The sequence below is a fragment of the Ambystoma mexicanum genome, chromosome 5p (genome assembly GCF_040938575.1).
Source record: "Ambystoma mexicanum isolate Mex_15411 chromosome 5p, UKY_AmexF1_1, whole genome shotgun sequence".
Lineage (NCBI taxonomy): Eukaryota > Metazoa > Chordata > Amphibia > Caudata > Ambystomatidae > Ambystoma > Ambystoma mexicanum.
The window spans coordinates 150,659,867-151,813,299 of record NC_090930.1 but is presented as its reverse complement, the minus strand read 5'-3'; the positions used below and the strand labels follow the sequence as shown (position 1 = coordinate 151,813,299).

General features: G+C 47.3%; 2 protein-coding genes across 5 annotated transcripts in view; one reads left to right on the top strand and one right to left on the bottom strand.

Moving 5' to 3' along the window:
• Positions 1 to 97,579, top strand: part of LOC138480808 (ligand of Numb protein X 2-like) — a 1,017,991-nt gene extending 920,412 nt beyond the window's left edge. For all 4 annotated transcript variants that reach the window (XM_069612553.1, XM_069612555.1, XM_069612554.1 and 1 more), the window contains exons 8-10: positions 30,252 to 30,474; positions 92,779 to 92,937; positions 94,001 to 97,579. In XM_069612553.1, coding sequence (XP_069468654.1) covers positions 30,252 to 30,474; positions 92,779 to 92,937; positions 94,001 to 94,136 — 518 coding nt within the window. In that variant the 3' untranslated portion in view covers positions 94,137 to 97,579. The remainder of the gene's footprint in view (positions 1 to 30,251; positions 30,475 to 92,778; positions 92,938 to 94,000) is intronic.
• A 148,933-nt stretch (positions 97,580 to 246,512) lies between these two features.
• Positions 246,513 to 1,136,221, bottom strand: LOC138480807 (pre-mRNA 3'-end-processing factor FIP1-like). Its single transcript, XM_069612552.1, has 16 exons — positions 1,135,793 to 1,136,221; positions 1,083,216 to 1,083,258; positions 1,008,042 to 1,008,126; positions 919,469 to 919,566; positions 775,046 to 775,092; positions 762,306 to 762,416; positions 755,197 to 755,327; positions 687,510 to 687,643; positions 666,831 to 666,936; positions 593,308 to 593,542; positions 510,003 to 510,029; positions 509,340 to 509,400; positions 473,408 to 473,460; positions 393,253 to 393,448; positions 305,082 to 305,258; positions 246,513 to 249,230 (listed from the first exon to the last, which is right to left on the bottom strand). The coding sequence occupies exons 1-16, from the start codon at positions 1,135,887 to 1,135,889 to the stop codon at positions 249,101 to 249,103; spliced, it is 1,731 nt and encodes a 576-aa protein (XP_069468653.1). The 5' UTR covers positions 1,135,890 to 1,136,221; the 3' UTR covers positions 246,513 to 249,100.
• Between the last annotated feature and the right edge of the window lie 17,212 nt (positions 1,136,222 to 1,153,433).

Below are 1,153,433 nucleotides of genomic sequence, written 5' to 3'. Positions count from 1 at the left end.
GGGTGTTTGGCGGGTTCCGGGGCGTCTCTGGCACCAGAACTGCGGACTCCTGGATCCTCTCTGTAGTCTCCTCGTGGTACTGCCTACCGGTCCCTCCCTCCTCCCTTCCATTCCCACAGATTGGGACATCTAGTCTGCTGGTGGAAATTCGGTCACTCGTCGAGAGCCAGGCAGTGGATGAAGCCCCAGCCTCCCAGAGAGGCTTGGGCTTATATTCCAAGATTTTCGCCATACAAAAGAAGAACCAGGCTGGCATGAAAGTTGTGGTGGACCTCTCCACCCTCAACCTCTCCCTCTTCAAAAACTCAAGATGGTGTCGCCAGCACTCATTGTGGAGACACTAGACAGGGGAGACTGCTCCCTGGAGCTAAAGGATGCTTATCTACACGTCCCGATTTGGCAGCCGCATCGCTCCTTCATTCGCTTCAGGATCATGGGCTGCCATTTCCAATGCAAGGTGCTACCCTTTGGCCTCAACTCGGCCCCCAGGGTATTTACCAGACTCAAGAATGCAGTGGCAACCCTCCTCATGGCCCAGGGCCACCCCGTCTATCCGTACCTGGACGACTGGCTTGTCAGGGCAAGATCTCCGGAGGCAGTTCTACACACCACCTCCGCACTGATGAACACACTCCACGACCTGGTGTTTACTGTCAACCTCAAGTCTCAACTGCAGCCTACGCAGAGCCTGACCTTCTTGTGCCTTATCTGGGACACTGGCTCCGAGAGAGTCTTTCCCTCAGAGGACAAGTTGCGGCCATCAAGAGAGCCACTACTAATTTCCTTACCAGAGCGTGACCTCAGCCTGGTGGTACCAGCACCTATTAGGTATCATGGCAGCGGTCCTACTGGCCATGCCCCACACGAGACTCGGGATGATGAGATTACAGCTGCACTTCGCAGCCTCGGCATCCTTCCTTCTCTCCACTCGGCCCTCACATGGTGGTCCAGGGACTGCACTAAAAAACTTAAAGGACTGGGTTTTTTTTGTACACAATAAGAGGACAGGACTGAGCCCATTTCGCAAAATCAGTATCTACAAAGATCCCGTCACCTCTTCACTCTTCTCTAATAGTTTGAACCCACTAAATGGACACCCTGAGGACTGTTACACCAGGTTCCATACCTAACTGGAAACACATTTTAACCTTGTGAGTATCAACATTAAAACCTCACTGTTTACGATTATAGAAATATTATCTTTTATTACAAAATTTCTCAAAGCTTGAATCACATGTCAAACAATACATAAACATAATCATGCTAAAATACACCCTTTAAAAAAGGGGTGTGGGGTGGGAGTTACAAGATGGTTAACAATCAAATAAACAATTAAAATATCTATCCAATTTCCAAAAAACACCTCTTTCTCTAAATAAAGTAATATGAAAAAGAAATAAGAAAAAAAAGGAATAGGAAAAAAATATAAATCCATTCAGTCAAAATAACATTTCTAAACACGCAATAAAACAGAATTAAAACACATTCAATATTACTAGCATTTATGACAATCTAACATTCCTATGTCTAGTATTGAACCCATGAATTCATTATAGGATTCTTTAGTATAACTTATCACTTTGCTCTCATTGCTCTAATGTCACTGTGCAAACAATCTCACAGTAAGTTGGTCCTGACATGTTTAATTCTTCAGGGGACTGAATTCTAAAACAATGTATGTGTCATGAACAAGAGTTCCGTAGCGTCTATTACTCCAGCGTACGGTTCAACCTCTTTAAACAGTCCTCATAGGGTTTCTTCCTGTTATAGATTTAACAGTTACCTAGGGAAAAAGTACAACACTGATATGAGTTGTACCGCTCTACTGAATATGTGAGTAGTCTTCTCACCATAAGTGCATAATTCACAATGGTAATGCTTACCACACTACAATCTTTGAATCACTGGTGCGTGTGGATAGTGGAACTTCTTACAAATAGAAACTGGATCACTAGGAGTGAAAAAAGAACACTGTGTCTGGCTCAGATCCCATTCAAACATAATTATTCTCATCAACATAATTCCTAAATTACTTCCATGATTACTAAGAGGTGGTCTTCTTATCACTTTGTTATAATTTCTCATGAAACCTATGCAGATTTTTCAATATCATTTTATCAAATGACTTAAACCTCCATATATGACTTTATTCTCAATTTCTTTTGTGTAATAACCGCACTCGAGCTAACTAGAATTTTAACAAGCCTTGCTCGCAGTTTATCCAACTAGACCTAATCTACGGTAATGCAGACAAATCACTATTACGTGTATACGCTGTATATCAAACTCACTCACCGTTCTTAGGTGGTTTTACGTCACTAGACTTCTTATTTGGGGTCTGGCAAGTACGCGATGTACGTGCCGATGTATTATTCCAATACCTAATGTGATTATGGCGGTGACCTATTGTAGATATACTAAAAAGGAACGTGTTTTATTCCTTTTGTTTTCATATGGATTTATAAAACTGTGCATTTTAGAATGACTTGTACGGAAAAATTGGATTATTCACATTTCCACTCGTAGACCACAGAAGGGCCTATATCTTATACTCTTCCAAAAATTTTGTTACATTATTGGATGAAAACGGGGGCGTGAGGAAAAAAGCAAGTTCCCATATCACTGTGAGCATACCTTGCCACGGTTTTTTGCTACATTCAGAGCCTGTACGTTTGGTTGAGTAACTGCAGGTTTGGACGGGAAAATACGTGCATGCGTATACACACAACAGGTGTTATATCTGATGCCGTCAAAAGGAAGGCGGTATATCAAAGGCACACTAGACCGCTAGTGCCCAACCACCATGTCTCAACGACGTGCTTCCATATTGGAATAACTGCAGTGAGCAATGGGGAGAGTTAGTAGGCGTGATCGCTCACATATGATAGCATATTTCAGGACGACTTCTTTTTAAGTCCTCCAGAAGCCGGTAGATATAATCTACTGGTTCTATTTCTTCAAAGGAAAGCTTTTTTTATGCAAAACATCAGTTGACCAGCCCAGGCTGAGGCTATTAATTTTCATTTAACACCGAAAGCGCAACCTTCATGTTTTATTTAATCTAGAGTGTAACACTCAATTATCAGCCTCTTGAACAGAGTATGTAAGGCTTATTACTGTGAAGCCTCTATACTGATGACCAATCAATTAACTTGTTCAGTCCGTTTTCAACCGTATTGCAGAGATAAATCAGGCTTTGCTCTTTATTAAACAGTCTGCTCTTATTTAGTGTAGTGTCGTCAGTTGAACTGACATGTGTTCACACAGTCCATGTAAATGATTCTGATGTGTGTTCCAGTGCCAGGAAATGATCAACCATCGATGCAGTTACTACTGCATTCCGAATACAACTCTTCTGTTCAGTGATTCTTTGTTTCACCTTCCTTTTAGTCCTGCCTATGTATATTTTTTGGCACAGGCACCAAATGACATAAATTACCATTTTCTTAATTGCAATTTGTGAATTGTAATTGTTTCCAAGGTTTCTTTATGCCTAAATCAACTTGCTTAGTCCTTTTAGTATTAAAACAACTGCATTTACCACATGGTGTGTGGCCTGTAGGTCTACTAAATCCCCAAGATTCGGTCAGTCATTTGAGGTTTTTCTTGGGAAATGTTGTTTTGAGTAACCAAATCTTTGATATTGAATCCTCTTTTAAAGGCACACAACGGTTTCTCCAGTGGACGCTCTCCTCCATTAAGAATATGCCAGTTTCTCTTAATAATGGCATTTAGTTTACTTGAAATTGTTCACAAAGACCAACTGATCGTTGGTCTGAGATTTCTCTCTCTACTCTAACAAGGCTTACCTATTGTTCTTAGCTCTCTTGCAAGCTTTTCTTATAATTTGTTTGGGATAACCTCTCACACTCAGCTTAGAGATGAGGATAGATACTTCTTGGTCAAAGGATTCTGTCAGAGCTATTACGCTTGAGCCTGAAGAACTGCCCTACAGGGAGGTTTTCCCTTGTGTGTCTCGGATGACAACTATCAAATTGCAATAAAGCGTTGCGATCAGTTGCCTTATGTTATGGTCTTACCTTCAAAGTATTTTCTTCAGTATCATCCCAGATTGTGATGTCTAAGAAATACATTTCTACTGTACTTGTTGCAGCAGCGAATTTTAAAAATTGGTTTTGTTCATTTATTCAATTGGAAAAGTCCTCAAATGTTGATGCATCACCATCCCACACCACCAAGATGTCATCCATGAATCTTCTCCAAACATGGAGATGGGGAAGGAATGGATTGGATTCATTATAGATGACCTCTTTTTTTAAAAGATTCCAGGGACTGCAACCTGCGGACTGGCAAGCCCTTCCGGCAGCCGTATCCACAGGTCACCATCACTACATACCCCTCCCTGTTGCGCTCACCTGGTATCCATGGGGACGCCACCCAGCCAGTTGGTCGTTGGTGCCCTTCCCAATGATTCCCTGGTGTGGTCTCGGTGTCGATGGGATTCCGCCTGGAAATGAAGACTATATTAGGACTGGGCGACCAAGGTAAGTTTTCCCCCACCTCCCTTGTTTCCAGCCCCTCCAGGTTCTCTTCTCACCTGGTTGTCGGAATCGGTGGGCTCTGCGTCCTGCTCTCTGGGCAGGGGCGCGGGCGGTCCAGTTACTTCACTGACTGCTGCCCTTGTAGTGTCTTACAGGTAGGTCTTATTGCGATTGATGGCGTCGTAATTCTTGCATGCCTTTTCTCTGTTCTAAATGTCTTTTTTTTTATCTCCCTAGGAGCGCGGAGTGTCCACTTGGAGAACTGGATATGCTGTTTCTCACCGGGAGATGGCGCGCTATAGCGCTATGATACGGTAAGGAGGCGTTTTGCGTAGCGCAGCGATATCTTGTCCTCACCGACCTGTGCTTTTCTCTGTTCGTAGGTCGCGGTGAGTTCCCAGCGCAGATGGAGTTCCGGAGCTATGCCAGCCGAAAAGCAACCAACCAGGTAAGTCTTTAAGCGCTTTGTGGTTGTAATGTCTCCACTACCTCCTTTAGTGTCTTTCTGCTTTTCTCAGGTCCTTCGATCTGGGCGGTGAACTCCACCAACAGAGCTGCCCAGGAGCTGTGAGCAGTGAAGGATGGTGAATGCAGGTAAGATTCTGCTGCTAACGATGTTCTTGGTTTTTCTGCAGGTCCGGAATTCACCAGGCTCGTGAGAAAGCTGGACACGGTGAGCGTCACATTGCTAGAAGCAAAGTAACGCGAAGCGTGTTGTCTTGTTCGGGTGTGGTTTAAATAGCCACTGTAAAGTAGTCCCTAGGCCACCACACCCAAAACACTAGACTGCATAGCTTGGTTCCAGGAACCAAGCTATGTGGATGCCTCCATGTTGGCTGAAAGCCTAAATAAAGTAGTTCCTCAAGCAGATGTCTTTCCTTACTGATGAGCCTGGCGCCAAAGGCGCCAGGACTGGCCCAAAGAGGGCCTGAGAAGTGGATGCCAGGCCTTATTAGTGATCTGAGCCCTGATTCCACCTGGCCAATGGGCTTGCCAGTGGGGATCAGGGCTGAGGGTCGTGACACCTTCCTAGAGGGCTGGGGAGCCACTCTGTACAGCCACAGCGTCCATGGAGTCGGGACCCGGCAGGAGTCTCATATCAACTGGCTGGATTTTAAGGTAATCTGGCTAGCTTTCAAAGCTTTTCTACCGCTCATTGGGGCCCAGACTGTCCTTATTCAGACCGACTACTCCACCAGCATGTCCCCTCCACTGCGCAGCCTAGCGGTCAGCATGTGGGAATGGGCCCTGTAGAACACAATTTACCTCACGACCGTCCACCTCCCGGGGGAGCCCAACTTGGAGGCGGACAGGCTCAGCAGACTGAGAGCGGACTATTAAGAGTGGCAGTTGAAAGACCAGGTGCTGCAGGAGCTCTTCAGTAGATGGGGGCATCCCCAGGTGAATCTGTTTGCCTCCTGGGACAACAGGAAGTGCCAGCTGTTTGTGGTCTGGCAGGGGCAGGGCCTGGCTCCCTGAGCGTCAAATTCCAGATACAGTGGAGCGGCATGACCGCATAGGCCTTCCCTCCAACACCCCTGGTCCACAGGGTCATCCGCAAGCTAAAAGAATCTTGTCACCTCAGCGTCATTCTGATAGCTCCATGGTGGCCGGCGAGACAGTGGTTCTCCGAACTCCTGAGCCTCTCAGACAGACCACCCATTCACCTTCCGATGGGCCCAGTTCATCTTCTGGCGCAACAGGGGGGCACAGTCATCCACCCCGCCCCACAGAAGTTGGCCCTCGGAGCGTGGTTCCTGAACAGGTCACGCTCAAGCACCTGAGCCTTTGGCAGGCTAACCTGGAAATCATTTAAGGCGCCAGGAGCAAGGCTACAAGGAGCCAGTACAAGAGTAAATGGACTAAGTTCGGTCATTGGGCGGACTCTAAAGAGATCGACCCCCCCCTTTACGTGCATGCTCAACGATGTGCTCTCCTTCTCGGCGCACCTCGGGCATTTAGGAGTGCAGGTGGACACATGCCGCACCTATCTGGCAGCAATATGGGCCTACAGAAATTCGGAGGCGGCGGTGTTCTCCTCTTCCAACAAAATAGTCAGACTTTTGGCGGGCCTATCCAGGCTTTACCCGCCCATCAAAAAGCCACACCCTGTATGGGACCTCAATGTGGTGTTGGGTGCCTTGCCGCACAAGCCTTTCGAGCCAGTGGCGTCCGCGGACATCAGGCTGGTCACCATTAAAACAGATCTGTTGGTGGGCCTCACCTCTGCTCGCAGAGTTGGCGAGATCCATGCTCTGGTGGCCTCAGAACCCTATACCACTTTTCACAGGGATAAGGTGGTCTTGCGGACGCACCCCGCGTTTCTACCTAAGGTACCCTCCGCTTTCCATTTAAACGATGAAATAGCCTTACCTGTGTTTTTTGCTGACCCCAAGGATGAGGCTCAGAGTCTTGCACTGTCTCGATGTCCGATGCGCTCTGAAATTCTATCTGGACAGGACCAAGGGCTTCCGCAAGTCGGACACACTGTCACCTTCGGGATATCCAGACCCAGTATCAAGCATCCAAGGCCTCTATTGCACAGTGGTTGGTTCCTGCCATCAAGGAGGCCTACGAGGGGCAGCACAACCCGTTGCCGGCTAACATGCACGCCCACGCTGTCAGAGCCAATGCCGCAGCCTTTGTATTCCAGCGGCAGGTTCCGTGGCAGGTCATCAGCAGGGTGGCTACCTGGGCCACCCCTTCGGCTTTCTGTAAGCATTACTGTTTGGACGCCGGCTCTAAGTCAGACACAGCCTTCATACCGGCGGTTCTAAGGAACTTGTTTGCTTAAGGAGGGTCTCATCTCCACCTTAGGGCTACATTCAGTTGTAGTCGGTATGCAATCTATCCATCGAAATAATATCCATCGAATCATTATCCATCGAAATTCATTCATTGAAATCCTTTTCCATCGAAAAGCATATTCAATGCATTTTTTTCATTGAATTTCCAACTCAGACATACCTTTTTAAAATAGATGTATGGATATTTGGGTTGGAAGTTTAATGGGTCGAGGAAAGGGTTAAATTTTGAAAATGGGGTCGGCGGAGTTTGGTGGGGGACCCCCCAATAAACAAACACCGCAAGTTGGAGGGAGATGTCCAGTGCTAAAATAAATTCTAGATTTCAGACTGGGCAGCTTCCTCTGACTGGTGTAGTGTGCACTTTCATTTTATTATCTAAGACTGGGGACCTTTATTTTATTGGGGGTTTGTGGGGAGGGGCAATAAAAAATAAAATATGTGCACACTACACAAGTTAGAGGGAGCTGTCCGGTGCTGAAATTCATTGCAAATGTATTGAGTAGATTTCAGCACCGGACAGCTCCATGTAATGTTATGTTTATATAATGAAACCCTATTCGATTAAAGGGTTTCGATGCATAAACACTTTGCACTTTATGTATGGCAGTTTGATGACTGGATGCAGGAGGGGGGGGGGGTCGGGAACCAACGTTATGTAGCTATTTAGCCCTTACTAGAAGAACACCCTGTCCCTACTCAGGGGTGCCTATCCCTAGGCAGCGGGTGGTGCGACGCCTATCTAAGAGGGAATAGGGTAGGAAGAAAACTGTCCCTCCAATCTACCAAAAATGTGGGCGCCCCGACCTGCATTAAGGAATTCTGGACACCGGATGTAGCAATGAAGAGCAACCATAAAAACATTAATTTTTTTATATTGAATGTTTTAGTTTGATACCAACCTCTTCCACTCATTTCCATATAAAATTACAGCTAAAAGTTAGTTTTTATCGCTCACATGATTTCCAACATGTTCATTTCGTTATCTTCCAATGCAGACTGCTTCTCGTCTTCAATGATGCTGGTATTCATTAATGATTTCCAAAATTGGATAATTGTTACAATTAGATCCATATTACTTACTGATATTATTGTAGCCCACCGCTGTGCTGGTTCAAGCAACATACTCTGTTGCAACCACATATGTCTAAACAATTGTCTTTTGTCGTTTAGAGCTGAACATTCCATAATTATATGGTATAATGTCTCTACCAGGTTTTTATCTTGACAAAACCGACAAAAGAAGAGCTCAGCAGGCACTTGTTTCGTCCTAGTCATTAGTTCTCTGGTCGGTAGTATGTTTAGTCGTAGCCTTAAGAACTGATCTCTAATCAAACTATTTGGAAACTGTTGGAGATACTGTGGCAATTGATGGAGAGCTTGAACGTCAATATCATGAGTTAAAGATAATTTATACATTCTATTTTGTCTGATCGTTAGTATCCAGTCATTTCTTTGTAAGATCAGTTTGGCTTTTTGCGGCCGATTGAGAAGCTTTGCTAGATGGATTTTCTCCCATGCCAATAGATTGATACAGGCTTCCAACCACGTGTTAAGCCCTGTTGCATTTGTGGTCGGCATTTTTCTATGCATGATGTCAATTGAAGGTAGTCTGTCGATGATGCAAGTCTTTCTGAATAGCATGAGGGACTTCCAGTGTTTCAACGTTTCCAAAGACAATATTGCTTGTTCATATCGTATTCGCGGGGTTGGAAAGGTCGATGGTAAGGCTAACATTTTCTTCCATATTATTCCTTTCAGCATTGTCCACATGTCCTGTGGCGCATTCAACATAGTTTCTGCACCATATGTCACAATAGCCATTATTTTCTGAGTATAGAATGCTATCAAGGGTTTTAATGAGTAGGTTCCATACTTATGATTTAACATCTTTCCCTGTCGCGCAAGGGACGGAGCTTTTTCTTTTGTTTTCTCTACCCATTGTTTTTTTGTTTCCGATTGATTTATCAATCCCAGATATTTAATCGTTCTTACTGCTTCAAGTTTTTCTCGATTGAGAAATCGGACTGTGGCTTTAGCGTTATATGTTAGTGTCATTACTTTCGTTTTTCAAATATTTATTTTCATATCATTTTTTTAATTTACTCCACAAGGTTATTGATGCTCCTTTGCAACCCCATTTTCGTTTTTATCAAAAACCACCAGGTCATCAACATGTAAGATATGCAGAACTTTTAGCCATTCGATGTTATTATTGTGGTTGAGCGATGGCCGCTTTGTGAGAGTCTGACTTTTATTGAGGTGCTAGTGTAAAGAGCTTTTATAGTTTGAAGAATATCATTTGGGCATTTCCATCTTTTAAGTATTTCCCACCGTCTATTTCTATTTATTGCATCAAAGGCCATTTCTAAATCAAACACTGCATGGGTCATTATTTTCTCCTTAAATGCTTCAAGCTTTAACAAGTTTAGCAGGATCAAGTTAATACATGTTCCTGCATTTTTCACAAATCCTGTTTGTCTATGATCGATCCTCCCTGAGTCATTTGCCCATGTTATCAGTTTCATTAATAGGAGCGAATCAAAAACCTTGCGCATCGGGTCGAGCAACGCTATTGGGCGATAATTTGTTGCCAGCTTTCTGTCACCTTGTTTAAAGATTGGTACAAGGATGGCAGTCTTCCATGTTTGAGGAATTAAATTCGTACTATCAATAGCTTTGAAAATTTCAAAGCAGATATCCGGCATATGGATTGTTTTTTAGGTGCGCATTACTAAGTCCATCCGGAACAGGAGCCCGTGACGGATTTCGTTTTTTTAGCTGATCCAGTATGTCTGTGTTTTCCCACTCGATTGTCCACTTTGGTGCATTATTATGTTCTTGCACTGTTGTATTTTTATATAAGTTGGAGAAATGAACGATCCAATCCTTCTGACACATTTTTGGTCATTATAGTCTGCTGTTTATTTTGTTCATTCAATAGTGACCATAAGTTCCTGATCTTCTGATTTTGTTTTTATTTTTTTTATTTTTATCAAAAACTTTCAGCATTTTTTCGCATCATTTTGAGTTGTGATTATTTTCATACTTTTAATACAATTACGATGCTCTTTAATTTTTGAGTAGATTTGACTGTGCACAAATATTTCCTTTTGTTTCACCTGCCGCAAATTCTTATTTAATGCTCTTCTTTGCTGCTATGATGGTGTTAAATGCGTGGTTATGAACTTGGTTATGATTCTTTGTTTGTAGATTGACCTGAATGAATGTTTTTTAAATCGGAATATAGTCTGGATTTTCAGTTTGATGTCATAGATAGTTAAACTTTTCCGGTAAAATGGGCAATTTTGTCTCGGCTATCCTTATCCTTAGCGGGGTCATGCCAGCATTTAAATCCAATTTGGGGAGTTGGATTTCCAAAGTAACAGCCAATTTTGTGGACCATTGAATTGATAATTTATGGTCACTGTTTTCAGTTAGCACATTTGAAAAGTTTGTAATCTTTTCGGCAATCCCGGCAGATGTATATATAATCCAGAATGGCTTCAGCCGCATTACCTTTCCATGTATATTTAGGGACTGTTTGTTCAAGCGTATTCTCATTAATCATTGTAAAATGTCTTTTAATCATTTCTTTTTCCCAGAGTCTTGCTTTTGATGATTTTTCGGATGGTTCTAGAGCTCTGCCATCTTTTGCAAATCAATGGATGTTTAGATCACTGCAGATAATAATCTCTAAATTAGTGTATTTCAGGCGCATATTGTCAATGGCTGTGAATACCATATCGATGAAACTCGGACCAATGGATATTGGGTTCCAATACAAATTAAATATTCCTAATTGTGTTGGCCCCAGTCTTCCCACATCTTGTGATTTATATTGTATGGTTGTTACCTGTATCCATGAATTAGGGTTTTCTGTATTTAGAATTTCCATAGAGCCGCCATCTAGTTTGAGAGTTTTCAAACTGGGTGTGCTGGTCGACCTTTATCTTTGATAATTGCTGGATTAATACAGATCTGATATCCTTCACAGATTGGTGGGGATGAAAGCCACGTTTCCTGCAAACAAATGATTTGGTATCCTTGTAGGGTGGCGTGCTCGTTTTGTAACATATGCCTCAAATCCCTTGTGTTCCTGCTACAGAGATTCATCTGCTTTTTTATTGCTCGTTGATTATTTAAGCTTTCCTTGATTTCTTGCACAAGGGCTTTCAGAATTGTCATATTGGCGTCTAATTGGATGGTTTTCAAAGCTTCTTTTCTCCTCGTCTTTTTCTTGTTTTCTTTCTCATCTTTGTACTCTCCACTCTCTACTAGTATACTTGTTAATCCTTTAGTATTTCTTTGCATGGTATTTATCTGACCGCTAAAGCCTAGCATAGCTCGTGCTTGTACATTCTCCATCATTGTTGCATGTACACTCAGATGAGAAATATAGGTAACACTTGATCAGTTTTCTCTTGATTGCCAAATTCCCCCAATTTGATGTCCGTCGAATCTATTAATTTTAGTTCAGGAATGGCCTGGAAAAGTCTTAGTTTGTTCATTCTATTTAATATTAGGCCATCTGGTTTCGGAGATATGCGTTCTATTGATATCACCTTTCCTTGAGTATTTACTGTCTGCTCTAGAAAGATTGGTAAGGAAATTCGTGAGCATGTGGAATTGTCTGAAATGCCTTTTCGAGTTCCTTGCCTCACATTATCATCTTGCTCCACCTATTCGTCTAAAAGCAAATAGTCTGTGACATTACTATATTGATAAGCACTGGAGCTCAGTTCTTTATCTGATACGGTTTCACCTAATAGGGACATTTCTTGTGGATATTCAGTAATGGTTTCTTCATATTCATCAATTGTGATAATTGAAGGAAGCTCTTGAGAACCATTTCCTCCTTTTTTCTCCTCTGCTGAGCCGTTATGACAAGCAGTCTGCTCTATTTCTTACTTAACCACAACTCCGTGAGCAGCTGGCGCTTCGATCTCCTGTGTTTCATCGAGATATACGGACATATCCATCATTTGATTATATTCTGCACGTTCTTCAGATGTATATACTCTCGCTGGAACTTGAGGTTTGGTCTCAAAAAGTGTACATTTTCTTCTTGTTCTGGATTGTGCTGACAGTCCACCTTGTTGGGTTGATTGTAATTTACTGGGCATCGTTAAGTTCCTCAGGAAGGCCTGTGAACTTCTATGTGCATTTTTATTCTTCTGTACTGGTTTTGCTGATTTCTTTGGTTTATCGTTCACATGTTTTGCTGTTGATTTGGATATGTTCATTTGTTGCTCGAAAATTGAGAAGGGCTCCCGTTGTTTTCCTGTGCCAGTATTCTGACATGTTGCCTGTTGTGCTCCTTTTTCTTTTTTCTTTTTCTTTTTCCGGGGTTCTTATTTTGTCACTGATTCTTTTTAGGGCTGTTGGACATCTTCAATGTTATCCCTGAACTTAATTCTGTCTGTAATTTTTGGGCTATATCAGTTTTCCCCTGATTGTCCGTCATTCCTTGATTCTCTTCACCTTTGCCATTTTTTGCTTGTTCGACTATCTGTATAATGTTGTCATTGCCGACCACAGTGTCCAGATTTAGTGTCTTTTTCCATCGTTTATGTGCTAGTATTTCTAGCATTGTAGCAGTAATTTGAGCTTTTTCCGCTCTATCATTACTGGAAATCTCGAATAATCTTGTTTGCCATTGATGTGATGTCTCTGCTTCGCGCTCCAATCTTGCTTGGATTTTGGTTGTTAGCCCCTCCATATGGGTTAATTTAGTTTGGATAGTTGCCAAGAGAATGGCCTGGTCTTTGATGTTATCTGCCACTGTTTCATATAGTTTCAAGGAAGGCAGTAGCGCCTGGTTGGTTGCCATTGTCATGATATTTTGCAGTGCCAGCATGGAGGTAGGAATAGCTTCACTCTGGGGCATTTTTACAAGTGCATTTGGAATTTTTGGCCAATTGGCTGTTCTCAAGTTGTGCTTGGTCTCTCTCAGCATGAAAAGATCTATTTAATTCTTTTAAATTCTTCTGTCGTGCTGCAAACTAAAATTTGTTTAGCAGGTGGGGACACGGAGGCTTCCAGATGAGCTAGTTCTGTATTATGATCTGGGAGGGGAGTTGATATCATAGGTGCCTTTATTTTGTGATTGTCCAAGGGGACGGGCAAACAAAAAAAGAAAGGCTTTTTTCTTGATTTGCCATGATGTCTTCTATTTCTTTAAGGTCTAATGACAACTTCTCCATTCTTTTACTTCTTGGTTTATCCAATGATAATGAATGTCTTTTAGTTTCATTGTATGTCATTTGCCATTTTAGTTTGGCTTGTAGAGCCTTATTTTTCTGAGCTGTTGTGTTATTACCAGTGTCGCTATCCTCTCAGTCGCACAGTCTCATGCCGCGGAAGTGGATTCACTGTCAACCGCTCATGTCTTATATTATGTTCAGAGCCGGGTGTTCAACTATTGCTCATCGAAGTTATAGCTCGCGCACAGACAGTTCTATCAGCGTGCTTGTTCTTCTGCATTGTGGCATTCTTTTTCATTGATATAACCATGGTCGTTACTTCTAAAGGTGTGTGTGCATACACATCTGGTAATATCTCCAAGCTTACATTTGGTGAATGGTTTAAAGCAGTAATTACTTCATCACGCCTAGTCGCTGGGTTTACATGAGCTCTCAATTATAGCATATGATCATTGCACAAAGTTATTAGTTGGCTAAATGGCAAAGTGCAAACTTGCGCAGCGGCACTCACCTCGGGTTGCGTTGAAGATTGGTTGTGTTTCAGTATTAGTGAGATTTCCAGGGCACACAGCAGCGTTGTTTGTAAAGGTGCCGGGCTAAATGGGCGCTGTAATAGAGCAGTTTCAGTCGCACGCCTTGTTGCAGATCTCATTGCCCCCAGATTCGATGTCCCCGCCATTACGGTTGTGTGTTCCACCTCCCTGCTTCCTCTCAGACCCTGCTGACTTCACAGGTCAGCTAGAGTTTCTAGGCGATGGGTCCACCTTCTGGACTTTGGTCCTTCTCTTGTGTTCACAGGGGTTCTCGGGGATTTCAAATCTCCTGTAACGCACAGTTTTCTAATGTTCCACACAGGTTCACTCTGACTTACCGTAGTGGATTTGGATTTCTGAGTACGTTAGTTTGGTCTGAAGCAAGTCCTCGTGGCGGTTAAAAGGAGCCTAGTCCTGTAGTCGCCGCCTTGAGTAAGCACTTGCCCGGTGACAGCCCAATTCACGACCAGCCAAACAGCAAAACAGACACGCCTCGCCTTTCGTCCTCAGGGCTTACGCCGCAAAGGTGTTGGGGGCGCGGTTTTAAGAGCGTGAAGACAGCTGATCTGATGCCTTCAGCTGTGCACTCATATGGCTTCAAAGGAGCACTAGCGTTCGTCCACAACGCTGTCCTGTGTTGCAGGAAGACAGTTAGCACAGCAGTGCTGAAAGAAATCAGGACGCAGGAAACAATCGGTGAAATGGCAGTTCCGTGCAAGATTCACAAAACAGACGCACCTCGCCCTTTCGTCCTCAGGGTTTACCATTAAATATTGCACATAATCATCTTCTTCTGGAGCTGACCATTCGGTTACCCACACCAATGATGCTGTTCGACCCTGGAATTGACCTCTTGTATGGCAGAGTGCAAGGTGAGTCAAGCAATGAGCTGTCCGGACTGCTATTTCTATAGCTATGAATATCTTGGATTTCCCCATAGCATAAGGTAGGAGAGCACAAACATAGCAACGCTCCAGAGGTTCTTATTCCCACCTTTTTCATGTGCTGATACCACATGTTCCCCAAATGCGCTGTACTGTCTAGATAATTATTTAACTCCTAATCCTCTTCCCTTGTGGTTCTCTTAAATCTCCCTTTTGCCAACTGAGCTCTTAAGTAATGATCATAGAGTATATAAAAAATTGACCATCCTACAGGGGGAATCCCAGGAACACTTGTCAGGGAAATGGGTAACTTCACATGTGTCATTGGTGTAGGAATAATCAGATATGGCCTTGGTCTCTTTGCAACAGATAATTCTGCATAAGTCACTGGAGTGGGAAGAATCAAAGGGACTTCTATCTTTTTGGGACCAATTAAATAAACTGTGTGGAGTAGAAAAATCAGAAAAACAATAATAAATGCTGAACACTCATATATTATGCACCAATACATCAGAACCCACCATTGGAGTTTCTCCACACGTTGAATTTGCTCACTTTCTGGAACTGCATTATTCTCAACATTCCACATTATGCACTTGTACTACTTTAAGGAAGGAAAAAAACATTTTTTTAATCGGGCAGCCTCGTTAAATGTTCAGGTAGCTGCTGGATCTGCTCAATTTTCTCCATAAGTAACCTCCTAATTGCAGGGCGATTTATCGGACCTTGTAGACCCACACGTATATTAGTATTACGCTAAACGACATAAGGATGGGCCTGAAGTATGTACCCAACGATAGCGATAAGTAGACAATGGGCGTCAACATTGGACAGAAGCATGGGGATTAACCAAAGAGAAACTTGGTGAGGAATGAGTCTGGAAACTGCTCCCTTTTCCAGTCATCGAACTCAAAATCGAGATTTGGCATTTTTAGAACATCAACACTTGCCAAAGTACAGTTAAGATTCCTGCGGCTCTAGAACTTTATTTAGCACTCTTGCTAAGATATCTATAAAGAGTGTCCGGGATGAGCCACAATGCAAATACATACTTGCATTCATTTACTCAGCAATCTTAGCGTCCTTCTTCCTCGTCATCAATCGAGACTGCATGTGCTGAACTACTTCTTCTTGACTTGCTTCCGAATCAACGGGTGGGGTGCATCAGTTTCACCAGCATACGCTTCACATTGCTAAAGTGGATCCAGGCACGCCTTTCTTGGCCTTTAACTGCAGAGGGAATGACATTTTCAACTATAAAAGCTCCACTAAAACGTGGCTTGTGCCACTTCCTTGTGAAGTTACGCACTAGGACCGCATCTCCTACAAATAGTCTAGGTACAGGTAGTAATTCTTGCAATTGGGCTGCTGAATGATCTTCATCTGTGTTCTGAGACCGACACCCTGTGCGCTTGAGTTGATCCGAAATGACAGATACTAGCGGTCATACATGTCAAATAAGCACATAACTAATTTCCTAACAATTCTGCAGTTGTCTGGGCATCACTTCTACTCCTCAATGGAGGAGACAGGGGGGTTCTCATTCACCTCCCTGTGACTAACTCATGGGGTGTGAGATGGTGGTCCGACCCAGGCTGATTCCTTAATGCATATAATGCTAGGGGCAGGCAGTACAGCCATCCCTTCCTCAGTGTGAATTTCAATTTGGCCATTCTTTCTGTAAGAAGGCTGTTGAGTTTCTCACAATTCTGTTCGCTTGCAGATGATAAGCAGAAGAAAACATGTTTTATACTAAGCAATAGGCTAATCTGTTCGAACAATTCATTAACAAAACGGGGCCCATTGTCGGATCTAAACACCTCACATTCTCCCCATCTAGGAAAGACTTCTCAGACTAAACTTTTCTGCGCAAGTGGCAGGGTGTGTACATAGACCTGCTTCAATCCATCTCGTAAAGGAACACACCACCACTATCATATACCTATATCCACTACATACTTGCAGCATGCCAACATAGTCGATATGTAAATGCTGAAAAGGACCAGTCGGTCGAGGAATTACTCCTCTGATTGTTCGCAGTGTGTGTGTGCCCAGCGGTAAACTTTTGACATACAATGCCATTTACTACATAAAAAGCAACATGTTCTAACAGGTTTGGTAAGAATCCGTCTTCTGCAATAGCTGCAGCAAGACCCTCCCTAGTTAAATGCACTGGGTGGTGTAGCTGTTCTAATGCTACCCTTAAGAAGGCTACAGGCATCACTTGTTTACCAGTGCGGTCTTGTCGCCACAATGCTTCAGATGGGGGATAAAGAAAACCCCCGCCCGCTTTCATAGTTCTTGCTCTTCCTGTGGAGCACTGCATTGAACCTCCATCAACTGTGTTCTTGACAAATGATTAAACCCTTAATTTACAATCGTAATCGTGACCACTTTTTCTTTTACATTTGGAACATCAAATATCTGGTGAATAGGCAACCCCTTTGGCCTCTTCGTCTGCGGCTTCGTTCCCGCATAAGATAATGTCAGTTCTCTTAGTATGTGCTGCGCATTTAACTATTGCTATAGCAACTGAAAGTTGTAGTGCCTTGATAAGCTTGTCCAATAATGCTCCGTGGTGCACTGGAATGCCGTCCGCTCGGTGCTAGCTCGTCCTTTTCCAACGTGCTAATGCTGCATGCACGGTTGACGTGACATAGGCGGAGTCACTGTACACCGTCACTTCCTGCCCTTTGTGTTTCTCGAGCGCAACAATAAGCGCCACCAATTCTGCTGCTTGTGCCGAAAAGTGAGACGGTAGTCTTGCACTTGCTATCACTTCAAATTCCTCATTAGCTCTGTGCCTTACCACAGCTGAATCTGAATGTCTTTTCCCATCAATTTGATCAATTTTTTAAGACCTGTCAATAAAGAGAACCCCCGCCCCTTGCTAGAGCTTTCTCCTTTACTCCTGGAATCTCATCATAGAACTCCTCGTAATTGGAGCAATCATGTACATGCTCATCCACTGCCACTGGCTCAGCTACAAACGTGGCAGGGTTCACTTTTTTACACGCGACTATTTTGATGGCTGGATTCGATATAACTACCTCATATGCAGAAGCCCTCTGAGATGGCAATGTACCCTTACGTTTCTCTACAAAAGCAAACTATGCATGCTCAACAAACAATGTCATAGAACACCCCATCACAATGCTGTTAGACTTGTCAACGGCGAACGCGGCTGCTGCCAGCGATTGTTTGCAAGGAAAGTGTCCTCTCATAATTGGGTCTAAAATCCCACGGTAATATGCCAGCGGTTTGTACCCCAGTGTGGTTCTCTGTGTAAGCACCACTGTCATGACTGTCCCATTCGTGTGTGAAAACAGAAAGAGCTCCTCAGAACAATTGGGAATTCCTAAAACCGGAGCTGTACAGATTGCTTTTTCAATTCTTCAAACCCTCCCTCCATTTCCTCAGTCCTTTCTATCTTTTCCTTGCTCACTTGTGCTTTCTTCAGAGCTTGCAAATGAGGTCTTGTGTACGAACTGTAATTAAATACCCACGCTCTAACATAGTTACATAATCCCACAAACTGCTGCATTTCTTTTATCGTGTGTGGTTTTCATAATCGCCTCGGCTCTTTCAGGAGTGACTTTCCTTCCCTCATGTGAGATTAACTGGCCTATGTACAAAACCTCTTCTTGACAATATTGTAACGCCTCCTTGTCCACTTTATATCCCTTTTCTGCTACAATAATCATTAACTGAATCGAATGTCGCCTGCACTCCTCTTCTGTCGTGCTGCAAACTAAAATGTCATCCACGTACTGCACCACACCACTTTGCAAATCAATATTGCTTAGGTCCATCTGCAGGAGGACCCTATTAAAGATTGATGGAGACGCACAGTACCCTTGGAGCAAATTAGTACTTTTCAACTTAGTCTGACGAAACGTACATGACTTAAGGTCCTGGGAGTTCTTATGCAACGGGAATGGGGAAAACACATTTTTCAAGTCAATCACTGTGAAATATCGTGCTTCTACTGGGGTACTGCATAGTATCGTTGCTGGATTCAGAACTAAAGGAATCTCTGCTTCTAGAATCCAGTTAATTGGCCTCATGTCCTGGATTAGTCTCCATGACCACCCCCCCCCCCCTTTCGATTTCTTCACAGGGTACACAGCAGTATTAGACTGGGACTGATGTCACTAAAATACCTTGTTCCATCATGGCTGATATAGTCTGGAAAATACTAATCTACCTCTCGAGACGTGGAGTACTGTCTTGCTCGAGGTAGAATTGCTCCTGGCTCCAGCTTAAACTTAACCTCCTCTAACCCTTCAATAGGCCTACATCATAGGGGCCTGTGGTCTATAAAGAGGTTGGCACTTTTTCCAAGTCCTCATAAAAGAATGCTTCCTGCTGCCGCACTATCATCATTCGCTGTGGGACCTCTCTTTTCTCCATTCCGATCCAATATGTAATACTCCTCTCGAATACTAGATCTGATGGATCATCTCTAAACATGTCTTTGTGAAGTCATTCAAGCTATACCCTTCCCCAGTGGCAATCACTGTTCTCCATGGCCTGCCTTCGTCATCTGTGCCGTTGATCATGGCCAATTCCCCTTGCACTATGGCTGCATGGGAATAGTCTGTCCCCCCTCTTTGTCCATTGGTACCTGTGGCCTGAACAAGAACTCATCTTTCCCAATAAGCCGGGTAGCCATGTCAACAAAATGCATACCCCATAAAGAAAGACTTCTGATTCTAGTGGGATTCCCAGCAGAGCCATTTGCCCTGTAAACGCCATTATAAATTCGCCCACATTTAGATAATGTATCCCTGGAGTGGAACACACTATGCCTTCATCAGTAAAGGAAATTGTCATATTTAGCTTAGTCATCAAATCTCGGCCCAAAATATTAACTAGTGTCTGCCTTGAATATAATAATGGAACATACATATCACTCTCTCCTATGGAGACTGGTAATTAATTAGTAAAAGGAACTCTGCTTGTAGCGCCAGAGAAACCTTGCGCATTCATGGCATTGCCCGATAATGTATATTTTCCCTCTCGTATACATGAGCGAGTTGCACCCGTGTCTACTAACTAAGAAAAGGATTTGCCTCCTCATGGTAATATCAACCCTTGGTTCCTCTTGGGGGAACATACTTATCCCTAAAAGGACTTCCTCCCACCACAGTGGCACCCCCTACTCTAGGAGTCAATAACTATCCTGTGTTTGTACTCTGCTGTATCTGCATAGATGCATGCTGTGACTGCCTTTGTGGATTCAATGGTGCTTGCTGTGGTTGCAATGCCTGTTGAGAATTGCCCATTTAGTACATACCCATGGCTTCCACATGTATGCGCGAGGTGCCCTGTCATTACACAAGTCCAACATACAGGAGGAAACCTGATTTGTCCTCCCTGCATATTCCGATTATCATTCTGCACATTCTGAAACCCACCTTGGTTATTTTGAAAGCCACCCTGATTATTTTAGAAACATCCCCTTCCTCTTTAACCCATTCCCTCCTTGGTCCATTTGACATTGATTATTCGCCTGCGATGTATCCACTGCTTGCTTGCGTTCCCAATCCCCCTCTGCTTGTCAGTACCGCCCTTTCTAATGGATTGTGTCCTCCCACGTATTCCTCGTCTTAGATATATCCTTACCTTCAGCTTTGCTGCTTCGGAAATGTTTTTCCCTCTCTCTCCACCAGAGGGCGCTCCTCTCGAGGTTGCAGCGTTGATGTCCCTCGGCGGCATCCGTCGAGCACCAACGTCATCCGCTGTATAAATGCCTCGAGCGTGCCCGTTTCGGACAGTTACAAACGGCGCTTTAGTTTTTGTGAAGAAAAATGTTGTCTTCATCGAACCCTTCCACACCGAAGACGGGGTTTAAAAAATGTCTAAAATGTGGAAAGAAAATTTCTTTAACCGATTGACATAAAAATTGCCTCTGGTGTCTCGGTTCCGACCACCGAATTGAAGACTGCGGTTCGTGCCAGTCGATGACCCATAAGGCCTTAAAAGAACGCAGAGGTAAACTGGCGATGGGGGGAGGGTTAATCGAAGTCTACTTTGAAGGGGAAATACTCGGCCGTGTCTTCGGTAAAACATAAGAAATATAGATCGAGGAGTAGATCCGGGAAGTCGTTCTCTTCGTCCTCTAAAAAGACAAAGAAAAGACGCCACCGATCTCCCTCTCCCTCTTATTCCTCGACGTCATCTGAGGAAGTGATAGCATGACTCTCCGAGTAAATGGGAAGCCTTTAGAGTTTCCATGTTAAAGATTTTTGAGAACGCGGCCCAGACCCCCTCAAACGAATCTAAAGACCATGCCCCTACTCATGAGAAACGTGACAAGGGAAGATCCAAAACAAGAAAGTCTGACAAAAAGTTGTCGAAGGTGTCCAGGGACTCTTCCCGGTCACCTCATAAAAAAGACCTACCGGTGCATAAATCGGAGATAGAGGGAAACAAGATGGCGTTAAACTATCATACGCCATCGAAGTCGACATCAACGCCATCAAAGTCTTCGAAGACTCTCGAGTACAAGACGTCTACAACTCCTTCTAAAAAGGTTATGTCGAGTACGCAGTCATCATCTTCGAAGGCGCCTTCGACAGTGTCGATGGTTTCTACAAATCCCTCGACGATTGCCTCAAGATCATCGAAGGCTCCCTCGACAACATCGAAGGTTGTTGTAACAGCATCAGCGCCATCTACGTTTTCGTCGACGCCCAAGCCTTTAGCAATGGAAAAACCTACATTACCCGAAAAAAGTTTTTCACCCTGAGAATAGGCATGATTTTTTTAGGACCATGCCATCTATCTACGAGGGAGAATCATTAGCAGATAAAGAAATCACCTCTGCTGGTGTTAAATTTGGCACAAGGCCTGTTCCAGAGGCATTAATTGATCCTCGATCCAAAATTCAGGATTTACAGGAATGCCTGCAAACAGCAAGTGGTCTGGACACCTCTCCAGAATACGAATTTGATAAACCACACCCATCAGAGCATGTTGATGCGGGCTACAGAAAACTAATGAATAGTCACTGAATTTATGGGATGGGGTAGAAATTCACCAGTCTATCAAGATGATATGACTGATATTCTATCGGGAACACCTCAGCAAGACCCCATTCTCCCATTTCATATTGCCTTGCAAAGGAGGGTTAATTCTGCATGGGAACACCCTGAAGTCATCCCGGCAGTTAATAAAAAGCTTGTTTCTAAATATAGACCCTGTAATTCTGATCCAGAATACTTAAGCAAACATCCATCTCCAGAAAGTCTGGTAGTTCAAGTAGCTACCTCCACTAGAAATGCTGCACACTACACAATCCCTCCGGATAGGGACGACAAAAAGTTTGATGCATGGTCTAGGAAGATATTTACATCAGGGAGTATGGCTTTGAAATCCACTAATGTAACCTGCACCTTGGCAAGGTTTACATATACCCGTGGGACTGCATGTCAGCGGCAGCTGAACACATCCCAGAAGGTGAAGAACGTGATGGCTTTCTTGCCATAATAAGGGATGGAAAGGAGGCTGCGGGAGAATGCCTTCAATCGGGTTTGGACACAGCTGACAGTATCAGTAGGTCCATGGCAACTAGCACGGTGCTACGTAGATTTGCGTGGCTAAGAAAGTCTGGGTTTGCGCCGGATGTGTAATCCAGGCTTTTAATATGTCTTTTGACAGCTCGAGGTTGTTTGGCAGCAAGGCGGATGAAAGTTTGGAGAAGCTGCAGACCTCCAAAGCGGCGGCTAAATCTCTCAGTGCCGCTATAAGACAACCTCAACAGCACCCCTACACAGGCTCATCTTCCTGGAGGGGTCGTCCTTTTCGCTATTACTCCTCAATTGGAAGTGGAAGAGGACAGGCCAGTCAGAGAGGTCAAAGAAAGGTTCCTTGGGGGCGAGGAAAAGGTGCTAGATCTGCCCCAGCAACGGCATCTGTCCCTTCAGCCGCTGCTGCAGCTGCCGCAAAACCACTCTGATCCACAAGACCCCAGTGGGAGGCAGGATCTCACAGCATCTGGAAGAATGGCGGGGCATTACTTCAGATGCTTGGGCACTGGAAACGGTATCCCAAGGTTGCTGCCTTCCTTTTCAAAAGAAAGCTCAGAATCACCCACCAGGATACAACTGTCCAACATCCAGATCCGCTCCTGTTGCAGGAAGTTTTAACCCTGCTACAGAAAGGTGCAATAGAACATGTACCTGTAGCGGAAACGAACAAGGGTTGGTATTCCCCATATTTGCTCATTCCAAAGGAGGACGGAGGACTGAGACCCATCTTGGACTTGAGAAACTTGAACAAGTTCCTAAGGAAGGACAAGTTCAAGATGGTCACACTTTCTCAGATCCTTCAGGCTCTTCAACTCCAGGATTGGTTGGTATCGTTGGACCTTCAGGATGCTTTCTTTCATGTGCCAATCCGTCTCAAGCACAGAAAGTACCTAAGGTTTGCGATTGGCAATTCTCACTATCAGTTTCGAGTTCTGCCATTCGGGTTAACCTCTGCCGCAAGAGTTTTCACCAAGTTGATGGCTGTGGTGGCAGCGAGTCTCAGGAGAGGGGGGATTCATGTCTACCCCTATCTGGACGATTGGATGATCAGGGCACGTTCTCCAGAACAAGCCCAGGATTATCTGTCCAAGACTTGCCACTTCTTTCACAAACTAGGATTTTCTCTGAATTTAAAAAAGTCAAACATGATGCCATCAAAGAAACTCCAGTTTATCGGAGCAGTCCTGGATACTTGCTCTGGCAAAGCCTCGCCTCCCGAAGAGAGCTCACCACATTCTGCAGATGGTAGCAAAATTTCAGAACGTCCAGTATCTTCCGGCCTTCGATTTTCTCAGGTTGCTCGGTCTGATGGCATCCTGCATTTTTCTGGTGCCAGAAGCCAGATTGAGAACGAGATCCCTTCAATGGGCTTTCAGGACTCAATGGTCCCAATTCTCAGGGAAAATGTCAGATCTTTTGTAAGTTCCAGCCAAAGTAGCACAAGATCTGCAATGGAGGGCTTGCAGACAACATATCCTCAGAGGAGAATCTTTTTGGCAACCATGGCCGGAGATAACAGTAGTGACGGACTCCTCCCTCACGGGATCGGGAGCCCATACCAACGATCTAACAATCAGCAGTCGTTCGTCTCCATCGGAGTCCAAACTACACATCAACCTATTGGAGCTGAGGGCAATCAGACTAGAGCTGAAGGCCTTCCTGCCCTCGGTACGGGGAAAGAATGTCCCGATAATGAAGGACAACACGGTGGCCATGTACTAGCTCAACAAAAGAGGAGTGGGGTCATTACCACTGTGCAGAGAGGCAATGCAGCTCTGGTTCTGGGCAATGCAAGAAGGGATCTCTATCGGCAATTCATCTAGCCAGAGAGCAAAATACATCAGTGGACGCTCTGAGCAGGCAGAGCAGTCTCCCACGAGTGGGAACTAGGTCAGGAAGTCATTCAAGAGATCTTCATCCTTTGGGGAACCCCTCAAATGGATCTGTTCGTGACTGTTACCAACCGGAAGTGCGAACTGTACTGCTCAAGGGAATTTCCTCTGAGAGGAGCTATAGGGGACGCGTTTGTGGTGGACTGGGAGTTTCCACTCCTGTACGCATTCCATCCAGTCCCTGTGATCCCTCAAGTAATCAGGAGGTTGAGAAAGTTCAGGAAAACCATGATCCTAATTGCCCCGGATTGGGCCAGGAGAACGTGATACCCGGACCTTCTGGACATGTCCATCTGCTCTCTAATACGTCTTCCAAGAAGAGAGGATCTTCTCTCACGAGAGGATGGTCATGTTCTCCATCCGGAGGTCAACACACTCAACCTTCACGCATGGATTCTGAGAGGTTGAGATATAAGGATTGGGATCTTCCGGATGACGTGATGGAGATTTTGATTTCAGCCAGAAAGCCAGCAACCAAATCTCTGTATCGGTGTCGTTGGAACAAGTTCAGTAACTGGTGCAGAGAAAAGAATGTGGACCCATTTCAATGTAATATCCCCACAATTTTATCTTTTCTATTACATTTAGCTAATCTGGGCTCCAGGTTGGTACGATAAAGGGATACTTTACAGCTCTATCCATTTTCAAGCGCTCTTCAGAGGAAGAATCTTACTTCAAAATACCTTTTAAATAATTCAATTCTTAAAAGGTCTAAATGTATTTACACCAATACCTTTTCAGGTTCCAGTGTGGGATTTGAACTTGGTTCTGAATTTCCTCACATGTTTTCCATTTGAGCCTTTACACTCTTGTCCGCTAAGGCTCCTTACTTTGAAAACAATACTTCTTGTGGCATTGACATCAGCCCGCAGGGTAAGTGAGTTACAGGCACTTTCTAGCGGTCCTCCTCACACCATCTTTTATAAAGACAAAGAGTTAAACCATCTTTTTTGCCAAAAATTGTTTCGGATTTTCATCTGTCACAAAAAATAACTTTGCCTACTTTTTACCCCCCTCCTCACGCAAGTAAGGAGGAGGAGTGACTACATAGACTAGATCCCAGAAGAGCTCTTAGTTTCTATATTTCAAGATTGGCAAAAATACATCAGTGTGATCCAACTTTTTGTGGGGTACACTGGCTGCAAATTGGGACTTCCTGTAACTAAAACATTATCTAGATGGATAATTTTGGCTATAACAGAATGCTATAGATTGGCTGGGAAAGAACCACCAGATGGGCCGAGAGCTCATTCAACCAGGGGCATGGCAACTTCAACAGCACTAAAAAGGGGTGTCCCTGTACAAGATATTTGTGCAGCAGCCACATGGTCATCCATGCATACCTTCATAAAACATTATTCCCTGGACTCGACTTCTTCTCAGGGAAGTCTGTTTGCTAAATCTGTACAACATTCTGTACACTATTAGAAAAATTCTGTACTCCCACCTCCGAGACGAAACTGCTTTGGGAGTCCAAGATGAAGAATACGTGGAAGGACACAATCCATTCGAAGAATAAGTTACTTACTAACTGTAACGGTCTTTCGATTGGATGTTCATCCCACGTATTCCTCATCGACCCGCTTTACTTATCTATATTACCACAACCCCATTCCCTCTTCTTTTGCCAGTCCCCTCAATCTACTCACCATTTTATTTTCAGCTCAATATCCTCTCTATCGACCCCTCCTCCAATCGGCCACTGTCGCCTTCAGTCCACTATTGCGTGTGGAAACCAGGAGGGATTTTGTGAAAGAGGGACCTGTCCCACCTTTATCAATTTTCTTGCAAGAGTTCTATATCGGCCGCTCTCCACAGGAAACCTCGAAATCCTCCGGCTAAATGGCAGAGGGTGTCTGACTAGCCGAAAATACTAAAAGCCTACTAACCGGTGGACCTGGAACCATCCTTACTCTGCTACCAAGTGAACCCGAAGGCCCTTTAAGATGAGGTAACAGTATCTGAGATGGATGGGGATGCAGTCCCTACTTCTACATCAATAATCACGTCGACTCAGGAAGTTGGCAAAATTTGCACTGTTTAGTTAACAATTATCTAAAACAGGGAGTACAACGGGCATCAATTATCTAAAACGGGGAGTACAATGGGCATCAACGGACGCCACACAAGCAATCTCAATACATTTAATAAAAAAGCATTCTTTTATAATAAAACCTCGTCATTACTGACGTCATCTGGCAAAATATTAAAACCTACTTGGGGTTGTGATAGGCTTACGGGGAACATCTAAGTATACTTTCTATGGGATATCGGATTGCGATTGGGTCTCTATGGTCAGGTGGACAGCTATGCCCACCCCTAGTGCGTCATCTTCCAAGTCATAAAAATATACAACGTCTTATTAGCTTTCAAAGTATATGGCTCTTTGCTACGTGGCCCTCTACAATTGGTTGGCACGCTTGTACCCTTCTGGAATATTCCACTCGCTAGCAGCACACAAGCTGGTGCCCCAGGTGCTGGAGGGTTGGTTTGTTCATGCCTCCCCACCCAATTAGCCCAACATCCATCATCACTCCTACTGCCGGCCAGTCAATTAGTCTCTGAACTTGGCCTTGCAAAGGATCACTGTGCCTGAGAATAGATGGGAATGCGAGCATGGCCTTATCTTCTGGTCTCGATGTAGCTCTCCCAAAGTCCATTCTCATCTTGACCATGTGACAGGAGACAGTGTTTTGAGCTCCTTCATTGTATTTAATACTATTAAATGAATAAAACCAGGCACTTCTAGTGTTTTTCCATTACACCTCAAAAGGAACAAGTCTTGCTTCTCACGTTCATTGCATCTTCTCGAATAGATAACCAGTTTTTTGGCAGCCTCAAACCTTGACACGGGGCCAGACAAGCCTTCTCGAATCTTCCTTCGCCGTCAACTGCGCCATACTTTCAGCCCTTCTCGTTCATGGGATCCCAGTTTGCTAAAATGCATTCTGGAACATCAGATTCTATACACACATGTATATAGTATATACATCACCACCTGCAGTCTATTCACTATGTCTTAGTCTACTTGTTCGGCATCTGTACAATTATAAAACCGAAACTGGTTCGCAACTATGCTTGTCGGCTGTGTCAAGATCCTCGAAACTCTTGCACACTTAATAACTGAGTGTGGAGCACTTAATGACCTGAGAACGAGGCATCTGAGCCCATTCTGCCAGCACTCAAAGACACTATCTCCTAATGAACTTTGGGACCACCTGGTCAAGGGAGGAGAACCACCGAAATGTTGGCGCTATTGGTGTTCGTTAAAAAAATCTTTTTTAAATTCGTTGAAGGAAAAATTGGTTGATATTGGCCATGTGGATCACATTGGTGTTTTGACTACTAAGGCTGTGTTAAGAGAGGATTATTGATGGCTGGGTTTTGATAAGGCGATAGAGAAGATGCTGGAAAGTTGTGTTGAGTGTGAGATGGTAGGAAAGTGGCTGAAAAAAAGGGCGTGGGACAAGATGGCTATGGATGTGTATGGGCCGGTGGTTAGATATGGTCATGGGAGGTTTATTGTGGTAGTGTTGGATTTATTTTCAAGATGGCTACAGTTTAAAATTGTGAGGGAGGTGAGTGCAGTTGTGGTGATTGATTTTCTGTAGGAGATATTTGGAATGGTTCTGGGAAGTATTCTTATCGATAATGGATCCCAATTCATGAGAAGAAGTATGAGTGAGTATCTGAAAAAGTGTGGAATTATACATAAGAGGATGGCTTTGTATCATCCACGGTGTAATGGTGCGGTTGAAAGGGTAAATAGGAGCATTATGGATGCAATACCGTTAGCGGGTGTGTGTGGCAAAAGTAGGAAATGGGGCACATGAGAGCATATGTATCCTCTGGGGATGTCGCCACATTGACGGGGGACGGAGGGTCTGTTCGAGATGAGCCAGGAAAGGAAATCAAAGGTTGTGTCCCCCTTGGCTAGGAAGGGGAAGAGTATCCAGGGTCAATGTTGAATATGTGTGGAGGAAAGCATCCGAATGCAAGAGGAGGAGCTTAGGCGTGCACATGAAAGGAGAGGGTGCAAGTTCACTGAAATAAGTGTTGGTGATTGGGTGGCAATAGAGACAGGGGTTGTGAGAAGGAAGGGAGATTGTCTCTGTGGTGATCCAATGCAAGTCAAAAAAAGGGATGAGTGGTGCTGTGAGAATCGGAGGTGGTCAAGTGTGGAATCTATCTGGGAAGGGTGGCGAGGTGAAGAGTTGCAGTGATGTGAATGGGGGAGGGATGAGGAAGGAAGGGAGGTGTGTAATATGGTTTGGGTGTGAGGGAATGTGGAGTGGAAGGTGAATGGGGTTCCAGAAGAAGCGGTTGGTGAGATCTGATTGGGGCGCTGCATTGTTTTATCTTAAATAAACCTTCCAGTTGAAGTCTGAAGGGGTGGGGCATCTTTATTTCAGTTACCTATGATTGTTTTGCCATTTCCATTGCCACTATCACTCTGAGATTGTTGTGGTTCTCTTTTTTTGCAGGCCCTCGAGGTAGCTATTTGGAAGTCATCCATAGTGTTCAGCTGACTCTGGTGGGTGCTCAAGAACCCTATACAGATGCAATACATTTCCATTGAGTCTTTTACCTTTCACAGAACCTCTTTCTCCCCACTGATGGGGTGAAAATAGAAACTCTTCTCCCACACCGATCTGATGGTACTTTCCAATTGCATGTTTGGAGTTTCTTTATCCAAGTCACTGGTCTGGAACTTAGATTGGTTCTCGTTCTCTGCAGGACAAGTTGGTACTGAAGAGCATCTCTTACTCGTGTGCACACTTCCTTGTGTGCACACATCCTTTTAGATTTTTGAAATGAGTTGACTGCCATTATGTTTCCCCCGCAGCCCCCGCTCACTATACCATGAAGTATAGTGTGCGGGTTGATGCGGGGGGACACCCCCGCAGCCCCCATTCTTTTTATGATGCTACCACCAAAGGTTCAAACTTTTGGCGTTCGAACCTTTGGTGGTAGCGGTTTTAGAACAAAAGGTTCATGCAAACCTTTTGATGTGGGAAAATCGTCCTAAACCCTCCTCTTAGACTGACCAATGCCGTCATCTTAAACACTGCCAGTTTCTTTCTGCCAAGGCAATTGAATTATCGCTTTTGCTCTATAGCACGCCCACCTTGGACCCTGTTATTGATTGAGCAAAAAAAGAATTCTGCCGTGCTTAACATTCAGGAAAAAATGACTAAGCGGTCAGCAGATCCGTGGCCAATGAATATGCAGTCCAGACTTGCATTCTGATATTGTCAACAAGTGAGATAAATGTTTTGTAATCACCCAGTGTATCTACAGCACATCTAAATAAATGTTCTATGACCGCAAGTAGCTAGCGTTCAAATGCCCCTATTGGGTGCACATTTATGTTTACTTGTAAATTTAAGAACACATGCCTGTCTTTTTTTTCTGGTTGACTCATTGTAAAATGGTTGATTATGGACAGAAGTACTAGTGTAATGAGGTCATTGTTTAATAGCTGTGCTTTTGCTATTGCCTATGTAATGGGACTATGTTTTAGGCCATCTGGTCGATTACTGTTCTTGATGAGCTACTTCAAGCACTTTTGTGCAGGCGTATTGTACTTTACACATGTTCCTACAATGCATTCTCCATATCTATCTCGCGAAGACCATTTCATGTAAAACTGACTGGTTATCACATGTCCCAACCACTAAACCAGGTTTTCTTTTTTGATGATCAGTGCTCAAATTTCATTGCACAATTGCTGGGCAGTTCCTACTTTACTGGGTTACTAGAAGCTTTAAACTGACATGTATACAAATATATGGTGTCTTTTGAAGGCTATAAAATGTGAACAACGCCTAAACCAGTGCTTTGTTTCTCATTCTTGTCCGGTAACTAGTGCCCTGTTTATTCCCCATTCTGCAGGAGATGTACTGCTGAGCATAAATGGTGTTGATTTGACTCAGCTGAGTTATTTAGAGGCTGTTACTGCTCTGAAGTCTAATGCTGCATCACATACTGTAGTTTTGAAAGCCCTGGAATTGCCTGTACCTGAGAGGGACTTCGATTCCTCTGAGGAGCCTTCTACATCCCGCGAGCGTGGCAATGTATGGTCACCATATTGGGTAACATGGCTTGCTCTTCCAAGGTGAGTTAAAGAGCTTTGAGAGATAATTAACATACCATTGAAACACATGGTGGACAGACAGCATGTCCTACATGGGACAGGTGTCCACCATTGCAAAAGTGACTTTGGATGATGATCATTAACGCATGATTATGAAATGACTACCTTTTGAGCAGCATTGTTCCACCCAATGATTTAATAATTGATTGTTCTGACTGTGTGGCTCACTATTTAGATGAAGGAAAATTGATGGGTGTGTTCTATTTCCATTTGAGCAGATGCTGGTAATGTCCCATATTGTTTTTAAGCCAAGCTATTTTGCCCCAGGATTCTAAACTGTACAAGGACAACTCTACAGTGGCCGAGACACAGTGCTGTTGGGAAGACTTTAATGTGACCAAGGCAATGTCATTTGGGGTTCCCTAAAGATCCATACTAACATCAATGCTTATTAATGTCTCAATCTGTTACATTGCAGAATATCTGGAGAACAGAAGGTAATCCTCTGCAGATGGTTGAGACTCGCAAGAGAATTGACAATCCTAAAATGTATCAAGCATTACCCTTTGAAGGCATTTTAGGAGCAGGAGGGCTTGCCAGAAGAAAAGTATTCATGGGGTCTTCATGATTAGTTGCAAACACAGATTATCTATGCCTGTGGACATGTTCTTGGAACACTTACCTAAAGGAATAACTCTTTAATTTTAGGCAATTTAAATGTACACAAGGGCTATCTAGGTTATGTGAAATACTTAAAGAAAAGAAAAACACCCAAGTGTTTTTTGTTAGTTTCTGTCCTTCATCTCTTGGAAAGGGAAAGATCTTGAGACAGACATGCAGTTGAAAACTAACTCTGTTTAATGGATGGCAGGTTGCCCCAGCATTCCATAATAACTCTGTTTTCCAATGTCTTTCATGGAGCTCTTTCCTTGCTTCCTAGTCTTTAAAAGCAACATTTTGTGGAACTGTGTATCCAGTTTTCCTGATCAGGCATATTTTAGAAAGTGATGCCTCGAAAATCTAATCAAAAGCTTTGCTCCTTTCCCACTAACCCAACCTCGTGAGCCTGTCTATTTTTAACTTGAAGACCCAAGGTATGAAGAGCGCATGCAAATCACAAAGGTTGTGCTATAGCAAAACCAAGTAGCAAAACCTAACAAAGTGTGAATGTTGCCAAACATTCTTAGTAGCTTTAACGCCTGGGAACACATAAGGCTTAGAGCAAAGCTTGAAGCTGTTTTCTGGGCTCTGCTCTCTATCCTCCATGTAAGGGGCACATGCCATTGCTCTAGTATGTCTGACAATTTCTTTTTTTTTTTTTTTAACGTTTCTATTGGCATTTCTTAAACATGTAAACATTCCCGCCCCTACCTCCTCCCCCCACCCATTCCACCCCCTCGAGAAACCAACAGTCTGTGTAGCTTCTTTTGTGTGCTGTGTCCATGCCTCCATGAACTTCATCCTTTCTGAACTTAACAGTTTATATCTAGAACCTTAATGTTCTGAGCACACCATTGTTGAATAAAGTCACTTTTCAGGAACTGTAGCATTTCCCCCCATTCTTGCTGAATCCTGGCCTTGTCGCCCTGTACCTTATAGGTAATCCACATCATTGCCACTATGTCCCACAGTTAGCGGAACCAGTTAATTATCGTTGGAGGGGAGGTTTGCTTCCACTCTTTGGCTATCACCATCCATGTGGCTATTAGGGCCGTCGTCTGTGTGCTCTTTTCTGGGATATTGTGATTACATGTAGATCCGGCCTCTACAGGCCGCCCGTGACTTCAGGTATTGAGGGAGGCAGGATCTCTGGGACCAAGTTTTGTAAGCATCCCATGATCTTCTCCCAGTATCTTTTTATACTGGGGCATTCCCACCAGATGTGTGCACAGTCTCCGACCCCTTTGCACCCACTCCAGCATTCCTCCGACGTCGATCTATACATCTTGTGTAGTCCCCAGGGGGTGTAGTGCCATTGCACCATCATTTTATACCAGGCATCCCGGAGCTGTAGTGACCTGGTGAGTTTCGGGATATTTCTCCAGAGCTCCTCCCAGTGGTCCGAGGTTATCTCCCCGCCCAGTATGCTTTCCTATGCCCCCTGATATGGCCACTGTGTCAAAGCCGTACATTCCTTTAGTATTTTATAGATGTCTGCTACTAGATGCTTGTTCCCCGCATGGGAGGTGATGTATTTTTCGAAGTGTGTCAGCGGCCTAATTGCGGCCTGTTGTATTCCCTTCTGACACAGCCAATGTCTCAGTTGCAGATATTCAAATCTCTCCCCCTCCTGCTCCACAATTTCCACTTGTGACTTCCAATCCAAAGACATTACTTCATCTCCCCAAATCATGTCCCTGATCTTAACACCTCCCTTTTCTTTCCAGCCTTTGAACGCTCCCCTTATCATACCATGGGTAAATTCTGGGTTATTGAACATGGGGTTGAAGGGAGATGGTATAGTCGATAGGTGTCCCTTCCCAATTCTCCTATCCCAGATGTCGCAGGTTGTGCACAGGATTCTACTATGCATGGCCGTTGACGGCCTCTCGGTACCCTTCGACCGCAGAAGGCCCTGGAGTGGCATCCCGGCCGCTGCCCTATCCATGCGAGCCCATATTTTATCTGTGCTACCCGAGAACCATTCTCTGACCACTCTAAGTAGGGCCGCTTCGTAGTAATGGGATAGATTTGGAAGTCCCAGCCCTCCTCTGTCTCGGGGACCTTAACAAAGCCATGGACACCCTCAGAAGTTTATTTTGCCAAATAAATTTAGAAATCCGTTTATTCAGAGATGTGAAGAACGTGTTTGGGATCGCTATGGGGAGGGTGTGGAACCTATAGGGGATCCTCGGGAGGGTTGGCATTTTCACGGTTTACTCGTCCTAACCAGGATATGTTCAACAGAGTCCATTTAGCGAAGTCCGCTTGCGTTTGTTTGATCAGCATCGGGAAGTTCGCTCTATACAGAGTATCTACTGAGTTCGTTAAGCTTATGCGCAGGTATACTAGATGACCCCTCGCTATGCAAAATGGGGAGCAGTTTTTAACCCGTTCTGACTCCTCCTCTGAGAGTTGAACCGCCTGCAGCTCGGACTTCCCCATATTGATTTTTAGCCCTGACAATCCTTTCTGCTCTTCGAGGATAGCGACTAGCATGGGGATAGAATGCTCAGGGTCCACTAGGGTCAATAGCATGTCATCCGCGTATGCAGCGGTTTTGTGTTCCTCTCAATGGGACTCCCTTAATTGTTTTAGTCTGTCGGATTGCTGCTAGCAGCGGTTCCAGATATGACATACAGGTGTGGGGACAGAGGGCATCCCTGTCTTGTCCCACGTTACACCATGATTGCCTCCGTAATATGGTCATTCACCTCCAAGCAGATCTGTGGGTTATTATAGCTTGCCTGCACCATTTTCATACATTTGTCCCCAAAACCCATGCGTTCCATGGCTTGAAACAGATACGGCTACTCCATCCTGTCGAAACCTTTCTCCACATCCAATGACACTAGAGTGGCCGGTATATGTTTAATTTCTCCAGTAATTGTGTTACCGTCCTCCTGTTGTCCCAGGACTATCTCCCTTTTATAAAACCAGATCAGTCCTGTTCTAAAATCCCAGGGAGCACCTCTTTTAATTTATCCACCAGTATCCCAGTGTATATTTTGACATATGCATTGAGTAGTGCTTTTGGCCTATAGGACCCGCAGCAAGTGGGATCTTGATTTGGTTTCTCAAACAGGATTACTTTTGCCTCAGTCATGGATCCTGTCACTCCGCCGCCCTCCCTAAAGTTGTTAAAGACTTTAGTTAGGATCCCCTTTATTTCGGTGCAGTAGGTCTTATAGAAGCTCCCGTTATAGCCATCTGGCCAAGGGGCTTTGTTTGGCTTCTTTTTGTTTGCCCTTTCTACTTCTTCCTCTGTGATTCCTTGGTCTAGTCCCTCTTTCTCTTCCGCGTTAATTTTCTGCAGTTCTATCCCTTCCAGGATATACCAGTCACATGACACCAACCTTTTTGTTGTTTCAGGAGCCTGGCAAGCATTTTGTCTGCCTTATTGGCTGTGATATAATATCGTTGTTTGAGTCCTAGCAGTGGGGTCTCGACTTTTGCAGTATTTAGTAGCCTCAATTGGCTCGCTGCTTCCTTTACCTTGTTGTAATTTTCTTTAGTTTTCTGACCGCTAGGAGATCTTGAGCCTGTGTCAATATTTCGCCCAGATCATTCTCTAGTCTATACCTCTATTTTTACGCCTTCTGGATTTCAAAGAGATAAGCTCCCCTCTCCATACCACCTTAAAGGCGTCCCATACGTGCCTGAGAGGGACCTCTCTGGTAGCATTTATTTTGAAATATTCCTCTATTTTACCTCTAATTGTCTTGTATCTCTGGATCTCTCAGGAGTCCCCCTGGAAGCCTCCACGACCATAGTGGACTGCGTGGTCTCCAATCTCCTAATCGTAGTGTAAGTGGGGCATGGTCTGATATGGAAATCGGGCCTAGAGCTATGTTCCGTAGTGTGCCTGCGATTCCGGGGGTTCCCCATGCTAGGTCTATCCTCGAATGAGTGGTGCAAATGTGAGAAACATGTGAACCCTGCTTCCTTTGCCCTCCACAGATCTTTGAGGTCCATGTATTCCATCCCATCTCGTAATGCCTTGGAGGGATTTGTCCCTTTCTGCGTGGTCTGCCCGCTCCGATCCCTTACCGGGTCCCAAGTCAAGTTGAGGTCCCCCAGGAGTAAGATTTCTCACTTTGCGAACTGCTCCAGCTTTCCTATGGACTCTTATATGAAGGGATCTTGACCTGTGTTTGGAGCATACAAGGTGCCTATTGTGTGCTCCCCTCCCCCCAACCTGGGCCTGGACATAGCCATACTATCGCCTATTCATACTATCGCCTATTCGTACTCCCAGTGTGTTTTTAAATCCCGCCATAACTCCTGCTGTTTTATTGCTAGCGTCGGCCTGATATCTTGTCGAATAATTCTGTATCTTTATTTTGTTTGTCTTATTTCTTTATGTGCGTTTCCTGTAATAAATAAATGTTTGCGTTGTCTCTTTATTTGTGCCGTTACTTTCTTACGTTTAATCGGGGTGTTCAGTACTCGCACATTATGGGAGTAAATCGTTAAGGACCCTACCATTATGTAGCTGCCCACTCCCGACCCTCCTCCCAAATTTTGTGATACACGTTTTTAGTGGCTTCAATGCAACCTACCGTTTGTGATTCCTCAAGTTCACCCCCACCCCACCTTCCAGGTCTGACTCGGCATCCGAGGAGTCCCCCATTCCTTGGGTGCTGACCCAAGTTGTACATGGACCTAATATTAAGGTTTAGCTAACCTTCTATTCCCAAGTGTTTCTCCCTTCACTCCCGGACGGTCCTGTAGTTATTTCTGGTGCGACTGTAGGGCCCTAGCGGCCCTTCCCCTCCACCTCAGTTCCTGGGTCTTGGGCCTTTTAGTTTCTCCTTTCTCTTCCCTTGCAGCGTGCACCACTCCCACTGACTCGCTTTGCGTCTACATGAGGCTCCAGCCCTCTCCTCTGTCCCCGTGCCTTCCTCTTCCATGACAAGAACGGGCATTCCTTCTTCGCATGAGGTCACTCTCTGCTGTTTCCCTTTCCAGATGGAAGAGTATTCCGAAGGGGAATGTCTATTTGTATGGGATCGTCTTTTCTTGTAGCTTCTTTGTAATCGGGCCCATTGCCCTCCTTTTTGCAGGGTGGACAGTGCCAGATCTTGGAACAGACTGACTGTCGAGCTGTTTATTGTAATCGAGTCTTGCCCCCTAGCGGCTCTCAGGATGTTCTCTTCATAGGATGATAGTGGCCAAAACGTCTCTGGGTCTGTTCCCCTCGCCGCTCCTCTTCGGACCTACGCGATGTACACAGTCTATCGGACCTCCTCCGGGGAACAACCAGTCAGTAGGTTTGCGAAGCATTGTTGTGCAGTTGATTTCAGCTCTCTGTCCTGGATGGATTTGGCCAGGCCTTTTATCCTTATGTTGGAGCGATTTTTTTTTTTTTTGTCATTTTCTTTTTTTTTAGATCCTCCGCCTGTATTTCGAGGTTATGTGTAGCTGCAGCTATTTGGTCTAATAGCATGGAGTTTTGGCGGACCGCTTTCCCCATTTCAGACAGGCCCTGCTCTGTGTAGTCTACTCTATTGCCCAATGAGTTAATGTCCTCGATTTCCTTAAGCGATTCTTTCAGGTCTTCATTCAGGCTTCCGATTTGTTGCATGAATGAAGACTTCAACCTCCCCTCCATCCATTGGAGGCACTTTTGCAGATCTTCCTTGTTTAGGGCCATCGCTTCGGGGTCCTGGATATCTTCAGCGCTTCTGTATGCCCGCCCTGGCTTTCCTTGTTCCCCCTCCACCTTCTGCCAGAGTCTCTCCAGGTGGCCCTTCTTATTAGCTTTCTTGGGCAGCGGGAGATCTTGACGCTGTCTGCCTTTCGGGCCTGGCATCTGCAGGTGGGCTCTCCCGCTTTCGTAGAGCCGCCTATGGTGTTCCCTCTGTTTCCGCTATCCGTCAGAATCATCCAGTTCCTCCCTAATTTCTCTGTTGGGTCTATGAGCGCTGGCGGCACTGTGGTGTATTTCGTCCTTTTGTAGTTCCCCGTTAGGCTCTCCTTGTTGTTGTCTGCCGTGGTGTAGTCTCTCCCTGATCTTCAATGGGGTTGCCCCTTGCAGGTCCTTCTCCAGGCAGGGCCCGCTTGTTAGCTAGTGGAGTGTCTGCCTTTATCCTCCTGGGGCATGGGCCTGCTTGAGGGGGGGGGCCCTCCTTTCTCCGTGGGTCTCCTCGGTGTGGGTATGTGACTGTCTTTCTATTCTTTATTGATGCGCAATGCCCTGTTTAAGCGTCCTTAGTTATGGGGTGGGTTGTTCTTCCTCCCACCTCTGGGATTTACATCTCTGCTGCCACTGTGGGTAATTACTTTTCGGCGTGTCTCGGGCTGCCACTGTTGGCACGTAGCCCTTCTCTGGGCCTGAATCCCTACTGCCCCCTCAGCTGGCCCTTCACTTTGAGGACATCCGCCCCCAGGAAGCCAGCGTCTTTCGCCCTTTTATTCTTCACTGACTGGGGGCCTGTCTTCCTCTGGCTGTACGAAGTCTGTGTGCTTGGGCCCTTACCTCTCTTTGAGGCCCCACTGTGTGGATGAGCGGGGTCGTACGGAATCTTCTAGTTGCCGGCCTTCTTGCCAGTCCGATATATCTATATGGATGCCTGGGGGCTGAGGTCCCCTGTTGGACCCAGCGCCTATCCGCTATGGCCGTAGCTGTGTGCCCCACTGCTCACCTGCGGCTTGCTCCGTGGGCGAGGCATTTCTTCAGGAGGGGGTGGCTCTCCAGTGTCCCAGCTGCTCCCTCCCCGGTGTGGTCCGTTGTTTCCCTGTGTGGGGTGGTGAAACCCCTGCAGCGCCTTTCTAATGTCCTGTCCGGGCCAAGGGCGTCTAATGGTGGTTCTGTTTCCACACTTGTCCACCATGCTGGGTCTCCCCCTGTGTGTGTTCCTTGGTGTTTCGCTCCGCTGGTCGAGCTGGCCATCCACGTAACACTCTCCCCCCGTCTCTCCAGTCTGCTTCGTATGAACGCGATCTCCAGCTCCTTTGGTTGCTCCGCTCCAACATCCTTGTTAATTCCCACTTTGCTCGATTCTGGGCGGTAGTCTTTGGCTGCCCTTCTGTCACCGGCCTCTTACTGCGGGGTATCCACTGCCCAGGCTCCATGTTAGGCAGCGGGTGGGCTGCTGCGCCACGGGGACTCAACATCTTCGATCTTTCCTCCGGTTGATGCCTTCGGGCTCCACTTCACCCCCTTATCCTCGGGTCGGGCATATATTCCAAATCTTGTGCTTTCAACCCGGCTGCTTTGCCCAGTTGTCTCAGAGGCTATATTGTGCTCATTAATAGTTGTACGGCCGGGAGCTCCTCGGAGTGCGAGTTCACTCCACGGTGGCCATCTTGAAACTGTTAATTTAGATACCCTAGCTAGATTGATCACTCAGAAAGAGGGCTTTGCTCAATAACCAGATCCTTGACTGTCCTCTCAGCCCAAAGAAGACATCCAGATCTTCTGGAGCTCGGGAAGAGGATAAACGGCTTCTTCGGTCTGTGCTCAACCACAACTGCTCCACTTCCTTTTCTGCCTGCTGCATTTGAACTAATCCAATATTTAATGAGTCTTGTCCAAAGACCCTCCAAACACACCTTTCCAAAGCTTTGCAGGATCTTGATTGACCTGGCAGCAGAAATAGACCTCCTCGTTGTGTACTTGGGGTGCTTATTCCACAAGCTCCCCCATATTTAATTCACTCAAGGATGTCACAATGAATTATCTCAAGTTTGTGGACATTATCCACTGAACTGCTGTCAAAGTGCACATAGCAATCAATGTTGGTCATCTCGTGACTTACAATCAAAGAACTGCCTGAGACTTGGGACTGTTGGAATGCATATGGAAAACATTTTGACCCCATCGTTTGTGCCACAAGGGTAGATGGGACTCAGAAAAACTGCCACTAGAATCAGGACCTTTGTTTTTGAGAAAGTACCCTTCAGCTTACTTATTGTTTCAGCTGTAAGGCCAGGGTGCCGGACCTTCTGCTTTTCATCTCTAGCAGTGAAGGAAAGCAGGGGAATTGAATTACAGAGCAAAATGATAACAGTGTTGGCTACTGCCTTGAGAGCCGTAAGCCTTTTCGCTTTACTTGGCATATTTGACCAGCCACTTTCAGACACAGTCCAACAGTTTGCAGAGTCCTCACCAACCCCATCAGTCAAAATATATAGGTCTTATTGAGGTGTTAAAGATTGTATGCTTTCAGGTTAAATTATCAGTATATCGAAAGATTTTGCAGTGTCTGCAAACAATTATTGGCAGTGTGTTACCAGAATCTCTTTTGGTTATGCTTAATCTTCAACAGTTGAGCAACAAAGAAATAAAAAGACTGGTCTTCTCACACATTCATTGTTTGGGTCACATGCAGGTAGTGAAGTAATGTGAATCAAGTGCACAGTTGAACCTCAGTCTAAAGAGTAGCACTTCAGTACAATAACAGTGCAGGACCTACTTTTGACTGAAGCAAAACCAAATGGTGATGGCTGGAAGTTTTTGAACAAATGATAACCATAAGCACAGGTCTGGGCCACCCTCCAGACCATAGTTTTTCAGCCTGCCATGGCATTACAGAAGGGGAAAGGCCATATGCAAATCAAGCCTGGGGCAGTCAAGCTCGAACTGCTAGGTCACATCCCTTCTGCATAAAAACCAGAAGCATCCCGAGACATGTTTTGGCCTTTTTTGGCGTCATCTGTGAGGAGTAGCTTGGGTCTATATGCCCAGCAGGCTCCCGAACCATTGGGGTGGAGCAGCATATGCCCCATTGCCAAGGCTAAGGAGGAGAAGGAAACCAATTCCAGCAACAGTGACAAAAGTACCTCCTGCCATGAAACAATGACTCCCTAACAGTTTGTCTACTTTAGGGCATTCAGATTGGTACACTTGTAACTACCCACCTTCCCACATGGCAGCACATCAAAAAAGAAAATTAGATGCTTGATACCGTACAGAATGATTATTCCAAGTTTCAGATCCTCCCCTCCAAGCATTTCTCAAAGAACTGAGCCAATGGAGAAGGTACCTAAACAACTTAACAGACATCTATTTCTGCAAAACCCTGTTACAGGAAAAAAGGCTCTGCCCAGTTCACGCATGTATTAGATTTGTAAACCACCCACAAAAATGGATCTGTTTGCATCACACTTTTTTTCCAAACAGCACTAGTGGATGTGTACCATAAGATCCTAAGGATGCATACTTTCACATCCCATAGCGGGAAAGCACTGAAAATGTGCAGATTTGTAGTGCACCTATTCCACTGTCACACAACGTTCTTCCTGTTGGTGTTTAATATGAACTAAAGGTGTTCTAGAAATGCATGCTGATTGTGGTAGCACATGACACAAGGTCGCAGAGGCAATCTTTCTCTACCCTTTCCTGTACGATTTAGCTCAACAAAGCAAATTCTTATAAAGCTACTCTAGACTTAAATACCATGCCTCAGCACCATGTTAGGCCATCCGATGAACCTGTTAAAGTCTGTCAGTGTTAGGCAAGATTGTATATGGTTCCCTCTGGGAGACTACACCAGCCTTGTTCTCTTGGCAATAGGTAACCTAACCTTTGATATAGGCCTGTGCTACACAAGTTGTCAGAGTGACTGAGCAGCCAGGCTTATCTCAAGAGGGGTCAATGTGAGCTGTAGAGGTGTGACATAGAGATTCATAGTGACAAATATTCAAATAACACTTATACTCAAGGTTTCTTATTAAAATAATTATTTATTAATTTAACAGTCAGTTTTAAAATAAGCCTACTTTAGAAAGGGCAATATGCAACAATAAAATACACTTCAAAAATACACTCCTTCAGTTTCAGTTAAGTGGATACCCTTTTGGGATGTCAGACGCACACACACTTTCCACACCCTGAGGGGACTTCAATTGCTAGGACACTGTGGGCATCGATATATCTATCACCTTGTGGGAAATGGTTAGGGAAGGAAACGATGGTTAACACGTTTCACTGAATAGGGTACTACTTTTCAATCTCCCAATGAAGTATAGGCTAACCCTTTCCCAGCTATACAGGTAACCTAGGTCTGACTTTTTGTGGGACATATAAACACAGTCAAAGAGTCAGAAGAGTCTGCAGGGAGCTAGGACAGCCAATGTCAATTGAGCAAAGTCTAGGTGAGCTGAGGCACTTCTTGAAGATAGCACAAAAGTCTTGCACAATGTAGTTGTTTTTAAAAATGTTTATTTTGTTGCGTTCATAGTTTACACAAAACCTTACACAACATATACAGAATATATAGGATGAAAATGTAAAGAAAATTTAATACAGAGAAGAAAAGAAAATCTCTTACAATCTCATACAAGTCTCATTAAAATATTAAAACATATCAAATATAGATAATCTCATAGTACAAAGTTAGCAGCAACATCAAAACAAGAAAAATTAGTTATTTCACATTATTAACCAACGCCACATGGTAAGTTCAGTCCATTTGACCAATTCAACTCATCTAGCAAAATTGCATTAAATACACATTCTTTTTTATCCAACTCTATTGTAACTAGCATCAAGAACTAATTTAGGGCCAGGATCAAGGAGATGTTTAAGCCCCACATGCACCTACACCAAAAGAGATTCACTGAGACCTCCACATTTTTATCAAATTTATCTCTGAAGCTCTCCAAACACATGCATCAAAGTAGGGACACATGACTGTGTCTCAAGGTCTCGAGAGAATCCTTATCCCCACAGAATCTACATTGGTTTTCGGAATGGTTATGTGCTGGCATTGTGGAGGAAACCTTCCAATGCTTGATCCTCTCATAGGTGGGCATCTTGTTAAGCCTAAATCGCATGTAGGTCATATGTACAGTACGACATGGGAATCTTTGAAGGTAAAGTGGTATGCTTTCCCAAGCATGCCCAAATTTGGAATATTCCCTATAGGTCGAATAGGTGGCTATACAATAAACAGTCTCCACCCAGTCAACCCTAAATAGAGACCTCTTCACAATCCCCGGTAGTTGAATTAGGTCTTCTACCGTTAGCCCTAAGGAAACTAGGACCAACTTCATCCAGGAGCAAAACTCCTGCATTGAAGGCAGAGTCAGCACGCATAGCCACACCCAGTGTTTCATAGAGTGAATTGTACTGGGGGGTCACTTATTTTCCTGAAGGTGCTAAGTTGTTTCCAGACATACCTTGCTTTAAGGGATATTAAGCAAAACTCATGTCTTATGCCCGCATTAGACACGGCCAAAGACAGACCCAACAGCTCCTTCCAGAGTTTCCCTTGTATAGTATTCAGGGTGAAACCCATATCATGAGTAGAAAGGTCAAGACCATATAGGAGATGGGCATAAATTTGGCAAGATAGTAACGCCTTAAGGGAAGGAAAGAAAATGTACATACTTTTTGTTTCAAAAATTTCAGTTGAGCTTTGAGTTTAAAGGCTTTATCGGTAAGACCAGATTTCTAAAATCCGAGACTAGCCCGGTTCGTAAGGTTATACCCAAGGTAGGTGAGAGCCTTAACCTGATCCACTTTTTCCTGACCCATAGTCCACTCATGTCTGCACCTTAGTTCCCCTACAGAAAACAAGAACCTGGGATTTGGACGCATTTTGCATGAGATTGTTGACCGCAGCATAATGGAAGAACTGCATTTTCATCCTAAGGCCTCGCTGGGAGCGATCTAGTAAGATAAAATCGTCCGCAAAGGCCCTCCAGTCTATCCTAGTACTCCCCAACCTGGTGGGTGCAATGGAAGGACCCTGCCACAATCCCTCCACATCACACACATACAGGTTCAAGAGTATAGGTGCCAATGTGCAGCCCTGTCTGACCCCCACATAGGAAACTATCTCCTGAGAAAGTGTGCCCTCACTGGTCAATCGAACCTGTATAGTAGTATCGGTATGGAGAATTGCAAGGAGCTGGACAAGCTTATGCAGGAATTTCCTAGCCAGCATCTTAGACCAAATCCAAGATCTAATAATGCAATCAAATGCGTTAGATAGGTCCATTTAGGCTAAAAAGACATCCCCCGATTGTGTATTATGTACAGAGTGTCTCAAGTGAGCCAGTACTGTTGCATTTAAGGTAGTACCCAAGTTCTCTCTAAAGCCAACTTGAAATTTACTCAAGAGTTGGCAAATGGAAAAAACGTTACTCGTAGCGTCTGTAAGCGCTATGGTCCTATAATTGTTAGGGTCAAGTGCATCACTCCTTTTGTGAATGGGTACAATAATTGATTGGACCCAAGAGGCAGGAACAGTGTGCGTCTCGAAGATGTAATTAGGCATGGGCTTCAGGTAGGCTGGCCCACAAACTGGGGTCTTCCTTGAGTACAAAGGGAGGAATGCCACCTGGCCCCCGGAGCACAAGATGGCCCAAGAAATATCCTGGTCCCAGGTACACTGGCCAGCCACTAAGGGTCCCAAGTCAAGACCTCCAGCTTCCGTGAATTTCTTTAGGAAAAGCACATTTTTTCGAGTAGTAGGTCAGCCAAACTTCGGCTTGTATAGGGAATCTAATGCCCCCCACACCCCTTTTGTTGGTATCTAGGGTCCTATTAACAGTGGACCAAAATTTGCCATCCTTTCCCTTACAAAGTTGTTCCAACATATTCTGGTGTTACCTGAGATATTGATCCATCTTCAAATATCTGAGATTTGTATGCCAAAGGATGATTTTTCTTTTTAAGACCCTAAACTCAGATGCTGCAAGACCCTGCTTTTTGAGAGCGGCCATAGCCGTACGTTTAGATAGCTTAGAATTATAAACTCTAATATCACTCACGGGTCCGCCTAGCTTTTTGCTGGCATTCTCTCCCAGTTTACTGACCTTGTAATCGCAGGCCAGTATAATGTCGTAGTAAGAATTCTCCAGACCTTGCGTACCAGTCCACACCTTGTTGGAAGAAATCCTATCCATCAAAGAGTCCATAAGAAGACATTTAAACCTTGTAATAGTTTTTCTGTTCCAATTAACTGTCCTCCCTTGATTACTGATATTTAACCCCATCAAATCCGGCCTAAGATGGGTAGAAGGAATAGGTATAGTCATAGTAAAAGAAAGAGGTATATGATCCCCTAGATTAGCGTGGATATGTCGCAAATAACGAGTCAATGTGCATGTAGAAAAAATCTATCCTAGAACTGTGTCCCCCTATGCCAAGTATGTTTAGATGTAGAAAAACTAGGGGGTGGTCCAGTATAGCCAGATCCCATTCCTCGAGATTTCACGTTTAATATTGGGATGGAGAATATTAGGGATAGTACCATTATTATTCCATAGTGTTTCATCAGCACAAAATGAATTAAAGAATGAAAATCTACACCCAACACAACACGTTTCCCATAACCCTTCTTATAACATTCACTAAGAACCTCACTCACACCTTCTTCAATAGGGACCCTGAGAGGGTTCCAATACAAGTTAAGTTACAAAATTGGCTCTAAAAAATTCTCTAAGAACAGCATAGTGCCTAATAGCCAATCCTTGCTACAGACTATTTCACATTTGAGCCCCAAGTTAGAATCTATCGCTATAGTCAAACCTCCACTAGGTCTCTTCCCCCCCCCCCATATTCCCATAACTGCAGGGCGCGAGAAGGTATGGAAATCCTCTATAGTAGATTGTTTAAGGTTCATGGTTTCTTGGAACATATAAATACAAGGAAAGCTATTTGGAGAATGATTGGCCATATATTTAGTCAAATTCTCATAGCCACACACATTCCACGAGATGATTTCAATGTCAATGGTGTCATGCACACCCTGTTCCTTGTCTTGTAGTCTCCAAAGTCTTAAGGGCTGGCTGTATTCAAGACCAATCTTGTCCATTATTTAAAAGATTGGAAATGAGCGTCAATGCTGAGCTTGAGTCAGGTGAAGAGTTAGAAGTTCCAGCTTGCACAGGTGCTGTAGCCATGGGTTATTTAAAGGCAAGAAAGGTATTTGCTTCTAGCACTATGAAGTACCGCCAAATTAAAACCCAGCGACTCTAGATTTTTCTCTTGGCCTCTTACCATGTCAGCCGCCATTGCCGAATGGAAGTTGCTTACCATTCGTAGATTATTGTCCCAGACCCAGGTATATCCACCACTCCACCCCCATTAGGACCAAGGGGCAAACTTCCTTCACCAGTAGTAGACTGGGTAGCTGTGGACTGCAGACCTGTGATAGATGGAACTACTATGGACTGCCAACCCTGTAGACACCCGGGCATGCATCGTACTAACTATCTTCCCGAATGCAGTCATCTTAGTCTGTTTAGTCTGGGGATGGTCAAGTAAACTTTCCACCCTGGCCTCCGAGTCGGATCCCTCCTTTGTACTCGGTATCTCGCCTCCATTCCTTGCCCCGTCATGTGGTACAGCCAGACTCTTCGGCAGCTCCCTTGAGTTAGGAACACACCCCCCCCCCCTTTGTGATGGTTTACAAGGGCTTATAATAACAACTTGTTCCTCTTGGTCGGATATTTGCCTAAAAGCCTTAAGATTTGAATTCCTCCCCTTTTATTTTAGCTGCATGCATATTTTTTGTTTTTCTAGCAAATTTGGACTTTTTCTTGCATTTATTCCCCCTCCGGGGGGTGGGGTCTTTGGTACTGCCATTATTTCTTACTTGGAAATGGATAAAGATCTCCCCCTAGTTGGAAGTTCAACATCTTGTTGAGGGTTATCCTCATTCAATCGTCCCATGGCTTCCAACAGGGCCGTAGGACTATCAAGTACACAGGCAAAACCCCCCTCTTGTATTAGTTCCCTTGAGGTCTGACAAGAGATCACTGCCCCCCCCCCCCGTTCCCCTAGTGTTAGAGGAGGATGCTCACTCCCCTGAGGTAAGATATTCCAATAACGTGGTAAGTTTAGCATCGATAGTAGTCTAATATTGTAATCTGCCGACAACCCACTGTCCTTTTTGGGGTTATCAGTCAAAATTTTGCCTCCAACAAGACCCTCCAGGAATACCACAATTTAACTCATTGAAGGCTGTTTGTTGTCCCACCAGGATCCCTCCCAAGTTCTCCTGTGCCTCTCCCAGGGTCCTAAGTGCCAGATTCAAACTGACATGCAAGTTAGACAGCAAGGGAGATATCAATTTGCAAACGCCCGACATATCAGAAGATGTTTTGCCGTCAGTCTGGCTCTGTGGCGCCAGTCCATCGCTTGCGTCGGAATCGACGATTGGGGTGGAGACCGCACTTAATTCAAGTGATTGTTCTTTCTCGGGTGACCGTATTTTCATTGACCCCTCTTTTGTCGTAGGGGTATAGCAACATTTACTTTGATCCCATTCAGCAGGATCACAGAGTGGAGAAATATATATATCAACTGGACCGAGCCGCTTTAGTCCCCCTATACCATGTATTGGATCTTTAGATTGTAATGTCGGTTTTGGATCTTTGTTTGTATGTTTGTTTGGTATTTATTATGCGCACCGGACCCTGGGGTATGAGGGTGCAGGAAGTAAGAAGATGTACAGCTTAGAGCATAAATTACAGGTTACATGTTACAGATAATTACAAGTTACAGATGCAAGTTTACAATACAAGTTTACAATCATATAGTATAGATGCTGTGTAGCAAAACAGGCGTGAGCATTATCATAATTTCAATTAGCAATAGCTGTCGTCAGCCAGTTGATTACAATTTGCCTGAATTTGGAAGGAGAATGTTCTAGCCTCGCGGTAGTGGGTAATTCGTTCCACAATTGAGCAGCTTTGACTGGGAAGCTAGCTCCGCCTATGGTGGTCAGTTTAAAGCGAGGTACTTGGAGGCGATTGGTGTAGGCAAGTCTGGTTTGTCTTGTGGAGTGTGATCTGGTGAATCTGTCCTTAAGGTATTGAGGGGCTTTGTTGTGTAGAGATTTGTATGTGAGAGATGCAGTTTTAAGTTTGATTTTCTCATGGGTGGAGAGCCATTTGTGTTTCCTTCTTGTTTCTGTAATGTGTTCTCTCCTGGGGATGTCCAAAGCCGCTCGGAGGGCCTTGTTTTGCTGTATCTGGATTTTGTTGATGATGGATTTAGTGGCTCCTATGTACAGTGCGTTACAATAATCTAGTTTAGAGATGATAAGGGCTCTGGCTAGTGTTAGACAACTGTGCTGGGATAGGAATTGTTTTCCTGCTCTAATGAGCTTACATGTGTAGGCTGTTGAGGAAGCTAGGGAATTTACCTGTTTGGAAAATGATAAGGTAGAATCAAGGTAGATCCCTAATGTTTTAACTTCTTTAGCAACTTGTATGCAGTTCCCATCTATGATAAAGGAAGAGTAATTTGTGCTTAGTTTATTGATGAGGGGTGCGGTGCCTAGGATGAGAAGCTCCGTTTTTTCATCGTTCAGGCATAAGCCGTGGGTTGCCATCCATGCCTGAACGATGCTGTATATTTTGTTCACCAGTGCTAGATCTTTTTCGTAAACCCCCGTGAGTGGGAGGAGGATCTGGGTATCGTCAGCGTAGTTAGTATACGTGATACCCAGATGGTCCAAATCATCAAACAGGGGCTTAGTGAATATGTTATATAGCGTTGGTGAAACGCACGATCCCTGTGGCACACCGCAGGTAATAGGGATGGGGTCTGCAGCTGCTGTAGGTGAGAAAACCCTCATGGTGCGGTCACTAAGGAAGGATTGTATCCATGCTATGGCCTCAGTGGAGAAGTGTGCTGCTGAATCTAGGTGGTTACATAGGACTTTATGGTCCACTAAATCAAAAGCGGCCGATAGGTCTAGTAGCAGGAGGAGTGCTGGTTTTCCAGAATCTCGTACTTTGTCTATTTGGGCTTTAAGGTCAATCAGTGCAGTTTCTGTGCCGTGAAGAGGGCGGAAGCCCGATTGTCGGGAGCCTAATAGTTGGTTTTGTTCCAGGAAATTCTGGATTTGGATATATGCCACCTTGTCCAGTATCTTCAAAAGGAACGGTACCGTAGTGATGGGTCTATAATTGGTGGGTATAGTGGGGTCTAAAGTAGCCTTTTTTAAGAGTGGGAGCACCCAAGACTCTTTTAAGTTACTGGGGATAATGCCTGTGGTAAAGGAGGCATTAATTAACTTAGTGATAAATGGTGCTAGATCTCGTGCGGCATCTTTGATAAGTTGTGCTGGACATGGGTCTCCTTTGCAGTTGGACGGTTTTAGGCCGAGTATTACTTTTTCTACTTCTAGTATGGAGACTTTGGGGAAGTGGAATTGCGTAGTGGGTTTGAAGTTAGCAAGTGTCTTAGTAGGCGGTAATATATTGGATGCTAAGGTCTCGCGTTTTAGTTCTATTTTCTTTTGAAGGTTTCGGACTTTGTTAGAGAGAGCTTGCTGGATTTCAGAGCACCACTTTTTGTCTTTAAGACAGTTATCTTGAGGTGTTATTGGGTTTTCCAGTTCTCTGAGTATGGCGAATAGTTCTTTTGTGCTTGATTTAGCTTGTGTAATTCTGTTATTGTAGGTCTCTTGTTTAGCTAAGATGATTTCTTTTTTATAATGAGAGGAGATATTAACTAGTTTTAGTTTATTTTCTGGAGTGGGGCTAATTTTCCACGTATTTTCCCATTTCCTTTTTTCTAATCTCAGATTTTTTAGGAGAGGGGTGAACCAGTTGTTCAGGTGGCTCTGTGGTTTGCTGTTTCTGAGCTTGAGTGGTGCGATGTCATCAAGGGTATTGTTCATGATGTTGTTAAATTCTTCCACTAGGCTGTTAGGGTTAAGGTTATCAGGTAAAGCGTCCAAGGTGGGCATGATGCCAGGGAGTAGTTTGTCTAGTGTCATGTTTTTTTTGTTTCTGGTAAGTGCGGGTGGTGCACACAGTTGTTGCAGTTTAGGGGTGACGGTGTCCAAGGAGAATGAGATAAGATGGTGATCTGACCAGATTTGGGGTGAGATGGTGAGAGTAGATATATTGCAGTTGTGGTCAGCAATCCAATCAAGGGTTCTCCCTTTGATATGGGTGGGCTCAAACACTCTTTGGGTGTATCCCAGTTCTGTTAGGGTGTTGGATGCTGCTGTGGCTTGTGAGTCGTTGATGTCATTGAAGCCAATATTGAGGTCACCTAGTAGTATTGATTGAGTAGTATCTTTGAGGTTTTCTGATAGGATGGTAGTTAAGTCTTCTATGAAATTCTTAATAGGACCTGGAGGTCTGTATATCAAGTGAAGGTTAAGAGTTTGAGAGTTAGCTGTTGATGTCTTGGTGGACATTATCTCACAAGATTTGACTCTGTGGTGCACCTGAGCCAAAAGGCCCAGAGGTTTGATTGCAACCCTTGGGAGCAGAAAAGGAAGTACCACCCTCAAACAAGCTCTTTTTTTCCTTGGTGTAATTAAATTCATTAGTCCTAAGGGGCATATCCAGATCTTTAATTTCTTTAAGCAAATCCCCTGTAGCATCTGCAACTTGATAAAAGGAGTCCTCCAAACAATCGCCCTCCCCTTCCCCCGTTTCTTGCACAGAGGCATTGCCTTATATATATCCTGGGCCTGGTTTACTAAACAGGGAATCTGTAACTTGGAGGGACATCCTAGTTTAAAAAAACTAAGGGATTCAGGTGCGAACATAGAATCTCCAAAGGGTCCTCCAAATACAAAAACATTAGAGGAGCTAAGATCGGATGTAGCCTTCATGGGCCCCGGTTCACTGTTGTCAACACTTATACCACCACCATAGAACGAGTTGAGTTTGAGAGACCCATGGGTTTCTCCCGCCCCATCCTGCCACTTAAGTTGCCCACTTGCAGTGGAATTGAGGAATGAAAACATACCACCCTTCTTACAGCAGGTAAACATTCTTGTAAACATTCTGCATCAGTTAGCTCTTGTAAACCCGTAGTTTTGGTAGGGGAATTTCACAATAAAGCGTGTTCGATAATGTCTCTGTGTGAGTTCTCTAGTTGCCATCACCCTTATCGTTGTCAGTTGGTATTGTATTTCCCGAGTCAGCGTTTGTGACCCTGGCATCCGACTCAATAGTCACACTTGACCCCATTTTAGTTTAGTCATAGACTTATTCTGCCACTGTAATTGGTTACAAGGCGGAGGCTGCAGCCCCTCTGAAGGAGCTACAGACTCATTGCCTTTCATAGTGATCGGCTTATTGCACAGGGAACCAGACTCCTTATTGCCGTTTTCTTCAGTAGAGTCAAAGCCACTTCTCAGAGTAGGCATTATATAACAATTGACCGCTAACAAAACGCAACAGGTATCATCTCTCGCTAGTATCCTCTTAGGTGTTAAGTTTTTCCAAACAACGGCGAGGCTGAAAGGCAATAGGACCACAGTCTCCTCCTGTAATCAATAATGTCAGACCAAGTAGGTAGGGGCCAAAGATAACACACAAACACCTCCTGTAATCAAAGAATAGAAGTTTCCAGGCAATAGGTTAATCTATCGTAATATTCCCTAAAATTTCCAAAGACCGATCTGAAGAGGCTCAAAGGTACTAGGCCCGCAGTCACCTCTCGTACAGTCAGCAAAAAGTAGAATGAACCACATAGTAAAATCCCCAGTTAGTGACTACAGTGAGACTCAAAGGCTCAAGGCCACAGTCGTCCCATGTCGTCAAAGTAAGGCTTTTAGAAAAAAAGTATCTCGCTGTGGAACTGCGCTTAATAAACACCTGCGGGGGAATAAAGCAAATGATCGCGAATGGGTCAGTTAATAAAGAGGAAAGCAACTCACGTGGTACAGTCGCTCTGCGGTAAGTTACCGCGGGAGCTCAGGTCAGCGAACGTTCACACACTGCACAGACAGACTGCCTTCACTCGCCTCCACTCCTTGCACAATGTTATAGAGAGTTTGTTTGAAAAAGAATCGCTGCTGGGCCACAAGCTGGGACGCTTGTAAAAAGCAAAGATGTAAGCAACTCTGCAAAGGGCAGCCAATGCAAATCTTCAGTGAGAGCAAGCAAGCTACATACAACAAGAGGTAAGTACCCCTAGTTAGACAGTACCTTAGGTTTGAAGAAGGGTCCAGCTGGTTTCTGTTCCTGTTGTAGTCCTGCAGATCCTGTTGTTCCTGGGCCTCAGTCGTGGGGACAAGAGGGAGGACGTCTGGGGACTCCTGCACTACAGTTTGAAGGTTGGTGGCAGCAGTGGGCTTACTCCAGATCAGCGGCACGCTGCTGTTTCAGCTACTTGCAACCATTGCGGTTCTTGGACACGTTGTGGGATCCCCTTACTTTTGGGGTCCAGCACTCTGTTGAGGTGGCTCAGGCTTGGGTCGTCCTGCTTCGAGGGAGTCCTTAGGATCTCCCTGGAGCTCGGGTCCAGCGTAAAGACGATGCACTTGTTCCTGGTGTTCCTGTCCCCTAGCACTCTGTTCCAGCAGCAGCAAAGTAGTACAGCCGGCAGGGAGAGGGGTTCCAGTCAAGTTCGTCTTGGGGTCAGTTGGTCCCCCAACCCAAGGGAAGAAGTAGTTTGTTCTGGGCTTCTATAGTCGATACGAAAATTGGAGCTTCAGTACTACAGCAGGGCTTCACCGGGCAAGCCCAATTGTCCAGGAGGTGCAGGAAGCTTCTCTTCCAGTTTCTTTCTTCGGTTCCTTTGCCAATGGTCGACTCTGCCTTGTTTGCAAAAGACCTCGCCTTTTATGCAGGTTTCTCCCATTCATTTGCAGCCTATCTGTCACTCACACAGCAGGGTGGCTGTCCTCCAAGGACAGCCAGCCAGCCAATCAGCTCTTGGTGCATTCCTGTAACCAAGGAGACTAAGCACAGAGAGTTTCGGGAACGTCCCTTGCTTCCTGCCCTGCCAGACACACTGGAGCCAGAGGCGGGCTTCACCCGTGAATCCCCCCAAAGACAAAATGAACAAAGGGACCAAACCTGGTTTGCCGCTCAGAGTAAAACCCAAGAACAACCTCAAAAACAGGAAATGGCGAAAAAAGGATGACATTTGGACAAAATGGGCACCCATGGGTGCAATACTGCAGATAAGGATTCAGCCTGCGGTAAACACGCACAATGGTAGGAAAAATAAATCACTGCCCCCAGCCATTAATTGTAGTGAGGTAACATAAAAATGTTACATGAGAAAGTAGACAAAAGGGGATACAAAGTAACCCCCCCAGCACTCCACATAAGATGGTGTGTGCTGGGTCTACAAATAGGAAAGGGTAAGTAAAGTCAATTTCACTTTACTACTATTGGAAACAGTAGTTTATCCAAGAGAAGGTATTTAAACCTTAAGGGAAATCCAAAGGACTTCCTTGTGACACTGCAATGAGGGTGCTGGGTGTCACCAAACAAAAAAATGCCTATGGAGTTTGTCAGACACTAAAACCAAAAGAAACAGAGTCCAAATCAGATATAAATGCTTGGGAGATTAACAAAAAGTACAAAAAAGAAGGTGGGTGAGGCGCGCACTCCCGGTCCTGGTCAATTGAACCTGTTGTAAAAAATAAGTAGCTGGGTCAAATCCCAAAATGGACAAAAATTCACAGGGTTAGATCCCTTCTGCTGCAAATCAGGTACTTAGTAATAACAGGGTTAGATCCCTTGCTGCAAATCAGGTACTCAGTAATAACAGGGTTAGATCCCTTGCTGCAAATCAGGTACTCAGTAATAGATCCCTTGCTGAAAATCAGGTACTCAGTAATAACAGGGTTAGATCCCTCGGCTGCATTTCTGTGGTCTGTAGTTGTTCTCCTCCTAGCGCTTTCTTATCTCAAATAATCATCAGGGAGGTTGTTGAGCAGGTGTGTCTAATTAGACTCAAAGGATTCTGGTAGCTGTAGTGAAAACGTTTTTTTCTGTTCAGGTGACCAGCAACCGACACCCCTCCAAAGTACAAGTCCTTCCCAAATTTGGGGGTGGTCGACTCTGCCTTCCAAGCCATAAGACCTCGCCTTTTTATGCAGGTTTCTCCCATTCATTAGTAGCCTAGCTGTCAATCACACAGCAGGGTGGCTGTCCTCCAAGGACAGCCAGTCAGCCAATCACCTTTTCAACGGTTAATCCCGTCAAAGACAAAATGAACAAAAGGACCAAACCTGGTTTGGCACGCAGAGTAAATCTCAAGAAGGATCTTTTCAACAAGAAATAGCGAAAAAAGCCAACTGGGGCCATTTTGACAAAATGGGCACCCATGGGTGCTTTACTGCAGCTGCAATTGCAGCCCGCTGTAGAAACACTCAATGGTAGTAAAAAGTAAACCACTGCCACCAGCCATTAATTGTAGAAAGAGTAACATACAAATGTTACATGAGAAACTAGACACAGGGAATACGAAGTAACCCATCCAGCACCCTATTGTAAGATAGTGTGTGCTGGGTCTAGAAAGTTACAAAATGTAAATAAAGTCAATTTCACTTCACTGCTCTTGGAAACAGTAGTTTGACCAAGAGAAGGTATTTAAACCTTTGGGAGTTCTGGAACACTTCCCTGTATCACTGCACTGAAGGTGCTGTGTGTCGAAATGTGAAACGATGCCTATGGAGTTTCAGACTCCAAAAACAAAAAAAAACGGAGTTAAAATCACAGAAAAATACATGAGTGGGGAAAAAAGGTCTCGCTCTCCAGGATAAAAATGTAAAGTCCTAATGTCCAGCAAAAGAGCTAGGGGTCTCTAGGTTAGAAGGGAATTAACACTGAAATGAGAATTCTCCCTAACAGTCAGCACTGAAGTAAATCATCCAATTCCTAGCAGCTGTCCAATTCAAAACAGGGTAGATTGGATCCTATGGAGTGTTAGGCAAAGTTTGTATGCAAAGTCCTAAAGTCCAGCAAAAGAGCTGGGGGTCTCTAAGGTAGAAGGGAATTAGCACATGTCTGAGAATTCTCCCTAACATAGGGAATTGGTCATGGTGGGCTACTGTGACGAGTAAGAGTGACTTGTTGGTAGTGGGGGACTGTGACGAGTAAGTGGGATTTGAGGATAAAGGTAAGATTACATTTATGTACTGGGACGAGGAAGAGGGACGTGGGGTCATATGGGTAAGATTACTTTTCAGAACAGGGACGTGAGATGTAGGGGTTCAGGTAGGATTACTAATTAGGTACTGGGACAAAGAGGGAGGTGCGATAATGAAGATCTCTTCCCTGTCGACATCCGGATTGAATCGAGATGGTCACTGTTCAGTCATGTGAAAAGCTTGTACAATTATATTTACTTTAGCTCTGAACCTTGTTGGTTCAGTTGTCTGGGGGGGGGGGGGGTATATTATAAGTAGAGTCAGTCTACCAACACCCGTGGATGCATTTAAGAAAAATAGATTTGCATGCATTAGACATGACACTTTACCTATATGTGATGAAACCAAGTGGATTTGGCTTCTTTCAACCCGAGCATTTGTAGAAAGTGGGTCCACCTGCACTCCCCCTTAATCGTCTACCTATGCCCATTCAATTTCTTTGTATTGAATTCTGGAGCCTTAAAATTCCTTAGTTGATTTTACTACTTTGTTGCAGTGGAAAACAAGACTGGCATAGTTCTGTAGATTCGTCAAAGGCGTCGCCCTAACACAGGTATTGGCAGCTCTACAATGTTGTGCAACTCGAGTATCTCTTCTCTGTTAATGGTAACAGATACTTCTTTCAGCTAGTGCAAGGTCGTCCAACTCTAGCCGTGACTGATTTTCAGGATATCCCTCAATAAAATTCATGAGAAGAATGTGCATACTTTTAAAATCATTGTGTGCAAATTTATCTCATGAATATTAAGGAGGGATATCCTGAAAACCTGTCAGGATTCTGGCCGTCGAGGCCTGGAGTTGGACAACCCCGAGCTAGAGCTCTTTTGAGTCTTTGCCGTGGCAGTAGTAGCCTTCTAACACGAAAAAATATTTGTTTTACCTTCTTTCCAAAGGACCGGCAATCTTGCAATAGATGGTTTCAGAGCAAAGCATTGTGAAATCTATGGGGGTGAAAAATGACTTTTAGCATCAGTGCAACTGATGCATGCAAGAAATGGATGCCATTGACATGGCAGTGACCACTGTGCAATCCTAGGTTAGAGGTCATGGGCACAAGAATGAAGAGATTGTAGAACAGTGTTTTGTGGGCAGGGACTCCAAAAAAATTCAAGGTGGGCAAATTCAATGCTGTACTCTTAGCCCAAACATGGAGCCTCAAATTTCAGCCCAGTGCAGTCGGTTCTGTGGTCCAGATGGAGAACCAATAGGGGTGACTTGGAAATGTGAGTTCTACAAAGAAAATACAGATTTTAGGATTCCCACAACTTGTGGACTCAGTTTCACAAGTGGCCGACCTCTTAGCTCAAAACATGAACCCGGGAGCCTGAAGGGGCATCCATGCCACTCCATTTTCCGTGTACAGATGAAGGGGCTTGAAAATGACTGCAGGGAGATGGAATAGTAATTAAATGTCCTATTAGTACAGGATAAAAAAAGGCACTGTTGCAATTCAGAAGAGGATTGCATATATGCGACACTTGCTTCTCTGGTTTCCACACCTTCATTTTAACACTCAATAAGCAGTGAGCTCTACGATCCCTAAGGAATGGACTTGCAGTGTTGAATATTCAGACGTAGGAACCCTGCAAAATGATGAATAACTAGAAGTGTAACATTTTTCATTGTAGATGTCCTGCTGAGAATATGTGCACAGAGTGTGAATGTACTATTGGCTACAACTGAGACGGGCATGTTTCAAAGGTTGGGAATTATTTGATTTGTACAGATTTTCAAAATAGCAGTGTTGCCCTCAGTTTGAAATATAATTTCTCAAATTGATAGTGTTAATGATGTTTGGCTAGATTGCTTCCTGCAAACGTTGGATTTTAGAAAGTACTGTGTTTCTGAGCATTTAGTAATCCATTACACCAAACCCTCCGCCCACTTCTGTGTTCAGTTGATTTCTTCGTATATCTCAATTGGTAGGTGATTATAGTTTTTTCAGTGGGATATTTTTAACGGTTTGGTGTGATCATGCAAATTCACCAAGGTCATTCACAACTTGGGAATATCCAAGTGCCCCACAATTCATTTGCTTCATCAGTTTATATTTTTTGACATTCTGTAGCCTGATGTGTTTTTGTGCTCATATTAACCTCCTTTCTTACCTCATAACATAACCTAACATAATGGGATTCACGATCAACCCCTGCATTCCATTGCTGTTGCTTAGCTGATTTCTTTGAGCAGCTAGTAACCAGTAAACTGACCCTGTCAAGGAGGGGACACTCTGTGCCCTTGATCCTTAATGTGTCTGCTGGAGGAGACCCAGTTTTCACCCCTCCCCATCAGCCTTTGTTTGTATGAAGACCCTACACCCTTGCCAGGCTTTGAGGTACAGATACCTGCCAGACTTCCTTTCATTTTCCAGGGCATGAGACAGCCAGAAGCAAATGCTGTCCGACATTCCAGGTAGCGCCAGAAACATTCAACGGCTATGGCAAAGCCCTGACTCCACCAAGAGCTGAGCTGTATGATGGCGAGTGAATGCACCCGTATGAGTGAAGGCAGGACAGCACCACGCAATCAGTCACTCCCCCCGCCCCCATCCCACAGGCCTCCCCTTCAACTCGCCTCTTGTGCACCTATAGCACCGGATGAGGTCTCTAGATATCTCTGCTCTTTGAAAGTCTCCTCCTAACAGGTGCTTCCCTGCTCCTCAACTATCAAAGACAACATTGCCTCCCTTGCGCCATCTCTGACCGATGTCTGTAATCACTCCTTTGCCACTGGTGCCTTCCTGCTACCCCTCAAGCACTCCCTTGTGCATCCTCTCCCCAAAAAACCCTCTTCTGACCCCTCTTGCCCAGCTAATTACTGCCATATCTCCATTGCCCTCTTCGAGGACAAACTCCTGGATATGATCAAACACACTGAATACGTTGGTTGTCTCCACGACCACCAGTCTGGCTTCAGAGCAGCCAGAGGCACAGAAACTGCTCTACTGAACACATGTGATGACTTTCTCTCAAATCTTGATTCCAACTCTCCTTTCGTTCTTATCCTTCTGGATATATCCTCTTCCTTTGACACAGTCAAGTATGCAACCATGACTAATCAGCTCCATGGCACCCTTGGCAATTAGGGCCTTGCACTGGACTGGTTGAACTCCTTCCTCTCCGACCGTCATTCCCAGGTTCAATTGGGCCCTTTTCTTTCCCCCATCACTCTCTCCACCTGCGGTGTCCTCAAGGCTCTATCCTCTCGCCATGGTTTTTCAACATCTACCTTGCCCCTTTGGCCCACCTGAACTCCTCCTTCTCTCCCCACTTTCAGTATTATGCAGACACACAGTTCTCATTCAAGCTTCCCTCTTCTGCCTCCTCTTCCTCCTCTCTCATCCCTGACTGTCTGACTGCTATTTAATCTTGGCGTCCTTTCAATGATAGCTACCTTAATGCCAGTAAGACTGAGACCCTTCCCATCTGGACCAAAGCTCCCACCTTCCCTCACACCCTCTGGCAGCCCTCTTTGTGTCCTTTCCCCTCACCCTCCTGTGAGGCAAAAAACCTTGGTTTCATCTTTGACTCCTCGCTCTCTCCTTCTCTCCTCACCATGCAGACCTTGCCAAGAAGGCCCAATACAAACTGCACCTCCTTAGAGGCATTCACCCTTTCCTCAACTTCCCTCAAACTCAATGTCTCCAGAGCTCTGGTTCTCTTGAGGCTTGACTGTTGCCACAGCCCCTTCTTCAGTCTTCCTTTCTCCTCCATTTGCCCCTTTCAACTAATCCATAATAGGACTGCAAGACTTCTCCTTTACCTCAAGCCCAGGGACCGCATCTCTCCAGATGTCTCAACTGGCTCCTGGTTGCTACTAGGATCAGATTCAAGGCCCTTTGCATCACCCACAAGGCTTTCTGGGGCCTGGGACCCCACTACATTCAACTCTCTCTATCTACAACTCTAGGCAGATCAGATGCTCCTCTAAGCAGAGAGTAGTGGGTAGATATCTGGAACGGTCTCCCTGCCCCTCTCCGGCTTGAGCCAGATCTCCTTAAGTTCCAGAAGCTCCTCAAGACCCACCTTTTCTCCTCTTCCTTCCCTCTCCCCCTCCACAACTAACTTCTCGCTCTGCCGCAGTGACTGGTTGTCTGGTTCTGAGTTCTACGTGGCTCCAGCCCCCCCCCCCCTCCTAACCCTGGCCAATCCACCCCCCTCCCTGGCACTTAGCATGTTGACCTGCACTACCGCAATCCCAGGCACTTGCCTTCCTGGCCTCCCCTGAGCACTTACTCCTACTCCTCTTTACCCTGCTTTTCCTTCCCACACTAGCACTTTGCAGACCGGCATCCTTCCCCCTGCCCCCTCGCACTTCTTGTTCTGCACTTGCACGATCCGAACATCACAAGGACTAGTAGGACCGTTTTTGTATTTTTCTCCCTTGTTCCCCCTCACCCTTTTTGTCTTGTGGCGCCTTGAAACACCATACCTCACAAATATCCAATAAATGAAATAAAGCGACAGTGCCGCCAGCAAGACCAAGTTCGGAGCCCATACAGAATAATTGGGTGGGGCTAGAAGCCCTGTTAATACTTACACATCCAGGAGGAGGAAGGAGCCAGATAATTGGTTAGGGAACAGTGGCCAATCAACAGCAAGTAGGCGGATGTAAACAGGACAGGGAAGGGAAGTTGTAAGGGTGAGATCAGAGGACGAAAAGAAGCCAGACCAAGCAATCAGCAGGAGGAAGCAGAAGAGTGTGGATGCTGTTATTTGAAAAGGTGAGGCATTGGTTTAGTGAGTGTAATGATACTGCAGTTTGCATGTTTTTGTAGCGAGGGTATAGAAGGGCTAGTATAGAGAATGTATGCATGTGAACATGCCTGAATCCAACTAATTCCCTACGAGCACTAACTAGATAGAGTAGGGACTGGTAGGAAGTCCCTGAGCGAGTCTAGATTGCAGTGGAATGCCAAAAAGCCAGTGTTTCAGGGATACCTCTTTAGTAGAAGGCAGTGGGGGCTGTATATGTTATCGACCTGCTTGCTCATCCTGGGATGACTATTCGCTTGATTAGCAGATTGTGAGCAACCATCTTCAGACTAGGGTGAGGTGATAATTTGCGATGGATATGGAAAACCGCAATTGTTTGGGAGAATTCTCAGAAATGTGCTACTTCCTCTCTACCTTGGAGACCCCCAGCACCTTTGCTGGATTTTGAGGACTTTATTTTTTTACCTGGAGAGAGTGAGACCCTTTTTCCCACTCATGTATTTTTGCTATGACTTGAGCACTGTTTTCTTTTGGTTGTGGAGTCTGACAAACTCCATAGACATGATCTTTTACATTGTACCACACAGCACCTCGAGTGCAGTGGCACAGGGAAGTCTTTCAGATTTCCCAAAAGGTTTAAATACCTTCTCTTGGATAAACTGCTGTTTCCAAGAGCAGTGAAGTGGAATTGACTTTACTTACATTGTAACTTTCTAGACCCAGAACACACTCTTACAGTAGGCTGCTGGAGGGGTTACCTAGTATCCCTTTTGTCTAGTTTCTCATGTGATATTTTTGTTACCCTTTCCTCGATGAATGGCTGGTGGCAGTGGTTTGCTTAACTACCGTGGTGTGCTTTTACCACAGGCTGCGTTCACAGCTGCAGTAAAGCACACTAGAGTGCCATTTTTGTCAAAATGACCCAGTCTTCTTTTTTCGCCATTTCTTTGTGGAAAGGACCTTCCTGAGATCTACTCTGCGCGCCAAACCAGGTTTGGTCCCTTAGTTCGTTTAATCTTTGGCGGGATTCACAAGTGAATGTCTGGCGGGGGCAGGAAGTGAGGGAGGTGCCTGAAACTCCCTGTGCTTAATCCCCTTGGTTACAGGAATTCACTTAAAGGTGATTGGCTGTCCGGCAAGGACAGCCACCCTGCTGTTTGACTGGCAGCTAGGCTGGAATGAATGGGAGAAGCCTGCATAAAAAGCAAGGCTTTTTGGCTTGGAAGGCAGAGTCGACCACTGGAGGAAGGAATCCGAAGAATAAATTGGAAGAGACGCCTACTGCAACTCCTGGGCCGTTGGTTTGCCCGGTAAGCCCTGCTGCTGTGCAGAAGCTCCAAATTCACCTCGACTAGAGAAGCCCTGCAAAGGACGACTTCCCTTGAGTTGGTGGGACCAATCAACTCCAAAGTAAGCCACCTGGACATCCTCTCGAAGCTAGTTGTATTTCCACTGCAGTTGCTGCTGGAACCGAAGAGCCAGGGAGAGGAACACCAGATAGTGTGCGTTGCCTTTAAGTTGGCCAAGAGCTCCAGGAAGATCCTCCGGACTCCCACGAAGCAGGACTGACCGAGCCTGAGACACCACAACAGAGTGCTGGACCCCAGATACAAGGAAAGCCCATCTCAACAGCCAAGAGTCTGTGGTGGTGCTATTTGCTGAGACGCGAGGAGCTGAAACCACAAGGTGCCACTGAATAGAAGCTGGTCCTTTTCTGTTGCCGACCGTCCAATTGCAGTGCAGGAGTCCTACATACGTCCTCCTCTTGTCCCCACGACAGAGGCCCAGGAACACAGGATCTGCAGAGCTGCACGGGAACAGAAGCCAGCTGGAACCATTTCTTCTAACCAAAGGTACTGTACAGTCTAAGAGAACTTACCTCTTGTTGTGTAGCCTCACTTGTTATCAGTGGAGACTTATCTTGGTTGCTTCTGTAGAGTTGCTATCAGCTTCTTAGCCTCACAAGCCTAATCAGCTTGTGGCCCTACTTTGATTTCTTCTTTTTTACAAAGACTTCTAAAACATTGTGCAAGACTTTTACCTACCTGCAAGAATTGCTCAGCCCACCTAGACTTTTGTCCAATTAACTTTTGCCTGGCCTCTTGTAGGGAGAATTCTCTGTTTAGGCTGAATTTCCTAACCTAGTGAGTCCCCCAGCAGCTTTGCTGGATTTTTGGGGTTTATTTTTTTCTCCTGCCAAGAGTGAGACTCTTTTACCCTCACTCTTGGGCATGATTTGAGTGTGTTTCTTTGAATCTAGATGTGTTTAATGGGCTATGGGGTCTTTTACCCCATAGGGCTTCATGTGTTTTTGTGATGTGTGTTACACAGCACCCTCAGTGCAGTGACACAGGGGTGTCATAGTGACCCCCCAGTATAGACTCCATACCCTGGGTCTGACTACTGTCTCCAAGGGCATGTAAAGTCACCATTGACTTTACTAGTCTTAAATTCTGAACAGAACCAGTACAAACCATCATATTGTGGACGCACTTGCTGGGGCAATTCAATTGCCCCGGGGTCTGTTAGTCGAGGGGGCACGTCTCCGTCCCCCCTGATCGAGTTTTGGCTGGTGGCAGTGGATACTACTTTTATATTCAACCGCAAATGTTTTTCTATGGGATTTCCCATTGTTTTAGGCTACTATCTTTATTTAATTATTTACGGTTGCCTCGAACATACCGCTGGTTTATTTAATATTAATTCTCCGGTTGGTATATTTTGCCAAAACTTGATTCTAAAATGGCGTTTGTGTTCTCTTCTGTGACTCCAACCCAAGTCGAGCCCTTTGTTCCACTTTTTGGCGGGCTTCTCCACAGAAGCCCTCCAAAGTGGTGCCACTCTGTCTGGGGTACTTAGGAGGGGTGGAGGTAAATTTAGGCACCCTGGACTGAGTTGCCTAGGCAACTCAAGTCGCACTCCATCCTGATTGGCCCAAGTGGTGAGCTGGCCGGCTCACCACTTAGCATGTTTGAGTGACAGCTAGGCTGAGTGAATGGGGGTTTGCTGCATAAAAGCAGGGCTTTGGGGACTGGAACTTCAGAAGTCGCCACAGGACCTAAGAATCCGACGAGGGAGAAGCTGAGCCGACCTGCCACGACACCACCACCGGTGGAGCCCTGCTGGACTGCCTCACCACTTTTCCCAACGACAGAGGCGATCTCCCGCCGGAGAGTCTTCTTCCTTTGACTGGTGGGGATAACCAGTTTCACCGTCTTTTCGCCTTCCCGACGTACCTCGGGGCCGCCTTGCCTGTGCCAAGCACCCCGGCAACCGGGATACCATGTTTTACCACGACCGCGAAACAAAGGTACCACCTTTAACCGGAAGACTCCGCGGCTGGTTTCTTCCCTGGTAGTGCAACGACCTTCATCTTTCCTCCAAGTCGAGATCTTCTCTTCCCCTGGACGACGACGCAACTTGCACCCACTACCAGGAACAACTGCCACCGCTGGAGGATCCTTCCCACTTAAGGTACCGTGTCCCGCCTGGCTTCCCTTGCTACCGACTGTACGGGGTAGATTTAGCCCCCGGCTTTCGAACCTGGGTTAGTCTAGGACACCCTGGCTAAACTTTCTTAAGCCTCTCTAAACTCTTTTTGAACCCTCTGCAAGACTTTCTAAGCCTAGTGTAACTGTGTGATCTTGGGCGCATTTGTGCTCTGCTCTCTCTAAGAGGGGGCCCAGCCTTTGGACTTTGGCCCACCAGTGACTTTTTGCTCTTCTGCCTTGCTAACAGTGTTCCTGAATCTTAGAGTGGTGTACCTTTCCATATTCTGTCTTTTTCCCCCCTCTTTCTCACAAACTTATCAGAGTGCAATCTAGTTAAGCGCTCACCTCTGTATGAAAATAAGTAGTGTCTTACTGTGATTTATCTGATAGGAAACAAAGGGGTGTGTATATTACAATAGTAACTGTGTTTAGAATTTTACAGTAAGAGTGCTGGAGTGTTTCAAACTGTGTGTTTTTAAATAAATAATTATATACTTTGATACCAAAGCTCTGGTCAGTGTTTGCTTGTATTGTTGTATCTGAGTGCCTATTGTGTATACTTTGCATACTGCCTAACTCTTCTTGAGGGAAGTCTGACTGCTCAGCCACAGCTACCAGGTAAATCTGGGTGGTACAGACTGCTACCAAGTGGGTTTACTGCCAACACCTGTAGTCTTAAATCTTTTGCAGTGGTCCTTAAGGGAACTGCACAGGTTTCTGCCTAACAGCCTCGCTCCCGAATGACTTTTTCCCTCTGATTTTGTGTTTGGTCTTCTTTCCAGGAACAGGTTAACTTACTTTGTATTGGGGGTTACCAAAAGTACTTACCTGCTTCAGAATATTTTGAGATCTGTTTTATTCTAATAACCTTTTTCTTAAACATACTCCTAAGTATTGCTCTAAATGCAACAGTGATATATTAATGTCCACAGTGTCCTAGCTATTTAAGTCACCTGATGGTGTAGGAATTGTCTGGGTGCCATCTCAAATCAGTATTCGCTGTTTAAGGGAAACTCGGAGTGTGTTTTAGAGTGTATTTGTGTTACTATTATATTGCCCCTTCTGAAGAAGGCTTACTCAAACTGACTGTTAAATAAATTAATTGTTTAATCAAGAAATCTTGTGTGTAAGAGTTTATTTGAATACTTGTTACTGTGAATCTGTGTAACTCCCCTACTGCTCACATTGACCCCTCTTGAGATAATGGAACAACAAAAATGAACCTGGGCGAAATGAGATCAGAACATCTGTACACATTTAAACAATACCAGGTCTTGTCAAAAAATATATATATTTATAAACAATTTACACAAATATTTATTGTTCTCAACATCCCCATTTAAACACCACCATTCATTCCATCATTCATTCACACTCTCACTTTACATGTCAATATTCCACACTTGTGGTACTCAGACCACCTAGAACCAATATATTAACATAAATTTCAACACCTTTTGGTGATTACAGTAAGTGTTAATACAAAAACAAATAGCATCCTGCTTATTTGCTGTAACTCAACATATGTTTCGGTCGTCACAATAGGCCCCTAATTTAAGCCGGTAAATATAAGTGACCTTCTTCAGGAGACGGATGGTTCTGTTGCAACCACTCCGAAATGTCAAAAGGTGGAGGATGTCATCAAACCTCAATCTCCAGGGGAAATAATGGAGACGCGTGTCAACGATGGACTAAATCCTGCAGTGGTGCTAGATAACTCTGCGCCTATACTGATCAAAGATTCAGTATGGGGGTGTCTTGCGTCTTTAGTCAATAAATCCAAAGAGGAAAAATCCCTGTTCTCGCCTCATGTGGCAGAGTCCAGAAATGTTCTAATCTGTGTCCTGCACACACTCGAAATTTGGAGTGTGTGCAGGACAAGAGAGAAGGAACCCATGGAACATTGAACTGGAATCACCGCGCAGTGAAAAAAAACTGGGGTACCAGATTAGAACATTTCTGGACTCGGCCACATGAGGCGAGAACAGGGATTTTTCCTCTTTGGATGTATTGACAAAAGACGCAAGACACCCCATACCTGAATCTTTGATCAGTATAGGCGCAGAGTTATCTAGCACCACTGCAGGATTTAGTCCATCGTTGACACGCGTCTCCATTATTTCCCGTGGAGATTGAGGTTTGATGACATCCTCCACCTTTTGACATTTCGGAGTGGTTGCAACAGAACCATCCATCTCCTGAAGAAGGTCACTTATATTTACCGGCTTAAATTAGGGGCCTATTGTGACAACCGAAACATATGTTGAGTTACAGCAAATAAGCAGGATGCTATTTGTTTTTGTATTAACACTTACTGTAATCACCAAGAGGTGTTGAAATGTATGTTAATACATTGGTTCTAGGTGGTCTGAGTACCACAAGTGTGGAATATTGACATGTACAGTGAGAGTGTGAATGAATGATGGAATGAATGGTGGTGTTTAAATGGGGATTTTGAGAACAATAAATATTTGTGTAAATTGTATATAAATAAATATATATATTTTTTGACAAGACCTGTTAGTGTTTAAATGTGTACAGATGTTCTGATCTCATTTCGCCCAGGTTCATTTTTGTTGTTCCATTATATTTAGCCTGAAGAACCTGTGGCAGTAAGGCATTCCCTATTTTGAAACCCTCTTGAGATGAGCCATCACGCTACCAACCTGTGTAGTACAGAGTTATACCAAAGGTTGGGTTCCCTTTGCCAGGAAGTCAGGGTTGTTATAGTGCACCCAAAGGGTATACAATCTTGCCTAACCGCAATCCTTGCAATATCTGGGGACACTGGAACCCAACTGTTATAATCTCCAGACCGATTACTTCATAGTAAAGACTTTCCTACCAGAGGTCACAGAATCACATATTGATATTGTCCCTTCAAACAATGTATTGGTCCTGCTTACAGTAACTCCAGTTAGTACATCACCATGGTGACTGTTTAACACGACGATACACACATACTGTGTTTGGGCAGGCCATGAGCACAGGCATCTACAAGGTTCTTTGTTTGAACATTGGTGGGAGTATGTCCCAAGATTTATTTGACAGAGGCAGGTTGGAGGCGAGGGATACATATAGCTAAAAAGTATATACGTTAAGGGACATCCTCTGAGTGGAAATGCATTGGCCTTGGCTGCAAATGACTGTGACTTTGCAGATTGAAACCCACAGAGGGAACAATTCTAAGGAAGATTTAACAAGGGAATTGAGTCGCATGATCGCACCAAGGTGATGTTTTATTGCAATTATCCAACAAGTGTTACTCCTGTTGAAGGGATCATAATCCCTAAACACAGAGCTCATGATTTATGTTTATTTATTACCTTTGATATCACCAATTAAAATCTGACATGTATCTGAACTAAAACCAAAATAAAAAATTGTCAAATTGTATTTGAATATTCCTAGACTTTGACTAAGTTATCTCCGATATTACTAGAGTGAGCGGACTAGCCTAGCCTTTCGTGGTCACTGACGGGTTAGTATGTGATTATTGGTTTTATCATGGACAGTTGGCGAGGGACAGTTTTGTTTTTTCTTTTTTTGTTTGTTTTTGTTATGGGTTTTATTTAGCATGCCATTTGCAGTTTCAGGAGAGAATACAAAAAAGGTAGTACTGCTACTCAAAGACTCAAACCAATTTTTGTCAGTAACTGAAACAAAACATTTAGGTTATATTGGGGAGTCTTTGCCATTTATACTAATCGACTTTATCCCAAAGTTTGTAGCCCGTGAAATTGTACTACCTTTTTTGTATTTTCTCCTTCCATGCCCGAGTCTGCTACCCTTCACCACGGGCATACCGAATCCTCAGGTGTGGATTTCCATTTTCAGTTTCAGGAAGCATTATGCTTTGTACTACCAGACCCCCATTACATATAGCACTGACCATGTGCACCATGATGGATGATCAGACTGCACCACTTCATGACTGCATATGAGAGTCCTTTATAACTATAAATAAATATGAAGGTGATTGCTTGTGCAAATAGGGGTCATACAAAAATACTGTGCCTTTAGGGGGAGTTCCATATAGAGTTCAGAACCTGATGTGAACCCACCTGGAGGCAAGCACTGAATTTTGCATCCCATAACAATTACGCTGGTGGTGTTATGATTTTTAATACCTAAATCAATGTACTTTGAGCGGGGGTGATGGTCACTAATCCTAAAGCAACATAGTGTGGGTGCATTAGGATACTCGTTTCAGAGAACAGCCCTCCTTTTCAATGTTTAGAGCAAGAGTATAGATTGTCCTCACTGCTATATAAAGCTTGGCTAGTTGCTGCTGAAGGATACCAACTCTAAACATCTCAAGTCTTAATATTTCAATGTTGTCTGGGACCCAGATGATGAGGGCTCCCGGTGATAAACCAGCTGATGGAGTATTGTCTCCTAATGGAGATGTAGACATTCATCTGTTGGTACAGGGTTTTACATTGCACTATATTGTTTAAGTCCGCTTCGCACATTGATAATGTTCTGGTTTCCGTGGGGCTAGTCAGAATGGTCGGTGAGTGTCAGACTGGCGTGTTTGTTTTCCGATCGTAGCCCTATTCAACTTGTGCTTACGGTACCATAGATGTGATCTCGTACACAGAAACGTTTTAAAACAGACCTTTGCAGATTCAATGTTTTAAGCAAATAACTTCACCTGAAATGGACTGTTTTTACACCAATGATCGGTTCTGCAATCAGAGCAGTGCTGTGGACTGGGAAGCCTTCAAACATAGCATTGCTGTACATTGAACAGTACAAAAAAGCTGTATTTATGAAAGGAGAAGTTTAAAAAATGGTACTTCATCATGTATTAGAGGAGAGTATGGCAAATTTCCTATATAGGCCCTGAATCCTAAACGAGAAATGTTGGTCCTCATAGTGTTAGCTTTGCACAGACAAAATCTTACCAGCCAATCAGACGGAGGCTAGAAACCTTTGGCCACAGCAGAATGGTCAAGTCACGTTTGTTTCTTTATTTATAATGCACACCAGACCCGCAGGTAACGGGGCAGAACAATACGAAGATGCAAAGCTTACAAAGTTTTGAATAATTACAATATAATCACAAACATGTACAGGTGAAATTAATTACAGGCAGAAGATAGAAAAATGTTCAGGTTATATACAATTCAATCTATACAGTACAATTCCAACTATTATTTACAGTGATGGGCAGCATTGGCAAAGTATAGTATCTAACCTTCCGTCAGGTTGAACATCTGACTAGCCTTCAGTCAGGTTGAGGTGGGTGACATATCACTTTCGAGGGGATTGTGTCCTCTGACGTATTCCACATCTATGACAGTAATCACCACAGCTGTGCTGCCTCGGAAATTTTTTCGGCGTACGAGTCCTGCGTCGATTGATGTCGATACGCTGTCCTCGAGGGCCTTCGTCGAGGGTCGATGTCACTGGATGCTATTTAAATATAGGATGCACGGCGCCCGTAGCCTTAGTTCAGTTTTTTCCACGAACTTGTTCGCCTCGGAATCTCGGCGCGCTTGATTCTTCTTCTTCATTTGTGCAAGTTTGAGAATGTCCTTGTCGTCTTCTACCCCGAAGTTGGGCTTCAAAAAGTGTCGGGACTGCGGGGCTAAAATGTCAATTACTGACCCGCGCAAAGTCTGTCTCTGGTGCCTCGGTGAGAGCTACGCCACCGACGACTGCAATGACTGCCAGTCCCTGACCTCTCAGGCCTTGCGGGAGCGGAAGAAGAAATTGTCGGTAGGTAAAGTTTCTAAACCCCGTAAATCGAAATCTGCTGGGATTTCGACCGACGATTTGAGGGGTGACTCTCTGCGTCGGCATAAGTCCAGGGGGTCTCGGTCTCAGAGTGGGTCCCACCATTCCTCTGCCTCTTCTAGGCACTCTAGGAAGTGCTGTCACCGGTCGCCTTCTCCGTCCTCGTCAGAGGACTCTACCAGACGGTGGGTGGCTTGTCCCAACAAGCATTCATCTCCGGTGGAATGGGACACGTTCCGCAAGGAGATTTCAATTTTCGTATCGCAGGGCACCGTTCCGTCCGCACCTTCGCGAGAAGCCGGCAGGGAACGAGCTAGAGCCGGCGCTCGCACGCCTTCAGGCTCGATAGGTCGGCGCGGTCATCGGGAGCCGTCGATGTCCCGATCGGACAAGGTTGCCGCCATGTCCGTCGAGGGACTCTCTCGAGACTCAGGAAGTCGTCCATGCCATCAGCGCTGAGGCCATCCAAGGACACGCTCGGGGCTTCGGCCTCGAAGCAGTTGTCGAAGTCGTCGGCGCCTCGGTCGACGCCGATTCCATCGATGCCTTTTGAGGAGGATTTACCAGAGATGCCCCGGATGGCCGTGGAAACTCTGAGGAAGGCCCTCAGTAAATCAGTGAGCCCTGTGTTTGAGCCTTTTCCTGTACCCTCATCCAGAGTGAATTTATTCCAGCCTTTGGATTACATCTCTGAGGTGGAAGAAGGGTCAGATGAGGAGGGGGTTGTACCTCCTGAGGTTCCTGAAAGACCTACGTCAGTCCTTACAAGACGCCAGTGGTCTGGGCACCTCTCCAGAGGTTGAGTTTGGCAGGCCTGACCCTGGTGCACATGCTGAGTCCTCGTACAGGCGTCTAGTGTCGAGGGTGACTGAGGGTGGTCTGCTCCACCTGTGGATTTTCTGCAGGATGACCTGACAGATCTATTGGACCAAGGTCCACCCACTGACCCGGTGCTGCCATTTCATATGGCCTTACAAAGAAGGGTAGCGGCGGCTTGGACTGCTTCAGAGAGTCTCCCGGCAGTGAATAAGTTGCTACTGAAAAAATACCGTCCAGCCAGTGGCGACCCCTGCTACTTGTCTACGCACCCCACTCCGGAGAGTTTGGTGGTGCACGTGGCTACGGCCCCAGCAAAGCAGGCTGCCTACCCTACCATCCCTCCGGATAGGGACGACAAGCACTTTGATGGTTGGGCGAAGAAAATATTTTCGTGTGGGGGTATGGCTTTAAAGGCAGCCAACTCAGTTTGGGCCTTAGCAAGATTCACTCGCACTCTGTGGAATTGTGTATCTTTGGCGGCTGAACATATTCCCGAAGGGAAGGAACGGGATGGTTTTCTGACCCTCGTGCAGGATGGCAAGGATGCCATGTGTGAAACTGTTCAGTCGGGTCTGGACGTGGCAGACTGTGTCAGCCGGTCTTTGGCAGCGAGCACCATGATGTGCAGGTTTGCGTGGTTGCTGAAGTCGGGGTTTGCGCCTGATGTGCAGTCCCGGCTTCTCAACATGCCCTTTGATGATGTCCATCTTTTTGGCAGCAAGGCTGACAAAAGCCTTGAGAGGTTGCAGACCTCCAAAGCTGCAGCAAAGTCGTTGAGCGCTGCAGTACGTCAACCTCCGCCTTTTTGTCCTAGGGGACAGCAACGGAGGGGAGGTTCCTTTCGTTACTACTCTTCCTTTGGTAGATCGAGGGGAGCTGCCAGTCAAAGGGGCCAATGTAGGAGTACCAGAGGTGGAAAACAAGGTACACGAGGTGCCAAAGCCGCTCGAGCAGTTGCCCCTTTGCCCTCAGGTACTGCCGCAGCCGCTTCCGCTCAGTCATGAGGCCATGTCCCATGGTTCGCCGGTTGGGGGAAGGCTGGCGCAGCATCTTGTAGAATGGCGAGCCATTATCTCAGATGTGTGGGTTCTGGAGATCATAGCCCACGGCTACTGTCTTCCTTTCCGGCAGAGGCCTCGCGACAATCCACCGGGAAAGCTCTCTTTGAAGAGTCCGGATCCGCTTCTTGCGCAGGAAATCAAATCCCTGCTTGAGAAAGACGCCATAGAACTGGTGCCTGTAGCGGAGAGGAACAAGGGATGGTATTCCCCATATTTTTAGATCCCGAAAAAAGACTGGGGATTGAGGCCCATCATGGACTTGCGTGGTTTGAACAAGCTCCTCAGGAAGGACAAGTTCAGGATGGTTACTCTCAAGTCCTCCAGGCCCTTCAACTTCAGGACTGGTTGGTGTCTCTCGACCTCAAGGATGCTTACTTTCATGTGCCGATTTCATCCCAAGCACAGGAAGTACCTGAGGTTCGCGACTCACATTTTCAGTTTCGGGTTCTGCCGTTTGGATTGACCTCCGCCCGAGGGCCTTCACCAAGCTAATGGTGGTGGTGGCAGCGTATCTCAGGAAAGGGGGGATTCACGTCTACCCCTACCTGGACGATTGGTTGATGAGTAAGCCCTGCATCATCTGTCGGTCACCTGCCACTCCGTTCACAAGCTGGGCTTCTCCCTCAACTTAAAGAAGTCTCATTTGACACCTACCTAGCGGCTCCAGTACATCGGAGCAGTGCTCGACACTTCCATGGGGCAGTGTTCGCCTCCCCAGGTGAGGGCTCATCACATTCTGCAGATGGTCGACAAGTTTCAACATGCCCAGAGTCTCCCGACGTTAGAGTTCTTGAGGTTGCTCGGCCTCATGGCATCCTGCATTCTGTTGGTGCCAGAGGCCAGGCTGCAGATGAGATCTCTGCAGTGGGCTCTCGAGATGCAGTGGTCGCAGTCCTCAGGCAGGATGTCAGATCCCGTTCAGGTGCCGCCCTCGGTCGCCTAGGATCTTCTGTGGTGGGCCGTCTAAGGCAATCTGATGAAGGGAGCACCATTTTGGCTACCCTGGCTGAAGGTGACGATTGTGACGGACGCATCCCTCACGGGGTGGGGAGCTCATGCCAACGAGTTGACAGTCAGCGGTCGTTGGTCTCCGTCGGAGTCCAGACTCCACATCAATCTGTTAGAGCTGCGGGCTGTCAGGCTAGCCCTGAAGCCTTTTCTGCCGTCTGTGCGGGGGAAGAATGTCCAGATTATGACGGATAATACAGTGGCCATGCACTACCTCAACAAAAAAGGGGGGGGGCAGGGTCACTCCCACTGTACAGAGAGGCGATGCAGCTCTGGTTCTGGGCCATCCAGCAGGAAATTTTGATCGCAGCAGTTCATCTGGCTGGCGATGAAAACGCGGCAGCGGACGCTCCAAGCAGGCAGAGCAGGTCTCTCACGAGTGGGAGCTGGCTCAGGAAGTTCTCTTAAAGATCTTCGCCCATTGGGGGATCCCAAAAGTGGATCTCTTCGCCACCAGTGTCAACCGGAAGTGCGAAAGATTCTGCTCGCGGGAATTTCCTCTGAGAGGAGCCTTAGGGGACCCGTTTGTAGTGGAGTAGTCCTTCCCACTGCTGTACGCGTTTCCTCCAGGCTTCGTCCTTCCGCAAGTGTTGTGGAGGTTCAGTTCCCGAATGATCCTCATTGCTCCACATGGGTCAGGAAAAGTGTGGTACCCGCACCTACTCGACATGTCCATCTGCCCTCCACACCGCCTTCCCTATCGAGACGATCTGCTCTCATGGGAGGGGGGTCGGGTTCTCCATCCAGAGTTCAAGTCTCTCAGCCTTCATGCTTGGTATCCGAAAGGTTGAGGTATAAGGATTGGGACCTCCCTGAAGACGTGATGGAGGTGTTGCTTTCGGCCAGAAGGCCAGCAACTAAATCCCTGTACCGTTGCCGTTGGAGAAAGTTCTGCGACTGGTGCAGAGTTCAGAATGTGGATCCTTTTCAATGTTCCTTTCGTTAGCTCACAAGGGCCTGCAAGTCTGTACCATTAAAGGTTACCTGGCGGCGCTGTCAATATTTAAGCGCTCGTCTAAGGAGTGTTCTTATTTTAAGATTCCATTGATTTCTCAGTTTCTGAAAGGGCTAACTAATGTGTTTCCTCTGTCACCTTTCCAGGTACCGGGATGGGATTTGAACTTAGTTCTAAAATTCCTAATGGGAGCTCCGTTTGAGCCCTTTCATTCTTGTCCATTGAGACTGTTGACATTTAAGACTGTATTTTTAGTTGCAGTTACTTCCGCTCGCAGAGTGAGTGAGTTGCAGACACTTTCCGCCAAGTCACCTTTCCCAGTGTTCCCTAAGGACATAGTTGTCCTTAGCCAGAAGGTAATTCTTCTGGCGTTCTATCCTCCTCCGCATCCTGGTAAGGAAGAGGAGAGGCTCCATAGGTTGGATCCTATGAGAGCTTTGAGCTTCTATCTCTCACGGATGTCCCGGGTCAGAGTGGATGATCAGCTATTTGTGGGATACGCTGGAAGGCGTTTAGGTCAAGCTGTTGCTAAGCAGACCTTGTCAAGATGGATCATTTTGACGATCTCTGAATGCTACCGTTTGGCGGGAAAGGACCCTCCAGTAGGCTTACGGGCTCATTCCACTAGGGGTGTGGCTAGCTCCACTACTCTGCAGAGGGGTGTTCCCATTCATAATATTTGTGTAGCAGCCACATGGCCCTCTGTCCATACTTTTGTAAAACACTATTCCCTGAACTCCATCCATGGCCAGGATTTGGCCTTTGGTAAGGCGGTCCTCTATTCAGCAATTTGATTGGACATTCTAAAATTCTAAATTCTTTTTCCCACTTCCATACGTTGGTACTGCTTTGGGAGTCTGTCATAGATGTGGAATACGTCGGAGGACGCAATCCCCTCGAAGAACAAGTTACTTTCTTACCTGGTAACGTTCTGTCGATGGGATGTTCCTCCGACGTATTCTATATTGCACCCTCCCAGCCTGCCCCTCTACAGAATTTCTTATGCAATTGCAGCTTCCGTTTCCGCAACGCTTTCTGCAGTCATACTGGCAGGAGATTGGTGCCACACGTTCTGGGGAAAAAACTACAACTGATGCTACGGGCGCTGTGCGTTCTATATATAACATCCGGTGACGTCGACCCTCGACAGAGGCCCTCGAGAACCGCGTATCGACGTCATCGACGCAGGACACCTACGCCGAAAAACTTTGAGGCAGCACAGCTGTGGTGATTACTGTCATAGATGTGGAATACGTCGGAGGAACATCCCATCGAAAGAACGTTACCGGGTAAGAAAGTAACTTGTTAAGCGTAGCTAAGGTTGGTCTACTCTCAGCTCGTGAGGTAGGGAGTTCCAGAGTTTAGCAGCCTTCACAGGAAACCTATTGCCACCAATTTTACTAAATCCTGGTACCACGAGGCAGTTAGAGTTGCTAACTCTTGTTGGCCTGCTAGAAGTTCTTCTCAGCAGTTTGTCTATTATGTAGCTAAGGACCACATTGTTTAGGGCTTTGTGGGCCAGAGAGGCCATTTTTAACTGTATTTTGTAGGTAGAGAGCCACTTGTGTTGACGTCTAGTCGAGGCAATGTGTATTCTTTTATTTATGCCTAATGCAGCTCTTAGTGCATTATTTTGCAAAATGTGTAACCCCTGGATAGTTGCTTTGTTAGCACCACTGTATAGAGCATTACAGTAGTCTAACTTAGAAAGGAGTAATGCTCTAGCCAGGATAATGCAACTGGCATTAGAGAGAAATGGCTTACCAGCTCTGATGAGCTTACATGTGTTGTCTGTGGTAGAGGCCAGAGATTTCAGTTGTTTATCAAAGGACATGGTTGAATCGAGGTAGAAGCCAAGGGTTTTTACCTCCTTGGAGACCTAAATAATGTTTCCATTGATGGTAAATGATGAGTATTCGTTACCTAATTTATTGATGTTGGAGTGAGTACCTAGAATTATCAGCTCTGTCTTATCATTCAGGCATAGACCTGAATCAGATTCATTCAGATTTATCTGAGAACTTCGAGCTCAAGTGCAAGGATTGAAATACAGGCAAACGTCCCTGTCCCTAAAGGACCTACAAGTAAGAGATCAGCTTTATAATGTCTGGGCCAGCAGGAGCTGTGGTGGGACCGGGGGGACTGAGCCAAGAGAACACTCCTGGGGGGTGAAGAACAAATTTGTAACTTTCAAAAACCAAGTCAGATGTTTCATCAGTACAGCACAGTGAAGGAAATGTGTTGTGTGTTTGCTAAAGGATAGGAAACTCTAGTAGCAGTATAGAAAACTGCACCTTCTGTTTCTTTCCGTGCTCGTTAGCGGAGGGCTTTTCAATGTAATAATGTGTTGTGTTTAGTGCCCTTAGCATTCCCATGCATCTTGTTTAACTGATAAGTGAATTGCAGAAGAAGGGTCCCTAGTTACAGAAGATGGAACTCCACCTGTTGTACCTCTGAGAAAGCTTCTCTTAACATAAAAGACAAATACATGCACTTTTCTTCCACAGGTTCCATGAGAACTCTCAGTAAGGCTCTTGTTGAATGTTTATCTAGGCTGTAGTGAGGAAGAGATGGCAGAACCAAAGGCTGTTTTATGTTCGCTGTCCTTTCACTTCCTATGACAGGGTTGCAAGTAGGGCTCTCAGATGTTACTCCCTACATGGAATCAAATGATTTTTCAGGGAGTCAAATAATTAGCTTTGCCAATAGGGATACTTTGTCTAAAAGATGCGCTTTCCCCTAATGATTCCTCTTGAAATCAGGCAGTATTAGTAGAGTTCCTTCCCATGCCACTGCTCTGCTGGCCACTGCTTCGAAAAGATCAATGCACCTGTGTGGGTGGAAGAATAGTGATATATGAATATGTTCATTGTTAACCATTTTTGTTGGGCACAGTTTCCTGTTTTAAGGGAGTAAAAACCATTTGTGGTGTGCCTCTTAGCTGCAAGACTGGTTTTGAGTAAGTGTTTTCACAGCTCCGTACACAGGACAATGTACTGTGGATGGTAAGTGGTGGCACAGGAATTCTTATCATATTCTGTAGTGCAGGTATTCTGATGCTTTTTTCATCCTTGCACACATTTTCTCCTGGCCTTTGAATTACTTCATTATAGTGGAGATTATTTTTAGTTGGCATTATTCCATCTGCAAATATTGTATCCGGTCTGAATTTTGTGCCAGCCACATCAGTAATGAGTGATGTTATTTTGTAATACAAAGTTTTTTTCCAAGGGAATAAAACACTTTGGTGCCAAAAGGTCAAGTTGCAAGCTACTTGCCAGCCATACAAAGTCACTTGCCACTTTAATTCTACACACAGCACACCATTCTTACTAGAGTCAAATACAACTAGCCAGGGCTAGTGGCGAGTGCACATTTCGCACTCTGCTTAATGCATTGTCTCAGAAGGAGTAGTTTTACCAGGTACTGTGGCAGATCCCTGAGTCTTAGACTGGTTGACTCTTTATAATCACATAGACTAAAAAATGATTTATTTTATATCTTCAAAAGAAGTTCTGCAAATTACACTGATTTGTAAAGAGTTGCAGTAGCTGGAAAGGAGAAACTGCCTTACAAACACTTTGGGATTGATGGCTCACAAACTATGCATGCTCACAAAGTGTGTTACCTCGTTAGTCAGTTGTGCACATGGAAAACAATGAGCGCACAAAAGCCAGACATTTCCGCACTTATAGAAAAAGAATTAGAGGGAACATTGTGTGGCTACCAGGATTTTACCCAGGTTGTCACGTTCCCAGTACGGATGCTTACCCACAAGACCACAAGCACTTGTCTCGCATTGGGATTTTGTTTTCCAGGGAATACTTCACTACAGATTGCTGGGCTTAAAAGGTGAGCACCTTTTATACTTTGTCAGCATATTTATTGGAACATTTCATTTCTCATGTTATATTTCTGGTGTTAATTACTTTTAAAAAAAATTAAAGTCCAATGCTCAAGGTCAATTGAACTACATTTGTATATTTCACTTGGATATGTTCACTTACTGTGCGTATATACAGGGGACCAGCTTTTGATTTTCGCTATGGGGGAAAAGTACCTGGGCATAGGTTATTCTCCCAGTCATTTGTTTCCCTTTTCATAGCTGCTTTAATGCGGTTAGTTGGGGTCGTGCGATGTATCACAACAGTCGCCAAGAGACCAGCCATAAAACAAGGGGCATCTAGCACGCTAAAAGAAACTGTGAGTTCTCAAAGCCTACCGTCAAAGCAGGTCAATATCGGTCGCGATTGATGATCATCTTGCGCTCTGAAACACTTGTGTACGAGTGAGATATAAATAAAATATCATATATATAATATCATATCTTTGAGCGATGGTTGCGTTAGGGTGGATTTCAAGGTTAACCAATCACATGCTATTCTTGCGGCCGGTCATTAGAGATATTCCCTCACTTATGCACACAATAAAACAATAAAAGAATTTCGAATGGATTGTGTCCTCCAACGTATTCCACATCTTTCTTTGTAATGTCCACAGCTGTGCTGCTTTGGAAATTTTTCGGCAGAGGACGTCCTGCGTCGATGGCGTCAGGTTGATGTCTCTCGAAGGCCTCTGTCGAGTGCGACGTCACTGGATGTTATAGATAGGACACACGGCGCCTGTAGCCTCAGTTCTGTTTGTTTCCGCAAACGCGTTTGCTTCGAGAACTCAGCGCGCCTCGTGTATTCTTCGTGAAGATGTCTTCTTCATCTACCCCTCCGACTCCGCGGTCTGGCTTTAAGACTTGCCGGGACTAAGTCGAAAAAGTCTATTACGGACGCGCACTGCATTTGATTGTGGTGTCTAGGAGAGAGTCATAACACCGACAACTGGTTCGAAATGCCAGTCGCTGTCTGCTAAGGCCTTGCAGGAGCGTAAGGGCGAAGTTACAGGTAGGTCTGGGTACTAAACCGTTAGTCCCAAAAATCTGTGAAAGGGATGTCCACCGATGATTCGAGGGGTAACTCTCCTCGTCGGAAGGAGTCTCAGGTGATCTCAATGCTGGAGCGGGTCCCGCCACTCATCGTCCTCGTCTCGGCACTCCCGGAAGCGGCGTCACCGGTCGACTTCCCCATCCTTGTTGGATTATGGCGCTGCAAGGAAAGTGGCTTGTCTCACTAAGTACTCGACTCCGGAGGAATGGGAGGCGATCATGGAGCCAGATGCTGGCGATTTTTCAATCCCAGGGCACAATTATGCCCGCTCCTTCGGAAGAAGCCGGCATGGAACGGTCTCGGTCCGATGCTCGTGTGCCATCGAGGTCCCGTTCAGACAAGGTTCAGGTTGATCAACAGAGACGTTCTAGATCCAGGTCTCCTCTTTGTCCCCGGCAAAACTGCAGAAATCTGGTAAGGGCTCAAGGTCGGCATCGACTCGGTTGCCGTGGACTCTGTCGGCGCCGTGTCCGTCAGATACGGAGGTCGATGCTTTGCCTTCGTACCAGCCCTCGGCGCCGTTGTCGATGCCGAAGCCGTCGGCGCCCTCAACACCTTCAGGCCTTTTGGCCGGAAATTCCCGATGGAGGTCCCTGGTACTGTAGATACTCCAAGGAAGGCTAAATCCAAGTCTGTGAAGCCTGTTAAGGAATCCAGGCCCACTTCTGTTGCTAGGCGGGAGTTCTTTCTTCGTCTGGATGATATCTGAGGATGAGGAGCGGTCCGATTTGGATTTTGACCCTGTTGAGCCTGATGTGGCTCCTGTCTTTTCCGGGGAAAGCCAGTTGGAAGAGTTGCCTCAATCACTCCATGATGCCAGTGGCTCAGACAAATCTCCCGAGGTGGAGTTTGGCAGGCCTAAGCCTGGGGCTCATGGTGAGTCTTCTTATAGGAGACTGATGGCTAGGGTTACTGAGTATCTTGGTTGTTGTAGTCCTCCGGATGCATTTGTTCAGGATGACATGACTGATATTTTGGATCAAGGTCCATCCACTGACCCAGTGTGTTCTTTTCATCTGACTTTGCAAAAAAGGGTGGCGGCTGCTTGGCAGACCCTGGAGTCTCTTCCGGCGGTTAACAAGTCGTTGACTAAAAAATACCACCCTACCAGTAGCGCCCCAGCTACCTATCCACTCACCCCACTCTCGAGAGTTTGGTGGTTCAGGCGGCTACGGCCACCTCGAGGCAGGCGGCGTAACCTACCATCCCTCCTGATAGGTACGGCAAGCGCTTCGATGGTTGGGCACGCAGGGTGTTTTCTGTGGTGAGTATGGCGCTGAAGTCAGCCAACTCCACTTGTGTCTTGGCAAGATTTTCACACACACTGTGGAATTGCGTCACTCTAGCGGCTCAGCATATTCCAGAGAGGGAAGAAAGGGATGGGTTCCTTGCTCTTGTGCAGGATGGCAAGGATGCCATGTGTGAATTCCTTCAGTCTGGGTTGGACATGGCCGACAGTGTTAGCTGGTACATGGCTGCGAGCACCGTCATACGCAGGTCTGCGTGGCTTTCGGATTTTGCTCAAGATGTACAGGTCCGTCTTCTGAACATGCCCTTTGATGGCTCTCATTTGTTTGACAGCAAGGATGACGAGCGCCTTGAGAGGTTGCAGACCTCCAAAGCTGCTGTTAAGTTTGAGTGCAGCAGTACGTCAACCTCCGCCCTTTTTGTCCTAGGGGAGGTGAGGTTCCTTTCGTTACTACTCCTCTTTTGGAAGGACGACAAGAGACGGCAATCAAAGGGGCCAATGTAGAAGTACCCGTGGTGGTCGGGGAAATAGAGGTGCCAAAGCCGCTCAGGCAGCAGCTTCTTTGACTTCAGGCGCTGCAACAGCCGCTCCAAAACAGAGGCCATGTTCCATTGTTCGCAGGTTGGGGGCAGACTGTCTCAGCATCTCGAAGAATGGCAAGCTAATACTTCGGATGCGTGGCTTCTGGACATAATAGCCCACGGTTACTGCTTACCCTTCCTACAGCGGCCTCACGACAATCCACCGGGGAGTCTCTCTTTGAAGCTTCCGGATACGCTCCTTGTGCAGGAAATCTTAACCCTGCTGGAGAAAGGCCTGATCTAGTGCCTGTAGCGGAGAGGAACAAAAGATGGTATTCCCCATATTTTTTGATTCTAAAGAAAGACTGGGGACTGAGACCCATCTTGGACTTGCATTGGTTGAACAAGTTACTGTGGAAGGACAAGTTCAAGATAAGTTACTCTTTACTCTTCTTTTTTTCGACTTCAAGATTCGTTGGTGTCTCTGGACCTACAGGATGCTTACTTTCATGTGGCGATTCATCCAAAGCACAGAGTACCTGAGGTTTGGGGCTGGCAGCTCACACTTTGTTTCGGGTCCTGCCATTCGGATTGACCTCCACCCTGAGGGTCTTCACCAAGCTAATGGTGGTGGTGGTGGTGGCAGCATATCTCAGGCGAGGGGGGGGGGGGGTTTCACGTCTACCGCTACCTGGACGACTGGCTGATCCAAGCACGTTCTCCTGAGCAAGCTCTGGATCATCTGAGCCTCACCTGCCGCTTCCTCCACAAGCTGGGCTTCTCCCTCGATTTCAGGAAGTCGCATCTGACACCTTAACAGCTCCAGTACATCTGGGCTGTGTTGGACACGTCCTTGGGGGGGGGGGGGGACTGGGGGGGCCAGTGCTTGCCTCCCAAGGTAAGGGCTCATCACATTGTACAGATGGTGGACACATTTCAACGTGCCCAGAGTCTTCCGGCTTTTGTATTCTTAAGGTTGCTCTGCCTCATGGCATCCTGCATTTCTCTGGTGCCAGAGGCCAGACTGAGGATGAGATCCCTGCAATGGGTTCTCAAGATGCAGTGGTCCCAATTCTCGGGCAAAATGTCAGATCCCGTTCAGGTTCCACTCTCGGTCTCGCAGGATCTTCTGTGGTGGGCCAATGAAGGGAATCTGATGAAGGGGGAGCCATTTTGGCAACCTTGGCCGGAGGTGACGGACTCCTCACTCACAGAAAGGGGGGGCTCATGCCGACAATCTGACTGCCAGCGGTCGTTGGTCACCGTCAAACTCCACATCAACCTGTTGGAGCTGAGAGCCATCAGGCTGGCCCTGAAGGCTTTTCTGCCGTCTGTGCGGGGCAAGAGTGTCCTGATCATGACGGACAACACTGTGGCCATGCATTACCTCAACAAAAAAAGGGGGGGCTGGGGTCACTCTCGTTGTGCAGAGAGGCAATGCAGCTCTTTTTGTGGGCAATCCAGCAAGGAATTTAACTCTCGGCAGTTCATCTGGCCGGAGAGGAGAATGAGGCGGCGGGCGCTCTGAGCAGGCAGAGCACGATCTCTCACGTGGGAGTTGGGTCAGGAAGTCCTTCTGGAGATCTTTGCGCTTTGGGGAACCCCTCAAGTGGATCTGTTCACGACCAGTGCCAACCGGAAGTTGAAGAGATTCTTCTCAAGGGAATTTCTTCCAAGAGGAGCCTAAGGGGACGCATTTGTCGTAGATTGATCTTTCCCACTTCTGTATGCATTTCCTCTGGTCCCTGTCATTCCTCATGTGATAAGGAGGTTGCAGAGGTTTGGGTCCCACATGATCCTCATTGCTCCGAATTAGGCCAGGAGAGCGTGTTACCTAGACCTTCTAGAAATGTCCATCTGTCCTCCAAGCCGTCTTCCCTACCGAGAGGATCTTCTCTTGCGCGAGGGGGGGTCGGATTCTCCATCCAGAGGTCAAAACTCTCAACCTCCACGCTTGGTTTCTGAAAGGTTGAGATATAAGGATTGGGACCTCCCGGATGACGTGATGGAGATGTTGCTTTCGGCCAGGCGGCCGGCAACCAAGTCCATTTACCGTAGGCACAAGTTTTGCGACTGGTGCAGAGGACACAATGTCGATCCTTTTCAGTGTTCTATTCCCATGGTTCTGTCTGTCTTGCTTTCTTTGGCCCACAGAGGTCTTCAAGTGGGTACCATTAAAGGTTACCTGGCGGCGCTGTCTATCTTCAAGCGCTTGTCTGAAGAATGTTCTTATTTTAAGATTCCTTTGATTTCTCAATTTCTTAAAGGGCTCACTAATGTGTTCCCACCGTCCCAGTTTCAGGTGCCGGTATGGGATTTGAATTTGGTCTTGAAATTCCTGATGGGTGCTCCGTTTGAACCTTTGCACTCTTGTCCTTTGAGACTGTTGTCTTTCAAGACAGTTTACTTGGTTGCGGTTACTTCCGCTCGCAGAGTGAGTGAATTGCAGGCACTTTCATCTAAGCCACCCTTTACTGTGTTCCACAAGGATAGGGTTGTACTGCGAGTACGTCCATCCTTTGTACCTAAGATAGTGTCAGAGTTTCATTTAAGCCAGAAAGTGGTGGTTCTGGCATTTTATCCTCCTCCTCATCCTGGTAAGGAAGAGGAGAGCCTACATAGGTTGGACCCTAGGAGAGCTCTGAGCTTTTATATTTCTAGGGTGTCCAGGGTCAGAGTGGACATCTAACTCTTTGTGGGGTATGCTTGACACCGATTGGGCCAGGCTGTTAGCAAACGGACAATGTCCAGGTGGATTATCCTCACCATTACTGAGTGTTACAGATTGGCGGGCAGGGACCCTCCTGAGGGTTTACGGGCTCACTCCACTAGGGGAGTGGCTGCATCCGCTGCCCTGCAGCGAGTAGGAATATTTGTGACGCAGCTACACAGGCTTCTATCCACACCTTTGTCAAACATTGCTCCATGGTCAAGATATGGCCTTTGGAAAAGCGGCCTTTATTTTGCCATCTAATTGGGTATTCTAAATTCTTCTCCCTCCTCAATGTTCTGGGACTGCTTTGGGAGTCTGTCAAAGATGTGGAATACGTTGGAGGAACATCCAGTCGAAAGAACGTTACCAGTTGGTAAGTAACTTGTTCATTCGTGTGTTTACACTGGGAATAAAGTTATCAGCGATTTTGAGGGGGCACACGGCAAAACATTGATGAACACAGATTCGGAAATTCTTCCAGAGCACGGAAGTGTATTTTTTTTTTTTTAAACGGGAAACCCGATTTATTTATTTTTTCTACTTGTATTCTCCCTCTGCCCTCTTGGCCTCTTGTTGCCACTTAGCCTATTTGTGCAGGTAACCAATTTTTGCATTTTACCTAATTTATAGGTTAGCCGTATGCTCAATGCTGCTCCCTGAGATGGGCTTTGTGTAACATCTATATTGTGTTGGGTCCTGCTCCCTGAAATGGATTTGGGGGGCAGGATATGTGCTGCACTGAACTGCTTGTTGGGGGTAGGAAATGTAGTACTTGGATGCTTTGCTGGGGGTAGGAAATGCATTGCTCCTAACAAATCGTACTAAAAACTCACCCTCAAACTTTGAACTAAACACAACCATATCTCTACCACACCCCACACACTTCACAACATCCAACATGAAACCAAACCACGCACAATCATACCTCAACAGCACATGATGGCTACCAACCGAAAACGCTTGTTTTTTTCTGAACTGAAGCTGCCAATAGCACATCAAAGCTTTCTTCCTCTAATCCCGCACAATCGCACTAACAAATAACCCAATCCTCCTTCCATTGCAGATCTGCCAGAGCGCCAAGAGACCATGCAAGTGGCAACAGTGCCCAGTGCAAGGCCCATTAACATTCTGCTGCAGAATATGTATAGCATGCGATTCGAAATGGATACAAGCACCAGAACCTTGTTAAAATGGGTTAAAAAATAAAATGTTCTTTTTTTCTAAATTGATTGAAGCCGTTCATATTACAGCATTGCTAAACACGTTAATAGAAAGCACTATATAAAGAAAAAGTTTTTATTTGTATTTTATACTTTTTTCCAAGTGAATTTTGTGCTTTAGTATTCCAAGTCATTTGTAAAGGAAGAAAAGCAGGACATGCGATTAAGGAAACATTGTTTCATGCTTTTTCCTTGTACGTCAACACCACGTGATTATCCAGTCGGAACAATTGCTGTGTTATATAACCTTATACAATAGAAAACCATAATAAAACTGGGTGTGTCTGCTGATGAGAATAATTGGGAGATGGGGGACTAGTGTGTGACGGGACATGCACAATTGGTGGTGTATTGTATTTTTGTATTGTATTTGGCTATTTATATAGCGCTTTTTCCCCTTTTGTGTGGCCTCAATGTGCTTTTTCCTTGGAACGCCCTTGGTGACCGTAGTCGATGTGGTGGGAAATTCTATGGAGTTTAGCTTGGGAGATGCATGTGTGCATGTTGCCGTTCTAAGACTTGGGTGGCTGGTAAGGCTCGATTATGCAGCCCCAAGAGAGGTCAGCCACGTGGGTGGGTGCTGTTGAGGATTTGAGATAGATTGCTATTGTTGAGAGAGTCTGTGAGTCCAGCTATACCGGGCTCCTTTCGGGTAGTACTCGCTGTATGCTAGTGGCAGAGGTGTTGAGCTACGTCAGGAGTTTGTATGGACGGCTATGTGTGAAGCTAGACGTGTATTCTATCATGCATGGATGCATGACTGGGCCTGCGGAATGTGTCCACACTAGTGGTGTGAGATATACGTACCGTAAACTCCAGGATTGTTAGGCTGGGGCGATCTTTGTTGAGTTCTAGAATTGAGTCCTATACCAATAGGCCTAGGTTTCACAATGTAGCAGGTATCGGCATATATTAAACAAAGATGGAGGGAACACCTATGTTTGAGAATCCTTGCTGGCAGTATAAACAGAGCCCCTGACCAATTCAGTGACTTCTACAAAAACTTATTCATTCTTTGGTGTAGTGTGACCTGCCCTTTGTTTGCAGTGTCATGGTTACTTCTTAAAAAAGTCAGCACAGTGTCACTGAACTTGCAACTATTACCAACCGCAGCCCCCACCAAAACGTAGTCTGCCCAAACCAAATCTGTTTGTATTTACAAATAAAAAGGACCCATCCGTATGTACATCCTAAAAATGAGTGTATGACCTGATTAAAAAACTTAAGTCTTATTGCATCTGGGGTTATTAAATTTATCAAATGATTTACTGCTTTGCTGCCTACCTATCGGGTAGTAGCTAAGCCACTGCGAGGGTCTTAATATCCCACTACTTCACTACAGTGTTGTGCCAAGTGTGCCAGTATCTGTAAATGAATATAGAGCATATCAGAAGTATACCTCTACTGTGTTGGGTAAATAGTAACAAATAAGTAGGAGACTTCGTACCTGTATTGTACACCGATAGTTCGAGCTGTGTAGGAAAATGTTAGTGGACGTAATTTCTGGATCATACCCATTTTTGTGGTCTATATATTCCTGCCACCAATCGGCCTACATCAGGAAAAGTATCCCTCCCCCGCGTGCAGGCATTATGCTTGGTGCCCATCCGTCATATTAATGATTTAGAACAATAATTCAAGAAACAATCCCAACCATTTCCTGGCATTTGGGCTATCCCCTCATTTTTAATATGTACATACAAATGTGTCCTCCGTTTGCAGACCAACACTTTTTGGGAACTCAAACAGACCACGTCCCGATGAATGCTGCAACTGAGAAGAGCCACTAAACTCCAGGGACAGCTGAAACACACTGATACCACTAAGACAATAGAACAAAAAAAGGGAATACTCCTACGTCCCGTCTCCTTTCCTCCATACTTTTGGGACATTCCGTCCAGTGGGACGGGACCGGAGCACTTTTGCAAAAAAGCATCAAATAGAAAATATTTTCCTTCCTTCCTTTCTTTTTACACGGGGTACCGCACGCGGCAATAACCCCGCCCTCATTAGCTCCACCCCGGGCATCGTTCTTCAGTCCTCTTCTCCGCACGGTCGGGGCTGGACGCACTTGCATCCCCGGGAACACATTTTTCTTCTTTTCCGTTGTCCTTTTCTCCTGCTCCGGTTCTGCGGTCGCGTAGTCCTCCGTCTATGCAGGATCGTTTGGAATTTCCCATTCTTTCTGCTAGAAGTGTCTGGGACTGGATCACCGTTGGGACTCATGCTTCCACTGCGACTCCCTTTCGGCCTGGGCACTTCAGCATCATCTTTGACGGTGGAAGGAGATCTTCCAGCGAGTTCCTCCACCGCATTTTCAACTCTTCATCGACAAAATGAAGAGACGCCCGGTAAGTTCTTTACTTTTTAGGGCACTCTGGCCAGGGAGCTCCTTCCCAGGGTCCTCCAGGTTTGGGAGGGGCATCAAGAGCTCTGCTACCAGGGTTTGCCCTGAGGTGCCTTGCAGACCTAATAGGTGTACCAGGGTTTTCTCTGCGTGTTTCCGCGAGGGGCCTGCCTACACCGGATCACGATCCCAGGTTCACCAACCAGGTGCTAATAGCCAGCCCAGTCGTGCTGAGGCTTTGGGGTACCAGAGTTCGCTCCGAGGTCTCCTTGTCTGGAGCTTCCCATACAGACACCGGGGTGCGAACAGGGGCCTCCGTTGAGGCCCCTCTCGGGGAACTATACAGACCGGACTCCGTTCCGAGGTTCCTCTCATTGAGCATAAGGTGTGTACCGACAGAACTGAGAGACCCGTTAGTCTTGTCTGTGAGGTGGATTCCTCAGCATTCCCACACTCGTGGTGACACTGGTTCTGTTGAGGGGGCACAGGGAGAGGTTGCTGACAGTATCTCCTCTGTTACCAGATAGGCCGAGGTTCCTCTCTTGGGGGCTAATTCAAAGCATCACGACAGGATGTCCAGTAAACATCCAAGGCCCCATAGTACCGGCTCTGCCGAAGATCCTTGTGTCAAGGCTAAAGTTTCGATCAAGTCCCCTGACCAGTCTGTGGCGTTACCTGCCTCATCTACACGTGACTCAGTTCTCCTCAGATGCTCACAAAATTGCGGGCCTTCCCACGTGGTCTACGGTGGCCATTTTGGATTCTTCCCTCACACCCACGCTATCGTCGGTGGGCACTGGGAACCTTCTGTTTGGTGGACAACCTTGTGCACGGGACAGTGTGAATCCATTCCGCCCCGCCTAAGACTGGCGCGCTCGGATGCCACTACCGCATACGGTCTCGCTTCCTCCCCCTTCTACCCAGGGGTCTATGTAGACCCTGTTGGTGGCGGGCCCTCTTGGCAGCCTTCCTCAGTATGTTTGTGGGGGTATGCCCCTCATGAGCGGCCTCTGCCCATTCCAGTTCCTAAAGTTTCGGCAGAGGATGCCTTTTTTGGGAAGTTTCAGAGTCTTATGAATACTGATCCCATGAGGGAGTACTTGAAAGGTTTTTTTAGGGAGAACTGCCCTCTGGTGCCGCATCCTGCCCTGGCAGTTCCACTCATGGCACCTGTCACCCCGGCAGCGATACCACCTCTACCTCACGGCCCGCCTCCACCTCTTCCTCCTCTGCCTCCGTTGTCTCCGGTTGACAAGACACCAGCAGAGCAAGATGTCAATTTGACACCGGTCGCATCGCAGCCAGCGGATCCTGACGTTCTGGACGACCCTCAGGCAAACCAGGATAGTGAGGACCAGCCCCGCACTGTCAGATCCTTGACATACCAGTACCTGAGGCACCCGCTCCACAGGAAGGGGTGCTTTCAGGGGCGCTTACTTTGTCTCCACAGAAGCGTGCCGGCCTGTTCTGGCCGAGGCCCGCAAGTCTAGGATAAACCCCACACAGGGCTACATATAAATAAGAGAATTGACGCCCGTTACAGGCTTCACACCTCCGAGGAAGTAGCCTTGGTGTTATATCTGCTCCCTTCCTCAACAGTGGTTGCGGCCGCCACTCTGCAATCCAAGCCGGCCTCTGCGACCTCTGCTGCTGCGTCCCAAGTTCTGGCCAAGGAAGACAAGTTGCTTGATTCCTTGGCCAAGAAGGTTTTTGACAACTCAGCGCTACAATTGCATCAGGCTGTCGAATATGAAACTGTGGAGGGATTTGGCGGACTTCCAAGAGTTAATTCCTGGGGACAGGCTGGAAGACATTAAAGGCGGTTTGTCAGACGCCAGGGTATTGGCGCAGGATATGCTGGAGGCTGCTGCGCACCATGTCGACACCTCAGCTCGAGGCCTCATGTTGGGGGTGGACCCCTCTCGTCAAGCTTGGTTCATGCAACAAAGTTTTTGAAGGAGGTCCAAGATAAAGTTCTGGGCCTGCCTTTTGACGGCAAAGGGTTGTTTCATTCTTCAACGGATGACATGCTTACAAAGACTAAGGCTAGCATGCAAACTGCCAAGTCTTTGTAGGTGCTTGTGAAGCCCCCAGTCAAAGCTCAGAGATCTGGCTCCCAGTCTTGGTCCTCCTCAGGCTTCAGAGGGTTCCAGGACCGCAGGTCACGCAGAGCTGATCTTCTGACAAGTAGCTCCCGTCGGAGACAGCAAAGGGGTCGATTTTTCTCTCAGTCTTCAGCCTCCTCTTCAAGGACAGGTAGTCTCTCTGCCGAAAAGTCTGCAAAATTATATTTTTTTGGGGCGCTCGCATGAGACTCCCGTGAGAGGACGAATCTGGTCTCATCTGGAGGGGTGGCAAACCATCACCAAAGACCGGTGGGTTTTGTCCATCGCTCGGTCGTGCTTCCGCTTGCCCCGCCCCCCTATCCCACCGTTCAATCCTTCCTTTCAGCAGTCGGGACGCCCTCCCTCAGAGCCGATATCCAGAACCTTCTAGATCTCAAGGTGGTGGAACCCGTTCCCCCTAGTGGAACGAGGGGAGGGTTTTTACTCTAGTATGTTCAGTGCCCAAACCCAACCAGGCTGGCCTGCGCACCATCCTAGACCTTTCCCAGTTCAACCTTTCTCTTCCCCAAGAGAAATACAAGATGATCACGCCCTGCCAAAAAAAGTCCTCTCTTCAGAAGGACGACTGGCTCAGCGTTTTGGACCTTCAGGACGCGTATATGCATATCCTCATCTGGAGCCTGCATCGGAAATATCTGCGGTTCTCCCTGGGAAAGGAGCACTTACAATTCTGAGTGCTCCCTTTTGGTTTCAGCTCAGCGCCACGTGTCATCACGATGTCGGTCATCGCAGCTTTTCTTCGGCTACAGGATATTTGTATGTATCCATATTTGGACTACTGGCTTCTGCGCAGTCCTTGTCCAGTGAAAGCCTCAAGCAACCTTCAGTCTCTCCTCCAGCTCCTGTTCTGCCTTGGGCTGTCAGTGAACTAGCGGAAATCCTCCATGATGATCTCTCAGGACCTGATAGTCCTGGGTTTCCGTTGGAACACTCTGACTGCAGAGTGTACCTGACTGGACAGGATGTCGGATCTGTTGACCACGTGTCAGGTTTTCATTCAGTCAGAGAGCACGTCGGCCTGGTGGTTCGAGAGGCTTCTAGGCCTCATGGTCTCGTGCGTGCTTGCTCTTCCCCTTGCTAGTCTCAAGATGCGACTCACGCTGATGGCTCTTCGGAGCTCCTGGCTTCAGGCAGTGGACCCGTACACCAAAATTATTCCGGTTCCACCCTGCATGATGACAGATCTCCTATGGTGGTCATCTTCCAGCAATTTGTCGGTGGGTGCTCCTTTTCAGGAGCTCTCCCCTCAAACGACCATTACGACAGACTCCTCCCTTATCGGGTGGGGCGTGACGTTGGATCATCTTCAGGTTTTCGACCTATGGTCGCCGCAAGAAAGACAATTACACATAAATTATCTGGAGCTTCTGGCGATTTTCCTGGTGCTCAAAACTTTCAAGCCAGTGATTGTGAACAAAGTGGTCCGCATCCGCACAGACAATGCGGTATCCATGTTTTACATCAACAAGCAGGGGGGTACCCGGTCACCTCCCCTTGTAGATCTAGCCATTCAGATTTGGGATTGGGCCATTTAGCACAGTGTTTGGCTACTGGCAGTGCACATTCCGGGCCAACTGAATGTGACTGCAGACTCTCAGCCGACAAGCAGTGGTCAGCTACGAGTGGGAACTGAACACAGAGATCCTCTCTGACCTTTTTTCGCCATTGGGGCATTCCAGAAGCGGACCTCTTTGTGACGTCATCAAACAGGAAACTTCCTCTTTATGCTTCCAGGAACGGGCTCGGAGCCACTTCCCTGGGGGATGCTCTCGAGATTCCGTGGCACAACATGAGGGCCTACGCTTTTCCGCCTTTTCCTCTGATTCACCGGGCGCTATGCAAGCTCAGGAACATGACGAATTTCACCCTCCTGTACATAGCCTCTTGGTGGCCAGCCAGGTTCTGGTTTTCGGAGCTTCAGCATCTGTCCGTCTGCTCACCTATCAGGCTTCCGCTGATTCCTGACCTGCTTCACCAGAGCGATCAGTAGATGTGGCACCCCTCCCCACAATCATTCAGCTTGGCGTCCTGGTGCCCGAGTTCAAATCCTTAGAAAGTTTCAACTTATCCACGGATAATATGCGTATTATGCAGGCGGCTAGGAAACCTTTGGCAAGGTCTCAGTATAGGAGCAAGTGGCTCCGGTTCTGTCACTGGTGTTTAGCTAAGCAGCTGGACCCCAGAGAAGCTACCATCGACACGGTCCTGTCATTAGTTTCTCATCTGGCAGCTTCAGGCATACATGTCTTGTAGGACTTATTATTTGGCTATCGCCGCTTACCTGTCCATGGACTCTTGCTCTTTTTCATTGACAAACCCTGTCATTAAAATACACTTCGCAGGTCTATTGCATCTTTATCCACCTGTGCGCAACCCGCATCCAAAGTGGGAATTGAATGTGGTCCTCACTGCCTTATGCCATAAACCTTTTGAGCCCATGGCTACGGGGGACTTAAAGTTCCTTTGGTGGAAAATGCCTTTTCTGATTGCCGTGACTTCGGCAAGGCGTATAAGCGAGCTTCAGGCCTTGTCGGTAGAACATAAATTTCTCACATTTTGAGAATAAAGTTGTCCTCCGGACTAATCCTTCTTTCCTTCCAAAGGTGGTATCCAATTTTCAACTGAACCAGTCTATTTCCTTACCCGTCTTCTTTCCAGACCCGGCCTCAGATGCTGAGAAGAGGGTATTGCATAATTTGGATGTCAGACAAGCTCTTATGTTTTATTTGGACAGGACATCTAAACTTAAGAGCACTACCCAGCTTCTTGTAACCTTCGGAGATCCAAAAGGAAAGCCGGCCTCGAAAGCAACTATCTCCCGATGGATTGCTTCCTGTATTTCAGAGGCGTATACCTTTCATGGCCTTCAGCCTCCTAAACGAATTTATGCCCATCTTGTGCGGGGCAAGGCAGCTGCTGTTGCCTTCCAGAAATATGTTCCCATTGCTAGAGCAATAGGAAGAGCAAGAGGGAGGAGTGGTGACCCTATGACCTTGACACCACGGTGAGGTGAATGATGTGTCTGTCGTTAGAGAAAATGACTACTAAAACATCTGTTAAGTCTTTACAAAAGGTTGAGTATAAAAGTAATACTCAACTGGTCTGGAGTTGAAAGCACTAACAAACTTCAAAAGACCTTAGCAAAAATCTTAGGAAAAGACAACCACTTAATAATAACAAAACTCGTTTTTATTTTTAATCATGCAAAAATCAATCTAAAAATTCTGTTAAAAAGGAAAGAGATTACACAGTATGACTGCAGCGAATCATTTTTTGTTAAAGCTGAATAGTCTAAAATGCACAACATTTTTAGTGGGGTTAGTACGTGAACAACAAGAGGTATTGTGTGAGCACTCAATGTGCGACATCAAACAATTAGAGGTGGAGCATTTTTTGATTGAGCTAGCTCGATCACAAGAAAAAGAAACCTATTAGATATCTTAGGTTTGGTTTTGTGGGAGTCGACGTATGTTTCGGCTAATAACACCAAAAGAAATCAGGCAATGCACAAAAACGTTGTCTGATGCAAGTATAGCTGTCTTCAGGACAATATGGCGATTTGATAGTGCTGAGTACTTCTTAGTCGTCATGCTTTTTTATATAAACACGGAACCCACTATGTGCAAAGTGCGGACAAGAAACGCCACGTGGGCTTCCCCATCAGCTTTTTATAAGCATTAATGCTTAAACCTGAGCTCCAGAGCCGATGCTTAGTTCAGTCAGGCTGTTGGTAGTCTCCCAAAAGTATGGAAGAAAGGGGACGGGTCTAGGGAGTATAACAAGGTTACTCACCATAGTGACTACCTTACTCCTAGTCCATAGTCCCCTTTCCTCCAGCCTTACCCTGTAATAAGTATCCTCTATTATTGCTTAAAGGTCTCAGACCTGGCGATAGAAAAGGACTGAAGAGCGATGCGTGGGGCGGAGCTAAGGAGGGCGGGGTTACGGCCGCATGCAGTACCCCGTGTAAAAAGAGGAAGGACACATTTTTCAAAATTATGCTTTTTTTTTTTTTTACAAAAGTGCTCCGGTCCCGTCCCACTGGGCGGAATGTCCCAAAAGTATGGAGGAAAGTGGACTATGGACTAGGAGTAAGGTAGTCACTACGATGAGTACATTTGTTAGTTTGAGCCGCCAGCAGCACAACCAAAACACTTGTGTGTAGTTCTGTTTATCGCAAAAAAGGAGACACCAACTCCCAACCCCGCCCACACAGAAACCGAACAGCCACACAGCAACCTCCAGAGGCTATTTTGTCAACAGGACCGACGGAGTGCAGCCGGGAAAGAAAAGAAGCGTAGTAATGTGGGAAGAGTGAAGTAGTGTATTAGTACTAGTGGGAGGAGTGGCAGTGTGTGAGCAGAAGTGTGAAGAGGGAAGTAGAGTGAAGAATAGGAGTATAGTGCAGAATAGGAGTATAGTGCAGAGGTAGTAGGACCAACTGAAGAGTAACCAAGAGAGGAAAGTGGAGGAGTGAAACATGAGCGAGAAGTTGGTGAGGAGGAGACCGTAATGGTGGACGCGCAAGTTGAACCAGTTGAGTCTTAGAGAAGCTGTAAGGCAAAATTCCTAACTTTCCCATTAGAACACTAACAACTGGTGCGATTAGCGAGCCTCGGAAGTCTGAAGGAGTTGGAGGTCCTACCTTCAGGGGGACCACCACCAGGCTAATGCAACTATTAGTAAGGGCCAACTATACGTAGAACCAACCAGGAGCTAAGGACAGCTGGGTTAGAGAGAAGGTTCGAAACAAGAACAGGACGCCATAGGCCCCACAAATGCTTTAATAAAATAAAAACCTGTGGACAGTCCTGAAGACTGTTTTCTGTACCCTCAGTGACAATATATACTAAATATTGATATACCCCCTTCCAATCTGGCTGCACCATACTCACCGTATTCGCAGTGGAAAATGTCACTGTGGTAGGTTTGGGGTTGGTAGAGGGGTGGCAAGATAGGGGTTCATGACATACTGATAGACGAGAACCTGGTTGAATCAACCTTTTTCTTAATTGTGCTAGAGCAGGCCATAGAAAATAGGAAGGCTACCATACTGAGTGAAGTAAACTTCCAACTGCATGCATAGTCTAGATTCATGTGGACTGTCAACGCAGAGTAATCTGAGCACCGAAGCAGAGAGGGCCTTAACCCGCAGTTGCCGAGGATTAGGAGTGCTTTTGGCAAGTATGCATGTGATCAATGTGCTTCCTAAAAATATCACGAGAGCAACAGGAAAAAGATTGTATTATTGACATATGGCCTAGGGTATGCAGTGATGTTACTGAATGGGTAATACCGAAGAAGGGTACAAGGAAAATATTTTCACTGAAAAAAATATCAAACATTTTGAAAAAATATATATGGGGTGTGGGTAAGTGGGTGAAATTGGTAGAGGGGTTGTTAGGGTAGGGTTATGAGCATTAGCAAGCAGGGGCTGGGGGCGAAATTCCCCTCCTCCTGTACGCCCCCCCACGAAATAAAATGGTGGTGAATTTTTAGGTAAAAATGTTTTGTTGTTGAAACATTTCGATATTACCATTTTCGGTAACCTCGGATGGAAACAAGACCTAGAAGACCATACACTGGTGTGGACATTCAAAATGTAAAATACTGACCATTACTATAAAGCAGATACCAGAGTTTCTTTCTCTATTTACGGTTCATGGGTGCCGTAGAAGAATACTTGATATCTATTTGAAGTTGACTTTACTGCAGGTTCAGGAACCTCATCAATCCGGGCCAGCCAATGGTGTCATACACCCTGTTAGTTATGATTCTACCTGCAGAGAATTCTATAATATCTGTGGAGTTGTTTCCTATTTTTCGCTACGCATCATTAAGATGGCCAATGTAAATCTCACTCAATATATGAACCTTGGACTGTACTGTTATGTTATGTTCTCATTGGCGGTTTTTGTCTTATGTTTAGCTCCCTCCATTGCTGCAAAGAAATCTCGCTGCAGAAAAGTAATTCTGAAAGTTGGGGATTCAGCATTGTTGGTGGTTTTGAAGAACACAAAGGATACCAGCCGTTTTTCATAAAAACAATTGTGCCTGCTACACCTGCATATTTTGATGGGAGGCTCAAGTATGTGTTTTTTCAGTAATCTCCATGCCACTGCGACAAACAGCTAATGTCGAACTCATTGTGCTTGCATTCTAGTATGTCGTAGCTATGGCTTTTTGAGAGCTGAATACAGTCATGCAGAAGATTCTTAGATAGTGAACTAAGGATCAGTTTTCCCTAATCCTTGCTGGATGGTTGGTTTAACTGCAAACATATTTTCTACAGTTAGTTGTGTTGGGTGTATTGCGCCCACAAGAGCCCTGACCTCCCAGAAACTCTAGGAGACTTACGCTTGTAGTATTACTTAAGTGAAATTGGATGAGGACAAAGAAAAACCAAGGAAGACTTTACTTGATGTAGACCTTACATCTACTTCTTGGTGATGTGTGTTACACAAGAAAATGAGAACATGATGTGATTTTTATGCACCATAATATTTGTTATGCACCATAATATGAATGCTTCAGTGTGCACAGATTTCCACACAATACGCTGTACCTCTTCCTTAAGCTACCCATTAGGGGGGTGAAGTAAAGGTTTGTGAACCAAAATGTATTGATCTGGTGTTGGTAAATGAAGAAGTCTCCCCTGATAGCTAAACCCATGTGATGTGGGATATTGGTGCTTTGAAGCTCTCATTGACAATTAAATGCACACCAAGTTAGTGTGGTATGCTCACATGCGAACTATGCGGTTTCAGGAGGTGGACTAATCTTGGCATGCTCAGTCAGGACATCCCAAGCGCAAATATACACATACTTTACGTTTTGCGTGTTGGACTAACCAACATTAGTTCCCATTAATGGTAAGGAGATTACAACACGAGTTGTATAGATTTTGCAAAGGTGGATTGTGGATGTGGTCTTTGGTTTCCAAGCAGTGTGCACAGATACAGTAGTGCCTATTCCTAGTTCCTGTTTCTGCTGGAAAAAGGCTAATGCAAGCCTTCTGGCATATAATATCTGGCCTGTTTAAGAATAGATTTCCACACTTAAAACGCTCCTAAAACATTAAGTGCATTTGAAAAAGCCTGATGAACAGTGTGCAGATATTGTGTTTTAACTGTTTGTTTTCTCCCCAACAGATGTGGAGATGAAATAGTTGCTGTAAACGGAAGGACTGCGACAGGAATGAGCAACTCTGAGCTAATCCCCATGCTGAAGGAACAGCGAAACAAAGTCATTCTAATGGTTGTCTCCTGGCCTGGAAGTCTAGCGTGATAACAGAGGCTACCGCGTGTTGTATGGATATTTATACTAGTCTTGTGTGCTAACTGGTAGCATGAATGAAGTACCAAAGACCACACTTCCTCTTTGCCCAATTTACAGGCCCTCATGCTATAGACATTGTTCTATTACATAATGTGAGAAAGTTGTGCTTGAGAATGGGAGCTTCTCAGAAGACTGTTTTAGAACAATTTAATAAATGATCTTTTATTACTTGTTGGAGAGGGATGACATGAAGACTGATTTTCATCGATACGTTCTTATAATTGATAAACCAACAATGGCCAAACATGTAAGTTATGGCATATAGGCGAGTCCTTGTTGTGCCTGTGTATTAACACAATTAAATTATTGTAAAGTCCAGTCATCCATTTCGAGTGTCGGTACTAGGTTATGGATGGATAATATGCTGGAGTATTGCCTTTGGCTTCTACAACGTTGGCCTTATCCATAATCTCATACAAATGATTGATTGAATTTGCAAGATACTTGACTAGATAATCTGTTGCAGAGCCAGCTAGGACGTCACCTTCAAGGATAGTACCTTCAACCTATGAAGCTCAATATTTCGTATTCTTTCTAAGAGTTTTCAGAAGAGGATGAGTTCCCTGGCCGACTGTCTTTTTCATGATGAAAGTGTACTCGCACATAGCCAATTGACATACTTGTGGCGTGGGAGTTCCGAGAATGCATGCATATGTTGTTCCTGAATTATTAATAAGGACATTCATGGCCGTCATTTTTCAAATGGACTGCAGGATACATTCCATTTCCGCTCCTTGTTATTCTGATTGCCTTATAAACATATACATCGGAGTTTAGCAGAGCTATTGAGAGGTACATGTTTTCCACAGAACACTGGATGGCCAGAAGATCTCTTCAGCCCAAGCTTTTCATGGAGTCTGCTGAAGTTTTCCCGAAGACCAGGTCACTCACTGTGCAGGATCAAACCTAAATGACAGTGACAAATTCCAGTGCTCCATTTCATGTATCTGTGGTTAACTTTCAGAAAAGAGCAATGACCTAATATTTGGAAAACCTCTTTGGGAAAGCAAAACACATGAAATGTGCAGCTCCTAGTTTAATACCTGGTCGTTATCAACATTTGAATGTACAAACAATATCATTTTACGAACCCGAAACGTTCTGAAGAGGGGTTTGCTTAATGGTTTGTTTTGTGTAGTGCCTACCTTTACATATGTAAGTGAATGTTTCAGAATGTAAATGGTCGACGTGGGTTTTGCTGGCCTGTTTGTCGATGTACCCTGCTCCTAAAGATTATCGTTAAATATCCTCCCAGGTGCAGACTGAATCTGAACGTTTATCCGCTACCGAGGAATGCTGTGCAGCTACGTGCTGGATCTGCTCGCATTGTCGGCACCAGATACAATGGATGTTGAATGTAAAGTGCACCTTGCGCCACTTTATCTCAGTTCCTTTTTTCCTGTTGTCTCAAACACTGCTTCGAAATACCACCTCCATTAGAACTATGGCCTGTCCTCTCCTAAAACCTCCGGTTTAGCTGTACAAAAACTACAAGAAGCCAGTATCGGATGCTCACTGATGCTGTTTTTCGGGCTACTTCACAATACTGAGAAATGCAGTTGTTAGTTGATGATTCACGAGGTAGTTATGGTGATGGCGCCCAAGATATCGGGGAGGGTCTGTCCCCCAGGGATCACTTGCACAATGTGGTCGACTATGATTTGGTCCCCGGGGCGGTGATGGAATGAAGAGGAGAAAAAAAAGAGCAAGTGATCCCAAACAAAGTGAATCTTTAGGGAAAGGTTTCCTGTTGCATTTGGCTTTGAGACCATGCACGCTCAGAAGATCCATGTGACGTCTTTGAGATGTTCTTTACCCAAGACACTGACAAAGCAGACCTGCCTTTTGACTTGAAGGAAGGCAGCAGTTTGAAAGCTTCATCTGCACTAGTTTGTGGCCCCAGTTTCCTTTAGGGTTTGAATGGCCCCTTTCATTGATCAGTTGCCACTTCAGTAGGATGCTGCAGCATTGTCCCCTTCAGTCACACAAAAGCAGAACTTCTTGTCTGACATTCTGGGAGAGGAGACCCTGAAAGAACCCTTGCTACCTTTCAGTGCAGACAGTGGTCCTATATGAAAAAACAGCAGGTAATCTTTCCTATTGTAATGACACTTGCCAAGAAGCACTGATCTTCGCCCATTGCCCCAGGATTATTTTCCACTCACTGGACCACAGAGACCCTTATGGTGCAAGTCTCCACAGCTAGCATGAAGATGGCGGGCTTCCTGTTTCTCACTCCTGATAGGTATTTGAGTGTACGTTTTTTTTTAATGTTTGCTGTTGGCCATATAGATTGTCAGTGCCTCGTGTGCTCTTGATGGCTATTGCCACACAATCTGGGACGCAGTGAGGCTCTATGGCGAATTTTCACTCTGAGAGCATGGTCTGCTGGTTGAGCTTATTAATGAAAACAAGAAGGCAGCTAAACATGGAAAACAGGTCTGTGATAGTGAATTGTCACCAGGAGGTCAATGGGTACGAGGATGCTGGTCTGCAGGCTTTCTTGGATGCAAACCTCTGGTTTTCCCTGCTGGTATATACTGCAGGTCTGTTTGAATCTATTTGAATCTCCAGATGGCAAGTACACGGTCTAGTGTGAGTACCAGTTCCTCACTATCGCCTCACCTTTTACTGGATCGTTTGGCAGTCTTTCGAACTGAGGAATTTGTGTGAGGAAGGTATTTAATGGAAAAATAAATAACATACATTTGTTAATTCGTGTGTGCGTTTGTGTCTGTCCTATCTGATGCCAGCAATGATGAGCAGAGTTCCCACTGGAGACAAATGAGAAGGCATGTGATCAAGTCTGCACCTGGGAAGATAGTTCAAAAGATGAAGAATCTGTGGGAAAAGGGACATGGCATCAAAAACAATTACAGAATGTATAAGAAAATCTTACTTTAAAAGGATTGAGTGATTTCCAAGCATTGCTGAAAAGCAGCAGTGCTACTAACAAATCTTTTGAAGAATTATCATTTTTGCGACTGCCCTTGGTTAATTCTTTCTTTGCGACCAATATTTCCAATGCATTGGCCCTTTCAGTTCTATGTTCATGATTTAGTCTTGTAATAAAAAGGTATCTAATTTATTGTGTGAATGCACCAGAAAAACACAATGCTTACCATGCTTGGAATTTGTGTGTAGGTTTTGTCTATCTCAATATGATTTTAATAACACTCCCAACCCTCTTTCACTCGTTTTTCAAGACCATTCCTGTGGTAGCATAGATGAAGGAACTACTGCAGCGGTCACAATAATTGTTTCTCTTCCTCCGCCACAAGTGCCTTATGTTTTCCATGGTGTCAAATTTCCCTACCATGTCTTGACAAATGATCTACATTTCTATGCTAGAAAATATTGTACTGTTTTTATAAATTATTTTTCTGAAAGAACCCAGTTTTCCTGCAGTTTCATTTAAAGAAAAATATTTTCATGAGCTGTTTTGAAGCTTAACAAGAAGAGTGAATGTTGAGAAATCATTGTCGCATGCAAGCTGGTTTTAAAGTGTCATACTTTTTCCTCCTATCATTTAGGTCTTAAACCATTTGTCATTACGTTATCAGATTCGTAAATTAAGGCCGATTTGCTTTTAAATGAAATTGCCCTGTAATCTTTTTGCGAAGAAACTGATCATTTTTAGATTAGACCACTCCTTTTAAAAACGTATTATACGACCATACTTTTTTGTTCTGAACAGTTCTTGAACCAAGAATTCCTGGTGGCTCTAGTTCAGGTGGGAAATGTGAGACAGTTAGAAATTCGCAGCTGTCTCTAGATTGGCTGTCTGGCCCAAACGTAGAATAAACTATTGTGCTTATTCCATATTTTGCATTATGAGAACTTTAACAACCAACATGGGTCGTACCAATGTAGATTTCTCAGGATTCCTCATTAATTGGCGTGGGTTTGTTTAGGGTCCTTGTGCCTTGAAGTTCTTTCTATACCTCCCATGTGCCCAGCGATGTCACCAGTGCCTCCTGGGTGCATGCTACTCTCCTGCAGAACAAGCACAGATTTATTTACCAATCAATTTCAACATTGCTTTTCAAATTGCTAAATACCTTATTTTTTTTCTATTTTTTTTAATTATAAAAAGTGAGTAAAATACTTCTTGCCAACAGATACCAGCTTTCACACACCCACACCCTGCTGCAGCAAGCACTCAATTTGCAGAACTCTTTCCCATGCATATTTTTTCTGAAAATGCGGATTCATTTGCATGCCTGAAACGGGCACAAGAAAGAATCCCTCTTAAAGTGGCACAACGTCCTCCTTTTTCCCATTGTGATTTTAAATCCCACTCTGCCTTCTTAAATTGTACTTGTCTCAGAGTAACGTATGGAATAACCTATTCTCCCCTAAAGATTTATAAAATAGTCCTGCTAGGGAGAGCTTGTACTTTCAACTCTGTGTGAGAATTTGTTTGGGATCTTGATCCTCACTGTGGGATCCTCAGATCTTTTTAGTGAACCCAATATGCATTAAATGCATTTTAAAATGTTTTAAGTAAGCTATTTTAATCTTTTGTTTGAGATCAGGCTTTTACTTCAGGAAAGGTTTAACCCCTTTAATAAGCAAACGAGTAACCAACAGACATGGTCCTGATTCACAATAGTGCATTACAGCTTCTTATGAAACTTTTCTGTGAATTTGTTGCGTGTAGAAATTTGTTAAATAGAAGTGTTATGTTCAGAAATAAAATGAAAATGTAATTTATGCATTGTCTATCAATTTTATTTTGTTTGCAAATTTGGTCAGCAGCAAGATTTGGAAGACAGCCTTCTGTATTTATCGGTTTTGTAGAAAGTCGATTATATACAAACTTCACACAAGGACAGTACATAACAAAAGGCAGTATGCGCATCCGTCACCTCTACAGTCAGATAATTACTTTAATAATTCTGTTTATTACGTTTTAGGAACATAAACAACAAGACAAACATGAATCAAAGGTATACATCAGATCATGGTAGCAAGGCAGTTTTCAAAAGGCAAAAGAAACCCAGTCGGGTCAGGAACCATCAGGCATGTGTGGGATAGGTCAGGTAACCAATGTTAACAACTGTACATGTCTGTTTTCAGCGACAGATTTCAGTTAGCGTCCAACCAATTACCCCATATTTTCCCGAATTTGCGGGGGCAACCCCGTGCATTATAAATCTGGCGCTCCACGGCCGCGCATCTGTCCAGCTCATTGCTCCAGCGGTTCACGGATAGAGGGTCGGCAGAGCCCCAGCTAGCCGCGATCAATCTTTTGCTTGCCCCCAATGCCAGTGTCAGAAATATTTTCTCATATTTCGATAGGTCCACTTCACCTCGGATTCCCAGCAGTATCATTTTGGGGTCCCTGGGGATTGTTGTCGCCAGGGTGTCTGCGATCTTGTTGATACAGCTCTCCCAGAAGACCTGTAAGACTCGGCAGTCCCATAACATATGGTAAAATGTGGCGGGTTCTGTTTTGCACCTGAGGCATGTCCCGTCTTCCAGTCCCCCCCATTTGGCCATGTCAGTGCGTGAATAGTATGTGCGGTGGAGGATCCTCAGTTGTATAAGCCTGAGCTTGGAGTCTATGCCTATTTCTCTAGGGGACATCAATGCCTCTACCCAGTCTTCTGGTTCCATTAGACCTATGTCCTTTTCCCATTTTTCTTTGAGCCCATCTAGCTGCGTCGCCCCAAAGGAGTTGAGAGCTTGATAGAGCGTGGAAGTGACCTTGGTGACAATGTGTTGCGAAAGGATGTTGGTCTCAATGGGAGTATAGGGGGGTATAGTTGTCGTATCAGGGAATTGTGTGCGGATGGCGTGGGCCAGTTGCGCATGTCGAAACCGGTCCATGGGAGCAAGGCTGAATCGCTCCTGCATGGTCTCAAAGTCAAGGAGGTGGCCGTCCTGTATCACATGCGCTAGTGTATGTATCCCTTTCACGCACCAGTGGCCGAAGGGGCCCATCTTAACAATTTCCGGGAGGAGTGCGTTGTGCCATAGGGGTTGGGATAGTGTCGGTTTACCTTTCCAGCCTATTAATTTGTGCGCGTCCCGCCAGGCCCGGCTAATGTGGCGTGTCATTTTGGGTAACAACGGAGGTTGGTCGTGGGTGGCGTACAGAATCTGTAGTGGGGTTAGTGGGGTCATGCTTTCTATTTCAAGGCGGATGTGGGGGAGTGTATCTGCGTGTATCCAGTCGTTTACCACCCCAATCTGGGCTGCAAGGTAATACGTGCGTATGCATGGCAGACCGATGCCTCCCTCCCACACTGATCGCTGTAGCGTTTCAAGGGCGATCCTGGGTTGTTTCCCTCCCCACAGCAGGGTGCGAAGGCGTCTGTCTATGAGTGCGAAGGTGTCTCGGGGGATGGGAAGGGGGGCGTTTTGAAGTACATACAGCAGTCTGGGGAGGGTCAACATTTTGAATAGCGCCGCTCTGCCCATTAGCGATAGTGGGAGTGATTGCCAGTGGGAGGTGTCCCTATTGAACCGGTCAATTATTAGTTGTAAATTGAGTTGCAGGAACCCACCCAGTGTCGGGTCGAGTCTTATGCCCAGGTATTTAAGTTCTCTAATGGAGACGTGATATGGGCAGGATTCAGGGATCGCAGACTCGTTTCCCTTGACCGGGAAGTAGATGGTTTTGGTTTCGTTAACCTTAAGGCCTGCAAAGCGCTGGTATTCACTAAGGATGCGGGAGACAATCGGGCAGGATGTGCGTGGGTTACTGAGGTATATGAGGAGGTCGTCCGCGTATAGGGAAAGTCGGTCCTCCCCCCCCCCCCCCCGGCCAGGCAAACCCTGACCAATTAGTGTTATTCCTAAGCTCAATTGCGAGGGGTTCTATGGCCAAGAGAAAAAGCAGCGGGGAGAGGGGGCACCCCTGTCTCGTACCACGACCCAGGGGAAATGATCGGGAATATCTGCCGTTCACCCTTACCGTGGTCTCCGGTTGTGCATACAGGAGTTTAACCCACGATATAAACGTCTGCCCCAAGTTCATCCGAGCCATGATTGCCCACAAGGCCTCCCATTCTACAGAGTCAAATGCTTTTTCAAAGTCCACTGCCAGGAGGGCCAATGGGGCTGGTATTTCCTTAGCTCTGCTCAGCGCCAACTGGACTCTGCGCAGGTTCATGCGGGTGGATTTGTTGGGCATGAATCCGCATTGGTCGGGGTGGACCAGGGCCTCTATAACTTGCAGCAGTCTGTTGGCTAGTATTTTTGCGAGGACCTTGGCTTCGCCGTTGATCAAGGATATTGGGCGATAGGAGGCACATTCCTCCGGGGGTTTCCCGGGCTTATGTATGACTATTATGCATGCCTTCCTAAGGTCCGGGGGGAGTGCCCCCAGCTCTCTGCTGCGTAGAAACATGCGGTGCATGTGGGAGGGCAATGACCCGCCCAGGCATTTCCAGGTTTCTGTAGGGAACCCATTAGGACCCGGGGTCTTCCCAGGTTGGAGCTGTGCGAGCGCCTCTTGCACCTCGGTGACAGTGATTTCGGCATTCAGGAGGTCTGTTTGGCGCTGGGAGAGCTTCGGGATCTCGATCTGGTCAAGGTAACATGCGGGTTCGGAAGACTGTCTCTCGGCCGATGGAGTGTAGAGTTTCTCATAGTAGGCGGCGAATGCCGCAACAATGTCCGCGTCGTCTGTGAGGAGCGTTCCGTCTGGAGATGTTATTGCCCGCACATGTCCCCTGGCCTGTTCGCGCTTTTCCAACCAGGCCAGTGTCTTATTCGCCTTGTCGCCTCGTTCGTAGATTTGGCTCCGGACTAACTGATGGGCTATTCGTGCATTGTCTAGAGCCAGGTTGCGAAGGGCCTCTTGTGTTGTGATCAGCTCCTCCTTCGCTTCTTGGGTGCCGTGTTTTAGGGTTTGCCGTTCGCACTCCAGGACACGTGCTTCTGCCTCTTTGATCTTTTGGGCTTGTCGTCTTTGGTAGGCCGAAACTTCCGAGATAGCCTCCCCGCGGAGGACAGTCTTATACGCCTCCCAGAGTGAGATCGGGCAGTCCACTGATCCTTCGTTGTTTTCAAAATATTCTGTTGTCTTCTTTTCCAGTTCCTCCGCAATTTCGGGGAGACGTAGGTGATACGTGTTCAGGCGCCAATTACGATCCGGACCACGGCCGGAGTTCTTCATGGACAATAGGAGCGGAGAGTGGTCAGAGATACCTCTTGCGAGGAATTCCGCATCGAGGAGCCTGTGCTGTATATTGCGGGGGATGAAGGCATAATCGATTCTGGAGAATGACTTATGGACGCCTGAGAAGAAGGAGAACCCAGCCTCGTTGTTGTGGAGCGAGCGCCATGCGTCCGTCATACCCAGGGCTTCGGCGAACGTGGCGAGTGGTGTGGGGGTAGGGCTAGTGCCTGACCTCCTGTGAGACCTATCGACTGCAATGTTCATTACTTCATTAAAGTCCCCGCCAATCACCCATACATCGGCCTCATCTTCTAGTAATCGGCTCTGTAGCTCGGAGAGTAATTCTTTCGTTTGTGAGGGAGGTGCGTAGATTGCAGCGAGGCCCCATTTCTCGCCCCAGATATCAGCCAGTATCATGACATAGCGGCCCCGGGGGTCGGTCTTGACCTTCTTGACCTGCAGGGGGACTCGCTTGTGAACCAGGATCATCGTGCCCCTGGCTCCCGTTGTGAATCCAGCCTGGTAGGCGTGGGAGTAGTTGGATCTTTTGAAGAAGTGTGTGCTCGTACCAAGCAGATGTGTTTCGTTTAAAAGGGCTATATCGGGCGAGTGGCGATTAAGGTACTGGAGCACTAGTCTTCGCTTTATGCTGGAGCCGAGGCCGTTGACGTTCCAGGAGAGCACAGTTATCTTGTTGGAGTCCATTCTATCTGCGTGGGGCGCATATCTGGGCATCGAGGATCAGTGGTAGTCTTGTGCGCTCGAGAGATGTATGGCGTTGTGTTTCCGGGGGAGACGGCCGGGGGTCGTCTCGGGTTGGTATATCTGCTGCCCGGATGATGATTATGTCTGTGATCTTGTCCACAGATTGTGTTTGATTCCTTTGCCAGTGCTACGATATGACTCGCCTTCATATTTCTTGATTCGGTTTCTTTACAGTCCTTGAATTCCCCCCCACCCTGTACTTCCCCCCCAACTGGGAGCACCTGTCGCCCAAACATTGAACTTATAACTTTATAAACTTCTTCGGGATAACCCGGCTGTGATAACGCGCGCTCAGCGTTAGGGGGCGGCGGCCGCTAGGTGCTCATTTCCATTCTACCAATCTGCAGTTTGGTCCCTTCAGTACCGGGTATTCATCCTTTTCCCGTAGGAGTTCTTGACGCGTCGTCTTCCGCATCGGACGGGGGGTGAGGGGGCGAAGGTCTCCCAGGTCGGGGTCGCTGCGCGGGTGGGCCCGGTAGCACGCGTCTCCCACTGGGGTCCGTGAGGACATGAGTTTCAAGCCAGTCCCATGCATCTTTGGGGTTGTAAAATAAGTGAGTGGCGCCCTCATACTGGACTTTTAGCAATGCCGGGAAGAAGAGGGCATATTTGATGGATAGTGACTGGAGCTTCCTCTTGATGGAGTCAAAGGACTGGCGGGCTTTTTGGACTTCTTTCGTGTAGTCAGGATAGAAGCCGACCTTGTAGCCGTTGTACGTGATCGGGCCCATGGCCCTTGCCATTTGTAGGATCGCATCACGGTCGCGATAATTCAGTAGGCGTGCAATCATTGTTCTGGGCGAGGCACCCGGTGTTGGTCGGCCGGTGGGGACTCTGTGTGCCCTTTCCACCGAAAAGAATTTAGATAGCTTCTTCGGGGCAAAGATATGAGTGAGCCAATCTTCTAGGAAGAGTTCTGCGCTGGGGCCTTCCTCTTTCTCTGGTATACCAAGGATCCTGAGATTATTGCGTCGCGCCCTCCCCTCACTGTCTTCGGCGCGGTTTTCCAGTTGGGTCACTTTTTGGGTAATCGCGGTGAGCTGTTCCATGCGATGGACTGCATCTTCAGTGTTAGACACCCTCTGTTCCGCTTCCCCCACCCTGGTCGACAAGTTGCGGAGGTCCTGGCGTATAAGGGACACCTCAGAGGATAGGCCACCTATTTTTTGTTCCAAGGACGTCCTCGAGTCCCCAATCGCTTTCATAAGATCTGACAAAGAGATAGAAGGGTCTCTGAGTACTCCAGGGTTACTCTCTTCTTCTGGGGGTTGAGGTTCGCGCGGGGGCGGGGCCCCCACGGTGAAGAGGTCCATCTTGCTCTGTAGTGTTTGCCTCTTGGTTTTCTCCTTTCCCATGCTTCGGTCGGGCTCTATGTCGTTGGGATCTGGCTGCCCTCCTTCGGTGCGCACTACGAGCCGCCGCCAAAGCTGCTTTTGGTATGGCCGCAGTGTCGTCGCTCAGCCTCGCTTAGTTGCTTGGTGTATAGTAGGGATGACGTGGGGAGGACTGTACCCCTTTTCTACCGTCGTTATGGGCCTGTTTCCACTATATAGGGTGGCCCTCCGTGAGTACTGCGTTTCGGGCGCTGGTTTAAGCCACTCGGGGCGGTCCCAAGAGGGGGGTAGGGCAGGTCTTAAGGTCCACCATGGACCGGGGGGGAGGTCCCCCACCCTCTCAGTGTGGCTGCGTTTGTGGCTCGTGGGTCTATGGTGCAGCTGTGCTCTGTGTCCACTTGCAGCAGGCTGGTTGCCAAAAGGGGGTCGTGGGGGGGGGGGAGCAAAGCAAACATCCACCCCCCACACCCGTGTACCTTGCCGCGGGTGCCTCTGGTTGCAGCTTGTCCTCCTTCAACGGGGGAGCGCAGCTTTGGGCTCGTGCTGCCGCTCGACCCCGGGTATTGTAGTCCTGCCGATGAGGGGGCCCCACTGGGAAGGCTGGCGATGCGGAGTCACAAGTGGATCGGGGGGTGTGTGGGCAGTCGGCGGGGCCTTGATCCGAGCGTCGGCCTCGCCTGGGAGCCGCAGCAAACTCAGCGTCCCCGGGGGGGAGGGGCGATCCTCTACTCCCGCCCGCGCCGCGATGGCCGCGATACAACCGCCGGCGGTCCGCGGGCTGGTTCCGGCGTCTCCCGCTCCGATTTCCCCTCGGAGTGCGGCGACAGCAGCTCCAGCGGGTCCGCCGCCGTTGGCGGGCGGTTGAGGCGAGATCGGTTCTCGTGGAGTGGAGAAAAATCAGGATAATGGTAGCGGCCGCCGGGAGCCGTTGAGTTTAGTCCCGCATGCGTCGCGCGCGCATGCGCAGTCCCAGATAATTACTTTAGAACAGGATAAAAAGAACAGGAAATGCACTTATGTTTTGACTGATTTTTACCTCACATTTGCAGACCAGATCGTCCATTTGCAATCCAGCCCATTCCCTCTGAAGCTTGCATGCGTCATCAGATAGCTAATTTTGTATTGGATCTATTGGTTTAAAATATACTACCGCTTCATAATACAGTGCAGATAAAAGGAATATAAATTTTCAGTGTTATAGTTCAATGTCCTCGGTTGACCTCAAATCTGCTTTATTCCGGAGATCAGCAAGGTGTTGATTTGGCGGGGGGCTGGGTCGTTTTGCTAGGTGCTTTCCCGACTCCAGCCAGTTACACCCTAACTTCCCTAAAAGACTTTATCCTGCCCAGTAGCTGTATGAGCAAACAAAAGATGCAATTATCCGTGGATAAATTGCACAACGTCCTATAATTGATTCATGTAAATTTATGCGTAAAGACACTGCATAATCCCCTCCAAGACAAACAACCCTATTTAAAGAGTGTATGTTTAAGACATAAAACAGCATGTCAGAACTCATTTGTTTCAGGTTTATTTAATCATTTTTTAATCGTAAAAAACTTTTACAAAAGAGCATATCGAATATATTAATAACACAGCTATAAAGAATCAATTGTCAAGAACACACATTTTATCACATCAACAAGAAAAAAGGCTCACATCTCACATATCATTCCTTGCATACTCATTCATCCCCATGCATACAAAAAACCACTCATACTTGTGCAAAAAACACAATTCTGATAGTTTTGTTCTGTGACTCGGAACATCCCATCCATATGGGTTTGATATTTTAGTAGTTCCAAAAGTGCCTATTTAACAATATTTTTTCCATCCAAAGAATGTAGAAACACTGGGTAGGTATTCCAAAGTAATTATTCATGGACCCATATTAATCCCCATATATTTATCTATGCAAATCCAAGTTAAAGCCAACTCTGGGAGGAGTAGGCTCTATGGTGTTGTCGACTCGTGTTTCGGGCTCCCAGAATGGTCTATACAGCTTCCGTCTGGTGCGCCTCATCAGGACGTATACATTACAAACAGTTATTAAAAACAGAATTCAAATTCATGTGAATTGACGAGTTTCGTTCATTTACAAAGAGCTAGTTTCTTTTGCTTCACAAGGTGTTCAATAGTGGTGATCCAAATGTTTTTTTTCCGAAAGCTGCTTCTACCAGTGACCGAGGGCAAAAAAACAAGGTTAACAATCCTTCTCTATAGTTCCCTTCATGTTTTCTTTAACATTTGTCTTAGCTATTGTGAATCTATGACATGCTGCTTTGTCCTAGGCAATGCCCAGGCGTGCTCTGGGCATGTCCCAATCTCGGGTTAATCTACCCATATTTCTAACAGGTGAGGAAAAACAGTACTCCCTGAAAATTCTGGAAGGGAAAAGATATTGACTCTCATGGGATGACCTCTCACCCCCAACCCCTCTCCCACAGAGGGACAGTGTGGCAGTAACACCCTTTAATTAAAATCAAAACAGGTCAGAGTTAGAATTTAAAATTTGGAAAGTGAAAGGAGAACAAGGAACAGTGAGGGGAAAATTTGGAAAAGTTCAAGAAAAACGAATCAAGAAACAAAGAACAAAAAAATTGAGAAAAAAATATTGGAGGGATAGCTGTTCTCCAATTAGACAATCATGAGATACAGGAAGGGCACAACATCTTGATAGCTTGAAAGCTGTTTTTTTCTTTCTCTCACCCACAGTGTAAAAACCTCAGGTTTGGTCTCCTCATGTGTTGTTCACAGGACCCAGCCACGGTTACATTTCCTTCTTAGTTACAATGTTGTTGTATCTACAATGACAAATGTGTGCGTGTCCCATCAGGTCCTTGTTTTCTAAATTGTGGCACAGTATGATAATAGTCCAAAAGGTTGTGTCAATAACAAAACCATGTATCACACACCCAATGTTGAAGGTGCAATTACATTGCAATTTACCTTCATTCGCAGAGGTGTTTTTTCATCCCCGCTGGATATATTGCTGGCCAATTGGTTCAAATGCATTAACCCACTGGCACGGGATCCCTACATTCTTTCCCAAGGGAGAACACTGGATGCGGACAGTGTCTCACACTCAAGGTATCAGCAACCACTAGGAAAGCAAAAGAAGGCCAAGAAAATGAAAGCGGCCAAATTGACACTGGAAAACAACAGTATCAATAGTGCAAGTAATTGTTGTTCCCTAATGCTACAACCGTGTGTAATGGTAGAGACAGGAACACACCACAGCCAACTGAAAACCGACTGTTTATCCTGCTGTGATCGTGCCATTACCAGTCCCCACTTGAAATGCTGGGCTAAAAATAAAGTACTGTGAAGTACCTCACCAGCTGTGGGACCCTGCCACGTGGTAAAAGGCTCCCAGGGATAAAAGAGGACTCCTAACTGCTGGATCCCCCACACAAAATGGGGGGGGGGGGGAAGTTGGAGGGAGAAGGGGAAAGGAATTGGAATGTCGAGCTAACACTCACCCCCCAATAAAAAAAAAACGGTCAAGGCGCACAGATTCCCATTGCCAAAAACGATCTCTGATTTTAAAAGGCAATGAGAAGGAGAGAGGCGGGGAGAAAAGGAAAGAGAGGCCGCCTGCCCTTTGTGCTCAGACACAGTAGCTGTATGAGACCTTGTAGATCAAGAAGGCCTCTGCCCCTCTCAACTGAGAGTACCTAAAGCTATTGCTCAGCGGCCCAAAGCTTGAACATTGCAAAACAGACACCTTTTAAGTGAAATACTTTACACTCGCTCGAAAGTGGTAGCCCGTGTTTAAATCCACTTGCAGCTTTTTACAAAAGATCAAGGAGGTCATTTCATAGAATGTGCGGCACTCATGGTGAAGACAGCAGCTCTAGTGTTACCAAAGTGTGACTTCCGGAACCCAGTGAGTTTTTCATGGGAAGCAAAGTTACAGAACCATTGAATATCATTGAGGTTCTTATACCGGGGATGAAGTGTTCTCGATTTAGTGCATGACATTGTGATTCCAGCACCTTACTTGCTCACTGAAAGCACAGGCAGCAGCAGGGAGACAAATGAACATACTACATGGTAGACGGGACCGTATCCAGTGATTATACCGAATAAGAAAATAGAAAATAAAATATAAAAAAATAACGAAAAATAAGAATATTTTAAAAAATATGTGAGGTAAGGGGTTAAATCTGGTGGGGCGGACTTGGGGCGGGTTTTAAACATGGGGACACGGGGGGGCTTGATATTTTTTCGTTGTTTGTATAGTTAAAATTTTATTCCATATCTTTTCATTCAGTAAAATCACATAAAACCGTACATAACATTTATAGACTTGGTACAACCCCATTTACATTTTATTTATTCATTACTGGGACAAAAAACAATCCTAGCCCTCATCCAATTACAATACACAAGTGCAGACTTTTACAGAAAATCCCACCCTGTGGCAGGAGTCAGACCAGTAGTAAAGCACCCCTTTCCAGTTGTTTGGGTTTCAGGAGCTGGAGGCTTGCTATTTGAGACTGGAGAGTGGTGAAAGAAGCAGAGGCTGGAAGGACTGGGGATGCGGGCAGGGTCTCCACTGTGGTGACCGCAGCGGAGAGCAGTAGGAGGTGGCAAGACATAAGGTTGATGGAAATGGTAGGCAGATGGAGGTTGTGAAAGTTAAAAGGGTGATGGGGGAAGTGATATTTATTGGATATTTATAATGCGCCTATGATATGATTGTGTGTAGACGCTATATAAATGTGTTTCAAAGGGCGTCAAGGCAAAGGAGGGAACAAGGGAAATACAATGACATTCTTACAGGCCATGAACAGTAAGGATGTGAAATTAAACATTGTATTCGGCCTGACGACATTTTAGATAGTGCAAGAGCTAAGACTTGGATAAGGAAGGAAGGGGGAGAGTGAAATGGAAACAGACGGGCATCTACTGTACTAGGACTAGGCCTGATGACATTTTTGGTAGAGCCGAAGAAAATAAAAGGTGAGGGAGAGGGGTGCAGAAACGGAGGGGAGGAACAAAACAAGCGACTATCGTACTAGGCTGACGACATTTCAGATAGTGCTGTAGGTGGTGGGGGGGGGACGAGTAAGGGGAGAGGAGACAGACGAGGCTGCTATCATAGTAGGTCCAGGGACAATTCTTGATAGGTGGGCAGGGCTTAGGCCAGGTGACCAAGATCCACTTGCACCTGCTCCCCATCTGCAAAGGAAAAGAGGCTGGAGGGCTCCTTAATTAGGGAAAAAGAGCGGCAACCAGGAAGGCACCAGGTGGGTGGGGCTTAGGCCGGGTGACCAAGATCCACTTGTACTTGCTCCCCATCTGCCTATACTCTTAAGTGTTTCAAGGCGCCACATCGGAGAGTGAGTAAGGACAGAAGGCAGAGATGAGTTAAGAAGGTGAATCGGGTGGTGGTGATAGTGGAGGGAGAGAAAACCAAAGGCAGTGGTTATACCCAAAGGTGACAGGCGGTGGGAATACTAGAAGGAGGGTGGTTGCCGAAGGAGGTGAAAGCCAAGAGGAGGTGGGGAGAATCTGGCTGTAATCCAGAGGAGTGATCATCTGGGGGTGAGAATAATATGGAGGGGGTTTCAAAAAGCACACCACAAGGGGAATGTGGTAGTGAAGAGGTTTGAAAAGTGGCATCTGGGGCAGAAGTGAATACCCGATGGGAGGGAGCCCAGATTAGGACTTAGTAGCAAGTGTGGCCAGAGACACCACAGTAGACAAGGTGGAGGAAGAGATGCGAGCATCAGACCATAGAGGAAGGGCTGAGGGGGGAAAAAGCGTGAATCAGCTCTTAAATGCTCAGAGCATGATGTTTTCAGCAGGCCCGACCAGTCCGAGAGAAACGACTGTCACTGAGGTGGTGGTAGGAGAAATCAGGTCACACCCTAGGAACCCCTCATAGCGCTCTGCCAGCTACGTCTCCTGCCCCGCCTACTTATCTTTCAGCAGGTCCTCTGTGAGCACTCGTCCGGCTAGATGAAGAACCAGCTGATCCCATGATACTAGGAATACCGGCGTGTTTCCCCCACCTCCACTGTGCCTGCCGTGTGGAGCGTGACATCTGCAGCCCGTAAAATGGCTGCCAGTGTTGCCTCTGCAACCAAGAATACCCCCCCTGATTTTGTCACCGCCGCTGGCCCGAGGTCTTGATTGGCTTGTGCGGGCAGCCGCTGGCAGGTAAAGCCATGCGTTGAAGGCCTAAGAGTTGAGGCCTCTGAAGCTCTCAGCAGTTCTCCGCTGCTCGTTGGTGTCCGCCTTAAGATATGGCTGTGTCGCAGGTAAGCCTCATCCAGATCACCCCAATACCACTGTTGAACACTGCGCCCTGTCTTTTGCCCACCCCTCTCAATCACAAGCCCTTACGGACAGGACATCGGCAGTTGATTTTTCCCTCAGAAAGGCACACCTCGGTGCATGCACTCGCACTGCGCCTCAACCCGCCTTTGCTGCACTCCTCCACCGTCACTTGTGCCTGTCCATCAGAATAACCACCCTTACGCCCCTCCCCCCCCCTCCGATCGGTGCACGCCTCACCTCCTAAGTCACGCATATTTCCAACACGTGATGAGCACTGCTCTTACTCAGATCCCCGACGTAGCACTGTGCCCTGTAGCAATACGATCCATACTCTGCACGCGCCCGCATAAGCATGCCTGAGCAGTCCATCCATACTGGATCCACAAACCCTCAGCAAAGATGCCGACCTCCTGCCGCACAACAAAAGAATCACTCAAGTGAGGCACTGACCCAATGACCATCGCAACACAACGCCTGAGGTTCTGCACATTTCAAAACCTACACATGTGCCTCCGCCCATGCTGCTCTGCATCACAATGCTACCCCTCCTGTAATAACGAGTGCCACAAGTGTAATGACTGAGACACCACGCCACCTTTATGCCTAGACTGTCGTGCAAAAAGTTAGAGACTCCCTCCGGCTGTACTCTCTGCTATATTAATGGCCACTCCACACCTTACTACAAACTCAACAACCACCAATCTCAGTGAGGCCAATACCACAACCTTTTTCTGTCTTCTGTCTGTTCACTTTTTGTGGTGTTGCCCAGGGCTCTGACTTGTCCCCAATGATTTTCAACATCTATATTCAGCCATTTATTTGCCTCATCCGCTCCAATGGCTTCTAGTGCTACTCCTATGCCGATGACACCCAGTTTGTGGTCCGTCTAGATCTTGACCAGGCTAGGATGTCCTCCCGGATGTGAGAGTGCCTGTTGGCAGTGAGGGGCTGGATGGGCGGAAACTGTCAAACTAAATGGAGAACAAAACAGAGATCCTGGTGGTGGGTTCTACTCCTGATCCTTCCTCTGGTCTTCATCTTTCTGACCCTCTGACTTCTAGGCTAACCCACTCCTGTTACAGTGGTCAAGAACTTGCGGGTCCACCTCACTGCGTCACTAACTGCGACGGCCTAGTTTAGCACAGTGTGTAAGTCAGGACACTTCTTTTTGCGGGTACTCCCCTATCTTCCCATCAATCTTCGCCCCCATGTTGTCGCTGCAGGTGTCATTAGTCTTATTGACTTCTGCAACGCCCTGTTCCTGGCCCAACCATTGGGTGTGATCTCTTGCTGCTACTCCCCAGCACATCTTGTATGTTGTGGGATTGTGCAGGTTGAATGCAGATTTATGTAGATATTCATGTGAAATGTATGCATTGAAAGTACGTCTGGATGTGAATTTTTTATGCTCTTCGTATTTGTTTAAGCCCTTTTAGGAGTCTGTAATTGTCAACATTATCCATTTAGGTTGAAGAGGACACTGTTACGTGATGCAGCATTTAGTTGGAGCCTTTTCTGCTGCTCCGCGTGTAGTTTAAAGAAAAAACTACATTTCCCTGGTGGCCTATCGGCTACTTGGCTCCCTCAGTGGCGCGTCAGCAGATGCTGGTTTTCGCCAGTTCTCATCTGGGCTGTCGGGCCACCGTCTCCTTGTTGGTTAAGGGCAGGTTTCCTTCTTAGCAGTTCTAGCTGCTTTTTTCCTGACTGATTTGGATTTCTTGCCGCCTTGTAAATGGTTACTTAGTACTAGCAGTCACACTACACAGCTATGACAGACACCAGACTCCAATTTTAAGTCTTTGGTAGTTGGTTGAAATAGAACTCAGAGAATCGAACAACCTGTCTATCCATGTGAGTAAACCCTTGTGGACAGCCCTCCTTTTCTGCCATGGCACTACACGCACCCTTAAAATGTTCTAACAGAACAAATCTATTGAAATGTCTGGTTTTTAATACCAGATCATTAGTAAGGTATTACATGGCAGATTATATTAGAGATGAGAAAATTACCATATGCACCTTGACTGAAATCATGGCTCCACTCTGCAGCAGGTCCCGCGCTACTGTTAGCATTCTCAGGGAAGATCGTCAGGGTGGCAAAAGTGGAGGGGTGTCACTTATCTTTTAGAGTGACGTACCTATCCACAAGGCAAACTTGGTGAGAATACTAAATTGCAAAATGATACTAGTTAAATTGGATTTGAATCCTAACTCCACTCTAAATCTGTATATTCTGTATCGCCTGCCCACTTCGATGCTGGAATTTGCGGCAAATTTATGTGGTTTGATCTCTTCAAACACACTTCGGATTTTGGTTTGAGCGTTGGTGTGCGATTTATAGCTGGGTTTTCAGAACTCTTGATTCATTAGCCAAAGCAACCGTGATTGCATTGAAAAATCTGGATTTCACCCAACACGTCCTGCATCCTACACACTTATGTGGCAGAACTCTTTATTGGGTGGTGTCACATAAAATTGGCCTACACAAAATAGAAGTGATTCCCTTCCCCTGGTTGGATCATTGTTTTATTAAATTTGAAATTCCATTGATCGCTACTATTAAGAGAGTCGAACACGAGGGAAAGTGCGTTGTCGTAACTTCCGTAAACTTACCGTGGCGGCATTGGCTCCTTTCTTTGCCCCTATGTGAACAACCTTGATCAGTACAGGTCGGTAGTCGACCTGTCATTAGCCTATAATGAGATGCTGGTTGCTGTGGCGAGCTTAGCTCCTCAGAAGATGAGACAGAACCATACTGTCAAAAAATTGCTACTCATCTGAAATCCAAAAACTAAGAAAAATAAAGGCTTTCAGGAAATGGTAAAAGATATTGACATCTGAGGATAAATCCAACTATTCCCAGGCAGCCAAAGAGCACAAAGACGCCATTTAGGATAAAGACTGCTGCCTCGGGTACAAAGGAACTTTTTAAAAGTGGTTGAAGATCCTTGCCCAATTGACACTTCAATTGTGAAAGATTCTGACTGGTGTATTCAAATTGAAAAGGCCGTTTCCAAAAAGATCATCCTTCTGATCTAAGAGGATATTGAATTCTGGTTAGCTAATTTGAATCCTCCACCACCTATTGCTTTGGCCCGGCACCAGTCTGCCCAGCATAAGCCCTTTAATTTTAGGGAGTTGAGTGAAGCAGAGGTCCTGGGACTTTTGAGTAGGATAAAACCCACAACCTGTAAGGGTGATATTTGTCCTGCAAAAATTGTTTTACGATTGTGCCCTGCCCCTTGCTCCCTTCATTGACAATTGTGTTAATGCATCTTTTGGAGAAATCTCTGTCCAAAAGGAGATCAAGCATTCCTGGATAACACCCCCCCCCCCTTCTAAAGAAGCTGCCTTTGGATCCGGTTGTGGTGAATAATTCTTGCCCAATCATGAACTCCCCTTTTCTTTTGAAGGTTCTGGGCAAGATGGCACACAAACAGATCCAGGCATTCCTGAGCGCACCTTGCCTATTAAGCCCCAAGCAATTTGGTTTTTGGAGCTTTCATAGTACCAAATCCACATTATTGAATCTTAAGACAAATATTTTACAACAAATGGATAAAGACAAAGCTTCTTTACTGATGCTCCTGGACATAACAGCTGCTTTTGATTTAGTCGCTCACTCCATTTTAGCCAGCAAACTATGTGAGAGGGCTTATTTTTCCAGGGAAGCAGCTAGTCGGGCTCCTTCCTTCCTATCAGACCATACAGTTAAGGTCTTCCATGAGGAGGCCATTTCAAGGGGTTATGCTCTGAATTGGGGAGTGCTTCAGGGCTCTTGTTTGTCACCCACTTTCTTTAACATATTCATGCTGACACTGTTTTATCAACTGGATGCGGAAGGTACTTTATACGCCAATTATGCAGATGTCTCAGTGTCTCTTCCCACTTACTGGTAATTACATCAAAGACACGGAGGTCATCAACACCATCTATAATAGAATTCATTCTTGGATGTTGTACATTGGCCTTGCCTTCTACGATTCCAAAACAGACCTTATAATCCTAGGCACTCCTTCTAAGCTGCTTCACTTGGACCAAGCCTACTTCTCCATTGAAATCGCAGATTGTTTTCTGTCCACTCAAGAAAATGAAGACCTTGGGAGTCACTATCGATCAAGAACTCTCAATGAGAGCTCACATTAGCTGTCTAGTGTCCAACTCCTCATATTGCATCAAGCTCCTGGCTCAACATAGACCATACCTGGAAATATCCAGCTGTGCTACCCTGGCTAGAGCTATCGTAGGCAGTCGCCTGGACTACTGTGAAAACATTCTACTGGGTGTGGGTAAGGGGGAGATGAACCGCTTATAAGTTGTTCAGAACAACGCAGTCAGGGTAGTAACAGGCCTGCGAAAAACTGACCATGTGTTGGCAGCAGGGAGGTCACTTTACTAGCTTCCTATAGCCAAGAGGGTTATGTTTCGTACCCTGTGCATTGCACACTCTTGTTTCTATGGAAAAGGTCCAACCTATCTGACATAGAGATGCAGCCTTGGGTCTAATAACGCCGGACTACTGGAACTACGGAAAGCAAAACTGTCACTTGTAGAAAGGGGAAGTTTCCCATTCTCAACCCCACGCATCTGGAATACCCTGCCATCTGACTTGAGACTGTGTCCTAGTCTCGCCAGTTTCAAACGCAATCTGAAAAATGTTCTTTTTGAATAACCGTACACACTAGTGTGTTTCACCCTCGAGGACTTCATCGGCCTTCCATATATTATTTGTTGTCTCGGAGCTCTCATGCCCATCGGCTTTTGTTTAAGTGCTTTACAAATAAATTAAAGAACGTGGCTGCCAGGGTGGCTACTTCTACTTCTTATAGGGCTCACATTAGTGCTATACTTTGTGCCCTCCACTGGCAAAAAGGATTGAGTTCAAATCCCTGTACATGGTGCACAAAGCATACTACCACTGGGGGGGGGGGGGGTTTAGGGGTGTGTGGGGGGGGGCGAGTATTTGCAGGTCAAGTTCAAGCCCTATGTGCTAGGATGCTTTCTTTGATCCGGTGATGCTTTCCTCGTGGCCATTCCCTGAGATGTGTTGGGAGAATTGGGGGGTGTGCCTTCTCTGTCTCGGCGGCTACGTTTTGGAATGGTCTTCCTATTGCCTGTAGACTGGGTGAGAGCCATCTGAGCTTTCGTAAGCTTCTTAAAACCTGGCCCTTTAAAAAAAAAAAAAAAGCCTGCCGCTGGCCTGATTCCTTGTGTTTTCCTCACGCCATGATGCCTCGGGTGACTACGCGTTACAATTATTTCTAACATATCCCTAAACAAAATATATTGAACTACATCACATGCATGGTTTTGGTCTCTTTGTAGGTTGCAGATGGAACTCACTGTAAAGTGAAACTGGAGATTTTACAATTGTTTTGCATTCACCTTCCTCTTGAGGCATGGCGGTGACATCATAGAACATCCATCTGGTGGACAGAGTTGAGTGAGTGGTCTGGCAGAATAATGGATTGAGTGATCAGTGACTGTTATTGATGACTACTACTATATTGATTACTACTGTTACTGAGATCTACTAAGATGACTTTTTGTTTTCTGTAATCAATAAAAACAGCCCTACATTGGAGACACTGTCTCATGTGTCATCACTGCGTGCAGCCTAGGATGCAAGAACCAGGCATATAGCCATTGTTGGGAATAAAGCTGGAATAATCAACCATGCCTGAAGGTTGAATAGTTTTAGCCTTTTTATCCACATACTTAAACTTTGGAATGGAGTTCATCTTTGCCTCTAGCAATGATGCGCTGCACGCCTATGTCTGTTGTCTTACCTTTGTACTATTGGAATATGCAGACCAGAGTGATGCGACTGGAGCATGGTTGACAGCAAGCCCTATATGTAAAAGGCAGAGCCACTACACAGCTTCAACGTGCTCAGCCTTGGTCAACCACCCATTGGTAATTTTCTCTTTGCTTGTGACTTGCAATTAGCTGCTTTCTGTAAAATAAGGTATTTGTCTTCCAAATGTCGATATTGAGTTACGTGTGTCAGTTTAAAGGTAGGAATGCCCTGTTTGATTTGGGCAGCTTTGATGTGTTGCACCCCTCAACTGCCCCCTCAACCCCTCTCTTCCTAGTGTCAGGCCTGTCTTAATAGTAAACCCTTGAGTAGGGTTTGCAAGCGCTTCTTCAGGGCTGACTTTTTGTACTTTTGCAGGGTCCTTGGCTCTGGTGCGGTGAGATGGCACAGGGCAGTTAAGGCCATCTCCATCATAAAAACAAAGGATGTCAAACATAAATGTCAATGAACAAAAAATTTAAAAGAAATCAGGTATTTGGAATTTGAATAAGGAATACAAAGCGCTGTACAGTGTGTGATAACGGTGCAGTAAAAAAAATCACATTGAAGTATGTTTGCAAATTACTCTAGGCTGGAGATGACAGGAAAGATTTAAAGCAAGATCTAAAGAGGGGAGAACAAAGAAGAAGAGCATTGCAGTGTTTGTGCAATTAAATTGAAAGTGAACAATGACTGGGCACAGGCAGTTTTGGGATGGCAAGAAGAAAGGGATTGACAGTGTAAGATGGGAAGTGGAATAAAGAGACTGGGACGGTAGATGAGCGAGAGATCATGGACTTATTCGTAAACAATATTAAGAGGAGAAGACTCATAGCAGAGCCAAGCTAAAGAAGGAAGTGAAGAGCTAGAAGTGCAGGCAAAAAAAAAAATGGAAGGGAGTACAAATTGAAAAGTTAATAGATCTGAGCAAGCTGGTGTGCCGGAAGGCTTATATGTAGAGCACAGCAATAGAAGAGATGGTGGGTGGGATATACTCAGAGGTAAATATTTTAGTAGCATGGAAAGAAAGAAGGGGACAGATGTTGCGAATATTAAACAGAAAAGTGACTAACATTAGAGGTGTTAGAAATATGAGCGGAGAAGGAGGGGGACTGATCAACCACATCTCCAAGATTTTGAGCTGAATGATAGAAGGGAAGAATAGCAGCTGAATAAGAACTATGTGGGTGAGGGAGGGAAGAGGAAATGGAAAAAAAGTACTTTGGTTTTGGAGGAATTAAGGTGAAGAAAGTGCAATTGCATCCAATAATGTATTCCAAAGAGACCAGCTGAATGAAGTGTATCCGGAAAGGATGGGAAGATCTGCGAGTCTTGAGCGTAGAAGTGAAATGGAAAGCTGAATTTAGCAATGATCAAGAAAAAAGGAGCGGGTGAAGGATGGAACCTTGAGGGACACTGAATGGAAAGGGGAGAAGAGGATAGGTGTTACTTCTCCAAGAGATTGCAAAGGTGCAATTAGACTGGGGCGGAACCATTGAAGGACGGAGTTGAAGGTGCCCAAGGGAGAACGTGTATCAAGAAGGGTGGGGTGAAAGCAGTGGAGAGATCACAAAGTATGTGCATGGAAGAGTTTAGAATGACATCTAGACACAAGGGAATAACATATAGAAAACCAGTTTTAGAAGTGTATATGGTGATAACCAGATTGGTGTAAGGGAATAAGAGTGCTGCTTGGGATAGAGACCACGTGAGAGATTTAGAGAGGAATGAGAGAAGAGAGATGGCAAACTGGAAAGAAGAGAAGGATCAAGTGAGGTTTTTTCAGAATGGGAGGATAATGGCATGTTTGAAATTGGTGGGGAACGTGCAGCTAGAAAGGCAAGAGTTGAGGTCCAATAAAAAGTGCCTAAGAGAAGTCTGGAGGGATGAGCAAGAAAATGATCAGTTTCAGAATCTGGTAAGAGTGAAGGAAGATAAAGGCTGAGGAGGATGGAGAGTGGGAGATTTGGAGGGGGTTGGAGAGAAGAGTAGTTGGAGGATTTTGACGGAGAAAAGGTTAGAAAGATGGAAGAAGAGGGGAAGACAGGGTGCCAGAAGGTGACCAAATTGCTGAAAAAGTGAATGGGGAGAGTAAAACGGGATTAGATTGGAGAAATATTGGGGCTTTTTTAGCAGTGAGAAGAATAGAATCACATTAGGAATGGAGAGATGAGTTTAATCAGAGGGTATAAAAGTCAAATGTTCTGCACAGAGAAGGGCAGCATTGAGGTGAGTAAAGCAGGGTTTTGCGAGTGGGAGAGAAAAGGGCTGGGCATGGTAGATAGAATGAGGGGTAGGAGAGAGTGAGGACTTGAGAGCAGAATTGGTGGGAAGAGGAGAGGTGGAGGGAAAGAAAGCTTTAGGGGTGAGATAAAGGAAGAGGTGTTGAATGACATACTATTATGGCAAGCAAAGGTGTGAGAGTGGAAAGACTTGGGGAGAGAAAGTGGGAGTAGGGTGGGAATAAGGCAAAAGAAAGTAAGGAATGATCAGAAGAGAAGTAAGGGGAAGCCAGGGTGGGATTGAGAGGATTAAAAGAAGAGCAAATTAGATTGAGGGGATCCAGACTTGTGGGAAGGGGGCATGGAAGATTGTAAGATTGGCACAGAGGATGACAAGGGCAAAATACATGAGTTGATTGGATCCACCAAGAACAAAAATGAAGTAGTAAGGAGTGAAGGGAATCCACATCACAGACGGATAGAGGGCCCAGTGGGCAGTGAGTAATAAGAAATGCAACAAGTGAGGGTTTAGAGATGGAGGCAAGGTGGAATTCAAAAGTGAAAAAGGAGAAGGGGAAGAAGGAGGACTGAAAGAGAATTGCCAGTGTGAGTAATCAGTAGAGGAGAAAGCAGCAGAGGTAGCAGTATTGGAAGAAGAGATCAATGTTTCACACCTTTCTTAGCTGAACCTTAGTTCCTCTTAGAGCGATGGGATTTATTGCATATGGATCGGGCAATGAGTAGGCCACAAACAAGGAGGAAATGGGAATAGGAGTAAGATTGTTCAAGCGCAGTTACCCGCAGTGAGCACAGCAATCCTGCTGCTTGTCACGATGCCTGCCCCCAGACAGCCGGAACAGGTCCATCTGTCCAGGGAACAGGCACCCAAGAAGACACAGGAATTTCCAAAACCCCGCCTAGGGGCTATATGGGGTGCAGTCCTGGCGCCATAGGCGCCAGGCTCATATTGCCAACTCATGTACAGGCTATCATGAGGCCATGAAGGGACTACTTTCCTTTAGGAACTATTTTGCTGCTTGGGTGTGGTACTGGAACTTCTTAACTGGGAACTACTTTTTTGATGCTATTTAAACCACGCCCGAAGAGCAGCACACGCTTCACTTTACTCTGCATCTTAGCAGCGTAACTCTCACCGTGTCTGCAGTCCAGCATCCAGTCTACAGCCACACCCGTCTTGTGTCTGGAGCCGATCCTAGAGAAAAGGAAAAAAGAAGAGAAGGTTAGATAGAACAAGGAGATTTCCATTTGGTCATCTTTTCCTGGAACAGCCGCACCTGTGGATAAAGGAAAAAGACATTAAAATAAACCGCGTTGCATTGCCAGTTGCAGCGCCATGCCATACTCGCCTGTCTTCGGAGCATCTCCACGACCCAGCACAGCACCCGTTGAATCGCCGCTCAAAACATCAGCATCTGAAAAGACAAGAACAAACAAAAGGTGAGCGGGGTTCCGCCAAAGACATTCTTTTACTTACCGCAAGATGCTTACTTGGAATTTTACCGCTTGAGGCAGCGCTGGCCACCATCCTACGTTAGACATTTTCGGCAAGGCGCCGCACCTGCAAAGAAGATAGAGAACTATTGGTTAATTACATTTGGAACAATATTACTTGCTAGACAGTGCTTGGTACAAACTGACTCTTACCTAAGCGCTACCTTCATCCATCGAGGCAAACTCACTCCTTGGATCATGCTGCAAGGGAAAAGGTATGAAAGGAGCAAGACATTTGAACTCTAAAAGAACTATACATTCGGTTTACACACTACTTAACTCGGAGTCATTGTTGTCTGCAACTCTGCCAAATACCTTCGGATCAGTGAATTAACTAAACTTCGAGGGGATTGGGTCCTCCGACGTATTCCATATCTATAACAGGTATCACCACAGCTGTGCTGCTTTGGAAACCTTTTTTCCCTGCGTCTGACGTCGATGCGCCGTCGTCGAGGACCTCATCCGACGTCATCCGATGTGATAAGTAGGACGCACGACGCCCGTAGCCTCAGTTCCGTTTTTTCCGCGAACGTGTTGCTTCGTGAATCTCGGTTAACGCCTCGACTCTTTGGAGTTCTGTTCTTCTCGGTTCTTCGAACCTGTTAGTTTTTGTGAGTAAATCCTTTGTGTGAAGATGTCTTCTTCTTCGTCTTCGACGCTGCGTCCGGGCTTCAAGAAGTGCGGGGAGTGTGGGTCCAAGATGTCGGTGAAGGACTTGCACAACGCCTGCCTCTGGTGCCTCGGGGAGGCCCACGACACGGATGACTGTATCGACTGCCAGTCGCTCACGTCCAAAACCTTACGAGAACGTAAGAAGAAGTTGTCGGTAGGTCGGGTGTCCAAGCCTCGGAAGTCGAAGTCTGCGGGGCTTTCGACGGATGATTCGAGAGGTGACTCTCCGCGTCATCGTCGGAAGTCTCGCGGGTCTCCTTCTAGGAGTCGGTCTCGCTACTCCTCGGCCTCTTCGAGGCATTCTCGGAAGCGCCGACAGCGGTCATCTTCCAGGTCCTCTTCTGAGGACTCTGCCCGGCACGTCGCTTACCCCACCAGCGGTGCGACGCCGCAGGAATGGGCTTCCTTCGGGAAGAAACTGCTGGCGATTCTCGAGTCGCAGGGTACTAAGCCGTCCGCGCCCCCGAGTAGCGTCGGCCGTGAGAGGTCGAGAGACACCGCTCGCAAGAGTGGTCGGCACGAGTCACGGTAGAGGTCCCGTTCGGACAAGGGGACTCGTTCTCGACGTACCCGTTCCAGGTCCCGGTCCTCGACGCGTTTGAGACCGTGTGCACCTGTGATGTCTTCGAGGAAGACATCGACGTCTGAGGCGTCGAGGGAGTCGACAGGCTTTCTCGAGGCTCCGGCTCCGAGGAAGTCGTCAAAGCCGTCGACGCTCAGGTCGTCGAAGGACACGCTCGGAGCTCCGGCTTCGAGGACTGTGTCGATGCTGGCGGCGCTGCATCTGACGTCGACGCTGATTTATTCGACTTCGACGCTGATCCTCTCGGCGCCGATGCCTGTTCTCTCGATGCTGGCGCCGATTCACTCGACGCCTTTCGAGGCCGAGGTGTCGGAGGCGCCCCGTGGCACGGGGGAACCCCCTAGGAATGCTCTGGTTAAGAGCAAGCACTCTCGGGTGCCTTCTTTTCGCCACCTGGAATATATTTCGGAGGTGGATGAGGATTCTGATGGCTTGGTTCCTAGTCAGATTCCAGATGAAATGGTCTCGGGCCATAGTCAGTTTGACGATTTGAGGCAGTCACTGCATGATGCCAGTGGACTGGACACCTCTCCGGAGGTGGAGTTTTGTAGGCCTGAGCCTGGCTCTCATGCCGATTCCTCGTACCGGCGCCTTATGGCTAGGGTTTCCGAGTACTTGGGATGGTCTGCTCCCCCAGGGGAGTTTGTGCAGGATGATCTCACGGACATCCTTGATGTTGGTCCCCAACTGACCCGGTACTGCCGTTCCATATGGCTCTACAGAGAAGGGCGGCAGCGGCGGCTTGGACTGCTCTGGAGAGTCTCCCGACGGTGGGCAGGTCCTTGTCGCGAAAATACCGTCCCGCCAGTAGCGACCCCTGCTACTTGACCAGGCACCCCACTCCGGAGAGTTTGGTGGTGCAGGCGGCCACGGCCCCGGCGAAGCAGGCGTCGTACCCTACCATCCCTCCTGATAGGGACGACAAACGTTTTGATGGCTGGGCGAAGAAAATGTTTTCTTCTGGTGGTATGGCGCTTCAGGCGGCCAACTCCATTAGTGCCTTGTCTCGTTTCACACACACTCTGTGGAACTGTGTTGCGTTAGCGGCTGAACATATTCCCGAAGGGGACGAATGGGATGGTTTCCTTGCTATGGTCCAGGATGGTAAGGATGCCATGTGTGAGTCCGTTCAGTCGGGTTTGGACATGGCTGAATGCGTCAGCAGGTCCATGGCGGCGAGCACCGTGATACGCAGGTTTGCGTGGTTGCGGAAGTCGGGGTTTGCTCCTGATGTGCAGTCCCGGCTCCTCAACATGCCCTTTGACGGTGAACACCTTTTTGGCAGCAAGGCTGATGAGAGCCTTGAGAGGTTGCAGACCTCCAAAGCTGCAGCGAAGTCGTTGGGCGCTGCAGTTCGCCAACCTCTGCCTTTTCGTCCTAGGGGACAGCAATGGAGGGGTGGTTCCTTTCGCTATTACTCGTCCTTCAGTAAAGTGAGAGGAGCTGGCAGTCAAATAGGCCAATGCAGGGGTACCAGAGGTGGACGACAGGGTACCCGTGGTGCCAAGGCCGCTCAGGCAGTTGCCTCTTTGCCCTCAGGTAACGCCGCAGCCGCTACCACTCAGTCATGAGGCCATGTCCCATGGTTCGCCGGTTGGGGGAAGGCTGGCGCAGCATCTTGTAGAGTGGCGTGCCATTACTTCAGATGTGTGGTTTCTGGAGATCATAACCCACGGCTACTGTCTTCCCTTTCGGCAGAGGCCTCACGACAATCCACCGGGGAACCTCTCTTTGCAGAGTCCGGATCCGCTCCTTGCGCAGGAAATTCAAGCCCTGCTGGAGAAAGGCGCCATAGAACTGGTGCCTGTAGCGGAGAGGAACAAGGGATGGTATTCCCCTTATTTTTTTATTTCAAAGAAAGACGGGGGATTGAGACCCATCATGGACTTGCACGGTTTGAAAAACTCCTCAGGAAGGACAAGTTCAAGATGGTTGCTCTCTCTCAAGTCCTCCAGGCCCTTCAGCTTCAGGACTGGTTGGTGTCTCGACCTCAAGGATGCTTACTTCCAGGTGCCGATCCATCCCAAGCACAAGAAGTACCTGAGGTTCACGACTCGCACTTTCAGTTTCGGGTTTTGCCGTTCGGATTGACCTCCGCCCCGAGGGTTTTCACCAAGCTCATGGTGGTGGTGGCAGCGCATCTCAGGCAAGGGGGGGATTCACGTCTACCCCTACCTGGACGATTGGTTGATCAGGGGGAGCTCTCCCGAGCAAGTCCTGGATCATCTGTCCGTCACCTGCCACTCCCTTCACAGGCTCGGCTTCTCCCTCAATTTAAAGAAGTCCCATTTGACGCCAACACAGCGACTCCAGTACATCGGAGTAGTGCTCGACACTTCCCTGGGGCAGTGTTTTCCTCCCCAGGTGAGGGCTCTTCACATTCAGCAGATGGTGCACAAGTGTCAGCATGCCCAGACGCTCCCAGCGTTCGAATTCTTGAGGTTGCTCGGCCACATGGCATCCTGCATTCTTCTGGTGGCAGAGGCTTGCCTGCGGATGAGATCTTTGCAGTGGGCACTCAAGATGCAATGGTCGCAGTCCTCCGGCAAGATGTCGGACCCGGTTCAGGTGCCGCCCTCGGTCGCCCGGGGCCTTCTGTGGTGGGCCGTCGAAGGCAACTTAATGAAGGGGGCTCCGTTTTGGCTTCCCTGGCCGGAGGTGACGATCGTGACGGATGCATCCCTCACGGGATGGGGAGCTCATGCCAACGAGCTGACAGTCAGCGGTCGTTGGTCTCCGTCGGAGTCCAGACTCAATATCAATCTGTTGGAGCTGAGGGCCGTCAGGCTAGCCCTGAAGGTTTTTCTGCCGACTGTGCGAGGAAAGAATGTCCTGCTCCTGACGGACAACACAGTGGCCATTTAACTACCTCAACAAAAAGGGGGGGGGGCAGGGTCTCTTCCTCTGTGCAGGGAGGCGATGCAGCTCGAGTTCTAGGCCATCCAGCAGGAAGTTTCGATCTCGGCAGTTCACCTGACCAGAGACGAAAACGTGACGGCAGACACTCTGAGCAGGCAGACCACGATCTCTCACGAGTGGGAGCTGGCTCAGGAGATTCTCCTGGAGATCTTTGCCCTTTGAGGGACCCCTCAAGTGGATCTGTTCACCTCCAGTGTCAACTGGAAGTGCGAAAGGTTCTGCTCGCGGGAATTTCCTCCAAAAGGAGCCTTAGGAGACGCGTTCGTGGTGGAGTGGTAATTCCCACTGCTGTATGCGTTTCCTCCAGTCCCCGTCATCCCGCAAGTGCTGCGGAGGTTACGGAGGTTCGGCTTCAGATGATCCTCATTGCTCCGGCGTGGGCTCGGAGGACGTGGTACCCGGACCTTCTCGACTTGTCCATCTGCCCTCCACGTCGTCTTCCCTACCGAGACGATCTGCTCTCACGGGAGGGGGGTCAGGTTCTCCATCCAGAGGTCAGATCCCTCAACCTTCACGCTTGGCTTCTGAAAGGTTGAGGTATAAGGATTGGGACCTCCCTGAAGACGTGATGGAGGTGTTGCTCTCGGCCCGAAGGCCAGCAACAAAGTCTCTGTACCGTTGCTGTTGGTGTAAATTCTGCGACTGGTGCAGAGTTAAGAATGTGGATCCTTTTGAGTGTGACATTCCCATGGTTCTGTCTTTTTTGCTTTCCTTGGCCCACAGGGGCTTGCAAGTGGGTACCATTAAAGGTTACCTGGTGGCGCTGTCCATTTTTAAGCGCTCGTCTGAAGTGTTCCTACTTTAAAATCCCTTTAATTTCACAGTTTCTGAAAGGGCTCACTAATGTGTTCCCTCCGTCGCCTTTCCTGGTGCCCGGTTGGGATTTAAACCTTGTTCTTAAGTTTCTTATGGGGGCTCCGTTTGAGCCTTTGCATTCTTGCCCTTTGAGGCTGTTAACTCTGAAAACTGTGTTTTTGGTTGCCGTTACTTCCGCTCGCAGAGTGAGAGAGTTACAGGCACTTTCAGTTAAGCCACCCTTCACTGTATTTCACAAGGACAGGGTTGTCCTTAGAGTTCGTCCTTATTTTCTTCCAAAGGTGGTTTCGGAATTTCATTTGGCCCAGAAGGTTGTTCTTCCGGCGTTCTATCCTCCTCCGCATCCTGGTAAGGAAGAGGAGAGGCTCCATATGCTTGATCGTAGGAGAGCTTTAAGCTTTTATGTTTCACGCATGTCCCGGGTCAGAGTGGACGATCAACTCTTTATTGGTTACGCTGGAAAGCATTTGGGACAGGCTGTGACGAAACAGACTTTGTCTCGCTGGATTATTTTGGCCATCTCGGAGTGTTACCGCTTGGCGGGTAAGGACCCGCCGGCTGGCTTGCGGGCCCATTCTACCAGGAGTATGGCTGCATCTACTGCCCTGCAGAGGGGTGTTCCTATTCGCAACATCTGTGATGCAGCCTCCTGGGCTTCAGTACATACATTTGTATGTCACTATTCCCTCGATTCCATCCGAGGACAGGATCTGGCCTTTGGCAAGGCGGTCCTTTGCTCTGCTATTTGATTGGCAATTCTAAAATTTGATTCTAAATTCTTTCCCTCATCCTTGCTCTGGTACTGCTTTGGGAGTCTGTCATAGATATGGAATACGTCGGAGGACCCAATCCCCTCGAAGAACAAGTTACTTTCTTACCTGGTAACGTTTTTTCGATGGGATGGTCCGGCGACGTATCCATATCGCTCCCTCCCTGCCTTCCCCGCTGCAGAATTTCTTTTGTGATTGCAGCTTACGTTCCGCAAGGCTTTATGTCTGACTGGCAGTTGACTAATGTCACATGTTCTGGGGGAAAAAACTACAACTGAGGCTACGGGCGTCGTGCGTCCTACTTATCACATCGGATGATGTCGGAGGAGGTACTCGACGACGGCGCATCGACGCAGACGCTGGGAAAAAAGTTTCCGAAGCAGCACAGCTGTGGTGATTACTTGTCATAGATATGGAATACGTTGTCGGACCATCCCATCGAAAGAACGTTACCAGGTAAGAAACAAACTTGTTCTTCTACGCGCCCCTGCACTCCACGCAGGATGGAGAGTTCATCCTTCCAAACAATAAGGTGAGACTTTAGGAAGGGGAATACTGGAAGTTTTCAGGGAAAATAGTGTTAGTGTATCCTCTCTACCACGGGTGGCTAATCCCCCTTTACTGCTTTTAGGAAAATATTCTTGCGGGCCAGGCAGACGAAACTGAGTGGGCAAGTGCAGTCGATCATCACTTCGCTACGAGTCACATTGGTGGAGACCGCAGCAGTCCAGCTTCGTTCGACGCCCCTGTGGAATCCAGGTGAGCGTAACACTTGTTTCACCCCTTGTGCCTGCAGCAAGAAGTTCAGAGAGAGAAAGGGAGTTGCTTTATACAACCTGCTGTGAAATGTGTGAGTGAAACACGGCCAATCGTGGTTACTACAGTTAGAGGGGCACAAGTGTGGTTGAGTAGCAGCTAATCTCCCTCGCCACCTCTAAGACGGTGAGTCAGAATTTAAATCTCTCGGAGAAACTAAAAGGAACAATGTATTTCCTGAGAAGTAAAAGCTCTTGAGGATGGGCTGCTGCAGAGGGGGATTTGGCAAGGACTTCCCTCTCCAACAAGCCCACCCAACCCCCCCCCCCCCCCCCCTCAAATCTGGTTGTGTTCTCTTCAGCCTCGAGAGGTGTTTCCAAATCACTTGAAAACGTTGATACATCTCCTTCTAGAAAACACAATTTTATGTTGACATCGACAAACCTAGAAATTAAGATTATGTATTTCTTCCCCAAAGTACCAGTGATTTACCACTCCTGTCTTTTACTTGCCTTTGCACTGACCGTTCTTACGAAGATACGAGTGAACACAACCATTGGGAAATTTCCCAAGGAGCGATGGCTTCCATGACAAATTAATGATTTGAAAGACTTCAAGATAAGTGTAGAGTTACTCCCTTGCTGTGTTTGTCTGGTACACCTGCCCTTCTTCCAGCCCAAGCCTCTGACTCTAAATTCCTCAGTGAAATCATCAGTTCTAACTTGTACCTCTGAGTATTCACAGCAGCCAGAATCAATGAAATATCAGAGTGCTGCATCCTTGAATACACTAAATTGTGTTCTAAACTCATTGGTGAAGGTGTATGATTTGATCAAAGAGGAAGTAAAGACTCCTACATTTCACCTACCTTTCCATAAAACATTGAGACATAATGAACTCACTTGGACTAACAAACTGTGCCTACAAAAAAATGTTTTCCATGATTGCACTTTGGAACAACAATCTTTAGTGGATGAATTCAAAGGAGTTCATGGAAGAATTTGAGAAACTGAATCTTTTTCCCTGTGAAAACAAAGAGGAGCTTTCACTGTTGATGCCTGAAATCCATATTGAAGACTCTATTTGTCAGGTGATGAAAAAGATTTCCAATAACAAAGAAAATCTGCTTAAAAAAATGAAAAATCAAAAAAGTTAAAGAACAAATAGAAGCTCCTCTGTCACTCTACATACAGGATAAGGATGTTACGCTCACCTGGTTCCCACAGGGCCGTTGATCGGACCCGGACAGCTGCGGTCTCCACCAACGTGGTGCGTAGTGCCGAAATGACTGACTGGACTGGCCCACCTAATCTCGTCTGCTTGATCAGTAGAAGTATTCTCCTGCGGGTGGAGAAAGGGACTTAGCCACCCGTGGATTTTAGTGATGGCCCTTCTCCCACTGTTCTCGTTCTCCCCTCTTGTCACCTCTGATATTCCCTTTTAGTAACCTCACCTTATGTTTTTAAAAGATGAGCTCTCCATCCTGCATGGCATGCAGGGGCGCGTAGATACCAGTTACGTCACTGGTTTGAAGGTGCTGGAGGAGTTCTGGAGAAATATTGACTCTGGGGTTTATAAAGTTCAAAGAGTTCAATATGTCCGATGATCACTCTTATTCCATTCCCTTGTTGAATTGCAACTGGTTCAAAAGAATATTGCCTGGAGGCAGCTGATGGCGTTCAGGTAAGAGTCTGTATTACCCAACACTGTCCGGTAAAAGTTGCATGAGTTTAACTTGCTGTTTTCTCTCTTTATAGGTGCGGCAAATGAAGATGAGGCGTATTAAAGGGTAATGCCTCCGGTGGTAAATCAGGTAAGCCTATGGTGGTAAGAGATTGTATTTGTCGGCTCTCTTAGCTCACCTTGTTGCTTCTTTTGTTTTCCCCCAGGTGCTGGAGTTCGGCGAAGAAAATGATGGAGGCAGCGCCGGATCGAAAAATGCTGTGAGGACTGGTGATTATGGCGCGGCGCTGCAGCTGGCGATGCGACGCGTGCAGAAATAATGTCCTTTTCAAGTTCGAAGACTTGATAGATCCGGAATCGGGTAAGGATTGAAATAAGGTTGGTGTTCTAACCTTTCTAGGAGCTCTGGATTCGTGACGGGCGTGGCTGAAGACTGGATGCTAACTGCAGGCACGGTGAGCGTTACGCTGCTGGATGCAGAATAACGTGAAGCGTGTGTTGCTGATCGGGCGTGGTTTAAATAGCCTCCAAAGTAGTTCCAGGTAAGAAATTCCCCACAACCGCACCTGAGTAAAAAATAGTCCCTGTAACAAAATAGTCCCATCCAAGCCTCACGTTGGCTTGGATTCAGTTGCAGCATGGTCTGCATGAGGTAAGTAATGTCTATGAGCCTGGCGCCAGGACTGATTTCTATTATGAGCCTGGTGCCAGGACTGAACCCAGACAGCCCCTAGCCGGGGCTGCTGGGGTTTTAATAAATATCTGGATGCCTGCTCCGGGGGGGGTGGGCATAATGACAAAGGATGAGCCAAAGAACACAGGATTAAATGGGAACAGAGCCTGCCCCAAACTCCATCAGGCATGAGATTGGCACCAGTATTTATTAAAATAATAAGACCACCTAAAAATAAAGCAAAAAAGGAGCCAAAGTGGGAAGGACGGCTGATTTAAGCTTGGCTCAGGTTACTGAGTCCTCAGATATTTTGTGTAGAGGCATGTTGCCAGCTGTTAAACCTAGTCACACAAGATGAAAAAGTAGGGGTTTGTATTCCAACGTAAAACCCTGAGGCACAAGACAAAAATCCTGATACAAATTCAGCAAGACCTGTGAAAAACCCATTGGAACTCTTCCAGATGAGTATGGCTTTGGTCCTTCTTGGATCGCTATCAGGGAAATTCCTGTCCATTGAATCTAATGACTGGCGAGCTGCTTCTACTGTCTTTAGGAGTTCACCAAATATACAGATGATGCAAAAAAACTCATCAAAAATCCCATGATTAATAATGGAATCGGTCTTCCCAGGCAATGATAGTGATACTGAATCGCAAAAATATTTTGATATTAATGCATGACATTCCATCCCTGCAGATGATTACATCAAGAGATATTGATTTAGTAGATCTATGTGAAACAAATTACTTAATGTCACAATGAGAAAAGCTCATACCCATTCCAACAGCCCATGACAATATCGGAATCTGCAACTGGGCCACTCTCGCAGACCTCGGTCCTGGGCCCAGCCACTCTCCACTTGCACTGCCTCTCTGGCAATCCCTGCACTGCGGGACTGTCTCTGTATCCCTACAGCCCCCGTTCCCAGCACTGGTCTGCACTTACCTTGCACTTGCCACCAGCTGGCCCTATTTATTTTATTTATACTTACCTTGTACTGCACTCCCCCCCCTTGCACTTTCTCCCTTCCCCCTACCCTTGCGCGATCTGAATGACACCTGGCCTAGTAGGATCGTTGTCTGTCTTCCCCCGTTACCCCCCTCCCTTCCTCGTCGCGCCTTAAAACACTTGAAACCCTTGTGTATAAGCGCGTTACAAATGCCATATCATATACTTTGGAACAGACATCCAAGAGAAATGTGGTAATAACTGTTTTTTTTTAAAAACGGTCCTGTCTAGTGATGATTGGTCAGGTTTCTAACTCTCAGGGTCTGGTAAAGTGTCCTGGCTTTTAGTGATGGCTCAACTCTCAGTATCTCCTTCTGGAACTCAAGGGAGTTTGCACATCTTTTAAAGGATTTTAATATTTGTCCTTAATCACAGAGGTTTGACATATTACTACAAGAAACCTTTTCACAAGATGTGGTTACATTTGGTGGGTACCAGACCAGTATGCAACGAGCATAGTGTGGTCCGAAGAGCAGGCCTCAGGGATATATATATATATATATATATATATATATATATATATATATACACATATACACACACACTTGCTGCTGTGTGCTCCAGCTGGGCTTGGGAAATTACTATCTTTGAGACAGCTGCAGGAATTTTAGCTCTACATATAATAACCAAAGATACTGTTTTGGATTTTCTTTTTTTTAAATTATGCACTGATTTCTCAAATTACTATTGTCAAAGTTAGCAAATGTGATAATTAAAAGGCACAATACATATTGTAATAACAATGTGATAGCTGGAGATTTTAATGCAGATGGCTTGGGTAATATTTAATTTCTTTTATTGAATTTATAGAGCGCCTTTTGTCAAAGCTGCTGAACAATAAACCATATTAAAAAAACCAGTAGATGCATCATGATAAAAAATTAGCAATGGTACATGTTACGGCAGAAGGGAGAGAAGCCGGAGAATTCAAGAGACAATTAAAGATAGGGTGTTTGAAAGATACGAAGTGAAAGGGGAAGAGCGTTCCAGTGTTTGGGAACCAGGAGATTAAAAGAACCGAAACGAGACAAAGTACAGTAAGGCTTAGGAACAGTTTGAAAAAATACATTCTGTGATCGTAAGGGGCACGACGGGACATAGCACAAGAGTAAGGTGGGAAGATAGTGGGGCGCCAGACTATGAGTGCATTTGAAAACAATCTAGAGAAAGTGGTAAAGGCGAGATTCAAAAGGAAATATTGAAATTGAGTAGGGAAGGTTTAATGGAAGATCGAGGGGGTAAAGAGAAAAGGAGACGAATAGAGGAATTACAAATGAAACGAAGAGGAAGAAAGTGAAAAGAATGAAGACCAAGCAATAAAAATGAACATTAGTCAATGCGGGAAAATAAGAGAAAAAAGAAGTTTCATAGCATGAAAAGAAAGAGAAGGGCGAGCATGACGAATGTTAAAAAGTTCATAGTGACAAGAGCGGGCAATGGAAGAAATATGAAGAGAGAAGGATAACTCCCAGATTGCGTGCACATGGTGAAAAGAGAATGGGATGGGTGTAGGAGCAATAGTAAAGGCAGGAAAGAACAGGACCTCAGTTTTGGAAGGATTAAGATGGAGGAAATGAGAGGACATGTAGTTCTGAACAGCAGAAAGATAGTTTGAAACAGAGTGAAGAGCAGAATCAAAGGAGAAAACGATCTGGGTGTCATTGGTGTACAAATAAAAGAGATGAAAGGAAGAAATAAGAGCAAAAAGGGGCGTGGAGTAGAGGGAGAAAAGAGGCGGCCCAAGCCTTGAGGGACTCCTTAAAAAAGAGGGAGTGAGGGAGAATAATGAGCAGCCCAGATTACGGAATGGGTCCATAGCGAAAGGTAGGAACGGATCCATTCGAGAGTAGACCCTCAGATGCCCAAGGTGGAAAGGGGAAATAAGAGTGATACAGTGTCAAACGCCACAGACAGGTCGAGAAGAATAAGGATAGAGGAATGTTTGGAGTGACGGGCTGTGAGGAGAGAATTTGAGACATGTAGAAGAGCAGTCTCTGTGGTGTGAGAAGGACGAAAATCAGACTGTAGAGGAGGGAAGAGAGAATGGAGGTTTAGATAACTGGTTACCTGGGTATAGGCAGCCCATTCAAGAATTTTAGAAAGTAAAGGTAGGAGAGAAATGGAGCGAAATTTGCATGAATAGATGGGTCAAGAGAAGGTTTTTTCAAGACAGGAAGAATAAGTGCATGGTTAAAGGCAGCTGGAAAGCAAGAATGTACAAAATAGTTGATAAAAGAGGCAAGGTAGGTAAGGATATACTTGAGGGAGGGGAGAGGATCAGAAGGATGAGCAGTAGGGTGAGCACGTGTTAAGGGGTAGATGTGTCAGTCAGCAAGGGGAGAGAATGATGACAAGGAGTGTTGCAACAACTTCTCAAATTACTATTTTCAAAGTAAGAAAATATGGCACAATACATATTTTAATTATAGCATTATGATAGCTGGAGATGTTAATGCAGACTGCTTGGGTAAGAGCGCCCACACTATGGAAATTAATTGATGGGAATTATCAACTTGGACAGCAATAAATTGGGAAATAATGGGTTAACTTTTTTAATGATTAGAATCTTTTGATTAAATGGCAATGAGGAAGGTGATAGAGAGGGGGAAGTAAACATGGTATAGAGGTAGTCGATAGCCTTAAAATAATTTTATTTTCATATTGGAAAATCTTTTTAAGATGTGTTGGCACTTCTCTGTTTAAGAAGGAACTCCCAGTGACCATCATATCCTGTGTGCGCTATATTTACAGGTTGGCCACAGCCTGCACAAACAGGCTTTGTTCCCTCAGTTCAGGTCTCCAGCTGAAAAAATGAAATCGATTGATATGGTCTTCCCAAACCATAAACTGATATAACACTATATTGCGGCGGCAAGTGGATCAAACTACAATGAAATATGTACTCCTTTAGAATCTTCCCACTTTTAGTAATAACACCCTTAGGCTTTCAACACAGAAATTCAAAGTTTTAAACGGGAGTTAAAAGCAGGCATTAGAGCTACTGGCGAGAATAATGCGCAGTGGCAAAGTTATAAAAATAACATTGAGTTTTCCATTATAAAATGTCAACAAGACGAGGAGAAAATCTTCAGGTGCATTTAAAAAAAATATATATAGATATATTTGGATTCCACCTTTTGGAAAATGGCCAATTCCCTTGGGAACTTCCAACCTTACTGCCAAGAAAACCCCATTGCAGAATCAGATTGGGTTCTACACTTTGCAAATTTATATGCTGCTCGTCTAAATTCAGATTTGGTTCAGGAGACGGATGAAACATGGTCTTTCAATTTTGATACTGAGGACATGGTAATAATAAGAACAGTATGTTGCGTGTGCCAGGTTCAAACGGCCTTTGTAACAAAGTGTTGAAGAGAAGCCCAGTTATGTGGGCAAACCTGTTCAATCTTTTATCCCGAACTACACTAAGGGTAAAATGTATGGCGATTAACTGGATGTCTTCTCATGTATGGCCAATCCTTAAGAGACTCAAAAAAATAGATCACATTAACTATTGCGTTGGATGCAGATTCTAAAATCTTTACATCTCTTGTACTCCTAAACAAAATCAATTAAGATTCCGATAGTGAGCAGGAACAAACTTGACCGGTTTGGTCGTAGATAATATCCAGTAATTGACTTGCTAGAAAGTGATCCTTAGTATTTATGTGGTAGGAATAGATTTGTCACTGGCTTTTGACAAAGGGAATCATAATTTTGTATGGACTAAATTGAAATGTTGGGGCATTCAAGTCAATTGCTGAATATTCATATCCTTCTGTACACTGATATGGATTTAAATCGGACTAAAGTCACCAGGAAAATACCAACGTTTAGGAGACTACGTCAAGGGTGCATGCTGGCACCTCTTCTTTTTAATTTATATTGATCAGATTTAAGAAAGGATTTAATAGAAGCAACTTTTATACCCCCAATGATTCATGGTCCTGAATTGGCGTGGCTGGCTTAGGTGGATATTATCCTATTAGACTGTACCAGTTTAGGGCTCCAGAAATTAAGGAAGTCCTTTGAAAAGTATACAGTTGAGAACAAACTTGTTTTTAACACTGGAAAGACAAAGGTTTTACAATTTTTTTCAGTTGGAAAGAAAAGGATCAAGCACTGTTGGTGTGTATCAGACCACAAATTGTATATCGTAAATGAATTAAAATATCTGGGCTTTGAAATGTGCACCCATCATAACAAAAGGGCTCTGATCAGTTATTTGTAGGACAAAGATTTGCATTATCATTTCAGAAAAAGTTCCATATTGCTGGTGGTAACATTTTATGAAGGGAAGGTTGTGCCTTCTCTTATCTATGACCTGGAAATGTACCACCTGTTTGATGTAGGTCTCACCTTTCTAGAAGGTTTACTATGGAAATGAACTTTATCCGTATCATAGAGACTCCCAACTACCATAATTTGTTTTGAGCTGGGTATAGTTTCACTAAACAGGACTGCTGTGGAAGCGCCTTTTATGTAAAAAATGTACTGAACCTTCACTTCATTATATAAAGATTGTAGACATGACCATCTAGATGTGAGCGTTTCCTATGTGTCGAAATGCCAAAACAGCTTGAAATAAGAGGTTTTGATGCACACAAGGTTATGAAGAATCTAGAACTGCAGAAGAAAAGGATGGATGCAGGATTGGTGCCAAATGTGTCCCGATATGTGGAAATATAAATGCATGGTAGATTTAGCCGTTATTCACAATAAATAAGGGCAGATGTTACCTTATTTAATCTGATATCCATTTCCAAAATTTAGACTCTCCATTCTGAGGTTTTGTTTGAATCTCTTACAAACGTGAGGGAGAATCATAGCTTATTCAAGTGTCCAGATTGCAATAGTTTAATGTGCCTTTTTGCTCAAAAGTGGGGAGAACGTTCAACAACTGATTTTATTTTGTGCAAATTTACAAACTCTATTTTGATAAACATTTATTAAGTGTGACCCTCTCACCTTAGGGAAGGTTGTATAGTGCTCATTCAATTGTGCTTTTAAATTGTTTGTAACAGTTTTTATATAGGTTGAATTTGATATGCTTATAAGAAATCTTTAAAAAAGGTTTCTTCTGCATTTGCACTTTACAATATTCGATGTAATTCATTAATATTTGCATCAATTTTAATAATGCATTGATTTTATTAATGTGATCAATGCTTCATATGGTGTATTATATTGTGTACGATTTAAGAATAAACAATGAACAAAATAAAAAGAAAAATAACATTGATGTGAATACGTGGCGGGTGGGCCAAACGAAAGGTAGAACAGACAGGCATGCATAATGAGATAAAGAATAATAATGGAGCCTAAATAATACAGAAGAGGCGTCAAAGCCAGGTGCCTGCAATGGGAACTAGGAGGTGAAAAAGGGGTGCCAAAGCAAGCATGCCACAGAATATTGAACATAGTGACACAAAGACGTCAGGAGGAAGGGGAGTGTGGACAGCTGTAACGCTCACCTGATTCCCACGGAGGCGCAGGTCTGGCTTCAAGTGCTGATGCTTCTTCAATGGTGAAGCGCAGGACTCTGAAGATGGACAGGAAGGGCCCCTCTACTCTGGCTTCTCCGGCTCGCAGGAATATTCCCCTGTGCGTAAAAAGGGAGTATTACCTACTGACTGAGTTATGCTCAAGCCTCCCACTCTCTTCCAACCCTCCACGATTCCCTGTGAAGTCTCACCTTAGGGTCAGGAAGGATGAGCTCTCCATCCTGCTTCTGATGCAGGGGCGCGTTGAAACCCAGTTACTTCACTGGATTGAGGATTATGGGAGTTCAGGTAAGCTTGACTATTCAGGTAAGGCTCTGTAAAAGTTCTGTTACAAGTTCAAAAGTCCAAGCTTAATAATAATGTTCATTGTCTTTTTCCCCTTAGGGGCCGGGGTTCGGAATGCCGGAGATATGGCGCCGACCCAAAGTGATACGTGCAGTTCCAGTAAATGACAGGTAAGTTCTGGATGAGCGCTCGGGTGATGTCTTTGCATTCGCTCATTCAATGTCTTTTTTCCCCATAGGGGCCGGGGTCCGGATGCGGCAAGACCCGAAATGAAATGGGAATGACCCAACAGGTAAGACTTAGAAGGAAACTGAGCTTTTCCTATTCCCTTCCTTCTCTCACCTTGTTCTTGTCTTTCTCTCTAGGTTCTGGGAAGTGGCTGTGGATCCGGATGATCGCTGCTGAAGATGGTGGCGTCCAGGAAAGGTGAGTGAAATGCAGCGCTGCAGCGATCGTAGCAAAATGCTTTTAAAATGATGTCTTCCTTTTCAGGATCGTCGGTGTGATCTCTGTGGTGCTGATTTAGCAGGTAAGGTCTTTTGTCTCCCTTTGCAGGTGACCCAGGATACTGACAGGCGTGGCTGAGGTCCAGATGCAGGAGCTGACACGGTGAGCGTCCAGCTGCGAGGAGCAGAACAATGCGAAGCGTGAGTTGCTGATCGGGTGTGGTTTAAATAGCTTTGGAAGAAGTTCCAAGTGTGTATCCTTGCTCCGATCAGGTATGTATCCTTCCCTGACCACACCCGGGTGGAAAGTAATCCCACAGGTAAAGTAGTTCCATTCAGGCCTCAAGAGGGCCTGGATGTGGCAGCATGGTCTGCATCAGGTAAGTGCACATTAAAACATTTGAACACATGTCTAGCTTTATGAGCCTGGCGCCTAAGGCACCAGGACAGGGGTCCAACATGAGCCTGGCGCCTAAGGCGCCAGGACTGCGTCCAAAGGGCCCCAGCTTGGGCCCGCTGGCACTCCCCTGGGGGAAATGATGCCTGCCTCTGGGGTTGTTGGGTCGGACCTGGCTCCTTGGAGGTAGGCATCATGACAGTACCCCCCCCATCAAGGCCCCTCCCAAGGGTCTTCCCTCCGGGGGTTTTGGCTTGTTCGGAAATCTCCGGTGAAACCTTTGTACTAATCGAGGTGCGTGGACATGGTTACTAGGCTCCCACGATCTCTCCTGAGGTCCATATCCCTTCCAGTCAACAAGAGAGAAGAGTTTCGACTTTACCACCTTGGAGTCTAAAATGTCTTTAACTTCGAATTCTAATTCCCCTTCAATTTGAACTGGATCTGGAGGCTTTGACAATCGGGTTCCTGGTTGTACGGGCTTCAAAAGTGATGCATGAAAAACTGGATGTATACGCATATTGGACGGTAGATCCAGTTTTATGGCCACTGGGTTGATTATAGCCTTGATGGGATAAGGTCCTATGAATCTGGGATTGAAGGTTCGCGGGCCCTTGAGGGATAAGTGTTTAGTTGCTAGCCATACCTGGTCTCCTACTTGGTAAGGAGGAGTTTTACTTCGGTGCAAATCTGCGTTTTCTTTATACTTTTTCTTGGCTTGCTGTAAATGAGTTGCAGCTTCTTTGAAGGCTCGGGTTATTGTGGAATGCAGATGATTTACTGCGGGCATTTCCAGGGTCAGAGGTGGATCTAGGTCAGAGGTCCGAGGATGGTTCCAGAATGCACTGAATTGTTGTATGCATATTCTGCGATCCAAAGGATGTCTTTCCAATTTAACTCGGATTGGTGTAACATGCACCGAAGATATTGCTCGAGAGTCTGATTGGTTCTCTCGGTTTGTCCGTCGGTCTGGGGGTGGTGGCTGGTGGATAACCGCACATCTATTTGTGCTAGTTGGCAACACTTCTTCCAAAAATGGGAGATAAATTGACTTCCACGATCCGAGACTAACATGGGAAGGGAAAGGGAAACCATGTATGCGAACTACATTCTCCAGGAATTCCTTGGCCAAGGTGGAAGCAGAAGGCAAACCCTTTAAAGGGATAAAGTGGGCCATTTTGGTGAATAGGTCCACAATTACAAGGATTGTGTTGTAACCAGCACAAGGAGGCAGGTCGGTTATAAGGTCCATTGACGGGGTGTGCCATGGTGCCGGTGGAATATCCAAGGGTTGAAGTAGGCCGGCTGGCCTTTTCTTTTGAGCCTTGTTTTGGGCGCAAATTCCGCAAGACAGAACAAAAGTCTTTGTCTTTTCTCCAAGAAGGCCACCAGAAGTGACGTTTAATTTTTTCCTCCGTTTTAGCGATACCAGGATGTCCTTCCATTAAAGATTCATGATGATGGGCAATAGCAAGTTCTTGCAATTCTTTACTTGGCAGAAACAACCGCTCCTGGAAGTAGGGTAAGTCATCCTTAACGGTGTAATGAGGACCCTTCTGACTCCATTCCAGTAAGGTTGAAGAGTCTAGAAGTTGTTTTACTTGCGTTTGGATGTCCTCAATAGTGTGCAATGAAGTTAAGCCTAAGATTCTTTGCTCAGGTATGATGGGGACAGGTTCTAAGCTCGAATTAGGTTCTTCCATGCCAATCCAGGATAAGGCGTCCGCTTTTCCATTCTTGCAGCCAGGGCGATAGGTAATTACAAAATCAAATTCCGCAAAGAATAGAGCCCATCGGAGTTGTCGTGAAGATTGAGCTTTGGCCGTCTTTAAATACTGTAAGTTTCTGTGGTCCGTAATTACGGTAATGGTGTGTCTTGCCCCGAGAAGATAGTGACGCCAAGCCTTGAAAGCAGATTTGATGGCCAGTAACTCTTTATCGGTAATTGCGTAGTTCATTTCAGGAGGAGAACATTTTCTGGACCAAAAGGCCACGGGGTGTAGTTGGTTAGTTTTTGGGTCTCTTTGCGACAGGACAGCTCCCATGGCCGAACTGGATGCATCGGTTTCCACTATGTACGGTAGATCTGGGTGTGGGTGTTTCAGTACAGGTGCAGAGGTGAATTTGGTTTTCAGGTCCTGGAAGGCTTGTTCGGCTTCAAGAGTCCATTCGAAGCATTTGTTTTTCTTTAGGAGAGCGGTGATGGGTTGGACTGTTCGGGAAAATTCCGGGATGAATCTTCGATAGAAATTGGCAAAGCCGAGCATGCTTTGAACTCCCTTCACCGAGCTAGGAGATGGCCATTTGAGGATGGCTTCCACCTTTCGCGAGTCCATTCGGACTCCTTGAGGTGTCAGGATGAATCCGAGAAACTCAACTTCTGTGGTATGAAAAACACATTTTTCGAGTTTTGCAAATAGTCTGTGCTGGCGCAATTTCTCAAGAACTGCCCTAACATGTTTTCTGTGATCAGATTCTGAAGAAGAGTACACCAGGATGTCGTCAATGTAAACAATGACACAGACATGGATAAGTTCCCGAAGAACATCATTCATTAAGTACTGAAAGGCAGCAGGTGCATTGCACAACCCGAAGGGCATCACCTGATACTCGAAGAGCCCAAATTTGGTGCGAAATGCAGTCTTCCATTCGTCGCCTTCTTTTATGCGCACCAGGTGATAAGCTCCTCGGAGATCTAACTTGGTGTACACACAAGCGTCTTTCACCTGGTCGATAAGCTCAGGGATCAAGGGCAGAGGATAACGATTCTTAATCGTTATTTGATTTAGGGCACGATAGTCTATACACGTTCTAAGGTCGCCTTCTTTTTTCGGCACAAAGAACAGAGATGAAGAGACAGGAGACTTGGACGGGCGAATAAAACCATTGGCTAGGTATTGATCTAAATACTGACGCAAATGCAGGTTCTCAGGTTCCGTAGGAGCATAAATCCTACTACAAGGTAGTTGAGCATTGGGTACCAGATCGATTTGGCAATCATAAGACCGATGGGGAGGTAACGTGTTAGCCTGTTCTTTCTGAAAAACGTCTTGGAATTCTTGGTATTCTGACGGTAGCTGTACAGGGGTGGAAGTTGCTGAGGCTAGACCCATAGCTGGATTTCTTGAATAACAAGTTGGTTCACAATCAGGAAAACGTATCTTCTTTGCTCGCCATTCAATTCTGGGATTATGTGTTTCTAACCAAGGAATTCCAAGAATTACTTGAAATTGTGGGGCCTTGATCACATCAAACACGATTGCTTCCCGATGTCCATCCTGACCCACCAGAGTCACTTCAACAGTGGAATGCGTTACTGGCCCTGAGGCTATTTCGGTTCCATCTACTGTAGTAATGACATCTTGGGTTACTTTCGGGCGGAGAGGAAGCTTGATCCTGGAAGCCAATTCACAGTCTATGTAATTTCCAATAGCTCCACTGTCGATGTATGCTTTTATAGCATGCAACTGCTGAGGCTGTTTTGGATTCACGAGCACCATTGGCATGACAAAATGCGAGGTCATAGAGTTAGTTTTCAAGCTCGGCAAGCGGACCCCTACGCTTGTCTGGCTAGGTCGTTTCCCGAATCAGGTGTCAATAATTTGTTATCAGTAGCTCCAACCACCTTCTTAAGTGGTTTAACTGGACAATTTCGAAGAAAGTGACCGGAAGTCCCGCAATACAGACAAAGTTGCATTTGCCGCCTTCTCTCTCGTTCTTTCTGTGTTAATGGTCCTTTAACGCCACCGATTTGCATAGGTTCAGATACGATGGTACTCTTGGAGTTAGCGTGGGTTTTGATCGGTACTCGGTTTTCATACTTGAACCGATCTGCTTTTCTATTTTGAAGTCTGTGATCAAGTTGAACCACCAAGTCTATGTAGTCTGCGCAGACCTGGGGTGGATTTACTATCTGAGCTAGAACATCCTTTAGCTCTCCGCGCAGGCCTCGATGAAACAATGTGATCCTTTTGTTTTCTGGCCACCCAGTTTCCACAACCAGTCTGTTAAAGGTGGCAATGTAAGACAGAAGATCCTGATTACCTTGTCGTAAGGATAGCAGTTCGTTATCAAGGGCCTGTCCTTGAGAGTGTTGAGCGAACATTCTTTCCATGCTGGCCTGGAAGCCCTGAAAATCCTGGAGAATGGGATCATCCTGATTTACCAATGGAATAGACCAATCGGCAGCACTGCCACTGAGGTAAGATAGTATAAAGGCTACCTTGGTCTGATCGTTAGGGAAGGCTCCGGGTCTGCACAGAAATTGTAAACGACATTGGTTCATAAAGACGGCATATTTCTTGGGATCCCCCGCAAAACGTTCAGGCGGGGCCAAAGGCACGTGTCCAGGTAGATTAATTTGTACCGGGTTACTCAAACCCATTGATGTGGAAATGTCTCCGGAATTAGGTAAAGGAGTGTGCCCTGCCTGGGCCTGTAATAACCTTTTGGCTAGGACATCTGTTCTTTCCTTGGATAAGATCAGTTCTCTTTTGAGAGCGTTATTCTCCTGGCGGGCTGAGTGCACCTCAGCCCGTAATTCCCCCAAAAGGTGGGCCAGCTGGTCAGTCTCAGAAGTCTCCATAGCGCCCGGGTGGGAAATTGTGGGTAGGCTTCGCGTTCTGTAACGCTCACCTGATTCCCACGGAGGTGCAGGTCTTGCTTCGAGTGCTGATGCTTCTTCAATGGTGAAGCGCAGGACTCTGAAGATGGACAGGAAGGGCCCCTCTACTCTGGCTTCTCCGGCTCGCAGGAATATTCCCCTGTGCGTAAAAAGGGAGTATTACCTACTGACTGAGTTATGCTCAAGCCTCCCACTCTCTTCCAACCCTCCACGATACCCTTCCACGATTCCCCGTGAAGTCTCACCTTAGGGTCAGGAAGGATGAGCTCTCCATCCTGCTTCTGATGCAGGGGCGCGTTGAAACCCAGTTACTTCACTGGATTGAGGATTATGGGAGTTCAGGTAAGCTTGACTATTCAGGTAAGGCTCTGTAAAAGTTCTGTTGCAAGTTCAAAAGTCCAAGCTTAATAATAATGTTCATTGTCTTTTTCCCCTTAGGGGCCGGGGTTCGGAATGCCGGAGATATGGCGCTGACCCAAAGTGATACATGCAGTTCCAGTAAATGACAGGTAAGTTCTGGATGAGCGCTCGGGTGATGTCTTTGCATTCGCTCATTCAATGTCTTTGTCTTTTTTCCCCCCATAGGGGCCGGGGTCCGGATGCGGCAAGACCCGAAATGAAATGGGAATGACCCAACAGGTAAGACTTAGAAGGAAACTGAGCTTTTCCTATTCCCTTCCTTCTCTCACCTTGTTCTTGTCTTTCTCTCTAGGTTCTGGGAAGTGGCTGTGGATCCGGATGATCGCTGCTGAAGATGGTGGCGTCCAGGAAAGGTGAGTGAAATGCAGCGCTGCAGCGATCGTAGCAAAATGCTTTTAAAATGATGTCTTCCTTTTCAGGATCGTCGGTGTGATCTCTGTGGTGCTGATTTAGCAGGTAAGGTCTTTTGTCTCCCTTTGCAGGTGACCCAGGATACTGACAGGCGTGGCTGAGGTCCAGATGCAGGAGCTGACACGGTGAGCGTCCAGCTGCGAGGAGCAGAACAACGCGAAGCGTGAGTTGCTGATTGGGTGTGGTTTAAATAGCTTTGGAAGAAGTTCCAAGTGTGTATCCTTCCTCCGATCAGGTATGTATCCTTGCCCGACCACACCCGGGTGGAAAGTAATCCCACAGGTAAAGTAGTTCCATTCAGGCCTCAAGAGGGCCTGGATGTGGCAGCATGGTCTGCATCAGGTAAGTGAACATTAAAACATTTGAAAACATGTCTAGCTTTATGAGCCTGGTGCCTAAGGCGCCAGGACAGGGGTCCAACATGAGCCTGGCGCCAGGACTGCGTCCAAAGGGCCCCAGCTTGGGCTCGCTGGCACTCCCCTGGGGAAATGATGCCTGCCTCTGGGGTTGCTGGGTCGGAACTGGCTCCTTGGAGGTAGGCATCATGACAACAGCAGCCATGTGAAGAGGACGTTCCTGGTGTGAGCACCTGGGGATCCGAGAAATGATCTGTGTAGTTGCTGTAAAATTGAAATAAAACTGACAACAAAGAAAGTGGGAACGCTGCTGCTGTCGGAAAAGGCGACAACTGAGCACAAAGGTGCACTACAGGCGAGATACATGCCGCGAAACACTGCAGGCAGTTCCCCAACTGGGAGAAAATGGTGGACATGGTGGTGTGATACAGAGGTGTCTGCGAGATGGCGGTGGCAGCCACAGAAGCAGAGTGGTACTTTGGGCGGACATGATGGGCACCTTTTGAAGCACGGTCCCTCGACAGCCGCGCCAGGGCAGAAGTTGCACTGGGGACACCAGCAAACTGAAGAGAGACTCTCTTGACTGCGGACTGGGTCGCGAAAAGCCCTGCAACCCTTGACCAAGATCGCGCGTAAGGGAAGCGGCACCTCAAGGTGCAGTGACGAAGTGTGGCCTGGATTTGGCCAGGTGAGTGGAGGATCATGAGTGCGGATCTGCAGGAAAGCAGGATCGGGAGGCCAGTGAATACTGGTAGAGTGGCCGGGACGCACAAGCAAGGGTGTGAATCAATATCGGAGGCCAGGTTATAGGGACTAAGAACAGGCAGAACAAATGGGGCAGCAAATAAGAGGACGCAGTGTCAGAGCAGATAGATTCCAGCCATGATAAGGAGAGGGGGTGGCTACGGTCTACCTGGGCCTTTAAACAGTAGAAGCTGCGCTGCAAGCCCCGACCCAGCGGCGTAGTGAGAAACAAGTCACAGGTGCTGAGGCACCCCCGGCTGCGCCATCGAACCTGGGTGGATCGCACCTCTAAGAACATAGGGAGGAGTCCCGACCCGCACAGAGCTATAAGACCATTAGGGCCAGAGTTCATGGACGAACCTTGAGACACCCCCTGCAGCGCCAAAATGACTTGAGGAAACGGCCGAAGATGCTGAGGGCAAAGCTAGACGGAATAACATAAGGATTGTCGGCCTGCCAGAGGGAACGGAGGGAGCAGATCCCACCAAATACATTGAGAACTTACTGCTACATGAGCTTGGCCCTGGAAATCTGACACAAGTGTTCACCATAGAAAGAGCTCACCGCTCCCTTTTAAGAAAACCTCCACCAGGAGCACCACCCAGACCCATCATAGCAAAGGTGCTTAATTACAAGGACAGAAAAGATACTTGCCTTCTCCAGGAATGGTGGAAACCTACAAAGGGCCTCCTCCAGGTTGGCGTTCATCCCAGACTATACCTTCCAAACACAGAAATGACGAGCGAAATTTATCGCGGCAAAAGAAAGGTTGAGGAAAGCAGGGCTCAAATACATGTTGATCTATCCTGCCAAACTCAAGATACTATACAACTGGAAGGCCTTATTCTTTGACGAGCCTACGGAAGTTCAAGATTGGGTGGACAGTGTCCAAATATCGGCAACAGAAACCTAAGGACACCAATGAATTTGATAGACATTATCGCAATACACCTGGCAGCAGGGAGCTGCACAGGAAGAACATGGACAATAGATTTATACCAGCAGCACTAAGTTGTGGAATGTTACAGGATCAAGAAGGAATGGAAACATGACTTGCAACAGGAGCACACTGAGAGCGGTCCCTCTGCAACCCCACCTCTTTTTTGAGGGTGCAGTGTTGCACCCACCCGTTGGGCACCAAGAGCCCTGCCAGCTGGCGGGATTTTGAGGAGCGGATGCAGAGCACAGTCTAAGCATGCAATACATTGCTGGACAATTTAGTTGGGTCGGGCGCTGTTTCATTATCGGGAGGGGGGTGCCTGACAGATATAGAAACAACATGCAATTGGCATGGGTAGATGTACCTGTGGAGAAGCCACATATACAATGGTTGGGGAATAAAGATTATGACCTGAACTGTCCGCGGTCTGAACAACTGTGGTAAAAGGCAGAGCGTGATAACATACCTGAGAAGACAAAGTGGACATTGCATTGTTACAAGAGACACATCTCAGCGAACCAAAACTGAAGACAATAGCGGAAAAATGGGGAGGAGTGGTTGTGGGCTCGAAATATTCGGTATATGCAAGAGGGGTACTTACGTGGATTGGTCCTTCAATACTATTCAAAGTTCTGCACGCAAAAGCGGATAATGAGGGAAGAATGATCATTATACATGTCCAGCTTGAAAACGGGGAAGTGCACATTGTAAACACCTATGTGCCTAATCATGATGACACAATTTTCTTTGTCTCTATACACAAGACTTGGCCTGTATAGGAATGGAGTTATGATATGGGGAGGAGATTGTAATTGTACACTGAACCTGGCGATGGATAGATCTGACCATAAATTCAGAAAGCCAGCCCCTCCAGCCAAAGTCCTAAACACACTCCTATCCCAATTTAAATTGGCAGATATTTGGAGGGCCTTACATGAAGACGAAAGGAGCTACTCCAATTACTCAGCCCCACACAGCGTATATACCAGGCTAGACTACTTGTTTATAACATTGGAACACATAACAGAGTTTGTGGAGCCCAAATACTTACCCAGAGTACTCTCTGACCATGCCCCACTCTTGCTTAAATGGGTAATGGTGGCCCGAGACCTCCTATCCTCAGTGGGAGACTCAGGAGCGAAGCACTGTCAGACATGGCGTTCACAGAGCAGATCAGAAAACGCAGAATAGTGTTTTAGAGGTCAATGAAGGAAGTGTAAACCGAATAAGTACAGTATGGGAATCATATAAGGTAGTGATGAGGTGAGAAATGATAGCTAATGCAGGTGGAGTCATAAAATCCATAACCAGAGATATAGCTAATACGGAGGGAAACCTTGCAGAGCTTGAGAGGAAGAAAAGTGGGGGGGAGACCACTTGGAGGAAGGGATTAAACTGCATCAGACTTGCCTAACCCACTGGGACAGGCTGGGCAAATTCAGCCACGCTAAGTATATCGAAAGAACTCACGCACACGGGGATAAGCCAGGTAAAATGTTAGCATGATTGTACAAAAGCAATGATCAGAGGGTTCCAATATCCGCTATACAAACATCAACAGATAAAGTAGAACACACACAAGCAGGAATTGGCATTCCAGGAGTATTATGATGAGCTGTATAAAGATACACGTGCAAACAGGGCAGAGGATCTCCTTGATGTACTGGAGTTAATATACCTAACAAAGTTAGATGAGGAACAGAAGGGGATGTTAGATGAACCTATCACCTCAGAGGAAGTGTTGGCCACAATAAGATCTCTCCCCTCGGGCAAAATCCCTGGAACGGATGGCTTGCCAGGCAAATATAAAGAATATGCTAGCATCCTGGCCTCGGTCCTGGCAAAGGTATTCAATTAAGCATATGAAACAGGACTCCTAGCAGATAGCATGACGAAGGCTTTAATAATTCCACTACTAAAACCGAATAAAAGTGTCACAGACTGTGGTTCTTATAGACCCCTATCATTATTAAATCAGGATAGTAAGATTCTTACAGCAGTTCTAGCAAACAGACTACGAAAAGTGATGCATAAGATAATACACCTGGATCAAATGGGATATGTCCCGGCTAGGAACATATCCTGGAACTTACGGAGGCTACACCACATAATACAGAGCACCAAAGAACGTCAGGAAAGTTGAGCAGTAGCATCGTTAGATGCGACTAAAGCATTTGATTCTGTCCACTGGGACTGGCTGTATGCTATAATGAACAAAATGGGATTTAGAGAGCGGTATATGAAGTGGGTGAGACTATTCCACACCAAAGCAATGGCTAGAGTCAGGACCGGAATAACATACTCAGATAGATGGTTGTTACAGAAGGGCAGGGTTGTCCGTTGTCCCCAATGCTGTACATTATAGCAGTGGAACCTATAGCGGCATACCTGAGACAGGAATACAGAGATATAGGAAGAGACATAAACGGGGACAAGCATATCGTATCATTGTATGCTGATGATATGTTGATATATTTGCGAGACCCGGAGGAGAACCTACAGTATGTAATGCATGTCCTAGATAATTTCGGCGCCTTCTCCGGGATAAAGATAAACATCGCAAAATCCAGTTTATTCCCGCTAGCACAGTTGGCAACAAGGAAAGTCTTGGAGATACCGGTGTTGCTCTTGCCATGGAATGGGCCCCATTTTACATACTTAGGACTGCATATATATCGCGACCCCAAACATGGACAGAACACCATACAAGCTAAGGAGGGGCTGATCAAATCAATGCAATTATGGGGCAAGCTATCCCTGTCGATTGGTAGGGAGAGCGGCCCTGCTAAAAAGGGTAGCTTTACCTAGGCTAATGCACTGTTTTGGAAATATCCCGTACAATATACCAGAGAGGTTCTTCCTTGAGTTAGACACAGATTTTTGGAGATTTCTGTGACAGGGTGGCAAGCATAGATAGAGTCGCTCTTAACACACTACAAAGACCCTACGAATTGAGTGCGCTGAGGATCCCTAATTTCGAATTATATTATATAGTGTGACAGCTACAGTATGTGGTACAGTGGATGGCAGGTGAACCCATAATAGACACAGCTCTCCTGCAACCGGACAGTTAAGGAAGCACTCCTGAGAGACATAGTATGGGCACCCCCTTAAGGACAACAGAAGTATCCACATTTAATAACACTTGGTGTACAAATCTGGCAGAGGGCCTGCAGGACTATGGGGATCATAGACCCGATGTCACTAAAGATACTGCTAGCGGCAGTAATGGCAGATAAAAAGGACCTGCGGGCTGGAGTTAAAACACATTGGGCCTCAATGGTCGACAGCGGAAACAGGGGTATGGGAAAGGGCGCTTGCAGAACAAAAGCTAGAACCTGGAGTAGATTTACTGCAATGGATAGCCCTCACGGTTACTATGTTCAACCAGAATAATGATGATGATAAGGATAAGATAATTCAAGTTGGAGGGGAGCGAAAGAGATAGACCCATCAGGGATGTGGAAGTATTACATGCAGGCTTGGGGAGGAAGTTTGGGGGGGTTAACAGGGTTTGAAATTTGTTGGACAGTTGAACTAAAATATGCTGCAATGACATGCATGTCATGTTTAAAAACCAAAAAAATAAAAAAAAAAGAGGTCAGGAGGACAACAACAGTGTTGGCAGTCTCAACCAGGAGAAAGAGGTTACCCTTCCAAGCTGCCCGCCTTAGAAGAGGACACCCAGCGAGCAAAGGAAACAAATATGGTGGTGAAGGTCACATCACCAGATGAGGTAGATTGCTGGGAGGAGCCACAAAAGACCAGGCCTGATGGAGAAGAGCAGGTTGGTTTAGACTTGACTGCCTTACAGTTAAGGCAAGCTGGAAATTTGCATTTACTGAAGAACAATGTGTCATTTCAACCAGAAATGACGCATAAAGTAGTTGGAACAGAGCAGAGGCAGACCTGCGTTAATGAGTGATTACAAAACACCATTGTTTGATTGACCTATACCAGTTGGTGAAGGGCTGAGAGTTGGCACATGCACCAGGGATGGTGCCGAAAGGACATACCCATATTCAACTTTGACAGCCTGAGGCCAGTATTCAAAGATCTACATATTACACAGTAGTCCCGAGAGCAGAGTGTAGGTTTGGGAGGTTAGTTAATAAGAGGGTAGAATGGTTTGGTGGGCTACTTCCATTGCTGGAAGGTGGACTTTGAGCTGCGTTTTGAACAATTCCACTAAAGAGACGTCTTCATGGCTAAAAGGAGAGCATTTCAGTGGAGTGGAAAAATGACCGAAAGCAGGAGGCATCGGGGGTGGGGGACTGCTAGATTGTGAAGAGATGGAGCAACGAGATGGAGAGGGAGATTCGGAACTTGATGGATTTATAGTATAGTAGCAGGAATTTAAAGATTGATTTTTCATGGAGAGTCATGCAGTTGGTGGCGGTAAGTAAAGGAGGATCTGGGTATGTTAAAAAGGATGTGCATTACAAAGTTGAGGACAAAAGAGTAGAGGGGATAGACCAACAAGTAGGCTTGCACAGTATAGTCCAATTTGCTGAGCACAAGAGTGAAGAAGTATGTTAGTGGAGTGGCGTTTGGAAGTATGGGACGATTTTTCTAATGTTTAGGAGGTGGAGTCAGGCTACCATGGCAGTGGCCATTGTGAACTGAAAGAGTTTCAGGTCGCTGTCAAAGGGAACCATAAGGTTGTGAGCCTTCAGTACCGTAGTAGGTTTGGGGGAAAGATTTGGGAAGAGTGAGTTAAGTGGCAGAGAGAAAACACATCCAGTCTGTGTGGTGTTGAGCATGAGGCATATTTGGCCAACCCAGTGGTAAACGGCACTTGGCCATGTTTTCAGAAATTGTTGGGGTGAATGAGAAAGGAGCACATCTTGGCATAATCCTCAATCTTCTAGTTAAAGCCAGAGGAGGGATTGCGTTTGCTGATGTAGGAGTAGTGTAGGGTGACTAGAAGTGGACATAGGACTGATCCTTGAATGGCCACTGGGAAGGTTGTCGGGGGCAGAGGTGGTGGAGTCTTCAGATGAAGACAGAGCAGTTGCAGGGATGGAAAAGCCATTCAAGTATAGTGTCTTTGACACCAAGGTGGGAACGTTTGAAGGAGTGATGACTGAACCACAATGTCAAATGCAGTGCAAAGTTCTTGAAGGAGGAGAATTTGTGACTGGGAATCCAGATTGGAGGGGGAGGGGGCGTCATCAAGTGATTGTACCTCGAGCTAGTTCACTGCGTAGGTGAAGAACACCCTCTCTTCTTTAAGAGCTTTAGGGAAGGAGATACTGATCTGTTGAATGTGAAGTTGTTTGGATTAGCACTTGGTTACTTTAAGAGCGGCATGACTGGTTATTTTGTAACAAGCTGGGAATATACTAGTTGAGAAAGTGGGAGATTTGACGAGGCGGATGTGATCAATGGCATGAGTAAGTGGTGGTGAGTGTTTGGTGCAAGATGCTGACTTGGACGACATAGGTGACCGATACTTTGAACTTGAGTTTTCCTGTGATGAATAAATAAGCGAGGGAGACGGGAGAGTATCGCTGTACATAAGGACTGAAACAGTGAGCTGAACCAGACTTTTTCAGGCTGCTTTACAAAAGGTCAAAATAGCTCAGCCAGTTAAACCAGGATGAAGAGGGGGGAGACATCGATGGGAAGATGGCATGGGGACACCACAGCCTAACAAAGTATGAACAGTTGATAGGTATTTACATTGATAAGCTATATACTCTTGAGTGCAATGTAGAAGGAGAAGTGGGTGCTACTAAGAGATGATTTTCATGGTCACTTCTGTTGTTTCTTCCCCAGGATTACTTTAGGGCAGTTTTGAAGGGCGGATGAGGGGCTGTTTTTTGTTTTTACTGTTAGAATTAGGGAGTTTCAGTAGTAGGGCACAAGAAGGGGAATGAGTTGAGGGCTTGCACAGACCTTTCCAATTGAGCAGGGCTTGATATTTCAGGGAGGGTGTGAGGTGGGGAGTAAATTGAGATGGCGTTGGCCAGGTAAGGCGGGTGCATTACATGAATGGACTATTTTGTATCCAAGGGATTTGTAAAGTGCAACCGAGTGCTGTACCCAGGGGATGCATCCAGGGCGTTACAGGCGGAACTGGTATGGATAGGAGCACGAGAGGGGGTAGGTGGCTCCAGAGGGGGAGAGTTAAGGAATGAGTAGAGCAGTCTGCACTTGGTTTTGTAGAGTAGGACTTACAGGTTCTTTCAGTGTAGGAAGGATGGGACCAACTCCATCTGTGCTGGTATCTTTTTCCAGGGACATGGTGTCTACACAGGAAAATGCCTGTATCCTCGACCCCTCCCCCTATGCCCCCTTGCAGTTCTTTATTTCCAGCCTGGCATTGTTGTCGCTTCTGGTGGTGCATTAGCCACCAAAGATGGTTTGTTTCTCTGCCAGGTTGAGTGGTGTTTTGGTTATGACTGCTTTGTAGGTGATGCCTTCTTGAAGGGGTAGCCAGTGCAGCCCCTTCAGGATGGGGATGATGGGTTTGAACTGTCTTAACCCTCTGATGAGGCATGCTGTTGTATTGTGCGAGGCTTTTTAGAGAGTGCAAGGTGTCAGCATGGACTTCTGCAAGTAGGATCCATCAAGCGTCATGTGAGTGTGACAATTGTGGACCTGGGCTTTCTTGATGGGGTTTCGTAGTTGAATGAACACTGCCTTTGATGGGTTGAAATTCAGTTAGGCGTTTGACATCCAGGTTTGGGTATGGGACAGAAAGTGCTCAGATCAATGGATGCCGTTGATGCAAATGATCTTCAGGTAAGGTTGCGTGTCATGCATTGGTGTTTCTTGATGTTTGTTTTGGCAAGGAGTTCCCTGAGAAGTTCCATGTATAGGCTGAAGATTAGCAGGTACAGGATGGAGCCTTGTGGAACTATGTTGGTTGAGTAGCTCTGGCTCCTGTTGGGGCCCATCAAGCTTTTTCTTTTTGAGACGTAGGATGCCCATGCTAGCTTTTGAGGGATTTATGGTCAGTGGTATCAAATGCATCAGAGAGGTTGAGTAGGATCAGTAAGCAGGGGTCTTCTGTGGATTCTTTGTCCTGGATGTACAGTGTCTTCGATAACCTGGATGGCAGCCGTCTCTGTGCCTTGTGGTAGTAAGAAATCGGATGGGTAGTCCTGTAGAAATAAGGTTCACTGTGATCCATGTGTGCAGCTGGATGGCAACAGTTTTCTCAATACATTTTTTCTAGAGAAGGGTAGATGCGAAATGGGACGATAGTTGGCCAGGTCATGTGGGTTGAGTTGGGGTATATTCACCAGGAGTATCTGTCCCACTTCCAGTGCATCTAGAAACGTGCCTTGAAAGAGGAAGGCATTGATGACATTTTGAAGTTGTGTGACTGCTTCAATTGTGATGATCCTGACAAGGAAGGAGGAGAGAAGTCGTCTTGATAGGTGGTGGGTTTGAAAGTTCCCAGCAGGGTTGGTTAGCTCTTCTAGAGTAATTACCCAGAATTCAGTGTATGCATCTTGCATTGGTAAGATGTCTTTGTTGTGTTGGGAGGTGTGAATGTGTTAGTTCATCTTCTCTGTGAAGAAACTGTTGATAGTTTTGCTCTTGTCCATAGGTACCCACCACAGAAAATGATCTCTACATGTTTTGGGTCTTCACCTTTCTTCAGGAGGAATGAGGTTTCACCACTGCCTATGATGAATACCATACATACATAATTCTGTAAATGTTTATTAAAAAATCGTATCTTTAAGAAGAAGCGTATCGCTATGTGATAAAACAAGGTTAGATAACTAATGATCTAACTATGAAAGATAGAGTGATAAGTGATACCTCCTTTCCACTGAGTATTTTATATTCACTCTCCCTTACATTCGTTCCAATTACTCATGAGGTGGGTTCACCAGATGCTCTGTGGTCTGGTTTGGGCATAAAAAAAAAAGTCTCCTGCATCTAACCTTAGTCTTGCAGATATTCCTGAGTAGAGTAATATATTATGCTTTAGGAGGCCCTTTTCCACACAACAGGTGAAACGGGAAACCTGAATCTGTCCCTCAGTGCACCTATCCCACCCTTAGCTCAACAGCAGAGAAACGAAGGGTGCACATCATTTCCTGGACCCATCCTCCCCATCACTGATGTACTGTAGATGTTACCGTAGATGTGAGAAACGCTATCCACTCAGTCATTTAGGCCCTATCCCGATGACGTCACTGAAGAGATCGTTTTGCAGTCCATGGAACAGGTAAACGGACTATGACCATGCAGAAGCTGATGCCATCATGACCAAGACAATTACATCAATGTGTTCGACATGAACCACATATGCACGAAGCTATGCAGACACGAAGAACATGCTTATGACCCACTTAGATAGAGGACGTACACACTCTTGCTATGCAGTAACTGCAAGTAGCACAAGAATACATATCAACTGCTTGCTGGCGCTAATTGCCACTAACATGAGTGGCCATGTAAATCAAGATGGAAGCCACAGCCGCATTGAAACAAATGGAAGTGCTGAAAGGGCTCAAGAATACAAAGAGAGATCTGACATGCTGATTACGCAGAGATGCGCAGACCAGGCTGTCCGTGCAGCCAGTATGCATATTCTTGCCAAGGACACTGAGGGAGAGAAAGTTTCATATTAGCAGACGAGATAGGACACCTGCGTGTGTAAAAGCTGAAACTCCACAAAAATGCAGTCAAGCAGATTTAAGTTTGTGGTCATGTGAACTCAACCTGAGAGACAAAGCCGTTGTTCCCATCCAACCGAAGGCAAGATACAAAAGTAATGCCAGGTTTGAAGCCTAATGTTCTGTCTCAAGGCCTAGAGCATCGGAGATGTTAACTTGTTGGGTACATGCAGCACCTTTTGGGGCCGTTCTCACCACCTTGAATAGTTGCACTTGGGCTGGTAACTTTCCAAAGCGCCAAGGCTGAGAAGACCCTCTCTGACCAATCCCCACTCACCTTCCATGCGCGCTCCCACTTTGTTGCATGACCCAATCACAGCACACCAACCTGACATACCTGTATTTGCAACATTTAGGAGGTGGTCACAAGAGGAGCCACCAAATATGGTTTAACCAATAAGGTTACTAACCCTGTATATATCGTATATATGAAGCCTACCTCACTAACCAATCCCATGTTGCAATGCAACAATTATTTTGGGATGTCACCTTAAACGTTCATGACGAGCATGTGAACGACGAAAAAGTATTGGAGAATTAAATCTTTCATTAAACAGTAAACTTTGTCACATTGTTGAACTCTTCCATTTTTGAGTGTGGGGGATTTTCAACAGGCCCAGCACCTCTTGCTTGTAATCGGGGAAATTAACAATCCCTCGCCTGTACTTCACAGGCATCAAGTTTAGACAATAAAGGGGCCATCATCCATAAGGGCGAAAACGGCAGAAAAAGACAAAATGCAGCAAATTAAGGAATTTTACCTTTTTAATGTGGCATTATCTTTCATCAAATTAATTATGGTCATATTTACATTTGTCTCTAACTAGCCAAGTTCCTTCAACAAGAGGGACGCAAAGAACATGCTGGAAACATCTAATAAAGCAATAAGCATGGAAGACCTGGGATACCTTTAGGTCCGCTTCATGAAGATGGGGTTAAGCAAAGATTGTGTTAATGCTTTAGGAAGTATCATTGCCATCTACTTTCATGATCATATTAGCCGTACCATCAGGGCCAGGGTCTCTAAAGTTCCTCAATCTATTAATGACTGCCTTAATTTCCAAGTAGGAGAAGGTCCCTGTCCCACTTCGGTAACTTGTCTCCTGTTTCAGAACTGCCTTTTCTTGATTGCTCCCACTGTCTCCCCCACGTCTCCATTGGGGTAAGTTGTAATTACCATCATAAAGGATCATAGCATAAAAGCAAGACCCTAAGTTACCTAGAATTGTTTTAATTGTAATTTCTAACATTGACCTACAATTAGCCCTTAACTTGTTTCTTCTATATTGTTTTGCCCAATTTCTACAGTGTTCTACCTTTCTCCCAGGCTGTTTGTACACATCGTAAGGAAGATCACAACATTTGTTGAGTTCCCTCAATGTTATACACCTTTGTTTGTTCTTGCCACAGAGGAATTGTATGCTGCAAGTCATTTTGTCTCTGAGTAAAGGATGGCAGTGACCACGAAAAGGAGGGAGAATTCTCTAACTAACTCCTCAGCAAATATGGGAACATATTAGCTGGGATCTGACTCCTGTTGCCAAAAATAATCCTCAATAAATTCTCAGTGACCATTGCATAGGTGAAAAGGGCTCCAACTTTTGTTTCAACCAAGCTATTAGATTTTTAGCTACATTGTGCCTACCCTAATTGTTACAGTCCAAAAATCACTCTTACTTGCCACTTCTCATTCAACAGTTAAAGCCTGGCCACTTACATAATATTGCAAGACGTGCAAAGCCAACATTTCATGAAAAGCTTGGCGAGACAAAACAATGATTTATGCCAGTATGGTTCTATCGAATGACCAATTGATTTTCCATAACTTGAAAATTTGCACCAAAAATGATTCATTTTTAATTTAGCCTCAACTATGCCCAGAAGATTACGTTAAATTATAAGGTTTCATTCATATCTCTAGACACCTCTCATTGTCTGAATACCTGTCAACACCAGATTGCTGCTAATCTTTCAATTTAAGGTTTCTTTTATGAGATTATTTTTAACTGCCATCAATATACTGCCGCTAAGCTGGCCCGTAGAATATTTTTTTGCTGTCTGAAACCATCAACGATAACCATCCAAGCTAGGACATAATGTAAGCCAAATTTCATGAACGTTTTCATCATACCTATATTCTTTGATAAATTATCGGTAAATTAAAATGCAGAATGTTCAAATAATTGCAGGAGAGCAGCAGCCATCTGGAGTTACCCATCTTTAGGGGTGGCCAACTACCTTTCACTGAGTGCCTTATGGAGCCTGACCAGTCTTTGTTTGTCTTTCAGGCACATTTTCTCTGATGACTTGATGCCACAGACCTTATTTCATTTTCAAATGGGTGTTTAATCATTATTTACAATACTAAAATGAATTTTATCAGGTCCCTTTGACATATAACTCAATAGGGTCCTGTCTCTCTCACATATAAGCATGGTTTTAATCAAATACACCTGAAAACAACTTACGCAAAATTCCTCTACTTCTGCAAATATGTATGTTTTGCAATCTCTACAGATTTAAGGCAAGGTGTCATCCAAATCCCGATTCTCCACCCTATTGACCTTTCCCACCAAGAAGATTCTAATATCTTAAGTAATACACCTTCTAAACCATTTCCCCCCAAGTCTCTCATATATCATCCTCCTTTTGTACCAGAGTAAGACTTTCAGTATTACTTAAAATGAAATGTCTTTGTTGTCTTCTTTTCATGTCTCTTCCCTCAAAGTCAATTATATCTTCCTTCTGTTTTTTTCCCTTCTCTTTGCTTTCTCGGTTTGCCCTTTCCTTTTCTTAATTTGTCATCAAGGTTGGAGTCTTTGATATGTCGCCTGATTTTACCCAAATGTATTGGTAATTAGGCCTGTACAATTAGCCAGATCAGGGCCACCGTGCTCGGGAGCGCCAACTTTTAAAATAGTTAAACGTATCTCCTTTTCCTTGATTTCCTCATGACAAATTCCATTGCCGTTTCCTAAATTGGGTACGGCTATAATTGCTGCCACCCTAGTAATGACAGTCCTTGTGCACCTTCACAGGAACCATACTATATTTCGAAAACATTTTTTAAAATGCTATACAAAGCCATGCATAGATATTTTAGATCAATCAGCCCTTTGCTATTTAGAGTTATTTCTTCCAATATTTTGTCATGTTGCGAAACAAAAGATTCCAAAACTACATTTAAAGCACCTAATGGGGCTGGGGGAGGGGAAGGCAGCTGTCCCAGGGCTCAAATTGAGAGACAAGTCCGCTTCTAGCTCATCCTCTGACTAACTGGCATGCCGCCTACTCCAAAGGCAATATCGTCTCACCATCTGCTCCAAAAAGTGGGCTCATGTCCAAGCCTGCCTCTCTGGAGCCCCCAGTAGCATGGCTGAACTTCTTACCAGGAACTTGCCAATCCTACTGCAATCTCCTCCTCCTCCCCTCCTCCCTCTCAGGCCCTATGCTCTGCACTGGCCTCCCACTTCTCCAAAACTCTGGACATCCTGTCTTCTTTGACCTCTAAACCCGCCCCCCACTTCTCTTGGCTCCCTTGCCCCACCTCCCTCCCCCCATTTTCTACTTCTCTCCCATTGCACCAGACGAGACCTCTAGAGTTATCTGCTCTATGAAAGTCTCCTCTAAACAGGTGCTCCCCTGCTCCTCCAGAACCATCAAGGACAGAATTGCTGCTCTCGCCCAGCCTTGGCTGACCTCTGCAACCACTCCTTCTCCACTGGCTATCTCTCTTGTCCTTGACATTACGTTTGTGTTGCCAAGGATGAGATAGGTCGTCCTTTTTGGCACGTCATTCACACAAAAGTAAAATCCAACCCCCGGGCTATGTGAGGAGGAGGTTCCTCCTCACGGCCCGGGGGTTGGATTTCCTTCAGTTTCACATCAGCACGCATTATGTGAAGCTGAAAGTAATTTTCACTGCGGCAGCCGTGGTGAAAACAGAATATAAGTTTCCTTTTTTTTCTCCCTCGATCCGCTGCATTATTATGCCGTTCAGATCGAGGGAGGTGTCATTGGAAAGGGGAGAGACTCCCACTGCCACTAGACCACCAGGGATCTGTTTGTGAAGTGAGGTGGAGAGGGGGCTGCTTACAATGTAAGCAGGCCTCTCCCCCCCGACCCCCAAAGCATGGGGCCACACGTATTGGCCCCCCTGGGGGCAGATGGGGCCCTCTCCCTCCCACCCTAAGTGGATAGGGGGGCACCTCATGTAGCATTCTCTGGGTGCAGATTTCTGCCCCAGGAAGAGGTACATGAGATGCCCCCATCCATTTGGTGTTGGGGGGAGATGCCCCCAGAAATATTGGCAGAGGCCCCACCAAGCCTGGGGAAAGTACGTGTTGCCTCCCCTGGGGGCAGATGGGCACACTCATGTGCCCATCTGCCCCTAGGCAAGGGGCAACACAAAAATAAAATAAAAATAAAACATTTGTTTGGTGGGAGTGTGGGTGGGCCACTACACAACCAGGGATTGAGGAAATGAAAAGGGGGGTGGCCCTCTCCCCCCACCCCAAGTGGATGGGGGCACCTTTTGTATCCCTCCCTGGGGGCATATTTCTGCCCTTAGGAAGGAGTACATGAGATGCCCCCCATCCATTTGGGGTGAGGGGGAGGGCCACCAGAATTCTTGCTACAGGCCTCCCCCCAAGCCTGGGGCACTACATGTTCCCCACCCTGGGGGCAGATGGACACATTAATGTGCCCATCTGCCCCTAGGAAAGGGGCAAAAGAAAAAAAGAATAAGAAAAATAATAACTTGTTTTGAGTGCTGGTGGGGGGGATACTAAATCACCAGTGAATATATGGAATGGAAAGGGTTGGCCCTCTCCCCCCCACCCCAAGTGGATGGGGGCACCTCATGTAGCCATCCCTGGGGGCAGATTTCTGCCCCTAGGAAGGGGTACATGAGATGCCCCCATCCATTTGGGGTGGGGGCAAGAGGACCACCGGAAATGTTGGCAAAGGGGCCCCAAATGCATGGGGCAGTACATTTTGCCTCCAGGGTGGTAGGGGCTCATATCCTTGGCTTTGGGTGGCTTACTCCCATGTGGGTTGAACATCCCCAAGCCCAGCGTTGGTTTCAGGGAGGCCGGGGACATTCCCTGTCCTTTTCTGGAGGGAAAAGCTGTAACGCAGGCCAGCCAGAGCTCCAGGAAAGTCGGGGGTAATGTCCCTGGCCTTGGTCGGCTGTCTCCCTTGTTGGTTGACCATCCAGTCCCAGGGAGCCCCAGCAGGGTCCCCCTACCTTCCCGGAGGTAATTCTTAGCGCATCCTAGCCAGACCTCCAGGATGGTAGGGGGCGATGTCCCTGGCCTTGGGCACCCGTCTCCCATGTGGGTCGACAATCCCCAAGCCCAGCAATGGTTCCAGGGAGCCCTGGCAGGGTCCCCGACCTTTACGGAGGGAGAAGCTATAACGCAGCGCAGCCAGAGCTCCAAGTTGGGCTTGGGGATGGTCGACCCACATGGGTGACGGGTGCCCAAGGACTGGGACATCCCCCCCCAATCATCCTTGATCTCTGGCTGCGTTGCGTTACACCTTCTCCCTTTAGGAAAGGATAGGGAACCCGCGGAGGCTCCCGGAAACCGCTGCTGGACTTGTGGATGATCAACCCATATGAGGGACAAGGCCAGGGACATCACCCCCGACCATCCTGGAGCTCTGGCTAGGCAGCATTACAGAATTCCCCTCGGGGAATGGATGGGAACCCTCCCAGGGCTCTCTGGGACTGCCGTTGGACTAGTGGATGGTCGACACTTTTTCTTTTCCACCCAGGTAGGTGCACCCACATATGTGAGGCACTGTTTTCATCCGTACACCTATGGGAATGTGGGAAGGTAGGACATGTGTTGTTGGCGGCATGTTTCAGTAGTTTCCAGGTGGGAAATGTCTGAAAAGTGTGTTTTGTTTCCTAAATTTGGGACATTGCTGGGTCTTGTGGATAATACATTCTGGGAACATTTGTGCAGGTCAGACCTCTGTGGATTCCCATGGGTGTCTTCTTTTCTGAAATGCATGGGTTTCCCCTCTTTTCCTTGGTGGCTGTAACACCGCAGGCTCAAATCTTTAGGTTGGCTCCCCAAACCCTTTGGGGGATAGCAGTGGTTTAGCCTTTCCCCTTTGCGCCCAGGTAGTTGCACCCACACATGTGAGGTACTGTTTTTGTTGGGACACCTGATGGAACATAGGACATGTGTTGTTAGCAGTGTGTTTTCGGTGGGTGGGCGGAGGGCAATGTCTGAAAATTGTGGGGGTTTTTTCACCAAATTTCAGACTTTGCCGGGATTGTGGGTAATAACTTCTGGGGCGATTCTCACAGGTGTCGTCTTTTCAGAAATGCATGGGGTTCCCCGTTTTCCTTGGTGGCTTCGACAAACCTAGGCCCAAATCTGTATCTTGTCCACAAGAGCAAAAACCTGCAAAATCTGCTCTGCCGAAAGAGTTGGGGTTACTAGTGGTTTAGCCTTTTCCTTTTGCGCCCAGGTAGGTGCCCCCACACGTGAGGTACCATTTTCATCGGGGCACCTGTGGGAACGTGGGAAGGTAAGACCTTTGTTGTGTTTGCGTGGTTTTCATAACATTTTCAAACATTTGCTGCTGCACTTTGTGTCACAACCCTTTCATGCTAAATACGCCTGTTTAGGCCGTAAGCATAAAAAACCTGTGTACCATGGCTCAGCTTTTGGCTTATGGTATTTGATTGTTTTGTGAAACATTACGAAAAATGTGTGATTTCCTAACTGGAAGAGTCGGGGGAATGTAGTGGGGGCATTGCTGGTCTCAAAATTCACAGATGCCACTGCCATACCGGACCAACCATGTCCACCACATACCTTTTTTATCTGTAATTTTCCCAATTTTTCCCCAAACTATGGAATTTTTCCATGCATAGTTGTTGCCTGACTTGTGCAAATCACCCCTTCCTAAACTTGGAATTTTGTCTACTTTTCAGAAATGTATGCCTTTTTGTCTTCCCACCCTCCTCTTGCATTCCGTCCACGCATGTCCAATTGGAAAAAAAGGCCAAAATCGCCTACCTCTCACAAAACGGCTGGTAACCATATCAAAATATGTTTTTTTGGTTTCCACTCAACCTGTTCTTGAACGCCTGGCAAATGGCGAATTCAGCACAGCAAGCCATTTGTTCCTAGCTCTTACAAGGAAAAAACCACAAGCTTCTTTCTACATCATTGTATTGGCATTTTCTGAAAGAAACCTTTTTTTTCTCTCCCTTTGTGGTTATTTTCTCTCACCCCCCCTACAGCAAACTGGTATTATGACCGCCTACATGTGGGAAGAAAAGGGGCCAAATTTGGCCTATATATCTCATGTAACAAAAAAGTTACAAGGGATTGAATGGCAACATACCAAAATCACCAAAAAAGGCCTTGGCACTGGGGGTATGGGGAACCCTTGGCAGTTAAGGGGCTAAGCACTCTCTTTTGCCCCCTCTCCTAAAAAAAAAACGTGCGCAAACCCTTCCTGGCTGGATAACTATTGGCCTATTTCTATCGCCCGTTTCTTGGGAAAACCTATGGAAAAGCTGGTCATACCCCATCTGACTCCACACCGAACTGGGTGGCTGCCTCCATTATCACCAGTTTGGTTTCAGGGTATCCAGAGGCACGGAAACTGCTATCCTGAGCACCTGGGAAAACCTGCTCTCTAACTAGGACTTTTACATCCTCTGTTCTGATTCTCCACAATTTGTATTCTGCCTTTGACACAGTCAACCATTCCATCATAAACCGTCTCCATAATACCCTTGGCATCACAGACCAGGCACTCCAACTTAATCTCTACCTGTGGTGTTCTGCAGGCCTCTATCCTATCACCATGGCTCTTCAATATCTACTTGGCCCCTCTGGCACATGTGATCTCCACCTTCTCCACCTCATTTTCAGTGTTAAGCAGACGACGCATAACTCTCCTTCAACCTGCTATCCACTTCCTCCTCCTCTCTCATACCTGACTGCCTAACTACTATTCAGGTATGGTGCTCTGCCAATGATCTCTGCCTTAATGCCAGTAAGACGGAGATCCTTCTTATTGGGAAGCCTGCTCCTTACCCCCCCCCCCCCCACTCTATGGCCAGCCTATTTGGGTCCCTCCCTTCACCCGCGTATGAGGCAAAAAAGCTTGAGGTCACCCTTGACTCCTCTCTTACTCTCCACACATCACGGACTTCCCCAAAAAGTCCAACTTCCAGCTCTGCCTCCTCAGGGGCATTCTTTCTTTCCTCACCCTCCCCCACTCTGCTATCCGTACTCTGCCTCTCTACTCATGACTCCATCTCCTCTTTGCTTTCCTCTCTTGGGTGGCTCCCCTTTCATTCACAACTTAAATTCAACTTCCTCTGTCTCGTTTTTAAATCTCTTCATGATCTTGCCCCTCCCTCCTCTCTTTCTGCGCCCCTACTCGCCCCCTCCGTTCTGCTGACCTCTTCTTTTTCACTGTTCCACCCTCACCTTGTGCCCCTTCCCGCTTCCGTTCCTTTCAGATCCTCGACCCTCTACATTGGAACTCTACCTCTCCCTATCCGCTCCATCTCCTCTTACTCTTCCTTCTGCTCCTCCTTAAAATCATACCTTCTTCACACCCCCCCCTCCCGATACCTCCTTATGACTTCCCTCTTGCTTTTCCCCATCCAGGTTTTATTCCATAGTTTTTTCTTTTTTTAAAAAATAAATAATTGTTATTGTTTTTTTTTACAACAAACATAAAAATAAATACTTAACCATCAAGCTCCACGTTTCGTTTACAACCTTCAGGTGATCATTACATATTGTATTTCTGTCTTCCCACCACCCCCCCTTTAACTCGGGCTTACACCTCAATCCTTGGGTTACCTTCTATGGGGCTAGTCCCCTTCCTCGTTCTCAGACATATCATATTCGCTAGAGTCCATATGTGAGGATCACGACAATGTGGCTACCATTTGTCTCCAAGCTATCAGAGAGCCCACTTCCTCATCCTCTCCCCTATTGGGCGCTTAGTGCCATGCCACTGTCTCGGCATCTGCCCATTTCAAAAGGTCATTCCACCATGTCTCTAGCCTGGGTCTGTGGGCTGCTTTCCAGCCCATGGCTATTCTTCGCTTTGCCAGGATGTAAGCCAGGTCCCTGAGTTTGCAGACATGTTTCAGGTTACGTGTTCTGGTGAACCCCCCTAGCATGCACGTCCACATTGAATCCACGTCTAGCTTAATTCCTTTATCAGACAGACACAGCCTGACTTCCTCCCAGAATTTCCCAACCTCCGGGCATGGCCAAAACATATGGATCATCCCTGCGTCCACCTCCCCGCACTTGGGCCATTTTTGTGCTTCAGTACCCCTGAATCTTGGAATCCTTTGGGGGGTGTCATGTACGCTCTGTGGGTGACGTATGATTGGGTCTGCTGCAGTCTCGCATTCCTAGACACCTTTTTGTGGTATCTTTGGGCCCTTTCCCACTGCCCGTCCCGCATTGGTGTCCCCGCTTCCTCCTCCCAGTCTCTCCTCAGTTGGAGCAGCTCCGTTCCCACTCTAGACATTACTAGTTCGTAGATCCGGGATACCTTGTGCCCTCCCTCCGAGATGTCATACATTATTTCTATGGCGGCGTCCGGTTGTTCTGCTAGTGCTGTTTCGGACCACCTCTCTTTCGCCCGTTTAATTATTCTAGTGTAGGTGATATAATGCCCGGTTGTAGCCCCATTTCATCCACTAGTGTTGGAAGTCTAGTGCCTTCCCCTCTTGCCATATATCTCCCAGGGTCACCAGGCCCGCCGTCTCCCAGTGCTTACGGATCCCTTTCCTCAATTGTTCATCTGCCCCGCATAGTGCCACCAGAGGTGCCTGCGGGGAGTATGGGGCCGGGTGTCCCATGGCCCAGCACACCCTACACCATGTCTTCTAGCCCAGTTCCAACAGCCTCGATCTCCCATACAACTCTGGTTTGGGCAGCCATATCAGTTTTTAGAAAGTAGGGGTTGCATTACCTCCTCAACAATCTTGATTCTGCCGTCTCATCTTCTGACAGCCACATTACGACGTATTGTAGCTGCACTGCCAAGTGATAAATTTCAAAGTTCGGCAGATTTATTCCCCCCCCCTGTCGTACATGTTCTGTAGCTTCCATAGGGCCACTCTGTTTCTAGAGTTGTGCCATAGGAAGCTTCTACACAGGCTCTGGAGTTTAATAAAGAAGCGTTTGGGCAACACGCAGGGGATGTTTGTAAAGAAGTGCAGTAGTCTGGGTAGGACCACCATCTTGAGCAAGGCCGCCCTCCCTACCATGGCTAGGGGAAGCTTTGCCCAAAACCCATGCTGTTCCTGATACCCTCCACCGCCCACTGTGTTATATTTATGCTCATCTAGGGCCTTATGATATACATTAATTCCCAGATATTTAAATGTGCTGGTCTGCCAGGCTATTTCTAGGACAGGCAGGTTCTCCTGCGGGACTCCCCGGTACCTACCGAGGGGGAACATGCATGATTTTTTGGGGTTCACCACAATGCCCAACAATGTCGCATAGAGCTCCATCACCTCTAGGAAGTAGTGCAAATTTTCCTCTGGGTACCGCAGATATAGCAACATGTCATCCGCATACAATATCAGGTGTGGTCCCCCCTTAGTGTGGACCCCTATTTCTTCATACTGCTGTCTCAAGCAGATCGCTAGCGGTTTCAGCGCCAGGATATATAGCATTGGGGACCATGTGCAGCCCTGTCTCGTGCCTCTACTAAGTTGCCATTTTTCAGAGATTATCGCTCCCGTCTTGACCCTGGCTGTTGGGGAACTATACACCATCTTTACCCATCGCATATACCCCGGTCCCATACCATATTCCTTCAAGGCTGTCATCATCCATGGCCACCTCACCGAGTCAAAAGCTTTTACTGCGTCTAATGAGACTATTGCTATCTCGCTTGGGTCGTCTTCCACCTGTTGAATGATATAGTGGAGCCTCCTGTGGTTATCAGATCTACTTCTGCCTGGGACATATCGGTTTGGTCAGGGTGTATGAGTTTATTTATGACCCTCTTCAGCCTATTCGCCAGCACCGCTGTAAGGATTTTACTATCCCGATTAAGCATAGATAGGGGTCTGTACGACCCACAGTCTGTGCTTGGCTTGTCGGGTTTTAAGAGCGGGAGGATCACCGCCTCCCTAACGGATTCCAGCAGTGGGTTATCACTGCCTCTAGTTACTCTAGGGTGATTGGGGTCTCTAGGTCCTCCCTGTCTTCTTCATTCAAGGGGGAAGACCTATATCTTCTAGTGTCTCTTGGGGCTCCTGCTCTGTCTTCCCGCCTGTATCTATATAGAGGCATTTATAGAATTTGAGGAATATCTCGTTCACACTCTCCTGGGTGTTCCGGACCTGACCTGCCTTTCCCACTATCTCTCTGATTGCTAATCTGGTGTCTCACTCTTGTATAGCCATGCTAGGAGCCTCCCGGGTCTGTCAACCCCCCCCCCCTCGTGTGTTGCCTTTCAATGTATTTTCTGTAGTTCAAGTTACATAACCTCTCCCAGAGCCCCTCGCAAGTCTGTTGTAATTGGCTTGCCTGTTTGGCGTCTTCTTGTGTAGTGCCCCCTTTTCTCATAATTGCTTCTATTTTCCTTTCTGCCTCCTGTAGCTCTCGCTCTATGCCCCCTTGGAGCCCTTTCGATTTAGATATGGCCGCGTCTCTCACCACCACTTTGAAAGCTTCCCATAAGGTCCCCTTTGACGCTACGCTTCCCGTGTTATTTTCAAAGTATCCGATTATCTCCTTTCTTAGGTCCTCTCGGAATGCTGTATCCTTCAATGCCTCTGCTCCGAGTCTCTAAGTTGGAATCTGGGCTCTGGGAGGCTGGTGTCTCCACGCCAGGACCAGGGGGGAGTGGTCCGATAACATTCTTGCCTTGTATTCAGAGCCCATCATTTCCCAGGCAAGTACCGGCATGGCGAACATGTAGTCCCGTCTCGTGTACAGGTTGTTTGGGGCGGTGTAGTGTGAGTAGTGCCTGTCGGTGGGATGTTGCTGCCTCCATATGTCCACTAGCCCAAAATCTCTGAGCAGGGCTAGTAGTGTCCTCGCTGCCGGGGAGGGCCTAGTTAATTTTGTATCTGACCTATCCATTTTGGGGTCCAGCATACAATTGAAGTCCCCCACCCATATGACCGCGCCTCCCAGGCTGATTTTGCTGTATAATGTTTTAAAATAGGCCACTGTAGCTTGGTTGGGGGCGTATGTGTTTATAACACACAGTTCTCTGTTTTCTACCAACCCCCGAAATCGCTACCATCCTCCCATCTACCTCCGCAGTGGCCTGTTACATCTGGAAGGGCCCATGTGGCGCCACCCAGATCATCACCCCCCTGGGATACGCTGAGTATGTTGCTCCTATGGTGGTGCCTTTCCACTTTTTTTTTACCACTTCTTGTTTCTCTTTAGTGAGGTGGGTTTCTTGCAATAGGGGTATATCCACCTTCTGCCTTCTCAGGTACATCATTACCTTGTTTCTTTTCAGGTAGCTGTTGAGGCCCCTGACGTTCCAAGTTATTATTTTAAGGTCTCCCATTGTCGTTCCCGTCTTGTGTCGTCCCCCTCCTTCCTTATCCTACCCTCCAAGTTTGTTTGGCGAGGGTGTAAGCCCATTCCCCTTCCAATAAAACCATAAACCTCCCAACTGGCCCCCCCACCCCCTGAACTCCCCAACTAAAACCACTGCACACCTCCCAACTCACTCCCCTCCCTCCACCCTTCCCATTCCCAACTGCAGCCCAGCTCCATCCCTGGATCTCAGGCCTTCACGCATTTGGTACCTATTCGGCAATGCCGGTGCTAGGGACCCAGTAGGGGGCTTCCACACTGGTGGCAACCCAACTATCCTATCTATGGGGGTATGAGAATAATTCCAATGTGTCTCCTGCTATTGTGCAACATCGCTTTATGCCCATGCGTTGCGGCTTATGTGGCGTGTGGCTTTACCCTTCGGTGACTGCATTACCCTATCTTATATTCAAGTCCCAGAGTCACAGTTTATACAGCACCTCATCTCCGGTATCGCGCCCACTTCTCCATGCTGTCCACTTTCCGGCCCTCTGCTCCTGATGGACAGTTCTGGGCATCCAACCACTCCATTGCATCCTCTGGGGTCTCGAAAAAGAGGGCCTTGTTGTTATGGAACACCTTCAGCCTTGCCCGGTTCATCAGCATATATCTGAAGCCTGCCTCCCGCAATCTCCTCTTCACTAACCCAAAGTTTAGTCGCCGTCTTTGCACCAGAGTGTGTAATTTGGATATGTTGTGATGGTTGCGAAGGCTCTCTGTATTGTACCTCCTTTTTGGAAGTGCTCTAGCATTTTCTCTCTGTCACGCTAGTTCAGAATTTTTGTGATAACCGGTCTCAGAGGTGCAGAGGTACCCCTGGGGGAGGTCTTCTTGAAGGGTCTCTGTGCGCTCTCTCTACCGCAAATCTCTGAGTGAGCGTCCCCCTCCTATTTCCTTCTGGAAGGCCCACTATGCGTATATTGCTCCTCCGAGCACGTCCTTCAGCTTCCTCCACTCTGTTTTCTAAGTTGCTCACTTGCTGTTTCAGTATGTGGATCTCCAAGGCGTGGGATGTGCATGCTACCGTGTTTGTGGACGTTTTTTCCTCCAGTTCATCTTTACGCTCTGCTCATTTCCATAAATCTTGTCTAAGTAGGTTAACGTCCTCCTGGACGGCGCCTACTTTGAGTTCCAACGCGGTTTTGAGTTCGGCTGTGGCTGCCTCCAGTTTGGTCTCCCACGTCGCCTTCCGGTCCACGATCGTGCCTAGGATCTGTTGGTCATAGCGCGTGGGGGGTAGTGTCTGGCTGCGTGTTCTTTTCTTTGTTTCTGGCCCCCTCAGATGGCAGTGGGGTCTTCGTGTATTCTTCTATCGTAGGTTGCTTCCCTTTAGTTTTGGGAACTTTGGACGCCATTGTGTTACTTTAGTTTGTTCCAGTGCTGGGTAGCTCTCCCTTCTCTCCTTGGGGTGGCTTAGGAGGACTCTCATCACATGCGCCGGGGCCCTCTTAATGCTCTGCATGTGGCAAGGGTTGTCTTGGTTGGTTCTCACACCTGTGATTGTCACCACATCCCCTCTGCTCTTGGGGCCTCGGCCGGGGTTTCTCAATAGCCTTCCGTGGTGTCTGCTCCCGATTGTCTTCGTGCGCTCCGCCTCCCTCTGTCAGGTGTTCTCATAGTGTGCTTATTGTGTCGTTGCCGCCAGTCAGCCTACACAGTGCATTCGGGCCATTTTGTCGGGGGGGGGGTCTTCATTATTCCCACTACAGCCTGTGTGGTGGACCAATCCACTGTTGCTTTATGCGGTACTCACAATGGCCATCCCTGATTTCAATGTTATTGCCGCAGCAGGCCGCTACTTAGGTCAGCAGTATTTAGAAATAGGTTCCAGCTTGTATCGGTGTGTCCCATGAGGCGTTCTATGCATGTGTTTTATCCCATACGCCCCGGGATCTTGCTCATTTGGGGCCTGATGTTCTAGAACTATATATGAGCTGCGCTGTGCCTTCTCTCCCTTGCTGGGTTTGCTTTGCAGCCGGTCCTATTGTGTCCCCGTGGCTTTGTCTATGTTGTGGCCCTTCACAACAGTTCACATTTCCTTCTCGTTCCGGTGGGGCTGGGGATTCGACTCTTGCTGCCTTCTCAGTGTTCTTATTTTGTTATCTGTTGTGGGCCATATTCCCCAGGATTCAGGGTTAGCATGTTGGATGCTTCCCGTGTTGCGGCGTAGGGCTGTGTGATGTTTCGTGCCCCTGCGCCATCTCGTTATTGTTGGGCCACGTATCTGCTGCCATCAGGGGGGTGCTTATGTGCTCCCCCGTGTGTGGGCTGGCACACCCACCTGGTTAGTTGCACAAACCCGCATATCCCTGGGTTCTCCCCCAGCAGTGCCTCTCTTTGTGCGGCAAATTCACCCGTGTTGTGCCGCTGCTCGCTTCCGCTGCAATTAGTCCCCGTGGAGTCCCCGCTTTGCCGCTACACGCTGCTGCAGTCTGCTCTGCTCTGCTCTGCTTCGATATTGCATTTGCAAAACTTCTCCGGACTACAACGCCCAGCAGGCTTTGTGGTGGTCCCTGTTGGAGGCGGGCCTACATAAGCCTCGATCCGCGCGCAGCGCGCGCGCGCACCCGAGCGAGTCCCCGTGGAGTCCCCGCTTTGCCGCTACAGTCTGCTCTGCTTCGATATTGCATTTGCAAAACTTCTCCGGACTACAACGCCCAGCAGGCTTTGTGCTGGTCCCTGTTGGAGGCGGGCCTACATAAGCCTCGATCCGCGCGCACCCGAGCGAGTCCCCGTGGAGTCCCCGCTTTGCCGCTTCGCCGCGGCGTCCGGGGCACCACGGGGGCCTTTGTTTTCTTTTTTTTCTCTCTTATTCTTAAACGGTAGAGCATTTTACCACACAGTCTGTTCTGGTCATAAAACTTGTGACGTTATATTTAAATCATGACCACTAAAAGAAACGAAATCTATCGTCTTACAACCGATATGCCTACGAACACACGGCTTCGAATAATGTCAGAAACCCAGCCTTTGCTGGTTGCGTCGGCGGTCGAAAGACCTGCACCAAGTCCTGCAGCAAATATCTGTTCCACGCCTGTCCAACACTTTGCTCGAATCAAATGCAAATCAAAGGAAAAAGTGAAAAAACCACTGATGGATAATGTTGACATTCGGAAATATGGCTTCGGGGCGCAGTGTGGAACGACTACCCCAGCTCCCCTGACTAATCAGATGGTAACTGTTGCGCATGTTGATGATATTATTAATATTGTACCAATTAACTCAGAAATAGGTAGTGGGGGTGAGCGGGTGCTCACATCAGATGACAACTTAAATTTAAATGAGACATTGGAAACCTCTAAAATGCCTGCCTCTATGTCAGACAGTATACTTTTAAAAAATGCCTTGTCCGGTGTTGTGCAACTTGGAGCTGCTGCAACATTTGAAAAACCAAGTGAACTAACAAATGTTCTAGAGAATAACAACTCGGATTGCTCGGCTAGAGCAGAGGGCTCTAAATTATCACAATCTCCAGATATGTTCCATCGTCCTGATTGTGACCTATCGACTCTGGAGGTATCATTCATACCACCAACTCCACGAAGATCGAATAATATTCTTACGAGTCTTGAAAGATCTCTTACTAATCCCAAATCTGAAAATCTGACTTTGGAAGTCATGAATATAGCATTAATGGCTCTTGCGAAGCTCTTTGAAACAGTGGATAGCACCTTTAAGTGCCTCACTGCTAATGTTAATACTCTTGAAAATAATCAAACCAAACTATTATCAGAGATGTCCTTTTTACATGATGATATTAATGTAAAAATAAATAATGTCACTCATTTACAACAAAAAATAGCCGAGTCTCTGGCACAGAATCCGAGTTGTACATTAAAAGAAAGTGTGATTGGGACCTGTAAAAGCACTCAAACTATAGAAGACCCAGATTGTCAAATCGTAGAAATTATTATGGACTCTCAAATTTGTCTTGAGTCACACAGATCCAGTGTTTCACACACTTCCAAGACAGCGGTTCCCTTTGTACCAGGTATCATAGTAGAAAAAATGGCACCTCAAGAACTTGTCATATTGCCCTCCATTGAACGTTCTTCAGCACAAAAAGAAAAGAATAAAGAACTGGAATGTACTCAAACACATAAAATGACCTACTCTGTCTTTGACAAAAAAAACTATCAATGAAGCGAATGAGAATCTCTCAAAAACGAAGAGCTCTAACCAAACGGCTGCAAAAAAAACAAAAAATATGAAAACTGTAAAAGCAACAGCCTCTCCATCTATCAAACAATTTGTCAATAATATCACAAGGGCGAATTCTAGATCAACAACAGCAGCGAATCTCATAACTAAAAAATATGTTGCTTTAGCAAAATCTAAGAAGCCAAAAAACATCGTTAGCACTCAGTCGGTGTGAATGATCATGGATCATCCACCATTGAACGATTTGATCACATTGGCAGAGACTGAAAGCTTATCTTCTAGAATTCAAAATAAACACTCCTGTGTGCCTTCGAGAACCACTGTTGAAAAAACAAATGCAGTGAGTGTCCCAAATACAAAAGTGACAGATGTAGTTGCATCATCAAGAAAAGCTTTAAGGGAGGAAATTGATTTATATTTGGAGACACGTAAATTCGACCCCCCAGTCTTTCCAATCATAACTAATGGTCCAGCAAAATTTTCGACTCTTAATTCTCCGGATCCTATACCTTATGCAATGCCGAGTGAATCAATAAAGCCATCAGTAAAACGAGTATCGTTTGCTGACTCATTGTCATATGCTGATGAGAAAACAACACGAGAGGGGTTTGTTAATAATAACATGTCACAATCAGATCTAAATGAAATTAAAGAGTCTATTGCACGCCTATGGATGTTAAATTCCAAAGCTCAAATGCAAAACTATCCAAAAGATGATAAATTCAAAAAACAACCAAACCTACATCAATTTGCTAACCAAGAAGTGACAGACCCAAAGCTTACTTCTGATAAACCAACACAGTCTGGCAGAAGACAGCAAACAAAAGTAGAAAATAGACACTGCTTGCTCTTAATGGCACGAGAAGATTTGCTCTTAATGGCACGAGAAGATCTAACTACATCATACAACATGAATCGACAAAGTATTCTTAGACTTTTCTCGGATGTGAAATCCTTGCGAGAGATCGACTCTAATGATATTGATCAGATTGAATTCCCCCGCAGTGAGGATCTAACAACAGTCCTTATATGGTGTCGGTCTCTAATTATTCATAACATAATTTGGGCTGCCCGGGACGAACTATTTGATTTAGGATTTGCACTCTCACGCAATAACAAAGATGAAGGACCTATCAAATCTTGCTTGAAGTCTACCCATAGATTCCAACCATACATCCCTAAACATAGAAATGAAACTAATACACCTATGTACAAGAACTCAAATGTCATTACTAGAGTATAACTAGATCGAAATAGGGAGCAGATTGATTTGTCGGTGCTAAGTTGGAACACTCGAGGTTTCTCTCATTTTATTAATAACCCTGAAAGCATACTGGGTGATTATGATTTGGTTTTTTTACAAGAGACTTGGCTGTCCACTGCACCAACTTGGAACAATTACGATATATTACTTGAACCAGCATTGTGTGCTTTGAGAGGTAGACCTATGTCAGGTCTGCTTATTGCATCGAATTCTCTAGCAAATATCCACCTTTCTCCATTGCCTTTTAGCAACCCGTTCATCCAATGCTCCTATATTTCGGTTAGTTCTCTTAAAATTGCTTGTATTAATGTTTATTGGAATCCAATGGGCATTACAACTGCCAAGTTTTTGAAAGATATAACAGATGTCCTGGAAAATGTTATGCTTGTGCGAGAAATTGTATATTTTGTTATTGCAGGCGACTTGAATTTGCATCTTCTTAACAAAGAAACTTTAAAAGATCTTGAGCGTATAAGATTATGGAACAAATTCATGAAGACATGGAATTTAATTATGCTGAATGGCACAAGTGCAGCGGATTCACCTCCGTTACCGACATGGCATAGCCAAAAACAGTCAGCAATCATTGATTTTATTTTTGTTTCTAGAAATCTATTTGCGCACACTACCGATTTTGCCATCAAGTCATCGCAATACAGTGACCACTGTCCATTAACATTTAAGATCATGCTGACCCCAGTACCGATTGTAGAAACTCAATCGCTTATGGGCAAATACGAAACTAATAATTCTCTAAATCGATTAAAATTGTCTCATGAGTCCTTAACATGCTATCGTGACCATATAAGATCTTATGTAGAAATCTCTCAAATGTCAGTAGAATCATATAGATTGGTCCCTTTTGATCTTATGCAATTATATGCCACAAAACAAAACATCAAACTAAAGTCCGCTCAACCTTATGACACTGCAATTCGCACTAGGAAAGCTCTGTTCAAAACACAAAAGCGACAAGCTCTCAAACTAGTTCCACCTTTAAAGATTCACACATTAAGAGCTATCAAAACTGCATATAGAAATTGGATAAAAGAATACAAAATAACAAAGCAACAAAAAGAAGGAGAAGCTATGTTAGACCAGATTAAGAACAAAAATACAGCACAAATTTGGCAATTCCTAAACTCAGTAACCAACGTATCGCAAGTATCATCTCATATAAATGGAGTGTCGGAAAACGATTGGTGCAATCATTTTTCATCCATATATCTTGCTCCAACCGTAAGCGAGCCCTCGGACATGATAATGTCACCTTTTACTTTAAAATTTGATCAAGATGATATTTTTTATTATATTAACAAAACAAGCATGTCACGGGCTCCTGGGCCTGATGGACTCTCGAACGCAGTCTTAAAGAAACATATCGATATGTGGGCACCAATTCTGTACTCACTTTTTCAACTAATCATATACCTTCAAAAAATTCCAAGTTCCTGGACACATTCTATCATTGTCCCCATCTATAAAAAAGGAGATAGGCAAAATCCCTTGAGCTATCGACCTATTGCCTTATTGGATGTACCGGGAAACATTTTCTGTAGGCTAGTATTGCGTGATCTGAACAATTGGTCTCTCCAGTATAAGCGTAGAGACCCGTTTCAATCGGGTTTTGTAGCAGGTCTCGGAACAGCTATTAATTTGACCATTCTCAATGCAATTAAACAATCCTATGCCATGCGAAAGCAACCCTTATATGTTGCATTTGTGGACTTCCGCATGGCATTTGATTCCGTTGACCGAGTGCGTCTTTTGAGGAAATTGGCGTATTATGGTTGCCCAGGGAGATTGTTAAAAATTGTGCGTTTGCTACACTCTAACGCTTCTGTCCAGGTGAAACTTAATTTAGAGGGCCCGTTATCTAAATCTATCCCAACTGAGAGGGGGCTCAAGCAAGGATGCATACTTGCCTCTACTCTTTTCAATCTATTTTTGCTTGATCTGGCGGATGATCTCGCGGTGGCACAATCTGATCCCCCAAAGTTGGGAAATCAAGCTGTTGCTTGGCTTCTTTATGCTGACGATCTAGTCCTCATTTCCCAAACTCCCAGTGGGCTTCAACATTTATTAAATGTCCTCGATCTTTATGTGACAAAAAATAACCTCACAGTGAATGAACATAAGACACAAATTATTATCCTTGGGAAACCAAAGTTGTCTCTACGGACTAAATATACATGGTCGATATGCAATAAAAAATTACAGATCGTGAACGAATATAAATATCTAGGAGTATATTTTAACAACTTTGCCTCAGAAAATGCACTTGAGACAATAATTCAAACCAAACTAACAGGTTTAATTTCACAGGCCAGAATAATTCATGCAAGATTTGGTAAGTTTACTTGCATTCCGATCATGAAATTTTACCAGCAAAAGGTAATACCTGTTCTTATATATGGTTTGGAATCTCTGCTCCCACGAACTCTCAAATTCTGGAATGGTATTGAAGCAAAATTTTGGAAACGAGTATTTGGACTGCCCAAGTCCACACCGAACATGTTACTGATGTTTGAATTTGGCCTGCTGTCCATTCATGTTCAAGTTACATGGAAAATGTGCACCCTTCTAAGAAAATGTCTTATGGGGATAAATAAGCGAGATAGCCTTGCCATCTTAGCAAATTACCTTTTATTCTCCACTCACTTATTTCCACAAAGATGGAGAACACATGTTATGAATGCTCTTGTTGAAGCACATATATCAATTGATCTATTGATTACAAATCCGAATCGAGCGAAGACTAAAATGTATCAGACCGATTGGATAACCACTCAAGAAAAATGCCTAAGACTAAAAGATTTTAATAGATCTCTCTTTGGTCACAAGGAATTTGGTAGCATGGCTGAATATCTTATTAAATGTCCATCTGTAAATTTAAGAACGAAAATCTTGCGTTTGCGTTTTAATCTATGGCCAGTCAATGAAATTTTGGTAAGACGTGGTGTGGTCACAAAGAAGCAGAGCCATTGTCGGTTTTGTAATGATAAATCTCAAACAGAAACGCTTGCTCATATCATTGTCCAATGTAATGCCTTTGTTCCACATCGATTTAAACTGATGAAAGAAATGACACGGGAACATGTCAGTCGATCCTATGATGAAATATGGTATGAAATTTTTAGTGCAAGAAAAATATCGATCATCATTGCTGCTATACAATTACTTGACATAGCATTTCCTTATGCAAAAAGAATTTCCTAAAAGTTGCACCTTTTTGTACCAGAAATTAAGGAAAAAATACTTATTTGTAATTTTATATAGTTATTTTTATATGTTGTAACTAAATGTTGATTTTATCTGTTTATCTATAAAATGAAAATTTGTAAAGTTGTACTAACAACTAAATCAAATAAAAAAAAAAAAAAAAAAAAAAAAAAAAAAAAAATTAGGGCCCCCTCAGGCTCCAGCAGCCACGTCACTTTCGGTTCTTCAAAGGCCCGGCCCGAGCCTTTATTGTGCTGCCACTGTTGCGCGCTGATTGAATTGTGCAGGGTCCCACTGTCTCTCTGTCCCAGGCTCCGTTACAAGTCTTTGCTACAGTATCACTTTGTGTCGGCTGTTTAATATCCACGACCGCCTCGGGCTGTGTTCTCTCATTTGCGGCCGGCAGCGCTTCGGTCAGCTGTCTTCATGTATTCTCCCCTGGCCCGTTGAGGCCTCCAGCCCTGTACTGCCACTTCCCTTATCATTCAATCCCTGGCCTCCGTGGCCGGGGTGGGTTGTCGCAGGTCCACTATCCTAATAATGTCCTTCTTGGCGCACCTCCACGACCGTCCCTCTTCACGGCTGCGAAAGTGACCCTTAATGCTTTAGAGTCGACGTGCTTACCTTCGCACTCCAGTGCGGGATCGAAACGCTGGCGGTAACTCTGTGTCACCGGTTCCATTTATTACACAGACCCTCGGGAGGAATTATTTGTTCTTTGCTTGCCGTCATCTTGGTATTTCAGCAAGGGGACGCTGCCCGTCTCTTCCTCATCCAGATTCCGTTTATATGTCGCGATGCTCTTCGTTGTTCTGCACGATTTGTTCACTGCATATTCATGAATCCACTTATGCAATTTCATGTAAGATAGCTTTGCATGAGCATATCTTACGACGGGATCATTCAGGATCGGCAGGAGCCCTGCGGGAACACCTATCGCATGGCTCTGTAGCCACGCCCCCCCCTGGTTTTATTCTATGGTTTTCAGCAAATTGTTCTGCATACTGTTCTCGATTATTTGACTCAAGTTCGGTACTTATGCTTCTAATGTATTCTTGTTGTAATGTAAAGGGCTTTGGTGTAAAGCGCTATATATTTTTATACATAAATTAAAAAACATCTGTAGAGCCCTGGTTCTCTTGAGGCTGGACAATTGCAACAACCTCTTCCTCAATCTGCCTCTATCCTCCCTTCGACCCCTTCAACTAATCCAGAATAGGACTGCAAGACTTATCCTTGGCTTCAAGCCCAGAGACACCATCTCTCCAAACCTAAAATATATCCACTGGCACCCGGTGACCACAAGGATCAAATTCAAAACTCTTTGGATCATCCAAAAGGCGGTCTGGGGCCTGGCACCTCTCTACATCCAGCCATCTATCCTCCCTAAATCCTTTGGCCCTCTGGCGAAGAGAGCAAACTGCAGGGACTGCGACATTTTCCCAGTACTTCTGCAGACTTAAATAACCCACGTAAAATGGGCCTAGCTGATTTCGAAGCAAGTTTACCATGTTTTGAGCTATGTTTCGGGATTAAATTAGAACAAGTTGAACTCTATATTCCAAAACCTTTCAAAAATGTTAGCCCCCAATTATTTAACATTGATTTTAAACAGGGAACATGACTTCTTTCTCAATACCGTGTGGCCTGTACGCCGTAGCGTCTTAGACCAAGAGAAACATTTTTAAATAAATCAGGCATTAGTTGTATACTTTATATATTGATTCTTTAAAGACCATGCCTTCACCCTCTATAACGGAGTAAGATTTGACTCAGAGGGATTGTCCTTTCACAGAAGCACACGGAGCTCAGGCCAGCAGTTTGTACGTGTGAGACTTTCTGTGGTGTCTAATAGGGGTGCAGAGTCGTTACTCAGTAAACACACATAAGCAGATGGAGTCCCTCACACATGTCATGTAAGCAATATTGGATGTGTGAAATCTCCTTTTATAAGGTGGTGGTAGAAATCTGGAGTTGGTGCAAAATTTGGATGCAAACTCAATCTTTCATACAGCAGGAAATGTCAGCATAGGTGTCTCTGAGGGGCCTACATCTCGGAGATCTGGAGTCAGTGTACTTCCTATAATGCTCAAGCCCTCTAAGTTCACGGCCTCCCAATTGCCGACTGGTTCTGATATCGGCTTTCTGGCTGGTGATCTATTTTTAAAACTTCACAACAATCCTTGAGGTTTCTTCGTCTATGCTACAATCTGCTTTTTCAGCAAGAAACCTCATTTGCCACTCTCCTCTTAATCGATGAGCATGGTTTTACAATGTCTTGGGCCATAGTTACTTATGCCTACCTGTGGTACATAGACATAATTCAGGCAACTCACAAGCACACCGCAAAGTCTGAACATAAGAAATGGCTATGTTTCTTTTACTTATGCTTAGGAGTTAAAGGGGAAGTGCGCTCAAAAAATGTTATCGTCCCGATCGTTCAGGCATGTCCCGTTAGGCATACTGTGATCGATCATAAAACTTTTTCCTATGCATCTTACCTTAGTTTTCCTCACTTTTACACATGTGAAAACAACCTGTTGGGTGCCGCCATCTTGTGCTAATCTTATCCGTTGATGCATCGCCCTAAGTTCAAGTGCCCTTGTGGCAATAATACAGATCTCCTGCCCATGAAGCCGACATTACTTGTCTGAACGATCTGCTCTACCGATTTTCATTACGTTCGTGGCCAGCGCAGCCAAACGTGCCCAGTCATCACCCATGCCAATACGTTTCTTAATGCAGAATAAGGAAGATAAACACAGAAATCCTCACACAAAACGTACCTTCTCTTTCTTGCCCGAAATTGCATTTGAAAATAGAATTTTTTAATAAAACATCAATACTCTGCAATGTAAAAAGTGCTTTTATTTATCAAAGAAAGTTCACAAGAGATTATTAAGACCACCAAATTAACGATATTTTTCCTGCCATATAAGTTATAGCTAACGAACATCGCATGACTCAAATGTGGTTAATAACTTCCTCATGATGCGCGGATTATGATGAATGATAATTCTTGTGTGTCCTTATACATTCAAGTGACCCACTTGGTGCTCCTTGTGGGAGAAGATATGGATTCTTAGCACTTTCAAGCGCAACGCTTTTGCACGTTGCTACATCTGGAATGCTGACATGTTGCTCCTTGTTGCTGGCACCATCAAAGGGCAGATTGGTCCCTGTCGGTCGTCACGCATAATGGTTATTGAAAAAGCACCGTTTATAGTAATCTGCCAATGTTGACTGAAGAATCCATCTGACGGTAGCTGGAAACTATGGCAGACACAGAACGGTACAATATATCTGTGAATATAAGAATAAAAATGCATTTCAGTAGCCGTTCTGTACTCAAATATAACAAGTTCCTGTATAACTCATAACCGGGTGAAACCTAATCATAAGCACAAACCACACATATTGAACACACACAACATGGGGTAGTATTTGAGACCACGAGTTGCGTAAAAGTTGAGTGCTGTAAAGTAGGTATAGCTCCCTATGGGATGGAGAGCCACATGCAGAAAAACAAGGACAAAGGGGGGTCATTACAAGGTGGGCAGTAAGCGATACCGGGCACCGGTAAGGAGACCGGTGCGGGTAATCCCTTACCGCCCTACCACAAGGTCCCTTAGCGGGTCCCACCAGTAACGGCTGGTCTGACCAGCCGTTATGGACGGGATCCATTAAGGGACCAGGGCGCAAATAACAGGCGTGACATTCGCGAGCCTGTTATTTGCGCCCTCCCCATTCCCATTGAGCCCTATGGGGAATGGCATTTTCAATAGGGACTTACCGGTCCCGCAAAGGTCGGACTACACCAGTAAGTCCCCATTGAACTATACGTGTGCCGGACCCGTTATTGGTGGCAGTCATGGCGCAAATAGCGCCATGACTACCACCAACCTCGGAATGAGGGCCAAAGATAGCAACCTTTTAGGTTGAACCACAGACAGAACAAAACTGGCAAGATTAATTATCGAAAAGAAAACAGTGCACATGGATAAGGTTTATCCCCGCACCCCCTGCCCTAACTTTATGATGCTCTAGGATACAATGGTATGTTCCATGGGAGAAAGCGGTTTAGATATCACTACCCTGTATACCAGTGGTGTTTGTTGAATTAGTTACTGTGCATACAGCACCCTAATCGTTTTTAATCCCAATAATAATATTATGTAAACTTGAAGTTTCATAATTTCTGGAAATTCTATTGTCACGTTCTGTCGATGAACAACCGCTGTGAATGACGGATCGCAGAAGTGTAAACTAACTTTTGGAATGTCCACTCTCAATGTAGTAAATGTTATCAGTTTTTGTGGTTATTTGACAACTTGTGTCCTTCGAACAGTTGCTGACTAGCGCTGAAGGCCAAATAACAAAAGGAGCTTGTTTTCAGTGATTGAAGACAAAGACGGGTAGGTTTCGATTTTGTAAAAGAATGTGGAATAAAACATACAAGACGATGATGCATGCCAGTAGTTCAGAAAAGGAAGGACAGTTTCAATTATCCATGTATAATATGTTACGCCACGTTAACGTGTGAACATTCCCAAATGGTGTGTGTGTGCTGCAACGCCTGTGGATATATCATCCATGCAAGAAAATTCAATAGAAATCCCACCTCACCGTCATCCAGAACTGTTGAATGCCATCAAGCGCAGAAGTGGTTGGTCAGTGTGACTGTATTTATTACACCGTTCAACAATGGCAGCATCCCACAAGCATTCTTGGTGCATTCCGTGGTGATGTAGTAGTCGGCTCTAGCATATTATCATACTTTTCACAATGTAACATGTGAGATTGATAGACCTGACCTTCGTTACATGGAGAGATGAGCCCAGCTTACCCACGCTGGAATTTACAGACGGCTGAGCAACAAACCAATTCCAGCCGGTCATCCCCTATGTAATACTGTTAGGTATACTGTATTACCAATCAACGGTGTGGGTTCAGATAATGTGTGTGATGTCATTACTGGCGCTGTGGCCTTTTGAAAGGCACCAACATGCATTCTGTATTCAAAGAACTTTGCTGATATTTTTTGTATTCTGTACATTTAAACAGTGTTATCCTTGTTAGCTATATATTGCCTTCTTTCACTTGAGCGTTGTTCATTGTGGTGTGAGCGCAACAGGGGACAGCTTTCAAATGTGCAGCGCTTACTGTAATTCATGCATGTCCGTTCATACTTCCCTGCGCACCTGAGTCAGCCCTCTCTGTAACCATCATGCGAGACAGGTAACATTGCGTGCACCACACTAAATAGGTTACATTCATGACCCAACTAGGCCTTGAGCCAATTGGCCGTGGTAGTGCAAGGGGTACACTAAGGGTGTACAAGTGATTCCGGAGGGGGGTTCAGATGCATTTCAAAACTCTTACCTGATGTAAGATGCTAGGAGCATTAGACTATTTTTTTAAAAATCTTTCCCTAGTTTTCTTGATCAGCCCTGAGCAGTGTGTCAACTTGTTCTCAACATTGCAGTAGCAGGTGAAAGTGCATGATCGTGCCGCTGAAGCACAAAGTGGTTCTTCTTGGGAAGTCTGTGTCAAGTCAGGAAGTGGCATGAGGCGATAAAGAAATGGTTCCCACTAAGTAGGGTGTGCCCTTGGCGTCAGATCAGTTTTCAAACTGTGAGAATAGCTGTGGAGCACAGGATACCCCAGCCAACATCGAATGTCTCTGGCTGTCTGCTATCCAGGAGTGGTGTGCCGCCAATGATCTCGCCTTCCCCCAGAAGCTCACTGTGTCTAGAGCTCTGGTTCTCTCTAGGCTGGAATACTGCAACAGCCTCTTTCTAAATCTGCTTGCTTCAACTCTCTGCAATAACTCCAACTCTCTCTTCCGAAATACCTTCCTACTCAAGCTCTTTGCTCCTCCATCTCCAACTCCCTCAGGGTCTGTCGCTTCTCCTAGCAACGAGGAGCCTGCCTCTCTGGAACTTGAGGAGAACAGACCCTGGTTCCATAAGCAACTCAAGGCCTACCTTCATCTTTGCTTCTGCCTTCTCTCTTTCTCTCACCTGCTGATTTCTTGTGTGATGCTGCACTGGTCACCCGGCTACCCAACGAATGTGGGCCATAGATCCCTGCCCACACAGTTGCACAACCATAGTGCCTCCTTGCAACCTGCGATTTTAGTATAATGCTGTACCACCTGAGTTCAGGTTAGCGTAGACAGAGCAGCCAGGCTTGTGTTAGGAGGGAGAGGGGGCTGTAGAAATAGTACAAGTGAAATTGTAATACAAACAGTCCAACAAAACACTATGTACTGAAAAGAAAAACAATTTATTTATGCATCTCCTCTGTGTTCAGAATTTCGATCTTTTGTCGACAGTTTGAATCCAATCGCAAAGCTTTAACTTTTTCTTTGCCGCACAAGGGTTGTTCAGTACTGTCTCCATTTCAATGGCGGCATGGACCAATTGATTGTGGATCTTCTCTGTCCATTCCTTCAACAGAGCAATATAAGGTTTCCCAGGGATCAAATTCAGGATACGATAAGGAATTGGTGTAAATTTAACTTGCATTTTCCTCATCTTTGCCACCGATTTCCAAAGAACTGTTGAAAACAGTGACTCTAGCCAGAGTTCATAGCGGATGGCAACAATCAATAAGTTTCATGGCAACCGAAGAACTTTTCACCAAAATTGACCCTCAAGCAGGTTCCAAATTGCACGATTTATATTGAGGCCTGCTTCACTGCCCAAAGTTATGGTTGCCACGACTTTCTGCCGATAGAACATCGCAGGTTTCAATGTAAATTTGCTGTACTCCGCATGTAGTTTTGCACCTTGTAACATAAGATTCTTCATTCTCATTTTCAAATCTTGAGCCCGCTGCCATTCTGTTATTGATTTGTTATAAATAATGCCCAGGTATCAAATGCACTCTGAGTTTGAGATGTTCACTGGCTATGAACCACTTAACGTTTTTTCCTCTTTTCCCCACATTTGTAACAAAGGAGACAATTTTAAATTTTTTAACATTTGTCTGCATGTCGTTCATTTGCAAATATGCTTCTAGGTTATTTAATAGTCCCTGTAACACCTATTTACATGGTGTCAAAGAGCACCAAATCGTCTGCATATATTGCCCAAATGATTTGGTGTCCATTGATTCTCTGTGAAAAGGAGTTAGAGTTCAATAAGGCTGCAGACAATACCAAAATATACAGTTTAAAGATTGAAGCTGCGAACGGCAGCCCTGCTTTACACCTTTTTCTGTTGTAATGTTGTGTTAGTTCACCTTGAGCCATAATTCTCACACAAATCGATGTGTTGGAAGTGTAAAGCTTTAATTGCTTGTAAGAGGTCCGGTGGACAGCCCCACCGCTGTAATTTCTGCCACATTATTCCCTATTTATATGATATGGCATTTATAGCGCACCTATACACAAGTGTTTGAAGGCGTGACAAGGCAAGGGAGGGGAAATAGAGGGAAAACCGACAACGATCCTACTAGGCCAGCTGACATTGAGATCACGCAATTGCGGGGGAAGGGGAAAAGTGCGGGGGAAGGAGAGGGGCAGTGCAGTACATTGGAACATAGGATAACAGTAAAATAAATCGAGACAATGGGCCTCATTACAACTCAGGTGGTAAGAGGTTTACGGCGCCGTAAACAGCGCCGACCCTTACCGCCTGAGTACGAGGTCCCTTAGCGCCATGGCGGATTTAACACCTGCTTTTAGCAGGTGTTAAAATCCATGGCGCTAAGGGACCATGGAGTTAATTACGCCACCGTAATTTACGGTGGCGTAATTAACGCCTTCCCCACTCCCATTATGCCCTATGGGGCAAAAATGGGAATGGGGAAGGGTAAATGGGGATTGGGGACTTACCGCCCCGCCAAACTCGGAATGGGGCGGTAAGTCCGCCAACCACCATGGCGTAAACTACGTTTACGCCATGGTGGTAAAGTCACGGCCCAGGCGGTAACTTACCGCCTGGGTCGTAATGAGGCCCAATAAATAAAAGTGCAGCCAGTTGGTGGCAAGTGCAAGGGTAAGAGCAGACAACAGCGGTTAAGTGCTAGCAGGGGCTGTAGGGATATAGAAACAGTCCCCGAGTGCAAGGGTTGCCAGGGGCAATGCAGGTGCGCAACTGGCGGAGAGGGGCCTTGGGCCTGAAATCAGAGGATAGCCAGGTAACCAGTGCAGTTTCAGATTCAGTCAGGAGATTAGCAGGGGAGAGGAGAGAAAGCAGAAGTAAAGGAGAAGGTCTTGAGGTGCTTCCGGAACCAGAGATGGTTCTCCGCAACAGACAGGGAGGCTGGTCCAAAGAGAGGCCCCAGCAGAAGAGATCTACCACCAACTCGCTGCTTTGAGAAGCGACTGACTCTGAGGGAGTTGGAGGCAGATGAGCGAATAGCCCAAGAGGGAAGATATTTAGGAAGAGAGTTCAAGGTATTGAGGTCCCAGGCCCCAGAAGGCCTTGTGGACAATGCAGAGAGTTTTGAACATAATCCTCGCCGCCACTGGGAGCCAATGCAGAGATTTCAGTCCTGGAGAGATAAGATCCCCGGGCTTGAGGCAAATGACAAGTCTCACAGTCCTGTTTTGGACGAGTTGCAGAGGGCGGAGAGTAGAGGCAGGCAGGTTATGTTTGGCACCTTGGTGATTTTGCTAAGGGTTGGCCAGTTTCGAAGGGTTGGCCCATTTCTAAATCCAATGTCTTTTGTCTAATAGGGTATTTGTGATGTCTACAAAAGAAGAAACCCCATCCATAGTTTCTTCAAAACATTCCTTTGACCATGCCCCTGTTCTTGGTGTTTCATGTAGGGGGAACACAATAGCTTCAGGGTCTTCTCTAGGTCTCTTTTTCTGGAGAGTGACTGCTGCCTTGGCCTTCCAGATCTGACTCAAAGGAGCAGATAGTGGTGTCTGACTGGGCCATCATTGCACGCGTCGCCCACCGTTTAGTGCGCCATTCCTTTAGGGTTTTTGCCTAAATTACTTACAAGACGCACAACGGCCCTCTGGGTGGTCTCGAGGAAGGGAGTGGTTACACACTCAATGATTGTCCTTCCACAGATATTTTCTGTTGCAGCTGGGACGAAGGGAGTTCGCTCCATGGCAAATTGGATTTTTAAAAGCAGCTAGACCAATGCAGTTTATTTAAGTAGTGGAGGTTTGCATTCTCTGATAGCTAACTTAATCAGTCCCCCCCCACTCTCCCTACTGCTAGGCTAATACCTGATGGAGGCTGAAGCCGGATCGCAGTCCGATTCGGTAGTCGTTATCAGTTGTCCTTCCAACGGCAACCGTCGAGATAAGTTAATACAAATAAATAATTCAGAAGGTAGCTTTGCTACAGACTCTGCGAAACACGTCCGACCACAATGGCGGAAAGAAATTATCTGAGGGAGCTTGACGCATGAGGGATTTCTCAGTTACACAGTTGCTGAGATTGGTGACCAGGGCCCTTATGTGTTCTTCTAGGTCCTGTTCTCACCTCCCCCAACCCCCTTCAGTGTCCGCCTACTCCCAGCACTTGCCTTTGGGCACCCACTGGCCTGAACTGTCTCACAGGCCTGCACTTATAGTATTGGCAGTTGACCACTCTTACCAAGTGATCCCTGGCAGGCACTGGACAGCTGCTTTCAACTTATTCTCTAGCACTTCCCGCAGTGGAACTCCTAGCACTTACCCCCTCCCTCATCCCTTCTCGCTCTCTGCACTTGGACATTTTGAGTGCTCACAAGGCCTAATAGGGCCACCTCTTTCTCTTCATTGTTATTATATTTGCATTTCTTTCCCATGTTCCCTCCCCGTTGCCCTGTGGGTGCTCTGAAACACAATTTCACTTGATGTATGAGCTCCTTACAAATGTACAATAAATATAAAATAAATAAAATGGGTACAGTAGACGTCATACTAGGGATAATATAATCAAACACGCCCAGTCGACGTCCAAACATGTGCAGCACTCTGCACCTACCACTAGATGTTGACCTATGCAAAGCATGCAATTCCAAGCAGATCAACAAGCCTCAAACATATATGGGATACATTACACTGTAATCTTTTTTTATGATGCTTGTATCTGCTTAGATTCACATGCTATGCATAGTCTGATATCTAGTGGTAGTCGCAGAGTATTACATGATTTGTTCTCAACTGGGCGTGTCAGTAATACTATCCCTAGTCTGATGCCCATTTTATCCATGGTCCTTCACACGTCGAGGTCCCTCAGATTGTTTTGTTTCTGACATGAGGTAGCGTGAGTACATATGTAATGAAGCAGAAATTAGCGATAAGCAAGAAACATCTATGCACCTTCGAATCCAGAGGGGAGGAAGGGTGGCGCATGTGAATCTAAGCAGATTCCAGCATCATAAATACGATTACGGTGAGTAATGTATCCCTTCTGAGGCTTGTGGATCTGCTTATGCTATGCAGAGAATAGCGAGCAGTATCTGGAGGAGGAGGTGGGTTGTGAGAAGGTACAGCAGCAAATATATGTTTTAGTACAGCTTGTTCCACCCATGAATCTGCTTTAGAATGTGTGTCAATGCAGTAGTGCTGAGTAAAGGAGTGTACGTAACTCAAGTAGCTGCTTTGCAAATAGCGTCTAGGGTGACGTTTTCAAATAATGCTAAAGTAGCTCCTGTACCTGTGGGTCTACTTTGATAATGAATAGCATAGTTATATACACCTGACTATCCATCTGGTGATAGTTTTCTTTGAAATGCAATCCCATTCCCTGCCAGTTGCTATGGAAACAAAGTTGGTCTATTTTCCTTATAGCCTTTGTTTTGTTTACGTAGTACAAGATCGCTCTCCTTACATAGTGTATGGAGGTTTCTTTAAGCAGTGTTAGATGGCTTTTGGAAAAAAGAAGGTAGTTCAATGGATTGGTTGACATGGAACTTGGATATGAATTTAGCTTGTCCAACTTAAAAACAAAACGTGTGCGATCTGGTATTTCTCTCCCTGGCTCTTCGATTTCGAGCAGCAACTGCAGTGGAAATACAACCAGCTTTGAGAGGTTGTCCAGGTGGGCTTACTTTGGAGTTGATTGGTCCCACCATCTCAAGGGGAGAAGTCGTCCTTACAGGGCTACTCTAGTCGATAGTCGATATGATTTAGGCACTTCAGTACCGCAGTAGGGCTTCACCGGGCAAAACAACGGTCCAGGAGTAGCAGCAGGCATCTCTTCCAAGTTCTTCTTCGGATTCCTTCGTTCACGTGGTCGACTCTGCCTTCCAAGTCAAAAAGGCCCGCCTTTTATGCAGGTTTCTCCCATTCATTCCAGCCTAGCAGTCAATCACCCAGCAGGGTTGCTGTCCTTGCCGGACAGCCAGCCGGCCAATCACCTAAGAGTGCATTTCTGTCTCCTAGGAGACTAAGCACAGGGAGTTTCGGGCACCTCCCTCACTTCCTGCACCCGCCAGACACCCTGGAGCTAGAGTAGGGCTTCACTCGTAAATCACACCATTGACAAAATGAACAAAGGGACCAAACCTGGTTTGGCGTGCAGAGTAAATTTCAAGGAGGACCTTTCCACAATGAAATGGTAAAAAAAGAAGACTAGGGCCATTTTGACAAAAACGCCACCCTTGGGTGCTTTACTGCAGCTGCGAACGCAGCCCGCGGTAAAAACCCACCATGGTAGTTAAAAGTAAACCACTGCCACCAGCCAATGATAGAGGAAAGGGTAACATAAAAATGTTACATGAGAAACTAGACAAAGGGGATACTAAGTAACCCCTCCAGCACCCTATTGTAAAATAGTGTGTGCTGGGTCTAGAAAGTTACATATGTAAGTAAAGTCAATTTCACTTCACTGCTCTTGGAAATATTAGTTTATCTAAGAGAAGGTATTTAAACCTCTAGGAAATCTGAAAGACTTCCCTGTGCCACTGCACTGAAGGTGCTGTGTGACACAATGTAAAAGATGATGCCTATGGAGTTTGTCAGACTCCAGAGTTAAAAGAAACATAGAAAACACACAATCAAAAGTACAACGTCCCAAAATTCAGCATAAGAGATGGGGGCCACTAACATAGGAGAAATTAAACAATAAAATGAAAATTCTCCCTAACAATTGTGAAAGGGTTTTTCTTTCAATAAATTGTCTTTGGACCACCAGTGGTATAATTAGGATAATTGTAGAATTGGGCGCCTGTACCAGGTTTAGCGAAATGACGACTATATTGTCTCATTGTCCTCTTGCCCGAGACCATTATTTAGCGAACTGCTCTTGGATTAGGCGCATGCGCAGCCGCGCGTGTGGAACTAGGTAGATGCATAAGGCCATCATCCCAAGCAGGCTCATTGCTTTGCGTATGGTTATCTGGCGACCCGCTAGTGAGTTATCTGTAGCAGCATGTTCTGGACTCTTTCGTTTGAGAGGCAGACCAGACCTTCCCTTCTTTTCATAATTAAACTCCGGAATTGTTTTGTTTGACTGGGTACGATACTTGATCTTTTCTCGTTGATGGAGAAACCTAATTGGAAGAGGAGGTTTATAGTTTTCTCAGTGATGAATTTGCAAATTTGAGGGGTCTCCCCTGTTATTAGCCAGTCGTCTAGGTAAGGGTACACTGGGATGGACTCTCTGCGTAGGTGCGCCGCCACTACTGCTAGCACTTTTGTGAACACCCTTGGAGCCGAGGCTATACTGAAGGGGAGCACCTTGAATTGGAAGTGTTCTCCTGCTATTTGGAAGTGCAGGTATTTTCTGTGTGCTAGGAACATCAAAATAGGAAATAATGCATCTTTCATATCCAATGTTGCCATTTAGTCCCCCTGCTTTAGAAGGGGAATCACTCCTGAAGTGCTGTTATGGGAAATTTGTGGCTTGACGTAGATGTTTGCTGGGTGCAGGTCTATTACCTGGCATGTAGTTAGATCATTCTTTGGCTGTCACGACCTTGAACCCCGACTATGGGTCTCGGGCACCATGGCCCCCGCCTCAGTACTGTTACAAGGCCAGAAAGGCCCATGCCAGCCCGTTGTGGGTGCCTTGGATGCAATCATGGCGCTGTTGGCATCAGGCTCACTTGGCAAGTATGGGTTCCAGTGGACAATGGGTCAACATGGCTGCCCCCACAAGGATTGTCGGGGAACTGCAACAAGCAGTCTAGCTTCAGGGCGGGGTCCGCCCCAAAGGCACCCGGGATAGCTACCGGGTATTTAAACCACGCCCGACCCAAGGCACGCGCTTCGCATTATTCTGCTTTTGCAGCGTGACGTTCACCGGGTCCTGCTCAGCATCCTGGCCTGCACGAGCGAACAAACTCTAAGAGCATAGCTATCCTTACCTGTTCAGCTCCAGCTTCTCCATCCAGTCGGAGCCTTCGGGAACCTTTCCATCGTTCTCCTGCTACATCTTTAGGACAATAGAGGCAAGAATCAGAAGCTACTTACCAGCTTTCCTGGAAGGCCTATGCCATTCCAAACATGATCTCTGCAACCTGTGAAAAACAGCAGCACAGGTCAGTCGACTTGCAAGGACGCTTTCAGCGCCGCATCTAGCGCATCCTTACCTTCTCGAACTCAGCCATCAGCCTCTGCAAGTCAAGAAAAGAAGGTTATCGGGGCATTCATCAATATAGACATTACTCTAAAAACACTAAAAGACTTACCTGAAAGGTGGAGTCGCAGCCGGTCTGGACTCCAGGTAATCGCCAGTGAAGTAACTCGGTGGATCAAGCCAACAACGGCGCGCCCCTGCCCAGCACGGTAGGACGGAGAGCGCAACATTCAGAAAATCAAGGTGACCGAAGTCCCAAGGGGAAACCGCAAGGGGAACACAGGGAGGTGGGTCTCTGGAGGGAAGGAGAAGTCGCTAAAATCCACCTCCCATCTTCTAGAACTGATTCCTGACAGAACAAAGTCCGGGGAAGGTGCAGTGAACCCAGAAGTGTCCCAGACCAGTCGAGGGGCGTCCCTGTGGATACAAGGTGAGCGCTACATTGGCTCAAGGAAGTACGCTGAATAAATCCCCTTTTTCTACCTGGTTTGCTGGGACAAACTCTATGGTGTCTTTGTCTAGCAGGGCTTTCACTTCCTCCAATTATATGCGCCTCTCTTTCAGTGTCTTTCTTTTGCTTTGGCGAGTAGTAGGGTGGTCTTTGTAGCCAGGGTCAAACTGGGACAAGAAATAGCCAAGCAGACGTCCAAGGCCAAATGATAATATGTTATTGTATAACACTTACGCTTAAGCTCTTTTTTATAGAACAAATATGCATACAATATCACCCAACCTGTGTTGGTACTCAATTATCGACCTAAGAAGGATGAAAGGCTTTTGAAGCAAAAAAAAAAATTTAAAAACAAACAAAAAAAATTATTCTATTTTTTTTTTCTTCCAAACCTGCCCAGGCATGGCTAGAAAGCGGCCCCCACCCCCAGGGACAATTTCAGCCCGACGACGGGCTGAAAGGCGTAGGGGCCAATCCGACCCCGTTTGTAGCAGTTCTACACAATATCCACCCGCCATGGTGGACAACACCCACTTCTCTGACGTGATCTCATCCCATGTGTGGGTGAATTGTGAAAAGCGACCTCCTACTGGAGTGGCATGGGAGGGCACTTGCCGTGGGGCGTCAATGTTTGGGTGGGGTGGAGTCTCTGGCTGAGGAGGCTCTACCTCCGCTCCTGGACCTTTTATAGCCTCTTTGAAAATTAGGGGAGGAAGATTGTCCCTGTGGGTTGCCCCATGATGATGATTAGTTACCCTGGCTGTAACCGCTTTGAGGGCCCTGTCCATGAAACCTTCTTGTATTTGTACTACCCCCTCTGCACAAACGGCTTGTCGGACAGCTGCCCACGAGATTTTAGGGTGTCATACTCTTCCTTGGCACTTTTAAGGGCACCCTCAACCACTTTTCCCGAGCAGAGCATTGGGTTCAATAGGCATGTTAAGTAACATGGCCTGTCTCAAGTTTAAAACCTGATTGCCTAAGCTATGCACGAGTGAGCCTTCAGCTGTGATATAGCCTGCATTGTCCACGGCATCTAGGTTGTTCTTTAGGATGCAGCTGGCTACCTGTTTGCTTTGGTTATAGTCTTTAGGAGCTGAGAGTTTAGGGGCTCTGGGACAGTCTAAATTTGTAGTAGCAGTTCATTCCACTTATGGCAACTGTAGCTAGCCAAAAGGGTAGTATTGTTGCCTATCCTAGTCCGATAGGTAGCCGAGGAAGTCACTTTCCTGCCTAAAGTGTAAATCGTTTTACTTTCTTTATCTGGTGGAGCCTCTGCAGAGGCTAGAGGTGTGCCTGCCCTTTTCCTAGTTGTGCTAACCACTAGGAAGTCAGGTTTCAGCTGACCCTAGATGTGTAGAGAATCAGCAGGGGCCGGTCTGAACACCTTCTCAATGTGGGTCTTGACTGCTCGAGTAAGGTTTGGCATTAGGAGAGAGGGTTGAATGAGTCTCTGAATAGATTGCAGGAGGAGAATGAATTGTGTTGGGGACTTCTTGTCTCCAAGAATGTCATCCACAAAGTCCTCATCAAGTTCGGCCTACTAGATGTCTATGTTGAAAGGTGCTGCAGCCTTGAGGAGCAACTCATTGTATTGGAGTTGGTTATCGACTGGGGAGTCAACCAATGGTTGAACTTGATGATCTAGTGACTGGATGACGTAGACGTCGCCATTGCCGGTCACCCTAGTCCTGATCATACTGGTCCCTTTGATCTCCTTGAGAACCACGGTCAAGTGAACCTGAGGTGTCTACAAAATATAAGTCCTGGGAGGGAGCCTGGCTCTGGTTGGAGGTGCTGTGCTGAAAAGTGTTGAGGCGTGCCTTCTTGACTGCTGGTTCATCCCTAGCTACCTACTGTGTTAGGTGGGCCATGGCAGCTGTGCAGGTTGGCAGTCCATAAAGTCTACAAAAGAGGACTTTTTCCTCATGACCCTATTAAAGCTCCCTGGGGTCCACTCTGATGAGGGTGCATGCATGAGTTGCCGGGTGTAGTCTCTGTAACAGGACCGCCAGCCTGTTTAATTGAGTCAGGTGCTCGCACGTGTGAGTGTCAGATCCCGCTTGCCCTCAGCGTCACTTAGGACACAGACGCTGCCATCACTGGAAGCTCTCTCCACGTCAATGGAAGTTTCGGCCTGCATGGCGTGTGTAGCCCAGCATTTTGTTCTTCAGTCCTTTAATGTTTTAGGCCGGAAGATAAGCTGTTATTTTTGCGGGGATCCCGTGGGAGACAGAGTTTACACACCCTGTGTGTGTCTACCCAGGGGTACTTCCTATTGCAGGACAGGCAAAACTTAAAAAGGCGTCTTTTCCATGATTACTGGAAATGGCAGCATGGTGAAGAGAAGGAAAAGAGGGGAAGAGATTAGGCATTCTCTAAAAGAAGAAGTATGGCTTCCCCCCACTCTCCCTACTGTGATCCGTTGAGGCCATTGTTCGGTCATCGTCGACGATGGCTCTGTCCGTCAAACTCCGCTGCAGAAGATCTTGTGGCGGTTGTCCGAAGTACAGTAAGAAAGTTTATGATAAACTTTTTCTAATCAAAGGCATCAGCCTGAAGAACCCTGCAAACTAGCGCACGACTACGATGGCGGAAAAAGCAATCGGAGTGACCTCGACACGTGAAGGGAATGGGTACACAATAGACGTCACACTAGGGATAGTATTACTGACATGCCCAGGCGACGCCCATTTTCGAGTTTTGAAAACAAATCATGTACAATTCTGTGACTCTCACACACGTACATACAAGCACAAAAACACATTCCCATTCCTAGAAGTGCTCTTGTTCTCTCCTTGCATGGCTGTGTGGCTCTTGTTTTTTCTGAGCTAGCATAGCTCATAGATGGAGTACTCAACTCTACCAAGAGGGAGACGTAGGCCTTGTGGGCCATTTTTCTTGATGGCTAAAATGCATTATTATGAAAGCACAAAATTAAGTCAATATTATAGGGCATATTTTTGACATACTGTACTCTGGCAACATTAGGTAGCTCCCTACTCCTGTGTATCCCCATCACCAGCTTATATTGTTATTAATAATTATCTCACAGGTAATCTAACCAAGTAAAGTAAGAGTTGTCAACTGACTTGATATTGCAATCATACCAAGAGATCCTGAAAATCTACTTTGAAACCGATCAGGGCCACTCACAAAGAGGAGTCTTCTGCCATCACCATCCTCATGTTAGCCCTCCCACAGCACACATTAGTGAAGTCGTCCTGATTAGGAGTCCCTGAATGTATAGCTTTTATAGAGTTTATTTCCCCCCTGCTTCCTTTTCCCCTCTCTCCCAATATTGGTCATTGCATTTCACACAGTCAATTTTATATCTAGGATTGCATGAATTCCTCCCGATAATGCACTAGATATTGCCCGGAAGACCTTCATTATCACAACATGCCCAATTGTGTTAATGTTAAATGGTATTTATACCGCTTCCCGTCACCACCGGAGTGGTCCACTGTCGCTCTGGTAGCTCTGCAAGGCAAGGGGGTAGGGTAAATTAGTAGGACAGCATGGGAGAAAGAGCAAGAGAGCTGCGATGTGCTGTTGGCAGATTCAGTTCGGTTAACACTGTTCTCTGAGCCTAGGTGTATTTTTCGCTTGGTAGCCTTCATCTGCTGTTGTGAGCGGCTATGTGTGGTTTGTTTCGTTGTTGCATTGTCCCTCTTTCAGATCACAGTTTCATCTGATGCACAGCCTATCATTACAAATGCACCCCTACTTATAAATCACATCCCTCTACCTCAACCCCATCATATCATTCCAATGTGATAGTGTCTCTCCATTATCTAGTCACATTTTTCCTCCACCCTCACATGTGCACTTTTTTTCATCCACAGACTATGATCTGGTTACCTTGGATGTAGCGCAACAAGTGAACTTACCGTCAAGATCCCAATAAAGCACAACATTTTGGTAGCAATAAGTGAAGTATAGAAACACAATAAAATAACCAATGTACTATATATTTGATATATTTCTACACATATATGGGATACATTACTCACCGTAATCTTATTTCTGATGCTTATATCTGCTTAGATTCACCTGCTATGCATAGGTCGACATCTAGTGGAAGCTGCAGAGTATTGCAGTTTTCCAAACTTGAACAGGGATGTCAACACAGCGTGCCAGTAATACTATCCCTAGTGTGACGTCCACTGTACCCATGGTCCTTCACACGTCGAGGTCCCTCATATTGTTTTGTTTTGACATGAGGTTACATGAAGTGTAGCATGAGTACAGGTGTATCCAAGCAGATAGATAACAGAAAAGCCCATATAACATCTATGCACCTTCTCTCAGGGGAGGAAGGGTGGGCGCATGTGAATCTAAGCAGATACAAGCATCAGAAATACAACTATGTTGAGTATCCCTTCTGAGGCTTGTGGAATCTGCTTAGATCACATGCTATGCATAGATTGGTGGGTCATGAGAAGGAGCAGCGGCAATAGATGTCTTAGAACTGCTTGTCCCTCCTGTGTATTTGCTTTGGAATAGGAGTCAATGCAGTAGTGCCGAATGAAAGTGAGTACTGAGCTCCATGTAGCTGCTTTGCAATTGCTGTCTAAGGGGACATTTGCGATAAAAGCCAGAGTAGCTCCTGTGCTCCATGTGGAGGGAGCTCTTGGTGTAAAAGGCAGTGTTTTCTTTGATAACAAATAGCATATTTGTATACATCCGACTATCCATCTGGAGATGGCATCCTTGGAAATGCGGTCGCCCTCTCTGCCTGGTGCTATGGAGACAAACAGTTGGTCTGTTTTCCTAAACGGCCTAGTCTTGTTTACATAGTAAAGGACCGCCCTCCTCACATCCAGTGGGTGGAGTTTTACATCAGCCAAGCTAGTTGGATTCTGAAAGAAAGCCAGAAGCTCATGGATTGGTTCATGTGGAATTTGGAAATTAATTTAGGGGAGACCCTAGGATGAGTATGTTAAACCAATTTATCTTTATGGATGATAAAGAAAGGGTCCTGCACTGACAATGCTTGCAATTCACTAACTCTGCTTAAGGAAGTAATAGCCACTAAGAAGGCAGTCTTGTATTTCATGTGTTTAAGACTTGACTTATGCATATGGATGAGTCTGGAAAACGGATGAGTGTATGGAGCAGATGAGTGTATAGAGCGGAAGACTGTGTAGAGCGGATGAATGTTGACAAGTATAGAGGATTATTGCAGTTGGCCAATGAGTGTAGAGGGCGGATGAGAGTGGAGGGCCAATGAGTATGGAGGGGGGATGAGTGCTGAGAGCGGATGAGTGTAAGAGCGGATGAGTGTGGAGAGCGGATGAGTGTGGAGAGCGGATGAGTGTGGAGAGCGGATGAGTGTGGACGAATGTAGAGGACTAATGCGGTTGGCCGATGAGTGTGGAGAGCGGAAGAGTGTGGAGAGCGGAAGAGTGTGGAGAGCGGAAGAGTGTGGAGAGCGGAAGAGTGTGGAGAGCGGAAGAGTGTGGAGAGCGGAAGAGTGTGGAGAGCGGAAGAGTGTGGAGAGCGGAAGAGTGTGGAGAGCGGAAGAGTGTGGAGAGCGGAAGAGTGTGGAGAGCGGAAGAGTGTGGAGAGCGGAAGAGTGTGGAGAGCGGAAGAGTGTGGAGAGCGGAAGAGTGTGGAGAGCGGAAGAGTGTGGAGAGCGGAAGAGCGTGGAGAGCGGAAGAGCGTGGAGAGCGGAAGAGCGTGGAGAGCGGAAGAGCGTGGAGAGCGGAAGAGCGTGGAGAGCGGAAGAGCGTGGAGAGCGGAAGAGCGTGGAGAGCGGAAGAGCGTGGAGAGCGGAAGAGCGCGGAGAGCGGAAGAGCGCGGAGAGCGCGGAGAGCGTGGAGAGCGGAAGAGCGTGGAGAGCGGAAGAGCGGAAGAGCGTGGAGAGCGGAAGAGTGTGGAGAGCGGAAGAGTGTGGAGAGCAGATGAGTGCTGAGAGCGGAAGAGCGTGGTGTGCGGAAGAGCGTGGTGTGCGGAAGAGCGTGGTGTGCGGAAGAGCGTGGTGTGCGGAAGAGCGTGGTGTGCGGAAGAGCGTGGTGTGCGGAAGAGCGTGGTGTGCGGAAGAGCGTGGTGTGCGGAAGAGCGTGGTGTGCGGAAGAGCGTGGAGAGCGGAAGAGTGTGGAGAGCGGAAGAGGCTGTATAGCGGACGAATGTGGACGAATGTAGAGGATTAAGGCGGTGGTGGATGAGTGTGGAGGACCGATGAGTATAGAGGGCAGATGAGTGTGGAGAACGGATGAATGTAGAGGACAGATGAGTGTGGAGAACGGATGAGTGTAGAAGGCAAATGTGTGTAGAGAACGGATGAGTGTAGAGGGCAGATGAGTGTAGAGAACGGATGAGTACGAAGAACGGATGAGTGCGAAGAACAGATGAGTCTGGAAAACGGATGAGTGTTGAGAGCTGATAAGTGTGGACGAGTGTAGAGGATTAATGCGGTTGGCAGATGAATATGGAGAACCGATGAGTATGAAGGGCGGATGAGTGTAGAGAACCGACGAGTACGGAGAACGAATGAGTGGGGAGGGCGGACGAGTATAGAGAATGGTTGAATGTGGAGAGCAGCTGAGTATGGAGAGCAGAGGGGCGTGGGGAAATGATGAGTGAAGAGAACGGAAGAGAGTATGAGAGTGGAGAACGGAGGAGCCTGCAGAGCGGAAGAGAGTACAAAGGGGAAGAACGAGCAGAGCGGCTGAGTGTGGAGAGAGGCTGAGTGTGGAGAGAGGCTGAGTGTGGAGAGGCTCTGAGTGTGGAGAGGCGCTGAGTGTGGAGAGGCGCTGAGTGTGGAGAGGCACTGAGTGTGGAGAGGCGCTGAGTGTGGAGAGGCGCTAAGCGTGGAGAGAGGCTGAGTGTGGATGCATACCTCTTATCACACCCCACGCTTACTCTCTCCTTACACCACCATTCAACTAGAACACAGAGATACTATGACACCATTCGGTATAACTGTTCTCATATCAACATCTGCCGCTCACTCCCCATCACTCTAAGTAAACATTGCTGGTCTCATACCCCCAGCCAAGCGTTCTCCTCAGGCCTAACGCTGCCACTCTCGGTCTAGATAATTCCGGCCAGATCGAACACATACTCCTGATCTATCAGCCACCACACCTACCGCTAGGAAGCAGCTGCCACAGAAATTCCGCACCAGCTGCACACATACCTGGTGCGCACACGCACCTTTGGACTCTCTCTACTCCCTCTACTGACCAGGACTTCGGTTCCCAAGGGCGTTCAACCTACCAGCACCTTCAGACCATACAAATGGTATATAAGGTGCTATATAAGTGCAAAATAACATAACATAACATATGCTCGAATGGGGGCCCCATGAGCTTTGCGAGTTGAGATCCAATCCTGGCAGTGGGTTAGAAATTGGAGGGTGGAGTCTCTTTACTCCCTCCATGAATGCCTTGATGACTGGAATTTTCCACCACAAGACTTTACTTTGAGAGGTGGTTTATGCTGATAAAGCCACCAGGTGAACCTTTATGGAGTTGAATACTAACCTTGAGTCTAGCAAGTGGAGCATATCATTTAGAATGTGTGAAGGAGTACATTCTATGGGGTTTATTTATATAGACTGGTACCAAATTACAAATCTCCGCTTGTCGAAATAACAGTGCTTAGCTGTGGTAGATTAAGGTGTCCGAACTCTATGACTTCAGGAGCCATGCTGCCAAGTTCACTGAGTGTGGTTGAGGGTGCACTGTTATTCCCCCGTGTTGGGTTAAAAGATTGGTCTGACACGGGAGTTTGATGGGATTGCACATCATCAGCTTGCGCAGATGTGGATACCACGGCTGTCTCGCCCACATGGGAGCAACTAGAATGAGCATCATCTGTTCTCTGTGCATCTTGTTCACTATCCTGCTCATTAATGGAGTCGTGGGAGCGGGGGGGCAGAGCGTAAGCAAATTTTCCTGACCAGTTTATCCATAGGGCGTTCCCCCTTGGAGTCTGGCTGGGGGAACCTGGACGCGAAGTCTGGGCATTGCTCGTTTTCTCCTGTAGCGAACAAGTCTAGTTTGGGGTAGCCCCACTGAGAGAAGATGTGGTCTACAACACTTGAGTCTAGTTGCCACTTATGGAAATGGACACTCAGATGGGGGATATCCCTATCCTCCCAACACGTTCAAAGGGTGCTCAACACTCTAGCAGACTCTCTGAGCAGAGATCCCCTACCATAGGAACACATTTTCTGTGCCAACTTGGACAGACTTGGAGAGTGTGTGCCCCCCCTGTTTGTCGTCATAGAACATCGCAGTAGTGCTGTCCATTAGAATTTGAACCGGCTGGTTTGCTAGTTGTGCATCGAATCCTTGAAGTGCTTTGAATACTGCAAGTAGTTCCAGCAGGTTGTTGTGGTTCTGTGCCATGATGTGAGTCCACAGACCATGAGCTGTGAGGTGAAGGTAATGAGCTCCCCACCCCCCACCCAGAGAGTGATGCATCTGTTATAACAATCGCTTGTGCTTCCGGATCGTGAGAGGGTTTTCCCATTAACAGGTTTTCTCTTGTCCACCAGCGTAGGGTCTGAACTAAAGTTGGCGAAACGACCACCAGATCGTCCCACTGACCGCTTGCCTGAGACCACTGTTTTGCCAACCACTCCTGCATTGGTCGCATGTGTACACGTAAAAATATGCACAATGTCAACCATGCCTAGTAAACGCATTGCTTTGCGTACGCTTATCTGGAGACCGGCTTGATATTGGTGTATTTGCTGAAGCATGTTTTTCACTCTTTCCATGGATGGAAAAGCCAAGCCTGCCCTTGTGTCTAAAACAGCTCCTAGGAACTGTTTTGTTGTGTTTGGTACAAGGCTTGACTTTTTCTCGTTTATTGAGAAGCCTAATTGGAAGAGAAGGTTTATGGTTCTTTATGTGTTCTGTTTGGAAAAATAGGGTGATTCTCCTGTGATTAGCCAATTTTCCAGGTAGGGGTACACTGGGTTTGCCTCCCAGCCGCCACCACTGCCAGTACCTTGGTGAATACCCTTGGAGCTGAAGCTATTCAGAAGGGTAGCACCTTGAATTGGTAGTACTGGTTTGCTATTTTGTAACGCAAGAATCTTCTGTGCGCTTGGAACATTGAAATATGAAAATAGGCATCTTTCATATCCAGTGTTGCCATGTAATCCCCCCTCTTTGGCAGGGGATGACTTCTTGTAGCGTTGTCATGCTTGGTTAGATCTTTTTTTGGCACAAGGAAGTAGGTTGAATAAATACCCTTGTTTACCTTGTTGGACGGCATGATCTCTATGGCGTCTTTTAGAAGCAACACGTTGACTTCTTCCAGAAGGATGAGCTGTTCTTTCTTTGTTGGCTTCCTTTGGCACAGGGATGGTTCGATGGTTTTTGGAGGAGCTCCACACAATAACCTAACCTCCCGCTACTGTCGATAGCACCCACTTGTCTGTGGTTTTTCCCTCCCATGCGTGGGTGAAGTGTGAAATCCGTCCCCCGACTGGGGAGTCATGGGAGAAGACCTGTAGTGGGCTGTCATTGTTTGGGAGGTGTTCCTCCGCCTCTAGATGTGGAGGATCTCCTCCGGCCTCTGAAGAGGCTAGTGGTGTACCTGCCTCTTTCGGGTAGATGTGACAACGAGCGAATCCGGCTTAAGCTGTGCCATGATATATAGAGGGTCAGATGGCGCTGGGTGGAAAAGTTTTTCTACCTGCGGGTTTACTGCCAGTGTTTGATTGGGTGTCTCCAGTGAAGGCTGGATTCTTCTCTGGACAGATTTTAAGATCAGGATGAACTGGGTGACCGCTTTCTTCTCTCCCAAGATATCTTCTACATAGTCTTTGTCTTGCTGAGTCTCCAGTGTTTGAATACCGAAGTGCTCAGCTGGTTTTAAAGATAGGATGTTGAATAGTGGCTGATTATCTACCAGTGAATCAGGCACTGGGGAATCCTGTTGAATTGGTGAAGACCTAGTATACACCTCTGCCACCATCATAGTATTCATCAGAGTGTTGGTAGTCTCTATTATCCCCTTCAGTGTCTGTATGCTTAGGGTCAGGGGCCTGCACTCGGGAACCTGGCTGTTCCCAGTCGCCCTCGCTGTCCGAAAAGACGGCAATGCTGCTGTCACCGGAAACTCCCTCCACATCAATGGCACCCTTGGCCGGCATTGTGTGATGGCCCAGCGCTTGGGTCTGCGATCTTTAAGGGTCTCCAAACCTACACCCCCCTTGATAACAAAACCTGTTCTAAAAGGCACATTCATACACTTCAAGACAGGCCTGGCACGGCTCCATTGCCCCAGACACCACCCCTGCCCTGTCCCACGCCCTTCCTCCCCAACCAACCAGCATTCTTGATCACACATCAACCCCATGTCAAAACTCCCCCTACTCTAGGCAGCACCCGCCACACACGCCTATCATCGAGAACCATATATACTATTACCCAAACAAGTGCCACCACGGTCTGTGAAAGAAACTCCAGACTCTCAGGACGCACCCATCTCCAGCATCTCCCCCTCAACAACCTTCACCCCCCTCGCTATCCCAATACCATTATGGCACCCAAAATCCATGAAACCCAGGAAAATACTGTCACCACTCATCAACGGACAACCACCCCCAAAGAAACTTCCCTCGACCAGCCTGACACCAAAGCATCCAACCCCCTATCTCTACCAACACCAGACAACCCCTCCTAGGAGCCCTACTAAATGTCAGATCCCTTGGAGCACATGCAATTGAGACACACAACTGCATATTAGAGTTTAAACTTGATTTCCTAGTGCTTACCGAAACCTGGCTGCATTCCGCATCAGGCCCACAGATCACACTTGCCGTCCGACCGACTACACCCTCTTCAGAGCAGACTGCTCTGACGCCATAGGTGGTGGAGTGGCCATCATCCACAAAACCTCACTACATTTTAGGGAATGTAAACTGGAAGTACTCAGTGGATACGAAACTCTCCCTTAAATTAGCTGTTAACCATCAAGAAACCATCAACTTCCTAATAGTCTACAGAACTCCCAGCGCACCAAGCAAGCCAGACATAGACCTACCTCTACTAATAACACCACTACTTACACCCAAAACAAAATACATCCTCCACTTAGGTCATGATGACCCTGCGGACATCAAAGCTGTAGCCTGACAAAAGGCGTTCCAGGAGATGCAATTTTCCCGAATAGTGAACACCCCTACCCACTCTAAAGGAAGAATCCTCGACTGGATACTCAGCCTCAATACTGAAGCAACCCTAACAGATGTCCTCCAATTACAATGGTCCGACCACTGCCTAATTAAATTCAAAATAAAGCTAGACACCGACCACACAACCACAACTTGCAAATCACTACGCATCCAGGTCAGAAATGTGCGTAAGCTTACCCCGGAGAACTTAAACTCAGTTTTCAACAACCTACTCAACTCCAAACCACTAGTTAGTACTAGTTCAGAGAGTAATGCAAAGCACTACCACCAAGATCTAAAATCAGCAGTTTATGAAGTAGCCCCCTCAAAACCAAAGTTCCCAAAGCTAAACGCAGCACCCCCTGGTTCAACAATGAACTCCTAGGGCCGCATTACGACCCTGGCGCTAATGGTTCAACGGCGCCGTAAAGAGTGTCGGCGCCGTTAAACCATTAGCGCCCGATTACAAGGTCCCTTAGCGGGTTGGAGGCTTTAACGCCTGCTTTTTGCAGGCGTTAAAATCCAACCCGCTAAGGGACCTTGGAGCTAATTACGGCAACCATAATTTACGGTGCCATAATTATCGCCTTCCCCATCCCCATTATGTCCTATGGGGAAAAATGGGGAAGAGCAAATGGGGAATGGGGAATTACCGCCCCCGCCAACCTTGTGATGGGGGCGGTAATTCCGCCATCAACCATGCCGGAGACCGGCATGGACCATGGTGCTAATAGCACCATGGTCCTGCTCCTGGGTCGTAATGAGGCCCCTAGAACTCAGAAGAGAAAAAAGAGCGCTAGAACACCTAACCAGGAAAAATAACTCCCCAGAACTTCAAACCAAACTACAACAATTATCTAAAGGCTAAAAACACAGTGTACTCTCCCACAAAGCGGAATCTCTCAATGACCATGTAGCCGCAGCAGCTTCTAAGACTAAAGAGCTATTTACAATCATCAGAGAACTAGAATCGCCCATTCTTCCCACCAACCCTATATTCCCTAGCAAAGCCTGGTGTACCACAATTCAGGATGCTCTATCCTCCAAAGTGACCACACTCCAAAACAAAATAGCCTCGCAAAAAAAACTACTAGATCTTACCACCACGCCCCCCCACCCTTTGACTACTACCACCAGCTCGGACGTACCTGAATTCCACTTTACACAAGTCACCACCGATCATGTCCTCAAAACAATAGCTTCACTCAAGCCCTCCAATTGCAAAGGTGATAGCACCCCAGCTAAAGTAGTTAAAGACTGCACCACCATGGTAGCACCCACCATCACTCGTTTTGTGAATGAATCCTTTAATTCCAGCGAAATACCAGCATCCATTAAAGTAGCTTGGCTCACACCCCTACTTAAAAAACCTGCGTTAGAGCCAACAATCCCTACCAATTATAGGCCAATAACAACGGTACCTTTTCGTCATCGACAAAATAGCCTATACCCAAGTACAATCCCACCTTGAACAAAATCACCTACTACGGGAAAGACAATCAGGCTTCCGCCCCAATCACAGGACAGAGACCGCTCTACTGGACCTAATAAAAACAGATGGACACTGGCAGACTGAGTATCCTACTACTCCTAGATCTATCAGCGGCGTTTGATCTGGTCGACCACGACAAACTATGCCAAACCCTAGCCACCAACTTCCACTTCTCACAGAAGGCCACCACATGGATAAAATCCTTCCTCTCCAATCGCACTTCAAGAGTATCCCTAGGGGAAGTTGCAGCTGACCCCATGCCGATACCACTAGGAGTACCACAAGGATCCTGCCTCTCTCCTACCCTAAACAATGCCTACACTAAGTAACTTTTCGCAGCACTAGATGCCATGGGAGTAATCTACACAAACTTTGCTGACGACACACAGATCCTTATTCCTATCACAGGCAACTTGGATCAGGATACGGCCACCATCAACACTATATACTCCCACATCCAAAACTGGATGGCATATAACAGCTTCTGTCTCAATGGAGAAAAAAACTGTGATTCACATAGTTGGCTCCCCAAATAGACTCAGCAAACTCCACCCAGATTACACCACCATAGTGATTGAAGGTACACCCATTAACATTTCCCACAAAGTTAAAACACTAGGAGTACACCTTGACTCAAATCTCACCATGAACAATCACATCAGCGCCCTCGCCTCTTCAACGGCATATACTGCCAAACTCATCACACTAAGCAGGCCTCTCCTATCATCTGACAATTGCTTGACACTTGCTAGAGTCCTCATTCTAACAAAAATAGACTATTGCAACATTCTACTGCCAGGCACCTCCATAAAAATGTAACTAAACTCCCATGTCCTACAAAACAAAGCAGCTTTGGGCATTAAGAGAACACATCACACAACACACAAGAGACGCGCATTGGCTCCCAGTCCATGCAAGAATCCTCCATAAAACACCCAGAAATGTTTATCTGACACTGCTCCTACCTACCTCAATAGATGCATTGCACGCAAAGCCTTGCTTAGATCTCTCAGATCCAATGCAAATACCCAACTGCACATCCCATGCTTCACTACCACAAGAGCAGGCAATGCCAGCTTCCCCATTGCAGCCCCTCGCATCTGGAACTCTCTTCCGCCCCATCTGTCCAATGAAACCTCACTACCAATGTTAAAAAAAACTAAAAACCTGGTTGTTCAACAAGTACTAAAACTCCAGCACAAGCTTCTCCCTCAGAGCCTGTAACCCTCCTAGTATCACTAGACTACTGCTATGCCATAGGATAGCCAATATGTATATATGCCTGTTCTGTTTTTGCAACTTAAAATGTATGTAACCCTGACATGAAAACGAAGATATGTAACCTACGCCGTGATAGCCAAGGGTTTGGGTGTATAACCAAATGCAATAAATAAATAAGTTTAAAGAGCTTGCAAGCTCGACAGTACCCTTCGAACTAGTTGCGGTTAAGACACAGGTTGCACACACTGTTTATCGATCCACAGAAATGTTTTATTACATGTAGGGCAGAATTTAAAAGGTGTTCTATCCATGTTTGGGAAAGGCAGCCGGGCAAGAAAGGGAAAGGGTGGGAAAATGCATTGTACAATGACCGCCCTCCACTCTCCCTACTGTAAGGGCCTAGGCCCGGTGGGCCTTCGAAGGCCGAAAGGGTCTGTCGAATCTTGAATTTGTCCAATGGCGCCGTCCTTTCCACCACGTCGATGTCGGAAGGAAAAGGACAGAAAGAGTAACTATCTTTAAAACTTATCATAAGCAAATGGCGTCCGCCGAAATTGAACTCTGCGAGAAGCGTCTGCTCACGATGGTGAAAAAAAACAATCTGAGGGACCGCGACGCGTGAAGGACCATGGGTACAGTGGACATCGGGATGGCACGCCCTGTCAATGTCCCTTTGAGTTTCGAAAACAACTGTAATGCTCCACAGCTTCCACTAGATGTCGGCCTATGCATAGCATGTGATCTAAGCAGATTCCACAAGCTATATATGTGAAAGAGCACATATATTCTATACTCACTATATTCTGTGAAGAGCAATCCACCATTGATGCCAGTACACCTAAAGCGACCGCATCTGCAGTTCCATCCAATAATGAAGTAAAACTATTAAGAGAACTGGAACAATTGCAGAAACGTGAGATCAGCAAATGGTGGGAAGAACACTCACTGCAAAATTACATTGATGTGTCTAGAGTTTCACGAGGTCTGCGTATTCTGAATACTCCATCATTTGAAGAGCAAGACCCTGCCAAGCTGCAAGAACAGGGTGAAGCCAGAAATACATGCTCAGTGACTTCATTTTAATAAAATATGCATGAACCGACAAAAGTCATTGGTAAAAATTCAGGAAATTGAATCACCACTAGTGAAGAAGGGAAAGTTATTCGCAGCAACATGGAAAAAGGCTACATAACTTTTGAAGATGACAAAAAATTAAGGAAGCAACGTAAATTTCTCCGGGACAAGGAAGACTATGAAAAATGAAGAGTGTTGACCTTTGCCAGATGCTTTTTATTAGCTTACGGCAGAAACGTCCCACTTACCCATCGACATCGGCCAAAGAAGAACAAACCGCAGACTCATCTTCAGAAAATGAAACCACATGAGTGAAAACTAGCAGCCTCAACGTAAATTTAATTAATTTAGAAGAGATGAGTCGGTTAAGTTTGGATGGCAGAAACAACAGCAACAAGAAAGCAAGAGACAAAGGCCGAGGAAAACCCATGGGATACAGAGGAAGAAAAAAACAAGACGAGGGCAAGGCCTCAAGCACCTCAGACACGGACAGGTCCGAGAGGCTCACACGCTCTGGAACAAAAAAAACCTAATGACAGGCATCGATTCATCAGACATGTTCATTGTAAACTTGTCCTCACACATTTTTCTCTGATGAACTCAAGATACTCAACTAAGGGCTCAACTTTTGTCCCACTGCTTTCTATAATTATGTTGAGACCAGAATTGACTTCGATAAATATATGCGGAAAGTCAGACTTAAGAAGTTTTGTGCAAGGAGTCCACTAAAATCAGAAGCTTTAATTAGGCTTACTTCTGTGCCCATTCATGATGTACAGACTCTCACTGATCTCATGCATTTGGAATCTGAAAGTCAAGATCCTGTTAGAGCCGAAGACCCAGCGTGGGATTTATCAGACATTCAAACCAACTAGCCGGGCAAAAGCAAATTAAAACTCAAATCCAGGTTTAATCCCACTTTCAATCCTGGTGGCCATATTGAGGCATTTCAGGACTCAGTAATTGACGTTTTGAAGGCGACAAGAAAGAAAAGAATTTTTAACTAATATAACATAAATCCTCAAGAACAAAAAGCGTTAATCAAGTTGTGCACACTCTCCGATTGCATCATCAAACACTCTGATAAAGGTACGAATATTGTGATCATGGATCGGCATGACTACATCAAGGAGGCCGTAAAAACTCACTGATCGATCCTGTTATGCCAAACTAGAAGGGGATTCAAATGAAAACATGAATACAAAACTTGCAGAGCTTCTTAAAACATGGAATGGCAAAGGCTTACTTGATGAGGATATGTGCAAATTCCTGCATCCCAGATTTCCGGTTATGCCAACCATTTATTTTCTGCACAAACTTCATAAAAATATGACAAGACCGTCGGGGCAGACCCATTTTCACCCTATGTGGAGCTCTCCTTGAAAACACCTCTAAATTCGTGGATGAAACCCTAGTATTCTTTGTCACCACACTGCCTTCCTATTTGAGGGATACTGAAGACTTTTTTTTAAATAAAATTGATGGCATTCCTTGGGAATCTATTTTCTTACTTGCCACACTGGATGTCGTTTCCCTCTACACGTCCATCAAACACACTGATGGTTTGCGAACCTGTGAGTACTTTTTACATACCAAAGCCATTAATTATTTGGAACACAGTCTATGTCTTAATGACAACACTTTCCTGTTCAATAAAGAGTTTTTCATCCATCTCCAGGGGACAGCCATGGGCTCTACTTTTGCTCCCTTGTACGCCAACCTCATCTTGGGATGGTGGGAGATGTTTGAGTTGTGGCATGCGAAAAACAACAAACATACTGACAAGATTGCTCTCTGGCTACAATACGTTGACGATTTGTTTGTCATTTGGGATGGAACTACTACAGAATGGCAAGAGTTTGTTAATATTCTGAATGTGAACCAGCTGAGCTTACAATTTACTGAAAGCCACAGCAAGACTGCTATTGTGTTCCTCAATATTCTTATCACAGTGGCGGAAGATGAGCTGGTCACTGAACTGTATAGAAAACCTCCTAGTTCTAACGCATCCCTTCATGCCAAAAGCAACCACCCTATAGCCCTTAAGTGGAGCTTACCCTACGGTGAATTCATTTGCATACGGAGAAACTGCTCCAGAATTGAGAGCTTCGATACAGAATGTTCAAGTATGGCTCAAAAATGTCAATCTTGGATATCCCAAGAAAATCCTGGAAAGTGCTTATTTCAAAGACTGTGAAAAGGACAGAACATCACTTTTGATATCCAACTCAGCCTCACAAATCGGATCAGTCAAGAAAGATTCACGTCTTTTTCTAACTTATAGCAATGGTTCCAGTGCAATACGGCTTATCAGTAAACACTGGCAGGTGCTCAAACTAGACAAGTATCTGAGTGGAACATTAGGCGAGAGAGTTAATATCACCTTTCAGAAATCTGCCTCACTCAAAGACAATCTTGTGTCCAGCTACATGAGTCCAATTGCTTGCTCACAGGATGAATGTCGGCTCAACATTCGAACTCCTGGGTTTTACAAGTGCACTAAATGTAAAGCGTGTCAATATGCTACCAATATGAACAGTTTTTGCCATCCTATTTTAGCTACTGATATTCAAATCATGTCCAGAATTACCTGTGACACAGCCTATGTGGTTTACATTTTTACCTGCTCGTGTAATAAATGGTATGTAGGTAGTACAATAGGCAAGCTAAAACTGAGGATTCTTCAACATTTTCGGGCCATCAAGAATGTTGACCCCACATATCCTATGGCGATTCACTTCCAAAATGTTCATGCTAGCAAACTTGACATCTTTACATTTTTTGGATACCGTCCATTCCAGAACCACCAAGAGGTGGCAACATGGAACTTTCTTTGAGACAATTTGAGACCAAGGGCATTCTGGACTTCGAGATGAAAAAACCTAGATGGCACAACCAGGACGAAGAGCTTTATACTTTCTTGGGAACCTAAGGCATCATTGTCGACCATCTGTTTTTTAATTGGTTTCTTTCTAGTCTGTCCATATCTTCTCAGATTTCTTACAAATTGTTACACCAGTCATGTTTTTTCAGACTGATTATTTGGGTTGGCTACATCTCTTTTTTATTATTATTTTTGTTTATGGCCTACATCTGGTGCATGTTCACTTTTTTAAATAATTTTTTTCAATTTTTGGCCCTATTTTTTTCTTTAAATCAACAAGTCTGTTCTCGTTGAGTATGTTTTAGCAAATCTATCTTTGGTTTCAGGTTATCATTGCCTTTTTGATCAAATGACATTGGTTGGGAAACATTTTGAACGTCTTTGAGGTTGTACTTTATTGTAGCTTTTGTGGTCTAATTAGCCCAATCCCAATGCCTACTACTATTGTTAAGCAATAAGCACCTTATCCGTATGTACTGTATTGCATTTTTTGCACATGCACTTCTGTGCATTGCTGTTTAATTGCATTGTTGAACATATTTCCCCTGCCCCCTACCTTTTAACATCTTATAGGTTTCTTTTAGATAGACATTTTCTATAAATACGTTTTACTTATATTTGCTAGCTCAATTTTGTTGCTAGCTCATGTACACCTGCACAATTATTGTTGACAGAACACAAAAACAACAGGATTAGCACTATGCTTTTTATAGTCTTTGATTCACATGTGTGTCTGCATAGACATGGTTTACTGTGTTTGCTGACATGTGCTGCTATTGATATCTGTATCTTAATAGCTCTCACTATTATGAGCATTTATACCATCGAGGGCATCTCAAGATGAATTGCACTGAGCACTTTATTTGAAAATGTTGCACTTTTGCAGCTAACCATATCCTTTTACTCTGTATGTAAAGGATTGCATTGTGTGACTGAGTGCTTCTGCTAATGCCATCTTAAAAAAACCTTTAGTCAGACATCTTATTTCTCTTTCCATCAGCATGTTCATTTGCGGGACTTTGTGGAGTGCGGCTTAGAGAATGTGTATTCTGTTGTGATTAATCTAGACATTGTGTTAAAATTCTGGATTGAGTTTACATGTTTAAACTAAACTTTTTTCAGCTTCTAGTGCAGAAAAACCAAATATTCTCTTACTCTCTGCATTCAGTTACGATCTCAGTCTGTGTGCTTATATATTATGCACATGCAGTACTTGGTTAAAACCTAGAATGTTTACTCTATCTGCTTTAACGTTTAACACTCTAAGATGTCTGACCTTGTTTGATTTACATATGCTAGTCCCTTGCAGACATTCTTTGTTTACTGTTTCCTGCCATCATAGAGATGTGATCACTGATTCAAATATCTTGCTTACTTTTACATTCCTCATTGTGATCAAGCGGCTGGACAGCCGTGAAACGCGTTATTGCCTACACTCTCTACTTTTTCCACTGCACAATTAATAACGTCTATTTGATTGGAGTGACTTTGGAGGTGTTCCTTTTTCTCAGCCTGTTCATTGTTTTCAGGCAGCTGCTCTCTGGAGAGCTATCCATTTCCACATACTTCGATACGTTGGTTTTGTTATATGATACATTACTCACCGTGATCATATTTCTGATGCTTGTATCTGCTTCGATTCACATGCTGTGCATAGGCTGACATCTAGTGGAAGCTGCAGAGTATTAGTTTGTTTTTCGAAACTCAAAAAGGGCCGAACTGGGGCGTGCCAGTAATACTATCCCTAGTGACGTCCACTGTACCCATGAACCCTCACGCGCGTAGGACCCTCAGATTGTATTTTTTCTGACATGAGGTAGCATGAGGAGTAGCGTGAGTACAGAGTATACAAGCAGATAAGACTACAAGCATCCATGTGCCTTCTCTCAGAGGGGAGGAAGGGCGGGCGCATGTGAATGTGGAATCTGCTTAGATCACATGCTGTGCATAGATTAGCGAGCAGTGTTAGAAGAAGGAGGTGGAATGTGAGAAAGGTCATGAGCGAACAAATGTCTTAGAACCGCTTGTCACACTTGAGTATCTGTCTTGGAATGAGTGTCAATGCAGTAGTGTTGAGTAAAGGTGTGAATAGAGCTCCATGTAGCTGCTTTGCAAATGGTGTCAAGGGGTACATTTGTCGAGTGGGCCCTCGGCGTAAAAGGCAGTGTTTTATCTGAAAGGGATTGGACAGTTGGATACATCTGACTATCCACGTAGAGATGGCATTCCTAGAGACGCAATCTCCCTCTCTGCCTGGAGCTATGGAGAAGAAAAGTTGATCTCTCTTTCTTAGCAGTCTGGTAATGTCTACATAGTAGAGGACCGCCCTCCTCACATCTAGCGTGTGGGGTTTCACCTCAGCAGAGCTTTTGGGTTCCTGGAAGAAGGCCGGTAGCTCAATAGACTGGTTAACATGGAATTTGGAAATTAACTTGGGTGAGAACCTATGGTGAGTGCGTAAAACCAGTTTATCCTCATGAACAATAAAGAAAGGATCCTGCACTGACAGAGCTTGAATTTCACTGACCCTTCTTATGGATGTGATGGCTACCAAGAAGGCAGTTTTATAAGTCCAGGGTTTGAGACTAGATTTGTGCATGGGCTCAAAGGGGGGGGTCCCATGAGCTTAGTAAGTACTACATTAAGGTCCCAACCTGGTGGTGGGTTAGAAATTGGAGGGTGGCGTCTCTTTACCCCTTCCATAAATGCTTTGACAACTGGCACTTTCCACCATGACACCTTGTTATAGGAAGTGGTGTAGGCTGATAAAGCTGCTAGGTGCACTTTAAGTGAGTTAAACACACACCCTACATCCAATAGGTAGAGCATATAGGTGACATTAGAAGGAGTACAATTAACTGGGTTGATTTGCTTATTCTGGCACCAAATAACGAATCGTTTCCATTTGTCATAGTAACAGTGTCTTGTGTTAGGTTTTCTTGACTATTTCAAGATATCCATACATCTCTGGGGTAAATTGAGATGCCCAAACTATATGACTTCAGGAGCCATGCTGCCAAGTTCAGTGAGTTGGGCTTAGGATGCAATGTTAGGCCCTCGTGCTGGGACGGTAGGTTGTACCAGCACGGGAGTTGGATGGGGTCGCACACTGCTAATTTGCGTAGGTGTGGGTACCACGGTTGTCTCGCCCACATAGGAGCAACTAGGATGAGCGTCATTGGTTCCTTGTGAATCTTGTTGACCACCTTCCTCATCAGAGGGGTTGGTGGAAAAGCGTAGGTAAACATTCCTGACCATCCATAGGGCGTTCCCATTGGAGCCTGGCTGGGGGAACCTGGATGAGAAATCTGGGCATTGCCTGTTTTTGCTTGTGGCGGATAGGTCTATAGTGGGGAAACCCCACTGAGAGAAGAGGTCTCCTACGACTTCTTTGTGTAGTGTCCACTCTTGTTCTTCTGGAAGTGGATCCCTGTTCAGAGTATCTGCTAGCGAGTTGAGATCCCCTGGAACATGTTGGGATGACAGGTAAATCTTCCATTTGAGTGCCCATCTCCAAATTTTCTGGGCAAGCTTGGTCAGATTTGGCGAACGAGTGCCCCCTTGTTTGTTTAAGTAAAACATCGCCGTCGTGCTGTCTTTTAGGATCTGCACTGACAGGTTGGATAGGAGGAGTTCGAATGCCCGAAGCGCTCTGAAGACTGCCAGAAGTTCTAGCAGATTGATGTGGTTCTGAGCCACTGTGTGAGACCAGAGACCCTGAGCTGTGTGGTGATGCTAGCGAGTTGCCCACCCTGCCAGAGAGGCGTCTGTTGTGACGACGGCCTGTATCTCTGGATCGTAGAAGGGTTTCCCCTTCGTAAGATTCTCTCTTGTCCACCAGCCAAGACTCTGTACTAGTGTTGGCGAAACGACCACTAGATCGTCCCACTGACCACTTGCTTGAGACCACGGTTTCGCCAACCATTCCAGCATGGGTCGCATGGGCAGGTGCGCGTGGGAATCAGGTAAATGCAAGATGCCATCATGCCTAGCAAACGCATCGCTTTGCGCACCCTTATTTGGCGACCGGCCTGATATTGAGGAATTTGCAGCAACAGATTCCAAATTCTTTCCACTGATGGAAAGGCCAACCCCTCTTGGGTGTTTAGGACAGCTCTTAGGAACTGTTTTGAGGTTCTTGGCACCAGGCTTGATTTTTTTCTCGTTGATTGAGAAGCCCAATTGGAAGAGGAGGTTGATTGTTCTTTGAATGTTTAGTCTGCAAATTATGGGGGTTTCCTCTGTGATGAGCCAGTCGTCCAGGTAAGGGTACACTGGGATTGCGTCTCTGCGTAGGTGCGCCACCGCCAGTATCTTGGTGAATACCCTTGGAGCTGAGGCTATACCGAAGGGCAGTACGTTGAACTGTTAGTGCTGGTTGTCTATTTTGAAACGCAAGATTCTTCAGTGCGCTGGGAACATTGAAATATGAAAATAGGCATCTTTCATATCCAATGTTGCCATGTAATCCCCCTTTTTTAGTAGGGGGATTACCTCTTGGAGTGTAGTCATGCAGAATTTTTGTGGCTTGACATACTTGTTTGCAGGGTGAAAATATTACACTGGGCGCACTGTTAGATTTTTTTGGCACAAGGAAGTAGGTTGAATAAATACCCCTGTTTACCTGTTGCCCGGGACAAGTTATATGGCGTCCTTTGCAAGTAGAGTGACAATCTCCTCAAAAAGGATTTTCTGGTGCTCCAACAAGTGTAGCTTCTGTCTTGGAGGATGGTCGTTGGGGCACGCTAATAGTTCTATACAGTATCCACGGACACTGTGGACAGCACCCATCTGTCCGAAGTGATCCCCTCCCATATGTGGGTGAAGGTGGAAATGCGCCCTCCTACTGGGGATGCATGGGAGGGGACCCGAAGCGGAACGTCACTGTTTACTAGGTTGCGTACCACCTCTGGCGGGGCTGCCTCTACCCCTAGTGCGGCCCCTGCGCTGGCCTCTGGTGAATCCCTGTGATGTTTGGAACCGATTGTTGCCCCATGAGGTTCCTTGATTTTGGTAGTAGTTAGAACACCTCTGTGAGCTTTGGCTGCGAAAGCGATGAAAACTATTAATTCCCCTCTGACCTTGGGTTTATTTGTGAGTTGGCCAAGAGATTTTAGGGTCTCGTACTCATCTTTAACTGTCTTTAGTGCTTCTTCCACTGGTCTGCCGAATACAACGTTCGCCTCGGCATGTCTATAAGCGTGGCTTGGGTCTCGGGTTTGAACCCCGACTGCCTTAGCCAAGCGTGGCGCTTTATTACTGTGCCTTCGGCTATCAATCTTCCAGCAATATCTGCTGCATCAAAATTTGTTTTAAGGATACATCCAGATACAGACCTTCCGTCTTCTTCAATTTGGGCCAACTGGCCTGTTAGTGGTTCAGGTGCAGAAGCTACTAGAGCAGCTACTTGTTCCCACTGATGGCAGTTATAGCTTGCTAAAGAACAAGTTACTCGCTTACCTGGTAACGTTCTTTCGATGGGATGGTCGGACGACGTATTCCATATCTATGACATGTAATCACCACAGCTGTGCTGCTTCGGAAAATCAGTACCAATGCAAGGAGGTGGGAAAAGAATTTAGAAAACAGAAATTTAGAATGCCCAATCAAACTGCAGAGTAAAGGACCGCCTTGCCAAAGGCAGATCCTGCCCACGGATGGAATCGAGGGAGTAGTGACGTACAAAAATATGTACCGAAGCCCAGGTGGCTGCATCACAGATGTTACGAATAGGAACACCCCTCTGTAGGGCAGTAGAGGCAGCCATACCCCTGGTAGAATGGGCCTGCAAGCCGACCGGTGGGTCCTTACCTGCCAAGCGGTAACACTCAGAAATATCCAGAATAATCCAGCAAGACAAAGTCTGTTTCGTGACAGCTTGTCCCAAACGCTTTTCAGCGTAACCAATGAAGAGTTGATCATCCACTCAGACCCGGGACATGCGTGAAATATAAAAGCTTAACGCTCTCCTAGGATCAAGCCTATGGAGCCTCTCCTCTTCCTTACCAGGATGTGGAGGAGGATAAAACGTCAGAAGAACAACCTTCTGGCCTAAATGAAATTCCGACACCACCTTCGGAAGAAAGGAAGGACGAACTCTAAGGACAACCCTGTCCTTATGAAACACAGTGAAGGGTGGCTTAACTGAAAGTGCCTGTAGCTCACTCACTTTGCGAGCGGAAGTGACCGCAACCAAAAATACAGTTTTAAGAGCTAACAGTCTCAAAGGGCATGAATGCAAAGGGTCAAACGGAGCACCCATCAGAAAATTAAGAACAAGGTTCAAATCCCAACTGGGCACCTGGAAAGGTGACGGAGGGAACACATTAGTGAGCCCTTTCAGAAACTGAGAAATTAAAGGAATTTTAAAATAGGAACACTCTTCAGACGAGCGCTTAAATATGGACAGAGCCGACAGGTAACCTTTAACGGTACCCACTTGCAAGCCCCTGTGGGCCAAAGAAAGCAAAAAAGACAGAACCATGCAAAAGGATCCACATTCTTAACTCTGCACCAGTCGCAGAACCTACGCCAACAGCAACGGTACAGGGACTTTGTTGCGGGCTGTCTGGCCGAGAGCAACACCTCCATCACGTCTTCAGGGAGGTCCCAATCCTTATACCTCAACCTTTCAGAATCCAAGCGTAAAGGTTGAGGGATCTGACCTCTGGATGGAGAACCTGACTCCCCTCCCGTGAGAGCAGATCGTCTCGGTAGGGAAGACGACGTGGAGAGTAGATGGACAAGTCGAGAAGGTCCGGGTACCACGTCCTCCGGGCCCACACCGGAGCAATGAGGATCATCCGGGAACTGAACCTCCGTAACCTCTGCAGTAATTGCGGGATGATGGGGACTGGAGGAAACGCGTACAGCAGTGGGAATGACCACTCCACCATTCCCGCAAGCAGAACCGCTCACACTTCCGGTTGACACTGGAGGCGAAGAGATCCACTTGAGGGGTCCCCCAAAGGGCGAAGATCTCCAGGAGAATCTCCTGACCAACTCCACTCATGAGAGATCGCAATCTGCCTGCTCAGAGCGTCCGCCGTCTCATTTTCATTTCCGGCCAGATGAACTGCCGAGATCGAAACTTCCTGCTGGATTGCCCAGAACCAGAGCTGCATCGCCTCCCTGCACAGAGGAAGTGACCCTGTCCCCCCTTTTTGTTGCGGTAGTGCATGGCCACCGTGTTGTCCGTCAGGATCAGGACATTCTTCCCTCGCACAGTCGGCAGAAAAGCCTTCAGGGCTAGAATGACGGCCCTCAGCTCCATTAGATTGATATGGAGTCTGGACTCCGACAGAAACCAACGACCGCTGACTGTCAACTCGTTGGCATGAGCTCCCCATCCCGTGATGGATGCATCCGTCACGATCGTCACCTCCGGCCAGGGTAGCCAAAATGGAGCCCCCTTCATCAGATTGTCTTCGACGGCCCACCACAGAAGGTCCTGGGCGACCGAGGACGGCACCTGAACAGGGTCCGACATCCTGCCGGAGGACTGAGACCACTGGAGTTTGAGAGCCCATTGCAAAGATCTCATCCGAAACCTGGCCTCTGACACCAGAAGAATGCAGGATGCTATGAGGCCGAGCAATCTCAAGTACTCGAACGCTGGGAGACTCTGGGCAAGCTGAAACTTGTTTACCATCTGCTGAATGTAATGAGCCCTCACCTGGGGAGGAAAACACTGCCCCAGGGAGGTGTCGAGCACTGCTCCGATGTACTGGAGCCTCTGAGTTGGTGTCAAATGGGACTTCTTTAAGTTGAGGGAGAAGCCCAGCTTGTGGAGGGAGTGGCAGGTGACTGGCAGATGATCCAGGACTTGCTCGGGAGAGCGCACCCTGATCAACCAATCGTCCAGGTAGGGGTAGACGTGAATCCCCCCTTTCCTAAGGTGCGCTGCCACCATTACCATGAGTTTGGTGAAGACCCTCGGGGCGGAGGTCAATCCGAACGGCAGGACTCGAAACAAAGTGCGAGTCGCCAACTGCGAACCTCAGGTACTTCCTGTGCTTTGGATGTATCGGCACATGAAAAAAAGCGTCCTTGAGGTCGAGACACCAACCAGTCCTGAAGTTGAAGGGCCTGGAGGACCTGAGAGAGTGTAACCATCTTGAACTTGTCCTTCCTGAGGAGTTTGTTCAAACCACGCAAGTCCATGATGGGTCTCAATCCCCAGTCTTTCTTGGAAATCAAAAAATAAGGGGAATACCATCCCTTGTTCCTCTCCGCTACAGGCACCAATTCTATGGTGCCTTCCTCCAGCAGGGATTGAATTTCCTGCGCAAGGAGCGGATCCGGACTCTTCAAAGAGAGATTCCCCGGTGGATTGTTTTGACGCCTCTGCCGGAAAGGAAGACAGTAGCCGTGGGCTATGATCTCCAGAACCCACACATCTGAAGTAATGGCGTGCCACTCAAGATGCTGCACCAGCCTTCCCCCCAACCGGCGAACCATGGGACATGGCCTCATGACTGAGCTGAAGCGGCTGCGGCGTTGCCTGAGGGCAAAGAGGCAACAGCCTGAGCGGCCTTGGCACCTCGAGTACCTTGTTTTTCACCTCTGGCACTCCTACGGTGGCCCCTTTGACTGGGAGCTCCTCTCGCTTTACCAAAGGATGAGTAATAACGAAAAGGAACCTCTCCTCCATTGCTGTCCCCTATGACGAAAAGGCGGAGGTTGGCGAACTGCAGCGCCCAACGACTTTGCTGCAGCTTTGGAGGTCTGCAACCTCTCAAGGCTCTCGTCAGCCTTGCTGCCAAAAAGATGTTCCCCGTCAAAGGGCACGTTGAGGAACCGGGCCTGCACATCAGGAACAAAACCCGACTTCCTTTTTTTTATTTATTTATTTATTTTTTTAATTTTATTGGTTTATACAAACCTTTAAAATACATCCAGTTTGTCAGAACCCAATAGCCAAGACAAGACAAGGCAGAACATATAAGCATGAGATAAGATTCCATCCTTTTGACAAAACCCGACTTCCACAACCACGCAAACCTGCGTATCACAGTGCTCGCCGCCATGTCCAAACCCGACTGAACGGCCTCACACATGGCATCTTTGCCATCTTGAACCATGGCAAGGAAACCATCCCGTTCGTCCCCTTCGAGAATATGTTCAGCCGCTAAGGAAACAGTGTCAAGTACTCAGCGACCGTGGACATAAGGCGCCGGTACGAGGAGTCGGCATGAGTGCCAGGCTCAGGCCTACAAACGTCTACCTCCGGAGAGGTGTCCAGTCCACTGGCGCCGTGCAGGGACTGCCTCAGTTCCTCAATTTGGCTATGGCCCGAGAGAATCTCGTCTGGCACCGTATCAGGAACCATGCCATCATCAGAGCCCTCATCCACCTCTGAAATAAACTCAAGATGGCGGTATGAAGGCACAGAATGTGGAACAAAGCCATGCTTGACCTTGGCCAGAGCCTTTCTAGGGGGTTCCACCGAGCCTCGGGGTACCACTGTCGAAACAGTCTCAAAAGGCGTCGAGGTCGTCGAGTGAATCGGCGTCAAAGCCGAACGTGGCGCCGACAGCATCGACGGCGTTGACACAGGCCTCGAGGCCGGAGCACCGAGCGTGTCCCTCGACAGCCTGGGCGCCAATGGCGTTGATGACTTCTTCGGAGGCGGGGCCTCGAAAGAGTCCGTCAACGACCTGGACGCCACCGGAGTCGACATCTTCCTCGAAGACACCACAGGTGCACACGGTCTCGAGCACGTCGAGGACCGGGACCTGGAACGGGCATGACGAGAATGATTCCCCTTGTCCGAGCAGGACCTCTCCCGCAAATCTTGCTGACCACCCATTCCTCTGGCGTCGCATGCTTGGTGGGATAAGCGACCCGCCGACGGGCAGAGTCCTCGGATGAGGACAGGGAAGGCGACCAATGACGGTGCTTCCGGGAGTGCCTCGAAGAGGCAGAGGAGTGGCGGGACCGACTCCGGGACTGAGACCCACTGTACTTCTGACGACGATGCGGAGAGTCGCCCCTCAAATAGTCCATCGATAGCCTGCAGATCTCGACTTCCATGGCTTGGACACCTTACCTACCGACAACTTCTTGCGCTCCCGCAAGGCTTTGGACGTGAGCGACTGGCAGTCGACATAGTCATCCGTGTCATGGGCCTCCCTGAGGCACCAGAGGCAGGCATCGTGCGAGTCTGTCACCGACATCTTGGATCCACAGTCACCGCACTTCTTAAAGCCCGGATGGGGGGTGGAAGACGAGGTAGACATCTTCACGAAGAATATACTTCACAAAACGAACAGGTTTGAAGAACGAGAAAGAACAGAAACTCCAAAGAGTCGAGGCATGACGAAATTTCTGAAGCAAACACGTTCGCGGAAAAAACGGAACTGAGGCTACGGGCGTCGTGCGTCCTACTTATAACATCCAGTGACGTCGGCCGTCGGAGGAGGTCCTCGAGGGCGGCGTATCGATGTCATCGACGCAGAAGATTTTCCGAAGCAGCACAGCTGTGGTGATTACATGTCATAGATATGGAATACGTCGGAGGACCCAATCCCCTCGAAAGAGTGGTACTGTTAGCAATACGTGCCCGATAGGCTGATGTGGAGGCAACTTTCCTACCCAGAGCATATATTTTTTTGCTCTACTTATCAGGAGGAGCTTCTGAAGAAGCTAGTGGTGTACCTGCCCTCTTTCTGGTTGTTGTTACTACCAGGGAGTCTGGTTTTAATCGACCCCTTATGTACATGGGATCGGAGGGTGCGGCCCGGAATAATTTTTCCACTCGTAGATTCACTGCACATGTAAGATTTGGGGTTACCAGCGAGGGATCAATTCTACACTGGATTGATTTTAATATTGGGATAGCCTGGGTAATGGCTCTCTTGTCCCCTATGATTTCTTCCACGAAATCCCTATCTTCTTGATGTGTCTATCTGAAAATGAGCTGCTGCTTTAGCCAGTACCTGTCACAACCCTTACCACAGACCCCCACTGGCAAGTCCACTTGCCAGGTAGGACCAGGGCTCGGGGCACCATTAAGGCCTTGAAGGCCTGGCACCCACTCCCAGGACTCTCTTGGGGCCAGTCCTGGCGCCTATGGTGCCAGGCTCATACATTCTGAAGAACATGTGTAAAGGGGACTACTTTTTCATTTGGGCCTGCAGCCAACACGGAGGTACCCACATAGCTTGGTTCCTAGGAACCAAGCTATGCAGTATAGTGTTTTGGGTGTGGTGGCCTAGGGACTACTTTACCTGGACTTCTTTGTTGAGGCTATTTAAACCTCACCCGAACAAGAAGGCACCCTTTGCGTTACTTTGCAGACTGCAACGTGACGCTCACCGTGATACCCACGAGCCTCGGAGAAGCGAACCTGCAGAGGAGACAAAAGGGACATTGTTAGCAGCATCTTACCTGCAATCTGCATCCTGTTACCTGCTCCCACCTCCAGTGAACAGCTTCTTCTGGACTCTGCATACCTTCCGGACTGAAAGACCTGAAAGAGGAAAGGAGAGGACAATATTAGAGAAGGCATACTCTGACATTGCAAAACTGCAAACAGCTCAAGAAGCTTACCTGGCTGGTCGCCTCCCGGCAGGCATCACTCCAGAGATCCGCACACGCTGGAGAAACACCGCGACCTGTAAAAAAAGGAAGAAAACAGGTTAGCAAGGCAAGACAAGGCAGCGCTGTGCATACCGCTTACTTGCCACATTGTAGCGCACATCAAGCACCATCATTTACCGGCAGGGCCCAACTCAACCAGTTTGCCACGCTGCAGCTCCACACACCTAGGAGAGAAAAAAGAAAAGACATTATTAGACCAGAAAGGCATGCAAGAATAACAACGCATTACAGAGCTTCTGCAATAAGACCTACCTGAGAGACACTTAAAACGGGCACGCGCCAGTGAAGTAACTTGGCCGCACACGCCCACAGAAGACAACGCGCCCATGCCAAGAAGGTAGGACGGAGAGCACGCCTAATTCCACAACAAGGTGAGGAGAGGGCCCAGAGGGGCTGAAGTCACATGGGGTGGTGGGAGGATACTTAGCTCAGTTGGCCAGTGGTGAACCCAGCCCTCCTGTATTTTCAGGCTGAACATCCTCCGTAGACAACATCTGGGAAACTGGGGAGAAGGTACCAGCATCCAACCCGGGCTGAGTGGCGTCCCCGTGGATACCAGGTCAGCGTAACAGTACCTCATTGAGGAGTGGCTGATTATCAAATCGGTGAGACATGCACCGGGGGGTCCTTAGGAATTGGGGAGTAAAGTTTGTAGGCTTCCGCCTCATCGTCCTCTTCCTCTTCCTGGTCCTCGTCATCCCCATAATAAGAAACCCCTGTCTGGTCTTCCAGCATATGTGTTTCTGGATCCTCTCCATATGACTCTGGATGGTAAGGTTCAATTAGAAAAGGGTCTGATACCATTCCCTGCGCCGGAGCCTCAGAGCGGAGCCTTTTAGTAGGGGGTTGAGAGTCCTTGGACCCCGAAGGGGCAGAGGTAGCTGGTGTGTTGGCATAGCTATGGAAATAATTAGGGTCTTTTTCATAGAAATCTGTAAAAAAAGACATCCTTCTCATCACCCTATCAACATCCGTCGAGTTCCATTCCCTGGAATTGGGAATAAACCTCTCCTGTTCTGGTTCCTCATCCATGCCCATATCAGTGGGAGGGACAATTTTACTCTTAGGAGTAGGGTCTGGAACCTTGGACTTCTCTATCACTTTAGGAGCCTTCCATTTTCCTTTAAGGTGTTCTGAAGGTTTCTTGTGTTGTTTATCCCCCTTCCTGTGAATAGAGGAATGTTTTCCGGAGGTTTTAGGGGTTTCCGAGGGTTTCAACGTTTCGCGTCGAGGTTCGGAGGTGGTCTTTGATGCTTTGCGTCGATATTCGGAGGTAGTAGAAGGAGGGTGCCGAATCTTGGGAGTAGATGCTACACGCTTTGATTCGGGAGCATAGAGGTCAGAATCGTCTTCTAACGATCAAGCCTCTGGAACTATTGGGAGTGCGGCACCTTTTTCAACCGCGGACGGTTGGTCTTGGTCATGTGGCGAATGCCCAGAGGACACAATCGTTGGACCGCTCTCTTGGGGCCTTCAGTTGCCGATCGCTCGACACGCGTGTCGAGTCATGGCTGGGGCTGATGTGTTTAGAGGAAGTGGTGTGGGTTGCGCTTCTGCCGCCTGGTGTTGTCCTCATAACTGGGCAGCTGGCCAGTCCTCCGAGGTCGGTGGCTTGTGCGTGGGTGTCTGAAGTAACCCCTCTGCCCTCGCCGTCCGTACGGCGGCGTTGCTGCCATCGCTGAATGACCCTTCAACGCCCATGGCCTCTAGCTGCTTGGCATAGTGGGCTCAGCGCTTCGTCGAGCGGTCCTTGAGTGTTTTTGGCTTGAAGAGCTAACATGCTCGACATGTAGCCTCGGGATTGTCTCGTGGGAGACACAGATTGCATGTATTGTGCTTATCTACCCTGGGAAACTTCCTAGTTACACTTAGCGCAGAATTTGAAAGGAGTACTCTCCATATGTGTAAATCTGGCAGCGGGCTCTGTATATGTAGGAAATAAATGTGGGAAATGTATGACCACCCCCCACTCTCGCTACTTGTACAGGGCCGAGGCCAGAGGCCTTCCAAGGCCCAAGGTCCGTCGTGTAGTTTTTGACGGCTGGTTCCTTCGATCTTCATTGACGTCGATAGTGGACGTCACACTAGGGATAGTATTATTGACACGCCCTAGTTCGACGCCCCTTTTCGAGTTCCGAAAAAACAAACTAATACTCTGCAACTTCCACTAGATGTCGGCCTATGCACAGCATGTGATCTAAGCAGATTCCACAAGCCTCAGGTTGTAACAAAAAAAAAAACTCTTAGGGCATGTAGGAGAAAGACCCCAGCACACAAGACCTTGCCACTTTTAAAATGACATCTTTATTATGATATGATACAGCATATTATTATAACAGAAGTGAAATGAAGCTCATTCACCCCTATGACAGCCATTAGGTTGAAAAAAGGCTCAACCATCGGGTGGAGAAAAGTCACGCGTTGCGCCTGAATGCTCAGGCTTCCTCAGACTAATATAATCCAATTGTGCCAGTAACATTTACATTTAACAAAAATGTGGTGCCTTGATGAAAGTTTCACATACAGAAAATACAGTGCTGATCACAGAAGCAGAATATAACGATGTGCAAAACAGCAATTTTGATAAATTCTATACCTAAATTAAGGTGTTACCTGGAATCTCCAAAGAATACATTACAAATCTTTAGAGTATCATCTCATCATGTGCAGATAGCAATTCGTATGACATTTTTACTATATATTGTGGTATGCAAAATAGCAATTCTAGTGAATTCCATACCTAAATGTGGGTATCGAATAGAGAGGCCAAAAAATACAATACCAGTCTTCTAGGCACCATCTCGTCATTTGCATTTGCAATTTGAAATTTCATCTTATAAAGTGTCTTGTGCATCAGTGCTTTGATAATGTTGGCCTCATCTGATTAGATAAGATGAGGCCAACATTATCAAAGCACTGATGCACTACACTCTTTATAACATGAAGTTTCAATTATTTCAATAGCTGAGAGAACAGTCAATATGTCATAGGAATTGCTATAAGAATATCGGTAGAGACACAGTGTTGATCTCGCGATACTATGAGAAGGGCATTTACCACTTTACAAGAAAGCCTTTGGCTTTGAAGCGCATGCCTTTCGGGGGGCGTATGACCGAGTGCGGCTATTTTAAAGCTGCATACGGTCATGAAGAAATTAATTAGCATACTTGTGCGCTTCTGTTTATTAATGCACCGAATTTTAGTTAAATGGAAATGTTCGAGTAGAACGTTGTCTCATATTTGTGCACATCACGGTGACAACAGATATTAAGCTGTTGAGTTTATGCAGTGAGGTACATTACCTCTACCATCACAAACTGAGTAAAATGACCTTTCCAATATAGAGGTCATTTAGATGATTACTTTACACCTATACCGTCTTGGAATCACATGACCATAGGACACGTGATGTTGCACGGAATGAGACGCTCTGTTGCAGCCTCTCCTTTTATACTCTATGATGCTACCTGCACAATTGGATTATATTAATCTGAGGAAGCCTGAGCATTCAGGTGGAACGCGTGACTTTTCTCCACCCGAGGGTTGAGTGCCTTTTTCCAACCTAATGGCTGTCATAGGGGTGAATGAGATTCTTTTCACCTCTGTTTTAATAATATGCTGTATCATATCATAATAAAGATGTCATTTTAAAAGTAGCAAGGTCTTGTGTGCTGGGGTCTCTCCTACATGCCGTACGTGGAGTGTTTTGTAGTCTTACAACTTCATAGAGGCATGTGTTTTTGACACATTACGAATTTGGCTAAATTCGCACCCCGAGCACCAGCCACGTTAAGAGGTAGAGCGCTGGTTTTAGCTAAATTGGTTTGATATATATATATATATATATATCATGCATTACTTACCGTAGAAGCATTTCTGATGATTGTATCAGCTTAGATTCACATGCTGTGCATATAGTGCGACATCCAGTGGTCACTGCAGAGTATTGCATCTTGTCTTTTGAGAATCGAAACGGGACGTCGACATGGTAGTGCCTGTAACACTATCCCTAACGTGAGGTTTAGTGTACCAAAACTCCCTCATGCGTCGAGGTCCCCGATTGTATTTTTTCTGCCGTGAGGCAGCTTTATGACTATCGTGAATGAGTACAGAAAAAGATTTAAAAAAGCAGTAGACGTCTACGTTCCTTCCAGAGGAAGAGTATTTCGCTTTAAAGTTAGTTGAGGGTCCAGGGACTTCAGAGAAGACACCCTAGGAGGATTCTGCAGTGGGCCTTGGTGAACTGGATGAGTGTCCTCCCAATCACAGAAAACACCACAAAGCTATACAGAAATCACAAAGGTTTAAGGTAGGTAAAATACCCCAGCCAACACAGTGCCTCAGCACAGAAGAGGAGTTGACGCAGGAAGACTTCAGGATCTGCACCCAAAAACCCGTTCGATGGATTAGTTTGTCAAGAAGATGGAAGACAGGACTTTGGAAGGACTTTTGCAGCAGGGATCACAGGAGAAGGATCCAGGCAACAGTTTCTTTGTGGCTGAATGCAGCTCTGTGAATGTGGCGTCTTTTCAGGAGTACAGAAAAAGAGAACATCGCTGGTTGGATTCTCGTTGTTTGCAAGGTCCAGCACACAGGTGAGGGGACTTTTCTGACCTGAATCGTGCCTCTGGAGATCCAGCAGGATGCCCACAAAGTTTCAGCGAGATTCAGTAGTTCGGAAGACTGTGCACCGCACAATAGCTCAAGGTCCCAGGGTATTGCAGCAACGCGTGGGATGGCTCAAACTGCATGTCTTCTTGAGTCTAGTGGGTCTCACCAGGCTCTGGGTCATCATTTTCAGAGTCCTAAGGTCGATTGGAAGGAAGCGCTACAGCAGGGTCCGGTAACAGCAGGCAGTGGTCGACTACCTCTTCAACTTCCACTTGTGTTTTCTGTGTTTCTTTTGACTTTGCAGTCAGACAAGCTCCATAGGCATCATCTTTACATTGTGGCGCACAGCACCTTCAGTGCAGTGACACAGTAAAGTCCCTTAGATTTCCCAAAGTTTTAAATACATTCTCTTGGTGAAACTACTGTTTCCAAGAGCAGTGAAGTGAAGTGAAATTTTATAACTTCCTAGACCTAGCACACACTATCTTACAATAGGGTTCTGGAGGGGTTACTTAGTATCCCCTTTGTCTAGTTTCTCATGTAACATTTTTATGTTACCCTTTCTCCAATTAATGGCTGGTGGCAGTGGTTTAATATTTCCTACCATTGTGTGTTTTTACTGCAAGCTGCAATTGCAGCTGTAGTAAGACACCTAGGGGTACCCATTTTGTCAAAATTGCCCTGGTCTTCTTTTTTTGCCATTTCTTGTTGGAAAGATCCTTCTTGAGATTTACTCTGTGCGCCAAACCAAGTTTGGTCCCTTTGTTCGTTTTGTCTTTGGAAGGATTTACTGGTGAAGCCAGCCTCTGGCTCCAGCATGTCTGGCAGGGGCAGGAAGTGAGGGAGGTGCACGAAACTCCCTGTGCTTAATCCGACATGCACTGCTCACCGTAATCGCATTTCTGATGATTGTATCGGAGGAACATCCCATCGAATGAACGTTACCAGGTAAGAAAGTAACTTGTTCTTTGATGGGATTGTGTCCTCCGACATATTCCACATCTTTGATAGACTCCCAAAGCAGTACCAACGTAAGGAGGTGGGAAAAGAATTTAGAAATTTTAGAATGCCCAATCAAATTGCAGAATAGGGGACTGCCTTGCCAAAGGCCAAATCTTGCCCATGAATAGAGTCCAAGGCATAATGTTTTACAAAAGTATGGACAGAGGCCCATGTGGCCGCTTTGCAAATATTGAGAATCAGAACACCTCTGTAGTGCAGTGGAGGCAGCCATACCCCTAGTAGAATGGGCGCATAAACCTACAGGAGGGTCCTTCCCCGCCAAACAACATTCATAGATCGTCAAAATGATCCATCTAGACAAGGTCTACTTCGAAACAGCCTGACCTAAACGCCTTCCAGCCTAACCAATAAAGAGCTGATCGTACACTCTGACCCAGGACATCCGTGAGGGATAGAAACTCAAAGCTCTGTCCTTATGGAACACAGTGAAGGGTGGTTTGGCGGAAAGTGCCTGGAACTCACTCACTCTGCGTGCAGAAGTAACCGCAACAAAAAATACAGTCTTAAAGGACAACAGTCTCAACGGACAAGAATGTAAGGGCTCAAACGGAGCTCCCATTACGAACTTTAGAACCAAATTCAAATCCCATCCCGGCTCCTGGAAAGGTGGCGGTGGAAACACATACGTTAGCCCTTTTAGAAACTGAGATATCAAAGGGATTTTAAAATAAGAACATTCCTCAGGCGAACAATTAAATATAGACAGCGCTGCCAGGTAACCCTTAATGGTACCCATTTGCAGGCCCTTGTGGGCTAAAGAAAGCAAAAAAGACAAAACCAAAGGAATGGAACATTGGAAAGGATCCACATTCTGTACCCTGCACCAATCGCAGAACTTCTTCCAACAGCAACGGTACAGGGATTTCGTTGCAGGCCTTCTGGCCGAAAGCAACACCTCCATCACATCTTCAGGAAGGCCCCAATCCTTCTATCTCAGTCTTTCAGATACCAAGCATGAAGGCTGAGAGACTTGACCTCTGGATGGAGAACTCGACACCCCTCCCGTGAGAGCAGATCGTCTCGGTAGGGAAGACGACGTGGAGGGCAGATGGACATGTCTAGAAGGTCCGGGTACCATGCTCTCCTGGCCCATGCCGGAGCAATGAGGATCATCCGGGAACCGAACCTCTGCAACACCTGTGGAATGACGGAGACTGGAGGGAACGCATACAGCAGTGGGAAGGACCACTCCACTATGAATGCATCCCCTAAGGCTCCTCTTGGAGGAAATTCCCGCGAGCAGAACCATTTGCACTTCCGGTTGACACTGGTGGCGAAGAGATCCACTTGTGGGGTTCCCCAAAGGGCGAAGATCTCCAAAAGAACTCCCTGAGCCAGCTCCCACTCGTGAGAGACCGTGCTCTGCCTGCTCAGAGTGTCCGCCGCCGCGTTTTCGTCTCCGGCCAGATGAACTGTCGAGATTGAAATTTCCTGCTGGATGGCCCAGAACCAGAGCTGCATCGCCTCCCTGCACAGTGGGAGTGACCCTGCCCCCTCCCCTTTTTGGGCTGTCAGCTCGTTGACCGTCAGCTCGTTGGCATGAGGTCCCCAACCCGTGAGGGATGCGTCCGTCACGATCGTCACCTCCGGCCATGGTTGCCAAAACTGAGCCCCCTTGAACAGAGTTCTTTCGACGGCCCACCACCAAAGGTCCTGGGCGACCGAGGGCGAAATCTGAAAGGGGTCCGACATCTTGCCGGAGAACTGCGACCACTGCATCTTGAGTGCCCACTGCAGAGATCTCATCCGCACCCTGGCCTCTGGCACCAGTAAAATGCAGGATGCCATGAGGCCGAGCAACCTCAAGAACTCGAACGCCGGGAGACTCTGGGCACGTTGAAATTTGTCCACCATCTGCAGAATGTGATGAGCCCTCACCTGGGGAGGCAAACACTGCCCCAGGGATGTATCGAGCACTGCTCCGATGTACTGGAGCTGCTGGGAAGGTATCAAATGGGACTTCTTTAAATTGAGGGAGAAGCCCGGCCTGTGAAGGGATTGGCAGGTGACGGACAGATGATCCAGGGCTTGCTCGGGAGAGCGCGCCCTGATCAACCAATCGTCCAGGTAGGGGTAGACTTGAATCCCCCTTTCCTGAGATACGCTGCCACCACCACCATCAGCTTGGTGAAGACCCTCGGGGCGGAGGTCAATCCGAACGGCAGGACCTGAAACTGAAAATGCGAGGTGCCAACCGCGAACCTCAGGTACTTCGTGTGCTTGGGATGAATCGGCACATGAAAGTAAGCTTCCTTGAGGTCGAGAGACACCAACCAATCCTGAAGTTGAAGGGTCTGGAGGACTTCAGAAAGAGTAACCTTCTTGAACTTGTCCTTCCTGAGGAGCTTGTTCAAACCACACAAGTCCATGATGGGTCTCAATCCTCAGTCTTTTTTCGGGATCCAAAAATATTGGGCGTACCATCCCTTGTTCCTCTCCGCTACAGGCACCAGTTCTATGGCGCCTTTCTCCAGCAGGGATTTGATTTCCTGCGCAAGGAGCGGATCCGGACTCTTCAAAGAGAGCTTCCCCGGTGGATTGTCGTGAGGCCTCTGCCGGAAAGGAAGACAGTAGCCGTGGGCTATGATCTCCAGAACCCACACATTTGAAGTAATGGCACGCCATTCTACAAGATGCTGTGCCAGCCTTCACCCAACCAGCGAACCATGGGACATGGCCTCATGACTGAGCGGAAGCGGTAGTGCCTGAGGGCAAAGAGGCAACTGCCCGAGCGGCTTTGGCACCTTGAGTACCTTGTTTTCCACTTCTGGTACTCGTACGTTGGCCCCTTTAACTGGTAGCCCCCCTCAATTTACTAAAGGAAGATTAGTATCAAAAGGAGCTTCCCCTCCATTGCTTTCCCCTAGGCCGAAAAGGCGGGAGTTGACGCACTGCAGAACTCAAGGAATTTGCTGCAGCTTTGGAGGTTTGCAACCTCTCAAGGCTCTCGTCAGCCTTGCTGCCAAAAAGATGGACACCATCAAAGGGAATAGAAGCTGGGACTGTACATCAGGAGCAAATCCTAACTTCCGCAACCATGCAAACCTGCGCATCACGGTGCTCGCCGCCATGGATCGGCTGACATGCCACATCCAGACCCGACTGAACGGACTCATACATGGCATCCTTGCCATCCTGAACGAGGGCAAGCAAACCATCCCGTTCCTCCCCTTCGGGAATATGTTCAGCCGCCAACGACACAATTCCACAGAGAGTGCGTGAATCTTGCAAGGGCACAAACGGAGTTGGCTGCCTTTAAAGCCATACCCCCAGAATAAAATACCTTCTTCGCCCAACCATCAAAGCGTTTGTTGTCCCTATCGGGAAGGTTCGTAGGGTAAGCCGCCTGCTTTGCTGGGGCCGTAGCCGCCTGCACCATCAAACTCTCCGGAGTAGGTTGCGTGGACAAGTGGCAGGGGTCACCACAGTATTTTTTCGGCAAAGACTTGTTCACTGCCGGGAGACTCTCAGGCGCAGTCCAAGCCACCGCTGCCACCCTTCGTTGTAAGGCCATGTGAAATGGCAACACCGGTTCAGTGGGTGGACCTTGGTCAAGGATATCTGTTAGGTCATCCTGCAGAAAATCCACAGGTGGAGCAGACCACCCCAGATACTCCGTCACCCTCGACATGAGGTGCCTGTACGAAGATTCAGCATGCGTACCAGGCTCAGGCCTGCCAAACTCAACCTCTGGGGAGGTATCAAGACCACTGGCGTCGTGCAGAGACTGACGCAGGTCTTCCAGCTGGCTATGTCCCGACAACAAGTAATCAGGAACCTCAGGAGACACCTCATCCTCAGACATTTCCTCAACCTCTGAAATGTACTCCAAGGGTTGGAATAAGTCCACCCTGGGAGGAGGAACAGAGTATGGGTCGAAAATAGGCCACACAGATTTGCTGAGCGTCTTCCTAGGAGCTTCTACCGCTCTCCGGGGTACCTCTGGCAAAAATTCCTCCAAAGGCATTGAGGCCGTCGATGGGAGTGGCGTCGATGTCGACGACTTCGACAGCAGCTTCGAGGCCGGAGCCCCGAGCGTGTCATTCGACGGCCTCAGCGCTGATGGCTTCCTCGAAGCCGGAGCCTCGGGAAAGTCCCGACACCTTTAGCGTCAAGGACCGGGACCTGGAGCGGGCACAATGGCGATCCTCCTTGTCCGACCAGGACCTCGAAGGTTCCGGGTGGTCAGCACGATCACCCGAGCCCGAATGCATGCTAGCGGTGGCCCTAGAGCTTTCCTTGTCGGCTTCTCTCGAAGGCGCGGTCGGAACGGTGCCCTGCGACTCCAAAATCCCCATCATCTTCTTACGGAAGGCGTCCCATTCCTCCGGAGATTAATGTTTGGTGGGACAAGCAACCCGCCGACTGGCGGAGTTCTCAGACTAGGACAGGGAAGGCGACCGATGACAGCACTTTCATGCATGCCTCGAAGAGGCCGAGGAATGGCGGGACCCACTTCTAGAACGAGACCCCCTGGACTTACGCCGACGCAGAGAGTCACCCATCGAATAGTCGGTCGAAAGTCCAGCGGACTTTGATTTACGGGGTTTGGAAACCCTACCCGCCGACCGCTTCTTCTTCCGCTCCCACAAGGCCTTCGATGTCAAAGACTGGCATTCGTCGCAGTGATCCGTGGCGTGACTCTCACCGAGGCACCAAAGGCAGACGTCGTGCGGGTCTGTCAGAGACATCTTGGAACCGCAGTCCCAACACTTCTTGAAGCCCGACTTCGGGGTAGCAGAAGACGAAGACATTCTCGTAGTAACAACAATATTCGAAGAACCGATTCACAAGAGAACCGAGGCGCGCCGAGATTTCGAAGCGAACACGTTTGCGGAAAAAACGGAACTGAGGCTACGGGCGTCATGCGTCCTACTTATAACATCCAGTGACGTCGACTGTCGGAGGAGGTCCTCGAGGGAGCGTATCGACATCATCAACGCAGGATGCCTACGCCAAAAAGGTTTCTGAAGCAGCACAGCTGTGGTAATTACCTGTCAAAGATGTGGAATACGTCGGAGGACACAATCCCCTCAAAATGCTTTTACAGTAAGTAATGCATGTCTTCTGATGCGTGTTAATCTGCTTAGAATCACATGCTGTGCATTTATTTATTTATTTGTATAGCGCAAACCAGGCCCGGAGGCTACCGGGCGCATATCTTGAGAGCAATGGTTACATAGGTTGCAAACAGTGATTATATATCGAACAATAAATATAGCATAGAAATAGGCATAGCTAAGTAGTACAACGATACATAGTTTGTCGAATAGTACATCCATACACAAGTTATTGCATCACGTTTTCAGAATGTAGCTTGGGCATTGGAAGTGACTAGCCAACATTTGGCTCTATGTTTGAAAAGGTTGAAGGAGGGGAGGTTTCTAATAGTCAAGGGGACAGCGTTCCACAATTTGGCTGCCAGGACTGGGAAGCTGGATCCACCAGCTGTTTGGAGCTTGTATCTAGTTATCAGTAGGCTCTGGTTCAGGGTAGATCTAAGTGAGCGAACTGGGGTGTACAGCGTGAATCGTGAGGAGAGATAGTTGGGGGCCAGGTTATTCATGCATTTGTAGGTTAGGGCAAGCGATTTTAGTGAGATCCTTTGGGTGACTGACAACCAATGAAGGTTCTTCCTGGTATACGAAATGTGTGCAGATCTGGGGATGTTGAGGGCTGCCCTGATGGTGTTATTTTGTATGATCTGGAGCTTGTCTAGGTTACCCCGATTAGTGCCCTGGTACAATGCATTGCAGTAGTCCAGTTTGGACATGACCAGGGTCCTAGCAAGGGTAGTACAGTTGTGCGTGGAGAGAAAAGGGCGACATGCTGTGATCAGCTTGCAGGTATAGGCGGCGGCGGCCGCAACTGTATTTGTTTGTCTGTGAAGGGAGAGGGTGGAATCGAGGTAGATTCCAAGCGTTTTGGTATCTTTGGAGACTTTTATTAGATTTCCATTGATGTTAAAGGAACTGAACATAGGGTTCAGCTTGTTTAGTCTTTGCTGAGTACCTAGGATGAGGAGCTCTGTCTTGTCATCATTGAGACAGAGCTCATGTTGGGCCATCCATGTTTGAATGACATGGTAAACGTCATTTAGGGCTTTTGAATCTACTGTGTAATCACCCGTGATGGGGATGAGTATCTGGGTGTCATCAGCATAATTTGTGTAGGTGACACCCAGATAGTCGAGCACATCAAATAAGGGTTAAGTAAATACATTATAGAGGGTAGGGGATACACACGATTCTTGGGGGACTCCGCAAGGGACTGGTGCAGGGTCAGCTGCGGAGGTGGGCGAGAATACCCTCATCTGTCTGTTATCCAGGAAGGATTGAATCCAGTTTGTGGCCATGTCGGAGAAGTGAGCTGCAGTTTTCAGGTGGTGACAGAGGATTTGGTGATTAACCAGATCAAAGGCAGCAGATAAGTCTAATAGTAGTAACAGGGCTAGTTTACCTTTGTCTTTGGGATCTTCAATTTGGGTTTTGAGATCGAGGAGGGCTGTCTCCGTACCGTGCTTCGGTCTGAAGCCGGATTGTCTCGTGCCTACGAGGTTGTTTGATTCCAGATAGAGCAGCCTATCTTCAGATACAGAACTATCTAAGATTTTTAGCAGAAATGGGACCGTTGTGATGGGCCTGGAACCGCCGGGTCTAAGGTGGGTTTTTTTAGGAGAGGAATAACCCAAGCATCCTTCAGGTTATTAGGGACCACTCCCGATTGAAAGGAGGCGTTGATAAAAGTGGTGATAAAAGGAGCGAGGTCATGAGCAGACTCCTTAATGATCGGGGCTGGACAAGCGTCCCCTTGGCAGTTGGAAGGTTTTAAGTTGCAGATGATTTTTTCAACCTCCAGAACGGTGAGCGGTGTGAAGCTGAACGGCACCGGGGAGTCAGGGGTAGTTATTTTAGGTGGCCTGGTATTGCTCAATATAGGGGTGTAGAGGGTATTTTGTTTGGCGTTGATTTTGGATTGCAGGGTGGATATTTTGTTAAGAAGGGCATTTTGTATATTGTTGCACCAGGTGCTGTCCTTGGTGCACGTGTCCGGGGCAGGTGAGGTAGATTCGAACTCTGAGGATTTTGAATAATTCTCTAGTGTTCGATTCTGCCTGGGATATTCGTGAATTGTAAGTCTCCTTTTTGGCTTGTAATATGGCCTGCTTGTAATTAAGAGGTGATTAGAAGGGAGGCTTTATTAGCTGCACTGGGGTGACTTTTCCAGAGGGCTTCGGCCTTGCGCTTTTCTTTGCGCAGAGCGTTGAGCTGCGGGGTGAACCAAGAGTTCAGGTGGGACTGTTGTTTGGCTTTGCGGATCTTTAGTGGAACTATGCTCTCAATGGCATTGGTCATTAGGCTGTTATAAGTGTCTACTAAGACAGTGGGGTCCTTATCCTTGTGCTGTGCAGCAAGAGTGTTCAAGCAAGGGAGGATAAGAGGAAGCAGTTTCTCCCTGGTGATATCTTTTTTTATTTCTGGTAGGTATAGCGGGGGCTATGGTAGGTGTGGGCTGGGGGTTGGTGGCTGGCAGGAGGAAGGTAATAACATGATGGTCGGACCAGGCGCAGGCATCGTTAGAAATGACATTGGTGTTACAGTTAAGGTCGGCTAGCCAGTCGAGTGTTCTACCTTTGATGTGTGCAGGATCACGAATGCGCTGCTGGAAGCCTAGGTTGGAAAGGGTGGTGTCTACTTCAGCGGCCATGTGGTCCTTGGGATCTGAGAGGCCTAGGTTGAGGTCGCCTAGTAGCAGTATCTGAGAGTTGGGCTTAGTGTTAGTCGACAGGGTTGATGCAACATCATCAATGAAGGAGCCCAGTGGGCCTGGAGGTCTGTATATAAGGTGGAGTGTTGCTGTGTTGGTAGGAGAGAGCTTCTGCAGAACTAAGTTGTGTGTGGGGAGCAGCTCTCATAACGATTTTGTCGCTGTGTATGAAAGCGACTCCTCCTCCTTTCGACAAGTTGGAATGGCGGTCGTTTCTAATAATGGTATAAACCTTGGGTAGGGCTAGAGCGAGGAGTGGGCCAGAGGCGTCATGTAACCAGGTTTCGGTAATAGTTAGAAAGTCAAGGTTCTGGACAGTGATGAGGTCTGCGATGTCAAGGGCGTGAGCCGTGAGGGATCTTGCATTGATAAGGGCTCCCTTTAGTGCTGAGATGGGTGAGGTGGAGAGTGGAGGACTAGGCGTTGCGGTTGAGTTGGGCAGTGGAAGGGCAGAGCGATTGCGCAGAATACATAGACTAGCGAACAGTATCCGGAGTTGGAGGTGGGTTGTGAGAAGGAACAGTAGTGAAAAGATGTCTTAGTATTGCTTGTCCCACCTGAGAATCAAACCTAGAATGTGTGTCTAGGCAATAGTGTTTTGTAAAGGTGTGTACAGAACTCCAGGTTGCCGCTTTGCAAATGGACTCTAGGGGAACATTTAAAATGACTGCTATGGAAGCCCGGGTGCCTAGAGTAGAGTGTGCTCTAGGCTTGAAGGGCAGTTCTCTCTTAGCAAGTGAGAAACAGAGTGTGATGCATTTGACAATCCATCTTGAGATAGTAGATTTGGAGACAGGGTCTCCGTCTCTACCCGCTGCCAGTGAAAAGAAAAACTGATTTGTCTTTCTTAGTGGTCGAGTTCTTTCCATGTAAAACATGACTAGCCTGCGTACATCCAGTGTGTGCAGGCTTCTTTCCGCCACGTTTGAGGGGTTCTGAAAGAATATGGATAGTTCTATGGACTGGTTCACATGGAACTTTGAAATGAATTTAGCCGCAAACCTAGGGTGTGTGCGCAGAACCACCTTATTGCTGTGAACTGTAACAAAGGGGTCTAGAACTGAGATGGCCTGTAGTTCACCGACTCTTCTTATGGAAGTGATAGCTATTAGGAAGGCGGTCTTGTACGCAAGATCCTTAAAACTTGCTTTATGCATGGGTTCGAACGGAGACCCCATAAGTCTAGTCAATATCACATTTAGGTCCCATCCGGGAGCCGGGTTAGAAATGGGGTGAGGGCTGAATTCTCTTTACTCCCTCCATGAAAGCCTTAATAACAGGTATCTTCCACCACGACACCTTCTGTTGCGACGTAGTGTAGGCTGAAAGAGCAGCTAAGTGAACTTTTAGTGAGTTAAAAACCAGGCCTGAGTCTAGCAAATGAGTTGGGTACAAAACAATGTGGGAAGGAGAGCAGTCAATGGGGTTGATGCTCTTGGAATTGCACCAGATGACAAAGCCGCTTCAGTGTTTGCGGGCATGGGTGAAGTGCCTCCCCCTTTTCTTGAGACAGCATGTTGTATGGGCAAGGCAATTTCATTGTAGGAGATAGGGACATCTCCATCAGATGAGTGAACCAGGGTTTGCGGGCTCACATGGGGGCCACCAATATCATGGTGACTGGTTCCTGGTGCATCTTGTGCACAATCTTGAGTAGAGGAGTCAGGGGAAAAGCGTAAACCAATTTCTCTGACCATGTGTTCCAGAGTTCATTCCCCTTGGAACGGTTCTTGGAGTACCTGGAGACGTAATCTTTGCATTGAGCATTCTCCAGAGTTGCAAACAGGTCGCTCTCTGGGAAGCCCCATTCTGCGAAAACGTTGGGAGATCATGTCTTTGTGTAATCGCCATTCGTACTCCATGGGTAGTGGGACTTCTCTGCTGAGTAGGTCTGCCAAAAGATTCATTCTCCTGGAGCATATTTTGACAACAGGAACATGTGTTTGAGAGCCCATTTCCAAATTTTATGGGACAGTTTGGTCAGCCCTGGTGAGTGAGTGCCCTCTTGTTTGTTCAGATAGTACATGGCCGTGGTGCTGTCTGTAAGAATCAGGACCGTCTTTCCCTGCAGCTGTGTCTGAAAGGCTTTCAGAGATTTGAATATTGCTAATAGTTCCAACAGATTTATGTGGTTTGTGGGATGTATTGACCCACTCCGCTCTCTTATGCAGCATCACTCTGATAGTTATAGTGCAAGCAACAGCAACAATGGCGGCAAAACTCTTGTGTGCGCCAGAAACCTCCAAAACCATGTTTTTAAATGCACAAAAAGATGGATGCACAATCTGCCACCCATGGTGCATATTTGGTGTGATAAAGCACACACTGCAGAAAAAGTGCCAGTGGGCTCCATGACCAGCAAACAGAGTGCAGAGAAGCAGCTCTTTGCAAATGAAACTTCAAAATGTGCCTATAAATGACATCTGCTTTGTTGCTAGAAACTCCAATACCTATACACAACACTTCGCAACATTCAAAATCTTGCTTGGCGCTAAAATTCATGTAATCTAATGAAGCATGGCGAATATACAAAGTCCTAAAATGTAAAGAGCAAAACATTTCCTCAGACAAACTGGATTGTCTGTAAACTAACAGCTCCTGTCAAAATCTGTGTGCAGTACCCTGGGCTACATGTGAATGACAGCTGTCAGATGAGCTCCTGATGAAACTTCAAAGTATCTAAACTAAAAGTCTGCCGGGTTAGCAAACATAAAAGGATTGTTGATAAAAGGAATACAGATCTCAGTTGTGTTTTTGATCCCACAGATTTAAAGCTAAGAAAGTAATGTCTTTATGTTTGATGCAACACATTTGGTTTCTGCTGGACTTTAAGGTTAAGAATAAATTAGCCTGGCTGAGCTGCAAGAAGTGGAAAAACAGGTTTTTCCCAAGGGGAGGGAAATCCTCTCAGCAGAAACTCACTGGTAGATCATAATTGTGGGTTAGGCCAGACTCTTGTCTACAGAAAGAGAATGAACAATGGGCAGATCCTTCATCCCAGGAAACGGAGGTGTGAAAGGGTCGTAAACTAGACTTGCAGAAAGAAATCTCAAAGGTGGGGGCTGCTCCTTGCCTCCAGAGACAGACAAAAGGCTGACCATTTGCTGCTAAGAATGAACAATGAACAATTTTTAGACACTCATAACTTGTGATTCAAAGTGGTGAAAAATATAAAAAGGACTGAGTTAATCTAATTTTTGGCTGTATGTTTTAAGAGGTGGTAGAACTGTGTAACATATTCGGGACAGGAATGGCAATATATGTGGTTTTATGTGAACTGTGTTAATGCTAGAATTGTCCAACTTTACACACACATCCCCATGGTAAACACATACATTTGTTGAAAGTTGCAGAAACTTTGGAAAATGTGTCCATGGCGAAAAGGACTAAATTCTGTAGAAAGGTGAAACAAGATCCCACAGCTGTGGGATTTTGATGAGCAGATGCTACATAAAATATGGAATCTTTGTGTGTGATTTGAGTAGAGGTGACCAATGTAGAAATATGCATTTAGGATAAAATCCGATTTTGGTACTAGTTCTAAGAGGAGGTTTCTAAGGACTGTAAAGCTAAACCATAAATGTGACATCATCTGACCTTGAGCCAATCACTCAGATTCAAGGCGGAGATGAGGTCTTGATCCAATCCCAGCTCAAAGGGGCAAGCTTAGTTAAGCCGGCCCATACACCCGTTTTGTGATGTCATTTGAAAGGATAAATAGAGACAGCTGACAACACACAGGAACTCACCTTCCTGATTCCGGCGAAGCACTCTGATCCAGCATTTAACATCCAGCTTTAACATCCTTCCAGATCCAGATTGCCAAACAGTAAAGAACTATTGACTTTCAGCAAGGCCTAAATCCTCAAACATATTCTCGCAAACCCAGTGAAGCGCTGTGGTGTGGGAAGGCCTTCTGAACTAGTATCCTGAAAACCTCTGGCTTGCTACCACAAGGCTTGCCTGAGGAACTTGCTGTCCTGCTGATTTGAACTTCTCAGAAAAAAGAAGGGCAGATCCTGTGCAAATCCGGTGACCGGCCTAGCTGATCCAGTCCTGCGCCTGATGTGCTGTCCTTCCTTGACAGACCCAATCCATGACCAGAACTGACGGTACAATTTAATAACTTATTCTGTAAGTATTAATAGATAGAACAGTGACCCATAATATATCTGCATTGTATGATCCCCAATCTCAAACCCATCCCCTCTTTAATTCAGCATTGCTGAATACCATAGTATTGCTAGAACTATCCTTGCGCTGACCTTTCTCTCATCTATGTTACTAAGACCTATCTTCTTATTGATTTGACTAAGAAAAGTAATTCCCAAACCAACTGAAACTAGAGTATCACACATGAATGGGTATGAGCGGCCGTGAATGACTGATTCCTGTGTGGCATTCTCTTTTGCGTAGTCCTTAACATAGTATAAGAAAACTTATCTGTAGTTTTAAACCCGAATTTCTGTTTTCCTTTCTCGCGCCTATTTTGCAAAAACATATTTTACTAAAACCTCTATAACTCCCTCAGTTGTTATGATAGAAGCGAAATTTCAACTCCGACTTGTACCTAACATCCTTAGATATCATCCTTAGCTATCCATAGAACCCTAAACCGCAGTGCGATTGGCCCGTTATAGCGAATATCGCAGGAAGAATTTGCCGCGATTTGACATTCTGAGAAATTTTACACGTGTGAAGTAGCTTTAAATTATTTCCCACTTTGACTTTGCTTGGGATTGTTTGCATCTGTTCAAAGCGGCTCCCGTAGGAATTTATAATAATATAATAATTTAAGTATTTCTGACCACATTTGATGTTTTTGCTCAGCTAATTCCAGAGACAATTTCAAAGCCATGCTGACAGTTGAAAAGTCAATTCTATTTTTCTCTTGCGTTTGAAGGGGGAAGGGGGAAGGTGGGAGTGATATTCTGTTTGATTTGTGTTATTCCTGAATACCTGCTCTCTCCTCACATCTATTTAATTGCCTATTGGTGGGTTGAGGGCTGTTGCAGGGGGAACCCCTAACCATAGTACCATCTGTTCCAAACCAACCCAAAAGTATTCTCTTCTGTGCTGCATTTGTTTTTGTGCTCATTACTTTATTTCTAGTGTATTAAAGTTATTATTTGGTGTTGTCACCCCATTGGTGATTGTTGTTACCTATTAAAATATATTGTGATTAAATTCTATACACATAAATAAATATTTACCTTAGCAAACTAGCCTGATTCCTGGTTCAGTGTGACCGGGGGGGGGCTCAGGAGAAGGGTATGATATGAGTGGTATATCGTTCAGAATATTGAACTTGTAGATAAAAATAAATAAGGGTTTCATTTACGCACTACATGCTGGGCGTGACTTGGGTGTGTGCCAGATTGAAATCACTTACAGCTTGGGTGCTATTTCTGAGGACCAAACGCACTGCGCCGTTTGCTGAAGCAAGTGAGCCCCCCCCCCACCCTGTGAGAGATACAGCTCTCGTGAGAGTGGCTTCTACTGCGGGGGCGGTGAAGGACTTTCCATTCAAGAGATTTTCCCTCGACCACCACTGTCCCATTGTCCGCTGGCCTGACACCACTGGCTGTTGAGTCAACCTAGCATTGGGTGCATGCGCAACCGCGCGTGAAGAACCAAATAAATGCAGGATGCCATCATTCCTAACAGTCGCATAGCCTTGCGTACCGTCACCACCCGTTTGGCTGCATATTGAGGGATTTGAAACATGTTTAGGACCCTCTTGGAGGGGAAGACAAGGCCAATCTTTGTTCGAATTAGAGCCCCTAAGAACTGCTTGACTTGACTGGGGTCTAAGCTGGATTTCTTCTCGTTGATGGAAAATCCCAGGCTGAATAAGAGGTCTATCGTTTTGAGTATTTGACAGGAATGTTCTGTAGGAATCCCCTGTTATGAGCCAGTCGTCAAGGTATGGATAAACTGGGATGGACAGCATGCGCAGGTGTGCTGCTGCCACTGCCATTACTTTGTAAATAGCCTTGGTGCCAAGGCAATGCTGAAGGGTAGTACTTTGAACTGATAGTGTGTCTTACATCATGAATCTGAGGTATTTTCTGTGCGCTGGCAATGTTGAAATTTGAAAGTATGCATCTTTCATGTCCAATGTTTCCATGTAGTCTTGGGTATGAGCAGGGGAATTACTTCCTGCAGAGTGACCATACAAAACCTTTGAGGTTTAACAAATTTGATTGCTGGGCGTAAATCTAATACAGGGTGCATGGTGAGATCCTTTTTGGGTACAAGGAAGTACACTGAATAAATACCCTTGTTTACATGTAGAAGAGGTACGACTCCTAGGTGGCCCTTTTCCTGCAGTATCTCAACCTCTTGTAGCAGGATGCACAGGTGTTCCAGCATCATGCGTCTTGATCATGGAGGTCTGAATTGGAGGGTCTGGCAGAATTCTATGCAGTACCCGTGGGCAACGATTTTGAGTACCCGCTGGTCTGTTGTTCCCCTCCCATGCTTGAAGAAATTATGTTAGCCGGCACGGGAGGGGATGCGGATCTGCTGGTCATTTCTGACCTGAGGATGGGGAGCCTCTAGGGGTGGAATTGACACACCTTCCTTTTCCACGTCGTTTACCTCTTGGGGGATACGGGGTGACGTAGCTGGTTCCCTGGGGCGAGGACCAGTTATTTCCCGAACCATATTGGTTGTGAAGGAAGCGAGATTGGCCATGAAAGGAACATCGAGAACCGTTCCCTCTTCTTGGGGAAGGCCTCTGGCATATTTGATCCAGGGTCTTGAGGGTGTTGTGTTCCTTTTTAGCTGTTTCAAGTGCCTCGTCAACGGCTTTGCCAAATAAGATGGTCTCCTCCACCGGCTTATTTATTAATGAAGCTTGGGTTTTTGGTTTGAAACCAGAGTTTCATAACCATGAGTGCCTCTTCAGGAGGGTACCTTGTGCCAAGGTCCTGCCAGCTGTTTCTGCCGCATCCAAAGTATTTTTGAGAATACTGTGATTAACCTGTTTGCTCTCAGCTACAATGGAAAGCAGGCGAGCCCGCAACGGTTCAGGGACTTTTGAAGGCCCTCTTGTAGCATGTTCCATTGTGCGTCTGAATAGCTGGCCAAAAAAATGGTGTTATTAGCTAGGCGAGTGGAAAAAGCTGCGGCAGTTGTGACTCTTTTCCCCAGTGCGTATAACCATTTGCACTCATTGTCAGGGGGCGCTTCCCCTGTGGACAGGGGGCCCCCGCCCTCTTCCTGGTTGTAGCTACCACCAGGGAATCTGAAGTAGCACGTTTCCTGATGTAAAGGCGATCAGAAGGGGAAGGGCAAAAGTTTTTCGACTCTAGGATTGACAGCCCTTGTTAGGGCGGGTGTCAACAATGAAGGAGCTAAGTGTTTTTTGATTTCATTCAACAATGGAATAGCCTGGCTGGCCGGTGGCTTTTCTTTAAGAATCCTTGACCAAATTAGCCTATGGTACAGCTTCCCGAGTAGCAATCTGGAAATGTTCAGTCCTTAAGATAGGGTTAAACGCCATCTGGTCGTCAACTGGGGAGGCCTGTCGAGTAGGTGTGGTGGGGGGAATCCAGGCACAGGGCGTCTGGTTCCGGTGTTGATGCCCAAAGATGAGAGGCGATATGGTAGTGGTTGTCCTCCCAACCCTCTGTGGGGTAGATGGGATCATCCACAGGGTCCCCAAAGGGGTATTCATCTTGAATGAATTGTTCGATAGGGATCTCATCCTCAGTGAGGTCATAAGTCTCTTCTTCCTGAGAGGGATCAAAGATCTTTTGAAATTTTGCAACAGGAGTAAAAAGGCTCTCCTCTCAAGGCCTTTTGGGTGTAAACCTCTCTGAGAAATCCACAAATCTCTCCAACCTATTCATATACCCCTCAAACATCTCTCTGGTCCATAATGAGGAGCCAGAGGAGTCTAGGGTGGAAAAGGCTCTTCTAGTTGATCTTCTCTAGAACGTCGAGATTTTCCTTTTAACGTTGAAGAAAGACACAGGTCCCTCTGAAAAGTCTTTGAGGTTCTGATGGTTGCGGCGTGTCTTCGGACGTGTCTTTAGGCCTATCTGTATGTTTTGATGAATCCTTAGGCCTATCTTTATGTTTCAATGAGTCCTTATGTTTATCCTTGTGTTTCGACGAGTCCTTCGACCGTTCGTTCTCCTTGATTTGCAGCTGAAACAATGTTAGCGATGCTTTTGGGAATATTAGGGGTCACAGGAAAGTGTTTGGACTGGGCCTGCGGTTGCGCAGTTGTTTTCGGCGTAACCGGGGCCTTGAGTGCCGCCGACACCTTCTTCTGATGCGAATCGCCGGTGGCTTGAATATTGATGGTAGCGCCCTTTGATTTAGACTGTCCGGTTGCATGCTGCACCTGCAGTTGCAGGGAGGGCTGCCGATCCTGAAGATCGGCGGGCACTGGCGAACTATCCGGTGTGCCCGTTGGCGCTATGGAATGCTGCAACTGTTTCGTCGAAGACAGACCAGGGGGTTGTGTCTTTAGTGTGGGAAGAATGTGCGTGCTTGTCACCAGATGTACGGTCCCAATAGAAGGACTTAAGTCGTGCCTATTGGGGCCACGTAAGGACGACGCAGAGCGGGAGCGCTCCGCCGTGAGGTCAATGGCCTCTGAATTGGAGCCCTGGTCGTCACTAAGCCCTTCGTCACACTCGGCGGCGGGAATTACTCGGCCTGCGGCATTCCATATGGCCGCCCACCGCTTAACACGGCGCTCCTTTAGTGTCTTGGGATGCAGGAGCTTACAAGCCGCACAGGCCGCCTCGTTGTGGTTAAGGGGAAGACACCTCTCAAGGTGTTCGTCTTTCCACAGGAATTTTGCCTTGCATGAAGGACAAAATCTAAATGGAGTCCTGTCCATAGCGCAGGAATAACAGTGACGCCAAGACTAAGAGAACAAAGAGAGAGGAAAGGGAAAGGCATTCTTAAAAAGGAAATGTCCACCCCACTCTCCCTACTGTGTAGGCTGGCCAGAAGGCCCGGCCACGTGGTCGGCAGCGCCGGCCGTATCAACCGTCATGGAAGGTCCGTAGATCAGGAAACAGCCGTCGAGGGAAGGGACGGTAAAAGAATATAAAACAACCAAAGGTTGAGAAATATAACAATATAGCAATGCCTCTGGAAGAGCTCCGCATAAGGCGACCAGTAAACTAGGTGGAAAAAAACAATCTGAGGGACCTCGACGCGTGAGGGATTTTGGGTACACTACACGTCACGTTAGGGATAGTGTTACAGGCACACTGATGTCGACGTCCCCTTTCGATTCTCAAAAGACAAGATGCAATACTCTGTGGTTACTACTGGATGCACAGCATGTGATTCTAAGCAGATTAACAAGCATATATGATACATTACTCACCTTAATCATATTTCTGATGCTTGTATATGCTTAGATTCACATGCTGTGCATAGGCCCACATCCAGTGGAAGCTGCGGAGTATTAGTTTGTTTTTCAAAACTCGAAAAGGGGTGTCGAACCAGGTCGTGCCAGTAATACTATCCCTAGTGTGACGTCCACTGTACCCATGATCCCTCACGCGTGTAGGACCCTCAGATTGTATTTTTTCTGACATGAGGTAGCATGAGGAGTAGCGCGAGTACAGAGTATCCAAGCAGATAAGACTACAAGCATCCATGCGCCTTCTCTCAGAGGGGAGGAAGGGCGGGCGCATGTGAATCTAAGAAGATACAAGCATCAGAAATACGATTATGGTGAGTAAAGTATCCCTTCTGAGGCTTGTGGAATCTGCTTAGATCACATGCTGTGCATAGATTAGCGAGCAGTGTTAGAAGGAGGTGGGATGTGAGAAGGGTCATGAGCAAACAAATGTCTTAGAACCGCTTGTCCCACTTGAGTATCTGTCTTGGAATGGGTGTCAATGCACTAGTGCTGAGTAAAAGTGTGAATAGAGCTCCATGTAGCTGCTTTGCAAATGGTGTCAAGGGGTACATTTGCAATGAAAGCCAGAGTGACCCCAGTACCTCTAGTGGATTGGGCCCTTGGAGTAAAAGGCAGTGTCCTTTCTTAAAGGGAGTAGCACAGCTGGATACATTTAACTATCCATTTAACGATGACACCTTTAGAGACGCGATCCCCTTCTCTGCCTGTAGCTACGGAGACGAGCAGTTGATCTGTCTTTTTTAGCGGTCCGGTCTTGTCTACGTAGTAGAGGACCGCTCTTCTCACATCTAGTGTGTGTAGTTTCACCTCTGCAGAGCTTTTGGCTTCTTGGAAATAGGCCGGTAGCTCAATGGACTGGTTAACATGGAATTTGAAAATAAACTTCGGTGAGAACCTAGGGTGAGTTCGTAAAACCAGTATATTCTTATGTATAGTAAAGAAAGGATCCTGCACTGACAGAGCCTCAATTTCACTGACCCTTCTTATGGATGTAATGGCTACTAAGAAGGCAGTCTTATAAGGCAGGTGTTTGAGACTGGCTTTATGCATGGGTTCAAAGGGGGGGTCCCATGAGTTTAGCAAGCACCACATTAAGGTCCCACCCTGGTGGTGGGTTAGAAATTAAAGGGTGGAGTCTCTTTACCCCTTCCATAAAGGGTTTGACAACTAGCACTTTCCACCATGACACCTTGTTATGGGAGGTGGTGTAGGCGGATAGCGCCGCCAGGTGTACCTTGAGTGAATTAAATACCAACCCTGAGCCCAGTAAGTGGAGCATGTAGGTGACAATATTGGAAGGAGTGCAATCAACCAGGTTGATTTGTTTATTATGGCACCAAATAACTGATCTTTTCCACTTATCAAAGTAACAGTGCCTTCTTGTGTTAGGTTTCCTTGACTCTTAAGATATCCATACATCTTGGTGGTAAATTGAGATGCCCAAACTCTATGACTTCAGGAGCCATGCTGCCATGTTCATCGAGTTGGGTTGAAGATGCACTGTTTGTCCTCCGTGCTGGGAGAGTAGGTTGGACCAGCATGGGAGTTTCATGGGTTCGCACACCGCCTGTTTGTGCAGGTGTGGGAACCATGGGTGTCTCGCCCACATAGGAGCAACTAGGATGAGCGTCATCGATTCCCTGTGTATCTTGTTGAACACTTTCCTCATCAGAGGGGTCTGTGGAAAAGCATAGGCAAACATCCCTGACCAGTTCATCCATAAGAGCGTTCCCCTTGGAGCCTGGCTGGGGAAACCTGAATGCGAATCCTGGCCATTGTCTGTTTTCGCTTGTGGCAAATAGGTCCATAGTGGGGAAACCTCACTGAGAGAAGAGATCTCCTACGACGACTTTGTGTAGACACCATTCGTGTTCTTCTGGGAGGTGATCTCTGCTCAAAGCATCCGCTAGTGAATTGAGATACCCTGGAACATGTTCAGACGAGAGGTAAATGTTCCGTCTGAGTGCCCATATCCAACTTTTCTGGGCAAGCCTGGACAGATTTGGTGAACGAGTGCCCCCCTGTTTGTTTATGTAGAACATTGCCGTCGTGCTGTCTGTTAGGATCTGCACTGACAGGTTGGTTAGGTGGGGCTCGACCTCCCAAAGCGCTCTGAGGACTACCAAAAGTTCCAGGAGGTTGATGTGGTTCTGAGCCACTGTGTGAGACCAGAGACCCTGAGTTGTGTGGTGAAGGAAATGTGCTCCCAACCCTGACAGGGACGCGTCTGTTGTGACTACGGCCTGTATTTCTGGATCGTAAAAGGGTTTTCCCTTTGAAAGATTGTCTCTTGTCCACCAGCGAAGACTCTGTACTAGTGTTGGCGAAACGACCACTAGATCGTACCACTGACCACTTGCTTGAGACCACTGTTTCGCCAACCATTCTTGCATGGGACGCAGGCGCGTGGGGAACCAGGTAAATGCATGATGCCATCATGCCTAGTAAACACATCGCTTTGGGCTCTCTTTTCTGGCGACCAGACTGATTGAGGAATTTGCAGTAACAGATTCTAAATTCTTTCCTCTGACGGAAAGGCCAACCCCTCCTTGGTGTCTAAAACAGCCCCTAGGAACTGTTTGGAGGTGCTTGGCACCAGGCTTAATGTTTTCTCGTTTATTGAGAAGCCCAATTGAAAGAGGTTGATTGTTGTTTGAATGTTGGATCTGCAGATTACGGGGGTTTCCCCTGTGATGAGCCAGTCGTCCAGGTAAGGGTACACTGGGATTGCCTCCCTGCTTAGGTGCGCGGCCACCACCACCAGTGCTTTGGAGAAAACCCTTAGAGCCGGGGCTATACCGAAGGGCAGCACTTTGAACTGGTAGTGCTGGCTGTCTACCTTGAAACGCAAGAACCTTCTGTGCGCTGGGAACATGGAAATATGAAAATAGGCATCTTTCATGTCCAATGTTGCCATGTAATCTCCTCTTCTTACTAGGGGGATTACCTCTTGGAATGTAGTCATGTGAAATTTTTGAGGCTTGACATACCTTTTTGCAGGGTGTAAGTCTAATACTGGGCGCATTGTTAGATTTTATTTTGCACAAGGAAGTTGAATAAATACCCCTGTTTACCTGGTTGCCCGGAACGAGTTCTATCACGTCCTTTGCAAGAAGAATGACGATTTCCTCGAGGATTCTTTGGTGCTCCAAGGAGTGTATTTTCTGTCTTGGAGGATGGTTGCGGGGGCGTTCCAACAGTTTGATACAGTATCCCGCAGACACTGTGGACAGCACCCATCTGTCCAAAGTGATCCCTTCCCATGCGTGGGTGAAGGTGGACATGCACCCCCCTACTGGGGATGCATGGGAAGGGACCCAGAGCGGAACGTCACTGTTTGTTGGGAGGCGTAGCGCCTCTACCTGGGCTGCCTCTCCCCCTACCACGGCCCCTCTTTTGACTTCTGGCGAAACCCTGGGTAGCTTGTTGGTTGCCACCCCACGATGTTCCTTGGCTTTGAAAGTAATTGGACCCTCTCTGGGAATTTAGGCCGCAAGAGCGACGAAAATTATTATTCCCTTGCTGGTTTGTGGGTTTATTAGTTAGTTGGCCAAGGGACTTTAAGGTGTCGTATTCGTCCGTTTTGAGCACCTCCTCGACCACCTTTCCAAACAAGACGTTTGGTTCCACCGGCAGATTAATGAGGGTGGCTCGGGTCTCGGGTTTAAACCCTGACTGTCTCAGCCAAGCATGTCTTTTGATTACTGTGCTCTCTGCAATAAGCCTCCCTGCATTGTCTGCTGCATCGAAGTTAGCCTTCAGAATGCATCCGGACACCGATCTTCCTTCCAACGCAATCTGGGCCAACTGGCTCTTTAGAGGTTCAGGTGCGGAGGCACTGAGGGCAGCTACCTGTTCCCATTGGTGGCAGTTGTAGTTTGCCAGCAGAGTGGTGATGTTAGCAATCCTTGCTTGGTAAGCGGAAGTGGAAGCCACTTTCCTTCCTAGCCCATATATTTTCTTGCTCTCCTTGTCTGGGGGAGCTTCTGAAGATGCTAGAGGTGTTCCCGCCCTCTTCCTGGTGGTTGTAACCAATAATGAGTCGGGTTTTAGCTGACCCCTTATGTAAAGTGGGTCGGAAGGGGCGGCCCTGAATATTTTCTCTATTTGTGGGTTAACAGCCTGGGTAAGATTAGGGGTGAGCTGAGAAGGGTCGATTCTGCGTTGAATAGACTTTAGAATCGGGATGGCTTGGGCAATGGCTCTTTTATTCCCTTGAATTTGCTCTGCAAAATCCCTCTCTTCTTGCGCCCCCCCTAAGTGTTAATCTTGAAATGGGCTGCAGCCTTGGCTAAAACCTCGTTCAGCAAGGGCTGATTATCCACAGGTGAGTCATTCACCGGTGGGTCCTTGGGAATAGGGGAGTCAAGACTATAGGCCTCCGCCTAGTCTTCCTCCTCCTCATCCTGGTCCTCATCGTCTCCATAATAGTCGACCCCGGTCTGGTCGTCCAGTATTTGTATTTCTGGATCCTCACCATACTGCTGGTAAGGTTCAATAGTGAATGGGTCTTAAATCAGCCCCTGAACTGGAGTCTCAGTACTGAGTCTCTTAGTAGGAGGTTGAGGGTCTTTGGATCCCGAAGGGGCAGAGGTAGCAGGGGTATTTTGATAGCTCTGGAAGTAATCAGGGTCTTTTTCATAAAAATCTACCATAAAAGACATTCTCCTCATTACTCTGTCGATGTCTTCCGAGCTCCATTCTTTGGAACTGGGAATAACCCTTTCCTGCTGTGGTTCCTCTCCTATTCCCATATCATGGAGAGTGGGTGGGACAACTTTTGGTCTAGTGGCAGGGTCAGCGGCCTTGGACTTTTCTAAAGATTTGGGGTGTTTCTCCTTCTGAACCTGGTGTTCAGAGGCTTTAAGTTGTTTTTCCCCTTTCCCATGTGTAGAGGTAAGTTTTCCTGACTCTTTGGACTTTCCTGAATCTTTCAATGCCTGGCGTCGAGATTCAGAGCTGGGATCACGAGATACTGGCGTCTTAGAGGGACGTTGAATCTCGGAGGCAGACGAACGAACTGCCGGGGTAGTCTTCGAATGTGCTGCTTGGGGGTAAAGGTCGGATTCGTCTTCCGACGACCATACCTCTGTGACTTTAGGTAATGTGGCACTCTTAGCAATCATAGACGGTTGCTGTGTGTCATGGGGCGACCGTGACCTGGAACGCCCAGGGGACACCGATTCTGCGGCCCGCTCTCTCTGTGCCTTCTTCTGTCGATCAGGCGACACGCGTGTCGAATCTCGGGTGGGGTTAGTGTGCTTAGAGGAAGGTGTGTGTGTAGCGCTCTTGCCGCCGGGTGTTGTCCCCATAACTGCCCCGCCGGACAGTTCTCCGAGGTCGGAGGCTTGCGCTTGGGTGCCCAACGACACCCCTGTGTCCTCGCCATCCGATACGGCTGCGTTGCTGCCATCACTGAAGGAACCCACCGCGTCTATGGCCTGGAGTTGCCTGGCGTAGTGGGCCCAACGTTTGGTGTAGCGGTCCTTAAGTGTCTTGGCTTTGAAGAGCTTACAAGCTCTACAATTTGCCTCGGGTGGTCCCTTGGAAGACACAGATTACAGGTGTTATGTTTATCTACCCCGGGGGAACTTACAGTTGCACTTGGGGCATTTAAAAGGAGTACTCTCCATATGTTAATATCTAGGAAAAATTGAGTGCGAGTATGTCCACCCCCCACTCTCCCTACTTGCAGGGCCGAGGCCAGAGCCCTTCCGAGGCCCAATGTCTTCTCGTGTAGTCTCGACGGCTGTTCGTCCTCCAAGTACCAGCGTCGATTTTCGGCTTCTTGATGTGGGATTTGAGTACGGGTATTTTTTGGCAAAATTTATGATAAATGGCTAAAAGCCAGGGAACTCCACAACTATGCTTCTGAAAAGTATGGCAGAAAAAAAACAATCTGAGGGTCCTACACGCGTAAGGGATCATGGGTACAGTGGACGTCACACTAGGGATAGTATTACTGGCACGCCCTAGTTTGACGCCCTTTTTCGAGTTTTGAAAAACAAACTAATACTCTGCAGCTTCCACTAGATGTCGGCCTATGCACAGCATGTGATCTAATCAGATTCCACAAGCCTCAGAAATAAAAATATATAGCTACTAGCCTGAGAAAATTGTCAAATAAGCCATCTAAATTAGAACACACAGCAAGTTAGGGCAGTTAAGAAAGTACACTTATAATGGGTTTGGCTGGTCAAAAGATACAGAAAAAGGGTATACAATAATGTTTACAAAAATGCTTTATTTTCCCTTCCATCCCCGCTCCACACAATTTTGGAAGCAATTGAACCATCATGTACATTTTAATAGCATACAAAATGATATCTTCCGGTGTTAGAACAGATCAGTTTTAAATAATTCTAAGATCAAGTTCATTCCACTTCATTTAGACAGCTTTCATTGCTATGTTGGGGTGGAGAAGAAGTGGAAATGTACACCCGATAAACTTTGGGTAACCTTTGCGCGTCGTCGTAGCTGAATATCACCATGTTTAAAAGTGGGTTTATGCCGCAATCCATAACAAAACACCTGCTATGTACTCTATGCATACAAAGAAAACAAAATGTATTTTGGTACAGAAAAGAATATAGTGGGAACAGAGGACCTGTGCCAGTTGCCATTCTTGTGACATTCCTTTTGTGACTCCAATGGCACTCAAAATGTTGTTGTGATAATACCTCCTCTATGGTACATATATAGTTCATTTACATAGGTCAGGATTGTGACTGCTTTCCTGTCCTGCTCCAGAGTGGGTCCCAGATCTCAATTTAAGGTTAAGACTGGCATCTTGGCTGATGGTGTTGATCCTAGAGTGGTCAAATGCAGTCAAACATTATGGGTTATCGTCCTACTCCTGATGTGCGATAGCCTGAATTTATATGCAACTGGCCTGGAAAAGGATGTAAAGCCTCCTTGGTAATAGCTGTGCTTTGAAGCCAGTAAATTAATGCATGTTTGCATACAGAAACAAGTGCCTATCCCTGTATTTACTACAAATGAGTGCCCTTATCCACGAGGCTATGTTTTCTTGCACATATGTAAAAGGTGTACATTCTGTGCCATCCCCTAGTTATGTCGCACATAAATGCATCATAAGTATTTGCCATTACTGTTTGAGTGTCCTTTAGTCACAAAACAAATTAACTAATCACAGTCTTGGTTTCCTTTTCTTGAAGAATTGCCCAGAAGGACAACTATAAATTCAATGGAAGTGCTTGTTGCAAAAAAGCAAAGAAAGCCTTATGGGTAAACTATAATCCTGAGATGGGCCCAAAAGACAATCCCATTCACTACATACATACATATTTACGCATGTAAACATGTACATATGTCCGTGCAATGCTACATAAGAACCTATTATTCTGCAAACAATGGATTATAAAAGTCATGAATTAAGATGTTCTGCCAGTGATAGCCATCAAGTAGCCGAGCACTCCGCCCTCGACTACACCGGACAGCGGCTTGAAACTCAGGCGAGTGCGCTTCATGACCCCTTATGAATGTTACAACTAAAGACGGTATACTGCTGAATGGATGCCAAAGGAACAACATTCCACACCTTCATCACTTGCCATAACCATTACAAAAATACTACTAGCTCATGCGATCACTCTGGTTTTCTATGTAAAATACACTATTTTCTATTTACAAAAGCTACATGTTTCTGTCTAAGTTATGTTTTCATAGGGTGAAAACTTCAGACTGTCCTTTTTATGATATTAACTAATAATTTAGATATATTAGGGTTTTTTTTTTCTTTTAAAACAATTCAAATTGTTCTTTTTTTTTCCCGTCCCAATCAAAAATTCAGTAGTCACTCAAAAGCGATCACAACAATGGCACCTGGTTTGGATATCCATTTCCAAAAAGGAGCATATGTTAGGAAGGAGGATTATTGTTAGAGCAAATGTTCTAGATCGTACTGGGTGCATGCATGAATTGCTTACGCTTAGCACACTGGGGCCGGCAGGTCCACCAAATCTGCAGCCTTTTCACGTTACCTCTCTTTGTGGACCTTGAGATGTGGGGTCAATGCCCCTTTGGTTTGGGCTTATACACACCCCTCAGAGTTAAGCACTAGGGGGGTGATGCGCCATGCGCCAACTACCAAATGGTGGGCAAACGTCTTGCAACTAGTTAAGGAAATGTACTAATCATTGGAGAAAGTCACAAGTGTGAACATCAGATATGTGAAATATAAATTAACTGGGTAGCACATGTCCATCCCTCCATACACAATGCAAAGCATCCAATACATTAATAGATTTCCTTATGATGACAAAGTCAGTGCACTGGTCTATCATTTCACAAAGGGACTTTGCCAACAATTCGACTTTTGGTAGTGGAATAGCGTAAGTCTTTAAACATTTGCCAAATATTTTTACACTTCAACCCATTTCTGTTAGATCTGGTGACCATCCGTTGTATTTTAACAGGCTGCATTTCAGCCGAAGAGCAAACCATGACGAGGCAGGTGTGCCTGTTGATTGGTTAGACTTTGAACTGTTGCGTTAAGATAACTGGCTCTTGACACTAGCCACCAGATTCCTAAAAATGAAAAACATGGTTGAATAAGTTACACGTTACTACCCGTGCCATGATCCACAGGTCCAGACATAACAGGCCTTTGGACATGTGTCATTTCAGTGCAACCCAAAGATCCCCTGGAAGGGTTTTGGTTGTAGTTTTTGAGAAACAGGAAATGCTGTGTGCTCCGCTGCTATGCCAGATGGTTTTTTGCAGCTCTAGGAGCTACCAAAGCCTGCATGTGCCATGAGGATTTCATTCCTGGTGGTGTGCGTTCTGACATTCACTCTTTGAAGACCCTCTCATCCCTGAGAGGACTGCCGTCGTCCTCAACTTTGTCATCCTTGTTGCGTTTATTTTTTTTGTGCTTGTGGCGCCGGTGGGTTTCCACTTCTTCAGTCTCGTGAGGTTTTCTGCATTAAAAAAGGAAAAAGGGACTGTTAATTACAAGGCAGAACTACACCGATGTAAAAAGACTGGACATTGCTCTAGTGAGTGCTACTGGTAATTGATTTCCCCATCTGGGGGCATCTCTGGATAACATGGCCACTCTGCCAAGTCTATAACTAGCATGTGCCTGTCCACTAGCCCGATTTAAAGAAGTGACATATAGAACAGATTGTGAGCGCCTACAGAGAGGGAGATGGTAAAAACAATTTTGAGAAGACCTATTAACTGACATGTACATCAGATTATGCCAAGTGAATAACTTTGGCACAAAATATAATGTAGCACCCTTCAGTGACTTTTCTCCAAATGGAAAAGGTTAGGAAAGATTTTCTTTTTGCAGCTTTGTCTACATTGACATCAATTGAAACGTCAACTTTTTACTAAGCCATATGCCCCGAGCCGCGGGGCCATTACCGAGAGAAGCAGCGCCTTAACAAAGGCTCTGGGGCATTACCAGACTCGGTAATGCCCCCGCGGCGAGGGGCATATTGTGATTTTTTAAATTCTGTCACATGGAAGGGCAACTGCTCGGGAGAGAACACTGCTCACTGCAGGAAATAAACAAGGAGAACATTAGTGCAATGTGCATTGTGTGTACTGCTAAGCATGTTTGTTGGGTCTGCCGCAAAAATTGCTTGCATGTGTGCATGAAATAAATGTGTCGCCAATATTTGGCCATGGGGCATATAATTGTGAGCACAGTGCAAATGGGTACAGATGGATACGGCTAAATAGTAAGTTGCAAGAAGGAACAAGGAGTTTATTTCGGAAACAAATAAATGGAAAACAAAGATTGCAACGCGTAAGTGCAGAACATGTGACATTTAAACAGAGGTGACAGAAATATAATACTTTTTAGGAAAATTTGCAGAATTAGCGTGAAAAAATAAAACTATAGCGTTATCTAGCAGTATCATCAAATTGTGCATAAAAAGAAAGGGGAATACACAGTCCCAGGCGTAATAAGTTATGGATGAAAAATGAACTGTGAAATGGCGAGTAATGAATGACACACTTTAGGGAAAGGAATGTTTCATTGTGCATTAATTGAACATTACCGAGGAAAGTAAATGAACAGTTTGCAAATTGTGGAAAAGATTTGGAGGTACAAACAGGGTTTTCAAAGGTGACAGATGTTGCGGAACAGTATGGAAAAAAATTGGAGAGTGAAGGTAAACGGTTTGTGGAAGTACACGTGGATGTTGACACACAAGAAGATACATTACTGGATCCATGATGGAGGATAGATGACCACTTTAATCTTTCTACTGCTTGTGGCTGCCAATAACTCTCGATTGAGGAAGGATTACGATGTCCGGTGACAGACATTTGGCGTGATTCAAGTCCCGCATTGGAGAGCAGTTGCACTGCAGTGGCACGGATGGAGTGGTTGGTCTAGTGGCCTTGAAGATGTGCACAATGACTGATTTTCACCATGAAAGTGCCAAGTTTATTTTTAGCAATGGCTTGTTAGAGTACCATATTTGTTCGGTGAGTAGCTCTTGCTTTGTGAGGCGTCGGGGAGCGACAAAGAAATAAGGGGCATCCTGGGGAAGCCTGAATATATATTGGAGCGAAGAATTTGCTGCGATCTCTATCTAGCAGAGAATGGTGGTTTTTGGTGAGCTCATTGAATGTAAGGCTGGCATATTTATTGCCATTTTCATCAGAGATGACAGTAAAAGCGTTGGGGGTAACTGTCGCAGTCCCTCACGACCACGCCGTGCAAAATGTATTTGGATGTCGAACCAAACTTTAAATTGCAGTGTATCTGGAGACTCAATGTAAAATACACCACAAGTACGCAATTTAGGTAGGTCGGCAGGAGTGATACCATTTTTGTGTGCGGTGGAGTCTTTGCCGGCACGGCGTAGACGTTTGATGATACTCACAAAGAAGTTATTTGCTCTTACAAAGGCCTGGTTGTGTGTTCATGTTACAGCTGAATGGTGGATTGTTGAGATGCCGATTGATACCGGCCCGTAATGCAATTAGACTTTACACACTTAAAAACTAGGCAAGCTGTCTTGAACTTACTATGGTCTGCGATTGAAAGCCAGTGTAACTCACGGCGAAATGGGGACACATAAGCAGTTTTGCCCAACTTGAATATCAATCTTACAGCTGCATTCTGTGCTTTCTTAAATCGCTGGAGATTTTTAGAAGGACACCCAACAACTATTACAATAGTCCAGGTGGGCGCTAGTTAATGCCCCTACCACTGATGCGTGATCCTCGTATATACAGAAGTACCTGACGTAGCAATTGTAAGGGAAGAAGTGACTCACAGGCCCCCCCCTTCATTGCTACTAAATGCACACAATATGCTCATTCTGTGGTCGACAACACGCCTTTAGCCAAGGTGTGCGGTACCCATTGAATGACACATAACCGTGCCACATAACCGTGCATGGCACATAGGCCATGAGACTCCATTTTGTTTAGTTACTGACTCCATTTTTCTACTAGGCCACATGTAACTGCTGAATGCAGGCCTGCACGTCTCCCCTTCATTGTCTGCGCATGGCCAGCAAGCCAGCTCCCCACCTTCTCCCCTCGGCCGGCTCTGCGGCTGTCCGGTTCTCACGTAAGCTTGTGCGCGAGAAGTAAACTAAACACTGTATCTCTCATCCTCCTTTTACATCACTGCCCTGTGTGTGACCAGGCCGGAGCCTGGTCCTGGAAAAAAACATTTGTCTCCACAAACCTGCCTCTGCATTAACAGACCCCTTTTAGAGAAATATAGACCACAAGACCCCTGACCCCACACTCTTTTTATCTAACAGTTGCATGCCCCTTGCCCGTGTGCCAGTCCAGTTCCCCCCCCCCTAGCACTAATCCCACGTGGCCATATATTATCTTTATACTAACAAACGGTAAAAAACCCTCAATAGATCCAAGGGGATACTAGATGAATGTGTTAGTGGAAAATTGCGTTAAATAAGGCACCTGAACCCATGTACCCCTACTTTTTATTGCCCAGGTTAAAAGTTTACTGATATGTATTACATGTCGAGATTTATAAACAATGCTCAAAATATGTGTGGCCAAAAGGGCAAATGTAAGTCTAAACCACCACAACGTGGACATCGCCTGACGTCGCACCCCTCCCAGATGAGCCCAGCTCACCCATGTGATCCACGAAGTTACAACTTGGAACCAACCAATCAAGAAACCACATCCATATGTGCTACCTATTGCCCAGTCCCCTTTGTCCAATGAATACTGCTGAATGTATCCCCTATAGCACACGTCACAGGTGACGTGTTTTTGTATTATAACATGTATTTTCTGTTTTGTGGGCAGAGCGCTCTCGGAGTAAGCAGAGTCCTCTGCGTGCCCCATTTGACTTTATATAAAGACTTGTCTTTTACCTCACCGGCACTTGGTCCTGGTCGCATTCCCTACTGGGGTGTGTCCATTAGTGTCTCTCATTTGATTATTTTACTGTAATTGTGGGGAATGCCAGCTTGCATTTGGTGACCCCGATGCAATAGCATTCTTTTGTCTACTTTGGCACGAGACGCCCCCTGGCCACATTGGCGAGATCCAGGGCACCCCCCCCGTCAAGGCTGTCCACCTACGGCATTTGGTAGCCTTAGACGTGCGCACATTAGGCCAGAAGGTTCCACGGGTCCCGGCTTTGCAAATATCCATTCGTACCGCTCGCCGGAGCCGGGTGTGGCCGTTGAGTGTGGGGCGGCACCTTGACAGACCGTGTCCAGACGGACACGTGAGTATCAAGTGCGGGAGACCCTAAAAGGTGGTGGGAGGGAAAGTGGGCAAGGGAGTGAGGTAGAGGTGTGTTGAGGTTATAAGGTGTGGATAAAAGTTGGAGACTTTTCCGTTTTCAGCAGGGGGCTTTTCTTTACTGCCCTTTTGTTTTGCATATGGCCATTTGGAGTTTATAAAGAGAATAAGAGGTGAATAGAGGCACAGTACTATCTCGAATAGTACAGGGATTAAATAAGGACAAAGTGAACAAAGTAGGAGTCTTGTGTAAGGAGAAGACTCAGATTAGTTTTTAGAAACGCTTTTCCTTTTTTCCTTCTCCATTTCCTACATGTTAGAGGGTGGCCTGCAAGGGGCCAGGACAGAGGCGAGGTTCTGGGTGATACAGGGATACGGGGGGATAGGAGTCCCTAGGCAGGCAGGGTCTATGTTTTGATGTTTATGTATAATGTTTTGTTCAATGTTGAATGACCTGTGTTGCGTTCGTCCAATTAAGTGTTATATGTCACGTGGCCAGGGTCCTGTTAAATTTTGGTCCACTAGTGAAAAAGTGAGGTACTTGAAAATATAAAAGTGTTTTGGAGAACAGCATTGCAATAATTTTGGTGAAAAGAACAGGTTAGTGTGCTTAAGAGATTGGTTGAAATTCATATAGATTGTCCATATTTGCATACATATACCAGAGGTGATAATTACAGTGTGATGGGGACAGAAACGCCACTTATGCATATATGTAAAAGTTTACCAGGGTACAGCGAAAAAAAAATTAAGAAATATCATGAACAATGGTGCACAGAAATGAAAGGGGAAGGGGAATGCCCCAATTATGGCCTGAAGGAGCGTCATTAGATAAATCAATGTTAGACATGGTAGCAACATATCTGATCATTAAGTATAAGAGCAAACAGCTCCAAAACAGAAGGGAAGTATAGGACTTGTGGAGATTATGCAAAGAAATACCTCTAGTAATAATAAGGGTCAATGTACGTCTCCCCAGGCAACAATCTCCAGCAAGGGGGACGCGAGGGGGGGTAAGGAAAAGTCAATAGAGCATGTCCGACTAAACCCAAAGTTAACGAAACCTGCAGAGGGATATAGCGACCACGTATATGTATCAAAACCAAACACACCCCCCATGTCACAAGCAACAGCCCCACCCCCGTACGATCCAAAAGACTTGTTCGGACAAATGTGCCCCCCTCCATACAATATAGGACAGCTAACACAAGACTTAGAAACACGATTAACCATGACGCAAACAGAATTAACACGACCCACTGTAGAAGGATCAAAGAGAGGGAAAAGGAGATGAAGTGCAGAAAAGGTTGGCGGACTAAGTCAAATTAGTACAAAGAAATTGGTGAAGGTTGCAGCAGTAGCTGCCGCCCTCCCCGCAGAGCGGCTGGATGACAACAGTATGGACACCCCCACCCCGGTAGCCCCTATGGCTTGCCAATGGGTGGATTTAGACACGAAGAGCAAGTAGACCCGCGGTACACATATGAACAAAGAGCACCCCCGCAAGGCATACAGCAAATCCCACCCTCACAGAGCCACATGACACCAGCATGCGGCAACCCATTTGCCACCACAGCGAACAGCGCGCCGGCACCATTCAGGGGAACAGCCGTATTGGGAAACAATGTTTTCAACAATCATGAAACTATGAGACACCCAGCATAGGACAGCCCACACTTGCGTGTCCAGTACTATCAACGACCCTTCGCGCAGACGTGGAACCACTGGTGGGGGCGGAGATAGGAAACAAACAATCTTTATGGTGGACTCAGGAGCAGAAAAATGGTGTCTAAAAGAATGCCCGTTTCCGCTTTGGAGTAGAAAAATGGAGAAGCAGGGATTTTCTGGGGCGGTGGTCGAGGTTCCATATACTGAAGATTTGGATGTAAGGGTAGGAGGAAAAACGGTGCAAGCACCCCTGCTGTAATATGAAGGCTGGCTCATAAACTTGTTGGGGAGGGACCTCCTCAGCAAGCTTAATATGACAATATCCTTTACAGAACGAGGCATACTGTGTTCAACGCCAGGGATAAGCGCCATGAGGGCCATGTTGCTTATACACACAAGCGAATGAACTAACAATATGTGGAATACCCGTTGACCCAGACATGTTCGTGCAGGGGATACAGGTGTTGGCGAGAGTAGTGCCAGAGATAACGCGCCAAGAGTGGTGAGTACCATCAGAATTCGTATTTCGCTGCGTGGCTACCCCAGAGGTGGTGCCTGGGTCTATAGTGTCCATAGATATGCATGCAGTACAATCAACAGCGCAACAAATCGCGGTAATTGGAATGCACATGCATGGGTTTGAGTGGCGAACAGTGTTTTGCATAGACCCCAATGTAGCGCTATGTGATCTATCGGATCAGGAGCTGTTCACTGACAATGACACTGACGGAGAAATAATAATAGAGATTTCCATTCCATGCGAGATAATGATTCAGCACAGACAAGTGACGACACCCCTCATGGCCATTGTCAGTGCACCGCTAGCATTTTTCAATGAAGACATGCAGCAGGTGAGCCTACTGCAAGAAGTGACCCCCGTCAAGATAAAGCTTAAAACCGGCGCAATACTACGTTGTGTAAAGCAGTACCCACCATCTAGAGGCAGAGGAAGGGATAAAGGAAACGATACATGCCCTATTAGACCAAGGGATTATTGTACCATCAAATTCACCATACAACAATTGCATTTATCCGATCAAGAAAATGAAGGGCGGGGCTTGGAGGATGATACAGGACTTAAGGCCTCTTAACGACATCATACAAAAGGAATTTCCACTTGTACCAAACCCTGCGTCCATTTTGTGTAGCATCCCAACGTCAGCAACATACTTCACAGTGCTGGACTTGAAAAAGGCATTTTTCACGGTACCACTGGGCCCAGAGTCGCAATATTTAACAGCATTCACACTGGGGGGAAAGAAGTATGAGCATTGCAGATTGCCCCAGCGATCTTGTGAAAGCCCAAGTATTTTCCACAGGATACTGCATGAAGACCTCAGAAATATTGACACCGAGTACCATTATTCAATATGTAGATTTGCTAATCTGCAGAGAGAATGAGGAAGAGTGCAGACATGACTCAATAATACTGCTCACCCTGTTTGCCCACAAGGGGTACAAAGTAGATGAAGAAAAATTACAGTACTGCCTAACTGAAGTGTTGTTTTTAGGACAGTTCATATCAAAAGATGGTAAGCGAATAATACCAGACAGGGCAGCAGCGGTGCACGCATTAACAAACCCAACACGGTAAAGGAAATGCAAACATTTTTGGGCATGTGCAATTACTGTTGCGCCTGGATATTAGGCTACGCAGCATACACAAAACCCCTATTGCACGCACTAAAAGAGGCACAAAGAGAAAACACAACATTAGTATGGACCCCAGAAATTAGCACAGCTTTTGACACAAAGATTTGATTTCAACAGCACCCGTGTTAGCGACCCCTGATTATGACCGTGAGTTCTACCTGTTCTCACACTGTAATGGAATGCTGATGACAGCAGTGCTGACAAAAAACGTCCCTAGGACACAAGCCTCTAGCATACTGCAGTGAAACACGGTAATGCAAGGACACTTGCATGCGAACAGGCTTTCACAGCCACCGCGATTGATAAGAGCGCCACAATTATTATGGGATGCTCAGTTACCCTGTTCGTTTAGTACTCACTGTTTGCCATACTCGAAAGAGCAAAATCGACACTGACAACAGAGAGCCACAGCCTATGAGATCATTCTGTCCAGTGCATACACATAGTGCGGTGCAAAACAGTCAATCCAGCTACCTTCCTTACTGAGGGCTACACTGTAGAAGATATGCAAAGCCATGACTGTGCCACATACAGAGGCGAGGATAATGACATACCCAAAGCAAACGAGAATGTCCTTGAGGAAGGGGAAGTATACTTTGTGGACAGATCAGCATCAAACTCAGACAGGGGAAAAACACGTAGGAACTGCAGTAGTACATTTGGAAGATGGGGAATACAACACAATAGTACAGAGGAAGCTACACCACACTTTTTGGCACAAGCAGCAGAGGTGGTAGCACTAATTGAAGCATTACACACAGCAACAGGGTGCGCAGTTATCATTTATACAGACTCAGCTTCCATGACCACAACAGTGCACAGAGGATTGTCACGATGGGGAGGAGGGGATTCAGGAGAGTATATGGGTCCCCGGTACAACATGCTGAACTTTTGAAAGAGCTCATAGAAGCATTAACAGAGCCAACAATAGTGGCCCTGGTTAAGTGCCAATCCCACACAAACAACAATGACGTCACCTCTTTCAGCAATACGGCAGCAGACGCTGCTGCCAAAGAGGCAACCTACCTAGGAAGAGAAGCACAAGGAGAATTTATAATAAAAGGAAATTCAGAAGAAGAAAGGGATGAAGGGTACAATTCAATGTCAGTTTCACAAATAATTGATCTGCAAAAAAGGGCAACTTTGGAACAACATGAGTTATGGGCAAAAAGAGGGTGCACTCAGTCACCCACTGACCTCCTCTGGCGGCAAAATTGTACAGGGGAAGCGGTGATGCCAGTGGAATTATCAGAGGTAGCGTTACAGCAATTGCACTTCCCCGAACATACAGCAAAACACATAGCAGTAGACATCCAGGAAAATTGATATGTGCCAGGTTTGCAGGAACACGTGGCAAAGTTAGTGATAGAATGTACAAAATGTCAAATATACAACTCTGGAATGACTAAGAACATTGAGAGGGGCATAGCCCTGCCCCACTGGACCATTCCGTGAACTGCACATTGACTATGCAGACCTGGGTGAAAGGTGCAATGGAGCACGATATCAGATTGTGGTGGTCTGTCCCTTTTTGCGTTAGGTGGAAGCGGGACCCTGCACCCACCAGGACGTGAAATACGTAACAAAATTCCAAGTGAAGGAAGTATTTCCCCGGTGGGGGATCTGTGACGTCATCCGTTCAGACAACAGGACGCATTTCGTCAATTACTTATTTAAAGCAGTAACTGCAGTGCTAGGTATCACACACAAGCTATGTTTGATTTATCACCTGCAAGCCAACGGACTTGTGGAGAAAATCAACGGACTCCTTAAGAGCAGATTATCCAAATTGTGCCACACCCTAAAGAAAAAATGGGTGTAGGGCTTGCCGTTGGCACTATTTGAACTAAGAAACCAGCCTAGCACAGACCACTACTTGTCACCCCATGAGATAGTGACAGGGAGACACATGCATACCCCACTATCACCCCTGAGAAGAATGTCAGATGCACATAGAATAGCCACAGTACTGGGTGAGGAGTTTCAAGAGTACCTAAGAAAACTGACCAAAGCAGCTGGGATAATTGCAAAGCAAATAGCCCCACCATTCACCCGAGAAAATGAAAGTGACACAGTAGCTACGGCAAGCAATATCCCAAGTGTCCAACTAATGCCTGGGAGACGGTGTACGTACACAGCTTTGTGGGTGATGGAATGCTCCACGATTTCACGGCCCCTCTTAGGATGTATACTGTACACCCCCACTGCGGTGAAAGTAAAGGGGCTGAAATATTGGATTCATCTATCGGACGTGCGTAAAGCACATAATAGTGTTACAGCTGAAGAGGGAGAAAATGTCGAGGAAAGAATACCACAAACATAGCATTAATAACAATGACGAGGGATCATACCGCACAGCATCCACAAGAGACATTCAAAACACAAAAGAGTGAACTGAAAAGAAATAGAAGAAAAAGGTTTATATACTGGTAAAGAAACAATGTACATTAAATTGAAGGATATTTACAAAAATACAAAAATGAATATACAAACAATTGCAAAATTTATTTGGTTTAAACTTCTCTCTCTCTATCTTTCTCTGTATTTGTAAAGGTTTTTACGATGCAAATGAATATTAATGCAATGCGTTTATAGTAACAAAAGTACAATATAGAAAGCATACTTAAGCCAATTATATCTCATACTATAGGTACAGAGATGGCAGAAACAAATGCCCTCAATGCCAGCGATTCTACAATAGATAGCAATAGGATAACTGTTAGAAATATTAGTGCTACCAGGATGTATTCCTACGTATGCAGGGTCTGCTTCTCTGCAATTTTATTTTTTACACTATTGTTTGGTTTAGCACTGTATTGGGCAATAGCTTTCATATCTATAGATATAAAAGAGGGGGGACGAGGAGTAAACCTGATACAAGAAGGGGCCCACTTGGTATGGGAAGGCTTTAATGTAATCTGGGCCCACAATGTTCCTACAAACCTTACCACCCTGCACAAGAAAAAAACCATCAAAGACCCGCTGATCAACTACTCCATAGCTGACTATGAAAATTATTTTAATGTGTACGACATGAACGATCCCAACACTTCTGCCGTCACATTGCAATATGATGAGCTCTATGCAACCACACAAACTACCTCAGACAGCGATTATGTAAATGATGAATACCAGACCCCCTCCCTGGCTCATGATAAATTGGATGGGCAGCAGAGTGATGGGTATGGAGTGGAAGTAATAACTAGGATATTCCCAATCGAGTACTAGGAATTAGTAGAAGTCCAGAGTGGTCCAGGGGAGAGCAAAAGGGGGAAAATGGGGACGGGACGAAAAAGGTATGACGAATATCACGGTTTGGGTCTAGACACAATAGAAGATCCACAACACCCACATCAATCCAACAAATGGCACGCAGACATGAGCACAATGGCAAAGCAGACTACCAATGAAAGCTGCTATGTGTGCTCTTTAATCCCCCATGCCTCGGGAACAACTAAAGTGTTGTTACCGCAAGAGGCGCCTATTGCGGAAGCCCAATATCTGGTTCATCTTGCACTGTGTAGAATAAAGAGCAACTATCAAGCATACACCGTTTCACTGCAAATGCTGCCAAATTAAAAAACCTGTTAAAAGAAGCCTCAAGGAGTTATTTGCCTAAAAGAACCTTTTTTTTCTAATACAAGGGACAATGTTTTCTGACAACAAGTGGCAGGAAGAACAAGTGACGTGCAAAGCAGAGGCTCTACGAGGACTGTCAGACGAGAAGCTACAATGGATAAAGAGCACATGTACCCCTTATCTGGTCTCAGCTCATCGCCAAACTAACTTGGATTACAGCTCATGAGAGGTCGATTAAGGTGCAACGCAAAATACCATATGAACTGTGCTTTCATGGAGAAGGGAAGGTGCCCCTGGGCACAAACAAAAACTGATGCAAAACTGTCATCATTCCAGATCTGAAAAAAGGAACCGCAGCTTTAATCAACACTTACTGGGTATGTAGTTAACAGGCATATTTGCACCTTCCACAGTCATGGAGGGGCACCTGCGCCCGGGCAACGTTGCACTCAGCCCTGATGGTGATACCAGAAAGCCACATCCAAGGGGAGAGGGTGCCATCAAAGATGTCCGAGGCACCCCCGTCAACAAGGAACAAGTTACTTACCTGTAACTGTTGTTCTCCAGCATGGGTCTGGCATGGATTCACATGCTCCTGGATATTACCTGTCAGGCTGGGAATCCTCGGTAAAGAAAAAATCAGTATCAGTTTCGTTTCTGATCTGTCTTTCTTAGTAGTAACCAATCACTGATCTCTGGGTCATACTGCCCCCAGCCAATGACTGCCCTCTCCCTAAGCCCCGCCTCTGGCAGGCATCCTCAGATTTGGTAGCACGCCACGTGGCAGTATGATCAAGTGAAGAGCCGCAGAGGGGTAGGTGGGAGGGTTTGCATGTGAATCCATGCCAGACCCATGCTGGAGAACAACAGTTACAGGTAAGTAACTTGTTCCTTCTCCAGCATGGGGTCTGGCATGGATTCACATGCTCATGAATAAAGAATACATAGCAGTATACACATGCACAACCATGGGAGGTGGCAAAGGCTCAACATTAAGCATTACATCCAAACTCAACAAAGCAATTCTTACCTTCTCACCAGGCTCACCTTAGGCGAACAGGTTGCACAGCACTGCTTGGCTGACCCTGGACTCCTCCCTGGAGTCCCGATCGACGCAGTAGAATCTTGTGAAGGTGTGCGTCGACCTCCACGTAGCAGCCCTGCAGATGTCCAGCAGGGGCACACCAGACAGGAACGCCGTGGTAGCAGCGATTGCTCTGGTCACATGGGCTCTCGGACGGCCGGGCAGAGGTCGGTTTGCCAACCGGTGACAGTGCATGATGCAGCCGGAGAGCCATCTGGAAATGGAAGTCTTCGAGAGAGCCTTCCCTTGATTCACAGACCCAAAGTTCACAAACAGTTGTGACGTCTTCCGAAAACGCTTTGTGCGGTCCACGTAGAACTTCAGCGCTCTAGCCACATCCAGCGAGTGCAAAGTCCTCTCGGCCGGCGTTGAAGGCGACGGGAAGAAAACTGGTAACACCAAGGGCTCGTTGAGGTGGAAGTCCGACGGCACCTTGGGCATAAAGGAGGGGTGCGTCCTCAGCACCACCCTCGTGTCATGAAAAGTCAAGTATGGAGGCTTGCAAGATAGGGCCTGGATCTCTCCCACTCGTCGTGCGGAGGTGATGGCCACGAGGAACACTGTCTTCCATGACAGGAACTTCAAAGGCGCCAAATGCCTAGGCTCGAATGGGATCCCCATGAGCCTGGTCAGCACCACATTAAGCTCCCACGCCGGGGCATGAGCCTTCACCGGCAGGAATGATCGGAATAGTCCCTTCATGAATTCTTTCATCAGGCGATGAGACCACAAGGACGCCCGTCCTGTAGTCCTGGTATATCGGAAGATGGCAGCCAGGTGTATCTTGATGGAGGCGTGAGCCAGTCCAGCTTTGGCTAGCGACAGTAGGTACGGCAGTACTTGAGGGGCCGTAATCCGCAGAGGGTTAATCTTCTGTGCACGGCACCAGACAGAGAGCCTCTTCCATTTATGACCGTAACACTTGAGAGTTCAGGACGCCCTGGCTTTTGCAAGAACTTCTCTACAATCAGCCGGTATATCGTACCCTCCAAACTCTAGTGCCACAGGAGCCAGGCCTGCAAGTTCAGCGACTGTGGGTCGTGATGGAGAATGGCGCCTCCTTCTCTGCAGAGAAGATCTGCGTCCGCCGGCAGCTTGACTGGTGGGGACGTTGACAAGTCCAGAAGGTCCGGGAACCAGATCTGCCTCGGCCACGCCGGTGCGACGAGGATCATCCTGCACCTGGACCTCTTGAGCTGGTTGATGAGGCGGAGCAGCAACGGCAACGGAGGGAACGCGTATAGAAACAGGACCTCCCAGGGCAACGGAAAAGCATCGCCCGTGCTCCTCGGGTGTGGGAACCTGCTGGCGAAACTCTGGCACTTGGAGTTCGTCGCTGTCGCGAACAGGTCGATCTGGGGTTTGCCCCATCGTTGGAAGAGCCGATCCACTTGATCCCGTCGCAGTTCCCACTCGTGGCATGAGCGCAGCTCCCTGCTGAGTGAGTCGGCGATGATGTTTTTTTTATTTTTTTATTCCTGCCAAGTGGAAAGGAACCAGAAACATCCCCTGGGCGACGGCCCAGTGCCACAGATCCTGGGCCTCCTTGGATAGGGCTGGGGATCTGGTGCCCGCCCTGCTTCCGTATGTAGAACATTGTGGTGGTGTTGTCGGTGAAGATCCTCACCACTTAGTCCTTGAGGGACAGAAGGAACGACTTGAGCGCCCAGAACACTGCTCGGAGCTCCAGAATGTTGATGTGGAGAGACCTCTCCTCCGGGAGCCAAAGGCCTCTTGCGTGGAGATCTCCGGTGTGGGAGCCCCAACCCTCCAGAGAGGCGTCCGTCATCACCGTCTCCTGAAACGCCAGGGTTTGAAAGTCTGTGCCTGTAGTGAGGTGAGCCCGGGTGCCCCACCACAGGATCGCCCGACGGAACTCCTCGTCGAGAGGGATCCTGTCCTCGAAGCAGCCCGTCACCGGAAACCAGCGGGTGTCGAGGAACTCCTGTAGCGGACGCACCCGAAGTCTGCAAAGGGGTACAAGGTAGATGCAAGAGGACATCACCCCGAGAAGGGACTTGATGGACCTCACCCTGGCCACGTCCGTGGCTAACAGGCACCACACCTTGCCCAGGATGGTCTTGGTCCTCTCCTCAGAAGGGGAGGCCAATTGCTCCACTGTATCGAGCTTCGCTCCCAGAAACAGTGCTACTTGCGATGGAACCAGGTGGGATTTGGGGTAGTTGATGGCGAACCCCAGCTCCTTGAGTAACCGGACGGTCCTCGCCGTATGTTCGACAGCGAGTTCCCTTGTCCTTGCCCGGATTAGCCAGTCGTCCAGGTAGGGGTAGACGTGGATCCCCTGCAGGCGCAGCCGCGCCGCCACTGGTGCCAGGCACTTGGTGAAAACCCTGGGTGCCGACTTTAATCCGAACGGTAGGGCTCTAAATTGGTAGTGGCGTCCCTGAACCACGAACCTGAGGAACTTCCTGTGCCTTTTTAGAATCGGGATGTGGAAGTAAGCATCCTCTAGGTCCAACGACGATAGGAAATCACCTTCCTCCAGCTGTCCCAGCACGTGCTGGAGGGTGACCACCCTGAATTTCTGCGCCTTGATGCATTTGTTTAACCGACGCAGGTCCAGGATGGGGCGCCAACCGCCTGTCTTCTTTCTGACGAGGAAGTACCTTGAGTACACTCCGGAGCCCTGGAGCCTCCTGGGGACGAGCTCGATGGCACCTTTCTTGAGCATCGCCTTTACCTCCAACAGCAGTTGAGGGACGTGATTCTCCTTCCTGGCCACGGGAAGAATGCAAGGGCACTTCTTTTGGAATTCCAGCGAGTGCCCGTTGGCCAGGGTGTCCAACACCCAACGATCGGTGGAGATGGACTCCCACACGCTGACGAACTTCATCAGCCGGCCTCCCACCGGGTGCTTTGGTGGGGGCCCGACAACCCGGCCGGGTCAGTCTTGCTAGGAGGCAGGTTTGCCGCCTTGGTCTCCTTGGCGAGATCCCCCTACTTGCCGCGACCTCTGTTGGCCTCCTGGGAAGAGGAGCAGGCCGCCTGGCGGTAAGTGGAGGAGCCACCGCTGGATCCTTTGGAGGCACCCTGTCTGCCTCCGGAGCTCCGAAAGGGCCGTCGCTGTTGAAGCACCCCAAGGGCCCGGGCCGTCTCCGAGTCGGTCTTGATGGCCTGTAGAGACTCGTCCACCACCTTACCAAAAAGGTTGTTGCCGTTGAATGGCATGTCCAACACTCTGGTCTGGACGTCCTGGCGAAAGTCTGTGGCCTTGAGCCATCATCGTCATCGGAGGCAAACTCTGTTGCCCAGTTGGCGAAATCTAGTATCGGCAATGTCCATTGCCACCGTTATGGTGTGATCCAACGCCACCTTGCCTTCCTGCAGAATTTCTAAGGCCTCCGCCTTTTGTCATCAGGTAGGAAGTCTAGCAGGGGAGCTATCTTGAACCAGAGCTCCCTGTTGTAGCGGGCCACGATCGCTAAGGCATTGGCCGCCTTAATCGTCGTCGCCGCTGACGAGATGACTCGTCGTCCCATAGAGTCCAACTTCTTGCCCTCGCTGTCCGGCGGGGAAGTGGAAGTTGAAGCTGCCGCACCCGCTGCCTTCTTCTTAGCCGCTGCCGAGACGACTGAGTCCGGCGTGGGCTGGGCCCTGAGGCACAAGGGGACGGCATCGGGGACTCGGTACTTCTTCTCATACCTGTCCCTCTTGGCGGGTGTCGTGGAAGGGTTCTTGAGGACAGCAAGCCCCTCGTCCCAGATGTTGAGTAAAGGCACCGCGAGGACCGTCTTCCTCTTGGCCTCTCATCGTTGGTACAGAAACCCCTCCTTTTTCTGTTCTTCAGGGCAGAGCTGGAAGAGCTCGGCTGCCCTGGTTATCATGGCGTGGAAAGAGCCAATTTCGTCTGCTTGAGACGCCCGCGGGGTGTGGGGGGGGGGGGGTTGGGGTCAACGACGGGATGTCCGCTGTGTCATTGCCGCCGTCATCGTCCGTCCCTGTATCCGTCGTCGTATCCTCTCTAGGGTCCGGCGAGGGGGATGAGGGGTCTCGCAGGCACGAAGGGCGGAGCGGGGTGGACTCTCCTCCGCTTGTTCGGAGGGCTTACCGACGGGCCTGGTTCCGTATCCTCCGTCGGGGTCCATGGTAATCTCGTCCTTATCTCGGTACATAAGGATTGGATTGCCAACAAAATGGCCGCCGAGCTATCCTGGGGCTCGGGCAATGGCTGCGACGGACAGGATGGCCGCTCCACTGGGCCCTGTTCGTCATCATCGTCGCTATCTTCGATCACGTCAGCAGGGATCGTCCCCTGGGATCGAACCTTCTCGAACCTCTCGTTGAGGCCTATGAGCCTTTTGTTGAGGCCTATGGACCTTTCGTTGAGGCCCTTCTCGGTTTCCACCAGTTCCTCCTCAGAGGCTGATTCCGAGTCTGTAATGACCACCGCCCCCCTCCCCTCTTTTTCCGCCGGGGGCTTCACAGGGGTCTTAGCGATGGGCTGGAAAGAGGATTCCCTCCGCGGTGGCAGGGATACTCTGGGCCCAGAGGGCGTTTCCACAGGCATATTCTCAGCCGGCTTCGCCAGGGTCGCAGCGACCACTTCGGTAGAGGCCTTTGCCGGGTGGATCAAAGCCCTCACCACCTTAGGTGCGTCCTGGGCCTTCGCCTTGGGGGGAGGGTCAGCGCCTCGCTTCCCCTTCGACATTGACCGGGTCCGCTCCAGCGGCCTACCCGAGTTCTCGGACTTCCTCTTCCCCGAACCAGAGCGCTGGCTCGTGGTCGAACGTGCCGGGGAAGTAGCGCCTTGCTTGGCAACCGAAGAGCCCGACCTTTCGGCGCTCCCGGTGCCTGTGGACTCGCGGTGCTTGGCCTTCTGTTGGGCCCCCGTCGCCGGGGCGCCCTCACAGAACTTAGAAGCCCATTCAGACTTCTTCTTCGCCTTCTCACCTGCTGTGCCCTTCTCCAGCCAGGCGGCGAGGCGGGAACGACGATCTTGTTTGGTCCGTTCCGAAAGTTTCTTGCAGAATGCACAGTCTTTCTCCACGCGCGTCTTGTCCTCATGAAGGCAGTAGAGACATCGCGAATGCTCGTCCTCCGTGAAAACGTTCCGTAATCCGCATCCAGGGCAGCACCTGAACAGCTTGGATCCGGGCGTCGAGCTTCCCTTGTCCTGGGCGATGTCCGTTGAGGTAGGCCGCAGATCTTACGGAATCCTCCAAGAAGTGTAAACTCGACGAAAACCTCACCCTTGAGAGGCGTAGAAGAATTCCGAAACGGGTCCCCGTTATCGGAAGTAGAAACGGTGGAGCTTGAGGCTCGATTAAACCGAAAAAATAAGAAAATCTCCTGAAAAAGCGTGAAAACGCAGCAAAAAACTCGAGAGCTAAACACGAGGACTCCCAACACTTGAGCGTGCGGTAAAAATCTTGAGGATGGCTGCCAGAGGCGGGGCTTAGGGAGAGGGCAGTCGTTGGCTGGGGGCAGAATGACCCAGAGATCAGTGATTGGTTACTACTAAGACAGATCAGAAACGAAACGGATACTGATTTTTTCTTTACCGAGGATTCCCAGCCTGACGACGGGGAATATTCATGAGCATGTGAATCCATGCCAGACCCCATGCTGGAGAACCGAAGAACCCCCTGTGCATAACGTTTTATCCAAAGAGCAGCTGCAAAGCACAGTATCCCGGAAGCGGAGATCATCAAACTATATCTCTGCAGCATCCTCTGAACTTTTGGCAGAAATTAACAAGTTACTCTCTTACCTGGTAACGTTCTTAAGATGGGATGGTCCGACGACGTATTCCATATCTTTGACAGTAATTACCACAGCTGTGCTGCTTCGTAAAATTCTCGGCGTCTGCGTCCTGCGTCGATGACGTCAATGCGCCGTCCCCGAAGACCTCCTCCGACGGCCGACGTCACCCGATGTGATAAGTAGGACGCACGACGCCCGTAGCCTCAGTTGTAGTTTTTTCCCCCAGAACGTGTGACACCAGTCTTCTGCCAGTCAGACACACAAGGCCTTGCGGAAACCTAAGCTGCAATCGCATAAGAAATTCTGCAGCGGGGAAGGTAGGGAGGGAGCGATATGGAATACGTCGTCGGACCATCCCATCGAAAGAACGTTACCAGGTAAGAGAGTTCTTGAAGCCCGGACGTGGCGTTGAAGACGAGGTAGACATCGTCACGAACAGGCTTTTCACAAAAAACGAACAGGTTCAAAGAACCGAGAAGAATACAACAAAAACTCCAAAGAGTCGAGACGAACCGAGATTCACAAAGCAAACACGTTCGCTGAAAAAACAGAACTGAGGCTACGGGCGTTGTGCGTCCTACTTATCACATCGGGTGACGTCAGCCGTCGGAGGAGGTCCTCGGGGACGGCGCATCGACGCAGGAAATTTTCCGAAGCAGCACAGCTGTGGTGATTACTGTCAAAGATATGGAATACGTCGGAGGACCCAATCCCCTCGAAACATAAGTTAAAGCTCTTCACATCAGCAGAAACTTTCTTCGCGTCCCTCATCCCAAGCATTCAAGCTCAAGCAAATGCAAAATGGCTTTAGATAACCCGCTGGAGACTAATCCAGCTGGCCAATGACACAGAAGAAGGACTCAATGTCATCAAGGTGGAACTAAGAGCCCTGCAGCTGATGACCATGCAGAACTGCTAAGTCCGAGACCTACTAACTGCAATGGATGGCGGTGTTTGCCAAAAAATCAGTAGTGCATGTTGCATTTTCAGACCCTCTGCCGACGCAGACAAGGGGACATTATCACAATTGATAGCAGTGGTGCAAAACCTTGGCAAAAGGATGAATAAAGAAGGAGGAGTGCATCCCAGCACATGGTTCGTCAACCTGTTTGAGTGGGAACCGTCATGGCTTGGAATGACCGTGAAGCTACTGATACCCATCATTGTCTTTTTTCTTCTGATTTTGTGTGTGTGCCAATTAGGTCTCAGGTGCTGTGCAAAAACTATACCTAACAGTGCAATGATGATGATGGTGACAATGCAATAGCAATACAATACAATAGCAGCAGTAGTACAAGCCCAAGTCCAAACTGGAGAAAATCAGAACCAAAATATAGAATGACAGCAATATACAACACTGGGTACATTGTGGATTAATTTTGGCATACCACAATTAAGAAGCCCCTGGAGTTAGAATGGTATAAGTTGGTATGGGTAGACCTAGAGGGGGATGGGTGTTGTATTTACATGACCTGTTCCCCAGATGAATATGCACGAGCAGGGGAGATCCTTAGGGTGGTGTTTCAGGCTTGGATGCCAAGAAAGTGAACTCCGGCTTGGGATGAGGCAGTAGCTGAGGAAGCCGAACGGAAACGGTTGGGAGAATTACAGTATTAGCTACTTAAGGGGGAATGTAAGGGAGGAAGGGTCTCCCCGGCACCCCTTCATTCCTACTGAATGCACACAATATACTCATTCCGTGGTCGACAACACGTCTCTGGCCAAGGTGTGCGGTACGTGCTTGACACATAGGCCATGAGACTCCATTTTGTTTAGTTACAGACTCCATTTTTCTACTAGGCCACATGTAACTGCTGAATGCAGGCCTGCACCTCTCCCCTTCATTGTCCGCGCACAGCCAGCAAGCCAGCCCCCCACCTCCTCCCCTCTGCCAGCACCGCGGCTGTCCTTATCTCACGGAACTTGGTCCCAAGAAGTAACAAACTAAACACTATCTCTCATCCTCATTTTACATCACTGCCGTGTGTGTGACCGGGCCGGAGCCTGGCCCTGGAAAAAACCATTCGTCTCCACAAATCTGCCTCAACAGACCCCTTTTAGAGAAATATAGACCACAAGCCCCCTGAGCCCACAGTCTTTTGATGTAACAGTTGCATGGCCCTTGCCCGTGTGCCACTCCAGTTCATCCCCCTAGCACTAATCCCATGTGGCCATATATTCTCTTTATACTAACAAACGGTAAAACACCCTCAATAGATCCAAGGGGATACTTGATGAATGTGTTAGTGGAATACTGCGTTAGATAAGGCACCTGAACCCATGTACCTCTACTTTTTATTGCCCAGGTTAAAGGTTTACTGATATGTATTACATATTGAGATATATACATATTGCTCAAGATGTGTGGCCAAAAGGGCAAATGTTATCTGTCTAAATCACTGCAACGTGGACATCGCCTGACGTTGCACCCCTCCCAGATGAGCCCAGTTGACCCACGTGATCCACGAAGTTACAACTTGGAACCAACTAATCAAGAAACACCATCCATATGTGCTACGTATTGCCCAGTCCCCTTTGTCCAATGAATACCACAGAATGTATTCCCGATAGCACACGTCCTAGATGACGTGTTTTTGTAATATAACATGTATTTTCTGTTTTGTGGGCAGATCGCTCTCGGAGTAAGCAGAGTCCTCTGCGTGCCCCATTTGACTTTGACTTGTCTTTTACCTCACCTGCACTTGGTCCTGGTCTCATTCCCTACTGGGGTGTGTCCATTAGTGTCCCTCATTTCATTATTTTATTGTAATTGTGGGGAATACCAGCTTGCATTTTGGCATTTACAGCATGCACAGAACGGAATAAACCGTATAGCGGCGCAGATGACAAACCAGTTTGATAGAAGGTAAGGAAAAGAATCCGAACCCGGCCCCCAGAATACAGAAGGCAGTCTACCTAAACAAAAAAGTCTTTCATGCTCAGCGGAATTGAAGTGAACTCATTGTCCTTAACTCTAACGGCAAGGAGTTCCACAGCCTAGGGAAGTCTTCTGTCACCTCGAGATTTGTAGACTGAATGAGGAATAACCAGAAGATGACAATCACTGGACCATAGTTGTCTTGCAGGATGGTATGACTGAATCAGCTCTCAGGTACAAAGGGGTGATGCCATTTACACACTTAAAAACTAGGCAAGCTGTCTTGAACTTAATACGGTCTTCGATTGAAAGCCAGTGTAACTCATGGCGAAATGAGGACACATGAGCAGTTTTGCTCAAATTGAATATCAATCTTACAGCTGCATTGTGTGCTTGCTGAAGTCGCTGGAGCTGTTTAGAAGGGACACCCAACAACTGACTATTACAATAGTCCAGGTGGGCGCTAGTTAATGCCCTTACCACTGATGCGTGATCCTCTTTAGGTATAAACGGAAGTACCTGACGTAACAATCTTAGAACAAAGTGTACTGCTTTGATCTTAGCTCCTACCTGTGCTTCGCTACTAAGGTCTTCTTGCCATATGCAACCCACGTTTTTTATCTTGGATACAAATCTTAAATTTTTGCCACAAGTGTGGGAATATGTAGCATCTTAGCTGTTGTCAGCATGTGGTTGGGTCAGAACAGGATGAGTTCGGTTTTAGCAGTGTTAAGCTGCAAATAGTTATTTGACATCCAGCCATTTACTTCTTCAAGGCATTGTCCTAGTCTGTTGAATGCTTCCTCAAGATTGACTATTCGGATGAAAATCTGCATGTCATCCGCATACAAGTCGAAATCCAGCCCATAGCGTCTCAGAATTTCCAGGAGAGGCCGGATGTATACATTAAACAGCAGTGTAGAGAGGGAGGATCCTTGTTGGACCCCACAATTCAGTTTAATGCGGTCCGACAGGAAATCCCACAATCTCACACGCTGTTGACGATCGGTCAAAAAGGATTCAAACCACTTTAAAGCTGAATCACAGACTCGTCCCACCTCCTGTAATCGTTCCAGGAGAATACTATGATTTACTGTGTCAAAGACCGCGGACAAGTCCAACAAACAGGAGTTTAAGTTCCCCTGGTTTCACAGCCTTTAACACTTCATCCTGTGCTACCAGGAGGGCTGTCTCGGTTCCATATTTTGGTCGAAATCCAGATTGAAACTTCTCTAATAATAATTAACGTTCAACAAAGTCCTGGAGCTGGTTGGTAACAGCCTTTTCAAGAACTTTGGCTGGCCATGTTAGTCCTGCAATAGGACGATAGTTTCGTAGAATCTCCAAGTCTAATGATGGCTTTTTCTTTTATGGCGGCAACACAATTGATAGCTTTAGACTCAGGACATTCCCAGTTAATAATGACTTGTTAACAAAAGTAGTGATGAATGGGGTAAGTTCATGTGCCAATTATTTGGCCACATAAGCCGGCAAAGGAGAAAGAGTCAATAGTAGGTTTAAGAGTATTGGTAAGTGTGAACATATCTTCTTCAGTGGCTGGATAAAAGTCAAAAGTGGACGTTAACATCTGATTTTATAAGTCATCTGACTCAGCAGTTTCAGTATCACTGGTTTCTAGCCACTCAAAAGTAAGACTGCTGAAGAGATTGAAATTTACACTGCTCACTATTGCCATGTTGCTAATATGGTTTCCGTATTCCGTTTTGCGGGTTGTGCTATTTGAAGCTGCCATCAGATGAGGGGCATAACGAAATGGGAGTTTGGATAGGGAAACCGCTGCATCTGCGAACTGCAAAGTGACGGAGTTTCAGTCGGAAATTAAGAGAGAAAATGGAAGATTGGAACACAGCTGCGGCGTGAGCATGTGCGAACGCAGGATTGTTTGCCAGGTATGGCCCATGTTTGGACCAATCGCGTTTGTTGTTACAAACGGTGCGCGACCCACCGGGGTACTAATACCATTTAATGAATGCCCTGATTTTTGAAGTTAAGTAAAGCATTTGTGCTTTACTTACTTTCATAAGCTCATCTATTTTGGGGGCATGAGCAGTCCTTATGGCTACTAGTGCAGAGGTAACCTGTGTGACAGGGACAGCATTGTGACCCTGGTGGGGGTGCGGGAGGGGAGCCAGACTCCCAACACCCTTCCTCTGTGCCTGCCTGAGGGCGGGCCCCCTCCCAGGTCCTCCTTAACTTATCTGGTGGCAGCTCTGTGCTGAGAAGACGCAGTGAAGGAAAAGAGGCACCCGCGGGGAAGACACCGGAGCAGTGGAGGAGCAGGTGAAGAGATGCATTGGGGTGCAGCGAGCGTTACCACACCGGGCCGCTTTCCTGGGGTGCAACAGTTTTAGGACCGCTTTTCTAAAATCCATGCAAAGGACTTTATATGACTATCCGTGGGCAATACATAAACTCCAAGTATAATGGTAGCTATGGTAGAGCAGCTATGCTTTTCTTAGGAGGGAGAGAGGGCTGTTGGAAGGTACAAAGAACTTGGAGCATACATATGTTTCAAAGAAAACCCTTCTACAGTGATGTATGTAAAGATAATGGTCTATTGTATATATACACAGGAAAAGAGAATGCTTTAGAAAGGTAAGTACTATTATAAGTAATAAACGCACTATAAAAACCGACACAATACTTCTGTTAAGTAAACCAAAGTATAAAACACTTTCAGAATAGCAGTATGCAATTCACCCTCTCAGTCCCAGGGAGGTCCAGATTTCTGCCCCCAGGCAGGAGTACACGAGGTGGCCCCCCCAATCAATTGGAGGTGGGGGGAGGGCCACCAGGAATAAGTGTGCAGGCTCCCCAAATGATGGGGCCTGCAGGTTAGGGCCCCCCTGGGGGCAGATGGCTGATCATCTGCCCCCAGGGTAGGCGGCAAAATGAAAACCAAAAAAATGCAACAAAACACAAAAGGGAGATTTGGGTGGGAGTTGGGGGGCCACTAGCCACCAGGGATTTATTTTACGGAAAAGAGGGTGGCCCTCTCCCCCTCACCCCAAGGGGAAATGGGGGCACCCCTTGTAGCCCTCCCTGGGGGCAGATATCTGCTCCTAGGAAGGGGCATCTGCATGAGATGCCCCCCCTGCCTTTGGTGTGGGGTGGGGGCAGGGTCACCGCCATTACATTAGAAAATTACCTGCTGGTTTAGGGTGGGGCACATTGGTGTGGCAATCTGGCCCCAGGGTGCCAAATCCTTACTGCCCCACCCACTGGGGGGCCTGCCCCACAATTTTTAGTGCCCCCCCCACACCAAATGGAGGGGGTGTACCTCACGCAGCTGTTTGTATGAGGCCCAGGGAGGCCTGCATGAGGTGCCCCCGCCACCCATTTGGGGTCAGGGGGAGAGAGCCACCAACAATTGTGGGACAGGCCCCCCAGTGGGTGGGGCAGTAAGGTTTGGGCACCCTGGGGCCAGATTGGCACACCAATGGGCCCCTCTGCGCCAAGGGGAGTTGGGTTACCAAAGGAGTGGGGGCCATGTCATGCAGCCCTCCCTGGGGCCAGATATCTGCTCCTAGGAAAGGACACCTGAGCCCAGGGAAGAGTGCAGGACAGCCCCCCCTTATCTGTCCCCAGGGAGGGCTACATGAGATGTGCCGCCCCTCCAATTGGGGTGGGGGTGGAGAGGTGCACCCCCCTTCACATTACAAAATTCCCCGACGGTGTAAGGTGCCCCCCCAAAAGTGCAGTCTGGCATTTTCAATGTTTTTCTTTGTTTACCAATATTGCCTTGGCGCAGAGGGGCACATTGGTGTGCCAATCTGGCCCCAGGATGCCCAAACCCTACTTCCCCATCCATTGGGGGCCTATCTGTTTTGGGGGTCGGCTTCTACCTCCCATCCCAAATGGAGTGGGGGGGGGGCACCTCATGCAGCCCTCCCTGGGGGCAGATATAGGAAGAGGCAAATGGTTTTTCACCGGGGGGGTGTGGTGGGGAGCTGAGGATCAGTAGACCACCAGGGATGGCTTGCAAGAGGGGGCATTCTTGGAAAGTATTGATTTGTTTTTGTTGGTGTGACCGTAGGTAACATGTTTTTTGTTTTGTTTACAGCTTTTTCTACGCGAGCAGCTGCAACGTTATGCGTACTGTTTTTTATTATTCTATGGTTAGGGCCCGCTGTCAGTGGGGTGGGTGAGGCTGGGGCTGGATTATTGGTGGTGTGGGTGGGAATGGGCCGTCTGGGCAGATATATTGGTGCGCTGGGATACAATTGAAGGGGCAGGCCACAAATTGCCCCCCATGCAAGCAGAACATTGGTGTTTCCCTGGGAGCGGATACCTCCCATGTCGGTTGTCCATCTACAAGACCAGGCTGCAGCTCTGGCTACGTTATAGGTGTCACCTCCGGGGAAGAATGGGGATCCTGCCGGGGATCCCTGGAGCTGCCGCTGTGCTTGGGTGACGGTACACCCACATGGTGCATGGATGTCCAAGGCCGGGAACTTCACCTCCAACCGTCCTGGAGTTGCGGCTGGGCTGCATTATAGCTTTTCCCTTCGGTGAGTTATTGACACACTGCCGGGACTCCCTGGTGGGGAGAAGCTATAACGCAGGCCAGCCAGAGGTCCAGCAAAGTCGGCGGTAATATCCCTGGCCTTGGGCACCCTTCTCCCATGTGGGTCTTTGGCGGGGCTTGTGGGTAATACATTCTGGGGACATTTGCGCAAGTCAGACATCTTTGGATTTCCCACGGGGGTCTTCTTTTCAGAAATGCATGGGGTTCCCTGTTTTCCTTGCTGGCTTCGACACCCTAGGCCAAAATCTGTAGGTTGCCCACATGATCAAAATGTGCTGTACCGAAAGGCTTTCGATTACCAGTGGGTTACCCTTTTCCTTTTGCGCCCCAGGTAGGTGCACCGACACATGTGCAGTACCGTTTTCATCGGGACACGTGTGGGGATGCGGGTAGGTAGGCCATGTGTTATTGGCGGTGTGCTTCGGTGGGTGGCCAGAGTGAAATGTCTGAGAATTGTCTTTTATTTCCAGCCAATTTCAGAGACGTTTCCCTCTGTCCACTCACCGAAAAACAGTCAACAATAGATGTCATACCTTCCTGCGTTCCCACAGGTGTCCCGACGAAAACGGTACCTCACGTGTGTGGGTGCACCTACCGGGGGGGCAAAAGGAAAAGGGTAACCCACTGGTAACCCCAAGCCCCAAGCAAAACGAACAAAGGGACCAAACCTGGTTTGGCGCACAGAGTAAATCTCAAGAAGGACATATCCACAAAGAATGGTGAAAAAAGAAGACCAGGACCATTTTGACAAAAATGCCACCCTTGGGTTCCTTACAGCAGCTGCGAACGCAGCCCACTGCAAATGCACACCACGGTAGTAAAAACAAAATCACTGCCACCAGCCATTCAGTGAGGAAAGGGTAACATAAAAATGTTACATGAGAAGTTAGACTAGGTAAACCCTCCAGCACCCTATTGTAAGATAGTGTGTGCTGGGTCTAGAAAGTTACAAATGTAAGTAAAGTCAATTTCACTTTACTGCTTGGGGAAACAGTTTATCCCAGAGAAGGTATTTAAACCTTGGGGAAATCTAAGAGACTTCCTTGTGTCACTGCACTAAAAGTGCTGTGTGCCACAATGTAAGCGATGATGCCTATGGAGTTTATCAGACTCCACAACCAAAAGAACCACAGAGTACAAAAATCACATTAAAACACATGAGAGAGTGGGAAAAAGGGTCTCACTCTCTCCAGGTTAAAAAAAAATCAAGTCCTCAAAAATCCAGCAAAGTTGCTGGGGGTCTCTAAGGTAGAGGGAATTGGCACATTTCTGAGAATTCTCCCTAACAGAGAGATAGTAAGAACAGGAGTAAGAAAAGAAGCAAGATCAAAGGGTGGCGTCGGAAAGGCACAGTGAAAGATCGGAGGGACAGTGACGCGATGGGAAGACGACATCTGGAGAGAACAGTATAGTGACGAGTCAGGGGTGATAGAAGAAGGTACCATCCCTACCTTCCTGACAACGATAAGCGGGCTAGGTTTGTGAAAGCTAGAAACTCCCTAGGGAGTAAGACAGCCATCGAATCAGTGAAAACACTATAAGCCAAAGTTAGAAGCCAACAGACATGTGTTACCATTGACTAGTACTAAATTCCTGATAGGACGCCTGGCTAGGTGTTAGGCAAAGTTTGTATGCAGAACCCTCTGGAAACACTATAAACAACTCTGACTACAGGTATAAGAAACCCAACCGTTGGTATAAGCTTGTACTACACAGTTTTGGTAGCGTGTTGAGCAGCCAGGCTCATCTCAAGAGGGGTCAATGTGAGCTGTAGTGGAGTTACATAGAGATTAACAGTTACAGGTATTCAAATAAACTCTTACAGAGGTTTCTTGAATAAACAATTATTAATTTATCAGTCAGTTAGAATAAGCCTTCTTCAGAAGGGAGAAATATAACAGTAACACTCAAATACACTTCAGGAAATACACACTTAATATCTCTAATTCAATAGATACCCTTTTGGGTTGGCCCACAGAGACTACCTACACCCTGAGGTGACTTCAATTGCTAGGGTCCTGGGGACATTAATATATCACTGTTTCATTTAGAATCAGATGGTAATAAGTCAAAGGAAAAAGTTATTTAGAACATACAAGAGACCACAAATATTCATAAGCAGGCTAAAACTTTCAGATCCCCCAATAAGAGTCAGTCAGTGGAAGAGGCTAAGCCAAAGTCAATAGGCAAAAGTCTATATGAGCTGAAGCACTTCTTTGTAGGTACGTAGAACGTATTTGCACAGTGTTTTAGAAGTCTTTGAAGAAAAGTAGAATCAAATGTAGGGCCACAAGCTGATTAGACTTGTGAGTAGTAGAAGATGCAAGCAACTCTACAGTAAGAGGTAAGTTCTCTCAGAGCTTACAGTACCTTTAGAATGAAGAAAAGTGCAGCAGATGACTTCTGTTCCTGGGCCTCAGTCGTGGGGACAAGAGGAAGGACTTCTGTAGACTCCTGCACTAAAATGGGACGGTCACCTCTCGCAACCGGCAATCTTCAATTCAGTGGCTGTTCAGTGTTTTAGCTCCTCGCGTCTACCGCAAATAGCAACACTACAGTTCCTGGCTGTCGAGATGGACTTTCCTTGCTTCTGGGGTCCCGCACTCTGTTGATGGGGCTCAGTCCTGCTTCCTGGGAGTCCGGAGGATCTTCCTGGAGCTCTAGGCCAGCTTAAAAGCAACACACAAAATCTGGTGTTCCTCTCCCTGGCTATAGGGTTTCCAGCAGCAACTCTGTGGAAATTCAACCAGCTCCGAGATGGATGTCCTGGTGGCTTACTTTGGAGTGGATTGGTCACACCAACTCAAAAGGGAGAAGTCGTCCTTGCAAGGCTTCTCCGTCGATACAAATTTGCAGTTTCAGCACAGCAGCAGGGCTTCACCGGGCAAACCAACAGTCCAGGAGTTGCAGCAGGCGTCCTCTTCAAGTTCTTCTTTGGTTCCTTCGTCCAGTGGTCGACTGCCTTCCAAGCCAAAAGCCTCATATTTTATTCAGTTCTCTCCCATTCATTCCTTGCCGGACAGTCAGCCGGCCAATTACCACAGAGTGCATTTGGGTCTCCTACGAGACTAAGCACAGGGAGTTTCGGGCACCTCCCTCAGTTCCTGCCTATCCCAGATACGCTGGAAAGGCGGGCTTCACTTGTGAATCCTGACCAAAGGCAAAGCGAACAATGGGACCAAACCTGGTTTGGAGCGCAGAGTACATCTCAAGAAGCACCTTTCCACAAAGAAATGGTGAAAAAAGAAGACATGGCCGTTTATTTCTAAAGTCCACACAAGGGGCTTTATAAAACTAAACCTTGGGAAATACAGAACATCAAGCTCATAGTATAGACCTTTACTACCTAGTAAAGCGGTACCTAAGGCAGAGCAGCAAGGCTCATTTTAGGAGGGAGGGCTGTAGATCGGTACAACAAACTTGTAGCATATATGGCTGATGTCTTGTAAAAATAAGGTGTATTCATATATACACAGGCAAAGAGAATTCTTCAGAAAGGTAAGTACTATTAGGGGTCAAACACATTATAAAAGTCAACAATTTGCTTATGGTAAGTAAACCAAGCATAAACTACATTTAGAATAGCAGAATGCAGTTCAAGGTGAGTAAAACCACATTAGTAGACTTTTGGAATGGCAATCAGCAATTCAAGATGAGCAGACACTATTGGTAGAACTAGGTCACTTATTCTGTTACAGGAATAATATAGTTATAACAACATTGCAAGAAAGTACATTACAAGGAATAATACTGTTACTCTACCAAATAGTAGGTAAATACTTTGCAACTCATGTAACTTATTCGGTTTCAGGAATATGCAGATACACCAACATTACTTTTCTGAATAGTGGAACACAATTCTACAGTAATCAAGAACTTATGAATGACTTTTCAGGAGGGCAGTATGCACTTCTAGGATAGGTAAGAAATCAGTATGGACATTTAGGATAGAAATAAGTTATTAAAGGCGAGTAAAAACGTATTGGTAATAAGACATGCATTACTTACCGTAAAAGCATTTCTGATGATTGTATCTGCTTAGATTCACACGCTGTGCATATGGTCCGACATCCAGTGTTAACCGCGGAGTATTGCATCTTGTCTTTCGGGGACCGAAAGGGGACGTCGGCATAGGCGTGTCTGTAACACTATCCCTATCGTCACATGTGTAGTACCCAAAATCCATCACGCGCCGAGGTCCCTCCGATTGTATTTTTTCTGCCATGAGGGAGCCCCAGGTTATAGTGAGTGAGTACATAAGAGAGAAGTAGTAAGAAGAACAAGTTACTCTCTTACCTGGTAACGTTCTTTCGATGGGATGGTCCGACGACGTATTCCATATCTATGACAGGTGATGTCCACAGCTGTGCTGCTTCGGAAAATCTTCGGCGTCTGCGTCCTGCGTCGATGACGTTGATGTGCCGTCCCCGAGGCCTACCTCCGACGGCCGACGTCACCCGATGTTATAAGTAGGACGCACAACGCCCATAGCCTCAGTTGCAGTTTTTTCCCACAGAACGTGTGCCACCAGTTTTCTGCCAGTCAGACACACAAGGCCTTGCGGAACGCAAGCTGCAATCGCAAAAGAAATTCTGCAGCGGGGAAGGTAGGGAGGGAGCCATATGGAATACGTCGTCGGACCATCCCATCGAAAGAACGTTACCAGGTAAGAAAGTAACTTGTTCTTCGAAGGGATTGGGTCCTCCGACATATTCCATATCTATGACAAACTCCCAAAGCAGTACCAAGCAAGGAGGTGGGAAAAGAATTTAGAACACAAATTTAGCATGCCCAATCAAATTGCGGAATAAAGGACTGCCTTGCCAAAGGCCAGATCCTGCCCTCGGATGGAATCGAGGGAGTAGTGCCATACAAAAGTATGTACTGAAGCCCAGGTGGCTGCATCACAGATGTGACGAATAGGAACACCCCTCTGCAGGGCAGTAGATGCAGCCACTCCCCTGGTAGAATGGGCCCGCAAGCCAGCCGGAGGGTCCTTACCCGCCAAGCGGTAACACTCGGAGATATCTAAAATAATCCAACGAGACAAAGTCTGTTTCGTCACAGCTTGTCCAAAACGCTTTCCAGCGTAATCAATGAAAAGTTGATAGTCCACTCTGACCCGGGACATGCGCGAAATGTAAAAGCTCAACGCTCTCCTAGGATCAAGCCTATGGAGCCTCTCCTCTTCCTTACCAGGATGTGGAGGAGGATGGAACGCCGAAGGAACAACCTTCTGGCTCAAATGAAATTCCGAAACCACCTTCGGAAGAAAAGAAGAACGAACTCTAAGGGCAACCTTGTCCTTATGAAACACAGTGAAGGGTGGCTTAACTGAAAGTGCCTGTAACTCACTCACTCTGCGAGCGGAAGTAACCGCAACCAAAAACACAGTTTTCAGAGTTAACAGTCTCAAAGGGCAAGAATGCAAAGGCTCAAACGGAGCACCCATAAGAAACTTAAGAAAAAGGTTAAAATCCCAACCGGGCACCAGAAAAGGTGACGGAGGGGACACATTAGTGAGCCCTTTCAAAAACTGAGAAATTAAAAGAATCTTAAAATAGGAACATTCTTCAGACGAGCGCTTAAATATGGACAGCACCGCCAGGTAACCTTTAACGGTCCCCACTTGCAAGCCCCTGTGGGCCAAGGAAAGCAAAAAAGACAGAACCATGGGAATGCCACATACAAAAGGATCCACATTCTTAGCTCTGCACCAGTCGCAGAACTTTCTCCAACGGCAACGGTACAGAGACTTTGTTGCCGGCCGCCTGGCTGAGAGCAACACCTCCATCACGTCTTCAGGGAGGTCCCAATCCTTATACCTGAACCTTTCAGAAGCCAAGCGTGAAGGTTGAGGGATCTAACCTCTGGACGGAGAACCTGACCCACCTCCCGTGAGAGCAGATCGTCTTGGTAGGGAAGACGACGTGGAGGGCAGATGGACAAGTCGAGAAGGTCAGAGAACCACGTCCTCCGGGCCCACGACGGAGCAATGAGGATCATCCGGGAACCGAACCTCCGTACCCTCTGCAGTACTTGCGGGATTACGGGGACTGGAGGAAACGCGTACAGCAGTGGGAATGACCACTCCACCACAAACGCATCTCCTAAGGCTCCTTTTGGCGGAAATTCCAGCGAGCAGAACCTTTCGCACTTCCGGTTGACACTGGAGGCGAAGAGATCCACTTGAGGGGTCCCCCAAAGGGCGAAGATCTCCAGGAGAATCTCCTGAGCCAGCTCCCACTCGTGAGAGATCGTGCTCTGCCTGCTCAGAGCGTCCGCCATCTCGTTGGCGTCTCCGGCCAGATGAACGGCCGAGATCGAAACTTCCTGCTGGATGGCACAGAACTCGAGCTGCATTGCCTCCGTGCACAGAGGAAGTGGCCGTGCCCCTCCCTTTTTGTTGAGGTAGTGCATGGCCACCGTGTTGTCCATTAGAATCAGGACACTCTTCCCTCGCACAGTCGGTAGAAAAGCCTTCAGGGCAAGCCTGACGGCCCTCAGCTCCAACAGATTGATATGGAGTCTGGACTCCGACGGAGACCAACGACCGCTGACTGTCAACTCGTTGGCATGAGCTCCCCCATCCCGTGAGGGATGCATCCGTCACGATCGTCACCTCCGGCCAGGGTAGCCAAAATGGGGCCCCCTTCATCAGATTGCCTTCGACGGCCCACCACAGAAGGTCCTGGGCGACCGAGGGCGGCACCTGAACAGGGTCCGAAAGCCTGCCGGAGGACTGAGACCACTGGAGCTTGAGTGCCCACTGCAAAGATCTCATCCGCAGACGAGCCTCTGCACCAGAAGAATGCAGGATGCCATGAGGCCGAGCAGTCTCAAAAACTCGGACGCTGGGAGATTCTGGGCAAGTTGAAACTTGTGCACCATCTGCTGAATGTGAAGAGCCCTCACCTGGGGAGGAAAACACTGCCCCAGGGATGTGTCGAGCTGCGTTGGTGTCATATGGGACTTCTTTAAATTGAGGGAGAAGCCCAGCCTGTGAAGGGAGTGGCAGGTGACGGACAGATGATCCAGGACTTGCTCGGGAGAGCTCCCCCTGATCAACCAATCGTCCAGGTAGGGGTAGACGTGGATCCCTCCCTTTCCTGAGATGCGCTGCCACCACCACCATAAGCTTGGTGAAAAACCTCGGGGCGGAGGTCAATCCAAACGGCAGGACCCGAAACTGAAAGTACGAGTCGCCAACCGCGAACCTCAGGTACTTCTTGTGCTTGGGATGGATCGGCACATGGAAGTAAGCGTCCTTGAGGTCGAGAGACACCAACCAGTCCTTAAGTTGAAGGGCCTGGAGGACTTGAGAGAGAGTAACCTTCTTGAACTTGTCCTTCCTGAGGAGTTTGTTCAAACCGTGCAAGTCCATGATGGGTCTCAATCCCCCGTCTTTCTTTGAAATAAAAAAATAAGGTGAATACCAGCCCTTGTTCCTCTCCGCCACAGGCACCAGTTCTATGGCGCCTTTCTCCAGCAGGGCTCGAATTTCCTGCGCAACGAGCGGATCCGGACTCTTCAAAGAGAGGTTCCCAGGTGGATTGTCGTGAGGCCTCTGCCGAAAAGGAAGACAGTAGCCGTGGGTTATGATCTCCAGAACCCACACATCTGAAGTAATGGCTCGCCGCTCTACAAGATGCTGCGACAGCCTTCCTCCAACTGGCGAACCATGGGACCTGGCCTCATGACTGAGTGGTAGCGGCTGCGGCGTTGCCTGAGGGCAAAGAGGCAACTGCCCGAGCGGCCTTGGCACCTCGAGTACCCTTGTTTCCACCTCTGGCACTCTTACGGTGGCCTCTTTGACTGCTAGCTCCTCTCGCTTTACTGAAGGACGAGTAATAGCGAAAGGAACCTCCCCTCCATTGCTGTCCCCTAGGACGAAAAGGCGGAGGTTGTCGAACTGCAGCGCCCAACGACTTTGCTGCAGCTTTGGAGGTCTGCAACCTCTCAAGGCTCTCGTCAGCCTTGCTGCCAAAAAGATGTTCACCGTCAAAGGGCATGTTGAGGAGCCGGGACTGCACATCACGAGCGAACCCAGACTTCCGCAACCACGCAAACCTGCGTATTACGGTGCTCACCGCCATTGACCGGCTGACACAATCTGCCATGTCCAAACCCGACTGAACTGCCTCACACATGACATCCTTGCCATCTTGAACCATAGCAAGGAAACCATCCCGTTCGTCCCCTTCGGGAATATGTTCAGCCGCTAATGCAACACAGTTCCACAGAGTGTGTGTGAAACGAGACAAGGCACATATGGAGTTGGCTGCCTGAAGCGCCATACCCTCTGAAGAAAACACTTTCTTCGCCCAGCCGTCAAAACTTTTGTCGTCCCTATCCGGAGGGATGGTAGGATACGAAGCCTGATTTGCCGGGGCCGTGGCCACCTGCACCACCAAACTCTCCGGAGTGGGGTGCCTGGACAAGAAGCAGGGGTCGCTACTGGCTGGACGGTATTTTCGCGACAAAGACTTGCCTACTGCCGGGAGACTCTCCGGAGCAGTCCAAGCCGCCGCCACCCTTCTCTGCAGAGCCATATGAAACGGCAATACCGGGTCAGTGGGGGGACCAAGATCAAGGATGTCCATGAGATCATCCTGAACGAACTCACCTAGGGGAGCCGACCAACCCAAGTACTCGGTGACCCAAGACATAAGGCGCTGATATGAAGAATCGGCATGAGTGCCAGGCTACGGCCTACAAAACTCCCCCTCCGGAGGTGTCCAGTCCACTGGCATCATGCAGTGACTGCCTCAGGTCATCAAACTGGACCCGAGATAAGCTCATCTGGTACCATAACCGGAACCAAGCCTTCATCAGAGCCTTCATCACCCTCTGAAATGTACTCCAGGCGGTGAGAGGAAGACATCTGGGGACCAAAGCTGTGCCTGACCTTAGCCAGAGCCTTTCTAGGGGCTTACCCTGTGCCACGGGGCCCCTCCGACACCACCGCCTCGAAAGGCGTCGAGGGCGCCGAACGAGTCGGTGCCGGCGTCGAGACAAACGGTGTCGACGTCAGCTGCAGCGCCGCCAGCATCGACCGCGTTGACACAGGCCTCGAAGCCGGAGCTCCGAGCGTGTCTCTCAACGACCTAGGCGCCAACAGTGTCGACGACCCCCTCGGAGGCGGAGCCTCGAGAGAAATCGTCGACGACCTCAGCGCCACAGGCATCGACGTCTTCTTCGAAGACGGCACAGGATCACGCGGTCTCAAGCGCGTCGAGGACCGGGACCTGGAACGGGCATGGCGAGAACGGCTACCCTTGTCCGAGCAGGACCTTTCCCGCGAGCCGTGCCGACCACCCGAGCCCGAAGGCATACGAGCGGTGTCTCTCGACCAGTGCCGACTGACCCCACTCGGAGGCGCGGACGGACCGGTGCCCTGCGATTCAAGAATCGCTAACATCTGCTTCCCGAAGGAAGCCCATTCCTCCGGTGTCGCTTGCATGGTGGGATAAGCGACCCGCTGATGGGTGGAGTACTCTGAAGAGGAAGGTGACCGATGCCGGCGCTTCCTCGAATGCCTCGAAGAGGCGGAGGAGTGGCAAGACCGACTCCAGGAAGGAGATCCACTGGACTTACGACGATGACGCGGAGAGTCGCCTCTCGAGTCATCCGTCGAAAGCCCCGCAGACCTCGACTTCCTGGGCTTAGACACCTGACCTACAGACAGCTTCTTCTTGCGTTCCCGCAAGGCCTTGGCCGTGAGCGACTGGCAGTCGACACAGTCGTCCGTATCGTGGGCCTCCCCGAGGCACCAGAGGCAGGAGTCGTGCGAGCCTGTGACCGACATCTTGGACCCACAGTCCCCGCATTTCTTGAAGCCCGGACGCAGGGTTGAAGACGAAGTAGACATCGCCACGAACAGGTCTTCACAAAAAACCGAACAGGTTCAACGAACCGAGAAGAAAACAGCACACTCCAAAGAGTCGAGGCGTACCGAGATTCACGAAGCGAACATGTTCGCGGATAAAACAGAACTGAGGCTATGGGCGTCGGTCATCCTACTTATCACATCGGGTGACGTCGGCCGTCGGAGGTCGTCCTCGGGGACGGCGCATCAACGTCATCGACGCAGAAGATTTTCCGAAGCAGCACAGCTGTGGACATTACCTGTCATAGATATGGAATACGTCGGAGGACCCAAATCCCCTCGAAGTCTATGTTCCTTCCACCCCGAGCGGGGACGGAGGGAAAGTGCATGTGAATCTAAGCAGATACATCAGAAATGCTTTTACGGTAAGTAATGCATGTCTTCTGATGCTTGTTAATCTGCTTAGAATCACATGCTGTGCATAGTACCCGGAGTTGGAGGTGGGTTGTGAGAAGGAACAGTAGAGAAAAGATGTCTTAGTACTGCTTGTCCCACCTGAGAATCTGACCTAGAATGAGTGTCTAGGCAATAGCGTTTTGTAAAGGTGTGTACAGAACTCCAGGTTGCCGCTTTGCAAATGGACTCTAGGGGAACATTTGCAATGAATGCTATGGATGCCCCAGTGCCTCGAGTAGAGTGAGCTCTAGGCTTGAAGGGCAGTTCTCTCTTTGCAAGAGTGTAACATAGTGTGATGCATTTGACAATCCATCTTGAGATTGCCGATTTAGAGACAGGATCCCCTTCTCTACCAGCTGCCACTGAAACAAAGAATTGTTTAGTCTTCCTCAGTGGTTTAGTTCTTTCCATGTAAAACATGACTGCCCTGCGCACGTCTAGTGTGGGAAGGCTTCTTTCGGCCATGTTAGTAGGTTTCTGGAAGAACGTGGGTAGTTCGATTGACTGGTTCACATGGAACTTTGAAATAAATTTCGGCGCAAACCTGCGATGTGTGCGCAGAACTACCTTATCTTTGTGGACTGTAACAAAGGGGTCTACAACAGAAAGAGCCTGTAGTACGCTAACCCTTCTGATAGAAGTGATAGCCACTAGGAAGGCTGTCTTACAAGTCAGATATTTCAGACTTGCTTTATGCATAGGCTCAAAGTGAGCGCCCATGAGCCTGGTCAAAACCACATTCAGATACCACCCAGGGGCTGGATAAGAGATGGGAGGATAAATCCTCTTAACCCCTTCCATCAAGGCTTTACTTACTGGTATCTTCCACCATGATACTTTTTCTGTGATATAGGCTGACAGCGCAGCCAGATGAACCTTTAGGGAATTGAAGACTAACCCAGTGTCCAACAAATGCGTTAGCTACAACACAATGTGTGAGGGTAAGGCATCGATGGGATTGACGCCCTTGGAATTGCACCAGATGACAAACGGTTTCCATTTGCTGGCATAGCAATAACGTGTATTAGGCTTTCTCGCTTCTCTGAGTATGTCCATGCATCTCTGAGGGAGTTGCAGGTGTCCAAACTCTATGATCTCAGGAGCCAGGCTGCCAAGTTCAGAGTTTGTGGGCATGGGTGGAGGGTCTCCCCTCTGTCCTGAGACAACATGTTGTATGGGATGGGCTGTTTGCCTGGTGGGGAGTGGGACATCTCCATCAGGTGAGCGAACCAGGGGTGGTGGGCCCACATGGGGGCCACCAGTATCATGGTAACTGGTTCCTGGTGCATCTTGTGCACTATCTTGTTGAGAAGGGGAGTCGGAGGGGGGAAAAGCGTAGACAAATTTCCCTGACCAAGTTAACCAGAGACTGTTCCCCTTGGATCGGATCTGGGGGTACCTGGAGGCGTAGTCTTGGCATTGGGCGTTCTCCTGAGTAGCGAATAGGTCAATCTCTGGGAAACCCCATTCTGCGAAGACGTTGGACACAATGTCTTCGTGCAGCCGCTATTCGTATTCTTCTGGCAGAGGAAAGTCTCTGCGGAGTACGTCTGCCAAAAGATTGAGTTCCAATGGAACATGTTGGGACAACAAAAACATCTTGTGTTTGAGAGCCCATATCCAAAATTTCTGGAACAGCTTGGATAGCCCTGGAGAGTGGGTGCCCCTCTGTTTGTTCAGGTAATACATTGCTGTAGTGCTGTCGGTTAGGATCAGCACTGTCTTCCCTGGCAGTTGCCCCTGAAAGGCTTTCAATGCTTTGAATACCGCTAGTAGCTCCAGTAAGTTTACATGATTGGACGCTACCTGAGGGGACCACACTCTGTGTGCCTTCTGCTGTAGCAGGTGGGCCACCCACCCCGTGAGAGATGCGTCTGTCGTAAGAGTGGCTTCCACTGCAGGGGTGGTGAAGGTTTTCCCCTTCAAGAGGTTCTCCCTCCACCACCACTGCAGAGAGAGAACGAGGGCTGGCGAGACAACTAACAGATCTTCCCATTGTCCGCTGGCCTGACACCACTGGCCTTTGAGCCACTCTTGCATGGGACGCATGCGCAGCCACCCGTGGGGAACCAAGTACATGCATGACGCCATCATCCCTAGCAAACGCATAGCTTTGCATACCGTCACCTCCCGACTGGCTACATATTGAGGAACCTGAGAGAGCATGTTCTGAACCCTCTCGCTGGAAGGGAAGACAAGGCTTTCTTCAGTCCGAATGAGCACTCCCAGAAATTGTTTTACTTGGCTGGGGACTAAGCTGGATTTCTTTTCGTTGATTGAAAAACCCAGGCTGAAGAGGAGATCTACTGTTTTTTGGGTGTTCGAAAAACAAGCATCGAACGAGTCCCCCGTGATGAGCCAGTCGTCGAGGTAAGGGTAAACTGGGACTGATAGTCTGCGCAGGTGTGCTGCTGCAACTGCCAGGACTTTGGTAAACACCCTTGGTGCTGAGGCGATGCCGAAGTGGGGTACTTTGAACTGGTAGTGTTTGTCCTGAATCATGAAACTTAGGTATTTTCTGTGCGCTGGCAGCATTGAAATATGAAAATATGCATCTTTTATATCCAATGTTGGCATGAAGTCCCCGATTCAGCAATGGGATCACCTCCTGTAGTGTTACCATGCAAAACATTTGGGGCTTTATGAACTTGTTCGCTGGGCGCAGGTCTAGAACAGGACGCATGGTGAGATCCTTTTTGGGTACAAGGAAGTACACTGAATAGATACCCTTGTTTACCTGAAGAATCGGGACGGCTTCTATGGCGTCCTTTCCCAGCAGAGCTTCCACCTCTTGGATCAGGATCTGCAGATGGTCCGGTGAAAGGCGTCGTGATCGCGGCGGTCTGAACTGTGGAGGTCGGGCGAATTCTACGCAATAACCGTGGGCGACCGTCTTTAAGACACACTGGTCTGAAGTTATCCCCTCCCATGCCTTGAGGAAAGATGTTAATCGCCCCCCGACTGGGGTGACATGGGAGGGGTCCTGGATTTGGTGGATATTTCTGAACCGAGGCTGAGGCTCTTCTGGGATTGGGGCTCTGCCTCTCCCTTTTCCACGTTTCTGACCCCTAGGGGGTAGTAGGTAGGGCTTCCGGATGCTTGATTCGTGTTGAAGTTACCCGTGCCGTAGTTGTTCTGACCGGCACAGGCTTGTCCTCGAAAGGACCGCTGAGAATTATTACCCCTCTGGGAGGAGGGTTTCTGTGTAATCTGGTGCAGAGACCTTATAGTCTTGTGCTCCTTCTTAGCTGTCTCCAACGCTTCATCCACTGCTTTCCCGAAGAGGTTAGACTCCTCAAGGGGTTTGTTAATGAGAGAGGGCTGGGTCTCCGGTCTGAAGCCTGACGTGCGCAGCCATGAGTGTCTTTTTAGAAGAGTACCTTGTGCAAGAGACCTGCCTGCTGTTTCTGCAGTGTCCAGGGTGTTCTTCCCCACATTCTTATTAACCAATGTTCCCTCCGAAACAATGGCGAGAAGCTTAGTTCTGGCTGGTTCAGGAACCTCCTGGAGGCCTTCTTGGATCAAGTTCCATTGGGCATCTGCATAGCTTGCTAATAGCGTAGTATTATTAGCAACCCAAATGGTGTATGCAGCTTCTGACGTGACACATTTGCCCAGGGCATACAACCTTTTAGACTCCTTGTCCGGTGGTGATTCTCCCGTGGCAAGGGGTACCCCTGCCCTCTTTCGAGTGGCAGTCACTACCAGTGAGTCTGGGATGGCGTGCCCCTTGATATAAAGAGGGTCTGTAGGGGAAGGCCAAAAAGGTTTTTTGACCCTCGGGTTCACCGCCCGTGTCTGAGCAGGTGTGACCAGAGATGGAGCTACCCGTCTCCGGACAGAGTTAAGGGGGTGAGGGGGGTGGATTGACTCGCTGGAGGATTTTCTTTAATAATATCCTCCACGAAATCCTGCTCCGGTACCGCCTCCTGAGTGGCAATTTTGAAGAATTCTGCCGCTTTTTCCAACATGGAGTTGAAAGCCATTTGGTCATCCACAGGGGAGGCCTGGCGAGCCGGAGTGGAAGGAGGAGAATCCAGTACCAAAATATCAGAGTCCTGATCTTGTTGTGTCCAAGGGTTTTCACCCGCCTGCTGGGTCTCCTCCCAGTTGTCCATCGTGTCCTGTTGATCCTCCTCATAGTTTGAGGAAGGACGCTGCTTCTTCCTCATTATAGATATCTCTATAAGTATCCATATGGGTCAAGTCTTCTTGTTGGAAAACCTGAGACTGATCTACTTGAACTTGAGGGTTAGGGTCTACCCGTGCTCTTTTCGGGGGCGGATGATCTGAAGAGGCGATGATCCGCTCCAGTCGATCCAAACAACATTCAAACTTTTCAGTAGTCCATTTAGAGGACCCGAACGGGCCGGCGCGAGGAGAAGTGACATTCTCCGCACTTTGGCGTCGGCGGGAACCTCCAAGGGTGTCGGAGAGAGTCTCTTGACTATCTACGCAAGTCCCATCGGAATCGGAAACATAATCCGCCAAAAACGTTCCCGCAGATTGACCCATAATCTTTGGCAGAACCAGGATAAGACCCACCGCCGCTGCAATTTTTCTGATGCTACTTTGAATAGTCGCTGAATCGTCAGCAGAAAGACCATGCGTGCCACCAGGAGGTTTAGCGGACGGGTTTCCGGGTAGAGGCCTAGTCGTAACTTTTGGGCCTAAAGAGACCTTGGAACCTGTCGAAGCGTCGGGCTCCCGACTTTCGACATGTGTAGGATTAGGAGTAGCGCCCTTGGTCTTTTCTGTTTGCCCAGTCGTCATGCGCTGCTGTGAATGCGGAGAAGGCCGTGGATCAGAGCGACCCGGGGGAACCGGCGAAGATTTCGGCGGCCCCGTTGGCGCTTTCGCCTTTTTCGACGCTACCGTCGAAATTGGCGTAGGGGTTGTGTGCTTAGTGTTACGGTGCGATTGTACGCCCCTGTCGCCGGGTGTGGTCCCTGTAGCAAGACCAGAGTCGAGCCTGGAAGGGTCAGGACGGACGTGGCGGACCTAAAAGCGTCCGCCTCAAGGTCTAGAACATCCGTGTTGGACGTTTGGTCATCCGAAGTACCCCCGTCACTTTTGGCTGGTGTGGCGGTGGGGGAGGGGAGGAGCTCCATGCGTGACATGCCGTACGCGGCCCACCGCTTTACATGGCACTCCTTAAGGGTCTTGGGCCGAAGGAGTTTTCATGCCGCACACCGCTTCTCGTCGTGTTCTAGGGGGAGACAGACGTTACACGTCCTGTGCTCGTCCTTCCAAGGTATCTGACCCTACACTTAGGGCAGAATCTAAAGGGAGTCCTTTCCATAGCAAAAGGGAAGGATGACCAGACCAAAAGGGAAAGGAGGAAAGACATACTAAAACAATATGGCCACCCTGACCCCACTCTCCCTACTGTATAGGTCGGCCAGAGGGCCCGACCACGTGGACAATCCGGCCGCCGGATCTTAGGCGCCGAAATCCACAGCCGTAGACGCTTCCCCCGTAGTCTTTGTCGAAGATGTTCTTATTGGGCGAAGTGACTTAACGGGGAATAAACCGACAATTCGGTAAAGATAAACAATGTCTCTAGTAAGAGCTCCGCTATAGGGCGACCAGTTATCTGGGTGGAAAAAAACAATCTGACGAACCTCGGCGCGTGAGGGATTTTGGGTACTACACACGTCACGATAGGGATAGTGTTACAGACACGCCTATGCCGACGTCCCCTTTCGGTCCCCGAAAGACAAGATGCAATACTCCGCGGTTACCACTGGATGTCAGACCATATGCACAGCATGTGATTCTAAGCAGATTAACAAGCATCAGAAACTCTTATTCTTATTGTATTTCTGGAATATGTAGTTAAACCGATATTACTTTTCAGAATAGTGGAACACAATTTCGAAGGTAAGCAAGAACTCCTAGTCTTTTTCAGAAAGGCAGTAAGCAGATCAAGGTAAGCAAAAACTAATGTTACACATTTAGAATGGTAATATGCTATTCAAGTTGAGTAAAACCCTATTGGTAGTAACCCCTTACACTTATTCTATTTCAGGAATATGTAGGTACACCACCATTACTTCTTAGAAGAGTGGAACGCAATTCAAAGGCAAGTAACTAACTTGGTATACTTTTCAGAGGGCAGTATGCAACTCAAAGGTAAGTATTAACTTTGTAACAATCTCTTTCAGGAATCAAAGTTACAACACGGACACATAGCAAGTAAATATTTTGCAACACTTATTATAATTCCTTTGCAGAGGCCTTATACTTCGCATGTTCTTCCCTATTCTAGGGCATTAGTGTTTTCAGAGACAGAAGGGGACCCTGGTGGTCCAGGAGCCACCTGTAGGCAGGTCCGGATAAGGCAGAACTGTTGGAAAATCAGAGTTCCAGAGGATTTCACATCAGACACGTATCAGACTTTAGAGCTAGTGGAAGTGTTCAGAAACCTCGTAGAAGGCTTCCTATATCCGTTCCAGCGTTAGGCCTGGGTGAACAGAATGGACAAACTCCCAAATACCTGAATCACCTCCCTAGCCACACAGGACCGACAAGACTTTAGTTAAGTATTCACCCCAAGCTGCACAGTACCTCAGCAGTGAAGAAGAGCTTGCAGATGGACGCCTTCGCCATGCAGCAGTGCAGGACCCGGTCTCTGGATTCTTGGTCGATCGGATTCGTCTCGTTATCTCGGTCCAGGACTCTGATGAGGCAAATTCAAGGAGTGGAATCTTGCTTCTGGAGTTCCAGCAGGAGTCCACCTAAGTTTCAGCAATATTCGTTCTTCGGAAGATGATACACAGGACTCTGGCTCGAGGTGCCAGGATATTGGCTGTTTGCAGCCAAGGAAGGTCACAGCTCATCGTGTGATAGCTCGAAATGCAGGTCTTCTTAAGACTGATTAGTCCAACAGGTCTATGGGTCTGAGTGATCCTCGGGACTCCTCTGTCACATCAAAGAAGGGGTCAGCAAAGGCAGCTATTACACAGCCGGAATCTCCAGTCGCTGGAAGTAGCTACAGCAGTCTTCTTCTCTTTTTCTTCATCAGATGCAGCTCCAGTGGTCGACTTGTCTTCAGCTTCCAGATCCAGGCCATTTATACACAAACTCAGCCAATCAACATACAAACTGTGGGGGGCGAGTGTGACAGCCAGCCCGCCAGTTGGAACTGGTTCCAGGCAGGCATGCCAGAAGACAAAGGACTGCAAAGTTTCGGACCCTTCTCTCACTTCCTGTCTTCACAGACAGACACTTTGGAGCCTCGGTGGGCTTCACAAAGGATTCCACCTCGTTAGGGAGATTTATCATTTTTATGCTTCATCCCCTCTCCTCATGATATCCCCAGCACTTTTTGCTTGACTAGCTGAACCTTTTTCGTTCTATCCTGAATGAGTGGATCCTTTTTCCACTCATTCATTCTAATTTGGTCTGACTCTTGGAACTCTGTTCTCTGTGTTCTACCTTTACTATGCAGACTACTTTCCTCCCTATCTCTTTTAAGGCATCTGTGTTTAACCTTTGTAGCACACAGCCCCTTATGGGCAGTGTTGCTGGGAACCTTTTGGGTTCTCCTTTTAGATTATTTCTGTATACTTACTAACTACAGCTCTTAAGGATAGAGGGATACTTTGTATCCCTCCTAAAACGTTACTATGAGAGATTAACACATACTACCTTGTGTGGAGTGCTAAGGGGATACCCAGTATCCCCCTTCTCTCTGCGCCTGTGATTTTTTAGTCACATAGACAACCTTCTAGTTATGGCTGGTGGCAGTGGACATCTTCTACCAACTGCTGTGTTATTTTTTTCTGCAGACTGTATTCACAGTCTCGGTTGGGAACAATAGGGTCACTTATGTTCTAACATGGTGGCTCCTTTCTTTTTCAACATTTCTAGCGTGGTTGTCCTTTGTTAGCCCTTCTTCTACCATTCTGGGGGGGGGGGGCGTGGGGGGGAGATCTCTGTGCGAGTTTTGCCTTTGTTGGGACCCCTTGTGTGTCCCAACCTAGGCTCCAGAGTGTCTGGGCAGGTAGGAAGTGGGGGACGAGATTTTAACTCCCTGTTCTTTGTCTGCCTGAGTGCCCAATGGGGGGCTGGTGGTTCTGGTTGGACACCCACCCGCCCCTTTCTGTAAACTGCCAAGAGAGATTGCAGAGGAGCGTGTGCTGGAAATGAATAAAAGGTGAGGTTCCTAAGGTGAAAGGCAAGTCGACCACTGGAAACTGAAGTAACCGAAGATGACGACCAGAGAAGCATGCAGATCCTTTGCATCACAGTGAAGCAATCACTGCTGTCCTGACCCCGATTTCTAATTGACCGAGAAGCACTGAAGACAACGCATTTCCTTTGGCTAGCAGGACCAACTACAATTTGAGCCATCTCCCGAGGTGCTGTGCTTTTCCAGAGCTGCAGACCGTGAATACCAGGAGACCTATGACCCATTTGTAGTGCAATGTCTTTGAAAGACAAAATCTGTCCAAGTCTTTGCTGAGCGGCTGTTGAACCTTCAGAGACACAATCAGATTCATCCACGTCCCCTCATTCAAGTGCAGGACTCCAGTAATGTAATAAGAGCAACTGGGCTAATACCGTGTTGGTGATGAGAAAAAGTCACCAAAGCCGCAGACGGACCAAAGAAGTTGAAATCAGTGCCAAGCGTCCTCTCTCTCTCAAGACTGCTGCTGGGACCTCCCAGTCTGAGATCGTCCTCTCGTCACCAGACCGATGAATCCAGAGACTAGGTCCGTCACTGCTACACTATGGAGAATCCAGCCACGAAAATGTCTTCTAATCTAATGTACTGTGGGATGAAAAGTTATTACTTACCTTCAACCAAGAAGTTGCTCTAGAGTGTTGGAGGGCACGAATAGGTGTCCAGAGTGTCCACTCTTACCTCTGACCCAAGCTGCTGGCTTGTGTCCCTTTTGAGAGTTCTTTGGCAAGGTTTCCATCATTGTGTTAACTCTTGTAGCATCTTATCCTAGAAACTGAAAGTATCCACAGGAACCTTTGCTGGTCTGCTGCTTCTTAAGACTGTGAGCCCTCTCCGAACTGACTTTTGCATATAGTTCGGGATCAGACTTTAAAAGCTTTAGTTTGCCAAGAAAACACATCTCTAGAACCTTAAGCTCTGCTACTGTATGACTAACCAACCCTTTTCCTTCCTAAAATACTTTATCTTATGTGGTTTTGCTAACTAAATACAATAACCATATATCTTTGTCTGTGCGTGAGTGCGCGGTCGTACCGATAATACGGTAGAACCCATTAGTGTCAAACTAACAATTGTACCGCGTGCCACTACCAACTAAGCAGTGGCCTTTGAAAAGTATGTATAAGTATTCCTGCATATGGTGGTTAAGTGACCTAAGGATTTTAATACATTCCTGGCATAAATATAATAAATGTATATGTTAATACAACTTTATTGTTTTTTTTTTTTAGGACTACTGTACTAACTGGGTTCAGTGTACTTACCTACAGCTCACATCTTCCTCCTATGATACGCCTGACTGCTCTGCACTTTACCAAAGTTTCCCGAGTAGTACAAGCTTATACTATGAGTTGGGTACCTGTATGCCATAGGGATAGTTTTATGACCTCTTACCTCAAGTGGATTTTAAGAAAACTCCCCTAACACTGCTGAGGACAAAAATCAAACCAGGACCTTCCCCACCCAAGATGGCAGAAGGAGGACCAAGAAAGGACAAGCACACTAAAAATGGTGAATTGTGACGCTTTCGTGCATTACCATGGCTGTAATGACTGCCTGCGAGTAACAATTACACAAACGTCGGTAGAACATGTGCACTGCCACCAGCCATAATTGTAAGCTTGTCACTGTAACAGAAATGTTACAGAAGCAGTGAGAAAGGGGATACAGAGTAACCCCCAAGCACTCCACATAAGGTGGGGTGTGCTGGTCTCACAATATAAAAGAGAGAGAGGATAACAATCTTTCTCTATATCCTTGAGATGATGTGTTCTGCATGGTAAGTAACTGTAAAGTTACAGCAACAGTTAGAAAGGGAAAATCATGCATCTCCTCAGCACTGCACATAATGTGGGGTGTGGTGATATCACAATACAAAATCTAGAAAGGATAAAATGTATCCTTCCACCCTTGGGAACGTGTCTTTGACGAGGTAAGTAATGGCCTGTAACCGAAAAGTTACAGCAACAGTGAGAAAGGGGATACTATGTAACCCCTCAACACTCCACATAAGGTGGGATGTGCTGATCCCATAATGGGAATTGTAGAAAGGATAAAAAGTAAGCTTCTACCCCTGGGAACATTAGTTCACACGAGATAAATCAGAAAATAAAAAGGGAAGGCCAAGGGGCTGTCTAGCAAGACTGTACAGAATGTGCAGGGCGCTGCAATAATAAAATGTAGATGCCCAAAAAGTAATAGGAAAGTATGATTCCAAAAAGAAAGTATGGACACATACACAAATGACTCCCATATATAGAGCACGGAACAGAGGATAGCACAGAGGTTTGAATCCCAAATCTGCGCTTGGAAACCAAACTCCAGTATTAAGCGTGTTATAAAAATTCAATCACAAAAAAAGGTGAATGTGATTTGCCATAAATATGAAAATCTAATCCACATGGGGGACAGGGTCCACCTGCACTGTTAAGCATAGGGACTGATGATTGCCCCAAAAGAGATGAGCTAAGCAAGGTAAGGAAAGCAAATAGGGTTTACTTGCCTTCACAAGTCAGGTCAGGTCACAAACAGCAGCAACTGGTTCAGAGGTTCCATAGATGTCTATGGGCATGGGGGTGAGCAGCAAAAATAAAATATTTCCCAACATAAGTCGGTCATTCTCTTTACAAACCGCTATCCAGACAGTCTTCAATTGGGCGTATAGCCCTCAAGTCAAATGTAGCAACCTTACCGGGCCAAAGGCAGTGGAGCCTGGGTAAGGAGTCCTCTCTTTGGTCATCTAAGACTTGGGGTCTACCCCCTTTATAGCTTGAGAACCTTTTACTACAGTGAGTTTTTACAAGAACTTGCTCGATAAGAGCAACTGACTACTGGATGTAATGATCTGTTTTAAGGGTATTTATTGAGCAGGGTCCTAGCTTTGGAAAGCAATGGAGCACTTTACTATCATGGGGTGGAAGTACACTGTGAGGAAAGCAAGGTAGCGGGGAGCTAACAAGAGAGGGCAGGCAGTTTGGCAGTAAGGGATCTACAAGCAACCAAGGAAGGACACAGTGGGGGGTAGATCACGCAGTCTCGGGCAGGGTGGGGAGCAGAGGGTGTGTGGACGTAGGTGTTGGGGAGGAACCACTCCGTTAAGAGGAGGATCTTGAACTCTTTTCCGAGGGGCTGTTAGAAAAGGTTTCTCTGAAAGTATCTTTGCCTCCATAGTCCATGGACCCCCAAACATTTTGCATTTGTTTTTGTATCCTAACCTGACGTTTCACAGAGGAGCACCGGCTTCAGCTGCACTCCACTGAGCTTTCGCTGATTTTTATGGGGAAAAGACACGTTCTTGAGGCTGTCAGCACTGAGAAACTTGGTTCTCTTAGTCTTTTGACTTTGTTGCCTGTTGTAACATTTTATCATTGCGCAAAGTACCTAAACAGTATTGTGCAATTGGGCCATTCGTTTTTTGGCCCTAGACAGCCTCTAAGGAATTTTTGGTGATTGTACAATGTGCCTCGGAACAGACTGGTGGCAGCAGTAGCTTTTCCTTATATTTGTCTAACTTCTTACCGAGCCATACTGTGTTTTGTCCAAGCCTGAAGCTAGTGTCCAAGGTGGCCGTCCCCCGAGATCTTTTGTCCGTCCCTTTGGCCATTTTGTCTTTTGATCTCCCCCACCACTGCCCTTCCAGGGCCGGGACTTCCTTATATGGGAATGCAGTTGCCTGCAAAAGCTGCTTCTTTCATTGGTCCCTGCAGGTCGCGTTTGTGGGTACCCAGAGTGTGGGTTGGGACTGCCTTGTTCCAATCAACAGTACTGGTGCCAGGGTGTCTGGTGTACACGAGAATACAAGAACCTCAGTGGTCCCTGGTTGGACCACTGCTGGTGTGCATGCATGGAGCAGACCTGCCCACTGGCGGGCCGGGTGTGAGCACTGTTAGGACAGTTTTTCTGAAGTCCAACGTAAAACCATACAAGGGAGACAGTACAAAACTCCACTCATAGTATAAGGCTATACCACCTGAGTATATGGTAGCGTAGACAGAGCAGCCAGGCTTATCTTAGGAGGGAGAGAGTGCTGTGGGAAGGTAGAAAGAACTTGAAGTATACCAAGAGTTACCAAGAGTTCAACAGAACTTGTAGGATACCAAGAGATACCAAGAGTTCAACAGAAAGTGACAACCAGAATTATTATTAAAGAATTATTATTAAATTATTATTAAAACAAGGTTCATTATAAACACAAGTTAGGCCAAGATAAATCTTTAGGGGTTAAGTACTTGGTCACAGATCTAAAACACAACACAATGCTTGAAGGTACACAGACCCAAGAATAAGTCAGACCTTATCAAACACATTTAGTAAAGGACACACCTATTCATGGGGAGTAAAACCGTAAATTACTTTCTGATTACTTTTAGTGATGCAAGGGTAGTGGACCCTACCAGTTGTGCAGTGACACTCAATTAAGGAATCACTTAGTAAACCAACCTGTAAGTATACTTTTTCTGAAGAGTAGAACACTCATTCCAGGGACAGTAGAAACCTATAACCATATTTAGGATAACACAGTGAGTAAGGCCTTTTGGTGTAAGTGGAGTTGCTTTTCAGCTCAGTGGGAAACAGGCTACGGTAGGCAAGAATACACTAATGTAGGACTGCACCTTTCAGACAAGGGTCAGCTACACCTACAGAGCACTTTTTAAGAATGGCACACAGCTATTCTAGGCAGATTGCTTTTGAGGTCAGTGGAACACAGACTAAGGGTAAGCAATAACTAACTTATATTATGATGGCACACACCTATTCAAGTTAAGTAAACCCCATATACTTTTTAAAGGAGCTACCAGCAACTTAAATGTAGGTATAAATCCAAGACTGTTTTAAAATCTGTATAAAACAGACCAGGGAAAGCAAAACTCAATGTAGACTTAGTTTAGACAGGCTATACAGCAGATCAGGGGAGGCAAGACCCAGTTGGTGAACTTGTACATTAGTATTCTGGAATAAATAGTTAAGTGTGGTGTTAAGGAGAATTTTCATGTTAGTGTTTAATTCCTCCCTCCTTACAAACCCCCAGCTCTTTTGCTGGACTTTGGGACTTTTGAATGTTAACCTTGGTGTGAATGAGCCCTTTTTCTGTCTCGCCCAGGTGTTTAGGTTTGTTTTGAACACTCTCTCTTTTGGTTTTGGAGTCTGACAAACTCCATACGCATCATCTTTTTACATTGTGACACACAGCACCTTCAGTGCAGTGGCACAGGGAAGTCTTTCAGATTTCCCAAAGGTTTAAATACCTTCTCTTGGTTAAACTACTGTTTCCAAGAGCAGTGAAGTGAAATTAACTTTACTTACAATTCTAACTTTCTAGACCAAGTACACACTATCTTACAATAGGGTTCTGGAGGGGTTACTTCGTATCCCCTTTGTCTAGTTTCTCATGTAACGTTTTTATGTTACCCTTTCTACAATTAATAGCTAGTGGCAGTGATTGACTTTTTCCTACCATTGTGTGTTTCTACCGCGGGCTGCAATTGCAGCTGCAGCAAAGCACCCGTGGGTGCCCATTTTGTCAAAATGGCTCCGGTCTTCTTTTTTCGCCATTTCTTGTTGGAAAGGTCCTTCTTGAGAATTACGCGCCAAACCAGGTTTGGTCCCTTTGTTTGTTTTGTCTTTGGCGGGGTTCACGACTGAAGCCTGTATCTGGCAGGGCAGGAAGTGAGGGAGGTGCCCAATACTCCCTGTGCTTAATCCCCTTGGTTACAGGAATGCACCCAAGGGGATTGGCTGGCTGTCCTACACAACTCCTACACCCTGAGGCGACTTCAATCACAAGGACAGTAATGGCATTTATGTATCACACTAGTTATACTTTGCAGATTCTGAGGTTGCCGAAAGGAAAGGTTTAAGGAAGGCAAAAGGCTAAACAGGTTCTCAGTATATTTGAGGACACTTAAATCTTCCAATGAAATCTTGACAGCAATAACAGTCTAAAACAGGTTACCACCTATGGAAGGACAGCAATGTCAAAGTCAATGGGCTTGAAGAGTCTGCAGGGAGCCAGGACAGCCAAATTCAATTTGAAACAGTCTATGGAGCTGAGGCACTTCTTAGAATCAAAGTCTTGCACAAAGTTAAAGAGTTTGTTAAGGAAAATCACTTGTACGGTCACAAGCTGTTAAGCCTGTGAAAAGCAGAGATGGAATCAACTCTAACAGCAAGCCGCTGCAAATCTCAACGGAGAACAGCACAGATAAAAGACAATGAGGTAAGTACCTCAAGTCTAAACGGTACCTCTGGTTTGAAGAAGAGTGGTCCAGCTGCATTCTGTCCTGTTGCAGCGATGCACACCATGGGTTCCTGAGCCTCAGTCATGGGAAAAGAGGGGGGATTTCTGGAAGGCTGCTGCAGTGGCAATTTGGAGGTCATCGGCAGCTACGGGCTCTTTTTGATTCATTTGCACTACGCGGTTTCAACGCTCGGTAAACAGCACTGTCGCGGATCTCGGAAACCGGTTGGGCTTCCTTCACTCCCTGGGTCCTGCACTCTGGTGAGGGGACTCGAGCTCTGGTCGTCCTGCTCCTGGAGGGTCCTTAGGACACTCCTGGAACTTCTGGACAGATTTCAGACGTTGCACTCCACTACGGATTTCTCGACCCCTGGCACTCGGTTCTTGCAGCAGCGAAGTAGTACGGCCAGTCATGGAAGGTGGTCCAGTGGAGTTTGTCTCGGGGTTAGATGGTCCCACTAACCCAACGGAAGAGGTCGTCCCTTCCGGAGCTTCAAATTGAAAAAGGAGTTTCAGTACAGCAGCAGAGCTTCACCGGGCAAGTCAAAGGTCCAGGAGGATGCAGCAAGCTTCGTTCATGGTTTCTTCATCGGGTGTTTCTCCCAGTGGTCGACTCTGCCTCTATTCCCAAAACCCTCACCTTTTAAGCAGTTTTCTCCCATTCATGCACAGCCTTTGCTGTCAATCACGCAGCAGGGAACACTCACTCCAGGGTCAAAATTAAAAAGCCCTAAAATCCAGCAATAGAGCTGAGGAGTCTAAGGTTGAAGGGAATTAGCACAGAAATGTGACTTCTCCTTAACACTGGTGGCAGCAGTATCTTCTTTAGATCTGTGTAACATTTTACCGAGCCATACTGCGTTTACTGCATTTGGCCCAAGACTATGGCTACTGTCCAAGATGGCCGTGCCATGAGATCTTTTTTTTGTCCTTTCAACCCCCCGACCACCCGCACCCCCACACTTCCATGGCCGGGCCTTCCTTATATCCCCCACGTGGGTGTGTAGGTACCCAGGAGGTGGGTTAGGACTGTCAGGTCTCAATTCCCACTACTGGTGCCAGGGTGTCTGGTGTGCATGAGAACCTCAGTGGTCCCTGATTGGACCACTGCTAGCGTGCATGCATGGAACAGATCTTGCCATTGGTGGGCGCAGCTTATGCATTCATTCCAGCAGATCAGTAACAGATCCCAAACAGATCTGACAAAGGAACCAAGCAGAACAAAGGCGCCGGAATCCTGTTGTCCCGTTCGGGCCCTGCTCAGAAAACCTGTGAAGGTGCTTCGAAACCGTGGAGTGGTGGGAAAAATCACTCTCGGTGCCACCTGGCAACCCTGCAAGTAAGCCTGTTTGTAAGTATTCCAGGGCCATCCAGGGAGCTGTCCAGTTGAATCCTTGGTTGCTGTTTGTTAGGACAGGTTTTCGAAAGTCCATCTGTGGTAAGACTTTATAAGACTATCCCTCCGGCAATACAGAACCCCAACACTTAGTATAGGCCTGCACCACTTAAGGTACTGGTGCCTGACAGAGCAGCCAGGCTAATTGTAGGAGGGAGAGAGCTGTAGGACAGGGCAGAGAACGTGTTGCATAAACATGCGCCAAAGGAACACATACAGTGTCTAGAGTTACATGAATATAATGGCTTATTGTACATATACACAAGACAAAGATAAATATTCCAAGGTAAGTACTATCATAAACAGCAAACAATAGAAACCCCAGCAATAATTCCCATGAGCATATCACAGTGTAAAAGACAGAATGAATACAATTCAAGGATAAGTAAAACACCACTGTTAGAATCTCTCAGGATATTCTGTTTCAGGAAACAAATTAAGTTACAGTCCTACAAAAGCAGATAAGCACATTTCAGAGCGTATGACTACTTTTTAGAATGGTATGAACAATTCAACGGTAAGTAAGAACTCCGCAATGACTTTTCAGAATTGCCTTATGCAATTCAAAGTAAGTAAGCCAACTTACGTTGCAGGTCCCACATAAGCAGTTCAACACAATTCAGAGCTTTTAATTACTTTTCAGAACACTTAAAATAATTCTAAGGTCAGTAATAACTTTTGAGTTACTTTATAGAAGAGTAAAACCATTCAAAGGTAAGTAATAACTGATACTTTTCGGGGGGAGCCCTATGCACTTCTAATGTAAAAAATTACTTTGTAACACTTTATTTCAGATCCTTATGAGAGAAACACCAACACAAGTTAAGTTACTGTAGCAATCTTCTCACAAAGCCTAGGCTTTAGTAGTTTTCTGTGTACCAAACTTTGGCTTTGAGTAGGTATTCAATTTCTGCTGAAAAACAGTAATTCAGCTTTCAGGCAAATATTTACGGTAGTCCTTACTCAAAGCCGAAGTTACACCCCTAATTGACAGACTAGCTAACACCTGGAAAGGTCAATTTAAGAGATCTATAAACTTTCCTCCTTAAGGATACACTCCAAAAGGTCCTGTGACATGCTCACCTTTTAGTCCTCATTTGAAACTGTCAAGTGCTTAAATGGGACACTGCTCCAACGTCCTGTGGAAGATTTAATGTTGCCCCTCTCAAAAATAATGGGGTGTTGGTGTCCACACGTAACCCTAGACATCTGCTGTGTCCCAATTGCCTTGCTGTCCTCCCTGGACAGAACGAAAGTTCTCTGATGCCGGCCCCTCTACTCTTACATCACATGCCCCATCTTAGAGCCTCACTCCCCCCCCCCCCCCATCAACTGAGGCACTGTGTCATCGTTGCTCCTCTAGGGCTCTCTTCTCCCAGGGCTTATCCGTGAGGCTCTGACGCCGTTTTTATTTCCAGATGCTTTCGTCTCTCCTGCCCTGCCCCCTCACCTTGCAAGAGTAGAAGACTCTGAGCTACTCTAGCTTGTGTCCTCAGGGAAAGCCCTGCACTTGCGCTTTATCTGCTGGGCCCATTGCTGCTGGCTCAAGCCGGGTCTGGCGGAGTCACTAGTGCTGGGGGAGCGGCCACAGGCTTCATATGTTCCCGGTAACCACCCGTCGCCCAGGCAGGTGCTGCTGCCTGCGCAGGGCCGTAGCGGGCTCTGCTGCGTCCGCCATAGGATCGGTGTCAGTGTTCACACACGTGTTTCATTAAGATACCTTTGTTTTGTTGAATGAAGGCCTGCTCGTTTCAGTACGCCTGCTGAGAAGTGTGGTTCATAATTCAGGAGCCCTGTCAAGAAACTAAACAGTTACTATAAAACCAGGTGCCTTTTTCGCTGAGAAGGTAGTGGGAAAAGTCAGTTCAGCTGCCATCTTCAAGTGAACAATCCCATCCTAGGACATCAGTGTTTTTAAACAAGATTGTTGATAAAATATCGGTTAGCCTTTTAGGGACCAAGCATAGTTGGGTACACTTCAGCCTTCGTACAGCTGAACAGTGAAAGCAGTAGCCATCTTTGAATGGCACTTTTATTTTGTGTGTATTCCAAATACCAACGAAATCACAATGTTTTCAGTAAATTGCAAAATAAATTGCAAACAGCTTTACTTTAATTCATGTTGCCACTTAACTCTACCAATGTTAACTAAATCTAATAAGCAGCAGAGACATACAAGCTGTTAGACAAGATTGTATGCAGTACCCTGTGGGAGACTGCACCAGCATTGTCCTCTTGGCAATAGTTAACCCAACCTTTGCTATAAGCATGTACTACACAAGTTGGTAGAGTGAGCAGCCAGGCTTATCTCAAGAAGGGTCAATGCGAGCTGTAGGGTTGTAACAGACTTTCACAGTGCCAGTTATTCAAATAAACACTTGCACACAAGGTTTCTTGATTAAATAATTATTCATTTATTTAACAGTCAGTTGAATAAGCCTTCTTTAGAAGGGAGCAATCATATAACAAAATATACTTAAAAAATACATGCTCTCAATTTCACTAAATCAGTTGATACCCATTGGGGATGGCACACAGACACTTCCTACACCCTCCCGTGGCTTACATGACTAGGACACTGTGGACATTGATGTATCACCGTCACATTTAGAGTAATACTGAGATTAGTGTCAAAAGGAAAAGATGAGGGAATAAAACAATGGTTAACAATTATTCTTAAGCAGGTAAGTACTTTTTGAACCCTCCAATGCCAAGTAAATTAGCACAAGGTCAGAGGTAAGAATAGTGTCTCAGGGAGCCAGGACAGCCAATGTTAGTTGAGCAAAGTCTAGGGGGAGCTGATGATCTTGTTGCAGGTAAGTAAAAGTCTTGCACAATGTTTTTAGAAATGGTTTGTAGAAAGGAAATCACTGAAGGGCCACAAGCTGGAGGGCTTGTGAGGGGCAAAGCTGCAAGCAACTCTGCAAGAGTAACCATGACAAGTCTCAACTGAAAGCTAGCAAGGCTACACAACAAGAGGTAAGTCCCCTTAATTTTACAGTACCTGGTTTGAAGAAAACTGGCTCCAGCTGAACAATTCCGTTCCAGTTGTAGGTCTGCAGATCCTGTGGTTCCTGAGCCTCAGTCGTGGGACAAGAGTGAGGACGTCTGGGAACTCCTGCACTACGAATTGAAGGTCAGGAGCAGCAATGAGCAAACTTGCGGTTTCAGCTTCTAGCGGCTCTCGCAAATAGCACCACTGCGGTTCTCTGATATTTTTATGGACTTTCCTCGCATCTAGGGTCCAGCACTCTGTTGAGGCGGCTCAGGCTTGGTCAGCCGTGCTTCATGGGAGTCCGGAGGATCTTCCTGGAGTTTGGGTCCGACTAAAAAATGATGCTCTCGATTCTGGTGTTCCTCTCCCTGGCAATAGGTTCCTGCAGCAGCAATGGAAGTACAGCCAACTCCGAGAGGATGTCCAGACGTGTACGCTTTGGGGTTGATTGGTCCCACAAACCCAAGGGGAGAAGTCGTCAGTTGCAGGGCTTCTCTAGTTGAGGCGAATTCGGAGCTTCAGCAAGGGAGCAGGGCTTCACCGGGCAAACCAACGATCCAGGAGTTGCCGCGAGCGTCTCTTCCAAGTTCTTCTTCGGATTCCTTCGTCCAGTTGTGGACTCTGCCTTACAAGCCAAAAGTCTCACCTTTTATGCAGGTTTCTCCCATTCCTTCGCAGCCTAGCTGTCACTCACCCAGCAGGGTGGCTGCCCTCCAAGGACAGCCAGCCGGCCAATCACCTTTGGGTGCATTCCTGTAACAATGGGATTAAGTACAGGGAGTGTCAGGCACTTCCCTCACTTCCTGCCCTGCCGGACACGCTGGAGCCAGAGGCAGGCTTCATCAGTGAATCCTGTCAAAGACAAAACAAACAAATCTCAACAAGGACCTTTCCAACAAGAAACGGTGAAAAAAGAAGACCGGGCCATTTTGACAAAATGGGCACCCATGGGTGCTTTACTGCAGCTGCAATAGCAGCCTGCTGTAGCACAATGGTAGGACAAAGTAAACCACTGCGACCAGCCATCAATTGTAGAAAGGGTAACAAAAAACTTTTACATAAGAAACTAGACAACAGGGATACTAAGTAACCCCTCACCCTATTGTAAGATAGTGTGTTGCTCTGTCTAGAAAGTTACAAAATGCAAGTAAAGTCAATTTCACTTCACTGCTGATGGAAACAGTAGTTTAACCAAGGGAAGGTATTTAAACCTTTGGGAAATATGGAAGACTTCCCTGGGTCACAGCACTGTGGGTGCTGTGTGACACAATATAAAAAGATGATGCCTATGGAGTTTGTCAAACTCCAAAATCAAAAGAAACACATAGTCCAATTCACAGAAAAATACATTAGAGAGTGGGAAAAAGGTCTCACTCGTTCCAGGTAAGAAATGAAAAAGTCTTAAAGTCCAGCAAAAGTGCTGGGCGTCTGTGAGGTAGAAGGGAATTCGCACATTTCTGAGAATTCCCCATAACAAACTCCATGTCTTGCCATTTATTGCTGCCCAAACTCCCTGGAGTCACACCTTGAAGAAGGAAGTATAAAAAGCCAATCCAAGCGATCTCCAAGAACACAATGGAGGCTTTCATTTTATCCTAGTGAAGTACAATATATAGCGTTTTATCAATCAGTATCAGGAAAAGCATCTGAAATCTTTCAGACAATAAGATGAAACTGTCTTGTCCAGAATTACACAAGTGAGTAAGCAAGGAGACAATACTTCAACCGACACCTAAATTAGGAACATTAATCACTGCAAAATGTAAGGAAAACGGTCATATCAAGAGAAAAAGGTGATTGAACTACCCAATTTAAAAACCTTACCGCCGAGATGACTTATGTTTTGGGACTTCTTCCTTCTCTCGAGGTTCTTCCTTCTCTCTGTGCCTGCGCTCTCTGTGCCGGTCCTCTCGATCCCTGCTGTGGTCTCTACTTCTTCGGTACTCGCGGTCATATTCATAATTTCTCTCTTTGCTGTAGTAATGATATCGCTCATCGTCACTGCAAAAAAACAAAAAACAAGTCAGACTATTTTTAAAAAGGATGGCAGGAGTCTGCTGAAATTCGGGACACAGTGCATTCCGGGGCCCATACAGAGTCAAGCACAAGGTTAAAGTGTAGAGTGAAAAGGAAAAGCTTCAGCAAGTCACGCAATTGGGAAAATGCAATCATATCCCTGCAAAGCCCTATAGGACACTGTGTATACAGAGACTATCTGAATCAAGATACAGCAACAGGTCAATAAGAAACACTACAGATATAACTTATTTTTGGTGTTATTTTTATTTTAGGGCTTTTCTACAGTGTCACCTTTTGGCCACCTCAAAGAGCTTTGGGGCGGTTGTATTGGCAGAGGCGAGGTGGACATTAGAAGGGAGTTTGATGCTAGCAGGTGTTAAGGGAGTTTTTCTGAAGTCCATCATTGATGGGACTTTATAAAACTGTCTCCTTGGTATACAGAGCTCCAACCTTTAGTATTGGCCTGTACCATTCAACATATTGGTAGTATGGCAGAGCAGAGCCAGGCTTATCTTAGGAAGGAGATGTGAGCTATAGGTTAGTACAGAGAACTTAAAATATACATAGGCCCAAAGAAACACTTACACACTTCAAAATAGATATTTATTTCATCTATAAACAAGGCAAAGATTCATCTTCAGATAGGCAAGAACTGTTTCAAAGCTAATAAACACAATAGAAAACCAATGCCATAATTCAGGTGAGTAAACCAGAGTGTTAAACGTATACGATTAATGAATGCAATTCAAAGATAAGTAAAACCACTGTTATAGTAACTCAAAATATTCTGTTGTAGGAATAAAGTGAATGAAGAACACCATGAATATCAGGTAAGCACTTGTTAAGACTTGTAATACTTTCAGAGGCCTAAAGGTTTTAGCAGTACATACATATCTAGGGACAAGTGTCAGATTGGCGGGAAAGCAGGTAAGGCACAGCTGTAGAAAAGGCAAGTTCCAAAGGATTCTTCAGTTAAAAATAAGTATCAACCTTTAATTGGGAAAAAGGGTTCAGAGACTTCGGAGAAAGCTCCCTGAATGCGTACATGCTTTAGGCCTCGGCGAATACCCAAACACTCTAGCAACAAAAGGTGCGAAAGAATGGCTCAAGCTAAGTATTACCATGTGTCTCACAATATTTTAGGCACGATGAATGAAGCTGGACACCTTCACAATGCAGCAGCTGCCGACCCGGTAGCCTTTTCCTTGGTTGTGGTGAACAGGGAGACACTCTGGAAGTGATTTTGCAGCAGCAGTCGAGAGAGAGAGAGATGACTCCCAGTAAAGGATTATCCGTGCTCCAACGCAGATTTGCGGTTTTGGCACCTTTTTACAGACACCAAGTATGAACGGTTACTGCCCGGTCAATCCGCCTCGCTTGCTTGGTCCTGCACTCTGGTGAGGGGACTTTGAGGAGGGCATCTTGCCTCTAGGGGTCCAGAAGGAGTCCACCAATGATTTGGTAGAATTTGTTAGTAGCAAGACCATGCACTGCAGGATGGTTGCAGGTCCCAGGGAATTGGCGGTTTGCAGCCCAGGAAAGTCGCAGGTCGTAGTGGGATGGCTCAAATTGCAGGGCGTCTTAGCACTGATGATGCCCACCAGTCCAAGGGAGGAAATCATCCTCTCCGGAACTTGCCTGTCATTTTGAAAACACGGTCAGGACAACAGAGGTCACTTCAGCAGGCTTCTCTAGTTGCTGGAAGGTGCTGCAGGCGGCTCTGGTCGTCGTCTTCTGTCAGTTCCAGTGGTCTGGGTACCAGGAATTCAGCCTCTTATTCAGAACTGCCTACCTAGAACTGGTTCCAGGCAGACATGTCAGAGGACAAAGAACAGCTGAGTTTTCGGGATCCGCTCAGGCTTCCTCTGGAGCCTTGGCTGGCTTCACAAAGGATTCCCGCCAAAGACAAAAGTCAAACCACCTCGCCTTTAAATACAAAATAAAATACAAATGGCTGTCCTGACTTGACAGCCAGACCACCTGTTCAGGAGATTATTGTGCTTCATCCCCTCTCCTAGCGAGATCCCCCAGTCCCGACTTTTCGCTGGACTTCAGGACCTTTTTCTTTTAATCCTGAACGAGTGGAGTTTTTTATCCACTCATTCATTCATTCTTATGGGCAACGTCTTTTGGAAATATATTGTTTGTAAATCTATCTGTACTATGGTGTCCGTCTGCTCCATAGCTCTTAACAGCATCTGTGTTTTACTACTGCAGCACACAGTTCCTTATGGGCATTGTTGCTAGGGGCCCCTACGGTCCTCTACGATTATTTTCCTACATCCTTAAGTAAACTACAGTTCTTAAGGATAGAGAGATACTTAGTATCTCTCCCAAAACTGTATAGTCTAAGAGATTAGCACACACCACCTTCAGTGGAGTGCCAAAAGGATACTTCGTATCCCCCTTCTCTCTGCTCCTGTGACTTTTTAGTCATATAGACAATCACCTAGTTATGGCTGGTGGCAGTGGACATGTTCTACCAACTATTGTGTATTTTTTTTATATTGCAGGCTATGTCCATAGCCTTGGTAGTGCACAATAGGGGCACCCAAGTACCAACTTTGGGATTCCCTTCTTTTTTCACCATTACTAGCATGGTGGTTCTTGGTTAGCCCTTCTTCTACCATTCTGGGAGGGAGAAGTGTGTGTGTGTTTTTTTGCCTTTGGCAGGAACCAGTAGGTATCCCTGACTAGGCTCCAGTGCGTCTGGGAAGGCAGGAAGTGGGGGGAGGAGTCTTCCACCCCTTGTCCTTTGTCTGCCATAGTGCCTGAATAGGACCAGCTCCTACAGGTGGTCTGGCTGTCCAGATTGGACAACCAAAGGCTTCTTTCTGTAAATCGATGAGATTGCAGAGGAGTGTGTGCTGGAACTGTATAAAAGGATAGGCTTATGGAGTGTAAAACAAGTCGACCACTGGAAACAGAAGTAACGGAAGAAGACTACCAGAGGCGCCTGCAGACCCTCTGCAAGACCGTGAAGCGACCACTGCTGTCCTGAAGCTGTTTTCTATCCAAAAGAGGAGCTCCAAAGAGGACAACTCCTTCCCTTTAGCTGGTGGGAACAACCAGTCCCAAGACGAAGTTTGAAATGAGCCATCTCCTGAGGTCTGTTAAGGAGAATTCTCATTTCTGTGCTAATTCCCTTCAACCTTAGACACCCCCAGCTCTTTTGCTGGAAAGTCAGCCTTTTTGTGGAACAACATGTTGGCCTGAACAGATTGAGTATTCTAGCTCTCTGTTCAACTGTCTCCACTAGTGAAAGTCCTTGAGCTGGATCGAATGCAGTGCTCTTCGTTCCAGAGGGTTATATAATGTTAGGGAGAATTCTCATTTCTGTGCCAATTCCCTTCAACCTTAGAGAACGCCTCAGCTCTTTTGCTGGACTTTAGGACTTTTAATTTTTATCCTGGAGTGAGACCTTTTTCTCAGTCTCTCATGTATTTTTCATCTCATACGGACACGGTTTCTTTTGGTTTTCGAGTCTTACAAACCCCATAGGCATCTACCTTTTGTATCGCGACACACTTCACCTTAAGTGAAGTGTCACAGAAAAGACCTTTGGATTCCTCTTAAGGTTTAAGTACCTTCTCTTGGGTGATCTACTGTTTCCAAGAGTAGTAAAGTGAAACTGACTTTACTTACCTGATTTTCCTATGCAGGTCCAGTACACCCCCATTTTATGTGGAAGTACTGCGGGGGTTACTTAGCCCCTTTTCCTTTTTACAAATGTAACCGTGTTTACATTACCCTCACTACATTTAATGGCTCGTGGCAGAAGTTTAATTATCCTACAATTGTGCGTTTTTACCACATGCTAAATCCTCAGCTGCGGTATTGCACCCATGGGTGCCCATTTAGTCAAAATGGCCCTGGTCGTCTTTTCCACCATTTCTTGCTTGTGAGGTCTTTTGCGGGTTTTACTCTGCGCGCCAAACCAGGTTTGGCTTTGGTGGGCATTAGTGCTGAAACCCGCCTCTGGCTCTAGTGTGTCTGGCAGATCAGGAAGCGAGGGAGGTGCCCGAAACTCCCTGTCCTTAGTCTCCTTGGTTGCCTGAATGCACCCAGTCGTGATTGGCTGGCTGTCCTTGCAGGACAGCCACCCTGCTGTGCGTGTGACCGCTAGGCTGCGCATGAATATGAGAAATCTGCATAAAAGGAGAGGTCTCTTGAACAGAAGGCAGAGCCGACCACTGGACGAAACATCCTATGAAGGAAACTGGAAGAGACGCTTGCTGCACCCTCCTGGACCGTTGAACTTTCCTGTGAAGCCCTGCTGCAGTGCTGAAGCTCCAATTTCTTATCGACTAGAGAAGCCCGGAACGGACGACTTCGTCCCTTGGGTTGGTGGGACCAACTGACCCCAAGACGACCTTTGCTGGAAACCCTCTCCTTGCTGCCTGTACTTCTTTGCTGCTGCTGGAACCGAGTGCCAGGGATCAGGAAACCCAGAACCGAGTTATTTAAATGGAGTCCTCTCCATAGCTGAGGATGTTACCAGTAACGACGACAACCGAAAAGGAAAGGTGGGAGAAAGGGGAAGGCATTCTCAGTATGAGACAGAAATGTCCATCCCAACCCCACTCTCCCTACTGTGTAGGCCTCGAAGGCCTGGCCAGTGGCCACGTGGTCGGCAGCGCCAATGGGATCACCGTCCATCGAAAGTCTTGTCTCGGGGAGATCCGGAACGGCCATCGAAGAGAGGGCCGGTAGGTGATATTATAAAGACAATTATTAAACAAATCGACCAAGGTAGAGGGGACAAAGGCAATGTCTCTTTACGAGCTCCACTTAAGGCGACCAGTATTGTGGGCGGAAAAAATAATCTGTGGGACCTTCGACGCGTGAGGGATTTTGGGTACACTGCACGTCACTATAGGGATAGTGTTACAGACATGCCTATGCCGACGTCGCCTTTCGGTCTCCGAAAGACAAGATGCAATACTCTGCGGTGACCACTGGATGTCAAACTATATGCACAGCATGTGTTTATAAGCAGATTAACAAACATCAGAAAAATAATTACTTTACTAGAAAACCTTAAGTGTAAGTGTTATTTGGATACTTTTAATTGTGAATCTCAGTTTTGCATCCCTACAGCTCACATTTACTCCTCTTGAGATAAGTCTGGCTTCTCAGTCACTCTACCAACTTGTGTAGTACAGACCTATGCCAATAGGTGGGTTACCTATTACCAAGAGGACAAGGCTGGTGTAGTCTCCCACAGGTTTACTACATACAATCATGCCTAACAAGGTCCCAGGAGCTTACAGACCTGCGGAACCCCAATACCGGAGAACTGCTGCGTATTTGGAGTGCATCGTCGTGGAAAGGCCGAATCCGTCCAAATCTGTGCTGAGCCCATAAGGACACTCCAGAGATCCGATCAAACTCGCCCAGACCACCTCACAAGAGTGTGGGACTGCAGAAAGCGAAGAAGATTGACTGGGCGATAGGTGTCCTTTGTTGGTGCTGCTGAAAAGACCTACATTGAAAATGAAGACTAGAGGGTTGCTTAACGACCTACAAGGAATAATCCCCTAATTAAAGTTTCAAAATGTATACAAAGGATTCCTATAGGTCACGTGGTGTATGCCCCTATGCAGTCAGGTATGATTTCAAATGTCAATCGTAACATCTGATGGTGTATAGCCATTTTTCATTAAACAGGCTAACACCAAAATGCACACCATATGAACATCAGACAAAGTCGCCACCCTTCTTTTATCATTAAAAAAGAGTTTAATTCATCATTTCATTTGAACAGATCACAATATTATAAATCATTCATGATACCATATAACTCGTGAATATGGCAGTAGTGTTAAAACAAACGGTGGTTCTAAATTTAGCCACCATTTGGACTTCTGATTAGAACTGGTTAATACCTAATACAACCTCAAATGTCTTAATTCACTCAGTCACCTCAATAACGTCCCAACATGTTTTGCTCCTTCTCATTCTCAACCAAAACTGTTAGATTGGAGTTTCATCAGGGGAACACTACCTAAAATAGCCACATTGTTATTACAAGTCTACGGCAGATAGATAGTTCCAACATCAATATTCTGCTTAATCTTGTTTGCTGTCATATGAATTGATGTTTCGAGTTACAAGTAACTCTTCCATGGCCATTCATGTCTGTGTTCACCAACTGTCACAGGATCTACAATACAGAAAAGGGGTTTTAACTACCCGCTTTTCATGCCTTACTTAGTCAGGCTATTCATTGCATTTCACTTAGCATTAAAGAGTGTAACTCTCTTAATTTCAATAGTAACATTAGTCAGTGCAACAGTGCTCACTCACCCATTGGTAACATCTTGAGTATGATGTCCGGCTGTGTCTGGGTAAGGTTGCTGGTGCTCTCAGCATATCAAAACATTGGTTCAGCTGGTTTCTTTCACTATGATTCTACCATGGTCGACTTGTGTACTAATGTACTTGTGTACTAATCCCGTTAGTCAGGCAGCCTCACTGTCTATGCCCCTCGTCCGGAGCGGGCCAAACCAATGATTATGGTGCCGGTCTACAGAGTAATACAAAGGAATACTCTGCTGGTATGTGTTAAACGGCCCTGGTAAACATGAGAACCCCCATGTTTCCGAGTGATAACGCCGTTTGGCTCACTTACTAATGGAGGCGTCTTCGTTGTGCTCCTCGTGAGAGCCAGTCGTTTGGTGTTAGTGACGTTCACTTGGTTTCCGGGGTGACCAGTTTAGAACGACCGCCCCCTCGCAGGTCTATTCCTCTAACTAAAGCAACGCAACTATCTCATCAAGAATGTGAGATTCATTATTATCCGACAAAGCAGCACAGATTACAGTGAGTTACTAAGCTGCTGAACGGCGGCCAAACCACAGAGTGAACCCAGATGCTTCTGAAAGTCGTGCTACAGGTCCTCCCTCGAGACTGCTGCTGAAAGACACTGTCCATTATCCTGCCTTTTGTCCCCAGACCAAGGAATCTGAAGGTCTGGTCCAGAGCTGGCACATCACAGAGAAGCCAACACAAGCCCTTTCTTCAAACTCAAGGTACTGTGGGGAAAGGTATTGGTTACCGGATTCCAAGAAATCGCTCCAGAGCGTTGGAGTGCACGTAGGTGTCCAGGGCATCCCCCTCTTACTTCTGACCCAAGCTGCTGCTTGTGTCGCCTTCTCAAGTCCGTTTTTAGGTCTCCATTGTTAGTTGTTAACTTGCTGCTTCAATAACTTTAGAGACTGGAAGAAGTCCGCAGGAACTCTTCATTATTTGCTGTTGCCAAGACTTAAAGCCCTCTCATAACTGCCTTTAGATAGGGTTGAGTTTTTGCACTTTAAAGACTTTCCAGGCGAAGAAACCGTCTTTAGAGCCTTTAGCTAAGCTCATGTTACACTGACCACTTATTTTCCCCCCTTTAAGTGACATTTCTATTTCTGTTTGCAGAGTAAATGCATTACAGTATGACCTGCTGAAAACCGCATCAGTGCACAATTACCGATAGTACAATATACTTGTCTTTTCCCTTCCAAACGTTGCTACAATTGTAAACGCGAACAAACACAAAAGTGACCTTTGAAGTGTATTGTCTAGTATTCCTAAGTGTTCTACGTAAACGTCTGAAGTATTTAACGAGATTCTGGTGTAAATATAATAAATATGTATCTTATTACGCGGCCGTGTAGTTATGGTTAGGTTGCTAAATCCATAGGAAGAGGCTTATAACAAGGCTCCCCCTGGACTTTGCAAACAAAGTCTATAGCCCATTCTGAATTGCTTTGCAAACTTTGGTGAGGTTTTGTCCAAGGAGGGCAAAGTTATAGGGGGGGTCTCAAACTTTTATAGTAACAGACCGAATAGAGAAAAACTGCTCATGCCTCCAGCCCACACCGCTTGACGGATTTTCACCAAATTTGCAGCAGGAGCGGCGGCTTGGTCTCGAAAGCGTGCTTTTGTAAATTTGGTGAAAATCCGTCCAGTAGTTTTCTTTAAAACTGGCAAAATGTAAGTAAAAAAAATAAAATTGTGATATCTGGGTTCGGTCCGCGGATCCTTTTCCCTGTTCGGTCCGCGGACAGTCATATGACTGGCACATCGGGTGACGTGAAGTCCACGGACATCGGGCGCGCACGCTTACTGGACGGAGAAAAACATGAAATGCGTCAGTTTTTCCCAAAACGGACACCATCTTGGATTCAGGGAGTTTTGCCGTTGTCTGCGGATACCGCAGAGAATAAAAACAAAAACGCAACATTGCACTTGTCAAACTCAACAATCAATCTCTGGGGAGCTGAGGGGGATGAGATATGGCCATAAGAAGCCAAAATACTGGTGGTTTTAATCCCCGAAAGTCCACGAACATTCCAGATGTCCTGGGACAGTCCTGTCATGTTCGCGGACACTTCAGATCATTTCTGCATTGCAGGATTGATGAAATGCAGTTTTTGGATGGCTTGTAACTGGCGCCACTCAATGAAACCATGTTATTTTGGAATTTTATTCTAGACCTAATTCTGAATGGTTTTAAAATGTTTTGTGGGATTCTGTAAAGAGGGGCCAAAATTAGAGGGTGGGTCCCAAAATAATGTAAAGGCTTATAAATGTGGTGCTATTTGACGAATCTACACAAAAGTTTGCAAAAAGATTTTAGATCAAGGTATAAATGGTTTTCTAAAAGTTTGGCGGGATTTTCTTGAGAGGGTGAAATTAGAGGGGGGTCTCAAAGTTTTTAGTTGGCTTATAACTTTGTTGCCATTTGACGAATGTGGAAAAATGTTTTGAGAAAGATCATAGACACAACCTTCAATGTTTGTGTAAAGACTGAATGGATTTTGTGAAGTGGGGGCTAAGTTATATGATTGTTGTATGTACATACATTTTGACAATTTTGAAAAAATAAAACATGGGCGGATTTCAAGCAAACTTGTGTAAGGAGCATTGGCAAAGACATTAAAGCATGGATTTGCAAATGTGCCAGTGTTTTATTTTTTGACAAGTGTCCTAATGAAGGTACAAAAAATAGTGATATACCTTTGGTGACTGAGGAATAGACTGTGGCCATGGGCAGTGGCCAGATTGTCTGGGTCATGGTATAAGGTCATGACGCAGACAATCAGGCTACTGTCCGTGACCGTGAGGGATGAAAAATGGTGTTAAAGTGCCCATGTCCACCTGGGACCGGCTATGTTAAATGTTAAAGGTATTTGTACCGTGCAGCGTCACCAACGGAGTTGGTCCCCAGGCGCTCTGGCGGATCTGCAAACGAGAAGGTGCGATGGGTTAGTAGGTGAAGCGGGAGTAGGATAGTGAGAGGAGTGGTGTTCTGTTGGCAGCTTCAACTCGGGATACACCGGGTGCTGAGCTTTGGTGCGAGTGTCGGATCGAGTTCAGTCGTTGTGTACTGTTGGTGCGGCTTATGTGTTGTTGCGGTGTTGTGAAGTGCGTGCGGGTTGTTGTGTGAGAGATGGCTGTGTGAGATTTTTGAGTGAGATAAGTCTGCAGAAATGCTGAGTTTTTTGTTAGTGAAGTTATGAAGTTTAACAATCAGAACTCTGACCAAGTGTGGCACTCGCTAATCTTCCCAATCTCACCAGGCTTGGTTGGCGTTCGTCCTTCGTTGTTTAACGGGTGGGCATTCTAGTGCATCGCGGTTGTGGTCACGCTGTGAAAAGCCATGATTTGAGGTGTTTCCTGAATGCTAGGTGGTTTGTTGTGTTCCGTATATTCTTATGTAGGTCATTCCAGGTTTTCGGTGCTTGGTGAGAGAAAGAGGATCCTCCAAGGTTTCTTCTGTCATAGGGTTTTGGTTCCAGGTGGATGTCTGTGCTTGATCTCAGTGTTCTTGTCGTTTGATGTAGGCGTAGTTTATCGCTTAGGAATTCTGCGCCTTGTTTGTGTATTGCTCTGTGCATGATGCACATGGACTTGAACTTTATTTGCTGTTTTAAGGTAGCCAGTGTAGTATTTTTAGCGCGGGTGTGATGTGTTCTCTTCTGGGTAGCTTGAGGAGTCATCTGGCTGCCGCATTTTGTATGCATTATAGTTTTTTTTTTTAAGAAGTCGCTCGGGCATGCCCAGGTATAGGCTATTGGCATAATCTACTCTGGACATGATCAGGGTTTGAAAAGGGAAAAAAATGTGCTTGTGGTAATATGGTCATAGGGTTCTGCAGGCTGCCAGGGAAAGGGAAGAGGGGCTCTGTATGGAGCCCCGCCTTCTCTTTCCATGGTGGCCATCTTGGAAAAGGATTTTACTTCCTACAGCACCCCGGGTTCCCGCTTTGGGAACCAGTGGTCTTAATAGCATTTACCCCCCCATTTCAAGGGCTGCAATGGAGGATAATGGTCCGGACCCCTCGTTATTTATTTATAAAGCGCCGAAGACCACAGACGACAGGGCGCACACAGACGCACTTCGCTTGGGCCGATATCCTGGGCTGCCGGGCTGTTATACCTTGTTCCGGTCCCTGGAACGGGGGACGAATGTCACTGTTGGGGAGAATGCACAGAAATGTGCCAATTCCCTCTACCTTCGAGACCCCTAGCAACTTTGATGGATTTTTGAGGACTTTATCTTTTTAACCTAGAGAGAGTGAAACCCTTTTCCCCCACTCTCTCATGTATTCTAATGTGAGATTTTTGTACTCCGTTTCTCTTTTGGTTATGGAGCCTGACAAACTCCATAGGCATCATATTTACATTGTGTCACACAGCACCTTTAGTGCAATGACATAGGAAAGTCTCTTAGATTTCCCAAGGTTTAAAATACCTTCTCTGGGTTAAACTACTGTTTCCCAGAGCAGTAAAGTGAAATTGACTTTACTTACATTTGTAACTTTCTAGACCCAGCATACACCATCTTACAATAGGGTACTGGAGGGGTTACCTAGTATCCCCTTTTGTCTAACTTCTCAAGTAACATTTTTATGTTACCCTTTTCCGACTGAATGGCTGGTGCCAGTGGTTTCGTTTTTGCTACCATGGTGTGCATTTACCCCGGGCCGCGTTCGCAGCTGCAGGAAAGCACCCAAGGGTGCCATTTTGGTCAAAATGGCCCTGGTCGTCTTTTTTTGCCATTTCTTTGTGGAAAGGTCCTTGTTGAGATTTACTCTGCGCGCCAAACCAGGTTTGGTCCCTTTGTTCGTTTTGCCTTTGGCAGGATTCACAAGTGAAGCACGCCTCTGGCGCCACCCGGTGAAGCCCTGCTGCAGTGCCGAAACGCCAAGTTCGCATAGACAGAAAAGCCCCTGCAAGGACGACTTCTCCCCTTGAGTTGGTGGGACCAATCAACTCCAAAGTAAGCCACCTGGGCATCCATCTCAGAGCTGGTTGAATTTCCACAGAGTTGCTGCTGGAAACCATAGAGCCAGGGAGAGGAACACCAGTTTATGTGCAGTGCTTTTAAGTTGGCCAAGAGCTCCAGGAAGATCCTCTGGACTCCCAGGAAGCAGGACTGACCGAGCCTGAGCCACCTCAACAGAGTGCGGGACCCCAGAAGCAAGGAAAGTCCATCTCGACATCCAGGAACTGCAGTGTTGCTATTTGCGGTAGACGCTAGGAGCTGAAACACTGAACAGCCACTGAAAGTGAAGTTTGCAGGGTGCAAGTTTTGACCGTCCCAGTGCAGTGCAGGAGTCCCCCGACGTCCTCCCTCTTGTCCCAACTGAGGCCCAGGCACAGTGAGATCTGCAGAGCTGGACCTGAACAGGAGTCATCTGCTGCCTCTTGTCTTCATTTTAAAGGTATTCTACAAAGTCTAAGAGCGTACCTCTTGCTGTAGAGTTGCTTGCATCTTCTACTTAAGTCTGACAGCTTGTGGCCCTACATTGATTCATCTTTTTCTTCAAAGACTTCTGAAACATTGTGCAACACCTTTCAACTTATCTTCAAAGAAGTGCTTCAGCCCATATAGACACTTGCCTATTGACTTTGGCTTAGCCTGTTTTAACTGAATGACTCTTATTGGGGGATCTGAAAGTATTTGCCTGCTTAAGAAATATTAGTGTTAACTTCTTTACTCTAATAATTTTTTTCCTTTTACTTACTCTAAATTAATTCTGAATGCCAACAGTACTACATTAATGTCAACAGCACCCTAGCAATTGAAGTCACCTGTGGGGGTAGGTCTCTGCTGAATGCCATCCCAAATGGGTATTTACTGATTCGGAACTAAGAGATTGTGTAATTTTGAAGTATATTTGTGTGGTGTTTTACAGTGTTCCCTTCTGAAGAAGGCTTACATTAACTGACTGGTAACTAAATTAATAATTGTTTTTTATCAGGAAACCCTGTGTGTAAGTGTCTGCTTGAATACTTGTCACTGTGAACCTCTGTGCAACTCCCCTACAGCTCACATTGACCCCTCTTGAGAGAAGCCTGGCTACTTGTCCACACTACCAACCTGTGTAGTACAGACTTATACCAAAGGTTGGGTTACTACTGCTAGGAGGTCAGGGTTGTTGTAGTGCACCCTAAGGGTACTGCATACACTCTTGCCCAACAGTCACATTCCCATTAGTATAACATAAAATGCTAATGGAAATGTTGGAAAAACGTACTGAGTGTATGTACTTTACTGAGAAATGTAAAGTAGATGGCGTCTATAAGATATTATTTTTATTCAATTTTTTTACTGTGAAAGGTGGTTCTAAAGGAATATTTCTTTTGTATTAAAAACATTTTTTTGCACGAGAGGTTAGAACGTAACGTGAGGAGGGAAATGAGGGAAAAGGCACCAAGCACTAATATGGGAGGGGCAGGTGGACAGGGAAGATGTTGCGCGTGTGGTACTTCTAAGGTAGTGGGCAGTGTTCCTCGCTCCTTGATTACAGCTTCAAACGCAAGTCGAAATTACTTCCCCCTGCAGAGTGGTGTGTTGCAGTATATACAGAAGACTGTTGTCTTCCAATGATATGGATCAACAGCCTCTTTCATGGCTTGCAAGGTAGCTGGTGTGATTTTGTGTACCACAGAAATAGGCTGTGTGGTTATAGTATTGGTTGAGGAAGATTAGGTTGAGGAAGACAGCCTACTACTTGCTGAGAAAGGAACAACCTTTCTGAGAGCATTGCAGTGGTTGGATTTGGTGTGGCGGCGCATGGAGGTGGTCCCGTAGGATTACTGTCCAGGTAGTCCACGACCGAAGTTGCACTCAGTGCATTTCACTTTGGTAGCTTTAGCCTTTGGTACACTCCCAACAGTGGTAAAGAACTGCCACACTCCTGATTTTCTCTGGGTGCTAGAGGTAGGCGCTTTCTCTACCTCATCTTCTTGGTCCTCTTCATTGTCTTTGGAAGAACTGTGTTTTTTTTTTATTGTTTAGGTCCTCTATCTTGTGGTGGTGGTGGTTCTTGGTGAGGAGGGATGGCAATAGCTGATGCCATTTTTAAGAGAAATAGTTTTGCTAATATTCTTCCAGGTATGTGCTTTATACTAGATTTTCAATGGATAATGAGTAAGTATAGGTGTAGGAGCTGTGCAAGGGTACATTTTGAGCTTGAAAGTTCCTAGATTAGTTGAAAAATGCAGTTTCAAACAGTCCTCGAAGCATGGACCCGATCGAAAAGAACGGACGCCTATGCAGACACGCCATCATGCTGCGTGTGAGGGCGTGGCCATGGCACTCTCCGGAAGGTCTGTGAGGACATCAGACGTTTGTGGACGTCGACGGATGCAAAAACAGTGGAAAAAGTTGCAAAAAAAAGTTTATAGAAGAATTAAAAATTATGCTAGAAGGTGGGAAATGGCAGAGCTTTAAGGTGAAACATTGTACATTAGACAGAAGGGTTGCTATATTGGGGTAAGTATGATATTAGTAAGTTGTTGCAAAATAGCATGCACTGGTAAAAACCCATGAAATTCAGTGAAAAAACTTTGTTAAAGTAACGTTATGGTTCAGTTGCCCTAATAAAAACCTAGCAAATTCAGTGCAAAAACTTTGTTAAAGGGACGTTTGGTTACTTTGCACTAATAACAACCTATTTATGGTTACAAGTAAAACCAAAACCCCCGCAGAAATTCGCCAGTTATGGTAAGCTAAGCAATCATAACTCGCGCCACCACTGATTAGATCTTTGACAGAGTTGCTCCCATCACCTACCATTGTATACCATTGAATGCACATTTCTTTGATGTGTACTAAATAGATAACATTTCATTTTAACCTTCTTTTCTTTAAATGAACACTGACACTTTTGACAAATACATAACATTGCTGGCCACAGATATTACCATGGTAATGACAGTTTTCTCATGTGCTAATTAACTATTCCTGTCGCCAGTCTCTTTTTTGGCAGTATACTTTTACCTTATGTTAAAGGTACTTTTATAGCGCACCGCCACCAATGGAATTTGTCCCCAGGCGCTCTGGCGGATCTTTAAACAGAAGGAGGGCGGGTCGGGTGGAGGGGGAGTAGGAGAGTGGGAGAGGTGGTGTGCTGTTGGCTTTGGTGCAGGTATCGGATCGGGGGAGACCTTGTGTGCTGTAGGTGCTGTTTATGTGTTGTTCATGCAGTGTGGTAAAGTGCATGCAGATTGCTGGGAGAGAAATGGTTGTGAGTTGTATGTGGGTTGTGCATGCAGAGATTTGAAGGTTGGGTTAGTGGGGTCTGTATCCTGATTCCAAAACTTCTGGTTTCGTTTGAGCTGCATCCCTGCGGGTTGGGTTGTTGCTGAATCCTTATAGGCCCTCTCGCTCTGGTGTGTGATGGTGCTGCGCTGATCCAGCTATATCCTAGTGAGTATTGTGTGGACGGATAGGTATGTCTGAACCTTTCCTACTGGTGTGGAGTTGAGGTTGGTACTACCTATTCTCTTGTTATCTATTGTGACAGTGGTCTGTTGGAGCATGGAGTGGTTCAGGGTCAGAGTGCTGTTGATGAGGTCTCCTAGTGCTTCCGTCTTGGTCAGCATGTGTGTTCAGTCATTAGTTTCCTCCTATTAGGACTAGTCCTTTGGTTTTCCATGGGGTGACTTCCTTAGGCGCTATTGTTAGGTGGTTGTTTGTGTGTGATGGCACATTGAGCTTCCCGCTGTGTCTTGATGAACATTATTCTGTTTCTCACCCTCTGGTTTGGAGCTAATGGATGGAGTCCCCTATTCCCTTGCTATCTGCTGTGACTGGGTCTGTAGGGGATGGCTATAGTTTATGCCGGATGCTATTGATGAGTCGCCCTGGTGTTTCTGTCTTTGTGTGCTATGTATTCAGTCTTTTGGGTCCTATACGGCTGTCTCTCAGTTCGTCGTTTGGTATTTTCCTTAGGATCTTTTCCCTGTGGATTGTTTGGTGTGGGTCAGGGTCAGTCTCTTCGTTCAGCGATATTTTAGTTGTGTGTCCTTAATTTTTGTGACAATCATTATTTGTTTAGCCTGGGTTGATTTTGAGGCAGGTGGAGTTCATCCAGTAGAATACATTGCAGAGGCAGTTTTCTAGCGTTGAGTTTATTTCTAGGTTGTCTTGTATTTTGAAGATTATTTGTGTATCGTCGGCATAGTTGTAGCAGGTGAGGCCGTGACTTTTGATGATTCTGATTAGTAGATATAGGTAGATGTTGAATAGTAGCGGGGAGAAGGATGATCCCTGTGGTACACCACAGATAGAATCTCTTGGACTGGATTTGAAGGGTTTTATCCATATGGTTTCCGTTCTGTTTGTTAGGAAGGATTTGATCCATAGTAGGACGGTTTCTGTTATTCCGAGTCTTTCTAATCTCTTTATGAGGGTGTCATGATTAACTGTGTCAAATTCTGCGGATAGGTCTAGAAGTATCAAGGCAGTGCAGTTGTCCGAGTCTGCGTTCATTTTGAGGTCGTCCTATATTGAGAGGAGAGCCGATTCCATACCTCTCATTAGTCTGAAGCCAACTTGTGCCTGCTCTAGTAAGCAGTGCTCTTCTATGAATTCTTGGGTTGTTTTGTACATGTACGTTTCGAGCAGCTTGGCTGTGTACGGGATGTTGGAGATGGGTCTGTAGTTGGAAAGGTCCTCTACACTTCTCGCTGTATCTTTGAGTAGTGGCCTGATGTATGGTGATTTGAAGGCTTTTGCACTTTCCCAGTTGCGATTGAAAGGTTGAGGGAGTCCCTGTGGTATTCCATGGGCGTTCCTTGTTTAAGAATTGATTTGTATATGTCCGGGGGGGGGGGGGGGGGGGGGTCCTCGGGAGACCCTGAGTTATTGCTTTGATTCACCAGTTTGACGTAGGTCTCCACTGATATTTCTGGAAAGCTTCGTAGTTTGTTCGGGTGTTCCTCCTGAGTGTAGATGGGGATCTTAGTATGATCGGGTGGTCTGCTTTGTATGGTTTGTTGGATGCTGCTGATTTTGTTTTTGAAGTGGTCTGCAAGGTCATTGCATAGTTTCATAGACGGAGTTGGTCTGTTGTTGCATCCCGGTGGATTTTTTATTTCATTTATGATTTTGAAGAGTTCTTTTTGGGTGTTTGGTGCTTCAAAGATCCGGTTGTTGTAGTGTTTCCTCTTTGCTTTTTGTATTTCCTTTTTGTATGCGCGGTTGTGTTGTAGGAATTTCAGCTTATTCACAGTGTTTTGTTTTCTCCAATCTAGTTCTAGTCTTTGGTTTTTCCTTTTCATGGTGCTGAGTAGTGGGGTGAACCATTTTGTCATTGCCCTTTTGTGGGAAGGAGTGAAAGGTTTTTCTTTGGTGATGTGGTATATGGTTGTTATAATCCAGGAGTGCAGCAGGGCTACATTTCTGTCCAGGTCACCTTATTCCATCAATGTTGGGTGCGGTTTGCTGAGCTCCAGGAGTTCAATTAGATTGGAGTTTTTGATGGTTCTCCAGTGTTCTTTTCATGGTGTTCAGTGTTTTGTCTGGTTTCCTGTTTACTGGAGTGGTCATTTTGATTACGAAGGCGGTCGCTCCAGAGTATTTGAATTGGGGGTGCCGTGGTCAGGAGTTGTTTGTTCGTGAAGATTGTATCTAGTGTATGCCCTGCCGAGTGGGTTGCTCCTGTGACTATTTTTTTTTTTAAACAATTTTTATTATTTTTCAGTTTACAAACTTCAGAGCACACCGACAGGGAAAGTTACAAATTTCTAAACATCATATACATCAACATGTATTTACCACTGCCATCCCCTCCTCCACCCCCCATAACTCGAGCTTACTCCGTTGCGCCTTCAGTCCTATTCCTCCAAGGGCGCCCCTCCTCCCATGCTCCCAGAGGTGGTATGTACGCTTGGACTGGCCCGGGTGGGCTCGGTTAATGTGGCCACTAGCTGTCTCCAGGCCATCAACGTTCCCACTTCATCATCCTCTCCCTGCAGGCCGCTTCATACCATGCTGCTGTTTCCGCTTCTGCCCATTTCAGAAGGTCATGCCACCACACCTCTATCCTGGGTCTCTGACACGATTTACAACCCATAGCTATTCTGCGTTTGGCCAGAATATAAGCCAAGCCCTTAAGTTTGCACCCATGCTTCATTTTACGTGGTCTGGTAAATTCTCCCATTATGCACGCCCACACCGATTCTATGTCTAACTTGATACCTTTCTCAGAGAAGCGGTGGGCAACCTCCCCCCAGAATTTCTGAATCCCTGGACATGCCCAAAACATGTGCATCATCCCAGTGTTAACTTCCCCACATTTGGGGCACATTTGTGTTTCTGTGCTCTTAAATCGGGCTATCTTGAGGGGTCATGTACGCCCTGTGGGTTACATATAGCTGAATCTGTTGTAATCTTGTGTTTCTGGACACCTTCTTGTGGTACCACTGTGCTCTTTCCCATTGCCCGTCCTGCATGGGTTCACCAGCGTCCTCCTCCCACTCCTGTCTCAGCTGGGTCACCTCCTTCCCCACCCTGGACATTACCAGTTCATAAATCTGGGATACCTCATGCCCTCCTTCCGAGATATCATATATTGTCTCTATGGCCGAGTCTGGTTGATCTTCTAGCTCTATTTCAGACCATGAGGCTCTTATCTGCCTCATCAGTCTAGTGTAGGTAATATATTGCCCCGGGTGTACTCCAGTTTCTTCCATTAGTGTTTCAAATTCCCGTACCCTCCCATCACGCCACAAGTCTCCCAGTGTTGCTATGCCCACCGGTTCCCAGTGTCTACGTATCATCTTTCTTAGTTGTTCATCCACTTCCCTCAGCGCCACTAGCGGCACATGGGGGGAACACGGAGTCGGGTTGCTCTTTTGACTAGTTGTTGTAGATTCATTGCTGTTAATTGGCTGGTTAGAGAATTTTGTGTGGTCATGGTTTCTTCTTCAAACCAGATGTTGAAATCTCAGAGGATGATCAGGTGATTGTTTGATGGCTAGGATGGTGATTGCTTCCGTGAAGGTGACTATGAAGGTTGCATCGTAGTTTGGTGGTCTGTATATCAGTATGAATTTCAGGTTTGTTTTTGAGCTTACTGATATACGTATGATTAAGGATTTGCATTTCTCGAGGTTTACTGGGTCTTCCAGGTTGATATCCAGGTGTTCCTTGTGGATGAATTACAGACCCCCCCCACCCCTTTGGTTTTTCTGTTTGTTTGGACGCATTTTAAGTTTTCAGGCAGGCAGTTGTTGAGGGTGCTCTTGTAGTTGTCTAGCCATGTTTCTGCTACAAATAGAATGTCGATCCCTTTGTCGCAGAGCAGATCGTATATTTCGGTGGCATGTTTGGACATTGATCTTGCATTGATTAGGTTGCAGTGGATTTTTTTGGTGTGATTTTGCTTGTTAGTAGTTCCTTCTTTTGGGTTGCAGTTTGGTTGCGGTGCACCTTTATTGGCGTAGATTGGAGGAGGAGGATCAGCGAAGGCTGCATCTTCATTGAAGCGGTCTGCTAGATTGAAGGCTTGGCTGTTCAATAGCGGTGCTTCCCTATTCATGCCGGTTCGATGAAGATCAGCAAAGGTTTCATCTTCATTGAATTGGTCAGTTAGGTTGATGTTTTGGTTGTTGGTTATTAGTGCTCCATGGTTTTGTCTGGTGTGCCGTCGGTGTAGATGGTGTCCGGCTGTTCTTGTAATGTATGGGGTCGGAGTCTTCCCATGCTCTTCTTGGGTGCTCCCGTCTTTTTTCTGGTTGTCTCGGGCTGTTCTTTGTGTGTCCTGGTGTCTCTGTGCCGTAGGGGTATCCAGGTTATGGGGTTGTTGCGAGGTATGGTGTGAGATAGAAGGATTTTTCCCTTTCGAAGTTCCATCTGGTCGTGTTGGTTTTTGGCGCTGTGTTTCCTTCATTTGAGGCTGTTGCTGTAGGGGTAAGTTGAATTTGTGTGTTTATGTCCAATGTGGCCTTATCTTGTGCTCTTTCTCAGCGCCCCTTCCTGGTCCGGAGCATTTTGGTGTTCTGTGCAGAAATGCTGGTTGAGTGTTTGACTGTGGTGTCTTGTGCTAGGCAGTACTGGCGTTTCTTCTTGTGTTAGTAAGCTTGGGGGTTTTTTGTGCTGTCTATTCTTCCGGTGGGTTGGGTGTGTATCCTCGGAGCGCTGTCCGGTGGGGTTGGGGGTGCTGGGCGTCTGGTTGTCGGGGGGAATGGGGGTTTGGCGGTGTAGGATTAAGTTCGGTAACTGTCCATGTAGGTCTCTAGAGGGTTGTTGGTGGAGGGTTGATACTATACTATCACGGTCTAGTCTTCTCTATTTGTGTGTCAAGTTGGTTTAGAGGGAGTTTGAGACTAAGCACAGCTGTGCTCTAGAATCCGGTATAGTAGGAGGGGGTCCGCCCCTGAGTGTGCAGGATGAGTGCAAGGCCAAACACCACTAGATTTGAGAGTCCTGTATGGTGGGAGAGAGGCCTACGGCCCACAATGCAATTTGAGTATCAACCTAAACACAGTTAGAGCCTATCAATGCAATTTTAGTATCAACCCAAAAGCAGCCAGATTTGAGAGTCCTGTATAGTGGGAGAGAGGCCTGCGCTGAACAATGCAATTGGAGTATCAACCTAAAACAGCTAGATTTTAGAGGCCTCTATAGTGAGATAGGGTCTACCCCCAAGCAATGCAATTGGAGTATCAGCCTAAGGACAGTTTGAGCCTAACAATGCAATTTGAGTATCAGCCTAAAAACAGCTAGATTTGAGAGTTCTGTATAGTGGGAGAGGGGCCTAAGCCGAAAATGCAATTTGAGTATCAACCTAGACACAGTTAGGGCCTAATAGTGCAATTTCGAAATAGGGCCAGGTGCTTGCTGTGGAGTGGTGTAGTATATTAAGTACAGTACTAGCTAAGAGGCGCAGTCTAAAAATCAAATTACTATTCCAAAGTTAATAGAATTCTTGTGTAGCAGGGCTTCTGGAGTAGAGTGATTGCTCTACTCGCCACCCTGGCCTCTCATAGCTTGTTCGTTGTTGCTGGTTGACGGCTGGCTACTGGCTTCCCCTGTGGACACCTGCTGATACTTTCTGGAGCCGCCTCTGTTGAAGTTGCCCTTTGCCTTAGGCCCTTAGCCGCAGGGGCTGCCGGGCAGAGGGCTGCCCTGGAAGGGTCACTTATGACCAGCCTGGAAGCGCCAATCACGCTTTGTAGCCGGGCAGGGGAGGCGGGTTGGAAGACGCTTGCTGGGAAAGTGGATGCCGGGGAGGGGGTGGAAGGGAAGCTGCACGGGGCGCTGGGGGCTTCAGAAAGGGCCCAAAAGGGAAATTTTCAGATACCCAGTAGGGTCGCTGGGCCTCCTGTGCTTATGATAAATGCATAACATCACTGATCACAGGTATTCCCTGTGAGCAAACGGTGGTTTCTCATGGCCAACGGAATAACTCTTCTTGTCACTAGTCTCTGTTGACAAAACATTTACCTTTTTTAAATTCATTACATTAATGCCCACAGGTGCTCTCTGGAAGTGAACATTTTCTATGTGCCAAATAAATAACTCTTCATGTCACTAATCTCTTTTGTGACAGAACACTTTTTTCTCTGGTAAATGCATAACATACATGCCCACAGGTGCTCCTTGGAAGCAAATGTTTTCTGTGTCAAATAAATAACTCTTCCCGTCACTAGTCTTTCTTTTGTGACAGAACACGTTTACATTTGATAAATACATAACATTAATGCCCAGAGGTGCTCCCTGGGAGCAAACGTTGTCTATGTGCCAAATAAATACCTCTTCCTGTCGCTAGTATTTTTGTGACATTGTTAGGCAGAATTGCATGCAATACCCTCTGGGACCACCACATACAATTAGGACTACAGGTGTAAGCAAAAACCAACCTTTAGTATAAGTCTGTACTACACAGTTAAGGTAGCGAGCTGAGCAGCCAGGCTTATCTCAAGAGGGAATGTGAGCAGTACAAGGATGTTACACAGAGGTTTTACACTCACAGTGGTTCAAGTAGACACTTACACTCAAGGTTTCTTGGTAAAATACTTATTAATTTATTACACAATCACTTAGAAAACATTCAGTAGAAGGAGGAAACTTAATATTATACACAAACACACTTCAATATCAAACCCATAAGTTTCTGAACAAATTAGGCTCCCCTGAAACAGGAGCAAGATGGCATTTCAGTTACTTTCAATGGGAGTAAAAAGGCACAAGTTAGCAGAATAGATCACAAATACTTTCTAGGCAGTGAAAATAGTTTTATTTCACTAGAGGACTCGATTCAGTTCAATAGGCCTAGGCCAAATTCAATGGACCAGTGTCTTGGATAGGAAAGAGCAGTTCATGTAGTAAACGGTAAAGTCTTTGCCAATGTTGTCAGAAGTAGTTTGTATGAAAAAAAATCATATGTTGGGTCACAAGCTGATTAGGCCTGCAAGTTGTGAAAGTTCTGCAAACTTTCACCACGAGAGGCGAGTTCTCTCAATCGGGTTGGCACAGTAGCTTAATATGAAGAACAAGATACAGCAGAAGATGTTGGTTCATGGCAGTTCCTGCAGATCTCACTGTTCCCGAGCCTGTCGTGGGGACAAGAGGGAGGACGTCGAGGGACTCCTGCACTGGAGGGGATCGGCGAAAAAATATGGACAAAATGGAGTCACTTCAGTTCCAGTAGCTGTAATTCAAGCACACAAGCTGGTGTCCTTCCCCCTGGTTAATCCTAACCAGCTCCGAGAATGGTATCCAGGTGGCTTACGAGTTGATTGGTCCAACCAACTCAAAGGAAGAAGTCGCCCTTGAAGGGGCTTCTCTGTTGAGATGAACTTGGCAATTCAGATCTGCAGCAGGGCTTTATTGGGCAAACAGTCCAGGAGTTGCAGCAGCAGTCCTCTTCCAGCTCGTCTTCGTTTCTTTCGTTCCAGTGGTCGACTCTGCTTTCCAGTCCAAGAGACTCACCTTTTAAACAATTTTCTTCCTTTCATTCCAGCCTAGTTGCCACTCACCCAGCAGGGTGGCTGTCCTCTCCGGACAGTCAGCCAGCCAATCACACCAGAGTGCATTTGGGTCTCCTAGAAGACTAAGCACAGGGAGTTTTGGGCACCTCCCTCACTTCCTGCCCAGCCCAGACACTCAAGACGCCAAAGGCGGTCTTCAGGCCTGAAGCCTGCCAAAGGCATAGAAACAAAGGGACCAAACCTAGTTTGGCGCACAGAGACAAACTCTAGAAGGACCTTTCCAAAAAGAAATGGCGAAAAAAGAAGACCGGGACCAGTTTAAACAAAGGGGCTTAAGGTGCCATCTTGAAAAACCTGGCTTCCGCGATTTTTAGCTACCGGTGTTGGCGGTCGGGAAAAATCATGGTAGTTCGTTGTAAAACCACTGCCACCAGCCATTTCGATAGAAAAGGGTAGCATTTGACAGCTATATGAGTTTCTTGACACAGGGGATACTAGGTAACCCCACCAGCACTCTATAGGAAGATAGTGTGTGCTCTGCCTGGGAATTTAAAAAGACTAGTAAAGTCAATTTAACCTTACATTCTCTGGGAAACAGTAGTTTATCCCAGAGAAGGTATTTAAACCTTTGGGATGTCTAAAAAGACATCCCTGTGTCACTGCACTGAGGGTGCTGTGTAACACACATGAAAATATGCCTATAGAGTTATCTTAAAACTCCATAATCAAAGAACACAAGAGTAAAACATACATCAAAACACATGAGTGTGGAAAAGGCTCACACTCTTTCCAGGTAAAAAAATCAAGTCCTCAAAATCCAGCAAAGTTGCTGGGGGTCTCTAAGGCGAAGGGAATTAGCACATTTATGAGAATTCTCGTTAACAGACATAACACGTTTACCTTTGATAAATACGCAACATTAATGCCCACAGGCGCTCCCTGGGAGTGAACGTTGTCTATGTGCCAAATAAATAACTCTTCCTGTCACTAGTCGCTTTAGTGACAGAACACGTTTACCTTTGATAAATACATAACAGTATTGATTATTCTTTGGCTAATTAACGTTTTCTCATGTGCTAAATGAATCACTAGTCTGTCACGGATCTTTCTCGTGACAGAACGCTTCCACCCTGGGTAAATATTTAACACTTCCGGTCAGTGACATTTCCTGAGAGAGAACGCTTCCCCCTGTGCCACACAACCAACTTATTCCGTCACTGATCTCGCTCTCTTGTCAAACAGAGGCAGCTAAACACAGACTGAATACGCCACCCAACCGAAAAGGTAGAGGCGAGAGTCTGGAAACACGGAAAGAGGAGGAAACAATACTCTACCTCTGCGCCACCATGCGGGGAACACTGCTAGGATTACTCAAGCAAACGTGTGGCCAAACAAACACACCCGGCCTGCTGGTAAAACCCTGCAGACTGCCTAGCAGGGCTGGGTATTCTCATTGCCTTTCGATTCTCTCCTACCTGAACGACCCCGGCTGATGTGTCAGCCGAGTACTGCATGCCCCCATTATGGCTTGCTCTCACTCTCAGTCCCGGGTGGGGAAGGGGGAGAGCAGCCAACCCCATCGATAGGCGGACGGCCTAGGGTGACTGGGGCGGGGGTCTGACTCGACAAAGGGTCTTGTGCCCTCCGGAGAAGTCTCGGGTTCTGCCTGGTTTTCCCTCTCTCTCTCGGCTCTCTCCTTGCGATCCTGCTTCGGGCTGATATGCGCAACCAGCGCTACTATTTTCGCTCACCAGCAGGGCCGCTTCCTCAGCACCTGAGGGGAAATCACCTCATACACAACTCCGCTCCCCCTGCTGGTGGTGCCCACGTTAACAGGGTCCCGTATTTACACACCCAAATCCACCACCATGGGGAGAGTGGTGGATACAAAGAAAGAACAAAGAATTCACACAACCTGCCCTGAACATGGCCTTGAGCCTTATTTATGCTGAAACCTCAAAGGAACAGCGGTTTACATTTAACTAAGTGTTTATTTGGATACCTGTATGTACAGATTTCATTGTACAGCTCTACAGCTCACATTACCTTATTCTTAAGATAAGCCTGGCTGCTCAGTCACACTACCAACTTGTGTAGTACAGGCCTATGGCTTGGTTATAGCACTACTACCACAGTAGAACAAGTTACTTATCCTTGGTAACGTTCTTTTGACTGGATGTTCCTCCAACGAATTCCTCATCTTTGACATGTGTCCACAGCCCGGCTGCTTCGGAAATTTTTCGGCAGAGGGCGCCCTGCGCCAAGTCGATGTCCTTAGGATGCCTCAGTCGAGGGTGACATAACATAATTGGATGTTTTAAGTAGCATTCCCGGCGCGCGTTTTTTCCCCCTCTCCATGTATAGCAGAAGTGGCCAAAAATCGGGCCTGACCGTACTCAGCCTTGATGGAACGAAAGCTGCAATAGCATGGGAAATTCTACAGAGGGGTAGGATGGGAGGGCGATGAGGAATACGTTGGAGGAACATCTAGTCAAAAGAACGTTACCAGGGGTAACTTGTGTTTCGAATGGATTGTGTCCTCCAAAGTATTCCTCATCTTTGACAGACTCCCAAAGCAGTATCTGTGATTTGAGGAGGGTGAAGAATTTAGCAAGAATGGAAATTAAAGGGCAGAATAAAGGAATGCCTTATCAAATGCCACATCCTGAACATGGGAAGTATCCAGGGAATGATGCTTGGTAAACATGTGCATGGAAGACCATGTTGCAGCATCACAAATGTTTTTTTTTTTATAAGGACACCCCTTTGCAGGGCTGACACAGCCATGCCGCTGGTGGATTGAGCACGCAAGCCCTCAGGAATGACCTTGCCCGCCAAAGAATAGCATTCAGAAATGGTGAGGATGATCCACCAAGACAAGGTCTGTTTAGACACAGCCTGGCCTAGTTTGTGCCCGGTGTACCCCACAAAGAGCTGGTCATCCACTCTCACCTTGGACATTCTGGAAATATAAAAGCGCAAAGCTCTCCTAGGGTCCAACCTTTGAAGCCTTTCCTCTTCCTTACTAGGATGCGGAGGAGGAGGATAGAAGGCAGGCAGTACAATTTTCAGACTCAAATGAAAGTCTGAAACTACCTTAGGTAGAAAGCAGGGTCTGACTCAACACAACCCTGTCCTTGTGGAATACAGTAAAAAGTGGCTTGGAAGAAAGTGCCTGCAACTCGCTCACTCTGCGTGCAGATGTAAGAACAACCAACAGAACAGTCTTAAAGGTTAACAACCTCAACGGACATGAATGCAATGGTTCAAAAGGAGCACCCATCAGAAATGTTAAGACCAAGTTAAGGTCCCAAACCAGAAACGGTGAAGGCGGGAACACATTTGTGAGCCCTTTCAGGAATTGAGTAACCAACGGAATCTTAAAATAAGTCAATTCCTCGGATGAGCGCTTAAAGTCAGAGCGCGCTGCTAGATAACCTTTAATTGTCCCCATCTGAAGGCCCTTGTGGGCTAAAGAAAGCAAAAAGGATAGAATATCCGGGGTTGAACACTGAAAGATTAACATTCTTTTCTCTGCACCAGTCGCATGAACTTATTCCAATGGCAACAATACAGAGACTTTGTTGCCGGCCGCTTGGCCGAAAGCAACACCTCCATTACGTCATCCGGGAGCTCCCAATCCTTGTATCTCAACCTTTCAGAAACCAAGCGTGAAGGTTGAGAGTCAGGGGCGTCACTTAGCGGCCATATGAGCGTGAGCAGGTCTTTGAGAGCTCCCGTTCGATCCGGCGATTGATACTGGAAGTGAGCCGAATATAAGCAAGGAAGAACAAAATAATCGAGGAGGAGGCATCTGAAGATTCGGGGCACACACAGGTGAAAGCCCGAGGAAAATCAGAGGACAGGGACGCCTGAATGAAGACTGCGAGAGTCGCGGAACCGCCACACAAAATGGCGAACCCGACCTGCTGAGCGATCGCCCGCGCCCCAGGAAGAAGGAACGCTGGAGGTGGAGAAGACCGAGCGCAGGGGCGCCGACAGCCAGCAAGTACCCCAGCAGACACCAGCGACATGTCCAGGAGAAGTGACAGATCGGCTCACCTCGTCGAGGGCGGAGAGCGAGACGCGCACTGCCGCGCTGGGACAGCTGTAAACAGGCGGCAGCGCCCGCAGCCCGGAACACAGACGGGGCACCGCAGCACACGGCAGACCAGCAGCAGCAGCGGAGGAGCCCAGCTGGAGCACGCCCGGGCAGCGGCAGAGAAACCCGGTGAGTCTGACCTCCCCTGACCCCCAGCGGAGAACACAAGCAGCCGCTGCACCGTAGCTGAAGCAAGGCGCCAGCCAACAGAAGAGCATCTGAGGGGACCCACAGGGGGACCCAGCAAAACAAAAGCAGGAGACCCTGAGGGCAGATGGCCAGGGGGACAATTGGAAAGCGCAACCCCAGGCCTAGAGGCAACCAGGGGGCCACGGGATATACGTGGGAGGACACAGCCCACCCAAAAGGCACCCAAGCCGTTAAAGGAGCTTTCCAAAAGGGGAAAAGGGAGCAGAGCCACGAACCATATACAATACCACAATACGGACGAAGAGAACAGCCTCACGAACGGCTAGCTCCCATTTAGTATGCCAGAGCAGATGAAACAACCAGGAACAGCCCCACTGGCTGGCCCCCACGGTAAAGGCAAAAAGACAACAGCGCTCCCCCTGTGTGGCCGCACACGACAGCAGAACTGCGCAGACACAGCCGCCAGATAACACAGAGGAAGAACAGGGGGAAGCCACCTAATAGGAAAGCATAAGTGGAAGACTGTGAAAGGGGTCTTAGCCTAACAAGAGTCAGCAAGTACACACTTCCAAGAGAAGGCACAGACTTTGCACATACAAGATCCATACAGTGGCACAGAGCAATGGAAACTAGCATGCCTGATAAACAGAACGGTGGCAGGGGGAGACAGACGGACATGGAGTCATTTACCCGTAAACATGAAAACCCGCAGCCTGGGACAACAGGGGCAGACACGGCCGCGCCAAATGCCACGCAGGGAGAGATCAGACAAGTGGAAGGCAGTATCCTGGAGGCCATAGACGCGCTAAAGGCATCGATAGATGGCAAGCTGGACGCAGTGATCGTGGATGTGGGGTTCCTCCGACAGGACACAAGGAACTTAGCAGAGAGAGCGACAACGGTGGAACAACAAGTGCAGAGTAATACAGCGAATGTGACCACCTCCCAATCGCAAATGACAGAGGCGCTGGAATGGATCAGCACACTGGAACGTAGGGCCGAAGATGCGGAAGGCAGGGCCAGACGCAATAATGTACATATTGTGGGGCTGCCAGAGGGGGAGGAAGGCAGATACCCCACGAACTACATTGAGAACCTACTGATCCAGGAGGTGGGCGCAGAGACCCTCTCCCAGGGTTTCGTAGTGGAGAGGGCACACAGAACACCAACTAGAAAACCCCGCCCGGGAGCGCCACCGAGACCTATGATCGCGAAGAATATGAATTTCAAAGACAGGGAAAAAATCCTGACATTCTCAAGGGAGGGTGGGGCGATAACTCGAAATGGAGCCAGGGTGACCATCTACCCAGACCATACAGCGCTCGTGCGAAGACAGCGAGCCCAGTTCTGGCCAACCAAAGAGCGCCTTTCGGGCTGCGGGTGTGAAATTCATGCTGCTATACCCGTCCAAGCTTAAAGAGTTGCACAATGGGTGGACGCAGGGGGGGGCGTGGCCAACCGCCATGTGAGAAAGCCGCGCTTCGTTGCAGCTCCGCCGTTGCGCCCATCATTTTGCCCACAATCTGCATCTAACTTGAATTAAACTATATCTGCAAACCACGGATCGCCTCAGTACCGTCTGCTGACCTTCCGACGGTGGTCCGAGACCTGTGCGTGCTTCCAACGAGGAGAAACACCGTGGTGTAGGTGGAAAGTGCGCGCCCGAAAATGGTGGCTGCCTGCTGACGGCGGAGGAGACGAGCGCTGCACCGTGCCGCAGAACAGAGTGGAAGAGGAGGCTTGCCCCTGGCTACAGCTGTCCGGGGAACTGCTGACCTTGCCGTCCGGCGGCCGAGGACTGTGTCCGCCTCCGAGTGCCTCCCCGGCGAGTGGCCCGCAGCGCCGACGGCGGAGGCACACATCGAAAGGCCTGGACCCGAAGACCGGATGCGCCCGAAGGCGACACCACACTGCGAGGTACGGAGTGGAAGTGGGGCTGGGGGGACATTCAACTCGTAACCGGCCCAACTGAGTGAGCCCACGACACCACCCTGGGGAGGGGCCGTACCCCGCTGCCGGCTGAGCTCGAGGCCGAGGTGCTGGTCGCGGAGGCAAGATTTGAGCTCCGGCATCAAGGGCCCGCCAGGACCGCAACCCCCCCAGCACTCCCAGGATCGCCGCTCGCCGGTGCCCCCACAAAGTCCACTGCGATAGGCACCACGGCGCACACATTTGCACTGAATTGAACTGCATGGCGCGCGCTCTAGGGCAGCGCCACGGTGCACACTCCCGACCCCGACTCCCAGCCCCGGCCCCTGTACCGCTGGCAACCATTCCAAGCTCGCCTGCACAAGAGATGTCCGTAAAAGGCGCCAGGAACAAGCACAGGCAGACAACAATGGAGGCATTTGCAGCCAAAGGTGCCTCCAAGCCGGATGCCGCTGTCACAACCTCGGTGGCCTCGGAAGAGGGGCCCCCGAACCCGCAAACTCGCAACTACTGGTATCGGACACTACCAAGGGGATTGTCCCGCACCCCCGAATCTCTTTGGGTGACTAACCCGCCCGTAGGGCACCAAGAGACCGTAGGTCTAATGGAGCGGAAACGGGGATGTCAGAACGGGGGGAACCCCACTAGACTAGTTCTGTTAACGGCTAATGCCAAGTTCACTGTTCGTAGGGATGGGAACCCGCCTGTTGAAATCCCGTCTCAGTTAGTTAAAGGGGAAGTCCAGGACCACCTTGATCACCACACATCACCAATCCGATCTAGAGTCAGCAGGGGCTCCTGCCAGAACAAGCCACTGAACCGCATACAGATAGGCCAGAGGGCGACGCCACTATGCAGCCCACCCACATACCCACGCACACGCCACACTCATGAATAACGTAGTCAAAGTCATGTCATGGAACGTCAGGGGCCTGAACAGTTACATTAAACAGCACAGAGTCCACACCTTCCTTAAACGCCACAAGATAGGAATTGCCTTATTACAGGAGACCCACCTGAATGCACAGAAGCTAGCAGCATTGGCTAAGAGTTGGAGAGGAACCCTGATAGGCACCACGTATTCCAACTACGCACGGGGAGTTCTGATATGGATTGCCCCCTCCATCCCCATCAACCTAACATACACTAACACCGATAACGAAGGTAGGCTGGCCTTGCTCAGAGGCACCATTGAAGGCAGAGAATTCTGCCTAGTGAACACTTACGCCCCCAACCACGACGCGACGGTCTTCTTCCGTTCGTTATATACCCGGCTCAGTCCGGAAAGAGACGGCACGCTCATATTGGGGGGGGGGGGGTCACAACTGCACCCTTGATCCACGCATGGACAGATCGGATAGTAAACATACCCGCCCCTCCCCTCCCGCTAAAATATTGACAGCCCTCTTACAACAATACGCCCTACAAGACCTCTGGAGGGCTCAGCACCCAGAGGGTAGAGTCTACTCCTTTTACTCACCCCCACATGCGGTACACACTAGAATTGACAGTTTATTGGTGAGCGAAGAACACTTAGACACATTCGAGGACACGCAATACCTGGCCAGAGTGCTATCGGATCATTTCCCCATAGTTACCTCTTGGACAATAATGGCACCCCGACCCCCCATACCCACATGAGACTCAGAGGCGAAGCACTGTTGGATAAGGCATTCCAGGAACTGATCAGACAATGCACGGCAAACTATTGGCAGACGAACATGGACAGTGTCCAGCACGTCCGCACGGCATGGGAAGCTTACAAAGTAGTGATCAGAAGGGAAATGATAGCCATCACAGGGGGAGCCCAAAAATCCATCACAGCTAAGTTAGCAAGCGCCGAAGAAGAGCTGAAGCAATTAGAATCCATAGCCTCCTCAGACCCAGCCCACGTACGCAAAATAATCAAACTAAAGAAGGCCTGCCTACAACACTGGGAGGCCCTCGGAAAACTCAGCTACACCAAATACACAGAGAGAAACCACGCCCTCGGTGATAAACCGGGCAAGCTACTAGCGTGGCTTTACAAGCGAGAAACCCCCAGAACACCCATCTGCCGTATACGCGATGATAACGGCATAGACACGCACTCACAAGCTGCCATAAACCACGCATTCGCTGGGTATTACCAGGCCCTCTACACTGACACCCCACCGCCTACAGACACTGAAATAGAGGACGTACTGGACATCATTAGACTACCACATCTTGAGGAACACGCAGCAGAATTCCTGGAAGGGCCAATAACCCCTGAAGAGGTTGCAGTTGTTATTAGAACGCTTCCCTCTGGGAAGGCGCCGGGCCCGGATGGACTCCCAGGCGAGTTCTACAAGGCCTATGAAGACGAACTAGCCCCGTTACTCTCTCAAGTGTTCAACGAGGCATACGAAACAGGCCAACTACCTAGCACCATGAGGGAGGCGATCATCATACCACTCTTAAAACCTGACAAAGATAGCGCAGAGTGCGGCTCATATAGACCCCTGTCCTTACTAAACACAGACAGTAAGGTACTCACAGCAATACTGGCCATGAGGTTGCGTAGAGTCATCCCGACCCTGATCCACCAAGACCAGACGGCATATGTGCCCGGCAGAACCATCACAGAAAACCTACGCAGACTGCACCATGTCATCCACAGCACCGAAGGCAGACAGACGCAATGCGCAGTGGCGTCCTTGGACGCCTCCAAAGCGTTCGACTCAGTGCGCTGGAAATGGCTCCAGGCTACCATGTCCAAGATGGGGATAGGGCCTAGCTACATTAAGTGGGTCACACTCATCTACACCAACCCTGAGGCCAGAGTACGCACCAACAACACTTTCTCAGACAAATGGAGGCTGTCCCGGGGAACTAGGCAAGGATGCCCCCTATCACCCATGCTGTACATTATGGCTATAGAGCCAGTGGCAGCATACCTAAGACAAGAATATGGAAATGGGGGCATAGTGGTAGACGGGGAGAACCACGTAATTTCTATGTACGCCGACGACATGCTCCTCTATCTAACGAACCCCTGCACACATACTGCCCTACGTACTAGAAACTTTAGACAGATTCCACAGATATACGGGGATCCAGATCAATCAGAACAAATCCTGCCTGTTCCCCCTAGCCGCCTTGAGCGGAGAAGTGGCCGGAATGCTCCCCAAACTAGCCCTGAAATGGGAACCCTCCTCCTTTAAGTACCTGGGCATTAGGGTGCACAGAGACCCCAAGACAGAGCACGCTCTGAATACAGTTAGGGCAAAGGAAGGACTGGCAAAATCAATGGAGTTCTGGAGCAGGCTGCCGCTATCGGTGGCGGGCAGAGTGGGCCTACTAAAAATGGTGGCGCTACCCAGACTTCTCTACTTCTTCACCAACGTACCATATAACATACCACGACAATTCTTCAATGAACTACACAAGCTGTGCAGGACATTTCTGTGGCAAGACGGAAGGCGCAGAGTCGCCCTGGAAACAATGCAGAGACCGTATGACAAAGGGGGCCTCAGGGTTCCTAACTTCGAACTGTATTACCTAGCTGGACAATTGAAGCACGTGATACAATGGATGGCCGACGAGGCCTCAACAGACACTCGCCTGCTGCAGCCAAGAGTCACGCAACTGCTACTCAGGGATCTGCTGTGGACTGAACCTAGAACCAAACAACCACACTCGCACCTGATCCTTCTAGGTATCCAATATGGAAAAGAGCCTGCAAGGCCGCAATGCTTCCGGACCCCTACTCCCCACAGATCCCGATAGCTGCCATCATGACTAACAGACCGGAAAGTCAAAGGATAATAAGAGACACTTGGGAACCTAGCGGCATCGCCACCCTGGGCGACCTGGTGGACGACCAGGGAATCTTAAGTTTCACTGAGCTACATGAAGCCTCTGGAATCCACACGGGACAGTTCTTACTGCACAATGCAGTGGTCAAGAGACTAGCAGCTCGCTGGCCCACAATGGAGAACTTGAACACCGGACACGAAAGCATTGAGAGCCTGCTCGGGGCAGCGGAGGGGGGACATGAGACCTCCAGAATATATGATACACTGCTAGACAGCATCACCCAACAAAGCCTTAAGTGTAAGGAAAAGTGGGAACAGGAATTTGGCTTACAGTTTGAAGACAAAGAGTGGGAGGCCATAATGGTATACCACAAGAAGGTATCCAGGAATGCCAAGTTCCAACTCATTCAATTCTACATTACGAACAGAGCATACCTCACGCCAGACATCATTTCTAGATTTAGTGGAGCCGTGAGTACGGGATGCCCCAAATGCAACGAACCCCACGCAATGATGACACATATGTTCTGGGGATGCCCCACCATACAGTCCTTCTGGGCTCAGGTCAAAGCCAAGGTGGCCGAAGCGAACATCACCCTGGAGGTCCACACGCCAAAAGCATGTATCCTCGGCAGATACCCCAGAAGTAAGAAGACTAGACCACTCAATAAACTAAAAGACCTAATGTATATACTGGCAAAGAGACGCATCGCCATGAACTGGAAGCGCCCACAGGCCCCCTGCTTGTCAACATGGTGGGAAGACCTTCGCAAATGGACGAATGCCGAAACTGCTGCTTGGGAGATGGCCCAGAGCCAACAAAGACAGGACACCTCAGACGACCTACTACAATGGGTGGCGCTAATTGTTACATTGTTCAACCCTAATGCAGAAGGCTCCTCTGGCGACGACACAAATGACTCACAACAATCACAGAGCTGAAACTTGTGGTGTATTACGTTTTGGTCCGGACAGTTGGGAAAGTGGGAGGGAGGGTGGGGTGGGGTGGGTGTAACTGTACTGTTGTTTTGTTGAGCAACCACGTTATTGGTACAATGTAAACAATAAAAACAGATTTAAAAAAAAATAAATGGGTGGACGCAGGTCTTCAAGACCACAGCAGATGCCCAAGAGTGGATGGACCAGCAAGGGATCCCACAGCCAAGGGAGGGGAATGACAGGAACAGAGAGATACCCCGGCGAGACAGGGAGTGAGAACGCGGACTGCACACATGACCTAGAAGCTCAAACAAGATTGGGCAAGGAGAAACTTGAGAGATACCTAAATAGGCCGCTGGATGCCATAACACCTCGCAGAAACAAGAAATCAGGATTGCCTCTGTTGAACAAGATATAGCAGAACAATCAGCAGATCGAGAGTCCAAAGGCCTAAACCAATGGTTCACAACAGGAGCCCAAGACCTCCGGAACTGGACCGCCAAGACCCACAGTAGAGACCCCAAGTAGAGACACCGTTTGCAGTGTCAGTTTCAAGACACTACGCCGCGATGATTGCACCCGCAGAAAGGAGGGCGGCACCTGGAATGCGGTGGGGCTCGAGCAGGGTGTGGGAGGCTGGGCGTCTGTTTTTAGTCGTAGTAATGTGGTTAAGTTTGCGAGGAGAAGGCACGAGAGAGAGAAGACATAATGGACAACGAGGCCACGGCAAAGGCACGGAAGAAAGACACGTATGGCCGCACCCAAACACGGGAAGCCAGCAGGGAACACTGAGGAAGAGAGCCAGCAAAAAACTGAATCTAGTGGCCGCAGGATCAGCCGAGCCAGGGGAAACACAAGAGAAGGTGGACACGCAAATCACCAAAGGTACTGCAGAGGGAGGGCGAAAAACTGACTCCATAAAGCGACATACCTGGAGGACATAAAAGCGGGTAGGCCCATGGAACGAGAGGGCCACTGAAGGCAACCACCTGAAGGCAACCACCACAAGGACCGAGATGAACTAAATGTTGTTACATGGAACGTCTGAGGGCTAAATGCCTAAGTCAAGAGGCTAAGAGTCTACGCCTGGTTAAACAAAGCAAAAGCCCACATCGCAATGTTACAGGAGACACATCCGACGGCCGAAAAGCAAGCCAAGGCGGCCAAGAAATGGGGAGGCCAGACGTATAGCTCAACATACTCCAACTACGCAAGGGGGGTGGTGACCTGGATTGCCCCGGGCACCCCATTTCAACTCATCAACCAGGAAAAGGACGCTGAGGGCAGGGTCCCGATTGTCCATGGAATGTTGGAGAACCGGGAGGTCTGCCTGGTGAACACCTATGCCCCCAATCACGACGCAACAGCATTCTTTAAGTCACACACACCTCGACTGGCCCCATACAGGAACGCCACGATCATTTGTGCTGGAGACCTTAACTGCACACTGGACCCCCGACTGGACAGGTCGGACGACAAACAAAAGAGCAGCGCCACCAGCACGGGTACTACAGAAGACACTGGATCAGCTCGAGCTAGAAGACGTCTGGAGAAAGGTACAAGAGAGCGAAAGGGGATACACACATTGCGCCCCGCACGGGACATTCACTCGGATAGACTACCTTTTCACGGCCAAAGAGACACTGGGTGAATTTACCGGGGCACACATACACGCACAAACCCTGTCCAACCACGCCCCCCTGAGTGTAACATGGGCACACATACAGGAGAGCCCCCATACTCACATGGAAACTAAGGGCAGAAGCACTGTTAGACAGGGAATTTCAGGAACATATCCAAAGCACGATAGATGACTACTTTGAGCATAACACGGGTAGTGTTGATAGCACAGGAACGACCTAAGAGGCTTTCAAGGTGGTGGTCAGAGGAGCGGCGATGGGGAAGACGGGAGGTCTTAGACGGGACACCCTGGTACAGCTGGAGGAGCTAGAAAGGAAAACCGAGAGGGCTGAAGCACAGGCAGGGGAGAATGGAGGAGAACAGGGAGACCTTATCACCCGGCGACAACAGTGTATAGCTGCCTGGGAGAGACTAGGGCACCTAGATTACGGGAAATATATACAGAAGCTGCACGCAGAATGGGACAAGCCCAGCAGACTCCTAGCCTGGCTAATTAAACAGGAGACTAGGAGGGAACCGATAAACGCAATTCAAAATAGCCAGGGGGAGGTGATAAGGTCCCAGGAGGGTATAAATGCGGTGTTCTTGCATTTCTACGAGAAACTATACACCAAAGTTGAAGAGGTGGAAGAGGGAGACCTAGAAGACGCTTTCGCGGAAATGAGGCTCCCACAACTGACCGAGGAACAGGCCCAAATGCTGGACGCCCCTCACTGTGGAGGAACTGGCGGAAGTCATCACCCAGGTACCGACGGGAAAGTCCCTGGGGCCCGATGGGTTACCAGTGGAATTCTATAAGAAATACAGAGATAGCTTAGCCCCAAGGTTGCTGGAAACGCTGGAAGAGGCATATGAGAGGGGGAGGCTCCCGAACAGTATGTCAGAATCTATAATAGTCCCAATACTTAAAGCAGGGAAACCGCCTCTTGAGTGTGGGTCCTACAGACCAATTTCCTTGATAAATCCACCACGTTATTGACAGAACAAACCAAGTAGAGGGGGAATGTGCCGTGGCCTCATTAGATGCGATCAAAGCATTTGATTTGGTGAACTGGCACTGGCTCCTGGGGGCACTCGCTCACTTTGAGATAGGGCAGGGATTCCTACACTGGACAAAGTTGCTATACAAGGACCCGAGAGCAAGGGTTAAGACGGGCAGGCACGTTTCAGGGGAGTGGGGCATAGCGTGGGGTATGAAACAAGGGTGCCCGCTGTCCCCGATGTTATATATTTTGGCCCTGGAGCGGTTTGCGGCCTTCCTAAGAACGGAATACAGGGACGCTGGCATTATGATAGATGGGGAAAGACACCAGATATCGATATACGCAGATGACATACTGATCTACGTCCAAGATCCACGCACCCACCTGCTGGACCTGCTCGAGGCACTGGGAGCGTTTGGCAGGCTATCAGGAATCACCATTAACAGGGGAAAATCCTTGCTGTTCCCCCCTGGCAAGCCTGCGAACAGTGTCATCAGATCAACTGCCACACCTGGGCCTCACATGGACCCCGATCACCTTTAGATACCTGGGGGTAGACATCTACCACGACACCACTGAAACACACATGGCCAAAACACAGGCGGCCCTGGACAAAATCGGGAACGCCATGCAGCTCTGGAAGACATTACCATTGGGAATGATAGGCCGAGCAGCCCTTTTGAAGATGACGGTCCCACCCCGGCTCCTATACTACTTTACTAATATCCCCTACAAGATTCCAGGGTCCTTTTTTAAACACCTACACACCTTCATAAGAACCTTCCTGTGGGGCGGGGGGAGAAACAGGGTAGCACTGAGTACACTACAAAGGGGCTACGAGTGGGGGGGCATCAAACTCCCGGACTTTGAGCGATACTATCTGGCGGCACAACTCCAATTTGTGGGTGATGGCTGGGGGAGGAAACCTCAATAGACGCAATACTTTTTCGGCCAGCGCTCCAGCAATACCACCTAAGAGAACTCCTATGGATAAACGCTCCCCGGGCCAAAGCCCTCCCTAATATGGCCCAGCATTATGGAAGAGCGTGTGGCAGGCACAGGGCATGCGAGACCCTTGCTCGAGGCAAATCCCCCTGGTGGGATTGGTTGCCACCCGAGTTGCAAGCCTAGCAACGTTCAGAACACAATGGGAAGACAAAGGAGTGGCCCAAATAGGAGATCTGTGGCAAGAAGGACAATAGGTGGACTTCCAGTCTCTGGTAGAGGAGCAAGACGTACACAAGGGCCAATTCATACTGTATAATAGAGATGGGAGACCCTACCAGAGGATGAAGACACTGGAGGTGCCCTGGACGCGTGGTACGACGTCTCTGACGAAGGACACACTGTGTCCAGGCTCTATGAGCAAATGTTGGAAACCATCAACACAAGGACACTGAACATGCGAGCGAAATGGGAGGAGGAGCTTCAGCAAACTTTCAAGGATGAGGAATGGAACAGAGTCCTCCAGTACGCGAAAAAAGTTTCCAGGAATGCAAGGTTCTGTCAGTTGCAAATCTACATTGTGCATAGAGCATATCTAACACCGAAGAGAATGTCGAACATGGGGGACAGGCAAACCCGGAGCTGCCCACGCTGCCAGGAAGAACAAGCAGACATGGTACATATGTTCTGGTCGTGCCCGAGAATAACGGCTTTCTGGAACACGATAAAAGAGCGCTAAAAGCAGGAATTCATATGCACGCTTGGTCATCAGCGTCTTACGTATTGGGCCTGTTTCCGAGGGGTGATAAGCAGAGGATGCACGTGGCAAAGATGAAAGATTTGATGACAATACTGGCGAAGCGTCGCATTGCAATGGCGTGGAACACAAGTGCGGGACCCACGATAGAGGGTTGGTGGGCAGACCTACAAAAGTGGGAAATTGCAGAAACAGCAGTCTGGACAAGAGCCACGCAAAGTGGAGAAGGTAACAGCGGGGCCAGAATACTGGCGTGGAACACTCTCGTACAAGACCTGTTCGGGAACGAGAACGGAGACAGCACAAGCTATTCAAGTGGCCCGGAGGAGGAGGGAAACTGACCCGCTCACACCCGCGGGCGGTATATAGGCCAGTGTGAAGACACCACGACCGAGAAGGAGGACAATGAACATTATGGACCTAAACTCGAAAGTGCCAGAGCAAATGTGTAGTGAGTTGTTGTTTCATTTGTTTTTGTGTTTGTTGGATATTAAAATGAAAATAAAAAGGTTTAAAAAAAAAAAGTTGAGAGTCTTGTCCTCTGGATGGAGAACCCGACCTTCCTCTCGTGAGAGAAGATCTTCTCTCTGGGGAAGACGTATCGGAGGACAGATTGACATGTCCAGAAGATCTGGGTATCACAATCTCCAGGCCCAATCCGGGGCAACTAGGATCATGCAGGACCCGAACCGTCTTAACCTCCTGAGAACTTGAGGAATGACGGGACTGGATAAAAAGCGTACAGTAGCGTAATTCCCAATCCACCACAAACGCGTCTCCTAGAGCTCCTCTCTGAGGAAATTCCCTTGAGCAGTACTGCTCGCACTTCCGGTTGGTCCCGGGCGCGTACAGATCAACTTGAGGGGTTCTCTTGAAGGACTTCCTGAGCTATTTCCCACTCGTGGGAGACTGCACTCTGCCTACTCAGAGCGTCCGCCACCGTGTTCTCCTCTCTGGCCAGATGAACTGCCGCTAGGCAGATTCCTTCTCGACTTGCCCAGAACCAGAGCTGCATCGCCATTCTGCACAGTAGAAGTGACCCCCACACCTCCTCTTTTGTTGAGGTAATGCATGGGTAATGCATGGCCACTGTGTTATCTGTCATTATCAGGACATTCGTCCCACGTAGAGACGGCAGGAAAGCCTTCAGTGCCAGCCCGATTGCTCTCAGCTCCAAAAGATTGATGTGTAGTTTGGACTCCGATGGAGACCAACGACCGCTGATGGTCAGATCGTTGGCGTGAGCTCCCCATCCTGTGAGGGAAGCGTCCGTCACTACAGTGACCTTCGGCCATGGCTGCCAAAAAGGTTCTCCCTTGCAGGCCCACCACAGAAGATCCTGTGAGACCCTGACCGGAACCTAAAGGCGATCAGACATCCTGACAGATTTGGGACCATTGAGTCCTGAGCACCCATTGAAGGGACCTCATTCGCAGACGCGCCACCGGCACCAGAAAAATGCAGGATGCCATGAGGCCAAGCAACCTTCAGAATTCGAAGGCTGGAAAGACCCTGGGCAGTCTGAAATTTGGTTACCATCTGGAGAATGTTCTGAGCCCTCACCTTGGGCGGCAAGCACTTCCCCAAGGACGTGTCGTGCCTAGGACAGCCCCGATGTACTGAAGCTGCTGGGAAGGTGTCATGGGACTTCTTGAAATTAAGGGAGAACCCCAGTCTGTGCAGGGAGTGGCAGGTAATGCTGAGATGATCCAAGGCTTGTTTGTGAGAACGCGTCCTGATCAGCCAATCGTCCAGGTAGGGATAGACGTGAATCCCCCCCTCTCCTGAGATGCTCTGCCACTACCACCATCAATTTGGTGAAGACCTTCAGGCGAGGTCAATCAGAATGGCAGGACTCGAAACTGTTAATGTGAGCCGCCAACGGCGAACCTCCGGTATTTCATGTGCTTGAGATGTAGCGGCATATGAAAATAAGCATCCTGAAGGTCCAATGACACCAACCAATCCTGAATATGGAGGGCCTGAAGGATCTGAGAAATTGTAACCATCTTGAACTTGTCCTTCCTGAGGAACTTGTTCAAGCATCTCAAGTCGAAGATGGGTCTCAGTCCCCGTCCTTCTTGGGAATCAAAAAGTAAGGGGAGTACCAGCCCTGGCACTGGCACTATAGCGCCTTTCTCTAGCAGGGTTAATATTTCCTGCACAAGGAGCGAATCTGGAACCCTCAGAGTGTCCACCCAGTGGATTGTCATGAAGCTTCTGGAGAAAAGGAAGGCATTACCCGTGGGCTATAGTTTCCAGGGCCTAAGCATCCGAAGTAATGGCCTGGCCTTTCTTGCAGATGCGGAGACAGCCTGCCCCCCACCGGCAAACTGTGATCGAAGGCCTCAGAGCAGTTTTGAAGTGGCAGTAGCAGAGCCTGATGGCAAAGAGGCTGCTGCTTCAGCGGCTTTGGCACCTCTACCTTGTCCACCACGAGGAAACTTACGTTGGCCTCTTTAACTGGCCATTCCTCTCGCCCTTCTAAATGAGGAGTAGTAACGAAAGGAACTACCCGTCCATTGCTGTCCCCTAAGATGAAAAGGATGAGGCTGCCGGACAGCGGTGCCCAAAGACTTGGCGGCTGCCCCAGAGGTCTGCAGATTCTCAAGGCTCTCACCAGCCTTGCTGCCAAAAAGGTGAGACCCGTCAAACAGCATGTTCAGAAGTCGAGCCTGCACATCCAGTGCAAAACCCAACTTTCGCAACCACGCAAATCTGCGTACTACGGTGCTCCTAGCCATGGGCCTGCTGACACCGTCAGCAACATCCAACCCAGACTGAAGGGATTCACACATGATTTCCTTGCCGTCCTTAATAGCCAGGAAGCCGTCCCTTTCCTCAGCCGCCATGGAGATGCAATCTCACAGAGGGTGCGAAAATCTTGCCATGGCACAAAAGGAGTTGGGCGCGTTCAGTGCCATACTCCCAGCCGAAAATACCTTGCATGCCCATCCATCCATGCGCTTACCCCTATCCGGAGGGATGGTAGGGTACGCTGCCTGCTTAGAGGTAGCCGTGGCTGCCTGGACCACCAGACTCTCAGGAGTGGGGTGAGAAGACAGATAGCCCGGGTCGCTAATGGAGGGGTGATATTATCGCATCAAAGACTTGTTCACTGCCGGATTACTGGGGTTTCCCAATTCCTAGCCACCCGGTTTTGCAGAGCCACATGAAATGGCAATATGGGATTGGTAGGAGGACCCTGATCCAAAATGTCCGTAAGATCATCCTCATCATAGTGGGTAGGCAGCCTAGTGCAACCCAAATACTCCACCACTCTCGACATAAGGCGTCAGTAAGAGGAGTCGGCATTCTCACCATGGGGTGGCCTGACAAACTCCAGCTCAGGAGAAGTGTCAATGCCACTAGCATTATGCAAGGTATCACAGATCCTGCATACGACTCTCCTCCGAGATAAAGCATTCCTGCACATTAGGGGTCCGAAACTGGAGACCAAAAGGAGCCACACCCTCAACAGAATGTTCCTCCTGCTCAAAAATGGAGGTGAGGGACTTGAAAAAGTCTTTTTTCGGCAGTGGAGTAAACCTCTTCTCTAGAACCACAGTGAGGCTTCTGAGTTGACTTGGACTTAGCCACCATCTTCTCAGGCGGTTCCACCGGTGCCAGGGGCTGTGCCGGTAAAATAAGCCTCGACAGCAGCAATGGCGTTGGCAACGGCTCCGAAGGCATCGAGGGCCGGATAGGGGTGGAGGACCCGACAGGCACTATAGGCAGACGTGGCGTTGACGGCTTAGATGGAATCGAGGACTTCGACGGTTTCGATGGAGACGAAGACCACGACCTCTCACATCTCGATCGATCCTTATGAAACTTGTCCGAACAAGGCCTCAAAGGGTCCCGATGATCGCGCTGTTTACCCAGGCTCCCGTCCGCGCTAGTATCCAATCGAGAATGTTCCCTGCCGGCTTCACCAGAAGGTGCGGACAGGACGTTTGCCCCGTTTGTCGAAAATTTCAAGCATTTTCACCCGGAAAGCTTCCCACTCCGCGAGCGTTGAATGTTTGGACGGGCAACTCAACCTCTCAGGGGTGCCCCCTGAAGAAGATGAGGAAGGCAGCCGGCAGTACCTTCTCGATAACTTTGATGAAGAGAACGAGTGGCGGGAACCACTCCTGGACCTTGAGCGCTTGGCCTTCTTCCTCTGAGGAGAGTCACCTCTCGACTCATCGGTCGAAGGTCCAGCAGGTCGGGACTTATGGGGCTTGGACACCTTGCCTACCTTGAGTTTCCCTTTTCGTTCCGGCAAGGCATTTCCAGTAATCGACTGGCACTTGGAGCACGTATCCTTGTCATGGCCCCCCGCTGACGCACCACAGAGATACAATGCAGATCTGTGAGGGACATCTTGGGTCCGCAGTCCCAGCAGTTCTTGAACCCGAACCGAGGTGTCGTCGGAGTGGAAGACGAAGACATATCGAAGAAATCTTCACAGCAACATTAGAAAATACAAGGCACGCCGAGTTTCATGAAGCAAACACGCTGCCAGAAAAAACGGAACTGAGGCTATGGGCACTGTGCGTGCTACTTATAACATCCGATGACGGCACCCTCGACGGAGGCCTTCTAGGGACATCGACACGATGCCATCGACGCAGGGCGCCCTCTGCCGAAAGATTTCCAAAGCAGCCAAGCTGTGGACACTACATGTCAAAGATGAGGAATACGTTGGAGGGGACAATCCATTCGAAAGTGATACTCTTAATATATGTGTGGACACGCCTGAACTTCAGAACCAGAGTTCCAACCAAATGTTCCTGCACGCTGCTTTATAGGAATTCTACCATTACCACAAAAACGTCAAATAAGAGAATGACAGAGGGTTGATAAGGAATCAGAAAGGACATTGCAGAAGGCATATAACTTATTCTGGTATACAGTTGTGCTTTGCCGGCAGGTTTTTTTTCTTATGCATTTTTTTCTGAATAATATTAATCGAAAAATAAAGGGTGGGTGGGTAAGTGGATAAAAGGGGTAGGGGGATAGGGATTAAATAATAGAGAAGAGTGTACTGGGGAGACCCCCAGCCGGCCCATAGAGTCAGGATTTGCTCCGCAGTACCTTAAGACGAGATAGCTGCACCTTTGAGATGGATGGGGGTGCAGGTATATTACTCCAACACCAATCAATAAGGACAACTCAATGGTTTGGCAAAGGGGAGTCTGTTTAATGACAGTACAAAAAACGGGGAAACATGGAAATCAACAGTGAAGCAATAGCCCGTCTCACTTCAACTCCCTCGAACTTCATACAAACAGTAACATTTATACTCAAAAATTGTTATCATCGACGTGTAACACTCAAAAGTTAACATGCAGTTCTATTGGTTCAGAAAAGGTAACTTTACTATAGGTACTATATCTGTATATGGTAGCGGAGTGAGAGGATTGGATAAACACCATCAGGTGGGCGTCTAAGCCCTTCCTTCTAACATTACTATTGTGGACGTCATTAAGAGTACGACTTCCCATTGGTTCTGCTATCTATAAGGACCCTAGATTATTTGGTCCATTGAGATTGGGTTGGCTTCAACCCCATGCATACATTTCCACTTTACTTAGCAGCACGCAGAATGGTCAACCAGGTGCAGGGCGCGCCAAGATTCACCCGGCCTTCCTTCAATCCATCATTACTTTAGTGGCTATGTGTCAATTAGTTGACTGTGGTCGGCCTTGAAACTGTCAGGAAAAGTTATGACATCTCTGTCTGGGCGGCTGCCAAGCGTAGGTATGAATCTGTGCTCCTTCTTGCTCGGATGGTCACTTGCTACTCACACCGTGAATCTGCAAAGTTTCCCTCAATTTGTGCATTTAGTTCTTATTCGGCTTGCCACCTGCCTACGCCTCCTTATCTCGACCTTCCTGAGATAGGCTATTCCGTTCTTAAGTTTCGATTCCGCAAAGCTACTGTTCACTCCCTATGGTCTGACCTTGGCTCTTCCTGGCTCACATTGCCTTTGCTGAGTTTCGATTCAGCCATCTCTTCTCGTTTTAGCTGGAATAAGAATCCTGTCATGTTTGGCCTCTAGTAACCTGAGTTGATTCTGCTTTTGTGTAAAGTGGACTCGCACTTATATAATGGGCTTTGTTGAGGTAGCTATGTATAGGTGGCGCTTGCCGCGGTCTATCTTCTACTAAGCATAGCAAGCCACACTGTTTTCTTAGCTTTCTTGCGGTTTCAAGCATATGTACAGGCATTAGCTGTTTGAATGGCTTCATCCTGCTTTACATTTTAAGCTTCTTTATATTTCAACATCGTTTCTTCTTCTAGGTTCACAATATCCTTATTCATGACATTTTGTCTCGTGTCATCTTTGGGTCGTCTTATTTTCTATCTGCAAGTCTGTCAGGGCCTTCGTGATGTCACCATTCGTCTTCAGTTAAGACCTTTGTGGTTTTTTCCGGGACGGTATTTAGGCTATCTTGATTTCATCTTATTTGTTGGCAGGGTTTTCTCAATGGATACCTTACTGTCCATGGTTTTCTAGGTATCGGTATTTCGACAACTGTTGTTCTCCTGGTAGGCACAGAGCCCTACTGCGGCTCTCTGCTGGTTCATTTGCTCATCATACGTAACATTTTGGTGTGAACGTTCCTGGTACTTCGAAATGGGCGATGGGAATGCAGGCTTTATCTGGAACCTCCTCTACACCCCCCCCTCTGGGCGATTCATCTACCACTTCTGCTTCCTCCTTTGGATTCATCTTACTTAGTTCCTCTGTATCCATCTTTGCTTCATCTTCTGGGTTTGTACATGACGGTTTTAAGAAGTGTCTCTTTGGAGTCCATATTTTTATTACTCCTTTCAGGCTTCCTGCTGTTTTTACATATTCGTCTTTATTCCATTCCATACCTGAAGAAATTTCCAAACCGCCAGTCCAGGCAAACCTTTATGAGAGCCCGCTTGAACACCATCGCAACAAACGAAGTTAGAGCCATCAGAGGAATCTCAACCTCAAACCTATGCCGGTTCTGTGAGAAGACGGAACAAAAAGAAACCATCAGACACCTCCTTCTGGACTGTAAAGGCCTAGAGAAAGAAAGGACGATCCATATGTGCATTTTATTAAGAATATATCTGATTACGACGATGAGTTCTGGTGGAATTGTCTAATGGAGGGATAGAGAGAGAATGTATGAGACCATCGCAGTGACTCAATTCCTGCAGAATATTGACCTTACGAGAGATTAGAAATGGCTTATTTCGATCTTGAATTTCTATTTTCTCCCTTCCAAGGAACCCTCAGGATTGTAGGTCTTCATTTTCATGAAGGATGTAAGAATTTTTGTAAAAAAATGTGCAAACATTTTAAATTAAAAAAAAAAATCCTATGGCTTCTGTTAGAGTTCCATTTTGTTTGTCGTGAGAAGATATAAATGTGCAACACGATTCTCTGATTTTTGCACAAACTCCTGCATCCATAGCTGTGATCATGTCAAGGACGTATCTGTTTTGGAGAGTCATTAGTCGGATTGCTCTCAACTCTTCTTTAATCGCATTGAATCCTTTTATGGTCGTGTTGATTGTCTGTAGCAATTCCCATCTAGTTATCTGTAACCATTTAGTATTCACTCCAACTTGGATTCTTGGCCTGAAGATCGTTGTGAACACTGATGAGGTGAGGCTGAACAGCCTGTGTTCATATGGGATTGCATGAAATGCTTCTTCCGATTTAGCAGAGAAGTAGTTTTCTCTCTTCATTCGAGTTATCAGTTCCACAGACGATCTCTTCCTCAGGTGAGCATCTGCTTTCGGGAAACTGTCAATGTTCAGGTCGCTTTTCGGGATCACTAATGCTGGAACGTGGACATTCACTATTGTGCATATGCCTCCCCAGTTTTTCGTCAGTCTGATGTATGCTTTGGGTCCGCATGCCCAATAATGATCCATAATTACTGCGGTTCCGTGATCCATTCCTGGAGCATCAAAAATTCGTCCACAGTTCTGATTCTCTCCCATCTTTCTTGTGCCATCGTTCATGAAGCACAATTTCGGGTTTTCTAGTGGCACTTTCTGCAAGGGTGCTCCTCTGTCTTCGACCCATGTCAGCAGTTTTGCAAGTTTTGGCCATACTGGTTTGCACAGTCTTTGTGAGTTCTCAATTGCTTCCTTGCAGGCTCCAAGGACCATCCATGCTCGGCATATCACTACTCCTTGCTCCCATCCGTTTGGTGAAAGTACTGTTCCCCAAATCTGCATTTGTCCTCCGTTTTTCCAAATTTGAGCCTCTTCTGGGGTTTTCCCTTGGACATTCAGTCTCTGGTTCACTTCCCATCTCATTCCTGCTCCTTTAACTTAAGATTTCTCGTACCTGATCACATGATTCCTAGTATGAGCTCTGTTTCTTGTCTTAATGTCCTGGACATAATCATATTCATCGGGATAAGCGGTTTCAGTTGCCCATATTAATGAGGCGTCACTTCCCATGAACTGGCCTCTGGTCTTACACATTGCTACGTGTGAGAGAGAGTGTGCTGTCGGGACATCAATTTCTACAGCTAGAAAGATCTTGGACTTCCCCATGCTGTACGGTAGAAGTGCACAAACAAAGCATTCTCATTCTGAACTTTGTCTTCCAATTTCTTTCATGTGCTGGTACCAAACGTTGTTTCGCAGATGTGCAGGGCTGTCCAGGTAGTCGTTTAGTTCATTTTCATCTTCATGCATGCTTCTCTTGATTCTTAGGGTTTTCTGTAGTTCGCTATAACTACATCTCTGAATGCCTCTGTATGTCTTTTTCTTGCTGGAGGATTCTCAGGTATCCTGGTGCATGGTGCAGGTCTCTTCATCGGCGCCATTTGAGTGGACAGGAGTCTGGCAGCTCTTTCCTGGTCCTCGTCCATCTTTTCTCTGCTGCCTGCAAATGCCCATACCAACCAGCCTGACACTGGTCAGGTATATGGCTGTATTGTAGACCTGGTACTTGTCCCTTGTGTTACAACATGTGTGCTTGGCAATACAGTCTCTGCTGTTTTATTCTTAATTTCCTCTTGTAGTTTCCTCACTCTGGCTATGTATGGGAAAAATGAGTCTACTATCAGTTGTGTCCTTGCAGAGAGTTTCTCTGAGGCGGCTCCTGTTTTCTTAAGGGTTTCTGATATGACTGCTTCTGTTGGTCTTTCTCTTAATTCTTCTTATTTTCTCACATTATCTTCTGTGAAGGTTTCTAATGGCAGGCAGCCTCATCTTCTCTGCTGCTTTAGTTTGTGGTTCTGCGGTCGTTGATACTAGGCCTGTTTCGTGTGCATTCAGTGTGTGCGTGCGTGCGTGCAGTTGTCTGTTTTTTCTTCATTCATTTCATGCCGACCCCTGTCTCCGGATTTCCTGCTGTTACCATAATCACGTTCATTTCAAGTTAATTTACTCTACCGTCAGATCTCCAAGGGACTGGAATGACTATATAAGGTCTGGATGCTTTTGTGGGTTTCATGCGTGTAGCATCAGGTGGGTGCACTGAAATTGGAACGCTTGGTACACCAATAAAGAATGCATTTCTGATTGTTAATGACAGTAAAATAATGATAAATACGATGCATAAGTACATTATGGTTCTATATGTTAGGCGACAGCATTTCCTTCCAGAGAAGTGAGGGCGCCTCTCTGCTTGTGGAAGGACCAGGTTGCTGATCTGGACCCCATCTCAATCATTCAACAAATGTCACTGTTATTATTCCCTTAACCAATATCATTCTTCGAGTTCTGTGTCAAAAGTGTCAGTTGCTTCACAAGTCCCCGCTCCTCTTGCGAGGGGCAATTGTCTCTTATTTCAGGATACAGTTCTTTGGCTAGACTATGGAGAAAAAAAAATCAAATTAAGTAATATTTCAGTGAGTCCCTTTACAGTGCATGTTCAAAGTAGGTAAGCTCCCAGTCCACATCTCAAATCTGCTTCAGTCCTGAGGGCATACTGGACACTGATCAGTATGAGAAGAATAGGAAAAAATAACAACAAATAAACAAATGAAGTTCTTGACTCTGTTCCCGCGATCTGCCCCTCGGCGGAAAGCTTTCTTAAAATCTCCTCAGATAATCTCTCTGATGGTTGGAAAGTTCCACTTGGAGTACGATTCCATGCAGGGGCATTCCCATCTGTACGACATTAGCTGGATCTCTGATGAAGGTGAGGACGTCAACTTCGATAGGTCTCCCCACTAGCTCTGGAAAGTCAGTGACTAGGCGAAAGAGGACATTGTGTGCAAATCTGCTGTCTTCTGCTGACAGGGACATCTGTCCAGTCTTGCTGGGGTCAGGATTGTATGTTTTTGCCTTGATGTAAACAATGTCTGCACTGTCCGGTCGCGTGGAGTGCGACTAACATGATGATCTTATTTAAAAGATGGCTTAAATGTTCGGTGTTTGCTGGGTCTCAAAGAGACGTGAGTGTGTCCGTCATTCTTCCGACAATAGTTGGACAGTCTTCAATTATGCGAAAGTACAGTGTGTTGATGAGCTCATCTATTTCCGCCTGTGTTGGGAACATTTTATTCTTTCTCGGTAGTATAATAAATTGTTCAGCAATGACAGTAAGCAGTTGTCTTATTTTTTTGTTTTCAGGATCTTGGAGAAAGTCTGACACTTGTGAGCCTCCCCGCCAATGACGGGTATGATCTTAGCACTAGGTGAAAATAGGTGACGGTTAGGAAAGATTTCATAATTGTATGTAATTTTCCCTCCATGTGGCAACCCCCAAACTATTTGCTGTTGTTTTACACCCTGTTCTAGACTTTGCCAGAGAAGCGCAGCCTTACGCCGCACTCCTCTGGGCTTTCGCTCAATTCTTATGGGGAAACTGACATGTCCTTAAGACAGCCAGTACTGGGAGACTTCGTTTCCCTTAGTCCTTTCCTCATGTTGCAGCTTTTGAGCAACATGAAACAAGAGTGCACCGTAACTTACATTACTGCGCTCTTGGGTCTCTAGTCATTCCAAAGGCCCCAGAAACTCTCGCTGGACTTATTATGAAATGTGCAAGTGTGTCACGGACGGGACTGGTGGCAGCTATCGTTTCTCTTGTGTTTTGAACCTTTTTTTGCCATGTATTAGTGCTTACCGCGTTTGGAACGAATGAGTGGCCTGGCTCCAAAATGGCCATGCCACGGGGTTCTTTGTCCTGTCCGCTGACCGTCTTGCCCCTTCACCTTCACACAGATCGAGCCGACCCTGGGCAGTCCTTATTTGGTCATGCACTTTCCCGCAAAACACAACGCTTTTGCGGGCTTCTGCATGCCTTTTGTGTGCCTCCAGGATGTGGGCTGGGATGTCTGTTCCCAATACACATCCTGGGTGCCAGAGAGTCTAGAGTGTCCTGAATGCCTGGGACCACCGTGGTCCGCGATAGGTCCACGTATGGTGTGAGTGTTTGTGAGCAGATCTCCCATTGGGCCCTCTCCGTTTTGGCACGAAGGGAACTTTGGACAAGAGGAGGCTGAAAACACCACTACCATGTCGATCTCCTGAGTTCTCATGAACGAAGGATAAGGAGCCAAGTATCCTGCAACTAAGAAGCTGAGTCCCGGAATCGCTGGTGACCCGCTGAAGTTTTGGCACCCTGTACTGCTGTCGTCCTGTGAGACCACTCTGCCTCTGATCGTACGAGAAGGTCTGCAAAGGCGCTTCGACCCTTTAGAATAGTGGGAACAACTATTCTCGTCACCTTCACCAAATCCTGTACGTAAGCCTTTGGAAGCGTCCCTGGGCCATCCAGTGGACTGACAGGCCTACACAGGAACCTTGCTCTGTCAGCGCTATCTGGCTTACTTCTAATCCCGTGTCCTCGGCACTCTCACACGATTTGTACGCTTGGCGTTCCCAGGTCTGAAGTGAGACGTGTGCTTTGGGACCGGAATACACGCGGTTGCCGAGTTGCCCTGCTGTGGTAACAAACCTGTGTGTGTTCGCTGCATCTGGGACACCCTCGACCCTGACTCCTGCTGTCGCAGAATCTACACGGCGTCGAGACGTCCCTCTGATCACATCTGAACCTGCCAGTACCGAAACTGAACCGGAGAAGCCTGGGTCTGCCTGCATCGGGGACCGGTGAGTAGTCAATACCCTAACCGGTCGCCCTCCCGCAGGAGCCTGTGGCTTTCCATCGCTGTTGTAAACAGCAACCCTTTCCTGCACTCACGCCCTACTTCTGCCCCAAGTGGAGGCCTTGCCTGAGTCACAGGGATTTGTTCACCATCTTTTCATCCACCTTTCTGAACTGCCTGATTTCCCTGAAGAGACTCTCCTTTGCCCGTTGGCACCCGCGTGTGCAGGTACTTTTGAGCATAAGGCTCCACTCTTCGTAGGGCTCGGACTTCCTTCTAGTTAGGTGGCCTCTGATGTCGAACTGGGTCCAACAATTACTTGCCCTGCTTGTTTTCCTCCCCATCTAGGTGGTCTGCATATTTCGTGCTTCTAACTCTTTAGACCCCTCGGCCTTGTATATATATTGTATTGATTGTGATGTGTTGGTTTACTGGAGTTTTACCGTGATTCTTTACTATGGTCGATGTTACAAAGGCCTTGTAATAAATGTGTCCATATTTTTAATATAACACCTGTCTGGAGTAATTTGTAAGTGTCCATGCTTTGTGTGCTCATTGAGGTCTTTCCGTCACCCTCACCCCTCTTGAGACTTAGTCTTGACCGTTGCCATTGCTACCCTGATTGGTCTGGCTTGTCCAGAGGTTACCCTGTTCCAAGAAACTAGGCTGGCCTTCTGAACCTCTGCCCCTCCAGGTCAGAGTTCAGAAATCCATCTCAACAGTGACCACGTCCTTTGTGATAGCTCTACTGTGGAACACCATAAGTGATTCCAAATAAGGTCTTGGTACTGAATGAATCGGGATACCGTATTTGCTTCCAATGTAAGGAACAAGTTACTTACCTGTAACTGTTGTTCTCCAGCATGGGTCTGGCATGGATTCACATGCTCATGAATATTCCCCGTCGTCAGGCTGGGAATCCTCGGTAAAGAAAAAACCAGTATCAGTTTTGTTTCTGATCTGTCTTTCGTAGTAGTAACCAATCACTGGTCTCTGCGTCATACTGACCACGGCCAATGACTGTCCTCTACCTAAGCCCCGCCTCTGGCAGCCATCTTCAGATTTGGAAGCACGTGAAGTGGCAGTATGACCAAGTGAAGAGCAGCAGAGGGGTAGGCGGGAGGGTTCGCATGTGAATCCATGCCAGACCCATGCTGGAGAACAACAGTTACAGGTAAGTAACTTGTTCCTTCTCCAGCATGGGGTCTGGCATGGATTCACATGCTCATGAATAAAGAATACATAGCAGTACACACATGCACAACCACGGGAGGTGGCAAAGGCTCAACATTAAGCATTACATCAGACTCAACATCAAGCAATCTTACCTCCTCACCAGGCTCACCTCAGGCGAACAGGTTGCGCAGCACTGCTTGGCCGACCCTGGACTCCTCTCTGGAATCCCGATCGACGCAGTAGAATTTCGTGAAGGTGTGCGTCGACCTCCACGTAGCAGCCCTGCATATGTCCAGCAGGGGTACACCAGAAAGGAACGCCGTGGTAGCTGCGATCGCTCTGGTGGAATGGGCTCTCGGACGGCCAGGCAGCGGTCGGTTTGCCAACCGATGACAGTACATGATACAGCCGGAGAGCCATCTGGAAATGGAAGCCTTCGAGAGAGCCTTCCCCTGATTGACAGGTCCAAAGTTCACAAAGAGTTGTGACGTCTTCCGAAAACACTTCGTGCGGTCCACGTAGAACTTCAGCGCTCTAGCCACATCCAGCGAGTGCAAAGTCCTCTCAGCCGGCGACGAAGGCGACGGGAAAAATACAGGCAACACCAAGGGTTCGTTGAGGTGGAAGTCCGACGGCACCTTGGGCATGAAGGAGGGGTGCGTCCTGAGCACCACCCTCGTGTCGTGAAAAGTCAAGTATGGTGGCTTGCAAGATAGGGCCTAGATCCCTCCCACTCGTCGTGCGGAGGTGATGGCCACAAGAAACGCTGTTTTCCACGACAGAAACTTCAACGGGGCCGAATGCAGAGGCTCGAACGGAGGTCCCATGGGCTTGGTCAGCACCACGTTGAGCTCCCACGCCGGGGCCGGAGCCTTCACCGGCGGGAACGATCTGAACAGTCCCTTCATGAACTCTTTCACCAGACGATGAGACCACAAGGACGTCCGCCCCGTGGTTCTGGTGTATCGGGAGATCGCAGCAAGATGAATCTTGCTGGACGCGTGTGCCAGCCCAGCCTTGGCCAGCGTCAACAGGTACGGCAGCACTTGGGGAGCCGTAATCCTTAGAGGGTTAATCTTCTGTGCGTGGCACCAGACAGAGAACCTCTTCCATTTGTGTCCATAGCATTTAAGAGTCGTGGACGCCCTGGCCTTTGCAAGAACCTCTCTGCAGTCGGCCGGTATGTCGTATCCTCCAAACTCTACCTGCAAGTTCAGCGACTTCGGGTCGTGGTGGAGGATGGCGCCTCCTTCCCTGGAGAGCAGATCCGCGTCCACTGGCAGCTTGATTGACGGGGACGCTGACAAGTCCAGAAGGTCCCGGAACCATATCTGCCTCGGCCACGCAGGTGCGACGAGGATCATCCTGCACCGTGACCTCTTGAGCTGGTTGATGAGCCGGATCAGCAGTGGCAGAGGAGGGAACGCGTATAGGAACAGGCCTTCCCAGGGGAACGAGAAAGCATCGCTCATGCTCCTCGGCTGGGGAAACCTGCTGGCGAACCTCCGGCACTTGGAGTTCGTCGCTGTCGCGAACAGGTCGATCTGGGGTGTGCCCCACCGTCGCAAGAGGCGATCCACTAGATCCTGCCGTAGTTCCCACTCGTGGCACGAGCGCAGCTCCCTGCTGAGTGAGTCGGCGATGGTGTTTTTTATCCCTGCCAGATGAAACGGCACCAGAAACATCCTTTGGGTGACGGCCCAATGCCACAGGTCCTGCGCCTCCTTGGACAGTGCTGGGGACCTGGTTCCGCCCTGTTTCCTGATGTAAAACATGGTGGTGGTGTTGTCGGTGAAGATCCTCACCAGCTTGCCCTTGAGGGACGGAAGGAAGGACCTGAGGGCCCAAAACACTGCACGGAGCTCCAGGACGTTGATATGGAGGGACTTCTCTGTCGGGAGCCAAAGGCCTCTCGCGTGCAGTTCCGGTGTGCGCTCCCCACCCTTCCAGGGAGGCATCCGTGGTCACTGTCTCCTGGTGGCCTGGAGTCTGAAAGTCCATGCCCGCCGTCAGATGCGCGCGGGTGCCCCACCACAGGATCGCTCGTCGGAAACTCTCGTCGAGTGTGATCCTCTCCTCGAAGTTGCCCGTCGTTTGGATCCAGCGCACGTCCAGGAACTCCTGCAACGGGCGCATCCGGAGCCTGCACATGGGAATGAGGTAGATGCAAGAAGACATCATTCCGAGGAGGGACTTGATGGACCTCACCTTGGCCGCGTCGGCAACCAACATCCGCTGTACCTTGCCCAGGATGGCCCTGGTCCTTTCCTCCGACGGGGAGGCCAGAAGCGACACTGTGTCGAGCTTTGCTCCCAGAAACAGTGCGTCTTGCGCGGGTACCAGGTGGGACTTGGCGTAGTTCACAGAGAATCCCAGGTCCGTGAGAAGTTGGACGGTCCTTGCTGCTCCACGGCGAGCTCCCTCGTCTTGGCTCGGATGAGCCAGTCGTCCAGGTAGGGGTAGACGTGGATCCCCTCTCGGCGCAGCTGTGCCGCCACTGGTGCAAGGTCTTTGGTGAATACCCTGGGTGCCGACCACAGACCGAAGGGAAGGGCTCTGAACTGATAGTGACGCCCTTGGACCACGAACCTGAGAAATTTTCGGTGCCCCTTTAGGATGGGAATATGGAAGTAGGCATCCTCCAAATCCAACGACGACAGGAAGTCGCCCTCCTCCAGCTGACCCAGGACGTGCTGGAGGGTGACCATCCGGAACTTCTGCGCCTTGATGAACTTGTTCAGCCGTCGTAGGTCTAGGATGGGGCGCCATCCTCCCGTCTTCTTCTTCACGAGGAAGTATCTTGAGTAAACTCCGGAGCCCCGAAGCCTCTTTGGGACGAGTTCGATGGCACCCTTCCTGAGCATCGCCTTTAGGGCTGAAGCTGAGGGACGTGAAGCTCTTTCCTGGCCACAGGGGGGACGCGCGGGCACCTTCTTTGAAACTCGAGCGCGTGGCCCTGGGCCAGGGCGTCCAGCACCCAACGGTCGGTGGAGATGGACTCCCACACGCTGACGAAGCTCGCCAGCCGGCCTCCCACCGGGGTGCTTCGGTGGGGGCCCGACCCCACGGCCGGTTCAATCCTGCATAGACGAGGCTTTGCCGCCTTGACCTCCTTGGCGACGACGGCGGGGTCCGCCTGACTTGCCTCGTCCCCTGTAAGCTTCTTGAGACGACGAACGGGCCGCTTGACGGTAGGTGGAAAATCCGCCGCCGGAACCTTTGGAGGCACCCTTGCCTCCGCCGCTCCGAAAGGGCGGCCGCCGTTGCTGGAGACCCCCGAGAGCCCGGGCCGTCTCCGTGTCCGCTTTGATGGCTTGAAGGGAATCGTCCACTGTTTTCCCAAACAGGTTGTTCCCATCGAACGGCATGTCCAGGACTCTGGTCTGTACGTCTTGACGGAAGTCAGTAGCCCTGAGCCATCCACGCCGCCTAAGGCACACGCCGTTGCCCAACTGGCGAAATCCAGTGTCGGCGATGTCCGTCGCAATCGTGATGGCGTGGTCCGACGCCACCTCACCTTCCTGCAAGATCTCCAGGGCATCCGCCCTCTTGTCGTCCGGTAGGAAGTCCAGCAGGGGAGCCAGTTTGTACCACAGCTCCCTGTCGTAGCGGGCTACGATAGCCAAGGCGTTGGCCGCCTTAATCGTCGTCGCTGCAGACGAGATGACCCTGCGACCCATCGTGTCCAATTTCTTTCCCTCGCCGTCCGGCGGGGAAGTCGACGTGGAGGCCGCACCCCCCCCCCGCTTTGTTCCTGGCCGCCGCGGAGACGACGGAGTCCGGGGTAGGCTGTGCCCGGAGGCACAAGGGGGCCGCGTCCGGGACCCCGGTACTTCTTCTCGTACCGGTCTCTTCTAGCCGGCGTCGTGGATGGGTTCTTGAGGAGGGCAAGGCCCTCATCCCAAATATCGTCCAGCAGAGGTACCGAGAGGACCGTCTTCCTCTTGGCCTCGCGCCGCTGATAAAGGAAACCTTCCTTCTTCTTCTCCTCAGGGCAGAGCTGGAAGAGCTCGGACGCCCTGGCGATCATGGAGTGAAAAGATCCAATCTCGTCGGGCGGGGAAGCCCGGGTGGGAGGCGACGACGGCAGATCCTCGTCGTACACCTCGTCGTCCGTACCCGTCGCGGCCGTGTCAGTCCCCGCGTCATCCCCTCGAGTCGTGGACGGGGAGGAGGGCTGAACGGGGCGCGACGGCTGAAAAGGAGGTGGAGGGTGAATCCTTCTTTTCTTAGGAGGGGGGCTGCCCGAAGGGCCTGGTTCTGGGTCCCCCGACGGGATCTCCACTGGCAACGGCAGTCTCGTCCTTATCTCTGAGCATAAGGACTGTATAGCCAACAAAATGGCCGCCGAGTTGTCTTGCGGCGCTGGTAGAGGGGAGTCCGACGGGCGGTCAGGGGCCCCGTCGGTACCCTTGACGATGTCGTCGTCGTCTCCTGCGTCGGGATCCCTCCCGACGGGCTGGTCTTCTTCCACGCCAACGCCGTGGCTTAAGACCTCGACCAGTTTTTCCTCAGAGGTTGAGGCCGAATCCACGACGACCTCCTGCCCCCCCTTTTTCTTCTCCGTCGGAGGTTTCACGGGGGTCCTGTCGATGGGCATAAAAGAGGACTCCCTCCGCGGTGGCAGGGAGACTCTGAGCCCCGAGGTCGCCACCACTGGTGTAGCCTCCACAGGCTGAGCCAGGGCCGCCGCGACTGTCTCGATAGAGGCCTTGGCCGGATGGATTAAGGCTTTCACCACCTTAGGTGCGCTCACCGCCTTCTCCTTGAGGGGGGGGGGGACACTGCCTCGCTCCCCCTCAGCCTTCGAGCTAGACCGGGGCCTCTCCAGGAGCTTCGCCGGGTGCTCGGCCTTCCTCTTACCCGACCCAGAGCGTTGGCTCGTGGTTGATGGTGCCGGGGAGGGTGCGCCCTGCCTGGCGCCCGTAGAGCCCGACCGTTCGGCGCTCCCGGTGCCAGCGGACTCGCGGTGCTTGGCCTTGTGTTGGACCCCCGTCGCCGGGACGTCCTCAAAGGTCTTAGAAGACCGCTCGGATTTCTTCCTCCTTTTCTCGCTGGACGGGCTCTTCCCTTCCAGCCAGTTGGCGAGACGTTGATGGCGGTCCTTCATGGTCCGCTCCGACATGTTGCCGCAAAACGCACAGTCCTTCTCCACGTGCGTCTTGTCCTCATGTAGGCAGTAAAGACAAAAGGAGTGTTCGTCTTCCTTAAAGACATTCTGTAGCTGGCATCCAGGGCAGACCCTGAACAGCTTTCCGGGCGTCAAGCTTCCCTTCTCCTGGGCCATGACCGAGATGTGAGAAACTTCTGGAATCCTCCAAAAGCGTAGCTCGACGAATCTTCACCCTTGAGGGGTGTAGACGAATCCGACACGGGTCCCCGTTGATCGGATGGAGAGTCGGTGGAGCTTGAGGCTCTTTTGACCGAAAAAAAAACGTTTTTTTGAGAAAAAACGTGAAAAAAAAGCACTAATGCTCGAGAGCAATAGCACGAGGATCCCAACACATGAACGTGCGGTAAAAATCTGAAGATGGCTGCCTTAGGTAGATGGCGGGGCTTAGGTAGAGGGCAGTCATTGGCCGTGGTCAGTATGACGCAGAGACCAGTGATTGGTTACTACTACGAAAGACAGATCAGAAACTGATACTGGTTTTTTCTTTACCGAGGATTCCCAGCCTGACGACGGGGAATATTCATGAGCATGTGAATCCATGCCAGACCCCATGCTGGAGAAATATCCTTGGTCAAAATTTGTCAGTCTTTTTTCTCATCAAGGTTTAAGTGTGCCTCAGTCCAAATCAACAGATTATGTTGTGGCTTATACCACAACTTTGCAAAAAGTTCTTTGTCTTTACTTTGCTGGTCATACATCCTTCTTCCTCGTCATGTATCTCGTCTGCATGTGCTGTGGTTCTTAACCGTCGCTCGTCGATTCCTCTTGTTGGGGTGCAGGCAGGGGGCCTTCTCCGATGTAGGGTTTGCTATCACTAAGAAAAATCCATGCTCTCTTGCCCTGTAGCTTCACAGCGGACGGAGTGCCGTCCTCTACGATAAAAGGTCAGTTGAATCTCGGCTCATCCCACCTCTTCCTTATATGGTTTTTCACAAAGACGGTGTCTCTAGGGAAGACGAGTGGAACACGTAGACCTTGAACTGGGTCTGTTGCAGTGTCTCCTTCTGGGTTCTGTGCTGCGCTGCACCCTTTTCGTTGTCACTGCAGCTGGTCTGAAATTGCAGTAATGCAAGATGTCATGCAGTTCAGATAGTTTTGCATTTCAGACCCTAAAACCTCTGTCGACTGGGCACTACATCTAGCTCTATCTCGGGGTGTTAGGAGAGTTCTCATTCTTCTTCCTGTGGCTATCTCGTGTGGCGTAAGATGATGGTCGGAGCCTGGTTGGTTCCGAAGTGCATACAGTGCCAGTGGAAGGCAGTGCAGCCATCCCTTCCTTAAAGTAAGCTTTAACTTGGCTATCCTTTCCTTAAACAAGCCGTTGAGCTCCTCACAGATCCCACAACCTTGCTGATGATACACCAACGAGAACTTGTACTTTATACCAAGCAGCAAGCTAATCTGCTCAAATATTGAATTAACAAAGGGAGGGTCATTATCTGATCTCATGACTTCGCACACCCCCCACCTGGGGAACACTTCCCTCGCTAAAAATTTGGCCGCACAGGTAGAGTCTAGGTGTGTACATGGACCTGCCTCTATCCATCTAGAGAATGGACACACCACAAGAATTAAGTATCTGTACCCGTTGCATACTTGAATCATGTCGATGTAATCGACATGCAAGTGCTGAAAAGGTCCATTTGGTCTGGGGATGACTCCTCTCATAACTTTTAAAGGGATAGTCCTGTAAAAAAATGTATTTAAAAAATAGATAGGCAACATTAAAACAAAAAAATACTAGCACTTTTTTTTTTAAACTTCCGATGTAAAATCTTGAGCTATTCAAGCTCAAAATTCGCAAAAGCAAGCACATGGGCGCATCCATTTTGTGAAATGGATGACAGCCTGTGCTGGCTTTTGCTTTTGCGGCACTAATGAAGGAAAAGCCAGCCAGCTGTAGTAAACAAAAGCTACCGCTGGGTGGCTTTTCCTTCATTGGTGCCGGGACTCTGAGGGCTGGAGATGGTCAGACGCTAATGAGTCTGCACCAAGAGCATCAGAGTCCGCCACGCAGTCTGACCGATATGAAGAAGTGGGTGTCTTCGCCTCCCTATGTGGACAGACCAAGGGCATTGCCAGGTAGACGGCGATGCAGGATTATTACCCCAGCAATAGATGGAACATTGAGAGAGAGGGTTACACATTCCAATTTCCGTTGCTCGAGAAGGGGGGGAATAAGTCTACAATATATTCCATGGCCACACATGAATTGAGAAAATTTGAAAAACAAGCTTCCAATGCTTGCATCGGGAGCCGGAAAATGGATACATGAGTTAGAAAAAATGACAGGAGGCAACACCATAGCTATAGGGGACATCAAAGGTCTCCTGATCGCAATACATGTTGAGAGAGCAGACGATGTGTGGGCACGAGCAGGCTACCCTGGTGTAACCACAATCACTAGATTGCATGACGGAACTCCATTTAACAATTGTAGAGCCGCAGTATGGAAAGCGCAACGAGTACTTTACCCAGATACTTCTGATATGGGAGCTATAATGACTTGAAAAATGAAGGAGTCAGAAGATCCGTTGATTTATATACAGAATTTCCAAGACACTTGGGTGCTCGAAACGCATGAATCTTGGATGAAATCTTTACCTGTGTTTTACCATATACTGTGCCAAGGGCTGCCAGAACCAGTGCAGAAACAACTCAAGAAATAGGTGGGAATCGAAGCCAAACCTTGGGCTGAAATACAGTTGACCATCACACATTATTGTAGACTGTTGCAAAAAAAGAATCGCAAAAAGGAAGCGACTCGTGAGGTGAGGAAGCGAAGTTGGTGCAAAAGAAATGTTCAAATTATGCTCTTAAGGGAGCCATGATAATGAGCACAGCTGCACCAAGCATGCAGCAGGTGGCTAGACCACAACAGATTTATCAGGGCAATACAGGATTCTATCCCAGGGGAAGAGGATTTAGGGTAAGAGGATGGCAGAGCAATCGGGGAGGTTTCCAAAATAATCAAGGAGGCTTTCAAAATATACAAAATGGTAACCAAGATATGTCAAATGGGCAAATGATCCGACCACCGCCCGTTTGTTGACTGTGTGGAATGACAGGTCATTTGGCGCGCACATGCAGAAACCAAGACATGATGCAGAACAGCCAAGGAACAGGAGCAGGCATAATCCGCCTGCAGCTTTACAGCAGGGTGGTGCACAGAATCACACAGTGCAACAACAAGCACAGGGAGCGCAGCAAGGGGTGCAACGACAAAACATGGGGAATTTTCCACAAGGACAATCCCAACAGGCACCTTTGCAATCATCGCAGACGATGAACACCGGGCAGACCCAGAACCCTGGAATGGGGGTAATAATGGGAATGGGGGAAACCCACCAGCACACATTGGGCTGAATTTATATATAAGATAGGACAGCTCACTGGGAACACTGATGTGTTCTATCCTATCAGTGACACCAGACCCTCACAGGGAACCCAAGGTGGAGGTCGTTATAGGGGATAAAGAATATTCCTTCCTAATTGACACGGGTGCGACACTCTTGTGCATACGTGAAGGCAAGTTTTCTTTGTCCGGCGAGGCCATAAATACTCAGTTTCACAGGAGCTACAAGTCGCGTTCCCTTCACAAAGAATGTGAAATGAACTTGCCTTTATTATAGTCACGGCAAACCCCCAGTAAACATTTTGGGTCAAGATTTAATGACAAAGTTAAATATGACAATCTCATTCACGGAGGAGGGCATATTATGTTCCACTCCAGGAATGCACTACTCAAATGTATGCGAAATGGTTAGAGCATACTCTGGACACATAGCCATGCCATTAGAGCCAGAAATCTTCGCATATGGCATGCGTGTGCTTATGGCAGGATTGCCAGGCCTTGCGGACAGGATCATGAGAACCCCTGATGAGTTCCTGTTCAGACCCAGAATAACTATGCATGAGGACAAGGGACAAGTATTTCCCATGATGATACACACGGCAGCAATACGAGGGAAAGTGGTCTTGGTTGACGGTTACGATGACGAGGGCAAACAATGGTGCGCGATAATTGCCTTTGAAGGAGGATATCGAGTGACTGACATCACTGACGATGATCTGTTCGAAGAACAAGCAGAAATGGGAGAGACAATAGTGGAAGTGAGTCTCACCTTTTGGGTAAAGATGATTAAAAGAGAAGTACCTCAGAGAATGATGTTGGCACTAAAACATCCTGAATATTTTGATGACGACATAGTCAAGGTGCCTGTCTCAGTGTGGACTACAGGACCCTATGATGTGGGGCTCTTGAAGGGGGTTGGAGAAGTAAGGATTAAACTGAAACCAGGAGCAATTCTGCCAAGAGCCCGAAAATATCCCATGTCCAGAGAGGCAGATGAAGGGATTTTTAAGACCATTTCTGCCATGATGGACCAGGGCATCTTAGTGGCGTCTGAAAAGCAAGAGGCTGCCAAAGGGGTACTGAGAGTTCCCCTCTATTTTCAACAGAGTCCTGCAGATGGACTTAAGCAATATTGCATTAAAAAGTGTTGTCCTGCAGTATGTGGATGACATCTTAATCTGCAGCACAACAGAAGAGCAATGCAGGCACGATTCTGTTCAGCTATTGACTATACTGGCTGAGAAAGGATATAAGGTTGACATGGGAAAGTTACAATATTGTCAACAGGAAGTGCTGTACATAGGCCAGCTGATCTAACATGAAGGAAAGAAAGTGACCCCAGAAAGGGCTGAAGCCATATTGAACACGGCTAAGCCACTCACGATAAAGCAGATGCAGAGTTTTCTAGGCCTATGCAACTATGTCACGGCATGGGTTTTCGACTACAGCTCTTACACTAAGCCTTTACTTCAGGCTCTAAAGAAGGCCCAAGTGACGAAAGAAAAGATCAAATGGTCTGAGGCCTTGGAGAAAGGGTTTGCCGAACTCAAAAGAGCTATTTGCACAGCTCCAGTTCTAGGGATCCCCAATTATGCAGAGGAATTGCTTATTTTCACACACAAATGGCAGCGTCATGACGGCAGTGCTTGCTCAAAGAACCTCATTGGGGTACAAGCCCCAGGCTTATTACAGCGGGAATCTGGACCCAGAACTGAGAGGCCACTTCCCATGCGAACAAAGTCTAGCTGCCGCAGCATTCGCCAGAAGGCGACAACCATTGTAATGGGATGCTCAATGACATTGTACGTCGAGCACTCATTTGCTATTCTAGAGAAACCGAAAGGCACTTTGACATCTCAGAGAGCTTCTGCTTATGAAGTGATCATATCAAACCCATCGATTAAAATAGTCCGATGTAAGATAGTAAACCCAGCCATGTTTATAGCAGAGCCCGTCACTGAGGTAGAGCCGATACATGACTGTGCAAATTACGAAGAATTATATGATGAAATTCCCAGGGTAAAAGAAAATGCCTTGGCAGGAGGAGAGATCGTCTTTATTGCGGGTCTTCTAGAACTGACCACAGTGATGGGCAAAGATGCACAGGCGTTGCTGTGATAAAGCACACAGCGAATGGAGGATTACGAGTACTTGTTAGTGCGCAAATACCATCCCATTACTCAGCACAGGCTGCAGAATTATTGGCGTTGATACTCGCCATTGAGAATCACGCAGACCAGGAAGTAACGGTGTTCAGTGACTCCACCTATGTGACGTCAACTCGCCAGTGCAGCACGCAACCTTATTGGACAGGCTGATTAAGGCACTACAGCTCCCAGTGGGCATAGTGGTTGTGAAATGTGCCGCCCACACGAAAGGGACAGATTTTATCTCACAAGGGAACCAAGTAGCAGACACGGAAGCCAAGCGTATGGCATCCAAAAGTGAGACGATTACGGAAGTGGAAGTTGCCTGTACCAAGAATGTTGCTTGCAAGAACAACACCTGAAGCCTAGAATAGCCTTGGGCAAACATAGCTAATGGAACTGCAAGGGGAGGCACCACAAGAAGAGAAGAACTTGTGGAAACGTCAGGGGTGTTCTTTAAACCCCTCTGACGGCTTGTGGCGACAAGACAGCACTGGTAAACCAGTAATGCCTGTAGCCCTACTAAAAATAGGGCTGGAGAAGTTACATTACCCGGCGTATATGATAAAGGAGAATCTAGCAGCTACGCTCACGGAAGACTGGTTCGTACCGAATTTAGCTTCTGACCATTGTACCGAATCTAGCGTCTGACCATCTCATTTCCCTTTCCCTTGGGAGTCGTCTTTCATTTTGCCTCCCTTCTCCATTTTCCTCGCGCTCTTCCCTTTCGGAGTCGGACATCGTCTGTCCCCAATTCATGCAACTTCTTGTGCCTTCATTGTTTCTACTGATTTCTAATCTATCTAGGGATAGTTCCCTATTTCCACTACTTCAGGTGACATCCTCAGTGTCATACAACTGAGTGCTTTCCAGGCGCTCGTCTTCCCCCTCTCCTTGGGGTATTTGTTCTAGCCCCATTTCATCATATATTCTATCGATCGTTTCTCCGATGCTTCTGGTGTCGAAGTCATCGTCAATATTTGTCCTGGATGTGCCTGTAACTAAATCGTATGCAGGAAAGAATTCTTCGAAGTCTTCCCAATCCACAACTGGAGCGGGTTTTTTTAACCTCTCTCCCCAGATATTAAAGATCGCGTACTCTATATCTACGCTTACGTTCTAAATCACCATCAAATTCTTTGCGCTTCCTCGCCTCTTCTCTGACCCATTCTTCTTCCTTTCTCTTTTCATTTCTACGTTCATCTGCCTTTCGAATTCCCTCATCTCTTCGTCTCCTTATTCTTTTTTCACGTACCCTTTGCTCTTCTTCTAACCTTTGCTGTTTCTGCCCATCTTGGTCATAGGCTCCTCTTGGGTTGCAATCCAGCTGTTTTTCTTGCTCTTCGCGATATAGCTGTTGTCGCCTTTGTATTTTCTTCTGATCCTTTCGTCTCTTAAATCCCTTTGCTTCTCCTTCCTCTGCGTCTCATCTAACCTCTCCTTTTGCCTCGCGGCATAAATGCCTTTCCCATCAAGTTTCAATAGAATGTGTCCTCCCATCCATTCGTCTTTTGCAAATGCTACCTCATCAGTTCGGTCTTTGCTTCCTTTCCATCTCTTCCCTTCTCTCTCTTTGTTGAGAGATGCACTTGTCTGTTCCTGATCTTTTCTTTCATCATCGCGTCTCCCCTTGTCCCTTGGGACTGCAGAGGTAATATTCTTGTCCTTATCTTTCCCTTGATTCTCATCACTACTATGTGTAGGTGACTCATATGCAGGGTTGCTGTACCCCGTGGCTGCTTTAAGTTCCCTTAACGGGTATAATCCCTCGTCCTTACTTCCTTCAATTTTCGTTTCGGGCAGGGCAGGTTGCGAGGTACGCGTAACACCCACCTCTGTGCATACGTTAAGTATCCATTCTGTTGGCGGCTCTTCCTCCTTTACCTGTTCGTACATTTTCCACAACTCGAGAACAGCAAGGAGTTTTTCTAACTTCTTGCCTGTATATGTGGCATGCAAATATGTCGTATTGTGCTGTAAGACGGCTTTAGATAAACACTCATTTTGTGGCCACGGCATAAACATCTTGTGGGTGGTACCCTTAACCCACTCTGTACTATATTTCTTTAGCTTGGGTGCGTGCTTTGACAACTGTTGGCATAAGTGTGCCAATGGAGTTATGTCTTACATGCTTAAATCTGTTCCCTTTCCTCTTATATAACACTTGTCAAAGCTTTCGTGTGGTTTAAGCAGCTTCTAACAATATGCGCGAGCACCAAATATCGCAAGCTCCAATGCAGATTTTCTCCAAAATTGTATATCTTCCGATTTGCTCAACAAACATCAATTCATGTGCGATTCTGTCTCAGTTATCAAATCGCATGAAATTTTAAATCAGTTCTCTCAAAAAATGTTCAATACATATGTGTGACGTCACAACAGAGAAACAAGTAAGACAGACACTTAACAGACTAGAGGGACACCAGCTGGACAAAAATCTCTCTGCCTCTAATCATTACCCCTTCATGGAGTGTAAACGTACCCCTTTCACAACGTCTTTAAAGTTTGTGGTAGCCTAGTCGTTCCCCATTATGTGGGACTCTGAGTACACGTTTCTTCTAGCCGCTATAAAGTGCATGAATAAGGCGAATCCTCTCTTCTCGGGTGTCTACCCCAGTAACCTCTCATTTTTACCTTTTATTACTCTCGAGTGTATATATATATTTATTTATATTCCAATGTTGAAAGACATAAAAGACGAAATTCAGGCGAGCAGCACTCCACGCACAAATGTTCCAATAAATCACGTGTAAGCAACGACAAACACTGCTACTCCGGTTGCACGTTATAAAAACAACCTTTATTTTCGTTTGTAGCAATAAAAAGTCAAAGTTCTCCCAGTGAGAGTCTCTTGCCAGACGGCAGCCTATACATATATACATATATATACATATACACATATACATACACATATGGGATACATTACTCACCGTAATCGTATTTCTGATGCTTGTATCTGCTTAGATTCACATGCTGTGCATAGGCCGACATCTAGTGGAAGCTGCGGAGTATTACAGTTTGTTTTTCGAAGTCGAAAAATGGGCGTCGACACAGGGCGTGCCAGTAATACTATCCCTAGTGTGACGTCCCCTGTACCCATGATCCCTCACGCGTCTAGGATCCCCAGATTGTGTTTTTCCTGACATGAGGTAGCATGAGGAGTAGCGTGAGTACAGATAGTCCAAGCAGATAGACAGAAAGGTAAGACTACAAGCAACCATGCGCCTTCTCTCGGAGGGGAGGAAGGGTGGGTCGCATGTGAATCTAAGCAGATACAAGCATCAGAAATACGATTACGGTGAGTAATGTATCCCTTCTGAGGCTTGTGGAATCTGCTTAGATCACATGCTGTGCATAGATTAGCGAGCAGTACCAGAAGAAGGAGGTGGGATGTGAGAAGGGTCATGAGCAAACAGGTGTCTTAGAACCGCTTGTCCCACTTGTGTATCTGCCTTGGAATGAGTGTCAATGCAGTAATGCTGAGTAAAAGTGTGAATAGAGCTCCAAGTAGCTGCTTTGCAAATGGTGTCAAGGGGAACATTTGCAATGAAAGCCAGAGTGGCCCCAATGCCTCTGGTAGAGTGGGCCCTTGGCGTAAAAGGCAGAGTTTTTTCAGAAAGAGAGTAACACAGCTGTATACAGTTGATAATCCACTTTGAGATAGCGCCCTTAGAGACGCGATCCCCCTCTCTGCCTGTAGCTACGGAGACAAACAGTTGATCTGTTTTCCTTAGCGGTCTGGTTTTATTTACATAGTATAAGACCGCCCTACGCACATCTAGGGTGTGTAGTTTCACCTCAGCTGAGCTCTGTGGGTTTTGGAAGAAAGCCGGAAGCTCGATGGACTGGTTTACATGGAACTTGGATATGAATTTTGGTGAGAATCTAGGGTGTGTGCGTAAAACCAGTTTGTCCTTGTGGATAGTAAAGAAAGGATCTTGCACTGACAGAGCCTGAATTTCACTGACCCTTCTTATGGAGGTAATGGCTACTAAGAAGGCCGTTTTATAAGTCAGGTGTTTGAGACTACTTTTATGCATGGGTTCGAAGGGGGGCCCCATGAGCTTAGATAGCACCACATTGAGATCCCATCCTGGCGGTGGGTTCGAGATAGGAGGGTGAAGTCTCTTTACTCCTTCCATGAAGGCTTTAACCACTGGTACTTTCCACCACGAAACCTTGTTATGGGATGTGGTGTAGGCTGAGAGGGCTGCCAGGTGTACTTTCAGAGAGTTAAAAACCAACCCTGCATCCAGCAGGTGGAGCATGTATGTTACAACGTTGGAAGGAGTGCAATCAACCGGGTTGATTTGTTTACTCTGGCACCAGATAACGAATCTTTTCCACTTGTCAAAGTAACAGTGCCTTGTATTTGGTTTCCTAGACTCTTTTAGAATGTCCATACACCTCTGTGGTAATTTGAGATGTCCAAACTCTATGACTTCAGGAGCCATGCTGCTAGGTTCATAGAGTTGGGTTCCTGATGCACTGTTTGACCTTGTTGCTGGGACAGAAGGTTGTACCAGGCTGGGAGTCTGATGGGCTCGCATACCGCCATCCTGCGTAGGTGTGGAAACCATGGTTGTCTCGCCCACATGGGAGCAACTAGGATGAGCGTCATCGATTCCTTGTTCATCTTGTACACCACCTTCCTGATGAGGGGAGTTGGTGGGAAAGCGTACGCAAACATCCCTGACCAGTTTATCCACAGGGCATTCCCCTGGGAGTCCGGTTGTGGGAACCTGGATGCAAATCCTGGGCATTGTTTGTTTTCGCTTGTGGCGAATAGGTCTATAGTGGGGAAAACCCCACTGAGAGAAGAGATCTTCTACTACGTCTTTGTGAAGGACCCACTCGTGTTCTTCTGGGAGGGAGTCTCTGCTTAGAGCATCCGCTAGGGAATTGAGCTCCCCTGGAACATGTTGCGATGACAGGAAGATGTTCCGTCTGAGTGCCCATATCCATATTTTCTGGGCAAGCTTGGACAGATTTGGCGAACGAGTCCCTCCTTGCTTGTTCAGATAGAACATGGCTGTCGTGCTGTCCGTCCTGATCTGCACCGACAAGTTTAGTAGATGGGGCTCGAACGCCTGCAGCGCTCGGAATACTGCCAGAAGCTCTAGCAGATTGATGTGGTTCTTGGCTACTGAGTGAGACCAGAGACCCTGAGCTGTGTGGTGGAGATGGTGAGCTCCCCACCCCGTCAGGCATGCATCTGTAGTCACCACTGCCTGTACTTCGGGATCGTAAAAGGGTTTCCCCTTTGCGAGATTCTCTCTTGTCCACCAGTGTAGGTTCTGTACGAGTGTTGGCGAAACGACCACTAGATCGTCCCACTGACCACTTGCCTGAGACCACTGTTTCGCCAACCATTCCTGCATGGGACGCATGCGCAGACGCGCGTGGGGGACCAGGTAAATGCATGACGCCATCATGCCGAGTAACCGCATAGCTTTGCGTACTGTTATCTGTTGACCTGACTGATAATGCGGAATTTGCAGAAGTATGTTCCGAATTCTTTCTTCCGAAGGGAAGGTCAATCCTTTCTGAGTATCTAGGATAGCTCCTAGAAACTGTTTTGAGGTGCTTGGCACCAGACTTGACTTTTTCTCGTTGATGGAGAAGCCTAATTCGTGGAGGAGGTCGATGGTCCTCTGAATGTTTGACCTGCAGATTCCTGGGGTTTCCCCCGTTATGAGCCAGTCGTCCAGATAAGGGTACACTGGGATTGCCTCCCTGCGTAGGTGTGCAGCTGCCACCGCCAGTACCTTGGTGAATACCCTTGGTGCAGAAGCTATCCCGAAGGGCAGTACCTTGAATTGGTAGTGGCGACTGTCCACCTTGAAGCGCAAGTATTTTCTGTGCGCCGGGAGCATGGAAATATGAAAATAGGCATCTTTCATATCCAAGGTTGCCATGTAATCCCCCTTTTTTAGGAGTGGGATTACCTCTTGTAGTGTGGTCATACGGAATTTTTGGGGCTTGACATACTTGTTGGCAGGCCGTAAGTCTAAAACTGGGCGCATTGTTAAATCTTTCTTTGGCACAAGGAAGTAAGTTGAATAGATACCCTTGTTTACCTGGTGTCCCGGGACGAGTTCTATCGCGTCCTTTTCTAGCAGAATGGCGATCTCCTCGAGGAGGATCTTCTGATGTTGTAAAGAGTGGACTTTTTGTCTTGGAGGATGGTTTAGGGGACGTTGCAGTAGTTCTATGCAGTACCCATTGGATACTGTTGACAGCACCCATCTGTCGGATGTTATCCCTTCCCATGCCTGGGTGAAACTTGATATTCGTCCCCCTACTGGGGTTGCATGGGAAGGGACCCTGAACTGAGCGTCACTGCTTTGGTGGAGGCGTGCCTCCTCCTTTACTGGGGCTGCCTCTTCCTCTACCCCGTCCTCTTTTACTACCCCTACCATACGCCTGGGTAGACTGTTGTGAGCTGGTGTTCCACTGTGTACCCTGGGTGTGGGAGTAGCTATTTCCTCTATTGGAATTTTGGCCGCGGGGGCGACGAAAATTGCCATTCCCTCTTTGGTTAGGTGGTTTGGTAGTTAACTGGCCAAGGGATTTGAGGGTGTCGAATTCTTCCTTAGCGTTTTTTAGAGCGTCCTCGACTGCCTTCCCAAACAGGAGATCACTTTCCACTGGTTTGTCTAAGAGCGCAGCTTGTGTTTCTGCTTTGAATCCCGACTGCCTCAACCAAGCATGCCTTTTGATGACAGTCCCCTCTGCTATAAGTCTACCCGCATTGTCAGCGGCGTCCAGAGTTGCTTTAACAGTGCAGCCTGACACGTTCCTTCCTTCCGCACAAATGCGAGCTAGCTGGCTTTTAAGGGGTTCGGGAGCAGAGTCTATTAGTGCTGCCACTTCTTCCCACTGGTGACAGTTGTAGCTAGCCAACAGTGTGGTGGAATTCGCGATTCTGGCTTGGTAGGCTGCCGTGGAAGCTACTTTCCTGCCAAAACCATAAAGTTTTTTACTTTCTTTGTCGGGGGGAGCCTCAGAGGAAGATAATGGTGTACCAGCTCTTTTGCGGGTGTTGGTTACTACTAGAGAGTCTGGCTTAAGTTGACCTCTAATATATAGGGGGTCCGACTGGGCTGCTTTAAACAGCTTCTCCACTCTCGGATTTACAGGTCTTGTCAGGTTTGGGTTGACAAGGGATGGTGCTATTCTGCGTTGAACAGATTTTAGGATGGGAATGGTCTGGGCTACTGGCTTCCTTTCCCCTATTAGTTCTTCCGCAAAGTCCCTTTCTTCCTGGACACCTTGTGTGTCTATGTGGAAGTGGTTAGCTGCCCGAAAGAGCAGTTCATTCAGGAGGGGCTGATTATCTATTGGGGAGTCAGACACTGGGGCTTCCCTTTCGACTGGTGAGTCCATTCTGAAAATATCTGGGCTATTTTCTGGCTCATCCTCGTCTTCGTCTTCGCCGTAATAATCTGATCCTGCAGGATCTTCTGGCGTGTCAATTTCCTGACCTTCTATAAGGGAAGAGTTTCCTTGGTCTGTAGGGAAGAGGTAAGAATAGGGTTGGACCTCGATGGGGTCTAAAGGCCTAAATGGTGTCTCGACCCGGGGTCTTTTATTTGAGGGGATAGGGTCCCTAGACCCTGAGGGAGAATCTTCCTGAGGGTTTAAAGCTAGGAGTTGTTCAGGGTGTCTTTCGAAAAAATTCGCCAAGGAAGACATCCTTGACATTACTCTGTCAATGTCCTCGCATGACCAGAGTTTTGAGCTTGGGGTGACCTTGCTGGGACTTTCTATGGATTGGCCCTGAGAAGACTTGGTCAGTTCTTTTGTAGTGGAGGACTGCAAGGGTTGTTTCCTTTGCTGTTTACCCCCTTCCCCGTGGGTGGAAGTGTGTTTCCCCTTTCCCTTATCTTTCGACGCCTGGCGTCGAGGATCGGAGGTGGAATCCCTGTCTTTCGAACTAGCCTTCGAAACTGGCCCCTCTTTACTCCCAAGTGATGTACCCTTTTCCTGGGGTGCAGGCTGGGGGTGGAAGTCGTGTTCGTCTTCGGACGATTGATCTTCCGGGATATTAATGGTCGAGGCACTCTGTGCAAGTGTGGAGGCTTGCCTGACGTCGTGCGGCGACCTCGACCGGGACCGCCCAGAGGACGTCCTTTCGGACCGCTCCTTCTGTGCCTCTTTCCGAGGTTTCGACGACGTCGAATCTCGGGTGGATTTTTTGTGTTTAGCGTGTGTATGTGTAACGCTTTTGTCGCCGGGGGACTTCCCCATAGTCGCCGGGACGGACGACCTTCCGAGGCCGGGGACGTGCGTTCGGCTGTCCTTCGACGCCTTGGTGCCCTCGCCGTCCGAAAGTTCGGCGTCGCTGCCGTCGCTGAAGGTACCCTCCGCCTCCATAGCTGCTAGCTTGGCGTGGTGGGCCCAACGCTTGGTGGAGCGGTCCTTAAGAGTTTTTGCCTTAAACCTGCTACAGGCCCTGCAACCCGTCTCGGGGTGGTCTCTGGGTAGGCAAAGGTTGCACGTAGCGTGCTTATCTACCCAAGGGTATTTTTTATTACACTTGGGGCAAAACTGAAAGGGCGTACCCTCCATACGCGCCTGTGGGCAGCGGGCAAGTGTGTGTAGGTAATAAGGTGTCGAGTGTGGAAGTGTACCACCCCCACTCTCCCTACTTGTAGGGCCGAGGCCAGCGGCCCAGGCCCGAGCCGAGGCGGAAGCCTCAAGGCCCAATCCGTCGGGTATTCGACGTTGATCTCCTCCCCGGTTCGGCGTCGAGATGTTGATCGACGAAAGGTTGGTCAAACGGGGCAAATTAGAATTAGTTTAGAGTGAAACTATGGCAAAGCCAGGGAACTCCGATGAAGTGCTTCCGACCAGAATGGCGGAAAAAAACAATCTGGGGATCCTAGACGCGTGAGGGATCATGGGTACAGGGGACGTCACACTAGGGATAGTATTACTGGCACGCCCTGTGTCGACGCCCATTTTTCGACTTCGAAAAACAAACTGTAATACTCCGCAGCTTCCACTAGATGTCGGCCTATGCACAGCATGTGATCTAAGCAGATTCCACAAGCCTCAGAAATATATATACATACACACATATATATATATATATCTATATATGATACATTACTCACCGTAATCGTATTTCTGATGCTTGTATCTGCTTAGATTCACATGCTGTGCATGTATTACAGTTTGTTTTTCGAAACTCGGAAATGGGCGTCGACACAGGGCGTGCCAGTAATACTATCCCTAGTGTGACGTCCACTGTACCCATGATCGCTCACGCGTGTAGGACCCACAGATTGTATTTTTTCTGACATGAGGTAGCATGAGGAGAAGCGTGAGTACAGATAATCCAAGCAGATAGAAAGAAAGTTAAGACTACAAGCATCCATGCGCCTTCTCTCAGAGGGAAAGGAAGGGTGGGTCGCATGTGAATCTAAGCAGATACAAGCATCAGAAATACAATTACGTTGAGCAATGTATCGCTTCTGAGGCTTGTGGAAACTGCTTAGATCACATGCTGTGCATAGATTAGCGAGCAGTAACTGAAGAAGGAGGTGGGATGTGAGAAGGGTCATGAGCAAATAAATGTCTTAGAACCGCTTGTCCCACTTGGGTATCTGTCTTGGAATGGGTGTCAATGCAGTAGTGCTGAGAAAAAGTGTGAATAGAGCTCCAAGTAGCTGCTTTGCAAATGGTGTCAAGGGGGACATTTGCAATGAAAGCCAGAGTGGCCCCAATGCCTCTTGTAGAGTGGGCTCTCGGCGTGAAAGGCAGAGTTTTTTTCAGAAAGGGAGTAACACAGCTGGATACAGTTAATAATCCACTTAGAGATGGCACCTTTAGAGACGCGATCACCCTCTCTGCCTGTAGCTACGGAGACAAACAGCTGGTCTGTTTTCCTTAGCGGTCTGGTCTTGTTTACATAGTAGAGGACCGCCCTACGCACATCTAGGGTGTGTAGTTTCACCTCAGTCGAGCTTTGTGGATCTTGGAAGAAAGCCGGAAGCTCGATGGACTGGTTCACGTGGAATTTGGAAATAAACTTAGGTGAGAACCTAGGGTGTGTGCGTAAAACCAGTTTATCTTTATGGACACTAAAGAAGGGATCTTGCACTGACAGAGCCTGAATTTCACTGACCCTTCTTATAGATGTAATTGCTACTTAGAAGGCCTTCTTTTAAGTCAGGTGTATGAGACTGCTTTTAAGCATGGGCTCGAATGGGGGGCCCATGATTTTAGATAGCACCACGTTAAGGTCCCATCCTGGTGGTGGGTTTGAAATAGGAGGGTGAAGTCTCTTTACTCCTTCTATGAAGGCTTTAACTACTGGTGGTACTTTCCACCACAACACCTTGTTATGGGAAGTGGTGTATGCCGACAGAGCTGCCAGGTGTACCTTCAGTGAGTTAAAAACCAGTCCTGCATCCAGCAGGTGGAGCATGTATGTAACTATAGTGGAAGGAGTGCAATCAACTGTGTTGATTTGTTTATTCTGGCACCAGATAACACATCTCTTCCATTTGTCAAAGTAGCAGTGCCTCGTGTTTGGCTTCCTAGATTCTTTTAGGATGTCCATACACCTCTGTGGTAAATTGAGATGTCCGAACTCTATGACCTCAGGAGCCATGCTGCCAGTTTCATTGCGTTGGGTTGAGGATGCACTGTTTGACCTTGGTGCTGGGACAGAAGGTTGTACCAGGCCGGATGTTTGATGGGTTCCCACACCGCTAATCTGCGTAAGTGTGGGAACCACGGTTGTCTCGCCCACATGGGAGCAACCAGGACGAGAGTCATCGATTCTCTGTTCATCTTGTTGACCACCTTCCTGATGAGGAGTTGGTGGAAAAGCGTAGGCAAACATTCCTCACAAGTTCATCCACAGGGCGTTCCCTGGGAGTCTGGTTGGGGGAACCTGGATGCAAATCCTGCGCATTGTCGGTTTTCGCTTGTGGCGAATAGGTCTATAGTGGGGAAACCCCACTGAGAGAAGATATCTTCTACGACTTCTCTGTGTAGACACTATTCGTGTTCCTCTGGGAGGGGGGTCTCTGCTCAGAGCATCCGCTAGAGAATTGAGATCCCATGGAACATGTTGTGATGACAGGAAGATGTTCCGTCTGAGTGCCCATATCCAAGTTTTCTGGGCAAGCTTGGACAGATTTGGCGAACGCGTCCCTCCTTGCTTGTTCAGGTAAAACATGGCTGTAGTGCTGTCCGTCCGGCTTTACACTGACAGATTTAGCAGGTAGGGCTCGAATGCTTGAAGCGCTCTGAATACTGCCAGAAGCTCTAGCAGGTTGATGTGATTCTTGGCCACTGAGTGAGACCAGAGACCCTGAGCTGTGTGGTGGAGATGGTGAGCTCCCCACCCTGTCAGGCATGCATCGGTTGTGACTACCGCCTGTATCTCGGGATCGTAAAAGGGTTTCCCCTTGGACAGATTTTCTCTTGTCCACCAGTGAAGGCTTTGTACAAGTGTTGGCGAAACGACCACTAGATCGTCCCACTGACCACTTGCCTGAGACCACTGTTTCGCCAACCATTCCTGCATGGGGCGCAGGCGCGCGTGGGGGACCAGGTAAATATATGACTCCATCATGCCCAGCAAATGCATTGCTTTGTGTACCGTTATCTGGTGACCGGACTGATATTGCGGAATTTGCAGCAGTATATTCCGAATTCTTTCCTCAGAAGGAAAGGTCAACCCCTCTTGAGTGTCTAGGATAGCTCCTAGGAACTGTTTGGAGGTGCTTTGCACCAGACTTGACTTTTTCTCTTTTATTGAGAAGCCCAATTCGAAGAGGAGGTCGATTGTCCTTTGAATGTTTGTTTGTTTGATAATGCGCACAAAACCCAGGGGTAGCCGGGCGCAGCAGTCATAAGAATACTTGAGCTTAGGTTACATACATGGAATACATACAGTGAATGCAGTACATGAAGCAATTACAGAACAGGTATACAGAGTGCATTAGGTACAAGATACGTGAAATATAGGTTCCTAGTATGAGGTAGTCTAGTGTCAGGTAACAGAGGTAACAAGGCAGTTAAAAATGCTAAAAAAGTCCTGGCCTAGCACAATTGTAGGTCGTCATTGGTCCAAAGCCAACTTTTCACTTTGCATTTAAATCTGGTGTAGGGTAGGTTGGCTCTCAGTGTGGTGGGCAGTGCATTACGGGCACGGGCAGCTCTAACAGGGAAGCTTGCCCCACCCGCTTTGGATAGTCGGAATCTGGGTATTTCAAGTCGGAGGTGGTTAGAAGCTCTAGTGTGTTGAGTAGAGGATTTTCTTGTCAGTCTGGCCGAGATATATGGGGGCGCAGTGTTATTCAAGCCTTTGTGGGTGAGGGATAGTGTCTTGAGGAGAACTCTATCACTGATTTTTAACCAATGCTGGTCTTTTCTGATGTTAGAGATGTGGGCTCTACGGGGTATGTCCAGAGCTGCTCTAAGAGCATTGTTCTGCAGTATTTACATTTTGTTTATGACAGTTTTGCTGGCACCAGCATAGAGGGCGTTACAATAGTCCAGTTTCGACATTACTAAGGCATTGGCTAGGGTGATGCAATTAGTTTTGGAAAGGTAAGGTCTGCAGGCCCTGATTAGTTTGAAGGTGTAAGCTGTGGAGGACGCTAAGGAATTAACTTGTTTTTTAAGAGATAGAATGGAGTCGAGGTAGAAACCTAGTGTTTTTACCTCTGTTGCCACTTTGATTATGTTGCCATCTATGTTGAAGGCACGGTAGTTTGGGCTAAGTTTTCTGAGGTTGGAGTCGGAACCCAGGATCAGTATCTCAGTTTTGTCATCATTCAGGCAGAGGCCGTGGGAGGCCATCCATGCCTGAATGTTCTGCCTGAACGTTCTGCCTGAATGTTCTGCAAATTACTGGAGTCTCCCCCGTGATGAGCCAGTCGTCCAGGTAAAGGCACAGCGGGATTGCCTCCCTGCGTAGGTGTGCTGCCGCCGCCGCCAGTACCTTGGTGAATAGCCTTGGAGCCGAAGCTATTCCGAAGGGCAGTACCTTTAACTGGTAGTGCCGACTGTCCACCTTGAAGCGCAAGTACTTTCTGTGCGCCGGGAACATGGAAATATGAAAATAGGCATCTTTCATGTCCAATGTTGCCATGTAATCCCCCTTTTTTAGGAGGGGGATTACCTCCTGGAGAGTAGTCATGAGAAACTTTTGGGGCTTGACATACTTGTTTGCAGGCCGTAAGTCCAATGCTGGGCGCATTGTCAAATCTTTCTTTGGCACAAGGAAATAAGTTGAATAAATACCCTTGTTTACTTGGTGTCCCGGGACGAGTTCTATCGTGTCCTTTGCTAGCAGATTGACGATCTCCTCGAGGAGGATCTTCTGGTGGTCCAAAGAATGTATTGTTGGTCATGGAGGATGGTTTCGGGGACGCTCTAACAGTTCTATGCAGTACCCTGCGGATACTGTGGACAGCACCCATCTGTCTAATGTGATCCCTTCCCAAGCTGGGTGAAGCTGGAAATGCGTCCCCCTACTGGGGTTGCGTGAGAAGGGACCCTGAACTGAGCGTGACTGTTTTGGTGGAGGCGTGCCGCCGCCTCTACTGGGGCTGCCTCTGCCCTTACCACGTCTTCTTTTATTACCCCTGCAATAACCCTGGGTAGACTGCTGGTTGTTATTGTTCCATGGTGTACCCTGCCCCTGGGAATAGTTAGAGCCTCTCTGGGAATTTTGTCCGCGTGGGTGACGAAAATTGCCATTTCCTCTTTGATTAGGGGGTTTATTGGCTAGTTGGCCTAGGGATTTGAGTGTCTCATACTCATCCTTGGCATTTTTCAGCGCGTCCTCGACCGCCTTACCAAACAACAGATCCGGCTCCACCGGTTTATCTAACAATGATGCTTGGGTTTCAGCCTTGAATCCAGACTGCCGTAACCAAGTGTGTCTCTTGATAACAGTCCCTTCTGCTATCAATCTGCCGGCGTTATCCGCGGCATCAAAGGTTGCTTTTAAAATGCAACCGGACATGGCTCTTCCCTCCGCGGAAACTCGTGCCAATTGGCTCTTTAAGGGTTCTGGGGCAGAGTCTATGAGTGCTGCGACTTCTTCCCACTGGTGGCAGTTGTAACTGGCCAACAGGGTGGTGGAGTTGGCGATCCTTGCCTGGTAGGCGGAAGTGGAGGCTACCTTCCTGCCTAACCCATATAGTTTCTTGCTCTCCTTGTCGGGAGGAGCTTTGGACGATGACAAGGGTGTTCCCGCCCTTTTACGGGTGTTTGTAACTACCAGGGAGTCCGGCTTCAGATGCCCCTTTATGTATAGTGGGTCTGATTGGGCTGCCCTGAAAAGTTTCTCAATCCTTGGGTTCACTGCCCTGGTGAGGTTGGGATTTACAAGTGAAGGGTCTATTCTTCTTTGAATAGACTTAAGGATAGGGATGGCCTGCGCAACAGGTCTCCTTTCTCCTACTAACTCCTCAGCGAAGTCCCTCTCTTCCTGAGCACCCTGGGTGTCAATGTGGAAGTGTTCTGCCGCTCGGGACAGAACTTCATTCAGGAGAGGTTGATTGTCGACAGGGGAGTCGGTTATCGGGATGTTCTTTCTCTACCGGGGAATCTACTCTGTAGGTCTCAGGGTCTTCCTCTTCTTGGTCCTCATCATCCCCATAGTAGCCCGTACCAGTTTGCTCTTCCAACATGTCCAAATCTGGATCTTCACAAAAGGATGTATCCCCTTGATATTGAGAGTAGGGCTGTATATAGAAGGGGTCCGAAGACCGTGTTGGGGCTTCAAACCGGGACTTCTTACTTGGAGGTATTGGATCCTTGGAGCCTGAGGGTGCTGACCCATCGGGAGTATAGGAGAGAAAGTGTTCAGGGTTTTTTGCGTAAAAATCTGCCAATGATGACATCCTTGACATAACCCTGTCTATGTCATCACTAGACCATTCTCTAGAACTGGGAATGATCCTCTCTTGGACTTTCTCCGCCTTATCCTGACTAGACTTACAGGTTTTAGCAGGGGTCTTTGGGATAACAGAAGACTGGGACTTGTCTATGTGGAGTGGAAAGTTTTAGAGGTGTGTAAGGAGGCTGAGACTGCTTCCTTTGTTGTTTTCCCCCTCCCCGTGGGCGGAAGAGTGTTTTCCCTGCCTTTTTGCCCCTTCAGAGCCTTCTGACGCCTGGCGTCGAGGTATGGGGGTAGTGTCTCTATCTTTAGAAAGTGGAGGAAGGGACTTGGGAGCCGCCGTTACGCGGACTGGGGGCGCCGACTCCTGGAGTGCGGTCTGGGGATGGAAGCCGGCTTTGTCTTCCGACGATCGAACTTTCATTACCTTGGGGAGCGAGGCACTCTTGGCAACAGTGGAGGATTGCCTGGAGTCATGTGGCGATCTAGATCGAGAACGCCCAGAGGACACCGATTCGGACCGTTCTCTATGTGCCTCTTTCCGAGAACTCTATGTGCGCGTCGAGTCTCGGTTGGACTTCATGTGTTTTGTGGAAGTGCTGTGGGTAGCGCTTGTGTCGCCGGGGGTCTTCCCCATAGCCGACCTTCCGAGGTCGGGGACTTGCGCTCGGCTGTCTCTTGACGTCACGTTGCCCTCGCCGTCTGAAAGCACGGCGTCGCTGCCATCGCTGAAGGCGCCCTCCGCTGCCATGGCCTTCTGACGCCTGGCGTGGTGGGCCCAACGCTTGATCGAACGGTCCTTAAGTGTTTTCGGTTTAAACCTACTACACGCTCTGCAGTTCGCCTCAGGGTGGTCCCTCGGCAAGCAGAGATTGCACGTGCCGTGTCTGTCAACCCAAGGGTACTTGCGGTTGCACTTGGGGCAGAATTGGAAAGGGGTACCCTCCATACGCACCTTGTGGCAGCGGGCTGATAAGTGTAGGAATATATAAGAATGTACCTATCTACCAAAAGAGTGTAGAGTATGTCCACCCCCCACTCTCCCTACTTGCAGGGCCGAGGCCAGAGGCCTTCCTAGGCCCAAATCCGTTGTGCAGCTCTCGACGGTGGAATTTCTTCTCCGGGCCGGCGTCGAGTGTGGAAGTTCGGAGACTCGACGTTGGGGTGGGGAAAATATAACGATATTTTGCAAAAGTATGGCTAAGGCCAGGGAACTCCGTGAAATGCTTCCGACAAGTATGGCGGAAAAAAACAATCTGAGGGTCCTACACGCGTGAGGGATCATGGGTACAGTGGACGTCACACTAGGGATAGTATTACTGGCACGCCCTGTGTCGACGCCCATTTGAGTTTCGAAAAACAAACCGTAATACTCCGCAGCTTCCACTAGATGTCTGCCTATGCACAGCATGTGATCTAAGCAGATTCCACAAGCCACAGAAATATATATATATATATATGGGATACATTACTCACCGTAATCGTATTTCTGATGCTTGTATCTGCTTAGATTCACATGCTGTGCATAGGCCGACATCTAGTGGAAGCTGCGGAGTATTACAGTTTGTTTTTCGAAACTCGAAAATGGGCGTCGACACAGGGCGTGCCAGTAATACTATCCCTAGTGTGACGTCCACTGTACCCAAGATCCCTCACGCGTCTAGGATCCTCAGATTGTATTTTTTCGGACATGAGGTAGCATGAGGAGTAGCGTGAGTACAGATAATCCAAGCAGATAGACAGAAAGGTAAGACTACAAGCAATCATGCGCCTTCTCTCGGAGGGGAGGAAGGGTGGGTCGCATGTGAATCTAAGCAGATACAAGCACCAGAAATACGATTACGGTGAGTAATGTATCCCTTCTGAGGTTTGTGGAATCTGCTTAGATCACATGCTGTGCATAGATTAGCGAGCAGTACCAGAAGAATGAGGTGGGATGTGAGAAGGGTCATGAGCAAATCAGTGTCTTAGAACCGCTTGTCCCACTTGTGTATCTGCCTTGGAATGGGTGTCAATGCAGTAATGCTGAGTAAAAGTGTGAATAGAGTTCCAAGTAGCTGCTTTGCAAATGGTGTCAAGGGGTACATTTGCAATGAAAGCCAGAGTGGCCCCAATGCCTCTAGTAGAGTGGGCCCTTGGCGTAAAAGGCAGAGTCTTTTCAGAGAGTGAGTAACACAGCTGGATACAGTTAATAATCCACTTCGAGATGGCACCTTTAGAGACGCGATCCCCCTCTCTGCCTGTAGCTACGGAGACAAACAGTTGATCTGTTTTCCTTAGCGGTCTTGTTTTATTTACATAGTAGAGGACCGCCCTACGAACATCTAGGGTGTGTAGTTTCACCTCAGCCGAGCTTTGCGGGTTCTGGAAGAAAGCCGGAAGCTCGATGGACTGGTTTACATGGAATTTTGATATAAATTTAGGTGAGAACCTAGGGTGTGTGCGTAAAACCAGTTTGTCTTTATGGATAGTAAAGAAGGGATCCTGCACTGACAGAGCCTGAATTTCACTGACCCTTCTTATAGAAGTAATAGCTACTAAGAAGGCCATTTTATAAGTCAGGTGTTTGAGACTGCTTTTATGCATGGGTTCGAAAGGGGGGCCCATGAGCTTGGCTAGCACCACATTAAGGTCCCACCCTGGTGGTGGGTTTGAAATAGGAGGCTGAAGTCTCTTTACTCCTTCCATGAAGGCTTTAACTACTGGTACTTTCCACCACGAAACCTTGCTATGGGAAGTGGTGTAAGCCGAGAGGGCTGCCAGGTGTACTTTCAGTGAGTTAAAAACCAATCCTGCATCTAGCAGGTGGAGCATGTATGTAACAATAGTGGAAGGAGTGCAATCAACTGGGTTGATTTGTCTACTCTGGCACCAGATAACGAACCTCTTCCACTTGTCAAAGTAACAGTGCCTTGTGTTTGGTTTCCTAGATTCTTTTAAGATGTCCATACACCTCTGTGGCAAATTGAGGTGTCCAAACTCTATGACCTCAGGAGCCATGCTGCCAGGTTCATTGAGTTGGGTTGCTGGTGCACTGTTTGACCTTGGTGCTGGGACAGATGGTTGTACCCGGCTGGAAGTCTGCGTAGGTGTGGGAACCACGGTTGTCTTGCCCACATGGGAGCAACTAGGACGAGCGTCATCGATTCCCTGTTCATCTTGTTCACCACTTTCCTGATGAGAGGAGTTGGTGAAAAAGCGTACGCAAACATCCCTGACCAGTTCATCCACAGGGCGTTCCCCTGGGAGTCTGGTTGGGGGAACCTGGATGCAAATCCAGGGCATTGTCTGTTTTCGCTTGTGGCGAATAAGTCTATAGTGGGGAAACCCCACTGAGAGAAGAGATCTTCTATGACCTCTCTGTGAAGAACCCATTCGTGTTCCTCTGGGAGGGAGTCTCTGCTCAGAGCATCCGCTAGGGAATTGAGTTCCCCTGGAACATGTTGTGATGACAGGAAGATGTTCCGTCTGAGTGCCCATATCCAGATTTTCTGGGCAAGCTTGGACAGATTTGGCGAGCGAGTCCCTCCTTGCTTGTTCAGGTAGAACATGGCTGTAGTGCTGTCCGTCCGGATTTGCACTGACAGGTTTAGTAGATGGGGCTCGAACGCCTGAAGCGCTCTGAATACTGCCAGAAGCTCTAGCAGGATGATGTGGTTCTTGGCCACTGAGTGAGACCAGAGACCCTGAGCTGTGTGGTGGAGATGGTGAGCTCCCCACCCCGTCAGACATGCATCTGTAGTGACTACTGCCTGTACTTCGGGATCGTAAAAGGGTTTCCCCTGTGCGAGATTCTCTCTTGTCCACCAGTGAAGGCTTTGTACCAGTGTTGGCGAAATGACCACTAGATCGTCCCACTGACCACTTGCCTGAGACCACTGTTTCGCCAACCATTCCTACATGGGACGCATACGCAGGCGCGCGTGGGGGACCAGGTAAATGCATGACGCCATCATGCCCAGTAAACGCTTTGCTTTGCGTACCGTTATTTGTTGACCTGACTGATAATGCGGAATTTGCAGTAGTATATTCCGAATTCTTTCTTCTAAAGGAAAGGTCAACCACTCCTGGGTGTCCAGGATTGCTCCTAGGAATTGTTTTGAGGTGCTTGGCACCAGGCTTGACTTCTTCTCGTTGATTGAGAAGCCTAACTCGTGTAGGAGGTCGATAGTCCTTTGAATGTTTGTCCTGCAAATTCCGGGGTTTCCCCCGTTATGAGCCAGTCGTCCAGATAAGGGTACACTGGGATTGCCTCCCTGCGTAGGTGTGCAGCCGCCACCGCCAGTACCTTGGTGAATACCCTTGGTGCTGAAGCCATCCCGAAGGGCAGTACCTTGAATTGGTAGTGGCGACTGTCCACCTTGAAGCGCAAGTACTTTCTGTGCGCTGGGAACATGGAAATATGAAAATAAGCATCTTTCATATCCAAGGTTGCCATGTAATCCCCCTTTTTTAGGAGGGGGATTACCTCTTGTAGCGTGGTCATACGAAATTTTTGGGGCTTCACATACTTGTTGGCAGGCCGTAAATCCAATACTGGGCGCATTGTCAAGTCTTTCTTTGGCACAAGGAAGTAAGTTGAATAAATACCCTTGTTTACCTGGTGTCCCGGGACGAGTTCTATCGCGTCCTTTTGTAGAAGAATGGCCATCTCCTCGAGGAGAATCTTCTGATGTTCTAAGGAGTGTACTCTTTGTCGTGGAGGATGGTTCCAGGGACGCTGCAGTAGCTCTATACAATATCCTGTGGATACTGTTGACAGCACCCATCTGTCTGATGTGATCCCTTCCCAAGCCTGGGTGAAGTTTGAAATGCGTCCCCCTACTGGGGTTGCGTGAGAAGGGACCCTGAACTGAGCGTCACTGCTTTGGTGGAGGCGTGCCGTCTCCTTTGCTGGGGCTGCCTCTGCCTTTACCACGACCTCTCCTATTACCTCTGCCGTAACCGTGGGTAGACTGTTGGTTGTTGTTCCACTGTGTACCCTGCCCCTGGGAATAGTTAGATCCTCTCTGGGAATTTTGGCCCGTGGGCGACGAAAATTACTATTCCCTCTCTGGTTAGGGGGTTTATTGGTTAACTGGCCAAGGGACTTGAGTGTCTCGTATTCGTCCTTGGCATTTTTCAGTGCGTCTTCGACTGCCTTACCAAACAGATCGGCTTCCACCGGTTTGTCCAACAATGATGCCTGTGTTTCTGCCTTAAAACCAGACTGCCGTAACCACGCATGTCTCTTGATAACAGTACCTTCTGCTATCAATCTGCCTGCGTTGTCCGCGGCGTCGAAGGTTGCTTTCAAAATGCAACCAGACACGGCTCTACCCTCTGCGGAAATCCGAGCTAATTGGCCCTTTAACGGTTCAGGAGCAGAGGCTATGAGAGCCGCGACTTCTTCCCAGTGATGGCAGTTGTAGCTGGCCAACAGGGTGGTGGAGTTAGCAATCCTTGCTTGATAGGCGGACGTTGAGGCTACCTTCCTGCCTAAACCATATAGTTTTTTGCTCTCCTTGTCGGGAGGAGCTTCTGACGAAGACAAGGGTGTCCCAGCCCTCTTACGAGTGTTGGTGACAACTAGGGAGTCTGGCTTCAGATGTCCTCTTATATAGAGAGGGTCAGACTGTGCCGCCCTGAAAAGTTTTTCAACCCTGGGATTGACTGCTCTGGTGAGGTTTGGGTTCACCAGGGACGTATCTATTCTCCGCTGAATGGATTTAAGGATAGGGATGGTCTGGGCAACAGGCCTCCTTTCTCCCACTAACTCTTCTGCGAAGTCCCTTTCCTCCTGTACACCGTGGGTGTCAATGTGGAAATGTTCTGCTGCGCGAGCGAGAACCTCATTTAGGAGGGGTTGGTTATCGACCGGGGAGTCGGTAACCGGGGCTTCGTTCTCTACCGGGGAATCTACTCTGTATGTTTCCGGGTCATCCTCTTCTTCTTCCTGGTCCTCATCATCCCCATAGTAGCCCGTCCCGGTTTGCTCTCCTATCATACCAAATTCTTGGTCTTCACAAAAGGAAGCCTCTCCTTGATACCGTGAGTATGGAGTTGCCTAAGGTTGTACCTCGAAGGGTTCAGACCTCATCGGGGTTTCAAACCGGGCCTTCTTACTCGGGGGGATAGGATCAGTAGAGCCTGAGGGTGTGGCCCCTTGTGGATCATACAAGAGGAAATGTTCTGGATTTTTATCATAAAAATCAGCCAAAGAAGACATTCTTGACATGACCCTATCTATGTCTTCACTGGACCATTTTTTGGAACTGGGAATGACTCTCTCAGCAAGTCTATGGGATTTATCTTGAGTAGCTTTGCTGGTTGTGGACCTATCAGTAGACCTGGGTTTGTCTGTCTGTTTAGGGGGGGTGGAGTATTTCACAGGTGTGGAAGAATGTACAGGTAGTTTCTTCTGCTGTTTTTCCCCCCTCCCCGTGCGTAGAAAAATGTTTTCCCTGTCCCTTAGTGGCTCCGGAGTTTTTCGACGCCTGGCGTCGAGGATCGGGAGAGGTGTCCCTGTCCTTCGAGCGTGGGGCCTCGCTGGCTTTAATTGCGGGCTCCGACTCCTGGAGCGCGGCCTGGGGGTGGAAGTCGTCTTCGTCTTCCGACGATCGAACTTCTGTTAGCCTAGGGAGCGAGGCACTTTTGGCAAGAGTGGATGATTGCCTGGAGTCATGCGGCGATCTTGATCGAGAGCGCCCAGGGGACACCGAATCGGACCGTTCTGTCTGTGCCTCTTTCCGAGAACTCGACGTCGTCGAGTCTCGGTTGGACTTGGTGTGTTTAGTGTGTGTAGTATGTGAAGCGCTTTCGACACCGTAATGCCCTCGCCGTCCGAAAGTACGCCGTTGCTGCCATCGCTGAAGGCACCCTCCGCTGCCATGGCCGCCTGCCTGGCGTGGTGGGCCCAACGCTTCGTCGAACGGTCCTTAAGTGTCTTAGGTTTAAACCTACTACACGCTCTGCAGTTCGCTTCGGGGTGGTCCCTCGGCAAGCAGAGATTGCACGTGGCGTGCCTGTCGACCCAAGGGTATTTGCGATTGCACTTGGGGCAGAATTGAAAAGGGGTACCCTCCATACGCACCTTGAGGCAGTGGGCTGTTAAGTGTAGGAAATGTATAAGGTGTACCTATATACCAAGAGTGAAGAGTATGTACCACCCCCCACTCTCCCTACTTGCAGGGCCGAGGCCAGCGGCCTACCAGGCCCGGGCCGAGGCCAGCGGCCTTCCGAGGCCCAAATCCGTCGTGCAGCAGCCGACGGTCGATTTCTTCTCCAGCCGGCGTCGAGTGTCGAAGTTAGACGTTGGGGTGGGGAAGGATGTCAATAGATTACTATTTTATATTTTAGCAAAAGTATGGCTAAGGCCAGGGGACTCCGCAAAATGCTTCCGACCAGTATGGCGGAAAAAAACAATCTGAGGATCCTAGACGCGTGAGGGATCTTGGGTACAGTGGACGTCACACTAGGGATAGTATTACTGGCACGCCCTGTGTCGATGCCCGTTTTCGAGTTTCGAAAAACAAACTGTAATACTCCGCAGCTTCCACTAGATGTCGGCCTATGCACAGCATGTGATCTAAGCAGATTCCACAAGCCTCAGAAATATATATATATACATACACACACAAACACACACACACACACACAGTCTTCTCTATTCCTAACTATATTTTGTTTTCCCTTTTCCCTCCCTTTACTTGTTCTTAGGCATGCACTATTTGCCAAAGCATTCAATTTTTTGCTCCACTCACCGTTCGCATAGTTCATCTCCGGACCCTCGGGATCACCACCTTTGTTACCACCTCCTTCGGTTTTTTGCTCACTCAGCTGCCCGAATGAATGGGAAGGGATGTGTGGGAAAAAGGGTCCCTTCAGGCCCTTTCTGCAGACTCTTGCTTAAACTACCATGGTCTACGGGGAGCTTCACGGTCTACTCAGCCGAATGGCAAAGGACTTGCGATATTGCCGAAGACCTAGAGTTACTTTATGTTGACGGTCAATAGGTGTCTAACTTTAGTCAAATAATCGATAGTCGATCACCATCAAATCTCTGCTACCAAGTGTACTGGGGAGACCCCCGGCCGGCCCATAGAGTCGGGGTTTGCTCTGCAGTACTTTAAGACGAGATAACTGCACCTTTGAGATGGATGGGGTTGCAGGTATATTACTCCAACACCAATCAATAAGGACAACTCAATCGTTTGGCAAAGGGGAGTCCGTTTAATGACAAGTACAAAAAACAGGGAAACATGGAAATCAACACTGATGCGATAGCCCGTCTCTCTTCAACTCCCTCGAACTTCATACAAACAGTAACATTTATACTCAGAAATCGTCATCATCGACGTGTAACACTCAAAAGTTAACATGCAGTTCAATTGGTTAGGAAAAGGTAACTTTACTATAGGTACTATATCTGCATATGTTAGCGGAGGGAGAGGACACTATCAGGTGGGCATTGTCATGATGCCTACCCCCGGGCATCCGGATCGAGTCCATCAGCCCCGGGAGCAGGCATCCAGATACTTATTAAAACCCCAACAGCCCCGGCTGGGGGCTGTTTGGATTCAGTCCTGGCACCTTATGCAGACCATGCTGCAAATGAGTCCAAGCCAACGTGAGGCCTGGATGGGACTATTTTATTACAGGGACTATTTTTCACTTGGATGTGGTTCTGGGGAACTTCTTACCTGGGACAACTTTGCAGGCTATTTAAACCACGCCCGAACAGCATCCCATGCTTTGCGTTATATTCTGCATCCAGCAGCGTGCCGCTCACTGTGTCTGCAAGTCAGCATCCAGTCTTCTGCCACGCCCGCCTCGAATCCGGAGCTCCTAGACAAAAGGCAAAGAAAGGAGAAGAAGTTAGATCACAGACATTATTTGATTCCTTACCTGATTCTGGACCCAGCACATCTGCGAGCCTGGAAAAGACATTATTTCAGCACGCGTCGCTTCGCCAGCAGCAGCGCCGCGTTATACTCACCAGTCCACCGCATCTTTCGACTCTGCGCTGCCTCCATCATTTTCTTCGTCGAAACCCAGCACCTAGGGGGAAAACAAAAGGAATAACAAGGTGAGCCGAGAAAACCAACAAGGACAATCTCTTTGCCACCATAGGCTTACCTGCTTACCACCGGAGGTGGTATTCTTTAATTCGCCGCCTCTATAAAGGGAGAGAAAACAGCAAGTTAAACTCATGCAACTTTTACCGGACAGTGTTTGGTAATACAGACTCTTACCTGAACGCCATCAGCTGCCTCCAGGCAATATTCTTTTGGACCCAGCTGCAACCTAACGAGGGAATGGAACAAGAGTGAACATCGGACATATTGAACTCTTTGAACTTTATAGACACTGGAGTCAATATTCCTCCGGAACTCCTCCAGTACCTTCAACCCAGTGAAGTAAATGGTATCTACGCGCCCCTGCATGCCATGCAGGATGGAGAGCTCATCATTTAAAAACATAAGGTGAGGTTACCAAAAGGGAATAACGGAGGTGATTAGAGGGGAGAACGAGAACTGTTGGGGGGCCATCACTAAAGTCCACGGGTGGCTAAATCCCTTTCTCCACTTGCAGGAGAATACTTCTACGAATCCAGCAGACAAGATTAGGCGGGCCAGTCCAGACTGTCATCTCTTCACTACGCATCACGTTGGTGGAGACCGCAGCTGTCCGGGTCCGATCGACGCCCCTGTGGGAACCAGGTGAGCGTAACAGGCGTCTAAGCCCTTCCTTCTAACATTACTATTGTGGACGTCATTAAGAGTACGATGTCCCATTGGTTCTGCCATCTATAGGACCCTAGATTATTTGGTCCATTGTGATTGGGTTGGCTTCAACCCCATGCATAAATTTCCACTTTACTTAGAGGCACGCAGAATGGTCAGCCAGGTGCAGGGTGCCCCAAGATTCACCCGGCCTTCCTTCAATTCATCATTACTTTAGTGGCTATGTATCAATTAGTTGGCTGTGGTCAGCCTCGAAACTGTGTCTTCTTGTGAGGAAAAGTTATGATATCTCTGTCTGGGCGGCTGCCAAGCGTAGGTGTGAATCCGTGCTCTTTCTCGCTCGGATGGTCATGTGCTACTCACACCGTGAATCTGCATAGTTTCCCTCAATTTGTGCATTTAGTTCTTATTCGGCTTGCCACCTGCCTACGCCTCCTTATCTCGACCTTCCTGAGATAGGCTATTCCGTTCTTAAGTTTCGATTCCGCGAAGCTTCTGTTCACTCCCTATGGTCTGACCTTGGCTCTTCCTGGCTCACATTGCCTCTGCTGAGTTTCGATTCAGCCATCTCTTCTCGTTTTAGCTGGAATACGAATCCTGTCCTGTTTGGCCTCTAGTAACCTGAGTTGATTCTGCTTTTGTGTAAAGTGGACTCGCACTTCTATAATGTGCTTCGTTGAGGCAGATATGTATAGGTGGCGTAGCATAGCAAGCCGCACTGTTTTCTTAGCTTTCTTGCGATTTCAAGCATATGTACATGCGTTAGCTGGTTGAATGGCTTCATCCTGCTTCACATTTTAAGCTTCTATATATTTCAACATTGTTTCTTCTTCAAGGTTCACAATATCCTTATTCATGGCCATCTCGTCTCGTGTGTCATCTTTGGGTCGTCTTATCTTCTATCTGCAAGTCTGTCCGGGCCTTCGTGACATCACTATTCGTCTTCAGTTAAGGCCTTTGTGGTTTCTTCCGGGACGGTATTTAGGCTACCTTCATTTCGTCTTATTTGTTGGTAGGGTTTTCTCAATGGATACCTTACTGTCCATGGTTTTCTAGGTATCAGTATTTCGACAGGTGTTGTTCTCCTGATAGGCAATGGGCAGAGCCCTACTGCAGCTCTTTGCTTGTTTATTTGCTCATCATACATCACATATTTTGGTGTGAACATTCCTGGTACTTCGAAATGGGCGATGGGAGTGTAGGCTTTATCTGGGACCTCCTCTACAAGAGGGTCTTGGGGGGAACCCCAAATATTTAAAGAACATGCCTGAGTTTTTTCTATGAAAATCTTTTATAAAAAAAAATCTCACCAGTGAAAAAAGCCTGGTGGCAAAAGAACATAGAACCCATATTCTTCAGATGGCTACGTTCTTCTAGAGATTGCACAGCTCTATACCATCTCCCAAAGCCACAAAGGACCCACTAGGCAGGAATCAGACGTACAATCAGAAGCGTTGGAAAACAATGTCCAGACTGAGCATCATCTGATTGCGAGTAGTCCGCAAAGATCACCAGGTGGCACCATGACAAATGTCCAGCACAGGCACTGTACACAACTGGCATCTGAAAGGAGGCACTTACTTTCATTCATCCTCATAGAAATGCTTAAGCCTAATGAATATGAAATTGAGATTAAGCTTTAGAAGAGACAGGCACAACCTTCAGATAAATATTTCGATTGGAAAATGTCATGAACAACGACCTAGGTAATACAAGTTCAAATAAATGAATAACATTTTTGCAAGTTTTAAATTGCAAAGGAAACAAATAGAAAGGCTCAGACTGAGCCGCCATCACTAAGGTCAATACAAAGTACAAATCCGAAAATGGGTCTACAGAAGGCATTGCGTAAAAATGCATCACCTCCTTAAGAAATTACACGATAGTCGGCAAAGAAAAATAGGCCTTCTCAGAAACAGAAAGAGCTGCCATATAAGTCTTAAACTGTAGTCATTTCTAAAGATAGAAACAAAGATAACAGAGGCCATGTTATATGGTTTTTGTTTGTAGAAAGGTCTTACTTCCTGCTGTGGTCATGACCAGGTGGAGTTCTAGGCGGGGTTCTCGGCCTGTCTCGTTCCCGATCTCTGTCTCGGTCGCGCCTTGACCCAGAGTACTGCCAATTGTTATCACTGGAGTTATTCGTCCCCTTGTCCGCTGTGGTCACCCAAGATGTGTGAGCATTGCCAAGAGCGGGAAAGCTCATATAATTTCCATCTGTAATTAGAAAAAGGAGTCGTTAACCATTATCTAATTTATGTCTGACAAGTTTAGATACAAATCTCATTCCTGAAATGGCTGCTCAAGATAGAAATTCTCCTAGAGTGGTAGTTAAGTGTAACTTCATGAGAGAAAAGATAAGCGTTTCGTCTTCTTCCATGAATCAGACCCTTTGCCTTTCGAATGTGATTGTTCCACAATCAGATATATTTTTTTTATGTTTTACAAGCGTTTTCTATTTTGGTTTTCAGCAAGGCGTACTTCTAATTCCATACTCCTTTCCACATTAACCTGGTTTGCAGACCAGATCCATTGCAGTAACTGAACTATAAAAACTGAAACAAAAACAAACAGTTCCATGTCTTTATAACACCCTAAATAATGACATACACTTTAAACATCACCTTAACTCCCCGTTTCTACAGCCTTTTATCCCCACCCCCCTACTATCCCCACCCCTATTAATCCCTTATACCGCCCCCATATGTACTTTTACATAAACAAATGTGACTTTGTCGTCGTTCAGTTGTCGCTTAAAATGTGTCATTTATTTTTGTTAACACTCCATACCACAAACGAGCCGACACCCAGGATTCAAGGACGATCATCACCTGCATTTCAATCACTCCTTCCCCCTCTTCTGTTATTTGCTGAACCTCGCCTTTCCCCCTGCCCGTCAACAAATAGTGAAATTCTGCATTAGTCCAGGCTAATAATATTGTTCTCCTTCATATAGATGTTCCTGAAATGCAAGCCATACTTGCACAAATGTCTGGAATCTTCAATTAGCCAAACGCAGTGATCTTTAGCATTACAAGGACCCCCATATTTGTACCCACCACTGTGCTACTACTGGGCCTCCTTCCGTTTTCTAAAACTGGGCCAGCGTTATTCGTGCCACTTTCAGCAAATATGTCAATGTCACCATACACTCCCCACACTTCATTGCATAGGACCCTTACACATTATTACCCAGAACCAGGTGCTCCAAAGGAATTTTTATATCTTTGATATGGCCCAGGATTTCCTTCCAGAAAATCTGGATTTCTGGCATATCCACCACATGGCCCAAGCTACCCATTTCCCCAGAACCTCTCCAGCATAGTGGTGAGGCATCCGCAGTAATTCGTGTAAGCCTCTGAGGTGTAAGGTACCATCTATAAAACATTTTACAGATTGGTTCCTTCATGTTACTATATTTAGACGCTCTATGTGCTCTTTCCCAGATGTGTCCCCAGTCGTCCTGAGTGATACTCAACCCCAGCTCCCATTCCCACCGATCATATAATGCAACTTATCTTCCAGGGTGTCCCTATCCAACAGTTTATATAATTTCGAGATCCTTCCTTGTTCGACAGCCTCCATCAATGATAATTCAATACCTCTTAGGAACCGATTCCCCCTCTTCCCCGCTTTGCGCACTGTCCCATTCGTAATACAATGCCTTATATCGGCATATCAATATCTAGCCTGTTCACCAATATTGTATTTAACCCTACAATCTTTGAATGACAGGGGGCTTCCATCTTTATATAAATCTTGTAGCCGGATTGTTCACGATCTATCCCAATGCTCCAAGTACCCCATACATATTCCTGATGAAAAATCTGGGTTGTGGCTGAGCGGAGATCAATCCGGAAGATAGCCCTCCCCTCTTCAGAGCTCTATACTAGTACTTCTACGAGCAGTCTATTGCTTCCAGAAACCAGCCCCCCCATGTGTCTTGCCGCCTTCTGGGGAGAATTCTAATGAATGTGCAAATTTCCTTCACCTTAGAGGCCCCCAGCAACTTTGCTGGATTTTGAGGACTTGATTTTTTTGAACCTGGGGAGAGTCTGAACCTTTTATCCCACTCTCTCATGTATTTTGATGTGCATTTTACTCTTGTGTTCTTTGATTATGGAGTTTTAGACAACTCCATAGGCATCATCTTTTCATGTGCGTCACACAGCATCCTCAGTGCTTTGACACAAGGGAAGCCTTTTAGGCTGTCACAAGGTTTTAATACCTTCTCTGGGATAAACTACTGTTTCCCAGAAAAAGTAAAGTGAAATTGACTTTACTAGTCTTTTCAAATTCCTAGACCCAGCACACACTATCTTACAATAGAGTGCTGGAGGGGGTACCTAGTATCCCCTATGTCTAGAAACTCATGTAGCAGTCAAATGATGCCCTTTCCTCTTGAAATGGCTGGTGCCAGTGGTTTTACAACGAACTACCATGATTATTCCCGACGGCGCACACCGGTAGCGTTAAATCGCGGAAGCCATGTTTTTCAAGATGGCGTCTGAGCCGCCTTCATTTAAACGGGTCCCGGTCTTTTTTCGCCATTTCTTTTTGGAAAGGTCCTTCTAGAGTTTGTCTTTGGTTTGGTCCCTTTGTTCCTACGGCTTTGGCAGGCTTCAGGACTGAAGACCGCCTCTGGCACCCGAGTGTCTGGGGTGGGCAGGAAGTGAGGGAGGTGCCCGAAACTCCCTGTGCTTAGTCTCCTAGGAGACCCAAATGCACTCTGGCATGATTGGCTGGCTGGCTGTCCGGCAAGGACAGCCACCCTGCTGGGCGAGTGGCAGCTAGGCTGGAATGAATGGGAGAAAACTGTTTAAAATATAAGGTGAGTCTCTTGGCTTGGAAGACAGAGTCGACAACTCGAACGAAAGAACCGAATAAGAGCTGGAAGAGGACGGCTGCTGCAACTCCTGGACCGTTGGTTTGCCCAGTGAAGCCCTGCTGCAGGTCCGAACCGCCAAGTTCACCTCGACAGAGAAGCTCTTCAAGGACGACTTCTCCTTTTGAGTTGGTGGGACCAATCAACTCGTAAGCCACCTGGATACCATTCTTGGAGCTGGTCGTATTTTCCTCAGTGTGCTGCAGGAAACCGAATAGCCAGGGAGAAGGACACCAGTTTGTGTGCTTGACTGCAGCTACCGGAATCGAAGATTTGCCTTTGCCAGCTTTTTGACCAGGCCCAATGCAGTGCAGGAGTCCCCCAACGTCCTCCCTCTTGTCCCCACGACTGAGGCTCAGGAACAGCAAGATCAGCAAGATCAGCAGGAACTGCCAGGAACAGACGTCTTCAGCTGCATCTTTTTCTTCATTGTAAAACACTGTGAAAACCTGACCGAGAGAATTTACCTATCACTGCGAAAGTACGTGAAACTTTGGCAACTTGCAGGCCTAGTCAGCTTTTGACCCGACATATGAATCTTTCTTTTGCGAACTACTTCTGAGAACTTTGGCAAAGATTTTTCCGTTTAACTTCCAGTACTGCTTTATCCGATAAAAGACTTTAGCCCATTGACTTTGGCGTAACCTATTGCTTTGAATCAACTCCTCTGGTGAACTCAAACTATTTGCACTGTTTAAGAGTAACTCTACTATTTGTTTTATTAACTTATGCCTTTTTTGCTCCTACTTCAAATGCACTGAATACCATTTTGCTCCTCCTTCAAAGTAGTTTAAATGCCTCAGAACCTGATATTGTGAAGTACTGAAGAATATTTTTGTGTGATATAGATTGCCTCCTTCTAGCGAATGTTTTATAAATGACTGTGAAATAAATTAGTAAGTGTTTTGCCAAGAAACCTTGAGTATAAGAGTCTATTTGAATGCTTGTAATTATAGACCTCTTTGTAACACCCTTAAAGCTCTCATTCCCTCTTGAGATAAGCCAGACTGCTCAGCATCGCTATCACAAAACTGTAGTACAGACTTATACCAAAGGTTGGTTTGCTTACACCTGTAGTCCTAGTTGTGTGTAGTGGTCCCAAAGGGTACTGCACACAAACTTTGCCTAACACCGCCCATCCAAGAAGGGGAGTTTATCCATTGGAATGGATCAAACCGCCAGTTCCACATCCCTCCATTGTTTACATCCATGCTCCCTTTTGAAGGACAAGGAACATGTACAACACTTGTCAACAAGGTCATTTCCCCAGCCGCTATCCTGGTAAACCACGAGACCCCCTGAACATCACACCTACCTAAATCCTCAATTATCTTTTTCCAGAGATCTGGTAAATTGGCACTATGGAAATCTTTGTAATGTGCGGTTAAGTTCACTCCCAATTATTCCACCCTGTCTATTCCCCATAAGAGCAGACATTCCCTCCGTGCCCACACCCCTCGTCAGGGTCCTCAGTAACATTGAGGCATTTAGATTTTTCATAATTAATCGTGAAACCTGAGACCCTCCCAAATCGCTGAAGTATCTCCATTACCCGGGTATAGAGTCCTTCGAGTATTTGCCAGAAACAGGAGGACATTGTATGCATATAATGCTATCTTATGCGGTTGATACATACTAGAGATGTCCCGTATCCCCTCATCCATTTGTATTATACAAGTCAAGGTTTCCATGGCCACTACAAACACCAAGGGATATAGCGGACAGCCCTGGCGGGTGCCTCTCATAATGGATTTTGGCTCAGTAAATTCCCCATTGACATTACTCCTCATCGATGGGGACCGAAAGTCTGTTAAGCTCATGCCCCTGAATCTGGGTCTGAGACCAAACACCACGGACGTATATGCCAAGTAGGCCCAATCCATAATATTGAATGCTCGTCTGGCGTCCAGTGTCACCACAGAGAACCTCTGTTCCGATCTGCTCACCCAGTCCATGAGGTTAACCGGACTCCGTGTATCAGTCGACCTCTCCAATATAAAGCCCATCTGATCCGGGTGTATAATTTCCAGGAGGAACGAGCACCACGATCTACTGTTGATTCTTCCTAAAGCGGTCCTGCGCCTGCATTAGGCTTTTGATATTGGCCGATTGTGGGCCCTTCTGCATGGTTAAAGCTTTTGCCATCGGAGCTGTAGCTCCCATTGTGCCTGCCAGTCGGGGTAGAGCATCCCCCAGGTTTGGCCCAGTTCCACTCATTCTCTCAGGAGCACTCCCACCAGTCAGGCCCATACTCCGACCCCACTCCTGCTGCTGATCTAACCACCTTCACTCTTCCAGCTGTTAGGTAAGATTTTCATATCAATGTTAAATCTTCCTGACCTGTGTCAAACCCAGAACATTTTGTTTGACTGGTAGATTACCTTTCCCTATACCGCAGTGAGTGGGAATCTTTTTCCACATTCACAAAATCTTTTGCTCTTTTTATGGGTGTCATTCTTAAAAGACTCCATGGTGTCTTTTAAAAGTTATCCTCTGAGTTTTTTTGGCAATAAGTGCCTATTGTTGCTGTGTTGCCCTAGCTGCTCCACCTTTTAACTTTCTCTGGCTAGCCTTGTGAGAACTACCCTTACCAAGGGTAGAAAGGATCTTTGCATGCCTTTTACATTTTATTAGGCAAGGCCAGCACCCCTTTCCTTATATGGAGTGCTGGGGAGATACTGAGTATCTCCTTTCTCATTTGAAATGTAACATTTATGTTACAAGGAGAAACCTACTTTTAATGGCTGGTAGCAGTGAACCTTTTTATTAATTCGGTGCACCTTTACCGCAGGCTTTTTGCACAGCTCCGGTAAAGGCACCCATGGGTGGTCATTTTACCAAAATGGCCTGTGTCTTCTTTTTTCGCCATGTCAGCGTTCCTTGTCCTTTTTTGTTCCTTCTGCTGACATCCAGGGTGGGAAATTCCTTTGTGTGATTTTTATCTTCAGCAGTAATCCTGTGGATTCCCCAACCAGGCTCCACAGTGTCTGAAGGCAGGAAGCAAGGGAGGTGTCCAAAACTCTTCAGCCCTTTGACTTACAGCCTGACTGCGAGAATCCATTTCAATCTGAAAGGCTGGCTGTCCTGAAAGGACTGCCAACCCCCCCAGGTTTGAATGTTGCATGGCTGTTTGAGCGGCTGGGTTCCTGAATAAAAGTCAGATCCTTGAAGCTGAAGAGTTAGTGGACTACTGGAACCAAACTCAAAGAGGAAGATGAAGAATTTGCAGCTTAGACGAGACAATTTCCAGCGACTGTAGAGCCTGCTGTGTAACCAGAGCCTGCTGTAGCCCTTCCTTCCAATCGAACCGGGCACTCCGAAAACGACGAACCCGACCCAGAGCCTGGTGAGACCCACTAGACTCAAGAAGACATGCAATTTGAGCCACCCCACGTTGTGCTGCGACCTTGCGGTTCTGCAACACCCCCAAAACCATGGGACCTCGAGCCATTGTGCGGTGCACGGTCTTCCGAATTCTAAATCTCGCTGAAACTTCATGAGCATCTGCTGGATCGCCAGAAGCACGATTCAGGTCCGAAAAGTCCCCTCACCAGAGTGCTGGACCCTGCAAACAACGGGAATCAGACCAGCGATATTCTGACTTCTTCTGTGCTCCTGAAAAGGCGCCAGATCCACAAAGCTGCATCCAGTCATGGGGAATCTCTTGCCTGGAGCCTTCTCCCATGATCCCTGCTGCAAAAGTCCTTCCAAAGTCCAGTCTTCCGTCTTTTTGACAAAGAAATCCATCATCCCGGTTATTGGCTGCATATCCTGAAGTCTTCCTGCTGCAACTCTTCTTCAGTGCAGAGGTACTGTGTTGGCTGGGGTATTTTAACTACCATAAGCCTTTGTAATTTCTGTAAAGCTTTGGGGCGTTTTCTGTGATTGGAAGGCCACTCATCCAGTTCACCCAGGCAGACTGGGGAATCCTCCTAGGGAGTCTTCTCTGAAGTCTCTGGACCTTCAACTAACTTTAAAGTGAAATTCTAACTTGTTTGAACAGTGTTCCTCTGGACTTTGCCTTCAACTGAACTCTATCTCACCTTGCCTACAGCTGGCACCTAGACCAATAGGGTCCGTCTACTGCCTCAGAGTGAACTCATGCTATAGAATAAGGGAATGACTGCCTAAGAAAAGGGTTCTGCCTTGAAAAGTACAACAAGTGTGCAATAGTTACTTACTTGTAAAAGAAGTTGGTTGGTAATTGTAACTCAGAATGCAGTTACACCGGTTCTTACCTTGAATGTCTGTTGCACTATTCTGAAATGTATAAGGTTAAGTTACTTATCTGTGAATTGGTTGTGCCTCTTCATCAAAAGTAATGCTGTTGGCTTCACATTACTATTCCTGTTAGGATAGATGTATGAGTGTCCCTAATTGGGTCTTGCTTCCCCCGACTTGCTGTTAGCCTGTCCAGAATAAGTCTGCCTAAGGTTATATTTACCTTTACGTTGCCGATAGCGCCTTTAAAATGTATATACGTTTTACTTACCTTGTGTTAGCTCTGTACCTTCCTAAAACAAGTTAGAGTTACTGCTTATTTCAATCTGTGTTCCACCGATCTTAAAAAGCAGCTGTGATAGGATGCTACAACATTAGGTTTTACCTGCCTAGAATAGCTGTGTGCCATTCCTGAAAAGTGTTCCTTTAGGTGTAGCTGACCGTGGTTTGCCTGGAGCAGCCAACATTTGTGTAACAGGTTCTTGCTTATCTTAGCCTGTGTTCCAGTGAGCTGAAAAGCAGCTGCAATTATATATTACACCAAAAAGGTCTTACACACCTAGTTAGGTGTGTTATCACCAAAGTAATAGAGGTATATACTGTTCCTTGAATCTATGTTCCAATATTCAGAAAAGTATATTTGCAAGTTGGTTGACTACGTGATTTCCTTGCTGAGTGTCACTGCATAACCGGCAGGGTCTACTACTGATGGGGCCCCTAGGGGACCCTCGCATATGGAAACAAGGCACAATCACCACACACGAATTGATACACCAGACACGAGGTTGTATTCCCAAAAGCTAGGGTTTATTGCAAAGCAAATAGTCTCAGTTGGCCAACTGGGTCTCACGCCCCACAACGTGTGTCTCAAGACCCCGAGGGACACAAGAGAGCGCGAATTCTACAACAGTTACATATATACAAAGCGAGCATCGTACAATCAGCGGTGACATATTCAATACCGCCCATAATGTATTTCCTTTGAATTGGGTTCGATGATTGACAATTGTGACGAGTATGACACCTTCAGACATTCATTTAGCAACGGATTGCAATTGTGCGAGCCTGCAGATACAATTCTTTGTTTTAGCGAACACATTGCTCCTGTTCTTGCAAGCAAGCTGCGTGCAGGGACGAGACACATACCAGGCCTCGCTATCTTCTAGTTTCTATTTGTGTGCTAGCCGTCAACTCGCTCTCCACGGCTCTGCAGGGCTCAGGGAAAGGGGGCCGCAAAGGAGAGCATATTTCAAGCCATTAATTGTTCATTTCTACGATTTCTACCGCATGAGCGAGACGAGCTGGCACCTGTGTAACGATTAAATGCCTTGTTGCTTACTTCCAAGTATTTGTGAGGGAGGAGACCGGGCATTACTGTCTGGGTCGCCTGCGTTATGTTTCAACAAGTATCTCGCGGCCTTGCTCGATGCATGAACAACAATGTAATAGTGGAATAGAATAAGCTTACAGCAAAGCAGTTTAAACAGAAGGAAAGAAGTATAAGTTAAAAACAAAAAAGGCGATTTCTATCCATCAAAATGGATGCACTTTAGTCAAGCTTATGAGTCTGTATTACTAATATCGAACATATGAGGCGGTTGGTCTTCGGCCAACAAAATACATTGCCTCTATTATGGAGGGATATCTACTTTTTCTGGACGGACACTACCGTTGTATTACTATGAAGTAATCTGAAAGTAACTTATGGTTTTACTCCCAAAGAATAGGTGTGCCCTATACTGACTGTGTACCGAGCGAAGTACCAGCAAGTACCTCTTTGCCTCGGGACGCTGCTTTCCAGACACAGGATCTGCAGTCATCTTTGTGCACTCTACGTCTCCTACGTCTTCTTTGTTGTTCTCGTGTGAATTATTGGACAGATTGACGGTAATTGACCGTATTACAAAGAACTTAAACAATTGGGAACACACGTTAATAACTGTTCACTTGCATCTCCGTAGTGTGCAGAAGCCACGCCCACTTCCTGCCGCCTACATAATCAGATGTGCGCGCGCACCGAGCGAAGTACCAGCAAGTACCTCTTTGCCTCTTCGCTGCGTTGCGGCGGAGGGGCGGGAGAGACTTCCCGAAGACTTCTGCTTCACATCGTGTGTAAGTCAAACGGCTGCAGACGGCACTGAAGGGGCTGCTAGTTCAAGTCTTAACACCATGAAGGTACTCTCCCTGAAAACAGGTATGCCACCTAGCCTTACCATCTCATCTAGTACAACGAATCCTACGTGACCCTGTCACACCTCAATGCTTCTGAATTCCACGCCAGTAAGAAGCAAAGTATCTAGAGGGGTTCACTTAACATGGATATCCAAATGTTCTGTAGTGGTTCCCCATCGGCTCATAGAGCTAAGAACAGACAGGAAATAGGTTTGACCCCAGTCCAACACAGGGAGCAAGCCAATGAACCGTCCAATATGCCCCTCCATGATTTAAAAAATCAAATATGAATATTCTGTGAAAACACCAAGTGCCCATCACTCCATCTCTGATACGGCAATGCTTGAGAGTATTCCAGTCACAGTGCAACCAATTGCATCTATTTATTTGACTCCGTCCGCAAAGGACGTTGCGGTCATTGATTTAGACCTCAATGACTCTGTATTTTCTGACAAAATGTATCTGAAAATCTTTCAAAATCTCCTTTAATGTTCACTGAGGTTACGCATTCAACAGCAGAAACTGTCACCTCTACCTACAGCATTGAGATAAGTAGAACTCAAAGTAACACTCATGGCACTAATACATCTATGGGTATATACAAACCTGATTCGACATTAGATGTTACTCTGCAGGCAATGAATTTGGCCATCCAGACTCTTAGTACAATATATAGCTTGGTTGACAAACGATTATCAACACAAGAAGCGCTTATGCTTAAAATATTGACGATACAAGAGTCGATAAAATTAGGAGTACAGCCACACCTGTCTTCTAATCTACCAGCTCTCCCATTTAAAGCTCCTGTGTTCTCCATCGCATGCCAAACAGATAACGAGCACGAAGGAAGGTCGCGTGCGCCCTCGCCACTAAAAAGTGGAGCGAGCAGTGAGCTCATGAGTATTCTCCCTTGCATTGATGCAATCATATATGATCCCTCATGGAATGATCTGTTGTCTCACGAACCGAATGCAAATGGACCCAACAGGCATGCGGCGACCCCCCAGGAGAAACTTTATTTGATTTTTAATTCGATCTCGTCAAAGCCCCTTAAAAAAAGGAATGTATCAAGCACAATTGACGATCATCAGTCACAGAACACAGGTCTCAATTGAGTGAAAGAAAGACAAAAAAAACAAAAAGCAACAAAAAAATAATATAATTCCTGACTCAAAACTATCAAAAAACATGAGCGCACCAAAACAATTGGGGAATGGGGCAACAAAACGGTTCATCAAAAGGATACCCTTACCCAAAGCAAACAATGTGACTGTGTCCCAAGCCATTAAAAAGAAATACTCCCTACAAACACTCATTAAAAAGAAAATGAGCCTAGGGATTTTTCAACCCTCACATGCACTAAATTATCCTCCATTAGACGAACTCCTTAAAATGATAAAGCAATCGAGTTCAGTTGATGCCTCAGCCACCAACACCATCGCAAATTCTGCCAGTCAAAACCAAGGTGTGACCCAACAAAATAATAATATAAATTTGGCGTCCTCTGACAGCCAAGAAAAAAGTGAAATGAGAAAGGCAGTGCACACTCAACCATGCATTGAAATGCATAATAAAGCATGCATGCCCACTCCATTCATCACGTCCATATCCTGTCCATCATGCAACACTACCCTTGAGAGTCAGACTTCATCTCCAAAGTCGAGTATTGTAAACCCACCTCGGAAGGTCCCAGAAAGCCATAATATTTCTAAAACAGGACCCGAAATACCTATCCAAAGTGTACTACATCACGCAAGATCAACAAGCACACAAGCAAACAACTTACCGCTGATGAATGAACTCTCCGGGATGGTCACTCGCTTGATTGAGAATGCGTTGGGAAATTTTAAGACCATTAACTCACCAAATCAGTGTGGCAAAAACTGAAATATCCAAGAGTAAAATCTTCAGAAATGAAAAATCTATCTGTAGAAAGAAAAATCCAGCGTCCTTCTCCTTAGTATTATCCTGCAAACCCTCACGCTCCGTACAATATGACTTAAATCGTAGGGCGGTGATGGCGATATTTTCTGAAATCATACTATTAGAAGATATCGGGTCAGCTGATTTAGAATTGGTTGAATTTCCAGACAAAAGAAAGTGAAATGCTGTAAAACTCTGGATGAATTCCAGAGTAGTACATAATTTAATTTGGAATGCTAAAGAACCTCTGTTAAAATTGGGTTTTATCTTGAGCTCTGATCAATTTACCACATAAGTGTCTGCATCTGCTCAGAATCAACTCCAACAAAGTGTCAGAATAATCAAAAAAAGGAGTTATGACACTCCAAACGAGCAGTGTGCCTGCCATCTTAACACACAACAGAAGTAACTAGGCCCTCTTGTAAACACCCATCCTCTTTCACTGGTCAGTTGGAACTCAAGAGGTTTCAAACATCTGACAAATACTAATCAACAATTAAATAATCACGATGTAGTACTCCTGCTGGAAACATAGCTACTCTCTGCCCCAATTTGGGTGGGATATGAGGTATTCTTGAATCCGGCAATTAAGGCAACCATGGGAAGACCCATGTCAGGGCTTACAACTGCTGTGAAAATCAAACATGGAATTGCATCTAAATTGTGGGCGATGCCGAATGATGTTCATGATGTTGGTGAGAGTTGAGGCAGGAATGGATAAATACGCTGTATTGAACGTGTATTGGAATCCGGTTGCTATAAGTGATGATTGTTTCTTTAAAGATTTGAACAACCTATTGGACATGGTGGTGGAAGATAGCCACACAAGGCATCTTATACTAGCCGTTGACTTGAATTTCAAGTGTTTGGACAACAAGAGAACATGTTGAGCAGAGACTTTTGCGATGGAAAGGCTTCATTTTTGACAGAGGTTTACATGTTCTCAATGGTTCATTTGCTTCAGATATACCACAATCATAGACTATATTTATGTGAATTTGAAATTGTGGCCGGATGTCCAAAAATTTTATGTCACCAATACCAATGCTAGTGATCATAATTTGTTAACAATGGAATGGGGTTCACAGACTCATTACAATTGTATTGCAAAGGTATCTACAAAGGGATGTCTGGTTGCAAATGCAAGAGGAAACCGCCTTTGATGGTCGGAGGATGCTCTAATCCACTTTAAAGAACTCTTAGAAACATCAAAATATGGTGATAACACACTAGAAAATGTCGGCATCATATATAGTAATGCAATTCAGACATTTCAGCAAACCAATACGTTCAGTAACCTGAAACAAAGTCATTTGCATGTCTTTGATAATATGATCCGATCAAAGAAAACTGCATATCGAGCTGAGTGAAGAAAATTCACCAAGCATCCTCCTGCCATCAGAACGGTACTCTTCAAAAAATTACGCAATCAGTATAGGAACTGAGTCAAAGGGCATAGATCCGCATTGTATCAAAGAGATGGAGCGAAAATGTTGTGCACTTTGGCCAGTAAGAACATCTCCAAAATGTGGACAATTAATCAAGCAGTTGGGCCGGATGGCCTGTCCAATTTTGGCATGCAAATGCATCCAGAGCTATGGGCCTCCATATTATTTAACATTTTCAGCGCTGCTAATAACTGCCAAATATTGCCACATTCATGGACTGAAGCACTAATGGTTCCGATCTATAAAAAGGGTGACCGTCAATCACCAGACAGCTATCACCCAATCTCACTTACTGAATATGTATACAAAGGTCTTACCCCCTAGAAATACTGTTAGGTGTTCTAAATAAGGTCTGTGCTTTGAGCTGGATATTTAAAGCATAGCATTGTGTTTTTATAATGTGTTTATATGCTTTATGATAGTACTTACCCAAGAATCTCTTGGTCGGCTTGTATATAAAATAAACCCTTTTACAATACATAGTGTATCAGTGTTTCTTTGGACCATATGTATAATACAATTTCTTTGTACTAACTGTACAGCCCCCTCTCCCTCCTAAGATAAGCCTGGCTGCTCTGTCTACACTAGTATGAACTCAAGTGGTACAGCCTTATACTAAGAGTTGAGTCTTGTAGTGTCTCGGTTGATTGGTTTTACTAAGCCCTTAGTTGGACTTCAGAAAAACTGTCCTAACACCAGCTTATCAGCACTCTGTGCTTCAATTTCAGCTTCAAAGGGGGGCACTCCACCTCACCTCCTTCCAGGTAGCTACTACTCTCAATTCAAAAGCCCAATCCCAGCTCCAGTCACCAGAGCCGTTCACCTCATTGAGGGATAAGAAGGACTAGGCGGCTCTCGGGGCTCCGGCAAGCATGAGAATCGCAGAGCTCCCGCGAGGAGCGACTGCATGGCTTGGCCATCAATTGGAATGTATTTCAACATCACTGAATATAATAATGCTGCCGACTCTCAGAACGTACTTCCAAGTTACCTTAGCTTTCACAAGACATCAAAAGACCATCCAGTAGCACAGCTCAGGCAGTTAGTAAAGTTGTATTTGGGTTTATATAAAGCAACTCTAGCTAGGAAGCAAGGGAGAGCTGAACAAGTTATTTGGAGGCTAACAGTGGTCAGTGTAAGGTGTGGTCACACGTTGTACTAGTTTGGATATCCCATAGACAGAAGGGTGGCACAGATCTAGGAACACCAGGTCCTAAGTGACCGCCAAGTAATCCCTGGGTGGTTTTGAATTGCTTCAAAAACTGTGGGAGCTTTGGAGCGGCCATGATTGCATCCATGATGGTGTTCTAATAGGCTGGGGTGTAGCAAGGTAAGGCCAGTTTCCTGACTTTCTCTGTGTGTGCCCATTTAGTCTCAAGCCTTGCCATGGCCTGGCTCCTAGAAGAGCACATCGCACCTGACCATGTGTGCTTTGTGGCTGTGTAGGCTTGTCTTCAGGCAGTAGTTGCCTGATATGTGATGCATGGAGATGTGACCAGATCTTAGTTTCCATTATGAGGTATGCTGTGTTGAACAGCCCTCGGAGTACCAGATGCCAGTGAGAAGGGTGTTCCCGCCATCGAGGGATGAGATTACCAGGGCCTTTACCAGTTCGGAAATCCCATGGTGGGAAGAAGTGTTTCATCTTTCAGATGCGTGCTAGTTGATAACAAAGAGCTGTCTTTATTGAAATGTTGCTGGAAGCAGACATTGTTGTCAATAATGAACCGTCAATGAAGGGGGTTAATGTATCCGCTTCTGAAATCAGGCCAACTGACTCTCCGGTAAAATGCAGCACAGAGTTTAAGATTTAGACACATAATAATGGACATATGGTATTTTAAATAACAACGTATCAATTGTTAGGAGCATTTCTAAATGTCAAATGAAAACTATAAATGATATAGGAGTTGTTTTAGCTGCAGGTTAGTCTGACCTACAAGTCAATGATTTCCATCTAATTGGGGTAACTTAGTTTTAGCCTAAAAATAAAATTACAAATTCTTATTGGATGCACAAAGGTGGCATAAAGAATCATAAATGTTGGAATTAGCCAGGGTTACTTGATAAACTCACACCAGCTAGTTGAAAGATTATTAAACTGGCAAATGTCTGCAAATTAGCTTTTTGAAAGAACATATACAAAAAAAACCTACCCAAGGATCTATGTAATGACAGACCGTGTTGGGCAGTTCGAATGTCATGGTGAAAAGCTATTTGTACTATTCTGAAGTATAGCCATTGACAAAAATATTTGGATTTCTCTCTGGTCTTGTAGCGTCACATGCCTTCTCACCTTCAACAAAGAGAACATGATCCACCTTCTTAAGAAATACCTTCAAACCCAATGTATCCTGTTGGGATAAACCCACCGGACTCCAAAATTATACCACTTGTGCTTCTTGCTATCGTTTTGAAAACCATGACGCTGTACTGTTAGCCCCCTAGCTACCTGGTACATGTCCAACCCTAAATCCCCGATCTACGTGCATCCTAGATGTGCTGCTCTCCCTAAGAATGATAGCTTAATGCCCAGCAATTTTTTGTTTTTCTTCTACAAACCCCCACCTCCACCCATGCCATTATATTTACTAAGATGGGAGATCTTAAAGCAGCCCCTCTGCACAATCCAACACTAGTGGCACTCTGCCTGTGTCCCACTATCCTGTGGAATGCCCACAATCATTACTCATTTTATTGGGCACCCTCAACCGTTAGCTACTTCTCTAGACCCCATTTTCCATCTGTATCGCTCCTAGTATACGTCCACCTATGGAACAAGTTACTTACCTATAACTGTTGTTCTCCAGCATGGGTCTGGCATGGATTCTCATGCTCATGAATATTCCCCGTCGTCAGGCTGGGAATCCTCGGTAAAGAAAAAAATAAGTATCAGTTTTGTTTCTGATCCGTCTTTCTTAGTAGTAACCAATCACTGGTCTCTGGGTCATACTGCCCCCAGCCAATGACTGCCCTCTCCCTAAGCCCCTCCCCTGGCAGCCAGCCTCAGATTTGGTAGCACGTAAAGTGGCAGTATGACCAAGTGAAGAGCCGCAGAGGGGTAGGAGGGAGGGTTCGCATGTGAATCCATACCAGACCCATGCTGGAGAACAACAGTTACAGGTAAGTAGCTTGTTCCTTCTCCAGCATGGGGTCTGGCATGGATTCACATGTTCATGAATATAAGAATACATAGCAGTACACACATGCACAACCACGGGAGGTGGCAAGGCTCAACATTAAGCAATACAACAACTCAACATTAAGCATCTCTTAACTCCTCACCAGGCTCACCTTAAGCGAACAGGTTGCGCAGCACTGCCTGACCGACCGACCGACCGACTCTGGACTCCTCCCTGGAATCCCGGTCGACGCAGTAGAATCTCGTGAAGGTGTGCGTCAACCTCCACGTAGCAGCCCTGCAGATGTGAAGCAGGAGTACACCAGACAGGAACGCTGTGGTAGCAGCGATCGCTCTGGTTGAATGGACTCTCGGACGGCCGGGCCACGGTCGGTTTGCCAACCGGCGACCGTGCATGATGCAGCCGGAGAGCCATCTGGAAATGTAAGCCTTTGAGAGGGCCTTCCCTTGGTTCACAGGTCCAAAGTTCACAAACAGCTGTGATGTCACCTGAAAACTCTTCGTGCAGTCCACGTAGAACTTCAGCGTTCTAGCTATATCTTGCGAGTGCAAAGCCCTCTCTGCCGGCGACGAAGGGGACGGGAAGAAAACAGGTAACACCAAGGGCTCGTTGAGATGGAAGTCCGAAGGCACCTTGGGCATGAAGGAGAGGTGCATGCTCAGCACCACCCTCGTATCGTGAAAAGTCAAGTATGGAGGTTTACAGGAGAGGGCCTGGATCTCTCCCACTCGTCGTGCGGAGGTGATGGCCCAAGAAACGCTGTTTTCCACTACAGAAACTTAAACGTGCCGAATGCAGCGGCTCGAATGGCGGCCCCATGAGCCTGAACAGCACCACGTTGAGCTCCCACGCCGGGGCTGGAGCCTTCACCGGCGGGAATGACCGAAACAGTCCCTTCATAAACTCCTTCACCAGGCGATGGGACCAGAGAGATGATCGCCCCGGGGTCCTGGAGTAGCGGGAGATCGCCGCTAGATGGATCTTGATGGAGGCGTGCGCCAGCCCAGCCTTGGCCAGCAACAGTAGGTACGGCAGCACCTGAGGGGCCGTAATCCGCAGAGGGTTCATCTTCTGTGCACGGCACCAGACATAGAACCTCTTTCATTTGTGTCCATAACACTCAAAAGTCGTGGGCGCCCTGGCCTTTGCAAGTACTTCCTTGCAGTCCGCCGGGATATCGTACCCTCCAAACTCTAGCGCTGCAGGAGCCAGGCCATCAGCGGTTTGACTGGGGGGGGGGCGGACCGTGACATGTCCAGAAGGTCCAGGAGCCAGATCTGGCTCGGCCACGCCGGTGCGACGAGGATCATCCTGCACCGTGACCTTTTGAGTTGATTGATTAGTCGCAACGGCAACGGAGGGAACGCATACATGAACAGGCCGTCCCAGGGGAACGAGAAGGCATCGCCCATACTCCCGGCTGGTGAAACCTGCTGGCGAACCTCTGGCACTTGGTGTTCGCTGCCGTCGCGAACAGGTCGATCTGGGGATTGCCCCATCGTCGGAAGATAGTTGTGGGAGATGATTTTCCTTTCTGGCCACAGGTGGAATACGGGGACACTTTCTTAGAAATTCCAGTGTGTGCCCATGGGCCAGAGCATCCAGTTACCAACGGTCGGTGGAGATGGACTCCCACACGTTGACGAAGTTCGCCAGCCAGCCTCCCACCGGGGTGCTCAGGTGGGGGCCCGACACAACGGCCGGTTCAATCCTGCTTGGCGGTGGCCCTGCTGCCCTGGCCTCCTTGGCGACAACAAGATCCTCCTTGCTTGCCGCGTCCTCTGTAGGCCTCCTGCGACGAGGAACGAGCCGCCTGGCGGTACGTCGAGGAGCTGCCGCCAAATCCCTTGGAGGCACCTTGCTTGCCTCCGGAACCCCGAAAGGCTGGCTGTCGTTGCTGGAGAGCGCCTAAGGCACGAGCTGTCTATGTGACGGCCTTAATGGCATGCAGCGACTTGTCCACTGCCTTGCCAACAGGTTGTTCCCGTCGAAGGGCATGTCCAGGACCCTGGTCTGCACGTCTTGATGGAAATCGGTAGCCTTGAGCCAACCGCGCCAGCGAAGGCAAACGCTGTTGCCCATGTGGCGGAAGCCGGTGTCTGCAATGTCTGTGGCCACTGCTATGGCATGGTCCGATGCACCTCTCCCTCCTGTAGGATCTCTCGGGCCTCAGCTCTCTTGTCGTCCGAGAGGAAATCCAACAGGGGAGCGATCTTAAACCATAGCTCCCTGTGGTAGCGGGCCACAATCGCGAGGGCGTTGGCCGCTTTAATGGTAGTCGCCGCCGACGAGATGACCCGTCGTCCCATGGCGTCCAGTTTTTTCCCTTCGCCGTCCGGCAGAGATGTCGAAGTTGACGCCGCCACCCCGCCGCTTTCTTCTTGGCTGCCCCGGAGACAACCGAATCCGGGGTAGGCTGTGCCCTAAGGCACATGGGGGTGTAATCCAGAACCCGGTACTTCTTCTCGTACCGGTCTCACTTGGCAGGGGCCGTGGATGGGTTCTTCAGGAGCAACAGCCCCTCGTCCCAGATGTTGTCGAGCAACAGGACCAAGAGGACCGTCTTCCTTTTGGCCTCCCATCGTTGGTAGAGGAATCCTTCCTTCTTCTCTTCCACGGGGCAGAGCTGGAAGAGCAAGGATGCCCTGGCGATCATGGCATGGGAGGAGCCAATTTCGTCAGGAGGGGAGGCTCGAGGAGGTGCTGATGGAAGGTCCATCCCGTCGCCACCACCGTCGTCATCTGTCACCATCGTGGCGGTCTCTGTTCCCGCATCATCCCTCGGCTCCCGAGATGGCGAAGAAGGCAGTGCAGGCCGAGAGGGCTGGAAAGGAGGGGGTGGATGAATTCGCCTCCATTTATTTGGAGGGCTCCCTGACGGTCCCGGCTCCACTGGGTCATCAGATGGTGGTAAGGGCAACCTTATCCTCATCTCCGTACACAAGGCCTGGATCGCCATCAAGATCGCCCCTGAGTTGTCTTGTGGCCCAGGGACCGGCTGCAACGGTAGGGGAGTGGAATCCTCCGCCTCCACGTGTTCCTCGTCATCACCGCCGTCGCTTTCTTCGTCCGCCTCTTCGGGATCCTTCCTGTGGGACCAGCCCTCCTCGAACTCCTTGTTCAGGACTTTCATGACTCCAGCCATTCCTCTTCAGAGGCTGTATCCGTGATGGCCACCACCCCCCCCCTTTTCCCACCTGGGTTTTCACAGGGGTCTTACCGATGGGCTGAAGGGAAACTCTAGGCCCTGAGGTCGCCTCCACTGGGGTAACCTCCACATGCTTTGCCAGGGCCGCCACGACTCCCTCGATAGAGGCCTTAGCCGGGTGAATCAAGGCCTTGACGACCTTGGAGGCCTTCACCTTGGAGGGGCGGGGGGGATGGTGGGGGGACTTCTCCCGAAGCTTACCCAGGTTCTCCGCTTTCCTCTTCCCCGAGCCAGAGCGTTGGCTCGTGGTTGATGGCGTCGGTGAAATTGTGCTCTGCCTGGCAGCCGAGGAGCTTGACCTTCTCGAGGTGCTCAGCCTTTTGTTGTGCCCCCGTCGCCGGAGCGCCCTCAAAGAACTTAGAAGACTGCTCAGACTTTCTCACCCGCTGCTGAGCTCTTCCCCTCCAGCCAGTTGGTGAGGCGGGTACGACGATCCCTCATCGTCCGCTCGGACATGTTCTTGCAAAACGCACAGTCCTTCTCCACGTGCATTTTATCTTCATGAAGGTAGTAGAGACATTGAGAATGTTCATCCTCCTTGAAGACATTCTGTAGTCAACATCCAGGGCAGCTCCTGAAGAGCTGGGGTCGGGCATCATGTTTCGTTTTTCCTGTGCCATGTCCACACGGGTAGGCTGCAAAGATCTTTCGGAAGTATCAGAGAAGAGAAACTCTATGAAGTCGCCCTAGAGGGGCGTAGAAAAAATCTGAAATGGGTCCCCGTTAATCGGAAGTGGAAACGGAGGAGCTTGAGGCTCGATTGACCGAAAAATTAGAAAATCTCTTTGAAAATTTGCAAAATGCAGTAAAAGCTAGAGAGCTATAGCACAAGGACTCCCAACACTTGAACGTGTGGTAAAAATCTGAGGATGGCTGCCAGGGGAGGGGCTTAGGGAGAGGGCAGTCATTGGCTGGGGGCAGTATGACCCAGAGACCAGTGATTAGTTATTACTAAGAAAGACAGATCAGAAACCGATACTTATTTTTTCTTTACCGAGTATTCCCAGCCTGACGACGGGGAATATTCATGAGCATGTGAATCCATGCCAGACCCCATGCTGGAGAAATATACATACACTTGCACTACTCCCACATCACAACATATCCATGTGTTCTCTACCTTGAGGAACCTCTCCTATTACTCTAATGCACACAGCTATCCTAGCTCCTCTTCTGACCCCTATTTAAATGTAAAACATCATGCATCAATCCGGCCGCTTTTCCATCTCTAGTCCCCCTAGGATGGGCAATATACTAATTACATGTGGTATTTTCAGGCTTCAGCCCTACTCTAGGATGGACAGTCAAAATGCACATCATTCCTAGATTATATTAAGAGTATTCTATGCTCCAATAAATGTTAATAAAAGAAGGGGTGCATTGTTCTCACCTGCTCTACAGAAAATAATGGTGCATGCCCCAATGGACTTGGCGACTAAGAAGTAGAGGATCCAGTGTCAACCCATGGTGCCATTCACTGGTCTGCTTCAGGTCGAAAGATGGCTTCTGCTGGAATGTTAAATATATTGCATTTCTCTATGCTATCTTAGTAAAACATGCACAGCATCTGGCACCGCTGCTCAGATTCTCCAACTTAAGTTTATCTGGATCCAGAAAGAACCACTGTTAAAATAAATGGCATGCACCATTATGCAATCATCTTTCTGTCAATATGTGTGCTGTCATGAAGTACACAGCACTTTTCCAACTGTATTGCAATTAGATGAAACCATCAACGCAAATATCACTTAAAAGTACAATTCATTATTTTATGAAAATGTTGAGCATTTTAATTTACAACTTATGAATAGCTACCTACTCTATTTTTTGAGAGGTTGGCACTTTCCCAACATATACCAGGTGATACAATCAATTTTTCAACATTTGAGCTTTTTTTTTCCTTAACTGCATTTTATTCTAATCTCATTACATATTGCACTTAGTATTTGATTTTAGGCCTATTGCTGTAACTGTAGGCACCCCTTCTAACTGCAAGGACCTGTCTAACCTAGGATTCACCCAAAAGATTCTTAGCCATACCCACTCAAAAGGATGCACCATCGACTGGATTGTCGACCACAACTGTAATTCCTCCATCACGTCCAATTGTGCTTATCCATGGACTGACTACAACTGCATTCAATTTACAATCCCCACAGCTTCCAGCACTAAAACCACTACATCCGCCCCTACCGCCCTAGCAAGAAGTTCCAAAAAACCTACAGCAGATAACATCCGTCCACACCTCAACATCCCATGCCTAGCACCTCCCTTCTCACAAGACCCTACCATCGTAGCGGATATCTTTAGAGACTCCATCTCAAAGGCAGTAAATTCAATAGCACCTCTAGAATGTAAGAAAGAAAAAATGTTTAATTCAAATTGATGGTTCACAGATGAACTACAAACACTGCGCTCAAATAAACGACATGTGCTCAAAATGTGGCAAACTAACCCCTGCAACGCCACCAAAGACTGCTTTAAACTGGCTGCATCAACATACAAAGAAGCCATCTTCACAGCAAAATCCAACTCTTTTAATCATCGCATATCTAATGTGAACTCTCAAACTAAAGAACTATTCACCATATTCAAAGAACTCACGGCTCCTCCCATGAGCACTGACGAAATCATTGTCATGATGCCTACCCCCGGGGACCCAGACCAAGTCCAGCAACCTCGGAAGCAGGCATCAAGTTACTTCAAGCAAGCCCAACAACCCCCGCTAGGGGCTATTTGGGTGCAGTCCTGGCGCCTATGGCACCAGGCTCATATGGAGAGTCAGTCCTGGCGCCATAGGCGCCAGGCTCAGATTAAAACTTACCTGATGCAGACCATGCTGCAAACTTACCTGATGCAGACCATGCTGCAAACTTACCTGATGCAGACCATGCTACAAGAGCTCCAAGCCAAACGAGACTTGGAAGGGACTATTTTACCTAGGGACTATTTTTTTACTCGGGTGGGGCTGGGGAGGAATACTTACCTGGGACTACCTTGGAGGCTATTTAAACCACGCCCAAAGAGCAGCACACGCTTCGCGTTATTCTGCATCCAGCAGCGTAACGCTCACCGTGCCTTCAAGTCTGCATCCAGTCTTCTGCCACGCCCGCCTCGAGTTTGGAGCTCCTAGCAAAAGGGATAAAGAAGGAGAAAAGGTTAAAACAAGAGCAATACCTTTGATCCTTACCTGAATTCCCGATCCATCGCGCCATCGAGCTGGAAGAAAGAAGTTATTTTATGCGCGTCGCCTCACCTGCTGCAGCGCCGCGCTGAACTCACAGGCCTTCGCAGCATCTTCACATTTCACCGCATCCTCCTGCATGTTACCGCCGCACTCCGGCACCTAAGGAAAAGATAAGAACAGCAAGGTGAGCCAAGGGAATACACAGAGGAATACCCCCCATAGACTTACCTGATTTTACCACAGGGGGTACTATTCGTCACGGGTCGGCGCAGCTTCCACTGCATCCTAGCCGAACCCCGGCCCCTAAGGGGAAACAAAAGGACAGCAAGGTGAAACAAGGGACTAACAAGGAGAACTCTCCTCACCACAAAAGACTTACCTGATTTTACTGCCGGAAGCATCATTCCCCGAGACTTCATACTTTCTCTCAGCGCCTGAATAAGGGAGAAAGCAACAGGTTACATATGGACATTATTTTATCGAACTGTGTTGGATAATACAAATCCTTACTAGAACATTACCGGTTGCCACAAGGAACTCTTCAGTAGGGTCAAGCTGCAACCTGCAAGGAATCGGACAAGAGTGAAAGTCAGGCATTTGAACTCTTACGAACTACATACTTACGGCGTCTTGTCGGGAATATCGGAGTCAATATTGTCCTGGAACTCACCAATTCCTTCGAGCCAGTGAAGCAACTGGTTATCTACGCGCCCCTGCGCTCAATGCAGGATGGAGAGCTCATCTTTTCAAATCATCAGGTGAGACTATAAGAGGGAACATCCAAGGTGATCAGTGGGGAGAACAGCGGGGTGGGGGGATTTACGCTCAACTCCACGGGTGGTTAATTCCCTTTCTCCACTTGCAGAAGAATATTCCTACGGGCCAAGCAAACGAAGCTAGGTGGGCCAGTCCAGTCCGTCATCTCGGCCCTACGCGTCACATTGGTGGAGACCGCAGCAGTCCAGTCCAGATCGACGCCTCTGTGGGAGCCAGGTGAGCGTAACAATCATTAAGGATGAAGCATGGTGCGCAAGTATCCAAGCTGCTATAATTAATAAAATAGACCTCCTCTAAAATAAAATTCAGGTCCGCTATAAAGCGCTTCAAAACCAAGACAGTCCCGCAGATACGACACCTGATCACATTGAGAATTCAGGGAGGTGTTGTACAATCAAGGACGTCACAGAATCTGAAGTTACAGACATTCTCAAACACCTCAAACCATTGCTTTGCAAAGGAGATATTTGCCCTCATAAGATCATAAAAGACTGTGCCGAGGCACTTGCACCTCTTCTCACGGCCTTCATCAACTCCTCATTTACAACAGACCTTGTTCCCGCCAACCTCAAAGAGGCACGGGCGTGCCCATTACTGAAAAAACCCACGCTAGATCCTGCCCAGCCCTACAACTATCGACCCATAACCACTGTCATGTTTCTCCTTAAAATACTGGACAAAGCGGTTCATAACCAGATCCAACTACACCTAGACAATAATTCTGTACTAGGGAAAAGACAGTCATGATTCCGCAAAGGGCACGGCACCGAAACTGCATTACTAGACCTAAAAAACCAAATCACCCAAATCTTAGACAAAGGTAAGCCTGCCCTCCTCCTACTCTTAGACCTATCGACGGCCTTTGACTTGGTTGACCATAAAACACTCACCTCACTCAAGCAGCACATTTTTCAAAACAAGCGACTTCCTGGATATCTTCTTTCTTAGAAGGTAGAGCTTTGAAAGTCTTCTCAAACAAAGCAAACGCAGAACCCACTACTATTCATTGTGGAGTCCCATAGGGATTATGTACGGCTCCTACGCACTACAATCTCTTTACAAAGCCCCTTTTTGACAAGTTGGATGCACATGGGATCGCTTATACCAATTATGCGGACGATACCCAAGTACTCCTACCACTATCCGGCTCATACGACCAAGATGCGGCCGCTCTAAGCCAAATCTACGCCACCATCCAGGCCTGGATGGCGGAAAACGGTCTATGCCTCAACGGAGATAAGACAGAAATTCTCATCCTTGGTCAAAAAACCACTCTAACCAAATTAGACTGTCTACACTCCAATTTTAACATTGACAACTCGATCATCCCCGTCCTCTCGTCCGTCAAGACATTAGGGGTTCACATTGACACCACGCTTTCTAGTCAATGCCATAGCCTCGGCGTCCGCCTTAAGCATCAAACTTATAAATTCCATTAAACAGTTCCTAAATAAGTCTAACTGCCTCTCAATAGCCAGAGCCACCATAGGCGCAAAGCTAGATTACTGCAACGCTCTTCTTGCAGGCACCTCCATAAAAAATGTAAATAGACTCCAAATCAACCAAAACAATGCGCTAAAAGCAGCACTTACCATCCCAAGGAGAGAACACATCTCAAGCAAGATGGTCAGTCCACTGGCTCCCAATCAAAGACTGCATCACTTTCAAAATCCTCACCACAGCCCATAACTCCACTGCACCGTCCTACCTATCAGAAACACTTACCAGAACCACCTCAGCAAAACCTAGAACATGCTACACGAATCAACTCACTATCCCACAAATCAACAGGGCCAAAGCAGGAGGACTAGGCTTCCACTACATAGCTCTGGAACTCACTCCCTACCACTCTCAGAGCTGAAACCTCGCTCTCTGCCTTTCGTAGACATCTGAAAACATCTCTCTTCAACTAACTCTCCCATCTTTCCCTCTCATTAATATACTTTCATAAATCTCAAAATGTATATATGCTGTTACTGTAACTAAGCTTAGCTCACCTTCTGTAACAAGCGCCACGATGCCTAAGGGCTGCTGTGCGCTCCTCAAATGTGAATAAATACATTAGTATCTGACTTTAGGCATATGGCTCTATGTTGAGGCGATTACCATTTTTATGCTTCATCCTCTCTCCTAGTGAGACCCCCAAGCACTTTGTGCTGGACTTCCGGAACTTTTTCTATAAATCCTGAATGAGTAGAGCCTTTTTCCACTCAGTCATTCTTCTGGGCTCTGTCTTTTGGAACACTGTTCTCTGTGGTTTACTTTCTCTACAGAGTCTATTTTCCTCCCTATCTCTTTTAAGACATCTATATTTTACTTTTGCAGCACAACGCTCCTTATGAGCAGTGTTGCTGGGGACCCTTAGGGTTCTCCTTTGAGATTCTTTCTATATCCTAGCATAACTACAGTATCCTTAAGAACTGTTTTAGGATACTAAAACACAGTCTGAGAGATTGGCAAACACCACCTTATGTGGAGTGTCAAAGGGATACTTAGTATCCCCTTTCTCTCTGCTCCTGTGACTTTTCAGTCACATAGACAACCTTCTAGTTATGGCTGGTGGCAGTGGATATGTTCTACCAACTATTGTGTGATTTCTTTTACCGCAGGCTATGTTCCTAGCCCCGATTGGGCCACCCAAGTGCTAACTTGGTAGCTCCTTTCATTTTTAATAATTTCTAACGTGGTTGTTCTTTGTCAGCCCTTCTTCTACCATCCTGGGAGTGGGACATCTGTGTGAGTGTTTTGCCTTTGGCGAGAACCCTTGGGTGTCCCTGCCTAGGCCTTCGAGTGCGTTTGGGTAGGCAGGCAGTGGGGGAGGAGATATTCACTCCTCTGCTCTTTGACTGCCTGAGTGCCTGAATGGAACTAGCACCCACTGGGGTTCTGGCTGTCCTAATTCTGCAAACTGCTGTGAGAGATTGCAGAGGAGTGTGTAGTGAAACTGTATAAAAAAAAAACCTGTATAAAAGGTGAGGTTCCTGAGGTGAAAGGAATTCGACCACTGTAAATTGAAATAACTGAAGAAGCAGACGGCCAGAGAAGCATGAAGACCCTTTGCAACATCGTGAAGTGACCATTGCTTTCCTGAACCCGTTTTCTGTACGACAGAGGAACTCCAGAGAGGACGACTCCTTCCCTTTGACTAGTGGGAACAACCAGTCCCAAAACCAACTTTAATCAGAGCCATCTCCAGAGGTGCTGTGCCTCTCCAGAGCTGTGGAACCCAAATACCAGGAGACCTCCAACCAAATTGAAGTGCACTGTCGTGGAAAGGCCAAATCCATCCAGGCCTTTGCTGAGCTCCAGGTGAACCTCCAGAGACACAATCTAACCGGTCCAAGTCTCCTCACCAGAGTGCAGGACCTCAGGAACTGAAGAAGATTGTCCGGGCGAATCATGTCCTTTGTTGGTGCTGCATAAAAGGCGCCAAAACTGCAGAGTGGCCAGAGAAGTTGCTCAAATCCATGCCATAAGTCCCCCCCTCGGACTGCGTCTGAGAGATCCTGTGCATTGTCCTGCCTTTCGTCACCAGACCAAGCAATCCAGAGGTCAGGTACAGCACTGACACATCGAGAAAAATCCAGCCACGAACATTTCATCAAACCAAAGGTACTGTGGGGAACACCTTGCTTACCTCAATCTGAAAAAGCCGCTCCAGACAGTTGGAGTGCATGTCGAGGTGTCCAGGTTCTCCCTCTTGACTCCGACCAAAGCTGCTGCTTGTGTCCCTTTAGTGGGTACTTTAATAGGGTTTCCATAGTTGGTTCCATCTCCCTGCATCTTAGAGACTAGTGACTAGAAAATATCCACAGGAGTTTTCCTTGTTCTGCTGCTTGTCAAGACTTTGAGCCTTCTCTGAACTGCCTTTAGCTTGGGTTGCGTTCTGGATTTAAAAAGCCTTGCTGTACGAAGAAACTGCCACTAACTAACTATTTTCCTTCCTAAAAGTCATTGGGGGTCATTACGAGTTTGGAGGTAGCCATGGCGCTAATAGCGCCATGGCTACCTCCAAACTCGTAATGACCCCCAATGATTTCCAAACCTGGGTCCGGTCGAACAGAATGGGGATTTACCAGGTCATTCCGGCCTTGGAGGACCCAGTAAATCCCCATTCAGTAGACCATTCCCCATTCGAGTCCCCATAGGGCTCAATGGGAATGGGGCAGGCGCCAATAACGGGCCCGTTATTAGCTCCAAGGTCCCTTAACGGGACTCGCAGAGAACGGCTGGTCAGACCAGCCGTTCCTGCTGGGACCCGCTAAGGGACCTCGGAATAGGGCGGTATGGGTTTACCGGCACCGGCATCCTTACTGGTGCCCATAAACCCTTACCGCCCAACTCGGAATGACCCCCATTGTCTTATGTGGTTTCTTCTAATTTTCTTGAGTGCGTGTTATTACTGATAATACGATAAAACTGTCATTACTGTCAAAAGCTGTAACAATTGGAACTGCGAGCAACTACAAACTAAGCAGTGACCTTTGAAAAGTATTTTAAAGTATTCCTATGTGTTTTGGTTTAATGTGTTGAGTATTTAAAAGTGATTCTTGTGTATATATAATACAACTTATTATTATACGTTTGAGTGTTTCTTTGATGTGCATTACTAAATAGGTTCATTTACCTACAGCTCACATCTTCTTATAAGCCTGACTGCTCTGCCACTCTACCAAGGTTCAATGAGTACTACAGACTGATAGAGAGTTGGGGACATGTATACCATTGGGATCGTTTTGTAAAGTCTACCTAACCGTGGACTTTGGGAAAACTCCCTTAACACTGGGGTTGCAGCTGGTGAGATTTGTGTAGGTTGGATAACATTGACTAATGCTTGTATTGTTTTCAAACAATCCATCCTCAAGGCTACTAAACTGTAAAGTACTAAACCATGTCGACAATGGACAACTATAAAGCAGAAGCTCACATGCCTCTTGTTAGTTACGTTTTTCTAAAGTCCAACTGGAGTCAAACTTCATAAGACTTCTCTTGTTTTTAGGGCCCAAATTCTTAATATAGGCCTGGACTACCCAAGTCGGTAGAATGGCAGCGCAGCCAGGCTTATCTTAGGAGGGAGGAATGCGAGCTGCATAGCAGTACAAAGAAATCAGCACATACCCAGATCCAAGGAAACACTTACTCACTTAGTTATATCAAAATATTTATTTATATGTACAAAAGGCACACCAGCAATTCTAAAATGCAGCAACTACCAATAACATAAAATTAAAAACACAGTGGTTGAAGTAGACACTTATACTCAAGGTTTCTTGGTCAAACACCTATTAATTTATGACAATCATTTAGAAAACATTTCACTAGAAGGAGACAACTTAATATTATATCCCAATACACTTCAATATAAAACTAAGATTTTGAGACAGTTTGAGCTCCCCTGAAATAGGAGCCAAATGGCAGTTCAGTTACTTTGAAGTGAGTAAAATGGACAAGGTAAGTAGAATAGATCACATATACTTGTTAGACAGTGCAAATGGTTTCAGTTCACCAGAAGAGTTCAATTCAAGTCAATAGGCCAGGCCAAAGTCAATGTGTAAGTGTTCTGGATAGGAAAGAGCAGTTATGGTACTAAACGGTAGAGTCTTTACAAAATTTCGAAGTAATTTAGGCAAAAAAGAATCATGCGTCGGGTCACAAGCTGATTAGGCCTGTAAGTTGGGAAAGTTTCACTAACTTTCACTGCGAGAGTGGCGTTCTCTCAATCGGGTTGGCACAGTATCTTAGTATGAAGAACAAAATGCAGCTGAAGACGTTGGTTCCTGGCAGGTCCTGCAGATCTCACTGTTCCTGAGCCTCAGTCGTGGGGACAAGAGGGAGGACGAGGGGGACTCCTGCACTGCACGGGATCGTCGAAAAAGCAAACAAGATGGTGTCACTTCAGTTCCAGTAGCTGTAAATTCAAGCGCACAAGCTGGTATCCCTCTCCATGGTCAATCTTAACCAGCCTTGAGAATGGTATCCAGGTGGCTTACGAGTTGATTGTTCCCACCAACTCAAAGGAAGTCGTCGTCCTTGAAGGGGCTTCTCTGTGAAGATGAACTTCGCAATTTGGACCTGCAGCAGGGCTTCACCGGGCAAACCAACGGTCCAGGAGTTTCAGCAGCAGTCCTCTTCCAGCTCTTCTTTCGTTCCAGTGGTCGACTCTGCTTTCCAGTCCAAGAGACTCGCCTTTTAAACAGTTCTCTCCCGTTCATTCCAGCCTAGCTGTCACTCAGCCAGCAGGGTGGCTGTCCTTGCCGGACAGTCAGCCAATCACGCCAGAGTGAATTTGGGTCTCCTAGGAGACTAAGCACAGGGAGTTTTTGGGCACCTCCCTCACTTCCTGCCCAGCCCAGACAATCAGACAAAGGGGCTTAAGGCGCCATCTTGAAAAACATGGCTCCCATGATTTTTAGCTACCGGTGTTCGCTGTAGGGAAAAATCATGGTAGTTTGTTGTAAAACCACTGCCACCAGCCTTTTTAATAGGAAAGGGTAGCATTTGACTGCTACATGAGTATTTAGACACAGTGGATACTATGTAACCCCTCCAGATCTCCATTGTAATATGGTGTGTGCTGGGTCTATGAATTTGGAAAGACTAGTAAAGTCAATTTCACATTACAGTCTCTAGGAAACAGTAGTTTCGCCCAGAGAAGTTAATTAAACCTTTGGGAGGTCTAAAAGACATCCCTGTGTCACTGCACTGAGGGTGCTGTGTAACACACATGAAAGGATGATGCCTACGGAGTTATCTGAAACTCGATAATCAAAGAACACAAGTGTAAAACACACAAAAATACATGAACCAGTGGGAAAAAAGGCTCACTCTTTCCAGGAAAACAAATCAAGTTCTCAAAATCCAGCAAAGTTGCTGGGGGTCTCGAAGGTGAAGGTAATTAGCACATTTATGAGAATTCTCCCTAACAAGCACTGCCCAAGCCAATAGGATCAAGAAGATGGGCTTTTGGCAAACCAGCAAAGTCACAGTCAAATGGAAAGCACCCGTTCGGATGACAATCTTCAAAGAAAAGTGAAGTAACCAGTCACTTGTTCATGTAGAAAAGCACAGGATCTCAAGAGGAGCCTTCCTGTAGGTATACAGGCTGCAAGGCCGGCACAGTGAAGTTGAGGTTGTTAGGGAGAAGTCTCAGAAATGTGCTAATTCACTTCTACCTTAAAGACCCCCAGCTCATTTGCTGGACTTTAGGACTTTACATTTTTATCCTGTCGAGAGTGAGGCCCTTTCCCCACTCATGTATTTTTCTGTGATTTGGACTCCTGTTTCTTTTGGTTTTGGAGTTTGACAAACTCCAATAGGCAACATCTTGTTACATTGTGACACACAGCATCTTCAGTGCAGTGGCACAAGGAAGTCTTTCAGATTTCCCAAAGGTTTAAATACCTTCTCTCTGTTAAACTACTGTTTCCAAGAGCAGTGAAGTGAAATTGACTTTACTTTCATTTGTAACTTTCTAGACCCAGCACACACTATCTTACAATAAGGTGCTGGATGGGTTGCTTAGTATCTCCTTTGTCTAGTTTCTCATGTAACATTTTCATGTTACCCTTTCTACAATTAATGGCTAGTGGCAGTAGTTTACTTTTTTCTACCCTTGAGTATTTGTACCGCGTGCTGCTATTGCAGCAGCAGTAAAGCACCCATGCATGCCCATTTTGTCAAAATGGACCTGGTCTACTTTTTCGCTATTTCTCGTTGTAAAGGTCCTTCTTGAGATTTACTCTGCGCGCCAAACCAGGTTTGGTCCCTTTGTTCATTTTGTCTTTGGTTGGGTTCACTGGTGAAGCCCGCCTCTGGCTCCAGCGTGTCTGGCAGGCCAGGAAGCGAGCGAGGTTCCCGAAACTCCCTGTGCTTAGTCTCCTTGGTTACAAGAATGCACCCAAAGATTGAAGGTCAGCCACTCTACTGTGTGAGTGACAGCTAGACTACGAATGAATGGGAGAAACCTGCATAAAAGGCAAGGTCTTCTGGACAGAAGGTAGAGTAGACCACTGGACGAAGGAATACGAAGAAGAACTTTGAAGAGATGCTTGCTGCAACTCCTGGACCGTTGGTTTGCCCGGTGAAGCCCTGTTGCAGTGCTGGAGCTCCAAATTCACCTCGACTAGAAACAGGATCTGCCACAGGAGCAGAAGCCAACTGGAACCAATTTCTTCAGACCTAAGGTACTATAAATTAAGGGGCACTTACCTCTTGCTGCGTAACTTGCTTGCTCTCAGTTGAGACCTGCAGTTAACTTTTGCAGAGTTGCTTACATCTTTGCTCGTCACAAGCTTCCCAGCTTGTAGCCCAACAGTGATTTCTTTTTCACCAAAAACTCTATAAAATCGTGCAATACTTTTTGCTTACCTTCAAGAAGAACTCTAGCCCCCCTAGACTTTGCTCAAGTAACATTGGCTGTCCTGGCTCCCTGAAGACTCTTCTAACCTCTGACTTTGTGTTTTGATCTGTCCCTCCAAAAAGTCACACATGCTTTACTTGTGTAGCTGGGAAAGGGTTAATCTACATTGCATTGGGGGTTTAAAAGTGCTTACCTGTTTGAGAAACTTGTTAGCCATAGTTTTCTCCCTTACCCTTTCCCTTTTTACTCCAAACACATTGCTCTAAATGTACCAGTGATATATCAATGTCCACAGTGTCCTAGCTATTGAAGTCACCTCAGGCTGCAGGAAGCATGTGTGTGCCATCCCAAATGGGCATCTGCTGATTTATTGAAACTGGGAAGTGTGTATTTTATTGAAGTATATTTACCTGTTACATATTTGCTCCCTTCCAAAGAAGGCTTATTCAAACCGACTGTTAAATTAAGAAAATTGTTTAATCAGGAAACCTTGAGTGTAAGTGTTATTTGGATACTTGTCAATGTGGAAGTCTATGTTACAACCCCACACCTCACACTGACCTCTCTTGAGATAAGCCTGGCTGCTCAGTCACTCTACCAACTTGTGTAGTACATCTTATACCAAAGGTTGGGTTAACTATTGCCAAGAGGACAAGGCTGGGACAGTCTCCCACAGGGTACTGCATGCAATCGTTGTTAGGCAGAGTTTGAATGCAGTGCCCTTTGGGACCACTACACACAACTAGGACTACAAGTGTAGGCAAACCAACCTTTGGTATAAGCCTGTACTACACTGTTTGGTAGTGTTACTGAGCAGCCAGGCTTATCTCAATAGGGGAATGTGAGCTGTAAGGATGTTACACAGAGGTCTACAATCACAGGTATTCAAATAAACTCTTACACTCACGGTTTCTCGGTAAAACACTTATTCATTTATTTCACAGTCAGTTATACACATTCACTAGGAGGAGGTAATCTATATCACACCCAAATATACTTCAGTACTTTATACTGTATGTTTCTGAGGCATTTAAACTAATTTGAAGGAGGAGCAAAAAGGCGTAGGTTAATAAAAATAGGATTACAGTTACTCTTAGACAGTGCAAATAGTTTGAGTTCACCAGAGGAGTTAATTCAATGCAATAGGCCAGACCAAAGTCAATGGGCTAAAGTCTTGTATAGGATAAAGCAGTTCTGGTAGTTAAACAGAAAAGTCTTTGCCAAAGTTCGCAGAAGTATTTCGTAGAAAAAAGAATCACATGTTGGGTCACAAGCTGGTTAGGCTTTAAGTTGGGAAAGTTTCAAGCACTTTCACCGCGAGAGGTAAGTACTCTCGGTCTCATTTCACAGTACCTTACAAATGAAGAAAAAGGTGCAGCTGAAGACTTCTGTTCCTGGCAGTTCCTGCAGATCTCGCTGTTCCTGAGCCTCAGTCGTGGGGACAAGAGGGAGGACGTCGGGGTGACTCCTGCACTGGGACTGGTCGCAAAGCTGGGAACTGCCAAATCTTCGATTCCGGTAGCTGTAGTAAAGCACACAAACTGGTGTCCCTCTCCCTGGTTATTCGGTTTCCTGCAGCACTCTGAGGAATATACAACCAGCTCCAAGAATGGTATCCAGGTGGATTAGTGTCGAGTTGATTTGTCCCACCACCTCAAAGGGAGAGGTCGTCCTTGCAGGCCTTCTCTGTCGAGGTGAACTTAGCGATTCGGCCCTGCAGCAGGGCTTCACCGGGTAAACCAACGGTCCAGGAGTTGCAGCAGCTGTCCTCTTCAAGCTCGTCTTCGGTTCCCTCGTTCCAGTGGTCGACTCTGCCTTCCAAGCCAAGAGACTCCTTTTAACCAGTTTCCTCCGATTCATTCCAACCTAGCTGCCACTCAACCAGCAGGGTCGCTGTCCTTGCCGGACAGTCAGCCAGCCAATCACGCCAGAGTGCATTTGGGTCTCCTAGGAGACTAAGCACAGGGCGTTTTGGGCACCACCCTCACTTCCTGCACACCCCAGACCTCAGGCGCCAGAGGCGGTCTTCAGTCGTGAAGCCCACCAAAGGCGAAGGAACAAAGGGACCAAACCTGGTTTGGCGCGCGGAGACAAACTCTAGAAGGAACTTTGAAAAAAGAAATTGCGAAAAAAGAAGACTGGGACCTGTTTATACAAAGGGTGCTCAGACGCCATCTTGAAAAACATGGCTCCCGCGATTTATTTCTACCGGGGATCACGGTTGGGAAAAATCATGGTAGTTCGTTGTAAAACCACTGCCACCAGCCATTTCGAAAGAAAAGGGTAGCATTTGACTGCTACACGAGTTTCTAGACACAGGGGATACTAGGTAACCCCTCCAGCACCGTATAGTAAGATAGGGTGTGCTGGGTCTAGGAATTTGAAAAGACCAGTAAAGTCAATTTCACTTTACTTACTCTTGGAAACTGTAGTTTAGTTAGGGCGTTGTCAGGGGCGTAGAGTCATTGTCCAATAGCATATTACATAAATAGAATCGGAATGGAGCCCAAATGTCTTTGGGACGACAGGTTGGTGATACAGTTAATACAAATTGTTCCTCACATTCATAAACCATTTTGAGGTCCTTAAGCAAATCTTCTCTGCGGGGTGCATTAACGGATTCCCAGCACTTCAAGATGCAGCGTTTTGCAATAACACATGTAATATTAAATAACTTCCAAGAGGTCTCTGCCACCTTACCAATGTCCCCAAACAAGTATTTCAATGGGGAAGGGGAGGCAGGGATGGATGTGATTTCCTCGAGGATATCTGCAACTTAACCCCAAAATCTTGCCACTGATGGGCACGCCCAGTACATGTGGTATGCATCTGCATTCGGTGAATCACATTTTAAGCATTTTCCCGTGAAGCCGTCCACAAATTTGGCTAACTTCGCTGGGGTGTAGTGTAATTGGTTGAGTATTTTAAATTGAATTAGTCGTAGTCCAGAATTCATAGATACAGGGCTGGTAAGTTTACAACATCTAAGCCATAGCATTTCATTTAATTCATTGCCTAAGTCTCGTTCCCAGACCTCCGTAATGGTGTTACATGAACTAGAATGTGATTGAACCAAGGTATATAACATCGAGACCCCTTTCTTCTGCCCTTCCACTATTGCTATGGCCCTTAAGAATTTGTGGGAAGGGGGTTCCATAGGGAATGTTGGCCATTTAGAAGCAAATGCGGCTTTCACCTGGTGGAACTGAAATTATTTGAGTTGCCCACTCTTCACTGTTTCAACAGTCTCCCAGTTCACAGTAAGTAGCCCCAGGGAACATATAACGCATTTTAAGTTGTTTGGTCGGGTCCCACGACATCTGCAGGGCTTTATCAAACATGGGTGCAATGTTGGGGAAGTTCCATAGAGGGATTTCCGGGTCATATGGGTTCGTCAACTCAAGTCCTTTTATATATTTTGGACCATGCATGTGTAGTGGTGCTTACCGGGTCAAATTCACACGAGTCTTTGTGCTTAGGGCAAAAGATAACCGATCGGACATCGGCGGGCAAAGCAGCGTATTTCTTTAAAGGGATATGCGTGGTTGTGTCGTTGGGATCAAACCAGTGTTTAGCGAACTGCGCCTGGGACACTAAATAATATAATTCGAAGTCGGGGGCTGAAATGCCACGCTTCGAGAAAGGTTCCACCAGTTTGGCCCATTTCAATCTGGCCGTCTTTCCTCCCCACACAAAAGAGGTGGCGAGTGACTGAAGCTTTGCAAAGAAGGCTTTTCCAGGTCAAATTTGAATGTTGCCAAAACAGTATAGCAGTATGGGGAGGAGAACAAGTTACTTTCTTACCTGGTAATGTTCTTTCGATGGGATGGTCCGACGACGTATTCCATATCTATGACATGTAATCATCACAGCTGTGCTGCTTCGGAAACTTTTTTCGGCGTCTGCTTCCTGCGTCGATGCGCCGTCGTCGAGGACCTCCTCCGACGTCATCCGATGTGATAAGTAGGACGCACGACGCCCGTAGCCTCAGTTGTAGTTTTTTCCCCCAGAACGTGTGACATTAGTCAACTGCCAGTCAGACACAAAGCCTTGCGGAACGTAAGCTGCAATCGCAAAAGAAATTCTGCAGCGGGGAAGGCAGGGCGGGAGCGATATGGAATACGTCGTCGGACCATCCCATCGAAAGACCATTACTAGGTAAGAAAGTAACTTGTTCTTCGAGGGGATTGGGTCCTCCGACGTATTCCATATCTATGACAGACTCCCAAAGCAGTACCAGAGCAAGGAGGAGGGAAAGAATTTAGAATCAAAATTTAGAATAGCCAATCAAATAGCAGAGCAAAGGACCGCCTTGCCAAAGGCCAGATCCTGTCCTCGGATGGAATCGAGGGAATAGTGACGTACAAATGTATGTACTGAAGCCCAGGTGGCTGCATCACAGATGTTGCGAATAGGCACACCCCTTTGCAGGGCAGTAGATGCAGCCATACCCCTGGTAGAATGGGCCCGCAAGCCAGCCGGTGGGTCCTTACCCGCTAAGCGGTAACACTCCGAGATGGCCAAAATAATCCAGCGAGACAAAGTCTGTTTCGTCACAGCTTGCCCCAAACGCTTTCCAGCGTAACCAATAAAGAGTTGATCGCCCACTCTGACCCGGGACATGCGTGAAACATAAAAGCTTAAAGCTCTCCTAGGATCAAGCCTATGGAGCCTCTCCTCTTCCTTACCAGGATGCGGAGGAGGATAGAATGCCGGAAGAACAACCTTCTGGGCCAAATGAAATTCCGTCACTACCTTCGGAAGAAAAGAAGGACGAACTCTAAGGACAACCCTGTCCTTGTGAAATACAGTGAAGGGTGGCTTAACTGAAAGTGCCTGTAACTCACTCACTCTGCGAGCGGAAGTAACCGCAACTAAAAACACAGTTTTCAGAGTTAACAGCCTCAAAGGGCAAGAATGTAAAGGCTCAAACGGAGCACCCATAAGAAACTTAAGAACAAGGTTTAAATCCCAACCGGGCACCAGGAAAGGTGACGGAGGGAACACATTAGTGAGCCCTTTCAGAAACTGTGAAATTAAAGGGATTTTAAAGTAAGAAAACACTCTTCAGACGAGCGCTTAAAGATGGACAGCGCCGCCAGGTAACCTTTAATGGTACCCACTTGCAAGCCCCTGTGGGCCAAAGCAAGTAAAAAGGACAGAACCATGGGGATGTCACATGCAAAAGGATCCACATTCTGAACTCTGCACCAGTCGCAGAACTTACGCCAACGGCAACGGTACAGAGACTTTGTTGCTGGCCTACAGGCCGAAAGCAACACCTCCATCACGTCTTCAGGGAGGTCCCAATCCTTATACCTCAACCTTTCAGAAGCCAAGCGTGAAGGTTGAGGGATCTGACCTCTGGATGGAGAACCTGACCCCCCTCCCGTGAGAGCAGATTGTCTCGGTAGGGAATACGACGTGGAGGGCAGAAGGACAAGTCGAGAAGGTCCGGGTACCACGTCCTCCGAGCCCATGCTGGAGCAATGAGGATCCTCCGGGAACCGAACTTCCGTAACCTCCGCAGCACTTGCGGGATGACAGGGACTGGAGGAAACGCGTACAGCAGCGGGAATGACCACTCCACCACGAACGCGTCTCCTAAGGCTCCTTTTGGAGGAAATTCCCGCGAGCAAAACCTTTCGCACTTCCGGTTGGCACTGGAGGCGAAGAGATCCACTTGAGGGGTCCCCCAAAGGGCAAAGATCTCCAGGAGAATCTCCTGAGCCAGCTCCCACTCGTGAGAGATTGCGCTCTGCCTGATCAGAGCGTCCGCCGTCATGTTTTCGTCTCCGGCCAGATGAACTGCCGAGATCGAAACTTCCTGCTGGATGGCCCAGAACTCGAGCTGCATCGCCTCCCTGCACAGAGGAAGTGACCCTGCCCCCCCCCTTTTTGTTGAGGTAGTGCATGGCCACTGTGTTGTCCATCAGGATCAGGACACTCTTTCCTCGCACAGTTGGCAGAAAGGCCTTCAGGGCTAGCTTGGCGGCCCTCAGCTCCAACAGATTGATATGGAGTCTGGACTCCGACGGAGACCAACGACTGCTGACTGTCAGCCCGTTGGCATGAGCTCCCCATCCCGGGAGGAATGCATCCGTCACGATCGTCACTTCCGGCCAGGGAAGCCCAAATGGAGCCCCCTTCATCAAGTTGCCTTCGACGGCCCACCACAGAAGGTCCCGGGCGACCGAGGGCGGCACGTGAACCGGGTCCGACATCCTTCCGGAGGACTGCGACCATTGCGTCTTGAGTGCCCACTGCAAAGATCTCATCCGCAGGCGAGCCTCTGGCACCAGAAGAATGCAGGATGCCATGAGGCCGAGCAACCTCAAGAAATCGAACCCTGGGAGCTTCTGGGCATGCTGAAACTTGTGCACCATCTGCTGAATGTGAAGAGCCCTCACCTGGGGAGGAAAACACTGCCCCAGGGAAGTGTCGAGCACTGCTCCGATGTACTGGAGCCGCTGTGTTGGCGACAAATGGGACTTCTTTAAATTGAGGGAGAAGCCCAGCCTGTGAAGGGAGCTGCAGGTGACGGACAGATGATTCAGGACTTGCTCGGGAGAGCTCCCCCTGATCAACCAATCGTCCAGGTAGGGGTAGACGTGAATCCCCCCTTGCCTGAGATGCGCTGCCACCACCACGATGAGCTTGGTGAAAACCCTCGGGGCGGAGGTCAATCCGAACGGCAGGACCCGAAACTGAAAGTGCGAGTCGCCAACCGCGAACCTCAGGTACTTCTTGTGCTTGGGATGGATCGGCACATGGAAGTAAGCATCCTTCAGGTCGAGTGACACCAACCAGTCCTGAAGCTGAAGGGCCTGGAGGACTTGAGAGAGAGTAACCATCTTGAACTTGTCCTTCCTGAGGAGTTTGTTCAAACCGCGCAAGTCCATGATGGGTCTCAATCCCACGTCTTTCTTCGAAATCAAAAAATAAGGGGAATACCATCCCTTGTTCCTCTCTGCTACAGGCACCAGTTCTATGGTGCCTTTCTCCAGCAGGGCTTGAATTTCCTGCGCAAGGAGCGGATCCGGACTCTGCAAAGAGAGGTTCCCCGGTGGATTGTCGCGAGGCCTGTGGCGAAAGGGAAGACAGTAGCCGTGGGTTATGATCTCCAGAACCCACACATCTGAAGTAATGGCTTGCCACTCTACAAGATGCTGCGCCAGCCTTCCCCCAACCGGCGAACCATGGGACATGGCCTCATGACTGAGTGGGAGCGGCTGCGGCGTTACCTAAGGGCAAAGAGGCAACTGCCCGAGCGGCCTTGGCACCACGGGTACCCTGTCGTCCACCTCTGGTACCCCTGCGTTGGCCTCTTTGACTGCCAGCTCCTCTCGCTTTACTGAAGGACGAGTAATAGCGAAAGGAACCACCCGTCCACTGCTGTCCCCTAGGACGAAAAGGCGGAGGTTGGCGAACAGCAGCGCCCAACGACTTCACTGCAGCTTTTGAGGTCTGCAACCTCTCAAGGCTCTCGTCAGCCTTGCTGCCAAAAAGGTGTTCACCGTCAAAGGGCATGTTGAGGAGCCGGGACTGCACATCAGGAGCAAACCCCGACTTCCGCAACCACGCAAACCTGCGTATCACAGTGCTCGCCGCCATGGACCTACTGACGCATTCAGCTAAGTCCAAACCCGACTGAACGGACTCACACTTGGCATCCTTACCATCCTGGACCATAGCAAGGAAACCATCCGGTTCGTCCCCTTCGGGAATATGTTCAGCCGCTAACGCAACACAGTTCCACAGAGTGTGTGTGAAACGAGACAAGGCACAAATGGAGTTGGCCGCCTGAAGCGCCATACCACCAGAAGAAAACACTTTCTTCGCCCAGCCATCAAAACGTTTGTCGTCCCCATCAGGAGGGATGGTAGGGCACGACGCCTGCTTTGCCGGGGCCGTGGCCGCCTGCACCACCAAACTCTCCGGAGTGGGGTGCCTGGTCAAGTAGCAGGGGTCGCTACTGGCTGGACGGTATTTTCGCGACAAGGATCTGCCCACCGCCGGGAGACTCTCCGGAGCAGTCCAAGCCGCCGCCACCCTTCTCTGTAAAGCCATATGGAACGGCAGTACCGGGTCAGTAGGGGGACCAACATCAAGGATGTCCGTTAGATCATCCTGCACAAACTCCCCTGGGGGAGCAGACCATACCAAGTACTCAGAAACCCTAGCCATAAGGCGCCGGTACGAAGAATCGGCATGAGAGCCAGGCTCAGGCCTACAAAACTCTACCTCCCGAGAGGTGTCCAGTCCACTGGCATCATGCAGTGACTGCCTCAAATCGTCAAACTGACTATGGCCCGAGACAATTTCATCTGGAACCTGACTAGGAACCAGGCTATCAGAATCCTCATCCGCCTCTGAAATATATTCCAGGTGGCGAAAAGAAGGCACCCGAGAGTGCTTGCTCTTAACCAGAGCCTTCCTAGGGGGTTCCCCCGTGCCACGGGGTACCTCCGACACGAAAGGCGTCGAGCGAATCGGCGCCAGCGTCTAGAGAACAGGCATCGGCGCCGAGAGAATCGGCGTCGAGGAAATCAGCCGGATCCCCGAGCGTGTCCTTCGACGACCTGAGCGTCGAAGGCTTCGACGACTTCCTCGGAGCCGGAGCCTCGAGAAAGCCTGTCGACGCCCTCGACGCCTCAGACGTCGATGTCTTCCTCGAAGACCTCACAGGTGCACACGGTCTCGAACGCGTCGAGGACCGGAACCTGGAACGGGTACGTCGAGAACGAGTCTCCTTGTCCGAACGGGACCTCTCCCGTGACTCGTGCCGACCACTCTTGCGAGCGGTGTCTCTCGACCTCTCAAAAACCTACCCCACTCGGGGGCGCGGACGGCTTAGTACCCTGCGACTCGAGAATCGCCAGCATTTTCTTCCCGAAGGAAGCCCATTCCTCCAGCGTCGCACGGCTGGTGGGGTAAGCGACGTGCCGGGCAGAGTCCTCCGAAGAGGATCTGGAAGACGACCGGTGTCGGCGCTTCCGAGAATGCCTCGAAGAGGCTAAGGAGTGGCGAGACCGACTCCTAGAAGGAGACCCACGAGACTTCCGACGATGTCCTCGAATCATCCGTCTAAAGCCCCGCAGACTTCGACTTCCGGGGCTTAGACACCCGACCTACCGACAACAACTTCTTACGTTCGCGTAAGGCTTTGGACGTGAGCGACTGGCAGTCGATACAGTCATCCGTGTCGTGGGCCTCCCCGAGGCACCAGAGGCAGGCGTCGTGCGAGTCCGTCACCGACATCTTGGACCCACACTCCCCGCACTTCTTGAAGCCCGGACGCGTGGTCAAAGACGAAGTAGAAGACATCTTCACACGAAGGATTTTCACAAAAACTAACAGGTTCGAAGAACCGAGAAGAACAGAACTCCAAAGAGTCGAGGCGTTAACCAAGATTCACGAAGCAACACGTTCGCGGAAAAAACGGAACTGAGGCTACGGGCGTCGTGCGTCCTACTTATCACATCGGATGACGTCGGACGAGGTCCTCGACGACGGCGCATCGACGTCATTGACGCAGGACGCAGACGCCGAAAAAAGTTTCCGAAGCAGCACAGCTGTGGTGATTACATGTCATAGATTTGGAATACGTCGGAGGACCCAATCCCCTCGAACTACCATTTTAAGAAGGGCTACTCGGCCATATAGGGAAATAGGGAGCTTAGACCACAGTTGTAGTTTAGTGGTTAGGGTCTGCAAGAGTTCCCCATGGTTTTCTGTACATAGCGTGTGACTGGGGGTTAATGGAAACAATTCAGACTTTGAAACATTGATCTTATAAATGTAATATTCGTAGAACACATGAATATCAGCCATAATAGGCTCTAGATTATCTTTCCGGTTACGGATAAATAGCAAGGTATCATTAGCATAAAGAGGTATTATCTGCGGGTGGTCCCGTCATTCTGAGACCTCTATGCGCATGGTTTTTCTGTACAAATTTCGCCATAGGCTCTTTAGTGATTGCAAACAAAACGGGAGAGAATGGACATCCCTGTCGAGTACCTCTGCACAGGGTGAAGAGAGAAGACATGGTTTGGTTAGTACAGACTCTTGCTCCCGGGTTCGTATAAAGCAAACTGACACATTTAAGAAAGTATTGGCCCAGACCGAACCGTTCGAGCACTAAAAATAAATAGGACCAGGAAACTGAATCGAAAGCTCTCAGCATCCAGTGCCGCAATAGCCGCATTTGCCTTTGGGTCAATTTGCTCCATTACGCCAAAATGTCATCGTAAATTTAAAGCTGTGGATCGGGTAGGGATAAAGGCAGATTGGTCGGGGTGGACCAGGGAGGGCATGTATGGGAAGAGTCTGGTCGCAAGGATTTTTGTCAAAAAATGTTTGCGTCCGTATTGATCAGGGAGAGGGATCTATATGAGGACATGTCATGTGCGGACGACGGGGCTTAAGGAGGACTGTATCTACTGGATGTTAGTGCTTTTATTGCATTGGTCATTTCTTCGAGCGTGATGGGTTTATCTAATGCGTATCGTGTGTCTGGGGTAAGGGTCGGGAGGTCAAACTCATGTAAGTAGTTAGCTATCTCCTCCTTAGATTTAACGTCTTGGTTGGAATAAAGGGATTTGTAAAAGTTGGCAAATGTGGTGTTGATAGCTTGTTCCCGGTTCACCGTCGTCCCGTGTGCCGTCTGAATGCTGGCGATGGGGCTACGGTAACCCTCTGATTTGAGAATACTGGCTAGGAATTTACCAGCTTTGTTACTTTCACCATATCTGCGGGCCGGAGCTGGGGTGGTCATATATAGGATTTCTCTGTCTGCCAGCTTATTAAATTCGTTCAATGTCATATGGATATCAGAAAGGGTTTCCTTACTGTGTGTATTGCTGTATCCAATTTCAAGCATAGCTAATTTCGCTTCCGCTATACTCTGTTCTCTCCTGACAGTTGTCAGGGGTTGTCACATCACCCCGGCCCTAAAAACACTACACTGGCTCCCAGTAAAACAGCGCATCATCTTCAAAACAATGTGCATAACGCACAGGGCAATCAGCGGACAAGGAGCAGAATTCCTACAAAAGAAAATAACAATCTACAAGCCAACGAGACCGCTCAGGTCAACCAATGAAATCCGACTGGAACAAAAACCTTACATCAAGAAGAAACTCGGAGGAACCGCTTTCTACCACCTAGCCGCGAAAACCTGGAACAGCATCCCAAAAATAATAAGGAACACCAAAGATCACCTCAAATTCAGAAAATTACTAAAAACCTGGCTCTTCAAAACCAGAGACTAAAACCGAAACAACAATAAGACAAATGACTCAACAAAAAGGACCTTGACACAGGGGTCCACCTGCGAGACCCAGGGAGACGGAGGCAACGACTCCAGCCAACCCTCACCATCCCCCATCACCCGTACAGCCACAACTAGGTACCACGAGCTGTGGAACGGACAAGACACAACTAATCACCACACAAACGGAAGTATGGACGCTAGCAGCTGCGCTAGTCATGTGGGGGGGTGAGGAGCATGCAAAGTTATTAAGGGAGCGGGCGGAGGGGACAGCTAAATCCTCAAACGGCCTCGAATGGAGAAAAAAAAAAAAACGAGCACGTACCTCCTGAGGCACAGGGTGTACAAGCATCCCGTCGTGTAAGATTACACGAGCCCAACCGGCTCAATCCAGGATAGAGATGCCAACTAACCAATACCACTAACAACTTCCTTCTCTGCATACACCTCTCAAACTCCAAACCAAACACAACCACAAACCTCCAGCACAGCAAACCGCACGAACTTCACTACACTGCAACAACAAAACAAAAACACACATAGACTCGCACATCAGCACACGACGACTACCGGCCGCATACACCCCAGGCCCAGCCGACGGAACCACCGGGCTGAGGCTGCCAACAGCACATCACTGCAATCTTGCACTTTTCCAGCCTCCACCCACTAACCCACCCCTCCCTCCCTCCCTCCCTCTTTCAGAGCCGCCAGAGCGCCAGGGGACCACTCCGGTGGTGATAGTGCGCGGTACAAATGACCTTTAACATTAACATTAACCCAGTGGACTTTGCCATGATGACACCCCGCACCCACACCTTGGACGTCTCCCATAGATTAGGGTGATTATTTACCAAACCATCATTCAGTTAAAAAAATTCTTCTATATCGACGTGGAGTGATTCGCATACATGGGTGTCTCCAAGTATGGTGGGGGGCTTCCTCCAACGTCTGGCGTGTGGTGTGGTGTCTCGAAGGGTATGGGTAAGGGATATTGGAGAGTGATCTGTGTTAGGGAGGATTTTCATGAAAGTGCTAATTCCCTTCACCTTAGAGACCCCAGCAACTTTGCTGGATTTTGATGACTTACCTGGAAAGAGTGTGAGCCTTTCTTCTCACTCTTTCATGTATTTTGATGTGTGTTTTACATTTGTGTTCTTTTGATTATGGAGTTTTAGATAACTCTATAGGCATCGTCTTTTCATGTGTGTTACACAGCACCTTCAGTGCAGTGACACAGGAATGTCTTTTTAGACTTCCCAAAGGTTTAAATACCTTCTCTGGGTGAAACTACTGTTTCCCAGAGACTGTAAAGTGAAACTGACTTTACTAGACTTTCCAAATTCATAGACCCAGCCTTCTTTTTTCACTGTTTCTTTTTGGAAAGGTCCTTTTAGAGTTTGTCTCTGCACGCCAAACCAGATTTTGTCCCTTTGATCGTGTGCCTTTGGCAGGTTTCAGGACTGAAGACCGCCTCTGGTGTCTGAGTGTCTGGGGTGGGCAGAAAGTGAGGGAGGAACCCGAAACTCCCTGTGCTTTGTCTCCTAGGAGACCCAAATGCACTCTGGCATGATTGGCTGGCTGACTGTCCGGCAAGGACAACCACCCTGCTGGGTGAGTGACAGCTAAGCTGGAATGAACGGGAGAAAACTGTTTAAAAGGCGAGTCTCTTGGACTGGAAAGCAGAGTCGACCACTGGAACGAAAGAACTGAAGACGAGCTGGAAGAGGATGGCTGCTGCAACTCCTGGACCGTTGGTTTGCCCGGTGAAGCCCTGCTGCAGGTCCGAATTGCCAAACTCCATTCGACAGAGAAGCTCCTTCAAGGACGGCTTCTTCCTTTGAGTTGGTGAGACCAGTCAACTCATAAGACACCTGGATACCATTCTCAAGGCTGGTTAGGATTAACCAGGGACAGCAGTTTCAGTTCTTGAATCTACAGCTACTGGAACTGAAGTGACTCCATCTTGTTTGCCTACTTCAACGATCCTGTGCAGTGCAGGAGTCCCCCAACGTCCTCCCTCTTATCCCCACGACTGAGGCCCAGGAACAGCGAGATCTGCAGGACCTGCCAGGAACCACGACTTCAGCAACATTTGTTTCTTCATACAAAGGTACCGTGCCAACCAGATTGAGAGAACACTACTCTTGCAGTGAAAGTTCGTGAAACTTTCCCAACTTGCAGGCCTAATCAGCTTGTGACCCGACAAATGATCCTTTTTAGCCTAAATTACTTCTGAGAACTTTTGCAAAGACTTTACCGTTTGATACCAGAACTGCTTTTTCCTATCCAGAACACTAGCCCATTGACTTTGGCCTGGCCTATTGACTTGAATTGAACTCCTCTGGTGAACCCCAACTATTTGCACTGCCTAGAAAGTATATGTCATCTATTCTACTTACTTTTGTCCGTTTTGCTCACTGATAAGTAACTAAACTGCCATTTGGCTCCTATTTCAGGGGAGCTTAAACTGTCTCAAAAGCTTACAGTTTTGTATTGAAGTATATGGGTATATAATATTAAATCGCCTTCTGCTAGTGAAATGTTTTCTAAATGATTGTGTAATAAATTACTAAGTGTTTTTACCAAGAAACCTTGTCTACTTGAACCACTGTGATTGAAAGTCCTCTGGGTGACTACTTGTACTGCTCCCATACACTCTTGAGATAAGCCTGTCTGCTCAGCTCACTACCAAAAACTGTGTGGTACAGACTTATACCAAAGGTTGGTTTGGCTAACAGCTGTAGTCCTAATTGTGCGTAGTGGGCCCAGAGGGTTCTGCCTGCAATTCTGCCTGACAGTCCGAAAGGGTGCAGGGGTGAATCTTGCAGCTAGACGTTGCATCTGAGAGCGACGAGCTAATGAGCCAGTAGTCTATACGAGACTCAGTCATGTACAGACGAGTAATACGTAAACCGATTTTCTTGCGGGTGTAGTATACGCCACATGTTAATCAGAGATGTTTGTATCATTATCTGTCTTGGGCTGGATGCAGCCTTTGTGAGCCCCCGAGGAGCGGTCTAAGGACACATCAAGGATTGTGTTGAAATCTCCCCCCACAACACCAAATCATTGGATGTAACCAGCATATCCAATACTGTACTGAAAAATTCTGGATCGTCAATATTAGGTCCACAAGTATTGACTATCACTATAGGACGGCCTACCACTCCCCCCCCCCCCACCCAGACCAGCACATATCTGCCTTGGGTGTCTATCTTACTGTCCCGGTATCGGAAGCCCAGCGTTGGGTGAATCAGCGTGAGAACTCCTCTGGACTGGGCAGAGTGCTCTGTATAGTACTGAAGAGGACCCCAGCATAAATGAAAGCTGGTGTTGACATTTCTAAGCGCATGTGTCTCCTGTAGGAGAAGTATCTGGACTATGTCTAGTTACATATGCTGCAATTTTTCTGGCTTTGACTGGGTTGTTGAGCCCCCGGGCATTCCAGGAGAGGAACTTAAACATCAACCCCTTATCAACCTGTGTCGTGCTCGTCATTTATCTTAGCTTTGTTCCTAGTGCACTGATGCGTACCTGTCCAACGAGTGGTGCCTGCTGCAACATAACTCCCTGATTTTGTACGCTTAACCACCCCAACAAATCTCGGCCTAGTGCCAAGAGTATTTCTCCGTAGCCCACCCCCACCATCACCATCAACCCCAACATGATGATGGAACCCTCATGAACTTGTGGAACTCTCCGGCTTAAAACAAATATAGGTTGGTGCCACCCAGCCAGGCCCGGTTAATATGGTTCCATATTGACCGGGGCCTGGCTGCTCGTGAAGGAATCCATTGGACCAGTTTTTTTCTTCTTAGCGCTGGCTCCTCTTGTCATCGCCTGGGAATTATAGGCAGTTAGCGGCCACCTGGGCAGCCGATGCTGTCTAGTACGCACAATGTGCCCCGGCGGTCACAGGCGCCAAATACTTCTACGAGGCGGGTGTCTGTATAATAACGCTGTGGCATCGGTTGATTTTAAGGGTTCAACGTGATGAAGCCCACCGATTAAGTCCTGTTTACGTGGCCACCCCTTTCCACAGAAGGATGGACCTGTCAGGTGAGGTCGTTCCGTAGGGTCAGTGCCGGTGAATGTCTAGTTTGGGGTATTAGGTCAGAGACCACTGATCAATTTAAGAAATTGGGAGCTGCGGTTCATCTCACATGGCCAGGTAATAATTAGTGCAAGTCTGTACACAGTGTCCTCATCATTTTTCATCGCGTGTACCTAGGGCAGCTTGTATGTCCGTACACTCCGTGCCGTGGCGTAGTATATAAAAAATATATATTAAAAAAAAAAGAAAACGGGATGGATAGTCACTTGCTTTCATTCATATGTGCAGTGGATTGTGGATCTCAGCAGGCGTCAATTTTTTATGGCATCTCCAATTACCCTGTTCTTTGTGCAATATGTAAAACGTAGGGGCCGCCAGTCCCTACAAATGGACTGTGCCCTCCCACGTATCGCAGCACCCCCTATTTCTTGTGGGAAATTAGCTAGGTTGAGTGTGGGTGTTGTCCATCTGATGGGCAAGGGTCGTGTCCCTTCACTGTGTGTCTTGGAGGAGTGCTCTAGGGCCACAATCCCGCAGCTGAAGGAGTTTAATGGTGCAGTCTGCTGTGTTTCCGGGCAATCTCAGCGGTTGTATGGGAGTCCAAGATCAGACCAGTGTCCCAGTAGTCCTTTCAGTGTATTATCATAGGCTCCGGACTTCCTCTCAATTGGTGCGTTGCTCAGGTGTGCATATATTACAAGTAGGCTTCCGGGCACCTGTAGCTAGCTCATCCCCTTGCCACACAGACCTCCAGACCCGCGGCGCCTAGTGGAGGGACAGGCGTCTCAGCCCCTAGATGGATATTGCCAGTGCAGTTCAATGTGGTAATTACTGACAATCAGAGCCTTGGGGTCAGTATTCTATGTCGCTCCGCATGTGGGGCAAGTGGCAGGGAGGGATATACGGGAACCTCCCAGGGTCGTGGTCCAAGACCAGGATGCAGTTGTCTGTGCCATAGTCAGTGCGCCGCGCGTTTGCCGTGACTTATCTTGCTTGGTCAACCAGCACTCCGCCTGTCTTGCGTGGTTCTGCCGTGCAAAGTTCATGGAACTTTCTCAATGTAACGAGATCAAGCCTCAGCATCCCCACCAGGATTTGAGAATACAACTATCCCCATCATGTTCGGTTTAAATGTCTCGGCTGAAGGCCAGGATCCCGATATTTAATGTCTCTGATTACGCCCCAAAGTGGCTGCACCGACAAACCTCCCACCAAGCATGGATCAGACTGTCCCAACACTAACCTTTGGGTGCCGCCTGTACACTCCTGCACAGGGCCCGGGTCTGCTGTGCACACAGCCCAGGGGACACACCATCTTTTCCTCCACTGCGACCTGTACAGGATTTGGGCTAGGATCGTCAGCTGCCCCGTGTGGTCTCTGCTGTCACCCACAGCGCCTCCCAGAAGCGCCAGCTGGCCCCGCATTATACGAGTCTATCAGGCTCAGCAGGGGGGCCGTGAAGCCACACCCCACCGCGAGTCAGGCCATCACAGCAGGCCGATGTAGCCGATGTAGCTGTCAATCAGCTCCGACTTGATCTGGTGAACCTGCAGAGTTTGTGGTTGGGGAGAGAGGCTCGGGTCCGCACAATCTTTTCACATCAGCAATCGGCACCTAGTTTCACAGCTCATAGGCCCCCCCCCCACCCATCCATCGAGGATTGTGAGTGCGTGTGGACGGTCCCGAACAGCCACCTCTCTGGTGCAGTCCGGTAGTCCGCCGTGCCCAGACTGAGGGCGCGCTGTGGAAAGTTCTGCTCTCAGCCCGTGTACCAAGCGGGCAGTGTCACCAAGCTCAGGGTTAGGCTAAGGCTATGTGGCACAGCAGGGCGCCTCCACTCGGTGGAGGTCAGGCGTTCACCGAGTGGCCGACCAAGGCACTTTCAGAAGGCGGCAATGCGCGTGTAAAGGTATCTCCTCACACAGAGCCAGGCCAGTGTTCAGGCTCCTCCCACCTCACGGCGCTGAGGCGTTGGCCAGCCTGTGGGCTGGATTAGCATTCTCCTGGTTCTCCCCTCCAGCACCCGCGTCTCGATGTAGATGCCGTCTCACAGTTTTGGTAGCGTTGCTGAGCAGCCAGACTTATCTCAAGAGGGGAATGTGAACTGTAAGGATGTTACACAGAGGTCTACAATCACAGATATTCAAATAAACTCTTACACTCAGGGTTTTTTAGTAAAACACTTATTAATTTATTTCACAGGCAGTTAGTTACAAAACATTCACTAGAAGGAGGCAATCTATATTACACACAAATATACTTCAGTACTTTATACTGTAAGTTTCAGAGGCATTTAAGGTACTTTAATGAGGAGCAAAATGACATTCAGAGTACTTTGTAGTAGGAGCAAAAAGGCATAGGTTAATAAAAAGAAGATTACAGTTACTCTTAGACAGTGCAAATACTTTGAGTTCACCAGAGGAGTTAATTCAATGCAATTGGTCAGGCCAAAGTCAATGGGCTAAAGTCTTGTATAGGATAAAGCAGTTCTGGTAGTAAAACGGAAAAGTCTTTGCCAAAGTTCTCAGAAGTAGTTTGTAAAAGAAAGAATCATGTTGGGTCACAAGCCGATTAGGCCTGCAAGTTGGGAAAGTTTCAAGCCATTTCACCGCGAGAGGTAAGTACTCTCAGTCTTACTTCACTGTCCCTTACAAATGAAGAAAAGGGTTCAGCTGAAGACTTCTGTTCCTGTCAGTCCTGGCAGCTCCTGCAGAACTCCCTGTTGCTGAGCCTCAGTCGTGGGGACAAGAGGGAGGACGTAGGGAGACTCCTGCACTGTACCGAATACAAAAGGATCGAATGCCAAAGGGTAGACTCAATTTGAGCTAAAACAAAAGGGTCGAATTTTTTTTTTTAAGATATATATTTTTTGGGGTTTCCGTTTTGAAAAAAAAGAGGGATTGGGTGTTCCCCTAAAAAAAAAAACAAAAAAAAAATATATAATAATTCGACCCTTTGGTTTTCGACCCTTTGGTTTTCGGTCCTTTTGATTCGACCTTTTGGTCATTCGATCCTATGCATTCGAAACTTTGACTTATAATCCACTGGGACTGGTTGCAAAGCTGGCAAGTGGCAAATCTTCGATTCCGGTAGCTGTAGTAAATAAGCACACAAACCGGTGTCCCTCTCCCTGGTTATTCGGTTTCCTGCAGCACTCTGAGGAAAATACACCATGCTCCGAGAATGGTATCCAGGTGGCTTAGTGTCGAGTTGATTGGTATCTCCAACTCAAAGGGAGGAGAAGTCCTTGCAGGCTTCTCTGTCGAGGTGAACGTCGCAATTCAGACCTGCACAGGGCTTCACCGAGCAAACCAACGGTCCAGGAGTTGCAGCAACCGTACTCTTCAAGCTAGTCTTTGGTTCTTTTGTTCCAGTGGTCAACTCTGGCTTCCAAGCCAAGAGACTCGGCTTTTATCCAGTTTCCTCCCATTCGTTCCAGTCTAGCTGCCTCTCACCCAGCAGGGTGGCTGTCCATGCTGGACAGTCAGCCAGCCAATCACGCCAGAGGGAATTTGAAAAGACTAGTAAAGTCAATTTCAGTTTACTTACTCTAGGAAACAGCAGTGTATCCCAGAAAAGGTATTTAAACCTTGGGAAAGCCTGAAATGGTTTCCCTGTGTCACTGCACAGAGGGTGCTGTGTGACGCACATGAAACGATGATACCTATGGAGTGGTCTAAAACTCCATAACCAAAGAAAACACAAGAGTAAAACACATTCAAAATACATGAGAGAGTGGGGGGAAAAAGGCTCACACTCTCTCCAGGTAAAAAAATCAAGTCCTCAAAATCCAGCAAAGTTGCTGAGGGTCTCTAAGGTGAAGGCAATTAGCACATTTATGAGAATTTTTCCCAACACTCTTGCCTAACAGAGGTCAACTCTCAGGCGTGGTAAACAGCACTCCCAAAGCGAAGGAACACCCATGCCCCACAGTACTTAAAAAGTGAAGTTGAAAATGTAGCTGGTCGCCTTACTGTTAAGTAAGATTCTAACATTAGGGCAAAATCTCCCTCACTTGTGAGAACACCAGAACATTTTGATGGACTGGTAGATTATTTTTCCCTATATCTCAATGAGTTGGAACCTTTTTCCACACTCACAAATCCTTTTACTCTTTTTATGGGTTATAGTGTCCTTTTAATTTTATCCCCCGACAACTTTTGGTACGACATGCATTACTTACCGTAATAGCATTTCTGAGGATTGTATCTGCTTAGATTCACATGCTGTGCATATGGTCCGACATCCAGTGGTAACCGCTGAGTATTGCATCTAGTCTTTCGGCGACCGAAAGCGGAGGTCGGCATAGGCGTGTCTGTAACACTATCCCTATCGTGACGTGTAGTGTAGTGTACCCAAAATCCCTCACGCAGAGAGGTCCCTCCGATTGTATTTTTTCTGCCATGAGAGAGCCCAAAGCTATAGTGAGTGAGTCCATAAAGACAGAAAGTAGTAAGACGTCTATGTTCCTTCCACCCCGAGCGGGGAGGTAGGGAGGGCACATGTGAATCTAAGCAGATACATTCATCAGAAATGCTATTACGGTAAGTAATGCATGTCTTCTGATGCTTGTTAATCTGCTTAGAATCACATGCTGTGCATAGACTAGCGAGCAGTACCCGGAGTTGGAGGTGGGTTGTGAGAAGCAACAGTAGAGAAAAGATGTCTTCGTACTGCTTGTCCACCTGAGAATCAGACCTCGAATTAGTGTCTAGCCAATAGTATTTTGTAAATGTGTGTACAGAACTCCAGGTTGCCGCTTTGCAAATGGACTCAAGGGGAACATTTGCAATGAATGCTATGGATGCCCCAGTGCCCCGAGTAGAACATGCTCTAGTCTTGAAGGGCAGTTCTCTCTTAGCCAGAGTGTAACATAGTGTGATGCATTTAACAATACACCTTGAGATAGCTGATTTAGAGACAGGATCCCCTTCTCTAACAGCTGCCACTGAAACGAAAAATGTGTTCGTTTTCCTCAGTGGTTTAGTTCTTTCCAGGTAGAACATGACTGCCCTGCGCACATCCAGTGTGTGTAGGCTTCTTTCGGCCATACTAGTAGGATGGAAAAAGGTAGGTAGTTCAATCGATTGGTTCACATGGAACTTCGAGATTAATTTAGGTGCAAATCTGGGGTGAGTGCGCAGAACTACCTTATCCCTGTGGACTGTAACAAAAGTGTCTAGAACAGAAAGTGCCTGTAGTTCGCTAACCCTTCTAATAGAAGCGACAGCCACTAGGAAGGCCGTCTCATAAGTCAGGTCTTTTAGACTTGCTTTATGCACATGCTCAAAGGGAGATCCCATGAGCCTGGTCAAAACCACATTTAGATCCCATCCAGGAGCTGGGTGAGAAACGGGAGGATAAATCCTCTAAACCCCTTCCATAAAGGCCTCTTCCATAAAGGTATCTTGACCATGTTATCCAGAGACCGTTCCCCTTGGAGCGGTTCTGGGGGTACCTGGAGGCGTAGTCTTGGCATTGGGCGTTCTGAGTTGCGAACAGGTCGATCTCTGGGAAGCTCCATTCTGCGAAGACGTTGGCCACAATGTCTTTGTGCAGATGCCATTCGTATTCTACGGGCAGAGAAAATCTCTGCTGAGCACGTCTGCCAGAAGATTCAGTTCCCCTGGAACATGTTGGGACAACAAACATCTTGTGTCTGAGAACCCATATCCAAATGTTTTGGGACACTTGGATAGCCCTGGAGAGTGAGTGCCCCCTGTTTTTTCAGGTAATACATGGCTGTCTGTTAGAATCAGCACTGTCTTCCCTTGTAGTTGCATCTGAAAGGTCTTTAATGCTTTGAACAATATATGGTTGGATGCTACTTGTGGGGACCACACTCAATGTGCTGTCTGCTGAAGCAGGTGAGCCCCTCCCACCCCGTGAGAGAGGAGTCTGTCGTGAGAGTGGCTTCCACTGCAGGGGTGGTGAAGGTTTTCCCCTTCAAGAGGTTTTCTCTTGACCACCACTGTAGAGAGAGAACGAGGGCTTGCAGAGGGAGAACGAGGGCTGGCGAGAGAACTACCATATATTCCCATTGTCTGCTGGCTTGACACCACTGGCTGTTGAGCCACTCTTGCATGGGATGCATGCGCAGCCGGGCGGTGGGTGGGGGGGGGGTATCAAGTATATGCACGATGCCATCATTCCTAGCAACCGCATGGCTTTGCGCACCGTCACCTCCCGACTGGCTACATATTGAGGGATCTGAAAAAGCATGTTCTGAAGCCCCTTGGAGGGGACGACAAGTCCGTCTTTCGTCCGTATTAGTGCTCCCAGAAATTGTTTCATTTGACTGGGTACTAGACTGGATTTCTTCTCGTTGATGGAGAACCCCAGGCTGAACAGATGGTCTACGTTATTTTGGGTGTTCAAAAAACATGTGTCGTACGAGTCACCTGTTATGAGCCAGTTGTCGAGGTAAGGGTAAACCGAGACGGTTAGCCTGCGCAGGTGTGCTGCAGCTACTGCCAGGACCTTCGTAAACACACTTGGCGCCGAGGCGATGCCGAAGGGGAGTACCTTGAATTGGTAATGGCTGTCCTCTATCATGAACCTTCGATATTTCCTATGCGCTGGCAACACTGAAATATGAAAGTATGCATCTTTCATGTCCAATGTTGCCATGTAGTCCTCCTGTTCCAACAGTGGGATCACCTCCTGTAGCGTTACCATGCAAAACTTTTGAGGTTTTATGAACTTGTTCGCTGTGCACAGGTCTAGAACAGGCTGCATGGTGAGGTCCTTTTTGGGTACAAGGAAGTACACTGAATAAATACCCTTGTTTACCTGAAGAATAGGGACGGCTTCTATGGCGTCCTTTCCCAGCAGCGCTTCCATCTCTTGATTCAGGATCTCAAGATGGTCCGGTGAGGGAGCCGCCAGGGGGCGCCGAGATGTGCTAACGCTTCTCGGCTGTTCGCTTCTCTGGGGCGGCCTTTGTGTTGAAATTGGGCCCCCCCAGCCCGGCTGTTGCCGTGTGAGGACCCCCCCGGGGGCTTGAGCGTACCTCCGTGACCGGGAGGAGCGAAAGACCGGTGTCGGCAGGTGCCGGGAGCGAAGAGATCGGGGACTCCAAGGGGCCGGACCTGGCGAGGCCGACAGTGTGACAGTGCGTTGCTGCCGAGGAGAGCCAGGTGGAGCCGTCCCGTTGGCGGCTGAGGTGGGGCGGGGGATCCAGCGATCGAATCGGCGCCCCCCCGTGCGGCCTTGCCGCGGATTTGAGGCCCCCCCTCGGCGGCGAACGTTGTGGGAAGACACCCGCGGGGGGGGGTGACGAGGCCTCGCTCCGGAGCTGAGGAGAAGAGCCTGGGAGAACGTCTGCCCGCATCTGGAGTGGAGCGAGGAGAGGCCCCTGATCTCACTGAGGGGGCAGAGCGCGAGGTCTGGAGTGAGCCCCGGCGGAGGGCTTGTGCAGAGGTGGCTGGCCGCTGGAGGTGGACCAAGGAGGTACTAGGAGGCTCTCTGATTGGAGCGACACCCCCCCCGACCTGCTCAATAACTGCCTATGGTACGGTGATCGGCGGGGGGTAACGCAAGGAGCCGGTGTGCTGTGTGGGCCTGATTGGACCCGGTGGGACCTGCGAGGAGGGGGGCTGCACCAGGTCTGGAAGCTGTGGGAAGCCTGGTGCTGAGAAAGGTGGTGGGGTATCCCGGCTCCCCGAGTCATTTGTTGATATGGCCTGCTGAGAGGGAGCGGCAAGGAGTGGCTAGGACTGTTTGAAAAGGGTCCCAGAGGCTGATGCTGGCGAGAGGTCGCAGCAGTGGAGGAATCTTGGCTTCTGGTGTAGCAAAGCTTGAAAACATTGTGGAGTCCTGACGGTGACCGTCTTTCTCCGGTTTGGGGCTGGAGTAGGGCGTGCGAGGAGTGGATTCCGTTTACAAGTAGGAGGGGAGTCCTGATTCCGTTTGCCTCTCCTCGCTTCATCGGCTTAGGTGTGGTCTCTGGATGCACTCTGGAGGAGCACGCTCGCAGTGCTGGTTGTGGGCTCCTCTTGATCCCGTGGCCTGTTGGTGCTCCTCCTGGGGTGAACGGATCTAAACTCCGGCCTTTGGGGAGTCTGGACGACGGATGCAGGGAGTGAGGGCTCTCCAGCGATTCCGGAGGTCGCCCCAGGGCTCAGGAGAGGCCACTAACATGCAGGTCTCCGACCAAAATCAGGTTGTTGACACCCAGGACATGGGCCGCAGTATGGCAGCGCTTCTTGAGGCGATCCGAGGCTTTAGGGCTGACATAGGGAAGAGACTTGATTCCCTGGATAAGAAGGTGGACGATGTAGAGGATAGAGTTCAGGCCCTCAAAGCCAATCAATCTTCTGTGGCTATCCTCGAGACGCAATTTGACCTGCGGCTGGCGGAGATTGAGAGAAAGGAGGAAAGGGTTGCCCTCAAGCTTGACGACTTGGAAAATCGCGAGAGACGTTCCAACTTGAGGTTCCTCAACATACCGGAGCAGGAGGGAGAGATGCAGGTTGACCTGGAGCGAAAGGTCAAAGAAGTCATAAGCCTTGTCCTTGAAAGAGAGACTATGATTGTTCCTACCATTGACAGAGTTCATAGAGCAGGGGGTCGGGCGGGAGGCCCGCGCTCTGTCTTAGTGAAGTTCCACTACTATAGAGAGAAGACTAGGATATTGGAGCTTGCTCGTAAAAAAGGTGTGATCGAGTGGAATGGTGCCAAAATCTCCATTTACCAGGATCTTTCTGCTCTCACTTTGGCTCAACGGAGGCTCTGTGGGCCATTAACAAGGTGGTTGCACTCGAAGGGAGTGCGTTATAGATGGGGGCACCCATTTTCTCTTACGTTCGAACTCGACGGGGAGAAACATGTACTTACCTCGGAGCCTGACATCAGGAGAGCAATGACGGAACTGTTGAGTGAATCCCTTCGAGAGCAGGTCAAGCTGGATGATGCTCTCACGGAGGGTCCACACGGGGACTACCCGTCGTCCCATGGTCGGCGTCGTATCCGGGGGCACAGGAAATACAGGAAGATAGCGCCCCCGTCCCCGGGGCAGGCGCCGACTTAATTGGAGGACGGGGCCTCTGCTGTCCTCTGTCTGCTATTGTTCTCGAAATGGGTTGAATATGATGGGTTTAGCTCCGGTCTCTAAGCTGGATCGCTTCATGGTCTGGCGGGTTGAAGGGGATGCCGGAAGCTGCTTTTTCCTTTCATCTCCTTTGGTCAATGGGTCTGGGGGGGCCCGTAAACGGTGGTGTGCTGTCTGTGCTTGGTCGCCCTGGTGGAGGCGAGCCTTGGTGGTCTGAAGGCTTGGCTGTAGAGGGATGCAGTCCTTTCAGACGCTCACAAGTTTGGGGTGGAGAGGGGTGGGGTTGGGTGGGGCAAAAGGGGGAATTAAGAGCTACCATGTATATTGGGTTCATCATGTATGTTTTGGTTCTTCTTTGGTGGTCGCCTTGGTTCAGAGGTGGAGTTCTCATGTGGTTTTCCGTCTGGCCTTATGAATGATTTTCCTTATTCTCTTTCTGTGGGGTCTCTAAATGTGCGAGGCCTGAACTCTCCGACGAAGAGATCGCTGGTGCTCAGAGAGTTCCGGCGATTGAAGTTGCATTTTCTCTTTGTGCAGGAGTCCCATTGGGTTAAGGGGAGAGAACCCGCCCTCAAGTCCAGGGCTATTCAATACCTATTTCGATCATCATATGAGGGGAAAAAACGGGGGGTTGTGCTCATGGTTTCCCCGGATGCGCAGTTCTCTCCCAGAGCGCATAAAGTGGACCCAGAGGGGTGTTTTATTATGGTCAAGGGGGAGATGAGGGGTAGGATTTTCACATTGGTGGGAGTGTACAGTCCGAACGAGGATCAGGATGTGTTTTGGCAGGGGATGAGCGGGAAAATCAGGGAATTTGCAGAGGGAGCAATCATTGTAGGGGGAGACTTCAATATGGTTTTGCACCCAGATAAAGACAGGAAATCCTCAAACCCATGTCCTGACCTTAGAACCCAGAGGAAGATGGCAGATTTGTTTCGGAAGGTAAACATGGACCTACTTCTTCTAGATGCCCACCCGGATGTTGGTAATCATGACCCTCTATTTACTTACTTCTCCTCCGTACATCAGTCATTCTCTAGAATTGACTATGTACTGGTTGATTCAGTGGTCCATGAATAGATCTCTGACTTCAAGGTGGAGACTATTCCATGGTGCGACCATGATATGGTTTGTGTTAGTTTTGGGATTCCCCTGGGGGTCAGGGGCACTTCGCGATGGATTTGTAATGATTCGCTCCTGCAGGATAGTACGCTAAGGCAGTCCCTGTTAGACTCGATAATTGAGTTTTTCGCCCTAAATGACACTGGAGAGGTGGGGATTGGAGGAGTGTGGGATGCATTTAAAGCTACGATCAGAGGTGTTTTGATGGAAATGGGAGCTAGCAGGAAGAAGGAAAAGGCTAGGGAGGAGAATAAACTGAGGGAACAGATTCGGGCTATTCAGCCAGGGGGGAAGCTGAAGTCACAGTTAGACCCGACCAAGAGGGCTAAGCTTCAGCAGCTGAGAGCTAAACTGTCTGCCTTGCTAGTGGGGCAGACGGAGAAGAAGCTCGCATTTCTAAAGCAGCGGTACATGGAGAGGGGGGGAGGGGGCAGACAAAATCTTGGCTTGGAGACTCAGGGAACTCCGTAACAGTCGGCGAGTCAATTGTATATCTGGTAGGGGGGGTGTAAGGTGCCTGGAGGATGACCAAATTGCGGAGCAATTTAAGTCATATTATGAAACCCTTTACACTTCTGAATATTTTGGAGATGGGTCAGATGTTGATCGTTTCTTTGGGTCTCTCCCCATCCCCTGTTTGCCGCTAGAGCGTTCGGCCTCTTTGGATCTCCCGATATCTCCTCAGGAGGTTGTTGATGCTATTGCGTCTTTGAAGAATGGCACTGCACCGGGGGATGATGGATTTACCGTCCGCTTTTACAAGACATTTCGTTCCACTTTGGCGCCGCACTTGTCTAAGGTGTATAACTTGGCCTTGGAGACGGGGTCTCTTCCTCCCTCCATGATGTCTGCTCTTATTGTGGTCATCCCGAAGGAGGGGAAGGATCCCCTCCTCGTGTCAATCATATAGGCCCATTTCGCTTCTAAACGTTGACGTGAAGCTATTGGCCAGGATCTTGGCGAACAGGTTTTCTAGGCTTATTCCCTCTTTGGTTCACGGAGACCAAGTGGGTTTCATTCCAGGGCGACACGGATCTGATAATGTGAGGAAAACATTGGACTTAATGTATGAAGTGTCCAAGAATGAGGCCGAGGCCTATCTCCTTTCGCTAGATTCCGAAAAGGCCTTTGATCGCGTTGAATGGTCTTACATGATGAAGGTGCTTCGTAGGATGGGTATTGGTGATAGGTTCTGTGGATGGGTCGCGGCATTATACAATGCTCCATCTGCGCGGGTTCTGGTCAATGGCTTCGCGTCCCCAAGCTTTTCACTTTTTAGAGGAACTCGCCAGGGTTGTCCTCTTTCCCCTCTTTTGTATGCGTTAGCTATGGAGCCCTTTGCCATAGCGGTTAGGCGTGCAGAGGCGATAACGGGTGTGCGATGTGGGGAACATGAATTTAAGTTATCTCTTTTTGCCGACGACATCCTGGTGTACCTATCTGGGATTAATGACTCGCTGCCCCAGTTGTTAGAGTTGATATGTGTTTTTGGACAGTTCGCCGGTCTCAAAATCAATGTTTCTAAATCATGTATTATGCCCATGGGGGTGCGAGATGAAGATATTGAGGATAGAGTGGAGGTGTTTGGGTTGCGGACGGAGAAAGTCAGTACCAGGTATCTTGGGGTGGTAATTCGGAGGGACCTAAGCAGGGTATTTGAGCTGAACTTCCCTCCGTTGGTGGCAAAAATTTGTCGCGACTTGGATAGGTGGGCTCCATTGACGCTCTCTTGGTTTGGTAGAATGGTCTCGGTGAAGATGAATGTACTGCCTAGGCTTCTCTATCTCTTCTCTGCCTTGTGCTGTCCCGGACTCCTTCCTTTCGCTTCGGACGAGGATTCTTCGCTTTGTGTGGGATGGTAAGAGGGCCCGAATAAAGCAGAGTACCTTAACACTCCCTAAGGCGTTCGGGGGATTTGGTCTTCCCGACTTTAAGCTGTACTACAAAGCGGCCCAGTTGCGAGTTATGTTGGAGCACCTGCGAGATGACTTTAGGACATACTGGACTTTCATTGAAGATGTGCATGTTCACCCCCATAAGGTTAGGGACTTGCTCTGGGCCCCGCCGCGCGCACTGCCTGCTGTAGCTCGGTCCCACCCAATTCTAGTGGTTCTCTGGCGGCTGTGGAAGCCGTGTGGGAATAACAATTTACTATCATCATGGCCCTCTCCCTTGTCCTCCCTGTGGGGGCCACCACTTGATTTGGGGGCTCCGAGGGACGCAGTTGTGGTCTGATCAGGGGCTGGAGAGGGCCGCGCAGCTATTTAACCAGGGAGGTTTTATTGAATTTTCCCAGCTGTTGGAGCTCCTCCCGGAAAGGCCTCCCTCCATTTTTGATTTCTTGCGACTCAAGGGCATTCTCACACAAGCACAATGGGTGGCCTCCCTTTCTCGTAAGCTGACCGCCTTCGAAAAGATTTTTGTGGAGGCCAACTCCAGAAAGGGATCCCTATCCAAAATTTATAATGTGTTAATTACGGCAGACCTAGAGGGGAGGCAGGGGTTCAGGAGCGTATGGGAAGAGAGAATTGGCACAACTCTGGAGGAGCGAGATTGGGACTCCGTTATCCGGGCCGTCTTTAGGGGGAACTTGTATACTGCAGCCACGGAGCATAGCTTTAAAATTCTGCACTCCTGGCACCGTTCGCCCGCCACTTTGTCTAAAATGTTTCCCGGAGTCTCCCCTAAATGTCCTCGGTGTGCCGGTAGAGGAACCTGGTTCCATATGTGGTGGGAGTGTCAGGTTATTCAAGTCTACTGGGCAGAGTTACTAAGTTGGATTAAAGATATTCTCGGAATCTGTCCTGCCCTCCACCCCATGGAGATCTTACTGGGCACCCCTAGGCCCGAGTGTGAGGAGGGACCTTTCCCCAGGGTAATTGGTGCGATGCTAAGGGCAGGAAGAATGGCTTTGGCCCAGAAGTGGAAGGGATCTCAGAGCCCAACGAAGTCAGAGTGGTTTCTTAAACTTTTAACAATCTTCACCTATGAGAAGCTTACAGCTATCGTACATGATGACATGCCTTCTTTCTTGCAGGATTGGACTGTAGTGCTCCTGAATAAAGATTGTGCTGCACTGAGACTCTGAGGACAGGGATCGGGTGCAGAGCTGAGTGATGGGATGAGGGTTGGAATGGATCGGCTTCTGCATAAAAGCTCCAGAAGTTAAGATCTTGATGGGGACCTTGCAGATAGAGTTAACCGGCCAGGCAGCCACCGACTGTACCGAGTTGTGTTTCCGACCATGTGGTGACTACTTTCTCTATTGTCTGTGAACCATGTGTAGCTCATTGTTTGGGGGGTGGGTGGGGCGAGGTTTGGGTTGTTTTTCTGTGGTCCAGTTTGGGCTGGTTATTGTTATTGAATAAATCCAATAAATACAAAGTGAAAAAAAAGAAAAAAAAAGATGGTCCGGTGAAAGGCACCGTGAGCGCGGTGGTCTGAATTGTGGAGGTCGGACGAATTCGACGCAGTACCTGTGGGAAACCGGCTTTATGACCCACTGGTCTTGTTATCCCCTCCCATGCTGTGAGGAAAGATGTTAAGCGCCCCCCGTCCGGGGTGACATGGGAAGGGACCTGGATCTGATGGTAATTTCTGACCGGAGGCTGCGGCTCCTCTAGGATTGGGGCCTCTACCTCCGGCTTCGACCTCTTCAACCTCTCTAAAGTGTAATACTTACCTGTTTGAACAGTCTTCCTTAGGGACTTTTTCCACTTCTGTGCCTATTCTGAACTGTCTGTTGGACACTAGAGAACCAGTGAACCCCCTTCTGCCATTGACAACACTCATGTTCCAAGAATAGGGAAAGACTTTCTAAGGATTGGGCTTTTTGCCTAGAAAAGAGAACAAGTGTTAGTTTGTTTATGAGTGTGAGCAGTTACAAAAATTCTTACGTGCCTCCAATGTGTGTTGTGCCATTCTGAATGCAAAGTATATTTAAGGATATTTTAGCCACATTTGAATTGGTAATTCTGTTGGCTTCACTTAAACTATTTCTTCCAGAATAGAAGTGTGCAGTTTACCAACTGGGTCTTGCTTCCCCTGACCTGCAGTATAGCCTGCCTCTTGATGTATAGCCTGTCTAAACTAGGTCTGCCTGGGGGTTTACCTACCTTGAATAACATTGGATCATTTTTAAAGTATAACATTGGGTTTTGGTTTCCCTCGTCTGTTTTATACAGATTCTAAAAACAGTCTCGGGTTTAAACATACCTTTAAGTTGATGGGTGCTCCTCTAAAAAGTATATGAGTTTTACTTACCTTGAATAGCTGTGTGCCATCCTAAAATAAGTTACATAATTACTGCTTACCTTAGTCTGTGTTCCTCTGACCTGAAAAGCAACTGTAATAGTTTATTACAACATCAGGTTTTATGTGCCTAGAATCCAACACTTCTGCTATTTAACAACTTTGACAGCGCCTGTCTTCCTTTGTTCTACCACCCAAGGGTCACTGGCCCGCTAGTGCCCCATTGTTAGGCTAGCTTTTCTGAAGTCCAACTAAGGGCTTAGTAAAACCATTCAACTGAGACAATACAAGATTCCACTCCTAGTATAAGACTACCACCTGAGTTCATGGTCGCATAGACAGAGCAGCCAGGCTCATTTTAGCAGGGAGAGAGGGCTGTAGAATCAGTACAAAGAAATTGTATTATACATATGGTCCAAAGAAACACTGACACTATGTATTGTAAAAATAAAGGGTTTATTTGCTATAGAAGCAGACCAAGAGATTCTTGGGTATGTACTATCATAAAGCACAGAAATACATTAGTCTCGGGAGGATAGCTCATGGGCAACGCGCTCGCCTTGGAAGCAAGACGGTGCAGAGTAACACAGGTTCGATCCCCGGGTCCACGCTTATTTTTTTATTTATTACATTTGATTATACGCCCAAACCCTGGGGTATCGCAGGTTACAAGCATACTTAAGATCTTTTGGTTACATAGCATATTTGACATCTTGGTAGTTATACAGTAGTTACAATTTTAGATTCACCATGAAAGAATGAGTAGGATATACATTATGTTGATTTGCTTGAGTAGTCTGTGCATAGGGGTACTAGACTTTGTTGAACAGCCAGGTTTTTATTCGTTTTTTGAATTTTGGGTAAGAGGTCTCGTTGCAAATGTTGGGTGAAAGTGAGTTCCAGAGTCTGGGAGCTGCTATGGGGAAGCTTGACCTGCCTGTTCTAGCATTGGTGAAGCAAGGTATGGTAAGGTCTGTGTTGGCACTGCATCCAGGTGCTCTGGCTGTGGTTTTGCGTGAAAGGCTTTGGCTGAGATAGATGGGTGCAATATTGTTGATGCATTTGTGTGTGATGGTGAGACTTTTATGAAGTATTCTTGCTTGCACATGTAGCCAGTGTGCCTCTCTTCTGTGTTGTGATATGTGTTCCCTTCTGTTTATGCCCAGTTCTGCTCTGAGGGCTTTATTTTGTAGTATGTGTATTTTGTTTGTTTTTCTTAGATGTGCCTAGTAAGGGGATATTGCAATAGTCAATTTTGGACAGGGTAAGCGCTCTGGCGAGCGTGATGAAATTTTCTGGGGTGAGTAGGGGTCTACTCAATGCTATCAATTATTTGGCTGTATAAGCCATGGAGGAGGCAAGTGCACTTATATGTTTACCCATAGTGAGGCTGGAATCAAGGTATACCCCTAAGGTTTTAACTTGGTACCATATAGTGATTGGGGAGCCGTCTATGACGATGGCAGTGTACTCTGGGTGGAGCTTCATTAAACAGGCTGGGGCACCTACTATAAGGATCTCTGTTTTTTCTCCATTGAGACAGAGGAGGTTTGCAATCAATATTTGAATAATAGAGTACATTTTGTTTACACAAATGGTGTTGTGTCCGGTTCGAGGTTGCCTGTGATCGGGATAAGGTTTGTATCGTCTGCGAAGGTGGTATAAATTACTCCCATTGCGTCTAGGGCTGCGAAGAATAATTTGGTGTAGGCATTATAGAGTGTGGGGGAGAGGCAAGATCCTTGAGGGACACCTAGAGGGACTGAGATGGTGTCTGCAGCTTTGTCTCCTATGGCTACCCTTGAGGTGCGGTCTGAGAGAAGAGCTTTGATCCAGGTGGTGGCATCCTTTGAAAAGTGGAAATTATTTTCTAGTGTTTGGCATCATATTATGGTCTACTAGATCAAAGGCTGCGGACAGATCAAGTAATAGTAAGATGCAGAGTTTACCTGAGTCCCTGATAGCGTCCATCTGATTTTATTAATCTAAGAGAGCTGTCTCTGTACTGGGTCTAGGGCGGAAACCTGATTGTCTATCGCCTAGTAGATGGTTTGTTTCGAGATGGGTTTGAACTTGGGTGAAAGCGATTTTGTCTATAATTTTGAGGAGAAAGGGGACTGTCGTGATCGGTCTGTAATTGGTGGGGGTGGTGGGGTCTAGTGTTGGTTTTTTGAGTAAGGGTGTGACCCAGGCTGCTTTTATGGCGGCTGGGATTGCATTGGTGCTAATGGAGGCATTTACAAACTTTGTGATGATAGGGCTAAAATAGGGGCACAGTCTAAATCATCTGGCGGGAAAACTGTCTCCTTTACAGTTGGAGGGTTTGAGTGAGGCTATCGTTTTAAGTACCTGGTTGCTGGTGACTGAAGTAAAGTGGAATTTGGGCAATTTAGTTGGGGTGGCAGAGATGGACAGAAGGGAAGTTTGGGCTGAGTGAGCTAGAGTCTTTTTTTGTAGGGCAATTTTGTTTTGAGAGTACTGACTTTGGAAGCCAGAGCGTCCTGAATGGTCCTACACCATGCTTTACTGACAGTGACTGTACTGAGTGGTAAGATGGGGGATTCGAGTTCTACGATGATGAAGAATAATTCTTTCGAGCTTGAAGCTGCATTGGTGATGCGTAGGTTAAGGGAATTCGCTTTTTGGGAAATTAGAAACCTCTGGGTATTAAGCGCGTTATAAATAACCAATTACAATTTACAAATTATAAAAACACAACAATATTGTTAGGGAGAATTCTCCGAAATTTGTTAATTCCCTTCGACCTTAGAGACCCCGAGCTCTTTTGCTGGTTTTCTCACCCTCTCATGTATTTTTATAGTGATTTGGACTCTGTTTCTTTTGACTTTGGAGTCTGACAAACCCCATAGTCGTCATCTTTACATTGTGACACACAGCACCTTCAGTGCAGTGGCACAGGGAAGTCTTAGATATTCCAAAGGTTTAAATACTTTGTCTTGGGGAAACTACTGTTTCTAAGAGCAGTAAGTGAAATTGACTTTACTTACATTTTGTAACTTTCTAGACCCAGCACACACTATCTTAGAAAAGGGTGCTGGAGGGATTACTTAGTATCCCCTTTGTCTAGCTTCTCATGTAACACCTTTATGTACAGTAAAGCACCCATGGGGGGCCATTTTCCCAAAATGACCCTGTGTTAGGGTGAATTCTCAGAAATGTGCTAATTCCCTCCACCTTAGAGACACCCAGCAACTTTGCTGGATTTTGAGGACTTGATTTTTTTAACCTGGAGAGAGCGAGACCCTTTTTCCCACTCTCACGTACTTTATTGTGATTTTGAACACTTTCTTTTGGTTGTGGAGTCTGACAAACTCCATAGGCATCATCTTTTACATTGTGTCACAAAGCACCTTCAGTGCAGTGACACAGGAAAGTCTTAGATTTCCCAAAGTTTTAAATACCTTCTCTTGGTGAAACTACTGTTTCCAAGAGCAGTGAAGTGAAATTGACTACTTACATTTTGTAACTTCCTAGACCTAGCACACACTGTCTTACAATAGGGTGCTAGAGGGGTTACTTGGTATCCCCTTTGTCTAGTTTATCATGTAACATTTTTATGTTACCCTTTCTACAATTAATGGCTGGTGGCAGTGGTTTAACATTTCCTACCATTGTGTGTTTTTACTGCGAGCTGCAATTGCAGCTGTAGTAAGACACCCAGGGGTACCCATTTTGTCAACATGGCCCTGGTCGTCTTTTTCTGCCATTTCTTGTTGGAAAGGTCCTTCTTGAGATTTACTCTGCGCGCCAAACCAAGATTGGTCTCTTTGTTTTGTCTTTGGCAGGATTCACTGGTGAAGCCAGCCTCTGGCTCCAGCATGTCAGGCAGGAAGTGAGGGAGGTGCCCGAAACTCCCTGTGCTTAATATGACATGCATTACTCATCGTATTAGCATTTCTGATTACTGTATCTGCTTAGATTCACATGCTGTGCATGTGGTCTGACATCCAGTGGTAACCGCAGAGTATTGCATCTCGTCTTTCTAGGATCGAAAGAGGACGTCGGCATAGGCGTGTCTGTAACACTATCCATACTGTGACGTGTAGGGTACCCAAAATCCCTCACGCGCCGAGGTCCCTCCGATTGTATTTTTTCTGCCATGAGGGAGCCCAAGGCCTATCGTGAGTGAGCACATAAAATAGAGAAAGTAAGACGTCCATGTTCCTTCCATCCGAGCGGGGAGGAAGGGTGGGCGCATGTGAATCCAAGCAGATACAATCATCAGAAATGCTATTACGGTGAGTAATGCATGTCTTCTGATGCTTGTTAATCTTCTTAGAATGACATGCTGTGCATAGACTAGAGGGCAGTACCCAGAGTTGGAGGTGGGTTGTGAGAAGGAACAGTAGTGAAAAGATGTCTTAGTAATGCTGATCACACCTGAGAATCAGACCTAGAATGAGAGTCTAGGCAATAGTGTTTAGTAAAGGTGTGTACAGAACTCCAGGTTGCCGCTTTGCAAATGGACTCTAGGGGAACATTTGCAATGAATTCTATGGAAGCCCCAGTGCCTCGTGTAGAATGTGCTGTATGCTTGAAGAGCAGTTCTCTATTAGCAAGAGTGTAACAAAGTGTGATGCATTTGACTATCCATCTTGAGATAGCTGACTTAGAGACAGGATCTCCTCCTCTGCCAGCTGCCACTGAAACGAAAAATTGTTTTTTCTCAGTGGTTTTGTTCTTTCCAGGTGAAACATGACTGCCCTGCGCATATCTAACGTGTGTGGGCTTCTTTCAGCCATGTTAGTGGGGTTCTGGAAGAAAGTGGGCAGTTCCATTGACTGGGCCACGTGGAACTTGGAAATAAATTTAGGCGCAAATCGAGGGTGAGTGCGCAGAGCCACCTTATCTCTATGAACAGTAACGAAAGGGTCTAGTACTGAAAGGGCCTATAGTTCACTAACCCTTCTTATAGAAGTGATAGCCCCTAGGAAGGCTGTCTTATAGGTAAGGTCTTTTAGTCTTGCCCTGTGCATAGACTCAAAGGGGGACCCAATGAGTCTAGTCAGAACCACATTTAAGTCCCATATGGGAGCTGGGTTAGAAATGGGGGATGAATCATTTTAACCCCTTCCATTAAAGCCTTGATAACTGGTATTTTCCACCACAACACCTTTTGTTGTGATGTAGTGTAGGCTGAGAGAGCAGCTAGGTGAACCTTTAGGGAATTAAAAACCAGGCCAGAATCCCGCAAGTGGGCCAGGAACAATACAATGTGAGTAGGAGAGCAGTCAATGGGATTGACACCCTTGGCCTTACACCAGATAAAGTGTTTCCATTTACTGGAATAGCAGTGTCGGGTTTTCTCGCTTCCCTGAGTATGTCCATACATCTCTCAGGGAGTTGAAGGTGTCCGAACTCTATGACCTCAGGAGCCAGACCGCTAAATTCAGAGTTTGTGGGCATGGGTGCAGTGTTTCTCCCCTGTCCTGGGAGGACATGCTGTATAGGCAGAGCAGTTTCATAGGAGGGTAGAGGGACATCTCCATCAGATGAGAGAACCAGGGTTGGCGGGCCCACATGGGGGCCAACAATATCATGGTGACTGGTTCCTGGTGCATCTCGTGCACAATCTTGTTGAGTAAGGGGTGGGAAAGCATAAACAAATTTCCCTGACCATGCTATCCAGAGCCTGTTCCCCTTGGAGCGGTTCTGTGGGTACCTGGAGGCGTAATCTTGGCATTAAGCGTTCTGCTGAGTTGCGAACAAGTCGATCTCTGGGAAGCCCCATTCTGCGAAAACATTTGCCATTCATACTCTACGGCAGCGCAAAATCTCTGCTGAGCACATCTGCTAGAAGATTGAGTTCCCCTGGAACGTGTTGAGACAACAGGAACATCCTGTGTTTGAGAGCCCATATCCAAATGTTTAGGGACAGCTTGGATAGCCCTGGAGGGTGTGTGCCCCCTTGTTTGTTTAGGTAGCACATGGCTGTGGTGCAGTCTTTCAAGATCAGGACTGTCTTCCCCGGTAACTGTGCCTGAAAGGCTTTCAGTGCTTTGAATACCGCTAATAGCTCCAACAGATTTATGTGGTTGGACGCTAGTTGTGGGGACCACACGCTGTACGCCATCTGCTGAAGCAGGTGAGCCCCCCCCGCCACCCCGTGAGAGATGCATCGGTCGTGAGAGTGGCTACTACTGCAGGGGTGGTGAAGGTCTTGCCCTTCAAGAAGTTTTCCCTCGACCACCACTGCAGAGAGAGAACGAGGGCCGGCGAAACAACTACCAGATGTTCCCATTGTCCATCTGGCCTGACACCACTTGCTGTGGAGCCACTCTTGCATAGGACGCATGCACAGACACGCATGAGGAACTAAGTAAATGCAGGATGTGATCATTCCTAACAGTCGCATGGCCTTGCGTACCGTTACTTCCCGAATGGCTGCATACTGAGGAATCTGAAAAAGCATGTTTTGAATCCTCTTGTTGGAGGGGAAGACGAGGCTGTCTTTTGTCCGAATTAGAGCCCCTAGAAACTGTTTGACTTGGCTGGGATCTAGGCTGGATTTCTTCTCGTTGATGGAGAATCCCAGACTGAATAAGGGGTCTATTGCCTTCTGAGTGTTCAATAGGCATGTTTTGTAGGACTTTCCTGTAATGAGCCAGTCGTTGAGGTAAGGGTAAACTGGGATGGAAAGTCTGCGCAGGTGTGCTGCTGCTACTTCCAGTACCTTTGTAAACACCCTTGGTGCCGAGGCAATGCCGAAGGGGAGTACCTTGAACTCCATCATAAACCTTAGGTATTTTCTGTGCCTGGCAACATCGAATTATGAAAGTATGCATCTTTCATGTCCAGTGTTGCCATGTAATACCCGTTTCAACAGCAGGATTACTTCCTGTAAAGTGACCATCCAAAACTTTTCAGGTTTGACAAACTTGTTCGCTGGGTGCAAGTCTAGCACAGGGCGCATGGTGAGATCCTTTTTGGGTACAAGGAAGTACACTGAATAAATACCCTTGTTTACCTGTAGAGTAGAGACGACTTCTATGGCGTCTTTTCCTAGAAGGGTCAGCACCTCTTGCAGTAGGATTTGCAGGTGGTCCAGCGTCAGGCGTCTTGATCTTGACAGTCTGAATTGGGGTGGTCGGGCAAATTCTATACAGTACGCGCATTATATTGGTTCTGGGGAAAACGAGATTGCCCGTGAAAGGACCGGCGGGAGCCGTTTCCTCCCTGAGGAGAGGGTTTCTGGGTAATTTGTTTAAGGGACTTGAGTGTTTCATGTTCTTTCTTGGCTGTTTCAAGAGCATGGTCCGCTGCCTTGCCTAACAGGTTTGTCTCCTCAACGGGTTTGTTAATCAGTGCTGCTTGGGTCTCTGGCGTGAAACCGGAGTTCCTCAGCCATGCATGTCTCTTGCGCAAGTTACCTTGTTCTCCCTGCTGTCTCAGCAGCATCCAGAGAGTTTCTGAGCACATTCTGGTTTACCTGCTTGCCTTGCCAGAAACAATGGCGAGCAAATTGGTCTGTGTAGATTCTGGCACTTCTTGAAGGCCTTCTTGCAGAAAGTTCCACTGGACGTCTGCATAGCTGGCCAATAGGGTGGTGGAATTGGCTATATGGGTGGAAAACGCAGCAGTTGTTACCCTTTTTCCCAGTGCATAAAGTCTCTTGGACTCCTAATCGGGAGGTGCCTCTCCTGTAGACAGGGGAACACCAGCCTGTTTTCTAGTAGTGGTAACCACTAAAGAATCTTGAGTGGCATGCCCCTTGATGTAGGCTGAGTCAATCGGAGAAGGCCGAACCAGCTACTCCACCATATGGTTCACCGCCCTGGTCTGGGCTGCCGACAACAAGGAAGGTGCCAATCTCCTCTTGAGTTCAACAAAGGGATGGCCCGGCTGGCCGGAGGTTTTTCTTTGAGTAAATCCTCAACTAAATCAGAATCTGGTCAAGCCTCGAGTGGCGATCTGAAAATGGTCAGCCGCCTTCTTCAAGAAGGCGTTCAACGCCATCTGGCCATCCACTGGGGAGGCTTGGTCAGCGGGAGTGGAGGGGGGAAATCTATGCACAGGACATCGGGGTCCTGGGTGGGAGTAGGGAACGTCCAGGGTTGCGCATCAACCTGACGGCTGTCCTCCCAATTGTCCATTAGACCTGTCTGTTCATCCACATTGTAGTTTTCCAGAAAGGTGCCATCCTCATCCTGATCATAAGTATCCATAACATCCTCAGCAGTGAATAAGAGACATTTTTCTAATCTGTCCATACATCCCTCAAATTTCTCCCTGGCACATGAGGATGAACCAGAGGGGTCCAGGAGAGGAAAGGGTTCATCATCTTCCCTGTGACGTCGAGATTTGTCCTCTAATGTGCTTGACAAAGGCACAGGACTCTCAGCGTAGTCCCTGCAGGGTTCGGGGCACTGTGGCGTGTCCTTCGGCACTTCCCTTGGCCGTTCTTTGTGCTTTGTCGCCTCCTTCGTCTGTTCCTTCAGTCTAACTGCCGAAGTTATCCTTGTAATGCTCTCACCAATGGTCGGAGAATCTGGGCGGTCTACCGGCTGAACCGCAGGCTGAGCAGTGGATTTCGGCACCACCCGGGCCTTAAGCGGCATCTGTGCAACCTACTGGAGCGCCTCGACGTCCGTGTGTCTTTTAGTGCTAGCGCCCTTTACTTTGGATTGCCCGGTCGCAGGCCGCGGTTGCAGGGAAGGCTGCCGATCATGCCAATCAGAGGATCCCATTGAATAATTTGACGGTTCCGTTGGCGCTTTGGTACGCTTCGACAGCGCCGCCGAAGCAGAACCGTGGGTTGCGAGTTTGGTGTTATGATCGTGTGCGCCCCTGCCACCGGGTGTCCTCTATAGCGCGACTCTTGTCAGGCCTGGTGGAGTCAGGGACTGGCATCGCGGAATGAGAGCAGTCCGCCGTTAGGTCAATGGCTTCTGACACAGAGGCCTGGTCATCGCTAGTTCCCCCATCACTTTCGGCGGTTGCAACAGCGGGGGAAGAACATTCGGCCTGCCTCTTTCCGTAGGCCACACAAAACCCAGGGAGCAGAGAGGGTGAAAGAGGAAAGGCATACTTGTAAAGAATATGTCCACCCAACCCCACTCTCCCTACTGTGAGGCCGGCCAGAATTGCTGCAACTCCTGAACCGTTGGTTTGCCCGGTGAAGCCCTGCTGCATTGCTGAAGCTTCGAATTCGCCTTGACTAGAGAAGCCCTGCAACAGACGACATCTCCCCTTGGATTGGTGGGACCAATCAACCCCAAAGTTAACTCGTCTGGACATCCTCTCGGAGCCGGCTGTACTTCCATTGCTGCTGCAGGAACCGAAGTGCCAGCGAGAGGAACACCAGATAGAGTGCATCATTTTAAGTCAGACCCGAGCTCCAGGAAGATCCTCCGGACTCCCATGAAGCAGGACTGAACAAGCCTGAGCCACCTCAGAGTGCTGGACCCCAGATGCGGGGAAAGCCCATTAAGCTATCCGAGAACCGTAGTGATGCTGTTTGCAAGAGACGCGAGTGTTAGGGAGAATTCTCATAAATGTGCCAATTCCCTTCCCCTTAGAGACCCCCGGCAACTTCTTTGCTGGATTTCAAGGACTTGATTAATTTACCTGGAGAGAGTGTGAGCCTTTTTTTCCCACTCTCTCATGTATTTTGATGTGTGTTTTTGATTATGAGGTTTTAGACAACTCCATAGGCATCATCTTTTCATGTGTGTCACACAGCACCCTCAGTGCAGTGACACAGGGAAGCCTTTTAGGCTGTCCCAAGGTTTAAACACCTTCTCTGGGATAAACTACTGTTTCCCAGAGAAAGTAAAGTGAAATTGACTTTACTAGTTCTTTTCAAAGTCCTAGACCCAGCACACACTATCTTACAATAGATTGCTGGAGAGGTTACCTAGTATCCCCAATGTCGGGAAACTCATGTAGCAGTCAAATGCTAACCTTTCCTATCGAATTGGCTGGTGGCAGTGGTTTTACAACCAACTACCATGATTTTTCGAGACCGCAAACACCGGTAGCTACAAATCTTGGGAGCCATGTTTTTCAAGATGGCATCTGAGCCCCCTTTATTTAAACAGGTCCCAGTCTTTTTTCGCATTTCTTTTTGGAAAGGTCGTTCTACAGTTTGTCTCTGCGCACCAAAACAGGTTTGGTCCCTTTGTTCCTACACCTTTGGTGGGCTTCAGGACTGAAGACTGCCTCTGGCGCCCGAGTGTCTGGGGTGGGCAAGAAGTGAGGGAGGTGCCCAAAACTCCTTGTGCTTAGTCTCCTAGGAGGCCCAAATGCACTCTGGCGTGATTTGTTGGCTTACAGTCCAGCAAGGACAGCCACCCTGCTGGGTGAGTAGCAGCTAGGCTGGAATGAATGGGAGGAAACTGGATAAAAGGCGAGTCTCTTGGCTTGGAAGGCAGAGTCGACCACTGGAACCAAAGAACCGAAGACGAGCTGGAAGGGGATGGCTGCTGCAACTCCTGGACCGTTGGTTTGCCCGGTGAAGACCTGCTACAGGTCCGAATCGCCATCTCGACAGAGAAGCCCTTCAAGGATGACTTCTACCTTTAATTTGGTGGGACCAATCAACTTGTAAGCCACCTGGACATCATTCTCGGAGCCGGTTGTATTTTCCTCAGAGTGCTGCAGGAAACCGAATAACCAGGGAGGAGGACACCAGTTTGTGTGCTTGACTACAGCTACCGGAATCGAAGATTGGCCAGATTGCTAGCTTTGTGACCAGTGCCCGTGCAGTAGTCCCTTGACGTCCTCCCTCTTGTCCCCAACGACTGAGGCTCAGGCACAGCAAGATCTGCAGAAACTGCCAGGAACAGAAGTCTTTAGTTGCATCTTTTTCTTCAAAATAAGGTACTGTGAAAACCTGACAAAGAACTTACCTCTCACTGCGAAAGTGTGTGAAACTTGGGCAACTTGCAGGCCTAGTCAGCTTGTGACCCGACATATGAATCTTTCTTCTATGAACTACTTCTGGGAACCGTTGCAAATACTTTTCCGTTTAACTACCAGAACCGTTTTTACCTATACAAGACTCTAGCCCATTGACTTTGGCCACCTATTGCATTGAATCAACTCCTCTGGTGAACTCAAACTATTTGCAGTGTTTAAGAGCAACTGTAATATTCGTTTTATTATCTTAGGCCTTTTTGCTCCTCCTTCAAAGTAGTTTAAATGACTCAGAACCTGATGGTGTGAAGTACTGTAGAATCATTTTGTGTGATATTGATTGCCTCCTTTTAGTGAATGTTTTCTAACTGACTGTGTATAAGTGTCTATTTGAATACTTGTGATTATAGACCTCTGTAACACCCTTAACGCTCACATTCCCTCTTGAGATAAGCCTGGCTGCTCAGCTCGCTAGCAAAAACTGTGTGGTACAGACTTATACCAAAGGTTGGTTTTGCTTACACCTGTAGTCATAGTTGTGTGTAGTGGTCCCAGAGGGTACTGCATACACACTCTGCCTAACAGCGAGGAGCTGAAACCGCGAAGTGCCGCTGATCTGAAGTTTGCCCATTGCTGCAGCCAACCTTCCATTCGTGGTGCAGGAGTCCCCAGACGTAATGAACTTGCAAGCGTTCCCAAATGGTATGAATGAAGGTGCCTTTTGACACTTTGCATCTTAGACAGCAGGCATGGTCAGTGCTGCCCCATTGAAACAATGGTACCTTTATAATGGACTCTGAAGTATTTTAAGTTGTATCAGCCGAATTCTGGCCGAGATCCCAATCTCCCTAGGGAACGCCAACTCAATGCTTCCACCCATTCCTTTTATTCTATTGACCCTGCATCCCTCTCCCACCTGGCCTTGAGGCTTGTTAGGTCCCTGGTCCTGATGGCCGCAATAACCTGATATAAGGTGAATTTGATTTTATGGTAGATACACTCTGCAAGTAGGTTTGCCTCAAGACTGGAACGGTGTCCGGACATTTCATCGAAAGACATTTGGTCGAAAACCAAATGGTCGAATGTTTTATTTTATTTATATATATATTTTTTAGGTTGTAGTTTAGGGAAAAAAGGGTTTTTTTTTTTAGAAAAAAAGGGGTTGGGGGGTTAGTAGGGGGGTGCCCCCCAAAAAATAAAAAAAAAAAGTGAAAATAAAAAATAAAAAAAATTCGACCATTTGGTTTTCGACCAAATGGTTTCGACCAAATGTCCTGTCGACTAATTTATTTCGACGAAATGTCTGGCAACCGACTGGAACATGCCGGAATATTTTCCAAGGTTTGTAATTGGGCGTTTGATCTGCTTGGAGTCCGAACGATGTTCAGATCTCCTCGAAAGGGACCAGTCTGCCACATTTAACCACACCTGAGAGATGCGGTATATTGTTTCTCTCCCATGTCCTAAGACTGCCCATCCTGTGAAATTCCAGGAGCTGTACATTGCGCCATAGGGGCCGAAGTAAAGTAGCTCGGCCTCACGACCCCACGTGTCAATGTACCTCCGTCCACACCCGCCTAAAATGCTGACACATACTCGGCGGTGATAGCTTCTGGGGATCACTATATAGAATTTGGGTAGGAGGTAGTCCCTGCAGCCACCTCCTCTCAACCTTAACATGTGGGAGTGCAGGATCTCCATGCAATCAATCATTAACTACTGTCAGTTGGCCGGCCCAGTAATATCTTTGCATGTGGGGTAGCCCAATGCTGCCTTCCAGACCTATCTTTGCAATGTGACCAGGGCGACACGGGCTTGTCTGCCTCCCCATAAGAGACTTTTGGAGGGCAGTGTCAACTTTGGCAAATTCTTTTCTGGAATTGTGGAGTGGAGCGTTTTGTAAAATGTACGGATATCTAGGCAGGGATAATATTTTAAATAGGGACGCCTGCAAGGTCATCGGGAGGGATTTCCAGTGAGTTATGACTCAAATGAACCTCTCAGTTATGGGGTGAAGGATTGCGTGTGTGTGAAATCATTAAGGTACGGTACTAAGCGTATACCTAGATACCCTGTGTTGACTGCTTATGTATAGCAGGTAGCTGCCTAGTATGTCTTCTCTATTCTAGGTTCAACCACTTTTGTTTTCACTGGGTTAATCAGAGGGTTTATAGTGACTTTTTCGAATGCCATTTTCTCAAAAACATTTTGCCGATAAAAATGTTTTTAATGTTTTTTTTTAATGGGGGGGTTGCCCCCTAAACCCCTGTTTTTTTTAACACTTTTTTAACTAACAAAACCACCAAAAAAATATATAAATTTTAAAAAAACACATTGGAAAAAAAAATGTGTGGCAAAATGTTTGACGAAATTGCGTTTCGAAAATAGGTTTTCGAAAATATGACCTGATACCTAATCAGAAATGGCGATATTCTTTTAAGCACACTCTTGAAAAGAGGTATGGATGTGAAACAGGCTTCCCTTCTTTAAGAACAACCTCAATTAAAAATAAAATGTTAAAAAAAATATTTAAATAAATCGGTCTCTTCTTGAGGTTCTTCGGTTTGAATGCCAGACCTGGCTGCTGCCCTTTTTAACAGATCAGTGCATAACACCTGATCTTCTGTGGGTGAAGAGGCTGATAGATCTGCCGTGTCTGGCAAGGGAAGAGCATAGACATTTGGGTCGATCTCTATGTTTTTCTCTTCATCCCCAATGATTGCCTTAACTGTGTAAATGCCTTCCTCAGTTATCTCTTCATCTTGTTCAATTTGTTCTGCCACTGTTTTTGTCTTTTTAGGGATGTATTCAGAAAGAGGTTCCCCTTTGCATTTTGTTGGTAATCTATTGCAGAACTTTGTGAAATTCTGCATATTGCTCCTAAGGTAATGAAACCTTTCTTTGGACCATGGAATTCCCAGAGGGGTTGATGAAAGTGGTTCCATAAAGAAATCGTCCTGTGTGATGCGCCTTTCGGCATTGGAAACAGCTGCTGCTCTCGCTGTTTCACTCGATGCTGTTCATTTGTGGGATGGATCTTTGTTAGGGAGAATTCTCAGAAATGTGCTAATTCCCTTCTACCTTAGAGACCCCCAGATCTTTTGCTGGACGTTAGGACATATAATTTCCAAGCTGGAGAGAGCAAGACTGTTTTTCCCACCGTCTCATGTAGTTTTCAGTGATTTGGACTCTGTTTCTTTTGACTTTGGAGTCTGACAAACTCCATAGGAATCATCTTTACATTGTGACACACAGCACCTTCAGTGCAGTGGCACAGGAAGTCTCTTTGATTTCCCAAAGGTTGAAATAGCTGCTCTTGGTGAAACTACTGTTTCCAGGAGCAGCGAAGTGAAATTGACTTTACTTATATTTTGTAACTTTCCAGACCCAGCACACACTATTTTACAATAGGGTGCTGGAGGGGTTACTTAGTATCTATCCCCTTTGTCTAGTTTCTCATGTAACATTTTTATGTTACCCTGTCTACAATTAATGGCTGGTGGCAGTGGTTTACTTGTACTACCATTGTGCATTTTTTCCGCGGACTGCGTTCACAGCCGCAGTAAGGCAACCATGGGTGCCCGTGTTATCAAAATGGCCCTGGTCGTCTTTTTTGCCATTTCTTGTTGGAAAGTTCCATCTTGAGTTTCACTCTGCGTGCCAAATCGGGTTTGGTCCCTTTGTTCGTTTTGTGTTTGGCAGGATTCATGAGTGAAGCCCGCTTCTGGCTCCAGTATATCTGGCAGGGGCTGGAAGTGAGGGAGGTGCCAGAAGCTCCCTGTGCTTTATCCTCTTGGTTACAGGAATGCATCCAAAAGGTGATTGGCTGGCTGACTGTCCTTGCAGGACAGCCACCCGGCTGTGTGATTGACAGCTAGGCTGGAATGAATGGCAGAAACCTGCATAAAAGACGAGGCTTGGAAGACATCCGACCATTGGATGAAGGAATCCGAAGAAGAACTTGGAAGAGACGCTGTTAGGCAACGTTTGTATGCAGAACCCTTTGGGTGCACTACATACAACTACAAGTATAGGAAACACAACCTTTGGTATAAGCTTGTTCTACACAGTTTTGGTAGCATGTTGAGCAGCCAGCCTTATCTCAAGAGGGATCAATGTGAGCTGTAGGGGAGTTACACAGAGATTCACAGTGACAAGTATTCAAATAAACTCTTACACTCAAGGTTTCTTGAATAAAAAAATATTAATGTATTCATCAGTCAGTTAGGATAAGCCTTCTTCAGAAGGGAGCAATATTAAATTAACACACACACTCTTCAATAATGTACACTCTTAGTTTCTAAATCAGTAAAGGCCCACAGACACAACCTACACCCTCAGGTGACTTAAATAGCTAGGGTGCTGGGGACATCAATAGCTTACTGTTGGCATTCAGAATACTGTTGAATTTGGTAAAAGGAAATGTTTATTAGAACAAGAGACCACAAACATTCTTAAGTAGGCAAATACTTTTGGATCCTCTAAGAAGAGTCATTCAGTACACAGGTTAAGCCAAAGGCAATGGGAAAAATCTTATATAGGATGAAGCACTTCTGGTAGGTAAGTAGAAAAGTCTTTGCACAATGTTTTAGAAGTCTTTGAAGAAAAGAAGAATCAAATGTAGGGCCACAAGCTGATCACACTTGTGAGTAGTAGAAGATGCATGCAACTCTACAGCGAGAGGTAAATTCTCTCAGACTTTACAGAAACTTTGTAGTGAAGAAAAAGTGCAGCAGATAACTTCCTGTGCAGCTCTGCAGATCTCTCTGTTGTGGGCCTCAGTCGTGGGGACAAGCGGGAGGACTTCTGGGGACTCCTGCACTGCAATGGGATGGTCACCCCTCGCAACCGGCAATCTTCAAATCAGTGGCTGTTTAGTGTTTCAGCTCCTCGCGTCTACCGCAAATAGTAACACCATGGTTCCTTGCTTCTGGGGTCCCGCACTCTGTTGAGGGGGCTCAGGCTCGGCCAGTCCCGCTTCCTGGGAGTCCGGAGGATCTTCCTGGAGCTCTACGCCAGCTTAAAAACAACACACACAATCTGGTGTTCCTCTCCCTGGCTATACGGTTTCCAGCAGCAACTCTGTGGAAATTCAACCAGCTCTGAGATGGATGAACAGGTGGCTTACTTTGGGGTTGATTGGTCCCACCAACTCAAGGGGAGAAGTCGTCTTTGCAGGGGCTTCTCTGTCGATACGAATTTGGTCCAGGAGTTGCAGCAGGCGTCCTCTTCAAGTTCTTCCTCGGTTCTTTCGGTCAGTGGTCGACTCTGCCTTCCAAGCCAAAACCCTCGCCTTTTATTCAGTTCTCTCCCATTCATTCCAGCCCAGCTGTCAGCCACCCAGCAGGGTGAATGTCCTTGCCGGACAGTCAGCCGGCCAATCACCACAGAGTGCCTTTGGGTCTCTTAGGAGACTAAGCACAGGGAGTTTCGGGCACCTCCCTCACTTCCTGCCTACCCCAGACACCCTGGAGCCAGAGGCAGGCTTCAGTCGTGAATCGCGCCAAAGGCAAAACGAACAAAGGGACCCAACCTGGTTTGGTGCGCTGAGTAAATATCAAGAAGGACCTTTCCACAAAGAAATGGGGAAAAAAGAAGACCAGGCCATTTTGACATTAATAGAACCCATGGGTGCTTTACTGCAGCTGCGAACGCAGCCCGCGGTAAATGCACACCACGGTAGTAAAACGAAACCACTGCCACCAGCCATTCAGAGAGAAAAGTGTAACATAAAAATGTTACATGAGACATTAGACAAAGGAGATACTAGGTAACCCCTGTAGCACCTTATAGTAAGATAGTGTGTCCTGGGTCTAAAAAGTTACAAATGCAAGTAAAGTCAATTTCACTTTACTGCTCTTGGAAACAGCAGTTTATCCAAGAGAAGGTATTTAAACCTTTAGGATATCTGGAAGACTTCCCTGTGCCACTGCTGTGTGACACCATGTAAAAGATGATGCCTATGGAGTTTGTCAGACTCCACAACCAAAAGAAAAAGGTTCTCACTCTCTCCAGGTTAAAAAAAATCAAGTCCTCAAAATCCAGCAAAGTTGCTGGGGGTCTCTAAGGTGGAGGGAATTAGCACATTTCTGAGAATTCTCCCTAACAGACACCTACTGCAACTCCTGGACCGTTGGTTTGCCCAGTGAAGCCCTGCTGCTGTGCTGAAACTCCGAATTCGTTTCGACTAGAGAAGCCATGCAAGGACGACTTTGTCTGGATATCCTCTCAGAGCTGGCTGTACTTCTACTGCTGCTGGAACCGAAGTGCCAGGGAGAGGAACACCAAATCGAGTGGATCGCTTTTATGTCAGACCTGAGCGCCAGGAAGATCCCGCGGACTTCCCTAAAGCAGGACTGATCAAGCCTGAGCCACCGCAACAGAGCGCTGGACCTTAGATCCGAGGAAAGTCTGAAGTGGTATCCGAGAACCGCAGTGTTGCTATTTTCAGTAGACGCGAGTAGCTGAAACCGCGAAGTCAATTGAAGTTTGCCCTTTGCTGCCGCTGACCTTCCCATTGTGTTGCAGGAGTCCCCAGAGGTTCTCCCTCTTATCCCCACGACTGAGGCGCAGGAACAACGGTATCTGCAGAGCCACACAGGAACAGAAGCCAGCTGGAACCATTTCTACTAACCAAAAGGTACTGTAAACCTAAGAGGACTTACCTCTTGTGGTGTAGCCTTGCTTGCTCTCAGTTGAGACTTGTCTTGGTTGCATTGCAGAGTTGCTTCAAGCTTTGTCCCTCACAAGCCTCGCAGCTTGTGGCCCTTCAAGTTAATCTTATTTCTACAAATCGTTCTAAAAACATTGTGCATTGTCCAAGCCAAAATGAATTATTTATTAACGTTGGTTTTATTCCCATATTTAATCCTTTACACTAAACTCAGTATTGCTCTAAAATGTACCAGTGATAAATCAATGTCCACAGTGTCCTAGCTATTTAAGTCACCTGAGGGTGTAGGAAGTATCTGTGTGCCATCTCCAATGGGTATCATCTGATTTAGAGAAACGGAGTGTGTTCTGAAGTCTATTATAATTGTTACATGTTTTGCTCCCTTCTCAAGAAGGCTTACATAACTGACTGTTAAATTAATAATTGTTTAATCATGGAACCTTGAGTATAAGTGTTTATTTGAATAACTGTCACTGTAAAACTCTGTTACAACATTACTGCTCACATTGACCCCTCTTGAGATAAGCCTGGCTTGCTCAGCCAAACTACCAACCTGTGTAGTACAGACTTATACCAAAGTTTTGGTTCCTATTGCCAGAAGGTCAAGGTTGTTGTAGTATTCCCAAGGATACTGCACACAATTTTGACTAACAATCTTAATGGCTTAGATTTGTTCACACTTGAGAGTCTGTTAAGTATCCAACCCTAAAGGCTGAAAATAAACAATATGAGGACGTCAAACTGTGAAGGATCATGGGTAACTATAGACGTAGGATAGGGATAGTGTTACAGGTATACCTTTGTCAGTATCCACTTTTTAGAATTTGTAAAAACATATGAATACGTCACACCAACCAATCACAAGCCACACACACACACACACACTCACAATCCACACACACACACACACACACACACACACACTCACAAGCCACACACACACACACACACACAAGCCACACACACACAAGCCACACACACACACACACTTACAAGCCACACACACACACACACACACACACACACACACACACACACACACACACACACACACACACACAAGCCACACACACGCCACACACACACCCCCACCACCCCCCCTAACAGAGTGCCTGGAGAAAAGTGGGGCATTGCCAAAGAACCTGGAAAGGAAAACAAACGGAAAGAAGCAATTATAAAGGGGAAGTATCGCCCCAAACATTTTCTGTTGACATTGCAGTCTCAGAGGAGATATTACCCTCAATCATGGACGAGGACCTTATATCAGGGAGGTAAGGGGTGAGTTAGTGACATTTCACAGTGCCCTGCCTCCAGCTTGTCACTGGTACCACCCAACATCCTTTTAAAGATTGAATTAAGTTATTTACAGCAAATAGTATGCTTCTATATATAATGGACAATGAGCCTATTTGTATGAACTGCTGTAAAAGAAGCATGCACATGTAACATGGAATTGCAGGAGTATAAATCATGTCAGAAATATCTAACTTTTCATTCAGCTACCTACAAATATTAACACATTTGTTGCTTGTAAGAGGGCCACTTACCTCCCGGGTTGTATCCAAATGAAGGAGGATGTCTGTTGTACCTATTAGCTGGGCTTAAGAGAATATGAAAAGTCAGAATCTCAAGCTGCAAGGCAGAAGTCCAAGTTATTTCTTAAATACATATGGCAAAGGTAACATTCATAGTTCATTTACTAAAACATTGGGCATTAACACACATGGTCCACTTAGAAATGTAACATTCTCCTAATTTGGAAAGAACATTATTTAGTATGCAGGCTTAGAGCTTAGAAAGTGGGCTGTTGGAAGGATGCACAGATAGAAACTATTTGTTCGGGTAGATTTTAATTGTTCTGCACAATCTCCTCCACATGTGATACCCCCAGCACTTTTTGCTGGACTATTGGATTTGAGTGAGAGGGAACCATTTCCAGAATCAATCATTCTTTTAACCAATCTTTGGGATACTTTTGTATTTCTTTTTATACCTTTTTCTTGGAGTTATGTTTTCCTACAAGTTTTATAGCATCCGTCTTTGACATTTGCATTACACAGCACTCTGTGCAGTATTGCTGGGAGCCCATTGGGCTTCCCTTTTTATTTTACTTTATAGGGGGATATTTTTATCCTTCCATCTTTTCCTATTGTGAGATCAGCAGACCACACCTTATTATGTGGAGTGCTGATGGGCTACACAGTATCCTCTTTCTCACTGCTCCTGTAACATGTTGGTTAAGTGACAAGCTAATCTGAAAGGCTGGTGGCAGTGGTTTTATCCTAGGTACGTTTGCACAATTTCTACTCCTAGATTGTTGTTAGGTAAGATTTTGTAAAGTTCAACTGGTGTGGGACTTCACAAAACTCATCTCTTGGTATTGGGGACCCAACCTTTAATATAGGCCTGTACTACACAGGTCAGTAGAGTGACTGAGTAGCCAGGCTTATCTTAGGAGGGGTAAAGTACATGCTGTACAAGACTGGGCCACCCCCACTTCTCAGACCCAAGTGAGAGCCTTCTTAGGTCTCACAGGTTACTACCGAAATTTTCAGAAGGCAGATGGTCTCTCCAATTATATTACTTATTTATATATACACAAGGCCAATTAAGCAAACTTTAAAAAGGTAGCAACTACTAGCAACATTCGATGGAAGATCAAATTCATTTATACAAGAATCAATAATGCAGTTGAGTAATTTCTATGCTCGGTTCTCCATCTAATGGAAGCTGGGGACACCCCTTCAACTCCCGACTCCTATTACAGTGACCAAGGGAAGCAGGGGACACACCTGTCCGGTCGATGTAATAGGAGTCCGAATTTTTGAAAATGCTGAATGCGCATTCAGCATTTTCTAGTCAGTATATTGGACTGATACCAAATAAACCATTATTATTAGTGTGTCAGTGTTTCTTTGGCCTGTATGTATAATCTAGGCTCTGTGTGTTAGGTAAGAATTAGTTCAGTCCAATTGGTGTGGGACTACACAAGACTTATCTCCTTGGTATTAGACCCACAGTTTAATATAGGCCTGTACTACACAAGTTGTTAGTGTGACTGAGCAGCCAGGCTTATATTAAGAGGGGTAATGTGTGCTGTAGAAATGTGCAATGAAACAAGTAAATACAGATATTCAAGTAAACACTTACACACCTAAAGTTATAAAAAAATAATTATTTATTTATACACATATATTTAACACTTTCTTTAAAAAGCAGCAATTGGATGTAACATTAATTGCATGATAGGATTCAATTCAAATAGTGAACAAAGCAGGCGAGTAAAACAGGCATATGCTACACATATTCCAGCACCCGGAGGTGACGTCATTTGAGGTCAGTATAACATTTATATAGTATCACCTTTGCAATATGGAGTTTTTCAGGAAGGAAAGGTTAGGGTTAGATCAGAACAGACTGATAGGTTATAAGAACAAGGTTATAAGAACAAGGCTATAAGAACAGTTAGATTCTCCCAAAGGGATGGAAGCAGTCAAATATCCCAGCATTAAAGCGTCCAACATTTAAGACCTGTAAGGGAACAAGCACAGCCAAAGCCAATAGATTCAGAAGGTGGCCTTTAGGGAGCCAGGACAGTCAGTGTCAACGGACAAAGTCCAAGATCTAATGCTCTTCTTAGAAAAATGTTGTTCTTAAATAGTCAGTGTTCGAAAGAGAAATCACAGCAACTCAAGAGGAGTCACCTTTAGAAACCACAAGCTCTAAGGCCAATGCAGGTAAGTTGAGGTCAACTTGTTGGGTTAAAATGCACTCCCAAAGATAGGAAGCACCCGAAATGGCAAAAAGATACAATACCCCAATCCCCACAGTACCTTGAAAATGAAGAAAGTATTCCAGCTGGTTGCCTTCACGATGCAATGCAGTAGACCCTTGTTCCTGGTCCTTGGTTGTGGTGACGAAAGGGAGTCTGGTGGGCTCCTGCGGCAGCACTCGAGATAGGGGCTCGGCAGCAATGGATTTCCGTCGATTCAGTGGATCTTTGTGGTTTTGGCGCCTTTTCCTCAGCATCAATGAAGAACGAAAAGCTCTGGTTAGGATTTCCTTGATCCCTCGGTCCTGGACTCTGGACGATTTCTTTCTTCTGTAGGGTCCTCTGGATGCCTACAAAGTTCTGGCCAGATTCAGACTTCAGAAGACAATGCACTCACAAGTGGTCGAAGTAGCCCGGGTATTGGGCTTCTGCAGCCATGGAAAGAAGCAGCAAGTCGGGGTTGCGCCAAAATAGAGTTTGTCTCGAGGCTAGTTGGTCCCACCAGCCTAAGGGAGGAAGTCGCCCTTTGCGGGTCTTCCTTGTCGAATCGAAAACTGGCTCAGCACAGCTGCAGGGCTTCACCGGGCACTTTGCAGTCCAGGAGGGTGCTGCTGGCATCTCCTCTCGTCCTCTTGCTTCGGATTCTGTCCTCCAGTGGTCGACTCTGCTTCTAGTTCCAAAAACCCTGCTTTTTATGCAAGTTCCCATTCATTCACACCCCTAGGCTCTCAATCACATAGCAGGGTGGCTACCCTTTCAGCACAGCCAGTCAGCCAATAAGAACTGATTTCACTCAGTCACAACTAGAGACAAAAAAAGGGAAGTTTCTGGACCCTCCATCCCTTCCTGCTTTTCCAGACAGACTGGAGCCTGGTCGGTCTTCAGGGCTGAAGCCAGCCAAAGACAAACTACACAAAGGGTTCAAATCTGAGGCAAATACCAGAGTAAAAGCCTAGAAGAAACGAACTGACAAGAAATGGCGAAAAAAAGAAGACAGTGGCCATTTTGGGAAAATGGTCACCCTTTGGTGCAGCACTGCAGCTAGCTGAAGTATCAGCCTGCAGATACATGTCACTAGGTAGTAAAAAAGAAACCACGGCCACCAGCCATTCAAGTGAGTTAGTTTAACAAAATGTTACATGAGGAATGGGCTAAAGGAATTACCAAGTAATCCTCCGGCACTCCACATAGGGTGGTGTGTGCTGGACCCATAAAATAAAGGTAAGACAGACAGGGGTCATCTTACTATTCTTGGGAACTGTAGTTCACCCAAGAAAAGGTATTTAAGCATTAAGAGGAGTCTCAGTGGCACTGCACAAAAGGTGCAGTGTGTCACCATGCAAAAGCAGATGCCTATGGGGTTTACCAGACTCTATAAAACAGTAAGGAACATAGAAAATCATAGTCAGGAAACCACATGAGTACGTTGCAGCTAGGAGGCAGGTGCAAGTGGATCTAGGTCACCTGACCTAAGCCCCCCCCACCTTGTGCCTTCCTGGTTGCCACTCTTTTCACCACTTAGCAAGCCCCGCCCACCTGGTGCCTTCCTGCTTGCAGCTCTTTTCCCTACTTAGGGAGCCCTTAAGCCTCTTTTCCTTTGCAGCCCGGGCGTCTGAAGCAAAGGGCAATTCCTGTTTGGACAGGGAGGACCCAGGGCCCGACCCCCGGCTCAGACAGCAGGTAAGCATGCACCAACATGTGTTTACTGCCTCTGTCCCCACAGGCCATCCCCACCCCCTCTGGTCCCCCTGTGATGTTCCCTTGTGCCCTCCCCCCTTCTCAAACACAGGTGTTGCCTGTTTTGCTTGGTCCTTCTACCCTGCTCCAACCCCCTTCAGTCTACTTCAGCAGGAATCTGTCCTGATACATTCTGGTTTCACCATCACCGTCTTGTGGCAAATGCTGGATTTGACTTTTATGGACTTAATTGATTCACGGCGCGTCACCCTTTCTCAACTCCCATGCTGAACTTCCTTTGCATCTTGTACTCATGGTGGCCCTGAATCATGCTGTTCCCATATTCATCTTGTATCCTTGCTTGCAACTTTATGTGTTACTACTGCCTTCTGCAATTGAATGCGCTCTCCCCTCTTGCTTCTCCACTCTTTCTTGACTGCTTACTCTCTGTTCTCTCCTCCTCTCCCTTTTCCTATTTCTTCCCCTTACTTTCTTCCATTCACTTACTCTTTCAGATTTGTCCCTGGACCTAGTATGATATAAACATCGTCTGTCTCCTCCCCCCCTACCCTTACTTGTTCGCCAACTGAAATGTCGTCAGGCCGAGTAAGATAGTTAATTTCACATGCTTACTGTTCATGGCCTGTGAGAAATTGTATTTTCCCTTGTCTTGAAGCGCTTTGAAACACATTGTGTATAGGCGCTATATAAATAAACTATCATCATATCACTCACTCAGGAGTAGAAATGTAAAAGCCCTAAATCCAGCTAAAGAGATGGGGATCTCTAAGGTCAAAGGGAATTGGCACAGAAATGACAATTCTCCCTAACACACTGTACTGCCTACAGCCCTCTCTCCCCTCCTAAAATAAACCACGATTCTCAGCCATTGCTACCAACAAAACCTTTGTGGTTCAGGCCTATACTAAGATTTGGAGCAGTGTGCCGCAAATGTGCGTCTTCTAAAGTTATACATAAGGGGGACAAACAGCATTATTCTTCTAGGTTTACATTTCAATATTTAACTATTTTAACAGACGTCATTATTTTAGACGCAGATGTCAAGTGTCTCATGTTAATTAATGCATAAAACAGTTAACTGAAGAAAAAGCAAAGCACAGCAAAGAAAAAGAAAATGCCAAGTCTGTGTAATGTTACACCTTCTTAACAAATCTGTGTGCAAATTGCAGATGTCAGATTTCAATACAGTAGAAAAAAACTGTTGAACTATGTATTTGAACCACCTGTTTAGAATACGGCTAATTTGCACGTCTTAAAATAAATGTATTCCTTTAACAAGAGAGGCAATATCGGCCAAAACCTTATTGGAAATAATTCTTGGGGGCTAAAAAGAAATAAAACAAGAAGCTCATTCTATAGTACAAGTTTCCAGAGGATCCAAACGTGTGCTATTGGGATAAGAGATTCAGGTCCAAAAGCTATGGCTAAACGAGATAGGAAATTAATCTGTCATCTCTTGCAGGCTGCCAATTGCAGAGATGGAAGAGAACAGATTCCTTTGAATACAATATGTGGATCAGTAGACTGGGACATTCTCATAATGAAATAAGATTTCCTATGCTCTGTATGAGGAATCTCCCAAGTTTGTTCCTAGCTAGAAATTAGTATTAGAGAATTTGTTTGACCCCAACACAGAGCTTCTCTGTCCAACTAGACTTGGAGCACTAAATGTGTCATGTTAATCCACCTGTTTATTGGCATCCTTTACTGCGATTGCAATTAATTTTTGACAACGAATTTCATGGAAATAAAAGCCGGTGGAGACTCCTCCAGGCCTCTCTGAATCCCCCCCACTTTGACAACCCCAATCCAACCCCCCTACACCCCCCTCCCATCTTCCATTTCATTGAAATTCGTTGTTTTTGTTGCATTGTAATCACATTTAAAGTGATGGGATACAGCATTTCTGCATGATACGGTTATTGTGGAGCATCCAAGGAGCGATTTATGTGTGGGTGAAGTGTCTTCACAGGGAAGGGGGGAGGGATGGGATGAATCCTGGGACATTGGAAGTAGTCAGTCAGGGAGAGTAGGGTTTATTTTAAGAGTGGCAGGAGGTTTCATTAAAAAAAAAAAATAAGTTCAACCCTTGGGCTAGGGATTCTTGTGGGAAATGTAAGTCATCGCCAGCATATTTTATACATATGTTTTGGGAGTGTCCACCGACTGCACAATTCTGGCAGCAACTGGCTGAGACTTTATGGGACATCGAGATCCCGCCCACAATGTCCCCAATTAAATATCTCTTAGGAGATATTGGCAAGATCTCAATAGACACTCGTAGGTTTTTTTTAACATGGCCTGCGTGGTTGCTAAAAAATGTATTCTATGTCAAGACATTATGCTTCTCTTCATTTACTTTACATAGAAAGAGCTCTGCAGCAAGTTTTGCTGCACCAAAACCCAGATGATAACATCTATAGCTGACTAGGGTGCAGAAAAACATACATAACATTCAAACTGAAGAAAACATCATAAAAGTTCCAGTCGATAGTGAACAGTCACTGAAAACAGGAAAAACTCAATTTCCCAGCAAGCTATGTCCAAGTTAATGATAGGTCACCAAAACATGTGACCCCAATCCTCCAAAATCTCCCCCTCTTTCTTTGCTGCTCACAGCAAGAGATAAGTTCATTTAATTCTATCATATTTTATCGGATTGTTGTTTTGTGTTAAATGAGCATATATACATTATAGATCAGTGATACTGCTTCTTAGATGTTATTCCTAATATTGTTAATGTTGCGTGTTATGATGTAAGTGTAAGTTAAAACAAGTTCATAGAAATGTATTACCAGATCCTAGTTAAACATTGAGCTGCACTATGAGCTCATTAAGTTCTAAGAATGTTATTCTAAGAATGTGGATGAGAGACAGAGACTGCAGGGAGAGAGACATGTTGGCACTCGGCTCTCATAGGCCGCTGTCGCTGTAATGAAATAAATTACTGTTTCTTCATCACTGCTGCCTGGAGCCCTTATTTCCTCATTGCGCTTTTATTGTTAGATTGTTTATTTTAAACTACACATTTTGCGTAGCCTGTGTTTATTTACCTTCTCACTCGTGCAAACACGCCATGCTTTCTTTCCTCATTCCAACGCCAGCTCCTCTCAGGCCAGCGTCATAAATCGATTTCTCGTACCGGAGCTTCCATACGAAGTTGCCATCAGCTGTTTTCGTGCCTTGGGACGCTCGCGCGCACCTCCCCTGCTTTCAATAACGTTCCGTGAGATAGGCAGAAGCTGCACGGAGCTTATTCGGGCCGGAGCCATTACGCGCGAGGCTACAAGAGGGAGCCCTTGCTTCCTTTTGGTGCTTAACTCTACTCTGGTGCTTGCGCGTGCCGGAGTGAAGGATTTTCAATATTCTGCAGTTTAATATCTATTTTTCACCTGAATTACAAAAAAATAAAGAGGTAAGGAGAAGGATTATACCTTATACAATTAATAGTGGGTTGGAGAGAAGGCAGTGAAAGCTCCCACTATAAAAAAAAGTGCTAAGAAACTATACTATAATGGCAGCTCAATACACCCCCCCCCCTCAGGCTGCTCAAGCTTGGTCAAAGGAGGCGGCTTATGAGTTCAACGACGTGGCAATGGCAGATCGTTTCAAGAGGGTTTTAGGATCCTCTGCGGAAACCACTATAAAAAAAGTTGTCTGCGAAACGCTATTACCCATTCAACACCGTTTAGACAGCATGGAAGAGCATTCACAAACAGCACCTCAGCTGGGAAGGAAGAGAACCCATAAGAGAAAGCACCTGTCAGATGGGGTATGTACAGCGGCTCGTAAGCATAAGGCCTCTTTTACCCTCCCCAAGCCAGCCTGAGCAAGCCACAACTGCCATCTCAGATGCCTTCTCCAGGATAAAAAAGCCTTTCTTACTAGGAAGTAAGCCCCTTCCAATAGCATACCCTCTCACCCCGAGAAAGACAATGCGGGTGGCAGACCCTCGAGCCTGGAGGAAGCCCAGCAGGGAGCTGATGACTACTATTTCCAAGGGGAGCGCCATTATGGTCACCAGACTTCCCCCCCCCCTCCCATCCTCAGAGGAGGACAAGCATACAGTAGAGTCTAGACCCTCTACCTCTCGGAATAAGGCAGTCCCAATTCCCAAGCAGAAATCCAGAAAGCTTCCCACTCTTGAGGGTATGTTCACTACGGAAGATTCGATCCACCCCAGGTCAACACACTGAGAACCGTCATCAAGAGCAACTGAATATATTAAGGCCAGACTGCGTCGTCCACTGGAAAAAGAAGGCAGAGCCAAGCTCCGCTCTGAGAGCCCTCGACCAGAGATTCCCAGCAAGGTGGCTTTGACCCTTGAATTAGACACCAAGATGATCACCTTCCTAGAGAAGAACGTTAAGGATCTAAAGAAAGGTATCAATCGTGACTGGCGTTCTTATCAAGACAAGGTCCTTGACATCAGGCGACCTCTAGCAAAAATCATGGATCTGGCAGAAGAGGCCATTAACACGGGCAATCCATTGACCCCGCTATTCTGGCAGGTTGGTCCCAGAGGGCACTCTGCATGCTAGGGAACGCCAACTGTGCCATTTCTACGGAACGCTGAAAGAGCATTCTCCTAAAAATGTATCCTAAATTGGGCCAGCAGCTCAGGGGCTCTAATACGGAGATTCCCTTTGTCAAAGAAATGTCAAAGTTCGTAGGTACCTTCACTGTGTTAGACAATGCTCAAGCCTCTATTAAAAGAGTATTTGCTTCCAGAAAAATGTTATCGGGCCGGACGAGGCAGGTGTCACTCCTCCGGCCAATAATCTTTTGACAGGGGACCCTAACATGGAAGAGACCAGCACAATTCCTGGCAAGATCTTTCAGAAACCTTCTTCCCACCCAGGGAACAAGGTAGAGGACACAGCTGGAGGAGAGCAGCCAGATAGCCTGCCCAACAGCCTACAGGTCAGTGCAACCATAACAGCGCCAGCACCAGTCACCCATGGGGCTTGGGACTCATCAGGGGATGCCTGGATTCGGGATGCAGCGCAAGGTTTGCGCCTAGAGCTTTTTGCTCAGCTCTTCCAAGCTTATCGCCCTGCGCAGATAGTTATGTCCGAGGAGGACACAGCAGCGCTAGACAGCAAGGTACTTCAGCTCCACCAGAAGCGGGCCATACACCTGTGCTCAAGTACGGGTGGTTTCTTCAGCCCTATATTTCTGGTTCGCAGAAAACAAAAAGTGTGTCCAGTAATAAATCTCAAGATGTTGAACGACTTCATAGTGGACTGCCAATTCAAGGTGGAAGGGATCCACATGCTCAGAGACCTCCTGAGACCAGGCGACTGGCTGATTCGTCTAGACCACAAGGATGCCTATCTGGCAGTACCCATTCATCCGGCACACATGAGCTACCTCAGGTTCACTTGGAAGGAGCAGGACTGGGAACGTACGAACTTGCCCTTTGGGCTCTCTTCGGCCTCCTGGGCATTTACCCAACTCCTGCGGCCAGTCGTGGCTCATCTCAGAGAAAAAGTTGTCAGACTGATTATATACCTAGACGACATTTTCATGGCTCAATCCCAGGCTCTAGTTCAACAGCAAGCCCGTCTCACCATAGATCTCTTGCACAACATTGGTTTTCTCATCAATTAGGAGAAATCGGTTCTCTATTCCTCCAGGAACCTAGAATTCCTGGGATTAATTGTGAATACACAAAGCTCGCAACTCCGCCTGCCTACCGCCAAGATGCACGCCCCGCGTCGGGAAATTCGCAAGCTTCTACAGGGGAACGTCATCTCCCTTTGGGAGTTGGCGAGCGTAAGAGGCCTATTGTCCTCATCCATACATGTAATATTGCCCAGCCCCCTTCACTACCGGGAATTACAGAGGCTGAAAGGCTGACATCTGAGACACAGCTTTTCCTACTCTCAACGTCCAACTCTATCGCCACAGGCAAGGACGGAGCTCATCTTGTGGCCCACGCATATTGAGGTCTGGAATGGCAGGGCGATCTTCGAGTCGGACGCCAGGCGCTCGGGCGCGAGATGCAGCGCAGTGGCCACAGGGGGAACTTGGTCCTTTCAGGAACTGGATATGCACATAAATTGCCTTGAGCTTCTAGCAGGCTCTTTTGCTGTGCAATCTTTCATCAGAGGTAGAGTGAGTTGCTGTATCTTGCTGAAATTGGACAACATTTCTGCAGTAATATGAATCAATCATCTGGGTGGCACCAAGTCAAGGCCGCTAGCAGAACTAGCCAAGGATTTTTGGCATTTGTACCTGGAACACTGCATTTCCGTCACGGCGCAGTACCTCCAGGTTTCAGAAACGTAGTCGCGGATTGGCACTCCCGCTACTCCACCGACCACTGCGATTGGAGGCTCAACAGAGAGCTCTTCTGCCGGCTTCAATGAGTATGGGGCCCCATGACCAAGGATCTCTTTGCCTCCTGCCTCAACTCCCAGCTTCCAGAGTTTTGCAGCTGGAGACCGGACCCGGCAGCCGCAACGACAGATGCATTCCTACAGCAGTGGACCAGGGGCAATTCTTTACGCCTTTCCCCCCTTCACCATGATAGCGAGGACCCTGGCGAAGGCCCGTCAGGAACAGGCAGAGCTTGTCCTTATAGCCCCAGTCTGGACATCTCAGACATGGTATTCAGTTCTACTGGAACTTTCCTCAGATTTTCCAATCCTTCTACCCCATTCTCCAGATCTCCTAGCAGGTCTGGCGGGCCAAAGCCACGCCTTCTCAGCGAGTCATTGACTCTGGCGGCCTGGAGGATTTCAGGTCAAAATGGAGGGTCCCAGGCATCTCTCCCAGGGCGGTCAGTCTCATCGAGAAGGGCTGGGCCCACGCTACCTACAAGTGGTACTCTTAACTCTTGGAGCGCCTGGACATGCTGGTGTTTGGACCAAGGGCTCCATCCGGTTTCAGCACCTATAGATGAAATTTTGAACTTTCTGGCTTCATTAGTAGAGCGGGGCCTCGCCTATAGGACAGTTAACGCTTACCGCTCCGCCATTTCAGCCGCCCACAACCTCGTGGAGGGCGTACCAGCAGGCGAACACCACCTAGTGTGCAGGCTGCTTAAGGGCACCTGCCTCTCGGTACCACCTCCGTCCCGTTACAACACTCTGTGGGACGTTAACAGAGTACTAAATCTTTTTCTTTCCTGGCCTCATAATGAGGAGTTCTCGCACTGCCCTTTCCGGTAAGCTCACTACGCTTTTATGCTTAGTCTCCTGCAGAAGGGTCTCAGATGTCAGAGCACTCGACCTAGCAGGCAGGTCCTTTTTTCGCCTGACGGCATAGTGTTTCATATATCCAGGAGAGCCAAATGCAATTCTAGAGTGCCGTTCACTCTATTACCTCCTACCCTTAATTTCGCACTTCTCTAAAATCCTCTCTTCCACTCACCCCTTAGCTTCTTTTTCTTCTTTTCTCCACTGAAGCCACCTTCACCTCCCATCCACCTCCCCCTCTCTCACTTTGGTCCCTCTCCACTTGCACTTAACCTCATAAATAATGTACATTGTTCCTTGTACTGTTTTCTGGTTTACATTTAATGTCATGTATTGCTTGTTGTATTTTCTTGTTCCTCATATAAAGCGCCTTGGATTAAAGCGCTATATAAATTAAAATAAATACAAAATACAAATACATATCCTCACTTTACAGAACAGCCTAAGCTTTGCCTCGTCAAGTGCTTGAAGGTCTACGAGGAGGTGACCGCGCCACTCAGGATCTCTCCTAACGGACAACTTTTGATAGCACTTCGCAAGCCACATAAAGCAGTTTTGGCACCAAAACTGGCGCGCTGGATACGTTGGACGCTCTCTCAGGCAGGAATAGATACGCATCTCTTTGGCGCTCACTCTGTGTGAGGTGCCATGGCCTCCAAAGCCTGGGCAGGTGAGTATTTTTAAGCAATTCTACCTGAGGCCGGTAGAGCAACCTGGACCCATAGTGGAAAGTAAGCTTTAAACCAGCATAATGTGAGCCTCCGGTCTTGACATAGAATAAAGATTTTCCAGAACAACTTCCTTAGAAAGTCTTAATTCTATTAAAGACACAGAGGCAAGCATTATCACGCACGACTAGAGGAATACAGGGTGCGGACCACGCTTGTGAATTATTGTATTACATTCCATGTAAGATTTGCTTTTTTGTTTTCTCTCCCGCCCTTGCATATTGAATAGGGTTAATATATTCATCAGGTAACCCTTGATTGTTTCTTGTTTTTGCTTAGTGACTTTGGACAAGCCAATCTGACATGCTTTAGATCTTTGCAGAGGTCCACTGCCGGCAACTACAATTTGACGTTCCTTTCCTTTGTTCAAAGTTTGCAGCCTCGAAAGAGGGGGAGATACACTATTGGTCCCTATTTGGAGGGGTTTACCTACTGATAGTGGAGGATTGGGGTCACATGTTTTGGTGACCTATCATGAACTTGGACCTAGCTTGCTGGGAAATTGAGTTTTTCCTGTTTTCAGTGACTGTTCACTATGGACTGGAACTTTTATGATGTTTTCTTCAGTTTGAATGTATGTTTTTCTGCACCCTGGTCAGCTATAGATGTTATCATCTGGGTTTGGGTCCCTCATACCTCGTTAAAGAGCCTTGCGTCCCTCAGGGCATTAACTCTGTCTTGAGGGCCCATAACGTCCGTTACGACCCTAGCTGCAGGTCTATAAAGCTATATTAATTTATTTAACATCAGTTTTTAAATAAGCGTTCTTTAATAAGGGCAATATATGTAACAATTAAATATACTTTAAAATACTCTTCCAGGATCAGCACAAGTTTAGTGGATACTCTTTAGAGATGCTTTTTACACACTTCCTACACCCGGAGGTGACTTCATTCACAAGGAAAGTACTATACTTTAAATCTTCCAATGAAAACCTTTCCCAGCAATAAAAGTCTACAAACAAGTTATCACCTCTGAGGGACAGAACATATCAAAGTCAATGGACTAGAAGAGTCTGCAGGGAGCCAGGAAAGCCAATGTCAATAGACCCAGTCTATGGAGCTGAGGCATTTCGATGTTAATAAAAGACTTTCACACAGAGTTTTGTAGAAATCACTTGTAGGGTCACAAGCTGTTATACTTGTGGAAAGCAGAGTTGAAATCAACTCCAACAAAAGTAGCCACCGCAAGTCTCAACTGAGAAGAGCAAAGCTAAAGACACTGAGGTAAGTACCCAAAGTCTCAACAGTACCTCTGGTTTGAAGAGTGGTCTAGTTGGATTCTGTCCTGTTGCAGCGATGCAGATCCTGTGTTCCTGGGCCTCAGACGTGGGGACAAGAGGGAGGACGTCTGGAGGAGTCCTGCGGCAGCAATTTGGTGGTCGTTGGCAGCTATGGGCTCTTTTCAGTTCAGCGGCATTTTTGCGGTTTCAGCGTGCGGCAAACAGCCCCACCGCGGATCTTGGATACCGGTTGGGCTTCCTTCACTCCTTGAGTCCTGCACTCTGGTGGGGGGACTTGAGCTCTGGTCGTCCTGTTTCTGGAGGGTCCTTAGGAGACTCATTGAGCTTCTGGCTGGATTGCAGATGTTGCACTCGACTATGGATTTCTCGACCCCTGGCACTCTGTTGCTGCAGCAGCAAAGAAGTACAGCCAGTCAGGGAAGATGGTCCAGTGGAATTCATCTCAGGGTTAGTTGGTCCCACTAACCCAAGAGAAGAAGAACAAGTTACTTACCAACTGGTAACTTTCTTTCGACTGGATGTTCCTCCAACGTTTTCCTCATCTATGACATGTAATGTCCACAGCTGTGTGGCTTTGGAAATATTTTCAGCAGAGGGCGCCCTGCGTCGTTGGGTCGATGTACATCGAAGGCCTCCATCGAGGGTAACGTAATTGGATGTTATACGTAGCACGCACAGCGCCCATAGCCTCAGTTCATGTTTTTCCCCCCTCGCAACGTGTGGCCCACGTGCCTTTAATACAGCATTGACTGCACTTACCCTTGTTAGAACGAAAGATGTAATGGCATGGGAAATTCTGGAGAGGGGTAGGCTGGGAGGGTGATGAGGAATACGTTGGAGGACCATCCAGTCGAAAGAAAGTTACCAGTTGGTAAGTAACATGTTCTTCGAATGGATTGTGTCCTCCAACGTATTCCTCATCTATGACAGACTCCCAAAGCAGTATCCATGAGTGGAGGAGGGAGAAGAATTTAGACATACCCAATTAAATGGCAGAGTAAAGAACTGCCTTACCAAAGGCAACATCCTGAGCATGGGCAGTATCCAGGAAATATGCTTAACAATGTTCTTTACAGGTACACCCCTCTACAGGGCTGTCGATGTAGTCATGCCTCTGGTGGAATGAGCCCGCAAGCCCTCAGGAGTGTCTTTGCCAGCCAACCTGTAGCATTCTGAAATAGTGAGGATGATCAACCTAGACAAGATCTGCTTATAAACAGCCTGGCGTAACCGGTGTCCTGTAAACCGCACAAAGAGCTGGTCGTCCACTCTGACCCTGGACATTCTTGAAAGATAAAAGCTGAATGCCCTCCTAGGATCCAACCCATGGAGTCTCACCTCGACCTTACTAGGATGCCGAGGAAGATAGAAGGCAGGGAGCACCACCTTCTGACTTAAATGAAATTCTGCAACTACCTTAGGTAGGAAGGACGGACGTACTCTCAATACAACCCTGTCCTTGTGGAACAAAGTAAATGGTGGCTTAGAAGAAAGTGCCTGCAACTCGCTCACTCTTCGAGCAGAGGTAACTGCAACCAAGAAAACAGTCTTAAATGTCAACAATCTCAACGGACAAAAGTGCAAAGATTCAAACGGAGCACCCATCAGAAATTTCAAATTAAAGTCCCAGACCGGCACCTCAAAATGCGACGGTGGGAACACATTCATGAGCCCTTTCAGGAACTGAGTGATCAGCGGAATCTTAAAATAGGAGCATTCCTCGGAGAAGTGCTTAAAGGTAGAAAACACTGCCAGGTAACCCTTAATGGTTCCCACCCGAAGACCCCTGTGGGCCAAAGAAAGTAAGAAGGAAAGAACCTCCGGAATGGAGCACTGAAAAAGATCAACATTCTTTCCTCTGCACCAGTCGCAAAACTTACACCAACGGTAATGGTACAAGGACTTTGTTGCTGGCAGCCTGCCCGAAAGCAACCCCTCCATCACGTCATCCCGGAGGTCCCAATCCTTATATCTCAACCGTTCAGAAACCATGCATGAAGGTTGAGAGTCTTGACCTCTGGATGGAGAAATCGACCTTCCTCTCAGAAGAGAAGATCCTCTCTTTGGGGAAGACGCATTGGAGGACAGGTGGACATGTCTACAAGGGCCGGGTTCCACGCTCTCTTGGCCCAATCAGGAGCAATGAGGATCAAGCAGATCCCGAACCGACGGAACCTCCCGAGAACCTGAGAAATGACAGGGATCGGAGGAAACGCATACAGAAGTGCGAACAACCAATCCACGACGAACGTGTCTCCTAGAGCTCCTCTGAGGAAATTCCCTCGAGCAGTACCTTTCGCACTTCCGGTTGGCACCAGTCGCGAAAACAGGTCTGCCAGCGGGGTTCCCCAAAGGGCGAAGATCTCTTGCGGGACTTCCTGAGCTAGTTCCCACTTGTGGGAGACTGACCTCTGCCTGCTCAGAGCGTCTGCCGCCATGTTCTCCTCTCCGGCCAGATGAACAGCCGTTAGGGAGATTCCCTCTTGAATTGTCCAAAACCAGAGCTGCATTGCTCTCTACGCAGAGGGAGTGACCCTAAACCACCTCTCTTGTGGAGGTAATGCATGGCCACCATGTTGTCTGTCATTATCAAGACATTATTTCCCCGTACAGATGGCAGGAAAGCCTTCAGTGCTAGCCTGATTGCTCTCAGCTCCAAAAGATTGATGTGTAGTTTGGACTCTGATGGAGACCAACAACCGCCGATAGTCAGCATGAGCGCCCCCCCAGCCTGTGAGGGAAACGTCCATCATCGCCTGCCACAGTTGCCAAAAAGGCTCTGCCTTCAAGAGATTTTCCTCGCAGGCCCATCACAGAAGATCCTGGAAGACCTTGACGGGAACATGAAGGAGATCCGACATCTTGCCCGAGAACTGGGACCGTTGAGTCCGGAGAGCCCACTGAAGGGATTGCATTCTCAGCCGGGCCTCTGGCACCAGAAAAATGCAGGATGCCATGAGCAGGGACGTCATTTCACCAAAATGCCAGGGGTGGCGGAAGTGACATCACACGACCCTTGACCACTGATGACATCACAGGAAGTGCTGGCATTTGACGCACCCCGAAGTTATACTGCGGGAAGCGATGGAACACGACCTTTCACCCATTGACAAAACAGGAAGTAGCATCCCATAGCATTGTACACTACAAAAAAATATGGTTATGGTATCACTATAATGTGATGTACATTTCTTACAAGAATGGATCGCCATATGTATCGTTAACATCAGTGTGTATAGACCCATATTACTAAATTACTGTGAATGCAAGCAGACGTCCAAGGCCAAATGATAATAATGCGTTATTATATAGCACTTACGCTTAAGCGCTTTATATAGAACAAATATACACCCAATATCACCCAGCCTGTGTTGGTACTCAAGGATGAAAGGCTGAGTTGAGGCATTTAAGAACAGACTAAATCAGTGACTCACCCCCTCGAGTGTGCCTGAAATAAACCTTTAATGAGTCTAGCAATTATTGTACAGAATTCCAGAAAGACATATTTGGTATTCCTGGCCACAGCTCATCAGCTTGCATTACAAAAACAAAAAAATGTTTTTCCTTGTTTTCTATTTTAGAGGTCGCAAGGCCTCAGAAGTCGCAAAGGAGACCTCAGAAGTCGCAAGGGAGACCTTTAGCGACCCCTAAATAACGTCCGTGGCCATGAGGCCGAGCAACCTTAAGAATCCGAAAGCCAGAAGAGTCTGGGCTTGTTGAAACTTGGAGACCATCTGGAGAATTTATTGAGCCCTCACCTTGGGTGGTGAGCACATAACCAAGGACGTGTCCAACACAGTCCCGATGAACTGGAGCCATTGGGAAGGTGTCATATGCAACTTCTTGAAATTGAGGGAGAAGCCCAGTTTGTGAAGGGAGTGGCAGGTGACGCCGAGATGATCCAAGGCTTGTTTAGGAGAACGAGCCCTGATCAGCCAATCGTCCATGTAGGGGTAAACTTGAACCCCCCCTCTCCTGAGATACGCTGCCACCACCATGAGCTTGGTGTAGACCCTTGGGGCAGAGGTCAACCCGAATGGCAAGACCCGAAACTGTGAACCTCAGGTATTTTCTGTGCTTGAGATGGATCGGCACATGAAAATAAGCATCCTGCAGGTCCAATGACACCAACCAATCCTGAAGTTGGAGGGCCTGAAGGATCTGAGAAAGAGTGACCATCCTGAACTTGTCGTTCCTGAGGAACTTGTTCAAGTATTTCAAGTCCAAGATGGGTCTCAGTCCTTCTTGAGAATCAAAAAAATACAGGGAATACCAAGCCTTGTTCCTCACCTCCACAGGCACTCGTTCTATAGCGCCTTTCTCTAGCAGGGTAAAAATCTCCTGCACAAGGAGGGGATCCGGAATCCTCAAAGAGTGCTTCCCCGGTGGATTGTCGTAAGGCCGTCTTAGAAAAGGAAGGCATCAGCCATGGGCCATTGTTTCCAGAGCCCACACATCTGAAGTAACGGCTCGCCACTCTTCTAGATGTTCAGCCAGCCTGCCCCCTAACAGTAAAAAATTAGACAAAGCCTCAGAGCGGTTTCGAAGCGTGCCTGATGGCAAAGAGGCTGCTGCCTGAGCTACCTTGGCACCTCTACCTCGTGCACCAAGAGGAAACTTACGTTGGGCCCTCTGACTGGCCATCCCACTCGCTCTTCCAAATTAGTAGTAGCGAAAGGAACCCCTCCATTGCTGTCCTCTAGGACGAAAAGGCAGAGGTTGTCGAACAGCTGCACCCAAAGATTTGGCAGCTGCTTTGGAGGTCTGCAACCTCTCAAGGCTCTCGTTAGCCTTGCGGCCAAACAGATGCAACCGGTCAAAGGACATGTTGAGAAGACGAGCTTGCACCTTTGGTGCAAACCCAGACTTCTGCAACCACGCAAATCTGCGCATCACGGTGCTCGTAGCCATGGACCTACTGAGCATCCGACCCAGACTGAAGGGATTCACATATCCTTCACAATAACTCTCCGGAGTGGGGTGTGTGGACAAGTAGCTGGGGTTGCTACAGGAAGGGCAGCATTTCTTTGTCGACGACTTGTTCACCGCCGGAATACTCTCTAGGATGTTCCAAGTGGCAGCCACCCTTTTTTGCAATGCCATATGACATAGCAACACCGGGTCAGTGGACGGACCCTGGTCCAGAATATCTGTAAGATCATCTTTATCAAACTGCACCGTAGGCCTGGCCCAGCCCAGGTACTCCATAACTCTCAACATCAATCTCCGATAAGAGGAGTCAGCATGATCCCCGGATCCGGTCGACCAAACTCCATCTTAGGGGAAGTGTCAAGGCCACTGGCATCTTGCAAGGACTGACACAGATCCTCCATCCGACTCTCTTCAGAAATGAGACACTCCGGAACACCAGGAGTACCATATGGAAGACCAAAAGGACCAACATCCTCCTCTGACCTTTCTTCGTCCTCATAAATGTCCTGGAGAGACTTCAAGAAGTCCTTCCTTGGGAGAGGAGGACACCTCTTCTCAGTAACAGTCTTCACAGACTTAGAAGTAGCCTACCTCGGAGGGTCCACACAGTCACAGGGACCTCCACCGGTAAATTCGGCCGAGATGGCATCGAGGGCGTAGATGGCTCTGGCGGGCGTCGACAATGGAGCCAACTGCTTCAAGAGCTTGACCGGGGGCAGAGAACCAACAGGCGCAGCAGACTGGCATGGCGCCGACACCTTCAAGGGTGTCGAGGATTTTGCAGGTTTCGACGGAGACTAAGACCGTGACCTGGACTTGGCACGTCTCTGGTGAACACCCGATGCAGCCTCGAAGGCCCGAAGCAGCCTCGAAGGCCCGATGTTTATCATGTCGTCCCCCCGGGCCCGAAGGCACGCAAGTATCTGGCGGAGACTGTTCCCTGCCGGCTTCGTCAGAAGGCGCGGACGGGACTGTGCCTTGGGAGTGAAATATCTGCAACATCTGCTCCCAGAAAGCATCCCACTCCTCCGGGGTCGAGGACTTGGTGGGGCAGGTCACCTTTTTTGAAGAAGCGTCATCCGAAGAGGAGGAAGGCGAAAGGTGACGCCGCTTCCTGGACCGCTGCGACGAAGAAGACAAGTTGCGGGAACCACTGCAGGACCTGGAGTGCTTGGACTTCTTCCGACGAGGAGTGTCGCCTCTTGACTCGTCAGTCGAAAGACCATCCGACTTGGATTAACAGGGCTGGCATACCCTTCCTACCTTCAATTTCCCCGTACGTTCCCGCAAGGCCTTGGCAGTTAACAATGGCACTTCAAGCAGTCATCCGTGGCGTGGTCCTCGCCCAGGCACCACAAACAAATTCTAAGCGGATCCATAATCGACATCATGGAGCCGCAGTGCCGACATTTCTTGAAGCCAGATAGCGGGTAGAAAAAGAAGACCTAATACAGTAACTTAACCGTAACAATGACGTGCGCCGAGTTTTACGAAGAAAACACTTTTGCGGAAAAAACGGAACTAAGACTACGGGTGCCGTGCGTACTACTTCTAACATCCGATGATATCACCCTCGAAAGAGGCCTTCGAGGGACATCGACCTGACGCCATCGACCTGACGCCATCGACCTGACGCCATCGACAAAGGGTGCCATCTGCCAAAGAAAATTCTGAAGCAGCACAGCTGTGGACATTACATGTCATAGATGAGGAATACGTTGAAGGACACAATCCATTCGAAGTCGTCCCTTCTGGAGCTTCTCTTGTCGATCAGAAAAAGGAGTATCAGCACAGCAGCAAGGCTTCACCGGGCAATTCAAAGGTCCAGGAGGATGCAGCAAACTTCGTTCACGGTTTCTTTGTTGGGTGTTCTTCCCAGTGGTCGCCTCTCCTTTAGTCCCAAAACCCTCACCTTTTAAGCAGGTTTCTCCCATTCATGCACATGAAAAGTACAGCCAGTCAGCCAGCCTATCAGAACTGGTTGCATTCAGGCATTCCTTAAAACAAAGGACAGGAGAGGGAACCTCCCTCACTTCCTGTCCTTCCAGACACAATGGTGCCAGAGGCGGGTTTCAGGACTGAAGCCTGCCAAAGGCAAAACAAAGGGCTCAAACCTGGCTTGTCGCTCAGAGTAAAGCCCAAGAAAGGCCTCACAAGCAGAAAGAGGCAAAAAAAGAAGACCTGGGCTATTTTGACAACCTGGCCACCCATGGGTGCTATACTGCAGCTGAGGATTCGGCCCACGGTAGAAAAGCACAATGGTAGGAAAATAAAACCACTGCCACCAGCCATTTAAAGTATTGAGGGTAAAATAAAAAATGTTACATGAGTAGGTAGGAGAAGGGGCTACTAGGCAACCCACCAGCATCCACATACGATAGTGTGTGTGCTGGACCTACAAAGAGAAAAGGTAAGTAAAGTCATTTTCACTCTACTATTCTTGGGAACAGTAAAGGTATTTAAAACTTATGAGAAATCTGAAGAATTTCTCTGTGACATTGCACTGAATGTGCTGTGTGTGACCATACAAAAAGAAGATGACTATGGAGTTTGTCAGACTCCAAAATCAGGTCAAAATACAGAGTGAGAAAAAGGTCTCACTCCAGGGTCAAAATTAAAAAGTCTCTAAGGTTGAAGGGAATTAGCACAGAAATTAGAATTATCCCCAACAATCATCACTTCCATACCATGACCTACCCAAAAGAACTTACTGCCTACCAAGTCTCAACTGCGCACCTACTCATCTAGCTGTTCTCATGTCAGCCTCTCACTGCCCTATGCCCCTGCCAGCTTCCCCCGTCACCAAACAGGCAGCTACCATCACGCCAATGACGTTCAAGCTCCCTCTGTCCTTACATATGCAGCCACAACTGCACCTGGGTACGACAAACTACTTAAAACACCACCACACCTTACACCCCCCTCAACTGGGCATCTAAAGACTTCTTAACCTTTGTGCTAGAATTAGCACAGATCGTGACTCACTGGCAAATTACTCATACCTGATTGTGGATAATCCCAGATGCCTAAGACTCTCATCTTTGGCAGGGCAACTTCCAAAATCAGCCAGCCCGGCCACCCCTCAGCCAACTGACCAAGAGGTCAGTTCCCGGTTGCTGCAAGGATCAAGTTCTAGACCCTCTACATCATCCACATGGCTTTCTGAGGCCTGGGACCCTGCTACATCCAACTCTTTCTGCCTAAATACCTCCCTACTAGAGCCCTTTGGTCTTCTAGCTCCAACTCTCTGCAGACCAGACTCTTTTCCAAGCAGAGAGTAGATCTCTCTCCTCCTCAGGAGCCTCCATCTGTTATGGCCTTTCTGCCCCTCTCAGACTTGAGGTGGATCTTCTTAAGTTCTGGAAGCTTCTCAAGACCCTCCTTTTCTCTTTTTCCTTCCCTCTCCCCTTCCCTGTCCCTATCTGCTGCATTTGACAGGCTTCAGATTCTTACAGGGCACCAGACCCTCCTCAGTCTACCCCAGTACTTCGTGCCCGCCACCCCCCTTACCTGAACTTGCCCTACTGGGCTCCCTCCCCCTGCAGTAGCCTGGCTGGGCCTGCATCCCTATTGAGCCCATCCAGCCCAGTCATCGTACTTAGCATGTGGTCCTTCATTCTCCCTACAGTGTGCATTTCCCTGGCACTTGTCCACCTGGCCTCCCCTTAGGACTCGCCTAGCCCAGGGCTCCACCCTTTCCTGACCTCCCCCCCCAGCACTTGCACACTCCCCACTCTGACCTGCACTTACTTTCCCTCCTAAGCACTAGTGCGTTCCGCTCTGACTGACAAACCCCCTCCCTTCCGCTCGCCCATGCAGTTCTTGTTACTGCACTTGCACCATCCGAATCACACAAGGCCTAGTAGGACCGTTTTTGGTTATTCTTCATCCCTGTTCCCTCCCCCAACCCCCCCCCCTTGTCTTGTTGCGCCTTGAAATACCATTTGCTGTATAGGCGCATTATAAATGCCCAATAAATAAAAATGTTTAAAAAAAAGATGATGTGCTTAAATGCGCGCTCGTCAATGTCTGCTCACTTGGGGCACACGCCACGGAAATCCATGATCTTATCAGGTAGCATCACCTCGACATGCACAATATCCTTCTCCTTTATCGGCAACCCAACCCTGCAAGCTCACCAGAGTCCGACATCCCCCTCGTAATTACTCCCTTAATCAAACCTGCCACCAAATGCATCATATTTGGCGACTTCAACATAGGTTACAATGACCCATTCGATCACAAAGCAGTATCATTCGCGCACTCACTCCAGGACATGAACTTCACGCAATTGGTCTCCTCTACTCACACCAAGGGACGTATTCTTGATTGGATTCTTACTACCCCTTCCACTATCAACATTTCTCTACTCATTCCAGTACCTGGGTCGGATCATCACCTAATTGAATTCAATGTCACTCACGCCAAACTTGTCCCACTCACTGCGCCTGTGCTGAACCATAATATGGTCAGAAACACCAGCAAGCTCACGCATGAGATCCTCAAGCCCACACCTCTGGAAATCCTCACTTCTACCCCTCTCCCTCCCTCCCCCTCATCTACAAAGGAACCCGAAGGACTCACTGACCTATTACCAGAACCTCCGTCACACCATAAACTAGCCTGCCTCCTTAAAACGCAAAATGCCCAAACCACACGTCTGCCAACATCTGCTTCTCAGAGGAGCTCATCACCCTCCGCAGAAATAAGAGTGTGTTAGAGCATCTTTTCAGAAAGCACCCCACCCATGCCGATGGGGTGAATTCCCCAATCCTATCAATTAAAATTGTTCTTTTATAACGTGCTTAATACAGTCCGGTTTCTAAGCGGGAGCCTGGGATTCGAACCTGTGTTGCTGTGCGTTGTCCCTGAAAGACATATCAAGACATAAGAAAGCAGCTATCACGCACAAAGCAATCTTCTATGACACTAGAATTTCTAATGAGAGTTCCAATTCCAAGGAATTATTTGCCATTCTAAGAGAAATGAAAAACCATGTCCCATCCAACAGCCAGACTAGTTCTGACAAAGCCTGGTGTACTACTATTCATAACGCATTCTCCAACAAGATCGATCTTCTACGCAACTAAATCAATGCTAAGAAAATACTCCTAGATGCCAAATACGTACCGCCAACCACGCTGGCATCCCTTCCCCCTCCTGGCCCTGCCCGCCATCTTTGTTTTCCTTCACACAAATTACCCAAACTATCATCCTGGATGTCATCCAGACCTTAAAACCCTTTAACTGCAAGGAAGACTCCTGCCCTGCACATATTGTGGAACTCTGCGCCCACAGTGTGACCCTGACTTTGTGAACGCATCCACGACTAGTGTGGTATCTATCAGTATTAAAATGGCATGGGTGACCCCACTCTTCAAAAAGCCATCACTGGACCCCTCCCTATCCACTAACTCCAGCCCTATCACCACTGTCCCCTTCTTACCCAAAATCCTGGACAGCACTGCCTACCTGCAAGTTCAACAATTCATTGACCACCACCTTCTACTGGGAGCTAGAAACCCAGTTCTGAAACAGCCCTTCTTGGCCTTAAAATGCAACTTGACAGTATCCGCGACTCGGGCAACCTAGCCATCCTCCTTCTCCTTGACCTCTCTGCAACCATTGATCTTGTTGACCATGACATTCTCTGCCTACACCTAAGCTCCCACTCTCACTTCTCCACAGATGCTGTCAGCTGGGTCAAATCTTTGCTTAGTGAATGAACCTCAAGAATCTTCATTGATAATGCTGCAGCTGATCCCACTCCTGTCACTTTCAGTGTCCCCCAAGGTTGCTACCTTTCACCCACTTTATATAACACCTACACCAAACCTCTGTTTGACATCATGGACTTGCTTGGACTCATCTATACTAACTTTGCTAACATGGAAATCTTGATCCTCTCTCTGGCAATCACTATGAAGACAAACATATAATGTGTATAGCTCCATTCAAAATTAGATAGCTACTCATAACCTCTGCCTCACGAGTGACAAAACAAAGATACTCATTGTGGGCTCCCCCCACTGTCTCAAAATACTTGACTCCGCTTACTCCTCCTTCTCCATTGACAGCTCTGTTATTCCAGTCCTCAAGCAGGGTAAAACCCTAGGGGTTTACCCTGACACAGAGCTAACAATGCCTAAGCACATCAACACCTTTGCCTCCTCAACAGCTTAAACCTCCAAACTCATCGCACGGGGTAGTTTTCTTTCTCCCAATAACTGTCTCACGCTCGCCAGCGCTCTGATACTCAGAAAACTGGATTACTGTAATGTCCTCCTGAAGGTCACTTCAGCTACCAACCTCGCCAAACTTCAACGTCTACAAAATAAAGCATAACATGCAGCACTGGGACCGTCGAACTGATCATATTACGGCAGCAGGCAAAGAAGCTGACTGCCTGACCATCAAAGCCTGTATTAACTTTAAAACCCTGTCCATTGCCCACCACTGCATCTATAAAGAAGCCCCCTATTATATGAAGAACAGCATCATCAAGAGGTACCAGGCACCATCCCTCCGTTCATCCAAACGCACCTATTTGGTTACGCCATGCGTCAAACATGCCATGGCAGGAGGCATGAGCATCAGAGTTACAGCTCCTACTCTCTGGAACTCTCTACCACCCTATCCTTCAAGAGACTTGTGAAAACGTGGCTGTTCGATAAATACGACTGTCATGTTATGACAGCACTCTTTGCCACTCCCTACCACCAGAACCTTTCTACAACTTGTTTGACATATGTGACTCTCTCCACCATGATTGACTATTTGATGCCTATTGTGATGCACCTGGGTTTGGACGTTCCATAAATGCTATAAATAAATATGGTCCAAAGAAACACTTCTACAGCGATTGTTTTGTACAAATAATGGTTTATTTCTTATATATGGGATACATTACTCACCGTAATCTTATTTCTGATGCTTGTATCTGCTTAGATTCACATGCTGTGCATAGGCCGACATCTAGTGGAAGCTGTGGAGTATTAGTCTGTTTTTAGAAACTCGTAAATGGGCATCGAGCTAGGGCGTGCCAGTAATACTATCCCTAGTGTGACGTCCACTGTACCCATGATCCCGCGTGCAGGACCCTCAGATTGTATTTTTTCTGACATGAGGTAGCATGAGGAGTAGCGTGAGTACAGAGTGTCCAAGCTGATAGATAAGACTACAAGCATCCATGCGCCTTCTCTCAGAGGGGAGGAAGGGCAGGCGCATGTGAATCTAAGCAGATACAAGCATCAGAAATACTATTACAGTGAGTAATGTATCCCTTCTGAGGCTTGTCGAATCTGCTTAGATCACATGCTGTGCATAGATTAGCGAGCAGAATCAGGAGAAGGTGGTGGGATGTAAGAAGGGTCATGAGCGAACAAATGTCCCACTTGAGTATCTGTCTTGGAATGAGTGTCAATGCAGTAGTGCTGAGTAAAGGTGTGAATAGAGCTCCATGTAGCTGCTTTGCAAATGGTGTCAAGGGGTACATTTGCAATGAAAGCCAGAGTGGCCCCGGTGCCTCTTGTAGAGTGGGACCTTGGCGTAAAAGGCAGAGTTTTATTTGAAAGGGGGTGGCACAGTTGGATACATTTGACTATCCATTTTGAGATGGCAACTTTAGAGACACAATCTCCTTTCTCTGCCTGTAGCTATGGAGACGAACAGTTGATCTGTCTTTCTTAGCGGCCTGGTCTTGTCTACGTAGTAGAGGAACGCTCTTCGCACATCTAAAGTGTGTAGTTTCACCTCAGCAGAGCTTTTGGGTTCTTGGAAGAAGACTGGTAGCTCAATAGACTGGTTAACATGGAATTTAGAGATGAACCTGGGTGAGAACCTAGGGTGAGTTTGTGAAACCAGTTTATCCTTATGAACAGTAAGAAAGGATTCTGCACTGACAGAGCCTGAATTTCACTGACCCTTCTAATGGATGTAATGGCTACTAAGAAGGCAGTCTTATAAGTCAGGTGTTTGAGACTAGATTTCTGCATGGGTTCAAAGGGGGGCCTCATGAGTTTAGGAAGCACCACATTGAGGTCCCATCCTGGTGGAGGGTTTGAAATTGGAGGGTGGAGTCTCTTTAACCCTTCCATAAAAGCCTTAACCACTGGTACTTTCCACCACAACACCTTGTTATGGGAGGTGGTGTAGGCTGACAGCGCCGCCAGGTGTACCTTGAGTGAATTAAATACCAACCCTGCGTCCAGCAGGTGGAGCATGTAGGTGACAATATTGCAAGGAGTGCAATCAACCAGGTTGATTTGTTTATTCTGGCACCAAATAAATCTTTTCCATTTATCAAAGTAAGAGTGTCTTGTGTTTGGTTTCCTTGATTCTTTAAGGATATCCATGCATCTCTGTGGTAGATTGAGATGGCCAAACTCTATGACTTCAGGATCCATGCTGCCAAGTTCATTGAGTTGGGTTGAGGATGCACAGTTTGACCTTGGTGCTGGGAGAGTAGGTTTCGCCAACCATTCCATCATGGGCCGCAGGCGCGCATTGGGAACCAGGTAAATACATGATGCCATCATGCCTAGCAAACACATCGCTTTGCGCACCCTTATCTGGCAACCGGGCCGATATTGAGGAATTTGCAGTAGTAGATTCCGAATTCTTTCCTCTGATGGAAAGGCCAACCCCTCTTGAGTGTTTAGGACAGCTCCCAGGAACTGTTTGGAGGTGTTTGGCACCAGGCTTGACTTTTTCTCGTTGATTGAGAAACCCAATTCGAAGAGGTCGATCGTTCTTTGGATGTTGGATCTGCAAATTACTGGGTTCTCCCCCGTGATGAGCCAGTCGTCCAGGTAATGGTACACCTGGATTGCCTCCCTGCCTAGGTGCGCCGCCACCACCGCCAGTACCTTGGTGAATACTCTTGGAGCCGAGGCTATCCCGAAGGGCAGCACCTTCAACTGGTAGTGCTGACCGTCCACCTTGAAGCGCAAGAATCTTCTGTGCGCTGGGACCATGGAAATATGAAAATAGGCATCTTTCATGTCCAATGTTGCCATGTAATCTCCTCTTTTTAGGAGGGGGATTACCTCTTGGAGTGTTGTCATGTGAAATATTTGGGGCTTGACATACTTGTTTGCAGGGCGTAAATCTAATACTGGGCGCATTGACAGATCTCTTTTTGGCACAAGGAAGTAAGTTGAATAAATACCCTTGTTTACCTGGTTGCCCGGGACGAGTTCTATCGCATCTTTTGCGAGAAGATTGACCATTTCCTCGAGGAGGATCTTCTGGTGGTCCAGGGAGTGTATTTTGTGTCTTGGAGGGTGGTTGCGGGGACGCTTTAACAGTTCGATGCAGTATCCCGCGGACACTGTGGACAGCACCCATCTGTCCGAGGTGATCCCTTCCCATGATTGGATAAAGGTGGAAATGCGCCCCCCATACTGGGAATGCATGGGAAGGGACCGTGAGCGGGGCGTCACTGTTTTCCGGGAGGCGTACCGCCTCTACCTGGGCTGCCTCTCCCTCTACCATCGCCCCTCGTTAGCTCTGGCGTAACCTTGGGTAGTTTGTTGGTTGCCAACCCATGATCTACCTTGGCCCTGTGAGTAATTAGAACCTCTCTGGGAAATCTGGCCGCGTGGGCGTTGAAAATTATTACTCCCTCTTTGGTTCGTGGGTTTGTTAGTCAATTGTCCCAGGGACCTTAGGGTATCGTATTCCTCTTTGGCAGTTTTGAGTGCCTCTTCTACCGCTTTCCCAAACAAGACATTTGGTTCCACCAGCATGTCGATAAGAGTAGCCTGGGTCTCGGGTTTGAACCCTGACTGTCTCAGCCAAGCGTGTCGCTTTATGACAGTGCTCTCTGCAATTAGCCGGCCTGCGTTTGCTGCATCAAAAGTCGCTTTCAGAATGCATCCGGACACTGATCTCCCCTCCAAAGCAATCTGGGCTAATTGGCCCTTTAGTGGTTCTGGTGCGGCGGCAATGAGGGTGGCTACTTGCTCCCATTGGTGGCAATTATAACTTGCCAGCAGAGTGGTGGAATTCGCAATCCTTGCCTGGTAAGCAGAAGTGGAAGCCATCTTCCTTCCTAGACCATACCATTTTTTGCTCTCCTTGTCTGGGGGATGTTCGGATGATGCTAAAGGAGTGCCCACTCTTTTTCTGGTGGTAGTCACTACCAAAGAGTCGGGCTTAAGCTGACCTCTTATGTAAAGTGGGTCGGAAGGGGCGGCCCTGAATAATTTTTCAATTCTGGGGTTGACTGCCTGGGTGAGATTAGGGGTGAATAGGGAGGGTTCAATTCTGTGTTGGATTGACTTCAGAATTGGTATGGCTTGTGCAACGGATTTCTTGTCCCCCATGATTTCTTCTGCAAAGTCCCTTTCTTCCTGAGCCCCTTGAGTGTCTATGTGAAAGCGCTCTGCTGCCCTAGCTAAGACCTCATTCAGAAGTGGCTTATTATCCACAGGAGAGTCATTGACAGGTGGATCTTTGGGGATAGGTGAGTCTAGACTATAGGCTTCTGCCTCATCTACTTCCTCCTCATCCTGGTCCTCGTCGTCTCCGTAATAATCGACCCGTTTGGTTGTCCAGTACTTGTATGTCTGGATCTTCAGCATACTGATGGTAGGGTTGCACAGAGTGGGTCTGAAATCAGACCTTGAGCTGGAGTTTCCTTCCGAGGTCTCTTACTAGGGGGCTGTATCACGACCTTCGCCCAAAACCCCCTCTGGCAAACCCATTGGCCAGGTGGAGTCAGGACTCGGGCCTCTAGAGCCTGGCATCCTCTTCAAAAGCCCTCATGGCGCCAGGCTCATACACCATGAACAACAAGGTGTTTGGGAACTACTTTATTGTATTGTCAGCCAACATGGATGCAAACACATAGCTTGGTTCCCTAAGAACCAAGCTATGCGGTCTAGTGTTTTGGGTGTGGCAGGCCTGGAACTACTTTCCCTGGTACTACTTTACCTGGGCTATATAAACCACACCCTGACTGCAGAACATGCTTCGTGTTACTTTGCAGCTTGCAACGTGACGCTCACCATTTCCAGCTATTCCCTCGAACCTCGGAGAAGCAGAACCTGCAAGGAAACAAAAGGAACATCATTAGCAGCAGCAGCATCTTACTTGCAGTCTTCATCTTTAAACACTCGCAGCTACTGAGAACAGCTTCCCGGAATCTGCACGCCTCCCGGACAGAACGACCTGAAAGAGGAAGATAGAGGCAACATTAAAGAAAGCTGTAGAGACTTTTACAAATAACGAACTGATCAAAATGCTTACCTGGCTGGTCGCTTCTCGGCTGGCACCACTCCGGACATTCCACTCGCGCTGAAGAAAACCGCGACCTACAAGGAAGGAAAACACAGGTTAGCAAAGGCAAGACTTCGCAGCACTGCACATAGCGCTTACTTACCGCATCATAGTGCTCTTAATGCGCCATCATTTACCATTGGGGCTCAACCAAGCCAGTTCGCCGCGCTGAAGCTCAGCATACCTAAGGGAAAAAAAAGACATTTTAAACAAAGAAAGGCATACAGGATATCAACAAAACTAAAGAACAGCAATAAGACCTACCTGAACAATATCAAACGGGCCAGCGTCAGTGAAGTAACTGGACCGCACTCGCCCATGAAAGACAACGCGCCCCTGCAAAGAAGGCAGGACGGAGAGCACGCCTAATTCTACCACAAGGTGAGGAGAGGGCGCCAGAGGGTGGAGGGAGGATACTTCCCCCAGTCGGTCAGTCTTGAACACAGTCGTCCTGTATTTTCAGGCAGAACCTTCCCTGCAGACCACATCAGGGCAAAGCCGAGAAGCATACCAGCGAGGAACCCGGCTGGGTGGCGTCCCTGTGGATACCAGGTGAGCGTAACAGGCTGAGGGTCTTTGGATCCTGAAGGAGTAGAGGTGACAGGGGTATTCTGATAACTCAGAAAATAGTCCGTTTTTTTCATAGAAATTAGCCATAAATGACATTCTACTTATCACCCTGTCGATGTCCTCAGAACTCCACTCTCTGGAACTGGGAATGAGGACCTCCTGCTGAGGCTCCTCCTCTATTCCCATATCCTCTGGAGTGGGCGGGACAATCTTGGGCCTGGTGACAGTCTTAATTGGTCTTTAACTGAGGATGTATGCATTTGGGCCTGGGGTGCAGAAGTTTTTTTTGATGATTTCTTCTGCTGTTTTCCCCCTTCCCCCCCGAGTGGAGGCATGCTTTCCGGATTTATGGGCCTTCTCTGAATCGTTCGACGCCTGGCGTCGAGATTCGCCTGGCGTCGAGATTCGCCTGGCGTCGAGATTCGGTGGTGGTCTGGCTACGTTCTGTAGCCTTAGAGTGTTTACGTCGAGACTCGGAGGCAGACGTGGAAAGGGCTACCGGAGTGGACTTTAGGCGAGCTGCTTGGGGGTAGAGGTGTTACGCTCACCTGGCTCCCACAGGGGCGCCGGTCGGACCCCGACTGCTGCGGCCTCCACCCACGTGATGCGTAGTGCAGCGATGACTGACTGGATCTGCCCTCCTAATCTTGTCTGCTTTGCCCGTAGAAATATTCTCCTACAAGTGGAGAGATAGATTTAGCCACTTGTGGATTAAAGTGATAGCACCCCCACTGTCCTCCCCACGAATCACCTCTGAAGCGCCCTCTCAGCAATCTCACATTATATTCTTGAAGGATGAGCTCTCCATCCTGCGAAGCACGCAGGGGCGCGTTGATGACCAGTTACTTCACTGGCCTGAAGATATGGGAAGAGTTGTAGACGAATCCTGAACCTAAAAGGTCCTGGCGAAGAGCCGTAAGTATATAGTTCGTAAGAGTTCAAAATGTCTGGAATTAACTCCTGTTCAATTCCTCTTATCTTGCAGCTTTGACCCAATAAGAAGATTGACAGCTGAAAGCGCTCCGGTAAAAGTCTGTTACCCAAAACTGTCCGGTAAATAATGCCAAGGGTTAAACTTGCAGCTTTCTCCTTATCTTACAGGTGCGGCATTAGAAGATATGGTGTGCTGAAGAATTATACCTCCGTCGGTAAAATCAGGTAAGCATATGGCGGCTAAAGAGATTGTCTCTGTGTTCTCTCTGCTCACCTTGTTGTTTCTTGTCCCCCTTAGGTGCCGGGATTCGGCGATGTAAAGATGGAGACTGCGCCGGATCGAAGAGATGCTGCGTGGAACGGTCAGTATTGCGCGGCGCTGCTGCTGGCGATGCGACGCGTTTCAAACCAAGTCTTTCCTCTGGTTTGAAGATGCGATGAATCCGGAATCAGGTAAGAAATCAGGTAATACTCTTGTTCTAACCTTTGCTTCTTGCCTTCTTTCTAGGTGCTCCAGGTTTGAGGCGGCGTGGCAGAAGGCTGGATGCTGCTGCTGGCACGGTGAGCGTTACGCTGCTGGATGCAGAATAACGCGAAGCGAGTGCTGCTCTTCGGGCGTGCTTTAAATAGCCTCCAAAGTAGTCCCAGGTAGGTATTCCTCCCCGACCACACCCGAGTAACAAAATAGTCCCTAAGGTAAAGTAGTCCCTTCCAGGCCTCACATGGGCTTGGATCTTCTTGCAGCATGGTCTGCATCAGGTAAGTGTGCACTTATGAGCCTGGCGCCGAAGGCGCCAGGGCTGAACCCAGACAGCCCCTAGCAGGGGTTGCTGGGTTTTCTCAAGGCAACATGATGCCTGCTCTCAGGGCTGATGGACGTGGTCTGGAAGCCCGGGGGTATGCATCATGACAAGAGGTCGGATTCGTCTCCCGACAAGCCTACCTCTGTAACTTTGGGGAGTGAGACACTCTTGGCAATCGTGGACGGTTGCCTTGTGTTGTTTCGGCGATCTAGACCTCGAACGCCCAGAGGGGACAGATTCTGCGGACCGTTCCCTTTGTGCCTCCTTTTTTCGGTGACTCGACACGTGTGTCAAGTCCCAGCTGGGTTTAGTGTGCTTAGGTGCAGTAGTGTGGGAAGTGCTAGTGTCGCCGGATGTAGTCCCCATAACTGCCCCGCCGGACAATCCTCTGAGGCCAGGGACTTGCGCTTGGGCGTCTTTCGACACCCCTGTGCCCTCACCGTCCGAAACATCAGCGTTCCTGCAGTCACTGAAGGAACCCACCGCGTCCATGGCCTCGAGCTGCCTGGCGTAATGGGCCCAACGTTTAGTGGAGCGGTCCTTTAGTGTTTTAGCTTTAAAGAGTTTACACGCTCTGCAAGTAGCTTCGGGGTGATCCGTAGGCAGACAGAGGTTGCAAGTTTTGTGCTTATCTACCCAATGAAACTTACGGTTGCACTTGGGGCAGGATTTAAATGGCGTAATCTCCATATGGTATTTTATGGCAGCGGGCGAGTATATATAGGAAATCGAGTGTGAGTGTGTGTGTGTCCACCCCCCACTCTCCCTACTTGCAGGGCCGAGGCCGGAGGCCTTCGGAGGTCCAATCCGTCATGCAGTCTCGACGGCTGTTGGTTCTTCGGACCAGCGTCGATCTTCAGATCTCGACGTGGGAGTTAAAGAACGGGGAATTTTAGATCAATTATGACAAAATGGCTGAAAGCCAGGGAACTCCACAACTATGCTTCTAAAAAGTATGGCGGAAAAAAACAATCGGTGGGTCCTACACGCGTGAGGGATCATGGGTACAGTGGACGTCACACTAGGGCTAGTATTACTGGCACGCCCTAGCTCGACGCCCATTTTCGAGTTTCGAAAAACAAACTAATACTCTGCAGCTTCCACTAGATGTCGGCCTATGCACAGCATGTGATCTAAGCAGATTCCACAAGCCTCAGAAATATATATATATATATATATATAGGCAAAGAGAATTCTTTAGAAAGTTAAGTACTATTAGAAGTCAAACAATACAAACACCAACACAATACTTATGTTAAGTAAACCAAAGCATATCACCCATTTAGAATAGCAGTATGCAATTCAAGGTGAGTAAAACCACATCATTAGACTTTTATAATGACAATATGCAATTCAAGGTAAGCAAACCATATGGATAGTAAACTGTTATTCTGTTAATACAATTCTACTACTAACATGAGTTTCTAGAATAGTGGAACACAATTCAAAGCTAAGTAAATAACTTAGCAACACTTTTCTGAATGTTATCAAGCAATTCACAGTTAAGTAGTACCTTTGCAACACTTGTAACATTCTATTTTAGGAATATACAGTTACAGCACCACCACATAGCAATTAAGTACTTTGCAAGTATTTTAATTCTTTTTTATTTAGAGAGGCCTTAACTTTAGCAGTCCTTCCCTTATCTAGGGCATGAGTGTTCTCTGAGGCAGAAGGGGGGGCTCCTGATGGTCCAGGGGCCAGCTGTAGGCAGAACAGGACTAGGCACAAACTAAAAGTCAGAATTCCAGAGAATTTTTCAACTAACAAGTATGTAATCGACTTTAGAGTTAGTAGACGTTTTCAGGGATTTTGTAGAAGGCTCCCTGGATGCGTTCCAGCGTTAGGCCTGGCCCAACGGTATGGGCGAACGCCCAACTACACGAATCACTGCCCTAGCCACACAGGACTGACACAAAGACTTTAGGTCAGTATTACCTCAAGCCACAAAGTACCTCAGCAGTGAAAAGCTTGAAGACGTAATCCTGCTTCTGGAGGTCAAGCAGGAGTCCACCGAAGTTTCAGCGAGATGTATTTATGGGAAGACGTTGACAGCACTCAGCCTCGAGGTCCCAGTGTATTGGCGGTTTGCAGCCCGGGAAGGCTCGAAATGCAGATGGTCTTAAGACTGATTGGTCCCACCAGTCCAAGGGTCGGAGTCGTCGTCTTAGTGACTCCTCTGTCACATGGAAGCCTGGTTCAGCACAGGCAACGGTTACACAGCAGACTTCTCTTCTCCTCCCCTCCCCCTCTTTCTCTTTCTCCTCCTCCTCCTCCTCCTCCTCGGATTCAGCTCCAGTGGTCGACTTATCTTCAGCTTTCCTATCCACAGCATTTATCCAGGAACCCAGCCAATCAGCGCACATGCTACATTCAAACTTTTGGGGGCAGGAGGGCTGTCCATCTGATCATCCTGTAACTGTTTACCGGATCATTGCTGTGTTTTCTTGTACACAATATGGTTGAGAATTTCTCTACATTCCTTTCAGGCTTTGGGGACACATTTAGGGTTTTCTCATAGTATTCCATCTCCAATCCTTAGCCGACTCAACTGGTTCCATTCTAGTTTTTCTCTCGTTAGGAAAGATATTCATAAAGAGCTCTTTGGGAGGGTCCTGAAAGGCCAGCCTCATTGGTGAACAAGTTTAAAGACAAGACAATGGGCCTAGCCAAACTCTTGCAAGACAATGAAGGGAGCACAGACAGTAATGCAGACTTCAGGAGATTAGAGGCTGGTGTTTAAGTACAATTAACAACACAGTGTCAGCCATACTCATTTTCACAACAAAAAGAATGCAAAAAGAGTAAAAATGGCACTGCAGCCACCACATTGTCTTTAGGCACATATAAAAGTAACCAAAGATCCCATGTGTAAAATGTTAGGGTTGTACAAAAGTATCTCCATTGCAATGTAAGGTGCTGTGTGAAATGTTAAAGATAGAAGAATTCAAAAAGGAAAACAGAATTTTCCAGTACTGATAATCTGAAGGACTAGTCAGTTTACCCATAAGAAAGGAGAAAAGGAAAGGTAAGTGAAGCTGAAGGCTTTTATTCGCTTCAAAAAGTCAGGACACGAGCAAAAATCAAAACAAAAATAATGGGGTTCTGTAGAAAAGTATGGAGGGGAAAGTTGCAAAAAAGAAAGTATTTCTTAAAGTGTTTTGTATAGATCAGCTGGATTGGGTTATAGGCCTGGGTGTGTGGTACAGTTTACGTGTTTCACAAATTAGCAGGAATTGTTTGACTTCTTGACCTGTGGACACCATAGTTTGCAAAAAAAGAAATCCACTGTAGAGATATGCCCCATAAAGTGGAATAGGAAAGAGGTTAGTTTGTTCGCTTTATTAAAAAAATGGCAATTTAATTATGTCAATTTTCCAAATAACAGTGTGCTGAAAAGTAAGGACTCTGCCACAAGCGGACTCTTAATGCCAAGTACAATGAAGCGTTGATTCCTTTGTTACCACAAACGTATACTTTGTGCAGCTCTTCAAATGGACCAGGATTTTGTGTTCTTCAAAACAAAAGCTACTATCCTAAATCCAAGTCTGTAGACCAAGTAGCCAAACAGATCTCACTGTGTATTTTCTATCTGTGCCCAAACTAGACATCAACAGTACCCTACTTCTAGAGCAAAACTACCCCAAGAATAAGGTTATGTGAATCTTGTGTTTTTCTCTGATGCCAACACTCGTTGATGGTGTTAGAGGAAATTAGGTGAAATATATTGTACATTTCTGATAATATTGAAATGTGTTTACAAGCAGTGATACATGTGAATATTTATAACAATGAGGTGTTATGTTGTCTTGAATACGATTTTTTTAAAGAAATGAGTATTGTGCATTATGAATGTAAAAATTATAGGGGTAATAGCAGCGAGGTAGTGCTTCTTCTGCAGACAAGTTGCCTTTATTTGTCTGGAATATTGTAGGTGACTTCCCCAACATTTAAAATTAAAGTGAACACATTAAATTATTTTGAATTATTTTAAATAAAATAATATTCAGATTAAAAGCATCCTGTTTCTTGTCCCAAATATTTGGGGTGGAATTGTTATGGTAGGGCATGTTAAATAAAGAAATATTTATCTGTACAAGGATCTTCAAAATGTATGCATTTTATAGATAAACTCACCGTACAAGGAATTTAGACCAACAGACAGTTTAAGTGCTAAGCAATTATCAACTGAGCTCATGTGCAGGACAATAATTTGCTTTTCCAATGGTCACAAGAACATTTTTAATGCCTGAATTTGGATTTTTCATTGAAACATATAGGACGTTTACACTATCTGTATCGTTCATCTTACCCGTCTAGTGTCTGAATGAGCAGCGCCGGAGGAGGAGCCAGTTGAGGTGGTGGATACATGCCTAATAAGGAGAAATAAAGTTATGTAAGCCAATTCGCAAAGATCTGTTAAATTTATCAACCAAATCCTCCATTGCTTCCATTCATTTATGCTAAAAATGCTTTCTTAACAGCCACCCCAACCGATTACCCACGATTCATTGTCAACTCACCATCAGATTCATCCTTTGGAGATCTGGATAGGAATGGTGGTTTCTTCAGTCTAATGTTTGTTTAAGTTGGAGGGCACTCACATCAAGGGTATTATTTGACATGACGGGAAATCAGAATAAACAAGCTCATCCTCTGGTGCCTCCCTGTCTGAATATAATCTACTACACTCTCTGAATATACTCTACTACACTAAGCAACCAATACACAGAGAAATGTTTAAAGTCTATGCATGAATAGCTGCACTGAGCACCTGAGTGCTTATAAAAAGTATACAGAAAACCAAAGCTTCAAACATTTGGTCAAAGGGACATAATGGGTGCAGAGCAAAAAAAACAATCTCACAAATGTGCTCGTAATGGTCCCTAAAGCAACCATAACATGGCCACTGCCGTTCTAAAGCAACCATCATTAATTACTTTATAGATTGAGAGAGCAGGTAACAGGTGCTTACCTCGCATGGGACTTGGTGGAGGTAAACCTGCAGAAAAATCAGAACAAAAACAACAATACCATGTTTCACAGTGGGTAGAGCATAAACCTGTTAAACACAACTTGGGGGGAAGGCATTAGTAGGCATGCACAGACACATCCCCCCATCCCTTAGTATTGATTACTATCAACTATTAGCAATTCTGTTCCAGTTGTAAAGCAAAAGTGATAAAACTCCAATAAAACACAGACATGCATGGTTTTGCCTCAGATTCCCGGTCACACAAACATCAAGGTTCACATGTGTATCTGGCATGCATGTCAAAGCTGCTCCTGCTTCTCCTCAGAAGAACAAGTTACTTTCTTACCTGGTAACGTTCTTTCGATGGGATGGTCCGACGACGTATTCCATATCTATGATGCGCCGTCCCAGAGGACCTCCTCCGACGGCCGACGTCACCCGATGTGATAAGTAGGACGCACGACGCCCATACCCTCAGTTATAGTTTTTTCCCAGAACGTGTGCCACCAGTTTCTGCCAGTCAGACACACAAGGCCTTGCGGAACGCAAGCTGCAATCGCAAAAGAAATTCTGCAGCGGGGAAGGCAGGGAAGGAGCTATATGGAATACGTCGTCGGACCATCCCATCGAAAGAACGTTACCAGGTAAGAAAGTAACTTGTTCTTCGAGGGGATTGGGTCCTCCGACGTATTTTATATCTATGACAGACTCCCAAAGCAGTACCAAGCAAGGAGGTGGGAAAGAATTTAGAATACAAATTTAGCATGCCCAATCAAATTGCAGAATCGAGAACTGCCTTGCCAAAGGCCAGATCTTGCCCTCTGATGGAATCGAGGGAGTAGTGACGTACAAAAGTATGTACTGAAGCCCAGGTGGCTGCATCACAGATGTGACGAATAGGAACTCCCCTCTGCAGAGCAGTAGACGCAGCCACTCCCCTATTAGAATGGGCCCGCAAGCCAGCCGGAGGATCCTTACCCGCTAAGCGGTAACACTCGGAGATAGCTAAAATAATCCAACGAGACAAAGTCTGTTTCGTCACAGCTTGTCCCAAACGCTTTCCAGCGTAACCAATGAAATGTTGATCGTCCACTCTGACCCGGGACATGCGCGAAATATAAAAGCTCAACGCTCTCCTAGGATCCAGCCTATGGAGCCTCTCCTCTTCCTTACCACGATGTGGAGGAGGATAAAACGCCGGAAGAACAACCTTCTGACTCAAATGAAATTCCGAAACCACCTTCGGAAGAAAAGAAGGACGAACTCTAAGGACAACCCTGTCCTTATGAAACACAGTGAAGGGTGGCTTAACTGAAAGTGCCTGTAACTCACTCACTCTGCGAGTGGAAGTAACCGCAACCAAAAACACAGTTTTCAGAGTTAACAGCCTCAAAGGGCAAGAATGTAAAGGCTCAAACGGAGCACCCATAAGAAACTTAAGAACAAGGTTCAAATCCCAACCTGGCACCAGAAAAGGTGACGGAGGGAATACATTAGTGAGCCCTTTCAAAAACTGCGAAATTAAAGGAATTTTAAAATAGGAACACTCTTCAGACGAGCACTTAAATATGGACAGCGCCACCAGGTAACCTTTAATGGTCCCCACTTGCAAGCCCCTGTGGGCCAAAGAAAGCAAAAAAGACAGAACCATGGGAATGTCACAATCAAAAGGATACACATTCTGAACTCTGCACCAGTCGCAGAACTTTCTCCAACGGCACAGAGACTTAGTTGCTGGCCGAGAGCAACACCTTCATCACGTCTTCAGGGAGGTCCCAATCCTTATACCTCAACCTTTCAGAAGCCAAGCGTGAAGATTGAGGGATCTGACCTCTGGATGGAGAACCTGAGCCCCCCTCCCGTGAGAGCAGATCGTCTTGGTAGGGAAGACGACGTGGAGGGCAGATGGACAAGTCTAGAAGGTCCGGGTACCACGTCCTCCGGGCCCACGTCGGAGCAATGAGGATCATCCGGGAACCGAACCTCCGTAACCTCCGCAGCACTTGCAGGATGACGGGGACTGCAGGAAACGCGTACAGCAGTGGGAATGACCACTCCACCACGAACGCATCTCCTAAGGCTCCTTTTGGAGGAAATTCCCGTGAGCAAAACCTTTCGCATTTCCGGTTGACACTGGAGGCGAAGAGATCCACTTGAGGGGTCCCCCAAAGGGCGAAGATCTCCAGGAGAATCTCCTGAGCCAGCTCCCACTCGTGAGAGATCGAGCTCTGCCTGCTCAGAGCATCCGCCGTCTCGTTGTCGTCTCTGGCCAGATGAACAGCCGAGATTGAAACTTCCTGCTGGATGGCCCAGAATTCGAGCTGCATCGTCTCCCTGCACAGCGGAAGTGACCCTGCCCCCCCCTTTTTGTTGAGGTAGTGCATGACCACCGTGTTGTCTGTTAGAATCGGGACACTCTTTCCGCTCACAGTCGGCAGAAAAGCCTTCAGGGCTAGCCTGACTGCCCTCAGCTCCAACAGATTGATATTGAGTCTGGACTCCGACGGAGACCAACGACAGCTGACTGTCAACTCGTTGGCATGAGCTCCCCATCCCGTGAGGGATGCGTCCATCACGATCGTCATCTCCGGCCAGGGCAGCCAAAATGGGGCCCCCTTCATCAGATTGCCCTCGACGGCCCACCACAGAAGGTCCCGGGCCACCGAGGGCGGCACCTGAACAGGTTTCAGACAGCCTGCCGGAGGACTGAGACCACTGGAGCTTGAGTGCCCACTGCAAAGATCTCATCCGCAGACGAGCCTCTGGCACCAGAAGAATGCGGGATGCCATGAGGCCGAGCAGTCTCAAGAACTCGGACGCTGGGAGATCCTGGGCAAAATGAAACTTGTGCACCATCTGCTGAATGTGAAGAGCCCTCACCTGAGGAGGAAAACACTGCCCCGGGGACGTGTCGAGCACTGCTCCGATGTACTGGAGCCGCTGCATTGGTGTCAAATGGGACTTCTTTAAATTGAGGGAGAAGCCCAGCCTGTGAAGGGAGTAGCAGGTGACGGACAGATGATCCAGGACTTGCTCGGGAGAGCTCCCCCTGATCAACCAATCGTCCAGGTAGGGGTAGACGTGAATCCCCCCTTTCCTGAGATGTGCTGTTGCCACCACCACCATGAGCTTGGTGAAAAGCCTCGGGGCGGAGGTCAATCCGAACGGCAGGACCTGAAACTGAAAGTGCGAGTGGCCAACCGCAAACCTCAGGTACTTCTTGTGCTTGGGATGGATCGGCACATGGAAGTAAGCATCCTTGAGGTCGAGAGACATCAACCAGTCCTGAAGTTGTAGGGCCTGGAGGACTTGAGAAAGAGTCACCATCTTGAACTTGTCCTTCCTGAGGAGTTTGTTCAAACTGCGCAAGTCCATGATGGGTCTCAATCCCCCGTCTTTCTTTGATATAAAAAAAATAAGGGGAATACCATCCCTTGTTCCTCTCTGCTACAGGCACCAGTTCTATGGCGCCTTTCTCCAGCAGGGCTTGAATTTCCTGCGCAAGGAGCGGATCCGGACTCTTCAAAGAGAGGCTCCCTGGTGGATTGTCGTGAGGCCTCTGCCGAAAAGGAAGACAGTAGCTGTGGGTTATGATCTCCAGAACCCACACATCCGAAGTAATGGCTTGCCACTCTACAAGATGCTGCGCCAGCCTTCCCCCAACCGGCAAACCATGGGACCTGGCCTCATGACTGAGTGGTAGCGGCTGCGGCGTTGCCCGAGGACAAAGAGGCAACTGCCCGAGCGGCCTTGGCACCTCGAGTACCTTTATTTCCACCTCTGGCACTCTTACGATGGCCTCTTTGACTGCTAGCTCCCCTCGCTTTACTGAAGGACGAGTAATAGCGAAAGGAACCTCCCCTCCATTGCTGTCCCCTAGGACGAAAAGGCGGAGGTTGGCGAACTGCAGCGCCCAACGACTTTGCTGCAGCTTTGGAGGTCTGCAACCTCTCAAGGCTCTCGTCAGCCTTGCTGCCAAAAAGGTGTTCACCGTCAAAGGGCATGTTGAGGAGCCGGGACTGCACATCAGGAGCAAACCCAGACTTCCGCAACCACGCAAACCTGCGCATTACGGTGCTCGCCGCCATGGACCGGCTGACACAATCCGCCAAGTCCAAACCCGACTGAACGGCCTCACACATGGCATCCTTGCCATCCTGAACCATAGCAAGGAAACCATCCCGTTCGTCCCCTTCAGGAATATGTTCAGCCGCTAATGCAACACAGTTCCACAGAGTGTGTGTGAAACGAGACAAGGCACATATGGAGTTGGCCGCCTGAAGTGCCATACCCCCCGAAGAAAACACTTTCTTCGCCCAGCCGTCAAAACGTTTGTCGTCCCTATCCGGAGGGATGGTAGGATACGACGCCTGCTTTGCCGGGGGCCGTAGCCGCCTGCACCACCAAACTCTCCGGAGTGGGGTGCCTAGACAAGTAGCAGGGGTCGCTACTGGCTGGACGGTATTTTCGCGACAAAGACTTGCCCACTGCCGGGAGACTCTCCGGAGCAGTCCAAGCCGCCGCCACCCTTCTCTGCAGAGCCATATGAAAAGGCAAAACCGGGTCAGTGGGGTGACCGAGATCAAGGATGTCCGTGAGATCATCCTGAACGAACTCCCCTGGGGGAGCTGACCAACCCAAGTACTCGGTGACCCGAGACATAAGGCGCCGATATGAAGAATCAGCATGAGTGCCAGGCTCCGGCCTACAAAACTCCACCTCCGGAGAGGTGTCCAGTCCACTGGCATCATGCAGCGACTGCCGCAGGTCATCAAACTGGCTATGGCCCGAGGTAAGTTCATCTGGAACCGGAACCAAGCCGCCATCAGAGCCTCCATCACTCTCTGAAATGTACTCCAGGCGGGGAGTGGAAGACCTTTGGGGACCAAAGCAGTGCCGGACCTTAGCCGGAGCCTTTCTAGGGGCAAACCCTGTGCCACGGGGCCCCTCCGACACCACCGCCTCGAAAGGCGTCGAGGGCGACGAACGAGTCGGCATCGACAGAAAAGGCGTCGACGTCGAGCGAATCGGCGTCGACGTCAGCTGCAGCGCCGCTAGCATCGGCGGCGTCGACACAGGCCTCGAAGCCGGAGCTCCGAGCGTGTCTCTCGACGACCTAGGCGCCGACGGCGTTGACGACCCCCTCGGAGGCGGAGCCTCGAGAGAAATCGTCGACGACCTCGGCGCCACAGGCGTCGACGTCTTCTTCGAAGACGGCACAGGATCACGTGGTCTTGAGCGCGTTGAGGACCGGGACCTGGAACGGGCATGGCAAGAACGGCTACCCTTGTCCGAGCGGGACCTCTCCCACGAGCCGTGCCGATCATCCGAGCCCGAAGGCGTACGAGCGGTGTCTCTCGACCGGTGCCGACCGACCCCACTCTGAGGCGCGGACGGACCGGTGCCCTGCGATTCAAGAATCGCTAGCATCTGCTTCCCGAAGGAAGCCCATTCCTCCGGTGTCGCTTGCATGGAGGGATAAGCGACCCGCCGACGGGCGGAGTCCTCGGAAGAGGACGGGGAAGGCGACCTATGCCGGCTCTTCCGGGAATGCCTCGAAGAGGTGGAGGAGTGGCGAGACCGACTCCTGGAAGGAGACCCACTGGACTTCCGACGAAGACGCGGAGAGTCGCCTCTCGAGTCATCCGTCGAAAGCCCCGCAGACCTCGACTTCCGGGGCTTAGACACCCAGCCTACCGACAGCTTCTTCTTGCGTTCCCGCAAGGCCTTTGCCGTGAGCGACTGGCAGTCAGCACAGTCGTCCTTTTCATGGGCCTCCCCGAGGCACCAGAGGCAGGCGTCGTGCGAGTCCGTGACCGACATCTTGGACCCACAGTCCCCGCATTTCTTGAAGCCTGGACGCGGGATTGAAGACGAAGAAGACATCGCCACGAACAGGTCTTCACAACAAACCGAACAGGTTCAACAAACCGAGAATTGAAAACAGCAAACTCCAACGAGTCGAGGCGTACCGAGATTCACGAAGCGAACACGTTCGCGGAAAAAACGGAACTGAGGCTATGGGCGTCGTGCGTCCTACTTATCACATCGGGTGACGTCGGCCGTCGGAGGAGGTCCTCAGGGACGGCGCTTCAACGTCATCGACGCAGACGCCAAAGATTTTCCGAAGCAGCACAGCTGTTGACATTACCTGTCATAGATATGGAATACGTCGGAGGACCCAATCCCCTCGAAATAGATGTTTCCTTGGGCATAAGACCAAAAACAATACCCTTTTCCCTTCTGTGAAATATTGTGAATCTCCAACATCTACACAAAGGGCAGACACTTGAGAATAAGATAAATGAAGCTCAACAGAATGGTGACCACTACAAGAAAAACTTATGAAAGTTTTTATGCAGCCACTTTTTGATCCAGTTTGTTTAATTTCATCCATTACCTTTTTCCTTGTAAAAAGCTTATGTCTTTTGAGCCACAACCACAACACGACAACCAGAAAGGAAAAATAAACAGATCCAAATAATAAGTATGCATACCCCAAGAAAAACTTAAATACAAACATAAGCATCCATTCCAACATGCTCTTAAACTGGGATTTGGGGTAAAAGGAGGTAGAATATTTGGAAACAATTCAAGCTAACTAAAAGCACTTGACAATTAATACTTGGAATCACTGTTTCGGGAACGAATGAATGAAACAAAACCAACACAGAGCAGGTAAGACTTGCATTAAATTCACAGATGTCTTAGGCTTTAATAGTCCACCCTATCTAGTTAGGAGTGTCTCAAGAGTCAGACTGCGGGGCAGGGCAAACCAGGTAAGGCACATCTGTAGAAAAGTCAAGAATTCCAGAAGAAGATTTGTAGCAAGTAAGTACATGTCTTGGTTTGGGAAAAAGGGTTCAGGGACTTCGGAAAATGCTCCATGCAAGAAAAACAGGAATTAGGCCTGGGTGAACGTGTAGGGGCAAACCCCCAAACACACAAATCAGCCCTCCAGCACCAAAGGAGCAGCAAAGCGACTAGTTAAGTTTTATTAAGAGTCCCACAGTACCTTAAACATAAAGAAGAGGATGCGGCACAATGTCCCCACGATGCAGCAACAGAATCACCAGATTATTGGTCAGGCGGATTGAAGAAGGGACACTGGAATGGATCTTGCAGCAGCAATCGAGCGGAGAGTCCTTCACCAACTGATCCTTCTCGGTTCTGGCACCCTTTTCAACGCACCAGTGAAGAACGGTTACTGCCCAGTCGATTTGTCTTACTTTTTCGGTCCAGTACTGTGGTGAGGGGACTTCATGGAGTGGAATATTGCCTCTGGAGGTCCAGAAGGAGACCACCAAAAGTTTCAGGTGGAATCGATCTTCGCAGGCGGTGCAATGCACAATGGCCACAGGTCCCAGTGTACTGCAGCAAGGGAACGTCACAGCAGGTCGTGAAATGGCTCGAAATGCAGGTCGTCTTCAGACTGATTGGACCCACCACTCTAAGGGAGAGAGTTGTCCTCTTCAGGGCTCTGCTGACGCTTGGAAGAAGGGAATCAGACAGCAGCGATTACTCAGAAAGCATCGCTGGTTGTCTGGAAGTAGCTACGGGCGGCTTCTCTTCTTTCTTGACAGTTTTTCAGTTCCAGTAGTCTGCTTAGCTTCAGCCACAGGATCAACACCTCTTATACAAGAACCCAGACAATCAGCACCCATGCACCATTCAAACATTGGGGACTTGCTGTCCTTTTAGGACAGCCAGCCTCTAAATTGGAACTGGTTCCTGGCAGGCACAACATAAGACAAAGACCAGCAGAGTTTCTGAGTTCTCCCCGGTTTCCAGTCTTCACTGGCACCTTGGCGAGCTTTCGCCATGAAAACCTGTTGAAGACAAAAGTTAAACAAAAATCTCCCCCACCCTTCACAGCGAAGGAAGGGTCAAGAAAGGACAAGCCATCTTGAATTGGTGAAAAAAAGAAAACTGACACCATTTTGGTCCAATGGTGATCCCTTCTGTGCATTTCCGCAGCTGTGGGTACAGCCAGGGGGTAAACATTGCACAACGGTAGGTAGGACAAAACCACTACTACCAGCTTTTCAGATTAGCATATCACTGTAACCAAAAGGTTGCAGGAGCAGTGGGAAAGGGGATACAGTGTAGTCCCTCAGCACTCCACATAAAATGGGAGTATGGTGATCTCACAATACAAAAAGACAGGAAGGATACAATTATACCCTGCCCTTGGGAACATGTGTTCCCTTAGGGCAAATAACAGAAGATAAAAAAGGAAGCCCAAACGGCCCCCAGCAATACTGCAGAGAAAGTGCTATGACAGATGCCACACACCTTGGAGAAAAGCATGACTCCAAGAAAAAGATACACAAAGAAATCCAAAAGATTCCCAAAGAGACAATAAAAGAGTGAATCTGGAAAAAGGTTTCCACTCAATCAGGAGAACTAACAAAAAAATCCAAAAGTCCAGCAAAAAGGGCTGTCGAGCTCACAGATGGAGGAGATTGTGCATAGAACATGAAAATATACATAAGACTACCCTACCATCTTTTAATAGTGGTTCTAGAACACATACTATGGGGGAGGGTGCATTAGTGTAAATTACCAGAGAGATTATCAAGTGGCCCACATGGCACAGAGAACCCCAATAACACATTCTGCATATACAATTCATTGAAATTCAAGCATGTCCAGTTTTACTCAGCCACGCTGTTTTTTCTTTTAGTTTAAAGGGTACCCCTCTTCCCCCCCTGATGCAAGAGTTATTAATTCTTCATTTCAATCATTGTGGTGAAGTCTTTGGCTGCATTTCCAGTATCTCAGGATTTGCTTTAGAGCCACTGTTAGGGTCTCAAGTAACCCTCTGGGACGAAGAGCACTGAATCCGATCCAGCTCAAGGACCTTCACTAGTGGAGACAATTGAACCGAGAAATAAAATACTCAATCTATTCAGTCCAACAAGTTTTTCCACAAAGAGGCTGACTTTCTTGCAGGCCCAAATGATGCAATCGAACCTCCAACTATACTAAAGTACTAGCAGTTTAGAAACTGCAGCAGCCTATCTGGAGACTACCTCCAGTCAGGTCCACCTTCATAGTCCCTTTCAAGGCAACATATTCACCCCTGAATTTTTTTCAGGCTATTGCAGAAAAGAAAATGCAAAATGTTACTTATATGTCAATAAACAAATTAAAAAATACAACTTAAAATTGGAGCATATTTAATTGCAAGACCCAAAGTCTTAACTCCGTACAGCACAACCTTGTTACACAACTTGCACATTTTGTGCTAGGATGGTTTCCCTCTGCTTTGTGTTGAGGGGTGAGAGCTAGGGAACAGGGTTCGCAGTATGCTTTCCCTGGCCATACTAGATGTAGCACTCACTGAGCAGTCCAGTGCAACCTGGACGTCAGTGGGGTGGTTTAAGATGCATTATAGCACATGTAACATTCAATAAGGGAATACCCCTGCAGAGATGTTCTGAGAAATATAGTTCTTTATCTCCTGTGAAATTACATAAAATGTTGGGCAGGTTACGGGTAAGTAAACTATTTGAGAAAGACTCTTTCCGAAGAGCAATGGGATCTTTTAGATAGGTGTGTACGGGAAAATTACCATAAAGATTTCTGGGAGATGGTGGAAAAGGGTTTTAACAGGGTTTCTGAGCTGCCTCTGGGCAAATCTCTCCTGATGGTTGGGTTTCATACTTTCAGGCGATTTATTGTGCAGCTGAGGTAAGGGGCCAAACCTGTTGTGCAGGTGGAAGATGTTTTTTTGATCAGGAAGAAATTATGGCACAAATGAAGAGCCTTAAGATGTGTAAAGCCGCCGGTACAGATGGTCTGAGACCATAGGTGTTTTGCGCAGTGGTGGATTTGTGGGCTCCAGTTTTTGTACAGGTTTTAAATCCAATCACTAACATCTCTGTGATACCATGATCTTGGAACAGACGTTTGTTAGTCTGAGTGTTTAAAAAGGGTAATGTCACGGATCACAATTGCTACCGGCCAATCGCCTTGTTAGACTCTTCTAATAAACTTTTTGCTGGGTGTTTGGAGTTGCGTTTGGAAGATGTTTCAAAAGTCCAACAAAGGGCTTCATAAACCATATCTGAGGCAGTACCAAAACTCCACTCTTAGTAGAAGGCAGTACCACCTGAGAACATTTGGTAGCGTAGACAGTGTAGCAAGCTTATTTTAGGAGGGAGAAATTGTAACATACATATAGTCCAAAGAAACACTGAAACACTATGTATTGTAAAACAAAATACATGGTTAATTTAAATAGAAGTAGGCCCAGATAAATCTTGGGGAAGAAAGTACTATAACATATATAAACACAATTATAAAAACCAACTCAATACGAATGGTATACAAACCAAAGTATAACCATATTAAGTATGCAATAAGCAGTCAAGGTGAGTCAAACCTACAAAACATCCAGAATGGCAGTCACTATTCTTGGGGAGTAAAACCAGGCTATATATACTTCAGAATACAATCAGTAATTCAAGGGTATTGGACCCTTGTCAGTCATGCAGTGATCCTCAGTTACAGAAATCACTTAATAAACCAACCCAGTTACAAGAAAACACCTTGTAACAGATGCTACTTTGTAGAACACAGTTCAGAGCTAGTAGTGTAACTCATACTTTCTGGAGGGCCTTAAGCTACTCAATGACAAGTATGAACACTCACTCACTATTTTAGAATGCACTAAGCAATGTGTGGGAAAGCAAAACCCAATGTTACCAGTTAAGAAGAACAGCAGCTGTTCAAGGTAAGTAAAGACCCATTTACTTTCAAGAGGGGCTACAAGCAACTCAAAGACAATTATTAACTGCAAGCCTGTTTTAGAAATGCACTAAGATGATCAGGGAAAGCAAAATCGAACAGTAGACCCCCTTTACTGCTAGACTATTATGCAAGTCTATACAAAAAGGACGTTAAGATGTTTGGACATCTTGCTGAACTCTGGTTTGCAGAGGATTACACCTCTCCCCTTAAGAGCACCAGGAGATGTTTTAAGACACGAGTTAGGACTTGTTATTATCCCGGCAAGCTCAGAGGAGGTTTTTGTAATTCTCTCTGAATACCCAATTAAATAGCCGTTAAATCTAAATGTCACGATTGCGTGCAAAGATTCCATGCATAACACTAGTAATGGCATGAAGGGCTGGTATAATTGTGGACTTGGCCTATTAAAAGGATGGGGATGTAACGATAATGGACCGTTTAACACATACTCAACACAGATACCTCCCTAAAGAGCGCTGTGTAGTTCGCGTTAGAGGCTCTATGAGTGAGAAGCACAAAATCATCATCATCAAAGTTTTACACCCCCATTATTAATCAGGTTGGTTCCGCTCCCGTAAGAACAAAGATAATGGCTGCCGGTTGCTGCAGACTTATTGTAATGGCTCATTTAAATGTGCTTCCACTCAGAACAAGGGCACCCTGGTTGGCACTGGAAAAGGTTTGCCTGTGTGGACTAGGGCGAGGAGAAGATCTTCAACATTTTTTAATGGAATGTACATTTCCGATAAATCTGAGAAAAGAACGGCTACAACCTTATCTTCTTAAGAAGCAATTGTGGCCTTGAGGGGATGCTATGACCTATTTTATTATAGTGATGAGATGACATTTTTAACTGACTACTTATTTTTTTTTATTATGATTTAGTCAAAAATAATTCAACTTTTCACAAAAGAAGCAACTTGACACATACAAAAAAGAAATTGAAACAAAGACAGTTAAAATGTACAATCATACATTGTTACACGATTGTTATAATCTATACATTAAAGGATGTTTGCTATTATAATTCAATCTCGGAAATAAAAGTGAAAAAACACAATTAGGCAGTATTTAAAATATATTGCATAATATCATCCTAATTTAGGCGAATATTCTTACTTTATGCAACCTTTTCTTTAAACGAATAAGACAATTCAGGACCTACATTTAGGCACCATTATCCTACATGTCATGGTCGCCTATGTGCATCCCAGTACTCTGGCCCAAATGAAAATTAACCAGATTGAGTTCTTTAAGCAGGTTTACAATTTCAAATGACAGCAAAGTCTTTCCCAAAAGCACTCTGTATACAACAACCAATCATGGCTGGCAAATCTAGCAAGCCTTTGGGTTCTTCTTTCTAAGGTAAGTGGGTAATTAACAAAAAGATGTTTTAGGGATTGTGTTAAGCTCTCCTGGCAGAGATCACATATCGTTGACTATTTCGTCTCTATGCCTAATATTTTGGATTTCACATGTGGGCAAGAGATTCAGACGGAATCTCAAGAACTGAGATCGAATGAAGGGTCTGGAAATTTCCTCAAGTACGTTGGAAGGTAAGATCTAGGTTTGTCGATAGAGGTTAGGGACGGGGAGACTTGTGAGCCGCATAGCGGCTATTGTCCTGATCCAGTCCGCCCTTTTCAAACACTCCTCTACGTTCATAGGATTTTCAATAAGGACCTCTTCTGAACAGTCTAAGGAAGTCTTAGGTGTGGTTTTTAGACATAGGTCATTGGGGAAGTGACACTCTTATGTAACACTTTTAACAATAACTCTATACTGTGTTTTAAGATAGAAGGTTTTTATATTGTATTATGGTGTCGGTTTTTATGTATGTAATGTGTTTTACGTTGCATCTGTTAATGGCTGCGGACGAATACAATTACAGCTTCTTCTTCGTTTCAGTGTTCAAAGACTGTGACCCTCCCAGTTAATGTTCAATGTGCACCAGCTAGTTTGTGCATCAAACTAGAAAGTCAGCAGCCCAGGGGCACCTGAATATCTGTATCTGCTCAACAGGAAATAAGTCTGTCATAGGAATCCAAGTTTCACACTGACTGAGTAGCATATCGTCCGGATACGGTGCTGGGTCAAATTTCCATAGGCTTGCAGTGGTTTGGCGTGACCAGTGACTGTGAAAACATTTGTACTGTGCAAAGTCAAAAGGTCAACAGTGGCAGATAGGGTGGTGACAAAGGGATTCCACACACAGAGGATACATAAAGACCCACTGTAGAAGGTGCTCCTCTGACGTGAGCACCAACTGCTGAAGCTAGGGTATTTGGTTTCCTGATGGTATGGTTCCGGGACCGGTAAGATGCAGTTGGTTGCAGTTAGGTTATGTACTCCTGAGAGTCAAACTTATGCTGCAATGAAATGTCCAATTATAAGCGCCCTGGGGAGTAGGGATGATCACCTGATGTTAGGTAAGAATTGGTGCAGTCACATTGTGTGAGACCACACATTACTTATCTGCTTGGTATTAGGTAACCCACCTTTTGGTATAGGTCTGTAACTGCACAAGTTGGTAGTGTGACTCAGCAGCCAGGCCTATCTCAAGAAGGGTAAAGTGAGAGCTGTACAAATGAAATCTGTCAATACAAGTAGCCAAGTAACACTTACACTCATGGTTTCAGTTATAAATATTTATTTATTTAAAATCAGTTTTAAATAAGCATTCGTTAAAAAGGCAAGGGATTGTAACAATATGAATAAATTACTTTTCAGAACCAATAAAGCAAGTGAATAATCTTTGGATATGCACAACACATTTCTCCTACACCACGAGGTGACTTCAATCACAACGATAGTATTTTCATTTATGTATCACACCAATATACTTTGTAGGCTCTGAGTTACAGAAAGGAAGGGTTAAGGGAAGTACAATGGTTAGAACATTTTCTCAGCAAATGTGAGGACAGCTGAATCCTCCAATGAGTTCTAGATAAGCCTTTCCCAGCAGTAACAGTTTTAAACAGGCCACAACCTGTGAGGGACAAGCAAAGCAATGTCAAAGTCAATGGATTTAGAAGAGTGCCTTTAGGGAGCCAGGGCAGCAAAAGTCTTTTGGGGAAAGTCTATAGTTCTGATGCACTTCTTTGATAAAAGTCTTGCACAAAGTTAGAGTTCAGAAAAATCACTTGTAGGAACACAAGCTGTTAAGCCTGTGCGCATCCGGAAGTGCTTGGAAGTGCGGCTGTTGGGGTGTGTATTCTGCTCTTCTCTGCTCTGCTTCGATTTCCAGCCGGCGCCGTCGGCAAGTGGAAGCCCTGTCTTTCTCAAGCGCGCGAAACACGCATCAACCTGGACATTTTTTTGAATTGGAATTGATTTGGAGGCTCCGCCCTTCTGGTCCCGCCTCACCGCCCGCCCACAAGCCCCCAGCCACTTCCATAAGAGCATAGGTGCTCGCGCATCCGGCGCACGCCTCCGGAAGTGCTTGGAAGTGCGGCTGTTGGGCTGTGTATTCTGCTCTTCTCTAATCTGCTTCGATTTCCAGCCGGCGCCAAGTGGAAGCCCTGTCTTTCTCAAGCGCGCGAAACGCGCATCAACCTGGACATTTTTTTTAATTGGACTTGATTTGGAGGGTATTTACTGAGTCTAACTTCTCATTAAGTTACTAGACCGCGGGTCTCGCTGTGACGCAAGCGTTACACTGTTTTCTCCTTTCTGCAGCTCTGCCCTGCGCATCCGGAAGTGCTTGGAAGTGCGGCTGTTGGGCTGTTTGGTGTGGTGGCGGGTGTGCGGGTTGAACTTTGGTACTTTATCTTCTGATCTCTTTTTCCTATATGGGATGTTGTCAGTGGGATATTTCAATCTATTTGACTCACTCAACGGTCGGATATTACCCTGGCTGACGTTGAGTAGTGGGAGTCCTATATTTGGTGTTAAGCGTCTGGTAATACATATGACCAATATTTCCCTCTGCAGGTTAGTGTGTGTAGTCATGTGTTATGGTTAATGGGCTTAGAAGTGGTAGAAAGCTCAAAGGGGCAATGAGTCCAGTTATGGCAGCTATGGATCTATCAAATGAAAGAGCTTTACACGAAGATCCTGGTAACCTTGGGGACACTTCCGATGCCATTCAGGAAGCGGTAGCAAACTATCAATGTAGAGAGCATAGTCTCAATAATTTACCGCTGTCCTCTGCTATGATCGAGGAAGGTGTTTTAACTCCCAATGCCTCTATAAACAAGGAAGTCCAGTGCATGAATGATGAAGCGACTAACTTTGCATCTAAAATTTAACAAGTACAGAGCATGAATGAGGAAGGTGGATTAACCCTCGAAGCCTCTAAAATCGATCAGATGCAGAGTAGTAATGAGGAGAGTGCAATATTAAAGGATGTTCTTAAAATTGGTTATCGAGCCTCCTCTAACCTTGCTTCTTCTCAGATTAAATATAATGTAAAAGAGGTAAATGAATTCAATGTGCCTCCCATTATGGCTCCTAGTCAATCCGAGTTAGATGAGTGGATGAGAAGTAAGCTCGACTCTACGAATAGTAAAAGTAGAGTGTTGGGAGGATTGAATGATTGTTCCATTCTTGGTCCTACTATTGAGATGGAAGTGGGTAAGAGAATGAGATTCTCTATGGGTCCATCTACCCCAGTCTCTAATAGAATGATTGGTAGAGAGGATGTTCATATGTTTAGCCTACCTTCCCATTATGGACACAGCCGCAATTCTTTTCCCGGAATTTTGAGTGAGGATGGTGACGATGGTGGCAAATCTCGTATTAAAAACAATCTGGAGGGTAGACACCTGCAGAACAGTATAAAGCCACTAGTAAATAAGATGAACCCCTTTAAGGACCCTAATGAACAAATTGAGCAATTTGAAAAGAAATCTGGTTTGAGTTCAAAAGCTGTTATCTGTGATGATGCAAGTGTTGGTGAGGAATTGGATTTGCGTGCTCGTGATGCCCTAGGCTTTGCTATGGACTACCCAGGTTTTACAAGGATGTTGGAGTTATTAGATAAGCGACATGAAAGAACACATGGCGATTTAATTGATTTAAGAGCAATTATAACTGAGCTTCTGTGCAGGGTTAAAGTCGAGGGGCTGCTGTTTACCTGTGACGCAGTCTCTACTCTGGTCTATAATAAAAACAGACCACCTACCAAAGAGTGTTATACACAAACTCCAGGGGATGAAAGAATGGTGAATGCTGAATTGAAAACATTTGCAGAAATGGCGACTCCTCTTATAATTAGTCTGCCTAATGCTGAACCCAAATCTTCTGACCCCTTAATACTAGCTATAGGTGCCCTAAGTAGTGATATCAAACTCTTGCAACTTGATATAGAGATTGTAAAAAAATCCTTGGTGGGGGAATTTAATACAGAGAACAAGCATATGCTTTCGCCCAAAGTGGAACCTATTCCTTGTGGAGCAGTGAATGATGGTCCGTCCGTGCTCCTTGACCTAATCGATCTAACAGAGGATAGAAATTAAGTGATTGGTGGAAGTATGAATGAGATAGAATATGATAGTGAGTGTGGTAAACAAAAAGTGGTATTGACAAGGAGAGAGAAAAAGACTCTAGCTCGCGCACTCAAAAGGGAAGCAAAGAGAAACAAATTTCAAAATGCAAAAGACAAAAAGACGAATGTGAATGTTAAAAAGGGGGCTATTGTGTAAGTATGTAACAGTATTGTAAATATTGCTGATGGAGAAGTGCATTGACCTGCACCAATTGGATGATGAGTCCAAGGCCCTTTTAAATCTTAGTTCCGAGGGCTTGATGTATTACAACCGAAAAAATGTTTGAAAAAGAGTAAACATCTTAATTTTGGTGATGGTCCAAGTGCTAGTGGACATGGAAAAGAATGTAATCATTTACCAGCAGCAAAGAGTCAGTCTTCACTGACAAGCATGGGTACCATGGGAGTACAAACTGCCCTCTCCCAATTTTATCCTGTAAATAAGAAAAAAAAAGAAAAAAAATGAAAAATAAATTACGATGTTGAGTAACAATCCTGATGGCAATGGAAATAATATTAATGAGATTATTGATGAACGTGTCAACAATGTGATGACTTCTAGAGACATTCACTCTGTTGATGAAATGATCGAAGATGTGAATGGTGATGTGGGTATAGGTACTAAGGGAGTTGCTAAATCTGCTGGTCTAGAGACTAAGGGAGTGAATAAATCCGCAGTTAAGTCCAAAAAGCAAGCCCCCAATGTGTTATCTGATACCAATCACAAAAATGATGGAAATGAGGTCCAATCAGAATCCGAGTCGTTTTATGAAGATGATGATCCTGTGTTAGATGCTAATAATTTGGCACAGGACTTGAAACTGGTTCCCGGCATGCCGGTTATTATGGGGTGGGAAAATAATGTACAAATGAATGGCAGAAATAATTTTAACAGAACCTTTATGATGAAAATCTTTCAATCCATTCCCCCCCTAAGAACTCTTCGATCAGACGACCTAGACTGGGTACAGTTGGGAACGAACTGTAATCATCGTATGCTATGTGGCTTTCAGTCAATGTTAATCATGAAGATGGTATGGGAGCAAAGGGAACATTTTTAGAGAACTGGGTTTTGCTCAATCTATCTTCATGAATGTTAAGGATGCAGACGAATTTTCAGCAACACCACCTGTAATTGTTACTCCTAAAGTTGTTAATACACAAGTGGTTCCAGAGTTAAATGTAAGTGCTGAACACTGAAACAACTGCTTGCTTTAGTGGTCGCCCTAAATGGAGTTACCCGTGGGGCTGATAATACTGGATGCCCTAAAGGAAACACTAACAAAGATGCGATAGCGTAGCAAGGGTAATTTGAGAATCACATCCTGGAATTGTTGTGGACTTGCCAATTTCCATCAGTGGTTTGGAAAAGACAAATGCAGCAAAAAACATGAAATGTATCTACTTCAGGAAACAATGCATATGTCCCCTTTTTCTGTTGAAGGATTTGGTACATATATTGTGAAAGCAACTAGGCGTTTACAGGGTAGGCCATCAGGTGGCTTTGCTGTTCTTATAAGCAACTGTTGCAACTTTGATGTTAAGTTGTTACTAAAAGATGAAAGTCTTCTAGTAATTCACCTAAGTTCTAAGGGAAGGCAAAATTTTGGGTATGGGGATCATCTCGCTATCTCTATAAATCTCTCCATCACAAACTGGAGATTAGCTAAGGAAGAATCGCTGCAATTGATAGAGTCTAACAGGCCAGGCCTGTCCATTAGATGGAACAGATACATCTGCAGAAAACTTATTTTAAAAATTAAGGAGGATCCAACATATATATTTATAAATTCTAGCTTTGAGTTTACGAAACTAGAACTGGAAGTAAAACTAAATAATATCATTCAAGCTTTCTTGATTGACATTGTGAATGAACTTAGACCATCTACTTTTTATAGAGATCATCGTCATGCATTTGATTTAAGAATGTATAATCAAAAACTCATAAAAAATTCTAAAATTAGCCAAATTAAATTTGAGTCCATTAGAGTATGGCTTGGAAAAAAAGTGCATCATTGTCTCTTTCAAGAACCGGATTAGGCTTTATAGACATTAAATTGCTATTAAGGATAATCAGCATATGAAGCACAATATATTGGCCCATGACACTAGGAACATCTGGGCTCTGATAAGAAATGTGCATGGTACAAGTGTCTTCTGTGAACCTTCCATTCTTGCTGCCACCTGGGACACATATATATGTGGTAAACTTTCTCTACCTAAATCATTCCAAAGTATTCCTCACACTGATTATGCAGAACTTATCTTAGAACAATGTCCGTTGTCGCTTGAGGATGTGACTGATGCTATCCTTAAGCTGAAAGATACCAAAGCTGCTGGTCCCGATTGCATCCCAGCATGTGTATTTAAATATGATCCGCAATTCTGGGCTTCCATCCTAAAAACAAAATTTGATGTAATTTTCGCTTCTAAAAAGATTCCCATCACTTGGTGTTCCGCCATCATAGTTCCCGTTTATAAGAAGGGCCCCTCCAATGTTCCTGAGAACTTTAGACCCATTGCTATTACGGATGCTTCGGCTAAGGTATTTTCTCAGCTTATTCTAAAAGATCTTCAAGAATATCTATTTAGGTATGACATTTTGTCAAAATTTGAGACCGGCTTTCGTAAAGATATGGGATGTACATTAAATGCCACCATTCTATCTCTTCTTCAGTGTCAGACTAATAAAAGCGGAACTGGGGCAGTCTATATGGCTGCGTTAGATCTCACTTCAGCTTTTGACACTGTTATAAGAAGTATATTATGGAAGATTATGATCCACTTGGGGATCCCAGTATATCTGGTGGCGTTGATAGCGCTTTTACATGCTAACACGAACTACATGGTCCATGTAAATAAAATGGGAACCTTAACAGATCAGATTCCAACTGAAAATGGACTGAAACAGGGGTGCTCTATGGCCGCAATAGTATTCAATATCTATCTTTCTCAGATTGAAATTATTTGGAAGAATATTGTATGTTACCCGGCCAAACTTGGACATCTCAAATTGAATTCTTTCAGTTTTGCAGATGATCTACTACTCCTAGACAGAACCCCATATGGGTTACAGAATAAGCTGGATGCCGTCCACCATTTTGCAGAGGACCACAACTTAAAAATAAACTGGGCCAAATCTAAAATCTTGATTCTTGCTGATGGTAAGAAAACACTCAAAAAGTATGATTGGGTTATTGGGATCGAAAAATTTGAGGTGGTCAAAGAGTTGCGATATTTAGGTTATACCCTTACAGACCAGAATTCTAAGTTATGGTGGTCTAAAATGTTAAGGGAAAAAATTAAACCTCTGATTTCACAAATGTGTATATTGTTTTGGAAATACTGTAATTATTCCTTGATTCCAATCATTCAGTTCTATTTGTTGAAGATTGAACCTTGTATATTATACATTCTTGATCTCCGTATGTTTGAAATGGATGATTTTCTCGACATAATACAAGGGCAATTATGGAAAAAGGTTTTGGGTCTTGCTAGATCTGTTCCCAATGCAATCATTCTACACGAATTAGGACTGCTACCTCTGCTGCCAAGGGGAGATGGGGAAAACTGAATAATTACAGAAAGATGCTAAGTCCTCCTAGGAATTCCCTTTATGTTGACCTCGGTCAATTAATTAAACACGGTTCCCTACTTACACTAACCGGTTTCGTTAAGAAAATGGATGAAATCTTAGAAGCTACAAATATTTCAAAAGAAGATTTTATATTGTGTTTACCTGCAAACAAACGGAAATTCCAATTGTTGACTTGGTGTCAGCAATCTGATCATATTGGTAATCTCAAGATGTATAAAGACTATGCCCTATTCAGAAGAAAAATGGGCGTTTTACCCAGGTATTTATTTCAATTTCCTAACTTTTTAGAAAGGAATCTATACATGCGGTTCCGCTTGAACCAATTCCATACTTATGAACGCATTCATAACTGGGTTGATAAAGGTTCCCAGTCTAGTGCCCAAAGTGTAGATTGTTGATTTTGCCATATAGAAGGTACGACTGAATCGCTGAAACATCTGGTGATTTTTTGTAAATATTATGATTTACTAAGATCTAGATATCTAGGAAATTATCTATATTCCGATACTGAATTATCAAAATGTGCACTATGGAATAGGTGTATGTGGGGGAATAGTTGTAAGTTGCTTAATAATCTTACCAATTTTTTAAAGGAAATAATGAAAGATATTTCTGCATTAAATGAACTAACTGATCTGAAGTCTTAGCTTTTTGTTGTTTATGGAAATATGAAAATGAATAGAAAATTTATATTGTTATTTGTTTTTTTCTCTTTTTAAGACAATGAAAATATTGTTATAAATTGTAAAGTTTCATTTTGAACTAATTGAATTGAAGTTTTAACTTTTGTTGTCTATGGAAAAATGAAATTGAATTTTAAAATTTATATTGTAAATTGATTTTTGCATTTCTAAAGCAATGATTTTATTGTAATGAATTGTAAAGTTTCATTTTTTTTAATCAAACAAAAAAAAAAAATAAGCCTGTGCAGAGGGAGTTGAAATCAACTCAGAAAGTAAGAGGGTGCAAGTCTCAAGTGAGACAGCACGGCTTAAGGCGAGAATATAAGTATCCCCAAGCCCAAAAATGTACCTTTGGTCAGAAGAAAGGGGTCCAGTTGGATTTCGTCTTGCTACAGCCAAGCAGACCCTGGTTCTCGAGCCTCAGTCGTGGGGACAAGAGGGAAGATGTCTGGAGGGCTCCTTCGGCAGTACACGGGGAAGGTCGTTGACAGCTACGGATTTTTTTTGTTCAGCTGCACTTTGTGTTTCAGCGCTTCGCAAACAGCAATGATGTTGAACGATGGACTCCGGTTGGACTTTCCTTGCTCCCTTGGTCCTGCACTCTGTTGAGGGGACTTAGCATTCTAACTTTCTAGAGCCAGCACACACTATTTTACAATAGAGTGCTGGAGCGGATACTTGGTATCCCCTTTGTCTAGCTTCTTATGTAGCATATTATGTTACCCTTTCCTCAATTGACTGGCTGGTGGCAGTGGTTTCGTTTTGAACTACCTTGGTTTGCATTTACCGTGACCGTTTGCGGCTCCGGTAAAGTAACCGTGGGAGCCATCTTTTTCAAAATGGCGTACAGCCATCTTTGCTAAAATGGTGCCCGTCTTCTTTTTTTGCCAGGTCTTTGTGGGAAGGTCCTTCTAGAGAGTTTCTCTGCGCGCCAAACCAGGTTTAGTCTCTTTGTTCATTTCGACTTTGGCTGGGTTTCTGAGAGAAACCCGCCTCTGGCACCCGAGTGTCTGGGGTAGGCAGGAAGTGAGGGAGGTGCCCAAAACTCCCTGTGCTTAGTCTCATAGGAGACCCAAATACACTCTGTGGTGATTGGCTGGCTGACTGTCCGGCAAGGACAGCCACCCTGATGGGTGAGTGACAACTAGGCTGGAATTAATGGAAGAGAACTGAATAAAAGCCGATTCGTTTGGCTTGGAAGGCAGAGTCGACCACTGGACAAAGGAACCAAAGAAGAGCTTGAGGACGCCGCCTCCTGCAACTCCTGGACCGTTGGTTTGCCCGGTGAAGCCCTGCTGCAGTGACTACTTGCCAAGTTCGTATCGACAGAGAAGACCAATCAACTCCAAAGTAAGCCACCTGGACACCCATCTCAGAGCTGGTTGAATTTCCTCAAGAGTTGCTGCAGGAAACCGTATAGCCAGGGAGAGGGACACCAGATTGTGTGAGTTACTTTAAAGCTGGCCTAAAGCTTTTGGAAGATCCTCTGGACTCCCACAAACCAGGACTGACCAAGCCTGAGCCGCCTCAGCAGAGTGTGGGACCCCAGAAGCAAGGGCAGTCCACCTCGACAGCCAGGAACCACGCTTATTGCTATTTGCTGTACCGCAAGGAGCTGAAACGCGAAACAGCCACTGAAAGTGAAGTTTGCCGGTTGCCAGTTTTGACAGTCCCAGTGCAGTGCAGGAGTCCCCCGACGTCCTCCCTTTTGTCACCACGACTGAGGCCCAGGAACAGTGAGATCTGCAGAGCTGCACAGGAACAGAAGTCATCAGCTGCATCTTTTCTTCTTTACCAAGGTACTGTAAAATAAGCCTAAGAGAACTTAACTTTTACTGTAGAAGTGCTTGTAACTTCAAGTCTAATCAGCCTGTGGCCCTACATTTGATTTTTCTTTTCATCAACGACTCCTAAGAACTTGTGCAAAGACTTTTCCATTAACTTACCTGAAGTGCTGAGTCCTATACAAATACTTTTGCCTATTGACTTTGGCTTAGAAATTAGTCATTCAATTCAATAGGCTATCTGAAAGTATTTGTCCTACTTATGAATATTTGTATTTCTTGTGTTCTAATAACCTTTGCCTTTTACCAACTGTTTAAGAGTGTTCTGAATGCCAACAGTGAGATATTAATGTCCCTAGCACCTTTGTCATTGAAGTCACCTCTGGGTGTAGGTTGTGTCTGTGGGCCATCCCAACAGGGTCTTGTCAGATTTAGAACTCAGAGTGTACAGTATTGAAGTGTATTTGTATGTTACTAGTATATTGCTCCCTTCTAAAGAAGGCTTTATAACGGACTGATAAATTAATAATTGTTTATTCAAGAAACCTTGAGTGTAAGTTTATTTGAATACCTGTAACTGTGAATCTTTGTGCAACTCCACTGCAACTCACATTTCCCCGCTTGAGATAAGCTTGACTCCTCAACACGCTACCAAAACTGTGTAGTACAAGCTTATACCAAAGGTTGGGTTGCCTATACCTGTAGTCATAGTTGTTTATAGTGTTCCCAGAGGGTACTGCATTCAAACTTTGCCTAACATTACTCCTCGAGACAAAGGGCCAGGGAGTTTCGGGACCCACCCTTCAGACACAATGGAGCCAGGGACTGGCTTCAGGGCTGAAACCCGCCAAAGGCAGAAACAAACAAAGGGCTCAAACCTGTCTCAACGCACAGAATAAAAGCCAAGAAAGTCACAACTAGAAGATGGCGAAAATAGAAGACGGGGGCCATTTTGACAAAATGGTCACCCATGGGTGCTGTACTGCAGCTGAGGGTTCAGCCTGCGGTAGAAAAGCAGAATGGTAGGAAAAGGTAAACCACTGCCACGAGTCAATTAACGTAGTGAGGGTAACACAAAATTTTACATGACAAAGTAGGATAAGGGGCTACTAAGTAACCCCCCCAGCACTCCACATAAGATGGTGAGGGCTGGAGCTACAAAGAGAAAAAGTAGATAAAGTCAATTTCACTGTACTATTCTTGGGAACTGTAGTTCACTCAGGAAAAGGTATTTAAACATTAAGGGAAACCCAAGGGAGTTCTCAGTGACACTGCACTGAAGGTGCTGTGCGTCATCATACAAAAAGCAGATGCCTATGGAGTTTGTCAGTGAAAACACAAAATCCAGATCAGGTAAAAACACACGAACGAGTGAGTAAAGGTCTCACTCACTCCAGGGTTAAAATTAAAAAGTCCCAAGTCCGGCAAAAGAGCTGGGGGTCTCTAAGGTGGGAGGAATTTAACATTGAAATTAAAATTCTCCCTAACATATGATATGCAGTGCATGACTTGGAGGGGGTATTCAGAGTCCCATAAAAAGTGCCCAAGATCATCACGTGTCCTTAGACCGGAGCATAATACTGCCCAGACCCTGTATGCTAGCCAGGCGATGTGAGGCAAGATTGTATGCAGTACCCTGTGGGACACTGCACCAGACATGCCCTCTTGGCAATAGTTAATTCACCCTTTGGTATAAGCATGTACTACACAATTTGGTAGAGTGACTGAGCAGCCAGGCTTATCTCAAGATGGGTAAATGTGAGCTGTAGGGTTATAACAGATTCACAGTGACAGGTATTCAAATAAACAGGTACACTCAAAGTTTCTTGATTAAACAATGATTTATTAATTTAACAATCAGTTGAATAAGCATTCTTTAGAAGGGAGCAAATCTAGGTAACACAAATATACTTAAAAAATACACACACTCAGTTACAATAAATCAGTAGATACCCATTTGGGATGGCACACAGACACTTCTTACACCCTGAGGTGACATATAACAAGGACACTGTGGACATTGATATATCACTAGTACATTTAGAGCAATAACAAGTTTGGTGTCAAAAGGAAAATAGTGAGGGAATAAAACAATGCTTAACAAATATTCTTAAGCAAGTAAGTACTATTTGAAACCCCAATGCAAAGTAAACTAACCCTTTCCCAGCTACACAAGTTATGGAATTTGTGGCTTTTGGTGAGGGATAGTTAAGGCACAAAGTCAGAGGATAGAAGTGTCTTTCGGGGAGCCAGGACAGCCAATGTCAATTGAACAAAAGTCTAGGTGAGCTGAAGCACTTCTTGAAGTTAAGTAAAAAGTCTTGCACAATGTTTTAGAAATATTTGTAGAAAATGAAATCACTGTAGGGCCACAAGCTGGGAGGCTTGTCAGGGGAAAAGCTGCAAGCAACTCTGCAAAAGCAACCAAGACAAGTCTCAAATGAGAGCTAGCAAGGCTACACAACAAGAGGTGGGTACCCCTTAGTTTTACAGTAGGTTTGAAGAAATTGGTTTCTGTTCCTGCGTAGGTCTGCGGATCCTGTTTCGGGGCCTCAGTCATGGGGGCAAGAGGGAGGACGTCTGGGGACTCCGCACTATGAATTGAAGGTCCGCGGCAGCAATGGGCAAACTTCAGATCAGCGGGACTTCGCGGTTTCAGCTTCTCGCAGTTCTCGCGAATAGCACCACACGGTTCTTGGATACCTTATGGACTTTCCTCGCATCTGGGGTCCAGCTCTCTGTTGAGGTGGCTCAGGCTTGGTCAGTCCTGCTTCAAGGGAGTCCGGAGTATCTTCCTGGAGCTCAGGTCAGACTTAAAACCGAGACATTCGATTCTGGTGTTCCTCTCCTTGGCAATCGGTTCCTGCAGCAGCAATGGAAGTACAGCCAGCTCCAAGAGGATGTCCAGACGAGTTTGCTTTGGGGTTTATTGTTTCCACCAACCCAAGGGGAGAAGTCGTCAGTTGCAGGGCTTCTCTAGTTGAGGTGAATTCAGAGCTTTAGCACTGCAGCAGGACTTCACTGGGCAAAACAACGGTCCAAGAGTTGCAGCAGGCGTCTCTTACAAGTTCTTCTTAGGATTCCTTCGCCCAGTGGTCGTCTCTGCCTTCCATGCAAAAAGCCTCCCCTCTTATGCAGGTTTCTTCCAATCTCTCGCAGCCTAGCTGTCAATCCGACAGCAGGGTGGCTGTCCTCCAAGGACAGCCTGCCAGCCAATCACATTTGGGAGCATTCCTGTAACCAAGGGGATTAGGCACAGGGAGTTTTGGGCACCTTCCTCACTTCCTGCCCTGCCAGACGCGCTGTAGCCAGAGGCAGGCTTCTCTAGTGAATCCCGCCGAAGACCAAAACAAACAAAGGAACCAAACCTGCGCAGAGTAAATCTCAAGAAGGACCCTTCCAACAAGAAATGGCAAAAAAAGAAGACCGGGCCATTTTGACAAAATGTGCACCCATGGGTGCTTTACTGCAGCTGCAATTGCAGCCCACGGTAGAAACACACAGCGGTAGTAAAAAGTAAGCCACTGCCACAGCAATTAATTGTAGAAAGGGTAACATAAAAATGTTACATGAGAAACTAGACAAAGGGGATACTAAGTAACCCCTCCAGCACCCTATTGTGAGATAGTGTGTGCTGGTTCTAGAAAGTTACAAAATGTAAGTAAAGTCAATTTCACTTCACTGCTCTTGGAAACAGTAGTTTCGCCAAGAGAAGGTATTGAAACCTTTGGGAAATCTAAGACTTCCCTGTACCACTGCACCGAAGGTGCTGTGCGTCACAATGTAAAGTTGATGCCTATGGAGTTCGTCAGACTTCAAAGTCAAAAGAAACAGAGTCAAAATCACAGAAAAATACATGAGAGTGGGAAAAAGGTCTCACTCTCTCCAGGATAAAAATTAAAAGTCCTGAAGTCCAGCAAAAAGAGCTTGGGGTCTGTAAGGCAGAAGGGAATTAGCACATTTCTGAGAATTCTCCCTAACAGGCGGGGAGGTGGCCAGAACCCTCCAACCTTGTGATTGCCTGCAATCAACTATACCTTTTTCCCCCCTTCATGCCCCCAAATAAATGCAGGAATGCCAGCAATCGGTTGTCATTAACGACATCTCAAGAGACAGTGCCCCATTGAAACCCCCACCTGTGTGCAGTAATTATCCACTGTTGGTACTGGTAATATTTTATGTTTTCTATGAACCCCGAGCATGTTGTACTGAACAGGGGATCACAGCAGGGTCCTGGTTTTATGGAACCTTTTTCTTGTTCTCCTTAATGAGGGGAACCTTATCCCACCCATTCATTCTTTTTGCTCCGACCATGGAAACCCTGTTCATTAGGTTTCTACTTTGTTCTATGAAGTCTTGCTTTCCTCCATACTTTTTAAAAGGCATCTGTGTTTCACTTTTGCAACACAAATCACCTTTTCTGCAGTGTATTAGATTCCTTTATTTTCCTTACGAACTACTGTTCTCAAGGTTACAGGGATACTTTTTATCCCTCTTAGCTTTTCCTTTTGTGAGATGAGCACACCCCACGCTATGTGGAGTGATGCGATAGCTACCATCCCCCTTTCTCACTGGTCCTGTAACATTTCTGTTACAGTGACAAGCATACATTTGTGGCAGTGGACGTGTTCTACCGACCTATTTTCGATTGCAGGCGGTCTTCACAGCTGCGGTTATGCACAGAAGTGTCACTGTTGACCCAAAACAGTGGCTTCTTTCATGGCCATTTCTTGTGTGCTTGTCCATTCTTGGTCCTTCTGCCAACCTGGGTGGGTGAGTGAGTTCCTGATTTGAGTTTTGTCTTCGGCAGGAATCCTTTGTGAAGCCCGCTGAGGCTCCAGTGCGTCTGCGAAGACAGGAAACGGGGGAGGATCCTGAAACAGCGATGTTCTTCGTCTTCTGGTGAGCCTGAGAGAAACCAATTCCCACTAGTGGGATGGCTGTACTAGCAGGACAGCCACCCGCCCCTTTGTGTAAACTACAGGGGAGTTTGCAGCGGATGAGTGCAGGTTCCTGATGAAAGGTGAGGATTGAGGCAAAAGAAAAGTCGACCGCAGGAACAGAAGACCCAAAGAAGACAACCAGAGACGCCTGCAGCACGTTCCAGCAACCACAAAAGGACTACTGCTGTTCTGACCCAGTTTTCTAATTGAGAGAGGAGCTCTGAAAGGGGACGACTCCACCCCTTTAGATGGTGGGACCAATCAGCCATAAGAAGAGGCGCAGGACGGGACATCCCACAATGTGCTGTGACCTTCCCGGGCTGCAAACCGCCAATACCCTGAGACCTCTGACCCTTTTGCAGTACATGGGCTTCCTGTGAATGAAACTTCTCAGAACTATGGTAGACTTCTGCTGAACCTCCAGTGGCAAGGTCCCCCTCCTCAGAGTTCCCTCGCCAGAGCGCAGGACTGAAGAATTGAGGCAGATTGACCAGGCAGTAAATGTTCATCCTTGGAGCTTGTAAAAAGGGGCAAAAACTGCAGACCGACGTTGGAGCACAAAGAATCCTTTGCTGGGAGTCCTTTCTTTCCACTGCTGGTGCAACATCCCTTACAGAGTCCTTCCTTTTGTCACCATGACCAAGGAACATGAGACTGGGTCCACTGCTGCTGCACCGTGAAAGAATCCAGCTGCATCTTTTCATAACTCCTCAGGTACTGTGGGACTTGTGGTAGTATATACCGCAAGTCATTCTGTTGCTGGAGTGCTGATTCCGGTGTTTTGGTGTTCGCCCATACCGTTCGCCCAGCCCAAATGCTTGGGCGCCCGTAGGGAGCCATTCCCAAGGAAACATCTTTGACCAACAAAGCTCATTACTTGCTTGTAATTGAAGAATCCTCTGGAACTTTGTCTTTTCTGCATCTGTGCCTTACTTGCTTTCCCCCCAATCTGGCTTTTTAAGGACTGATACCTAAATAGGGATGGACTGCTAAAGCCTTAATGCCTCTGAAAAGTAATACAAGTCTTTCAAAGTACTGAGCTACTATTGTTGGTATTGCTTAACCTTTTTATTCCTACATCAGTGTTGCTATAACATGTGATTTTACTCACCTTTGACCTGTGTTCAATTCATTGTATAGTTCTTAACTTATGGTACTCACCTGAAGTATTGGCTATGATTTTATATGATGTTGCTTAGTTTAAAATGGCACTTGCCTGAGATTTAACTTTAACCCTATGAATATAAAACAAATAACTATTTGACTATAACTACAAGTGTGCAAGTCTTTCCTTGGGACTATGTATCTACTGAGTTCATTGTACGTACCTACAGTTCACATCTCCCTCCCAAGATAAGCCTGGCTGCTCATCACACTATCAAAACCTTGAGTAGTACAGAGTTATACTAGACGTTGGGGGGACCTGTATGCCAAGGGATCGTTTTATAAAGTCTTATCACAGGTAGATTTTAGGAAAACTCCCATAATAGTCAAGCATGAAGGAGAGGTTCTGTCTCACCGGAAAACCAGAAAAGCATGTCACAAACATATAAGTTACCAGGCAGTTACTTCTACATTATGAAGGGATCTGTCATAGGCTGTTAATGTCAGTGTCACATAGGTAGTGTAACGAAACGATTCATTATATGTCACCACTTCTCCCAGAGGGGGAGCACTTTCGGAGCAGGACAGGGAGGTGAGGCTGCTACCACATAGTCTCCTTGGGGGTGGCATAATGCAGGAGGATCTAATGGGGAGGGACTCTGCCTCTAAGTATAAGGAATAACATCTAGGGTACAGCCCTTAAGAGAACATCACGACCCCATGTACTCTAGCCTCTCCTTCCTCTGCTAAATTCTTTGTAGACAGTAGACTTATTCACTGTGTTATAAGGCAGAGCACCTCTGGATTCCTAAAAGTACTGAGACGAAGAAGAACAGGAACCTAGGTAATCTAAGTGCTGAAACAAGTTAGCCCAGTGGAGCAATGAAGATAACACCCTGTGAAAGAGATGAATGACTTTTACAATGGGCCCAGACACTGCTGGAAACACTGTATACAAATCGACAATGGACTAAACACTTAGTCTCAGGAAGCCTCGGAAGACGGCAGGTGTGTTGCGCACTGAACGCGGGAGAGTCAAACCTGCGTCGCTGATCTAGCGGAAGAGAATTCCAAGGACGCTGGCGGATGATCGGGAGGTTTGCAGGAGTAGAACAGTGCACAGCAGTGTCGAGAGGAGGAAGGTACGCAGAAGGCAGCTGGGATAGCCATCACACAGCCACAAGGAAAGCATGACGCTGGAGAAGCCGAACAAAGACCCGCCATCCCAGGAAGCCCCGGTGATGTGCCGAAACCACCAACAAGGTAAAGTGTGGCACAGGAGACCCAGAGGGGACACCGGGCGACATACCAAGAGGGCAAACGTAGTTGTTCCTAGGTCCATTTGCAATTGTAATGCTTGGGTGGCACGGAAGGGACAGAAAGCCTACACACCTTCTCCTCATTGCAGCGGTGGAATGAAGCCAGTTGACCAACAGAGAATGGTTGAAGACCACAAGTACCATAAAGAGCACTTCAGAGGGAGAGTCACTTAAAACAGTGGCAGGAATAAACCCACTGACAGTCAAAAGAAGGTCAGGGATGCTAAGCAAGACACAAGCCATCTTCCTCATGGCAGTACTTGGCAGGGGATTGAACCAAGTGGGACAGATCAAAGAAGAAGAGAAGCCAGGGTCGAAGACCCTCCTAACACTCAGAATTGGGTGTTGTAGGTGTGAAGCCCAATGAAAAGAAAACCAGGAGAAGGGAGTCATTCTCCTGGTAATGCGGACCGATACTAAGGTCCAAAAAGGCCTGGAGAAGGAAGTAATTCTCCCAGGCTACCCGAGACTGGATGACAGGAGAAGGGAGACATTCTATTCTCCTGGATCACAGAGAAAGTACTGTTTTCAACTTTACTATCGGGGTAAGGTAGCCATTCCCCCTGACAACGTGTGAAACATGAGACTGTTCTAATATTTAGGAACTGTTACAAGAAACCAGGAACCATAACCCAGTGTCTAGTGTAAGGGACATAAATAAGGTGTTATTGACACAGGACGGTGGACGCTTGAGTTGACAGATATCCTGACAGACCCCTCATCTTTAGTTGAGGCAGGGAAACCCCTCTTAGGAATTGGGATAGATAGGTTTTCATTTGCTTTATTGTTTAATAAAAATACTTTAGCCCCAAAGATGCCACCTTTGTGTCAGCCTTCTTCTGCACCCTTACAGTAGGAAGAGCGGACTTGCACAAGACGATCGTGTTGTTAACCATGCCCCCCCAAGCTTAGGAAATGTTCCATTAGGAAGTGTAAAGGTTAAATGTAACTGACTAAATGCATCGTACTGTCGTAAAGTACGATCCTCATGTTGTGAAGCCCTATAAATACCCCTATGAATCTGCGCTTTGATGGCAATTTCCAAGGACAGGAATACATTGCTGGTTTCCCTGTGTTGTTTCTATACAGCTGTAAAGAAATTAAACTACTATCCAAACTGCTGCCATTTGCTGCAGATCCTGGATTTACTTGTTGCAATGACGCCACTAATTGGTCACGCTCAGGACACCCCCCAATTGTCATACACTTTGTGGGACAAGGATCGGGATAATTAAAGTGCAGAGGAGGCATCCTCCCAGCGGTCAAAGGCACATCTAGAACCATCAGGAAGGACTCTTCCCAAAATACAGCAACATCTCTTGTTCTTGCATGGGGGACTGAAGAGTATACAGAGCTTACTGCTTGTTCAGAAGCCCATTGCTCACGCATGCGGCCGCACCCCTGAGCCTTACCCCAGTAACCTCAGCAGACATCAGGCTGCCACAGCAGACTGACATACAGGCAAGTCTGCTTGCACCAGACTCCAAAATGTTAGAGGATGCTTTTAAGCCAATGCAGAACCATCACCTGCGTGATCTGGCAAGTGGGGGAGAGAAAATCAGAAACATGGGGAAGTATATATAAATTAAGACCACCTCTTGGGGAAGCACAATTAAACATAAGGAATAAGTAAGCTGGGTGCATGACTAAGGAAGCAGGGAGAAAACAACTTGAGAAACAAATTAGCCTTTCAGGAAATATAGCCATCTGATATCAAGAGAAGGAGCCAGTCTTGGCTCGTACCTTGGAGGGAGATCGAGCAGAGAAGAGACTGAGAAATAACCAGACGATGGGGAAAAGATATAATGGGCATTTTGAGGAAGGAAGCCAGAAGTTTGCTGAGGGATATATCAATAAGCGTGGCCTAGTCCAGAACCAGCACTAACGGAAGCCAAGAGCCTGCTGAGGGATAGAATTCGCCCATGTGTGGGACCAGACCCAGACGAGTGGGAAAATTAGCCAAGAGCCTACTAAGGTCTTCATATCAGGCATTGGTGGTGGCCAGACACAGTAGCGTTGATGGATTTGGCCAGTTGTATGAATGGGTGTCTGCAATTCACTGTTACATGTGTGCTTAACCGGCACAAAGCCCACACAATTCCATAATGGGAGGTCGCCAAATGTTTGAATGGTGCAGTGAACCTGGTTGAAAGTTGGATGTGAATCTAGCCTTCAGGAATACTATATGAATATGGGTACTGTTAATTGCGACCATCTCTTTTCACGTAACTAGACTGCTTTGTGTTATTTTACCACATCAGACGATCTGGATTGTCCTTTTTTTTTAGACTATGACGAAACAAAATAATGTTCACGCCTAGCCTCACAGAACACAGAAAACAACAACTCTGGACAAAGAAGGATTCAAAATTAAAGTACCTCAATAGCAAAAATCTGCACAGGAGAGGCAAGAGGGGTGAAACAAAGAAACCAAGGAGGAAACATGCTAGGCATGCAAACAAGAGCTCAAAGAAGAGCTAACAACCGATAGATCTGGTATTAAACTTATCGAAATATCAGGATAAAGATGCTCTTAAATCAGCACTTAATAAAGGTCTTTCATTCAGCCCTACCAGCAAGGCAGATTATTTGCAAACTCAACTGAATGTTTCCAAATTTTGCAGACGATTGAAATTAAAGAAGTTTTTTGAGAAACTCCACATATGATTAAAGAGACAAACGATGCCAATTGCATCAGAACTAATGGGAGAACTTGTAGAAAATACAGTCAATCTACTCAATCTGGAAGAAGACTATTTTAATAGATTTACTGAGGAACAAGAGATCGAGACAAATGTAACTAAAGAAACACTAAAACCTCAATCAAAGTTCATTCCCATATTACCAGATAACAATGTTATTGACTTATTTCAAAAAGCAGTCTGCAAGGATTTGAGAACAAACTACCTTGCTAACAAACATTTCATAATACGACAATTTATCTTTGAAAGAAAAACAAGCTATACAGGAGTTGGAGAAAGACCAAAAGATTGTAACAAAGATGGCAGATAAGGGTGGCAGAACAGTACTCATGAATAGAATAGATTACGTTTGAGAGGGCAATCTACATCCAAGTAATCAAGACTTCTCAGAAACTAAATCAAAACCCAATACCAGATCTGAAAGAAAAATTGGAAATATAAACGCAAAGCATGGACCAATGAAGATTTACTTGGGGAGATGAATTTCACTACCTGAACATATCGTGTCCAGTTATGGCGACCATTTATTTTCTCCCCAAGATCCATAAAAAAAATACACATTTCCACCATGTCGGCCAATCATAAATGGAATTGGGTTCTTAACGGAGAGAATTTCACAATATGACAATGCATTACTTACTGTAAAAGTATTTCTGATGGTTGTATCTGCTTAGATTCACATTCTGTGCATAGTCCGACATCCAGTGGTCACTGTGGAGTATTGCATTTTGTTTTTCGTAGTCGAAAAGGGGACGTCGATAAGGCGTGTCTATAACACTATCCCTATACTGACGTGCAGTGTACCCACAATCCCTCACGCGTCAAGGTCCCTCTGTTTGTATTTTTTCTGCCCTGAGGGAGCCTATTAGACGTGAGTGAGTACAGAAAAGAGAGCTATAGAAGAACGTCTATGTTCCTTCCATCCGAGCGGGGAGGAAGGGTGGGCGCATGTGAATCTAAGCAGATACAACCGTCAGAAATGCTTTTACGGTAAGTAATGTATTGTCTTCTAATGTTTGTTAATCTGCTTAGAATCACATGCTGTGCATAGACTAGCGAGCAGTACCCGGAGTTGGAGGTGAGTTGTGAGAAGGAACAGTAGAGAAAAGATGTCTTAATACTGCTTGTCCCACCTGGGAATCAGATCTAGAGTGGGCATCTAGACAGTAGTGTTTTGTAAAGGTGTGAACAGAACTCCAGGTTGCCGCTTTGCAAATGGACTCAAGAGGGACATTTGCAATGAAAGCTATGGAAGCCCTGGTGCCTCGAGTGGAGTGTGCTCTTGGCTTGAAGGGTAGTTGTCTCTTAGCAAGAGTGTAACAGAGAGTGATGCATTGCACAATCCATCTAGAAATAGTGGATTTTGAAACTGCATCTCCTTCTCTTCCTGCTGCCACCGAGACAAAGAACTGATTAGTCTTTCTCAATGGTCTAGTTCTTTCCATATAAAACATAACGGCTCTGCGAACATCCAGTGTATGCAGGCTCTTCTCCCCTAAGTTTGAAGGGTTTTGAAAGAACGTTGGTAGTTCTATTGACTGGTTGACATGGAATTTACAGATGCAAACCTAGGATGTGTGCGTAGAACCACCTTATCCTTGTGAACTTTTACAAAGGGGTCTAGTACAGAGAGCGCTTGTAGTTCACTTACTCTCCTAATGGAGGTGATAGCTATTTGAAAAGCAGTCTTAAGAGTGAGGTCTTTAAGTGTTGCTTTGTGCATGGGTTCTAAGGGTGACCCCATAAGCCTGGTTAATAGCACATTTAGGTCCCATCCGAGAGCAGGGTTAGCTATGGGAGGGTGGATCCTTCTCACTCCTTCCATGAAGGCTTTAATAACTGGGACTTTCCACCATGACACTAAATTGGGAAGTGGTGTATGCGGAAAGTGCAGCTAAATGGACTTTAATAGAGTTAAACACCATGCCTGAGTCTAGTAGGTGAGTCAGGTACAGAACAATTTGTGTGGGAGAGCAGTCAACTGGGTTGATGCTCCTTCCTCTACACCAGATGACAAATCTCTTCCATTTGCTAGAATAACAGTGACAAGTGTTAGGCTTTCTAGCCTCCCTGAGAATGTCCATGCATCTCTGCGGGAGCTGTAAATGTCCAAATTCTATGATCTCAGGAGCCAGGCTGCTAAGTTCATGGTCTGAGGGCATGGATGTAGTGTCCTGCCCTTGTCCAGTGACAGCATGTTGTACGGGCAGGGAAGTTTCACTGGAGGAGATAGGGACATCTCCAAGTGCGCGAACCATGGCTGTCGGGCCCACAAAGGGGCCACCAGTATCATGGTAACTTGTTCCTGGTGCATCTTGTGCACTATCTTGTTGAGAAGGGGAGTCGGGGGGGGGGGGGAAGGCGTAAACAAATTTCCCTGACCATGGTATCGATAGACCGTTCCCCTTGGATTGGTTCTGGGGGTACCTGGAGGTGTAATCTTGCCATTGGGAGTTCTCCAGAGTTGCGAACATCTATTTCTGGGAATATCTTCGTGTAACCGCCATTCGTACTCCGAGGGCAGAGGGAAGTCTCTGCTGAGTTTGTCTGCTAGCAGAGTTCCCCTGGTACATGTTGTGACAATAGGAATATGTGTCTGAGAGCCCACTTCCAGATGTTCTGGGACAGCTTGGACAGTCCTGGAGAGTGAGTGCCCCCTTGCTTGTTGAGGTAGTACATGGCTGTGGTGCTGTCTGTGAGGACCATCACTGTCTTCCCTTGCAGGTGTGCCTGGAAGGCTTTCAGTGCCTTGAACACAGCTAGTAGCTCCAGTAAGTTCATGTGCTTGGATGCTATGCTCGGAGTCCAAACTCCGTGAGCAGTCTGATGGGATAGGTGAGCCCCCATCCTGTGAGGGATGCGTCTGTGGTTAGAGTGGCTTCCACTGCGGGGGTGGCGAATGATTTCCCTATTACCAGGTTTTCCTTCGACCACCACCATAGCCAGAGAACCAAGGCTTGCGAGACCACCACTAGATCGTCCCATTGTCCGCTGGCCTGACACCACTGGCTGTTGAGCCACTCTTGCATCAGTCGCAGGCGCACGTGAGGTACCAAATAAATACATGACACCATCATTCCTAGTAAGCGCATTGCTTTGCGTACCGTCACCTCTCGACCGGACACATATTGAGGGATCTGAAACAGCATGTTTTGGACCCTCTCGTTAGAGGGGAAGACGAGGCAGTCCTTTGTTCGAATTAGAGCCCCTAGGAATTGTTTGATCTGGCTGGGGTCTAAGCTGGACTTCTTCTCGTTGATGGAGATGCCCAGTTGAAACAAAAGGTCTACAGTCTTTTGGGTATTTGAGAAGCATGTTTCGTAAGAATCCCCTGTTATGAGCCAATCGTCGAGTTAAGTGTATACTGGGATGGACAACCTGCGCAAGTGGGCAGCTGCCACTGCCAGTACCTTTGTGAATACTCTCGGCGCTGATGCTATGCCGGAGGGTAGTCCTCTGAACTGGTAGTGTTTGCCCTCTATCATGAACCTATCATGAACCTGAGTTATTTTCTGTGCGCTGACAACATTAAAATATTAAAGTATGCATCTTTCATGTCCAGTGTTGTCATGTAATCTCCCTGTGAAAGCAGGGGGATCACCTCCTGTTAAGTCGCCATACGAAACTTTTGAGGTTTGTCAAATTTGTTCGCTGGGCGCAGATCTAGTACAGGGCGCATGGTTAAGTCCTTTTTAGGTACAAGGAAGTACACTGAATAAATACCTTCCGTTACCTGAGATAGAGGCACGACCTCTATAGCTCCTTTTTCTAGTAGTTGGTTCACTTCTTGAAGAAGGATGACAAGGTGTTCTGGTGGCATGCGTCGTCCCCTTGGGGGTCTGTGCGTAGGGGAGCTGTTGAATTCTATACAGTAACCGCGGGCTATGGTTGATACTACCCAGCGGTCTGATGTTATACCCTCCCATGCTGGAAGAAAGGATGTTAACCGGCCCCCGATCGGCGATGCATGGGAGGGGACCCGAATCTTCGAGTCATTTGGTGTTGGTGGCTTGGGAACCTCTAGGGGTGGGACCCCGACCTCTTCCCTTGCCACGACGTTGTCCTCTTTGGTTGTATTGTCCACTGGTGCCTTGGTTAGAGGACCAGTTACCTGCAGAGTATTGCTGCTGCTGCTGCTGTTGCTGCTGCTGGCGTTGGCCTTGAAAAAAGCATCTGTTGCCATAACCACGTTTGTTGGGAGGCCTTGAAATTTGGTCTAGGGTTTTGATGGTGTCAAAATCCTTCTTTGCGGTCTCTAGTGTCCTATCCACCGCCTTCCCAAAGAGGTTGGCATCTTCTATGGGTTTGTTAACTAGAGATGCTTCTGTTTCAGGTTTAAAACCTGAATAACGTAGCCATACATGGCGTTTGAGGAGGATTCCTTGGACTAGGGAACGGCCAGCCGTTTCTGCAGCTTCCAGAGTATTTTTAATGATGCTTTGGTTGACTAAGGTCCCTTCAGTAACCGTGGCCAGAAGCCGAGTACGTAGGGGTTCTGGTACCTCCTCGATGTCCTTACGTAGTTTGCTCCATTGTGCATCTGCGTAACTTGCCAGCAAAGAGCTGTTGTTGGCAATTCTTGCGGAAAAGGCAGCCGATGCTGTAATCCTCTTTCCTAGGGCATACAATTTTTTACCCTCTTTATCTGGTGGTGCCTCGCTGGTTGACAGCGGGACCCCTGCTCTTTTCCTTACATTTGTTACCAATAAGGAGTCTGGTACAGAGTGGCCCCTGACGTATAACGGGTCCGATGGGGAGGGACTACCTTTTTCTATCCTCGGGTAGACCCTTCTGACCAACGCGGGTGTCGATAACGAAGGAATAATTTGTCTCTTTACTGATGCGAGGATGGGAATGGTTTAGCTGGCAGGGTGTTTCTTCTTGATGATCTTTTCTACAAAGTCTATGTCAGGAGAAATTTCCCCAGTCCCGATTTGGAAATGCCCTGCTGCCTTGCGTAGTAGTGCATTAAAAGGTAGGTTGATCGTCTATAGGTGACGTATTCCTAATAGGTGAGTCCTGGGGGGGGGGGCAGGTTTAGGGCGTCAGGGTCTGAAAACGCTGATGGGGACTACCAGGGCTGTGAAGCACCTTCTTCTGGGTCTTCTCCGAAGCCCCCACAACCCATATCTGGGTTATCTTCAAAACCTTCCTCCTCTAGGTTTTGTTCCCCTTCGTTTCCTAAGAATTCGTCATCCTCCTGAAGTGGGGGTCCTCTTCAGTGAGGTCATATAAATCTACATCCTCTTGGAGGGGATTAAACAGCCTAGGGTACTTGGCCCTGGGATCCTCCTGAGGTCCCCCTCTTCATCGCTTGGGTGTTGGAAGGTTCTGAGTCTCCATAAACCTCTCCATTTTGTCCATACAAAACTGGAGTGTCTCTAGGGTTTCTTGAGGTACCCCAGAGCGGTCGGGGGGGGCGGGCGGGGGTTAAAGGGAGGGCCTTCAGTTTCAAAACACTTCGACCTATCCCATAACGTCAAAGAAAGGTTCCCATCGCTTTCTGAAAAGCCTTCTGGTAGGCTAGGAGTCCCTCTCGACGGAGGGGGCAGTTCCTGCCTTCCTTCTGACCTTTTCGGCATCTCCCGGGCCTTGTGGGCGGTGATCGACGTTTCTTTCGCCGTCCGTCTCTGGCTATCGGTGGAAACAATCCACGCCAGGCTCTCGACAACTAAACTGTCTGTCGAGGGTACCTCTGGCGTCGACGTTACAGGCGTCGCTTGCTCTACAGCGACGGGCGCTCTCTGACGGTGCGGGTCGTCTGGCGGTTAAGTGATAGCGCCCTTATCTGGGGGTAGCCCAGTCGCTAGTCGCGTTAGCGGTTGCGAGGGGGGCTTAAGACTCTTACGGTCTGAGGAGGCCGCCGGTAGGACCTGCGTCTCCGATGGCTCTAATGCTCTCTTCGTCGGGGAAGCGCCGTGTGTTAATTGTGTGCGTCAGTGTCGCCGGGGTGTTCATCCCCATAAGCAGGGCGTTAGCCGAACTTGTCGGGGCCGGGGACAGACGACGAGGAGCGTGAACGCTCCTTAGAGAGGTCTACGACTTCTGAAACGGACGTTGGGTTATCACATTCCTCGTCGCTTTTTCAGTGGCGGTGGGTGAGGAATCAGACCTAGACATGGCACAGGCTGCCCACCTTTTGACCCTGCGGTCCTTTAAAGTCTTAGGCTTATGAAGCTGACAGGCCGCACAGCTGTCTTCTTTGTAGTCGATGGGCAAGCAACGGTTACACCGTTTATGCTCGTCTTTCCAGGTAAACCTTCCCTTGCAAAGCGGGCAAAACCTAGAGGGTGTCCTTTTCATAGCTGAGGAAACGATTGCATGTGATAACAACCCCGAAGGAAAGGGAGGAGAAAGGGAAAGGCATTCTCAAAGAGAAACAATAAATGTCCCATGACCCCACTCTCCCTACTGTATTTGGCCGGCGAGGCCAGTCCACGTGTTCGGCGAACGCCGAACAACCTCCTCCGTCGAAGATCTTGATCGGCGGTGAAACAGCTTCGCAGCTACAACGCCGAAGGAGGGATGTAAAGTATTATAAGTTAATAACGACCAAAGGTCGAATAAATGTTTTTGCAATGTCTCTCGAGGAGCTCTGCGTAAAGGCGACCAATATCTGGGCGGAAAAAAAACAATCTGAGGGACCTCGACGCGTGAGGGATTGTGGGTACACTGCACGTCACTATAGGGATAGTGTTACAGACACGCCTTGTCGACGTCCCCTTTTCAACTACGAAAAACAAAATGCAATACTCCGCAGTGACCACTGGATGTCGGACTATGCACAGTATGTGATTCTAAGCAGATTAACAAACATCAGAAATATCGATACATTCTTAGAACCATCAGTATCAGGCTTGGCATCATTTATTCGTGACACTAAACAGGTCATTCAACAATTGGACTATATTCTATGGGAACCCAGTTACAGATTCGTTACCCTAGATTTCATCTCTTTACACAAGTATACAATATTAAGCACTGAATACCTCTTGAAAATGAGATCAATATCCTACAGAGAACAAAATGAAATAATTGTATCAATGTTAAGATTTTCCTTCAGTAATTACATATATTGTTATGCCTCCAACTACAAGGCACAGCTATGGGCTCAAAGCTTGCACCTTCTTATGCCATCCTACCTATGGGCCACTTTGAAATCAATCATGTCTGGAAACATGAGGCATTCAATGAAAACAAAAATGTCATCTTTTGGGGGCGATTCATTGATATCTTGATGATTTGGGAAGGTGAAAGATCTACTACACTCTTGACTTATATTGATTATTTGAACAATAATGAATAAATTATTAAGTTCACCATGCAACGATTTTTGGATCTGGAACTGTACATAAGAGAAAAGTATACCAACACATTTATACACAAAATCATCAGCAAGTAAGAGCATGCTACATGCACAAAGCAATCATCCACATCATATTAACATCCCCTATGGGGAAATTGAGAATGAAAAACCAATCAGGAAATATGTCATCAAAACGATTACTAAATTTCATGGAAAGGGCTATAAACCAAAAAACTTACAAAAAGCAGCTGTGACAGCCGAACAAATCTCAAACTTTCTATTAACAGACAAACCAAAAGTGGCAAAAAAAATGACAAAGATTTTATAACATACAGTACTAATGCACAAATTACTAAAGGGCTACTGAAAGAAAAAACTCGAATATCCTTAAAATTGATGATAATGTAAAAAGATCTGGAGGAAACACCATCAATTTTTCTAAAGTCATTGACGATCAAAAATATGATCAGTCCAAGCATTCCTCAAACCAGAACAGCCAAAAGACCTATGCAGACTACTAAACATGAAACAACCGACAGGTAACCACAAACGTGGCAACTGTAAACTATGCCCCCAAATCATGAATGGAACTAAAAGTCTGACACTACCGAATGGAAAAACCAAAAATAACAATTCATAAATTGTAACACCAAATTTGTTATTTATGGCATTAAGTGCATCTGTGACAAATACTATATTGGAAGTATAATCCGTGCTTTGAAAATTTAAATATTAGAACATATGAGAGACATAAAGAATAAAGACCTATGGCGATACACTTTTGTATGGAACATCTGGAAACAGAACTAAACAAAATAACATTTCTGGGACTAGAAAAGGGTGAAAATGCCACCAGGAGGAGGAAATAGAGAATTATTGCTCAGACAAAGAGGAGAAATGGATTTGTTTGATGGATGTATGCCAGGCAGGCCTAAACAGTGCGGGTTGTAATTAGAACATCATCTGAAGATATGCATAATATGGAACTCTTTGCTGTTTTGATATCTTGAGAAGAGAATGTAATCTAAGTTTATCTTAATGAAATACATCAGTGCAAATTTAACATAGGACATTACTAACCTTCAACATATAGAAAATGTATATATATATTACTCTTCCCACTGAACTCTTATCAGCAAGGTGACCCGCACTCTGCGTGGTCACTAATAAAAGTCAGGATCGACTTTTAGTTCTGAAACATTCTTCCTTCCTTTCTTTATTCATTTTAAAGTTCCAGAAACACAAACAAAATGGCAAAATGTAAAAAGGTTTTTCAACATCAAAGTTCTGATGCTCCCATGGCGTGGCAAAATAACCTGGCGTTGACGCGTTTCGCGGCTTACTTGACGCTTGTTCACAACCCTCACCATAATCGTATTTCTGATGCTTGTATCTGATTAGATTCACACACTGTGCATAGGCCGACATCTAGTGGAAGCTGCAGAGTATTACAGTAGTTGTTTTCGAAATTCGAAAAGGGACGTCGACAGGGCGCGCCAGTAATACTATCCCTAGTGGGACGTCCACTGTACACATGGTCTTTCACACGTCGAGGTCACTCAGATTGTTATTTTTCTGACATGAGGTAGCATGAAGTGTAGCATGAGTACAGTAGTCTCCTAGCAGATACGTATCAGACAAGCTCATAAGCATCCATGCACCTTCTCTCCAAAGGGAGGACGGGTGGGCGCATGTGAATCTAAGCAGATACAAGCATCAGAAATACGATTACGGTGAGTAATGTATCCCTTCTGAGGCTTGTGGAATCTGCTTATATCACATGCTGTGGACAGATTAGCGAGCAGCGTCAGGAGAAGGTGGTGGGATGTGGGAAGGTTCATGGGCAAACAGATGTCTTAGAACCGCTTGTCCCACCTGTGTATCTGTCTTGGAATGAGTGTCAATACTGAGTGAAAGTGTGTATTGAGCTCCATGTAGCTGCTTTGCAAATGCTGTCTAGAGGGACATTTGCAATGAAAGCCAGAGTGGCTCCTGTGCTCCTTGTGGAGTGAACTCTAGGTGTGAAAGGCAGTGTTTTGTTGGATAATGAATAGCACAATTGTATTCATCAGACTATCCACCCAGAGATTGCATTTTTGGAAATGCTGTCTCCTTCTCTGCCTGCTGCTATGGAGACAAACAGTTGGTCTGTTTTTCTTAGCGGTTTGGTCTTGTTTACATAGTAAAGGTCAGCTCTCCTCACACCTAGTGTGTGGAGTTTTACCTCAGCTGAGCTGGTGGGGTTCTGAAAGAAAGCTGGTAGCTCAATAGGCTGGTTTATATGAAATTTAGAGATGAACTTCGGCGAGTACGTAAAACCAGCTTGTCTTTATGTAGGATAAAGAATGGATCCTGCACTGACAAAGCTTGTATTTCACCAACTCTTCTTATGGAAGTAATAGCCATTAAGAAGGCAGTTTTTTAAGTCAGGTGTTTAAGACTTGACATGTGCATTGGCTGGAAAAGGGGTCCCATGAGCTTAGCGAGTACAACTTTGAGATCCCATCCTGGCGGCGGGTTTGAAATAAGAGGGTGGAGTCTCTTTACTCCCTCCATACAAGCTAGATGACGGGCACCTTCCACCATGAGACCTTATTGTCTTATTGTGAGAGATGGTGTATGCCGACAAGGCCGCCAGGTGTAACTTTAAAGAGTTGAATACTAACCCTGAGTCTAGCAAGTGGAGCAAATCATTTAGAATGTGGGATGGAGAACATTCTATGGGGTTACTTTGTTTAGGCTGGCACCAAATTACAAATCTCCTCCACTTGTCGAAATAACAGTGTCTTGTTTTAGGCATTCGTGCTTCCTTCAGGATATTCATACACCTCTGTGGTAAGTTAAGATGTCCGAACTCTATGACTTCATGACTTCAGGAGCCATGATGCCAAGTTCATTGAGTGAGGTTGCGGGTGCACTGTTAATCCCCTGTGCTGAGTGATCAGATCGGTCAGGCACAGGAGCTTGATGGGATCGCATATCGCCTGTTTGTGCATTTGTGGAAATCAGGGTTGTCTTGCCCACATAGGAGCAACTAGGATGAGCGTCATATGTTCCTTGTGTAACTTGTTCACCACTTTCTTCATGAGAGGTGTTGTGGGGTGGAAGGGGATAGGGGAGCGTAAGCACATTGCCCTGACCAGTTAATCCATAGTGCGTTCCCCTTGGAGCCTGGCTGGGGGAACCTAGACATGAAGTCTGGGCATCAACTGTTTTTGCTAGTAGCAAACAAGTCTATTATGGGGGAACCCCATTGAGAGAAGAGGTGTTCTAAGACCCCTACGTGTAGTCGCCATTCTGGTAGGGGATCTCTGCTCAGAGAATCTGCCATTGAGTTCCCCTGGAAAGTGCTGTGACAATATGAATATTTTCAGTTTGAGTGCCCATCTGTTACGCTCACCTGGCTCCCACAAGGGTGTCGGTCGGACCCGGACGGCTGCGGTCTCCACCAACGTGATGCGTAGTGCAGAGATGACTGACTGGACTGGCGCTCCTAATCTTGTCTGCTTGACCTGTAGAAGTATTCTCCTGCAAGTGGAGGGATGGATTTAGCCACCCGTGGATTCAAGTGATGGCACCCCCCACAGTACTCCCACTAATCACCTCCGAAGAGCCCTCTCAGCAATCTCACCTTATCCTCTTGAAAGATGAGCTCTCCATCCTGCATGGATTGCAGGGGTGCGTTGATGCCAGTTACTTCACTGGTTTGAAGGCGTGGGAGAGTTCCGGAGAGTATTGACACTGAGGTTCCTGGCGAGGACCAGTAAGTATCAAGTTCATAGAGTTCAATATGTCCGATGTTCACTCTTGTTCCCCCCTATCTTCCTTGTCTTGCAGCTGAGCTTGTGAGAAGATGCTCTTGTGGTAGCTGGTGGCGCTCAGGTAAGAGTCTGTATTACCCAACGCTGTCTGGTAAAAGTTGCACGTGTTCAACGTGTTGTTTTTCTCTCTCTTTGCAGGTGCGGCACATGAAGATGTGGAGAGTTATAGAATAATGCTTCTGGTGGTAAATCAGGTAAGTGGTGATAAGAGTTATATTTGTTGGTTTTCTCGGCTCACCTTGTTGTTTTCTTTTGTCCCCCAGGTGCCAGAGTTCGGCGAAGAAATGATGGAGGCACTGCCGAATCGAAAGATGCTGCGAGGACTGGTGGGTATGGTGCGGCGCTGCAGCTGGAGATGCGATGCGTACTGAAATGATGTTCTTTCCAGGTCCGGAGGCAAGATGGATCCGGAATCAGGTGAGGAATTTGAAAATAGTTTGTTTTCTAACCTTGTCCTTTTCTTTCCTCTGTTTTAGGAGCTCCAGATTCGAGGGGGGCGTGGCAGAAGACTGGATGCTGACTGCAGGCACGGTGAGCATTATGCTGCTGGATGCAGAATAACGCGAAGCGTGTACTGCTGTTCGGGCGTGGTTTAAATAGCCTCCAAAGTAGTTCCAGGTAAGAAGTTCCCCAGAACCACACCAGAGTAAAAAATAGTCCCTGTAATAAAATAGTCCCATCCAGACCTCACGTTGGCTTGGACTCACTTGCAGCATGGTCTGCATCAGGTAAGTAAAGTCTATGAGTCTGGCGCCTAAGGCGCCAGGATTGAACCCAAACAGCCCCCAGCTGGGGCTGTTGGGGTTTTAATAAATATCTGGATGCCTGCTTCCGGAGCTGATGGGCTTGGTCCTGAAGCCCAGAGGTAGGTATCATGACACCATCTCCAAATTTGCTGCGCAAGCATGGACAGATTTGGAGAACGTGTGCCCCCCTGTGTGTTTATCCCGTGTGTTTATGTAAACCATTGCCTTATTGCCGTCTGTCAGGACTTGCACATATTGGTTCGCTAGGTGAAACTCGAATGCCTGAAGGGCAGTGAATACCGCCAGTAGTTCCAGCAAATTGATGTGGTTCTGTGCCGCTGCATGAGACCCCAGACCCTGAGCGGTGTGATGAAGGTAATGAGCCCCCCCACCCGGCGAGTGAGGCGTCTGTTGAGACAATCGCTTGTACTTCCGGATTGTGGAAGGGTTTCTCCTTCACAGATTTTCTCTTGTCCAACAGCGAAGATTTTGTACTAGTGTTGACGAAATGACCACTAGATCGTCCCACTGACCACTTGCTTGAGACCACTGTTTCACCAACCACTCCTGCATGGGTCGCAAGCATGCGTGGGGTACCAGGTAGATGCAAGATGCCATCATGCCTATTAAACACAACGCTTTGCCTGCACTTATCTGGTGGCCGGCTTGATAATGCAGTATTTGCAGTAACATGTTTTGGACTCTTTCCTCCGATGGAAAGACCAACCCCTCTTCTGTGTTCATAACAGCTCCTAGGAACTGTTTGGCTGCGCTTGGCACTTGTCTTGATTTTTTTCTCGTTGATGGAGAAGCCCAATTGAAAGTGAAGGTTGATAGTTCTTTGAATGTTTTGCCTGCAAATTAGGAGAGACTCCCCTGTAATCATCCAGTCGTCCCGGTAAGGGTACACTGGGATTGCCTCCCTGCGCATATGTGCTGCTACCACCCCCAGTACCTTTGTGAATACCCTTGGAGCAGATGCTATTCCAAATGGCAACACCTTGAATTGGTAGTCCTGGTTCGCTATCTTGAAACGCAAGAAACTTCTGTACGCTGGGAACATTAAAATATGAAAATAGGCATCTTTCATATCCAGTGTTGCCATGTAATCCCCCTTTTTATAGCAGAGGGATTACCTTGTTTAGCGTAGTCATGCGGACATTTTGTGGCTTGACATTTTTTTGCAGGGCGTAAATCTAATACTGGGCACATTGTTGGATCTTTCTTTGGCACAAGGAAGCAAGTTGAATAAATACCCTTGTATACCTGGTTGGCCGGGATGATTTCTATGGCATCCTTTTGGAGCAGCGTGGCGATTTCCTCAAAGAGGATGCGTTGGTATTCTTTGGAGTGGGTTTTTCTGGGGTGGGATGCGATTCCGGGGTCGCTCGAGGAGCTCTATACAATATCCGCCCGCTACGGTGGACAACACTCATCTGTCTGAGGTGATTCCCTCCCATGCTTGGGTGAAGATGGAAATGCGCCATCCTACTGGAGAGTCATGGGAGGGCACCTGAAGCGGGATGTCACCATTTGTGAGGTGGGGTACCACCTCTGGAGGAGGGACCCCTTCCCCGACCACATGATCTGCGCAGTGATCTGCGCAGTCCTCTGGTAATTCTGAGAGGCTTGGCCTTGATTGTTCCCTCAGGCCGTTCCCCGATTTTGATTATAGCTGGAACCTCTCTGGGAAAATTGTCTGCGTTAGTGACAAAAATTGCTGTTTGCCCTCTGGCCAGGCGGCTTATTGGTCAATTGGCCCAATTAATTTAGTGCATCATATTCTTCATTGGCTGTCCTCAAGGCGTCCTCCACGGCCTTGCCAAAGAGTACATTGGACTCGATGGGCATGTTAATGAGAGTGGCCTGTGTCTCTGGCTTAAACCCGGATTGGCGTAACCAAGCGTGCGGCTTAATAAAGGATTTTGCCGGCGTTGTCTGCAGCATCAAGATTGCTTTTTAGCAAGCAGCTTGAAACTGCCCTTACTTCTAAAGCCACCAGTGCCAATTGAGTCTTGAGGGGTTATGGGGTTGATGAGAGTAAAGCTGAGACTTCATCCCATTATTGCAGTTGTAGCTAGCTAATAAAGCAGAGTTATTAGCTATCCTGGTCTGGAATGCAGTGGAAGAGGCCACCTTCCTGCCCATTGTGTACAGCTTTTTACTTTCTTTGTCTGGAGGAGCCTTAGAGGAGGCTAGGGGAGTACCTGCTCTTTTCCGTGTTGTACTAATGAGCGAGTCAGGCTTTAGCTGCCCCCTGATGTACAGCGGGTCTGATGGTGCAGGTCTGGAAAGTTTTTCACCGCCCGTGTCTGATTAGGTGTTTCCAGCGAGGGTTGTACTGTTCGCTGGACAGAATTTAGTTGGGGAGTAAATTGAGTTACAGCCTTTTTATCTCCCAAAATTTCATCAACGAAATCCTTGTCCTGTGGATCCTCTTGGGTAGATATTTGGAAATGCTCAGCCGCTTTGATGAGTACTTCGTTCAGAAGAGGCTGATAATCTATGGGTGAGTGTAAAACAGGGAGGGTCCTGATTAACTGCAGAGTCCATGTTGTACATGTCTGTATCTGGAACACCCTCATCGTCCTCATTATCCCCATAATAAGGGTCTGCAGATTCTTGGACATAGAGGTCTTCGTGATCAGTGTCCAGGTCATATAGGTCAATGACAGTAGGATCTTGCCCTAGCCCACCGGGGCAAGACCTTTTAGCAGGGGGTTGAACAAGGTTCTGAGACCCAGAGGCTGCTGTTGTGGGGGAGGGGAGGTGGAGCGAAAACTCGTGAAGTAGTCAGGGTCTTTCTCATAAACATTTGCCATGAAGGACATTCTTTTCATGACCCTATCTATATCTTCAGCTGACCATTGGGCAGAGCTAGGAATGACCACTGGTTGAGGTGGGAGACCTAAATCGTCTGAAGTGGGTGGGACTACAGTAGAAGGCATCCTGTACCTGAGGTTCCTTACTCTTGTGAGGGGACCTATCCTTGTGCGATTTAGCTCTACGAGGGGTCTTAGAAGAGCTCTTTTTTTAGAATCCCTTGATTTAACAAGGCTTTCTGGGACGTGCTTCTTAACTCAATGGGCTAGTCCCGCCTGCATGTTTTTTTTTTTTACCGATAGACGCAGAACGTCGAATCTCGACTACGGGCAGATCCGAAGTCTTGTCAGTTGACTAACGCCCTTCTGGAATGTTTGTCCTCACAACGTCTGTTCTGTATTTCGACAGCCGGGGCCCGTCATGTCGCGGTCTCGATCTGGAGTGCTAAGAGGACAGCGATTCAACGGACCTCTCCCTAGACGTTGTGTGTTGCCGTTTGCTCGACACGTGTGTCGAGTCTCGGCCATGGGTTGTGTGTTTGGTGGAGGGTATTGTTAGAGCCCTTCCGCCGCCGGGTGTTGACCCGTAACAAGCCCGCCTGTCTGTTGTGGTCGGGGGCCTGCGCTTGGGAAACCGGAGTAACTCCGTCGCCTTTGCCGTCGGATACCGCAGTGTTGCTGCCGTCACTGAAGGTTCTCTACTTCCACTGCGGCCTCGACCTGCCTGGCGGGGTGGGCCCATCGTTTAGTTAAACAGTTCTTCAACGTCTTGGGTTGGAAGAGTCTACACGCTTGACAGGTACCTTCGACGTGGTCCCGAGGGCGACAAAGGTTACACACAAGGTGTATGTCGACCCACAGAAATTGTTTGTTGCACTTAAGGCACAATTTGAAAAGGGGTCCTATCCATAACGGAATGACACGGCAACTAGGCAAGTGTAGTGTACGAAAAGGGGCATATACATTCTAAAATGTCCTGTCCCCTCTCTCCCTACTGTATGGGCCAAAGCGGCCTTCCAAGGCCGGAACGGATCAGTCGGCGGGAGTCTTCAACAGTCGTTTCTTCACCGCTGTCAGATGGTCTCGATAGTCAGTGAATATAAGGTTCCATGTGTTAATATCCCCGCAAAATTATCGCTATATTTTTGCAGCGATATTAAGGCATGGAAACTGCGGGGGACATCCCTGCATTATTTTTAAAGGAACGGTGGACACCCCTGCAACCCGCGCTCCCAAAACCCCAAAATATTATCCCGCCCCAAAATATCGCCTATGGCCGTTCCAGATGACCATATATACGGCTATATTTTTGGTGAGGGTAATATGTAGTGATACTGAATATAAAGGATAGTCAGAAAAACTATTGGTAATTGGCTAGCTCCTTTGGGAGGTGTGAAGTCTTTTCATGCTTGAAAGGATTTCTAATGCCTGTTCCCCAAAGCTGAGACAGCATTTAGATGTCTCCGGAGAACTTGACCCTAAGAAATTGGTACAAATACTTTCATTTGGCTTGTGCACGTACACTAGATTGCTTACTTAATGGAAGAAACCAGAGTTTATATTGTAGATGTATAAGTATTTAAAGGCGGTTGGTGTATGGGCTTACTGATATGATGGACCACCTTTAAAAGGTTTTTTCCTGCAGTTGCACAAATCACTACTGCCTCTTTTGCTGCATCTGGAACTCCCTACCCCTACACATTCGTAACACTGAAAACCACCTGAAATTCAGAAAGGCCCTTAAAGCCTGGCTCTTCCCATAATATACCCCTGAATCTCCTCATCCCCTGAAACTACACCCAACATTCCCCTACACCAATTACAACACAGAGGCCAGCAGAATTTGCAGTGGCTCACCTGACACACTGTCGGACCATGTGCAACAACATTCCCTACGTAAATCCCCGAATCATCCCACCTCAAAGCCACATTGCCGAACTAACTCCACCTCATACCAACTTATTTATTTACTTTATCACTAGTATAGCGAAGAAAACCCAGAGGAATCAAGGCGCTTTTAGCTTAGGAGATGGTTACATTTGTTTCTTGCAAAGATAACAGGTTACAGTCATTGCATGCTACATCATCTATGCAATTACAAGTGGGTAAGAAACCAACCACATTATAGGAACACACTTTGGACAGCTTCACCACATGGTACAGAGTGCTTCATCAAAGTATGCAGTTGCAGGTGGGAAGGGAGCATGTGGGACGCAAGCTAGGGGTAAACTAGTGGGAGGGCATTACAGTGCAGTCTTAGGGCAACCAACGCAGTAAGGCTTTGTATAAGTAAGATTAAGGGGTAGAAGGTTTAACAGTCAGAGTGCATATAGGGGCATCTGAAGGATAGTACAGAGTGTGGGGGGCCATGGGTGAAGCAGGCAAGCATTAACATAGTGAGGGTGTGACAAGGAGTCAGAAGAAAGTGCAAGAGAACATTTTCATGTAGCAGAAAGGCAAAGTTAAAGTGTATTGTACGGCACATATGCTTAGAGATGTGCCAATAAGGTTACAGCACAACACTGCAGAACAGTAAGCGCAAGTCACAATAGGTAAAGTCAGAAGAAACAGTGTCATCGATGAGCGTGTTAGGCAGAAACCTGTGCAGTTCCCTTGGGGAACACTGCAAAAGATTTAAGACTACAGGTAGAGCAGTAAACCCCTTTGGTAGCAGTCTGTACCACCCAGATTTACCTGGTAGCTGTGGCTGAGCAGTCAGACTTCTCTCAAGAAGAGTTAGGCAGTATGTAAAGTATACACAATATGTACCAAAACACAATAGCACAAGCAAACACTGACCAGAGCTTGGTTTCAAAAGTATATAGTTATTTATTTAAAATACACATAAGTTAAAAACACTCTAGCAAAAATATAGTAAAAGCACTTCAACACAGTTATAATGCAAGTAGATTCAATCCTTTCTCCTATCTAGACAACTCTAAGTAAACACCACTTAATTAAAACAGAGGTGAGTGCTTAACGTTAGATGACACTCTAGTAGTTTCCAAGAAAGGGAGAGAAAAAGCAGAAATGGGTTAGACACACCACTCTAAGGTCCAGAGCACTTGCAATAGGCTTACAGAAGAATAAAGTCACAGGTGAGCAAAAGTCACTAGGCAGGGCCCACTCTTAGAGTAGCCGGAGCGAAAATGTGCCCAAGATCACACTGTTAGTTAGAGATTCAAAGTCTTGCAAAGAGTCAAAAAGAGGTTAGAGTGGCTCAGAAAGTTTAGCCAAAGTGTCCCAGGCACTCCCAGGTTCGAAAGCCGGGGACTAAATCTACCCCGTACAGTCGGTAGCAAGGGAAGCCAGGCAGAACACAGTACCTTAAGCGGAAAGGATCCTCCAGCGGTGGCAGTTGTTCCAGGCAGTGGCAGCAGGGCTCGACGTCGGTCAGGGGAGAAGAAGTTCTCGCTGAAGAGCAGAAGAAGAGGGTCGTTGCACTGCCCGGGAAGAAACCAGCCGCGGAGTCCTCCGGTTAAAGGGTTGGTGCCGACTTTCGCGGTATGGGGGTAAAGTGTGGTATTCCGGTTGCCGGGGTGCTTGGCACAGGCAAGGCGGCCACGAGATACCTCAAAGAACGGAAAGAAGGCGAAAACTGGTTGTCCCCACCAGTCAAGGGAAGGAGCCACTCCGTTAAGAGTTCTCCTCGGTCGTCGGGAAAAAGTGGTGAGACGGTTCAGCAGGGCTCCACCGGGTGGTGTCGTCGAAGCAGGTCGGCTCAGCTCTTCCCTCGTCGGATTCTTGGTCCTGTGGCGACTTCTGAAGTCCCAGTCCCCAAAGCCCTGCTTTTATGCAGCAAACCCCCATTCACCCAGCCTAGCTGTCACTCAACCATGCTAAGTGGTGAGCCGGGCGGCTCACCACTTGGGCCAATCAGGACGGAGTGCGACTTGAGTTACCAAGGTAACTCAGTCCAGGGTGCCTAAATCTCCCTCCACCCCTCCTAAGTACCCCAGACAGAGTGGCACCACTTTGGAGGGCTTCTGTGGAGAAGCCCGCCAAAAGTGGAACAAAGGGCTCCACTTTGGGTCAGAGTTACAGAGGCGAACACCAACGCCATTTTAGAATCAAGTTTTGGCAAAAAGTCCCAACCGGAGTTATAAAAATAAATATATAAACCGGTGGTATGTTTAAGGCTACCGTAAATAAATAATTAAATGTGTTAGCCTAAAACAATGGGAAATCCCATAGGGAAATATTCGCGGTCGAATATAAAAAGTAGTTTCCACTGCCACCAGCCAAAACTCGATCAGGGGGGACGGAGACGTGCCCCCTCGACTAACAGACCCTGGGGCAATCGAATTGCCCCAGCCAGTACGTCCACAATATGATGGTTTGTACTGGTTCTGTTCAGGATTCAAGACTAGCAAAGTCTTTGGTGACTTTACATGCCCTGGGAGACAGTAGTCAGTCCCAGGGTATGGAGTCTATGTTGGGGAGTCCCTAGGACACCCCCGGGTCACGGCACAGAGGGTGCTGTGTGACCCACATCACAAAAATACATGAGGCCCTATGGAGTAAGAGACCCCATAGCCCATTCAACACAAGGTTTAACCAAGAAAACACACTTCAACATGTCCAAGAGTGAGGGTAAAAGAGTCTCACTCTTGGCAGGAGAAAAAAATTAAACCCCAGAAATCCAGCAAAGCTGCTGGGGGACTCACTAGGTAGGGAAATTCAGCCTAAACAGAGAATTCTCCCTAACACTCGCCCCCCCCAGACTAAGGGACAGGAGGATTTAATCCACTCCTGGATGAACCTCATACCTCTAGTCGATGATATACATCCTAGAGAGTCCATCAGCATTTTGATGGTGACACCCTGACCTGTGCTCAATGGTGAACTCAAAGGTTTTCTTTTGTAAGCTAACGGACCTACAGACCCTTTGAGGAACATCAGTCTTTTTGTTATAGGGGATCTGGTTGACCAGTCCCTCAGAAGTTGGTACAACTTCTGAACCTATGTTAGGCTTTTTCAAGGGGTCCTTATAAAGGATTCCCTTAGATCTAGAGGGGCCTCCAAGGTTCCTCACCACCTCTCTTGTGGGAGCAGGTTGGGTCTTAGGCCTCTTGGTTGGAGGGGTTGGGGTTAGGCAATGTACCTGCTTCCCCTTCCTCTTAGATCTACCCTTACCTATTTTAGGAGTTCCCCCCCTAATATTAGGATTTGAGTTGGGGTCTTCAGTAGAAGGTCCAACAGTCTGAAGGTTTTTGGCCTTAGACTTTTCTTTTCTGGTTTTCCACCAGCACTGAGAATTACCAGTTCTCTCGGGTCCAGATAGGGGCCTAGTTGGTCTATCCACCTCTTCCTCAGAAGCAGGGGGAGTCAGAGACTCTGAGACTAGGGGAACAATGATGGAGCTTGGTTGGGGCTCCCATGTTCCTAGCATACTATCCGGAAAGGTGCCTGGGTCAGAGGTCAACTTACTAAACCCAGGGCTTGTAGTGGGGTTCTCAGTAGAGGGTCCCACAGGCTTAGAAGGGTCCTTCAAGGTAGCCTTTCTAGCCAATTTGGTTAAGTTCTGCTTCTCCATACTGGGAGGCCTGGGGGTATGTGACACTACTCCTAGAGTTCTTAGGTCATTCCCTAACAGGACCTTCCCAGGTACCTCAGCCTGAACACTGACAGGGATCCTTACTGTCATGTTGTTACATTGAATGAGGGCTGGTAGAATAGGAACCATTTGGACAGGGCCTCCAGACATCCTAGTGGGACCTTTGGGTGCTTTGGCCACATCTTCAGGTTGAAAGAAGCTTTCATCCACTACTGTTCTGCTGGCCCCAGTGTCTCTCCTGGCAGGAGTATCCTGGCCATTGACAAGAACACTGTCCACATAATACACCTTAGAGTTAACAGGTAGGGAGTTATACACAACCCTATTCTGGGGACTAACCAGACCCATAGGCTCTAAGTTTACAGTTGCTTGAAGACCCAAGGGTTCTTCAGCAAAGAGTTCAAAGTGGGCACTAGCCATCTGTACTTCATCCTCAGGAGTGAAGGCTAAGGAGACTGTGCTGATCCCTGCAGGTTTACCCTTGCACTTGGGATCTCCTTTGATATGGTCAGTACCCTGACAGACATAGCATTGTCCAAATGCTCTATGGAAGGGTGGCTTGTTCTGACCTCCTTCTGGCTTGTGGCCAGAAGGTACAGTAGCCTGACTAGGTTTCCCATGTGGCTTACCCTGGTTATTTTGTGGTTTGGGGCCCTCTTTGGGATAGGAATTATTAGAATTCTCTTTGGAGTCTTTTTTAGGCTGTTTCTCCCCATCCTTCTTCTGAGTTACCCCAGAATCCTTGTGAGTGGCCCTGTTGGCAACCCACAAGTCAGCAGCCTTAGCTAGTTTCCGGGAATCTAATTCCTTGGAATCAGCCAAGTGTTGTCTGAGCTCAGGAGAGCAGGCATCATAAATAGTCTCCAACATAAACAAATTCTTCATACCTTCATAAGTGTTCACCTTGTAACCCTTAATCCATCCCTCTAAGTTTTTCAAACATTCACTCACCCAGGTAGCCCAAGGGGTACCATCATGCTTTTTGAGGCTCCTAAACCTCTTAAGATACTGGGAAGGGGTCTTCCCAAACCTAGCTATCAAAGCTAGTTTCACACATTCATAGTCCTTCCTATCCTCCTCCCCCATCTCCATTACCACATCAGTTGCAACAGGGGGAAGCCTAGAGAACAACCAGGTGAGTAAGTCATTTCCTGTGATGTTCTGGAGCCCATGATTATATTCAAACAGAGACAACCAATCCAACACATCCAACTTAGGCTCATACATACCAACCAATTCTTTAGGCATCCGGGGTCTTTTAGGACTGGAACTTCTAGAGGAGCCAGAGAGAGAAACATTCTCAACAGATAATTTCTTCATTTCTAAGTCATACTTGAGCTCCATTTCCCTTAGCCTTAGTTCTTTGTCAGTTTGAGCATTAAGTTTCTTATACTCCAATTCTAGCTTCATTTTCTCCAGTTCAAAGTACTGAGGACTAAATGTGGGACCTGGTAAAGGTCCAGTAGGTACAGCAGGTAGAGCAGGCAGAGGCCTAGGGGGGACAGTTACAACAGCCTCACCCTCCTCTTCTGACTCTTCCTCAGAAACATCAACATTTTGCTCCATGTTAACTTCAACACTGTCATCTACAGTCGCTGGAGTGGTAGGTTCCTCTGAACCATCACCCAGACTTTGGTTAGCTAACAATCTTTCAATCAGCTCCATTTTCTTGCCCTTAGTCAGGAGATCCTTATGTTTACAGAGCACTCTTAAACAATCAGCAGTTTTGGCTGCAAGGGACTCTTGACTATAGCTTTCTATAACTGACATGTTAGAGGTTTTACTTTTTCAGTGCTAAGCTTTGTGGTTAGTTGCACTAAGGTATCTAAAGCACAATAAAATGTATACTCAATACAAATCCCACCGCTGTACACCAGTGTTAGGCAGAAACCTGTGCAGTTCCCTTGGGGAACACTGCAAAAGATTTAAGACTACAGGTAGAGCAGTAAACCCCTTTGGTAGCAGTCTGTACCACCCAGATTTACCTGGTAGCTGTGGCTGAGCAGTCAGACTTCTCTCAAGAAGAGTTAGGCAGTATGTAAAGTATACACAATATGTACCAAAACACAATAGCACAAGCAAACACTGACCAGAGCTTGGTTTCAAAAGTATATAGTTATTTATTTAAAATACACATAAGTTAAAAACACTCTAGCAAAAATATAGTAAAAGCACTTCAACACAGTTATAATGCAAGTAGATTCAATCCTTTCTCCTATATAGACAACTCTAAGTAAACACCACTTAATTAAAACAGAGGTGAGTGCTTAACGTTAGATGACACTCTAGTAGTTTCCAAGAAAGGGAGAGAAAAAGCAGAAATGGGTTAGACACACCACTCTAAGGTCCAGAGCACTTGCAATAGGCTTACAGAAGAATAAAGTCACAGGTGAGCAAAAGTCACTAGGCAGGGCCCACTCTTAGAGTAGCCGGAGCGAAAATGTGCCCAAGATCACACTGTTAGTTAGAGATTCAAAGTCTTGCAAAGAGTCAAAAAGAGGTTAGAGTGGCTCAGAAAGTTTAGCCAAAGTGTCCCAGGCACTCCCAGGTTCGAAAGCCGGGGACTAAATCTACCCCGTACAGTCGGTAGCAAGGGAAGCCAGGCAGAACACAGTACCTTAAGCGGAAAGGATCCTCCAGCGGTGGCAGTTGTTCCAGGCAGTGGCAGCAGGGCTCGACGTCGGTCAGGGGAGAAGAAGTTCTCGCTGAAGAGCAGAAGAAGAGGGTCGTTGCACTGCCCGGGAAGAAACCAGCCGCGGAGTCCTCCGGTTAAAGGGTTGGTGCCGACTTTCGCGGTATGGGGGTAAAGTGTGGTATTCCGGTTGCCGGGGTGCTTGGCACAGGCAAGGCGGCCACGAGATACCTCAAAGAACGGAAAGAAGGCGAAAACTGGTTGTCCCCACCAGTCAAGGGAAGGAGCCACTCCGTTAAGAGTTCTCCTCGGTCGTCGGGAAAAAGTGGTGAGACGGTTCAGCAGGGCTCCACCGGGTGGTGTCGTCGAAGCAGGTCGGCTCAGCTCTTCCCTCGTCGGATTCTTGGTCCTGTGGCGACTTCTGAAGTCCCAGTCCCCAAAGCCCTGCTTTTATGCAGCAAACCCCCATTCACCCAGCCTAGCTGTCACTCAACCATGCTAAGTGGTGAGCCGGGCGGCTCACCACTTGGGCCAATCAGGACGGAGTGCGACTTGAGTTACCAAGGTAACTCAGTCCAGGGTGCCTAAATCTCCCTCCACCCCTCCTAAGTACCCCAGACAGAGTGGCACCACTTTGGAGGGCTTCTGTGGAGAAGCCCGCCAAAAGTGGAACAAAGGGCTCCACTTTGGGTCAGAGTTACAGAGGCGAACACCAACGCCATTTTAGAATCAAGTTTTGGCAAAAAGTCCCAACCGGAGTTATAAAAATAAATATATAAACCGGTGGTATGTTTAAGGCTACCGTAAATAAATAATTAAATGTGTTAGCCTAAAACAATGGGAAATCCCATAGGGAAATATTCGCGGTCGAATATAAAAAGTAGTTTCCACTGCCACCAGCCAAAACTCGATCAGGGGGGACGGAGACGTGCCCCCTCGACTAACAGACCCTGGGGCAATCGAATTGCCCCAGCCAGTACGTCCACAATATGATGGTTTGTACTGGTTCTGTTCAGGATTCAAGACTAGCAAAGTCTTTGGTGACTTTACATGCCCTGGGAGACAGTAGTCAGTCCCAGGGTATGGAGTCTATGTTGGGGAGTCCCTAGGACACCCCCGGGTCACGGCACAGAGGGTGCTGTGTGACCCACATCACAAAAATACATGAGGCCCTATGGAGTAAGAGACCCCATAGCCCATTCAACACAAGGTTTAACCAAGAAAACACACTTCAACATGTCCAAGAGTGAGGGTAAAAGAGTCTCACTCTTGGCAGGAGAAAAAAATTAAACCCCAGAAATCCAGCAAAGCTGCTGGGGGACTCACTAGGTAGGGAAATTCAGCCTAAACAGAGAATTCTCCCTAACAGAGCGTAGGGCCTTTTCTTTGTTTGACGACTAGTGATTCTCAGAGGAAAGGGGATGGGGATGTCACTGAAGTCATATGATGGGCATGGAGAGGTGTAATAGGTCGGGTAGTGGAATGAAAGGCCATCAGCATTGGGCACATACTGGTACAGACAGGGGCCTTGAGCGTGGGCCTTTGGAGGGGGCCGGCATTCGCCTGCCGGCTCCCTGATAGTCCAGGATAAATGCTTGGACAACCAATTACACCCGCCTCAGGATCAGCTTGCAAGGCACTCCGGTGGTTGTAAGCGATGCAGCCATTTTGGAGAACGTTTTTCTCTACATGTGTTACATTTTTCAGTGTGGCAAAAAAACAACGATACTGCTCCCAATGCAGAGCATTCATGAAGAGAATCTGTGCTATTGTTCCGTCCTGCTTTTAGATGCGACTTACATTCATCCCGCATTCCGCCCAGCAAGGGCTTACCTTTGGTGGTAGTTAGTCATGATTGTATGTACTAACCCTGTGGGAGACTACACAAGTCTTGTCCTCTTGGCAATAGGTAACCCAACCTTTGGTATAGGCCTTTACTACACAAGTTGATAGAGTGACTGAGCAGATTGGCTCATCTCAAGAGAGGTCAATGTGAGTCGCAGAGGTCAAAGATTCACAGTGACAAGTATTCCAATAACACTTATACTCAAGGTTTCTTAATAAAATAATTTATTAATTTAACAATCAATTTTAAAATAAGCCTTCTTTGGAAAGGGTAATATGCAACAATAAAATACACTTCGAAAATACACTCCTTCAGTTTCAGTTAAGTAAGTAGATACACTTTTGGTATGTCACACACACACTTCCTACACCCTGAGGGAACTTCAATTGCTAGGACACCGTGGACATTGATTTATCACTAACACTTAATGCAATACTGAGGTTGTGGAAAAAGGAATATGTTAGGGAAGGAAACAAAGGTTAACAAGTTTCTCCAAACAGGTAAGCACTTTACAATCCCTCAATGAAATATAGGTTAACCCTTTGCCAGCTATACAAGTAACTTATGAATGACTTTTTGAGGGACAGATAAACGCAACGTCAGAGGGTAAGATGAGACTTCAGAGCGCCGGGACAGCCAATGTCAATTGAGAAAAGTCTAGGGGAGCTGAGACACTTCTTGAAGATACCACAAAGGTCTTACACAATGTTAAAGAGAGTTTGTGGTAAAAAGAATCACAGTTGGGCCACAAGCTGGGAGGCACGTGAAGGGCAAAGATTCAAGCAACTCTGCAAAGGGCAGCAAACGCAAGTCTCTAGTGAGAGCAAGCAAGCTACACACAACAAGAGGTAAGTAACCCTATTTACACAGCACCTTTAGTCTGAAGAAAATGTTCCAGCTGGCTTCTGTTCCTGTTGTAGTCCTGCAGATCCTGCACTACAGTTTGAAGGTTGGTGGCAGCGAATGACTTACTCCAGATCAGCAGCACTTCGCAGATTGAGCTATTCTCAAATAGCACTACAGCGGTTCTTGGACACTTCTGGGGTCCATCACTCTTGTGGAGGTGGCTCAGGCTTGGATCGTCCTGCTTTGAGGGAGTCATTAGGATCTTCCTGGTGCTCGGGTCTGGCTTAAAAACGATGCACTCTATTCTGGTGTTCCTGTCCCCTGGCACTCGGTTCCAGCAGCAGCAAAAAAGTACAGCCAGCACTGAGAGGGGTTCCAGTCAAGTCGGTCTTCGGGGCAGTTGGTCCCATACACTCAAGAGAGGAAGTCGATTCGAGATTTGGACCTTCCGCACTGCAGCAGGGCTTCACTGGGCAAACCAACGGTCCAGGAGGGTGCAGCAAGCTTCTCTTCCAGTTTCTTCTTCAGTTCCTTCGTCCAGTGGTCGAGACTTCCTTCCTTACAAAAGAGCTCACCTTTTATGCAAGTTTCTCCCATTCATTCACAGCCTCGCTGTCATTCACAGAGCAAGGTGGCTGTTCTCGAAGGACAGCCAGCCAGCCAGCCAATCGCCTTTGGGTGCATTCCTGTAACCAAGGAGACTAAGCACAGGGAGTTTCAGGAATCTCCTCTGCTTCCTGCCCTGTCAGACACGCTGCAGCCAGAGGTAGGCTTCACTCGTGAATGTCGCCAAAGACAAAACAATGGGACCAAACCTGGTTTGGGACGCAGAGTAAATCTCAAGAAGGACCTTACAAACAAGAAATGGTGAAGAAAGAAGACCGGGGCCATTTTGACAAAATGGGCACAATACTGCAGCGGAGGATTCAGCCTGTGGTAAAAACGTACAATGGTAGGAAATTTAAACCACTGCCACCAGCCATTAATTGTAGTAAGGGTAACATAAAACATGTTACATGAGAAGGTAGACAAAGGGGATAATAAGTAACCCCCAAGCAATCCACACAAGATGGTGTGTGTGCTGGGTCTACAAAGAGAAAAAGGTAAGTAAAGTCAATTTCACTTTACTACTCTTGGAAACAGTTTATCCAAGAGAAGGTATTTAAACCTCAGAGAAATCCAAAGGACTTCTCTGTGACACTGCACTGAGGGTGCTGTGCATTACAATACAAAAAGGTGATGCCTATGGAGTTTGTCAGACTCCAAAACCCAAAAGAAACAATGAGTTCAAATCGGAGAAAAATACATGAGAATGAGAAAAAGGTCTCACTCACTCCAGGGTAAAAATTAAAAGTCCTAAAGTCCAGCAAAAGAGCTGGGGGTCTCTAAGATAGAAGGGAATTAACACAGAAATGAGAATTCGCCCCAACAGTCTTAGCCAGAATTGCATGCAGTACCCTCTGGGACCACCACATACAATTAGGACTACAGGTGTAAGCAAAATCATCCTTTGGTATAAGTCTGTACTACACAGCTTTTGGCAGCGAACTGAGCAGCCAGACGTATCTCAAGAGGAAATGTGAGCAGTAAAAGGATGTTATACAGAGGTCTTACAATCACAGTGGTTCAAGTAGTCACTTACACTCTTGGTTTGTTTGTAAAACACGTATTCATTTATTACACAGTCATTTAGAAAACATTTCCAGTGGTCGACTCTGCTTTCCAGTCCAAGCGACTCGCCTTTTAAACCGTTTTCTCCCGTTCATTCCAGCCTAGCTGTCACTCAGCCAGCAGGGTGGCTGTCCTTGCCGGACAGTCAGCCAGCCAATCACGCCATCGTGCATTTGGGTCTCCTAGGAGACTAAGCACAGGGAGTTTCGGGCACCTCCCTCACTTCCTGCCCACCCCAGACACTCAGACGCCAGAGGCGGTCTTCAGTCCTGGAGCCCGCCAAAGGAGTACGAACAAAGGGACCAAACCTGGTTTGGCGCACAGAGACAAACACTAGAAGGACCTTACCAAAACGAAAGGGCAAAAAAAGAAGACCGAGGTCTGTTTAAACAAAGGGGCTTAAGGCGCCATCTTGAAAAATATGGCTCCCGCGTTATCTAGCTACCAGTGTTCGCGGTCGGGAAAAATCATGGTAGTTGGTTGTAAAACCACTGCCACCAGCCATTTCGATAGGAAAGGGTAGCATTTGCCTGCTACATGAATTTCTAGACACAGTGGATACTAGGTAACCCATCCAGCACTCTATAGGAAGCTAGTGTGTGCTGGGTCTAGGAATTTAAAAAGAGTAGTACAGTCAATTTAACCTTACATTCTCTGGGAAACAGTAGTTGATCCCAGAGAAGGTATTTTAACCTTTGGAAGTCTAAAAAGACATCCCTGTGTCACTGCACTGAGGGTGCTGTGTAACACACATGAAAAGATGCCTATGGAGTTAACGTAAAACTCTGTAATCAATGAACACAAGAGTAAAACACACATCAAAATACATGAAAGAGTGGGAAAAAAAGGCTCACACTCTTTAGTCCTCAAAATCCGGCAAAGTTGCTGGGGTCTCTAAGGTGAAGGGAATTAGCACATTTATGAGAGTTCTCCCTAACATTCACCTCCCCTCCCCCAGACTAAGGGACAGGAGGATTTAATCCGCCCATGGATGAATCTCCTTACTCCAGTCGGTCAAACATTCTGGAGAGACCATCAGCATTTTGGCGATTACACCCTGACCTGTGTTCAATGGTAAAATCAAAACCCTGTAGGCTGATTGACCATCTTAACAATTTAGGATTTTCGACCTTCATCTGCATTAACCATCTCAAGGTTTGGTGGTCAGTCTGAATCACAAAAGTAGATCCATACAAGTATGATCTAAACTTCTTCAGTGACCACACTATAGCAAAACATTCTCCATCAGTGGTTGTGCACCTTGTTTCTGGTTCCTTCAGCTTTCTGCTGATGAAGCAGATGGGGTGCTCCCTACCTTTCTCATCCAGCTGACTCAGAACTGCACCTATACCTGTATTGGAAGCATCTGTTTGCACAATGAAGCTTTGGCTGTAGTCAGGAGCTCTTAAGACTGGAGCTTGACAAAGGGATTTCTTAAGTCCTTCAAATGCCTTGTTGCACGCCTCATTCCACCTGACCTTCTTAGGAAATTTGGGTGAGGAGACCACATTCAAGGGAGAAGCTATGGTCCCATAGTTCTCTATGAAGTTCCTATAATAACCAGTGAGACCTAAGAAGGCTCTCACTTGGGTTTGAGTAGTAGGGGTGGCCCATTCTTGTACAGCTTGTACTTTGCTAGGCAATGGCCTTATTTCACCTCCTCCTACCTCATGTCCAAGGTAGACCACTTTGCTCTGACCAATATGACATTGCCTGCTCAAGAGCCTGTAAAACATATCCTAAGTGGTAAACAGGATCTTTCCAAGTAGGGCTGAACACTGAAATGTCATCCAAGTATGCCATGCAGAAGTCCTCCATCCCATTCAGAACGTGATTAACCATCCTTTGGAATGTTGCAGGTGCATTCTTTAGTCCAAAAGGCATTACCTTAAACTGGTAGAGGCCTGCTGGGGTTGAAAATGCAGTTGTCCCCTTGGCATGGTGTGTCAGGGCTATTTGCCAATAGCCTAACGTTAGGTCAAATGTACTGAGGTAGTTGGCTGAACCAAGTTTGTCCACCAGCTCATCTGTCCTAGATAAAGGATGGCATCAATCTTAGTGACTGCATTTAGAACTCTATAGTCCACACAGAATCTCAACTCCATGGATCCTGCCTTTGGCACTAGTACAACTGGACTAGACCATGGACTGGTAAAGGGTTCTATTACCCGAGATCAAGCATCTTGTGGACCTCTTCCTTTATGTGGGTTCTTACATGATCTGACATCCTGTAACCTCTGCTTTTAACAGGTAAACAGTCACCAGTGAGAATATCATGCTGCCCCCAAAGAGTCAAGCCTGGTGATAGTGAAAACAGGGAGGCAAACTGATTTAGCAGAAACTTGCACTCCTCCTGTTGTTCCAGTGTGAGATTAGAAGAGGGATTAACTCCTATTTTCTCATCTTAAGGTTGTCCCCTGAGGAGATCAGGTAGAGGTTCACTCTCTTCCTCCTCTTGAGTTGAAGCTAGAAGTAAAGCTCCCACTTCTGGTGTTGAGACGTAGGCTTTTAGACGGTTGGTGTGAAAGACCCTGGGGGCCTCCTTAGTATTGTTCAAGTCCACCAGATAATTGACCTCTCCAAGTTTTCCCACAGCCTCAATGGGTCCAATCCATTTGTCCTGTAAGGCCCTCTATCTTGTAGGGACCATAACTAAAACTTGCTGGCTGGTCTTGAGTAAACTCAACTATGTTGGCCTTCTGGTCATGCCAATGCTTCACCAGAGCCTAACCTGCTTTTAAGTTATCAGATGCTTGTGTCATCATGTGCGTCATTCTCCTCCGGAGACCTAACACATCAGTGACTCTCACTGGCTTGGGAGAAGGAGCACTGTCCAACACCTCCTTTATTAGGGCCAATGGACCTCTAACTGGATAACCATAGAGAAGCTCAAAGTGACTAAATCCAACTACCTCCTGAGGGACTTCTCTATAAGCAAAGAGAAGGCATAGCAGTAGAAGGTCCCAATTTCTCCTAAGGGGTTCCTCTAAAGCACCGATCAGGCTCTTCATAGTATGGTTAAACCTCTCTACCAACCCATTCGTCTGGGGATGGTAGGTAGTTGAGAACTTGTAAGTTACTCCACAGTTTTTCCACATGGCCTGCATGTAATGGGACATAGAATTGGATTGGGCCTTAGCCAGAGCCTGAGCCATAACAGTCCTCATAGGTATAGCTTCAGGATACCTAGTAGCATGGTCTAGTACAACCAATATAAATCGATTGCCTGAAGAGGTTGGAGGGTTTAAAGGACTAACAACGTCTATTCCTACCCTCTCAAAAGGGACTCCCACCACTGGGAGAGGCACTAAAAAGGTGCCACATTCTTGCAGATGTCTGACAAGTGTGGCAGCTCCTACAGAATATATCTACATCAGACCCCAACTTAGGCCAGTAGAAATACAGAGAGCCTTTCCTAGGTCTTCTTGAAGCTCAAGTGACTAGCCAACGGAATCACATGGGCTAACTGTAGGAACTGGTGTCTTGCCTCTAGTGGCACTACAAGTCTTCTGTAGTCCCCTGGGATAGACTCTGTTGGTTCACTGTAGAAGAGGCCATCTTCCCAGTACAAGCTAGGCTCTTGCCCGTCTGTTGGCGAAGACCTTCAAGAGTAGGGCACTCTCCTTGACCTCTGCTGAAGTCTGCCCTACAAGGGCCACCGTCTGCCAGCAAGGGCTGCAGCTCAGGATAGTCTCTAGGATCCAGATCGCCAAGAGGGGTAAGGTCTTCTTCCAGCTCTGAATCTTCAGCCGCTGATTCAACCTTTCCAGGTTGTTCCTCACACTCCGATCCAGCTGGTGGAGCAGTCACAGGTGTGACCTTGAACAGTCTTCTCTGGGATGTCCTTGTTGGTAGCAAAGGAGTGCTTTCTGGCTTTTTCTTTGAGACCTTAGGTTTCCCCTTTGGTTCATTCTTTGTTTATTTGGTATAGCGCAAGCCAAAACCCTCAGGTAGCTGGGTGCGAACAGTACAAGGATACTTAGGAAGCTTAGTTACAGAGCATACAAGATACATAGGAGACTTGGTTACATCCGTTAGCTAGGTACATACAATGTGTAAAAGCAATTATAAACAGTAATAGCTAGAATGCAACAATAAGATTAGCAGTGACCAAGTTTCCCAATAGAGAAACCAAGATACAGGCAGCGGGATGGCAGAGATTTAACGGTTGGCCAGCATAGCAATCCTTAGGAGGTAATTCAAGAGGGTAGAGCAGGGGTAGGAGAGGTCGAAGGGGGTTAACAGGTCAGAAGGGCGGTCAGGTTAAGTGTCATTAGACCGTAGCCAAGTGAGGAGTTTGTCTGAATGTGGAGTAAGGTTGGTCAATTCGGAGATCTAGAGGGAGTTCCTTCCAGGATTGAGCAGCTAGAACCGGAAGCTAGAGCCGCCGGCTGTAATCCATTTTTTATCTAGGAACTTCTAGAGTGAAGGCATAAGATATTCTCGTGGGCCGGTCAGATGTTCTCTTGTTTACTCTTTCTACAAGGTAGGGAGGCTCTATGTTATTAAGGCATTTGGATGTGAGAGAGAGGGTTTTGAGGGATATTCTGTCCTTAATTGTAAGCCAATGGGCATTTCTTCTGAATGCAGAGATATGCTCTCTGTTCGAGATGTTTAATGCTGCTCTGAGGGCATTATTTTGGAGTCTTTGCAGTTTATCAATAATGTACTTTTTAGATCCTGCATATAGAGCATTGCAATAATCCAGTCTGGATAGAATGAGGGAATTGGCTAGTGTGAGGCAACTTGTCTCAGAAAGGAATGGTCTACAGGCTCGGATCAGTTTACACGTATAAGCTGTAGAAGAAGCTAGAGATTTAATTTGCTTCTTGAAGGTGATTGCCAAGTCAAGGTAGAAGCCGAGAGTTTTAACAGCAGGCATCACTTTGAATACATTGTTATCGATGTTGAATGATGCATAGGTGGGGTTAAGTTTTTTTTATGGCCATCTCTGAGCCTAGGATCAGTAACTCCATTTTATCGTCATTCAGACAGAGGCCGTGGGATGCCATCCATGCCTGAATGAGGGGATATATCTTATTTACTAAGGCCAAGTCCTCCAGGAAGTTGCCCGAAAGGGGGATGAGGATTTGAGTGTCATCAGCGTAATTAGTGTAGGTGACACCCAATCTATCCAACTTGTCAAACAAGGGCTTAGTAAAAATATTGTACATGGTAGGAAATGCACATGATCCTTGAGTAATGCCGCAAGAGACTTGTATGGGGTCAGCAGCTGCTAGAGGGGAGAAGACTCATTGTCCGATTCGCAAGGAAAGATTGTACCCAGGTTATGGCATCACTTGAGAAATGGCATCACTACTTCTTAGAAATAGCAGTCAGTAATTCCAGTGGACTGGGTGTTGTAGATTCCCTTGTAACATCCACTAGAGAGTCCGTTAAGGTACCCTCTCTGGCCTTCCTTGTCTGCTCCTGTTTCCTATTACTGGGAGGCCTGGGGGTGCTTGATACAACTCCAAGAGTTTTTAAGTCATTCCCCCAACAGGACTCTCCCAGGCACCTCACTTGGTACACTAACAGGTATCTTGACAGTCATGTTGTTGCACTGGATGAATGCTGGTAGTCTAGAAAGCATTTGGACAGGGCCTCCAGCAAGTTTAGTGAGGCCATTCGGTGCCTTAGCAACATCCTCAGGTTTGAAAAAGATTCATCCACCGCTGTAATGCTGGCCCCAGTCTCTCTAATGGCAGGGGTCTCCTGACCATTCATGAGTACACTGCCCTTGTAATATTATTTTGTGTTATCTGGAATTGAATTATAGACATCTAAAGTCTGCTGTTGCCACAGACGCAGGGACACTAAAGAAATACTGGCAGAGACTACAATGGGGTCTTTAGTCAGTAATTGAAAGTTTCCACTTGCCATTTGTACTTCTCCGTCTGGGGAAAAGGCTAAGGAGACAGTGTGGACCCCCTGCAGGTTTACCATTGCATCTGGGATCCCCCGTCACATGGTTAGTAGACCCACAAGCATAACATTTTCCAAATGTTTTGACAAATGGGGGTTTCTGCTGACCTCGCTCTGGTTTGGCACCAGAGGTTTCACTAGCCTTATTCGGTTTCCCTTGTGACTTACCCTTTTTATGTTTGGGGCCCTCTTTTGGATTGGATTGGAGGTATTCAAATTCTCTTTGCCATCATTCTTTTGCTGCTTCAATCATCCTTCTTCTGAGTTGCCCCAGAAGCCCTGTGAGTAGCCCTGTTGGCAACCCACAAGTCAGCAGCCTTTGGTAACTCATTTGGATCAATTTCCTTAGAATCAGCCACAGACTGCCTCAGCTCAGGAGAGCAGGCATCAAAAATAGATTCTAATAAAAATAGATTTCTCATTCCTTCAAAAGTGTTAACTCTGTAACCCTTTACCCAACCATCTAAGTTTTTCAAACATTCACACACCCAGGTAGCCCAAGGGGTACCATCATGCTTTTTGAGGGTCCTAAACCTCTTAAGGTACTAGGAAGGAGTCTTCCCAAATCTAGCTATCAAAGCTAGCTTCACATTGTCATACTCCTGTCGTTCAAGTCCCCCCACCTCCATTACAGCATCAGTTGCAACCTGGGGCAGCTTAGACAAAATCCAAGGAATCAACTGATTCCCTGTGAAACCCTGAATCCCACAGTTACACTCAAAAGCAGCCAATCAATCCAAAATATCAAGCTTCACCTCATAGATATTCACAGCTTCTTTGGGCATGTGAGGGACTGGAAGACATAGAAGACTCCTGGATAGAACCATTTTAAAGAGACAAGTTCTTCATTTCAAGAGCATGATGCATTTCCATTTCTCCCAGTTTGATTTCTTGATGTTTACTTTCAGTTTGCATTTGGGGCCTTTTGAACTCTAACTTAAGTCTCCTTTTTTCAAGAGACACACATTCTGGACTCAGTACTGGGTCTGGTATGGTCACTGTGGCTATAGCTTGAGTGCCTAAAGCAGGTAGAGGTGCAGTGGGGCTCACATCCTGAGACTCCTCTGACTCTTCAGGCTCATCAATAACATTAGAGTTAGACTCTAAATCATTATCATCAACACTATCCACATTTGCTGAGGGGGAAAGGTTATAAAGTTCTACCTCCCAGTCTTTGATGATTCAACAATTTTTCAATCAATTTGTTTTTCTTGCCTTTAACAGAGAGAGACCTGACCGTACACATCTTTCAGTTGATCTACTGTTAGAATGATCAGGGCTTTCCATTTGAAGTTATCCATATTTGGCATTTATAAAACAATTGCTTTTCTAGTGGTGCTTAGCCTTGTGAAGGTTATTTGAACAAAAGTAAGAGCAGCACTCTCAATGTAACAACTATACTTTATCCTCAACGCTTGCCACCAGTGTTGGGCAGAATTGCATGCAGTACCCTCTGGGACCACCACATACAATTAGGACTACAGGTGTAAGCAAAAACCAACCTTTGGTATAAGTCTGTACTACACAGTTTGTGGTAGCGAGCTGAGCAACCAGGCTTATCTCAAGAGGTAATGTGAGCAGTACAAGGATATTACACAGAGGTCTTACAATCACAATAGTTCAAGTAGACACTTACACTCAAGGTTTCTTGGTAAAACGCGTATTAATTTATTACACAGTCATTTAGAAAACATTCACTAGAAGGAGGCAACATAATATTATACACAAAAACACTTCAATAAAAACCAATACGTTTCTGAGTAAATTGGGCTCCTTGAAATAGGAGCAAAATGGCATTTCAGTTAATTTGAATGGGAGTTAAAAGGCACAAGTTGATAGAATAGATCACAAATACTTTCTTAGGCAGTGCAAATAGTTTCAGTTCACTAGAGGACTTGATTCCGTTCAATAGGCCTAGGCCAAAGTCAATGGACTAGTGTCTTGGATAGGAAAGAGCAGTTCTTCTAGTAAACGGTAGTCTTTGCCAATGTTCTCAGAAGTAGTTTGTACGAAAAAGAATCATATGTTGGGTCACAAGCTGATTAGGCCTACAAGTTGGGAAAGTTTCATGAACTTTCACCACGAGAGGCAAGTTCTCTCAATCAGGTCGGCACAGTACCTTAGTATGAAGAAAAAGATCGACCTGAAGACGTTGGTTCCTGCCAGAGCTCACTGTTCCTGAGCCTCAGTCGTGGGGACAAGAGGGAGGACGTCGGGGGACTCCTGCACTGCACGGGGACATGTCAAACAAGCTGGCAAAATAGAAGATCTCCGGTTTTAGTAGCTGTCGTCAAGCTCACAAGCTTCTGTCTTTCCCCCTTGGTTGACCCTAACCAGCTCTGAGAATGGTATCCAGGTGGCTTATGAGTTGATTGGTCCCACCAACTCAAAGGAAGAAGTCGTCCTTGAAGGGGCTCCTCTGTCGAGATGAACATCGCAATTCGGACCTGCAGCAGGGTTTCACCGGGCAAACCAACGGTCCAGGAGTTGCAGCAGTCCTCTTCCAGCTCGTCTTCGGTTCTTTAGTTCCAGTGGTCGACTCTCCTTTCCAGTCCAAGAGACTCACCTTTTAAACAGTGTTCTCCCTTTCATTCCAGCCTAGCGGTCACTCACACAGGAGGGTAGCTGTCCTTGCCGGACAGTCAGCCAGCCAATCACGCCAGAGTGCATTTGGGTATCCCAGGTGACTAAGTACAGGGAGTTTCGGCACCTCCCTCACTTCCTGCCCACCGCAGACACTCGGACGCCAGAGGCGGTCTTCAGTCCTGAAGCCCGTCAAAGGCATAGAAACAAAGGGACCAAACCTGGTTTGGCATGTAGAGACAAACTCAAGAAGGACCTTTCCAGAAAGAAATGGCGAAAAAAGAAGACCAGGACCCACTTAAACAAAGGGGCTTAAGGTGCCATCTTGAAAAACATGGCTCCCGCGATTTTTAGCTACCGGTGTTCACAGTCGGGAGCAATCATGGTAGTTTGTTGTAAAACCACTGCCACCAGCCATTTCGATAGGAAAGGGTAGCATTTGCCTGCTCCATGAGTTTCTAGACATGGGGGATACTAGGTAACCCCTCCAGCATTCTATAGGAAGATAGTGTGTGCTGGGTCTAGGAATTTAAAAAGACTTTACTAGTCAATTTAACCATACATTCTCCGGAAAACAGTAGTTGATCCCAGAGAAAGTATTTAAACCTTTTGGAAGTCGAAAAAGACATCCCTGTGTCACTGCACTGAGGGTACTGTGTAACACACATAAAACGATGCCTATGGAGTTATCTTAAAACTCCATAATCAAAAAACACAAGAGTAAAACACACATCAAAATACGTGAGAGTGGGGAAAAAGGTTCACACTCTTTATTCCTCAAAATCCAGCAAAGTTGCGGGGGGTTTCTAAGGTGAATGGAATTATCACATTTATGAGAATTCTCCCCAACACTAAACACCACTAGAAAAGTAATTGCATCATGCCTGATATGGATAACTTCAGACAGTAAGCCCTGATCATTAAAACAGTAGATCAACTGAAAGATATGTGCAAGGTCAGGAAACTCCCTGTTAAAGGAAAGAAAAATTAATTGAAAGATTGTTGGATTTTCAAAGTCTGAGAAGTGGGTCTGTTACACCTACTCCTTCAGCAAATTTGGAAAATGTTGATGAGGATGATAATGATTCAGAGTCTAACTCTTATGTTATTGATGAGCAAGAAGAGTTGGGGGAGTCTCAGGATGTGAGCCCCTCTGCACCTCAACAAGCGCTTAAGCCACAACCTTTAACCACAGGGACCCTACCAGGTCCAGTACTGAGTCCAGAATTTGTCTCTCTTCAAAAAATGAGACTTGAGTTGGAGTTCAAAAGATCCCAAAGAGAGTGACAGTCCTGCCCTGCTTGAGAGGATTGCCCTCCTTCCCACCTGTTTTCCAGAGTCTTTCCACCATTGCGGTACTGGTGGGTGGACACACAGTACTAAACTACCGTTGAACCGCGGAGCGGCCACGGAGTGACAGAGTGACAGTCCTGCAGTCCTGGCAGGCCGTGCAGCCAGAGCCAGGACTGCCATGAACTCTCCACTCTCCGAAGAGGAAGATGGCCGGTGTCTTCGCAGCTCACGCCTTAGAGCTCCTACATCAGCTTCCACACCAACAAAGAAAACAATAAGTTTGACAGACATAACCAACTAAAAGTTGGACCAGTCACTTGTACCATCACTGTGTCCAAAATTAAAAGGGAAGCTTAAGGCCATCAAACCGTCCAATACACCCCGATAAACAACAATCTCTCTGAAGTGACTAACCTGGAGACCTCGGTTGTCCAGACCGGGTGCTCCAGCGCTGGGTCTGTGGATGCTGCGATAGCGGAGATCGTGCCCAGAATCTGGGCGTCAGACTATGTGGACACGCCCGCCCCTGGTTTGCCGCCCCCTCGCCCTCCAGCATCGCCCCCCGGAGGAGGGTCGCCACGGTACATGGCGGGTGGGGCAGCGCCAGGTTGGGTGCGACCGGCGGCCAAACACGGTGAGGGAGAAGCAGGAGAGGCGCCTGCGGGCGGCAAAATCACAGACTGTTCTGGCGCTCTGGGTCCCGGCTTACCGCCCTCCGGTCCACTTAAGTCAGCCCCCGTGGGGGAGTTGCCAGGGGACTCGGGGGTTGGGGCCGTGCAGGGCCGGGAGCCGCTAGCAGTGATAGACTTGGATTGCGAGCCCCTGGAGAGCTTTGACGAGCAGCACCGCGGGGGCCAGGGGGGAGGTGAGGCCTCTCTGCCGTCGGTTCTCATGCTGGCTGGAGATCAGCGCCCGGAGGCAACGCGGGAGGTGGCCTCAGCTCCTCCCCTGGAAAACACTTGGAATGTCCAGGCTCAGATCCATGTGGAGCCGAGCACAGTAACTCTGCCGCCCCTGGTGGTGGCCAGTCAAGAAACACACGATCCTCTGCCCACGAACGGCAGAAAACGCTCAAGACCTACTCAGTCACAAAGAACGGGGAGCACTTACATCAGAAAAAACACCACCAAAACCTCTACAAAGGGGTCATTGACTAAAGGAAAACCCAAAATCCAGAAAAAAAGCATAACCACTCCTGGCAGTACTGTAAACCTGAGAGATCTTTTAACCTCAAGCCGGCCACTTATAACGCCAGAAGGGGTGAACTAACAGATCTTGAAATCTTAGAGACTCTTAATGACTGTATTCCAGCCGCTAAACAGACGGATCGACTATCTCACAATACAGGGCCCTTTCTATCCCTCTAAGGAGGGCGTTGACCCTGCTGGGTCTGGAAATGAGCAGTCGTCTTCAAACAACAGAGGCCCCAGTTCCCAGAAATTGCTGGCACATCAAACACCGCCATCCACTGGTACAATTCTGAATCCAGAGTGTTGAGGTGGCGGGGAGTCTCATTACAGAGCAAAGGACCCCGGTCTTCATTCCCTTTCTGGAGGAAAACACTGCGCCGTCTTCTTTAGTGTCAAAGGCCAGTGCCCCAACCTTGGTAGAAAATCCAGCGGCACCGAACATCATCACTATATCTATGGAACCCAAATCTTTGACGCCGACGGCGAGCTCAAATTTAACCACAAAGGCCTCAACTATCACTATAGATGTAGACGCAAATTCCGCTCCAACGTCTACACCCCCTAAGCCTACGAAAAGCCCATATTCCGTACAGGAAAAGCCGGATGCATCAGTGGCTGGGCAGGAACCGGTGTCGGCCCAAAGAGACCAAAGTGAAAACTCAATTTCAAACATTGACAAAGAATCTCTTGAAATTGTCCAAAGTGAGTTGACCCAAAAATCCATGCCACAGAAAAAAAGGACATTATGTAACAAAAATAATCTGCAAACATCCAACAATGACCAAGAACTTTGGGACCAACTAAATGTGGCAAACGCACGCAGAAACTCACTAGACTTTAATAAACCCTGCGCCTCGTCTCGAGCGAGTTCCATACCTCATTGGCTCGACTCTCCAGTGACAGGGAGAACATCGTTACCCATAGAGCAGAACTTGGGAATTCCTACGTCGAAAAAACCTGACATGCTCGCAATTATGTCGACAGTGACAATCGCTCGTTCACCATTTATGAAGGGGTAAGCGATAAGTTGAAAGACCATACATCAATACAAGCGTCGCTACTGACCAAACTGACCTTCTTGGAAGCCTATATTATGTCACAGGAAAGCAACAAAGCAAGTCGAGCCCAAGAGAGGGACTGTGGCCCCTCGGGAACGGGCTTAGACCAGCACCTAAAAAGACCACCCAACAAAGAAGTAGGTACCCAAACAGCTCTCACTATTGACCTTACTGGGAGTTCAAGGGAGTCAACTACAGCAGCAAAGGTCAAAGCAAACGCTGCGGCAAAGTTTGAGATTAGCAAAATTACACCAACACTAGAGCCAGTGTTTGTGCTAAACAAGTCCAATAAAGTGATGCCCAACGAAAACGTCAAACCGATAAAGAAGCCTGGGAGAATAGTACCTTCAGTGGTACTAGCGGAAACAACGATAATTGAAGTTCTGGGCACAAACGAATCACCAAAGACAGAGGAATTCTTGGAGCGCGATGACTTGATGAACTTGAGCATTTACTCTAGTGAGGAAGCCCCCCCAGAAACAAGGCTTGAGAAATCAAGGAGAGAGCCTATAACTGTGGTCCTGCGACAACAGGAAAACTCCGAAAATCGTACCAAAGAAGAAAGAAAATCACAGAGTGGAGCGTGGATATGCAAGTAGTAGGCATGGAAACCTAAAACACTCCACCAGCATCGCAAAATCAGAAAACTGTAAGGGTTCTTCGCGGAAGCACTACAAGAGACACGAAAGATGGTCTTCTCCCCAGAGGGTAACTAAAAGATCTAAAACATCCCCAGAGCCCAGTGAAATTTTGCATGGGCCTTTAAAATTCCATTACTTCTCGAAAACGGAAAAATATAACAAAATGCACACAAAAAAAGCTGCCATAAGATGGATCATGAAATTAGAACAGATCGAGGGAAACGACGACGAGATCACATTAAATCGTGGCTCAGTACTTGCCTTGTTCAGTTACATCCCGTCATTACACCAAATAAAGTCTGAAGATTTACTAATTGTTGATCCGAGTCACAAACGGGGGAAGGCTTTGGCTCACTTGTATATAGCTTCCTCGAATATCAAAAGCCAACTGAAAAAAGACTCCAACAAACTGCTAAAAATGGGTTACGATCTAACAGTCATCGAGAGAGATCACTTCAAGACATGGCACAGCCCTACTCTCACGTGAGCATACACCCTGTGTCAAAAGCGAGACACAGAGGCCACAAACCATCTTCAAGATAGAAGGTGGAAACCTAAGGACCACTTCAAGGAAACAAAAGACAACAGTAGACTTCAAAACTGCCGATTGGAGAAGTCTCCAGAGCAAGGGTCGTGTCATGATCTCTGCTTCCAAAAGGTCAGGGTTTTCCCAACTCCCTTGGAAGCAGATCCATAACCCAGGTTCCGAGTGCCAACCAGTCCCAATTGGGACCTTTTGGACCCAGTCCTGGCGCCAGTGGCACCAGGCTCATAAATATGCCCAGTCCCAGCGCTGGAAGCGCCGGGCTCATAATGCTTGGGTGGACTTACCTGCAGCAGACCATGCTGCTTACTTGCCTGCCAGTTGAGCCTCTGATTCTCTTCTGTTTGGAACTACTTTTCCTGTTGGGTGGGGCAGGAGCCACTCCCTAGGTTCAGAACACTGGAACTCTTCTGGAAAGCAGGAACTCTTTTCTTACCTAGGCGTGGCTGTGGAAGGAGACACCTAAGCACTACAGGAGGCTATTTAAACCACACCCGATGGATGAATCTTGCTTTGCGTTATTCTGCATCCTCTGCAGCAGAACGCTCATCGTGTCTTCTGCATCTGATCCTGGGCCTTACCATCCTGAATCCAGTCTTCAGCAACACCTATAAAGACAAGAAGGAACAGGTTAGCATTACGGTCTTCAGTGACAGCGCTTCACTTACCTGGTCCATCGGCTGTCACCAACGCCTCGCGCTGCATTCCGGCATCTGAAAGACAAAAGCTTACCAACTCTTCGCACGCTCCGGAGGCCTTCGGCGCTGCATCCCGCATCTGAAAGACAAAACAAGGTGCGTTTAAAGACATTGGGGAACTTTAATACTCACGTGCCATTACTCCTTTCCACATCTAACCCAGTGGGTATTCCGGCACCCTGCAGCCGCTCCGAACTTGTACCTGCAAAATAAAAAGACAGTTAGAGCGCATCGTGAAGCAGGCAAAAAGCGCTTACTTACGTGCTGCCAGGCGCTTCTATTCATCACACGGGCTCCATCTTCAACTGACTTCAGCCCGTCATCCGCCATCGCCGGAACCCTGCAAAACAAGATACATCATTACTAAAGACTTTTAAAGACATTAGAATTACTCGAAACTTACCGTTCGTGCAGTAAACGACGGACAGCAGTCCTCTGAAGTCAAGAGGCCTGCTCCCCTTATCCAGTGAAGAAACTGGTTACAGCACCCTGCCCCGAGGCAGATGGAGAGCACGGCGTTCACTTACCTAAGGTGAGAGCGTTAACCTTTGGGGTTCTACAGGAGAAGAGAAAGGGAAGAAGAGAGAGACATTCAATAACCCAGTTCATTAATCCCATATTTTCTATCTGCAGACATCTTACCCTTCGAGTCAGACATACAGTGCACAGAGGTCCAGCCCAAAGAGCCAGCCGTGTGTTACACATCGCCTTTGAAGATACGGTATACGCCCAGTCAAGACCGGCGCCTCTACGGGAATCAGGTGAGCGTTACAGGTCAGGAGGGCACGACTCCAGGAGAACGCTGGGAGACCATAAGAGTAGAGAAATAGAGATCACAACCTCAAATAAACTTTCCTCCCAGTTTCACCACGAAACACCCAGGACGAATACCTGCGGACGAGATGAGAAATTAGCCAAGACGGTATAATTTTCCAGGAAATCCCCGGCAAGGAACTTGTGGGCTTAGCTTCCAAAAGCATTACAAAAACATAAAAGTTAGCAACCCTTGATTCCAGAGCACGCCGACCAACTTCAAAGAAATTTAAAGCCACCTACAGGAGAAATAAAGCTTTGCTCCTGGAACACAAGAGGCCACGGTCCTCTTACGTCACCTAGTGACATAAAACTAACAACATTTGACGTCCTCTGTTTCCAGGAGACTTGGCTAACAGAAACGCCCTCTCTTGATGGCTATGAAATCTTCTTAGCCCCTGCAAAAAAGGGCCCGTTGGGGTGCCCCTCGTCGGGAATCTTGACAGCTATTCGATACGACTGTGGTTTGTCTCACGTAAAAGTATTGAGAAGAAACCAATCCCTATTTATGATTAGTGCAGAGCTGGCTGAGTTTAAAACCAATAAAGCTAAGAACGCAAAGTCGGTAATAGTAATAATGAAAATTTACTGGAATCCATCCTCTATAGACGCCAGTAACTTTCTGAGATCGATCGAGCAAGCAATTGATGAGGCTTCTGCTCTACACGCAGCTTCTCACTTACTGCTGTGTGGTGACATCAATGCTTCTTTTTGCCAGGAAAAACAAAAAGAACATTTGGGTCGTAACACCTCGACTTCAGTTTCAAGAGGGAACGCCTGGGCAAACCTGATGTCATCTCGCAAGCTACATAATATGAGTGAGGTTTTGCCCAAAGAAACCTTCTCGCCCACATGGGAAAATGGTCTGTCCAGTGCAACGATCGACTACATATTTGTCTCCGATATTTTGGCACGATCAATCACGACATATGAGGTGATACGGACCATCAAGAGTGACCACAATCTGTTATATGTCACCTGGCCAATAACAAAAGCCGAGAATTCTGGTCGCTCTTAAATTCAACACCACAAGACAAATCATCTATAATCAACAATGTAGGTGAATCCGTATGGGTGAATTTCTTCAGAACTCTTTTTGCACTGCCCGAGACAACTGAGGCGATAAAGAGGAACCCTAAACCAGCAAAATTGATCATTTTGGATGACTGTGAAGACATAATCCATCAGATAAAGTCCCTTAAGAACTCCAGAGCACCTGGCCCTGACGGGATCACGAACGTGGATCTCAAAGCTCACCCTGAAGAATGGGCAGCGCTCTTGTGTGAAATCTTTTGAAGAAACGCTCACTTGAAATCAGTCCCGCCATCATGGAAGTCAGCAACGGTGGTGCCTATTTTCAAAAAAAGAAACAAGAGCGATCCGGCGAATTATCGCCCAATCGCCCTGTTAGACTGTATAGGCAAAGTGTTCGGGTCCCTTCTCTTAAATGAATTTAAAAGTGTGGGCAAAAATGGCGTGTGAGGACTACCTGCAAACAGGGTTTAAGAAAAACTTTGGAACATCTGCAAACATTTTGACAATGAACACCATGAAACAAAGTCCTAGAGGGAGGCCCAAGGATATTCATAGTTTTGTGGACCTCACCCAAGCATTTGACCGCGTAGATAGGTCTCTGCTATGGGATAAGTTAGCGGCATGGAACTGCCCTCCTTCTCTTCTAGAACCTATCAAAGCCCTGTACTCGGAAACTAACATGAGGGTGTGTTTGGACCAACAAGGACTCCTTAACAGGGATGCCCTTTGGCTCCGGCTTTGTTATTAGCATTTCTTGGAGACATCAAAACCTCCAAAACAACCGTTCGAAGCTTCCCACCAAAAATAGGAAAATCTCAAGTAGGAAGACTCTTGTACGCAGATGACGTGATACTCCTCGACTACACGCCAATAGGATTGCAACGTCAGCTGAGTAACCTTCAGTCATATATGGAAAGGAACAACTTGGAGATCAACGAAAAGAAAACCAAACTTATGTCTCTGTCCAAAAACACAAGAAACAACGTAAAAACGAAATTAGTGCTGAACAAAAACCGGATTGAAAACGTGGCGGAATTTAGATACATGGGTGTCCTTTTTAACAACTCTAAAAACGAGAGGTATGCAAAATCTCCTAAAAGAAAAAACAAGAAAACTCACGGCAAAAGGCAGAGTTATTGATAGGAAATTTGGTTGATTTTCCCGATACCGGTGATCAACTTTTATAAAATGAAGGTGGTACCAACTTTAGTCTACGGAGCAGATGCCATGCACAATATCCCTACATCTCTTTGGCCAACTCTGGAGGCAACTTTTTGGCAGGCAATCCTGGGACTTCCAAAATGTGTTCCAATAGCCTGCATAAGAAAAGAACTCCGTTTGCTTTCCCTTGAGGGATCAGTCAGATGCAACTCCATGATGCTTTACCGCAAATGCCAGCTTGCGGAAAAACCTTCAGTTTACTACCTGATTCTACAAGAAATAAATGATTCAAGCTGTCAGATGTTAAACAATCGGTCAAATCGGATCAAGGAAATTCTACAAGAGGTCTCAGCCGACATGGAGACCCTAAACAACAACCCAGTGAAAGCATTGAACAGAGTGAAGGAGCTCGACTGGATCAAAACAGGTGAGAAAGTCGCCTCTAACAAATTAACGAGACATTTGCCTGTGAACCACCGAAAATTGAATGAGCTTCAACCGTTCATAATACAGTTTCCGTCTAAGCAAGCAAGGTCCCTGTTACTGAAAGCGAGACTGAACTTGTTACACACAAACGAAATACTATCTATACGGGGGCTCGCTACAACAAACGGCTGCAGATTCTGTGGACAAACGGAAGCAGTGGAATCCATCCGTCACTTGCTGCTTTCTTGTCCTGGGACTATGAGGTTAAAGATCACTATACTTGAAGCACTTTTTTTGGACTTCGTGTTGCAGGACGAAGCCCTTTGCTGGGCCAGGCTGATGGCGGGTGATAAGACTTTTTTGGCTGTTGGCATCCTATAACATCTTACGCCGCATACAAGAAGCCTTTCCGGACTCAACAGACCTGGCGGCGATCTGTGTTCCTCCAACACCCTCCCGTCAATAAATCGCCTTGCCGTTATCACCTTGATTTCTCACAGACACTCAGAAAAAAAGAAAGACAAATAGAGTATTTTAATTGGTATACAGTTTCTCTTTAAAGTTTAGAATATGATCTTCATTTTGTAAAAATCTTAAGGATTAAGGATTAAAATACAAATAAATTTAAAAAAGATTCCAAATTCAAACTAAAAGTAAACATCAAGAAATCAAACTCAGAGAAATGGAAATGCAACATGCTCTTGAAATGAAGAAATTGTCTCTTGAAAATGTTTCCATCCCAGATTCTTCTGGGTCTTCCAGTCCTAAGAGACCTCGCATGCCTTACGAAGCTGTGAGTATGTATGAGGTGAAGCTTGATATTTTGGATTGGTTGGCTGCTTTTGAGTATAACTGTGGGATTCAGGGTTTCACAGGGAATCAGTTGATTGGCTCCCCCAGGTTGCAACTGATGCTGTAATGGAGGTGGCGGAACTTGATAGATTGGAGCATGAAAATGTGAAGCTAGCTTTGATAGCTAGATTTGGGAAAACTCCTTTCCTGTACCTTAGAACCCTCAAAAAGACTGATGGTACCCCTTGGTCTACAAGGGTGTGTAAATGTTTGAAGAACTGAGATGGTTGAGTAAAGCGTTACAGATGTAACACTTTTGAAGGAATGAGAAATCTGTTTTTATTGGAAACTATTTTTGATGCCTGCTCTCCTGAGCTGAGACAGCACTTGGCTGATTCTAAAGAGCTTGATTCCAAAAAGTTAGCAAGAGCAGCTGACTCAAGGGTAGCCAACAGGCCCACTCGCAAGAATTCTGGGGCCACTCACAAAAAGGATGAGGGGAAGCAGCATAAAGGTGAGAATAAAGATAGCTCTAATTCCAACCAACTAGAAGAGGCCCCCAAACCACAGAAGGGTAGGGACCCCGGGAAACCTGGTGTGTCTAGTGAATCCGCTGGTGTCCAACCAGAGGGAGGTCAACAGAAACCCCGATTCCAGAGAGCATTTGGTAAATGCTATGTCTGTGTGTCTGTAGACCACTTGAAAGGAGATCCCAGGTGCCGGGGTAAACCTGCCGGGGTCTGCACCGACTCCTTAGCATTCTCCCTAGAGGAAGAAGTACAAATTGCTAGTGCCCACTTTCACCTATTGGCTGAAGAACCCTTGGGTGTTTAAGCCAATGTATCCTTAGAGCCCCTGGGTCTGGGCAAGAATTAGAATATGGATGTAAACAACTCCATTCCAGAGAACTCCAAAGGGTATTATATGGACAGTGTTCATTTAAATGGCCTGGACACCCCTGCCATGAGAGACACTGGGGCCAGCAGAACAGTTGTGGATGAAAGCTTTTTCAAGGCTGAGGATTTTGCTAAGACACCCAAAGGTACCACTAGATTTGCTGGAGGCCCTGTCCAATTGCTTCCTATTCTACCAGGTCTCAGTCAGTGTAACAATATGGCAGTGAGGATTCCTGTCAGTATTCAGAATGAGGTGCCTGGGAGAGTCCTGTTGGTGAATGATTTAAAAACTCTAGGCGTAGTGTCCAGTACCCCCATGCCTCCCAGTAAGCAGAAACAGAACCCAACCAAATTTGCTAGAGAGGCAACATTAAGAGACCACTCTGAGCCTGTGGGAACCTCTACAGAGTGCCCCACTGTAAGCCCTAGTGTTAGTAAGTTGACCTCTAACCAAGGCTCATCTGAGGCTAGAATAATAGGTGGATAGACAAATTGGACCCCACTCTAGGTCTGTGAGAACTGGTAATTCTCAATGCTGGTGGACAACCAGGAAAAATAGGTCTAAGACTAAACACCTTAAGACTGTTGGATCTTCTACTGAAGAGCCCAGTGTAAACCCTAGTGTTAGGAGGAAAACTTTTAAGCCAGGTAAACTGAGATTTCAGAGGAAGTGAAAGCATGTACCTTGCCCGACCACAACCCCTCCAACCAAGATACCCGAGAACCAACCTGCTCTTGTGAGAGAGGTGGTGAGGAACCAGGGAGGCCGCTCTAGATCTAAGGGATTCCTTTCTAAGGACCCCTTAAAAAAGCCTATTGTAAATTCAGAGGTTATTACAACTTCTGAGGGAATGTTAGATCAGATCGCCTATACATTAAATACAAAAAAAGAGATGTATCAAACAGGGTTTGTAGGTCATATAGCTTACAAATGAAAACCACTGATAAAAAGTGTCATAGCAAGGGTTACAAAAGGTTGCTGGTGTACTCAGCAGGCCATTTAACCGACTTGCACCAGACAATCCATCCTGGTGGGGATTAGATCCTCCTGTCCCTTAGTCTGGGCGGGACGAGTGTAAGGAAGAATTCTCATAAATGTGCCAATTCCTCCCACCTTGGAGACCTCCAGCTGTTTTGCTAAACTTTGGGACTTTGAACTTTTAATTCTGTGCGTTTCACTCGTGTTGTCTTTGGTTATGGACTTTAGACAACTCCATAGGTATCATCTTTTCATGTGTGTCACACATCACCCTCAGTGCAAGGACACTGGGAAACCTTTCCAGGCTGTCCCAAGGTTTAAATACCTTCTCTGGGATCAACTACTGTTTCCCAGAGAAAGTAAAGTGAAATTGACTTTACTAGACTTTTCAAATTCCTAGACCCAGCACATCCTATCTTACAATAGAGTGCTGGAGGGGCTACCTAGTATCCCCTATGTCTAGAAACTCATGAAGCAGTCAAATGCTACCCTTTCCTCTCGAAATGGCTGGTGGCAGTGGTTTTACAATGAACTACCATGATTTTTCCTGACCGCAAACACTGGTAGCGTTAAATCGCGTTAGCCATGTTTTTCAAGGTGGCGTCTGAGCCCCCTATGTTTAAACAGGTCCCGGTCGTCTTTTTTCGCCATTTCATTTTGGAAAGGTCCTTCTAGAGTTTGTCTCTGCACGCCAAACCAGCTTTGGTCCCTTTGTTCCTATGCCCTTGGCGAGTTTCAGGACTGAAGCCCACCTCTGGCGCCCGAGTATCTGGGGTGGGCAGGAAGTGAGGGAGGTGCCCGAAACTCCCTGTGCTTAGTCTCCTAGGAGACCCAAATGCACTCTGGCGTGATTGGCTGGCTGACTGTCCGGCAAGGACAGCCACCCTGCTGGATGAGTGGCAGCTAGGCTGGAATGAATGGGAGGAAACTGGATAAAAGGTGAGTCTCATGGCTTGGAAGGCAGAGTCGACCACTGGAACGAAAGAACCGAAGACGAGCTGGAAGAGGACGGCTGCTGCAACTCGTCCGTTGGTTTGCCCGGTGAAGCCCTGCTGCAGGTCCGAATCACCAAGTTCATCTCGACAGAGAAGCCCTTCAAGGATGACATCTCCCTTTGAGTTGGTGGGACCAATCAACTCGTAAGCCACCTGGATACCAATCTCAGAGCTGGTTGTATTTTCCTCAGAGTGCTGCAGGAAACCGAATAGCCAGGGAGAAGGACACCAGTTTGTGTGCTTGACTATAGCTACCGGAATTGAGGATTTGCCTTTGGCAGGTTTTTGACCAGTCCCAGTGCAGGAGTCCCCAGACATCCTCCCTCTTGTCCACACGACTGAGGCTTAGGAACAGCAAGATCTTCAGGAACTGCCAGCAACAGACGAATTCAGCTGCATCTTTTCCTTAATTGTAAGGTACTGCGAAAACCCGACCGAGAGAACATCTCTCACTCTGAAAGTGCTTGAAACTTGCAGTCCTAGTCAGCTTGTGACCCAACATATGAACCTTTCTTTTATGAGTTACTTCTGAGAACTTTGGCAAAGACTTTTCTGTTTAACTTCCAGAACTGCTTTATCCTATATAAGCCTTTAGCACATTGACTTTGGCCTAACCTATCAACTCCTCTGGGGAACTCAAACTATTTGCACTGTTTTAGGGTAACTGTAATATTCGTTTTATGAATTTATGCCTTTTTGCTCCTACTTCAAATGCTCTGTATGCCATTCTGCTCCTCCTTCAAAGTAGTTTAAATGCCTCAGAACCTGATATTGTGAAGTACTGAAGTATATTTTTGTGTGATATAGATTGCCTCCTTCTAGTGAATGTTTTCTAACTGACTGTGAAATAAATTAATAAGTGTTTTACCAAGAAACCTTAAGTATAAGAGTCTATTTGAATACTTGTAATTATAGACCTCTGTGTAACACCCTTAGAGCTCACATTCCCTCTTGAGATCAGCCTGGCTGCTCAGCAACACTACCATAAAACTTGTGTAGTACAGACCTCTACCAAAGGTTGGTTTTGCTTACACCTGTAGTCCTAGTTGTATGTAGTGTTCCTAAAGGGTACTGCATACAAGCTTTGCCAATCACCTACCAACCAGAAATATTCGTTCTTCATTGATGCCGAGGAAAAGGTGCCAAAACACTGAAGTGCTGCTGAAACAAAGGAACTCTAGCTGAGGAGTCTCGCTGCAGAGTACTGCCGCAGGAGCCCACCAGACGTCCTTCCTTTCGTCAACACAACCAAGGTCCAAGAACAAGGGTCTGCCAAGCTGTAGCAGAAAAGGAATCCATCTGGAAAATTTTTCTTTAAATCACAGGTACTGAGGGGCTCGGGGTGTGAACCTTTTAGCCACAAGTTGTGCTTCCTATCCTGCCAAGTGCTTTTGTTCCACTTTAGAGTTGATACCAACTCGCCTGCACTGGTCTAACAGCTTGTGCTCTCTACAAAGTAGCTCACTTTAGTTAATGTGATCTCTTCTGAACTTACTAACAATGTCAAGACTATCTTAGAAGAAGTGCATCAGAACTATCGACTTGACTGCGGCTGTCCTAGCTCCCAAAAGACACTCCTCAAAACCTACTGACTTTGGCAATACTTGTTACCTCATAGGTTATAATTGTGGATGCTATTATTGCAGGGATAAAAGTTTACTTGCCTCACTTTAGGAGATTGTCATTGTTTTACAAATTGTTGAAAGTATGTCCTCAGTTTTATTCTAACCTTCCCATCATTTACAAACTCAATAACTGAATTTGAAACTGAAAATAAGTGCAATACTGAAGTCACATCCGTGCGCTGGAATATGTGTTAGCATAAAGTATTTACCAACCGTTACAAACTGAATCCAAACTTTGAATGTTACTAGTAGACAAAACATTTTAAAGAATGCTTACTTAAACCTTGTGTAAATTATATATAACGTTCAGTGTGTAAGTGTTACTTGGTTACTTGTACTTGCTGATTTCAAATTGTACAGCTCTACTTCTCACAAAACCCCTCTTAAAATAAGCCTGTCTGCTCAGTCACACTACCAACCTGTGTAGTACAGGCATATTAAAAGGTGGGTTATCTAATACCAAGCAGATAAGTATTGTCTAGTCCTAATCAGTTGGACTGCACCAATTCTTACCCAACAATGATTTTATCATATGTTTTTATACATGTATGTAGTTTGTTGGTTTTTTGCATTATTTTATAGTTACTGTATTCTATTTGATGTATGCAAAATGCTTATTTATTAGCCAAAAGCATTAAGAAAAGATTTTTAAAAAAAGAAAGGATTCTGGAAAAACATTCACAGTCCTAGAAACCCATGCAGCATTAGTTTGATTGCATGATGAGATGGTGCAAGAACAGGTCCATGAAGGGTAAGGTGCATGGGCCAAAAGCAGAAAGATATTGTAATGCAGATGTGGTTTGAGAAGTGTAAACTTATACAAGGGGTTCAACCACCTAAATAGTGTGATGGCAAGCTGCAGTCATTAACCAAACAAGAGCATTATTAGTCACAGGAATTTGCAGTTGTCATCACTCAGGGTTAATATTCAGACACTTCAATACATATTAATGTCCACCCCCCATGGCTAACTTTAGCACATGCTGGCCCAATGTGGTTTAGAGTTGTATTTCAGTGGCACACACCTGTAGGATGCATTGGAGGATGAACATGAGTCATTGGTGGGGGAGGATGCATGAAATGTGGAGGGGGCATTCGGACAATTGGTGGCCTGTGAGGTAAAGGCCCCGTGGGTGTTACGAAAGGCAGGTGCGGATGAGGTGCCTGTGGTGGCGGCTGCTGATGCATAGGTTGCTGTGGAACTGGTTGTGGCACTGGCTGCTGTGGTGGCTGTGGATTATTTGCTGCATCGCCAATAACCTTAAAAAAAATCCAAGAAACAGTGTTAGCAACACTCATGCCATACATGTTAAACTGAAATTGCCATATAAAAACATAATTGATCAATATAACTATTTCTAAAATATTTCCTTTACAAAAGCAAAGTTTAGGACTAAGTGTGGAAATGCCACTTTGCTCTCTACTGCTTCATACGAGCCAAATGAATGGCCTTAAAATCAACATGCACTTGCAAGGGTACGATACAAAAGAATAGGATAGCACTGGGTAAGTCTGGGGTTTTTGCATGAAAAAAGCACTAAGGAAAATCCTGCAAGTTGATTTTTCAGAATCAGCCCTGCGGACAGATTCGGAGGCAACCCTATTCTGGTGAACAGGTAAAGGAACTAAGATCTAACCAAAATCTATCAAGCTAGTGTGGCTGAGCGGTAAGGCTTAGACTTAGGAGAGTGCGAGTGTGGTGAAGGGTTCAGTTAAGCACACACAGAGCACTCTTAACAATAAGTTAAGCAGATTTAAACTTTTTTTAAATGTATTTAGGCATTGGACAACTATCAACCATAATCACAGGTATGTAAATCAGCAAACATACACTACTAATACATTTATTTATTTATTTAAATTTATATAGCGCGCAAGCAGCCCAGGGGCATTGAGGCGCTGTTACTTGCAATAACTTAGTTACATGGTACATTCACTTTGTTACATGTACATTCACTTTGCGGTGCTCTGGCTGCAGACCTTATTTTAAACACAGTAAGATTGAGTTGTAGAACACTGCAGTCTAGCAAAGCAAATAAATAAAAATACAAGGTTAGTATTAACTGTAAGGAACCAGGAGTAAGACTCAGACACAAGGGCATTATGGTTGTCGGCAAAGACTAAAGTAAAAAGAGGGTGGGGGAGCCGCCAGGGGGCGCCGAGATGTGCTGATGGGTCTTGGCCGATCTCCTCCCTTGGGCGCGAAATACGTCTGTTTGGGCCCCCCCACCCCCATGGGAGTCGAGGTCTGAACCCCCCCACCCCCCTGAGTGAGCCGAAGTTGGTGGGCGTCAGGGGACCATGCCCGTGGTGCTGCTGGGCGCCTCCGGACCGGAGTTAGGCTGCCGGCCTCTAGCGAGCGGGAAGTGGAGCTGGGGCACGCCCAATGGGATCCAGGCAGTCGCTGGCTGCCTGTCGGAGGGGGAGGGGCAGATGACTGGGCCGTGGCCGCCTCCACCTCCGCAACGAGCGCTGAGACGACGGCCGCGGTCCAAGTGGGGGCTGCGAGCGGGGCACCTGTGGTGGTCCTGGCGGGCCGGATAGCCCTGTTTGCGGGACTTTAGGAGGCGATTCCCGTTGGCTTGCAGGGGCCCGCCGGCTTGTCCCACGGAGCTGTCCCGCTGTTGTGGCTGCCCAGGTACGTGATGTCCATGGGGGTGGTGCCCCCCTGATCCTGTGGAGCCCGTTGCCACACCCCCCCCCCCACACTGGACTTGTCTTGGGCTGTGTCGGATCTTGGCGGGGGCCGGCCGCCCGCCTGCACTTGGTTTGTCCCCGCTGCCTCGGGCCTCCGTGGACTGATTGCTGCATCATTAGTTTGTTGGGACTGGGGTCCCCCCCATGGTTCGAGGTGCGGCGGGAGGTGTATGTGTTGTGCGGTCCCTTTGAAAACTGTGGCACCGCGGGGGACATTCCTGGCCAGTCCATTGCCCCGCATTCACGGGTGATCGCTAGGTATTTGGATGTAACTGTCTGGAATCCCTGCACGCTGGTGGTGAGGCTCCTGGGATTCTGTGGCCGTGTTCCACTACGTGGAGGGCTCTTGGGGGCAGTCCGGGGAGTGGATGTGGTCAGCCCTGGAGTGAGCCGGGACAGTGGACTTTGTTGGTGGCTCAAGTGCTCAGGCATCTATTGCTGGATCTCTTTGAACTATCGTGCAGCTGGCAGTGCCTGAAGTGCTGGGAGGACTTGGTTGTCGGTGTGGTGATCTCCTTTTGCCTGCCTCTGGAGTGTCTCTGGTGATTCATACCTGTTTGGCTCCTGGATGGACGGGGTGAAATCTTTGCAGAAGTTCCGGCGTGCCCCTGTCCAGGTGCCGGGCGGGACCGGTATGCAGGCGACAGACCTACCGGAAACATCGGAGGTTCAGTCCATGAGCCAGAACATGGCGGCCTTGTTGGAGGAGATCCGCGGCTTCAGGGCGGATATTGGCAGGCGACTTGACTCCCTAGCTAAAAAGGTGGACGCTGTCGAGGACCGGGTCCAGGCCCTGAAGGCCAACCAAACGTCGGCAGACCTATTCGAAACGCAATTCGACATGCGCCTGGCAGAATTAGAGAGATGAGAAGAGAAGGTCGCTCTTAAGCTTGATGACTTGGAGAATAGGGAAAGGCGGTCCAACCTCAGGTTTCTGGGTATCCCGGAGCGGGAGGGGGAGACCAAGATGGACATTGCGATGACAGTCAAGTCTATTATAAATAAGCTCTTCGATGGGGAGAACACCAGTGAGCCCACTTTTGATAGAGCCCACAGAGCGGGAGGTCGTGCGGGAGGCCCGAGATCCGTTCTGGTTAAATTTCACTACTATGCAGAGAAATCCAAAATTCTGGAGCTGGCACGTCGAAAGGGCCCTTTCGAATGGGAAGGCCCTAAAATATCAATCTATCAGGACCTTTCCGCGCTCACCCTCGACTGCCGGAGATTATGCGGCCCTCTCACAAAGTGGCTCCAGACTAAGGGAGTGCGCTATAGGTGGGGGCATTCGTTCTCACTTACGTTTAAGCTGGATGGTTATAAGTACTCCCTATCTACGGAGTCGGAGATTCAGAAAGTGACTGGTGAATTGCTGGGGGTCACATCCTCAGGCCCGGGCCTGGGGGCCGGGAAGGAGGGGAGTCAGAGAGGTCCATCGGACGCATCAGGTCGGCGCCGCGTCCGGTGGCACCGGAAGTACAGAAAGGTGGCGCCGCCCTCCCCGGAGCAGCCAGCGTTCGGCCCCTGCTGTGGAATCTTCTGCTTCTAGGGCAATCTCGAGTGCCCGGGGACCCTATGGTTCGCTATTTGTCCTTTTGTTAGATTGTTGAGACCTTTTTAGGTTGGGTCTGCTGTGCTATTCTCTGTTGGTGGGGGGGGAGGTTATGGGGTTTGACTTGTTAGATTGGGTCATTGTAATTGGGGGGGGCCCAGAATTTCAGGTTTATCTTGTTGCATTACACCCAAGTGGAGGCGATCCTTGGCGGCCTGGTGGTGCGGCAGGTGGATGTCGCGTCCGGTCCAGGCGCTCAAGAGTAGGTGGGGTGGGGGTGGAGGGGGTTCGGCTGGTTGGGGAAGGGTGCTGAGGGCTCTGGTTCAAAATGGGTGGTTTTTTTGGGAGTTGGGGAGGGTTGTTTTTTGCACTTGGGTCTACCTGGTTTATGGGGTCACTCCAGCCCTTTTTTGGGCTTCATGTGTGCACTGCGGCCTAGGGGCTGGGCACTTTTTACTGCCTCCCCGGTGAGGGCGGTAGATTTCTTTGGCTTTTCTTATGGCTGAGTCTTTACAGCTGTTGTCGGTGGGGTCCTTAAATGTGCGGGGGCTGAACTCTCCGACTAAAAGGTCTCTTTTGAGGGAATTTGCTAGACTGAAACTTAATTTCCTTTTCTTACAGGAATCCCATTGGGTCAGGGGGAGGGAGCCCGTGCTCAGGTCAAGGACTATACAGCAGTCGTTTCATGCCTCCTATGTGGTGAAAAAGCACAGGGTCGTTCTTTTGGTCTCTCAGGATGCCCACTTCTCCCCCAAAGCCCGCATAGCTGACCCTGAGGGGCAGTACATAATGGTTAAGGGAGATCTTTTTACTTTTGTGGGTGTTTATAACCTGAATGAAGGGCAAGATGTTTTTTGGGAGGGGATGCGGAAGAGGATCAGAGGATTTGCTGAAGGTGCGCTAAATTGTTGGGGGGGACTTTAATATGGTTTTGTCTCCGGAGAGCGACAGGAGATCCCCCAAACCGCGCCCCGACCTCAGATCCCAGTTGAGAATGGCGGATTCATTCAGCCGGGTTAATGATGAGCTGGCTCTAGTGGATGCACAGCGTTTGGCGTGACCGCGAATCCCTCTTTACGTTTTATTCCACGGTACATCAAGCTTTCTCGAGGATTGATTATTTGTTGGTGGACTCTGCGGACAGGAATTGCGTGTCTGATTTCGCTGTTGTGGCTGTCCCATGTCCGATCACGACTTAGTCCGAGTTAATCTAGGAATCCCCCCCACCACGAGTAAATCGAGGTGGGTATGTAATGACTTGCTTCTAACAGATAAGGAACTGAGGCAATCCCTTCCATTTTCCATTGAGGAATTATTTAACCTTAACGACACGGGTGAGGTGGAGCCGAGAGTTGTGTGGGATGCATTTAAGGCCACGATTAGGGGTACGTTGATTGAAATGGGAACTAGGAGATAGAGGGAGCGGGCAAGGGAGGAGTCCAAGTTGAGGGAGCACATCGCAGCCATTCAGTAAGTTGAAAACGCAGATTCCCCCAGGTTGGCGTCAAGCGCTTCAGAGCCTCAGAGCGAAACTATCTGCCCTTCTTGTAGGTCAGACGGAGAGAAAGCTTGCGTTCCGTGTCGAATGGCCTTACATGGTGAAGGTCCAAGATCGGCTTGGGTGACAATTTCTGTGGCTCGGTCGCGGCTTTGTATAATGGTGAACGGCTGTATTTCAGAAGATTTCTCGCTTTCTAGAGGTACCCGTCAGGAGTGCCCTCTCTCTCCTCTCCTGTACGCTCTTGCAATGGAGTCCTTCGCCATTGCGATCATAAACGATAGTGGTGTCTCGGGGGTCAATGTGGGGACTGAGTTCAAACTCCCTTTTCGCAGATGGTATTTTAGCATAACTGACCAGGCTTCATGAATCCCTCCCGCACTTACTTGGCTTGATCCGCTTCTTTGGGGTGTTTTCGGGGCTTAAAATCAACGTATCCAAGTCATGTATTATGCCAATGGGCAAATTGTACCTTGAGATCAGTGGTAAATCAGAGGTGCTTGGGATGAGAGTAGAGCGGGAGGCAACTAGGTATCTTGGCACTAACATCCCTAGAGATCTAAATAAATTGTATGAGCTGAATTATCCTACCCTCTTGGCTGGGATCTTTAAGGATCTGACAAGGTGGGCTCCTCTAACTCTCTCTTGGTTTGGGCGCATGGTCTCGATTAAAATTAATTTGCTTCCCCGTCTCCTCTATCTTTTTTCATCCCTGGCTTGCAGTATCCAGGACTCTTTTTTCGACTCTCTTCTTTCCAGTCTACTGCGTTTTGTCTGGAGCGGCAAGAGGGCAAGAGTGAAACATCCCACCCTGACCCTCCTAAAGTCCCACGGCGGGTTCGGTCTCCCTGATTTTAAGCTGTATTATAAGGCAGCCCAATTGCGGGTGATGCTAGAACATCTGAGAGACGACCTTAGGACGTACTGGACATATGTGGAGGATGTTCAGATCCATCCCTTTAAGGTCAGGGATTTACTTTGGTCTCCTCTGCGATCCCTCCCCGCAGTGGCTAAATCGCACCCAATCCTTTCTGTTCTGTTGGCGGTTTGGAAGCCCAATAGGGACAATAAGCTCCTCTCTTCTCTCCCCGCTCTTCTTTATGGGGTCCCTGACTCAACATAGGCTCCAGAGGGTTCCGTGAAACCCAATCCTGGTCTGACCAAGGGGTGGAGAGGACGGCGCAACTCTTTCATCATGGTGAGTTTATGGAGTATGGCCAGTTGTCAGAGGTGTTGCGTGAGAGACCGCTTTCCATCTTCGATTATCTTCAGTTTAAGGGTATCCTTACTCAGGCTGTGTGGCGGGCTTCTTTTACCCGTCCTTTAACCCCCTTCGAAAAGGTTTTTGTGGAGGCCAAATCCAGGAAGGGGTCGCTCTCCAAGATATATAGTGTGTTGGTTACTGCGAATTTAGAGGGTAGACAACTGTTCAAGCGTGTTTGGGAGGAGAGGCTGGGCATAACCATCGATGATCGCACATGGCAGGGAGTTTTCAGAGCTATCTTTAGGGGGGGTTTGTATATGGCTGCTATGGAGCATAATTTTAAGATTCTCCACTCGTGGCACCGTCCTCCCGTCACCCTATCTAGGATGTTTACCGGGATTTCCCCTAGGTGTCCCAGGGATTGCTCTCTGCGCAGAACTTGGTTCCACATGTGGTGGGATTGCCCAGTCAGTCAGGTCTTCTGGGTGGAATTGCTTATTTGGATCAAGGGCATTCTGGGGTCGTGCCCTTTTCTCCACCCCCTGGAGATCCTCCTGGACACCCCTTCGCCTGCCAGGGTGGTGATTCCTATGCTACGAGCAGGGAGAATGGCAGTAGCTCAAAATTGGAAAAGCCCCGTGCTCCCACCAGGGCAGAGTGGCTCACTAAGTTGTTGGCAATTTTTACATATGAGAAACTGTCTGCCATTGTTAACGACATGTCTTCTTTCCTACAGGAATGTACTATTGTTTTGTTAAGTGCGGAATGTGATGCCTTGGAGGTGGGGGGAGGTTTGCAGCTGGGGAATGGGGTTGGTTTGCTGGTAGTTCACCGGCCTGTGCACGTTCCATTTGGGCCCCCAAGACATCGTGCTTGTGTGGAAAAGTCTCTAGGTAATTCTGAGTCTCAGCTCCATTCCCTGTGTACTTCTTGCTCTATGTAAACCAGGTAGTTTTTGAGGAGGGTGGGGGGTTTGGGTTGGGGAGGGGGTGGGATTGGGTAGGTTATATTGTCTTCCTTATTGTGTGTTGCTTTTGGCCATTGTCTGTTTTAGACTACTGGTTGTATTGTTCCAAGAAATGTTTAATAAAAACTAAGTGGAAAAAAAATTAAATAAAAGCGGGTGGGATAAAGTCCTACCTCTAACTCTAAGAGGCGTTTCCCTGCATTAACGAAACTAAATGATATCTGTGTCAGAATGTGCAAAGTAAAGTTATCTGTCCAGTGTCCAAATCCTAACCTGACCCTTACTTGCTAAACTCAAGATAAAATGAAAAGGGAAATGGTCTTTCAACTGGTCGCCTCTAGCTCTTTTCCAAAGTTCCAACATAAAGTTCCAAAAGGTGCAATAAGAAATAAACAACCAACATTCCATAAGTCTCTATTAAAAAAAAGAAACTAAGTTCAGCAGTCACATTTTGGAAGAATATACAGACATCAGTCACATTACACTTTTATCCCGCGCCCTCGATTTACATGGAACATTAAGTGTATAGGGTTATCTGTTTTAGCTAAGTACGCTCTGAACTCAGTCCATAGATCTTTAGGGGGGTACATGGCTGTGTTGAGACATAAGTATCTTCATATTCAGGGGGCGGAGGGGGTTAATGGGTTGCCGGCTCTCTGCCATGCAGTGAAGTCTACTCTCTGTGTTGCTCCTGCAGAATCCTGATATACGATTATTCAAAGTGCCCTGTTTTTCATTTCCTTTGTAAAAATCAGAAGTGTAAAGCTGTGCAGATCAGCAACGCTAAGGGAGAATAGAGATGAGGAGGGCTGGGACGAGGAGAGCAAACATGATGGCCGTTGAACTTTGGTAAGCAGAGGGTGAAGCGGAGACCCGACCAGAGAGTGGACAAGTGCCTACTGCCTCGCGCTGTTGTGCTGCTGGATGATCCTGCTGCTGGCGACCTAGCCAGCAATGGGGCGAGAGGTCTGGGGGACGGAGTTGCTGCTGCCTGAGAGCCGGCAGAGGTGGATCAGGGAGGACTGAATCACTACCCTGTCCCTGTTTGTCTGGGCGCAGTGTGCCTTGGCGCAGCTGCTCACTGAGGCTGGTGACACGGCAGGGCTGGAGCCGCCCGTGGATAGTGGGCCGCCTGCCAGAGCACCCCTCTGAGCTGGGAACCCAGGTTGCAAATCCTGGGGTCCCTGGTCGCGGACAGCAGACCCGAGTGTGTGCTGACGCCTGGGACACTGGCTGTGTGCGGCTGCGCTGGATGAGGGCTGCTATCCAGTAAACGTCGATGTTCGCCCCCGTTAGGACAGTTTTTCTGAAGTCCAACTAAGGGCTTAGTAAAACCATTCAACTCCGGTACAAGACTCCACTCTTAGTATAAGGCTGTACCACCTGAGTTCATGGTAGCGTAAACAGAGCAACCAGCCCGAACTTAGAAGCAAGAGAGGGCTGTAGAATCGGTACAAACGGAATTGGAATATAAACGCCCGCAAATACCACCACTTTGTCACCACCGCCTCCACCCTCAGCTGACTCATACCATGACACATCCCTTTCCATGCTCCTCTCTGCTATATCTGTTACCCTTGATGTTCTCGCCCCTGTCATGAGGCTCCACTTGAAGCCCAAAGCCAAGTGCAACTCTTGGTAGGATTCAGACCTTGTCACGCTTCAAAGCACAAGCAGGGTGGCAGAGAGGAAATTGCGTACTTCTGGCACATCCTCTGACAAACTGGTTTGCCGCCTGCTCCAAAAGCAATACTGGCTCTCTGAAGCCACATCCAAGCTTGCATCTCTGCAGCATCTAACAACTCGGCCAAACTAATCTGCAAGGAGCTAGTCAATCCTGCTGCAGTCTCTACATCTCCTGTCCCCTCCCAGGCCCTCTGCACGGCCCTGGCTTCTCATTGCATCTCTAAAACTCAGGACATACTGTCCTCCCTCTCTTCTCCCCCTCCTCCCCTGACTCCCTGCTCTTCCCCTGACCCTTCTTCAGCCACCTCTCCTCCCTCCTTCTCTGCCTTTCCCCTGTTCTTCCCAGACAGGTTTTCTAGACAAGTCCGATCTATGAAAGTCTCGACAAAACAGGTTCACCCCTGTTCCTCCAAAACCATCAAGGACCACATGACACCCTAGCTCTTGCTCTGGCTGACTTCTGCAACCACTCCTTTGCCACTGGAATCTTCCCTTCCCTCCTGAAGCACTCCCTTGTGCACACTCTTCTTAAGAAACCCTCTGCCGACCCTTCCCAACTATCGCCCAATCTCCATCACTCCTTCCCTGGGCAATCTCCTGGAAAAGCTGGCCATCTCCCAGCGTAATCTTCACACTGAAACTGTTGGTTGCCTCCATGACCATCCGTCTGGCTTTAGAGCTGCCAAAAAGCACAGAAAGTGCTCTCCTGAACATCCATGAAGACCTGCTTTCCAACCTTGATTCCAACACCCCCTGTGTCCTCATTTTTCTTGATCTTTCTTCTGCCTTTGACAGGGTCAACCATGCCATCCTGCTCAACCGTCTCAGTGATAACCTGGGTATCACTGATCAGGCTGTTAGGGAGAATTCTAATAAATGTGCTAATTCCCTTCACCTTAGAGACCCCCAGCAACTTTGCTGGATTTTGAGGACTTCATTTTTTTACCTGGAGAGTGTGGCCTTTTTTCCCCACTCTCTCATGCATTTTGATGTGTGTTTTACTCTTGCGTTCTTTGATTATGGGGTTTTAGATAACTCCATAGGCATCATCTTTTCATGTGTGTCACACAGCATCCTCCGTGCAGTGACACAGGGAAGCCTTACAGCCTGTCCCCAAGGTTTAATGACCTTCTCTGGGATAAACTACTCTTTCCAGAGAAAGTAAAGTTAAATTGACTTTACTAGTCATTTTAAATTCCTAGACCCAGCACACACTATCTTTCAATAGAGTGCTGGAGGGGTTACCTACTATCTTGTTAATGATTTCAATCAGGCGACACACACCTTGGTCTCAGCCTAGTATGTAGCACACAACTGTGATGCTTTTTTCTTTCTTTTAATGCAAATTCATTTTGAGATGGTATACAACTAGTATCACACCCCCTTTTTCAAATACACCGGGTCACAAAGGCCGGTTGGTGAAAATACAATGTTTTAGTTATTTTTAAAAATTAAAAAAACATACAATTTCTAAAATGGGGCAGCTATGACCAATGGCGTGATAATTACAATAGAAATGTAAGCAATGCACTTGGTTAACCTAGCAGAACATATACACAGCAAAAACAAATAGGAGCACTTTTTGAATTAGGATAGATAGCACCCAATGTAAGGTTTCCCCCTGTAATGTTCCCTCAACCCACAACTAATCAAATTCTGAGTGGATAGAAAGAAGTAGCAGGTAATCAGGAATAAGGGGCAGAAAACAATCAGAATCTGACCTTCCCTCACAAAATATGATTTTAAACCCTTTAATTGCATGAAATGACACTCGGAAATGGTAAATAAATAATATGCGGTTAAAACTTTGAGGTAAATATGATTTCTCACTAAGGCAACAATGCACAAACCCTAGCAATCACAAAGCAATGGATCACCAAGAGCATACAATTTGAAAACAAGTGGAAAGTTTAGAACGTGCTGCAGCCAATTGACACGTTGGAAAGTTGCAAATGACCCAATTCCCATTTTAAAATGCCATAAATGGTTTCTATGAAAAACGGGTGAAATACTCCGATTTGCAATGCAGTTTCTGGGCTGAGGGGGGGTGAGGGTGGGTGATCTATATCACAGGGACAAGACAAAAGTGAAAGGAGGTCTCTAGCTAAATAACTGGATGAGATATGCAAGATAGAACAAGGGTTGATTAGAGTAAAATGAAGCCGTGAAATAGGAAAGAAAATCAGTTGAGACAAAAACAGGTTTGCTTTAAACTAGATTATTCAGACTACACCGCCAAAGAGGGACACACTAAGATACAAGGTTGATTCCCGACTTCAACCTTATCACCCCAGCGTCCACCCCAAAGCGTAAACTAGTCTGATCACTCAAAATATGAGTAAGGGCTTAGGATTTACACAAGACAAAATTAATAAAGAGATGGCGCTAGCACTTTAGAAAGTCAAGGACAGGTACACAGATAATTCTAACAGTTTCAACAAGTAACCACGGTATAAATATGACTGCTTAGAGAGTGGGATAAGGACAAAGGCAAGGCAAGATAAGCTATGTGTTTCTGTGGGGTGGGGATTATACTCACAGTCCACTTTTGTGTTTTGGGGATTTTTGGACACTCAACAGGGTCTGGTCACCACACGGCGGGCGTGCCTTACAGCAACCAGCTGGGCAGTTCTGGTCACCGGATGGCAAGGACAGCTGGGCAATTCTGGTCACTGGATACTAAAGGTCAGCTGGATGGCAGGATTGCAGCGGGCATGCAGTTAGTGGGCCACAAGCCGGTCTCATTTCAGGATGCAAAAGGTACCACTGCTTTCACATTTTTATTAATGGGATATTAGTGGGTTTTTTCTGGATCAATGGCCTTGCTGGAGTAGGAATCAGCTATGCTTGGGTTCTGCAGTGGGCTCTGGAGTAGGTTCAGCAATGCATTGGCCTTGTAGGGAAAATCTGGAATCAAAAAGATGAATGGAGATCAGGAACGCAGCACAGGAATTCAGGAGCGGGTGCCTGTCGAGTTCTGCTAGGGGCTCTTATTTAAAATGCATAGTGGCATCATAGACTATATGGTGGGACAGGCTTAGCTAAGCGCACCTCTAAACAAATGGATTGGACAATCAATGTTGGTTGCCTCCTCTAGGATTTGACTCAGTTTAGGGGTTGTTCTTTACAATGTACAAAGCCTTCCCACAGTCCTTTTTCCCAAAAATCAGTCATAACAGAATTTACACATTTGTACAGTTGTGGCACGGTAACAAATCACATCGGCAGATTATATATTTTATGTAGAGCATAGCAGTCCAATCCTCACGGTTGTGGGACCTTGTTTCGCCCTTCTACCAGTTTTTCGCACTTTTCAGTGAGAATTAGATTAGTTAAAATTCTATAACTTTATACATGGGTGTGGATTATCATTAGGCATGTAAGTATTAAAATTCGCAATGGCATTATGGATACTTTCCTTATAATACCCAATTTTCTGCCATTTCTATTCCCAAGGGGTCAGTGAATGCTACGTCTTAAATTATAAACCACAAAAATCACATTTAAACAGTGACACTTTCACATTTTTGCAAAGTCCTACTGCAGAGATAAAAGTCTTCAAAGTTTATATATAAAATAGTCTCTGGAAACAGATGGGCTGTATCGTTCCCCATATTTGGGCATAGCTTCCCAAGCTACCCCCTCAGTCCAAGGTTGTCACGGAAATGTTCTTTGAAGCTTCTGGTGGAAATCACGAAGTGGTGTGAATTTTCACTTCGCACTTTAGTGTCCTAGAATTCTATTGTACGAGGCTGGAGCACATACAACAGTCTGTTGAACCTAGCAATTATCACTTGGGTGTCGTGGAAGTTTATGGTGGTTCCCTTTTGTTTCTGGTATCCTCTCATCAGAAACCTGTTTCTGGGCTGACATCTCCCCCCCCATGCAGCCACAGCAGTTTGATTTTATTGTATTTATTTTTGGCTCTGAATTGGAAGAAAACTTGCTGAATAGAACCATCTCCTACATGTATCTTCACAGCACAATCCCCTTTCACAATGCTAGGCAAGGAGATGTTCTTGTTCAACATTGTTCTTTTTAAAACAGGCCTTTTGTTTTTTCTTTAGTTCGCAAAACCCATTTTGACACAAGTGGAGCAAATGTTGATGGGATTTATCTTTCAAATTCGTTTTTCTTCCCATCTGCCTTGCCAATATTGTTTTACAGCCATAGTTAGTTTCTGGTAGGCAGCAGTTTTGCGTGAACCATAGATCCACTGAGACTGACATAGCGCAGAGCTGGAGTTTCTTTGAATTAATTATCCTTGACACTTTGTAACTCAAAAAGTGAAGCTTTTCCCGTGCAGCGGAAAAATTAAGTTTCTATGGGCCATTTTCAGATTTGGCTTGACAGAGCCTGTCATTCAGTGGTCGTGCTTGGTTTTGTCGAAGCACAATGTGAATGTGGATAAGCATGGCAGGGTCTTATTAATAAAATATTGTGATAAGGAATTAGAAGAAAAAGAGCATGAGAGCGGCATCATTTTTAAATGTGAATATTCCCTTTTTTTCCGGGGAACTATGGGCTGGCAGCAAAGCAGCATTGCTTTTTGACTCTATTTCTTTTGTATATGTAAGAACACACTGGCAGGCTTCCTCAGTGTGCCCCCTTGTTCCAACCTGCCCAATATGTGCTTGGCAAGATGGTGCAGCCATCTTTTTGTCACTGCAAAACGCAGTTTTGAGGCCATGGTGCTCACAGGAGCCAGCGCAGCCTGTTTGCTGGTGACTGCAGATGCGCAGCTTGGTGATGTGGGGAAGTACTGCTGCGTGGGTAAATATATCCCACAATCCCGTGTCTAGAGACTCATGTAGCAGTCAAATGCTACCCTCCTATCGAAGTGGCTGGTGGCAGTGGTTTTACAACGAACTACCATGATCTTTCCCGACCGCGAACAACGGTAGCTAAAAATCACGGGAGCCATGTTTTTCAAGATGGCGTCTGAGCCCCCTTTGTTTAAACAGGTCCTGGTCTTTTTAGCCATTTCCTTTTTTGGAAAGGTCGTTCTAGAGTTTGTCTCTGTGCGCCAAACCAGGTTTGGTCCCTTTGGTCCTACGCCTTTGGGGGGCTTCAGGATTGAAGACCGCCTCTGGCGCCCGAGTGTCTGGGCTGGGCAGGAAGTGAGGGAAGTGCCGAAACTCCCTGTGCTTAGTCTCCTAGGAGACCCAAATGCACTCTGGTGTGATTGGCTGGCTGGCTGACTGTCTGGCAAGGACAGCCAGCCTGCTCAGTGAGTGGCAGCTAGGCTGGAATGAATGGGAGAAAACTGTTTAAAAAGGCGAGTCTATTGGCTTGGCAGGCAGAGTCGACCACTGTAACAAAAGAAACGAAGAAGAGCTGGAAGAGGACGGTTGCTTCCACTCCTGGACCGTTGGTTTGCCCAGTGAACCCCTGCTGCAGGTCCGAATCGCCAAGTTCATCTTGACAGAGAAGCCCTTCAAGGGTGACTTCTCCCTTTAATTTGGTGGGACCAATCAACTCGTAAGCCACCTGGACACCATTCTCAGAGCTGGTTGTATTTTCCTCAGAGTGCTGCAGGAAACCGAATAAGCAGGCAGAAGGACACCAGTTTGTGTGCTTGAAGACAGCTACCTGAATCAAAGATTTGCCAGTTTGCCAGCTTTGTGACCAGTCCCCGTGCAGTGCAGGTGTCCCCCAACGTCCTCCCTCTTGTCCCCATGACTGAGGCTCAGGAACAGCGAGATCTGTAGGAACTGCCAGGAACAGAAGTCTGCAGCTGCATCTTTTTCTTCAATATAAGGTACAGTAAAAACCCGACCAAGAGAATTTACCTCTCACTGCGAAAGTGCGTGAAACTTTGGCAACTTGCAGGCCTAGTCAGCTTGTGACCCGACATATAAACCTTTCTTCTAAGGTCTACTTCTGAGAACCGTGGCAAAGACTTTTCCATTTAAACTACCAGAACCATTTTTACCTATACAAGACTCTAGTCCATCGACTTTGGCCTACCTATTGCATTGAATTAACTCCTCTGGTGAACTCAAACTATTTGCATTGTTTTAGAATAACTGGAATATTTGTTGTATTATCCTATGTCTTTTTGCTCCTACTTCGAATGCTCTGAATGCCATTTTGCTCCTCCTTCAAAGTAGTTTAAATGCCTCAGAACCTGATTGTGTGAACAACGTGGGTCCTTCCTTTCCTCCATCTCTATCCCTACCTGTGGTGTTTCCCAGGGGCCTAACCTCTTTCCCTGGCTGTTAAACCACTGCATTGCCGTTCTCTGCCCAAACCTTCATTGCTACGCGGATGATAACTCATTTTCAGACTCCCTTCCACCACCTCTTCTGTCATCTCGGACTGTCTGCTATCCAAGAGTGGTGTGCCGCCAATGATATCTGCCTTAATACCAGAAAGACCGAGATTCTCCTCATCGGCACACCTGCTCCCTTCTTTCCTGTTGCTCTCTGGCCGGCTTCACTTGGCCCTCTTCCTGCTCCCACCTGTGAGGCTAAAAACCTCAGGGTCATCCTCGACTCCACACTTTCCTTCTCTCCTCACACCTCTGACGTCTCTTAGAAGTCAAACTACCAGCTGCACCTCCTCAGAGGTATTCTTCATTTCCTCTCCTTCCCCCAGAAGTTCCCTGTCTCCAGAGCACTTGTTCTCTCTAGGCTGGACTACTGCAACAGCCTCTTTCTAAATATGCCTACCTCTACTCTCCGCCCTCTGCAACTCATCAAAAACAGGACTGCAAGATTTGTCCTTGGCCTCAAGCCCAGGGATCGTATCTCTCCAGGACTGAAATCTCTGCACTGGCTCCCGGTGGCAGCGAGGATTAAGTTAAAAACCCTCTGCATTGTCCACAAGGCCTTTTTCTCTTCCTAAAGATCTTCCTTCGCGAGCTCTTTGCTCATCCGCCTCCAACTTCCTCAGGGTCAGTCACTTCTCCAAGCAACAAGTTGGTGGTAGATCTCTCATCTGTGGGGCCTGCACCTGGAACAGCCTCCTGGCCTCTCTGAAACTTGAGGAGAGCCATCTCCGGTTCCGGAAGCACCTCAAGGCGTTCCTCTTTGCTTCTGCTTTCTCTCCTCCTCTCCCCTGCTGATCTCCTGGTTGAAACTGTAACTGCACTGGTTACCTGGCTACCCTCTGATCTCGGGCCCAGCTCCCCTCCCCGCCAGTTGCAGACCTGCACTGCCCCCCTGGCAACCATTGCACTCGGACTGTTCTGTATCCTACAGCCCACCCAACAGCACCTGACACCTGATGTCTGTACTTGCCCTTGCACTTGTCCCAGCTGGCCGCACTTATTTATTGTCTTTCCTTATTTACTGTTATCCTATGTACTACACCGTCCCCTCCCCCCGCATTTTCCTTCCTCCACTCCATGCACTTGCGTGATCTCAATGTCACCTGGCCTAGTGAGATCATTGTCTCGGTCTTCCCTCTGTTCCCCCTCCCTTGCCTCGTTGCGCCTCGATACACTTGTGTATAGGCGCATTATAAATACCATATATCATATCAATGGTCCAATGAAACACAAACACTATGCAAGTAAAAATAAATGGTTCATGGGGGGGGGTGTGGCCTGGAGTGCCATTGATGAGGCTGCTTCACTAATTGCCTCCGTGCAACGCCCGCCTTTAAAACCATAGTGACACTGTTCCTGCTTATGAAGCTGACAGATGGAATAACTTTCGGTGACCGGAATTCCTGGTGTACAGATGGTGGCGGGTTGAGCCCTTAACGCATTCTCGCTCGCCCGACCGCTGCCAGAATCTCATGCGCCCAGCGACGGAGCACTTCAAAATGGCGGGCGAGCTCTACGAGATGAGGAGAAGCTCTGACCCGAACCCAGCTATTCCAGCCTAGTGGAGTACTAGGGGGCATCTGCACTCCACCAACAAGCTGCTAAACTGGTTGCCTGCCATGGCGAGGTAGAGACCCCAGCGGCCGCCGAGTACGCAGGGGAGGGGAGGGCTCCTAAGTGCGCCGGTTCCCGGGCAGGAGCGATGGCCAAAGCGGAGACCACCAGATTGCTCCCGGCCCGACACTGAGCTCCGCACCCCTACAGTAGTATCTTCAGCCCGAAAAAAGCCTCCCGGCTCTTGCAGCGGCTCTACTGTGGTGGCCGCGGTGCGACGAGGACCCTCTGACGAAGCAGGCACGGGGATAGGCCCATCCCCCTGCATTCCGCTCCAATCGGTGCGGTGAGCCCCGTTTCCTGGAGAGGTCTGGTGCCTGGGACGAGCCCCTCCCGGATGCCTCCAGGACTGTCAACCCAATGGACAGCCGGCTCTTGCTGCGGTGCTCCCTGCCCCATCTACCTGCGCGGACTTCGCCTCGGATCATCTGCGACTGCCGTGGCCATTCTACAGCAGAGTCTTTGCGCGCTAACACCAGTACGGGAGGGATTCTCTGCACCCAGCACGACATGAAGGTATGGACCCTGCTCCCCGAGCACCCCAAACACTAATGATTAACGCTGCTTGATCATCCCAAATGCTACCGCCTTGTTAAAGATACCCATAACGCCAACTTGGCGACAGCTTTAAACGGTCCTGAAACGAACACAGCAACCCATTTAGGTTGCAGTCCTAAAGAGGGGAGCCACCACGTGCTGAAGCACACTGCATCAATAGGACACCATTGGACACAATCTTGAAAGTCAGACGGCAAAGCAGCCTTCTTCCAACCCCAGGTGGTCCCGTTATAACAGAGAAGGCAAAAAAAACCTTAGGCGAAGGTGTCTTGGGGCTGGAGAGCTAGCACCAACTTCTGCCTTGTTTGGTATTCGCCTGTGGGAACCCACAGAGTAGGGGCCAGGAGAGCAGTCCAATCTCTCCCTAGAATACGTCCTCAGCTGCCCCCGCTTACCACATCTCGAAGGGAGCACAACAGAACTTCCAGGATCCTGCAGAAATGGCTAAACACTGTAAAACCTCAGAGTGCTGTCATCACTACTATGCTGCTCCAACTGGAAACACCAAAAGCTCTGCCTCAAGCTTCCTCAGAAGGTGCTGGTCAGCTGGCAACCAAGGGAGACATACAAGCCTTCATGTTGGACATTAAAGCAGAATTTCGATCCTACATGGCAGAGCTCACCACTAAGCTTGAACAGACTGAGCAGAGGGTCATAGAGGTGGAACAGAGGGTGGGAGAGGTGGAGGACTTAACCCAAGAACATTTGGCGATGTTCCTGGAGGTACAACGCACGATCTAGACCCTACTCAACAGAAACAAGATCCTGGAATACAAACAGGAGGATCTGGAAAACAGAGCTCGAAAAAACAATCTATGAATTCAGGGGTCTCCTCTCCGGTCCCAGACCAAAACCTGGCAGAATAAGTGGGAGACCTTTTTAACCCCTTCTGCCACACCTGGATATATCTCAACTCATACTGGACCGCACTCAGAGTCCGTCCCTGGCGGGGGTGGACGCAGACTCCCCGCCCCCAGATGTAATTACCCGGGTCCATTTCTATACGACCAAGGAAGCCATTATGGCGTTAAGTTGCTCCCGAGACGAACTAACCTTCCAGGGATCTCCCCCTTAAGATCTTCCAAGACCTAGCAATGGCAACTATTCAGAAGCGGAGAGCCCTGATGCCCTTGCCACTATTCCTTCGGGATCAACACATAAGATATCGTTGGCTGTTCCCTACTGCACTCCAATTGTCTTACAAAGGGGTTTCCCGGACGATTGGTCAACTAGATATGATATGATAGGTTAACGCGTTTAATACCCAGAGGTTTCTAAGCGCTAGAATATGCTGAGTCGATCCTACGTCCCAACTCACCTGAAAAGAAGGCTGGAGCCTCGCCTGACTTGCCGGAGGGTAGATCTGAAGAACGAACCCCCCCAGCCCCCCTTAACCGAAGTGCACGACCTGGACAAAGGTCCAGAAGGGGCAGAATACAAGGTGACTCGCCGCTGGGATCCAACAGACTTTGGACGAATGGGGGCCAATGCCTTGATGGCAGTCCCTTTTCAAACCAAAGATCTCAATCAGTCGGTCGGTCCAGAAGACACTGAAACGCTCACAAACACGCAATGACTAACTACCTGTAGCGGGCTTCGCACGGCTCATGCCTGACTCCAAGGTGGATGTCATCTGAACACCCTTGAAGTGAATCACAGACAGTTTTGGCCCAGTTGGCTAAGGGAAATGCCGACAAAGAAGGGTCGGCTTCCTATAAGTTAACTATTATGGTTTCACGTTGGAAGCTCAGGTTAAAACCCTGGTTGCACTATGAAAGCATGAAAGCAGGAAGACAAGACAGCTCGGCCTGGGACCCTCAACCGCGGAATGTTGACGCCCAAGGAATACCCCCCCCAACACATCTGTAATTTAATTTCATCTCATTGAACATAAAAGGCCTGAACTCACCCGTCAAATGGAAATCAGCACTGAAACGGCTCCAGGATATGGACGGCTCGGCGGTCTTCTTACAAGAAGCACATTTGCTGCCCTCAGATTTTACACGCCTCTGCAATAGAAATTTCTTGCTCCAGCATCTGGCTTGTAATGGGAACAAAAAAGGGGGTACAGCTATACTCTTTGCCAGGAGTGTGCGACCCAAGTTACTAGAGACCCTACTGTGCCCGGAGGGACGTTACACAGCAGTCAAAGGCTTTGTATACAGACAGCTTTATTCTTTCATCTCGGTTCCCCCCACCCCCAAATGAAGGACAGGAAGCATTTTATGAGGCACTGGGTGAGCCCCGGCTCCCCTTTGTTGAAGGCCAAATTATCATAGGTGGGAGACTTCAATGGGGACCTGAACCCCTCATGGGATAGATCACATCCACCGGCCCACAGAGACCATAAGCTCGCCACAAGCCTTCTCCATCTGTTCCGAACTCTGGGGGTGGTGGACACATGGAGAGTGCTTCACCCCGGCGAAAAGGACTTCTTCTCACATTCACATAGGACTTCTTCCCAAATAGATCTTTTGTTGACCTCCCCATACGTTCTCGCCTTTGTCGACAAAGTGACCATAGGAACAAAGGAACTCTCAGACCATGCCCAGATTACACCGATCCTCTGAGCTCACAACCCTGATCCACCTCCTTGACGCTGCTGCAGCCTATACGACCCCATCCTGAATTAAATTCCACTAAGGGATTCCATTGCCGACTGAAGACACTTCCCCAGCTAACACATGGATGCCATGAAAGCAGTAGTGCGGGGAGAACTGATCGCACATGGGGAAGCATTCCATAAATGCAAACAAAGGACCTGTATGGAACTTGAGAGCTTCAAAGAGCCGAGGCCCGTCATTAGCGAAAAGGCTGGTTGCCGAGAACCCAGCGTGCCCTACAGACAGCCCGGAAGAAGTTGGAAGTCCATTAGAGGAGGAATCCAAGCAAGGCCATTATGCTAGGAACAACAAAGCAAACAAACTCCTGGTGGAGAAATTGGCTAAGGCGAAGAGAAAACACTGTAGTGGGCCTCTGCGACCCCCAGGGCAAGGTCCAATACGCTGACCAAGATAAGCTACGATTGACAGCGACCCATCTCTCTGAGACAATGTCAGCGTCGCCCCGAAACAAAGCAGAACAGCTGCAGAACTTCCAAGGTGCCACCCTTCCACAACTCGAAGAGCCCGACAGAGTGCAACTGGACGTCCCGATCACAGGTGAGGCGGTGGAGGCAGCCATCAAATCCCTAAAGCCCCAGGCCCAGATGGGTTCACAACAAGATTTTATAAAGTGTTACACCCCCAAATGGTAGCCCCATTAATAGCCTTCTTTAACTCATTTGGTGTCTGGGACACCATCACTCTGTCCATGCAAGAATCCATAACTCTGATGTTGCTTAAACCCGGCAAAGATCCCAGCGAAAATAGCTCATACAGGCCCATCTCTCTACTAAACATTGATGCCAACCTTTATTAAAAAGTTTTAGCAAATCGCTTGGTGGACGTCCTGCCCAATTTAATAGACTCCGATCAAACAGGGTTCATAATGCATAGGTCATCTGGAGACAACATCCGTAGGGCCCTGAATCTAGTGGCTATTGCAACCCAAGACTCGCACAAATTGTCCCTGCTGGCTTTGGACGCCTCCAAAGCCTTTGATAAAGTAGACTGGACTTTTGCCCGAACTTTCGAAAATGAGTCCTGGCAAACTATCAGTCACCTAAAACTCTTCTCCAGGTTAACTACAACCTACCAGATCCGAACCTCAACCTGCGGAACCAGGCAGGGGTGCCCCCTGTCCCATCTTCTGTTTGCCCTGGTAGTGGAGCCCCTCGCCCAGTGGGTTCTACTGGACCCGAGCATCAAAGGCCTTCCTATAGGTGCCTCCCTGCATAAGATCTCACTCTAGGCTGAGGACATGCTGCTAGCCATAACAGACATTCTGCCTTTCCTAACGTCAGCCCTTAAAGAGCTCAGAAGATTTGGGAGGGTGGTGGGTTTTGCAATCAATTTCGGGAAATCGACACCCCTGGGGTAGGCCTGGAACCCGGGGAGGGGGAGATCTTAGAACCCCTCTGCCTGATCCAATGGAGTCAGAAATCTATTACCTACCTGGGGGTCCAGATCCCTGCCTGTCCGAAAGACACAAATATATTGAACCTTACCCCCCGCTCTTTAAAGAGCTTGAGAGAGACCTTGAACGATAGACCTCACAGGAGATCTCTCTTATTGGGCGGATCACCGCCTGCAAGATGAATCTCCTTCCACAATTCCTCTATGCCTGCTCCTCCCTGCCCACTATGATCCCACTGCCCCCATCCAGGGCATGCAGAGGAAAATGCTTAGGTTTATCTGGAAAGGTAGGAAGGCGAGGATATCCCAAAAGGCCATGATGGGCAGTTCCCGATTGGAAGGCTTGGGGTTTCCCGACCTACGTAGATACTAAGTAGCATCACAACTGGCGCGTGTTCGGGTGTGGGTCATTGCCTTGGGACGTCTGAAATGGGTTGAGCTAGAGCAGTCCTGCCTCACACTCCCCCCTTCGCTTTGTTCCACACATTCCGCCCCGGTTGCAGAGGACCTGGGCTGGGACCCTGGCCTCCACTAAACACACCCTTAAAATATGGGACTGGGCATTAAAACACAAGGGCATCCTGCGTGGCTTGGTCCATTTCTCCCCGATCTTCCACAACCTGTCCTTTTCTTGTGGGTCCCACCCACTGAACTTCAAAAACTGGACTACTTGGGGGGGGGGGGGCTTGAATCCCTGGCCAATCCTGCTCCTTCAAACAATGCAAATCAGCCTTTCGACTAACTGAAACGGACAGGTTCTCTTATGTGCAACTTCGTGCTCTCATCCCCAAATTCGAGAAGCAGCTACACGTAACCTCAGCCCTCTTGAACGTACCCTGAAGGAACTGCTGCTAATGGGAAAATCTCCACTCTTTACAAGTTGTTACAGGAGGATGAGCTTACCACAAGAGCCCCCTATATGGCACAATGGGAGGCAGACTTGGGTCACCCTCTGGAAGCCCAAACATGGGTGGACATATGGTCTAGAACCCACTGCTCCGCCTTCTGCATCACTAACTGGGAATGTGCCCATAAACTGCTTTGCAATGGTACTACCCTCCAACCCACCTGCATCACTTTAATCAATCCCTTGACCCCCATTGCTGGCACAAGTGGTGGTCTTGCCCCACCATACAATCTTTCTGGGCCCAATGCATCTCTACTATAGAAGACATCACTCGTGTGGCGATCCCAAGGGAGCCGGAAACTATTTTACTAGACGCTCCAGCCCCAGGGGCTTACCCAAGATCGGGGAGAACGGCCAACCTCCTTACGCAACTTCTACTGGTGGGGAAAATCACAACTGCCCGTACCTGAAAGACTATCGAGGGCCCTTCTATGACTCTCTGGAGGATTAACCTCTGGGACATCTTGGTTGCAGAAAAAGTTACGGCAGCCAAGGCAGGCCTCTTACACCGGTTTACGGACATATGGGCCCCACTCCTAGACTATGACCGGAACTTCCCGACAATGATCCACAAACCCTGATCAGCCTGATTGGCGCTACATTCGGGCACTGAGCTAATTGCGAACGTTCCCGCTCCGCCGGGCCAGGAGAAGGTTTGAGCTGGGGGTCGGGAAGGGACTTGGGGGAAGGTGAGCTGCGGGGAATCCGAACTATGCTAACTCAGTCTTACTTAATTAGAACTCAAGGTCATTCTGTGTTTTATATATGCCTGTACTGTTCCCGCTTGTGAAACAGTTTTTTAAAATAAACATGTAAATCAGCAAGTATCCATTTGGGATGGCACACAGATGGTTCCTACACCCTAAGGTGACTTAAATAATTAGGACACTGTGGACATTAATGTATCACTGGTACATTTAGAGCAATACTGAGTTTGGTGTCAAAGCAAAGGGTTTGGGAATAAAACAAAGGTTACACAAATATTCTGAAGCAGGTAAGTACTTTTGAACCCCCCAATGCAAAGTAAATTAACCCTTTCCTGGAGGAAAGGCAAAGCACAAAGTCAGAGGTAAGAAGAGTCTTTCAGGGAGCCAGGCCAGCCAGTGTTAATTGAGCAAAAGTCTAGGTGCGCTGAAGCACTTCTTGCAGGTAAGTAAAAGTCGCACAATGTTTTAGAAGTCACTGTAGGGCCACATGCTGGGAGGCTTGTGAGGAGCAAAGCTGCAAGCAACTCTGCAAAAGCAACCAAGACAAGTCTCAACGCTTTAACATTATACTATGCCGATGACATGATATTTGAATTGAGTTTGCAATTTTAAGTTTTACAAGATAACACTGACTAAATATGGGGCTTAGAGGCAAAGTGTTCTCTTTCTGCTGCCCCATTTGCCATGTTCTGGTACCCACGTATTCCAACCTATTTCCTTTAAAATACGTTTTTGTATGGATTACCGTTATTATTGTCTTCTTCCTGTACTTTTTCTATTCTTTTCTGTGTGTTCGTTTTTTGCTCTTTTTTAGGGAATTGTTTTTTCATATTTTGGTTGAAAATATAAAAAAGATTGGTCTTTTGCTTGTCACTATGCTTCTGGAGGTCGAAGTTGGCAATGGGGTAGAGATCAAAGAACACGTGTTGGAAGCCTTAGCCCAACAATGTACCAGTTATCCCCTCCCTTCTTATGCCCAAGATGTACCCTCTTCTTATTCCTTAACTTCTTTCTTCAAAGCCTTTCCTCAGCCACCTTCCCCTCTGCATTTAAGCATGCCACCATCATCCCTATTCTGAAGAAACCTTCTGCTGATCCCCTTATTACCTCTACCTCCCGTCCAATCTCCCTTCTCACATTCCTCTCTAAACTACTTGAACGCCTTGCTTATTCCCAGCTCTCAGCCTTTGTCACTCATCTTTCTCTCCTACCCCCCTCTCAATCTAATTTCAGACCTAAACACTCTCCCGAAACCGCTCTCACTTATATCCTTAACTCCCTTCTTTCCACTCAATAGTCTAAGCAATCCTCTGTCCTTATTCTCCTTGACCTATCTGCTGCTTTTGATACTGTTGAACACCACCTACTTCTCAACACTCTTTCTTCCTTCTGTTTCAAAGGCTCTGTTCTTAACTGGCTCTCCTCTTACCTCTCCTCCCGCTCATTCACTGTCTCCTGGGGCAGCTGTTCCTCGCCTACCCTCCCCTTGGAATACGATGTACCCCAAGGTTTGGTTCTTGGCCCTTTCCTATTCGCTCTCTACACCTCTCCTTGCCCCAGTTATCTCTTTATTCGGTATACTCACCATTTCTATGCTGATGACACCCAACTCTTCCTCTCTTTCTCTTCCTTCTCCTCTGACCTCCACCTTAAACTCTCTTCCTGTCTTACTGCCATTAAAAACTGGATGTCATCCCGCTTTCATTCTCTCAATAGTGATAAGACTGAAGTCTTGTTCTTTCCCTCCAATACTCTCCTCCACCGTCTCCTCCACCATTCATTCACCCCCCCCCAATCTTCCTATCTCTGCCCATGCTTGCAATCTAGGCATTCACTTTGACTCTTCCCTCTCCTTAACCCACCATATTTCTCTTACCTCTCGCGCCTGTCGCTACCACCTCTTCAATATTCACAGGGACGGCTCCTCTCATCTTCCATGCAACTTTCCATGCAACAAAACTATCTTTTTTCTTTTTACTTAACTGAATTAGCGGAGAACTTGAAGGTAGTGAGCTGGAATGTAAAGGGAATAAACAGCCCAATAAAGTGAAAAAAGGTTATTAAATGTTTTAATAGAAATAAGCCTGATGTTACTCTGCTTCAGGAGACTCATCTTTAGCGGTACAGGGCAGAGTACATCAGATTCTTTTTGTGAAAGAATACTCTAGTACCTTTGCTAGTAATTCAAGGGTTGTATCTATCCTATTTAGGAGAAACTTAAAGCTCTCTGTGGACAGGGTAGACATCGACTACGAGGGTAGATTTATAGCACTTAAACTATTAGTGGATAATATTAGTTTGATAATCATGCATATTTACTACCCAAATATTGGTAGACTGGATGATATCCTGGTGAACATGGGAGACGGCACAATTCGGATAGGCGTGGATTTTAACATCACCCTAGATAAAGTTGTAGACAAATCGGAGTTATCAAGGGTTTATGTAGAGGAGAAGGCTAGGAAGAGCCTTTTGCAATTTATGCAATCGGGGACCTGCATGATATATGGTGTGACACAAACTCTGGCAAGAGACAGTATAGTTTTTGTTCTATTCCACATAATGCATCCTCTCTGATTGATTACTTCTTAGTGAGTAAAGATCTTTACGGTACCGGAAAGACTTCAAGGATGGGAGAAATTGTGATCTCAGATCACACATGCGTCTTTTTAGAGTTGGGTAAGTCTCTGGGAGTAGTGAAGAATAGCGGACAATGGAGGTTTGATAACCGGCTGTTGTCTGAAGAAGATTCTGTTAAGCAAATGAGTTCAGAGATTTCATTCTTTATGAGGGACAATGCAGGCTCGATTAATAACTTGGGAACAATTTGGGACACTCTCAAGGCCTATTTGCTGAATTGATCGCCACTTTGACAAACTTTGGTAGAATCTCAGATTATAAAATCAATGTGACCAAAACATTGTTTTTTCCAATTTCAAGCTCATGCCACAGACGTTTCTTTGGAATTGGGCAGGTAGACAGATATCAAGGGACAAACTGTCTGTTGGCTATCAATATTCGGAAAAAATGTACAGACGTAACGATGCTATGCTTGAAATGGAAGAGATTAAGTCTTACGTTATGGGGGAAAATAAATGTAATTAAGATGACTCTGCTTCCAAAGTTATGTGTTTAGTATGCTGCACTTACCTTTAATGGGAGATCTGACTCAATACATAAATAAGGTCTAGCGTACATTTCTGTGGGGTGAAGGAAAGAAGGCTAGGATTCCAATGGATGTGCTGGTGAAACCGGTATGTTTGGGTGGTTTTGGTTTCCCGGCCATTGTTCCATATCATAGAGCATTCTCTTTACATACCCTACATTTTTGGTTAAGGGAGTTCTAGAGAAAAAGTGTGACCCAACCAATCCCTTTGCACGGTCTGCTCACTTCAGAATAAAGAATGGCACTGGGTAAAACCACCCCTTTTATCAAACATATTTTGAAGGACTAGAAAAAGTGCCGTTTAGATTCTGGGATGAAATATCTTAAGTTCCACTTCCTCAATTTGGTGGAACCCATTGCTGCGATTTAATAACCGTACTCTTTCACGGTCTTTATGGCAGTCTACTGGTATTTGGCGCCTGGGCCAACTGCATGATGATGCTTCAATGCTCTCATTTGATTTTCTTCAATTCAAATATAAGCGCAGTGCTTCTGAGATGTGTTCATATCGCGTGCTCAGACCTTTAAATGCCTTGCTACATGACATCCCTCCATTAATGCATCTTTCTAGGAGCTCTCCACTTTCAGCCTCTACTATATATAAAATACTGACGCATTCGAGCAATAACGCTCAGCTGGAACAAGGGAGGGCTTTGTGGTCCCTAGAGTTAGGTTCTGAAGTATTAGAAAGGGATTGGAGTTGAATCTGCGCTGGTCCATCTAGATACAAGGTTGATCTGAATCTGAGGTTCACACAACAGAGAATTGTATATGGTATATACTGGACACCTTTGAAGATGAAACAATGCAAACTCATGCAAGTAGTTACTTGCTGGAATTGCAAATTTGAAATTGGTAATTACTTGCACATGTTTTGGTCTTGTACAAAAGTTGAGGGCTTATGGGAGGAGGTCTTGCAGAGAATCGAGCTTGTGTTGGACTTAACACTCCCTCATTCTCCTTGTCTGTGTTTATTAGGGCTGTTCCCAGTGGAAATTCAGTTGTCTGTAGATCATCTTTTTTGGTGCTATAGTGCGTTTTTGATAGCGAAGAAGCAGATTCTGAAGTATTGGAAGAGCAATGCCAAACCAACAATTCAGGATTGGTTACATGATCTAGCAATTCTTTCAAGTAAAGAAAGGGTAAGATATCAGAGATTGAAAAGAACAGACAAGTATTCTGCAATTTGGAACATCTTTAACAAATTGTATGTGTGAATTCCCTCCTTTTTTATCCTTTCTTCTTTCTTTCCCCTTTGTGTCTCTTCTTCCACTCACTTTTGCTTCTTTTATCTTATGCCTCCTCCCTTTTTCCCACCTACCTTGTAAATATTGTACAAATATTGGAGTTGAAAATAATTACATGTTTATTGGTGTATTTATTGATTGTTGTATTGTATCAATTTTGAATTCTATTTAAAAATTCAAAGAACGTAAAAAAAATTTTTTTTTAAAAAAAATGGGAGTTTCAGCACAGCAGCAGCAGAGTTTCACAGGGCAATTCAAAGGTCCAGGAGGATGCAGCAAGCTTCGTTCATAGTTTCTTCATCGGGTTGTTCTTCCCAGTGGTCGACTCTGCCTCTAGTTCCTAAACCCTTGCCTTTTAAGCCGGTTTCTCCCATTCATGCACATCCTAATTCAGCCATTCCTAAAGACAAAGGACAGGGGAGTTTCAGGAACCTCCTTCACTTCCTCCCCTTCCAGACACACTGAAGCCAGAGGCGAGTTTCAGTACTTAAGCCCGCCAAAGGCAAAACAAACAAAGGGCTCAAACCTAGCTTGGCGCGCAGAGTAAAAGCCAAGAAAGACATTACAAACAGAAAATGGCAAAAAAAAAGAAAGAAGACTGGGCCATTTTGACTAAATGGTCACCCATGGGTGCTATACTGCAGCTGAGAATTCAGCCCGCACTACAAAAGCACAATGATAGGAACATTAAACCACTGCCACCAGCCATTTAAAGTAGTGAGGGTAACATGAAAAAGGTTACACAAGTAGGTAGGAAAAGGGGCTACTAAGTAAGCATTCAGCATAAGAGGGTGTGTGCTGGACCTACAAAGAGAAAAGATAAGTAAAGTCAATTTCACTTTACTATTCTTGGGAACAGTAGTTCACCCAAGAAAAGGTATTTAAAACTTATGAGAAATTTGAAGGTGCTGCGTGTCACCATACAAAAAGTAAATGCCTATGGAGTTTTTCAGACTCCAAAATCAAAGGAAACGCATAATCCAAATCATGTCAAAAACACATGAGGGAGTGAGAAAAAGGGCTCACTCACTCCAGGGTTAAAATTAAAAAATCCTTAAGTCCAGCAAAAGAGCTGTGGATTTTTAAGGGGGGAGGAATGAAGCACGAAAATGAAAATTCTCCCTAACACCTTGCAACATTCAAACTTGGGGGGGGTTTGCTATCCTTTCAGGACAGCCAGACTCCCAGCTTTAACTGGAATCTCGCTCTCCGACTGGAAGACAAAAGGGCTGCAGAGTTTTGGACTCCTCCCTCGCTTGCTGCCTTTACAGACACTCTGGAGCCTGGGCGTGGAGTACACAGAACTCCAGCCGAAGATACAAATCACACAAAGGAATCTCCTGTCCTGGATGTCAGGGGAAGGAACAAGAAAGGACGAGGAACACTAAAACGGCAACAACAAAAAAAGACTGGGGCCATTTTGGTAAAATTAGCACCCATTCCGCGGACGGCGCCCTCATGTCCCTTTGGTGGGTAAAAATATGGGACGTACTAATTGCAGAGAAAGTAACAGCAGCCAAAGCAGGTCTCCTCCATTGTTTCCAGAACATTTGGGCCCCACTACTAGACTACGACCAGAAATTCCCAGCCTTGACCTATAAACCCCAACTGGTCTGGAGTGTCCTGGATGCTGGGGGCACGCTTTGGGAGGGATGGGTGGAGGGGTCGAACAGGAGCGGCAAACTCGAACCTCTGAAACACTGGCCCCGGCCGGCGTCCATAGGGGGGAAGGAGATGGGATCTCGATATAATGCATAATATGCTTTGATGAACAATTTTATTGTTACCACCCTGCCTTGGTTTAGAATGAACATATTTGGAGGTTCACTGCCACCATCCATTAAAGTGAAATTTGTCCTTGTGACAAATGTTACATTTCAAATGAGAAAGGGGATGGAACAAGTTACTTACCTGTAACTGTTGTTCTCCAGCATGGGTGTGGCATGGATTCAAATGCTCATGAATATTCCCAGTCAGGCTGGGAATCCTCAGTAAAGAAAAAATCAGTATCAGTTTCGTTTCTGATCTGTCTTTCTTAGTAGTAACCAATCACTGATCTCTGGGTCATACTGCCCCCAGCCAATGACTGCCCTCTCCCTAAGCCCCGCCCCTAGCAGCCATCCTCAGATTTGGTAGCATGTAAAGTGGCAGAATTCCTTCTCCAGCATGGGGTCTGGCATGGATTCACATGCTCATGAATATAAGAATACATAGCAGTACACACATGCACAACAACGGGAGGTGGCAAGGCTCAACATTAAGCATTACATAAACTCAACATTAAGCAACTCTTACCTCCTCACCAAGCCCACCTTCAGACGAACAGGTTGCGCAGCACTGCTTGGCCGACTCTGGACTCCTCCCTGGAATCCCGGTCGACGCAGTAAAATCTCGTGAGGGTGTGCGTCCACCTCCACGTAGCAGCCCTGCAGATATCCAGCAGGGGCACACCAGACAGGAATGCCGTGGTAGCAGCGATTGCTCTGAATGCATGGGCTCTCGGACGCCCGGGCAATGGTCGGTTTGCTAACCGATGACAGTGCATGATGCAGGCGGAGAGCCATCTGGAAATGGAAGCCTTCGAGAGTGCCTTCCCTTGGTTGACAGTTCCAAAGTTCACAAACAACTGTGATGTCTTCCGAAAACTCTTCTTTCGGTCCACATAGAACTTCAGCACTCTAGCCACATCCAGCGAGTGCAAAGTCCTCTCAGCCGGCAACGAAGGCGACGGGAAAAAACTGGCAACACCAAGGGCTCGTTGAGATGGAAGTCCGACGGCACATTGGGCATGAAGGAGGGGTGCGTCCTCAGCACTACCCTCATCTCGTGGAAAGTCAAGTATGGAGGCTTGCAGGATAGGGCCTGGATCTCTACCACTCGTCGTGCGGAGGCGATGGCCACAAGAAATGCTGTCTTCCACGACAGGAACTTCAACAGTGCCGAATGCAGAGGCTCGAATGGCGCCCCCATGAGCCCGGTCAGCACCACGTTGAGCTCCCACGCCGGGGCCGGAGCCTTCACCAGTGGGAACGATCAGAACAGTCACCAGGCGATGAGACCACAGGGATGGCCGTCCTGTAGTTCTGGTGCATCAGGAAATCGCTGCCAGGTGCATCTTGATGGAAGCATGTGCTAGCCCCGCCTTGGCCAGCGACAGTAGGTACGGCAGCACTTGAGGGGCCGTAATCCGTAGAGGGTTAATCTTCTGTGCACGGCACCAGACAGAGAACCTCTTCCACTTATGTCCATAGCACTTGAGAGTTGAGGACGCCCTGGCCTTTGCAAGAACCTCCTTGCAGTCCGCCGGGATATCGTACCCTCCAAACTCTAGTGTTGCAGGAGCCAGGCCTGCAAGTTCAGCGACTCCGGGTCATGATGAAGAATGGCGCCTCCTTCTCTGGAGAGAAGATCTGCGTCCGTCAACAGTTTGACTGGTGGGGACGCTGACAAGTCCAGAAGGTCCAGGAACCAGATCTGTCTCGGCCACGCCAGTGCAACAAGGATCATCCTGCACCAGGACCTCTTGAGTTGGTTGATGAGTCTGAGCAGCAACGGAGGGAACGCATACAGGAACAGGCCGTCCCAGGGGAACGAGAAAGCCTCACCCATGCTCCTCGGCTGGGGGAACCTGCTGGCGAACCTCTGGCACTTGGATTTCGTCGCCATCGCGAACAGGTCGATTTGGGGTTTGCCCCATCGCTGGAAGAGTCGATCCACTTGATCCTGGGGTAGTTCCCACTCGTGGCACGAGCATAGCTCCCTGCTGAGTGAGTCGGCAATGGTGTTTTTTATCCCTGCTAGATGAAAAGGTACCAGGAACATCCCCTGGACAACGGCCCAGTGCCACAGATCCTGGGCTTCCTTGGATAGGGCTGGGGATCTGGTTCCTCCCTGCTTCCGGATGTAGAACATCGTGGTGGTGTTGTCGGTGAAGATGCTCACCACCTTGCCCTTGAAGGACAGGAGAAACGACATGAGTGCCCAGAACACTGCTCCGTGCTCCAGTATGTTGATTTGGAGCGTCCTATCCTCCGGGAGCCAGAGGCCTCTCACATGAAGATCTCCGGTGTGCGCTCCCCACCCCTTCAGGGAGGCATCCGTCGTCACCTGGTGTGCTGGGGTCTGAAAGTCTGTGCCCGTCGCGAGATACGCACGGGTGCCCCACCACCGAATTGGTTGGTGGGATATCTCGTTGAGCGAGATCTTGTCCTCGAAGCTGCCCGTCGCTTGCCTCCAACGGGAGGCGAGGAACTCCTGTAGAGGGCGCATCGAAAGCCTGCACAGGCGCACCAGGTAGACGCATGAGCACATCATCTCGAGAAGGGACTTGATGGACCTCATCCTGGCCACGTCTGTGGCCAGCAGACGCTGCACCTTGCCCAGGATGGCCTTCGTCCTTTCCTCTGACAGCGAAACAAAACGCGCTACTGTATCAAGCCTGGCTCCCAGAAACAGTGCAACCTGCGACGGAGCAAGGTGGGATTTGGGGAAGTTGATGGACAATCCCAGGTCTGTGAGCAGCTGGACAGTCTTCGCTGTGTGTCAGACGGCGAGTTCCCTTGTTCTTGCTCGGATGAGCCAATCGTCCAGGTAGGGGTAGACATGGATCCCCTGCAGGTGCAGCAGCGCCGCCACTGGCACTAGGTGAATACCCAGGGCGCCGACTTCAATCCGAATGGGAGGGCTCTGAACTGGTAGTGCCGTCCCAGGACCACGAACCTAAGAAACTTCCGGTGTCCTTTTAGTATGGGCCTGTGAAGGTACACATCCTCCAAATCCAACGACGATAGGAAGTCGCCCTCCTCCAGCTGCCCCAGCACGTGCTGGAGGGTGACCATCCGAAACTTCTATGCCTTGATATATCTGTTTAGTCGACGCAGGTCTAGGATGGGACGCACTCCCCCGGTCTTCTTTCTGACAACGAAGTATCTTGAGCATACTCTGGAGCCCCGGAGCCTCTTTGGGACGAGCTCGATAACTCCTTTCTTGAGCATCGCCCTTACCTCTAACAGCAGTTGAGGGACGTGGTTTTCCTTCCTGGCCACGGGAGGAATTTGGGGGCACTTTAGAAATTCCAGAGTGCGCCCGTGGGCCAGGGCATCCAGCACCCAACGGTCGGTGGAGATGGACTCTGACACGCTGACGAACTTCGTCAGCCGGCCTCACACAGGGGTGCTTCGGTGGGGGCCCGGCGCAACGGCTGGTGGCGAAATCCACCTGACTTGCCTCGTCCCCTGTAGGCTTCTTGCGACGAGGAGCGGGCCGCCTGACGGTAGGTCAAGGAGCCGCCACCGAATCCTTTAGAGGCACCTTGCTTGCCTCTGGAGTTTCAAAAGGGCGGCCGCCGTTGCTGCAGAACTCCCAAGGCCCGAGCCGTCTCTGTGTCGGTCTTGATGGCCTGCAGTGACTCATCCACTGTCTGTCCAAATAGATTGCTCCCGTCAAAGGGCATATCCAAAACCTTGGCTTGCATGTCTTGGCAGAAATCTGTCACCTTGAGCCACCGCCGCCATCTAAGGCAAACGCCGTTGCCCAACTGGCGGAAACTGGTGTCAGCAATGTCCGTGGCTACCGTTATGGCGTGGTCCGATGCCAACTCTCCTTCCTGTAAGATCGCCAGGGCCTCTGCCCTCTTGTCGTCCGGTAGGAAGTCCAACATGGGGCGATATTGTACCACAATTCCCTGTCGTAGCAGGCCACAATCGCTAGGGCGTTGGCCGCCTTAATCGTCGTCGGCGCCGACGAGATGACTCGTCGTCCCATGGCGTCCAGTTTCTTTCCCTCGCCGTCCGGTGGGGAAGTTGAAGATGAAGCTGATGCCCCCCCTGCTGTCACGCTCACCTGATTCCCACGGAGGCGCAGGTCTGGCTTCGAGTGCTGATGCTTCTTCAATGGTGAAGCGCAGGACTCTGAAGATGGACTCTCTGGCTCGCAGGAATAATCCCCTGTGCGTGAAAAGGGAGTATTACCTACTGACGGAATAATGCTCAAGCCTCCCACTCCCTTCCAACCCTCCACGATACCCTTCCTCGATTCCCCGTGAAGTCTCACCTTAGGGTCTGGAAGGATGAGTTTTCCATCCTGCTTCTGATGCAGGGGCGCGTTGAAACCTAGTTACTTCACTGGATTGAGGTTTGATGGGAGTTCAAATAAGCTTGACTATTAAGGTAAGGCGCTGTAAGAGTTCTGTAGCAAGTTAGAAAGTTCAAGCTTAATAATAATGTTCATTGTCTTATTGCAGCAAGCGCTAACGCTTATGTCTTTTTCCCCTTAGGGGCCGGGGTTCGGAATGCCGGAGATAATGCGCCGACCCGAAGTGAAACGTGCAGTTCCAGTAAATGGCAGGTAAGTTCTGGATGAGCGTTCGGGTAATGTCTTTGCATTCGCTCATTCAATGTCTTTGTCTTTTTTCCCCATAGGGGCCGGGTCCGGAATGCCAGGAAGCGGCAGGACCCGAAATGAAATGGGAATGACCCAACAGGTAAGTCTTAGAAGGAAACTGAGATTTTCCTATTCCCTTCCTTCTCTCACCTTGTGTTCTTGTCTTTTTCTCTCTAGGCTCTGGGAAGTGGCTGCGGATCCGGATGATCGCTGCTGAAGATGGAGGTGCCCAGGAAAGGTGAGTGAAATGCAGCGATCGAAGCGAAATGCTTTTAAAATGATATCTTTCCTTTCAGGATTGTCGGTGTGATGTCTCCGTGATGCAGCTTTAGCAGGTAAGGTCTTCTTTCTCTCCAATTCTCTCTTAGCAGGTGACCCAGGATGCTGACAGGCGTGGCTAAAGTCCAGATGCAGGAGCTGACACGGTGAGCGTCCAGCTGCGAGGAGCAGAACAACGCGAAGCACGAGTTGCTGATCGGGCGTGGTTTAAATAGCTTTGGAAGAAGTTCCAGGTATGTCTCCTTCCACCGATCAGGTATGTATCCTTCCCCGACCACACCCAGGGGAAAGTAGTCCCACAGGTAAAGTAGTTCCATTCATGCCTCAAGAGGGCCTGGATGTAGCAGCATGGTCTGCATCAGGTAAGTGCACATTAAAACACTTGAACACTTGTCTAGCTTTATGAGCCTGGCGCCTAAGGCGCCAGGACAGGGGTCCAACATGAGCCTGGCGCCTAAGGCACCAGAACTGTGCCCAAAGGGCCCCAGCTTGGGCCCGCTGGCACTTCCCTGGGGGGAATGATGCCTGTCTCTGGGGTTGCTGGGTCGGACCTGGTTCCTTGGAGGTAGGCATCATGACAGTACCCCCCCTCAAGGCCCCTCCCAAGGTTGTTCCCTCCGGAGGTTTTGGCTTGTTCGGAAATCTCTGGTGGAACCTTTGTATTAGTCGAGGTGCGTGAACATGGGTACTAGGCTCCCACGATCTCTCCTGAGGTCCATATCCCTTCCAGTCAACAAGATAGAAGAGTTTGGACTTTAACACCTTGGAGTCTAAAATGTCTTTAACTTCGAATTCTAATTCCCCATCAATTTGGACTGGGTCTGGAGGCTTGGACAGTAGGGTCCCTGGTTGTACTGGCTTCAAAAGTGATGCATGAAAAACTGGATGAATATGCATGTTAGACGGTAAATCCAGTTTAAAGGCCACGGGATTGATTATAGCCTTGATGGGATAAGGTCCTATGAATCTGGGATTGAAGGTTCGCGGGCCCTTGAGGGGTAAATGTTTCGTTGCTAGCCATACCTGATCTCCTACTTGGTAAGGAGGAGTTTTACTTCGGTGCAAATCAGCGTTTTCTTTATACTTTTTCTTGGCTTGCTGTAGATGAGTTGCAGCTTCTTTGAAGGCTCGGGTTATTGTGGAATGCAGATGATTTACTGCGGGCATTTCCAGGGTCAGAGGTGGATCTAGATCAGAGGTCCGAGGATGGTGACCATACAAAGTATAAAAAGGAGTTTGTCCGGTTCCAGAATGCACTGAATTGTTGTATGCATATTCTGCGATGCAAAGGATGTCTTTCCAATTTAACTCGGATTGGTGTACCATGCACCGAAGATATTGCTCGAGAGTCTGATTGGTTCTCTCGGTTTGTCCGTCGGTTTGGGGGTGGTGGCTGGTGGATAACCGCACATCTATTTGTGCTAGTTGGCAACACTTCTTCCAAAAATGGGAGATAAATTGACTTCCACGATCCGAGACTAATATGGGAAGGGAAAGGGAAACCATGTATGCAAACTATATTCTCCAGAAATTCCTTGGCCAAGGTGGAAGCTGAAGGCAAACCTTTTAAAGGGATAAAGTGGGCCATTTTGGAGAATAGATCCACAATTACAAGGATAGTGTTGTAACCAGCACAAGGAGGCAGGTCTGTTACAAAGTCCATTGACAAGGTGTGCCATGGTGCCGGTGGAATATCCAAGGGTTGAAGTAGGCCGGTTGGCCTTTTCTTTTGACCCTTGTTTTGGGCGCAAATTCCGCAAGACAATACAAAAGACTTTATGTCTTTTCTCCAAGAAGGCCACCAGAAGTGGCGTTTGATTTTTTCCTCCGTTTTAGCGATACCAGGGTGGTCCTTCCATTAATGATTCATGATGATGGGCAATAACAAGTTCTTGCAATTCTTTACTAGGCAGAAACAACCGCTCCTGGAAGTAGGGTAAGTCATCCTTATCGGTGTAATGAGGACCCTTTTGACTCCATTCCAGTAAGGCTGAAGAGTCTAGAAGTTGTTTTACTTGCGTTTGGATGTCCTCAATAGTTTGCAATGAAGTTAGGCCTAAGATTCTTTGTTCAGGTATGATTGGCACAGGTTCTAAACTCGAATTGGGTTCTTCCATGCCAATCCGGGATAAGGCGTCCGCTTTACCATTCTTGCAGCCAGGGCGATAGGTAATTACAAAATCAAATTCCGCAAAGAATAGAGCCCATCGGAGTTGTCGTGAAGATTGAGCTTTGGCCGTCTTTAAATACTGTAAATTTCTGTGGTCCGTAATTACGGTGATGGTGTGTCTTGCCCCGAGAAGGTAGTGACGCCAAGCCTTGAAAGCTGATTTAATAGCCAGTAACTCTTTGTCGGTAATTGCGTAGTTGATTTCAGGAGGAGAAAATTTCCTGGACCAAAAGGCCACAGGGTGTAGTTGGTTAGTTTCTGGGTCTCTTTGCGACAGGACAGCTTCCATGGCCGAACTGGATGCGTCGGTTTCCATAATGTAAGGGAGATCTGGGTGCGGGTGCTTCAATATATGTGCAGAGGTGAATTTGGTTTTCAGGTCCTGAAAGGCTTGTTCGGCCTCAAGAGTCCATTCAAAGCGTTTGTTTTTCTTTAGGAGAGCTGTGATGGGTTGGACTGTTCGGGAAAATTCCGGGATGAATCTTCGATAGAAATTGGCGAAGCCGAGCATGCTCTGAACTCCCTTCCGAGCTGGCCATTTGAGGATGGCGTCCACCTTTCGCGAGTCCATTCGGACTCCTTGAGGTGTCAGGATGAATCTGAGAAACTCCACTTCTGTGGTATGAAAAACGAATTTTTCGAGCTTTGCAAATAGTCTGTGCTGGCGCAATTTCTCAAGAACTGCCCTAACATGTTTTCTGTGATCGGATTCTGAAGAAGAGTACACCAGGATGTCGTCAATATAAACAATGACACAGACGTCGATAAGTTCCCAAAGAACATCATTCATAAAGTACTGAAAGGCGGCAGGTGCATTGCACAAACCGAAGGGCATCACCGGATATTCGAAGAGCCCAAATTTGGTGCGGAATGCAGTCTTCCATTCGTCGCCTTCTTTTATACGCACCAGGTGATAAGCTCCTTGGAGATCTAACTTGGTGTACACACAAGTGTCTTTCACCTGGTTGATAAGCTCAGGGATCAAGGGCAGAGGATAACGATTCTTAATCGTTATTTGATTTAGGGCGCGATAGTCTATACATGTTCTAAGGTCGCCCTCTTTTTTCGGCACGAAGAACAGAGCTGAGGAGACAGGAGACTTGGACGGGCGAATAAAACCATTGGCTAGGTACTGATCTAAATACTGACGCAAATGTAGGTTCTCAAGTTCCGTAAGAGCATAAATCCTACTACAAGGTAGTTGAGCATTGGGTACCAGATCGATTTGGCAAACATAAGACCGATAGGGAGGTAACGTGTTAGCCTGTTCTTTCTGAAAAACGTCTTGGAATTCTTGGTATTCTGACGGTAGCTGTACAGGGGTGGAAGTTGCTGAGGCTAGACCCATAACTGGATTTCTTGGGTAACAAGTTGGTTCACAATCAGGAAAACTTATCTTCTTTGCTTGCCAGTCAATTCTGGGATTATGTGTTTCTAACCAAGGAATTCCAAGAATTACTTGAAATTGCGGGGCCTTGATCACATCAAACTCGATTGCTTCCCGATGTCCATCCTGACCCACCAGTGTCATTTCAACAGTGGAATGCGTTACAGGCCCTGAGGCTATTTCGGTTCTATCTACTGTAGTAATGACATCTTGGGTTACTTTCGGGCGGAGAGGGAGCTTAATCCTGGAAGCCAATTCACGCTGTATGTAATTTCCAATAGCTCCACTGTCGATGTATGCTTTTATAGCATGCAACAGCTGAGGCTGTTTTGGGTCCACGAGCACCATTGCCATGACAAAATGCGAGGTCAAAGAGTTTGTTTTCAAGCTCGGCAAGCGGACCCCTACGCTTGTCGGGCTAGGTCGTTTCCCGAATCAGGTGTCAAAAAATCGTTATCAGTGGCTCCAACCACCTTCTTAGGTGGTTTAACCGGACAATTTCGAAGAAAGTGACCGGAAGTCCCGCAATACAGAAAGTTGCATTTGCCGCCTTCTCTCTCGTTCCTTCTGCGTTAATGGTCCTTTAACACCGCCGATTTGCATAGGTTCGGATACATCGGTACTCTTGGAGTTAGTGTGGGTTTTGATCGGTACTCTGGTTTCGTACTTGAACCGATCTGCTTTTCTATTTTGAAGTCTGTGATCAAGTTGAACCACCAAGTCTATGTAGTCTGCGCAGACCTGGGGTGGATCTACTATCTGAGCTAGAACATCCTTAAGCTCTCCGCGCAGGCCTCGATGAAACAATGTGATCCTTTTGTTTTCTGGCCATCCAGTTTCCACAACCAGTCTATTAAAGGTGGCGACGTAGGACAGGAGATCCTGATTACCTTGTCGTAAGGATAGCAGTTCGTTATCAAGGGCCTGTCCTTGAGAATGTCGAGCAAACAATCTTTCCATGCTGGCCTGGAAACCCTGAAAATTCTGGAGAATGGGATCATCCTGATTTACCAATGGAATAGACCAATCGGCAGCACTGCCACTGAGGTAAGATAGTATAAAGGTTACCTTGGTCTGGTCGTTAGGGAAGGCCCCGGGTCTGCATAGAAAGTGTAAGCGACATTGGTTCATAAAGACGGCATATTTCTTGGGATCCCCCGCAAAACGTTCAGGAGGGGCCAAAGGCATGTGTCCAGGTAGATTGATTTGTACCGGGTTATTCAAACCCATTGATGTGGAAGTACCTCCGGAATTAGGTAAAGGAGTGTGCCCTGCCTGGGCCTGCAATAACCTTTTGGCCAGGTCATCTGTTCTTTCCTTGGATAGGATCAGTTCTCTTTTGAGAGCGTTAGTCTCCTGGCGGGCTGAGTGCACTTCTGCCCGTAATTCCCCCAAAAGCTGGGCCAGCTGATCTGTCTCGGAAGTCTCCATAACGCCCGGGTGGGAAATTATGGGTAGGCTTCGCGTTCTGTCACGCTCACCTGATTCCCACGGAGGCGCAGGTCTGGCTTCGAGTGCTGATGCTTCTTCAATGGTGAAGCGCAAGACTCTGAAGATGGACTCTATGGCTCGCAGGAATATTCCCCTGTGCGTAAAAAGGGAGTATTACCTACTGACGGAATAATGCTCAAGCCTCCCACTCCCTTCCAAACCTCCACGATACCCTTCCTCGATTCCCTGTGAAGTCTCACCTTAGGGTCTGGAAGGATGAGTTCTCCATCCTGCTTCTGATGCAGGGGCACGTTGAAAACCCAGTTACTTCACTGGATTGAGGTTTGATGGGAGTTCAAATAAGCTTGACTATTCAGGTAAGGCGCTGTAAGAGTTCTGTAGCAAGTTTGAAAGTTCAAGCTTAATAATAATGTTCATTGTCTTATTGCAGCAAGCGCTAACGCTTATGTCTTTTTCCCCTTAGGGGCCGGGGTTCGGAATGCCGGAGATATGACGCCGACCCGAAGTGAAACGTGCAGCTCCAGTAAATGGCAGGTAAGTTCTGGATGAGCGTTCGGGTAATGTCTTTGCATTCGCTCATTCAATGTCTTTGTCTTTTTTCCCCATAGGGGCCGGGGTCTGGAATGCCAGGAAGCGGCAGGACCCAAAATGAAATGGGAATGACCCAACAGGTAAGTCTTAGAAGGAAACTGAGATTTTCCTATTCCCTTCCTTCTCTCACCTTGTGTTCTTGTCTTTTTCTCTCTAGGCTCTGGGAAGTGGCTGCGGATCCGGATGATCGCTGCTGAAGATGGAGGTGCCTAGGAAAGGTGAGTGAAATGCAGCGCTGCAGCGATCGAAGCAAAATGCTTTTAAAATGATGTCTTCCCTTTCAGGATTGTCGGTGTGATGTCTCCGTGATGCAGCTTTAGCAGGTAAGGACTTCTTTCTCTCCAATTCTCTCTTAGCAGGTGACCCAGGATGCTGACAGGCGTGGCTGAAGTCCAGATGCAGGAGCTGACACGGTGAGCGTCCAGCTGCGAGGAGCAGAACGCCGCGAAGCGTGAGTTGCTGATCGGGCGTGGCTTAAATAGCTTTGGAAGAAGTTCCAGGTATGTATCCTTCCACCGATCAGGTATGTATCCTTCCCCGACCACACCCAGGGGAAAGTAGTCCCACAGGTAAGTAGTTCCATTCATGCCTCAAGAGGGCCTGGATGTAGCAGCATGGTCTGCATCAGGTAAGTGCACATTAAAACACTTGAACACTTGTCTAGCTTTATGAGCCTGGCGCCTAAGGCGCCAGGACAGGGGTCCAACATGAGCCTGGCGCCTAAGGCGCCAGGACTGTGTCCAAAGGGCCCCAGCTTGGGCCCGCTGGCACTTCCCTGGGGGGAATGATGCCTGCCTCTGGGGTTGCTGGGTCGGACCTGGCTCCTTGGAGGTAGGCATCATGACACCTGCCTTCTTCTTGGCCGCTGCCGAGACGACCGAATCCGGGGTCGGTTGTGCCCTAAGGCACAACGGGGCGGCGTCTGGAACCCGGTACTACTTCTCATACCGATCCCCCTTGGCAGGCGTCGTGGACGGGTTCTTCAGGAGGGCAAGTCCCTCGTCCCAGATGTCATCCAGCAACGGCACCGCGAGGACCGTCTTCCTCTTGGCCTCACGCTGTTGGTAAAGGAAGCCTTCCTTCTTCTCTTCGGGACAGGGCTGAAAAAGCTTGGACGCCCTGGCAGTCATGGCGTGGAAGGAGCCAATTTCGTCGGGCGGGGAATCGGAGACGGGAGGTCAGTCCCGTTTGTGGCCGTGTCTGTTCCCGTGTCATCCCTCGGGACCAGGGAAGGCGACAAAGGCTGAGAAGACTGTGGGCTGAAAGGGAGCCGGATGAATTCTCCTCTTGTTTGGAGGGCTTCCTGACGGACCCGGTTCAGCTGGGTCGTCCGTCGGGGGTAGGGGCGGTCTCGTCCTTATCTCTGTGCATAAGGCTTTGATTGCCGTCAAAATGGCCGCCGAGTTGTCCTGCGGCTCGGGCTGCGATGGGCGCGACGGTTGCTCCTCCTCCACCGGAACCTCCTCATCGCCACCCTCGCTCTCGTCGTCCCCCTCGTCGGGATTCCTCCTGTGGGACCGGGCCTCTTCTAAATTCTCGGTTCCTCCTCAGAGGCTGTGTCCGTGTCTGTAACCGCCACCGCCCCCCCCTCTTTTTCCACCGGGATCTTCACGGGGGTCTTCTCAATGGGCTTAAAAGAGGATTCCCTCTGCGGAGGCAGGGAAACTCTGGGCCCCAAGGTCGCTTCCACTGGGGTAGCCTCCACAGGCTTCGCCAGGGCCGCCGTGACTCCCTCAATCGAGGCCTAGGCCGGGATCAAGGCCTTCACCACCTTGGGCGCGCTTGAGGCCTTCACCTTAGGGGGAGGGTCACCGCCTCACTTCCTTTCGGCCTGTTCCTTCGAGATCGACCGGGGCCTCTCCAGAAGCTTAGCCGGGTTCTTGGATTTTCTCTTCCCCGAGCCAGAGCGTTGGCTCGCAGTTGATGGCGTTGGTGAAGGTGCGCCCTGCCTGGCAGCCGAGGAGCAAACAGTTTGGCGCTCCTGGTGCCCACGGACTTGCGGTGCTTTGCCTTCTGTTGGGCCCCCGTCGCTGGGGTGCCCTCACAGGACTTAGAATACCGCTCAGACGACTTCTCACCTGCTGGGCTCTTGCCTTCCAGCCAGTTGGAGAGACGGGTCCGACGATCCCTCATAGTCCGATCCGACATGTTCATGCAAAACGCAAAGTCCTTCTCCACGTGCGTTTTGTCCTCGTGGAGGCAGTATAGGCATTTCGAATGCTAGTCCTCCTTGAACACACTCTGTAGTTTGCATCCAGGGCAGATCCTGAACAGCTTGCCGGGACTCGAGCTTGCCTTCTCCTGGGCCATGTTCCTCTTGTCCGCAAGGTAGGCCTCAGAATCCTCCAAGAAGCGTAACTCGACGAAAACCTCACCCTTGAGGGGCGTAGAAAAATCCGAAACGGGTCCCTGTTAATCGGAAGTTGAAAACGGTGGAGCTTGAGGCTCGATTAAACTGAAATGAGATGAATCTCTTTGAAAAAGCGCAAAACACAGTAAAAGCTCGAGAGCTATAGCACGAGGACTCCCAACACATGAACGTGCGGTAAAAATCTGAGGATGGTGCCAGAGGCGGGGCTTAGGGAAGAGGGCAGTCATTGGCTGGGGAGAGTATGACCCAGAGACCAGTGATTGGTTACTATTAAGAAAGACAGATCAGAAACGAAACTGATACTGATTTTTTCTTTACCGAGGATTCCCAGCCTGATGACAGGGAATGTTCATGAGCATGTGAATCCATGCCAGACCCCATGCTGGAGAAACACAGCATCTCCCCAGCGGTGCTGGTCTCACTTATTAAAATGTAAAAGGGATCCAAAGATCCTTTCTACCCTTGGAAATTGTAGTTCTCACAAGGTTAGCCGGAGAAAATTAAAAGGGGAGCCCCTAGGGCAACCTAGTAGCAAGAGGCACGTATTGCCAAAAAGTTGTAAAAGAGGATAACTTTTAAAAGTCACTATGGAGAGTCTTAAAAATGACACCCATAAAAAAAAAAGAGTAAAAGACTGTGTGGAAAAGGTTCCCACTCAATGAGGTATGAGGAAAAATAATCCACCAGTAAAATCAAACATTTCTGGGGTTGACAGAGGTCAGGAAGATTTTTATCATTACTATGAAAATCTTACCTATCCTGCTGGACCTCCAGAAGCACGATTCCAGTCCACAAATTCCCTCAGCAGAGTGCTGGACCTTGAAACGATGAGAATCTGCCCAGAGATATTATGTATACTTCTGTGCTCCTGAAAGAGGAGCCAAATTCACAGAACCTCATGGAAATCCTTGCCTAGAGCATTATTTTTTAAATTAGCGTTCGGTTTAAAATAAAGCAAAACTTTTCGCCGAGAAAAAACATTAATATGAAGAATGAGAATGCATTACTTACCGTAAAAGCATTTCTGATGATTGTATCTGCTTAGATTCACATGCTGTGCATAGGTCCGACATCCAGTGGTCACTGCGGAGTATTGCATTTTGTTTTTCGTAGTCGAAAAGGGGACGTCGACAAGGCGTGTCTGAAACACTATCCCTATAGTGACGTGTGTTGTACCCACAATCCCTCACGCGTCGAGGTCCCTCTGTTTGTATTTTTCTGCCCTGAGGGAGCCTTCTAGACGTGAGTGAGTACAGAAAAGAGAGAGATATATAAAGGAAGTCTATGTTCCTTCCATCCGAGCGGGGAGGAAGGGCGGGCGCATGTGAATCTAAGCAGATACAATCATCAGAAATGCTTTTACGGTAAGTAATGCATTCTCTTCTGATGTTTGTTAATCTGCTTAGAATCACATGCTGTGCATAGACTAGCGAGCAGTACCCGGAGTTGGCGGTGGGTTATGAGAAGGAACAGTAGAGAAAAGGTGTCGTAATACTGCCTGTCCCACCTGGGAGTCAGATCTAGAGTGTGTATCTAGACAGTAGTGTTTTGTAAAGGTGTGCACAGAACTCCAGGTAGCCGCTTTGCAGATGGACTCAAGGGGAACATTTGCAATGAATGCTATGGATGCCCCCGTGCCTCGAGTAGAGTGTGCTCTTGGCCTAAAGGGCAGTTCTCTCTTAGCAAGAGTATAGCAGAGAGTGATGCATTGAACAATCCATCTAGAAATAGTGGATTTTGAAACTGCATCTCCTTCTCTTCCTGCTGCCACCGAGACGAAGAACTGATTAGTCTTCCTCAGTGGTCTGGTTCTTTCCATGTAGAACATGACCGCTCTGCGTACATCTAGTGTGTGCAGAGTCCTTTCTCCCAAATTGGAAGGATTTTGAAAGAACGTTGGTAGTTCTATAGATTGGTTTACGTGGAATTTAGAAATAAATTTCGGAGCAAACCTAGGGTGAGTGCGTAGAACCACTTTATCTTTGTGAACTGTAACGAAGGGGTCTAGAATAGAAAGAGCCTGAAGTTCACTTACTCTCCTGATGGAGGTGATAGCTATTAAAAAAGCAGTCTTAAGCGTGAGGTGTTTAAGAGATGCTTTGTGCATGGGTTCGAATGGAGAGACCATGAGTCTGGTAAGTACCACATTAAGGTCCCATCCGGGAGCTGGGTCAGCTATCGGGGGGTGTATTCTCTTTACTCCCTCCATGAAGGCCTTTATAACAGGGATCCTCCACCACGACACTTTGAGTTGGGAAGTGGTGTATGCAGAAAGTGCAGCTAGGTGGACTTTAATGGAGTTAAACACTAGACCTGAATCCAATAGGTGGGTCAGGTATAGGACCACATGTGTGGGAGAGCAGTCAATAGGGTTGATGCTTTTACTCCTGCACCAGATGACAAATCTTTTCCACTTGCTAGAATAGCAGTGGCGAGTGTTCGGTTTTCGGGCTTCCCTGAGGATGTCCATGCATCTTTGCGGGAGTTGTAGATGTCCGAACTCTATGATCTCAGGAGCCAAGCTGCTAAGTTCATGTTCTGGGGGCATGGATGCAGAGTCCTGCCTTTGTCCTGAGACAGCATGTTGTACGGGCAGGGGAGTTTTACTGGGGGGGATAGAGACATCTCCATCAAGTGAGCGAACCATGGTTGTCGTGCCCACATTGGGGCCACTAGTATCATGGTCACTTGTTCCTGGTGCATCTTGTGCACCACTTTGTTGAGAAGGGGAGTCGGGGGAAAAGCGTAAACAAATTTCCCCGACCATTGCATCGACAGACCGTTTCCCTTGGATTGGTTCTGGGGGTACCTGGAGGCGTAACTTAGGCATTGTGAGTTTTCCAGGGTTGCGAACAGGTCTATTTCTGGGAATCCCCATTGTGTGAAGACGTCGAAGGCGATGTCTTCGTGCAGGCGCCATTCGTACTCTTTGGGCAGGGGGAAATCTCTGCTGAGACTGTCTGCTAGCAGATTGAGTTCCCCGGGTACATGTAGTGATAGTAGGAACATGTTCTGTTTGAGAGCCCACTTCCATATATTCTGGGCCAGCTTGGACAGGCCTGGAGAGTGGGTGCCCCCTTGCTTGTTGATGTAGTACATGGCTGTGGTGCTGTCTGTAAGGACCATTACTGTTTTGCCTTGTAGGTGTTCCTGGAAGGCTCTTAGCGCCTTGAACACAGCTAGTAGCTCCAGTAGATTTATGTGTTTGGATGCTACGTTCGGAGTCCACACTCCGTGAGCAGTCTGATGGGATAGGTGCGCCCCCCATCCTGTGAGGGATGCGTCTGTGGTTAGAGTGGCTTCCGCCGCGGGTGTGGCAAAGGGTTTCCCTTTTTCCATGTTTTCCTTTGTCCACCACCGTAGCGAGAGAACTAAGGCCTGCGAGACCACAACTAGATCCTCCCATAGTCCGCTGGCCTGACACCACTGGCTGTTGAGCCACTCTTGCATTGGGCGCATGCGCAGGCGTGCGTGAGGTACCAAATAAATACACGACGCCATCATTCCTAGCAAGCGCATTGCTTTGCGTACCGTCACCTCTCGACCGGTTACATATTGAGGGATTTGAAACAGCATGTTTTGGACCCTCTCTTTGGAGGGGAAGACGAGGCCGTCCTTTGTTTGAATTAGAGCCCCTAGGAATTGCTTGATTTGACTGGGGTCTAAACTGGACTTCTTTTCGTTGATGGAGAAGCCCAACTGGAACAAAAGGTCTACTGTCTTTTGGGTATTGGAGAAGCATGTTTCGTAAGAATCCCCTGTTATGAGCCAGTCGTCGAGGTAAGGGTAAACTGGGATGGACAACCTGCGCAGGTGGGCCGCTGCCACTGCCAGCACCTTCGTGAATACCCTTGGTGCTGATGCTATGCCGAAGGGTAGCACTTTGAACTGGTAGTGTTTGCCCTCTATCATGAACCTGAGGTATTTTCTGTGCGCTGGCAACATTAAAATATGAAAGTATGCATCTTTCATGTCCAATGTTGTCATGTAATCTCCCTGAGAAAGCAGTGGGATTACTTCCTGTAAGGTTACCATACGAAACTTTTGGGGTTTGATAAACTTGTTCGCTGGGCGCAGATCTAATACAGGGCGCATGGTTAGATCCTTTTTGGGTACAAGGAAGTACACTGAATAAATACCTTCCGTTACCTGAGATAGAGGCACGACCTCTATGACTCCTTTTTCCAGCAGTTGTTGTACTTCTTGGAGAAGGATGGCAAGATGTTCCGGTGTCATGCGACGTCCCCTCGGGGGTCTGTAGGATGGGGAACTGTTGAATTCGATACAGTATCCGTGGGCTACGGTGGACAGTACCCAACGGTCTGACGTGATCTCCTCCCATGCAGGAAGAAAGGATGTTATCCGGCCCCCGACCGGTGTTGCATGGGAGGGGACGCGAATCTTCGCGTCACTTGGAGTTGTTGGGGGCTTGGGAGCCTCTGGGGGTGGATCCCCGACCCCTCCCTTTGCCCCGGCGTTGGCCTCTTTGGCTGTACTGCCCACTATTGGTTTGGTAATTGGTGGCAGGGTATTGCTGATGTTGATTTTGTTGTTGTTGTTGGCGTTGGCCACGAAAAAAGCGTTTGTTGCCATAGCCGCGCCTGGTAGTGGGCTTAGAGATTTGGTCAAGAGTCTTGATAGTGTCGAACTCTTTTTTAGCCATCTCTAGGGCTTCATCTACCGCTTTTCCGAAGAGGTTAGCGTCCTCGACAGGTTTATTTATCAAAGACGCCTGTGTCTCTGGTTTAAAGCCTGAGTTGCGCAGCCATACATGGCGCTTTAGGAGTATTCCTTGTACCAAGGAACGTCCTGCTGTTTCTGCCGCGTCCAGAGAGTTTTTAACAATGCTCTGGTTCACTTGGGTTCCTTCGCCAATAGTTGACAGTAGGCGCGTACGTAAAGGCTCCGGTGCTTCCTCGGCGTCTTTTCGCAGTTTGGCCCACTGCGCGTCTGCGTAGCTTGCAAGCAAGGAATTGTTGTTGGCAATTCTTGCTGAGAAGGCAGCCGAGGAAGTAACTCTTTTTGCAAGGGCATATAGCCTCTTGCCCTCCTTGTCAGGGGGTGCCTCACTGGTGGAAAGTGGTACCCCTGCCCTCTTTCTAGTATTAGATACCACTAGGGAATCCGGAATGGAATGTCCCCTAATGTAGAGGGGGTCTGAGGGTGAAGGAGTGAAAAGTTTTTCAATCCGTGGATTGACCCCTCTGATCATTGCGGGAGTGGACAGCGAAGGTATGATCCTTCTCTTCACTGAAGCGAGGAGTGGAATGGTCTGGCTGACCGGGGGTTTTTCTTTAATCACTCTTTCTACAAAGTCCAATTCTGGAGAGAGTTCCCCGGTGTCGAGTTCGAAATGCGCTGCTGCTTTGCGCAACAGTGCATTGAACGTGGGCTGATCGTCAATTGGAGACGTGTTCCTAACTGGAGAATTGTCCGGAGGAGTTAGGTTTAGGACATCAGTGTCGGAATACACTGATGGTGATTGCCAGGGGTGTGAAGGTCCCTCTTCTGGGTTAACCCCGAAGCCTTCTTCTATAATGTCTGTTCTGTCTTCCAGACATTCCTCCTGGTTCTGTTCTTCATTGTCCATGAAATCATCTTCTTCCTCGAAGTCTTGTTCCTCCCCAGTGAGGTCATATACATCTTGGAAGTCTGAGGCTGTGTCCTGCTGGGGATCGACTAGCCTCGGAATTTTGGCCCTGGGGTCCTCCTGAGGCCCTTCTCTGGTCCTCTTGTGAGTTTGAGAGGCCTGGGTGCTCATGAACCTTTCCATCCTCTCCATACAGAGGTGGAGTCTTTCCATTGTTTCATGGGGTACCCCAGAGCGGTCTGGCGGGCGAAACATAGGGTTATCTAACTCGAAATGGCTCGACCTCTCCCAAAGCGTCGAGGAAAGTGTCCCGTCGCCCTCCGAAAAACCTTCAGGTGTGTCGGGAGACTCCCTGACTGAAGGGGGTAGTCCCTGCTTCCCTTCGGGCGTTTTCGGCGTATCCTTTAACTTATGCGTAACGCTCGACGTAATCTTCGGCGTACGCTTTTGGGCGTCGGCTACAGCGATCCTTGCTAAGCTATCGGCGACTCGCTTGTCGGCGACTCGTTTGTCGGCGGAAGCTTGAGTTTTCGACGCTATGGGTATCGAACGCTCTACGGCGGTCTGCGCTTTCTGTTGATGCGCACCGGCCGATGGTTTGGTGGCAGCGCCCTTGTTTGCCGAAAGCCCAGTCGCAGGTCGCGGCTGCGGTTGCGAGAGGGGCTTCGAACCCGAACGGTCCGAGGAGGCCGCCGGTGGAACCTGCGTCTCCTTGGGCGCCGAAGGTCTTTTCGACTTCGTCGAAGAAGAGCCGTGGGTTGTGTGTTTATGTGGATCTTTGTGTGCGTCTGTGTCGCCGGGGTGTTCATCCCCATAAGCAGGGCGTGAGCCGAGCCCGTCGGGGCCGGGGACAGACGACGAAGCGCGTAAGCGCTCCTTAGAGGGGGTTTCGACTTCCGTAGCGGAGGTCGTGTTATCGCGTTCCTCGTCACTGTCGGTGGTAGCAGCGGCGGGTGAACCTTCGGCCTTCGACATCGCGTAGGCCGCCCACCTTTTAACCCTTCGGTCTTTTAGAGTTTTAGGCTTAAGAAGCCGACAAGCCGCGCACCTTTCCTCCTTGTGATCGAGGGGCAAGCAGCGGTTACACCGTGAGTGCTTGTCCTTCCAAGTGAATTTGCCTTTACAAAGTGGGCAAAACCTAAACGGTGTCCTCTCCATAGCCGAGGCAATAAATCGCGATAAACACCCCAAGGGAAAGGAAGGGGAAAGGGAAAGGCATTCTCAGAAAAGACCCAGAGATGTCCCACGACCCCACTCTCCCTACTGTATATGGCCTGCGAGGCCAGGCCACGTGTTCGGCAGCGCCGAAGGATTTCTTCCGCTCGACCCTCCGTCGAAGATTCTTTTCGGCGGAGAACAGCTTACAACTGCGTCGAGGGAGGGATTATTAATATTAGAGAAAAAACGACCAAAGGTCGAGGAGTTGCAATGTCTCTCGAGGAGCTCCGCGTAAAGGCGACCAGAAGCTGGGCGGAAAAAAACAATCTGAGGGACCTCGACGCGTGAGGGATTGTGGGTACAACGCACGTCACTATAGGGATAGTGTTTCAGACACGCCTTGTCGACGTCCCCTTTTCGACTACGAAAAACAAAATGCAATACTCCGCAGTGACCACTGGATGTCGGACCTATGCACAGCATGCGATTCTAAGCAGATTAACAAACATCAGAAACAGACTTACAAAATTATCCAAAGAAGGCGCAGATGAAACATAAAAATTGCCATTATGATCTACATTACACAGAAGACAAAAGAATTTCTCAAGGGGGGGTAGCCCCCCGTTTTTCAATACCAAGACTTCCCAATTCCTTGAAATTAAATCTACACATCAGGGCACCTGGGGCGCGTTTAGGGCCTACTCTTCTCTAGTTGCCTTCCTCAAGAACCACAAAAAGTTATTTCAGGAAAGCCAGTAGAGCCAAAGTTAGAGACTTGTTCGCCCAACATTAGCCTTGACCACCAATCTTTAGCCGTTAGCGTTTGAGAATGATTGACAAAAGTACCCAACCATTTCGATCTTAAATCTCTCGTCCCAGGGCATAATAAGGTCACATGACGCAAGGACTCGATTTTATAGTTGCACAGTCTATATTGAAGGTTCCACTGAGCTTTCGCCTTTCTGACTTCGGTAAGTTCTTTTTGTCGGAAACAGATTCAACCTGAAGCGCATGAATTGAGTGCGCCGGTATCTGCAAGAAAACCTAATCAGGTAGTTGGTCACAGAGCCCCCCTCACCCTTATATCCGGAAATCTATTTCCATAGAGTTTAGAGTTTCACCTGTGTTCTAAGGACTTGATACAGTCTAAATTGTAGAGTTTCCTCTTTACCTGTACCAGGTTGCTCAGGAGGGTCAGTTCAGTCTCATTCAACTCCCCCAGGATGGATATGCACACCAACCTTCAGGCTTTCAATAGTGAGTCAGTATCGCCGCGGATGGCTTTTCCTATAGCTGCCAGATCTCCCTCAGTATTTTCTCCACAACATTTTCTGAAGAATGACAATGTTTTCCATACTGTAGAAGCATTGAATGAGGTCAGGCCCAGCTCAACCCTTATGCCATAGGTGGGTACACACTACCAATTGTGTACCCATCTATGGCATAAGGGTCGAGCAGGTAGAGAAAGTACTCTCCTCCCAAAAATTCCTTCTCATTTCGCCCAAACCTCAGCAGATGAAGTGAAGGATGCTTCCGCCCCATAAGTCAAGATTGGCGTGACTTTTTCCTGACCAAAGATGAGGATTCTTGATTTTTGGACGTTTATTTTTAAAGCATTCGTGTTGACACAGCTTTCTAGTGCGTCCACTTGTCTTTGAAGACCCACCTTGGTTTCATCTAGGAGGATCAAATCGTCTGCATACAACAGGCGACCGATCGGCACACCGGCAAGGCAGGGAGGGAAGCTCGTAGCTGACTCAAGCGCTTTGTTACTATCCGAAATGAACAGTTTGAATATGACGGGTGCCAACTGACAGCCTTGTTTCAAACCATTAAATGTTTGGATTGGGTCTGTCAAAATCCCCTTACGATCCACCCTTATTAGCAAAGAGTTATCTTCATGTAGCAACCTCAGTGCCTCTCTTGTCATCCGGACAACCCCAAGATTTTAGCTTCGACCAGAGCAGTTGTCTGTCTATAGTGTCGAATGCCTGAGCTAAATCGATGGAGGCAAGATATCATTCGGAGCTTCTTTTCCTTTTCGCACTCGACTTTTAGATGTTGATTGTGAAAAGATTCAAGGCAGTGCCTATGCCTTCCACGGAACCCGATTATAGTGCAGCAATGCTTTGGTACAGGTCGTAAGAGCTTTCAAGATGAGAGAGACGAAAATCTTGCCCATCACGTCTAATAAGGCAATTGACCTATAGTTAGGGATGATTCCGGAATAATTTTTGCCCTCTTGATTTGAGTAAACCATTTCAGCATCATCCTGGCCCATTTCTCCAGATCTTTCTTCACCATTAGGTTAGTCATGCCATCGGGGCGAGATGCCCTAGAATTGCTTGCCTTGTGAATCAAATCGAAGATCTCGCTCTTATGTCGAGAAGATCCATGGACCTTCTCGTCTTCTCCTCATAGATTTGACGGTCCTTAGGCAGCGAATACAGAGATCTGAACTGCCTTTCCCAAGAGTCAGCAGGTACGGAATTTAAGGTCAAGGACGCCTGGGGCGCAAAGAGAGTTGTATCAGTCTCCACATCTCAACTGTGTTCTTAGAGGAGAGCGACATCATTTTTTCAGCGTCCGGTTGTAGCATCCAGAATTTATGAGACTTTAGCCAACTTTTTAAAACTTTGTTTCAGACACCTATATAATTCCCTGGACTGTTCTATGTTTCTTAATCGATTAGCTCCGACAGATTTGTTAAGAACCTTTTTCCTCCTCGCCACCTCAAAAGTGTAACGTGAGGAAAAGCCTGGTTTATTGCTAGATATTCAAGCTATATCAGAGGCTTTAAAAGCTAAGGGCTCACCTGATCTGGACCCTTTCCTTCGGGGGCTGCGGCTACAACCTGAGTCGTGAACCGCTGTATCCTCATCCTATTTCTGCCTGGTTACACTTCCAAGCTTATTGTTGGTGCGAGTGCTGAGTCCATAGTCCACTCACTGATGGTTACCTTCACAATGTTATGATCACCTGACAGTAGAAAGACTCATCCCCAACCTACTTCCCTCACTCAATACACTTCCTGACAACCTGGATCCCGAGTCAATGGTCGAAGAATATAACAAGCTTATGGCCAACTCGCTGGACCGCATCGCCCCCCTCAAACTTAGATCTAGTAAACCGAAAACACACCTTAAATGGTACACACCATTCCTCAAAAATCTGAGACAGCAAAAAAGAAACTGCAAGGCCATTTGGAAAAAATCCCCTTCAGTCCCTAACAAAATCAAACTCTCCAAACTAGCTGCACTCTACAAAAAAGAAATCTACCTGGCCAAACGAGCTTCCTTTGACTCTCTCATATGCCAAGCTAAATCCAACATGACAGAACTTTTTTCCATCTTTAAAGAAATAGAAACCCCCATAGCACCCCTTGACACGTGCATCAAAGATAAAAACTGGTGCTCAGAAATCCAAAGTGCCTTAGCGAATAAGATTGTGACTCTTCAAAGCAAAATCTCCAGCAAAAGAGCCACCCTGAATGACACCCTCTACGCAAAAATTCCAGATAAGCCCATGCCCACAGACCCCACCCGCTTCAAGTTCTCCAAAGTCAACATACTGGAAGTTGAAAAAATAATTTTGCCCTGAAACCGTCTAACTGCCAGGGAGATCTGCACAGCTCATTAAAGATGCTGCCCGCGATCTCTCCCCTTTCATCACGAAATTGATAAATGCCTCCTTCGCTACTGGATCCATCCCTACTAACCTAAAACAATCCTGGGTACTCCCACTACTGAAAAAACCCACACTTGACCCAGCCATACCTACAAATGACCATCCTATAACAACTGTTCCCTTTTTACTAAAAATTCTGGACAAAGTTGCCTATGTACAAATACAGAAGCACTTGGAAGAACACAACCTCCTTGGATCTAGACAATCTGGATTCCGTCCCCAACATGGGACTGAAACTGCTCTCATTGACCTGAAAGCACAGATCGATCTGCTCAGAGACAACGGACAAGCGGCCCTACTCCTCCTCCTAGACCTATCTGCGGCGTTTGATTTGGTCGATCACTCTGTCCTATTGCTCACACCTCAGCTCACTTCTCCACTGAAGCCATCACCTGGATCACATCCTTCCTTAACGGCAGGAGCATGAGGGTCTTCTCTCCCACAGCGGCAGCTGACCCTATACCCATTACCTGCGGTGTCCCTCAGGGCTCCGGTGTCTCCCCCACACTATACAACATATTTACCAAGCCCCTTTTCGATGATTTGGATCATCTTGGTATCACCTACACTAACTATGCAGATGATACTCAGATCCTCCTTCCGCTTTCAGGAGATTATGGAAAGGATTTGGCCTTGCTAAATAGGGTGTACATCATCATCCAGGCATGGATGGGCACTCATGGACTATGCCTGAATGATGATCAAACAGAGCTTATCATCTTAGGTACTACTCTTAGTATAAAGAAACTTGGCCCTGCCTATAATTCCTTCATGATTGACGGGAATAACATCAAAGTCGGACAGGAGTTCAAAACATTGGGATTCTACCTAGACTCTACTTTTTCCCTCAAAAGACAAGTGAGTTCTCTTGCATCCTCCACGGCCTATACGTGTAAATTACTCCGCGCAGCCAGACCTTTCCTGTCGAACTCTAGCTGCCTGACACTTGCCAGAGCCCTCATACTGTCTCGTCTCGACTACTGCAATGCCATGTACTTGGGGTCTACCAAGGCCACCACCAGTAAATTGCAAACCCTCCAGAATAATGCTCTCAGAGCAGCTCTGGGCATTTCCAGAAGACAGCACCTTACAGAACTCAGCCAACAGAACTAGCTCTCCATTAGAGATAAAATTCTCTTAAAAACGGCATCACTCACACACAAATCCCTTAACAATGCTGCCCCAATCTACCTGATTAACAGATTCCACAGACAATCCTCCTTAAGACCCGTCGGAACTACATACAAAGACTGCTTATCTGTTCCCCACTACAAACGGGCCACCATAGGGGGTAATAGTTTCCCGGTAAAAGCTGCCAAGCTCTGGAACTCGCTGCCCCCAAACCTTAGAGCAGGCCTACCCTATCAGAGCTTCCGATCCAAGGTGGTCTCCTGGCTGAAATTGGAGTCCCATTAAGACAATGATATGCCCAGCACTACCCGAACACATTTTATCCACATGTACCTTCTTGCTCACTTGTATATTACGGTCCTATAATATGACTGCTGATTTGTATATAACACTATGTACCTTATTATTGCATCATGTATATTCTATGTGTATTGTAACCAAGCTTTGAAATTTCTTGTAAATGCTACGCCCCGATACCCCCGGGTACACTCGCGCATTATAAATAATAAAAACAAACAAACTTAGGTCCATATCTTGGATAAATAAGTCTGATGATATTTGCTCAAGTATGTTATCAGAAGCAAAAATATAATCCAGGACCTTTTTTTAATTATCCCTTTTCCACATTGGCTTTGCTGGGAAATCCCCATTGGTGTGGCCATTTGCCATGTAGATATTTCTCATGGCAAGCTCCTCTCTCCATTGGAGGCCTCTCAGGACTTGAGGACTCGCTGATGCAATATTATCTTCTATCAATACTGAACTCGCATCAAAACAATGAATAATAAGGTCACTGCAGAATAGGATCTCCAAATGAGGCCAGATGCCCTTCGCGCCCTCAATGAGAGCTAGAACCCAAGGTCTTTCCGGTTAGAGAAGCATTATTAGCATGACGGTTAACAGGCTCAGATCAATCTGTTCCTGATCTCATTATTAGGGCCTGGATCAGTGGTGAGGGTTGGAATTCAGAGATCCCTTTAAAGCCCCTAATGTTGTTTAATGCTATCAACAATCCTGCCGATGGTCTGCCTTTCAGGCCCCTCTCAGTCGGGTTAAAGTGAATAGTGAAACGTTCCAGTAAGGGTGCGGTCCGAAGTCACGTCTCTTGTAAGCAGAGGATGACGTAGCCCTGAAATTTTAGGGTACCACCCCAAAAAGATGAGCGAAGCCTCTCGTGTTTCAACTGCAGAGGTGCATCTGGTGGTGGTCTTGATCCCTCGCTGCCCCCCCATCCACAGGGGGCGCTATGCCCATGCACTCCAGCAACCAGGGCCCCCGTCAACCATCCCCAGCCTTCTTCACTCAAGTCATGCTTCTGCGCATCAAGATCTTTATTTTCTTTGCGCATACGGTTATTTTCCACTACTATGCTGAATTTCCAATTATTTAAAGGGGAGAAATCCATCATGGAGGGTGACCTTTCATGCGTCAGTGGCCCCCCATTATGTAGCTTTGACAATGTCAGACTTCACCAGCCGAGATCTTACTGGCTTAGCCTTCAAATCGACCTTTTAACCCCATAACTAGGATTGCGGTTTTGTATCGTAGTCGTATATAACAAAACCCATAGACAGCAATTTCCCACTCTCCCTTAAGAGAGTCTTTCTTCCTCAAAGACAGGTACATTACTACTTTGTCTAAGCGATCTTCCTTTGGAAATTCTACCAGATGCAGATCACTAGAATGAATCTGATTCAAAGCAGGATTACTATAAAGAAGGTGCAAGACACTGGCTTTATTCAGGATCAGATTATCTTTGATGACAAGAACTCTTTCCAAGACATGTCTGAATACCTTGTTGGATCTGATTTGAGGACCTTTCAATCCTGATCCTTCCTTGGTATTATCCCAGGTTTGCTGGGCCTTCCAACCATCATCAGCTTGATTTGTGGGCTTCTTTAGATCTTCTGGTCTGCGACCCCTCTTGTCTGCCGAATTTCTCCGACACTCCTGTCTTCTGTGCTCCAATGTCTTGAAAAAAACATGTTTCTCTTTCTTATCCTGACCCTTGGCCAGATGCTTTGGGTTTATATGCAGGAGCTCCTCAATGTACAGCTCTTCTATGGTACTTCGGTCTCTTTGCTGCATTGGGCTCATTAAATCCCTTCTCCTGCCAACCCTCCATAACAATTTCGATCTTACGCCTGCTCTACCAAGAAGCAAGGCATCCTCCTCTTCATCCTCGCTTGTACTTGTATGGTCACTTAAATTACCATGTGTAGGCAATCTACACAGAGGCAAAGACTCCCCCTTGTCAACGTCAGTCCTCATTTCATCTTCGTCCTGGTAGGAATAAGTCAAGAGATTGATTAGGTCAATCTGCTCTTCTTCCTCTGAAGCAACATCTATCTGGCTGATCAAACTGTCCAAACTCTCAACGCTATGCATGGTAACCTGGCGATGTATTACCGCCGTCCCTGGTAGATAACGTTTACCAATCAGTTATCTGTGAGTTTCGGTGGAATTGAATTTCTTAGGATCTTTTTCTCTCTGCGTAAGGATCTTGGCTGGTTTTGTTTAGAATTGCGTCGACTGGGTTGCACTGAGGTCTTTTGTCCCTTTTCATTGGCTAGTTTCTTTTTCAGGGCAACCCTCTTTCTTTGGAGCGACCTATTGGCACTCACCTTTTTCCCCTCAGACAGTTTAGAGAATATCTCGTATTTCTTCTTTAGAGGACCAATTGGCAGAGCCACCGCCCCCCCAGGACTGAGATTCATCTTTATGGCCTGGGCTAAGGGAGGGTGTAGCCGGAATTAGAGAATGCCCTTCCAATTGAGGGTTCTCCAAGGGGCCCTGCTGCGCTTCTGGCATTAATTCCGTGGCAATTACACCATTATGTATCGATTCAAGTTCACGCCCATGTAGTGGGGACCTTCTCCCCGAGCCCTGTGGGTTCACTGAGGCCGCCTCCACCTCCTCTTCCACTGCCATGTTAATAGGTTGTACTGTAAGATCTTCTTTAGTTTTGGCCCAATTGTTTAATTGCTCCACCGCAGAACGCCTCTTGTTTTTTTCTCTCATGACTACATTGATGATACTGTTGCCTTGGATGCCCGTTACAAAGCCTTCCATAAAATGAAGCTTTGCATGGAGCATGGCAATTACCATGGTCTGGTCTCTAATTTGTTCGCTCAGGGTTTCATGCAACTTCATGAACAGGGCCAGAGTTAGTTTAAGTGTCGCTACTAGACCAGCAACAATTGCAGGGTAAGCCGTCGGCCGATCCTCAACTTGCGCCAGGGCCAAATCGAACAAAATATCTTTGTCCGAGAGGGGTTGCTCTATATTCTTTGTTTTTTTCTCTGTCTTTTGTTATTTCCCCTACTCTAGGGACTAGAGGGCTTAAACCGGAGCTCATGGGTCTCAGTAAAGGCCCACACTGTTGCACCCTATCCGTAGTCATTTTGACCCTTTTGCTCTATACAGATGAAGGGTCCCGTAAAGGAGTCCTCCATCAACCTTCTTTTTTGGGGCAAACACAATCTAAAGGCCCGATTTGCTCAAGGTCTTTGGAACCTGCGACTTATGTGGGCTTAAGGTTGGGATCCTTTTGATATTCAAGCAGGACTCGGCAGACAGCAGAGTCACCTTCTCTCTGCATGGTGTTTGTGCTGGTCTCTATTCTGATCGTTTCCCACCTCCCCAAAGCCTCCATTCCACCACCTAGGGCTGACTCATCAGTCTTCTGGTAAAAGAACTGCTGCTTGGATAGTGGGTTTTTGGGCGCCAATCCTCTAGGTTTCCAAAATCTCTTCAGACAGTGCAGCGGCAGCATTCCACAGTAGCTGCTGTTTTCTGCTTTCATGGGTTTTAGATGTTTAGGCCCGATCCGTATGCCAAATCATTAGGCCAGTCTTCCTGCTTCAGATGTGATGCATCTCAAACCAAAAAGACAGAATCAGAAATGTGCCAGGTTGCTGCTGACACTGACTGCGGGTGCACCTAGGGACTGGGAGGTACTGGAGGGGTACTATATCCAGGAAAGTAAGGAAGAGATGGACTTTGACTTGGACAGTGCAAACAAACATGACCGACACATTCAGCAACACTCCATTCATGTGAGAGGGACCGGGATGCTCAGAGCTATAAAGGGCGGGACATGTAGTTACGCCTGTTTTTGGTGTTTTAGATGCACCCTAGATTCTGGCTGATGCTAGTAGGTGTTTATGTTTATGCAATACAGTACAGTGAATGGCTTTAAATTAGTAAAGACATAAATTAGATGTCTTAGTTTGGTAATGTTTTTTATTTCTCTTACTTCCTTGTTGAGTAAGAATAGTTTTTATTGCAATGTGCTTATGTAGAAGTAGTTCTAGGGTTTTGGTTAGCAATTCATAGGATAAGGAGAGATGAAAAATAAGTGGGCACATGCTACCTGGAACATTTCTGATTCTGCACTTAGTTTGGTTTTCTTTGGTTTGAGATACATCCCATCTGAAGCAGGAAGACTGGCCTAATGATTTGGCATAAGGACTGGGCTAAACATCTAACAGCCATGAAAGCAGAAAATAGAAGCTACTGTGGAATGCCGCCGTCACAGGCAGGAAGGCCTCAGAGATGGGCATCCATAGCCCTCCCTCTTTGAGTTTGAGAAGTACACAGTTCTGAAGCTGCTGGCTCAAGTCCCAAGGCTACCTCGCAGAAGCAGCCAGCCAGTTACGAAATGTACTTGATTCCCTCTCTTCGGCAAAATGGCCTGTTATGAATATGTACGGTTAATGGGAGGAGATTAATATGTAGCTTTGCATTGTACATAAGTATGAGCCAGGCCTGGGAGGGGGCAGAGTCGATGCAGCCCTCTAGAGCCTGGTGTGTGTGTTTTAACATTACAGCGCTTTTACACCCCACTTCTGGCTTTGTGTATTATTTGTGTCCGAGTGCCGAGTGCCTGGAATTCCTGAGACGGCGTGAGGGAGCTGGATTTGCACTAGTCTCGGGGGAGCAGGACGAACGAATGTAACACCAACCACCAGCACCTCAGTTTTGGATCTGTTCAGCCAATTTGCTGTCATCCAGGCGCCGAGATCTTCCAAGCAGCACTGTAGCCGAGACGCAGTGTCGGCCCTGGTGAGGTCCAGCCGCACCAGAATCTGCATATCGTCGGCACAAGAGTAATATCTGAAACCATGCGACAGGATAAGAAGGAGGGGACAGATGTACATATTGATAGGAGAAAGCGCTGATCCCTGGGGGACACCACAGGAGAGCAATCCCGGGAGGGAGCAGAAAGGGGGCAGGGATACTGACTGGGTCCGTTTGAAAAAAAAGCTTGAAACCAGTCAAGGACCTGACCTGAAATGCCAGCATCAGACAACCAAGCCAGGAGAGTGGAGCGGTCCACTGTGTCAAATGCGGCTCACGGGTCCAACAAGAATACCGCTCCGACCCCACCCTAGTCGACTAACCGGGCCAGATCATCCATAACAGAGTTGAGAACAGACTCTGTTCCCCTTCCAGGACGAAAGCCAGGCTGGAGTGATCAAAAAAGCCAGACAATTGAAGGAAAGAGGAAAGAAGGGGTGAGACCAGGGTCTCAAGCAGCTTCATATTAAAAGGTAGCAAAGAGATGGGTCTGAAATTGGCCATGACCTTAGGGTCGAAAGTGGGCTTCTTCAGCAGAGGAAGCACTAGTGCGTATTTAAGTTGGCTAGGAATTCTACCAGTTTGAAATGAGTTATTGAGAGCAGTAGTAATGTGAGGGAGTAACTCAGTAGTATCGTTGATCAAGGTGAGGGGAATAGCATCCGCCGGAGAGGCAAATTTAAGGCTATGAAGGGCCTTAAGTATCTCGAGCTCAGAGAACAGAGGGAAGGAAGACCACGAAACCGTGGGAACAGAGAGCAAGGGAAAGCACAGGCGGTCAGTAGTGACAGGGGTTGCTTTGGCAAGATCAGCATGTATCATTTCAATTTTAGAGGAGAAGAAGGATGCAACAGAGTCACACAGAGCATGAGACGGACTAACTGCCGGGCCTCTTTTAGTTGGGGCAGAGAGAGAGCTGACCAATTCAAAAAGGGCCTTGGGTTAATTTATGGCTGCTTCTACCTTAGACTCAAAAAAGGCCTTTTCTTTCCAGGACAATAGCCTGGTGATAGACAGCAGGTTGCGAAATGTAAGCTTAGCTGAAGGAGAATAGCATATTCTCCAATTCCTTTCAGCTTGTTTGCAGGCCAGTTTTTTTAGCTTAAGTTCTTCAGAGAACCACGGCTCTGAGCTATGATGGGTGCCTTCGAACAATCAGAGGAGCCATGAGATCGGCCACTTCCAGGAAGGCGTTCGACTACAGTGAGAGTGTGGGGGCTGTCAGATGTGAGTCTAAGTAGGGCTGCAGTAAGCTCAGATTTAGGTATTTTCCACCAGTCACGTCAGAGCAGCTAATTTGTGAACTGAAGGCATAGAAGGGTAGTAAGGGAGAGAGAACTGGATCAAAAAGTGATCCGACCATAAGAGAGGGTAGAGTGAGTTAATCAAAATGGAGGATGTAGGGGCACATATAAAATCAAGGGTATTGCCTAACTGATGTGTAGGCTCGTCAATCAGTTGCGGGAGCCCTAAATCGTCCATGGATGACAGGGAAGACGGCACCTGGTAAGGATTAAACGTATTAGGTGACATGTTAAAATCACTGGCGACCCAGAGATTCGGGTATTCCGTTATAAGTTACGATATGAATTCTGGAAAAGCAGTGCAAGAAAATAGCATCAGCGCCAGGAGGTCGATATACTACTAAGATGGTCTGAGTAGACTTAGAAGAGATGGTAATATGTTCAAGAAGACACTCCATCCTCAAGGAGTAGGCAGGAGTGGTGCAGCGGGTAGTATAAGCATCTTCATACATAATGGCAACCCCTGCGCCAGGGTGAACGGCAGTACGGTCAACATGGATCAAACTGTAGCCCAGTGGCAAGGCCTGGAAAACGGATGGGCCGGAGGATTCCTGAAGCCAAGTTTCCGTAAGCAGAAGAAAATCAAACTGATGTGTGGACACAAGATCATGGCAATGCACGGCGTTCGCTACCAGCGAGCGTGTGTTCAACATGCCACATTTAAGGTTATCAGGAGTGGAAGTGGTTGAAACCTGGGGATGAGATAGAAACCCTAGTGGCAAAGATGTATCGGGGGCATCAGAGAGATTAACAAGGTGCAAGTCATATCCCTTGTTCTCTGCAACATACCGGTTTCGGCAATTGTTTCTTCCAGTTTGGACGGGCGGGCACAGACAGGCTTGCCTTAAGCGCTCCTTTGGCGCGCTGACGATGCGCCCGTCTGCTGTGCGGACATGAGCTCTGGCACAAATGCCTGGAGAGCGTCACGTGGGAGCCGAGGAAGCTGGGTCCAACAGTCAAAGAAAGAGGACTGAGGGACTGTGACTAATACCCATAGAGATCACAAAAGTTCAGGCAGCATAAAGATGCAGGAATTTATGAGCCAGAGCACAGAGAAGATTTTACATGCATAGTCTAAAAGCACTAAAATGCAGTTTTAAAAACACATTAAATCAGGACAGGCAGCTGCGAAGGCTTTATATGGGCCCCAAGGGGCACCTCACCTCCTCCTGTGTGATTGATAGCCTTGGCTATGCATGAATGGGAGAAACCTGCTTAAAAGGTGAGGGGTTTGGGACTAGAGGGAGAGTCAACCAGTGGCAGAAACAAATGGCTAAGAAACCGTAAAGGAAGCTTGCTGCATCCTCCTGGACCTTTGAATTGCCCGAGAAGCCCTGCTGCAGTGCTGAAACTCTTTTTTAAAACGTCAAGAGAAGCTCCAGAAACGACTTCTTCCCTTGGGTAGTGGGACCAACTAACCCGAGACGAACTCCACTGGGCCATCTTACCCGACTGGCTGTACTTCTTTGCTGCTGCAAGAACCGAGTGCTAGGGGTCGAGAAATCCATAGTCGAGTGCAATGTCTGAAATCCGGCCAGAAGCTCCAGGAGTCTCCTAAGGACCCTCCAGAAGCAGGACGACCCGAGCTTGAGTCCCCTCATCAGAGTGCAGGACCCAAGGAGTGAAGGAAGCCCAACCGGTACCTGAGATCCGCAGTGGTGCTGTTTACCGAGCGATGAACCGTGATGTGCCGCTGAACTGAAAAGAACCCATAGCTGCCGACAAACTCCAAATTGCTGCCACAGGAGTCCTCCAGACGTCTTCCCTCTAACTCTGTTTTCACAGGCTTCACAGCTTGTGACCCTACAAGTGATTTCTACAAACACTCTAACTTTGTGCAAGACTTATTATCTAAGAAGTGCCTCAGCTCCATACACTGTGCTCCAATTGACTTTGGCTGTCCTGGCTCCCTGCAGACTCTTCTAGTCCATTGACTTTGATACTTCTGTCCCTCATAGGTGGTAACTTGTTTTAGACTGTTATTGCTGGGAAAGGCTGGTCTAGACTTCATTGGAAGACTTAAATATACTCACATGCCCCGAGAACCTATTTAACTCTTTTCTTTCCTTTAACCTTTCCTTTCTGCAAACTCAGAATCTGCAAAGTATAACTAGTGATATATAATTGCCATTACTGTCCTTGTGAATGAAGTCACCTTCGGGTGTAGGAAGTGTGCAAATAGCATCTCTAAAGAGTATCCACTAAACTTGTGCTGAGCCTGACAAGTATTTTAAAGTATATTTGATTGTTACCTAAATTGCCCTTTTTAAAGAATGCTCATTTAAAAATGGATGCTAAATAATTAAATCACTATTTATAAGTGTCATTTGGTTACTAGCAAATATGAATTTAATTGCTACAGCTCCACAGCTCACATTTACCCCTCTTGAGATAGGCCTGGCTGCTCAGTCACACTACCAATTTGTATAGTACAGACCTATACCAAAAGGTGGGATACCTAATACCAAGCAGGTAAGTATTGTGTAGTCTCACACAGTGTTACTACACCAATTCTTACGAAACAGGCAGCAGAAGACCAATACCTGAAGTACCTGAAGTACCTCGACCACTTGTGAGTGCATTGTCTTCCGCAGTCCTAATCTAGCCAGATCTTCATGGGCATCCAGAGGACCTTACAGAAGCAAGAAATCCATGTCCAGAGTCCCCTCAACAGAGTCAAAAACAGAGGGATCAAGGAAATCCCAACCAAAGCTTTTCGTTCTTCAGTGGCGCTGAGAAAAAGGCACAAAAACCACAAAGTTGCTGAATCGATGGAAATCCATTGCTGCCAAGTCTGATAGAGGGTTGCCGCAGGAGCCCTCCAGACGTCCTCCTTTTCGTCACCACAACCAAAGACCAGGAACAAGGGTCTACTGCACTGCATCATGAAAGCAACCAGTTGGAATACGTTCTTCATTCTAAAGGTACTGTGGGTATTTTATCCTTTTGCCATTTGGGGTGCTTCCTATCTTGGGGAGTGCGATTTAACCCTATACTAGTTGACCGCAACTTAGCTTCACTGGCCTAACAGGTTACTAACATCACTGTTTCTTATGTTTAGCTGGATACATTATTATAGCTAAAGGATACCACTACTGCATTATCAGATTATGTCCTGTGGGGAAAAACTGTCTTTATGTCACTTTAGTTTTTGAATGGTTTATGGGACGAAGAGGTCCTTTTTATATGTTTTGGATTGAATACATTTTGATATATTTTTTCTACACCGGACCATTTCATCTTTAACATATGTTGATTAAGATGTTGCGTAAACCTTGCCTGGGTTCATGTTATGTCTACAACGTGTAGTGCTACATCAAAGGGCAGCTTGTTGTGGAAGTGCTTGTTCCCATACAGGTTTTAAATGTTGAACACTTTAATGCTGGGATAATAGACTGCCTGCATCCCTTTGGGAGAATCCAACTGTTCTTATAACCCATCAGTCTGTTCTGATCTAACCCTAACCTTTCCTTCTTTAAATAACTCAATATTGCAAAGGTGATACAACTATAAATGTTATACTGACCTCAAATGACAACACCTCTGGGTGCTGGAAAATGTGTAACATATGAATGACTTACTCACCTGCTTTATTGTTCACTTTTTTTTTTATTGAATCCTAACATGGCATTAAATGTTACAGGCAATTACTGCTTTTTAAAGAATGCTTAAAATATCTGTGTATAAATAAATGTATTATATAACTTAAGTGTGTAGGTGTTTCATTGCATACTTGTATTTACTGGTTTAATTGCACAGCTCTACAGCTCACAGTACCCCTCTTAAAATAAGCCTGGCGGCTCAGTCACACTACCAACTTGTGTAGTACAGACTTATACCAAAGGTAAGGTTACCTATTGCCAAGAGGACAAGGCTGATGTTGTCTCCCACAGGGTTACTACATAAAATCTTTCCTAACAGCAACAATCAAATACACTTCAAAAACACACTCCTTCAGTTTCAGTTAAGCAAGAAGATACCCTTTTGGGATGTCACACACTTCCTACAGCCTGAGGGGACTTCAATTGCTAGGACACTGTGGACTTTCATATCACCTTACACTTAAATGCATTTAACATTGTATTTAACATTGCTAGTTGTTCGAGCTCGTGCTACCCAGCACTGTTACTTTTACTGTGTGCACAAAATCATTCTGATTTATTGTCAGAAACGCGAGTAAAAGCAGTAACCTCTCGGTCTGCAAGCATGGTGGAAGCCTTGGGAACTACAATTCTCAGACTCCCTTGAGGATAAATTCTCAACACAGGCGCGAGCGCGCTGGTAAGAACCTATACATTAGCTTCAGTTCCTCCTCCCAACCGATAGCTGTACCTTACTTACCTGATTTTACTTTGTTCTGCTACTGTAGCAATTGTCTCTCATTGCGTCTTTTTCAGACTGATTTTACTCTCTCCGGATCACCGTGATTGTTGTTTGTTTAACATCGAGCTAGTGCTTTTTAGCACCGTTATTTTTACTGTGTGCACGAAATCATTCTGATTTTTTGTCAGACACGCGAGTAAAAGCAGTAATCTCTCGGCCTGCACGTTTGGTGGAAGCCTTGGGAACTACAATTCCCAGACACCAACAAGAATAGATTCTCAACACATGCACAAACGTGCCTGGCGCTAGCGTGCCGGTTTGTGTAAGGGAAGTGTAAGTGAGACAAGGAGCCGTTACATCTGACATTGCTCTCCTAGGATAAGGTGCATAGTGCTTTCCTTATATTTTATTGCTCCTTCTCACCGTAAGTAATTAAAGTATGTCCCGCAGTGACCTGATCAGACATATTCAGTTTAACCAGAAACTTAGACTGCATGCTGAGACAAGGGACTTCCCATTAGTCATATTGCCCAACACTGAAACCCCTACCGTAGGCAGGTTAACGGCAGATACTTTCCAGACTGAATTGATCCGCCCCCAATTGCCCTGCCAGACTTCCAGGAGCAACTACTGCTTGCCTGGGTTCCCTTATCAAACCCCTGACTCCATGTTTAATGGCCAGAGACTTCAACCTATGGGCTAACAAGACTTCTGATCCAGAGGCGTGTTCCATGGTGAATTTGATGGCAAACATGGGCTTTAAACAACTTGTAAATACAGCCACACGCCAAAAGAGAAATACGCTAGATTGTATATTGACCAGAAACCAGCAGACTACACCTATAGAGGTCAAAGCCTGTTGTTGGTCTGATCATCATTTTATCCATTTTTCACTCCTTACTCCAGATATTAGGACGAAGAAAGCAGGGGTGCGTACTAAATCAACCCTGCGTAGATGTACTAGCAAGGTTACCCATGAGGCTTTTACATGTATATATTTACCATTAGTGTCAGCAAATGATATTACACTGGACTCTTGTACATCTCAATTACTCAGATTATTAAACCAAACATATGACACGCTAGCACCACTCAAACTTAGTTTGGGAAGGAAAGAAATTCATCCTAATGCAAGCAAATGGTTTTCCGCAGAAGTGCTAGCAGCATGACACATCAAAAGGGCTGCTGAAAGAAGTTGGCGGAAATGTTCCAATAAAAATACCCTGGCACTTGCCAAACATTATAAGAATGTTATCTGGGCAGCTAAAAAAAGAAACCTTAGAGGAGCGCATAATGGGTGCTAGATCTAACACCAGAGAGCTCTTTAACACCTTAGCTGAGCTAAAAGGAAAGTTCATGAATCTCCATTACAGGCAAATGATGCATGGTGTCAGAAAATCCATGACGCCTTTATATACAAGGTCAGACATCAAAAGACCATAACACAGAACCCTATTGACCAGGCAACCGGCTCTTCTTCTGCTGCACATTACCATGCTGCTAGTGTGGATGAGACGGACAAGGACGATGTTTTTTCTTTCAAGTAGGTCAAGGTTGAGGATGTACTTTCAACAGTGGAAGAATTGAAGCCTACCCGCTGTAAGGGAGATATTTTTCCTGCATTAATGTGGACTACCCTTTGACATGTTGGCGGGGCTGTGGACAGACCGGGAACTTGATTCATATGCGGCGGGCTGGTCAGGTAGCGGGACATATTGGAAAGAAATTTTGAGTCACATCAAGGAAATGACTGGGGCACAACTACCTTTTTTTTTTTTAAAGATTTTTATTAATTTTATTCAAACCAAACCATACAAACCCAACACGCAGTGCCATTTACAACAGTTCCATTAAACACCATTTCGTTTATTTGCCCACTGCTCCCCCAGTCCCTCCCTCCTTTATGAGCCTATTTGTTCTTTACATTCAGTATCTGCTACATGTGGCAGGGTATCACTTCCCTCGGATTCTGTTGGATCCGATATAGATCCGAACAGTTCTGCTATTAATAATTTCCATGCCATCAGGGTACTCCCTTCTTCCTCCCCACTCATGCTGCTCGCCTCTTGCCATACGATCGTTTCAGCCTCCGCCCATTTCTGCAACTCCTTCCACCATACCTCCACCGGTGCCTTGTGACACTTCTTCCATCCCATGGCAATTCTCCGCTTTGCGAGCACGTATGCCATATCTTTCAGTTTCCCAACATGTTTACGTTTCCGTGTCTGGGGAACCCTCCCAGCAAGCATGCCCAGGCCGTGTCTATGATGAGTGTGACCCCCTTCTCTGCTAGTTTTTGTGCCACTTCACCCCAAAAACACTCAATTACTGGACATGACCAAAACATGTGTCATGTCAGCGTTTTCCATGTCGCACTTAGGACACGCCTTTCGGCCAGTGTTACCGAACTTAGATATCCTTAGAGGAGTCATGTATGCTCTATGCGTTATATACAGCTGTATTTGTTTTAGTCTGGCATTTCTTGACACCTTCTTGTGATATCCCAGGGCACGTTCCCACATCCCATCTTCCATCGGGGCCCCCACCTTTGCTTCCCAATCCAGTCTCAGATGTGTCAATTCTTTCCCAACCTTAGTCATCACCATCTCATACAATCTAGAAGTCTCATGCCCTCCCTCCGATAAATCATATTACTCCCATAATAGCATCTAGTTCCTCTATCAATACTGTTTCAGGCCACGTTTTCCGAATTTTCTGAACTCTCTCATGATTCGTAACATATTGGCCCGTATGTAATCCCGCCTCCTCCCCAAGTTCATCAAACTCCCTAATGGTCCCCTCTTGCCAAATGTCCCCTAACGTTCCCAGCCCCACCGATTCCCAGTAGGTCCTGATGATCACCCTCAACTGCTTGTCTCCTCCTGCTAAAGCAACCAGCGGTACCTGCGGGGAGCATGGGAATGGGTCCTCCATCATCCGGCATGCTGGACGCCATATTTTCCACCCCAGCATCATCATCCCAGGGCGCTCCTTCATTTCCGTCTCAGGCAACCAGATAATTTCCCTTAAGTAAAACGGGGTACAGTCCTGCCCAAACAACCTAAGTTCAGGGGTCACTTCATCGGAGAGCCACTTGGCCACATATTGTAGTTGACCTGCTACATAGTAGACCTCAAAATTAGGCAGTTTAATACCCCCCTTTTCATAGAAGTTCTGCAACTTCCATAGTGCCACTCTATTCCGGGTACCATGCCACAGGAAGTCCCTACACATACTGTTCAGTTTAGTAAAAAAACCTCTTGGGTATCATATGCGGGACATTACTAAAATAATGTAGAAGCCTAGGTAGGACCACCAGCTTAAGCACTGCCCCCCCCTCCCATCATTGCTAGGGGCAACTTCTCCCAAAACTTCATTCATTTCCAGATTTTCTCAATGGCTATCTTGGTGTTGTGCTTATGTTCCTCTTCCGCCATGTGATACACGTCTATTCCAAGGTAACGGAAAGACCTAACCACCCATGGTATTTGTAACACCGGTAATCTTTCCACAGGGGTTCCCTTATAGCTACCCAATAGAAATATGCTAGATTTTTGAGGATTCACTGCTATGCCGGACAACCCCGCGTACCTCTCCATCACTTCCAGAAGATATTGTAGATTTTCTTCTGGGTATTTCAAGTAATAACAAATCGTCCGCATATAAGGATATTAGGTGTCGTTCCCCCCCCCTACTTCAATACCTATCATATTGTTGCCTGAGGTATATTGCTAGGGGCTCCAGGGCTAGAATGTAAAGCATCGGGGACCAGGGGCACCCCTGCCTGGTGCCTCTACTAAGTTGCCATCTCTCAGATATCACTGATCCTGTTCAGACTCTAGCTAGCGGCTCACTGTACAGCATTTTCGCCCACCTGATGTAACCCGGCCCCATTCCGTATCCTCCCAGGGCCGCCAACAACCATGGCCACTTAGCCGAGTGAAAAGCTTTTACTGCATCTAAAGACACAATCGCCATTTCGCCTTCATTCCTACCCCCCCATTCGACCACCCGGTGAAGTCGCCTGTGGTTGTGAGTTATATTCCTATTTGGGACATAGCCCGTTTGGTCTGGGTGGATTAATTTGCTAATTACACTTCGCAATCTATTTGCTAGAACAGCCGTCAATATATTGGTGTCCTGGTTCAGCATCGACCGAGGCCTGTAGGAGCCACAACTATGCCCTGGTTTGTTGGGTTTGGGGAGCGGTATTATGATCGCTTCTCTGAGTGACTCCGGCAACATTCCCACCTCAAACGCTTCGTTAAGCATTTCTAGCATTGGGGGGAGCACTTCCGCTCTATATACTTTATAAAATTCACTAGGGAACCCATCTGCTCCCGGGGTCTTACTGGTAGGCAACTGCCTCACAACCTCCTCCAAGGTAATTGGTGCATCAAGCTCTCCTCTTTCCTCTTCACTAATCTTGGGCAGTCCTATATCTTCTAGTGTTTCAGTTATCTCCTCTCGACTGCCCCCCTCCTTGTCCCCGTATAGCACCCTGTAATAATCTGCAAATTCCTTGTTGACTCCTTCTTGGGTGTCCACTACCTCACCATCTTATCTAGTTATTGTCCTAATCAGGGGCCTAAGGGTTTAGCTCTTGTATAGCCAGGCTAAGAGCCGGCCCGTTTTATCCCCTCCCGCATCCTTTCCCAGTGTTCCGCACATTGCTGCTGTAGTTTAAGTACTAGCTCCGTATCCAAACTGCCACTTTCTAATGCTCTTTCTAGTTCATCTTCTGCTCTTTGTAGGTCAGCCAGTACCCCGCCCTGCAGGCCCTTTGACTTAGCTATGGCAACCCCCCACATCACCACCTTAAAGGCTTCCCATAGTGTACCTGCCGAGTCAACACTACCAGTATTCACTTCGAAATAGTTAGTAATCTCATCTCTTATATCCTCTCTAAAAACTGGGTCTTTGAGTGCTTCTGCTCGGAGGTGCCATGTCGGAATCCGCGCCCTCGGGGGGCAGTATTGCCACCCGAGGACCAGGGGCGAGTGATCCGAGAGGACCCTCGCCTTATATTCTATTTGAGCAATTTCTGTCATTACATCTAGCGTGGCGAAGACATAATCAAGTATCGTGTCTAGCTGCTGCGGGGCCGAGTAGTGTGAATATTGCTTCCCATTAGGATGTTTTGTTCTCCACACGTCTGCCAAGCCAAAATCATCTAGCAGCACCTGCAATGCTTTAGCCGCTGGGGCGGGCCCATCAATCTTGCTATCTGATCTGTCTACCTTGGGGTTTATTACACAATTGAAATCCCCGCCCCAAAATCACTGCATCACCCACACACATACTAAGGTTGGTGCACAGAGTTTTGAAGTATGCCGCCGTGTTTTGATTGGGGGCATACATATTTACAATGCATACCTCTTTATTCTCCACCAGCCCTTTCAATATGACCATCCTCCCATCAGTTTCCACCACTTCCTGTATTAGCTGGAACGGGACATGCGGCGCCACCCAGACAAGCACTCCTCTAGCCTAGGCAGAGTAGGACGAACCCACCACAATCCCTTTCCATTTTTTCCCCCACTAGCTCCATCTTTTCCCGCATCAGATGCGTCTCCTGTAATAGTGCAATATCTATCTTTTGCCTTCTCAAATACAGCATGACCTTATTCCTCTTCATATAACTATTAAGTCCCCTGACATTCCACGTTATTATCTTGAGATCTCCCATAGTTCGTTAATACTCTCCTCCTTTACTCCCAGCCGATCCCTCCCACTCGCGCAATGCAGATACAACCCTTTGGCTCTTCCATATAGGCTCATGTTTAAACTTAAACTCCTCATAACTATGTACACACCAAACTTCCCGCCTCCCTCCTCTCCCCCCACCCATCCCTTCCCCAACTACACCCTCCCCAACTGTTGCCCAGCTCCATTCCTGGATCTCAGGCACCCCCGCATCAAGCCCTGTCCAGCACAAGCCTATGCCCAGGGCTCAGTAGGGTGAAGTCGCCCTAATGGCCACTTAGCTATTAGTATTTCGGGGTGGGTCGCTTCCATCCTGTTGCTCCTATTTTCAAATTTATTACGCTTTATGTTATCACTATGCGGCTTCCAATTACATTTTACCCACTATATTCCAGTCCATGCCTAGCACAAGGCCCGAATGCTACCCAGTGTTCAACCAGTCCCACTTTCTCGGTGTAATCAGGAGCACCCTCCCACTTACCCCCTCAATGTCTGTGGCACAAGTTTTTCAGTTGTCATGTTCCTGCCGGTCACGGTCCACTTCCTTTTCCGGGCAGCCTTGCAGGTCCTGCCACGTCACCACCTCCACAGGAGTATCAAAAAAAGCGCTCTGCTCTTATGTAGCACCTTCAACCTTGCCGGATACAGAAGCATGTACTTGATTCCTGCTGCCCGCAGCCTCCTCTTGACGGCCACGTAGCTGTATCTCTGTCTCTGCACCAGCATTGTGTAATCTGGGTACGTTGTAATGTTAGTGGATGCTTTCTTTATTGTTCCGCCTTTACGAAAATATTCCAGGATCATCTCTGTCTCTATAATTCAGTATCCTCGCGATGATCGGTCTCGGCGGAGCCCCAGGTCATGGTTTCCTCATTAAGGCGCGGTGCGCTCGCTACACCGTGAACCCCTGCGAAAGCTTGTCTGCTCCTATCTCCTGGAGGACCATGTTCTCCGCGTAGTTTGTAGGGTCTTGGCCCTCCTCCCCCTCCGGCAGGCCGACCACCCGTATGTTATTTCTTCTCGCCCTTCCCTCCGCCTCTTCCACCCGGTTTTCAAGGTTGGCAACCTGCTGTTTGAGCACATGAATTTCCTTTGCATTATTTGTGCTGACATCTGTATTAGTCTTTACTGTACTTTCCAGACCACTTGTTCTCTCAGCCAGCGCCCTGACATCTTGCCGTAACAGGGTAAGTTCAGTTCCCACTGCATCAATTTTGTTCTCTAGGGCTGTTCGTAGGTCCGCCATTGCCCCGCCCCATTTAGTGCTCAACTCCGTTATAGCCTCCAGGATCTGACGCTTGTCTCCTTATGGGGCTTCTTCCACAGGAGTCGCGACCGTACTCTGCATCGATGTGGTAGGGGGCCTCTGCTTTTTCGCAAAGACCTCCATTGTGGGTTGTTTCGTCTTGGCTCTTAAACCTTTCACTGACATAATGCCCCCCTGCACACGTGTCTGGTTCCGGCTCAGTGCTGCTGTTGTTGTAGTTCCAGCCGTCGGGGTCTCTGCCCTCCAGCCTACATATGTTGCGGCACATAAGATTGTTATTCAGGTGGATTGTAGCCTCCCACGTATTACTTCTGCGCATAATCCTTGTGGTCACGTGTTCGCCAACACCTCCCCCGTGGTCAGGTTGCCTTGGCACATGCAGTGTAAGCCGGATTGGGCGTCCCTTTGAGGTTGTAATAAGCACTCTCACTTATTGGTTTTTGTTTGCCCTCAGTGTCACTTAGTGTCGCTTTTAGGAGTACGTTAGTGTAGCGCTCCACTGGCATCCCCGCCCTCTCCGGGCGATTTCCTGTGAATTTACGGTTGTATCACTCCGCAGGCCCCTTGCTGTATTACTCCCAGCACCCTTTCGCACCGGGTTATAGCCCTACCAGTTTTTGGGCTGTGTGCTTATTTCTTGTCATGCCTGGGGTGTCACTCAGCTAGGTGAGACAAGTCCATTTTGATACTGCTAGCGAGCCCGCCTAATGTGTGGCGCGCAGGGTCTCACTTATTGTGTAACAGCCATCCCTGTTGTGTAGCAGTCTTTGCTTCCCATCTGGGGCGTGCACGGCTTATTTCCCATGTGCATAAATTGGGACTCAGCTGGTGCCTTTTCCTATTGCACCAGCGTAATTTCAACAATGTTATATGCCCCTGGGGCTTTTGTTTATACTGAGCCTATCTCAGCGTCAACGCGCTTGGCTGACATGCTGCTGGAGCCCTTGGGCCATGCTCCCCAGCTTTTAATCCCCAGTGTAAGTCTGCTGGTGTCTGAATGCACCGTCTGTCAAATGGTGTGCACGTTGTTCGCGGAATTGACTTGCAACAATGTTACTGTATATTTATTGAAAGCGACTTTACAGGCTCAGCCTCGCAGGATATATCAATCGGCAATGCCTCCTTTGCTATTATTCCTGATTCCTGCAGTCCGCCGGAGGCAACTTTCTCTTCGCGCTACAGCGCGTCTCGAGCGGGCATCAGCCCTGCGCCCGTCCAGCCCCGCTGCACCAACAATGCCAGCCGCACCCAGCAGTCGCAGGCCGCACTCCACAGCACCCCGGCCCGCACGGACCCAGGTCACTTGCCTGATTATTGTACGCTTTTACAGCGGTGTGCTTCCCGTTCCGCAGCTTCCTCGGGGAAGCCGTCGCTGTTTATCTGTGCTGGTGCTTGTTTTATACAGTAATCCAGTGGTCCGCGTGCACGCCAAGCTGTTTCCTCATTAATTGTTGTAGTCGGCACGTTTGGGAAAGGCTCTGGTGTCCCGGAAGCATCGCTTCTTTGTCCCAGCACTATCATTACTCTCCAAGGCTCCTTTGTTTAGGGACGAGGGCCATTTTGGTTCCAGTCCTTCGATCGTTGTCCTGAACTTCAGCCGTCCATAACTTTTGTTGTACTTGTCTCAGTTGCACGATACCATTCCCGATGGGTTCCGCTTTGTTTCATACAGCATCTGGCCACTTTTTATGCCGATTCCTGAAATTTGTAAGCATGCGCTTCAGATGGATCGATGTACGGATACGGGAGCCCAGGATGAGTGCAGCCTATTCCATGGCTGCCAAACCACGCCCCTCCACAACTACCTTTATATCCGACAGTGGTTCTGTTGGGTGAAGTAGTGGAGGGAATCTATGCTGCCACAGGATGAAACGCCACTCATTACCCAAATGCTGAGTGTGACTAGAATCCATTTAGCTCAAGCATGGAAGAACAGGCAGGAGCCGGGGCCATGTGGTGGGTGATGGCCATGGAAAAGGTGACAGCGTTGGCATACGGATCCTATCAGAAATATCTAAACACGAGGATGCCCTTCCACAAATCTATGGTGGATAGGGAGCAGATGCATTTCAAGCTTAACATACTCCGCATGGTCTCTATTCTCTGACATAGCTCTAGTCTGGGGGTTGCAGACTCAACCTATAAATGCAACGGAATGTGTTAACATAATATGGACCAACTAAATCTAATATTGACAATTTAAATGAGAAAGGGGGCTGGAGGGATGAGAAGTTATAAAAGTTGAAAACAGGAGCCTTTTTTACAACTACAATGAAAATTGAAAGGACAAATGCAAAATCAAGAATGTGCAATGTGAATCTGTTTTATTGGCTTGTCCTATAAAGCTTGATTTTAAAAAAAAGCAAAACACGAGAGAGTGAGAAAAAGATCTCACTCACTCCAGGGTTAAAATTAACTAGGTCCAGCAAAAGAGCTGGGGGTCTAAGGTTGAAGGGAATTAGCACAGAAATTAACATTCTCCCTAACAGCAAGCCTGCCTGTTGACCCCATAATGGTTGAAGAAAATTGACACATGCCAGTTGTTTAACAAACTCAAAAGGATGAGAAAAGCCGTTTACCTGAATGGTATTTTCCTCAGATGGAAGCATTTCTCTGCGCCTTCCTTCCACACGTCTGATGCTGCCAGAATGCCCACCTATTACATCAATGGTTCCAGCAAGCTTCCTGGTGCAAGGCAAATAGATGCATTCAGGTACACAGAGCACAGGCAATGAAAGCAACAGACCAGTTGTGTATTTTCAAGCAGAGTTTAGATTATTACTCGCATTTTACCCGAAGACCTATGCCCATTTTCTCAGTACTACCCAAGTGAGACAAAGCAGAGATTGAGTGGCTGGGCGAGATCAAGAATAATGATCACGCTAATTTAGAAGTTAATTTATATCTCCCATGACTATGTCATACTATCTCACGTGCAGGGTTTGGAGACTCACCCGTGCATGCCTAAGAGTTTTATATTTCAAACCTCCAAAATAAATTTAAAAAACTTTCCCTGACAGGCTTTCCCAAGTTAAAGTAGGTCACCACCAGCTGCAAGGTCCATCGGTGACAGCGACCACCAACAACAAATAAAATATAAAAATATATTCAGAGAACATCTAAAAAAAAAAAAGAAATTGGGAAGTTTGGTTACCTTGAGCGAGTTGAACAAATAGATATTTATGGGATACCTTACTCACCGTAATCGTATTTCTGATGCTTGTATCTGCTTAGATTCACATGCTATGCGTAGGCTATCTAGTGGAAGCTGCAGAGTATTACAGTTGTTTTCGAAACTTGATAATGCATAGCATAATTGTATGCATTTGACTATCCATCTGGAGATGGCATTTCTGGAAATGTGGTCTCCTTCTCTGTCTGTTGGTCTGTTTTTCTCAGCTGTATGGTCTTGTTTACGTAGTAAAGGATCGCCCACCTCACATCCAGTGTGTGGAGTTTTACCTCGGATGAGCTAGTTGGATTCTGAAAGAAAGCCGGTAGATCAATGGATTGGTTCATGTGGAATTTGGAAATTAATTTAGGAGAGAACCTTGGATTTGTACGTAAAACTATTTGTCTTTATGAATGATAAATAAAGGGTCCTGCACTGACAATGCTTGCAATTCACTAACTCTTCTTATGGAGGCAATAGCCACTAACAAGGCAGTCTTGTATGTCAGGTGTTTAAGACTTGACTTATGCATAGGCTCGTATGGGGGCCCCGTGAGCTTAGCGAGTACAACATTGAGATCACAGCCTGGCGGTGGGTTAGAAATTGGAGGGTGGAGTCTCTTTACCCCCTCCATGAATGCCTTGATGACTGGAATTTTTCACCTTGATATCTTACTCTGAGAGGTGGTGTACGCTGATAAAGCCGCCTGGTGGACCTTTATTGAGTTTGAATACTAACCCAGAATCTAACAGTGGGGCATATCATTTAGAATGTGGCATGGAGTCCATTCTAAGGGGTTTATTTGTTATGACTGGCACCAAATTACAAATCTCCTCCACTTGTCGAAATAACTGACTGGTATTTGTTTTATGAGCCTTCTTGAGGATATCCATACACCGTTGTGGCAGATTAAGGTGTCCGAACTCTAATGACCTCAGGAGCCAAGCTGCTAGGTTCATTGAGTGGTCGAGGGTGTACTGTTATTCCCCCGTGTTGGGTCAATAGGTTCATCTGACACAGGAGTTTGATGGGATTGCACATCGCCAGTTTGCGCAAATGTGGATACCACAGCTGTCTTGCCAACATGGCAGCAACTAGGATGAGCGTCATTTGTCGGGGGAGGAAAGTGTAAGCAAATTTCTCTGACCAGTTCATCCATAGGGCGTTCCTCTTGGAGCCTGGTTGGGGGAACCTGGACGCAAAGTTGTTGCTGGTTTTCTCCTGTAGCGAACAAGTCCAGCATGGGATAACCCCACTGAGAGAAGATGTGGTCTATTACACTTGAGTCTAGTTGCCACTCGTGTTCCTCTGGCAGGGGATCTCTGCTTAAAGAGTCTGCTAGAGTGTCGAGTACCCCTGGAACGTGTTGGGGGGATAGGAACATCCCCCACCGGAGTGCCCATCTCCATATTTTCTGTGCCAGCTTGGACAGATTTGGAGAGTGTGCGCCCTCTGGTTTGTTTACATAGAACATTGCAGTGGTACTGTCTGTTAGGATCTGAACCGCCTTGTTCGGCAACTGCGCTTCGAATGCTTGAAGCGCTTTGAATACTGCCAGGAGTTCCAGTAGGTTGATGTGGTTCTGTGCCGTGATGAGAGTCCACAGACCGTGTGCTGTGTGGTGAAGGTAATGTGCCCCCCACCCAGAGAGTGATGAGTCTGTTGCAATGATCGCTTGTGCTTCCGGATCGTGGAAGGGTTTTCCCTTTAACAGGTTTTCCTTTGTCCACCAGCGTAGGTTTTCTACTAGAGTTGGCGAAACAACCACTAGATCGTCCCACTGACCGCTTGCCTGAGACCATTGTTTCACCAACCACTCCTGCATGGGTCGCATTCACAGGTGTGCGTGCAGGACCGCACATTGCCATTATATCTAGCAAACGCATCGCTTTGCGTACGCTTATCTGGCGACCGGCTTGATACTGTGGTATTTGCCGTAGAAAGTTTTGTACCCTTTCCATGGATGGAAAGGCCAAGTCTGCTACTGTGTCTAAGACAGCTCCTAGGAACAGTTTTGTTGTGCTTGGCACAAGGCTTGACTTTTTCACATTTATTGAGAAACCCAATTGGAAGATGAGGTTTATGGTTCTTTACGTGTTTTGTTTGCAAAGATGGGGTGTTTCCCCCGTGATCAGCCAGTCGTCCAGGTAGGGGTACACTGGAATTGCCTCCCTGTGTAGGTACGCTGCCACCACTGCCAGTACCTTGGTGAATACCCTTGAAGCCAACGCTATTCCGAAGGGTAGCACCTTGAATTGGTAGTGCTGGTTTGCTATCTTGAAACGCAAGAGTTTACTGTGCGCTGGGACCATTGAAATGTGAAAATAGGCATCTTTCATATCCAGTGTTGCCATGTAGTCTCACCGCTTTACCAGGGGGATTACCATGCAGAATTACTGTGGCTTTACATAAGTGTTTGCAGGGCTTAAGTCTAACACTGGACAAATAGATTGTTTTTTGGCACAAGGAAGTTGAATAAATATCCTTGTTTACCTCGTTGGACGGAACGATCTCTATGGCATCCTTGAGAAGCAGCGTGTTGACCTCTTCCGGAAGCATGAGCTGTTTATCCTTCGTTGACTTGCTCTGTTGCAGGGGATGGTTTGATGGTTTTTGGATGAGTGCGATACAATAACCTCCTGCTACTGTTGATTGCGCCCACTTGTCCGTGGGGATTTCCCTCCCATGCGTGGGTGAAGTGTGAAATACGTCCCCCTACTGGGGAATCATGGGAGGGGACCTGTAGTGGGCTGTCATTGCTTGGGAGGTGTTCCTCCACCTCTAGATTTGGAGGATCTCCCCTGGCCCCAAGATCGGCACTGGCCTCTTTAGTAACCCTGTGAAGCTTGGCCCTGGTTGTTATTCCAGGAGGAATTTTTACCCCGTCCATAACCAGAGCCTCTGGGGATTTTGGGCACCAAAACGGCGATAATTGCTCCTGCCCCTCTGGCCTGGTGGTTAGTCAGCTGGCCCAGAGACTTTAGGGTGTCGTATTCCTCCTTGGAGGACTTTAGGGCGTCCTCCATGGCTTTGCCGAATAAGACTGTTTCCACTGGCATGTTAAGTAGCATAGCCTGGGTCTCAAGCTTAAAGCCAGACTGGCGTAGCCAAGCGTGGCACATGATTATGGTCCCTTCAGCGATAATCCTACCCGCATTATCTGCAGCATCGAGGTATTTTTAAGAATGCAGCTGGAAGTTGCTTTGTCCGTCAGCTGCTACCAGGGCTAGTTGTGACTTTTAAGGTTCGAGAGCAGAAGCTATAAGGGTAGTAATTTCGTCCAATTTGTGGCAATTATAGCTTGCCAACAGTGTTGAATTGTTGGCGATTATAGTCTGAAAAGCTGCCGAAGTCGATACCTTCCTCCCCATAGTAGAGCTTTTTGCTCTCCTTATCTGGGGGTGCCTCTGAAGAGGCTAGTGGTGTTACTGCCCTTTTACGGGTTGCTGTAACCATGAGGGAATACGGCTTAAGCTGGCCCCTGATGCAGAGCGGGTCAAACAGTGCTGGGTGGAAAAGTTTCTCTACCCACGGGTTTACTGCCTTTGTCTGGTTAGGTGTGGGAGAGGTTTAGGGAGGTGGAAAGGGCGTTTAAGTGAAGTGGGGGCCTGGAAAAAGAGAAGGTGGGCACATGTTGAGTCCCTGCTAAGACATGGAAGACTTTAATTCTGAGCAATTTTTCCTGTTATTGCGGGAATCGGCAAACAGCTACAACAGGATTTTCTGTTATTCAAAATGATTACTGTGAAATTATTGCAGGAATAAGGAGTTAGAAAATAAAAACATCTGCAGTGCCTACATCTACTGGGCGGGGGCAATGGGTGTTTGGTGACAAATTAATTGTTAGATAACGCCAATGGCCATGGCTAGTGGACTCAAAAGAAACATTGGTGCAACGCACAGAGTCCACGGTCAAATGCCATATCTCGTGAGACCTGGACTTGAGGGGAGTATGGCAAGAGGTAGGGGGCACTTGAGTGCCTGGGAGGGAAGGGAAGAGTTTTAGAATTTTGCACGCTTTTAAAAGATAACCATGGTTATTTGCGGGTGTTTAGGATAACTGGGATTATTTGTAGTACATTGCGAATATAACCGTGGTTATGGAAAAAAAAGTTTTAAAAAATGACAAAAAAAAATGAAATGGAATTTTACAACTACAGTGAGGTGGGGTTTAATGGGTGTGGCCGAAGGCTATGGCTACGGAGTTACTTTAAGGAACCAAATTTTGCAATATGGAATGTGGACACGGCAGAAGGCCACGGATAGTGGGCCCCAACAAAACTATTGTCAAGGATTGCCATATGGAAAGTGGACACGGCCGAAGGCTGTGGTCAAAGGCCATGGCTAGTGGGCCTGTTTAGGAAACTTATTGGAGCAATATGTAGAGTGGCCACAGCTGAAGGCCGTGGACACCTAGTGGGTCCAAAAGAAACATATTGGGGTTACAGGTACAGACAGTGGACATGGCTGAGGCTGTGGGCTAGTGTTTTAAAATACACAGTGGGCACAGGCAAAGGCCGTGCTCACTGCCCAAGTTGAAAGGCCCTGGTTAGTGGCCCCGAAAGATATGTACAGTGGCCATGGCCACCTAGTAGGTCCAAAAGAATCATCAGAGAACATGTGCAGTGGACACGGCCGAAGGCCCTGGCTGGCCAGCTAGGGGGTCTAAAAGAAACATATGGGGGAATATGTAAAGGGGACACGGCTGAAGTCCGTGGCCACTGAGGCCAAGGCTAGTGGCCCTTTAGGGTATTAAAATATACAGCGAGCAAGGCCAAAGGCCGTGCACACCAGACCTGGCCAGAGGCCCCGAGTAGTGGGCTCAACAGACATGTATAATGACCACGGCTTTAAACATTGGGGAGACATTTCCTCCAACAAACCACGTAAGTTACATGCGAGTCGAAAGGTAAAGAGATTAGCCTTGAATCCCTTAAACAGAGTTTAGGGTTACTAGAAAAAAAAACAATGCTCCACAATGTTACAAAGTCAATGCTAAAGCAGAGCGATTACATTTTATGCAAAGCCAGCACAAGTCATAGCTGAGAAAGGTGCATGCACAATGGCTTTAGAGGAGCTAATTGTGTTCATCACACCACAGAAGTGGACAGCCTGTGGATGGTGGCCAAAGCAGCTGTCCGAGTCTCGTATCAGCTGTGGAGGTGCAGGGGGCAGCTGTCATCCAAGAAGGATGACATAAGCTCCCAGGATGACATTGTTGCAGCCAAGAAAGAAGAGCAAGATGCTGCGTATTCATCATGCATGCACTTTTGTGGCATCGCCAGTGTGGCCCTGGATGGGGACACACTAGGGGGGGACAAAAAATGGGGTGCATGAACCTTGCAGGAAAACAGCAACAAAGTCAGGGTACTCTCAGAATCTCTTACTTTTCAGGCCCTATCCCTATGTGTGCTGTGATAAATCCAATGGAGTCCATCACATATTCCCTGGTCGGAACCTCCTCCCATGTGGCCAGGGGAAGGAAGCTGCTACATGATCCTGACACTGGGGGTTATTATAGGACGACGGATCACATGGGAAGAGACAACCACTGGGGAGATGGCATGACTTCCCTCTGACCCTGAAGACCTTAATGGCCTATTGTGAACTAACGATTCCCACTGTAGAGGAAGTCAAGAAACCTTTTCATTACTCTCTTCAGGTCGGGCCCCCAACTTTGAGTAGGACACCCACCTCTCATACACACCCTTTTGTTTCTACAAGGTCTTCAGGTGAAACCTCTGAGAAAAACCATCTAAGAAATAAAAGACCCATGACATCCATGGACCACAACTCGCAAAACTACAGGTACTGAGACAAGGAGAAGGCAGTTTCTGCAAAGTAACAAGAGCTCGATGGACAGCATGCACACTCGTTTTCCCAATCCCTCTGTGCACGGTACATTTAAAAATGGCAACCGCACTGTCTGAAGAAGTAGTGCAGGAGAGGATATCAAACCTCATGCTGAGGTTCACAAACAAGGAAAACTGGAAAGCTGCCGGAGCAAGAGGAGAGAAGTTGCATGCAAACAAGAACAACCGTGGACAGTTAAGGAGCCGAGCAGGCGCTCCTGTCACTTCAAACATTCGCAGAAGCAACGTTCTCCATCCAGACAGAGCAAAGCAGCTGTCATGTGACCGCAGAGCCAAATAGGATGCTGGGGGAGTGTCAACAAACCCCAAAGTGTAAAGCGGCTGCAGGAGCAGCAAAGCCAAGCCACCGAGCAGAGTCGGAATCGCTGGGTACCACCGGTGAGTCTGCCCAAAGCAGTTTAGGGTACTCGGGGGGGTTCCGACAAGGAACAAGTTACTTACCTGTAACTGTTGTTCTCCAGCATGGGTCTGGCATGGATTCACATGCTCATGAATATTCCCCGTCGTCAGGCTGGGAATCCTCGGTAAAGAAAAAACCAGTATCAGTTTCGTTTCTGATCTGTCTTTCATAGTAGTAACCAATCACTGATCTCTGCGTCATACTGACCACAGCCAATGACTGCCCTCTACCTAAGCCCCGCCTCTGGCAGCCATCTTCAGATTTGGTAGCACGTGAAGTGGCAGTATGACCAAGTGAGGAGCCGCAGAGGGGTAGGCGGGAGGGTTCGCATGTGAATCCATGCCAGACCCATGCTGGAGAACAACAGTTACAGGTAAGTAACTTGTTCCTTCTCCAGCATGGGGTCTGGCATGGATTCACATGCTCATGAATAAAGAATACATAGCAGTACACACATGCACAACCACGTGAGGTGGCAAAGGCTCAACATTAAGCATTACATCAAACTTAACATTAAGCAAATCTTACCTCGTCACCAGGCTCACCTTAGGCGAACAGGTTGCGCAGCACTGCTTGGCCGACCCTGGACTCCTCCCTGGAATCCCGATCGATGCAGTAGAATTTCGTGAAGGTGTGCGTCGACCTCCACGTAGCAGCCCTGCAGATGTCCAGCAAGGGCACACCAGATAGGAACGCCGTGGTAGCTGCGATCGCTCTGGTGGAATGGGCTCTCGGACGGCCAGGCAGCGGTCGGTTTGCCAACCGATGACAGTACATGATACAGCCGGAGAGCCATCTGGAAATGGAAGCCTTCGAGAGAGCCTTCCCCTGATTGACAGGTCCAAAGTTCACAAAGAGTTGTGACGTCTTCCGAAAACACTTTGTGCGGTCCACATAGAACTTCAGCGCTCTAGCCACATCCAGCGAGTGCGAAGTCTTTCAGCTGGCGACGGAAGAAAACAGGCAACACCAAGGGTTTGTTGAGGTGGAAGTCCGACGGCACCTTGGGCATGAAGGAGGGGTGCGTCCTGAGCACTACCCTCGTGTCGTGAAAAGTCAAGTATGGGGCCTTGCAGGAAAGGGCCTGGATCTCTCCCACCCGTCGTGCGGAGGTGATGGCCACAAGAAGCGCTGTTTTCCACGACAAGAACTTCAACGGAGCCGAGTGCAGAGGCTCGAACGGAGGTCCCATGAGCTTGGTCAGCACCACGTTGAGCTCCCACGCCGGGGCCGGAGCCTTCACCGGCGGGAACAATCTGAACAGTCCCTTCATGAACTCTTTCACCAGACGATGAGACCACAAAGACGTCCGCCCCGTGGTTCTGGTGTATCGGGAGATCGCAGCAAGATGAATCTTGATGGACGCGTGCGCCAGTCCAGCTTTGGCCAGCGTCAGTAGGTACGGCAGTACTTGGGGAGCCGTAATCCGCAGAGGGTTAATCTTCTGTGCGTGGCACCAGACAGAGAACCTCTTCCATTTGTGTCCGTAGCATTTAAGAGTGTAGGACGCCCTGACCTTTGCAAGAACCTCTATGCAGTCGGCCGGTATGTCGTATCCTCCAAACTCTAATGCTGCAGGAGCCAGGCCTGCAAGTTCAGCGACTTCGGGTCGTGATGGAGGATGGAGCCTCCTTCCCTGGAGAGCAGATCCGCGTCCACTGGCAGCTTGATTGACGGGGACGCTGACAAGTCCAGAAGGTCTGGGAACCATATCTGCCTCGGCCACGCAGGTGCGACAAGGATCGTCCTGCACCGTGACCTCTTGAGCTGGTTTATGAGCCGGATCAGCAATGGCAATGGAGGGAACGCGTATAGAAACAGGCCCTCCCAGGGGAACGAGAAAGCATCGCCCATGCTCCTCGACTGGGGAAACCTGCTGGCGAACCTCCGGCACTTGGAGTTCGTCGCCGTCGCGAACAGATCGATCTGGGGTGTGCCCCACCGTCGGAAGAGGCGGTCCACTAGATCCTGTCGTAATTCCCACTCGTGGCACGAGCGCAGCTCCCTGCTGAGTGAGTCGGTGATGGTGTTTTTTATCCCTGCCAGATGAAACGGCACCAGAAACATCCTTTGGGCGACGGCCCAATGCCACAGATCCTGCGCCTCCCTGGACAGGGCTGGAGACCTGGTTCCGCCCTGTTTCCTGATGTAGAACATGGTGGTGGTGGTGTCGGTGACGATCCTCACCACCTTGCCCTTGAGGGACGGAAGGAAGGAAGGACCTGAGGGCCCAAAACACTGCACGGAGCTCCAGGACGTTGATATGGAGGGACTTCTCCGTCGGGAGCCAAAGGCCTCTCGCGTGCAGATTTCCGGTGTGCGCTCCCCACCCTTCCAGGGAGGCATCCGTGGTCACTGTCTCCTGGTGGCCGGGGGTATGGAAGTCCATGCCCGCCGTCAGATGTGCGCGGGTGCCCCACCACCGGATCGCTCGTCGGAAACTCTCGTCGAGTGTGATCCTCTCCTCGAAGCTGCCCGTCGTCTGGATCCAGCGCGCGTCCAGGAACGCCTGCAACGGGCGCATCCGGAGCCTGCACAGGGGGATGAGGTAAATGCAAGAAGACATCATTCCGAGGAGGGACTTGATGGACCTCACTCTGGCCGCGTCCGCAACCAGCATCCGCTGCACCTTGCCCAGAATGGCCCTCATCCTTTCCTCCGACGGAGAGGCCAGAAGCGACACTGTGTCGAGCTTCGCTCCCAGAAACAGTGCTTCTTGCGCAGGCACCAGGTGGGACTTGGCGTAGTTTATGGAGAATCCCAGGTCCGTGAGAAGTTGGACGGTCCTTGCCGTGTGCTCCACGGCGAGCTCCCTCGTCTTGGCTCGGATGAGCCAGTCGTCCAGGTAGGGGTAGACGTGGATCCCCTCTCGGCGCAGCTGCGCCGCCACCGGTGCGAGGCACTTGGTGAACACCCTGGGTGCCAACCTTAGTCCGAATGGAAGGACTCTGAACGGATAGTGACGCCCTTGGACCACGAACCTGAGAAACTTTCGGTGTCCCTTTAGGATGGGAATATGGAAGTAGGCATCCTTCAAATCCAACGACGACAGGAAATCGCCCTCCTCCAGCTGACCCAGGACGTGTTGGAGGGTGACCATCCGGAACTTCTGTGCCTTGATGAATTTGTTCAGTCGTCGTAGGTCCAGGATGGGACGCCATCCTCCCGTCTTCTTCCTCACTAGGAAGTATCTTGAGTAAACTCCGGAGCCCCGAAGCCTCTTTGGGACGAGCTCGATGGCGCCCTTCCTGAGCATCGCCTTTACCTCCAAGAGAAGTTGAGGGACGTGATGTTCTTTCCTGGCCACAGGTGGGACGCGCGGGCACCTTTTTTGAAACTCGAGCGCATGACCCTGGGCTAGGGCGTCCAGCACCCAACGGTCGGTGGAGATGGACTCCCACACGCTGACGAAGCTCGCCAGCCGGCCTCCCACCGGGGTGCTTCGGTGGGGGCCCGACCCCACGGCCGGTTCAGTCCTGCTTCGACGAGGCTTTGCCGCCTTGACCTCCTTGGCGACGACGGCGGGGTCCGCCTGACTTGCCTCGTCCCCTGTAAGCTTCCTGCGACGACGAACGGGCCGCTTGACGGTAGGTGGAAAATCCGCCGCCGGAACCTTTGGAGGCCCCCTGTTTGCCTCCGCCGCTCCGAAAGGGCGGCCGTCGTCGTCGCTGCAGAAGAGATGACCCTGCGTCCCATCGTATCCAATTTCTTTCCCTCGCCGTCCGGCGGGGAAGTCGACGTCGAGGCCGCACCCCCCCCCGCTTTCTTCCTGGCCGCCGCAGAGACGACGGAGTCCGGGGTCGGCTGTGCCCGGAGGCACAAGGGGGGCGTGTCCAGGACCCGGTACTTCTTCTCGTACCGATCCCTTCTAGCCGGCGTCGTGGATGGGTTCTTGAGGAGGGCGAGGCCCTCATCCCAAATATCGTCCAGTAGAGGCACGGAGAGGACCGTCTTCCTCTTGGCCTCGCGCCGTTGATAAAGGAAACCTTCCTTCCTTCTTCTCTTCCGGGCAGAGCTGGAAGAGCTCTGATGCCCTGGCGATCCTGGAGTGAAACGATCCAATCTCGTCGGGCGGGGAAGCCCGGGTGGGAGGTGACGACGGCAGATCCTAGTCGTAAACCTAGTCGTCCGTACCCGTCGCGGCCGTGTCAGTCCCCGTATCATCCCCACGAGTCGTGGACAGGGAGGAGGGCTGAACAGGGCTCGATGGCTGAAAAGGAGGTGGAGGATGAATCCTTCTTCTCTTAAGGGGAGGGCTCCCAGAAGGGCCTGGCTCCGGGTCCCCCGTCGGGAGCGGTTCCTCCGCTGGTGGTAACGGCAGTCTCGTCCTTATCTCCAAGCATAAGGACTGTATAGCCAACAAAATGGCCGCCGAGTTGTCTTGCGGTGCTGGTTGAGTGGAGTCCGACGGGCGGTCAGGGGCCCCGTCGGCACCCTCGACGTTATCGTCTCCTACGTCGGGATCCCTCCCGACGGGCTGGTCGTCTTCCACGCCAACGCCGTGGCTTAAGACCTCGATCAGCTCTTCCTCAGAGGTTGAGGCCGAATCCACGACGACCTCCTGCCCCCCCTTTTTCTTCTCCGTCGGAGGTTTCACGGGGGTCCTGTCGATGGGCATACAAGAGGACTCCCTCTGCGGTGGCAGTGAGACTCTGAGCCCCGAGGTCGCCACCACTGGTGTAGCCTCCACAGGCTGAGCCAGGGCCGCCGCGACTGTCTCGATAGAGGCCTGGGCCAGATGGATTAAGGCTTTCACCACCTTAGGTGCGCTCACCGCCTTCTCCTTGGGGGGAGGGACACTGCCTCGCTCTCCCTCCGATGGGGCCTTCAAGCTCGACCAGGGCCTCTCCAGGAGCTTCGCCGGGTGCTCGGCCTTCCTCTTACCTGAACCAGAGCGTTGGCTCGTGGTAGATGGTGCCGGGGAGGATGCGCCCTGCCTGGCGCCCGTAAAGCCCGACCGTTCGGTGCTCCCGGTGCCAGCGGACTCGCGGTGCTTGGCCTTGTGTTGGACCCCCGTCGCCGGGGCGTCCTCAAAGGTCTTAGAAGACCGCTCGGATTTCTTCTTCTTCTCGCCCGACGGGCTCTTCCCTTCCAGCCAGTTGGCGAGACGCTGATGGCGGTCCTTCATGGTCCGCTCCGACATATTGCCGCAAAACGCACAGTCCTTCTCCACGTGCGTCTTGTCCTCATGTAGGCAGTAAAGACAAAAGGAGTGTTCGTCCTCCTTAAAGACATTCTGAAGCTGGCATCCAGGGCAGACCCTGAACAGCTTTCCGGGCGTCGAGCTTCCCTTCTCCTGGGCCATGTCCGAGATGGGCCTGAGAAACTTCTGGAGTCCTCCAAAAGCGTGGCTCGACGAAATCTTCACCCTTGAGGGGCGTAGACGAATCCGACACGGGTCCCCGTTGATCGGATGAAGAAACGGTGGAGCTCGAGGCTCTTTTTGACCAAAAAAATCGAAATTTTTGAGAAAAAAACGTGAAAAAATAGCACTAACGCTCGATAGCAATAGCACGAGGATCCCAACACTTGAACGTGAGGTAAAAATCTGAAGATGGCTGCCAGAGGCGGAGCTTAGGTAGAGGGCAGTCATTGGCTGTGGTCAGTATGACGCAGAGATCAGCGATTGGTTACTACTACGAAAGACAGATCAGAAACGAAACTGATACTGGTTTTTTCTTTACCGAGGATTCCCAGCCTGACAACGGGGAATATTCCTGAGCATGTGAATCCATGCCAGACCCCATGCTGGAGAAGCATGCTTCCAATTATTTTAACAATACGATATCTCTGGAATAGTAAATACCGAAGCCCATTTAAATGCAATCAAGACAAGTATGATATGATATGGTGATATGATATGGCATTTGTAACACGCCTATACACAAGTGTTTCAAGGCGCGACGGGCAAGGGAGGGGGAACAGAGGGAAGACTGACAACGATCCTACTAGGCCCAGTGTCATTCAGATTGCACAAGTGCATAGGAAGGGGGATGGGGAAAAGAGCGAGGGGGGAGGGGGCAGGGGGAGAGGCAGTGCAGTACATGGGATGAAATTCTAAATGGAGAAATACAAATACGGCCAACAGGGACAAGTGCAAGGTAAGTGCAGCCATAAGTGCTGGTAGGGGGACTGTAGGGATACAGAAACAGTCACCAAGACCAGTGGTTGCCAGGGAGGCAGTGCAGGTGTGCAACTGGAGGGGCCCGAGATCGGAAGAGTGGCCAGGTACCCAGTGCAATCACAGTTCCAACCAGGTATTCACCAGGGGAGAAGGGTAGAGGGGGAGAGAAAGCAGAAGCAAAGAGGAAGGTTTTAAGGTGCTTCCGGAACCGGAGATGGTTCTCCAAGTTTCAGGGAGGCAGGGAGGCTGTTCCAGAGGGAGGCCCCCGCCAAAGAGAGAGATCTACCACCAACTCGTTGCTTGGAGAAGCGGCTGACCCTGAGGGAGTTGGAGGTGTATGAGCGAAGAGCTTGAGGAGGAAGATATTTATGAAGAGACAGTTGAAGGTATTGAGGCCCCAGAAGGCTTTGTGGACAAAGCAGAGGGCTTTGAACTTAATCCTTGCAGTCACTGGGAGCCAGTGCAGAGATTTAAGTCCTGGAGAGATACGATCCCTGGGCTTGAGGCCAAAGACAAGTCTTGCAGTCCTGTTCTGCATCAGTTGCAGAGAGCGGAGAGTAGAAGCAGGCAGATTTAGAAAGAGGCTGTTGCAATAGTCCGACCTAGAGAAAACCAGAGCTCTAGAGACAGTGAGCTTCTGGGGGAAAGAGGGGAAAGGAAGAATACATCTGAGGAGGCGCAGCTGGTAGTGTGACTTCTTAGAGACGTCAGAGATGTGTGGAGAGAAGGAGAGTGTGGAGTTGAGGATGACCACAATGTTTTTAGCCTTCCAGTTGGGGGCAGGAGGAGGGCAAGAGAGGCTAGCCAGAGAGTGGCAGGAAAGGAGGGAGCAGGTGTGGCGATGAGGAGAATCTCAGTCTTACTCGCATTAAGGCAGAGTTCAGTGGCTCAGTGGCAGCGCACCACTCCTGGATAGCAGACAGTCAGTCAGAGATGAGTGAAGGAGAAGAGGTGGCTGAGGGTAGCCTGAAAATGAGCTGAGTTTCATCCGCATAGCACTGGAGGTTGGGGCAGAGAGTGGCAATGCGGTGGACAAGGAGTGCCAGCTATTGGTTGAACAGCCAGGGAGAGAGGTTACACCCTTGGGGAACACCACAGGTAGAGATAGAGTAGAGGAAGGACCTAAGTTGGACCTGGGAGGGTCGATCAGAGAGGAAGGAGGCCAGCCACACCAGGGCCTGACCGGTGATACCCAGGTTATCACAGACGGTTGAGCAGGATGGCATGGTAGACTGTGTCAAAGGCAGAGGAAAGATCAAGCAAGATGAGAACACAGGGGGTGTTGGAATCAAGGTTGGAGAGCAGGTCTTCACGGATGTTCAGTAGAGCAGTTTCCATGCTTCTGGCAGCTCTGAAACCAGACTGATGATCATGAAGACAACCAACAGATTCAGTGTGGAGATTGAGCTGGGAGATGGCCAGCTTTTTGAGGCGTTTGCCCAGGAATGGAGTGATGGAGATTGGGCGATAGCTGGGCAGGATGGGTCAGCAGAGGGTTTCTTAAGAAGAGGGTGCACAAGTGAGTGCTTAAGGGGAGAAGGGAAGACCCCTGTGGCGAATGAGTGGTTGCAGAAATCCGCCAGAGCAGGAGGCAAGGTGTCAATATGGTCCTTGATGGTTTTGGAGGAACAGGGGTGTACCTGTTTTGACGAGGCTTTCATAGATCGGACTTGTCTAGAAACCTCATCTGGGGAGAACAGGGGAAAGGAAGAAAAGGAGGGAGGAGAGGTGGCCGAAGAAGGGCTGGAGGAAGAGTTGAGAGCAGAGGGGGCAGGGTGAGAGGAAGAGAGGGAGGATAGGATGTCCTGAGTTTTAGAGATGAAATGAGAAGCCAGAGCCATGCAGTGGGCCTGGGAGGGGACAGGAGGTAGAGAATGCGGCAGGATTGGCCAGTTTCTTGCAGATTTTAAAGAGTTCAGCCGAATTGTTGGATGCCGCAGAGACACGGCCTTGATTGTGGGCTCTCTTCTTGGTGCAGACAGAGCAGATATTGCCTTTGGAGCAGGCGGCAGGCCAGTTTGTCAGAGGATGTACCAGAAGCACGCCAGTTTCTCTCAGCCACCCTGCACTTGCATTTAAGGGTGGTAAGGTCTGAGTCGTACCAGGAGTTGCACTTGGCTTTGGGCTTCAATCGGATCCTCATAACAGGGGCAAGGACATCAAGAGTATCAGAGATAGCAGAGTGGAACACAGAGGGCTGTTTCAGGGTGTGAGTCAGCCAAAGGAAGAGGGGAGGGGTGAGAAGGTGGCGGCAAAAGCCTCCACTGACACACACTTCATGGGTCGGATAACCGAGAAGGTAGGTGGCAGTGCTGGAGTAGGCTTGACCTGGGGGTGGAGAGGGTGAGCTGGAATGAAAGGAGAAAGTGATCACTCCAGGAGAGAGGAGTGATGAGGGACAAAAAGGGGAAGGTCAGTGGATACCAGAACATCCAGAGTGTGCCCTGCAGAGTGAGTCGGGACACAGGGGAGGATAGAGAGTGAGAGTGAGTCGCAGAGGTCACAAAAGTGTACAGAGGAAGGACAGGAAGCATCCAGGTGGATGTAAAGTCTCCAAGAGTGAGGAGTAGAGTGGTCGAGACCAGGAGGGAAGAGGAGAGATCCGCCCACTCAGAGGAAGGAGGAGATCTGACCAGGGCAGCCACAGTAAGGGAATGGCTAGGAGAGAGAAAGAGTCTGCAGAGGAGACATATGAAAGATGGGTAGGCTTGAGTAGGAATGACAGAGGCAGGAATCCACTCGGGGAAGATCAGGGCTACTCCAACCCTGGGGCGATTGGATCTGGGCACGGAGAGGATCTTGTAGCCGCCGGGGAGGAGAGTCTCAAAGCTCATAACAGAGCTGGCTGTGAACCATGTCTCGGTGAGACCCAGGACATCGAGGTCAAGTTCTTCCAGGAGGCGGCAGATGTCGGAGGAGTGTTTGACAGCTGACCGAGAGTTCAGAGTGGCAATATGGAGAAGGTTGCCGTCCTTGAAAGACTTCCGGGGAGGGGTACAGATCAGAGGTACTCCCTGCGGGGGTGTAGAAGGAGCCCAAGGGGCGGCAGAAGAGAAAGGAGGAGAGGGCAAGGTGGCAAAGGAGGAGACAGCAGGGGGAGGCAAGAAAGCCTTGGGGGAAATGAGGGGACAGCCGAAGGAAGGAAATTGATGAGGCGCGGGAAGTGTCTATCAAAGAGGAGAAGATTGGCCTGAGGGCCTTGTACCAGGATGGTACCATTGAGATAGACATTAATGATGACCTTAGAGGAGTCGAAAGAGGCCAGGAGGGCATCCCACCGTGTGCCACCATTAATAGGAGAAGAAGAGTGAGGAGAAAGCACAGAGACCATATGAGGAGTCCATAGGTCTGGCGAGGGAACAACACAGAGGATGTCGATGATGGTTTGCTTAGAGGAGGCACTGGTATAGGTGTCGGCGATAGGGAGGCCTGGGTTGGAGACCAGGATATCCTTTTTAAACTTCTTCCTACCAGATTTAGTGAGGAGAGCACGATAGTCGATAGAGAAGCAGTTAGAAAAGATAGGAGAGACAGAGAGCACCATAGGGTAGGTGGGGATAGGAGAGAAGAGGAGGGGGGAGAACACTGAGGGAGGGGAGAAGCAGACGAGACAGGGGGAGATGAGACAATAGTCGACAATTTGACAAAACAGGCGCTCAGACAAACACTTTCACAAAGCAAACACACCTAGAAAAACACATGCAAGACAGAGTCCTGTAAAAGGAGAAAAAGGCCTACGTTACACAATGCAATCCCAAACCCTTCTCCACGCAATTATAAATACTTCTTCAGTGCAATTATGAACAGCCCTAGAAAAACACACCTAAGCCAGAGTCCTGTAAAAGGGGAAAAAGGCCTAGGTTTCACAATGCAATTATTAAATACTGTCTCAATGCAATTTTAGAGACTTACATAATGCAAATATTAAATTTAGAACATGAGGGGAAACACAGCTAAGTTGGAGGTTCAGGAATGTGGTTGGGGAGGGGCAGGGTAATGGGAGGGTCACATCCAGGTAGCTGGCTGGCTTTCCCTGCGGACACCTGCAGACTCAGCCAGGAGCCGCCTCAATGGGAGCCGCCTACCTAGGTGCCCTTCGCCGTGGGGCTGCTGGGCAGGGGGCTGCCCTTGGAAGGTGAAGATCACTAATCAGCCGCCAATCAGGGGAGGGGGCGGGATGAGAGGGAGGGAGGGATCGGGCCAAGGAAGTGGATGACAGGGAGGATGGGAGGTGGGAACAAGACCAGCTGTGCTACGAGCGCTAGCAGCAGATTAACAAAAGTTAAACAATGGGACCCAAGAGGGTCAAAATTGCAATGTATGCCTCACCTGCAGGACGCCAGAAAATCAACAGGGACACACGGCAGGTAAACAAACCTCAAACCAATATAGATGCATGAGATGCCAGTGTGGGGCGGGGGGGGGGGGGGAGTGTTACTGTTAGGCCAGATTGTATGTAGTAACCCTGTGGGAGACTACACCGGTCTTGTCCTCTTGGCAATAGGTAACCCGACCTTTGGTATAGGCCTGTACTACACAAGTTGGTAGTGTGACTGAGCAGCCAGGCTTATCTCAAGAGGGGTCAATGTGAGCTGTAGGGTTGCAACAGAGTTTCACAGTGACAAGTAACCAAATAACACTTGTACTCAAGGTTTGATTAAATAATTAATAATTTAACCGTCAGTTTTAAAAAAAAGCCTTCTTTAGAAGAAAGCAATTGGCAACAATAAAAATACACTTCAAAATACACTCCTTCAGTTCAAGTAAGAAGATACCCTTTTGGGATGGCACACAGATTTTCCTACACCACTTCAATTGCTAGGACACTGTGAACATTAAAATATCACTTTTCACACTTAAATGGTAATACTGAAGTTGTGGCAAAAAGGAAAAGGTTAGGGAAGGAAACAATGGTTAACAAGTTTCTCAAACAAGTAAGCATTTTTGAACCCCTCAATGAAGAGTAGATTGACCCTTTCCAAGCTATACAAGTGTTAGGGAGAATTCTCAGAAATGTGCCAATTCCCCTCTACCTTAAGAGACCCTCAGCACTTTTGCTGGACTCTAGGACTTTTGATTTTTAACATGGAGAGAATGAGACCCTTTTCCCCACTCTCTCATGTATTCTTCTGTGATTTGCACTCTGTTTCTTTTGACTTTGCAGTCTGACAAACTCCATAGGCATAATCTTTGCACTGTGACACACAGCACCTTCACTGGCACAGGGAAGTCTCTTGGATTTCCCAAAGGTTTAAATACCTTCTCTTGGTGAAACTACAGTTTCCAAGAGCAGTAAAGTGAAATTGACTTTGCTTACATTTTGTAACTTTCTAGACCCAGCGCACACTATATTATAGGGTGCTGGAGGGGTTACTTAGTATCCCCTTTGTCTAGTTTCTCATGTAACAATTTTATGTTACCCTTTCTACAATTAATGGCTGCTGGCAGTGGTTTACTTGTTTCTACCATTGTGTGGCTTTACCGCGGGCTGCGTTTGCAGCTGCAGTAAGGAACCCATGGATGCTCATTTTGTCAAAATGGCCCCGGTCGTCTTTTTTAGCCATTTCTTCTTTGAAAGGTCCTTCTTGAGATTTAGTCTGCACGCCAAACTAGGTTTGGTCCCTTTGTTCATTTTGTCTTTGCCGGGATACAGGAGTGAAGCCTGCCTCTGGCTCCAGTATTTCTGGCAGGGCAGGAAGTGAGGGAGGTGCCCGAAACTCCCTGTGCTTACTCGCCTTGGTTACAGGAATGCACCCAAAGGTGATTGGCCGACTGGCTGTCCGGCAAGGACAGCCACTCTGCTGTGTGATTGACAGCTAGGCTGGAATGAATGGGAGAAACCGGCATAGAAGGCGATGCTTTTTGGCTTGGACAGTAATGTCGACCACTAGACGAAGGAATCCGAAGAAGAACTTGGAAGAGACGCCTACTGCAACTCCTGGACTGTTGGTTTGCCCGGTGAAGCCCTGCTGCTGTGCTGAAGCTCCGAATTCGCCTAGACTAGAGAAGCCCTGCAAGGACGACATCTCCCTTTGAGTTGGTAGGACCAATCAACTCCAAAGTAAGCCTGTCTGGACATCCTCTCGAAGCTGGCTGTACTTCCGCTGCTGCTGCTGCTGTAACGAAAGTGCCAGGGAGAGGAACACCAGATTATGTGCATTGCTTTTAAGTCGGATCCGAGCCCCAGGAAGATCCTCCGGACTTCCCTGAAGAAGGACTGACCAAGCCTGAGCCACCTCAACAGAGTGCTGGACCCCAGATGCGAGGAAAGTCCAGAGTGGTATCCGAGAACCACAGTGTTGCTATTTACCGTGAGACGCGAGGAGCTGAAACACGGAAGAACCGCTGAATTGAAGTTTGCCCATTGCTGCTGCTGACCTTCCCATTGCAGAGCAGGAGTTCCCAGGCGTCCTCCCTCTTGTCCCCACGACTGAGATTCAGGAACAACAGGATCTGCAGAGCTGAGAGGAACAGAAGCCAGCTGGAACCATTTCTACTAACCAGAGGTACTGTAAAGTCTAAGAGAATTTACCTCTTGTGTAGTCTTACTTGCTCTCAGTTGAGACTGGTCTTAGCTACCTTGCAGAGTTGATAAAGCTTTCCCCCTCACAAGCCTCCCAGCTTGTGGCCCTTCAAGTGTTCTATTTTCTACAAACGTTTCTAAAAACATTGTGCAAGACTTTTTACCTACCTACAAAGAAGACCTTCAGCTCCCCTAGACATTGTGCAATTAACATTGGCTGTCCTGGCTCCCTGAATGACTTGTCTTTACCTCTGACTTTGTGCTTTGACCTTTCCCCCAGGAAAGGGTTAATTGTACTCTGGATTGGAAGGTTTTAAAATTACATACCCGTTTGTAAATTATTTGTTAACCTTTGTTATATTCCCCCATCTAACCTTTACACCAAACTCAGTATTGCTCTAAATGTACCAGTGATTAATCAATGTCCACAGTGTCCTAGCTATTTAAGTCACCTAAGGGTGTAGGAAGTGTGGTTGCCATCCCCAATGGGTATCATTTGATTTAGAGAAACAAAGTGTGTTTTGAATTGTATTTTAATTGTTACATATATTGCTCCCCTCAGAAGGCTTATACAACTGACTGTGAAATAAACTAATAATTGTTTTATCAGGAAACCTAGAGTCTAAGTGTTTATTTGAATAACTGCTACTGTGAAACTCTGTCACAACATTACTGCTCACATTGACCCCTCTTGAGATAAGCCTGACTGCTCAGCCACACTACCAAACTATTTAGTTCAGACTTATACCAAAGGTTGAGTCCCTATTGCCAGTAGGTCAAGTTTGTTGAAGTGCACCCAAAGGGTAGTGCATACAATCTTGCCTAACCGGAATTAACACAGAAATGAGAATTCTTCCTACGATCTACCAATTGTTTTATGAATAAAACAAGTCCGTCACCCAAAAAACAGAGCCCATAAGAATGAATGAGTGGAAAAGTGTTTCACTCATTCAGGATAGAAAGAAAAAGGTCCAGAAGTCCAGAAAACAGTGCTGGGGGTTTCACTAGGAAGTGGATGGAGCATAGAAATGATAAATCTGCCTAACAAAGGGTTAGCCCTTTACTAACATAAGTCACAAGGGCATAAGATGAAACTAATAAAACCAGTGACCACCTGCATATCATGGTGCCTGTAATAGTTTGGGCAGCTACATTAATTTACTCACCTGTTAGGTGGAGGGCCAGCTTTAATGTGACCTGCAGCCTGAGCTGCAAATTCAGAATTGAAATCAGACTGAGCCTCATCATCATCATCATTCTCATGCTCATGCTCTGCATGTCCTGTTATTCCGGAGTGGACCTGAAAATATAGACAATTCTTTAATACACTCAGTTGACATTTCATCAATCATCTACTAAACATCATTAATAGGTCGATGATTCAAGGCATTTCAAAAGCTTTGGACCCATCATTTCAAAATGTTCTGTACAAAGGCCCGGCTGGTGCATGACTCAGTCCCAAAAAGAGTAACATATACATTTTGAATACGATGAAAAGTTAAGTGTAACGAACGCAAGAATATATTTACAAGATTGACACTGCCAGAAAATATGCTTTGCAGCTTTACATTGGCGGCGCAACATGAAAAAACAAAGTATTCAAATGAACAGAAGTGATTATTGGCAAAACGTGCCAATTTCTTGTTTAGTTGGGCTCTATCCACACTATGTATCGGACAGCCACACCTTAAGTAAGGGTAATCCGGACGTGGACACATTGCGCACTGTACCTTAGAGAAGCTCACTTCACCTCACTGAGTAGGCCCAATAAGGCCAAAACAGGTCTCTGTGGTTGCTGATGGTACTCTTGTTCCGAGGAGAATTGCCTAGCATTTCGGGGCCAACTGCCCATGTGGATGGGACCAGACTGATATGCAAATTGATATTTCTGCTCTGTGAAGGGCACAGTGAGCTAAAATGTGGTTCTAGACTCCTGAGCGGAAGAAATTCCATATGGCATTCATTACTTACCGCAATCGTACTTCTGATGCTTGTATCCGCTTAGATTCACATGCTTTGCACAGGCTGACATCTAGTGTTAGGTGCAGAGTATTACACATGTTTTCAAAGTTCAAAAATGGACGTCGACTGGGCGCGTCAATATTATCCCTAGTGTGAGATCTACTGTACCAATGATCCCTCACGCGCCGAGGTCCCTCAATTGTTTTGTTTCTGACATGAGAGAGTATGAAATGTATGCGTGGAGAATAGGTTAGTTGTGATGAGGTGTGAAACATCTATGATTTACCCTTGAACCTACAACTCCAAGAGGGGAGGAAGGGTGGGCCCATGTAAATCTAAGCAGAAACAAGTATCAGAAATACGATTATGTTAATTAACGTATGCCTTCTGAGGCTTGCAAATCTGCTTAGAATCACATGCTTTGCATAGACAAGCGATTTGCATAGACTAGCGAGCATTACTCTGACAAGGTGGTGGGTTGTTTGAAGACAGAGCATCGAAAATATGTTTTAACACTGCTGACCTAACTGTGGGTCACCCATAGAAGGTGTTTCTAAACAGTAGTGTTGGTATGAACAGGACTCCAAGTGGCAGCTTGCAAATGGGGGAGGGGGGTATTAGCAACAAAAACTAGGGTAGCCCCTGTGTCCCCCAAGTTGAGTGTGCTCTGGGCTTGAAGGTTAAGAGAATAAAGTTGGATGCATTTGACAATCCATTTTGAGATAGCCGATTTAGAGATAGGTTGCCCATCTCTTCTTGCCGCTAGAAAGACACAAAAAGGATTGTTTTTCTGAGAGATTTAGTCTTTTGAAGGTAATACATGACAGCCCCTCTGACATCTAGGGTACGTAGACTTCATTCAGAAAGCAGTAAGTTCTATGGATGGATTTACATGGAACTTTGGAGAAAAGATAGGTGATGTGTGCGTAGTCCCACCTTGTCTTTATGAATAATGACAAAGGGATCTTGCGCTGAAAAAGCTTGTCATTCACATACTCTTATTAATGTGATAGCAACAAGGAAATCAGTTTTATATGCAAGACGTTTAAGACTAGCTATGGCTCGGAGGGGGGGGCAGCCCAATGAGCTGTGTAAGCATAATATTCAAGTTGCAGCAGGGAGTTGGATTTGAAATTGGTCGATAAGTATTTTTTTTTTTTAACACCATACATGAATGCTGGCACAACTGGCACTTTCCACCAGGAAACTTTACTTTATGACGTTGTGTAGGCTGGGAGCGCTGCTAGGTGCACTCATAGGGAATTGAGTCTAAGAGGCATAGGAAATCATGTACTATATGTGAAGTTGACCAGTCATTTGGGTTGATGTCACATGCTTTACACCATAAGACAAAGTGTTTCCATTTGTTAAAATAGCAGTGTCTTGTATTAGGTTGTCCATGCATCTTTGGTTTAGGCTTACATGGCCAAACTCTATGACCTCAGGGGCCAAGTTACCAAGTTCAGAGTCGGAGGGCATGGGTGGAATGTTGATCCTTAGTTCTGTAACATGTTGTATGGGCACAGCAGTTTCATTGGAGGACAAAGACATTATCAGCAGGTGCAAAAACCACGTTTATCGCGCCAACATAGGAACTATCAGGATTAAGGTTACTTGCTCCTGGTACAGCTTGTGAACTATTCTGTTTAGAAGTGGAGTTGGGGAAAATCATACGCAAATCTCCCTGACCACTTGATTAACTGTGCGTTGCCCTTGGAGTTTGTCTGGGGAAACCTGGATGTGTAATTGTGGAATTGTGCATTCTCCTCTGTAGCAAAGAGATCTATGTCTGGAAACCCCAGTTTGTGAAGACGTTGAGTAGGATGTTGGAATTCAACTGCACCTCATGTTCTGACAGGAGTTTTGCACTTATGCTTAGTACGTCTGCTAGATAATTGTGTTCCCATGGAACATGTGTTGGGAGAAACATGTTTTAGTGTCCACAACCAATATTCTGGGCACGTTTGGACAGCATTAAAGCATGTGTTTCTCCCTGCTTGTTTATATAGAACATGGCGGTTGTGCTGTCCGTTAGTAGGAGCACTGATTTCTGTACTACCGGTTTGAATTCTTGTAGAGCCTTGAAGACTGCTAGTAATTCTAGAAGGTTGATATGCTTTTTGGTTAATGTTTGTGTCCACACCCTGTTCACAGTATGATGGCGAAAATGAGCACCCCACCCTGTTAGCAATGCATCTGCAGTGAGAGTGACTTTGTTAGCTTGAGTGTTGAACAGTGTGCCCTTTAAAAGGTTTTCCTTTGTCCCCCACTGCAGAGATGGAACCAGAGGATGCAAAACCAATAGATTGTCCCACAGACCGCTCACTTGTGACCATTTTTTAAATTTTATTTTTACTGTCTTTATTAAGATTTTCCAAAGAGTACAACAATCAAAACAACCACCACAACCACACACTCCCCGGCCCCCTTCCCAGCACTGACATATAGGTGTAAGGTCCCTTCTTGACAAAGCCTACCCCAAGGGTGACTAGAGAACAATGTGCGTCCATTGTCCACAAACAGGCCACTTCAGGACACCTAGCCCAGTGCAGCCCTCGCCTACTCTCCTCTGCAGCTGCAGGCCCGTAACCAGCAACCAACTACCCCGGATCACACACAATGCAACACCCACAACTAACTGCCGGATATCTCCTGAATGGGAGGATAGGTCCAAGGGACCTCCCCCTCCCCTGCAGCCCCCCCCCTTGTGAAGTCCATGGCTCGTCGGGGGTCCCCCCTGCCACCAGGGCCCAGGTGGCGGGTGGGCCACTGGCTGAAACATTGACCAAACGTGCTGTATTAAGCTAGGCCCTGGAAACCATTTTGTGAAACCAGAATGACATGAGCCCCTGTGCGCCGCAGCACGGCCCCCACCCTTGGAGAGTCCTCACTTGTCCCTGCGGCCGCAGCTCCCTGGCAGATCCGCTGAGAGCCCGTTCCCACGAACAGACGGACATGAGCTAGTGCTAGACACAAACACTAACATTCACCTTCCGCAGTGTATCACTGTCCGCAGTATGACCCGGCCAGCAGGACCGGGGTGGAAAAGAACTGTAAAATGGTCCCCGGACAAAAGTAGAGCCCCCAAATACTAATGAGCAAACTGCCTGTGATGAAACTCTTCTCTCCATGACCTTTTGATAAAACATGCAACCTCCATGAAGATGGTAGAATGTGTGTTCATGTGGCATTCTGGTTGAAGTACCCACATCCCCGTAGCTATGCGCAAATGGTAAAAGTGTCCCGGGGTTTTTATGTTATATGGTTCTCCGAGAAGAATGTACTCCAAGGCCCTATGCCATAACTGAGCTAATGCTGCTAGAGTGCAAAGGAAGACAAGTGCAACCACATTGGGAGCTCATGTAAATTGTGTACGAAAATGCACAGATGTATTTGAATGTCCAAGCTCACCATGTGTCACTGCCATCAGTCTCATTGGCCAGTGTTCCTGCGTGCTCCACCAACCTTAATACTACCTCGCTTGACGTGCATGCATAAAATGTAACAAAATGTCGTGGTTTTTAAATACTTAACATATAGTTATCAATTGCAAAATGGGTATAGGTAACGCATTTGAAATGGCCATGTAAAGGCACTAACAATGTAGAAACATAAGCTTTGAAAAGACTCAATGAGTATTGTACATTATATGAATGTTTATGCCTCTTTCACATAATCTGCAACACACGAGGAAAATACCATTGTGGGCATATCCAAGGCCATTCCCCCTTCCTCCCCATTGAAGCCTGCCAGACGGAAAGCAGAGGCCTGTGCTGCTCTGCCTCACCTCACCCAATTCGGCTGGAGCCGCTTCAAGCATTCACGTTCCCCCGCAGCTCCCAGGGCCGCGGCCAGCCACCTGAATTATTTACAACCCAGCAGTAAACCTCGGCTATAAACGCAGGCCAAAAGGTACCCTTTCTTAGGCTCCACGACCCACCAGCTCCCCCCAGGTTAATGGCCCCTGTAAAATTATGACACCCAATATTATAGCAACACTGTAGGAACACATTCATAATGACTTCTAACGAGACATGATAACTTGGACAGCTCGCCCCTTGCCCTGAGACCCAACCTCGTGACCTATGATATCCGGTCAACAGGATGATGGTAACCATGTATTGATGTATTACCAGAGGATCCCAACTCTAGGTGCATTCCTCCTGTGTTGCATTAACCTGTAGAATAACCTATTGGAAGATTTACCGGGGATGATAATATTGCGGTATTGAATGAATGCGGTGTGCGTGGCCTTAGGGCAGAAGCCAAGGAAGACACTGGCCACGCCTGGCACAACAGCACCGCCCGGATGAGCCCAGCTGACCTGTCCAGCCCACATTGGCAACCAGTGACGTCCACCAACCACGGCGCACCACATCACAGCTGTACCTATAGTTAGTCGTCGCCACCCAATCCCCACGAACATGTGCCCCCTATAGTGTGTAGGCTCTTATGACGTATTTTGTAAATATATACGCCCGTCTTTGCTAATGTCAGACAGAGCGCTCTCAGAGTTTGCAGAGTCCTTTGCATGCCCTATTTTGACTTGTATAAACTCCCATTAAGCTCACCCGCACTTTGTCTTAGCCTTATTCCCATCTTGGGAGAGTCCATTATTGTCTCTCATTGTGGGGAGGATCGTGCTATCTGGGGACGCTCGCCTTCACTCCCCACCAGACCGGCTAGGTGGATCGCCCTGAGCTAGTACAGGATCAGAGCCCCAATCAGAGAATTGTTGAAGGTGATATATCGTATAGGCATCCCACATCCGCCTATCCCCCCAGCTCGGTCCCTTCATAGCACTCCACCTAGTCTCCATATTGTTACAATATAGAATGTCTCCAGACAATTGGGCGACCGCTGAACCCCACTTTTTGCCCCAACCCATGGCCACCCGACGTTTAGCCAAGATCAAGAGGAGGCCCATTAGCTTCCTAGTCACCCTAGGTATCAGCTTGGTATAACCCAGCAGAGCCATCACAGGATCCTGCCGAACCACCTGTCCCACAATGTCCCCAATCACAACACCTGTTTCCAGAAATGCTCAAGCTCCCCACACTCCCAAGCCACATGGAGGAACCCCGCATCCTCTCTTCCACACCGGATGCAATCCCCTGACCTTTGGGGAAAATATTCCTTCAATTGAGCTGGAGTATAGTAACACTGGTGCAGGAACTTGAAATGGATCAGCTTGAAATTGGTATTAATAGCCCCCTTCCGAGTCACTTCACAACAGTAATCCCAGGTGGCCACCGGTACTTCCTTACTCAAACGTCTTCTCCCATAATTCCCGGGACGATGTCCCGGCCCCTATTCTATTTCTTAAGCCCATTGCGTACAGACCGGAAAGGCCACGCCTCCCAATAGCCCCCCCATCACTTTATCAAGCATTACCACCACCGGAGGCGGCTCCGGGAAAGAGGGGAACAACCACTATAGCGAAACCCTCAGCCTGTAGTACAAAAAAACATCCAAGCCCGAAAGGGCCCCCCTTTCTTTCAATTGTTCCAGCTTAACAAACGACCCGTTCAGGAACAAGTCTCCGAATTTAGTGACACCCAGCCTTTTCACCAACGTCACATATCCCGCCTCACTGGTCAAAGGAAGACCGGGAATATATATAACCGGCAATTCAGGTGAATAAAGAATTCCACCTATAGGGACACGCTCCAGGAGGGACCAAGCCCTACATGTCAACTCCACCAGGTTTCTCTGCCCTCGCAAGAGGGCCGGTGCAGTCAAGATAATCGACCGTAGCAGCGCCGGCAACGCAATGGACCTCTCAATCTCAACATGGCGACGCTCGGCCGCCATACCATACCAATATCGGAGAAAACTAGCCTGCGCCACTATATAATACAGCTCCAAGTCTGGCAAAGCTAGTCCCCCCTCCCGTATCGGTGCTGTGAGTTTAACCCAGGAGACCCGGGACCTCTTAACGACCCAAATAAACTTCGACACCAGTGCGCGGAGATCCCGAAAATACCGCTGGGGCACTCTAACAGGCACATTGAGAAACATATAATAGCTTGGGCAGAATGGACATTTTAACAAGGGCTATCCTACCAAACAGGTTAATCGCAGATCTAGCCAATTCAAGAGCTTCCTCATAATTCCTGCGGTACACCACCTTCTCCTCCCTAGCCACAGTGACACCTAAGTAACGGGTACTAGTCAACCCCCACTGAAAACCCCAAGCATCCTGGAAGTGACTCGGTCCATCCGTCAACGGGAATATGACCGATTTGGTGGTATTCACCCGGAGCCCTGAGACTTTGCCAAACCGCTGCACATCCACCATAATGGGATCTAGATTGACCTCCGGGCGCCGAACAAATAGGACCATGTCATCTGCGTAGAGCGAGATCACTACCCTATGCGTGAACAACTGGACTCCTCGATGTAGGTGGTGATCCCTCACCCTCTCAGCCCACGGCTCAATCGCCAGGGAAAACAACAGAGGGGATAGGGGACATCCCTGACGAGTTCCCCGCTCGAGTGAAAGGAGTTCATGGTCAGCCCATTTACCCGCACCCTAGCTACCAGATCACTATACAACAACGACACTAATGAAATAAAGAACCTACCCAGATACATACTTCGCAAAACCCTGAACAAAAAGGGCCACTCAACAGAATCAAAAGCCTTTGCGGCGTCTAAACAGCACCGCCACCACCGGGTCTTCCTTTGGGAGCGCAGACATCAAACCAAACATCCTCCGCAACCCGAACAGAGTGGACCGACCAGGTATAAAACCCGCCTGATCAGCCCTCACAAGTGTCGACATCAAGGGCGCCAATCGGGTCGCTATAATTTTCGCCAAGATTTTATTATCTAAATTGATAAGTGAAATTGGGCGATAAGAGGAGCAATCACTACCAGGTTTCCCTGGTTTTAACAATACCATACCACGGCCTCTCTAAGAGAGTCCGGCAAACGGCCTACCGACACCACCTCCTGATACACTCGCAATAGATATGGAGCCAGCTTGACAGCGAAACACTTATAGAATTCGGCAGAAAATCCATCCGGGCCCGGAGACCCCTCCCCCCCCCACTGGCAGTGTTTAATAGCCCCAACTACTTCCTCCGGGCATATCGGCCTATTTAACCACTCTCTCTGCTCTTCAGAGCACCAATACAGACCCACCTGATCCAGATACACCTCAATAGTGGCCTGGTCTGACTGAAACTGGGACGCATATAAATGACCATAGAATTTCTGAAACTCTTGAGCGATCCCCTCATCATCAAAGTGGTCTACACCTTGGTCGTCTGTAATTGCCATAACCCTGCTGTCTCGGCCGGGGGTCCGAGTGGCCCTAGCAAGCGATCTACCCGGGGCCTGACCCTCCCCATACCTACGAGGTGCCGCCTTGTCCCACAGATATTTCACCTCACGTTGGGCTAAAGCGTGGAATTCTTGCAGCTTCCGCATGATTCTACCCTGTTGGCCTTTGGACGGGCTAGGCTCCACTCCCTGTAGGAGTCTCAACTCACCTTCGAAAACCGCCAAGTCCCCACGAATCTTCCTCAGTACTCCCAACTCTTTCGCTATACATTCCCTCCTTATCACACATTTAAACCCCTCCCATAATGTACCAGCTGTTGACACCGATCCCTCAATCATCTCAAAATATCCATCAATAGCTCTACCCAGCTCCTCCCGAAAAAATCCATCCAGGAGTTCATCACTTTTAAACCGCCACAAAGGTTTGGCCCTCCCCTGTTCCCCCACCCGGAAAGACAAAAAAACAGGGGCATGATCCGAAAGAGTCCGAGCCAGGATATTTACACCTTCAGCCCTACCCATAATCAACTGGGACACCAGGAAGTAGTCCAACCTAGTGGCAGAGCCATGCGGCGTTGAGTAGTGCATGAAGTGGTCTACCCCCGAGTTCCTTACCCTCCAAATGTCTTCAAGACCCGAAACCTCCAGCATACCCCGTATCTTAGTAGTGCATTTACTATTGGATCGCGCCGAATTGCCTGTCCGATCCCGGGAGGGGTCCAATACAGAATTGAAGTCTCCCGCCCAGATAATTTCCCCATCAGGGAGCTCCCCCAGCCGTCTCTCCACCCAATCTAACGATTCAGTATTATCAGAATTGGGACCATAATAACACCAGCGTGTAGAGTTTCCCCCGGATAATCCCCTGCACCAGTAGACCCCTTTCCTCTTGATCCCTCACCACCTCCGTCTGCCTAAAACCCACCGAGCTGTGCACTTAGATGCCCACAACACCTCGAGTAAGAGGAGTAGGAGGAAAAGTACCGATGACACCCCCAACTCCTACCGAATTTAGATTCCGTGTCAGCCGTCAGATGGGTCTCCTGGAGGAAGGCCACCTCTATGTGGTGCCGCCTTAAATATTGCAAGACCTTCCGAACCTTAGGCTGACCATTAAGGCCCCGGACATTCCAGGTCATACAATTCAGCATCGCCATCATAGAACTTTTTGAGACTTACCAACCCCGTCCCGTATGTTGCCCCCCAGGCCCCCACCGCCAGTACCAGAAAGCCCCCTTCGTCCCTAGACCCCCCTCCCCCCACCCCTACCAACAACTCCCCAACTTGTCGGTGAGTCCCCCTCCCATACCCCCCCAACTGCAGTATAACCAAAATCCCCACCCCTCTCCACTGGATGTCCCAACTTTCCAGCACTCGTAATACCCCACCACATCTGCATGATCTGCCTTCGCTCAAAGGGCGACTACAAGCCCGACGCTCACCAGCACCAACCAAGAGCCTTGTCTCCAAACAATTTCAAGCCCCAAGCGTTGCGTGACCACCCGCAGCTGGCGCCGCCATCCCACATTACTCAAAGTGACATGCATTACTTACAATCATCAGACATGCTTTTACGGTATCTGCTTAGATTCACATGCTGTGCATATGGTCTGACATCCAGTGGTAACCGCGGAGTATTGCATCTTGTCTTTCGGGGACCGAAAGGGGACGTCGGCATAGGCGTGTCTGAAACACTATCCCTATCGTGACGTGTGTAGTACCCAAAATCCCTCACGCGCAGAGGTCCCTCCGATTGTATTTTTTCTGCCATGAGAGAGCCCAAGGCTATAGTGAGTGAGTACATGAAGAGAGAAAGTAGTAAGAAGTCTATGTTCCTTCCACTCCGAGCGGGGAGGCACGGAGGGCGCATGTGAATCCAAGCAGATACAATCAGAAATGCTTTTACGGTAAGTAAGGCATGTCTTCTGTTGCTTGTTAATCTGCTTAGAATCACATGCTGTGCATAGACTAGCGAGCAGTACCTGGAGTTGGAGGTGGGTTGTGAGAAGGAACAGTAGAAAAAAGATGTCTTCGTACTGCTTGTCCAACCTGAGAATCAGACCTAGAATGAGTGTCTAGGCAATAGTGTTTTGTAAAGGTGTGTACAGAACTCCAGGTTGCCGCTTTGCAAATGGACTCTAGGGGAACATTTGCAATGAATGCTACGGATGCCCCAGTGCCTCGAGTAGAACGTGCTCTAGGCTTGAAGGGCAGTTCTCTCTTTGCAAGAGTTTAACACTGTGATGCATTTGACAATCCACCTTGATATTGCTGATTTAGAGACAGGGTCCCCTTCTCTACCAGCTGCCACTGAAACAAAGAATTGTTTAGTTTTCCTCAGTGGTTTAGTTCTAACCATGTAGAACATGACTGCCCTGCGCACATCTAGTGTGTGAAGGCTTCTTTCGGCCATGTTATTAGGTCTCTGGAAGAAAGTGGGTAGTTCGATTGACTGGTTCACATGGAACTTCGAAATAAATTTCGGCGCAAATCTGGGATGTGTGCGCAGAACTACCTTATCTTTGTGGACTGTAACAAAGGGGTCAAAAACCGAGAGGTCCTGTAGTTCGCTAACTCTTCTGATAGAAGTGATAGCTACTAGAAAGGCTGTCTTGTAAATCAGGTCTTTCAGACTAGCTTTATGCATAGGCTCAAAAGGGGGTCCCATGAGCCTAGTTAAAACCACACTTAGATCCCCACCCAGGGGCTGGGTGAGTGATGGGGGGATACATTCTTTTAACCCCTTTCATAAAGGCTTTAATCACAGGTATTTTCCACCACAACACCTTCTGCTGTGACGTGGTGTAGGCTGACAACGCCGCTAGGTGAACCTTTAAGGAATTGAAGACTAACCCAGAGTCCAACAGATGGGTTAGATATAACACAATGTGTGAAGGCGAGCAATCGGTGGGATTGACGCCTTTGGAACTGCACCAGATGACAAAACGTTTCCATTTGCTGGCATAGCAATAACGTGTGTTAGGCTTTCTTGCCTCCCTCAGTATGTCCATGCATCTTTGAGGGAGTTGCAGATGTCCAAACTCTATGACCTCAGGAGCCAGGCTGCTAAGTTCAGAGTTTGTGGGCATGGGTGCAGTCTCCCCCCTGTCCTGAGACAACATGTTGTACGGGCAGGGCGGCTTGACTGGTGGGGAGAGGGACATTTCCATCAGGTGCACAAACCAAGGTTGGTGGGCCCACATGGGAGCCACCAGAATCATGGTGACTGGTTCCTGGTGCATCTTGTGTACTATCTAGTTCAGAAGGGGAGACGGGGGGGGGGGGCTAGGTGGGGGAGCGTAGACACATTTCCCCGACCAAGTTATCCAGAGACCGTTCCCCTTGGATCGGTTCTGGGGGTACCAGGAGGCGTAATCTTGGCATTGGGCGTTCTCCTGAGTAGCGAACAGGTCGATCTATGGAAACCCCCATTCTGCGAAGACGTTGGATACAATGTCTTTGTGCAGTCGCCATTTGTACTCTTCTGGCAGAGGAAAATCTCTGCCGAGTACGTCTGCCAGAAGATTGAGTTCCCCTGGAACATGTTGGGATACCAGGAACATCTTGTGTTTGAGAGCCCATATCCAGATGTTCTGGGACAGCTTGGATAGCCCTGGAGAGCGAGTCCCCCCCTGTTTGTTCAGGTAATACATTGCTGTTGTGCTACTGTTGTGCTGTCGGTTAAGACCAGCACTGTCTTCCCTTGCAGTTGCTCCTGAAAGGCTTTCAATGCTTTGAACACTGCTAGTAGCTCCAGTAGGTTTATATGGTTGGACGCTACCTGAGGGGACCACACTCCGTGCGCTGTCTGTTGAAGCAGGTGAGTCCCCAACCCCATGAGAGATGCGTCTGTGAGAGTGGCTCCCACTGCAGGGGTGGTGAAGGTTTTCCCCTTCAAGAGGTTCTCCCTCGACCACCACTGCAGAGAGAGAACAAGGGCTGGCGAGACAACTAACAGATCTTCCCATTGTCCGCTGGCCTGACACCACTGGCTGTTGGGCCACTCTTGCATGGGACGCATGCACAGCCGCGCATGGGGAAACAAGTATTTGCATGACGCCATCATTCCTAGCAAACGCATAGCTTTGTGTACCATCACCTCTCGACTGGCTACATACTGAGGAACCTGAGAGAGCATGTTCTGAACCCTCTCGCTGGAAGGGAAGACTAGACCGTCTTCCATACGAATTAGAGCCCCCAGGAACTGTTTTACTTGGCTGGGGACTAAGCTGGATTTCTTTTTGTTGATAGAAAATCCCAGGCTGAACAGTAAGTGTACTGTTTTTTGGGTGTTCGAAAAACAAACGTCGAACGAGTCCCCCGCGATGAGCCAATAGTCGAGGTAAGGGTAAACTGGAACTGAAAGTCTGCGCAGGTGTGCCGCTGCCACTGCCGAGGCTATGCCGAAGGGGAGTACCTTGAACTGGTAGTGTTTGTCCTGAATCACAAACCTTAGGAATTTTCTGTGCACTGGCAGCATTGAAATATGAAAGTATGCATCCTTCATATCCAATGATGTCATGAAGTCCCCCTGTTTCAGCAATGGGATCACCTCTTGCAGTGTTACCATGCGAAACTGCTGGGGCTTTATGAACTTATTTGCTGGGCGCAGGTCTAGAACAGGACGCATGGTGAGATCCTTTTTGGGTACAAGGAACTACACTGAATAGATACCCTTGTTTACCTGAAGAATCGGGACGGCTTCTATGGCGTCCTTTCCCAGCAGCGCTTCCACCTCTTGGATCAGGATTTGCAGATGTTCCGGTGAAAGGTGTCGATGTTTCGGCGGTCTGAATTGTGGAGGTCGGGCGAATTCCACGCAGTAAACGTGGGCGACCGTCTTTAAGACCCACTGGTCTGAAGTTATCCCCTCACATGCCTTGAGGAAGGATGTTAATCGCCCCCCGACCGGGGACTCATGGGAGGGGACCTGGACTTGGTGGTCATTTCTGACCCGAAGTTGACGCTCCTCTAGAATTGGAGCCTCTGCCTCTATTCTTTCCGCGCTTCTGACCCCTCTGGGGGCAGTAAGTGGGGCTTGCAGCAGGTTGAGTTGAAGTTGCCCGTGCCGAAATTGTTTTGAGCGGCACGGGCTTGTCCTCGAAAGGACCGCCGAGAATTACTGCCCCTCTGAAGAGGGTTTCTGGGAAACCTGGTGCAGCGACTTAATAGTCTTGTGCTCCTTGTTGGCTGTCTCCAACGCATCGTTTACCGCCTTCCTGAAGAGGTTGGCCTCTTCGATGGGTTTGTTGATAATGGATGCCTGGGTCTCAGGCCTGAAGCCCGACGTGCGCACCCACGCGTGCCTCTTTAGGAGAGTACCCTGTGCGAGAGACCTGCCTGCTGTCTCTGCGGTGTCCAGGGTATTCTTTACCACATTCTGATTGGCAAGTTTGCCCTCCGAGACAATGGCGAGAAGCTTGGTTCTGGTTGGTTCCGGAACCTCTTGAAGGCCTTCCTGGAGTAGGTTCCATTGGGAGTCGACGTAGCTTGCTAGTAACGTCGTGTTATTGGCAATCCGGACGGTATAGGCCGCCGCCGACGTAACCCGTTTGCCTAAGTCATACAACCTTTGGACTCCTTGTCTGGGAGGGACTCTCCCGTGGCATGGGGAACCCCTGCTCTCTTGCGAGTGTTGGTCACCACCAGCGAGTCTGGGATTGCGTGTCCTTTGATATAAAGCGGGTCGGTGGGGGCGGGTCGGAAAGGTTTTTCGACCCTTGGGTTCGCAGCCCTAGTCTGAGCTGGTGTGAGTAAGGAAGGGGCCAGCCGTCTCTTTACAGAGCTCAAGAGAGGGATAGACTGGCTTGCCGGAGGCTTTTCATTAATAATGTCCTCCGCAAAATCCCGTTCGGGCAAGGCTTCAAGCGTGGCAATTTTAAGGAATTCCGCTGCTTTTTTCAACATGTTGTTGAAAGCCATTTGATCATCCACCGGGGAAGCTTGTCGAATCGGGGTGGATGGGAGAGTCGAGGCAAACGATATCAGAGTTGTGATCGTCCTGCTGGGTGTCCTCCCAGTTGTCCGTTGCTCCTTGATCTTCCCCATAGTTGTCCAGAAAAGAAGACTCCTCTTCTTCTGTATAGATGTCTCTATATGTGTCCATCTGGACATCTTCTCGATAGTCAACTTGGTGTTGGACATCTTGTGTTTGAGGGTTAGGGTCTACCCAAGCTTTTTTCAGCAGCGGTTGATCAGAAGCCCTGAAAAACTGCTCCAGCCGATCCATACACCCCTCGAAATGCTCTGTGGTCCACTTGGATGACCCAAATGGACCTAGCTGAGTAGGAACTGTGTTCTCCGTCCTAAGGCGTTGAGGATCTCCTCATGGTTCTTGAGAGGGGTACCTGGCTTTCTTCGTAAGAGTCTTCGGGATCGTTTTGCAAATCCGTGGAAAACTTTTCGGCGGATTGGCTCATAACTGTGGGCGGAACCGGTACTAGGCCCACCGCCGTAGCAATCCTATTGATGCTCTTAAGGATAGTCACCAAATCTTCGGGAGACAACGCCTCCGATGATGTGTCGGCAGTGAAAATGTCTTCCGCGGCTCCAGAAGGGCCAGCGGATGGCTTCTCGGGTAGAGGCCTTCTCGTAGTTTTCGGGCCTGTACATGCCTTGGAAACCTTGGAATCCGTCGAAGTTTCTTGTTCTGAAACTTCAGCACGTGTAGTTTGGGGAGTAGCGCCCTTGTTATGTTTGTTATGCCCAGTCATGCGCTGCTGCGGATGCGGGGAAGGTTTCGGATCAGACCGATCCGTGGGCGCCGCCGAAGTTTCCGGCGGACCCGTTGGCGCTTTCGCCTTCTTCAACAAAGTCGAGGAGGGCGCTTGCGTTGTGTGCTTTGTGCGGTGCGATTGTACTCCACTGTCACCGGGTGTGGTCCCTGTAGCAAGACCGGAGTCGAGCCTGGAAGGGTCGGGGACGGACGTGGCGGCCCTAGAATAGTCCTCCTCAAGGTCTATAACGTCCGCGTTCGACGTTTGGTCATCCGATGTACCCGCGTCACTTTCGGCTGGTGTTGCGGCAGGGTAGGGAGGCTCCACGCGTGACATTCCGTACGCGGCCCACCGCTTCAACCGGCGCTCCTTAAGGGTTTTAGGTTTAAGGAGTTTACATGCCGAGCACCGTTTTTCGTCGTGCTCTAGGGGGAGACAAGCGTTACACGACGTGTGCTCGTCTTTCCACGGATATCTGACCCTACACAGAGGGCAGAATCTAAATGGAGTCCTTTCCATAGCAGAAGGGAAGGGTGACCAGACCAAAAAGGAAAGCAGTGGAAAAGAGGAAAGACATAACAGTATGGAGAACAAAAAGGGCTCCAACCACAGATGTAACTCTTAACACTATCCTAATGTCGGAGTTTCTGCATGATTCTATTGAGAATTATTTCAAAGTGGGGTTTCAAGTAGTAAACCAAGTATCCTTTACATGCATAATCAGATCGCCATATATGGCAGAAAGAGGCACAAATCCCTCTACGCCAGGGGGAGGGGCCCCCTATCTAGTTGGTAAGGACAATACAGCACACGAGGTGTTTGGCCTTTGGGCGTTTCGGCTGGAAATTAGAACGCCTTCGTCTGAGCCTCCGGTATAGAGATCTCTGTAGTATGAGAGAAAGGAGAAAGAAAGAGGAAAGGGGGGTGAGATCTACGTGTGATTGCATTGCCTATTGAAAGCACATAGGAGCTAAAATAAGAAAGCATTGCTGCCTAGCATGCAATCTAAGTAAAAGATACTTATTAGAGTAACACCAAAAATATCAGCTATAGTCTGATATGTTAAAAACACAATGGAGTTGTGAGGAGGCCAACCTGTAGGGTTGGGAACTGCTAATCTTCACTGTAAGGGGGGCGGAATCCTGTGATCACTGAATCCAGACAAAGTCGAAGTGCAGCCTGGACTGCTGCTTGCCCCCTTTGCTGGACTCGGACATCATTCACAAGCAGATGGGATGCCAAGGCAGTCCCTCAGTATGCGGGAGGCAATGGCCCCAGCCACCTCTTCAACAGCCAACCCTCACTCTGCGCCTCTCACGGGCAAGCCGAGTGTCTTCCTCGCTGGCCTCTTTACACACCCAGCTGATTCCCAGTCCTCCGGGTCTCCCCACCTGAGCCCCCCCCACACCTCCAGGGGGCGGAGAGACCACAACCCCAAACAAAGACCTGGTATGCCCGCTGCCGATCCCCTTGCATCCAGGGGCCCCAGGCGTCAGAGTTGTCTGGAGTGCCCAAACCGGGTCTCACCCAGCCTCCCCGGAAAGTAGGCTAGCCGCCAACCACATGCAGGTCTTGATGACCAGCCCTGCCAGGGGGGGCGCCCCTAGCCAGGTACTCCTGCAGCATCCAACTCGAAACCTTAGAGGCACAAAGTCCCTCACGTTCCACAATATCAGTCCTCACCTGGCCTCAGGGTTCCAATCCTCCACAGGTTGCAGGGACACCAGTGTAACAAATGGTGCCCTGCACTGGTCACTGTCCAGCCATGACTACGGAGCGTACACAGCACTCATGACTTTCTTTACATAGGGCCCAACCGGGCCGGCAGTCACATCGACCCCGTTCACAGCCTCTCCCGTGGCCCCGCCAAGCGGCTATACGCCCCCAACACCGGCCGCCCACCACCTCCCCCTAGAGGCAGGACAGCACAGGGAGGCGCTGCACGGCCACACACGCAGGTCTGCCGTTAAGGAAGCGCCCGAACTGCTCACACCATCAGTCCACGGGCGCACATCGACCGCTCTCTCCAGTGGCCCTGGGTGTCCTCCAGTAAGCCTGCCCCTTACTCCAGGCCCAGCAGTCCCTCCAGGAGACCAGGCAATCACCTCCAGCTCCGGACGGTCTCCAACGCAGGCACCGCCGCCTGACCGCTCCAGGTTCCAGTCGGCTTTTCCCCCACACTGCTCCCGCGTGGTCTCAGGCCGGCTCTCCGCTCCACCAGCCGACAGCCGCCGCCGCTCCGGATCTTCGCAGAACCACTTCCACAGGGGGCCTGGGGTCAGAACACCCCTTCCCACGCCGCGTGGCCACAAAAGCTCTACAGAGACGCCCGAATATTGCTCCAGATAGAGGTGGTGCTAAAGAGCCTTACAGGCTTGCGGCCATATTTGCCGGGCTCGATAGCGCCCCCCCCTCGCTTGTGACCATTGTTTTGTTGGCCACTCTTGCATAGGACGCATGACAACCGTCTTTCAGTGTCTTCCGTTCCAGTGGTCGACTGAGGTTCAGCTCCAGGACCTCGGGATATATCCTGGAACACAGGCTGAGTCCACCAATCATGACCCATGCGTCATTCAAACTTGGGGAGTGGTTGTCCAAAGGGGGTAGCCAGCCTCTCAATCTGAACTGGTTTCAGTCAGGCACACTGCAGGACAAAGACAGGGGAGTTCCGGTCACCTCCCTTACTTCTTATCCTGCAAGTTACTCTGAGACGCTTAACTGATCTTCCTTTGGCAGCTTGACGAAGACCAAGGCCAGAAAATCCTCCCGACCCAGACAGGTAGTAGACGACATCGGAAAGGACAAGTCAACTTGTCCTGGGCTTAAAAAAGTACAGCCACCATTTTGGGTAAATGGTGTCCCTTGTGTTCTCTACTGTAGCTGCGAAGACGGCCTGTGATAAAAGTTCACAGAAAGTCGATCAAAAAGGTATACTACCACCAGCCTGAATAGAGGGTTTGTCACAGTAACCAAAAACTTACTGGAGAGGCACGAAAAGGGATACAATGTCTCCCCCTCAGCACTCCCAATAAGTAAGGTGTGCTGATCTCACAAAATAAAAACAGAGGTAGGATTAAAAGAATCCCCCTGCCCTGTTAACTACAAGAGTTGGTCAGAAAAAATGAAGAAACAAGAAAGTGGAAACTAGGAGCACCCATCAACACTGCACAGAAAGTGCTGTGTGCTGCTTTAGTAGAATGTAGATGCCAGAAATGTTGAAGGAAAACAGGACTCCAAAAAAAGAAAATACCCAAAAGAGGTAAAAAGATCTTCCACAAAAGCAGAGTAAAGAATAAGTGGGTTTGGAAAAAGGTTCCCACTCACTCAGGAGAACTAGTCAAAAACTCAGCAGTCTAGCAAAAAGTGCAGGGGGACTCTCAGGTAGAGTAGATTTCCCCTTTTTGTGTGAAATTCTCTCCAACAACTCCCGAGATTCCCTTGACTCTCTGAGTATCACTACCGTGACAAGGGAGAATACTCCGGAAGCTTTCTTGAAACTTGTGTAGAGAAGATGTACATGTCACTCATGAAGCCCACCACATCCCCTCCATCATATTGGAAGGGCAGCAAGAAAGAACTCTGCAGGACACCTAGTATTGTCCCAATACTGCATCGCAAATATGAAAGAAGCTATGTGTTAAGACGGATTTCTGAACTCTGTCCTGGTGGCGCAGAAGTTCAGAAGGCCAACCTAATTACTTGGAACAGGGTAACCTCTGGACAAGCCAGACCAATCAAGGTAGCGATCGCGGCGGTCAAGACTAGGTCTCAAGAGGGGTGAGGGTGACTGAAAGCCCGCAATGAGCACCCAAAGCAAGAGCGCTTACAAACTACTCCAAACAGTTGTTATATCAAAAATAGATACACATTTATTTTAAGGCCTTTAAAACAATGACCGTAGCGAGAAAATCACAATATTAAACCAACACATACCATATCAACACAATATATATACAAATACACAGTCGCAAGCGTTTAAAGCACGAAATATGTAGTCCACCTGCCAGGGAAGGAAAACAGGCAGTGCGATAATGCTTTTGACTCAGTTCGCCTTCATATGCACCTAACTAGATGGAAGTCCGAGCCCTGCGAAGAGTGGAGCCTTGTGCTCAAAGTACCTGCCACGCCGGTGCCAACGGGCAAAAGGGGAAGCTCTTTGGAGGAAGTCAGGCAGTTCGGGTTAGTGCACAGCAGAAGGAGAACAGGTTCCGCAACTCAAGCGCAGCCTCCACAGCGGGCAGAAGCAGAGCGCGAGCGCGGCAAAAGGGTGCTGTTTTTACACAGCAGGGAAAAGCAATGGGATACTGCAGGAGGGCGACCAGATCCTAGATATACTACTCACCGGTCCCCGAAGCAAGCAGACCCAGGCTTCTCCACGATAGTTTCAGCAGCTGGCAGGTTCAGAAGAGCAGGGAACGCTTTGTAGTCGTGTAGAGCAAAAAGACGTCCCAATCGACGAAACCGGCACAGTTTTGTTGCCGCACAGGACAACGGAGCGGCCGTGTGTATTCGAGCCAAATGAACCCTCCTCCCTTCAGACCTGGGGACGCCAAGCGTACGAAGCGTGGGAGAGGGACAAGGACTCGCAATACAACACAACCTGGCGGCGGTTACAGAGCAGGACTCCCTTGTAAGCTGGTCAGTCAACTGGATGGCCCAGAGACACTTCCGAAGGCTTACTTGGCAGGAGTTGATGAAGTCGCCGGGAATAGCTGTTCCTGCTATTCCAAAGGTCGAAGCACCAGTACAGGCCTTCTGGTTCGATCAAAGGAGGAAAGGGTTTCACAGGACAACAGCAGTGCAAAGGAGGATTCCTTCAGCGGGTCACCAGCGATTCCTCGGTCCAGCCTCTTGGTTGCAGGATACTTGGCTCCTGTATTCCTTCGTTCGTGAGAACTCAGGAGATCGACATGGTAGTGGTGTTTCCAGCCCCCTCTTATCCACGGTTCCCTTCGCGCCAAAACGGAGGGGAGCCAATGGGAGATCCGCTCATCAAAACACATACCATACGTGGACCAATCACGGACCACGGTGGTCCCAGGCATTCACACCACCCTAGACTCTCTGGCACCCAGGATGTGTATTGGGACCAGACATCCCAGCCCACACCCTGGAGGCACACAAACGACATGTAGAAGCCCGCGAAAGCAACCACGTTTCGCGGGAAAGTACATGCCCAAATAAGGAAGGCCCCGGGTCGCCGGACCTGGGGAAGGTGAAGGGAGCAAGACGGACAGTGGACAGGACAAAGGAGCCTCGCGGCCTGGCCATTTTGGGAGCCAGGCCACCATTTTGGGTTCAGTGCAAAAACGTGCTCAGAACGCCAAAAGGAGCTCAAAATAAACAATACGATCGCTGCCACCATTCGAGTCCCTGAATGACTTGCACCGATCAAATACCATCCTAAAAGAGTATCTAGGGCCTGTAGAAGGCTAGAGACCCAAGAGAGCTGTAACTTAGCTTACAGTGCCCTCTTGTGTCGTGTTGCACTAAAGCTGCGACACGATAAAAGAAACTACGGGAAACCACGTTCCCCGGTACTGACTGTCTTAAGGGCATGTCAGTTTCCCCGTAAGAAAGGAGCGAAAGCCCAGAGAAGTGCGGCAGAAGGCTGTACTTCTCTGGCAAAGTCAAGAACAAGGTTAAAAACAATAGCAAAAAGTTTAGGGGTTGCCACATGGAAGGAAAATTCCCTACAATTATGAAATCTTTCCTAACACTCGCCCCTCCCAGACTATGGACAGGGGGAACTAATCCACCCCTGGATGAGTTTCTTGTTCAGGTCGGTTAAACATTCTGGACAACCCATCAGCATTGCTATGTTGGACACCTGGCCTATGCTCAATAGTGAAGTCGAAGCCTTGAAGACTTATGGACCACCTAAGCAACTTTGGATTCTCCCCCTTCATGTTCATTAGCCACTTTAACGGCTTATGGTCAGTCTGCACAGTGAAGTGGGTCCCATAGAGGTAGGGCCTCAGCTTCCTTAGGGCCCACACAACAGAGAAACATTCTTTCTCTACCGTGGACCACCTGAGCTCTCTGTCCTTAAGCTGGCGACTAATAAAACCGATAGGGTGTTCCTTACCCTTCTCATCTACTTGTGATAGTACAGCTCCTATCCCAGTGTCAGAGGCATCCGTCTGCACGATAAAAGGTCTTTGATAATCAGGGGCCCTAAGGACAGGGGCCTGGCACAAGGAGTCTTTTAAGCCATTGAAGGCCTTCTCACACTCGTCGGTCCAAGTTACCTTCTTGGGTTTCTTCGGAGTTGTGAGGGCAGTCAGAGGAGCAGCTATGGTACCATAGTCTGCCACAAAATTGCGGTAATACCCCGTGAGTCCTAAAAAGGCTCTCACTTGGGTTTGCGTAGTGGGGGTAGGCCAGTCTTGTACTGCTTGTACTTTACTGGGTAGAGGCTGTATCCTCCCTCCACCTACTTCATGTCCAAGGTAAACCACTGAGCCTTGTCCAATCTGGCACTTACTAGCCTTTATGGTCAAGTGGGCTTTCCGAAGAGCCTGGAGCACAATCCCGAGGTGTTTCACATGGTCTTCCCAGGTGGCACTGAAAACTGCTATATCGTCCAGATATGCAAGGCAGAATTCGTCCAACCCATTCAACACATGATTCACAAGCCTCTGGAAAGTGGCAGGTGCATTCTTCAACCCGAACGGCATTACCCGGGATTGGTAAAGGCCGTCTGGAGTAGAAAATGCCGTCTTCTCCCTGGCATGCTCTGCTAACGCTATTTGCCAATAGCCAGCAGTGAGGTCAAACGTGCTGAGGTACTTGGAGGCACCCAAAGTATCCACCAGCTCATCTGTTCGAGGCAAGGGGTGGGCATCTGTCTTGGTGACAGCATTCAGAGCCCTGTAATCCACGCAGAACCTCAATTCAGAAGTGCCTGCCTTTGGAACCAGAACCACAGGACTGGACCAAGGACTACTAGAGGGTTCAATCACCCCAAGGTCTAACATTTTGTTGACCTCGGTCTTAATATAAGACCGTACTTTATCTGACATCCTGTATCCCCTACTTTTGGTAGGTACACTGTCTCCTGTGTCAATGTTATGTTTGCACCAAGGTGTCAAACCAGGGGACTGTGAAAACAGGGGGGAAAACTGCCTAAGCAAACTTTTCACCTCAGCCTGCTGATCAGAAGTCAGGTGAGGGGCCACTCGGACACCCTCAACGGAGCTATCTGAAGGACCGCTCTGGAACAGGTCGGGGAGAGGTTCAGACTCCTCTTCCTCAACGTCTGACGCCAGTAGCAGTGCTGCGATTTCGACTCTTGGGACGAAAGCCTTCAGCCTATTCACGTGGAACACTTTTGGAGCCTGTCCAGGCCTTCCAAGGTCCACTAAATAGTTTACCTCACCCAGGGGCTCCACCACTGTGTAAGGGCCTGACCATTTGTCCTGTAAAGCGCAAGGCCCGATTGGATTCATGATCAGGACTTGCTGACCAGGTGTAAAGTTGATGAGGGAAGCTTTCTGGTCGTACCAATGTTTCACCAGCGCTTGCCCTGCCTTCAATTTATCACTAGCCAAGCCCATCAGAAGTACCATCCGTTTTCTGAGCCCTAGCACATAGTCAACTACATTGGTAGTAACAGGGGGAGTGGGCATCTCCCATCCCTCCTTGACAATGGCCAAGGGTCCCCGTACGGGATGACCGAACAGAAGTTCGAAGGGGCTGAAGCCAACACCCTCCTGTGGTACCTCTCGGTAGGCAAACAGTAAGCATGGTAACAGAAGATCCCATTTTCTTCTCTGAGGCTCCTCCAGAGCCCCAATCATGCTCTTTAACGTTCTGTTGAAACGTTCCACCAGACCATTGGTCTGGGGGTGGTATGCAGAAGAGAACTTGTAGGTGACCCCACATTCTTTCCACATAGCCTGCATATACTTCGACATAAAGTTGCTGCCACGATCTGACACAACTTCTTTAGGGAAGCCAACCCTAGTAAATATGCCGAGTAAAGCTTTTGCAACTGACTTGGCAGTTACAGTTTTCAATGGGATGGCCTCAGGATACCTGGTTGCATGGTCGACCAGCACCAGGATAAACCTATTGCCCGAGGATGTTTGCGGGTCAAGGGGACCAACGATGTCGATCCCTACCCTTTCAAATGGTACCCCCACAACTGGGAGCGGTACCAACGGAGCTTGGATTGTCGCGCCAACCTTACCAGACAACTGGCAGGAGGCACAACTCCTGCAGTGACTTTCTACTTGCACCCCCATCTTGGGCCAGTAGAAGTGCATGGATAACCTTTGCTTGGTCCTCTTCATACCAAGGTGACCAGCAAGGGGAACTTCATGCGCCAACTGCAGGAGGAAGGGCCTAACAGCAAGGGGAACCACCAACCTCCTATGGTCTCCTTCTGTAGACTCTGTGGGCTCACTATACAGGAGTCCACCTACCCAATAAATCCTATGCTTCCCAGGAGGTTCACCCTCAAGCTGGGAGCAGGCCTGTCTCCTTAGGCCTTCCAGAGATGGGCACTCCCGTTGGCCTTTACTGAATTCGTCCCTATCAGGACCTCCTTCAACTAACAAGTCTTTTAGTTCCGGATGGTCGTTGGGGTCGAATACTTCAGGCATCGCCACCTCCTCGTCAGGCTCGGGCGATTGACCAACTTCCTCCACCGCAGTGGTAGGCGAGCTCGGGGGAATATTCTCTTTCCCTCGTCTTGACTTGTAGACTCCTTTCGCCTTGGGTTGCCCCTTCGGCTGGGGCGGCGTATTGGACTTGGCCAATGCTGCCCGTGCTTGAGACCGTGTGTAGGGTCGTTCGGCAGTGTCTCCTACGAGCCCTAAAGCTCTGAGATCATTACCTAATAAGACCTTTCCCGGGACGTTTCTCTGAATGCTCACTGGAATCCTGACTGCTGTACCATTTAAAGTTAGATTAACAGGGATCACGGGAAACATACGGAGGGGGCCGTCAGCCAACTTAGTGGGCATCAGAGTAGCTCTGGCAACTTCCTCTGAGTCTACCAAGGTAGAATCCACTACAGTTCGACTGCACCCACTATCCCTAAGAGCTGGAGTATCCACTCCATTGATCAGCACACTGTCTTTAAAGTAGTGCTTGGTATTATCCGGAATCCTAGCATAAGCCTCTGCGACTTTAGGCTCCCAGGAACCCAGGGACACTAAAACTACCTCGGCCTCTATTCCGCTGGGAAATGAGTCCGAGGAGAAGGATGCTCCTGTAATCTCTTCTTCCTCGTAGGAGGAGAAGGCCAGATTAGCGGAGTGGACCCCCAAAGGTCTAACCTTACAACGGGGATCCCCCTTCACATGGTCAGTTGCTCCACAAGAAAAACAAGCCCCAGAGGGTCTGTTTACGTAGGGAGGCTTATTGTAACCAGAGTTCTGTTTCGGAGGCGCACCTCCACTACCCTGTGAGTTCTCTTGTGTCTTACCCTTGTTTTTCTTTTTGTGGCCCTTTTGGGAAGAAGATTTAGCAGATTCCCCACCCTCCATATCTTTGGACTTTTTCCCCTCCTCCTGCTTACCAGGATGAGTTTTGTCCTTATGGGACACTCGATGTGACACCCATAAGTCTGCTGCAATGGCCAGCTTCTTAGGATCTATCTCCTTCGAATCGGCCAAATGCTGCTTAAGCTCCGGGGAAGAAGAAGCAAAAATGTGTTCCAGCATGACAAGATTTATCATGCCGTCGAAGGTAGAAACCTTATAGCCTTCGACCCAGCCAGTTAAGTTTTTCAAAGATTCAGCGACATAAGATACCCAAGTACCACCTTCCTTTTTCTTATACTCTCGAAAACGCTTTAAATATTGGGCCGGAGTCTTCCCAAACTTTAAAATGAGAGTCTGCTTTAACATTGCGAAATCAGCCCGCTCAGCCTTCAACATTTCCATAATGGCACTACAGCCAGAATGGGGCAGTCTACTGAGCAACCACGCAATCTTATCAGCATTGTCAACTTCCTGGACCTCGCATGCATACTCAAACGCATTCAGCCAGTCCATAATGTCATTCCTCTCTTCATACACACTGAGCAGATCTTTTGGAAACCGTGGATGAGAGGAGGCCCCAGACCCATGTCCAGGACCCTTGGATCCATTTGCAACCTGAAGCTTGGCCAGTTCCAACTGGTGATCCCTGTCTTTTTGTTTTTCTGCCTGTTCGATTTTTAGTTTGGCTATGCTGAATTCAAGCTCCTGCTGCCTAAACCGCAGCTCTTGCTTCTTGAATTCAAGCATAGCCTCCCCATCAACACTGGCAGAGGAAACATTAGACAGCTCGTCCTCCCTGTCCTCGTGGTCGCGATGGATCAGTGCAGCGGCAGAACCGTCGGTTCTACCAGTGAGAGCAGCCCCACCACCTTCCGCACTGTCCTCAGAAGTAATAGCGTCAAGCTGCGCTTCTTGCCACGCCACGATTCTTTGGATCATTTCCAATTTAGTGCCTTGAGAGGAAACACCTCTCTCCGCACACATCTTTTTCAGCGTTTCTGATTTGGAAGCATTTAAAGTTAACGTACTTGTTTCCATACTGTTTGATAGGACTATGGCCTTTTTAAAGTTATACTATAACAATGCACTACGTGTACTGTTTGGAATAACCTGAAATGCCTTAGTTCGAGCGCAACACTGGATACCTTCAGTCGTATCCCACCGCTGTACACCAATTTGTTAAGACGGATTTCTGAACTCTGTCCTGGTGGCGCAGAAGTTCAGAAGGCCAACCTAATTACTTGGAACAGGGTAACCTCTGGACAAGCCAGACCAATCAAGGTAGCGATCGCGGCGGTCAAGACTAGGTCTCAAGAGGGGTGAGGGTGACTGAAAGCCCGCAATGAGCACCCAAAGCAAGAGCGCTTACAAACTACTCCAAACAGTTATATCAAAAATAGATACACATTTATTTTAAGGCCTTTAAAACAATGACCGTAGCGAGAAAATCACAATATTAAACCAACACATACCATATCAACACAATATATATACAAATACACAGTCGCAAGCGTTTAAAGCACGAAATATGTAGTCCACCTGCCAGGGAAGGAAAACAGGCAGTGCGATAATGCTTTTGACTCAGTTCGCCTTCATATGCACCTAACTAGATGGAAGTCCGAGCCCTGCGAAGAGTGGAGCCTTGTGCTCAAAGTACCTGCCACGCCGGTGCCAACGGGCAAAAGGGGAAGCTCTTTGGAGGAAGTCAGGCAGTTGGGGTTAGTGCACAGCAGAAGGAGAACAGGTTCCGCAACTCAAGCGCAGCCTCCACAGCGGGCAGAAGCAGAGCGCGAGCGCGGCAAAAGGGTGCTGTTTTTACACAGCAGGGAAAAGCAATGGGATACTGCAGGAGGGCGACCAGATCCTAGATATACTACTCACCGGTCCCCGAAGCAAGCAGACCCAGGCTTCTCCACGATAGTTTCAGCAGCTGGCAGGTTCAGAAGAGCAGGGAACGCTTTGTAGTCGTGTAGAGCAAAAAGACGTCCCAATCGACGAAACCGGCACAGTTTTGTTGCCGCACAGGACAACGGAGCGGCCGTGTGTATTCGAGCCAAATGAACCCTCCTCCCTTCAGACCTGGGGACGCCAAGCGTACGAAGCGTGGGAGAGGGACAAGGACTCGCAATACAACACAACCTGGCGGCGGTTACAGAGCAGGACTCCCTTGTAAGCTGGTCAGTCAACTGGATGGCCCAGAGACACTTCCGAAGGCTTACTTGGCAGGAGTTGATGAAGTCGCCGGGAATAGCTGTTCCTGCTATTCCAAAGGTCGAAGCACCAGTACAGGCCTTCTGGTTCGATCAAAGGAGGAAAGGGTTTCACAGGACGACAGCAGTGCAAAGGAGGATTCCTTCAGCGGGTCACCAGCGATTCCTCGGTCCAGCCTCTTGGTTGCAGGATACTTGGCTCCTGTATTCCTTCGTTCGTGAGGACTCAGGAGATCGACATGGTAGTGGTGTTTCCAGCCCCCTCTTATCCACGGTTCCCTTCGCGCCAAAACGGAGGGGAGCCAATGGGAGATCCGCTCATCAAAACACATACCATACGTGGACCAATCACGGACCACGGTGGTCCCAGGCATTCACACCACCCTAGACTCTCTGGCACCCAGGATGTGTATTGGGACCAGACATCCCAGCCCACACCCTGGAGGCACACAAACGACATGTAGAAGCCCGCGAAAGCAACCACGTTTCGCGGGAAAGTACATGCCCAAATAAGGAAGGCCCCGGGTCGCCGGACCTGGGGAAGGTGAAGGGAGCAAGACGGACAGTGGACAGGACAAAGGAGCCTCGCGGCCTGGCCATTTTGGGAGCCAGGCCACCATTTTGGGTTCAGTGCAAAAACGTGCTCAGAACGCCAAAAGGAGCTCAAAATAAACAATACGATCGCTGCCACCATTCGAGTCCCTGAATGACTTGCACCGATCAAATACCATCCTAAAAGAGTATCTAGGGCCTGTAGAAGGCTAGAGACCCAAGAGAGCTGTAACTTAGCTTACAGTGCCCTCTTGTGTCGTGTTGCACTAAAGCTGCGACACGATAAAAGAAACTACGGGAAACCACGTTCCCCGGTACTGACTGTCTTAAGGGCATGTCAGTTTCCCCGTAAGAAAGGAGCGAAAGCCCAGAGAAGTGCGTCAGAAGGCTGTACTTCTCTGGCAAAGTCAAGAACAAGGTTAAAAACAATAGCAAAAAGTTTAGGGGTTGCCACATGGAAGGAAAATTCCCTACAATTATGAAATCTTTCCTAACACTATGCGCTTAGGCAACTGAACAAAATTACCCTCTGAACTGAAGTGGTAGAAGGAAATCTGCAGACTCCACCGGACATGGAAGTGAGAAGTGAAGTCCGACAGGTGTAAAGTGACGTCATGAAGAAAAGACATGAGGACGCATTGAAACGATATACGAATAATTAAAAAATGAAGACATAACTGAACAAAGTGAATATACATGCAAAAACGAAGAAATCATATACTGAGAAGATAAAAAGATGCAGTAGACGTATATGTAGAAACCCAATGTAGATCAGAAATATAGAAGATTGCTATAGCAGAAAATAGGATGGGGGTAACGCAGCCATGTTGAGAAGATGGACGTTGGTTACATGTAGTTTTAAGGTGAAAACCACAAGGAGAGAGATTGAGAGCGGACAGACACTGGAATTCAAATTCGTGCAAGAACAAATGGATTGAACATCTGTGAGGGGCCAAGTGTTTGACAATTAAAAGGGAAGAACGCATATGCAAAACGGAGCAACCAAGTCTCCACAGGACAGAGTAATAGCACCCAGTATAATTGAATCAAATAGCACTAAATAAAAGGGCAGAGTGGAGAAATCTTGGTCTCCTCACACGTGGTGCAAGACCAGAAAACAAGGCCTATTTATAACGTTCCAGACGCATATAGCAATGTATCTCTGTTGGGGAGAATTCTCAGGAATGTGCTAATTCCCTTCTAACTTAGAGACCCCCAGCTCTTTTTGCTGGACTTTAGCACTTTTATTTATTATTATTTTTTGTATAACACCTTTTATTGGTTTTTAAACATACATACAGTACACCAACAAATCCCCCTACCCTCCCTCCCTCCCCTCAACGCCCGGGTTGGTTCATCACTCCATTCCTGTCTTGCCGCTCTGCACTTTACTTTCGGGATCTGCATTTCTCACCATGTCCCGTATAGTGGTTGTGTCCATCTCTTCCCATTTAACCGGCGAGGTCTACATCACATGGTCTTCCCACCTTCCCCAGATCTTGATGGCTTTTGCCGGGCATCCCCGTGCTGTATAGATTCCATGCTCTTTCGCTGCACATATGTCCATTTCGTTTGACCATTGGGCCACTGATGGGCTTTCCGGGGCCCCCCATTTCTGTGCTATATCGCGTTTTATCAGGCCCATTGCATTGGAGAGAAAAATACCCTCCCATTTATCCGGAATATTCTCATCTGGGGCCCCCGGTAACATTATTACGGGTTGTGGGATTATTGTGCGGCCCAGGATTCTCGTTAACAGTTGACAACATTGCGCCCAGAAGGATTTGATTTTAGGGCATTCCCAGAGAAGGTGGATGAAAGTGCCCTCCTCCCTCTGACATTTCAGACAGTTAGGGTCCTCCGCCCTCCCCCAGCCAAATAGAGCCCCTTGGGGTAGTACACCCTGTGGAGTATCTTAAGTTGTACCAGTCTAATTCTGGAGTCTATTGCGATTTCGCGTGGGTGCATCAGCATTTGGATCCAGTCCTCTGGTTCAATGGGCCCCACATCCCCCTCCCATTTATTTTTGAGAATGAACAAATCCTGAGTGGCAAACGCGTTAATCGCCTTGTATAGAATAGTGGTGACCTTGGCAGGGATGTGTTGTGGTAGTAAGTTGCGTTCCAGAGGTGTGTAATCTGGTAGGTCGTCAAGCTCTTGCCCATGTGCATTAATGGCGTGAGTTAATTGCAGGTAGTGGTAATCTTCTGTAACAGATATTCCGAATCTCTGCTGCAGGGTTTCGAATGGGAGGATGGAACCACCCGCAAACAATGTCTCCTATTGTGGTTATCCCAGTCTCCACCCACCGGGTCCATGCAGCCAACTTCCGTACCTCCTTCATGCCATAGTTGTGCAATAATGGTTTTGCCGTAGTGATCCTGTTCCCCCGGCCTATGTGGGTGTGTACCTACCTCCAAATCATCATGATATGGGCAGACATTGTTTGTGCGGGGGGCCTGGTTAGGGTCTGGTATGGTGTTTCGAGTGGTGGGGTAGCTTGGAAAATGGTTTCCTCTGCTCTAATGTGTGGTTGTTCGGGGTCTCTGTGAAGGAGGTAATTAACTACATTTAGTTGACAGGCCCATTAGTAGGACCTGAGGTGTGGGAGTCCTATGCCCCCCTCCCAGATGGATCATTGCAATGTGGTCAATGCGATTTGTGGCTGCCCGCCCTTCCATATCAATTTTTCCGCTTTTGGTATGGCCAATGGGGCATTCTGCAGTACATAAAGGAGGCGTGGAAGCGCCATCATTTTAAAGAGGGCCGATCTGCCCACGAGTGTGAGAGGAAGGCTCATCCAGTGCTGTACATCCCCGGAAAAGCGATCGATTAGTGGGTACAGGTTGTGCGCTACGTATTCCGAGAGAGTCCCCGAGAACCATATGCCCAGATAGCGGAAGCCTCCTCTCTCCACCTGATATGGGATGCCCCGGGGGACTGCCAGGCCGTCACCCTTCACTGGGAACAGGACCTATTTACCCCAGTTAACTCTGAGTCCACTGAATTCCCCAAAGGTCGTCAAAAATTGGGTTATGATTGGGCATGCGTAGTCTGGGTTGCTGAGATAAAGTAGCAGGTCATCTGCATATAGGGATACCCTGTCCTCCCGTCCGTCTGGCCAGAAAAAGCCTGACCATGTAGTAACCTGTCGGGGCCATTGGGCAATCGGTTCAATCGCTAGGGGCGATAGAGGACAGCCCTGTCGGGTGCCTCTGCCCAGTGGGAAGGTCCTAGAGGTCCAGCCGTTTACCCTGACCGCAGCCATTGGCACCTCGTACAGCAGTTGGACCCAGCTGAGAAAGGTCTCACCAATGCCCATGCGTCTCATTATCACCCACAGGCTTTCCCACACCACCGAGTCGAAAGCTTTCTCGAAATCAATTGCTAAAAGAGCAAGTGGTGCGTCGATGCTCGGGGCTTTTTCCAGGAGTAGATGCAACCTGCGTAGGTTAATTCTAGTCGATCTTTGCAGCATAAAGCCGCACTGGTCCGGATGAACCAGTGAGGATATGACCTGTTGAAGTCTATTGGCCAGTGCCTTGGCCAAAATCTTTGCTTCGCTGTTAATAAGCGATATAGGCCTGTATGATGTGCACCGGTCAGGGGGCTTTCCTTGTTTGGGGATAACCACAATGTTGGCCATTCGTAGGTCCAATGGAAGGGTGCCCTGTCCTTTGGCCGCCAGGACTAAATCCCCGAGGGGGGCCGTCATCTGGTTGCTGCCCAATTTCCTCCAGGTCTCGGCCGGGAAGCCGTTAGGGCCCGGTGTCTTCCCGGATTGTAGCTGGGACATGGCCTCCATGATTTTGACCTCGTCCAGTTGCCTATCCAGATATGTTGTCTGCTGCTCCGAGAGGTGCGGGAGCACGATCTCGTCCAGAAGAGACAGATCTACCGGTGATGTTGGGGCAGCGTAGAGTGCGGCATAGAATTTAGCGAAGGCCTCTGCTATTTCTGGGTCTGTTTGGGCCAGTCAACTGGGGTCTTCTATGATCTGCCTGACATGTCTGTGCCCTTCCTCCCGACATTCCAGCCAAGCCAATAGTTTGCCGGCTTTGTCGCCATGTTCATAGATTCTGGTCCTTGACTCCCTATGCGCTTGCTTTGCGTTATCTAGTGCTGTGTTGTGCAGTGTTGCTCTGGCCTTCACGAGGGAGCGGTGGGTGTCAGGGGTGAGGTTAGCAACATTCAATTTTCCCATTCCTTTACGGCTTCCTCTGCCTCCAAACTTTCCTATGGTGTTCCCACCTTTTATTACACGTCCAGGCCTTTATTTCCCCTCTAAGTACCGCTTTATGGGCTTCCCATAATGTCACAGGATCCTCTACCGAACCCGCATTGATTTCAAAGAATTTGTTGGATTTTTCGGTGATGTGTTCCACGAATTCCGGAAGGCCTAAATAATAGTTATTTAGCCGCTAAATCCTGGGAGGCAGGGGTCTATCTGTCTGTAGCAGTATCTCCAGGGGAGAATGGTCCGATATGCAGCGGGGAAGGAGTTCTGCCGTTTTAACCCTATACGATTTGGGGGTCGGAAGGAAAAAGTAATCCAGCCTGGACAGGGACGTGTGGGCTCCCGAGTGAAAGGAAAAGCCCTGATCTGTAGGGTGGAGGTCTCTCCATAGGTCACTTAGGCCTAGAGCTGATGCAAAGGTCGTTAGCCGTGTGGGTTTGTTTGGGTTTCGATTTCGTATGTGGGTCCGGTCCTGTGCATTACACATAACATCATTAAAGTCTCCCCCAAGGATCCATAGATCAGGCTGTTGTTGCACCATCAATGCCGTGACATCCCTCAAGAGAGCATCCCCCAACCCCGGTGGGGAGTATATCGCCAGAATAGCCACCCCCTCCGCCCCACAGTGTGCCTCTGAGTAGCACGAAACGGCCGCTGGGGTCTAGTTCCACTGTCGTCAGTGCAAAGGGGAGCCGTTTGTGTAGGAGGATCAAAACACCCCAGGAACCCATCGTGTACCCTGCGTGATAAACTAATCGATAGTTAGTCCTGCGGAAGATTCAGCAGGTGGAACCCGCTAGGTGTGTCTCCGTAAGAAGAGCAATGTCAGGGAAACGCCTGTTTAGGAATTGCGTTATAAGCCGACGCTTGATACTTGAGCACATGCCATTTACATTCCATGTGAGGATCTTTAGGGATCTATGACGTTCAGTAACCACCATTGGGACATGTGCGTCTCCCCCTGTGAAGCCGTTAGGTTGTTGTGTGGCCATTTCTGTCTAGGAATCCACTTTGTTGTGCCAGATGCGTGTGTGATATATATGACTGTAAGAGTGCAGTGGTCGTGCCCGGTGGAATCGTGGGCGTTGGGCATGATACGTTTTGCAGTTTTGTGATGAAAATTAGAGTGGTGTAACTTCCCGGAAAATTTCTAACATATAACAACTCCCCATCCCCACTCCCCAACATGAAGTATCTGTCGCCTGAACTCTACTGGGGCTAAAAACTATGTCGCCAGATCAACTTAATATATACTGGTATTACTTTCCCACTGACTTACTACTCCTTCTTGGGTTAAGTGTCTGGAGTCTCAGGGGGTGGCGTTCGCCAATGGTTTGGTGTGTTGATTATGATTACATATAATGCGTTTGATCCTTCGTGCATAGGCGGCGGTGACCCCTTTCTGGTAACAGTCCAAGCGGGGTGTTTGTCATGGGTTCCTGGCCAGAAGGACACAATTCACTTGTGTCCTGTTCTCACTACTTGTTGTCCTGTCTCTTTATTAGCGCTCTGATGCCCGCGGGCTTTCAGCGCTTTATAAACAAACAAACAAATAAATAAATAAATAAAAGAAGGCGGCCGGTCAGTGTGCTCTTTTGATATATCCTTTCGTTGTTTCGTTTAGCCAATGTCTCTGTTAACTGGGCTAGGGATTGGGGCCCCCATTAGGTTCATTCTGATTCTCCAGTATAGGTTGTCTGGCGGGTCTTTCCTCCCTTGGTCTCGGTCTTCCCCTGCGATTTTGATCGGCTCCGGTCCAGTCTCCTCCAATGTGGGTCTCCGCCCATCTCCATGCCTCCTGTGGGTCAGTGAAGTGGACTGTTTTGCCTTCATGTTGGATCTTCAGCTGTGCCGGGAACAGCAGCCCATTTTTCACATTCAAAGAGTGAAGCTTCCTTTTCAAGTGTTCAAAGGACTGTCTGGCTTTCTGAACTTCGCGGGTGTAGTCTGGGAAGAAGGCGATCCTGGATCCATTATATACCACTGTCGCTTGTGTTCTGGCCATCTGTAGGATGGAGTCTCTGTCGCGGTAATTAAGAATTTTCGCGATAATTGTCCTTGGGGGCGCCCCCGGGGTTGGGCGACCCGTGGGCACGCGGTGTGCACGTTCCACCGAGAAGAGGTTCGAGAAGGTTTTCGGCGCAAAGAGATCTGCCAGCCATTCCTCCAGGAAGAGTTCCATGCTGGGACCCTCTGTGCGCTCCGGCAGGCCTAAAATGCGAATGTTATTGTATCGGGACCTGCCCTCTCCCTCCTCCACACGGGCTTCCAAGGTTTCAGGCGGTTCAGTGTTTGTGAGAGTTTCTGGTGCACACCGCCTAGGTCGTCCTCCACGCTGGATATTCGCTGCTCTGCTTCTCCCGTTCGGGATGAGAGTTTCTGGAGGTCGTGGCGAAGGAACGAGACCTTGGTGGAAATAGTGTCCATTTTTTGCTACATGGAGGAGCGCGAACTGGCGATTGCGGTCATCACGTCCTTTAGTGACGGGGGTTCTTCCATTGGAGGGGGGGGGTCGTCCCGGGTCCTCTGCGTTTGGTGCTGGCTGTGTGCTCGTGGCATATTGATCCATGGTGCTTTGCGTTGTGGCTTTCTTGTTTCTCACCTTGCCCATGATGTGGAATCCCGCAGAAGTGTGACTGCGAGGACTAGTCTCTCGCTGTGTTGTCTGGGCCTCCACTTGTGACTGAGTTGCCCCCGCTATACTACTTCCTTGTCGCAGTGTTCGCGACTGCGGCTTCAGCATCCCCAGGGATCGGAAAAGGTGGTGGTCGTTGAGCAGGGTCCGGCGCGGGGTTCCAGTTATTATAAACGATTTCTGTGGGGAGAGGAAGCTGCCGGCTCTCTGTTGTGAGCTTGGATCTTTCCGCCTCGATCGTCTCCTGGCCGCGCACCTCAGGTCATCTCACCCCAGGTCACCCGCACCGCCTGTGTTGTTGGTCTAGGCGGTCCTGTCGCTGGTGGGTGTCCCGTTACGTCATTCCTCCCTGGAACCTCTCGCCGCCGCGTTGGTATGCTGGGGGCTTCCCTCGCAGCGGCCCACCAGTCACGGGCTGACTTTAGCACTTTTAATTTCCAACCTGGAGAGAGCGAGACCTTTTTCCCAATCTCTCATGCATATTTCTGTGATTGGACTCTTGTGTTTCTTATGACTCTGGAGTCTGACAAACTCCATATGCATCATCTTTCTATTGTGACACAAAGCACCTTCAGTGCAGTGACACAGGGAAGTCTTAGATTTTCCAAAGGTTTAAATACCTTCTCTTGGTGAAACTACTGTTTCTAAGAGCAGTGAAGTGAAATGGACTGTACTTACATTTTATAACTTTCTAGACCCAGCACACACCATCTTACCATAGGGTCCTGAAGGGGTTACTTAGTATCTCCTTTGTCTAGTTGCTCATGTAACATTTTTATGTTACCCTTTCTACAATTAATGGCTGGTGGCAGTGGTTTACTTTTTACTACCATTGTGTGTTTTTACCGCGGACTACAATCGCAGCTGCAGTAAGGCATCCATGGGTGCCCATTTTGTCAAAAAGGCCCTGGTCTTGTTTTTTCGCCATTTCTTGCTGGAAAGGTCCTTCTTGAGATTTACTTTGCATGCCAAACTAGGTTTGGTCCCTTTGTTTGTTTTCTCTTTGGCAGGATTCACGAGAGAAACCCGCCTCTGGCTCCAGTATGTCTGGCAGGGTAGAAAGTGAGGGAGGTTCCAAAACTCCCTGTGCTTAATCCCCTTGGTTACAGGAATGCATCCAAAGGTGATTGGCTGGCTGGCTGGCCTTGGAGGACAGCCACTCTGATGTGTAACTGACAGCTAGGCATGTGGTTTTACAACAAACTACAATGATTTTTCCAGGCTGTGAACACCGGTAGCGTTAAATCGCGGGAGCCATGTTTTTCAAGATGGCATCTGAGCCCCCTTTGTTTAAACAGGCCTTGGTCTCTGCACGCCAAACCAGGTCCCTTTGTTCCGCTGCCTTTGGAAGGCTTCAGGACAGAAGGCCGCCTCTGCCTCCAGAGTGTCTGGGGGTGAGCAGGAAGTGAGGAAGGTGCCCGAAACTCCTTGTGCTTAGTCTCCTAGGAGACCCAAATGCACTCTGGCGTGATTGGCCGGCTGACTGTCCGGCAAGGACAACCACCCTGCTGAGTGAGTGGCAGCTAGGCTGGAATTAATGGGAGGAAACTGGATAAGGGGCGAGTCTCTTGGCTTGGAAGGCAGAGTCGACAACTGGAACGAAAGAACCGAAGACGAGCTAGAAGAGGACGGCTGCTGCAACTCCTGGACCGTTGGTTTGGCCGGTGAAGCCCTGCTGCAGGCCCGAATCGCCAAGTTCATCTCAACAGAGCAGTCCTTCAAGGACGACTTCTCCCTTTGAGTTGGTGGGACCAATCAACTCGTAAGCCACTTGGATACCATTCTCAGAGACGGTTGTATTTTCCTCAGAGTGCTGCAGGAAACCAAATAGCCAGGGAGAAGTACACTAGTTTGTGTGCTTGACTAGAGCTACTGGAATCGAAGACTTGCCTTTGCCAGCTTTTTTGACCAGTCCCAGTGCAGTGCAGGATTGCCCCAACACCCTCCCTCTTGTCCCCACAACTGAGGCTCGGGAACAGCGAGATCTGCAGGAACTGCCAGGAACAGACGTCTTCGGCTGCATCTTTTTCTTCATTGTAAGGTACTGTGATAACCAGACCGAGAGAACTTACCTCTCACTGCGAAAGTGCTTGAAACATTGGCAATTTACAGGCCTAGTCAGCTTGTGACCCAACATATGAATCTTTCCTTTATGAACTACTTCTGAGAACTTTGGCAAAGACTTTTCCGTTTAACTTCCAGAACTGCTTTATCCTATACAAGACTTTAGCCCATTGACCTTGGCCTAACCTATTGCATTGAAACAAATCCTCTGGCTAACTCAAACTATTTGCATTGTTTAAGAGTAACTGTAATATCCGTTTTATCAACCTATGCCTTTTTGCTCCTACTTCAAATGCTCTGAATGCCATTTTGCTCCTCCTTCAAAGTAGTTTAAATACCTCAGAACCTGATATTGTTAAGTACTGAAGTATATTCTTGTGTGATATAGATTGTCTCCTTCTAGTGAATGTTTTCTAACTGACTGTGAAATAAATTAATAAGTGTTTTACCAAGAAACCTCGAGTATAAGAGCCTATTTGAATACTTTTAATTATAGACCTCTGTATAACATCCTTACAGCTCACATTCCCTCTTGAGATAAGCCTGAGTGCTCAGCAGCGCTACCACAAAACTGTGTAGTACAGACTTATACCAAAGGTTGGTTTTGCTTACACCTGTAGTCCTAGTTATGTGTAGTGGGCCCAAAGGGTACTGCATACAAACTTTGCCTAAGACTCGTAGTAGGCGGTGAGGATAAATTGTATAGTTGTTATATTGAGACTGCTTTACTTTTGTTCAAATAGTATCCTTCACAAGGCTAAGCACCACTAGAAAAGTACCTTTATCATGCCTGATATGGATAACTTCAGACAGGAAGCCCTGATCATTCTAACAGTAGATCAACTGAAAGATGTGTACGGTCAGGAATCTCCCTGTTATGGAAAGAAAAACTAATTGATTGGAAAATTGTTGGAATATCAAAGTCTGAGAAGTAGGTCTGTTACATCTACTCCTTCAGCAAATGTGGAAAATGTTGAGGATGATAATGATTCAGAGGCTAACGCTAATGTTATTGAGGAGCAAGAATAGTTGGAGGAGGGCTCAGGATGTGAGCCCCTCTGCACCTCAACAAGTCTCAAACTTTCACCACAGGGACCCTACCAGGTACAGCACAGAGCCCAGCATTCGTCTCTCTTGAAAGAATGAGACTTGAGTTAGAATTCAAAAGGCTCCAAATTTCGCAAACTGAAAGTAAACATCAAGAAATCAAACTCAAGAGAAATGGAAATGCATCATGCTCTTGAAATGAAGAAATAGTTTTTTGAAAATAGTTCTCTTCCAGTCTTAAGAGACCTTGCATGCCTAAGCAAGCTGTGAGTGAAGCTTTATATTTTGGATTGGTTGGCTGCTTTTGAGTAGAACTACGGGATTCAGGGTTTCACAGGGAATCAGTTGATTCCTTGGCTTTTGTCTAGGATCCCCCAGGTTGCAACTGATGCTGCCATGGAGTTGGGGGAACTTGATAGATTGTAGTATGAAAATGTGAAGCTAGATTTGATAGCTAGATTTGGGAAAACTCATTCCCAGTACCTTAAGAGGTTTAGGACCCTCAAAAGCATGATGGCACCCCCCCTTGGGCTACCTGGGTGTGTGAATGTTTGAAGAACTTAGATGGTTAGGTAAAGGGTTACAGAGTTCTTTTGAAGGAATAAGAAATCTATTTTTGTTAGAGTCTATTTTGGATGCCTGCTACCCTGAACTGGGCCAGCATTTGGCTGACTCTAAGGAACTTGATCCAAAGAAGCAAGCCAAAGCTGCTGACTAGTGGTTTGCCAACAGGGCTACTCACAAGGATTCTGGGGCCACTCAGAAAAAGGATAATGGGAAGCAGCAAAAGAAAGATGCCACAAACAGAAAAAGGGTAAGTCACAAGGGAAGTCACAAGGGAAACCAAATCAAGCTAGTGAAACCTCTGGTGCCAAACCAGAGGGAGGTCAGCAGAAACCTCCATTTGTCAAAACATTTGGAAAATGTTATGCTTGCGGGTCTACTGACCATGTGAAAGGGGATCCCAGATGCAAGGGTAAACCTTCAGGGTTCCACATTGTCTCCTTAGGCTTTTCCCCAGAGGGAGAAGTACATATGGCAAGTGAAAACATTCACCTACTGGCTGAAGACCCCATTGGAGTCTCTGCCAGTGTTTCTTTAGTGCCCCTGTGTCTGTGGGAATAGCAGAATTTAGAGGTCTATAATTCAATTCCAGATAACACAAAATAATATTACAAGGACTGTGTACTTGTAAATGGTCAGGAGACCCCTGCCATTAGAGACACTGGGGTCAGCATTACAGTGGTGGATGAAACTTTTTTCAAACTTGAGGATGTTGCTAAGGCAATTAAAGGCCTCACTAAGCTTGCGGGAGGCCCTGTCCAAATGCTTCCAAGACTACCAGCTCTCATCCAGTGCAACAACATGACTGTAAGGATACATGTTAGTGTACAAAGTGAGGTGCCTGGGAGAGTCCTGCTGGGGAATGACTTAAAAACTATTGGGGTTGTATCAAGCACCCTCAAGCCTCCTAGTAAAAGGAAACGGGAACAGACAAAGAAGGCCAGAGAGAGTACCTTAACAGTCTCTCAAGAGGATGTTACAGAAGAAACTATAACACCCAGTCCACAGGAACTACTAACTGCTATTTCCAAGAAGAAGGAGACAAAGGGGAAACACAAGGTCTCAAGGAAAAAGCCAGGGAGCACTCCTGTGCAACCCACAAGGACATCCCTGAGAGGACTGTCCAAAGTCACACCGGTGACTGCTCCACCAGCTGAGGCCGAGTGTGAGGAACAACCAGGAAAGGTTGAATCAGCTGCTGAAGATTCAGAGCTGGAAGAAGACCTTCCCCCTGAGTGAGATCTGGAACCTAAAGACCATCCTGAGCTGCAGTCTTTACTGGCAGAAGGTGGCCCTGGTAGGGCAGACTTCTGCAGAGGTCAAAGAGAGTGTCCTAATCTTAAAGGACTTCGCCAACAGGCAGCTTCCTAGCTGGACGGGCAAGAGTCAGGGAAGCACAGGTTGTACTGGGAAGATGGCCTCTTCTACAGTGATCCTACTGAGTCTATCCCAGGGAACTACAGAAGACTTGTAGTGCCTCTAGAGATAAGACAACCGTTCCTACAATTAGCCCATGAGATTCCTTTAGCTGGTCACTTAAGCTTTAAGAAGACCAAGGAAAGGCTTTCTCTGTATTTCTACTGGCCTAAGTTGGGGTCTGATGTAGATAAAGTTGGTAGGAGCGGTCACACTTGTCAGACATCTGGCAAGAGTGGAACCAAGAATGTGGCTCCGTTGGTGCCACTCCCAGTGGTGAGAGTCCTTTTTGAGAGGGTAGGAATCGAAATTGTTGGTCCATTAGACCCTCCAACCTCTTCAGACAATCAATTTATATTGGTTGTAGTAGACCGTGCAACTAGGTATCCTGAAGCCATACCTATGGGGACTGTTACAGCTCAGGCGGTTGCTATGGGCCTACTTGGTATTTTTAGCAGAGTAGGTTTTCCTAAGGGGGGTTATCTCTGACAGAGGATCCAATTTGATGTCCCACTACATGCATGCCATGTGGAAAAACTGTGGAGTAACTTACAAGTTCTCAACTGCCTACCATCCCCAGAGGCGGTCTTCAGTCCTGAAGCCCACCAAAGGCATAGAAACAAAGTGACCAAACCTGGTTTGGTGTGCAGAGACAAACCCTAGAAGGACCTTTCCAAAAAAGAAATGGCGAAAAAAGAAGACCGGGAACCGTTTAAACAAAAGGGGCTTAAGGCGCCATCTTGAAAAACATGTCGCCTGCGATTTTTAGCTACCGGTGTTCGCGGTCGGGAAAAATCATGGTAGTTCGTTGTAAAACCACTGCCACCAGCCATTTTGATAGAAAAGGGTAGCATTTGACTGCTACATGAGTTTCTAGACATATAGGGGATACTAGGTAACCCCTCCGGCACTCCATAGGAATATAGTGTGTGCTGGGTCTAAGAATTTAAAAAGACTAGTAAAGTCAATTTAACCTTACATTCTCTGGGAAACAGTACTTTATCCCAGAGAAGGTCTTTAAACCTTTGGGAAGTCTTAAAAAAGACATCCATGTGTCACTGCACTGAGGGTGCTGTGTAACACATGAAAAGATGCCTATTGAGTTATCTTAAAACTCCATAATCAAAGAACACAAGAGTAAAACACACATCAAAATACATGAAAGAGTGGGGGAAAAGGCTCACACTCTTTCCAGGTAAAAAAAAAATCCAGTCCTCAAAATCCAGCAACACTGATTAGGAACTCAAGGTCGAAATTTGGCCAGCAGAAATTACGGCCCTCTGCCGTAGAATGCTCGGTGGATCACACAGAGGGCCTTGAATTGAATACGCTTGGCCACTGGGAGCCAATAAAATTTAGACAGAAGCAGGGTAGTCTAGCAAAATCGAGGAGCCCTTACTGCTTATCGGGCTGCAGAATTTTACAGCACTTGCAGCCGCTGAAGAAGGTAGGCCGGCTGAGCCAGATACAGCGCATTGCATTAGTCTTAAGAACCGAACGTGAGAGAAGACACAACCAGTGATCGAAGATGAATAGGAAGAAAGGGGAGGACTTTCCGCAATATGCAGATGTTTAAATGGGCAGACTGTCAAAGAGCACTGATCTGGTTCTGCATAGATAGTCGGAAAACTTTACCCCCAGGACAAAGGCACGGCAGAGGACCAAGTTCAGAAGGCCAGAAAGCAGAGGACCAGCGGGGGAAGAACCAAACTACCAACTCCTCTGTTTTATCAACATTAAGGCAAAGCCAGTTCCTGCCCATCCAGAGGTGTATTGCCAGAAGGTCGGAACGGCAAGGTTCGTCAGACGATGGTAGAGACACGTCTAGCCGCACCAATAACAGTTTCGCCAGCGTAACAAACATCGAAAACCAAAAGAGTGAATCAGGTATGCAAGAGGTTGAATATAAGATTAAAGAGAAGAGGGAGAGCAGACCCTTGAGGGACACCAAACGTCAAAGGCTTAAAACGGGGAGAGCGAATGCGACTGACCAGTAAGAAAAGAAGCAAACCAATCCAGGACCCAGCCCGAGAAACCGACAGAAAACAATCTCCCCAGCAAAATGTCGAGGTCAACGGTGGCAAACACGGCAGGTAGATCCAGCAGGATCAGGATGGCAGTGCCGTCCTGATCCATGATCTGAACTAGAACATCGGCCACCGCCACCAGGACCGATTCGGTTTCCAGACCGGGCCCAAATCCAGTTTGGTAAGGGTCGAGGCACCCAGAATACTCTAGGAAAGAACAGAGAGAACGAGTGACCAGAGCTTCGAGGAGCTTCATAGAGAATGTGAGGAGAAAGATGGGACGGAAATTGGAAAGAATAGATGTTAGGGGAGTTTTCATAAAGTCCTACTGGCAGTAAGACTTTAGTAAGCTATCCCAGTGGTTTGAAGATCTCCGACTCTTAGTATCAGTCTGTAATAACTCAGGACCTTGGTAGAGTGACAGAGCAGATCTGCTTATCTTAAGAGGAATATGTGAGCTGTAGGTAAGTACACTGAATCTAGTTAGAAAAACACTACAAAGAAGCACTTCCACTTATATTTCATATCAAAGTAAATATTTATTATAATTACACCAGAATCACCTTAAATACTTTAGACGTTTACAATAGAAAACTTTGAAATACTTTAGAATACACTTCAAAGGACACTTTCACGTTAGTGTTTGTTCGCGGTTACATTTGTAGCAATGTAAGAAAGGGAAAAAAGACACGGGTATTGTACCACCTGTTATTACACGCACCTGCTAACAATTATTACGGTAAAACATTTACTCTGCAAACATAAGTAAAGTCACTTCAAAGGAGGAAAATGGTTCGTTACTGTAGCATAACTTGGGTCAAGGTTCTAGAGAAGCTGTTAGGCAAGATTGTATGCAGTACCCTTTGGGTGCACTACAACAACTCTGACTTCCTGGCAATAGGAACCCAGACTTCGGTATAAATCTGTACTACACAGGTTGGTAGCGTGTGGAGCAGCCAGGTTCATCTGAAGAGGGGTCAAGTGAGCCGTGGGGGAGTTACACAGATTCACAGAGACATGTATTATAAACTCTACACACAAGGTTTCTTGATTAAACAATTATTCATTTAACAGTCAGTTTGAGTACGCCTTCTTCAGAAGGGGCAATATCATAACACACAAACTCCAAAATACACGCTCTAAGATTCCCTAAATCAGAAAATACGCAAATACCACATTTGGGATGGCACACAGACACTTCCTACACCTTCAGGTACAAATAACTAGGACACTGTGGACATTAATATATAACTGTTGCATTTAGAGCAATACTGAGGGGTATATCAAAGAAAAGGATTAGAATAAAACAAAGGATCACACAAATATTCTGCAGAAGGTAAGTACTTTTGAAACCCCGCCAATGCAAAGTTAGTTAACCCTTCCTGGAAGGAAGACCAAACACAATGTCAGAGGGAAGAAGAGTCATTCAGGGAGCCAGGCTAGGCCAAAGTCAAATGGGCAAAAGTCTAGGTGAGCCGAAGCACTTCTTGCAGGTAGGTATAAAGTATTGCACAATGTTTTAGAAGTCTTTGTTGAAAAGAAGGAGTCAAAGTAGGGTCACAAGCTGATTAGCTTGTCAGGTAAAGAAGCTGATAGCAACTCTACAAAGGGACCACAACAAGTCTCAACTGAGAACAAGTGAGATTACAAAAAAGAGGTAAATTTTCTTAGACCGTACAGTACCTTTGGTTAGAAGAAAAGGGCTTTGGCTGGCTTCTGTTCCTGTGCAGCTCTGCAGATCCTGTGTTCCTGTGCCCCAGTCGTGGGGACAAGAGGGAGTACGTCTGGAGAACTCCCGCACTGCAACGGGACAGACGGCCACAGAAAAGGACCAACTTCTATTCAGTGGCACTTTGCGGTTTCAGCTCCTCGCGTCTAAGCAAATAGCAACATTGCAGACACTTGGCTGTCGAAATGGGCTTTCCTTCCTTGCATCTGGGGTCCAGCACTCTGTTGAGGTGGCTCAGGCTCGGTCAGTCCTGTTTCCTGGGAGTCCAGAGGATCTTCCTGGAGCTCTTGGCCAACTTAAAAGCAACCCACACAAACTGGTGTTCCTCTCCCTGGCTCTACGGTTTCCAGCAGCAAATGCAGTGGAAATTCAGCCAGCTTCGAGAGGTTTCCAGCAGCAAATGCAGTGGAAATTCAGCCAGCTTCGAGAGGATGTCCAGGTGGCTTACTTTGGAGTTGATTGGTCCAACCAACTCAAGGGGAGAAGTTGTCCTTGCAGGGGTTCTCTAGTCAAGGCGAATTCGGAGCTTCAGCACAGAAGCAGGGCTTCACCGGGCAAACCAACAGTCCAGGAGTTGCAGCAGGCGCCTCTCCAAGTTCTTCTTCGGATTCCTTCGTCCAGTGGTCGACTCGGCCTTCCAAGACAAAAAGCCTCGCCTTTTATGCAGGTTTCTCCCATTCATTCCAGCCTAGCTGTCAGTCATCCAGCAGGGTGGCTTTCCTTGCCGGACAGCCAGCCGGCCAATCACCTAGGAGTGCATTCCCATCTCCCAGGCGACTAAGCACAGGGAGTTTCGGGCACCTCCCTCATGTCCTGCCCCCGCCAGACACCCTGGAGCCAGAGGCTTGGCTTCACTCGTGAATCCTGCCAAAGACAAAACGAACAAAGGGACCAAACCTGATTTGGCGCGCAGAGTAAATCTTAAAAAGGACCTTTCCACAAAGAACTGACGAAAAAAAAAGATGTCCGGGTCCATTTTGAAATAAATGGCATCGTTGGGTACTTTACTGCACTGCAAACGCAGCCCACGGTAATAACTCACCACGGTAGTTAAAAGTAAACCACTGCCACCAGCCATTCATTGAGGAAAGTGTAACATAAAAATGTTACATGAGAAACTAAACAAAAGGGGATACCAAGTAACCCCTCCCGCACTCTATTATAAGATAGGGTGTGCTGGGTCTACAAAGTTACAAATGTAAGTAAAGTCAATTTCACATTACTGCTCTTGGAAACAGTAGTTTATCCAAGATAATGCATTTAAACCTTGGGAAATCTAAAAGACTTCGCTGTGCCACACTGCACTGAAGGTGCAATTTCGCAGATGACCCCCAGATCCTCATACCGATCACAGGGAACTAGGACCATGACACATTAATCATCAACATAATATATGCAATAATACAAAATTGGATGGCTCTGAACAGTCTATGCCTCAACAATGAGAAACCATACACCCCGATAGAAAGGAACCTACTCCCTGAACCAATCACTCATAAAGTGACATTGACCCTGTACAGTGCCATAACTTCCTTTGGCACGACAGAACTGCTGGCGCTACGAACCAAATGGGAGGCTGGCGTGGGTGCAATATTACCGGAGGAATGGATCACAGCACTGTTGTTCCCAAGGGAAGTAGCCATATCATGAAAACTCAGACTGATCCAGCTAAAGGTATTACACAGAGTATATTATCCAAGGGTTGCCCTCTACAAATGGGGAAAGATAAATGATCCAGCCTGTTTACGATGCAAACCAGTAGAGGGTACCTTCTTCCATATACTGTGGGAATGTGCATGCATTCAACAATTTTGGGGGGCATGTTGTGACGAATTATCCAGAATTACAGGCAGGTCGATCCTAAGGGACCCTAAGCTACTACTACTGGGAATGGACGAGGCAGTCGAATTGTCAAGATATGAAAAACTGATGTTATCCACCACAATCGCCCTGATTAACAGAAATATTGCTCAAAAATGGGGATCGGACTTGATACCAAGCTATGAGCAATGGGTGACAGACGTGGACATTTGTGTTGCAATGGAGTGCAGGGTATACTCGGCCAGAGGATACCCGGCCAAGGCGCAGAAAGTATGGCAAAAATGGGAAGACGCACACTGAAAGCGGACATTGGACAATTGGACATCATGATAAATTGAGATAAATCGGGAACCCCATGGCGCTCACAGGACCGGTATGAAGGAGGTGACCCCAGTGTTGGGGCAAACATACCCTGCTTCAAACTTCTGTGTATAATAGGGGGGAGATACTCTGAGAACTTTATTGGCAGTGTGCATGTATTGTTCTGTTTATGTGTTTTGAAAACCAATAAAATCTGTTATCAAAAAAAGAAAAAAAAAAAAAAAAACAATGAGAAACCAGATTCTCATAGTGGGCTCCCAACCTAAAATCAATGCTCTCCACCTGGACTATACATCAATTAACATTGATGGCACTCTGATTCCAGTTTCGAAACAGGCAAAAACCTTAGGGGTCTATCTAGACACCAACCTAACCATGGCAAAACATGTAAATGCCCTATCCTCATCCACCTCCTACAGCTCCAAACAAATTACCCTAAGACTCCAGTTCATCACACCCACAAACTCCATTACCCTAGCCAGGGCACTGATATTATCCAAGTTGGATTACTGCAACATACTCCTACGAGGTACTTCAAATGCTAATGTAGGTAAACTACAACTCATGCAAAGCAAAGTGCTACGAGCAGCCCTCGGGCTAGAAAAGTCTGATTACATCTCTGATATCAGGAGGGAGACCCACTGGCTACCCATCAAGGCTAGAATTATCTTAAAATCATTGTATATCGCCCACAAATGCCTCACCAAGAAAGTACCTACCTATAACAACAACTCATTAAGTAAAAAAGTATCCAACAGAACACTCGGATCTAATGAAAATTCGCTCCTTGTGGTCCCGCGTTACAGAAGCTCGAGAGCTGCTGGGGGAAGCAGCTTCCCAGTCATGGCACCCAATCACTGGAACTCCCTACCTTTAAATATCAAACAGGAAGACTCCTTCCAGAGTTTCAAAAAACTACTAAAAACAAGGTTGTTTAACCAATTTTAGTAACAGGATACGTAGATACACAGTCAGCCACCCTCCACTATAGACAGATACCTACAAACCAAAAAATCATCACCGAAATGTGTAAATGAGTAACGTGACCTAGGTAACTTAACCAATGGTTTCCTCATGATGTTAGCCTGTAATTGTATGATATATGTATGTACTTTGAATGCTTTTGAAATATAACTACCGTGATACCGGAGGGTTTGGGCATCAAATTATTCCAATGAATAAAGGTGCTGTGTGACACAATGTAAAAGATGATGCCTATGGAGTTTGTCAGACTCCACAACCAAAAGAAACAGTGTTCAAATCATGACAAATTCAAGTCCTCAAAATCCAGCAAAGTTGCTGGGGGTCTCTAAGGTAGAGGGGAATTGGCACATTTCTGAGAATTCTCCCTAACAGAAGGCTTCTTCGCCCAGCAAGTCTTCCGTACAAAAACACACAACCCTAGCTAACGGCACTTCGCAGAGGACACAAAGTCTTGACAAGCAGCGAAAAACGAAGAGTTCCTGTGGATTTCTTCCAGTCTCTAATATTCTTGAAGCAACAAATTAACAAATTAAACCTTATAAAGGACTTGAAACAAGGACACAAGCAGCAGCTTGAGTCAGAGTTAAGAGGGATTTGCCCTGGACACCTCTACGTGCACTCCAACACTCTGGAGCGACTTCATGGAATCAGGTAAGCAATACCTTTTTTCCCCCCACAGTACCTTAGGATAGAAGAATATGTACATGCTGGATGCTCCACTATGTTGCTGCTCTGGCCACAACCTCCGTATTCCTTGGTCTGATGACTGAAGGCAGGACAATGGACGGGGTCTCTCAGCAGCAGTCGAGAGAGAGCGGGAGAGAGCGAGAGCGAGAGAGCGAGAGAGCGAGAGAGCGAGAGAGCGAGAGAGCGAGAGCGAGAGCGAGAGCGAGAGCGAGAGCGAGAGCGAGAGCGAGAGCGAGAGCGAGAGAGAGAGAGAGAGAGAGGACCTGGAGCAAAACGTTCAGCAACTTCTTGGCTCACTCTGCGGTTCTGGCCGCTTTTCTGCAGCACCAACAAAGGACACAAATCTTCTTTGCTTCCTGCAGTCCCGCACTCTCATTAGGGGGCGTGGGTGAGTTGGATCAGATCTATAGAATGTCCTTACGGTTCAAATATTTGGGCGGATTCGGTCTTTCCATGATGTAAGGAACTCATGGTGGCAACAAGTAGGACAGACACACGTGATCAGTTCAAGGGTGTTTATGCAGGTTGGAAAAACTCATAATCTAAACCTAAATCTAAGATGGGAGCAAGCGTCAACCATCAAATTAAAAATAAGGCAGTCCTGGTGTCGTCGTGTCAAATAAAAGGAGGCCTATACTAAGAAATCTATTGCCAAACCATACAACTAATACAAAAAGGGGTGTAGGATAGTTCTCAAGAAAATAAATAAGTGTTCTCAAATAATATGTCAGGATGTTATGGCCTGGGTCTCCATTCCACACGTTTTGAGCACCGAGTAAGGTGGGATCGTGGAGCACAGCACACTATCTTTCCCAGCACGAGATGACAGTTCAGCTTTCAGCTATCAGGGACGTCGATGGGCAAGTCTTGTTTCATTTGAAAGTCTCTTGCCTTTTAGAGCCCGATGTCTTCAAAAATAACAAAACAAATGTTCCTTCAACAAATGAGAGTTTGTTAGGGCGATAATGGTTCACTCCAGGGTGCACCTCTTCTGGGCGCTGACCCTTCACGTATCGTAATCCACAATATTAGTTATTTTCTTACTGAACTTTGGGTGACAGCATCTCCCTCGGTCGGGCTTAGGCCCCTTTTGTCAGCAGCCCTCGGTCGGGTTCACTCTTGCCAACTTCACATTCATAATGGTTTGCGGGATTCACTTTCCTTACTTTCTCACATGGCGGGATGCATTTCCCTTGCTTTCACACAGTTTGTAGAACAAAATCTTTTGGTTGTACAGGGATTTTGCTCGACCCTCAGTATGACCACTTTAACCTACTAAGGTGGCCCTCCTATGGCCTCCTGGTATTTGTAGTTTCTCTCAGATGGTCTCCCCTTTAACAGTTCAGTGAACTTGGTTCAAACTTGCCACTTTGTGATTCTCACTCAACAGTCTGGTTCTTATCGATTCTCCCCTCCAATCACTGGCTGCGATGAACTGCTGGGCTTTCCTCTTCATTGGAGTCAAGGCTGAGATCACGGTTGTGGGAGGTTCCCTCGCTCGTGCTTATCGGAATAGGCTTACCTTGTGTACCGTTGCATCTGCTGCAAGACACTTAGGCTCTCTTCCATGAAGGCTGTGCTTGCGATGAATCGTCATATGAAAGTAAGTATCCTGTGGGTCCAGGGACACCAACCAATCTTGAAGTTGAAGGGCCTGGAGGACTTCAGAAAAAGTAATCATCTTGAACTTGCCCTTCCTGAGAAGTTTGTTCAACCAACGTAAGTCCATAATGGGTCTCAATGCCCAGTCTTTCTTGGGATCAAAAAATAAGGGGAATACCATCCCTTGTTCCTCTCCACTACAGGCACCAGTTCTATAGTGCTTTTCTCCAGCAGGGTTAAGATTTCCTGCGCAGGGAGCAGATCCAGAAGCTTCAAAGAGAGTTTCCCCGGTGGATTGTCGTGAGGCCGCTTTAGGAAGGGAAGGCAGTAGCCGTGGGCTATCGTATCCAGAACCCACACATCCGAAGTAATGGCTCGCCACTCTTCGAGATGCTGAGATACCCTGCCCCCTACAGGCGAACCATGGGACATGGCGTCATGACTGGTTTGGAGCTGCGGCAGCAGTGCCTGAAGGCAAAGAGGGAGCTGCCTGAGCGGCTTTGGCACCTCTATTTCCCCGACCACCACGGGTAATTTTTCACTGGCCCCTTTCACTGGCGGCCCCTCTCCTTCTACCAAAGGAGGAGTAGTAACAAAAAGAACCTCCCCTCCACTGCTGTCCCCTACGACGAAAAGGCAGAGGTTGACGCACAGCTGCGCTTAAAGATTTAGCCGCAGCTTTCGAGGTCTGCAACCTCTCAAGGCTCTCGTCAGCCTTGCTGCCAAACAAATGTGCGCCATCAAAGGGCATGTTCAGAAGACAGATCTGCACATCCGGAGCAAAACCCAACTTCCGTGGCCACGCAAATCTGCGTATAATGGTGCTCGCAGCATTGGATCGGCTAACACTGTCGGCTTTATCCAAACCCGACTGAAGGGATTCCCCTATGGCATCCTTGCCGTCTTGCACAAGAGCAAGGAACCCATCCCTTTCTTCCCCCTCGAGAATATGCTCAGCCGCTAAAGAAACAGTTCCACAGAGTGTGTGAGCACCTTGCTAAGGCACAAGAGGAGTTGGTCGATTTCAATACCATGCTTCCTGCAGAAAATACCTTCCAAGCTCAACCGTCGAAGCTTGTCGTCCCCATCAGGAGGGATGGTAGGGTGCGCCGCCTGCCTCGAGGCGGCCGTAGCCGCCTGAACCACCAAACTCTCGGGAGTGAGGCGAGTGGATAAATAGCTGGGGTCGCTAACGGAAGGGCAGTAGTTTTTTGTCAAAGACTTATTAACAGCCGGAAGAGAGGGACTGCCAAGCAGCTGCCACCCTTTTCTGTAAGGGGAGTTGAAACGGTAACACCGGATTAGAGGATGGACCTTGATCTAAGATGTCCATTAGATCATCCTGTACAAAGTCTTCAGGAGGACTGGACCAGCCCAGATACTCTGAGACCCTAGCCATGAGCCTCCTGTATGAAGACTCCGGAAGAGTGTCCAATCCACTGGCACCATGAAGGGTTTGCCTCAACTCCTCCAATTGACCGTCTACAGAAAGAACTGGAGCCACCTCAAGTTCACCAGGGTCCTCAAAATCAGACCTTTCTTCCTCTTCATAAATGTCATCCAGAGGGAGTTGAAACCCTGGCCTGGGGAGTGAAGAGGGCCTGGAGTCCAATACTTATCTCACAGACTTCACAGTAGCCTTCCTAGGAGGATTCGCCACATCGGTACTCTAACGGGTAACTGTGGGCAAAAATACCCAAAAGCGTTGAGGGCGCCAAACGCTTTGACGCAGAGAGCATCGACAACCTCGCCGTCGTGAGCGCCGGAGGCTTCGGCGTCAACACTGGTGCCGACGGGCCATGGGCTGATAAAATGGCAAAGCATCGACATCCGAGTCGGTTGGACACAGCGCCGACCGAGTCAATGCCAGCTTTGAGCCCTTAGCAGGTTGCAGCGGTCAAGCTTGAGACGAGGAACGAGACATGTCCCTTGCGACTTTCCTGAGCATTGTCCAAACGGGACCTCGAAGGTTCCCGGTGCAAGTCGCGTAGTGGACCCGAGCCCGAAGGCGTGCGAGCCGCAATACGAGACCGTTCCTTGCCGGCTTCGTTAGAAGGTGCGACCGGAACCGTGCCCTGCGAAATGTCGCCAACATCTTCTCCTTAAAAGCAGCCCATTCCTCCGGAGTCGAGGGCTTCGTCGGGCATGCCACTTTCCTCAAGGCACCATCCTGCAAAGAGGACGGGGAATGCGACCAGTGACGGCGCTTCCTAGAGTGCCGGGATGAGGAAGAAGAATGGCAGGAACAACTCCGGTACCGAGATCCCCCGGCGCGGAGAGTCGCCCCTCGAGTCGTCGGTGGAAACATCCTTGGATGATTTAGATTTTCGGGACTTACTAGGCTTGGAGCCCCTACCTACCTGGAGCTTCCCCTTACGCTCCCGCAAGGCCTTGCAGTCAGCGACTGGCAATTTGAACAGTTGTCAATGTCGCGAGACTCGCCCAAGCAGCACAAACAAATGTGGTGCGGGTCGGATATCGACATTTTCGACTTGCAGTCCCGTCAAGTCTTGAAGTCAGACCGCGGAGTTGGAGAGGTCGAAGAAAAAGACATCTCAACGATGAAACACACAAGGCGCGCAGAGTTTCATGAAGTTACACGTTTGCGGAAAAAACAGAACTGAGGCTACAGGCACTGTAAGTCCTATTTATAACATCCGGTGACGTGGCCCTCGAGGGATCGACCCGACTTCATCAACGCAGGATGCCCTCTGCTGAAAAAGTTTCCGAAGTGTACAGCTGTCACAATCCATTTGAAAGTGCAAGTTCACTTCTCTCCTCGCAACCCTCTTGATTCCTGCCGCCTTTCTCCTTCTCTTGAACTGCCGCACCTGATTTGCTGTCTCGTCGTGCTGTCTGCCATGCTCGCCTTGTCCATCTTGCCCCCCTTGTCCTCTGGCTCCACCTTTTATCCCTTTGGGGAAGGGAAAGGGCGTCAGGTGTATGGGATTCTGATTGCCTGACTCCGATTGCCTGACTTTGCCTGACCCTTGCATTGGGACATGTCAGGTAAAGAGCTCTGGTGTTAGTCTGTCGTCCTTTGTGTTGTGCAAAAGTGTTCGTGTTGGAAAGGGGGTAAGGGGGGAAGTGGTTATGAATGTCCAACGTGAGAGGATGGAGAAAAGGTGTCAAAGGAAGGGGGATACCATGTCTCACCTGTCGGGGTCCCACTCACCAAGGACCCCGATCCAGGTGATCCTGCCTCACTGGTCCACGCCCAGGAACTGGATCCAATAGCGATGGCCGCGTCCTGGCCACCTGGATGATGGATCCTCGAGGTTTAGACAGGGAGACACCTTCAGGTTTCTCACAACGACTATGCAGTCGAAATGGGCAGCAGGTCTCCTGGCATTCGGGTTCCACAGCTCTGGAAACTCTGAGGACCTCAATTCAAAGTTTGTCTTGGGACTGGATGTTCCCAATAGCCAATGAGAAGGAGGTGTCCCCTTCTGAGATCCTCTGTCGCATAGCAAAAGGGGTCAGGACAGCAGTGGTCACTTCACGGTGTTGCAAAGGGTCTACAGGCGTCGCTCGTCTCCTTTGGTTACTTCACCTTCCAGTGGTCTACTTGCTTTTCACTCCTGAAGGCTCATCTTGTATACAGTTCCAGCACACACTCCTCTGCAATCTCTGACAGCATTTTACAGAAAGGGGTGTGGTCCAATCAGGAAAGCCAGACCCCCTTGTGGGAGCTGGTCTGTGGGCTACATTGACCCACTGAACAGAATTTCTCCAAAACCAAGCTGCACTTCAACAGAAACAGCAAAATGGTTGCGCTGGGTCCAGTGAGCACCATGGCCTCAAAACAGTGTTGTGCAGCAACAAAAAGATGCCTGCACCATCTTGCCAAGCACATATTGGGCAGGATGGAACAGGGGGACACACTGAGGGAGCGTGCCAGTGTGTTCTGACATATAAAATTGGAATAAAGTGAAAAAGCAGCGTTGCCTTGCTGCAGCCCAAAATCCCCATTAAAAAGGAAACATTTTCACCTTTACAATAATGCTGCCAACGCTATTTTCATCTGCTCTTCCTTGAACCACTGATTAATAAGGCCCCGACCATGCACATTCATATACTCATTGTGCTTCAGCAAAACCAAGACCACCCCTGAATGATAGGCTCTGTTAAGCTAAATCTGGAGGTAAAAAAAGGCCCAAGAAACTTCACTTTCTGCCGTGCATGCGAAACGCTTTATTTTGTGCTACAAAGTGTCAAAGGAATGAACCCTGCAAAAGAATCATAGCTCTGTGCACAACTCAATTCCAGGAGACCTTTGCCTTGTACAGAATGTTGTGTACAAGGACATTACTATGGCTGCAGAACAGCGTGGGAAGCTGATGGAGATGAAAAACCGAATTTAAAAAGAAATGCCAGCTTTTCACCACACATGTAAAAAGGGGCTTTGCAGACAGAGGAGAACAATGCCAGTTTTAAAAAGTGCAACTGTTGAATGATACCCCGCCCTTATCTAGCAATGTGAAGGGGATTGTGATGTGAAAATACAATGAAGGCAATGGTTCTATTTAGCAGATGTTCTTACAATTCAGAGCCAAAATAAATACAATTAATTCAAACTTTAGTGGCTGGTGGGGGGATGCCAGCTAAGAAGAAAAAATAGGTTTCTGCTGAGAGGATGACAGAAACAAAAGGGCTTCTCAGTAGATACTAACACCTACGTGATAATTACTAGGTTGGACAGAATCTCGTCTATGCTGAACCCAATGACAATGGAATTGCCAGGACAAGGATATGTGAAAAGAAAGTCACACGTCTTTGTGATTTCTACAGGAGGCTTCAGAGGAGATCTCCATGATGGCCCCGCCCTTCAGGGGGGTAGCTTGGAAGCTATTCCCAAATATGGGGGACAAAGGACTGCCATTTGTTTCTAAAGACTATTTATGAATAAAAATGTAAAGACTTATCTCTGCAGCAGGACTTTGTAAAAATGTAAACGTTTCGCAGTTTAAAAGTGATTTTGTGGTTTATAGTTTGAGACTTTGTAGAATTCACTGACCCCTTGGGAAAAGAAATGGCAACAAATCAGCGATTACAAGGAAAGTATCCATGATGCCATTGCACATTTTCATATTTACATCCCTTATGATGATTCACATATGTATAAAGTCACGGAATATTAGGCTGAACATTTCACACTGAAAAGCGTGAAAAACTGGTAGAAGGGCGAAACAATGTCTCTCAAACTGGAGGATTGGACTGCTATCTGCTGCATGACATATGTAACCTGTTTATGTAATTTGTTCAGATGTTTCCACTGTATAAAGATGCCATTTAGGGCAATACTGCATTTTAATTTAATTGTGGGAGGTTTTGGACATTGTAAAACTTGCATCATAAATCTGACATCATTCCCTTGAAATCCAACCAGCTTAGAGCGAGGCGGGGACGAGCACCCCTGTCCAATCGAGTAGTTTAGAGGCATGCTTAGCTAAACCTGCCCAGCTATATACTTTGATGATGTCACTATGCATTATAAATAAGAGTACCTGACAAGACTCCAGACACTCTTCCTGAAGGTCCTGCGCTGTGTTCCTGATCTGCTCCATCCAGATTCCAGACCCCACTACAAGGCCAAAGCATTGCCGACCCTACTTCAGAGCCCACTGCAAAACACAAGCATAGCCGATTCCTACTCCAGCAAGATTATTGATCCAGAAAAATCCACTAAAATCCCAAATAACCAAAGGAGAAAGCTGTGGTACATTTTGCATCCTGAAATTAGACTGGCTTGCTGCCCACTAACTGCATGCCCGCTGCAATCCTGCCATCCATCTGACCTTTAGTATCCAGTGACCAGAATTGCTATTCTGCTGTCCTTGCCATCCGGTGACCAGAACAGCCCAGCTGTTTTCCTTTGCCAGGCGCGCAGACGTGTGGTGACCAGAACATGTAGACGGTCCAAAAATCCCAAAACTAAAAGTGGACTGAGTATAATCCCTACCCCATAGAAACCCATAACCTATCTTGTCTTGCCTTGCCTTTGTCCTTATCCCACCCTCTAAGCCATCCTACCCTTATCCTGATAACTTGTTAGAATTATCTGTGCACTTTGCCTGTGACTTTCTAAAGTGCTAGTGCCATCTCTTTTCAATTTTGTCTTATGTAATCTTAAGCCATTAGTCCTATTTCAAGTGATCGGACTAGTTTGCGCCAGGGTTGGGCGCTAGGGTGACGGGGTTGAATTTGTGAATCAACCTTGGATCTTACTGTGTCCATCTTTGGTGGTGTAGCCTGAATACTCTAGTTTAAAGTAAAACTGTTCTTGTCACAACTGATTTCCTTTCCTATTTCACAGCTTAATTTTGCTCAAAGCGCACCTTTTTATATGTTGCCCATCTCATCCAGTTTCATAGCTACAGACCTATTTTCAACTCTAGAGTGTCCCTGTGATATATATCCATCCCCCAACCCAAAAACTCAAATCAGAGCATTTCACCGGTTTTCATTAAAAACTGTTTGGGTAATTTAAAGCGGGAATGGAAAAGAAATGCAACTTTTACACGTGTCATTTGGCTGCAATCTGTTCTAAAATGTCCCCTCATTTTTGAGTTGTATGCTTTTTGCTGATCCATTGCGTTGTGATTGCCAGTAATAGAATTACATGCTATTGTGATAAAACATGTATATTATAATTTAACCACACATTAATTATTTGCCACTTCCAAGTGTTATTTTAGGCCTTTGTTAAGGGTTTAAAGTCTGCATTGTAATTATCACCCCATTGGTGATTGCTGCCCCATATTAAAATTGTATGATTTCTTTTGAATTTTAAAAATAAATATTGGATTTCACCAACCAGCCTGCCTCATGGTCCAGTGTGACCCGGGGTATTTGAAAAGAGGGTGTGATATGAGTTGTGCACCATCTCAAATTGAATCTGCATAAAATAAGGAGAGCATCATCCAGTTGTGCGCGACAGACTAGGCCGAGACCAAGGTGTGTGTTGCCTGATTGAAATCCTTAACAGGTCCTATTCAGGCACTATGGCATACGAAGGACAGAGGGGTGGAAAACTGCTCTGCCTACTCAGACAGAAGCCTAGGCGGGGACACCCAAGGGTTCCCGCAAAAGGCAGGCAGGCACACACACACATACATACACACACACATACACACACACACACACACACACACACACACACACAGTCTCACACCTCCCCCTCCCAGAATGGTAGGAGGGCTGACAAAGAACCACCAAGCTAGTTATGGTGAAAAAACAAGAGGGCCTCCAAGTTGGTACTTGGGTGCCCCTATTGTGCACTACCGAGGCTATGGACATAGCCTCTCGTATAATAAATGCACAATAGTTGGTAGAACACGTCCACTGCCACCAGCCATAACTAGATGATTGTCTATGTGACTAAAAAGTCACAGGAGTAGAGAGAAGGGGGATACTAGGTATGGTATGTGGTATAGGTATTGGTGTGTACCAATCTCTCATACTATCAAGTTTTGGCAGAGATACTAAGTATTTCTCTATCCTTAAAACGAACAAGTTACTTTCTTACCTGGTAACGTTCTTTCGATGGGATGGTCCGACGACGTATTCCATATCTATGACAGATAATGTCCGCAAGCTGTGGACATTACACCTTTCATAGATATGGAATAAGTCGGAGGACCCAATCCCCTCGAACTGTAGTTACTAGAGGAAATTTAAAAATTATCTCAAAGGAGGACCCCAGCAACACTGCTCATAAGAAGCTGTGTGCTGCATTAGAAACGTACAGATGCCTTTAAGAGCTATGGAGCAGACAAACAAGTTACTTTCTTACCTGGTAACGTTCTTTCGATGGGATGGTCCGACGACGTATTCCATATCTATGACAATAATCACCACAGCTGTGCTGCTTTGGAAAATCTTTCGGCGTCTGCGTCCTGCGACGATGACGTCGATACGCCCTCCTCGAGGACCTCCTCCGACGGCCGTCGTCACCAGATGTTATAAGTAGGACGCACGACGCTCGTAGTCTCAGTTGTAGTTTTCTCCCAGAACGTGTGGCACCAATCTTCTGCCAGTATGACCACAGAAAGCCTTGCGGAAATGTAAGCTGCAATCGCATAAGAAATTCTGTAGCGGGGTAGGCAGGAAGGGAGCGATATGGAATATGTCGTCGCACCATCCCTTCGAAAGAATGTTACCAGGTAAGAAAGTAACTTGTTCTTCGAGGGGATTGGGTCTTCCGACGTATTCCATATCTATGACAGACTGCCAAAGCAGTACCAACGTAAGGAGGTGGGAAAATAATTCAGAATATACAAATTTAGAATGCCCAATCAAATTGCAGAGTAAAGGATTGCCTTGCCAAAGGCCAGATCGTACCCCCGGATAGAATCGAGGGAGTAGTGACGTACAAAAGTATGGACCGAAGCCCAGGTGGCTGCATCACAGATGTTATGAATAGGAACACCCCTCTGCAGGGCAGTAGAGGCAGCCATACCCCTGGTAGAATGGGCCCGTAAGCCTACCGGAGGGTCCTTACCCGCCAAGCGGTAACATTGGGAAATTGCCAAGATGATCCATCGAGACAAAGTCTGCTTGGTAACAGCTTGTACCAAATGCCTCCCAGCGTAACCAATAAAGAGTTGATCATCCACTCTGACCCGAGACATGCGTGAAATATAAAAGCTTAAAGCTCTCCTAGGATCTAGCCTATGGAGCCTCTCCTCGTCCTTACCAGGATGTGGAGGAGGATAAAATCCCGGAAGAATAACCTTCTGGCTTAAATGAAATTTCAACACCACCTTCTGAAGAAAGGAAGGACGAACTCTAAGGACAACCCTGTCCTTGTGAAACACAGTGAAGGGTGGCTTAACTGAAAGTGCCTGCAACTCACTCACTCTGCGAGCGAAAGTGACCAACTAAAAATACAGTTTTAAGAGTTAACAGTCGCAAAGGGCAGGAATGGAAAGGCTAAAACAGAGCACCCATTAGAAACTTGAGAACAAGGTTCAGATCCCAACGGGTGACCTGGAGAGGTGACGGAGGGAACACATTAGTGAGCCCTTTCAGAAACTGAGAAATTAAAGGAATTTTAAAATAGGAACACTCTTCAGACGAGCGCTTAAATATAGACAGCGCCCTCAGGTAACCTTTAAATGGTACCCACTTGCAGAAAGAACGACAGGAATGTCACATGAAAAAGGATCCACATTCTGAACCCTGCACCAGTCGCAGAACTTTCTCCAACGGCAACGGTACAGGGACTTTGTTGCGGGCCCTCTGGCCAAAAGCAACACCTCCATCATGTCTTCAGGGAGATCCCAATCCTTATACCCCAACCTTTCAGAAACCAAGCGTGAAGGTTAAGGGATCTGACCTCTGGATGGAGAACCTGACCCCCCTCCCGTGACAGCAGATCGTCTCGGTAGGGAAGACGACGTGGAGGGCAGATGGACAAGTCGAGAAGGTCAGGGTACCACATCCTCCGGGCCCATGCCGGAGCAATGAGGATCATCCAGGAACCGGACCTCCATAACCTCCGCATCACTTGCGGGATGACGGGGACTGGAGGAAATGCGTACAGCAGTGGGAATGACCACTCCACCACGAACACGTCTCCTAAGGCTCCTCTTAGAGGAAATTCCCACGAGCAGAACCTTTCGCACTTCCGGTTGACACTGGAGGCGAAGAGATCCACTTAAGGGGTCCCCCAAAGGGCGAAGATCTCCAGGATAATCTCCTGAGCCAACTCCCACTCGTGAGAGATCATGCTCTGCCTGCTTAGAGCATCCGCCGTCTCATTTTCGTCTCCGGCCAGATGAACTGCCGAGATCGAAACTTCCTGCTGGATTGCCCAGAACCAGAGCTGCATCGCCTCCCTGCACAGAGGAAGTGACCCTGCCCCCACCTTTTTGTTGAGGTAGTGATTGGCCACTGTGTTGTCCGTCAGGATCAGGACATTCTTTCCTCGTCCATCGGCAGAAAAGCCTTCAGGGCAAGCATGACGGCCCTCAGCTCCAACAGATTGATATGGAGTCTGGACTCCGACAGAGACCAACGACCGCTGACTGTCAACTCATTGGCATGCGCTCTCCATCCCGTGAGGGATGCGTCCGTCACGATCGTCACCTCCGGCCAGGGTAGCTAAAACGTAGCCCCCCTCATCAGATTGCCTTCCACGGCCCACCACAGAAGGTCATGGGCGACAGAGGGTGGCACCTGAAAGGGGTCCGACATCCTACCAGAGGACTGTGACCACTGGAGCTTGAGAGCCCATTGCAGAGATCTCATCAGCAACCTGGCCTCTGGCACCAGAAGAATGCAGGATGCCATGAGGCCGAGCAAACTGAAGAACTCGAACGCTGGGAGACTCTGGGCATGTTGAAACTTGTGCACCATCTGCTGAATGTGGTGAGCCCTCACCTGGGAGGAAAACACTGCCCCAGGGACGTGTCGAGCACTGCTCCGATGTAGTGGAGCCGCTGAGTTGGCGTCAAGTGGGACTTATTTAAGTTGGGGGAGAAGCCCAGCCTGTGAAGGGAGTGGCAGGTGACGGACAGATGATCCAGGACTTGCTCGGGAGAGCGTGCCCTGATCAACCAATCGTCCAGGTAGTGGTAGACTTGAATCCCCCCTTTACTGAGATACGCTGCCACCACCACCACCACCATGAGCTGGGGAAAACCCTTGGGCGGAGGTCAATCCGAACGACAGGACCCGAAACTGAAAGTGTGAGTCACCAACCGCGAACCTTAGGTACTTCTTGTGCTTGGGATGGATCGGTACATGAAAATAAGCGTCCTTGAGGTCGAAAGACACCAACCAGTCCTGAAGCTGAAGGGCCTGGAGGACTTGAGAGAGAGTAACCATCTTGAACTTGTCCTTCCTGAGGAGTTTGTTCAAACCGCGCAAGTCCATGATGAGTCTCAATCCCCGTCTTTCTTCGAAATCAAAAAAATATGGGGAATACCATCCCTTGTTCCTCTCCGCTACAGGCACCAGTTCTATGGCGCCTTTCTAGAGAAGGGATTGAATTTCCTGCGCAAGGAGCGGATCCGGACTCTTCAAAGAGATTCCCTGGAGGATTGTCGGGAGGCCTCTGCCGGAAAGGAAGACAGTAGCAATGATCTCCAGAACCCACACATCTGAAGTAATGGCACGCCATTCTACCAGATGCTGCACAAGCCTTCCCCCAACCGGTGAAGCATGGGCCTCCTGACTGAGCAGAAGCGGCTGCGGCATTGCCGGAGGGCAAAGAGGCAACTGCACGCGTGGGCTTGGCACCTCGAGTACCCTTTGACTTGCAGCTCCTCTCGCTTTACTAAATAATGAGTAATAACGAAAGGAACCGCCCCTCCATTGCTGTCCCCTAGGACGAAAAGGCGGAGGTTGGCGGGCTGCAGCGCCCAACGACTTTGCTGCAGCTTTGGAGGTCTGCAAACTCTCAAGGCTCTCGTCAGCCTTGCTGCCAAAAAGATGTTCACCATTAAAGGGCATGTTGAGGAGCCTGGCTTGCACATCAGGAGCAAACCCTGACTTCCTCAACCACGCAAACCTGCGTATGACGGTGATCGCCGCCATGGACCGGCTGACACAGTCTGCCATGTCCAAACCCGACTGAACGGACTCACACATGTCATCCTTGCCATCCTGAATAATAGCAAGAAAACCATTCCGTTCGTCCCCTTCGGGAATATATTCAGCCACTAAGAAAATACAGTTCCACATAGTGTGCGTGAAACGTGACAAGGCACATACGGAGTTGGCCGCCTGAAGAGCCATACCCCCTGAAGAAAACACTTTCTTCGCCCATCCATCAAAACGCTTATCGTCCCTATCAGGAGCGATGGTAGGACACGAAGCCTGCTTTGCTGGGGCCGTAGCCACCTGCACCACCAAACTCTCCAGAGTGGGGTGGGTGGTCAAGTAGCAGGGGTCACTACTGGCTGGGCGGTATTTTCGCGGCAAAGACTTGCCCACTGCCGGGAGACTCTCCGGAACAGTCCAGGCCGCTGTCACCCTTCTTTGCAGAGCCATATGGAATGGCAGTACCGGGTCAGTGGGTGGACCTTGATCGAGGATATCCGTACGGTCATCCTGCACAAAATCAACTGGGGGCACCGACCACCCCAAGTAGTCTGTGACCCTCGACATAAGGCGCCGGTACGATGACTCGGCATGGGTGCCAGGCTCAGGCCTACAGTACTCCACCTCCGGAGAGGTGTCCAGACCACTGGCGTCATGCAGTGACTGACGCAGGTCCTCAATCTGGCTATGACCAGACAGAATCTCATCTGGTACCGTGTCAGGAACCAACCCATCTTCAGAACCCTCTTCCACCTCGGAAATATAATCCATAGGCTGGAAAGTGGGCATTGAATATGGGAGAAAGACATGTTTTGCCTTGGCCAGAGCCTTTCTAAGGGGATCCCCCGTGCCACGGGGTACCTCTGACACCACAGCCTCGAAAGGTGTCGAGGGCATCGAGTGAAACGGCGTCGATGTCGAGCGAGTTGGCGTCGACGTCGAGCGCAGCGCCGACAGCATCGACGGCTTCGACACCGGCCTCAAGGGCGGGGCACCGAGCATGTCCTTAGACCGCCTGGGCGGCGATGGTGTCGATGATTTCCTTGGAGGCTGAGCCTCGAGAGAGCCAGTCGAGGAACTTGGCGTCACCGGCTTCGACGTCTTCTTCGAAGACTTCAGAGGTGCACACGGGCTAGAGCGTGTCGATGACCGGGACCTGGAACAGTCATGACTGGAACGATTCCCCTTGTCCAAGCGGGACCTTTCCCGTGAATCGTGCCCACCACCCGAGCCCAAAGGCGTACGAGCGGTGTCTCCAGTACGGTCACGACCGACCCCTCTCGGAGGAACGGACCGGAGAGGAATGCTTGGTGGGATAACAAACCCGCCGACGGGCGGAGTCCTCGGATGAGGACTGGGAAGGCGACCGATGACTGTGCTTCCGGGAGTGCCTCGAAGAGGCAGAGTGGTGGCTGGTCCCACTCCGGGACCGAGACCCCCTAGACTTACGACTACAATGCGGAGTCTCGCCCCTCGAATCGTCCGTCGAAAGCCCAGTGGACCTCGCCTTCCGAGGCTTGGACACCTTACCGACCGACAGCTGCTTCTTACGTTCCCGCAAGGCCTTAGACGTAAGCGACTGGCAGTCGACACAATCATCCGTGTAGTGGGCCTCCCCGAGGCACCAGAAGCAGGCGTCGTGCGAGTCCGTCACCGACATCTTGGACCCGTAGCCCCCATACTTCTTGAAGCCCGGACGCGGGGCGGAAGAAGAGGAAGACATCCCGATACACATCACAAACGAACAGGTTTGAAGAACCGAAAGAACAGAAACTCCAAAGAGTCGAGGCGCGCCGAGATCTCCGAAGCGAACACGTTCGCGGAAAAAACGGAACTGAGGCTACGGGCGTCCTGCGTCCTACTTCTAACATCTGGTGACGTCAGAGGAGGTCCTAGAGGACGGCGTATCGACGCAGAAAGATTTTCCGAAGCAGCACATCTGTGGTGATTACTGTCATAGATATGGAATACGTCGGAGGACCCAATCCCCTCGAAAGACTCCATAGTACAGGGAGAATACAAAGTACAGAGTTCCAAAAGACAGAGCTCAAAAGAATGAATGAGTGGGAAAAGGCTCCACTTATTCAAGATTTAAAGAAAAAGGGCCATAAATTCAGCACAAAGTGCTGGGGGTCTCACTAGGAGAGGGGATGAAGCATAAAAATGATACATCTCCCGAACAATAGACGAGGAAGAATAAGGGCATGCTTGAGGGAACTAGGCAGGTAAGTGGATGCGAAAGGTATTGACCGCAGCAGTAAGAAGGTGCAATGCTAGGACAGATAACCTTCAGGATACTAAGTCGAATAGGATCGGCCGGGGAGGCCAACTTCAATGCGAGAGTGTCCGAGACCATGACGGACTCAGAGAAAACTGGAAAGGAGGACCAGCCCGATTATGACAAGTGGGGGAACCTGCACCAACAGCGAGTGGCAATGAGGCAGCAGTGTCAGAGATTTTCTGACGGATGGTTGAGATTTCATCATCGAAGAAGGTGGACAGAGTCAAAAAGCCTTTGAGAGGGGGCCACCAAATTGGTTGCAGAAGGCGAGGAAAGAGAACTCACTACCTTGAAAAGCGACAGAGCAAGAGGGGACAGAGCAGTAAGAAATGTGCCACTTATGTTCAGCCTACCAAGGGCAAATCGCGACTTGGCCCGAAAACCACGGCTCAGCGGGACACAAACAGAGTTTACAGATTTTAAGAGGTGCCAGGGAGTCAGCTGCGGGGGACATGGCAAGAGCAATAGTCTGAACATTGCAGAGAGCACCCCCTGGCTGGCGTTGAGTGACGGCCAATATGATGTCTGAATGTTTAACCTTGCACCAGTGCCTTTTGGGAAGATGGGGTAATATCAAAGGGCAGGAAACAGGGGGAGACAACCAAAAAAGGAATAACAACATGATCTGACCATAGAACGGGCAGATGAGCAAAGGCAGACAAGCAAGGAAGGGGGGGGGGGATAAAATCAAGAGTGTTACCAGAGCGGTGGCTGGGGTGGGCCCACCTCTGACTGGATAAAACCCCACTCCAAGAAAGTGGAGACGATGCAAGCTGCCTGTGCGTCCGTGTGGTCATTAGGATGTAAATTAATATCGTCCGAGACCATCAGTACCCCAAACTGAAGTCTTGAGGTCAGCCACCAGTTCAGAGAGCAAACCAATGGGTCAAATCCAGGAGGACGGTAGAACAACACAAAATGTAGAGTACTAGTAGAAGAAATCACAACACTGAATAATGAAGCCTCCATATTAGCGATATCCTGAAGGGGCAATGACGAGCAGGACATATTAACGTGATGGATCATGGCAATCGCATCTCCTGCCTTGGGAGGGGCGCTATCCAAATAAATGTGCCCAACCTTATCCCCCATGAACGTTGCCTCTTATAAGTGACCACAGACAGCACTGCCAGAAGATTGTAATAAAGTTGCTCAGTTGTAAAGTCATAAGTAAAAGAATGATTGTTATCAAGTTTCATAAGTTAGATGTGCATTGTTGTACACATTACAGATGGTGTCCAGTCATTTGGTCGACTGCAAACTGGTCGACTGCAATTTGGTCGACACCATTTTGTCGAAAACCAAATGGTCGAATTTTTTTTTTTTTTATTGATATATGTGTTTTGTGGGTTTTCGTGTGGGGAAAAAAAAAACAAAAGGGGTAAAAATAAAAAGAAAAAAAAATTCGACCATTTGGTTTTCGACCAAATTGATTTGACCAGTTGTCCAGTCGACCAATTGTTTTCGACCAAATGACCTATAACCATTACAGATTTTATCATGGTCTGGGAAGTGTGTCAAACTACTGTAGAGAACAAGGACATTTGTGACAGAGGTGTTCTCCCTTTTTGAATGTTTCTACTTACCTTTCCAACAAAAAAAGGAAGGTTTTTAAAAAATTCAGAAGTTAGATCCACAAACTAAATATTTACATTTAGTTTGCAATTAATTCATAACTGCCTTTATAAACTCATCCTTCAAATCAAATACAGTCCCGGACAACCTTAAGGACGCTTGGGTCATCCGGTTGCTTAAAAAAACCACCCCTTGACCCCCAACCTACCTACTAACTACATAGGCCCATTACCACGGTCCCATTCTTGCTCAAAATATTGGACCGGGCCACTTACCTCCAGATTCACGTTTATCTGGAAGTTAACCTTCTTGGCCTAAGGCAATCCGGCTTCCGGCCTAGGCACGGGACGGAAACCATCCTCCCACACCTCAAAACACAGATCGAGGTGCTGAAAGACAACAGGAAATTAGCTTTGCTATTATTACTTGATCTTTCAGCTGCCTTCGATTTGGTTAATCACCAAATCCTTTGCCAGCACCTCATATCAGCCGCCCACTTTTCTGACTGCCACCACCTGGATCAGATCCTTCTTAAGCAACAGCTCTATGCGGGTGTTTTCTCCGCTAGCATCTGCTGAGCCTGCGACCATCCACTGTGGGGTACCCCAAGGTTCCTGTGTGTCACCAACACTTTACAACGTGTTCACTAAACCCCCGTTTGATGTCCTTGACTAGCTGGGTGTCTCGTAAACGAACTATGCTGATGAAACCCAGATACTCATCCCCATCACGGGTGATCATGCAGTGGACACTAAATCCCTGAATGACGTATACTTGGTTATTCAGGCATGGATGGCACAACATGAGCTTTGTCTCAATGACCACAAGACTGAACGCCTCATTTTGGGTTCACACCACTGTCTGAACAAATTTGACCCTTCCTTCCAGTCGTTTATCATTGATGGCAATCTCATTAAGCTCTCCAAGGACACCAACACCTTAGGAATTTACCTTGATTCAACACTATCGTTGTGTAGACAAACCAATGTCAGCTCAGCGTCGGCCTATACATGCAAGCTTATCACAGCCTGTAGACCATTCTTGACCACTACTGACTGCACTATCTTGGCTAGAACACTCGTCATGTCCAAGATAGACTATTGTTTTGCCCTTTACCTCGGGACTAGCAAATCTAACCTTAACAAACACCAAGTCATTCAGAATAATGCCATTAGAGCAGCCTTAAACATACGTAGAAACCACCACATCTCTAACCATAGACGTAACCTACTTTGGCTTCCTGTTCAGCACAGAATCTCCCTCAAAACACTCTCCCTGACTCACAAGTGCCTGTCCAACCAGGCTCCTATGTACTTAGCCAACCGTCTCACACCCCACACTTCCGCTCGACCCATGAGAGCGGCTGTTAGGCAGAATCCTTTGCAGTTCCTTTGGGGAACACTGCAAAAAGATTAAGACTACAGGAGCAGCAGTAAAACCAATTGGTAGCAGTCTGCACCACCCAGATTTACCTGGTAGCTGTGGCTGAGCAGTCAGATTTCTCTCAAGAAGAGTAGGGCAGTATGCAGAGTATGCACAATAGGGTCAAAACACAGTAGAGCAAACAAACACTGACCAGAGCTTTGTATAAAAAGTATATAGTTATTTATTTAAAACACACTTTAGGTAATACACTAGCACTCTCAATGAAAGTAATCTAAAACACAGTCAGGTAAGTATACACACCTCCCTTGATAACTATCAGACGAGTCAGGGTTAAAGCACAAGTATTTGTTAAGACAGAAGTGAGCGCTTAACCTAGATGGCACTCCAATAGTTTAAATTAAAAAGGGAGCGAAAAGGCAGAGCATAAAATAAAACAGTTCCCAGCACTTTTAAGAGTTCAGAGCAAGGGGAGAAAGGCAGATTATACTGTAGACCAAAGTTCATAGGCTAGGCCCACTTTAAATGGAGCAAAGTGAAATGTGCCCAGGATCACACGGTTTACAGTGTACTGAAAGTCTTTGCAGAGTGTTCAAAAGAGGTTGGGGTGATTCAAAAGATATAGTTCGAGGTCTAGAGCCAACCCAGTATAGAAGCCAAGGATTTAAGGGTCACCTTTAGCAGTCTGTAGAAAGGGAGGCCAGGCAGGACACAGTACCTTAAAGAGAAAGGAAGCTCTGGCAGGGGCAGTTGTTCCTGGCAGTGGTTACAGTTTGTTGTTCTGACCAGGGAAAGAGGATCTCGTCGAGGAAACTTGGAGTCGTTGCACTGCACAGGGACGAAACCAGCCGCGGAGTTCCCGATTAAAAGGTGCAGTCCTTTTATTCGCGGTCAAAAGTGGTGAGCTTGGCTATCCAGCCGCCGGGGTGCTTGGCACGGGCGATTCGACCAAAGGCCATCTTTGGAAGGTGAAAAGGGTGAACTGGTTGGTCCCACCAGCTCAGAGGAAGAAGACTCGTCCAGCAGAAGATCTTCTCTTGTCGGGAAAGTGGTGAGGTAGCTGCAGCAGGACTTTACCGGTGGTGTTGTTGCAGATGGCTCAGCTTCGTCCCTCGGATTCTTAGGTCCCTTGGCGACTTCTGAAGTTCCAGTCCCAAAGGTCATGCTTTTATGCAGAAAAACCCCCATTCATCAGCCTAGCTGTCAATCACACATGCTAAGCGGTGAGCCGGGCGGCTCACCACTGGGCCAATCAGAGTAGAGTGCGACTTGGGTTGCTAAGGAAATGCAGTCCAGGGTGCCAATTCCCCCCTCCACCCTTCCTGTGGAACCCAGACAGAGTGGCACCACTGGGAGGGCTTCTGTGGAGAAGCCCGCCAAAATAGTGGAACAAAGGACTCGACCTTGGTCAGAGTTAGAGACGGACAAAAATGCCATTTTAGAATCGAGTTCTGGCAAAAAGACCCAACCGGTTATGTAATATTAAATAAATAAACCAGCGGTATCTTTAACATTGCACCAAAAAGTGGTGCGTTTAAAATGAATGGGAAAATCCCATAGAGAATATTCCGGGGGAATATTTTGCGTGGTAACCACTGCCACCAGCCAGAAACTCGACGAGAGGGGACGGGGACAGTGCCCCCTTGAAAACAGACCATGGGGCAATCGAATTACTCCTTACCAGTACTTCCACAATATGATGGTTTGTACTGGTTCTGTTCACAATTTTGGACTAGTAAAGCCAATGGTGACTTTACATGCCCTGGGAGACAGTAGTCAGTCCCATGGTATGGAGTCTATGTTTGGGGGTCACTGTGACACCCCTGTGGTACTGCACTGAGGGTGCTGTGTACCACACATACAGAAAAACGGATGATACCCTATGGAGTAAAAGAAACCCCATAGCCCATAAGCACATAACAAGTCCAAGACATACCTCAAAACATGCCTAAGAGTGGGAGTAAAAGAGTCTCACTCTTAGCAGGAGAAAAAAAACAAACCCCAAAAATCCAGCAAAGCTGCTGGGGGACTCACTAGGTTTGGAAAATTTGCCTTATCAGAGAATTCTCCCTAACGGCGGCCCAAGCCCATAGCCTATCCCTGCCTAGATTTAAACTTCAAAAAGCTGGCTGTGCTAGTTTCCCTGTCCAGGCATCTAAGCTCTAGAATAGCATTCCAAATGCTAATAGAGCTGAACCTTCCTTCCATTCCTTTAAGAGCTAAACTAAAGGGTGGCTCTTAGCACAAAACACATAAGACATCGGACGATATACTATGGATACGGTCAATCTGCCACTAATCTCTCGCATCCCAATGTATAGCTCCTGTACATATTACCTTCTATACTACTTTGTTCATATCTCCTGTACTTAAACCACTCTTGTATATCCTTCTTACCTGTACTTGTTTTTTATTTTATATTGTATATATTCTTGTCATACAGTAGCTCTACCCACATGTCAGTAAGTTGGTAGAGCCACCTTATTTTTCTTGTATGTAATCGTAACTTTGCCTCCTAAAATAGGCACCCAGATGCCTTTGTGCCCGGTGCGCTATATAAATAAACAAAATACAAATACATTTGATATAAAGATTTTATCATTTTTGCATGGCAGATACAGAGGTTTAAGGTTGTGCTCTGCAAACCGTTTCAAATATGAAGGTGCATTGTCAGCTATGTGGAAAATACTTTATCACAAATTGTACCATTATGGAATTTTCTGGGCTGAGAGGGGGGGTAGAATCAAGTCCTAACTGAAGCCGCTTCTGTTTCTCACAATAGGCTTTCCACGTGTCTTCGTTAAATCCATAATTAAAATAATCAGACAGGTCTGCACCTATGGAAAATACAAATGAAATAGTTGGTAAAGAAAAAGGTTTATCTCTAGATTACAAATGTTAGTCCTATATTTAAAATAGGTTATTTCTCCAACTATCCCTTTTACCATTCACTAAAACATTGCTTGCATGCCCTCTAGATAATGGTATCATTTGCCAGGTATTGCCACGAAATGCTCACATATGCACACCATACAATACAATGGGTACTGCGATCATAAGGCAAGGAACTCAGGGTAGAGCCATCATATTGAGCCAGGTACTCATACCACTATTCAGTGTCGAACATCAAACACCTGGATACTCACACCATTTAACAGATACTGTAATCATTCACGTAGTACTCACATTATATGCCTGTCATTGCCAGCATTTGCCAGATGTTTGCCTTATCTGACCAGCTTGTCACAATTTACCAGCTATCACTGCTTCATGCACAAATGCGCCATTTGGCAGTTATTTGATATGGTGAGTTCAAATAATATCAAAGAACAAGTTCATTTCTTACCTGGTAACGTTCTTTCGATGGGATGGTCCGACGACGTATTCCATATCTATGACATGTAATCACCACAGCTGTGCTGCTTCGGAAACTTTTTTCGGCGTTTGCGTCCTGCGTCGATGAGCCGTCATCGAGGACCTCCTCCGACGTCCGACGTCATCCGATGTGATAAGTAGGACGCACGACGCCCGTAGCCTCAGTTGTAGTTTTTTCCCCCAGAACGTGTGACATTAGTCAACTGCCAGTCAGACACAAAGCCTTGCGGAACGTAAGCTGCAATCGCAAAAGAAATTCTGCAGCGGGGAAGGCAGGGAGGGAGCGATATGGAATACGTCGTCGGACCATCCCATCGAAAGAACGTTACCAGGTAAGAAAGTAACTTGTTCTTCGAGGGGATTGGGTCCTCCGACGTATTCCATATCTATGACAGACTCCCAAAGCAGTACCAGAGCAAGGAGGAAGGAAAGAATTTAGAATCAAAATTTAGAATTGCCAATCAAAGAGCAGAGCAAAGGACCGCCTTGCCAAAGGCCAGATCCTGTCCTCGGATGGAATCGAGGGAATAGTGAGGTACAAATGTATGTACTGAAGACCAGGTGGCTACATCACAGATGTTGCGAATAGGAACACCCCTCTGCAGGGCAGTAGATGCAGCCATACCCCTGGTAGAAAGGGCCCGCAAGACAGCCGGCGGGTCCTTACCCGCCAAGCGGTAACACTCCGAGATGGCCAAAATAATCCAGCGAGACAAAGTCTGTTTCGTCACAGCCTGTCCCAAACGTTTTCCAGTGTAACCAATAAAGAGTTGATCGTCCACTCTGACCCGGACATGCGTGAAACATAAAAGCTTAAAGCTCTCCGAGGATCAAGGCTATGGAGCCTCTCCTCTTCCTTACCAGGATGCGGAGGAGGATAGAATGCCGGAAGAACAACCTTCTGGGCCAAATGAAATTCCGAAACCACCTTCGGAAGAAAAGAAGGACGAACTCTAAGGACAACCCTGTCCTTGTGAAATACATTGAAGGGTGGCTTAACTGAAAGTGCCTGTAACTCACTCATTCTGCGAGCGGAAGTAACCGCAACTAAAAACAGAGTTTTCAGAGTTAACAGCCTCAAAGGGCAAGAATGCAAAGGCTCAAACGGAGCACCCATAAGAAACTTAAGAACAAGGTTTAAATCCCAACCGGGCACCAGGAAAGGTGACGGAGGGAACACATTAGTGAGCCCTTTCAGAAACTGTGAAATTAAAGGGATTTTAAAGTAGTAACACTCTTCAGACGAGCGCTTAAAAATGGACAGCGCCGCCAGGTAACCTTTAATGGTACCGACTTGCAAGCCCCTGTGGGCCAAAGAAAGTAAAAAGGACAGAACCATGGGGATGTCACATGCAAAAGGATCCACATTCTGAACTCTGCACCAGTCGCAGAACGTACGCCAACGGTACAGAGACTTTGTTGCTGGCCGTCGGGCCGAGAGCAACACCTCCATCAAGTCTTCAGGGAGGTCCCAATCCTTATACCTCAACCTTTCAGAAGCCAAGCGTGAAGGTTGAGGGATCTGACCTCTGGATGGAGAACCTGACCCCCCTCCCGTGACAGCAGATCGTCTCGGTAGGGAAGACGACGTGGAGGGCAGATGGACAAGTTGAGAAGGTCCGGGTACCACGTCCTCCGAGCCCACGCCGGAGCAATGAGGATCATCTGGGAACCGAACTTCTGTAACCTCCGCAGCACTTGCGGGATGACGGGGACTGGAGGAAACGTGTACAGCAGCGGGAATGACCACTCCACCACAAACGCGTCTCCTAAGGCTCCTTTTGGAGGAAATTCCCACGAGCAGAACCTCTCGCACTTCCGGTTGACAGTGGAGGTTAATAGATCCACTTGAGGGGTCCCCCACAGGGCGAATATCTCCAGGAGAATCTCCTGAGCCAACTCCCACTCGTGAGAGATCGTGCTCTGCCTGCTCAGAGCATCCGCCGTCACGTTTTCGTCTCCGGCCAGATGAACTGCCGAGATCGAAACTTCCTGCTAGATGGCCCAGAACTCGAGCTGCATCGCCTCCCTGCACAGAGGAAGTGACCCTGCCCCCCCCCTTTTTGTTGAGGTAGTGCATGCCCACTGTGTTGTCCGTCAGGATCAGGACATTCTTTCCTCGCACAGTCGGCAGAAAAGCCTTCAGGGCTAGCCTGACGGCCCTCAGCTCCAACAGATTGATATGGAGTCTGGACTCCGACGGAGACCAACGACCGCTGACTGTCAGCTCGTTGGCATGAGCTCCCCATCCCGTGAGGGATGCATCCGTCACAATCGTCACCTCTGGCCAGGGAAGCCAAAATGGAGCCCCCTTCATCAAGTTGCCTTCGACGGTCCACCACAGAAGGTCCTGGGCGACCGAGGGCGGCACCTGAACCGGGTCCGACATCCTGCCGGAGGACTGCAACCACTGCATCTTGAGTGCCCACAGCAAAGATCTCATCCGCAGGCGAGCCTCTGGCACCAGAAGAATGCAGGATGCCATTAGGCCGAGCAACCTCAAGAACTCGAACGCTGGGAGCGTCTGGGCATGCTGAAACTTGTGCACCATCTGCTGAATGTGAAGAGCCCTCACCTGGGGAGGAAAACAGTGCCCCAGTGAAGTGTCCAGCACTGCTCCGATGTACTGGAGCCGCTGTGTTGGCGTCAAATGGGACTTCTTTAAATTGAGGGAGAAGCCCAGCCTGTGAAGGGAGTGGCAGGTGATGGACAGATGATCCAGGACTTGCTCGGGAGAGCTCCCCCTGATCAACCAATCGTCCAGGTAGGGGTAGACGTGAATCCCCCCTTGCCTGAGATGCGCTGCAACCACCACCATGAGCTTGGTGAAAACCCTCGGGGCGGAGGTCAATCCGAACGGCAGGACCCGAAACTGAAAGTGCGAGTCGCCAACCGCGAACCTCAGGTACTTCTTGTGCTTGGGATGGATCGGCACATGGAAGAAGGCATCCTTGAGGTCGAGAGACACCAACCAGTCCTGAAGATGAAGGGCCTGGAGGACTTGAGAGAGAGTAACCATCTTGAACCTGTCCTTCCTGAGTAGTTTGTTCAAACCGCGCAAGTCCATGATGGGTCTCAATCCCCCGTCTTTCTTCGAAATCAAAAAATAAGGGGAATACCATCCCTTGTTCCTCTCCGCTACAGGCACCAGTTCTATGGCGCCCTTCTCCAGCAGGGCTTGAATTTCCTGTGCAAGGAGCGGATCCGGACTCTTCAAAGAGAGGTTTCCTGGTGGATTGTCGTGAGGCCTCTGCCGAAAGGGAAGATAGTAGCCGTGGGTTATGATCTCCAGAACCCACACATCTGAAGTAATGGCACGCCACTCTACAAGATGCTGCGCCAGCCTTCCCCCAACCGGCGAACCATGGGACATGGCCTCATGACTGAGTGGTAGCGGCTGCAGCGTTACCTGAGGGCAAAGAGGCAACTGCCCGAGCCGCCTTGGCACCACAGGTACCCTGTCGTCCACCTCTGGTACCCCTGCGTTGGCCTCTTTGACGGCCAGCCCCTCTGGCTTTACTGAAGGAGTAATAGCGAAAGGAACCACCCCTCCATTGCTGTCCCCTAGGACGAAAAGGCGGAGGTTGGCGAACTGCAGCGCCCAATGACTTTGCTGCAGCCTCTCAAGGCTCTCGTCAGCCTTGCTGCCAAAAAGGTGTTCACCGTCAAAGGGCATGTTGAGGAGCAGGGACTGCACATCAGGAGCAAACCCCGACTTCCGCAACCACGCAAACTGCGTATCACGGTGCTCGCCGCCATGGACCTGCTGACACATTCAGCCATGTCCAAACCCGACTGAACGGACTCACACATGGCATCCTTACCATCCTGGACCATAGCAAGGAAACCATCCCGTTCGTCCCCTTCGGGAATATGTTCAGCCGCTAACGCAACACAGTTCCACAGAGTGTGTGTGAAACGAGACAAGGCACAAATGGAGTTGGCCGCCTGAAGCGCCATACCACCAGAAGAAAAGAAAACACTTTCTTCGCCCAGCCATCAAAACGTTTGTCGTCCCTATCAGGAGGGATGGTAGGGTATGACGCCTGCTTCGTCGGGGCCGTGGCCGCCTGCACCACCAAACTCTCCAGAGTGGGGTGCCTGGTCAAGTAGCAGGGGTCGCTACTGGCTGGACGGTATTTTCGCGACAAGGACCTGCCCACTGCCGGGAGACTCTCCGGAGCAGTCCAAGCCGCCGCCACCCTTCTCTGTAGAGCCATATGAAACGGTAGTACCGGGTCAGTTGGGGGACCAACATCAAGGATGTCCGTGAGATCATCCTGCACAAACTCCCCTGGGGGAGCAGACCATCCGAAGTACTCGGAAACCCTAGCCATAAGGCGCCGATACGAGGAATCGGCATGAGAGCCAGGCTCAGGCCTACAAAACTCCACCTCCGGAAAGGTGTCCAGTCCACTGGCATCATGCAGTGACTGCCTCAAATCGTCAAATTGGCTATGGCCCGAGACCATCTCATCTGGAACCTGACTAGGAACCAGGCCATCAGAATCCTCATCCACCTCCGAAATATATTCCAGGTGGTGAAAAGAAGGCACCCGAGAGTGCTTGCTCTTAACCAGAGCCTTTCTAGGGGGTTCCCCCGTGCCACGGGGTTCCTCCGACACCCCGGCCTCGAAAGGCGTTGAGGGCGTCGAGTGAATCGGCGCCGGCGCCGAGAGAACAGGCATCGGCGCGGGCGTCGAGTGAATCGGCGCCGGGAGAACAGGCATCGGCGCCGAGAGGATCAGCGTCGAGTAAATCGGCGTTGATGTCAGATGCAGCGCCGCCAGCATCGACGGCGTCGACACAGTCCTCGAAGCCGGAGCTCCGAGCGTGTCCTTCGACGACCTGAGCGTCGACTACTTCCTCTGAGCCAGAGCCTCGAGAAAGCCTGTCGACGCCCTTGACGCCTCAGGCGTCGATGTCTTCCTCGAAGACATCACAGGTGCACACGGTCTCAAACACGTCGAGGACCGGGACCTGGAACGGGTACGTCGAGAACGAGTCCCCTTGTCCGAACGGGACCTCTCCCGTGACTCGTGCCGACCACTCTTGCGAGCAGTGTCTCTCGACCTCTCACGGTCGACCCCACTCGGGGGCGCGGACGGCTTAGTACCCTGCGACTCGAAAATCGCCAGCATTTTCTTCCCAAAGGAAGCCCATTCCTCCGGCATTGCACGGCTGGTGGGGTAAGCGACGTGCCGGGCAGAGTCCTCAGAAGAGGACCTGGAAGACGACCGCTGTCGGCGCTTCCGAGAATGCCTCGAAGAGGCCAAGGAGTTGCGAGACCGACTCCTAGAAGGCGACCCACGAGACTTCCGACGACGACGCGGAGAGTCACCTCTCGAATCATCCGTCGAAAGCCCCGCAGACTTCGACTTCCGGGGCTTGGACACCCGACCTACCGACAACTTCTTCTTACATTCCCGTAAGGCTTTGGACGTGAGCGACTGGCAGTCGATAGTCATCCGTGTCGTGGGCCTCCCCGAGGCACCAGAGGGAGGCGTCGTGCGAGTCCGTCACCGACATCTTGGACCCACACTCCCCGCAGTTCTTGAAGCACGGACGCAGGGTCGAAGACGAAGTAGAAGAAATCTTCTTACGAAGGATTGTTTCACAAAAAACAAACAGGTTCGAAGAACCGAGAAGAACAGAACTCCAAAGAGTCGAGGCGTATCCGAGATTCACGAAGCAACACGTTCGCGGAAAAAACGGAACTGAGGCTACGGGCGTCGTGCGTCCTACTTATCACATCGGATGACGTCGGAGGAGGTCCTCGACGACGGCGCATCGACGTCATCGACGCAGAAAAAAGTTTCCGAAGCAGCACAGCTGTGGTGATTACATGTCATAGATATGGAATATGTCGGAGGACCCAATCCCCTCGAATGGGGAGTTACTCAATTTCTCATGTTGCCCATTTATTGACATGCATTGCTCATACTCTCATCATTTGCCAGCTATTGCCATCATATGCCCCAGTACTGAGAGCCTTTGCCAAGATCAGAACGTAGTCAGAATTCGTCGAGAGCAGGGATGCAGCACTTCTCTTCCGCTGTCAGTCGCAGGAGAGGAGCAGGGCATCCTGGATTTTAGCCTGCAAGCTCATCTACAATGGGTATAGGGAGTCAGGTGGGACAGGTGTAAAGCAGGAACTTAAGGATAGCCAGGGGTCTAATGGGGATCACCCGAGTTTTCTCTGGCAGGCAGGGACAGTAAAGTCTCTTAATCCCCAACTTCATTGGACCAACCTTAGTCTTGGGTTGGCTAGCAGTTACCAGCCCTGAAGACAAGAGTGATCGATCTACTACACATGAAGGGAGGTAGAAGACCATTGCTTGATGGTGTCTGGAAAATATGCAGTACTCATTATAGGTTTCTTATCATATGAGAGGACCAGTAAACTCATGCAATGCAAGGCTTCAATCTACAGATCTTACCAGGCTTCCTCCAAGGCTTATCTTCAAACGAATCCAGATCCACCTCGATCACAGGCAATCCGTTTATGTGTCCAGGGGCATCAAGGTCTATTCCTTTTGACGGCAACTTGGCTGAAAAATGCAAAATCAACAACTTATGGAATTGCAGATCAAAACTCATCCTAGTAAAGATAACAAAATTAACTTTACAACTACATTTCCTCATTAGGCTTTAAAAGAATTGAAACCTTGAAAAAACACCAATTAGACTACAAACACTACTTAACTCTTCCAATGCTAGTGTGTTTGTGCACCTCTGTGGTGACCATTTTTGCAAACATCTAAACAGACACTGTACAAGCATGCCATCTCACTTGCCTTGCATACCTCCCATGAGACTGTAAAGAATACCTACACACATTTTACACACATAAACCAGACACCATTTTATGATGGCTATGCAAGTAATTAGTTTGAAATTTCTGGATTGCAGAAGGTTTACTAATCTGCTGGATGATCTTCACTGTGTAGGGCTCACAATGAAGATTTGATGGGTAGGAGGTGTTAGGGAGAATTCTCATTTCTGTGCTAATTCTCTTCAACCTTAGAGACACCCAGCTCTTTTGCTTGACGTTAGGACTTTTCAATTTTAACCCTAGAGTGAGTGAGCCCTATTTCTCACTCTCTGATGTGTTTTGACCCGATTTGGATTATGGGTTTCCTTTGCTTTTGGAGTCTGACAAACTCCATATGCATCTACTTCTTGTATGGTGACACAGAGCACCTTCAGTGCAGTGTCAGAGAAATCCTTTAGATTTCTCCTAAGGATTAAATACCTTTTCTTGTGTGAACTACTGTTCCCAAGAATAGTAAAGTGAAATTGACTTTACTTACCTTTTCTCTTTGCAGGACCAGCACAAACCCTCTTATGTGGAGTGCTGGGGGGTTATCTAGTAGCCCTTTATCCTGCCTACTCATCTAAACATTGTAGTTTACCGTCACGACTTTAAATGGCTGGTGGCAGTGGTTTGATTTTCCTACCGGTTAGAGAGAATTCTCATAAATGTGCTAATTCCCTTCTACCTCAGAACACCCAGCTCTTATTGCTGGACTTTAGGACTTTTAATTTCTAACCTGGAGGGAGTGAGACTTTTTTCCCACTCACTCATGTATTTTTCTGTGATTTGGACTCTTGTGTTTTTGACTTTGGAGTCTGACAAACTCCATAGGTGTAATTTTTCATTGTGTCACACAGCACCTTCAGTGCAGTGGCACAGGGAGGTCTCTTATTCCCAAAGGTTTAAATACATTTTCTTGATGAAACTACTGTTTCCAAGAGCAGTGAAGTGAAATTGACTTTACTTGCATTTTGTAACTTTCTAGACCGAGCATGCATCTTACAATAGGGTGCTGGAGGGGTTACTTAATATCCCCTTTGTCTAGTTTCTCATGTAACATTTCTATGTTACCCTTCCTACAATTAAGGGCTGGTGGCAGTGGTTTAGTTTTTCCTACCATTGCATGTTTTTACTGCGGGCTGCAATTGCAGCTGCAGTAAAGTACCCATCGGTGCCCATTTTGTCAAAATGGCCCTGGTCGTCTTTTTTCGACATTTCTTGTTGGAAAGGTCCTTCCTGGGATTTACTCTGCGTGTCAAACCAGGTTTGGTCCCTTTGTTCGTTTTGTCTTTGCCAGGATTCACTGGTGAAGCCCACATCTGGCTCCAGCGTGTCTGGCAGGGATAGGAAGCGAGGGAGTTGGCCGAAACTCCCTTTGCTTAATCCCCTTGGTTACAGGAATGCACCCAAAAGTTGATTGGCTGGCTCGCTGTCCTTGGAGGACAGCCACCCTGCTGTGTGATTGACAGCTAGGCTGCAAATGAGTGGGAAAAACCTGCATAAAAGGCCAGGCCTTTGGCTTGGAAGGCATAGTCGAAGGAATCCGAAGAAGAACTTGGAAGAGACGCCTGCTGCAACTCCTGGACCGTTGGTTTGCCCGGTGAAGCCCTGCTGCAGTGCTGAAGCTCCGAATTTGCCTTGACTATAGAAGCCCTGCAACGGATGACTTCTCCCATGGGGTTAGTGGGACCATTCAACCCCAAAGTGAACTCGTCTGGACATCCTCTGAGAACTGGCTGTACTTCCATTGCTGCTGCAAGAACCAATTGCCAGGGAGAGCAACACCAGAATCGAGTGTCTCGTTTTTAAGTCGGACCCGAGCTACAGGAAGATCCTCCTGACTCCCATGAAGAAGGACTGACCGAGCCTGAGCCACCTCCGAGTGCTGGACCCCAGATGCGAGGAAAGAACATTAAGGTATCCGAGAACCGCGGTGGTGCTATTTGCGAGAGCCACAAGGAGCTGAAACCGCCGATCTGAAGTTTGCCCATTGCTGCCGCCGACCTTCAATTCATAGTGCAGGAGTCCCCAGACATTCTCTCTCTTGTCCCCATGACTGAGGCCAGGAACACAGGATCTGCAGACCTACACAGGAACAGAATTCAGCGGGAACCAATTTCTTCAAACCAAAGGTACTGTAAAACTAAGGAGACTTACCTCTTGTTGTGTAGCCTTGCTAGTTCTGAGTTGAGACTTGTCTTGGTTGCTTTTGCAGAGTTGCTTGCAGCTTTGCCCCTCACAAGCCTGCCAGCTTGTGGCCCTACAGTGATTCCATTTTCTACAAAGACTTCTAAAACATTGTGGAAGACTTTCACTTACCTGCGAGAAGTGCTTCAGCTCACCTAGACTTTCGCACAACTAACATTGGCTGTGCTGGCTCCCTGAAAGACTCTTATCCTCTGACTTTGTGCTTTAGCTATCCCACAACAAAAGCCACACATTAGATAACTTGTGGGGCTGGGAAAGGGTTAATTTACTTTGTATTGGAGGTTTCAAAAGTACTTAACTGCTTAAGAATATTTATTAACCATAGTTTTATTCCATCATCTCTCTTTTGACACTCCACTAAGTATTGCTCTAAATGTGCCAGTGATACATCAATGTCCACAGTGTCCTAGTTATTTAAGTGACCTCTGGGTGTAGGAATTGTCTGTGTTCCATCCCAAATGGGTATCTACCGATGTAAAGAGATAAAGTGTATTTTTGAAGTGTATTTCTGTATTCCATATATTTGCTCCCTTCTAAAGAAGGCTTATTCAACTGAATGTTAAATACATTATTAATTGTTTAATCAAGAAACCTTGTGTCTAAGTCTTTATTTGAATAACTGTCACTGTGAAACTCTGTTACAGCCCTACAGCTCACATTGACCCCTCTTGAGATAAGCATGGCTGCTCAGTCACTCTACCAACTTGTGTAGTACATGTTTATACCAAAGGTTGGGTTAATTATTGCCAACAGGACAAGGCTGGTGCAGTCTCCCACAGGATACTGCATACAATCTTGCCTAACACTACCATTGCGCTTTTCTACCGCAGGCTGTTAGGGAGAATTCTCAGAAATGTGCCAATTCCCTCCAGCTTAGAGACCTCCAGAAACTTTGCTCGATTTTGAGGGCTTTTCTTTTTTGCCTGGAGAGAGTGAGACCCCCTTTTTCCCAAACTCTCGTGTATTTTAATATGATTTTGAACTCTGTTTCTTTTGGTTATGGAGTCTGACAAACTCCATAGTCATCATCTTTTACATTGTGTCACACAGCACCTTCAGTGCAGCGGCACAGGGAAGTCTTTCATATTTCCCAAAGGTTTAAATACCTTCTCTTGGATAAAATACCATTTCCAAGAGCAGTAAAGTGAAAATTGTAACTTTCTAGACCCAGCCCACACTATCTCACAATAGGGTGCTGGAGGGGTTACTTAGTATCCCCTTTGTCTAGCTTCTCATGTAGCAATTTTATGTTACCCTTTCCTCGATCAATGGCTGGTGCCAGTGGTTTACTTTGAACTACTGTGGTGTGCATTTACCGCAGGCTGCGGTCGCTGCTGCAGTAAAGCACCCAAGTGTTCCATTTTTGTCAAAATGGCCCCCCCCGTCTGCTTTTTTCACAATTTCTTCTTGGAAAGGTCCTTCTTGAGATTTACTTTGCGTGCCAAACCAGGTTTGGTCCCTTTACTTTGCCGGGATTCACGAGCAAAGCCCGCCTCTGGCTCCAGGGTGTCTGGTGGGGGCAGGAAGCGAGGGAGGTGCCCGAAACTCCCTGTGCTTAGTCTCCTAGGAGACCCAAATGCACTCTGTGTTGATTAGCCGGGTGACTGTCTGGCAAGGACAGCCACCGTGCTGGGTGACCGACAGCTAGGCTGAAATGAATAGGAGAAACCTGCATAAAAGGCGAGGCTGTTTGGCTTGGAAGACAGTCGACCACTGGACGAAGGAACCGAAGAAGAACTTGAAGAGGACGCCTGCTGCAACTCCTGGACCGTTGGTTTGCCAGGTGAAGCCCTACTGCTGTGCTGAAACTCCAAATTCGTATTGACAGAGAAGCCGCTGCAAGGACGACTTCTCCCTTTGAGTTGGTGGGACCAATCAACTCCAAAGTAAGCCACCTGGACATCCTCTCGGACCTGGTTGAATTTCCACAGAGTTGCTGCTGGAAACTGCAATGCCAGGGAGAGGAACACCAGATTGTGTGCGTTGCTTTTAAGTTGGCCAAGAGCTCCAGGCAGACTCACAGGAGGCAGGACTGACCGTGCCTGAGCCACCTCAACTGAGTGCTGGACCCTAGAAACAAGGAAAGTCATCTCGGCAGCCATAAACCGCTGTGTTGCTATTTGCGGTAGTCGCGAGGAGCTGAAACACCGAAGTGCCACTTGTTTGAAGATTGCCGTTGGGAGCGATGACCGTCCCATTGCAGTGCAGTAGTCCCCAGAAGTCCTCCCTCTTGTCTCCACGACTGAAGCCCAGGAACAGTGAGATCTGCAGAGCTGCACAGGAATAGAAGTCATCTGCTGCACTTTTCTTCAATCTAAAGGTAAGGTCTTAGAGAACGTACCTCCTGTTGTGTAACTACACTTGTTCTCTGTTGGTGAGACTTGTGGTGGTTGCTCTGTGGAGTTGCCGATAGCTTCTTTACCTCACAAGCCTAAACAGCTTGTGATCCTACTTTGGATTCTTCTTTTCTACAAAACTTTGAAACACATTGTGCAAAACTTTTTACTTAACTCTGAGAAGTGTTTCAGCTTCACCTAGACTTTTGCTCAATTGACTTGGGCTTAGCCTGTCTCCCTAAATGACTCTTCTTCCCCCTGTGAATGTGTTTGATCTTCCTTCCAGGAAAAGGGATCTGCGTGATCCGACCACGGCTGTTTCCCCGCAACGGAAATGTTTGCATGGGAAATGCACGCACCACAAAAGGTTTGTACATTTTCCATGCGAACATACATTTCAAAACCCTACATACCTACACCCCCTACAACACACCCCACCCCCCCCCCCCCAACATAACCAAACCCTAGTTACCTTCTAAGACGCCTTGTGTCCCTGCGGCACCAGTTCCCTTTCACTTCTGTGATCAGGAAGCAGCGCTGCAGGGTCCTTTCCTTTTTTTTTTTTCGGTCAGTTGCAGGGGTTTACCCCGCAACCCCTTGCAGCCCCCGCACTCTTTTTTACCTACCTTAAGTGCATACCACCAACGGTTCGAACATTTGGTGGTATGCATTTTCAGACTTTTGGTGCATTCAGACTTTTAAATTCGGTAAGATCGCACAATACCAGGGAAGGGTTAACTAACTTTACATTGTTTTTTTAACTAAAAGCACTTACCTGCTTTGAGAATATTTGTGAGCTCTCTTGTTGTGTCATAACCACCTCTCTTTGGGAAACTCTACAATGTGTGTTTTGAAGTGTATTTGAGTGTTACTGTTATAGTGCCCCTTCTGAAGAAGGCTTATTCTAACTGACTGATAAATTAATAATTGTTTATTCAAGAAACCTTGTGTGTAAGAGTTTATTTGAATACTTGTCACTGTGAATCAATGTGTAACTCACCTTACAGCTCACATTGACCCCTCTTGAGATAAGCCTGGCTGCTCAACACGTTACCAACCTGTGTACTACAAACTTATACCAAATGTTGGGTTCCTATTGCCAGGAGGTCAGGGTTGTTATAGTGCACCCAAAGGGTACTGCATATAATCTTGCCCAACACAGGCTGAATCCCGAGCTGCAGTATAGCACCCATGGGTGCCATTGTGTCAAAATGGCCCGGTCGTCTTTTTTCACCATTTTCTGTTTGTGAGGTCTTTCTTGGGTTTTACTCTGCGTGCCAAGCCAGGTTTGAGCCCTTTGTTCGTTTTGCCTTTAGCGGGCTTCAGTACTGAAACCCGCCTCTGGCTCCAGTGTGTCTAGAAGGTCAGGAAGTGAGGAAGGTTCTCGAAACTCCCCTGTCCTTTGTCTTTAGGAATGCCTGAATGCAATATTTGAAAGACAGCTAGGTTGTGCATGAGAGGGAGGAACCTGCTCAAAACGCAAGGGTTTTGGGACTGAAGACAGAGTTGACCACTCGGAAAAACAAACCGACTCAGAAACCGTGAACGAAGCTTGCTGCATCCACCTGGACCTTTGAATTGCATGGTGAAGCCCTGCTGCTGTGCTGAAACTCCTTTTTCTGATCAACAAGAGAAGCTCCAGAAAGGACGACTTCTTCCCTTAGGTTAGTGGGACCAACTAACCCAGAGACGAACTCCACTGGACCATATTCCCCGACTGGCTGTATTCCTTTGCTGCTGCAGGAACGGAGTGCCAGGGGTCCACAAATCCGTAGTCGAGTGCAACATCTGTGATACGGCCAGAAGCTCCAGGAGTCTCCCCAGGAGCCCCCCAGAAGCAGGACGACCAGAGCTCGAGTCCCCTCACCAGAGTGCAGGACTCAAAGAGTGAAGGGAGCTCAAACTGTATCCAAGATCCGCTGTGGTGCTGTTTACAGAGCGCTGAAACCGGGACGTGGCGCTGGTCTGAAAAGAGCCCGTAACTGCCGCCGGCATCTGAATTTCTGCCGCAGGAGTCTGCCAGACGTCCTCCCTCTTGTCCCCACGACTGAGGCCCGGGAACCCAGGATCTGCATCACTGCAACCAGACAGAAGCCAGCTGGACCACTCTTCTTCTAAGCAAAGATACTGTTCTGACTTGGGGTACTTACCTCAGTGTCTTTAGCTTTGTTCTTCTCAGTTGAGATTTGCAGTAGCTACCTTGCTAGAGTTGATTTCAGCTCTACCCTTCAAAAGTGTAACAGCTTGTGACCCTACAGTGATTTTTCTTCAACAAACTTGCTAACTTTGTGCAAGACTTTGTTATCTAAGAAGTGCCTCCGCTCCACAGACTGTGCTCCAATTGCCTTTGGCTGTCCTGGCTCCCAGCAGACACTTGTAGACCATTTGACTTTGATACTTACTGTCCCTCATAGGTGATAACTTGGTTTATAACTATTATTGCTGGGAAAGGTTTTTATCTAGACTTCATTGGAAGATGTAAGTGCTCATATGCTCTGAAAACCTGTTTAACCTTGTTTCCTTCCCTTAATCTTTCCTTTCCGCAAAACCTCAGAATCTACAAAGTGTACTAGTGATATATAAATGACAACTGTCCTAGTTAGTAAAGTCAACTCATGGTGTAGGAAGTGTGTAAGAAGCATCTCTTAAAGAGTATCTACTAGCTTTGTGTTGATTCTGGAAAATTATATTTGATTGTTACGTGTATTGCCCTTTTTAAAAGAATGCTCATTTAAAGACTTCTGTTAAATAAATAATTATTTATAACAAAAACCTTGAGTGTAAGTGTTACTTGGCTACTTGTATTGGTGGATTTCATTGGTACAGCTCTACAGATCACATTGAGCCCTCTTGAGATAAGCCTGGCTGCTCAGTCACACTACCAACTTGTGTAGTACAGGCCTATAACAAAAGGTGGGTTACCCAATACCAAGAAGACAAGTGTTGTCTAGTCTCCCACAGGGTTACTACATCAATTCTTGCCTAACAGGATGGAAAAGTGGTTCCTGAGTATTAGACATCACTCGCTAAGCAGCTGGCTCTGGGGAATGAAGACCTACCACTGCCCCAAATTTTACATTGCAAACAAGAGCTTTTTGTCCATTACATATTTGTGTATTGTTATTTGTGTGCCCATGCAAAACGTGACTACTTTAGAGCACAACGAGGCATGGTCTAAGCGGAAACTGGAATGAAGGAAGCAGAGGATCAATCAGCAGGGTTAAAGAGCACACCCTTGCGGCAGTTACAAAATCAAAGTGGTTAGAGTCTTCGCAACGAAGGCAAATCCGTAGGCAGTTCCTGATCTTTGGGGCACAAATTGAGAGTCTGCGGCCACCACAATTTTACTTTTTGAACGTGCAGGGAAGATTGCGCAGAGGGAAGCAGTATTTCTTGATATGGTCCATATATATCCCCATTATAGTTCACAATTCTTCATAATATGCCCTAGCGCCATGGTGCCCGGACGGTACTTTCCCATGTCCTCTCCCCTGCAGTTCCCCCCTCTCCCGTCCCCCTTGCACTTTGTTGTAGCAATTGCACAATCCGAATGACACGAGGCCTAGTAAAATCGCTTGTCCTGTCTTCCCTCAGTCTCCCCAGTCATTGTCTTGTGGTGCCTAGAAACACTTGTGTACAGGCGCGTTATAAATACCATATCATTGGTATATTTGTATGGCACCAGTTGACCAGTCAAAGGTATACCCTGGTAGTTGTTGGAATCAGCCTAACATGATTCTTCAAACAGGAACTTAACAGAACCTAGCAATTTCCACCCCTGCTAACCACTATGCATCGAACCTCCCTTGTCGGGTGAAAATCCCACAGATTAATTACTTATCTTTGACATGGGACCAGCCTGCACACCACAAATTCAAATGCTGCCTGCAGGGCAGACTCAGCCTCTAAACCTTCAGAGAATGCAAAATGGAGTACCATTCAATTGTGCAATAAACACGTGTTATTAAATCACTTGGACGAGGGAGGAATTGTTCATAAAAAGCTATTAGAAAAAACACATGACTATTATTCGTCTCTCCAATCAAAATATTTCTTCCACAGCCTGTCAACAGTATGTTATTTTCCCCAGGGTTCCAGACATTTTACTTCCCAAAGACACCTGTTAGGTAAGATTTTCATATCAATGATAAATCTTCCTGACCTGTGTCAACCCCAGAACCTTTTGCTTTTACTAGGTAACTATTTTAACTTGTCCCTGGGAGAAGGGGATTATTTTTCCCCCCTCTCACCTAGTCTTTTACTCTTTTTATGGGTGACCTTTTATTGTCTCTCAATAGTGTATAGATTAAGTTATAGTTTCCTACAACTTTTGGGCTTTGGCTGGGTTGCCCCTATGGGCATCTCAGTTCATTTCACTTTGATGTACTTGGGTGAACTACAGTTCCCAAGTTGTATAGAGGAATTTTCAAATCCCTTTACCTTTTATATACTGAGCAATCACACCCCACCTTAGGTAGAATGCTGGGGGATACAATGTATCCCCTTTCTTACTTACCTGGTAACATTGTTACAACTGAATGGCTTGGCAGTGGTTTTACCGTTATAACTTTTAGTCTTTATTACTCAAAGGCTATTAATTCAGCCTCGGTAATGCACAGAAAGGCTGTCATTTTACCACAAGGTGGGATCCTTCTTTTTTTTTCGCCATTTGTGTGCTTGCTATTTCAGAGGTCTTTCCCTGCCGTTCTAGGTGGGCACGACCTCAGTGGCTGTTTTGTCTTTGGCGGGAATCCTATGGATTGACCGCTTGCGCCTCAGAGTGTCTGGAAAGGCTCGAAGCGAGGGAGGAGTCCAAATCTATGCAGCGTTTTTTCTTCCACCTTGCCTGAAAGGGAACTCCCAGAGGGGTGGGTTGGCTGTCCCGATTGGACAGCCAGACCGCCCCTTGCTGTAAAATGCGGGAAGAGAATGCAGAGGTTTTGCTGTAGTACTGATAAATACTCTGAACCTGGAACCGACACCGAATAGGAAGATGAAGAAACAAAGGCCGTAGCCATTTCCAGAGACTGGGGAGTCTGCTGAGCCATCCCACGCCATGCTGCGACCTTGCAGGGCTGCAATACCCTAATACCCTGGGACCTCAAGCCATTGGGCGGTGCACAGTCTTACGAATTCCGAATCTAACTGAAACATTGTGGGCATCTTGCTGAACCTCCAGAGACATGTCTTCTGTGCTCCTAAAAAAAGCCCCAAATCCACAGAGCCACATCCAGCTGTGAGGAAACTCTTGCCCAGAGCCTTCTTCCGTGATCCCTGCTGCAAAAGTCCTTCCACTGTCCGGTCTTCCGTCTTCTAGACAAAAGAATCCATCAACCGGGTTTTTGGCTACATATCCTGAAGTCTTGATATAATAGGATATGATATGGCATTTGTAACACGCCTATACACAAGTCTTCCTGCTGTAACACCACTTCTGTGCTGAGGTACTGTGCTGAGGTACTGTGCTGGCTGGCCTCATTTACTTACCTTTAGTCTATTGCGATTCCTCTGTATCCTTGGGGTGCTACTGTGATTGGGATGTCTCTTGTTCAGTTCGCCCAGAATCTTCTAGAGTGTCTTCTCTAAGTCGCTGGACCCTCAACTAACTTTTAAAGTGAACTACTTGTTTGGCCAGTCTTCCTCAGGAACTCTGACTTTGTCTGCAACTCAGTCCTATCTCACCCTGCTTACTGCTGGCTTCTAGACCACTAGGCTCCATCTTCTGCCTCTGAGAGAACTCATACTAGAATTGGGAAGGGCTAGATAATTTAAAGTGTCTAAAAGTAGAACAAATGTTGAAAAGTGAACTTACTTGTAAAATTGGTAACTTTAAACTCTGATAGTGAATCGTTTTTAAAAGTTATTACTTACCTTCTGCCATTCTGAAAAGTAAATATAGGATTTACTTAAATTGAATAAGCGGTGTGCCTTCTTAAATAAGTATTATCAGTGTCTTACTTTCCTTAGAAACTGTCTCGCCATTCGAACAGAAAGTAGATAGAAGGTTAAGTTACTCACCTGTGAATTGGTTGTGCCTCTTCCCCAAAGGTAATGCTATTGGTTTCACTTTACTATTCCTGTGAGGATATAAATGCATGAGTGTCCCCCAGTGGGTCTTGCTCAGACTAGCGCGTTGCCTGCCTAGAATAAGGCTGCCTTAGGTTATACTTACTTTTAAGTTGCTGATCGCCCCTTTAAAAAGTATATAGGTTTTACTTACCTTGTGTTAGCTGTGTGCCATCCTAAAACAAGTTAAAGAGTTATTGCATATCTCAATCTGTGTTGCACTGATCTGAAAAGCAATTGTAATAGCATATTACAACATTAGGTTTTACCTGTCTAGAATAGCTGTGGGCCATTCCTGAAGTGTTCTTTTGGTGTAGCTGACCCTGGTATGCATTGTGCAATCCTCAACTAGTATAATGATCTTAGACTGTGTTCCACTGAGCTGAAAAGTAAGTGTATATTACAACATAAGGTCCAACTCGCCTAGAATTACTGGGTTATCCTTAATCAGAGTTATAGGTTTTTACTGTACCTAGAATAAGTGTTCGACTATTCAGAAAAGTATATTGTCCAGTTGGTTTACTAAGTGATTTCTTGCTGAGCGTCACGGAACACCTGCTAGGGTGTACTACCCTTGAAGTACTGTAAAGTAATCTGAAAGTAATTTATAGTTTTACTCCCCAGGAATAGGTGTGCCCTATACTAGAAGTGTATAAAAAGGTCTGACTTACCTACAACTATTGTGAGCTTTCTAAATAAGGTCTATGCTTTGGTCTGTGTACCTTAAAGCATTGTTTTGTGTTTTTATAATGTATTTACGATTGGATCCTACTATCTGGGCCTACTTTTATAAAATAAACCCCTTAATTTTTACAATACATAGTGTGTCAGTATGTCTTTGGACCATTGGTATTACAATTTCATTTGTACTGATTCTGCAGCCCTCTCTCCCTCCTAAGATAAGCCTGGCTGCTTTGTCTACGCTACCCTGAACTCAGGTTGTACAGCCTTATACTAGGAGTGGAGTCTTGTACTGCCTCAGTTAAATGGTTTTACTAAGCCCTTAGTTGGACTTTAGAAAAACTGTCCTAATGCTCCATTACTCCCAGCCATGGCTCTACTAGTCACATCTCTTACACGCTACTGTAAATGGCCTCTTATCAGTGCTTAAGGGTGAAGTAGCTGAACTCTGACATTTAAAAGGTGTAAGATGCCTGTGTAGAAATTATAATAAAGAAGGGAATATATTAAAGGCATGACTGATTTGACCATCCTCTAAATCGAGCGCTTCTCCAGACAAGCAGGTGGTATCCGGGTGGTATCCAGTTCAAATGTTCACAGGCAACCTAATGAGACTCCTATAGGTCAACAAACCCAATTGATCCAGGTCCAAAAGTGAAAAAAGAACAATAAGAGTAACGTAAGGCATGGGAATAGAGTTCACGTCACAGAAAGGATTAGCATTAGGCAATAGAACATAGGGAAAGTAAAGGGTGAGAAAAAGGGTTACAAACAGTGAGGAATGTGGGTGAGGGACTAAAAGGGGCAGGGGGAAAACATAGAACATTCATTAAAAGGGCAGTCTTTGCAAACAGTCGACTTTTAAACAATGTAAAGAATTCAAAGGAAAACGTGGAGTGTAGGTCGCCTTTCTCATTTATAGCAACTCACTAAAGTCTATCTTTGAAAATAGAACTCAAGCACATTTGCACTCAACTCTTAAATCAGAAGTTGAATGCTGCATAGTTTGCAGTGAATGCATCTCAAATATCTAAATGCAAACACAATGAAATCAAAAAAAGCAAAGCCATACCTGAAATGGACCCTCCATAGTTTCTGCCAGTTTTGAAGCTTGTCGCCCTGCAAGAAAAGGTGCATGCCCATAAAGCTAAGAATAATGTAGTTGGGAGCCAATGTTAACATTAATTGGTAAATTAAAAAATATCACCACCATTGTGGAAACTGAAAACACAGATTTTTCAAATAATTTAGGTTTTTCTAGATTGTGATACTCCCTTTGTCAAAAGGATTTAATAATTTAAGTAACAGAAGGGGCTTTAGTGAGTCAGCAAAAAGATGGCTGCACTGGCTTGTGCTCCCACGGAGCAATCATAGATCTGGTTGAATCCTGCAGTAATTCCATTATGAACCACCTTTATTCTGTGAACATAAAGGATTGGAGTGCTGCGGGCGCTCAGAAGAGAGCTATCTGAAGCTGAGACAGCAACAGGTTCAGTATAGTGTCTGCGTAAAGAGCTGTGCCTGCCTCTCGTAGAGGCTTGCCAGCAGTGGGCTTGGGGATCTGTTCAAATATAATAATATCTGCATTTGCTTAGCCCTTAGCGAATACATTTTTGCGATCATAACCGCGTTTTTTTGCAATGTTCAAAAAGAGCTGCATTTGTCAATTTCACCAAATGAATCAAAATAGTAATGTATTCATGGCATTTTCGTTTAGTCTTATAAAATCATGTTATTGTGGGACTTGTGCAGAGGGTATGTTTTAGTTTCTTGGCCTTCGCTGAGAAAACTTGGGTTAAATAAGGTAAAAAGCAGGTCCTCCTATGTAGCAGAGGATGAAAACCCGTTTCAATATAGCCTCATTTTGTTGGTTAATACTGTGTAAAGGCTGACAGCACTGAGCAAAGGTTAATTAATTAAGGTTCATCAGCCCATAAAAGGTCTCTTTGAAAGCTTGCTTAGATAGGATTACCATTGCTGGAACCGCGGGCAGACGTTGTTATGTTTAATGATATCAAACACAAGTCACTGACCGTCAACTGGTGGACAAAGTATACGACTGAGCCATAAGCAAAGTAAAGACTGCCGATATAGCAAGAACATCTGCCGAATACACAGTTTGTCCAACCCACTTGAGATTAGATAAGGATTGGTTAAATTATTGTGTATTTAGTTTAAACATATTTGTGCTATCTTTTGCTAATGTATAACAAATGACTTATGCTGGTGCCGGCTCAATTTTGTATAAAAGGTGGCACCATGGACCCTTCAGGTACTTCACTTCTCCACTCTCCAGGCAATACTGGTCATGGTTGAACCAGGAGTCCGCACAAGTGCATTGTATGTGTATTTTAACATTTCCCTTGCAATCGTGAAACTCTGTCTCAGATGCTCTATTTAGTTTGAATTATAGCGCTTAGAAGTCTCAAAATGGCGACAACGTGAAGCCCCACAGAGGACGAGAGCACCTCGATCACTAGAAGTGACAGAGGAGCCAGCCGATTGGAACGATTGCTTTCGGGGATCCCTGCTATATGGAGATTTGATTGCTTGCAGCTGACAGTAGCCTCCATTGGCGGTCTTCTTTCCTTAGACACCCTCTCCCGGCTGGCCCCATTCGAACTGCACGCAATATTTCGCCTATGGCAACGTCAGTAAATATAGATGTTGGGCAGGTAAGACTTGATTGGTTGGTGTTGGGTAAGAATTGGTGCAGTGACACTGTGTGAAACTACACAACACTTATCTGCTTGGTATTAGGTAACCCACCTTTTGGTTTAGATCTGTACTACACAAGTGGATAGTGTGACTGAGCAGCCAGGCCTATCTCAAGAAGGTTAAATGTGAGCTGTAGAGCTATACAAATGAAATCCCCTAATACAAGTAACCAAGTAACACCTGCACTCAAAGTTTGTTATAAATAGTTATTTATTTAACACCAATTTTAAAATAAGCTTTCTTTGAAAAGACAATTTGTTGTAACAATGTAAATATACTTTAAAATTATTTTTAATAATCAAAACCAGTTAGTAGATAATCTTTGGATATGCTTATTACGCAATTCCTACACCCTGAGCGAGTTCAATCACAATGACAGTAATGGAATTTATATATATCACTAGTATACTTTGCAGATTCAGAGGTTGCAGAAAGGAAAGGTTAGGGAAGGAAAAAGGTTAGACAGTTTCTCAGTATATGTGAGGGCAACTAAATCTTCCAATGTAATCTAGATAAGCCTTTCCCAGCAGTAACAGTATGCACCAAGCTACCACCTATGAGGGGCAAACAGTATCAAAGTCAATGGACTAGAAGAGTCTTCAGGGAGCCAGGACAGCCAAAATCATGTGGGACACAGTCTATGGATACGACGTACTTCTTACATCAAAGTCTTGCCCAAAGTTAAATAGTCTTTTAGAAAAATCATGTGCAGGGTCACCAGCTGTTAAGCCTGTGGGAAGAGAGTTGAAATCAACCCTTAAAAGCTAAGCAAATGCAATTCCCAACTGAGAAGAGCGCGGCTAAAAGGCAATAAGGTAACCCAAGCCTAAACAGTACATCTGGTTTGAAAAACAGTGGTCCAGTTGGATTCTGTCTTGCTACAGCGGTGCATACCCTTGTTCCTCAGCCTCAGTCATGGGGATAAGAGGGAGGACGCTTGGAGGGCTCCTGTGGTGGCACTTTGGATGTTGTCGGCAGCTACAGGCTCTTTTCGGTTCAGCGGCACCTGCGGTTTCAGCGCTTAGTAAACAGCACTGTTGAGCATCTTGGTCACCGGTTGGACTCTTTTTTCTCCCTCGGTCCAGCACTCTGGTGAGTGGACTCTGGATCGGGAGATCCTGCTTCTGGATGGTCCTTAGGAGTCTCCTGGAGCTTCTAGCCATATTCGTTCTGCGGCAGACGCTGCACTCTACTACGGACACTTGACCCCTGGGCATTGGGCTTCCGAAGCAACCGAGTGGCACAGCAAGTCGTAGATGGTGGTCCAGTGGAGCTTCTCTGAGGTGAAAAAAGAGTTCACAACAGCAACAGGGCTTCACCGGGCAATTCAAAGGTCCAGGAGGATGCATCAAGCTTTATTCATGGTTTCTTCGTCGGGTGTTTCTCCCAGTGGTCGACTCTGCCTGTAGACCCAAAGCCCTCACCTTTTAAGCAGGTTTCTTCCATTCATGCACAGTCTAGGTTGTCAAACACACAGCAGGATGGCTGTGTCAAGAAAGGACGGACAGCCAGCCAGCCAGCCAGCCAGGACTAGTTGCATTCAGGCATTCCTACAGACAAAGGAAAGTGGAGTATCGGGACCCTCCCACACATCCTGTCCTTCCCGCCGAAGGCAAGACAAACAAAGGGCTCAAATATGTCTCAACGCACAGAACACCACCCAAGAAAGACCTCACAAACAGAAAACGGCAAAAAAAGAAGACCGGGCCATTTTGACAAAATGGTCACACATGCGTGCTGTACTGCAGCTGAGGGTTCAATTCAGCCTGCTGTAGAAAAGCACAATGGTAGGAAAAGGTAAAGCACTGCCACCCGCCATTTAAAGTAGTGAGGGTACCAAACATTTTACATGAGAGAGTAGGTTAAGGGGCTACAATGTAACCCCCCAGCACGCCACATGAGATGGTGTGTGCTGGACCTACAATCAGAAAAGGTAATTAAAGCCAATTTCACTTTAGTATTCTTGGGAACTGTAGTTTGCTCAAGAAAAGGTAGTTATACTTTATGAGCACTCTAAAAGGATTTCTCTGCGACACTGCACTGAAGGTGCTGTGTCACCATGCAAAAAGTCCAGCAAAAGAGCTGGAGGTCTCCAAGATTGAAGGGCATTATCGGAGAAATGAGAATTCTCCCTAACACTTGGGTTAAACCGAAGATATTTGCAAATACCTTCTTTGCCAGGAAAAATCAGAGAGTTTTTATGATGCCTGGTACCAGCAAGCTTCGTAAATGTTGGTCCGGACGTTGCTGCATTCGCTCTGCAAACGACTTAGAATTTGGTCAGCCTGCACCCCCAGAAAATTCCTCGGCATACAAGATGTATGTCAAATATGGGTTGGGGGCGATAGTATTCAATAGTTAATGGCACAAACAGACTAAAGATACGCCTAGCTCGCGATGGCCAGAAAATGGCTCTTCGTATGTATTTAGACTCTCCGCCTTTTATGTTATCTGCAATTGCCGCAAGGAAGCCACGGAAAAACTCAAACGCGTACAGAAATTTGCTCGAAGACATGGGTCACCGGCAGATGAAGTTTTAATTTATGGTCAGCAGAAACACCAACAAAATAATAGAGAAATGGACAGGATTTGTCAGTTACAAATAACAGGAATTTACCCCATTTTTCCTACCACTACCCAAGATCCCGTGATGGAACAAATTCTTAATAACCACCGTCAACAAACTCTTCCTGCTGCACCTCCTCCACCGTATGGTCACAGAGCCCATTAGTATTAGTGCCCCAGGCCTCAAATTCCCTCCCACTATTCCTGATGGCCAAGATCCTTCCCTATAGTCAGAGGAAGATGACATCAGATGCCATCATAGACCTTTCCAGTGAATATATACATGGCCCATTTACTAAAGAAACGGCACGGAAATTAGAACTATTAGGAATACAAAATTAAGGGAGCAGGCTATTCGGCTTATATCGAGCAGAGTCAGACAGAATGCGGTCGAGGAAGTACTTGAAAACCAAGGTCCGGAGCGACTTATTCTATTAGAATATTTGGGTGACGAGATCCGGATCCATTAGGAACAAAAATTGCTTTCGGTAGTTCCTAGGAAATTGCAAGATTTAAACTTACCCGTCTTCTCTTGTAATACGGAGGACGGCGCTTTTACACATGTTAATAGACTTTGGGAGATATTTAGTGAAATGAAAGGATTAGCGAAAGCTAAATTGGAAGTAGAATCTGAAGCCCCTACTTATGAATATATCCTTCGGCCCGCTGATACCATAGTATGTAAAGAACCTTGCATATCAGATGAGGAGTTACAATCAATTACAGGTACCGCTCTCAAATGGGCTAGCACTCACCTCTCTTGGTTATTTTAAGTACCTTTTGTCAGTATGCTCCCCAGATGCAGATGCATACCATGAAAGTAATGTTGGATGCAATTATGCAGCAAAATGAGGACGGCGAGAGAGAATTCCACATCAACATCTTAAACAATAGATAATGCATCCAAAATGAGTATCCCAGAGCAACTGATACACTTAACGCACTTTTAAAATTACATAAACCACCTAGTTGTCAGCTCCCTATGCAGGAGCTGCCACCTGCTTATATAACACAGCATGCCACGCTTGATGCTCAGGGAAATCCTGTCCTTGATAACCAAGGGAAACCAATTATGCAACCTGCTAAATATGACACTATTTGTTCACGTGCCCTTTTCCAGACCAAAATTATATGCATTAAAACAGACAATCCCTGACATTTGAAAGAACCCACCCAGGTTTGTATAAAGAATTAGAAGCCGTTTTGAATGCCTCCATATTTACTAGTAGGGTTCTGGAAACTATTTTCAGTAATCTTGCCCTTAAATAGGCAAATCACAAATAGAAATATCACTGTCTCTGCAACTTTGGGGAAAACATGGGATATGCTTTTTCAACTTGACGCTAATAGGACAGCTGGCGAAATGCCCGCGCCTGCAGTACTTAACCTTCCGGTAGTTGGACAACTTAAGAGGGTGGTACTCGAGAAAAAATTTGATTGGGACAAGCTTGCCCCATGTGTCCTAAAGTCTTCATTGATTTTTCAGGACAAGAAATGACCACACCGGCAGGGAAAACAGTTGTTTGTAGATAAATTTGTCCGGCAATTATTACCAGAAATGAGCTTTCTTATAAGCCAATCAGAGTGTGTCTGGCAGACAAACACCGTCAGATATTCTGCACATGGCTCAATATTATGAAAATAGAGTGAATGTGGAAAAAAAAGAGAAGAGTGGATTTTATGACAAAGGTATTAATACAGCAAGTACATCAGGGAACTAGCGGAGGGCCATTTCTTGGCCCAAGAAGGGTGTTGGTCCATTTCTACCATTTACACATCCAGGTCCCAGTAAGTGTGCATATTGCAAACAGGAGGACCACTAGAGTGCGCAGCACCCAGCCTTGTTGAATAGGGGACGTTGAATATATCAAAGAAGGGGAAAAAGGACGTCAGTGAGGACAGATAGGAGGTAGGGTGGATGGGTACCACCCGGGCCTGCGGCTGGGCCTGCGGCTGGCCCTGCGGCTGGCCCTGCGGCTGGCCCTGCTGCAACTTCTACAGTCCCATATTTATGTTAATCCAAACAATCCTTTCGTCACTAATCAATACAACCCTTTGGATTTTTCTTGGGATTCTACAGAATGGGACAGCCCTCAAATGAAAATGTAACCAATCCCCATCCCTGTGGATCAAGTACGACCCCACGTTCACTTAAGAGTTGGGAGACAGGAGCATTTATTTTTAGTAGACACAGGGGCACAAAAGAACGCTATAGATCATTCTAAGCTTCCAGATATCCCTTTGTGTGGGCATACCAATATTTCAGTGGGGTTAGCTGGAACACCAGTAGCTAGTAAAGTATCAGCCGCGGTGCCTGTTCTCTTAGGACCAACAGCTAGTAAGGTAACATTTTTATTGACTACACAGTGTGTAGAAAATTTGTTGAAGACATTGTATGCTACTATTTGTTGTACGCCTGATGGAGTACACATTACAGTATGCCCTTCGAAAATGAATCTGTTTTTAGCCAAACCTCTGCCGCCAGAGTTTGACAACATCCCTGATGCATTATGGGCAGTATCAGATAATGACGTTGGCCTTATGGATATTGCCCCAGTAAAAATGCAAATATGGCAGGGAGCATTTTATCTGCGTATTCCCCAGTACAAAGGATCCCCTGAAGGTTATTCAGCACTAGAAACAATTGTCTCTGACCTACTAAGACAAGGGATTGTAAAAGAAGTAACGGGGAGTGCATGTAATAGCCCCATTTTACCAGTTGGATTCTTTGAAATTGCCCGCATCTGTTACATTGATTTAATACATTGACAATTTGCTTATTGCAGCTCCCACGGAGGAACTCTGCAAACATGCAATCTTATTGTTATTGTCTCATCTAGCCCGCCATGGCCATACAGCGTCTCAAACAATTTCAGTATTGTAGACAGGAGGTAGCATATCAAGGGTACCCCCTGTCTAAGGAGGGTAGGAAACTAGGTCCCGACAAAATACAAGCGATTTCTAAAATGCCACAGCCAAGAAACACAAACAAGTTAGGGCGCTGCCTCGTATTGTAGACAATGGATAGCCAATTTTTCGCTTATTGTTAAACCAATGATACAACTCACTACTAAAAATGTACATGATCCAGTGCCATGGACTGATTAACATCAAGAGGCATTTGTTTTGTTACGCACAGTGCTTTGTTCTGGTGCCATTTTAGGGACTTTAGATTACAATAAGGAATTTGTTTGTTTATGCATGAAGATAATGGATGTGCTTTGGCTGTATTGACACAGGAACATGAAGGAAGGAATAGAGAGTGTGGCTATTTTTCCTCCACGTTAGACCCTGTTGCATGTGCTTTGCCCAAATTTTGCGTGGGTAGCAGCTGCAGCTTGGTCAGTAAAACAATGTTAAGGTATGGTTTTAGGTCATTCTTTAACCGTGACGGTACCTCACTCCGTCGATGTCCTTTTAAATAGGACTCAGACCCAATATATGACTACAGGCCCGACTTACCAGATATGAATTGATATTGTTCCCACCTCACATTAAAATGAAGCGCTGCAATATAATCAACCCAGCTGAGCTACCACCTATACCAAATCAGGTTATTGGGGAGAATGAGTCACCAACCATGATTGTCTCTTCGCAAGTGAAGAAGACACCAATGGCCAAAGTGATTTGCGAGATACTCCCCTTCTGGAAGTGGAACGATAATTGTATTGCGACGGGTCATTTTTTAAAATGCCCGATGGAACTACAACCGCAGGTTATATGGTTTAAAAACTAGTTGAGACCAAACAAATACCCTTTAATTCAGCACAAGCAGCAGATATAGCTTTGACCCGTGCTCGTTAATTATCAGAAAACCTTGCTGTAAATATTTTTACAGTCAGTCAGTCTGCCTTCGGAGTAGCACATAATTTTTAAGAACTATGGGCGATACAGCATGGTTCCTTAATATTGCGGCTGTTGTCATTTCGAACGCCAGCAAAGAAACTAGCCATCATTAAATGTGCTGCCCACCAGAAGATAGTGACTGAATTTCATAAAGGAGATGACTTTGCGGACTCCATAGCCAAAGAAACAGTGTTAGATTGTACCTCGGGATGTATAATGTTGAGAATCTTAGATGGGGCCAGGATTCAGGACTGATGGAGGAAACCTGTCACCGTTAAGGAGATACAAGCAATGGCCTCTGATGAGGAAATAAGGTTATGGGAAGATAGCCTTGCTATACAGAATGAAGAGGGATGTTGGATCACAGGGTCTAAAGAACAATAGCTGTTCCCTAATGCCTTTGTACCTTTGGTTGTGCCTACGACCCATTGCCCGCCCACATACATGCTAAAGCTAATTGCAAACAATTGGAGAATGTTTGGTGTAATTCATTGATGGCTACAACAGCTGGGAATGTGGTTAAAAGTTGTATAATATGTCTTCAACACAAAGTAGCCAGAGAGACTATGATCTCTGCAGGAAATTCTGACCCTCCTACCTTTCCACTTGAAGTCTTGCATTTTGACTTTATTGAATTAGAAAGATGTAATAATCTGAAATATGTGCTATATGTGCTAGTAGTAATGTGTGCCTTCAGAACCCCTGAAAGACAATACAGCCACCTCCACTGCGAAAGTTATGTTGAAATAATACTTCCCCAGATTTGGATTACCCAGGGTAATTGGGCGCCACAACGGAATTTTGAAAAAACAAAATAGCTTAAGTTTGTGCACATGCAGGACGTAAGTGGCCAGACACTATCTTTAGCATTACTCTCTAGGAGGACTAGAGTTGCATCCAAATCATGGTTATCCCCCTATGAAATAGGTATGGGTAGACCAGCTAACTTTTGGGGGGCTCCTAGACCACGAGCATTGAAGGACATTGAGCACCCACTGCTTGTTGATAATTGTAAACAATTGACTGAACGGTTTCGTTCTATTCACCATCAGGTGAAGGATAGCTTACCTGACAAGAATTTGCAAGAGGACCATCGGGTGAAACTGATCTGGGAATTACTAAATATCTTCAAAGCACCGCACTGGAACCACGCTGATTAAGACCATACCAGGTGCTGTTAGCCACCCAGACTGCTGTTCGAGTAGAGGGAAAAAAACATTGGATTCACGCTGCTTATATCAAATTGGTTCCCTTACCCTCACCACCTTCTCTGCCTGCAACAAAGGATTTTTGCACCCCTGTGAGTGTCAAATCCCGACATAAAGTCTTCAGTACAGACACCCACCTTGTTCAAAGATCATGCTATTCAAGGAGTGTCCAGATACAATCTGAGACCCCGGAAAGAAAAAGGTTCGGTTTATGATGGTAGGCAAGTGCAGTGAAGGTAGGAAAGTGCAGATCTTGTACTGATGTCAGTTCTGTGCCCACCAGAAACCTACAAGTGCAGGTCTGATATTGAGGTCAGCACTGCACCCACAAGAAACCAATGTGTCCTGATCCCTGTGCACACCAGGTGTTAACGGGGGATCGAAAGACTGAAGAAACCTGCATTATAGAGTTGCATCCACTCGGTGATCAAATTCGAATGAAAGACAAAGTGACTATTTTCACACACACAAAAACTATGGACAACTATGGACAAAAGAGGGTCGCAATACTGAAATTATGTACGATCCTGGTGATGTGACTGATCTTTTTGTATCTGGAGCATGATTCTGTGCATCTTTTAAAGACACTTCTTCCCGATCATTAGTGAAGCCACTACAAAGCCCCCTTTTAGACCCCATGTTTCAAACCATACCCATCCCCCTTGAATGTATTTCAGAGAGATGGTTACCGAAATAATTTGTATGTACGCTTATTGCACAAAGTTAAAAAAGCTATTAATAGAACATACTGTTGGCTTTGTTCACATGTGCCGCAGAGTGGAGATGGAATAGGAATATCTTATTATGCGGTCCCAGTTAACCGTTCAATATTATGTGCTGTACTTTTTCTGTCTCATAGCAGTTTGATAATTGATTGGGATAGAGCATGTGCCCCACCTGGAAGGATAGTGATTAACACTACCATTAGAAACCCTGACCTATGTAATAGCAATCTTTCAAGTTTGAGTAGGGTGTCTGAACACCCATTACAGTCCTACACCTCTTATATGAATGTTACCTATCCTTTATTCCAAGTAACCTATAGGATAGGAGAGCCCCCGTTTGATAAAGGAAGAAATTATAATATGCAATTCTTTGATACAATCGTTAACTACACCAATTATACTAATGCCATTCTTCCTCATGGGAAATGGTATTATGTTTGTGAGGACGAAAAGCATAAGTGGTTGAAGAAGGGATTGGACGGGCATTTGTTACTTTGCTAATGTAGTACCTGGAGTTTATGTGGCCTCCACAGATCATACATACTAGCGTGTAAAATTACAGAGAGGGAAAAGAGAAGTAGACCAGACTGATACTGATGCCCAGGTGGCGGCAGCAGATTTTGGGAAGGATATAATACCATCCATTGTTAGGGTTTGCTCTTAACTGAAGAAGCATTCGTAGGCTCAGTATAGTGGTAGAACGTATGATGAATAAGACTGCGAAAATATGTGTTAATCTAACAACCAAGCAGAATGCTTTTAGATTGGTGGAACTTCAACATAGGATGGTGTTGGACATTATGATGGCCGGAAAAGGAGGGGGGTCTGTAAAATAGTGGCCTCCTCTTGCTGTACCTATACACCTGATAGCTCCAGAGATCTCTTTGATGCAATTGATCGATAGCACGTATTGGGAGAAGAAGTCCATTATGAGGTCAGACAGGAGAACAGCTGGTCCCAATGGTTTTGCAACTTGTTAAAGAATTGGGGATGGAAATTGCTGTCTATATTGTTAGTGGTATTGGGCTTAATGTTAGGTTGCTGCTGTTGTCTCCAGTGCATTCCTATATGATGTTCTCTTATCTCAGAGCTGTTAGGTTAGTGAAAAAAATGAAGCCCCTTCCCACGGAGAGCCATGGAACTAATGTCATGATGATTAAAGAAATGCCAATTCAGGATTTACGTACATAGATATGGAAAGTGTTACTGATTTAGATTACTAATCTGAAAAATGAATTGGCTTAGGCTAAAGGAGGGTTTGTTAGAATATAAAAATAATATGTGCATTTGCATGCCCTAAGCTAATGCATTTTTGAGATCAAAACCCTGTTTTCTTGCGATGTTCAAAAAAGAGTTGGATTTGTCAATTTCGCCAAATGAATCAAAATAGAAATGTATTCATGGCCTTTTCCTTTAGTCATTACACAAACATGTTATTGAGGGAATAACTGGACTTGTGCAGAGGGCATGTTTTAGTTTCTTGGCCTTCACTGAGACAACTTAGGTTAAATAAGATTAAAAGCAGGTCCTCCCATTTAGCAGAGAAAGAAAACCTGTTTCAATATAGCCTCATTTTGTTTGTTAATACTGTGTAAAGGCTGACAGCACTTAGCAAAGGTTAATTACACATTGAATCGCAGTGCTCAGCCTTTTTTGTTCTTATCAGCCCATAAAAGGTCTCTTTGAAAGCTTTCTTAAAAAGGATTACCATTGTTGGGCAGACAAGGTTATGTTTAATGATATCAAACACGTCACCGACAGTGAACTGGTGGGCAAAGTATACGATTGAGCTATAAGCAAAGTAAAGACTCTTGACATAGCAAGAACATCTGCCGAATACACAGTTTGTCCAACCCACTTGAGATTAGATAAGGATTGGTTGAATTATTGTGTATGTAGTTTAAACATATTTGTCTTATTATCTTTTGCAAATGAATCACAAATGACCAATGCTGATGCAGGTTCAGTTTTGCATAAAAGGTGACACCATGAACCATTCAGGTACTTCACTTCTCCACTCTTCATGAAATACTTGTCATGGTTGAACCTGGAGTCCGCTCGAGTGTATTGTATGTGTAGATTAAAATGTGCCTTGCAATCTTGAAACTCTGTCTCAGATGCTCCATTAAGTTTGAATTACAGTGCTTAGAAGACTCAGGTCCAGGTTTCGACCTGAGAAGGAGGCTGGAGAGGAATTAAGAGGAACGTGATGTGAACATATTGCTGGGCCAAAGATGAGAACGGGGGGTCTGGAGGTCCGTTCCCGAAGTAAAACTTCGCCCAGAGCCCTGCTCCCTTGCCAGCAGGTGGTGGAAACAGTAGGAGTGGCACTTTCCCTGTGCAGTGGTCAAGCAGAAGCAGGGCCAGAGGCGGACCTGGAGGGGTGCAGACAGGTTTCACCCTCACCAGTGCCGGCATACATTTGCATTGGTGGGTCCATGGCCCTGGAACGCTGGAAAAGAATATGCTTAGAAGTCCAATAGAGTACTGCCCTAGTTCTCCCCACCTGGGATCGTGGCAGCGGTGGCCCTCCACAGGACGGTAAATGGAGGATAATGGGCAGCCGGCGCAGCATGAAAGAAAAAAAAGTTGACCAGTCAGGATGCTGATCTGGAGCGGGTGCCCCAGAGCTACTGTCCCTGAGGTGAGTGGAGCACTTCTGGATGCACTGAACCGGGGGATCCTGGACTGATGCCGGGCAGCTGCAACCCTTGATAGATAGAATACTCTATCCCTTTTTGTTCTGAAAAGAAAGGGCTACACTGATTGGAATGGTGAGCTTGATGGGTTATTTCAACATGCTACCAATAAATTAGGCTGGTGAGATCCTTCCATGACCACTTAATTGGGGGAGCCTGGTCCTGGATCAGAACAAACAGGCTGTATGCCAGCCTGGGCACAAGATCAGTAAGCATTGCGATAAGGTAACACGGTCTGCAACTAAAGAGATTGGAGTGCATAGTCTGGAGTTCTCAAAATTCAGAGGATGGGTAAATCCAAGAAAAACCAGCAGAAATTGTCCTTCAGATTCAATACGAAGAGGTGTGTAGAACCCTCTTCCCTGGTGGACAACTATGATAACCGTGGGGAATCCTATACGACTCAGACTGCAGGTATGGATTCAGAGGAAAACATTTTTTTCACAGAGCAAAAAGTCAGTATTGATAATCTGGGCTGTAAAATAGATTCCTACTGCTGTGGACAGTACACAAGGAAAACTTGATCAGCACAGGAAGTGCTTGGATGAGGCGGAGCAACGCATCTGGTCGGTGGACTGTATCCAAGGATGTTGCCTAGATGAAATCCCTTTTAAAAGTAACCTTGGCTGAGGAAGTCTATGCTATGGTATTGATGAATGTACGTAAATGCCAAATGTGGAATTATTTGTTGAGAAAGCGCTGTGGGGCATTTTTGGTAGGGATGCCTTTTTTCCACTTGTTACTGTGGAAAAATATCAAGACACAACTATATACATTATTCCAGACCTCACGAACACGCCCAGCCAAGACTGCTTGAAAGTCCTTTGCAGGGGTGTTCAAGTGGGTTTTTAGAATCAGCCCTGTGGACAGATTCTGAGAGACTACCCTATTCTGGTAGAGTAAGATTGTGGCTAGACATTAGTGTCTATCTGGTTACTGTGACTAAGCATCAAATCTCAGACTTAAGAGTGTGAGAGTGGTGAAGGGTTCACAAAGTTAGGTAGAATGTATACAAATTTAAATATTTACTTAGTCCTGGGAGAACTCTTTGCAATTAAAAACCAGATGCATGTATTACACTAAACATATACTTCTATTATATACACATTCACTTTTAAGGTGCTCTTGCTACAGAGCACTAATACTTCACTGTTGAAAATAGCTCAAACAATCTTAGCAACTATATGTAACACAGCAAGTGCTCAAAGAACAAGGTAAATAAAAACTATATTGGAGAATATGCAAGGAAGAAATGTGTTCAAAATCACAAAACACAGCCTTGTCATGACTACACTTTAGAAGTCCTTCCCCAACTAGAAAAGATGACTCCTAGTGCTCTTAAGAGTCGAAGGCCACACCAACTATTTTCAGGGGGCCATGAGACTTTAAAGAAGTCTGAACAGGTTTTTGGCAAAGACAACAAGCAGTTGTAAGTGTTTCAAAGTTGAAGAACAGACGTAAAGTACTTGAGACACTCTCTCACAACACCCACCTTTGGCGAAGCCCAGGGGAGGTTCCCTGACCAGAACTCAATTGATCACAGTCAGGCAAAGCAGGTTGTTACTGAGAATTCTCAGAAATGTGCTAATTCCCTCCACCTTAGAGACCCGCAGCAACTTTGATGGATTTTGAGGACTTTATTTTTTTCTTTTTAACCTGGAGAGAGAGACCCTTCTTCCCACTCGCTCATGTATTTTAATGTGATTTCTGGACTTTGTGTTTCTTTTGGTTGTAGAGTCTGACAACCTCCATATGCACCATCTTTACATTGTGTCACACAGCACCTTCAGTGCAGTGGCACAGGGAAGTCTTTCAGATTTCCCAAAGGTTTAAATACCTTCTCTTGAATAAACTACTGTTTCCCACAGCAGTAAAGTGAAACTGACTTTACTTACATTTGTAACTTTCTAGACCCAGCACACACTATCTTACAATGGAGTGCTGGAGGGGTTACCTAGTATCCCCTTTGTCTAGCTTCTCATGTAACATTTTTTATGTTACCCTTTCCTCACTGAATGGCTGGTGGCAGTGGTTTAGTTAAACTACTGTGGTGTGCATTTACCACAGGCTGCGTTTGCAGCTGCAGTAAAGCACCCAAGGGTGCTATTTTTGTGAAAATGGCCAGTCTTCTTTTTTCGCCATTTCTTTGTGGAAAGGTCTTTCTTGAGATTTACTCTATGCGCCAAACCATGTTTGGTCCCATTGTTCGCTTTGCCTTTGGTGGGATTCACGAGTGACGCCTGCTCTGCCTCCAGGGCGTCTGGGGTAGGCAGGAAGTGCAGGAGGTGTCCGAAACTCCCTGTGCTTAGTCTCCTCAGAGACCCAAATGCACTCTGTAGTGATTGGCCGGCTGACTGTCCAGCAAGGACAGCCACCCTGCTGGGTGACTGACAGCTAGGCTGGAATTAATGGGAGAGAACTGAATAAAAGGCAAGGCTTTTGGCTTGGAAGGCAGAGTCAACCACTGGACGAAGGAACCGAAGAAGAACTTGAAGAGGACGCCTGCTGCAACTCCTGGACTGTTGGTTTGCCCAGTGAAGCCCTGCTGCTGTGCTGAAACTCCAAATTCGTATCGAAAAGAGAAGCCCCTGCAAGGGCGACTTCTCCCCTTCAGTTGGTGGGACCAGTCAACTCCAAAGTAAGCCACCGGGACATCCTTCTCGGAGCTGGTTGAATTTCCACAGAGTTGCTTCTGGAAACCATATAGCCAGGGAAAGGAACACCAGATTGTGTGCGTTGCTTTTAAGCTGGCCAAGAGCTCCAGGAAGATCCTCCGACTACCAGGAAGCAGGACTGACCGAGCCTCAGAGTGCTGGACCACAGAAGCAAGGAAACCGATAGCCAGGAACCGCAGTGTTGATATTTGCAGTAGTCGCGAGGAGCTGAAACACTGATTTGCCACTTGTTGGAAAGATTGCCGGTTGTGAGCGGTGACCATCCCATTGCAGTGCAGGAGTCCCCCGAAGTGCTCCCTCTTGTACCCACGACTGAGGCTCAGGAACAGTATTATAAATGCAAACAGTGACATGCTAATGTCTGCAGCACCCTAGCTATTGAAGTCAATTGAGGCTGTAGGTTGTGTCTGTGGGCCATCCCAAAGGGGTCTTTACTGATTTAGAAGCTAAGAGTGTATTTTGAAGTGTATTTGAGTGTTACGGTCATATTGCTCCCTTCTGAAGAAGCCTTACTCTAATTGATAAATTAATAATTGTTTATTCAAGAAACCTTGTGTGTAAGTGTTTATTTGAATTCTTGTCACTGTGAATCTCTGTGTAACTCCCATACAGCTCACATTGACCCCTCTAGAGATAGGCCTGGCTGCGCAACACTCTACCAACCTGTGTAGTACAAGCTTATACCAAAGGTTGGGTTTCCTATACCTGTAGTTTGAGTTGTGTGTAGTGCACCCAAAGGGTACTGCATACAAACTTTGCCTAACACAGGCAGAGGATTTTATGCCCATTAAACCCTATGCACATGGGGGGTGGTAAAAAGAACAGATATGCCTGCTCACCCCCTGTAATTTAATCTCTCAGGGAAATCTTTAGCAGCTCTTGAAATCATTGGGCCCCTCATGCCTCGTTTCTTGGTTCTCGCAGAGAGAGTCAAGGGGTCATTGGTGCAGTGGTCATTTTTAGCATCAGGTTTTAGTCCCGGCTAGTTGGCAGCACCACGCTCTGACAAGACGGCACCATGTTCTGGACAGCTGAACCACCCCGGGACGATGAAGAAAGGACCACCACATTATAGATTATCTCAGAGGACCCTGCAGGAAACAATGCAGGCAAAGATAGGCGATGGCCACTGCAAAGAAATGGAAGTCATCTCTCATGGCAGAAACAAAGAAGCTGTTCCTGCAAAACCCCTTTCATGCTGGAGAACTGCAACTGCAGGGGGGCTCTTGTTTTGCAAGTACGGGTTCTGCGCAGTGCCAAGTCCAAACTCAGGACGATGACGGTTAAGACTGTTTTTGTGTAGTCCAACTAAGGGCATATTAAAACCATTCAACTGAGACGATACAAGACTCCACTCTTAGTATAAGGCTGTACCACGTCAGTTCAGGGTAGCGAAGACAGAACAGCCAGGCTAATCCTAGGCGGGAGAGAGGGATGTAGAATCAGTTCAAAGAAATTGTATTACACATATCCTCCAAAGAAACACTGACACACTATGTATTGTAAAAGCAGACCAAGAGATTCTTGGGTAAGTGCGATCATAAAGCATTTTGAGAAACCTGAAGGTGTCTCATCCGCTAGTCCCTGGGGATCTGTCATCCAGGTAGCCAGGACACGCCCATTGATTTTGGATCCAGTTCCTGGTGATGGACCAGTGCGGGAGGATCACCTGGATGAGGGGTCTTCGCGGACTAGAAGTGGGACACCGGACGGCGAGAAGCGGTATCCCTTTTTCCCCATCCTACCAGGTAGGATACGTAGGAACTCACCCCGCTTTCCCGACACAAACACGTTGTCACCATGAGCGAAAACGGACTAACACCAGAGTTGTATACCCGACATGTCTCAATACAATGATCAGGCAATTACTGATCATTACGCACACCTGTCTTCCATCACACTTCCCCGCACGGATCACAGGCGGTGCATAAAATCAAGCCCTGAGCAGGACAAAGCGCACAAGGATGCAGCAGTTCCAAAATGGCAGTTTAATACGAGGAGAAAGACGGCGAGGACCATAGAGGTTTGCAAGACTGGAAGTGTCCTTAACATTTCAGACCGTTACTTTAGCAAACCTTGGAAAATAAGAAACCTAAGACAGCGGACTAAAGCTGAAGAAGCCGCCGCACATCCGAAGTGTGGGAAGTGTGCTGTTGGGCTGACACACTGCTCAACTTGCCTGGCCTTCTTGCTGCCTGCCTCCTCACAGTCCTGTAAGGACAAGAAGGACACTTTTCTTTTTCAAAGGCGAAATGCCAGACCCTAAACACGGACTTCAATACCCAAAGTAAATACCATCTGTGACCAATTGAAGCTGGTATTCGCTGGTGACGCAGTGCACACGTACCATTGAGCCTCCAGTGGGCTGGTCTTAGACAGATAGTGTGGGCTGTTCTTATTGTGTGGGCTGGGCTGTAATTGGAACAACGCGTTGTGCAAGGACGTATAGTGCTTGGTGCACGACTTGCATCAAACTATCTTTTCCCATTCTAGATCCTTTGTGTGTTGGGGCCCGCCCCCTGGGCTTCCAGCTTCAGCACGTAACCCAGGGTGCACGCACATCCCACGCGCAGATCCGAAGTGTGGGATGTGTGCTGTTGGGCTTTTAGGGTGGGAGGGTATGAGGGTTGAAGGAGACATTACTAAAATTTGGTCTGAATTCCTGTTTGGTGTTACGGTCTTGCATTGGGAACTGCATAAGAACTGAACGCACTATTTAACTACCCGTGCAATAAAACACAAAATATGGCCAGCGGTTTATGCAGTGGGAGATGCACAGAACCATCACAGAATTGTAAAATCAATATGGACTCACTGGTGTGCGCAGGTAAGAGCGCCTATCCTGTCATGAGCGTAACTGACTTACTGCCCTTCACTGAATGTAATATTATTAATGGAGGCACTGTGGGCACTGATGAATGTGGAGTACTCCCAGAGCCCATGGCGCAAGCTAAGGGGGAGGTGGAGGAAACGATTTAAGAAAACGCTCATATTGCACAGGTCAACCCCCCCCCCCCGCCTTTTATACACCGTTGAAGGGCGAAAGGTTAGAGCTAAATCACCATAGTAATGGGAATGATCACGCAGAAGGCGCAGTGGCCATGGACAGCGCTCACATGCACCTACAGGAGACTAGTATGTTAAATGCAACGCAATACACAAATGGGTCGGAGAATGACATATACAAGGTCGGCCCGGATATGATGGCGGAATTGGATAAGCGGGTCAGGCTATCTATTGGGATCCTGACCCCACTTATACCACGTCCATATGGAACTGATGAAGTTGGTCACCCCATGACTGGAAACGCCCTGTGGGGGTTCAACTGTAGTAGTGAATATTCAGTTCCTGCATTAGGTGACATATGCAAAAAAACATCAATGAATGCCACTTGTTAAAGGGAGAGGAGGACAGTTACAGGGAACAACAAACACAATGTGTGTAATTTTTCAACTAGAGAGGACACACAGATGCTGGTATGCATGGTGAGGAAAATAATATTAATACATCTTCCCCAGTAGCATCAGATGGTCTTCCCACCTTCCCCATAATTATTTGTATACTTGATCTCCTCGACAACGGGCATGATTACACTCATCATGGGATTAGGGAGATTAAATCCTTGATGGCTGATATCCTTGCTACGACCAACTGGCTTGAAGGCTTTATGCTTGCAAGGGAGACTTGCCCTACCAACCTGAAAAAAACCTTCTAGGGAATGTGGCAATGCACAATCAGGTTATAATCCCAAAGATGAGATATCATTTGAGGATACAAGTATGCAATGCTCTGGGTCAAATGACCATGGCACGATTGAAATTGTTGCGGATATCAACACAATGAAACAGGCGGTAGAAGAGATTAGGCAACATATCTTCTGGATCAAAGGCGATCCTATACCCGAGATGCCACAGAACTGCAGTGAGTCCTTGGATAGACCCTCAGCATTAACTAAAATAATAGAATTAATGGAGGAAGAGGAAGTGACCACCACCAAAGCCACCGATGAAAAGGTAGTTTTCTTATCTAGACGCTCGAAGAAACTACAGAATCGCGCTATAAAAAGAGCTGGGAGGAGACAAAAAGCTGCAAAGGAGCTTGTCAACAAAAGTAAAAATACATCTAGTAATAACATAAAAGTTGCCAAACCCACTAGGAAAGGCAAAGCCGCCCTGATTAGTGACGATGATATAATAGATGTTGATCAACTCAGTGAAGAGAGCCAAGCTCTTCTTTGACCTAAATCAAATGCCCAAGTAGGGAGCGTAGAGGCACCTGTGGTTACCACTATGTGCAAAGCAGAAAGTAAGGGAGTGCATGTCAAAAGACATCTAAAATATCTTCATCTGATACAGTGTTGGAGGCAGAAAAGAAACAGACGAATATTAATTATTTTTGTCAGGAAGAAAGGAAACAAATGTTTATAGACACTCAGGTCAGGGGCTTCTTCGGAGGGTAATCTGTGTGGAATTGACATGAAACAGGAGGACCTGCAAGTTGCAAATAAAGGTGGCTTGGACGCGAAAGCATGTTCTTTGGGTAATATTAATTCTGCATGGGGTTCCCTGGGTAAGGAGAGGGAATTCATCACAGTAACTGGATCGGGAAAAATCTGTGAACTGCCGATAGGGAATAGGGCATTGCAGTCTCCCCAGGCGGGCGTTTGTAGATCTAGCAAACTGCCTGAAGTTACAGCAAACTGTCATATGCCTGATCTCTTTCTTCCACCTACTGGAGGGAAGTGCACTGATGTGACAAGCCAATCGTTACAACGTAACTGCACTCAAGTTGAAGTCCTATTGCAGGAGATGCTGCCCATACAAGCAATAGATATCGAAATTGAGTCAGTTGGGCTTACTAGGGTCGTTGAAAAAAGCTCTGGAAGGAGGCTTAATTACCTCAGAAGTTCTGATTAAAGAACTAAATCTACAAAAGAAGGGTATGAGCCCTGATGACAGACGAGGATTCCTGGGCCCTTAATTCATTGTGCAAACAATATGGTGGGATTGGGGAGTGGAATTGTGAATGTACCAGTAGAGGAGAGAACAGGAATGGGACCCCCCCCCCATTTATGCCAGCAGCTCAAAGCCTAAGCAGTGGTAATGCACTTGAACGAGACGAGGACAAATGTGGTAACTCCCCGACTATGGATGAGGCCTTTAATACGATTGGCTTGGACGGAAATGCAAAGACATTAGGTGGAGCGAGTATAAACAGGAAATATCTGTTGGACCTTATGTCACGTATTCCGTCATTAAGGATGCTTACGACGAAGGACTTTGACAGAATTTCCTTAGCAAATTTCAACAATTATAGAATGACCCGTCATGTACCATTGGTTTGTGTCCTAAAATTCATATGGTCCTTCAGGGCAGAATTGCTAGAATTTGGCTTTAGGTTACACACATTTAGTGAGAAAACAGCAGCACAGGAACTTTTACATCATCAGCTACCCTGTAATATCATAGTAGCAGAGTCCAACACACAAAGGAATTGTAATAGTTGGGACGAAAAACAATATATATCTCAATTGCTTTCACTTGCAGCTAACAAAAGGAGCTTGCTTGGGTTGAGTCTATGTTGAAAACAATCTTTAAAACAAATCAAACAAGGCAGAAAATTAGCAGAAATTGAATCATGAGATGGTAATATATTCGTGAAATTCATGTGGGGCCTCAATATTTTTAAGTGGTTGGCCACGCTTCTGCCCCCTCAACTACAGAACATAATTTTTATTTCGGAAACAATGAAAACAGAGGACGTATTGTTGAACGGCTATTGTACATTTTGTGCACATGCAAATAAGGCAAAAGAGGGGCGTCCCGTGGAAGGCTTGGCAAAAGCCATAAACAACATCGAATGTGAATCCAAGTTAATTCATGTTTCCAATTATGTTCTTCCTGTTGCCATTGCACTGAAGGCGTGTTAATACAAACTGATATTGCTTATTAGTCTACTGGAATCCTCAGAAAATTGAAATAGAGACTATGTTCGATGAGCTTGACTCTTGCTTAGAAAATATTGGGGCTTGTGATTTTTATTCTGAAATAAATCACAACTCATACTGTCTGGAACTCAGAGGAAGCTGTGGAAAATCAGAAGCTTTGTCGAGAGGAAATAAATGGTTAGAGTTTGTTGAAGATTGGGCTCTGAGCTTTGTTGAATGTAGCGATCCTGCCCTTAAATACACATGGTCCCGTGGAGCGATGCGATCAATGATCCATTTTTTGTGTGTATCCCAGTCATTGGTGAATGTGCCTGTGGTAGTCCATAAGTCTATGTATAGCGACCATGCACCTATTGAACTCACTATAGGCATATCACATACCGAACAGTTAGTGGACACGCTATTGCAAATATCAGAAATGGACGGTGTTTATCTATCCCTCAGATGGAATCCTCATGTGTCAGAAATTAGTAAGGCAGGTCCATTTCAAATGAGAGGAAATTGAGGAGGTGATCGCCCAACCGGGATTTCCCCTGAATTAAAGGAAGTGATTGTAACGAATATTATTAAGATAGCCCTAGCAGACCTTATAGCCAGGCAGAAAACTATCCAATCAGTAACAAAGAACAAATGTGATCATGATATAGTGATATTGAAGGATGGTAGGAATAGAGATCTAAGAAAATTTAAATATGACAACCTCAGTGCTTCAGAATATTTGTTAAAAAAAGAAAACGTATACTGCAGGTTTACAAAAATAAAATTAGAGGAATTAAGGTCACAACATATAATAAAGTAAGTCACGAACTAAGAAGATTGATTTGTAAACAATACAAGACGCATCTCGTCAATTATTAGACAACCAGACTCTTGTAAAAAGGACTACTTATCAAATATACCAGCCGATGTCTGAGAAGCACACATTGAAAAGAAGTACTCATTACCAGAGCGTTTTGTTAAAAGTAAAGATCAGTCATCAATTAGCCTTGAGACTACCTCTTTGAAATGGACAACAGTGGATATAGTGTGGGCTATTGGAAAGCTCTCCCACTCTAGAGCAGCGGGCCTGATGGTATCCCGCCTTGTGTCTATAAGGCAGACCCACTGCTATGGGCAGGCATTCTGAAAAACAAATTCAATCTTGCAAACTCTTAAGATACCACAATCCTGGGTGATGTCAATAATCGTATCCATATTTAAAAAAGGCGACCCAAGAAATCCTGAAAATTATAGGCTGATATCTCTTATGGATACGGCTGCTAAGGTCTTCGATATATGGAACAAGTTACTTACCTGTAACTGTTGTTCTCCAGCATGGGTCTGGCATGGATTCACATGCTCATGAATATTCCCCGTCGTCAGGCTGGGAATTCTCGGTAAAGAAAAAAATCAGTATCAGTTTCGTTTCTGATCTGTCTTTCTTAGTAGTAACCAATCACTGATCTCTGGGTCATACTGCCCCTAGCCAATGACTGCCCTCTCCCTAAGCCCCGCCTCTGGCAGCCATCCTCAGATTTGGTAGCACGCCAAGTGGCAGTATGACCAAGTGAAGAGCTGCAGAGGGGTAGGCGGGAGGGTTCGCATGTGAATCCATGCCAGACCCATGCTGGAGAACAACAGTTACAGGTAAGTAACATGTTCCTTCTCTAGCATGGGGTCTGGCATGGATTCACATGCTCATGAATAAAGAATGCATAGCAGTATAAACATGCACAACCACGGGAGGTGGCAAAGGCTCAACATTAAGCATTACATCCAAAACTCAACATTAAGCACTTCTTACCTCCTCACCACGCTCCCCTTAGGCGAACAGGTTGCGCAGCACTGCTTGGCCGACCCTGGACTCCTCCCTGGAGTTCCGATTGACACAGTATAATCTTGTGAAGGTGTGTGTCGACCTCCACGTAGCAGCCCTGCAGATGTCCAGCAGGGGTACACCAGACAGGAACGCCGTGGTAGCAGCGATCGCTCTGGTCGAATGGGCTCTCGGACGGCCGGGCAGCGGTCGGTTTGCCAACCGGTGACAGTGCATGATGTAGCCGGAGAGCCATCTGGAAATGGAAGTCTTCGAGAGAGCCTTCCCTTGATTCACAGGTCCAAAGTTCACAAACAGCTGTGATGTCTTCTGAAAACTCTTTGTGCGGTCCATGTAGAACTTCACCGCTCTAGCTACATCCAGCGAGTGCAAAGTCCTCTCGGCCGGCGTCAAAGGCGACGGGAAGAAAACGGGTAACACCAAGGGCTCATTGAGGTGGAAGTCCGACGGCACCTTTGGCATAAAGGAGGGGTGCGTCCCGAGCACCACCCTCGTGTCATGGAAAGTCAAGTATGGAGGCTTGCAAGATAGGGCCTGGATCTCACCCACTCGTCGTGCGGAGGTGATGGCCACGAGGAACGCTGTCTTCCATGACAGGAACTTCAAAGGCGCCGAATGCATAGGCTCGAATGGGCCCCCCCATGAGCCAGGTCAGCACCACATTAAGCTCCCACGCCGGACCCGCAGCCTTCACCGGCGGGAATGATCGGAACATTCCCTTCATGAATTCCTTCACCAGGCGATGAGACCACAAGGACGCCCGTCCCGTAGTCCTGGTATATCGGGAGATAGCAGCCAGATGTATTTTGATGGAGGCGTGAGCCAGTCCAGCTTTGGCCAGCGACAGTAGGTACGGCAGTACTTGAGGGGCCGTAATCCGCAGAGGGTCAATCTTCTGTGCACGGCACCAGACAGAGAACCTCTTCCATTTATGACCGTAACACTTGAGAGTTAAGGACGCCCTGGCTTTTGCAAGAACCTCTCTGCAATCAGCCGGTATATCGTACCCTCCAAACTCTAGTGCCGCAAGAGCCAGGCCTGCAAGTTCAGCGACTGTGGGTCGTGATGGAGAATGGCGCCTCCTTCTCTGGAGAGAAGATCCGCGTCTGCCGGCAGCTTGACTGGCGGGGACGTTGACAAGTCCAGAACGTCCGGGAACCAGATCTGCCTCGGCCACGCCAGTGCGACGAGGATCATCCTGCACCTGGACCTCTTGAGCTGGTTGATGAGGCGGAGCAGCAACGCAACGGAGGGAACGCGTAGAGAAACAGGCCGTCCCAGGGGAACGAGAAAGCATCGCCCATGTTCCTTGGGTGTGGGAACCTACTGGCGAACCTCTGGCACTTGGAGTTCGCCGCCGTCGCGAACAGGTCGATCTGGGGTTTGCCCCAACGTTGGAAGAGCCGATCCACTTGATCCTGTCACAGTTCCCACTCGTGGCACGAGCGCAGCTCCCTGCTGAGCAAGTCGGCGATGGTGTTTTTTATTCCTGCCAAGTGGAAGGGAACCAGAAACATCCCCTGGGCGACGGCCCAGTGCCACAGATCCTGGGCCTCCTTGGATAGGGCTGGGGATCTGGTTCCCCCCTGCTTTCGTATGTAGAACATCGTGGTGGTGTTGTCGGTGAAGATCCTCACCACTTTGTCCTTGAGGGACGGAAGGAACGACTTGAGCGCCCAGAACACTGCTCGGAGCTCCAGAATGTTGATGTGGAGAGACCGCTCCTCCGGGAGCCAAAGGCCTCTTGCGTGGAGATCTCTGGTGTGGGCCCCCCCAACCCTCCAGAGAGGCGTCCGTCATCACAGTCTCCTGAAACGCCGGGGTTTGAAAGTCTGTGCCTGTAGTGTGGTGAGCCCGGTGCCCCACCATAGAATCGCCCGACGGAACTCCTCGTCGAGAGGGATCCTGTCCTCGAAGCAGCCCGTCGCCTGAAACCAGCAGGCATCGAGGAACTCCTGCAGTGGACGCATCCGGAGTCTGCAAAGGGGTACAAGGTAGATGCACGAGGACATCGTCCCGAGAAGGGACTTGATGGACCTCACCCTGGCCACGTCTGTGGCCAACAGGTGCTGCACCTTGCCCAGGATGGTCTTGGTCCTCTTCTTAAGGGGAGGCCAATTGCCCCACTGTTTCGAGCTTCGCTCCCAGAAACAGTGCTACTTGCGATGGAACCAGGTGGGATTTGGGGTAGTTGATGGCGAACCCCAGCTCCGTGAGTAACCGGACGGTCCTCGCCGTATGTTTGACGGCGAGTTCCCTTGTCCTTGCCCGGAATAGCCTGTCGTCCAGGTAGGGGTAGACGTGGATCCCTGCAGGCGCAGCCGCGCTGCCACCGGTGCCAGGCACTTGGTGAAAACCCTGGGTGCCGACTTTAATCTGAACGGTAGGGCTCTGAATTGGTAGTGACGTCCCTGAACCACGAACCTGAGTAACTTCCTGTGCATTTTTAGAATGGGGATGTGAAAGTAAGCATCCTCCAGGTCCAACGAGGATAGGAAATCGCCTTCCTCCAGCTGTCCCAGCACGTGCTGGAGGGTGACCATCCTGAATTTCTGCGCCTTGATGTACTTGTTTAACCGAAGCAGGTCCAGGATGGGGCGCCAACCGCCTGTCTTCTTTCTGACGAGGAAGTACCTCGAGTACACTGCGGAGCTCCGGAGCCTCCTGGGCACGAGCTCGATGGCACCTTTCTTGAGCATCGCCTTTACCTCCAACAGCAGTTGAGGGACGTGATTTTCCTTCCTGGCCACGGGAGGAATGCGAGGGCACTCTTGGAATTCCAGCGAGTGCCCGTTGGCCAGGGTGTCCAACACCCAACGATCGGTGGAGATGGACTCCCACACGCTGACGAACTTCATCAGCCGGCCTCCCACCGGGGTGCTTCGGTGGGGGCCCGACAACCCGGCCGGGTCAGTCTTGCTTGCAGGCAGCCTTGCCGCCTTGGCCTCCTTGGCGATGACGCCGGGATCCCCCTTGCTTGCCGCGATCTCTGTAGGCCTCCTGGGAAGTGGAGCGGGCCACCTGGTGGCAAGTGGAGGAGCCACCGCTGGATCCTTTGGAGGCACCCGGTCTGCCTCTGGAGCTCCGAAAGGGCCGTCGCTGTTGAAGCACCCCAAGGGCCCGGGCCGTCTCCGAGTCGGTCTTGATGGCCTGTAGAGACTCGTCCACCGCCTTACCAAAAAGGTAGTTGCCGTCGAACGGCATGTCCAACACTCTGGTCTTGACGTCATGGCGAAAGTCTTTCGACTTGAGCCATCCTCGTCATCGGAGGCAAACTCCGTTGCCCAGTTGGCGAAATCCGGTATCGGCAATGTCCATTGTCAACGTTATGGCGTGATCCGACCCCACCTCGCCTTCCTGCAGAATTTCTAGGGCCTTCTCCCTTTTGTCATCAGGTAGGAAGTAGAGCAGGGGAGCTATCTTGAACCAGAGCTCCCTGTCGTAGCGGGCCACGATCGCTAAGGCATTGGCCGCCTTAATCGTCGTCCCATAGAGTCCAACTTCTTGCCCTCGCTGTCCGATGGGGAAGTGGAAGTTGAAGCCGCCGCACCCGCTGCCTTCTTCTTAGCCGCTGCTGAGACGACCAAGTCCGGCGTGGGCTGGACCCTGAGACACAAGGGGGCGACATCGGGGACTCAGTACTTCTTCTCGTACCTGTCCCTTTTGGCAGGTGTCGTGGAAGGGTTCTTGAGGACAGCAAGCCCCTCGTCCCAGATGTCATCGAGTAAAGGCACCGCAAGGACCGTCTTCCTCTTGGCCTCTCGTCGTTGGTACAGAAACCCCTCCTTTTTCTGTTCTTCAGGGCAGAGCTGGAAGAGCTCGGATGCCCTGGTTATCATGGCGTGGAAAGAGCCAATTTCGTCGGCTGGAGATGCCCGCGGGGGGTGGGGAGGAACGTGATGATGGGATGTCTGCTGTGTCATCGCCGCCGTCATCGTCGTCCGTCCCCGTTGCTGTATCCGTCGCCGTATCTTCTCTAGGGTCCGGCGAGGGGGATGAGGGGTCCACCTGTCTCGCAGGCACGAAGGGCGGAGAGGGGTGGACTCTCCGCTTGCTCGGAGGGCTTCCCGATGGGCCTGGTTCTGGATCCTCCGTCAGGGTCCATGGTAATCTTGTCCTTATCTCGGTACATAAGGATTGGATTGCCAACAAAATGGCCGGCGAGCAATCCTGGGGCTCGGGCAATGGCTGCGACGGACGGGATGGCCGCTCCACTGGGCCCCGTTCGTCGTCATCGTCGCTATCTTCGATCACGTCAGCAGGGACCGTCCCCTGGGATCGAACCTTCTCGAACCTCTCGTTGAGGCCTATGAACCTCTCGTTGAGGCCTATGGACCTTTCGTTGAGGCCCTTCTCGGTTTCCACCAGTTCCTCCTCAGAGGCTGATTCCGAGTCTGAGGCTAATTCCGAGTGTGTAATGGCCACCGCCCCCCCCCTCTTTTTCCGCCGGGGTCTTCATGGGGGTCTTCGCGATGGGCTGGAAAGAGGATTCCCTCCACGGTGGCAGGGATACTCTGGGCCCAGAGGGCGTTTCCACAGGCGTAGTCTCAGCCGGCTTCGCCAGGGTCTCAGCCGGTTTCGCCAGGGTCGCAGCGACCACTTCGGTAGAGGCCTTTGCCGGGTGGATTAAAGCCCTCACCACCTTAGGTGCGTCCTGGGCCTTCGCCTTGGGGGGAGGGTCAGCGCCTCGCTCCCCCTTCGAGACCGACCAGGTCCGCTCCAGCGGCCTACGCGGGTTCTCGGACTTCCACTCCCCCGAACCGGAGCGCTGGCTCGTGGTCAAATGTGCCGGGAAGTAGCACCCTGCTTGGCAACCGAAGAGCCCGACCTTTCGGCGCTTCCGGTGCCCGCAGACTCGCGGTACTTGGCCTTCTGTTGGGCCCCCGTCGCCGGGGCGCCCTCAAAGGACTTAGAAGCCTGCTCAGACTTCTTCTTTGCCTTCTCACCTGCTGTGCCCTTCTCCAGCCAGGCGGCGAGGCGGGAACGACGATCTTGTTTGGTCCGTTCCGAAAGGTTCTTGGAGAACGCACAGTCTTTCTCCACGTGTGGCTTGTCCTCATGAAGGCAGTAGAGACATCGCAAATGCTCGTCCTCCTTGAAAACGTTCTGTAATCCGCATCCAGGGCAGCACCTGAACAGCTTGGATCCGGGCGTCGAGCTTCCCTTGTCCTGGGCCATGTCCTTTGAGGTAGGCCGCAGATCTTCCGGAATCCTCCAAGAAGTGTAAACCCGATGAAAACTTCACCCTTGAGGGGCGTAGAAGAATTCCGAAACGGGTCATCGGAAGTAGAAACGGTGGAGCTTGTGGCTCAATTAAACTGAAAAAATGAGAAAATCTCCTGAAAAAGCGTGAAAATGCAGCAAAAAACTCGAGAGCTAAACACGAGGACTCCCAACACTTGAGCGTGCGGTAAAAATCTGAGGATGGCTGCCAGAGGCGGGGCTTAAGGAGAGGGCAGTCATTGGCTGGGGGCAGTATGACCAAGAGATCGGTTACTACTAAGAAAGACAGATCAGAAACTAAACCGATTTTTCTTTACCGAGGATTCCCAGCCTGACGACGGGGAATATTCATGAGCATGTGAATCCATACCAGACCCCATGCTGGAGAATGATATTGTATGAATTGGACACTGAACTCCAGAACACCTATTCAAAATTCCAAACAGGGTTTAGAAGAGGGATGAGCACTGCCCTCGATGCCACAACCATATCCCATCTATTAGCTGGAACTAAGACTAAAGGAGCATGTCCAGTTAACATGGCATGCATTGATATGTCCAATGCTTTCGATACCATAGTAATAGACTTATTATGAACAAAGCTTGCCTCTTTTGGTATATTATATATTTTGGATAGTCCAACTTCATACCAAAACTGCTTATAAGACAAGACTAACACTGGCAGGTGCTATGACAAAAGCAGTATACACGCAGCTCGTTTTGAAGCAAGGCTGTAACTTACCTGCTTCCTTATTCGAACCTATATCTATGTGACCTAGAGAAGATATGGTCTGACTGAAGGGTGTTTGCAGCAAGACTTGGAACATTGAGGCTTCATTGGCTAGCATTTGCGGATGACATCATCCTATTAGACTTTTCACCGCCAGGGTTACAAATAAAGTTGCAGTTATTTGAGAACTTTGCATTTGTGCATAACTTAAGACCCAATGCAAACAAAACAACGATGGTGTTCAATGTTGGCAAAAAATTAAAACAATATAGTTGGAAAATTAACGATGTCTCCATAGCACACTCTGTCGAGACAATATATATCAGCTATTTTGTAACAAACGCATCATCTATCAGTGTATGGAATGTGCAGTACTTGGAATAGATCAGCTTCATTTGGCTGAAGAGTGGCCTAGTTTTAAGCTTACATTTTAAGACTTAAGCTTAAAATGAGGCCACTCTTCAGCCAAATGAAGCTGATCTATTCCAAGTACTGCACATTTTCATTGGTTCCATTGCTTGAATTTTTAAACCTTAAAGTTGAGCCAGTGATGCTCTATGCACTCGATATGTGTTTGTACAACTTTAGTAAACAGCTGGATATACTGCAAGGACATTTAATGAAGGCTGCTCTGTGCATTTCTCTAGCAATACCGAATTGTATAATCCGACATTAATTCGGATTAGTGTCACTTTCGTGCATAGGGGAACGGCGTTCACTAACAAACTATGCTAAGATGCTCGAACCACCGAGGAATTCTCTATACCAAGATTATCATACAATTATATCGAGCAATTGCACAGGCTCAGTTATGCAATACCATAGGAGGATGCATAACATATTAGAGGTGACGCCAAACGACCTATGTCTCAGACCTGCATAGGTTAAGAAAAAACTATTTGAAAAAGATTGGATATGTACATTGCAGGCAATTGGTAAATATTCTACTTATATTGAATGCACACAATTTGCACAGAAACAAGATTTTAGCGGCACATATGTAGTTATTGACACCCATCGCGTATGTACTACATAAAATTTAAACTGAACCAATTTACCACTAGGGAAAGGAGTAAGCATTGGGGTGATCACCTGGGTAAAAAACTCAAGAGATAAAATGTCGATTTCCGGGATGTGATGAATCTTATGAGACCTTAAAACACTTGGTGCTAGAATGTGCACACTTCAAGCTTGCAAAAACAATATTAAATTATGAAATTTGTATACATTGACTTCGATGATGCAAATGAATTCCTATGGAACAGAATGAAGATAGGGAAATATAAGCCCCTGATTTTCGCTATGGTCCGTTTATTAAAAATAATTGAAATTGGATGAACATGACACTGCTAGTAGGTATAGTAAATATGAAGTTCATATATTGATTTTGTTGCATTTTTTCTCTTGGATTTCAAGAATGAGGTATGCAGTGATAAAATAGCGGGAAAAATATCGCATGTGCAAAAAATAAAAAATAAAGAAATAAAAAAAAAATAAAGAAAATCGCAGCAAAAATGCTGTGGTTTGTCCGAGTAAAGGTGTACCCCATTATACCATTTATGAGGAGCAGGGGTGTCCCCCGCTTCCCATAAATGGATGGAGCGGACTCTGAGATCGAGGGAGTTTTGGATGGAGCTGCTCTCTGAGCGAGGAAGCTTGGGGAAGCATTCTGAGGAGAGCTGATGAGATCAATCTGGCAGAGAGAGTGTTGGCAGGAAGACCAGACCACTAATAGGCCAAGGAGAGGCCCTGACTGGCTGGCTGGTTGCAGAGTTAGCGGGAGAGGAGAGACATGGCAAGAGGGGAGTATTGCTGATATGAGGAATTGGCATGGGGAATTAGGACAGACACTCACACAGAGCTTTGGGTTTAATAGATGGGGAAATCAGACAGGGATGTCTTAGAGAGTGTGTGGTGTGGATTGGAGAGGAATGCTGAATGCTGACACGTGCCATATGTATGAATACACCGGATAAGTTGCTATTAGATTGCTTGCATTAGAAGCCTGTAAGGCTTATGGTTATTGCATTGCATTGTAGATTTGCACCCAGAGCATAAAAGGTGCAAATTCGAGATTTGCATTATAGTAGTGTTTTCATCATGAATTGCTGTGCATGAATAAAAGTGTTTTCATTGTTGAATCGATTCATGTGTTTTCTTTGTGTTTTATGTTTGTGTGTCCATAGTATAGTCGTTTAAGAGTAACAGTGCACAATCGCCCTGAGATACAAGAGCGGGGGGGGGGGGGCATAGTGATCCACGCCCCCCCCCCCCCGAGGTAGATTTGGAGACATGAGAGGCATAGGCCAAAGGTAATTCTGTTTTAGAACTAACAGCTCCACAAACAAGCCAAGCCGGCAACAAAGAGTGTGTCTGCTAAACGAAACTACGGGCTGCCGTGGTGAGCCGAAGCGGCAGACCCGCAGATGTGCGGGACACATAAGGGACAGTCTAATGAGACCGAGATCCGCGCTGGGAACCCGTTGAAGGAAAGATGCAGCTCTGTGGCCCATGCAAGTCGCTGTTGATGTGCGCCGAGGCATACTAGCGCAATTACAAAACACAGAACAATCCTAAGCAGAGGAGGCAACTCCCGGGAGGATGCAAAAACATTAACCAGCTGCAGCAGGAATGTATGGGACACTGGGAAAGGTTATGCAATTTAATCTATAAGAAATAGATAGAAAGGCAGCACGCTGGGGGAGACAAGCCGGGGAGATTACTAGCATGGCTATGTAAAAGTGAGACCTCCAGACAAACTATCAGAGCGGTGCTGGGAGAGGGTGGACAAATATTAGATACCCAAGAGGGTGTGAATGAAGGGTTCCTCGAATTCTATAAACCATTATATGGCGACGCAGGAGGTGAGGAAGTGAGTGAGATAGCGGAAACATTAGAGGATATCGGCTTACCAAAAATAAGCGCTGAAGAGCGAGAAAACCTAGAAGCCCCAATCACACTGGAAGAGCTAGAGGCGGTGGTTGAGCAACTACCTACTAGCAAGACCCCGGGAGCGAATGGACTCCCTAGTGAATTCTATACAATGTATAAGAAGGAAGTGCTCCCCCCACTGCTGGCAATGTTAAACAAAGCATTTGAAATCAGGATATTGCCAGAATCCCTTAGGGAAGCAATTATTATTACACTCCTCAAAGCCAATAAGCAGAGCATGGACAGCGGGTCATACAGACCACTATCTATGCTGAATCAGGAGAGCAAAATACTCACGGCTGTGTTGGCAAATAGAATGAATCATGTCATTGGCAGACTAATACATGCTGATCAGACAGGATATGTTCCACACAGAGGCATATCCGACAACCTAAGATGGCTTCACCATGTTATAGAGTAAACAGAAGGGGCCTCGGGTGAGTTGGCTGTTGTATCATTAGATGCAGTAAAGGCCTTTGACCCCGTCAAATGGCCTTGGGTGCTGGCAGCCCTAGGGGAATAAGGGATGGGACCTGGATACTTGAAGTGGGTGAAATTACTGTATAGCTCACTATTAGCCAGAGTGAGAACGAGAGCGACCATTTTGGAGAGGTGGCAGCTCAGTAGGGGCACCAGACAGGGAAGCCCTTGGTCCCTGATGCTGTACATTCTCGCATTGGAACCTCTAGCGATATACCCAAGACAACAATATGAGGAAGTGGGGTTCTGCACAAAAGGTCTGACCACACCGAATATCGTTATATGCAGATGACATGTTATACTTGAGGTACCCAGAAGAAAATCTGCAATATATCCTAGAGGTGATGGAGCGATTCGCATTGCTCTCCGGCATTGCAGTCAACCCCAAAAAGTCAAGCATATTCCCCCTGGGAAGGTACATAGGGGTCCAGCGAGAACAACTACCAGTACTACCAATACCCTGAGAGACAAGTACCTTTAGATACCTAGGGATTGACATCTATCACACGGTGGAAGCAGAATACACACAAAATACTGAGAAAGCATTGACAAACGTCGAGAATAGTATGAAGTTTTGGACTAGGCTCCCCCTGGCCATGATGGGGAGGGGGGCGCTGCTGAAGATGGTTGTACTACCCAGGCTACTACACTTCTTTGGGAACATACCATATATGATACCTAAGCGCTTCTTCGTTAAACTTCAAAGCATATGCAGAGGCTTCCTATGGGCTAAGGAGTAGGATAGCCCTATGGAAACTACAGCACACCTATGACAAAGGGGGTATTAAGCTGCCTAACTTTGAGATCTATTATCTGGCCAGTCAACTGCGATACGTGACTGAGTGGTTAGTGGAAGATCAACATCAGAATCCAGACTGTTGGGATCTGAATGTGCCCCGTTCTTCCTAAAAGAATGGGTATGGCTACCTAAACGAGAGATAAATGGGTGTCCGGGGATGCTGGAAGTAGGATGGAAAATATGGCGTAAGGCGTGCCAGACCATAGAGAATCCGGCCCCGTGTTCGCTGCAAGTGCCGCTAGTGGCATTAACCGGAGGACACACGCAACCAAGGAAGACGACTCGCAGGCATTGGGAACTGGAGGGGATTGTAACAATGGGAGACATATGGCAAGAGGGAGAAATATAGGAATTTTATGCGCTAGTAGAAGAAACTGGTTTACACTTGGGGCAGTACATCACTTATACCAGAATGGTACGGAAAGTAAGGGAGACATGGTCGGAAATAGTACTAGATGAACAACCAGACACGGTCATCAAAACACTATGATATAGCAGAGGGAGGGCACGAGGTTTCTCGAATTTACGAATTACTAATGTCCAAGGTGGGAAGGGAAGTGTCCCAGCTGAGACAGGACTGGGAGGATGATGCAGGGGAACTGATGACGGATTTGTTGTGGGAGCGGGCACAAGGGTATCATTAACAAGTATCTAGGAACAGGAGGCTACAACAAATACAGCTATATATAACCCTCAGAGCATACCTGACTCCCTAGAGAATCTCCCGATTAAAACGACAAACATGCCCCAAGTGCGAAGAAGAAAATGCAGGGCTAATACACATGTTCTGAGCTTGCCCGGAAATTGGGAGGTTGTGGGTGAATTAGCCCACCGATTGAATGAGTAAGCGATCAATTTATACGTAGAATCAATGTGGGCATGCATGGTAGGGGGGTTTCCTAGACCGCGCCAATTAAAACATGTCAGTAAACTCAGACTTGATTTATATACTCGCTAAGCTCAGAATTGCCAAGGGGTGGAAAGCATGTAATAGACCTAAGATAGAGGTCTGGTGGAACGATCTCCGTAAATGGACTGAAGCTGAAAAGTAGTATGGAGTGAGGCGGCCAATAGGGGAGGGGAGGAAGAAGCGGAAACCCAGACGGCCTGGAAACATCTTGTGGCCACATTACTGGGGCCCACCCAGGAGAGCCCAGGCGATGATTCCTCCGAGAATATAGATAAGGAGATACCTCCTAAGGCTAAAGAGCAAGAGGGCGAAGCGGAGTAGGCTTGAGTTGGAGGGTGGGATAAGAATAAGCAGACACTGGAGATTTTTTCATAATAGTAACAAAGCTATGGCAAAGAACTGCTGCGGTAGTTTCTTTATTGTTGATTGTTGTAAAAAAATAATAAATATTGTTTTAAAAAAACGTTTTAAAGGTTTTTTGAAAACCATGAACAAATAAAATTTAAAAAAAAAAAAAAAAGCTAAAGAAACCTGCAGTGTGCGTCGGAGGTACCCAGGGCTCTCCCGCTTTGATAACCATGGCAGGGAAGAACTAACAGTATTTCTAGGTTTCTAGGTAAGTCAAACCTTTGTATACACATTCAGTATAGGGCACACCTATTCCTCGGGAGTAAAACCATAGTTACTCGGATTACTTTCAGTAATACAAGGGTAGTAGACCCTAGCAGTTGTACCATGATGCTCAGCAAGGAAATCACATAGTAAATCAACTGGAAAATATACTTTTCAGAATAGTGGGATAACACATATTTATACTAGGTGGGTAACACCTAAGGGTGTAATATACTATTACAGGTGCTTTTTGAGATCAGTGAAACACAGATTGAGATGAGCAATAACAACTACGATGGCACACAGCTACCTCAAGATAAGTAAAACATATACACGTTTTAAAGAAGCTAGCAGCAACTTAAAGGCAGGTGTAAACCTAAGACTCCTTTGGTGTCCGTCTAAAACAGACCATGGAAAGCAAAACCCAATGTTACTCTTTATGAATGACTCAAGGTTATTCTAGGTAGTTAAAACCTAAAGCAGACGTATTCTGGCCAGGCTAACAGCAAGACAGGGGAAGAAAGACCCAGTTGGGGACACTCATACATTTATCCTAACAGGAATAGTGAAATGTAACCAACATTACTTTTGGGAAGAGGCACAACCAAATCACAGGTGAGTATTATAACCTTGCATCTACTTTCTGTTAGAATGGCGAAACAGTTCTAAGGAAAGAAAGATGTTAAGTATACTTTTCAAAATGGTGACACACTTTTAAGTACCTTATATATACACTTATATATACACTTTTGAGAATGGCAGAACATTTCTAAAGTAAGTAGCAACTTGTAAATGTTCACTCTTCTACAGTTACCAACCATCCAACTTCTTCTACAAGTAAGTAACTTTTGCACACTTGTTATTCTTTTCAAGGCAGAACCCCTTTCTTATCTAGTCCTTCCCTTATTCTATAGCATGAGTTCACTCAGAGGCAGTAGAGGGACCTAGTGGTTTAGGTGCCAGCTGTAGGTGGGGTGAGAAAGGGTTCAGTTGCAGGCAAAGTCAGAGTTCCAGAGGAAGACTGTTCAAGCAAGTAAGTATTTCACTTTAAAGTTAGCTGAGGGTCCATGGACTTCAGAGAAGACAGCATAGGAGGATTCCGCAGTGGGCCTGGGTGAACTGGACGAGTGGCCTCCCAATCACAGAAAACACCCCAAAGCTATACAGAAATCAAAGACTTAAGGTAGGTAAAATATCCCAGCCAACACAGTAGCTAAGCACAAAAGAGTTGCAGCACCAAGACTTCAGGATATCCAGCCAAAAACCTGGTTGATTGATTCCTTTGTCAAGAAGACAGAAGCCGGACTTTGGAAGGACATTTGCAGCAGGGATCACATGAGAAGGCTCCAGGCAAGTTTCCTCACTGCTTAATGCGGCTCTGTGGATTTGGCACCTTTCTCAGGAGCACTGAAGACAGAATATTGCTGGTCGGATTCTCGTTTGCGAGGTCCAGCACTCTGGGGAGAAGACTTTTTCGGACTGGAATCGTGCCTCTGGAGATCCAGCACGATGCCCACGAAGTTTCAGCTAGAATCGGAAGACCTGTCCTAGGGTATTGGGGTACTGCAGCCTTGCAAGGTCCTAGCACAATGTGGGATGGTCGTCTTGAGTCTCGTGGGTCTCACCAGGCTCTGGGTAGGGGTCGTTTTCGGAGTCCCCAGGTCGATTGGAAGGAAGGGCCATAGCAGGCTCCGGTTACACAGCAGGGTCTCTGGTCGCTGGAAATTGTCTCAGCTGCGGTTTGTTCATCTTCCTCTTCGGTTTTGGTTCCAGTGGTCGACTACCTTTCAGCTTCTAGGATCTGACTTTTACGCAGGAACCCAGCCAATCAAAGTCATGCAACACTCGCACTTGAGGGGTTGGCATTCCTTTCAGGACAGCCAGCCTTCCAGTTTCAAATGGATTCTCACCGGCAGGCTGGAAGACAAAGGGCTGCAGAGTTTTGGACTCCTCCCTCGCTTCCTGCCTTCACAGACACTCTGGAGCCTGGGCGCGGAATGCACAGAAGACGAAGTTAACAAAAAGGAGTTTCCCACCCTGGATGTCAGGGGAACGAACGAGACAGGACAAGAAATGCTAAAATGCTGAAAAAAGAAGACTGGGACCTTTTTGGTAAAATGAGCACCCATGGGGGCCTTTACCGGGGCTATGGAAATAGCCACGATAAAGGTACACCGACTTAATAAAAAGGTTCACTGCCACAAGCCATTAAAGGTAAATTTGTCCTTGTAACATAAATGTTACATTTAAAATGAGAACGGGGATACTCGGTATCTCTCCAGAACTCCACATAAGGTGGGGGTGCTGGTCTCACCTGATTTAAAAAGTAAAAGGCATCCAAAGATCCTTTCCATTATTGGGAACTGTAGTTTTCACAAGGTTAGACAGAGAAAGTTAAAAGGGGAGCCCCTAGTTACTTACTGCCAAAATGTTGTTAAAGCTGATGACACCAAGGAGAGTCTTAGAAATGACACATAAAAAAAGAGTAAAAGATTCTGTGAGTGTGGAAAAAGATTCCCACTCACTGAGATATAGCAAAAAATAATCTACCAATCCAGTAAAAAAGTTCAGGGGCTGACACAGGTCAGGAAGATTTATCATTGCTATGAAAATCCTACCTAACAGTCTTGGCTTCACAATGTCTGCGAAAACGACCAATCGTGGTAAAGGTGGCGATGTGCTGGCGCTCTGGCACAATCAGGACCGATCCAAGTAGCTCGAGACGCTAGCAGATGTCCTGGAGCATGCAGCAAATGTGCTGCCTCCACCCTTGCCACCAGAGCTTACCTTTTGCAGATGATGGCTCTTATCCAACAATGGCTGATGCAGTGCGGTAGCCCACGAGGAAGCTGAGCAACCCACAGGATGTCCAGGACACATTCAGAGGCTTCCAAGGGCAGGATCCTCAAGCAGGGATCGAGACGATTTGTTCCCACCAGTCCAATATTGATGAACATTCCTGGATATCAGCAAAGGAACAGGGCTTTGTCGGGAAAGTTGAAGACCATTCTGATTTGATGCAACAAGTTCTTGGTCTTCAGTGAGATGGTCCTCTTCATAGGAGTCTAGGCTCAAACGGCGATCTCATGAATGGCTGCAAAAGTTCTCTTTTTTCTCCTGGCTTTGGGCTGGAGTCTCTGCCAAGCACACTAATGGTAAGGAATAGCACCATTCAAACTGGTAGGCATGTCCAACCATTGACAGCCTTCGGCCACCACATTTACCAAGCAACAGAGATACTTTGGTATGGATTTAGCCCTGGAGAAAGGTTTACTAGATATGGCAAATCCTGAATAAAATGCCAACTACAAGATGGCCAAAGCACATGTGAAAAATCACCTGGCACCGCCACTTGACAGTAACAGGGAAGTTACTAAAAACAAAGCTAGAGGAACAAAGTATCCATAGCACACTTCACTGTAAGTGTAAGGTGAAGAGTGCACTATAAAAAAAAAAAAAGGAGTACAGATTTCTCTAGCACTGATAGCCATAGGAACTGGTCAGTGCCCCCAAAACAGACGAGCTTAGCAAAGGGAAGGAAAGTAAAACGGTTGGTATAACAGCAAAGAACAAGTTATTTCTTACCTGGTAAGGTTCTTTCGATGGGATGTTCCTCCGACGTATTCCTTATCTTAGATCATTCGTCTCCAGCCTGCTGGCCTCGAAAATGTTTTCTCTGTAGAGGGCGCTGCGCGTCGACGTCCGCCGAGTTGGTGTCCCTCAACAGCCACTGTATCGGCGCCGACCTCACCATGCCCATAAATAGCCACGCGCGGCGTCTGTTGCTCAGTTCCGTTTTGTAGCATAAGATATGAATTGGCTATTGAAATTGAAGGAGCGCGAGCTGCAACCACAAGGGAAGTATTACTGTAGGGATGGATGGTAGGGGCGATAAGGAATACGTCGAAGGAACATCCCATCGAAAGAACGTTACCAGGTAAGAAGTAACTTGTTCTTCGAAGGGATTGTGTCCTCCGACGTATTCCTTATATTAGATAGACTCCCATAGCAGTGGCATGTAATTGGAGGTGGGAGTAAGAATGTCATGTATCCCTTTTAGGAATGAACCAAATGTAATACAGCTTTGCCAAATCTGGTCTCTTGACTAGCGGAGGAATCCAGGTTGTAAAATCTTGTGAATGCATGTGCGGACGACCATGTGGCAGCCGCACATATGTCTCGGACCGGTACCCCTCTTTGGAGGGCCGAAGAGGCTGCGATACCCCTGATTGAATGAGCCCTAAAATTTTGAGGGGGCTCTTTCCCTGCCAGTTTGTAACATTCCAGAATGGCCAAAATAATTCACCTGGAAATGGTCTGTTTTGTTATGGGTAGTCCCAACTTGTGACCTGAGTAGCCTACAAACAGTTGGTCTGCTTGCCTAATCCTAGCCAGTCTGCTGATGTAAAAGCTTAGAGCTCGCCTTGGGTCCAGCCTATGTAGCCTTTCTTCTTCTTTCCCCGGATGGGGATGAGGGTAGAACGAAGGTAAGGTAATTTTCTGAGTGATGTGAAATTCAGAAACCACCTTTGGGAGGAAATTAGGCTTCACCTATAGGACAACTTTATCCTTATGGAAAATTGTATGGGGGGGGTTTACAAGATAGAGATTGTAATTCGCTCACCCTCCTAGCAGATGTTAGTGCTACTAATAGGACAGTTTTAAGAGTGAGAAATCTCAGCGAACAAGAGTGGAGTGGTTCAAAGGGAGTACCCATTAGGAAATTTAAAACTAAATTTAAGTCCCATAAGGGAACTTGGAATGGTCTCGGAGGATAGACATTAGTTAATCCCTTGAGAAATTGTATTACTAAGTGTAGTTTGAAATACGATGGTTCCTCCGCAGTGCGCTTGAAGATTGATAGCGCCGCGAGATAGCCTTTTACAGTGCCAACTTGAAGGCCTAGTTTACCAAGTAGAGTAGAAACGATAACACCGTTGGTGTACCACATGAAAAAGGGTCGATATTGTCCTCTCTACACCAGCTGCAAAATTTGTTCCAACGGCAGCGGTATAAAGACTTTGTTGCTGGCCTTCTGGCCGAAAGCAACACCTCCATGACATCATCAGGGAGGTCCCAATGCTTGAACCTCAACCTTTCAGAAGCCAAGCATGAAGGTTGAGGGTTCTTATGTCTGGATGGAGAACCTGACCTCCCTTCTGCGAGAGAAGATTCTCTTTGAGTGGAAGACGGATTGGAGGGCAGATGGACATATCCAGAAGGTCCGGGTACCACGTTCTCCTGGCCCAGTCCGGGGCAATTAGGATCATGGTTTTCCGGAATCTTCTCAACCTCCTGATCATTTGAGGAATAACAGGGACTGGTGGAAACGCGTAAAGGAGTGGAAAGTCCCAGTCCACTACGAACGCGTCCCCTAGAGCTCCTCTTGGGGGAAATTCCCTTGAACAGAACAGATCGCACTTTCTGTTGGTACTGGTGGCGAACAGATCCACCTGAGGGGTTCCCCAAAGGGCGAAGATCTCTTGAAGGACTTCCTGAGCTAGCACCCACTCGTGGGAGACTGTGCTCTGCCTGCTTAGAGCGTCCGCTGTCAAGTTTGTCTCTCCGGCTAGGTGGACTGCCGATAGAGAGATTCCTTCCTGAATTGCCCAAAACCAGAGTGGCAGTGACCCTACGCCTCCTCTTTTGTTGAGGTAGTGCATGGCCACAGTGTTGTCCGTCATTATCAGGACATTCCTCCCCTGTACTGATGGCAGGAAAGCTTTCAACGCTAGTCTGATCGCTCTCAGCTCTAATAGGTTGATGTGTAGTCTGGACTCCGATGGAGACCAACGACCGCTGATGGTCAAGTCGTTGGCATGGGCTCCCCACCCCGTGAGTGAGGCGTCTGTGACTACTGTCATCTCCGGCCATGGTTGCCAAAACAGTTCTCCTTTCAAGATGTTCTCTGGATAGGCCCACCATTGAAGGTTGTGGGCTACCTTGTCCGGAATCCAGAGATCTGTCATTCTTCCTGAGTATTGTGACCACTGGGTTCTTAGTGCCCACTGGAGAGATCTCATTCTCAGGCGAGCCTCTGGCACATGGAAGATGCAGGATGTCATGAGGCCTAGCAATCTCAAAAAGTCGAAGGCTGGGCGATGTTGGGAATTTCGAAACTTGTTGACCATCTGCAGAATATCTTGAGCCCTGACGTCTGGTGGCAAGGCTTTTCCCAGGGAAGTGTCCAGGACCGCTCCGATGAACTGGAGTCTCTGTGATAGTATCATCTGTGACTTCTTTAAATTGAGGGAGAAGCCCAGTTTGTGAAGGAAGTGGCAGACATAATCTAGCTGGATCTGAGCTTGTTCCGAAGATACAGCTCTGATCAGCCAATCACCCAGGTAGGGGTAGACGTGGATCCCTTCCCTCCTTAGACTTGCAGCCACTACCGACATTAGCTTGGTGAAGACCCTCGGGCGGAGGTCAGCCCAAATGGAACTCGAAATTGATAATGAGAGTCGCAAATTGCGAACCTCAGGTATTTCCTGTGTTTGTGATGGATTGGTACATGGAAATAAGCATTCTGGAGGCCCAGAGATCCCAGCCAGTCCTGGATCTGGAGGGCGTGAAGGATCTGAGAGAGAGTTACCATCTTGAACTTGTCCTTCCTGAGGAAGTTGTTCAATTCTCTTAAGTCCAAGATAGATCTCAGTCCTCCGTCCTTCTTCGGTATGAGAAAGTAGGGGGGAAGAACCAGCCCTTGTTCCTCTCCGCTACAGGTACCGGTTCTATGGCACCTTTCTCTAGCAGGTCTACAATTTCCTGCAAGAGGAGCGGATCTGGAACTTTTAGAGAGCTGTGGATGACTGAGGGATGCGTAGAAAGGGTAGGCAGTAACCTTGGGCAACTGTCTCCAATGCCCAAGCATCTGACGTTAATAGCCTGCCATTCCGTCAGATGGTGAGTTAACCTGCCCCCTACAGGTGTTTTGTGTGGAAAGACCTCAGAGTGGTTTGGGGGCGGCTGATGCAGATGCCGAGGGTAAAGAGGCACCTGCTGCTGCTGCGGCCTTAGTACTTTTGACCTGTCCACCTCGGGTGGATCTCCTTTGGCCTCTTTCAGCCGGCTGTCCTCTGCCTCTCCCGAATGCGGAATAGCGAAAGGACTTTCCTCTCCCAGAGGTTCCTGAGGGGCGAAAAGGAGTTTGGCAGATTGCAGCTCTTAAAGATTTTGCTGCTGCTTTAGATGTTTGCAACTTTTCCAGACTGTCATCAGCCTTTTTACCGAATAAAGAAGAGCCGTCAAAGGGCATATTCAAAAGTCTGGCCTGTACATCTGGAGCAAAGCCAGACTTTCGTAACCACGCATGCCTGCGGATTGTAGTACTTGCTGCCATGGCCCTGCTGATACTGTCAGCGGAATCAATGCCAGTTTGAAGAGATTCGCACATGGCATCTTTGCCATCTTTAATGATGTTAAGGAAGGCTTCCCTTTCATCTCCTTCCGGAATGCAGTCAGCCGCTGATGAAGCACACTCCCACAGTGTGTGACTGAACCTGGCGAGCGTACAAGTGGCGTTGATGGATTTCAACGCCATACTACAAGCAGAAAAGACTTTTTGCCATAAAATCGTACCTTTTGTCATCCCTGTCCTGTGGAACAGTAGGATAAGCGAATCTGCTGCTTGATGAAGTTGCCGCTTGAACCACCAGGCTCTCTGGAGTCGGGTGTTTTGATAAATATTCAGGGTCAGCCGCAGCTACCCTATACTTGGCTGACAATTTTTTATTGACTGCAGGGATAACCTCAGGAGTTTCCCATTTGATGACATTTTCCTTTGTAAAGCTGTATGGAAAGGGACTACAGCATCCTCCTGTGGACCTTTATCTAGTATGTCTGTAAGGTCATCCTGTTGAAAAACAGGTGAAGGCGCAGACCAACCCATGAATTCAATAATTCTTGCCATCAGGGTTCTATAGGGGGTTTCGGCATGTTCCCCTGGGTCTGGTTTGGCAAATTCCAATTCTGGGGAAGTGTCCAACCCACTTGCCTCATGTAAGGATTCCTGTAGGTCTTTCAACCTTCTTTCCTCAGAGGTAAAATCCTCTGAAACAGGTGGTGTGGTCCTCTGCAGCCCGAAGGGTCTTTCTTGATCAGAATCCTCCCCTTCTTCATAGATTGAAGATAATCTGAGGTACTCTGACCCAGGAAATGGTGTAAAACCCATTTCTAAAGCAGAAGGAGCCAAACTTTGTCATTATTGGTCGAGAAAAAGTCGATGTCGTCGAAGCCGATGTGAAAGGCTTCGATGGCGCCGAGAAAGGCGTCAAGAAAACTGGAAGCGGCCTCGAGGAACTCGAGAGGATCGGGATCCTGCTCGAGGATGTCGACGACGTTGTCAGCGTCGTGCTGGAGGCTCTCGGTATAACTGTTGGCTGTGAAGTAGCCGTGGTTTTTTCTTTTATCGGCGTCGATGTCAGCGTCGACGATTATGTCGATTCGATAGACCGATGTGTCGAAGAACCCTTCGATAACGGCGTCGATGGCGCCGTTCCATGAGTCGAAGGGACTGACAGCGTCGAAGATGGTGCCTTTCTACCCGATGGCCCGTGGCGCTCTCGGGTGGACTCTTTCACCGGGTGCAACGACTCGCAGCGTTTCTATTTTTGGGGTTTTTCACCCAGGGTATCACCCTCAGCTGTCTTCAAGGATGGGTCGAGGCCGCTTTCTCGAAGACGCTTGGCATCTTTTTCCTGAATTCCTCCCACTCAGCCTGAGAGCTGTGTTTTGTGGGACAGGAGACCCTTTCCGGGGAAACAGAAGATGACGAGAAAGGGGATCTTCGACGTCTCTTTTTTGAGTGTCTAGATCTCGACGAGTGGTGGGAACTACTTCGAGACCTAGAATGGGAATGCTTTTGGCGGCGAGGAGATGAATACCTCGACCGAAGAAACTTTCGAGGAGGTTTTAACTGGCTTACCTCTCTCGAGCTTCCCCTTGCGCTCCTTCAAGGCTTTCGCCGTCATGGACATGCAGTCCTCACACTCCGAACAATGGTGCTCGACTCCCAAGCACCACAAACAGATCCCGTGAGGATCCGTTAGCGACATTTTCTTTCCGCAGTCTCAACATTTTTTGAAGCCGGACCGCGGAGCCGTCGGTTCGGATGAGGAAGCCATCGAGTACGAGTTGGTTTTATCGAGGAAATATAAGAGGTTTATCTGAATGAACTGAGCAACGATATTCCGAGGCCCAACGAAGTGCGGAAAAACGGAACTGAGCAACGGACGCTGCGCGTGGCTATTTATGGGCATGGTGACGTCGGCACCGATACGGTGGCTGTCGATGGACACCAACTCGGCGGACGTCGACACGCAGCGCCCTCTACAGAGAAAACATTTCCGAGGTAGCAAGCTGGAGACGAATTATCTAAGAAAGGGATACGTCGGAGGACACAATCCCTTCGAAACATGTGTGTGTGGTGGTTGGGGGGTGGGGGTATCCATAGATCTGTATGGAGGGAAAGCAGCAAAAAGAAACTCTTTCCTAACATGTGGTGAAGGCACAACTTCAGTACTAATGTTTTAACCCGTGAAGTCCAAGGTAATGCAGGGCGACAACACTCACTTTTTCAGATGGTTTTCTAAAGGGACTGGGTAGAATTCCCTGTAAAAGTGGAATTAAGCTGCTGTCGACCATAATGTTTTGAGGGGGTGTTCGGTAAGACTGGTGTGGGACTTGTTATTAGGTAACCCACCTTTACATTTTTTTTGGTTTGTTTTATTTGTATTTGGTTTCAAGAACAAAACCTTTACAAAAATACTCTGAAGCAAAAAAAAAGAGAAAAAGAAAGGAAACACAAACGAATATAATCCAATTTAACATACATAACACGAAATACAATACAGATACATTGAATTTTTTCCCCAACAGAATTACTTTTCACCCTGACAATTTTCTAATACAAATAGATACTAACAAAATATAAAATACAAGTTAAAATACAAGTAAAAATGCATACAGCAGTAATACAGTTGTTTCAATTCTTCCACAAACTGAACATAAAAATATCAGCTCACATACATTAGAGAGAAATCGGACAATTGAAATTTTTAAAGGAATAGAGTTGCCATGAAGCATTTCCACCAAATTACATCTGGGAAGCATCTCTCAGTTGGTGAGGCAAACTTTCCAAAATAGATTTCACGCTCCTTACTAATACTTTCACATTCTAACAATAGATGTCTTAAAGTTTCTTTTATGATAAGACTCTTACAAAATCGACATGGGACATGACCTTTCCCAAGTTTATCCCCGATTTCTTGCATTTGCCCAGTAGGAAGTACATTAAAACGAAATCGCATAACATTACACCTCAATTTTTTTCCGGAAATTTTACTAAATATGGTTCCAAAGCACCCACTGACTTCCAATCTGATACTATATGAGAGTATAACGAGGAACTTTTTACTTTATCCATAGTTTCTACCCAATCTGCCCATCTGATTCTATTTTTCACATAAATGGGATTTGTAATCAGGACTTCCAAATCTATGCCGATTTTATCGAGCAATGTTTGTGACAATTCATACAATGATAATAAAAACTTTGATTTAGTGGTCCCCAATCTCAGCTGAAGGCCCAGAAGTGAGTATAAATTATTTCCTGATCCCGCTAATAATTTTCTTAATAATGCCAATTTTTTCCATTCAATTTGGCTTTTCAACGATTGAAGGCCTAATTCAAATCTAATGGCTGATATAGGAGTGCATTTCGGAAGGTAATAAAGTATACTTCTCCAATACTTAGTCTCAATCTTTAAGCAAATTTGTTCTATGCTTTGAGGAAAAAATTCTAGTCCATAGCTAATTTTTGGGACAGCTTTCGAATTGTAAAAACGTAACAAAGGTAAAAGAGATTTCAGCATTCAGATCTCCTGTGAAGATTATATGGAGACCTTTGTATTTTATACTCATTTCAACCAAAATAATTACATTTCCTTGATTTTCATACCTAGATGATAAAGGGGGTTAAAATATACATTTAATCACTAGAACAAAAATTGCACCCATTGTATGAGACGTTTCTAAGACCACTACCAAGACTCCAAGAACAGAGGAAATAGTTTCTAGGATTTGTATTCCCACACCGATCTTTACTGCAATAATAAGTCCTCCAAAAGGGCGACCCCTACTAGATTTAATTGCCAATTGGAACCTCGAGTCAAAACCGTTGATATGAAATTTTGAGATCAGCCATGACTCCTGGATACATACAATGCTGTTAGTAACGAGATCTATACATAGCCCTTTGGAGGAGGTTAAATGTGAGTAACCCCTTGAGTTCCAAGATAATAGGGAGATCTTATTCTAAAGTCCCACTAAGATTTTTAAGGTCTGCTACAGATGCCTTCAAAGTTTGAGCCAGCAGTATCCATGAATTGACTTCGTCACCTTTGGGAGGAAGCCAGTTATTTTCGTTGGCTTTTCTCTCTTTCCTATCCTCTCTGACTTCTTCCACCGGTATATAAGGTCCAACCCTGAAATTCCTATTGAACCCTTCTATTCTTTCTCTAGTATCCTCCCTGTTTCCACTCAGTTGTTGTCCCTGCGATTGAGTATTTACTCTCAGGTTAAAATCTTTTACGTCATATCCCAATCTATTCAGTTCTGTGGTTTCTCTTAGAACCAAATTGTGTACCGTACGAGAATGGAAAACCAATCGAACGAAGTTGAAATGATCCAGGTGGATGTGATCCATTAGTTTTAAATCTGCGGATGTTAACAATCTCAGATTAGGAATTTCCCTGAACAGCGACAGAACACAGTTTCTATTCAGACTGGGCGGGCCTCCATAGTCAAATAGGAAAAATAGGAACACACTTTGATAATCATTCATTATAGGTCATCGCCAACATATTTTCCCGAAGTCCTCATTCTGAGGTGGTTTTGGCATAAAATCCTCTGCACGTACGTTTAATTGGGTAGCCTCTCCAGAGAAATCGTTCCCACGATATCCCTCATCCTCCAAAACTACTCCTTGTACGTGTGACTCTTTGTTAAAAGGATCCGGGGGCACTGCCTCATAACTAGCAGTTGCCGTAACCAACGGATAGCCAGTCTCAGGAAAGATTTTTCCTAGAGTTAAATTGGGATGGTGAAGCATAGTTTGTTCCCTCGTGCTTTTGATCAAAGAGACCGAAGATGCATTATCCAGAATGTTACACTCTTCAGTCTTCGCATTATCAGTGAGATCCTTGTTTTGCACTCCTACTCTTAGATCCATTTTTTTAAGGGTGTCGAGTGGAGGGGCAATATTAACCGGTTCAGTTTTTCCTAGGAGTTCTTTATGTTTCACTCCTATGCTTAAGTCAATTTTGTGGATGATATTGTCTGGAGGTGCATCAGATTTAGCTGATTTCGTTTGTTCGTTAAATACCTCCAAAAAACTATTGGGTCCCACCATTTGATCCTTGTCCGTATTTGAAGGGATATTTAGATCAGTATACTTCTCCTTTACCTCAGTTAGAACAGGTATACTTTCCTGAAGTTTATTACTAGGTCCCGGGATTTGTATCCATGCACTTGCGAGACCTTTTGTGGAGGATCTTGCACTCGCAGTTTTTTGGTAAACAAGTGATACTTTTCTTTACTTTCTGTCTCATTTCTTCTTTTAAAGTGTTCGAGGCTATACACACTTTCGTTTCCTTGGGGCATGTTTGAAACTCAATTTCCCGAAAGGGGCCTGTATGATCTTTGTTCTCACTCGAGTCATTCGTACCGGGTGGTCTTGATTTACTGCCCCCTCTCTTAGCCACTTTGCCCCTGCCCAGGGCGTTTCTCTATTACTGATAGGGGTGGATCCTCCAACTTTGGGGGATGACAGGTATTTGTTGTTTGTATTGTGCCCATCAAGGACTTGGGGATTCATCGTCCAACTGTTGAGATCATCATCACAGGACTTTTTATTTTGTCTTGCATTCCGTTTCTCGAATCTCAGCAAAGCACGCCTTTCTGTACGGGTAAGTACCAATATTGGGGTTCCATCAGTATTGGTCGCCCACTCTACTTCTTTATACTTACCGTAGGTTCCGCTTTTACCAACTTCAGTTTCCAAATCTATCAAGTCGGTCAAGTCCGACAGACTGTCGCGTTTTGCATAATCCTCCTAAGAGGAGGACATAGAAGAATCTTCAGTGTATTGCAAAGGTTGCAGAGTTTTAATTGCATCTGTCAAGGAGGTTACCAAGGATATCACTTCACTGATTTTCACAGAGTTAGCTGCCATTTCTTTCATTAAGTGCCTGTCCTGTTCTACATCCCTTATTCCCACGGATGCTTTGATTAATTGATGCCCCATCTGAGAAGTTTATAAATCCTCCCATGTCTTTATTAACATTAGTACCTGCTAGGAGGGTCTGCCCACAAGGCTTGCTAACTGGAAGGGGCTTACATTGAGGACAGGTGGATTTCTTTTGGTCCATTACCATTGAGGCTATTACGTCACAAGTAAACATGGCACCATCCATCTTGTTTAACTTCAACATAATTTCCATAAGTGTGTTTTTCACGGACCTTATTTCCCAATGGGTTTGTTCATGGCCTTTATCTAGTACGTTCAAAATGTGTGTTATTACTGGAAAAGTGTATTCTTCATCCAGAAAGAAATGTTTCTGTTTCAGCAAGTAATCCCTTAGGTCTCATGGTTATAGTAATCTTTTGGGAGTTTGTTACTCTGACTTTCATTCGGATATTGCTGGCTAATTTCTTGGTCTACTTCTATCAACCCAGTTTTCAAAATTGGCACAAGTACAGGGGAACTAGACTTCATAATAGGTAAACCTCTAATGGGCTGGTGCCCAGATGTTAAGCCTACAGTTCCTAACAGAGTCCGAGGTACATTTTCCTCATTGTTAGTCACCTGTGAGTTCTTAAGCATAAAGACATTTTCAACTCCGATAGGCCGGAGCTGAACAGGTGTGGATGATGGACCTAGCGAGAGACTAATCCGTCTGCTCAGTTCCTCCTCAATGGCAGGGGCTATTAACGAGCAGTCAGATTTTATTTTGGAACTGTTCATGCATTATACCATCTATAGAGGAGTCTTAGTTACCCATACTTCCCTCTCCCATGTCACTATGTTCTCCCATTGTTTGGTGCCTACCACTCATTTCCTTTAGGGTGTAGGTTGAGAGAGTGATGTCACTAGTGATGTTCATTAGCTCATCCTGTTGCACGATTTCTTTTCTTTTTCTATGTTTCCGGAGTTAATTTCCGGGCTGCCCTGAAGTTGGGCTACTACATCATTACCTAGACATTCTGCGCCTTCAGTGGCTTTTTCTTTGATACAAGAAATTTCTAAATCAACTATTTCTTGTTCGTCCATGTTCCTTTGTGGAAGGGAGCCCGTAAGCTGTCGACCGCTCCTAAAACCATTAACTATATTCTCACCGGATTTCCGTATCAAGTGGAGAATAAAATAATTATCAGAGTTTATGGCCTTAATAGTTCAATACACAAGATCAATGTCTGTTTGCTATGATAAGTGAATTTACCTCTGTCATGCGAATGTCCGGAGGCTCTTAGCCTGCAATAATGTCACATATAGCACTCATGTAGCCCACAATAATGGCAACTAACACCACTTCTGGAATTTGACTGCTAATTACAGTCTAAATAGCATTTGCAAACAGATTATTCATTTCAAAACTACACTTTAGTCAATGACCAGCACCCATAGTGCATATGTTATGTTATGTTATCGGTACTTGTATAGCGCACCGTCACCAACGGAATTGGTCCCCAGGCGCTCTGGCGGATCTGTAAACAGGAAGGGTGGGGTAGGGTTAGTCAGGAGGAGGGGAGAAGGAGAGTGGGAGATGTGGTGTGCTGTTGGCAGCTTCAGCTCGGTATACACCGAGTGCTGAGCTTTGGTGCTGTATCGGATCGGATGAAGGCCTCGAGTGCGGTGGCTGAAGTTTATGTGTTGATGTGGTGTGGTGTGGTAAAGTGTGTGCGGATTGCTGGGAGAGAGATGGTTGTGTGGTTTTGTGTGGGTTTAAGTATGCAGAAGATTGAGGGTTGAGTTTGTGGGGTCTGTATCCAGGTTCAGGTACTTATGATTCCGTTAGAGTTGTATACCTGTGGGTTCGGATGTTGCTGGTTCCTGGTGGCCGACTCGATTTGGTGGTGTTGCGCTGATCCAACTGTATCCTACTGAGTATAGTTTGGATCGGTGGGTGCGTCTGAACCTAATCTTCAGGTGTGGTACCGGGTGGGTGATATCTATTCTTAGGTGATCTAGTGTGACCCTGGTCGGTTAAGGGTTTAAGTGGTTCAGGGTTGCGGTCATGTTGAAGTGTTGTCCTAGTGGATCCGTCTTGGGGACCGTGTGCATTAGACGTTCGTATCCCTCTGTTGTGACTGATTCTTAGATTTCCGAGGGGTGAACATCCTTGAGAATGTTTAGTTGTAGTTTGTGTGGTGGGGCATTCTGCTTCTTGCTTTCTATTGGTGGACCGTGTGTAGTAATGGAACATTCTGTTTCTCACCCATAGAATTGGGCCCGTGACGCAGTGGTTCCTTTCCCGCTCTAAGTTCGTTCTAAAGGCTGTTGGGGAAGGTCATAGTTCGGTCCTGGTCCTCTTGATGATTCGTTCTAGTCTTTCTGTCTTAGTTTGCTAAGTTTACTGTCTTTGGTCGTATTGCGACTGTCTTCCGTTTGGTCCTTGGTATGCCGTGGGATATTTACCTCCACGTTTCCCATTGATTGATCGGTGCATATCACGGTCGCTCTATGTTCGTTGATGTTTTTTGGTATGTTGGTGCCCCTGTGACCAGTCTTTCTAGTTATGACGTGAAGAGCCAGGTTTTTAGTAATTTCCTGAATAATAGGTGGTTTCTTGTGTTACGTATGTACTTTGGACGGTCGTTCCAGGTTTTCGGGGCTTGGTGAGAGAAGGAGGATCCTCCAAGTTTTCTTTTGTTGTAGGACTTCGGTTCCAGGCGGATGTCCATGCTTGATCTGAGCGTTCTTGTTGGTTGATGTAGGCACAGTTTGACTCCTAGGTACTCAGCGCCTTCGTTGTGAACTGCTCTGTGCGTAATGCACATTGTTTTGAATTTTATTTGTTGTTTTATTGGTAGCCAATGTAGTGTTTTCAGTGCTGGTGCGGTGTGTTCTCTTCGGGGTAGTTTCAGAAGTAGTCTGGCTGCCGCATTTTGTATGCGTTGTAGTTTTTTTAGGAGTCGTTCAGGCATGCCTAGGTATAGGCTATTGGCGTAGTCTACTTTGGACATGACGAGGGCGATGATGGTGGTCGTTTTGTTGGAAAATGATAAGAACGGTAAGATTCTCTTTGCCGCTCGCAGGAGGAAGAAGCATTTCTTGAGGAGAGCGTTTACTTGTGGCTCTAGCATGAGATTATTGTCCATCAGAACCCCCAGATTTTTTTACAATCGCCGAGGGTGCTGGGGTAGTCCCGAGTTCCCTTGGCCAAGGGATGAATTGGTTTTCTCCTCCATTTTTGGTGATAATCATTATTTCAGTTTTGCTGGGTTGATTTTGAGGGAATTGGAGTTCATCCAGAAGAATACATCGCAGAGGCAGTTTTCTAGCGTTGTTTCTTTCTGGGTTGTCTTGTATTTTGAAGATTATTTGTATATCGTCGGGGTAGTTGTAGCAGGTGAGGCCGTGGCTTTTGATGATTCTGATAAGTAGATACAGGTAGATGTTGAATAGTAGCGGGGAGAAGGAGGATCCTTGTGGTACTACACAGGTGGCATCTCAGGCTGGATTTGAAGGGTTTCATTCATACAGTTTCCGTTCTGTTTGTTAGGAAAGATTTGATCCATGGTAGGGCGGTGTCTGTTATTCCAAGTGCTTCTAATCTCGTTATGAGGGTGTCGTGGTCGACTGTGTCAAATGCTGCTGATAGGTCTAGCAGTATCAAGGCAGAGCTGTTGTCAGAGTCTGCGTTGGTTTTTAGATCGTCCCATATTGAGAGTAGAGCCGATTCCGTTCCTCTCAGTGGTCTGAAGCCAACTTGTGCCTGGTCTAGTAGGCCGTGCTCTTCTATAAACTCTTGGGTCGTTTTGTATATGTACGTTTCGAGCAGCTTGGCTGTATACGGGATGTTGGAGATAGGTCTGTAGTTGGAGAGGTCCCCTACATTTCCCGCTGTATCTTTGAGTAGTGGCCTGATGTATGCAGATTTGAAGGCTTGTGGCACTTTCCCCAGTTGCGATGGAATGGTTGAGGACGTTCATGTGATATTCCATGGGTGTTCCTTGTTTAAGAATTGATTTGTATATGTCTGGTGGGCATGGGTCATCGGCAGACCCCGAGTTGTTGCTTTCATTCACCAGTTTGATGAATGTCTCCACTGATATTTCTGGAAAGCTTCGTAGTTTGCTTGGGTGCTCCTCCCAGGTGTAGGTTGGGGTCAGATCAGACGGTCTGCAATGAATGGTTTGTTGGATGTTAGTGATTTTGTTTTTGAAGTAGTCTGCAAGGTCGTTGCAGAGTTTCGCAGACAGAGTTGGTGTGTAGTAACATCGTGGAGAGTTTTTGATTTCGTTTATGATTTTGAAGAGCTCTTTTTGGGTGTTTGGTGCTTCGAAGATTCGGTTGTCGTAGCGTTTCCTCTTCGCTTTTTGTATTTCCTTTTTGTAAGCCCGGTTGTGTTTTAGGAATTTCAGTTTGTTCGCCGCGTCGTTTTGTTTTCTCCAATCAAGTTCTAGTCTTCGTTTTTTTCTTTTCATGGTGCAGAATAATGTGGTGACCCATTTTGCCATATACCGTTTATTAGAAGAAGCGAAGGGTTTTTCTTTGGCGATGTTGTCTATAGTAGTTATAATCCAGGAATGCAGCAGGGTTACTTTTTTGTCCGGGTCATCTTCTTCCATGAATGTTGAGTGTGGTTTGTTTAGCTCCAGGAGTTCATGCAGGTTCGAGTTTTTGATGGTTCTCCAATTTCTTCTCATGGTTTTCGTCGTTTTGTCCGGTTGATAGTTTTTTGGCCTGGTCATTTTGATTACGAAGGGGATGATGAGGTGGTCGCTCCAGGGTATTTGAATTGGGGGTGCTGTGGTGAGGAGCAATTTGTTGGCGAAGATTGCGTCAAGTGTATGCCCTGCCGAGTGGGTTGCCCCTTTGACTAGTTGTTGTAGGTTCATTGCTGCTAGTTGGCTGGTTAGCGATTTTTGTATGGTTGCGCTTTCTCCTTCAAACCAGATGTTGAAATCTCCTAGGACTATCAGGTGATTGTGTTTGATGGCTAGGCCGGTAATTGCTTCTGTGAAGGAGTCTACGAAGGTTGCATCATAGGTTGGTGGTCTATATATTAGTACGAATTTCAAGTTTGTTTTGGATGTTACTGCTAGACGTATGATTAGGGATTCGCATTTATCGATGATTAGCGGGTCTTCCAGTTTGATATCCAGGTGTTCTTTGTGAATGATTGCCAGCCCTCGCTCTCTTTTAGTTTTTCTGTTTGATTGGACGCATTTGAAGTATTCAGGTAAGCAGTTGTTGAGGGTGATCTTGCAATTGTCGTCTAGCCAGGTTTCTGTTACAAATAGGATGTCAATGCCTCCGTCGCAGAGCAGATCGTATATCTCAGTGGCATGTTTCGACATTGATCTTGCATTGATGAGGCTGCAGTGGATCTTATTGGTGTGGTTTTGCTTGTTGGTTGTACCTTGTTTTGGTTTGTGGTTGTTTGGTTGCGGTGCATCATTGTTGGCGTTGATTGTGGGTGGATGAGGATCAGCGAAGATTGTATCTTCATTGTAGGAGGGCGTATGAGGATCAGCGGAGGCTGCATCTTCATTGAGGCAGTCTGCTAGATTGAAAGCTTGGCTGTTCAGTGGTGTTGCTTCTACGTTTGTGCTGGTTTGGTGAAGGTCCATGAAGGCTTCTTCTTGGTCAGTTAGGTTCATGTTTGGGTTGTTGGTTATAAGACCTTCGTCTTCGTTATGTCCGGTATGGCGCGGGTGTTGGGGGTGTCCTTCTGTTCTTGTGATGTATGGGGTCGCACTCTGGCCACCTTCTTCGGTGTTCCTGTCTTTTTTGTGGTTGTCTCGGGATTTTCTTTGTCTGTCTTGATGTCTGTGTCGTTGGGGTATCCTGGTTCTGGGGTTGTTGCAAGGTATGGTGTGAGATATAGGGAGTATTCCCTTTGGGGTTTTGTTCTGGGCGTTTTGGTTTTTGGCATTGTGTTTCTTCTATATGAGGTTGTTGCTTCGGTGATAGGTTGGATTTGTGTGCCCGTTTCCAGTGCAGCCTTGTCTTGTGCCCTTTCTCTGCGTCCTTTTCTGGTCCGGAGCATTTTGGTGCTCAGTGCGGAGGTGCCGGTTGTGCGGTTGGCTGTGATGGGAGTGCTGGTGTTTCTTCTTGTATTGGTATGCTTGGGAGCGCCGTCTGTTCTTCCGGTGGGTCGGTTTGTGTGTCCTCCGAGCGCTGTCTGGTGGCATAGCGCATATAGCGTTGTCGAATGAGGGAGGCGAAGCCTCTAAGCTTAACATTGTCAGTCATAGCAGGCTACGCGACCTTGATAAGCTAACCAGTTTAATTCCGGTCGTCGACCCTCTGACTCGTAAAAATAAGGAATGGAAAAGTTACTCACAAAAGGTTGCTAGCGTCCTCTGTTTCGAGTGCTTTATTTATTGGAAGAAACAATAATAATGGCCCCCTCACCACCTCACCCCGAGCAGCGAACAGCAAACAGTCGCTACTTAGGAGCTACGCAGGAGCGCGCAGCTTCTGGGTAATGTAGTTTTCTCAGTGGCGGAGGAGGGGCCAGGTCATTTAGTGCCAATGAAAGGAAATGAAAAAGTCCACAATGATTCCAGAGGTACTGCAGAGGCGTCTCACAGCAAACAGACGCTACTTAGGAGCTACTTCGGTTCGCGCCTTTTAATATAGGCCTGTACCACACAAGTTGCTAGAATGACTGAGCAGCCAGGCATATGTTAAGAGGGGTAATGCGAGTTCTAGAGCTGTACAATGAAATCAGTAAATACAAGTATCCAAGTAAACACTTACACACTTAAAGTTATATAATATATTATTTATACACAAAGATATTTTAAGCATTCTTTAAAAAGCAGTAATTAACTATAACATTAATCCCAAGTTAGGGTTCAATTAAAAAAAAAAAGAGCACAATAAAGCAGGTGAGTAATTCATTCATATGTTACACATGTTCCAGCACCCAGAGGTGACGTCAGTATAGCACGTATTTTGTATCACCTTTGCAGTATTGAGATATTAAAGGAGGGAAAGTTTAGGGTTAGCTCAGAACAGGCTGGGATTCTAAAAACAGTTTGATTCTCCCAAAGGGATGCAGGCAGTCTATTATCCCAGCATTAAAGTGTTAAACATTTAAAACCTGTAAGGGAACACGCACTGCCAAAGCCAATAGGGTCAGAAGCAGGCCTTTAGGGAGCCCGGACAGCTGAAGTCAAGGGGCAAAGTCAAAGTTATGATGCTCTTCTTCGAACATTTTTCTTAAATAGTCAGTGCTCAAAAAGAAATCACAGCAACTGAAGAGCGGTCACCTTCAAGAAGCACAAGCTGAAAGGCCAAGTGAGCTCAGGTCAACTCAGTAGGGTTAAATAGCACTTCCAAAGGTAGGAAGCACCCCCAAATGATAAAAGGATAATATACCCCAAGCCCCACAGTACCTTTGAACGGAAGAAGTTGTTCCAGCTGGATGCTTTCTGGATGCAATGCAGCAGACCCTTGTTCCTGGTCCCTGGCCATGGTGATGAAAGGGAGGACCTCTGGCGGGCTCCTTCGGCAGCACTTGAGAGAGAGAGACTCAGCAGACATGGATGTCTGAATTCATCAGCTCTTTGTGGTTTTGGTGCCTTTTCCTCAGCGCCAAAGAAGAACGAACAGCTCTGGTTAAAAGTCCCTTGATCTCTCGGTCCTGGATGCAAATTTCCTGCTTCTGTAGGGTCCTCTGGATGCCCGCAAAGATTTGGCTGGTTTCAGACGGCGCTCTCAGGTGGTCGAGGTACCCCGGGTATTGGGGTCCCCCGACCATCAGTTGGTCCCACCCGCCTACCGGAGGAAGTTGTCCTTTACAGGTCTTCCCTGTCGATTCAAAAATGGGGTCAGCACAGCTGTAGGGCTTCACCGGGCACTTTGCCGTCCATGGGGGTGCTGCTGGCGTCTTCTCATCTTCTGCTTTGGATGTTGTCCTCCAGTGGTCAACTCTCCTCTTAGTCCCAAAAGCCTCACTTTCTATGCAAGTTCCCATTCATTCACAACCCTAGGCTGTCAATCACACAGCAGGGCGGCTGTCCTCCAGTGCAGCCAGACGGCCAATTGGAACTGGTTTCACTCAGACACACCTAGAGACAAAAGGACAGGGAAGTTTCGGGATCCTCCCTCACTTCCTGGCTTTCCAGACACACAACAGGACTCAAACATGATGCAAACAAAAGACTAAAAGCCCAGAAGAAACTAACAGGAAATTGCAAAAAAAGAAGATGGGGCCTTTTTGAGAAAATGGCCCCACTTGGGTGCAGCAACAGGTCATTAGGTAGTAAAAAAGAAAACACTGCCACCAGTCATTCAAGTGAGTTAGTGTAACAAAATGTTACATGGGGAATGGGTTAAAGGAGTTACTATGTAACCCCCAAGCACTCCACATAGGGTGGTGTGTGCTAGACCCATAAAGTAAAGGTAATTAAGACGAGGGTCATCTTACTATTCTTGGGAACAGTAGTTTACACAAGAAAATGTAGTTAAACATTAAGTAAAGTACATGTGACTTCTCAGTGGCACTGCACAAAAGGTGTGGTGTGTCACAATGCAAAAGCAGAAGCCTATGGAGTTTACCAGTCTCCATAAAACAGTAAGGAACACAGAAAATCATAGTCAGGAAAGCACATGAGTGAGTGAGAAAAAAGGTCCCACTCACTCAGAGTAGAAATGTAAATGCCCCCAGTCCAGCAAAAGAGCTAGGGGCCTCCAAGTTTAAAGGGAATTGCCACAGAAAGGACAATTCTTCCTAACAAACTTGGAAACTTGGCTCAAGAAAATCCTCATTCACTTCGAAGTTATATAAAAATTGGCATTTAGGGGATCACCAGGGGGCGCCGAGGGCAATGGCTGCCTGAAGCGTTGCTCTGTACTCTGAAGGGAATGAAGGAGAAGATTTGAATAGCTTCCCAATGAAAAAACAGAAGAATACTCCACTGAGACCATTGGGAATCGAAAAACCAGTGTCAAAAGGGGGATTTAAGGTGCGGAGTGAGTGATCGCAGAGGTGACCATCCCCCACCGGGCTGATGAAAATGGCGAACTAAAGCACTGAACATTGAAGACCGGGCCAAGTGGAGCATGTGTGGACATCCTCCGAAGAAAGTGAGACAGCCGGGAGAGTGAAGACCGTGGCTCGGAGGGGAGGTGCTGATCCAGCGGCGGAGACAGTGTGCGAGAAGGCTGCAGGTGGTGTTAGTGAAGTGGAGGCTGTGGATTGCCTGCGCAGTGCGGGGCGACTTCGCGGGGAGCAGCTCTGGGCTGAACCCGTGAGCAGCAGAGGGACAACGATTAGGCGCCAGCAAACCTTCCGTGTGTGTCTCTGGAGGCAGAGACCAATCGGAAGCGCTGCCGAAAGCTGAGCTAGGAGCGTGCCCGGAAGAGCAGCCAGTAGGTCCTCACTACCAACACCGGAGTGCTGTGGTGGCCGGGCTTGGAGGCGTGGGCGAAAGTGCGGCTGCCCCCCTCCCAGCAGTGAAACTCGACGCTGAAAGCCTTGTAAAGGGGCTAGTGGAGCAAGAAGAAGAGTCGCAGAGCAGTAGGTGAAGGCTGAGCACCCAACAAGGAGCGGGAGATGGACTAACGGAGCAGCCAACCTACGGTAAGCGGTTCAAGAGGGGAAAACTCTTGAACTGGCACATAAGGAGCAAAATGGAGGTCCCTAGGCTGGGCAAGAGGAAAAGGCGAGAACAGAGAGGGGACCCAAGTGAAGGGAAGTATTATGGGGTCCCCAAGCCCAGAGGCCGAAGAACCGGAAGCGGTGGTGGGACTTATTGTGAGTGCCACAGAAAGGGAATACTTAAGAAATGAAAGAGACAAGAAAATACTTTTGCTGGAGGACAGGACCTGGCTGGGTCCTGAAGAGAAGAGAGCCTCAAACAGTGAGGTCACCTGAAAGGGTGTGTGATCACGAAAGAAGTCTGCCAGATAGAGAAGAGAAAAATAGGCAGTCCAGTGCCAAATCACCAAATTGAGAAGGAGTTGCTCATGTCAGAAAGTGTGAAAATCGAAAGGACAGTGTGCTAGAATTAAATAACTAGGGTGTTGCTCCCAGCAATATCAGAGGGCTATTGGACAGCACTGGGCTGGAGTGAGCAGCAGAAACACACACGAGTAAGTCGTGGGCAAGACTCGAAGATATGAGGGGTGTCATCCAAAGAGTGAAAGACAGAGAAATAAGAGATAGCTATATGCAAAGCCAGCTCCGGGAGGGGGCGGTGCATAAACTGCAGAAATTCAGAAGAAATCAGCCAGTTGTATCAAAGCCACAGCTAACGTATACAGTACTGGAGAGCATGGCGGTAACAAAGGAAGACATTGCTGGGATCCTGGCTGAAATAAAGGCACTGTGATCAGATATTCAGACGTCCATATCAGAGATAAGAGGAAAAATGGAGCGTATTGAAGGGAAAGTTGAAAACCTAGAAAACAACCAAGCTAATGTGGATCTCAAAGGTGAAACTCAATGCAAGAATGACAGACATTGAATTACGGGAGGAGGAGATCAAATTGAAAATGGACGACTTGGAAAATAGGGAGCATAGATCGAATCTGCGGATTTTGGGGCTGGCGGGGAAGGATGGGGAAACCCCCCCCCAACAAGTGGAGTGTAAGGTCCAGGAGATTATCAATCTCCTATACAAGAACGAGGGAGGAAAATTGGTGGAACTGGAAAGGGCCCATAGGGGCAGGAAAGCGTTTGGAAGAGGTCCGCGCTCAGTAGTGGTTACATTCCAGAGCTACAAGGAAAAGACTGAAATCCTGGCAAGAGCCAAACAGAAGCAAGTAATTGAATATCAAGGATCCAAAATTAAGATATTTCAAGATCTCTCCAGCATGATTCTGGCGAGGAGGAGGGCTTGTAGACCGCTCACAGTATGGCTTTCGGATCAGAAAATTAGATATAGATGGGGTTACCCATTTGACCTCCACGATTTGAATATCGTGGAGAGGACTATAGGGTCACCACCCCAGAGGAGGCCAGCCGGGTCCTAGAGGGACTGAAAGAGGCAAGTGACATGAGAGCTCCGATGGGCCCGCGGGAGGCCGCCAGCTCACAAGCGGAAATGCAAGAGAGGGGCCCACAACAGCAAAGGTGGGAAGGAAGTACTTCAAGCCGAATCCAGTGTCTCCAGTGAAGCCATCTTGAGGAGGATGTGAAAGGTGGCAAATATAGGATATAGACTGCAGAGAGTGCATTAAGAGAACTTAGAGGAAACTGTGAATTGGGAAGGCTAGTTATCGAAGTGTTTCCCTTCAGGAGTGCGGTCACTGTTCCCTGATGGCCCTCAAGTTTGGGAGGGCATCTCCAGGAAGGGACCTTTTACAGCCTATTTGGGCGACGGTCCAGTTTATATGGTTTACTCAAGTTATGATGTTTGTGGGGCTCAGGGGGGGATGGGTGGTGAGGAGGGGGATATTAAAGGAGCAATGCGAGTGACTAGGGGATGGAAACGAATGTGGGAAGCTATTAAGGAATACAACAAGAGGTCATGGGAACTGACGTAGGAACGTCACTACAGGGGGCTCAAAAAAGGGGGGCAGGTACTGAGGGTGGACACTCAATGTTAAAGGGCTTAATTCCCCGGCTAAAAGGTCCCTTGTAAGTAGGGAATTTGGCAGGGCGGATCTGGATGTCTTCTTTACTCAAGAAACAAGGCTCAAGATGGGGGTGGAGAGACCAATAAGGGGCAGAGGAATGGGACAAGTGTTCTGGGCTTCAGGGAAACAAACAGGGGAAAAAGGAGAAGTAGTGCCTAGGATGGTAAGTTCCGTTTTATCATTGTTCAGGCATAGTCCATGTATGGCCATCCATGCCTGATGATGTACACCCTTATTCAGCAAGGCCAAATCCTTTCCATAATCTCCAGAAAGCAGAAGGAGGATCTGGGTATCATCTACATAGTTAGTGTCGGTGATACAGAGATGATCCAGATCATCGAAGAGGGGCTTGGTGAATATGTTGTACAGAGTGGGGGAGACACAGGAGCCCCGTGGGACGCCACAGGTGATTGGTATGGGGTCAGCCGCCGCTGTGGGTGAGAAAACCCTCATGGTTCTGCCGTTGAGAAAGGAGGTGATCCAAGTGATGGGCTCAGTTGAGAAATGGGCTGATGTGTGGAGATGTGTGCAAAGGACAGAGTGATCGACCAGGTTGAAAGTTGCAGACAGATCGAGGAGGAGGAGTAGCCAACTTGGCCGTTGTCTCTAAGCGTATCAATCTGAGCTTTCAGGTCAATGAGAGCAGTTTCAGTCCCATGTTGAGAGCGGAATCCTGATTGTCTGGAACCTAGAAGGTGTTCTTTCAGGTACTTCTGAATTTGTACGTAGGCAACCTTGTCCAGGATTTTTAGTAAAAAGGGAACGGTCGTATTAGGTCTGTAATTTGTGGGCATGGCTGGGTCAAGTGTGGGTTTTTTTTAATAGTGGAAGTACTCAGGATTGTTTCAGATTGGTGGGGATAGAACCAGTAGTGAATTAGTTTCGTGATGAAGGGGGAGAGGTCACGGGCGGCATCCTTGATAAACTGCAACGGGCATAGGTCTCCCTGACAATTGGAGGGTTTCAGAGACGGAATGATTTTTTTCTACTTCAAGAGTCATGACTTTAGAGAAGTTAAAGCGAGTAAGGTCTGTAAGCAAGGGCTTATCTGCTGTTTTTGAAGGGAGAGTGTCATTGAGGGATACTTTTTTACAGGCGATTTTACTTTAGAGGGTCGCAATTCTGTTTGCTAGGGTGCTTTGGATTTCCGAACACCAGTTTTTGCCTTTGGTACAGGTGTCAGGAGGTACTATGGGGGTTTCTTCTTTAAGGATGGAGAATAATTCCTTCATGTTCTATTTCGCAAGGGATATGCGAGAGTCGTAGGAAGTTCGTTTAGCCAGGTAAATTTCTTTTTTGTACAGTGTGGCTAGTTTGGAGAGTTTGAGTTTATTTGCAGCTGAGGGGGATTTTTTCCAAGTGGCCTCACAGTTTCTTTTTTGCTGCCTTAAATTTTTTAAGGAAGTGTGTGTACCATTCATTTAGGTGTGTATTCGGTTTGTTTGGTCTCAATTTAAGGGGGGCAATTAGGTCCAGTGAGGTGGCCATGATCTTATTATATTCTTCGACCAAGGTCTCTGGGTCCAGGTTGTCTGGGAGAGAGTCGAGTGTGGGGAGTAGGTTCGGGATGAGTCTTTCGGCTGTCATATTCTTGTTTCTTGTGAGGGTAGGCGGGGCCCTAATAATGGGTGGGGGTCTGTCGGTAGAAAGCAGGAATGAGACCAGGTGGTGGTCGGTCCAGGCTAGTGGTGAGATGTTTGTGATGTTCGCTAGACAGTTGTAATCGGCAACCCAATCGAGTGTTCTGGCTTTGGAGTGTGTAGGTGACATACTTCTTTGCGTGAAGCCTAGTTCCGAGAGATTATTGACTCTAGTACTGGCAGAGTGATCTTCAGGTTCATTGTAGCCCATATTAAAGTCGCCCAGGGTGAGAACTTGGGTTGAACTTGTGAGGTTACTAGAGAGGATAGTGTTGATATCTTCATCAAAGGTACCAATGTGGCCTGGCGGGCGGTAGATCAAATGGATGTTGAGAGTTTGGGTGTTAGTAAGTGGGACTTTGACTGAGAGCGTTTGGCATGATAGGACATTGGTAGGTGTTGCTAGTCTTATGGTGAGACTGCATTTGTGAATGATGGCAACACCACCTCCACTGGAATTGGGACGGTCTTGTCTGAGGACAGAGTAATTGTCTGGGATTGCCAGCATAAGCATGGGGCCTGCTGCTGGGTGTAGCCAGGTCTCAGTAATGGCAAGAAGGTGAAGGTCTTCATTGAGGATCAAATTAGCGATTTCAGTAGCGTGAGCTACTAATGATCTGGCGTTGATCAAGGCTCCCTTTATTTTGGGGCTGGTTATGTTTTTAGCAGTAGTGGTATAGCGCTTATCTTGTGTTGAATCAAGGGTGGCCTGAGTAGAGGAGCCGAGTGATGGTCTGGGTTTGGAATTTTGGGGCAAGTTAGATTTTTTAGTAGATAAACTAAGTAGGGTTTTGGAGTTCAGTGATGTTGTCTGTGAGCGGGCGAGGGGCTCATAGATTTTGGCTAATCTGGCTCTGAGTCCTAGGTTCCGGTCGATAGTGGAGCGAGGGAGACTGGTAAATTGCAGTGTTTGAGGGTCATTTATATTTGGGTATGCGGACTTGGTATTAGGCATAGCTGAGTATAGCATGTTCTGTAGCTGAGGTGGCTGAGGAGCCATACTGGGCCGTAGTGCAGTGTTAAGGAGGATCAAGATACAGGCAAGCAAATTGGTAATTAATGGACACATGCTCGGTAGTAGTGTCAGGGTAAGTAGGTGCAGTAGACTCAAATGCAAATAGGCAACATCTAAATTTGGAGTGGGCACAAATGATTCAAATGCAGGTGGGCAACATCTAAATTTGAGATGGGCGCGGTTAACTGAAATGCAAGAGGGCACATCTAGAATTAAAGTAGGCACAGTTGACTCAAATGCAGATAGGCAGCATCTAGGTTTGAGCTAAGCACAGATGACTCAAATGCAGATAGGCAGCATCTAGGTTTGAGCTAAGCACAAATGACTTAAATGCAGGTGGGCAACATCTAAGTTTGAGATAGGAGCGATTAACTAAAATGCAAGAGGGCACATCTAGAATTAAAGTAGGCACAGTTGACTCAAATGCAGATAGGCAACATCTAGGTTTGAGCTAAGCACAGCTGACTCAAATGCAGATAGGCAACATCTAGGTTTGAGCTAAGCACAGCTGACTCAAATGCAGATAGGCAGCATATAGGTTTGAGCTAAGCACAGCTGACTCAAATGCAGAAAGGCAACATCTAGGTTTGAGCTAAGCACAGATGACTCAAATGCAACATGGTAGCACTACAGGAACAAATAGGCAGCAATGGGTTCAGAATTTACATTGGTAATTACAAAGGTAGTGTGCAAGGAGCAGGTATAAGATCATAGAAATTGTAGCTAAGGGCAGATGGGATGTGCAACAGAGTGGTAGAGATGCATAGGCCACCTAGGTTCAGTTTTATATATATATATGACAATGCATTACTTACCGAAAAGCATTTCTGATGGTTGTATCTGCTTAAATTCACATGCTGTGCATAGGTCCGACATCCAGTGGTCACTGCAGAGTATTGCATTTTGTTTTTCGTAGTCGAAAAGGGGACGTCGACAAGGCGTGTCTGTAACACTATCCCTATAGTGACGTGCGTTGTACCCACAATCCCTCACGCGTCAAGGTCCCTCTGTTTGTATTTTCTCTGCCCTGAGGGAGCCTTCTATACGTGAGCGAGTACAGAAAAGAGAGAGAGAGGTAGAAAGATGTCTATGTTCCTTGCATCCGAGCGGGGAGGAAGGGTGGGCGCATGTGAATCCAAGCAGATACAACCATCAGAAATGCTTTTACGGTAAGTAATGCATTGTCTTCTGATGTTTGTTAATCTGCTTAGAATCACATGCTGTGCATAGACTAGCGAGCAGTACCCGGAGTTGGCGGTGGGTTATGAAAAGGAACAGTAGAGAAAAGATGTCTTAATACTGCCTGTCCCACCTGGGAGTCAGATCTAGAGTGTGCATCTATACAGTAGTGTTTTGTAAAGGTGTGCACAGAACTCCAGGTAGCCGCTTTGCAGATGGACTCAAGGGGGACATTTGCAATGAACGCTATGGAAGCCCCAGTGTCTCGAGTGGAATGTGCTCTTGGCTTGAAGGGTAGTTCTCACTTAGCAAGAGTGTAACAGAGCGATGCATTGAACAATCCATCTAGATATAGTGGACTTTGAGACTGCATCTCCTTCTCTTCCTGCTGCCACCGAGACAAAGAACTGGTTAATCTTTCTGAGTGATCTGGTTCTTTCCATGTAGAACATGACAGCTATGCTGCTCATGACATCTAGTGTATGCAGACTTTTTTCTCCCAAGCTGGAAGGGTTTTGAAAGAACGTTGGTAGTTCTATTGACTGGTTTACATGAAATTTCGAGATTAATTTTGGTGCAAACCTTGGGTGTGTGCGTAGAACCACCTTATCTTTGTGAACTGTTACGAAGGGGTCTAGAACAGAAAGAGCCTGTAGTTCACTTACTCTCCTAATGGAGGTGATAGCTATTAGGAAAGCAGTCTTAAGAATGAGGTCCTTAAGAGTTGCCTTGTGCATGGGTTCAAAGGGAGGGCCCAGGAGTCTAGAAAGTACCACATTTAAGTCCCATCCGGGAGCTGGGTTAGCTATCGGAGGGTGTATTCTCTTTACCCCCTCCATGAAGGCTTTGATAACTGGTATCTTCCACCACGACACTAAGTTGGGAAGTGGTGTATGCAGAAAGTGCCGCTAGGTGGACTTTAATAGAATTGAACACTAGACCTGAATCCAGTAAATGGGTCAAGTACAGAACAATGTTCGTGGGAGAGCAGTCAACTGGGTTGATGCTCTTACCTCTACACCAGATGACAAATCTTTTCAACTTGCTAGAATAGCAGTGGCGAGTATTAGGTTTTCTGGCTTCCCTGAGGATGTCCATACATCTCTGTGGGAGTTGTAGATGTCCAAATTCTATGATCTCAGGAGCCAGGCTGCTAAGTTCATGGTCTGAGGGCATGGATGCAGTGTCCTGCCCTTGTCCTGTGACAGCATGTTGTACGGGCAGGGAAGTCTCACTGTGGGAGATAGGGACATCTCCATCAAGTGAGCGAACCATGGCTGCCGGGCCCACATTGGGGCTACCAGTATCATGGTAACCTGTTCCTGGTGCATCTTGTGCACCACCTTGTTGAGAAGGGGAGTCGGGGGGAAAGGCGTAAACAAATTTCCCTGACCATTGAATCGACAGACCGTTCCCCTTGGACTGGTTTTGGGGGTACCTGGAGGCGTAACTTTGGCATTGTGAATTCTCCAGTGTTGCGAACAGGTCTATTTCCGGGAATCCCCATTGCGTAAAGACGTCTAAGACGATGTCTTCGTGCAAATGCCATTCGTACTCTTCGGGCAGGGGGAAGTCTCTGCTGAGTTCGTCTGCTAGCAGATTGAATTCCCCTGGTACGTGTTGTGACAGTAGGAACATGTTGTATTTGAGAGCCCACTTCCATATATTCTGTGACAGCTTGGACAGTCCTGGAGAGTGGGTTCCCCCCTGCTTGTTGATGTAGTACATGGCTGTGGTGCTGTCTGTAAGGACCACCACTGTCTTCCCTTGTAGGTGTTCCTGGAAGGCTTTTAGTGCTTTGAACACCGCTAGTAGCTCCAGAAGGTTTATATGCTTGGATGCTACGTTCGGAGTCCAGACTCCGTGAGCAGTTTGATGGGATAGGTGAGCTCCCCCATCCTGTGAGGGATGCGTCCGTGGTTAGAGTGGCCTCCACCGCGGGTGTGGCAAAGGGTTTCCCTATTATCAGGTTTTCCTTTGTCCACCACCGTAGCAAGAGAACCAAGGCATGCGAGACCACCACTAGATCGTCCCATTGTCCTCTGGCCTGACACCACTGGCTGTTGAGCCACTCTTGCATTGGGCGCATTCGCAGGCGCGCGTGAGGTACCAAATAAATACACGACGCCATCATACCTAGCAAACGCATCGCTTTGCGCACCTTCACCTCTCGACCTGCCACATATTGGGGGATCTGAAACAGCTGTTTTGGACCCTCTCGTTGGAGGGGAAGACGAGGCCGTCCTTTGTTCGAATTAACGACCCTAGGAATTGTTTGACTTGGCTGGGGTCTAAGCTGGACTTCTTCTCGTTGATGGAGAAGCCCAGTTGGAACAAAAGGTCTACAGTCTTTTGGGTGTTTGAGAAGCATGTCTCGTAAGAATCCCCCTGTTATGAGCCAGTCGTCGAGGTAAGGGTATACTGGGATGGATAACCTGCGCAGGTGTGCCGCTGCCACTGCCAGAACCTTCGTGAATACCCTTGGTGCAGATGCTATGCCGAAGGGTAGCACTCTGAACTGGTAGTGTTTGCCCTCTATCATGAACCTGAGGTATTTTCTGTGCGCTGGCAACATTAAAATATGAAAGTATGCATCTTTCATGTCCAGTGTTGTCATGTAATCTCCCTGTGATAGCAGTGGGATCACTTCCTGTAAGGTCACCATACGAAACTTCTGGGGTTTGACAAACTTGTTCGCTGGGCGCAGATCTAATACAGGGCGCATGGTTAGATACTTTTTGGGTACAAGGAAGTACACTGAATAAATACCTTCCATTAGCTGAGATAGAGGCACGACCTCTATGGATCCTTTTTTCAGCAGTTGGTCTACTTCTTGGAGAAGGATGGCGAGCTGTTCTGGTGTCATGCGGCGTCCCCTCGGGGGTCTGTATGTTGGGGAACTGTTGAACTCTATACAGTAGCCGCGTGCTACGGTGGAAAGTACCCAGCGGTCTGATGTTATTCCCTCCCATGCTGGAAGAAAGGATGTTAACCGGCCCCCGACCAGCGTTGCATGGGAGGGGACGCGAATCTTCGCGTCACTTGGTGGTGTTGTTGACTTGGGAGCCTCTGGCGGTGGAACCCCGGCCTCTTCCCTTGCCACGACGTTGACCCCTCTGATTGTACTGGCCGCTATTACTCTGGTAGTTGCTGGCAGAGTACTGTTGTTGGTTTTGTTGTTGGTTTTGTTGCTGGCGTTGTCCACGAAAAAAGCGCTTATTACCAAATCCCCCCCGTTAGGAGGTTTAGAAATTTGGTATAAGGTCTTTATAGTATCAAATTCTTTTTTCGCGTTCTCCAGCGCGTCATCCACTGCTCTCCCAAAGAGGTTGGATTCCTCTCTGGGTTTATTAATAAGGGATGATTGTGTTTCCGCCTTAAATCCGGAATTGCGAAGCCAGACGTGACGCTTCAGTAAAATTCCTTGTACCAAAGTTCGGCCAGCCGTCTCTGCTGCATCGAGGGTATTAATGCTTTGATTGACCAGAGAGCCCTCGTTAACTGTAGCCAGTAAACGAGTCCTTAGGGGTTCGGGAACTTCTTCGATGTCCTGTTTGAGCTTAGCCCATTGAGCATCGGCGTATCTTGCCAATAGGGTATTATTATTGGCGATTCTGGTAGAGAATGCTGCAGAGGTGGTGATTCTCTTGGCTAGGGCATACAGCTTCTTCCCCTCTTTATCTGGGGGTGCCTCGCTAGTAGATAGTGGGACTCCTGCCCTTTTTCTGGTGTTGGTCACGACCAGGGAGTCCGGGATTGAGTGACCCTTAATATATAATGGGTCTGATTGAGAGGGAGAGAACAGTTTCTCAATCCTCGGATTGACCCCTCTCACCAATGCAGGAGTGGAAAGAGAAGGTGTAATACGTCTCTTAACTGAGGCGAGGATAGGTATAACCTGGCTAGTTGGGGGTTTTTCTTTGATAATCCTCTCCACAAAATCGGTGTCTGGGGTGACGTCTCCAGTTTCGATTTCGGAATGCGCTGCTGCCTTCTTCAGCAGTGCATTGAAGGTGGGTTGATCATCGACAGGCGAAGGGTTCCTGACTGGTGTAGTTTCAGTAGACCTGATGACTATACTGCTACTGCCTGTGTCAGTCGACCTAGCCGGCGACTGCCAGGGATTTTGGTCGCCCTCGCCTGGGTCTTCCTGGAATCCTTCCTCACCTAGGTTAGTTTCCTCGTGAAAACCTTCCTCATCTTGTTGGTCCTCAACATAGGTGAACTCCTCTTCCGCTTGGAAGGTGTCTTCCTCAGTGGGATTGTAAGAGTTTATGTCCTCCTGTATGGGGTTATAAAACTTCTGGTATTTAGCACTTGGACTCTCAAGGGGTGCCTCCCTTGGTCTCTTGGGCGCCCTGTCTTCTGGGATGGACATGAACCTATCTAGTTTGTCCATACAGGTCTGGAACCTTTCAAAGGTCCACTGAGGTCGGCCAGGACGGTCTGGGAAAGAAAAGGGGGTTTCTTCCTCCTGTAATTGTCTGGTCCTGTCCCATAACGTCAAAGAAAGAGGCTCTTCGCCTTCTGAGTAGCCTTCTTGCTGGCTAGGGCCTTCCGAAGGCGTCAGGAACTGACCTGATCTGTTTTCCGGCGTATCTTTAGCCTTGTGCGCGGTTTTCGGCGTTTCACTCGCCGTACGTCTTTGGCCGTCCTTAGATGCTATGCGCGCGAGGCTTTCAGCGATCATTCTCTCTTCCGAGGGATCAGTCGCTGTCGCACTAGGGAGCGTCGAGCCTTTGCTTGTCGAGTCCTTGGTCGTCGAGTCCTTGTTGGCAACGTGAGCGCTCTTGCGATGCGTGTCGCCGGAAATTTTGGTGTTAGCGCCCTTATTTTTAGAGTGCCCAGTCGCCTGTCGCGGAAGCGGTGGCGGGGAGGGCTGACGACCCTTACGGTCGGTGGAAGACGTCGGTGGGCCCGGCGTCCCCGTTGGTGCTATGGCTGTCTTCGTCTTCGACGAATGTGTGCCTGGGGGTATGTGCTTTGGTGTTTTTCTGTGTGCGTCCTTGTCGCCGGGGTGTTCATCCCCATAAGCTGGGCGTGAGCCGGGCTTGTCGGGGCCGGGGACGGACGACGAGGAGCATGAACGCTCCTTTGAGAGGTCTACAGCCTCCGTTACGGGGGCCGTGTAGTCACTATCCTCGTCACACTCGGCGGCGGCGGCAGCGGGCGAGGAGTCAGGCCTAGGCATAGCCTAGGCCGCCCACCTTTTGACCCTGCGGTCCTTTAGAGTTTTGGGCTTTAGTAATTTGCAGGTCGCACAGCCGTCCTCCTGGTGATCGAGGGGTAAGCAACGGTTGCACCGTTTGTGCTTATCCTTCCAGGTATATTTACCCTTGCAAAGCGGGCAAAACCTAAATGGCGTCCTCTCCATTGCTGAGGGTAATAGGTGTGATTAGGACCTCGAAAGAGAGGGAGGGGAAAGAGAAAGGCATTCTTAAAGAAAAGAAAGAAAGACCACAAAGCCCCACTCTCCCTACTGTGTATGGCCGGCAAGGCCAGGCCACGTGTTCGGCAGCGCCGAAGGATCTCCTCCACTCGTCTTTCCGTCAAAGATCTTGCTCGGCGGAGAAAACGGCTCTGCGTCGAGGGAGGGATCTATCGTTATTGGTATTAATAACAAACGACCAAAGGTCGAAGAATCTATTTGGCAATGTCTCTCGAGAAGCTCCGCATAAAGGCGACCAGTAGCTGGGCGGAAAAAAACAATCTGAGGGACCTCGACGCGTGAGGGATTGTGGGTACAACGCACGTCACTATAGGGATAGTGTTAAAGATACGCCTTGTCGACGTCCCCTTTTCGACTACGAAAAACAAAATGCAATACACCGCAGTGACCACTGGATGTCGGACCTATGCACAGCATGTGATTCTAAGCAGATTAACAAACATCAGAAATATATATATATATATATGGGATACATTACTCACCGTAATCGTATTTCTGATGCTTGTATCTGCTTAGATTCACATGCTGTGCATAGGCCGACATTTAGTGGAAGCTGCGGAGTATTACAGTTTGTTTTTCGAAACTCGAAAATGGGCGTCGACACACGGCGTGCCAGTAATACTATCCCTAGTGTGACGTCCACTGTACCCAAGATCCCTCACGCGTCTAGGATCCTCAGATTGTATTTTTTCTGACATGAGGTAGCATTAGGAGTAGCGCGAGTACAGATAATCCAAGCAGATAGACAGAAAGGTAAGACTACAAGCAATCATGCGTCTTCTCTCAGAGGGGAGGAAGGGTGGGTCGCATGTGAATCTAAGCAGATACAAGCATCAGAAATACGATTACGGTGAGTAATGTATCCCTTCTGAGGCTTGCGGAATCTGCTTAGATCACATGCTGTGAATAGATTAGCAAGCAGTACCTGAAGAAGGAGGTGGGATGTGAGAAGGGTCATGAGCAAATAAGTGTCTTAGAACCGCTTGTCCCACTTGTGCATCTGCCTTGGAATGGGTGTCAATGCACTAATGCTGAGTAAAAGTGTGAATAGAGCTCCAAGTTGCTGCTTTGCAAATGGTATCAAGGGGTACATTTGCAATGAAAGCCAGAGTGGCCCCAATGCCTCTAGTAGAGTGGGCTCTTGGTGTGAAAGGCAGAGTTCTTTCAGAGAGTGAGTAACACAGCTGGATACAGTTAATAATCCACTTCGAGATGGCACCTTTAGAGACGCGATCCCCCTCTCTGCCTGTAGCTACGGAGACAAACAGTTGATCTGTTTTTCTTAGTGGTCTAGTTTTATTTACATAGTAGAGGACCGCCCTACGCACATCTAGGGTGTGTAGTTTCACCTCAGCCGAGCTTTGCGGGTCCTGGAAGAAATCCGGAAGCTCGATGGACTGGTTTACATGGAATTTTGATATAAATTTAGGTGAGAACCTAGGGTGTGTGCGTAAAACCAGTTTGTCTTTATGGACAGTAAAGAAGGGATCCTGCACTGACAGAGCCTGAATTTAACTGACCCTTCTTATAGAAGTAATAGCTACTAAGAAGGCCGTTTTATAAGTCAGGTGTTTGAGACTGCTTTTATGCATGGGTTCGAAAGGGGGGCCCATGAGCTTGGCTAGCACCACATTAAGGTCCCACCCTGGTGGTGGGTTTGAAATAGGAGGGTGAAGTCTCTTTACTCCTTCCATGAAGGCTTTAACTACTGGTACTTTCCACCACGAAACCTTGCTATGGGAAGTGGTGTAAGCCGACAGGGCTGCCAGGTGTACCTTCAGTGAGTTAAAAACCAATCCTGCATCTAGCAGGTGGAGCATGTATGTAACAATAGTGGAAGGAGTGCAATCAACCGGGTTGATTGGTCTACTCTGGCAACAGATAACGAACCTCTTCCACTTGTCAAAGTAACAGTGCCTTGTGTTTGGTTTCCTAGATTCCTTTAGGATGTCCATACACCTCTGTGGCAAATTGAGATGTCCAAACTCTATGACCTCAGGAGCCATGCTGCCAGGTTCATTGAGTTGGGTTGCTGGTGCACTGTTTGACCTTGGTGCTGGGACAGTAGGTTGTACCAGGCTGGAAGTTTGATGGGCTCGCACACCGCCATCCTGCGTAGGTGTGGGAACCACAGTTGTCTTGCCCACATGGGAGCAACTAGGACGAGCGTCATCGACTCTCTGTTCATCTTGTTCAGCACTTTCCTGATGAGGAGTTGGTGGAAAAGCGTACGCAAACATCCCTGACCAGTTCATCCACAGGGCGTTCCCCTGGGAGTCTGGTTGGGGGAACCTGGATGCAAATCCTGGGCATTGTCTGTTTTCGCTTGTGGCGAATAAGTCTATAGTGGGGAAACCCCACTGAGAGAAAATATCTTCTACGACCTCTCTGTGTAGAACCCATTCGTGTTCCTCTGGGAGGGAGTCTCTGCTCAGAGCATCCGCTAGGGAATTGAGCTCCCCTGGAACATGTTGTGATGACAGGAAGATGTTCCGTCTGAGTGCCCATATCCAGATTTTCTGGGCAAGCTTGGACAGATTTGGCGAGCGAGTCCCTCCTTGCTTGTTCAGGTAGAACATGGCTGTTGTGCTGTCCGTCCGGATTTGCACTGACAGGTTTAGTAGGTGGGGCTCGAACGCCTGAAGCGCTTTGAATACTGCCAGAAGCTCTAGCAGGTTGATGTGGTTCTTGGCCACTGAGTGAGACCAGAGACCCTGAGCTGTGTGGTGGAGATGGTGAGCTCCCCACCCCGTCAGACATGCATCTGTAGTGACTACTGCCTGTATTTCGGGATCGTAAAAGGGTTTCCCCTGTGCGAGATTCTCTCTTGTCCACCAGTGAAGGCTTTGTACCAGTGTTGGCGAAACGACCACTAGATCGTCCCACTGACCACTTGCCTGAGACCACTGTTTCGCCAACCATTCCTGCATGGGACGCAGGCGCACGTGAGGGACCAGGTAAATACATGACGCCATCATGCCCAGTAAACGCATTGCTTTGCGTACCGTTATTTGTTGACCGGACTGATAATGCGGAATTTGCAGTAGTATATTCCGAATTCTTTCTTCTGAAGGAAAGGTCAACCCCTCTTGGGTATCTAGGATTGCTCCTAGGAATTGTTCTGAGGTGCTTGGCACCAGGCTTGACTTTTTCTCGTTGATTGAGAAGCTTAACTCGTGGAGGAGGTCGATAGTCCTTTGAATGTTTGTCCTGCAAATTCCTGGGGTTTCCCCCGTTATGAGCCAGTCGTCCAGATAAGGGTACACTGGGATTGCCTCCCTGCGTAGGTGTGCAGCCGCCACCGCTAGTACCTTGGTGAATACCCTTGGTGCTGAAGCTATCCCGAAGGGCAGTACCTTGAATTGGTAGTGTCGACTGTCCACCTTGAAGCGCAAATACTCTGTGCGCTGGGAACATGGAAATATGAAAATAAGCATCTTTCATATCCAAGGTTGCCATGTAATCCCCCTTTTTTAGGAGGGGGATTACCTCTTGTAGCGTGGTCATACGAAATTTTTGGGGCTCGACATACTTGTTGGCAGGCCGTAAATCCAATACTGGGCGCATTGTCAAATCTTTCTTTGGCACAAGGAAGCAAGTTGAATAAATACCCTTGTTTACCTGGTGTCCCGGGACGAGTTCTATCGCGTCCTTTTCTAGCAGAATGGCAATCTCCTCGAGGAGAATCTTCTGATGTTCAAAAGAGTGTACTCTGTCGTGGAGGATGGTTCCGGGGACGCTGCAGTAGCTCTATACAATATCCTGTGGATACTGTTGACAGCACCCATCTGTCTGATGTGATCCCTTCCCAAGCCTGGGTGAAGTTGGAAATGCGTCCCCCTACTGGGGTTGCGCGAGAAGGGACCCTGAACTGAGCGTCACTGCTTTGGTGGAGGCGTGCCGCCTCCCTTGCTTGGGCTGCCTCTGCCTTTACCACGACCTCTCCTATTACCCCTGCCGTAACCCTGGGTAGACTGTTGGTTGTTGTTCCACTGTGTACCCTGCCCCTGGGAATAGTTGGATCCTCTCTGGGAATTTTGGCCGCGTGCGCGACGAAAATTACTATTCCCTCTCTGGTTAGGGGGTTTATTGGTTAACTGGCCAAGGGACTTGAGTGTTTCGTATTCGTCCTTGGCATACTTCAGTGCGTCTTCGACCGCCTTACCAAACAGATCGGTTTCCACCGGTTTGTCCAACAATGATGCCTGGGTTTCTGCCTTAAAAGCAGACTGCCGTAACCATGCATGTCTTTTGATAACAGTGCCTTCCGCTATCAATCTGCCTGCGTTGTCCGCGGCGTCGAAGGTTGCTTTCAAAATGCAACCAGACACGGCTCTAACCTCTGCGGAAATCCGAGCTAACTGGCCCTTTAAAGGTTCAGGAGCAGAGGCTATGAGTGCCGCGACTTCTTCCCACTGATGGCAGTTGTAGCTGGCCAACAGGGTGGTGGAGTTAGCAATCCTTGCTTGATAGGCGGACGTTGAGGCTACTTTCCTGCCAAAACCGTATAGTTTTTTGCTCTCCTTGTCGGGAGGAGCTTCGGACGATGACAAGGGTGTTCCAGCCCTCTTACGAGTGTTAGTGACCACTAGGGAGTCTGGCTTCAGATGTCCTCTTATATAGAGAGGGTCAGACTGGGCCGCCCTGAAAAGTTTTTCAACCCTGGGATTGACTGCTCTGGTGAGGTTCGGGTTCACCAGGGACGCATCTATTCTCCGCTGAATGGACTTAAGGATAGGGATGGTCTGGGCAACAGGCCTCCTTTCTCCCACTAACTCTTCTGCGGAGTCCCTCTCCTCCTGGACACCGTGGGTGTCAATGTGAAAATGTTCTGCTGCGCGTGCGAGAGCCTCGTTTAGGAGGGGTTGGTTATCGACCGGGGAGTCGGTAACCGGGGCTTCGTTCTCTACCGGGGAATCTACTCTGTATGTTTCCGGGTCTTCCTCTTCCTCTTCCTGGTCCTCATCATCCCCATAGTAGCCTGTCCCGGTTTGCTCTTCTACCATGCCAAATTCTTGGTCCTCACCAAAGAAAGCCTCTCCTTGATACAGTGAGTATGGTCTTGAGTATGGTTGTACCTCGAAGGGGTCTGACCTCATTGGTGTTTCAAACCGGGGCTTTTTACTCCGGGGGGATAGGATCATTAGAGCCTGAGGGTGTCGCCCCTTGTGGATCATACGAGAGGAAATTTTCTGGATTTTTATCATAAAAATCAGCCAAAGAAGACATTCTTGACATGACCCTATGTCTTCACTGGACCATTTTTTGGAACTGAGAATGACTCTCTCAGCAAGTCTATGGGATTTATCTTGAGTAGATTTGCTGGTTTTAGACATATCAGCAGACCTGGTTTTGTCTGTCTGTTTAGGGGGAGTGGTGTGTTTCACAGATGTGGAAGAGTGCAAAGGCTGTTTCTTCTGCTGTTTTCCCCCCTCCCCGTGAATGGAAAAATGTTTTCCCTGTCCTTTAGTGGCTCCGGAGGTTTTCGACGCCTGGCGTCGAGGATCGGGGGTGGGGTCCCTGTCCTTCGAGCGTGGTGCCTCGCTGATTTTAACTGCAGGCTCTGACTCCTGGAGCGCGGCCTGGCGGTGGAAGCCGTCTTCGTCTTCCGACGATCGAACTTCTGTTAGCCTAGGGAGAGAGGCACTCTTGGCAAGAGTGGATGATTGCCTGGAGTCATGCGGCGATCTTGATCGAGAGCGCCCAGAGGACACCGAATCGGACCGTTCTATTTGTGCCTCTTTCCGAAAACTCGACGTCGTCGAGTCTCGGTTGGACTTAGTGTGTTTAGTGTGTGTAGTATGTGAAGCGCTTGTGTCGCCGGGGGTCTTCCCCATAGCCGCCCTGCCGGACGACCTTCCGAGGTCGGGGACCTGCGCTCGGCTGTCTTTCGACGCCGTAATGCCCTCGCCGTCCGAAAGTACGGCGTCGCTGAAGGCGCCCTTCGCTGCCATGGCCGCCTGCCTGGCGTGGTGGGCCCAACGCTTCGTCGAACGGTCCTTAAGTGTCTTAGGTTTAAACCTACTACACGCTCTGCAGTTCGCTTCGGGGTGGTCCCTCGGCAAGCAGAGATTGCACGTGGCGTGCCTGTCGACCCAAGGGTATTTGCGATTGCACTTGGGGCAGAATTGAAAAGGGGTACCCTCCATACGCACCTTGAGGCAGCGGGCTGTTAAGTGTAGGAAATGTATAAGGTGTACCTATATACCAAGAGCGTAGAGTATGTACAACCCCCCACTCTCCCTACTTGCAGGGCCGAGGCCAGAGGCCTTCCAAGGCCCGGCCCGAGGCCAGAGGCCTTCCAAGGCCCAAATCCGTCGTGCAGCAGCCGACGGTCGATTTCTTCTCCAGCCGGCGTCGAGTGTCGAAGTTCGACGTTGGGGTTGGGAAGGATGTCAATAGATTATTTTAAATTTTTAGCAAAAGTATGGCTAAGGCCAGGGGACTCCGCAAAATGCTTCTGACCAGTATGGCGGAAAAAAACAATCTGAGGATCCTAGACGCGTGAGGGATCTTGGGTACAGTAGACGTCACACTAGGGATAGTATTACTGGCATGCCCTGTGTCGACGCCCATTTTCTAGTTTCGAAAACCAAACTGTAATACTCCGCAGCTTCCACTAGATGTCGGCCTATGCACAGCATGTGATCTAAGCAGATTCCACAAGCCTCAGAAATATATATATATATATATATATATAGACAGGATTGGTAGGCGGTGGCTAGAGGGGGAGTGCACAGCTGGATGTCGCCGGGCTGATAGAGAGGCGCACATGCAATCTAGATATGGGTGTGCACAAGCAGTGTGGATTCCTTTGGCTGGGTTCACAGGCAAGCAAAAGTGGTTAAGCAGTAGTAGGTTACTGGTATCGATGCGGTATCGATGCGTGTGAGCACGGAGTTTCCCCAGAATCATTTTCTAAAGCGCAAATAGTAGTTATCCCAAAGGAAGGGAAAGATCCCACATTGTGTAAGTCCTATAGACCGATATCGCTCCTCAACACAGATGCTAAAATATTTGCGAGGGTATTGGCATTGCGCATGGAGGACATAATACCACGCCTGGTCCACCCAGATCAGGTAGGCTTTATAAAGGATAGGCAGGGAGCGGATGCGATGCGGAAGACTTTGGACATTATGGAATTTACGATTGAAGAGGAGGGTGATCAGGCGCTCCTAAGTATGGATTCAGAAAAGGAGTTTGATCGAGTTGAATGGAGCTTCTTTTGGGGGGTGATGCGGAACATGGGGTTTGGGGATACATTCCTTAGGGGGATTCAGGTCTTGTATAGGTCCCCGAGGGGGAGGGTGGTGGTGAATAATAGTACATCGAAAGAAATATCCATGACCAGAGGGACTAGGCAGGGATGCCACATGTCGCCTCTGTTGTATGAGCTTTATATGGAAGCCCTGGGTAACAATACAAGACAAAATCCAAATATTAGAGGGATAAAGGTGGGAACTAACGAATACAAACTGGCAATGTTTGCCAATGATATTCTACTCTACTTGGCCCATCCACATGAAGACACCTCAAGTGTCCTCAAAGTAATACGGGAATTTGGGAAATGGTCGGGACTTAAAGTAAAGTAAATGCAGACAAATATACTCTTTTTTTATACAAAAGCAACGGTAATGAGGGAAGTAGGAGTGATTCAGTAAATCCCAGTAAACTACAAGGCTCTTAGATATTTGTGTGTTAATTTCACGAGAACCACAAGGGAGCTCTACGGGGCCAACTTTCTGCAGTTTATAAGGGACCCAAAGGAGGATATGGAAAAATGGTCACGCTTAACGAGATCATGGCTGGGACGAGTGAATGCTCTAAAGATGGCAGCGCTCCCTAAAATATTATATTTGTACCGGATGCGTCCCATTGCTATCCTGAGAGGGAATTTTGTCGAAGTAAAGGGGATGATCAATAGGTTTGTTTGGCAGGGCAAAAAGCAAAGAATAGCATATGAGGTGCTGGCTCAGCCGAAGGAAAAGGGAGGAGTGGGTCTGCCCGATATGTACGAATACTACAGAGCCTCCCAGTTCAGGGCTCTAGTGCCCCACCTGGGAGAGGCGAATCGAAACCAGTGGGTGGTAATAGAGAATTATAGAATGAGGCCAGTCTCGCTTGGGAAGTGGTTATGGGCACCAACGAAAATGTCCCCGAGCAGTGTTATCAATCATTTTGCTATGGGCTTCCTTCTCGGCCTTTGGTGGAATAAGAGGGAGATGAAGCAGCTGACGACATGGCCTTCACAGACGAGTTGCATATGAGCTCCTCCGATTCGGGACGAGGTTGGGGATCGGTTAAGGTTCCAGAGCTGGTATGAGGCGGGGTTGATAAGGGTTGGACAAATGGTAAAACAGATGGGATGTGTAACAATACAAGAGTTAGAGGAGGGTCTTCAAATAGGTCCACTGGATGTCTTTAAATTTTTACAGCTGAAGGGTGTCTTGATGGCAAAGAAATGGAGTGAGCAAATAAACAGAGACCTAACGCCATGGAAAATATCTTGAGCGAGTTGGTTAATACGAAAGGTCTCATCTCCAGGCTGTACGCAGCTGTGATGGAGGCAAAGGGTGTCAGGGCGGAGGGTAAGAGAAAGAGGTGGGAAACAGATATGGAGGCTCCTATCTCGGACGCCTTGTGGTCTCGTATCTGTGCGGCGGCATAGGAGACGTCCATCTCAGTGCAATATAAGATACACGGACTGAAATTACTGCACAGATGGCAATTAAACCCTAAAAGATTATCTAAAATGTTTACTCAAACAAGTTCTAAGTGCTGGAGGGGATGCAAGGTAGAGGCAAACTATTGGCTCATGTGGTGGTCTTGCCCTAAGTCACAAATGTATTGGATGGAAGTTCTGGGCTGGATTAAAAAAAGTGGAAGGGGTCTCGAGAAAATGTGAATCCACATTGGTACTTTTCGGCCTGGAAAAACAGGGTAATTGATGGGAGAGAGCTCTGCATATGGCCCAGAGAGGGTGGAAATCGGAAAATCTCCCGACCGAGATGTGGTCTGCAAAGGCCAAGGAACTCTATGAGATGGAGACTAACTGCTCAGCTCCATGAGACAGCCTCCAACAGAGAGATAGAATGGCCCCCTTCAACAAACTTTACAAATAACCGGTGAAAGATGGCTTCTTGCCACATAAGGTTTGTGAGTGCCCGAATAGCGTGGACTGAATCGGATTGGACTGAATCGGATTGGACTGAATCGGATTGTTCCTCGTCTAACCAAGGGGTTAGAAGAGGGTGGGGAAGGGTTTATGGGGGGTTTGTTTTTGTTGAAATTGATGTAATTTCGGTGGTAGATGTGATATTGGTTTTACTGTTGAAATTTAATACGAAATGAAAATAAAATCAAATTTAAAAAATAAAAATTGGCATTTATTATATACAGTAAGGCACACTGTTCAAAGATCAGGTAAGTACTATAAAACAAAGAATACAATAACACTTGCAATACCTTTAGAATAGTAACCCACAGGTGTAGTCACAATAGAATAGATTATTCAGTAAACAATCACTTAGTAAACCAACTGGAAACAGGCAAACTTTTCCAAACTCTAAATAACGTTTACTAACTTCACCCTAATCCGGTTTTAACAGTCCAACCATACCTAGTTTCAGCCTCTCAAAGTTCACCAGTAGCTGTAGGCTGACTGGGAAAAGGCAGGGAGGAAACAATACAGTCTTCAGAGTACAAGGGTTCAGCAGGGATCCCTTAATGTTGCAGGTGAGTAAAGTTGGTTGCTACAAGTGATGTCCACCCCAATGTTGTTCTATGGGGACAAGATATAATCTATCTGCTGCCCCCAGAGTCACAGGATATGATATATTGTATTTGTATCGCGCTCATACACATGTGTTCTCTAGCATGACTAGGCAAGGGAGGGGAACAAGGGAGGACAAAACAGCGATCTTTCTAGGCCCCGTGACATTGAGAACACGCAAGTGCATGATCACACAAACTAACTCCAGGAAGGTTATACCGGTGTTGGCAGTACCTTGTATTGAAGGGTTACTGTGGGATGGTTCCAGCAGTGAGGTCACAAAAGGTAACCCGGTCTCCTATTCTTCGTCCCTAGTAATGGGAAGACTGTGCCCTTGGTGTATCCAGCGACAGTACTCAAGTAGAGTGACATCCAGCAACGGATCTTCAAGGTGATGATGTTGGTGCCTTTTGCAGGCTCAGTGGACAGACTGTTGTCATGGCAGTCAACTCTTCTCCGTTTCTTGGTCCTCGCCTCTGATGAGGGGACTTTCTGGAGCTGGCTGGAGTTGTTGCAGGCTTAGAAGGATGCCCGCAAGGTTTCAGGTGAAACCGCGATTCCGGAGATGCAGTGTTGCAGCACTGGATATTGGCAGTTTGCAGGCCCTGGGGGGTCACAGCGCGTCAGGGGATGGTGCAAATTATAGTTCATCGAGACTGGTTAGGCCCACCAGTCTATGGGAGGAAGCCGTCTTCTCTAGATCTTCCATGTCGATCAAACTGATGAGGTCAGGACAGCAGTGGCAACTCATCAGGCTCTGGCAGTTGTTGAAGTGCTGGCGACATACTTCTGTTGCAGGGGTGTACTCTCAGTTTCTGCTCCAGGACCACCGGCTGAGTCCACTAATATCTCATGCACTATTCAAACTTGGGGGTGGTTGTCCAATGGGCACAGCCAGGCTCCCAGTCTGAACTGGTTCCAGCCAGGCATACTACAGGGCAAAGGGCAGGGGAGTTCCGGTCACCACCCCCACTTTCTGTCCTGCCAGGTATTGAGGGAATCTTCGCAGGCCGTCCTTGAGAAGCCAGTCAAAGACAAAGGAACAAAAGGACCGTCCCCCGCACAGAAAGGTAGAAGAAGGGATCAGAAAGGACAAGCCATCCTGTTCAGTGCTTAGAAAACAAGGTAGACCGATTCCAAGATGGCCGCCGAGTATCGACAACACAGTTGTTCGAGCTCCATGCCCCTATCGAAGCGAGACACGTAAAGAAAGCGGCTTCAAATAGAATATTTACCGGAAACCTGCATAGGGCGAATGTGGCACAGTTGGAGGTGTTTGCCCCCTTAAGAGAATCGGAGAAAGGCAGTCTTGAGGCGAGAACCGTGCTGCTTGGGAGTCACCCTGCAGTGGACTGGGAAGCCTCAGCCCTGCCCCGGACTCGGAAAGGAGTGATCTGGATAAGTGTGGTAAGGGCGCTAATAGTTGCACCGCAGCAGGAGAATAGGTCTTCAAATTGGACAATGCTTGGGATTCCGGAGAAACTGCGTGGACATCTCTGGGAAGCCTTGAGCTATATAGTCTAGATGAAAGCAAGAAAAGTACCTACTATAACTTTATATAATTAAGAAGGGCAGCTTTGGAGATGCATTTAGTCAATGCCAGGGCCCTAGGAGAAAGGACGAGAGCGTCTTTCCACGGTTCCTCCCACCCGTAAAGAGAATCCTATTAGAACTTGCTGGCTTAGGTCGAGAAGTGGCCACAAACGATCAGAGCACCTCAAGGAAGCGCCAGAAGAACGGAGAGATAATACGGAGACCAGTATGGCAGCTTCGAAGGAAGACATGGAACGGTGCTTTCAAGTATTTCAAGACAAACTTTCTTCCCCTCTACAATTGCAATCTGATAATTTTGCGAGAGAATTTAAATTGGCCTTAGTTGATATACGAAAGGACATTGCCTCCCTTGAAGAGAAAACTGACTCTAATGAGACGGCACTGCAAGACCTGGCCCAGAAATCCACACAGTCGGAAGAGCTTCTTGAACAGCTGGCACGGGCAACACACAATGTTGAGCTGCAATGTGAGGATTTAGAGAACAGATCGAGAAGGTCCAACATTCGTATATGAAATATTCCAGAATCAGTGAACGATTCAGCCTTGAGAGAGGAAGTTACGGGAGTCTTCAAAGAGCTACGGAATGCAGAAGCAGAACTAACTGTTCCCATTGACAGAATTGATCGGGTTGGGCCGAAGCGTCAAGACCCAGCTACTCGGCCCAGAGACACTTTGGTGGCACTGGCATGCTACCCTCGAAAGGAAAAATTCTTACAGGAAGCCAGGAAAGCCACTCCGATCACACTCAACGGGAACGATATTCAATTCTATCAGGACATCTCTCCACTCACATTGCAAAAAAGAAGAGATAAACAAGACGTTTTACATCATCTGCAAACACAGAAGACGCCAAAGCGATGGAGCTTCCCATTTGGTCTCGTATTTACTTGGGAGGGTAGACAGACCTGCATTACAACCAAGGAGGAAGGTGCCTGTATTCTACGTCTCGACCAGGAAAATCAGGTGGATCAAAGCATTGCAATCGAGGCTCAGGCCAACCGTGGTCCGAGACACTGGGAGTGTACAACTGTTTGACGACAGCGAACCAAAGCTCAGACGGGTCCCCGAGTTGCAAAGAAACAACCCCCAACCTGTTGAGGAATCGAGACGCGCTTTACGCATGTGGATGAAACGACAAGATGACATAAGGTACATTATCTTAAAAATGGAACAGAAAACATGTACAATGGGGCTCAGACGAGGCTCATCATGTAATCTACCAAATACAACACTTAGACACTGGGTTTTAAGATACCAGGCACATATCCCTGGTTTAGGTGGTGGGTCATATCTGAGGACGGAGTGCGAAGAGGGAGTAGCAAGGATGGTCTACACCAGGAAGAAATTGTTGTTTTTGGGGTTGGGTGGGGGGAGTTTGGTGGGGGAGAGGGACTGTACATGGGAACGAAATTTGAGGTGTGTATTGTGTGACGTCATGAAGTATCCCCGGGGCAGCACGGTAGTGATATATTGACGCTTTTAGGTACTTAACGATTAATATCAGGCGTCTTAATTCCCCTGTTAAAAGAAGGAAACTGGTACGGGTATTAAGCACATATCAACCAGATCTTATTGCCCTGCAGGAAACTCACATCAGGTTCCAAGACCGATACAAGTTGAAATTAAGGCAATTCTTGATACTTAGGCAGGCTAACGCTAAGGCCAAGTCAGCTGGGGTGCATATCTCTATTTTGAAGACACAAGCTGACAAGGAGGGACGGTCACTTTCGTTTGGTACAGATGGGTCCTTCTATTTTAATATTCGCTTCCATCTATGCCCCAAATACTGTTCAAGAAGGCTTTTTGAAGACCGTATTAACTAATCTGGAACAATTTGCTCAGGCTGAGGTTATTTTGATGGGGGATGTGAATTTTGCATGGAACCCGGTACGAGACAGAAGTTCCATCACCAAAACTGCGCTACCCTCGTCTTCAACACTGACACAGCAATGTTATCAGTTGACTCTTAAAAGACAACTGGCCTACCTTGAAAGCAGATGACAGGGCATATACCCATTTCTCTCATGTTCACAAATCCTTTAAGGATAGATTATTTCTGGGTCTCAGTTACATTAATAGGTAGAGTAATGCAGATTGATACACATCCCATTACTATCTCGGATCATGCTCCTTTGACGATTGACCTTGACTTCTGTAGGGGAGGACTGGCCGCGAGGCCCTCCTCACCTGCAGCCTTCTCCCCAGGTGAGGACCATGACTCGGTGGGCGTCCCCTCATGCCACCCGGGCCCAGGTGGAGGAGGGTTCACCCGCCGACGACATTGCCCACACGTATCTGTTCCCTGCATATACAAAAATTCAGTTAGGCCTAGAAGCCATCCTGTCTAGCAAAGATGGCGTGAGTTCAGCACACTGGAGCGCGGCCCCCACCTTTGGAGGGCTTTCCGAGCATCCCTGCCGCCGCAGCACCATGGTAGATCCACTGCGAGCGCGTTCCCATGAGAAAGCCGGGTATGAGCTAACCCGAGATGCTAACACTGTAACACTTCGTCGTTCACAATGTAATACTGCATCCCGTGTGACCTGGTCCGCGAGGCCAGGGCGACGCAGAAATGAATTCAAGTGGTGATATTAGTGAACTGCTCTTCTTAAACAGAATCTGCAAACTATGAATTAGCCATAAAAGTGAAATGTTTATATGACTTCACATTGTGACTGTACTAATGCTGCTAGATCACAGAGGGAGTGTCTTTAAGTCATATGTATACACATGAACCCCTATATGTCGTCTTAAGTCACCCATAGTGGCAACCGTCAATCTCTGTGGTCCATAACATAGTTCTACCTCATGTACCGTCGAATGTATATAAATACTTAAACACTGTAGTAGATATAATACCATGTAATGAAAAGGTACTCGGACCGAATGTATTGAAGAAATGTGTAACAAAATTGAAATATAAATGTGTGTTTGAATAAGATCAAAATAAGGCAAAACATTATAAAAGTTCTGCATTCAAAAGTCAGCAACGCACGAGGAAAAAACCTTTGTGAATATATGCAAGGCCATTCTCCCTCCCACCCTACGAAGCCTGCCAGATGAAGAAGCTAAGGCATGTGCCGCGCTCCCTCTCCTCCCCCAACCAAGCTGGAGCCGCTTCAGAGAATCAGAGGCCCCAGTACCGCACCCAAGGCCACAGCCCGCCACCTGTGTTATTTACAGCACGGTAATAAACCCACGTCTGAATCCACAGATCTACCAGCACCCTCTCGTAAATCCCATAACCCCCCTAGACCACCCCAAGAATCATGACCCCGTGCAAAGACGACCCCCAACGCCGGGACAAGACACAGAGACCCATTTATATAATAACTTCTAACGCAGCAGACAGACATGTATCATTCGGCCCAGGCCCCAGAGCCCAGCCCCTCGACCTGAAATACCAGACGTCAGAACACCGGTAAATCCAATAGATGACCACCAGACCCCTCACAAGGTGCATTCCTCCTGTGTTGTATTTCATTGATTGAAAGATTTACTGTAGAAGTTAGATATGGGGTTTTAAGTAACTGCAATGTGCATGATCTAGGGCACCCAAGTCAGGGAAGGTATTCATCTTTGTCACAGGCTGCCCCAGCGAACCAACACCGCCCGGATGACCTCAAGCCGGCCTGCCAGGCCCAACCCTACCCATGAGGCTGACCAGTGACGTCCTCCCACCCGGACCAACCAAGCTGCAGCAACACCTATAGTTAGTCGACGCCACCCAATCCCAATTAACTTGTGCCCCCTATAGTGTGTAGGTTCTGATGACGTTTTTTGTATTAGAAATACGCCTGTCTTTGCTATTGTCAGACAGAGCGCTCTCGGAGGTTGCAGAGTTCTTTGCATGCCATATTCTTTTGATAAACTCCCACTTACGCTCACCCGCACTCTGTCTTGGCCTTATTCCCATTACGGGAGTGTCCATTATTGTCTCCCATTGCGGGGAGGATCGTGCTAACTTGGGGGCGCTTCCTTTCAGTGGTGACCCCGATAGCGTGATATTTCCAAATTATTTTTCATGAACTCCTTTTAACGACCCCCTTTTGGCACGAGAATCTCCGGTCAAAAAGGGAAACGCACGGTGAGCCGGCTCCGGGAAGCTACCCGCCAACGGCGACCGGTACGCTTAGAAGTGCGCACTCAAACTAGAAGGGGTACGGGATCCCGGTTGCAAAATCCCCTTTGAGTACCGCTCGCCGGAGCCGGGGCTGACTGTTGAGCAGAAAGGCAACACCGCCTGGACGGACCCAGTTTCGGAGACTATCGGTTCAAGACGGGCACGTGAGTACCGAGTGCGAGCGATCATAAAGGGAAGGGGAGGGGAACTTGTGAACAGGAGAACGTGGGTAGATAGAGGAGGGAATCACGGGTGTCTACTAAAGACAGGTCTTAAAACTTTCTTTATCTTTTCTTTGCATATGGCCATTAGGAGTAAGAAGTAAGTGAAGAAGTAGAAGTGACGGGAACCTAGCTCCGAAAGGGGGTGGAAGGCGGCGCCGCATAGTGCTATCTAAACTAGTACTGGGAATATATGAAGAAGTAAAAAATAAGTTATTGGTGTCTGGCAAAGGGAGACACTTAGGATACTTTTAGTGATTGCTACTCTTTCTATTTCTTTTGTTTCCGTTCCACGGGGTAAGGGGTGAAAGTGAAAAGGGTGTAAGATAAATATACTTGTAGAAGAACTATAAAGTAGGGAGCACATTTGTAGGAGTGGGGATTAAGTAGTGGCACGTACAGACGTGAACACAGTAACCTTAGCAGAAAAACAGGGACAGCTGGCCAGGGAGGAAAGGGAGGAAAAAGACGAGGTGTGAGTGGGAAAGTACTGTGAGGGGTGCGCGCACCGTGTGAGTATTGGAGACGAACGGTTGACCGCGAGGTGGTGCCAGAGAGTGTTGGCCATAACTAGTAGTTGATTAGTTGCAAGTGAAATCACATGAGAGTGTATGGGAATGGGAAGGAGATGAGTTGTGGTGAGTGAGAAAGGATTTGCGCAGTGAATAAAATTGGGTGATATCTTTGAGACGTCCGCTCTTGTCTGTGCCATAAAGGTATACATACACATATCTACACCTAACTAAAAGTAAAGGAGGTGGACACGGTCGTTGCTAGTGATTTAGAATATGGGGGCAGAAACTCCCTTGTCACATATTTGTACGAGCTTACCGGGATACGCTGAACGAATCAAGAAATACCACGATCAATGGGTAACAGAATTAAAAGGGGAAGGATTGCCCCAGATTTGGCCTGAGGGGGGGTCTTTTGAAAAAAGCGTTCTAGATATGGTACGAACGTGCATTCACCTCAAGTATAAGGGCAAACAGTGGCAAAACAGGAAGGAGATATTAGATCTCTGGAGACTATTTGAGGAAATACCCCCACCCAAAGCTCCGGCACCAAATATTGATCTACCTTCCACCACAGATAACCCATTGATGATTCCAAGAGAGGAGAAGGAACAACTAAATACAGAACAACCTGTAGAGGTGATTAGTTTGTACCCGATATTACATAAACCGGCCCCCGCAGCAGGATATAGTGATCCTACTTATGTGCCTCCCCCTACAACTACTACACCCCTAAGACCAACAGCCCCCCCACCATACGAAAGCACTAGAGAGCGTGCCCAGACAAGCACGCAAAGAGGGGACATAGAAAAGCTAACGAGCGATTTAGAATCGAGGCTCTCGATAGCAAAGGATGAACTCTCAAGAATAAAAGACATATGTGAGCGTACAGCAGGCACTCCCACTCGATCAGGACGTGTATCAAGAACATCAAGTGAAAGTAGACAAATTGAGGAAGGATGGAAAAAGGGTGAAATATTGTTCAGAATTGAGGAAGAACCGACAAGAATAATACAGGTGGAAACACCAGAGGGGAGCATCGGTGATGTATCACGGCAGACGGGGATCAGAGAGGACCTGCTATGTGATGTCCGAGGCGAAATAGGTGAGAGTGATAGGTTGAGTATGGCAGTAGGAGGGGAAAGCGAGGAGCTGGACGGTGCATGCTCGCTAGGAACAATAGATGACGAGTGGATGGGACGACTAAGGAATAGAGTGGGGAGGATGGCGTCATTGGGGTCAGCGACGACCAAAGTGGGTGAGGGCGCAACGTTAAAAGGAAAATTACAACTTCCACTAATACACAGAGGGGGAGGAAGACCAAACTATATACCCTGGGCCCAGATGGATAAAGCTAATTTGATGAAGTTATTGCCCCCGTTGTCCGGAGGGGCGAGCAAGTGGATATATGCATTCGAGAAACATACTGCCGGCATACCGCTGGCAGTAGGCGATGTGAAAAGCCTACTAGTATCAGCAGTAGGAGATCAAGCAGACAGGGTATGGGTTAAGGCTGGTTTCCCGGCAGTGACATTAGATTGTGACCGTCATGATGGAGCGTCTTTTAATACAGTGCGGGCACGGGTTTGGGATGCGCTGCGGGAGACGTTCCCAGATACTCCAGATTTACAGTCAGTAATGCAGTGTACAATGAATGACGGGGAGGATGCTATGGATTACATTCTCCGGGTGCAGGAGATGTGGAGAGCGGAAACGGGCACACCCTGGCACCAATCCACATCTCTATTTTATTTTATCATTAAGAGAGGGCTCCCAAAAGAGGTGCAGAAGGCACTCGATAAAATAGCGGGCATTGAAGCAAAGGGGTGGCCAGAGATCCAAAGTATAATAGTGCACCATTGCAAAAGGATAAAAGAGAGAGAGAGGGAAGTAGCACAGAAAAGGTTGGCAGACGAGGCAAAGTTGGTACAATCAAAACTGGTGAAGGTTGCAGCAGCAGTAGCAGGGCTCCCACTCATGAGGGAGGGAGACGAAGGGGAGGAGGGGCAGATAGCAATACAAGGGAGAATAGCAGCTAATTGGGCCGGACAAGGCCAGCGACAGTGGAACGAGCAAGAGCAGAACGGAGGTCTAGCGTGGCAAGAGTGGGCCCCACGAGGGGGAAGAGGTGGGTACAGGGGCCGAAGAGGAGGACAAGGGTATGGAGGAATGGGAGGAAATGGGTGGCAGGGTCCCAGAGGTCCACAGGGGAGCTGCTGGAATTGTGGGAGATGGGGACATTACTCAAGGGAGTGCAGAAGCAGACAAAACAACGGGTTTCAGGAGACAGAGCAGTACGGTCACCCCCACCCCGGAAGCCCATACGGCCTCCCCATGGGACAATACCAGCAACCAGAAAATGCAGGACAAAGAAGTAACGCACAACTACACGGACATCAGTACAGAACACAAAACCACCCACAGAGTAATGACAATATACAATACACGCCAGGTAACACTTTCGCCACAGTAGCTAATGGAGCGCCTGCCCCAGCACCTTATAGCGGCGTGTCAGTAGTTTCGGGGAACATTTTTGATCAAGGGGGGGCAATGAGACACCCCGCATAGGACAGCCCACAGAGAGCACTTGCGTGTCCAGTACTATCTACGACCCACAATGCATCAGAGGAACCATTGATAGGAGCGCAGATAGGAGACAAGCAATTCATATTCATGGTGGATTCGGGAGCGGAAAAATCATGTATTAAAGAGGGCCGGTTCCCGTTATCTAATAAAACTTTAGAGACGCAGGGGTTCTCTGGGGCTGTAATTGAAGTTCCTTACACAGAGACATTGGATGTGACAGTGGGGGGTAAAACAGTGAAAGCACCCTTACTGTATTATGAACGCTCTCCCATTAATTTGCTGGGGAGGGATCTCTTAAGGAAACTAAATATGACAATATCATTCACAGAAAGTGGTATCGTATGTTCAACACCTGGCATATGTCCCCTCCGCATAATGGCAGTAATACATGGCACACAATCATGCAGGAGATCAGAGGGTTACCAAGAAACGAGGAGATGTTTATTGAGGGCATGAGAACATTGGCTCTTATAGTACCAGAACTAAAAAGGATGGATTGGAGGATCCCAGCCGAATTCCTTTTCCGCCCCATAGTGAGCCCCGACACAGCTCCCGGGTCAGTGCTATCGTTGGATTTACACGCAGTACACGTGTCAGCAAACAGAATATGTGTGATTGGCATTGACATGGAAGGATGCGAGTGGCGGACAGTACTGTGTACAAATGCAAATATCCCACTGCGGGAGCTATCGGACGAGGAGCTATTTTCCGACACTGAGACAGATGGCGAAATAGTGATGGAACTAGCAATGCCGTGCGACATTGTAGTTACAGCCAGAAAAACTCAAGTTGAATTAATGGCAGTAGTAGGAGCACCACATGAATTTTTTGATGACGACATGAGGTTAGTACCCACTAACATATGGACAAATGGCCCCCATGATGTGGGGTTATTACATGGGGTTCAGCCTGTGGTAATAAAACTGAAACAGGGAGCAATTCTACCCCGGGTAAAACAATATCCATTGTCACGCGAAGCAGAAGAAGGGATCAGAAAGACAATAGATGCACTGCTAGCGCAAGGAATAATAGTGCCCTCAAACTCCCCATGTAACACATGCATTTACCCGATTAAAAAGGCGAAGGGAGGTACATGGAGGATGATACAAGATTTACGCCCACTCAATGATGTGATTCAGAAGGAGTTCCCTTTAGTGCCGAACCCGGCGACAATACTATGCAATATTCCAAAGACAGCGTCCCACTTCACGGTCATTGACTTGAAAAATGCATTTTTCTCGATTCCCTTAGCAGAAGAGAGCAGGTACTTAACAGCGTTTACACTAGGGGGGAGGAGGTTCGAACATTGCAGACTACCACAAGGATATTGCGAGAGCCCAAGCATATTCAACAGGATACTACATGAAGATCTGGGGAACTTGTCTGTAGAAAGCACAGTGATTCAGTACGTTGATGATTTATTGGTTTGTGCACAAACTGAGGAAGAGTGTAGAAAGGATTCAATAACACTCCTGATATTATTGGCCAATAAAGGGTACAAAGTGGACAAGGGCAAGTTACAATACTGCCTGACAGAGGTCCTATATTTGGGACAGCTGATATCAAAGGATGGCAAGCGGATTATACCAGACAGAGCGCAGGCGATTAGAGCAGTTGGGGAGCCCAAAACAGTAAAAGAGATGCAGAAATTCCTGGGTATGTGCAACTACTGCCGAGCATGGATATTGGATTATGCAGCATACACAAGGCCCTTATTACAGGCACTCAAAGAAGCCCAGCAGGAAAACAAACACATAGAGTGGACAGAAGAAATGAACACATCATTTAACTCACTGAAAGAGCTGATATCAAGCGCTCCAGTACTGGCAAATCCAGATTATGGCCGCGAATTCTTCCTATTTTCGCACTGCAAAGGAACACTGATGACAGCAGTGCTGACACAAAAGACATCGTTAGGGCACAAGCCACTGGCTTACTATAGTGGCACTCTAGACGCAGTAATGCAAGGTCATTTCGCGTGCGAGCAATCACTAGCTGCAGCCGCGTTCGCCATTGAAAAAAGTGCCACGATAGTAATGGGCTGTCCTGTGACACTATTTGTGGAACACTCACTCTTTGCGATATTAGAGCGATCAAAGAGCACATTGACAACACAACGCGCCACAGCATATGAAATAATATTGTCCAGTGCAAACATCCATATAGTAAGATGCAAAACAGTGAACCCAGCCACATTCATCACAGAGGCGTGCACCATAGAAGACATGCAGAACCACAACTGTGCAACATACACAGGTGACGAAGGTCAGGACCAGGTGGTTTTTGAGAATGCCCTCAACGAAGGAGAGGTGTATTTCGTGGACGGGTCAGCCTCAATAGACATGGAGACAGGAGAGAAACATGTGGGTATGGCAGTGGTACGATTAGAGGAAGGTGAATACGAAACACTAGTGCAACACCGCCTCCCATCACACTATTCAGCCCAAGCAGCCGAACTAATAGCACTAATAGAAGCATTGCATGCAGCTAAGGGATGCGCAGTGACAATATATACAGACTCAGCATACATGACAACAACAGTACACGGAGGGCTGGCACGGTGGGGGCGGAGAGGGTTTCGACGAGCAGATGGAACACCGGTTCAGCATGCAGAATTATTGAAAGAACTGATTGAGGCCCTGCAAGAACCCACGGCAGTGGCCATCGTAAAATGCCAAGCCCACACTACAAATACAGATCTTATATCTTTGGGGAACGCGGCAGCAGACGCCGCCGCCAAAGAAGCTTCATATTTTCAGAAAGGTGAGGTAGGAGAGTACATGTTACACCACACAGCAAGCCAAGAGGTCCCCACAGGATACAACATGATGCCTACACAAGAAATAATAGAGCTGCAAGAGGGAGCAAGTGCAGAAGAGAAATTGCTGTGGAATAAGAGGGGATGCAGCAAATCGCCGACAGATTTATTGTGGCGACAAGAAAGTTCAGGAAAAGCAGTGATGCCAGTCACATTGTTAGAAATAGCATTTCAACAACTACACTTCCCCGCACATAACGCAAAACAACACATAATGGCGGAGATACAAGAAGATTGGTTTGCACCTTGCCTCCAGGAACACATCACAAGGCTGACATTGGAATGCACGACATGTCAAATTTATAACTCAGGTATGACATTGCGCACACTAAGAGGTACGATACCAAAACCAAATGGCCCATTTAGAGAGCTCCACATCGATTATGTAGACATGGGTGAAAGATGTAATGGGGCCCGCTACATGATTGTGGTTGTATGTCCATTTTCGAGGTGGGTGGAGGCAGGTCCTTGTGCGCGTCCTGATGCGAAGGGCGCCGCAAAGTTCCTAGTACGGGAAGTATTCCCGCGCTGGGGAATTTGCGAAGTTATTCGCTCAGACAACGGCACACATTTTGTTAATGAACTGTTCAAAGAAGTGACTACGTTATTGGGAATAAAGCACAAATTATGCTCGATTTATCATCCTCAAAGTAATGGCGTAGTGGAAAAGATGAACGGCCTGTTAAAAAGCAGATTGTCAAAACTGTGTTTTTCCCTTAAAAAGACCTGGATGTACTGCCTACCTTTGGCCCTGTTCGAATTGCGCAATCAGCCAAGTAAAGACCACCATTTGTCCCCGCATGAGATCGTCACAGGAAGGAGAATGCACACAGCGCACTCGCCTCTCCGTGAACGTTCTGATGCACACAGAAGTGCAGCGATATTGGGAGAGGAGTTCACAGAGTACTTGAAAAAACTAACACGGGCAGCGCGCATAATAGCGAAGCAACTCGCCCCCCCCCCCCTCTACAAGAGAGGAGGGAAATACAACAGAACGGGTACCACTGCCTGACAAACAATTACAGCTAATGCCAGGTGACTTTATATATGTCAGAAGTTTTGTGCGAAGGTGGAATGCGCCACGTTTCCATGGCCCTTATGAGGTAGTGTTTTGCACGCCCACAGCAGTAAAGGTGAAGGGCCTAAGATACTGGGTGCATTTGACAGACGTACGCAGAGCCTATAGCGCCGTGGAAGGTGAGGTGCAGGACGAGGCACAGGCAACAGCAGACAGTGGTGTTATGGAGAATGAGTGAGGGTGATTTTGTGTATGTGCAGCGATTGACAATGAATGCAACTGATCACATGGCATTCGTACGGAAAAAGAAAAACCTTTTTTTTTCTCTTCTCTCAATTTTAATGTTTTTTTTTTGTTCTCTCATTTCTTGAAATTTTTCTTTCTTTTGAAGAAGATTTTATATATATTATACAATGATCTAAACGTATTGATTGCAAATACCCTTGTCTGTGGAAACAAACCCTTCCCCTACCCACGTCCATGCTTTATGAAAAAAAAATAAAAAAAAATAAGTTAATAACGTCCGGGAAATGTTTACATATCTGTACTTAATGCACTTTTGTATCTCAAACAGGAATTACCATGGCATCTAATGGGCAGCCTGCAACTAATAGATTTGTTAGGATTAGAGAAGTGTTGATAGATAGACTTACATATTCATACGAATGCGGATTGTCAATTTGTGTTATTGTATTCTTCCTATCAATATTTTGCCTGGTGACGTATTGGTTTATAGCGTTCATCTCTATCGAGATGACCGAGGGGGGAGGGGGGAGTAACATCACCCGAGCTCTGGGGAGCAATACAACCACAAGTGTAAATATAAAAGAAGGTGATTTTTTAGTATGGGATGGATCACACTTTGTATGGGGTTACTACACTGAACCACCAACTGTCGCCCTGTCAAACTCAAGAGGTATACAAACAGAGATGGAAAACAACACAATGTCCACACCTGAAATGTATAGCAGCCCCACTACCCTCCCCACCCCATTAGAAGAAAGTGATTTGTTGTTTATTGAGGAAGATGGGAATGTTATAACTATGACAGAACCTAAGGAAACATATCAGAAGTTTGACAAGGGGGGTGGGGAGGAGGAAGGGGGGCCCATTTTTTCATTTACCAAAAGCAGACGTAGGAGAAGCAAGGATAGTAGGCGGAAAAGAGAGACAAGCAGGAGGGGGTATGATGAGTACTATGGGTTAGGCTTAGACAAAATGGAAGACCCCCGGCACCCCCACCAAGCAAATAAATGGTATGCTGATATGAGTGCCACAGCCAAACAAACGACAAATGAGAGCTGTTATGTCTGCTCGCTTATTCCCCATGCATCAGGCACACCTAAAGTGTTGTTGCCCAGAGAATTGCCCATTGTAGATGCCCAGTGTCTCCTTCATCTCACGCTATGCCGAATAAAAAACACCTTCCAGGCACACAACGTCACTTTCAAGATTATACAGACGGAAAAAACGTGCTACCCAAAAGCAGCTGGAGTGGTATGTCTCAAAGAACCATTTTTTGCGATACAAGGGACACTATTTTCTGAAAACAAATGGAAAGATGAAGAAGTACTGTGCAAAGCGGAAGCACTGAGAGGTGTCCAACCAGCCAGGATGCGATGGATAGAAGAAACATGCACACCAGTATGGAAGGAGCACATTTCCAAACTGACATGGGTAACAGCAATGGAGAAACCCTTCAAACTACAAAGTGAGATCAAGAACGAACTATGTTTTAAGGGAGAAGGAAAAGTGGCAATAGGGACGAATAAAAGCTGCAACAAGATTCTCACCATTCCAGACATGAGAAAAGGAACAGCCGCATTAATGGACACATACTGGGTATGTGGGAACCAGGCCTACTTGCACCTTCCCCAGGCATGGAGCGGCAGCTGCTCGATGGCCACACTGCACTCGGCCCTAATGGTGATTCCAGAAAGCCACGTTGATGAAAATAAAAGGACGCCAGGGAACATGCACCAGGGTGCGGATCCTCCTACTGCAAAATCACACCTCTATGTCCTGTCCTCCGGAGGGAAGGGAGAAGAGCTATCACGGAACAGACGGGCATCAAATTACATATCTCAAGCTTCATCCGATTTATTGGCACAGATCCCAGACAGGTACCGACTGTTCAGCTCTGTAGAAACATTCTTTGCCTCGCTGATTTCAAGTGTCCAAGCAAGGGCAAATGCAAAATGGCTCCAGATAACACGGTGGGAACTAATTCAATTAGCCAATGACACTGAAGAAGGGTTCAACATAATAAAAGTAGAACTGCGAGCTCTACGCCTGATGACCATGCAGAACAGGTATGTTCTGGACCTGCTGACTGCGATGGACGGAGGTGTTTGCCGAAAAATAGGAAGTGCCTGCTGCACTTTCGTACCTTCTGAAGACGCGGAGAATGGTTCCTTATCCCACGTGATCGAAGCAGTACACAATCTGGGAGAGAAGATGAAGATGGAAGGTGGAGCAGAAGCCAGCACGTGGTTCGACAATATCTTCTCCTGGGTTCCCTCTTGGCTTGGAATGACAATGAAATTTCTGGTACCAGCTGTGGTGTTTCTCCTCGTGGCGTTCTGCCTGTGCCAGGTGGGCCTCCGATGTTGTGCAAATGCGGTCCCTAACGGCGCAATGATGATGGTGACAATGGGCAACTCTGGTGGTACAATGAGGGCGACACAAGAAGTACATGTACAGACAGGAGCAGATAACACTCCCAGGTACCAGTTAGTGCCTATGTACCGTGATAAGTACATAGTAGACAAACTATGGCACACCACTATCAAAGAACCCCGAGATGTGGAACTGGAATGGTATGAGGAGGTCTGGGTAGACTTGGAAGAAAGTGGTGACTGTATATATTTAACATGTACACCAGACGAGTATGCTAGAAGAGGTGAGAGCTTGAGGGGGGTATGTAGGGCATGGATGCCTAGAAAAGGAACACCTGCATGGGATGACGCAGTGATAGAGGAACAAGAATGTAGAAGATTGGAAGAGCTAAAGAATTCGTTACTTTAGTAACGAAAGGGGGGAAATGTAGGGGAGGACTGGCCGCGAGGCCCTCCTCACCTGCAGCCTTCTCCCCAGGTGAGGACCATGACTCGGTGGGCGTCCCCTCATGCCACCCGGGCCCAGGTGGAGGAGGGTTCACCCGCCGACGACATTGCCCACACGTATCTGTTCCCTGCATATACAAAAATTCAGTTAGGCCTAGAAGCCATCCTGTCTAGCAAAGATGGCGTGAGTTCAGCACACTGGAGCGCGGCCCCCACCTTTGGAGGGCTTTCCGAGCATCCCTTCCGCCGCAGCACCATGGTAGATCCACTGCGAGCGCGTTCCCATGAGAAAGCCGGGTATGAGCTAACCCGAGATGCTAACACTGTAACACTTCGTTGTTCACAATGTAATACTGCATCCCGTGTGACCTGGTCCGCGAGGCCAGGGCGACGCAGAAATGAATTCAAGTGGTGATATTAGTGAACTGCTCTTCTTAAACAGAATCTGCAAACTATGAATTAGCCATAAAAGTGAAATGTTTATATGACTTCACATTGTGACTGTACTAATGCTGCTAGATCACAGAGGGAGTGTCTTTAAGTCATATGTATACACATGAACCCCTATATGTCGTCTTAAGTCACCCATAGTGGCAACCGTCAATCTCTGTGGTCCATAACATAGTTCTACCTCATGTACCGTCGAATGTATATAAATACTTAAACACTGTAGTAGATATAATACCATGTAATGAAAAGGTACTCGGACCGAATGTATTGAAGAAATGTGTAACAAAATTGAAATATAAATGTGTGTTTGAATAAGATCAAAATAAGGCAAAACATTATAAAAGTTCTGCATTCAAAAGTCAGCAACGCACGAGGAAAAAACCTTTGTGAATATATGCAAGGCCATTCTCCCTCCCACCCTACGAAGCCTGCCAGATGAAGAAGCTAAGGCATGTGCCGCGCTCCCTCTCCTCCCCCAACCAAGCTGGAGCCGCTTCAGAGAATCAGAGGCCCCAGTACCGCACCCAAGGCCACAGCCCGCCACCTGTGTTATTTACAGCACGGTAATAAACCCACGTCTGAATCCACAGATCTACCAGCACCCTCTCGTAAATCCCATAACCCCCCTAGACCACCCCAAGAATCATGACCCCGTGCAAAGACGACCCCCAACGCCGGGACAAGACACAGAGACCCATTTATATAATAACTTCTAACGCAGCAGACAGACATGTATCATTCGGCCCAGGCCCCAGAGCCCAGCCCCTCGACCTGAAATACCAGACGTCAGAACACCGGTAAATCCAATAGATGACCACCAGACCCCTCACAAGGTGCATTCCTCCTGTGTTGTATTTCATTGATTGAAAGATTTACTGTAGAAGTTAGATATGGGGTTTTAAGTAACTGCAATGTGCATGATCTAGGGCACCCAAGTCAGGGAAGGTATTCATCTTTGTCACAGGCTGCCCCAGCGAACCAACACCGCCCGGATGACCTCAAGCCGGCCTGCCAGGCCCAACCCTACCCATGAGGCTGACCAGTGACGTCCTCCCACCCGGACCAACCAAGCTGCAGCAACACCTATAGTTAGTCGACGCCACCCAATCCCAATTAACTTGTGCCCCCTATAGTGTGTAGGTTCTGATGACGTTTTTTGTATTAGAAATACGCCTGTCTTTGCTATTGTCAGACAGAGCGCTCTCGGAGGTTGCAGAGTTCTTTGCATGCCATATTCTTTTGATAAACTCCCACTTACGCTCACCCGCACTCTGTCTTGGCCTTATTCCCATTACGGGAGTGTCCATTATTGTCTCCCATTGCGGGGAGGATCGTGCTAACTTGGGGGCGCTTCCTTTCACTTCCCTAAAGTTATTCCCACACTCTGGAGCTGGACTTTTCCAAAAGAGATACTGACGGACCGGATTCGAAGCGACGAATTAGACAGCAAGATAAATGTTTACTTTAGATTTAATTTGGAGGGGGCAACTCTAGATATGGTATGGGATGCGTTTTTAGTGACCCTTAGAAGGCAACTATTGGTATACACTCACTTGGGGGGGTAGCTACGGCGAAAGGTGGAGGTGAGGGATCTCTTAAAACAAATGGAGGTGGAAATCTCCGTAAAACTCCAAAGGCAACATCGGAGTGCACAGGGCAGATTGGAGTTGATAAGCACCAAACAAGCTGAAAAAAGCTTATTGTACTTGAAACATAGGACATATATAAAGGCTAATAAAGCAGATAGAATGTAAGCTAGAAAATTAAAGCAGAAAATAGCAGTCCAAACTATACAAGGTGTGGAAGCCTTATTAGGTAACAAACGACGACGGCAGAAATTATAGATCAATTTCATGTATTTTACACGGCCCTATATAAATCTGAATCCCCAGATCAGGCGTTACAAAAGAATGCCTTATAAGCAACACAGTTGCAAAAAATTTCGGTAGCAGATAGGGTAACTTTGGATAACGATATTTCCCTGGAGCAAGTGATGTATGTCATATCTAATCTTCCTATAAACAAGTCCCCAGGGCCGGATTGGTTTGTGGCCTCTTTTATAAAAGAATGTAAACTAACCCTTGCCTAAAATTAACCGATCTATTCTAATTCCTTTGTTAAAACTGGCACAGTTTCAAACTCAATGGAAGAGGCCAAGCTAATATTAATCTTAAAACCAGGGAAAGACCCAGTAAAATGCGGGCCATAGCGTCTGATTTCCCTTATAAATATTGACGCACAAATGTACACCAAGATTCCTGCCAACCGATGGAAGCCATTATGCTCAATCTCAACCATCCAGATCATTCGGGATTCATAAAAGGGGGACAGACCCCTGACAATATACAGCGAGTATGCCACCTTATAGAAAGGGTGGCCAAAAAGGATGATAAAGCTATAGTGGTGTCATTAGATGCTGAGAAAGCTTTTGGCCGTGTGGAATGGTCTTTGCTGTTTAATACATTAACCGCCATGGCTATTGGACTCAAGTTCTTGGCGATGAAACAAGCTAACTATGCGAAACCCTCAGCTATATTACTAATAAATAGTCAGATATCCTCGCAAGTTCCCCTTCGTAGAGGGACGAGGCAGGGCTGTCCTCTTTCACCTCTTCTTTACTCTATTCATTTGGAACTTGCGCAAATCCCTTACTCAGACAATATACAAGGCATACCTTTTAGGGGGGCGGGGTGGACTTAAATTAATGGCATATGCAGATCTGCTCTTTGAGATTACTAACCCGGGAGATTCATTGCCTGCAGCACTTGCGCAGTTAGATAGGCTTGGCAAAATAGCTGGTTTAAAAATGAATATCCCAAAGTCTGAAATCTTAAACCTCGGGCTTACACAAAATGAACTAAATGTAGCAATGGAATCCTCGCAGCTCTATCGGTAGCCAAAAGGTATTCAGGTGTTGGGAATTAACATAACACAATCACTTTCTACCCACTGTTGGCAGAGATTCAGAAGTTATTTCAATCTTGGTCCCCTCTTATGGTATCATGGCTAGGTCTGATTCATTCGATTAAGATGATAATTGTACCCAAAATATTGCATCTCTTTCAGGCCCTTCCGATAAGAGTTCTGGTAGCCTTCTTATATACATTAAATAAAACAATGTCGCAATGTATATGGAACAAAAACCTGCTGTGGGTTGCATTGAAAACATTAATGCTGAACCCAAACAGTGGAGTAGTGGGACTTCCCAACTTTAGAGCATACTATCGAGCTGCACAGTTGCGTGCGTTAAAAGAATGGTTCGGGGAAAGCCATTTTATTGTATTTTATTTATATAGTGCGCCAAGACGTGAGGCAACTGGGCACGTGTCTTGGGTACAGAGGACAATTATAATTACAAATACAGGCATAGTAAGTCACATCGTTTCCAATTACAGTCAGGTTAAAAAACACATCAATAATAAACCTGGATAGGCATATACAGGCAAAACAAATACATAGCTGTAGGTAAATACAGTGAAGATAGATAACTAGATGCAAGACTCTCTAAAGCAAAGAAAGGTTTGTATGTTGGCGAAGAGGCAACTTAGCTTTCGTTCAGACAAAGCCAGGATTTCGCCATGTGTCGGAATTTATGGAAGGAGTGTTCAAGCCTGATGCTGGGGGGGGGGTAGTGCATTCCAAGTTTTGGCTGCTAGGACTGGGAAGCTTTTGCCCCCTGCCTTTTGCAGTTTGAACTTTGGTATGATGAGGAGGTTGGAATTGGAGGATCTTGTTTGTCTTATTAAAGGATGGAATTTGAATTTGTTGCAGAGATAATTCAGTGCTTGATTGGGTGTACATTTGTATAAGAGAGAGTTTTGAGTTTGATTCTTTGGTTGATAGAAAGCCAGTGAACACTATGTCTCAACTCTGAGATATGTTGTTTACTGGGGAAGTTGGTAGCTGCTCTTAATGTGTTGTTTTGAAAGATTTTTAATTTGTTTAGATTGTGCTGACTGGTGCCTAGGTACAGCGCATTGCAGTAGTCTAGTCTGGTTAGTACTAGCGTCCTAGCCAGGGTGATGCAGTTGCAGTCGTCAAGAAAGGTCTACAGGCGATGATGAGCTTACATGTGTAAGCAGTAGTAGATGCAGTAGTGTTCATTTATTTGCCGAGCGAGGTGGAGTAGTCTATGTACATGCCAAGAGTTTTGACGTCTTTAGATACTTTGATATTGTTGCCATCAGTGGTGAAAGTGTTGAATTTGTCGTCAAGTTTGTCGAGTCTAGATTGGGTACCCACAAGGAGGAGCTCAGTCTTGTCGTCGTTGAGGCAGAGTCTGTGTTGTGCCATCCAGGCTTGTATGATAAGATAAATGCCATTGAGTTGTTGTGTGTCTATTTCATAGTTGCCTGTTAGGTGTATGAGGATTTGCGTGTCAGCATAGTTGGTATATGAAATGCCCAATTGGTCAAGTTTGTCAAAAAGGGGTTTTGTGAATATGTTGTAGAGTGTGGGGGAGACACAAGAGCCTTGTGGAACTCCGCCTGTGACATATGGATGCAGAGGGTGTGAACACTCTGGTTGGTCTATTGTCTAGGAATGACTGGATCCAGGTGATTGCTTCGATGGAGAAGTGGGCTGCTGAGGAGAGATGATTACAGAGGGTTTTATGGTCCACCAAGTAAAACACCACTGATAGATCTAGTAAAAGGAGGATGGCAAGGTTGCCCGAGTCATTGATGTTTTCGATCTAGGTTACAAGATCTATTAGGGCTGTTTCTGTTCCATGTCTAGGTCGGAAACCAGATTGGCGTAGCCCTAGCAGGTTGTTGCTTTCCAAGTGGTGTTGGATCTGCAAATAGGCTGCTCGGTCTATGATTTTCAAGAGGAAGGGTATGGTGGTGATAGGTCTGTAGTTGGAAGGATTGTTGGTTTCTTAAGGAGAGGCATGACACGCGTCCTTGAGGTTTGTGGGGACGGTATTGGATTTGAAGGAGGCATTGATAAGTGCTGTGATAAACGGGAGATCTCCTTTGCTGGTTCTTTTACGATAGGTGCTGGGCAGAGGTCACCCATGCATCTGGACAGTTTGAGACTTAGTATTATTTCTTCTACTTCTCGGATGCGGAGTGGGGTAAATTTAAATAATTCAGGTTGGTCGAGGGTGGAATAGTTGTAGTAGGAACAGGCAGGTTATTTTTTAAAGTGGCTTTTTTATTTTCAATCTTCTTTTGTAAGAGTTCAATTTTGTCTGACAAAGCCTTTTGGATGTTTTGACACCATGTGGTGTCCTTCAGCCAAGTTGTAGGAGGGTGTGTGGGTGATAATAGTTCTTTGAGAATGTTAAACAGTTCTCTAGTGTTGGATTTAGCATTTTGAATGCGTTCCTTGTAGGAGTCTGATTTGGCTAGGAAAATGCAGATTTATAGGTTGTAGAGGCTAATCTGAAATGTTCTTTATTACAGGGTGAAGGAGTATTTCTCCAGCTAGATTCAGCTGCTCTTTTGTTTTTCCGCTGAGTTTCAACTGTGGGGTGAACCAGGTATTGAGATGGGCGTGCGGCTTGGCGGATCCTTTGAGGTGCTATTTTGTTGATGGCATTTAATATGGTTGTGTTGTAGAGGTTTACCAAGTGCGAAGGGTCTTCACTATGCTCGGAGACTATGTTTGCCTGCAGGAGCAGTTTTAGGAGTGGCCGTAAGTTGTCCGCTGTTATGTTTTTTTTGATTGATTGATAGATATTTTATTTCTATCGCGCTCGTACACAAGTCTTTCAGAGCGTGACAAGGCAAGGGAGGGGAGGGGAACAGGGGAGAACAAAACAGCAATCTTACTAGGCCCAGTGACATTGAGAACGCGCAAGTGCATGGGAGAGGGGAGGGGAAAAGTGCATGGAAGGAGGGAGAAGTGGAAAGTGCGAAGCAGAGGAGAAACAGATAAATAACAATAAATAAATAATAAAGGCAACAGACAGTGGTAATGCAGCCAGCAATTTGCAAGTACTAGGTTTAAGGCAGCAGACAGGGTAGGTCCGATAAGTGCAGGAAGAATAAGGGGGGGGTTTCTTGCTAGTCTCGAGGGAGCTATAGGTTTCTCGTAGTTCGGAGTATCTCTAGGAAATTGAGAAGGGGATGGCATTATGGTCTGACCATGCAAGAGGGTGGTTAGACATGATGGAAATGTTGCAATCGGCAATCCAGTCTAGCTGTCGCCCTTTGGCGTGTGTGGATTGTGCAAGCCTTTGTGTGAGGCCTAGATCAGTTATGCTCTTGTTGATATTGGAGGCATTTTTGTCGTTAATGTCATGAAGCCCTAAGTTAAAGTCTCCAAGGAGGAGAGTTTGTGAACTTGGTTTAGTTTTGTTTGCGAGCAACACTGATAGATCTTCCTCGAGGGAGGAGAGGGAGAGTGGGCCAGGGGGTCTGTAGATCAAGTGGGCTGAGACGCTCTGAGTAGGTGATAGTGGTACTTTGAAGGCAAGGTGTTCAGCAGAAAGGATGGTTTGACTGGGGGCCTGTCTGATGCCAAGGGAGGATTTAGCAATGATAGCGACGCAACCGCCCTTGGAGGATGTTCTGGTGTCATATGGAAAGAGCGATAATGGGACAGAATGGGAGAGAAATTGTGTTTACCCAAAAGGGATAGGCCTCCCAACATACACCAAAGCGAGATCACCAGACTGGTCGAGGAAATTTGGGATCAGGCGATTAAGCAACATCAAATTACCTCGTTTCTCCTTCCCTTTTACTCCACTGTTGGTGAACCCGCAATTTACTACGGAATTACCTGCCAACTCTTTGTGAATGGAAAATGGCTGGCTGTATTATATTTCGAGATATGTTCCCGGGGACAGGACGTCAAGTCCTTCGTTATGTGTAAAGAGGCACTTGCCCTCCAGGAGAGGCAGCAATTTAAATACTTTTACATTGTAACTTAAACATACTTTTATGTTACAATGTCGTTCGTACTCCACCTAGTAGGTTAGCTGTTATAAGACCACTCATTCCATTTGTGCAGTTTTTGATCTCAAACACGGGAGAAAAACACTTGATCTCTAAACTTTATAAGTGCTTAACGCACAGACGCCCGATAACTGCATCCACTTATCAACAGAAATGGGTAAAGACCCTGAGGCCTACAGATGATGAATGGTCCCAATTATGGTTGGATATTCCAAAAATGACCAGATCTATACAGATTAGGGAATTTTGGTTTAAACTAATTTTCCAATGGCATTACACCCCGGAACGTATAGATAAAATAGCTCCATCTGTTTCAGCTTTTTGATGGCAGGATTGTGTGGGTGGGGGGGTAAAGAGGTTTGGCTGCATATTGCAAGAGGAAGGCTTTCTTCAATTGGCGGCTCTCTTGGTGCTGGCTCAAAACTGGAAATATGCGGATCCTCCGCACATCAAAAACTGGCATCACAAATATGGAATTTTGTAGCTCTGGAATGGGTCACTTACTCGATCCAAGGGGAGCAAGCCAAGTTCTCATTGGAATGGGCCTCGATTTTGAATTTCCTACATGCGGATTATATGGTACAATACTGCTCACAGAATATCTGAGAATACTGGATATTCTTTGAACTTTCAGACGTGCTAGTCGTCCTATGTACAGATGAGGGGAGGGATATATGGGTAAAGGGAATGGAAAGACGACGGGTGGGGGGTGATCTGGGGAAGAATAGTGAGGTGTATTTTGTTCCTCCGTTTTAAATTTGAAAACTCATTAAAAAAATGAAAATATAAAAAACAAGGTAAACGGTATGACTTCTGTGACTTAACAAAAAGGTACACTGCCACCAGCCTGAACACGTGGACTTGTCGCAGTAACAAGAAGTTGCTGGAGAAGCGAAAAAAGGGACACACTGTATCCCCTCAGCACTCCACATAAGGTGGTGTGTGCTGATCTGGTTAAAGAAAGCACAGGTAGGATCAAAAAAGTATGCCCTGATAACTGCAAGAGTTTGACAGGGAAAGAAAAGAAACAATGAAAGAGGCGCTACAGGGGCTTCTCACAACACTGCACAGAAGGTGCTGTGTGTTGCTTCAGTAAAAAGCAGATGCCGAAAAGTTGGAGGCAAGCATGACTCCAAAAATAAATCTAAAAAATGGGTTAAAAAAGGTCCCAATAATCAGAATAAAAAGAGGCGAGTGTGAAAAAAAGGTTCACACTCAACCAATAGAATTATCATAAAATCCAGGTGCCCAGCAAAAAGTGCTGGGGGACTCAAAAAAAAGGAGAGATTTCACACAAAGAGAAATCTACCCTAACAAAGTACCTCCTGCACCATCCGCTCTAATGCAGTAAGTGGGCGCGTCCTGGCTCAGGAATAGTGATCCAGTGTCCGAGAGGACAATATCTGAAATGTTCAACCTTGGGAAAACCAAACGTTTCCTTACTTTCCACAAAAGTGAGCGGGGTATTCCCATGATTCAGCTGGCTCAAATATTGCAAGCCACCCCTACGCCAAGCTCCAAAGGCCCCCATAACAAGACAAGGAGAAAAGCGTTGGTTGCGGAAGACTGGGGACAGGGGACCAATGCCCATAGCCTGAGCACCCTATCCCAATAAGCCAAAGAAACTGGAGGTACAGGATATTAACCTGCCCTTGCCATTTCTGTGGGCACCATTGAGATGTTGGAGGGTCAGGAGGGGATACTTAGTGATTGATTGTTCAATGCCTATTCAGGGCCTATCGATACCAGCTCGCCAAGTCAGGATATGTGAGATATTAGCTGCTATGACCTAGTTCTCGAGAATGGACAAACCCAAGCCACCATTATGTTTGTTAGTGTAGGGCTTGTTACCAACACAAGGCCTGCAATTGGAGCATACAAACCACCATTTTTTGATGCAAGACTTGGGAGGGATGAACAGGGAATCAAGACTCTCAGAGCCAACGCAATTAGAGAAGCCTAGGAACAACCTTCGGATGTATACAATCTGCCCGTGAATGTTTTGTTCGCAGGCAGACTGCCCGCAGTAAAACTGCTTGGGCCCCCGTTTTGACCGTTCACTGAAGACAGAGGCCTGAGCAATTTTTGTCCCCCGCCTCCATTGTTAAGGATGCGGGGACACACCTGCAACCACTACTCCTCATGTTCAAGTAATAAGGTCAGAAAGAAAGAAGGTCATGACCCAAGGACCAAATGTAAACGGTCAGATTGGGTAATTCCCAACATTCATCTTTACAGCCGTAACACAGCCTATCCAGGATATCTCTAGATTCTCAGATCTGAACAAGTCATCAGCGAGGGATTCAAAGAGGGCCGAAAAGTTGGCTCGAGAGAGCTCAGTAATTATTGTGTTAATTTAACACCCAGGTAGTTGAAGGTGTCATTAGCCCCACTGGAACAGGAACTCCCTTCGGATCACAGCATTTTTCCCCATAGATTCCGAGACGTTAAGACCCTTGGACTGGTCATCGTTTATCAAAAAGCCTTAGAAACGCTCAAACGGCTCAAGTGCCATTACAAGGGCACCAACACCTCGGCCGGGTGCATGTCATCATAAGTACAGTTTCATTTGCATATAAGGCCCAACATCGTCTACAGAGATGTTTAATGCAAGGATTGTCTTGAATGCGGATCCCCCAATGGCTCCATTATTAAGGCAAAGATCAACAGTGATTGACATGTTCCAATAGGAACAGGGATTGTTAGGGAGATTTGTCGTGTTTATGCTGGACTTCTGGAACTTATTTCTTCAATCCAGAATTTTCCTCTCATTCAGGTCTTTTGGAACTCTATTCTTTGTATTCTACCTGTACTGTGGAGTCTGTCGGCTCCATAGCTTTTGAAGGCATCTGTGTTCTTAAGGAGAGCTACTTTGTATCTCTCCAAAACTATATGGTCTGAAAGATTGGCACACACCACCTTCAATGGAGTGCCAAAGGGATACCTAGTATCCCCCCTTCTCTCTGCTCCTGTGACTTTTTAGTCACAAAGATAATCACCTAGTTGTGTTTGGTGTCAGTGGACGTGTTCTATCAACTATTGTGTATTTTTTATACCGCATGCTATGTCCATAGCCTCGGTAGTACACAATAGGGGCACCCAAGTACCAATTTGGGGCCTCCCTTTTTCACCATTACTAGCGTGGTTGTTCTTTGTTAGCCCTTCTACCATTCTGGGGGGGGGGTCAGTGTGTGTGTTTTGCCTTTGGCGGGACCCCGTAGCTATCCCCGTCTAGGCTCAAGAGTATCTGGGCAGGCAAGAAGGGAGGATTTTTCCACGCCCCTGTCTTTTGTCTGCCAGAGTGTCTGAATAGAACCAGCTCCCACAGGGGGTTTGGCTGTCCTGATTGGACAGCCAAAAGCCCCTTTGTGTAAAATTCTGAGAGAGATTGCAGAGGAGTGTGTGCTGGGACTGTATAAATGATGAGGCTTCTGGAGTGAAAAGCAATTCGACCACTGGAAACAGAAGTAACCGAAGAAGACTACCAGAGATGCCTGCAGACCCTTTGCAATACTGAAGCAATCATTGCTGTCCACAGCCCTGTTTTCTATGCTACAGAGGAGCTCCTAAAAGGGAATTACTCCTTCCGTTTGGCTGGCAGAAACAATAAGGCCATCTCCCGAGGTCCTAGAAGCTTCCAGAGCGGAGGAACCCCAAACCTAGGAGACCGGCTGCCCATTTTGAGTGCATAGTCGTGGAAAGGCTGAATCCGTAAAAATCTTTGCTGAGCCTATAAGGATACTACAGAGATCCGATGCAATTCGCCCAGACAGCCTCACCAGAGTGTGGGACTGCAGAAAGTGAAGAAGATTGACCAGGAGATCTGTGTCCTTTGTTGGTGTTGTAGAAAAGTCGTCAAAACCACACAGTGAACCAGGAAGTTGCTGAAAGCCGTGCCACAGGTTATTCCATGAGAGTGCTGAGAGATCCCGTTCATTGCCCTGCCTTCAGTCACCAGACCAAGGAATCTGGAGGTCGAGTCCAGAGCTGCAACATCACAGAGCATCCAGCACGAACATTTTCTTCTAACCTAAGGTAGTGGGGGAAAAGGTATTGCTTACCTCATTCAAATAAGTCACTTCAGAGCGTTGGAGTGCATGTAAAGGTGTCCAGGGAAACCCCCTCTTACCTCTGACCCAACCCGCTGCCTGTGTTCCCTTCTAGAGTCCGTTTTAAGGTCTCCCTTGTTAATTGTTAACTTGCTGCTTCAATAACTCTATACACTGGAAGAAATCCACAGGAACTCTTCGTTATTCGCTGCTCGTCAAGACTTCAAGTCCTCTCGGAACTGCCTTTAATTAGGGTTGTGGTCTTGGGCTTAAAAGACTTACTAGGCAAAGGAACAGTCTCTAGAACCTTGAACTAAGCGCATGTTGCACTAACTATTCTCCTCCCTTTAAGTGACTTTTCTATATGTGTTTGCTGAATACATGTATTACTGTAGAAACCGTTGAAAACCGCATGAGTGCGCAGCAACTCATGAGATAATTGTCTTTTCCCTTTCTAACGTTGCTACAAATGTAACCATGAACAAACACATGAGTGAAAGTGCCCTTTTAAGTGTATGGTCATGTAATCCTAAGTGTTCTAGTATAAACGACTGAAGTATTTTAGGTGATTCTGGTGTAAATATAATGAATATATACTTTTTATTACACGGCCCGTGGTAGCGGCCGTGTAGTTATGGTTAAGTTGCTAAACCCATAGGATATAACTAAGTGCTTCTTTGTTGTGCCTGTCTAGTTAAGATTCAATGTACTTATCTACAGCTCACATATTCCTCTAAAGAAAAACTTGACTGCTCTGCCACACTACCAAGTTCCTGAGCTAGTACAGACTGATACTAGGAGTTGGGGATCTACAAACAACTGGGATATCTTACTAAGGTTTTACTGCCAGTAGGACTTCAGAAAAACTCCCCTAACAGGGATACATCGCGAGAAATGAGAATCAATGCAAGCCCTAGTTTTAAGGGAATAGTAGCAAGCCATGATAACTGCTGTGAAAGAGGGGCCAAAGCCGAACACCCACAGAGTTAAAAGGACAACCCGCCAATCTACCCTATCAAAGGCCTTATTGGTGTCCAGCGTCATTAGGATCAATGGAAGCCCATGCCTTTTGCCAATCTCTGTCACAATGACGGCATACCTGATATTATCATGCATGCTTTGACCAACAATAAAACTGGTTTGATCAGAGCGGATCAAGGAAAAAAATGACTCATCAGTCTAGCAGCAAGGATCTTGGAATACATTCTGGTGTTAAGAGGAGAAATCGGGCGTTACAAGCGGTATAGCGTGGGATCTTTGCCAGGTTTAAGAATCAGGGAAAGCGCCGACTCCCCAATATAGTCAGACACCTTACACGAACTAAGAAAGGAGTTTAATAAGACTGTTAGTGGGGTTAGAAGCCGAGATTGAAATGTTTTGTAAAACAGCGGAAGCGCGAGTTAATCGCCTGCTCCGTCTCTTCCTTCCTGATGGGGAGTTGAAGGAGATAACATTGTGCCTGAGAGTTTAGGGAGGGACGGCAAAGCATGGTAAGAGTCCCGAATCTCGAGGTCGAGTCTTTCAGCGGCCATCCGTTGCCCATAGATGTCAGAAAACCAAGTTTTACCTCCTCTTTGAAATGAAGGATGCCATTCCCCATCCCTAATGCCCGTAACATGATTCCTAGTGTTTTGTCTTTTCATTTTATAGACCAGTAGATTTTCGCTGTATTGCTCTTAGGATAATAAAATTGCTTTCTGTGGAGCAAAGCGTTGGCCATTTCCAAAGCTATCAACGCCTCGAGACAGGACCTAGCCATTCTGTGCCGGAGGGCACTCTGGGACAGTGTCTGGAGCACTTTTCATTTGCACACCTGAGATTTCAACCACTCCCTTTCCTGGTTCTGAATTTTAAATTAGGTGGCAGATTGGCTTATGAAGATCCTTTTTACAACAGCCTTCACTGCATCCCACAGTGTCCCATGGGAAATCCTGCCAGCATCCTTTTGCTTAAAATAATGGTCAATAGCCTCTGTGATTTCCTGTCGGACCAAAGGATCCTGCAACAGGGGGTCAGAGTCGCAAATCACGACAGGAAGGGCACACCCTAGTACCACTCAATTGCAACAAGAACAAGGAAACAAGAACAAGGAATGATCAGAAAAACAATCGAGGCGCTTTATCAGATCCTGGAACAAAGGGGAATAAAGCAGGTGAGAGGAGGAGATTGATCAGGGCAAAGCCCTTGTACGCATACGAATAATGAGAATACTCCCTTTCATTCCCGTGGAGGAGCTTCCAGACATCTATCTATTATTATCTACCTATTATATTCTTATATTGCGCCAAACACCCACGGGCCTCAAGGTGCTCACAACACAGATGCAACAAAGACAGAAAATGCAGTTATCAGGTGGGAGAGTATATGTAAGTACAGTGAGGGAGATGCCTAGCCCAGGTCAAAAAGATGTGTTTAGTTGTTACTGAACATCCGGGGCCAAGGCATGAAAAGGCTGAGCCATCAATCCTCTTCAGCAGGACTTGTGGTTGCTGCAGAAGAATATCTTTATTTGAACAAAGGGTTTGCAGAAAGGGAACTCTAGAGATTCTGGCTGACAGGGAGTTTGGGGCTTTGGACTAGCATGGTGCCTTTAAATCAGATTCTTTGATTAACGGGCAACCAATGTAGTCTTCTGCAAGCATCAGCAACATCAGTACGTCGACCAAGACCGCAGACGGCCCGCACTGCTCCATTATGGATCACTTGAAGGCTTTTTACGCTTGCCTGGGGGGAACCAATAAGCAGACAGTTGCAGTAATATAGCTTGGTATTAATAATGGCCGCTGCAATCGAAGCCCGGCTGGTCGCTGAAAGGTTGAGGCAAATTTGCCACAATAGGTAAATATAGAAAGAGCAGGGAGATTTAAGATGAAGAACATGTTTTTTGAATGTGTGATGGGAGTCAAAATAGACCCTTAGTGTTTTCACATGGTCAGAAACCTTGATGGTGTCACCTGCGATGCAAAAACTACCATAGGAAGAATCCAACAGATTAAGTTTGGCTGGTGTACCCAGGATGAGCAACTCAGTTGTCTTGCTATTGAGGGCCAAAGAGTTCTAGGCAATCCAGAGTTGTATAGCATAAACAATTGGATTAACCTTCTCTAGGTCCTTACTGTAGAGGCCTGACAGCTCTATCACAATCCGAGTGTCGTCTGCATAATTTGCAAAACCTACACCCAGTGAAGATAGAAGATCGCACAGTGGTTTTATGTAGATATTAAACAAAAGTGGCGATAAAAAAGAAACCTGTGGTACCCCACAAGTCAGCATCTTTTTATTTTTTTATTCAACAGGTAATTTGGTTTACAAATCGAAAACCTTTAACGCTATATCCCACAGCTTGCACATAACCCTGTCATTCCCATGGTCCAAGCTGTTGTCCGTAATCAAGACTGGACCTCGTCATTGCCAAGTCGCAACTCTTTTGGTAGCTTTTACCAGGCTTATGTATACCCCAAGATGACTGTTCTTTGGCGATGATCTTAGCCCGATTGTCCTGCTTGTACCTTCTTCGAGGTTCCTTTCTGTACAAGCGCATCTAGTTTGAGGATTATGATTACTAGTTTTATGAGGGCTATGTTGATGTTGATTTTCTCGCCCTCAATCAAAATTTGCCACCAGTCGTCCACACTTCAGGAGGCATAGTTTCTCAGAATGTACCCCAGGCAGTGCTCACGTTCATTCCTCAGGCCCAGGCAGCTTAGGGTCAGATGTTTCAAAGACTCTGTCACCTCAGAGTCCTCACAAGTCAGCATTGCCTTAAGAGACTGCATTATCCTTAGTTATGAAGGCAGTTTGTGGACCAAGAAATGATCTGAACCAATTAGCCGCAAGAGCGCAGCATCTTCCCAGCCTGTCAGCCAAAACGGCATGATCAACCAGATCGATAGGTCAAAACCTATCTTGACTCCAGAGATGCCATAAATAGTACCTCCCCTCTAGTAAATACTCAAAAACATATAAAGGACACATCTAACAAACCGACCTCCCGCACAAACAATATCAACCCCGCACAAATACCCCCAAAAAAAGACACCCACAAAACCTAACAGTTACAAACAAACCAGATACAACTCAACTTAAAATTGGACTACTGAACACGAGGTCGCTCACTAAGCATGCCCAAGAAATTCATGACTACATTCTAGACAAAACTTGACATCCTGTGCCTCACAGAAACATAGCTACAAGAGCCAATAGGCCCAACTATTGAAGTAGCCGTACCTACAGACTACACCATCTAATTGAAAAACAGAGAAACAGCAAAAGTCGGCGGAGTAGCAATAATTGCCAAACAAAGCCTAAAATTCTTCCCTGTCCCAATACAATGCACAGGCTGCGAAGTCCTACATATTAAATGATCCCCCAATCCAAAAAGTTGCTTAAATATCATCATTTACAAACCTCCCTCGTTAATTTCGGACTTTAATGACGGAATTATACTATTGCTAAACAATCTGAAATCCCCTAACACAGGTACCATACCCCTTGGGGACCTAAATGGCGAGGAAATACCAAAGACCTAGGAGCCATGCAGTTAGAAGAAGACCTACTAAACTGCTCCTACTCTGTAATAAACAAGGATTCCACCTCGTATTACAGGTAACCAACTAGACTGGATAATCTGCCAGAATATAGAGACAACAGCACTGACAACTTACCCATGTATCTGGTCCAACCACCATAAAATTAAATTTACACTCACACCCATGCAACCAATTGAAAAAACAGTAAACATCCCAAATAAAACCCAAGGGAGAAACCTCAAGAAAATGACCACTGCTATACTCTCTCAAGGAATAAAGCATGTTATGAGTAATACAACTGACAGCAGCCCTGTGACAAGATTATACAAGCCTATAATAATCACTTCCAGGAACTCTTAGATACACATGCCCCTGAAAAAGAAACAAGTAAGACCTAATGTAAATCACCAGAAATGGTTCAATGAAGAATCCAGAACACTCAAACAAGAATGGTTAAAAGATCCTACCGAAACAAACAAAACCAAATTGGAAGAAAGCAGATACTGAATACAAAGAAAAGCTGACTACACAAAAAAAACACTATAATGATCAAATAGATTCGGCAACAAATTCTACAGGTACATTTTTCCAAATCTTAAAATCTATAGAAAAACCTAAAGCTCTTTCGCTACCATTCCAACCCACTAAGATTGATTGTGAAAATGTACCGACAGCATTTCACAACAACATTCTCAAAGCCAGAGAGACTATAACCAAGTGCAAAACCAATAATTTACCCCAATAATATCACACAAATAAAGAAACTCAATTGACAGAAAAACCTAAATTCCAATTCACACAACTCACCAGGGACACTATGAGAAAAAAACGTTCTAAAATAAACTGTACATCATGTAAAGAAAACATACTTCCACCTAAACTGATTCAACAATCCAGAGATATTCATTCCATTTCTCACGCACATGGCAAACGCCTCCTTCAGAGACTCGACTGTACCTACTTTAATAAAAACAGACAGTCACACCTTTGCCCAGAAAAACGGAATTAAACCAACAAGACCCATCAAACCTACGTCCCATTACAAATTGCAATTTCTTGTTAAAAGTATTGGATAAAATCGCTACTGAACAACTACAAGAATACGTAGACAACAATAATCTCCTTCATCCACAGCAGTCAGGATTTAGAAAAGCGCACCGCACTGAATCCGCTCTGTTGGACTTGCAAACAGAAATGTTAGGACTCCTAGACAAAGGAAAAGCGGGAATGCTCATTTTATTGGACCCCTCGGCGGCAGTCGATTTGCTAGACCATCAAAAGCTCAGAGAGGCCCTAGACTGTGTTGGAAACTGCTCCCAAGGAGCTATCGACTGGATATCTTCATTTCTCCAAGATAGACAATCCAAAATAATATGGGGAAATCAACAATCAACAACTAGGCCAGTGGATTGTGGTGTCCCGCAGGGAGCTAGTTTATTTAACTTGCATCTTCGATGGCTTTGTACACTACTAACCCAACTGGGCATATTTTCACGAACTTTGCTGACACACACAGCTGTTTTTTTAACTCAGGGGGGACTACAGCAAAGACAGTAATACACCAACATCAATCTACAATACCATTGAAGCCTAGATGAAGGTAAATTGGAAGTGCCTCAACGACACAAAAACCGAATTTATAATCTTCGGTTCACCTCTAGCCAGAAAAAAATTAAGCTCACACTACACAACCTTTTACATTAAGGCTACGCCAATCATGGTGGCGGAAAAGGTCAAGACACTGGGAATTTATATGCAAGCATCACTTGGGGCTGAAGCCCAGGTAGCATATTTAAAAAGAAACTGTTAATACTACCAACAACTCCTAAAGAAGATTGCACCTCTCTTAAATAAACAAATCACCACGGCCATAGACAGAGCCACGATACTATCGAAATTTGACTATGGTAATGCACCTATGCTAGGTGCTAGCAAAAAATGCATAAATCAATGCCAAGTGATCCAAAACAACGCGGTTAGAACCATCACCGGCAAAACCAAAAAGGGATCACATCACAGGAGAAAGGAGAGACCTGCATTGGCTAGCCATAAAAGAAAGAATGACATTTAAATCGCTGATGCTAGTTCACCGCTCCACAAATGGAAATGGCCCAATATACCTCCAAAAACAAATTAAGAAATATGAACCCACAAGAAATCTAAGATCTTTGAACAAAGGGCTACTAGAAGCCAAGTTACCTAAAAAGTAAATGGATTAGGCAGAGCATTCCCCACCAAAGCCATCGAAAAATGGAATACACAACCAGAAATCCTAAGAACTGAAATAAACCAGCTAAAGTAAAAAATAAAAAAAAACTGAAAGTTCTTATTGAAATAATCCCTCACTAATATGAATACCCAAACTTGGAAATCCTCTTTCCTGTGCTGTCCCGTTACGATGTGCCTTGTCTTTGTGTAAAGCGCTCTGATGCCTGCGGGCTGCAGCGCTATAGAAATAAGCAAATAAAGCAATAAATAAATCGAAGGCAGATGAAAGATCCATAAGTAACAATGCTTGGCCGCCTTTGTCAATTATCTCTGCGATGTTGGATTTAAGATCTAGTAAGGGAGTCTTGGTTCCATGATTTACACGGAAACCAATGACTAGGATGTTATTCTGTAAAACAAAACATTTGTATTAGTCAAGTGCAAGTTAGTCCAGAATCTTTAATAGAAAAGGAACATTGGTGATTGGCCGGACGTTCCTGGGATACCCAACATCAAAGTTTTCCTTTTTCAACAGAGGGGTAATCCACGCCTCCTTAATGTTGTCTGAACATCAGCTTCGGTAAGTGATTGTTTAACAATAGTAGTGACACAGGATATCAGGGTGTCTTGAAATTCTTGACAGTGAATCAGGGAGGCTATCCCCTTTACATGACATGGGTTTTAACTTAGATATAACTTCCTGAACCTCACTTTGTGACACCTCGTGAAAGGAGAAGCAGGGAGAAACAGGGTCATAAAGAGGGCAGGCCGGAGATGTATCTTGGTCATGAGACTGAAATTGTTAAATTGATGTAAGATATTTTGTTGGTGCAATGTGACTTTCTGGGCAAAACAGTCATGAATATGTTGACACCATGCTTGGTTTGCTTCTGGAAGGGCATCCACACGGCTACCCTTTAATTCGGATAGCACCTCTTGAACAGTTTGCTTGGCTTAGATTTGGCTGACTCAATCCTAGCATTACATTTTTCTTCTTTTGCTTTCAACAAAAGATTTGTGAACATTTTTACAGATAAATAATAATAATTTTGTATTTATATAGCACTACGAACTCTAAGGTATCTGAGCACTGCTCATTATTACCCACGGTGTGTGGTACTCATTTATCAACCTCGGAAGGATGAAAGGCTGAGTTTGGCCCTGCCGGGATTCAAACCTGCTTCAGCAGGCTCTGCACAGATGTCAAAGCGAGCGCTCTACTCACTGTGCTATCGGAGCAGCTTATATATGCTGAGGGAGCTGTCAGATGGATTTTTACGCCAATGGCGTTCAGCTCTCCTTTTTTCTGCTATGGCAGCAATAATATCCGAGGAGAACCACAATTTAGAGGAGAGTAATTTCTTTAGATGGGACTGTTTAAGGGGAGCCAAAGATTTGTATGATTGACGGCCCTTCTGAAAACCGATTTTAAATTGTCAAGGGGGAGCACATCGTCCAGAGGAGGCAGTACTGGAAGAACAGTGGAAGCAAAGGCCTCAGGCGTAATGCTTTTGGGATACCTAAAGGTGACAGTTTGTGGGAAACCACCAAACCCAGCTCACACAGTACTTACAGCAAGGCCAGAGCGTTTCTGTAATCTGTTGTTGAAAGCAGAGGCAAATGGAGGAAAGTTGTGTTAATGTGGGATCAGGAATTACGGTGAATTCTTCACCGAACAATTCGCCCTCCACAAACACTGCAAGTCCAAAGAGCAGAGTTTCCAAAAACTCATGCTAGTTATCGTTTGGGAGGTATAGAGATCACAGGATCAGAGGACGCCCGAACAAAGGGCTTTTTCGAGAAGAGAAATCTTCCACCAGGGTCCCTCAAATACATTTTTGTGACAAAGGGGTAATCCTTCACTACCAAAATAGCCGCTACTCTCTTCTGAAACGTGGCAGAGGCAAGGAATAACTTTGGGAACGCTTTGCATCATAGACTGTATTGATCCCGCGGATGCAAGTGAGTCTCCTAGAACAGGATTATGTGAACACTGGACATCTGGAGCCTCCCCAGCATTGGACATACTCTTGACTGGGGAGTTGTGATGAATCCTGCAGAGTGCTCACAGAATCCCAGCCTAAAGACTCCTCTTCCATGTGGCCAGCGAAAGGCAGACGCTACCTGAGCCTAACCCTGGGAGTGGTATTATGAAGAACGATCACATGGGCAGAGAAGTCTGTCAAGGGAAAGTGGTGACTGCGTCAGGGGAGAAGCAGTGTTCATCCTCTTCTGATGGTCAGGTTTTCCGAGTAACTGAATACTTAATGGCATGTTGTCATAGTAGGGCTTCCCCATCCCAAACTTACCCAAGGTGTCAAGCATGATTACCCTTTTTGTAAACATGGAAATGTTGTATATAAGGGTCAGGGAGTTAATGCTACTTCTTTTAGGGGCCATGATTCTTTATTGAGTTTAAATTATAGACCCAAGAGAAAACTATTCATTCCTTTGAAATCTTCCCTTACAAATACATACTATAGAGAGTGGATTAAGTGATCTTTAAACATCTAGCAACAGTATGGACAGAAAATCCCATAATGCTCTTAGTACTGAGATGACGAAGAGAGGTCCAGAGTTACCAAGGTGTAGTGCAAAGTCTTGTAGTTGTAATGACCCACACCAGAGTGAGACATTTAAACATTTAAAGGCCTTTCTGGTGAGGGCCAAGAGGAAGCAGCAGAGGTTGGAGTCGCCGTTGTGCTGACAGCAGGGGGCCATGCAGAGAACGTGGTGGAGGTCGCGATTCCTGGTGTATGCAGAGGACATGCAGCGGGTGACCGTGAGGGAGCGAGAAACTCCCTGCGTCCCTTAACCTGCTCCGGTGTATGGATTCCACAGGTGAGCATACAGGGTTGTGTAAGCTCTGTTGGTGGCCAGCGCAAGCAGAGGCAGAAGGACAGGAGCTGTCAAACGTTGCAGGAGTTCCAGCGAACGGAGAAGCAGAACCAGCGAGTCAGAAGAAGACACTAAGATAAACCAGTGAGTTGGCCTGATTCAGGGGATCCTGGGATGCTCCAGAGGAGACCGCTGAGTAATTTTGAATACTGAACACTTTAATTTAAGCAGACCAGGCGCAACTCTCCTATTATGAGAGGTCGCATAGGAGCATATTGTAACAAGCATTGCCAAAGACACATTGGGGAATATCCAATAAAGGAATATTTGAACCCGCATTGCCAAAGTCAAAGAGGTGAAATAATAAAACAGGAGATACAACTTTCCTGAAGAGGTATATCCAAAGAGGGGAAATTATACCTTACATTGCCAAAGCAAATAAAAGCTGAGGGTGACACCAAGGCAATTTGAATATAACAGTGCCATAACCAGATACCTCGAGGGAGGAAGTTGTAAACCACATTACCCACAGTCAAAGGGCTGCGGAAAGGAAAATCAGATACAGCAGGAGAGAAGCCTTCCTTACAGAGAGGAACAAGGGGTAGAGAATTGTAACCAGCATTGCTTATGGCAAACAGAGCAATGTAAGAAACATTGCCATTTCGTACAGTATATTGAAGAAATGAAACAATGTGCTAATTGTGTTGACAAACCTTACCAGAGAGTACAAGTTGTAGAAGTAGGAGTTTTTATCCTGGCAGAAGATTAAACCAGGAAAGGGACAAATAGTGGTTAGTCCTGGCAGGTAAGTGAACCAGAACAAGATAACGTGATATACTGTGAATGTGGTAGAAGGTTGTTGGGCAAGTCTTGTCCTTTGTCCTCTTGGCAATAGTTTATTTATACATGGTTTCGAGGAAACCTTTACAAAATTCAGAACAATTCATAAGAAACACTACATTACATTAATATACCTTTACAAAGAGAAAGTACGAAAGGCAAAAATTAACAAAGCATACTTTGAATACATAATCCCTAGGTTACTATCCAATAAAATCACAAAGCAATCTTATCACAAAATGCATACATCTATTCAATACAAGTTAAATTTAAAATACAATTTTCAGACCAAATCCATATTTATCACAAAATCAGATCAATATGCATTCAGATTTTAAAAATCAGACAACCGCTAATTGCAGAGGAATTTTGTTGTCGAAAAGCATACGTTTCCACATTAGGTCTGAATCTACATTTGAGGAATCTGACACAAAACGATTAAATCAACGGTATCCCCCCTGCAACAAAGCAGGAAAATCAATTTAAAGGTGTCTTAATGTCTCAATGACATCAATGCTGTTACAATATCTACACAAGTTTGTTGATTCAGTAACTCACAACCACAGGAGACTCCATCGTGTGGTTGAATGGGGGCGTAGCAGTGAAGGCGAAATGGCGATTGTGTCCTTGGACGCAGTTAAAGCCTTTGACTGGGTTAAGTGGCCATGGCTGTTGGCGGCACTGGGGGGATATGGAATAGGGCCGGGTTAAATTAAATGGGCTAAGATGCTATACAGTGAACCATTGGCCAGAGTTCGAACGGGATCAGTAATATCTGAGAGATGGCAACTTAGCAGAGGCACTAGACAGGGGTGCCCCTGGTCCCCAATGCTTTACTTTCTAGCCCTGGAGCCTCTAGCAATATACCTTAGGCAACAATATGATACGGTAGGTATTGAGGTGGGAGGGGAGCGACATTTAATATCCTTGTATGCAGACGATTTGTTACTATATCTAAAATACCCAGAAGAAAATCTACAATACATTTTGGAAGTGATGGGGAGGTATGCCAGGTTATCCGGCATAGCGGTGAACCCCCAGAAATCCAGCATATTCCCGCTAGGTGGCTATGTGGGAACCCCTGTGGAGAGGTTGCCAGTGCTACAAGTACCATGGGCGGTGAGTTATTTCCATTACCTTGGGATAGACGTGTACCACACGGCGGAAGAGGAACATAAGTGCAACACCGAGATAGCCATTGAGAAAATCAGGAAATGTATGAGGTTCTGGGAGAAGCTGCCCCTAGCAATGATGGGACGAGGAGCGATGCTTAAGATGGTGGTCCTGCCTAGGCTTTTACATTACTTTAGTAATATTCCATATATGATACCCAAGACGTTCTTTGTTAAGCTGAATAGTATGTGTAGAGACTTCCTGTGGCACGGCACCCGGAACAGAGTGGCGTTATGGAAGCTGCAGAACTTCTATGAAAAAGGTGGTATCAAACTACCTAATTTTGAGGCTTATTATGTAGCGGGTCAACTGCGATATGTGGCCAAGTGGCTCTCTGACGAAGAGACTCCTGAACATAGGTTGTTTGGGCAAAACTGTACTCCGTTTTACTTAAGGGAAATGATCTGGTTACCCGAATCGGAAATGAAAGGGCGCCCTGGGATGATGATATTTGGGTGGAAAATGTGGCGTAGAGCCTGCCAACTGATGGGAGACCCTGTCCCGTGCTCCCCGCAGATACCGTTGTTTGCATTGGCGGGGGGGATAAGCAGCTGAGGGTGATTATCAGGACCTACTGGGAAACGGTGGGGCTGGTCACGTTAGGGGACATTTTGCAGGAGGGAACCATAAGGGATTTTGGAGAACTTGGGGAAGCAGCGGGATTACATACGAGTCAATATGTTACGTATCACAGAATGGTGCAGAAGATTCGTAAAACGTGGCCCGAAACAATCTTGACAGAGGAACCAGATGCTATTATTGGGGCAATATATGACATATCAGAGGGGGGGCATGAGATCTCTAGATTGTATGAGATGGTGATGTCTAAGGTCGGGAAAGACCTAGTACACTTAAGATTGGAATGGGAAGCGGAAGCAGGAGCCCCTATGGAGGATGGGATGTGGGAACGTGCCTTGGGTTACCACAAGAAAGTGTCAAGAAATGCCAGATTTAAACAAATACATTTATATATAACGCACAGGGCGTACATGACCCCTTTGAGGATATCAAAGTTTAAAAACATTGGGCGCCAGGCGTGTCCTAAGTGCAATGAGGAAAATGCCGACATGATACACATGTTTTGGGCCTGCCCGGTAATTGATGGCTTCTGGGGTGACGTAGCACAAAAACTAGAAGAGAAAGGGGTCACGCTCGTCATAGATACAGTCTGGGCCTGCTTGTTGGGTGGTTTCCCCAGATCACCGAAACTTAAACATGTCAGTAAATTGAAAGATTTGGCCTATGTGCTTGCCAAACGAAGAATAGCCATGGGGTGGAAGAAGTGCCACAAACCACGGGTGGAGGTGTGGTGGAAAGAATTACAGAAATGAGCGGAGGCTGAAACGATGGTATGGCAGGAGACGAGCAGCATGAGTGGGGAGGAGGAAGTGGGCTCCCTGATGGCATGGAAATCATTGCTAGCGGAAATGTTCGGAGGAGTATCGGATCCAACGGAATCCGAGGGCAGCGAAACTCTGCCACACGAAACAGATACTGAATCCGAAGGACAAACAGGCTCATAAGGGGGGTGGGAATAGGAGGGCAGTGACCAAAGACTAAATGTGTTTATTGAAATTGTTGCAAATTGCACTGTGAGTTTGGTTTGTATTGTTGTTTGGTTTGAATAAAATTAATAAAGAAATAACAAAAATAAAAAGTTTGTTGATTCAGGGGACTTTGCTCTAGCTGAAATGATCTCTCCAGTAAGTAACACATTAAAACGAAATCTCATGAATGAGTTCCTCCAACCTTTCTGGAGAAATGAATTTAGATATGGTTCTGGGGAACCCAAGCACTTATAGAAAGATACCATGTGACCATACAACTTGTATTGTGAGTTTCTGCGTTGTACCGGCCCAATTAGAATTCTGTAATAATGACTTTACTCTTTTTGGATTGAATAAGAGTGCGCTCACCTGGGCCCCCACACTATTCAGTAAGTTTTTACATATTTCTTCCAGTTTTTTCATAAATACTGATTTAGAGGTGCCCTGGATGAGCAAAGTAGACAAATCATTATACAGAGTATTTCCATTGTTACTTACAACATTCTGAAGTAACATCAAGCATTTCCATTCAATGATGCTTTTTAGTGATTGCAAACCCAATTCATATCGAATGGCCACTAAAAGTTATGCAGTTAGGCAAACAGAAAAACATTTTCCGCAAGATATGCAAATCCAATTTGTTTAAGTCCATTTTACCATGAATAAAAGGGACATTCCATGCCATATGTAATTTTGGGGATGGTTTTTAGTTTGGAATATCTCAAGAGCGGAAGACAAGAGAAGGCCCCAAATTTACGATCTACTATTCTCATTTGGATAATGCACGTTTTAATTTTCATCCTAATGTACTGTTTGGGGTATCACTAACAAACCAGCCAAGATAAATCATACTATGTCTGATTTCAAGCTTTGTCTTGTATATAGACCAATTTCTCTTATATTGCTTTTTCATCCGAGTGAAGCATAAAACATTTGACTTGAGAGCATTAACCGCTAAACCATTTTCAGTCATGTAAACAAGGAAGGCATTTAACAAGCGTTCTAACCCCAAAGGTGTTCTATCAAAAAGATGATAATCATCAGCGTAGGAGCACCAACTCATTTTTTTACCTTCCGGAGATGGCTGAACAAAAGCGGCTTTCTGCAAGGATAGCCCAATGTCAGCCGTATACAAATTATACAGGGTTGGAGCAAAAATACATCCCTGCCTTAAACCATTAAAAGTTTTTATTGGAGCTGAGAGAAGGCCAGCATTATTTAGTGGAATCTGGACACACGAGCTTTCATGCAGGTGTAGGAGTACTGCCAGAATCTCAGATGGCATGCCCATTCGAGCCAATATGGCCCATAGATTTTCACAAATCACTAAATCAAACGCTAGAGAGAGGTCCATGCTTGCTAGGTATACAGATGAAGCAGCCTTTTTCCAGCCCATCTCTTGTAAAAGAGTTATGAGAAGACCTCTGCCATAGTACCAATCTTTTTCCTAAAACCAAACTGCGTAGATGACAGAATAGTTTTCAGATGACCATTTTTCGATTTGCTGGAGGATAAGACTAGCAAAGATTTTTGAGCCAGAATCTAAAAGCGCAATAGGTTTGTAGTTCGAAGTTATCGATCTATCACCCTTCTTGTATATGGGCACGATAAAGGACATATTCCAAGTCAGAGGGATAGATTTTGTACGGCCTATGTCTTTAAATAAGATTGCCAGCGCTTTAGCCCATGTATCTAGGTCCCCATTTCATTACAATATTTGATAAACAATTAGGTCCCGCCGCCCTCGAGGAACTAGAGAGTATAATTCTCTCCCTTATTTCTTCAACAGAGAAATCACATTTCCATTAAACATTACTTAAGGGTTTTAGCGTATTTGAACCTAATGCTCTTTTTTGAATAAAGAGTAGAGATATGTTTTGCCCAGATCTGTTCATTGATTGGATTAAGGGTACACGCCATGCTGGCGACCAGCGTTCTATTGACCAGGCGCCAGAATTGGCTTGCTGAGTTATGAGTCAATGAAGAAAGCATTTCTTCATCGTCAGCTTGATACATCATACCTTTGTGACCCCGCAACCAATTTTTATACACTTGTTTCAAATATCTTGCACCTTCACTCTTAGCCGCTACAGAAATTTGTAGAGATTTTAAGAATCTTAATCTCCGAAGAATGATCTTGACTTGCCTCACAGTCGAATCATAGTTATGTATGTGTGATTTAGTGGCCTTTGTCTTAAAAGGTATTTTCACAGATTTATCAATTCGCTTTTTTAAGTACTGGCCAACATTAGCTTGGGAAAATCTCATGTGTTTATCTTCGTATGATGTCGAGGTAAAATCACTTCGTAAAAGCAATTTACATGCGTCGACATTACCAGCATGCCAGATTATCCTGTTCCTACCCTGATTAGGAGCAAGATCAGTCGGCATGTGGGCAGGGGTCCCGAGTTCTCCAACAACCCGCAAGTCCAGCTCCAGCATTCCATGATCACTCATCGTGGTTCTGCATATTTCACATTTTTCCACTAAATGGAAAAACAGTTCTGAGACAAAGATATAGTCTAAGGCAGGGGCCCTAGCCCCAGAAAACCACGTTATATATTCAATCTCATTCCTTAACTGCTGGTGCACTGATCTCAAGCTCCAGGAATGAAAAAACTAATTCCAGGGCTTTGGGTCAAATTTCCTGTCCGGTAAGTGGAAGTAAGAATCATTTCTGCAAGGCCTATCTGTAAATATGTTTACAGGCACTACAAACTGCTCATCTGTATCATCTATCAGAGATTTCATGTTGGTATTTAGATCTCCCATAACCATTAATTAATCCCCTGGATGGAGCGATACGCAGTTCTCCATAATTGATTCCATTTTTAGGAGAAGAGCATACCGATCGTGCCCAGTACCCCAATATACATTCCATAACAAAATATGAGACATGTGTGAATTATCTTTAATCCCCAACAGAGTGCCCAGCGCAAATGGCAATTCTCTATAAATTTCTAACACATATATGCCGCAATTGATCTTAATAGCTGTAAAGATACCACCTGATGGGCGGCCCACCAAGACCTTTGTGGCTAATAGGTGTACACATTCATATCCATCGAATTGGGCTGTACTGGTCATCCAGGATTCCTGGATGCAAATTATATGTTTGGACTTTAACTTGCAACACAGCTCGATGGAGGAGGACAAATGGGAGTGTCCCCTCGAGTTCCAACAGATTAAAGATAAGATGTTCTCCGTACCTAGAAATGCTGATTGAGCGATTGGAGCTTTGAGATAGAGTCTCGTAGGCTCAATGCCAACCATCTCCAGCTTGTTTCTTGTTCTGGGACATTCTCTGTAGTTTTTGTTTGGTATGACCCCCCCCGCCCGGATAGAGGGGCCTAGACACATTGTTAATGGTGCAGTCAGCTTGTTGTTGCAACCCATCAGTAAAAATGAGTACATCAAAGCCTCTTCTTTTAAATTGATCCAATTCAGCTAATAGTTTCTGAAACACCAACCGTGAATGAAAGACTACCCTCACATGATCAAAACATTGGGGGTGGATAAAATCCACCCCCTTAATATCCGAAGATGCCAATTCGGCCAAAGAGGGAATGTCATTGATGAGTGTTAGTATTCTATTTCTATTCAATGCGTGTTGCCTGCCACAATCAAAAAGGGGGTAGAGGAGCATGCTGAGGAAATCCAGATGACACTGTTTCCTCCACACTACATCCCTCAGGTTATTTTCCATATAGTTTTTCGGTTGCCTAGAATCCGCCATCCACAAAGTTGTTAGCGGCTCACCCGCCAGTTCCCGTGATGCTTGGGGAGGTCTCGAATCTGCAACCCCCAGTGATACACTGGGTAAAGGATCAGGAATGCTGGACGCTTGAAATCCATCCCCGGACTGGACTATCTCGGCTATTTGTTCATTTAATGGGGTAGTGATGGACAGCTGCACCGCTAAATTCTCTCTAGTCTTCAAGCTCTGCCCCTCCCTAACTAAGTTCAATTCTACCCTTTCCACAGATTCTGGAGCTCTAATACACTTGTCACAATTGATTTGGTTCCTTAACGCCTCTTCCACAGCGTTACAGATCACTTGGGCCAGATCAGTATGCGACTTGTCAGCGTTACCTCCTCTCTCTCTCTGAGGTGCAGCTAATGCTAGGTTCTAAGGCATGCAGGTCTCCTTTTTTTCTACATCCCCTGCGGACTTCCCCTGCGCTGATAATAAATAGACTACAGGGGACTTTCCCACCAGCGGCATGTCTGCACCCTTTTATTTGTTGCACAACCTCACACTCTACTCCCCCCCCCCGTTTCAAGGTCAATTACTTCTATAGGTGTTATAGGGTTAAGATTGGTAGGGTTTGCTCTGGGAAAAGACTATATGTTTCTCGCTGGTGCAAACATTTCCATTGAGTTCGTCATGTCTCCTCCCTCAGGGCCTACAGAGTTCTTTACAATAGGGGCATATCCCTTGTTACTCACACTCCGTTTATGGGTCATTTCATCAGACAAGAGGTTAGTCGGAATAGAGTAAACAGCATTGCGATTACTTAACTCCTCCTTCCCTTCCAAGGTTACTATTTGTACTTGATCTGCTTCCTCCCTAATAAAATTTCTCCAAGTGTGCTTTGCAAATTTATTGCAATGAGTATTAGCATAAGAGGGGAAGCTTTTTTTATTTTTCTTATTTTTTGGAGGTTTTTTTTTGGCGGCAGTTAAATCCTTCATTCCACCCGTAAAAAGCTTTGTTTGTTGAGGGGGGTCAGAATCTGGCGGATTAGAGGTATGAGAGGGGGAGATGATGGTTGGCACCCCACTGTTGGCTTCCTGGGCTCTAAGTTCTAATTTATTATCAGGGTTCTTATCTGTCAGCAAGCCCGACACTAGCAAATGCGAAGTCAGTTTTGTGGCAAGTAATTCCATAATTTCCGAGGTTTTTTTAGACTGAGTTAATTGATGCTCAGTCAGAATCCTCAGTTCTGTAAAGCCCAAGGAATGAGATTTTAATACATCTAATATTTGCCTCAGAAGACCGGCAATAGCCGGATTCTGTTCCATGTTCTATCCCCTAAATTCCAATTCCTGTACAGTTGAGTTTTCCTGGATATGTTGTGAGAGATTCTGTAAGTCAGTATACGCCGAAAAAAAATCAGGCGGGGTGTGTAAAAATGAAGATACCGGTGCGTTATTTAAATTTTTCTCAGGGATATTGCTAAACAAGCAGGAGCTTGATGCTTCATCTTGCTCAGGCAAGACCTCCGGTGGAGAGAAGGGAACAGTGTGCCATTGCCACCCCTCCAACATCATAGAATCACTTGGTTTGGGGGGGGGGGTCTGACGGGGGCGGCAGGGGCATATTCATTGCCATGCGCAATGTATTTTTTACCGGTGTAAAAATGAATGAGCTGACAATATATCATCATACATTCTCGGCCCCTGGCCTTTGGCGCTCCTCATTATCGGTCCAGAAAGGTTAGAACGATTATAAACTTATTCAAAGCTATTACTCCTTCTGGACATTGTAATACGTATTTTAACGTTCAAAAGAAAATGATCTAAAACGTCGCACCCCCAGTAGCAAGGATCTAACAACAATGCATTGGTCAATCACATAACTGAATACGTCTACGAGCTCCCAATACACTTTCCCCCCGCAGAGGCAGACAATCGTACAGATCTCCCTCCTAAGCTCTGGAGGCGCCACTCAAACAAGAGCTGTTTGGAATCGGGGGAGAGTGCCACCAACGCTAAAATAACATGAAATGCACCTCATGCTTTACAAAAGACACTGGTCACATTACCATCAATGCGATACTCACCCACAAGTGACTTTTCAAAGGATGCCTTGAGGGGACTGCCCGTTGCTTGAACAACGTAACGAGGTTCCCACCTCCAAGCACTAGATTACAGCATTCACTAGAGCGTATACCGCACACAGCTGGCCGCCCAGTGAACAGTATTCGAGTGTGCTTATATGCAATATTGACTTTTGCTAGATCTTCAGATTACCGCCTCAATTCCCCTGCCCCTGTATATAACCCACCAAGGTACCCAAATACAATATCCAGCAGTCTAACAGCCCGACCCACGCTCCCCGCCCTCCCAGCCTAACAGCACTTCCAAGTACTTCATGGGTGTGCGCGCAGGTGCGCCCGCACTCGGAGCTATGTGGGCTGGGAGGAGGGTGGGCTTGGTAGCAGGGGGCAGCGTCCCAAAGCTCACGTAGCAAGGGATCTAAAGAGGGGATAACAAAATATCACGTAAGCATGCGTTTTAGCGTGGTGACAATCCCCTCCCACCATGCACAAGTCCAAAACTTCAAGCCCAGTCCAAACGTCCCAGTTCACAAGAAACGGGCACTTTAGTAACAAAGAGTAAATCAGTCCATTTCAAATATTTACTCTGGGTTTGGTAGTCCAATGTTTCGGATCGCATGAACTTCCTCTTGTGCATACAGCACAACACACGGTCGGCAAAAGTCCACGGTTCAGGAAGCGGCTGCAAAAATCCTCCTGCCTGCAAGGTACCCAGCACTTCAGTACAACAGTACTTCCGAGTACTTCATGGGTGCATGCACAGGTGCGCACGCACTCAGAGCTATGTAGGCTGGGAGGAGGGTGGGCTGGGCAGCAGGGGGCGGCATCTCAAAGCTCGCGCAGCAAGGGATTCTGGGTTTGGTAGTCCAATGTTTCGGATCGCATGAACTTCCTCTTGTGCATACATACAGCACAACACATGGTCAGCAAAGGTCCACGGTTCAGGAAGCGGCTGCAAAATCCTCCTGCCTGAAAGGTCCCCAGCACTTCAGCACAACAGTACTTCCGAGTACTTCACGGGTGGCAATAGTTAGCCGAACCTTTGGTATAAGCATGTACTACACAAGTTGGTAGAGTGACTGAGAAGCCAGGCTCATCTCAAGAGGGGTCAATGTGAGCTGTAGGGTTACAACATAGAATTTCATGGTGACAAGTATTCAAATAAACTACTCTTGCACTCAAGGTTTCTTGATTAAACAATTATTTATTACTTTAACGGTCAGTTGAATAAGGCTTCCTTAGAAGGAAGCAAAATATGCAACACAACCATATACTTCAAAAATACACACTCTCAGTTTCAATAAATCAGTAGATACCCAACTGGGATGGCACACAGACACTTCCTACAACCTGAGGCGACTTAAGGAACTAGGACACTGTGGGCATTGATATATCATTGGCACATTTAGAGCAATACTGAGTTGTCAAACGGAAGTTGAGTGAATAAAACAAACAATGGTTAACAAATATTCTTAAACAGGTAAATACTTTTGAACCCCCCCCCCAATGAAATCTAAATTAACCCTTTCCCAGCTATACAAGTTATAGAAAGAGTTATAGAATGTGTGACTCTTTGGAGAGATAGTCAAAGCACAAAGTCAGAGGTTAGAAGAGGCTTTCGGAGAGCAAGGACAGCCAATGTCAATTGAGCAAAAGTCCAGGGGAGATGAGGAACTTTTTGAAGATAAGTGAAAAGTCTTGCACAATGTTTTAGAAATCTTTGTAGAAAATGAAATCACTGTTGAGCCACAAGCGGGGAGGCTTGTGAGGGGCAAAGCTGCAAGCAACTCGCAAAAGGGCAGCCAATGAAAGTCAACTGAGAGCAGTCTGAAGAAATGCTTCCAGCTGGCTACTGTTCCCGTTGTAGGTCCTAAAGATCCTGTTGTTCCTGGGCTTCAGTCATGGGGACAAGATGGAGGACGTCTGGGGACTCATGCACTACTATTCGAAGGTCGGCGGTAGCAATGGGCAAAGTTCAGATCAGCGGCACTTTGCGGTTTTAGCTTCTTGCGAATAGCACCATCGCGGTTCTTGGACACCTTGTGAACTTTCCTTGCTTCTGGGGTTCAGCACTCTGTTGAGGTGGCTAAGGCTTGGTTAGTCCTGCTTCGAGGGAGTCCAGAAGATCTTCCTGCAGCTCGGGTCGGACTTAAAACGATGCACTTGATTCTGGTGTTCCTGTTCCCTGACACTCGGTTCCTGCAGCAGCAATGGAAGTACAGCCAACAGAGAGAGGGGTTCCAGTTGAGTTCGTCTTGGGGTCGATTGCTGCCACCAGCCCAAGGGGAGAGGTCTTCCATTTGCAGGGCTGCTCTAGTCGAGGCAAACTCAGCAGGGCTTCACCGGGCAAACCAATGGTCCAGGAGTTGCAGCAAGCTTCTCTTCCAAGTTCTTCTTTGGAGTCCTTCGTCCAGTGGTCGACTCCACCTTCCCTGCAAAAGACATAGCCTTTTATACAAGTTGTTCCCATTCATTCACAGCCTAGCCGTCACTCACACAGCAGGTGGCTGTCCTCCAAGGACAGCCAGCCGGCCAATCACCTTTAGGTGTTTTCCTGTAACCAAGGAGACTAAGCACAGGGAGTTTCGGGAACCTCCCTTGCTTCCTGCCCTGCCAGTCGAGCTGGAGCCAGAGGCGGGCTTCACCAGTGAATCCTGCCAAAGACAAAACGAACAAAGGGACCAAACCTGGTTTGGCGTGCAGAGTAAATCTCAAGAAGGACCTTTCCAACAAGAAATGGCGAAAAAAGAAGACCAGGGCCATTTTGACAAAATGGGCACCCATGGTTGCTATACTGCAGCTGCGAACGCAGCCCGTGGTAAAAACACCCAACGGTAGGAAAAAGCAAACCATTGCCACCAGCCATTAACTGTAGAAAGTGTAACATAAAAATGTTACATGAGAAATTAGACAAAGGGGATACTAAGTAACCCCTCCAGCACCCTATTGCAAGATAGTTTGTGCTGGGTCTATAAAGAGTAACAGTTATCCAAGAGAAGGTATTTAAACCTTAGCAGAAATCTAAAGGATTTCTCTGCGACACAGCACCCAGGGTGCTGTGTGTCACAATGTAAAAAGATAGTGTGAAAAAGGTCTCACTCACTCCAGGATAAAAGTCCAGCAAAAGAGCTAGGGTTCTCTAAAGGTACAAGGGAATTAACACATTTCTGAGAATTCTCCCTAACAGCTTGTTGAGGTGGAATTCCGACAGAACCTTCGGCATGAAAGAGGGGTGCGTACGCATCACCACCCTCAATTTGTGGAAAGTCAGGTATGGTTGATTGCAGGATAGGGCCTGGATCTCACCTACGCTCCTGGCAGAGGTGATGGCCACAAGGAAAGCCGTTTTCCACGAGAGGCACTTGAGAGGGGCATGATGCATAGGCTCAAAGGGAGCCCCCATGAGCCTTGTCAGAACCACGTTGAGTTCCCACGCCGGGGCAGGAGCCTTCCTCAAGTCCTTTGAGAAACTCCTTGGCAAGTCGACGAGACCAAAGTGAAGATCGTCCTTGAGATCTGGTGTCGCGTAAGATAGATGCCAGATGTACCTTGATAGAGGCGTGTGCCAGTCCGGCCTTGGCCAAGTATAGCAAGTATGGACGACCTGCAGGGCTGTCATCCGTAGAGGATGGGCTTAGGGAGAGGACTATCATTGGATGGGGGCAGTATGACCCAGAGGACAGTGATTGGTTTAAAGGAGAAATACAGTTTAAGTGAAAGTGTTTTTTTCTTTTACCGAGGATTCCCAGCCTGACGACAGGGAACATGCATGAGCATGTGAATCAATGTTACACCTCCATGCTGGAGAAACTGGGTATCCCCTTTCTCATTCTAAATATAACATGTATGCTACAAGGTCAAACTTACCCTAAATGGCTGGTGACAGTGAACCTTTTTATTAATTCGGTGCACCTTCACTGCTGGCCGTTTCCACAGCCCTGGTAAAGGCACCCATGGGTGCTCGTTTTACCAAAATGCCTGCGTTTTCCTTTTTCACCATTGCAGGTTTCCGTGTCCTTTCTGGTTCCTTCCCCTGACCTCGAGGGTGGGAAAATCCTTTGTGTCAATTTTGTCTTCTGAAGGAATCCTGTTGATTCCCCAGCCAGGTTCCAGAGTATCTGAAGGCAGGAAGCGAGGTCCAAAATTCTGCAGCCCTTTGTCTTCCAGCCTGACTGCGAGAATCCAATTCAAACTGGGCGGCTGCCTGTCATGAAAGGACTGCCAACCGCCCCCCCCCCCCCCCCCCGCACAAGTTTGATTGGCTGGGTTCCTGCATAAAAGTCCAATCCTGGAAGCTGAAGAGGTAGTCGACCACTGGAACCGAAGAGGATGATGAAGAAAACAAGGCTGAGCCGATTTACAGTGACCGGAGAGCCTGCTGTGTAACCTGGGCCTGTTACCCTTCCTTCCAATCAACCTGGGGACTCCAAAAAAAGGCTGACCCTGACTCGAGTCCAGTGAGACCTGCATTTTGAGCTATCCCACGTCGTGCTGTGACCTTTGCAGGGCTGCAATACCCCAATACCCTGGGACCTCGAGCCATTGTGTGGTGCAGTCTGTCGAATTCAAAATCTCTCTGACAATGTGTGGGCATCCTACTGGACCCCCAGAGACATTACTAGAGTATGAACATTCCCCTCAACAGAGAGCTGGACCTTGCAAACGATGATATTCCGACCAACGATATTCTGTCTTCTTCCTGGCTCCTGAAAAGGTGCCACAACCACAGAGCTGCATTCAGTGGTGAGGAAACTCTACCTGGAGCCTTCTCCCATGATCCCTGCTGCAAAAGTCCTTCCAAAGTCCTGTCTTCCATCTTCTTGACAAAGGAATCCATCGACTGCGCTTTTTGCAGCAGATCCTGAAGTCTTCCTGCTGCAACTCTTCTTCTGTGCCAAGGTACTGTGTTGGCTGAGATATTTTATCTACCATAAGCCTTTGTGATTTCTGTACAGCTTTGGGGTGTTTTCTGTGATTGGGAGGCCACGCATCCATTTCACCCATGCCCACTGTGGAATCCTCTGAGGGAGGATTATTTGAAGTCCCTGGACCATTAACTAACTTTAAAGTGAAATACTTACTTGTTTGAACAGTCTTCCTCTGGGATTCTGACTTTGCCTCCAACTGAACCCCATCTTACCCTGCCTACAGCTGGCACCTAGACCACTAGGGTCCTTCGACTGCTTCTGAGTGACCTCATGCTATAGAATAAGGGAAGGACTGGATAAGAAAAGGGTTCTGCCTTGAAAACAATAACAAGTGTTCAAAAGTTACTTACTTGTAAAGAAGTTGGGTGTTAATAACTCAGAGCGAACAGTTACAAAAGTTCTTACTTACCTTGAATGAGTTTTGCACTATTCTAAAAAGTATTTATAAAGGTTGATTTACTCACCTGTGAATGGTTGTGCCTCTTCCCCAAAAGTAATTGTTGGATTCACTTCACTATTCCTGTTAGGATAAATGTATGAGTGTCCCCAATTGGGTCTTGCTTCCTCAGTCTTACTGCTAGCCTTTCCAGAATAAGTCTGCTTTTGGTTATACTTAGCTATTAAATTGCTGATTTCTCCTTTAAAAAGTATATAGGTTTTACTTACCTTGTGTTAGCTGTGTGCCATGCAAAAACAAGTTAGAGTTATTGCGTACCTCAATCTGTGTTGCATGGATCTGAAAAGAAACTAATAGTATATTACATTAGGTTTTACCTACCTAGAATAGCTGTGTGGTCTGCCTTGAGCCATTCAGAAATAGTGTCATCAGTTCTTACTGATTTTAGACTCTGTTCCACTGAGCTGAAAAGTAAGTAATTGTATATTACACCCCAAGGTCCAACTCCCCTAGAATAACATATCCTGAATCAGAGATATAGGTTTAAACTGCCCCTGGAATAAGTGTTCCACTATTCTTAAAGGTATATTGTCCAGTTGACTTACTATGTGATTTCTTGCAGAGTGTCACGGTACAACGGTTAGGGTCTACTACCCTTGTATTACTGTAAGTAATCCAAAAGTAACTAATGGTTTTGACTTCCCAAGAACTACTGTTAGGTGTTCCAAATAAGGTTATGCGCTTTGGTCTGTGCGCCTTCAAGCATAATGTTTTTTATATAATTGTGGTTTTATATAATGTGATAGTATATATTCCCCCCCCCCTCGCACACCTCCCCCAAGATTCATCTGGGCATTAGCCCCCCACACCCTCCAAAGCTTTTTCTGGGCCTACTTGCATTTAAATAAACAATGTATCTTTACATTGCATATTGTTTGCATTTATTTGGACCATTGTATTAGGATTTCTATGTCCTGATTCTACAGCCCTCTCTCCCACCTAAGATAAGTCTGTCTACGCTACCCTGAACTCCGGTGGTACAGCCTTATACTAAGAGTGGAGTCTTGTACTGTCTCAGTTGAATGGTTTTACTAAGCCCTTAGTTGGACTTCAGAAAAACTGTCCTAATAAAGGCAAGGAGTGTACAGGTAAGGGCTGCGTGTGGGATGTACGGCGCTCCAGCATAGCATCAGGTTTAGAAATGAAGAGGGCGAAGCCCGATCCGCCTTTCAATACCCAGCAGCGGGTATGAGTTATGTTGAGGAAGGTATCCCCAAGAAATCTAAAAGGAAGAGCTCCTGGGCGAGCAAGGGTGTCATCAGCTGCCCCACCAGGAACTTCCCCTTCACAGGTTCACTGCCTGTGCTTCCAGCCCAAGCATGGACGAGCCACGACCCGCCATGCAGGTATGTTCATGAGCAAACAGGAGCATCTGGGAAAACAGAGGAAAGACCAGGAGGGCGCAGTTGGCTATGTGGTCACTGCGCTCAGCAGCCGGTGCTGTATAAGCCCAGGCTCCGCTCACCGTCGATGGGGTGCCTAATGGATGGAGAGAAAGAAACTCCCACCCACTAAATGGTGGCTCCACGTGCCCAGGATCATCAGCGCAACAGGCTCAGAGCGTGATAAGCACGATGTCTGGTGCAATTTTGAAACGCCTCGCCAGCCAAGCTTAGTTGCTCAGTCTACGGCATCCGGCTCAGGAATCCAGAAAGCACAGGGTCGGGGAGGCATCAAGACCTCAAGGGCCCGACCCTCAGAGGGAAATGTTGGTGGATGTGGGTCGGTGGCAGGCCCATTTACCCAGTCAGTTTACAGAGCTCCCATCAAGCTCTTTGGCTTGTGACTAGTCAACTTCCGGGGCACCAGTGGTCCAGGGATGAATATCGGTTTCTAAACCATCTATCAGCCCCACACCTCTAGTACACCAGAAGAGATCCAAACAGATTGGAAACACAAGCACATTTTAAACCTCCTTGTCCAATTGTGTTAATGTGGACGGAATGGCAGGCTTATCTCTGCAAGGTAGTGGATCATTGGTTAGTTGCAACACAGCGCAAATACAATTATTACCCAATGATAAAAAGGGACTGTCCAGTCAAGGTTCTATAAAACGATCTAATTTTTTATTATTCAACAGACAGTTCTAGCACACTACAAAATACAGCCCACCCTGTAAAGGAAGAAGGTAGAGGGATGCATTCTGGATACCGACAGGAGGGTAGTTGGTAAAGTAAATAATCGTAATAGTTCAACGATACTTGCTTTCAACACAAGGGGAGACATGGGTGCTTATAGACATTCTTGGTGCTCAACAGGGTCGGACAGAGTTCAAGACAGGAGACAGCTGCAGGTATCAGGCGGCAAGCAATTCGGCACGGCAAGCAAAGCTGGACGGATGGCTGCAGGCTGGCCTACATGCCGGCTCCAGGTCAGGAATTGTTGTCTCAGTGCTGGTTGTTGGGCCTGAAGCACTGGTTGAGGCGTCTCAGACAACGTTAGCGACAGTGGCGTGACAACAGTCAACAGTGCAGTCGGTTGCAGCTTGACTGGATCAAAAATGTCCTTCAAGGCAAATACTGGTTGATGCTTATCAATGCACTCCTAGCATCTTCACTGAGCGTGTGTTGTCCTTTAAGACGGATGTCCCAAAGGTAAGGAGAGTGTTGCGGGCAACAGCCATGCCCTTGATTTGGTTCAGAGACTCTCAGGCACTTCCCACCTAGGAAGCTTGCTTGCAGAGCCGAGCAGTGAAGGGCATACAGTGTGCTGGCTGTGTACCGGTTCTGGAGCTGCTGGAGGGTCCTCTGCATTCAGTATCTCCCTCTGTTCCCTGTGAGAGGTTTAGGGGAGGGATCTTGCTTCCCTCTTTCGAAATCTTGGCCTGCCTTCACTGGCGGAAGCTGTAAGGCAGACTGTACCTTCAGTCAAGGTCCAAATGAGTTGTCCTTGTTACTCCTTGCAAAGTCTTCAGATGGTCTTCATTTCATTTGACTTTTATTCGACAATACAGTCCAATGCCATAAACAAATATGCAATAGACAAAAATATGCACAATAGTTTCAGAGCTCAAAATGCATTAAGATACAATAAAAAAATAAGGTACAAAATTGTTATTAAAACCTAAGACATGCTTCAAAATTCATAGTGCTCAAGTTAGGAAAAACATAATAAAAGCTTCAATATTGACATAATGGTATTAAATGGAGTAGGTATATGTAGCAGTCTCAAAATGCAAGCAGATGATAAAAGTGCGTACATATATGTCTGGGCTTCCAGCTTTAATGATTTTTGCCCTTATTCGCCAAGCTTGGTGAAGATAATTTGCTACAGTAAAACACAACTATTATATCATCACTGCTCCTAAAGAGCAGAAGCGCATTACTTATTCGGCTTATGCATTACATATGGCTTTTAAGAACTTGCATCGTGCCACACGGTAACCCTGACGGATCCCCAGACAGTGTAGCTCATTTACATCTGGTTCCCATTTTTTGGTATGACATGCTAAATTCAACTGGGAGAAACTAAACCTCAAAAACAGGCTGCGCGCGAGTGGGGGGTTGACCTGGTCTAGACATTTTTCAAACCCTGTGACAGACTTGTTAGGTAAGTATGTGATTCCTGAAGATAACCTAATACAACCATTGGCTAATTCAAACGCAATTCAATCATTGGCTAGTTCAGCCTCAGTAAATCTCTGTGAGGTATTTTTAACATTTGCTAAGTCACCTGGGATCATTTCCAGGGATTCAGCCACGGATCTCCCAGTCCCATTTGCATTAAAGATTTGACATGTTGGAACCAAGGCAGGGATCTACCACACTCGGCATCCAATAAATGGATGAGGACTTCACTATGGTTTTAACCCCGGGACCAACCCCAACCTCAGCCAGTAATATACTGGTCTAATTAGGACCTCGTTCTGAATGGGCCGAAGGCCCAATTCTAAATAAATGGGAATACTCTGGCATGATGTTGGCAACCTAAGTAACTTTTTCATGAAAGATCTTTCTGCCAGACCCAATTCATGGTTAGCCGATTAACGCCAAAATTCAGCCCCATATATGGCTGCGGGCTTAGCCTGGGCTGTATACATTGTAATAGCGGGTGAAATCGGACCTACGCCATGTAAGAAAAAAAATCTCCTTATTGCCTCCTTCCTTATTTTTGGCATCTGCAATAGCCAGTTTCCTTGGGCATTAAATTGCACGCCTAGATAGTCCTACTGTCTCACTTGTTCAAGGGAGAGCCATTAATAGCCAACTTAAATGTCACGAATTTACTGAATTTCTGGGCAAAAAAACTGTTCACTTTTCCCTATATTGATCTTAAAATGGAGATCCAAGCAGTTCTACGTTAAAGCCTTAAAGGTGATCGCAAGCCCATTACAGATGTGGATAAGAGGACTGCATCGTCTGCAAAAGGAGTACCGGACACGCTTCCGACAATCCAGGGATTTAATTCTAACATAGCAAACCACTTCATCAATGCATATCAAAAACAGGAGGGGGAAAGGGGGGGGAGGGGGGTGAGGACACATCCCCGTCTCACTCGCCTAGTTACCCTGAAAGAGTTCTCCCCCCCAAACCCCTCCAACAGACAAGGCAGTACTGCTGGAGTAAAGTTGGATTATTGTCCACAGCTACTCCTCTTTTTAGCAGTATAGACCACAACATCTCATGTGACACGCAGTCAAACGCGGTCCTACGGTCGATGAAAGTAGAAAATATCTCATTTTTTTCAGGGCCGTGTATTTCTGCGTGATCATGAAGATGAAAGTCCTGGTCCATTGTGCTTATTTTTGATAAAAAGCCAACTTGCTTGTAGGTGGTCGATCACGTTTCCTTGTGTCACCCACTCCTGTAGGTGCTCAAATTATTCTAGCAAATATTTTCCCCAATCCATCAATTAGGGAAATAGACCTAAAATTCCCCGGGTTCCTTCCTCCCTTTCTTCTTATAGATCGGAATTATTGTTGCATTTTGCCAGGAAGGCGGACCTTATTGTGCTTAAGAATTGTGTTAAAGAGAAACCATACTGTTGGTGCACATACTGTTGGTTCGTCCTTAAATCAATAGGAATTAAGTCTGGGCCAGGTGCTTTTCCTCACTTCCGAGAAGATATTGCATTACGAACCTCCAATAGATCAAGATGAATTAGGATGGTAATATTCCCTCTGTCCCAGTTCTGTAGGTCAATGCTCTGGACAACTGGCATCTCTCCCATTCCATAAAGGTCCAGGAAGTGTTTCTTTCAAGTATTTGGGCTTATGTCGGTCACCACATCCCTGTCACGCCCTTCTTTGTTCCTGCTCACTAGCCTTCCAAAACATGCAGAATCCCCGGGTTTGAGTGCCTTCCTGTATTTTATCCCATTCTTGCCGTGCATAGCCATCTTTTTTTGCTTTCATCAGGGATTTGTAGGATTCCCTAAGTAATCTCAACTCAGTCTTATCTGGACCCTAAACAAGTCAAGCTGTCGGAATTAGCTGTCCTATAATCCTCATCAAACCAGGTGTAATATTTTACTGCTTGTTTCTTTACACTTTTACTGGTTTTAGTGACAAAAGGGTTGTATGGACAGGACTAGTTTATCGTAGATAGAAAAGAAGTCTACATCATCCAATTCCCGCAGAGACGGGTCAGTCAAGATAGTATCGTAGATGTGTGGTCTTAATTGCACAAGATCAGACCATTTTATCCGCTGTTTAGATTGGCCCTGGATGAGGACGGAGTAACTGGGATTACTACAGAGATCCCTCTCATACCCACCCAGATTGGATGGCTTAGAAAATAATGGATTGTGATCTACCCTGTTTGTTCAAGACTTCAAAATCTTTTGCACTGGCCCATAATTACATTCACAAACAAATGTAGTCCATATGTGAGGTGCTTCTATTCCCATCAAAAGTTGGTTTTGCCGGCTGGTCCTTTCTAAAGCGTCAATTACAAGCCCTAAATCCCATGCCAAGAAGTGTAATGGCACAACAGAGCCATCGAATGGGCCCTACCCATCAATGGTGGCTCCAAGGGAGGTATTTCCCATACATCGTCCCATGCCCCCTCTAGATCTAAGAGGAGCTCTATATGCTCAGCCTCTTTTAAAGCCAAATGGGCCACAGTGAATGGTAGGCTAAGCCTACCTTAATGAACCAATGCTGGGTTCCCACCAACAATCTCCGCCATTCATGAGGTCATAACCAGAGTGCTTTGCAAGAGAAAAGGTAAAAAGGTGAAAACAGGCAATACCAAGACCCACCCATCTTCCTGTCTGTTGTGGATCAAAGGGTCTCTCTGTGGTTCGCAATTAAAGCGGCAGGTCTCCCTTGAAGCTGCAGCGAGAACAGACTTTCTGTTTCCATCAATCCACATACTCAACTTCTGAATGGGGTCTCCCCTGCGGGAGTTTCCTACTGTAAACACAGTCTCAGACATGACAGGTCACTGCCCTTGATACTGAGAGGCGGGAGCTGGCTTCAGGTTGACAGTGCATATCAAAGGTTGTTGGGGTTTCCGGTCTCCTTTGTTAAACTCTGCAGCCAGACCCCGTGTGGGCCTTTTTGAAGTAGACTCCATTAGTATGTTAATTACATGAATTGCTGCCACCATCCGCAGAGGGTAAACAAAAAGGACAGGGCGGATCCATGGAGACTTTGATAGCTAATTAGGCTGGCCTGTCAGATCCCAACCGATTATGACAGGGGGGTCTGAGCCTGTAGGCTGTGTCCACCCAGAGTACACAGCGTCTTACGGTGAGCATAGGAAAAGGAGTCCGGATTAGCCCCACACATTTTACAGAGGTTAAAATACCATCATTCAATTTCATATAAAATTTCAAAAAAGCTCAGTTGAGCGCACATGCACCGTACAGATGGTCACATTCCTCACACCACTCCAGCGCTGGACTTGGTCTCCCCCCATAGTCCTGGATTTTACCATTATAAACCCAGGCCTTCGAATCCCAAAATACAAAGTTAAAACCAGGACTGACCTGTTAAATTGCAGTGGATTGATACTAGATCCTGTGCGCTATTCACCCGGCCCGTTTCGTTATTGTAATTGTCAGTTGTATATCATCTAGCTGCGGGAGTCTCACAATCTGAGAATCCGCCACAAAAGATTCTTCTTATAGTGACAAAAATTATTAGATTGTTGCAAGACTGTCACCGCGCTTGAAACTAGTATTCATCAACCATAAAGCTATATTATGCAACAATTCATCAAATTAATCCATTCAAAACAATTAAGTCCACACAATGAAATCAATATGATGTTTTTTTCCTTTTCTTTATATAGTTGTCCGGTACTGCAACAATATTATAGCCGACACGCGTTTCGACCAATACGATCGTCCTCAAGGCTATTAATATCCATTAGAATGATGTTAAAGCATAACCAAACAAATAATGAATATCATTCGTAACAAATCCATATTGTGGTTGCCATTAAAAGCAAATCACAATTGACAACATAAAAAAAATTAGGCAGATTGTCAAAACCATATAAAAAAACATACCACATAGGTTGTTGCGGGTTGGCAAAAGCAAGCATCCATTGCAATCACGGTGCAAAAAACAAAAGAGCATTCCCAATTAGCTATGTCTAGAATAGACATGCATTTCACCCATTTCATATGAAGTATTATCTAATATCATGTATCCATTCTAATAGATTTATGAATACCATGGTCCAAAATCAATTATTTGGCAACATGCGTTGAAAGCAACCATCTACCGTTTGTACATTGTCCAAAATCTCAAGTCTCCCATGCCCACATGGTGATGACTTAGTGCAAAATTGAATCTTAATTAAATGTGGCACCCAACAAGTCCTCCCCTGTATCACAGCCAGTGTATTTGATGATTCTCTTACCCTTATCCTTTATTTGAACTTGAAAATCTGTATTTAAAAATATAATATTATCAGTAAGTGTGTATTGTATTACATTCTCTGTGCATGATAGCATGCAATTAGTATAATGTTATGCCCATGTGGGCATGGGAGATTGCAATGGATGCTTGCTTTTGCCAACCCGCAACAACTTGTGTTCTTTTGTGGAGGATTCTCAGATTGTGAGACTCCCGCAGCTAGATGATATATAACTGACAATTACAATAACGAAACAGGCCGGGTGAATAGTGCACAGGATCTAGTATCAATCCACTGGAATTTAACACGTTTGTTTGTTTGATACAATACTGTGCCTGCTGACAACCATCGGCAAACATGACAGATTATATGTTAAACTGGGATGAGGATAGGGCCGCACTTTTTGCACCAAGGGGCAGCACAGCAAATCCATTTAAGAGCAATTACGACTCAGTAGAAACATTGAAGCACAAATGTTTAAGATTGGAAAGACTTTCTAAAAAAGAAATCAACAAATACTGGGAACAAGCGTCATTAACTAATTATTTAGAGAACAATATTGTTCCCCGTGGTCTAAGGATCCTCATATTTCCAAATTTTGATACAGATGAGGATGTGGATTTAGCAGAGAAATGGGAACACAATTTAAGTTCCAGTTCTAGAAACATGTTGGAATTACTGATTATGCATGCCAACAGAGAACACACCAGAGTATTGGAACAGATTAACCAATTGAAGGAGGAAATTAAGAACATGACTAATGCAGAAACAACCAAACAAAAACAATTATGAGAAAATGAATGAGATCCTTCGGGAATACCAAGATAAGATCAAAATGAGAAAATTTAGAAAGTTTTTTTAGGGATGATAAAGACTATAGACTTGACAGGATCTACACTTTTCAGACCAAATACGACAATAGTCGCCCCAAATCCAAACCCAGTTCAACCCATACTACTCCTGTTAGCTATGACCCTGATTTAGAGGAGGAGATTCGAGATAACCCAAATCAAGAATTGGGAACTGACACAGCAGACAAATCTGCACCAGCTAACCAACGCGGTTTTACTTTTTTTTAGAAGAAATATGGACACAGAAAAGGAGATCAGAAAAGATTTCTAGAGAAACAAGTCAGATTTCAGACTTCTCCAGGAACATCTACGCCAACACCCAGTACCACACAAGGGGCCGGCAGGGGTCGGGGGGAGGGTAATGTAAGCGGAAGTGGCAGTTCAGATGAAGACACAGGTCGACCAGGAATCTTGACGAGATCAACCGCCAAGAAGAGATTAGCACAGCAACAACACCAAATTTAGTTATTAATTTATCAGACCATAATTTGACCAGAGATGAGATTGCCATACTCAACAAGTGACTTTCTTTTGCACCAGCAACAAATACTATGTCAATTGCCAAATTGATCTGTTCAAATTTGTGCGCAAACTCAGATTAATAAAATTCTTTGCAACACAAGTTTGCACGTTTATACCATCTGCAATACAAGAACCTTTGAGCACCTTAACTATGACGGATCTTAACAGTATAGAAATTTTGACTTCACTTTGTACAGAAGGGAATTCAGACTTCGATTCAACTTGTTTGGACCTGGGAGTACATCCTAGTAACATGGAAATTCGGGAATTAAAAAACCCATCCAAATTTACACCACAAATCACTTTGAACAATGTTATAGATATTTTTCATAAATCTATGATTAAGGACATACATTGCATTATGGACAAATCTTTGAATCATAATTTTAAAAAATTTGATAAATCAAAATACAATTTCACCAAAGATGAATGCAAAGCGCTGAATTCCCTCTCTAAAAACAACAGGACTACCATAAAAGAAGCAGACAAAGGGGGCAACGTTGTGGTGCTCAACACAGTTGATTACATAAAAATGGGTATGAATCATTTGAACACACCACAATGTTACAGGACACTTAAGTGCAATCCCACTAAAAATATAGTCACTGAGTTGGTTAATCTAATCTCTAAATGGCACACTAAGGGACTGCTTACGGATGAAGGAAAAAAGTTTCTAATTGTTACCAAGCCTATAATACCAACTATTTACTTTCTACCGAAAATACATAAAGCGTACCAAGAACTGCTGGAAGTAAGGCCAATCATAAGTGGCATAGGGTGGGCCACAGAGGGCCTCTCACAATATTTAAATGAGGCTCTCAAACCATTCGTGGTGCAAATAAGATCATATACCAGGGACAGTACGCATGTACTTAAATTTCTAGAATCTATTGAATGGCACACAAGCTACTTATTATCTACTTTGGATGTAACAGCGCTATATACTAGCATTGGACATGACTTAGAAGTCAAGCCATTGGAATTTACCTTTAGAAATTGTTCGGCTTCACATTGGAAGCATGTTGAAATGTTGAAAGAATTTTTAATTTTTACACTGAAGAATAACATTTGCTTATTTAATGACCAGTTATTTTTGCAAGAAAGAGGAGCAGCTATGGGCGCTAAATTTGCGCCCTCTTTGGCAAACTTATTCATGTCACAATATGAAGAGGAGCATATATACAAACATGAAGTCTTTTGCAACAATATCATAGGCTGCAAGAGATTCATAGATGATATACTTGTGATATGGGACGGGACATCCAACTCCTTTGAGGAATTTGTTACTTATGCCAACAAGAACAAATTTGGCATTCAATTCACGGGGAATGTGAGTCCATCGCAGATAGTCTTCTTAGACCTTCACATATTCATTTCAGAGAATTTAATACATACTACGACGTATCGCAAACCCACTGAGGTGAATTCAGTCCTGCATGCAGACAGGTGTCACCAACGCAAAACTATTGAGAATATACCTGGTGGGGAATTCTATAGAGCGCGCAGGAATTGCAGCAGAGATCAAGACTATAACTCGGAATGCAAGTTACTCACACATAGGTTTCTTGAGAGAGGATACAGCCCACAATGCATTAACCATGCAGCCAATAAATACAAACATACCAAACAAAAGGAATTGGTCAATAAGAGCATTAGAGCTAGATCTCAAACACAACCAATTGCTATCATAACACAGTATACCAAAAATAGCAACATTCTGTATCGAATGGTAGCTAAACATTGGGATATTCTCAAACTGGATAAAGATTTGATTCCTTTTCTCACGGACAAGCCAAAATTCACGTTTACACAAGCACCAACCATCAGAAAAAAACTATGTCCGTCTTTTTTGGACACTAGTTTAGATATCCAGACACAAAGCTGGCTAAAAAGTGAAGGGGGCTTTTATAAATGTGGGCATTGCAACAAATGCAAATACGCTTGGGATAAGTGCAAAATCTTCAGAGATCAGTTTGGCAATGTAATCAACATCAGGGATCACATTAATTGTAAAACATGTTATGTTGTATATCTAATCAAATGCGTTTGTGGAAAGTATTATGTTGGCAGTACTATCAGGCAGGTACGTATAAACATCAGCGAACATTGGTCAAGTTTGAAGAACACTGAGCCTAAGAGATCATTGGCCATACATTGGCAAAATCTACATCAAATGGACAATATAGATGACTTAAGGTTTGTGGGGCTTATGAAAGCCAAGAAAGGAAAGAGGTGGAGATTTAAATTTGATATTACGGAAAATGGAAGCCAAAACAATTTGTCTTCTACGCCTCACAGATCACGGACTTAACTCAGACCATGAGATGTATGTATTTTTATGATTGTATTACTCCGATATACATTTTGAAGTTTTGCAACAATATTGTGGGAGCATGTCGTTGGCTTTCATCATTATACTACGAGCACTAAGTGTGTTTTTACACACGAGTTTGATAAATAAACAATACATGCATCGTATTTGCATTAAGGCATTCATATTGCCAATATATTCATTGGCACAACAGTAAATGAAGGAAACATTGTACTCGATCTAGATGAGTACATAAATATGTCACTAATGACGTATTTTGTTTACACCATGACGTCACGCGCAACACAACGCGTGACGTCATCACGTTACGCGTAGCCGCCATCTTGTTTTGCCACGGCAGGCTCTTTAAGCCTAGACAAAACAGAACAAACTTTCCGACTGATGGGGCTAGGATGCCGGTCTAGGGATTGACCCTCATATAAACAGGTGAGATTAACCTTATATTATGGCACCCATATAATTTTACTTATAGCTGAGCAACAGATAAATAAATAAACTATTTACACTCTCTTGATCCATCTAGGGCACTAGGATAGAACCCAAAATATACTTGTGACTGCATTAGAAGCAACGTTTTTTCAGGATTGGAACACAAAGCAGAACATGAGGAGGGCATAACATTATACTAATTGCATGCTATCATGCCCAGAGAATGTAATACAATACACACTTACTGATAATATTATATTTTTAAATACAGATTTTCAAGTTTAAATAAAGGATAAGGGTAAGAGAATCATCAAATACACTGGCTTTGATACAGGGGAGCACTTGTTGGGTGCCACATTTAATTTAGATTCAATTTTGCACTAAGTCATCACCATGTGGGCATGGGAGATTTGAGATTTTGGACAATGTACAAACGGTAGATGGTTGCTTTCAACGCATGTTCCCAAATAATTGATTTTGGACCATGGTATTTATAAATCTATTAGAATGGATACATGATATTAGATAATACGTCATATTAAATGTGTGAAATGCACGTCTATTCTAATAGCTAATTTGGAAAGCTCTTTCGTTTTTTGCACCGTGATTGCAATGGATGCTTGCTTTGCCAACCCGCAACAACCTGTGTGGTAGGTTTTTTATATGGTTTTGACAATCTGCCTACTTTTTTAATGTTGTCAATTGGGATTTGCTTTTAATGGCAACCACCATATGGATTTGTTACGAATGATAGGATTCATTATTTGTTTAACCTCATTCTAATGGATATTAATAGCCTTGAGGACGACCGTATTGGTCGAAACACGTGTCGGCTATACTATTGTTGCAGTACTAGACAACTATATAAAGAAAAGGAAAAAAACATCATATTGATTTCAATGTGTGGACTTTATTGTTTTGAATGGTTTAATTCGATGAATTGTTGCCTAATATAGCTTTATGGTTGATGAATACTAGTTTCAAGCGCGGTGACAGTCTTACAACAATCTAATAATTTTTAAAACCAGGACTGGACTAGCTTTTCACAATAATGTGCCATGTTGGCAAGTCAATTGTTTGTTAAAAGCAAATCTATTGCAGTTATTCATGTTAGAAAAATCAGATGTCGTGAACATTGTCTATCTGGAGCGCAGGAAGTTTGCTTTTTCAGCACTTAAAAGACTATGATCCTGAATGTGGACTATGATCCTGAATGTGGAACGCATTGTACAGATAAGAAACTAGCTAAATGGCAAAAAGAAGAGGAAAAAAATCTATTGTGCAGCTTCAGACTCCTAAAGGGTCATCAATGGAGTAACTGAATTATTCCCTGTATTAGTTAAAGCTTTTACTACGGCTAGGCTTATTGACCCACTGAATACTAAAACTGCGATTCCATGCATATATTTTGGTCATTCGGAAAACCGAAGTGGATTCTAATATTCAGTCGGGATGAATTAAATATTCATTTATATTTAACAATCTAGAAAGATTCCATGGCTTTGTTGTAAATTAAAACAAAAACAAATCTGGAAAGGGCAAATAAAAAAAGTAGCCCAAAAAATACATAGACTGGTTAAAAGTTGAACAGGTGCAAATGTATTACAGCAACTGTCAAATTAAGCAGCCAGCATTTAACAATCGAACATAGACTTACAACACATACAAGAAATAGACGGCTGGACAGTGAGAATGTGTTGGGTACAAAAGCAAAGTGTTTGGGTAAAAATGTGAACCAGAAACAAAAAGCTTGAGTAACAAAAAGTATAAAAGAAGGAATAATCTGCTAAAGAATTAAGCAATAAATACCAAGGGAGTGTTGTACTTCAGCAACTGCATTAAAAAAAAGTATTCGACAAAACCTAGAACATACAGAGGAGAGTTAGAAACCTGTTAAATGACAGAGGGTGGTAAATATTCAGATTATTCTTTGGAACGCCTGAGTAAAACACTAACAAAAGCAAATGGTTTAAAATTGGATAAAAATACATTCAATTTAGATACAGGGATCCATTTTAACTATGCTCTTAAGAATCAGCATGCCTACAACTTAAACATTTGCATATTAGTATGGGTAGACATTTGTACTGAAAATTACCTTTGTGTAGTGTATGTGGGAATGCTCTTAACAATTGTTGACAAAGTTAGGACACATAATCAACCTTTGTACAAGAGCAAAAGATACGTACATATAGGAGGCAGCTCCCGTCTTAATGTTGCCTATCGTGACCTTCACGTCATCCTCATCGCTGTCACTGTCGCTGTCTTCCTCTTCACTTTGTACCACCTAAAGGGAACAAAGGCACACATGAACTTTGGCTTGCAGTTCGCCGCTCCAAGGGGGACATCCTCAATACTCGCCCAACTACTCTATCCAACCCATTACACCTCTTGGCACAATTGTCTCCCCCCCCCCCCCGGAACAACCCATTCATACACAAGACTATTCTCTTCCCCACCTCTTGCCTCATGCTCATTTACTTAGCAGCACTGAGCAAGTAATTGCATCTCAACTCTGCTTTTCATGCTTTCAATCCACTTCAAACCTTTACCCCTGCCTCACCCTTAAGTGCAGCCTTGGAGTTGGCACGCCACCTAACCCCCCCCCCTCTAAAACAGGAATACAGCGCTACAAACTATTCTCAGAAAATAGAGAGTCTCATAGATCGTCCAAACATCCCCTGATTATATTGCACTCCTCAATCTCAAATTCAACGCAACCAAAATACTCCTACATTTATACAGTATTCCCTGCCAATTATCTTTTGGACCCAACAGCCCTTGTAATATCAGCTAATCAACCCTTTAGTTCGCCAACTACTCAGCAAACTATTGAACTAATGCCCTCTTACTGCCAACAACCTCACACCTCCTGTTTAAAATCCATAATAGTTCCCCCACCTAAAAACGCTCCATTGATCTCTCTGGTCCTTATATAGAACAACTGTCGCCGTCTCAATTCCTCTTCAATAATCCTGAAAGGATAGCTTCTGTGTCTCAGCCACTACCTCACTTCCGACAAACCTTAATTCAATTTCCAACCTCTGTCAGAAGCTAAACATACAAGACAGACATAGGGAGGTAACGGTATTAGGGTATACCGTTAAAGATACCGTGAACCACTTAACTGAACAATAATAACCGTCACATTGTTTATACCGGTATACCGTTCATACCGTTAAGTGGGCTTTTCAATCTGATTTGGAAAGGCTGCAGTAAGCAAGTGCTGCACAGTCTTGGTCTTGCACTGTTGGATGTGCCGTCTGCTAAGTAGTTTCAGTTTGAGCAGTTTTTAATGCCATTCCATAAACCACACGTGCCTTGACACAAAAGCAATATGTTAGCAATAGGAAGAATAAATACAGTGCCAAGAAGGAAGAGGGGTTTTTTGTATGTACATTTTTTTTAAAGCGCTCATACAGCCTGCGGGCATCGAGGCGCTGTTAAAGAAATTGGTTTTGTTTATTTAGTTGCGTAATTGTTTTTGTCTTCGTTTCGTATTTATAACGCACTTAAGCACCCAGAGGTTTCTAAGCACGGACCCAGGAATCGAAACTGTGTTGCTTCGTGTCGTCTTGCTTCCAAGGCACGCATGTTGCCGCTGAGCTATCCTCCCGGGACTTTGGGTTGGTGGCTTTGGGGTTTATATACTTATAATGTTTTCTAAACATATGACAATGGGGGATTTCCCTGGTTCTTTCATTTAATTTACATATAATAAGTCACACTGCGAAATGTAATCATCTCTGTGGGTATTCCCTGCTGCCATACCAAAGGGTAACATATATATATATGAGTGAGTGAGTGAGTGAGAGAGAGAGTGAGAGAGAGAGTGAGAGAGAGAGTGAGAGAGAGAGTGAGAGAGAGAGTGAGAGAGAGAGAGAGAGAGAGAGAGAGAGAGAGAGAGAGAATGTATATATACAAGCGTATACTACCATCGGACTCCATTGATCTGTGGCATGCAGATTATCAAGATGGCAACATGTTCATCTTCACCAGTAGGCAGTTGGGGGAGCTAAAAGCCTAAAGGACCATTTAAGAAAACCTATTCAGTTTGCTTTGCCAGTTGCAGCAGGTCCCCCCCCCCTTTCCACACGTGTTTGTGTTTGGTGGAAGCAAGGGGTGGCATTTCAGTGGAAAGTATGTTGAAAAGCCCAATTCTGGCCCTGGGTGCCTGGTTTTGTTTGTGATGATAAACCTGACAATTTATGACCTTTTAGAAAATATTTGTTAAGATTAGTTAACTCCACCTGCTATACCGCGATAACCATGATATACCGTCAGAGAAGGTAAGAAGGTTATTGTACCGTCATAAAACTAATACCGTGACACCCCTAGACAAACACAGGTAGTGGAATTCTTGTCAAAACCTTTATCAAAATAATAACGCAGTTTGGAAAAATGCCTCGCTAGCCCTTTTTCCCTGCCTCAACAAAACGAACGAATGGCCCAGTCATCAGGATGTCCAAAATGAAGTTCCCTCAGGCTTGTGTCCAAAACCAATTCTGACCCTCACACTAAGTGCTACAAAACCTTCTATAGGGGAAAAATAGTCTCTCGAATGCTCTCCTGCAACCTTCCTCAGTTCTTGTGCACAAAGTTCCAATATGTAACGTTGCAACTATAAGTGGTCCCAAAATAAAATCACCGAGTTCTAAGTAAGATTCTCTTACTTGTGGTCTGCTTAGCACAGGGAGAAGTGGTCTCCTTCACAAGTGTATCCAACAATGACAGGGGGGACAATCCACTACCCCTGAGCGTTCTTCGGCAATTACCGGATCAATGTGATGACCGCAACCGCCATAATTTCAACAGCCAAAAATGTTGACCGTTTTTTTAATTTATTTGAACCCCTATTACACCACAAACATATGCGGGGGAGACACCCCCGCAGCACCCCCCATATTACTATAATATCACATACCTCACCCTCACATATATATGTGGTGTAAGGGGGGGGTTTGGGGAGTCTTAAAAAAAAATCTTAATTTCGGCCTTCGGAATTATGAGGGCGACATTTTGGGCCATTACCCAATTACCTAAACAATGTCTGCCTTGGTGCTTCCGGACTTGGCTTAGTCTCATACTAAGTACTGCAAGTGTTATTTCACAGTATCACTGGGAGGTGGAAGATTAGGTGCAGATGATCCGTAGTCTGATCTACGATAAGCTTATTTATTATTGCTGAGGTCTCTTTGGTTGGGGTTTCAGTTCAACTCACTTTGTAAATCACAATAATTCAGTTAATTCCAGATTCTCGTTTCTTTATTAATCATTTCACCTATACAGGGCGACTGCTCACTTCTGTGCCCAGAGCCTCTCATTCCTCCGCATTGTTAGGGGAGTTTTCCTTATGTCCTACTGGCAGTAAGACTTTAGTAAGCTATCCAAGCGGTTTGTAGACCCCTCTCCCCCAACTCTTAGTATCAATCTGTACTAGCTCAGGGCCTTGGTAGTGTGGCAGAGCAGTCAGGCTTATTGTTAGGCAAAGTTTAGATGCAGTACCCTCTGGGAACACTACAAACAACTGACTACAGGTATAGGCAACCCAACCTTTGGTATAAGCTTGTACTACACAGTTTTGGTAGCGTCTTGAGCAGCCAGGCTTATCTCAAGAGGGGAAATGTGAGCTGTAGTGAAGTTACACAAACATTCACAGTTCCAGGTATTCAAATAAATTCTTACACTCACAGTTTCTTGCATAAACAATTCATAATTTATCAGTCAGTTATAAAGCCTTCTTCAGAAGGGAGCAATATAATAGGAACCCACAAATACACTTCAATACTGTACACTGAGTTTCTGAATCAGTAAAGACCCTTTTGGGATGGCCCACAGACAATCTACAACCACAGGTGACTTCAATAACAAGGGTGCTGGGGACATTAATATCTTACTGTTGGCATTCAGAAAACTCTTAAACAGTTGGTGAAAGGCAAAGGTAATTAGAACACAAGAGATCACAAATATTCTTAAACAGGGCAAGTACTTTTAGATCTTCTTAGAAGAGTCAAACAATTTAATAGGCTAAGCCAAAGTCAATAGGCAAAAAGTCTTGTATAGGATGAAGCACTTCTGGTAAGTAAATGGAAAAGTCTTTGCACAAGTTCTTAGGAGTCTTTGATAGAAAGAAGAATCAAATGAAGGGCCACAAGCTAATTAGACTTGTGAAAGTTACAAGCACTACTACAGGAAGAGGTAAGTACTCTCAGGCTTTGTTACAGTACCTTAGAAATGAAAAGATGCAGCTGATGACTTCTGTTCCTGCGCAGTCCAGCAGATCTCACTGTTCCTGGGCCTCAGTCGTGGGGACATGAGGGAGGACGTCGGGGGACTCATGCAATGCACTGGGACGGTCAAAACTTGCAACCGCCGAACTTCACTAGCAGAGGCGGTTTCGTGTTTCAGCTCCTCGCGTCTACTGCAAATAGCAACAACGTGATTACTGGCTGTCAAAATGGACTGTCCTTGATTCTGGGGTCCCGCACTCTGCTGAGGGGGCTAAGGCTTGGTCAGTCCTGCTTCCTGGGAGTCCTGAGGATCTTCCAAAAGCTTTAGGCCAGCTTAAAAGAAACGCACACAATCTGGTGTTCCTCTCCCTAGCTATACAGTTTCCAGCAGCAACTCTCTGGAAATTCAACCAGCGCCGAGATGGAGGTCCAGGTGGCTTACTTTGTGGTTGATTGGTCCCACCAACTCAAGGGGAGGAGACGTCCTTGCAGGGGCTTCTCTGTCGATGCGAACTTGGCATTTTGGCACTGCATCAGGCCTTCACCGGGCAAACCAACGTCCAGGAGTTGCAGTAGGCATCCTCTTCAAGCTCTTCTTCGTTTTCATTGTCCAGGGGTCGACTCTGCCTTCCAAGCCAAGAGACTCGCCTTTGATTCAGTTCTCTCCCATTTATTCCAGCCTAGCTGTCACTCACCCAGCAGGGTGGCTGTCCTTGCCGGATGGTCAGCCAGCCAATCACCACAGAGTGGATTTGGTTCTCCTAGGAGACTAAGCACAGTGAGTTTCGGGCACCTCCCTCATTTCCTGCCTACCCCAGACACTCTGGAGCCAGAGGCGGCCTTCACTTCTGAATCCCGCCAAAGGCGAAATGAACGAAGAGACCAAACCTGGTTTGGCGAGCAGAGAAAATCTCTAGAAGGACCTTTCCACAAAGACCTGCCGAAAAAAGAAGACCGGGGACCATTTTGTCAACGATGGCTTCTGTGCCATTTTGAAAAAGATGGCTCCCGCGGTTGCTTTACCAGAGCCGCGAACGCAGCCCGCGGTAAATGCATACCATGTAAGTTCGAATGAAACCACTGCCATCAGCCATTCAGTGAGGAAAGGGTAACATAAAAGATGTTACATGGGAGCCTAGACACAGGGGATACTAAGTAACCCCTCCAGCACTCTATTATAAGATGGTGTGTGCTGGGTCTAGAAAGTTACAATGCGAAGTAAAGTCAATTTCACTTTACTGCTCTGGGAAACAGTAGTTTATACCAGAGAAAGGTATTTAAACCTTGGGGAAATCTGAAAGACTTCCCTGCGTCACTGCAATGAAGGTGCTGCGTGACAATGTAAAAGATGATGCCGATGGAGTTTGTCAGACTCCATAACCAAAAGAAACAGAGGTTAAATTCACATTAAAATACAAGATGGAGTGGGAAAAAGGGTCACACTCTCTCCAGGTTAAAAAAAATCAAGTTTTCAAAATCCAGCAAAGTTGCTGGGGGGTCTCTAAGCTGGAGTGAATTGACACATTTCTGAGAATTCTCCCCAACACTTATTCTTAAGAGGAAGATGTGAGCTGTAGGTAAGTACTCTGAATCTTAGGTACAGCAAAGAAGCAGTTACACATATATATTTATATACACAAGATAAATATTTATTATATTTACAAAAGAATCACTTTAAATACTTCAGACGGTAATGGTAGAACACTTAGGAATACTAGATAATACACTACAAAGGGCACTTTCACTTCTGTGTTTGTTCGCGTTTACATTTAGAAAGGGAAAAGACAAGGTTATAGTAGTATCAGTAATTGTGCACTGTGAGCCCCTTCCTCGGACAGAGGGTCTCCCTATGGAGCCATTACCCACGGAGGGCGGGTTCAACAGAGAACCCCGGCGGGAGGTCGAAGACGCCCTAGGAGAATCATGGCTGGGAGACAGCAATGTGAAGCCGGAGCACCCCGTCGCCATAGAAGACGCCTGGTTGGGAGACGGCAACATGGAGCAGGAGCACCCTGCAGGCAACACGACGATGAGGAGAGAGGGCTGTGTGTCAGGCGAAGTAAGAGCCGCGGAAGACAAGGGAACTGCAGAGGGGCGGAGGAGACGGTAGACTCCCAGCAGCAGCTGACGGCACTTACCGAAGAAGCCCGGGAACGTCACATTTAGAGGAGGACACCGGAGCCAAAACCACGGGTCTCCGCAAACAAATGGGGACCATCGGAAACAGGGAGGTCCTGCATACGGGGAGCACGCACAAAGGGGAGAGAACTAACCATTACTCCACACACAACAATGGATACATTGAAAATGCTGGGTATTACTTGCCTCATATTCCAGGTCAGGACGCCTTCAGTAGCAGGAATCACACGGCCACAATACCTCCTCCATTATGACATCCTTCACTCTGGAAAGAAGGGGTCGGAGCTTGGAGGGGTTTTTCTAACCTACAGAGTATACAGACTTCTGATTGGCTTGAGAGGGTACAGCCCCTATATAAACCAAATAGCAAGGAAGTACTGATGTGTTTTTTTTCCCCTTCTGTTTCAGAACAGAGACCAGGGCGAGGAAGGAGCACCAAAACTGTGCTGGGCCTTCGAGGACTAACCACAGGTTCTGTCCTTATCCCAGAAGAGGCCCAAGCCAGAACTTGAATTTGGACTACTTTAAGGAGCATTATTCTGATATTGTGTTTTCTTCTGCCTGAATTATTTTTCTTTAGTCAATAGAGACTATTTTTTGTTAAAGACAAAAATCAGACCAGTGCGTTCTTACATGCACTAATGCAGTTTTCAACAGGTTATACAGTAGTGTATTTACTCTGCAAACACAGATAGAAAAGTCACTTAAAAGGAGGAAAATAAGTGGTTAGTGCAACATGAGCTTAGTTCAAGGTTCTAGAGACGGTTTCTTCGCCTGGCAAGTCTTAAGTCGAAAAACGAAACCCTAGCTAAATGCAGTTCGGAGAGGGCTTAAAGTCTTGGCAAACAGCGAATACTGAAGAGTTCCTGCCGATTTTTTCCATTGTTTAAAATTTTTGAAGCAGCAAGTTAGCAACTAACAAAGCAGACCTAATAACAGACTCGAAAAGGGCACACAAGCAGCAGCTTGGTTAAGAGGGGGTGTGGACACCTATGTGCACTACCAATGCTCTGGAGCGACTTCTTGGAATCAGGTAAGCAATACCTTTTTCCCCACCGTACCTTGAGTTTGAAGTAAGTGTTCGTGTTTGCTCCTCCGCAATGTGGATTCTTGATCTGGGGACGAAAAAGGCAGGTCAATGAACAGTATCTTCCAGCAGCAGTCTTGAGGAGGGATCTGTTGCACGACTTTCAGCAACTTCCTGTTTCACGCTGCGGTTTTGGGACCTTTTCAGCAGCACCAACAAAGGATACAGATCACCTGGTCAATCTTCTTCACTTCCTGCAGTCCCACACTCTGGTGAGGGGGTCTGGGCCAGTTGGATCATATCTCTGGAGTGTCCCAACAGGTTCAGCACAGAATTGGACAGATTCAGCCTTTCTACGACGATGCACTCGAAATTGGCAGCAAGTCTCCTGGTATTGGGGTTACGCACCTTTGGAATCTCCTAGGACCTCATGAGATGGCTCGTTTCAAAGTTCGTCTTGGGACTGGTTGTTCCCACCAGCCAAAGGGAAGGAGTCATCCTCTTCGGTGCTCCTCTGTCGCATAGAAAGCGGGGTCAGAATAGCAGTGGTCACTTCACTGTCTAGCAAAGGGTCTGCAGGCGTCTCTGGTCGCCTTCTTCATCGGTTACTTTTGTTTCCTGTGGTTGACTTGCTTTACAATCCAGAAACCTCGCCTTTCATACAGTTTCAGCACGCACTCCTTGTTAGGCAAAGTTTGTATGCAGTACCCTTTGGGACCACTACACACAACTATGACTACAGGTGTAAGCAAAACTAACCTTTGGTATTAGACTGTACTACACAGTTGTTGGTAGCAGAGCTGAGCTGCCAGGCTGATCTCAAGAGGGAATGTAAGCTGTAATGATGTTACACAGAGGTCTACAATCACAGGTGTTCAAATAAACTCTTACACTCAAGGTTTCTTTGTTAAATACTTATTAATTTAACTGTCAGTTATAAAACATTCATAAGGAGGCAATATAATCACACACAAATATACTTCAGTACTGTACACTCCAAGTTTGAGGCATTCAGAATACTTTGAAGGAGAAGCAAAAAGGCATAGGTTAACAGAACATAGAAAGAATACAGTTATTTCTTAGGCAGTGCAGATATTTAAGAGTCAATTCAATTCAATAGACTAGGCCAAAGTCAATGGGCTAAAGTCTTGGATAAGATAAAGCAGTTCTGGTAGATAAACGGAAAAGTCTCTGCCATAGTTCTCAGGAATAGTTTGTTAAACGAAGAATCATATGTTGGGTCACAAGCTGATTAGGCCTGCGAGTTGGGAAAGTTTCAAGTATTTTCACAGCCGCGAGAGGCAAGCACTCTCAGTCTAGTTTTACAGTACCTTTACAATTGAAGAAAAAGATGCAGCTGGTGACCTCTGTTCCTAGCAGTTCCTGCAGATCTCGCTGTTCCTGGGCCTCAGTCGTGCGACAAGAGGTAGGACATCGGGGGGCTCCTGCACTGCACTGGGACTGGTCAAAAAGCTGGCAACTGGCAAATCTTCAATTCCGGTAGCTGTAGTCAAGCACACAAGCTGATGTACCTCTCCCTGGTTATTCGGTTTCCTGCAGCACTCTGAGGAAAATACAACTAGCTCCGAAAATGGTATCCAGGTGGCTTTGTGTCGAGTTGATTGATCCCACCAACTCAAAAGGGAGAAGTTGTCCTTACAGGGCTTCTCTGTCGAGGTGAACTTAGCGATTTGGACCTGCAGCAGGGCTTCACCGGGCAAACCAACGGTCCAGGAGTTGCAGCAGCCGTCCTCTTCAAGCTCGTCTTCGGTTCTTTCGTTCCAGTGGTCGACTCTGCCTTCCAAGCCAAGAGACTCGCCTTCTATTCAGTCCTCTCCCATTCATTCCAGCCTAGCTGTCACTCACCCAGCTGGGTGGCTGTCCTTGCCGGACAGTCAGCCAGCCAATCATCACAGAGTGCACATGGGTCTCCTAGGAGACTAAGCAAAGGGAGTTTCCGGCACCTCCCTCACTTCCTGCCCACCCCAGACACTCAGGCGCCAGAGGCGGTCTTCACTCCTGAAGCTCGCCAAAGGCGAATGAACAATGGAACCAAACCTGGTTTGCCGTGCAGAGCAAAACTCTAGAAGGACCTTTCCACATAGAAATGGTGGAAAAAAGACAGGGACATGTTTTTACAGAGGGGGCGCAGACGCCATCTTGAAAAACATGGCTCCCGCGATTTAACACCACCAGTGTTCACGATCGGGAAAAATCATGGTAGTTCATTGTAAAACAACTGCCACCAGCCATTTCGAGAGGAAAGGGTACCATTTGACTGCTACATGCGTATCTAGACACAGGGGATACTAAGTAACCCCTCCAGCACTCTATTGTAAGATAGGGTGTGCTGGGTCTAGGAATTTAAAACGACTATAAAAGTCAATTTCACTTGAAGTAGTTTATCGCTGAGAAGGCATTTAAACCTTGGTAAAGACTGAAAAGGTTTCCCTGTGCCACTGCATGTGTGACAGGGTGCTGTGTGACACAAATGAAAAGATGATGCCTTTGGAGTGGTCTAAAACACCATAACCAAGGAAAACAGGGGCGTGGCTTGGCAGCCATGGACTAGGTTGCTCTTCTATGGAGCTTCCTGGATCCAACAATTGATCCATGTAGGCGCATGCCAATAATCTGTAATATCCAGCTGGAAAACGAGATGAATGCAGCATGAATGAACACGGATGCCGATGCGAGTTACTGTGAACGGATCATGCAAGTATGCTCGAAGTTATGGAACTCTGAAAAGTCCCGGACGAGAGTCACCGGTGAATAACAAGATGGCGGCGAGTTCGGAACAAAGGAACTCAAGTATGCAGGACAATGCCCGGTAAGAAGCGAGCCGTGATGAAAGAAGCCAGCCTCCCCGCGTGTGGAGTCGATCGCGTAGGATAGGAAGAATACTTAACGGGCAAGCAGAGATACACGTCAGGGTGGCGGTCCGCCCCCAGACATCTGTGTAGCAGAAACGGCAGCGGCTTCCTGAGGGGAAGGAGTACTGAGCGAATGGAGCACCCTTGTGGGGTCGCTGCTTAAATCGGCGCGCCGGGCCAAGTGACTCTGAAAAATGCAGACACTGCAAATTGAGGAACCGGGCCAATCTGGGGCCGCAGAGAATTGCAGTGTACAGCGAAGTGCGGGCGGCACGATAAAAGTCATGTTGGAGAGAAGTGAGCGAATGTGGCGCACCATTGATGTGCAGTATTGAAAGCGATCCGGCGGACCACATGCAATGGTTACTACAACACGCAAAGACTGTTATAGATTGCACGCCGCCGCCTCTACCCTCGCTCAATAAGGGGGAAACAAAAGAAAAAGAAACATTAATACATTGTCACCCTGGCGAGCAGTGCGCACTTCATTCCAGGATACTGAACACCCAGAATTGAGCATGGCAAAATAGAATGGACAGGGACAATGGAGGTGCATGCTATGCCCCAGGAACCAAGACACTGCTGGCAGAGGGCGCAGATAGCGAGGTGAAGTCACGAACACAGAGTGCATGCTAAGAAAGCTATGTGGAAACGGGGTGCTGGAGTGAAATGTAGTTGATGCAACGCTAGAAAGAGTTGCTAAGCTCTGCCGCTAGGTGCATGTGGAAATAGCTGTGCCACATAAGGAAGATTGGAGGGAGGCATACAGCCCATACAGCGGTGCCAGACAAGCCGCAAGGAGGGCGACAGGGAGGAACATACCCCTGGTGAAGACTGCAAGAAGAACATTTGGCTGGTATGACTGCAGCACACCCAATAGAGCTTACTAGCCATATACCAGAGAGTCCAACCAGCTGAATTAATGACGGACCAGCCTCACTTCTCCAAAAGGCGCCTGAGCGCTGCGAAAACTGGGGAACGCACTCAAATAAGAGAGAAAGGCCATTGCTTGGAAGAAAGTGGCGTACGTGGGACAAGGAGAAATGCAGAGAAACTCGGATGCAGATGTTATGCTGAACTGAAGTGGTGCCTGGACCATAGAGGGGCAGCGTGGCCCTGACGGGCTAGGAGAGCAAGAATCATAGCTATGCACAGGGCGCCCCCCCCCACTCAATTCTAGAGGACAAACGTAAGCAACCAGTAGCACCACAAGGTGCCCTGCACACCAACTAAAAACCACAGGCCAAACCTGAATCAAAACACGGCCAATAGCACGTAGCCCTCGGAGGAGGACGGGTTGCACTGGGGACGCAAGTTGGAATGGCGCACAAGGGAGGTAAAGGAAAGGGCAAGCAACCAACAATGGACATCTTCGACAAATCGCAACAGACCCCAAATACGCCTACACAAGCAATGACTGCAATCTGATGGTGGGACGGCACCGCCAAACGAACATCAGATCCTAGCGGCCATAACACAACTGAAATCCTCATGGGGAGCTGCGATGGCAGACCTGAAAGCGGCCCTAGAAACAAAGATTGATGCAGTAGGGATAGAGGTAGGCCTGCTCAGACAGGATGTGCGAGCACTTGCAGAAAGAACGAGCAGCCTTGAGAGTGCAGTGAAAGTTAACACAGAGACCAGCACCACCAGCGCTAAGGACGTCCACATATTGAAACAGCAAGTGACCAATCTGGAGAATCGAGCAGAGGAGGCCGAAGGACGAGCGAGACGCAACAACATGCGCTTGTAGGCCTGCCAGAAGGGGAGAAAGGCCCGACCCCCACGGACTATGTGGAAAATATGCTCATTCAGGAGATAGGAGCCGGCAAACTCTTGCAGGGATTTGCTATAGAACGGGCGCACAGGGCCGTAATGAGGAGGCCTCAACCCGGATCACCACCCCGGGTAATCATTAGCTAAGATATTGAATCATAAAGACAGGGAAAGGATCCTGGAATTCTTCCGGAAGGGGGGAAACAATACCACGAGCATCGGCGACAGTCACTGCATACCCGGATAAAACTATGGTGGTACAGAGACAACGATACAGCTATGTGGCGGTGAAAAGAAGATTGCGGACAACTGGACTCAAATATATGCTTTTGTATCCTGCAAAACTTAAGGTCCTACACAAAGGCAAAGCACACTTTGACACCGCGGGGGAGGTGACGGTTTGGCTGAACGCCCAGGGCCTCCCAGAGTCTGGAGATGGGCAGGGAGGAGATGGACAGGATAAGTGACCCGGTACGACATTCGAGACCGCCGGAAGTGGGAGTGGCTCCAAGGCGCAGGACAAGAAAACTTGATGATGGAGGCGTTGGCAAAGTATCGACTTCACCAACTAGCATGTTTAATAAGAGGACATATTGGACTGGAATATAGAACTGCATAACAAAGCTATGAGCAATAAATGTGCAATGGGAGATTTCAATAAGGGAGTCACCATAAGCGGAGGACCGAACCCCAGTAGGTAGAGTAGTAAAGGTGCCATTAGGGCGACACTTGCCTGCAGTGCCCGAGTACAGGCGGAAGCCGAGAAAGGGCTAGATGCGGGGGTGCCTGAGATCCAGGGATGGAGCCAGGCCACAGTTGGGGGGAGGGGAGGAATATTGGGAGTTGGGAAATATGTTGGGGCTGGGAAGGGAGGGGGGTAGGAAGGGAGGGGGGTAGAAAAGGAGGTGAGGGGTAGATGTGTTAATAGTTAGGGGACTATTAAGTTGGGGAAGGAGCCTACACGTAATTATAAAAACTCTGAACAGGGGCTGTGCAGATACTGCAACGAGTCGAGATGGGACAGATACATGGGTGACCTAAGGGTAATTTCCTGGAATGTCAGGGGCCTCAACAGTTATATAAAACAGAATAAGGTCATGAAGTACTTGAGAAGGCAGAAAATAGATATAGCTCTCCTACAGAAGACACCTTACAAAAGAGAAGCTTGAAGTGCTCCAAAAGAAATGGAAAGGAACGGTCATTGGGGCCACATACTCGGCATATGCCAGGGGGGTCATCACATGGGTTGCGCCGCATGTCCCGTTCCAGCTACTACAATCCACAGCGGAGTCAGACGGGAGGATGGTGGCGATACGGGGGCTGATTGAAAATGAAGAAATTTGCATAATAAATACATATGCCCCAAATCAGGACACATTGACATATTACAGGAATTTACACAGTAAATTGTGCCAATACATGGGGGAGGGGCGATATGGGGAAGAGACTAATTGTACGCTGAATCCGAAAATAGACCGCTCGGATAATAAACAAGACAGACCATCCCCAGCAGCCAAGGCCCTACAGGCCCTGCTGACGGATTTTTGCCTGGAAGACACATGGAGGGCTCACCACCCACAAGAAAGACAATATTCACACTACTCTGCCCCACAAAACCTGTACACAAGATTAGATTACATGTTTGTAACACAGGAATTGATAGCTGAAACAATGCAGATAGAATATAAGGCAAGGGTCCTATCGGACCACTTGCCACTGGTTCTAACATGGCAATATCGACCCCCAAGAGCTAGGATACCGACTTGGTGGCTTAGAGCAGAAGCACTGAAGGATGCAATATTTAGTGAGGACCTGAGAGAAGAGATTGTAAAATACTTTGAGACCAATACTGGGAGCGCAGAATCAGCCGGTATTTTGTGGTAGGCCTTCAAGGTAGTGACAAGGGGGATAGCGATAGCCAAATCCAAAGGGCTACAGGAGGCATACTAAGATCTGCAACAGGCAGAATCCGAACTAGAGACAATCCTGAGTAAGGGTGGGGACACGAAGGAAGATGGTGATATTATAAGCCAACTGCAACAGAAGTGTGTAGAGCACTGGGAGAGTGTGTAATTTGAATTATAGGAAATATATGGAAAGGCAACTCGCGGGAGGGGATAAACCCGGCAGGATATTGGCATGGCTATACAAAAGTGCGACCCCCCACCTGTAACCAGAGAAATAATGGGGCAAGATGGACAGATGGTAGATACTCAGGAGGGGATCAATCGGGAGTTCCAAGAACACTACCGGAAATTATATGAGGATAATGAAGGGTACGATAGCCAGGAAATAGCAGATACACTGGAAGACATGGGACTTCCGCAAATACGCACTGAGGAACGAGAGGACCTAGACGCCCCAATCACACTAGAAGAGCTAGAAGAAGTGGTGGTGCAACTACCCAGTAGTAAGACCCCAGGGGCTGATGGGTTACCTAGTGAATTTTATAAAACGTACAAGAATTAGGTGCTACCCCCGCTGCTAATGATTCTAAATGAGGCATACGAAACAGGCAGGCTCCCAGAGTCCCTGAGAGAAGCAATAATTATCCCACTGCCCAAACCCAACAAATTAGGTAAAGACTGCGGATCCTTCAGGCCACTCTCGATGTTAAATCAAGATAGCAAAATACTTAGTGGTGTTAGCAAATAGAATGAAAAGGATAATTAACAAACTAATACACCCAGACCAGACAGGATGTGTCCCGCGTAGGTACATATCTGATAACCTCAGAAGACTCCACCAAGTAATAGAATGCACAAAAGAGGTCCCAGACGAGATGGCTATTTTATCACTAGATGCGATCAAGGCCTTTGACTCTGTCAAATGGCCCTGGCTGATCGCAGCTCTGACACACTATGGGATTGGACCAGGGTACCTTAAATGGGTCAAGTTACTGTATAGCGCAACGATAGCCCAAGTAAAAACAGGCGCCGTCATCTCCACAAAATGGCAGCTAGGAAAGGGGACCAGACAGGGATGCCCGTGGTCCCGATGCTTTATATCCTAGCGCTGGAACCGCTGGCGATATGCTTACGACAACAGTATGAGGAAGTAGGAATCAAAATAAAAGGAGAACCGCACTTACTCTCACTATACGCAGGTGACATGCTATTGTACTTGCGATACCCCAAGGAAAATCTCCAATACATCATGGAGGTGATGGAAAGATTTGCTTTGTTGTCAGGTATAGCAGTGAATCCCAGGAAATCATGCGTATTCCCATTGGGAAGATATATAGGGATCCCACATAACGAACTACCGGTTTTACAAATACCATGGGAGCTAAACACGTTTACATATCTGGGGATAGAAATTTAACAAGCGATAGAGGTGGAACATCAACAAAATACTAACAAAGCAATACAGAAAATTGAGAATAGATGTGAAGTTTTGTCCAAGCTCCCCTTGACAATGATGGGAAGACGGGCGCTGTTGAAAATGGTGGCGTTACTGAGACTACTGCATTATTTTAGGAATATCCCATACTTGATACCGGAGTGATTCTTCATGAAGCTACAGAGCATATGCAAGGGTTTCCTGTGGCATGGTACTAGGAATAGAATTGCCCTTTGGAAGTTGCAGAATACATATGATAAAGGGGCGATAAAATTGCCAAATTACGAGATTTACTACCTAGCTAGACAACTGCAATATGTGGCCAAATGGTTATCGGAGGACCCCACCACAGAATCGAGATTGCTAAGATTGGAATGTGCTCCGTTCTTCCTTAAAGAGATGATATGGCTGCCCAAGGTAGAGTCGAAAGTGCGCTCAAAGATGCTGGTGTTGGGATGGGAGATATGGCGCAGGGCGTGTCGGGCCATAGAAAACCCAACCCCATGCTCGCCACAGATACCACTGGTCGCACTGGCAGGAAAAGATGGGCAACTAATACAGACAATAAGGAGGCACTGGGAGCCGGTGGGCATTGTAACGATGGGGGACATATGGCAAGAAGGGGAGATAAAGGTATTCGGAGCGTTGACGGAGGAAACAGGGCTGCATGAAGGACAATATATTACATATAATAGATTGGTACGGCGGATTAAAGACACATGGTCGGAGGTAGTGCTAGATGAACAACCCGACTCTGCCATAGAAACAATATATGGCATAGCAGAGGGGGGCCACTAAATATCTAGATTATATGAACTATTGATGTCCAGAGTGGGGAAAGGGGTGGTGCAATTAAGACAAAACTGGGAGGAAGAACTAGGTGAGTCCATGAGTGATGGGATGTGGGAGCAGACCCAAAGATACCACAAGAAAGTTTCCAGAAACGCGAGATTACAACAGATACAGTTGTACATAACACATAGAGCATATATGACCCCCCCAAAAAATAGCCAGATTTAAGAACGCAAACAGGCAGGCATGTCCCAAATGTGGGGAAGAGAATGTGAGAATGACATGTTTTGGGCATGCCCGGAAATTGGGAAATTCTGGGAAGAAATAGCTCACCAACTAGATGAAAAAGGGATTGAACTAAACATCGAATCAGCATGGGCATACCTAATAGGAGGATTCCCGAGACCACAGCACCTAAGACGTGAGCAAATTAAAAGACCTGGCGTATATACTCGCTAAGCTTAGAATCGCTATGGGATGGAAGGCACGCAATAGACCTAATATGGAAGTGTGGTGGAGAGACCTTCAAAAATGGGCTGAAGCCGAAACAGCATTATGGCAGGAAATGGGGAATCAGAGGAGGGGAGGAGGAGGCAGCATCCCCGACGGCCTAGAAGCATTTAGTAGCCACGCTATATGGCCCACCCAGGAAAGGTCGATTGACCAGGATGAGGACACTGGAGTACGCACCCCTGAAGCAGAAACAGATGTTAAACAGGAAACGGAGTAGGCTCGAACGGGTGGGGCCATGGGGGGTAAGCAACGGACATGCAAATATAAATGTAAATATTGTGTAACATAACGATAAGTAATGTAAATTTGTTGTATGTTTTGGTTGTAAAAGCAATAAAAAACGTTTTAAAAAACATAGAAAACACAAGGGTAAAACACATTTCAAAAAACCTGCTTTTTATGTCTTGCCTGTGGGGTTTCCTTTCAGGAGTCCAGAGCTTGGGGACTACCTTCATGCCGACCCACAGGAATCAAGCCACATCAGAAAAGGCTTTCCACGTCCTGTCAGCAGCTTCTAACCTGTTTGCTCCCATTCTCTCGCTGCACGAGTCACGTCAGCACCATTTCAGACATGTTGAACCGGCCTCTGGTTCAATGGCTGTTTTGTGCTGAAGCAGCATACAGGCAGGACCCTGCCAACAAGGAGAGAGCTGCACCAGTCAGCAAAGCTGCTCTCAGGACCTCCTCTCGGGTTTCCACACCTCAGATGCCAGATACGGCGGCAACCCGGACCCCTTTGGGGCTCGTCCCCTGTCGTCCTTCTCAAGTTGGAAGTTGTGAACCAAACTGTTGTTTCTCGTGATGTCTTCCAATGATCTCCATAGCAATGGTCTTCCCCCTTCTCAGTACACAAACCGGTGCTTAATTTCCCTGTTTGTGACGGAAGGTTTGTTCGCTCATTATTTCTTTGCTTCTTAAGTCGGTTTCTCTTTCTCCTACTTCCATGACTCCTTTGTCTCCAACGACCATTGCTGCTACTTCTACTACGACAACTACTGCTACTACTTTGGATACTTTCACTTTGTTCCCATTAACGTTTTATTAGATGGCTATCCTCGGTCATCAGGCAACATCTAAGGCGTAGCTTTACGGCAAAATTGGGCATTACCTCATGGAGAACATATGTGAATATAGCAAAACGCAGGATCTTTATAAAGTCTTAATTCCTCCCCAGGAGTCTCTGTGTATCTGCATGAGGCACTTTTAACCAAAAGCAGTCAGCCTGTTGACCAATTTGCTCTCGACTGTGAGGAGATTCTTTCTGAAGTGAACATAGACAAAACCCATTTTATAGGCAACCTGAAGTGAAGAGGTCCAGCAATGCAGGAACGTTTTATAAAATTATTTATATATAAAAGAGGCCCTCCTGTCCAAATTGAATCTCGCCTTTGAACAAGTGGTAAGCCTTATATAGAGTGAGTAGTGGAGCCTTGGTAGATTCTAGGTCACCTAGATAACATGATAACATGTTCTTCTTACACTGACCACCTGAGTGGCAACAAGACAAATACATATTTGTACATGACAATCTCCATAATAGGTTTATAATTACAGTTAAGTGCACCAAAACATGTTTATTAGAGTTGCAACAAAACAAGTATGTTTATTACAGTTGGTATTACTGTGATTGAAACGTTCATTTATTCCAACTGGTATTTATAACACAGTTGGTATCAATTTATTTGTAACTCAGAGTAAATGTACCTATATATAACAATATCCTATATAATAAAAAGGTTAGATGTATGTTTGTCCGAAATAATCATGGGCAGTAGAGGCTGCTCGAACACACAGAATGCACCGCTAGAGGGAGCTGTAACCTTAGGTAATACAGTGGTCTAATTCACATAGTCTGTTGTCACCGCTAGAGGGAGCTGTAGGCTGCTGATTGTTGGGAGGCAGGAGCCAAAGTCCCAGACCCGCAGCGATTCAGGTCGAGGCGATTGTAGGAGTTAACGTCGCAGCAGGAGTAGGAGACCGAAGGGGGGCCTACTCATAGAAACTAGAATGTAAAAGAAACTTAGTGAAGTGTAACATTAGAATCAAGTGTGTAATCACAATCCCTTTTAGGAGGGTAGGCGTCATTTTGAAATTGAGGCCTAGTGCCACAGCTATGCTAGTATGTTTACAGTTAGTTCAAAAGGGTAGAAGGGTGGGTGTGTGCTTTTTAATCACAGAGACAGAGACAGAGACACAGACACAGACACAGACACACACACACCTTTATTGTATCTTATCAGTAGTGCATGCAACCCAGAATGATCGTGCCCAGCAAGGCCTAGAGAGGGCCAAATGAATACTCGGGAGGATAGCACAGGGGCAACGTGTTCGCCTTGGAAGCAAGATGACACAGAGCACCACAGGTTCGATCCCCGGGTCCGCGCTTAGAAACCTCTGGGTATTTTGCGAGTTCTAAATATCATATCATACTTGAAGAGCAATCCCACAAGAAGATAGTGGCCGGAGACCCGTTCACCCCCCCCCCCCTCCAAGTACAAGACAAATATTCCAGTACACTCATCAGCCTAAACTAAAGCCCCGCCCCCCGCCCCCCAACCATAAAACTGTAGTGACCAATCGATCATGAAGATCAGAGAACAGGAACTGGCTGCCCCCACCATCACTTCATGTGATTTGTGCTGCGAGGAGCTAGGGGAGAAGGTAACAAATGTATGCCATGGGTGGGAAAGACTGGGGGGTGCCGACGTGTCTGGGACAGGAGCAGGGGGTTCATGCAGAACTGAGGAGTTCTCGCAACCTCTAAAGTAGCCGCCTCACTCATGTCCTTGGTACCAGGTTCACTGTAGAACTGTGAAATAATGAGTTGTGTGTGTAACTAAAATTACCAATTTTGTGACGAAAGAAGAACCCCACGGGGAAGAAGAAGGACAGGAAATGCTGGGAGCAATCGCCTGGCATCTCATATAGATCAGGCCATATGTGTATAGGGTCACACCAACCAGCCCCTTGGAATTGTAACCTATGTGATGTACATCACTCGTGATGCTGTAGGACTTAAATAACTATTGCTTATATTGTTTTTCGCCAGAGCACTCAGTGGCAGCAAAGTTCTTTGTTGCCACGTATTTGTATTTTTGTGAGATTAAACCTTGTTCTTGCAAGAGGCGTGCTGAGCTTTTTTCCCTAGTGGGTTGTATTTTCTCTGGTGTGAACACTGAGGGGGTACTCTATAGGATAGATTGTAGTCCTACTGTGTTAATGAAAGCCTGCACTTTGGCCGTGAACACAGGCCTGTACACTAGTATAAATGATACATTACTCACCGTTATCGTATTTCTGATGCTTTTATCTGCTTAGAAACACATACTTTCCATAGATTAGCGAGCAGTACTTGTAGAAGGAGTTTGGTTGTTTGAAGGTAGTGCTGCAAAGGGATGTATAAGCACCAATTGTCCCACCTGTGTATAACCCTTAGAGTATGTCCAAACAGTAATGTTGGGTGAAGGTCTGTACTGAACTCCAAATGCCAGCCTTTCAAATGGCATCTAGGGGTTGAGTATGCGCTAGGATTAAATGGCAATGATCTCTTAGCAAGAGAATAACACAGTTGGATGCAGTTGACAAGCCATTTAGGAATTGCTGCTTTAGAGATGGTGTCCCCCTTCTCTTCCAGCAGCTACAGATGGGGAAAAAACCATCTGTTTTTCTGATAGGCTTCTTTTTTATTTATAAAAATGATATGGTTCAAATTTTAAACCATCTTTTATACATTCCAAAACAGAAAGAAGGTCTCTTTCTTAGACCATATCCTTTCCTCTATTAGATTCAAATAGTACATTAAAAAAACTGACAATTGTGAAAATGTCTTTCTTTGAGCCACCGTGTAGAAATTTCGCCCATCGATCTTCTGGTAAGAGTTTGATTGTAGATGGGAGATACATGTCTCTAATTCGGGATTTGGTTTCATCAAGTGCTGGACATAAGGTAACTATGTGCTGTAGAGTTTCTAGTTCAGTTTGTTGTTTACAGAACCGACAGAAGGAATTTTCCTTGGTTAGAAGTTGCCTGGATTGTAGCAGTTCTCGTGTTGGTAGTAAATTAAAACGGAACCGTAGGAAAGTGTCTCTGACAGAGGCAGATGGAAAACATTGTAAATATAACGGGAGACCGTTTAATGGGTGCATGTCCAACTTACATTCCTGGCTAAGTTTTAATTGTCTTTTGGCTTCGATAGTTGCTATCCAATCGTCGCGCCCAAGTTTTTGTTTTGCTTTTACTGGACGTTGAGTTAGCTGCTCCATGGATATGTCTGCTGTTATTCTAGTATTTTCCATATGATTCTTCCAGGTTTGTAAGGCAATTGCGTGAGTTGCGAGTTCTTTTTGATGGAAAATATGTAGCACTGGAATATGCAAGTCAGACGATTTTCCTGTAAAGATCTAGTTTTTGCCATGTTTGAAGTGAGGTAAGAGACTGAACTGCCAATTCGTATCGGATTCGGGCCATCGGAAACGATTGAGGTAAAGAGAGCACTTTCCGCCAGAACATGCCTTCCAGACGCAGCCATATAGATCTGTCGATGTTAATCATGGATTCGCTTCCATAAAGTAAAATCGTCGTAACTTTTTGTCTGTAAAATGATATGATTGGTTTAAATGTGAATCTTCCATACTTCAAGTGTAGAACTCGACCCTGACGGGCTAGAGATAAAGCTTTTGCCAGTAGATAGCTGGACCAATTCGATTCAGTGGGTGATTGATTCATTCAAATCCCCAAGTATTTAACTGTTACTTGTTCAAGGGGTTGATTATTAAGAAGAAATGGTTTTGGCTGTTGTGTTCTGTGGGATGGCGCCAGGAGCATTATTTTGGATTTATTTTAAGTTGATTTATCTTCATATAGTTTTCTAGGTTTAATAGGGCTGTTTGAGGGCCTCTTGGTGTTTGTGAACACAACACAATATCGTCTGCATACATCAGGCACGTGATGGTTGTGGCATTTAATTTCGGTGGATTTGATAATGGCGAGTTTGTCTCGGTTTCGTAGTCTGATGTAAATAAATTGAAAAGCATTGCAGCTAGGGGACAACCTTGTTTGAGTCCATTGTTAGTTGGGATGGAATCAGTTACTGTACAGTCTTGTGACAGTCGGACTCTAATCGAGGTTTCCCAATAAAGTAACTTTATTGGTTCCAAGATATCAGGGCAGCCTCATTTTCGCAATTTCAACCGTAGTAGTGATCTACTGACTAGGTCAAAAGCGAGCTTCAAATCTATGAATGCTGCATATATTTGTCTTTGATTGCGGATGGCCTCTTGCTTCAGCAAGTTAAGTAGGAGTAGGTTGATGTTGGGTCCCACATATTTAACAAAACCTGTTTGTCTTGGTGCGTGTATGTTTGCTTTGGGCCAGGTGTTCAATTTGTCCAGAAGAGAAGTAACAAACATTTTTCCTAGGGGGTCCAACAAGGCAATAGGCCTATAATTGGCCAGATCTTTTGTATCTCCCTTTTTGTAAATGGTTATCAAAATTGCCGTCTTCCAAGAAGGTGGAATGGTCTTGGTTTTGTTAATGGTTTCATAGATGTTGGAGGAAAAGTGTGCCCATAAGTTTTTATTGACTTTGATAAGTTGGTTTGAGAGGCCGTCCGGTCCCGGGGCACGTCAGGGATTTAAGTTGGTAATGGCTCGTTCTAGATCCTCTAGTTGCCATGTGAGAGTCCAGGTGTGATGTTTTGTAGAGTCTTTAGTGTGTAAACCAGAGTTTATGTTGTAAAGCATCTGAAAATGTGAAGTCCACCCTTGCTCGTCAACATCAGTTGTCATTTTTGGTAGATTATCTGTTGGTGGGGCCAATAGTTTCCACAGATTTCTGGTGTTGTGATTTTTTAAACATGCAGCATTTGTTCTGCATCATTTTGCCCTTGAAGTGCTCTGTTGGATCTCATCCAGTTTTTGTACTGTTGTTTTAATACTTGAATTTGGTCATAATCCTTGGGTATAGTTTGTTGTATTTTCTTAATATCTTTCCTCGGTTTGTTTTTCCTTTCTGCTATTATTGTTGAATAGGCATGTGTATGACAGTGTTTGTTCAGGGTATTTGTTGTTCTGGATAACTTAAATGGCAGCAAGAGTTGTGGATAATTTAGGCGTTTGTCGTCGGTCATTGTAGGGCATTTTGAGAGATCCTCAGTCTAGTCTGGTTCGAATTAACTACTAGTTCTGGTAAATTTATTTTTGATTTCTGGGGGTTGTACATTTCCCACGTAATTATCATTAATGCATGATCCCTATGATTTGTTTGTATTTTTTTTTCTGTGTTATCTTCAATGCAACTTGAATTGATGTATAGATGTAATCTATTATGGCATTTGATATGCAACGGGTCCATGTATTGAGCGGCTTATTGGTTTGGGTATCAAGGAAGGGCACTCTAATGAGTCCCCTATTAGATGTTTCTTTCTGCCATCGTCGAGCTCTTGGGGACATGTTGTTCTGGTTTAGTACAGTCCCTCCGCTATCATAAAGGTGTATGTTAAGGTCTCTGCATACTATTGTTTGAATAACAGGGTATTGTAAAGTAATGTCGTCGATACATGTAAAAAATGTGTCAATATATAACTCATCAGTAATGGCCATTGGATTCCAATAGGTATTGATAATGCCAAAAATGTCATAAGTTAATGGTATTTTGGTTTGGACTGACTGGAGTATCGTGATTTGAATCCAGTCATTTATTTTCAATGAGTCAATGACTATAATCATGTTTGACATTTTAATAAGGGTCAAGAGACCTGTAGATGGACCTCCTGATTTGCTTTTTATTGCAGGGACCATCCGAGTTGTATATCGGTCACAGATTGGCTGTGTTGTGATCCATGATTCCTGTATGCAGATGATGTCATACTGTGACAGGTCGTATGACTGTTCGCGAAAGAGATGACTATGTCCTCGAGTGTTCCAAGAACATAATGAAATTTCAGATCTAATAGGTTGCAATGATGGTTAAAAAGAAGAGTCAGCACTTTCTGAAGTTGTTAATTGTGACCATTCCATTACTCTTCGTATGTGATGCATGGTGTGATCCGGGTATTTATTGCCGATCTTAGGATCAATTTGTTGGGTATTTAGCATCTGCCATTCCTGTGTATTGTAGTTGACATCTTCTGTGCTCCTGCGTTTGCTATCCATGTGCTGTTCTCGTTTCTGTCGTTCCTGAGTATTATATTTTGCATCTTCTAAGGTCCTTTGTTTGTAGTCTATCTGATGTTCTTGTTTCTTTGAAGAACCTTTCCTCCGTAAAGTTAGTTCCATCTGCGCTTCTTTTTTGGAGTCAACAGAATGTATGTCAAATCCCAGTGTGTTTAGATTATTTTTTTCTTTCATGATCTGATCTTTTTCGCTAGCAGAGTTGAGGAGTAGATAGGTTTGATCCAAATGCTGTTCATCTACAAATTCCACAGTGAGGATCTCTTGCGTTCTTATCTTCTGTAGTTGCGGTAAGGCGCTGAATAAACGTAGAACATTTGATCTGTTCATTATCAGCTCTTGGGTATCTGCTTCTACACGTCTCAGTAATACCACTCGTGAGAGTTTAGGTCTCCTTGGGTCAGTCTTATGGTTAATGGATTTTTATTTTGAGGACTACTTTGCGTCTGTGGTAGAACCGAGTCAGTGCGTGGGTTACTTCGTCGATCCATAATGATGTGTTTGAGATATCTTCAAATGGACTCAGTTGAGAGTATTGGTGGGATTTAGTTTGTTCATATTCATCCATAATGAGTGATGCTTTGCTTGGTTGTATCTGGGCTTCTTCTGAAATGTCTAGGTCAGTGTCTAGATGTTGTGATAGGTTTAATAGAGCATTCATTTGGGCATCACCTGTAGTTTCTTCCAGCGTGTTTTCTCCCTGAGATGGTAAGGTTCTGGTTTCAACCAAAATATCAGTTGGTATAGGGACGACGGCTGGCCCAATTATGTTTTTTGTTATTGATTTTGGCGGCACTGGTTTAGGTGTTGTCAAATTGCAGAGGAAGGCTCTCGATCCAGTCTGTCTTTTTTTTGGTTTAGGTTTATTTTGTGGTTTGGTATGAGGGGCAGTTGGCAAAAAATAGGGTAGGTGGTAGCTCCTAAAATGGGATTAGGTTCCATAATTTGAGGTTGAATATTTGCTGATACACTTGCGATTGGTGGATTATGATCTGCTATGATTTGAGGTCGATCCACCCCAAATCCGGCAGTTTGGCCTTTTATCGCCTTGTCATTCGTTGTTTGGAGGGGCTGTTGAGCCAAGTCATTTACAGAGGGTTGCTTGGTCGATTCATGGATGACATCATGATGATTAAAGCCGAAGTGAGCTGTGTGTTGTTTGCACAATCTTTTCTGGCAATATCTGACAACCGGGATTGCCATATTTGAGTCATTTCGGCTTCATGGTCCAAGCCATCCTGGATCTTTTGAACAAAGGCTTCTATAAAGATTTGTTTTGCATGGATAAGGGCTAGTAAAGTTGCCTGATCTTTACTCGCATCTACGCATGATTCTTGCATTTTTAAGAATGGTATCATTGTCTGAGATGTCACTGCTATTAACATATTTTGAAGATCTTGCATAATGTTTGGAATAGACGGCATATTGTCTGTTTCTTGCATGGATGCATTGTACTGACAAGGCTGAGGTTTAATCTCTTTGGTATCAGTAGAGAGATTGGATTGGGTCAGTGGTAAAATTTGAGACGTACTGTTCTGCTTTGGAGGCTCCGTGTTAGATGGAACAAATTTCCCCATGCTATCCAGGTTACATATTCTTGGCAGCAGTGATGAGGTATAATTTGTATGGCCAAAAACTGCTTTATGCTTTTCCTGGTTTGCCAAGAGTGCTTCAATCTCGATCATGTCCAAAGAGAGACGGGCTATCTTTGGATTTCGTTGTGCTATGGGGGAATTTGCTAAATCGCGTGAAAGACGTTTACTTTCGCAAAGCGTTTGCCATCGTCTTTTAGCTGAGGCTGCTTTATCCCGCTGTGTTATCACCAGCGTGAATTATGAGTCAACAGCCGTATTCCAGGGTGGGAGAGTGGAATGAAGAGCTTGTAAAGTGTCAGAGTTAGCATGTTTTGATTGCTCAGCAATTGGTGGAAAAATAAAAGCAGGCAACTCACACTCATGGATTGTGATGTTCTGTTCATAAGAGGAGGTTTTATTTAGGTGCTGCATTTCCATGCTATCTTTTGTTTGCACCAGGATGGTTCTTGTAGGTGAAGTTGAGCTAGTGAGTTGGATGTGACCTTGCAGTGATTGATCTTTAGTTGCCAGAGTAGTTATAGGCGTTGCAGTGGGAAGAGTTAGCAAATCCCTTGAGCTACTAACGATCAAGTGTGGCAACACCGGTGGTAAATTCTCTTGTGCTTGCAAGGTCAGGATAGCTAAGGGGGAGTGAGAAATGTCAATCTTCTGAATAGGCTTTGTTATTTGTGAAAGCTTTCCTTGTTCCATTTTAGCACGTTGCCTGGTGTGCGGACCGTTGTTAGAGTCATTAAGCATACAGACTGTGTTAAGGTCTTCCATGCTGAAAGCGACAAGGCGCTGAATAGGCGCACCACAACTCTAGGATGTGGCCCTGTACTGATATAATGGGCTTTGTAAAAGTCCAAGTACTAAATTTCTTGAGGGGGTTTTAATCAGCTGTGCAATCCGCTTGTTTGTAAAATCAGATGTACTGATCACAAGTCATTGTACAGAAGTTGTTTGTAGACTGTATTTTGACACACACAGAGTCAAAGGCAACAGCCCGCAGTCCTTAGTGTGTGATGATGAACAGACTTGTGGGGTTTTTTCCCCCCCTTATTAATGAACTCCACTTAAGGCAGATCAAAAGAGGTCAAATATTTGCAGCAGAGGTAGGAGAATGAGTATAGATTGAAATACCTTAATCCGGTAGCCACCGTTCATAAATGAATGATGTTCTATTGCAAGGCGGGACAGTGGCACAGCAAACAGCCAAACAGGCAGCACAGAAAGTTCTCGCCCTTGACGCTTCTCGGGCTTATTTCCCTTTGTGATGTCCGTTTTTCCCTCTGGTGGAGCAGCTGTCAGCAGTGGTTGTGTTGGCTCTAGCAAATGTGAACCTGACAATGGAATATTCACCCACCGGAGGTGTGCTGGAAGGAAGTTATGCTTGAACGCTGGCGAGGTAAGTGGAATTTTCAAGCTTGAACATGACAGCTCTGCGTACATCTAATGTATGAAGGCTTTATTCTACTGCGTTTGTTGTGTTTTGGAAAAATGCAGGAAGTTCTATTGTTTGATTTGCATGGAATTATGATATGAACTTTGGTGGGAATCGAGAATGGGTGCGTGACACCACTTTGTCCTTGTCTAGAACTACAAAGGGGTCTTGTACTGACAGAGCCTTTAGTTGACTAACCTTTCTGATAAAGGTAATGGATATAAGGAAGGATATTTTGTAGGTTAGAAGCTCAAGGCTGGCCTGGCTTGAAGGGTGTACCCATGAGCCTTGCGAGTACAATATTGAGGTACCAGACCGGAGTAGGATTAGAAATTGGAGGGCATAGCCTCCAAGGCTTTAACTATATACACCACCACAACATTTTACTTTGAGATGTGGTGTAAGCGGAGCGAGTCGTGAGGTGTACTTTGAACAAGTTAAAGACTAATCCTGAGTCAAAAAGGTACAGAAGGTAGTTGACTATGCCAACTGCCGTGGAATGAGGACGTGAAGCTTGGAAGCTCCTGCAACATCCGACATTGGTCCATAAACATCCGAGTAATAAGCAGGACACCAGAGGGGGAAAGTGCTGTGGCAATCATCTGGGAAGTTTGAAGGTATAAGGTTGCTTCCCCGAGAAGTTGCGAGGAACAAAGCGGCCATGTTCCAGACCCTTAAGATGGCAGCCGGGTGTACAAACTGAGATCCACAACGTACAGGAACTACGAGTGCATGAGGGCGCTCTCCCCAGCGGACGTCTAGCCCCTGATCCCCGAGTAGCTCTCAGCCACAACAGCTGGAGAATGGTGGCCTGAGACGGGAGATCACCACAGAGCACTGGATGAGCCTGTGATGGACCGTCTGAATACACTCTGGAGAATGCGGGCGGCAGCAGCTGCAGCATACGCGGTAGCAGGTGCGCAGCAGCGCACTGTGCAGAGGAGAGCAGCGTTACACAGAAGAGCAGGGGTCGAAGTGCGTAGCCGCCCCGCCATTGGGGAGTGACCTTGTGGGGATGCGGCGGTGACGGCTTCCCCTGTGCAGCAGTGACTGGGGTGGGCACAGCCTGACTGGCCCGGAGGGACAAGATCTGGGAAGAAGGGCCGTGAGAGGCTCCAGAAGGGACGGCGAGACCTCCGGGCAAACCAGACGCTGCAGTACTGCACAAGAGGGCCCCAAGGCATCATCATCATATACACTGGGGGAGAGAAGACCTTGCAGTCTTGGTTGGCACAAGCAGACAAGACAGGAGAGCAGGAAGTCGGCGACCAGCGGGGAGCAGACCCACTAGGTGCTTCTGCATTAACTCCAGGGTTGGACGTGGCGTGAGGTGGGGCATCCAGAGCGGGCTAGAAGGGCACCACTGAGGCTTGCCTTATATACACTACTGGGACAGAGAGCAGATAGCCGGCTGCCACCGGAGGGGGAGATACATTGAGCAGGATGATGTGACGGCAGGGACTGCACTGACGGGGGAGTACTTTGTGCAGAGACAGCATGCCATAACAGTAAAGCCGCACTGGTGCCTGGCAGAACACACAAGGGGAAGGGCAAACAGAAGGTGATGGAAAACTACGCAATAAAGGAGGGGCAAGCACCTGGTCCAGTCATCGAGGAGTCCCTGTAAGTGCCGGATGCAGCCCCTGAAGCACAGCAGAGTGGAGTGATACTTGCAGCCATAGCCGCTCTAAAGGCCTCCCTGGAGAACAAAATAGGCTCAGTTATAATAGATTTGTTCCCCACCAGAAGCCGGAGGCGAGTGCCACAGAGGCCCCGACTGCTAGAGCCAAGAGAAATTGGGTAAATATAATTTTTTAATCGCACTGAGTAGCGCTGTGTGCTCCATAGTCCTCAGCCCCTGCCTGCTTCTTCCTCCGTTCACATCACACCTCCCACCCCACCCAGCCCCTTCGTCCTGATTGGTCCTTTCCTCCTTACCCACAACCCAGGGCTAGTAACCCGGTGCCACATCAGAAGCCCAAGGTGAGTGCCACAGAGGCCCTGACTGCTAGTGCCAAGAGAAATTGGGTAAATTACATTTTTAATAGCACCGGGTAGCATGCTCTGTAGTCCACAGGCCCCTGCCCGCTTCCTCCTCCGTTCACATCTCTGCCTCCCAGCCCGCCCTTGCATCCCGATCGGTTCTTTACCACATATTAGTCAGCACTCTTGGGCAGCCCCCCATGCCCGACCGGCAGCCCCTCTGGCTAAGGGCCCCAAGGCAAAGGGCAGCTCCAAACTGACTTCAGGTGTCGGCAGGGGAAAGTAGACACCCACTAACAACAACCCAGCCTACACTGCCAACTACTCCCTCAACCCTCAGTCGCATATATAACCAAACCGAGCAGCTGTGCCACACTACCTAGCTCCTTCACAACCCCAAGCTCAATGAACAGGACCAGCAGTGCTCCCACCTAGCTCCCCAGGTGCAGTGTCAAAGTCAATCTGCCTATTCCCCAAGCAACAGCCAATGCGTTCCTGCTGCAACCCTACTCATCTAGGTGGTTGTCAAGGCATAATTCCACCCGCAAGCCAGCAGTAGCAGCCGGCTACAGTGTCCAGACGCACCAAACCAGGAACAGACTCCAGTCAACCAGCGTCAACGGATAAGGTAGGCACAATCACGGGTACAAATAACCACATTAGCATTCAACCCACCATACAGCACCACCACTTGCAATAATTACAACCACCACGCACATCCATTACACTCTCTAGGAAATCTACTGTGAACACAAACTGTTTAAAAACCTATTGTACTGTGAAACCAAGGCCTTGCTCCCACTTTACAGGAATCCCAAATCGAGGTGCTCTCCCATATCTGCCTATTGTAGTATGAAACCTAGGCCTTTGTCCCACTGTACAGGAATCCCAAATCTAGGTGTGGTCTCTCATACCTGCCTATTGAACTGTGAAACCTAGGCCTTTCTCCAACAGGAATCACAAATCTAGGTGTTCCTCCCATATCTGCCTATTGTATTGTGAGAACTAGCAACCCTCCCACTAGACAGGAATCTGGAATCTAGGTGTGCCCCCCCCCCCCTTGCGTGCCATTTGCCAAAACCCAGGACTTGCCCACTATCCAGGGACACCAAGCTAACCGCTGAAAGCAATTGCTTAGAGCCAGATCATTGCCCCAGTTAAACACAAACCTTAACAAGGGTTTTAATCACCCATTAGACCAGCTCGCCCTTACCACATTCAATACCCTCTCAGAAATAGGCTTCACCCAAAGAACTAACACACCCACTCATAATAAAGGTAGAATACTTGACTGGGTGGCAGACTACAACTGTCAAGCTAACATCCTCTCTCTCTCACCTCTAGCTTGGACTGACCATCACCATGTGTCTTTCATGCTCTCGACCAACAGACCCCCACCGCCTCCAGCCAGCAGGGCTCCACCTACGCTAACCAGAAATAAAAAGAGCATTACTGTGGATAGACTTATCCCGGCCCTACTCCCTACCCTCAACATGCTCTCAGATAATGCAGATCCCGAGATCTTGGTTAAAGAATACAATAAAATTATGACCACCTCTTTGGATACGATCGCTCCCCTCAAACTCAGACCAAACAAGCCCAAAACTCACCCGAATAAATTGTTAACGCCATTCTTAAAAAACTTAAGACAAAAAAGAAGTTTCAAGGCTGCCTGGAAAAAACTACCTTCAGCAGCTAACAAACTCAAACTCACTAAAGTCTCATCCCTCTACAAAAAAGAAATATGCCTAGCAGAACGCATATCCTTTGATACGCACATATCCCAAGCCAAATCTAAAATGAAATAACTTTTCTCCATTCTTAAAGAATTAGAGTCCCCTATAGCACCTCCTGACTCATGCACGAAAGATAAAAAATGGTGCTCCGAGATCCAAAACGCTCTAGCCAGCAAAATATCCACCCTACAAAATAAAATCTCTAGCAAAAAAGCCTCCTTAAATGACTCTACCCAACCTAAAACAACCGAGAACAGTACTGCTAACGAATCCACCCGATTCAACTTCACTAAAGTTACTATTCTCGAAGTGCAATGAATCATCCGGTCCCTGAAACCGTCCGTCAGGGTGATCTCATTAAGGATGCTTCCCGAGACCTCTCTCCTTTCATTACAAAACTTATCAACGCAGCCTTTGCCACTGGAACTATCCCTACCAACCTTAAACAATCCTGGGTACTCCCACTCTAAAAAAAAACCTACGCTTGACCCATCCATGCCAACCAACTACAGGCTAATTACAACAGTTCTGTTTCTCCTTAAAATCTTGGATAAGGTTGCCTATGTACAAATCCAAAAACACTTGGAAGTACAACACCTACTAGGAGTTAGACAATCCGGCTTCCGTCCTCAGCACGGAACGGAGACAGCTCTTATCAACCTTAAGACTCAAGTCGACAAGCTCAGAGACAATGGAAAAGCGGCCCTACTCCTTCTCTTAGACCTCTCGCCCATATTTGATTTGGTTGATCATACTATTCTCTGCAACCACCTCAACACAGCGGCACACTTCTCCGACAATGCAATTACCTGGATTAGATCCTTCCTAAACGGTAGAACCATGAGGGTTTTTTCTCCCACAGCAGCTGCCGACCCCATACCAATTACCTGTGGTGTGCCTCAGGGCTCTTGTGTCTCACCTACACTGTACAACATTTTTACCAAGCCCCTTTGCGATGATCTGGATCATCTCGGTATCACCTACACTAACTATGCAGATGATACCCAGATCCTCCTCCCGCTTTCTGGGGATTATGAAACAGGTTTGGCCTTGGTGAACAGAGTGTACATCATCATCCATGCATGGATGGCCACACATGGTCTATGCCTGAACGATGATAAAACGGAACTCATCATCCTGGCCACCACTTCCAGCCTGAAAAAACTAGGACCCGACTACTCCTCTTTTACAATTGATGGCAACACTATCAATGTTGGACACGAGGTAAAAACTCTAGGCTTGTATCTCGATTCAAACCTCACATTTGCCAAACAAGTTAACTCGTTAGCGTCCTCCACGGCCTATACGTGTAAACTTATCCATACAGCAAAGCCTTTCCTCTCTGGCACTAGTTGCATCACCCTAGCAGGAGCCCTTATCCTGTCTCGCCTGGATTATTGTAATGCGCGTTATCTGGGGTCAACTAAAGCCACTACTAGTAAAATCCAAACTCTGCAAAATAATGTGCTTAGAGCGGCACTGGGCATGTCCAGAAGAGACCACATCTCAGAGATTAGCCGACAGAACACCTACTGCCATCGCTGGAGCTTCCTCTCTATTTAAGGTACTGTGTCCTGCCTGGCCTCCCTTTCTTCGTTTGCTCAAGGTGACCCTTAAATCCTTGGCTTTCCAACTGGGTTGGCCCCAGACCTTCTAACATTACCTTCCTGAATCGCCCCAACCTCTTCTGAACATTCTGCAAAGACACTTAGTGCATTTTAAACCGTGTGATCTTGGGCACATTTCACTTTGCTCCATTTAAAGTGGGCCTGGCCTATGAACTTTGGCTCTACAGTATACACTACCTTTATCCCCTTACTGAGAACTCGTAAAAGTTTTGGGACCGGTTTTATTTCTATGCTCTGCCTTTTTATCTCCCTTCGACCTAACTATTGGACTGCCATCTAGGTTACGCGCTCACATCCGTCTTAACAAATTGTGGTGTTTTAACTCCGACTTGTCTAATAGTTATCAAGGGAGGTGTGTATACTTTACCTGACTGTGTTTTAACTTGCTTTTGATTTAGAGTGCTAGTATATTGCCTAAAGTGTATTTTAAATAAATAATTATATACTTTTCATACAAAGCCCTGGTCAGTGTTTGTTTGCTCTACTGTGTTTTTAGCCCTATTGTGTATACTCTATATACTGCCCAACTCTTCTTGAGAGAAGTTTGACTGCTCAGCCACAGCTACCAGGTAAATCTGGGTGGTACAGACTGCTACCAATTGGGTTTACTGCTTACTCCTGTAGTCTTAATCTTTTTGCAATGTTCCCCAAGGGAACTGCACAGAATTCTGCCTAACAACAACCCACATTGCAGGACATATGCTATCTCCGCCAACAAAAGCCTCATTTCCACAACACCACCATTACAGATGCTCTGGAGCGACCACCTCATCATTCCCTTTGTGATCAAACTCCCGACGACAACTGCCAAAACACCTGACAAACTGCCAACTGTTGGGGAGAATTCTCAGAAAAGTGCTAATTCCTCTTTACCTTAGAGACCCCAGCACTTTTGCTGGACTCTAGGACTTTTATTTTTAACCTGGAGAGAGTGAGACCCTTTTTCCCACTCATGTATTTTTCTGTGATTTGGACTCTGTGCTTCTTGTGACTTTGGAGTCTGTCAAACTCCATAGGCATCATCTTTACATTGTGACACACAGCACCTTCAGTGCAGTGTCACAGGGAAGTCTCTTGGATTTCCAAAGATTTAAATACATTCTCTTGGTGAAACTACTGTTTCCAAGAGCAGTGAAGTGAAATTGACTTTACTTACATTTTGTAACTTTCTAGACCCAGCACACACTATCTTACAATAAGGTGCTGGAGGGGTTACTTAGTAACTTTGTCTAGTTTCTCATGTAACAGTATTTGTTCATTTTGTCTTTGGCGGGATTCACGAGTGAAGCCCACCTCTGGCTGCTGTATGTCTGGCAGGGGCAGGAAGTGAGGGAGGTTCCCGAAACTCCCTGTGCTTAATCCACTTGGTTACAGGAATGCACTCAATGGTGATTGGCCGGCTGGCTGTCCGGCAGGGACAGCCACCCTGCTGTGTGATTGACAGCTAGGGTGGAATGAATGGGAGAAACCTGCATAAAAGGCGAGGCTTTTTGGCTCGGAAGGCAGAGTCGACTACTGGACGAAGGAATCTGAAGATGAACTTGGAAGAGACGCCTGCTGCAACTCCTGGACCGTTGGTTTGCCCGGGGAAGCTTTGCTGCTGTGCTGAAGCTCCAAATTTGTTTCGACTACAGAAGCCCTGCAAGGACAACTTCTCCCCTTGAGTTGGTGGCACCAATCTACTCCAAAGTGAACTCCTTTGGACATCCTCTCGGAACTGGCTGTACTTCCACTGCAAATTGTGTGATCTCTTGTTTATTCCAGAACCCTTTTCTTTGACATACTAATGGTGTTTTTTGGAGTGTATTTGTGTGTTACTGATATATTGCCCCTTTTGAAGAAGGATTATTTAAACTGACTGTTAAATTAATAATTGTTTAATAAAGAAACCTTTAGTATAAGTGTTCATTTGGATATTGGTCACTATGAATCTCTGTGCAACTCCCCTACTGCTCACATTGACCCCTCTTGAGATAAGCCTGCCTGTTCAGCCACACTACAAACCTGTGTAGTACAGACCTATGCCAAGGGTTGGGTCTGTATTGCCAGGAGGACAAGTTTGTCGTAGTGCACCCAAAGGGTACTGCTCCAAATCTTGCCTAACACCATCTAACTTGAAAAGAAACTGGAGAGCCATCAGAGCTAGCAACTTAGCAGAACTAGAAATCAACAAGCCACCAACAACGACCCTGGACGAAGCTGACCTCGAAAGAAAAACCAAACTACTTCATAAATGGATTCCTGGAACAATCAACGGGATCTCAAAGGAAAAACCTTTCGCCCCATCACGCAAAAGAGCAATAGCAAAATGGTTTACCCCGCTACTCTACGCAATAAAAAAAAAAAGAAAAGGAAGCTTGAACTAGAATGGAGAAAAAAAAAACAATCAGGTGAAGAAATGACAACTCCAGCGACAAATCTACTCATACAAAAAGGAAATCCATAGGGCCAAAAGAAATACTATGACAGAATCACCAAAGCCACCAGCACCCAAAACAAATTGTTTAAAATAAAACGTAATGAGAAACTCTCCTGGCTGTAACAACTCTCCGATACCTTCACTGAAACTATGCAATGACCTTGTAGACCACTTCAAAGACAAAATCGCCACCATCCTACAGATAACAGAAGGCAGACCAGGCAACTACAACATCCAGCCATCCAAGTACCACCAGTACAAACTCTGAAGCTTCACCGAAATATCAACGCAGACATTTGTGAAGCTGGTAAGCAACAGCAACAAAGCAGATTCCCCATGTATCCATGACCCCCAGACATACACAAATCAATCCTCACACAAGGAACGCCCATGGGATACTACAGAAATATTTTCAACCAATCACTTTCAAAATGGAAAGTATCACGATTATTCAAATCGCATATATGAAGCCGCTCCTCAAGGACACAGCAGGAAACGTGTAAGACCTCTCCAACTACAGACCCATATTCAACATCCCCTACCCAGCGAAACTACTCAAGACATACGTCTATAGAACAACAAGAATTCATGGAAGAGCACCAAGTATTGGACCAAGCACCAGTAGGCTTCAGACCCATTGGGGGAATGGAAATGGCACTGCTCTCCATCTGGAACGATCTAAAGTCTAATGCAGACTTAGACAAAAGCACAGCTCTACTATGGATTACATCCTTCCTAGCAAACAGAACAGAAACCGTTTCAATCAAACCTTTCAAATCTACTAGAAGGGAATCCACTTGCGGAGTACCACAAGGATCATCCTTCTCCCCATTGCTCTTCAATATATACCTGATGCCACTAATCAAGATCATCAAAAAACACAGCCTCACATGCTACAACTAAGCAGATGACACACAGATCGCCTACAAAATACAAGATACATAGGAAGAAAACAAAATGCTGAATGACTGCCTACAAGAGCTCTACAGTTGGATGAACACAAAGCGCCTCAAACTGAACCTGGAAAAAACTGAAATAATGATCATAGCTAAAAGCGAGGAAAACAACCACTACATCCCATGGCCGACGGAACTGGGTACATCACTGACTCCATCAATGATAGTAAAAAGCTTGGGAGTCTTGATGGACAACAAACTAACACTTGAGCCACAAGTAAACGCGATAATCAAGAAAGGTTTCTTCCTGCTACACGTATAAATTATCCTACCATTCCTCTCTTTCACCCATAAAGCACTCACCATCATCGCACTCATTCCCAGAGTAGACTATGCTAACAGCCTGTACCTTGGAATGTCAGAACGACATTTAAAAAAAACTTCAGTGCAAGGTGGCGCTGTTGAGCAGCCCAAGATAGCTTCACAGCTCTGTGTACAGCCAACGAAGATCTGTATGAAGATGCAGCTCCTAAGACTCTACTGCCCAGAGATTTGACATATGTGAATGCACCACCGGGCGTCTGCTGACTGAAATTTGGACAGAATGAAGCATCCCTACCGCTTCGGTACACCCACGCCACTGGAGGCCATCGGAGACTGGAGACATCTGAGACACTGCGTGGTGCTGGGCGAGTCACACTACCCACCTTGGGTGGCTGGGCACCGACGCTGCAATCTGCGCGACCTGCCTGCGGCCAGGGACAATGCTCTCACCCTAGGACACCCACCCTCTGATCTGCGGCTGCGGTCCGGTCGCCGGCCCACCCCCCTGGTGGACCTGCGCTGGTGTGCGCTTGGCGCCCCTGGCCTCCCCCATCTTCATCTGTGTTGCGGGGCCGGGACGTGCGGTCTACCGTCTGCCCCTGGGCCAGCTCAGATCCTACGAGCTACTGCGCTGGTCGGCTGCCGGAAGGACCCGCTGCCGCTGGACCAGCGCGGAACGCGCCTATACAACAAACCAGCCCGCGGCTTGGACCAGCTGCCGCCCCTCCCCCCGGAGGGCCTGCACTGGGGCACGCCCCGATCCCTGGGCCCCCATCTCCATCTGTGAACCGGGGTCGCACCGCCGGCCTGGCTTCCTCCCCCCCACCGGTCTGCATTCCGGGCTACCCCTGCACCCTTTCCTGCTTGTGTTGTGCGCTCCCTGAAAGTCTCGCTCCTACTGGGCCAGTGGCGGGCCCTCTTCAGCGTTTCCCGGCTCGGCCCGTGCCGGGGAGCTCGCCCCTGCCCCCCTGGGGTGTGGAGGGTCTGAACCCGCGGCTGGACCCCTATGAGGATCACCGGCTCTGGTGGGAGAGCCCACTTGCTGCGACTGCACTATCAATACCTGCATGAGGAGCTGCCACCACACGCATTACCACGGTAAGACCTTTGATTACTCCGGTCTGAAAGTCCCAGGACTCTGCTCCTCTAATAGCTCTGGATCAACACTGAGTTCTGGTCATCCGCTTTGGCGTGCAATATTGTCAGATACTACACATCCTTCCTCTGGCTCACCACTGGTTAGGGCTCGAGCGATCCCTAAACCTACTTGGCCCCACCAAACTCATATGGTCCTACACTTGTCGAACTAACCAGGTCCTGAGGATCTACACTGATGTCCATTGGCACAGCCCTTCCTCATCAGACTGCATTGTGGCCCCTGTGCGTTGCTTACACCGTGATCAACCCTGTTAGGGGTTCTCCTGTGGCTAGTCCAGCTGCACCTCATCCCCTCCAGCTTGCCCACCCTTGACAATCTTGGCCTGTATAATGGCGAGGTAGGCCGGGAGCACCACTGTGAGGGTTCCTAATCTATTGACTGTCCATTCGGCTGCCTCGCCCTGTACCCTTCGTCTGAGCCTTACCCACTTCAACTTCACGCAGGATGGTATTCTGTAGCAACCATAAGGAGGGCACGTCGAACGGCTGACCACCAGCTCTCGCCACCCCGCACACAGAGCTCAGACTCTTCGCATCACGCTGGCTTTCCATGCTAAGTATCTAGCCCCCATCCCTAGCTCGGATTTAAAACTCTACTCACACCGGATTTAGGCCGCTGCGCCTGGGGACACCACCCTCTAAGCCACAACACTAAGACTCCACATTTGTATTGTTCGCAAGGAGCACTCAGCTCCTGCCCACTGCTGCGGTATTCACCCAAATTAAAAATGTCCAATAGATCCCGCGGCACAAGTAAAACCAGTGCCATGGACAAATCCGCAAAAGCTACCACTAGGCCTGAACAAGGACCGCCTGCTACCAGCCATGGCGACAGAGATGTCCAGATGGATCCCCCAGGCCCTGACCTAGTGACTATGATGGAAACCATGGCCAAGAACTTTGCCTCCTTTCATGAAAAATTGGATGACATCAATGCCAATGTTGCGTCGCTCAGATCCAAGCTAGACCAACACGGCTCTAGGATCAGTGAGGCGGAAACCAGGATCAGCACTAATGAGGACAGCATCGCCACGCTGCAAGACACCGTATGTACCTTAGCCAGTGACATGAAGCTAGTCAAAGCCAAGTGTGATGACTTGGAGTCAAGATCTCGAAGAAACAATATACGCATCATAGGGGTCCCGGAGAATGCGCTCAAGGGCCGGCTCGAACTGGCAACTGAAAATCTGATCAAGGACCTATTGGGTGGCCCAGATCTATCCCCCTTCTTTGCAGTCGAGTGAGCCCAGAGCGCTCACCCCCCTCCCCCGTCCTAAACCTGGAGACTTCCCGAGACCGATCATAGCGAAAATCCTAAGCTATAGAGACAGATCAAATTCTCTGACTGGCGCGAGAAAAGGGCGAACTCAAACTGGAGGCGCAGATCATCAGAATAATCCCGGATTTCTCCACGGGTGTGCAACAGGAGCGCCGACAATTAATCGGCGTCAAGAAAATTCTTAGAGAAAGAAACATCGCTTACGCCATACTGTTCCCAGCTCGCCTGAAAGTCACCTTTAATAATAAACTTTACTTCTTTGCTGTACCTGCAGAGGCGGTGAAGTTCATTGAAGCACATATCCCATTGCATGCCCCTGCCAACAACCTAATGGAGAATGACTGAACTGGTCGGGGCTCCTATGGTGATGAATGCGATCCCTCAGATTCAAGTCCGTACATCCTATGTGTATTTAGCACCTCTGTCATATTTCGCGCTACCATGTTACTGCTTCTGATCGGCTATTCTGCCTGGCCACCTACATTGTGATAGATCATACTGCCTTTGCTGTGGTACCCGCTTATCATGCACATAATGTGGGTGGCCGCCGATTCCATCTCAGGGCCCTATACCAATGTCACCTTACACCTGTGCCTAGATCCTTCTGGATATGCAACCCAAAAATGGGGCACTCCAGCTCCTAAATTGTGTAAGGTGGAGCGATGGCTGATCGCCGCAAAACCAGTTTGAAATGTAATGGAACCCTATGGTTCCCAAACAAATTGGTTGCACAGTAACGGCACACCTCGCTGCGACTGCAATGTTTATTGTTGTGCTCCTGATGCACATCGGTCCCTGTTGGGCTGATGTGAGGGTTGGACAGAGTTGTGGATGGTGCGCCCTTGGTAGAGGTAGCGGGAGGGACAGTCACACTGGCAGGTTGGGATGCGCAGTGAGTGGGGGGGGGAGATGCGGGAACTTCACAAAAAGGCAAAGAGTGTGTGGCACTGGACGCAATGAGTACTCAGAGCTGACTTTATATCGACAACCATTGGCAGGTAGACGCGCGCAGATACTGGGATGTTCACTGAGACTTTAGCATGGCTATTCAAATGATGTTGTGGAATGTTCGGGGAATAAGCAACTTCACTAAGGCCCATGAAATCATTGCATATGCAGAGAGACATGGGGTGAAGGTCCTCCTATTACAAGAGACACATGCCCTCGGTCATCTTGCATCCTGCCTGGCACCCTCTTGGGGCCCAAATATGTTCTACACTACATACTCCACACAGTCTAGGGGAGTGCGGACATTGCTGCATTGATGTGTGAAATTCGTATTTGAAAAAAAGCCTCATCGACCCCGGGGGGAGATATGTAATCCTTCATTGCATATTATCAGGTCGTGAGTACCTCCTAGTGAACACATATGATCCCAATGTTAATGCCCCTGAATTCTACGATGAGGTGTCCACTTCCTGATGGGATATGTTGGGGTGCCTATAATCTGGGGGGGTGGGGGACATGAATCTTTTACTCGATAGTGACCAGGACAGGTGCAGCGGCTAGAACTCCTTAACGAGCAGCTAGAAGCCTGCTTTCCCATATGTTATCCCTAGAGTTGCGGGATGTTTGGAGGACGCTGCACCCTCAATCACGTGAATACATCTTCTATTCCTCTGTTCATGACAGTTCCTCCAGAATAGACCTGTTCATTACCACTGGTGACCTACTTGGCAAAGTTAAAGATGCCGGTATCTTGACCCGCACCCTTTCAGACCATGCACCTGTTGTACTCCGTTTGGAGCTCAGGCCCTCCCTCCCCCCTCGCAATGCCTGGCGCTTCAAATCCAAAGCATTACTTGATGTGGGCAAACAAAGGGGGGTCTGGGAATCTCTCTACCAGCACGAACACAGCCCAATGACCTGTTCTTGGGTGAATAACCCCTAGGAGAGACTCTACCAAGTCTTTAGCTCACTGTCCTTTTCACAGAGAAGAAATGTCCCCGCATATCAGCCTTTGTCCTGCCCAGGGGCAGTCCAGTGCCGAAATGCTAGGCAATTCTCCTCTGAACAAGAGTACCATCAGTAACCCCATACACGTGTTTCAGCCTTGTTGGGCATCATCAGTGAGGTGAAACTGTTGCCTCTCTAAGAACAGTGAGCAAGGGGTCCAACAGTTTCACCTCAATGATGATGCCCAACAAGGCTGAAACACGTGTATGGGGTTACTGATGGTACTCTTGTTCAGAGGAGAATTGCCTAGTATTTCGGCACTGGACTGCCCCTGGGCAGGACAAAGGCGGATATGCGGGGAAATTTCTTCTCTGTGAAAAGGACAGTGAGCTAAAGACTTGGTAGAGTCTCTCCGAGGGGTTATTCACCCAAGAACAGGTCATTGGGCTGTGTTCGTGCTGGTAGAGAGATTCCCAGACCCGCCTTTGTTTGCATTACTTGATGTGGTGTTCAAAGCAGAGATCCTGTCGGACATAAGGACACTACCCTTGGAGTTCAATGGGAGGCTTTCAAGATTTACATTAGGGGCATGGCCATCTCCCGGGAGGCGGGTGTCTTAAAAAACCATCAGAAATGACCTACAACGCTCTGAGACGAAGCTTAAGGCTCTGGAACGTGAATGCGCAACGGATGCTAACCCGTCCAAATTTCGCAAATCAGAGAGGAACTGGAGATATTTGAATCTCACGCCATGCGAGTAAAGGTTTCTCATGCGACCAATTGCAGCAAGGAAATATGGTGAGGGGGAAAGGCCCGGGAGAACGCTGGCTAGACTAGTTAGAGCGGAGGGGGGCATATTCCATATTGAATGCATCAAGGATACACAAGGGGCTCCACAGTGGTCTGACAAACAACTGCTCTCAACTTCTAACAGTTCTATGCTGACTTGTATACTCAACAACAGGTACACAATACACAGGATATCCTAGATCTGTTAGATCAAATCCCCATGACTCTGGTGTCCCAATCCACTGGTGAGCAGCTAGACTCATCCATACTGCTAGACGAGATAGTCAAGGCCATCACAGACCTCCCTCATGGTAAGGTTCCGGGCCCAGACGGCCTCACCTCAGAGTTCTACCAAGAACACGTTGCCATCCTCGCTCCTAGATTGCTAGAGGAATGGGACGAGGCACTCCGTTTATCCATCCTTCCCCAGTCAATGCGCGAGGCAATTATAACACTACTCCTCAAACCAGGTAAACCTAGTGATGAATGCGGATCCTATAGGCCCCTCTCGCTCATGAACTTGGATACGAAGATACTTGCCAAGACCCTAGCCAATAGATTCCTTCCAATCATGACATACCTCGTCCATGATGATCAAAGTGGTTTCGTACCTGGGCGCTCCACGACTCTCAATATAAGAAGGCTCTTCAATGTCCTCTCGAGGATAGACCAAGATACTGAGGCGGTCGCATTAGACGTACAAAAGGCCTTCGACATAGTCTCATGGCAATATATGTGGGCGGTCCTGGATAAAATGGGGATTGGCCCTAAAACGGATCCAATATATCAAGATACTTTACACTTGCCCTATCGCCAGAGTTCTGATCAACTCATTGACCTCACACTCCTTTGAGCTGCAGAGAGGTACACGCCAGGGCTGCCCCTTTTCACCCACTCTTTTTGCTCTAGTTATCGAGCCAATGGCGGACTGTCAGGGCAAGAAATTCCTGTAAGGGCATACACCTAGCTGATCCCCCTGATAGAATATCGCTCTATGCGGACGATGTCCTCCTGTATGTTAGAGACCCATCTACACATCTTGATTCCATATTGGGAGACAATCAAGGTAGCCAACTTCTCGGCTTCACAATCAACTACATGAAATCTGAGATCTTTCCCCTCACCTCCGTAACCCGGCAACCAAACTGCGAATATCCCCTTCGCTGGTCCCCTGATGGTGTTAAATATCTGGGCGTTCATGCGGCATTGTCCAGATCTGCTCTAATTACTGGTAATTACACCGCTGTCGCAAAATACTTTGAATCTAAGGTGACTCAATGGCACACGCTACCACTCTCCTTGGCTGGCAAGCTCTACCTGATTAAAAGGGTCCTGGTCCCCAAACTACTATACATATTCGGAAATGTACCGATTTGGCCGGGGAAGAAATACTTTGAGGACCTACATACAATGGGCTCTCAATTCCTATGGCATGCGGGTGCTGCCCATAAGAAGTGGCAACACATGGCCCTGCCTTATGAAAAAGGGGGCTTTGCCGCCCCTGACCTGGTCTTATACTGGACAGCGGCCCAGGCACAATTTGCCACGTATTGGTATGAATACCCTACTGCTCCCCCCCACGTCAGGCTGGAAAAACTGCCCACGCCCGAGGTCGACTCCATGACCTTGATCCTTCACCACAAATATATAACCGAAGCCCCGGCTGACCCTATTGCATCCACACTATTGGCGTGGCGGCGCCTCCTTGACCTCCAATCAACTCCCCGCCCCTACTACAAATGGCTCCCCATATGGCGCATCCCCGGGCTGGAACCTACCCACGACAAACTACTTTCAAAACAATGGTCAGCCCTCGGCTACCGTGCGTTGACTGAATTTTTTCCAGAAGGACTGTCATCACCCCTCAGACGTGGTGGCCCGGCCACACAGGCTCGGCCCTGGAAATGCTTCAGTATTACAGACTCTGTGCTGCATTCCACGATATGTGATAATCATTCATTCAATAGTAGGAGTATAGTCTCCTCTCTATATAAAATCTTGCTAAGGAAACTCCCCAATTCGACTCCTAAGGTCCGGAATGCCTGGGCCGAAGAACTCGGCCTGGACATCACAGATGCGTTGTGGAAGGAAATGTGCTCCCATACAAGGAAGGTGTCCCTGATTGCTAGATTTTGCGGCATACAGTACAAAATATTAAATATAGTGTACTACACCCCACATAGACTAAGATCGCTGGGGGCGGTTTACAGACCTGCCCGAGATGCCGGGCCGAGGACACTGATCATACACATGTTCTGGTCGGGCTCTGCCCTGTATGCATTCTGGAGAGATGTACTGGTTGCGCTATCTGAGATTGCGGGTGCTCTAACCGATCCAGATCCAATAGCGTTGCCGTTTGCGTTCTGGAGGGGTGATGAGTTAAGGAAAATCGCCAGATTTCTGAATGTGGGGAGCATGGTGGCCAAAAAATGCATATTGCAATGCTGGAAGAGATCTACCCCGCCCCCACCAAACTTTCAAAATGTGGCTTGCTGCACTCACATGGACACAAACTTGTGAAGAGGAATACATAGCTACCTTACCTGCACAGTCTCGCCCCAGGAATATCTGGACTGCCTTTTGTAGCTATCTTAAAGAGTCTGATGAGATCCTGTCATCCACTATGTCTCCCTCCCCATGAATAAGCTGTACACTATCGCTATGATTGAATGATTGCATGCCAATTGCTCACAGTGAAAGTTGCCTGTAATTGCCAAGTTTGGTCTATCGTGCATGTCTGTAATGTTATATTGCCTCTGAGTGCTCAGAACATGTACCTGCCTTACATATGCCAATATAAATAAAAGTAAAAAATAAAAACTTAAGTGCATCCAAAACGCTGCAGCAAGACTCCTGCTCAGACTACCACGAAGAGAACACATTACCCCCAGTGCTGAAAATGCTACACTGGCTACCAATAAGAGAGAGAATAAAGTTCAAAACGATGGGCATAACGCACAGAGAAGTCCACGGCCAAGGAGCAGAGTTCCTTAGAACCAAAACCATACAATAAAAGAACTTTCAGAGGATCATCTTTCGCTCACCTGGAAGATTTAACCTGGAATAACCTACCAAAAAACCTACGCAACACAAGGGATTATCTGGTGTTGAGAAAACTACTCAAATCTTGGCTCTCTGCTCCAGATTCAGGAGGAAACATCTAGGGAGCAGGGACCCAAAGGGAAACGTGAATCCCCCAGAAGGAAACCATAATCCTAATCTGGTCCTCTGTTATCAAAGCGGGCGTGGGTGCGCACCGTTCACCCATGGCCACACACCGTCAATTCTAAAGAGAACTTGGATTGGTGGGGACACCCAGACAGATGGGCAGTGGGGGACCAGTCCTCTTACCAAAACATTACCAGCCGCAGAGCAGGAGAACTAGCGCAAACCAGCTATATACACAAACCACCAGAGTCACACAAAGGAGGGCTCCTACTACGCAACATGGCTGCCAACTGGGGTGTGGCTAAGCAGCCGATGTAGTGAGACGTGCCGCTGAGGAGCTCCGTAGTGATCCTGACAAAATCCGATAAAACTAGCATAAATTGGTTCCAGAAGACCACCAAAGTCTCTCCACAGAGAGCGGAACACCTGCTACCCACCCGGCAAACCCCCCGGAGAAAACCGGGCGGTGGAAAAGAAGATAGACCGCCAGAGAGGAATCTTCCAGCGAAATGAAAATGGTTGGCGCGTGAGCTATGGGAGGACCCCGGCTGCGTAATACAGAGTGAGCCGGAGAATCTACACGATCGGCGAGGGGGACACATCCCGCGCATAACACAGAAACCAGTGCAGGGCAGACCCGAGCCTGAGTCAACCCCACGGCGTGGAGATCAACACGACCGTTGGAAGTGGGACGCAGAAGCGGGAGAGGCACGGAGGCGTAGACGTGGACGGCAGTACACAACCTACGGAGACGGGCGCCGCTGGAGGAGAAGGATGGCAAGACAGGAGACCCGAGGACGCAGAAGGGGATCAAAGCGTGCACTCTCCGAACGGCCAACCCTGCCCATGAAACCCAGTGAGGGGGTCAGAGGCACACAAAGCCGCACCACAGAGAAGGTGGTGAGGCTGAAGGAAAGAACCCCTATATCAATACTGAAGCCGAACCCCAGTGCTGGCGAACACCGACATAGGGGCGAACCTACCCCTGATACGGTGAGGTGACTCCCAGAGCGCTCATAAGCAACGCAGGCAACACACGCAGCAGGCACGGGAAAGGCCCGAGTCCGAGGCGACATCCGACAGCAAAAGCGCCGGGAGCAACGAGGGCCCTACGTATATACCTGCCGGAAGAGTGTAATAATCCTATTACAAGGTGGAAGGTGCCCGAGAAACATACGCCGGAGAGATCCGCAAACACCGAGGAGCGGGAAGAGCAGGGTGGGGGAAGAAACAGGGGCTAGGGCACGTGGGGCACAGCCAAGACTGGTACTGGCAACACAGGCAGAGGAAGGTACCCCCCGCGATGCCAAACAAGAAAACAGAAGGGAAAACCAAGCAAGTAAGCATGGAAACCTTTACGAAGGAATCCGGACACAAACTGTCGCCGTCAGCGGACAAGGCAGCAACCGCGGATGACACCTCACGCCCAGCGGAAGCCGCTAACGAAGGCACGATACTGGAGGCAATTGCCTCCATGAAAGCATCCCTCGAAAACAAAATGGACACAGCAATAGGGGCTCTGAAAGCATCTCTAGAAAATAAACTGGATATAGTAATGGTAGATGTGGGCCTCCTCCGCCAGGACGCAAGGAACTTAACAGAGAGAGTGACGGCGACAGAACAGCAGGTGCAGCAAAATACGGCAGGGGTTGCTGTAACGCAGACACAGATGTCGGCGGTATTACAGAGAATTAAGTTTCTGGAAAGGAGAGCCGAAGTTGCAGAGGGGAGAGCGCGGAGGAACAACATCCGCATAATTGGAATTCCGGAAGGTGAGGAAGGCAAAGACCCCACAGAGTACGTGGAAAACATGTTCCTCCAGGAGGTCGGAGCAGGTGTACTATCCCAGGGCTTTGTGGTAGAAAGGGCACACAGAGCCCTGACCGGACACCCCAGCCGGGTTTCAGGCACCCCACACCCCTCCGAGAGCGACGATTGCTAGGATCATGAACTACAAAGACAGGGAGAAAATACTAGCGTTCTCAAGGAGGGAGGGGGGGAGGGAATCATCAGAAACTCTTCCAAGATCACAACGTATCCGGAGTCCACGGCCATGGTTCAGAGGCAACGGGCACAGTTCGGCCCAACAAAAGAACGCCCCAGGACCGCGGGGTGAGATACATGCTCCTGATCCCCGCTAAACTCAAGGTGATACACCAAGGCAAAACATGTTTTTTCGACTCCACCGAAGAGGCCCACAGTTGGATGGACTCACAAGGCAACCCTCAGCAGAGGCAAAGAAACGCTAGCAATCCCGGAAATAGACCCCAATGAGGAGTAACAAAGGCAACCTGGAACAAAGAAAATAAGCATTACATAAGTTAAAAGAAGCTAGAAAAAAGCAGAGGAGCAATCAGCCCCACTTTAGCTGTGTTGGCTGAGAGAAGCGGCGCCCCCAGGAAGAATGAACTAGTTTGGATGTCTGTTTTAAGGCATCACACTGCGGCGAGTCTGCCCCCCTCACAGGAGCATGACGAGAGAAGCGGCGGAGCCCGAGCAGGGGGAGGGTGGCTGGGCGTTAGTTTTCCAGTTTCTGTTGAAGTTAAGGAAGTTGAATGGAGTGAATAGGCAGCACACGGCACAAACTACGGAAGGACTATTGTAAAGGACATTAAAATAATACAGACAATAAGCGACCGGAGTAACATGGGGCAGGAACCCTGTGACAGCAGCAGTGGCTGCATCAAGAGGCAAGGATCCAGGACCAGGACACCGAGGGAGATAGGTACGAGAAGATCAAAGGGCAGGGTGCAAGGACACGGCAGTGGGATAATGAAGCCAGGCAAACAGAGAAGATCATGGGACCAGACGAATTGACAATAGCTACCTGCAATGTGAGAGGACTCAATGCGTATGTCAAGAGACTTAGGGTTTATGCCTGGCTAAACCGGATGAAAATTAAGATAGCGATGTTACAGGAGACACACCTCACAAGAGACAGACAGGCCAAGGTGGATAAGAAATGGGGAGGACAGATCTACAGCGCCACATATTCAAATTACGCACAAGGAATACTAATCTGGATTTCCCCGGGGGTCCCGTTCCAGCTACTCAAGCAGGAGATGGACAAGAGGGACGGCTGGTATTGGTGCACGGCATGCTAGAAAACAAAGAGGTGCGCCTGGTCAACACATACGCACCGAATAATGATGCAACGGACTTCTTCAAAAAGCTAGCGCCCAAGTTAGCGCAATATAGGGAGGCTACGTTCATCTGGGCCAGCAACTTCAACTGCACCTTGAATCCCCTCCTCGACAGGTCTGATAATAAACACAAGAAGCCGGCGCCCCCAGCCAAAGAACTGCATACGATCCTGGAGCAGCTACAGCTAGCTGACGTATGGAGGCAGGTACATGGGGAGGGGAGGGGTTATACACACTATAGCGCACCACATGGAACATTCACACGTATAGACTATATATTCGCGGGCAGGGAATCACTACAAGATATCACGGGAATCACCATTAAAGCACGCACACTTTCTGATCATGCCCCAATAGTGGCGACATGGGCACACACCAATAGGAAAGCCCCTATCCCAACATGGCGACTTCGAGCAGAGGCCCTAAGAGAGGGTGAGTTTGAGGAACACCTCCAGGAGGTGATCGATGATTATTTCGAGCAGAACGAGGGCAGTGTTGAGAGTGGCGCCGTATTATGGGACGCATTTAAGGTGGTAAATAAGGGGAGCGGCAATAGGCAAAACAGGATTGACGGGAGCAGCCATGAGGGAGTTGAATGAACTCTAGAGGGTGATCGAATTGAGAGAACAACGAGCGGGTCTAGAGGGGGAGGAACCGGGAGAGCTGATAGAGCTGCGGCCTAAATGTATGTTGCTCTGGGAAAAACTAGGGAGGCTAAACTATGGGAGGTACCTACAGCAGTTACACACGGAAGGGGATAAACCTAGTAGGTTCCTGGCCTGGCTCACCAGACAGGCGAGTAAAAAAGATCCCATAACGGTGCTAGAAGACCACACCGGGACAGAGATCAGGGACCAAGAGCACATTAACGCTATGTTTGCGCGTTTCTATGAGCAACTGTACGCCCCGAAACCGGAAATGGACCCGGAGGACATAGCAGATGCACTGGTAGAAATAGGGTTGCCGAGGCTGGAGGAAGAACAGGTCCAGCTATTGGATGCACCCCTCACGGTGGAAGAAATAGAGACTGTGATCACAGAACTTCCCACTGTCAAAACTCCGGGCCCTGATGGGCTTCCGGGAGAGTTCTACAAGACGTACAAGAGCGCCATTGCCCTGAAACTACTAGAGACATTCCAAGACGCATATGAGGCCATGCGTCTCCCCACAAGCCTGTCGGAATCAATAATTGTCCCGATGCTCAAACCAGGGAAGCCCCCCAGGAAATGCGCCTCCTATAGGCCGATATCCCTTATTAATCAGGACGCTAAAATACTAACGGCAGTCCTAGCCAACAGCTTAAAACAGGTAATACCCACGCTGATCCACCCGGACCAAACGGGCTATGTTCCGGGAAGGAACAAGTCATGGAACCTCCGCAGACTTCACCGCATGATAGATGAGACAAATCGACTGCAAGACGAGAGCGTAATAGTGTCTTTGGACGCTGTCAAAGCTTTCGACTCTGTGCGTTGGGAATGACGGGTGGGTGTACTGGCCCATTTTGTTATCGGGGAAGGGTACCTCCGATGGATCAGGTTATTATATAAGGAACCCAGAGCAAGGGTGAAAACTGGGCAATTCATTTCCAAGGAGTGGAAGATACATAGGGGAACCAAGCAGGAGTGACCGCTATCGCCAATGTTATATATCCTGGCCCTAAAGCCATTTGTGGTATTCCTTAGAGCAGAATAGAGAGACACCGGACTGGACATAGATGGGGTACTCCACTAAATCTCGCTATACGCGGATGATATGCTCCTATTCGTAAGCAAGCCAACCACAAACCTACCCTGCCTCCTAGAAGCGATCGGGGCGTACACCAGGCTTTCGGGCATAGCGATTAATAAAGAGAAGTCCCTCCTCTTCCCCTTGGCAGGTTTAAAACACGTCCCCCCACATTGTCTGCCGGACCTGGGTCTGACATGGGCACCCCGCACCTTCAAATATTCGGGTATAGGGATACATCATGACACCGCTGATACCCATACATCCAACACGCTTGTCGCTCTAGAAAGAACACGGCGGTCAATGACCTTCTGGGGGACACTCCCACTTGGAATGATGGGAAGAGCAGCCCTCCTGAAAATGGTGGTGCTGTCCCGCCTATTATACTTCCTCACGAACATCCCATACAGCATACCCAGGGCCTTTTTCACTAAACTAAACACGATAACGCGTTCATTTCTATGGGGGGGCGGGAATAGGATCGCAATAAGGACCCTGCAGAAGGACTATGAAGAGGGGGGTATCAGACTACCGGACTTCGAGAGGTCATACTTAGCAGGGCAGCTGCAATTTGAAGTAAAATGGCTGGGGGAAGACAAAACAATAGACACACACATTTTCCAGCCAGCACTGAAACAGTATTATCTAAGAGAAATACTATGGCTCGACAGACCCAGGCTCAGAACCCTGCCGAACATGCTCAACATTGCAGTGGACTTATGGAAAAGAGTGTGGAAACTCCAAGAAGAGATCCGCAGTCACCGTAAATCCCTCTAGCGGGTCTCCTGGGAGGGAACACAAATACATTAGCAACATATCGAGCAAATTGGGAGGCTAAAGGTGTAGCACAAATCGGAGACCTGAGAAGTGGTAGACGAATATGACATTGCAGAGGGAACGCACACAACCTCCGGGTTATATGAACAACTATTGAAAGTTAAAAACCCACAGGAACAACACACAAGGCAGCGTTGGGAGGAGGAGTTGGGGAGAGCCCTCAGCGATCAAGAATGGACCAGGGCCCTACGATATCCAAAAAAGGTATCCAGAAATGCAAGATTTAGGCAGGCGCAGCTATATGTAACGCACATAGCGTATCTCACACCCAAAAAGATGAATAAAGTCCAGATGGGAGGCAAGAGCGGGTGCCCCCGCTGCTCGTCGGAAGAAGCAGACATGGTACACATGTTCTGGTCCTGCCCAGTGATACAAGAGTTCTGGGACAGGATTAGACTTAAGATAGCAGGAAGCAGACTTCAAATCCAGGCGGAATACCCCGAAAAGTACCAACTTGGCCTCTTCTCGAGAGGGGGTAAACACGAATCGCATCTGGCGAAGATGAAAGATTTAAGAAATATACTGGCCAAGAGAAGGATAGCAATGACATGGAAGCCAAGGGAGGGCCCGCGCATAGAGGCATGGTGGTCAGACCTTCAGAAGTGGACGCAGGCAGAGACAGTGGTGTGGACAAGAGCAGTGATAAGAGGGGAAGATGAAACTGTGCACAAGTTGACTGCATGGAACACACTAATACAAGACCTCTTTGGCCACCCGGAGGAGGGAAACTCCGAAGATCTCTCGGAAACAGAGGGTCCATAGACGAAATAGTAAGGCCAAGCACGAAGCCCAAGAATAGAACATTATGCGTACCAGACCTGGTGCTCGACCCCAACGGGAGGTCCGGACTGAACTAACAAGGTTGTTGGGGAAACTAAAACTACAACGGAAGGGCAAGATCCGTACAAAGTGCCAATAAGCCGTTTATGTTAAGGTTGTTTGTTTTCTTTTAACAACAAAACACATAACATACAAAGAAATAAAAAATTTTTTAAAAAAAACATGGCTGCCAACTAGGCAGACAAACTACAGTACCAAACACAGGATAACCATAGAGGTTGGGCGCAGAAATGCAAAGACAAAGTGGTAAGAAATCAGCAAAATATTAAAAATAAAAAAATAAAAATGTAACGGTACTTTATAACCTCAGCTTTCCACATACTCTCAGCATACAGAAACTCACACAACCACCTATCTGCACAGCAATCCACACGCACTTCACCACATTGTAACAACAGACTAACACATAGCCCGGCACAACAGCACATGGGAATTTGGCACGACCCGAAAACCACACTTAAGCTCAGCGAACGGTGCAAACCAAACTGAGGCGGCCAACAGGACATCACAACCCTCACTTTCCTATTCCCACTACACCCTAAGCCCCATTTCCCCCCTCTTCACACTCTCCTTTTCAGGTCCACCACAGTGCCTGTGGACCACAGGAGTGGTGATGGTGCGCAGTACAAATGACATTAACATTAGACGTGGGCCTTTTGAGACAAGATGTGCGGGCAATTGCGGACAGACTGAGCATGACGGAGGCGCAAGTGCTCGGATAGAGGTTGAATATTGAAGGCACCACGACTAATGTAAATGAACTGACGGAAAGGCTGAAACGCTTTGAGCGTCACGAGGAGGATGCAGAAGGGCGAGCCAGCCGGAATATACAACTTGCCAGCCAGAAGGAGGCGAGGAGGGACGGAATGCGATGGAATACACTGAAAACTTGCTATTGCAGGAAATTGGAGCCGAGATGTTAACACAAGGGTTCACAGTGGAACGGGTGCACAGTGCCCTGTCCAGGAGACCATCGCCTGGCGCACCACCCCAACCATTCATTTCTAAAATACTGAACTTTAAAGACCGGGAACGCATACTGGCATTCTCCAGACAGGGAGGGATCATCCGTAGAGCTTGCTCGAAACAGGCTACGTACCCGGACTATGCATTACAAGTGTGACAGAGTATGGCACAATTTGATGCTGAACAAAGATGAAATACATGCTGCTATACCCGGCCAAGCTCTGTGTGGTGCACAGGGGGAGGACACCCTTCTTCGATCCTGAGACGGCGACGCACAACTGGATGAATACCATCGGCTTGGAGCCCATTCCGTGCAGACGAGATGACTGACCTAGGCAATATGGCCAATGTCGATCCACTGACAAGGACGGCGGACGAGCATACGCAGATACTATATGCAAGATGCAGGAACTAACTTCCGGGACGCTGGCGTTTGTGGCAGAGTTTTGCGGCTTAAACGATTGGCGGTGCCCGCACCCAAGTTGACTTTTTGTTGGGGTACCAGTTTGGAGGTACCCACCGCTGCACGTAGCCCTAGTGGGGAAGGACGGGAGAGACGGCTGGGCCTGAACGAGCAGATGGCTGTTGGGTCTCTGTGGGCTGGTGGGGGGGGGTTTAGGAGGTACTGTTGCTCCCCCTTACCAGTTGGAGTTCTGAGTTATGTGAGAAAGGGGGGTGGGTGGGGGCGGATAGTTATGCGCAGAGCTACTATTGGATGGAGGACACAGGGTGGAAGACAGGAGCTGAGGGGGCAGTCAGGGGGGCCGTGGGAACGGGAGGGGCGGACTGATTTTTCTGCCATGGGAGAGGAGGTGATATAGCACTGCTGCAAGAAACCCACCTCACAGCAGCAAGACAACACACTCTGGCAAAGAAATGTGGGGGGGAATTGGTGGGGTCATCCCATTCCGCATACACTAGAGTGGTTCTGATCTGGGCAGCACCCTCGGTCCCCTTCAGGGTCGTGAAGGCAAAGAGTGACAATGAGGGGAGAATGGTACTGTTACATGGTTGTTAGAAAGCTGTGAAGTGTGTATTGTGTGCACGTATGCCCCTAACCACAATGCCAGACCTTTTAAAAAATCTCTGTACCCGAGGCTGTCAATGTGTAGGGGGGAGAAGTCTCTTGGATCTGGGAGGGGACTTTGTACGCTAGACCCCTCTATAGACAGGTCTGACGGGAAGTACAGAAAACCTTCCCCGCCTGCTAAAGCCCTAGCAGCACTGTTAGAACATTTGAGGCTTGGGGATGTTTGGAGTTGGAGCATGGTCAGGCAAGAGGACTCGCATTATTCAGTCCTGAACACAATGCATACGCGCCTTGATTTTTAATTTAGGAGGTAGAGAAACGGTGGGAGAATTTGGTAGTTCTGAGAACCTACAGACTATCCTTTCAGACCATGCTCCGCTGGTTCTGTATGGCTACAATATGTAAGAATGAAAAATGCCCCACCGGAAGCAAAAAAATTGAATGATCTCCCCAAGTACTTGATCCAATTCCTGTGCAAAAGGAGGAGATTGATCTTACTGAACTTTAGATTAAATGCATGGGAAACAAAAGAAAAATTGCACCAAAGAGGTGAGAGCTGTGTGCAAGAACATACTTGCCGTTTTTATAATAGTTCTGAAGAATCAATGAAGCATTTGGTGCTGTTGTACCCTACCATGAGTGACTCAAGAACGAGAGATGGCCAAACACGCCATGTACACTGCAGAAGAATGGTGGAGTATGATGCTCGTCGGCAAAAATAATTAATATTCGCAGTGACCGCTTTTTTTAGACATCCTAGCAAGAAGTCTGAAAACTAATGTATAGGACTTCGAGCTGTTCAGTTTCTGCATATGGAGTTTTCCCAGACTTTAAACTACTGATCAGATGTTTTACGCTCCATGCAATCTCCATGCCAGTCGAATGCAAATAGTTTTTTGCTTACCACTTTGAAATGATTATGTATTTTAATAGATGTATAAGACTGTCTTTTTTTAAAAGTTTGTAATAAACTAAAAAGAAAATAAATATATATGGCTACTTTGAGACTAACGTGGGAAGTCGGGACTGTGGAGGCACGCAGTGGAAGGCCTTTAAGGTGGTGAGCGGGGGGGGGGGCTATTGGGAAGGTGGGTGGCATCAAGAAGACTCTGCTGGGGGAAATAGACAACATTGAGGGTCAGATATCTAGGGCAGAGTACGCACAGGCATAAAGAGGGGGTGAGGACAAAATGTTGCTATCACTTGGGCAGCGGTGTATAGCACAATGGGATAGACTGGGTAAGTTTGATCATGCAAGGTTCAGAGATAACAAGGGAACACTGCAGGAGACCCAGGTGGGAATTAATGAGGTGTTCACCACATTCTATGACTTCTTGCATGGTCAGACGGATGGGCAAGATCAATCGGAAATAGAAGAGGCATTGTTGCAAATGCCCCTTCCAACTTGCTGATATGCGTCGTCGCCATATTGGTTGGGATCATCCTGGTCGACAACCCAAATGTCTTGGTCTGACTGCAGGTCACCCTACTAAGAACCTTGAGAAGCCTCCCTGGGCATGAAGATATGATGAGACGTGGTAGAGTGGGGCTGTTGTGTAGACAATTTACTCATGAAGTCTACAAAGGACATTTTCCCTATGGTTTCTTCAAAACCATGCTGCATCAATTGAAGTTTCTGCCAGGGGGGCCTTTGCCACCTTAAGTGTTGCCCTGGGGGTAACCATTGGGTCTTCGGTAGGACAGCTCGGGGTAGCCTTGGGACTTTCCCTGGGGCATTTTTTGTGAAGGGTTGCAGACAAAAGGTGAAGATCCTTCCTCATAGTCCTCAGAGGTTTCAGGGGTTTGTTTACTATAAGCATGGCACTCTTTTGGTGTTTTGTTAGGGAATGAGATTTGTTTTTTAAACTTTGTTTATTGATTTTCACAAAGGAATTCCCTAACAGGTCCCAACAACCAATTGCCCCAACAACCAATTCCCCCTCCTGCCCCCTCCCTCCCGCATGTAAAAGTATCAAACGCGCAGTTCCGCAGTACATGGAGTTCACCTGGAGTGGCGACATATATTGATTAATTCACAGTCTTACTGCCGCCATTCGCCAATTCTCCTTGTGGGTAAGTTACCTCTGTTCATCCGGTGCAAAGTGTCTTTTTTCGGCAGGTGTGGTCTGATTGCCTAGGTCCTCTGGTGCTGCAGACAGGGCTTTCGGCTATTGCAATACACTCTCACGCCTCTCACATCTCTTATACCCCATCCTCCCCCCTAGATGTTTCCTCCTGAATCTGGAGCAGAGAGCCAAGATTTGAGTAGTTTTCACAACACCAGCTAATCCCTTGTGTTGCGTAGGTTTTTTTGGTAGGTTACTCCAGGTTAAAACTGCCAGGTGAGCGAAAGATGATCCTCTGAATGTTCTTTTATTGTATGGTTTTTGTTCTAAGGAACTCTGCTCCTTGGCCGTGGACTTCTCTGTGCGTTATGCCCATCGTTTTGAACTTTATTCTCTCTTTTATTGATAGCCAGTGTAGCATTTTCAGCACTGGGTTGTGTTCTCTTCGTGGTAGTCTGAGCAGGAGTCTTGCCGCAGCGTTTTGGATGCACTGAAGTTTTTTTTTTTCCACTTTTATTTATATTGGCATATGTAAGGCAGGTACACGTTTTGAGCACTCAGAGGCAATGAACAAGTTACTTTCTTACCTGGTAACGTTCTTTCGATGGGATGGTCCGACGACGTATTCCATACCTATGACATGTAATCACCACAGCTGTGCTGCTTCGGAAACTTTTTCGGCGTCTGCGTCCTGCGTCGATGACGTCGATGAGCCGTCGTCGAGGACCTCCTCCGACGTCCGACGTCATCCGATGTGATAAGTAGGACGCACGACGCCCATAGCCTCAGTTGTAGTTTTTTCCCCCAGAACGTGTGACATAAGTCAACTGCCAGTCAGACACAAAGCCTTGCGGAACGTAAGCTGCAATCGCAAAAGAAATTCTGCAGCGGGGAAGGCCGGGCGGGAGCGATATGGAATACGTCGTCGGACCATCCCATCGAAAGAACGTTACCAGGTAAGAAAGTAACTTGTTCTTCGAGGGGATTGGGTCCTCCGACGTATTCCATATCTATGACAGACTCCCAAAGCAGTACCAAAGCAAGGAGGAGGGAAAGAATTTAGAATCAAAATGTAGAATAGCCAATCAAATAGCAGAGCAAAGGACCGCCTTGCCAAAGGCCAGATCCTGTGCTCGGATGGAATCAAGGGAATAGTGACGTACAAATGTATGTACTGAAGCCCAGGTGGCTGCATCACAGATGTTGCGAATAGGAACACCCCTCTGCAGGGCAGTAGACGCAGCCATACCCCTGGTAGAATGGGCCCGCAAGCCAGCCGGTGGGTCCTTACCCGCCAAACGGTAGCACTCCGAGATGGCCAAAATAATCTAGCGAGACAAAGTCTGTTTCGTCACAGCTTGCCCCAAACGCTTTCCAGCGTAACCAATAAAGAGTTGATCATCCACTCTGACCCGGGACATGCGTGAAACATAAAAGCTTAAAGCTCTCCTAGGATCAAGCCTATGGAGCCTCTCCTCTTCCTTACCAGGATGCGGAGGAGGATAGAATGCCGGAAGAACAACCTTCTGGGCCAAATGAAATTCCGTCACTACCTTCGGAAGAAAAGAAGGACGAACTCTAAGGACAACCCTGTCCTTGTGAAATACAGTGAAGGGAGGCTTAACTGAAAGTGCCTGTAACTCACTCACTCTGCGAGCGGAAGTAACCGCAACTAAAAACACAGTTTTCAGAGTTAACAGCCTCAAAGGGCAAGAATGTAAAGGCTCAAACGGAGCACCCATAAGAAACTTAAGAACCAGGTTTAAATCCCAACCGGGCACCAGGAAAGGTGACGGAGGGAACACATTAGTGAGCCCTTTCAGGAACTGTGAAATCAAAGGGATTTTAAAGTAAGAACACTCTTCAGACGAGCGCTTAAAGATGGACAGCGCCGCCAGGTAACCCTTAACGGTACCCACTAGCAAGCCCCTGTGGGCCAAAGAAAGTAAAAAGGACAGAACCATGGGGATGTCACATGCAAAAGGATCCACATTCTGAACTCTGCACCAGTCGCAGAACTTACGCCAACGGCAACGGTACAGAGACTTTGTTGCCAGCCTTCGGGCCGAAAGCAACACCTCCATCACGTCCTCAGGGAGGTCCCAATCCTTATACCCCAACCTTTCAGAAGCCAAGCGTGAAGGTTGAGGGATCGGACCTCTGGATGGAGAACCTGACCCCCCTCCCGTGAGAGCAGATCGTCTCGGTAGGGAAGACGACGTGGAGGGCAGATGGATAAGTCGAGAAGGTCCGGGTACCACGTCCTCCGAGCCCACGCCGGGGCAATGAGGATCATCCGGGAACCGAACTTCCGTAACCTCCGCAGCACTTGCGGGATGACGGGGACTGGAGGAAACGCGTACAGCAGCGGGAATGACCACTCCACCACGAACGCGTCTCCTAAGGCTCCTTCTGGAGGAAATTCCCGCGAGCAAAACCTTTCGCACTTCCGGTTGACACTGGAGGCGAAGAGATCCACTTGAGGGGTCCCCCAAAGGGCGAAGATCTCCAGGAGAATCTCCTGAGCCAACTCCCACTCGTGAGAGATCGCGCTCTGCCTGCTCAGAGCGTCCGCCGTCACGTTTTCGGCTCCGGCCAGATGAACTGCCGAGATCGAAACTTCCTGCTGGATGGCCCAGAACTCAAGCTGCATCGCCTCTCTGCACAGAGGAAGTGACCCTGCCCCCCCCTTTTTGTTGAGGTAGTGCATGGCCACTGTGTTGTCCGTCAGGATCAGGACATTCTTCCCTCGCACAGACGGCAGAAAAGCCTTCAGGGCTAGCCTGACGGCCCTCAGCTCCAACAGATTGATATGGAGTCTGGACTCCGACGGAGACCAACGACCGCTGACTGTCAGCCCGTTGGCATGAGCTCCCCATCCCGTGAGGGATGCATCCGTCACGATCGTCACCTCCGGCCAGGGAAGCCAAAATGGAGCCCCCTTCATCAAGTTGCCTTCGACGGCCCACCACAGAAGGTCCCGGGCGACCAAGGACGGCACCTGAATCGAGTCCGACATCCTGCCGGAGGACTGCAACCATTGCGTCTTGAGTGCCCACTGCAAAGATCTCATCCGCAGGCGAGCCTCTGGCACCAGAAGAATGCAGGATGCCATGAGGCCGAGCAACCTCAAGAACTCGAACGCTGGGAGCGTCTGGGCATGCTGAAACTTGTGCACCATCTGCTGAATGTGAAGAGCCCTCACCTGGGGAGGAAAACACTGCCCCAGGGAAGTGTCGAGCACTGCTCCGATGTACTGGAGCCGCTGTGTTGGCGTCAAATGGGACTTCTTTAAATTGAGGGAGAAGCCCAGCCTGTGAAGGGAGCGACAGGTGATCGATAGATGATCCAGGACTTGCTCGGGAGAGCTCCCCCTGATCAACCAATCGTCCAGGTAGGGGTAATGTGAATCCCCCCTTGCCTGAGATGCGCTGCCACCACCACCATGAGCTTGGTGAAAACCCTCGGGGCGGAGGTCAATCCGAACGGCAGGACCCGAAACTGAAAGTGCGAGTCGCCAACCGCGAACCTCAGGTACTTCTTGTGCTTGGGATGGATCGGCACATGGAAGTAAGCATCCTTGAGGTCGAGTGACACCAACCAGTCCTGAAGCTGAAGGGCCTGGAGGACTTGAGAGAGAGTAACCATCCTGAACTTGTCCTTCCTGAGAAGTTTGTTCAAACCGCGCAAGTCCATGATGGGTCTCAATCCCCGGTCTTTCTTCGAAACCAAAAAATAAGGGGAATACCATCCCTTGTTCCTCTCCGCTACAGGCACCAGTTCTATGGCGCCTTTCTCCAGCAGGGCTTGAATTTCCTGCGCAAGGAGCGGATCCGGACTCTGCAAAGAGAGGTTCCCCGGTGGATTGTCGCGAGGCCTGTGCCGAAAAGGAAGACAGTAGCCGTGGGTTATGATCTCCAGAACCCACACATCTGAAGTAATGGCTTGCCACTCTACAAGATGCTGCGCCAGCCTTCCCCCAACCGGCGAACCATGGGACATGGCCTCACGACTGAGTGGGAGCGGCTGCGGCGTTACCTGAGGGCAAAGAGGCAACTGCCCGAGCGGCCTTGGGACCACGGGTACCCTGTCGTCCACCTCTGGTACCCCTGCGTTGGCCTCTTTGACTGCCAGCTCCTCTCGCTTTACTGAAGGATGAGTAATAGCGAAAGGAACCACCCCTCCACTGCTGTCCCCTAGGACGAAAAGGCGGAGGTTGGCGAACTGCAGCGCCCAACGACTTCGCTGCAGCTTTTGAGGTCTGCAACCTCTCAAGGCTCTCGTCAGCCTTGCTGCCAAAAAGGTGTTCACCATCAAAGGGCATGTTGAGGAGCCGGGACTGCACATCAGGAGCAAACCCCGACTTCCGCAACCACGCAAACCTGCGTATCACGGTGCTCGCCGCCATGGACTTACTGACGCATTCAGCCAAGTCCAGACCCGACTGAACGGACTCACACATGGCATCCTTACCATCCTGGACCATAGCAAGGAAACCATCCCGTTCATCCCCTTCGGGAATATGTTCAGCCGCTAACGCAACACAGTTCCACAGAGTGTGCGTGAAACGTGACAAGGCACAAATGGAGTTGGCCGCCTGAAGCGCCATACCACCAGAAGAAAACACTTTCTTCGCCCAGCCATCAAAACGTTTGTCGTCCCTATCAGGAGGGATGGTAGGGTAGGACGCCTGCTTTGCCGGGGCCGTGGCCGCCTGCACCACCAAACTTTCCGGAGTGGGGTGCCTGGTCAAGTAGCAGGGGTCGCTACTGGCTGGACGGTATTTACGCGACAAGGATCTGCCCACCGCCGGGAGACTCTCCGGAGCAGTCCAAGCCGCCGCCACCCTTCTTTGTAAAGCCATATGGAACGGCAGTACCGGGTCAGTTGGGGGACCAACATCAAGGATGTCCGTCAGATCATCCTGCACAAACTCCCCTGGGGGAGCAGACCATCCCAGATACTCAGACACCCTAGCCATAAGGCGCCGGTACGAGGAATCGGCATGGGAGCCAGGCTCAGGCCTACAAAATTCCACCTCCGGAGAGGTGTCCAGTCCACTGGCATCATGCAGTGACTGCCTCAAATCGTCAAACTGACTATGGCCCGAGACAATTTCATCTGGCACCTGACTAGGAACCAGGCCATCAGAATCCTCATCCGCCTCCGAAATATATTCCAGGTGGCGAAAAGGCACCCGAGAGTGCTTGCTCTTAACCAGAGCCTTCCTAGGGGGTACACCCGTGACACGGGGCACCTCGGACACAAAGGTGTCGAGCGAATCGGCGCCGACGCCGAGAAAACCGGCAACGGCGCCGAGAGGATCGGCGTCGACGAAATCGGCGTCGACGTCAGATGCAGCGCCTCCAGTATCGGCGGCGTCGACACAGCCCTCGAAGCCGGAGCCCCGAGCGTGTCCCTCGACGACCTGATCGTCGACGGCTTCGACGACGTCCTCGAAGCCGGAGCCTCGAGAAAGCCTGTCGACGCCCTCGACGCCTCAGACGTCGATGTCTTCCTCGAAGACTTCACAGGAGCACACGGTCTCGAACGAGTCGAGGACCGGGACCTGGAACGGGTCCGGCGAGAACGAGCCTCCTTGTCCGAACGGGACCGCTCCCGTGACTCGTGCCGACCACTCTTGCGAGCGGCGTCTCTCGACCTCACACGGCCGACCCCACTCGGGGGCGCGGACGGCTGAGTACCCTGCGACTCAAGAATCGCCAACATTTTCTTCCCGAAGGAAGCCCATTCCTCCGGCGTCGCACGGCTGGTGGGGTAACCGACGTGCCGTGCAGAATCCTCGGAAGAGGACCCGGAAGGCGACCGGTGACGGCGCTTCCGAGAATGCCTCGAAGAGGCTGAGGAGTGGCGAGACCCACTCCTAGAAGAAGACCGACGAGACTTCCGACGATGACGCGGAGAGTCACCCCTCGAATCATCCGTCGAAAGCCCCGCCGACTTCGACTTCCGGGGCTTGGACACCCGACCTACCGACAACTTCTTCTTACGTTCGCGTAAGGCTTTGGACGTGAGCGACTGGCAGTCGATAGTCATCCGTGTCGTGGGCCTCCCCGAGGCACCAGAGGCAGGCGTCGTGCGAGTCAGTCACCGACATCTTGGACCCACACTCCCAGCACTTCTTAAAGCCCGGACGCGGGGTTGAAGACGAAGTGGAAGACATCGCCGAAGGAAATTCACAAACGAACAGGTTCGAAGAACCAGAAAGAACAGAACTCTAAAGAGTCGAGGCTTAGAACCGAGAAACACGAAGCAACACGTTCGCGGAAAAAACAGAACTGAGGCTATGGGCGTCGTGCGTCCTACTTATCACATCGGATGACGTCGGACGAGGTCCTCGACGACGGCGCATCGACGTCATCGACGCAGGACGCAGGCGCCGAAAAAGTTTCCGAAGCAGCACAGCTGTGGTGATTACATGTCATAGATATGGAATACGTCGGAGGACCCAATCCCCTCGAAATAACATTACAGACATACACGATAGACCAAACTTGGCAATTACAGGCAACTTTCACTGTGAGCAAATGGCATTCAATCATAGCGATAGTGTACAGCTTATTCATGGGGCGGGAGACATAGTGGAGGACAGGATCTCATCGGACTCTTTGTTAAGATGGCTACAAAAGGCAGTCCAGATATTCCTGGGGCGAGACTGTCCATGTAAGGTAGCTATGTATTCCTCTTCACAAGTTTGTGTCCATCTGAGGGCAGCAAGCCACATCTTAAAAGTTCGGGGGGGAAGGGAGTGAGAGAGGGGGTGTAGATCTTTTCCAGCATTGCAATATGCATTTTTTGGCCACCATGCTCCCCACATTCAGAAATCTGGCTCATCACCCCTCCAGAACCCAAACAGCAGTGCCATTGGATCTGGATCGGTTAGAGCACCAGCAATCTCAGATAGCGCAACGCAACCAGTACATCTCTCCAGAATGCATACAGAGCAGAGCACGACCAGAATATATGTGTATGATATATGATGCGGCTTCTCGGGCAGGTCTGTAAACCACCCCCAGCGATCTTAGTCTATGTGGGGTGTAGTACACTAATATTTTGTACTGTATGCAGCGATATCTAGCACTCAGGGACACCTTCCTTGTATGGGAGCACATTTCCTTCCACAACGCATCTGTGATGTCCAGGCAGAGTTCTTTGGCCCAAGCATTCCGGACCTTAGGAGTCGAATTGGGGAGTTTCCTTAGCAAGATTTTATATAGAGAGGAGACTATACTCCTACTATTGAATGAATGATGATCACATATCGCGGAATGCAGCACAGAGTCTATAATACTGCAGCATTTCCAGGGCTGAGCCTGTGTGGCCGGGCCGCCACGCCTGAGGGGTGATGACCGTCCTTCCGGGAAAAAAGTCAGTCAACGCACGGTAGCCGAGGGCTGACCATTGTTTTGAAAGTAGTTTGTCGTGAGTAGGTACCAGCCCGGGGAAGCGCCATATGGGAGCCATTTGTAGTAGGGGCGGGTTTTACCCTCATTACTTTTAATGGCTGGTGGCAGTGTTTTAATTGTCCTACCATTGTGCATTTTTACCGCAGGCTGAATCCTCAGCTGCAGTATAGCACCCATGGGTGACCATTTTGACAAAATGGCCCCAGTCTTCTTGTTTCCCCATTTCTTGCTTGTGAGGTCTTTCTTCGGTTTTACTCTGTATGTTCGTTTTGCCTTTGACGGGCTTCAGTACTGAAACCCGACTCTGGCTCCAGTGTGTCTGGCAGGGTAGAAAGTGAGGGTGGTGCCCGAAACTTCCCTGTCCTTAATCTCCTTGGTTACCTGAATACACCCAGTCCTGGCTGGCTGGCAGTCCTTGCAGGACAGCCACCCTGTTGTGTGAGTGACAGCTAGGCTGTGCATGAATGGGAGAAACCTGCATAAAAGGTGAGGGTCTTGAACTGAAGGCAGAGTCGACCACTGGCAACACATCTGACTAAGGAATCTTGAAGAGACGCTTGCTGCACCCTCCTGGACCGCTCGAACTGCCCAGTGAAGCACTGCTGCAGTGCTGAAACTCCAATTCGAAATAGAATAGAGAAGCCCCGGAACGGACTACTTCTTCCCTTGGGTTGGTGGGACCAATTAACCCCAAGACAACTTTGCTGAAGGACCTTACCCAACTGGCTGTACTTCTTTGCTGCTGCTGGAACCGAGTGCCAGGGGTCGAGAAATCCGTAGTTGAGTGCATCTTCTTTAAGCCGTACCAGAGCTCCAGGAAGATCCTGAGGACCATCCTGCAGCAGGACCTACCAAGCACGAGTCACCTCACCAGAGTTCTGGGCTCCAGAATCAAGGGAACCCATGAAGTGTCAAAGATCTGCGGTTGTGCTATTGCCGGTAGCTGAAACCGCAAACTGCCACTGATCTGAAAAGAGCCTGTACCTGCTGCCGACCTTCAAACTTCAGTGCAAGAGTCCTCCAGACGTCCTCCCTCGTGTCCCCACGACTGAGGCCCAGGAACACAGGATCTGCAAGACTGCAAACAGAACAGAAGCCAGCTGGATACTAGTAAGGGGTACTTAACTCTTGTCTGTAGCTTGCATTATCTCACTTGAGAATTGCTGTAGCTGCTTTTTGCAGAGTTGATCTCAGCTCTGTCTTTCACAAGCCTAACAGCTTGTGGCTCAACGGCAATTCATTTTCTACAAACTCTCTAAAACATTGTGCAAGTCTTTTGTGCTATCTAAAGAAGTGTCTCAGCTCCACAGTCAAATTGACTTTGGTTGTCCTGGCTCCCTGCAGACTCTTCCGACCCATTGACTGATTCTAACTGTACCTCATAGGTGGACAGGTTTAACTTCTATTGCTGGGAAAGATCCAATCTAGACTTCATTGGGAGATTGAAAAGTATTCACATACTCTGAGAACCTGTTACCCTTTTTCCTTCCCTAACCATTTCCTTTTCCACAACCTCAGAATTTTACCAAGTACAAAAGGTGATATATAAATGCCAATACTGTCCTAGTAATTGAAGTCACCGCAGGGTGTAGGAAGTGTGTATGAAGCATCTCGAACGAATATCTACTTGCTTATCTTGATTCTGAGAAAGTGTTATGAATTGTATATTTATTGTTGCATATTGCCCTTTTTAAAGGCGGCTTATTTAAAACTGACCGTTAAATAAATTATTATTTTACTAGAAAACCTTGATAGTAAGTGTTATTTGTATACTTGTATTTGTGGATTTCAATGTTAGAGCTCTACAGCTCACATTTACCACTCTTGAGATACGTCTGACTGCTGAGTCACTCTATCAACTTGTGTAGTACAGACCTATACCAATAGGTGGATTACCTAATAACAAGAGGATAAGACTGGTGTAGTCTCCCACAGGGCCACTGCATGCAATCTTGCCTAACACTGGTGGCAAGTGGTGAGGATTTGTCTAGAGCAGTTACATTGAGTATTTGCTGTACTTGTGTCCAACTAAACCATCCATAATGCTAAACTCCATCAAAAAGTAAAGCAATTTTAACATGCCAAATATGGATAACTTCAATGGGGAAGCCCTGATTGTCCTGAAAGTAGACCAACTGAAATTCAGGGGTCTTCATGTAAAAGGAAAGAAAAGTGAATTCACTGCAAGGTTGAAAATGATGAGGATGACCGGTTAGTGTCTAACACCAATCTCTAAGAGAAGGCAGAAGAGGTAGAGGAGTCTCAGGAAGAGAGCCCCTCTGTGCCACAGCCTGCCCTTATGCCTCAACTTATTTCCATTGGGACCCCACGAGGTCCAATATTAAGCCCAGAATATGTTTCTCTTGAAAAGACAATATTAGAGTTGAAGTTCAAAAAACGGAATGCACAAACTGAAGCCAAACATCAGGACATCAGACTCAGAGTTGCAAATTCAACATGAAATGGATATGAAAAGATTGCCTCTTGAATCTGCTTGCCTCCCAGGGTCCTATAGGTCTACAAGTCACAAGAGGCCGCGCCTGCCCAAAGAAGCAGTGAGAATGTATGATAAAAAGCTTGATGTATTGGATTGCCCGAGTACATTTGAATACACCTATGGTCTTCAAGGAATCAGTGGGAATTATTGGATCCCTTGGCTCATGTCTAGGCTCCCCCTGAATGGCTGTGATGTTGTAATGGAGTTGGGTGCCATTAAGAGAAAGGATTTGGAATCAGTGAAGCTGGCATTAATAACCTTCCCAGTACCTTAAGAAGTGTTGGACCCTCAAAAAGACCGATGGTTCCCCTTGGGCTACCTGGGTATGTGAGTTTTTATAGAACTTAGATGGTTGGGGTTAAGGGTTGCAGAGTGAACACCTTTGAAGGAATGAGAAATCTGTTTTTGTTAGAATCTATTTTTGATGCCTGCTCTCCTGAGCAGAGACAGCACTTGGCTGACTCAATAGAGATTGATCCCAAAACGTTAGCACATGCTGCTGACTTCTTGGTGGCCAACAGGGCCACTCGCAAGGATTCTGGGGCAACTCTCAAAAAGGATGAGGGGAAGCAGCACAAGAGAGGGAAACGAGAATTCTAATTCCAACCATTCAAAAGAGGGCCACACACATAAGAAGGGTACATTTCATGGGAAACCTGGTAAGTCTAGTGAAACCTCTGGTGGTAAACCAGAGGAAGGTCAGCTGAAACCCCCATTCCAGAGAGCATTTGGGAACTGCTTTGTCTGTGGGTCTACTGATCATGTGAAAGGGGATACCAGATGTAAGGTTAAACCTTCAGGGGTTCACACTGCCTCCTTAGCCATCATGCCAGGGGGAGACATTCATATGGCAAGTGGTCACGTTCAATTAATGGGTGAAGACCCCATTGGAGTTTCAGCCAGTGTTTCTTTAGTGTCCCTGGGTCTGTGGTAACAGAATGTGAATGTGTACAACTCCATACCAGTTAACACAAAAGAATATTATAAGGACAGTGTACTTGTAAATGGTTAGGGGTCCCCTGCCATTAGGGACACTGGGGCAAGCATTACAGTGGTTGATGAAAGTTTTTCTAAACCGGAGGATGTGGCTAAGGCACCCAAAAGGTCCCACTAAACTTGCAGGAGGCCCAATCCAAATGGTTCCAATTCTGCCAGCTCTCATCCATTGCAATGTCAGTGTACAGAATGAGGTGCATGGGAGAGTCCTGTTGGGTAATGATTTAAAGACTCTTGGAGTGGTATCTAGCACCCTCAGCCCTCCTAGAAAGAGGAAGCAGGAGCAAACAAGATTGGCCAGAGAGGCATCTTTGGATGACTCTCAGTGGGAGGTTGAGGAGATTCCCCTTACCCCCAGTCCACAGACACCCTTTCATTTCCAGGCCAAAGGAAGAGACAAAGGGCAAACCCACGATTTCTGGAAGAAACAAAAGTTATTACCCATAAACCTGTTCAAAAGACAAGGACATCCCTGAGAGGACAGTCCCAGGACACCCCAGTGACCCCTTCCCCAGTTGAGGCTGAGTGGGAGGATCAACCAAACTCAGAAGAGTCAGCTACTGGTGAAACAGAGCTGGAAGAAAACCTTTCCTATGTTGGAGATCAGGATCCTAAAGACCATCCTGAGCTGCAAACTTGGGGCCAGCATGATCTTCTCAATGGTGACTGTCTCCCTGTCAAAAGCAGGGGTTACAGGATGTCGGACCATGTAAGAACCCACATAAAGAAAGAGGTCAAGAAGATGCTTGATCCTGGGGTAAAAGAACCATCTGCAAGTCCATGGCCTAGTCCAGTTGTACTAGTACCAAAAGCAGGGCCCAAGGAGTTGTGATTCTGTGTGGATTATAGAGCTCTTAAAGCAGTCGCAACGACTGATGCCCATCCTTTACCTAGGACAGATGAACTGGTGGACAAACTTGGCTCAGCCAAGTTCCTCAGTACATTTGACCTAACATTAGTCTATTGGCAAAATAGCTCCGACAGACCATGCCGAGGAGAAAACTGCATTTTCTACCCCAGGAGGCCTCTACCAGTTTTTTAGTCCATCCCATTTGGACTAAAAAATGCACCCGCTACATTCCAGAGGATGGTGAATCAAGTTCTGAATGGGATGGAGGACGTCTGCATGGCATACTTGAATGACAATGCAGTGTTCATCCCCACTAGGGAATAACATCTTGACCACCGGATAGGTTTTGCAGGCTCTTGAACAGGCCCATCTGACAAAGGCTAGTAAATGTCACATTGGTAAGAGGAAAGTGGTCTACCTTGGACATGAGGTAGGAGGAGGTATAATAAGGCCATTGCCTAGCAAAGTACAAGCTGAACAAGACTGGGCCATCCCTACAACTCAAACCCAAGTGAGAGCCATTGCAGGACAGCCACCCAGCTGTGTGAGTGACAGCTAGGCTGCGAATGGGAGAGACTTGCAAAAAAGGCAAGGTCTTTGGCAAGGAAGGCAGAGTCTACCACTGGACGAAGAAACCGAAGAGGAAACTGGAAGAGAAGCTTGCTGCATCTTCCTGGACTGTTGGATTGCCCGATGAAGCCCTGCTGCAGTGCTGAAGCTCCAAATTCCGAATCGGCTAGAGAAGCCAAGAAAGTATGACTTCTTCCCTTGGGTTGGTGGGACCAATCGACCCAAAGACAAACTCGACTGAAACCCCCCCCCTCTCTGCTGGATGTACTTCCATTGCTGCTGCAGGAACCGAGGTCCAGGGCACAGGAACACGAGAATAGAGTGCATCGTTTTTAAGCCGAACCCGAGCTCCTGGAAGATCCTCTGGACTCCCTCGAAGCAGGGCTGATCAAGCCTGAGCCACCTCAGAGTGCTGGACCGCAGAAGCAAGCAAAGTGCACAACGTGTCAAAGAACCACGGTGGGGCCATTCGTGAGAAGCTGAAACCGTGAAGTACCGCTTATCTGAATTGTGCCCATTACTGCCGCCGACCTTCAAACCGCAGTGCAGGAATCCCCAGATGTCCTCCCTGCTGTCCCCACGACTGAGGCCCAGGAACAACAGAGCCTACAACAGGAACAAAAGCCAGCTGGAACCATTTCTTCAGACCTAAGGTACTGTGAACTAAGTGGTACTTACCTCTTGTCTGTGTAGCTTGCTTGCTCTCAGTTGAGACTTGCAGTCGCTGCCCTTTGCAGAGTTGCTTGCATCTTTGCATTTACACAAGCCTCCCAGCTTGTGGCTCAACAGTGATTTCTTTTGCAACAAACTCTCTTAACATTGTGCAAGACTTTACCTACCTTCAAAAAGTTACTCAGCTCTCCTAGACTTTGCTCATTTGACATTGGCTACCCTGGCTCCCTGAAGACTTCTACCCTCTGGCTTTGTGTTTTAACTATCCCTCCAAAAAGTAATACATACCTTACTTGTATAGCTGGAAAATGGTTAATCAACATTGCATTGGGGGGTTCAAAACTGCCTACCTGTTTGAGAAACTTGTTAACCATTGTTTCCCTCCCTAACCTTTTTGCCACAACTTTAGTATTACAGTTAAAGGGTAATAAGTGATATATAAATGTACAGTGTCCTAACTATTGAAGTCCCCTGAGGGTGCAGGAAATTCTGTGTGCCACCCCAAAAGGGTATCTACTAACTTTACTGAACCGAAGAAGTTTATAAGTGTATTTTTATCGAAGCCCATTGCTCCCTTCTGAAGAAGGCTTATTTTAAACCAGACTTAAATTAATAAAAATGTATTTAATCCAGAAACCTGTAGTGTACGTCTTATTTGAATACATGTCACTGTGAATCTCTATGTTACAACCCTACAGCGCACATTGATCTCTCTTGAGATAAGCCTGGCTGCTCAGTCCCTCTACCAACTTGTGCAGTACAGACTTATAAACAAAGGTTGGGTTACCTATTGCCAAGAGGACAAGGCTGGTGTAGTCTCCCACAGGGTTACTACATACAATCTTGCCTAACAGATACCTTGAGAAATAAGTCATTCTCTTGGAAATCAAGTTTACAACATAACCTAGAGAAGGGATGCATTCTCAAGCAACCCAGTAGTGAAAAGTAACTGTGGGCAATAAGGAATGTTGATGTTTAAACTGGAACTTTACGCTTTTTTGAGATGAACTGAGAACTTTGCTACCCGTTTTGACATTTCAACCTGGAACTTTTTTGTCCATCTTGAAAAGGGATTGAGACCTGCGGAAGGAACCATTCCCTCGGGTAAAAGTCCCACATACAATTGGCACTGTGATCCATAGTCCTGAAGAAGGGAGTCATTTTTCTGGATGGACCAAGAAGATCCACTACCTCTTTAGTTTAGTTCCAAGTGTAGGGGATAGAAGCAGGGTATTGACACAGTATGGTGAACTCTTGATTTACACAGACATCCTGACTGAATCCTTAGTATTTTAGTTGAGGTAGGGAAACCCCTCTTAGAGTTAGGGAGAGGTAGGTTTTCTCTTTATTGTCTCATACAATAACATTTTATGCCAACAACCATACCACTTGTGTGTAAGGCACCCAATTCTGCCCCCTTACACTAATCACATCCCAATTTTACTGCATCCTGTCCCCACGTACTGTTTCCAGTTCCTTACCCACCAACAGCCGGTTTTATTACCTACAAGCCTGACTATTCTATTAATTTATTGGTCACTTGTTAGGCGCTTATACAATTAGCAAAACTGTCTCAAAGCGCCCACAGGGCATGGGGGCGGGGTAAAGGGGAAGGCAGACTATTACAGCAGGATAAATAATTGAAATAATAGCACAAACAAATGATGAGAATAAAGGGGAGACAAACCTACTATGCCTTTTGAATGTTCAGAACGTGCAAGTGCAGAGGGGGTAAGAGGGAGGGATAGGTGCATTGATGCTCATGGAGAAGTGCTCAGGGTAAGTGCTAAGAGCAGAAGAACGTAAGTGCAACCACCCATGGGTAGGGTGGGTAAGTAAGGAAGCGGTAAAGAGAAAGGTCTTGAGGCTTTTTCGGAACTTCCCACAGGAGGGAGCCGGCCGATGAAAGTGATTGGCCACCAGCTCTGTTTAGCAAAGCTGGTAACACGCAGGGAGTTGGTGCCAGAGGAGCGGAGGAGTCTAGAAGGGGAGTATTTGGTCGGGAAGCGTTGAATATGGAGTGGACCATGGCCCCAGATAGCCTTGTGGATGATACAGAGGTATTTGAATGTAATCCGTGCTGAGAGTGGCAGTCAGTGAAGGAAAGATGCAGTCCCTGTGCTTGAGGCCAATGATAAGTCTTGCTGCCCTATTCTGGGTTAGCTGGAGGGGTCCCAGGGTGGAGGAAGGAAGATTAAGGAGGAGGCTATTGCAGTAGTCTAGACTGGAGAGAACCAGAGCACGAGTAACATTGAGTCTCTGGGAGAAGGGGAGTAAGGGTACAGTCCCTTTGAGAAGGAAGAGCTGAAAGTGAGACTTCTTCATAATGTCCTGAATATGAGGGATGACAGAAAGGGAGGAGTCGAAGAGGTCTCAGATTCCTGGCTTCAGTGGAGGGGGGAGGGCCCGTGGAGGAAGGCCAGCCTGCAGGGAAGAAGTATGGTGCAGGGGACCCAATAGGGAGAATCTCAGTTTCGCTGGCATTGAGGCAGAGGTCATTAGCAGTACACCAGGCCTGGATGGCAGAGAGGCAGTCTGGGATGAAGGTGGGTGCAAGGGCATCAGTGGAATGTTTGAAGAAAAGTTGTGCATCGTCAGCGTAGCACTGGAAATTGGGGGAGAAGGGGGAAATGCGTTGTGCCAGCAGAGCTAGGTAAATGTTAAAGAGCCTGGTGGATGCCACAGATGGTGGAGGAAGAGGACAGGAGAAAGGGCCCAGAATGGTTTTGGAGGAACGGTCAGTTAGGAAGGAGGTAATCCAGTCCAGTGCCCGCTACGAGATGCCAATGGTGTCAGGGAGCTTTTTTATGAGGATGCAATGGTTCACTGTGTTAAATGCAGAAGAGAGATTAAGACGGATGAGAACAGCAGGAGAGTTGGAGTCAAGATATGCAAGCAATTCTTCATTCCTCTGGATGCTTGGAATACAGACTGGTGGTCATGTAGGCCGCCAATAAGTACAGTACGAGATCTAAGTTAGGGGAGGGCCAGCTTCTTAAGCAGTTTTCCCAGGAAGGGGGTAATGGAAATGAGGCGGTAGTTGGCTGGGCAGGAATGGTCTGCAAAGTTGTTTTTTTAGGATGGTGCGTACAAGGGAGTGCTTGAGGAAAGATGGAAATGAACCAGTAGCAAAGGAGTGGTTGCAGAGATCAGCTAAAGCAGGGGCAAGAGAGGCGATATTTTCCTTGATGGTTCTGGAGGAGCAAGGGGCCACCTGTTTGGACGTTGACAACTCTGATGACTTCTTCAGAGGAGACAGGCGTGAAGGAGGAAGGCAAGATTGTGTGCAGTACCCTTTGGGAGACTACAGCAAACTTGTCCTCCTGGCAATAGGAACCCAACCTTTGGTATAAGTCTGTTCTACACATGTTGGTAGGCTACACGGGCTGGTAGTGTGGCTGAGCAACCAGGCGTATCTCAAGAGGGGTCAATGTGAGCAGTAGGGCTTTTACACAGAGATTCACAATGAAAATTATTCAAACAAACTCTTACACACAGGGTTTCTTGATTATTAATTTATTTACCAGTCAGTTATATAAGCCTCCTTCAGAAGGGAGCAAAACATGTAACACTTCAAAATACACTTTAAAAAACACTGTTTCTCTAAATCAGACAATACCCATTGGGGTTGGCACACAGACACTTCCTACGCCCTCAGGTGACTTAAATATCTAGGACACTGGACATTGATTTATCACTGGCACATTTAGAGCAATACTGAGTTTGGTGTAAAGGTTAGACAGGGGAATAAAACAAAGGTTAACAAATAATTTATAAACTGGCAAGTACTTTTTTAACCCTCCAATGCAAAGTAAATTAACCCTTCCTGGAGAAAAGGTAAGGCACAGTCAGAGGTAAGAAGAGTCTCTCAGGGAGCCAGTACAGTCAATGTTAGTTGAACGAAGTCTAGGTGAGCTGAAGATCTTCTTTGCAGTTAAGTAAAAGTCTTGCACAATGTTTTTAGAAAAGTTTGTAGAAAATAGAATCACTTGAAGGGTCACAAACTGGGAGGGTTGTGAGGGGCAAAGTTGCAAGCAACTCTGCAAGGTTAACCAAGACAAGTGTCAACTGAGAACAAGTAAGGCTACACCACAAAAGGTAAGTCCTCTTAGCTTTACAGTGCCTTTGGTTAGAAGAAATGGTTCCAGCTGGCTTCTGTTCCTGTACAGCTCTGCAGTTTCTGGTGTTCCTGGGCTTCAATCGTGGGAAGGGAGGACTTCTAGGGACTCCTGCACTGCAATGGGAAGGTCGGCGGCAGCACTGGGCGAACTTCAATTCATTGGCACTATGCGGTTTCAGCTCCTCGCGTCTATAGCAAATAGCACCACTGCGGTGTTACAGATACCACACTGGACTTTCCTTGCATCTGGGGTCCAGCATTCTGTTGAGGTGGCTCAGGCTTGGTCAGTCCTGCTTCAAGGGTGTCCTGGGGATCTTCCTGAAACAGCAGGGCTTCACCGGGCAAACCAACGGTCCAGGAGTTGCACCAGGCATCTCTTCCAGGTTTTTGGTCTGCAAGATCAAAGTCGTTCCAGGTGTTACGCTTGGAGGCAGGTTTCAGGCAGATTTTCATGACTGGGGAAAGGATGTCAAGGGTGTTGGTGATGCAGATAGAGGTTGCTGAGGGCAGTATCAGCAGAAATGTCTGTGTTGGGTTGGCAGGGGGGCATGAAGGTGGAAGAGAAGGCGGGCACTGAAAACTTGTTTCATCGGTCAGTTGTTCGTGAATGAGGTTGGCAGAGCTTTATGAGGAGCTGTCACAGGGTCATAGGGACCGAAGTGGGAGGTGAGGAGAGAGTGGTCAGACCAGGAGAGAGGAGGGGGGGGGGAGTGACCAGGGGAGTAGAGAGTGAGGTTGGAGTGGATGATGGCATCTAGCGTGTGTCCATTAGAATGTGTAGGGCCTGAGGGAAGAATTGAGAGGGAAAAGGAAGAGCAGAGATCAGTGAAGAGGGTGTTTGTTGTGCAAGGGGAGTCTATGTGGATGTTGATGTCCCCTAGTAGTAGCAGGTTGAAGGTGGTAGAGAGCAGGGAGGAACAGAAGTCCGCCCACTCAGACAGGAAAGGAGAAGTGGCAGGGTGCCGGTAGATGGTAGCAATGGTCAAGGTGGAGGAAGGAGAGATGACCAATTTGCACACTAAGCTCTCAAAGGACGAGTAGTGCTGAGTGGGTAGGATGGTAGAGGGAATCCACTCAGGGAAGATTAAGGCAACTCCACCGCCAGCACGGTGGGGTCAAGGTTTAGAGGTGATCTTAAAGCCATCCGGGAGGAGTGAGGCAAAGGAAGGAAATTAGCGGGCATTGAACCAAGTTTCCATGAGTGCAAGTATGTCCAGGTCAGTGTCTTCAAGGAGAAGGCATATGTCAGCAGAATGTTTGATGGCTGAGCGTGAGTTGAGGGTTGCCAGATGGAGACGATCGCTGCCTTTGACGGTTTTTTTGAGGAGGAGCGTCAGGACTGGGGCATCCGTCTGTAGAGGTGGAGTACAGAGGGTAGAAGGGGGAGAGGCAGGAGAAGGAACAATTTACTTATCTGTAACTGTTGTTCTCCAGCATGGCTCTGGCATGGATTCACATGGTCATGAATATTCCCCGTCGTCAGGTCGGGAATCCTTGGTAGAGAAAAAATCAGTATCAGTTTTGTTTCTGATCTGTCTTTCTCAGTAGTAACCAATCACTGGTCTCTGGGTCATACTGCCCCCAGCCAATGACTGCCCTCTCCCTAAGCCCCGCCTCTGGCAGCCATCCTCAGATTTGGTAGCACGCAAAGTGGCAGTATGACCAAGTGAAGAGCAGCAGAGGGGTAGGAGGGAGGGTTCGCATGTGAATCCATGCCAGACCCATGCTGGAGAACAACAGTTACAGGTAAGTAACTTGTTCCTTCTCCAGCATGGGGTCTGGCATGGATTCACATGCTCATGAATATAAGAATACATAGCAGTACACACATGCACACCCAACGGGAGGTGGCAAAGGCTCAACATTAAGCATTACATCAAAAATTCAACATTAAGCAATTCTTACCTCCTCACCAGGCTCACCTTAGGCAAACAGGTTGCGCAGCACTGCTTGGCCGGCTCTGGACTCCTCCCTGGAATCCCGGTCTACGCAGTAGAATCTCGCGAAGGTGTGCGTCGACCTCCACGTAGCAGCCCTGCAGATGTCCAGCAGGGGCACACCAGACAAGAACGCCGTGGTAGCAGCGCTAGCTCTGGTCGAATGGGCTCTCGGACGGCCAGGCAATGGCCGGTTTGCCAACCGATGACAGTGCATGATGCAGCCGGAGAGCCATCTGGAAATGGAAGCCTTCGAGAGAGCCTTCCCTTGGTTCACAGGTCCAAAGTTCACAAACAGCTGTGATGTCTTCCGAAAGCTCTTCGTGTGGTCCACAACTTCAGCGCTCTAGCCACATCCAGCGAGTGCAAAGTCCTCTCGGCCGGCAACAAAGGCGACGGGAAGAAAACGGGCAACACCAAGGGCTCGTTGAGGTGGAAGTCAGACGGCACCTTGGGCATAAAGGAGGGGTGCGTCCTCACCACCACCCTCGTGTTGTGAAAAGTCAAGTATGGAGGCTTGCAGGATAGGGCCTGGATCTCTCCCACCCGTTGTGCAGAGGTGATGGCCACAAGAAACGCAGTCTTCCACGATCGGAACTTCAACGGTGCCGAATGCAGGGGCTCGAATGGCGCCCCCCCCATGAGCCGGGTCAGTACCACGTTGAGCTCCCACGCCGGGGCGGGGGCCTTCACCGGCGGGAACGATCGGAACAGTCCCTTCATAAATTCCTTCACCAGGCGATGGGACCACAAGGATGACCCCGTCCTGTGGTTCTGGTGTATCGGGAGATCACAGCCAGATGCATCTTGATGGAGGCGTGAGCCAGTCCAGCCTTGGCCAGCGACAGTAGGCATGGCAGCACTTGAGGGGCCGTAATCCGTAGAGGGTTAATCTTCTGTGCATGGCACCAGACAGAGAACCTCTTCCACTTGTGTCCGTAGCACTTGAGAGTTGAGGACGCCCTGGCCTTTGCAAGAACCTCTCTGCAGTCAGCCGGGATATCGTACCCTCCAAACTCTAGTGCTGCAGGAGCCAGGCCTGTAAATTCAGCGACTCCGGGTCGTGATGAAGTATGGCACCTCCTTCTCTAGAGAGAAGATCCGCGTCCGACGGCAGCTTGACTGGTGGGGACGCTGACAAGTCCAGAAGGTCCGGGAACCAGATCTGCCTCGGCCACGCCGGTGCGACGAGGATCATCCTGCACCGGGACCTCTTGAGCTGGTTGACAAGTCGGAGCAGCAACGGCAACGGAGGGAACGCATATAGGAACAGGCCGTCCCAGGGGAACGAGAAAGCATCGCCCATGCTCCTCGGCTGGGGAAACCTGCTGGCGAACCTCTGGCACTTGGAGTTCGTCGCCGTCGCGAACAGGTCGATCTGCGGTTTTCCCGATCATCGTAAGAGTCGATCCATTTGATTCTGACGTAGTTCCCACTCGTGGCACGAGCGCCGCTCCCTGCTGAGTGAGTCGGCGATGGTGTTCTTTATCCCTGCCAGATGAAAGGGCACCAGAAACATCCCTTGGGCGACGGCCCAATGCTACAGATCCTGGGCTTCCTTGTAGAGGGCTGGGGATCTGGTTCCTCCCTGCTTCTGGGTGTAGAACATCGTGGTGGTGTTGGTGGTGAAGATTCTCACCACCTTGCCCTTGAGTGACGGGAGAAAGGACCTGAGGGCCCAGAACACAGCACAGAGCTCCAGGATGTTGATGTGGAGCGGCTTCTCCTCCGGGAGCCAAAGGCCTCTCGCGTGAAGTTCTCCGGTGTGCGCTCCCCACCCTTCCAGGGAGGCATCCGTCATCACCGTTATCTGGTGAGATGGGGTCTGAAAGTCTGTGCCCGCCATCAGATGAGCGCGCGTGCCCCACCACCAGATCGCTCGTCGGAAGGTCTCGTTGAGCGGGATCCTGTTCTCGAAGCTGCCCGTCGCTTGGATCCAGCGGTCGTCAAGGAACTCTTGCAGAGGGCGCATCCGAAGCCTACACAGGCGCACGAGATATATGCACAAGGACATCATCCCGAGGAGGGACTTGATGGACCTCACCCTGGCCATGTCCGTGGCCAGCAGACGCAGCTCTTTGCCCAGGATGGCCTTCGTCCTTTCCTCCGACGGCGAGGCCAGACGCGCCACTGTGTCGAGCTTGGCTCCCAGAAACAGTGCGACTTGCGACGGGACCAGGTGGGATTTGGGAAAGTTGGAGAATCCCAGGTCCGTGAGCAGCTGGACGGTCTTCGCTGTGTGATCTACGGCAAGCTCCCTTGTCCTTGCTCAGATGAGCCAGTCGTCCAGGTAGGGGTAGACCTGGATCCCCTGCAGGCGCAGCCACGCCCCCACTGGTGCGAGGCACTTGGTGAACACACTGGGTGCTGACTTCAATCTGAACGGGAGGGCCTTGAACTGGTAGTGCCGTCCTTGGAACACGGACCTGAGGAACTTTCGGTGTCCTTTTAGAATGGGGATGTGGAAGTACACATCATCCAAATCCAACGACGGCAGGAAATCGCCCTCCTCCAGCTGTCCCAGCACGTACTGGAGGGTGAACATCCGGAACTTCTGTGCCTTGATGTACTTGTTCAGTCGTCACAGGTCCTGGATGGGGCGCAATCCTCCTGCCTTCTTTGAGTATACTCCGGAACCCCGGAGCCTCTTCGGGACGAGCTCAATGGCACCTTTTTTGAGCATCACCCTTACCTCCAATAGCAGTTGAGGGACGTGATTTTCCTTCCTGGCCACAAGTGGAATGCGGAGGCACTTTTTCAGAAATTCGAGGGCGTGCCCCTGGGCCAGGACGTCCAGCACCCAACAGTCGGTGGAGATGGACTCCCACACGCTGACGAAATTCGCCAGCCGACCTCCCACCGGGGTGCTTCGGTGGGGGCCCCCCCCCCCCCCGACACCGCTGTCGGTTCAATCTTGCTTGGAGGACGCCTTGCCCTCCCTGGCGACGACGGCGGGGACCACCCGACTTGCCTCGTCCTCTATAGGTTTCCTGCGACGAGGAGCGGGCCGCTTGGCGGTACGTAGAGGAGCCACAGCCGAATCCCTTGGAGGCACCCTGCTTGCCTCCGGTGCTCCGAAAGGACGGCCTTCGTTGCCGGAGAACACCTAGGGCCTTAGCTGGCTCTGTGTCCGCCTTGATGGCTTGGAGGGACTCATCCACTGTTTTCCCAAACAGATTGTTCCCGTCGAACGGCATGTCCAAAACCTTGGCTTGTACGTCCTGGCGGAAATCCGTCGCCTTGAGCCACCCTCATCGTCTAAGGCAAACGCTGTTGCCTAGCTGGCGGTAACCGGTGTCGGCAATGTCCTTTGCCACCGTAATGGCGTGGTCCAACGCCACTTCGCCTTCTTGCAAGATCTCCAGGGCCTCGGCCCTCTTGTCGTCCGGTAGTAAGTCCAACAGGGGGGCGATCTTGTACCATAACTCCCTGTCGTAGCGGACCACGATCGCGAGGGCGTTGGCCGCCTTAATCGTTGTTGCCGCCAACGAGATAACTCACCGTCCCATTGCGTCCAGCTTCTTTCCTTCGCCGTCCGGCGGGGAAGTTGACGTTGAGGCCGATGCCCCCACCCCTGCTTTATTCTTGGCCGCCGCTGAGACGACTGAGTCAGGGGTCGGTTGTGCCCCAAGTCACAAAAGGGCCGCGTCGGGGACCCGGCACTTCTTCTCGTACCGATCCCTCTGGGCAGGCGTCGTAGATGGGTTCTTGAGAAGGGTGAGATCCTCGTCTCAGGTGTCATCCAGCAGAGGCATGGCGAGGACTGTTTTCCTCTTGGCCTTGCGCCGTTGGTAAAGGAAACCTTCCTTCTTCTCTTCGGGGGAGAGCTGAAAAAGCTTGGATGCCCTGGCAATCATTGCATGGAAAGACGTCGTCGTCGGTACCCGTCATGGCCCTGTCCATTCCCATGTCATCCCCAGGGACAGGGGACGTGGGCAAAGGTTGAGCAGGCCGCGAGGGCTCAAAAGGCGGGGCTGGATGGATCCATCTTCTCTTGTTCGGGGGGCTTCCCGCCGGGCCTGGCTCTGGCCCCTCCGTCGAACCTGGTTCCGGATCCTCCATCGGTGGTAAAGGCAATCTCGTCCTTATCTCCGAACATAAGGATTGTATCGCCAACAAAATGGCCGCCGAGTTATCCTGCGGCTCGCCGGTGCCGCCGTCGCTCTCGTCGTCACCTTCGTCGGGCTCCCTCCCATGGGAACGGGCCTCTTCGACGTCCCTTGTCGAGGCCCTCTAACACTTCTACCAGCTCCTCCTCGGATGCTGTGCCCGTGTCCACAATGGCCACCGCCCCCCCCCCTCTTTTTCCGCCGGGGTCTTCACAGGGGTCTTTTTCGATGGGTCTGAAAGAGGCTTCCCTCTGCGGAGGCAGGAAGACTCTGGGCCCTGAGGTCGCCTCCACAGGCTGCACCAGGGCCGCCGGGACTTCCTCGATAGAGGCCTTGGCTGGGTGAATCAAGGCCTTTACCACCTTGTGTGGGCCTGTGGTCTTCACCTTGGGGGGAGGGTCACCGCCTCGCTCCCCCTCGGCCGGATCCTTTGAGCTCGACCGGGGCCTCTCCAGAAGCTTCGCCGGGTTCTCGGCCTTCCTCTTCCCTTAGCTAGAGCGTTGGCTCGTGGTTGATGGCGCTGGAGAGGGTGCGCCCTGCCTGGCAGCCGAGGAGTCCGACCGTTCGGCGCTCCCGGTGCTTTGATGTAACGCTCACCTGATTCCCACGGAGGCGCCGACCTGTTCTGGACTGCTATGACCTCTTTTAAGGTGATGCGCAGGACTCGGAAGACGGACTGGACCGGACCCCCAAACCTCGCCTGTCTGGCCCGTAGAAGAATCCTTCTGTAGATGGAAAAGGGGATTAACTGTCTGCTGGATGATGTGTCGGATTCCCCCCCTTCCCCCTCTCACACTCCTCGAACCCCCTCCGCGATTCCACGTAGAGTCTCACCTTAGAGTCTGAAAGGACGAGCTCTCCATCCTGCTTCCGGTGCAGGGGCGCGTAGATTTCCAGTTACTTCACTGGATCTCGGGTTTGGTGAGTATTCAACTCCGCTTGACTTTTCCGATATGAGGCCGTAAGTATTCAGTTGCAAAAGTTGAAGCCTTAATTGTCCGTTGTCCTTTTCTCTATTTCAGATGCAGGATGAAGAATCCGCGTTGAGGAATGGATTCGCCGAAGGTAAACTCTGGTGAGTCTTTTTGATGGATGGTTCCCTTAGTGATCTTGCTTTCATCCACTAATGCGTGTGTCTTTTTCCCCTTAGGGGCCGGGGTACGGAAGTGCCAAAGAAGCGGCGCCGACCCGAGGTGAGGAAAGATTGTCCCAACAATAATCAGGTAAGTCTTAAGGTGGAAGAATCAGGCCTTCCTCAATCTGTTCCTTCGCTCACCTTTGTTTTGTCTCTTTTTCTCCTTAGGCGCTGAAAGGCGACGGATGGTGCCAATGGTCGCTGAAGAGCCCGAGGGCGCCTCGTGAAGGTGAGTGGAACGCGGCGCTGCAGCGAGCGATGCGATGCGCTTCTAAAAATAATGTCTTTTCTCAGGATCGTCGGAGTGATGGTTCCGGACTCCGGATGGAGGAAGGTAAAGTTCAATTATTCACCTTTCTCTCCTTTCCTTCCTTTTCAGGTGTTCCAGGTTGCAGGCGGGCGTGGCTGAAGCCAGGATGCAGGAGCAGACACGGTGAGCGTCCAGCTGCTAGATGCAGAACAACGCGAAGCGTGAGCTGCTGTCTGGGCGTGGTTTAAATAGCCCCCGAAAGTAGTTCCAGGTAAGTATTCTTCCTCAGCCACGCCCTAGTGGTAAAATAGTCCCATAGGTAAAATAGTCCCTTTCAGACCTCACGGAGGTCTGGATCCGGCAGCATGAGCTGCATCAGGTAAGTCCATCCAAGCACTCCCATAATGAGCCTGGCGCCTATGGTGCCAGGGCTGATGCCTTCTATAGGCCTGTCCAAAGAGCCCCTATGAGGGGTTGCTGGGTCCCTCCCTGGGGACAGGATGTCTGCTTTCGGGGACGCTAGTCCTGAACTGGCTTCCCGGGAGTAGGCATCATGACATTTGACTTCTGTTGGGCCCCCGTCGCCGGGGCGCCCTCACAGGACTTAGAAGACCGCTCGGACTTCTTCTTCTCACCTGACGGGCTCTTTCCTTCCAGCCAGTTGGAGAGACGAAGGTGTCGGTCCCCGATGGTCCGTTCCGACATGTTCCTGCAAAACGCACAGTCCTTCACCACGTGCGTTTTGTCCTCATGAAGGCAGTAGAGACATTTTGAGTGCTCGTCCTCCTTGAACACATTCTGCAGCTGGCATCCAGGGCAAAGCCTGAACAGCTTTCCGGGCATCAAGCTTCCTTTCTCCTGGGCCATGTTCGGGTAGGCTGCAGAAACTTCTGGACTCTCCAAGAAGCGTAACTCGACGAAATCTTCACCCTTGAGGGGCGTAGGAAAATCCGACACGGATCCCTGTTAATCGGATGTAGAGACAGTGGAGCTAGAGACTCTATTTGACCGAAAAATGAGAAATTCTCTTTGAAAAAGCACGAAAACGCAGCAAAAGCTTGAGAGCTAAACACGAGGACTCCCAACACTTGAGCGTGCGGTAAAGATCTGAGGATGTCTGCCAGAGGCGGGGCTTAGGAAGAGGGAAGTCATTGGCTGGGGGCGGTATGACCCAGAGACCAGTGATTGGTTACTACTGAGAAAGAGATCAGAAACGAAACTGATGCTCATTTTTTCTTTACTGAGGATTCCCGGCCTGACGACGGGGAATATTCATGAGCATATAAATCCATGCCAGACCCCATGCTGGAGAAGGAAGTAGATGAGAGAAGGCAGAACTAGTGAAAAAGGATGAGGTTGGCTTGAAGGCCTTGAACCAGGACTGTGCCCCTGATTTAAACATTGATACAGCAGCGAGATGAGAATAAGCCTGAGGTGGGAGGTCCATGGGTCGGGAGATGGGAAGAGGATGTCAGTGGAGGTTTCTCTTGAGGATGCACTGACATAGGTGTCTGCAATTCGGGAGGCTAGGGTTAGCAGCAAGGATGGCTTTTTCATGCTTATTCCGTCCAGATGTAGTGAGAGAAGGAGGATAGGTGATGGTGTAGCAGTTGGAGTAGAAAAGGGAGATGGAGAGTGCAATCTGGGAACGAGGGAAGAAGAGAGGCAGACAGAAAGTGAGAGGTGAGCTGGGGAGGAGTATGCTGCAAAGCACAGTTCTTTTTTTGGAAAATCAATTTTATTAAGTTTCATTTGTGCATTACGAAATTACATTGCATTTGCTGATGTGAGTTAACAAGAAAAAACCAATCGCAACACACCCTTTCTCCCTCCCTCCCTTTCCCTCCCTCCAACCCCCTTCAGTTCAAATGTTCATAGGTTGGTTAATAGCTTGCTTAACGGACTCTTTAAAAAACAGAAGTGACAATGCACTATGCGCTTGGCACGTTGAAGTCATGTGAACCAACTGGGTGAAGTTCGCAATCGGGTCCGCGGGCCATGGCCCCATGTCCTTGGGTGGAGGGGGGTCCCTCGGCACCACCATTAAACCTTAGACCGCTCGGCCGTATTTGTCAAAAAAGGGGAGCCAGATTTCCTCGATGCTGGATTTGGACTCATCAAGCAGGTGTGTAAGAAACTCCATGTCGTAGATGGCCCGTACCTTGGTTACCCAGGTTTTTTCCCCTGGCATTCCCGGATGTTTCCATTTCTGTGCCAGGCAACATCTGGCTGCTACCAGCATTATCTGAAGCATATGGTCTTGAGTGCCCTCTTGGCCTTCCCCATCGTCAATTCCAAAAAGGAGGAGCCAAGGGCAGGAAGATCGCTCAACCCCATCCACCCCCTTAATCCAGGCCCGTACCTTGTCCCAATAATCTTGGACCACTGGGCATCCCCACCACATGTGGATATAGTCTCCTCTTTCTGTCTTGCATTTCCAGCAGTGTGGGTCATATCCTGGCCTCATCCTAGCTATCCTCTGTGGGGGATAGTGCCATCGGTGTAATATCTTGAGGGCCTGATGGCGATACTGGAGGGAGGCCGTGGATCGATTAGCCCGTCTGCACATCTCCGTCCATCTTTCGTCATCGATTTCCCCACCTAGGTCCCTACCCCCATTGTGTGCGTGCTGGCGGTGGATCTCTGGGGACAGAGAACAGAAAGAGCTTACAGAGGCGGGATATTGTCCCCTTGGAGCCCCTCGCGGTTAGGAGAAGCTTTTCAAAGTCTGTGAGATCCCTCCTGAGGGTATCGCCCCAAGATGGCTCAGTGAGGACACCTTTGAGCTGGAGATAACGAAAAGGGGAAAGCGTGCCTATTCCCAGGGCCTCCTCAAGGTCACTCAGGGGTAGGAAAGAGCCCCCCACCCACATATGGCCAGTCCTGCTAAGGCCTGCCTCGAACCATGTCTGGTATGCTGCTGGTTCTGCTATTTTGGCCAGGAAAGGAGGGGCCCAAATGCAGCTTAAGGGGGAGGGCCATGTTGTGAGCCATCTGTAGTAGCCTCCCTCCCTCCACAGGGACCACAGTACTTTCAGAATCGGATGGTTCAAGACGGTTCTGGGGATCTTATTCCTTGGAACCCAGAGCCATTCCTCTATTGTGACAGGTGCCAGGGGCCTATTATCCATGGCTACCCACTGTTTTTTCGTTCCCGGTGAGAAATGATCAACCAGAATCCTCAACTGGGATGCCCTGTAGTATGTCCCCAGGTCGGGGTACCCCACCCCCCCATCCTCCTTAGCCCTAGTCAATACCTCATATGAGATTCTGTGTTTTTTGCCCTGCCAGAGGAAATTAAGAAGGACTCGTTTTGTTTCTTCAAAGAAGGCCTTAGGGACCAGCACCGGGAGCATCTGGAAGAGAAACAGGAATTTTGGGAGAATCACCATTTTTGTGAGATTGAGGCGTTCCATCCACGAGAGACCCGCTCCCGCCCACCTTTCTATGTCTCTCCTGATTGCTGACCAGAGGGGGGGGAAGTTGGCCGCATACAGGTCTTCAAGGTCGCGCGTGATTTGGACTCCTAGATACCGGAACCCCTCCTCACTCCGTTTAAAGGGGAGTCCCTCCACAAAGGTCATCTCTGGGTCCGACAGATTCCCACCTGTGAATGCCACCGATTTGTCCAGGTTGACTTTATACCCCGATAGCTCTCCATATCGTGTGAGGCCCTGTAGCAACCGGGGGATTGTTTGGGACGGTCTGGTGATATAAAGCAGGGCGTCATCTGCGAAGAGGGAAATTTTGCAATGCGTGTCCCCCATCTGTATTCCCCTGATGGCCATATCGTTGCGGACCGAGATTGCCCATGGTTCCATTACTAGTGCATAGATTAACGGGGATAGGGGGCATCCCTGCCTCGTACCACGTTCAAGGGGGAATTCTCTTGATTCCGTTCCGTTTGCCACCACTCTGGCCGAGGGGGAGGAGTAAAGCGCAGATATCCATCCCAACCACCTTGGGCCCATCCCCATAGATGTGAGAACCTCCCTCATGAAGGCCCAACTGACCCTGTCAAAGGCCTTCTCCGCGTCGAGAGCCAATAAGAGTGTGCCCTCGTTTCTGGCCTCAGTTGTGGCAAGTATATGAAGTGTTTTCCTTAAATTATCGGAACCCTGTCTGTTAAGGATGAATCCTGCCTGGTCTGGGTGTATCAGACGTGGGAGGGAGTTTTCCAGTCTGGAGGCCAAGATTCTAGCAAAAATCTTGGCGTCCAAATTGAGAAGTGAGATGGGTCTGTAAGACCCACAGTCCGTCCGGTCCTTGCCGGGTTTAGGTATGACGGTGATGAGGGCCTGCAGGAATGTCGGTGGGATTGTGTCCCGACTCCTAATCTGGTTGAACAGTTTAGCCAGGGGTTTCACTAGGATCGATTGGGTCTGTTTGTAAAAATCTGCTGTATAGCCGTCTCGGCCAGGTGCCTTTCCGGCCTTCAATCTTTTGATGGCTCCCTCCACCTCCTCTTCTGAGATTTCCCCCTCGAGGGCCTCCAAGTCTTCGTCGGTCAGCTTGGGGAGGGGATGTTCTGCCAGGTAGGAGGAAATATCCTCCTGTGATTCGCACACTTGCCTGGAATAAAGTTTGCTATAATAATCAGCAAAGCATTCCGTAATTTTCTGCCGGTCCCCATGCCTTCTGCCTCCCTCATCACCAAGCTGGGCAATCCCTCTTTCCACTCTGCACCCCCGTGACCTCTGTGCCAATAGAGTGCCTACCCTATCGCCCCGTTCATAATATCTTTGTTTGGTGTAATGCATTTTTTTGATAACCTCCCCTATGAGAACCGTGTGGAGCTCCTGTCTTTTGCCCTGCATCTCGTCCAGGAGTGCATCCCGGTCAACCCCCGGGGCGCCCAGTTTGGCCTGCAAGATCTTCAGCTCCGCACGGAGCTTGCTCTCGACCAGGCCCCTCTCCCTATTACGCCTCGAGCCCTCTGCTATGAGGAGACCTCTAAAGGTGGCTTTCCCCGCTTCCCATACCATGGACATGTCAGTCTCCCCGGTGTCGTTTGTCTCAAAGTAGGCCAGCATTTCTTGTTTCATAAAGTCGTGGAATACGGGGTCCCTAAGGAGCGTGTCATTGCACCGCCATCGGGATGATCTCGGGGCAATGGGGAGTGTCCAGTTAGCCACGAGCAATTCGTGGTCCGACCACGTTATGGCCTCAACCCTTGGTTGGGTTACCACCCCGTCCCCCTCCTCTGAGGTCAGCAGGAGGTCGATTCTAGTGTAGGTGCAGTGTGGGGGAGAGAAGAAGGTGTAACCGCCTTGGCCTGGGTATGCTTTGCGCCAGGTGTCTACCCAGTAGTGATCCCTCAGGAGGGCTTGCAAGGCCAGGTTGTCCTTAGTGATCCCCCTAGGTGTCCTTCCCCCTGCGGACCACCAGTCCAGTTGGGGGTCAGCTATGAGATTGAAGTCCCCGCCAAGTATCATGGCCCCCTCTGCCCACTCATCCATGACACTGAAGATCCGAGTGAGGAACTCCACCTGACCCGAGTTGGGTGCGTATACGGTGGCGAGAGTAATGCGCTGTCCCTCGCAAAACCCTTTGACGCCTAAAAATCGACCTCCAAATCCTCTCTTGGTTTCTACCTCTGTGAGTTGGAGTGCCCTTCCCAGGAGAATGCCCACCCCTTCTTTCTTTGAGGTCGCGTGTGATGCCCAGTAGTTACAGCCAATATCCTTCCCTTTGATTCTGGACTCTCTCCCTCGTTTATAATGCGTTTCCTGTAGGAATAGGACTGTTAGATGTTGTTTGCGGAACATATTGCTCGTAAGGGACCTCTTATTTTGAGAGTTAAGGCCCTTGACATTCAACGTGCCTATCTTCCCTTCAATCATTATCGTCTTTTCGGTTGTGCACTTTGAATCCCTCATTGTATCTGAATTTCAGAGCCCGCTGCCAAGCAAGTTTCTGTGATTTGAACTGACTTTCCCCCTTTAACCCTCTGTCTGCCCTGTTGTCCATTCTGCCCCCCTCCCCCCTATTCCAAGCCCCCCTCCCTGTTTCCTCCCCCCTCCCACCCTTCCCCTGAAATATAAGGCGTTCGTCCACTTCTCCCAACATACGTTGGGTTTGGTCAACGAACCACCAAGGACTCTAACCCCAGCCCCGGGATTATCATGTGTTGGGGAATCCCAATTCTCAGAATCAGTATAGATCGGCCCCGTCAGAACCTCGGTACAGGCGTCCGAGATAAAATTTAGGAACAATGAGCCCCCACTCCAGCCCGCAAACCATTAACTTGGGCCTCGTGTGTGGGGTAACTCAACCAAACAGTTTAACTTTTCGGCAAACTTTCGCCCACCCTGTAGTCCGGCGGGCCAGCCGTAGCGCCAACGTGGCGTCCAGTTATGGCACCTCGTGGACCCAGGACCTCCAGTGCCTGGACCCCGAGTCAATGCTCACCTTGTGATTTCCTCCACCTCCGATCGAACGGTGTTATCATGACTTTGAGTGGTCTTCAGAGTTTGTCGACGGGTGTCTAGTCTTCCGGAACTTCCGGGCCCCCCTGACCTTGGATTTGCCGCTATGGTTCACCAATCTGTCAGGACCCCTGGGGGGGTCTCGGGCTCTTCCATCCTGGGCGCCCGAGTGGCCCGCCTGGTCACCAACCATTTCGTCTGTGGCCCTCCGAATGTCCTCCTCCGACACCAGGTGGTGTTTCTCCCCTAGCCATTCAAATTCCAAGTAGAAGGGATGTCCCCAGCGGTATCAAACCCCTTTTCCCTGAAGCCATCTTGTGAGGCTGCCACATTTCCTCCTCATCGACAGGGTGAGGGCCGACAGATCTTGGAAGATGGACACCCTTGAGTCGCCATATTGTATGTTGCCGAGGTTTCTTGCTTTCTCTAGAATTTTGGCCTTGTCTTTATAATAATGTAGCCGGACCAAGACCGAGCGCGGGCCCCTGCCCCCCCCCCCCCGCCCGGTGCACCCTGTCAAAGTTAATCGTGCCTGCATCCTCTGTTCCCAGGGCGATCCTCACAATGTCGTGCACTTTGCCCTCGAGTCCTTGTGTGGATTCGCCCTCGGGCTCCACCAGGCCAAAAATGCGCAGGTTGTTCCTTCTCTCCCTGTTCTCCATGTCGTCGAGCTTAAGCCGGAGTTCTTCCTCTCGTCTTTCCATGTCTTTGAGTCTAATGTCCATTTGGGTTTCAAGGAGTGTTACAGAGAGTTGATTGCTTTCGACCCCCTCCTTTCAGTCCTCTAGTGTGGTGACTTTGGTCGTGAGGTCAGCCAATTTCGCACCCATGTCAGTCCTCATCCCGCGTATCTCCTCCAGAATCGTTTGGATATTGTTCTGGATGGCCCCCAGGTGTGGGGGTGGGGCAGCGGGGCCGCCGGTCGCCATGACACTTTTGTTGGCAACAAATTGGTATTTCAGGAGGTTTTCTTTCCAGCTCATGAAAGGATCGTGTCGCTTACTTGTTAGCGGGCACCGCCTGGACGTCAGCCGTGTCTGGGCCAGTCGGGGTGCAGGGCGGAGAGGGGGCGCGTCCCCCGGGGGTGTACAACTCGGTGTGTGTCTGCCCTGTTTGGCTCCGTTAGTTAGCCCTGTGGTGACGATCTCCCGGTATCTCAGCTGGGGGGGTTCCCGAGTTGTTGTAGGTATGGGTATCTGAGGACCCAACTCAAGCAATGTTTCAAGTGTGGATAACGTTCCCTTTGGTGCCCCGTCCACTCCATGTGCCCTTCCAGTGGAGGGGGGGTCGCAGGGGTGCTGATCAGGTGTCCTTATCCTCTATGCTTGCCTCTCTTTGTACCCCCAGCCTCGCCGCAGTGGGGAAGGTCCTCGTCGCGAGGCTATAGGTATCCCCTGGCACTTTCCTCCCTATGACAGAGCGCGCCGGCGGCACCTCGGCTGTCCCGTCCAGATTGTCTGGAGCGCCAGGCGTGGAGCCCCAGAGCGCCGTGGGCTGCTGTGGTGTGTGCTGCGACGGGAGGGGGGGCGTGCCCCCGCGTCGGCCCCCCCGCAGTGTAGTTGCTCCAAGGGCGTGGGACGGGCCGGGGGGTCCGGACAGGCCGCGTCGGCGGTGTCCCGGCAGCCCCGCCTCGGGCGTCAGGAGCGCCAAGCGTGGAGCCCCAGGGCGCCGCTGGCCGTTCTGGTATGTGCTGCGATGGGAGTGGAGGGCGCGCTCCCGCGTCGGCCCCCCTGCGATGTCGTTGCTCCTTGGGCGGGTGGATGGCCCTCCTCGGGTCGGGCCCCTGGGTCGTGAGCGTTAAGTGTCCAGGGGGGGGGCGCCGCGGGCCCGTAGCCCCAGGCTCACTCGTGTACGGCACAGCCCGTGTGCGCGCGGCCGCCGCGTCTTTCCTCGTTGTCTCCTGCGTTGCTTCGCACCAGACCGTGGGGGAGGGGTCGCCGGTAACTCCTCGGTCCGAAAGCTCCGCGCAGGAGCGTCGGATCGGGACCGGAGTTGGGTCCAGGTGGGGGCTACAGGTTCCCACTTCTCTTGGTGGGGGTCGCTTGGGTCATGGGATCCTCGTTCCGCCGGTGGACCGCAGTTTACCCGGGGCTGGGTGCGGAGCTCGAAGCTCAGGCGTCCATCCTGCCTGCGCCCCCTGGTGGCCTCTCCGCAAAGCACAGTTCTGAACCTGATCAACTTGGCACAGTAGGCCAAATGGATATTGGGTGTAAAAACACACAAGTAGGATGGAGGGACAGCTAAAAACGATTCTCACACAAACAGGCAGTTTCAATTCAGGGTGGAGGGACAGCTAAAAACGATTTTCAAAACAGACACCGTTTCGGAAGAATGGCAATGGAAGTGCAGCACAGCAATACAGTAGTTGGTGTCAGTGAGAATGAGTCACAGTGAATGAAAGCAGAGTGCAGAGTGGCAGTAGAGCATGGGGGATGACTTGAGAAGCAGAGGAAGTGAGTACAGTGGAGCCGAGGCAGCCACTAAGTAGCAGTACTCGTGTGATGGCAAGAGTAGGGAAGTCACAGACAAGAGGACCTTTTTTGAATGTATATTTCTCATTTGGATTTCGAAAAGTGGGGCCCAGAGCATGGCCAGGCACCGACTGGAGCAGACAGGGCCTTAGTGTGAGCCTTGGCTGGGGGCCGGTGTTCGCCTGTGGGCTTCCTGTGATTGACCCTCAAGTGGAAAGGGAGACCAATCACAAGCAAGCTGAAGCCAGGCAGCCGATGCAGCCTTCCTGAGTGAGGATGGAGGCAGCCATGCTGGAGAGGGGCAGGCCAGGCAACAAAACCAGAGAGATGAGGATCGCAATATGCATGGAGGGGCCCGCTCTGAGTGGAAGTGGGCTGCAGGCCTTGTTATAGGTTTGTAAAGGGCCCAGCAATAATAGGACTGCTGCAATCATTTTAGGACCTTTTCACATTGATAAGAAGCAAAGTCATTTTCATTTCTAATACAAAAAAACACAACACATTTGAACAGCACATTTACCAACAGGACATGTACCTTCTGCACCACTTCAGCGCCTTTGCTTCCGTCGGCTTCGCTCTCCATGGGGTCATCTTGCAATGTATTGGAAGGTACTGCACGCCTGAAAACAAACACAAATTAGGGACAGAGTGCGATGAATGGAAACATTTGAATACCTGGTCTGATTGAAAATGTTCCTTTAATAAATGGACTGGCATGGACCCAAATAAAAAGGAATGCATGGTTCAAATAAAAGGGGTGCCGTCAATGCGATCAACGTATTTCAGCAATACATCATTCAGCATGAAGGTATTTTTAATTGGGTATATCAGGATCTATTGCACCCATGTATCAGATGCACTAGGATGCCAAACTTCCTTCATTTATGTACACATTTATCAGTTCTTGAAACGCATGCCACAACTACAGGCTTGGATCAGCTTTCTGGAGCATGATCAGAGCAAAGACTGCAAGAACAAAAGGAAATCATGTTGACAACTATGCAAGGCTCCACGCACTAGTTTGAACAGTTTGTCTCGTCAAGCTACTAGCCAAGGCTTGGCAAAATTATGTATTGATCATTTGGCAAAACTATCCACGAATTGGAGACAAAACTCTGAATCTGCCAAGAGTAAGAAGCAGACATTTTTTGCAAAACATTTTGTTTTAAAACGTGCAAATCAATATGCCAGATCATCTACAAGGTGCTTTGCTTGTTTTTCAGGTGCTTGCATGACACCTAGCCACCTGGCTTCTGGATTCCATCCCTTACAGACCTATCCGCTCCTTGCGATCAGAGACCTGCCCATGTTGGAAATTCCATTATCAGATTTCCAACAGGGGGTGCAAATGTTTGCGTTGGTGAGTTCTGACACTGACAGACTGTTTTGCAAACAATTCTTCAGCAAATCCTCCTGCATAATGGGGCTAGCAAAAACAAGAATTTCCTGTGCCACATCCCACCCTCCACGCCCAATCATCAGAATTATTTTAAATAAAAAATATCAAACACCCAAAAATCTAATTTTCTTACCCACAGCAGGGTTGTGTAGGTGGGTTTGCTTTTGGTGTGTACTTTTATAGTGGTTATTGGTCTTGAAAAGTGGTGTGTAAAGATGTTTGATTTTGATTAGACTACTGAATTCATAGTGTGCCACCAAGCAGACCAAACTGCATAAAGATGTGCCTCTCAGCTAAAGAACAGTAAATCCAAACACTAATCCAATTAGCAAAATAGCAAAATAGCAACGTCTTGTGGAGAAATTTGCCAGCCTAACTATTTATCATCTCCCCATCAAGAATGATCAAAACATTCTGATTTCTGATGAGTGCTCGGCAATACCCCTTAAACTTGAAAGGTCAGAGAGGAGAATCTCATGATCCACTGTATTGAATGCCACAGAAGGCGGCAAGCATTACCAATATGGTAGGCAGTCCTTAGCCGGCAGTAGAGAGGCTATCATTCAGACAGCAGTAGCCGGTCCTTGTGCTAGGTTTACAGTGAGATCCTGACTGAAACACATTGAGTTATTCCCTGCAAAATATTTTAGTTGGGTGTTTACGATCCTATTCATAGTTCTCAAACATTTTGGAAGACCCGCTACTGGACGGTAATTTGGACGGTAATTTGCCAATACTATAAAGGAACAAGGGAAGGCTTCTTAAGGAGTGGTGGTAAGCACAGACTCAAATTGTTGCGAATAAAACAGTAGTGAGAGATTTATTCATAAATTTAGTTGTGGGGCTAGCAAGTAACTCTGCAAAGTGCTTTGCTGCCAATACAGGAAAAGCATTTTCCAGGCCAAAAGTGGGACATAACTAACAATGGAAGGAGATCCGTGTAAATATCATCTAAAATGATGAATAATAAAACGCTCTGTCCAAGGCACCCATATAATCCTATCCAGATAATGTTATGTTTCGAAATAAAACTGGATTGAGACAATTACCTTTATCATCTGAGAAGAAGCAAATATCCTGGTAAGAAAGCAGGTCTTCAAAATCATATACATCTTGGTTGTTAGGACAACCAACTAGTATTTAAAGGCTAAAGCAGCCGAAATACGAAAGACTTTCAAAACATCTATACGAGAGCTTGTAGGTCAGTAGGAAAGTATTTAGCGCACAATTTACATGCAGGTCCACGGTCATGTCATCCAAAAAACACCCAATAAATGGGGGGTGTGGCTTGGAGCGCCATCGATGTGGTCGCTCCTCTGAAGCCGCCCGTGGGATGCCCGCCGCCACCGTCAAAATCATGCGGTTCCCTTGAGGGTACCGAGCCACTAATGCCATCCAAGGTGACCGGAACCATCACAGCACAACCCGGCCCAAAATGATCATTTAACGCGGGAGCTTTCTATCCGAAATTGGCCGCCAAACCCAGCGCCCGTCACCATCCGAGGAAAGCAAGATGGCGGCCACACCGGAGCCCAGCAGCAAACTACGTACCTCGCGGTGACGGGCGTGTGGAGTGCTGGGGAGCCAGAGAGGAGGAGCAGACAGGTGCCTGAAATCCCACGGAGGTCCGCAGACCCACCGACAAAGCCGCCCAGATTGAGTCGGAGCCCGAGACGAGAGATCCGGCTGTGGCCTGGACCTGGGGCGCGCGGCGCTCGCGTGCTCGGCTCCGGGCAATATGCTGAAGTTGGCTCCCTCCCTCCTCTCCTCCCGAGCTGACTCGGAGCCTTGACGCACACACCGGCGGAACGTCGGGCGTTGCAGGTGGGCCCCTCCACCCCTGCCCCAAGGATCGACGTTGGCCCTTCTCCCAGCACCAGCCAGCAGCATCGCCAGCCACACACGAGAAACGCGCAGAGGTGACCAGGGTCTCCCCTTTGATTGATCTGCTCCGGGGGCGTGGGGCACTGAGCTCTAACCTTGTATGTCCCACTAAGCAAAGCCCCCTCTCCGCGCAACAACTGGACTCCCTGAGCCGGACCTAGCCTGCTAGATCAGCAAGGGACCCCAGTAATGGCCCAGGGTCCCTCCCGGACCAATGCTTCCTGGGGCACCCCGGCCCATATACCCACCCAGTGAACTGGTTCGCCTCTGGGCAACGGCTGTTCCCGCCAGCTCTTCTTTCCACGCTCGAATGCCCCTCGATAGCTAACTGTGGAAACACACGACCAGCCGCCCCAACAACTCTCATGAACCTTCAAGACCTGACCAAGCAGGGAGCTTGGAGCAATATTCACCCCTAGAGGCTTCCCCCACAATCCTAGTGCTTTCCGTGACCTCTTTGGCTGAGAACGCTCCACATAACCATCATGTCCAAGCAAACGAAGGCCAACAAGGGCGCGGATATAACCACCATGTTCGCCACATCGGATAAAAGTAAGAAGCAAGACCCTCCTAAACTCACCCCACAGAAACTTCAAGAGGAAAGGGGTGCCCTCGCTACCAAAGGGAACCTAGTGGCCTTCATGGCTGACATTAAGTCCGAGTTCCGCTCTTGCCTCTCAGAATTTACCACCAAAGTGGAGCAGACAGACCACAGGGTAACGGAGGTCGAGCAGAGGCTCGGAGAAATCGAAGACCATTCACAGGATCACACAACCACTCTAGGGGAAATCCAGAGATCCATCAATACCCTGCAACACAAATACGAGATCCTGGAATTTAAACAGGAGGACCTGGAAAACAGGGCACGTCGCAACAACCTCCGCATCCGGGGTGTCCCAGCCTCCGTCCCAGACAACAAGCTGGCGGACTACGCGGGGAGCTTCTTCGAGGCTTTACTCCCAGACCTAGACAAATCTCAGCTCTTGCTGGACCGAACCCACAGGCTACGCCCACGCCGGGGAGTGGACTCAGATTCCCCCCCCTCCCTGATGTTATTACCAGGGTCCACTTCTTCACAACCAAAGAAGCTATCTCAGCGATCAGCCGTCAAGTAGATGATATCACCTTCCAGGGCACCCCACTTCAGATTTATCAAGACCTCTCATTACTCACCCTTCAGAAAAGGAGAGCTCTCTGACCCCTGGCACTTTTCCTCCAGGACCAACAGGTCCGATACAGATGGTTATTTCCGACGGCTCTGCAGTTCTCATATAAAGGCACCCTGCGCCGAATTAGCCACCTGGAAGACGCAGATAAAATCATGCACCCGAACTCACCCCGAGAGTCCTCCACACCGAACCCAGAGGGGGCTGGGGACCCTGAGCCACCCCCCTCCCCAAAGCCCAGACGGTCATCATGGTCATAAATACAGCGGAACAACAGGAGGAGATGATCAAAGGTGGTTCCGCGTCCCAGGGAACCGATACTATTCAAGCCTCGGCTCACCTGGCCTCACCCAATAGGGATCCACCACCTCACTTCTAAACTAACAGATCTCAACGACGGTGGCGCATACCCACTCCAGGGAAACGTTTGAACTCTAGTTCCTTGGAAACCCACAGTACACAATACTCGATTGGACAGTTGGCCCTGTTGGCCAAGGGTGCGTCCGTACTCACAATGTCAGCCCACCCACTAGTTAAAGTTGCGGCCCCCCGTTGGGGTCCCACGTTAAAACCTCAAGTGCAGGATGATACTCTCATGGCTCACACCGGAAATGGCGGTTGAATCACCCTCTTATGACCCCCCCCGCCCAACCCAAGCGACGGGGAGAAGTGATATCAGACCTTGAGACTGCTCTCCCTAAACGTCAATGGACTGAACTCTCCTAGCAAGCGAAAGGCAATTCTACTAAAACTCCAGGACGAGGAAGCTGCGGTAGCCATGCTTCAGGAGACCCACCTGCTACCGGCGGATGTTAACCGACTTCGCTCCCGGCTATTCCCACTTCAATTTTTCGCCTCTGGAGCAACCAAAAAGGGAGGCACTGCGATCCTCTTCAGAAAGGACTTAAAACCCACAAGTACTAGAAACGAAAACGTGCCCAGAAGGCCGATTTATAGCGGTCAAATGCCTTCTGCTAGGAGACCTATACACCTTCATCTCGGTGTACGCCCCCAACGCTGGACAATCGAACTTCTATAACTCACTGGGTTCCTCCCTCGCACGTTTCGTAGAGGGTCAAACGATAATCGGAGGGGATTTCAATGGGGTTCCTGACCCCACCAAAGACAAATCACACCCCCCGACCCCGAGCGACTTTACCCAGGCGCTGAGCCTCCTCCAGCTGTTCAGATCCTTAGAGATAGTGGACGTGTGGCGGGTGCTTCACCCCACCGAAATAGACTACTCCTTTTACTCATACGTCCACCGAACCTTCTCGAGGATCGACCTCCTCCTAACCTCTCCTCAAACCCTGGCCTTCGTCAAGGAGGTGTCCATCGGCACAAGAGCCATATCCGATCACGCTCCAGTGATCTTAGAACTCCGGGCCCAGAACCCCAAACTCAACAACCCACGTAAATGGTCTTTATATGACCCGATCCTCAACGATATGGCAACAAGACACAAGATCGCAAAGGGGATTAAAAATGTCCTCGATGAAAACCCGGCCTCAGACACCTCAAATAACTGGGACGCCATGAAGGCAGTGATTAGAGGCACCCTGATCGCCCAGGGAGCGCCCTACCACAGGAATAGGCGACAGGCCTTGGAAGAAGAGCTGAGGGAGGCAAAGGAAGTCCACAAGAAAAAAGGTTGGTCCCCCAGGATGCAGCGAACCATACGCACAGCCAGGAAAAAACTAGAAGCCCACTATGCGGAACAAACCGCACTACTCATGGCGAAGGCCAAACAATCATACTACGCGAAGAACAACAAGGCGAATAAATTCCAGGTGGCTAAATTGACCAAACGGAGACGAACTAATGTGATCGCTGGCCTGCGCGACTCCAATGGAGTCATACAATACTCAGAACTTAAAAAACAACTAGCGGTGGACCATCTGACCCAGATCATGACAGCAACCCCACAGAACCTATCGCAACAAACAGAATACCTGCAAAAGGCAGCACTGCCCAGACTTCCCGACATAGCAAGAGGTGAACTGGAGGAGCCCATTACGGAGGAAGAGATTTAGGAGGCCATTAAGTCGCTCAAAACACAAGCCCCGGGCCCAGACGGATTTTCGACCAGGTTCTATAAATTGTTCAGACCCCAGCTGATTTCCCCCCCCCTGGTAATTCTCACAACTCCTTCAGGGAAACGGAATCGGTAACCCCATCGATGCAGGAATCAACTACCATCCTCCTGCCCAAACCAGGAAAAGATCTGAGAAACCTGACCTCCTACAGACCGATTGCACTTCTGAACATAGACGCGAACATCTACTCGAAAATTCTGGCGAACCGCCTGAGTCGCGTCCTTCCGGAGATCCTCCACCCAGACCAGGCAGGCTTCATCTTACACCGGGCGGCAGGAGACAACATCCGGAGAACCCTAAACCTGGTGGACCTTGCCTCCCAGAATTCCCAGAAACTGGTCTTAATGGCCCTGGACGCGGCCAACGCATTTGATAGGGTGGATTGGACATTCATGAAACACACCTTAGGGGCCTTTGGCTTTGGGACCGCATTCCAAACAATGGTCCTGGACAACTATAACGGACCAAGAACTTTCTTGAGAATCAATGGACACAGCTTGGCCCCAATCCGCCATTCCTGTGGAACCAGACAGGACTGCCCGCTGTCGCCTCTGCTCTTCGCACTTACTATGGAGCCCTTTGCCCAGAGAATTAAAGCAAAACGACCAGATCAAGGGCCCGCAGGTCGGCTCCACACAACACAAAATCGCCCTATATGCGGACGACGTACTGCTCACGATCTCAGAGGCCCACTCATCCCTGAAACATGCACTAAGAGAAATAGCCAGCTATGGAGAAGTTTCAGGCTTTGCAGTAAACTTCGCCAAATCATCGGCCCTAAGCATCGGCCTCACCCCGAAAGAGCGAAAACCACTGGCCAAGATGTGCCCGATTACGTGGGAAAAAAGGGCCATCCCTTACCTGGGGGTTCACATCCCAGCAGACCCAAAAGACGCACATAAAGCTAACTTTCCCCGGTTGTTCAAAGAACTAGAAGGAGACCTGAAACGTTGGGCGACCCAGGAGATCTCACTGCTAGGACACATTACAGCCTGTAAAATGAACCTCCTTCCGAGGTTCCTGTACGTCTGCGCCTCCCTTCCAGTGGCGATCCTGGCACCAACTCTTCACTCAGAGAAAGATGCTGAAATTTATCTGGAAAGGTAAGAGGGTGAGAATCCCCCTCAAAACGCTACTGTGGGGCTCCAGAGTGGGAGGGTTGGAGGTCCCAGACTTGTGGGCCTTAGGAGTAGCGGCCCAATTAGCACAGATCCAAACGTGGCAAACTATCACAAACCGCCATAGATGGGTAGAACTGGAACAATCACAAGTGCCCTTACCCCTACGATTTCTGCCACACATCCCCACCCCGCCTCAGAGCGCACTGGGGAGACCTCCTATCAACTAAACATACTCTAAGCTCCTGGAGATGGGCACTGAAACGAAAGGGAGTGCCAAGAGGTCTGAGCCCATGATCCCCCATCTTTCATAATCCGGCATTCTCACCTGGAGCGCGCCCCCGCAGCTTCCAAAACTGGATAAATGGTGGCCTGGAGACTATAGACCAGCTATACGCGGGAGAGGCACCCCTCATATTTGAGCAATGTAAGGAAAAGTTCCAACTCCATGAAAGGGACAGATTCACTTATATCCAACTGCGCCACTGGTGCTCGCACCCCCAAACTCTGCAGGCAGCAACGCGCCCTCTCACCGCCCTGGAACTCACACTTGGGGACCTCCCGGCTCGTGGGAGGGAATCCACCCTATATAGGCGCTTTCTGGGCGACTTCCTGATCACGAGAACTCGCTGCATGGCCCAATGGGAGGCAGACCTGGGACACCCAATAGAAGACCAAACCTGGGTAGACATTTGGACTAGAACACATGCCTCATCTACCTGCATCACCAACAGGGAATGCGCGTATAAAATCATGCTATGGTGGTATTACCCGCCCCTTAGACTCCACCATATAAACCCTCAACTAGACTATTCCTGCTGGAGAGGGTGCGGCCACCCAGGCTCCTTTTTCCATATGTGGTGGACATGCCCAAAGATCCAGCAATTCTGGAAATCATGCTTGGGAACCATCACGCAAATCACCGGAACAGCGATCCTGCTAGAACCAGAGCCAGTCCTGTTGGGAGCCGCGATCTACCCACGCTCCGGAAACAGAGCAAAACTACTGACCCACTGTCTGCTAGCAGGGAAAACGGTGCTGGCCCGCTCTTGGAAATCCCCAGAAGGCCCCCTCATGGCCCAGTGGTGGACAAAGCTCTGGGATATATTGATTCCGGAAAAGGTGACAGCAGCGAAGGCGGGATCTCTCCACCGATTCCAGAATATCTGGGCCCCAATACTACAATATGACCAGCGATTCCCCGCCCTGACCTACAAACCCACCACGGCCCGGTGGACCCTGAAGGACCAAGAGAACCCTGAAGGAGACACAGACGATGAGGCGCAAAGCAGGCAACCCAAGGCAGAGGAATCCAGTCTCGGGGACCGGGGGGCGAAGGGGTGAAGGGGAGGAGATCTGGAGAAAAGGACTGGGGATCGACATGCCTAAATTGTTGCTTATAATGTTTTGTAATTGTCAACCTGCCTTGATTTAAAAATAAACAAATTTTAAAAAAAACACCCAATAAATATTACTGTATAAAAATCACAGACGGCTGAAGCATTTTCCACTGCAGATCTGGCTTTTAAAATAGACCACCTAACAATGGGATTATAATCATTACTAGTATCCGATACCATAAGCAGCCGAGATCTAGAAAAATAGCCAGATTTACAGTAATGGCCTATCGATAAGTCAGACAAAGTAGAAGGAATCCCTGTAGCCAACATACACACCACATTGTAAACTAGAAATAAAAAAACTGATGACTAACCAGCACAAATAAAAGGAGGAAGAAGAGCCGCATGGATTTCGTACCTGATAAAAATGTGGGCAGCACATGGGCACCTCAAAAGGTCCTAGAAATTTCTATAATGGGAATGGTTTTGTGGTTCATTAGCACAAGCGGTCCTCCTTCCCTTCACTAGATCAGCAATTGAATCTGCTCCTTTGCCTACCATCACACACACTTCACAATCATTCTCCACCCACCTCACCACCCACGAGATTACCCAAGTTGTTTGTTTTGTTGCATTCCTTGCTTATTACAGCTTGCCCACCCCCAACATTGGCCATTTCTTTTTCACTTCTATTCTACAGACTACAGTATCCCGGGCAGGGGCTCCATAAGCCAATTTCTCCAACCATGTCCCGCCATTGTAAGATCATTACAGTGATGTTGGCACAGTGCAAAGGTTTGATAATATACCATATGCATGGTCGTGAACCAGCACATCCACCCGAAGCTGGATAGTACCTGAGGTCAAAGACATGAGCTCAAAATCAAAGGGCTCTACAACCAGCGATAAAAAAGTACTACCCATTACAGCAGCAAAGTTTGACAAACTAACACTCTGACGAGCGTTGCGATATTCCAACATGGTCCATTTCAAATTTGTATGAGGATCCAGTTAGTTAAGATTTTCATTTTAGTGATACAATTTCCTGAACCGTGTTAACCCCAGGATTATCTACTGGACTTCGTGATTATTTTCCCTTGTTCCTATGTGAGCAGGAATCTTTTTCCCCTCTCACCTTGTATTTTACTCTCTTTAAGGGTGACTTTTTATGTCTCTCCATAGTGTGTTATTGGAGTTATAGTTTCCTATAACTTTTGAGCTTAGGCTGGGTTGTCCCTTTGGGCATCCCTTATTTAATTCTCTTATTATTTCTTGGTTGAACTACAGTTACCAAGAAGTAAAGTGGGATTCCCATCCACATTTTTATATAGTGAGCCAGCACACCCCACCTTATGTGGAGTGCAGGGGAGATACAATGTATCCCCCCTTTCTTACTTACCTGGTAACATTCAAGTTTACTTTAATGGCTGGTGGCAGTGGTTTTACCTTAATTACTTTTTAGTCAAATTACTCACAGGCTGTCAAATTAGCTGCGGTAAGACATAGGAGGTTTACCATTTTGCAAGAATGGTGGACTCCTTCCTTTTTCTTCACCATTTTTAAAGTATCCTTTTTCTTTCTTGGGTCTTCCTCTGCCGTCCTCGGCCGGGGGGGGCTCTTGGTTTAAGTTTGGTCTTTGGCGGGAGTACTTTGTATTCCCCGCTGAGGCGCCAAAGTGCGTGTGAATGCACAAAGCGAGGGAGGAGACCATAACTCTGTAGCCCCCTGTCTTTCAACTTGCCTGCAAGGAACCAGTTCCTACTGGTGAACTGGCTGTCCAGAGTGAACATCCAGCCACCCAATTTCTGTTAACTGCAAGGAGAGTTTGCAGAGGTTATGCTGTAGTCCTGATGAAGACTGATTCTGGAAGCTGATCACAAGTCGACCGCTGGAGCGGAATCCGAAAAGGAAGATTTAGAAACGACGGCTGTAACAATTTCCAGCGACCAGAGGGCCTGCTGTGTTACCGGAGCCTGATGAAAACCTTTGTTCCATCCGACCTTGGGGTCCCGAAAACGAGGACTCCTACCCAGGGGCTGGTGAGACCCACTAGTCCCGAGAAGACCTGCAAAACGGGCCTTCCCTCGACATGCTGAGACCTTCCTGGGCTGCAAACAGCCAATACCAGGGGTACTCGAGCCAGAGTGCAATGCAACGGCTACCAAAGTCATTTTCCTGCGGAAGCTTTGGTGGACTCCTGGACTTCCAGAGACACGGTTTGAATCCCTGAAGTACCCTCACCAGGGCTTAGGACTGAGAGTGTGAAGAAAATCCGACTGGCAATATTTGTTCTTCATCTGATTCTTGTAAAAGGGTGCCACATCCACAGAGACGCGAGAAGCCTCAAGTGATCCTTTGTTGGAAGACTTTTCGGACTGCTGCTGCGAGTTTCCATGCAAGGTCTGTTTCTTTTGTCACCAAACAAAGATTCCAGATACCGGTCCTGTGCTGCTGCATCGTGAAGCCATCCATCCAGGAACTCCCTTTTCTGTGAAGGTACTGTATTGGCTTGGGTAATACTTACCTTAAGTCGATCCTAACGTTGAGTGGATGATTTATGTATTTGGGAGTTTGCCTAGGCCCAACGCTGGAACACCTATAGGGAGTCTACTATGCAGTCCCTGAACACTGAACTAACTCGGAAGCTAATATTTCCTTTTTGAAGAACATTTCCTCTGCAACTCTGACTTTCCTACCTATGTCGAACCGTATCCTGGCCTGCCTACAGCTGGCTCCTAAACCACTGGGCCCTCTTCGGCCTCTGAGAAAACTCATTCTATAAAAGAGGGAAGAGCTCTAAAAGGTAAGTAAATTATAGAAAGTGTAAAAGTACTTAATTATAAATGAGTTAGTGTAGTAACTATTTCTACAAGAGAACAAGTTAAAAAAAGTGTTACAAAAGTTATTACTCATCTTTAAGTTGCTGGTTGCTCCTTTAAAAAGTACGTAAATTACTTACTTGGATAGTGTTCCACTCTTCTTAAAAGTAATTGTGGGAGGATTCCAAGATGGCCGGGAAGTGAAGACGTGAGCGAGCTGAGCTCCGCCCCCGACGAGGCCTGTAAGCACTGGAAGGGCTAAATAAACTAAGTAAAGAACTGTATGCTACAGGCATACGCTTAATGACAAGTCCGGCGCGCTGAGACTGGGTGCACTCGGTGAAAAGGCAGGCTAAAGCAAGCAAGGGTTTCCCGGGACGGCCGCACTGAAAGGCTGGACAGAAACACTGAGCAGTGTGAATACAAGCTGAAGGTGCACTACAGGGGCCTGAAAGCGATACTGCAGCTTCGTACATAGCAAAACACAGCTCTGCCTTGAGGGAGGCGGTGGGTTGACCCACAGAGGGGATCACTCCCTGGGAGAGCAGGCCGGATCACACCTCCCCCAGATCCCGGTGAGCGACCCAATCAGCAAGGCAGATTTCAGCCGGGCAGTGCCATGGGGCTCCGAAAGCGTAGTCAGTAAGATCGGGATATGCTGGGATAGAGGGAGCTGCGAATCCCAGGTTGGGAAGGGGAACAGAGGCATGCCGCGACCGGGACACCTACAACCGGAGGGAGGCATCCCCGCTGACACCAAATGGTGGGAGCGGCAATTGAGGGCCCATTCCGTACTTCACTGGCCCGGAAGTAACGGCCTGGATTGGCTGAGGACCGCACCCGGGACTGAACCGCCGGGAGCCCCCACACTGGTCTCCCACTACCTGGCCTCACTCAAAATCAAAATACGAGCAGTTCAGGGAAGAACGAAGGGCTCTGCTGAGGGAACATCGCACCTGTACTCGGCGCTGTAAATGCTGAATCCGGGGCTCAGAGCCTCCAGGAGGCCCCCCGAAAATGTGACCCATCTGCGGGATCTCCCCCATATGAAACACGCAAGAAGGCATCTTGGAACATCATACATTACATACCGTAGGAACAGTCGGCCATAATACTTCATAAGAGTAGAGGGAGGCGGAACCCCGTAGCATATCTAACACTAACTTGCTCCAATACTCAGGAAACCCGCAATCAATAGCAGTTCTAATCAGACGAGGAAGCCCTGGGCAAACACCACAAGTACCTAGTGAGGGACGACAGGGGGACAATGGATCAGTCAACAGGAAGCACCAACACAACAAAATGAACAGCTCAGCCACAACCCCACCAAAAACCTGAGGTCCCCCGGCGCATCTGTAACTCCCACTCAGTCATACAGAGCACTATTAAAGAGAGCAATGCCAGGGGGTAAGGGGAAAGGCACCCCAAATAAATGTCCCTTGACAACAACGCTCCAAAACAGCACACTTCTACGCTGCTGGTCCAAAGACTCGGATTCCCAATCCCACCCCCAACAGTCCCCGACCTGGGAGCTACAGGAGGAATACAGAGGGCAGGGCTGGCCGCATCATGGGAGGTGCCCAAAGCATACTTGGAGGCCTGCTTCAACAAATTCCAAGACAGACACACTACCTCCTTTCAGACACAGTTTACATAGAGGTAAAGCAAGCTCTTAACGAGGTGAAGAAGGAAACCGCTTAGAGGAACGCACATAGAAAGGGCGCTCCATGAGGTGGTGGAAGGTAACAGAAGCATAGATGAGGCCTTGGAAGACCTAGCGAGGATCTCCCGTAAGGTCGAGCTGCAATACGAAGACCTGGAAATTAGGTCACACAGATCTAACATACGCATTCATAACCTGGCAGAAACAGTGGAGACTGAGAAGTTAAAGAAGCAGTAATAGAGGTTCTCAGGTGTTTTGGGGGCAGGCGAGCAACCAGACATCCCCATAGACAGGGTCCATAGAACTGGCCCTAGAAGACAAGGACTGGGCGCAAGGTTAAGGGACATTCTGGTAGCGCAAGTGTTAAGGAGAATTTTCATTTCTGTGTGAGTTCCTTTTAACGTTAGAGACCGCCATCTCTTTTGCTGGACTCAGGGCTTTTAAATGTTTACTCCGAGTGAGTGGGACCTTCTCACTACTGTGTTTTCTGGACTATGATTTTCTATGTTCCTTACTGCGTTATGGAGTCTGGTAAACTCTATGGGCATCTGCTTTTGCATTACGAGACACAGCACCTTTTGTTCAGTGCCACTGAGAAGTCCCTTGAAATATGATATGATAGGTTATTTATAACGCGTTTAATACCAAGAGGTTTTCAGTGCAGACCCAGGAATCGAACCTGTGTTGCTCTGTCATGTTGCTGCCAAGGCGAGCACGTTGCCGCTGAGCTATCCTCCCGAGACTTGGACTTCTCTTAATGTTTAACTACATTTTCTTGGGTGAACTACTGTTCCCAAGAATACTAAGATGACCCCCGTCTTACTTACCTTTACTTTATGGTTCAAGCACACATCACCCATAGTAACTCCTTTAACCCACTCCTCATGTAGCATTTTGTTACACTAACTCACTTGAATGGCTGGTGGCAGTGGTTTCTTTTTTTACTACCTGGTGACCTGTATCTGCAGGCTGATACCTCAGCTGCAGTACAGCATCCAAGGGTGACCATTTTCACAAAATGACCCCAGTCTTCTTTTTTCGCCATTTCTTGTCAGTTTGTTTCTTCTGGGCTTTTACCCCAGGCTCCAGTGTGTCTGGAAAGACACGAAGTGAGGGAGGGTCCTGATATTTCCCTGTCCTTTGTCTCTAGGTGTGCCTGAGTGAAATCAGTTCCAATTGGCCGGCTGGCTGTCCTTGGTGACAGCCACCCTGCTGTGTGATTGACAGCCCAGGGCTGTGAATGAACGGGAACTTGCATAAAAAGAGAGGTTTTTGAGACTAAGATCAGAGTCGATCACTGGAGGACAACATCCGAAGCAGAAGACGAGAGACGATGCCAGCAGCAACCTCCTGGACCGCGAAGTGCCCGGTGAAGCCCTGCAGCTGTGCTGACCCAGTTTTCGAATCGGCAGGAAGACCTGTACGGGACAACTTCCTCCCTTAGGCTGGTGGGACCAACTAGCCTTGAAGACAAACCACTTTAGCACAAACCTGGCTTGCTGCGACTTTCCAGGGCTGCAGAATCCCAATACCCGGGGTACCTCAACCCCCTGTAAGTGCATGCTCTTCTGAGGTGCGAATCCGGACAAGATTTCGTGGGCATCCAGAGGACCCTACAGAAGCATGAAATCCGCATCCAGAGTCCCCTCACCAGAGTCTAGGACTGAGGGATCAAGGAACTTCTAACTGGAGCTGTTTGTTCTTCTTTGGCGCTGAGAAAGACACCACAACCACAAAGAGCCGCTGAATCGGTTGAAATCCATTGCTGCAGAGTCCCTCTCTCGAGTGATGCCGCAGGAGCCCGCAAGACATCCTCCCTTTCGTCACCAGGAACAAGGGTCGGCTGTACTGCAACCAGAAGGCATCCAGCTGGAACAAATTCAATTCAAAAGGTACTGTGGGGCTTGGGCAACATTATCCTTTTGTCATTTGGGGTGCTGCCTACCTTTGGGAGTGCTATCTCGAGTTGACCTCAACTCACTTGCATTGGCCTTTCAGCTTGTGCTTCCTGAATTTTACTCCTATTGAGTTGCTGTGAATTCTTTTTGAACACTGACTATTTAAGAATTTTTTGTGAAGAAGAGCATCAGAACTTTGACTTTGCCCATTGACTTTGGCTGCCCGGGCTCCCTAAAAGCCGCCTTCTGAACCCATTGGCTTTGGCAGTGCTTGTTCTCTTACAGGTTTCAATTGTTGAACACTTTTAAATCTGGGACAAAAGACTGCCTGCATTCCTTTGGGAGAATATACCTGCTTTTATAGAAAACCATTACGTTCTGATCTAACCTAGCCTTTTCCTCCTTTAATAACTCAATACAGCAAAGCTTATACAAAATAAGAGTTATACTGACCTCAAATGACATTCTGGGTGGTGGAAAAGGTGTAACATAAGAATGAATTACTCACTTGCTTTAATGTTCACTTTTTTAATTGAACCCTAACTTGGGATTAATGTTACTACTAGTTACTGCTTTTTAAAGAATGCTTTAAATATCCTTGTGTATAAATAAATATTTATTATATAACTAAGTTATAAGTGCTTAATTGGATACCTGTATTTACTGATTTCATTGTACCGCTCACATTACCCCTCTTAAGATGATCCTGGCTACTCAGTCACACTACCAACTTGTGTAGTACAGGCCTATATTAAAAGGTGGGTTACCTAGTAGCAAGAAATCAGTCTTGTGCAGTCCCACACCAGTTGGCCTGCACTAATTCTTACCAAACAGCTAGCAAGATTCCTGCAAAAAGTAGTAATTCTACAAGTTGCCCGCCAGGCAAGATCCATTACCTATAACGGTGTGGCAATCCAACTATAACCAGACCTGGCCCAGTCCACCCAGCAGAAGTGGAGAGAAATGAGCCCAATAGTACAGGCTTTACAGGAAAAGCAGAATATACATGGACCTTACCCTTTGGCCTTCTCTTCTCTTGGAAGAGCCGACAACACAGAATCACAACAGAAGCAGCAGTCCAACTGCTACATACCAGTGACATGGCCACACAGCCAGTGACGACAGAAGTCTCTACCCACATTGGAATGGTTGCAGACAATGCAAAATCGCAGAAGGATACCTGCCGGCCCTGTACAGAAGATATCAAAGTGACTGCTAAGCCAACATCATTACAAATGACCTGCCATGAAAAACACAAGGTTTGAAGAGGTTAGTCGGGAGAGGAGCCCGGCTGACCGGAACGCTACTGGAGTCACGATTTGGGTTTTAGGACACCCAACTAGAAGGCCCTGGAATAAATGGTGAGCCGAAGGTGCACAGTCTGAGGATCGATTAGGTACTTCGCCCGCACAAGGGTAGGCGGGGGCGTATGGTGGGGGCATCGGGACATGGTGGGTGGGGGTGGCATCAGAAGGGTATGCACGGGGGGGCGGCAAAAGCAAACATTCTGTGGCAAAGGGATCCTGTGTGCTCTAGCAGACCCAGGAACAATTTCTAGACATGCCCTAGATTCATAGGACACATTACTCCCACAGTCAGCAATATTATTAATACAAGGGGTTAACGCTTAAAATCCGTGGGCTCATACTAGTACTTTAGGGAAACCAAGAGTATCATACTGAAATTCCTGTGGCAAGGGAAAAAGGCTAGGATACCCACAGGGAACCCTTGCCCTTACGAAAGAAAAGGTGTTGGCCTACCAGACTTTAAACTCTATCATAAGGCCGCCCTACTTACGAGTCCTGATACCTCACCTAAGAGCGCAACAAGATTTCAAATGGCTCGCGCTAGACAACACACACATGCACCCGGCGACAGTCAGGGAATGGCTGTGGGTCCCAAAAAATAGGATACCACAAAGGATTCAGGAACACCCGATTGTGGGGACGGTCTGGTATATTTGGAATAGTGCACGGAAATGGCCCTCACCGCTGGGACATATCTGGGTACCAGGAATCAGATGCCATACAAAACCCTGAAAAAGTCCAGTCCTGGTTTGAGGCGGGGCTGGAGAAAGTCCGACAGCTCTGAAGGGGGGGAAAGATTAATTACTATTCAAGAACTTGAGGAGGCCCTGGGTATAGGCAAACTCCCTGTAATTCTATACCTCCAACTCAAGGGGGCACCAACAGGGAAGGGCTGGAAGGAACAGATCCAGAGGGACCCTAACCCATTCAAGAGACTCCTAGACACTAGAACTCAGAGGAGGGGACTGATCTTGGCCATGTATAAGGCCCTAGTAGAATCAGGCAAGGGGTCCACGGACAAGCTAAGGGAAAGATGGGAGTGAGACATAGGAGGGTGGCTGGACCAACCTCTATGGGATAAACTTTGCAGGGGTGTCTCTCGGACCTCGTTATCCTGCCAGTACAAACTCAATGAGGGAAGTAGAAGAGAAATGCAGAGTGTGACAAACTGCCATCTGGATGGAAACCTCCTAAACAATGACTTTTTTAATTTAAATTAAAATACAATGATGCAGGTAATTCTGTTTCTGAAAGAGGAGTCTGCAAACCAGACCCTTTTTCATAAAGCTCCATGCCAAAAGCATAGTGCATACATGAGCACGTGTTGCACCAGACTCCCGCCAACTACAGCATCTGCTTTTCAGTAGCACAGAGCAGGTTCAAAGTTCACATGTGCTTTCCTGACAGCTGCTGTGACCCAAAGGCAATGCAGGCAGAGGCTGCAATTTAACTTCTGCATCTCTGATCCAAAAATGTTTTTATTTAGTGTAAATAGTTTGTTACAAACTTTTCACTATTTTCATCCATAAAAATTAAGTAAACTAAAAAGAAGCATAAAAATTAAAAAACACCTTTCAACAAAGGTTTCTGCAGGCATTTCTTTTGTGTGTTATTCATCTTTGTCTTTCAGAAAAGTCTTTCATCCCTTTTCCTTTAATTTGTCTAATACAGCCTCCAGAAACTCAACAGTGGCGTAATAAATTTTTACGTTTCGGGAGCCATATATCACTTCCCACCAATATTTGGTTTCTGGATCTCTCAAGTCTTTAATTTGGTCAAACAGATGGATGGTCCTCAGGTCTTTCATGATATGATATATGGCATTTGTAACGCGCCTATACACAAGTGTTTCATATTAGGGCAGAAAAGAATTCGATGTTTTAGTGTTTCACTTTCTAGTTTGCAGAGTCGACAATTTATGCAATTCTGATGATACCCAAATAAAACGCGCTGCAAAGATACGGGAAACACGTTTAATCTAAAACAGTATGTCCTGCTGCTTGCTATTAGGAAATGTCTTCAAATACCTGGGTAGCACATTCATCATTCCCCAGTTTGTTTCCAGTATGTATCTTAGATTTAGATCTTGCCTCTCCAGTTTTCTGCCAATCGCCGCCCACAGATTTCTCTTTATTAGCAATGGGTTTTTAATCAAGGTATCTATTGAATTTCCGATTTTTTCCAGGATTGCATCGCATTCCAATTTCCATTAGTCTAGGATGCGTTCTTTCTTTCCCGGTTGGAACATTCCTAAGGCTCTGAATTGTGGAGAGCAATCAACTTATTCCAATTGACACGGGCATGTAATATTAGTCCCAATTCATGGCGAATTATGGCTATTGGATTGATTTTGGTAGTCATAGGATGGGCTTCCAAACTTGTCCCTCTAGTAAGCTCCATGTCTTAGGTTTTATTCCAAAACATGTTTCTCCTCCATACACCAATGCTGGGGAAACGTTTTGCTTGTAAAAGGCAATTATTGGCTGAAGTGAACATTTTCCATACCTTTTATTTATAGTCATTCCTTGAGCTGCAAGTCCTTTTGCCATTAATCTCAAAGTGTCGGTCCACGCTTTTTCACATTGCAGCGTGTTTATCTGGACAAGATATTTTAACGTTTTTACTGGTTTCAGTTGTTTCCCATCCAACATCCAGCTTTCGTGTTGTTCTATTTCCGTCTATGGTCCCCTAGAACCATGATTTCTGGTTTTTCTGCATTTATTTTCAGACCTTTGTTACGTATTTCTCCAACAACTTTAGAGATCTTTGTAGGCCATTCCTCATTTGGTCTAGGAAGATTACATCATCGGCATACAAAAGTATGCCTACTTACGTCCCATTTATTTTGGGTGGAAACAAGTTATTATCTGGGATCATTTTCATGTCTTCAATGTAATTGTCTTCAATGTAATAACTGAACAGGGTGGCAGCCAAAGGGCATCCTTGTTTTAGTCCCTTTTGTGTTTCAATTTTCCTACATAAATTGCCACTTTGGTCTAGTTTAACCTTCACTGATGTACCGGAATACAGTGCTTTTATTGCTTTTACAAGGTCATTTGGGCATACATTTACTTCGTGCTTCCTCCACAGCAGGCCTCAAGCCACACTATCTAAGGCCTGCTTTAGGTCTGCACTTGCCATATAGATCTTTTGCTTCTTATATGTGGGCCAGTTTTTCAGTTTGCTTAGTATGAACAAGTTGGTAACTACATCCAACTTGTTCCACAAATCCCATATGTCCGTCATCGTAATGCTTTATCTTTTTAATCCATCTTTTCAGTTGAGTTAGCAGTAATGTGGCAAACAATTTCCCTATACAATTGAGCAGGTTGATTGGTCGATAATTCCTAGGTTGAGACCTGTCCTTTTTGAAAATTGGGACCACAAAATGTAATTATTGCCTTATCCATCTGGTGGAAGGGTAGATCTAAGAAAAAGCTGGTTAAGGTAGGATGACTGATACGACCACACAATTATCAAAGCCGCGCCAATTTGATATACAAGTGTCTACCCTGTGAACCCTTCTGGGGCCTTGGGCCTCTATACCTCCAACTCTCTCTTCCTAGGGTTAGTTGCTTCTCCAAGCAGCGCGTTGGTGGTAGGTCTCTCTTCTGCTGGGTCCTCCCTCTGGAACAGCCTCCCTGCCTCTCTGAAACTTGAGGAGAACCATCTCCGGTTCCGGAAGCACCTCAAGACCTTCCACTTTGCTTCTGCTTTCTCTCCTCCTCTCCCCTGCTGGTCTCCTGGTTGAACCTGAAACTACACTGGTTACCTGGCTACCCTCTGATCTCTGGGCCAAGTACCCTCCCCGCCCCGCCAGTTGCACATCTGCAATGACCCCCTGGTAACCGTTGCATTCAGGGGCTGTTTCTGTATCCCTACAGACCCTATTGGCACTAGACACCTAATGTCTGCACTTACCCTTGTCACCTGCTGGCCGCACTTATTTATTGTTGTCTTTATTTATTTCACTGTTATTCTATGTACTGCACTACCCTTTCCCCCTGCACTTTTTCCCCTTTCTCCCTCCCCAGCACTTGCGCAATCATAATGTCACCTGGCCCAGTAGGATTGCTGTCTCCGTTTCCCCTCCCTTGCCTCGTCGCGCCTTGAAACACTTGTGTATAGGCACGTTATAAATGCCATATCATATCCCTGTTGAGAGCAGGCCATTCCAAAGTCTTCAGAGTACTCTGCGAAAGAGGTGAAGGCAGGTGCCTCAAAGGCCGATGAGAGCTCTGTCCTTGAACCACGCTCAGGGAGCATTGGGGTAAACTGCTGTGGACCAAGGCCTGCTACTCACCTTGTCCTAAAGCCCCTGAAGAGAGACTTGCAGCAACCTAAAAAATCCAAAGCAGCCTGAACCCTTGTTTCACCACTTTGAAACATCTTCAACCTGATTTAACCACATAGAGGCCTTTGAAACGCCAGAGGACCTGTGGTGCTGCTTTTGGCACTCTCCAACATCTTTGAACAGCTGTTCCCAACTTTTGAACTAGTTCGATGCTGCATCACATTAGTAGCGCTCATTGCCAACTCAGCAAGAACACCAGCACACTGCTGTGTATGCTTAGACTTGTTGCTTCTCCGAGCACTGCATCGAACCGGACATTATCTCGACCAGACTCCATCATCAACTCGAACCACGGATCCAAACCTGTTGCACATTTTGAACGGCAGGCATGAACGCTGCCTCGAACTGCACAGAGCCTCATCTGGTAGCAGACTCATTGCCTGGATCAATGCGATTCGTTGCATCTCAAACCAGATTCGAGGGCAAAGACGGTGCGTAGAAACACGATCTGTTGCTGTCAAACCAACCAAAATCAAGAACAAGGCACTGTTGAGAAGCCTTTTTAGACCATAGTGACAGAAAAGCTGCATTTTTGCAACTTTTCCTGAAAGGACACATCTTAAGTGGCATTGCTGCAACTGCTTGCCTGTTCACCCCTGCTCAAGTACTCAGTGTGCTATTAAATTCTGATACTGCATTTTTAGCCATCTTTCACAGGAGTTTGTTTTTGTTGGTGTTCTGTCAGTTATTTGCATCCTTATTGGAGTGGTTGTACTATTGCGGTTTGGTGAGCTACTGTTATCACTTCACAAACCTCCTGAGCGTATAGCCTGCCATCAGCACATGTAACCACAATAGACGATGGAGGTATACCCATGGGGCTGTGTGTTTCACCATCATCATTGGCATCTCTGCTGGTTTAGTAGTAGTGTGGGACCGAGTAGGCAGTTCTGCCATCACTCATCCATGTGCTCCTGCACAGCAGCAGTCATTTCATCACAGAGAAAGAGGAAAGGAAGGAGAGGTAGAGGTTTAACGAGCAAGACTTAAACAAACTGACATGAGTGTTGTTTAGTGGCTAATCTGAAGACCTTTGAACCAGAAGATATGGATTTCAACCCTGGCTTCTGGCCTGGACCAAAACTAGGTCATGTTGGCCACACTTTAGCCTGTCTGTACTCCATCTTCATGATACCAAACGTGGGGGCGCTTAGAAATAAACCGAAAAGCAATAGAACCTGCTACATTAAACAAAAAGACTGGAGAGGAAATGAGCCAGATGTAGATTAGCAGCAGAGTTTTCAATAAAGAACCAGAAGATGAAGATTCTAATCCAAGCTTCCCCAATTAGACAAAACAGTTTTACTTTGGGAAAATCACTGAACACCAGTGTAAGTTTAATAGGTTATTGGAAACACTGGTTAGGAGAGATATTGTCTATTGTCAAATCATAGACTTTGGAACCGGATCGTCTGGAATATTAATCGGGAATCATGTCTGTACAGCACTGCTTTGCCTACATTGTTGCTTCCTTCCTTCCTTCCTTCCTTCCTTCCTTCCTTCCTTCCTTCCTTCCTTCCTTCCTTCCTTCCTTCCTTCCTTCCTTCCTTCGCTCTCTGATCTCTGTTAGGAAACTTTCCCTCCACAGTCTATGCCCCTGCCCCCACACTCCCCCCCCCAAAGTTTTTGCTTCACTTCCCTGGCCTTGTTGCTCATTTTGTCATGGGGAAAATCAGATTAGAAGTACTGGGAAACTAGATTTCCCTTTTGAGTTACTTTTTACAGTGCACACAGCATCTTACAATGCAGTGCATGGGGATCCTTTATCACTCTAGACTTATACACTGGTATTTTCTGGTTACTTTTTGTGACAAATTGTGGGATCATGTCATTTCTCCCCATGGAGCAGCCCTTCCTGTGAGGCTAGTGAGGTGAGGCCACTACCCGCCATCTCCCCTAGGTGTGATAAAAAGCAGGACCACCTCACAGGGAGGAACTCCCGAACCCTCTCTTCTTTGAGTCCCCCAAAATCTTAAGTCTGTAAAAAAAGCTGCTGATAGTACCACTGTATGTTATTGTAACATTCCTCCCTTTCAGCCTAAAACACCCAATTGTCTTATGAAAATACTGTAAAGAACAAGATTACAGAAGTTATACAAACTCCTCTTTCATGTGACTTCCAAAGTACTAAAAAGAGGTAGCCCACAGAAGGCCGGAAGACTACATCATTAATACAGACAATGGAATTTATTGTGCTTAGGAGGACCCAGCTACCGACCATAATAGACAAAGCACTACCTGAAAGTGAAAAGGGGAAACCAGAGAAAAGCCAGCATGAGAACGCACCTAGCGGGAAGTTCACACCCGGAAACTAATAAGTGTGACGTAGACGCAAGGCCTAGGTCGAGAAGATGTGGCAGGAAGGTCTGAGGGAGCCTGTGGAACTAGCAGGGGGCCCAACCAATGCAGAAGAGAGGATCCGGCTAACAGTGGCATGACCTCAGCGAGGTGAACCGGTTGGTCCGTTAACACCGATACCGGTTAGCTGGAGACCCTGCAAAACCGAAGCAGGCCAAGAGAATCGAGAAAAGAGCAGCGACAACCGCTGAAGAGCGGCCCCAACATCCCAAGAAAAACCAGTAATGTGGTCCCAGGAAGAAAGAGTTAACAGGCACCACGGTAGACCCTTAATGGGCTTGGGGAGAATAACGAATGCATCAAGGGCAATCTCCCTTGCCTCAACAAGGGTTGCAAAGCCTACCAAAGCATCAGAGTGCCTCGTCTTGTCTCAGTGACTGGCAAAAATAACCAAGGACTCAGGAGTAGTCTCCTTCACAGCAATATTTGTGCTAACAGTAGACAAAGTGAAGCAGGAACACTTAATTCAACTCTGGATAAAGCCTGGAAAGAAGTACAAAGGTTAATAAGAACTGTTAAGAAATACTGTTATCAAGAGTCAATTGAACCAGGAGAAGGGAGTCATTCTTTTGGCCTCAGGTACTAGAGCAAAGGTTGCCAAAGATGATCGTCCAAGACACTTAACTACTGGACCATGAGGAGGGAATCATGCTCCTGGTATTCTGTATCTTTGTGGAACATGTACTCTTAGTTAAGACTTTTAAACACAAACCCCAAGATAGACCAGGAAAAGGCAGTCATTCTCCTGGTGTTCGTGTATATAGTGTAGGGCTTGAGTTATGTAGTTTTGGACAGAGAAGAGGACTTTTTCATTTCAACAAGCAACCCGACTACAAGCACCTGAGTTGCTTAGTTAGATAGGGTATACCCTTTAGAATATGGAGAGTTAGACTTTTTTTCTTACTGTTTAATAAAGAAGCATTGATATCATTCCATCCCTTTGTCCGACTCCTTCCTCCAGCACACCACATATGGTGTCAGAGGCGGGATCAAGCCCGACTGATCAAAATCGAGGACACGTAAAATTAGCAAACTTAATGCTAATGCCTCAGATCCTATAGTTGCCACACCAGAGTCTATTGGATTCAACCTTTGCAGCAGTAGGGAGATCACTATTGCAGTTGGTGAGCAAGAACTTGTTCCTACTGGCCTACTACTGTCCCACCCAAAGGAACTTCTATTTGTCTCGTTTCCAAGTCTGGACTAGCATGAAAATAGCACCTGGACTTCATGGCCTAACTAGTAGATCAAGATTACCAGGGTGACATCAAGGTCCTATTGCATAATCCTGGGAAGCAGGCCTATCGCATTAAGGTAGGGAAGAAGATTGCTCAGGGTATACTAGAGAAGAACAAGTTACTTTCTTACCTGGTAACGTTCTTTCGATGGGATGGTCCGACGACGTATTCCATATCTATGACATGTAATCACCACAGCTGTGCTGCTTTGGAAACTTTTTTCGGCGTCTGCGTCCTGCGTCGATGACGTCGAAGCGCCGTCGTCGAGGACCTCCTCCGACGTCATCCGATGTGATAAGTAGGACGCAAGACGCCCGTAGCCTCAGTTGTAGTTTTTTTCCCCCAGAACGTGTGACAGTAGTTAACTGCCAGTCAGACACAAAGCCTTGCGGAACGTAAGCTGCAATCGCAAAAGAAATTCTGCAGCGGGGAAGGCAGGGCGGGAGCGATATGGAATTCGTCGTTGGACCATCCCATCGAAAGAACGTTACCAGGTAAGAAAGTAACTTGTTCTTCGAGGGGATTGGGTCCTCCGACGTATTCCATATCTATGACAGACTCCCAAAGCAGTACCAGAGCAAGGAGGAGGGAAAGAATTTAGAATCAAAATTTAGAATAGTCAATCAAATAGCAGAGCAAAGGACCGCCTTACCAAAGGCCAGATCCTGTGCTCGGATGGAATCAAGGGAATAGTGACGTACAAATGTATGTACTGAAGCCCAGGTGGCTGCATCACAGATGTTGCGAATAGGAACACCCCTCTGCAGGGCAGTAGATGCAGCCATACCCCTGGTAGAATGGGCCCGCAAGCCAGCCGGTGGGTCCTTACCCGCCAAGCGGTAGCACTCCGAGATGGCCAAAATAATCCAGCGAGACAAAGTCTGTTTCGTCACAGCTTGCCCTAAACGCTTTCCAGCGTAACCAATAAAGAGTTGATCGTCCACTCTGACCCGGGACATGCGTGAAACATAAAAGCTTAAAGCTCTCCTAGGATCAAGCCTATGGAGCCTCTCCTCTTCCTTACCAGGATGCGGAGGAGGATAGAATGCCGGAAGAACAACCTTCTGGGCCAAATGAAATTCCGTCACTACCTTCGGAAGAAAAGAAGGACGAACTCTAAGGACAACCCTGTCCCTGTGAAATACAGTGAAGGGTGGTGTAACGCTCACCTGATTCCCGTAGAGGCGCCGGTCTTGACTGGGCATATACCGTATCTTCAAAGGTGATGTGTAACACACGGCTGGCTCTTTGGGCTGGACCTCTGTGCACTGTATGTCTGACTCGAAGGGTAAGATGTCTGCAGATAGAAAATATGGGATTAAGGAACTGGGTTATTGAATGTCTCTCTCTTCTTCCCTTTCTCTTCTCCTGTAGAACCCCAAAGGTTAACGCTCTCACCTTAGGTAAGTGAACGCCGTGCTCTCCATCTGCCTCGGGGCAGGGTGCTGTAACCAGTTTCTTCACTGGATAAGGGGAGCAGGCCTCTTGACTTCAGAGGACTGCTGTCCGTCGTTTACTGCACGAACGGTAAGTTTCGAGTAATTCTAATGTCTTTAAAGTCTTTAGTAATGATGTTTCTTGTTTTGCAGGGTTCCGGCGATGGCGGATGACGGGCTGAAGTGAGTTGAAGATGGAGCCCGTGTGATGAATAGAAGCGCCTGGAAGCACGTAAGTAAGCGCTTGTTGCCTGCTTCACGATGCGCTCTAACTGTCTTTTTATTTTGCAGGTACAAGTTTGGAGCGGCTGCAGGGTGCCGGAATACCCACTGGGTTAGATGTGGAAAGGAGTAATGGCACGTGAGTATTAAAGTTCCCCAATGTCTTTAAACGCACCTTGTTTTGTCTTTCAGATGCGGGATGCAGCGCCGAAGGCCTCCGGAGCGTGCGAAGAGTAGGTAAGCCTTTGTCTTTCAGATGCCGGAATACAGCGCAAGGCGTTGGTGACAGCCGATGGACCAGGTAAGTGAAGAGCTGTCACTGAAGACCGTAATGCTAACCTGTTCTTTCTTGTCTTTATAGGTGTTGCTGAAGACTGGATTCAGGATGGTAAGCCTTTTTCCTTAGGCCCAGGATCAGATGCAGAAGACACGATGAGCGTTCTGCTGCAGAGGATTCAGAATAACGCAAAGCAAGATTCATCCATCGGGTGTGGTTTAAATAGCCTCCTGTAGTGCTTAGGTCTCTCCTTCCACAGCCACGCCTAAGTAAGAAAAGAGTTCCTGCTTTCCAGAAGAGTTCCAGTGTTCTGAATCTAGGGAGTGGCTCCTGCCCCACCCAACAGGAAAAGTAGTTCCAAACAGAAGAGGATCAGAGGCTCAACTGGCAGGCAAGTAAGCAGCATGGTCTGCTGCAGGTAAATCCACCCAAGCATTATGAGCCTGGCGCTTCCAGCGCTGGGACTGGGCATATTTATGAGCCTGGTGCCACTGGCGCCAGGACTGGGTCCAAAAGGTCCCAATTGGGACTGGTTGGCACTCGGAACCTGGGTTATGGATCTGCTTCCAAGGGAGTTGGGAAAACCCTGACCTTTTGGAAGCAGAGATCATGACAGTACCCCCCCCTCAAGGCCCCTCCCAAACCGGGCTTCTCCGGGGGTTTTGGCTTGTCAGGAAATGTTCGGTGAAATCTTTTGATTAGGCGAGGAGCGTGGACATATTCAGCAGGTTCCCAGGATCTCTCTTGGGGGCCGTAGCCTTTCCAGTCAATTCGGTAAAATAGTTTAGATTTGGAGATCTTGGAGTCCAGAATGCTTTTGACTTCAAACTCGAGTTCTCCACCAACTAGGATAGGTTTTGGAGATTTAGTTAGTCGGGTTGAGGTTGCACGGGTTTTAATAGAGACACGTGGAAGACCGGATGTATCTTCATGTGCGGGGGCAAGTCCAACTTGACCGCTACTGGGTTTACTATGGTAGTGATGGAATAGGGACCAAGGTATCTTGGGTTGAATGTGCGTGGCCCTTTTAGAAGTAGATATTTGGTGGATAACCAGACTTGATCCCCTACTTGATATTGAGGGGCTTCCTTCCGATGTTGATCTGCTCCTTTCTTGTATTGTTCTTTAGCCCTTTGAAGGTGAGAAACAGCTTCCTTAAAGGCTTGGGTGATTGTAGAATGCAGGTAGTCTACTGCTGGTGTTTCAAGATCTTGGAGGGGATCCAACTCCGAGGTTAGAGGGTGACTGCCGTACAAAAGAAAAAACGGGGTTTTCCCAGTTCCCGAATGGACAGAGTTATTGTAGGCATATTCGGCTATCCAAAGGATGTCTTTCCAAGTTTTTTCAGTTTGTTGCAGCATGCAGCGTAAATACTGTTCCAGAGTTTGATTGGTCCTCTCGGTTTGTCCGTCGGTCTGAGGGTGGTGACTGGTCGATAGTCTCACATCAATTTGAGCCGACCGACAGCAACTTCGCCAAAAATGAGAAATAAATTGACTACCTCGATCCGAAATTAGAACCGAAGGAAAACCGTGCAGTCGGACGATGTTTTCGAGAAATTATCGGGCCAGAGTTGCTGCTGTTGGCAAGCCTTTGAGCGGAATGAAATGCGCCATCTTGGAGAATAAGTCCACGATTACTAGAATCGTATTGTATCCGGAGCATGGAGGTAGATCGGTGATGAAGCCCATAGAAAGCGTATGCCAAGGGCGAGGTGGGATGTCAATAGGGCGTAAGAGGCCTGCTGGTCTTTCCTTTTGACTTGTTTTGGGCGCATACTCCACAGGACATTATAAAGTCTCTGATATCTTTTTTCCAAGACGGCCACCAGAAGTAGCGCTTGATCTTTTCTGAGGTCTTGGCCATACCGGGATGTCCTTCCATTAAAGAATCGTGATAACAAGAGATTACTTTTTTCTGTAAATCTGTGCTGGGTAGGTATAATCTTTCTTGGAAATACAATAAGTTGTCCTTTACTGCAAAGTCCTTTCCCTGCAGATGCCAATTCTGTATGTCTGCTGGAGTTACAAGTTGCCTGGCTTTATCCTTAACTTCCTCTATGGATTCTGTGGTGATTACACCCAGAATTCTTTGTTCGGGAATGATTGGTACAGGTTTAGGGTTGATCAAGTGTTCTTCCACTCCCATCCGAGAAAGGGCATCAGCTTTACCGTTCTTTGTACCAGGTCGATAGGTAATTATGAAGTCAAACTCGGCAAAGAATAATGCCCAACGGAGTTGTCTAGAGGATTGGGCTTTTGCGGTTTTCAAATATTGCAGGTTTTGGTGATCCGTAATCACAGTAACGGTGTGTCGGGCCCCCAGCAGATAATGCCGCCAAGCCTTAAAGGCAGACTTGATAGCCAGAAGTTCCTTGTCAGTAATCGTGTAATTGATTTCAGGAGGCGAGAATTTGCGGGACCAAAATGCCACGGGATGCAACTGATTGGTTACCGGGTCCTTTTGTGATAGAACTGCCCCCATGGCAAGGCTTGAAGCATCAGTTTCCACGATGTAGGGGAGTTCGGGGCTAGGGTGTTTTAAGATTGGTGCAGAGATAAATTTAGTCTTCAAATCCTGGAAAGCTTGTTCCGCCTCGGTAGACCATTCAAAACGTTTGTTTTTCTTTAACAAGGCAGTGATGGGCTGGACTATTCGAGAGAATTCGGGGATAAACCTGCGGTAAAAGTTAGCGAAGCCTAACATGCTTTGCACACCTTTTACGGAGGATGGTGATGGCCATTTGAGAACTGCATCGACCTTCTTTGAATCCATACGCACTCCGCCAGGTGATAATATGAATCCCAAGAATTCAACTTCAGTCACGTTGAAAACACATTTTTCCAACTTAGCGAAAAGTTTGTGTTGACGCAATCTTTCGAGGACCATTTTCACGTGCTTCCGATGTTCAGATTCCGATGAAGAATAAACGAGGATGTTGTCAATGTAAACAACAACACACACATCTATGAGCTCTCTGAGGACATCGTTCATAAAATATTGAAAGGCGGCCGGGGCATTGCAAAGTCCGAAGGGCATGACCTGATATTCAAATAGCCCATACTAGGTGCGGAAGGCCGTCTTCCATTCATCGCCCTCTTTTACTCGTACCAAGTGGTAAGCTCCTCTAAGATCCAGCTTTGTATATATGCATGCTTTTCTGACTTGGTCCAGGAGTTCAGGGATCAAAGGTAACGGATATCTATTCTTAACGGTGATCTGGTTCAGGGAGAGATAATCTATACAAGTTCTAAGGTCTCCTTCCTTTTTTGGAACGAAGAACAAAGCTGAAGAAGCAGGGGACTTGGAAGGACGAATAAACCCATTTGCCAGGTATTGATCCAGGTATTGTCGAAGGTGAAGGTTCTCAGGCTCGGTGAGGGCATAAATTCTACTACAAGGAGGAGTAGATCCAGGTATCAGGTCTATCTGGCAGTCATAAGACCTATGAGGAGGTAGAGAGTTAGCCTGATCCTTCCGGAAAACATCTTGGTATTCTAGGTATTCGGGAGGTAACTGGGGAGTCTCTGAAGAAATTGCTGCCAGTGCAACACCAGGTGGAGGGTGACAAGTAGAGACACTCTGGAAACTGGACCGTTCTTGCTCGCCAATCGATCAGAGGATTGTGTTTCTCTAACCAAGGTATACCTAGAATAATCTGAAACTGAGGGGCCTTGATCACATCGAACACGATCTTCTCATGGTGTCCATCTTGACTTACTAGCGTCACCTCTTGAGTGGTATGCGTTACTGGCCCGGAGGCTATCTCCGTACCATCCACCGTAGTAATGACGTCCTTTACAGCCTTGGGACAAAGAGTTAGATTCATCCTCAAAACCATTTCATGATCCACATAATTGCCGATGGCACCGCTGTCGACGTAAGCTTCAATTGCATGTAATCGATCCGGATTATCAGGGCTAATGAGGACCATAGGTATCACGAAATGCGAGGTCACGGAACTGGTTTTCACGCTCGGCAAGAGGACCTCTATTCTTGTCGGGCGAGGTCGTTTCCCTGCTCAGAGTTTGTAACTTTGGTAACTGCAGCTCCTACTGCCTTCTTGGCAGGTTTCACCGGACAGTCTCGAAGAAAGTGCCCTGAGTTTCCGCAATAGAGGCATAATTGCAACTGTTTTCTCCTTTCCCGCTCCTTTTGTGTTAGAGGACCTTTCAGACCCCCTATTTGCATGGGTTCCCCGGAGTCTACTCCTTTGGAAGGAGTTGGCGGTTTGGAAAATACTCGAGCATCAAACTTGGAACGATCGGCCTTCCTGTTCTGCAGTCTGTGATCTATTTGAACGACTAAGTCTATATAGTCCGAACAATCTTGTGGGGGATTCACTACTTGGGCTAACACATCTTTGAGCTCTCCACGTAGACCTCTATAAAACAGCGTAATCCTTTTGTCCTCAGGCCATTGAGTTTCCACTATCAGTCTGTTGAAAGACGCAATATAAGCCAAAAGGTCTTGATTACCTTGTCGCAACGAAAGAAGCTCATTGTCCAAGGCCTGCCCCTGTGAATGTCTTGCGAACAGTTTTTCCATACTGAGCTGAAAAGCTTGAAAATCATGGAGGACCGGATCATCTTGATTTACTAGAGGGATCGACCAGTCTGCCGCATTGCCACTAAGGTACGAAAGCACGAAAGCTACTTTAGCTTGATCAGTTGGAAAGGCTGCTGGCCGGCATAAGAAATGCAACTGGCACTGATTGATAAATACTGCAAACCTCTTTGGGTCACCAGAAAATCGTTCGGGCGGAGCCAGAGGTACATTCCCAGGTAGGTTGATCTGCACTGGATTCATAGAGGATGTAGAAGGAAGATCTCCCCCAGATGCGGGTAACGGGGTCTGTCCGGCTTGTGACTGTAGCAATTGTCTAGCGAGATCATCTGTTCGCTCCTTGGAAATAATCAGTTCCCTTCTTAGAGCGTTCGTTTCCTGACGGGCTGCATGCACTTCTGCCCTTAGTTCCTCAAGTAACTGGGCTAGCTGGTCGGTATCCGAGGTTTCCATAGCGCCTGGACGGGAGTTTTGTGGTAGGCTTTGCGTTCTGTAACGCTCACCTGATTCCCGTAGAGGCGCCGGTCTTGACAGGGCGTATACCGTATCTTCAAAGGTGATGTGTAACACACGGCTGGCTCTTTGGGCTGGACCTCTGTGCACTGTATGTCTGACTCGAAGGGTAAGATGTCTGCAGATAGAAAATATGGGATTAAGGAACTGGGTTATTGAACTCTACAAGATGCTGCGCCAGCCTTCCCCCAACCGGCGAACCATGGGACATGGCCTCATGACTGAGTGGGAGCGGCCGCGGCGTTACCTGAGGGCAAAAGGCAACTGCCCGAGCGGCCTTGGCACCACGGGTACCCTGTCGTCCACCTCTGGTACCCCTGCGTTGGCCTCTTTGACTGCCAGCTCCTTTCGCTTTACTGAAGGACGAGTAATAGCGAAAGGAACCACCCCTCCACTGCTGTCCCCTAGGACGAAAAGGCGGAGGTTGGCGAACTGCAGCACCCAACGACTTCGCTGCAGCTTTCGAGGTCTGCAACCTCTCAAGGCTCTCGTCAGCCTTGCTGCCAAAAAGGTGTTCACCGTCAAAGGGCATGTTGAGGAGCCGAGACTGCACATCAGGAGCAAACCCCGACTTCCGCAACCACGCAAACCTGCGTATCACGGTGCTCGCCGCCATGGACCTACTGACGCATTCAGCTAAGTCCAAACCCGACTGAACGGACTCACACATGGCATCCTTACCATCCTGGACCATAGCAAGGAAACCATCCCGTTCGTCCCCTTCGGGAATATGTTCAGCCGCTAACGCAACATAGTTCCACAGAGTGTGTGTGAAACGAGACAAGGCACAAATGGAGTTGGCCGCCTGAAGCGCCATACCACCAGAAGAAAACACTTTCTTCGCCCAGCCATCAAAACGTTTGTCGTCCCTATCAGGAGGGATGGTAGGGTACGACACCTGCTTTGCCGGCCCGTGGCCGCCTGCACCACCAAACTCTCCGGAGTAGGGTGCCTGGTCAAGTAGCAGGGGTCGCTACTGGCTGGACGGTATTTTCGCGACAAGGATCTGCCCACCGCCGGGAGACTCTCCGGAGCAGTCCAAGCCGCCGCCATCCTCCTCTGTAAAGCCATATGGAACGGCAGTACCGGATCAGTTGGGGGACCAACATCAAGGATGTCCGTCAGATCATCCTGCACAAACTCCCCTGGGGGAGCAGACCAACCCAAGTACTCAGAAACCCTAGCCATAAGGCGCCGGTACGAGGAATCGGCATGAGAGCCAGGCTCAGGCCTACAAAACTCCACCTCCGGAGAGGTGTCCAGTCCACTGGCATCATGCAGTGACTGTCTCAAATCGTCAAACTGACTATGGCCCGAGACAATTTCATCTGGAACCTGACTAGGAACCAGGCCATCAGAATCCTCATCCGCCTCTGAAATATAATCCAGGTGGCGAAAAGAAGGCACCCGAGAGTGCTTGCTCTTAACCAGAGCCTTCCTAGGGGGTTCTCCCGTGCCACGGGGTACCTCCGACACGAAAGGCGTCGAGCGAATCGGCGCCGGCGTCGAGAGAACCGGCATCGGTGCCGAGAGGATCGGCGTCGAGGAAATCGGAGCTGCGAGCGTGTCCCTCGACGACCTGAGTGTCGACGACTTCGACGACTTCCTCGGAGCCGGAGCCTCGAGAAAGCCTCTCGACGCCTCAGACGTCGATGTCTTCCTCGCAGACCTCACAGGTGCACGCGGTCTCGAACGCGTCGAGGACCGGGACCTGGAACGGGTACGTCGAGAACGAGTCTCCTTGTCCGAACGGGACCTCTCCGTGACTCGTGCTGACCACTCTTGCGAGCGGTGTCTCTCGACCTCTCACGACCGACCCCACTCGGGGGCGCGGACGGCATAGTACCCTGCGACTCAAGAATCGCCAGCATTTTCTTCCCGAAGGAAGCCCATTCCTCCGGCGTCGCACGGCTGGTGGGGTAAGCGACGTGCCGGGCAGAGTCCTCCGAAGAGGACCTGGAAGACGACCGGTGTCGGCGCTTCCGAGAATGCCTCAAAGAGGCTGAGGAGTGGCGAGACCGACTCCTAGAAGGAGACCCACGAGACTTCCGACGATGACGCGGAGAGTCACCCCTCGAATCATCCGTCGAAAGCCCCGCAGACTTCGACTTCCTGGGCTTGGACACCCGACCTACCGACAACAACTTCTTACGTTCGCGTAAGGCTTTGGACGTGAGCGACTGGCAGTCGATAGTCATCCGTGTTGTGGGCCTCCCCGAGGCACCAGAGGCAGGCGTCGTGCGAGTCCGTCACCGACTGTCATGATCTCTGCTTCCAAAAGATCAGGACCTGCCCGACTCCCTTGGAAGCAGACCCATAACCCCGGTTCCGAGTGCCAGCCAGTCCCAATTGGGACCTTTTGGACCCTGTCCTGGCGCCAGTGGCACCAGGCTCATAAAGATGCCCAGTCCCAGCGCTGGAAGCACCGGGCTCATAATGCTTGGGTGGACTTACCTGCAGCAGACCATGCTGCTTACTTACCTGCCAGTTGAGCCCCTGATCCTCTTCTGTTTGGGACTACTTTTCCTGTTGGGTGGGGCAGGAGCCACTCCCTAGGTTCAGAACACTGGAACTCTTCTGGAAAGCAGGAACTCTTTTCTTACCTAGGAAAGGCTGTGGAAGGAGACACCTAAGCACTACAGGAGGCTATTTAAACCACACCCGATGGATGAATCTTGCTTTGCGTTATTCTGCATTCTCTGCAGCAGAACGCTCATCGTGTCTTCTGCTTCTGATCCTGGGCCTAATGGAACAAAGGCTTACCATCCTGGAATCCAGTCTTCAGCAGCACCTGTAAAGACAAAGAAAGAACAGGTTAGTACTACGGTCTTCAGTGGCAGCGCATCTCTTACCTGGTCCATCGGCTGTCACCAACGCCTCGCGCTGCATTCCGGCATCTGAAAGACAAAGGCTTACCTACTGTTCGCATGCTCCGGAGGTCTTCGCACTGCATTCCGGCATCTGAAAGACAAAGGCTTACCTACTCTTCGCATGCTCCGGAGGTCTTCGCACTGCATCCCGCATCTGAAAGACAAAAGAAGGTGCGTTTAAAGACATTGGCCAACTTTATTACTCACGTGCCCTTACTCCTTCCCACGCCAAATCCAGTGGGTATTCCAGCACCCTTCCGCTTCTCTAAAGCTCCGAACTTGTACCTGCAAGATAAAAGGGACAGTTAGTGCGCATCGTGAAGCAGGCTACAAGCGCTTACTTACGTGCTTCCAGGCGCTTCTATTCCTCACGCGGGTTCGATCCTCAACTCTCATCAACCCGCCATCCGCCATCGCCGGAACCCTGCAAAACAAGAGATATCATTAAGACATTTGAAGTGCCCAGAACTTACCGTTCGTGCAGTTAACGACGGACAGCAGTCCTCTGAGGTCAAGAGGCCTGCACCCTTATCCAGTGAAGAAACTGGTTACGGCACCCTGCCCCGAGGCAGATGGAGAGCTCGGCGTTCATTTACCTAAGGTGAGGGCGTTAACCTTTGGGGTTCTACAGGAGAAGAGAAAGGGAAGAGGAGAGAGGCACCCAATAACCCCAGTTCATTAATCCCATATTTTCTATCTGCAGACATCTTACTCTTCGAGTCAGACATACAGTGCACAGAGGTCCAGCCCAAAGAGCCAACCGTGTTGTACACATCACCTTTGAAGATACGGCATTCACCCAGTCAAGACCGGCGCCTCTGCGGGAATCAGGTGAGCGTTACACCGACATCTTGGACCCACACTCCCCGCAATTCTTGAAACCCGGACACGGGGTCGAAGACGAAGTAGAAGACATCTTCACACGAAGGATTTTCACAAAACGAACAGGTTCGAAGAACCGAGAAGAACAGAACTCTAAAGAGTCGAGGCGTGAACCGAGAATCACGAAGCAACACATTCGCGGAAAAAACGGAACTGAGGCTACGGGCGTCGTGCGTCCTACTTATCACATCGGATGACGTCGGACGTGGTCCTCGACGACGGCGCATCGACGCAGGACGCATACGCCGAAAAAAGTTTCCGAAGCAGCACAGCTGTGGTGATTACATGTCATAGATATGGAATACGTCGGAGGACCCAATCCCCTCGAATGCAGTATTTCCCTTACCAGTCCAAGAGCATGATCTTACTAAAAGAGGTGATAATGTTTTGAGGAAGCCGACCTAGTGAGTACAGAAAAATTAAAACCACCCTCTGAAGAGATGGGGCTTATGCCAGACCTTGTGCTTGCCCAACAGAATGACCCGGTCTTGGCAGAAACATTCCTGAAAGTCATCATGCAAGTTGAAGGTAGGGCACAAGGAGGTCCCTTCTTTTATTTTTCAAACGTGGGCTGCTGTACCAAGAGATATGACCCCTGAGGGAATAGCCAGGATTCAGTTGATAATTCCCAGCAGCTAAATGAGAGTAGTTTTGGAAATGGCCCACTCATTTTACTGCAGGACATCTGGGGCTCACGAAAACTCTGGGGCAGGTTATCCCCATATTGTACTGGCCAGGAGTCCTTGCTGATGTGAATAATTATGTAGCCACATGTTCCCTTTGCCAGAAGACTAGCTCCACTGTAGTCCCTCCTGCCCCTTAACAGACATTACCAATTATTGAGGTACCCTTTTCACAAATCGGGGTGGACACAATAGTTCCTCTTGAGCCCTCGAAGTAGGGAACAAATATGTCCCCAGTTATACTCAATCATCCAATTTGATGTCCGCAAGCTTTTGCCCTCGGAAATATCACGCAACAGATCAGAAGAATTCTGATCCCTTTTTTGTCTAGAGTTGGGTTTTCCCAGGAATATCGAACAGATCAAGGTAGTACCTTCATGTAAAAAATAATGGCTGAAGAAATTTCACAAATGAAGACATTGCATACTTCTGTACATCACATGCAAACGACGGCCTGGTAGAAAGGTTGAACCAAACCCTCAAGAATATTCTTTAAAATCTGGGAGGCAGACAAACATAACTGGGATATTATTATCCCCTGGGTGTTGTTTGCCTTAAGAAAGTCCCCCAGGCCTCTAGGGTTCTCCCCTTTTGAACTTTTGTACGGAGGAGACTGTTCTCCCCTCCCCCCACCCCCTTTGTCACAGACTGCTCAGCATCTCAAGGATCATATGACTATCGTCAGTGAAATAGACAACATCTGGGAAAGGGCCAAGAAAAACAAAAAGCCCATTATGACCAGAAGGCTGTTTACCGCTCCTTTTCTATGAGACAGACAGTCCTAGTTTTATTACAAACTTCCGAGCAGAAAATGCTTTCAAAGTAGTTCGGGCCATATGGAGGTATTGAAAAGAAAAGGAACATGTCATTATTTCATTTCACAGCCTGATCGGAAATTAAAAATACAAATCTACCCCATAAATCTCCTAAATGAGGGGAGAATAGATCCAGTGGAAAACATTTCCATAACTATGGCCACACTACTTCGAGATGAAAGCTCAGTGTCAACTTTAGTCTTGCCTGATTTAGCATCACGCAGGCAGAGATTAAGGATTTGTTGTCCCTGTTTAATGCTGGGATGCAATTTTATAAACAACCAGAACTTCAGTAGAACCGGAAAAACACCTACAGGTAACAGGATCGGCCTTTGGGGTCTGAAGTGGACAACTGCCTTGTGGTTAGAAGGAATTTACCTGTAATCCCCTCTGAGTCCCAGCCCAAGGCACGGGCACAGAGACAACCCCAGGGAAACCCTGAAGGGAAAAAACCCTGTGAAGAGCTGCTGGGGTTCGCAGAATCCTAGGCGCAGTCTTCTACGGAAAAGGACCGAGGTCTTGTGGTCCAGGTGAGTTTGTCATCTGTTAGCTGGATTGGGCAACTTCCAGAGTTAACTACATAGACAGGAAGGGAGGTTACCCCAGGCTTCTATTCTACCCTCTTATTCCCTTTCCCCATTCACATGAATCATTCCTTACCCCTGGAGTGCAGCAACAGAGAGTGGATGTATTTGAAGCTTAGGAGGCAAGAGAGAGTGGACTGAGCTGTCGTAGAGAAAAGTGAGGAAGAAGCAGATTGAATAGTTGAAAGCTCGGATCTCTATGTTGTCAGAATATATGATGAAGCATTGAACTCATACCCGTGTTGCAGAAGCATTCCGTGAACGGAAGCACCCAAGCTTTCCGGAACGCGGAGATCAGAATGCTGATGAATGTTGCGGTGGCTGTCCCTACCTCGGAAGAAGGAAGAAGGATTACGTCAATCAGGAAGAGGAATTACACTCCGTGACAGATGCTGAAGGGGAGGAGCTATGCGAGGTATACACACCGTGTCGGCGTAATGAACGCAGTGTGAAGAGATTCAGATTCCGATTTGGGAATCGGGTAAGCGTGATGAGGACGGGGCCTCTGGCAGTCTGTATAGAGAGGAATACAAGTTTAGCAGATAGTAAAAGGAGGAAGTCAGATTCTGAATGCCCTTAGAAACAAGAGGCTAGGCGAACTTACGCAGCGTGGCAGTACTCCTATGAGAGCAGCGACGCAATGAGCTCCTGTTACGTCTTCCTGATATCCCAAACGGAAAGGGGGCATGACCACCAGAGGAGCATATTCCTTGGTGAAATAGACTAGACCGGTGCACCGAGTACTGTACTGAACAGAAAGCCGCTCCATCTTGGGGTTATACTCTTGGGAGTCATTAATGCTGGACAGATTCATCACCCCCCCGCCCCCCCCCCGGTTTTAGGCGTTTTAATTGAAAAACCTGCAAGGGCAAAAGGGGTTTTCAACCACATTCGAACTCCACCTGGAAAAGTTGTAAATTTAAAACCCTACCATATCCCCAAGATTAGGAAGGAAGCAATCCTCCAGGAGATCAAGAATATGTTGGGGGCGGATGTTATTAAGCCCTCCGGAAGTCTGTGGTCCTCGCCAATAGACGTGGTTCCAAAATCTGATCGGTCGTGGAGGTTTTGTATTGATTTTCACAAGCTGAAAGCCATCTCCCTGTTTGGCAATTATCCTATGCCTAGGATTGACCATCTAATTGACAAACTGACTGGTTACGATTCTCCACGATCAATCTAACCAAGGGCTATTGGCAGGTCCCTTTGAAGCCCTCCGACAAGGAGAAGACCGCCTTCTCCACTTCAAGGATTGTTCCAATTTAAGGTCCTCCCTTTTGGACTCCACAGGGCCCAGGCGACCTTTCAAAGACTTATGGAAGTATTGGCACCCTTTTCTCATTTTTGCAGCAAGTACTTGGATGATATAATCCACAGTCAAATTTAGGAGGAACCTGGTCATTTTTATACGAGATTGTAAGGGCGCCAAGGAAGGCGGGACTGACTGCAAATCCCAGGAAATGCCATCTTGCACAGTATACCGTTAAGTACCAAGAGCTCTTTGCTCGGAACATTTTGGTACAGCCCCAAATGGAAAAAAGGTTAGAGCTGTTGAGGAAACAACCCCTGCAAAAACAAAAAGGGAAATATGAGCGTTTCTCGGGCCTGTTGGATATTTTTAAACTTAAATGCAGAAATTAAAATGGGAAAAACAATGTCAGGATAGTTTGCAGCACAGCTGTGGTGATTACTGTCATAGATATGGAATAAGTCGGAGGACCCAATCCCCTCGAACATATACTTTGCACTGAGCCTGTCCTTAAAGTACCCGTTTTTACAAAAGGAGTTTATTAGTTTAGTTTATTATTTGTATAGCGTACCGCTAGACCCTGGGGCATCCAGGCGCTTGACATGATTACATAGTAGTGAAAAAGTGTTGCATTCGGATGTTACAGGCTAGGTAAGAGTCAGTAAGCATTACAAGAGTATGTAAACATTACATGCGATGAATACAAGTGAAAACAGTTTGCTGATAATATACATAATGAAAAAACAGTTACTGGTAATATGCACATTGTAGCTAATTATACATTGTAGCTCAGTTGCTAGAAGTATGCAGGTAGAGACATTTGTGCGATTTGAGAATGATCAGGATATACGGTATATGCAAATGAGTTATCATAAATCGGTGATTTAAGCTTACTTGGCCCGGAGCCAGGTTTTGGCGCTATGTCTGAAGCGCTGGAAAGAGGGTTCGACTCTCAGGTCGGTTGGTAGTGAGTTCCAGAGTTTTGCGGCAAGCACAGGGAAGCTTGAGCCGCCTGCTTTTTGGAGCTTGTATCTGGGGATATTTAAGTAGTGTGTTTGGGCTGATCTGGTTAGTCGGGCTGGTGAATGGAACGTGAGGTTGTCTGAGAGGTATCTGGGTGCTTGGTTCGATAAGCATTTGTGTGAGAGAGAAAGTGTTTTATATTCGATTCTCCCGACTGATGCTTTCAAGGTAGGTCTTGGAGCAGTTTTGTCACAAGAATAATGAAGGAATAGAGCACTCCATCCTGTATCTACTATTGAACTGGAGGCCGTGGCCATTAAGTGGGAAGTTTCTCATTTGAAATATTTCACTTGTCAGAAACTTCAACTCGTAAACAAATATTCGCCTTTAATTTGACTAGGGTTGCAAAAAGACACATCCCTGCATTATGCGTCGGTTTTTAGATCTCCAGCCATATTGTTTTTCCATCAAGCATAGAAAAGGGAAAGAACAAGGGAACATACATGTCATGTCCAGGTTTCTTTTAGCAGAGAATGGGGAGGCAATTCCTTAAGGGGAAGGCTGTGTGACAAATCATGGGATCACCTCCCTTCTGCCCATGGGGGAGCCCTTCCCTGTGAGGCTATGGTGGTGAGGCCGCTACCAGATATTCACCATAGGGGTCGTAAAAAGCAGGAGGAGCACACAGGAAGCATCTGGTCCAAGTCTGCAAACTGTGGTGCCTGAAAGTATAGTGCATGAGCGAAACCCACAGTGGTCCCCCCCCATTCGAACACTGCTGCCTGAGTGAGTGGTGCAGGTCCTTGCTATTGGAGGGCTGTGTTTGATCACTCACCTGAATTTAGGATAGGATTCCGGCAACTATTCCAGTAGATCAGCATTGGAGCCAAGTATCCTGTGTACCCGTGCAGTCTACTGCAGACCCATGGCAGACTCCTGAAGGGGCCTGGCAACCTTTCCTGCAACTGTCCCGGTGGTGTCCTGCTGGACTACCTGATCTAGAAGGCCCTCGTCGATGCTTCGATCCTTGGACTGTTGGGACAACCAGTCTAAATGTCTTCTTGCATTCCTGCAGCTTTGACCCTTCGGAATCGCACCTGGACCATACGGTAAACTAGCTCTGAATTGGACTACCGCACCAGAAGCGTTTTCGTCTGAAACTTCAGTGGTCGCCAGCCCATCCTACAAGCCGCCTTCCTGGCATGTTTCAGAAGGTCGTCTTCGTTCACGACTGGAGACACATCGGCTGGCTTCCATGTGCGGTTATGGTCACTGGAACCGGCTTTCTTCCGCCTGCTAGAGTGTCCTAAAGAAGCCTGCATAAATGTGTGCCAAATTTCTTCTTCAGAAAGGGTTTGTGGTGATTCAGGAGGAGGACACGTACAAGACATTTCACTATTTTCTTTATTAAACAAAAGGGGAAAAAATGAAATGACCATCTGTCCCTATACTAGAAGGCGTCCCTACCTAACCATAGTAGCTAAGGTGCTCGTCAGTCAGGGTCCTAATAGAATCTGTTCAATGTCCAAACTATCCTCAACTGGCCCCACTACTACAATAACTAAGGACAGGTGAATTACTCCCTTCTCTATTGGAATGTTTGCTTTCCATAAACCTTTTTTTTTTAAACCATTTTTATTGCATTTGATCAAAACAAACAATACAGCTAATAAATCTCTTGTACATATCTGTGAACGTATGCATATTTTAACAACCCTAGACTACCACTCCTCCACCCCTTAGCCCGTTCCTCCCGTCAAACTCCTTTTAGCATGTTGCATCACCCTCTGCCAATGTCTGTTCAATTACTTCTCCACTACTCACATTAGCCAGCAATGTTACAGTCCGGGTTATCTGTCGCTGGATGTCCAGGCATGCTTTCATTTTTTGTCCATCCCTGCCCACCCCTCTTAAATGCCTCCCCGCCTCCCCCCAACGCCTTCTCCCATGCCCTAGTTTCTGCTTTAATCCATTTATCTAGCTCCCTCCACCATCCAGCAATACTTGGTTCGTTAGGATGTTTCCAGCTCATGGGTATGCTCCGCTTGGCCGATATATACATCAGATCTTTCAGCCTATTCAGTGGTTTGTCCTTCACATTTCTCTTGTAGCCAGCCAGCAAGCACGCTTCCGGCGTCTGAGTGTCCAATACCACGCATCTCTGGGCTGCTTTGTCAGCTACTCCCCTCCAGAACCTCTGTACTATCGGGCATCCCCAAAACATGTGTGTAAGCTCCGCATTCACGTCTCTCCAACTCGGACATTCCTGTCTAGCCGTACCTTTGAATGTTGCTATGACCGCGGGAGTGAGGTATGCCCTGTGCGTTACGTACAGCTGTATTAATTGCAACTTGCCATTTCTAGACACCTTTTTATGGAACCCCATTATTCTTGCCCACTCCCAAACTTCTAAGGTCCTCCCCAATTCGATCTACCTTTACTTTTCAGTTCGGATCGCAATGTTTGGTATAACAGTATGTCATAGATTCTGGAAATGGCATGCCCACCCTCCGCCACCGTGAGCATCAATTCAATATCTTTGTTTCCTATAGCTTCCCCCACAATATCTGGCCACAGCCCTCTCACCGCTTTTAGTGCTGTGTTATGTAGTAGGAATTGCCCTGCGTGCAGTCCGTAGGCTTCTTGCAGTTCCTCAAACGTCATCCATGTACCATCCTTCCATAAATCCCCAACTGTGACTACTCTACACTCTTCCCACTGCATCCTGATCACTGCCCAATTCCCTGGTTTCCCCTTCAGGATCTAAGCAATCGGTATCTGTGGCTAGAGCGGCTCTACCAGTCCCATTGTTCTGCAAGCCCTATTCCATATTTGGTTTCCCAGTTTCACCAGGTATGAGGTAATGACAAGTTCTCAGGAAGAGATCCAGAGTAAGTCTCATGTATCTCCCTTTCATGACTGGCTGCAACAGCCCAGTTTCCATTGTGGGGTCATCTGCCAACCATTTTACCATATTTTGCAGTTGGCACACTAGGTAGTATAGCTCAAAATGTGTTATCTTGAGCCCCACCCCGAGCATACAGCCTTTGTAATGTATGTAATGCTACTCTGCTCCTCCTGTCTTGCCACAGGAACCCTCTACACATCGCCTCAAGGTCTCGGAAGAACCGCTTCGGGATATAATAGGGAACGTTCCTGAAGCAGTGCATGTGCCTTGGTAGTGCAACCTTTTTCAGTAACGCTGCCCTTCTCATCACTGATAAAGGCAACTTACTCCAGAAGTTCATAGATTTGACTAAATTTTACTTTGCCTGCTCCGGGTTACGTTTGTTTTCTATTTTAGGGTCATGTTAGATGTTAATGCCTAGGTATCTAATAGTGGTTTTGTTCCAAGGTAAGGGAAGAACTGGCAAGTCCTCTTTGGACCTCTGTGCCAATGCCGCTAGTGGCAACACACGACTTCGTCCTATATGACAATGCATTACTTACCGTAAAAGCATTTCTGATGGTTGTATCTGCTTAGATTCACATGCTGTGCATAGATCCGACATCCAGTGGTTACTGCGGAGTATTGCATTTTGTTTTTCGTAGTCGAAAAGGGGACGTCGACAAGGCGTGTCTGTAACACTAGCCCTATAGTGACGTGCGTTGTACCCACAATCCCTCACGCGTCGAGGTCCCTCCGTTTGTATTTTTTCTGCCCTGAGGGAGCCTTCTATATGTGAGTGAGTACAGAAAAGAGAGAGAGATGTGGAAAGATGTCTATGTTCCTTCCATCCGAGCGGGGAGGAAGGGTGGGCGCATGTGAATCTAAGCAGATACAACAATCAGAAATGCTTTTACGGTAAGTAATGCATTGTCTTCTGATGTTTGTTAATCTGCTTAGAATCACATGCTGTGCATACTAGCGAGCAGTACCCGGAGTTGGCGGTGGGTTATGAGAAGCAACAGTAGAGAAAAGATGTCTTAATACTGCCTGTCCCACCTGGGAGTCAGATCTAGAGTGTGCATCTATACAGTAGTGTTTTGTAAAGGCGTGCACAGAACTCCAGGTAGCCGCTTTGCAGATGGATTCAAGGGGAACATTTGCAATGAAAGCTATGGAAGCCCCAGTGCCTCGAGTAGAATGTGCTCTTGGCTTGAAGGGTAGTTCTCTCTTAGCAAGAGTGTAACAGAGAGTGATGCATTGAACAATCCATCTAGATATAGTGGACTTTGAGACTGCATCTCCTTCTCTTCCTGCTGCCACCGAGACAAAGAACTGATTAGTCTTTCTCAGTGGCCTGGTTCTTTCCATGTAGAACATGACAGCTCTGCGTACATCCAGTGTATGCAGACTTTTTTCTCCCAAGTTGGAAGGGTTTTGAAAGAACGTTGGTAGTTCTATTGACTGGTTTACATGGAATTTCGAGATGAATTCTAGTGCAAACCTTGGGTGTGTGCGTAGAACCACCTTATCTTTGTGAACTGTTACGAAGGGGTCTAGAACAGAAAGAGCCTGTAGTTCACTTACTCTCGTAATGGAGGTGATAGCTATTAAGAAAGCAGTCTTAAGAGTGAGGTCTTTAAGAGTTGCCTTGTGCATGGGTTCAAATGGCGAACCCATGAGTCTGAAAAGTACCACATTTAAGTCCAATCCGGGAGCTTGTTAGCTATCGGAGGGTGTATTCTCTTTACCCCCTCCATGAAGGCCTTGATAACTGGTATCTTCCACCACAACACTAAGTTGGGAAGTGGTGTATGCAGAAAGTGCCGCCAGGTGGACTTCAATGGAATTGAACACTAGACCTGAATCCAGTAAATGGGTCAAGTACAGAACAATATGTGTGGGAGAGCAGTCAACCGGGTTGACCCACCAGATGACAAATCTTCTCCACTTGCTAGAATAGCAGTGGCGAGTATTAGGTTTTCTGGCTTCCCTGAGGATGTCCATACATCTCTGCGGAAGTTGTAGATGTCCAAATTCTATGATCTCACGAGCCAGGCTGCTAAGTTCATGGTCTGAGGGCATGGATGCAGTGTCCTGCCCGTGTCCTGTGACAGCATGTTGTACGGGAAGGGAAGTTTCACTGGGGGAGATAGGGACATCTCCATCAAGTGAGCGAACCATGGCTGTCGGGCCCACATTGGGGCCACTAGTATCATGGTAACTTGTTCCTGGTGCATCTTGTGCACAACTTTGTTGAGAAGGGGAGTTGGGGGGAAAGGCGTAAACAAATTTCCCTGACCATTGAATCGACAGACCGTTCCCCTTGGACTGGTTCTGGGGGTACCTGGAGGCGTAACTTTGGCATTGTGAGTTCTCCAGAGTTGCGAACAGGTCTATTTCCGGGAATCCCCATTACGTGACGACGTCTAAAACAATGTCTTTGTGCAATCGCCATTCGTACTCTTCGGGCAGGGGGAAGTCTCTGCCGAGTTCGTCTGCTAGCAGATTGAGTTCCCCTGGTACGTGTTGTGACAGTAGGAACATGTTGTGTCTGAGAGCCCACTTCTATATTCTGGGCCAGCTTGGACTGTCCTGGAGAGTGGGTGCCCCCCTGCTTGTTGATGTAGTACATGGCTGTGGTGCTGTCTGAACGGACCATCACTGTCTTCCCTTGTAGGTGTTCCTGGAAGGCTTTTAGTGCTTTGAACACCGCCAGTAGCTCCAGTAGGTTTATGTGCTTGGATGCTACGCTCGGAGTCCTCACTCTGTGAGCAGTCTGATGGGATAGGTGAGCCCCCCATCCTGTGAGGGATGCGTCTGTGGTTAGAGTGGCCTCCACCGCGGGTGTGGCAAAGGGTTTTCCTATAATCAGGTTTTCCTTTCTCGACCACCGCAGCGAGAGAACCAAGGCCTGCGAGACCACCACTAGATCGTCCCATTGTCCGCTGCCTGACACCACTGGTTGTTGAGCCACTCTTGCATTGGCGCATGCGCAGGCGCGCGTGAGGTACCAAGTAAATACACGACACCATCATTCCTAGCAAGCGCATCGCTTTGCGCACCGTCACCTCTCGACCTGCCACATACTGGGGGATCTGAAACAGCATGTTTTGGACCCTCTCGTTGGAGGGGAAGACAAGGCCGTCCTTTGTTCGAATTAGAGCCCCTAGGAATTGTTTGACTTGGCTGGGGTCTAAGCTGGACTTCTTCTCGTTGATGGAGAAGCCCAGTTGGAACAAAAGGTCTACAGTCTTTTGGGTGTTTGAGAAGCATATCTCGTAAGAATCTCCTGTTATCAGCCAGTCGTCGAGGTAAGGGTATACTGGGATGGATAACCTGCGCAGGTGGGCCGCTACCACTGCCAGAACCTTCGTGAACACCCTTGGTGCAGATGCTATGCCGAAGGGTAGCACTCTGAACTGGTAGTGTTTGCCCTCTATCATGAACCTGAGGTATTTTCTGTGCGCTGGCAACATTAAAATATGAAAGTATGCATATTTCATGTCCAGTGCTGTCATGTAATCTCCCTGTGATAGCAGTGGGATCACTTCCTGTAAGGTCACCATACGAAACTTTTGGGGTTTGGCAAACTTGTTCGCTGGGTGCAGATCTAATACAGGGCGCATGGTTAGATCCTTTTTGGGTACAAGGAAGTACACTGAATAAATACCTTCCATTACCTGAGATAGAGGCACAACCTCTATGGCTCCTTTTTCCAGCAGTTGGTCCACTTCTTGGAGAAGGATGGCGAGATGTTCTGGTGTCATGCGGCGTCCCCTCGGGGGTCTGTATGTTGGGGAACTGTTGAACTCTATACAGTAGCCAAGGGCTACGGTGGAAAGTACCCAGCGGTCTGATGTTATTCCCTCCCATGCTGGAAGAAAGGATGTTAACCGGCCCCCAACCGGCGTTGCATGGGAGGGGACGCAAATCTTCACGTCACTTGGTGGTGTTGGTGGCTTGGGAGCCTCTGGGGGTGGAACCCCAGCCTCTTCCTTTGCCACGGCGTTGACCCCTCTGATTGTACTGGCCGGTATTACTCTGGTAGTTGCTGGCAGAATACTGTTGTTGGTTTTGTTGCTGGCGTTGTCCGCGAAAAAAGCGCTTATTACCAAATCCCCGCCTGTTAGGGGGTTTTGAAATTTGGTCTAAGGTCTTTATTGTGTCAAATTCTTTCTTCGCGTTCTCCAGCGCGTCATCCACTGCTCTCCCGAAGAGGTTGGACTCCTCTATGGGTTTATTAATAAGGGACGCTTGTGTTTCCGCCTTATATCCGGAATTGCGAAGCCAGACGTGACGCTTCAGTAAAATTCCTTGTACCAAAGTGCGGCCAGCCATCTCTGCTGCATCGAGGGTATTCTTGACGATGCTTTGATTTACCAGAGAGCCCTCGTTAACTGTAGCCAGCAAACGAGTCTTAGGGGTTCGGGAACTTCTTCGATGTCCTGTTTGAGCTTAGCCCATTGAGCATCGGCGTAGCTTGCCAATAGGGTATTATTATTGGCAATTCTGGTAGAGAATGCTGCAGAGGTGGTGATTCTCTTGGCTAGGGCATACAGCTTCTTCCCCTCTTTATCTGGGGGTGCCTCGCTGGTAGATAGTGGGACTCCTGCCCTTTTCCTGGTGTTGGTCACGGCCAGGGAGTCCGGGATTGAGTGACCCTTAATATATAATGGGTCTGATTGAGAGGGAGTGAACAGTTTCTCAATCCTCGGATTGACCCCTCTCACCAATGCAGGAGTGGAAAAAGAAGGTGTAATACGTCTCTTAACTGAGGCGAGGATGGGTATAATTTGGCTAGTGGGGGGTTTTTCCTTGATAATCCTCTCCACGAAATCGGTGTCTGGGGTGACTTCCCCAGTTTCAATTTCGAAATGTGCTGCTGCCTTCTTCAGCAGTGCATTGAAGGTGGGTTGATCATCGACAGGCGAAGGGTTCCCGACTTGTGTAGTTTCAGTAGACCTGATGACTATACTGCTACTGCCTGTGTCTGTCGACCTAGCCGGTGACTAACAGGGATTTGGGTCGCCCTCGCCTGTGTCCTCCTGGAATCCCTCCTCACATAGGTTAGTTTCCTCGTGAAAACCTTCCTCTTCTTGTTGGTCTTCAACATAGGTGAATTCATCTTCCTCCTGGAAGAAGGTATCTTCCTCAGTGGGATTGTAAGAGTATATGCCCTCCTGTATGGGGTCCTCCTGTATGGGGTTATAAAACTTCTAATATTTAGCCCTTGGACTCTCCAGGGGTGCCTCCCTTTGTCTCTTGGGTGTCCTGTCTTCTGGGATGGACATGAACCTGTCTAGTTTATCCATACAGGTCTGGAACCTTTCAAAGGTCCACTGAGGTCGGCCAGGACGGTCTGGGAATGAAAAAGGAGTTTCTTCCTCCTGTAATTGTCTGGTTCTGTCCCATAACGTCGAAGAAAGAGAGCCTTCGCCTTCTGAGTAGCCTTCACGCTGGCTAGGGCCTTCTGTCGGCGTCGGGAACTGGCCTGATCTGTTTTCCGGCGCTTTCGGCGTATCTTTGGCCTTGTGCGCGGTCTTCGGTGTCTCACTCGCCGTACGTCTCTGGCCGTCCTTAGTTGCTATGCGCGCGAGGCTTTCGGCGATCATTCTCTCTTCCGAGGGATCTGTCGCCTCGCTCTATGTAACGTCGAGCTTTTGCTCGTCGAGTCCTTGCCCGTCGAGTCCTTGTTGGCAACGTGAGCACTCTTGCAATGTGCGTCGCCGGAGGTTTTGGTGTTAGCGCCTTATTTTTAGAATGCCCAGTCGCCTGTCGTGGAAGCGGTGGCGGGGAGGGCTGACGACACTTACGGTCGGCAGAAGACGCCCGTGGGCCCGGCGTCCCCGTTGGCGCTATGGCTGCCTTCGTCTTCAACGAATGCGTGCCGGGGGGTATGTGCTTTGGTGTTTTTCCGTGTGCGTCCTTGTCGCTGGGGTGTTCATCCCCATAAGCTGGGCGTGAGCCGGGCTTGTCGGCGCCAGGGACGGACGAGGAGTGTGAACGCTCCTTTGAGAGGTCTACAGCCTCCGTTACGGGGGCCGTGTAGTCACTGTCCTCGTCACACTCGGCGGCGGGCGAGGAGTAAGGCCTAGACATGGCGTAGGCCGCCCACCTTTTGACCCTGCGGTCTTTTACAGTTTTGGACTTTAGTAATTTACAGGCTGCACAGCCGTCCTCCTGGTGATCGAGGGGTAGCCAACGGTTGCACCGTTTGTGCTTATCCTTCCAGGTATATTTACCCTTGCAAAGCGGGCAAAACCTAAATGGCGTCCTCTCCATAGCGGAGGGCAATAATTGTGACTACGACCTCGAAAGAGAGGGAGGGGAAAGAGAAAGGCATTCTTAAAGAGAAGAAAGAAAGACCACAAAACCCCACTCTCCCTACTGTGTATGGCCGGCGAGGCCTGGCCACGTGTTCGGCAGCGCTGAGGGATCCCCTCCACTCGTCCTTCCGTCGAAGTTCTTGCTCGGCGGAGAAACAGCTCTGCGTCGAGGAGGGGGGGGGGGGGAATCTACGTTATTGATATTAATGACAAACGACCAAAGGTCGAAGAAACTATTTTGCAATGTCTCTCTAGGAGCTCCGCATAGAGGCGACCAGTAGCTGGGCAGAAAAAAACAATCTGAGGGACCTCGACGCGTGAGGGATTGTGGGTACAACGCACGTCACTATAGGGATAGTGTTACAGACACGCCTTGTCGACGTCCCATTTTAGACTACGAAAAACAAAATGCAATATTCCGCAGTGACCACTGGATGTCGGACCTATGCACAGCATGTGATTCTAAGCAGATTAACAAACATCAGAAATTTTTATACCTGTGAGCCTGCTCGAGTTATCCAGTACCTCTAAGATGTAAGGGAGATGCCGCTCGGGATCACTGAGATACAATAGAACATCGTCAGCGTACATGGACACCACATGTCACACCCAGCCTGTGTTTATGCCTGCATCTCCATATTCCTGTCGCAGGTATGCTGCCATGGGCTCCGCCGCCATAATATATAGCATCAGGGACAATGGGCATCCCTGCCTCGTGCCTTTATGTAGCTGCCATACTTCAGAGTACGTACTTCACGTCCGAACCCTGGCTACTGGATCAGTATATACCAACCTCACCCATCTTCTTTACCGTGGCCTGATCCCCATCTTAGTCATGGTTGAATACAACCAATCCCAATGCACCGGGTCAAATACTTTGGTTGCATCTAGTGAGGCCACTGCGCCTTCTATATTGCCATTTGCAGTGCTACAGATTACATGGTGCAATCTCCTGAGGTTTTCTGTTATGGTCCTGCTCGGTACGTACCCGGTCTGGTCCGGATGGATCAGTATGTGTATCACTTTGTGAAGTCTGTTCGCTAGGAAGGATCTTACTATACTGGTTTAGCAGCGACAGTGGTCTATAGGATATACAGTCAGTGTTTAATTTAACCGGTTCAAGCAGCGGAACGATCAGAGCCTCCCTCATGCTTGCGGCTAGGATGTGAACTGTGTACGCCTCGTTGTACACTTGGCACCAGAACATCGCTGTAAGCTTTGTAGAATTCACTCAGGAGCCCATCTGTGCCTGGGGTTTTCCCTCTGGGGAGTGTTCTAACTGTGGCTTCTAACCCTTCTGGGGTTATGGGTGCCTCCAAGGGCTCAGATTGGAGAGCATCAAGTCTGGGCAGTGTGATAAGGTCCAAGACATCTTCTATGTCTCTTTCCTCTCTCCTTTGAGGGGTCTGCATATAGAGCTCTAAAATATTCGGAGAATACTTTGTTTATTCCTGCCTGAGTATTCACTTCTTCCAGGTCTGTGTTCTGAATTGAGCATATTGGGGGTCTCGTATCATCGCGTTTGCACAACCAGGCGAGCAGTCTCCCAGGTTTGTCCCCTTTCAGTGCTTCATGTAGCTGAACTTACCTAGTCTATCCCACTGCACAAAGCATGCTTGTTTCAGTGTAATTATTTCCTCTATGTGTTCTTTATTGTGCTTGGCTTCCCCCTCCAGTACTCTCAACTTTTCTTCAATATTCTCCAGTTCCCTAGTGATGACTTTCTGTACCAATCCGGACTCTGCTATCATATCCCCCTCTAATCGCCACTTTGTATGCCTCCCAGACTGTGCACACCTTATTTACAATTCACTCATTTACTGTGATGTAGTCTACGGTGCTCCTCCTGATGTGCTTGGCAAATGCCGTGTCCTGGAGTGATTCGCTCCTTAGTTTCCAAGTGGGGATAGGAGGTCTCGGTGGAGACACCCTCCATCTCACCACGAGTGGGGAGTGATCAGATAGTACCCTGGGCAAGTATTAAAATTCTGAAAATTCCAACAGGGAGCATGTAATCTATTCGCGTGTACACCTCATGGGGGGCTGAGTAATGGGAGTATACTCTCTTCTCCCCTTGCTGTGCCCTCCACAGATCCTTCAGTTGTAAGTGTTTCAGAAGGGCATTGAGCACCTTGGCTGGGAGGGGCGGGGGGTAGCTTTTTATGTTTCTCATCCGACCAGTCTTTCGTGGGATCGATAGTACAGTTAAAGTTTCCTCCCCAGAGTGACCACCCCTCTCTAGAGGGCACCAGCCTTGCATACAATTTTCTGAAGAACACTGTGGCATCAGGCGGGGCGTGGCCAGGAAGCCATGTGAAAAGACGTGTCCATACGGGGGCTCCTGCAGATCCGCACATTATCCGACTGAAAACCGTGCAAGGACTGATGCAATTATGCTGTGACAAAGAGGATCGTGTACACGAAGCTTGGGTGCACGTGTGGATACATTTTGGCACGGACCCGTACTGAAGGAGCGCTGCCAGAGGCTAAGGGAAAATCTCGAGGTGAGAGCGTAACGAAGAAGAATATGGCCGCCGCCGCATAATCAAGGAACAAAGGAGAGGCTGGCCTGGGCGCCTGGCGACTTGTCTGCCCGCGCGATTGCAATGGAGGTGCGCGGCATTGGAGGAGCATGGATCGGGTGTGCTACAAACATTAAGGGCACCCGACACCCAGTCCAAGGCCCGCGAGGTGTGCAGCCTCTGCAGTGAAGCGGCTCCGTGCAACGCGGCCCCGAGGCCCGGGAGTTGCTGAAGCAGCCTGGTGCAGGAGCATCAGGATCGGAAGGTATGCAGCCTGCACGAGCGAGCGGCTCTGGGCGCGGCGGCTTCAAAGCCCGATTCACCGCTGCGAAGAACAGCGCGTAACTGAAAGGGAGCCGGGCCTGGTCAGAGATACATTGTATCTCGTGTTACGGAGGATCGGCCGCGGGAGCAGCAGTGCGGCCAGTGGACAGCTGGGGCATTGAGCCCTGACAATAACGCGGATGTCTTCCTGGAAGGCTACAAATGTAGCGAGCGCTCCGAACACGGAGTGAGGCCCCTGACATTTTGTAGCCCAAGCGCCGGGGCTTTCCATAAGCATACAGCTGAGGCTGAATGAGGTGAAGGCAGGGCTTAACAGGAGGTGAGAGCCTGCAGTACAATATTGGATTGTGGAACTGTTGGCAGGCGAGGGAAAAAAAGCGCAGATAAAGATCCCAGAGGTTGCTGAAAACACACATGGGCACTTCTGAAAGTGCTGGGAGCGCCCTCAGAACTTTTCAAAAGAAGGAGAAGCGCAGTTCCACCCATTATTGGATTGTGAGAGTCAGAGAAAGAAGATATAATGGCCGGAGGGGCCAGGGAACAAAGGAGCCTCGTGACAGAAATGCAACGGTAGCGAAGGGAAAGCAAAAAAGTGCACTGGGACACCCTGCTGCAGATCCAAGCGCGGACAGGAGGCTGCCTCTGACGGGAGAAATGTCTAATAAGCCCCTGAGAGCGAAGGGTAAACAGCCCACGCTGGACGAATACGCAGGACACCGACTGGCCCGGACGGAGCCAGAAGTAAAGACAAACCCCCAGCAGGGGAAATGGCCGCGGGGGGCACGAATCAGGAGGTCCTTGCGGCGATCGTGGATCTGAAGGTGGCCTGGGAGACCAGGCTCCAGTTGGCTGTGACGGAATTGAAGACGGCAATGGAACTCCAGGTCGGGGCGGTGCAGGAAGACGTGAACCTCCTCAGGCAGGACGTGAGGACTCTGGCGGAGCGCACGGAGACTCTGGAGAAAGAAATGGGCCCTACTGCGGCAGACTGTGCTGCGCAGAAGCGAGAGCTCCATGCCCTGGTGCAACGTGTGGGCAACTTGGAGAGTAGGGCGGAGGAGGCGGAAGGACGCGCCCGGAGGAACAACATTCGCATTGTTGGACTGCCAGAGGGAGCTGAGGGTCACAACCCTACGGAGTTCGTGGAAAATATGCTGCTGCAGGAGATGACTGGGGGAACCCTGTCTCAGGGATTTGCAGTGGAAAGAGCGCACAGGGCCTTAACGAGAAAGCCGCCGCCGGGAAATCCGCCCAGGCCAATGATCGCCAAGATCCTCAACTACCGGGACCGGGAAAGAATCCTTGAACACTTCCGCAAAGGGGGAACAATACAACGAGGAGCAGCAAACATAACTGCCTACCCTGATTATACCCTGCAGGTACAGCGAAGCCGTATGAACTTTGGATCGGTCAAGAGGAGATTGCGGGAAGCTGGGTACAAATACATGCTGCTCTACCTGGCCAAGCTAAAGGTTTTTTATAAGAGCAAGATGCTGTTCTTCGACACCCCGGAGGATGGTATGGGGTGGCTGGACGTGCAGAACTGCCCTCAAGAGCCAGATATCCAGAAGGCAGACGGAGCAGGACGAGATAAGTAAAGCTGCGGGCCTGGTTGGGCTGTGGACTGTGGGACTTGATTATAGTCATTGAAGCAGTTGGAGAGCAGGTACGCGCTAGTTGGTAGGAAACATGATCCGTGGGCACGGATACTGCTGCGAGAGGAAGGAGCCTCCTGGGGCCGATCTTTATATCCCCATTTAGAGTTTAGTTTGGTCACCGATAGTGAGGTGACACCCTGTCGGGTTCTCAAATTGGGCTTCCAAGGGAGAACCAAACGCGGGGATGCCCGAGATCCAGGGATGGAGCTGGGCAGTTGGTTGGGTTTTGGGGTGTTTAAGTTTAAATATGAGCCTTGGGGGAAGAACTAAAATCAGGAATCTGTTTGGTGTGGGGGGGGGGCTGCTTGGAAGAGGGAAGGGGAGCTATTGATGCACCATGGGGGACCTTAGGATATTAACGTGGAATGTTAGAGGGCTCAACAGTTATTTGAAGCGGAACAAGGTTATGCTGTATCTGAAGCGACAGAAGATAGACGTTGCCTTGCTACAGGAAACGCATCTGACGCGAGAGAAAATGGAGTTGGTAGGGAGGAAATGGAAAGGGACAGCGGTGGGTTCGTTGTACTTTGCTTATGCAAGAGGAGTACTTGTCTGGGTGGCGCCACATGTCCCATTTAAGTTGACTGAAGAAGTTGTGGAGGCGGATGGGAGGTTGGTTATAGTGAGGGGGCTGATAGAGAACAAAGAAGTATGCATTGTAAATACATACGCCCCCAACCAAAACACGGCGACATACTTTAGAACGCTGTGTACCAAGCTCAGTGCGTGTGTGGGGGGTGCGGTGATGTGGGGTGGGGATTTTAATTGTGTATTGAATCCTAGGGTAGACAGGTCGGATGATCAGACGGCCAAGCCCAGCCCAGCGGCTAAAGTATTGCAGACGCTGCTAGCAGACTTTGGCTTGGTAGATGTGTGGAGAGCGAAACACCCTGACGAGAGGCAATACTCGCACTATTCGGCTCCGCATCAACTACATACGAGGCTTGATTATTTCTTTGCCACTCTGGACATAGTTGCGGATAGAGACCATATAGACTACAAAGCAAGAGTTCTCTCTGATCACTCGCCCCTGGTCCTGAGGTGGCAGTATTGCCCCCCAAGGGCGCGCATACCAACATGGCGCCTCAGGGCGGAGGCGCTCAAAGACCCAGTCTTCAGAGAAGACATAAGGGATGAGATTATTGCTTACTTCGAGGTGAATACTGGTACTATAAAGTCGGCTGGTACTTTATGGGAGGCTTTTAAGGTTGTGATGTGGGGGATCGCCATTGCGAAGTCAAAGGGATTGATGGGTGGAGTTCTAGCTGATCTACATAGAGCTGAGATCGAGCTGGAAAGAGTGTTGGAAGGTGGCGGGGCTGATACAGAGGTAGTCTTCAAATTACAACAGAAGTGCGCAGAATACTGGGAAAGGCTCTGTAACTTAAATTATAAAAAGTATATAGAGAGACAGCATGCGGGAGGAGATAAAACGGGCCGACTCCTAGCGTGGTTGTACAAGAGCGAAACCCCGAGATCCCCGATTCGAATTGTAACCAATGAAGAGGGCGAGAAGGTGGACACCCAGGAAGGTGTAAATAGGGCATTTGCGGAATACTATAAGGCATTATATGAAGATGATGCGGGGAGCAGCCAGGAGGAGATAGACGAGGTACTGGAAGATATAGGCCTGCCTAAGGTCAGTGACGAGGAGAGGGAGGAGCTGGATGCTCCGATCACTCTGGAGGAATTGAAAGAGATTGTAAGGCAGTTACCCACCAGCAAGGCTCCAGGTGCAGACGGGTTCCCTAGTGAATTTTATAAAGTGTATGGAGAGGAGGTGCTCCCACCCATGCTAGAAATGCTTAATGAAGCGTTTGAGGTGGGACGGTTGCCGGAGTCACTCAGGGAGGCGATCATAATACCGCTCCCCAAGCCCAATAAACCGGGACACAGTTGCGGTTCCTACAGGCCCTTGTCGATGCTGAACCAGGACAGCAAGATACTGACAGCTGTCCTGGCCAACAGAATGCGGAGAGTAATCGGCAAGTTAATTCACCCTGACCAAACGGGCTATGTCCCGAGCAGGAACATCACTCACAACCATAGACGACTCCACCGAGTGGTCGAATGGGGGTGCAGTGATGACGGCGAAATGGCGATTGTGGCATTGGACGCAGTTAAAGCGTTTGACTCTGTTAAGTGGCCGTGGTTGTTGGCGGCCCTAGGAGGGTATGGAGTGGGGCCAGGTTATATTAGATGGGCTGAGATGTTATACAGTGAACCGCTGGCCAGGGTCCGTACGGGTGCAGTGGTGTCTGAAAGATGGCAGCTGGGCAGAGGCACTAGGAAGGGGTGCCCCTGGTCCCCGATGCTGTACATACTGGCCCTGGAGCCCTTAGCAATATACCTCAGGCAACAATATGACCCGATCGGTATTGAGGTGGAGGGGAGCGTCACCTTATATCCTTGTATGCAGATGACTTGTTACTATATCTGAAATACCCGGAAGAAAATATGCGGTATGTTTTGGAGGTGATGGGGAGATATGCCAGGCTGTCCGGTATAGCGGTGAACCCCCAGAAATCTGCTCTATTCCCGCTGGGTAGCTATGTGGGAACTCCTGTAGAGAGGTTTGCCGGTGTTGCAGATCCCATGGGCAGCGAGCTCTTTCCGCTACCTTGGAATTGATGTGTATCACATGACGGAGGAAGAACATAGGCGCAATACTGAAATAGCCATTGGGAAAATCGGGAAATGCATGAGGTTCTGGGAGAGATTGCCCTTAGCGATGATGGGCCGAGGTGCTATGCTTAAAATGGTGGTATTACCTAGGCTTTTGCATTACTTCAACAATATCCCATACATGATACCTAAGAAGTTTTTTGTTAAGCTGCACAGTATGTGCAGGGAATTTTTGTGGCACAGTACCCGGAACAGAGTTGCATTATGGAAGCTGCAGAACTTTTACGAAAAAGGCGGTATTAAACTGCCTAATTTTGAAGCCTACTTTGTAGCGGCGCAACTGCAATATGTGGCTAAGTGGCTCTCCGATGAAGAGACCCCTGAAAACAGGTTGTTCGGGAGGGACTGTACCCCTTTTTACTTGCGGGAAATGATCTGGGTGGCCAGCGCAGACATGAGGGAGCGCCCTAGAATGCTGTTTTTGGGGTGGAACATGTGGCGCCGAGCCTGTCGGATGATGGGGGACCCTTTCCCGTGTGTTCCGCAGATACCGTTGGTCGCACTGGCAAAGGGAGACAGGCAGCTGAGGGTAATTATCAGGACATACTGGGAATCAGTGGGACTAGTCACTTTGGGAGACATTTGGCAAGACAGGACTATTATGGAGTTTGGGGAACTGGGGGAAGTGGCGGGATTGCACAGAGGCCAATATGTCACTTATCATATGGTAGTGCAGGAGATTCGGAGCAGATGGCCTGCAACTACTTTGGCGGGGGAACCGGATGCTACTGTATGATATATCGGAGGGTGGGCATGAGGTTTCCAGAGTGTATGAGATGTTGATGGCTAAGGTTGGAAGGGACCTGGTGCACTTGAGATTAGAATGGGAAACAGAGATGGGAGCCCCGATGGAAGATGGGATGTGGGAACGTGCTTTGGGATATCATAAGAAGGTGTTGAGAAATGCCAGGTTCAAACAAATACAGTTATATATAACGCATAGGGCGCACATGACCCCTCTGAGAATATCAAAGTTCCGAAATATTGGTCGCCAGGCGTGCCCTAAGTGTGACGAGGAGAATGCCGACATGATACACATGTTCTGGGCGTGCCCGGTAATTGAATGCTACTGGGGTGAAGTGGCACAGAAACTAGCAGGAAAGGGGGTCACACTTAAAATAGACTCGGCCTGAGCCTGCTTGCTGGGAGGGTATCCCAGAGCGCGAAAACTCAAACATGTGGGGAAACTGAGAGATTTGGCAGATGTGCTTGCGAAACGAAGGATCGCCATGGGATGGAAGGAGTGTCATAAGCCGCGGGTGGAGGTCTGGTGGAAGGACCTACAAAAATGGGCAGAGGCTGAAACAGTGGTGTGGCAAGAGGCTAGTAATGCGGGGGGGGTGAAGAAATGGGCTCCCTCATGGCATGGAAATTATTGATAGCTGAAATGTTTGGAGCAGTGTCGGCTCCTGTTGAATCTGAGGGCAGCGATACCCTGACACACGAAGCGGATACTGAATGTGAAGAACAAACAGGCTCATAAGGGGGAGGGACTGGGATTGCAGTGTTTATGTTGTTCAATGTGTTTAATTATGTTTTGTTGTATTGTTGTTTGGTTTGAATAAAATAAAAATCATTTTTTTAAAAACACTGTGGCATCATGGTTCGGGGTGTATGCATTTACAATATACATTTCTTTATTTTCTATACTCCTGTGTAACAATACCATTCTCCCTTCATTATCTGTCTTTGAGGTCAGCACCTTGAATGGGACTGTGGGGGCTACCCAAATGAGCACCCCCCTCGTGTATGTCGAGTATGTGGAGCCCACCATCACGCCCATCCTCTGTCGGCATCTGCTGAGGTGAGTGGATTGTGGCCCCAGGCCCTACTTGCCAGCGTTCATCTTGCCCATTGAATTTGAGCCCCCAGCTCCCATGCGCGGCCTTTGCTTCCCAAGCCCTCTTCCTGGTTCCTTCGAACTCCCGTCCCGCCCACCCACCGTGCCCGGATTGGTCCTCCGACTGTTACCCTGGCCATTACTGCCCTTCCCAGGGCAGCCCTCTGCCCGTGCAGCCCCTGTTGCTAAGGACCCCAGGCAAAGGACAACTCCTGGTCGTATCTGCAGGTATCCGCAGGAGAAGCAAGAAGCCAACAATAAGTGTGGCAAGGGCGGGGACTGAAGCAATTACTTCAAGCCATACTACCCTACCATTCTACCCTATAGGCGAAAATGGTCATAAAACCTTTCCATCTGTGGTGTAGTTGCATTTAGAGGGTCTTCCCAGTAGCATATCAGTGGTATAATTGCATTCAGAATGTCCGCCTAATAGAACACCTGTGGTATAGCTCCGTTAAAAAGTGTGCCAAATCATATCTGTGGCTTAGTTGCATTCTAGAAAGTCTGCCTAATAGAATATCTGTGGTCTAATTGCATCTAAAGTCTGCCTGATAGCTTATCTGCCGTCTAGTTTGCACTTAGGAAATCCACCTAATAGCATCTCTCTGGTATAATTACATTCAGAAAGCTTGCCGATTAGCATATCTGCGGTGGAGTCTACTTTTAGAAAATGTCCCTAATAAGCATTCTGTGGTATAACTGCATTTAGAAAGTCTGTCTATCGCACATCTGTGGTATAATTACTGTTAGAAAGTCTGCCTAATAGCATATCTGTGGAACAACTGCATTCAGAAAGTCCGCTTATTAGCACATCGGTGGTGTAGTCTACAGTTAGAAACTGCCCCCGACAGCATATCCCTGGTATAATTACATTTAGAAAGTCTGTCTATATCATATCTGTAGTATAATTGCACTCAAAAAATCTGACCGATAGCACATCTGTGGTGTAGTCTTCATTTTGAAAGTCCACCTAATAGCATATCTGGTGTACCCTACACTTAGAAAGTGTCCCTAATCAGTGGTATAACTGCATTTAGAAATTCCACCCAATAGCATATTTGTGGTCAGGTTCCATTCTGAAAATCTAAATAGAAACTGTGATATAGTTGTATGTAGAAGCAGTGATTGATCCCACCCTGTGGTATAGTTGTAGTTAGAAACTGTGAATAATATAACCCTGTGATATAGTTGAACTTAGAAAGTGTGGGGACTGAAGCAATTACTTCAAACCAGACAACCTTACCATTAACTCCTACAAGCCCTACGGTTGAGAATTTAGAAGTGTGACCGATAGCGTGCCCTGGTTGCATTTAGAAGTGTGCCCAATATCCTCTCGGTGCAAAGTTGAATATAGTTGCCTAATATCCTCTCTGTGCAAAGTTGAATGTAAAAGTGTGCCTAATAGCGTGCCCTGGTTGACTTTAGAAAGTGTGCCCTATTGCGTGCCCCCAATTTAGCTGCCTAATATCCTCTCTGTGCAAAGTTGCATGTAGAAGAGTGCCCAATATCCTCTCTGTGCAAAGTTGCATGTAGAAGTGTGCCTAATATCCTCTCTGTGCAAAGTTGCATGTAGAAGTGTACCCAATAGCGTGCCTTGGTTGAATTTAGAAGTGTACCTAACAGCGTGCCTTGGTTGAATTTAGAAGTGTGCCCAATATCCTCTCTGTGCAAAGCTGAATTTAAAAGTGTGCCCAATAACGTGCCCTGGTCGAATTTAGAAGTGTGCCTAATAGCGTGCCCGGGTTGACTTTAGAAAGTGTGCCTGATAGTGTGCCCCTCAATTTAGCTGCCTAATATCCTCTCTGTGCAAAGTTGAATTTAGATGTGAGCCTAATAGCGTGCCCTGGTCGAATTTAGAAGTGTGCCTAATAGCGTGCCCTGGTCGAATTTAAAAGTGTACCTAATAGCGTGCCCTGGTTGACTTTAGAAAGTGTTCCCAATAGTGTGCCCTTGTTGCATTTAGAAGTGTACCAAATATCCTCTCTGTGCAAAGTTCAATTTAGAAGTGTACCCAATAGCGTGCCCTGGTTGTCTTTAGAAGGGTGCCTAATATCCTCTCTGTGCAAAGTTGAATTTAGATGTGTGCCTAATAGCGTGCTCTCTGTCCAAAGTTGAATTTAGAAGTGTGCCCTGGTTGCATTTAAAGTGTACCTAAAATCCTCTCTGTGCAAAGTTGAATTTAGTTCCCTATTATCCTCTCAGTGCAGAGTTGAATTTAGAAGTGTACCTCATAGCGTGCCCTGGTTGACTTTAGAAAGTGTGCCCGATAGTGTGCCCCACCAATTTAGCTGCCTAATATCCTGTCTGTGCCAAGTTCAATTTAGAAGTGTGCCTAATTAGCATGCCACGGTTGAATTTAGAAGTGTGCCTAATATCCAATCTGTGCAAAGTGAATTTAGAAGTGTACCTAATATTCTCTCTGGGCAAAGTTGAATTTAGAAGGCTGCCGAACAGCGGGCCCTACTTGAATTAAGAAGTGTGCCTAATAGCGAGCCTTGGTTGAATTTAGAAGCGTGCCTAATATCCACTCTGTGCAAAGTTGAATTTAGAAAGCATGCCCAACATCGTGCCTGGTTGAATTTAGAACATGTGCCCAATAACGTGCCCTGGATGAAATTAGAAGTATGCCCAATAACTCCATCTGACATTTCCATCTAGAAAGTCTGCCCTATAGCTTACCCGTGTCATAATTACATTTAAAAAGTCTGCCCTACAGCATATCTGTGGCATAATTGCTTTTAGAAAGTCTGCCCTATAGCATATCAGTGTCTTAATTGCATTTAGAAAGTCTGCCCTATAGCATATCTGTGTCATAACTGCATTTAGAAAGTCCTCCGAAACTGCACTGTGTTGTGGGTATATTCGAAATCCTGCCTAATAGCATACTGGTATCCCAGGTTGCTAGAAGAAAGCCTACCTAGTAGCGTAGCTGGGCTGTAGTTGCAACTAGATAGTCTGCCTAATAGCATATTCTATGATCTAGTCACATTTCAAAACTACCTAAAACGCATATCTGCTGCCTAGTTCACAATTAGAACATTCAAACTTAGAATACGTGAATATTATCACCCTGTTTAGTTGAACCTAGAAACTGTGAATAATCTCACCCAGTGGGATAGTTGAACTTATAAAGTGTAAATATAAAGCGAAATTTGAATCTGAAACTGTACCTAATAGCAGGTACTGCTGTGATACTGTCAATCATAGAAAGAGTAAAAAATGAACATCTGGTGGTATAGCTAAGTGGGATGGTGTGAACAAAATCTTACAACCATCTGTATCACAGTTACTAACCATGAGTACACTCAAACCACCAAGGTCCGCCGGAAACTACCCCTGTGCACCGCCCCCCCCCCGTCCGGCCAGCCCGCCCTCATGTCCCCCCCTCCATAAATAATCCCACCCTACACCACATCACCTACCCATTCCCTTTCCAAACACCAAGCCAGAGGGGCAACGATGGCGAGCCAACCACCCTAAGACCTCTGCTCCTCTGAACCCCTCCACCAATCAGCCTACTATGATCATACCCACTCCCCTCTAGCCTCCTATGCACACCCAGCCCAACAATCATTCGTCCTCCCTTTCCCCCCCGCCATCATCCACCCCCGACCACACTCCTTCCCCTTCCCCTAAAAACTGCACGCCTAGCCCTAGCAAGAACAGAATCCTCGTCCATCTCTCCCTCTGACCCCCCCTACCCTCTCGCACACACCAATTGCAACAAAGACACTAAAGAGAAAAATTACCTGGTCCGCCTCAATCTCTCAGCACTCATTGCCTCCCCTGTCTCGACCAACCACCTCATCCCCCAAATCAACACCCTCCCCCCACGCCTCACCCTGCCTGAAACCCCTTTCCCTCGATTTCTCACCAACCTCAACTGAAACGCCGAACCCCTCACACCCCCCCTCCAAATCCCCGGTGCCAAACCCAATCATCCCAACACACGTGTCCATCCACTCCCACCCGAAACCCTCCAACCTTTCTGCTCGCCCACTCTTCCCACCGACCACCCCTCCCGCTCTCCAGTTTTCACCCTCTCCCCCCTCAGCCCCCATCTCTGCAGCTCCGACATCACCCTCATCTACAAAAGTGAATTGCATCCTATTTAATGCCCGATCCGTATCAAAAAACAGACACAGCATCTTTGACCTCCTCGCCTCTGACAAACCTGACCTGGTCTTCATCACCGAAACTTGGTTCTCTGGCGACTTCGCCCCTATCGCCAATGAAGCCCTCCCCCCAGACTACTCCCTCATCCCACTGAACCGTCCCTCCAGAGGAGGAGGAATAGCATTCGCCTTCAAGTCTCACTTCCACGCCTCAATCATCGACAAACAACCTTCCATTCCATCCTGCGAATCACTCCTCGTTAAACTATCTCTTTCCCCTTCTTTCTCTCACAGCTTCCTAATAATCTACAGACCCACTGGCTATGATAGACAATTCTCAAACAACCTCTGCGACTCTATTGCCACCCTCCAACTAAACCATCCCAACCTCACCCTGCTAGGAGACTTCAACATATGGCTCGACATTCCCACCAACCCTATGACACACTTGTTGGTTGACGGCCTAGACGCGATTAACCTCCAACCCCACAAACGGCCCGACTCACTATAAAGGAGACACACTTGATGCCATCTTCAGCTCCCACAACCTGATACATTTAAACCCCCCATCCCCTAACATCAAACTAATTATCCTTCCTGACCTAGCCGACGCACTCCTCCAGCCTCCTCCGCCTACCTACTCAATCGACTAACCCCGGACGCCTTTGACTCATGGCTCAACACCTTACTAATGCGGATCACACCCTCTTGCAAACCATCAGCCCACCATGGCCTTTTCCCTAGATGGTTCACACCTGAATTGAAGACCAGTAAACAACTATATAAATACCTAGAACAGAAATGGCGGAAAGACAAAACACCCCTGAGCAGATCCACCTTGGACCGGCACCTTCATCAGTACAAAGCCGAAATCCGGAAAGCAAAAATAGCCAATTACAACGCCCGAATCTTAAACTGTAAAACACACAGCAAAGAACTTCACAGAATCATCACCGAATTCACCAAACCATCATGCAGCACCACCGTCCAGACCCCCTCTCAAACGCTGTGCGACTCACTCACTCTCCACTTTTACACCAAAGCTCCCAAAAGAAAAAACACTCTAACCAACAAACTAGCCCTCTTACACCCACCAGGCAACCCATCCTCCATACCGGCCAAACCATCCCCTGCGACCACTACCCAACCAACGTTCGACTCCTTTAATCCAATATCAGCTTACCAATTTCTCAAACTTCTCTCTGACCACAAACCATCCGACTCTCCGCTGGACCCTTGCCCGGCCACAACCCTCAAAGAAATTTTTGCATCTACCTGCGCAGGAGAACACGCAAGAACCATCATAGATTTCCTCATGAAGTTTTCCTGACGCATTCAAAACGGTTCATGTCAAACCTCTAATAAAAAAACCTTCTCCCTTGACCCTATCGAGCCCAAAAACTACCGCCCCATCTCAAATACCAGGTTCCTTGCCAAACTCATCGACCGAACCGCCTACTCCCAACTAAATGCCTTCGTCGAAGCCAACAATCTCCTAGACTCCGCTCAATGAGGTTTCGGAGCCCGACACAGAACCGAAACCACCCTAACCTCAATCTGGGATGACCTTAAAAACACAGCAGACTCTGCGGGATGCGCCGTATTAATCCTTCTTGAGCTATCCGCCGCCTTCGACACAATCAACCACTCAATCCTCCTTGACCGCCTCCACTCCCTGGGAATCCGTGGAACTGCTCTCAAATGGATAGCATCCTTCCTCGATAATAGGAATCAAATAACCCTACTCTCCACCTATTCCTCCCAAGCACGACCAGTCGACACAGGAGTTTCACAAGGAGCATGCCTATCAGCCCTCCTGTTCAACCTCTACATGGCCACCCTCCCACAAATAATTCGCTCACACAACATCCTGTGCTACAACTACGCTGATGACACTCAACTAATTCTAAAACTCCTGAACTCAAAACCCAACTGCCGACCTGACCTCGCTTCCCGTCTCCTCGACATAGATCTCTGGATGACCACAAACCACCTCTTGCTAAACCCCTCCAATACCGAAATCATGGTATGTGGTAACACCAAACTTCTTCCACACACACTACCCTGGCCATCTGCAACTCACCGACACCCTCTAATTCAGTAAAAAACCTTGGATGCACCCGAAACTCTGACCTAACACTCTCTCGTCAAGTCAACAACGTTTCAAAGTCCTGCCACTACCACCTTAAAAGGTGCATTTTTGCATGCCTCTCCTTTCCCAACAGACTCTCCTCGGTCCAATCAATTGTTACATCAAGACTGGACTACGCTAACCCCCTCTACCTCGGAGTCCACACATACCAACTGACTAAACTGCAAAGAGCACAAAACGCAGCAGCCAAACTGCTTCTAGCGCTTGGCCCTAGAGACCACATCTCCCCAGCCCTCAAAACTCTACACTGGCTTCCGGTTGCCGCAAGGGGAACCTTCAAAACCTTATGCATTTCTCACCGCTCACTGCATAAAACTGGACCTCAATATCTTCAAGACAAACTAAAACCCTATCACCCTGCACATACTCTAAGATCAAGCTCAGCCGGCCACATAATCATACCAAAAACAAACTCAGTCAGGTTAGGCGGATTATCATTCTCAGCCTTGGCCCCCACGTTGTGGAAAGCACTCCCATCCCACATCCGACTCACTGAAGACCTCATGTTGTTCCGCAAATTACTGAAAACTTGGCTCTTCCCCTAAAACCGACCCCAACTAACTCAAACTGGAGAACAGCATCTCAATGACTTTTGTCCAAATGCTAGATCATAAATAGAAATGCAGCATCAAGATCCGAGCGAAAAATCGAAAACTAATAACCTCTAAGGTTAGCTAAAAAGGACAAACAAAATAGAATGAGTGAAAGAATCAAATCTGCAAAGTGGATAAAAAGAATAAGTTGTACGACAGCAGTAAAGTAGCTGAAATTAATGAAATGGACGAAATAAATGTAATGGACAAGTGGATCAATGTGGACGAGAGGAATAAACTGGATAACAGCAATTCAACTAACCCAAACTACTAGATCATAAACAACAACAACAAAACATAACAATACAACACCGTGATCCAAGCGAGAAATCGAAAACTAATAACCTCTAATGTAAACTAAAAAGGACAAACAATAGAATGAGTAAAGTGGATCAAAGCAGTGAAGTGCATAAAGAATAAATTGGATGAAAACAGTAAAGCGGTTGAATTTAATGAAATCGATGAGATGACAAATGGACGAAAGGAACAAAATGGACATAAGGAATAATGTGAAGAGGATGGAAAGATGAATACATGAGATGGATGAGTACACAGAAAGACGGCATGGAATGTAAGAGTGCATGGTATAAGTGGAACAAACAGAATAGATGATTTGAGTACATAAGATGTGTGTAGTGCATGGGACAGACCGAGAGCACGGACCGGATCGAGTGCGAGTGACAAGTGACATGGGCTGAACCGATAATGCAGGATGAATGAACTGAGTGCGTAGAGCAGATGCAGGGCGTCGTGGCGGCGAGCGGATGCAGGGCGTCGGGGCGTTGAGCGGATGCAGGGCGTCGGGGGGCGTTGAGCGGATGCAGGGCGTCGGGGGGTGTTGAGCGGATGCAGGGCGTCGGGGGGTGTTGAGCGGATGCAGGGCGTCGGGGGGTGTTGAACGGATGCAGGGCGTCGGGGGGTGTTGAGCGGATGCAGGGCGTCGGGGGGTGTTGAGCGGATGCAGGGCGTCGGGGGGTGTTGAGCGGATGCAGGGCGTGGGGGGGTGTTGAGCGGATGCAGGGCGTGGGGGGGTGTTGAGCGGATGCAGGGCGTGGGGGGGTGTTGAGCGGATGCAGGGCGTGGGGGGGTGTTGAGCGGATGCAGGGCGTGGGGGGGTGTTGAGCGGATGCAGGGCGTGGGGGGGTGTTGAGCGGATGCAGGGCGTGGGGGGGTGTTGAGCGGATGCAGGGCGTGGGGGGGTGTTGAGCGGATGCAGGGCGTCGGGGGGTGTTGAGCGGATGCAGGGCGTCGGGGGGTGTTGAGCGGATGCAGGGCGTCGGGGGGTGTTGAGCGGATGCAGGGCGTCGGGGGGTGTTGAGCGGATGCAGGGCGTCGGGGGGTGTTGAGCGGATGCAGGGCGTCGGGGGGTGTTGAGCGGATGCAGGGCGTCGGGGGGTGTTGAGCGGATGCAGGGCGTCGGGGGGTGTTGAGCGGATGCAGGGCGTCGGGGGGTGTTGAGCGGATGCAGGGCGTCGGGGGGTGTTGAGCGGATGCAGGGCGTCGGGGGGTGTTGAGCGGATGCAGGGCGTCGGGGGGTGTTGAGCGGATGCAGGGCGTCGGGGGGTGTTGAGCGGATGCAGGGCGTCGGGGGGTGTTCAGCGGATGCAGGGCGTCGGGGGGTGTTCAGCGGATGCAGGGCGTCGGGGGGTGTTCAGCGGATGCAGGGCGTCGGGGGGTGTTGAGCGGATGCAGGGCGTCGGGGGGTGTTGAGCGGATGCAGGGCGTCGGGGGGTGTTGAGCGGATGCAGGGCGTCGGGGGGTGTTGAGCGGATGCAGGGCGTCGGGGGGTGTTGAGCGGATGCAGGGCGTCGGGGGGTGTTGAGCGGATGCAGGGCGTCGGGGGGTGTTGAGCGGATGCAGGGCGTCGGGGGTGTTGAGCGGATGCAGGGCGTCGGGGGGTGTTGAGCGGATGCAGGGCGTCGGGGGGTGTTGAGCGGATGCAGGGCGTCGGGGTGTTGAGCGGATGCAGGGCGTCGGGGTATTGAGCAGATGCAGGGCGTTGTGGTGTTGAGCAGATTAGGGTGTTGTGGTGCTGAGCAGATTAGGGTGTTGTGGTGCTGAGCAGATTAGGGTGTTGTGGTGCTGAGCAGATTAGGGTGTTGTGGTGCTGAGCAGATTAGGGTGTTGTGGTGTTGAGCAGATGTAGGGTATGGTGCGGGTACGGAACGGGTAAAGTGATTGGAAGGGATGGGTGAAGTGGTTGGAAGGGACGGGTGAAATATGTGGATGGAATAGGTGAAGGATGTGGGTGGAACGGATGAACTAGTGTGGAATGGGTGAAGTATATGGGTGCAACGGGTAAAGTAAGTGGAACAGGTGAAGTAGGTAAAACGAAAGAAGTGTATGGACGAAACGGGTGAAGTGGTAGAACGGATACAGTAGGTGGATGGACGGGTGATGTGGTTGGAACGGGCGAAGATGACGTATGTGGATAGAACGGATGAAACAGGGTGAATGGGTCAACAATGTATGGATGATGCATGAAGAAAGGATAACGTAGGTAGAACGAATGAAAGGAGCAGACAGGATGATGAATGGACGACATGCATAGATCGACGAAGTGCACTGATCAGAAGGAATACATAGAACCAATCGTGTGCATAGAACTGAGCAAGTTCATGCAACGAATGGAATGTACGGGACAGATAGAGGGCATGCAATGGACATGATACAAACATGATTGGAGTACATGGAACAATATGAAGTGCATAAAATGGTGGTAGATAATAAAATGGTTGGAGTGCATAAAACGGAGTGAATAGAACGTCTTGGAATACATGGAACGGTTTGGAGGGCGTGGAACAGATCAGAGTGCTTGAAACGGTCGTAATGCATGGAACAGTCGGAGTACATGGAACTATTAGAATGAGCTTGATCTCAAGCACCTATGGTAAACCACCATATCACATCTCCACGCTTACTCTCTTCTTTACACCACCACTCAACTACAACACAGCGATACTATGACACCATTCAGTATAGCTGTTCTCATACCACCACTTGCCTCATACTCCCCATCACCCTAACTAAACACTGATGGTTACGCACCCTCCAGCCTAGGCGCTCTCCTAAGGTCTAACGCAGCCAGAATCGGTCTGGATAACAACCTGCCAGAACGAACACATACTCTAGATCTCTCAACCACCACACCTACTGCTAAGCAGCTATCACACGAATGCCCCACCAGCTGCACTCATATCCGGTGCGCACACCTCTATTCTCTCTGACTTGAACTTCGGTTCCCGAGGGCGTTCAACCTACCAGCGCCTTAAGACCATACCAATGGTACATAAGGCGCTATATAAATGCAAAGTAACATAACATTTCAATCTTTTCTGTTTTTGCATATCCAGGTGCGTTTCTTGCAACAATACTATCCCGACTTTATTTTGCTCGATATACGTGTGCACCCTTTTATGTTTCACATAGTTGCTGAGCCCCCTGACATTCCAAGACATTATCTTAACCGTTCCCGCCATTTGTATAGGCTATTAGAGAGTTCAGTGTGGCCTCCATCCCATTGCAAGCATAAGTAAGAGTCTAACCATTTTTGGTCCTGCGTGCTGGGCTATCCCCCCCACCCTCTTCCTCCACCCCCACTGCAAACCAACTAACTTTATCATCCCGCTATGACTTCCATGCGTGGACTTTCCTGTTTCCACTCCATTCAACCTGGTCCTTAGACTAGTCTCCTGGGGCCCGAGATTCTGTTACCATGCTTCAGCTCCTGCTACTTCATTACTTCTCTTACAGCTACCCTGTTACTTATAATTATTAATCCTAGGTCTCTTAAATACTTCCACTGCTCCTCCTTGCACTGTTCTGCGTAGGACCTGCTGTTTTGCTGCATTAAATGTCATTCTATTCTTGGGAGCGCTGGTTCTGATCTGCTGCCTCCGGGATTTGCGCATGGTCCATCCACTCTTGGGCTTCCGTTGGCGTTTCGTAAAGAGGGACTTCCCATTGTGTAGCACTTTCAACTTTGCAGGATACAATAGCATGCATTTTAAACAGGCTTTCCTGAGCCTGGCCTTTATTGCTATGTACTGGACTCTCCTTCTCTGGACCTGGAATGTGTTGTCCGGACAGACTGATATCTTGGCTGACGCTCTTTGTATTTCTCCACCCGATCTGGAAAAGGCCAGGATTTTCTCTCGGTCTTTGTAGTTGAGCACCTTATCACAGGTCTTGGCAGGGCTCCCGGTGGCAGTCGCTTGAAAAGTGAGCGGTGCGCTCTTTCGATCGTGAACCCCTATGTGAGTTTGCCAGCTCCTAGCTCTTGAAGCAACATGTTCTCAGTAGCAAGTGGTTGGGTCAGACCCTTCCGTTAGTCCCACAATTTGCATATTGTTTCTTCGTGCTCGCCCTTCCGCCTCCTCAGCTCTGTCTTCCAGCAGTTTGACCCTCTGTTGCAGGATATCTATGTCCCTGGCTGCTTGCCTCTGTGTTACCTTTCACTTGCTCCTCCAGGTTCGTAGTGCGTTCAGCAATAGCCCGGACATCTCGTCAACAGACGCACATCAATTTGCACTGCCACCAATGCGTTTTGCAGGGTTGAAATGGCATCTAGGATTTGTCATTTCCCTTCGTCCCTCATTTCGTTCGGGACAGCTGTCTATGCTGGACTCTTGTCCCCTTTGGGTGCTTCTTGCTAACCGGGTGGGCTTGTGGCAAAGATATCTAATGTGCCCTGCTTATTTTTGCTCTTGATGTTCTTGGACGGCATCCCTAGTTTTTGCCTCACGATGTCAGCCGTATGCCTGTGCTGTGTTGGGGTCCATGCGACTTTCAGGTGGCCAGATCTTTCTGAGCGGCTTGTCCACACTGCTCTTGCCTGCTGCGCCTCTCAAAGCAGGCACGTTATCGTTGTAGCCTCGCAGTGTCTTGGCAATCTGGTCTCTGATCTCCTTGTTAGGATTTCCCGAAGTGCGCTCAGGATCTGTGTCATTGTGACTCTTGCTGCCTCTCCTTAAGAATAGGCTCGCTTCTAACACTCAGCAAGCTCCTTCTATGCTCAGCAACGCTGCTTCTCCAATCGGGGGCAGGCCTCGTTGCTGTGGGCCCGTGCTTCCTGTCAGCCCAGCACCCCACCGTGTTTTGGGGGACTCTGCTAGTTCAGGACGAGTGTTACTGATTTGTGTCCTATACCATCATGGTTTTCGTTTTACCAGCTGGTGGTGCTGCATACACCCTTCAACAGAAACATTATGATGGGCTTGTTAATCTGGCCCCTCAATGTCTTACAATGCTTTACTATGACCTGATGCACCCTCCTCTCCTGGGCCTGCATGCAGCAGGCACGTCCGCCTTGGGGCACCTTCACTTCCCTTCTGCTGCGTGTTGTCCAGCACTTTACATGCAAGTGCTGCAGGCGCCTCGCTTCTTTGTTGGTTTTAGGAGTGAGGGCGATGGAGGGGGCCCAGGTGAATTGGTGCGCTGCAAGCTCCTCGCTTCCGTGTTGGTTCTAGGAGTGTGGGTAGTGGGGGGTGCCCAGGTGAATTGGCGGAGTGCTGTATCATACGTGCAGGGCCCCCCCCCCTTCCACTCCTTACCTCTGGTTCGTTGCTCCACCGCGTTCCGTGCAGCCTTCACCCCGCGCCTCAAGTCTCTGGGCTTCCCAACTCTGCCTTCTCCCTCTGGCGGTTCCCACCGTTGCGGTCTCTTTCAATGTTGTGCTGGGGGGGCTGTATGCTCTTCACACACCCAGCAGTCTGTTATCGCTCATTTGGGGAGCTCTGCTACATGTCCTTCCGTGGCCACAATGGATGAAACGCTGGTGTGATCACATTCCACCACCCGCCGTGGGCTACCACGTATATACAGCTCAGCAGTCCTGCACACCAACGACTGGCGAGTTCCTTCACGCCACGGTTTCCATACATGTTATCACCATCATCTAGTGATGCCCATCTGGGCCTCCGTAACCGCTGGCAGTCCGTCCCTGCTTCTGGCACGGCAGGGCAGACTCAGCTGTATTCTTCGGTAGTCTCGTCTCTACGTTCTCCGGGCCGCCATTTCCTTTTGCCTCAATCATCTGAAGTAACGCTTGTCGGTGCTGCTACCTCCAGGCAGCACTCCGCAGCTGAACCTGTGGTCTGCAGCTTCTCCCGATTATGCTGCAGCTATGCTCCTGTTTTTAGTATTATTTAGGTTGCTTTAACACCAAGTAACAGGCATTTCTCGGACGGATCTGCAGGAGCCCAGAGTGAGGACGTCTACTTCACATGGCTGCTGGCCACGCCCCGCTTTCCATAAACGTTATTCAACACTTAATTTTTTTATATAGCGCTTTATTCTAAAGCGTTTTACATAGGACTTTCACATAGATTACTATTATTACCCAATAGTACTAATTTATCAACCTCGGACGGATGGAAGGCTGAGTTGGCCTTGCCGGGATTCGAACCTGTGACCTGCAGATCAAACAGATCACACCAACTAGCATTTAACCCGCTGAGCTATCTTACTTGATTTTCAGATAGTCTCTGGTGACTCTTCATCAGTTCATGAACCTCGTTCAATACTTTACATGTTTTTCCTTCTTCTCTCTTTGGTAAATGTTCTTTGTTATTTCATTACTTTCCTCCTAGTTCTCTCTATAGAGAGGTTGTTTGTTGACTTTGACAGAGTATTCCCATAATGATTCTCTTTTACTTCTTCAGGTCTCAATATTCTTATCTCATCTGTACTGGGACGAGTATGATTGGTCCCAAAACAAAATCCCATCGTTCTCTCCTGTGGGTTTTACTTTCTCAGACTGTCCTGGACTAGGACGAGTATGATTGGTCCTGTAATGATTCTCTCCACCCCTCTTGAGCTTTAATATTACAGTCTTTTGGACTTCTCTGGGAGGAGCATGCTTGATCCCACAATGATTCTCGTTCACTCCTCTGGGTTTGACTAGTACAATATCTTGCACTTGACTGGGACGAGTAGGATTGGTCCCGTAACAATTTATTGCCCTCTCCCGAGTCTACAGTTTTCCCAATTACCTGCTGTGTCACCAGGGCTTCTGTTCGCTCAGGGTTGGTTCTCTCTTCTTGTCGTTATTCAGGATGGTCGTGCAGTATCTTCAATACAGTCAGGTTCCGAATCTCCCATTGTGGAGTGGAATCAGAGTTTAGAGGACGCACGGTCCACCACAAACACGTGGTCATGCCACCAATTTCCATCTTGCTCTATGCTCCAGGGTGCAGCACGTCCGACTTGCCTTCCTTCGTTCTCCCAATGTCAAAACGCAGCGTGCAACTCTTTCTCCTTCCTCTCTAGTTACAGGACGCTGCACGCCCAGCTTCACTTCCAGATCTGCCTTCCAGCCAATTTGTAACTCGCAGGTCTTCTCTCTATTCCAATCTTCTCCCCCCTCACGTGTGACGATGCTGTGGAACTTATTCAGCGGACATCTCGCTCACCCAGTCAGGCAGCTGCTCTCCTTCCCTCCAGATCTTCATCTTCGTCCTGGTTAAATGGGCATTTTCCCTTAAAGAAAGATTGTGTTTCCAGAAGACAGTAACAGATACAGATCTTTTCTTCATACCGACTTCATAAAAGGTATATTTAAAGACTTCTTGTTGAGACGTAGTCTAGTGAATTCCTCACAGGAACGGGAGGCCTTGTCCCCAAAGTGGGTGGCTCTCCCAATGAGGTCCACTTGCCTTGATCTCTAGAGGGTATTGCGGAGCGGGTTCACTGACCTAGCCTCACGGGTGGTGGCTCCCCATTGGGGAGAAGGGACGGGTTCCCGCGATATATCACAGGTTGAACTCGGCTCCTAGACCCGAACGGAATCTTCCTTGCACCAGCAACTCCTGGGCATCTTCGACTGCATCCCACGGCAGAAAAACTGACATCTAGTGAGTCCCAGTCGGCCTACCAAGTCACGTAAATCAGAGCAAGGGTGGCGAGAAATCACAATAGTTACAGTCACCCTTGTCTCCCCTATAATAAACAGTTTATTCCATTCCCTCGCTTTTTAAACTCTTGTTTTAAAAGCTGTTCCGATAGATCTTGCTTATCTGTAAAATCCTTGAGAAGTCTTCTGGAACATTTTTCACCACCACAATAACTTTTCCTGCCTTTATCCCCTCTCCTAGAAGGAACTTTGCGACTTTTGGTCACAAGGCCCCATTCAACATAGGGATTGAACTTATAAAGTTAGGGTCTTCATTCTTGAGAACTGGTATTCCTCACTGCATAATTACTTACCTTTCTTTCGGGTGTTTAAGTGAATTGTATGCATTTCTACAAGTCAAAGGTAACTATATGTTTTATAACTGAGTGTTGTGAGATCATATAACCTGCTAGATTCATTTTTCTAGTGTGTTGTTGGGTCTAATCATTTTTTGCACTGAGCAGTCTAGCCAGAATCTGTGTGCATTTCACTGTGTGGACTCATTGTGACCCCCTCACCCCACTCACCTTGTCCTGAGACTAAGCCTGGACCACTCTCCATGCTTACCTTGATTGGATTTGGCTAACCTCTCAGAGTTCCCCTGTTCAGTATATCCTGAAATCTGTCCACCAGGCCAAATTTTAGAAAGCCATCTTAACAGTCTCTCTGCTCGCCTCCTTCCCGCCCTCCACTATGAGCAGCCCGGGTACCTTCTATGTCGCAGGGTTTGCTCCAATGAGGTGGCGTCTGCTCAATAGCAGTGGCGTTCTCTGTGGCTTTCTGGCAGTCCTGTCTGAACACGAGTGAGTTTTGTGTTCCACTCATCTCAGCATTTCTCTTCTCCTCGGCTCCTTTGTTGCGAGTGGAGGATTTGTTCCTCCCTTACGTTCTGGGTTCGGTGTGGTTTGTCAGGCGCCGGGTACACCATGTCTTCCATGTAGTTGAGCCTCCAGATAAGGCCAGCTCTGTTCAGTTTTGGCCTTGCCTCTGCTTTTCTCTGTGGCTGGTAGGAAGCATCTCTCTCCGCGCCACAGCCAGCTCAGCTGTGCAACATGGCTCTGCCCCTCAGTGACGTGTTCATGTCGAAGGCTCGCCTCTGCATATTGCTTCTCTCCCATACAAGGGTGATCGCACCATTATTCTCGCTCCTTGACCAAAAAGGGCATGTTGTGTATGTTCAGCTGTCAAGCCCACGGATAGACCAGCATTGTCTGGAGCCAAACATCGAAAGGCACTTTCAATGTTTTTGAGTCCCACAGCTGAACATAACATCAGTTTCTCAGATTCCCATGTATGCAGATAATGCTTTAGTTATGAGCAGTTCCACATGGGAATGGTGTCCTTGTCCCCTTGAGGGGAGCCACTCCCAGCGAGGTCCCGTTTTGCCAAACCCCTAGGGAGGGTTTTGCTTAGCGAGCTCACCTCCCTAGCCTTAAAGGGGCTGGCTCCCCTTGAGGAGAAGGGACGAATCCCCCAAATTCCTCACAATAAACACACAGCATTCTATATTTGTTTGCATTTCTTGGAGGGGATTTCCCAAATTGTGCCCTTTCCTGCAGCTACATTTCAATCTCATTTTCCAATGATCTCTCCGGTCTCTCACACATCCTGCAGAAGGCGGTTTTCAGAACAACATAAACATGTTGTATATTGTTTATTTTAGGTCTTGGATAATAATGCTAAGCAAATATCTTGGATATTGCTAATCAACATTAGCCGGATTGATTTTTAGTTTTGACTATTAGGTGACTCTTGAGCGCTGCCAATAAGCCAAAACTATTGCATTGGAATACAGTTGAAAGGCAGATAAAAGTCGGGGAGGGACACACAGCTTGTAGCGATCATTTGGTTATTTATCCATCCACTGACTGCCCATGCCATGATAGTCCCTATGGCCATTGACACCCACTACCTGTCCCTCTTTGCCCAAGAACCCAATTCTCGTGGGATGTCTTTGAACTACCTCGATCAAACATAATGAAACTTTGGCCTACCAGCGTTATTTCTAAGCAGTCAGCTGAGAGTGAACGGCTTAATTGCAGCTGTAAACGCGCTGCTGCTGTAATAAAAATATCTTAACCAAATTTACCTTCAGCCACATGATTTATATCTGTTGTCTGCACTGAAGCTATTTTAAAAACAAACATTGATACAGACAACAGTTCTGCTTGTAGATAGGTATTGACAGAGTTTGCGAGGCACTGCAATCGTATGCCAAGATACCCCATCATTTTCAAACTGTTGGGATCATATGGCCAGATAGTACCATTATAACAGTGCCTAGAAAATGCCTATCCCATGCCTACACAAAAGCCAAAACGGTTGGATTTCCCAATGCTCGCTATGCTTGAAGTTGCATCAGTTTTAAGAACATTGCAGCAGTGTGTGCCCTCCCTCCTCTCTCTGGCACCCGCCGTCACACTCTTTAACATTATGGTTGTGGTTTCTCACCCTGCCCCCTTTCGACTTAGTTCACATCCAAGTTTCTCTCGCGTCAAAATCCCATTAAAGAACAATATATTGTCACAAGACAGAGTTGAAAACCAAAGCTAGAAATAACCCATTTCCTAACACCAACTTAAAGCCACTTTCAGTACCAAATTAATGAAACTCTGGTTTAAAAAATAAAGTCAGTCCTGGCGTCGGGGACCCTATGTGTCAAATGGCATTTTCCATCTAGACAAACATATCTGGATTACGGAAAAATGTTCTAACATCCACAAAGAAAAAAAGTAAAATAAAGTTGCTTTTGGTTATCTAAAACAATTTCTGGAAATGTACACCAAACCTTACACCGTTTATCTACATTTTTCGGAGGAGAGCCAACAAAACAGCTCTGACAAGCGGTCCCATCGCAAGCAAGAGGATGGCATCAGGCATACATGCTTGTTTTACTTTTGTTCCCCTTCACCTACATTTTCCAAATGCCAAAGTGCAACCTGATTTCTCTGATGCGGCATGCTTTCCCGCCTGATTTGACAGATAAATCCTCCCACATGCCTCACCAGTATTCACTCTTCTGGAAAAAGAAAATCAAGTTGTGGACTCTTACCTGGACATTGGTCCATCTCTTCGTTTCTTTCCAGTCGGGTCATCTGCAAATAACACAATATAATAGTCATTAAGACCCACATGAAGGAATGTGTTTTTCAATCACGATATTAGATTGAGGGGACGCTGTTGGGATTGTACTTGTAAAGGGAGTTGCTATAAGCAGCCGTTTGGGAGAGGCGACAGTGCTGCGGGTGAAGCAGAGAGCCAAGATGAACCTTTGGGATTTAAATGCTTTACAAATGCCACAAAAAGAGAACATCAAATAAACACGTGTTGGACTGATTTGTAACAAGGGCACCTCCTCTTTTGAACAACGGACAGACATTGGATGTGAAGACATGGTCTCGAGTATTAGGCTTTAAAATTGCTACTTTCATGGGCATAGCACATTTCTTTACAAAGAAAACTACATTTCTCCGAAAACCTGCAACATTTGGTACTTTCTTTTTGGATACCAGTTAAAACGAGAGCATGAATGGACTCAAGATCAGGAAAGCTGCAGCCAGGCAGAGAGATTATGAACATCTACTGGAATCCAGCTGTAATTAATGATGAGACTTTCATAGATGCTGTGTTCATGTCAATAGACAAATATGCAAATTTAGAGGTGATTGTCTGTGGAGATATGAACATCCATTTACTTTACAATAAAGGGCAGGGTAAAGGCTTACATGAACTACCCCAACGTGCCCACAGATGTTTGAAAGAAACTTCTTACAGAAATTTGATTTTATGTAATATGACCAGTGAAAAAGGAGCGTCACTGTTACCGACGTGGAACCGAGGGAAATCGGTGGCCACTATTGATTATATCTTCACGTCAGTGCAGCTACATCAATCAATAACAAGAATCGAAGTTATTCCATCCCATAAAAGTGACCACAATATGGTGACAATACAAGGCACAATTGTAGGCCAACAAAAGAAAAGAGACTTAGAAATCCAACTGGAAGTCAATTGAAAACTCTCAAGACTAAGATTAACAAGTCAAGCAAACGCACTCCAAAAATTGTATGAGGAAGCAGACCGAACTGATGCAACTGATGCAACAAAATTGAACTATGAATAGCTACTGGTGCCCCTTCAGAAGCCTTGCGCCAGTGCAAGTCATGCTCCCCACAAACATCAGTACAACCCGGAATTAGTAGACAAAAAGAAGACACTAGGGCAACTATACGATCATTGAAAAAAACTGTCAATCCTGGAAACCTACTAAAAATCGGAAAAGCCAAACAATCCTATATTCATTGGAAGAAATCCCATTTAATGACGATGGAACAAAACAATGCTGAATTGATGCTGGCAACGTTCAGAAATCGGAACCTACGAGACCTATGGTGCCTGCTGAACAATAATGCTCAATACCAGCACCGGCTAGTCTCAAACGTCTCAGAAGAGAAATGGATTGCTCACTTTGCTTCTATATATAAAAAAGACCTAAAGGATGTAGATGAACCAAACCAGGTACAAAATTGGAAACTAGAATGGGGAATTGATATCATTGAGACAATACAGAGTCTTAAAAGGGTCGCGGTCCCCTGGTCCTCGCAGCCTGTCTAATGCAGCCTTAAAACAAGATCCTGTAGTTTGGGCAAATATGATGATGCAAATCCTGAGGCTGATTAACAAATTACACCAGATCCTGGAATCATGGAACAAAGCGATCCTGATCCCCATCTTTAAACAAGGCTTATGTGAGGCACCATCTAAATATCGGCCTATAGCCCTATTGGACCCTTTGGGCAAACTATTTGCGTCATTCCTCCTGAAGAAATGAAAGATTTGGGCCAAAGAATCCCACCGCCTGGCAATAAGGCAGACAGGCTTCACAGCAAATGTAGGCACCAACATAAATCTTCCGACATTAAATCTCATTAAGCATGAAGCTATAACGTCAAAGACTGTGGTCCATGCAATCTTTGTTGATCTCACAATGGCATTTGATTCCATAAATAGACAAACTGTGGTCCAAATTGACAGCATGGAAGTGTCTGGCAGATATAATGGAACCGATCAAGCTGCTATATACAAATACATCAGTAGCAGTTAGACTGTCAAAAAATGGGGTAAAATCTGAGGCAATTAAAACATGGAATGGCCTGAAACAGGGCTGCCCTTTGGCAGCCACATTGTACAGTCTATTCACAGGGGATCTTGAGGACAACATCAACGATCCGGCTCTCAATCCCCCGAAAATTAATTCGATCCTGACACTGATCCTAATTTACACAGATGACATTATATTGATGGACAAAACAAGTTCTGGTATGAAAGTCAGCCTTCGAAGATTGGAAGATTATATGTCCTCCAATGGATTAAAAGTCAATCCAAAGAAAACCAAATATATGCCTTTGACAAAGCAGCAACCAAGGAAGAAAAAGCACTGTAAATTCTTAATTGATGACAATATAGTGGAGGAAGTTTCCACGTTTAAATACTTAGGAGTCCTAATTAACCAGTCTAAGAACGAGAAGGAATGGGTAGCTGATATCGAAGGAAAAACGCAGTTGTTGGCCCGTCAAGGGTGTTTGCTCCTAAGAAAATTTGGCACATTTTCTATGAAACCAGTAATGACCTACTATCGTCAAAAGGTGATCCCCATCATCAGCTACAGGTGTGAAACCATGGTAGGTGCAGACAACATAAATTGGCAAAAATTGGAAGCCATATTTTGGAGAACAATACTGCGACTGCCAAAGAACTTTCCGATGCCCCGAATAAGGCATGAAATCGCAACCCAATCCCTGGTCTCCATAGTAAGTTGGAAACAATTCGACCAGCTGCGGAAAATGCTGACTGATGAAGCAACACCAGCCATCCAATTACTACGAAGTTCGAAGGATTCTCTGAATAACAAAACTGGAGTTATGGATCAAACAACTGAAATCGAAACTAACAAAGGAAGATATTGCCCTAGACATGCTACTATATCGTCCACAACACGCAAAAATAAAGATGCAAAGGAATGATTGGATGAGAACTTGTCAAGATAAATCGAGATATGCCATGAACATCCATTGCAATGCTGATTTAAGAGCCATCAATGAACCACCAGCATACCTATGCCTATTTCCAGATCCAAAAGTTCGAGACTTATTCTTAAGGATCAAACAATCTAATCCCGATCCGTGAAAGATTAATTGAAACCAGACAACACCTAAAGATGGCTATTGCCAGTTTTGTATGAATCTAGAGATGCCAGAAACATTGTATCACCTAATTATGATATGCACAGCATTAGCTGAGAAGCGAACTCTGTTCGGATCCTTGTTTGGAATTGCAACGTATCAATTAGAGCCTGCTGCAAGATGGGCCCGGATGATGAGTGGGATTGATAAAAAAATCTATCTACACGCTCACCCAATTCATTAGTAACATACTGGACTAGGACAGTAAAACTAAAAGGACTAAAAGTCTATCTATACAGCCAAATGATGATGATACAGAACTGACTCACCTTTCCACCATTTTTGTTTTTTTTAAATTTATTTAAATATTTTTTTTTCTTTTTTTCCCTTTCTTGTTTTTTTTCGTAAGAAGTACTGCAGAGTAGAACACATTTTTTATAATGAATTTTATGACATGTAAGGTAATGAACGGATAAATGAAAAGTTTATTGTAAACTATATAATTTGAAATATATATATATTTTTTTAAAACACTGTCCATTTCTGCAGGCAATGTCCAGAATGACCGCACATCCTACCTTGGGCACTTCTGCCTTCTTTGCTGCATTTTCAACAGATAAGTGATGTTTTTCCTTGTATTCCTTATGGTTGCATCACAAAGGATACAGTGAATTGATGATAAAAAGGCAGGGTTTTCAGTGTGCAGCCCAGTGTGCTTTTAAATTCTGCCCCATATTTGCGCAGAGTTTCTCGAATACACATATAATGATACATCAATACTTTGCTTGCCACTGGCCCAATGGTGCTTGTTTTTCCTAAAGGGTTCCATCCAATTGCCTGTTTTTTCACTACACGGTCTCTGAGACGAGACAGGTTTAAAACTGGTCATCTGCTGGAGAGAAAAAGACTACTAGCACTCCTTGGTCAGTGCCGCCGCACATTGTCTGGTTCTGCCGGCACTCAATAGGTCCAGTTTAGAATATTCTAGCATGACCATTGGAATCGGAAGCGGCCTCACTCTCACTCGGTTTCCGGTTGAGCGTGAGCTGCGAGGTGCGGCTTGAATCAGTACGGCATACGGCGTATGGAGGTGTATTGTATTGAGGCGACTGAGCGTTCAGAGGGTCCTGGAGTATAGAGGCTCTGTCCTCGGAATCTGGACCTTGACTTCCCGAGCCCCGCTCACTTAGAGAGCCCATTGAGCCCACAAGTCCACAAGGCGGGGAGTCAAGGAAGCAGGAAGCCTAGGAGTCCGGGAGCTCGGGAGCCGCTGGAGCTGTTGGTGCTTTCACAGCCATCAGAGCAGAGCCGAGCTGAGCTGAGCGAGCTGCTGAGTTGTGCTGCTGACTGGGCTGCCAGTGCAGGGCTCTGCTGCCTTCCATTTCAAATAGAGCTAACAGAAAACAGTCTGCCAGTGAAAGTAAGGACCTTACAGGCGTATTGCTGGTCTGTTTGCTTGTGCTGTGTGTCTGTGTTGGGAAATTGTCACATTTTAGGGTCCGCCAGTAAAATTCTGAGAGGCTGGGAATACTGCTTTGTGTGTTCTGGTAGCATTTTGAAAGTGCGGCTAAGTCCCCTACCCACGGGCCATCTGGAAAGGCGATGGTATTTTAAATATTTAATTTTTTCTTTCTCCACATTCCTCCCCTGACTTCTACTATATCCTCCCCCACCCCCCTGCCGCCCTTGATATTCAGCGATTAGAGGGGGTCACGCAAGCAAAGTGAGCACTGTTGGTAGAATCCTGTTAATTGGGATTTGTCTGGGAAATACGATCGCCCCAGTGCAGGGGTACATTCTGTGGTCCCCCTAATGCAATCAGGAGAGGGCCAGAATCACTCCACATATAATCTAAGGAAAACCAAGTCAAGGGTAATTACCCGGGGCCTTGCCAATAAGAAGGTTGAAATGGAAAAATCGAAATCTAAAATAAAAGCAAATAAACCTTCTCCTGTCAATCAAGGTGCGATCACAACATTTTTCCTCCTCGGGAAATAAATTCCACTACGATCGAAGAAGACATACCTGATCAACGTGAAAGCGCCCTATTGAGTGTGTCAAACTTCGAAGATATTGATAATAACTCACTATTAGACCTATGTCTAAATATTCAAAGCAGCATGACACCGCAACCGAAAGCAAGGCTGACTAAGAGTGGAATACAGGCAGGCAGACCGTTGACTACACCTCCAGGGACATCTACGGCGGGAGGAGGCTTGGATAGATTATCTATTTCACCAAACCTAGCAATGGCCTCAATGGAGGATGACCACGACGTCGAAATAGAGCGTATAGATAAATCATACACAGGGGCAGCTGAGATTGCTGAGATTCAGTCATCAGTAGCTTTGTTACAATTTGCGCTCAAGATCTTGCTTAAAATGTCAGGGCGAATTCTTGCTAACACGGACGTTCTAATTATGGAAAAAAAGGGGGAGACCGATAACTGCAGAAGATGCAGAAGCAAACATCTCTGAAGCCATCCATATTGTGAGTGAAATCGAAGAACAACAAAACTTGGAGATCGATCAGGAGGTGGTCAGCCCTGACCCATTTTTTCTCCAAAAAACAGAAGAGGTTAGCAAGAAAATCAGGCAAGGGTAAAAAAGCCAGCCCCATTCTACCAACAACGTCAGAGCAGAGTGTGACGGGAACGTCCACCAAGAAGAGTAGGAAAAGACTAGCAAGAGCTAAGAAAAGGAAGGCAGCCAGCGATGGCCATCTCACCAGTTGGCTGCTACCCGAAAAAGCTGCTGAACACAAAATGGAAGAGGAAGCAGAGATCGTGGAGGCGAAAGAGGCCTCCAACAGTGATGCCACCGACATGGATATGGCAATAAGTCAACCTATAGTGGTGGAAGACTCAGCAACTAAAGCACCTGCCACCACGGTCAACGAAAGGGAGATGAAAGGCAGCCGCATATGCCTGATCAAGAATCTATATCAGAGTAAGGACAACAAGTGTCTTTCACGCTCCAAACTTTTAAGACTTTACTCTGTTCCACAATTGCGGGTGCTAAAATCAGATGACTTTCAATTTGTGGAACCCTTGAAAGGCCCTAATCCTAATGTCTCTGCGTTACACTACAAGTTTATAGCCACAGCCGAATTATTAAGAAGCTACAAAGAGGAACTAAAAACAGAGGACGTTGAAGTGGACGTCGATCTAAATGAAATAGATCCAGGTTGCCCGGCGGCAGAGGTAGCTATTCCTTTGGAAACAGAAGTTTGTCCAAATATATCTAAGGTTAAGAAGATAAAAGCATCAGATGTCCAACTAGTGCTGAAATGGTTGGCTGATGCTCTTCCTGAGATTCTATTGAAGGAACAAGTTACTTACCTGTAATTGTTCTCCAGCATGGGTCTGGCATGGATTCACATGCTCATGAATATTCCCCGTCGTCAGGCTGGGAATCCTCGGTAAAGAAAAAACCAGTATCAGTTTCGTTTCTGATCTGTCTTTCTTAGTAGTAACCAATCACTGATCTCTGGGTCATACAGCCCCCAGCCAATGACTGCCCTCTCCATAAGCCCCGCCTCTGGCAGCCATCCTCAGATTTGGTAGCACGCCAAGTGGCAGTATGACCAAGTGAAGAGCCACAGAGGGGTAGGTGGGAGGGTTCGCATGTGAATCCATGCCAGACCCATGCTGGAGAACAACAGTTACAGGTAAGTAACTTGTTCCTTCTCCAGCATGGGGTCTGGCATGGATTCACATGCTCATGAATAAAAGAATACATAGCAGTATACACATGCACAACCACGGGAGGTGGCAACAGGCTCAACATTAAGCAATACAACAAGTCAACATTAAGCATCTCTTACCTTCTCACCAGGCTCACCTTAAGCGAACACGTTGCGCAGCACTGCTTGGCCGACCCTGCACTCCTCCCTGGAGTCCCGATCGACGCAGTAGAATCTTGTGAAGGTATGCGTCGACCTCCACGTAGCAGCCCTGCAGATGTCCAGCAGGGGCACACCAGACAGGAACGCCGTGGTAGCAGCGATCGCTCTGGTCGAATGGGCTCTCCGACAGCCGGGCAGCGGTCGGTTGGCCAACCGGTGACAATGCATGATGCAGCCGGAGAGCCATCTGGAAATGGAAGTCTTCGAGAGAGCCTTCACTTGTTTCACAGACCCAACGTTCACGAATAGCTGTGACGTCTTCCGAAAACTCTTCGTGCGGTCCACGTAGAACTTCAGCGCTCTAGCCGGTCAAGTGGCACAACGAGTAGAGCGCTCGCTTTGACGTCAGTGCAGAGCCTGCGAACGCAGGTTCGAATCCCAGCGGGTTCGATAAATGAGCACCACACACCATGGGTAATAATAAGCAGCGCTCAGATACCTAAGGGTTCGTAGCGCTATATAAATGCCAAATTATTATTATTATTATTATTACATCCAGCGAGTGCAAAGTCCTCTCGGCCGACGGGAAGAAAACTGGTAACACCAAGGGCTCATTGAGGTGGAAGTCAGACGGCACCTTGGGCATGAAGGAGGGGTGCGTCCTAAGCACTACCCTTGTGTCATGAAAAGTCAAGTATGGAGGCTTGCAAAATAGGGACTGAATCTCTCACACTCGTGCAGAGGTGATGGCCACGAGGAACGCTGTCTTCCATGACAGGAACTTCAAGGGCGCCGAATGCATAGGCTCGAATGGGGCTCCCATGAGCCTGGTCAGCACCACATTAAGTTCCCACGCCGGGGCAGGAGCCTTCACCGGTGGGAATGAACGGAATAGTCCCTTCATAAACTCCTTTACCAGGCGATGAGACCACAAGGACACCCTTCCCGTAGTCCTGGTATATCAGGAGATGGCAGCCAGATGTATTTTTATGGAGGCATGGGCCAGTCCAGCTTTGGCCAGTGACAGTAAGTACAGCAGCACTTGAGGGGCTGTAATGCGCAGAGGGTTAATCTTCTGTGCACGGCACCAGACAGAGAACCTCTTCCATTTATGACCGTAACACTTGAGAGTTGAGGACGCCCTGGCCTTTGCAAGAACCTCTCTGCAATCAGCCGGGATATCATACCTTCCAAACTCTAGCGCTGCAGGAGCCAGGCCTGCAAGTTCAGCGACTGTGGGTCGTGGTGTAGAATGGGCCTCATTCTCTGCAGAGAAGATCTGCGTCCGCCGGCAGCCTGACTGGCGGGGACGATGACAAGTCCAGAAGGTCCGGGAACCAGACCTGCCTCGGCCACGCCGGTGCGACAAGGATCATCCTGCACCTGGACTTCTTGAGCTGGCTGATGAGGCGGAGCAGCAACGGCAATGGATGGAACGCGTATAGAAACAGGCCGTCCCAAGGGAACGAGAAAGCATCCCCATGCTCTTCGGCTGTGGGAACCTGCTGGCGAACCTTTGGCACTTGGGAGTTCGCCGCTGTCGCGAACAGGCCGATCTGGGGTTTGCCCCATCGTTGGAAGAGTCGATCCACTTGATCCTGGCACAGTTCCCACTCGTGGCACGAGCGCGGCTCCCTGCTGAGTGAGTCGGCGATGGTGTTTTTTATTCCTGCCAGGTGGAAGGGAACCAGAAACATCCCTTGGGCGACGGCCCAGCGCCACAGATCCTGGGCCTCCTTGGATAGGGCTGGGGTCTGGTGCCTCCCTGCTTCCGTATGTAGAACATCGTGGTGGTGTTGTCGGTGAAGATTCTCACCACTTTGTCCTTGAGGGACGGGAGGAATGACTTGAGCGCCCAGAACACTGCACGGAGCTCCAAGATGTTGATGTGAAGAGACCTCTCCTCCGGGAGCCAAAGGCCTCTTGCGTGGAGATCTCCGGTGTGGGCCCCCCCCAATCCTCCAGAGAGGCGTCCGTAGTCACCGTCTCCTGAAACGCCAGGGTTTGAAAGTCCGTGCCAGTCGCGAGGTGAGCCCGGGTGCCCCACCATAGGATCGCCCGACGGAACTCCTCGTCGAGGGGGATCCTGTAATCGAAGCAGCCCCCCGCCTGAAACCAGCGGGCGTCGAGGAACTCCTGTAGCGGATGCATCCGAAGTCTGCAAAGGAGTAGAAGGTAGATGCATGAGGACATCATCCCGAGAAGGGACTTGATGGACCTCACCCTGGCCACATCCGTGGCTAATAGTCGCCGTACCTTGCCCAGGATGGTTTTGGTCCTCTCCTCTGAAGGGGAGGCCAACTGCTCCACTGTATCGAGCTTTACCCCCAAAAACAGCGCTACTTGCGACGGAACCAGGTGGGATTTGGGGAAGTTGATGGAGAACCCCAGCTCCGTGAGCAACCGGACGGTCCTCGCAGTATGATCGACGGCGAGTTCCCTTGACCTTGCCCGGATTAGCCAGTCGTCCAGGTAGGGGTAGACATGGATCCCCTGCAGGCGCAGCCACGCCGCCACTGGTGCCAGGCACTTGGTGAAAACCCTGGGTGCCGACTTTAATCCGAACGGTAGGGCTCTGAATTGGTAGTGGCGTCCTTGAACCACGAACCTGAGGAACTTCCTGTGCCTTTTTAGAATGGGAATGTGGAAGTAAGCATCCTCCAGGTCCAGCGACAATAGGAAGTCGCCTTCCTCCAGCTGTCCCAGTATGTGCTAGACGGTCTAGGATGGGGCGCCAACCGCCTGTCTTCTTCCTGACGAGGAAGTACCTTGAGTATACTCTGGAGCCCCAGAGCCTCCTGGGAACGAGCTCGATGGCACCTTTCTTGAGCATCGCCTTTACCCCCAACAGCAGTTGAGGGACGTGATTCTCCTTCCTGGCTACGGGAGGAATGCGAGGGCACTTCTTTAGGAATTCCAGCGAGTGCCCGTTGGCCAGGGTGTCCAACAACCAACGATTGGTGGAGATGGACTCCTACACCCTGACGAACTTTGTCAGTCGGCCTCCCACTGGGGTGCTTCGGTGGGGGCCCGACCACCCGGCCGGGTCAGTCTTGCTTGGAAGCGGCCTTGCCTTCTTGGCGACGACGGCGGGAACCCCCTTGCTTGCCGCAATCTCTGTAGGCCTCCTGGGAAGAGGAGCGGGCCGCCTGGCGGTAGGTGGAGGAACCACCGCTGGATCCTTTGGAGGCACCTTGTCTGTCTCCAGAGCTCCGAAAGGGCCGTCGCTGCTGAAGCACCCCAAGGGCCCGGGCCGTCTCAGAGTCGGTCTTGATGGCCTGTAGAGACTCATCCACTGCCTTACCAAAGAGGTTGCTGCCGTCGAACGGCATGTCCAACACTCTGGCCTGGACATCCTGGCGAAAGTCTGTCGCCTTGAGCCATCCTCGTCATCGGAGGCAAACTCTGTTGCCCAGTTGGTGAAATCCGGTATCGTCAATGTCCGTTGTCACCGTAATGGCGTGATCCGACACCACCTCGCCCTCCTGCAGAATTTCTAGGGCCTCCGCCCTTTTGTCATCAGGCAGGAAATCTAGCAGGGGAGCCATCTTGAACCAGAGCTCCCTGTCGTAGCGGGCCACGATCGCTAAGGCATTGGCCGCCTTAATCGTTGTCGCCGCCGAGATGACTCGTCGTCCCATAGAGTCCAACTTCTTACCCTCACTGTCCGGCGGGGAAGTGGAAGTTGAAGCCGCGGCGCCCGCTGCCTTCTTCTTAGGCGCTGCCGAGACGACCGAGTCTGGCGTGGGCTGGGCCCTGAGGCACAAGGTGGCGGCATCGAGGACTCGATAATTCTTCTCGTACCTGTCCCTCTTGGCGGGTGTCGTGGCAGAGTTCTTGAGGACAGCAAGCCCCTTGTCCCAGATGTCGTCGAGTAACGGCACCGCGAGGAACGTCTTCCTCTTAGCCTCTCGTCGTTGGTACAGAAACCCCTCCATTTTCTGTTCTTCAGGGCAGAGCTGGAAGAGCTTGGATGCCCTGGTTATCATGGCGTGGAAAGAGCCAACCTCGTCGGCTGGGGACGCCCGCGGGGGTGGGGGGGTGACGACGGGATGTCAGCTGTGTCATCGCCGCAGTCGTCGTCTGTCCCCGTATCCGTCGCCGTATCCTCTCCCGGCGAGGGGGATGAGGGGTCCACCAGCCTCGTGGGCATGAAGGGCAGAGAGGGGTGGACTCTGCTACGCTTGTTCGGAGGGTTTCCCGACGGGCCTGGTTCTGGATCCTCCGTCGGGGTCCGTGATTATCTCGTCCTCATCACGGTACATAAGGATTGGATTGCCAACAAAATGGCCGCCGAGCTATCCCGGGGCTCGGGCAATGGCTGCGACGGATGGGATGGCTGCTCCACTGGGCCATGTTCGTCGTCCTCGTCGCTATCTTCGATCACGTCAGCAGGGACCGTCCCTTGGGATCGAACCTTCTCGAACCTCTCGTTGAGGTTTATGAACCTCTCGTTGAGGCCTATGGACCTTTCTTTGAGGCCCCTCTCGGTCTCCACCAGTTCCTCCTCAGAGGCTGATTCCGAGTCTGTTACGGCCACCGGCCCCTCCCCCCATCTTTTTCAGCCGGGGGCTTCACGGGGGGTCTTAGCGGTGGGCTGGAAAGAGGATTCCCTCTGCGGCGGCAGGGATACTCTGGGCCCAGAGGCCGTTTCCATTAGCGTAGTCTCAGCCGGCTCCGCCAGGGTCGCAGAGACCACTTCGGTAGAGGCCTTAGCCGGGTGGATCAAGGCCCTCACCACCTTAGGTGCGTCCTGGGCCTTCGACTTGGGGGAAGGGTCAACGCCTCGCTCCCCCTTCAAGATCGACCGGGTCCGTTCCAGCGGCCTACCCGGGTTCTCGGACTTCCTCTTCCCCGAACCAGAGTGCTGGCTCGTGGTCGAACGTGCCGGGGAAGTAGCGCCCTGCTTGGCAACCGAAGAGCCCGACCTTTCGGCGCTCCCAGAGCCCGCGCTCTCGCAGTGCTTGGCCTTCTGTTGGGCCCACGTCGCCGGGGCGCCCTCAAAGGACTTAGAAGCCCCCTCAGACGACTTCTTCGCCTTCTCACTTGCTGTGCCCTTCTCCAGCCAGGTGGTGAGGCGGGATCGACGATCTCGTTTGGTCCGTTCCGAAAGGTTCTTGCAGAACGCACAGTCCTTCTCCACGTGCGTCTTGTCCCCATGGAGGCAGTAGAGACATCGCAAATGCTTGTCCTCCTTGAAAACGTTATATAATCCGCATCCAGGGCAGTTCCTGAACAGCTTGGATCTGGGCGTCGAGCTCCCTTTGTCCTGGGCCATGTCCGTTGAGGTAGGCCGCAGATCTTCCGGAATCCTCAAAGAAGTGTAAACTCGACAAAAACTTCACCCTTGAGGGGCGTAGAAGAATTCCGAAACGGGTCCCCGTTATCGGAAGTAGCAGCGGTGGAGCTTGAGGCTCAATTAAACCGAAAAAATGAGAAAATCTCCTGAAAAAATGTGAAAACGCAGTAAAAAATCTCAAGAGCTAAACACGAGTACTCCCAACACTTGAGCGTGCGGTAAAACTCTGAGGATGGCTGCCAGAGGCGGGGCTTAGGGAGAGGGCAGCCATTGGCTGGGGGCAGTATGACCCAGAGATCAGTGATTGGTTACTAGTAAGAAAGACAGATCAGAAACGAAACTGATACTGATTTTTTCTTTATCGAGGATTCCCAGCCTGACGACGGGGAATATTCATGAGCATGTGAATCCATGCCAGACCCCATGCTGGAGAAACAATGAGATCTATCCATTCTATCCTGCAATTGTCGGGGTTTTGCGCACCTCCTTTCATCGGAGGGCTCTACGAAACTGTTCGACAAATGCAGCTGTTTCTGCCTACAAGAGACATGGGCCATAGACCCCCTAATTTTAGATGGTTATATGTTGTACCATTTGGCTGCCAAAAGAGGTGATAAAGGCAGACCCTTTGGTGGAATGGTTATAGGGGTGGCCAATACTTTGGGCTCAAGGCAGATTGACTGCAGCCTTGAAAGCAATATGCTTGCAGTTGAAGTGATCCTCGATGGCAAGGACTCTATGGGCTCATTTTTGTTGGCGAGCCTCTACAATCCACCTGGGCCAATGCTAAGCGAACAATTGCAAGACTCGCTTCAGGATTTGTTAGCGAATTGGCTGCCTATAACTACTGATCCAGGGGTAATTGTTGTTGGAGATTTCAACTGCCATATGACAGGGCGGGAGTGTAAAACGCTGAATCCTAAACTGAAAGAAATGGGAAGTATGGCCCACAATAAAAAAACCCTTGAGAGCGGTACATGGGAATACCTGTTTGAATCCTGGGATATGGTAATGCTTAACGGCAGAACCATTAGTGATCACCCTGGGCAACACCCATGGTCAAATGATACCTCTTAGAGTACTCTGGATTATGTATTTGTATGTCCTAGGTTCCAAGAGCAGGTCGAAGACATGACAGTTATCCCCAATGAATGGAGTGACCATGCAGTACTAAAATATGTGATGGGTATTCCCAGAAAACAGTCTTTATCCAGTAATCTAGGTATGGTAAAAACCAATAAAGCAAGCACCAGGATTTCCTGGTCGGATAAAAACATATCGCTTGCTGTTGAAGCTCTGGGGGCAGTAGAATCCAACAAGTTGCCTAAATTTAATGCGATGTCTATCAACTCCATAGAGGACTGGATCTATGCTTTCGTAGGTAGACATGCAGTAGCACCTATGGGGTGGATGTTGGGCCCTGAAGGGAAAAAATTGCCATTTCATAAAACGATCAGAGACATGAAACATAACCATAGAGCTGAGTTACGAATGGCCAAGAAAAGCGGCATATTTCCACAAAAACAGGGAGATTAAAAATAGGTACAGGTCAGCCATCAAGGCAAAAAAAAAGGTTGGACAAGGTACTTTCCTGACAAAAATTGATCAAGACAATATGCGAAGGAAAGACCTGTAATATCTGGTCTCTCCTGGGTGAGGCACGTGGTGTGCAGAAGGGGGCTTTAGTTAACCCCATTGAAGCTAGAGTGTGGGTTAAATTCCTGGAAAATAGAAACACAGAGGACGAGGAATTCACAGTATTGGGCAGTCCCACATTAGAGGCCCAGTTCCTTATATCACATGAACTTATTTTGAATAAAATTAAAGAGATAAAATATTCACGAGCACCGGGACCCAATGGACTGGCCAATATTGTTATGAAAACGTACCCTGAATTATGGGCGAGTTTGCTGGGTGTATTGTTTGAGAAAGTTTTTAAATCAGGTAAAATACCCTGCTCGTGGCAAACGGCAATATTAATCCCTGTGTTCAAAAAGGGAAACAGACTCGATCCAAGCAACTATAGGTTGCTCTCAATGCTAGATGTCGCGGGAAAGATATTTACCTCATTTTTGCTCAATGAGTTACAATCATGGGCTGAGGGTGCAGGGGTACTGTCTAAATTTCAAAGTGGATTCAGACAGGGCTACTCTACCTCTCACAATATTATGGTAATGGACATACTACGAACCAGAGCACTAAGAGGAGGGGCGGCCCCCTTAAATGCCCTGTATATAAACTTCTCAGCAGCATTTGATTCTATACCTAGAAGCCGTCTGTGGAGAAAATTACAACTAATGCGATGTCCAGAAGGTTTAACATACTACCTAAGACTTTTACACCAAAATAACTCAGTCAAATTGAAGTTAGACCAGGAAGGTCACACAACTGATAATGTTGCCCAAAATAGGGGAGTCAAACAAGGTTGCGTAACAGCACCTCTAATTTACAATCTATATGTTTATGACATCCTGATGCAATAACTGCTGCTAGCAACTGCCCCCTTAAAACCGGTAAAGCCATTTGTCCAGTATTAGCGTATGCAGACGACCTGGTGATATTTGATTATACCATCAGTGGAATACGTAGATCGGCGGTTGCACTGTGGGAGTATGCAGACGAAAATGGCCTTAGTATCAACCTAGGAAAAACGAAGGTAATGAGATACACTAAAAAGAAGGTATCTTGTGTGCAACTTACAGTAGGTTCCTACGTTCCCCAGTACTGTTATTTGGGCATAGACTTTGAAGTTACCAGAGATTATGTGGCCTGTAAACAATCGCGCTGCATTAGAGCGGCACAACGGACTGCCTTTTTCTATAGGTTCACTGTTAAACAGGGCGGTTTTACTTTGTGGGGTACTCGCCAACTCTATGTACAAGCTTTTGCCCTGGCCATAATCTATGGACTGGAAGCCCTCCTTGAGTCTGATCTAAAGTGGCTACAGGTGATAGAATGTAGATTCTGGCGTCATATTCTTGGCTTACCTCCCTGTGTCCCTATGGTCATTATTAGATTGGAACTTGGCCTGACCTCTCTAAAGGCATTAGTATTGAAGAAGCGGGCTGTGCTATATTTAAGAATGACCCGAGACACAAGTAATCGACTAACTATTAATAGCGATCCATCAGGAAATGGTTAAGGAGCATTCGGTATGTACAACTATTGGTCAGATGATCAATCTGTTTCGTGAAATAGGTAGGCAATCCAGGGAAGGTTGCTACTCAGAGGAAGTAAATAGAGCGCTGAGCAAACGTATAGACCTCTGGGCCTGGCTAGAGAACTTCAAACATCTTAGGAGCCTGAAAAGTTATCAATTTGTGCAATAAAGATTGTTCGAGTTCAAGAAACCTCAGAGAAATTTGAACATCTGTCCATCAGCCAGACTCAGACGGTTTATCCTATTGCTCAGATTGGAGCAACTACCCACAATCATGATCACGGGGAGAGAAGATAAGATTGCCGTTGAGCTGCGAATTTGTCGCTTATGTAAAATCCAAGATCAGCTGGAGACGGCAAAGCACCTGTTGACTGAATGCCCTGAGATGGCCAGTACATTTACTCCCCTCCTTGGCAGCTTTGTTCATGAAACCATGTATATTAGGGACGTCTTGTTTTGGCACCATTGTCTGAACTCTTAACAGTATACGCTTGTTGACAGCAGTATATACCATCTGGTTGAGGGTTGAAGTTAGATTGGGCATAACTTTATGCGATTATTTTAATTTTGTATAGGCATCTATTAAGCTGATGTAATGAAATTTATGTGTATAGTTTTTATATGGTAGCTTTGTTCCTTTTTTCTTTTTCTTTTCTTTACTCTTCAGGATATGAATTTTCTGTATTTGTATTAAGATTCTCATTTGGATTATGTATTAACTTTCTATGTCATTTTAAATCTGTGTAAAGTTTATAATTTAAACTATAACGAAATAAATATTAATAATAAATATTAATGAACTTGGAGAGGACGAGTGCAACAGATCACAATGATGAGGAGCATCAGGGCTACCAAGGTGCAGTTACATCAGCCGCCAAGTTAAGAATATCATCTTCAAGATGGCAGTCAGCATAACAGACAGCCCACCAGCCATCCATTTTAAGCATCTACTGAGGGATTTCCATAGGCAAGACTGTGCACCATGCCACGGTCTAGGGTCTTGAGCCAGTGCTTTAAAGGTTGGACACCATTTAAGAGCACTAGTGCCACCGTTTTTCCGGGTCCAGTGGACCCCTTGCTACTTTCTCGTGTTTGGCCCTGAGCGAGAGACGGATACAGCCTGGTGGATCAAAACCGGTATTGCAGCCCGGAGGATGCCAGTCTTTCCTACCCCACCCTACTGAGGATCCAGCGATTTACAGATGGTCTCCCTTTCAGATGCCCGGTTTCCCTTTGAATGGTCCTAGACAGCCTTCAATGTCAAGCGGATGGTAACCAGTCTCAGCCCCAGAAGATGTTACACAGGAGCATTTATAATTCAGCCAGAGCTGGGATCAGCCATGCAGCTCCAGATTCCAATAACAGAATATGGAGGAGCATCAGCTGCCACACAGGGGGCCTGCCACCACGACATCCTCGTACAACCTCTGGCCATATTCAAACTTGTCTGCATCAAGCATCCACAGTCCTCGCAAAGGAATACGTTGCATTGACAGTCGGACTGTATGGCTCTGCAAGCCCCTTGAGAAAAGGGGGAGAGCAAAGATGAAGGTGGAGTGCCCCCAGTTCAACAGTGCAAGGTAAATGGTCACTTCCAGCCTGGAACTTGCCATTCTGGCTTTTGTCTCCAAGGTTCAGAGAGATCCTAAGAGAAGTGTGGACAACACATGATTCTGTCATGAGCTGCTGAATTCCACAAGCCCTTCAGCAAAGACCAAGGACTTTTCGTAAAAAGCCTTTGAAACCCTGTGAACCTGCAGGTCAGCAGAAACCAGGACCAAACAGCAAAGTGCATAAACTCAAATTGCAGCATTTCAGCAGAACACCAGCACTTGCTTCTGAAAACTGACTGAAGTTGGGTAGAAAGGCCACTTCAAAAGCTGGCCTTGTGGCAGATGGCCTCTGGGGAACAATTCACCATGGAACTAGCAAGATTGTTAATATGTATGACCCTAGACAAAGAGCAAGCTTCTTTCCCATAAGAGATTTTGCAAAGGCAGGGCATAGAAGGAGATCACTCTTCTGGCCACTGCCAAGAAGGGAGAGGGATGTTCCAGTACTGGAATATCCAACAACAGGAGTCCTTACCCAGAGGTTGTAGCAGTCAACATTGCTGATGGTGGAATACAAGGCAACCCACCATAACAAGCAGGTGAGCGTTCCAAAGTTAGGTATTCGTCCACAGGGTATGGAGCAAGAAGGAGAGTGCAATTGGGAGCGGTTATCACACAATGCCGAATTCTACAAGCCATCCAGGGTGCTTGCAAAGAAATGCATTGGTGGACCATGATCAGGCCAAGCCACTTCCCAAACAATTCTTCCAAGAGGAAATGGAGCTGATGTATAGGGAGGTGGTGGGCCTCTTTCAGAAGGGTGCCATGATGCCAGTGAAGCAATATCCACATTTTAGAAATGTTTTGGGGTATCCTAATTATGGTTCACAGGAAGGACCAAGTAAGACTGGCAATAAACCTACAAGACATGAACAGATGAAGGCATTCATATGCTCAGTGACATTGTGCAGGATGGGGATTGGATAGCATGCCTCTACTTACAAGACACAACTGATAGTGACAATTTTTCACGCAGATTTCTGCAGTTCATTGACAGGGTCACTGTTGGGCATTTGGAAGCCTTCCTTGTCGATTCTGCTCTACTCCATGGACCTTTACCAAGCTGCTGGAGTCGTTAATGGAGTCCAAGGAGTGAATGATAATCTTGTTGGATAACATGATCACGTCTCAAGTGCAGGAGGAACTCATGACTCATGAGCAGTTAGCCTTTGACCTACTTCAACCCCTAGACTTGCAAGTCAACTTCCAAAAGTCTGCATTGACACTTGCTCACAGCCTGGAGTTTCTGGAATTCCAAATGGACACAATATCGGCAGCATTGATCTTGCCGCTGCCCCCTGGTAAATGAAGTAAAGACAGATTTGAGCTGTGCTTCACCCCAGGAAGGTATCCCTAAGCGAACTAGCCAGGTTGACTAACCTTTTGGCTTCTTCAATGCAAGCGATTTTCAAGGGCCTTTTGCACTGCAGGGCTATTCAACAACCCATGGTCCATAATCTGCGACTATAATAATTTGTGTTCTCATATAGTACCTAATGCCATATCCTAAGCACTACAATAACATGTTTTTATTACATTATTTTATGGTACTCAATGTATTGATTGCAGAAGGATAAAAAGTGACATCAACCATGCAGCGTGATATAATCTTGTGAAGTGCAGATTGGCAGATTTGCAACAAGAGCCAGAACCATGCAAACGCCTGCATCCTCCTCGAGATGACCAATATATAGGCTGTACGTTGCATCAACCATCTAGGCAACCCAAGGTCCAGACTGTTAGCCGAGCTAGCCGAAGACATCTGCCATTATTACCTGCAGACAGCAATTGTGGTAAAGGCATAGTTATTTCCGAGTCTCTAATGTAGTAGCAGACTGCTTTTTCAGACACCTCCAAGATTCAATGATTGGAGACAGGATACACAAAGCAGCAGTCTGCGACTTGTGATAGACTAACTGGTTTGTTTCGTTGCTCAAGACCCAGCTGGCCAGTTCATTCAGCTGGACGATCATGCTGCTTCATCCTTGAGGTCTGGGGAAGGATGATGTTCGCCTTTTTAGGCGATTGTGCAGAGTGTACAGCTGTCATTGGTCCCAATGGCACCTTTCTCATCAGCTCACGTGTGGTTTCCAGTTCTTCTGAGTGGGTCGCACCAGTGTTGAGCATATGCTTTTGGCTTGGTGACAGCTTTTGACCAAGCAAGGTGAGAAGGGGTCATAGAGCAGCCAGTATTGAAGTTGGTCAGATGTTTACTTATGTAGATTTTGACCTAAAGAAAAGGAGGTGGGTAAGACATTATGCAAGACTACCATGGACACAACTGAACTAGAGAGTCATGTGGTTTTAACAGTTATTCTCCCAAAAGAAACTGGCAAATTCCCCAGAAGTTATAGGATATCTATTTTGCTTTGTTGCTGAAAACGAAAGTAAAGATTGTTAAGTATAATACTCGCCCCCTACGAAGGGAAATCTATATTCTCCTGTACACGTAGTTGGGTGATGTTGATGCATTTCATTGTATCATATTTCCTTTATTCGACTATAAAGTCTTTAAGTACAAAACACAATGCAGAATTAAAAGATATCAAGATAAAATCACTCGTCACGTTTCCAATAAAACGATCAAATAATCACTAGAACGTTAAAATGCATTATCAGTAAAAAGAAGATTTGGGCCTAGATTAGACCCATTGGGCGTGGTTTTAGCCAGGCCTGGTGGTGCATTTGGCTACAAAAAACGCAACATCCACCTCGGAGGTGCTTTTACAAAGTTTCAATCGTCTCCGATAAGGTGCAGATCTTATGTAATAAAAACAGAGGTTTAAGACACAACTCTTGGGGATTTCAGCCCTTCGCATATGTCCACAAAATGGAAGATCTCTTCTTTGCACGCACTACACAATGCACAATTTGCACCCCAGGAGTGTGTCTGATGGCTAGTGTACTCACGGACCCTTAAAGCTGTCAATTCTATATTCAATATAAAGTGCCCTTGCATAATTGCGTAATTATGTCCAGGCATGGTTCCTGGCTGAATTAATCCTTAGAAGACAATACGTCCATACCACAGGATGGAAGAACACATGCATTTGCCATCGTCCTTGACCTGAAGTCAACCCATGCTTTTTTCACCCTGGGAAGGCTATCTTTTGAAATGAGATTGGGGGTGGTCAAATGCTATTAAGGTCCTCCCCCCCCTTTCATGTTCAATAAAAAGGTCACATCTTCACGGTACTTGCCAATGGCAGGATTGTCCCATAATCTAATCCAGTGGCGAACGGGTCTTAACGCAGCTTCTTCACCAATTGTACACTTGTACCAATTGAAACACTTGTGTATAGGCGCGTTATAAATGCCATATATCATATCCTATCTGTTACATTCCATGCGAACTGCTGCCGTTGGTGCGCTTTGCAGGAGTAACAAGATACCTTGTAGAAATTTGTTCACAGATATTGGCAGTACTCTGCTTTTAGAAAATCCCCACATGTCCACACTGTACAAAGCAGCCGCCATCACTTGAGCTTTGTAGATGTCCAATACATGGCATAACGCAACACAACCATGCTATAAGATTTTTTTCAAAGTACCACGGCTCTTATAAAGGGCGATGTTAGACGACCAGTTGTGGAACCCAGCCAGAGTTACTAGTAAAACGAATACCACGATAGTCGTACCAGGTAAATTGCTCTCATTTGAGGCTTCCCACTTCCAGGTACAGGGGTTTTGCTTTTGTATGCAAGATCATAGATCATAGATTTCGTTTTCCTGATATTTCATTCTAGACGGATTTATTTATTTAGATTTGTAAAGCGCACTGCAGCCCACGGGCATCGAGGCGCTTAGAGGAGCTTAAGGAGGCTTACTTCTGGGTTACATGATAGCCGCCCAACGATGATTCTTATACATGGTAAAGGTTACTACAAACATAAGAGAGCTGCGTGTTCAAAAGGCTGCCTGGTTACAGACTCAGCGGTTAAACGAAGCAGGTTAGAACAACATATTCAAACAAAGAGCACGGTTGTGATCGCCTTGCGGAAGGCTGCATGAGAGTCAATGCTCCTGATGTGTGCACTCTCCATATGCTCCCTATGACAGCACACTTTTTTTTTTTACAAAACATGACAAGCATCCCATCAATCCTGAAGGTGTAGTGGATAGGAGTACTGCATTGTCTGAAAATAGTGCAGGGAATGCATCTTTCCCCAAAAACGGGGCAACAAAGTTGTGCGGGGTTAATTAATTCATCCACTACTGTATTAATAAAAATGCAAACATCCTTGCCGAACCAGAAAGGGTGCGGTTACTTCAGCCGCCAAACTCCAATTCACTGTTGCTACGTTATCTGAAATGTTGGCGTTAATGACTCGGGGATATCCTGGGATATTAGCACATTCCACAGGAGGCTCTGCAGGACACGATCAAAGGCCGTCTTCAAATATACGAAAACCGCATATTTTTTTTCTTTTCGAGTGCCACGTGTTTTTGAATAAGCAAATTCAAATGAAATCCCTGGTTCACGGTACTCATGCCAGAATATCTGCCTGTAGATGTGTAAGGAGGACTTCGCTATCTACCCATGACATTTTTATGATGGCATGTAGGTTGAGGAACTTGTTCGGAGTGCCTCAGACCTGGTGCTGCTGAAGACTAAATTGGCGACGCCCGTGAATGGGTCCCCCATGTGTTTCAATATTTACCCATGCACTGCAAATAAGCTACATTCTTCGCCGCATGCAAGTACTTTGACAACATTTTCTATATTTACAAATACCTAAGAGCAAGCAGGACCAATGGCCTTGTTTAGAATCAAGCCAGAAAAATAACTTTACTAAAAATAAATTCCTTTCCCACAGCACCACCGAGCTGCGCAGGCTACTACGAAAGAACCCCACCTTTGGAAACACCAATGAACATAATTCTAGGATAATTCTTAGAAACGAGCAAGGTGTGTGCATTAAACTGCTTTAAAAAAAAAAAAAAAAGTGGGCGCTAAAAATGTGTACGTACACACAACGAAAACAGTAACCAGATTTTAGCATTTTTCAAAAAAATCTTAAAATTTAGAATCAATTCAATTTAAAAAATGTGGGTGCAGCGGGGTAGGAGCGGCCAAAGGAGGGAGTGAACAAGGCAGCACAGCGTCGGCAGCTGCGCCTGGCTCATCCGAGGACTCAGATTGTGTGTCCTTACTATACCGAGCCCCCTAATTTGCTAATAAGCACCCCCCAACTGCTTAATTAAAAAAATTAAAAAATAAAACATTTTAGCATCTACTCAATACATATCAAAAGTCAGCTTAATTCCAGCGCAAAGCACTGTGATCACACTGCACCAGCAGTGGGTAGGGTATTACCCAAATTACCTTTTACAATTGACCTTCTGCACAATTGACCTTTATATTATTTTAGTTGTTGTATATATGTATTGGGTTGGTTTTGGGTTATAAATATAAGGGGATTGGGTGGGGGGTTGCAGGGGGATTTCCCCCGCATATATGTCCTAATTGACCTTCTAAATTAGATCAATTCTCCCGAGGTTAATTGTGAAAAGGTCAATTAGTATACAACTGCGTGAAAAGGTCAATTAATATACAACCGCGGGTAGAGCGCTCTGCAGCGATCCATGTGAGATTTGCAGGTCACAAGTTCGAATCCCGGCAAGGTAAACTCTGCCTTTCATTCTTCCAAGGTCGATAGAGTCCTAACTTCGGTAGGGATGATAATGTATGAAAATATGTTCTAGGTAAAGCGCTTTGGCGAAAGCGCTATATAAATAACAAATCATTTTCATTAACATGAGTCAGTCCACTCTCGTTTTCAAACACTGTCTACTTTTCAGATATGCTGCTAGATTTCTTTCGGCGTTGGGCTCTGTACTCCATTCTAATGGAAAATTATTAAATGCTTTTTACATATTTCCTTCATCATCCCTCGAGAGAAGAAAGAGCATGGTTCTTTGTGCACTGTAGTCTCAATACCAGCTTGGCAATTCACACATTTAAATACACCAAGTGTGAATTTGCTTGCCTTTGTACCAATATTTAACTCGCCCTGCCACCTATTTTACGTCACCTGATTGACTTTAAATCTTTAATTTCCATTCACATGCAAGCACGATGGTCAGGCCGATCAACAGCGATTCCCCTCTAAAATGTATTTGGGACTGCTATTCCCATACATTACTGAGGGGCTTTGCTTCACTGTTCTCCATTACACTGCCATTACCGCATAGCATACCTATACTAATGCATCATACAGTACAATACGAGTAAGAGATATATATTGTTGGGGGAGGAGCGATCGCCTTTGGATAGGGCCTTGCTGCACCCCTCAAGCGCTTTACAATTTGTCAAGACTTCTAAGCACTATAGCCCTGGGAAAGCTTCTTTCATGAAAAAAAATCTCACAGAGGTGTGGCCAGTCACTAAATATAGTTATTATCATCTAATATTTTAATACCAACTATTAGTTGAATTAATTTGTAAAACTGTTGTACATTGTAAAATAGCTTTGTTTAAAACACACAGCAGAGAACAGGCTCTCTGCCAAAGAGGAACGTGCTTGTGCTAAGAATAGATCGCAGAGCTTGTGTGTGTGGTGTTGCATCATTGAGTCTAAGGCTTGAACAGAGAACGTGGCTGACCAACTGGTCCTGTCAATCACAGGCCAATCGAGACTCAAAAAAAAAGATTCAAGGCACGACAGAATAATATGGAAAAAGGTTTTTTGTAGGAATTGCTGGACCAGATTAAATATAAGTTTATTGAGTTAAGTGCTGAGAGAATGGCGTGAAGATGTGTTTATGTATGAATGTTTATAACATAGTAAATTATGCTAAACAAGAGCGACAAATTATTCCTGCTAATGCAGCATTATGTTAAGTAGGGAACATGGCCATGCAACACCCCTTGTATGACAAGAAAAACACGTTTGGAGAAGCTCTGCTGGTATCCAGTGACCAAGTGAAGGGTATTTAAACCCCATGCACAGCAAAGTATCCAGAGGGCCTTGGAGGGAGCCAGCCACGACGACAGAATGCTGGCCTCAAATGGCAGAGTCCTCTGCCATTGCCCCAATCCTCATGATCTGTAAAGATTAAAAGTCTTGTAATCATCTGCAAGACAGACTCATGGCTTTTGATTCCCTAGAGGGGTGCATTTACTCTGGTTTATGGTGATTATGGGTCCCCTGTATTTAAGAGGCGCCCCTGCAAAATGGGGTTCGCTTTCAACATCTGCCATCCCTGCATAATAGAAATGAGCAGGCTGGAAGTTGCCGTAATCATTTGCTTACACCATAAGCTCCATGTGGCTTTTTATGCAACTGCTTTGAAAAACTTAAGGGATAATTACTCAAAAGGGCATTTATTTAGTATTTAAAATGTGCAATGTTTGCTCCCACAAAAGAGTTATGTCCGCTTCTTCCATTATCAGATGGATCCTTCACTATATCTAGCAAATTAAGCGATGAACCAGGATGCATTCTTGCAAGAGTTGGTTTCCTCTACTTCCATTTTTGAAGTCCTCAGTTAGAAATCCCTTTGCCTTTTCCCACTATAGTATATGGGATGTTAACAACTGGCACCACTTTATCTCACAAATACCACAAATGCACCCTGATCCAACTCTGCCACCAAAATCTCAGTCCTCCGTTCCTCCATTCAACCTCTGCCTGGTCTCTTGGTCCAGCCCCACACCTCCCAACCTCATCCCTGCAACCCACACTGCCTCTCATTCTTTCTTCCTTTATACTGTGGTCCTGCTGGTTCTTTCTACCCTAACCCCTTCCAGTAGTTGACTCAAGTGATCAGTCAAAAGCTGTTCTTTCCGCAAAAGCTTGGCCACACAAGTGAGAGGCTTAAAAAATAAATGACTCTTAGCCCCTACTCCTTTTCCAGCACAGTTTTGATTGCAGTCTGTTATGGTCGCTCAGCTTGCTATTGGTCTGGAATTTCATTTTTCTTGCGATTTTCCTCCTATGCTGGGAACTTTGGGCTCAAATTCGGTTTTAGGACGTCAACGCCCCCCTTATTCCCCTGCACTATCTTCTCACTAACAGTTCGTTTTTTGCAGTCCCACCATTCACCTGGGGTTGGTAGGTCAGGAATTGGGAGTCTCATCTCTGACAAGAGGAAATTAAGTCTGTCCCCTCTCTGTTCTTGATTCAGTTCCCCAGGCTCCAGCCCAAGTTTTCTTGGTGGTGCACACTGGAAGTTGTCCTGAAACAAAAGCGAACATGGGCCAGAAAGAGTACTTGGAGGCATCATGTGAGAGTGGTACCATTAATGACATTCATGGCACATGGGTGAGGCTTCAGGGACTGCTCTCCCTGCCCACGATTTCTTGACTTCCTCTACAAGGGGGAACCGTTAGCGGACAATAGACTATGAAGGTCTTGGGTCTCAGAGGGTCTTTCTCATGGGAAAGTGGGGCGGGGGGAGCACTGTCATCAAATGAAATCATTCGATCTCCCCAGTAGTTGTCTCCTCCCATGTGATCCTCCCTCATATTAAAACCCCTAGTGTCAGGGTCTGGATCAGGAAACGGCTGCCGTCCCCTGGCAACATGGGAGGAGGTTCTCACTGGGGCATCCGTGAGAAAATATAGGTGGATTTGGAGAGGGTGTGTGACAGAGTGGGGAGAGAGTGAAGGTGGTAGAAAGTAGTTGGGAGGGCAGAGAGAAGTAAGGTAGTTGGGAGAAACAGGAAGATAGTATGTGAAAGATAAGGAGACGGGAGTAGACAGGGGTCATTGAGGGTGAGGTGAGAAAAGTATGCGCAGGTAAAGAGGCAAAAGAGGGTAGAGAGATGTGCAGGTAATTTAACGGTGGAGGAAGTGAGGAGAGGAGAGTGGTGCAGAGTGGAGGGAGAATGGAGAGAAGTGAGGAAAATAAAAATGGAGAGAGACAGCAAGAGAGAGACAGCACAGAAATAGAGGAAGAGACCGTGATAGCAGAGAAACGGAAGAGAAACCCTGGCCAACATAGGGCAGTCCAATAGTCCATGAGTATCACTTAGAAAGTCCCATAGGGAGATAGATACAAGGTCACAGCCTTTAGGTTTTGCCGTTAATATTAGAGTGAGATAGTAGGGGTTACCTTGCTTTAGAGCATGTCGGGGAGATTGAGGGATAAAGGACACCTGGGCTATGGAGGAGAGCCGAAGAAACCCCCTTAGTTTCTCACGTCCCATAAATATTGTAGATTGAAGCTGTTTTATAACCGTTTTGAACAACGTGTCTGCGGATTTCTGAGGCCATCTGTCACAGTATACTGTATTGTTCTCCCACCAACATCGTGCCAATGGCCACCTTGCAGTTGTCCCAGTCTCCACCCTGGCCATGCTAAAAGACTGTACGGCGCAGGCAATCTTGAAAAGGGAGCAAAGTAATTGAACCGTAGGTACAAACCAATCCTTAATGAAGCGCACAGTTTACCCCTCGGGGCTGGCATATTTTTAAAGATAGTCTATGTTGCATACAAGACTAGGACCAATAAGGCATCCTCCTTCCTGGCAACTAAGCCTCTCTGGATGCAAGGATAAACTGAAGCCTTAACATCAACAGGAGCAAAAATTTTAAAAAATACCACATTAAAAAAAAGTCTGCATCTACACGCACACACTCTGGAACAACATACAGGCAAACCTCTGCCACTGATCACCAGCTGCCGGAAGAATTATCCCACTCCTGATTTTTTCCCTGCTACCCCTCACTTTCTCGAACAATGTACTGTCCCCAACACGCTCCACGGTTACTCGTCTAGGTTTGTGCTCTAATAATAAAAAAATAAAAAAATATATATATATATATATATATATATATATATATATATATATATATATATATATATACATACAGAATCGGGTGTGTAAAGACCCTTCCTGTGCACGTCAACTCGTGTTCCTATGTGCGATATATGTTTATAACAAATGATTGGTTAGCCTTTTCACTGTAACAAGTTGGCACCAAGACTGGCACTTTTAAAAAAAATATTGCGCCGACAGCCTGCGACCGCACTTAATAGTGAATACACAGTTTGAAAACAATACATTAGGAAACTGAATGGATAGGGCTTTCTAATCGTATGCTATTTAAACTGCAGACTGCTTTTCTGAACTGGAGGGTCAATGCTTTCGTTCTGCATTGCCGATGACTCCTGGGCTGACAGACCTTCGAGGCGTGTTGCAGGTGACTTCCCTCGCCCCACTCGTCAGCGATACTGACAAAAGCTCAATCTAGTGCTGAAGCTTAACTTTAGCGGTGAAGCAGCACACTTGTATAGCATGTGAAGCGTGTCGCCATCACGCCATTATTAGGCAGCAAGGCTGAAGGTTCCAGGTTGGCCGATGAAGTTATTAACTCTAGGGTTGAAACTTGCACAGTTGCCATCTAAGACAGAGGGACCTGCGTGACAACGGAGCATAGCAAGGGTGTGTTAAGAAGCAATACTATTACAGCATCCATCCAGAGTGCTGTGAGAAACCTGAAGATGTCCACCTGTCATCCAGGTGGCCAGGACACGGCCATTGCTTTTGGATTCAGTTCCTGGGGGTGGACCAGTGAGGGAGGATCACCTGGATGGGGTCCTTGGGGAGTAGTAGTGGGACACTGATGGGTGAGATGCAGTATCCCCCTTCTTTAAACACCTTTATCCCCATCCTACCACATAGGATATTCCAAAACACTGCCCCCTGCCCTTTTCTGATACAAACACTCACACAACACGAAAGACAACGGACTAACACCACAGCCATTTACCTGGCATGTCCCAAAACAAGGGTCAGGCAATTGATAAAAATCACACACACTCGACGGCCCTATCCCTTCCCCACGGGGATAAGAGGTGGAGCACGACAGCACCCTACAAGCAAGGCAGACCGCACAACATGAGAGCCAACTCAGTACGCAGTTCAAGAGAAGGACAAAGACGGCGCAAGTCACAAGGATACAAAGGGGAGAAGTGACCTTGCCCTTATCGACAGAGACCCGTGAAGTCTCAAGAGAAGGAATCGTAAGGCTGCGAGACTATAGCCAGTGTGTGAGAGCCTCTTGTTTGTTTTATTTGTAATGCACAAGCGTACCCGAGGGAATCAGGGCACAGCCTTATCAAGAATATGCGAAGCTTGGTTACAATAGTCATAGAACATACAGAGACCGGAAGGTACACCAAAATTATATACATTTCAACAATGAGTTACATAGATATTATATACATATAGGCAAGTGAGCGCACGTGGTTACAGTCTGTGCGGGTAGTGCGAGAAGGGGACAGCCTGGCGCATGAGTATCTTTGACGGCCTACGTTTTCAGCCAAGAAACTACCTTAGATTGGAAGTTCTGGTAGGGTAGGTCCGCTCCGAGATTTGGCATTAAGGAGTTCCACAGTTTGGCTACTTTCACTGTAAGCAGTTCTGGTGGGACTCAGGGAAGTTTGTCTGTGGAATATATTCATCAGGTAAGTAGGGGCAGCGTTATTGAGGGATTTGTGAGTGAGCGATGCAGTTTTTAAAAGAATGTTGTCGTTGATCGATAGCTAGTTCTGTTCACTAATAGGTGTGTCACGGTATTAGTTTTACGACGGTACAATAACCTTCATGCCAAATGACGGTATATCATGGTTATCGCGGTATAGCAGGTGGAGTTAACTAATCTTAACAAATATTTTGTAAAAGGTCATAAATTGTCAGATTTATCATCACAAACAAAACCAGGCATCCAGGGCCAGAATTGGGCTTTTCAACATACTTTCCACTGAAATGCCACCCCTTGCTTCCACCAAACACAAACACATGTGTGGAGAGGAGGTGGGGGGAAGCGGGGGGTGCCCTGCTACGACTGGCAAAGCAAACTGAATAGTTTTTCTTAAGTGGTCATTTAGGCTTTTAGCTCCCCCACTGGCCACTGGTGAAGATGAACATGTTGCCATCTTGATAACCTGCATGCCACAGATCAATGGAGTCTGATGGTAGTATACGCTTGTGCGCATGCACACACGCACTCTCTCTTTACGTTACAGCCTTTAGTTTACTTGCGGGCCAAAAGGTGTTCAGTAACCACGGACATGTTACCCTTTGGTATGGCAGCCCGGAATACCCACAGAGATGAGTAAATTTCGCAGTGTGACTTATTATATGTAAATTCAATGATAGAACCAGGGAAATCCCCCATTGTCATATGTTTAGAAAACATCCATTATAAATATATAAACCCCAAAGCCGCCAACCCAAAGTAAACCCTTTTCCTTCTTGGCACTGTATTTATTCTTCCTATTGCTAACATAGTGATTTTGTGTCAGGCACGTGTGGTTTATGGAATGGCATTAAAAACTGCTCCAACTGAAACTACTTGGCAGACGGCACATCCAACAGTGCAAGACCAAGACTGTGCAGCACTTGCTTACTGCAGCCTTTCCAAATCAGATTGAAAAGTACACTTAACGGTATTCCGGTATAAACAATGTGACGGTTACTATTGTTCAATTAAGTAGTTCACGGTATCTTTAACGGTATACCGTAATACCTTTACATCCCTATTCACTAAACCATGAGACGTGCTCTCTTCTGGAGATGCCCGGAGCCGCTCGGAGGGCATTATTCTGGAGAGTTTGTAGTTTGCTAGTGGTAGCCTTGGATGATCCCAGATAGAGGGCGTTACAATAGTCTAGGCGGGACAGAATAAGGGCTCTAGCGAGGGTAAGGTAGCTAGTATCAGACAGAAATGGTTTAGCTGTGCAGATTAATTTACATGTATATGCCGTGGAGGAGGCCAGGGAGCTCACCTGTCTTGTGAAGGAGAAATTAGAGTCTAGGTAAAAGCACAGAGTTTTGACCTCTTGTCCAACCTTAATGTTGTTGCCATCGATCATGAAAGATTTGTAGGTAGGGCCAAGTTTCTTTAAGCTGGATGTGGTGCCTAGGATGATGAGTACAGTTTTGTCATCATTCAGGCATAGTCCATGTAAGGCCATCAATGCCTGGATGATGATGTACACCCTATTTAGCAAGGCCAAATCCTTTCCATAATCTCCAGAAAGCGGAAGGAGGATCTGGGTATCATCTGCATAGTTAGTGTAGGTGATACCAAGATGATCCAAATCATCGAAAAGGGGCTTGGTAAATATGTTGTATAATGTGGGGGAGACACCGGAGCCTTGTGGGATGCCACACGTGATGGGTATGGGGTCTGCCACCACAGTAGGTGAGAAGACCCTCATGGTTCTACCGTTGAGAAAAGAGGTAATCCAGGTGATGGCCTCGGCCGAGAAGTGAACTGATGTGTGGAGGTGTGTGCATAGGACAGAGCGATCGACCAGGTCGAAAGCTGCAGACAGATCGAGGAGGAGGAGTAGGGCAACTTGGCCGTTGTCTCTGAGCGTATCGATCTGAGCTTTCAAGTCAATGAGAGCAGTTTCGGTTCCATGTTGAGGGCGGAGCCCCGATTGTCTAGAGCCTAATAGATGGTGTTCTTCAAAATACTTCTGTATTTGTACATAGGCAACCTTGTCCAGGATTTTTAGTAGGAATGGAACGGTCGTTATAGGTCTGTATTTGTGGGCGTGGCTGGGTCGAGTGTGGTTTTTTTTTTTAATAGTGGAAGTACCCAGGATTGTTTGAGACTAGTGGGGATAGAGCCAGTGGCGAAGGAGGCATTAATCAGTTTCGTGATGAAGGGGGAGAGGTCACGGGCGGCATCTTTAATGAGCTCTGCCGGGCATAGTTCTCCCTGACAGTTGGAGGGTTTCTGAGACAGGATGATCTTTTTCTACTTCGAGAATCGTAACTTTAGAGAAGTTAAAGCGAAGGAGATCTGTGAGTGTGTGTTTTTGAGGGAAGAGGGTCGTTGAGGGACACTTTTACGGGATATTTTACTTTGGAGGGTCGCAATTTTGTTAGCTAGGGCGCTTTGGATTTCTGAGCACCAGTTTTTGTCTTTAATACAGGTGTCAGGTGGTACTATGGGGGTTTCAACTTCTTTAAGGATGGAGAATAGTTCCTTCATGTTTGATTTCGCTTGGGATATGCGAGAGTCAAAGGAGGTTTGTTTAGCCAAGTAGATTTCTTTTTTGTAGAGTGTGGCTAGTTTGGAAAGTTTGAGTTTATTCACAGCTGAGGGGGATTTTTTCCAAGTGGCCTCACAATCACTGTAAGGGACATGATGGTCATCAATATGGCCAATGGGGTACGATATATATTGTTTCGCGATGTTCAAAAGGAAGGACCACAAAACACTTCACCTAGGGACATGGTAAACACAGCACAAGAGTGCAAAGCTTATTTTGTCTTAATAAAAACAACAACTTAAGTACATCCACTCTGTTACAAGGGTTTCATGATATCCTCCAATTGCGGGTCATTACTACTGATCATGGAAGAGCCCCTTAATGCTACTGCTGTAATCTACTTTAGCTCGTTAACACTTGAGCATGTGATGTCTTATGACAAAGAATTAGGCAAACTGGGTTACAACTATGCCATAATTCGGAGACCAGCGAGTGGTGTACCTACCTACTACATCCTGCTAATCACTACTTAGCAGGACCAAGGTGCCCTTATGGCGCATACCCAAAGGAGGAAGATTAAGATTTTACTATTCGAGAAACTAGGTCCGTAGATAGTTACTCTCCTTGGGCCCGACCTGTTGAACCCACAGAGGTAGATCAATTGGTAAATACAAGCTGTCAGTGGCAGCCTTCGGTTCTACAAGCAAGATAGCTTTGTCGACCCTTACCAACTTCTCTCCATTTGGTCTTAGAACACAGAGGGTTCTGCACATTGTAACAAAGAGGATGGCCTGGTGGCGAACGTATCCAAATTTGCTGTGATAGCCTTACAAGAAACATGGTTCTATGACACTAGATAGTGTACAAACGATACAGGCTTTAGCACTTAAAACGAGAGTAGGATTACTACTTCGTGTAATAAATACTCTGCAATTGTCACAGGTGAAATCCGACACCTATTATGTGTTAGCTGCCATTATAAGTTGGGATACACGGGAGGGCAATCCTACTGTGATGTTGATTATTAATATTTATGATCCACCAACCAAACACGAACAACCGACTATTGTATCTACAAGTGCCAAACGATTAGATCAATATACTAACACTCCAACATTAATTCTGAGGGACTTTAATAATCGCATTCCAGCTGAGCCTGATATTCTAGACACATATACACACAGTTCAGAGCCCTCCACCTTACTTAAGATCAGAAACGGTATGGGGACGAGTGTGGAGCAGAGGACGAGTGTGGAGCAGAGGACGAGTGTGGAGCTGGTGGAGGGGATGAAGAGTGGAGTGGATGGAGCGGATGAAGAGTGGAGCGGATGGAGTGGATGAAGAGCGTGGAGAGGATGAAGAGTATCGAGCGGATGATGAGTGTCGGACGGATGAGCAAGCACCAACTGAAAATCACCATATCACATCACTACGCTTACTCTCTTCTATACACCACCACTCAACTAGAACACAGATATACTATGACACATTCGGTATAGCTGTTCTCATACCAACACCAGCCGCATACTCCCCATCATCCTAACTAAACACAGCAGGCTGCACACCCGCCAGCCCAGGCATTCTCCTCCGGCCTAATGCAGCCAGAAATCAGTCTGGGTATCAACCCACCAGAATGAACACATATTCCTGACCTTCCAACCACCACACCTACCGCTCAGAAGTAGCTATCAAACGAGTGCCACGACTGCTTCACACATATCCGGTGCTCACACGCACCTTTTCTCTCTCTCTCTACTGACTAGAACTACGGTTCCCGAGGGCGTTCAACCTACCAGCACCTTGAGATCATACCAATGTTACATAAGGCGCTATATAAATGCAAAATAACATAACAATCAAGGATTGGAATGGGTTAATTTATTTACTCCTATTGTTTGATGAGGCTCAATGGGTGCACCATCAGTGACTTGCCTGCACAATAAACAAGGACTGGGAGGAGGAAGAGCGCTAGCATTATCGATTATGTATTTGTACATCACTCCATGACCAATAAGGTGATGGATATGAAAGTAATCATAAGGGAGGAGAGTAATCATTGTCCTCTATTGACATTCCTGGATGTGGCAAAACCGGTTGATAACTATAACAAGACCGGTATTGGTGCAAACCAAATTAACTGGGAGGGACATAAAGCTAACCAGTTAATTAACACTTTAGAATGGGGTATGATGTCTGATCCGGAATCAGAAAGAGTTGACTTTATTATCAGCACCTCATCCGTGACTCGGTACATGTTTCATTGTGAGACGATAATATCTGAAACTGTGGCTATTATTGGTCTGTTCTTATATACAAGTCATTTGCAGCCACGCAATTACAACATTGCCACCAATATGACAAAGATATCTGTGGAGAAATAAAATCTGAGGGGAGACCTGAGAAACTTCACTGCTCCAATTTGACAGCAAGCACTCTTGCTTCTAAAATTCATGTTAGAAAGGCTGAATATCACAAGTGAAAGGTAACCAGAGAGCGCTGTCATGCCGTTCTGGAAAATAGAGAAGGAGACTCAGCCGGCCCTTCAATTAATCAATGGGGCCTCAATAGATTCCTTGGTCACTCATCTAGCCGAGACCATAGGAATCAGTGACTCGCACTCTGCCAATATCTATAATGGTACAAATGGCTGGCATTATACTTGGCAGGTCCACCAGATAGAAGAAGTTTTTAAAAGCATCAAGCAGATTGGAGCACCAGGGCACGAAGGCCTATGCAACCTCTTTCTTAAAAAGCAACCTCCGTGGTCGGCTAACATACTTCACAATTTAGTTTCAGTAATTAGCCACACATGCCAGATTCCTTTGACTTGGACTGATAGTATAAATTGTCGCCGTCTTTAAGAAGAGCAACAGATAAGACCCAAAAACTACAGGATTACAGCCACTCTCAGGTGGCCCAGACAAAATCTTTGCACGTATACTACTCACAGGTTGGATCACATCTAATGATATTATTCCCATGAACCAAACTGGTTTTAGGAAGGGATATTGTACGACTGATAACATTCTAGACCTGGTTAACTATTGTACAAACTGACTGGGCCACTCGCAGGCAGACCGTTCGTGCTGCATTTATAGATTTTAGTGCAGCATTTGATACGGTTTGCAGAGAACGGCTCTGGACTAAACTTGTATGTCTCCTATGGGCTTCTATGCATGATTAGGGATATTCATGATAACACCAGTGTCAGAGTTAGGCTGGACACTGATGAATCATAAGGACTCCTCACTAAAACCCTGCCTAAAGTCTCCTCCCAGGTGGCCAAGGAAAGTCAGGCGCTTTCTGATTCTGAACTTGGTGGTGGTGTTCTGCAGGAGGATCACCTGGGATGAAAAAAGGGGCCTGGGGAATAATAGGACTCTGTGGGACGAGACAGGGTATTTGTCTTCCTCTATGGAGAAGATCTCCTCAATACCAAAATATGTAATGGTTCGCTGTCATAACAATATTCTTGTTCCACAAGTTGAACATCTTAATGTGTGTAAAAACTATCAGAAACCCTTAGGCATTGAGAGAAATAAAAACACTTCTAAAACCCTGGAGACTTATAAAGCTAGAAGTTGCCCTCACTCCCAAAAAGGTACAGTGAAAGTAAGTCTGTGAATAATAACAATTCAAACTCTAAAGAACTGTATTCCTCTACAAAATCTAGTCTTGTGATTGACCCTTATGCTATTCCTTTAAAGAATATTATGAGGAAGAGAAATGAATTTGAGACCGAAAATCAAGGAGAATAAACAACTGTCATTAGGGACTTCAAGTCCCATAATTATCCAAGTACTCGGATGAGGAAGGGGGCTAAAGAGGAACAAAACTGCAGAAGTGGGGGGGGCGTGGCTAGGACTGTCCTTGGTCAAGATGGCTCCCTAAGAACCTCAGATGAAGAGAAGGCGGAAGACAGCCAATTACCCACTCTCCCTGCATTGTGCTATGGCCGACGGCACAGCTATGAGCTCCTGAACACCTGATCTAGTTTGGCGTTTGTGGCCCGGATCGGTTGCAGCCGTCCCGAGGATTGGACAGGATGACTAGCGGGCCGGCGGCCCACAAAATGGTTCTCCCTGACCCCGCCACCCTGTTCGGACTTGCTGCTTGGTGGAGAAGTGCCTGGGTGGTTAGCGGCTGAGGTGCCGAGGTGACCCGTGGGGGCTGCCTGCTGAAGCGGTTCTGCCCCTGAAACCGGACCGGGCGCCCTCTGAAGTATCCTATGGCTACACTTCCCCACATTCACACTTCAAAAACAGTATAATTCGGACAATACTCAACATTGCACATGGTTGGCTCGATTACCTAAAGCTAAATAACGCTGAGTATACATACAGTAGATTACTATTACTGAGTTAAATCGAAATCAAATCTATGTTGACTTGGGATCTAAAGTAAACAGTGGCCAAAATTCCTGGAGCACCTTCATCTACGTTGTAGTTATCCCCAATATGCACGTTTAAGAACAATTTCATTTTGCGCGAGTATATTAAGATTACATTTAATCTTGCCAATTCCTTAGAAATCATAGAAGGTAGGAAAGGGAACCCAAGTACAGCTAGAATCTGCAGGCTCTGTTGAAACAATGAAGTGGAGGCCACAAGACATTTAATTAATGATGTGTGAGGGTAAGTGTAGATCAAACTATTTGGCCTATGGCAACACGCATGTGATACACGATAGTCCCGAGAATATTTGGATTCGATTTATGACGGGCAATGACATTAGTCTTATTTATTTTTCACAAAACGTTGGATATTCATATGTGATGTTTTAGATGAAATGTGTTAACACTGTTCACTGTAAAGTTTTTATTGTTATGTGACGTGTTCTAGTGTTTAGAAGCCTTAAATGACTAATGTACTATAAAATAAATAATTTGTTTTAAAAAATTAGATGAAAGCATTGTAGCCCCTGCGTCTAAGATTTAAATGCACTTCAAGGCTGGATGGTGAAGGTTCTACCCAAAGAGGTAAAGCGAGTGGGCATGGCTGCAGCTCTTACACTGTTTCACATTATTGTCCAATAAGTGGGAGCCCCAATTCAGAAATGTCATCTAAATTCTGGGTTGGTTTATTAAATGAGTTGTATCATGCAGCATATAATATGATGTAATCATGGATGGCACCTTGAATATCATTGGACCACATAAATATGTAAATTAACCCCCAAAATGTGCCCTCCAATTAACTCATGTGGCGTGGTGTGAGGAGGCACTTTGGAATAAACCTTTGCTACTATGCAGCAGCTTTTACAAAGTCAGAAATATATATATGGATGTATAGAAGCCTCGCATTGTTCAGCTGAGGAAACTTCCTGTTTGAAAGTAAATACAGAGCCACATTGCATCACGCCACTTAGTGCTCCAGATAAGATTGGAAGTAAAATGATTTTTAGGGAGTAAAACTCTAAGTCCGATTCCCAATGAGCGTATTTTGTAAGCGGGTAAAAAATACGTTTTGATTGGGAAACGCTGGGACTGTTTTTGTAATAATTATTTATTTTAACCTCATTATGCATACACATAAAAAGAAACAAGTTTACTTCTTCCAATCACGCATGAACAATAACTGTTTCTTCCTGTGGTATTATGTGCACTGCTGGTCCAGACATTCATGGAGCTCAGAGAGTGAAAGCAAGGGCACAATGTCCTATGTGTACGTTTCCCTTTTTTCGTTGGGAGAATTTGTACACTCAATTTTTTATTTTTGAGAAGTATTTGCCTATTTTTAAAGAGTAGAAGGGGTCGATACCCACCTTATCTGTAGGGCCGACTCCACTGCTCCACTATACAGTTGACAATCTAACTAAAGGAAAGAAGGTGCAATATATTGTGCAACATCCCTAAATAGGTACATCTCCCTCACCTCCAGAGAGCGAGAGATGGCCTTACATAGAAGCGGCAATTTCAGTTATATGACTTGCTGTGTCGTAATGTAACGGGACCGTATATTTACTTTGACAGAATGCATGTTACACAGCTGAAGTGTCAGGCTTTCTATTCATTAATCGTTTTAGTTACTTTGTAAATGTTGCTGCTGAGAGGCAAAGGACCAGACGAACATTGTTCAAGAGTAGATTTTAGGGTTCTTTTGGGGGGCAGATTTACCTGTTTCCATGTGTCTGAAGCGGTTTTTCAAATTGTCTGTTTTAAATAAACATGATCCATGATACCAATCCATTAAGGGACATCCATGTTTATTTTAACCACGGTTAATGTCTATGGCTTCCAAATGCTTTAATTTTAACACTATGTGCTAGTGAACGTATTGATCTGATGAGTCTTTGTTGCATCTCCCAATGGTTTGATGTGATGTTTATTTAACAATACCTTTCCTTCATGGTCTTGTCCTGTGCCTGTGACAAAATAAGCAGCAAGAATTCCTGTACAAATAAAAATGAGTTTCTCTTTGTGCCAATCATGAAAACCTGATTGTGGCTAATAATTTTGTAACTCCTCCAATCTGCAACCCTTACCAGCCCTCTTTGACATGAGCTAAAGAAGAAAAATGCTCACATAGCACACACAGAGGCAATAGCCTATAGTCTTCTTTACTGGCATGCAATCTAAATGTATATACCCAAACACGTCCATTGCTTTAAAACAATTTCCCATCCTATACCAACATCTACATTTCTTTTTGAAAACGCGACTTTTTGGTACACAGAAGACATTGAACCAGACAAATGACATAGGGTGATTTTTTTTACGGTTTATTTAAAAATGTCAAGATATACACCACTCATAAAATATTATACAGCTGTAGACCCCATTTCTGGGGATGCAAGTATGTTGAGGAGTTGCAAATTCTAGAAAGTAGATATTGTACTGCTTTATTGCGATTTACCAGCATACTATGCCACTTGAGGTTGAGCCAAGGATACCAAAAAATAGGTATAAAAAATGTAAAACACCTCCTCTTTGGCTAACTGTCTCGGCAAAAGGTAGCGCAAAATTCACCCAAACCTTTAGCCTTTACCTCTATGCAAGTGAACTCCGCCACAAAAATAGAGAGGTTGAAATATAAATATAGGAGCACTGAATCTCACAAAATCAACTTGTTTTTGTCCCTGGATTCTAATGCCAAGACGGGCATGTTTATACTGGGGGCCCCGTTTATAAAAAATATTTCAAGCCGAAGTGTACTGCGGCAGTCCAAGGGAAACGAAAAAGGAAAGTCCTGGAAGCCTGAAAGAATGTGACCTGCTCTTAATAAACTGAGAGAGATGTCCCAGGTCAGTTCACTTAGAGTGATGGACGTTCCACGGCCATTTGGATTACTTTTTTGGTAACAATGCTTCCGTGAACCGGATTCGAGACTCAAGGGTTATCCTAGAAGCTCATAGTGATCATGCAAACCTTTCATTGAGTAATGTTATATGGTTGTTGACGTGCAGTTGGAAATTAAATGGGGGTCTAGTTAGGAATCATGCAGGCTATTGCATTTATTAATTTGTGGAGAATCTCCACAAAGTGGCGTCAGGGACATCTAGCGCCCTACAGTACGACTTGGGGAGATTAGCTAATCTGTCCCCTGATGAGTTTGAAAACTCGATAAAAGTGTTGGCTTTGACATCGCCATTCGTAATGCCAAGCGTACATTAAGAAGGTCGATTAGATATTTTAAGCACTCTAAGATAGATATGCCTGACACACTAACCTCGATACAGCGAGAGAAAAAAAGATATAGAAATTGGTTTAAGCGTTGGGGGCCGACTATCAAGAATGCCCAATGGGAGCAAACGTTGGGTGCCCAGAAGTCCCGCAACTCACGTAGTATTTGGCAAATTCTCTCGCAAGTTAACAACAAAGGGCACGAAAACATAAATCCCATAGGAGGGGAATCATGGGAGGAGTATTTAAAATTAGGCAATGACAAAGCAACCACGCTTGCATGGGTGGACTCGGACACCGATCGCGTGTGGTCAATACAACTCTTCCATGAATTATTGGTTAAAACCATTGCTAAACTAAAAAGCTCACAGGCTCACCGCTCAAATGGCCTGTCTAACTTGGTTCTGAAGACCGCCCCTGATTCTTGGGCAGCGCCCAGTTTGGTTTTGTTCAAGAAAATTGGGGTTATGCACAAGAAACCAATCTCTTGGCAGCAGTCAGTAATGGTCCCTACCTACAAAAAGGGGGATAGGAACATCCCGGAAAATTACAGGCTGCTTTCAATGTTTACAGGCAAACTTTATGGTTCATTGTTGTTGAGCGATCTTCAGAGATGGGCGGACTCAGCAGGGTGCTCTACCAATACCAAACAGGTTTTCGGCCCGGGTCTGCAACAGTGCATAACATTAGGCTACTAGACACACTGCTTAAAAGAGCGGCTTGTAAGGAAATACCATCTTTATATGTCACATTTGTAGACTTTAAAGCAGCTTTTGACCAGGTAGATCGCAATAGACTATGGGCTAATTTGTGGCTACTTAGGTGCCCGGAATGGCTTGTGTACGCCATTAGGCTTTTTCATAACACCAACCTTGCAAGAGTGCGTTTAGATAATGAGGGAAGCATGTCTGAATCGATAAAAATAAATAGATGGGTAAAGCAAAGATGTTTGCTAGCACCCCTATTGTACAATCTATATAACACCGACCTGCCAGCTCGTTAAAATGTTCCAATTGTCCCCCAACATGGGGAGGAAAAAAAATAGGGTATATGATATACACTGATGGTTTGATCCTGTTTGACCATATGATAAGTGGGATGAAATCAATGGTAAATGAAACTTGCGACTATAGGCAGGAAAACTCCCTTACGGTAAACCTTTCTAAGACCAAATGTATGTTAATTTCGAGGGGGAAAAAAGTCTCTTAAATTGTACTGAACACCAAACTGGGGATGATCGATTATGTAAAAAGCTATGTATACTTTTTTTTTAAAATAATTTTATTAATTTTCAAAACAATCGACTTGCAGTACATGGAACAATACTCTGAGTTTCACACAGGGCACTGAATGTCAATTGCGTCCCCATTCCCTCCCCCCTTACAAGCTTACTCCACCGAACGCTCTGCAACTGCTTCATGCGAAAGGGATTCCTTATCTATGTTTTTAACTGAGTCCTGGTCACTTGACCAGTCCTGGACTGGCCCATGCAGTGTAGGCACAAATGGTTTCCAGGCCGTCAGGGTTCCCACTTCCTCCTCCCCTCCAGTATTACCAGCATCTTGCCACACCGCTGTTTCAGCTTCAGTCCATTTCTGGAGGTCTTTCCACCAGACCTCTATCCTTGGTCTGTGGCATGCCTTCCACCCCATGGCAATCCTATTCTTTGCAAGTATAAATACGCCAGATCCTTCAGTTTGCTTACATGGTTTAATTTGCGTGATCTTGGGAACCCTCCCATCATACATGCCCATGCCGAATATTTAGCCTGACCCCTTTCCAGTCTAATCTCTGGGATACTTCTTCCCAGAATTTATCAATCTCTGGGCACGCCCACAACATGTGCGTCATCCCAGCATTTTCTTCGCCACATTTAGGACACGTTTGCCTGTCCACGTTTTTGAATTTGGCTATCCTTTGGGGAGTCATATATGCCCTATGCCCTATGTGTTATGTATATCTGTATCTGCTGTAACCTTGCATTCCGCGACACTTTCTTGCGATATCCTTGGGCCCGTTCCCACATCCCGTCACTCATAGGGGCACTCACATCTTCTTCCCAGTCCTGTTTTAGTTGCATCACTTCCTTCCCCACTTTGGACATCAATAGCTCATATATTCTAGATATTTCGTGCCCTCCTTCTGCTATGTCATATATTGTTTCTATGGTGGCGTCCGGTAGCTCCTCTAGTAATTTTTCTGACCATGTCTCTTTGAACCGCTTCCTCATTCTGGTATATGTGATGTATTGCCCGTTATGCAACCCGGTTTCCCCCACCAGCATCCCAAACTCCTTGATCCCCCCGCTTCTTGTATTACATCTACCGTTGCTATCCCCACTGGCTCCCAGTGCTTCCTAATCATCTTCATTAACTGTCCATCTGCCCCCGTTCGTGCAACTAGTGGCGCTTGCGGGGAGCACGGGGTTGTGTTTTCCATGACCTGGCAGGCCCTACGCCACACCTTCCATCCCAATGTCAGCATCTCTGGGTGTTCTCTCATCTCCTCTTTGGGCAGCCATATCACCTCTTTCAGGAATCCAGTCTCAATCTGGATTCTGCGGTTGGGTCTTCTGATAGCCATTTAGCCACATATTGTAGCTGGCTAGCTAGATAGTATATCTCATAGTTTGGCAATTTGATGCCCCCTCTTTCATGCGTGTTTTGTAGCTTCCAGAGGGCTATCCTGTTCCTCGTCCCGTGCCAGAGGAAGTCCATGCAAATGCTATGTAGTTTGACAAAAAAAATAAAAAATAAAAAAAATAAAATCGCCTTGGTATCAAATCTGGTATATTCCCAAAGTAGTCTAATAATCTCGGTAGGACCACCATTTTCAGCATCGCCCACTTCCCCATCATTGCCAGGGGGAGTTTCCCCCCAGAACCTCATGCTGTTTTCTACGCCCCTTACTACCCTCTCCGTATTGTGTTGATGTTCTGCCTCCACCGTATAGTAAATGTCTATCCACAGGTATCTAAACTTGTTTGTCTCCCATGGTATTTGTAGGATTGGTAACTGATCTCATGGGATCCCCACATACCTGCCAGTGGAAATATATGACTTTTTTGGGTTCACCGCTATAACAGATAGCGACGCAAATCACTCCACCACCTCCAGGATATACTGGAGGTTCTCTTCGGGGCATCGTAAATAGAGCAGCAGGTCATCGGCATACAATGAGATTAGGTGCGGCTCCCCTTTGATGTTCATTCCCATTATGTCGTATTGCTGCCTCAAATATATCGCCAACGGTTCCAGCGCCAAAACATATAACATAGGGGACCACGGACACCCTTGCCTAGTGCCCCTGCTGAGTTGCCACCTCTCCGATATTATCGCTCCCGTCTTAACTCTGGCCAACGGTGCACTATATAGTAATTTGACCCACCTAAGGTAACCTGGACCTATCCCGTAGTTGGTCAGAGCGGCCATCAGCCAAGGCCATTTAACCTAGTCGAATGCTTTTATTGCATCTAGTGATACTATCGCTATCTCACCCGGATCCCCTTTGGTATGTTCTATGACTCGATGCAGCCGCCTAAGGTTTTCAGATATGCTCCCGTGAGGGACATATCCAGTCTGATCTGGGTGTAGAAGTTTATCAATTACCCCTTTCATTCTATTTGCCAGCAGTACCGCCGTGAGTATTTTACTGTCTTGGTTGAGCATCGACAGCGGCCTATATGAGCCACAATCTTTGCTCGACTTGTTGGGTTTGGGGAGAGGAACAATGATCGCCTCTCTTAGGGATTCTGGCAATCTTCCTATGTCATATGATTCGTTCAACATATCCAAGAGTGGGGGAAGAATCTCCTCACTATACGCTTTATAAAATTAACTAGGGAGTCCGTCGGCCCCGGGGGTCTTACTAGTGGGCAGCTGCCGTACCACCGCTTCTAGTTCCTCTAGAGTTACAGGGGCATCCAATGTATCTCGCTCCTCTGTACTAATTTTCGGCACGTTTATGTCTTCTAATACCTCCTGTATTTTCCTACGGTCACTTCGTTCTACATGCTCATATAATTGTTGGTAATATCTCAGGAACTCCCAGTTCATGCCCTCTTGGGTGTCCTCTGTGTGCCCATCTTCCACCTCTATCTCTCAAATCGTGGTCCTGGGGGTGTCGCTTAGTATTCTCCCCGGTTTGTCCCCTCCCGCATGCTGTCTTTTTACATATTTTTTATAGTTAAGGTTGCATAGCCTCTCCCAGTACCCCATGCATCTCTGTTGCAATTTAAGTAAGTTTTCCGCATCTTCTTTGGTGCCCCCCTCTCTACCTAGGCCCCCTTCTAGCGCCACCTCAGTTTCTTGCAGTTCTTTTAAGATCCCTCCTTGTAGTCCTTTGGATTTGGCTAGCAATATCCCTCTTACTAACTTAAAGGCTTCCCAGAGCGTACCGGTAGACTCAAGACTCCCAGTATCAGTTTCAAAATAGTTTGATTTCTTCTCTCAAATCCTCCCTAAATGTCATATCTTTCAGTGCCTCGGCTCTGAGTCGCCATGTTGGAGTCGGTATTGCCACCTCAGGATCAATGGCGAGTGGTCTGACAAAACCCTCGCTTTATATTCGGTCTGTGTAATTTCCACCAAAAGCTCCTGTGTGGCGAACATATAATCAAGCCTAGTGTGCAGATTTTGCGGGGCAGAGTAGTGAGAGTACTGTCTATCCTGTGGGTGGTGCTCTCTCCATATATCGGCCAGCACGAAATCTGTCAGGATTGACTGCAGCGCCCTAGCGGCTGGAGCGGGTTGGTCTATTTTTATGTCCGATTTGTCAATTTTCGGGTTCAACGTGCAGTTGAAATCCCCTCCCTAAATCATCAGCTCCCTCCCCTCCCCCAGGTACATACTCATTTTACTGTATAGTGTCTTGAAATATGCCGCTGTGTCCTGGTTCGGGGCGTACGTATTTATGATACATATCTCTTTATTTTCCACCAGCCCCTTTTATTGCCACCATCCTCCCATCTGCATCTGCTGTGGACTGCAGTACCTGGAATGGTACATGCGGTGCCGCCCAGGTGATCAACCCCCCCTAGCATAGGCAGGGTATGTAGCTCCCACCATGGACCCCCTCCATTTATTCCAAACCACCTCTAGTTTGTCCTTCGTGAGGTGGGTCTCCTGTATCAGGGCTATATCTATCTTCTGTCTTCCAAGTACATCAAAACCTTGTTTCTTTTTAAATAGCTATTGAGCCCCCTGACATTCCAGGTGATTACCTTAAGGTCCCCCATAGCCTCTTCACGTCCCATCCCTCCCTTTGTCCATCTCAGAGGGCTGCTCGGAGGCCATCGCTCGTGTATGTAAGCCTGCTCCCCATCCTACCCCAACATTTCCCAATGCCCCTTACCCCTGCTTCCGTCCCTCCCCCCACCCTTCCCTACCCCAACACAACACTCAACACACCCTACTCCGTTCCCCTCCCAACTGTTACCCAGCTCCATCCCTGGATCTCAGGCTCCCTCACATCTAGCCCCTTTCTTGGCACTGCCTGTACTTGGGACTCAGTGGGGAGATGCTGCCCTATCGGCGCACCTGCTACTTCTACTAATGGGGATAAAGCGCATGTTTCCTGTGGCTCCGATAGATCTATAAGTCGTAGCGCTGTGCATCACATACCCAGGTTATTTGCACTATATTCCAGTCCTCAATGTTCTCTTAGCAAGCGTATATGGCAGGTGGTCTCTACCCTACTAGCATCCAACTCTAACAACCCCTGCCCTTTTACCCCTATGCAATGTCACTCCCTCCTCTTTAGCCCCCATGTCGTCAGATCACTTAGCCTCTCCGTCTCGGTCCTGGTCCCCCTCCGACTCTGGGCATCCGTGCGTGTCCAGTCAACTTGTCGCATCCTCCGGGGTCTCAAAAAAGTGGGCTCTGCCCTAGTGCAAAAATTTTAGCTTCACCGGGTATAGGAGCATATACTTCATCCCAGCAGTGCGTAATCTCCTCTTGACGGCCACATAGCTGTATCGTTGCATATGCACCAGCATAGTGTAATCCGGGTAGGCCGTGATCCTTGCTGACGCTCAGGTTATTGTACCACCTTTCCAGAAGAATTCCAGGATCTTTTCTCGATCCCTATAGTTCAAAATGTTTGCTATTCTAGCTCTGGCCGGTGCTCCTGGTTGAGGCCTCCTCGTTTGGGCTCGATGCGCCCGCTCAACCGCGAATCCTTGGGAGATTTTGCCAGCTCCCCTTTCCTGGACTAACATATTCGACATAGTCTGTGGGGTCCGCACCTTCTTCCCCTTCCGGTAGGCCCACCACATGTATGTTGTGCGTCTCGCACGTCCTTTCGCTTCTTCTACCCGGTTTTCCAAATTGGCCACTTGTTTCAATACGTGGACCTCTCTCTTGCATTAGTTGCACTTAGTGCCTCATTTGACTTCACAGCACTCTCCAAGCTACTTGTTTAGTCCGCCAGCACCCTTACACCTTGCCGGAATATGTTAACATCTATCCCCACCGTGTCCATCTTCTTTTCTAGCGCTTCTTTGAGCTCGTCCATTGCCATACCTCACGAAGATTTCAATTCCGTGATTGCTTCAAATATGCGTTGGTCATCCCTCGGGGCATTCTCAGTCTCTTGCACCTTAGTTCCAGGCTGTGCTGGCGAGGTTGTGGGCTGCTGCGCTGTAGTGGATATATCCATGGTAGGCTGCTTCACTTTTCCTTTGCTTCCCTTTTGGGCCATTTTGTGGGCTCCCTCTTGTGCCTTAGCAGACCGCGTCTTCCTATGTCACGCATGTCGGCGCCCTATATGCCAGTCAATGTTGTCGGGAAGATGGTCTTAATGACTCTTAACCAGTGAAATTCGCCCGGGTAATCAAAGGCATTGGGACATCTCCTTTGGCCCGTGATTGGGCTGTTGGTACACCTCAGTGTGGTCTGATTAATAGGTATTGCCTCAGTCAAGCCGCGCCTGGTGTTGCACGTACACCGTTCCTGCTAGGTGCCCTGCATTGCACTTTTCATAATTGCGTTGCCCAGTCAGGGCGCTCTGTGGTACAGCTCTTCTGTACTGTTAATTTGGGTATACTCAAATGGTCATCTGCTCACATATTAAAATGGTCTGCCTGGCTGTTTTGTTTAAGTCGATCCGGTGCGCTGCCAGGGTGCAATGTCAATGTTCATTTATCATTTTTATATTCCCAGCTTGAGTCCCCATCACTTTCCTTTGTTTAGGAGGCCCCCCCTCCTTTGTTGTGTGCACCTCCCAGCTCTGTGTCTGCCTCGGAGTGCGGGGGTCTTTGTCTTCGTGACCCGCCTATCCCGGTCCTCGTGTCTAGTCTTCAGGACCCGTTTCGTGTTTTGCCGGGCCTTGCTCTTGTTGTTGCTCGAGCGTCCACTGGCAACAATGTATCCCTTCTGGTGTCTCGTAGCAGCTGGCGGCGGCTGCTGTGTAGAGAGGCTGTTTATCGGTAAACCCCGCTCATGTGCATGTCGGCTCTCATTTGCCGTGTGCAACCTTATCCCAGCGGTGTTCGGGCTGCGGGGTCCAACCATATGTGATGTTCATCCGCACCCCGGGCGCCCCGCACGCTCCCGCCTGCAGTGTTCTTGCCGTACGTGTTTACAGTACCAAGGTCAATGCATGGGCGCCGCGTTGTGCAAACCCCATCCAGCACTGCTCGCGCTCAATATATTCCTCTTTCAAGTCGCATGGCTGAAAGTTCCTCGCCGGGTCCTTTGTTCTGTTTCGCCATTTTGGATTGCCACGTATCTCAGGCCGCCACAATTATCACAATATCCACATCTTTGTACTGATACATCCGATGGGCTTTAGATTTCGTCTAGTAACGCTGAGGACTTTCATGTGCCTTTTCCTACATTTGCAGCTGTTGTAGGCACCTGCGTGTGCGCTTAATCTGCGGATCATTTCAGGATCAATGGAGCTCCTCCGGGAACCGGGTCTCCTCACATGGCCTGATAGCCACGCCCCCCAATAGCTATGTATACTTGGGTCTCGAAGTGAGTAATATAAATTACAAAGAAATTTCTGCTGAGACTAAAACAAGGAAAGTGGGCCAGCTAACACTCCTGCTGCGGAAATGTGTTACAAATACCGCAGGATATACGACTATGGGTGTTCTGACTTTTTACAATGTTATCGTCCTATGATACTTTATGGGCTATAACCTATAACGATGAGAGCTTAGTTGGCTGGATCACCTGGAGGGCATGTTCTGGCGCAGGGTTTTCAATTTACCTCCCTCATGACCTGTGGAATACCTGTGGTTAGAATTAGGCATTGTATCACTAAGTGCTCAGCTTCTTAAAAGGAGAGGGGCCTTTTGTTTAAAATATAAAATGTCACTGGTTTGTCCACTACTGAATAAACTGGGTGCAGGTGGTGGATTTGAAGGAATAACTAGAGGTAACCATTTTGAATCCTTAAATATTGCCCTCTTTGATAAAACTGGTAGAGTGCCCCGGCGAGAGTTTTGGTTTAAGTTTGATTGTGTATAAGCGTCCTTTAGGAAGGCTGACTCTTGCGACTGGACCAAGAACTATACCCACCTGTCGACCCCTAGTAATTATGGCCCAGTAGCCCAGGTATCTTGCTGTTATTTGAAACTGGAGCCCTACCTCCTTTTAAGTCCTGGTCGCACAGTGTTGCCTTTTATGTTGTGCTTGAGAACCAATCTACTCCCACTATTAACAACAAAAGGCTCCCAATTGGGCATTAGGAAAGAAATTAGACTCTGTCGGATCTGCAAGTCAAACGTACATTTGGAGACCACTAAACACGTACTGACGGAATGTAGAGCCCTTGGGCCAATTTATATGTGTATCCTGGGCAGTAGATTGCACAGATATGAATCAATTAAATGTGACTTGTTCTGGACCTTCCGCCTAAATACTGACTCTACTCAAATGCACATCACACTTTATACAGTCTGGCAAGTAGTGGAAAAGTGTCTTATTGCAGATTAATTTGGAGTTTTGATAATTGGTAATGCATCTATTTACACCTTCGGAAAGATTTATAGTTTTATATGTATTAATGATTAATTGGATGAAATGTTAATGTGCTTTATCATCTTTGTATTTTTATTCCATTTTATGATATCACACACTTGATTGTGTGAATTTGCTTGCATTGTTAAGATTTTTTAAAGTTCTAATCGAACTATAAACAAATAAATAAAAACTAATATTGCCAGGACATGAAGTCACTATTAAAATCAGCTTTAGAATATGTTAAAAACTAGAGAAGATTCTGAAATGTCAACAGCAACAATGATATCCATGCAGCAATTCCACTAGTCTGATCCTTTTTACTAGCAAGTCAGATGGAAAAGTATACTCCTAATTTAGCTACGCGTTATCTCATCTCGAAGAAAGCTACAAAAGTGCAAATTTAGGATGGGCAAGAAAGCTTGTTCTTGCTTTTCAACGATGAAGTTGGTGAAAAGCTATTTATGTGAATACTCATTGAAACCACTGATTGAATTTTACAGATTAAAGGTCTCTGCAATGGGGGGGCGCTGTTGCGCGATCGCCAAAATGGTGGCCTTTGTGTAAGCTACGTCGAAGAGGCGAAGTTCCTCACGAAACTGAGGCACTAAGATTTGTTTGGCGCAAGAACTGTTGAAAAGCTGTATGATGGGTGAGGGCATACATAGCCCGGAACGCTGAAAATGACGGCTCTGGCTGCAATGCGGAGCTGAAGACCGCAGCAGGCCTAGACACTGTGGGCCGAAGGAGGCATGGCTGTCGCTGCGGCGGAGGTCCCACCTGACAGAGAGGAGGAAAGAAGCTGGTGGACGAGTCGGCGGCCAAAGACTGGACTCCCAAGCGAAGAGCACAGACAATTGGAAGAGGGAAGCAACTGGCTCACTCTGTAGGCTGCCCCTGGACCCCAGTGAGCTGTGGCGAGCCCTGCCGTTTGAGGAGCCCCCCCTGCTGTGGGGCATGTACCGATCGAGCAGAGAGACGGCCCGACCAAAGGCTTCTGGAGCTACAACACGCTGCTCATGTGCGGTGCATAGACTAACTCGATGCAACCTCTGTCGGAGGTCTGCTGGAATTGAGGGCTGACTGGTGAGCAGAGGAGTCACCCTTGCAAAGCGACTGGAGATATGGTCTCAATCCAGAGCTGCAGCCGAGGAAACCAATGGAGCGTCTATTGCACCACAGCAAAGCTACGCCAGCCGGCGCCAATGATCAAGCTAAGTGGCAGCCCTAATTGGCTGTTTGTGCATCTCCCGGCCCCCCTTCTTTCTTTACTTAATATTTGTTCTGCATCCTCCATACAACTGAGCCCTGGCTTGGGACCTGCGGGCGAGCAAACTGCAGGACTAAGTGTGCCGTTGGCCCTGGGTCACACTTCGGGGCAGCGGAGGGTGCGGATTGAGTAAGCTGCCTGGGCTCAGGTTGCCAAATGAGTGTCCAGGACAGAATAGACCATTGATGGGTGGTGTCACTAGAGTACCGCAATGCAGCTGTCCCATTGCCCAGTCAATAAGCCCCCCCGCCCAGCCCCAGACTGGCCAGAATACACTTTCTGCCTGTACTGAAGTTTAATAGCTACCAGGCTGCAAGCCAGGTGTGAGATCCAGGAGGTGCTGCGCAGCTCATCGGATTTGTCCTCACTCTGCCCCTCCCCACTCTTTGCTGCTGCTGGGTCCTTGCCAGGGAGTCAAAGAACGTGAGCGGCGCGCGCTGTGGGCCCCAGGACATTTGAACTTTACCGCGGGTGCAGGCCGAAGGGGCAATTTTTGAAGAAACTGTTGCACAGGCTCCCAAGGCATGACTGGCTGATGCCTGGTGACGGCACTGGGAAACTGGTGTGCTGCTCCCTCATCGCCTGGTTGGTGTCTACCCCAGCTGAGCACGCTGAAATGTGCTGCTCGCAAGGCCTGGTTCTCATCAAGCTGCGGGTAAGGTTTGTGGACTAGAGGTGCAGCACTATGCCTAAGGGGGCTTGTCCCAAGAAAAGTGACACCATGGATAAGTATGCGAAACCCACCCCAAAGCATTTGGAAATACCGAACGAAGGGACGAGTGACCAGGTGCAGGCGGAAGGAACAGGCCATCACCGCCTGTCGACCTCCACAGTGTTATGGCAATTATGCAACAAGGATTTGCATCTATTAACGACAAGCTGGATGGTATCACTGTTAATGTTACCACAATCCGAGCACAGCTGGAAAAAGCTACACAGCGAATTACCGAAACCGAGACACAAATTAGCATGGCGAAAGACACTAACAGCGCTACAGGGGACGGTTACGACACTGGCTAAGGATTTGGGCAGCATCAAGACGAAATGCAAGGACTTGGAGGCGAGATCGAGGCAGAAAAATGTCTGCATTATGCGTGTACCGGAGGATGCCCCGAAGGGTCATGGAGGTAGCGGTCGACGAGCTGCTGAAGGAACTACTGGGGATCCCAGCTGGTCCCAGATGTTTGTAGTGGAACGAGCACATAGGGCGCTAATGACGAAGCCAAGGCTGGGGGCATAACCTGGACCAATTATTGTGTGCCTCATGAACTACAGAGACAGAGATTTAGCTCTGAAGGAGAAAAGCAGGGTTCCAGCGTGGATCGCGTTCCCACCTCCCCCCACCCCCCGACTATACATTGGCGGTACAACAAGAGAGATGCACGTTTGTTGCTGTTAAAAAATTACTCAGGGAAAGGGGAATACCCTATGCTATGCTCTACCCGGTCTGACTGCACCAACAACAAGACCTACTTCTTTACATTCCCTGAAGACGCACAACGTTTGTAGAAGCCAATATCCCGCTGCCGGCGGGGCGGGCCCCCAGAGGGGGGAAAATAACATATGAAAATATTTGTGTAGTTTATCAGTGACTATGCAATATGGATGCGTTAATGGTAACAATTGTGTTGACTCTTTATAGTATGCGTCAAGGTAACATTTAGGCGCGGATCTCCCCTCACCATGGTAGCAGTTGCTCCCTATGCGAGTGCATACATGTTGGGGAGGGACATGCATAGTCAAAGGTTTGAGGCACGAGGAGGGGTTTGGGGGTGTTGGGTTGAAATTGTTAAAAGAAACTGGACAGGGTACGCAAAAAATACTATGGCCAGGAAATGAGGAGTGGAGCAGGGCATACCAGGGCTGATGGCGGGGAACGATCCAGCTGATGTAAACCTTGTAAATAGGAATATTCAAGGATATCCAAGATTTGGAGAGATTATCCCTATATAGGGATAAAGAAATGTATTATATCCCAGTAGAACATAGAATGTATCTCAATAAATTCCCTTCTCAGGTAAATCGTGAATGGTATTTGAGGTTTCGCCTAAACTGTCTCCCTACGTTACAGGTCACTGGACCGAAATTGGGTGCTCCTAGAGAATTGCAAAAGTGTAGGATGTGTGTTATGGCTCCTCTGTAATCACTTTTTAATCTTGTACTGAATGCCAATGTTTAAGCCTCAGGATCTTGAGGTTGGTTCCCTTCATACATTCTACAGTGCAGGTGCTTACGGACAACCTGTGGGAGAGATTAATGTCAACATCCCACTTGGCGCGTATTCTGGCACTGGTAACATTTCTACAACAGATCTTTTTAGAGTTAAGTAAAGTCATGGCTCTAGGTGAACAGGATTTAGGTAGGGGATGGGATTTTTAATGGTTAGTATTGTGGGATGTACGCCTATATTGTCTTAAACCAAAATTGTAGTTTTATTTGAGGATAGGCTATTTATAACGCGCTTAACACTCAGAGGTTTCCAAGCGCGGACCAGGGGATCGAACCTGTGTTGCTCCGTGTCGTCTTGCTTCCAAGGCAAGCATGATGCCCCTGAACTATCCTCTGGAGACTTAATAATAAGAATATTATTACATTTTTGTTTTGATATGATTGTGCTTGAAATGGGATAACGTTGTCCTCTTCTGGATTTATTTTTGTTGATTATTAATCGATGTGCATAATTTGTCTTAGGTACCATGTGTACTAAAAACGTAATAAAAGAAGAAAAAAAGAAAATACTCCTCATTTTAAAAGTTTATGATTTAACATGATACAGACAGGCCCTACTTTACCTAACGCGTAATACAGATCCTGCTGTAAATTGCACAGTCTACACATTTTCAAGAGTCACACAAAGAGTAAGAGATGGGAGATTAAAAGAAAAAAAGATTATCTTGTAGTTTTATATGTTTGTATGTACTGCATTTTAAATTGGATAAGAAACTGGCATTTTTTAGTAGATCTGTTTACGACCTATTTTTCTATGCACTTTTATGGAAAATGTAAAGCTATTTTGCTGACTGGAGGTAACTTTTCACACCCTATCTACATGCAACTGAGAAATCCTAGCCCTAATTCAAAGTAAACGTTGTGCGATAACCTAAAGCAATAGTAGACTACTACTACTACCAAAATGTCAACACTACTCAAGATATTTATAGTTTGAAAACTCGGGTTCAAACACCCAACGTAGCCACTGGCCTGTGGATGATAAAGCGAAACTGGGTGATGGAGATCACTCTGCAAAATTAATGCATTTTATCCCGTAACCGTGTACACCTTTATTGCTAAATCTTGCCTTGAAATATCCCTTAAAAGAACTGCGTGACCTTTGCCTTAGCGTTTCTGCAAAGTGTACTTCCTTCTACTTCGAAAATACACCTAGCAAAACCGACAGTAAATGATGCAACAATGGTAACGTACAAAATGAGACGCCAAATGATGTTTTTGATGGTGTGCCATACTTACTAAGAACATTGTATACTACCTTGGTGGCGCCCTCCAATGGTGCCAGCACAGTTGGGTTTGATGCTCATGTGGTGGTAAAGTGTAGCCCAGTTAAGTCCACAATTCTTGGTGGCCCCACCCTCCATCCTTTTACCCCCACTACCCACAACCCCCATGCACACCGTACGTCGCCTAGGTTAGGCGTTCTAGTGTCTTGACGGCATACACGGTCAATGCCCCTCTGCCATGTAGTTCAGCACCTACCCCCATAGAGCCAGTGTTCCTCCTCGTCCTCCCCCGCCGCCATAGGGGCAGCTTCTTCGGGGCGGGCTTCTCCGGGGGGCTCCAGCTCTGTGGCCATGCTGGCCTGTCTGTTGGCGTCGGGGTAGATGGGGGGGGGGGATTGGTAATGGGACGTGGATTTCCCGCGGAACGTGTTTACCCCGGCGGGCGCGCTGGACGGGGCCGGGTGGGCATCTCACAGCAGCAACGCTTGGTCCCTGGAGGACCAAGGAGCAGCCATGCCAGCCTACCCTTTATACCCGGAAGCGGCGCAGGGCCCGTCGGCGCATGAACGGCAAGTGTGGGCTTTGCCCCCTAGTACAGTCCGGCTCACGGGCCTCGGGAAGGGGCTGCTTCAGCCTGCACCGGCGCCATGTCTCTGCCTCAGCTTCCCCGGCCCCGGTAGGAAAACAACACTGGGGCGCGCGCTGCCGGGTCCTAGCGCCTGCGCCCGCATCCCAGGCATCAGCTCCCAGCGCGCGGGGGGCCATGGCAACAACAACCCGCCGTCACCCGAGGCCTGGGAGCGCCAGCACAACAGGCCGTGGCGGGGACCCTGGGGGTGTGCGCGCGCGGCGTCGCCAGGCCAGGCAGCGTCCGCAGGGAGCATGCCAGCTGCCATACCCAACTGCATCTCTGGAGCTTGCAGACTACACCTCACAGCACGCGCTAGAATGCAATACAACAACAACAAAAACAGGCTCATTTTACTACTCAATTGACCTTTTACGTCTTGAAGTAGAGGCGTTAAAAACGTTGGTGCAAATAGCACATCCCAACTTCACATTGCTGTTGAATGATCTAGAATTTCACATAAGAAAGTTTGTTATTTTTTGTTAGAAAAGCAAACAAAAAACATATTTGACACTCCGACATCTGTTGACAGGATTGGGCTGGCCTATAGGGAACTCTGGAGATTTACCGGTAGGCCTTTGCACCCTGGACCCCTTTTGTGTGGTAACCTATTTTGTTGACATCTACGGTGTTCGGTTACTGGGATTTATACCGGGGACCGCTGCCATTTGCTTTACTACCGGCCACTCTGATGTCACTGAAAGGGAAGCGATGGCTGAGGGCGTGGAGGGAACGCAAGACAGTTTTGCTGTTGCATTAATGCATACAGACCAGAAGAAACAGGAGCTCTGCGTGCGGGTCGGTTTCTAGGTGCTGAAAGCATAGAGGTTTTAGTGGCTGGACCAGAGGCTCGAGCGGCCATGGTGCTAGCTAGCATGTACTGTGCGGGGTTGTGCTCAATTCGTTGTAGAGGTGTATTATTCGGGTGTTTGATATCTGTTGTGGGGGATGTTCAGTTGCCATGAGCTTTGTTGGTAGCATGTGTATTTGTTGTTAGGACTCACAATCTGGTTGCCTCCCAGCACTCCGACTGGACTCGCAGTCAGTTCTGATTTAACTTTTTTTGTCACACACTGTTGTGGTGGCCATGGAAGTAAATGCCAGAGTCCAATAAGGTGGTGTATAAAATCACAACTTTATTTCAGGTAAGACCCCCAACATCCTCCGTGCTGAAGGAAAACCAACTGACGAGTGAACGTTGGTTGCTGTACGCAACGACATTCTAAATTGGAACACTGTTTGTTTATAGGGCACCAGAAAACCCTTGGGTAGCTGGGCGCACAGAATAACAAGAATGCTTAGAACTTGGTCACAGGTTGCATATTACAGGTTGTTGGTAACAAATTGTATACAGTAATTACATTATGTACATTCTATACATGTAAGGGTGGAAAGGTAACAAATTATATACAGTAAATACATTATGTACATTTTACATGCAAGAGTGGAGGGGTACGTGTGTCATCAGATCACAATGCTCAGGGTCACCGGTTTCAGAGGTCGTTGCGTCGAAGCCAGGTGCGGGTATGGTGCCTGAAGCTGTTGTAGGGCTGGTCCCTTCTTAGTTCAACTGGTAGGGCGTTCCAGTACTGGGCTGCTTGCACAGGGAAGCTATTACCTCCTGGTTCTTTTTAGTCGGAATCCAGGGGTTTGGAGGCAGAAAGAGTTGGCTGTTCAGGTTGGTCGTGCAGTGGTTTTTCTTATTATTCTATCCCTAAGGTATGGGGGGGCTGCATTGTTCAGACGTTTGAATGTTAGTGTGACAATTTTGAAGGTGATCCTATCGCTAATTTTTAGTCCATTGTATTTTCTCAGCACATTCGAGATATGCTCTGTAGCTGGGAGGTTCAGGGCCGTTCTGAGCGCGTTGTTTTGTAGGTTTTGAAGTTTATTAATGATGTCTTTATTTGTGTCTGCATAAAGTGCATTGCATCAATCCAGTTTTGAGAGGATTAGGGCATTGGCTAGGATAATGCACCTAGCTGGTGAGAGGAAGGGTCTGCATGCTTTAATAAGTTTACCGGTATAGGCTGTGGATGAGGCCAGGGAGTTCACTTGTTTCCTTAGGGACAAAGTGGAATCCAAATAGAAACCAAGGGGTTTCACCTCTTTGGCGACGGGGATTATAGGAGCTGTAGTTGGAATAGAGTTTTTTTCGGTTGTTGGGTGAGCCTAGAATGAGGAACTCTGTTTTTTCATCATTCAAGCAGAGGCCATGGGTTGCCATCCATGCCTGAATGAGGGTGTACATTTTGTTTACTAAAGCTGTACCCGTAGTGAAATTGCCCGAAAGGGGGATGAGGATCTGGGTGTCGTCTGCATAATTTGTGTAGGTGACACCAAGTCTGTCCAATTTGTCGAATAGAGGTTTAGTAAAGATATTATACATCGTTGGCGAGACACAAGAGCCCTGTGGGACTCCACATGTTGTCTGGATAGGGTCTGCAGAGTCTAAGGTGGAGAAGACTCACATGCTTCTGTTGTCGAGAAAGGATTGGATCCAGGCTATGGCTTCACTTGAGAAGTGGGTGGCTGACGCTAGGTGTTTGCAGAGTACTTCTTGGTCCACCAGGTCAAAAGCCGCCGACAGATCAAGGAGGAGTAGCATAGCTGTGTTTCCTTTATCGTTGAGTTTGTCAATTTGGGCTTTCAGATCTATAAGGGCGGTCTCAGTGCCGTGTTGTGGTCTGAAGCCCGATTGACGGGTGCCGAAGAGCTGGTTGGTCTCCAGGTATTTTTGGATTTGGAGATAGGCCACTCTGTCAATTATCTTCTGGACGAAAGGGACAGTGGTGATGGGCCTGTAGTTGGTGGGGATGGAGGGGTCTAAGGTTTGTTTTTTAAGCAGGGGGAGAACCCAGGACTCTTAAGCTACTTGGGACGGTGCTAGATGAGAAGGAGGCATTGATGAGTTTAGTGACGAAGGGGGCAAGGTCTCTGGCAGCATCCTTGATTATCTTGGCCGGGCAGTAATCGCCTTTGCAATTGGATGGTTTTAGTGAGGCAACGATTTTTTCAGTTTCATGAGTGGAAACTTTATAGAATTTGAAGGGTGTTAGGCTAGGTTTGAGCGTGGGTGGGCTGGGAATTTCACTAAGCGGGAGCGAGGCTTTTTTTATAGCAATTTTTGATTGTAGTGTTTTTACTTTATTTGCGAGGGCATTTTGGATATTGGTACACCATTGCTTGTCTTCGGGTACGTTATCAGGTGGTGATATCAGGGATTCGAGTTCTCGCAAGATTGCGAATAGTTCCTTTGTATTGGAACATGCTTTGGAAATTCGGTCATTAGACTTCTTTTTTAGCTTGGATGATTGCTTTCTTATAATTCGCAGCGCACAGTTTGAGTTTAAGTTTATTTTCAGCTTTAGGGGAGTGTTGCCATACAGTTTCAAGCTTCCTTTTTTCCAGTCTCAGTTGTTTTAGATGGGGGGGGGGGGAGTGAACCAAGTATTAAGGTGGGATTGTTTACTTTTACAGTTTTTCAGTGGGGCGATGGTGTCCATGGCTACGGCCATGGTGTTGTATATTTTAACCATGGTGTCTGGGTCATTATCAAATGGCAAGGCATTGATGGTTGGGAGGAGCAGGGGTAGGATATTGTCTGGTGTGATGTTTTTTCTGGATCTAGTAGGAACAGATGGTGCCACTGTTTTTTTCAATTCTGGGCATCTTGTTAAGTGTTAAGTAGAAATTGATGAGGAAGTGTCAGTCCAAGGCTGGGGTGTAATTTTAGTGATAGCAGTAGGGCAGTTGGAAGTGGCTACCCAGTCTAGTATTCTCCCTTTGTCGTGGGTGGAGGTGAGGACCTTTTGAGTGAGGCCATGCCCTTCAATCATGGTAGCAATGGCTTGCGCTTGTTTGTCATTTGGGTCGTTAAGACCTAGGTTAAGGTCGCCAAGGATCATTGGGATGTCTTTTTTTGTGTTGCCCGCTAAGACGCTGGATAATTCCTCTTCGAAAAGGCCTAAGGGCCCTGGTGCCCTGTAAATGAGATAGTTAGGGTTTGGCATGGGGATATCGGTAATTTGGCGGCCAGGAGTTCACAGTATTTTAAGGTGGGCAGTGTTGTTAACCTTACATTCAGGTTGGATTTGGCGATGATGGCTAAGCCACTACCTCCGTGTTAGGGCGGTCTAGTCTTAGTAGTTGGTACTCTTTGGGTATTGCTAGGGAGAGGGCTGGACCTGCTGCGTCATGTAGCCAGGTTTCTGTGACTGCTAGGAGGTCAAGTTTATCTAAGGTAAGGAGGTCTGCTATTTCAGTGGCGTGGGCCAGGACTGATCTAGCATTGATCAGTGCTCCTGTTATGGAGGTTGTTTTAGGTAGACAGTTGGTGTTAGAAGTAACCAGGATGGGTTCTTTCATTAAGGTGCTAGCAGGTAATTGTGGTTTAGGTTGCGTTGAGCTACTAGTCTGGTTTTTGGGTATGGTACGGCGGTTCAAATAGGCGTTGCTAGGTAATTGCGGTTCGTAGAGGGTGGAGAGTCTAGCGCGAAGCCTAGGGTTTCTGTGGAGAGTAGGGCAGGGTGCACGTTTAAATTGGTCCATAGTTGCCAGTATAAACTGTAATAACAGCAGTGGGGCGTATGTTAATAGGGTTGTGCTAAAATGCATTCTGCTAGTTGAGGATATAGTACTATATAATGTGCCGTATAGATAAGTGGGTTTAGAGCACAGGATCCTAAGGCTGGCACGGTAGGCGGTCACTCGATTAGTTGAAACAAGAGGGATGGCGTCCTGCCACTTACTTTTAGTCTCTTTACATATATATTTTAGTAAAGGCTAGGTTATTCAGCATGCTTAATATGGCAAAAGCTATTTCATTAAGCTAACTGTCATACGTGTTCAAAAAGATGAGCAATTGAGCCCTTCAAGGGTGCACTGTAGCTTTTTATTTAGCCAGTGTTAGTAAATGCAGAGAGAATTTTCTGCATTTAGGTTTAACATGAAACTTTTTCGTTTTCTGGTGTACATGTGGATCAAATCACATTCACTCGATTAGGGCACAGTGGACTAGGATAAGGCTAAAACAACTATTCAGAGGTTCTAACTATGCTACTGGGCTAGTCAATAGTCAGAGTCAAGTGCTGTAGTCACAGATCGTAGTGGGCAATACAATGTGCTAACACGCATATGTTCAGAGTGGTAAGTAAGCCTAGTAAGGAGCATGGTAAAATGTGGCCTACGAACAGCAAGAGTCACGGTCAAGAGGGCAAATGTGGACTATAGGCAACCATAGGTACACTCAAAATGGCAGATGTGGCCTAGGACAGAGCAACATAGGCATATCATAGTTCAGCTGTGTGAGTGCAGAAAAGCAGTTCTAGCATGGGGGCTAGATGCGGTTTTGCCAAATGTACTACAGGATACAGCAGTTTCAGCACACTAGGCAAGTCATACAGTTTGGCTAGCTGAATACTGGGAGGCAGTTCTAGCAGAAGGGCTAAATGTGGTTTGCCAAAATGTTCAACAAAATACAGTTTTATCACGTGTATACAAGGTAGGCATAATATGCAATTAGGTTACAGTGAATATTATGATAAACCTTACTTGGATAGGCTAGGTGGGAGGCAGTGCTAGGCTAGATGCAGATCATAATAGAGGCATTGCGCTTTGCTCGAGCTACAATCATGGTGGGCAATATTGTGGCTCGCAGACAAATTACACCTTTACAGTTCTTTCTAATGAACGGATACGAGGACAAGCATAAGGTACAGAGCAAACAAACTCTAGTGGAGCATAGATACTACTAATATATTAATAGATAGCACAGGTAGATACAGGAGCATAGGTAAAACAAAGGCAGTGTAGCGCAAGTAATCAATAATAGAATTGCTAGACTTACGGCGACATGTTTGTATCAAAGAGTCAGTGGCAGTTAGTCTTGGCGAGGGCTCAGTACACCGGGCTGATGGTCACAGGGGTAGTGGACCAGAAAAAGGGCAGAGGTTCTGGGCGGACGGCTAGGACAGGTATTGGCCTTGTTTCCCTGGGCCTTGGTAGGAGTGGGCTGGCATTACACCTACCGGCTCACGATAGGTGGCTAAGATCAGATCAATAGCCAATCGGTGCTCAGCATACTCTGCTGGGCTCAGTTAAGCACTGCAGGTCAGTGAAAGATTGCGGGCGGCCATCTTTGAAGGTGCAAAACTCCTCGTGGTGGGTAATGGTGGCAATGGGTCTCAGGCAGCTGTTGGCATCTAGATCACAGCATAGAGGCTGCAAATATTTTCTTGCAGCAGGGCAGCTCAATAGGCAGAATTAGCAGCAAGACATGCGATTCTCGCTCGAGTGCTGAGACGCTTACCAGAAATTCGTAAGCAATTCAGGATGACTGCAGCAAGGGGGACCACTGCTCCTGCAGGGTCGGGAGGAGCTCCTGCTCCATGGAAGAGGGAACACTAAATGACATTGCACGCCATAAACCATTTACAATCTGACATGTGCATATACTTTACAAAATTAATAGATGACATATGCCCTTCCTTGTACTTTGCAGGTGCACTTTCATAATAACAATCTAACAGAGTTGCTATAGCAGGAAAATACATAGGAACCTTTACATGTATGTATCATATGATATATGGTGAAACCTGGTAAGCTAAAATGAATACATATTATTACGGAATATTAGATATTTCATAATCTCAAAATCTCATAGGTGCTTTCCTTTTACTCCCACACATCATACTTTTCAACTCCACATCCTCAACATCGTCTCTGCCACTCTCCATAGTTTCTTCACCACTCCTCCTGGTCTCTGATATATATATTCCCACTGACTGCACCAGAACCATCATCACCACCCAGTTCCTGGTACCATTCATCGCACTTTACTCCATCAGTAGCATTGCATTGACTTGGCTCTAAAGTCATATTGTCCACCCCACGATATAAGGCAACCCTGTTCCTACTCCATCATCTACCATCCGTCATCCGAGTGTTTTCTCTACCCACTTCGAGTACTCTTATAGTCTCAAAATGTTTTTTTGATTTGTACCAGATCACCTACCACTACTGGACCTGTACTACTGATGTCTTTATGCATAAAAGCACATTTTTCTTCTACACACAACCATTGAGGACACATTAGAAAGCACAACCTCCTGCCTCATCTTCTCAAAAGGGGGAAACTACAGTTAAGACTGTGCTCCATACGCATTCAACATTTCCGGCACACAACCCTTCAATTCGATGCCATTTGCAAATGCTAGCTGAATTGTCTCCTTGATGATACCATTCAACCTTTCAACAAAACCATTTGCTTTGGGATTGTATAGTGTTGTCTGGTGATTCTCTATATGATGACTCTTGGTTTATGGATTTTATCTGAATAAACTTCAATTTGATTGATAACTCAATCAACTGTACCCCATTATCCGAAAATAATTCTAGGATATTCTCTTGAGTAAAGTGTTTCCATGTATTTTCACACACAGTCACTACGCAGTGAACTTCTGTGCGTAGTGACAAAGGAGGAATTAACCTCTCCCCCCTTGTTAAACCCCACTGCAAGCCGCATAACTCGTTCCTTATGTTGTAAAAAGGGAAACCAACGACCTCAACAGAGCGCCACCCACGCTCAGTCCTAGTAATGGCATCTGTCAACTCTGCATCTTCACTAATATCTTTATTCCACAAACCTTTTGAAAATGCATCGTGTACTATGTCCCCTATTTGTGCTAACCATTCATCACCTATTTTTTCTCCAGCCCTCCCCTTCCCTTGGTGACCTAAACACACAGTCTGCTTACAATGTTCAAGAACAAACCTAACCACAAAATTAAAACTCTGTAATGCTGACAACCATCTGGCAATTCTAGGAGTAGCCAACCCTAATCCTCTAGTGGAAAACACATGGGCTAATGGCTTGTAGTTGCACTTTATAGTATACAGGATACCCCACACAAATGTTTTAAAATAATTTGATGCCCAGTAACACGCCAGGCTCTCTCTCTCGATTGTGGAATATCTAGACTCTACCAGAGTCAAAGTTTGTGAAGCAAAAGCTACAGGCACCTCAACACCCAGTCTACACTGAGAAATAACACCACCCATGCCCCTGAAACAGGCATCCACTGTGATCGAAGTCTCATGAGCAGGGTCAAACCTAGGTTGGGTGCATTGGCCACCTCTGCCTTTATCTGTTTAAAGGCATTGTCTTTTCTCCCCCACATACAAATTCTCTCAGTCCCTTCAGCAAATCTCTTAAAGGTGCACACTTTGAAGAACGGTTTTCAACAAACTTAGAATACAATTCCACAACACCTAGAAAAGATCTTTGTTCATCCCCATTAGTAGGGGACTTGGTCTGTAATTTTGCTTCCTCCATTTTTCGGCAGGGTCTCAACACCTCCAAGTAAGCGTGCGTCCCAAGAACTTAACTTGACTCAATGCACCTTAAACTGGCATTTCTCCTTTTTTAGTCAGACCGGCCTTCTCCAGTCTGCTTAAAACCTCCACCACTTTGGCATCATGTTCCAGTTCACTCTTTGATGTTTTCTTGACGACATATTGGTGGGAACAGACCCCCTCCAGACATACAAACAAATCTTCAATAATTTTTGGGAAAAACAAGCAGCAGAAGCCAACCCAACAGGTAATCTCCTGTACTGAAAAGCCCCCATGGGAGGGATGAATGCTGTAAAAGCTTTTGAAGATTCATGGAGGTCCATGTGGTGGTATGCAGAAGATAAATCTATAGAGGAATACCATTCAGCTTCCTCCATGGTGGACAGCATTTCACTCACTTTAGGTAAAGGGTGCCTGTTCACCAGAATATTCTTATTTAAATCCTACAAGTCTACACATTATATAATCCTGCCGTCAGGACGTTGTGTGACTACTATCGGTGATAACCACGCACTGCTCTCAATGGGTTCAATAGGCCCTTGTTCCCAAAGATTCCTTAACTGTTTCCCCCTCACACTCGGTGGAAGATACCTCACCTTATGTACACAGGGATTTGCTTTGTCCAATAACTGAATTTTATCTACATAACCTCTTAGTCTCCCAATTCCATTATGAAACACTTTACCAAACCTTCAAAATTCCATCCTACTGTGCATACTGTACTCCTTACCAAGGTGCAACTCTAGCCCCATTTTACCCTGGTGTTTCCAGCCCATCAAGCAGTCTCCTTTGGTAGCCACATACACCATACCATGAATGAGTTTGTCTCCATGTGCAATATCACACCACACAAAACCCTTCAAATACATTTTCCCAGCCCCATACGCTTTGGGTTTTATGTCCGTGTTGTGTAAAGTGTGTTTCTTCTAGCCCCAAAACACTATTTTTTGCCTTTGAAATGATGGTATATGGAGACCCTGAGTCGGCCAACGGTCTGATAACATTGCTTGCCAAAACACTGCCTGCCAAAACAATGTCCACTTCGGGAGGTACACATTTCCCTTCTTCATCATCATCACCCACCACCCCCACAATATGAACTAACTTGTTAGACCAATCATGTTTGTCATCCCCAACAACCTTCACACAAAATTTCTCCCACCGTGGAATTGGGATTGTTTTTGCAAAATCTGTCGAAATGACCTACAATGCCACACTTCCTATATCTCTCTCTCAAAGCGGGGTACTCTTTTGGGTTTAGACTATGTTTTTCAAAACCACATCGGGGACAACGTCCTTTGCGCCCTCCCTGCTGAAAATTATTATTGCTCCCTCCAGGTCTGCTAGTCTTCTTTAATGTGTATACATTTGACTGTTCCCCAACCACCTCACTTTACCCCTCCCCACTTTTCACCATCTGAACAATTTTTCCATTCTTAGAATTCACTTCTTTGAGACATTTGTCAGCTCTATACCTTTTGCAATTGACAATGCTTCATGTAAAGGGGGATTTTTAGCTTGCCACAGCCTTTTCTGTATTTTAGAGTTGAATGTATGCATCATTAATTGATCCCTTATATATTCCTCCTCCCGTCCTGTAAATTTACAAGAAGATAACCCCTTTAAATCAGCCACAACTGCCCACTGTCTCCCTAACACCTTGTTTCCTCGAAAAGAACTTGTATCTTTCAAAAACTACATGTACTTGCTTACCATATTATGCCTCTAGTTTTCTCATAGCTTTTCCATACACACCCACTCCCATCCCCCACCTCTCCCAAGCTCATCATTATTTTCAACATCTGTAGTTTTTTGTATTACTATCATAGCTTCAGCGCACACACAGCACATCAGAAAAGTCTTAAACCCAGATGCTATGAAGTAAACCTTAAATAAATCTTTCCAATCCTCCCAAGGGACTGGAGGTTCCCCTGGGGTTGCCAAAAATGTGGAGGTGGATCTAAATGTTGCATGACTAGACAATTCAAAGAAACCACGAATAAAAACAAGCAAGAAAAAAAAGAAACATTAATGCAGTTAAGATTTGAGACCATGCAGGATCGACCTCCCACTGCACACCTAAAAACAGGGAGAAAAACTGTACTGCAGGCTATACAGGAATCACTTCCCACTGCACATAAACCTTGTAAAGTCTAGACCACACTCCATGCAGGAGCACCTCCCACTGCACTTAGAACCGTCAAAAGATTTGAACACCCTCCATTGAAGAATAATATTGCAGTACAATATTCCATCAGAAGATGGTGCTATACTTCACAGACCATGAAGCGTGATATGCAATGTCACCGCCCATCCATTACCATAAAGTTTCCACATGGATTACTTCTGTGGGAAAGCCTTGCCAGTTCGTCACACATTACAACCCAATGCACACTATCCACACTACAGCATGGTTGTAACAGCCACGTAGAAATCGGGGCATCAGCCTCCTTTGTCGACATTCCATTAAACCGAGAGAATCTCCTGCTATAACCGTTGCGCTCGCTACCCAAGTAAGTAACGGAGCGCTGTTGATGAATTGCTCCGAAATAGGCCCAGATAGAAGCAAAAACGTAGATGTTCTTCTGTGCTGCAGAGCAGACTTTACGCAGTCTCTATGCCGCAGCACAAGGTCTGATTGCCCAGTGCCCTGAAATAGGCCAAGAAAGGGTAAGTTCACCTTCGCATCCCTCAGTGAAGTGGATTAGTCAAACAGTTCCCCTAGCCCCAGAACAGCTCCCATTGAAAATGACCCTCAGCGCAGTTTCTACACTGTAACTGTAACGCTCACCTGATATCAACGGGGACACCACTCAGCCTGCTCGGACCAACCACGATCTCGAACCCTTCCCTGGGATCCGTTCAACTGGGGCCTGGGTCTGGAATACAGGATGTTTAGTTTTAGCTTAATAGTCTCAAGTCGTTTGATTCCCACTACTCCCCTTGAGGATCAAACCTTCTCCTATGTCCTCTCCTCACCTTGTTCTCTTGTATAGGGTGCTCTCCGTCCTGCTCTTCGGAGAAAGGGTGCGTTGGTTGAGGTGGGCGGTGCATGACCTAGTTGCTCCACTGGTGCGGCCCCTCCAATGAGTTTGGGCTTGCTGCGACTCCAGCCCGATAAGGTAGGTTGTGGGTTCTTGTGGAATTGCCCTTTTGTTGTCTCTTGCGCTCCTTAATAATGTCTCCCCTTCTTTCCTAGTTGCTGGTAAGGGGATCGGGATGGTGTCGTGCTGCTTGAGGAAGTTGAGCGCTGAATGGTGAGAGAATGCACGATGTGCGGTGCTGTTTGCTTGTCTTTATACTGACCTATGTCTCTCTTGTGCCCAACAGGCTGCTGCAATGTCTCAACACGACTGCCGGTGAGAGAATAAGTTGCGGTAAGTAAAGCGCGAAGTGCGGTGCCTTATTGTCCTTTATGTGCTAACCTGTGTTGTGTTTTCCCTTGTAGATCGATGGCGTGCTCCGGAGCTGAAGTTACCAAGAGCGACTCAGGTTCAGGTAAGCATTTGGCTATTATCGCTGTTTTTAAGGAATCCGAGAGTGCTTACTAATATTCTTTCACTCTCATTCCTTTTCCTTGCAGGCTGCGGCGTTCCGGAATGAAGATGACGCCAGCAAAATGCTGTCCGCTGGATCGGAAGAACGTTGGATGGAAGCAGGTTCTTCTCGGTACGGTAAGTATGATATTAATGCTGTCCATGTTTTTCAGGTACGCGGGAGGCGGAGGAAAGGCGAAGGCCTACAGGAGACCGATCCGAACACGGTGAGTGTCATGCTGCAGGCACAGAGTAACCCAAATCGTGTTTCTCTGCCCGGGCGTGGTTTTTATAGCCTCCAGGTATCCCAGGCATCCCTAGGTCGGACCACACCCAAAAGGATAGACCACATAACTCAGTTCATTGAACTGAGTTATGTGGGAGCATCCATGTTGCCCCAAGTGCGATGCCAAGTCCAGTTCCTCATCAGACTTCTGCTTTATGTATGAGCCTGGCGCCACAGGCGCAGGTCTGACTCCAAGTGAGTCTCTGAGGGGACGGGGAGGCCCTCAAGGTCCATGTGGGGGATGGTGGTGGTCTGGCCCCAGTGCGTTGTCTAAGGGGGGCTAGGGACAGGAATCACAACAGTAATGCAAGGTCAGATTGTCAGAATTATTCCCACCATCCACATACCCTCACTGACCAACCGATCGGTATGCCCATAAATCGCTCCTCTACAGCACATATCCCTTCACAATCAGGAATGGTGAGCCTCACCAATGTTGGGGTTTTTGTCGGTCCTTGTCTCCAATAAAATATGGTGACCATGGAAGGAAACGGCAGAGTTCAATAAGGAGGTGTATACAATCCCAACTTTATTTCAGTTAAAAGACCCCAACATCCTCCGTGCTGAAGGCAAACCACAGATGAGTGAACGTTGGTTGCTGCGCGCAATGATATTCTAAATTGGAACACTGAATGTCATTGTGCCCCACAAACTATTTACAATATGGCATGTGCATATGCTTTACAACATGAATAGATATGACATCTGTCTTCTCTCCAACAGATTGTAACCCCCTGTGTAGCACTGAACTGGTAACGGGCAGATGGGGGTGGTGGGAGCACTCTAGACACGTCACTTGTTAGTGTAAGCAGACGTAAGGGTGATCTATGAACTTTTGGTGCAGACAAAGGGCTGCCTAAAATGAAAACCCCAGGTGCTCATTTCACCTTCCTTAGTATGCTGCCCAAAATGCTGAGAGCCATCTGAAACCTTGCTCAAGTACTCTGCCCAGTGGGTTGCAGGGACCTTCGCCAGTTAGGCAACCAGAATCCCTTCTTTCCCCAAGAAGTCTACCCCAGTATATCCCACAAGTCTCAAAACCCTCAAACCCACCCTTCAAAATGAAATCCCTCTGCCTTCCCCGTTTCCATATCCACCTCCTTCACCCAGTGTTCAGGCAGCTCCATAAAATGTGTTTCAAAATGATGCCGAAATGGGATTCTTCACACGGAGGATGAGATTAGGCGCAGGAAAGAAAACTTGGCATACTCTTTTTGAAAGTGACCCACAAAGTTGGACATACCATGCTTTGGCCAAAAAGGAGGTGCTGCAGCTGCAGGAAAGGGAAAAGAGGCATACAGATAGTGAAAGGAAACCGGGATGGGGTCGGAGAGTAGAATGGAAAGTCCAACTTCTGCACCTTACTAGATATCTCAGCCAGAGCTTTGTGGAAAGTTCTGTGCTAAAACTAAAGCATGAACCATGTCAAAACAGCCATGCAGTACCCATATAAATGTAGGGGCTGCCCTTCAGGGGAAAGGGAGAGGCTATCAGGGATCGTCATGTGCACACAATGTAAACTGCCCTGGGGTAAGGAAGGAACCACTTCACCCATAAACAGCTATTTGAGCTACAAAATGAGAGGAAGTAGGAAGAGTTACCTTCCTGGAGTAAGGTGGTCGACTCTTCTTTGTAGCGATTTTCACTTTTAGACAATTTAGTCAGATTTCTACAAGGAGTGTGTGACGAAAGGACTACTGCTTCGCAGGAGTACAGGGATGAGTAGTGGCTAAACCGTCCAACATATTCCCACACTTCTAAACCAGCAGGGATCGCAATCATAAAGGTGAAATAATCACAGCCCAACAGGTATGTACACCCATTGTCTCTTTTGGTAGCACAGGGCGGGGGAAGGCTAGATCTTCAGTAGGGGTGTGGGCTGTTAACAGTAGCAGCACACATAGCTTTAGTACAATAGCTCCAAAATAAAACTATGTCCAATCAGGGATTTAGAAAAATACTAATTCTAATAAAATAATCAATGAAAACAAAAAGACCAAAAATCCACCCCTAAACAAAAAAAACAAAAAACACACAAAACGGGACCTTGTGTCAATGGGCACTCTGGGTTGATATGTAGGGGTGTTCAAGCAAGAGATTTCACATCAGCATTGATGTCAATTGTTCAAGAATGGGTCCAAAGAAGATATAAAAGGGGGCACTTAAATCATTATGGTCCTTCAAAACATACCAGGTGAACAGGTTCTCTTCAAAATAACTTAGTTATGGTTACTGGGTGTTCTACAGCATCGAGCGCTGCATCTGGACTCTTCAGCTGTCAGGCTGATGTAGAGAAATTTCAAGTTGGCGAGTCAGAGCAGGTTCGGTTTGCTATGCAGGTTCCCATTGGGTCGAGCCAGCGTTCACGACATTCTAGTCCAGAGATCTTAACCTTTGGCTCTCCAGATGTTTTTGTCTAAAATTACCATCATACCTAGCCAGCATAGTCAATGGGGAGGGATCATGGGAGTCACAGACCAAAACCCATGGAGAGCTGCAGATTGTCGAAGGCTTCCAACGGCTCAGGACATCAGTCAAATTGGCAACATGGCTATTCTCCTTTGTTGAGTCAGCAGGCACATATGTTGCTTGCACAGTGTCAAACTGACAAATTGGGTTGATCAAGGACCACAGTAATGAGTCGAGCCAGAGTCTGGATGGCTCGAAGAGCTGCAAGCTTTTCAAAGGTTCGGAGAGCACCAAAAGAAGCATCAAGGTTGTTGTACATCAAATTAGTATCCAGTGAGAGTCAATGAGCTTGTAACAAGCAAGCTCATTGGTCCTTGCCGGGTCGTTACCAGCCGACAAAGCCTGTGTCAGGCCGGTTGCTCCGCATCTTGGCTGCTATGGAAAGAGAAAAGGGACTACTTGGCCTTTCTTCCAAATCCCAGGGGGCCATTTTTGTTTCTCAAGTTGAGAAACGGTTTCTCAACTCGAGAAAACATGCTATTAGTACCCTGGCACAACCTGCTGGGGTATTAATAGCAATAGAACCCTCGAAGGGAGGGTATTACCGTTCAGGTAATGCCCCCGGGACGATAGTTAGAAGCCCGAGTGAAGAGTTCTATTGCTTAAGTAGCACAGTGATCATTCAAAGGAAGATTTATCATAGGGCTGTGTGTCCAAGCAGATGCAGTGTCATGATGCCCGCTCCCGGGGAGCCGGTTCAAGCCCGGCGTCCCCGAAAGCGGACATCCAGTCCCCAAGGAAGGACCCAGCAACCCCATATAGGGGACATTTGGACAGTGTCCTGGCGCCTATGGCGCCAGGCTCATTATGGGAATGCTTGGGTGCACTTACCTGATGCAGACCATGCTGCAGGATCCCGGCCTCCTTGAGGCCTGAAAGGAACTACTTTACCTGTGGGACTAATTTACCATCCGGGCGTGGTCGGGGAAGGATACATACCTGGAACTTCTTCCAAGGCTATTTAAACCCCACCCGAACAGCCACACGTGCTTCGCGTTGTTCTGCATCTAGCAGCTGGACGCTCACCGCGTCTGCTCCTGCATCCTGACTTCTGCCACGCCTGCCAGCATCCTGGATCCTGGATCACCTGCAAAGGAAGAGAAGAAGAGAACAGAAGAAGGAAAAGTCCTTACCTGCTAAATCCACATCCCGGAGACATCTCGCCGACAATCCTGAAAAGGAAGACTTTAATTTAAAAGCTCATCGCGTCGATCGCTGCAGCGCCGCATTCCACTCACCTTTACAGGGCGCCTCCATGTTCAGCAGCGATCATCCGGATTCGCAGTCATGCCCCAGCGCCTAGGGAGAAAAAGATCAGAACAAAAGGTGAGAGAGAGAAGGGAATAAGGAAAGCTAAATCTCCATGTTAAGACTTACCTGTTGATTCATCCCCTCTTCATTATGGGTCCGCGCCGCATCCTGGCATTTCCGGACCCCGGCCCCTAAGGGGAAAAAAAAGACATCAGCGTTAATGAGCGAATGAAAAGACATTACCAAAAAACGCTCATTAAAGACTTACCCGATTTCTACAAGGATTTCACCTCTCATCTCGGGTTGGTGCCTGTTCCCGGTATTCCGTACCCCGGCCCCTATGGGGAAAAAGACACTAGCATTAGTACATTAATGCATGGACACAAGGGGAACCTCTTATAAAAAAAAACTTACCTGGAAGCCAAGCAAGTTTGGTTCTCACCAATCCGAAAATCCAGTGAAGTAACTGGATACCAACGCGCCCCTGCATCAGAAGCGGGATGGAGAGCTCGTCCTTCCAGACCCTAAGGTGAGACGCTACGAGAAATCACAGAAGGGTTTCAAGGAGGGTGAGAGGGGAAAGTGGGAGGCCGATTGCATTACCCCGCAGACAGTTAATCCCCCATTTTCGCCTACAGAAGGATACTTCTGTGAGCCAGACGAGCCAGATTTGGGGGCCCGGTCCAGTCCGTCTTCCGAACCCTGCGCATCACCTTAGAAGAGGTCACAGCAGCGCGAACCAGGCCAGCGCCTCCGTGGGAGTCAGGTGAGCGTAACATGCAGGCAGCGCATGGTACACCATAAGTAGTACAGAGTTATACAGAGGAGTGTAGACACCGATCAGTCATCCATCTGGTAACATCCAACTAATTCTTATAGAACCCGACTACAGGTGACAGAGCTAGGATTACATAAGTAGTCCTGCCTCCCTCAGCCAGGATGCAGGATAAAACAGCGGTCCTATGGAGGCTTGAAGTGTGTCGAGCAAGGTTCAGCCAACTTGCAGAAGTCTTGAGATAATGAAACAGGGCCCAAGCTGCTTCTGGACTTGTGTTACTAGAAGGTCCAACCAAAGGCCTCCAGGAGAGTCCTTCAGTTCTGTACTCCAGAAAGTTAGCTGGCACCTACAGCGGGCCCTTCATCTCCAGTGAACAGGATCCTGCCTCCAACGTAATAGCCAACTTGGTGCACAGCAGTTCACCTTCACTGTTCCCTGGGGACGGTTATGTAGCAGAGCTTGCCGATGCCTTCTGTCTTCAATTCTCTGGCAGAGAACTCTGGGATAGCCTACTCAACAGAAGCCCAGTTTCCCCTCCCTATAAAGGCAAAATGTCACGGGATTGGTACAAAGCAAGCCTGCTGTAAAGTGTTC

Excerpts from the sequence above, each read along its gene's own strand:
- LOC138480807 (XM_069612552.1), bottom strand. The coding sequence starts at position 1,135,889 with ATGGCCACAGAGCTGGAGCCCCCCGGAGAAGCCCGCCCCGAAGAAGCT. Across the intron at positions 473,461-509,339 it reads CTCATTCAGACACTAGACGG|CCCAGCTAATAGGTACAACA; the intron begins GTAAGATGAACG and ends TATTCTCTTAAG. Across the intron at positions 249,231-305,081 it reads AAACATAAGTCATCTCGGCG|AAAACCTCACGAGACTGAAG; the intron begins GTAAGGTTTTTA and ends TTTTTAATGCAG.